The sequence below is a fragment of the Rhopalosiphum padi genome, chromosome 2, assembly GCF_020882245.1.
Source record: "Rhopalosiphum padi isolate XX-2018 chromosome 2, ASM2088224v1, whole genome shotgun sequence".
Taxonomy (NCBI): domain Eukaryota; kingdom Metazoa; phylum Arthropoda; class Insecta; order Hemiptera; family Aphididae; genus Rhopalosiphum; species Rhopalosiphum padi.
The window spans coordinates 15004382-16031475 of record NC_083598.1 but is presented as its reverse complement, the minus strand read 5'-3'; the positions used below and the strand labels follow the sequence as shown (position 1 = coordinate 16031475).

The following is a 1027094-nucleotide window of genomic DNA, read 5'->3' as shown; positions in this document are numbered from 1 at the left end:
CTTAGGTATTTATTTAAGCTGACTAAATAATCGAACCAGTATATTAATCTAGTGTAAAATTATACAAGTATAGAGTGACTAGAGTACCTACAGAACTGCATAAGTTATAACCCTTTGAATGAGTCAGTTATACCTGTATAGGGTATAATTATGTATAATGCGTTTAAAAAAGGTTTAACATTTCATGGAAACGCCAATACCAACAATTTATTTAAACAACAAAACACTTTTAACTTTATATTATAATATAGATTATACTGATTATAGGTGTATGTAGACATATTTAATGACTTCAGAATTATGCACGGGCTCTTAAAAAAGTAGGTTACAAAGTATGGAAGGGTAAGTGACTTCGTATTAATTTAATTTCATTAATTAAATTATCACTGATGAAATATGATTTTAATCGGAAATAAAATATAAGGGTCTGGGTACCAGAATAATTTGATTAGATCCCTCAAATGTCGGTAAAGTATATTACATTATAAGTCCAAACTTTCTAGTCATTTAATTTTAATTAAAATTTTTTAAGAGGCCTTAATTATATTTTACGAGAACTCGCACTATACTGTAACTTGTATAACAATCACATCAAATGTTAAAAGTTTACTGGTTGAAAGGTTATGATTGATATACATATAAGTTATAATTAATAAGTAAAAGTGACTATATATAAATAAATTTAAGGAGAAATTATTAATGGTATATGATGAATATTCCTATTTGAACAAAACTAAATTATTATTATTGAGTTTATATTTTTAATGTTTTTAGCTATGCATTATATAACTCAAAATATTATTAATTATTATTAATAAATATATTATACAGTTATACCTATTATAATTTATAATACGTAGTTTCACATTATATTTAATTTATTACATATAGGAAAGCGAGACAAGTTGACTACCTTAAGGTTTCAATAATTATCATGCTACAACTATAGTAGACAGTAGTGTCCCTTGGTTGAAACAGACAAAATTACGTTTCAACGGGACAATAGTGGATTACTAAGTTCTGTTGAATATAATTTTATAAATCCCGAATAATCCTTTTGAAATAACTCTATATATAGTATATTTAATATTAAAATAACACAATATAATACTTTTTTACTTAGTACTTAGGAGAATTGTTGTTGACGTATTATTGTTTACGGCCTTCTCATTTTCATTGTAATGAATACTTTATCATTACCAATGTTTGTAACCCACACCAGCTACCTGTTAATCGCTACAGCGGCGTATCTAACAAACATCATTTTTTTTCATGTGCGACTGACCGGTTTTTAATAAAATATGTTATATGATGTCGTTATATTTTTTTATTATTTTTTTTTTTTTTATCACATTTAGAGTTGAAGATGTACATAAATAATTGGGAAAAACTATCAAAAATATCTGAAAATGGGAATAATTATACAAATGCAACAGTTTTAAAAAAAATGTATTTTAATTTTTTTTTGAAATTCAAAAAGGAATAATGGCAGAGACTTGATATTTTGTCTTCAAATATTATTTTTATTACTATTTTTTATACATAATGAAATTTTCAAAATATTTAGACTAATTTAAATTTATTTATAAAAATTTTCTATGTTTGAATGTTAGTCAAATAACTTGAAAATATAATATAACTAATATAAGGGTATTTATCAGCAATTTAAAAATATCAGGTAATAACAGTAAATAATGTCAATATAACCAATTAATTTAAGTTAGATAATTAGGAATTTGAAATTTGAAATTTGAAATTCACTCTAAATTATATATTATTGCCAAATTGCATACGCGAGACGAGTATAAAGAGTAATAACGGAATTATTGACAAAATATAAAAAATATTTATTACAAATATTTTACGATAACGCTGAAAGCTATTTTAGTGGTTGTGTATATGGTTTCATACAAACGAAATTAAAAGCTAAGTTTGCCATATAAGTAATAGGTGTAAAATAAAATTTGATAAAAGATTCCACATATCAATAAATTAAAGAAAATTATTCTGATTAAAAATACTTAAATATTATAATAAAATTGACCAAAATCAGTAAACATTTTGTAAATATTATATAATATGAATTAAAAATATAAATATTATAAATAGGTAAGTCAATTCTATATTATCTGAATAATTTTTTTTTTATGTAAGTCAATTTAAAACTAAAATGAGCGTCAAGAGAAAAAATATCACATTAATATTATACCTAATGACTAATAAGAATTTTTATTCCTTTGTATTATTTAAAATTTTAAATATTTTTATTATCATACCTATATTTGATAATTTATTTAAATAATACTCGTACTTAAATTTGAAGGATTTTGATACACAATAAACAATAATTTATAATAAATGTAATAATTATTAAAAAAAATATATATATATACTTAAATTTTATAATTTAATTGAAATTGTCGGTTCATTGAACAACAATCGATCGTTTGAACACCGCTTTTAGGGTATTTTAAAATGGTGAACTACCTCGTCCATAATATAAATAGAATATTTGATATAATTTTAAATAGTTGTTATTACTTTTGGATACGTTAAATTTAATGAAAATTATAAATAATTGTTTCATTCCATTTTATGTGCATATAACATTTTAAAAAATTACAATTTTTAAACGTAAATATAATTTATTTAATACTTTTATGTTTTTATTTTAATGGTAGGTATAATATATATTACGTTCTCGCTAATTGTAACACATTCCCCATAGGATACAATTAAGCACGTATTGAATACATAAAAATTCCAAACGCTTTCGAGCTTAGATAATTTCGCATAGAATTCGTGTTAAAAGCATTTGTGTTTAAAACTTTATTCCTCCCTTAGGTATTTGGGAATCTATTCTGCTGCAGTTTGATAATCAACAGGCGAAGCTCAGAACAAATATTCAAATATCTTCATGTACAGTTTAATATAATATTAAATTCTAAACGAATACATTTTAACTAATACCCATGTAGATATATAATTAAATAACTATATACACAATAACAAAAAGTAGAGTACATTTTAGCACAAACATTTCTTAAAGAACAATAAATTGATCATGGATTTACATAAGTGTATGAGTATATATATATATATATATATAAGGGAATAAAATATGTGTTAAATCAAAAAATTAAACCAGCTGATAAATAACATAATAATAATAATTGCAATTTTAAAGGAGCGTGAAATAGTTTATTACATAACAATGATAAATGTTCTATATTCTGTCTTATATTTTATGTAAACATGATAATATTTTTTTTTTTTAGATAGAATACGCAATATTACTAATTATCTTAATTCAATTAAATTATAAATTACTATTGAATTAATAGGCAGTCTTTAATGGAAGTATGTTATATACTTGTTATATCAATTTTAAATCACGTTTAAGCAGTTGGACATTCAAATTGAATGTATTGTGTCTTCGTATAATATATTACTATTATACAAAATCCTATCTAATAGTTTTTAAATATATTATAATTTATTCATATTTAATATTTTAATGTATAATAATAATTATGAGCCTGACAATTATAGTGTACTGTGTATAAAATATATTTAAACCCGAAGTTATATGAAATCATTTCTTCTTTTATAATTACCTAAAAAATAATTATGTAATATGTTGAAATTACTTATTAAAATTTAAAATAGCAAAAATACAATTTGCTTATGAAGATTATATATTTTAATTTAAAACTTCTGTTTTTATATTAAACTATCTTAGCTGGCTTTGAGTAATATATTATTATTAAAAAGATTTCTATTCATTTTGTTCAAAACATCTTTTTGAAACATATTTTCATATTGTTCCGAAGTGATTTTGACGACAAGTGACAAATTCGTGATGAAGTGTTTAAATTGGAATATTGAGTGAAGTTTCTGAATTTTGATATTAAATATGCGCAGTTTCGTTTATTGTTTTCACATTTAGGTTATAACATAGGTTTTGATCAGATACATACTCTGGAAGTGACATTGGTGATAATGTGAATAAAGATTGATCGATAAAATAAATATTTATGAAATGCTTGTATTTATTTTATCGTAGATGATTGGACATAAATTTGTTAAATTGATTACAATAATATACTATAAAAATTAATTGTTTCTATTATTATTATTTGAGAATTTTTTAAGAACTTAAGAACTTACGAAGAAACTTTTGTATCAAACATTTTTACTTAAGAAACTAGTTTTATGCCAAAATCTTTTTCTAACAATTTTAATCTATTTAGTTCAATACAATACTATACATTTTTTATTTTTACAATATTTATTTAGTGATTTATTCTTAGTAATTATTTTCATATATTTACAAATGTGTATTGCACCATCATTCTCTATAATCATGCATTTAGTTCATAATATCACATTTATATTCCATACACATAATTAATAAATATTGATTTTTTTTTAGTAAAACTTTGCATGGACAACTACAGAGAAGAGAAAATATTCAAAAATGTGGTGATAGACACAAAAAAAAACGGCACACATCATTGTAAAATCAATACATTCATCACTCCACAACTAAGAATCAAAAGTGATAAAAGTGACCTGATCAATAATAGCAAATCACCCAGGTTTTTTTAGTGTCAAAATTAAAAATAATTCAATAGTTATCTCCACAATTATAATTTGTGCCTGTGTTTGGAATTCAGCAGATTAGTATGTAATAATATAATAGTAATATTTAAAAACCTAACGTTTTACTGAAGGGGTTTTACCTATTCCAACAATTTGAGATAATTTCTCACTGTCTATAAAACTTTTTTAAAAATGTTTTCGACAAATTAAAAACTTTTAAACTTTTGATTATTATAAGTATATATCATTTTTCATTATGCGATGTCAACGATTCAAATAATAAGACAGTGGCTGTAAATAAAGATAATAATATAAAATTACCAAATTACTTTTAGATTATATAACTACGCAACAGAGTTCAAAACAAGAATTTTTTTTTATCAAACTTTTGTTATATTAACATAAAATGAATGTTTTATTTTGTGTATATATATTCGTATATCGAAATCAAAATGTTAAGTTTATAGCAGAACTTTTCCAATAAAAGAATAAAAGTGGTTTAATTTATACATTTTAATGTTAATTCGTCTCATATATTATATTTGGTACGTGTTGTTAGTTTCATAAAATATTATTCAAATACGTTTGTATTAACATTTCTCGTCGATAATGGTAATGATGATGGTGTAGTCCGGTAGTCGACTGTCAAGTCTAAATAATAATTAAGCTATTATAGCCAGTTCCATAATATTATATTATATTGTATATTGTTCATAATGTATCTACTTCCTATAGATATAGGTATACGCAATTTTTATCGAACTACGATAATAAAATACGTGTCGTGTTATTATTTCGCATTGTATCGTTATTTCGTCCATGCAAAGAACAGAAATCGAAATAAGTATCTAATTAAGTCCATTGTTAAAATTCGATTTGCACGTCATCCCACTCGTCCGCCGCAAATCTGCCCTATTTGTACGTAGTATATAATATAGTGTTTAGAAGCTAATGGACCGCATGCTTTGGTTTTCCTAATACATACATCATATATATATACCTATATAAAGCTTAAACGCTGTGAAACTAAATTCCCTATATTATATGTCCGGTTATTGGCCTAATGGCCTGTTGCAGTTGGTATAAAACACACAATAATATCAAATATGATATAGGTACATATATATTACATATTATACTGCATACCGCTATTAGCATACGATGTTTATAATCATATCGTAAACCTTTTTATATATATAAAAAAAAAAAGAAATATAAATTTCGATTTGCCATAATAAACTATCTATAGGTATATTCTTTAGGTAGTTTTTTTTTTCAGAGGGGCTGTAAACCGGGGCGGGTTTTTAGTGAACTTTTTGTTGGTCCAAGGTCCAACTCGCCACTATACTCAGTATACGTAAATTTAAAAATTCGACGGAAGGCAAATTTCTTGTAACCATTTTTCCCAAGGTCGAGAGGTGGATGGGATTCTAAAAATTGAAAATGACGTCACTGTAATAATACACACATATAAAAACCATATAAACATAATATGATAGTCGCTTACAGAATAGCCGCGATGAGTCACGTCAGCCGTTTTTTCTTCGATGAAGAAAAGTTACCGCGCGTTTCCCGCTTCCCTGCGCGGATACGGTCGGACGGTTAAACGGAGAAAAACGAGCAGCTTTTCTCGCGTGTTATATTTCACGTCCACCGCGTGGTGGTTATACGTGTTAGCATGATACATAACGGCTCGTATCCGTTTCCGTCGAGTGCTATTGAAAATCCCGTTGCTCTTCTATATATTAAGGCACCTATACCATACTGCTGCACGCGCGTACGGTTCATTTGCTACTGACACCTTTACAAATTAATAATTTCGCTTCGCCGAAAAACGATACGTATAATACAGCGTATATAATACGTGTATTATATATATTATAATTTATAGTTTACACTTACGTGTATGTTAGTCGTGTAAATTGTATACGTATAAATAGGGGTGCCTACCTGTATATAAACTACGCGAACTCTGTCATAATATCTATAATAATGTACCTGAATGGTCTTGCTAAGAAAAAAAACAATAAATGTAATTTAAAAAATAAAAACCGAGATTGCCTATTACGATTTAGTTAGGTACTTTCGTATCTTATTAGTTATTTTACACGATTGAAACACGGTATAATAGATTACTAGAAATACCTTAAAAATTATTTTAAAATGTAGTAATAACCTAACCTAACTTTGATTATTGTGAATAGTTAAATTGTTATTATTACGGAAAAGGAAATCATGCTCATAATATTTTTAAACCTATTTCAAGCACCTAGTGTATAAAAAAAAAATAATATATCATAAATAAATAATAAAACCATAGTGAAATATAAGAAAATACAAAAAATCATTTTCTCGAAATATAATTTCCATTTTAAGATAATACACTTAGTAGTGTACCTAAACAATATATATAATAATATATTTATATATACACACGAGATTCAATAATCTTCATACAATATCGGTAAATCGTAAGTTATATTTTTCTGACTATATATATACTTATAATATACATTATATATCAAGATATTGTAAATACAATGACACTTTAAAACACCCTAGGTCGCTAAAATTAAGTTCGATATTTAGAGGGCTTAGTTTATAGAAATGTTGTTTGTTTCTAAAAAAAACTTTTCACTATTTGAAAGTACTCAAGATTTAGAGGTGTTTGTTAGGGAAGATGTCACAGTTTGTGTATACTGTATATGTATTTATTATTATTATACATATATATTTTATATTATTATTATATGATATACATGTATAACTGAGATTTATTTTTCAAATAGAGAGCAATATTAATCGATTTTAGTCGTGTTCGATCTATACATGCATAGACTAAAAGTGGCTTCTTTAAATGCACATCTCTCGATTTCTTAGTCAATTAAACCATTTTTATGATTATTTAGTCTTAAAAGATAATTGTTTCAGTTAAGATAAGATACTCTATCGCAATAAGTTTTAACATCAAGTTGAATTTCTTATACCATTTTGATCATAGTACATTTTTAGATTTTTAAGACGTTCAATTTTTAAATTTCTACTATACGCAAAGTTTTAATTTAATATTCCAAAGTGGAATATCTTTTCAGATAGCTTTTCAATGTTGATTGGTAAGTATCGAAATCGAAATACATAAAAATTGTTTTTATTTCCAAGCATTTCGTATTAAAGCGTAGTAATACTACGCGATAGGATCAAATACCCCGACAAATATTATTTTTGCATGTTGAACTTTTATCCACTCTTCTAAACTCAAATGTTAAAAAATAAAAACTATTGGTTTAATACTTGATAGTTATTCCATATGTTGGCATTTCCATAGCAAAATATAAAATTTTAAATATGATTTATTATGAAAATAGTTTGATAAAAATTATATTTTGATATCTATTTATATAAATTGTAATTATATTTAAAAAAAATAGCGTTTCCAAAATCACAAAAATTAATAGAAATATGTAATAAGTGTCATGTAGTTCTGCGTTAAAACAATCACTTAGTATAACTATAGGGTGTTATCACTTTTCATGTTAGCTTATTTAAATTTGTAACAAAATATTAGCAACTGTTTTTTAAGTAGTTAGTTTTTTTTTTTATTTTTCATGCGAATTTAGGTACTTTTACTTTTAATTATGTGTAATACGAAACTGAATAATTTTTATAACTTTCTACTCGGCACAGGCACAAGTACTTAAATTAAATTTATAATATTTTTAAATTAAATTTCGTTCACCCATAAAAGACGTTTTCTATCGTATTTTGGGAAACTTTTTTGTAAAAAAAATATTTCTTTTCATTTTTATCGTCATCGCGGATATAAAATACATTTTATTTTACCTTTTTAGTATTTTTATTTTTTAGAGCAATAAAAAAACATACGTTTTTTAATAATAAAATAATCAATAAAATGTAAAAGCTCTATGTAATATAATTTTGTACATAATTATCATATCAAAATAAAACAATTATATAATTTTAATTAAGTACCTATCTACACTTAATGCATAATGTTTATACAATGAAGGAAACATTTTTTAATATTATTTTATTTATAAACTTAAGTTAATGTTAACAACGTTTAAATCGGAAGTAGTATATATAATATTATAGTGTCGAATAATAAATATTCATATAATATTTTAATAAATTTAATACATATAAAGATTACAGTACACATATTCTATAATTCTAAAAAAGAAGATAAACTTATTAGTCATTGTATTCTGATTAACGACATTTTTATTTTATCGTCTTTTTTCATTTTATTTTTATTCTATAATATTTATAATATAGTAAAATATCTTAGTTTAATGAAGTAACCTAACCTAACTGTAACTATAATAACTGATTAAAAAAATCATTTTTGCGTGTTTTGCGTTCATACTGAAACTCTCCAATTGATTATACAATAAATGTATGTTTTAATATTTTTGTATTTACCCTAAAAACCCATAACTTTATTATTATGTGAAGAATTTTGTAAAAAAAAAAAAAATTATTGGTCATTATATTAATGCGTTACGTAATAAAGGTACTTATAATATTGAGTTTTTAATAATAATTTTAAAAAAATGCCGCCCAAATACTATTTTCTGGTAATTGTACAACTTTTATTTAAATCTTGTATGATTTTAAAATGGTTCATTTATTTATTGTTTTGTTACTGGTTATTTTTTTAAAGTAAATTAAAAATTTATACACTATAAGAGGTACCTACCGTAGATTGGGGAACTTTTAAATTTATCAATCGCACGCACGCAGCATTAATTTATGATTTATATGCTTTTTGGCAACACAATTTACCAATAGATCATAACGCAAATTTCTCACAGTAATAAAATGAAGAGAACACAATCAGTTTTATCTTCTCCTCTACCGGCTCTACCACCACCATCACCACCACAACTAAGACACTAAATTAGTCATGTATTATATTCTTGTTTAAACCAGTTACTTAGAAGATTTAATTCAAAAAAACGTTATACAGTAGTCGCCGCTTATTGGACTCACTTTGGGACCCGACAATTTGAGTCAATTAACCGAATGAGTCAATAAGGCGAATGACTCAAAAAAATTTTAAGAATGCTTAAATTTAAAAAATTAAAAATTAAAAATATGTATTGAAATTCAAGGTATAAAAAATGTAAAAATCTAGCTATATAAAATAAAATAAAATTAATAAAATACATACATACATAATTAATAAAATTAATTAATTTTTTGATAAAAATACGTCTAATGTTGATTGGATTTTCGCTTCTTCGGCCAACTTCATAATCATATCTTCATAAGATTTATGTTTCTCGAATACGTCAAAATCGCCTCTTTGCTGAATCCCTCTACGTAAAATGTATGTACATATTTTCTTTATTTATCTAATTTTCAAATGACCCTATTAACCGGTGTGTGAGTCGAATAGACGAAATTTTGCTGTGTGTTAGTATATGTGCGAATCGGGACCAACCGTTTTGAGTCTAATAGGCGAATGAGTCAATTAACCGTGAGTCCAATAAGCGGCGACCACTGTATTTATTTTGAGTACAATATATGTAAGTACCTACTGATAGTTCAAAATGTTTTAAATTGAGATTATAATAGTTATATAGGTAAGTATATCTATAATATAATTCAAAAACAAATCACGGTTATAAATAACTACAAATTTTACTTCTTACGCATAGACATTATTCTACCATATAGTATAATACCTATGCGTCTATGTATCCTTTATGGCATATGCTTTTTTATTTTAAAAATAATTTTAACTTTTTAAATAAAAATTGTTATTATTTTAAAAATAACATTTTTTAATACCTATTTCGACGTGATGTTTGTTTAATGGTTTCCTATGTTTTTATGTAAATATTCTACGTGTGTGTTTATCGTCAAACTTTAACGTATATATTATGTATTTATGTATGAAAAAAAAACTAAAAAGTCTGCCGAATGCGTTTAAAAAACTTTATCGTTTGTGATATTAATGAAATAAAAAAGTTGGGCAGTAGTGAGCGAGGCGTGATTCGATTGGAAAAAAAAACAAACGATTTTTATCGCTATATATACATACATGCATATATTTATACATATATAATATATTATATACTCGTCACGGTCGTGGTCGTAGTGGCTTTTACTCCTCGTTACTACTTTATACATATTGTCTTTTGTCGGTTTATGTACACGTGAAAAAAATTTTAAATATATAATATACACTTATGTATGCATTATGCATGTGTGTGTATATATATATATGTATATAGTTGCACAACTTTCGATGTTTACAGATTTACAAATTCAAACCCGCGAGGTAAGCTCGCAGCAGTCTGTCTTCTATTCGTAGGTACCGCACACATATATAGTATACAATTTATACTATAAATATATATACGCATCGCTATATATGCGTATATTATATATAATATTATAATAGGTGCTATATAGAATATGTATATTACTATATATAATATTCAACAGTGAGTTTCTTGCATAATAATATACATAGGCCATTCGTGCGCAACATATTTTCGAGTCAAGTTTTGATGTTCTATATACAATATGTAGAAGTAGAGAATATTATAATATACATAGATATTGTGACACACGTGGATAGATAAAGGAGGTGTATATAATATATATGTGTGTGTATACTCATATTCAATGATTTCCTTCAAGATATTTCATTATAAATTGTATAATATAATATGTATATAAAAATACACTACCACTCGCTCCGTTCCTTACTCAAAAAATACACACACGTAGAAAAAAAGTGTAACTCGTGTTTATAATGTTATCACTCCACTACCAAATTTGTAAGTACACTGTTTTAAAAATAAATATTATGTTTTCCGAACAAACTCAGGTGGAAAAGGAATTCATTTCTCTCCACTCATCGCATCACCTCACCTCTTATAATGACATAATATTTTATCATACGTAGTTTATCCACGTCATGCGTGACGCGATTTCATCGTCACCGGAGATGAAAATAAGCCAAATTCCATTATTACGTGTATTAGTATATACCTGTAAGTACATATTATACTCGCAAAACCTCCTGAGATTATTTGAACACGTGTCAATTTATTAAGAATACGTGACGCAGGTATGTTCAGTATACGCACGACTATTTATGTATATGTGTACAATACTGAAAGTTACACGAAATTGAATTCAATAAAATTGCACGGTAGTATTAAAAACCCATCGTTCGTTTAATATATATTATGGAAAATGTAGTTTGTATAATTTAATACCGCCATTATAATAACATCTACATAATACCTATATGTATAATATTGGATACACTGTATATGATTTCGTGGTTATTTTAAAACAAATTAGTATTTTCAAAACCATCGTTTGAACCGAAAAGAACCAATATTACTGTAATTAATTAGATTTGAATATTTTACGTACACAAATCGCACAAAACATGTCAATATTTTGTTAATGCTCATAATAACGGATTTAATTTAATTTTTATATTATTTATTAGATTTTTAATGGATCTAAAATGTGTAATGGAATAATTATTATTTTGTGTAAAAAATCGTTAAATTGCTTACTATTCGAGTTGTTCGTGTACGACATTTTTTAATATCGAGAAAAGGAAAAAAATATGATCGCAATAAATTGTTAAATGAATTCTAAAAAAAAAATTACATAACATTATAATATAGTATACATCTCATCCGTTTTGCATATTATCGAGACATACCTTTGCATAATGAATATAGTACATAATATAAAGTTTCAGCTTTTAAGGAAATGTATTCATTCGTTATTAATAATAAACAAAACTATTTAAATGACATATTATTCAATATTTCCGTTTTATATTTGCAGGAAAAATGTCCTGAAACGAATTTTGACGTTTTTATCGGAACGACGTTTTTACATTAAACTCGCAAATATTAAAAAACGTTAAAAGTATTAAATTTTTGTGACCCATTTCACGTATCACCAAATACTCAAATCGTATGTGTGTTTGCATATATTATATATGTGTATAATGCTTTAACTATATGCAAGTATGCAACATTATTACGTAGGACAATTATTATTTAATGCTGCTTAACCATTCGACTTTTGGTCAAACTTTAATATATATAGTGTTATTGTCAAAATATTTGCACCAATTGTTTTATAATAATTATTATTTTAAAATATTTAGATTTTGTACACCTTTTTAAGAGTGTCCTGAGGCGATATTAACTTCTTTTTTTTTCAAATGAGATTAGCCTTATTTTCTGTGCATCGCTATGTAGATAATTTTGTTTGAAAATTGTATGTATTCAAATCAAAATTTAAACGAGTAGTTTTCTATGATTTAACTTTAAGCACTGACTAAAAATAATATGTTAATATGATAAAGGTTCAGCAACACAGCAGTACCTCTACTTCAACATTTAAACTCAAAATAATTTATTATTATTTTTTTTTTTTAATGTCTAAATAGAAAATTAATGTTACACCAACACTTTGTCAACGAGAACCAAATTATTCGGTCTGTGATCGGAAACAAAAAAGAGTTATCACGAAAATAAAAAGTTTCTAGAGATTTGATAAAATAATTATTGAAGTCAAAATTTAAAAGTCGAGATGATGGTGTGGCAGACTTCCATGATAATAGGTCTAGAAAATATTGTAGTTATTACGAATGGAAAGTTATAGTAATTCATATTATTATAATCTGTCAAAACTATTATTATTATTTTTAATTGTCTAAATATAATAAATTAATAACTAATAAGTAAGTACCAGAACTAGATTAACTAGATATTAAATCTATTTTATAGTTAGGTAAAAATATTCTTAAGGACTATTATTTTTAATAAATAAATATATATACTTTTTAATTACTCAAATATTTACTCGTTCAAAATTTTAATTTAAATTCATGTCAAAATAAAAAATTAAAAAATCTTCTTTATAATTTACAGTAAAAAAAGGTTGATTGTCATCAAAAAATAAATTTGTATGACCATAGGACATAAAACACTTCTTAAACGTTGTAAAAAGTCAAAAAAATTGAAGATATAAAGCAGAATCATCCTGTATAGGTATTCCGTTAGGTAAAGAAATACTAAATGGCTTGTGGATTCTGATCTGTTAATGGCAGTGACCGGTTTTCGAAAAGCTCCTGCGCCAATGAATCATACTAAAAAATATTTTATTCATCGTTGAGATAGGTATAAGCTTAATCATTTATCTCACGTCGCGTATAGGATATCGATTGCGTTGTATTTTTATTTAAAAATTCATACAGCACTAATAGCCAGACGTCTGATTTCTGTTATAATAAACTTTGCCCATCAATTATTTACCATTGAATTAGATAATTATTTCTATAATTGTTCTCAGCTGTCAAATTAGCTTAAAATATACACACATATTCTGAAATTTAACAAAACATAAATATAACGCGCCGGCGCCACTATGTCACCGATAATTTTTCTTGTGAATTTTATACGCTTGCGTTCGTTTCTCGAAGTTATCGATTAGAATACTTCACATATGTACATTGTATATAATATATATGTAGAGGGAGTGAGTGTAAGAAGAGTGTTGGAGAGAGAGAGAGAGTGAGTGAGAGAAAACTAGAGAACAAGAGTTTCGATTAATGGCTGTTTAATACTTGCTGGAACATTATTGCGGAAATCTAGGAAATAGAAACGTCTATTAATCTATCAATTAGGATTATCTATTTGACATTTGCCGTTAATAGCGGAAACAATTATAATTTTACAAATTAATAATAATAATATGATTGATGCAAGTTAATATACCATTATTATTATGGTAGGAAAACAAATACGCAAATATTATTATTATTCGTTCTGCAGCAGTCGGAGGTATTGATCTCCCTGCCCCCTGGTGCTCATATAGCTGGAATTGTAAAGTTAGCGTGACTTTTGAAAATCATGTTCCGACAAACTCTACTTGGACTGCATGTAAGACATTTATTGGCACCAGCCTTAAATGCGGTTAAAGTTTAAAGTAAAATATCGTCAATTAACTTTTATTTTCAATTTAATTTTAACACCTATATACCTATATAATATTATATACGTGCAATTCAGAAAGTAATCATTATAACAGTTCAAAACTACTATTAAATACTATAATATGGTTAATATACTTTTATACATAACATTAATTTTAATATTAATACAATAATAGGTACATCATAATAGCATTCAAATACCGATGCCAGATAAACATTCTAATATTTTAAAATATACACCGCGAATATTCTGGGTTGTTGTACAAAATAATATTAACGATTAATTTGATTTTAACATTTTAATTCGAGTAAATACTATGATAAGATTTTATCGAATTCTTAAATCTAGGTATGTATTTGGCATTTAAAGAAATATATATTTTTTTTAATTTCGATGCTCAATTTACAGTTACCTATCTATTTATCTGGTTATTTCAGTGTTCAGAACTTTGTTTTTTTTATAACCCACACTTTAAATTTATAACAGCACTGTGACAGCTACATTTATAAAGTGCAATCAAGTAGACCAGACTCGAAGCAGTAAATCTTTCACGTGTAAAATAGTTTCAACTTTAATTGTTTAAAATTAATTAATCAACTGAATTGACGACTAATTAATTCCGACGACATATTCATTAACGTTTAAATTGACATATTTAAATGAAAATTGTTTAAATTCTAGGAAATAGATGTATTATCTATTATATAATATTTGAATTATTATAAAGAGTAACACGCTCTCTATTGATCCAATTTACTATATGACTATGTCTACAATATCGTATTAAGGTGATTTTTGCTATGTATAGCAATAACAAACCGTTACAATGTTTTTATTATTAAATTATTTTTACAAACACACGTATAAATAAAATCTTAATAATAACTTGTTTTTGGTAATTTTGTCGATATATTTATGCCAATTTATTATACGTATTGTTTTTGGCGTAGAAGGTATAAATAATATAATACATTATAATAATATGATATAAATATATATATGCATAATAACTATAATATCATGTTTATTTGAAGAGACGAATGATTTTAAAGTAAAGTACGTATATTATTATAAAAACTAATGTACAAACGAAATGCTACCTATGTTCTACTATATTTTATCGGTATACGTATAATATGTAGACCACAGCGGTTATTTTAATGGTTTGTACCGAAAAAGGTCTGAAAGTGATTATACATGGGGAATAAATTTAGTTTTTGAAAAAGTTCGATTTTTGAGTTGGCAGAGCCCCAAATTTGGAACCAATTTTCTTCATAAGACTCAATAGATGGAAAACGGTCTGGTGCACCGAAAATTCCACTGTAATGGTTTAATTTTTATTATTTTCTTTCTTCATATTGATTTGACAGTTTTTTAGGACGAACTTAGAAGTTGCTGTTGGAATATGGTTAGGGGGAAGGGGTGAAAATTTCGGTGAGTTTTAATTTGAAAAACAATATTTTTTATCGTTTGCTTGTTTTAATTATCTAGAAGAAATTATGGGTTGTTTCTTTATTTTAGTACTATTTTAATTTGTGTGTGCCAAGATGGGATAGAAATTAATAATTATACTGTTATAGTTTGTTGAGTGTACCATGTTATTAGAATATGATTAAGATAAATATGTAACGACCGTCGGTATATAGCTCTGCGACCTTGCCGATAAGCTTAATTAGATTCTTTAGCCGTTGTTTAGATTTATATAAATTAAACGTATACGGACGGATTGATGTTTTGTTCCCAGAGGACCCAAAAGGGTCAATGGCTGTTATATTTCCACTGTATACATTTTGTTTAACGATTTTGATGCTGTAAAATAAAAAGAGATATACGACACTTCATAGAACATAATATTAGACATAATTTTGTGAGCTATCCTCAAACCTGTAATAGTATGATAACACTTCTGTTTAAAAATTAATAATAATTTTGCTTCCTATAACATAGAAAAATATACAAAACTGTAATATAATATTAAACTAAATTATATTTACATAATTGAAATACATATATTTTAATTAACAATATAAAAATAATAATATCAAAATAATGTTTGTCAATTGTTGATCGTATATATTTTATTATATGCAATTTACTGTGGTAAAATTAACCACTAGCTGAATTGAACGCAAATAAATTATTAATTATTCACAAACATTACCCATTATAACTAATATAATAACAATAATAATAACATTTGGAAAATGACTGGCCATTTCATAATACGCTAAACAGTGCACTATGAGATCAGGTTTTTTTAAAGACACACAATACTCATAAAATTAAATACTATTAAATGAACACTATACCTTCAAAAACATTTCACTATTTTGTACTCGTTAAGAATAGTGTTGACTGTATTGACCATTGGAAGCTACAAATGAAGCACGGCATGAGTGGCATTACAATAATATAGTATGTAGAACATGAATTATTCAAATTCAATAATTTGATTAAATACAATATTTAAGTGGGTTATTTTTACACTTACAGACCTCCCCCCTCCCATCCTATTGAATTAATAATAATAAAATAATATTGTGTATTGACGTTCAGCACTAGGTTTGATTGGTGTTCTGTACAGAAATATGACTGGGTTCTAAATATCTCTTACTTTATATTGTGCGTGCTCGCATTTCTTATTATCTAAGTAAGTCGTTTTTGTTAATGTAGAGGTAAAATAATATAAACGACTAACAATTTTAAAACACCGCAGTGAAATTGATTTCACATAACTACTATAATTAACTTAATACTTTATTGAAGTGATTCGACGCCATTAATTTAAATTGTTATGTTAAGTTTAGTCACAATCATGTTTTTTAGGAACAACCTATAGAAATACTTCAAGAAGTTGAACCAGACAATGCGCCATGGCTGGACAATTTTGAATCCAGTTTTATACTCTAGTCTTTTAAATATTAAATTAAGTATCATTTAAATTGTGTGTAAAATTGAATTACCCCGTTATTTTTCTAAATTACGAGTATTTGTGTATACATAAATAAGACTAAAAGTGTGTACATATGAATACTTTTAAATAAATATGATTAAAAAAAAAAATAAAATTTAAAAGTAAAGGTTACTATATTGTATTATTTATTATTATTATTATTATTATGTATTTATATTTTATAATCATAATACAAAAATATAAATAGTCTTATTATTCTTATAACAGTTATAACAGCAACTAAATAATATTATGAATACTGAATATTACAAATTACAATAATTTTAATTTTAAGTGAACACCTACTAAAAGTGTTTTTTAATATTGGTTTTTATTTTCCTTTTTTGAATATATATAAGTATATATATATATATCATTAATATTGGTCTACATTATAATATATAATTCTAGAAGAAGGCACAATATACAAAGTACTACCATTTAACTACAGTTTTTAACGAAATTATTAAATGATATATATGCAACTGCAGTGACAAAGACTATAATATTATTATGTTTAAACTGCCAACATATTCTACATTTTAGGTTAATGAAAAAGCTTCTACTTCGATAAAACTAAATAAAACTATTGAATATGATGAATTATTTCTCAGAATTTCTAAAATATAAATATACAGTTTAAAACTTATTAAAACTTATCAAAACTTAAAAGTTAAAAATACTTGTAAAATTAAAAATTCCTCATATACTGGCATTAAAGTGGAACATTTAAACTGTAAGTTCAACGTTCAACTTGACTTAATCTGAGACGTAGAACTTTTGTGTATACATAACATTAAAATCCAAGTACCTACCAAAGTTTCGTTATTGTATACAGCATGATACCGATTATTTATAAATTATAAAAACCTGATTGAAATCTAGATACACGACATTTTAATTATCTAAATGATTGCTCATTTGATTCGTAAGTTTGTGCAATTAAATTATTACACAAATATTATATTGACTTGTATTTTTATAAAATACTATTTTTTTAAGGTCAATTAGTTGAATTATGGATGATTATTAATTATCTTAACTGTTGAACTATTTTGTAGTTAATACTAATAATTAATAAAAAAAAAAAAAATAAAAAAATTCCTATTTTTGACCTATCGAAATATAAACTAAATTATTAATAAATTAAATATAAAATAAAAACTTTTATCAGGTTAAACTGTATCTACATCACTGTTATATACATAAAATTACCTACTTAATGACGAACCATATATTTCATTCGTCACTATTTTCTTATTTTTTCTATATACAAAATTGATTCATATAGTTTTAACTTAATGCAAGTTGTTATTTAATACGACATTTTTACAGTTCAATTTACATATTAAGCATATATTTTACAATGTTTACATATACCTACCTATCTACGTATATAATCCGTTTCGTCCTTATTGTATAGTTTATAATATTTATTGAATAAAATAAATAAAAACAGTTCAAAATTTAATGAAATATTATTTATACTCGGATGAAGGAAACCCAATAAAGTAACTGAAGTGAATATTGTCAATATTAATAAAAAAAAAAACCAGCACTTTTCACTTCGACAACATCACCCTACCGCCGTTTCGCTTTGTTTGAAAAAGAGTTCCCTTTGGACTATAGTACTATACAAATGTCATCCCGTACGACGCACGGCACCCGTGGTGACCTCACCCTAAAGTATAATAAATATTGAAAATAAAACTAAAAAAAAAAAATCATGTTGCAAATTGCTGGTAAGACTCAAATTGGAAATGATAACCTTTTAGAATAGCAGTCAGAACAATTTGAAAACATTTTAAAAGATCTGTGGAAAAAGTTACCGATTGCTGGTATGTGCAGAACCTCAATAAACGTGTAAAACGAAATATAATAAAATGTACTGGTGAAGTGGTGAATGTCAATTTCCACCTCTGAATATTCCAGACAAGATATTACAATACGAAAAATAATAAAAGGTAGTAGTCAAGTAGATACCGCTCTGCTGTGTACTAGGTGTAGATTGGGACATTATTATGTTAAATTTAAATTCAATGATTTATCATTCTATACAAAAATAATTCTGAACTGAGACGGTCTGTCAGCCTATATCACCAAATATATTTCGTGATTTGTGTTTTTTTTTATATATCTATTAAAGTCATTTATTTTAATACTACGGTATGAAAATATTCCATTTATTACATTATTATTTACTAGTATTATTATAATTAATATAATATATTTTTACCATAAATATAATCAACTTATAAAACTCAAAATGTAATAACATTTTTAGGTAAATATCGCAAAACAATAAAAATAGATTCATGCATAAATAATAAATATATAATACCTGGGTATCTTAAAATGAATAAATAAATGAAAAATGTAATTGCGTATAGTAAAATTCATAACTATATAATATACGTAAAAGTTTAAAGTTCCCACAAATAATGTCTTTAAATAATAAGAAAATAATTATCAATTAAATTAAATTAAATAATCATCTAAATAGTTTATCGCTGAAAACATTTGTTATAACATCATAATTCAAAAATGCCTATAAATATGAATATATTATAATAATATGATAATTACTAGTGATATAATAATAATAGGTATATCTATATGTCAATAGGTAAGCACCTATTTACTAAAATATAAATAGTTCATTGTAATTTTATTTTTAACCACTGTCAATAAGAACACTGAAACTATCAGAAAGGTTTAAACAAATGATCTCAATAAAGTTGACTACGGATTACACTTAACCATAACGATAAATGTAACGCTTTATAGTGTTTGGTGAAAGTGGTGAGACGTGAGAGCGTTAGGAATATTAATAGGTACACGTTATGATATTTTGCCATTATTGGATACCTATAGATATAGTGCTCACACTGTACCTACCTATCCAACGTGCCCTCATTCCTCTGGGTTTTACTTGTCGTTATGATCTTATTTCTCAATATGCCACTTTTGTCACTTCACTTAACCGTGAGTCGTGACTTAGGAAGTTCCGCTAATTATAGGTATATACTATTATGTATATATTATATAAGTTTTATAGAATAATATAGAAATTTCAGGTTATAGGTTAGGTTAAGTTCTGTGTACTAGATTTTTGTTGTTGTTGTTGTATGTCGATAAAACTAATGGTGAAAATTAAAATCGGAATATATATTTGAATTCTTATCATCATTTTAAATTTGATTTTAAAATGTAAGAATCGAAAAGTTTTTTAATATAGATTAAACTGAACTAAAAGTATCAAAAAGTGGGATTATTGATTTCAATTGAACTTCATTACGAAGTTTGGTGACATTTCTTTAACACTACAGTCACACACTCTACTCTATAATGGTCACTTATCATGCACACAGTGTCACATGATACTTACTTAGAAAAGCGTATATATTAAACTACTTAAAACGGATAATATCGAATCCCCTCTATATATATATTTTTTTAGTTCAAATTCCGTTAAAAACAGATTATTTGTAACTTTAAAATTCTACCTATTATATAACTTTGTACATTTTGTAGTATTAAAAAAATTTTTATTAATATATTTTTTTTTAATATCAACGCTATTTTTTTTCTTCACTCATAATATTGTAGACAATTAAAAAAATTAATGTTTATGCATGCGCACACTAAAATTGTTATAATTGTGAAATTTTCTCAGAATGAGCGTTTCATCGAAACCCACTCCCGAAAACCTAATTCTAATCGAACATCGTCCGGCTAAAACATTTAGTAGCACCTCATCTCAGGTCGAACACACACTGCATGTGCACACCACAAATGACACGCGGCACATAACACGAGTGTACCTGTGGTGTGTAATGTTTACACAATAATATTTATTTACCGTCGTGTTTATTATGCGGGCGGGCGTGCGTGCGTCGAGATTTCGAGAACGAGAAAACTGAAAAGTTTTGTCGGTCATATCTGGTGGCGCGTGTAGTACATCTTATAACAGCCAGGGCACAAAAGTCAACATGCGGTATGCAAATGCGTATAAACTTCCTGCGTGTCACGCTTAATCCTGCGTTGAAGTAATGCCGAAAATATAAGTCGATAACCAACCGGAAAGATTAAAACCTTGCATTTAATTAGAAAACACTTTAAGCCGTGTCGCGTCCTTCGGCTAGCGTTTTCGCACCCGCGACGTATAATCTTGTGTCACCGCAAGCGCGCGCCGAAAGATTATGGAAAAATACTCGGGCTGTGTGTACCTATGGTGTATGTTTAGACAGTATTATTACTCGTAGCTAACCCGAGCGGCGGAGGACACGACCCCGCAAGAGTTTGCTTCGACATTGCAATAATGTTATTTCCGAAAACATCTTTTAGCGCCAGCGTGGGGGGGAGGAGGGGGAGGGGTGAAAAAACCGTATCCAAGAGCTCATCACGGATTTATCGTCGTAATTAAATGTTGTGTTTTTTTAACGTTTCGTCTATCTTAATGTACCCTTGGACACGAAATAGTTATTTACGAAGATATTGAATAATCTAATTATAAGATCAACAATTATTAATATTACGGAAATTATAAAAAATAATATTTTTGAGGTTTTGTTATTTTATTGATTTCTCGACTGTATATTTTTGTTATATTAATATTTATTTATAAGCTTCTTTTATAGTTGTAAATTTTTGTGATTTGTGATTTTACTCTAAGATCACTTAAAAACCACATTAGAAACGATTTTGAGTAAATCTGTTTTATCCATATTCCGCGTGATTCATGAAACTATAACACATGGTGCGCTGACATTCTCTCTATCTGATACGTTTTAAGTAAAATCCTTTAATGATTCCTTGATTTCTAACAAAGTATTACCCGATTCACGATAAATGAATCCTGTATGTTTATTTAATGACGTATTATTATTACTATATTTTAAATTGCGTTTTAACGGAAAGCGGGTTCAATGTTTATTAGCGTGTAAAACATGTATAAAAGTATACCATAAATGTATATTATTATATGTATAATGTATATATATTATATGATATGGAAACCAGAAAAATAATATTTTTATACGACGTAAAATTTGGAACGTTATTCGTATTTATTTCTCGTGTACGCATCATATACAACTATGTTTAAAAATCGACGAACATAAATATTATGGCAGTCGGTAGTATAATGTGATATTATTGTATTGTATGCTCATGCTCACTATATTTTATAGTTTGACTTTATTTACACTCTACACTCTATAGTCTATACAGTCATTTTATATTTATAAATGTCAATGGTGAGACGACCAAGATTTATACTAGATACTATAGATAGGTCACCTACACATCGCAAAAAAAAAATAGAATGAAAAATTACCGATTTTATTAATTATAGAACGATTGCGATATTATCGTGATGTTTCTGAAGACCGCGTACATATACGTATAATTTAAGGTATGTACTCAGCATTTTTCAATATGAAGGAGGCAATTTTTTCCCCATTAGTCTTCGAGTTCATTAAAGTAATTACACATAATATTTTCAATAATAAAAATGAATAACGTATAAGTACTCAAAAGTTTGCCCATATGTATTTTTTATGTTAAGTGCATCCAGATTATTGGCAATAGCCATTTCCTTCAAAAAATATGATACCGGTATTCTTCACTCTTCATTTTCCTATATAAATAAATATCAATAAATATATTTGTTTTATTTAATAACACTAACCTTTTGATGTACGGGTACCCGTTAAAAAAAAATAAATTTAAACTAAATTAAATAAACTAATGTACATGGCTACACGAGTGTAACACGACAAAGATCTGATATTGGTATGAATATTAAATAACTTTTTTACATTCAATATGTTAAAGTATTTTTGTTTTCATTTTAAATTCGCAGATTATTTATACATTCAAAGGGAAATCTAAATAAAATTAAAAATTCGAATAATAACTTTTAGTAATGCAAAAATGTGCGTAATGATGGACTGACGCGCCGAATGAATACAGACTTACCTTACCTTGGTGGTGTCAGACCTAATTATTAACTAATACTACACATACTATCCATTATATAATACAATATACATTATTCAATGCGTAACAATATATTATGTATTATGTATATAGTATCGTTATCGAAGCCGTCCGTCGACGATGACGGCGACGACACGACCAAAATAACAAGAAACCTAAAACATATTATACCAACTAAAATTATTATTTCTGTATAATAATTATTTTAAAAACTTGATTTTTAGAAAAATGCTGGTGGCTAAAGCTTTTATGTAATAAAGTGCACGAGGATTTAAATATGAGCAAGAAAATGAAAAGTACGTACGTTTCTTTATTTTAGAGGAAAACGTTATTTCATTTTTGGAGGAAAACGGTCCCACATCCATATGGATTATTAACTGTCTTGTTTCTTATCGTCAGTGGAAAATGTAATTGTAAACTGCACCTGTAACGATTATTCGAAATTTCAGTGAATTCCCAAATCAGTAATTATAGTACTTAATATTCATTTTGACCAAAGCCGTGATTTAGTACAAATACTTTCAAGTTTAGATACAAAATAATTATATAATCAGTACATTAAAAATCCTCTTACTTCTCAAATGACCTCTCTAACTATTCCAGAAAATCCCATCAGAAGACTAAAAAGAAAATGGCCTAGACTCCTTAAAACAATAAATAAATATAAATAATTATGTATATATTCAAATGCAGAGGTGCTATTAATGAGTAGTTTCCTCAAAAACGTATTCACTATTATTCATGTTATGTAAATATTTCCTTATTAATTATTAACATTTACTTATTGTACTTACTTAAGTGTAGATTGTAAATAAGCTATTTTAAATTAAATTGTAATAATTAGTATATCGTATGGCGCTGGTTTGCTGGTAATTATTGTGAATTAAACTGTTTTAATATTTCCATTTTAATTGTAGTCTTTATTCATCCCACCCAAATATTTTTATATTTATTGGAAAATTAAAATAAATTAAAATAGACTTATTATTAATATTATATAATAGTATAAAAAACCCATTTAAAATATTTATAAATACCAAGATTATAAAACAAAAAATATAAAAATGAAATATGGGTTAAAATTAGAGTTTGGAAAATAAATTATATAAAAGTAATGAAACGTTGACAAACCAATATTTAATAATAATATATTATTATTTAATTTTTTATTCTGTATACTTGAATATAATTTATACAATAACATGTTATAATTATTTGGAACAATAAGTGTTGTATAATACAGTTGACAAATACCTACCCATGTCATTTTTTATCATATTATTTATTTTATCCATTTATTAATTATTAAATGTGGATATATGATGATAAAAACCAGGACGCTGTTTACAGGATACAACCGTTCGTGTAAATTCACCTTTTTTTAATAATCGTTTGCGCACCCAGATTTTTAGGTTTAAATAATACAAGTCGTTTGAACACAAGAAATTTCGCAGTTAAATGTGTAAAATAATTTGCAATATTTGCCGTGTGCCCGTGTTATTGAATGAAAATTACTAAACTGTATATTATTACCAGTCATATACTAGCTATTATCTTAATCATATTTTCTACGCCACGATGGTACCTACGATTCATTTCAATATAATATTATTAAAGGTATATATTTTTTTTAAAACTGATTTTAGTCTAAAATAACTTAATATTTTAAATGTGCACAAATGAGTCGTCACTCATCAAGTTACAGGTAAAAAAAATGTCTTAAAATGAATTTCACTGGCGAAGCATAGCTACTAAATGTATGGTTTTGTTTTTATCTGTATTAGGCACAGTTTACAAACCACCGGTATAAATATAAAAGATAGTATACGTAATTTTAAATCAATTGTTTTAAACTTTAAGATTCCCGTGGTCGGCAGTCAATCCCAATGACTCCCCTTCCCTCGTCAATATTAAAATTCGTTAGTCACTATATTATATACACTCTTATTAGTTATTACTTTTCTAGAAAATTTCAATTCATCATTAATTAATTTAAATATTTCATAATACATATAATAATATCGGTTTTTGACGTATACACACTATATAATATTATTATGTTATTAGTTATTACACGAATAACATGATACATAGTATTATATGAATAATAATCGTTATAATATTATAGAGCTTTTATACTTGAAGTATCTACTTAAATGTTAAATAAAATTTAAAATGATATTGTTAATAGGCACATGGGATCATGACGTGGTCAAAGAGGATATTTTTTTTTTACGGAATTTATCTTCTGAATGTTTCGTTTTATTTAAATTTACTCAAAATATATGCTGGGTGGGTATACAGTATACAATCATTACATCGTTTAGAACACAAAAAAGAGTCTTTAATTTATTTTATAAGTCGTCGCACGGCGTTGTTTCATTATTCATTTACATAATACATTTTTTTTTTATTTTTTTTTTTTATAGTGTCAAATTCAAACTTCTCTGACGTTTTTATTCGGAACACGTTTTCCCGGCGTCGAGAGCAAAAGTACCTACGTGGATATGCGGTTTCATGCCCACCAAAAATATCAAATGTGTTTTACGGGTATATCCACAGCGTTTTATTGTTCCAACAATAATTGTTGAGAGTAGACATCTGGAAAGGCTATAAAAAATAAACCGCACAAGGCACAGTAACAAAACGAGAAAAAATAGGCCAACAAAATTATTTTCATATCAAAAAACCAATGTCTACAACAGTAGAGCATAGTTTAAAATATTTATTTTACGACTTCTATGTTTTGTTTATGTATCTACCTATTCTCTATTATATATCGATAAATTACAAAATTATACCAATTAATATATGTCATCGATATCGAATTAAACGATTTCGTAAAATAATAATTAATAATTATAATGATCACAAGTAAATCAATCTGTGTGAAAATTATTAAAAAACTGGTTAGTCAACCATCTGTAATTACTCGAATAAATGTAACGTTTAACATATTATTATGAATAGTCCAGGGATTGCCATTGGAATATCTATTTCCCTCCTAAATTCTGACTGACGATTTCATATTTCCCTGTAGGGGCTATACACGATTGAATCCCCACTGGCCGTTATATGTTTATTAATATTAAATGTCGGTGCGTGTATAAACAGTATTTTGTGTTGAATATAATTTTTTTATTACGTCCATTTTTATTACAAACCATTTTATTTTGGACTCATTGATATTCAATACATTTTTTAGTGCACAAATTTCCGGTCACTTATAATAATACATACATATTTAAAATAATTTATTTATAGTGTTTTAAATGAATTAAACTGCACATATTTCAATGATGTATGTTTTAAAAGAAAATATTAAGTAATTAGTAAGTCTGTAAGAATCGTATAATATTATATAAACATTCGTAGATAATCTATTAAAATATAACAGAAAGAATTGCTAAAACTTATAACATACATTTTAACACGATTATAGGAAAGAGAAGTACATCCAATATTTAGTAATTATTATTTATTATCATCTAATTATATTTCATTAAATTTTTTATAGATTATTGGTGATGATTTCAGATTTGTTTGTACATTATGAAACAGTGCATGCATTTTAATATACTACAGTCTCGTGGAATAATATTTAGGTAAAATTAAACTATTCCAATATTATATTAGGCAGAATTACACAATTTACCAATTGTGTGAACTTTCTAGTATACACTTTTGAGTGAAGTTATAATTTAATATTATTAATACCTTGTACGAATCGTAGTATTGGTTTTTTATTTATCGGGCTAAAAAAGTCGTTGTCAGCCGTATACCTACCGTTTGCGCATCGTTATTGTTTTTGTAGGACAGTTGCATCGCCCGTTTACCCTATAGGTACGTCAATTTAATTTTAGTGGTTATGTATATATTAAATTCGAATTATGAAAATGATTGCATTTTCAACCATCATTTGGTATTTAAAATGATTTTAATTATTTTGTACACCCTTCTATTGTATTATTGTATGTTTATACTCAAACAGCGTGTATGAAAATTTGGCATAGGCAAATTAACTATACAGATGATGCGCAAACGATAACCGTCGCCGTTGGCATATCAGTTTTATACAACTATCCTTGTTAAGCGAGAAGGGCCATATTGTAGTATTGCACTATGTTAATTACCTGAGACAGTGTACTTATTACCATATTTTATTTTAGTTACCTTTTTGTTCATACCTAATAATAAATGTACACACAATTACACAACACACAAATTTCGCACAGCACAACTTGTCAGTTTTGCTTTGTGATCTTTACCAATTATAAAATATATTATCATGTTATAGTTATATACATGTTATATACTATACCTAAACTTGGATCATTACATTATGTTTAAAAACTATAAAATATAAAATTCAACAATATTGATTATTATAATATATATATTATATATCTTAAAATTGATGCTATAATAATAATTGAATAATTTTGTAGTAGGTATTTTCTAATATAACCAATAATTAATGATATAAAAATACCCATTACTATTAAAAATCGAACTTAAATAGCATTTAAAATCGTATTATTAAGTGTACTTTATCTATTAGTCCCTCTCTACGTATATGTATACATTTGTTGTCACTATTTAATTTATAAATACAAGTGTATACTTAAATGTTTCGTTAAATCATTTATGTGAGAAATACAATATAATAATATAATTTCAGGTATGTTTGTTTATCGTCGACGATAGCTAATTGACGTAGTATGTCTCCTTCTCTCTCCAAAGTAAACTATTACTCTTAGTGAAATCCTTCCACGTCATCAACGATAAACACCCCTTCTCAGATAGAATATTTCCATAGTTCCATATAAATATTAGAAGCGATTATGTACTATTACTTCGTACAATGGATATACGAGTATGCGTGTGATGATGACAAAATCAAATATTAAATCAAAAGTATTTTAACGATATCTGTTCTCGCCACTCGAAGTATGTTTTTTATACCTAATATGTAAAATATGGAATTCTGCATTTTGCCATTTTGTAATTTTTATAGTGTTATAGTTATACTATCGTAATTATATTATCAATTACATGTTGTTGTCATGTTGGGACTTGGGCCAATATTCGCCGCACAATGAACGAGCTTTTCGGACACAGTCGATCAGCATCCTAACGTACTAATCGTCGCGAATAAACGCTGTACACTGCTGTACGTTTGACGTCGACAGGCGTTCAATGGATCTACTATAACTTCGCGCCGGCTGTGCGACAGGAGCTGTGTATTTCGCGGGGCGCGTGTCTGGCCGGTAGCATACGAGTACACCCGTTGCAATAAGGCAAGTGAACAATCGACAGTTGACACGGTCTTGCGACGCGCATATTATTACCATTGGGTAATAATGATAAATTGATAAATGATTATAATAAATCACACAACAAGACGTTTCAACGTATAACGATTTCAAATATCGAGATAAAATAAAACGGCACGTCTCGCGTTGGGTACGTCAGGTTATACTAATGCAAACTGGATGGCTATAAATCATAACGAATTAAAAAATCAAAAGAGATAAAAATAGTAGTGAGTAACGACAACCGCCGCTGGCGCCGAAAATCGACGTCGGGCGTTGCGGCGCGGTGCTGGGCCTCTCCTGGCGCCGCCACCGGAATCTGCTCGTATGGCATGGGTTTTCCCTCAGCGTCGTCAGGCGTCTTCGTGCGCCGCCGGGAGTCCGTGCGATGTCGGATTGCTGATGGGCGAGTGTGTGTATATAAACACGAATGCGAAGCGGAAACCGCGAACCCAGCTACAGTCCACGAGCGCGTTTCTACGAGCATTTATAACATCTGATATTATAGCGAAAGAGAACTATAAAGAAGAGTGCACTACAGTGTATATTGTTACAGTCCACTCACAATCGTCAGGACAATACTAAAAATACTAAAAATATCAAAATAATAATGAAGCGTATTATTTGCCAATTATTATTTAGTTCGTGTACGATATATTTCAATATTATATACCGTACGCGAGCACGTCATCATCATAATAATAATAGTAATAATTTATTTCGGCCGCGGGCCTAGGTAGTAGATATCATAAAAATCAGAACTCATAGTAAATATCATTTTTTTTTAAACTAATAATGTATGGAAAATAAACTAGAAAAATAACTCATCAATAATTATTTATAAATTTGAGATTAATAATTGTAAATACATATTATTCTTATAGACACGTGGTATAAGTATTTTTTTTTTTTGTCTATTTATTACACAGTAGGTATTAATGTATTATATACGACTTCAATCAATACTATGTAATTTATTGAACTTGTTAATGTAATGTATATAATCATTTTTTTAAATATATATGTTGATTCTCTGTTTAATTTATTAACTGCTGCTATGTTAATTAATCTTAATCCGCTTGATTTAAAATGACGGCATACTTTAGTGGTATAAATCGAAGGTATAATTGAATTGTGATCACGACGTATGTTAAAGTCATTATGTTTAGGTATAAATGTATAATTAATCATTTTGTTCTTAAATAAGTATTGATAGGATTTACTACAATTCAGATGTTTAGCATTTAATACTTTAAATTCTTTAAATAATTGTTTTGATGGATCGGTGACAGGTTTTTGGTTTTATAGTTTTATTATAATTATTTTTATAGTATTTTTATTTGCTATAGATAATTTATTATTTAAAAACATATACAACCTACCTCATTCTGTGATACATGATGTTATCGATTGTACTAGTGCGAAATAGGTTATTTTAAGTGCATCTCTATGTTCAAAGCTGTTCTTGCTACTAGAAAAAAGTGGATTAGTTTTCGTATAATCTAATAATAATGTTATTAACTTGAAGATTTCATTTCAAATATTGGTCATATAACGTAAACTTCGAAAAAAACCACTAACAGTTTATGATACAAATATTGAAATCATTACATTATTAGTTTTAATTATCATTATTGATTACCAAGGATAATTTTTAATTTTTTTTCCTCGTGACAATAACTTCGATACGTTTTGTTAGTATAAAAATATACGATATGTCAATTGGTTCAAGAACAATTTATTAAAATTCTAACGAAGTTAATTATCACGGTGACTTTTAAATCATAACATAAAATTACTTATGAGCTTGTGGCTTACAGTTATAATATACCAATCATTACCATAACGTCCATAACTGTAAGTTTCTAAAAAAAATTAAATAATAACAGATTAGTAGGTAAAACTCAACTGAATATTAGGTATCAAGTGTACACCGTTATTGAGCAGTTTATAAAATGTCAATAATATTGAATTCAAAAAATGAATTTAAAATATTTTAGAATCTATATATTTTTTCCCATTTTTTATTATCATTTTTAAATTTTTACTTTTTTGAATGACATTTTTTCATATTCCGAAACATTACAATAAAATTTTATATATTAAACAAATTTTAAATGACTATCATTAGTTATTTAAATGTCTAAATCCTATATGCGAGTTAAGTCAGTTAAGTGGTATAGACCAACTACACAAGTGTTTAAAATAAGAATTACTATTGATACTCTATAAATGATAACATTAATCAAGTATTTACAATATTTACATATAATAATTAATAAGTAAGTACTTAACAATAAAAAATTGTTTATTTTTATCATTTTAATACATTTTTAAGGTTTCGAATAGTTTGATTACACTATTGAAGTTATATACTCGAAACTATTAAGGTTAATTTATCTTTGTATCAGCCAACTATCAACTCCGATCACTGCAGTGAGTAGGTTCCTTTTCACAATGTCTGATAATGAAAACAATCGTTGTACCGCAAAACAAAATAAAACTAAGATTTATTCATATGTAAATTGAAACATTAGTATGATTAAATATTTAAATCATTTACCGGAAGCCCGAAGGACTTTCAATTACTTCACGCATCCGCCAATTGCAGCGGAAACTGCGTTGAGATGGGCACTCTACGAAACACCTTTTACTGAAAATGAAATATGATTTTTTTTAAACAACAAAATGTAACTTTAAAGCGCAACACATTGACGCTCATAAATTTTATACCGGAAGTAATATGAGCTTCCGTTGTTTACACATCAAATTACTACATACTACACATCATGTTACTAGACCAAGTGCATAATTAGTGCGATGACAAATAAAACCACGTACTTCGTTATGGGAACCTATCAAAAATATATATAGGGCGTTCTGTAGTAAAGAACAAACATTAACCAAATATTTGAAATTGAAAACTTTAAGTCATTGTTCTTAAATTATATTTGTATAACGTTTGGTCATTTCTATATTGGGCGTCCTATGCATATATTATATTATATATAAATATATACATAAAAGTCCTAGCAAAACTGTGCTCAGGTACTAAACAAACTATACGACCTGACGAATAGACCGAATACTACATAAGAATATAAGAATGGTACGTTAACCTGCAAGAACCACTACACAGTTGAACATATAAAAACTAAGTGCAATGAATCCAGTAAAGAGTAAACATTAACCAAATATTTGAAATTGAAAACTTTAAATCGTTATTATTAAATAACAGTTATATATTTGTTTAAAGTTTATTCATTTCTTTATAGAATGTCCTGTACATATTGTGTAAAAAAGTGAAAATCCCAACAAAATTGCGACCGGACACTATAACCTAACTAGACGTGAGCGTCGCATGAAGATCTTGGATCATCTCCTATAAATTTTGTGTCACCACAGTCGTCACCGTCATACAGCCGCTTTGAAAATTTCCATTTGACCATATGTGAAACATTGAACGAAATTCAATTCCAATTATTGTATATTGTTTTTAATTACATATGTTGTGTAGTATTAATCGATTCATTGCTACGTGATATGCTCAATTTTGTGACTAGAACTGAAAACTATAAATACCAATCAATATTATTGTTTTATTACAAAATAACGTTATTATTTCATTACTATAAATGATGGACGGCGTATCGTGAATAAAATTATTAATTAAATATATCCTTAAATCGGAGATCAAAACATTTTTTTTTTTACTATAAAACGTGTAGACAGACACACATAATAAACATTATTGTAAAATCATAATATTCATCGATTCGTTGAAAATCTAAAAAATGACTTGAACTATTTGAAATACTACGCATATTTTTATGATAGTTGTTTTTAAAATCGTTCTTAAATAGAAACGTTTTCAATCTGCCAGTTTTTGTATTTATTATTTGCTACCGCCGCGGTCCGTTTGCAAGGACAAAGTAGTCAAATATTTATTCAGCGTATACTTATCTATGGGTTAGGGCATTTCTATGGTTAAATATTGAACAATTTCAATCGAAAATTTAAACGTTCGTGAAAATAGGTCAAAGCACATTTCTAGAATCTATACGAATCATTCGCCAGTATACATGTTTATGTTTAAGTTCCATGCTCTTTTTTCTATACCCAACTTGACCGTTACACTTGAATTAATTTGTATAGCATGTGTGGCTCTTATTTTTTGTCTATATTTATGGTTATCACTATGGTTATTATTATTATTATCATTGCCGTGTATTTATATGCAAGCATTATTAGCATATTTTCTACAGTGAAAACACAGAATTAACTTCATTAAAATATAAAATATTTCTAATTGTTAAGAAAAATATTAAACTTACAAAATAGTTGATTTTGAATAATTTTTGAAGCTTGAAGTGATTTTTCCATAACAGCATAGGATTATTTACTATTTACAGAAAACATATGATATGTATACCTTTATATTAAATGTACATAATACAATTGATATATTATAATATACCCATTTGAAGATTATTTTTATTAATTATTAAAGAATAATTGTGACAAGTGATACAAATCTTGAATGTCAATTTTCTAAATTATAATTAGTTATTATTATTTAAAATATTATAATCGGGAAAAAATTTATTTTATTTATTTAATTACATAGCAAGAAGAATTTATTATCAATAGGGATTTTCTTAGTTATCGTTATCAATATGTCATTGATTTTATAAAAAAAAATAAAAGAGGTATATATACTATGTTTTTGATATTTAGTGACTCTAAAAGTCTAAACACACACATTATAATATATACAAGGTAAAGTTCTGACAAATGAAATAATTTGTGATCTAATTGATATATTTTTTTTTCATCAAATTAATAGAAGCAGTGGTGACTCTAGAGTTTGATTCTGGGGGGGGGGCATAAACATCACACAATTTTATTTAAATATTTTATGCCACTAATTTCCACATATTACCCACACTAGTCATTAGTACAAAATAATATACAAAATAAATATATATATATATATATTTATAATTACATTTTATAAAACAAAATCTAATTTCGATTTTTATTTTTAGCAAATCTATCTATAACTTGATCTATATCTATATAAGTCTCGATGAATGTGCACGAGAGCGAGACCACTAAGCATATCCTCAACTATTCGTGTATGCAACCAGATTTTAAGCCGTCGTAATGTCGAGAAGGACCTTTCAGCCATTGCTACACTGACTGGCAAAGTTGCTAAAATATAAGAAAGTAAGAAATCAACCAAATTAGAATTATATATAAAAAATCCGAAAGTCCCTATCGGAAAACCACGTAGGTACATACTACATACTAGTGTCCTACGCGAAAATATAAGATAACAACTAATAAGGATTTACAATTAAATGATATCTATAGTATACTAATATTATATAATATTATAAACCGTAATAATAAAATCGTATCGCCTGTTTTTTTTAAATTTTTTTTTGGGGGGGGCATGCCCCCCTGAGACCCTCCCCTAGAGCCGCCACTGAATAGAAGCTTGTACTTCACGTATAGTATAAACTTTTTTATTTTTATTTTTAAACAGAAAATAAAAAAATTCAAAATAGCCAATTTGTATGAACATATTGAAAAAAATATAGTTTCCGTATTAGACTTATGAACGCTTAAATATTCGTTCAACTTTTTGCTACTGTGCTATTTATCAAAGCCAAAAGTAAAAACCAAAAGTCAAAATTTTTTTCTGGAGTTAACACATATCCGAATACTGATAATAATATTAATCATATTATTAATAACTTAGATAAAGCCGTGGTGAAGATAAGATATAAAGGTTATAGATACTAAAGAAAATGGTTATCGTATTCGTTTTGACCACTGGTTTTTACTTTTGGTTTTGATAAATTACTCAGTAGCAGAAAGTTTAACGAATATTTAAACGTTCATAAATCTCAAATACTCAAATTTACTGTTAACGTTAAAACTATTTTTATTATATATTTATAAATTGGTTATTTTGAATTTTTGTGTAAAAAAAATAAAAATAAAAATAGATTATAATATTATACGTGTAATACAAGCGTATATTAATTTTATGAAAAAAAAATTAAAGATATTGATTAGAACACAAGTTATTTCATTTATCAGAACTTCGTGATCCGCCTTGTATATTAGCCTATTACTATACCTACCAAGTATTAAAGTATTACCTATGTGGCTATGTTTAATTTAATAATAGTTATTTTAATACCGGCCAACGATACTTACTTTAAACAGACCGTCGCACCCCTCCGTGGCCACTCGAATTGGTTATAATGATATATATTACTTTAGGAATTTCTTGTGTAGATTTCTATGATTAAATCTAATATTTCTCCGTAGTCAGTAATGAGAAATTAAGTCCATTGTATCCTGCAGCGGTATCATTTAAAAGAATTATTTCCATACCATTTAAAAACGAATGGTATTATAAAATGGTTTTATCAAATTTTACTTAATTGATTTAATTATTTCTGTATAAAATATTAAATTAGGGTTACATATTAAAAACGTCATAAAAGTACCAAAAAAAAAAATTAACGAACAACTTAATTAAACGTTTAATTTAGTTTTAATTTTTAACTCGTGCCTTATTTTTACCTAGTAGCCTGTAGTTTTGTATAAAAGACTATATCGTATTTGAAAGGGTGTACAAGTCGTACAAAGTGCGCATATAATGTTTCGAGAAGTAATAATACAATGTATAATAATAGATTCATAAATTGCGTGTATGTCCCACTTCCGACAATCACGTTTTTAACACCAATTAGGGTTAAATGTTACTTTTATTATAAACACGACTATCAATACTTTGTCAAAAAGTACAAGGTTTTTCTGTATTCAAATTAAATTTGTTTGGAAAGCCTAATTTATAATTCAGTAAATATTTAAGGTGACAATTTTTTACAGTGTTATACAATCAGTTAAAATAAACGACCCTGCTCATTATGTGTCTCCTCACTACCGCTCGTAATGATCTAGTTGGGTTTCCGTTTAGTTTTTTCTATTTCATAATGTTGATAGCATTAAGAGATTCCTTTTTATGTCAACTGACTCGACCGTCGATGTATCTTTATTCATAATAATGATATGTAAATTATGTATTGTAGTTTTGCGCTAAATATAATAATTATTTCATCTCTAGTATTACCCTTTTAGACGATACCTTATAATGTTCTAACACATGACTAGTGTACACGTATACGTCATATTACATATATTTTGTATATTATTGTGTATATATTAATGTTCATAATATTATTTCTACTTTATGCACGGTTTGCGCGTGACCAAGTCGAATACACATCCGGTAGACTTCATCTCAACACTGCGGTTAACGTAGGTATCTACATGTTTATATGTGTTTGTCCTGTGTTATCATCATGTAGAAATGTAGAATATAATATTATAATAATGCGTATAATTTCTTAACTGTAATAATATAAGTATATAACGATATTTATACTAATATAAATGACGTGTGTTCGTATAGCTAAAACTAATAAACATCTATGACAACCGAACAATAATATAAAAATATTTACATCATAGCGTACTTAGTCAAAACTAGTGACTCGAACATATTCTAATGGGAGCCATTAAAAACCTGATATATAATATATCTAATATATTGTATTTACAATACCGCATGTTAAAACAATACCACTAAAAAATAATATTAAAACCGTTAAAAATGCAGAACGTTTTACAACAAGGACAAAATATTACGTACACCTATAAACGACTTAACTATAATATTACAGATAACTTCTTAACATCAATAAGCTTATGCATTGGTCAAACAAGCTATAAAACAGAGCGATACTCTGACAGTTATTTCTTGACATCTCCTATTTTAATGAAGTTATAAAAGTTACTCGCGTTCAGTAATAGTCTATTTTCTCATATATACAGAGTATTGTAGTGATTCGAACTAATGTCCCGAGGGACGAGTTTCAAAACTATATAGCTCTAATAGAAATGTCTGTTTCAAGTATCGCAGTATCAAAATATATTCGATACTTACAAAATATATTAAGATAATCGATACAAGAGTTCATATAATCTGGATAATTCAGTTTATCCGGATACTTTTCATTTATCTAATCAAGTGTTTATCCTTAAATTATTTTTAACTATCGCTCATATTTGTATGTAAAACTATACTATTATAAGGAATTTTTCGATTTCTTTAAAAATGAAAGTACCAACTAGTCCCAGGGACACCTACCTATATGTATATAAATGACAATTACGGAATCCCGTTCTTTTGTTATCCATTAATACGGATATTTCAAAAATGTGTTAATCTTAATTTATATTTCCTGTCCATAAATTTAAAGTTGTCAAATGTTCTATATAAATCAGTAAATAATACACATTTGATCAAAAATGTACCCTCATGGGTTTTATATGTAGGTACCTCCGTGTATTACTTATTATAGAATAGAAACAGGTAGTACGTGTGATGTTTTTTTCGGAGTTCGTCGTTTGCCCATCATTAGTACTTCAGGTAAGAAATTACCTTTTGGTCGTTTGCGCATTGCAAATTTTAACAACAGAAAGGTTATAGATATAGGTGAGATAAATAATAAATCGACAACAATTTTTAAAAGTAATGGGGTACAGGTTAAAAAATATTTAGATAATATTTATATTTAAATACTTTTGTATTCACAATTTATAACGATTCTAGTGATTCTAGATGATTATTTAATATTATATATTTAATTTTTTTTTTTTGGTAAATGTAAATAATAATATTGTAATTTCTTTTGAATATGAATATTGACCATTATTTTTGTAAATAATTAGTAATTAATTAGTTTTGAAATTATTAATATTATATACATAATTTGTGACGACAATCGGTCTATTAAAAGGTTATTTGTAACAATAGCAAACGTCCTATGCCCATTTTTGGGGGTTACTGTATACCTACCGCAAATAATACCAATAAATAAACCAAGTAATCGGCCAAGTAAAATAAATATTTATTATTGAAAATACAGACGAAGAAGCGCACGTGTTTAATAAGTCAAATTAAAAGGAATTCAGAAATGTTAAAAAAATGTATTATGGCTAAAAGATCGCAGAAGGACAAAATATTTAGATAGACTAGAGTTTTATTAAAAATAAATATCATACCCTTTATAAAAATTAAAAACGACTAAAATATTTTATATTTTCTAATTTAGGAGGTACCTAAATACAATTATAACTATACTCTATCAGTTTAAAAATACCCGCTCGTCCGACAAAAACTGGTTGCGTTCACGCATGCCTAACCACACGCTGAGCACTGATGTCTACCGTCGTATTATACCCTTATAATATATATTTAAATTATTTATAAATTCAATGTTTCCGATTATAAATATAAAAATATTATTGCGACCGTTTGCTGTCCTATAATAAGACATATATTATGATATAAATATAATGTTGTTTTTATAATCATCAGTATGCACGGTTACGGCCTACGACTGCAACTTGTAATGAGAGCAGGCGACAACTGGCCACCAGACACACCATACATGATATCGCATTGGGGGTCTGATAGTACCATCAGCTCAGTATGCATATGCGAAAGTTGGCATTCTTAAATAACTGAATGAAGTTTTTTCTGATATTTAAAATTATGTATTAACAAACATAAAAAAATATCCTACATACAATAATAAAGATGTACCAATAAAATTATACTTATATTATTTTATCATTTAAGATTTTGTAAAGTGCATGTATATTAGTTCATATTTACATAAAATCGTACATAAAAAGATCAAAAACCAAAAATAATGTATGATGTAACATTAAGAAAAAGAAACATCAGCAATTATTTTAGAGCTCATTTTCAAAATTAAATTTATTTATACAACCATTTGTACGACTGTGGGGGAATGTTATTTGGTATTAGAATATCGAAGTGAAGTATCAATTTTTCCCTTACAAAGTTAAACGTTCCGAGTGGGACCACATGAACGTGTCAACAAAACGAGTGTAATATTTATGACTACGATAAAATCACAATAAACATACCAGGGTAAAAAAATAAAATGCATAGTGGGTGCTTATATAACCGGTTTGGACAGATCGTATCGTATTGTGGAATTGTGCTTGACCTTGCGATGAATATTGGTGGCCTCAGGGTCGACTACCTACCACTGTGATGGTTTCGGTCGGACCATGGGGTTCGTCTACATTGTGCCTATTGATGAAATCAAACAATTGCGGCGCCGTTCGTAGACAGAAGTCAAAGTTTTTGTTACTCAAATGGAAATGGAAAATAATGCATCTGATCCGAATCTACAGCGTACGACAATATCGCTGCGTGATAAACATAATATTCAATGTCAGAGTATTGAATAAATTGTTTAAACACGTCGATGCAGCAGTGCACCAAAAAAGCCATAACTCATCTGGACCACGAATAAAAAGCACAAAAGTAGGATTACGGACTGTACTGTTTCAGGGACCCACACCCAAACAAAAAACACGTGTTCTGTTAGAGACACGTTAACATAATAATCTTGATAATATTATCAATAATATTATTTGGTGGGGCAAGAGGCATTTTGAAGAGATTTTAATGTTATAGCCTAGGTACCTGCCTACATCGTCACGGGATCCAGACCGTATTTGTCGTCCGTCCGTCCGTCCACCGACTACAGCTGTAAACACCTCCGTCTTGCCCGGCAATTTATTATCGAAGATCGACCCGCAAGATTTATACACGTGAAGGTAGGTAAGTATGTATACAATATAATATTATAATATTACGACGTGTAGTATTCTACGTCCGTTATGTTTTTACGTGTTATTATTAATTTTGTCTCTAAGTACATTGTTTACATTCTTTTTCTATAGACATGTTTGAGTGTGTGTTGTGTGCACGTAATTATAACTTGAGGTCCGGATTGGAAGGGCATAATCAGAATTATCATAATCCGAAAAAAATTCGTCGAAGGGTAGCTGCAAAGAAACCTACTGTCAATCAACGTGAGTTTACTATAGTTAAATAATATTTGCTATTAAAAGATAAGGCTCTTGTTTGATATGCTTTCTAAATTTTTTGATTTCATTATACATTATATTATACTATATTGTATATACTAATCGTAAATATTGTATTTTTATCGACAAAAAATAATATTTTTGAAACACTTTACATAATCCTTTTTTTATTTGAGGTTATCACTAACACGCCTTTAATTGTATGATGTGGTAAATGGGTCCCTATAAATTGTGTTCCGTTTTTAATTTATTATGTAAATTGCGACTAAGGTTTATATTTTATTCATACCTACATAAATTGTGGTTCGGTTACATTTTTTTTGTTTGTAAATTGTGGCCTAAATATTTTTTTTATGCCTTGTAGATTACTTCTAGGTATATTTTTGAAAAATTCTTTTCTTTTTTCAGACTTAGTACTGGAAATGTGATCGTATTAATATTGTTATACTGAAAAATATTGATTTTACATACTATTTATCTTGTTGAAAATTAAAAACTTAAGTATTCAAATTTGATTGTTAAGTAACTGCTAAAAATTTGAATGAATGTATAATATTTACCGTATAAACATAAAACCAACAATTTTTATTGTTTGCAAAAATTCTTTCATTTTTTTTGTTGTATATTGATACATATTTTTTTATTATATTTAATAATTTTTTGTTCTCTGATTTTTCAAATTTATACATAACATATTTGTTAGTCTTTTTTAAAAATTTCACGACCCAATTTTAAACGTTTCAAAAATACTTAGAACGCAATTTACATGATTTTTTACTGTTTCCTTTTTTATTTTTAGTACGTTATTTAACTATTTTTTGAAAAGCTATGCAGATAAAAAAGGTATTTTGCACACTTAATCAGGGCATATTACTGGGGCCTCATACACAATTCGGCGGTCGATTTATTAAATGACTGTAAGATCTACTGATATTTAAGTTATTAATTTAAAGCTTTTGATTTATAACATGTAAATTCCAATGTTACGTTTTTTTTACCCGAAACAAAAATATTATCTTTACTTTTAAAAACTAGTATAGCTACACATAAGTTGTCACACAATTCCAAAATTAACTTAACATTAAACTAAATAGAACTAACTAACCTAATATCCTCAAAAATTCCCAATAAAATAAAGTTACCAATATTAGTGTACTGGTGAAGAAGTTTACGTTAATTAAGGTTGTATAACGTTGTTATGGGTGAAAATTACATACATCCATAAAATTATAGGTAGCAGTTAGTACATCCAATTATCTAATGTTAGTAAAAAATTAAATTATCTATAGTTAGTACCTAGTTGTCAGATAGATTGACACGGCGGCGGCGGGACGATAACGAAAAACCAGGGATTCTCCGTAGTTGAATGTTGTTATTACCGAAAATATATTAATAAATCAACAATATTGTTAACAATTTGAAACATTTTAAAACTAATTTTACATTATTAAATTAAAATCAAATATTTTGGTAATATTTCTTTCATTTTAAAACAAAAAGTATAAATTGTATTAATTAATAATAATGACATCTTTAAACACGCCACAACTAGTTTGGGCTACACCTACTGAAAAGCGACGCCGCCGCCGTGTCAATCTATCTGACAACGACTATACCTAGTTTTGTTTCATTATAATATTCGCATTTAAATATGTTTAGGTACTTTATTGTGATGCGATATCTTGAATTGGTCTAACACTTATCTTTAATTTTTTTAAATACTCATTCAACTATTTACTATTATATTTAAAAAGTCTGATAAACGTAGATACAAAATGGCGAGTTGGTGTTTAACAGAATTTATCGTATTACGCTAACTAAATATTAAAGTGATATGATTTATTGTGAACCTGAAACATTATTTTTGTTTTTACTTTAGGTTTTTATAATATTTTGAATTTAATTTTTAAGTGAAATATGTAAATATTAAAATTTAAAAATTCTCGTAACACACATACAAATTAAAACATAGTAAAACTAAATATGTAATATGTCTTTTAATAGTTTTAGGTAGGTGGTTAAAAATAATTTAATCATTTAAGAACTCAGCCTATTATATTATTCAATTTTAAAACCGGATACGCACATTGGTTTCGTTGGCCATGAACATTTTTAACGAGATGAAATTTGTAAACTAATTTTAAAAAATACCGATATTATTTTGTGGTCAATGGGTGGTACCTAGGGAGTTGCACTACAGAACGATACGTAGTATTCTAACAATGTAGTGGTCAACAGCGGCTATGTCGTAGCTCAACCTGAAGCTAAACGAATTAAATACGTATATTAATACCATGCTGTTTCGTACATATCTATTGGTGCTTGCATTACACGCTTGAAAGATATAATTGAATTCAATAATATATTAAAAACGCAGCACATAAATGAGTAGATTCATAGATAAATTATATTTTTTTCAGTCTTGAACACTAAATGTCTTAAAGTATATTTTGCTTAAAATCTGTAACAAAATGATAGCATCAGTTGTAAAATTGTAATATTTCGAAAACGAATTTTAAAAAAATGCATAAATATAATAATTGACAACAACCGTAATATAAAATTTAAATATAAATATTTGTAATTAAAATATAAATTTATGAAAATAAAATCTTTAAAATGTTGAAATAATTGTTGGAAATCCTATCAAAATTTAATATATGTGGTCTGATAACATTTTATTTCAAGCAAGTATACAATCGGTAGCCAATACACAATTTTTTTAGTTATATAAGTAATACATATTATTACATTCATAGAATGCATATTCATCGAATAATTAAATATAACAAAATAACATCTGAAGCAATTATATTATACTATGTTGGTGTATTAATGTATTATGTATCAATATTTATTATTTAGTATATCAAACTAAATCTAACTATCTATATATTATGATAATATATCCAGCTAATATGTTTTAGCCGTTTTAGGAAACATTCATACTAAATCAAGCTGTCTTGCCTCGATGAAACCGGAAAGTGTTCCTCCAAAAGAGCCAGAAAATCTTCCATCAGAATCTACATACAGTTATGATACAGTATTTAAACGTAATTCTAATTATTTGTAATTTTAGATTTAATTGTTATTTTAAGTAACACATTTAATAAGATAAAAAGTTATTAAAATTGAAAGATACTGCGTGCATAATTTTGTGCGTTTTTTAAATCTGAAAAAAATTTACATGTTGAATTAGAAAAATACTCGGTGCCAGTTTAATTTTCAATATAACTTACCCAGGAGTATAACCTCCTTCTCGGTTATATAAATATATAATCCAAAATTATATTTTATGCTAAAAATTATTCTGGTTTTTACAAAATGTGTAATTAACAGATACTATTTCTAATATTATCGATAACGACATTGTCATTTGTCAACTATATACATGATTATAATTAAGATTATTATCAAAAGATTTGACAAAAAAGAGTCGCCGCATTAGACTGATATAAATATTATTATTAATATTTAATATTATAAAAAAATATATTTTGTTCAAAGAAATACTCAAAAATTAAACTTATTTTACAATTAATTAATTTAACCTAATGAATGTATGATGGATATGTCATATGTGAACAGTCCTCCCTTTCCAAGTTAAACATAAATAATAAATTAAAAATCTCTTTAAAATAATCGTGGCTACGCACCTGGACTTGCCACTAATATTTTTACCTAATAATTCATGTAAGTACCACTACCGTACAGATTTAATTTTTTTGACATTATTAAATATAGGTAAGAATAGTCTGTATATTTTTATGGTATTTTTAAACAATAATTGTATTCTTTTTATAATTACTTATTTAACTTTATGTTACAATTAGTTTTGAAATTTTAGTGAGTTGGAAATTAAGATACGTCATTTTCTAAAGATTTACTTATAGTTCTTAATATTAAATCAACTTTTACCTTTACGCGTTTCAAAATCTTTTTAAAATTTGAATATCATGGACACTATACATAGGTAACATAGCGTTTATCAAACTAAATTATGTTTCGGTGGAATCGATAAATCGCCGCCATAACGATGTCCTACCGCCAGTAACACCACGGAAGTAAATTGTAATTGTACATTGATATTTTCATTTCGGATAAAGATAGAAATAAATACGTATTTTTCAGAAACTAGCAGTTATAGCTAGAACTAATATTCTGTCCATTGAGAAACTATGCAGCGGCCCTAGGAAAACCAGTTCATCAGTACATCTATCAAATGTATCGCGCGTATTATTGTATAATACCTATATTAATGCCATACGATAAATAAATAAAATAACCTATATTAAAAATGTAAGATTCTAATTAATTGAAAACTAAACTTACGTTTTATTTTCTAGATGTTTTACATTCTTTGGAAAACAACACAACGTATTCGTTCGAAAACTATAAACAGATATCTATAGAAAAAAATAATATGTTAATGCCTACTATGCAGAATGATCAATGTAAGTTTATAAAATACGTAATATATTTAAGTAATATTAAAAATAAAATGTATGTTAAATTTCTTAGTTATAGGAATAGTACCCATAATAGGTATGTTATAAACTATTTAGTATGTTTTCAAGGCTAGACAAGTTGAAAATCTATAACATTAAGTTAATTTATAAGTTGCTTGTATATGTGAAAAAAATATAAACTTTACTTAATTTCGAGTTATAATTTTATATCTTAATGGTTTTAATTTAATAGCTGATATTTATATGTTAAGCTTAAAGCTGAAAATATAATTTAAATACATTTATAATAAATTGAAAGAAATTGAAATATTGGGAAATTGCAACTAGAAAATGTTGAAGTACTTCATATAGTTTCAGTAGTCAGTACTGAGTAAGATTTACACATCATTGGTTAAACAATTTCAATAAACCATTTTATAATGAAATCGATGGATTTTTGATTGAACATATAATATTCAAAACTATTATTGATTTATATAGAATTTTAATCTCTAAAATTAAAGCAAATAGATCCTAAAACAATCAAATCTATTAAAAAAGATTAGAAATAAAATACTTATCAATGTTTGATAAGCTCTGTATTATTTTTTTAACGAATACAAATTAATGTAATACTAAATAGTACCTATATACGGTATACAATTTTCAGAGTTGTATTCTTTTTTTTTTAATGAGACCACTGTATAACTATTTTATTTATATCTACATCACTCAAAACATCTTTTTCAACGCTAAAAGCATTAGTGAGTAAAATCTATTGTCATTTATTGCTAAGCTCAAGCGATACCTACTTGATAATTTCAAATATGCTATACGTCCGCCTATTAGCTGTAACACTTAACAGTGATACATTCAATGCTAATCGATAAATACTATTATACAAGGTAGTTATATAGTAGAATATTTAAGTACATTTTACTTATTCACATTTTTCAATTATATTTATAAAACTTATTGTCGTTGTTGAACAAAAATCTGTTCATATTACTTTTAATATTTCAAATTCATTTTGAAGAGAAATAAAATCTTTGCATTTTTCAAAATTACTTTGGGAAGTATGTAAATATTAACAAAACGTTTTGTATATTCTATATGGTAATATTTTCTTTCTTGAAAGAAATGAAAAAAATGTATACGGAACATTATTGTAACAATAAATATTTTTAAATCGTCCTTTGGCAAACGCATAGAAACGTATAGAAAGTATACATTTAAATTATTTTTTGTAAAATGTATGAATGATGGTTAAATCATAGGTAATAATTTTATATCACTATATTTAGGTACTATAAACATCAAAGAAACTCTGTGATCGAAATTGCAGACGACTAATGCGGCGAATTCTAACCATTATGTTTATTATGCAAATAAGTCGCATAAACTTCTTATTACAATTCAATCGTAAAATATCTAGCCGATTTTGTATCTGTTAATTTATTATCATTTGTCTATGGTCACCATTTACCGGTCACGAGAGGAATCATTAAAATCGTCATTAAATTAGGTATAAAATCAACAATATCATTGTCTATAGTATTTAATGAATTGATGAGATTAGTTGGGTATCTTAATCAATTATTCTAATGCGTATGATTGTGGTTATGCTGTAGGACCCCAAGACATGGTTAAAATATATCATTAGCGTTCGTTAAAATAGAGATGTCATCAGGCGAAGTCCGAATTTCTTACCTAAAATGCTTTAAACAAAACTTTCGTACCATTCTTACTACCGTTTGACATCACTGATTCACTGATTACACCGCAACTGGTATACAATATTTTTTTAATCGTAAATACATTTGTGTCAACAATAATGATTAAGGTTAACTTTTTAATGATCTAAAATCCCTAATTAATTTTAAAATTAAAATTATCTGTTATTCAGTGGGAATCGTGTCTTTTTCGATTATTTCGATTTTTTTGATAGCTGATATCGATGATCACCCGATCACCGCGTATATGTGAGTGACAGTATAATAAGTACCTACCTAATAATAGTCGACCGTTTTAAGAGTGCATGCACGTAAAATGTTTAAATTTAAGATAAATATTGTCGCTACCATCGCACAGCTATAATTTCCACGGTAAACGCGTTCGAAATTATTTGTTGGATTCCTAGTAGGTAGATACATACTGATTAATAATTACTATGATTCACGGAGTTCGTTGTTATCTATTAATTACCACACTAATATCCAGTTTGTGAACAATCACTTGTTCGTCATTACATTCTAGAGTATGTCAGGCTTAAGGGTTGTATAGTAAGTTGCATTTAATTACCTATGTATTCTGCATATATGTATTTATGCAGTTAAGCGTTGTTGTAAAATGTACCTTATTTTGTTGACGAATTTCTTAAATTTAATATTTCACAATAATAATAAATAAAATGCGCCTCAATCATTTTTTATCATAATATATACCAATTGCGCCATTATAATAGATGATTTGTTATATTTATTGTTATCAGGCCGTACCTTTTTTCATAAAAACTCTAAGAACTATTGGCACTGAGAGATTTTCAAGATTGGAACATTTGTCTAATTACTTTTTCTGATACTAATATTGATAAGTAGGTATTACTTATTACAAAATAGGAGAGTTCCAAATACATAAAAATATTTTTTAAATTAATAATAAAAAATATATACGTACTTATATAAATAATGTCACATTCTTGATATTTATCTAGCATGTAGACAATAAGAAATTTATTTTTATAAATTAAATGTGAGTTTCTACAGTTTTATTTACTTTGTTTTTACAAAAATAAAAAATACAAATATTATGCAGCACTCAATTGCTTTTATTAAAAGTAATATAATTTAAATAGGTCGATCAAGAAAAAAAATCCTGATAATTAAAAATATAAATTACTTTATACTATACTTACTTAATTCACGTAGGTACAACCGTTTATCAGTAGCGTCTGGTGCGTGAACGTGCTTTACCGTAAATACCGACTAATTTTAAATAATTATGCGAGTATATTATCATCTTCATTTTTTCGCCATCTCTATTAAAATTAAATTTATTATACACTATGTATACTTCGTATCTTTATTCTTTTTTGATTACAAAATAGCAGTATTTTAAAATTAATTCTAAACCTATGATGTATACCTATAGACCTATAGTCTATTCCAAATGAGATCAGCCTTGCGCGGCGACAAGTTTTTGTCCGGAGGCGGTCAGGCTCCCCCACCTAGTAGTTGTTTGACTGCAGCTCTACCAGCGGCGGAAGCCACGTCCATGCGCACAACTCGGCCGCCGAAAGCTGATCTTATTTTGAATGGACTATAAGTGTTAATATTGTCGTATTTCTCCTAAATCGTAAACTGAAAGATAACAACTTGGTGACTAAAGCGGAAACCTGTAATAATCGATTTTTCTCTAATAATGAATAATTATCTATAAAATAATAATAATAATAAAATAAAATATTTTAATAATGATTTTAAGTATTGTGAAATTATCTAACACGAAACATACAGCATTAAAATTGTTTTCGCGTTATTCACACAGGTGATCCGACTACAGCCACTACGTCTACTGCATCATCAGATCAGCGTGAAAATACTAGCCAGTCCGATCATCAATTTCGACGACCGGACGTTCCGCCTCCCTTGCGCCATTATCGTCATCCGGCTAAAGGTTTAAAATTCGTTCACAGTAATGCGTTGACAACTAGCACATACGTATCGGGAGGTGTAGTTAACGGAACAGGCAATGCAGGTGATGAGGTCGTTGGCGACCAAGATCTCGGCGGTGGATACGTTTACGCGGACGAAGACATTTGGGATTGCTGTAAATGGTGATTAATCATAGTAATTTTGTAATATTTATTATTATATAATTTGGTATTGTTAAGTTTATTATCTCCATTTTAATGGCTATATTTTATATTCGTTTTACTATATTCGTAATTGGATAAAGATTTTTGAATCGTTCTGTATATTTATAGATTATTAAATAATAAATAATATACAAACATGAATGTTTTACTTAATTTTTTATTTTTATTTCTCTGATGTTTTTTTTTGTATAATCAGTTTATAATAATTATTATAATAACTCAATTATAATAACTTTTAATTTTATTAGATATTCACCAGGTTCTTTTAATTATAAAATTAAGTTTGATGAGTTTGGATGAATGTTGTGGCAAGAATCAAAATGCTTTTTTTATCTTAAGATAAAAAATAATATTTTTGATGTGTGATAACAAAATAACTTGCATCTATTTCACTCTAATAATGGATAATAATTAAAAAATTCATTACACATGGGTAATTCAGAAAAGTTTTGCACTGTGGCGTGTATACGAGTTTTATTTTTTCAACAAATGAAATTATTATTTCAAAAACAGGTTTTTATTGTACGCATATCATTGTTTAAGGAAATAAGTGTAGGCATTTTTGGGTCCATTATATTGATATAATGATATAGAACCACGAAACGCTTTTTGTTATAGTAGATGAATTGTAGATGAAGACGCAAATAAACAACCATACACAATTATTTCAGCGTTTAGTATTCCGTGTTATATCTATGCAATTGTCGTGTTAAGATTTTACGTACATGATGATGGGCGTAATCTCTTCAAATGTTCTAGTTTAAAAATTTAATTTTTTTTTATATCTTACATATTTAATCAAATTAAATTAAATATGATATTTTAACAGTCTGCTCCTCTTATACTTCAAGTTCCAACACTAGAATATGGTGATGAGATTTTCCATACCTGTTTTGAAACCCAATTATGCCACCGATTATTGTCTACCGTATTAACTAACGGCTACACACAATTGCGTCCCGAAATAAAAAAAATTGATAAGTGGGTACACGAATTGCGTCCAGCTTTATCTAAACAACTACATAGATTGCGTCCGGTTTTTTAAATTTTTAAGCGAAGTTGTTTCAATATTTGTGGATGGAACTTTTAAAAGTTGCTCATCAAATCCATCCAGTCCATGGCTTGAAAAATAATAATTATATACCACCGGTATTTTTTTTACTTCCTAAAAAAAATATAGATATTCAAGGCCGTCATGGCCAGCAAAATATTTTTATTTTATTTTTTTTGGTGGGGGTCTGAACCTTAAGCCCCCCTGGCTTCGGCCGTTGTAGACACTTATACTATAATATTTACACATCTAAAATCTGAATTTTTAAATATCATATCAATTGTTCACCTAAAATAATATTTGCCAATTTTGAAAAAGCAATTATTCACTCATCATTTAAAATCGTATAACCATCGGTTCAAATGAAAGGATGCAGATTTAATTTAGGTCAAAGTTAGTGGAGGAAAATTCAAACGGTTGATTTGAGTCAAGAATACAAACAAAGGTTAGATTTTCCATTCAAGTTTTTACTAGTTTTTAATTTTTTAATTTTATAACTTTTTATTATTTTTTATTTTAATTATTATACTCGTATTAAACTCATATAATTTAAATCTACACGTTTTCATTTTATTTACTTCTAATTGCATAAAAACAGCAAAAATCAATATTTTTAACCTACTGATAATCATACTTTGCTATTGGCAGTCTTAAGTCTGTATAAAATGGAAGGAAATTAATGTTTTTACGTTGGGAAGTAAAACTAGGTACTCGCTAAATATTACCGGGACGCAATTCATGTGGAAAACAGATTTCGGGACGCAATTCGTGTGCATCGTAACTAACGATGAGAAGAATCAATTATGTCGTTAAGAAATAAACAAAAAAATGTTTAAATAATTTACATAATATAAATTTATATTTTATAGGCACTGTCAATATTGATTATATTATCAATGTTTATTTTCTAATAAAATAATATTATAATAATGGTAAACACTGCAGTCTGCGGAACATTTTAACACTGCAGATATCATTGAAAAAATAAAATGAAACATTGTATTTAACAGATGTCACAATTATCTATACAATATTAAATTACTAACTAAAACAAATCATCTATATTTGTTTCAGTAAAAAATATATATAGGTATTATGCAAAAACACATAAATGATAATATTTATAATAAACATAAAAAAATATAAAAAATAAAAATATCGGTCGTAAGGCCAACATACGTACAAAAAATCTTTAACAAAAATCAACTCTATTCGAAGCGTCGATTACAAAAAAATATACCATCACGATGGCCATTACATGGACCAAAAATCTGTCAAAAAACTTAATTCGCTATAATATAAAAAAATAAGTTTGAACTTGTAAAAAAAATCACAATATATATTTTTAATATCATATATTATAAAGTCGTAATCAGGCGTTCTTACGAATTATATAATAATGGGAAACGTGTTGACGATGATATATATAATATATGTAAAAAGACTGGAATGTCTGGTAGTCGAAACGGACTCATCGTACGAAACTTAAAAATAATGGATAAAATAAAATATATTATATTATACCTTGTATGAAATGAAAGAAATAATAATAAATTTAAATAAGTATATAAATGTAGGTACGTATAAAAAGAAAAAATATTTACGTGAGAGTAGATAAAATACTGCAGCTGACACGATAGATAAAACGGTTATTTTTAGCGTAAAAATCGCTACAGCGTTAGAGTACGATTATGACTGTAATTGTTTCTGGTGCGGTCACGCGATGTACTCTGAAACCGAGGACGATCGTCTGGAATTTGGAGCCGACGACGACGACGACGTGGACGCGGCTGCCTGTAGGGGAACCGTTGAATCCTGGTGTTGGCCGTGGGTGGGCAGATCCAGTAAAGTGACGGGCGAAAACCGAACTCGAGCAGTGGACATAGACGCTGCCGAGCTGTCCCTGGCCGACATGTAACTGCTGTCGTCGCTGGTCAGACTGTCCGGTGGCGTTGGATTGGTCGGCGACACTACGAGGACGTGAGGGCAAACCGTTATTTCGCGTAAAATTTATATTTTATCACTCTAATCTGTGATCGAGTATACCGGTAAGGAGGGGAGGAGGTTAAGAGGTTCAAAGCACACAACCGGTCGATCTAATAATCCCAATCTAAGGTTTTAATGCATTCATGTAGAACGATTAATCACACTTTTGTATCAGTAACGAACGTCTACCCTTAACTGCGAAAAGAATTTTATTTTATGCATAAACCTACGTCTCTAAGGATCGTTTTACTTGTATATAATACATTCTATATTAAAAAATATAAATTGTAATAACAATTTCAAAAAAAAGTCAAAGATTCAAGACGACAGTAAGTTGTGTCATTGGAAAACTGCGTTGTTATTTGTCTGTAGACTTTAAACCAACAATATATATATATATAGGGTGAAGAACCCGTACCGGAATATAACCATGAAAAAATCGGCGGAGTACAATTGCGCGCGTCTTACCTTTTTAGGTATACGATTGCGCGCGAAATTGGGCACGACGTTGCCAAATGTATTACGTAAATAATAAAAAATACAAAAAGTTAATAATATCAAAAAAATGTTATTTAAATAAAAAATAATAAAAAAAATTAATAATATCAAAAAAATGTTATTTAAAAAAATTAAAAAATTAACGTAAATAATAAATCTTTACTAAATCAATATTGAAATTAACTTTTAAACCCCCGATACCTATTCCCAACTATGGCCAAATCGTCATCAACACTGTGGACGTACACTGTTTTTTACAGCATCTCCATCTCACATATCCATCAGCCCGTTGCCTGATACATCTAAATTTGTGCCCATTCACTAGCAACAAATCATTTCCCCTTTCGGATGTAATACGGCGAATTTCGTTTTCCATTTTTAAAAAATCAATACAAATACTGTGACACAATTCAAACACCGAACACAACTGATAGTTAATTGATATAGTCATATCATGCACGATTATAGTATATAGGTATATTCGTATATGTATGGACATTTACAATAAAGATAATATTTTTGATAATTTATCCACTTCATTCTTAGTGATGGGAAGTTTGTCTGATATCGGCAAAAATAAGTAATAAATAATCTACTATAATCTACAATGGTATCGTACGGATTTACCATGGACCTTTGGACCATTAGGCAACGTTGCTTAAAAGTTAAAATAATATAGCGCGCGCAATCGTACGCTTAAAAAGGTACCGCTGATATGGACCGCGCGCAATCGTATCGTGCCCGAAAAAATAGGACACCCACTACCCCAGTAATATATAATTACCAAGGTTCCAGTATTTGCGTTTCGTCATGAAATCCCGAAAAAAGATAGCAGAACTAGGATGCTAGGTAAATAGAGTTTGTTTTAAAAACGGAAAGGAGTGAAATTTTAAATTTATTGCTATACTATAAATAATTTAAACACTTACCTCCGGGACTCGACGAACCAACGGCCGTTTGCCGACTGCCATACACGGTTTTCTTCAGACTGGACCGCAGTCTCGACGGCGTGCCAGGCTATAAAACAAAATAAAACCATCCATCTGGTTAAGCACGAACAACACTATATTTTGTGTATCTACGTATACTCCGTTACACTTAAGAGTAACCTCAGACTGTGGGGCAAGGCGTTTGACTAACGAGTGACAAGTGCTGAACTATGTGAAGCGTCATTATATTATTTAATATTACAACAACCATCTAGCTTGTATTTTGTTAAGATTAATACAGTAAAGCAATTTTACGGCCACGGTCCATCGTCGAAAATGAGTGCTGACCGATTTAATCATAGGATGTTATCTAGAACTAAACCGAACGAGAATCGGTCTTCTCCAAAGGTTACCCTTATATGCGACTAAGTATTCTCGCCATTCGACGTATGTTTTTAGGTGTGAAATGCGCAATGCTGCATTTTGCTACTATGTAGTTCTTTATACTAGCATAATTATCTATTATATATTATCTTGGCAATGCAAACTAGGTGGTTAACTAAGATGGTCGTCTATATAGGTAATATGATATGCGAGTAAAAAGTTAGGTTAGGGCAGGGCCGAATCTAAATATGTTAATATACGGAGAAAAAAATAGGATTAAATTTTCGATTAAAGCAAAAAAAAATTGCGTAACAACAATCTCTACTTTTATTTCACCCCCTCCCATCACTAACGTGAAAAATAATTCCTTGGCCACTAGCAAGTATAAATAATATAATATATTAGACAGCCAATAAGGCGGTGTGAATTATTAGATACTGGTATTTAGGTACGTACTTCCAACGTGGTAGGTCGGTTTGGAGCTTCGGCTGAATGCGGTTGTGATAGACGATCGTCCCTAGAGAAATAATTTGAATAATCGCCGGCCCGCCTTTGGTGTAGATATGGGAATGATGGTGAAATCGACGGCGTCCGTTGCGGGTGGTGCGAAACCACTGATGAAGTTTCAGCGGGCTCCATGGTGAACGTAGGATTTCCGCCCCCACACCGATATTGACTACGACTAAACGACGGCGGATCGTCGACACCGCCAATCACGTCATTGTGGTTAGCGGTCGGATTGTCGTACGCGTACAAACTATCGTTTTCATACTCGTAACTCGCACCGGAAACTCCACACCGGTCGTTAGACAGCTGGCGGTATCCACTCCGGTCGCTAGACCACTGACGGTATCCTGTACAGTATACAATATAATATTATAATAATATTTTCATTCGCGTAAACACTCCGTCGTCGATCACATCCATTTCAACGGAGCTTCGACGACGCTCACTAACGTAAATGAATATAGGCACTAAATATAAGGTACTCTAAAAATCTAATTTTTAGGTTGTTTAACAAACATAATAATATATATTATGTTGACGTAAACACATTAGTGCTGTATTGTTTCTTTTACCCATACAATAATGTTTTAATATTTATATCAACGAGCAATTTTTTAATGATATGGTCACGGTGATTTATACAAATATATTGTGTATAATATATATTATAATACAATATCTAAATGATCGACGACTGAAAAAAAGCTTATAGAAGAAATCATAGTAGCGCTAACAAATAATAATAATATATAAATTGTTATAGATACTCACCGGTATGAGACAAGTCCGTTTGCCGGTAATAGTCACTTGACGTGGTACCGTAAAAAGAATGCTAAAAAAAAAACACAAAAATCAAATTAGATACAACTTATTATAATAATCACAAATTGGCGGTACATCGATTTACTTCTATAAATTATAATGGATGTACTATAAGCACCTCTAAACATGAAATTATTTGCATGTCGACATCATAAAATTATAAAACAATAAATCATTAATGTATAATATTGAGTATTAAACAAAAAATGATTTTATAATATTTTAATTAAAAACATTAAATTATTAGCTTATTTGATAGCTTCTCTTTATTTAGCAGTACTGTTGTCAGTCAGTACGTAAGGCTACTAAGGTAATTATATAAGCTTATAAACTTCTCATAAACCTTCTCATCTTTTGATTAATGGACGTGAAAATGTTTCAGTAAGTAATAATTTGTATAAAATATGTAATATTTTTATTTTATTTTACATTTTTGTTTTATTTATATATTTTTTCTGAATTCATTGAATCTAATATGAATAACCATAAATCACATTATTGAGGAATACACATTTTTTTTTATAATTTAATAAAGCAAAAATGTAGTTTGCGGTGTTTTGACCAAGTAACTATTATTCTTTCGTATTTTATATCCATCCAGTTTTCGTTAAGAATCGTTAATAACCATTTTAGTTGTTAATAAATTAATATTGTATAGGTATCCTTCACTTATAAAAACAAACTATAGAAAAATATAATGTTGCAAGAGTCCAATTCCTGCATATGCGATATGCCTATGTTCTCTCACCTCATCTCCGCGGTGACTTAAACGCCCGATAAAAATTAAAACACCTAATTAACTATAGTCTTCCCCAGATTAAAAGACATCAACTATATACACTCACGTGGCTCTTGTCATCTGTGCACCGGGTCACGCTGCTCGACTTCCTACGGGGCGGCGGTCTGGATTTCCGCCGGGAACGGCTCAACCGGTGTTGCGGACTGTCGGTGAATCGCAAAGGTTTAGCGTCTGAACTCTGCGGCAATGGCACCCGAAAATGCTTCGACGACGGACCATGGTACGTATTGTGTTTATGCTCTAAAAACGTGAACAAAGAAATCAACGTTGAGAATTGATATCCAGTATGTGCGGCACGGTAAGCTCAGGATCTCTGTGATAAGCATGCACGATCCATATTTAGTGGCGTAATAACATATAATTATAGTCAGTGTTGCATTCCACAAAGTACTTACTAGACCTATAACTTCCATGGACTTAAACCACGAATTTTAAGCTCATTAGAATTGAGTAAATTCAAATCATTTCGATTTATTATTTAAAACAAAACATAACGAAAATAGAAGATGCGCAGCATTAACTATTATTGGACTATTCAAGACTCATATTAAATAAATAATAACTATAACACGTCCGTTCATCTTGACACTTGGAAACCGTTTTCAAAACAAAAAAAAACGGGGTTTTTATAATTATATTTAATTAAAAAAATTCATGAAATGTATTGATTCATGATGTAATAAGTACTAACTTTCTTGATAAAATGATGAAATAAAGAAAAACATTTTTGTTTAGTTTAAAAAAATAGCTATTACACTGATTTTTGAATCAAAATCAATGGATTTTGTGATTCGTGGTGTCACTAAAGTACCTAGATGAACTGGAAGGATTATAGTCCAACTAAATCATATAAAAACCCTGATTAAATATTTAAACACTAAAGACTTTTCTTAGGTCTAAAAAGTGTACACCAGATTAAGATACTGAACTAAGTATTAATTTCCATATTTATAAAACAATTTTAATATACCTTTAGGTATCTGACAATTGAAATATCTTATACCTAAGCATTCAGTACTTATCAGACAAACAACAGTGCGGAAATCGTGTTAGATGTTGTATCAGATAATAGTATAACAGTATATAAAGTAAATCAAAGCACACACTTTTTCAGATTTATACGTCATATCCTTCATTCACCGCATAATATTTTAATTTTTTTTATTTTAATTTAGATTCTAAATTATTCTATGTAAAAAAAAAATATATTGATTTATGATGTTAAGAATAAGTTCTTTTTTATTTAACAAATTGACATTATAGGCTTTAACAGACCGACTGTTATAGCCATACGAAAAATTACTGAAGACGTAGATAATCTTACAGTGAATTGGGCGAAAAATTGAACTTAGAAAAAAACTTAAAGCAGTAATCAACGCGCGTATTCATTATAGATCATACTCACGGCGGCCGGAAGAATTGTGTAGGCAGAAATTTAAGTCCGATGTGGAGGTTGTGGTGTTGGCAGTGTCGGTAGAAGTGTGCTGCAAACCTGGTGTCGATGCTGCATTACGACTGAAAAGTAAAAATTTATGATTTAATCACCAATCAATCATAACACTTCTTTTATAGATCTGCAGTAAACGATTTACAAAGGGTCACAACCTCGAGTAACCAAGTAAAAATTGTATGCAAACTTTCAAGCCCCGACTCCTATGATGTGACTTTTTTCTCATAAACCTAATAATAGATGGCTGCGCTTAGAGAGAGAAAAAATACACCCAAGATAAGAAAGGAGATAATACAATAGAAAAAAAGAATTGACACTTTTATTTTTGATAGTTTAATGTTTAATCATATTATTATAAACTAACAATAAACTTGTAATTATTATATTAAAATGACAGAAATGTGTTTAATATATTGTTGTGTACGTCTACACGACAAGATAAATTGCTGTACTAAAAAGCCCGCTGTGGCTCACAAAACTGTCCACGCAGCGGAATGCTATATGCTGTCGCTGTGCTCGTTCTCACGGGTACATGGATACATATATATAATAAGGAATGCTTACATTACAATTTACTACTTCTAAATGAAATGGGTGTATAACAATATTGTATTCTGTGATATTTCTATTATTAGAGCATCTAATATCAGGTGTGGCATTTAGGGGGTGACACTGTGACAGGCGCCGTTACATCATAAACTACCTATAAATATGTAATAATTTCTTTCAAAAATCTGTATACAAGTTCTGTGCTTATAAAGTTATAAATTATAATAACAGACTCTGTAAATTGAGTTAGATAGAAAGACAAGCATATAAATTTGTTTTTAATTGTTTAATAAAACTATTTATTTTACATTTATACCTATAAATTGTACTATTAGATACATGTTTTTCCTCTGTATAGACCTAAGTGGGTAAAAAGTTAAGAGAAGAATTTTTAAGGATTTATTTATTTTATTGTTCAAGGATTTTGCCTCCACCCCTCAAGAAGACAAATCAAATCTGCTACTGCCTAGTATAATATATTGATCTACACCAGTGGTTCTTAACCTTTTTTAGTTCAGCGTCCCTTTATCGTGATAACTAACTGCTAACGCCCCATCGTGCAAAATCAAATTTTTTTCCTATAAATATATACATATATTTATTTATTCATCAGTATACTAAATTAAAATAAAACTCTTATTTTAAGAAGATAGTAGTGGTTTATTTTACTCCACTAAACAAAACAATTTTATTTTACTATACAAAAATATTATTATAAAGTATTATTTTTAATCTCCGAGTTTGAAAAAGCTCAACGCCCCCTTCAAAATTATCGCCCCTGGAGAGACCGAAATTCTCTCAAGGGGGCGGTACCGCCCCCGTTAAGAACCACTGGTCTACACAGTACACACAGTGGCGTATTATATAGAGGGGGCCCCTAGACCTGGGCCCATAATGAAATTTCAGATTCAATCAAGTGTTTAAAAATGCTTAATTTACTATATATATAATATAATAATAAATATGTATTTCTAAATTAAAATTTCTCTATTTGTATTATTTATGTCATAATTAAAACCACCCGGTCACCTAAAAAATATTCCAGTTGTATAATGTATATGCAGCCATGCTGGTGGTACATTGGCCCATAGTGAAAATAATTTGTATACGCCACTTTCTACACATTACACTCTAGACTCTGCCGGTAATTAAACATTCTATAGTCTATTTAAAATAAGATCGGTACATAACGACGACCAATTTTCGTCGTCGACGCGCAGGCAACTAGTTGATTCAACTTATCGTGTTCTCTCGGGACGCTTTGATCGCCTGTGCTTTCGGCGTGCTAGGTCGATGTGCGTGCGTGCGTCGTGCTTACTGTACATTTTAAATTATTTGAACTTATTGGCATTCGGTACTGAAATAATGTGACGTTCAGGTCGGCGGCGGCGCATCGGACCGTTGCCGCGGAACAAAGCCATACCCATGCTCAGTATTTGGCTGCCCATACTGATATAATTTTGAACAGACTATACATCTTTCCATTAATTAGTTTAATAATTTAAATTTTTATAAAAATTATTTTGTAAATTAAAATATTTGAAAATAAACCAAGTCTTTGGGAAATAAAAATTAATTTTACGGATAAATGTCTAGAAAATGATGGGTGTGAAAAGCGTAGCCCGTTTATTAACAGCATAGAACATAATAGAACTATAGAAGCGACAACTATCAAAATCCCATAATTCACTTTTAAATATTTCAGTCGGCCTTAAAATTTTGCTTTATGCAATAGGCCACGGAGGCTCGGCATGATGTTGTAACTGTAACGTCAACAGGTGATGTTTTTTTCAAAAGATGCACCACTCGCAAGATTAGACGGCTACAACGATAAGATTCCAAATGTTATGTTGATACCACTGTCCGGTTATTAGTATGTTTTACAACCTGCGCCCGAAGGGATGAACGCTTCCAACTGGTTTTCAGTGGTTTATTTGTTGTTTGAGTTGTTTCAGAAGATGATTTCCGAGTGCCACACATTTTGAGATTGGAAATTCAACACATCCACGAAGGTAGAAGTGAAAACCAACGAGTAAGTAAATCATAATTTTAATAATTTATATTCATTGGTTGATAAATAATTCGATATAGAATGACTAGGGTGACTATAGGGTGACAATTTTTTTTTTTTACTTAATTTTAGGTTTTTTGCTATTATTTATATCTATTGCGATTCTTTCTGGAGCTGGTATAACAGTTGTCGTACAAATTAAGTAAGTTAAGAATTATGTATATTAATTTACAATGAAATAGGTAGGTAGACAGTATAAATAATAATTACGAAATATATAAACGGGCTCAATGCTCATTAATGACAAGTACAAATATTAGACCAACATAATAATATAGTGAAATTAAAAAGTAATTTTAGAATATTTAAATGCATTTATATAAGCTAAATATTCTTTAAATTTATAGGTACTACTCATTTAGATTTTTGTAGTGCACACTAAAATAATAGGGGATGGAACCGACGACCGTTTTTTTTTTACGCGCGATAATTCACCTATTCAAGCATTCGGTGTTATAATGGACACGGAATTGTAATATCCGTAAATAGTATTTATTTATCAAAATATATTCGTCTATCGTCTTACCCGGAAGAAGTACACGTCTTTATATCCGCACCACCCAACGCAAAACCTGCCAACATGGACGCGGCCGCGCGCAGGACGCTCTCCAACAACGGCGCCGTTTTTTGATTTGTAGTCGTCGTCGCCCCAGCAGTAGTCGATGTCGATGACGGCTTCGACGATACGGTCACTATATTTCCGGCGCCGTCGCCTGAGGTGTTCGTCCGGTGACGATCGGATGACCGCGATCGTTGAATTCGAAGTAGATCATCGTCATCTTCATAGTCGTCCGGCCAACAGTAAGACGCTGACATTGGTGGGCCACTGTAGTCTACGAGGGGAAAACGTCAAAAAGAATAATTTTATAACTCGATGATACACATAATTAAATAATAACAATAATAATATCTTTAAGACTTTTGGTTGTGGTGATAAAGTGGGTGTCGTATAACGATGCGTCACCGATGGTTAAATATTATTTTCGTTAATAATATTGTTCGTCGTGTTGTTATTGTTATTATTGTTGTTGTATTAATGATATAGAAATTAGTACACAAAGCCGTTAGAGGAGATTGCCGTATACAAGGAAAGAATACATTTTTTTCAAATAATTTTGTTTTATTTAAAAATTTGCAAAAATGACATTTCGTCGAATAAAATTTTTTTAGTCACCGATGATTTTTTTGAGATTATGAACGAAACGATTCTAGATTAATGTAAGTACTATATATTGTAATATCTCGTGGTTAATTATTATGGATGGGTAGTGGATACGTAAAACTTTAAATCAAGGGTATAGAATACATGTAATTTCTCTAGTGTTTCCAACAAAACGATAAATTGGTATTTAATGTTTAGCTCGCTTAGGGAGAAACGATCGTATTAATACTTATATTTTGTTAAATATTTGTTAAGATAAATTAAGATTATTGATTATAAAGTATAGGTACTCTGTTCACACATGCTTACCAAAAAAGTGTAGCATCTACTTATCAACGAAATGAAACATGCACAATCTACATACAATGTTCTAAACTATTGCGCGTATCAATCTAATTATGATACATTGTAATATATTATATAATATTATACTAGTCCGTGTAAAAGAACAAAATTACTCAATCGAAGTCTATAAAAATATCAATGTCATTAATACTTACCCCGTATAATAATACATAAAAATAACAATATTGTCTTAATAACCTAATTCATTTTGACGAAAGTTTGAAATAATTACTTGCTAAGACTTGTTTCACTGAACATTTTTTTATTAATTCATTTTGCATATTCCCAGTATAAATATTATACACAAATAGTAATCTAAATAATTATTTATAAAAATATTAATGATAAATTTTGAAAATTTGTCAAAAAATAAATTCCTTAAAACTAATTAAAAAAAAAAAAAATCACTACGATAAAGGTTAAAAATAAACAACTCTAAGTAAATGGGAGGAGCAAAATGTGTTTTTAGTGAGGGAGGTGTGTGTATGTGCCTAATATCTTGGGCAATAGGTACAAATTAAAATAATAATAATAATAAAAATAATAATAATAATAATAATAATAATAAATAATAATAATAATAATAACAGCCATTGGCTTAAGTCTAAAGATATACAGAATACATTTTTGTGATGTGCAAACTGGAATGTGTGCTCTTTATATCTTCAAAAGATATGAAGTTAAAATAATAAAAATAAACAAATCAACAGTCAAGCAGTGCTTAAAGCACAAAAATATTATAAGCTTCATTTTTAAATAAAATTAATAATAATAATAAATTTGTAACAAATTAATAACAATTTTTATATAAAAAAAAAGACCTTAGAACCAGAACCGTTGAGTTTTTAATCATTTATAAATAAATATATATTATATTATTCTGTTTTACTGTATTCCACCACCAAGAAATGATTTGTGTAAAGGGGTTAAAGGTTATTATAGTATGTAGGGGATGCAAAAAATGAATATTATAGACTTATGGTCTCAGCATCATCATCATCATCCTTGTCACGGGTACCTATTTCTTGTAAAGCCGCAAAGTTTGAGCGAACCGACAACTGATGTTTTTCCAAGTTAGGTGCTGATCGAGACCACCCCTTAAAAGACGTTGTGGCTGGTGATGATGGATATGATGGGCTCCCGCAAATAATTTGTACCCGCTCACGTTGATGAAACGTACTGGGGCCCCATGTTTTGCCCTTGACTCCATCTGCAGGCACTGAAATCATTTATATAGAGGAATACGAGCATAGTGGGCCAATCATATACATTCTACCATATTAGACAAATGTTACTATTTTTATTTTTAAACTTAATTAAAACATCACAAAACAACTCAACAAATAACATTTTTCACCGTACATACAAATATTTCCTGAGAATATTTATCAAACTCTTTAAAACAAAAAAAAATATGGGTAATTTCAATTTATTTTACCATTTTATGAAACCAGCATGTTAAACTTTATTGGTTTTCTTCTTAAGTATATTATATCTAATGTATAAAATAATTCCTTTAGACTGGTAACATTTTTAAAGAAAACACAGACATAAAAAGCAAATCCTTTAATACATTAAAACAATTAGAACAAAATAGCAAACAAAATCTGTATGCAAAACATAATAAATTTGCGACTTTTTCAATAATTGAATTAAAAATAAAATATATTATCATTCAAAACTTTCAATTTTAATTCAATTCTACTTCAGTTTCTAGAAAATTGTATACGAAAAAAAATACAAAACTAAAAGTAAATTTTTTCAACTACTACAGATAAATACAAATTATATTTTAATTTAATTTCACCAAATAAAATCAATTCAAGTTTATTGACCAACACTGGGTACTCACAAAACAACCAAAAACATTGATGAACATTCATAAATAGTCATGAACATACCTCGCTATAGAATTGAGAAAAATTTCTGTTTGGTCATTTACTACATGTATATATTTCTTCAAAATCAAAGAATCTATTCAGAGTAATCATCAGTTGTTAGACATATGCAAATCGATCTCATAATATCTGTGATAAAACCAAGTTTTGAACATTTTATAATAAATGTGAATAAACGCGTGACACCTTCATTTGCACAATTTCAGCTTCCCTGTAATAGCGTAATTTTTTAACACAAGTAATCTGATATAACTACATTTTTACTTAGAACACATCTAATGCATCAGTTATTACATTTAATTTCAAAATATTTTTTTAATTAAACATCAATAATTCATTAATATTTTTATTTCTTTTGACACTTTAACACAACTAATACCGTTCAGTTTTCTCTCAGAATATCAAAATCAACCAATATGTACAGTCATTACTGGTAAGAACAGTAATAAAATATAAACCAACATTTTAAAATACACCTAATTTTTTAAATAAACTATGTTTAATATAGTTTATATTTAATAATATTTTAATTAGTTTCTGTTTTTCACACTTAATACAAAATTAGTTCATTGGTGCCTATAAGAGAAAAAATTACAAAAATATTAATTATTTTTAAATTATTAGTGTAAATATTTTATTGATACATCTAATAACACAACTAATAACTAAAAATAATAAAGAATATACACTTAAAAATATTTTATTTTGATTTGTTTTTAAACAAAATCTATATAAATTAAAAAAAAAAGAAATCAAGATATTAAGATCTTTTTGCAAAATCATTAGAATTATATTGTAAAATCTAACAGATACTGAAAAAAATTACTGGAATAAATATCTAAACAAACTTTAAATATAGGCTATAGTCTAACATTTTGAAATACAAGCAATACTCCTACTACTATCTTATCACAAAAACACAAATTCTTTTATACTTACGTGCAATAGCTCTCAGTCTAGGAATATTTGGAGAACCCGGGGGGCTGTTTGGACCAGACGCATCTCGATTTTTCCTGTCACTTGTGTGCTGCACAGTTATTGTATGTCGAAAATCTACAAGTAGAAAATTAATTTAGAATAAACAACCACAGTTTTAATTTTTAATGCAATACAATATATTACCAGATGGAGAACTAATTGGCAACTGGTTTGGTTCTTTTTTTAACATCTTCAAAATATTGGATTTTTTGAAATGGCCACGACGTTTATTGGGAGTTGGTATTGCCGGCGATGCTTGTTGCTGTTGCATTATGATATTTAGTTCCCATTTGAGCAATTCCATTTCACGTGCTTCTAGGTCACGTTCTCTCTGTTTTAAGTGTTTTTCAGCAATCTGTTGTTGTACCTGAGCTCGGCTTAATTCTTCTTCACGACACCTTAGTTCCTAAGCACAAAATACTGTGATGTTAAATAATTACTTTCAAATTACAGCCACACATTAACTTACTTCTTCTTTAGATTTAAAAGCCTTAAGTAAGCATTGAAAAGAAAATAGTATAATATATAATTTATAAGAAAATAATTTTATGCCTTAGTTATAACCTTACTTTTTCTTTCATTCGTAGTCCATCAAGTACTTGTTCAATTTCTACTTTCCAAACATCTTGCAAAGTATGAAAAGATTCGTGAGGTGTTTGAGTAAAAGCAGAGTGTACAATATCATCCAACGATGCTAATATGTCTTCAAAACTAGGCCTCATGTGAGAGTCAGAATGCCAACAAGCTAATGATAAAATTAATTATAATCATGGCATATTAAGATGATAGTAGATATCAATAAATCATTGTAAATACCCTCCATGAGTTCTCTGAATGGTTGTGGACAAGTTGAAGGTATTGGTAAAGTAAGTTTGTTTACTGCCACTCCATAAGCAACAGCCAGCACATCAATTCCTTTGTATGGCATTTCTCCAGTAAGTAATTCCCAGAGTAAAACACCATAGCTATAATAAAAATAAATCATAAATTAAATTTAAACATTTTTTAATACAAAAAATTGATTCAAAAACACATGATAATATAATTTAGTTATTAATTTTGTAAAGATATATTATTATTATATGTATTATTTTTGGTAATAAAGCATATAATTCCTTTTTAGTATAGATGCCTATAAAATAATTAGTAATTACAGTTCAGAAAAAATTACTTACTACCAGTTTATTTAAAATATAGTTGTTATTATATAAAAAACTAAATTCATACAATTGTGTACTTAACATTTTTTAAATTGTCTACAAAAATAACGAAAAACGAATTTTTTTAAATTCTATATTATCGATCCATAACCAATAAAAATAATGTGAAAGTATAAGCCACAAGGACATAAATATTCCCATATGCACAATACAACTTCATTTTTTTTAATGGCAACCCCTATTTTTAATATCATTTTCGAATTACTCAATTTTTTTCAAACAATTTTGATCTACCAACATGTATTCTAAACCCAAAATTTGTGAAGTTAGAACTTAGAGCTAGGTATAACTTTAAAAAAAAGGAATTAAATTAAATTATTTCTTTTAGTTTACATATTTTTTCGTTCTAAACACGATTTGATACTTTATACATTTATTATTAGTAATAAATTATTTACTATCTATATGATCTATGACATCTACTGGGACATATACGGTATATAATATATAATATATAATATATTTAGTAATATTATTAATTCATATTTTATTATTAATTTCTCCAAACCTCCAAACGTCACTAGCTTTTGAGAATATTGATTTTTTTATAACTTCTGGAGCCATCCAAGCATAGGTTCCAGCAGCAGACATTCTGGTTGTCTTGTAGACTTCCCTGGCAAGACCAAAGTCTGTGATTTTTAATGTCTTGAATTGTAGATCATTGTTTTCAATTGTTTCATTCAAAAGCACTGAAAATATAAATTAAAATAAAATTATTTAAAAATAAACAGTGAAAACATATAAGGTAGAATATTCTTAAAATATTATATAAATCAGTTTCAAACATTACTATATATATATACAGTAAATTCCCGTTATAACGAAAGTCATAGAAGTCCCATGCCAAAAAGCAGGGCTTATAAAGAGCTTATTCGAATTTTCGTTACAACATAAAAAATTTTGGTCCCCTGGAGTTCGTTGTAACGGGATTTTACTGTATATACAATATATATTATTACAAATATAGGGACTTGTGAAAAACCGTAATTTAATATCTATTGAAACTTATTTTCCATATATAATACATCACCCCCTTCATAGATATTAAAACAAATACTTTTAATTATTATATTAACTGAAAATATCTTTTAAATTGTCATTTTGACAATTTTTGTCAAATCTTAAGTTCAAACGCAAAAAAAAAATTATATTAGTCTATTTAATATTTTTAAATTGCTATAAAAACAACGTATATATAACATTTTTAATGTTTTGACTCGACATAAACTTTTTTATCAGGACTAAAAAATAAAAAAATAATGACAGCAATTATTTGATTATTTTTATTTTCTTGATACTCGGATAGGGAGCCACTGAAATCTGGAATTGATTTAAGCGATTTAAGCAGTACTACTGTCCATTATGATGTATGGAATATAAACTATGATTACCTAAATTATTGTCCCAGAAACGCTAAGGCTATAGTAATCAGTAAATAAACTTGTATTTATAATCAATAATGATATAATATATTTGGTAGGTAGTCAAAATTGTGTGTTTAGGCAAATCGCACGACGTACCAATATAATTTATTTTAATATATTCACGCCTCATGGAGCATGGCGATGTAAGCATGTAACAAAATCGTTTTAAAATTTTTTCATCAATAAACTTCGGTTATTATTTATAAGAGTACATGAAAAATATTGACCTAGGCCATCACTTCATCATTATCCTATACACTATACAGTATACATGCAGTATACACAGATCGGCGGTCGATGACCACTAGAATAACAGATATGTGTGCTTTAAAAAGCAGTTTTTATTCGTCAAATCATACTTTAAAGTTAAAAGTATGATTTGACGAATACAAGTTTTAACGTTTTAAAACAATTAAAACTATATGTGTATGTCAATATTATAATATACTGACTATTGAATAGTTAAAAATTGTACGATTACCGTGATTCTTAATAAACAAAAAACAGCAGGCCTATGAGTTTAATGGTTAAGACAGTTAAGACACTTTGCCACTTTGGTTTAACCCAATCAGGCGATTGACGATTGTGTCTGAACGCCGCGACAGTAATCGTTTTCGTAGTACTCGCGTGAACAAACGTCGTATATAATAGGTTGTTATTGTTGGGAACCCTTCAATGTAGTAGCCATGTAAGCATAATGTATTTTACAATTTTTGATTACTATTGTCTCTTATTACAACACAATCGCTGGTTAATATATGCAATTTGTAAAACAGTTGTGTCGAACCAGCGATTCCGTTAAGACTATTGTAATACTCATTATTTTATAACGGTGTTTTAGTATAAATTAATTAATTACTAAACTTAGAAACATTTTATTTTAAGTTGAATAATCCTAAAGTGAGAACATTAAAAAATAATAGGTAATTAAAACGTCGTCAAATCCGTAAACCAACTAGGACTGACTGACTAAACGGACGGTATCGGCTCAAACCAAACTTCGGAAGTTCAACTTCCGTATCCGTACACAACATTATTAACAACAGTTATGAGATATATGCGCGTACGTGGGCTCGATTCCATATTTCTCAGAAATATGCAAGGCTGGGCAAGTTAACGATTTTTTTAACTCGTTATAAGTTAAGTTGTTATTTAAAAAAATATATATACAGTAGAACCCGTTTAAGACGCTCTCGCTTAAGATGATTTGACGGCTAATAAGCTCATTTTTACGAGTCCCTTGATTTAAAATACATTTAAAATGTAATTAACACTGAATAATACGCTTTATGTTCCCGGATAAAACGCTCGTCTTGTCAATGATGTTAATATAAAAATACATTGTATAAAATTTAAAGAAATACCGCACTAATAATAACGATAACGAATGTGTACGTGTACTTGTACTGGTTATCGAACGATAACCATCATCTATAACATCATCTTAATAAAATTGAAAACTTCCTGTATTCAAAAAACATCAAAAATGTGAAACAGAGAAAGATAGATGATTTTTTTGAAATAGGTAATATAAAATAATATATGCAATATAATTGTAATATTTTAATTTAATTTAAATATTTTTATATGTAATAATTCACTCTGCAAAGTAAAAATTATAATTTATATGTATATAATATGGATGTATTGTAAAATAATAATATAATAAAAAATGTTTATACCCGCGTAATACGATTTCCCTCTTAAGACGCTATTTTTAACTGGTCCTTTGGAGAGCATCTTAAACGGGTTCTACTGTAGTTAAATTAAGTTAAAAGTTAATCATATTTTTTTCATTAACTCATTAAATTAAAAGTTAACTAAAAAAAAGTAACTTAACTTAGTTTAATGTTAAAATTTTCTAATTTGCAAAAATAAAAAATTCCAGACACATAATATTGTTTAGTAGATAGTTTTTCTTTATACTCAAGACAATTACCAGGGAAATTAAAAATGATACATCAACTAGCTATCAAAAAACCTGATTTTCTAAAATAAATCTTAAAATTTTGAATTATTCTTGCATTATTCTTCAGACAAAAATTAACTTGAAGTTCACACATTAATCTTAAAAAAAATAACTTATTAAGTTAACAGTTAATTTGAAGAAAAAAGTAATTAATTAAAATTAACTTAACGTTTTAACTTTTAATTCGTTAATACCCTAACCTAAGCTAAGCCCAGCCTTGGAAATACGGATTTAAGGTAAATAAAAACAAGATCAGCTGATCGAGTGTCAATTTGACAATATAATTTATACAATTGGTCCAGTGAAAGAACAAAACCATGACCTGACGTAAATCGGTTTGTTGATTTATTCTGATATTTCTTCACATAACCCCAGCATAGCGTTCCCGCCGTGCTACGAGACATAATAATAATAATATAATACACATACACCTACACCATAATAATCATAATACCGACGATTGACGACAACCGTTACTACTAGCGCTCTCTCTATCGGCCAGTAGCACGAATTAAGATATTATATTATATTTTAGACAGCACAAAAAAAAAAAAATGATTAGGTTAGGTTTTTCGTGTAGCTCACGTTCTAGGGTCCTGCTCACGATCTTAAAAGAGTTAATATAGAAGATAAAACGAAACAAATTTCTTTCGCATAATCGCATCCGCTTACTTGAACGTAAAACATATAAACGTTTATGAAATATAATTTACTCAATTTAGTTATTTAATCTATCAGTGGTTCATACATAATACATATAGATATGACTTAGTTCCTAGCTCGTGATAATGAACTCGATTTGTTTGATAACGATTATTAACGATGTATTCTTTTGATAATTTTTAAAATGTCTTGTTGTCAAACACCGTCAATCATTTTTGTAAATATGAACCATGAATTAGGATATTAATTCATGATATGAACATACAACAACAATCCAAAATATACAGACAGCCGCTGAGTCAGTAGATGACACTGATCTTCGAATAATATATTATTATTCAGAAGACGTTCATAATTTCTTAAATCGCTAACTAATAACTATGTTTCTAACAGTTTTAAGTTTTTCCTTTAGTTTGTTATACTAACCAGAGGTAACTACTATTGTTTATAATCCATTTTTAACATCCATACATGTAAAATACCAACAGTATAAACCTACTTACCTATACTATGTATCACCAAATAGCCCAAATATCATTATTATTATATTATTTATATTATAGTTATTGTTGATATTACTGTTGTTACAGCAACATGTCCAAGCATTGCATTAATTTGTATTGCCAATCAAAAAAAAATGAAAAGCTCTATGCCGCCCAACAATCTGTATGCAATTATTATAGTGTTCAGTACAAGCCGTATCATAGGGTTTGTGCGGCCTGTAGAGAGGAAAGCATACAGTATTTAGACAGAATTACTACACATATGAAAAACCAAGAATGCATATTCAATAATAGCTATTCAAAAAAATGTATCAATATTATGGAGTTATCAGACTCTGATGACTCTAATTCCATCAACATTGCAGGGCCATCGACATCAAACCCAAATTCCCAAATAACCAAATTGTCTAAATCTATACATACAATCTGCAACAAATCTGTTAAACCGTTAGTAACTGTACAAAAGGAGAAATGCAAAACCTATTTGATTTCTGAAATATCTGAATTGATTGCTGGAAGAGATCAAGTAAACAATGCAATGCAAGAGTCAGATAATAGTCTCACAAAGTTATATAATAATTTATACAAATTTGATAAACAACAGAAGTATGTGTTTGATGAAGAAATAAGTATTGTAGAAAATTATGAACCAGAGATGATTATAGATAATGATGTAACCATTTTAATAACGAAACAGTTACCCGGACTGCCAGAAGATTTGCCAAAAAAAGGTAGAATAAGAAGGCGCTCACTAAAAATGGGTGACAAAGTCTATGGCATGAAAAATTCACAACTACAGCCTTGGCTTAAGGCAACTATTAAATCTGCACTTAGTGATACATATTTTAGTATTATATTTGATGACGGAAAAGAAAAATCTTTAAAAATTAAAAGCTTAGCATACATAAATACTTTAAGAAAAGCGCAGTATCCAGTAGGTAGTAGAGTCATCGCCAAATTCAAAGAAAGGAACATTAAATTGTCAAATAAATTCTACGTGGGAGTAGTAGCAGAACCACCAAAATATCTCAATAACTTCAGGTTTGTAATAAAATATATTTTAATAAATAATTTAGGTAATTTATAGGTATACAGACAGAACGTTTAATTAATGAATCATTTTCTCATTTAATTTTTGTTTTTGGATATAATTTACCCATAAAATTAAAACTACTTTAATTATAATTTCCAAATGTCAAATACACAATGCACTATAGTTAGTAAGTTTATAGTTCTTTATTTGAACCTACTTTGGAAATTTTTTTTTAAACACAGTTTTGGCCTTATTGGTTTCAGTAACAACAAATTTTTTTTTTTAAAAAAATCTTATAAACAATAATATTTTGATTGGAAATGATCATAGGACACACTAACACATATTAAAATTACTGACCATTTTTTAAGCGTGATATTGCAAAAATTTTAAATAAGAAAAAATATGTATACTAAGATTAGACCATCTCATACCAAAAATATTTTAAGTAAGTTGATTTATCCATATGTTATCCAATTTATATATAACGTTATATAATTTGCATTTATCAAATGATGTAAATATTTTATTATCAAAATATTTTTCCATATTTTCATGTAAAAGTCATAAAGTATAGTAATTTATTAGTTTTTAAATATCATTAGTCCATAATAATATGTATTTTATTATAAATCAGTGTCCTGCGTGTAAATAATAAGTGCATGTAGGTACAATTGGCTCAATCTTGAACATGTGTTCATAATAATGTCTGTCACGTAATTTGAAAAAATAAAGTAATAAACCAAAATTAAATGAAGTATCATTATAAAAAATTTATCCATATTAATGAAAAACTCATCAATTTACTGTGCAAAAGGTTAAAAATGTTTTAAAACCAAAATGTCAATAGTTTTAAATAATTTTATTTTATTGTAATATGCAAAAAAATAAAATTATTATTGGGAGATAACACTATTATTTAGATAAAATATTATAGGTAGTAAAAACAATATTATTAAACATCAAATAACAGAAAATAAACAATTGTCATAGTGTTTAAAAGCAGCCAATGATTAGTTTAACAATTTTCCAAAATAACTCGTCTAAATATTTATCACATATATAATAAAACACTTGTTTGATCTGTCTTAGGTACATGATATTCTTTGATGATGGATATACACAGTATGTGTCCCATAAGGATATTCGTCTTGTGTGTGATGAGTCAGCAAATATGATTAATGATATACATAAGAATATTAGAGAATTTGTCAAAGTGTATTTACAAAAATATCCAGAACGCCAAATGGTAAAGTTTAATAAAAAACAAATAGTGTTCACAGATCTAAACAACCAATGGTGTTTAGCCAAAGTGATGAATTTAGATGCTTCATTAGTTCAGTTAAAATTCCTTAATATTAAGAATAAGCATACAGAGTGGATATATCGAGGCTCAAATAGATTAAGCCCAATATACAATCAAATGAATAGTAATAATCAAGATAAGCGTATACGTGGTACAGGGTTGGTTGGTATTAATAAGATATTAAATCTGCCTTATGTTGAACTAGAAAACTTGACTGAAAATGAAAAATTCATTAATATTAGTGATAATGACACCGAAGAAGATAGTAATTTTGCCTCATCATTAGATTCAACTCAGAAAACACAGAAACCTCAAGAAAATAATGGTGTTATTAACATTATTGAAATACCGGCTAACTGTCCAAAACCACTTCCCCACAAAAACCATCAGTGTTCTCATTTATGTATGTTATGGGTTCACTATGACTACACTCAAACAAAATATATGAATGTTTTAAGCATTCCATTACATTATGGATTCACAAGATTAATAAAAACAGATAAAAATGAAGAAATTAAAAAAGTAATATATACCACTCCTTGCGGGTGTAAAATAAGAGATGAACATGCAATGTACAATTATTTAAATGTGACAGGGTATGGTAATAACCAAATGACTATCGATTTATTTAATTTTGATTGTTTGATGAATCCGTTATCTTCGTTTAAAGTACCCAAAGAATATATTCGCGTACACGACATATCTTATGAGATGGAATTCAAAACAATAAGCGTTGCCAATAGTTTGAATGATTTGGTACCAAAACACATGAAGTATATAACAGAACGCAAACCTACCTCGGGTGTTAATATAAATTTAGACTCAAAATTTTTATGTGGTTGCGATTGTACTGATAATTGTCAAGACAAAACAAAATGTTCCTGTTGGCAACTTACCTATGAAAGCAAAAAGAATTATCCAAATTTATTTAAAGACACTGACATTGGCTACAATTACAAACGACTATACAGTCCAGTGTATACGGGTATTTTTGAATGCAATATCACTTGTAAATGTGCAAAAACTTGCTTGAATCGAGTTGTTCAGGAACCACTGAAAACTTCACTGCAAGTGTTTTTAACTAAAAAAAAGGGCTGGGGAGTAAGGACACTTGCTGATATTCCTAAAGGCACTTTTGTTTGTATATGTGTTGGAGAGGTTCGTACAGAGAAAGATGCTGAAATTGATGGGGCCATAAACGGTGATGAATACCTGGCAGATTTAGATTTTCTCAAAACAGTTGAAGAGATCAAAGAAGGATATGAAAGTTGTGTGCCTGAAGAGAAAAGTAAAAAATATAAGAGTTCATCTGATGAAGAGTTTAATCCTCCAAGTTATTCCAAGAGTAAAATGAGTATGTTTAAATCTAGAAGGTCATTAAGGAAGAATTTACAAAACACAAATACAAAAATTGATGGCAAACATCAATTGTCTAAGCTAAATACCCAACAAAAATTTAAAAATAAACACAAATCTATGCTAGAATACTTATACAAAGACTGTGGTGTTTACACATTGGATGCTAAAGTCAGTGGGAACATAGGTCGTTATTTCAATCATTCCTGTGACCCAAATATATTTATTCAGAATGTTTTTATTGACACTCATGACCTTAGATTTCCATGGGTAGCATACTTTGCGTTATCAAATATTTCAGCTGGAACTGAACTAGCGTGGAATTATAATTATATTATAGGGAGTGTGCAAAACAAAAGACTGAAGTGCTACTGTGGATCAAAAAATTGCAAAGGCAGACTATTATAATTTTTATTTATGATCAATATTTTTTTAATTATTATATGTTTTTCTACAATAGAACAAAAGATATTATATTTAAATGATTTAAATGTAAATTATTATATAAAAATATTGATAAATTTAATTTTGTATTTTCTTGATATTTTTTTTATCTTAAATTTTACAAATACAACAGATTACACTAGTTGCTTACTATTGTTTTCATATATTATTGCAAAATGTAGACATGAGTTTTTAAGGATACAGTCCTGTATTTTAAGGAAATTTACCATTTTCAAATAACTCTCCTGTTATCCTAACAACTCTCGTAGGGATACCAAATTGCTCTATTTTTCATAAAATAGCACATTTATAACCTGCTTTTAAGTTTTCAAATGATAACACATCATTATGCAATCATTTTAAAACTGAGTAAGTAATTTAGTACTTTATGGACAAAGTATAGATATTTTGTGCTATGAAATTGAATTTGAAAGTACGATAAATTCTTGCTGTAAGAAAACAATTTTGAATGAGACAATTATTGAAAAAACACCCATTTTTATATCATTGGCAGTTTTTCTTCACGGATGCTACATTATAGAATTGTTGTTATTAAAATCGACCTTAAGAATAATTTACATTAAATAAAATATAAGAAAATACCTAACATAGATCAAGACATAAAACTACAAGTATATTGTAGCAAATTATTATACAATATAAGAAAATATTGTGTCAACATTTTAATTAATAAGTAATAATATATGATTTAATTGTTTTGTTGTTATTCAGAAAATACTTATAGACTTGGAAATGTACAGATTAAAGAAAAGGTAATAATGGAATTTTTATTATTTTAAAATTGATATATTTTATTTTATAATATAAATAATAGGTATTATAAATATACCTATTTTTGCAATTATAATTGATAACTACTCTAAAAGAAAACCATTGATTTTATAATATTATAACATCAATTAGTTTTAAAAATTCTTTTCAGGCTTTTTCAGACAAACATTTCAACATAAAGATTAAATATGTTTAAATAATAGAATGATTAAAATCTGTAAAATATTTAGCTGATCTAGGTAAGCAACAATATTATGAAAAATATCTTTATGTTATAAACTGTATGATTTATTACAATATCTCTAGAATAAATTGGAATTATGTTACAATGCTGTACATTGCACTAATAAATAAAAAGAACAATGAAGTTTTTGCAAAAAAATCTGAACCTTTTGAAGAAGTATTAATGGTATTCACTATTGGCAACATTTTAAATAATATATACTTAGCATTGTTTATATATATCAATTATCTACCTAGGTATAACTCACTCTTCAGATTTCTGAATTATTTAACATTTAATATGCTATAACCATAATATTGATTTAAATACCAAGTTGTCTTGCCATGTACCAAGAGGTAAGTTGATTATAAATTTTAAACATCAATCATTGAAAAAAATCATAGATATTTTTAAAAACTGTATAGTTATAAACAGTAATACAGTACCTACATAGTTTATTACTATTATAATATGTTACTATTATATGTTAAGGATATGGCCTATGACACATTAACAAATTAAAATCAAATGAACAATACCAAAATTATTAAAAACCATAACACATTACAGCGGTAAAACACTGAAAGAAACAAACAATTTCAAAATTTTAAATATTTTTAAAAGAAAATAATATATTCTAACCATATATGCACATAATTAAAGACCTGGGGCCCATGTATAATGCACACTAAGTTTTTACGGCACTATTTTATAAAGATTTTACACACTTGATTAATAATAAAACTTTAAAATAATTGATTTAGGTACTACAATCAAATATTTTATGAGTATTTCGGATTTAGAAGAGATAAATGATTAAAAATGTTCAATAACTTGTTGTTATTTCATATATGTTTTAAAGTTAAAATTAAAAAGAATTAAGTAATTAAAAAATAATAGGGCCAAATAAATTGTTCAAATATTGGATATAATGTTAAAGCTATTTCAAAAAACAGATATTTATTCTACAAAACTTTTAATCTTTTTTAGGATTATGTGTTACCTACCAATTAATGTTTAATTTTACAAAGTATTTGTTTAAGTATCTGACTTAAAAATTAAAGAACTTTATAGAAAATGATTTAAATTACAAATTTTTAGGTACCTTATCAAACCAATTATTCTGTGATATATATTTATAAGTATGTTTGAATGATAACAAATAGGTGTAAAAGAAATATCCTGTTAACTCATTAATAAATAATATTAGGAACTCACCATTTGAGGATTTTAAGTCTCTGTGAATCAACGATATTGGTGCACCATTATGCAAATAGTTCATGCCCCTGGCGATTTGAATGGCCCAATCAACAAGTACGTCTGGTCGTATTTTCCTTCCCATCAGTACACGATTAAGTGAACCCCCCCGGGCGTACTCCATAATGAGGCATAGATTTGGAATTTGTAAACAAACGCCCAACATGGACACAATGTTCTCGTTGTCCAGCAGCCAAAAGAGGTTTGCCTCTTGTTTTACATTTTTCACCGTTTCACTAATATCTTCATCAGGGTCCTGGCGCGCAGCTTTGACGGCCACCTCCTTGTTGTTCCAATAGCCGCGGTAAACCTTGCCGAAACCGCCGACACCAATGACCTCTTCAAGCTCGAGCTCACCGAAATCGATTTCGGTAATATGTGCGTTGCCCACCACTGTGGTCACGTTCTCCAAAATATTGTTCTCAGTGACAAAGTTGGCCGGGAATATGCCCACCTTGTCACCGAGCTTTCCGGTCCACCAACCCTCGTCGCCGGATATCTTGGCGTCTGTGGACAGCACCTCGACGATGTCGCCTCGCTTGAGGCTAAGCTCGTCCTCGCCCTGCGCCTCATAGTTGTATATGGCCGTCCACAGTGGCAAGTTGGCGGCAGCCGTCTGGTGCTGGTGCTGGGTGGCGTACTTGTTCTTGTAGTACGCCGACGAGGTGGTGGTGTTCGCGTACGCGGCGTTCGAGCCGTGGAACTTTGTGGTCCGAGATGGCGAGTAAGGATTGCGCAAGTTGGGACTTCCGAAACCTGGGCCTAGGTGTTCCATGGACGCCGACGCCGGAGGCATTCGTTACGGCTGCTACCTGGTTTCTACAGCGTCACTGCGATGGTCCCGTCGGACGGACACTGACATCATTCCCGTACGCCGCCGATCGCGCGATTCGTCATTTGTGTCGTCGTCGCACAGGTACGATATTTTTATTTTTATAATATTATTATATTATTATAATTGCTGTTAAATGTTAATATTATTATTATTATTCAGACTGCAACACAAATATTATAATATATTGGTGGTTCACGGTGTTATTATTATTATTATGATCGCCTTATCAATGTTGTTGTGGCTGTACAATCTTGCGTGCCTTGTCACTCAATCACTCTTCAGTAAAGTTACTATTATAGTTTCGCTAATCGCTATTTATTTTGATGTACGTGTAATATAAAAATATAATATATAATATTATTACAACGTCGAGTGTCCAACGGTTGCAAAACGTTTCGTGGCGAAGTTATGCTATCCAGTATCCGGTAACGTCACCAGTACTCAGTACTCACCATCACTAAAACCATAGATAGTAAAATAAAAAATAGGTATCTTTATTATCTATCACGAGAACACGTCAAATCACGATTTAACGGAGAACAAAATCAAACTTAACATAAAAAACGTATGTAAATTTAAGAGAAATAAAAAATAGCAATACGAGATGAAAAAAATATATAAATATATTACATAGGTACTTTAAGTATTTAATTTTAACGTGAATGTTCGATCGCCATTTTGAATTTTAAAATACTGTTATCTCCATTATCATTTTATGTGATAGGAAAATGTATAATCACAGAATAATTTATATTTGTTATTTATCTAATCTATAATTCAAGGTAGATCCACTACCACTAGTGTCTAGTACTAGTATAGGCTTTAGAGTCTACAATTAGTCGTCGGCAATTGGCATCTCTATTAAATATTTTCATTTTCTGAAACAGGTTCCATTATCATAACTATATTTAGTATATTATAATAAAGATTAGTTAATAGTTACTTTTTATAGTTAGGTATGTAATCTTGGATTACCGAATGTTCTGAAAATTGGAGAAACATGATTAAAGATACAATTTTATCTCATAATTATCGGTACTTACATCTTGTATTTTATGCTTTTATCTAAAATCAATAAAACTACCAAAACTGCCATAATTTGTAAACAATTAATATCGTTTACTTTCGTTCACGATATAGTTATTAGATAACTTATATATTTTATCTACATCATACTCTCGTTTTTAGTTTTATAATGTTTGGTAGGTAACTACTACTCAATTGTTTAGTAGTCTAGGCATCTAGTATAATCGATTTTAAATGTCGGTATGATTAATTATGAGTGTGAAGTGTGTTTTTAAATTATTTAATTTGTTCTTTGTCACGATCTGATGAAATCTTAATAATTTTCTACTAGCTTTTAGTCTTTTAGCATTATTGTATTCGTTTAAAATCTCGGCAAAGGCTGAGACTTTGAAAATGTTAAACTATGAAGGCTGGTAGACAGCAAAATTGGTAATTAGATGGGTATTATACTTCCAAGCCCTGGCTTAGTTACAGCTCTGGTGTAAATTGTCTTCTCAATTAATTATTAGTTTATAAAAAAGTAATTTTAAAAAGTAGGTACTAGGTTAATAATTTATCAAATAAATGTATTAATTAGTAGAATCTAAAAAGAGTATTTTAATAATCTTTAGTTTTTTTCATTTTTCTACTATTTATATTTATTTCATTTTAACAGTATTTTTTAAATTATATTTATAATTTATTAAAAAATGTCTAAAGGAAATCATTAGAAAAATAAGTTATAGTTAAAAAAAGTCTGAGGAGAAATTATAAATTATAATCTTACTAAAGATTTAAGTTCAATATCAATATTTTGTTTACAGCTTTTGCTCTCTGTGTAGCACTTTGTCAATAAAGCAGTCTAAAAATTAAAATAGTTCAAAAGACAACAAGACTTGGTGCTCAAAACTAGTGATAATTATTTCCAGACAATGGATGACACTAAAGTGATTGCGTCACTCGATACTTTCTACTCTGCGTGCATGGATTTGCGGAAACATAACTATGACAGATGCATCGAAAGCTGTACAATAATTTTATCAAAAAACCCGTATGACCAGGTAAAACAAACAAATCAATTATAGACTACAAAGAGCACTGTAAGACTAAGAATAAATGAAAAAATAATAATGAACTACAATTACTTTGAACAGTACTTACCATAAACCCATGATCACATTAAGTACAACAAAATAAGAATACATTTTTAAAATGTATGCTCTTATGAATTGTAGACTTCCATATTTTTTTCTCATGTATAATTTTGTATTTTATGGTATACATTTAAAAATTTTACTTGGTAGACTTATTAAAACTATAATCATATTTTTTTTTTTTGAGTAATTTTTATGTTTTTATAATAATTTCACATAGTTACTATTGATATTTTAAATGTTAACTTGTAATTTTGAAATTTTTCATGAATTCTGTAATTTTTAGTCACAATTGTGTCATCGTAGAAGTGGCACTACTCGTTTGAATAAATTCAATAAAATAGTATAATATGCTAGAACATTGAACTTTCCTCATATGCATTTGAGCTCATTTTGTACTTAATATTTAAATTTGATGAAAGCTATTCTTAACAATTTTCCAATTACATATGTATACATTTTATTGTATAGAAACTTACATAGATTGTATTTTTTAAATTGTATCTAATTTTTATATTGGTGTGTTTTAAGGCAGCATGGGCTCTAAAAATGCGTGCATTAACTGAACAACTATCCATTGATGATATTGAAGCAGAAGAAGAAGGCATTGCTGATTCTTACTTTAACTCCGATGCAATAGCTGAAAATGCTAGAGTAGGTACATCTTTAAGAACAGCACAAGACACAAGTAACCAAAGGTAAGACAGAGTGCATCAGTTTTGTTTTCAAATGTCAAGTTAATTCATAGTTATCTTATAATAAAAATAAAAACTATAACTGAATAATTTTCTATTATTTATTTGTAGACCTCGGACAGTTAGTGGAAGACCCTTAAGTGGTATAGTTCGTCCATCAACTTCATCTGCTGGTGGCAATAATTTACAGTTGGCTTTAAAAACACCACGTACTGTTGGTTCCTCAAGACCATTAACGTCTCAATCAGCTAGAAATATACGCCTTGGTACTGCATCAATGGTCTCCCAAATTGATGGTCCTTTTATTAATATATCTCGTTTAAATTTTCCTAAATATGCATCTGATAAACAACTTTCAAAGTTGTTATTCAACTACATCTATTATCAACAAAATGATATTAGAAATGTAAGGGTATTTGAATGGTTGTTTAATATTTTAGTTATTAATGTTAAAATGTATGTGTACGTGTTATAAAATATTTGTATATTAAATATTTAATTTAGGCATTAGATTTTGCTGTGGAAGCAACTAAATTTTGCAACTTTGAGGACCCTTGGTGGAAAGTGCAATTGGGCAAATGTTACGTTATGTTAGGATTACTACGAGACGGGGAAGCACAATTTAGATCTGCTTTACAACATGGACCTAATATTGAAGTTTTCTTACGCCTTTCACGATTATTTATTCGCCTTGATCAACCTTTAAGTTCGTTAGACATATGTCAGAAAGCCATGTCTTGGTTTCCACATGAAGTTGCATTACTCATAGAAATTGCTAGGTATAACCAAAAATAGTTGTAATTTTAATTTTTTATTATTTTCCTGGCACTTGTGATTTCATACATTTCCACATAAGTAATAAAAGCACTTTATTTCTATAATGTATTATAGATTTTAATTTTTTTTTCACGTTGTTAATACACAATCATCAAACACTACTTCAATTCTGCTGAATAAAATTTGTAGAAAATTGCACAGGGGAGGCCCCAATCATTATAGAAATCAAATTAGTATACTTTTTTAGATTTAATTCAGCTTTATAATTAATATGCAATATACTGCTTTACACGTTATATTCCATTAATATAGTTAAAAATTTGTGTGTTATTACTAGTTAAAAAAAATTGTATTTTGTTTCAGAATATTTGAAGGTCTAAATAATATACCAATGTCGGTTAAATACTATAGAGATATACTTGAATTGGATGCTACAGATATGGAATCAATTGCATGTATTGGATTGCATCATTTTTATTCTGATCAGCCTGAAGTAGCTCTAAGATATTATAGGTAATATAACTAGGTATTTAAGTTTTTTTTTTTGCGTTTGAGTTAAAACCTAAATAATATTGTTTCATGCAGGAGACTGCTGCAAATGGGCTTATACAATGCTGAACTCTTTAATAACCTTGGGCTTTGCTCATTCTATGCCCAACAATTTGATGTAGTTACTGCCTGTTTTGAAAATGCATTAAGATTAGCATTGGATGATAATGCAGCAGATGTCTGGTACAATATCAGCCATGTCGCAATTGTATGTATCTATTATGATACGTGTCTATTAATAAGAATAGTTTTTAATATTGTGCATTCGACAGGGATTTGGAGATTTGGATATAGCTGAGCACAGTTTGCATTTAACATTGTCTTTAAATAGTTCCCATGGTGCAGCTCTAAATAACTTGGCTGTATTACAGTGGCGTAAAAACAATGTGTCCCAGGCTGAATCCTTGTTGAACTCCGCAATAGCAGCTGAAGATCACCTTTATGAACCACATTATAACAGAGCTTTACTAGCTCAAGAGGTAAAGACTTAGTGCTTAAGCTAAATAAATAAATTGTATTAAGTTAAACTTAAATGTCTCAAATAAGGTTTTGAATAAAAATTTAAACAATTTACATTTTTTTTTTTCTAGATTAAATTTTAGTAGAACAATAATAAGAAACAAAATTTTTGAATTTTATAATACATTACTCATAACTTATTTGTATAATATTACTTTAACTTAATTATTTTTTAGCTGATATTTAAAAATATTAATTAGTCTTAAAATATATCTAAAATAGATTGGGTTATTGAACTTTTCTTGGATAAAAGCTCTTATACACAAAAGAAAACATCAAATAATATGAATATAATATATCTTTTGTAGTATATTAAAGAAATATTTAAATTAAATAAGATATTATGTAAATATTAAATAATTTATAACAATACATTATATTACTATATAGTAAATTAATAATATTTTCTTTTTCCAGGAAGGTGATCACCAAACAAGTTATGCTATGGTAAAGAAGTCGCTTTCAATATATCCTAATCATTACAATTCTAGAGATATTTTAAACGAATTAAAAAAATATTTTTCTAGTCTTTAAAAATGATTAGTTTAGTCTATAATTTATTAATTAATTGTATAGTTGTATCTCTTGGTCATATCTTTAACATGTAATTAAGGATGACATTATAATTAAATATTATCTATCAGGTAACATTTTTTTTACTTATAAACAAACTGGTTGAAATAAATATATATGTTTTTTTTCTTTTTGTTTTGTAACATTTTTGTTGGAATTGTCTAGTATAGAATGAATAATAATTGGTCGTTTTGGATTAAGATATGTTACAATCCTATATTAATTCCCTTTTTTGCAGCTATGGGCAAAAATTCTCCTTGTAAGTATGGATTAAAAGCCTGAAAAAAACAAAAGTTCTATTATATTATGTTAATTATTAAATAATATTGCTTTAATGTATGCATAATTTGTATTATTAGTATAAATAGAAAACCATGGGGTAAAGAACTTACCTTTTTGACGTGGAATTTTTTCGCAACCAAACTTTTGTGTTCATCATCTACCTGTAAGAATTAAATTCAATATTGTAACATTTTGAGTACAGTAAATTATTGAATAAATATTCAAAATACCTGAAATGTTCTTACAAGTTCATCCACGTCAACATTGTGTTTGTTGCCATTATTTGATCTTGCGCAATCAAACATGTGTTCAGAATCACACATGCATTCTTGGGATTCCTGATAGTCTCGACTGAACGCTGCCGTATTTTCAAAATCTGTTATACAACCATCCTCATCTGAAAGTGTAAGAGTACCGGTTCTTTGATACATTATTTCTTAACTATAATTTGTTGACATTATTTATTATATTTTTATTATATGAGATGATTAATTTAAATGTCTACTAATATATTAATATTTGTGTCAAGATTCTTTTGACAGACCCCTTTATGTATTATCCTACCGAGAGGGTAATGGCTGTTCAGAAGAACTAATTATATATTGTTGGTAGCTTTAATACTAGAGTGATTATTATATACATTATAACACCTTTTTCAAGCCTCTCTTGATATTACATACAACATGCATATCATCAAATCTACTCTATTCATTTTAAAAATATAATATAATTTTGGTTATAATTTATGTACTATAAAAAATTGTATTATACTATACATTCTTAAAATCATAAAACTATGTTAGGTACCCATAGCTGTATAGGCATAGGCGCATTTTGAGGGGGACTTGGGTGTTCTTAGCACCCCCAATTTTGAAATTAGCGCCAGCAAATTGTTTCATGTTAATTTAGATTTTAATAGTAACAGGTATCCATAACCTCAAGATAACATTATAAAAAAAGGTAGGGGAGCTTCAGCACCCTCCGTTTTTTCATTGAAATTGCGCCCCAGTAATATAGATTCTAACTCTACTATAATATACCTAGTTTAGTTTAAAGTTTTAACTTGGTTATTTATTATTGAAATTGAAGTTGATATTGACTTATTTTTACTAATCTTAAACTAATTAAAGCGAGTTTAATACTTTAGTAAAATATATTATGAAGAGATTCACTTACCAGTGTATCCCACCGGACATGGGTTGGGCGGGTTGCAATAGGCCGGCAGCGCTGCGTCGGTTTTAACTTCATTTTTGTTTCTTGTCGGACTATCTGGGTTCAGGGTCTGCACTCCTTCGCCAGCACCACCTTTAGCATGCATCCGGGAAAAACAAAGATATAATATAATATTGTTATAAAACAAAGTTGGGCATTATTATTAATTAGTTAAAATGCTATAAATTATAAGTTATTAGTATATAGCCTACCAAATTTTAAGTTTATTGGACGGCAAAAATGTTTAACTATTTTGATAAGAAAATTTTTATAATTTATTTTTCTATTATTATTTTAACAGTAGGTAGGTACGTTGAACTTTTTTTTGGTAAAACCACTGTACTTATATAATATATTGATTTTTATAATATTTCATAAGTATTATAGGCTTATATATTGTAAATTTGTAACGGTGTGAATATAAATATAAAATCATGGTAGATATACATACCTTGAAATTAGTCTAAATATAAAAAAAAAATTAATTAAAAATTATAGTTTAAACATTGAAGTAACCTTGGACTGTTTCAAGTTACTACGATTAATATTTATTGAGTGAATATAACAAAAATCATCCGAAAAAAAATATTTATTAATTAATAATTATTGTACAGGTAAGTTTCATGATCCATTGTCATCAAAATTTAAACTTCAATCACTCGTGAAGAATTGATAAGCTTTACGATAAAAATATTAGTTTTTAAATTCCAATCAAAAAAACTTAAGAAAAATCTTGTATTCATTATTAATTTTTAATCCTTAAATGTTAAAATTAAACATTTTATAAGTTTTTAATCTTTACGAATTTTGTAAATATTCAAAATTCAAACTTTTATAAAATAAAAATTGTAACTTTATGTAGTTTTAATATTTTTTTAAATTTTTGTAAGATTAACTTTTAACAAAAGCCAGTCATAAGAAACTTTGTATTAAAGTATCGAGTTTTTTACTGTTAAATTAAAATTATATAAAACGAAAAAAACTAAAAACGAAGAGCAACAAAGAGCAAAAAATTAATAATTATCTAGAATTCTAGAAAATGGTTATGAACATGAAAATGCCAAGTCTATGTTTGACTATTTATTTTATGAATAATATTATTTTCAATAGATGGGTGTATTATAAAAACAAAATCGATTTGGTCAAAAACGTAGGTCTTACGTAAATATTCCCGTTTTTCCTCAATTTTACATTAATTTTTAATATTCAAAGTATTAAGAGGACGTTATACCCACATGTGTTGTCTCTGTCCTACTAATGTAGATCATAGCAAATTTTCGTTCAGCAGAACACATTTTGTGATGTTAGCTTTAATATTAGTGTAAATTTACCTATTATAAAATTTAAAGGTAAGAATATTATCTAGGGCATCTCATAGGCTTTTATTGATATCTTAATTTTTAAGTGAGTTATGGTTATGTAAAATATTAAAACTTTAAAATGCTCGTAACTCGCTTAAAAATTAAAATACCAATAAAAGTCTATGATATGCCCTAGATAAGATTATTACCTTTAAGTTTGATAATAAGTATAAATTTACTCTAATATTAAAGCTAACATCACAAAATGTGTTCTGCTGAACGAAAATTTGGTATGATCTACATTAGTAAGACAGAGACAACACATGCGGGTACAACGTCCTCTTAACAGTCTTAACGAAGTTTTATTTTCAATCAAAAACCATACCAGAGCTGTCAGCTGAAGAGAATATAAAAAATATACACCCATTATAAAGCACTAAAACCAATAGATAATCGCTTCTACCAAAATCAAAAATATAAATTTTAATGATGAATTTTATACATATAATATAGCAAGTAACCAGTAACTATTAAACACAAAAAAATAGCATAGTAAAATATTAACAAAATAATTATTAAGTTAATAAAAATAATAATTTATATTTATAATAAATATAATGATAATGTCATTTTATGAGATTTTTTTGTAATTCTTTTACATGTTGAACGTTGAACTGTATAAGCTTTATTTAGTAGTAGTGTCTATCCCTTCTAACTCTAAGATTCTATATTTTTGTATCTCCGCCACCTTTACTTCAGTCGTAACAAGCAGAAAGAAAACGAACATTGCACATACCGCTCACGTATTGCGCTCCCCACAGCGTGCCGTGCTGCACGTACTCGTTGTCCCGGATCGACGGCACCGGGTTCCGGCCTTCCGTTCCCGCGTCATCGTAGTCGGCCCCGATAGGTTCACGTTCGGTGGTCTTCATCCGCGGCCCGTACCTCACCGCCGCATCGTACTTGCCACCGTCCATCTCCGACTTGACGATGTCCTTTTCCAGTTGATTGATGACGTTCTCCAACAGTTTGCTCCGAACGTACTCAGAGTCCTGCGGAATTATCACAGAAACGAGATGCTTTTACTAACATAATATAACATTATTACTTTCGTAAGTGGTCGTCGTCGTGTCACATTTAAGGAGGAAATAAAAAAACTTAAGCGGACGCTCAAGAACAATATAATATACTACAAATAATATTATTATATAATAATATATTGATCAGTGATGACTATTCGTATGTCTAAAAATTATTTAAAATGTGCCCAATCTTTTCCTAAGATTAAGTATCCAGGAGTGTAATAAAGCGTAGATATACTCCAATACGGTGTAGAGCCGTGTTAGTATTCATAAAAATATTTATTAAGTAATATGTTTGTCGCATCCACTTGATGAAATTGTCTATTTCACGAATAGGTATTCAGTTCATGAAATGGAAACCGTTTTTTTTCCACTTAGTGATAGAAATGGATGCTAAAATTTCATATCGTGTAATTTTTTTTATCAAATGGCCATTCACAAATATTATATAATATATTATAATTATAATATTATACTGCATTACTGCCATTGGTTGTAATAATACATAAACCATATATCACAATATTGATGATAATAATATAAGTATTGTGATAAGTGGTTTATGTATTATTACTAATTTACAACCAATATCAGTATAATATTATATTTTGTTTCACCAAATGGATGGCTGTTTGAAGAAAAAAATTACACGATATGAAATTTTAGTATTCATTTTGTGAAAATAATTAATGGAGGTTTTTTTAATACATCAAGATAATGTTGAGAGCTAAACCCCTTCAAGCCTCATTACTTCAAATGTATCATATGAATTTATTTATTGTAGATAATAAGCTCAATAATAATAATTATAAAAATAATATAATAAATAATAATGTTTAATTTTGCAAATTATTTTCTTTTTATACATAGAACATATAACATTGCACCTACATACATTATAATGAATAATTAATACAAGTATATTGTATATAATTTAGATAATATGAGTATAATTAAAATGGAAGTTTACTACTATAGCCTAAAGGTACCTACTGCTAAATTTTTTTAAAGATTTCCTCTACAGGTCCGACGTTTTTATCGATCATTACTGGCTAGTACCTAGTATAAATGGCTACATTACAAATTTACAAACGACAAATTTGGAAACCAATTTTAGAAATTTTTTAACAGAATCCTCTATTAGGCAATGTGTTACAGTTGTGCTAAACAATAAGCTTAGGTAATGGAAAAATGGAAAATTAATAAACACGAAAATAAAAAAATGAAGAAGCTCCCAATGGACTTCATCGCATACTTTTTTGTCATGAGATAATTTCAGAAATAGAAAAAAATTCACGTCGTTTAATTATAGTAACTTGTAGGTAAATTCAACTTATAATATGATGATAACCCTCATACGTGTGAATAGTGTGACAATCATATTTCATGTAGGTATCATTATTATGCAATAAATCTGAAATTGTTCAGTTTGATTGATCAATTATGTTTATATATGTAATGTAAATTTCATTGTTTCTATTATCACAATAGTTCCTGTGTGTTTTCCATTAATATTTAAGTTCTTTCACCATCACCATTATAGATATGTATCAGTGTCAGCTGGCAGGCTTCAGCAATCAAATTGTTTTCAAGACTTTTAGTCCGAAATAAACTAGGTATGCCTACCTATTACCTATACTTTAAAATTTAAATAAGCAAAGTGATAGATTAAAATTTAGATAATCAAACTTCAATCAATAATTAAAATTAACATAGTAAAGACTTTTAGAGTAAATGAAGTTTGTTGCAATATTTAGATTAAATGTTTTGTGTCCAACTCAAGCTATTTTTTATGGAAAACCTACGTTTAAAAAAAATGTATTAAAAATAGTAATTACTCAAGTACCTATATAAATATATAAGTCATAATGATATATGGTTGGCTGCTCTTACACTACAAAATGTCCGTAATATATTTCGTCGTCGGAAAAACAGACTTTATTTTGACAAAAGGTTGACATGTAAATAATGGATTTTTTTGATGCTTGTTTTTTTAATAAAATTAAACCGTAAATAAAACACTGTTATACAAGGTAGCTTAATACATTCCGGGAAAATATAAATTCTATTTATGTTATATTTTAAGGTTTTTGTTTATCAATTAATTTCGAAAAATTAATTATTATTAGCCATATTTGTGCATTAAACAATGTTGTGTAGTTTAGTATATACATAAACGATAATAAATGTCATAAACGCACTACACGACTGACGTACACACCTTTCATTATTTTAAAATATACCTTATAAGTAATAATGGTCTTCAGTAAATAAAATATAGCATAATATATACGATCCACGTTATACATGTATTACAATTATATTTATTTAATATTTATTACATTTTTAATCTTATACAATAAATGAGTTTTAATCTCAATTTTCAGATTAAGTACTATGACATGTAATATACTGTATATAGGTAATATCATATTACCTTTAATATTCAATCATTAGTCCTGTAGATCTAACCGTTGAATTAAAAAAAAATGAACACGGTTTTTCAATGAAACAACTGGCTCTTGTTATTATACTTGGTCGTGGCAGTTACGCTAATATTTTTTTTTATTTTTAGTTTTGCGCTACTACCGTTGCGGTGAACAGTAGGTACCTATATAAAATATAGACACTAACAAATACTAATAATACTATTCAACTGTAATTAGGTATACGTTTATAATAATTGACGTTTTTAATCGTTTAATATTATTATAATTATAATTCTGCAAATTGCTATTATATTTATATTAAGTTTCATGAGCCAAATTTAAATTTAAATATTCTTTAGATGATCTTTAGATTGATTTTCGATAATATGGTTCATATTATGAACTTTTGACGAGCAATTAATATTATAATATAAGTATAACATTCAAATATTAAATGGATATACAATAAGATATCGAGTCTTGTGCTTTAATATAATGTTATGTTGTTCGAGGGATGACGGTGCGCTAGTGAGGGTTAAACATACACGTGTCAGTACGTCATTAGTCAATAATGACCGGGTTACAGGGCGGCAGACAATGGCATTAACGAACATTTGTATCACTAAAATACCCTGCAGTATACAAGCGTTAATTATTAATTGTGTATAGAGGTACCTTCAATCTACATGCTTTATGTTTTTTTATAATGTTTATTAATTCACGCACGTGATGATTCACAGGTATTCCACGTGTAACCTCCGTTTGTGGCGTGTACAAGCAATATAGATATAGATATAAAATTTTTGCTTAGTATTTTTTTTTTTTAGATTTCGATCCTTCGTAAAACGTTTATTTGCATATGGGCATATACTACAGCGGCGCAGGTTATATACAGACGATAATAAGTGTTAAGCAAATACAATATTTTTAACAGGGCTGGATTTAAACTACTTTAAGGGCCAAGGGTAAAAAATTGCAAACTTATCCTGTTGGCTCGTTGTAATAGAATAATACATTTGCGGAAACTAATACGTTTTGAGAGCTGTTGAGTGCAATCTATAGTACAAAAATACACATGAAAGTCGATACTGTTCAGTCGTAAACAGTATACACAAACGTAACTTCATGCGTCACGATAATGATTATATACAGTCTGGAATCTCGATAGGTGTATGATTTTGCATTTCTTAAGACCAACATTTTTATTTTGGAATACCAAAATACATATGGTTTTTTTTATTTCTATATGAAGGCCCCAAATTAAACTTTAACATGTTTTGGGACAAAGTGCCACTAAAATATGTGTCGGTTCGAAACCGTCAAATCTAACCTTGGTTTTCAATAATTATATACTATATAATACGGAGTCTAAAACCATGAGAAAAAATGTTTCATCATTTTTATAAGTTCCCAAAATTTTTCGAAATCCTCCCATTGTTATAATTTACAGTGATTTTGAAATATTTAAATATATTATATACATTAAACGTGCAATATAATTTAACAAATATGTTAAGTGTGTACCTATATATCATATTTATGTACATATTGTGTAATTTAAAGAATATTTTTGTGTATTTAATTAGAAGAAAAAACAATCTGATCATGATTTTTCAACTCCTCGTCAATAGAATGCATCGTCGTGATGATCGTGGATATAATTACTATCACCGATCGTCTTACGATTTTCTTAACTAACACAATATTATCCATATTGTGCGTATATTATGAATACTGGAAACGGGTATACTCACTTTTATATTTTCCGAGTACTTGCCAAACGCGATGACATAGACGGGCACCAAAGCAATGCACAGTATGATAACGTTTGTCGCCATAATGATGGAGCTTTTCGTATGCCTGTAAAACGATCGGAAACGAAGATGAAAACGGACAGATGGTAGATAGGTAAGTACACGCGTACACTGCGAGCGGGCGTACTGCAGCGTATGACGATGACAATATAAATGTGTGCGAATATAAATATGTATGTATATAATATATGTGTGTATGTAATATATATATATCGACGGCGAGACGACGACTCGCGAGTAAGGCGCGCCGCGGTGGTGATTTTGGATATGAGTGGTTTTTTCCACGATTTTCTCTCGATCGAGTCGATCGTCCTACCCGCGACGACAATACCCAACGACCTTCCGCTCGTTACTACGTATGCGCGCGATTAAACATTAAAACATTCGCGCGCCGTGTAAAAAATTACCCTCCGAATATATTATACTACATAATAATATATCGATGTCGTACTAATTATACTATTATTATTATTACTACATAATTATGCAGATCGCGGGCGCCCGCAGCTGATGCAATTGATGTTCCTGCGTACACCGACACCGAGGAAATGCACTCGCGACGCGCTGCAGTGGGTATTCTGCACAATGTCACGACATTAAAAAAATACGAAACGGAGTACAATATTATTATAAATGCCCGCTGTTGACTATAATAATATATTATGTAAAAATGTTAGCGTCGCGTAGCGCGTGTGTCGATACTGTACGACTGTGTACAAACTATATACTGACTAACGCAAAACGTTGTTTTATCGTCGTAAGACACTGTTGTGTTATATGATGTTATGATCATTATTATTTATAATAGAATTTATTATGCACATTGTATAGATACCGTCTAAAGCGGAAACTACCCTTACGGCCGTCCGGACCGATGCAGCCGTCGGTGCACTATCTTTCCCGGGCCGTGTTGAAAAACCGCGTAGGTATAGCTGTTCTAATGCATCGTCGCGAATCGCGTCCGTAGATCGTTTACCGCATATACTAAAACATCGATGATACTTCCGTCGATCGCGAAACGTTCCGCTCGGCCCGCGACGACGTAATACGAATTATTTTATTGCCCGTCGTTCGTGTGTTATTTTATCGTCCGTGTCGCGCGGTTCCGTTTTCGCCGTTATTTCAATTACCTTTTTCAACGATATGACCCGCATATATGTGTATCCACTCCGTGTTCCACAGGTAGACGACGCGTCGACGGGGGGGCGAGTCGTGTGTGTGGTGGATCAATAGGCGCGGCCGCCGGCGATGTGTGTGCGTGGCGTTTAGCGTGCGCGACGTACAGCGCCGTAATATTATTATTATTACTATTACGGACCCCGTCGGAAAACTCGGCGGCGACGGCGACCGAGCCGAGACCGCGAGGCCCCCCGACGGGAAACGCGCCCCGTGACTGACCGTGGCAGAAAACGCTATTTATTTTATTTTATATAAACAACGCTATTTTATTTGTCTTCCTCTCGTAATAATAATGTAATTTATAGCCGTGTGCCGCAGTGACGATCGAAATCGCAGCAGCGTGCAGAGTGTGTATATATATATATACCTATATATATAGTACGTAGATATTTTAATGAGAAGTAAAATGATATACAATTCTACGTAGCGATGGCGTCATCCTATACAAGTACCCATTGCTTCAGGTCTAAAGAGAAAATAATAAAAAAAAAAGATCTCGACCGAAAGGGATGCAAATGTCGTTTTCACCGCCCACGACTCTCTGAGGACGTCGCTAGATCTACGACGGTATATAACTATATATTATTGCAGCAGGCACCCAGATAGGCAGGGGATGGGAATGCAAATTTACCGATACCGCTGCGTGGCATAATGTATTGGTGTATTACTATAAGAGTATATTATAATTTAGAATTGAAAAACGAACGCGCATTTTATATTTTATTTAAATACGAGTATGCATTTGTCGACATAGCTGAGAAAAGAGTCACATCATGATTGATTGCGCTGTAATCGCATCATTTGTTACTTGAACCAGTGTTACGAATCATTTCATAATATTTTATAGCTTGCAAAATATTATTAGTTCATACTTTTGCCATATGGCAAATGTACATGTATATACTTCATAAATATTTTACTAAACAATACGTTATAACTGTTTGATATATAAAAATCATTTTAAAAACCAAAAAATTTAATCTAATTTAAAATTATGTTGTAGGTAGTAATATAGTAGATAATGTAATTGAAGCTGTAGGATATTGCTGAAGTTGGTATATTCTAATTTTTAAACCTATTTAATATACAATATTAATTGTTATTCATTAAATAATGATTCTTCAAAAGAAATACATTTTTATATTATTTTTAATGAGCACACTATTCATAACTTATCAATAGCACTGTTGAGGCTTCTTTTCGACTGGCAATTAAGCGACTACTTCATCAAAGTAAATATTTAAGGTTATAATAAAGATTTTAAAAAGATTTAGAAATATACTAATAAGTTATACTTTATAGTACATTTGTGCAATTACAAAGGGTATTTTCAAATATCTTTAAATAATACAAAACGAGTAAAATTATTTAAAAAATAATATCTAGATATCTTTATCTATCTAATATCATCTGATAACTACCATACTTATTACATTTGGGGAAAATCAAAATTATTTTCTTTTTCCATACGTACAGTTACTCATTTTTTAATTTAAAAAAAACATATGTGCATACACATATATGTATATACCCCTTTTCCAAGGAATTGTTTTTCACAATTATTTTGACAAGTACCTACTTGAAATAGTTTTTTTTACCACCGGCTTAGGTACCATCCATATAAAAATTATATTCAGTTCTCTACAGAAACCAAAAAGCGAAGATTAAAACATTTTTATTGATCCTGAAGTTAATGACATTCTTAGAAATAATTACTTTTACTAAACGTATAAATTCCAAAAATCAATTTTAAATATTTATAAATTATAAATACCAACTCAATTAAACGATAAAATGGGGATGAATTTTCTTGGTGAATCACTCTATATGTAACCATAATATGTAATTATACCTATTATAATTTATATAATTATGCAGTTATGAAAATTACATTTTCGATAATGGCGCGTGCAAAGATATTATATAAAGTCATAAAAACCAAATTTCGAAGAAAAAGCTGAAAAGTGAAAAGTTTACTTAAATGTTTCTAATGTAGGAACGCCCAAAAAAGTGTAAATGTGTACGAAATCGAGATAGTATAAGTAGTAACTATATTGAGTTTATTCATCATATATTATATAGTCATTTGAATAAAAATACGTTTCCCGTTAGTACGTAATATGACATGGGATATATTATTTAAAAGGTAATCTAAATTTAACGCTCTTGTTACAAAAGTGTGCTGAGAATTTCATAATAACACATATTGGTACTTAATATTTATGACATTTTTTAATTCACGAGTGGTCACTGGTTTATATATAATATCATGTATATATCTTTAGGTATATTAGGGTTTTTTTTATTGTATTTGTTCACATACAATGCAAAAAGACTCAAGAGACACAAAAACAATAATAAATAGCTGTTCCCTTCGAATCGGGGATTAAACATAATATATTATACATATCGGTTTAATATAATTTATGTTTTTTGTTTTTCAAATAACACTGTTGGAATAAATTATTTTTTCATGTAAATTATTTTATAAATAGATTAGGTATCACACTGATGTGTCCTTATTCGTGTACACAATTACATTTTATAGAATTAGAACGTAGCTGCAGGACAATGGCAAATTAAATTATCCCCATGAAAAAACTCCAAAACACTGCGATATTTTGTAGCCCGTAGGGTATACGTCATATGAGTTACACATAATACATCTACTTATTTAATATTATAATATAATGCATTAATACAGCATTCTGTATGTAGTGTATAATATAACATATTATAAACATATTAACTTTATCTAATTAATACATTAGTGCATTACGTATGTACATATATTTTATATAGTATAGTGTATATATATAGGTATATATATAAACTATTTTCTGACTAGGATTTATCTCACATCTTTTATCTAATATATTTTTATATATATTATATAAATCAGTGATGGCCTATTACAACCCGAATTTAGGTATCTCTACTATTGCGTCCTAAATTTTAATATCAAATCACAAATTGGATCCTAAAATAACGTATCTACGAATAAATAAAATAATTAATAATATATGTATAAATGTCTTAATGGTATACTTATTATACATAGTCAAATAAGTAAAATCATTGATTATAAATACTAGTATTTATATACAATGGTAAAATATATTACAATTTACTAGTATATTTACACATTTACAATACATATACATAGTTAAATTAATTGTATGCAAGTGCACCGTTCTGCTGTTGGTACATTAGGTGTCGAGTGAATCAATATTATGGGTTTGTTAAATTTAAATTTAATGATATATTATTGTATTTCAAAGGCGATTCTGAGCGGAAATGGTCTGTCGGCCCATATCACCAAGCATATTTAATTAAATGTTTTTTGATACAGCTTTAATAGTAATTTATTTTACTTTTAGTATTACATTTACCTAATTTGATAAAATGTTTTCCGAAAATATTTCATTTATTAAATTATTAGTACTTATTTAATTATTATAATAATATGAATTTATACCATAATATATCAACTTATATAACTTAAAATGTAATAACATATATCTGTAAGTATCAAAAACAATAAAAATATGTGAATATCTTAAATTAAATAAAAAATGTCATCGCTTCTGCGTATAATAAAATTCATAATAATATAATATAAATAAAAGTTCCCACGAACCATGTTTTTAAATTATAACAAAATAATTAACACTGTTATTTAACATTTAAATAAGTTTGCAAATAGTTTTGCCGGTATTTTAAATTTAAGATTTATATAAAAAATAATTGCCATTATAAATATTTTTTAGATTTTATAGTTATTGTTTGAACTACTTATGAGGAATTTAGTATTAAATATTGAAAACTTAGAAAAAGAGAAAAAGGTCACTTTGGGTTGCCAAAGTAATTTAACAACCATATAAATAATCCTATTAAATATCCACCTACCTATCTAAATAATTGAATATTGATGATGTCAAATGTCTCACTTGTCGAAGTCGTAGTATATTTAGTATAGATCCACTACTAAACCCATAATACCTGTGTTATAATATATACGTCCATAACACATTGTAATTTGTTGTATTCATTCATATATATAGTCTGTATACTATATATAGTGCTATACTTACTCTAGAAATTAGAGGTGAAAATTGTGTTGGGATGAAAATAATTGGATTTAAAAATATAGCATGGTTAAATTAGATATACCTACTCGATAACGGAAATGAAAAATATATTTTGTGTGATCATATATGGTGTGTTTTACTCATAACCAAAATAATATATTCCAATATGACTAATATGAGCTACATATACACAGGTGTCTATATTTTTTTTCATGTAATGCGAATTTAACCCGTATAATATATTTGTGCAAATCAGTTATGATATTTTGGAATGAAAGCGTAATCCCTATTATAAAAATATTAATTATTTTTTTCTACTCTTGAATACAGACCGTAATAGGAGAGGTTCAAAAGTTGCAATGTACGATTTATTAATTTTATTTTTACCTTATTGAAATATTATTGTAATATACTTGTAAAACAAGACATTACAAAAATATATTTTATAACAAAAACAGAGAACATCCCCAGTCTTATGCAGTTATGCGTGATAGATGAATTACGGGTAAATTATGATTTATTGCCGCATATATTACATACGTATAGCAATCGTGTATAGACAGGTTGAATTATAGGCGCCCACGTATATTATAACGTGTGCATGAAATAAATATACCTATATTGGCTATATATTATACTTTTATACATATAACTAGTAACTACTCTAAATTGAAAATTTGACAAGGTATAAATGGTATGATGTGCGCCTGCTGCAAACTTATCGCGTAGTACATATAACCGCTAATGAACCACGATGTTATGAGTTTATGACACATTATTATATTATAGTTTATGGTTTTGTCGGCAGGTTCTAATAATTACGATATTGTGATTATTATAATAATATATTAATTAATAACTTCAAAATATATACCTATTTATGAGTTATGAATACCTATAGTTGCGTCCAATAACAATGACTAGCAGCATCCTAACTGCACTTAAAAACCCGTAGCCCAAAAACGAGATTTCCCTAAAAACCCAATCCGAACAAATCAGCTCTCAAAAGATCATTGATTTTATATGGGTACCTTCACATGTAGGGATAAATGGAAACGAAAAAGCAGATGAGACAGTTTTCCTAGCCACTAAAATCTTAACCAACAACACCATTAATAAAATATCATCCAACGACATCTTCACATCTACCAAAAACAAAATCTTCTTTTCATGGCAGCACCACTGAATTTTAAACAAAAAATAATTATTGGTTAATATATATACTTGCAAAACAAAAATATTGAATTAAAATTATTTTATTTTTATTTAAATAAATTTATTTTTAGTCAAAGTGTACTTACATTTCGTTTTAATTTGATGTGCGATTTTTTTGATGTAAAAACATAGATCGACGGTCCCTTGTACACGCTACAACGTTTGCAGAAGCTTCCAGTACGATATAAATACTTAAAAATACGTAAAATCAGTTTTTTTACGGCAAAATCGTCAAAAAGTGACGAATACTCATAAAATGAATTAAATATATCGAAAATTTTGCGTTTTTTTTAGCGTTAACTATTTAAGTGATAGCTCCTACGATGTGCGTGTAAAATTTTGGGATTTAAAAACAAATCCCTCACCCCGTAAACGTGCACACGAGTTTTTTTTCAAAAAAGTGGTTTTTTAATTTAATTTAGGCAATTACTACTACCTACTGCTGCAGTGCTGCCTGTACCGTATGCTATTACCTCGTCAGTGGCCACTATTCATTGCCGCCGCGACTGTAGTCCACCGCTAACAGGTTTCCAATCGCTCCGTGGGCCCGTGGCCACCGAACACGCCGACTCGTCCCTATAATCAATAATTCGTATTTTATTTGATTTTATGTGGTTGCATCACCATTGATGATGATAGATATGATATTATTACAATATATTGTTTACTCGTAGAAAATACGAATTAAAACCTATCGAGTACACACTGCAAGCAGATGCGTCTGTACATATATATGTCTAATGGCTACTGACTAATTTACTACCAAAGTAAGATATTAATGTAATTATGAGAAGTTATGAGCTATATTTACAAACACCAATAAATTCTGCTTGCCGACATCGTCAAACAACTATCAACTATCCTTATTTGTATATTGTTGTTTTTTTGGAGGTGGAGAACTGGAGAGTACAAGCCGTTCTTCTCCGTGACGCCATAGTAACGCTCTCCGTGTCGCACAAAAATCAGAAAGACCACCAGTCAATAGTTTATCAACGAATGCATGTTTCTTGAATAATTTAAAAAGCAAATAAACAAGAAACTCCTCAACATTTTAATGATTAAAGGTTTTTTAAATTCCATATATTATACCTAAATGTCGGTTTTAACATTATTTCTCGTGTTTGACATAGATTTTTTTTTCAATATTATTTTTTATTTATATTTATATTGTACACAATTTTAATTGATTTAAATTTTAAACTGATTATTTTGACTAATAGTTATGTACAATATTTTATAACGTTTTTAATAATTTACATTATATACACTTAACACTTAGGTATATAACTATACATATACATTAATATATACTTTATGTATATAATAGTACAGTGTTCGCGTTATGCAGTTTAAACAATGGCCCGTAAAAAGTGACCGCTTACCAAATAATATATATCTAGAGAAATATTGATGGCATAGTAGCCAGTGTAGAACACACCACTAAAAAATTTAGATAATGATATATTTAAAAAGGTTTGGTAAAGTTAGACTAAATTATAATTTATTACCTATATGTAAATCAAATAAGTACCTATATCAACTATCTTACTTAAAAATTCGGTTCAACTAATGATACACTACATTTTAACATTTATACTATGTTTGTAAATAAACTGTAGGGAAAATGTATTCATTAAATTATGGTATAAGGACAACATTGGTCGGGTACCAATATCGACCGTGACTCGTATATACAATGATGACAAAGTGTCAATTGTATATATAACACATATTTCTGTGGGATCAATTGTTCGTTTACCCCCAAAAAAAATAATAGTAATATTCTAACCTATTTCAATTTTGCCCACACTGTCTTTTTGAGCGTGGTGTTGTCCTATAGAACACAATCTACAGCAGGTAGTCAATAACCCTCAGACCTCTGACCTAAACAGTGTCATTTCATCTTCAAGCGCGCTTACACTGTGGTGTCCAGCATCTCATCCCTACTATAATATTATAATTTCAGCTATAACAAAATTGTTGTGATCACTGTTAAGTGTTTATCGACGCTGCGGATGAAAGTATAATTACTTAAACATACTTTGTATATGGTTTTTAATTCTATCAATTCTACATTTCAGTATACAAATCGTTCACACATGTCTGTCGTGTGTTTGCAACGAAGCAGGATTGCCGGGCGGTCTCGACGAAGTACTTTTCCAAACAAACCTTAATTATATAACGTGAGTATTCCTGAATAAATAAATAATTTAAAATATATGTCTTGATTGCGGTGTTAAGCTAACTTAATTGTTTGTGCATTATTTGTACTGTGGTAGAAAGCGCCGCGGCTCGACGAAAATCGGTTCGTCTGCGCATTTACACTACCCTGCTATCGAGACCGGTTTGACCAGGGTGGAATGTCACGAGGTGATACGTAGAATTGGCGCATTCTTTCACTTTACAGAGTGATTCTTTTATCATAATTGTTTCTTACATTGGAGTATATTTTTTCATTATTATCAATGTCTTAAAATGTGTTGTCTGGTGGATATTTTATGTTTCTGGAAGAAACATCACCGGAAAACATCGAATGGCTATATGTTCACTGCATAGAGGGTTTTGTTTATGTATTTATACATGTAGGTTTCTTCAAAATATTTAAATAACTTTTCGGCACCAAGAGGAATATTTAATTTGCTATTTTCTGTTATTAATTCGTAAAATCACTATTATAATAATTAAATAATAATTTTCCCCACTTGCTCCGATCTTTTTTTAATTTTTCAAAATCTTATATAGGATTATTCTTTCAGGGCTTTTTTCGAGGACTACATTTCTGGGGTTTCTTCTTCGGGATTATTTTTTGGTGATATTATACAGAGTATACCAGTATACAGAGTATAATACCTTACGGTGTTTTTTAGTAGTCACTGTTCGATTTTTATATATTATCTAGTAACACTAAAAACAATAAGCAATTTTTTCTAAAACTGAATTCAATTAAAAATTAATTTAAAAAAATAACAAGGTTAAGTAAAATGTAAATAGTTAAAACCAATAAAATAAATTAAAATTATGAAACATTATTCATTTAACAATAGGTACAGCACTCACCTTTTTTATACCTAGTACATTGTTACTAATTTAGATTGTCATCAATATCTTTTACAACATATCGTTTGTGGCATTTATTGTTCCAAGATTACACTCAATATCCGAGTTTCGTATTTTATATTTCAGTCACACAAAAATACAAAAACACACAACTGATTAGTATTCCCAAAGTTTTTTAAACCAATAGTTTGGCTAGTGACAATTTTTGCTAATTTTAAATTCAATGCTGGAAAAACACTTATCATTTTTTGCTTTGTTAGTTTGATCAGTTGTTTTGTTTTAAAATTGTATTAAAATTGTAGAAATTTATTTTTATTCTATAACTATAATTTATATATAAGAAAAATGCATTCTTTTATTATTGTAACATTTTACCATTTCATAAATTAGTGAATTAATTTTTTATGACAATATAAAATGCCAATTTATCACATATGCCTATATTTAAATGTAATACCTATTAGGTATAATAATAGTAATTAATATATTTTATAGCTAAATTAAAATTTTTGCATAATAGTTAATATTTGAAATTTTATTCAGTTATAAATTATTATAGTATCCTTCTGATTTTTAATGTATTATGTACTATTGATAACAATTGTTAACTGAGCTCATACATCTATTTTGACCATATTATATTAGAATATTTAGTAAATATGGTAAAAATAATATCAAGCTGCTCAATGAGCTTGCTCTTTATTTTTAATATATATATCTACTAATTACTATAGCATTGATTATATAGTAAACTCCTAATCAATGCTTCTAGTTATTAATTATTACGTCGAAACAATTGCCTAAATGACTAATGTCTATTAATTGACATTTAAAAACATGATCGTCTCTAATTGTGATTGCAAATTTATTACTTATTTTGCGTGTTTGTTATCGTTTTATGTGTTTTTATTTACAGGACATATACAGGTAGAAAATTTGAGATACACAACCACGACAATGAACAACGACGAAACGTCCATGATGCCCAGTTTGTTTAAGTCATCATACTACGCGTGTAACCATGCCCAGCTCAATTCGTACCACATGCTGGACGTTCCTTCCGCAGATCTACAGTTGTGTTGTTGTTTGCTGTTTGAACTCCTCAAGCTGAACTCGAACAACGAGAATTTCAACCAATTCGGCGAAAGGCGAATGATGTACAGCAAAGTGCAAGCCATCGTTGGTGATGTGAAATTTGCAAACATATGTGAGATAGCCGTGTTCCAAGGGCACATACAATGTCTAATGTTCGCCCGCGATATCGGTTGCCCTTGGGATGTATCGACGACCGCAGCCGCGGCCACGGCCGGACACTTGGATTTTCTTGTCTACGCGCACGAAAATGGTTGCCCTTGGGATGTAACGACTACCTCGTCCGCTGCCATGTTCGGTAATCTTAACTGTCTCAGATATGCACTTGAAAATGGGTGCCCGTGGGAAAATCTAATTTGCGCTGAGGCTGCGAAGCACGGACACCTAGATTGTCTACAGTATCTGCACGAGCACGAGTTTCCCTGGGACAGTTGGACCTGCAGTATAGCCGCGTACCGTGGACAACTCGAATGTCTCAAATACGCCCACCAAAACGGGTGTGAATGGAACGAGTGGACGTGCTGCGCTTCCGCAGCGGGTGGATTCGTCGAATGTTTAATGTATGCACATCAAAATGGTTGTCTGTGGGATGCACTTACGTTCAGCGGTGCTTTTTACTCAAAGGATCAGAAGTGTTTCCAGTACGCATGGGTTAACGGCTGTTATTGTGAAACTCTGACATGCTCCGAGGGACCGGGTGATGGACGGTTGGACTGTCAGTTGCCGTCCGCGCCTGATCACTACTGTCTATGGAAAACTGGAACAATACAAATGATTTTTAAGCACAATATCAATACTTCTGATATCGATCAAAATTTTATAAAATTAATAAAACTTTTTGATGTTAATTGTTTTTTTAAATAATTCTGTGAGTATATTTTTCAGCTGTTGAGGCAATAATAAATAAAAACATATAAAATAATTTAACATTATGGAAGATAATAGATAATTTTTTTTAATATTATTATAATTTATATTCATACATAGCTATATGTTTCAATTCAATTTTTAATTTAAATATTTAAATATTATACATGTATACTTAATAAACAGAAAATAAACAAATATGTACCCAAAAATTGTTACTTTTAAACTAAAATTAAATCTGTTCCTTACTGATAATTTTTCTCAAAATTGATACCTAGAATAATTGTGTATATTTACAAGAGGACTTAGATAAGTTTGTTAAATGGTGACATGTGGTGAAAATATCGGGATATATCTTAACGTAGATAAGTGTATATCCAAATATACTTAACTAGATTCCGTTCCCCTTGTAAATTCTCCTATGCAATAAAATATACCACCGTAATTGACTCCGCATATAATGGTGTTTGTGATTTAGGCTTCATCCTTGTTCTTTCATATTATGTCTTCCTGCACAACTTAATTTGTAATAAAATTGATTGTCTCTGTCTTTCAACATGTTAACAATAGAGTTCCTGGTTACTATACCCAGAACATTGCTGCATTATAAACCTTTATAATTAGCTGCATGAAGCTGGCCAATTTAGATACTTTCCTCTCTCCTTGTACTTGATTATTTTATATTTTAACTTAACTATTAACTGTATACTTTCTTTTTTATATAATATGTATATTGTATAATGTATATGTGTTTTCTTTTATGCAAAGATGTAAATACCAAATACACTATTATACACTATTAACAAATAATATGAAAAATTAATTAATTTAATGGTTCAAAAAAGTTGAATGGACCAATGACGGACCACTAAATCATATTTAAGGACCAACAACTCAGTGTTGATTCGTTAAATATGAAGGGATTGTTCATACAACTTTTCGCATTTCGCTTATTAAACTAATAAAATAAATTAATTACTTGTCTTAAATTAAACAATTATTATCTGTGTATGTTTGGATGCGATAGTAATTAAATTATAGACTCAAACCAGTATTTAAAACATACTAAAGTAAATCAAACTATATTTAAATATTATAATGTATACATTATATTAGAAATATGGCCAAAATGAGTAGTTAAATTATAGTAGTAGTGTCAACAATGTAGTACTAGAGCATTTCTGCAAAAGTTATAATACAAAATATACATTAATTAAAAACTATTAATGCGTTTAATCTACTGCATGTCTGTACACATCTTATTAATTAATAACGTTCATTAAATCGTCTTTAATCTTTTTAAATCACAAGTATCTATTTTAGGATACATTTAAATTATTATTAAGTATGTAAAAAAAAAAATTGTAAATATTTATTATACGGCTTTAAGAATTTTATAATATTATATGTTTCTACTAATCGAAATTAAAAATTGTTTATTTTTAATTTTGTGTTTTTTTTATAATTTAATTGTTATGTTTATAATATTAAATTAAAACAATATTATAATTTATAAAATAAATATTTTCAGCATTATAAAATAAATAAGTAAAAATAAAGTATACAAAAAAATGTGATAAGAAGTTGATTTCAGTTTTTTCAATTTATGATAAAGGTCAAAAGGTAAATAATATATTATAAAAATGAAAATTTGATTTCAAGTGCTAAAATAAAATAAAATATAATTAAGTAAATTAAAATCAATTACAATTTTTTCCTTGATATCTAGGAATTACTTTTGATAAAAAATACTGTATATATTATTCAGATATGCTTGAATTTGGGGTAAAACTGTCGATGTCTAAAATTATTTTTAAAATACAATCGGTAACGTCACAAATTAATTTTGTGTCAAATCGTGTGAATTGAAAAGGTATTTGCGGTATATAACTAGGTATATATAGTTATCAATTAAAAACTGGGGAAGGGAAACTCACTTTGCTCTGTATAGTAGATTTTTAATGCAGATCGCCATTGAGAAGTTAGTTTTCGTGGTCTTCATTTGATTGAGTTAAGGTTAACTTCTTCCTTATTTTTTTATATAGATACCTATATGTTAAATGTTAAACCATATAACATATGGCTACATCATATTATGATTATGTTATGCATAATGTATATACATAATATGTAATTGTGCCGATGTTTTAACATGTATGTTTGTAAAATGTAAAATGTAAAATGTATGTAATGTTTCGGGTATTAAAAATACAATAGAAAAACGCTGATAAATATTAACTAGAAAAATTATATTTTATTAAAACCATTATTTATATTATAATGCGGTACATATTACACAGATACTAAGAGTACTAACTGTACTATACGACAACCGTGAGATGTAGATAATAAATAAAATGCTACCAAAGGTACGCAATACTGTACTGTTGATAAAAAATAAAATATTATATTATTAACAGTATAAAACAAATATTTTTACTTCATTCCGGTGATTTATAACATTATAATAATGTAAAATTTTAGGTACTATCAAAAAACTTGCAACTGGGAGCAGGTTGATAATTTCTGACATCATGTCGAGAGTCGTTAATCTTGAACGATTGAAAAAGTTGTATGCAACTTTTTCAATTCCTCAACTATTAACAGAATATAAGATCGAAGATAATGAATTAATTCCTATATTCATTGACTCTAATAATTTAATAATAACGAATAATGAACATTTTACACCATTATGGTATCACGATAATACCGAATTCGATAGTCGAAACGCTAATGAATGGGTAAAAAAAGATAATAATGGAGTTAATTTACCGGTACCTGCAACTGTTTACTTGCCTACTAATTCAAATGAAGAATTTCCTAAAAGTTACAATTGGACGAATGCAAATGTAATTGATTATAATTCAAAATTGAAAATGTATTCAGTTGTTGTATCAATTAACAATTCAACCAAAGTATATCCCGAAATACCTAGAATACAAATACACTTTAAAGGAGAAGATCCTAGAGAATTCGTTAAGAGAATTAAATATGCGATTTTAAGACGAGATTATTGTGAAGATATTTATAGGTAAAATACTTCAATTATATTATAATTTATTCATGTGTTTCATATAATTAAAAAAGTATTCATTGCGAAAATTCTTGGGAGTGTATAATATTATATATTTGATAAATATAAATATTGAATTAAGATGAAATCTTCTAATAATATGCCTATTAATATTTACAGACTTATAGTTTGACAATAATAAAAGCTTTGTAAACTTAATTTAACCTTAATTTAAATGAATATTTTATGATATTAATAATTCTTATAAAGTTATAACTTATAAGTAATGATACTTAGGTATTTATATTTATAAAAATACTCATCTTGCTATTAAATTTTGAAAATACAATCATTAAACTACAAAAAAATCTTAAATGGATACAAAAATACCAAACTGACACAGTGACGCTTATAATAGTATGAATTTGCCGATCCTGGGACAACCTCCCACCTCCCTATACCTCTTTACACCTCCCAAAAACCTCCATACCTCCCAAACACCTTCGTTCATTCCAACACCACTCAACACCTCCCTTCACTTCTGCATCATCCAACACCACCCTGTACCACCCCATACCTCTATTCACCTCCTATGGGAGGTATAGGGAGGTGTTTGGGAGGTATAAGGAGGTGGGAGGTTGTCCCAGGATCGGAAAATTCATACTACTGCTTATCACTTTTTATAGACATCTTTACTACGCTTAATGATAGTAAATATCAATTGTTTATTTGCAGTAGTAAATATGGTAAAATATTGTGATTTTTCCAGGTGGTCAATATATATTAATAAAGTTCTACTTGATAAACGTTCCAAGTCTATTTCAGACGTATTACAAAATGATACGATTAAAAAAATATTGCATTTAGTATTTAAGAACCAAACATTCAAAGAACTGAAGATAAATAAAAACATCGTAAGGATTATAATAATACATACAAAAATATAATTTCATCGAGTTTTTAGAGCTTTGGCTTCAAGAAGTTTTAAAAGGTTGTAACGCTTTCTCTAAGATACGATTTAGCTTAATAATTAATTGATTAAATAGTTTAGTATGTTTAGTACCTATGATTATGATAAACATATTATAAGTATGTACATATGATTCTACACCTGAATCATTCGACATTTCTTCGATGAAACGCGATAATCAATTATAATTAAAATTTAAAGGGAACGCCAAAAATACATTTTCACCTAATACTATAAAAACAATGGGTATAACTTATGAGCCTAAATTCGTTAGCAATATAATATAGAAATAGGATTTCAAAGTGTTTTCAAAAATTTTGAAAATTTCATTGCGTATATTAAAATTCATACTATCCATAAAAGTTATAGGTCTCCATCATGGTTAATGTTTTATAGAGTAATAATGAAATAATTATTAATAATTAATCATCGTTTAAACATGTAATTTCATCCCAATATAAACTTCAAATGTCTATAAAAATAAATTTTAGAATAAAGCCAACTTGAATACTTCAATGAATGATGGTCGATAAAGGTGAAAATGTATTATATGTTTGTATATTTATCGGAATAAATATAACCAACAAAGCACAAAGGTAAAAAAAAAATGAAAAACTAAAAACAACTATTTCAAAACATCTTAAAAAATCAGATAGTATAATAATTAACATAATTTATTAAGATAAAAAAAATCGCACAAATTGTCTTTTTGTGTAAGTACCTATTACAATATTATACAGTATTAATCTAACCTAACCTAACCTACTTCTAGTATTTGTTTTGTTCACCTAAACATTTAGAACAATAAGTCATATTATTATAATTTTAATTATCTGAATTATATTTGTATAGATGGTTGAACAAATTAATAAAGTTTATCAAGAATCATGCCTATCTATAAGACTTCAATCATTAAAATCTATATCTAAAGACCATCATAATACCTTGAAAATACCAAATTTTGATTTTGAACAGTTTATAAGAAAGCCTGGTGTGGCTTATACTATATACGGTATATTAAGCTAACTATACTGTAATATAATTATATTATTTTTTTTTTTTAATTATTAGATTGATAATAGAGATTATTATTAAATAATAAAAAAAACGATTCTTATTTATTAAATCGTATATAAACTTATTTTAAGGTAATGGTCATAATACTAGAGACTCCTGTCTGTTTTATATAATTCATTCTTCACTTCTTCAGTTACATATTTAACTCCCATATTATCTTTTACAAAATAATAACTTTTTCAATATTGATTTTGTTTTTATTTTTTCATAAATCTTATTGTTGTTAATTTATTTATCTTTTATATTATATTTTTTATTTTTTGTTATCATCTTATTGGTTTTTTTCTTGCTAATATTTTTTATCATTCTATGTTATATACCTACTAGTATTTTTATTTTGTTCAACATGTCATTCAGTTATAAGTATTGTAAATCTAATGCTGTATTTTATCTAGTAGTTTAGCATAGGTCCATAATAAATTAAATAAATAAATAAATTTACTACAAACATGACTATGTATTTATTATTTTATAATATTTAACAGCACAATCAACTGATGTAATGGATAAAAAAAAAGAATTTTTAAATATGCGTGAAAAATTTAATAGAAAAAATTTATTAGAATTACCTGAAGTTTATACATCTCTCTGTGAATCCAACACAGAAATTACATTGATAAAAAAAATACAATTATTATTCACAGATTTTAAAATCACTGTAACACTAGACGAATTTGAAAAAACACAATTAAACAATATTATTGATGTAATTTTATTTTATAATTATTGTTTTAACAAAATATTAAATATTTCATTAAACTACCTACGTGTGTTTAGACTTTTAATTTGCTTAAGAACTCGTGGATAAAAGAAATTGCTTTCAAATGTCATACAGCGTTAGTAAATATAAAAACAGGTTGGTTTGACATTTCAACAAGTAAAATTAAAATTTATGAATCATCGAACAACAAATTACAAAAATTAATGACACTTATTACGCATATGATGGAAGTACGAAATTATATTTTTTTGTAGTAGGTGATTTACCTACATCACTTAACTTATAATACCTAACTAATTTACTGTATAATTATATATCTTTATAGGAACGTCTAAAACTAATGGTGTTAAATTCAGCAAAAAATTATACTATACTAATCGAGCAACCTTGCATTCCAATGAAAGGTATTAATGATAACTTTGCTTGGGGTAGTAATTTAAATAGATCACCGTTTGAAGAATGCGCACCTCCGTTATTTTCTATAATACTCAATATGAATGAAAATGGAGCATTTTACTCTAGTGATCCAGATAAATTTGAAGTATGTTGTTGGTATTTTATATGGGTAAATTAATTTTAATTTTGAAAAAAAAACTTACATTATTTGACACATAAGTTGATGTTTTTTTTTTTTAATTAACAAGACAAATTATATAGTTTTAAAATATTAAATATTAGGTATACCTTTGTATTTTATAATATTTTTAACACAATCACAAAATACACAATTGATACTTACCTAGATTATTTATAAAAAAAAAATACCAACAGTACTAATTATATTATTTAAGTAACTAGGTATCTATATATTTTATTATATATATTCAATTATAAATAGATATTTATATAGATAACGTTTGTTATTTTAATGATATAATATATTGACTTATATAACATAATACGATGTGTTAATTAATATTATAGCCAGTTATTGTAAGCTTATTAAAACGCATGGTACTTGAAAGCCACGAGATACCAACTATTCATCCACATTTACTCACGAACTTAACATTTTTCGAAAAACCTTATTTAACGTCAATAGGGCTAATTGAAACCAAAATCACTGAACTACAAACTATTATTGAAAATAGTATTCGCTTAGCTATTATTCCATTAAAATCATACTGCAAAGAATTTAATATCCATTTACATTTATTTAATACGGATGTCGTTTCATATGTAAAGTTAGTATAAAAAGAAATTTTTCACCTAATAAAACTGAATAACACATGCTGAATATATTATTATATTTTTAAGGAAATTCTTTGATGGTAATCCCTCACTAATCAAAATTAAAGAAGAAATATCAATGCAAATAAAAATGAAGTTAAACCTAGAGAAGACATTTCCTGAGACTATCACTATTGGTTTATTTTTCATAAAAATTGAATCATTGAAACAATTATTAATAAAGAAACGGATTGAATTAGCAGACTTAATCATGAAAACACATGCAAGTTTAATGACTGATAAAATAAAAATGCGCTGCGCAGAATACAACAGGATGTATCTGAGGCTTATTGAAGTTCCAACAACAGCAGAACAAGTGTTTGAAATAAAAGAATGGATAGATACATTGCCAATTTTAATTAGCGAACAGTCTGAAATTGTAAGACGATTATTAAAGGTAACATAATATTATATTTATAATAAAAAATAAATATCGAACTACTTATAAACAACACCATTAAAGGTAGATACTACAATTATTAGTCAATATATTATGTATAGGAAATGGATATGTTGGATACCTTTTTCTGGATACTAGAAGATGAACAGCTGAAATTAAAATTTGACTCCCAAATTTGGCCTTATAAGATTCAGCTAAGAATAAAAGAGTTTATGGAAAATGTAGCAATAAATATTGAGAAATTTGAGAAAATTCAAATCGAAGATGAATTATTATTACAAGATAATGTAGAATACTTAAGTAGTGTTATTTTAAAGTTAACTATTGAAAATAATTTGTCAAAAGTGAATGAGATTACAGTAGAAGTAAACAAAAATTGGAAACTAATCAAAGACCTTCAATTAACTAGCCAAACATTAAACCTAAGACAAAAGCTTTTTGGTCATACGGTCAGTACAATTAAATACCAAGAATTTTGTTTATTATTATTTATCAAGACCAATAGGTAGTCAACTAAACAAAAACTAATAATAATCTACACTAAATTTGTATAATTAGATAACACCCTTTGAAAACGTTGAGCATTTAGTGAACGAATTTGAACCATATAAAATATTATGGCAAAGTGCTTCAGAGTTTTTCAAATTACAAAGTGCTTGGACGCAAAATCCACTAATAAACATAGAAAAATCTACAATAGAACCTTTGTTAAACAATTTGTTAAATATTGTCACAAAATCTGTAGAACAATTCGCCGAAATACCTGGTAATAATAATAAATGGATTTTTGATTATGTTTTATAATACATTTTTTTAATATTTTTTTTTTTATTGAGTACAGGTACTTTAAGTGTAGCTAATGAAATAAAAACACAAATCGAAGAGTATTTTCCAATGGTACATTTATTGAATTATATACTAACTCAAGGGATGAAGCAGAGGCATTGGGATATATTTGCTGATAAAACTGGTAAATAATAATAATTAATTATTATCATAGTATTGGTACAATATATTATTAGTCCTATCTAGTAGCTTAAACATATACGAGGTGTGTTCAATAAATACTCTTCAGATAAAATTTATAAAAATCATAATTCAAACTTAGAAACTATTTAAATGGATCACCTTCAAAATAGTGTCGTACGTTTAAAATCTAAAATAAAGTATTAAGTAATACAAATGTTTTCAGGTATAAATATTATACTATCACCATCACTGACTTTTAAAAAATGTTTGGCATTGGGTGTTCATGACTATCAAGAAGAGATAAAACAAATATCAGAAAATGCTTCAAATGAATATACAATTGAAATAGCTTTAAATAAAATGACAGATGAATGGAGCGGTGTAAAATTACAATTACTGCCTTATAAAGACATTAATATTTCAACAATATCAGATAAAGAATTACAAATGCTTGATGATCATATTTTGGTTACTCAACAGCTATCTTTAAGTTCATTTAAAGGAATATTTGAAGAACCATTAACTAAATGGGAAGAAGAATTAAGACTTTCAAAAGATGTTATTAAAGAATGGAATGAATTTCAAATGTATAATACTTGATTTAAGATAAATTTCATTTAAGTCAATTATTAAGTATTAATGAATTAAAAAAAATCTTAAACAATTTGTTGACAATAATAATATTTATTGTATGATAATATGATGTACCTTTATTAATATTATCATAATTATTGTTTTACAATGTTTTTAAAATTATTCATGTTAATTTACTAAAATTGAAATATTTTTATATTTTATAATGAATATTTAAGTATAGTAATATGATACATACATAAATATTCATAAAATTTTAAATTCGATTTAAAAATAACATTCATTCTTATGTAGTCACTAAAGCAATGTATGATAAAAACTGTGTACCTAACTAATAAAGTAATAACCATGATTAACTAAGTTAGTTAATCATGGTAATAACTATCTAGAACTCTATAAGTATCTAGTAGTAACTACTTAGGTATACTTGGCACTTATGTCGTATTGTAATTATAGATTACTTTAAATTGCTAGTACTTATTAAAACAAATAAATTTAAATATAATTATCAGGAAATGGCTGTATTTAAAATCAATATTCGAAAATCCAGATATTAAAGATCAATTTCCTGTGGAAAATAAAAAATTAAGCTTAGTTGAACGAATATGGAAACGAATAATGAAAATTACTTTAAATAAACCTTGGGTGAGTTTATGAATAAATGCTTATGATCATGTTAACTATACAATGTGGTAAGTATTCACTATATTTATTCAAAAACCAATGCTGATCGATATAATAACAAATCCAAATTTTTTTCTTATAGACACTTTGACAGTATTCAAACGTAACTATATAGTAACAATTTATCCTCTAATGATTTTTTCTATTTTATTTTTATTCAAAAAATGTTATTATAATTAATGATATAAAACATGTCATATTTTATAAACATTGTCCGTGTTACTAAATAAATGTATAATTCTTAAACAATTATGGTTTTTTACAATAACTTTATTAACATGCTGTAGGCACTATAAATAGAAAAATAAATTACAAAGGTTATAAAATATCTTTGGAAATATTATTGTTTTTGGAATTCAATAATTTATCATTAAATTCAAATTTAACATCTATTATATACGATTACTCTGACAAAGTCTGACTTAGGTACTTAATGACGAGATACACTCCAATCTTGTTATAAAGCAGTGTGGCTTCTTCGGTCCTTTAAATTTAAAGGATTTTAATTTAATAATACAATATTTTGTATAATAATAATTTAGGTTATGAAGACTTGTCCAGATAAACGATTATTGGACCAATTAATCAGTGGCAACATTCAACTCAATAAAGTTCAAAAAGCATTTGAATTATCTTCTGTAGTTTAGTAATACACACATGATCATCATGGATACACAGTTTCAATATTACTATTTGTATCATTTTAGTTAATCGATAAAAATGAGATCAATAATAAACAAGATTATTTGATTATGAGATGTATATTTTCATGATAATCTTAATGATACAAAATTTTATTTTCAATGTATTTGTCTAAAATGAAACATAATAATATAAATTATAATGCATACAAGATTTTTTTTTAATTACCTATCATTTTAAATTTACCACACACACCAGCACACCACATATTTACCATAACTTGTTTTTTACTTATTATACTTATTAATTATTATTAATAAACGAGAATATTATTATTGAACTATTCCGTTTAGGATATTTTAATTATATTTATTTCTATTCTATAAATATTGATAATAATCTGTTCGGAAACAGTCAATAATAGTTGTACTTATAGTTTATACAACCTGTTTAATACAAACTAAATATATTTATGTACGTTTGCTCGTCATATATAAAAATATTATAACTCATAAAAATAGAAATAAACATCACCTAGAGACTTAACACTTTAAGTACATATGACTAGTTACTAGTTTACTATATACAACGAGTTAGCTTTCGTTATAATATACGATTATCATTAAACTGGCGAAAAAGTATAAAATCGAAACGGATTCTAATTAAAATATTATATTACAATATAATATAAATAAGTAAGCATAAGTATCATTTGTCTTTGAAAAAAAAAAGAGACCAAAATTAAAATGGTAGCTATAGCTATAGAAAATACTTACCGGTCGACAATAAGTGATGTTGCGCCGGGTGCCCATCGTCTTGGGTGACATTTGAGTTTATCGGGCACTGCGTCGAACGCAAGATGAAATTATTTAAATTAAAACTCAGTTAGACACAGTGCTTGAATTGGGGGAGGACGTGGGAGACCAGGTCCGCCTTCTTTTTTTCTTTAGCGTACCCCTTCTATTTATTTGAAACGGAACGCTGGAAACGCAACATTTGATGTAGTGAATTTGTAAATCATCAGTTTTTTCTGATGCAAAATATACCTATAACCTATAATCTATTAGAGCCATAATATTTGTATATTTGTATCGACTATATATATTAAAAAAATTGGTTAATAATAATGGGTACTTAATATAATCAATCGTTAGGCTGCGGCGACCACACCTAGACCTTTTTTCTATGCGACCGCTACGATCCTAGATATTGTGAACGTAACTATTTTTCACTTTTATTAAAATAATATATAAAAGAAGAAGATATCAATATGTCAAATCTATGAGTGTTTTTTCAAAAAATTGTATACACTAATTCGCTTTTAACATCGATTGGCTACAGTTGAGTTAATTTCTCATTAACTAAATGAACCTGGATATATGTACTTATTGGCTATTACTAAAAAAGATCTTGTATAATAGACAATTATTATACGTTACAATTTTACAAACACTACCAAAAAAATAAATTAACGTTTTCGTAATGTGTACAATGTTTCGAACAGATTCGTATGTCATTCAACGACGTCACAGCCACCGAATAATCGGATCAGAATCGAATCGCATGCGTTGTCAGATCATTACAGCGGCACACGAGACGCGCAGCTCAAACGAGAGCGATACACCCGTAACGCGGAACTCTGACGAGTCACTGGAACTGTGCCATATGCTCGCTAGATCCGACGTACACGCGACTTGTCATTTCTGCGGAACGTAACCCGCCGTAACTCTGCGCATATGTCGACAATGACGATAAAGCACAGGGAAACGGGGTTTTACGAATATACGTTCTGTTTGGGAAAACATACTTGAACACTTACGAATAACGTATTCCTACGAATGACTGTTTATCACATAACATGGAGACAGAAAAAATAAAATATGCATTAACGCAAATATTTAATACAGATGTGACGTTCAGTGTTTGCACAAGCGCAACAAACCAACCACTGATGCACTGCCCGAATGGTGTCAGACTTATATTATAGGCCAAGGTCGAATTTTGTTTGTGCATTTTAGAGCTTGAGCTAAGGAAATGTTAGAGCTGCAAATAGATACGAATAAAATCATTATTTAATAATACGAGTACAAGCAATGTAATGTGCAGGCAACATAATATGTTAAATTGTTTAAGATCAAAAAATATAGATACCAGATGCCTTCCCCAATCGCGCAAGTCTGCCCGGGGTGGGTCTTGCTACGACTGAGGACAGACAGTGACTGTCATGCTAGTCGTTTCACCGGGCCTTTTATACCCGGTTCATTAGCGATAACACAGGACCGATATCGTGTTCTGTGACAGATAACAAGAAACCGTTGAAACCCCAATAGTGCAATCGCCGATAAACGCACAATTTAAATAAAAGTTATTATGAGAATAAAATAATTATAATAATAATAAAAATATTAATATTAATAATAATAATAAGATTAGGAATAAGAATAATAAAATTGATAATAATAAAAAGGAAAAGAAGAATCTAGAACCTTATCCGTGCACAGAGCCGTAGCTAGGGCTTGGCGAAACTGGCCCAGGCCAGGGGCGCAATGAAAAAAGGGGCACAAAATCCAGAATAAAATATACTATATATTATACCAATTATTATTATATTAATTATTAATAATGTCACAGGAAAAATTGACAAATATGAGTATTATATCGATTGAACGTGAATTGGCTTCAAAAATTAATTTTTAAAATGTTATAAATGAATTTGTTACTTAAAAAGCACGAAAAATAAAATTTTGAAATGTATAAAAGTACAATTATTTTTTAAATTATTATATAAGGTTATAATAAGTTTGGCAGTGTATTTTTTTTGTTATTAAATATAATAATTATTATAATAGCTAATAAAAATAAAATAAAATAAGGAATGTATAAATCTTTTATATGTGAAAGTACGTGGTCAAGGGAGAGGGGGGTAAACAATTTTTACAAGGGCGGAAATATGTTAAATGGCCAGGAGCGCAAATGAACATTTCTACGGCTCTGTTCGTGCATCTTCCTCACACCGAACTGAAAAATCCTCCCTCTTGGACAAAAAATTAAAAGTTAAAATATTAAATAATTATTTATTATGTACAAACTTTTCACGGATTTTAAGACTTTTCCAGAATTTTTTCCAACACATTCTTGTCGTATTCGCGTACTTAGTTTGCGTTTTTTGAAAGCCGTGCGTATATACGATTTTTTCGCTGTTTGCGTTCGTAGCGGTTGCGATCTCGGTAACAAGTACCACCGCCGACGACAGTCCCCCTGACGTTTTTCTTCGTTCTTTTTATTTTTGCACATAGGATCGCGGACGCCGATCGATGTACGTGATATTTATTCTATTGTTATTGCTTTAATGTACACGTATATAATATACGTTTGATTCGAAGTCCGTTTGTCGACGTACAATACTGTTTTTTTTTTTATTCAATAAATTGCATTATATATTTATATTATTTTTGTTGTTCTCGGTAGCTAAACTTTTACGTCATATTTACATCTTCAACCACGGGTTGTGCTGTATACCATAAAATCGTTTCTCGACGACGTTTGTGTCGCACAATACTGTATGTCTGTATTCATGTATCATGTACATGGGTGTATTGGTGTATATATATAGGTAATAATACATGATAAGCTTTTGTAGGTGTATTGATGGAGTTATTATAATAACATGTTATATCTTATATATCTTTATAAATCGTAATTTAAATTATATTGTCATTGGATGACGTGTAATAAATAAATAAGTGTTTCTTTATTTTAAAATATTTTTATATAATAAATGTAATGATTTTTGGGTGATGTGGGGGACTTTGCTCTGCACAGTACTGTGATATTGAATTTTGTATGAAACGCTCGTTCATCCAACATCCACCGAGTCCCCCTTCTAGTTTTTTTCCAAATCAAGCACTGGTTAGACAACTCGTTTACAAATAAAAAATGAGCACAGAGACAACAAAATCAATCACAAGTTAAATCGGACGACGTCACAAAGGTTATCACCATGTGGATGTTTTAAACGTGAACTTAAAAGCCGTGGCAGTATTATGCAGTATATATACGAGCTGCATACACTGCCTTGGAAGGAGACGAATCTTCCGTTAGAAAATCTATCGTAGGAACAGTATTTACCACCATTTTGTAATAATTACTGCGCCACGGTCGTCGTAGATCAGAGCTGTATTTAGGGCGGTTTTCTCAAGTCATATGTCTAGGGCCCGGTACTCAGTCTAAAAATGTATCAATAAATAGTTATGAGAACAAAATAAAATATATTAAACAATGCAGTTGCAATATTTATTGCTAAAACCATTTAATTATTACTTATTAGTTTTTTCGTTTGAAAATCCCTAATGATAACCCTAAAAAAGGGGCCCGGAAAAACTGAATACGGCCCTGCCGTAACATACATAATATATAATATATTCAATATTTTTATTTATTTATTTCAACAACGAATGTATGATTTTAAAATAATCAAAAAAGCAAATTAACAGGAAACTCGTTTAAGTTTTAATGATTTAATAAATCGCATAAGAATATCTGTTTATAATAAATAATCATTCTTCATAAATGTATCAACATTCAACATATTACACATCATACATAATATGTGGATGAATATTACAATTATTGTGCAACTCTTAAGGTACAAGTACAAGGGCGCCCATTAGGGGTGCAAGAGAGTAACATGTCACCGTCACTCCCCTAGAATAGAAAAATTATTGTTATTTTTTTAGTTATGAATAATAAATTAATTTTTCTAATGATGATATTACGAAAATTTACTTATGATTATGATTGTCACCCCCCCCCCCCCGTAACGAGTATATATTTAAATTATTAATTATTATTGTTTGTATGATATTATTCAGTATTTAATTGGTAAGATCAATAGACTATGAAATTGTGGCAAACATGGAAAAAAATATAAAATTAAAAAATGGACTATAATATTATATTCTGTAAATTGTTTACAAATTATGAGTCATTTACTGATTACAGTGTAAAGTTAGAAAAACTTAAAATTACAATATTGTGTGAAATGTAAAATAAAATCCCTCTCTATCTTATGAAAACTATTTAGATTTGAGAATTTAAAAATAACTTTTAACTTATAAGCTCCGTTTAATGTATTATTTGTTTATGCTTTACAATCAAAATAAATATACAACAAATGGTTAAAAATTACATTTTAAATTCTAATCAAGTTGGTCATGAAAAATGACCATTTTTAATTGAAGAAAATCATTTTTATTAATAGTATAAATAAACATGTTACAAAGTCTAACAATTTACACATGTCTAAAAGTACATACAAGTATTTATAATGAAATATAGATCATTTTAATAATTAAATTTCACTAGTACATTAAGAATTGATATACTGATGGTATAAACCAGAATGAAATGTCATAGCCTGAGGACTTCATTGAGTTTATCCAAGGCAAGTCTAAATGAAATAAAAAAACAAATTGTTAAATTTAAAAAATAAAAATAAATTAAAACATTCTATTTGAAAAATTACAAATATTTCAACATACTTTGCCTGAGGATGTGACTTATCTATTTCCATTGAAACTAATTTTGACTGGTTTAAAAATGGTGTTAATTCTTTAGGGGTAGTGTTTCCATATGACAACCATGAATTAGGTAGCATACGAGCAATCTATAAACATAACATTTTTCAATGATTTTAATGCAATGTGTCTATACACTATACAGTCTATATAAATGTACCGTTGTTATTTTCAAAATAGCTTCTAGAGGCTGTAATGTCCGAACAGATGTTAGTAAATATCTGTTAAGTATTTGATTTATGGCTAAATCTATTAACACAGCATCTTCGATAATTCGATGCCAACTCAAAATATTTCCTAATAATTTTACAGCCATGTTAAACTGTCTTTGAAAAAATACATTCATACGACCAGTATTCATTGATCTGAAAGTAAAATTATTTTTAATACATTAATTTTATAAATGTTTTAATTAACTCACTGTCTAGACGATATTGGAATAAACACATCATAATCGACAGCATCTCGTATTCTGTCCACTAAATTGTTCAACAACATCATCAATAATTTACTGTCTGGATCAATAGTTGGATACAAGTCCAGTATATGCTTAACAATATTACAGATATGTTTTGTTTGTTTTGATGACAATGGATCCCATTGGCTTGTAACCATTTCTATAAATTAAAAAGGAATATTTTTTATTTTAAATGTTAACATGTTTGTTAGTTATACATACGATCAATTTTAATGAGCACAACTTTTTCTATTATTTTGGGGATTAGTTCTAAATCAACATCTTTTGTCAACTGATCAATATTATTATTTCCTTTCATAGTATACTTTTGCATGCTTTTATACCAAAACATATCTTCAAACTTCAGATCATCCTATAAAAATTACAAATTAAATTTATACACAATTGTTAAAATCAATTGGCTTGATTTTAAAATAAAATGTACACAATCATTATAAAATCAATAAATATTCTATTTTGAATTGTAAAGATAACACAGTAAAATCAATATTAAATAGAACACCACAGTTTCATATACATTAATTATTTAATTGATTTAAATAATTTACTTATGGTAAATTTAAAAATAATATATAAGATCCCACTAACAATGTTTTTAATTTATATCAAAATAATTAACATTTTTATTCATTGTAAAAATACGTAGTTTTGTTTAAATGATCATAAAAAAATAATCGGGTTTGTATATTTTTTAGTCACATTATGAAATACTTATGAGAGATATTTTATATCATTTTCAAACCTTGGCTATAAAAACTAAAGATTTTATAAATTTTTTTACTATAAAATATGTGTAGTTTGACAAATTTTAACTTCAAATGCATTTTAAAAAAAAAATTGTGTCAATGTATTTTCAATAATTTTATACAGATATAAGAATAACTTATGTGGAATTTTGTATTGAAATTTGAAGAATTTTAACCCATGGAATATTTTTTTATTGACATTTATAAAAATAAAATCAAAAATTTCTTATGTCTATAAATAACTCAAAAAGATTTGAAATACTTTGAAAATTAAATCATGACGTATAAAAAATTATTACATTTGGTAAAAATTGCAAGTATCTGCAGTTATTTGTTTTTTAATTTAAATTTATAACAAAATAAAGAGATCAATTTAGTCAAAAACTGGTTTACTGTAAAAATTCCCAATTTTCTTGATTATAAAAAAAAATACAGGGAAATTTTAATATTAACCTCTTGAAAGTACAAACTAAATCTAATTTTCTTTTCAAAACCACCATCAAAGATATCATAGTTAAATCAATACATTAATCAATCCATTCAGAATCTAAAAAGATGAGACTAATTAATGAAAACGATATTAGAAATACTTGACTTAATACATGTTTTATCTTATTACTTTAACAATGTTTGTACCACGTTTGTTTATAAGAAGTAATGCAAATATGTACTTAAATTAAATCAATATTTTACTAAATAATTACAATTGATTTTAAAATTAAAACTTAAAGTTGATTTTACCTCTAATGGATTCCATGTAAGCATTTCTATACGAACAAAGGGTCCCACTAACTTGGGTAAACACACATTAACATATGCTTCAATGTAGCTTTCCAAATACTTATTTTTCCATTCTAACATATGTTTTAACACTAAATCAACTGATGCAAATTCCTCAAGAACATCGTCCAATAACATGTTTGAGTCACTTTTAATAAGTTCTAAATATAAAAAAAAATTCACATTAAATTTAAATATATTAATATTTATTATGATTCTTCAAGTATAATTTATATAATTATTTATACCTAATTGATTTCTAAATGCTGACGCATCTGTTTCAGGAACTTCTTCATCACTAGACATTCCGTCTGCATGTTTACTTATTGCTTTTATTTCTCTCATTCTCATACGTCTGATACGACGACCTTCACGCTCTGCAGCTCTTCTTTGCTGTTCTTCAGATCTTGTATGTGTTGTTGATGTTCCTAACTCTATTGAAAGTTTAAATTTACATATATCTTAATAAATAATATTTATTAGTAATTACTATTAGTTGAAGATTCTTCCGCTTGATCTCGAACATCTTGTCTACGCCTGGCTACCAAAACGGTACGTCTTTTTTCATACATCTTAGATAAACGTTGTTCCAATCCCACAAGTATAGGAATCTATTAAAAACAATTTAGATTAGTTGATAAGAATAGTATAAATATTAACAAGTAATTAAGAAATTAACGAATATTATTGATTTAAGAATTCATAAAATTATAATTTGTAAAAAAGATTAAAAAAATATGAAAATAATATAATGTTATTAATCAACATTTATAAGCATTCTTATAACACCTTATTTAGACAGTAAAGTAATATTAAAATTAATAATTGTTTTTGTATCTTTCTACATGCAATAAATATATCCAATAATATTTTTTTTATATTTGAGACTTAAAAATTCTTAATATCATAGTTTATCATACTTTTCACAAAATACAAAAATGTAAAATAATTTTGATATTTATAGTATTTTGTTATTATTGGAAAATATTAAATAATATGTATTGTAAATTCATATCTGCATAATACAAAGTATTCATTAAAATAAAGTTATAAGTATTGTATTTTAAAATATTAACATTAAATTTTTCTATTAGAGCAAAAATGATCCAATTAATTCTTTTACAGTAGTCTGTCTATTGAATAACATCACTAAAATTAGAAAACACGCCTACCTTTTCATCAAGACATTCTACCAGATCAGTGACGTACCCACGCAAATCTTGATAAAACTGAAAACAATCATCCAACTCAGGAACATTAATTTTTAACATTTCAACTCTATTCTTAATCTCTGGTATTTCGTTTATCATATCTTCAAAATATTTCTGATCTGGATTCTGATTTTCTTTTAGCTCATTCAATCTAAAATAAAAATACAGATAAGATATACAAACTATAAGCTTATTAAAAAAGATACATTACATTTCTTCAGTTTTATTTATGATATCGTCTGGGTTCATTGTAGATATCAATCCTTGTGGAGCGTATGAATCGGAGAATCGAGGTTTTTGATTCATTAATATTGGTATCATAGCTTGCTCTTGTATGACCATATTGTTGTATAAAGCAGCCATGCCTGCTGATTCCTGTTGTGCAGCAGCTAACTGTGAACCTGTTACTGCTTTTCTTATTTGTTGAGTTTCCCAATCATTATCTTCATCAAGTTCATCAGGATCTTCAAACTCAGTATTGTTAGTGTGATCTAAAATCAATTTATTATTTTAGACTATCTACATTGTAATATTAAAATACTATAATTAAATATTTTAATTACCCGCCATTGTAGTATGTAAGCTTTTTTTACGATCTTCAGCTTGACTAACAATTCCAGACATAACAATAATACCATCATCATCACTATCTTCTAATTCATCTTCTTCTCGTGTTAAACGACGACCAGTCAATTGTTCATTATCAACTTTTGATTCACTACAAAAATTATTTTTTTTAATTTTTATTCATGTTATTAGTATTTTATAAAAATACCTATGAGATTGTGATGATATTGGTATAAAATCTTCTCCCAAATCACGTGCTTGTTGTCTTCGTTTTCGAGCAGCATGAATTAACGCTGCATCAGGAATTTGTCCCTCTGGAAGTAAAAGTTATTACATTACTTATTAGGAATACAATATAATTTTAAATTAAATTTCTGCCTTCTTTTAAACATATTTGGTCCAATTATTCCTCTTTTTTAATGATTCCAAAACAATCTACTTGCTAATTTATCTAAACAATATTACGAAGAAGTAATTTTTAATTTTCATAGTTGTTTCTCTAAGCATAAGGGAAAACTAAAGACAACCTGCAAAAAATATTGAAAAAATCTTAATAAATGCAGTTTTTAACTTTTAGCTCAGCTCCACAAAGAAGTTATTTTAATTTAATATCTACATTGCTTTTACATGTTTAACAATAATGAATAAATACACTTTAAGATGAGTGACCAGAGTTTATCTTTAATCTGAATTTAATTTATTTTACCTTACATATTTTAATATTTGGGCTTAAAAATTATTGTAATAATCCACAATTTAACAGTTTTTAATTTAGTTACTATTTCTTACTTTTTAATAATATTTTAACTTGGTCAGGATTAGAAAATCTATGAGCTGATGAACTGTATGAATCAGGTTCTTCATCTGATGATACATAGCCGGCCATTTCAGCAGCTCGGCCTGTAAGCATTATTTCTTTTTCAACAGGTTCGGACTAAACACATTAAACAATAACATTTAAAAATCATAAAACTGTCATAATTAAACAATTATTTACATTAAAATGTGCTGGTTTTTCATCAACAATAGATTTCATTGTATCAACAATAATTTTTGATTTTTTGCCATTTTCAACTTTATCTCTACCCATTTTTTCTTTATTCATTTGCTTTTTAATTTTTTTACTGTAAGATGATTTTTTAACTTTGAATTCTTCGCCATCATCACCTAAAAAAATACAATTATTACACCATGATCAATAATAATATTTAATAATTAATTAAAAATACTTACATTCATTTAACTCATCGCCAAAGCTCAAAGTGTTAACTTTTTTTGTTGTCTTTTCTTTTTGTGGTTTTGGCAGTTTTAGTACTGTATCTACATCCACTTTTTCTTCATTTTCATTGTCATGAAGACCGTCAGAATCCCTAACACGTAGGTTTCGTTTAGGCTTTCTAAATTGCATAGCCATTTATAACAACGGTTTATCAAAATAAAACTTAATACTATAGATAATAATTAACGGATTGTATTCACTAAGACAATAAAATAATTAATAGTAGTTTACTATATTTCAGAAAATGCTTATAGGTACGTCATGCACTTCGTAAATATTCGTAATAAATAAGAAATAGGTATTATACAAATACAAATTGTAATTTACAGTTCAAGTGATTGTTGATAACATAATCAATATTAAGAATGACCAGTTCACAAAAAAAAAAAATCCCTAAAATATATTAGAATGGGCACTTGTAAATTCTTTATTCAGCTTTGAATGGAACGATTCGCTACAATTTGTAGTAAATTAAAAATTACCTGTACGCAAACGGGAACCAATTCGGCTCAACTTAATAAAATACCTTTTTCAAACGGGAACCAATTCGGCCAAACGGGAACCAATTTGGTTACTCCCATTAGAATTCATACTAACTTTTAGATTTGAACACGATTTAAGATGGTATAGTATAATAGGGTTACGTACTACCTAGATCTCGCGACAAGTAGATACCCTTACGTCAACTGGATCCCTTTGGACATTTAGAACCTCAAAGAAAATTTAGATTCCATATTAACTATAATCTCCCACGTCATTTAGGTACCCAGAAATCGGCGGTAATTTAAAAAACTTGTCTAAAAAAAATACTTAAATAACAATTTAAATTTTAAAAATATTATGAAATAGTATGAAGTAAAAGTAAGTTACATGGCGTTAGTAAAATCTCTAATTCCATTAATTATGATATTAGATTCGATGTTTTAAATAAGTAGTATTATATTCTAATATACACGATATATGAATTATCGATTATGTTAATGTAGAACATATATATAATTTTTAAAAGAACTTTCACAAATACCTATTTATTATAATAGGTAAGTACATTAAAACCTAACCATTAACCTAATAATTACAATAATAAGTAAATAAAAATATGTGTAAATTCAATGTTTTAAGTAAAGTAATAGATACACACAATATTTCTGGCAATATTAAACTTGACCGGTTTTGTTAGTGTATTTGTAAAATAAGAACTAATATAATAACTATACTTGCCACTTGGAGTCTTTTTATAACAAGTCAAAGAATATTTTTTAAATATTAAATATTATTTTATTGAAATACTTTATAAAACGTTAATATTTCTCGTTTCTTGATATAAATAATTATTTAATTGGTATTTAATAAACAAAAATGTATGCAAGATAACTATAAGATAAGAATAACAGTGTTAGGTAATTTTCCACACCACCTTTATTATTAAACGACGTACAATAACATAATCCGTATTGTTTAATAACTTTATGAGGTATTACACGAGGCGCGTTTTTTTATTGTGGTGTCCCCAGTAGGCCTAATCCACATCGTAAGCGAGAACGCGTCATATGCAGGAGAGTATTTAGGGCTTTGGGTCCAGTTGTCCAGAACGGCAAATTTTTATTTCGTACTGGCGCAGTGACGTCAATCATTAATATTTTTCACAACAAATGTGTGCCATAGAGGTATAAAATACTATAACTATAGTATTTATATAACATGGTATTCTATGGTATTAACAGTTTGACCATTGCGCGGCATAGAAGTTTTTTAATTTTTTTTTAATGGGGGGGAGGCGGCAAAATATGTGTTGCCCTTATCCTAAAATTCCTAAATACGCCACTGATCATATGAATGCATTCAAATAATAAAAAAAAAATATACAATAACTTAAATTATGTGGATATTGATAATACTATATAATATAAAACGGGTAATGTGTATAATATATGTGTGTTGCCGGCCGGCGATAGTCAATGTGTTGGATGAGTGGATGAGAGATGAGCGCTAATGCGTAAGGGGACAACTAAATTAAGATGAGCTTCTTATTGATGCTGCCAATCTTCCTCCGGATTGAAACGAAGCCGAGTGCCGACACATTTCCCATCAGCTTTGTGACAAATTCTTCTTCACTAATAAATATTATATATTTATATATAGTATACTGTACCTACTACGATTCTAAAAGTTATAATATAATACAAACAAATCTTTTGGACAGTTGATTATCAGTTGAATTCCTTTTTGCTGCTGCTAGACGTCCTACGTGTTAAAATACAACCGACACATTTCCCATCAAATTTGTGACAAATTCTTCTTCACTAATAAATATTATATATTTATATATAGTATACTGTACCTACTACGATTCTAAAAATTATAATATAATACAAACAAATCCTTTGGACAGTGGACATTAAGATGAGCTTCTTATTGATGCTGCCAATCTTCCTCCGGGTTGAAACGAAGCCGAGTGCTGACACATTTTCCTTCAGCTCAATGACAAATTCTCCGTCGGTGGGTAGTCCATCCAGCCAAATGTTCGGTTCCTATAAAACTTCAACTAATGTGCTGATTAAATGTAATTTAAACTTATAGTAAAATTTTAATGTTTAAGAAATCTATGTTGGTGTTCTTTTATTTTTGAATTTAAATTAATTTAAAATTTTATATCCATAATTTATCAGTTAAAAATGTAAACAAGAACTGAAAAGATTATAGTATATTGCAGTTTAACTTTCTGTTCGGTGGCCACCTTTTTAATTCCTCACTCTTTTTTATAAGAAAGTTAAACAGCACAATAACTATAAAAAATATAAATTTAAACATACACAAAGACGAACTAGCTTTGTGATAAGAAAAAAAATTGAAAAAATTGGTAATTTATCAACGTATTATTAAAATAAAAAGAACACCTAAAACCGTAGTACAGTATATGATCTGAAATAAAACCATAAAAATTAAATATAATTTAAGTAAATATTCATAATATACTGTACTACTGTTCAAAAAATTATAATATTAAACAAACACAGCCTTGTGACATTTATTTTTGTTATTCAGATGAGCTTCTTAATGATACTGCCAATCGTCCTCCGGGTTGACATTATACAAGAATATAGCGTAATTATTTCAGTTTTTTTGTTTTTCCGATATTATGGCAAGATCTGAAATGTTTTGTTTTATTTTACTATTTAACACCCAAAGTACCAAATTGATCCATATTTGCTACAAGAATTCATGACAAACAAAAAATAAACTACATAATTGTAAGATCATTATACATTTTTCGCTACGTCCACGTCCAGGATCTAAGGTATACTATTCTACTACTATTCTAATATAATATAATCGCGAATAATACAAATAATACATGGTTGTTATTTCTCACAATTTTTGTCTACTATAACTAATGAGTAAAATAAGTAGACATTGTGTACTATTTTTTCATTGGACCCTGGAGAATAAAATATGCGTCTACATCAACTACATCGTCCGACTAGATTGTTCATATAAATTTATATATTTTATTTTAAGTTAAAAAATAATTTTAATCCCAAAAAAGAATAATAAAAAAAACTTACTTAAGCGTCGACTGTTCTCGTGAAACCGAGTTGTGTCAATCTTCAGACTATACGTAGTAGTGCACCGCCGCCGAAGAAACTGCAAATTTTCTTCATATCGATCTTCATCGTGATTCTAAATGAAAATAAAAATTCATTTTTATGAAAATAAACAGCACGAAATGAAAATAAGAGTACTTGTCATGTACTTCAGTACTGTTCATTAAGACTATTATAGAATTGTTAATCGTCTTCGAGCTTCGACGAATGTCGTCGATTGTCGTATGCCACAGATGACGAATATTATAATATGATAAATCTATGGTTTTTTTTTTATAGAACTCTTTGTGATATTATACGATCTATTTTTCTATTTTAGCTGTTTGACATATGAACGTAAAATTGAAACATTTAAACTATAGACCAAATCTTTATAGATATTGCAAAGTATTAATATTTTATTCTAATGAAAATGATTACAAATTATCTAATTTAATCTATAAAAATAGTGAACTAAACAAAAATAATTATATTATTATATATATTTAAAAAAAGAAGAATTATGATTTATGATTAATATCGTTATGTTTCTGAATTATTATTTCTGCATACTTTTGGTTTTAATCACGCAGTGCTTTAACTTAATCTTACATATTCTTACATGTAAACTTACATATATATATCTGAAGACACCTATCATAATAGAAACAAATTCATACATTTCCTTTATTATGGTTCCATTAACAAATAGTACCTAGTCAATGCTTTGAGAAATTCAATTTTCAGTACCATTTTACAAAATAATCAAAAATTACATTAAATTAAAGATAAAGAAGTAATTATTACAGTGTTGCTTTATACATTAGTGATTAAGTTTATTACTGTAATCATAGGCGCAAATCGCAGGGGAGGGCTAAGCCCCCTTAGCCCCCCAGAGTCATAATTCGCCCCCCAAATTTATTAGTGTCACGCAAACTATTGAAAAATCAATAATTTTGAAATTTGATAAGTGTACATTTTTTTTACATGTATTTATATAAAAATTAAAATTAAAAAATAACCACAATTAAAATATTCAAAAATAATACTGTATACGTAGTACCTACGTCTTTGCCCGTCGTTTGTTCGTGTTTAAAATTAATTTTTATACATTTTTATACGTTTTTTAACATTGTATTTTTTAATTTTAATGTTTATAAATTATAAATATTATATCAATATACATTGTTGAATTATTAGATAAATAAATATCGTATATATTTATTGTTAATATGGATAGCGGGGCGATAACAAACCTTAGTAGTGGGGCTAAAAAGTTTTCACTCACCGCGGCGGGGCTAGTAACTAGTAACTATAAAATATATGTATTTTTATGTTCTTTAGGTCTTATAAGTATGCTAAAGAAACCATCATTTGGTTTTTATTTGATATATTTCAACGAAATATTGCAAATAATACATATTCTGAGTAAACAATTGCAAAGAAAAGATACAACATTAGGGAAAGCTACAAGTACAATAAATGGCGTGATCAAATGAGAAGTTTTTCAGAATTTTCTAAAATTTGGAATTTATTTTTAAACTTTGCTACGGAACACAATATTTCCACTGAAATTCCAACTATTGCAGGTATATACTACTTAAGTACTTAACCCATTTATTATTTCGTTGTTATATTGTACATTTAAAATGTATATAGTAAACTATAGGTACAAAATTATATTTTTAATTTATAGCAAACAAAAGAAAAAGAACTGAACCTAGCCACTTAAAAGAATTTTATGTTATGAGCATTACTGGTAAAGAAAGTGAAGAACAATCAGATAATATAACTTTAACTTCCAAAGTTGATAAGCTAGAAACTTCAAAAAAATACTGGGAAAATCATTTTTATAACCATGTATTAGACTCTATTATTATTCACTTAAAAACTAGATTTTCTGAGGAAAGTCAAACTTTAGCTAATTCGACAGAACATATTTTTAAACTTGACTATGATGGAGTATTATACTTTATTAACCAATATAAGGTAGGCGAATAAGAAGTATAAAAGATAGTAATAATATGTTCCTATAATTGATTTTCAGGAGTTATTTTCAATAAATACTACTGTATTTTATTCTGAAATGGTAGTAGCTAAAAACTGTGCTATTAACAGAAATTAAAACTTTACCATGGATGACTTAAAAATATATACATATAAATACATATATGTATTAATGTTTAACATGTTGGATATTTTTATTTAAATATTTAGGGAATAATATAGATATAATATACTTATATTGGTACATATAAATTCCATTAAAACTTTAGTGTTACATTTTGTAAATACTAATAATAATCGTGGTTTAACATTAGTACCCACGAATTTATAAATTCAGGGCTTAAGCCACCCCGCCAAATTGAACCAATTTGCGCCTATGACTGTAATAGAGTGTGAAATTTGAATTTGAAAGAGACAGTCAGTCAACCTTCATTAATAAGTATAATTTTGGCGTATTATGACTTATAATATTATATGTTGATTGATATTCCTAAGTATTATTTTTTTTGTGTAAAGTTTGACAAGCTACATTTTTTCCGAAAACATTGCATTTATCATAATTATTATTATAATATTGTATAAATAATAAATATAGTTTATACCGTATTATATTCTTGTTATATACTTTTGAGTCAATAGGTACAACCCTTTCGTAAAATAATTTGAATTAATAATATCTTAAGATTAATCTACGTATGTCAAAAATGTCATTGTGTACGTATAGTATAACATGTACAAAAAACGTTTTTGTCCCTACAAATAATGTTTTAAATAATAACAAAATATATAATATCGTAAATATACATAATTTCAAAATATTTTGAAAAAATACTATTTGTAAGAAATACTTTCATAAGAATTTAATTAAAGTTTTAATTATCTAAGATAATTCGTTTTTGAACTATAACAGAATATAAAAATTATTTGAGAAAAAATATTTATTTTTAGGGTGGGTGTATAATAAACATTTAATAAGTTATAGGTATGATACTGAACTTCAAATAGTCATAAAAAATAATGTGACTTTCCAGTAAACATATTATTTTTGTTTAAGGTTAAAAAAAACTAATGAGAATTCCAATATAATATTTTTAAATTGTAAATATAAAAAGAAAATATTTATATGAATATCTAACGAAAAAATTAATTTGAACATTTTATAGATTTAGCCGAATACAATCAAAATTTTAATTTTAAACGTTTATAAAATATACCATGACTATACATTTTTTATTACAGTAAATTAGTGAACGATTGATGAAGAAGCCTGTACTAAATTTTAAATCATATTTGCATATCTATAATATTTTTCGGCTTAGTAAAAAAAAATTAATTGTTATAAATAATGAAAATGCTTTTAAAATTATACAATTTACCTATAGAGAAATCATAATGTAGATAATTGGTAAATTTTTCAAAATTCTATAATTAGCATTTTTTAATTAAAATTAAATTAATAAATTAATTTTGTCGATATTATACAAGTATATACGTATAATAATATATTTGTTTTTTTGTGTTTTCGATATTATGACAAGATTCGAAAATTTTTATTTTACTATTAACCACCCAAAGTACTAAATAGATCATATCCAAGGTATACTTGACGACTTAATTTTATTCTTGGCTATTTTATACATTGGACCAGTGGTCAACCTTTTTGGACTCTTGGGCCACATTCACAAACTAAAAACTGTTTGCGGGCAAGAAAAGAATAAAAATTTAATATACTTAAATTATTTACTATGCAAAAAAATATTGTTTAGAACATTATATTAAAAAAAAAATTCGTCGTTTTAGAATTTAAAGCGGGCCGTAGACAATAGCTCACTGGTTGCCGGCCATTGCATTGGACAATTGGTAATAAAATATAAGTCTGTCATCCAAGTATAGCAGCTTGTACAGTCAATAAATATTTATTTTAAGTATAAAAGATAAATTTAATATTCCATAATTATAGGAAAATTAACTTACGTAAGTATTCTTCGACGCTGTTCGGCGAAATCGAGCTGTACCACATTTACAGTTCAAACGTGCACCATCACCGCCGAAGAAACAGCTAGCTCTTATTTCTTCATTCGTCTTCTTTGCGCTTCAGAATGAAATTATTAAAATACTCTATAAAAATGAGAGCACTTTTAATACACTAAAGGCTGTTCTTTAAAGACTGTTCAATAAAACTATTATTAGATCATATGTTTTTTTTTTACAGAACTCTCTGTGATATTATAGGATTTATTTTTATATCTCAGCTGTCTTGCATACGAAACTTTTGGTATTTAATTAATTTCATACGTAAAACCATAATGATTGTATATCTTGAATTTTTTTTTTATTTATAATTTTGTTATTTCAATAGTTTTTTGGTAAAATTTTTCATCAAAAAATAAAACCATATAAATATGGTAATATTTCCAGCTTTTTTGTTTTTCCGATATTATGGCGAGATCTGAATTTTTTTTATTTTATTTTACTATTTACCAACCAAAGTAGAAAGTACCAAATAGATCATATTTGCTACAAGAATTCATGGTAGACAGAAAATAAACTACATAATTGTAAAATCATTATACATTTTTCGCTACATATCCAGAATCTAAATTCTAAGGTGTACTTATAACGACATTATTTTATTCTTGGCAATTTCATCATTAATGCATGATCGGTAACCTTTTGGAACTCTCAGGCCACATTCACAAATTAAAAACTGTTTGCAGACCAGATAAAAATGAAAATTTTATATCCTTAAATTATTTACTATGGAAAAAAGTATTGTCTAGAACTTTAAAATAATAAAATATAAATAAAAAAAAAATTTCAGTGTTTTAGAATTTTAAACGGGTCGTATAATAACCCGCCGGTTGCTGACCACTTCATTGGACTGGACGATCGAAAATAAAATATAGATCTGTCATCGGGGACCGGGGTAACAGCTTGTAGAAGTCAATAAACATTTATGTTATGTATAAATAGTAAATTTATTACTACCCCCAAAATTATAGGACAATTAACCTACGTAAGTATCTTTCGACGCTTTTCGGTGAAATCAAGCTGTGCCATATTAAAGTTCAAACGTGCACCGTCACTGAAGAAACAGCTATAGTTTATTTCTTCATTCGTCTTCTTTACGCTTCGGAATGGAATTATTGAAATATTTTATGAAAATGAGAGTACTTGTCATGTACTGAAGGCTGTTGTTTGACGACTGTTCAATAAAATATTAGAATGGTTAATCGTCTCCTACAAATGACGACGATTGATGTTTGCCATGGATGATAAATATTATAATAATATGATAGATCATATGTTTTTTTTATAGAACTCTTTGTGATATTATAGGATTTATTTTTATATTTCAGCTGTCTTGCATACAAAACTTTTGGTATCTAATTAATTTCATACGTAAAACCATAATAATTATATATCCTGAATTTTTTTTTAAATTATAATTTTATTATTTCAATAGTTGTTTTGTAAAATTTCCCACCAACAAATAAGACCATTTTCAACCTTTTCTTTTATTTGTGTATATCAGCAATAAACACTTTTTCTGTACGGCTGTACCTATTTATTGGGTACATTGTATTGCTAAAATAGCAATACAATATTTGTAGTCTGTCAGTCTGTGTACATACAGACTACAAATTATCATAGACCTTATACTCAGTATATCAATTTAAAGTATCTTTAAATTTAACTCCAGAAATATTATACATCTACAGCCCTGGATCACATCATCTAACTATAAATCAATTTATGTTAATACATTTTAAATTATCACATATCTTCCTAATGATGAAAAATCAAACTAAAACCATTGTTACAGTTTTACGAAATATTTACAATATGTCAGTATATAATATATTACTAATTATCAGCTAGGGCTCGAATTTTATAGCATTTCCTATAATTATTAAAGGATACAGATAAAAATAGCAGAGTGAGCTATTAATTTGTTTTATGCATCAGGGACACTAAATATGAAATTGTATAATGCTACTTTTTGCATGTTTTATGTTTCTAATGCTATGTTTTGCTAATTTGTATAATATAACGTTTTATTTTGTATTTTCATAAATCTAGTTTAAATGTGGTATGAAAATTATAAAAATGTTGTAATTTATTTTAATTATTTTTTTTTTTTTTAATACATACCTATAAAAAATACCCATATTTTCGTTCATATTAAAGTCTATTTTTAAATAGTCTGGCGTATTGGCCTATCGAACAGTAATTAAAAATGTAAATAAACAGTAGTTTTTAATTAATTATAAATGTACCTATTAATTCATAAATAATCTTTAGTTAATAAATATACATTTTTTTAATTATGAATTGAATACATTTTTATTTTTGCTATTTTCGTGTTTTTAGGGCATACCTATTATAGCGCTTTTTAAAGATTTTTTAGGTCATATTATAGCACATATTTCATTTATTTTTAGTTCAATAAAATCCGAGCTTTTGCTAATTATTAATTAGGTAATACATAAAATATAATATGATGTGTAGGTGCATATAGAATAACAAAATACTCAAAATAGTAGATACATACCTAATTTTTTTAATAATTAGAAGAATACTGAACAGCACAAAATATTATTAGAGTATTATAAGACGCATATATCAAAGGATAAGTGTTCTTTTTGTACGAATAGTTAAAATATGAATACTTTTGAATGACGACATTAACTGATTATAAATAGGTATAAATATTTTAAATGGATATGATTATAATAAATAAGCATAACCCAATTGATTCTAATATTCTAATTTAAAAACAGTTAATAATTACTTACTTATGGCACTTATACTATTTTACACTATTATGACACATTTTTATTTTATTTGTTCTTTCGAGAAATAGTAAGTAGGTACCTCTTAATATTTATTTTTATAAATATTCACTATTAATATACAGTCAAATTAATAATATTCATGGGGTTTTGAAATCAGCCACGGAGATCACAACATCATTTAAATATGAACGGCATCGAAGATGGATAGCATTAAACCAAACCAATAATTTTAAAATTGTTTAACTTAAGAAAGATATTGCTGGTAAATTTTCAATTTTTTTTTTTTTTTTGGTCCCGTCAAAATAAATTATCTAGATAGATACTCGTAGATAATTAGCATTTTATCTAGATAAAAATGTAAATAAAATAATTGAAAATTATATAGATAAGATGAGGTGGACTTTCCTCTCACAAAACCACTTTGATAGTCTCCTATTAAATCTTTTGAATATACCTCTAATCTTCGTAATAATGCCAGGGATAGGATTTTGTCTTTTGAGTCTAAAAGCGCAATTCCCCGGTAATTGCTTGTGTCCATAGGATCACCTTTTTTGTATATGGGACAGATAACGGCTGTTTTCCAATCTTCAGATATTCGGTTAGTATTCCATATTTCTTTTAGTAGCCCGTGAATTTTGGTTACAAGTTGTTGAGTACCAATCTTTAATAGCTCAGAATTTATATTATCTTCACCGGGGGCTTTGTTGTTTTTCATTGTCGCGATTATATCCTTTACCTCCTCGCGGTTAGGTCCCTCTACAAGAGGTTGTGCCGTATGATAGATCAGATTTACACTTTCTTCCCTAGCTCCTTAATCGACATTTAAGATGTTTTTAAAATGCGCTTGAAACTTCTGGATGATGCCTTCTTCATTCGTTATCAAGTTTCCATCGTTGTCCTTGACCATACGAGTTTGAGCCTTAAATCCTTCCTTTATCGATCTGCATTTTTTGAAAAACAACCTTGGGTTGAGCCTATGTTCTTCTATTTTTTGAATAAGTGTTTTTTCCTTTCCTTAAATGAATCTCCTCTTTGTACTCGCCATGTGGAAAGAGCTATCTGCGACTTCACTCAAATACCCATTTACTAGACTCAACACCAACACTCTCCCTAAATATGCCTCTGGCTATGGTCATGCGTAAATACGTAATAAATTATGAAATAGAAAAATTCAGTGTAATATTTTGTATTCTTAAACAATAAAAATATTCTTTTAAGTACCTATTTCCAATATATTAATTGTGTTCTTAATTAATATTAATTTATAAATAAATCAATATTAAACCTATTTCTTCTTCCTTTGTTCATAGGTATGTGGTAAGCCTGCAGTTGAATTAGAGTAAGTTAATTTATCATATAATAAAATCCTCATAAATATATGTAATTACAATAATTACATGCATGTGCATTATACATACACATACATAAGAAGAGTAAACTAGATTGTACCCGTAATATTTATTAACAATAAATAATATTATACATAAATAATGAATTATATATGATTTAAAAAAAAGATAAATAAATATATATATTATGCACTCTCTTTATTTTTACATCACTAGATGTACCTTGCTGATTTGCTGCCCATTCAGACATTGTTTGCTCACACTACAGCTGCTATGATCCTAGTTCAGTAAATTAGGCAATACCATAATTTTAATTATTATTTGTTACATAAAACTATTAAATGATTAAAACATAGGTACAAGACAATAATTACAACACTGCAATTTTAATACATTTTTAAAAATGTATTTATATGTATATTACAACACATTTAGATGTTGTGTACATGTACACTTTAGTTTATTTAACCTATAGATCTGGTACTAGTTGTATTTGTTGCAATTCCTTCTCGTATGGTTTTTCGCCTCAGACATACTCGAAATGCAAATCCCACTGCTCTGCACACTCGGTCGTTCTATTTAGAATTTTAAGTCAAATTTATAATAAAATTATTTATAGTATATACTGGTATAAAAATAGAGAAAATACATACTGAAAATTCTGTAACAATAATCATGTGACACAGCCATCGGTTATTGTAAGAGTCTCTGCTAGTATAGAATAACTGGTCTGAAAAGTCTGTGGTCGATGAACAAAATATTATATTTTCAATAGTTTGAGCCAGAATTAAATTCTAAAACAAATAAATCTTCTTATTTAAAATTTGATCATTAATCGACACTGAAAATGTTGATTAAATAGGAAAACACAATAAATATAATACAATAGATTTAGATTTAGAGTATGTAACAATATTCTTCTTTAAGTTTCTATAGTTAAATTTTTTTACATAATAGACACATGTTATAATCTTATATTAACTATATTATTAAACTAATTATTAACTATTTATTCATTATTTAAATGTATAACCATAGGTGGATTAGCTTATCACAGTCGAACAGTTAACCAAAAATAAATTCTAAGCCACCAAAAAATGTGTTTGTCTAGTAAAAAAATTCTAAACATTTTATTCATCTATTAGTAGTTTTAGTAGTTGGTATTCAATAAAAATTAAATAAGAACCACATGTTTAAAATTTTGTTGCTATAATTTATAGAAATATTATATCAGATTATTATTAACTAATACTTAACTTTACTGCTTACTCACCAGGATTTAGGTAGTAGGTACTCATTTCACATTGATGTTTTATGTATTATATTGTTTATTAGCAGATTAGCACAAAAGTTAATGTTCACGAACAAAAATATTCAAAACATTAACAGGGGAGTATGCCTTTTAGTAAATAATTTTGTAAATATTTGCTTATTCAAATGAAAAATATACTTTAAAAACTCAAGTTTCCCCTAACTTTGACTAAATCTCCACCTATGCTTATGATTATTCTTATTTATCGATCAACTGCTAAGTTTATATATATGATATTATTACAGAAATATATAACCTTTGATCTTTTGTCAACAATTCTTAACTCATATCCTGTTATCCATAGAATAGCAGGATTAGTGTCACAAATACCACTTTTGTATTCCTGATATAGTTTAGCGAATGATTCACGACATACTTTTGAATTTGTGGGTTCCGATACTTCAACGTATCCCAAATACTAGAAAATAACAGGTAAAAATGAGTTTTTTTTCATATTTTCATTATCTTATACACCTAATAAATACATAATATCTAATTTTTAATAAGTACCTATTTAATAATGTGATTATTACTTACGTTAATGTTAAAAGAACAATTTCCATCCAGTATACCAATTTCGTCTTGGGGCCATCGATTAATCGTATCATTTACGACACGCTCACAATTTCTTCTGCTATAATTTGTCATTTTGTAGTTTGCACAATAAACTGTAGACTATAACAAGTCAGAAGTGGCGGCTATACAAACGAACGGCACTGAATTAAATTAAAAATATTAATTATTATTTTTATTAATCTCAGCACTCCATAGGGTAACCATCATAATATTGCCATAATATAACTATATATAAGGCATATTATGATAAGATTAAGATACATGAGACGTCTAGAACGTAGGTAGAATATGAAATGTTTCGAAAATCTACAACACATTAATACTTTCTTAATAAGAAGTTCTTATTAGTTATTATATGTACGTAGTAGGTAGGTACCTAACTGCTGTATAGGCCAAATGTGTGTAGCGTAGGTATGGGCGAATGATTGGAAATCCCAGTAATTCATATAATTATAATATTATATTAATACATGAATAGTTACATCATTTTGCCACAATATTTAACTTTTATTTAATATGGCTGTTATTTTATGTATGCAGCATGAGTCAGGGTTGTATATACGATCGTAAAATGTATTTAAACTTTTTAAAAATCGTACCTAAAGTTATTATTTACAAATGTACAGTTATAACTAAATAGGTAATATAATTTTTGAAATACTACTGAATAAGTCACTGGTCCACTGGACATCACACGATGTACCTATTATTATAGTGGCGATAGTAGGTTCTACTGGTTCTATTTTTTTATAGTGGTCTTACTCATTATAATTTACATTATAGTAATGTGGATATAATATATACATATACCTAGTAACTACCTAAGCCTGGGCAGATGTATATTTTGACACCGGAACAATATTTTACATTTACTATAGAGTTTTACAAATTACAAATTATAAATTGTTTTATTTACTTTTCTATGGATTTGTATTCCTGTCAATTACAGCGATCGACTTGTGGTATTGATCGGATGATTCGGATGACGTCGTTCAACGAAGTGTACTGGCAAAATAAAAGTAGGTACCTAACTACACCAACGACTAAATGTGGATAGCGATTAGCGATAAAAGTCTCATCGATAAACAGACGAATTCAGAAATGATGATTCGTACAAACGAATGAATGTAATCCGTCAAGTAAGTAGTGGTCACTACCTTTGACGTTGACTGAGATCGTGAAAAATTTGAAGATCAGTAATAGTTTTATACTTCGAAGAGAAATCACGCGTAACCGGTTTTCTCCTACTCGAGTAATATATTAATATGTATTACCATCGTAATATCGTATATATTGTAGGTGTAGGCGGTAAATAATGTGAAAGGAGTTCTTGCGGAGTCGTCGGTTCAAACAGCAAAAAAAAAAGGTATTGACTGTATACTGGTCTTGGTCTAAGTAGGATTTTAACTTGATTAGTATTTTCAATATTTTCATAAAGAAATATAATTTTTGTTTTATGATTGTAAATGTAATTTAGTATCTACTATCTAATGTAGACTGTGGTTTACCAGTTTGTGACAACTGTACTGTACTCTGTAGTGACATAGTATAGCACGCTGCCGTTGCAGCTCAGTCTACGACGAAATCAACGAATACAGAAATACAAAATGGTCAAAATGTCAAAATGACGATAGGAAGTATAGTTTGATTAACTACAGACAATTCACAATTTAAGTTAATAAATAATAAGATATATAAAAAAATAAAGTTAGGCAATTGGGTACCGCCTTGATGTACATTAAGTATAGCGAGTGGGTCACTATTAATTATGGATGTATAAAATTTGAATTCAACGATATATCATTGTATACCACGATTTAAGATAGTATCTAGTACTCTATCTTAAATCGTGTTGTGTACGAAAAACGATTCTAAGCGGAGACGGTGTTTTACTGTCTTAGCCTAGGTTACTAGACATTATAAATACATTTCGTGATATGTTTATTTTTATATAACTATTTCTTGGATAATTATTATTTGTTAAAACAATATTATACATTTATAGGCTTATAGCATATTTAATATTATATCAATTTATATAACTCGAAATTAAATAACATCTTTCTGTAAATATTGTATGACAGCAAAAATAGATTCATGTCATTCATAGTATAAAACTATAAACACAGAATAAATAGATATTATTTTTAAAATAAATAAAAAATGTTTTTGCATATAGTAAATATTAAATAATATACGTAACATTTATTTAAATTCCTACGAATAATGTTTGTAAACTATAATAAAATAATTAACATCCGTTATTTATCGTTTAAATAAATACATCACTGTTAGAAAATTATAATAGTACGGAAATGTATTAAAATATGTTAAATCAGGGCGATACTCAAATTCTATGAATCAATTATATCTAATCTATAAGTCAATTCTGCAAGCATTAAAAAATAAGTAGAAACAGAAATTGTTAGACTAATGAATTAAATAAAATATTTTTACTCAACACAAAATTTATTTATTTATAATTATTCACATTAACTTCTATGAATACTGAATAGATTAGATAGATATAGATATAGACAACATGTTCAATCATTATAATTCTAGCTATGAAGTTCAAGTATGAAGTATGCAATATTCATTGTATGCTGATAATCTAGATATGAGGACAAATAATTCTATATATTTTTATCTTTTTTATTGTATTTAAATAAAAATGTTCTTAGTTTGTGGTCAGTCAATGATCATTATAATTATTATGGGTTTGACGAATATGATGGATATTATACATAGTAGGTTAAATGAAATGTGACCCATGACTCGTGGTTATTATCTACTTAACACTTATTATTATATATTACATTTACATATATTGTTGAGAAACCAAATCATGGTCCATGATACTAAATGGTCAATAAATAATTTAATATTTAAGGTCCAGAACAAAATTATTGGTGATAATGATAAATAATAATTAAATACCTTTCATACGCTTGATATAAAAACAATCAATATTTTTTATATTTATATATAATTCATACGACAACAATAATTAAGTACAGAGGTTCTTAGGCATCTAAGAATATTGTCTAAGTTTTCTAATAATATGTTAATACTACAAAATATAAACAAAAATATAAGGGTTTTACAAACATGTTTCAATTTGTTTGAACTTTTAAGTACAATAGAAAGTAATAGGTAAATTAATTCTAATTTGGTCATAACGAAGCCATTATCATATTATTCAGTATTTTGTAAGGATTTACTAATTTAAAGCGGTTGGGTAATAGAATTTGTATTAATCCAAATACTTAAAACTAGTAAATCTATATAAGACACCTTGTATACATAATAACATAATATTATTATACTTTATAGAGGCTACTAAAATCACAATAATTGTATAAAATAGTTATTTCTTATCCGTACATCTTACATATTTATCATAAGTCGTTTTCATAAAATTTTGGTTGAAAAACTAGAATTATTTTTAATTGCACTTAAGCCATTTAAAAACAATACTGTAATTTCAATACTTAATATATGTCTAAGCTCTTTCATACATATTACTATTCTCTGGCAAAAACATAAACAACATATTACATTTATATACAATTGTGTGAGTATGTATAACATAATAATGTTCACTGATATATATTTATATAGTTAATGATATACACATGTCCCGTAATACAAATACTAATCCTTCCCAATTGGATAATCCAAATAATAACAACAATAAAAATTAATCGTATACCAATAACATATTAAGGTGCATGATAATTGAATAGTATATGTACTAATTAATAATTAATAGGTAGCACAATTTTTTTTTTTTAATTGAGTTTTAACTAATTGCTAGCTATTTTATAATTTTTTTTTTTTTAAACAGGTATAGTTGCTCTCAGGCATAACGAATAACCAGTTAGATCAATTATGATGTCTAATCCATAAATGATTAATACTATGCGTTATAATAATAATCTATACATAATAATAATTGTTTTAAAAATAATTTTTAATCTTAAGAAAATATATTACAAACTAAAATACTAACAAGTAATACATACATATACATATATATATATTTAAATATATCAATAATGAAAAGTATAATTATATTCAACAATATTGATACTATTCTTATTATGATATTTTTAAAATTATAATATATAAGTTAGTATTTTATAAATTAGTATTTAATTCCCGTATTTTCTATGAGAGCAATACAGTTAATATTATAATATAATGTTACCACAGATACTTGCGTATAGTATATACAATAATAATAATAATAATAAAAATAATAATAATAATAATAATTATAATAATGATAATAATAGTAATAATAAACATTGTTGTGTATCAATAGAAAAAAAAAATGCAGTCTATTGAATACACGAATATCACAGAACACGCAATCCCTATTCAGTACGCAGCTATAAGCGTTTTTTTTTTTTTAATCATAAAATAGTTTTAGGTTGTCTTATAACTGTGAAAGTGTTTGACTTGTTAAACCGAAAGCGAAAGTAAAGAAGTAACATCCATAAATAATATGTAAAAATGAGGGAAGTTAATGAGTAATGACTTATCATTATTACTTAGATAACTGTAAGGACGACAGAAATACAGTCTTGTGTGCCAATAAAGAGATAAAATTAATGTAAGGTGTATAATTTTCAATCTAACAGGTATATAGAAGAATACATATATCAACATTTTGATCTTAGAAAAATACACATTATGTACATTTAAGCTTATGGTTAAAGATAATCGTTAAATAATACTTGAGTTAAAAAATTGGCAAATACTTAGGACTCGTTTCAGAATCTATACTGTTTGTTTACTAACTGAGAATTGGTTTGTACATTATTAGAAGTTCATTCAATAAAAAATGTTATTATTTTAATACCTATTTAGTTTTATATTGTGAAAATATAATTTATTATTAATATTTAAAAAAAATTGAAATATGTATAACTTTTTTTAACTAAAAGTAAATATACGTCATATGTAATTATTATTATTTATTATATCTATTTGATTCGATTAGTTGTTAATAAATAATAACCTTTTATAGTAGTGAACTGTTCTCTATTAACTATATGTGTGCGATAAGTTCAAATTCGTTAGTAGGTACCCTTAGCTGTCAATATTTATATCAACATAAAATTTAACATAAAATATAATATACTAAGTATTTTAACGTTAGAAAAATATTGATATGTATAGGTTGCAAATGAACGTATGTAAACATTATTTAATAATTTAATTTAAATTCATTGTGCATGAATATTAAGCTTATGTTTTATGTTTAATTACAGAAAAATATAAAAAAAAAATATTAATAACAGTTTATGCAATTACAGCTACGTAATATTTTTTAATAACTGTATAACTAATTTCTCAATATATTTTATTTAAGTACATCTTGAAACTAAAAATTATGTTGAATTAATACCTTTTTTGAAATTTTTTTTATAAGGAAAATATTTAAACATAAAATACAAACTATTATTATAAATTCACTTAGTAATACTTAGGTTATTAAAAAAAATAAAAATGAAGTTTACTAGTACTGAAAACAAATAATTTTGTTTGATCAAATTAAATTTTGATTTTTTTCATAGATAGTACATAGTACTCTAATTAAAAAAGCATCAATACAAAGTTTTGTTAATATTAATTTTGAACACTAATTGCACAATCATAAATCCAATCTTACATAATATTATAGTAATCGCATATTCCCTTTCTCTAACTTTTAAATATTTTACTTTTTATTATTCAATGATGATAATTATTAGAATTGATCACATTTGAACTTCAAAAGTTTTTACAGTTTTATTTTGGCTACTTGATATTGGGCTACTTAAAAACGGATTTGTATTTTGTTTAGGGGCTATATAATTAGGGTCAAATGGATTAGCCGAAATATTATTAAATGTGCGATAAACATCCTCAGCTGTGTCTAAAGAAAATGCACGACTGTGCGTTGCTAAATGTGGATTTCTTTTAGGTGTGACTTGGGGATCCATTGACTGTAACGTAACTGCTGCCACTTGACCTAACCACTGTTCTGGCCTCGGTAGTGTCGATGGTGGAGTAGCAGGTGGAGTTGGTGGTGTTACTGCCTTGTTATTAACATTCCATAAACTGGAACCAGAATCAAAGCCTTCATCTTGTGGACTAATACGACACTCTGGTTTTGGAGTCGATGGATTGCTTTGAGTTTCTGATGATAATGTGGCTTTTTTTGATATACTAGCAAGAAATGCTTCACTTCCAGTAATTGGCCCTTGTTTTGAATTGTTTTCTAAAAAATATAAACATAATAAATTATAATATAATGATACTAAATAATATGTTTTTAAGAGTCTATATTAGTTAGTTTTATCTTCTACACAAATGTCAAATAGTAAAGCAAAAATGAATCATTGATTATTATTGGTAAGTGATTTTTAGAACTAGATCACCTATAACATTTTCAAAGTCATCTAATTAAAAATTTTTTCAAAATACATATTAAGTATTTAAATAGTTTACAACAGTGTTTCTTAACTGATATGTTGCCGGGTAAGTCCAAACGTGTCACGGGAAATACTAATATTAAATGACACAAAATGTATGAACCTTGTTGACACTATATTTACAAAAATGAATAGGTATTATTCTAATTATTTTTTTTTTTATTGTGTGTCACCAAATATGAAAAATTTTAACAATGTGTCGCCATAATACAAAGGTTGAGAAACACTGGTTTACAGTAACATATCAAATTTAGTTTTAAACATATGTATAAGTTAAAAAAAAAAACTATGATGATAACAAAAAATTTATTTTCTTTATTATAAGTATATTCAGTATTAAAGTTTGTCTAATGATTAATATAAATATAGTTTTCACTTAGACTAACGATTATATGTATATCATGTGAGAAACAAAGATAACAAACTTTTATATATTATATGATATGTAAACAAATGTTAATAACCTAATTTATGTAAATATATATAAGATACAAATTAAAAATTATTTTACCTATAGTTTTTAGATCATTTGATTTAAATTTCTCAGGGAATTCATCATTGGTTGTACTATTTGTAAGAAAAGCCAATTCTAATGACATTTGTTGACACATAGCTGTTACTTGATCTGTTGTAGACATTGGTTTTTCACTTCGAGGAGAAGCTTCAAGTATAGGACTCACTAAAATAAATTAAAATATTGTTATATATTATTCTGGTATTCATATTTTTAACTTTAACTCTGTACCTGGAGTATTCATTTGTAAAAGTTTATTAGAAGATGTACGAGTATTTGCTGTTGGTTGTAGACTCATTGATCTTGTTCTCTCTAAATTAGAAGGTAATTCAGATATTCTAAGTGACAACTGTCTTTTAAACGGAGACGCTTGATTCAATTGTGTAAATCCACGAAATGATCCTTGTCGTTGTAGCATGGACAATGTAGCATGCGGTCTTTCGATCGCATTGGTACTGACTTTTGGTGTAGTAGGATTTTGTTGCAATGGTTTTACTGATGTTGGTATATCTAGGATAATTATTAGTTATTACGTGCTTGTTTTTATACAGATAGTAATGTTTACTTTACTCATTTTTAAATTAAATTTACTAATTGATAAATACCTTATAATAATTGTATGCATTAAGTTACCTACCAAAAGAACATATATTATATATACCTTTATTTAACTGAAGAAAAGGAGGAGGTTGTGGTGGTGCATTGAGTGGAATATTAGGTTCAGACTGTTGTTCAGTTAAAGATTGAGTTCTAAAACTGCCAGTTCTTGTAAAAACAGACGTTTTTGGATCATAGTTCATTGTAACAGAACAATCTTCTTCTCGTTTATTTTTTCTTATCAGACATTCTTGAAAAGCACATCCAACCGCATGACTTAATCGGTCACCCTATTAACATTTCATAATTAATTTAAAGGTACAAAAAAATTTAAAATTTCTTCGTTTTTACATTTACCGATTCTTTTAGAGCTACAAAACCATGACACATCCATCGACGAGTCAGTCCGTCTCTGCATATGTATGAAAATCCTTTTTCATGACTTCGGTCTGGGGCACAGAATGAAACTTTTTCAATTGTTTGATCTACTATCAAACCCTGAAAATCAAAAGTTATATAACAACAATTTTTTATAATTTTAATAATAATTTACTTTAGTTTCTTCTTCTACAACACGCAAACCATCTCCTGATATGTAAAATATAGCTCTTACTGGTCTACGGCGTGATGCCTATAAAAAAAAAAAAAAATTAAAAATTGTTTATTTTTTGTAAATAAATAGGTAAAAACATTACCCTAAGTGTTTTTAAAGCTTCTTCGCATACTTCCATTCCTCTCGATTCAAAGACTTCGACACAGCCCAAATACTGTAAGAACAAAAATATATTACTTAAACAATTACTAAATGTTGTTAAACTATAATTGCTATTTCAATTATTAACTAATACAAAAACTGGTCAATATATTTTTATTTAATATTGGTTTTGAATTAATTTCTTTTAAATTTATTCAGTATTGATAATTGCAAGGAATCTAAATATGTGTAGGTAAATACTGTACATTTTAATTATATTATAATAATCATTAATCCTACCTCCACAAGGAAGTTTACTCCACACTCATCTTCAGAACACATTATTTTCCCCTACAGATAATCCAAATTTAATTTCTCTAACTCCATAATTTATAAATTCTATAAGTTTGATCTATATTATTCTATTATCTAAATTAAATTATATGTATTGACTGTATTATTCTAATAGTTATACGATGTAAATCTATTTATTTTTACTGTAATATTCGAGACAAAAAAATGAAAATTTGATAGCTTGAACGGTAACTTTTTTTTAGTTTAAATCGTATACAATTTAAAACTCAGCTTACCTTAACATGGAAGGAACATATCCCAGCCCGGACTTCAGCCTCGTCCATGGCCCACAAATGAGGTTTAGGATTAGAATGATGGCCCGGCGATCCGGCGCTATTGCTCAGATCTTTACGGCGTCTGAAACTGTCTCGAAAACTCCGCCGTAATCGGTCCATTTTTGACGGCGATCGACCACTCTAAAAAATTAATTAGATTATTATATTAAATATAATGGCACATTTAACTTTTTTCATAATGTAGGTTACTATATACATATAGTTATCAAATACGTATAACGACAATGCTTGATGTCGATCTATTTTATTGTGTCATTAATTATAACAATTTTTATCAGTAATATTATAATAGTATATATAGTATGTATTGATGTATATGCTGTTATAACAAACGAATTGAATAATCAAACAAACAACGCATGTATTTTATATGATTGAGTAACATAATAATTAATAACATAAAACTGCCTTTATGGTTCTCAAGCGGACAGATTAATTTTTATAACACTTGTTACATATATTTATATACATTACACAAGGAGGGCTATATTCTGTTGGAAAATAATTAGTCGGAACGTAGAAATTTAAAAAAAGATTTTTCTGAATTGTATTTACCTGTATTGATCCGAAAATATATTGTATCGGTTAAGTGTTTACTCGAAAACGTATTCGTTTGGAAATTAAACCGTTTCAAATATTATTTCGTAATAATATTTAATTGAAATGTATTTTGGCTCAATAAAGTATAAGCTTAAAAACGTATTTATTCGGAACCGTATATCATGATCCAATAATTTACCTACATTTTCAATATTCCAACAAAATATTTTTTATGAATAAGTTTTTGAAAAAATATTGTTCAGTATACTATAGTTTCAATGACATATATGTTTCCAATAGAATATTTTCCATAAAATTACGTTTCCGACAATACAATATTTTAAACAGATTACTATTGCAAAATAATGTGATTCAATACAAATACAATATTAACAATATGTGTTGCCAATGAGATATTTTTCAACAAAAATAGAGTTCCGAACGAATGATTTTCCTACTTTTTATGCACACCACATTTTATGTTGTGCTTTTATTATATTCGCTCAACGGCGGCAATGTATAAATGAGTGGGGGCAAAAACACTATTTATTTATACATATATTAAGTATTGATAAAAGTTTATAAGGATTTCATCCATTAATAAAAATTCATTAATTTTATAAAATATGCATTCACTAAACGTATCAAGACTTAAGAATTAATATAATATAATATTAATGATTGTAATAGGTAGATACAATTTGATTATATGAATAAATTAATTAGTTGGTAAAATTAATCATAGGTACACCATAATTTATTAATTAGATTTAGCTTTATTCTTATTAGGTTTAAAATATTTAAAATAATTATTATAATGTTTTATTGACCCATATATTGTGTATATACTTATGGTGACAAATTAAAGATTCGATATTGTACATTTAATGAAATTCATGAATTTATAATTATAGCTACCTATATAACCTTTAATTATTAAACCTTAAAATGTGTAATTATCGGTTAATCATTTGCTATAATTTGCCAAGCATTGGCTGTATAATATATTAATATGTATTAATTTATAATACTCAAAACGCCTTATTCTTGTGGTGAACTTTTAATGATACTAACACAATGATACGAATAAAAAGATGGTAAACAAAAAAACAAGCACAAAATTATACACTGAGCACGAGAGTAAATATTATTATTGTATACAATATACATATTGAGATGTTCGCACCTCGAACCATTATACGTTAAAACGATTAAAATACGTAAATCATGTAAGTACAAATTTAAACCGCAAATATCTAAATACACAAATGTCGCCACTAGTCTCACTTTTTTTGTTTTGATAGTCTAAATTTAAAACCACAAGCAAATCTGATGCAGCTGTGCGTGTCATATTTATTTTATTTATTAATCATACGAAGAATTCGTTGGTATATCCACCGACTGTAGTACACAATCGTCGTTTTATCAGCAACATTTTTGCTCGCAATATTATGAAAACCTATACTGTATCACTATTTGGCATTTACTGACTTACTGTTATATATCTAGTCATCTATATATGGATAACGACACCATGTTATATTTTTTTTACTACTATAATATTGTCATTACCTATTACTGTTTGAAAATGCATAAGGATTATCATAATTTATAGAAAGCAGCCAAAAAACGTGACATTAATCGTGTAAAACCATAGCTCGGCCTAGCAGATCGGAAAGATATTTTTGGTGATGATTGAGAATATTATCTTGCATTATATTTTTTATAAATCTATAGCACTCCGAGTGTTGTTACCTATAAATTATATTTAGGTAATATAATATGTAATATGTATACTATGTATTATAGGAACATCGCTCGACATTCGAAAAAAAAGAAGACAAGTGTTGTTCACCGTGATTTGTAATGCGATAGGTGGGGTTTCGTGAGTTCGTGACGTAACTATCTTTAGACAACGATTCAAGAACATACTCTATACATCTATGTATTATAAATTATAATTTATAGTTATAATTCTACACCATGCACTATACGCAGTGTCAAGTGCATATTGGCATAATGATATCACAAATTAGCTAATGTACTAACTGTTGAAATATTGTTATTCGATGATTAAATTAATTTAATATAACCGCTCTTTTTTATCGCTATGCCATGTCCCCACTGCTCAAGAAACGATTCACAAAACGGCTTTAGCCTGGATTATTTAATATAGAACGACGACTCCTAAGCCGCTATTGGTGATTTTTCGTGTTAATCTATCTTGAAACGATAAAATTACGTTTTCGTCCGAATAATACATTATTATGTATTATAAGTTAAAACGAATGTCAAGACAGCATAACCATAGACAAATAATAAATATCTATCGTTTATCGGCTCGAATACGATTATGTTTTCGAAAGCGCAATTAAATCATTAAACGTTTATTAACACTTGAGTGTTAAGAAGCTTAATAACATAATAATAATAATAATAATTTGTTTGATATACGTGTATAGTTTAATGGCGATAATAATTGATAACATGTCAACATACAAAGCAAAGCAGACAACAGGTTAGGTAAAATTAAGTAAAAGAAACAGTTAATTTAAAATATGCATAATATATCATATTTACACGAGTACCTTCTTATACGAAGTAGCATTTAATGTTCGTCAGAAAGACGAGTTTGAGTTCTAAATTAATAGTAATAATAAAATTATAGCTACCTCTATAGTCGATAAATAAATGTTATTTTGATTCCAAGTAAACTTTATAATAAAAAGAAAAATAATGAGCTTGTGCCCGCGATAGCAATCTGTGGACGAGCTACGACTGCTACGAGCAGCATCGTTCAATAACCCAGCGTAAAAAAATAATCCTACAACAATAATATGTGTAATTGTACGTCCTAAAGAAAGATGGTTCAAAGCGAATATGAATAAAGGAATAAAAATCGCACCACCATTGCTACAGTAGTGTGTAGTTGTGTACCTACTACCTATACCGGAGATTGTAGACATGCATCATTATTGACTATTTTTAACTCGGTAAGACCGGCGGACTGTATATAATTGAAATTCTTATTCGTAGTAATAATTAATGATTATTTACTCACAGATATTTTTCAAATATATTAAACCAGACCTTTGACTTTTCGTCAAATCGAAAGAAAGAAAATGTTCAAGGTTCAAGCCACCCCTTTAACGCGTTTAAGAATAATAATTACACAGGCTTTCGTGGGATTTGACATAGACAAATTTAATGAATAATTTCAATTTTATAATATATAATTTAAAATAGCTCACAAGTGCTTTTATGTCAGTACCATTGTCGGTTGTCGCGAATTCCGAGATTAAACAGAAAAACGGTTACGAGAAAAAAAGAACCACTTATATTACTTATAAATTTATACAACAACCATAGTCGACATACCAAATTTATACATAATATATAAATAAAACAATATTTATTGTATCGTAGCTTTTTTTTTTCTATTTAAGTGATGAATTAGTTGAATTACATTTCGCCAAAGACTGAAATATCTCCCCGACTCTCGCACGACCCATCCTTAAGGCCTTAACTTGGGTGTTGTCACACCTCTGCCACCTCTAAAACCACTTCTGTTGGCGTTACGGTGATCCATAATAATGAACTGTTTTTGCTATCTCGATATTATATAGATTCGCCCACAACTGTTTCATAGAGCAGCTCGGGAATAATCCATCTTACTATATATTATAGCTGTTTTGATATATTATTAGACGTTCATGTACAGTAATATAATTTGGAGTTTGGACAGTAACTTTTCTTGCCACTGCGTAACGAAATTTATAGTATTAAATTCATTTTTTTATATTAATGAAATCAACAAAATTTAAATGCTACATGACGGCTAAGTGACGGAAAATATATTGTCTTCTGTATTGTGCAAACATTTTGTTTCTCGACATCTCAACTACGCATGATTGTAGCCTGAGTGGTCTTCTACGCGCGAAACTGTTTTTACAAACAATTTAAGGGCGTGTGGCATGCTCTCCAACAAAAGAAGTAGTCCTTTTTTCTATTTACTGTTAAAAATTCAAGAGCGGTTCAAACAATATGCCGAATCGTTATTTGTCGATTCAATTGCAGGGACGGCGCAACTAGAGCGTGTAGCCACTCGCCGTGATGATCCACTATAGTATGGTGACTATACCACCCCGACCAGTCCGTGGGATCACGTCTGAGTAATACAGGCGCACATAGAATGGGCTCACCGACGTATAATAACGATAACAATGCACCGCAATACTCGTGTCGAGTGTAGGAAAAAAGTCCAAAGAAAAAATCAGTTTTTATTTTTGTGGAAAAAGTCAAGACGAACTTTAATTTATGTTAAAATTAAATGCATATAGAAAATAATGTGACTACAGTTGATATTTATAATACCTAAAGTAAAATTAATATTTGTTTCATTTATAAATAACTAATAAGTACAACGGTCATAATATTAATTAAAAATCCTTCCATATTTTTCCACCGGTTTCAAAATTACTACTTCCGTTTCGATGTGATATAATAACTATGCCATTGAACAATGACTGATTTTCTTACGTTACTAAATCCTCTTGATTCGTAAAATTCGTAAAGTAAAATGGGCATTGGTAAAGCGTGTGATCTATACCGGGCATTTAGAGGTTACTCTAAGAGATTAATTTCACAAATATTAATTTTACATTATTTTTAATTAATCGCATATTACTTTTTATTCTTCGTACTTTTTTTCCGTGTTAGTAATAGTCAAAGTTTTTTTTTCCAAAAATTAAATCATTCTTTTTTCTGACCACCACTCGTGTTCTAGTGTTATCCGTACCTTTATTGTCTATTCCGCGGGCTCGACAAAAAATCAAACATAAGACTGGCGGTTGCGAGCACATAAAGGTATTATAATATTATATAACACGCATCATGCACCCCTAGCTTCCTAAAGCAATTCGATATATATTATATTATAATTGTATGGTGTTCTATATCTGTGTATACTGTATATGATACGATACAGCACGTCATATATTATATAGTTAAAGTGCGTTGACCGACGGCGTCGTCACCGTGACGGTATTGTTTTTTTTAATATCATCAGGTTATACAGCACTGACACACGGTGCACAGCAGCAGTTGCCACTAACAGAAGAGATCAGTGCGAAACGACGATGACCGTGGGATAAACCCTTTGGGCGGATCGCTTCCGCGTTCACGCTCAACAGAGCGCGAATTTTTCCGAGCGTTATTTTACACAGTAGTGTATATTATATATACAGAGTAATATATAGGTACGGTAGTAGGGTATTTCGGGTGGGGAAGATTTCCTTCTCCTCGTTTCCTAATCGATTTATTTATAAATACGAACTCGTGTTAGGCAGAGAATAGGGATGATAAAATATGTACATATTTCGTTTTACTTAATACGATAAGTAAAAAATTAATATTAATTGTAATGAAGTAATGACAATAATTGATTATAGTAGGTAGGTACTCGTGTTAATAGTTAATACTATACGTTAAATAAAATTTAAATAATAATAAATAATTAAGCTATAAGTTCTCATGAGGACGTTCTTGTCTTAGGGACATTGGAATGGTGGTCTTAAGTAGATAGTACATTGTAACTGTAGTTGACTTTTGAATGGACTTGAAGAAACTTTCGGCCTAAGTTTTAATGTAACCTAGGAGTTTAGGAATTTTGAGACGTTGTGACATTTTTCTTACAAATCACGAAGTAATTTTAATTATTCTTAAATTAATATCTTAAAATATTTGCAACTTACTTAAGTAAGTGTGTGAACATTTACCCCGAATACCACAAGTCCACAAGCATATGTAAGTAGAGAGCACAATACTTGCTTACATAGAATAAGGAAACATTTTTTCTGTAATACAGATCTCTGTTTAGAATAAGAATCAGCGTTGCAGCTAGGCTTTGTAGGATAGATAATATGTTACGCGACCACCAAGTAAATCTTTTGAATAAGACACTTGATGGTAGACTTCCAAGGGATAGATACATAGTTGACATTAAGCGAAAGTGGAGTATAGTCACGATATACGCTGCTAACACGACGTTTACATTTTTAAAAGGATTTGATATTTTAAAATTATTGTATCAAGATTATAAAGTATTTAAATGTAAATGTAAATTAACTTTTATTATTCCTTTTGTGTTACGAGATTCAGTATGAACTGTGGATTGTATTATTTCATATCGGCAAAAAGGGCTATATTGGTAGGTATATGGAATATTCATCTCAAAAATATTCTGATTTATAATAAAGAATTAAAAATTACATGTTGTCATTAAAAAAATTATAACGATGATAAACAGTAAAAATTTATTCAAAAACGTTAATAGTTTTAAAAATAACAGTATATTATACGTTAAATGGATCCTCTGGTATGTATGAGGTCTATAAAATATAAGCTTTCCAACATTACAGATAAAGTCTGCAGTTTTAAATAACAAATCATAGTTATCTTTTCAGTGTTAAGGTACAATTGTTTGTAGACACTCATTGATTAGACAGCCAAATATTAATATATGTATACACGTGATAATAGTATGTTATTATTATGATAGTAGACAATATAGTAGTTTTAACTTGTATTGTATTATGATTTATGACTAATTATGGTTACGTGAACTGATAACCTGTGAGTATAATAACTATAATATTAATTTTGTGGTTGGCGCTTAACAAATAAAAAAGCCCCCCAATCACACCTATCCTGCAGTAAACGGTTAAGAGGACGTCATACCCGCATGTGTTGTTCCTGTCTTATGAACGTAAGACATAGCAAATTTCCGTTCAGCAGATTCAATTTTATGCTGTTAGCTTTAATATTAGTCAATTTACCTATTATCAAACTAAAGGTAATAATATTATCTAGGGCATCTCATAGGCTTTTGTTTATATTTTAATTTTTAAGCGAGTTACGATCATTTAGTACAAGAATTTAATTACTTTAGAGACTAGGTCGAACAATATCTTTTGAATAATATATAATACAAAAAGTTAACAAAATAAACTACGAGTAAAATAGGTCAGTAGATATGTATATAAACTATATCCGTGCAAGAGTATACTATTAATACAATTTAAAAAAATTTTAACTTAAGAAAACGCAACGTACAGTTTCGAAAATATAAGAATAAAACTTTTAAAAAAGATTACCAATTTAGTAGAAGAAGCAAAAACGATAAATTTAGTGTCTACCGATACCTACACAATAATAATTATTTTTCTATACATTTTACTATAACTTTTTCGAAAACTGTAATTATAAATAGGCAATAAACGAATAATTAAACATTGCTGTAACTTCTTTCATAATAATTTAAAATCTAAATCACATCATTTTTTAGAAAACATATTTCATGGTTATTGTTTAGTGTTTACGAATCCGGGCATATCTATATATGGTACACTGGTACAGCGTTATAGACATACTATTACATATACCTAGTATATTATATACTTGTATCAGGTATATGGTAAAGTGGGTATTTCTTTGCAATAATTTTTACAACTTTTTACCAACTGGTTTAATTTTTAATTTATTTATTTGACTTGATATAATGAATAACATAATACACTAAATTTACAAACGTATTTATAATAATATTATTTTTAAATTGTAAAATTCTAGAATTTATTAAAAACTGTATAAAGATTCTTTTTGTGAGTTTTTCCTTTTTACAAAAGAAAACGTAAGCTATATTATTTGAAAATTTTTTTTTTTTTTTGCTATTTTATCAAGATTGTAATGATGGGTATTTTAAGCACAGAATAATAATACACATGAAGTAACACTGTTTTATTGTTTTCCTGCATGAAAATTTATCAAAAATGTATTTAACCTGCGCATATATCCCATTCAGCAAATACCTATTTAATTGTATTGCATTATTGTCGTGTTTGACGAGGACAAGTGCGTCCAAAGAGCATATCGCCGTCACGTACCTATAATCTATACATAAACTGAAGCGAAGGTATACCTTTCAAGTACCACTTATTATTATAATAATATATGTAATATTTAAGTCTTTATATTATAACGTTTGTCGTAACATTTAGATGGACAATTTGTAACGATTTTTCTATCTAATATTGTTTTAAAAATGACAAAAATCAACCGAAAAATAGTGTAGCCAGTTAAATCAGTCACCCCTTATAATTAATATTACTACTTATTAGTACCTATTAGGTACCAGCGAAATATTTATCGAGCTTCGGGTGTATTGCATGCACCGCCATTTACCACATCCGGGTGTATTCAAACTTTACTCGTGTCTCGTGTTCATATTGAATGTATCTGTTTTAGATATTTCATTACGTATATACAGTACGAGTATACACATACACACCACATCCACTACACGCATAAATATAATATAGATCGTAAACATTCCGTATAACGTCGAGACGGCAACAAACACGTTTTAGCAGTCTCATAACTGCATAATATTATATTATATACGTAGAGTATAATATTATATACACATATAAATTAATAAAATTATAATATGCATTATATTATATTACCACATGTAGGTTTTATTTCTATAGTAGATAAGATTTGACTGTGACATTATAAAACGTTTAAACGCATAATTTATATACACACATATAGACAAACACATTAAATTCTTATATTGTATATTTTTTTTTCTTTCTAAAAGTCTGCTACGTCAGTTTAAAACACGAACGACGTGCTATACTTTCACCAATCCTATATTATATATACTACACGATGTACGAATGATAGAACGACTTATCTATAAATATATATATATATATTATTAATAGAGTGCAAGCGAGCGAGCGATACATAATGTAATATGTAACTATATTAGCCAGCTTTCATAAAATCACTGCAACTAAGAGAAGAAGATATCGAAATCACGCGCGTGTAAGGGTGGCGATCGTTTTCTCGTTTTAATTGGACGATTTTTTTTTATACTCTCCAAAACGAACAGTTCCATTACAATAATGATAATAGTAATAACGGCCATCGCGATAAGGGTTTTTTTTATTTTTTAAACTCATACTACTACTTATGGTTCCCACGAGCTATCTCCGCGTAGGCAGACGAAAGAGTATTAAAGAGTATTAAACACGTGTCGCGTACGCGTGCGGTAGCACTGCTGCAGACGACCGCATGCAATTTCCGCTTCCTATATACGTTCATCTATTATATATTATGCCTTTCATTGAACATGTTGGCCGACGTTCCGACGGATTAGTGCCAAAATCTCAGTATACTGTACACTTATAATATACTCAATCGATAACTTACGAAATAATATGCATGAAACAGACGAAACGTTAAATCACATAGTATATACAATCTATATAATACGCACTTAACAACGTTGCTGTTGAATACGACATGTACCTACTATGTATTATTATATTATATAGAGTTTGAAACGGGAAAATAGTAACATCTGGTTAACATGCCGTAAATGCAGCGTGTTTAATATATATGGTCGAATGGTGATTTTTCAAAAAAGGATTAATGCGGTCTTCGTGTACATAAACATATCGAGTAGAACGCTCTCGGTAAAAACCGAATAGTTATAAATCAATTTTGTTTATTATTGCATCCACATAACGCTAAAAAAGCGTGAAACACAAATAAACACATCGATTTTATTTTTTTATTTCAATATACAAACTTAGAATAATGTTGGGTCTAAATATTATATTACACAATATTCATTTGATACTTCTACATAATGTGTTTTTCGTGCATAAAATAATTCATGTATTCATCATTTATGGTAAATAAAACATTTTACGCTTTAGTGTAAAACTATGTACGTATATATGTATTATACATGAATGAATGTATGTATGTATATTGTCTACCTATCCGGACATCCTGTTTATACATTTATACATGACAATAAACGTGAGCAAAGACAAAATCGACAGGTTTCTGTACATTATTATGGTCTATACTCTAGTGTTATATACTTATATCTATACATTAAAAATGATCATTGTTCTTTATAGTTTATATACGTTGTCGAACATTTAAATAATATTTGATATTATTGCGATGAAACGTTACGATAGTTTATAGGTAGATAATTGAATGGTTTTATATAAGAAAAATTGTATTAGTTTTTTATTTTTAAATAATTCACACGCAACGGGCAGTGACACAGTTAGCAAAAAAACTGTGTGAAAATACCAGAAAAATGTCCTTTTTTGATTTGGACCCTTAGCTATCTCAAAACATTAGAAATGCATCTGTTCGTATTCCCATAAGAGGGGGGCTCGCTCACAACAAAAAAAGAACCATTATAATACGTATATATGTCGGTGTCTTCAGGACACGGGACAGAAACGCTACCTGCCGTATGAATGGCGTGTGAAAAATTATACAACCAAAATACATTTAATCACACGAGCATTTGTGCATTATATACATATATGATACAACGATACCTATGTATAATTTTTAAGCCCCTCTAATAATATTATTAATTGTGTATCATATGTGACCGACCACTGGCGGCTAGTATTCTTTCAGATCACAACCGCGTATAAGATAATATATAATATTACTATATACGTAATATTAGTAAATACCTTATATACCTAGCTACAATTTCGAAGAGCAAATATACGCGGTAAATCAAATTAGACACTAATATTATTTTTGTATTATGTGTATAGTGCCTGCATTATACATAGGCATATAGTCAATGATATAAATATTACATGATACACTATAGGTATAATTATTTATTGCAAAATAAGACAATATTGATTTAAATCTCGCAGTGCTCATTGAATTTAATTATACTATAAAGGTACTGATTTAAATCATAATTAATACATAATTATTAATTGAACATAATCAATTATTAATTGACATAACTTATCATTTAAATAAAATCCGACACGCCAACATTTGTAATAAATTATTCAGGTAGACATAATTAGCCTAACATTAATAAAACGAGATTAAAACTACTACAGCGACTGTATTTAGGGCGACAATTGGGTTTTTGTTTTCATAATTTTACGTTAAAATACAATATACTATACAGGTTAGGTATACTATCAGGTTAGGTTAGGTTATTAAATATTACTAATTATCATTGAAAAAAATTAATTATATATATTATATTCACTAAAATAACGATAACTAGGTATTTATAATATTATACTCTAATTAATAAGCCTGAATGGTCTGTATTTTAACTTGGATTAGTAAAATAAAACTTTACTGAATATTACAATTATGTGCTATACACATTATAATTTATATCAACGACTGTTATGGAACAATGACAAGTGATACATTGTGACAACATATTATTACCATTCAGCATTCACTATATTAATATATTTATGGTAAGTATATTATAAATATGTAAACTGATGACTTGAAAATATGATCTTATTTAATATTTAAATATTTAAAGTTCATATAATATTATACAGGTGGTGTACCAAAAATAAGTAAACCTTGACAATGAAACGACAAAAAAATGTTCATTTATTTTTTACTTTTTTAATACACGTTAAACGTATAGCACATGGACGATTCATTGGCCAGGTATGTCCGATATTTGATGCCTACAGCTAAGTAGTACACGTTTCGTAAACAATTTACTCAACTATTAAAAACTAAATGTATTTAATGAATCACTCTGAATATAAACCAGCGTGACTCAGTATATACCTTTATATAATGATATTGAATTGATATACTCACTATATGGTATGGTGAAATAATACAAGGAATTTGAATTACAGATATAAAAATTATGTTGTATAAACATAACATTTACTACAAAATTATTTAAAATTGTTAAGAGTTTCAATAACTTGTTAAATAATTTATAACAGTGAATTACAAAAATTTACAACCATAACATTTAGTAATAATGAGATATGACCAATCTCTTCCAATTTAATGAGTCATAGGTGTGTTTCTATAACCAATATTGTTATATTGTGTGAAGTATATGAGTAAGTACAAAAACTAATAACAATATTGTTACGCACTTACGCGCTGTCAAAATGGCACAAAAAAATTTGAAATTTGAGTAATTATTTTCCGAAGTTCGTCAAATAATATTATAATATGTCATTGTTTATTTCAAATAAAACAACTGATAACAATTATTTTAAATGACGATGATGGCAATCAGGCATTTGATCAAAAAAATGTATGATATTATACATATTATACATAAATATTTTTAAATGCATAAATATATTTTAATATGTATATAGATATATACACTGTACAGTGTACACCTATAATATATATGCACGTGTAGGTATAAAAAATTTTATAGTCAAATTAAATAATAATCAGAAAACCCGAATAGATACAAATTATTCATAAATATTTTCAGTTGACTTGCGTCATAACTAGGCTTAGTGTCTTAATCTCTCTAAAAACACACAAATATGCAGATTTTTTTTGCTGAATAGTCAAAGGAAAATACTAAAAATCTAGATAACAATGCGTATTTATAAATACGCTTTAATAAGCAAAAAAAACCTAAAAACCTTATAATAAACAAAATAAAATTTTAGATTTTTTATTATATTCCAAAAAGATGTTGATTTTACTTTCTTATTACATTTTTATTTAATGAACTATATAACCCCGGACTAATTGTACCTATATACGAGCCTATACTTATATTATACCGTATAACAATTTGCTTGTATTACGTAAATATATATATATATCATAAAACAAAAATATATTTATCGAAAAATTAAATTATATTCTTAATTATAACTTGTACCTAAAATACAGAAAAGCAAAAAACTAAAATTAAATTAAAATTAAAAGTGCCTGTTGAGTATTGTAAAATTAATTACGTATATAATCATATAGATAAATAAAATATATCTTTAAGTTTCATTCATTGAAACTCATATAATCCATTTAATTTATATATATATATATATACACATAATAACTAAAATAAAATTATACTACATATTATGTAACAATATAGAAACGACAGCTGATTCAGAGGCTATAAGGTGGTCAATGGATCTCTGAAGATTTCAAATTAACACGTACTTACATATTTTACACATTTAAATTTAACAGTTTAATACCTGTATATAGTATTATATTATATTAACAAAATAATTTATTTACCCATATTAAAACTCAATTATTGTACGTCCACGTGCATTTAAGTATGCGCACGTAGATTTATTAAATTTCAGAAACTCAATAGGTATTTAATATTCGAAGGTCTGCACATCACTACATAAGTAAATTGTTCATAATATTTTTTTTTAATTCGTACCTATAAAATGTTCACAAATATAATATCTTCTATACGTATTATACTATTATCAATGAAATAACTATCCCCGCACACTTGCGGTGTATAGATATTAATCATAACACACGTAATTTGTAATAATTTGATCATATTATATACTCATATATGTATGCATCGTAAACGCTGGTCGATAGCGTACAATTATGGAGGTACAGCAATATCGAATTCAATCGAAGCGAGCACGGTTACACACGGTCACCGACGGTCGAGCGTGAACGCTTCCTAAACACGACGATCAAGTAACTATCGAAACAAGGTGTACCGCCTCCTCCTCCGACGACATTAAAAATTCTAACGCGCTACATGCGTATATAATATTATTATATATTATCTAGGTATAAGGTACGAGTATCTACGTTATTTCGTCAGTATATAGATAGACTCGTACAAACTGTCGTGTGCGTATAAACTGAACGAAAGCAGGCGGTTACGACAAACCTCGACAGCTACAGACTACTATACTACGCCTACACCACGACTATATAATATACCATAAACACACGGCGTTATTATTATTAAATATATCGACGCAGCGACCAGATGCTCTATGCAGCAGCGATGCTCACTCGTCGCGCAGCTGCTACGACCAACAAACTGCGGCACCGGTGGCGTGTTTTAAAAATAGCATCCCCCCTTGTGATCATTAGGGTTGTATAAAAGGTTTTTTTCGTGTGGACCTGCTATACGGCCTCGCCGCTTGAAATAGAAAAACACGAAAATCGATTTTCCTGTGTACGTGTGTATAGATACGTATACCTACGCATAAATAATATGGTACCTATGTGTACAGCCGCATCATCGCAGTCAGCCGTTCCCCCCATGTGAACGACCTCGTGAAAGCCCCCGCGCGCAAGGTCAACCGGCGGAGAAACATTCTCGGAGAATAAATAATAAAATATATATGTATATAATAATAAAACGAGAATATCAGCTCCGCGTTGAGACACGATTGCAGAAAGACCGGCGACGCCGATGGACCGGAATGAGAGAGAGAGAGAGATGAGATGTGATAAAAATCCGTCGACAAAGAAGAATATTTTTTAACTACTGCAATAGATCGCTGTCGATAGTTTTTTTCTATAGCATTTTAGGCTTGCACAATTCGTCGATATATTATAATATTATATAGACGTATATACAGATTTGTCGTTGGTTAATTATTAAATTAACTGCAAGGCCGATCAGCGATCGACACAATGGCAACGTCTGCAGTCGGACGAACAGTTGTTTTTTTTTGTCAAATCAACCGGAAACGTGCAACGAAGATGTGTGTAGAAAAACATTTGTTGGCATGCCTATAGACGCACGAGGAGGAGGCTGTTTGCACGGAAACGTTAACGGATGTCGAGACGTTTTTTGTCGGAGACGCTTCATACGAGACAGAACGTGAACCGTGAATTATGCAATAGGGGTTGAATGGTGCATGTATATGTGTATTAATAGACGTACGCTTGTGTGCGTGCAACTCTATAACTTGGAACACAAAAGACTGCAGTGACGACATATATCAAGACCAGTGTACCTACCTACATTTATATACCTAAACCGATTTCGGAGACGATTACGAGACTATATATGATCATTGATCAACCTGTTATAATAATAATAGTAATATAGGAATCCGATAATAGTATACATAGTATAAGAAACGAACACAAACGGCGACGGATTTCGTATACTCACCCCTATAAATTTTACACATAATGTATCTAATACATATATTACGAGGGGAATGCACACTCACCCTTATAATATTATCCATTGTCATCGTATGGGTATGAGCGAAAGGGGGAAGTAAGACAGTAGTTGTAGGTACCCATATAGCAACACGCTGTTTTCTTGCACACCGCGATCTCAAGCTGTTTCGAATAAACAAATCGGAAACGAGAAATAAAAACGGCGGATATCCTGTGGGTTCTTGTATACTTGGGCGAATACATCGTTGTTATTCGATTCGGATGCATTGCAGCAAAATATTATGTTAAGTGAATTGAAAAACAATTACTTCATATACTCGATATTTATGTTATACGTATCTCATTTTTGAAAAATAATTCATGAACGTGGAAAAGATTTACCGTCTATATAGTCAATAGTATACTGTACACTATATAATTGTATTGCAAAAAATACATTTTGTCTACTTTTTTGATTTTTTCGTTGCTTTATTATTTTTTAAAATATCTATTAAATATTTACGAATGTACGATGAATAGATAATTTGACGTTCCCAATTGGTGGATATAATTAATTTCTATATTATGTATGAAATCTATATATATATAATATATAATCAAATATAATAATTACCATCGTTTGAAGTGTACATGTTTGTTATCAATCGTAAGCACTTTAAAATAAACGATATATTAGTGTAAACATTTCTATTACCTTAAAAAGTCGCCATCACAATAATATGCATAGTGTGCATGTCTGACTTTTTTTTATGGTAGTGGGGTTACGTTGTAGTTGCCGAGTCCCTACCATTTGATAAAATTCAAACGGCATGGCCGTGGAACATTCTTTAGTACAGTGCTAAATAATGAGATTTTTAATTTTTAATTAATTGTTTACTATTTATGATTTATAGTATATACTACATAGTTTTAAACATTTTATTAGCTGAAAACTAGCGATAATTTTTGTTTATAATCGTTGTAACGGGTTTTATGAATAGTTTATTAACGCGTATTCGAATCTTCTCAACATTTTAGACGACATAGATACGTCAATACTTAGTCACTAATCATGATAAAAAAACAAAGAAATGTCACCTATTTACCGATATTGACTTTACACATCTTTTATGTTCGATTAAAATCAAGTAATAATATTATACCTATATCTAAATAATACGTGATAAATAAATGGACTGGTAGTAAATATTACACATTATACATTTATACCTAGATTTATTCCGTGTATAATACATACACAGAGTCCAAGTTTCACTATAGGCAAATAATATTACATCAAGGGCTATTCTAGTATTTAAATTTAAATGTATTCGTTTAAGAAATTCAAGACAATACTACATTTTTATTATAAAAAAGAAGGAACAACAGGAGTCCAAAAACCCAATGGTTAAACATTCGCAATATATTTTATAGACTGATTTAAGATACCTATCCACGTTAGACTAGGTATTTAGCTAGACTATTCGGGCTACCCAGACTAACTCATGAGTCGTTTTAAAGCCTAAGTCAAGCCCAACTTTTTATCGTCAGGCCATATTAGTAAAAATATATTACCTTTATGTGGATCAACAATATTAAAAATGTAAAAAGTATAATATTGATACCTATCAATACTTGTTACCCATAGGCCTATTGTTGAATATAGGTATATTATTTTTTTAGAACAACTACAAACATAAAAATATTTTGTAATTAATACAAATTTAAATATTTTGGAAATACTTAGGATATTATAATTTTTTTTTAAATTATTTTATATATTTATATTTGTTTAGGTTAATGGTTGGACATCATTTTCCAAGGCAGAAGACTGCCCTTAAATATTCCGAATATTCGAAGATATCTATAGATATGATTATATGAACACAAATATATCAATAGACTTTTTCACGTCGTTGAAGTACCCACGGTTATGTTTTACTTCATAACTATTTAAAACGTCACAAAACAAAAACAACAAAATTGAACTAGAAGAACCTCGACATAATGTTACGCACACAATTACGTAAAATCAAGCAAAACATAGTAACAAACTAACAATGTAATAACATTATCATTATGTGTATAATGTGTAATATTCTCTACCGCACACGCTATTGACTGTACGTTGGTTCACATGGTCCCAAAACTATTTCGACATCGCACGCGAGAGACGAAATTTAAGGTAGTTTGAAATAAAAGGAAAATTATTGCACAACTGCCATGCATATTTAACAGAGTACCTAGTACTTACTACTCACCTACATGTTTTATAAAATAAAATTAACTCCATTAAAAATATGTCAATTATTTTTTACAGTTGTTCAACTTAAAATATTGTTTTAAATGAGTTTCTTAACTATTACTTGTCAATGCACAGTGTCTATAATATTTGTGCATTTAAACGTTTCTGTAGATTAAAGTTAAACAAGAAATATAATTTTTTTCATTTGAATTTAAAATCATTGTAGATGTATATATTATCCAGAATGATTACACAATTTAGATACCTAATTAGACTCGATATTGTATTTAAATATGATTTTGACTCAACGTATTGTTTTTAAAACCAATTAAAAATTAACTAACTAAAGAAAAAACATTAAAAAAAAAAATACCTCTTAATCTTAGTCATAACATTTTAACTATAGTTGATGCCCGTCCCCCTGCTCCCCGCCACCAATATACCATAGATCGAATTGTGATCGACGTAACGCGAAACGTGTTGTGCACAGCCTGCCAAGTAGTAGTCGCGATTTATCTTTGTTGTCCCTCGCGGATCGCGAATAAAAATTCTTTGTAATTACTATTTATCAATAAAACGCCCACCCACCACGGGCTATAATACATGTATAATATTATACATAATACAAACAATGCGCGTCTGTGCGTTGGGTGTATTCTCGAAACGTGAACACAATAATACAATAATATTATAACGCGCAGGTACATTAAAACACACGGAATAATAATAATTTATATACATTATTATTAGCATAATAATTATTATTGCACGACGGACTACGGGACACAAGGTCGCAGCCAACCGGTACGCGTGTACGCGCATACTACAAACACAACGTTACAGGTAATAATAATAACTGACAATATATATTATTTTATTATACGCGGACGAGGCGGATTTTCGATTTTCGCCGTCGCCCGTAGTAGGTGACATCGATAACGTCGTCGTCACTCATCGCGCGATGACGACGTTCCCGCGTACCCTAATCGCCGCGCCGCCGCTGTACAACGGACACCGCGAATAGTGCAGCGACGAACGATTTGGTTATTAAAACTATGCGATATTGTCGGCTGCGGACAACGATCGTAGTACCTTTGCGGATTTGCTGTGCCGACAACTGGCCGAACGCCGGAACGTCGAGCCCGCGTGACTGGCGGCGACCCGGTCCAACGGTTCGTGATGCGACGCCGCGTTACCCATGACTTTTGGGCTGAACAGCAGTTTTCGCGAGAAGATTTTTTTGAACGACAACGGCATCACACACGTCCGGACGACGTGATCGCGAAAAATAACACACACACACACAGGAACGGCACGACGACGCACCACCGGCACCGAACCACCGAAACTGATCACGATTTGAACACGTCAGAAGACATTTGCGGACGGAAAACAACTCGAGAAACACGAACCGAACTGCAATACGATAATTATTCGCCGACGGGTATGAACTATATTGTATCGATAACGGATGGTTGTTGAAATATTATCGGGATGACGATTTCCGCGTTGACCGACGGCGGACACGACGCGCGCGCACAAGACTGTGAAACCGCGGAATTTTGCCGTGGACTCGCGTTATTCTTATTATTATCAGCGACGTCGGCGGTGGACGGGTGGAGGGGTGGTACGTGTGGGAAAGACACTCGGCGGCGTGTGATACGAGGACGCGCGCCAACGACGACGGCGACTGACGAACGACGGTTACAAACGGACCCGTGCGACTGGCGATGAAAATTTCGTAACGTACATTCCCGGAGGACCCCTCCCCACACATCCACCGCCCGTCCGGGCACCCCAACGGTGCGGCGGCGGTGGCGAGTAACCGGTTTCCACGCGCACGCGGTGGGAACCGGCGAGGCGGCGTTCACACACACACGTGACACATCACGTCGTTACGCGTATACGCTTTCGCGATCCGCCACCAACAGTTGTAATTACCACTCCTCGACGACGCGCTGCCCCACCAAAACCCCTCCGAGACAACCACCGTGTGTCGTCCGTGTAGCCGCGCACTCTAACCTCCTCTGCGCGTACGACCACAACGCGGTCTGACCGTCCGACCGTTTTTACACCCGCGACGGATGTAACCCGGTAACCGACCAATAGCGGTGGCGGCAACGACGGCGATTTCAACGGATTTCTGTACGCGCGCAAAAAGAGGGTTGTAGTAGTACGACCGACTTTTCGACCATTGACCAAATACACCAATTACCAATATTCATTATTGCGAGACGACGACGACGACACTGCGTCGGCGCTCTACCAAGTGCCGAACGATATTTTTGAGATACACACTTGAAGACAACGCCTGATGATGAGTGTATGGAAATTAGTTTGAAAACGTACCTATTCGTATTCGCGCAAATGCGAGTCACACACGATAATATTGTGATAGGTACTTATGGGCAATAGTTATAAAATACAGTAGATAAAAGGTATACCTACGCTATACGTATCACTTGCATCGTATATACATTTATAAACAGTTGCATTGTTGTTGTAGAAAGGAGAGTACTTGTCTCCCCTGAAATTTTAACGGAGTAGTAAAGATATAATTATTTTGTACCTCCAGATATACAAAGGTATAAATCTTTAAATCTTCTAAAACAATTAGAGAATGCAATTCAATTATCGTACGCTTATTGTACTTAAGAACATTGGTTTCACGTTCCTCGTGCATGTTGTATATTAAGTATATAATAATATGTCTGTAGATGTCGACGTATCGTCAACATAATACTTGTGTTACAAAAATAACTCATGAATTATTATGATTACAGGATTATCCGCATGACCACATCACATTTCAAACAAATATTAGTGAAGTATTATAGCACCTTGTTTTATGAACTTAATATGTACTTGATATTATTTAATGATATGTGGGTACTTACGATTTGTTTCTAAGCCATAAATGAGTTTTAAAACTCGTATAAAAATAAAACAATTTGGTTATGGTATCGATTTTGGTGAATAAATTATTTCACCCTCTTAGTTTTTTACCCAGTTACACAACTGGCCACTGAATATAGGTTTTATTATTTATAACAATATAGTGTTAATATCTCTCGTCGTTAACCGCCATCACTATTTTTTTGTTTTTATTTGTATAATAATATGTCAATGTAGGTTCTGTCATCGGTATTTTAAAGTATTTTTCAATAAAATATTGCGCTCAACACTGAAATTCTGTCAACATCATTTATTATGCTTGAAATTAATTGGCTGAAACATGAAAATTCGGAAAATTATTTTGTAGGTAATGTAGTTACTCGGAAACGCGTTTTATTTAAAAAGTGTGTTCACTGGTAAAACATACATACTACATAGTACATATAGGTGTAAATTAAACCAATGGCAAATAATATTATTATTAATTATTATCATATTTAATAGAAACGCATCTTAACGGAATATTTTTGGCTCAACTGCCTAGAAATATATATTTTATCAGAAAATTATTCATTTGGAACCGCATACCGTACACCTAACCTAATAATATACATTGCCGGAAATTATCCATTTGCACCAAAAAAAGTTAATTCGTTTTGGGTACAGTATTTGCGCTAAATTTATCTGCAGTGTAAATATTTTACTTTAACGACTTGTAGATTTAATAATGTTTAATTCATATATTATCTAGACACCAATTTTATACCATACTAATAATCAATTTTTATTTTTTATTTTAACATTATAATAATTATAACATACATTTTTTTAAAACATATAATAGTCAATATTACCAGTTTTTAAAAATATCAACAACACACATTGCATATATAGTCGATAATACGAAATTTTAAAAATAATTATGAATAATAAATATTTTTTAAAATGATATAGGCTATTGATAATAATATAGTTAATAAAGAGTGCTTACACATTTTTTATAAATTATAATTTCCTAACTAATATATTATTTTATCACACATTTTTTTCAAATCATAGGTAGTCAATATGACGAGTTTTTTTAATTTGCAAATGAAATATTTTTCATAAATATAAGTTTCGAACAATTTTGATTTCAACAAAATATTGTTCAGTAAATTACAATTCCATCTTCCTAAGACAGTAAAATATTTCCATATTATATATATTTCCAACACAATATTTTCCATATTAATTATATTTCCGAGCGCATTTGTTTCCGATATGATGACATACATACAAACATAATATTATATTTCAAACGGATTACGAGTCCAACGTTATATGATGCAATAAAAATTCAATTCTAATAAATAACAAAATATGTTTCTATAACGAGATTTATTTTTTCAACAAAAATACGATTCAAACAAATACGTTTCCAATTTTTTATGCTCGCTCATTTAATACATTCGATAATTAATAAACATATAACCATTATATAGGTTATGTATATTGTGCATGTTATAAAACATCAAATTTCAATTAAAATTTAAAACTACGTTTGTTTTTTTTTAAATCGATCTGTTTTTTTTTAGGAAAAATCAATACCTTTTATTACCATATTGCATTTTATCTATGTGCCTAGATAGTAGATACCTATAATAAGTAATATTTTACGTGGTCACGTATGACGGTTTATTGTATATCATATGGCAAATTTATATTATACTTCATTATTTATACTAAATCCCTATTCATTTTGTAATTTTTATATTAGGAATAAAAATATGGAGTTATATGAAGATATATTAGTATTAAAAATATGCAATTTAAATTATTATTTTGTATATTATAAGAAAAATGGTTGCTTATATAATATTATCTATATTATCAATTCACGGGTAAATTTTTAAATAAGAAAATTATTGCATATTTATAGTTATTATTCTTTAGTATCTGCGTCAAAAATGAAAGTAAAATCATTTATAAATTCAAAGTCCAAATTTCTAATATTTTAATTTTAAAGCAAGATACATATATCACATATTATGACAAATAAATACTTCGTAATCCTTGTTAGTTTTGATTTATATTATTTTACTTTTTATTTTAGTAATCTGGCCCAGTGGCCCCGGAGAAAAGCTGGATAAGTCTTGCAAAGTTGCAACTTAAAGTCCACCAGACAAACCCCATTTTGTGTGTGTTTAGCAAAAAAAATTAAAAGTACTGACATTATCCGTGTTCTGTTATCGAGTTTTTACGGTATTTTAATGTTTAAGCGAGTTATGAGTAAACGTAATATATTAATATTTAAAAATGCTCATAATTCACTCATTATTAGAAGTCAAGTATTAAGTACCTATAATAAGATCTATAAAATAAAAGTGTTATATAATATATGATGATGTACTGCAATATGTATGTAATAATTATGTTATGTAAATATGCGATTAAAAAGAATAGATTAAAGGAATTATCCAACAATTATACTTTTGACGTGATACCTATAAATATTTTTATGTTAATAAATCTAAACACCAGTTTGTCTTTAACGTTCTCGGAGGATTTCCTGGGATATTGTCGGAGATAAGATCAAGAATCAGTGGGTTTAAATAATATTTACAAAACGCGAGTGAAAAATGTAGATTTTGCTACTTCTGAGACTGTGAATTTAGTCCTACAGAATATATATTATGATTTAAATTTAACCTTTGAAAAAAAACCATTATAATCATAATGTGTATAAAAGTGCATGTTACCATCCCTATTTTATTCCTAAAAGTTTATTTTAATTTATTTTTTTTTAAATATTTTTTGGAAAATTCTCATACTCAGTACTAGATTGAAGTAGCTTTTGAAAATGATCATCATAAACTCAAAATGTGTTTAGCGTAAAAAAGTAATTTTTTCTTAAGATATAGGTATTATTATTACTTACAAATATTATAATACAAGAACTACAAGATATTAGTTAAGAAATAACAGGAATAAACAAGAATATGAAAAATTAAAATGTAAAATCAATTAGATACTTGTATAATTCAATTTAAAATATATAGTAATAAACAATAATAAATGTACTGCTGGATTTACAAAGTTAGGTAGATAGATACAACTGTTTTTTTTTCTTATAAAGGAGAAAAATTACTATATACTGTGTTTTTCCACTATCAGACCTGCATTTTACTGTTATTGCATGGCTCAGTGCTTTTATAACACATCAGCGAATAGCAAAAATTGAGACGTTATATTGTAGGAGTACCGTTTTTACATCTAATTCAAGGTCTTTTTGGTATGTTCTACTTCAAAAGAAGAAATAACATTTAAAATTATTTACATATATTGCACCAATTTTCATACTAATAAACACTTATCTTTTTAAATAATAATGATAAAACTTAATTGATACCGATTAAAGTAATTAATCCCTACTCTCTATAGCCTTTATAGTTTCTGCTAAAAAAAAATTACATACGAACTCATATCATATTTAGGTATCTCTACAACAATATCTTTATATTATCAGAGCATATTATTCAGTTTCAAAGCCAAACAAGGCCTTACGGCACGTGTTTTTATTGTTATCGTTCCTCGATTAAGTACCTATATGCTACAAAGATTTGAAGCGTAACTCATTTTAGTCATCATATATTAATTATATTATTTACTTAGCATGAAGGTTAAAATGAAAAAGTCAGGCACGTATTTTGAAAAAAAAATGTAATAGTGGTGTGAGGTATAAACGTAATAAATATAAATCATGATTTAAAAGTTATAGAATTTCTGGGATATCTTTCGCCCTTTCGTGGTTAATCCTCTTAAATGACCCCAAGTTAAGTACTTTGAATCAAAATGCGTTAGACATGTATTATATTATATTATATTTATATATAATTAAAATTACGAATATTCTATAAAGGTCGACGGTACGTCGGTACACACTGCAGCGGTGGCCGGTAAAATTCTATTGTCTTTCGCCGCAGAGGTAAATTGTGACCGGCTTAATTATTATTTATTTTACTAGATAAACAATTTGGTACTTACATATAGTTAAATAATAAATAAAGCAAAAGTCAAACGATTAACATAATGATTTTCTTTTCTATTATATTTATGATTTTAAACAGATGAAAAGTATATTAATTATACAACTTAAACTAAATAATTTGTAAACGGCTTTTGTTTAAATTTTGAAGCTGTTTATTGAATATGAATCGTTAAATTAGGCAATGTCATAAATTACGATTAAATTATGTGTAGTGTCCACTACTTGAACAGTTGAACAACATATAATATTCACTTTCACACAACCGCATGCACATTTCATCTAATGGACATAATCCAAAATGTCAATACCTATATCGAGAAACCAATCTAGTTTAAAACTAATACAATGAGAGAGGGGAGATATATTTTCAAATATTGTTTATTGCTTCATATACGGTTTACTATCACACACGTATTATATACTAATACTATTATATATTATAAAGGTATATACACTAATACACTATACAATGTAACTATAAATATTAAAAACGATACACAACCAACGGCCTTGACCAGAATATAACGCGTTTCACATATTTCTTAAGATTTTTTTCTTTAACTGAGGTTCCAAACAAAGCATGAAAATATTTTTTTTTAATTTCCAACATTGTAGGTGTGGATAAATATTTTTTGTTCCTTTTCAGTCTCTAATTAAGTCCACAAACACAGCCTTCTATTATAGATAGAAGTTCTATATGTTAAACACTATACACAACACAAAAATGACGAGTACCCAGCATGTAAATGACCATATTGATATATATATATTCAACGATACATTGATTTCTAATTATATCTTGAAGGAAACATCAAAGGGTGGATTTATTTTTATTTGTTTTTTATAATAATATTTAATATGTTATTTCTTATTAGTTGGATATTTATTATATACTATATTAGTACTTAATATTCTATAATAGAGTATATAGACATTATAGGCGTGTAGGGTATAGCCTGATAAATCATAAAATAAATCTGTACAAAATTAAATTGTTATAAGAGTACAATCATCCCACGCATCGAGAATTAATATATATTCCAAACTTAAAATAAATATTATTTTACTTTTCTAAGGAAAATATTGCAAGGTCGCATTTTCAATAAAAAGGTGATATTAATAATATTTATATCAAGTGATGGGTACATAATATACAAACCCATTGAAATCTCCTTTTACAGGCAATAATGCAATATACATAGGTCTTGGAGTATTTTAATGTGATACAACAGTCAGATAGTAATAAGTATAAAATTAATTTTTATTTTTTTAATAATTTGAGATCTCTAAATTCAGTAAATTCTTAATTTGAATTAATTTTTATTTATTACAAAATATTAGACTTTAAATGAATAAATCAAGACAATAGCCGTATATACCTAAAATACGTTTAAACTCATTCTTAGCTTGACATAATTATTATTTATAGCTTAATTTTTTCGTATTGGGATACAATTCAATTACATTTATTTTATGACTTGTTCAATTTATTTGTTAATAAACAAATGATTGAGTACCTACCGTTTAAACTATACGACCTACATAGGTACTACACAATATGGCTAATATGATGGGTGTAGGCGCCATTATAAATATGATACAATATATAGTGTGTAATAATGGTTTGATTAATACTACTTACTAGTACTTAACTACTTAAGGAATAACTGTACGGAGTAGGAACGGGTTGATTAAAAAATTATTGATTCCGATTCTAGTCTGGTTGCTGTTTTCAAAATGCTTGTCTCAATCCTTCGATATTTTTTTTAAATTAATAAATGAAAACATGGAGTTATTCTGATATATGAATTTACTTTAGGCAAGAGCTTAAGCTATTTACCCAATAAATATATTAATATTAAATAATAAATTACTCTTATTAAATAGGTATATATTTTTTTGTTTTTATCATTGTCATTTGCATGAAAAATTAACTATTGTACTATTTATGTTTTTATATCAATACATGATACATTACTAATTACACTTATATATTTACTTTTAATGGCTTGTATAGCTTACTGAATTTTATTATGATATTCCTACTTACAGTTTATAGACAAGTGTCTCTAAATTATTTATTAAATATAATAATACTATTAATATTATTAAAGACTAGAGTATACAGTTAAAGGTCTACAGACCACAATAACATTTTTAAATATAATGTATAACTTAGTTTTAAGAACTGTTTCAATTATAGGTACCTACAGTGGAATGCTCACAAGGGAGGGATCAGGGTGTCATATCCCCCACTTTGGATTTTTTTATAATGATTTATTACTTGAAAAAAAAATGAGTCAAAAATGAATATCCCCCCTTTCAAAAAAGCTGATCACGCCACTTGGTACCTAAGTATAGGAATTATAATTGTATGTCTATAATTTTTTATGAATTTGAAGGTTATAACAGTTAAGGTTATTAGCCGTCGATGTTAATATATATATATGTATATATATATTTATTATATTACTGAAAGTCGTAAATAATATTTATTTAATAATTATTTTTTTTTTTATATAATTTAATACATAATAACTAAAAACAAAACATTATATTGTATTAAAATAATTAAAACAATTTCGAATATATTATTATAAGGTAGATATATTTATCAATATTATAAAACAATTATAGTTATATATATATATATATAACTTTAACTAACTTAAACAAATTTTAAGTTAAATAAATATATAAATATTATATAGTAGGTACTGGTACCTAATAGTGTTCATAATGTGTAGGCAACTCTTGAAAATAATCACGTGTTTATTCAAGTGTTACAAACAAATTTTCAACTGTTTAATTTTTATCACGCTATACTGCTATAGTGCTATAGGTATCTACTGCTTTTTTACCAACTAACAATAAACAATTCAAATAATAGAGTTCATTTAAATACAACTATAAGCTATCTACAAAACACGAGAAAAATAAAATTGTTATGATGGGTATAAATATATCTACTATAAATATATATTAAAATATGAAATGTTAACAAAATTATAGGTAATCAAAAATAATATCCATTTTTATGATGAATATTGATTGGGTGATTTTATATTGAAAATTGAGTTAATTAGCTTTAAATTAGTTAATTATTTTATCAGCCAACAAATTCATAAACAATTCACATTTAATTTGTATTGTTGAAGTTTTAATGTACGAAGAATACAATACCAGCATAATAAACTTAATCCTACTTTTAAGTTTGATAGATACTACTTGTAAGTCAAAAAAACAATTAATTTATTATTAATACAAATAAATCTTCCAAAATATGAATACACTATGTAAATATTTAATAGCTTATTAATACATTTTTATTACTGTTGTATAAAAATTCGCAATTAAAATTGTTTACATATCCACTTTGGTAAGGTAATTGATAAGAGATATTCCCGATAGATGATTCATTAAAAAATAATATGAAAAATAAAATATACCTATCTAATATAGTATTAAAGTAACTATAAATAAATCAATTATCAAATATTAAAATCATATTTATTAGTTATTAATATATACATTATTCAAGTTATATTGACAATTAGTTCATCGTGGTCTCTAATATTATTTTTTGTGTTATGTTTATTTAATTATATTATACTAAATTTAAACTGTTGTTCGAATGCAATTTTGTACATAATATTAGTTAATTAAAATTATGTTTAAAAGAAAAAAAGGTGGCCCAATTACTGTTTCAACATGCATATTATACAAACTATAATATTAAATTATGAAATTGGTCGATGGTCATTTATTTTAGTATGATTGGATGATCCGATTTATAAAAAGAAAAAAAGATTACATGCGCATAAGTCCTATTGCTAATATAGTTTAAATAATTAAGGCAGATGACTACATTAGGTAATCGTTTGTATATTTTTTAATTATTAATCTGATATTAAAACATTTATTTTCTTCATAACTTTGATACCGTTTATAGGTACCACTGGTACCAGCATAATATACCAATACATAAAATTAACTAAAACCTTTGGCTTTCAATATTTGTTCAAAAAAACCAACTTTTTGTTAGAACTAATTCGTAATAATAATATAATAAAATATCTGTATAATAACAAAAAAAATAAAATCCAACTAAAAAATTAAGACTTAACTCTTTATTTAAATGTCATATTTATTAGAACAAAATGTTGTAATTATTCCTGTACCAAGTATTGTATACCTTAATACTTATTTTCGTATGTATTCTATACACAAATTATTTTATAATAATATACCTAATGTATAGGGTGAAATTTTTCATGACGATTTGGAAACGATCTATTGAATTGTATTCTATATATTATATAATATAGAAATGCAAGAAAAATGTTTAAAACCATTTTAAATTTCCAGAAATTTTTAAAGATTGTTCATAGTTTACTATTCATCTAAAATTCTAAATAATTTCTTAAAATACATTAATAATAAGTATATACAATTTATTTTAGATTTTCAGATATAATTAGAATAATAATAGTTACTTACAATAAATTATTGTTATTAAATATTCGTAATCAAGGCAACAGTCACATAATAATATATTCCTTTAAGTCAAGATTTGACAACACAATTTAGTACTTAATACTTATAACGATAAGATTAACTTATATTAATTTATTGAATTACATTATAGTGAATTGAAAAGTCAATTAGACATTTTACTTTACCTCTAACCTATATCTATTGAAATTAATATTAAAATAGTACCTTACTCCCTTAGGTATTAATAAATTTACTTATATGTTTTTATACTTGTATGTATTTTAAAATTACTTCCATTTTATTACAGCACAATAGGTATAAACCTTAAGCGTTTTTATGGACAGCTAACAGGTTAAGTATATGGTATAGTATAAAAAGTCAAAATTAAAAAATAAACTTCTAATTTTTTTTAGCTAGTGGTAAATTATTTACTCGAAAAACAGCCAGAATTATAACTTTCTCAGAATGTATATGTACATAGTTGTAAGCATAGGTATACATGAACCGTTTTTCTAGAACGTGCTTTTTAGTGTTCGTAATAACGCGATCAGGTCGAAGAACGACTGTTTAAATAATTTGGCCGTTTTTGACACACAAGTACACAAAATAGGTATAGGGCATGTATCGGTACCGGGTCAAGTTCAAAGCTCACCAATATTTAATACAATTTATGAATTTTATGTAATTGTGCAGTAAATAACTCACGGACCATATACTGTCAACTTACACGAATTTCCGGCGGCGTGATGTGTATGTTCAAAGGCGATTGTTTGTTCGATTCGCACGATCTCGCTTTCCGACGAGTTTTTCATTTTCTTACTTTGATATCAAATCGACTATATCTAATTGAATGTGTTGTATATACTGATATCGGACAATAACAAATACTGCGGAGGTGTGTGTAGGTATAATTACCCTTTTAGTCGAGTGGGTTATATTTTCGCGGGATCGTAAAATCGAATTATAAAATAATATAACGATGAGATACAACCGGCCGCGGGCGGAAAATCTATTAATGATGTATTATACGAAACGACAGACGAATATTGAAACACTCACTTTCGGGCATTACCGCCGCTGTTACCCGCAAATGATATTATATAATATAAACAATATATATATATGTATATTATAAACCTATAACGAAATAACACGACTTGAGGCTAGTGACTTCGCGAGCCACCGAGTACGCGAGCTCGTGTTCTACTAATCGAGAGTACGCGGCGTTATCGTAACTTCACCGCCGCCGCCGCCACCACCTACTGTTATAATACTATATACTACGGACGCCGCCACTCCCTACCCGTCACGCTATACCGGCCTACGGTGGCTCACGCCAAAGTCTCCCGCCGCCGCCGCCTAGTCGCTCGATCGCTCTCTCGCAGTCGTAGGCAACGTGCGTGGCGCGCGTGTACGGGCGGCGACGCGCGCGAAACTTGGGCCATACCGGCGCAGACGCCGCGACCTTGGGCGGACTGGCCATAGCTATGCGCGCGGGCAAAAGCACCGCCGCCGGGACGCTCGATATTTGAACAGTGCGCCGCAAAGTTACGGTGGGCAAGGCGGGCGCCTCCAGCTGCAGCGTGCAGAGAACGAGCGCGCTTAACAGTACGTCGTCGTCGACGGCACAGGATTGGAAACGTTGACCCAATGATATGTCGATGTACATTACCCAACGACCACCGATATCGAAACATATTTTTATTTTAATTAACGAATAACGGTATACCTATAGAAACAGATGATGATTATTATCAAAACAGAAAACTGAATAAATAATATGTATTCAAAAGAAAAAGACAACTTAATAAAAATAGAATAATATTACTATTTTTTAAAATTATTATGTAACATTAAATTACTGACATAATATCACGAACTTATAAAAGTTAGGTATAGCACTAACACACATTAAAATAAAAATTGTGATTATTTAAATTTAAATACCAATAATGTATTCTATAATGAGCAAAAAGTAGATGCTACCTAATACCTAACAAAAAACAAAATGATTTCCGGAGAAAAAAAGGACGCGAAAGGAGGACTCTTCTCCTGTTGGAAAACAGATCTGCAGGTGCGTTTAAGGTGGCATTTGAGGAGAGAAGTAACAAAGTTTCAAAGTGCATGTCAACATGTTCTCATCGTGTGATATGACATATGAAGGAATAATTATATCCTATACGTAAGAGGTCTATCTATCTGAAAAGTTTGGGTTGCTGTATACGAAAAGAATTTTCAAATAAAAATGCCATATTATAAAATTCAATATTCTAATTTATAGTATAGGCCCGAACTAACATAAAATATATAGAGTACGGACTACGGAGACAAGTGTCTCTAATAATATAATTATAATCTATATAGAATATAGATGTGAACTGTTTAATATATGATGAACTTATTATAAGCTTTAAAAATCCAAAATGTCTAAAGCTTGATGAATGGTAATATTTATATGGTACTCAAAATTAAATGATAGAATATCTATAAATATATAAATATATAATGTAGATACATAATTATGTTTATAAATTATTTCGTACTCTATATACGGAGTGATTCTTTTATCATGAACCACTCATTATTTCAAATAGTATTCATGTTTTTGAAAACATTTTTTTACATAGTTTCAAGTTGTTAAAAAATCAACGTTTTTATTATAAAATATTTTTTATCCTTAAGTTTTTTACTTTTTTGAACGACAACATAGAGTTTTAATTTTATATTCCAAAAGAGAATAATTTTTTGAGTATTTTGATACATAAAAATCAAATTTAGGGCGAGTAGTTTATGAGTTATACGTATTTAAAGTTTAGACAAACGAAGTAGTGGACAAATATTTTGCGGGGTAACCTATTGTACCACTCAATTCCGCACATCTTAACTTTAAATACTTATAACTCATAAACTAGTAGCCCTAAATTCGATTTTGATGTATCAAAATACTAAGAAAATTATTTTTCTATGGAATATGAAATTAAAACTATGTTGTCATTCAAAAAAGTAAAAAACTTAAGGATAAAAAATATTTAAAAATATATTTTTTTTTTTAAAACCGTTGAATTTTTAACAACTTGAAATAATGTAAAAAATATTTTTGAAAACATGAATACTTTTTGAAATAATGAATGGTTCATGATAAAAGAATCATCACCCTGTATTGTACCCATAAGCGTAATCTAAGGAAGAGATCAATTTTCTCCTTGAAATTGTATATTAGAGGCAACAAGATATCGTTTTAGGCGTTTTAGCCTCTTATTTTAAGCTCTTATTCATTATATATTTTAACATATTTATTTTGTTGCAAATAAAGCAGTATAACGAATTTGAATATATTTTTTTTAAGTGTGCACTTTTTATTATTATATAAACATTAAAATATTTATATTGTATTATTGCAGTATATAGGTGCACTATTAAACTAATTCAACTATTCACAATTCACTACTAAATTCTTCAAAAATTCTAGGACGACTATATAATTCGTATTTACATCAATAACCGTGTAGATTTATTACTAAAGTAAATTAGTTGATTATTAGAGAGGTGTCTTCTCCCCTGCTATATTTCCAGAACCAATAAGCAAAATATATTTATTATATTTTATCCATCTCCCCACTAAAAAAAATATATTCTTAATTACTCCATAGTCCATACGTTATTGCAATTCTATTTCACGAAAAAAAAATAGATACACAAACAAATATTTACGAGATAAAAATAAAACTATCTAGAATCGACTCATCGAGATTTTCTCTTATCCATATCCTGGTCGTCTCCGCTTCACCGCGATCCTACAACATTATATTCTGCACGTCAAACTGACTATAAGCTTATCGTCTTATCATTCAATAAACGGTAGTACGGTACCTAGTTATGTACTCACAATGTATCGTAAATTATGTAACTGGCGTATGGATATGTGTATAATAATAAATTATTATAATTTATGATTATAGGTAGGTACATTCTAATATTCTATACAATTGCACAGTAGTGATGTTCTACCATAAGCGTTCTATCATTTACATATGCATACAAACATTTTTAAGTTCTTAATTTCATGGTAAACAATTACTAATAAAAAGCTCAACGAATTAACTTTAATTAAACAAATCCAAAATAGTCTTAAATATAATAATTATCATTTTTTTTTTTGTTTAGAAAAAGCACGATAGCAGTCGTAAAAATAGTTTACCTATATAATTTATATTTATTTCAGATAATGAGATAACTAAGTATATATTTACAAGGACTGCATGATTGACGAGTTGCCACTAAAATATTACTGTTTTGTGTAACTGATTTTAATTTTGAATGTATATTGTATATACCTATTGGCTATTATAGTTCAAATTTTAGGTAGGTGGCGTGTTGGTGTAATATTACCAATATTTTATTATAACTTATAAGTATTGGATATATGCAAGTACGTAACACAACACAACGTGGTAGCCTAGGTACCTCTAGGCTTTAACTTACTGCGTGAGTACTGAGTACTAAACACACTATTTATTAGCATTTAGCAATATTATAGGCTCTATTATCTACAAAATGTAGTAGCTAGATAAAGAATTTATAAATATTAATAGATTAGGTAATACCGGAGTATTTTTTTTATGTATCATAGATGTTCCGAATACAACATACCTAAATAAATAAATTAAGTACCTAGAAAAAAAAATCAGTAGATATTTAATTAGTGTTGAATTAATTTGAGATGTTGGTATAAACTATAAAGTATAAATTACCTGTTCATTCGGTAGCATATCGTAAAACTTGGTACCTAACCCATGGATCATTAGGAGATAGAGGCGGGACTGTGAGAGGCTCCACTTAAACATAGAAATTAAATAAATAATGATGCTAGAAGCAGTAGAAGCTAAAATACAAAATAATAATAATAATAGTAGGTATAACTGTCTAGTACTTACTTAAACAATGAGATTGTAAAGGTTTCTAAAGGTACTAGTTTTTAAACATCCAATTAATTGTTGTAACAAATGAACAATATTTCTGGAATTGAATAATAGGTCTACTCTTTAAGCAACATAATCCACTAGTTTATAATTTAAATTATAAACCAAAATATGATATGCTTCAATGTTTCGTTATTCAAATGTATATATCAGATTTTACATATTAAACATATATAAGTTATAACAATATATTAGTTAGATTTAAAAATCATAAGCAAAATATTAATCAGTACCTAAGTATGTTACAACTTACAAAAACAGCTTAAAAATGTCACTATTAAATATTTAAATGTAATACAATTGATACAACTGATACAAATAAATAAAATAGCTAGGTAATAAGATATAAGAATAATCAATAAGAAAAATTTTTATCTGGTGCAATTTCAAAATTCCAATTAATCAATTAAATATAATTTTCTTCATTGTTGACATACATTTGAAAATTACACTCCTTAAGAAGTACAAAAATAATTAGAAAATGTAAATAGTCTTAATGTATACTAAAAATTTAAAAAATTAGGTTTTAAACGATTGCATCATTGAAGAAAAAAATGGGAGTAAAGGTATTTACATTACTTATTAACTTATATAGTTATATTGAATCATATTTTATACTATATGACAGGGGTGACAGAACCTACGGTGGCACGTTGATCAAATTTCAATGGCACGTGAAAAAATTGAAATTATTAAAAATTATGCTATTTATAAAGTTTTGATTATAACTGTTAATAGAAATTTAAAGAAACAAATTATATACATTTTAAAAATTATAATTACAAAAAAAAGGTGTGCTTACTTAATAAAATAATATATAATAGATCAGTCACCTTATTTTTATCCTTAGAAAATTTAATTTTCTTTGGGCACGTGAAAAATTTTCAAAACCTTGATTGGGAAAATTCGGCACTTAACCCCAATAAGGTTTGCCACACCTGCTATATAATAAAACTGTATTAATTATAACTTATCATGCCACTTCATTAAAAATCTTAATATATCATGAAAAATAGGTAACAGCTAAATACTGATTTTATATTATTGTTGTCCCCGGGCCGTTTTGTGGAAGTAATGTGAAAGCGGGTCCCATACATGAAAAAATCAAAAAAAAAGTCCCAGGACCATATTCAGCAGGGAAAAGTAAATCTTTGAACGAACAATTGTCTAATTATACATGAAAACTAATAATTACAGTAAAACCTCTATTAATGGACACCTCTCAATAGTGGACCCTCCCCAATAGTGGACATTTTTAAATTCCCCGGCAAAAATGTATGTAAATAATAGGAGTTATAATCTCTTAATAGTGGACATTCCTAATAATGGACGTGGACACTAAAAACTGGTACCAAAATTAAAAATTACCTCTCATAAATGGACACAATACATGTCAAAATTAATGTTTAAGTAATAAAAATTTAAAATACTACCTATATTTATCTATTATATATTTCATACGTTCATATTTTATCTTATCTTAATGGTTTTCTTATTCGAAAAATGACAAATGGTAACCAATTTACAAATTCACACTGAAGAGCAGAAAAAATTTATCCCAAAAAAGATTACAGAGTTTTCTAATTGTACATAAACATTAAACCTTTTCATACACTTTTTAATACATACTTAGTACATAATAAATAATAAATTAATATTTCAATGTATATGTATGCACCTATAAGTATAATCAATTTTATACAGCATCTCTCTATAGTGGACATTTAGTAATTTCTTACAAATGTCTTCTATATAGAGGTTTTCTCAATAGTGGACATTTTATAATTCCCCATGGCTGTCTACTATATAGACTATAGAGGTTTCACTGTATTATAATCTATATTAATAGAAATACAAATAAGTATTAATATAATATACATATTAATTTTTTTTTTACGCTTAGGCGCCTTTAAAATAGGCTTAAGGTCGGACCCCAGACACATGACCCAAGAAAACCACTATGAATACAATCCAGATTGTATCAATAATCTTAGCAAAAGTTTGTTATAGTAATATTGAATTTAAAAATAATAATAGATCATTAGTTTGAGAAAATTATTCTGATTTCTAAGCTGGGCTTGTTTAAAACAGTTATTGCAGGTCTCAATTCAAAGTAGTTTGGTAATGGCCTGTGGTTTTTTTTTTTATATGATAATATAAAACTAATAATAATCATATTAATAATAATATAATTTTAAGAGTATTTAACTAATTTTTTTTCTTAAAGGTGTTAAAATACAAGAAAATGGAATGTGCTTTCTAAAATGTTTCCATGTGTTAACTATTTATAATTTATTAAACATAAAACAATACATATAACTCATAAAGGAAATTAAAAAATAAAAATATTTTATAACGTTTTTAAAACCTCATTTTTTTTACTTATTAATCATTAGCCATTAGTATCTGAGGCAATAGCTGCAGAACGACTCCTGCACCCTCACACCTGGACCTGGTGGTAGTTGCTAGAGTAGTAGAGTATCTCCTCTCTACCATAATAACTGTTACATAATAATTTTTAATATATTTTATGTGTTTTAATATATTTCATTATCATTTAATAATTGTGTTATAAAAAAATATATTTCACAAGACTATAAATATATCAAAATATTAATAACTAATAAGAATTAAGTAATGATTTAAAAGTATCTATTGTTAAGTTGACATAACTTCCTCCAAAATGATTCCTATACAAAAATAATAAATTATGGAAAAATATAAATTTATTCATAGAATTGAATAATATAATACAATATTCATACCAATGATTTAAATAATGGAATAAATGATATAACAACTTTCTATTTTCAAACCCATTAGACTTAGGTATTCTTTTAAAATATGCTTCAAAAAATTCTTTAGAAACACCTCCAAATAATGAAATGGAAGCAATATCATATTCATGATGCCCATAAAACGTAGCAGGATCGAAAATAACTATAAACATATTATATCATATTATTATTAGGTAATGAAAACATTCATTAAAATAGTAGGTAAGTACAACTATACTCCTTACTACAAGCGAAGATTTGTGCATGCATACTAAAGGAAGCAATAAGTCTAAGAATATATTTGGTTGGGACTTAATAATCCTCTCTCATTGGTTGGAGTATAGGTATATATGATTACCAATTATTATATTTTTAACCTGGTTTTGAATTTGATTGAGCAATATTTCCTGGCCACAAGTCTCCATGAAGTAGTGAAGGTTTAACTTCAATCCCCTCAAAGAATTTGGGAATTATATGTTTCAGTTGAGGCCAATAATTTTCAATGATTTTCTATTAAAAATAATATAAGTTGTACCTATTAATTTAAAAATAATGTGTTTATAATTCTTTAAAGTTACTTTTTTTTTTATACTGTTTCCTGAGTTTGATTGCAGCAACTGTATTTGATAATTTAAACGATTTTCAACGTAGAATGTCTGAAAAGTATGACTGAATGGTATTAAATGCATTTTTAAACAACCGCATAAAAATATTAATTTTTTTACAATCCAATCATCAGTCCATGTATTATTTTGAGGTAAAAATCCACAACAAGTTTCAACATGAAATCCAAATTTGTTTATACGTGGTTGACCCTCTTTTAAATTAAACATATGCATTTCTGCTAATTGAATGCCTAATTCTGATGAACAACTTGTATTTAAAGAACTCATTTTCCAATAATCCATTACAATAAAATGTTGACCACTATTTGTGCAGCCAGTGGCAATAGGATAAGGAGTTGAAATAGTATTTGTACTACATATTGCTTTAAGGCCTTCTAATTCACCATTGAACATCTTATCTGACTGTAATTATTAATATATACATTAGTATTTAATAATAGATCGAAAAAAAGTTAATGTTTTCAAAGTATAAATCAAAAATTGATACTAAGAAAATATACCCCTGGTTTTGAATTATCTTTAACAAATAATAATTTATTGTCTTCTGTTTCATAAACTGAACTATTATTAATGCAGCCTTCATTAATAGATATATCCAATTTTTTTATTTTGGTGTTAAAAATACTTTCTAATGCTTTTTCCATTTTAATATATTATTTAAATTTTTTTAATGTTAGTAAATAGATAAATAAAAATAATAAAGATACAGAGATGAAAGTTGAAATCAAACAACAGAATTGAAAATACAGATTACAGACACTTTAGACTAGAGATCATAGACATAACAATTAATATTTAATAATGTATTTGAACTATTTGAAGTATTTCTTTGTAGGTCTATTATTTATGCAGTATGCTCGAGATTCGAGTCTCAACTGAATTACTGAAGTATCTATAGCTGATAGAACCACAGAATAAATTCTGTGATAGAATTTTGATAAAAGATAAAAGAATCTTATCATGGTTATTACTTATTCTGAATAAATTTTCAACAGGTATATACAATATATCTGTAATATTTTCACAACACAATAACAATAGTTAACCTTAACAGTTATTACTTATTACTTATAAGTTATTTAGTTATAAGTTTATAACACAATTTATATTATATAAATTATAAATGCATATATAGTATATTAACCGTGGATACTTGGTATTTTAAAGTGTGTATTGGGTATTTATACCGTCATTCAGTGTTGTAGCTTGCAACTCGCAACCACAAATCAATACTATACGTAGGTATAGTCCGTGGTCGTAAACTCTTGATTATATTCTTTTTTCGATATAGAGGCTGTAGAGTTGCTCTAAAGTATGACTAAATAGATCTATTTAAGTCGTAGTGTAGACTGTATAGTGTATAGTATAGACCACGAACGACACAAACTAAGATAGATTTCTATAATATTAACAGTTGTAACAGATATAATATATATGATACTAGTATAAATATATATATTCTATGGAAACTTATACTCAACTTATAATGGTAACTATAATAAAATGTTCTTTCTTCAAGGATTTAATAAGAATGTCATGTATCATGAGCCATAACAAATTAAAAAAAAATTGATTTATCATGAGGATTGTGGATTGTGATGTGATCTAAAGTCTAAACCTACATATTCTATATTCTATGAGGCTAAAATCAATAAGCATTAACATATAATTATAATAATTATCACTATTATCAGATAAATGTATCACTTCACCCTTAGATCATAATATATAATTTCATCAATTGTATTGTTTGCCGTTTGGTCACTATTATTATTATTTTATATTGTTCTTATCATCATTAGGTACTATAAATTGTATTGTTTGTACCATTGGGCTCCTAGCCCGTTCATACATAAATAAATAATGTGATTGTATACAATCTAAGCCCTCACAAGTCCAGACACCTTGATTTATTAATAATTATACACATATTTATTTTTTAAATCTAAGTATACATTCTTTATTCTGCTATAATCTTAATTTAAGTTTTCCCCAATTTTTGTTTCTACAGTTTAGGCCAAGACCAATTTATTTGTACTTGTATATTATGTTATTATTGATACTGCAGTTGAGTATCGACACCTGACCAATAGCCATACATTTACTTATTCTCTTTGTACCTATTTTGGTAATAAATCCAATCCAATATTTAGTAATTTTGTAGATTTTGATATGAACAATAAATATATATTTTAGTTTTCAGTATGGTTTTTAAAATAATCAGAAAAAAATAAACAAAATAAGTACCTTAATGTAAAAATGTATTTATTAATTATTTTTATAATGATCAATTTCTTGGTGAAATAATTAAATCAGTTAGAAAATGTTAAACAATGTTGTTTGGTGTATTCCCAGATAAATAATGAACCAGCAACATGTACATTTAATGATCTGACAATACCCAATTGCTCTATTTCGACACATATATCCATAGTGCTTAACAAATCATGTGGAATACCAGAGGTTTCATTGCTGGAAAAACAAATTAAAAATATGTATAGAATTTTTCAAAAATTATATAAAAAAAATTATCACCAAAATTGTAAATAAATTATAAATAAAATATAACTACTTAAAAAAAAAAAATAATAATAAATTAGTTTGATTAGTAATAACTAATAAGTAATTAGTAATAAATATCAAAATAAATTTTTAATTTTAAGTAAGATAAAAAAGTTAAAATAAAATAAGTTAATTTTCTTTTTTCAAAGATTAATTTCAATAAAATAAATACCAAAAAAGACTTTATTTAATCCTATTTTTTTAATATGATAAAGAAGTGACCTAACCTTCTATCTTATATTATAAAATCATAGTTATTTCAATTTCATACATTATACTTATTAACTTATTATCACCATTTAATTATTTAAAATAATATTATTACCTAAATTAAAAAAAAGAAAAAGAAGTTTTCAGTCGTTAAATAAGGAAATTCACAATTAATTGTATAATACCGATCTATAATAATTTGAAAAAATATAGATCAATCACCTATCGCGGTGTTCTATAAAAAAAATATATAAATCAAAATTTTCTAATACCTAATTATTAATAACTATTCCAATGGATATAGGATATTTTTTAATTATATTGGTAAATGTAATTTTAACTACTTGTATAAAATATTAAAATGTCATTAAATTCAACTTTAATAGGTACCTAACGTTTTTATCTAAGCTTATACCTGGTGAAATTGATTATCCTACCCTCTATATCATTTATATCATTCAAAATCTTGGAAGATATGCCACACATATTCATTTCAGATTCCTCCATCCTCTACGCTCTATAGTTAAAATAAATCTCTTGTGCATACAGAGCATATCTAAGGGGGGTAAAGGGGGCAACTGCCCCTGGCATCATAATTTTCATATGTTACAAACAGTGTCAACTATTTTTAGTACCAGTAACCTATTATTTGAAAAATGTATTTTGTTCCTGGTGTCTTTAACTCTTAATCCGTTGCTGTGTGCATTGTATGCAAACTGACGCTTTTTTTCAAAATTATACCTAATTAATTACAACTGTAAACTTTATATTCTAGGTATATTTTTATTTTTTCTTCTTTTATATTATTAAAAAAAATGTTATATATTATTATTATTATTATTATTATATATTAGTTTTAGAATTATATGCTATTATGCTGTAATTGGGCGCAAAGCCAATAAATAATTAAATAAAAAAATGTACAGTATTAAAGCAGTTCTTAGAAATTATTAGTATATGTGCTAAACTTTGAATTTTAAGAAAAACATAAATATTTTATCATAATTAATTATTAATATTTTATATAACTATACTGTTAAAATAAGTTAAATAAAAACTATAAATATATATTATAGTTAGTATGTTAACTAAACAATTATTCAAGATACTCATTATTTTAAAGTAAATATACTTACCCTAGAAGTAGAACACATTTAAATGGCAACTTGATATCATGCAACTTAATACTATCTACTGTTTGTTCCGCAGCCACAATTTGATATCCTTCAATTTTCTTTTTTTGTAAATATGATTTTAGGTTTTTAACTCTAATCTAAAATAGTGTAAGTATATATGTTTTTAAATTAGTACAATTATAATAATATTTACAATATAGGAAATTATTATTTTTGTAAAACACCTCAACAATATATTGATGTTTTTCTGCAGTCATACTTAATGCTGTAAATTCTTTTTTTTCTACACATGATAAATTATCAACAACTAAAGTGGAGGCTCCAAATACTTGGCAGGTTCTAGCTAAGCCACCTAAATTAGTTACTTTATCTATCAAAGATGCAACAACTATTAACATTGATTTAGATGTGTGTTCATCTAGAGGTTGAGATGGAATATACTTCCTTTGAGCATTTTGAGCATTATCTAAGACAATAACTTCATTTGATGATACTAAAAAAATTAATTTAATATAAATATATATTTCGAAACAGAAAAATCTAAAACATTCAATAGCTAAAATTATCAGTTTTTTTGAAAATGTATGAATCTTCAATTTGATTCTTATCAAATTGAAGAAAATAGATTTAAAATATATCTGTAATTTAAACTAAACATCAATGTACATAAGTTAGTTTCACCACAACATTTTTTATTTATAAACTGGATTTATAAAACATAAAACATATAACTTATACATACCTGGAGAAGTATTTTTCTCAATAAAGGATGAGACTGCACAGAGTGACAAATCATATTTATCATCATTATTCATAGCCTCCAAGAAATCATTAAACCATTTAATCGGAAAACTTTCTTCATGAATTATATTTAATAATCTAGGTAACTCTATACATATATTCTATACACCAAAAATTCATTAATTTTATATTATTTAATAAAGGATAAAACAAGGTTCACTAACTTTTAAAGATAAAGAATTTATCATATCTAATTCTTGATAGAAAAAATCGTCAAATGGATTTTCATACTTTTTAGTTTGTTCATTTTGATCTATTATACTTCCCATAGATTCACATAATAATGACCATTCGTTTTCTTCGGGATTATTAGAACATAATCTAAAAATTGTTGACTAAAACACAAAATAAAAGTAAGACTAACATGAATATTAAGCTAATAACTAAGAGTCAACTAAATTGTATATCATAAAGTTGAAATGGATAGATCAAGTATGGATAAAATCTCTATCTACTACTAGTATACAACTACAAAATTACTTTAAAATATAATACAATCATTTTGTAAATTAATAAACATAATTTCAAATAATAAAAGTTAGGTATAAATTTAAATTATAAACGCTTCTATAAAATATTTACCTGAGCATAAAACCGTATTTTATAACCATTTGAAAAGCATAGAGGTAAGAGATTCTTTTTAGCTTCAATTTCAAATTGTTTGTTATTCTTTATTTTGTGTAAGTGATATACTATGGATATAAAGCTGCACATACAATTATGATTTTCTTGGGCCTGTAAATAATGTTAAAAAATTAACCATATTTTTTCTATTTTTCTCATAATATATAATTATAATTACAGTTTTGAAGTCATTCCAAAAGTTATAAAAACTTTTACATCTATTATATATTAAAACCAATAACCATATTAATTGATATGCAACACTATGTATGTGAGAAACTTCTTTTAAACTTGATAATGACCATTTATATATATTTTCATCGAATATCAATGTCTAAAAAATAAAATTAGAAAATAATATTAATTATTATATATTTTTGAATAATTAATAAATACCTCATGTTGTTTGTCACAAGCAACAATAAGCAAAACTTGTACTACTCGCTGCTTTATACGATATGCTTTTGAATTATGAAAAAATTTTCTATCTCTTAAAGATGACTCTGTCTTAATGATTATATCCAAAACATTTTTCCATAATATATTGGAATTTAGTTTGTACAAGTATTTAATCGTTTTAAAACGTAAATATTTATCATCTGGCAAACACTCAATTCTGAAAAATAATAATAATAATAATAATAATATGAACCATTTATAATATATAATTGTGCAATAATAACTTTTAAAAACTTACGGAATATCATTGATAAATGGAAAAGAATCATTCAATGTCCGTACATATTCAAGTGTGTCCCATTCAATTCTAAAACAATGAATAATTTTAAAAAAGTGCCAATAATATTATTCATTGTAAAACATACTTAATAGCACCATATCGATCAATACTGAATAATAAACATTTAGCAAAAAATTCAGACATTAAAAAATTTAATTCTAAAATATTAATGGAACAATCTTCCTCTAAAAAATGAAGAAGAAGTAAAGAGAAACAAACACTAAATTTATAACGGTAATTTTCAGTTAAAAGATTTTGGATAACCTGTAAAATAAAATATCTTTAGTATCTCTGATATTATAATATGCTTAATATATTTAATAAATAGTATACCTGATTTTTAATAAATGTTTTATATTTTTCTTCTAATAACAAATTGTTATGAAAAGCCATTTTAATAAAACTTTTGGTAGCATTAGGAAAACAAGATACTCGACAATCAACTAGAAAGTCCCAACAATTTTGGATAAATTGTATTATTAACTGAGAATGTTCTTGAATTGGAAATTTACATAAAAATGACTTAGCAGTTGAAAAATATATACTCCAATATAAATCATGACGCTCCAAAGTTTTATCCATTAACCATTCAAGTATACCCAACATTTGTTCTTTGGGTACAGTAGAATGTTGGAAAAATGTATTGATTATATCCAATTGGGGAATTTGATGCATTCCTGGTTTTCTTGAACGATAAAAATCTTGATTTTTAATGGAAAAAAATCCAGCATCAATGAAATACTTAGTGAAAGATAGCCAATCATTTTTTAATTTATCTTCAAAAGAATATTTTGTTGCATATTTACCAATCCAGCTATATATTGCTAAAATAGAATAATTGCCAGAGTATTTGGTAAGAATAGAATAACATTTGTGAAGCCAAATATTCATAGAGTTTGTACTATCTACTATTCGATTTGAGGATAAAACTTTGTCCAGAAAGCGACAAATAGCTTGATCATCACAAGAATTTTCTTCTAATATTTGAAAACATTTTTCAACCCAATTTGTTATAATTGGCCAAATATGTTTACTTAATATTTGACTAACAGAAGTGTCATATCTACCAAAGTGGTCTTCGACTTCCAATAAACATTCTAAAAATTCTAACAAATCTGATATATCTTCCATCTTACAACAAATTTCATCTAATTTTTTTATGCTTATTGGAGAATTACTAAAAATATTTGATAAAAATAATAATCCAATAGATGTCGAATATATTTTATTCTTTTCATTTATGCGTTGTGATAATTGCTTGTCTAAATAATTCAAATCATTTATTTTTTGGATTAAATTTACCATATAGTTCCAAGATTTTGTTTCATTTTGGTATACAATTATGCAATCAAATAAATCACAATCAAATTCAGTATTAACGTCAAAAGTAAATTTACAAGTAAATGTAAATAAAAATGTTAACACAATAGTTTTCAAGTATGAATTTGGCATTTTTTCAATGACAGCCTTTATTTTGAGTACATGATTAATAATATTAAATCTTAAAGGACAATCTGGTGAAATATCAGCTAATGATTTTGTCAAGTATGTTAAAGGTACAATTGACCACTTAATAGTTGGCAGATACAATAAAAATATGCCAAATACATCGTGACCATCATTGGACATCATAAGTTTATTAAACCATAATGACAATATAATTTCCAATTGAGGTTGGTTTACAAAAATGTCACTAGACATTTTATATAAAAACACATTGTTTAATGAATTCACAAATGACAGTAATAATTGTTCATTTGTTTTTAATGATATTATTGGCATATTTGTGATGATGTCTATACTTGCTAAGACAACATATTTGGAACTGTGCTTAGACATTTTACAATACATAGCTGTAATCCACTTTAAAGGTAACTTGTAATTATCATAATTATCATCAGTTTTGTTTAATGCAAGTTTTTTAGCAGTACTCAGAATTGGCAAAGTTAAATGTTGTTGAGTATTTTCTAGAGTTTCCATTACAACCATATAATCATTCCATACTTTAACATACTGTTCTTTACTTTTGTTTGGGCAGTAATTGACATTTTCACTTAATAATTGGGAGTATGATAGTTTAAGTATGACATTATTATAAGTTCTAATAACATTATTTTCAATGGTTAATAAATTACATGTTAGATTCCAAAAATCATCATCATTCAAAATAACACTAATACATGAAGAATCAAAGAATAAAGATTGCATGTTGAATAGTAAATTCATTATACGATCCGGATGAATTTTGATTATAGGTTTAATATGTTTCCATAAAATATGTATATAATTAGTTGATACAATATTATTCAATAAGATTATTACAGCATCTAATTTATTTTTATTTAAGTATGGTTCATTGAGTATATTTAATAATGTATTTCTTAAATTATTGAGTTGTGTGTTATTATCCATATTACCATTACCTGGCATAAATATGTTCTGCATACAAAATCCAATATTTCTCATTCTTTCATTGGAACAATTTTTAAAATCAACTTTATTTGTTAATTCTATACTATATTGAAATAACTGAACAATATCAGCACTATTTTGTTTTTTTATTATATTAATAAAATAAACTAACAAGGATTTTAAATCATCTAATGACACATCTGAATCTTTCCAAGCTAAACTTTCCGACTGAGGATCAAAAACTTGAAAACACAAGTTTTTTGCATTCGTCACAATCAAATTATAAACATCTATTTCTTCATTTACATCATATGTATCTAATAGTATAGGCAGTGCTTCTATAACGGCTTTTTTTTTATTAGTATGTTTACTATTTAATATGTCCAACATTGATCGTAGCATAGTAAATTCTTCCATTTTGTGTAATAACTGTAAAATTCAATATTGATTAAATTAGTAAAAATAAAAAAATAGATTTAAATATAATTATAATTTATATTTTTAAATAACCAATTTACATCGCTTAGTATATTATATACATGACTAAAATATTTATACAATAATAATTTTAAGGTTATAGCATAGGTTATAGTGTAAATAATTCATATTATGCATAAATATAGTCTATTCAAAATAAGACCGGACCTCGGCGGCGACCAGTTTTCGTTTGCGACGGTCAGGCACCTCCCCCACCATAGATCGCGTGTCAGGCTGAGCCGCAGAAATAAGCCACGCCCATGCGCTCAACTCGGCTGCCGAGGTCCGGTCTTATTTTGAATAAACTATAGACATTTTACATTTTATATCGATGAGCTTGTACAGGAGTAAACTTAGGAAAAGTTGATCTACTTTTAAATAAATTTTGTTCTATAACATAATCATTAAGTTCCTCAGGTAATGTTAGTGATCCATCAACAGTTTGATGAGTTTCAGCAAGAGCAATAATTAATCTGGGAACTGCACATGCTGTTCCATTTACAGTATGTAAAAAAGTTCCATCTGAATGAATACCCAGTCGTTCAGATTGATAATTTGTACAATCGCTACAACTTGAGATCTCTCCATATTTATTACTTCCTGGCATCCATGCTTCAATATCATATTTGCGATATGCTTGTGTTCCAAGTTCATGTTTGGCCATATCTAATACGCGATAATGTAAATTAAGTGGTTGTAATAAGTCTTCTTGAATATTTCGAAAATAAAGAGCCATATTTTCTGATTCTTCTGGTAAACATGCTCCAAACATTTCAACTTTAGTAAACTGATGAACCCTAAAAATTCCTTTTTCCTCAGCAATGCTAGATACTTCAGCTCTGTAACAACGGCTAACTGAACATAATTTTAGAGGAAGTTTATCTTTTGATAAATTTTTGTTCATTAAAGACCCAGCTAAAGCCATTTCAGAAGTTCCCGATAAACACCATTTATTGCCATAATAATTATCATGAAGTGTATAAACTTGATTTCTTTCGCCAGCTGTGTCCATTCCACACCTTTCAATTAATTCATCTGGTAATATATCTGGAACTGAAACTAATTTGAAGCCTTTTTTTATTAATTTTACTAATGTGTACTGGACAAGGGCATGCTCAATTTTAGCTAATGGACCAATAAAATAATAGCTGCGATCACCACAATAATTAGTTAAATTATCAGTCTTAAGACAATATTTGACCTTACTCAACATATTTAATGGTAATGGTTTGAATTTAAATACGGGTTTTTGACCGATAGATTTTAATACTTCAAAATCACCTTGGATGTGTTCTGCATGAGGATGAGTTTTTTTAGAAATGTTTTTAAATTTGTTTTCCAAATTTGGCATAGTTTTCTTGAAGGTTTGTACAGTATTTGACAAGTTGTTTTGCCAAGAAGAATAAAACTTCATGAATTGCTTATTAAAATCCACTTTCTTTGTATACATGTTTTGTGACAAACGTGACATAATGTTTAGGGATTTCTTATAAATTTACTCACCTATATTCAATAAATAGATCCACACAAACGTTGATGAATATATCTTAAACTGTCCTATAAAATAAATACAAATATTTAATATAAATAACATATAAAACTATATTGGTAGTAATTGTATTCACAATGTAACTAAGTGGTAAAACTAAAGCTTTTTTTAAATATTGAAGGGAACACTTACTATTTGAGTTATTATAAAATATTGTTATTTAAAAATGTAAGATTTATTGTGTTATATTTTTGAACAATTAAAAATAATATTATTAATACTTTATTTACTATTAAATAAAATAATTTATTAGTTATTATTATTTACTTATTTTCTTTACGAATTTTACATTTTCACTAGTCCAGATTTCTTATCAAATACGAATAACTAATAATCTTACAATTTTACTGAATCACACGTGTTGAACTATAAAAAAACTAAAAAAGTAGGGTTCTGTGGTTCTGTGTTGGTACTTATTTGGGGTTCGCGATTTCAGTGCAACCGGAAAACACAAAATGTACAAAATCATATAATATTTATATTAAATAATGGGGAACCTACTAGTTCTCCCAAAGTGTGATAAGGACTGATAATATATATATATCTGTATATATGTCTTTATGTGTCATAAATTAATAAAAATTATAAATGTTCTATAGTAGTGTTTATATAATATGTATAGGTAGGTATCACAAATTTTCATACTTTTTGATGTTTTATCAAATTAATTACTTAATTAATTACTTATTAGATTTGCAGTCTTAGTACTTTTAGTCACTTTTAGTAATTTAGTACTTTTACAATTTACTTACTTGTTATTATAAAATTAATAATTTGTGTTAATCCTTTCTTACAATATAAATTATAAGTACAATTTGTTTTCCAATTGTATAAATGTTTTGATTCAACAACATTTACTATGGATTATTGTTACATACTATATATTCGATATTGTTCATTCAGTGTACTTAACAAAATTCATACATAATTAAACATAATGTTTTAAGCTATGTTGAATATACTTGAGTTCGCATAAATTAAATAAAATGAACACAGAAAATGAGATTATTAATCAAAAAAAAGTGACTCGTAATACTATACTTCGTGCTTTATATGATCGGGAAATAAATGGCATTAAAACACGTATGAATTGTGTCAAAACTACATACCAAGTCCTGTATCCCAATTGTACAGTTATAAATGTCGAGAAGCCTCCATGTTTCCTAAGAAAATTTACTCCTGATGGCCGCCATTTCATAGCTTTTTCTCAAGACCAATTGTATATTGAGGTGTATGCTTATTTAGGATGTTCAATGGCAGCCAAGTTGCTGAAGAATTATGAAGGAAATTGTATTGGTCAAAAAAATGATGGTGATGTTGTCCGTAAGCGAATATTTGAAAGCCTTTTTCAACTGAAGTTTCGGATATTAGTAGCAGCAGAAGGAGAACAGTTAAATAGAGAATGTAGTTTATTCACAGAAAATAGTTCCTATGCTGTTTTGGGTTCTGTTGGACCCATTGCTCATAATGTTATTCTTGATTATGATGATATTTTCACTAATAATGAATCTGTGAGTCCTAATTTATTATTGCCTTTAGAAAATTATACTATACATTTAATTAATATAAAAAGAGGAGCCGTTAGTCATCGTTTACATTTTAAGGCTGACAAAATATCTTTATCACATAACCAAGGTGTTTACCTATTAAAAAATGTACTTGCTGTTTTATCTGTTCAACATCAAATAATTCATGTTTACAACCTTACCCAAAACCGTTTCTGTTTGGTGAGAAAAATTGGTCGGTTTTGTTTTGAAAACGATTTTGCGTACATTTCATCAGTGCACACAGATATGATTGCAGAAGATTATAAAGCTCATAATGAAACTTTTATCAATGGACTAAAAAACAAGCTAATGGTGTTTTTATATAAAAAAGCCGAACGTGAATCTGACCGAGCTGGAACACAATATCCTCTTAGGAGATTTTATCAATTTTATGATCAAGTAAGCCAAACAATAACTAAAATAATATCAAAATCATTAATAATTAATGTTTTGCAGTTTATGTCATTACGAATGTGGAAAATGCAGTTATTAGATGTAGATAATATGCTTATCCGATATGCATCAGAAGATGTGGTAACAGCTAAAATTCAGGAACCAAGTACTCAAGCATCATTTTTTATGATTTACAATATGACTACGGCTACGGTAAATTAAGTTGGGCAACTAAAGATTTAATTTATAACCTTATATATTACCTTATAATTGTCTTGAACTTAATTCCAAACATTGTATAAACATAGATTAAGTATACTTAATCAGTGGTATAAGTATAAAATATTAGTATTTAATTTTGAGATAAAAATTTACCAATTAAATATAAAACTTAAATTAATTTATAATGTCAAAGTATTATGCTTACTGTATTAGGGGTGGAATGTCTCTTAAATTCTTACCAACAAAAATATATTTTAACCTACTTATAGTGTTTTTTGCCCATATTTTTCAATTTTACCCTTACTCACATCAACATAGATATTTTAAATGTTTGATTGAAACAATTCTTAACATTATATATTTGATTTGATCATTGCATATTTTTTTTTAGTATCAACTACTATAATATTTTAACTAGAAAATAATAGTAATATATTAGGTAGTTAACAGTATAATATGAATATAAAAATTATATCATTTGATTAAATAGATAATCTAACTGCAAATACAATGAAATTTGAATAATGATACAATTTCTACAATATCCTCAAATTGTGACAAAAATGGCCTTAAATGTGTTATTGACAAAGCAACTCTAATATTATGGAACTATGCTCTGACTGACATGAAAGAAGAAGAAAAGATAACAGATTTGAGTCTAGGTTAGCATTAAATTTGATGAATAGAAAATAACATAATCTTTCGCTTCTTTATTAGTCATGTGAAAATTATATAAATGATTATATAAACAAACAATTTATAAATATATATATAAAAACTATTTTTTAATAAAATAATCACACTTATTATTCTCTATTAATACTATACAAAGTTTATTGTATTAAATTATTTAAATGTTTTCAATCAATCACAAAGCCAGACATCTAATTATCACTATACAGTGGCATATCTGGAGTTCAAATCTTGGTGTGTTACAATTATGAATTGCTCACATTATTTTCATAATCAATGTTCACAAAATTGTCAATGGCTTTAGCTATCTGAAGATTTTATTTGGAAAACCTAAACTAAAATTTTTTTATAATTGTGTCAATAATTGGATAGTAAATAGTATGCCTGTAATAGATTTCTGATATGTTATGTTCATAATTAGCTCCAGCAGTGGTTTCTAAATGGAAATTCATTATATGATTTGGTTCAGTTCTTTTTATGACACGGTAAAGCTTAAAATAGTAAAGATTAAGTTTGTTAGTTAGTTGTTCTACTATCACTTTAAAAGATAATAATATTTCTTGAATTAAATGACAGTCCATTCTTTATTTAAGAAACATAAGCCACCAAGCAATATTGGAATGCATGGTGTGCTACTCCACCCCTGCCCTGACATATTTTATCATAACAAATATTATTTTTCGAATACTAATTGAAATGATTATTTATTTGTATTTTTGTTTCTAGGTATTAAATGTTTATGAAAATACATCTAGCGATTTATTACATGGATATGAATATTTTTGTGATACTTTTCGTAATCCCTATTTAAACCCTGATGGATTTATGCCTTGTTCTCCATCAAATAATATATATTCACGGTATATTAATTTATTATTCAACAATATAATATATTATTAAATATATATATTAAGTAAATATTATTTACTTTATATTCATAAAAATGTTGCATTTTAGGGAATCCCACGAAAAATTTAAAAATACAATGCTAAATGCTAGATTTGGTGGTACAATGGAGGCTAATAAACGAATATTGGGACAGTTACCGATCGCAGCACAATCATTTTCCTGCTCCCCATATTTAGATACTTCCCTGTATAGTTATGATGAAAAGTGGGTGTCACCAATGGAAAGACCTAAAGTTGTTGGTGAATATCCAATAAGGTAAGATTAAATCATTTTCCCTTTTTTTCTCCTAAGTTATTGTACATTTAAATTGATTATTTATTTGTTTGTGTATTAACAAGGTTCTATTCAAGGGAATCAGGAACACTAAGCTTTTGTCTGTATACCAGTGTATCTAGAAACAGGCCAACGCAAGATCGTAGAAGACTGGTTGCATTTACATTCCATCCTACAGATCCTTTCGCTATTAGCGTTCAGAGGGATAACTTGGAGTATATTGTTAATTTTCATATACGAAAGGTGTATTTACCTGAGTAATGAAAATATGAATGCCATTTTAATTCAACAAAATATCGTTTGGATCTTAATATATAACATTTGAACATTTCATAAGCAGAGCTCATAAAAGTAAATAAAACAAGTAGAGTGGAAAATTTCTAGACTGTATTTTGAATAATTGTATTTAAATATAATAATTTTAGTTTGCATATGTTACATACAAAGTCTTAAATTGTACATATTGGAATATATACAGTGATTTTTGTATACATCACAAACTGTATAATTTTGGTGTACTAAATAGATAGATTGTACAAGTTACGTTATACAAATTTCTGTATATAAAACAATTGCCATACAAATCACAAAATGTAAAATAATATTATACAAATCATATTTTAACCACAATCATTCAGTTTTTCACTTAATAAAAAAAAAAAAAGTATCTAGGAATATTTTATAATAATAAATATTAAATATAAATTCATATAGTTTATCAAAATATAATGCACATGAAAGTTTTATAAATCACTATCATAAAATTACATATTTTATTGTGTTATTATATTAATGAACAATAAACATTTAAAATATTTTAAGGGTATGGATAGCTGACAATAAATCAAATAAATAAAGTGAAGGTTTTCAATTTTATCAGTTTAAAAAAAATAGATACTATCCCTCTGGTATCAAACAATTACTGTTTAATTTTAATGTATTATTCGACTTGTGATGGGATGTATGTACTAAATATAAACAATATACCTATTATCTACTGATAACATAAGTGCTACAAATATAAAGAAATTGATGTTTGAAGGGCAAGGTTATTTGAAATGTTTTGTACTTTGAAATTTTATAAAAATGATGTATATATAAAAACTAAAAAGACAAATATATTATGCAACTCTAACTGTAATATCACTTGATTATCAAAATAATTAATAATACTATAAAATGTAAGTACCAACACTTATTTGTATGCGATATCATGTAACATTTTTTGGAAAACACTTTAAAAAAAACTATTTTTATAGTTTCTACTGTTAAAATTTTTATATCTGTAATTTATAAATATATTTGTAAAAACATATCATCAATATTATAATAAATAACTTTTCCTCGTTGACATATTTAACAAACTAGGTAAATTTATACATATTTGAGAATATGTAGTTTTATAAAATAAACAATTTCTAGGTGTTTATTGTTTATTAATATTTTAACTTAATAAAATATATAATTTTATAATATTAATAAGTTATAAATTTTACGTTTTGACATATTTAACTAACTATGTGAATTTATAGTTGATTTGGTTAATTTATAATTTAATAAAATATTTTTAGTTTTAATTTTTTATGTAAAAACTGTATAGTTGTGGTTAAAATTAATTAAAGTAATTTCTATAATAATATATTTTTATATTTAGTAATTTGCATAATATTTTTTGTACACATTGAAAATTGTATAATGTAACTTATATTATCTATCTACTTAGTGTAACAACATTATATACTTCACAATGTGTACAAAAATCTCTTTACACATTGCAAAATGTACAATTCTGGACTTTGTATGTTACTTATTTTCTTATGCATTATGTGATAGTTATATTGTTATTTTTAGTTTTTGTAAGTCTACGATTCAAATTTAATTTTCAGAAAATTGATTGTTTCCTAAATCTGTAAATTCATATATTTTAAAATTATATTTCTCAATTCGGCAAATTTTTGGTGTGGGCTGGTATATGGCTTACCTGTAAATAAGCCAAATGTAAAGTTTTTTATTAAGTTTAGCTGTTTTTGGAATCACTTTTTTAAGTGTATCAAATTTTGGTGGTAGAAAGTTATGGACAGTATAATAATTTATTGTAATACAGGACAAGCTCAATAAAAATGTTGGATAATTATCTTCGAACAAAAATATATAACAGTAAAGGAGTTATTGTTATCCTTAATAATACATTTAAAAATATATTAATATATTATAAATTATGTATTTAATTCACTAAAAATTTTGAAAAAATAATTACCCCGAAGAATACAAGTTGTAGAGTAACTATGCTTATATTTTGTTCTGCAGTATAACAAGATCCGGATATATAGTAGTGAAACTGAAGGAATTTATCATGATGATTTTTACAATTTAAGTCAGTCAATATTAGTAATCTATTAAAATGTAATACTATATATTATAATTTATTCATAATGTAAGTGAAAGAAGTACTTACTAGTATGTGGTATACCTCAATGTGGACAATTTTGGAAAAATCTTAAAACTTAGTAGTAGGTTTACAAACTTAATCATAATATCACTATATCTGTAATATGATTTTGATTTAGGTATTAACAGCATTGGATGTATTTTTATTCAACAAAAGTCAAAACAAAGGGATTAAAATTGTCTTTCAAATCTTAAGAAAAAATCAAAAACTAATAGAAAATATTAAGAAAACTTGTGAGTTGTCTAGATCTTTGATTAATGAAAAAAAAAATTTTGAAAAGAGAAACAACACCCAGTAAATCAAAGAAAATCTGAAGTTTTTCATGTGGTAATATACCTTGTTTAATTGTTGCTTTAAATGTTACTCTCTGCTAGACTAGATACGTTCTTATTTACTAAATAGGCCTCAATGAGTTAAACTTTTTGGCTCAAGTCTCATACATTTATAGCATTGTCGGTTAACCCTCAAGGTGAACATTTGTCTCCAATCTTATTTTCATTAATCATGAATAGTATCCTTCAATACTGAAAGTTTCTGTGTTTTGCTGACGATAAAAAGATTTTTCTTAAAACTGATGCCCAGGGGGGTTGCATAGACTTACAGGAGGAGTAGGAGGACTTAGACAGATTTGTTAAATGTGCAGAAAATATTGGGTTATTTCTTAATACTGATAAATGTAAATCAATTACCTTCACTAGACGCTGTTTTCCTTTTTTATTCTTCTGTTCAATTAACCAGATCATCCTCATCTCTGTTTACATTGGTTTTTATGATTTTGGTTTCATTCCTGTTCCTTTATTGTCTCCTAAAGCTCATTACATGCAGGTCAAATAAGATATTAGGTTTTATAAAGAGATTTGCTAGAGATTTTAAACTGTCAAGGTGTTCGAAGGTATTATATTGTACACTAGTCAGATCCATCCTTAAGTATGGTTTCGTGGTATAGAATCCTCATTTAATGATATACTGCCAACAAATCGAATATGTCCAGCATCAATTTCTCAGCTTTGTTAGGTTCAAATTAAATATCATCCTTCAGCCTCATGACTGTGACCTAGTATTCCTACACTTTAATCTCCTATCTCTGGCTGTCTTGCCTAAAACTGATTCTCCTTCTTTCCTTCAACATGTTCGCTTCAGAATTTTTGTTTTTCTGCACGACCCACCGAAACGTTGTCCCGTTCCTTGTAACATTGTGTGCTACAGTCCTATAGATTACCTAACTAATGAACCTCTCACTCGCCATATGACGCAAGTCAATCTAGACACCTCCAGTGGCGCCAGTGTTTAAAAAATACTATGAAATTGTACATCCAGGGGTCCCTCTGGAGCTTAGGCCCCCATTTTTTTTTCAATGTAGCAATTAAATGCAAAACAAACTACTCGCATATTTAGTGTAAAACCATTTTTTTTTTTCATTTCTTAGCCGAACAAATATTTAAATGTATATTTAGTAACACTTGGTGAGCCCCCAGCTATAAAATCTGCTATGACATAATATGTCATAGATAAATTAGGTGATCGGCGCCACTGGAAACCTCCTACTTTCATTGATTATATTATTATAACCAAATTATAAATTTATTTTTTGTCCTTTATAGTATATATTCAAATGTATATTTTGCAAATATAAATACAAAGTACTATAATATATTTTATTTGGGATTCATCCACCTGTAAAATAAATACATTTTTTATTTTTATTTTTGTTACATATAAATATAGGTTTTGTTCAAAAATGAATAACCATAGTAATTTGAGATTTTCACCAAGTATTTTTATTATATTATGATATTCTATACATGGTTTAATTTTCAAAATATTTTGAGTGGTTTTAAGCCATTTATTATTGAAAATTTAAATTAAATGTTTTTTTTTTTTTTAAATTATGAATAAAAAAATGTTTCTTGACCAAAGACTTTGAAAATGTAATAAAAGATTTCTCATGAGTAGGGCCCGGATTTAAATGCACTTAAAACCATACAAATATGCTCTAAAAAAGCAAAAAATGCCGTATATTTTTTATTTAATTTGTAATTTATAAATAAGCTATAATCATTATTTATTATTTTATTAAAAAAAAAAAAAAACTGAAAATTTGAATGATGACTTGATGCTAACACGCTTACGTTTTGGCCGTTTTAGGTAAATATTATTCATTCTAAACATACCAAAATATAGATTAAAATGTATGTAAAATTAAAATTCTATAAGAGTCTATTGTACTTACTAAATTTTGAGCATTGCATTGAACAATAATATATTGAACAAATATGTATTAAAAACCAATAAAATGACCCAATAATGCTAAAAATGCAAAATACAATTTGTAGCTTTGAAACCCTCGTTACATGAAACAAATTATGTACTTAGAAAGTATTGTGTAAGATCAACCAAAAAAATATGCACTTTGCATTGAAATCCGGGCACTACTCATGAGTAATATACTGGAACTAAATATTTTTAACATAATTATTTTTTATAGATATTTGAAGCTCAAAATTGGATTAAATTACATATTTAAGCAATGAAATGTTCATTGTTTTATTATAAATTTTACTATAATATGCAATGACATTTTCAAAATATATGATATAAATATTTATAAAAATATTATTTATTGGTATTAACCTATTTATTCTATTTAATATTTATACTGTTTTTTGATAATATGTTATTACTTTTAAAAGTTTTTTTAATAAATAAACATTAATAATATATTAAATGTAATGTTTTTGGTAAAAATTGAAACAACTTCTCGTAGTACTAACAGCAAAATAAATTACTTCAATAGCAATATCAAAAAGTATATTATGAAATTTATTTAGTGATAAATTCTGATAAACCGTCTCCGCTCAAATTCGTCTTCTGTATATAATAATATATCATTGAATTCAAATTTAACACAACTATTACAGTAACTCACTTGACACCTACTATATAGCAGAGCAATACTCACTGGCCACTGGCCACTGCCCATATTTTTATTACTAAAAGTCAACAGAATAAGAGTTTTCACTAATTTCAATGACTATCATTTGATATGTTAAAAATTGTTTATTATCATTTTAGATTATTTCAAAATGTTACTATGAACTATGTTATTAAGTATAATAATTTTGAAATTCCTTTTAAAGTATGATGTTCTTTATTTTTATTTTTCGGCATAAAAATAGTTGTTAGCTTAACTTAACAATTATTTACATTTATACATGAGAGATTATATTTTATTAGCTAACTGAGTTCTGTTTCTTTAAATAATAAACAATAAACTTTACAAAACATTTGAAATTTTTCAGATTAAGAATCCTGCAAAAATTAAGAAAATGAGGAAAAGGACAATGAAGTAAATCGAGAAAAATAATACATAAAATGTCAAATAATTTATTTTATTTTTGAAACATAATTTATAAATAATTTTAATATAAAATAACTATAACTATAAATAAAAGTATTTTATTGTATGAAAATTGTATTTTATGTATGTAAATGTAACTTATTTAAATATTGTAATTCAATTTGTAAATAATCATGTGGAATTGATATGAGTATTCTAAAATGTTATATACTTTAATTGCCAGTATCACACTTAATGTTATTTAAAAATAAATAATTAATTTAGTTCATTTTTAGTTCAACACTAATTTTTGAAAGGACTGAAGATTTTTTTTTTGAAGACTAGCAGTATGGATACTGTTTCATTAAACTGACAATTTCAAACAAAATTTGATGACAGGTTTAGACGAAAATTTATTAATTTAAGATAGAAAAATAATGTTAAATTTTGTAAAGCCAGATAAAATATGGTAAGTATTATATTACATTTCTATACCAATTTAAAATAGCATAGGTAATTAATTTGGACAATTTATACGTTAAATTAATTAATAATTAAATAAACTTATAACTTAAATAATAATTAAATTTGTTATTAATTATTAATAAATTCCATTGACATATTAATTGTAATTAAATAAATAATATTCTTATTCACGTTTTTTTTTGCTATAAGTTATAATGTATACACAAATTAAGGCGAAAATTATAATAACATTTAAATATCACCTTAATAAATAAGGGTGAAAATGTCACTCTAGAACAACCCTAGAATAATTATTTATTTAGTTAATAAAATTGCATACATTTTGAGGGTTTTTTGGTTAAATTAATTAGTGTGACTTGGTCAATTTTGGACTTGGAAACTTAGTTAAGCTACCAAAATTCATTAAATAAGTAGGCATAAAATAATAAGTGGTTAAAATAGGAGATGCACCACAGCTCTGCACGAATAAAAATATTTTGTGAATCCATACCTCCGCATGTCATAAAATTAATAGATGGCACTAACAAGGCCGTATCTGTGGGGGTCCGGGGTCCAAAGAGCCGGATTCCCTCAAAATTTTTAAAAGTAGCCACATTTTACTGGTAAATATAGTTTATTGACTATAAAATTTCGGTATCTATTAAAAAAAATGTTGGAACCTTTGCATGAATTTGAATTACATATGTACCCATGAATTTAACTACACAGAGACTTCTATTATATACTCCATAATATAAAAAATTGTGAATTGTTTTGTTTATTGATTATTTGATACCCAAATTAATCGTTTTACGCTTTTATTTATATTATGTTATATTGTCATTGCATCTATGCAATCAAATTATTAATGCGAATTCTCCAACTCTTCAGTATTAAACATTAGATAACAATCATCAAAACCTGGATCTTAGTAAGTAATAGCCATTGATTGTCTAAAGTTATATTATTTTTCAACCAACAGCTATTTATTATTTTTAATTTACAATAATACAAAATAAAAATAAATCTTAGTTGTAAATTTATTGTCATGATTTTCTTATTATCCAATAATACAATCAACATGAAAGACAAAATTGTCTTGTACATAGTGTATAATATTAATAATAATAAATTAATGATAATAATATTTTTGTAAGTTCTTAAATATAAACTATATAACGTATATGTATAATTTGTATATTATATATTATAATAATAAATGTGATTAAAAATAAATTATATGCTATATCAATAATGTTATGGTAAACATTTAAAGCTTAGGACAGAGTAACGAAGATATATAATATAACGAATTGAACACTAGAATATTGAAAATAACAATAAATAAATTAATATATTATGAAATATTATTATTATGTTAATTTATTTTACAAGATAAACATATTATATTTAATATACATTAATTCATTATAGATTTGAATACAGTAATCTCCCATTTTTTGAACTTAAAATCTCAAAATATTCATTACATTAGTTAAAATCTCCTTTAAATATTTGATATTTAAATGTTAAAATTTGTTCTATTTGTCTTTATTTTTGATAATCTACTGTATTTGTAATTAAAATTTCATCATATATATTTTTATTGTTATTATTCTTAAACACAATAATACAAAATTCAATAATATTATTAATTAAAATGTATAATAATTAAGCAATAAATATTTGATTTCATAGGAATGTATGCCTTATGATTTTTTTCCTAGTTTTAAAAAAACTCAAAATTTAACAATAACTAATAAAACTAATAATCACATACTCGTAGGAGGTTAAAAAAGTGAGATTTTAATTATGGTAAAAGGTTTAGTTAAAATAGCTTAATAGTTTAATTAAAAACCAAGTATACAATTAAAAGAACTGAAAATGTATCTACATACTCAATTGTTAATACATTTTCATGAGTCTTACATTTAAAATGTGTTTTAAAAATATAATAGTAGATGATAATTAATACCATTTAAAATACACTTTGACAGGTAGCAGCAAATTTTAATGTTAAATAATTTATCATAAAGATAAAATTAAATATTACGCAATTGTCATTTCAAATAAAAAAATTTCAAAATAATGATTTTTTTTTTTGACTATTGAATAAATACTTTAAAAACACAATTACCTACTTATTAAAAAAATTAAAACTATAATTGATATAGGAAGACAATAAATTATTAAGATCAATAATTGAAATACTGGTGGATACTTGAAGCATATTTATACCCAATGCTAAATTAACTGCTTATGGGTTCAATGATATTCCATAAACTAGCATACGATCCGAAACCAAATCCAAGAAAACCGATTATAATAATAATAATATCTTTAATAAACATCAGTGTAAACTCTTTACCAGAGCAATGATCCCAAAATGTCATAATTTCGATAATAGGTGGAAAGATTAGAGCTAGTGCTGAGCTGCTAAATGATCCAACTAATGAAATGATTGCTGATAGGTTTGGAATGGCAGCAGCTAAAGCAACTATAATATACAAAGAAAATGTTTTTAGTATTTAGTAAATAATATATTTTTAATAAAACTATATATACTTTGTCTAGGCGAGAGAACGTGTGTTTTCTGTGCATCCCCACTTGACACCTTGCCATTGAAGCTGGTTCCACTATGCTACAATGGCAATGTCACTTGGGGATGTGCAGAAAAACTGATTTGTGTCAGGTCATGTTAGACAGAGTAGATTATGAACATAAATATAATGTAACTAGTAGTGATGGGCATAGTCAAGTAAAAATAATCGAGTAACTCGATTGTTGAGAATAATTGATTATGTAACCAAGTGATTTTTAATCGAATTATAGTAACTCGACTACTCAAGTTCACATCACTCGAGACCATAGAGTATTACTCTATGCTTGAGATACCTTATTGAAATATTATTTTTAGAATCCTGTCCAAGACTCCTAGCAACGTATACAATTTAATGAATAATAGTTATTACTTATTAGTAACTGACTTTTTAAAATTTATTAGACTATTATTATTTATATATTGTATAAAATAATTTTAATATTTCTTATTACGTATAATAATTTGCTAAGTGAAAGTTAGAATAAAAAATGAAATTAAATGTATAATATAATTGAAATCGAATAAAAATTATTTCAAATGATATCCATGAAACGAGACATAAATATATTTATATTTATTCCCAATTTCCCATCACTAGCTAATAGTATTCGCTATTTTGATCAAAACATTTCGATTATTTTAATCTCAATTACTATTCATTTGATTATGCCCATCACTAATAACTAGTATAAGTATATTAAATAAAATATTTACATGTTAGTGTGACAAGAAACACTCTGATGCTCAATTCAGCATTACGTTGACTAGACTGTGAATGAAAATATCCTTTTAAAGCAGGCCATACAATACCAATTGGAACATAGAACTGAAGACCGTAAGACAAGAATATTGAAAATGCCATTGCTGCCCGGACAGATTGAGCTAACCTGAAAGATTTTTGTTAATAAATCCAAAATAAATTAATGGTTATATAATTTTTTTAATGTATTTATAATCTTAATAAGAATTTAAATGTTTAATACTTTTATATATTTGTTAACCAAGTTTCAGATTATACAGATAAAAAAAAAAAAATATATAGTTGTATAAATAAACTAAATGAACCTATAGTATAACTTACTGACAACAACTAAGATCACAGGACAAATATTACTATAAATTATAACTTAAATTAAAAATATGAAATGTATACTTTGCATACACTGAATTAACTAGCTAAAACCAATTAATACAATGCTATTTTTTTTATACATATATTATATTTCTATTTCAAAAACTAATTTTTAATCTTTCCTACTAAAGTTTTCTTATCTTAATAAACTACAAAAAAGTAGTATTTTATTTAATATTCTATACTAATTAAAATACTTATTATAACATGCTGAATTGTTCAATGATTTTATCAATATCATTAAACAATATAATTTAATTAGTATAATAAGGTATACATATAAGTTAGTTATATATGCATTGTATATTTTCAGTAGTATGAGCTGCAATTCAATAAGTTTAAGTACTGACAATAGTCAGTGGGTACTATTATTAAAATTAGTAAAACTAATAAGAAAACTTTAAATTTCTAATTGGACAAAGTACAAAAAAAGATTACTAAAACCTTAATTTTTTTAATTCATATATTTTAGCGTTTTTAATCTGTACATTTTAATAAGAGTTGACTATTTTTACATCAGTTTATCATTAATTAAAGCATAAAGTTTAAAATATTAAAACAGACAATTCTATATGTTTTAAATTTTAACAATTGATCTATGCTTTAGTTCATCTAAATATACAAATTACACATTTAAAATTTAGATACAATTAGTATATTTAAAAATCATAAAATTATATAAATATTGTAGATAACCTTTAGGTTAACATAAATATTGTTTAATTGGCTTTTAAGGATTTATTATTAAACATTCACTATATTTTAATATATTTAATTTTTGAAATGTGAATTGACAAATTACTAAGATAGAAATAAGAATAAGAATGATTATTTTTTAATTAAATAAAATTTAAATGATTTATATAATAAATGAAAATAAGGATAATAATTATAGTAAGAGTTTTATTTTTGAAAACCATAAAATAATTTTAATTTATGTTTATTGCTGTTTAAATAAATATGTTTTACTTACAAATCTTCAGCAGGAAGATTCAATGTAATACTTCCTAATTTAACAGCTTCTCCATATCGCAAGTATCCAAAAAATCCAATTGATGTATATAAACATGTTACAATGACCATTCCAGTATTTAAAACACCAGTCATTCCACCAAAAGATTCTGGGTTTTTCATGTTATTTTCTAATGGTAAAACCTATTCATAAAACATGTACACAAAATATAGTTACACTTATGTTAAATCTTAAATGTATCTTGTTTGTAGAGTTGAAATTATAATATATATACCATTCCAATGCCCTCAAATGCATACACTGCAGTTCCAAAATAGAGAGGTAACTGTTGCCAAGATGAAAAAGCTTTGACATTTAATGTTTTTGGAAGTCCTTGAAGTAAGTAGAAAAAAGTTATTCCTAATCCAATCACAGTCAATATAGTTGCTAAAAAAGATGCCGGAGTCAGGTACTTTAGACTCTTCACACAATTCAAAAGTATCATTGGCACCAGTAGTATAAGCAAATATGATTGAACAGACAATTTAATAAAAAAGTAATGAGTTATCACCTAAAAATATTTAATATTTTTAATTAATTGATTCTTAAAATATTTTTCAATTATTTACCTCTTGTAAATTAGTGGCTACAAATAAGAAATACACACAACAAAAGCCCAGTTGAGTCATAACTAGAAAAGTATTAATAAATTTACTAGCAGCTGATGAATATTTTTGTAATTTGGGTGGACCGTATTCAAAAGCCATTTCTGCGACATTAGGAAATGAAAGAGATGGTCTTTGAGTTCTAACACACAACTCATGAGAGCACCGTACCTAAACATAAATGACAGTCAACTTGTTGCTAAAAATAACATTTAATATTATTAATTATTGAAATGTTTTATATATCCATACCAATATATGCATACAATGTGTGCAGACAGCTCCTAAAAGTGCTGTACATACTAAACCTACAACCCATCCTGAATTTCTGAACGCATCGGGCATAGCTAAAATTCCAGTACCAATATTTCCCTTTAATAAATGGATCATGGTATCAAAATTCCTAAACAAAAAGAAGAAAATTAATATTCAAAATAAACCAACAAAATACATTTATGTATGGACTGAAATATAATTTTTGGTACTAATGATGTATTGATTGATAATTTTAGATAAAATAAATTATCATATAAAATATATGTAACATACATATTACATTTAGTGATCTTGATTTTAAATTAAGATAAATTGTTCTTGATAAATAATAATTGGCACACATACATTAATATAAACTTAATTAACCCATTGAATATAAACAATACATGGTCAGGATGTATATTTATTGATAACTTTTAGGTACTTATTGGAATTTTTTCTACCTATTTAAATAATTAAACTTTGTACACTTTATGATAAGTAATTTATATCAAACCTTAATAAAAAATATTATAAAATGATTAAATAACACGTGAATTACAAGTCCTAGTTCACGTGATTTAAAGTTGTGTATTATTTTTTATTTTATTGCTTGCATTTGACAAATAACTTAAAACAAATATTTTAGATCATAACATTTTGTCATTATTTTATTGCTTTTTTAAAAAGAATATATTGTTTGTCAATTATAATAGACATATTATTAAAAAAATGTATACTACATATTATAGTAATTAACAATATAAAACTAAATGTTAAAAATACTTACGATGTTGGATTTTCTAATTGTCTGTTTAGCAATGGATTATAATCTGAGGTTGAACCACCATCAGTGCCATTTTTTTCCAACGATTCAATCATTGGACCACTAGAAATATTTGTAATGGGTAATGTTCTAGGAGATGGAGAAAGACAATTACTTCTGCAATATCAATACAAGTATTAATTTTAAATAATTATAATTAATCATTTCTTTATTTACTATTTTTTTTTTTACATACATAATAAATTAAATATGTACACTTTATTCTGTAAAGTAAAAAATTGGAAATGTTTAATTGCATGGTAAGGTTTATATGTGGTGTAAGACTACATCAAAAGAATATTATTTTCTTTTAAAATAAATAATACAATTTAAAAAAAATAATAAACATACTAATAGTGCAGCTTTTAATTTATCTGTGATATATTTATTATGCTACATTGATATAAACTTACCCATTTTGGTTGTAGAGTGTAGCTGTACCAGTTAATAGTGGTTTATCTTCATTAACTCTAGAAGTTTTAATAGTCATTTTATCACAATTTACCTAAAACATAATAAGAGTGCATTTAATAATTATAAAAGTATTCTAAGACAACTTCAAATACAAAAATGGTTTAAAAATGAAAAAAATGTATACAAATTAATAGAAAGTTATTTTTAGCGTGGATATTTAAAATTATACATTTAATTATGTGGAGTGATACATTTTTTTTATAAATTATAGTTATATAATAATTTTATTTTGTGTATTAATCCTAATTCATAAAAAATATAGATAAATTATTAAATCATATTTAAAAAACTCAATGAAAACCAATTTAACTTACTTTCTATATTTATAATTAAAAAAGAAATATATTTTTAAAACATTACAATCCAAAAGCTTTTAGTTAAATTGAAGTAGTGTTAATAGTTTGACTGTTGTAATTTAAATAATGATTATATTTTGGTACTCTATGAAATAAATGTTTATATACTCCTACTCCTATTTGTTATCATAATCATATACTATGTGACGTAATTGAACAATGCAGAAAAAACTAATAATGAATACATAATATTTAAGTTAATAATAATATACATAAATATGTACCTAATAAAAGAGATTAAAATTAATAGATATATAAACCTATATATATATGTATATAACATAAGTCATGGCTAGATGATTTTAGCAAAACTTAACATAATTCAAATTAAATCTACCAATAAAGTGTTTAAATAAAATAAAAAATTAATAGAAAATGTATACTTAATTGATGGCCTATTAGTTTTAATCAATAAAAATTTAAATGTAATGTCATAGGTAAATTTAATTTTAAATTAATAAGCTATAGGAATATATATAACACCTCCCTTTAAGTTTTAGCTATATTGTATTAGGTTTTTTTCCTACTAGGTATATTTTATTATTAAAATAATGTAATTTTTTCTCAAATTTAAAATGGTATATACATATATATATATATATATATATTAATAATTGTTATTTATTCTTATCAAGTATTATAGTTACTAAGTTTACATAGTTTTTATAAACCAAATAAGTTACTAGGGTCTAGAACCTTATGTTTTTTTCCCTTTCCATGGCTCACTTACAGAAATTTAATCATAAAATGTAGAATATAATGATAAAATGTTTATTTTGCATTTTTACAATTTTAAGATACTTCATAGTTCATACTATGGTAATTTAATTCATTTTATGCTTTCCAAAGAAATATATTGAATTTTAATTATTTGTTAAAAATCAATGCAGAGTAGTCATGAGCTACATGAAATCAAAATGACTTAATGGTTTTTAAGAATTTTTCTGTTGAATTTTTTTATCTCCAAAGTAAGTCTTAAAAATACAAATATATAGTACAATTTTACCATTTTATAAATAAAAATTTGTTAGCTACTAATTAGAATATATTTATTGTAACTCGTGAAACAATGTACCATTTGTCCATTTCATTGTCGGTTGAATAATAGTTTTTAAAGTAACATGCTCAATAGTTGTCATGAACAATATCAAACTTCAGAAAGCCTAAAATAAAATTTTCAAATTATTTTAAAAAGCAATTGAATTTGGATGAGATATATTATTATATTGTAATATAGTTTTAATTATAAAACAATGTATCCTATATTTTAATTTAATTAATTATATTTTATATATTTAAGTCATTTTTAGATAATTTAATGTCAATATATAGTTTTATATTTTTAAAAAATTTTTGAAAAATGGATTGGCCATCAATTTCCTGGTCCTAAATATTATATATAATTATATAAATATAAGAATATTATATATAAGTGTAATATGCCACAAAATATAAAACTAATAGAAGTAATTTAAAAAAATTGATAAACACCAATTATAATTATTAACTAAACTCAAAAATAAAAATATCTGATTAAATACATTTTAGTACTGTGAAAAATAGTCAATTTAATAATTAAACTAAAATTACTATGAATATACATCAAATATTTTAAATTTTGAGTAATGAAAAAATCAAATACCTCACCTCTTTTTATTAATATACTTTAAATTCTGAGTATGATTACTAGTGAGGTATCAGGAGTACCCTAAATGTAATTACACATAAACAGATATTAGGTGTTACAATTAATAAATTATGTACATCTCTTGTCAAGTATATAACTCTTTATTAAGAGCTATTTATTTAAGTATCTCTACAAAATATTAACAAAGTAAAGTAATTTATGCTAATAAAAAACAATTTAATTATTAATATTTATGTGATTAACAATAGAAATTAATATTACATTATAATTATTAAATCTGAATAAAATCTAGAAATTAATCTTGTTTTCTATAAAATGTGTAATTTTGAGTTTTAATATTTAAAATTTGTAAACAAGATGAATTATGATAAGTATCAAATATTCTTAAACAAAAATAAAACTATTAATTTTTAATTAATAGCAACATGATTATTTCTCAGCTTCTCATTCTGTGACCTTAATATAATTGATAAACATACAGATTAAATGATCAGTAATTTAATTTATGATATATATATATGTGTGTGGGTGTGTGTGTGTGAGAGAGAGAGTACACATTTAAGATTAAAAATATATAAACATCATTTGACAAAAATAAAAACATTTTATCAAAATTTAATTTTCAAATGATTTAAAAAAGTATTATGCATATACCTATTTTTTAGATTCTGAACGGAGTGATGAATGTATTGATTTTACAATGATGTGTTTTTTTTTATTTTTGTGTCTGCCATCACTTTTTGGAGTAGTAATAATGCTTCGATTTTTGACTTCAGCCCCTCTTTGAAAAGGAAAATTCATCTAGTTGGTACTTTGGAGTGTCAAAGGTCAAAAAGTGTCAAAAAACTTTCCAATAGTTTTCAAAATCATCGGGAAAAACCCTGAAAAAATTACGGAAAAACGGGAATTTTTACGTATAACTACTTTTTGATAAATCGAATTTTTGATTTTGCTATAACTCAAAAACGAATCATTGTAAATACTTGAAATTTTCAAAAAATGTTTATAATATGGTTATCTATTTACGATTAAATTTTCAAAATATTTTGACCTTTTTTAAGCTACTTATAGACAATTGAAATTTTCGACTTTTCTAAGTATTTTTTTCTTAAAATGTCGATAAAAAAAATTTGGCTATCCAAAAAATCTTTAAAATTTAATACAAGATTTATTATAAGTTGTACTTATCGTAGTAAAAAAAAATCAAAAATCGTTAGTCACAATTTTTGTTTATAAGCATTTAAAGTTCAAATATTTACGAAATATATCAAAATCGCGAAAAATTTGCAAGGAATTTTGAAGTTGAAAATTCATAAAATTTTTGTGATTTATACTTAAGGTTCAAAAATCCAATACAAGGTTATCCATTAGTTTTCCTTTAAGTAATTGTAAAAAAAAATTCCAGCATCAATATAGAAAACATTTTATGAGCGTATGAAATTTAATTTTTTACGAAATCGCGTAAAATAACAATATATTACAATTTAAATATAAGTAATAATAATATAATATATCCAAATAATTATCATTGACTGACAAATCATCTCCGTTCAGAATCGTTTTTCGTATACAATGATACCCGTCATTGCATTCAAATTTAACACATCCACACGACCAGTGACCTACTCTCCATCTCTACTATACAGCAGAGCGATACCCACTTGCCCACTTTTTTTTTTTTGATATTTGACATTGATTTAAGAAACAAATTCTGCAGAATCTTGTACTTATTATATTTTGAAATTTTTTGACCAAGCCAAAAATTTGACCAATATCAATAAAAAAAAAATGTCAGATTTCAATTAAGGCTTGAAGTCTATAAATATTTCACATATATGTATATGTAACAGTTTTCCAACTATTTTGTTAGTTTTTTCGATTATAAAGGTAATAGAATTTTCTTTTTCCGACAATGCAGAATACCTACTAACTAAATCATGTTAAAAAAAAATTAGTATTTAATAATATTAAAAACAATTGAAAGGCAAGCAGGTAGTTTGTCATTATTTTATATAAATAAAGACATTTGAAATTGTAGAGTTAATTTTTATTGATAGTAACAAATGATTTTAATAAAAATATGAATAAATTGTACATAATAATGAAAAATGTATTTTTTCTATCAATGGTATATGATTTATGATTACGTTAAAAAATAATGATAATTTATTAATTAGAAGACAGTACAAAATATAATTTATAACTTAAAATTTGTTAGTTGATAAAATGATTTGTTGAAATTTGTTTAATAATCTTTTCTTTTACAATATATTACATAGACAAAGGTAATAAGTAATAACCTAACCTTTATCCTACTCATACTATAATAAGCTGCTTATCTGTGTTTTAACTAACACAAACAGTCTGTTAATTTGTGTACCTAATACTACTTTTTAATCAGGATGTAATCATAATGAATAAATGAACTGAAATCTTGAAAAAAATGCCAAACTGATATAGTTACATAATTGGATCTTATAATGGTTTTGTAACAAAAAAACTAAATATTTATAAAAAAGAACATAAACTGTAAACGAGTTAATTCACAACACTTAGATCATTTGAAATCTTATATAATATATAGTATTATCAACTGTAATTTTCAGTCAATTTTATAATATAATAAATATAAATATATATATATACATAAATTACTTATGTTTAAGTGGGCAATATTTATTCTTATAAATGAAAATTTTTCTTTAGTTTTTTGGTGATTGTAATTATAATTTAAGTAATAATAGTAGGTATCTATTAATTAATTTTCATAACTATCTATAATAATTAGTTCATAATTAATTTGAAATAATTAACTAGGTACTCACATTACTCGTTTGCCCGGGTTTTGCTACTTGGACTTTGATATGGTTATCATTAATGCTAAAGTCTCCATTGATCTCGGTCTACATAAAATAATACAAATGTAAATTACCAATTAGTTACTAATAATATAAATATATGCATCAATGTAATGTGATGTCATTATAAACGCATACCATAATTTAACAGTACTCACAGTCATATTGATAGAATCAATTTTTTAAATAAATATCGGAAGTATTCAATTTTTTATTGATGATGTTTTTCCATTCTATCAACGATTTTTAACATTTTCATAATTGTCGACCTTATTTTCAATATTATCGTACAAGTGTGCAACACGATCAAAAGGAATTCTGAATACTGATAGAAATAATAAACTTATAAGTTATTACTCAATTTTCAACAACAGTAAACACAATAGAGACCAATTTGTTCTCATTCCCGTATTACCAAATGGCAATCTGAGTATAGACAATAGTTATAGCCTAGAACAATATAGTTAGTTACTTTATGCTGCCAATTCCATTATCTCATCATATTTATTATCTATGCGTGCAAAAGGGCTCAGCTGTTTGGTAAAAATGTATGATAAATGATAATACTATTATTAAATAAATGAATATAATTTATTAAATTATTGGATAAAAGTACGGTCTTAGAATCTTCTAAGACCGTGGATAAAAGAATAGTTGTCTGTTGTTACTAGAAATTCCAGTCTGCAGAAAACCTACTTAGTACTTACTATGATTTAAGATAGTATCTTAAATCGTGGTACTTGCTCACAACTCACCTATTATTATAGTTCTTCACTTTCCCTGCATATATCTATTTATGTATATATACAAACGGATTATCTATGATGATTTATGGTGAATTATTAAAACTATTATATTTTCTATAGATAATGTAAGTCTACCCACGCATTTAAAATGATAAAACGCCTCTATCGGCTCTATCATATTATAGTAAGAACTTTCTTTAGACAGAAACTATTTTAATTTTTATTGGTTGTTTAGTTATGTAGGTCATCTAAGTTATCAAACCATATCATTTTATATCAAGAATTCGTAAATACATACATTTAGTATATATGAATAAATAAAATATTCATATTAAGTTAAGGTATAATATTATAATATGTTCTGCAATGACGTATATTCAAGGGGGGTGTTCGGGTGTTCTCAAGTCCGGGAACAAAAAATCAATTTTAAAAAAAGTTGGACAAAAAGTCCGGATTTAGTTTTTATAGTCGGACAAGAAGTCCGAAAATACAAATTAAATAATAATAATTATAATTATTTTAAAAATTATAAAATGTTTGTGGACATTATATACTGTCAATACACATATTATATTATTATATTTTTTTGTATTTTCTTATTTTCATTTATAATTATTTAATTTATTATTAATTTTAATTAATTTTAATAGATACATGTATTTAAAAATATTAACATACAAATATACAATCACACGATATCTTAGGAACAACATTATCAAAATTTATTTGTTACTAAATTTATAATATTAATTTAATTTTAACTATCAAGTATTATTGTTCATTGTTTATACATATATTATATAATATATATATAGGTACCTAACTATATAGTGGATTTCCGTTATATTTTTGTTAGTTATACGAAAATATAATAATATTATATATGTATACAAACATTTTTAAAGTAAATATTTGCTCTATAAAATACTTTGTATTTTCGAACTTTTTGTACGACATTAAAAATGTGCTCGGACATTTTATCCGACTATAAAAACTGAATCCGGACTTTTTGTCCAATTTTTTTTAAAACGTACTTATTGTCCGCAATTCAAGCTGTATCATAAATCATAATATTACAATTTACAATATATACATTATTATAATACCTATTACATATTCAAAACACAAACAAATAACAATAAAAATTGATCATACTGGTCCATATACTATACCGACATAGTATATACACAAATTAATTAAAATAAGTTATAGTTTGTACGTAGGTATTATATATAATATTTAATGTTTATATATTTAACACCCCCCCCCCCTTAAGAAAAGCTCCTAGCTACGCAAATGAATTGTTCTACACATATAAAATAAACGATAACATAAAGGTATTAATGTATTACATATATTAAATAATAGCAATTAACAATAAATTATGAAATAATACGCAATATAACTATATAGGTAAAATACATGCTAAAACCTATTATATTGGTTATGTTTTGATATTACTGTATTAGTTATAAAAATTTATAATATTTTATTATTTATAAATTACGAAATAACGACAATGGAAGGTAACCTTCGAAACTATAGAACTCTGAACGAATTGCGAGACACGCGAGTAAAATTGAATGACTATAATATGTACCAACTAACAATATTAATTGAATAATCTATTTACTGTAAGGTATACATTTTATTTTTGCTAAAAAATATATTGCTTAATGTACCTACAAAACTCACAAATTTTTAATAAAACAATTAAACGGCTATTTATGACAAAATGTATAACTATACCTATAAGCTATTAAGCTATACCTACCAGCTATTTCCATAGTGGCTAGATTTTAAAAATGTCAAGATGTTTGAATTTATTTAAAAATGTATTTTGTATTGGTTGTTTATAGGTAATTACTTATTGTTGAAAATCTACAAATTCATAACATTCTAAACAATGCAAACGGTTTATCAATTATCCTCGTAAACATAAGATTAAACTAGATAAAATTGTGTACAATAATTTTGAAAATAATTTAGAAACCCTGATAAAAAATGGCCACATGCCCACATGGTGCATGATAATTGCGGTTCAATTTTTGTTAGCCGTAGATACCACAGAATAGAAGAATAGATAGGTACCTAATATAGATGAAAATTTATTATGAAATGAATAAATGATTAAATAATAAATAATAATATCACAGAAATTTTTATTTAATACCCGAAAGGTATTATAATGGTATAAATTATAATTATATCATTATATAAATTTTAAAAATATTAAAAAATAAAAACCTGGGAAAATTTTTAAAATATCAAATGTTTACACAATAATATTAATTAATATAATTGTAATATAATATAATTGAATAATTGAATACGTAAACATTTTGATTTTGCGATTTTGTAAAAACTGCATTGACTAAAAAAAATAATTATAATATTATTATAATTTGAGAACCATTGGTTATGGAAAAATGGCTCTTAGAGCATGACGATCATAGAATAATAATACTCTATACATAGACCGATAGACCTATAAAGAGTCTTTATAGGTCTATAACTCTATGATGACGTATAGCCTTCAATCATATTTAGTTCCACTTCTGATTAAAATACTTGATGAATCATATATTACCTTTTAATAGTTTTACTTCTTAAATAAGTTACCAATCAAAGTATAGTTAATATAGGTATCTAATTATATTTGTAATATAGACAATATCAATATGTCAATATAGTATAATTGATTAATGTATTCAAGAATTGCTTTTATTAATTTATTAATGATGATAAATGTACAATAGTTGATATAATGTAATTACTATGGAATATTATTAAAAAATATTTTTTAGTAAGTTCCTACATATTATTAAGTTTGATACTTACTGATTAACTTTAAAATAAAGAAATGAGAAAATATTCCTTAATTTTCATTCTATGTAAAATTAAAATGTAGTTTTTATACAAATTTGGATGTTTATTGAAATAATGTTATAACTAGGTATCTACTAGTACAGTTAATTAAAACAGATTTTTCAACTATAGTTTTCTTGATAATTTGATATCTTTAATATATTATTACATTTACAAACATACTTTAATTTGAAACATATCATAAAGTTCATTTGAAAAATTAGTTTGATTGTTTTTAACATGAATTGAGAAATTGAACAAGTGTTTTATTTAAATATTATTTAAAATAATTAATTATTTTAAACTTACTCAATATCCCATATTTTGAATTATTAGATTGGTATACATTTTTATTTTAGATTATTTTTGCAAATTATTAAAAAAACATCTAGATTATAAAAATGTATCTATTGAAGAACATAATTTAAATTATCGCGCACTCTGCGAAGTCTTTCCAAAAATATAAAAACTAAATTATTAGAACAATATAGGACTCAATATGAGTTGAACCAAGAACAAATAGTAAATATAAACTTAATATGATATATTTTTTTTTGGAATATTTAATTTCTCGCAAAGTACATCTAGTACATCTATATTATCTATACACCTATTATATATCAACACCTATTTTAGTGTCCTTCAGTCAATTTTGATTTAATATAGCATCATTACTCTTGAATCAAATTTATTTGAAAAAATAGATATTTATATATTTTTTTTAAATATTTATAATTTAAGTTGTACAGAGCATGCTCATAATAGAGTAGGACGGGTAGGTTAAACATTTGTAATGATACTATAAGCTTTATAGTTCTTTATGGTATAAAGCATAAATGTATATTTAAATATCCGCACTAACATATCAAAAGAGTATTAATCCACATTGAATTCATTCCCTAAATCAGTACCCACAATTTATTTAAAGATTAAATTAGTAAAAAAATGGAAATTAATTACGTAATCTTATTGTAATATTTATTTTTAAATCATCAACTTGATAAATAAATAAAATTTATAGTAACAGAATAAATCTTCATAATTTATAAGAAATATTCATCACATTTTTTTTAATTATTGGATAAACAGCTTCATATTTAAATATTTACAAATATAATAATTAATTAGTGTGTATCTAAATACACTAATACCATAGGTATGTGACAAAGTGATGGTTGTCTTTGGGTTTACTACCCTTCCCCAAAAACTCATGATTTTAACCTAAACATCAAGTTAGTTAAATTTATTTGTTTAATCTGTGATAAAAAAAATGTTTAGGTATTCACATCTCAAATGAGTAATGACCTATATCAATTGTTAATAAAAATCTAACTCATAATATAATTTTGCATATGTGAAACTACTTATATGATTTAAAAAAATTATAAATATATATTTGTATTTGATTAGGTATATAATAGTTTTTTTAGTCAAACATAATATTTAAATAATTTATCCTTCTTATTAATTTATAATAATATGTAATATGTGTGTGTTGTGTTTTTTTTTTATAAATTATGGTTATTATTATTTATTAATAAACAGTTATATTATTAGTGTAATACAATGTATTGAACAATCTTTGTGTTAATAGGCATTAGGTATAAAAATTTAAAGAAAAGCATGATAAAAAATATTAAGTGCAGAAGAGAGTGATAAAACATTTATTGAAATTGAACAATCAAGAACAATTAAATACAATTTTACATGATTTCACTGTACCTGAATTCAATATTATTTATATTTAAATAATCCTGCATTATTTTAATCAAGGTAAAATTTAATTTAAACAGTATTGCATATAAATACAATTTCAAGCAATTATAGATTATTATATTTTAATTAAACCTAGTGTGATGTAATATTAAGCAATCAATGTAATTTATTTATTTTAAATTGTTTTCAGACCATTAGATCACAAATTCACAATTTAATCAATTTTAATCAATTGAGTGATAATACTCTACTCTAAAATATGCCTATTCAATTATTCATTCAAATTCAAAAGAATGTCATAAACGACATAAACTTATAAGTTTATGTGTTATGACAAACATCTAGTTAAAATAAGATATTTGGTACAACTTATCATAAATCATAATGACCTCATCACTTCTCTAACTATACTGTCTGTATGTCATGTTTCGTCTTAAAATATCTTGCGGTATCATGTGTGCAATTGTAAATTAATATTTTATTTTTATTAATAATTACATTATAAAACACTATTAATATTTAATTATGTTTTGTATCAAAAATGTCTTATCACGCAACAAATGTTTAGTTAAAAATATAGGTATATCTTAGAATTTGAGTCAGATGTTTTTTAATTTTTTTAGTAGACCAAAATGTGTTAATTTGTAATGTTTGTGAAACAAAAGTGTGTATGAATATGGTTTATTATTACTCGACAATTCAACATCTTCATCAGAAAACATAAATGGGCATTTAAGTGCGTTGAAAATTTCCCAAGTACAAGTAAAATACTTACACAACAATTTATATAATGAACACTATGAAGAAGTCTATACTCAGTCACAACTCACCATCTTCTTGCATTTAATATTTTAAAATGACTCGATTTATATCTTTACTTCCTGAACAAATTATGGCAAAAACGGGTATTTGAATAAGGTAACAAATTACTTCTGTGAATATTTTGAGCAAAGATAATTAAATAAAATTTATTATATTAATAAAAAATTCAAAAAAGCATTTTGCTGATCTAAATATTGAAATTAACTTTGTATTTAACAAACTAAATTTTAGATTTTTACTCAATTTAATTGCATGATTTGAAACTCGTGAAATTCCACCGGCAGATTATATTTCTATATTGAAGAAGCAAAAGAAAAAGAAATTCAATTTTTTAGAGAAATCAGTAATACATATAATAAAAATTAGGATTTTGTCTATTTTATCAAAAAATTAAGGCTATTACTCAGTTTTAGAAACATCAAGGATATTTAATGGAAAATTAGATGTTAGTCATTAGTTTTCAATGTACATAATATGTACTTCCAATTTTCGTTCATTTAAGTTCAAAAATATCAAAAAATCTTTAATTATTCAATGTAATTTCCTGGTATGGTGGTATTTATTTATTTATTGATATGAAACGGGACAAGCCCAATACAAATATTGATATTAATCTTAAAATATAAATTAAAATACAAGACATGGTGAACATAACATAAATAATTGGTTGTCCCCCAATAGAAACAATTCGCTCATCTCATCATGCGTGGTGTAGGACTGTTTCGCAAATAATTCACAGAACAAAAAGGAATATGAAAAGGGAAGACACTGCGAGAATTTGAAATCCTAAAATTAATCTTTTTTAAAAGAACTGGCGAGTCAATTCGACCATCAATGAGTTTTCCCAAGAATAATAGATTTATTTGAACTCTCCTAACATCCAGCATTGTCAAGCCCAGGTGGCAAAGTAGTAAGTATCTACTGGGTTGCAGTAATGAGGTGGACAATCAATTTGTGAGTATATGTTTAGTATGTGACTTACTTTGTTTTATATTACCAGGCACGGCAGGTTCTATTATAATATCAGATGAATGGAGAGTATATTCTTGTTTATAAAGTAGATGCTATGATCATATAGAATACTAGAACAGTTAACCATTCAAAAAACTTAATTAATCCAACTGGCAACTACTGGAGCTCACAGTGCTCACACACACAAGCACATAGCAAATAGCAATTGAATATTCACGGGGAGCCGGAGTATTAATAACCAAAATCCTACGAAAATTGCATGGAACATCAACTGAATTGTTGTCACGTCATTTAATTGAAGCATGGTACCTACCATACCCGTTAACAAGCAAGATACATTTTTTTTAAAATTTTTAAGTAATTGTAATGTACTAAAACTTTATTACCAAAAATAAATTATAATAAAATAATATTTTTGACATTTTTTTTATACATTTTTTTTTACCGATATTTCAAATGTAATCCGTTATTTTAATTAATAAAATAACCCAATTTTATGATTTTTTAGTTGATTATTTTTAAATTAATTATCGGTCCGGTAGGTCACGTATAAATGTATAATAAACGAATTCCAATTTTCCAGATATAATGAAATACAATATAAACAGTAAAACTAATTAAGGAAAATTGTTTTTAATTTTTCAGAGCTTTATTTAAGCCTCGAAGAAAACTGAAAATGACAACTTTTAACTGTATAAATATATAATAGAATTAATTTAATTATTGCATATTTTCGTCATTTTTTATGATATTTATTATTTTAATGCATTTCTGCATGCAAATTTTTATGATTTTCAATACCTACGGTAACTTCCAAGCACTGAAAATAAACAATTTTTGAAATATTTTGATTTATTTTCAAATTAGGATAATGTACATAACTATTTAGTATATAGTAAAATATGTAATAACTAATATTATAATAATAATATCGTGTGCGGTATGCCGTAGATATGAAATTTTTGCTATTTAATAGAATATTATAACTATACTAAACTGTTATAAAATATTGTAAAACAAATTTATGGTTTATAACTGTACCTAGTACCTACCTACGACCTACCACCTATGTCCTACGTATTACATCCTACTAGATAGTAACTATAAAAAATATTGAAATATTAACAATTAATAACTAGGGTTTAGGACTAGGATTTGGGTAAAAAATTGTTTTTTTTTTTTAATTTTTATATTATTTTAATTTGTTACCTATAAATCTATTCTGTGATTAAACCATAGACCATAGTATATATAGACTAATAATAGACTTATGAGTTATGACTATTGAATATTGACTTGACTAATGAGTAGTAAGAGTAATGACTAATGACTAATGAGTAATGACTAGAGAGCACGGTCTTAGAATCTTCTCTAGAAGATATCTTTAGTTTATTAGTTATCTAGTAACTTAGTTGGTATTTGGTAACAATGGTAACATCAATACATTTATGGATTAAACTATGGTTAAACAGTGACATCTAGTGATCTATTCTATTCAGATATTACGATTATTTCGTTACTAACTTCTATATCATCAGTAAGATCATATCGTAAATTCGTAACTCACTTTGATTATCTACTTCAATCTTTTTTGTTGTTACTGTACGTATATTGCGTGTACCTATCGGCTATTCTATTACTGATATACGCCTATTCAGTATACCGACAAAATACTTACATTCTCACGGTTTTAAGTTTTTATCCATTTCAATCCGTTGAGTATCGTCCTAAAATTTTACAATGGTTGCGTTTTCGGGATCTGGCGATTCCAAACAGGCGACTAATGCCTATAAAGACAAGAGCAAACCTGCCGAAATAAGAAAAAGCAACATCTCAGCTGCTAAAGGTTTGAGCGAAACATATAACAATCATTATTATTTAGTTTATTTATTTCGAAACACCGATTTGAGTTTTATGTAAGAAACTAACTCAAATATTGTATATTGGATTCAAACAAATTAATTTTCTTGTATCAATCAAAAAAAAAAAAAAATGATTGTGATTTCCAATTGCCCATTTTTCGTCTGTGTGTTATTTCACTTAAGATTGTAACTCTATTTTATGTGTTTATTTAATTGATATGATATAAGTTCTTGTGAATGTAGAACAAATATTTGTTTTTGTCTTTTTATTTTAAAATGTATCAATATACTTAGATGAAAAATTATTTTTGTTTTTAGCTGTTGCTGATGCTATCCGTACAAGTTTGGGTCCAAAAGGAATGGATAAAATGGTAAATATATGTTACCTATTCAATTGAATAAGTAGGTACCTTTATTTAGGTAAATGGTATTAAAATAACAATTCTTAAAATAATGGTAATAAAATATTTGCTGTATATATTTTGGCTTAAAAAAACCCTAGTCAATCTTTTATTCGGTTATAATACTTATAGTTCTCCTTTTTTTATAATACTATCAATATAATCTATCAAAATGCCTATCTATGGTCTTATGGCCTTGTGTGGTCGTGTACCTATACTAGTATGAGTTATTTTCAAGTTATATAGTAGATATTGTTATAGGTAATTGACATTTGTAATTTTATAGTATTCATGAGTATATAATACATTTATGCATATGCGGTTGCAATATTAGTTTTAAGTTAAATGATCATGGTATATGAACAACATGAACTAATAAGTACAATTTAATTAGCACTCAAACTTAATTATTTTAAATATACTTAATTTTAACTTATTACATTATAATTTTATTGTATTTTCAGATCCAATCAGCAAATGGCGAAGTTGCTATAACAAATGATGGTGCTACAATTTTGAAACAAATGAATGTTATACATCCAGCAGCAAAAATGGTAATTCAGTTTATTAGTTACAAATTGTATCAAAACAGTTGTGTAAATTTTTTTTAATGCTATTGTAATATTTTGGCATAGTCAGTATAAGTAATGAAATCATCTTTATAAAACTTTTATTGTGATTAACTTTTTTCACTGAAATTAAATGATTTTCCAATTATCTAATTTTTTTTTTGTTGGTTAAATAGGTTTTTTAAAGTTAGGTTGGTATGGGTATAAGTAGTCTGTATTTAATTTCATCCAACTAGTCCTAATATTATTAAAATAAACTAATTTATAAATCAATACACAAACTTTTCTATTGTTAAATAATATCTTTAATATTGAATATGTTTTGACAATTTGATTAATAAATTATAATAACATTCACGATAATTATATTTTTAGAATTCTTATTATTTTTCAAAAAATTATAATTAAAAGATTAAAAATATATACATAATATGACGTATTATTGTATTAACTATTTAATATTAATAATTGATGTTGGTATTTTTTACTAATGTATTTGAATTTTTTTTATACTTAGTTAGTTGAATTATCAAATGCTCAAGATGTTGAAGCAGGAGATGGTACAACTAGTGTGGTTGTTATAGCTGGAGCCCTATTGGAAGCTTCTGAAAAACTTTTGCAAAAAGGTATCCATCCTACTGGAATTTCAGATGGATTCCAAAAAGCTGCAGCTAAGTCTATTGAGATAATAAAAAATATGGCTACTCCAATACTGCTAACTGATAGAGAAAGTTTAGTTAAAAGTGCTTCGACTGCTTTAAATTCTAAAGTGGTTTCACAACAATCTTCATTATTAGCTCCTTTAGCTGTTGATGCAGTTCTAAAAGTTGTTGATCCTGCAAAAGACACCAACGTTGATCTCAAAGTATAAATAATTATAATTTGTGAATGTATTAACTAATGTTAATATATTTATTTTTATTTTCTAGGATATAAAAGTTATTAAAAAATTAGGAGGAACTGTTGAAGATACCAAGTTAATTGATGGTCTGGTGTTTACCCAAAAATCTTCAAATGTAAATGGACCAAGAAAAATTGAAAAAGCCAAAATAGGACTTATCCAATTTTGTATATCACCTCCTAAAACTGACGTAAGTGTAACATACTTAATAAACCCATATCTTACATAAATCCAGTGAGTCCAATGATAAACAAAACTGCTCATATTTTGCATCATTGCATAAGACACATTATTAAATGGCAAAACAACGTGATAAAAGTAAATGGACTTGGTAGATTTACATAGGATAGTTTAAAATATATACATTGTACTTATAAGTATATTAAGTTTTAAATTAGAGGAAATTTTATTTTTGATACATTAAAATGATATTTAGGTAAACATTAAAACATAATAATATTTTATACTTTTCATTCAAATATATTAGAATTTAGTGTACCTATAACAATATAAAAGTATACATGATATTGTTTTTTCTAAATCTATTAATATTTTTTATTATTATAATTTTAAATTTTTTGAATACAAAATTTTAATTTAATATTTAAAAATATGAGTATGATCACATTAACTCTATAATTACAACTTAAAAACTACTTTTCCAAATTTCAAATGTTATGTATCGAAATACTCCAAAAATAATTATGCTTTGGAACTAAAGGAATTAAAATTAAAAATATGTTACTCTATTTTGATTGGAAATCATATAAAAAAATTATTTTCTGAAATGATATGATACATTATGTGATAATAAGTGTTTAACAATAAAAAATGTTCTGAAAACATCTTAGTAGCTCCCATGAAAAACTAAAAAAAATATTCATTATTACAAATACAACTTGGTTATAATTGAAATGATTATATAAATTATATTATATATATTATATTATAAATTAGTTACTTTATTAATGTAAATATTTTGCGTCATTTAATGAAATTATTAAAATTACATGTAAGAATTAAGTCAGAAGGAACTAAATAATGAATACAGCTGTTGTTAATAGTGTTCATTTAGATTTATAAAGGGAATAAAAAAATGTATGATAATACATGTAAAGAAAAAGGATTTGAGTTTAGAATTATATACAATCGATTGATCATATTGTTACATGTGCTATGAAACACCTTATGAGTAATTTCAACATCTTTTGAATGCTTTAAATATTTTAAATTATACACCTGAGTAATAAGTATTTCAAAATTAATAAATTATTAAAGCTATATAAAAAAAAATATGTATATATATATTCTTAGGAATAATCTTTGTAAGCTAATGATATAGTAAACCTAAGGACACCTAATTACGATAAAGATCGTATGATTTGTGCTTTTATTCTGATATATTAAATAGTTAATTAAATATTTAATTATTAAAAAATTGTAAGTAATTCTTGATGAATAATTTTTCCAATGATAATTGTGACATATGATGACATTATGCTAGATAGGGACATATGAAAACTTTGATTATAATTTCATATTTAATCTGATGTTACAAAAATATCTATTTATTCAATTAAATTACAATATTGTTATGTTAAATTACAGTATGATGATATATAAGCCTTAGGACACCTAATTACGATTAAGATCGTATGATTTGTTTTTTTTTCTGATGTATGTTGACTGTTTAAAATAAATATTGGTTAAATGACTTATGATGAATTGAACTTAGGACACCTGTACGACACCTTTTTAGGTGATTGAGTATAACATTTTAACTGAAAGTCAAAAAAAAAAAAATTAAAAAAGTTAAAATCAGTTTATTATTAAATTTTTTTTATGATGACAAAAAGCCTTAGGACACCTAATTACGATATTTGTCGAATGATTTGTGCTTTTTTTTCTGATTTATTAAATAATTAATTAAATATTTAATTATTAAAAAATTGTAAGTAATTCTTAATGAATAATTTTTCCAATGATAATTGTGATATATGATGACATTATGCTAGATAGGGACATATGAAAACTTTGATTATAATTTCATATTTAATCTGATGTTACAAAAATATCTATTTATTCAATTAAATTACAATATTGTTATGTTAAATTACAGTATGATGATATATAAGCCTTAGGACACCTAATTACGATTAAGATCGTATGATTTGAATTTTTTTCTGATGTATGTTGACTGTTTAAAATAAATATTGGTTAAATGACTTATGATGAATTGAACTTAGGACACCTGTACGACACCTTTTTAGGTGATTGAGTATAACATTTTAACTGAAAGTCAAAAAAAAAAAATTAAAAGAGTTAAAATCAGTTTATTATTAAATTTATTTTATGATGACAAAAAGCCTTAGGACACCTAATTACGATATTTGTCGAATGATTTGTGCTTTTTTTCTGATTTATTAAATAATTAATTAAATATTTAATTATTAAAAAATTGTAAGTAATTCTTAATGAATAATTTTTCCAATGATAATTGTGATATATGATGACATTATGCTAGATAGGGACATATGAAAACTTTGATTATAATTTCATATTTAATCTGATGTTACAAAAATATCTATTTATTCAATTAAATTACAATATTGTTATGTTAAATTACAGTATGATGATATATAAGCCTTAGGACACCTAATTACGATTAAGATCGTATGATTTGAATTTTTTTCTGATGTATGTTGACTGTTTAAAATAAATATTGGTTAAATGACTTATGATGAATTGAACTTAGGACACCTGTACGACACCTTTTTAGGTGATTGAGTATAACATTTTAACTGAAAGTCAAAAAAAAAAAATTAAAAGAGTTAAAATCAGTTTATTATTAAATTTATTTTATGATGACAAAAAGCCTTAGGACACCTAATTACGATATTTGTCGAATGATTTGTGCTTTTTTTCTGATTTATTAAATAATTAATTAAATATTTAATTATTAAAAAATTGTAAGTAATTCTTAATGAATAATTTTTCCAATGATAATTGTGATATATGATGACATTATGCTAGATAGGGACATATGAAAACTTTGATTATAATTTCATATTTAATCTGATGTTACAAAAATATCTATTTATTCAATTAAATTACAATATTGTTATGTTAAATTACAGTATGATGATATATAAGCCTTAGGACACCTAATTACGATTAAGATCGTATGATTTGAATTTTTTTCTGATGTATGTTGACTGTTTAAAATAAATATTGGTTAAATGACTTATGATGAATTGAACTTAGGACACCTGTACGACACCTTTTTAGGTGATTGAGTATAACATTTTAACTGAAAGTCAAAAAAAAAAAAAATTAAAAGAGTTAAAATCAGTTTATTATTAAATTTTTTTTATGATGACAAAAAGCCTTAGGACACCTAATTACGATATTTGTCGAATGATTTGTGCTTTTTTTTCTGATTTATTAAATAATTAATTAAATATTTAATTATTAAAAAATTGTAAGTAATTCTTAATGAATAATTTTTCCAATGATAATTGTGATATATGATGACATTATGCTAGATAGGGACATATGAAAACTTTGATTATAATTTCATATTTAATCTGATGTTACAAAAATATCTATTTATTCAATTAAATTACAATATTGTTATGTTAAATTACAGTATGATGATATATAAGCCTTAGGACACCTAATTACGATTAAGATCGTATGATTTGTTTTTTTTTCTGATGTATGTTGACTGTTTAAAATAAATATTGGTTAAATGACTTATGATGAATTGAACTTAGGACACCTGTACGACACCTTTTTAGGTGATTGAGTATAACATTTTAACTGAAAGTCAAAAAAAAAAAATTAAAAGAGTTAAAATCAGTATTATTATTAAATTTATTTTATGATGACAAAAAGCCTTAGGACACCTAATTACGATATTTGTCGAATGATTTGTGCTTTTTTTCTGATTTATTAAATAATTAATTAAATATTTAATTATTAAAAAATTGTAAGTAATTCTTAATGAATAATTTTTCCAATGATAATTGTGATATATGATGACATTATGCTAGATAGGGACATATGAAAACTTTGATTATAATTTCATATTTAATCTGATGTTACAAAAATATCTATTTATTCAATTAAATTACAATATTGTTATGTTAAATTACAGTATGATGATATATAAGCCTTAGGACACCTAATTACGATTAAGATCGTATGATTTGTTTTTTTTTCTGATGTATGTTGACTGTTTAAAATAAATATTGGTTAAATGACTTATGATGAATTGAACTTAGGACACCTGTACGACACCTTTTTAGGTGATTGAGTATAACATTTTAACTGAAAGTCAAAAAAAAAAAATTAAAAGCGTTAAAATCAGTATTATTATTAAATTTATTTTATGATGACAAAAAGCCTTAGGACACCTAATTACGATATTTGTCGAATGATTTGTGCTTTTTTTCTGATTTATTAAATAGTTAATCAAATATTTAATTATTAAAAAATTGTAAGTAATTCTTAATGATTAATTTTTCCAATGACATTTGTGACATATGATGACATTATGCTGGATAGGGACATAAGAAAGAACGATAATAAATTTCCTACAGTATTTATCATTGGCTATTACATTAATTAGTTTGATATAACTTTTTGTATTCTTGAATTGTTTGTTATTACATAAAAGTATAAACCTTTTATTCATTTTTTACTTAAATATCTCTTCTACAATTAGTAAATTTGTTATTCTTATATTAATTATAATATATTGAAATGTATTGTAATAATGTTTTTTATAATTTATAATCTTTCCATGTATACATTTTAGTATTCCGATTGATATATTACTTTTAAGAGTTGTTTTTCTCACATGTTATTTTTGTCTTATGAATGAACTGTCAATTTAATGTTCATTAGAATCTGGGGTTAATTCTCTTATGTGTTTCGTAGGTTTTTATAATATATTTGTGAGTTGACTTATTGTCAAATTTAATGATTATGATATTTTCTAATACACATTAAAAGTTCTGAGTTGATCTTTATAGTATTTTTATCTTTAAATTTAATAACATACTATATGTATTATTCTCTAATTATAATAATATTAATAATGTAAAACAAATTAAATTAGATTCTTTGGTATAACATTTTCCACATTTTGCATTATTTAAATAGATACAATAAATGCTTTGCATTCTCTTAATAGTTTACTTAAAATATAATAGTACTATTGAAAATGTAGTTTTGAAAATAAATATAAATTTTAGTTCCTTGATCCTTAACATTTATTTTTTGGTAAATTAATTATACTTTTATGCACATGATGGATTTATGATAGGGACATGTGAAATGTATGATGGTTCTGGTATTCCTTAAATTGATTAATTATAAATAATAAAAGTATATACCTATACATCACATTTTTTAAAATTATGCTTTAATATATTTATTATTTAATTATAATTTAAGTTTTTAATATGCTTGATAACACTACAAATTTATTCCTATTCGAATGTTTATATAGGTTATGTTTATTAACTATTATCCATTTAAATATAAACTCAATATTCGCTCAATAATTATTTATGTTATTTGTTTAATACGTCTGCATTAGGTTACACAAAAGTTCTTCATAAGGTGTAAATGTTGACTAAAAACGTGCAATTTATTGTTATATGCTTGATACCCTTTGATCTTTACGAGATTTCAATTTCAATCTTTTGTTCTAACTATTATTCAACATTGTTTTTATTAAGAGCTATTCCGAAACGAACCATTCGTCATTGAGCTGTAAATGTTTATCAAGTCCAATGTCTATTTATCTATCTAGCACGTAGGAAATAAAAAAAATATTAGTGATAATTAACCACAGTATACATTTATTATTTATTGAAACATGACTGCTAATATTGTTGTGAAGAAACAACGTTTTATTAAACAAATTATTTTAATAATAAAAATGAATTAAAGAGAAATCTTTACAGTGTTGTGTTTTACGTGAAATACCTTTCGAGTACAAAATTATACGTCGTAAAAAACTATTATATTTCGAACAAAATGTTGCAAGGAACGTGTGATAAATCGAACGATTTGAAAATGAATGCAGCTAGTGGTGGATGGTCAGCTGTAAAATTACTCGAAAAGCTAAAATTTTGTAACAGCGGTATCATAAAAATCGGGACTCTAGAACGCGAACGTTCGTCGACCAAGAAACATGAACTTTGCGAAACCGGCCACAATTCGATACCCTCAGGGTTTCTGTTGCTAGTTGTTTTGATTGCCTTAAGTGGAATTTTCACAATCATAATGTGGTTCACGGAGTTTTACATGTTCCAAATCTTACAGTTTGTGACTATAACGCAGGGCAGTGCTTCGTATAGCATGTGGCAAAATCCATCCGTCAAGCCGTATGTGTCGATTTATCCGTTCAACTATACCAACATCAACCGGGTTTTGAAATACGGTGATACGCCCATAGTCCAAGAGTTAGGTCCGTTCGTCTACCGGGAGACGGTCGAACGGATTAACGTGGAATTCAACGCTAACGGTACTGTCACATACCAGGAGCGAAGAAGTAACGAGTTCGTACCCGAAATGTCTCAAGGCGACCCGGAACGACTAACTATAACCGTACCAAACTTGCCGCTAATCAGTGCTATATCGAAGAGCGCCGACACGTTTTACCTTACACAAAAGTTCATGTCACTATTTTTGGACGGGTTTAAAGTAAAACCTTTCCTACACCTAAAAATTAACGACTACTTTTGGGGCTATGAGGATAGTATATACACTCTGGCCCAAGGCCTGGCATCGACGGTGCACAGGGATGCCCGGCTGTCGAAGTTTGGGATAATTACCGGACGACGCGGTGTGTCACCCGACCGTATCACGATTCACAGTGGCGTTGGAAATCTAAACGAGCTCGGCGTCATCACACGCTACAACGGGTTGGACACATTAGATGTTTGGAAGACGGACGAGTGCAACAGGTTGGACGGCAGCGACGGATCCCAATTTCCGCCCACCACGTTGAGTCGTAAGTCGAAACTTTTCGTGTTTCACATGGACCTGTGCCGTCGATTTCCGCTGGTTTACAAGGAAGACATCGAAACAGTTCCCGGAGTGACAGCATTCCGTTTCCAGGCACCCAGAAACGTGTTTGACACACCTAATACAAACCCGGACAACGACTGTTATTATACTTCAGAAACATTTCCGCCATCGGGAGTGTTCAATTCATCACCTTGTAACGGCGCCCCAGTAATGATGTCATTCCCGCATTTCTATTTAGGCGATCCAGAGCTGAGAAGAGACATTCATGGAATGTCCCCTGATCCCGATCTCCATGAGACCTTTGTAGATGTTCATTCTAAATTGGGAGTGTCCCTGGGAGGCCGGTCCAGGTTTCAAGTGAATATCATGTTAAAGAAAGCTGATGGGATATCGCATTTCAAAAATTTCAAACAGGGAATAATACTGCCAGTCGCATGGATTGAAGTGAAAGTTGACAAACTTCCGGATGACATAAAGAGAACTCTTCAACAGACTTCTATTAGTATCAACCTCGGTGAGATATTGTTGAAGTGGACATCGTTATTGACACTTACATTATCTATGGTTTTTTTGGTCAGGAAAATCATATTAAAAGATTGTTTTATGTCTAATGAGAAACAAATTTTACCTATGAATAAATAATTGCTGTGTACTTAACACAATATATTGTATCTCTACTATAATTTGTATATTATTTATTTTTGAATGTAAATGTGTTCATCATATACTTTTTACATAATTTTGTAATATATTGTATACATATTTAGTCAATTATGTAATACTTCAAAATATGATACGACTTAATCTTTTTATTTTATAATACTGTAAAAACTGTTTTATTTTATGCTTTGTATATTTTTAGATATGCGTTAAATTTATTATTTTGTAAATTGTTATTTTTTATTACTATAGATTAAATGCGTATAATACATAATTGAACGTTAATAATTAATATACAATGAAAAAGTAATTATCCCATTTTTTTGAGTCTATTACTACCAAGATAGCGAATTTTTAAATTCTGATATCAATGGTTTTTATTTTAACTTATGTAATATATTAATCATAAATTACTAATTATATGAAGTGATATCATATCGTTACATTTTATGTTCTATGTTATAATTCTGAGAAGCTTATACTAATAATAGTGTATTTCTGAATAAAAACGATTTTAACTGATAATATTTGATTACTAATTTATTAAATCAGAATATGACTTCAAATCTTGTCATTAAAGTTATCTTGGGTTTAGGGTTTTTACGTTAAAATGTACGTATTTAAATTATTGAGTTCTAATTATGAGTCATTAAATTGTTATCTTTGCTCTTGCATTAATTATTAAAATTATTGTACGTCACAATCTTGCACATAATTTTATGTTGAATGATTTTAAGTAATGCTTTAATAAATTAACTTTGTTTTTGTTTTAGATGGATTATAATGTGGTCGTTTCCGATTATACTGCTATGGACCGTGTACTGCGTGAAGAACGTGCTTATATTTTGAACATTGTTAAACAAATTAAAAAAGCTGGCTGTAATGTTTTATTGATTCAAAAGTCAATATTACGTGATGCATTATCTGAATTGGCTATACATTTCTTAGACAAAATAAAATGTATGGTTATAAATAATATAGAGCGAGAGGACATTGATTATGTTTGCAAGGTATATTTTTGAAATGTAAAATTAAATTTCAATTTGGAAATAACTTGATAAAATTATATTCCAGACATTGAATTGTAGACCAATTGCAAGTCTTGATCACTTTGTTGCCGAAAACCTTGTATCAGCAGACTTGGTGGAAGATGTCATGACTGGTAACAGTCATTTTGTACAAATCACTGGCATCAACAACCCGGGTAGAACAGTTAGTATCATAGTTCGAGGTTCTAATAAATTGGTCTTGGAAGAAGCTGAGCGTTCAATTCATGATGCATTGTGTGTTATCAGATGTTTAGTAAAACACAGGTGAGTTATATTGAAAAGTGAATTATCAACAGTGTATTTTTACATAAAAATTCTGACCATTTCAGAGCATTGTTAGCTGGCGGTGGTGCACCTGAAATCGAAATTAGCTTAAAATTAGCTGAACTTGCAAGATTAGTTACTGGAGTTGATGCATACTGTTATAGAGCTTTTGCACAAGCTTTAGAAGTCATACCTTTAACATTAGCTGAAAATGCTGGTCTTAACCCCATCACTACAGTTACTGAGTTACGTAATAGACACTCTCAAGGTGAAGTTACTGCGGGTATTAATGTCCGAAAGGTAATTGTTAAAACTTATTATTATGCGTATAATATGCCTTAACTAATTATTCAATTATATTTTATAGGGAGCAATAACCAATATTCTAGAAGAAAATGTTGTACAACCATTATTGGTATCAATTAGTGCTATAACTTTGGCTTCCGAGACTGTCCGCAGCATTTTGAAAATTGATGATATTGTAAGTAATGTTTTATGTACTAGACTAGATTATAATTTGATTAATAGTTTTAGACAATTACCTAATAATTTTATTTATTTTAGGTCAATACTAGAGGATATTAGGAATGTCTACGTATTAATTTCTCTGGTAAGTAATAATACAGACAGTAAATTAATTATTATTCTTATTTATGAAATAAATTGATGTTTTCAGATCCAGAAGAAAGACTGCACATATAATATAACTAACATCCTAATACTCCAATTGGATCAAAAGTAAAACTTTAAGCATAAGCTTAATAATAATAAGTTTGCTCTTAGTGCAAATAATTTTCTTGTTGGAATTTTTTTTTACTTTATAATAACAATACACATAAAAATTACTATTTATCTAAATATTTTTTATTTATGTCCTTATGTAGCACATGTTTATTTATATTATGATTAAATGTATATTTTATGAATTGAATGACTAATAAGTATTACACTTTTTAATTTAAACAAATTGTTATACATAAAAATTAAAAAAAAAAAACAAGAAACAAAATAAAATTATAATTTGTAATACTAACATTACTCAATAATTAAAGTAAGATTTAATTTTTTTAATGCAATGTGTAAACAATACACTTTAATTTGTATGTACTAATTTAATATTAATGCTTAAAAATGATTTCCAATAAATAACATTTTTACAAAATATTTATTATACAAACAAAAACTATATTTTTTTTTATTATAATACATTCTATGTTGGTGGCCTCGCTACGGTTATTATTTAAGGGGCATCATTTAGGTAATTTATAATTTTGTCTTAGCTGTAAATGATTATTGGTGCGAATGAAATTCAATGCGAGTACCGGTTGGAGCTGCAGATGGATAACAATAAATATTTTAAGATAACTTACTTATTAATTTGACAAAATTAAAGTTAATTAACGTTGTCTGATCTTGATTCTAGAAATATCTTTTAAGTTCAGCAGAATAATGTCTTTAAATCGTATGAAACATTTTTCATTTTTTAATTTTAATTTTAATTATGGTTTGTAAAAATTCATATTCATATTTATAAATTTTTCATTAACACTTTATTATAACTAGAGCATGGATTTTTATGCACTTAAAAATTTCGAAATATTCTATATAACATATATGCAGTAAAAATTATGAAAATTGTAAAAAATATGCAAGAATTATTTATTTTAAAATTTACAATAAAACTTATAATAATTAATTACTTAAATACTTAATAAAAAAATCATTTTTAAAATAATTAATCATGTGCATTTCAAGTTATTCTTCTGTGAAGCTGTGTCGTTTATCGATTAACATATTTTTAAAGACTGAGAACGAACGTTTGACGTCAACCGAAGTTTATTGGTGGCATATTTGAAGTTTACGTCATAATCAATTATTTATCTTATTACTAAATATATATATAAATTATTATTTAATGACTATGAAAATTAGTTTTAATTTTTCTATTTGACAAAATATTATTTTATACATTTTTTAAAATTTTTGCTTCAATGTGCAATAAATTTTGAATTTGGCCAAATAATGCAAAAAAAAATGTCACCATTAGCTTCAAATTATGATGATTCGTGGAGATAAATGACAAAAATATGCAATTGCATAGAAATCCGCGCTCTAATTATAATATAAGATTTAATTTTTTCAAAATATTCTGTATGATCTATAGAAAATTTTCTGCAGTTCAAATTATTTTCAGAATCAAAATCGGACATAATAAAGTAACTTTAATTTAAAATTGACGGCAGTAGCGAGGCACCTTAACAAAAGTAGTAAGCATTACATCAAAAACTAATTTCAAACATAATGTTGAAATTATATTGAAAAAAAAAAATACAAATTAAAGTTATTTGTGCAAGGAAAAATAGTTATTATGTTTTATTGTAAATTCTACTTTTTTATTTATTTGTTTTAGTTACTATTTGAACAAACAAAACACCATATTAGAATAATAATTTAATAAGACCAGTGGTGCTGATCCTATAGTTTAACTTGTGACAAATGTCATAAGTAATTTAAGTGGATATTTAAATTATACAAACAGTTATGTTCAGATTAGTCTTAATTAAATAAGATCCAAAAAAACTTAATTGCAGAAAAAGAATATGACACGGTCCGTTAAAAATTAGATCTATGTATCCTCACACAGGAAAAATCCACTATGGCAGTGTCTTTCAAGAATGCACAGAACTGATTTACATTGAGCAGTAGCATATCCTCTCGTTAGGTTTCTCAAAAGTAATATATTAATATAGTGGTTTATAAGCTCCACTTCTCTCGACTCCAATGCAGAGAGTTCGTAATTTTTTTAGTGAATTGATTGATTTTGTTACTTTTGTTAGTGAATTAAATGATGATCCAGCAATTCCAACCAAGACTTCAAACGACGATACAGATTTACCGGTTACTGATAAATTTTGTAGGTCTTTAAAATTATTGGTAATTGCAAACAAATGTTCATAAGTCAAGCGTTCACCTCTTAATTGCAAATCAACTAATGGCCATTGTGTTTTGAATAGTGGTAATATTACTTCTGGCCCTTGGTCGTAATCCAGAGATAAGGCAAATTTTTTCAGCTTCATATTAAGGCTTGCGATTGATTCCATAAATGCAAGTGTCACGTCTACACCAAAAAATTCAAGGCTCACAAGGTGAGAAGAACACAGTTTAAATACTTCTGTTAAATCTTCAATAATAAAGTTACTGTTTTGCATATCAATAAGACAAAACTTACGAAGTTGTTTTGGTATTATTCCCAATAGTTTTTTCTTATCAATATTGTGTAATTCAGGTTTATATAACACTAGTTCTTCTAGTGACTGAAGTCTGTTTACTTTGTACAGTTCTTCTTTAGAACTTAATTCAAGATTATTAATTTTCAATACTTTCAATTGTTTAGTTACGTTTAATAACGCAGGTAAAATGCCGTCATTACATTTTACTGGGACAAAAACTTCTAGATAAACTACTTTGCCTCCTAAAAATGACCACACAGTGTATACCCATTCCCGGTTAGGTCCAATTGCATCAAAAACGATACAAAACGCAAAAAAAGGGCGCAAACTTTTAGTATATATTTTGAGCACATCAATCATTTTGTCATTTTTCATACCTCTTAAACATATAACTTCATTTTTTAAAAATCTTGGTTGAATAGTCACATTATACCATGACCAACAAACACTTGATGCAACTTTTATGTCTTCCCATTTTAAAAATGTAAATATATGAGATATCATCTGTTAACACAAACATTTTAAATTAAAATATATTTTAATTTCTTGTGTTAATTGTAATGATATAGTTTAAATTTTAAAATGTATAAATAAGGGGTAAGTAAGATCAGTGGCAAGGTCCATCAATACTCCTGGCCATTTAACATAGCTATTTGTGCCTTTTTATATTTTAAACCCTTCCCCTACTTTGGACATATTCTAAATAAAATGAACATTATTAATATTACAAACAACATAGGCATATTTTATTTTGGATTTTGTGCTTCTCTTTTTGCTGTGCCTCTGGTTTGGGCTCTAAAGATCAGTATTCACAAATTGAATGATTGGAAGTGCTTTAAAATATTACAAATATTTAGTCATTAATATATCACTAGTATCAATTGAACCAGTGTAGTAAAATAATAATAATAATAATAAAAGGGAATTTCCTAACAATTGCCATCCTATAATAATTTTTAGAAGTAGGTCTGAATATAGTAATTTACATCATAAATTAAAAAAAAAATTCCATAAGCTAATGTGTCAAAATATAATATGAATCCTCTTGATCTTAATTCTCAACTAGTAGCTAATGGCATTTAAAAATAATCATCTCACATAAAAATATTCTTATTAAATATGACAAAGAGCAAATTTAATGGGTAATAGTTACATAGTAGTAATAAAAACATTCAATATTAGGCAGAAATTGTAGAACAAAATATTTTCAGAACATATGTATCAATGTTTTCGATTTATTGACATTATTTTAATGATGTATTCATGTATAGTAGAGAACATTTGTATATAAACAATCAAATTCATACTCACTTCAACAGGTAAATTGTCAAACGTTTTTTCGTTATCCATAGCGAAATTAGAGTAGGTACACACTACACTGTCTACACTTGAGTACAAAAGCACAACGCACAATAATTTTAAATTTTAAATCATAAATTAGAGAGTGGACGCTGGACGGAAATAAGATTAGTTAGTATGTTACTACCACTACAGGCGTACAGTTGGTACTTGGTAGCTATAATATAGTGTCCCTACATATTTAGACGGCAGTGACAAAAATACGAAATTACTGAATGCCGGTTGGTGGATGGACTATGGAGGCAAATTTATTATCATTTGCTTATTACACATTGTACGCGGTAGCATATAAGCATACCATACATTGTTAGAGACCCATGGGAAATCGAGAGCTCTCATTGGTTTTATTACGTTTGTGATAACATTTTAACACCATCAATATTCAATGTTTTCAAATTTTGAATTCTATTTATATTATGATATAATATTAATTGTTTTCTTGTAAGTGTTAAATTAATTAATTTTATTCATGTAGTTTGTAGTTAGGACTTAAGAATTAAGATACTTACTTATGAAATAAATAGTTTATTATTATTCAATATATATAAAATACTTACGAACACATAATTCGCTACCCATTTCATTTGGAATACTTGAATGAAATCCACAATTATTTTACAAAACAAAACTGATGAAGATCAAGTAAAATTACAAGTTATTAAAGTTAAAATTCAAATTACGTGTAATGGTACAACCAGTCAGTTTTAAAATCCACATAATATAAAATAAAAATAACAAATTATGAGTTCTTTAAGTTAAAATTCAAGTTGCTTGTAGAGGTAGGTAGGTACATACAATCAGTTTTAAAATTCACATAATGTAATTAACAATAATAAATTATAAGTTCTTAAAGTTAAAATTCAAATTGCGTGTAGTCACAAATAATCTTAAAATTACAAATATTTACCTACAATGAACCATGACTTTTTGCATTAGGCTGATTAGAATTAATATTTAGGTTCAAATTTCTTTTTCGTTTTTTAGTAGTATTTTCTCCTAATGGAAGTCTACTAGCTAACAACCGTTTGCTGCCTTTTGTTATACCTACACTTCGTCGAGCTATTGTGGTAGGTTGAACCTTAATAGTTGCACCGTCACTATTTCTCAATGGTAGACAATTCCCTGCTGTATGTAAAAAATTCCCATTGCCCTTGGCTTTTAATTTTTTTTAGTCCTGTTGTTGATGACCCGTAAGTAGTATTACAGATGTTTAATAAGTTTAATACATTTTCAAATTTGCCTATTTCATTTGGTTCTTTACTGGTACTTGGCATGGGTTCTATTAAATTTAATTCTTGTACATTTGTATCATTAGTACTTAGTAGTATCATTCGTTTCTGTATCATTTATTTGTTCTATTTCTGGTTTTTCTATCATAAATGGATCATAAAATGATTTATCCAAGACTTGTTCTCCAAAAGCAATTTTAGCAATATTAAAACGGTCTGTAGGTGTTATTGAAGGAAAATTATCAGATTTAATATTGAAAAATTGAAAAATAGCATTCTGATGCTTACAAAACTTTCTAGCCAAGGCAGTAGAACATGAAAAGAGTCCAAATTTGATATTAACATAATACAATAAATTTTTTCTTGTTCACTTGGCACTAAAAATTCATTATAATTATCTTGTACTATCATGTCTTTTTTTTTATGGTACGGTATGGTCACATTCTTCTCCTGGAAGAAACGAAATGGAGTACGTGCACTACGAGATTTTTTTTATTATATATCAATTACATAATGTAAAAAACCACATTTTATTCATGAATTTATTTATAATAATTGATATTACCTAATTATATTTATTTATCTCATATAAAATTGTTAAAATTACTAATGAGAAGGGCCATCTTGGTAATTTTTTTTAAGTATTTAATATAGTAATATTTATTGATTAAGTATTTTAAGCTACCAAAAAGCTTAAAAATTTAATACAGTTCTTTTAATAATTTTTTTTTTTTTTTTTAAATATTTGCCAAAAATATTTTAATATTATTCTTGTGGACTTGAAACTACTTAGTAGATGCCTACTGCCTACATTATAATGTTTGATATAAATTATGTTACACAATAAAATTTTCAAAATATTTAGATTAGTTTTAAGATATTGACTATGTGGCTATAGATTTATATCAAAACCTGAGAGTTCCCAGATTTTTTTCAAGAATACTAATCTGAACAACAAAATGATTTGATCAATAACAGTGTGGATTTACTGAAAATAATATTTTAAATAGATTTATCAAATAGAAAAATATTTCTAAATAATAAGAAAACATTTAAACCTTTTGGTTATTGCATTTTTTAAAATAATCACAATTTAAAGGTTCGGCCTAAAATGATTCTATCTTTAAAACTAATGCTAAAATAATTTTGAAATATTGTATGATTTAGCTATATTTTTATTCTACTAGATATTGTATAGTGCCAGGGTTTCTCAACTGAGGGGTCGCGTAGACAAAAATAATAAAACCAATTTACAAAATGAACCTTTTTAATAAAAATTTTTTATTGAACAAAAAAAAATATTTAAAATAATATGGGCACTTTACTGTTAATGGCTTTTCCAACAATATACTTTTATTGTTTAAATATGTATTTAGTATAGATAGGAAGAGGGTCGCGAAGTGATTGACCATATTTTATGTTAAGAGACTAAAATGGTTGAGAAACGATGGTATAGCCTTTCAATTTTCATTATGATTGCAAAGAGAATGTCATTAACATCTGAAATATATGCCCAACAACTAACATGATCTAAGATTTAAATTGGGTTCATTAACCTTCCTAAAATAAATTAATTTAATAACTTCTAAATAATAATTATTTTAAAATAAAATATAACATACAGATGTAGCTATAATGCTATAAAACAGACGTAGATAGATACTATTACAATAGTTTATATTATTATTTATATTTATATAATATATAAATAGTTTCTGCTGTTTAAGAATAATTAACTGATTTTGATTCTTTAAAATATCAGCTTAAGTACACCACTTACATAAATATCAAATAAAGTTAATATATAAAAAATTTATTATTATCATTTTTTACATGCAATTAAAGCTAGAATTTTGTTAAATATTGTTGAAATTGTTTAGTTAGTCGTATAATAACAATTTCAAACTATTTATTTATTTTTTTTAAATTTAAAAATGAACATCTGTAGATAATTTAAATGTTAACCAAACGTTTGTATTTTCTTTCCATACTACAATTTTAAAAATATTTTGATCCTTTTTGAGCTATTATTACTAGTCAGAATATTTTATTTTGGGTTATGAACAAAAATATAAATACTTATTATTTATTTTTGTTAAAATTAAAAAGTTGTATGTTACCAAAATATTAAAAATTTTATTTAACTATTGATAAGCATTACATTACAAATTATTTTTTAGGAGCACCATAAGCATCGGGCATTCTTTCAATGGTATATCTGAAAAATATTAAAATAATTAGCACAAAAACAAATAAAACTACTGTACACTTACCTTCTTTGAGCAATGTACATAATTGGCACACCAGGAATTTTTCTAATACGCCTCTTTAAATCCCTATCACATGTAGCTACTATATAACATTTATGCTAAAAACAAAAATTCATTGTATTAATTTTTATATTTAATATTTTTACTCTTATGTATGGATTCATATTAATCACACACTTGGGTTACTCGTTGAACTAAACAATCATCAGCATATGTGCCAGGATGCATACACTGTATTCTTTGGAATCGTGGGTCTTTAACAATTTTTAATGCTATTTTATACTTTTGTCCTAATTTTTCCAATTCACCAACAATACAGTCTGTTACATATGGTATACCTACAAATAAGGAATATTTTAAAACTATTATAGAAAAATTACAATGAAATACGGTTTGCTTACATTTAGCATATAGACAATCCATCATATTCTGAACTACATCCATTTTATATTTTATAGAAAAACTGATAAAATTGGTATCTACTAAGATATGATATGGAGGTCCTAACTGTGTGTTAAACTGGAAAAACAAGGCCGAACTTGTTTGGGCTCTGAAATTTTTTTTATGGTTATACATTAAAAACATTTTATCATAATTTATAGTTTTAATAATTACACTTGACGGACGGTGACAGTTTTATCTTTATTTATTTTTTTCTTTATTATAGTTCTTTTTTCTTCTTTTCTGAAAAAGAAACATTATTGAAATATAAATAATAGATTTTTTAATACTAAACAATTACATACATTCTTGTGTCTGTTGGTTTGATTGTCTTCTTCATAACAGCAAATTGTTTGTTAAGAATTTTTTTACTTTTCTTGGTCTTAGTCTGAAAGTAATACATGTAATTTGTAAAATTTCTAAAATTCAGACGTGTAGGATATTCTATTGGTTATTTTATTTAATTTATTAGGGGCTGGAGTTTTATTATAGAGCCATTAGGTCAGTAGTATTCGTTATAAAGAAAATAGATATCTTATTACAAGCAAATACATTCAATTTCTTATATTTTTTCTATGAAATTAAAATAGATTAGCATTTTTAAACTATTGTTATTGTAACCTCTCAAATAACTTTTGCTTAAACGTTTACTTTTAGACACCATAATCTATAATAGATAATCATGAGCAAAGAAAAAATCCTTTTAATTAGGTAATTAAAAACGATAAACGTATTGTAATTTTTGAAAATTGAAATACATTTAGATGGATAACAATCAACAATAAGTGCCTAATAATAATGTTTGTTAAATTTTGAATCTAAACATACGTTCGTTAAATAAATTTAAAATTAGGTTCTTACCATTTTAAATACTGTGTAAAAACTATGGTCACGTCGAACACAATTCACTAATAGGCGGTAATGGCTAGTCAAATATAATATTAATAATTTAATATAACATCAATAATATTGAATTATTTAATATTCAGTATTTTTATTTTGTACTGTATGCATTACACTTATAGCTTATACGCATGATTTTGCTTGTTATCATTATTTAAATAAAATAAAACCACGATGTAGAAAAGAGAAGAGCATGACGATTGCCGATCCTCTTTACATCACGGCTATTATAGATATCTATAGTCGTGATCGTGATAATAGTATTATCATGTATTATCTATAGACCATAGTCGCGGTCACTTGTGAACCTTGGTAGCCAACGAGATTATGAATTGTACCATGCTTTTATAACTTCATTGAAATGCACTTAAGACCCGGCATAATATATTTGTATGCACTTTCATAAAAAAGTTATAAATCTAAATATTTTTTAAATTTGAAATATTTGAATCAATGAACGTTTTGAACGTTATATAGTAATTAATAATAACATTTCCATTTGTCGGTGAACAGTCCACAGATATACATATATTGTGGTTTATAAATTATGGCTTATAAAGAATGGAACCAATAGTTAGAACCACGGGGCGCGGATTAAAATATATTAATATTATTTTTTAATATTTTAATTCTTGCTTAAAAATTTATATTCTAGGTAATAAATTATCTGTGAATGAAGTGTGATAATATTATATATAATTATCGGAAGGAACAATATTGTTACTCTGCTACTCTGGTAACCTGGTAGGAGTCTAGGAGCATGTAGGAAGTACATACATAGGTATGCTGTTAATTTTGTTATCATTGCAAATTTACCAAAAGTTTTTGGTTTGTTTTCGAGTGAATCATTTATATTACTGTGGTTGTGTACTGTCCTAAGTCCTAACGTGTGTTTGTGTAGTATAATAATAAATATAAATCATATAATGTTAAATATACCTATATCTAATGAGTAATAGAAGAGAACAAAATATTGTTTGATGATATTTTGTGGTTTGTACTTACCTACATCATAAAAAAAGAAGTGTTAAGGTACCTATAATCGATTTGGATGTGCTACGTATTGTAAATTGTAAACCATACTTTACTAAATCTAAATTTTTTATGTTTATAGTTTTGTTCTAAAACATAAAGATGACATTTCAATTAAAAATGTTTTTTTATTAATATTATATCCTCAATCGGACTAAGTTGAATTATGTCAAATTTTTCATTGTTCAATTTCACATTTATTCATGTAAGTATTTAATAAAGTATTATAAATATAATAAATTTATACATGTACACGGGATTTTATTAGGGCTGGGCCATCATTTATTCTTAATGTTGAATTAGAAATAAGGTTAATGGTGGTAAAAATAATTATTCAGTGTAATTAGACCAGTAGTTCTTACCCGGTGATTCACAATAGACAAATGATACACAAACTTGAAAATTCTATCTAAATTGGAAAATTCAAAAAAAAAAAAAAAAAATTACTAAGAACATTTTTAATTTCATCTTTATAATTGCATTATATCCTTTTAATTGAAAAATGTTATATGCCTATGTAATTTTAAATATTTTATACAATTTATATATGATATGTATATAACTATTGTTTTATTTTTTGATTGTAGTCTTCAAAAATCATATAAAATTATAAGTCTTCTGTGATTCAGAATAGGTTAAGAACCACTGATTTAAACAATAAAATAGATTTAGGTACTTGTTTTTAATAAGTCATTATATTTGCATGCGTTGTCTTTGTCTTATGAATGTAAAACAGGCAATTTGTGTTCAGCAGAATTCATTTTATGCATTAATTTCGGAATCAATTTACCATACATTATAAATTTGGGGCAACTAATTGAAAACTTAGGTGGCTTAGCATCCACCCCACCTAGTTCCGCCTATGACACTTACAAATCAAAATACTAATAAAAGCCTATGTGATAGACGTAAATAATATTTTTACCTTTACGTTTGAGAACCTAGGTAAATTGGCTCTAAAATTAAAACTTACAGCATAAAAAGGATTCCACTGAACACAAATTTGCACGTTCATTTAATAGAGAAAACACGTAAGTATGACATCCTCTTAATAGAAAGCAGTAAATGTGTAGCTATTTTAAATCAATAAATATTTAATATCTGATATCCAAACTTAAGTAATTAGAAAATATTATTTCTATTGAAGATATTATATCATAGTTATAACTTATATGTGTATATATTTAATATATATTAAACACATTTATCAATCTATATATACATAAATTAATATTTTTTTGTTTTCTATAGGCTCAAAAACTTCTGGGCCATTTTTTAGTTTATTTAAATTTTATTGTCATTGGTTACAGATTAAAATTTGTAGAATTATGGAATTCTAAAAATTTTATACTAATGATTACAATTACAAAGATTACTTTTATGATTAGTTGCAATCATGATTTATGTTCTTAATTCTGTTCATATTTTTGATATAAACACTTAAAGACAAGTACCAATCTTAATAATATAAGATATTGTGTTTACGTAAGTTTTTAGCTTTTAAGCATTAGTTGAATCCATCTTCAGAGTTAAGAATTAAGTAGTGGAAAATCATAAAATTAATCATTATGATTGTATCTGTATTATACAGTATACTCTCAATTAACCGCAAGCGGACTATCCGCGTTTTGGATTATCCGTTGTCTTCTGTAGAATTATCTACATACCAAAAAGTATTAATACATATTAAATAAGCATATTATATTTTACATCATTATTGGTTTAATTTGGTTGTGATAGCCGATTACTCGATAATTATGTAAAATATTATATGCTTATTTAATACATCTTAATACTTTTTGGTAATTGTTGATACGATTAAATTCGTAATTTTAATTTTGCGGATTATTCACAGAATTCGCTTATCCGTGGATGCCCTGCCACCCTATTCCGCAGATAATCGAGAGTACACTGTATATTTTAACTAAAAAAAAAAGAAAACAATATAAAGATTTATTCATTTTAACCTGGCAGTAATTTAATAATGCAGCTAGTATTTTATAAAAATTAGTAGCTTATAAATATAATCTTCGTTAATAGTTGGACTATTTAAATTTTTACTATAATGAATCTTTGTACCTATATCATAATTGGCATTGAATATTTAAAAAAAAAATGCTATTTTTTATTATATTTAATATTTATATATACGAGCTGAGAATAAAATTTGAATTATCCAAATTTCCAAATTTTAGTATAAAAATTAAATCTGTATTAACAGTATTCTTCATTATATTATAAATGTTCTAAAAGTATATTAAAAAAAAAATGTGGGTATCTACTAATAAATTTCTATATTTATAGTAATTGAAAAATAAATTCTACATTATTAAGAAGTTTCATTGTAAAATCAAATAAAAAAAAATAACTTAAAATATTTCCCTATATTTCCATATCCGTTATACCTATGCTTAAAAATGGCTTGTATCTACAATAATATTAATATTTTCTCCTTGTATTAAGCTTGAGTAACATTAATTAAAAACTATGTTGCTTAAGTGTTTATTAAATTATTTATAGTTGTGTCTAATAAACTAAAATATAATAATCCAATAATTATTTGCTAAATATACAAAAATATAATATAAATATAAATAATTTTTTGTATACACATAATACTAAATAACAAAAATAATGTGGTAAATGAAAATAGTTCAATTTAGTTACCGCCCACTTAACTGATGAATAAAGTATTCATTAACAACCTTTATTAAAAAAACAAAAAAAAACAGTTGAAAATCATTTTTATTTTTACTTAATTACTGTAGTATAAATATATTCTTTCACTTTTTCATGTATCATGTTGTTTCTTGATATGGCATATATTTTTTGATTTAAAATATACTAGTCATAAAAAAGAGTTCTAAACATAAAAATATTGTTTATGTAGTAGTTACCCTACCAATATTGTACTTTTTAAAAATTATTTATGCTTAACAATTAAGCATAATTTTCTAATAGCTATCAAAATAGTAATCTTATAGTTGGTATATTTTTTGTACGACTATGCTTTAAAATTTAAATAGAATTCCTTTATATTTTATCACTAAGAATACATTATTTAGTAGCCACGTGAACTACAATTTATAAAACTAAAACATAATATTAGATATTTAGTGGATTAATAAATTTGTATTTGTATATTTAATCATATAAAACATAATGTGGAATATAAATATTGGCTAAGTTAAAGCCCAGCCCTAATTTAAAATTGAAATATATTTAAATTTGATAGGTATTTTAAAATGTTTGATATTTGTTTTATAAAAAATTATTTTTACATTATACATTAAATAGTGATCTATATTATAAAAGTAACATACTATATATCTAGTGCTAAATGGAATCAGTAAACGTCAAAACTAAAGATGACATTTTGCAAAGACATAGAAATGAGAAAAAAGATATGCAATGTAAGATTCAATCAATGAAGAAGTCTGTAGCAAAAGGTGATCGGAAAAAGAAGAAAGAAGTTGCTGAGCAAACAGCAGAAATTGAAGCCAAATTAAAGCATAAACATTTAGAAGAACTAAATTCATTTACTGAAGAAGATGAAGAACCATCTTTAATTAAAAATTTACAAGAAGTTAAAATTAATGATACTACTGTTAAAGTTAGTAGAGCTGAAAAGCGGCGATCAAAAAAAATCACTCAATTGAAAGAAAGACAAGCATTAATTGAAGAACACGATATTCAAAATATTGGTGGTACACGACATATAGAAACTCAAACTTTAGTTAAGAAACTCAAAAACCTGGGTTTTGTTATTTTTGATATTCCTTCAGATGGTAATTGTTTATATAGTGCTGTTGTACACCAGCTTAAAGAAATATGTGGACAAACTTTTACTGTGTCTGAAATTCGACTTAAAACTTCTGACTTTATTAAATGCAACAAAGATGACTTTATTCCTTATTTGAGTCATCCAGATACTGGAGAGATGTTAACAGATCAACAATTTGTTGACTATTGCTATCAAGTAGCAAATTCAGTACAATGGGGTGGTGAAATTGAACTAAGAGCTTTATCCCATATTTTCAAAATACCAATCAAAGTAATTCAAGCTGAAGGATCTGATATCACTATTGGAATAGAATATACTAATTGTAATAAAGTATTAACATTAGTGTTTCATCGGCATATGTATGGTTTAGGTGAACATTATAATTCTGTATGCTCAATTTAGTGTATTCATGTTGTATACTGAATGTTTCTAATATTGATTAAATATATAATTCATTTGAAAATTAATTGCATTTCTTAATCTAAAATTATTCTTATTCTATATTTTGAAAAATAATTTGTTTTTATACTCCTGATAAACACAAGGTTATATAAATAAATTATCAGTATTAACTGCATAGTAAGCAAAGTTTATATATATAAAGAATCAAATGTTGTGTTAATATTTTATATATTAAACATATACATTGATAAAATTATACCTGTGCATAATACACATTTATTTCTTATGATTATTAGAAATGAACTGAGAATATGTAAGAAATTATTTATTAATATTCATAAAAAATTTAGATAACTGATGTGATTTTCTTAATCAGAAATACAAAATAATGAATAAATAATGACATATGAAATGTTGCTCTGATTTATTTTGGGATTAAATACTATTTTAAAAGTTTAATCCTAATCATCTTTGTTAGTATTTCTATTAGATCTACTTATAAACTATTAGTCTTAAATCGGTGGATTTTGTGAATTGTGGAATAAAAATCCTTAGAAAAAAATCTCCCGAGGACGAATAATTTATGTAGTAATAATACCACCATTTTTCAATAAAATTATTTGAATAAATATTTTTAAAATACAAAATTACTATTCTTAATTGTTATATATATTTATAATTATTAATATATCAAATTAAGTTTATATAAGTTCTGTAATTATCAAACTGAAAATAAAATATAAAAATCTTAGCTGTATTTTATGTTGAAAATAAACATTAATTCAATTTAATTTATTTTTATAAAATATGTTATGTTATAATTTTCATGCGTCAACAATAAATAACATTAGTCATTACTCATTAATAATATTTTATTTGTTCTAAATTTTATAAAAAATTAAATAGAGTTTTGTTAAATCAATGTCATTTGTTTCTCAACAAAAAAATTCCTTTTTTGATTTTATTATCATTGATAGAGGACTTCCCTACGTTTGTGGTTCATAATCGGATAATTTTTTTTCTGATTTTTAGGTTCTATGCATTGTCAAAATAGCCAAAATTATATACAAACATTGTATAAAATATACTGTATAGAATGTATAATATTAACCTAAAATTTGAAAATACTTAAAATGTTTTGTTTATAAATATAAGTTACCTATTAACTGAAGAATATTTTATATTTGACAAGCAATATTTCTCAATGGCATTAAAATTTTGACCTGAAAATATTTAATATTTTTAAATCTCTTATTTGCTTTGTAATTATTTATGAAGTAAAATTAAAAATTACTATCTACATTTTTGATAATAATTTATTAAATTTGTACTTTTAAACTTATTTTTCTTTTAGTAAATATTACATTAAGGTGCAATTTTTAAATTAGTTTTGTATGTTATTACTTCTATGTAAATTTATATATTTTATGATTTCATTGTTCTAAAAGTATTTATAGTAAAAAAATAACTTATTAAACATTATTAATCAAATATAAATTATTTCCTTACTTTGTGTTCCTTTTATATATAAGATTTATGTTTTGTAATTAGTATAATCTATATTTTGTAGTTATGCTTAACTTTCTAGTTAGGAAACAAAAGAAAATTATTTATTTTTCAGCTTTTAGTGTTGATATTAGTGTCTTCTACAAGTTCTTTCCAGAACATCCTTCTACACTCAATCACTGGCATTGTTTCAAAAAATAATTTCTCATATTATACACTACAAAATAGAGGATATGTTTCTATTATATTAATATCAGAGTAAGTAGTTCTTAAAATGTTATACTATTATATTAAAATATATGTATTTATTTTAATTTAGAGAAGGTGACGCTGATTTGTATGTATCACAGCCTCATATTTCACATCATCCTACTTTTGATCCAGATACATATTGCCTTCAATCTACTACATGTGGAATTGATATTCTTCATATACCAAAATGGTAATAATAATAATAAATATCTTACTACTTATCAGTTATCAGTATAATATGTTAAGTTTGAAAATAGAACTGTAACTTAATATATTAAAAAATTTTTTTTTATAATTGTGTCAATTTCTTGACAAGCAATGCTGATTATAGAATGTTTTTAAAAAGTTGTCATGGAGAGCCATGTTGATGTAATTATAGGTTTTAATGTTTTTTCTTTATTGTATAGTTTTATATTTATCAATGTATTTATCATATACTTATTTATGACATATATTTCATTGGTAAAATTATGGGAAATTTCTAATTTTTGTTTTTTCCTTTTCCCAACCATAATCTGTTCCTGTGATTTATATATTCTTAAGTCGCTATTGAAAGTGAAAATAAGCAAAAAAAAAATTGAGTGAAAAATATAAACATTACATTTTTTCAATTACATTATTTTTTATTTGTATAATTTCAGAAATTTGAATTCGAAATACAATTTAAATATGGACATATACTATTATATTTTATTAATTTAACAGATATTAAAAAACATAAAACAATTGGTAAATTATTCCTTTACATTTTTTTACACATTGAAAAATAACAGATAAAATATCAATATCTTATAAATCATTAACAAATATTTGGAATCAGTATATAAATATGTATTTAGTATTTAGTAAAGTAATTTTTCCTATTTCATAGTACATATCTTTTATAATAAAATATTTTATTAATTTTTACTTAGTTTTTTATAACTTCTTTGTTGAGTTAAGATAGTTAAATGTAAATTTAATAAACTTATTTGATGCTTTATTAAATATATATTATAGGTTTAAACGGCCTATTTATCTTGGTATTTATGGTCACCCGTCTTATGAAATTGCCAGCTATACATTAGATATAATTCAAAATTCAGACCCTGGTGAAGAATTTAATTTAAATTTGTTTGAATCTGAAGAAGGAAATGAAACTCAATCAATAAATAATGATGAAGACAATGATGTAAGAAATTAAATTAAGTATCTGTTGTATTATTACTAAAAAACAACAACTTTAAATACTTATTAAGATACATTTTAATAGTATTTCATATATAATATAATAGAGATAAAAATTAAATGAAATGTAAAAAAATAATATTTTGTTATTTTATATAATGTTCTTACTAAATACCGTAGACAAATTATATATTAATTATTATAATTATTATTTAAGGACATTAATGAAAAAGCTGAACATGTCATAGATTTCTTTGGCATACCTCTACAATCAATTTGGAATTTTATTAGTATCATCATACAAGTATTATTTTTATGAATATTAACAATTAAACAAAATGCTCCCATACGAAAATCAAATGTTTTTGGATGTTTTGCATGAGGATGGCCTAGTAATATGTGCTAAGTAAATTTAACATTTGTTTTATATTTAATAATTAAATTATATTATTAAATTATTAATTATTTGTATAGGGGTCTTGGATTAGAAACTGTGATATTGAACATAATTAAAGTTTTTTGTGATCCTGGTAACTTAGTATTTGTTATTGGTTCATCTGCTACTGAAGAAGATTTTTGGATTACACAATTAAAAAAAGATAGTATTAAACCATTACCAAAAATACTATCTGCTGACACTTCAATAGCTGAAAGGTAGTGTAGTATAGAATACAGAATTACAGATTATTTTGATCCATTTATTCATGTATAGGGTGAGTTACTGTGTCTTAATCTTTCCTGAATTTATTTTATGGGAAAATAAGAAGATATAGTGGCCACCTTAATAAACATGTATATGTTATAATGTTAAATTTATTTCACAACATTATATATTAATTTTTCAGAGAAAAAATTTATCTTCAAGGTGGAGTATTATTTGTATCATCTAGAATATTAGTCGTGGATCTTTTAAAACATAGAATTCCCATCCCTCAAATAACTGGAATTTTGGTTTGCCGAGCTCATAATATATTAGAATCTTGTCAAGAAGAATTAGCTCTAAGATTGTATCGTACGGAAAACAAAGTATATAAGTATATTTATGCATTTAACTATGATTCTGGAATAAATTGCTACAGTTTTATTTAAATTTTAGAAACTGTTGTTACTATTATAATATTTATTTTAATATGTCTTGTTAACAGTGGCGTATTTTCAAATTTTTTCTATGGGGGGAGGGGTCTAATAAACCCGACATAATATAGATAGGTACTGATATAAAGAAATAGTTTTTAATAGATTATAAGAATAAAAATAGTTGTTTTATTATATTTTAAAGTACAAAATCCAAACGTCTTTTTTTTTTACAATTATTGATGTTTATCTAATACGGGTATTGTTTAAAGTGGTAATACATACAATACAAGGAAAAGTTTAGTTACGCGCGGTAGCAGGTTTTTAAGCGTTCGACCGTGTCCGTTGGCCAATTTTAAGCTATATTTTATATAAATATTTTGTTCACGTGAAAAATTGCATCGTCCGCGTGTGTCTACATAAATCAGGGTTTGCAAATATGTAAGAATTTTTAGTTTTTTTTTTTTTTAGAGATTCCGGGGGGGTCTAATATCCCTGGACCTCCCCCCCCCCCGTAAATACGCCACTACTTGTTAACACGAGTTAAATAATTTATTATCTTAATGGTAACAATATTAACTGTTTTTTTTTTTATTAATATTTTAATTTTGAAGTGAGTTATGATAAATTTTAAATTTCAAATTTGTAATATTTTATTTATACACCAGCTTCATTTAAAAATTAAATTATTAAAAAAATAAATGTGATTGTGGTAACCCCTTAAATGCTAGATAGTTTTATTCTTATTGTACTTCATATTTATTGCTAATAAAAAATATTTCAATATCAAAATTCATGTAATACTAAAGCTTGGAAGATATTAAGTTACGTATTTTTCTGTATGTTCGTAATTTATACCATTTAATCAATGATAAGTTAAAAAATAAATAATTTAAAATACATATTTATACAAATTTCATTATTTTTAGAAAAAATGTGCATATTTATATTTTTTATATATTAATATTTAAGGTAAAAAATTAATATTTCCTTCTAATACCTATGATTTAGACAGTATTTTTCTTTTATTGGTTGACAGTTTTTTGTAAAACTTTCAATGTTATAAATTTGTCCTTAATTTTTAATTTTTTATATTTTTTTTTAGACTGGATTTATTAAAGCTTTTTCAGCTTCCTCACAAACATTCACTTATGGATTTACTAAAATTGAAAGAATTATGAAAAATTTGTTTGTTCCTAAATTATATCTTTGGCCCAGATTTCATCTTGCTGTTAAGTCAAGCTTAGATAAAATAAATGTAATACCACTAAATTCTATTATAATTAATTATTTTTGATTTTAAATTAATTTATAATTTTAGCCTGAAGTTATTGAGTTACATGTAGAATTAACACCTGCAATGATAGAAATCCAAACATCTTTACTTGATCTTATAAATTATTCAATTAAAGAGTTAAAGAGACTCAATCCTTCAGTAGGTATTTTTCTGTTAAAGTTTTATTATTTTAAAAGATATTTTTGACTTAGTATAATTTTATGTAAAGCTTGAGACTGAAGAAATTACAGTTGAAAACAGTTTATCAAAATGTTTTCATAAAATATTACAAACACAATTAACCCCAATTTGGCATAGATTGAGTAGCACAACAAAGCAATTGGTATCTGACCTTAAACTTCTACGTAATTTAATGATGTAAGTAAACAAATATATTTATTCCTATCTATTTTTAACATGGCATATTATTATTTTACAAAACTTTTATTTACATCTTCATTATTTATATTTAAATTTGCATGTCTTAGGTCTGTCACATCTTTGGACTCCGTTCGATTTCAATCCATGTTATTAAATTATTCTTCTGTTGATTATGCACACCGTAGTTCAGGATGGTTGTTACTTGATGCTGCAGAAACACTATTTATTACAGCTAAACAACGTTTGTTTAATTCTAAAAAAGGTATTTCACAATTTTTAAATAATTAAACATTATTTCTGAATTTTATTTTGTTTAGAAATTTGTCCGGAACATAATCCCAAATGGGGAGGATTGACAGAAATATTAAAAGAAATTGGTCAGAATTCAAAAGAAAATGGTGAAATTGTATTAGTGCTTGTACAATCTGCAAAAACATGTTGTCAATTGAAAAATGTAATAGAATTAGTATTTATTTTTTATTAAATATATCATTAATACAGTATACATAATATCACGATAATGATTTATGGTTTATATAGCTTCTTGTTCAAGGAGCGGATACTTTACTTTTAAATTTGTATAAAACACATATTAAAGATAAGCCAATTATATCCACACAAAAGAATACAACTAATGAAGAATTGGAAATAAATGAGAATTTAAATAATGATGAGGAATTGAATGAAAATGATTTAAATAATTGTTTCACTTTGACTCAAAGTAAAAATGAAGATGGATTGACATTCACAGAATGTGCTAATGAAACTCGGGTATATAATAGTTTGTTTATTTTATCAATATTATTTATTTATTTTAATAATAATATGGAAAATGCTAAATGTATTAATTATTAATTTAATTATGTAATGAATACTCTTACATATTACATTTTTATTTTTATTAATATAATAATATACATTGTACAAGAATAATGGTATAACAATAAATAACCTTAATAATAAAAAATATTATTTGTTCTAGAATGAAACATTAAAAGAACCAATTATAGTATTACAGCAGTATAAAAAAGATGGAGATTTCTTATCTCTTCCGCGTACACTAAGAGAGTTACAACCTAAGTATATTGTTATGTATGATGCAAACATGACAGCAGTTAGACAAATTGAAGTAAAACTTCATTTTTAGTATAATTATATTATCTAGAGTATATAAATATTATTTTATAGGTATTTCAAAACTCTGATGCAAAATTGAAGTTAGTTGTTTACTTTTTAATATTTGGAGGATCCACTGAAGAACAAGCTTATTTAACAACTCTAAGAAGAGAAAAATTACTTTTTGATTTTCTAATCAAAGAAAAAGCTGTATGTATGATTTAATTACTGAATATATTGCATTATTATTATCATTATTATTTTACTTTGTTATATTTTTATTACCATTATTTTACATTTATAGGTAATGGTTATTACTAAAGGTCAAGATGGTAAAGATGAAGATTGTCCTGAACTAGCTCGTGATTTAGGAATTCATCCTTCAGAAATGTTAAATGATGATGATAAAACATATAACCCAGATGAAAAGTCTATTAAAAAAGATAATCCTAAAGTTATTGTTGATATGCGGGAATTTAGGTCTGATTTGCCTGCGTTACTTTATCGCCGCGGTATTGATATAGACCCAGTTACTTTACAAGTAATTTACATTATAAAAATATTACATTTTTTTTGTATATTAATTTAAATATTTGGTTTAGGTCGGTGATTACATTTTAACACCTGAAATGTGTGTAGAAAGAAAAAGTATTGATGACTTGATTGGTTCTTTAAAATCTGGTAGATTATATCATCAAGCATTAATGATGTGTCGTCATTATACAAAGCCAATATTACTTATTGAGTTTGATCAAAACAAACCTTTTGATTTACAGGTAATTTTTTATGTATAGTATAATTCTTAAAATATTTTGTCTATGAGCTATAGGTAATTGAAATTTTGATATTTTTTAAATGACAATAAAATAATTTTACCTGGTCAAAATTAATGAAAATGTATTATAAGGTTCCTCACAAGTTGTTATTAAAGTAATTTAATAAAAGGTTGAATGAAAATCCACCAACAATTTTTTCTTCGAAATTGCAATAATTATATGATAGAATATATTATGGAACCATAATATAATGTTAAATAATAATAATTAATCAATGATTACATTTAACTAGTAGGTCATGTGATACCAACATATTAAATACCTACTTGAGACGCAACATGTTTTAAATATCCCTGAAGATGTAAAATTATAATTTGTTACATTATAAACTTATAAATTATAATCATTTCATATATATTTTTACTAAAATAAAGTGAATATGTAAATAATAACTAAATTCAAATACATTTTTCAGGGAAGATTTTATCTTAGCAAAGATATGACAACTAGTCATCGAAATGACATTACTTCGAAGTTACAATTGTTAACTTTACATTTTCCAAAACTTCGATTAGTATGGTCTCCCAGTCCATTTGCTACAGCAGAACTATTTCAAGAACTCAAGGTATTTTTGGTTACAAATTATAAAGTTGTAATTTTAATTAAATTTATGTTTTGTTTAAAAAACATATGATATTGCTAAGAGTTAATAATTTAAAATGTTATGTTAACTCAGCTATTAAATTAGTAAAAATGTATAAGAGTTCCATAGTTTTGCATGTTAACTTATCTTAATTATTTTTATATAGGAAGGTAAGAACGAGCCAATATCATCAGAAGCAGCTGCAGTTGGTTTAGAGGCAGGACAAAATTTTGATGAAGAAATATACAATGCAATTATTAAGGTTAATAATAATTATTCTTTATAATTAATAAATGTTAGGTTTAAAGTACTTTATAAAAAAAAATTTGAATTCAAATTTATTATGTACAATTTAAAATAGTAATTTTAAGATAGGATATTTAATATTTATGTTATTATTATAATTTATAACACATTATTATAAAACTTTAATTTCATTGTAAGTGATATAATCACTTGTTCTTTTCACTATTAAATTATTTAAGATAATGTAGAAAAAAGGATGTTTTTACTGCCTGCTATTTACATACATTTATTTGCTTAAATATTTTAAATTTTGTGAATAAAAATAAAAATCCTATTATGATTTATAAATATGTAATAATAATTTTATAAAATTTAAAATTGTTTTTAGGATTTCATGAGTAAATTGCCTGGTGTAACTACTCAAAATATATTAAACTTATTAAATAAAGGACAGTCACTTATACATATGCTGAGAATGTCATTACAAGAATTAAAAACAATTGCTGGCAACTCTCAAGATGCAGAGACTTTGTATAATACACTTCATAAAAAAATAAAATCAACCAATGAACAATCTAGTGTTAAACCTCAATCAAGTAAAGGTTTTCGAGCAACAATGAATAAAAAACGATTTAAACATACAAATTCAAAATAAAAATAGTCAAAAGACTATTACAATTTATCTGTTCCTATATTAATAAAAAAATCAAACTATAATATTTTATATATCAACATTTTATGCATTTATTTAAAAAAAAAGCTGTAATTTGTTTATTCTTTTTCAATAGCGTTGGGTTAAGTAATCATTTAATTGCCACATGACCTTTACTAGTGCCACTTATTTGTATTATTTGTTGAAATAATATGATGTATATATTTTTAATTTTTTTTTTTTATCAACCTTGTTACAAAATTAAAAATAATCAAAGTATTTGAATTTTTTTTTCCTTAAAAAATATTTGGTAATATACTAATTCTGTGGATCAATTTCCCATAAGTCTTACACAATAAAACACTGAATTTGTTTAATATTATAATTAATTTTGTTCTTATTTTATATGTGTTCTCTAAAACTGCAACTGTCATAGGTGCAAATAGTGAGGGGAGAGAGTGACTTGATAGTTAGTGGGCTAAGTCCTTTTTCCTTACTGTGGCCCCTCCCCTTGCCACGAAGAAAAAATACTGACAATTTTACATATTTATAATATTTTTTTAAAGATTGTGTAATACCATAAAATCTTTAAAAGAAAAGAGTCCAGTATGGACCTACAAAGCTCCAGCTCCCCCTACTAAATTTCAAACTATTTATGCCTATGGGAAATGTATAAATATAACTATATAAGATATTGAGTATAATATTTGATTTATATATTTAATATGCTCTGTATTGTTAATTTAGTTTAAAATGTCTTTTCTATAGGACTTCAAAACTAATGAATATCAATAATTGTTTGAGGATAAATAATTATTTCACAGGTGAATATCAAATGTTGTAAACATTTTAAAATACTCATAAAAAATTATTTTAAGAAATAGAATTTTTGTTGAAAAATTAATAAAGACCCTGTATTAAATTTTTAAATTTTAGGTATAAATAAAAATGCATTGCTCCTTTGTAGTATGATGTGAAGAAGATTATTTTAATATTGTATGTCTCACAACTCACAAGGCAGTATTCTCGCACCGACATTGTGTAATTTTTATATAGCTGATCGACCTACGAGAATCAAATGCCATCAACAGCCACTTTTTCTGATGATACTGCAATAACTTCATCTAGCCTTGACTTAGACTCTGCCATAAAAAATCTCCTAGACTATCTAATTAAATTATAAAAATTATTAAACTTATGGAAAATGAAAGTAAATCCATCCATTTAATCTTTAACCTCAACCCATAGCCCTCCATTTTTCTTGGTGACAAAATAATCCCCATGGACATCTCAAGTAGTCAGGGTTGGGCAGTATCTTCGATACAAGTATCTAAGATACATATCTTAGATACAAATGTATCTTGTATCTCGATACGATTATATAAAGTATTGAGTACCTATCCTGTATCGTGATACATTTGTAATCAATGTATCGAGTATTTCATAAAATAATTGTATTAAAAAAATACTCAATACTTTAATGCGATACTTTGAAAAATTAATTTTATAAATCCATAATTTAACTGCAGTACAACTTGTACGAAATTATTTTTCAACCTATATTAGCCATATTAAGTTATATCTGTATACCCCTAGCAGGATTTATTCATAATCCTATCAGGATTAAATTATCAGACATTACATTTGAAAATTTAGTATTTTTAAAAGGAAATAAGAATATTATATGATATCTATAATTTATTTTTATTATTATTTATTCATGTAATTTAACAATTGACTTATTATAATATATTTATACTTAATTAATATTTGAACATTTAAAGTTAAATGCATTTGTCTAGATTCACAACCTACCTAATTTTGTATAAATAAAATTTAAAAAAAACCTACGCGTCATAGGCTATGACTAATTTTTTCAAATGTATTGGGTATCGAGTATCTACATATTTAAAATTAAAATATTAGTATCGAGTATCTAAATCTAGATATAGTATCTCGATATTTCAAATCCAAGTATCTAGTATCGCGATATTGAATTTTGAGTATCTTGCCCATCCCTGCAAGTAGTCAATTTATAAACATCTATAAACTTGAGGATGCTTAGCTGCATACATTAAAGATTAAACGTTATTCACATCACGACTAACAAACAAAAAAAAAAAAATTATAATATTTACAATCTAATCATTGTGCTTGTAAAATATTTTAAACGACTTAAACTGAGATTATAGGATTAATTATTAAAGACTGTAGACGATAGACCTTAGTAGGTAGTGTCATATTTGTATAATATAAGCGTCTGTTTAACAGACTCTGTTAGTCATTAGCTAGGATTTCTATGCATTTCCTTAAGTCCAAATTGATTAGTTGTCAGATATGTCCACGATTTGGCTTATTCTTGATTAAATAGTACAATTTTTTTTTTTGCATATTTTTTCATATTTTGAACATAATGGATATAATTGCATATATATACATTTTTGAGAATCTTGTTCATTTAAATGGTATTTATTTATTTAAGGAACGTCTATAATTATTGGTTTATTTGTCGAATTATTGTAAGTAACTATACTAGGACACTAGGTACCTATCAAATTAAAATGGACATAATATTAAAGAAGAATAAGGGATTCAAAACATTTCTAATAATGTCTAACATTATAGGTAAACAGCGAATATAAAACGTAAGAAAAAGATGTTAATATTTCTTTAAATCCGGAATAAATCACGTCATTTAAATATGGTCCAACATCGTGTGATGTGAAAAGGAGTTTCAGTCAATATAAATCTTCGATTTAATCGCCGGTCGTTCACATTTGAAAATTTAAAAAAAACATAATTTAATAATAGCATGTAATAATATTAACTAATATTTAAAAAAATTGATTTTGCCTATCTTTGCATATTTTGGTAAATAAAATGCATATTTTACAATTTTTTACTGCATAGAAATCCTAGCCCTAGTCATTACTCATTAGTGGTTTTTTTATTATATATATATATATAATATGTATGATTGAATTTTTGTTTTTGAGTAAAAAGCTTAACAATTTAATACTAGGTATATTATGCTCTTCACATGTTTTTATTCATATTTTATTTAATATTAATATCCAATATTATTTTTAGAAGCTTTTAAAGTTAGAATTTTTAAGAATTATTATTTAAATATTTAAAAATTTTTAGAACAAATGGTTTATTCTTATTGGAATAGACAATAGTTAATAAGTTAATTCCAGAAGTGATACTTCTAAGTTTTCTATGTGTACTTCCAATGGATAAATATTACAAAAATATCTGTTCCTATATCCTATTTACTTTTGAATCTTGTTTAAATTGCATTTATTTCAAAAACTTTGGAACTTTTTTTGGGACAAATGCTTATCAGTTATTGGAATGAATAATTGTGGAATATGAAAATTTGAAATACAACCCCTATAAGTGCTACGTACTATAAACCTATAAAGATCTTTGTAGGTCTATGCTACGCACAGATATATACTAAATAGTAAATACTAATATTAGTATATATCTGTGATGCTACGTACTTACAAATTGCATTAATTTATCCACGGGTTTTCAATTTTTCTTCCATTGAAATCGTAAACTATGCAGCTCTGTCTCTTTCTAACAATGAGCCACATTGATTGGTGGGAGAGGTGGCTTATGGGAGGCGCTGTCCATATCGTTATAGATCAGTTTGTGTTTATTATGTATGACGTCACCCAAATCAGAACCGCGAATAGGTTAGTACCTTGTGCACTTTAATTTATAGTTTGTGGAAGGGGCGTGAGGACCGTTTATCGTTTATGTCATTAAAATAAAAAATACAATTATTGAATTATTTATGTATTTACTATTTAGCATTACCCATGTTTTTGTTTATTACTTTACAGTAATACAGTAATTACTAATCATTAAATTATTTTTCATATTTAGAGATATCATTATCTGATTGTTCGTAATTTGTGTTCTGTTTGGTATTTTTTATATTAATCAATTTATTTATTTTTATTATTCTTTTGATAACTTAAATACAAATTACACAAATTGATTAACAATTATCAATTTTTCATAAAAAATCGTCCATTATCTAGTTTATAGTGCAGTTTATATATCGGTTAATTATTTATAATCCTGTTGGATTTAGTAATGTGACTGTTTTATTCGAAACTATATTTTATGTTTATTTTACATTGAATCTAAATATCTATAAAAATGACTTGGGGTTTTGTTACTTGTGGTCCTAACGAGGCTTTGGTTATATCAGGTAATTCAAATGTTTTTCAATTTGCTGAGTTTTGTTTACCTAATTTAGTTAATTTATTATAATTTATATTGTCTGATATTTTTATTATTTTATTTATTAATATAGTCCATTTAGTGCTTATAGTTATTTTTGTTTGTTTATTTATATTTTATACATCATATTAGTTTAAAATATGTTAATGTACTTCATTTTTTGTAAATAAATCTTTATACTTTTAATTGACCCAGCTCATTTATTTTTACTTATAAGAATTACCTGGGATTTATAATGCAGATCAAAAATGAATATATAATATATTGTTAGTGTTATTGTGTAGTTGTTGTTATGACAGCATAGAGGAGAATGATATGAATCATAAAAAAGGGCATTTTTTAATAAAATATAGTAGTAGCATACTGAATAATTTTGATATCTAAGGCAAACTACCAATTGACCATGCACCCACAGCTTTTAATCTGTATTTTTTTTTATTTTTACTTAATACACATAAATATATAATCTTATTAAAAAAAAATTATGGTATTTAATTCATTACTAGGTACCCACCCAATAACCATTTTGGTCTTAAGGAAATTGCCTTAAAAAAGCCTACTTTGGCTTTACAATTAGTCCACTGGAATACAGGACTTACCGTTATATACCAGTATATACTTAACTATAAATGTTTATGTTATATTCTATTATAACTATAATTTGAGATAATTATTTTTTTTTTTCAAGGATTTTGCTATGGCAAACCAAATTTGGTTCCCGGTGGAAGAGCATTTGTTTGGCCCGTTATACAATATTGCCAGAGGTAAATATATTATTGATGCATATTTTATATATTTATCTTAAGAAAAATATTTTTTGTCATATATTCGTGTCTTATAGGGCAAGTCTTGGATGAAAAGTATGAATGAAATTAGATACTATACAATAAATATATACAGTGAAACCTCGATTATCCGGGGTAATGGCGGGAAGGGGTCATACGGATAAATGAAAACCACGGTTAATCAAGACTTTTTATAATAATGTATTTTTTTATTTAATTATAATTAGAAATTTATACAATAATGTTATACATCTACATTCCATACTTATTTTTAAATTTTCGGAAGAGTGAGCACGATTAATCGCGAACACGGATAATCCAGGTTCTACTGTAGTAATATAGCTAATACAATAACTAATATGAAATTAAATTATCAAGATTTTAATTAAATATAAAAGAAAATGATTAACCTGTCTGCAGCTGAGTTTAATAATATATATTATAAGCAACGGTGTCATATTATCATCCCGCTCTCATTTGGCTTTTTTCTTGATTTTTTATTTTTTATTATTTAAATAGAAATTTATGTTATCAATATTTTTTTCTGTGTTATTTTTAATTTTTCATATAAAATGTTGATTGATGACAGTATATGAAAAATTAATGAAAAGATATTTATCTTCTTGGGGTGACCTACATCATGATGTTATTAATAACTGATAAGCTTTAACATACATAATAAATACATTTTCCGTGTATGTAATTAAAGATATAATATGGTTATAAATTATAATTAACCAGCACCTGTTGGTAAATTCTTGAATTCTTGAATTTACCAACAATTTTTTTGTTAAGTGGTTTGAGAATATTTAAAAATTCATATCCTTCCTTACTATAAAAAATGAATAAAATTGATTCTTACTGAGTAGACAAAGTCTCTGTATTTTTACAGATTTCGGCAGAATTTCACAATTTATTCACATTCCATATAAATACACACTAAACATACATTGTTATAAGTATTATTAATTTATTTTTTCATAGATCTGTTGTGACTTCTGATGCTACTTTAACAATTTATATTACATAAATACTGTGTTATTTTAAAATATTGTTTAAAGTTAAATTATTGCTAATATACACATTTTAATTTGAATAATGTATAAATATGAGAATATATTAGTTAATACATTGCTGATTTTTAATGTATTTACCTAATTTTTAATTTAATATATTGATATGTTTTAATTTTATTGTTGTTATTATGTGCTGATTGCATTATTAATTAATTTTAAATATTTTTAGAATTTGTTTGAACACTATGACGATACAAGTTGATAGTCCCAAGGTATATACTATCCAAGGTGTTCCTTTATCTGTTACTGGTATAGCTCAGGTATAGTATCTTATTGTAAATAATAATAAATACCTATATATTTTATAGATTATAAATTTAGACTATTTTAAGAGGAGGTTGGAGGTCGTCAATATAATAGGAATATTATATAGTTTTATTTTAGTATCTTATTTTTTTTTTAACTTTTTTGTATGTGAAGTATAAATTAACTAGTGTGAGTTGTAATTAAATTCACTATGACAACCAGGTTATATTTTTGGAAATTATTTTTCTTGAATATTTGTATGTTCTCGTATTTATGCATCAATAGTCAATGATAATATACATTAAATTAAAAATGTGTAATTTAGATGTCTAATTTTTTTTCATGTTTATACTATTTATGTCAGGAAAAATAATTTTCTATTTTTTTTTCTAAAAAATGTTTGAAAAGTCTAAATAAATAATAATATTTTAGTTTTGAATTTATTTGTATTGTTAAGTACTTTATTTTATTATTAGTAATATGATTTTTTAAATTCATTTTTACCAAAAACATTACATTTAAAAATGTCATTGTGTATATAAAATATAATAATAATATACATTAAAAGTTTTAATTATCTACAAATAATATTTTGAAATAACAACAAAATAACTAAAATTGTTATTTTTCATTTAATTATTTCGGTACGTCCAAATATGAATTTAAAATGTCTATAAAAAAAATGATATAAATATATTAACTTAATAAAGTAAGATGTTTATTTTAGTATAAATGTACTTAAATTATTAATTACATAAATGTTTAGGTAAAAATACAAGGGCAAAATGAAGAAATGCTTTTAACAGCGTGTGAGCAGTTTTTGGGTAAGCCCAAAGAGGAGATACATGAAATTGCATTGCATACTCTCGAAGGTCATCAACGAGCAATTATGGGCTCTATGACTGTTGAGGTTTGTTTATTTAAAAAATGTCTATTAATCTTATATAAATGGAAATAATGTTTGCAATTATTATTCTAGGAAATTTATAAAGATCGTAAAAAATTTAGTAAACAAGTATTTGAAGTAGCTTCTTCAGATTTAGTTAACATGGGTATAACTGTTGTGTCATATACAATAAAAGATATAAGAGATGAAGAGGTAAGTTGTATTTACTTTTAAATTATTTTTAAATTAATTTAGTAATTTTATTATACTAATTATAGTAGTAGATTTTAAATGTTGTACTTATTGCTTATAATATTTATATTTTGTTATTATCACTCAAGAAAAAAAATATACAGAATGATTCTTTTATCATACAACACTCATTATTTCAAAAAGTATTAATGTTTTTGAAAATATTTTTTTACATAGTTTCAAGTTGTTAAAAAACACTGGTTTTATGAAAAATTTATATTTTTAAATATTTTTTATCCTTATAATTTTTTAAGTTTTTTACTTTTTTGAATGACAACATAGTGTTTTAATTTCATATTCCAAAGCAGAATAATTTTCTGAGTATTTTGATACATAAAATTTGAATTTAGGGTGAGTAGTTTATGAGTTATACTTATTTAAAGTTTAGACAAGCGGAGTAGTGGACAAACATTTTGCGGGGTAACCCCATACCACTCCACTCCGCTCAACTAAACTTTAAATACATATAACTCATAAACTACTCGTCCTAAATTCGATTTTTATGTATCAAAATAGTCAAAAAATTATTCTGCTTTGGAATTTGGAATATGAAATTAAAAATCTATGTTGTCATTCAAAAAAGTAAGAAACTTAACAAATTATAAGGATAAAAAATATTTAAAAATATAATTTTTCAATAAAAATGTTGTTTTTTAAGAATTTGAAACTATTTAAAAAAATATTTTCAAAAACATGAATACTTTTTGAAATATTGAGTGTTTTATGATAAAAGAATCACCCTGTATATACATTTTTATAATTCCGTAGACAAATATTTTTAGTGTATTCAAACTATTTATGTTTGAAATAAATATCAATAAACATTTTTAAACACAGTATAGTATATTTTTGACCACCAATATATTATATTATTTAGTATTTACTATTTATTACTAAGTCTAATTTTAATGCTCTATGAATGACTTGTATACACTATTTTTATTGTGCTCTAATAGTCTAATATTTGTTTTATTCAGTTTAATTCATAATTAATTATTATATTTAGGGTTATCTTAGAGCACTTGGGTTGGCCAGAACTGCGGAAGTTAAACGTGATGCTCGTATAGGAGAAGCAGAAGCAAAAAGAGAAACAACGATTAAAGAAGCTATGGCAGAAGAAGAAAGAATGGCAGCCAAGTAATACTATTTTTATATAATTATAAAATATTTGTATATAGATAGTTCATTAAACATTAAACTGTAAAAACATAATATAATCAATTTCGTTTTACAGGTTGATTAATGATACAGAAATAGCTAAAGCTCAAAGAGATTTTGAACTTAAAAAAGCAGCATATGATGTAGAAATTCAAACAAAGGTATAATATATATTATATCATTATAAATAATATATTATTTTTTTTTATGATGTAAATAAATAAGCCATACTTGATACCTTCATTGTTGCACAGAAAAAGATTGAATTATTTAGTTATATATTATATATTTATATATAAATGTACGAGGTAAATATATTTATTATCGGTATTCGGTTGCTAGTGGTAACCTTATGAAAATTCTGATTAAATAATAATATAATGTATTATGCATCCAGAAAATATTGAAACAGTTAATAGTTTGAATAGGTGTTTAATATTTATAAGCTCATATGAAATTTAAATATTTTAGAAAGCTGAAGCCGAATTGGCTTTTGAACTTCAAGCTGCAAAAACAAAGCAACGCATAAAAGAGGAACAAATGCAAATTGATGTTGTGGAAAGAACACAACAAATTGCTGTCCAAGAACAAGAAATTCAAAGGCGAGAACGTGAGTTAGAAGCTACTGTAAGAAGACCAGCAGAAGCCGAGAAATTCCGGTAATATAATGTTTCCACTTTAAAGTGTTAATTGTGAATTAGAAAGATGGAATTCAAGATTTTTTTTAAAATTATTTTTGGACAGCAAATTTTTGAAAATGTAATGTAGTTTTCTTCTATTGATTAAAATATCAGTACCTACTATCATAGATCATTGAATTAAGAAATTTTTAAAATATTATAAATATTTTAATTTTTAATACAACATTTTTCAGGTCAAAATATTATATAAATGTAAGTTGTATGTAATTACAGTAATTTACAAAATGTTCATTATTTTGTGTAGTATTCAGTAATATTTATATTTTACGAAAGTGAGGCTAGTATTGTTTAAAACTGAAATAAAATTGATTAGTAGGGTTTTTTCAAGTTTTAGGTTTCAATCATAAAGATTTTTATTTTATAAACAAAGTACAAGGAGTGCAAGGCTGAGGACTGAGATTCTTTAGTGTGTCTGTAGTACTTCTCATTTTGACTAAACTCATTGAAACATGTTACATTAATGTTTTACATCCTTATTCTAGTGTTCAAGTTCTTAGGTTGGGTTATATCAGAAGAATTATTTTGTTATTTTCTATAATATATAACAATATAATCCATGCTAATTTAATTTTATGTATAGGTTAGGTTAGGTTTTATTGCTACACTTTTATTTAGCAGAATTAATCTTGTATGGTTAGCTTTAATATTAGAGTACATCAACCTTTAATCAAACTTAAAATTATGAACATTATCTGTTTATTTTGTAAGTTGGATTTTTATTTTATTTTATTGAATTATAATCAAGTTAAGTGTATAAAAAATATTACAATTTAAAAATATTTATGTTTTGTTCATAACATTTTTATAACTTCAAAATGTTGACAATAATAATTGGTGGCTAGGATTAATTAAATATGTCATTAGTTATGGGTATTATTGTTTGTTTATTTAACATATTAGCAATTTAATTTGATATGTTAACTATTCTTTATATATTTTAAATATTATCAATTAATTAAATTACCAATTAAGATGTTTTAAATAACTTATTAATATGGTTTTGTTAATGAAAATAGATTAGAGAAATTAGCTCAAGCAAATAGAACTCGAATTATACTGGAAGCTGAAGCTGAAGCTGAAACACTCAGGCTTAAAGGAGAAGCAGAATCATTTGCTATCCAAGCAAAAGCCAAAGCTGATGCAGAACAAGCAATGAAAAAAGCAGAAGCATGGAGAGAATACAAAAAAGCTGCTATTATTAATATGGTTCTTGAAGCATTACCAAAGGTAATTATGTTTAATTATGAAATCAATTTCACATAAATGTTACCATTATTCTCATTTAGAGTTATATTTATTTTGTATATTTAATTTTAGCTTGCTGCTGAAGTTGCAGCTCCTTTTGAAAATACCAAAAAAGTTACAATGGTGGCCAGTGGTGATGGGGATGTGGGGGCTGTAAGATTGACAAATGAAATTATTCAAATTGTTAATAAAGTGCCTGAAATGGTAACTACTTTAACTGGAGTTAAAATAAATGATGTCATGTAAGTTTTTTGGAATTAAGTAAAATAAAAAATATTAAAATTGTCATTAGTCAAGTGTAAATTATTAATTAAATTTAATAATCCATTTGAGATAGATTTTTTAGACATATCAAAATTTGTATTAAATTACACGTAAATAATATGTTTATGTATGTATATATTCTGTTTATGATATATGATTTAAATTTAAAAATAACATCTTCTGAAAAAATTTAAATCAAATATTAGTTTTGTACTTTTAATTATTTAAATTAAAAACAAAATTATACAATAATTTATTATATTTTTTCAACTTAATTTAAGTATAACCTTAATTATTATATGTATGTTTATTTATTTATTTTATCTTGTAACAGGAATATGTAAGAAAATGGCCTGGAAATTCGATCAATTTAATAGTATTATTGTTTTTTTATGCTTATGACCTTAATTGTCTTCCGATGCTCATAAAGTAAATAACGAATAATATTATTTATCCTTTATAATTAATCATTTGCTGAATGTTTTACATTATGGTATGTAGGTTTACCTTTTATATTCATTTTCCTTCTTTCATTACTATATTTTAATCATCAATCATTAATTATTATTTCTATTATTATTAATTATAAATAATTGTACATTATATATTATTTTTCCAATAAAACATAAAATTAGTTAATTTGCTATAAATAATAAATATGTCTGATGCTTTTTTATTGCTTTTGATGAAACTTAAACAGGTTATGGTATAAAAAGTCTTACAATTTTGTTTTGCTTAAAGTTACTAGTAATACCAGTAAAATTGTACATTTTTATATATTTAAAATAAAAAAAATATCCAAAATTATTGATTGTCTTTTTTATTAAACCATTGTTTTTACCTTTTATTTGTTTTAATTAAGAATGTCGATTTCAAGAGTTATTAATTTATTATTTATCTTATTCTTATCAAATACTTTACTTCATTTTGTATGCTTTACTGGGTTGTCCATACACAGTTGTCAATTTTGTTGGTCACTGATCAATGTGAAAATAATACACATATTTACACATGATTACAGTGACTAAATGTGTTTGGTAGTAAATTATTGGAGAAAAAAGAAATCATATTTTAAAATAAATATTATATTATTTTACTTTATAAGCTTATATCAAGGAAAAATTTATAAAAAAAAATAACAATTTTAATTTGAGTTTTTTATTTTAACATTATAGTAAATTAAATTTACAAATTTCTACTTTGACACTAAATATTTTCATAATTTATCTACTGCTTTATATTTATATATTTTTTAACATAATATTTTAAAACTTAATGTGGCTAATATTAAATTAGTTTTCTATGGTTAGGTAATAATAATATAACTTTTTATAATCAACATATTAATATATAATGTTAAAAGATAAAATCAGTACTTAACTTATTTTGAATAAATACCCCTTTTGTAGTTGCCATCAAAATATTAGATATAGTAATAATTGTAAATCTGTTTCATAAATACATCAGTTTTTATTAGTTAGTATAGAGATTTCTTAAATGTATTAGCATAAAATTATTGAATTATCTGCTGTAATGTTGTTTCAAGTTGCAGAAATTCTCATAGTACAGACAATTTACTACAGTCACTTGTTAGTATTATTAAAACACTGAACTCAATAATATTTTAGAAATACTTTTAAAAAAGTTATTTGTCTTGTAGTATAATAATGTATTAAGAATTTGTTCAGCACAATTTTGAATTTACACTGCTAGCATTTTAATTGACTTGGATATAATTAAATTAATGTATAATACAATAATTGTATTAGGACAATTCGGACAATATGTCGCATTTTATTGTTTCAATAATAAAATAATGATCACACGGCGTCCCGGATAGACAAATTAACTACATGATAATTGAGATTCAATTTTTTGATATATTAATATTCTAATTTTTGATAGTGACTTACAATAACTATTAAGTTATGACTAGTATGAAATAAATTGCGATTTTCTAATGATCAAAACTCTCTTAAAATTTAAAATATAAAAACAAACGAACAACCATAGATAATGTTTTTACTTTTAAGTTGTCAATTATAATTTATAGGTTAATTTAACCTAACATAAATCTAATAACAGAAGATTGGTTGTGCTAAACTTAATTTCACCAATTCACATATTATATAGATTATAGTAAGACCGTGAGACAATATTATATGCGTGCATGATGTTCAACGTCTTATGAATTTTACTATTTCATAATTTATGGACATATGATCATTCAGTGTGACCTATTTACTTTATTCAAGTACACCACTGTCCCGTCCTAGGTATGGATATAAGTCTATGGATTTCAATTTTATACCAATTCTAATTGATATTAAACTTAAATTCATATTTACTTTTACTTATATTTTAAGTTAAATATCAATCTATATTTTTCTGTGAGAGTAGGTACAACTGTGGCTTAGACATAGACTTAACACAATATTATAGTTATATCTATAGGCTAGACTGGCTAGAGCAAATACAAAAATTAAAAACGTTGATAAAGTTTGATTTTGATAATGGTATAATTCTGTTTGTCTGTTTGCTAAACGGCAGATTAAAGGTATGATAATTTTTATTTTTCTGTAGCTTTCGCTGCAACGTGGTACTTAGATTTTTTGATAATACGCTACCTATAGAAGTCTAATATTGTTTGCGAATATGTATATGTAATATGTATCTGCGTGTAGCACTTCTAGGAGCTGCAGCTATTCTGAGCTGAAAACATAGGTTTGTGATTGGAAGCTAATAATCATTTATAGAGTGATACATCAAACATGTTCACCTCCATTGTTTTATTTAAAATATTTTATAAGAAAAATGGGTACTGGTTTGTTATAGCCCCGCCACGGCCGCCAGCATCCATATAACAATAAATACATCGTATAAATTTAAAATAATGAGTTTATTTATTGATATTAATCTAATAATTTATGTGGTTATCAAAACTAAACAATTTAACAATAGTGATTCGTTTGACACCATCTTAAAAGATAAAGCAGAATTTTTGGAATCATAGAAACCATAATTTTTAACATTATAAACATTTTTTAATTTTATCATTGTTTTAAAAGCATCATTATTCTAAGTAGGTATTGTATTATATCAATATATCTATAATCGAATTATTATATTAATATCAATAAATAAACTCATTATTTTATATTTACCTATACGATGTATTTATTGTTATATGGATGGCGGGGCTCTAAAGTTTTTACTCGCCGTGGCAGAGCTATAACAAACCAGTACAGAAAAATGTTATACTTTCAGAAATTCACTTGAAAAGAATCTTATTTCATATTAAACTATTGAAAATAATACTGCTAAAGCTACTTGCCATAGCCTCCATATCTACCAACTCGTTCTAATTTTAATTTTAATATTTTTAGAAAAATTTTTCACTAAAAAATTTGCAGTAAAAACTATCAATCAGATTTTGAATAACTGCATTATTGAAAAAAAGGGGGTGTGCATATATTTTAGTGATCATTCTGTACATGATGGCACCATTTTCATCTCATTCTCTCCTACAAAAAAAAATCCCCATGCAGATATTTATAACAATTTTTATTTAAACATCTTTACAGGAGTAGAATAAAGTAGTGATTATAAATTATATTGTTTTTTATATTTTTATTATATTTAAGGTGTCTATTCCACTATAATCATTTTATTAGAAATGAATACTTAATATTAATATTCAGTGAAATTTATAGAACCATTTAAATTTTATTTAACGTAGATTAATGTATCAAAATGAGACCTGTTTATAACATATTTTTTGAATTATGATCAGTACATACTTTATGTACTGGTTAACATACGTTAATTAAAACATGGTTTATAAAAGAATAACATATTTAAAAATGTTTATTTTTATATTATTATATTATATTTTTAAAGTCATTCAATTTAGATTAAGAATTTACCAGTTTAACAGTTAATATTTATTGAAGCAACGGATATATTACTTAGGTAAAAAAAATATAGGTGTGAATTTGTAAATGAACTTCACAAAAAAATAACAAGTAATTTGATATTTAAAATAGTGTTTTGTAAGAACTTCTTGACCAAGTTATTTTAAAATGTCTGCACTCTGCAATGTTAAATAACTAAAAAACACATTATAACTACGTGCATGATGGGCGCCAACTTTAAATCATTAAAACTCAATTTTTTCTTCAAAGTATTTATTTATAATATTATTTTTAAATTATAACAATGACAATCGTTTAGAGTCTTCGCAAAATCTGCTTAGAATTTTCTATTGCATTATAACGTGTGATATAAGAAATATAATTTAGTTTGAAGTGCAAGGGCACTTTCCCGCCCCCTGCCCTACTATCGCTACGCCTATGACTACGTGGTTTAGAAGCTAAAGTTGAACTTGTAAACACGAATTATAAAGGTTATAACCAGTGCTCGTATAGAGGGGATAGAGTTCCTCTACTGTTTTTTTTATTGCGTACCCCAACTATATTTTTTCACTGGAACGTGGAAACGGCACAAACTTATGTTCAAAATAATTGTTATTAAAATATGGATTTCAATTTAAATTAATTAGGTATATTTTTACGATTTTTAATATCAAAAACAATAATTATTTATTTTGTTAATGTAAGTTGATTATTATTAATTTTTGTATTTTCTACTGTTACATGTAAGACGTAGATATTACTATCAACATATTATATTATATTTTGAATTTTAACATCTATATAACTAAAGAGTGGTATTCAAAATTTAAATGAGGTTTGAAAGGGGGTGTGGAAGGCAAAGCCTCTCACAGGTCTGTGACCTGTGTTAAGTAATTTTGTACTTGGAACGCAGTTTTTAAATCGTTGGATTGAGCTTCTCTATTTAATTTTTCCCAATTCGAGCACTGGTTAATAGTTATAATGAAGTTTATCCTTTTTTCATCCCATTCAATAAATAAATAGATAAATTTTACAATAAACATTATTTTTATTTAAAAGGTAATTTTATTACTGCGTTCATAATCATAACGCAGGAAACCAGGAGACAGTTATCTAAGTGTATAGTGCACACCTGACGTGTATATCGTTAGGTTTATTCGGAGTATAATATAGGACAGGTAGGTGCAAGTTACAAAACGTAGGTATAGATAATATCATATCCTATCTGAGATTATAAACGATCATTCTATCTGGGTGTATATAATAATATGTAGGGAAATATAATGACCTAAATAATGTAGATTTTCATTATAGGTTCAGACGTACCTACAGTGCGAATTCGAAGTTACAATAATTAGTAATTCTGTTTCTGTAAATCAATAGATGGAAGTAAAAACATTTTAGATGAAATTTTGAATGAAATAAGACAGACACACAATTATTTGCTGTGTGTGCATATTAATAAAATATACAAGTGTTGAAGTGTAGGTTAGTAATTATATAATTTGTAATGATTAATTATTAACATCAAAATAAATGATCGTAGCCAATGAATTATATTTTTTCTATTAGTTAATGCATTGCTGTATCAAGTTCAGACAGTTCGATGAAAAAACAAATTAAGACAATGATATAAACATCATAATTTTTCATTATACACTGGTAAGCTGCTGAGTGATCAATGGGAAAGAGCGTTATCAGCCCCTGGACAGCCGTTGACAATCAATTGGGATGCGTCGTGCATGTGAGTGATAATAATTATTAAAGCACGTAGGTGTTATACAATAATAACGGGTCTATAGGTATATATATAGTTGAGTGTTGGATTTAAGGGAATAGGTGACGCAGTGACCGCTTCTTCTTGCTTATTGGTCCGTTTAAAATATTATTTTTATACTTTTATTGATTATATTCTGTTAGGTTAGAATTGTTTCAACTTTAATACAATATTATAGGGTTGAATTATTTATTTAATTTCCAACACTCGAACATAGGGTTTTAGTCGTTACATAATATTGTAGTTTTTATTGTATAAAATAATTTTATTTCAGATTTTTAATGAATCGAAGTATGTAGAATAGTTGTTAATAGTTTTTTGATTATGAATAATAAATACATAATTAGGGAAGAACTATATTGTTGCTATAATGCTACTATTATATAACTCGAGGTTTTTCAAACGTAGGAAAAACTTTAATATATTATAGCCTATAGGTAGTACGTTGTAAGAATTACGAACTAGATCGTTTTTGTATAACCAAGGATTTTTGAAGCTGACAAGAAATATGTTAAATAAAATCAAATGAAATCCAGCTAGGTGTATGCTCACGACTAAAAGTTATAGTAAATAATATTTAGCATGCGTATTTCGTTTAATTGTCGACGGTGGCTGTACCATTGCTAGTTTAGTGGTGTGATTTGGTTTTTTTTTTGGGGGGGGGGGGGAAATGTAATAATCAAAACAAAAACAACATCATACAACATGGTAGCGGTCATGCGATCGCGTCGTTAAAATCGGGTACGAAAAAAGGAAACGTTTGTCACGTGACCTGCGGGGAAACCGCCGATTTTCCCGTTACTGTAGTCTCGGTGTAGTCAGTTTTTCCGTCCGCTATAGCCGTGCAACACGCGCGCCGCGGTACACTCGTTGTCGGGTTCTCGTCGCGTGCAAACATTCGTTCGTCCGTACATATGAAATGGGATATTTAAGAGTGTAAAAATCAAAAATATTGTTATTCGAAAGCCAAATCTATTGGTCGGTGGTCGCGGTACAATAATAACAACCGCTGCTTATTTTGATTTCGTAACTGTTAGGCGCGAGAGAAACATTAAAACATATGAACCTATACCTATGAACCTATAGACATTTTCGGGATTTTGGAATGTTCGTTGCGTACCCGTAATTTTAGTGTATCGTGTTACAGTCTCGTGCGTGAAATCGTATGGCCCACGGGGCCACGTAGACCGCGCGGCTGCAGTCCGGTCTGTGGCGTCAGTGGTGGTCGCGGTGGCCGCCTAAAGGTAATAATATAAATTTGATTAATAGTTTTTGATAGCGTGACAGGAAAATTGATACATAGTGACCAATACAAAAGGGTGATAACAATGAATAAATATCTAATCTAAATTCATACGGCACTTCCGGAATGTTTAAAACTCGTAGACCTTATGTTTAAGGTCTCTGTTAAGACTAAGAAAATAACGCGAAGTAGTATACTAGCCGTACTATACTAGAGAGTACTGAGCAATAGAATAATTGAAAATAAATACACTTGCAAGACTGCAGCTGTACTTGTTTTATGTTTACCGTGTGTCTTTGTGGAGTTCTTGGTGAAATATTAACACAATACTAATTGAAAATACTGTGTCTCTTACAAAATATATATGCGAATTACTCTGCGTAATTACTCTAAAATTCACCATTCTCAGAATAATTACTACACTTAATGTACTATTAAGGCATGTACCTATCTCGTCAAGTTATAAGTTAGCGGAAGAGAATGATTAAACAACAATTTGAATATCCCAAGTTCGCATTAAGTATTATTTAAAGTTTAAATTGCACTTGAACATATTTTGTCTTCTTGATAGGTAGATACTAGATAGAGCTGAACGTGCATGGTGCATCCGCACATAAAATAAATTTATAGACATTTTAAATCGATTTATTAGGTAAAACTGTAAAACTACCTAGTGATTGTTGTATTTAAGATTCCGGGATGGTATATTGAGTTTAGTTTTTAATAAGATTTAAATACTATTTCATAAATTTTAAGTACAGGTACCTACTTGTTTTATCCAAAATACAAAAATTATAAAACATTAGGTGTTGTTTATACATATCACTTTGCTTAATTCTCATAAATTTCATTATGATTATTTTGAACTTTAAGGTACTAAAAAATCGTGACCAAAAAATACATGCTTTTTGGTTTCAACGCTTTAATAGCTGCATTAAATATCAAAATACTATATGATTGGTGATGGTGAATTAATAATTTATAAAAATAATTCATTCTCAAGTACAATAACATTTAATAATATTAAAAAAGTGTACTCTCAATTTTACCATAAGTAGATCTGTAAAAAAGGTGTTTTTTTTTATATATTTATTACATACAGGTTAGGTAGGTAAGAGGGCTACAGTTTCCTCGGACTTCTTATCTACTTTTAATTATGCTACTGTTGTATATTATTGTAATATGTTATTTAAAATAATACTAGCAATAATCGAGAAATTAGGATTAATAATTTTTTTCTGTTATTGCACATATCAGGTGACAGTTTCGTATCTATCTATATAAATATAAGTACAGCTTGAGGTCTCTTAGCAAAATAAAAAATCTTTATTACATAACATTTTTAAATCTGATTAAGCTGAAAATTAACACTTATTATTAATATTATTTTAATAGTATTAAGGGTATGAAATAAATTCTCACGTCCTATGAAATAGTCAATTTTTGATAATTTTTTTTTTGTTTGAATTATGAAAACTTTATAAAGTTGGTATTTATTTTGATTCTGAATTAAAAATTAAATTATTAAAAGTCGTAATAAACGTTTAAAATCTAAACAATCACATTTATTTTATATTTTGAAATGTATTTTTCTGGCATTATTTAAAGTTAATTAAAAAATCAAAGTCCAATGTGATTAGAATTACGTTTTCATATATATTATATCATTCATTTTGAATTATCACCATATCTCAAAGTTATTTATCGTTATTATCAAACTTTTGCTCTTCATTTCTTACAAATAACCAATATGGATTTATCACCAAATGATCTGCTTATAATAATTTAGCCATAATAAAAAATATAAAATTGTATTCTTTTGAAACAAATGTACACTGATTTTACATATACAGAATTTTCAAAGGAATTTGACCAAGTTAATCATATAATTCTTATTAAAAAAATTATATTTATTTGGATTTTCCGGTTCTTTACTAAATAGGTTTCAATCATTTCTATTTGGACGTTACCAAATTGTTAAATATCTTAAATTTCTCTCAAGGAGAACACCTGTCAACTTTTTAATATATTTATAAAATATCTTTCTAATGTTATCATTAATTCGAATATTCTTATTTTTGCTTTCGATGCCAAACTAGAAAAAAATATAAATAATATTATAATTTCTACTATGTCATTATCATTGTAAAAGCCGATTAGCGTTTATTTCATAAATAAATAAATACAATTTAAACAAGATACTATTAATTTACAATGTAATATGAATCATTTATTTTTAAACATTAATGAATGTAAATGTGTGAAATTTTACCTAATAAAAAATACTATTAACTTTCAATATAGCTACGCTATTTCTGACTCTAATATCGAGGCTTGTTCCCTAATTTAAAAATCTAGGTTTAGTTTTTGATTCTAAATTAAATTTTACTTTTAAAACTGAAATTATCAAGAATAAAGCTTTTTGTAACTTAGGATTTATTAAACGCACTTGTGGTTCATTCTTCGATTCTATTCCTTTAAAATATAAAAAGGTATTTAGAAATTCCTTTCTATTGCTTTCTTGTTCGATCCAATCTAAATTATTGCCCCTTGATCTGGATAAAAAATGCGTCAAAACAAAATCTTATGCTAGAATATGTTCAAAATAGTTTTTTACGATTTATCTCTTTTAAATTAAATATCCACAGACCCCTCCATGGCTTATATAATAATGTTGTTAATTTTTTTAATATTTCTCGACTCTGACCGTCGTATATTTTTATTCTAAATTTCTTCAAGAACTGTTACAAGGTTCAATTGGTTGTAATAAAATACTTTGTTTAATCCGCTTTAAAATGAATAGCATTAACACTAGAAATTCTTAAGCTTTATCCATTATTTTCAAATAAAAATTATATTTAACATTTTTTTATTTTCTTAAATTTATATTCTATATTCACTTCTAAATCTTTCTCATTATATACAATCTACTATTAAGTAATAATGACCTATTTATCATATTATGTTTGTTATTATTCACAGGAAATATTTGTAATATTAAGTTTTACGACTTACGTCGGTACCTATATGATAATTAATTAAATAAATAAATAAATATAAAAAAAATTATCACAATTCGAGTATTCTACACAAAGCACCTAGGTAGTTGTTTAAACTGTACAAATAAATGGGCTGATTATTTAATTTTTCATAAATGGCAACCGTTCAATCTAATTAGAAATTACTTGAATTGTGTCCCTTAATAAAAAGTTGTTTCGACACCATTAATATTTAATATGAGCTTAATTCAAATTAAAGTTTAAACATTTATTTCTTATTTCCTTTGCATAACGTTTATTAGTCCTGTCAAATGAAAACGATGAAAAATACTTAAATATTTACTCCAATAAAAACAGGTATAACGTCGTTATTAATAATATAAATCCACTATTTTATGGACATATTTTTTTACTACATATTTTGTATAGCTTCTACTTATAGGTTACTGCGTTTAAAAATATCGTTATTTAATATTTTTTCTAAAGGTACCTACACTTTTTATTAATCTTTAATAGGTAATAACATAAAACGACTTTTTCAGAGTTATGATCACTATAATTTATTGATTTCAGTTATAAAATATAATAATATACTCAATATGCATAATAATTTATTTATGTAGAACAAATTAATTTTTTAAATTCAAAAATTCGTCAAAATGTTAAAAATGTCGTAAACAAAAATATCATTTTTTAATTTAATTGGTTTTTGTACACAATCCTTGTTTAGAGTTTAGATGATATGTTTCATGTAACAGTAATAGGTATTTTCCAATTATATTGATTATATATTATAGTTTTTAAAAAGAATAAATCGTGTTGTATAGTATTTATTATTTTTATATTGTTTGATTTGAATTGTTTTTATATGTGTATTTAAATTCTCAATGATTTTTAATAAATTACATAGTATTAAACTACTTTTTTTAGAGTATTAATTATGTATTTTTTATACTGTTCTTAGTTTTTACACTATATATTTATTTTAAAGCTTATTTAATTTCACACTCTACAGTCTACATTTTTTGATAAAGTCACATTGTAATTCGATTTTAAATTATGATTAATAGGCAGTATAATATAAATTAATTTTAGAAGGCAGTTTGCAAATATAAGTAATTAATAGTATTTAATATACCGCTTTTAAATATTATCTTCAATTAACTTAGGATCAATTGAAATACTGTCCCAATATTTAATTTTAGGATCTTCATAATTTTTGAATTATATTCTAACAAAATTCGAGAAAAATAATGGTATGCAATCTTTGGATGCAACAATAGCTTTATAGTCTTCCGATTTGAATACAATTATTTACCTATTAAATCACTTTTTAATGATTGACCTAACCTATGCAATTTAAAGTATTTTATCGACGTGTAAAAAGTATGTTTTTTCCCAATATTTTGGTTAGCAGTAAGAGTTTCATTTTAGTCTTAGTATAATTGAACACTCTTAGTTAAATAATTTTAAGTTTATCATACGATTTATATTATAAATTTTATATCACATGTTTGATGAATATTATTAAAACTAATTAAAAACAATTTAAATTTTAGGCAAAACAGGGGCATACAAAACAATTTAGATATTTGAATTTAAAATATAACGTTAAAGACTTAATATTTGTTTAATGTTTATTATAATATAGTGCCTTGCAACTCTTCTATTTGATTTTTTTTTTAAATATATAACTGATAAATATAAAGGTACTTCAATTTAAAAAAACGTCGGAGGGGCTAAGGCTTAGTTTCTATATCAGATATACGTCTTTTTTAAAAGCTCTCCAAAGAGGAATTGGAATTATGCCGCCCTGATAAAGTATTTTATTTGATGTATTTTTTGAATTAAATAAGAATCAGATTTTTAAACGAACCTTGCAAGACGAACGAATACCTACAGGATTATAATATGTATGTACAATGTACATAATAAAATATTATGTGGACACGGCTGTATGGGTACTATTGTTGCCTATATTACAATAATAAGTATAAGTAAATATACCAATACCAGTATATGTATATTATATCGGTCGAAGTAAAATATCGTACGATGCGACTTAGATTTTCTAAAACTGATGGCATTTACAGTTCGCTCTAATTAGACAATATGTTTAATTGCAATTCCTTACAACCCATATAGCGAGTGTATTCGAGTTTAACAAAAGTTGTTAACAAGCGTTTGTTTATCGTAAGTTCTTGTAGAGATTACTGCGACGTATCACTTCGGATGTTGCAATCTTAAAGCGGACGTTGACGTCACATTAAGATTTTCTATCAGCTTTTATGTAGTATCTCTTGCCACACACTCGTTGAAAATTATTTTTATAGCCTCAGGTGACAACACGTTATTAGGAATTGATTATAAATACACCTTTGAGGCGTTTTCGCAGATAAATATTTATCGGAGAAACGGAATAGAATAAGCAATATTCGATTTTCAACAACTATATTCTTGTTATTATTATTATTTTATATTCATTATTATATTTATTTATAGTTATACAAGCCACAATAAGAGTAGTGCTATAGTCAAAAATAAAACAAGTTGAGTATAAAAAAAGTACCAGGACGTAAAATGATGCATAATTTGTATAATTGAGACAAAATTCCAAGATGCGTGTAACGTAACGAAAAGTCGAAGCGAGAACATTTTAATTACTTTTGAGTTTTTAAAAAAGTGTAAACCAATCTATTTTCTAAGATAGGATTAATTATTTTTCTAACAATTTGCTAAAATTTTCAAAACAAAAATAATGTAATGCTAGTGAAGTCGAATGTAACTGAAGAGTAATATTCATTGTCGTGTGGAAAAATATGAGGTAAAATACAATTTATCAGTGGTGGCTTGCAATGTATCGTATGCTCTTATAGTTTATGTGTTTTCCCCGAACAAAGACCTTGGAGGATAATAATAAAATCTTGTGACACTATTATTGGCAATATAGATGACGTTTCTTGCTGCAGCTAGGTCTCTGTAGTGAAGATACTTGGACGACGTGAGCTCGTTGTATTATTGATGTGTGGCGTCATTTAGGACTCAGTTTCGAAGGTTCAGAAAACCTATATCACACACACACACACACACACACACACACACACACACACACACACACACACACACACACAGAACACGAATGAATGAATATATATGATATACACTGAGTAAACTTTTTCGTGCGATTCTTTAATGTTCTTCATTTTGTTTGTATTTTGCACCATGTAGCATATAGGTAGATATATTTTTTACTCGTAACCCTCGATTATCAGAGACCAATTGGTTATTCTATAGAAACGATTGTAATTTGGGTCGTTTTGACTTCTGACAGTTTTAGTATATTTACCTATATATATTATATATAATTGATATGTATTGGAAAGCCGTGACAATATTTATTTTTGGATTTTCTGAAACTAAGGAATATTTAACTAATTTTTGTAGACATACATTATCAACTATATTGTAAAATACTATTGAAATAATGAATATTGAATACGTTGATGGTATAAAATTTAGAAAAACGAATATTCTTTGTTTGTATAGGGTTGTCTTGGTTACGTAAATTTTAAGTTTAGACTTTTATTTTATGTGTGGTCATAACTCATCATAACTATCTAAATTATTATTAAAAATATGTTTAGTTTAAATTTAATAGAGTTTAAGACAAGGTAAATCCACGGGCATTTCATTTATCACGAGCAACGTTGTGAAGGACCAATTTATAGATGTATTACAGTTATTGCGTACTTATGTATTTCCGTGATATTTATTTCATTATGTTAAATCTATCTAAATCGTATTACTTTTATTAGTTAGTAATATCATTATTAAATTTTGAATGTTTTGAAAGAAATGGGTTAAAAGAAATTGTAAGTACGTACCTATACAATATGACAATTTTTACAGAAAATGTTTATAAATATATAAATTTAAAAGTTTTATGAAAATAAATATCTACCTAAAAAGTTTGTAGTGCAATATTGTAACTGAAGTATTTGAACAACTATAAGCGTGTCTGGATATAATTGTTATAGTACTGAGCAGTTATAATTATAAGAAACGTGGGTTTATAATTATAAAAAGCAAACATTGTATGGAAGAAAATAATTTAACTTCTACTTACGTTAAACAGACGGTAACGAAACTTACCCTAACTACCGTCATATATAACATGTACCTAAACTAATAAGTCCTCGGGGATTTTTTATGCCAGAATGGAACACGCAGACCACGTTACTTAATTATAATACTGAATATATTGCTTTACCAGTTTCGTTACTGTATATGGATAGGATTATAATTGTACAGAGTTTTTATAATACTCTGATATTGTGTTTGTGTAATATTATTAGTACCTATAATCGTTATGTATTGAATTGTACTATATACAATATACCATAATGGTTTATAACTTTATAAAATATGAATGACATTGTAAAGGTAAAAAAATTGTAATTCTTACCGGATCTTATCTACTTGATTAAATTATCTTTGTAAAGTTCAGGATTCAGTACTAATCCCTCATAATTGTTATTGTTGTTATTATATATTATACCCGCTGATTAAATATAAAGTAGGTGCTTGTATATAATTAATTATTGTTATACATTTATACCCAACTGTATTATCTGATAATTTATATAATATAATATATTTTATATTAGTCTATATTATACACACTATACAATTGTATTTCACATATTATTTAAACGCTTCAAAATAATAGTAGGTATCCATCTACTCTATTGTTTATCCCTTAATTTTTATTTTAAAAATCATGCAGTTAATTTGTATACGTTTATTAAGTCGAAAGGTTATGGTCATGTAAATTTTTCTACAATAAATATTTTTTAAATAACCACCCATACAATAATTTAAATGTAACTATATACTATAGAATTTAGTGAAAAATGTGAATGACGATCTGAATTTGACTGTGTATTATGTTTATTTGTTTTTCAAAACTTATCAAAGTACTTATTAAATTAATAATGTTTACATTTTTGGAGGCTGTGGTTTAATATATTTTGATATATGTACTGAAATACACGATTTTATAGTATTTAATTCATCGATCATAATTTAATATGGACATCAAGTATTAACTTAAACTGTAAATATTTTAGCTTTCACATGTATATACATTTTGTTATTACATATTTGCATTTAAAAGTTTTACTATAATTAGAAGTATAATTATATAAAATAATTGTAAGTAATTATCCAAGACTCTAGGTCTAGAGACATGCAATTTCCATGGATTATTAATTTAAGAATAATTGCAGAATAATTTTTAATAAGTTGGATAAGAAAAAGTTGTCGGGTAAGTTTGGTTATTCGTATCGTAAATTATTCACCTTGGAATTTGGTGCAAAATAGTGGCTTTTGTTATTTATAAAAATTTCAAAGTTATAATAAATAAGAGAGTTTGAAATAATATTTTCAAATAAGAACATCCAATACATTTTTAATTTTAAAACTTGAATGCATTAAATTTTTTTGATTTGAATTGATACAAAATATGTATTAGATTAACATCTCTGAACTAAATGTTTTTATATTAATTGAAAAATAATAGGAAGTAAACAACCTTAAATTAATAAAAATAATTTGGAACTATTTTTAAAAATGTATTTAATTTTTACAAGATTACATTATTACAGTAAAAATCTAGGTATCTTGTATTCTAGGTTATGTATTATAGGTTAGGCTATGCATTTTAATATATCTACTCCAAGTTTTTTGAAGAACAATAATTGCATTGAGGCACAATTAGTATATATATATATATATAATTTGCCTTATCATAACGAAATTATAAACTTATATTATTATAAGGAATTTATGTTTAAATCTTATTTAATAAATATATATACCTATATTGTGTTATGTTTCTATACATTATACATTGCACTAAATTGTTTTTTAGCATTATTATAATATATTTAAAAAAAGTATACACAACTTATAATGATGTGTTAAATTATATTTTTCATTATTAAGCTAATCAAATATTTTTTAGATTCTGAATGAAGTGAGGAATGTATTGATTTTACAACGATGTATGTTTTTATTTTTTTTATTTATGTGTCTGTCATCATGTTTTGGAGTAGAAATAATGTTTTGATTTTTGACTTAGGCCCCTCTTTGAAAAGTAAAATTCATCTAGTTGGTACTTTGGGGGTCAAAAGTAAACAATTTTCAACAGTTTTCAAAAGCGTTAGGAAAAACCCTAAAAAAGTGACGGAAAAATAGAAATTTTTACGGATAATCAGTTTTTGACAAAATCGATTTTTGTATTTTGCTGTAACTCAAAAACGAATCATTGTAAATACTTGAAATTATCACGAAATGTTTATATTAGCGTTATCTATTTATAATTAAATTTTCAAAATATTTTGACCTTTTTTAAGTTAATTATAGACAATTGAAATTTTTTATGTTTCTAAGTTTTTTTTTTTGAAATGACTATAAAATTGGCTATCCAAAAATTCTTTAAAATTTAATACAAGGTTTATAATAAATTAATATAATATAATAGTTGAATATAATCATATAGTAAAAAAAATCAAAAATCGTTAGTCCCAATTTTTGTTTATAAGCATTTAAAGTTCAAATGCTTACGAAATATGTCAAAATCACGAAAATTTGCAAGGAATTTTGAAGTTGAAAATTTATAAAACTTTTGTAATTTATATCTAAGCTTAAAAAGCCAAATACAAAGTTATCCATAACTTTTCCTTCAACTAACTGTAAAAAAAAAATTCTAGCGTCAATATAGAAAACATTTAATGAGCGTATGAAATTTATTTTTTTGCGAAATCGAGTAAAATAACGGTATATTACAATTTAAATATAAGTAATAATATAATATATCCTACTAATTATCCAAGACTGTCAAATCTTTTCCGTTCAGAATCGTTTTTCGTATAAAATGATACCTGTCATTGCATTCAAATTTAACACATCCATTATAGTGACCTACTCTCCATCTCTACTATACAGCAGAGCGATATCCACTTGTCCACCTTTTTTATTATTACATTTGCATGATGAAAATGTTATTATTATTATTATTTTTTGTAAAAGTTCATGATTTTTACTTAAATTTATATATTTTGTACTTGCTCAATGTTTATAGAGAAAAATCGTGCGGTGAATTAATTATGTCCTGGCTTATTAACATAAAAAAATATTCATACAATGTCGTGTATACATTTAAACAATGTTATATTATATAAAGGGTAAAACTAAGGAAACCATAGTCCCATTTGAGTTATATACGTTGTATCTGTATGAGTGAATTGTATCACAAGGTTTATATCAATTGTTTTTTATACAGTTATAAGTACTGTACATAGTATACAGGGTGATTTACAAAGTGCGCTTACTTCAATTTTTCTGAGTTTTTAAATTTTATGTAATAAGAATAATTGCGTACAGAATATAAGTATTTTAAAATAAGGTATATACATAACAATTCCAATACATTAATTCCATTATTAATTCAGAAAACCGGGGGGGGGATGTAGATTTGCTGTATAGCCATATATGTATAATTGTAATGTGTACCATCGTCATCGAGTAGACTATTGTAAATTGTAATGGATGTGTTTAATTTGAATTCAATAACAAATCATTGTATATTTTGACAAATGATTCTGAGCGGAGATGGTCGTCAGACTATACAAGTATCTATAAAATAATTTTTGATTTTGACAAATTTTATTTTTAAATTTTCATAAAAAAATGTATATGTCTTTATTCTAAACTTTTTAATTGTTGTAAGCAAAATATAAGTAATGTTCTTGAAAACACATTTATTGCTCTGCTCAGAATTTAAAAACGAGGGTGATAATGCTTGGTGAATACAACTACCTTCTATTAAATATTTTTATACATCCTGAATCTTAATTATATATTATAATTTTATAAATCTTGTAATTTTAGTTACAAAAACTTGAAGTTTTAATATATTATGTTATGTCATTATTTTGTTACTCTAATTATATTATTAAAAATTAGTATTTAATTTTTTTTGTTGATAATTTAATAAATTAGGTATACTTTAAATAATAATAACAAATGTCAAATACTATAAATGGGGTAAGGTAAATACTAAATATGAATAAAGTGAATAGTATTACTTGTAAAAATGTGGTGCCTATTATAATCCAATATTCTTAAACTCATGATTAAGGACATAACATCATGTACAAAACGTAAATATTGTTTTATTAAAGATTTAGATATCTAAAATTATAGCAAAGAATTTCAAATTATATAATATAACTATCATGTGTTATGTTGTTATTGTCGATGAAAGTCGACTCAATTTGTTTTTAATAGAATGAATAATACAGAGTATTAGAGTATCATCATCATTACATCATTATTTATGTGAATAATGGTGTGTGAGGGTGATGCATCATATACGACTTTGTAAGGGTGTAAGATTTGTCACATGTTTCTGTTTCAACCGATTCTGAATCTTCGATTCACATGTTTTATTCAAAGACACTATCGTCTTTAAAAGTCTGAAATAAAATAAAAACATTGATTTACAACTTGTGTAAACATTTATTTCTTTTATACAACTGATTGCCAAAAAACGCTTGAATGGATTTATCAAAAGATTTAGTTAGGTGCTAAAAATATGTATCAGTAATATTTATATTGAACGACAAGAAACACGTAGGGTTAAAATGATTTTGTAAAAAATTTTTGAGGTAGGTGCTTTAGATTTTTACTATCAAAATATTTCTTTCTTTAAAACAACAAAAGTACTTATTAATAGTACCGTTCAAAATAATTTTCTCGTTTTTCAATATTTGAAGTTTTGACGAATAAAAGTGATGTTTTAAAAATGTGTAAAAATAATTTAGTAGTTTTTACGTTATAGGAAATATATTATTCTATATTTTATAATTAAGATATATTATTTTATTTTTTGCCTCTAATATATTTTTTATTGTTATTAAATGAATTTTATATTGTTGAATTGTTTTCATAATACACTCAACTTTAATGTATTACATGACTCATTAGTTTTTATTGGGTAATACATCATGTATTTACTATTTTAGTAACACACACACGACGAGATGTTAAAGCTACTTGACTGGATGCTCTCTTTCAACTTGTTTAGAATAGTTTTAGTACTAATTTCTGTTATGTTTGGTGTGTTTTTGTGCAGAACGATTTCATCCTTTATTGTATGTGCCCGTCCACGACACTTTTACATATTATATTTAATGCATTTCCAATAAGTTTTTTTTTCATTTTTCGTATAGTCCCTTTTCAAAAATTGAGAAACTGTTCGATTATATCAATTTTTTAGTTTTGCTCGTGTATACCGGATATAGATTCTAGGATAATGTTTATTATCTTTATAGGTACAACTGTTTGATAAAACCTATAAGAATAAATATAGATCAAAGTTAATTTTTCCATATACAGGTGCAGATTTAAACTATATAAACGTATACAGTGTGTAATTAAAATAAATTGTTTTATACCATAAAACGATAAACGAGGAAAATTACTGGACTGGGAAACGGTAGCGGGAAAATGTCTGACGGGGAAATGTATTAAGGGGATTTGTCCACGAATCTAATAGTTTTATTAACACATTTTAAAAAACATCGTAATGAGTTTATCTAGTAATAAGGTTTGAATTAGAGTATAGAGTTATGTATAATATTAAAGTCCATATGTTTTACGTAATCAGTGATCACTTAAGACCTTATTTATTTGTATTTATGGACAAATATTAAAATTATACTAAACGAGGAAAAAAAATTATCCATTTAAAGTAAAAACTAATTGTTGTAACTTAATCATGTCCTATACTATACTAGGGTTATTAAACCCTTAAGTATTCAAAACATAATACGTTGATGTTATGTGAAAGAGTCTATTGTTTAGGATGACCTACTATAAATGAACGAAGAAGAAATTATTGAATATGAGGATGAAAATTTAGGGGATAAGATTATGTCATAAAACAAAATAACAACGAAATTAACAAAAACTATGCAATATCCCAAACTATGTTGAAATTAATTAATTATATGACATTGTTTAATTAACACGAGTCATTAAGTATTTAAATTTCTTACGTGTCATGAAAATGTGTATTTTTCGATAAACTATTACATAGAAAATGGAAATACAAGCTAAATATGAATACAATGGTTTGAATAAATGTTAGAATAAATCAAAATTAAATTATTAAATAATAATAATAATTTTATAATTTTATATATGACTACTGAAAATATTATTGTTGGCTACTAAATGTGAAATAATTGTATATATTTGTTTAATAATATGATTAATATTTATGAGAATAAAAATGTTAATTTATATTTCTAAAAAGAGTAAAACAATATTGAATATTGTATGATTGTTAAATATACTGTGAAAAACATTTGATAATTTCAATTAAAAAGTCTGTCGTTTATTTGTTAAAACAGGCGTGAGATATACACATATAAAATGAAGCGTCTAAATCCGTATTAAAAGAGCCGTTAAATAATTGAATATTCATTTTTTATTGGTAATAACTTATGTTAATGTATGACTATTAGTTATATATTTTTTTTAAATTTTGTATAAAAATTGATTTTCTCCATTTAGTGATAGTTGTTATAATTTGATTTAATTGTATATTTTGTTTTCTCTATAATTGCTGACATTTGTTTAACATACTGTTTTTATACATTTTTTATTTAATAGTTAGATGATAGATAAAATGTTTTCTATTGTTTGTTTTTCTTGCTATTTAATTGCCTTTAATGCTTGTGTGTCTATATAAATAATACTATTTGTTTGTTTAGTTTCGATATCGCTACTATTAATATTTCGATTTTTCATTTTTGTTGTAATTTCATATGGTATACAATTATTGAGAGTATCTACCTTGTGTGTTTCTGAGTATTATATATTTTGTATGTTTCTTATCAATTATGGTTTGCATCGCACACATAAATATTAGTTATCGGGAAGTTTGTACAGCAGTATTTTATTGGTGAATACTATTGAGAAACCTTCTCCATCGTTGATTTTAGAAGTTTCTGTATAGATTTCGCGGGGATTCTTATAGTTTTCTAGCATATATTATACTCTAAAAGTAATTTTTGTATATTATGTTCGAAAATGTCAATTTTTTTTATTAAAGCACATATGTATATATATATATATATAGGTTTATGTCATTTAAACAAGTCCATTGGACTTCGGAAATTTATTCTGTGATCATTATATGAGGTAGATCTATTGAATTTTCATCTATCAGTTGTTTTAGCTATTTTTTTTGGGGGGGGGGAAGGGGGGTAAGTTTTATTATTGGTTTTAAGCAATGTCGGAAAATGGTTTATGAATATGCGTATAGCGAAAGAAATATATAACCTTTTTTTATTTATAGTATCGTTTTCCCCAGCTTGAACAATATTTTTTTTCACATTATTATTGATAAAATAAAAACCATAACATCTACTTAAAATGTTGTTGTAAAAATTATGACTAAGGTTAAATTTTGAGTTGTTAAGATTCCACATAAAAAGTTTTGAATATAAGTATAACATATAAAATTGCTGTCATCGTAAATATAATATATTCAGTGGCGTTACGGTGGGGAGGGCTGGGGGTTACCATTTTCCCCAAGAATTGATGATTTAGCAAATAAAAACAAAAAGCTTTATAAATTTTATAAATTACTATATAAATATATAATTATATAATGTGATAAACTTTTCACCCCCTCAAAAAAAAAAAAAAAAAACAAGTTGTAAATACACCACTGAATGTATTTATTTTAAATATTCCATTTATATATTGTTGAAATACTTATATTTTAGCTAATTAGCTCATAACTGGATCTCAAAAATAATTTTAATTAAACAGAGTATTCGATTTCTGTACACAAATTAATATTAGGCATTTTTACTTATAATGTAGTTAAGATGAAACTTAACATGAAAGAAAATTTAAATATTTCTACATATATTATATAAATGTAATACCCTAATGGTTGTCAGATATCACATTTATTTAGTTTATTTTATGTATTTTTTCAATATATCGTTAACATTGAACGTCAGATTGCACATTAATATATATATAAATTATACACGAGTATATACGTAGATATTTTTATTGGTACATAATGCATTATTCAATCAAGAGGATTTCATGTCTTAACATGTGTTGTCTTCATGTTACAAACGTACAACTTAGCAAATTTGTGTCTGTGTTGTAAGTTTAAATATTAAAGTGCATTGACCAATTTTAGAACATTGTAACATGGCAAGAACATTACCGGTTTGTAAATTTTTCTGTTAGATAAGAATATTTTTAAAACTTAATAGGTCACATAGATATTTATATTTAGATTTAAAATTCAAATTTTGCTAAAACCCTTCGCAAAAACACAAATAATATTCTTATTTTTAAAGTTTTAAGTCTAATAACAGGTAAATTTACTTTAATATTAAAACTAACATGACAAAATTGGAACTGCTGAACACAAATATTCCAAGTAGTACGTCTGAAAGACGGAGATAACAAACACGATTGTACTTTTAATTGTCCACTCTTACTACACAGATCTAAATAAATAGAAATATAAGGTTATTATAGCAATGATCGTTGGTCATTCGTAGCTAAAATGTTAATGTACCAATCACAATACTGAACATTTCCATAATTGTGCTCTAAACACCTATCAGAAAACAAAATAGTTGTTTGACAGGAAATCAATGTAGGAAATGGTGTTAAATCAACATTGGCGTTAACACGTGACGAGGTGCAAAGCGGGGTCAAATTTAACATTAGTGGTGGCCGCGTATTGTCGTTTTAATTAACGTTTCGACGTGATTTTCTTACGGCCGTCATAACCGTCATCGTCATACAGGGGCGTCGCTGCCTCTCTGTATTTAATTTAGACGCGTGTGCTTGGTGTATGACACGACTATGAATATATGCCATTACTGTCTGTAATAGAAACAAGAATAAGAAAGCGACGAGGGAGGTATGTGGAGTTAGATATGGTGATGTGGGTGGATAAATGCAAAGGAAATAAAATATAAATTTACATAATCTAAGATAAATGGTTGATTAATGAAGGAATACCAAGAAAGTCACATAAGATATCAGTTATAATTAATTATATAATTTTCTAACATTGATGTATGTAATACACGTATCTAGGGTTTCTAAGTGTTCTTTTATTTAGACCAAAAAGCGTTATGCTACATAAAATTTCTTTATTTTAGAAACATATTTATATATAATATATATATTTAATGTTTATTTTATAAATTAAAAAAAACTATTTTGTAAATCTAGATTTATTATTTACACATTATGCGAATTGCTAAAATAAATTTAAAAAAAAAAATGATATGGCATAGGTCTTTATTGTAATTGAAGCAATTTTATTATTTTATTTCAAATTGTAAAATGCTTATCTATTTCATGAGATACCTAATACAGTAATATTATTTATACTGAAAATTTTGAATAGGACTAAAAACTAATTTATTGAATTATGTAGTTTTATAAGAGATATTTTTTGAAAACGAAACAGCCAACATACATTTTTTTTCAATATTTACCTTTTTAATAAACATAGAAATTGTTACACTATTTTAGGTGTAATCAATACTATTTTTTTTAAAGTTTCAATTGATATTTCTAATAATATCATTTTTTTTTTTGAATATGTCAATTTAACCTTGAATATTTTGATGATCCAGTGCCTGTAACTGTTATTCAATAATGTAGTATATCGAATGGCATTGCAATTTGTTTAACAGCAGGGAAGTGACACTATAAAATGAAGAATTAATGAAACAAAATGTTGGACTTTTGACCTCTTTATAGACATAAATAAAATTAATACCAGTGTATTATATATTCAATGTTTTTAACTGGTTAATTTATGTGCTTTTCGTTTTAGAATCAGTTATGTATTGCATAAATAGGTAACTTAAATTTGTAATTATGTATTTTATAAATTGAATAATTCTAATCGGTGTCTACTTATTTCAACAAACGTATCATATAAATTATCAATAAAAATTTTTAGTAGGTATTTTTTAATTATCATTTTTTAAATATTTTACTTGAATTTATTTTTAGGGTGTAGTATGACAGGTTTTTTGAGTTATAATTATAACTAGAGCTTAGCGTTAGAAGACGTACAAAATGTAACAAATTACTGAATAAATAAACCATTAATATTTCATATGTTAAATTTATTTCGTTCTGTAATATTTCTAATAAAATCATGTCTAGTGTTCTATTGTTATTAAATTATTTCATTTTAATAATATTAATGTTTTTATATAAATGTGAAATAAATGTACTTTGAACTTGAAAATAGAACAAAATTTAAATACTTATAATATTTATTTTTAATGTAGTTACACTTATGTACTAAATGTCTTTATAATAATTATTGAAATTTAAATTGAAAAATTTAATTTTCTTTATAAGATTATAACTATAATATTCAAATGTTGATCACATAATTTTTTTTCCATCTAAATAATAATATTGAGTTCCTGACTGAAAACAGTGTAACGTTTGCAGTAAAAGATTTTTTGAGTGACTTCATAAAATATCTTATATCTATACTTTGACAATTAAATGCAAAACATATTTAAATAAATAAAATAATTATTAAAAAAATTATTTTTAATGCTACCTATTTATCCATTTTTAATTTTAAAACTAATGTACAATAATCTAAAACTAAATTATTTTTGCCAAAAAAAAATAATAAGCCATTCTACCAAGTTCATCAATTGTGCCATTCTACATACGGAGTGTTGAGTATTATTATATAAATACAGCTAGTGCTCTTTAATACTATTATACATATTATGTTATACAATATACATAAATATTTTTTATTTATAAAATTTATTTTAAGTTTTTGAAATACTATATTAAACGTTACAATTATCATGTAACTTTAATTTTGACAACATATATATTAATCAGTTGCCAGTCTTTGAAAATACAGTAAGCATTATATGGGACTAGAACGGTGAGCCGACAGCCATTGAGCCGACGTTGGGTATTATTATTACGATAAAGATATTATATTATGTACCTATATCCAACATTTTCAAATAATAATGATACCGATATTTATCAAAGAAATTATTTGAGATAAGATATCGAACCAGTATTATACATTTATGTTATGTTCTAATGTTATTTTGAATCAGTGATGTTTGTGCTGTCGTATTTTATTGTATAATAATGTAGTTTTTTTTTTGTTGAACAGCAAACTTTTAATAAATGGCTATATGTTATAATCAAAAATAAGAAACTGTTAAATAATATTATTGATGATAAATTTAATAAGACTACCATAGATTTTCTATAAAGTAAAGCTTATAATATAAAGCTATAAATTAAATTTTTTTTTTTTAGTATTATTAAAACGAATATTTTTTAGACGATTATATTAATAATATATTGTAATTTAGTAATACATTTTTTATTTTTAAACATATAAATTAGAATTTTTAGAGACACTTTCGGCCTGATATCCTGTCGGCCTATTAGTTGTCGGCTCAACACCGTGATCCCCGTTGAATATAATACTTATTTTGTATGAGTCGTGTGGATCTGTGACTGTGAGATAGGTATGAAAACACTATTCGAGTGGTACAAATCTGAGAGTTGGAAACTCCCCTAATTCATTGGTTTTGATTCATAAATTAGGACAGTATTGTTTTAATGTAATATATTTTTATAAGTTATAAAATTCAGTCTATAATAGCATTGAAATATTAAGTGCCTTTGTCGTTAGTGTCACATTTATTAAGTTTTTGATTGAACCTTATATTATATTTGTACTAATATGTGTATAAGTGTGATATAGCTACATAAAATTGTGTAAATTGTAATATGATTTGTAATTGTACGCCATGAATAATTTGTTTCTGATTATAATCCGGAATTTGATAGATTTATGTTAATAATCCTGATCAAGATAATTCATCTATAATAACGAAGAAAAAACAATAACTATTAAAATAATAAATTATATGACCTTTATACTATTTATCAAACTGTTAAAGATTTCACTCATCCATAAAAAATAATACGAGTTTCAAAATCCATAATTAAATAAAATATATTGCTGGCTTAAACATCGAACTGCTCAACTGCGGTTATTGTCCCTTTTGAAATAAATATTTAAAAAGGCTTATAACCACAGATATAGCATGAATAGCAAACAAAATTTAGCTTTATGCGTAAAAATAATCCTAATATCAAAATTAATACAAATATAAGTAATAATATTTACAGATACATAAATTCCGAGAATTATTTATTTAAATTTTAAATGGATTATAAATTTATAAATTTTCAGATTGTTGTTTTTGATGTGAAAATTATTGAAGAAGATAAACCACTAATTTCTGTTTGTGACAGGCACTGATACGATTATCACTTATTCGAGTAAACTAACACCTTTCATATATTTATTATATGAGTGGTTTATAATTAAATTTCAGTTTGACTCAATATTGTATACGGTCAATAGTATTTTAATACAGACATTTTTTCGATTTAAAATTTTGATTAATAACTCAAACTAGTTGATTTTTTTTTCAAAGTTTCATATTAAGGTAACAAATACTAAACTTTGAAAATAAACTTTAAAAAAATCTCATACAATAGAAACATATTAGTTATATATATGGTTATAAATAATGTTGAACAATTTATAAAACTTTAAGCTTGATAGTTTAATAATCCAGATAATTTAAGTTTCTATTATTTTAGATCCTGAGAAAAATCAAGAGTATACGTTTAAAAATGAATTATTTGTTCTGCAGAAACTTTTTGAGTTATAAAAAAGTATGGTTGGTTATCCTTACACTAAGGATACTCTAATGAGAAAATAAAAATAAGTTCCACGTTAGACTAAGTATAATTTTCAATCGATTAAAAGTGTGGTAACACAAGAATTATAGCAATTGGTTTTCTACATAATGTTTAATATTGTTTTTTTATATAAAAATTTGAGAGTTAGTTTTTTAAATAAAGATTAAGTGGGTAATGTAAAAAAAGTTCATTTTCGATATGTATTATGTTAATTTTAGTGATAAGTATTTACATTTAAATTGTTATCATATGAACAAATTAATATAATTTATAAAAAATCATATTAACTATACTTAGAAATATTGTATTTTATTATTATACATGAATGAATTATTATATTTTGAATGTAAAGCTAATTTATTGCCGCTTACCAAATAAGTAAAAACCTTTTTACTATACAATATTAGATATAAACTATAGAAATAAAAAAAGTGACACTTTTAATGGTAAGTGTGGCTTAAATAAATGCATTATTTTTTTATTAATTATAATGTTCTTTTATTATTTGTATGCATAATTTAAATGGATTTATCATTTATATTATTTATATTTCAACATTTTTAACCACCACAAGAATATAAAAAAAAAAATTGGAATTAACTAAGTAATATATTATTGTATATAAGATCAAAATATAATTGATTTGATTTTTTTTTTTAAAGTCGGTATATGAATATTTGAGAACAATGTAATTTAATATTAGTTGTTCAAGGATGAAGGTTACTGCATTTATTTATGTTATAATTAAAATCATTAGTAATCACTTAACCTAGATCTTTAAACAAATTTTTTCAATTATTTTTATACCATGATAAAGTATACTAATCTTGATCTGTTTTTGTTTGATATTAGGTAACATATCGTGCAGTTTATTGTGAATTGTGAACGGCGTAGATGCCATAATGCTTCAGAGATCTCCATCATCAAGGAAGCGGCGTGCCGCCAACAATGACTCACGTCGAACCAGTGTGGCGTTTAATCTGGAAAGTCAGTCATCGAGACTCACAGAAGGGGGGAGGCAACAGACCCAGCAGTCACCACAGCATAGTGGACAACATAGAAGAGCTAGTATAGCAGCTACGTCACCATCCGATGGATTCGAAATGCGACAAAGAACTAGAGTATCACCGGAGGAGGAGTTCTTTGAATATACACATAAACGAAGTCCCAGACCAAGTTTTGTATCTGAATCTAAAGTACAATATATTGATAAGAGTCCTAGAAATAGTTTGGTTCCAGATATGTCAAGAAGTCCGCGAACGAGTTTGGTACCATCAGATCATCGAAAGCCCCCACGATTATTGCCAGACGAACAACAAGACTCATATACACGGTCTAGTCCTTCAAGACTTGAAGTTGATATTAATCGGAGTCCTAGGCATAGTCTTACATGTGAGCATCCAGATCCAAGAAGCCCGAGAAGTCCGAGAGGTAGTATGGTGCCAGAGGATGATTATTCGGAATTACGGTCTGGACTGCGATTAGACGTGGAAAGTTTCAACCGAAGCCCAAGATCAAGTACTGCCGGTTTAGATCCGTCTAGAAGTCCAAAAAACAGTTTGGTGCCAGACCCAAGTCGATCACCTAGAGGAAGCATTGCTTACGATTTGAATCGAAGTCCTAGGGGTAGTTTGGCAGTAACACCTGATACCAATCGGAGTCCTAGAGGTAGCTTGATACCAGATCCCGGAAAAAGTCCTCGAGGTAGTGTAGTATCAGAAGGTGCGTATAATATGAGTCGGTCAGCTAGAAGCAGTATACCGATGGCCGAATCAGCGTCTTTGGGAAGAACGCCAAGAGGAAGCATAGGCTCAGTGTCGTGCGTTCATTTCGATCCACAGTTAAAATCGACCAGGAATTCAACTGAACCGGGTAAGTTATAAAAATACGATTTTTTAAATCTAATAAAAAATATCATTGGGCATTAGGAAATTGAGTAACTAAACTAATATTTAAATAGATATTATAATTGGAATACTATATATCTAGTGTCCATCACAGACGATATGTATGACGCTCGTAATTTTTTTTTTTGTTATATATAGAAATTGGGATGTCTTGATATCTATAATTAATATTTTACTGTTAGGTTGATGGTTATTAATAAAACCTTTAAAATTTTTCTCTTTTAACTCAAATATTTTTTTTGAAATTTGAAAATAAAAAAGATTATTATTGTAATATTTTCCAAGAAATATAGTAATGATAAAAATAAATAAATTTTGTATGAAAAAATAATTCACAGATATTTTTAAAGAAAAATGTATTGTAATTCAAGCTTTTAATTTCATTCAGATTAAATAGAATATTGGTGAAATATTTTTATTTAATTTAATTTTTCATAAGCTTTTAGGGTAAGACTCCCGCTTTATACTTATCGACTACCAGAACCTTGATAACTCATAAATACACCTCTAGTTGACACGGACATTTTGACACATGGCTTCTGTCCAATTTAATAATTCAATATTTTCGTTTTCAATGACTTAATAAATAATATATTTTATTACTGAACTACTTCTTTTGTGTGATTTTCATTACAAATACAATCTATTCTGAAGTCATTTGACATTCAGGAGTCCAAACGCCATAATGTCACAAGCAACATACGCTAAGTTAATTGTACGATATTAATAAACGTTAACGACTAGTTTTAAGATTTAAAACATTTTAAAACTAAAAATATCTTTTCATATTAAATAATGAATTACATATAGCTAAGTACTTAAGTTTTTAAAATTAGTACAAGAAATTTATTATGTTAAAAAATTAAGCAGCTTTTTTCATTTTAATTTTGCCTTGCAAAAATCAATTTAATAATGAAATGATAAATTCTTGTTTTTTTAAATAAAAAAAAATATTTTTTTAAGATATACAAAAATGTTGGAAAATATATTGTAAGGATAGTTTTTAAGTATGTCTAAGGTATACTTAGATATATTAAGGTTTTTATTAAAAAAAATAAAAATTAGAAAATGTTAGAACAGTTTTAAATGTTTAATACCATACAAAATCTACATACTTAATATAGCTAAATAGAAAAATATATTCAATTATTGCAATTTAGCAATTAAAATATTTTAATATTCTGAAATAATGAGTATTTTATGTCAATTGAACTAATCTATATTATAAAAAATATATATTTTAAATACATTGACAAGAACCAATGAATAAAATAAATATAGACAATAAAATAAACATTAAGCATATACACGTTAAAATAGGTAATATTTATAATGAAATGAGCATGGTTCTTTGTTCGATTTAATTAAACAAAAAAAAAGCATTTAAAATAGAATTTGTGGTATATTTTGTGCACTTATAATAGCTGATAGTTTTGTATTGATATTATGGTCATTTCATGGTTGAACGATTTACCGGAGTGGTAAATAGGCACGTGTGTATTCATATAGAAGTCCTTACCGCAATGACATCCGTTCACGTGGCTTCATATTTGAATTTTATATGAATCGACTTGTTTTTGTTAGGGGAGCTTATAAGGAATTTTTTATTAGATAATAAGCCCCTTTAAAATGAAATTAAAAGGAAACAGGAAGTGAATAATGGTAAAATACAATGAAAATGCGTTATAGCCATGCTTTAATCAGTTATTCATAGGGAATGATTTTCAACGGTTTATCTCTGAGCACGTGTGATATACACATATTACTTTAGATTAAATCACATGAATGGGTAATGTTTTTTTTTATGAGAGATTAAATACATTATCCACCACAAAACTGTAAGATTTTAAACTTTACTAGACTAAAATCAATTCATCAAAATTGTTGCTAGTAAGTTTTAAAATAAATAATTTCTACGACATGACTGTTATGCTTGATAAGGCAGAGTGAAGAGGTTTTTCGCTTCCGCTAGGTATTTTCAAATGTATTGATTTTATCTGGCAATAATAAGACGTTTAGATTATTTGAAAAAATACTGTTATAATATTTTTTTTCTTTTTATAAACCTTATTCGTAACACTATATTAAAAGATACAGATAAATTACGTAACTCTGTTAAAACTAATACATTATTATTTAAGATAAAAGGATGGTAAGTAAGGAAATTCAAAACCTAAAATATAAATATTATATACGCTTAAAAAATATTTTTATTTATTTATTTTTTATATTATTTTAAGTCGTTATTTGTTCAATTATTTGCTAACTGTATAATTCCTAATATTTAAATTGTACATGTGATTTTCATTTTACCACATTTTCTTTTATTAAATTATTTGTAAATTTGATTAGTTTTTTGTTCAACGTTTTTGTCGGTGTTAGTATTTTCTAGAATGTTTTCATGGCATCAGCGGCAATTGAATACGATGCACTTTACTGTTGTATAAGTTCCTCAAGTTAGGCATGTGGCATTAAAATTGTATACAATTTAATAATATTATTTCTTAGTAGGTGCTTAATAAAAAAAAATAAAAATATATTGTTATATTCATGTTGGGTAGATTGTTGCTTTTAGGTTATGTTCACAAAAGCATGTTAGTAAACTAAACTCGAACGTGATAGTTATCGAATTTTAAAAATATATTATACTATATTTAAAAAGTTATGAAGCTTATACAGTTTATTAAAAGGAAGTATAAATAGATACTTATTCAATTTAAGTTGAAGGTTCCATACATATAATTATAACGTTATTTTTGTAAGAAAGTTATGATAAAAATGTACAATTTAGGTCATTTAGAAAAAAATCGATTGTTAAGTTAGAAAGGTAAAAAGTATTCTTGTTTATGAATAATAAATGTTTTTTTTTTTATAAAATAATTCAACTTTCTGTATTTAATTTCAAAGTAAAACTAATTTATAACTAAATGATATAAGAAATGAATAATTAGACGTTTTTGTGCTTTTAAAATATTAATATTTGTTATATATATATATATATATATGTATATATATATAAATATAATCAATACTACCTATTACGTTGAATAAACAATTTTTTTAAAGGTGATTTTATTACTAAAGAAAAAGTTTTAGGCGACTAAAACTATATTGAAAGTACAATTCCGAATGTTATGAATAAACAAATTTTGAAAAAATATAGCTGGTATTATTTTTATTTTATTTATTTAAATAAAAATCATACATTTTATATTGAGTTTATTATACATTTTGGCTTTTCCAGAATTTAGATTAAATAAGATTGAATTAACGATAAATAATGATGTGCAGGAATTTTCTAGATTTGAACGCATTAATAAGGTCGTTATAAAATTTGTACTAAAAAATCAAAAGTAGAAAATATTAATACTTATAACACTTGACTACTACGGTTTTTATAAAATAAGTTTATCGAGTGGTATTAGATACGTATTATACTAGGCTATGTGTAGTTTGACTGAAATAAATAAAACTAGGTAGTACTTGAAAAACTTTGATAATGTATTCAGTGAATATGAACTTTAATATTGAAACTTGAAATTCAGCTGTAGTTAATGTATAAAAGAAGTAAATCTTCTCAAAGTTTAAAGTTGAAGTGAATAAAAACATATTACAAAAGTATGCCAAAGGATCATATCTATTTAATATAAAATCGAACAAAAGTAAACAGTTATTAAACTGAATCAATTAACGATTTTGTAAGTATTTTAAACTTTTTATTCGTATTTTTAAAACAATATGTTATTATAAATTTTTATTTAAAAGTTCAATAAAACAGAAGAAGTATTGAATTAATATTAATAATATTATCTACAATAGACTAATCAAAGTTAATTTGTTTAAAATTATACTTCTTTTTTTATTATTTTGAATTCTGACTGGGGTGATAAACTAATTTGGGTTATTTGTATATGTCATCTTCTTTTAGAGAACTGATAATACTAGGATTTTCATGAATTATTATCTATTGATTTAGCAATTAAAAAATATTGAAAATACATAGTCGCAATTTTTTTTATAAGTGTTTGTGATTTATATTTTGATGATATTGGATATTTAAACGTATAATAACGATTTTAGTTATTATATTATATTTAAAATAATATTAATCGTTAGTGTTTGAAACTTTTTACCATTACATGTATTATTATTTTATATAGGTATGCAATGGAACTTTGACACTTTCAAAATATTTAGAATAATCTTAAGCTATTTATATCACGAACCTATTCACACTGTTCTATGGTACGCGGTATTGAATTATAAGTTAATAATAATAATATAATATGATAAAATATTATAATATAAGCGATTCATTTTTGGAAAAATTAGCCCAGCCAATCGTATTTCTAATAAAAAATAGATTACTAGTTGTGATATACATATTTAATGAAAAATCCTTTGAAATATATGCTAACAGACCGTTTCCATTAAGAATTAATTCGTATACAATGATTTATCATTAAATTCAATTTTAACACATTCAATACCTACTCAATGACAAAGTATATTCAAAACATACTATCCCTACTTCCCGGCTTTTTATTTATTTACCATCCCAATGGCGTCTGTACTGGCAGTAAATAGTAAACTATAATATAATCTACATTATTCAATATATAATTAGCATTAGTATATTATACCTAAACAATTAAGCTAGGTAAAAATGATTAAATTAAAAAATAATAATGTAAAATGTACAAAGATCAATCAGCATTGGAATTAGTTTTACCACAATAATTTTAGGTAATTATGTACATAAAATTCGATAAACTTGCCAATATATTTATATATTTTATATTACAGTATGTATTTATATATTACTACCCGTTACAATAATTTAACTTTAATTATATTAATATTATTTTGAATTTAAATTTAATAATTTATTTTATTAAATTATACCATCAGGAATAACATAGTTAGTTTTAAATGTTCATAGATTATTCATATATTAATTAAACTATAATCAGACTTGAAATAATTAAAAATAATTTTACTGGTTCTCAATAAAAACATAAATACATTTTATCAAATTGTAAATTTAAACTAATAGCGCCAATAGTTAGGTAATAGATGTTTTATTTATTTTTCTATGTATTATTATTATAATTTATTATAATTCAGAAAAAAATATAAATTGAAAATCATATGAAATTTATTAGAATTGAATATATTAGTACCATTATCTAATGGTAAAAGAAAATGTTATGTAGTTCTTAAGTATGAACTAATGTATTTAGTTTTCCAAATGACTTTTAAATTTTTTATACTTTTAGGTTCGAGTGCAAGTTGTTGTCTCTTAAAATTTAAATTAATTCTTTCATTTTTAATCTTTTGTTCTTCTTCATTTAACTCCAATAATCTCTTATAAATCAAGTCTTTGTCAATTTCGTTTTGATGCAAAATATTTTCATTTGTAGTTTTATTTCTATTAATCAGTGTTTTGCTAATTTAGTGATAATTTAAAAGCTGAATGTGTTGTTTTACCATTGGATACTATTTCATACTATGACAATGTTTACATAGTATATTACTCATTGAACCAATATTAACAACATCTTCATTATAGTATTTCCATTGAGGATTGTAATCAAAAACAAAATTTTCCAAAGTCTAATGATATTCTAAAAAATTAATTAAAATAATTCTACATAATAAATACACATATCAAATTAGGTATAAAGTTTTAAACCTACCAAATATTGTTTGTACAGCCGTTGAAATTAATCTGTTTTTGTTAGTATTACAAGACATATTATTTTCAAAATGGAATGAACATACTTTATAATATGATTTTGATGATTTCGGTAATATGTCAGACGATTACAATTTGTAAGCCATATATTCAACCTAATAAATAATATTTTCAAGTATCAACCTAATACAAACTATTATAAACTAATGATAATTATAAGTCTATAACTAATAATTAATAATCCAATTACATACCTATTTTCATTTGTTGGTAAAGAAAAAAGTTTTATATTTGTATATTTACAGTTTGTTTTCTTACAATTTAAAACACAACACCATATTATAAAAATGGGTTATGAAATCTTTTTTCATAACTTAAGAGCAACACAGACTTCTCTACTCTAAAGTCTTAATATAGAAGTCTGTGGAAAAAACAATGTTATCCTGATTCTTTGATCAATGTCAAGGAGCTTAGAAACATCTTATTATAAGTATTGCGATTACAAATTTACAATGCACACTTATGAAAATAATTAAAAACGCAGATGGTACATATGCACTTTGTGTTGAAATGAGACAACGTTACCAGTCAAATTGTTGTGGAAAAGAGAGGTCCAACCACTACTATTTTGTGCAGCAGACTCGTATAGTATAGAAGATATATTGAAGTATAAAAAATGGCTTTAATTTAATTTTATAACAGAAAAATCAATGGCTTTTCTATAACAAATCTTGTCAGTTTTTACTTTTTACCGTAACCGTGCCAATTTGTTTTTGTCTACTCTACAACATATTGTCTCTCAAGGTTTTGTGGCTTACAATCATTTTTTTATGTTATTTGGCACTGAATTTCAAAGATTTTTCTGCCAATTCCTTTTTTCTCAAGAACAGAACTAGTAAACATTGTATGTAGCACTAAATAAATTGTAAAGTATAACATGTAGGGTATTGCAATTTATTTTATTAAATTATACTATCATTAAAATTTTAAATAATTTATGACCATTTAGTAAAAATAAATGCAAATACATTATTAAACTATATTTACTATATCACTGGTATATATTTGTATCATATATTTTTAAATACAACTTATAATTTTAATATTGTTAAATAGCACCAAATAGCTAAATAGTTGTGAAATAAATATGTTTTACTAAATATAATTAGAATAATGTTAATTATATTTAATCTATACATATAATCTACAATTATTGCACTAATTAATAATTTATTGAAAAAAAAATGGAATAACACTCGTTTCAATATCATATACGCTTTTTGTGTGATGTCGTTTGATTGTGTTTATTTAGATCCAGGCTTCGTATTTAATAATATTATATTATACATCACGATCGAATACTAATAACTCAAATAAAATACATAATTTAAAATTAATTTAAAACATCATAATGATATTAAAAAAAGAGTAATGAGTACTTACATAAAGTTTGATAAACATTTTGCAGTAAAAAATATAATTAAAAGATTTTTATTAATAGTTTTTTTATACATAAAAGAAAATCATCAAGATGTGTGTTTGTGGATATTAATTGGTTTCTGCCAATATAAATTAAAATATGTTTATTTAATTTTTATTTCTACACAAAAACACATTTTTCTGGTATTTATCGTACAAGTCGAATACATATTTGTTTATTGTCTCTTTCATTCACACCTTGCCACATTGGTTTATTTTCCTTGTTGATTTTTTTTTTATATAGACGCATGTTTACTATAATATGAACAGTAATCGTCTTTTAAGATTATTATTTAATATTTTAGTATTATACACAATTTTTAATTCTTTAATATGATTATATTCGAGTTCAACTTATAATGATGTTTGTCCTTAACTAAAGAAAACTCATAAATCATAATATTATTATTCATTGTGATTATTGGACTGTAAGCTATGTAGGTGTATAAGAAAGGGTGTCATTAAATAATAAATAATATTATCAGAAAAACCATGTATTCGTTTCAATGTTTTTTTATTTTTTGTTTATTTTTCATAGTCATTCAAAAGTCTTTGATTATAATTTAATTCTGTTGAATGAATGTTTCAACCGTTGAATATTATATAAATACAGCCATCATGTATTTTCGACTGTAAGTTTTGAGAGTGAATTTTAAGTATAAAACCTTTCTGTTGAACTAATAAAAAATCGGAAACTTTATTACACATAAAAATCTTCATTCGACAACTAAAGAAGATGACACTTAAACTTTTCATCAAAAGTCAAAGAAAGTGACAAAAGTTTGCGGAGTAATAATATTTTATTTACATAGTTGCATCAAAATAATTGTATTATTATTATTTATTTAATTAAATTTATTTACTATTCAATATTTATTATTAAACATTCATTTGTATTGTATAATAAATATACTATCAAATTTAACCATTTTCAATTCACTTCTTATATTTATTTTACTCAAACTAGTAGGTAGGTAGGTAGGTAGGTACTTATAAAACAAACTTAAGTCATCTTTTGAATGTGACATATGTTCATGTTCATTTAGTATTTTGGACACAAACAATCAAATGTTATGTATGTTTTGTTGTAATAAAGTCTTATCTTATTTAAAGTAAATTATGTTTCAAATTAGTAGAATAAGTTTTACACGACATACATTTTTTATAGAGATTGCTTAAGTCCTTAATATTTTTAATAAGATTAAACACAATTTTGAAAAAAATAACTCACAAAAAATAATGAGTAGTAATAATAAATATTTGAGAAATGTAAACTTATATATTACGTTATTAAATAAAATATTTTATCCGGCTTAAAAGTTTAAACATGTATAGAAAGTACAAAACATGTTATACTTGTGCTATATAAAATATTAAAGCAACAAATTTTACATATTATAGTTTATATTTTATAGTTAGTTACATGTGGCAGTGCTCTCGTAGATCTTACACAACTATACACTAGAGACTGACTATAAACTTTGGTCCATCTTACCCAATATTTAACCTATTTGTCTATAAACTGAACTAGACCAGTATTTTTGGTGGTGCTCAAATTGTAAAGAATTTCTAGACCCTCAGACTCTTCACACAGTATTCATATTACCTATAATTTCAACTGTATATTTTATGTACTATGTTTTAATAGGAGTAAAATATTTACAGCTTAACAAAATAAAATTGTTACAAACTTTTAGTTGTACAAAATGTGGGTTTTTTCTATGGTTTTATTGTTAAATAAATTGATGTATCAACATGCGGTCTACTCTCTTGATTACCCAAATCATTAATGCTATTACAATTAATTTTATTCAGTTGATAAATTTTAATATCTAGTTGATTTGAACTAGACAAATTATAATTAATAATTAAAAAACGGATTGATTTGTTAAAAATATACTTTTCATATTAACTCAGTGCGAATACTCTTCTAAGTCGTAATTTATTCATTCCAGTGACTTAACTGAACTCATTTAATCATACAACTGCTAGTGTATTTATATCAATTGATTGAAGTGGGTTCATTATTTTTTCATTGATGGAATTACGTCGTTGAAAAAAATTACAGCAATATGAAATTACATGTAATGATTTAATCAAATACGATGTGTTTTAATACTAGTATTAAGTATAAATAAACATTTAAAAAAAAATGAAAAAATAACTACTTTTTGATATTGAGTTTATTTGAATTTAAAGTTAACTAAAAAAATTATATTTGCCAATCGATTATACAACACTCATTACATAATCATTCTATTATTATGATGGCCGCTTAATATTTTACTGCAATAAATCCGAATAACCGGGATAATATGTTATATGCAGTTTTTCGTAGAATATTCTTGTTTTCTTAAGTATTTTATAAATTTAATCATGACTTTTGTTGGAAATAATATTTTTATTATTTTCTACACAAAGAAAAATGTTTTTAATTAAATCACCGTGTTGCTTAAATTAACTTTTGGTGCTCATTTTTCTTTTCGTATTTGCATGTTTATACGTCATATTATTCTTAATTCCAATTTATATATGAAGTATAATAATAAATATGTTTAAAGTTGACATTTACATATTTTCACAAAGAGTAATGATGACGAAAATTAATAATGAATTGCATTCAAAATAAAAATGGGTTAAATTATTCTATTCAAGTATTCAAGAATTTCTTGCAATAATGTGAGATGTTAATATGTGATGTTGTAATTTTTATACATTTACGGAATTCCAACAAGTTGTTTGCAAGGATTCTACTATAAAGTAGACTATATAATAGTATATAATACATTTATAATAATTATTGTGCATAAGTTGTGTTACAATTATATCACATTAATAAAAATATCATAATATTTATTTTTTACTTTTATTTTAATGCATTAGATACAGTTTTTTTTCTCAATTAAAAACAGAAAAATAATTTTTGTCTGTATTTTATACATATAACGAGCAAGAATGTTGCAAAAATAAAATAATAATATGTGGTGGTGTGATAGAAGGGAGCATCTAGCGACACTACTTTAAGGATATAAATTGGGGATTTAGATTTTCGAGAATTTTCTAGTAATGTGACTAAATTGGAAATGAAATAAGAGAGTTTAGATGTTGTGGTGTAGCGTGTGGTTGATTACGTACTAGGCACAGTTAGCTATGAGATGATGTTTATGGACTGGAATAATTGTTTTAATTTTTACCAGGATATTTTGAACGACGTTAAAAATTTTTAGTAAGAAGTAAGAGGGTTAAAATAATTTTTGAAATTAGTATTTATTGCTTGAGTTTATGATGCAGATGGCCATGAATTCAATTATGAATTAGTGTTTATATCAGTAAGTTTTAAATGTGTATCTAAGTGAACTGGTTTTGCATGAGCTAGGTATATTTTTTTACATTTATGTAGCTTGGATTTCCTTATTGGATAGGTACTCTGTAGCTGATTGATAAGCTTAATGATTTTTGACAGGAATCCGAATAATGGGGTTCTATACAGCAGATACATTTTCACAAACGGTATGATGCAGTATGATTTTGTATGACGGAAGAGTGGGGCCTGGGTAACGGACTATGGATGCATTTTACTGGTTGACGATTACTACAGGGTTCTTTAATTGTAACTTAGAGTGATAAATAAGTGCAAAGTTTAATGTTAAACATATTATTTTAATTTTTGGTGAGCTCCGAATAAAAAAACAACTGGTAGAAGTGATTGCGTTGTAAAAAATATGTTGCATGTCAATGTGTATGAAAAAGGGTTTTAAGTTCTTTTTTAATTTAATTCATTGGAGTTCTATGACGGAGATTTATTATTATTACTGTGAAGATTAGAGCATCTTGTTTGAGTTAGAAAAATATGAGAATTGACGTTATTAGTTTGGCGAATTTTAATGACAGTTCTGTAGGATGCTGCTGTGCTAGTGCATAATTTAATGTCATTAATAGAAATTGTCCATATAAAAGTTAATTTTTCATTATAAGCCCAAATGCCAAAAGTGTTTAAATCGGTAATAACATTATTAGTATTTTATGTTTGCTATAAAGGGTTCAATATGCTCTGAATCTTGATTTATTTGGTCAGTCTAGTCTAGTCAATAGATTCCGAAAATAATAAGAACCAATTTTGTGAAATTAACATTTTTGTTGTTTAATTTTTTAATTTAATAATTATTTATTAAGAAAGTGAGGAAGATGTTATATGAGTAGCAAGTTAATTATATAAAAGGAGTGGTAAAGCTGTTATTAGTACCATATTTATCTAATTAAATGAGAAAAAAAAATTGATAATTTACTATCTTATATTAAGAAAAATGAATGAGTATTGTTAGAAGCCTATATGTTTCAGGTCAACCATTGCCATGCGACTGATACATAATATAAAACGAAGCATACCTAGCATATATAGTTATATTATTAGAAATATACCGTAACCCATTTATAGTAGCATTTTTTAATAGTCAATCATAAAATATGCAATTAATTATTTAAAAATATGTTTTATTTTTAATGGTATGTGGATTTCTGTAATTAGGTTTGATAGAATATGGTATACTTTTTCAATTAAATGAATGATTTTCTGAATTCTGAATTAAATTCATATCTTTAAAATAACCATAATAGAAGACTTCGAAACATTGAAATTTAAGATTGCTCATTGTTTTAATGAAAACTTTTTTCAAATTACAATATTTTAAAACATTATTATATGTATAGATAAAAATTGTGAATTGTGTTGTTTTTAATTATTTATATAGATGTTCTCACTTTATAGTTACTTGTCAATGTTTACTGGATTGTGTGTCCTTCTCATCGTCTGTTTCCATGTCAATAGGTAGTTGATATAAAAAAAATAAAACAACGATTAGGAACTTAGGTAACGTTTTACTTTTTTAAATTATTTTTAATCATGTATTCATGATTAATACTATCTACTATTTCAACACATTATTAGTTTCAATACCTAATAAATTACATTTATATTGTATTATATTAAGTACATATTTATAAATTAGTTTAGTTAATTAGGCAAAATATAAAATATTTAATATTTTAAATAGTACATTATATGTCTATGTATAAGATTCTAAGTTTTGAACCAGGGCCCAGGACTTGAAATCGATTTTAAATATCGATAAATATCGTTAATAATCTTTTGAAAAATCTAGTTATATAAAAATTGAAAATAATAATAGTATTAAAAATTTGTATTGAAATTGAAAAATTCTAAATTCATTATTTATATCACTCATAACCGTATAGTAAACAGATCAATGTAAAATTTTGAATTTAACAATAGCCAACGCTCAACAGGTATATAAAATCATTGTTAAGAAATTAATAAGATATAAGTAAAAACTAAGAAATAGGTACTTGGTAGTTAGTTATTCGTTTTATTAGAATTACTATATTGATTACAGATGCGAAAAACAATCCGCGTGTTTAATTAGCAATCGTTTTGAGCCTATAAATTGTAATTTTTATATACGATTAAAATTCTTGGAAAAATATTTTTTCCGTTATTGTTATCGAAATTGTATTCCGTATACATAAAGTTTGTATAATACTGCAAAAGAAGTAGTAGTTATAATGGATTTATCATTAAGTTCTGATATATTTGATATTGGAAATATGAATTGTACATAATTAATGTGAATAATGTGATATACCGGACATTTTGTTTAATAATAAGTATACAAATGACTTACAATTTATAAATAATATTAGAAAAATTATATTTTCCAATAATAATAATATGTTACATGTAAAATGTTAAATTAAAATTAAAATTGTTTAAATGTCTTCAGCAACAGGTCATTATATTATTATAGATCAAATAATATATATGTTATTTTACACGATTTCGTAAAAAAATAAATTTCTTACGCTCATAAAATGTTTTCTATATTGACGCTATATTTTCAGTTACTTGAAGGAAAACTTATGGATAACCTTGTATTGGGTTTTTTAACTTTAGGTATAAATCACAAAAATTTTACGAATTTTCAACTTCAAAATTCCTTGCAAATTTTCACGATTTTGACATATTTTGTAAACATTTGAACTTTAAATGCTTATAAACAATATAAACAAAAATTGTGACTAACGATTTTTGATTTTTTTTTTTACTATGATTATTATAACTTATAATAAACCTTGTATTCAATTTTAAAGATTTTTTGGATAGCCAATTTTAGTCATTTCAAAAAAAAATTTAGAAACATCAAAAATTTCAATTGTCTATAAATAGCTTAAAAACGGTCAAAATATTTTGAAAATTTAATTGTAAATAGAATTATAATTATGTAATAGTAATATATATATATATCAATTTTGATTTTAATAATAATATTTTCTGAATAATAATCTATAAAATATAACAAACATTTTTTGAAAATAAATCTATTTATATGTTGCTTGTGAATAGTGAATATTTAATGTCAAAATTTGTATTACAATCATTAATGGCTTTATGTTTATATATTTTTTAATTTCCAGTAAAATTTTTAAAATTAATCTATAGTAAAATTTTCAAGTCTATTTAAATTCCAAATTTTATAAATTTTCTCTTTTAAACTAATAATAATTTATACAATTACGTGATTTTGACAAAATACAAATTTTTTTAAAAACTTATGTTAATATTTTTTCCTCCAAAACAAAGCTTGTATCATATATAAATTAAAAAAAACTAAAAAATCTAAAGTTTCATAATATGTATACATATATAAAAAAAAAATAATTTGATATTTATATTTTGCTATAAAATGTTAACACAAACTGTTGGTGAAAAAAATCAAGTCTCTACAGTTATTTATTTTTGAATTATAATAAAAACAAAATCCTCTTCTTTTCTTATTTTTTTTTTTTTAGTTTTTAGCATTAAATAGCTTTCCTTTCATAAATAAATACCTAAAAAACTACTCCCAAAACTCAAGATTGAAATATTTTTACTTCTTTAAAAGCTGGTTACATAAATAAAAAACATAAATTATTGTAAAATTAATACATTTATCGATCCAAAAAAATGTAGAACAAGATGTATAATTATTAATTATTACTAGCCATTGATTGGCAGCTTATATTTTGTTATCGAATATAAAATTATTTATAGTATTGCTTTTTCAAACTAAAGTTTTATATTCAAAAACTCTACTCAAAAACTAAATTTGAATTAGATGTAATAAAAAAATAAGCTAATTATAAATGTGTTTAATGTAAATGAGTATACATATATTATTTAAGGTTATGTATACGATATTAAGATTTAAGATTGTTGTTTTTAAGTCTATAACTTATTAGCATTATATTTATTAAATAATTTGAGTTAGAAAAATTAAATTAAAGCAATACAATATAATTAGTAATACAATAAATAATTAAAACATAACTAAGTTTTTATAATTTTTGATATTATGTCGATAAAATAATTTATTACTAAGCTCTTTGTGATGGTTTTCTTTTTCTTTTTAGGAAATGGATCTCCAAAAGGAACTCTTAAAGATACTCAAAGAAGTTCGTCACCGTATAAGAGCGCACAGTATACACAAAAACAGATGTTTCCCGATGAATCAAGAAGAGCTAGTAGTAGCGTTAGTCAAGTAAGAACACTTTTTTTTAAAATTTAAATGACATTAATATTTTGTTTTAAATATTTCTTACTGATAGTAAAGTTTAATTTATTCTATAACTTATATATTTTCTACTAGTAACATAGTAATTATGTGCATATAAACAAAATCGTAGTTAATTAAACGCATTCAAGATAGACAAGATAATATACGTCATTATATTAATTTAAAATGCATTAATTTATTAAAATGTATACCTTTCATGTTATTTCATATTTTTATCACTTAACATATATTTCTAATGTCATACACTCATACTTATATTATGTATTAATATTTCTATTATGGTACTTTGTATTGTATATGTCGTGAACTTTTTTAAAAAATATACTAAAATCAATATATATTTATATAATGGTGATTGGTACCTATGAAGATTTTATATTATATTATATTTATATATATTACGGCTAGTTTTTTATACTTACTTATCTAACCTATCAAAGATGATTTATCATAGTTTTAATGTAATAATTAATGGTTTACGAATGGGGGTTGATAACATTTATCTATTATATTTTTTAATTAAATATTCTTAAACGATTAATTACGTTAAATTTAAGTACAAGTGTATTAAATAACATCATTTTCATTTTGAATATTATAATAATTATTTTCACGAAATTAATTTATCTTTTTTTGCCGGATAGAGGTTTTTTTTATCAGAGAAATGTAAAAATAATGTTTTTTAAACGGTCGTTTAATGTCACGGTAAAATGTCATTAACCTTAAATGTCTTATAAAAACTAAGTTTCTATGACTTTTGACTGCTGAGTAGTTTATTAATCATTGTAAATAATATGTCACATTCAGTCTTTCTGTATAGTCTTATAAATTTAACAGTTTCTCTTAGGCTTATTAATAAAATTGTTGATATTTCATATCTTCCAATTATAATACTTTTTGTAAACTATTGTTGTAGAATTGAAATATATATATATATAATATATATGAAACAAAATAAACGATGTATTAAATTCTGCTTTACTATCGTCGTTGTTATAAAAGTACACATCAGATGAATAATAATTAAGAAAATAATTTGTATTTAATTATGCTGGAGTAACTTTGGCATCTCTTTCAAAGCTTCAAATTAAAGTTACGAGAGTAGATGATAAACTGTGTAGCATAAATGTTGTATAACACCTAACAATTATTAGAACATCTGAATAAAATTTGTAAATACACACAATTATTAAAACCAACAATTTACCTACAAAAGTCAGGATCTAAATATCCAAATATAAAAATTTTTGGTTTATCCTCATGATATTGTATAAACTACCTATGTTATATTATATTGATTTTATTTTATTTAATTAAATTGTTATATGTTTTTTACTAATTTTTAATTAAAAAAATTGTAACCTATTCTTATATATTTTTATAATTATAAATCATTATTATATCCCTATTATATTAAAATGATAAGAAATAATCTGTTTAGAACTTTTTAAGAATTATGATATAATATAATTGTAGGTTTATGAAAAATGATTCTGAGTAGAGACCTCAGAGGCCTGTCAGCCTATATCACTAAGTATATATATATATTTTTTTGATATAGCTATTAGAATTATTTATTTTACTATTAGTATTACTGTAGGTTTATTTAATTTTTACCGAAAACAATGCATTTATTATATTATTATAATAATAAACATACATATATATATATATTTATTATTTATACTAATTATATTCATTGATTATTATTCATACTTATAAATAGCTCAAAAAACTAAACTTAATTTACTGAACTTATCTTGTAAATCTATAATTGCCGATCGGCGTTTAAAAATAAAATAAATACTTAAATAAAAGAGTTAAAATAACTAGAAAATTATACTAAGTCTAAAAAATCATAATGTAAATATTTGGTTAAAATTTCCAATATACTTGGTTATACGTTTTTTGGACTACAGCAAAATATTTAAACATTTTTGAGGAGAAATAGTTATTTATGGGTTATTGTCATTTGTCAAAATTTGTAAAATCGAAAATGTATAAATAGCTTAAACTAAGTAGAAATATTTAGAAAAGTATACCTTGTATATAAAATTATATAATAAATATTTAGTGAAAGTTTTAAGTATCCATGGTTATTCGTTTTTTAGTTACACTAAAATAAAGGAAAATCGATTTGTCAAAAACTGATTTTCCGTATAAATTCATGTATTTTATAAATATTTTTTTTTGTTTTTTTTCGATTATTTTCAAAAATACTAGGAATTAAAAATAAATGGTATAATTTATTTTCTATATGACCTTTAATTATATTGTACAATGAGTTAAAAATATAGGTTTTTACTTAGGGAATGTTATATAATTATAATAATATATTCTTCATATTACGAATTTTGAGTACATTCATTTTTATACGTGACATTCATTTAAAAATTAATGATGCTAGAATAATTACAATTATTAATTAGGTATATATTTTTTTAATAATTCAAAAAGTTTTGAATAATATTTTAATCGATATTGTACCATGTTGAAATATTATTCTTTTCAATATGTATATTGTATACAGTAAATAAAATTGAACGTGTTTATTATAGTGATGTTGGTGCTGATAATATCACGTTTATCATGTTTTTCATTATGTGTTTCAGGTTTCCGGCGACGAAAGGAAACGTCTGTGCGAGCATGTTAAGCCTTGCGACAGTGGCCTAACCGTCTATGGTTCGTTGACTTATCAATTGAACCATGCCAATATGGAGTCGACAGGCATATTCGATTTTATCATAAAAGCACTGAGTATTATTCATAGGACGGGTGAGTTTTATGAACTTCCAAACCATCAACACTATAATATTGTTCAACAAATAATTTTATTTTTTTGGTTATTATTTAATGCCATTGCTTAAAATTATTATGACCGTATAAGTTCATAAATATGGTTGTATAATGTGCTTTAAAAGAAGATGCATATCCCACTTTAGCCACTGAAACAAATAATTTGTTAAAAATATTGTGTTTTTGAAACTATATTAATAAATAAAATAATAAAAACGTTAAAGTCTTGATCGTATTATGCATTGCGCCTTTAAAGATTTATTTATAATTTAATTATGTAGATTGTTATGTGTTTTCACAAAGTATAGCACTATAGTAGAGATATTATATTTTTATTTTTAAAATTTATAATTTATAGTGTTTAAAAAAAAAATCAATTGATTACATAAATAAAATAAAATATTTAGATTTTGTATAGGAATTTAATGTTCAGTCAAACTTCCTAACGAGTTAATATTATCATTAAACATGTCTTCACTGAATGCCACGTACTCACACCCTCAATAATGTTTAATACATTTATGCTTTGTAATAGGTTGAATTCACTGTAATGTTAAAATTTACAGAGTATAATGGATTACTCTGAAAATTTACTGTGTTATGTGCAATTAATGTGGAGACAACATATACGGTTATATTGTAATAATACTCGTATTATAACGTCCTCTTAATTTTTTTTTCACTTAATTTAATGATTATTCCTCTAACGGTTTTAGTTATTTAGTTGTAATTAAAAATATATTAATCGTTGAGACTTTATATTCTTTCCCGGTAGTCATTACCTATTTTATTATTTCTATACGCAATTAAATTTTCAAATTATCCAGACATTTTTAGTTATTTATACCACGATTCTATTCATACCATACCATACGTTGGTAAGTATTGACTTATTAATAAAAAACTAAAAAGTAACAATTGTATTATAATTATGATGTAAGCGATATTTTTGTTAGAGATTTGGGTAACATATATTATTATTAATAGAAAATAAATTAATAGTTTATAGTATAGTATTAATAAGTTATAAAATATTCTTGGAAATAAATTCTGACAAACCATCTTTATTCAGTTTAATTTGTTGTATGCAATAATAACCATTGAATTCATATTTAAAACAACCATTTAAACTCAATGATGAGGTGTAATCGATATTTATTGTACAGCAGAATGATTTCCCCGATTTCTTAAACATTTTTTTATTCATTTTTTATTATAAAATACAGCACGTAAAAGATGTATTTCATAATTTAATCTTTTGCTTAGAAATTATTTTTTATTATATAAATAAGAAGACACTTATACTAATAAAATATTATATTATCATATGTGGAACTTAATAGGTAGTGTAAATAAGAATAATCAACTTAAATTTAATATAATTTATTAAAATTACGCAATTCAATTAATCCGTTTATATTTATAAAAAAATGTCACCTATAACTTTTATTGTTGCACTTTATAATTAATTTTAAAGGATTTTCATATTTTTACATGGTTTAAAAATTCATTTTTTTTAAAAAAGAAGTAGAAAATGGTAGTATTTTCTACAATAAATGATACTTTGTTTGTCTAAAATATTATTCATGAGATAGGTAGTTAGTTATACGAGGATTTATTTTAAATGTATCACGCATATGTTATATACATAAGTACTTATTATACTGTGATATTACGACGACGTATTTTTAATATCGTTTAAAAACCTATTTAAATAATGGAAATCTATATTTAATAAAATTCGGTGTTTAAAAAGTGGGTTTTTAATGATATTTTTATTGAGATATGGTTTCTACATATCAGCTAAACCTATTTATCATAAAAAAGTTCTCTTAAGGTTTTCTATTGTAAAATAGTTTCTATTTTACATTCATCCGAGTTTGAACCATTTATCTACTGTACGATCGTACAAATTTTAAACTCAAAATTATATACGTTTTATTAGATTCGGAATTAACGTGGCTTGCCATATCTTATTTTAAACATAGACAATAATATTGATTGTTTTGTCAGTAAGTTGAACTTATCCCTATCTTTACTAATATAAAAATGCGAAAGTAACTCTATCTGTTACGCTTTCATGCCTAAACCACTAAACCGATTTTGATGAAATTTGGTACAGAAATAGGTTAGTTCTTTGAAAAGGACATAGGCTATCTCTTGTTGTGAAAAAAAGCTTTTAGGGGTTAAAGGGTTAAAATAGGGGATTTTCATAACTTGTGACTGAAAGTTGGTGTTCCTATCCTGTTTATGAGAAATTTTGATGCATCAAGGTCATGGCTAAAAATTAATCACTTGAGACGTAAAAGCTCTAATTTTGACTACAATGGTAAAAGTCAAAAATGTTTTTATTCCCCGTATTCAAATAATTCCAACCGATTTGCATTTCAGTTTAAATAAATGCAGTCTCCCCTTAAAGAAGCAGCATTTGCAATGACAATAAATAAAGTTCGAGGACACGCTTAAAGTATAGCATGTGTACATTAAAAAGAACCTGTTTTTACCACGGATAACTGAATGAGTATGCACTTTATGCGGCGTGCTCATGAGTATCGAGCCCGTAAAATCATTATATTTTATCAAAGGATGTACAAATAAAAAACCTATAGCTTATAATAATGTGTTAAAATAAGATATTTACAATAAATCACAGCAGTTTGCAATTAGTTTGTACTTGAATTATTCGCAAAATTAGCATGTGACTAATGTCTAATATAAACCAATATATGGTGGTAATCTATGTGAAATGTTTACCGTGCCAGGGATGACATTAGCGTTGTTATTTTAGTCAAAGAAAATCGTACACTAAACATTGTATACAAAGAGATTTTTGAATTAGGTTAATATGAAAAACTAAAATAAGCTTAAAATAATAAAAAAAACTAAGTTAACATTTTTAATTAAAAAATAAGTTAAACTAAATAGATATTATGGTATAATTTCTTTTAAAACTCGCGGATATCAGTTAGTCCTAAATAAGATAAAAATTAATATATCAATATATAGACAATTTTAACTTTTATTAGTTGATAATTTACTTTTAAGTTTCAATTTAATAAGTAAATGTAGTTATAGCTTATTTTTTTTAAATATAGATATTTAATTTAGGCATCTATAAATTGTACATTATTTTCAGGCAATGAGTAGTATGAAAATAGATAAAATAGTTTTTAAGGTAATTAGAATTATGCATTTAAAAATGGCTGCATTAAAATGATGTAACTTTAATTTATTTATATGAATTATAATTTTTGATAAAATATGTAATTAAAAAAAAAAAATTATTAATTTGAAATGACGTATTAATATTTTTTATTTTTACTCATGAAGTTTAAGAAATCAAATTTAGTTTTAGAAATTTTTATATAAATAGATACAATTATTTTATCATAGATTTATCCTATTATCCATATGATGCATTGCAACTTTACATTGATTATTTTAAACATTAAAGCTAAATATTATATAAAATGTAGGTCAATATTAATTATTAAATAATAATACTATGAACTGTTTTTCATTATTTGTAAATGCTTAAAAATAAAACTAAAAACGGCTAAATATTTAAGTGCTTTAACTTTTTATCTCCAGTTTAGTATACGCGGAAAAAATAAAATTTTATATTTATTACAAATAACGAATCAAAGAAGCTCTGAAACTCTTGATTGAAACTTATTTAATTATTATTAGTTTAACCTTGTGGATATATTAAATTAAATTTATTTTTGAAACTACATTTTTAATTTCATTTAAATTTGATCACGGGGTCGCATTTTAATATATTAATTTTTATTTGTGTTTAAAGTAAGAATTTTGACAAAATTCATAAAATAATATTTTTTCTTTTTATACCTAAAATTTAAAAATTTAATACAATATTCGTTACTATAGTGGTTCAACCTATATTAGAAAAAAAATTCTACTGAGAAGCAAAATTAATTTTTTATGAGCGTTTAAAGTTAAAATATTTATAACATTCAATATTCACCCGTATTTTTAAAATTGTATTGTATTTAAAAAAAGTAACAATAAATACTTGAAATATTTGTCAAATATTTATATAATTATTTTCATTATATTAAATTACGATAAAATTTTTATAATTTTTTAATAATTTTTTTTCCTAAAAATATCAATAAAAAATACTATTCACTGGGTCAAAATTCTTGAAATTTAATACAAGATCCTACATAAGTTATTCTGTATAAAAATATTAAAAGTACATAAACACAGTTTTTTTATATGCATTTGAAGTTAAAATTTTGACAAAATTAAATTCGCAAAAAATTTCAAACCATTTTGTAGTTGATAATTTATAAAAAAATTTTACTTTTGTATTTAAGTTTTGAAAATTTCATAGAAGATTTTTCATAAGTAGTTCATTCTGAAAACATAAAATTTAAAAAATGTTCCTATAAAGAAAATATTTTTTATAGACATTTTAAGTTCCAGTTTGAACTAATTATAATAATAATTACCCATTTAAACGATAAATAATGGTATGTTAATTATTTTGTTAACATTTAAAAATGTTATTCATGGAAATTTAAACTTGAATCTATTAAAATTATTATTATGAATTTTAATATACGCAATACCATTTTTGATTTATTTTAAAATATTTTTTATTTATAGGTACTATACATCTATACAGTATTTACAGAAAGATGACTTAATATACGTTGAAATAATATGGGATAAATATATATTATTATAATAATTAAGTACTAATAATAAATACAATATTTTTGAAAAGTGTTATATCAACCTAAAACAATATTAAAAGTGAAACAAATAACTTTGATAGCTATATCAAAAATATAAAACATCATTTGGCGGTATAGTCTGAAAAGTTGATAACAATAATAATATAATACGATATAAATATATAAATAATTGTATTCATTAAATACAAATAACATAATGATTTATGAAAAAATAATTCTCTAGTTTATTATAAAAATATGACTTTAATTTGAGTTTAATACATCCTTCACAGTGATCTCTCTCGACATCGAGCAGTCACATAATCATTACATAATCGAAAATTATTGTACCTAAAGTAAGAACGATAGATCTCTAGGTTTTTTCGGGCATAAACCATTTCAATTCAAACAATAAAACATGAGGGTAAATGTAATATTAATAATAAATTATTAAATAAAAAACAAAGTTCTTCTAGTATACACAAAAAATGTTATTTTAATTTTAATGTAATTGACATAATATAGCAAAAGTAATTTTTATAACAATGAAAAAATAGGTATTAAACCAAAGATAATAACAAAAATACTTAAAAACTAATGTGACAGGATAGGTGGATAAAAAGAGAACCGATAACGTTTGTGAGAATTGAACTATTTTGGCCAATGCAGGTTGTCGAGTGTTGGAACATAGGGTTGCGGTCGCGCGACGACCGAGATCTGATAGTAACGGCACGACTGCAACGAACTTGCCAGAGCGACCAGTACAATGTCGTGCACTTGAATAGCAGCGGCGGCAGGCAAGATTCAGGCGAGTGCAAGTGCACTTGCAATAGAATGCAACGAATGGAACGGATAGAACCGCTCGTGCTCGGCCGATAGGATTTCAGGGCGAAAATTCGGTAATCCACTGCACTATGGTTCGTGTCCGATACGTCCTTTTCGCATCAACGGTACCCCACCGATCGAGTTCAAACGATTCGACGGTAAATGCCTGCAGTCGGTCTTGCAGCGTCAATTGCATTACGTGGTGTCGCGCGCGGCATCCGTTCTGCCACTACTTACCCGAATCTGTGCTACTGTTGTCATCGCCATTGCTGTATAACCATCTGCGGGTATCGATGAGCCGCGTCCATGTCCAACGTCGAGTGTGAGCTGTCAGGTTCATCGCACCGACAACCCAAGTCGACCAGCCGGTTGAGCGGTCTCGATATAAAGGTCGTCTTGCACCGCAATCGATATCCACCACAATACGTCCATCTGAAAAATGCGATCGCGGAAAACGTGATATAGATGAAACACCGCCTTACACGATTGTGTACTCTTGGTTTCCTTTTCCTTTTTTTGTCCACCTACCCGAACGTTCGTCAATCTTGACTTTTCTTCGGCTTCTTCTCTAACTCCGATCTTGGTAACACGGTGTCGCACAACCACAACATATGGTCCAGAAGAAGTGACCACTCCTTATCATCCTCATCCGTACCATAGTTTATGCGACCGTATATCCAGGATCACTCCGAACGGCTTCGATGTCTGTCGTCGGAGCTTCGGCTGGCGCACTGGAATCGATTTTTACGTAGCCGATGACCTCCGTCATCATCAGCTGCGTGTAAGGCGCCGGCGTCAACGTTCGCTCCTCTGGGTGTAACTTATTTGACTTTTGGCGGCTGTTTCCTTTATTGGGCATTCACAATCTATCGGGCTTTTATTTTTCTTTTTCTTCTTTTGAAGCCAAGGTGTTTTCCGGATTGTTTTCCATAACGGTTTCTGTATACGTTAGGAAAAGATAAAAAAAAAAAAAAAATCCGATAACTAATAACTTTTACGACACTCCATCTATTACAGAGTATGAACAGTAAATTATGGATTAAAAATGGTCTCCATGATATACTTATAAACCTTGATAGCAATTAGGAATAACATAATAAAATACTACAACACATAATATACAGACAGCATATTTTAAGTTTAAATTCGGACAATTTTATTTATGTAAACAATAAATAACGTTATTAATTATTTTGTTATAATTTAAAAACATTTGTGGGAACTAAAAACTTTTACGTATATTATATTATTATGAATTTAACTAAACGCAATGAATTTTTTTTATTTATTTTAAGATATTATTTATTTGTACTATGAACATACTTTTGCTGTTTCGTGGCATATACAGAAACATGTTATTAGTTTTAGAAGTTGATATGATATAAATAAATATTATTAAATAATAATTAAATATTAATAATATAATGAATGCAATATTTTTGTATTTTTGGTAAAAATAATATCAACCTACTGGCCCTACTGTAATATTAAAAGTAAAATAAATAACTTTAGTACATCATAAAATATACTTATAGTAATCATTTTTCGTAGGTTTACAATAATGGTATATCGTTGAATTCAAATTGAACACACCCATAACAGTAACCTACTCAGCACCTACTGTACAGCAGTGTTACCCACTTGCCTATTTTTTATTTTTATAATCTAAATACATTTTTGATTTTTAGATATAATAAGTAAACGTTTAATTTATTTTAATTTTTTTTTGTGTACAATTAATAATTATAAATTTTAATATATAATATTTAACTGTAAATCTACATTTAATTATAATTTTTGGTATCAGAATAGTAATAACTATTAAATTTTTGAGTATTTTTAAGTCATATAAAATACCTTTAAAAAAAATAAAAATAATTAAAATGACAAAAATGTTATTTGTATTTATTTATATTCCAATAATATGTTAATTTATGAGAAAATTTAAATAGTTCTTAACATTTGCTCCATTTATGGATATTTTGAGAGCTAAGGTATTCATGATGCCTTTAAGCCTCCTATTTATAAAGTTTATTCCACCTATAAGAATAATATTATTAATCGATTTATAACATTAAAATAAACATACAACTATTTATTATTTATTATTACATGGAGCAATATTAAGATAGTAAGTTGAGGTTGAAGCCTGTTTAATTTTGATAATGGGTAAAATATCAAGAACTCTTTTCATACGTTCGATTGTGATATTAACCAATGGTTTGTAAAACTATTCAAGATTTTATTTTTATTGAAAATATTGTTGGTATAGCTTGCTTGTTTAGTTTCTAAAATTAAATTATGAATTGTACGATATATAATAACATTGTTATGAAATACATACTTTTATAAAGTACAATATAATATTGTTTTATGAATATTAATTTATGTTTATAATATATATTATAGTAGTTTTTCATTATTTAATATTTACAATTTTATAAATTTATCGTAATATTTGTTATTATTCAAACATTGTTTTCAAATACCTAGAAAATAATACAATTTTAAATCGTTGAATACATATTCTTAACACTATGTTTAAAAAGTATTCAAGTACATATTTCAAAAATAATCTTAAATGTTTATTTTTTTATTTTTTAGTCAAAAAAAAATTAGGTACCTGTCCTATAAGTATAGCCTACAAGAATATTGAGTTGTTGAATAGCATGAAGTTACTACACTTGAGCAACTCAATTGTCCTTTTGTTTTACTCGGTTCGAAAATCGCTGACTGACAATCTATGTACAAAACCCCAAAAGTACTCTCTAGGTTATTTAATCTTATAGACACTGTTAGGTATAAGGAGTAGGTACAAAAACTGTACTACATATTCACTTGCGATAAAAGCAATAACTCTTCAAGTCCATTCAACAAAGTGAACTCGAAATTTGTAAGAAAATAATTTTTAGTAAGTTTTATTATTATGTTTTCGTTCCCTTTATTTTTATTTTTCGTTCGGATTAATTTTGATGACCGTGCATTCCCATCACGTTTGTCACAACAGGTCTCATCTACTGAAGTCACGTACCCGAACTTTCAAACGTTTTACCGTGTAAAGCGTTCAAATAAAATTTGACCAAATCCTATAACCTACTCGCATGTTCGCATGAGTTTTATGTTGAACCCCATAGACACTATTACTCACTGGTAATCTGCTTGTTTGTCCACACACTGGATTTTTTTGTCAGTGATTTTATGTTGTTATCGAAAACTGGGTTAAAATACACATAGTTTCCATGAACCATTTAGTTTGTAGTTTACGTGACACGGCTTCCTGTGTTGAATATTATACACAGTATAGGAAAAATAAAGTTTACGACGTGACGAAACCAGACCAACTATTCGATTTAATAATATTATATTAATTACCATTAAAAAAAAAAAAAAAATGTATCAATAATTATAACAGTTATAACTAATAAATAGTAATTAACTCTTACCTATAAACATAAATGAGGGGTGTTAATCTTAAACGTACTATTTCCAAAAATACTGATTTTTCATGAGAAACGGTTTACTGTATCTTCTCTTCTAAAACCAATATAATAAGATATTATATTATGTATAATGACTAATGAATACCTAAACATACCACTTATATTCATTTTATGACAATAGCATGCTTTGAAAAAAATTATTCGTTTTGGAAAAACTGTTAACTATTAACTTTTAAAATGCATTACTCAATAAAAATATTGATTTGAAAACGTTATTTAACTTTAATACCTATTGTTCTATTTGTTTAAAAATCATACTGCATTTAATAAATTTAAACATTTATTATTACATTTTTACATTTATATTTAATTGATCAAAATAGAATTAGTACCTATGCATACTTTATATATATATATATATATATATATATAATATTTATTAAGTAACCATGATTTTCTTAATAAATACAATCTTAATTATTTTAGATATTATTTTAGTTAAACTGTTTTTATAAAATATTTTAGCATAAGATTGTATGTAAAAAAAAAAAATAGTTAATTTACTTTAATTCGTTCCAATATTTTCAGGATTGGTATTTCTTTATATAATTTTAATTCTAGTTAGAAATTTGGTGCCTATTGTTTTGTATTTAACCAGTACATAAAATAGATTAAAATTATATTGATTCATACATTAAATTAACCTCAATAACTTACTAGTATATTATTTAAATTAAATTAAATTATACACTTTTAATAGAAAGTTTAGCTAGTAACTTACTAATATAGGCTTCATGGCTACTTATTAAGATATTAATAATTGCGAAATCCTTTATATTTTCATATCTTTTTTTTTATATTCATATTTTACGAAGAAAAATCAATACCTATTATAAAGTATATTATAGATTTTAAGGATATATAAATACTCAAAATAGATTACTGTTTACATAAGAAAGGGAAAAAAATATTAAAAAAAACACTACGCAGTTGTCGTAGAAAAAACATTTGCGGGAACTACATGGTTCAATACAAAGTGAAAACAAATCATTTTTTTAATACATGTATAAGTAATTTTAAATAATAAGACTTATAAAAAAAATCTAAAATTGTACCTAATATAAATATATAATATTACTACTGTAATATAACTAATTAAAATGTTTTAAATTACATCATTTTTCGCATTAACTATTTTATTTTTTCTATACCAAAATATAGATCATAATAAGTCAGTATATTTAGCATAATAGAAATTAAGTCTATTTTGGAATAATTTATAGACATATTTTGCTATGGCATAATAATTGATGTCTATTCATTTAATATAGATAATAGTTATAACATTGACATGAAATAGGACTAAGTACGTTTTAATTATTTAAATATCATTTTTATGCACGGAATTTTTTTTTTTTATTATTATTTAATCATTTTTAAATGTAAATTTGACAAGGAAATAGTACGTTTTGAGTGTTTTGACCTATTCTAACAATGCCAATCGATTTCTTAATATTTTCCTATACCTAGCTGACTCGATTTTATAAATGTTAGCAATAGTACGTATTGGATTTCTTTTTTTTAAATATGGTTAAAATAACCTCAATAATAATAAATAATAATTTATTAGTTTAATAACAATTAATAAAAAATAAGTTACTCGTATAATAATTTGCTTTAGGAATCTTAAATTTCTTGAATTAACATAATATTATATGATTTATAAGGCTATTTTAAATGTTAAGAAAATTATAATTATAAGTTACCTAGATGAAAGTTAATACTATTATAAATGTTAACGTTGTTCGTTTAAAATGAAATGTAAATATACACGCACGTAAGAAATTAATGTACTTATTAAACGGTAACTTAATTAAAAGGTATAAATCACATTTTATATTTTTAAGTTCCTAGGTATTAAAAAATATAAAATGTAGAAACTAATTTTATTAATATTATTAATCTTGTTGACATCTTATACTCATCTTATTCATTTATGCAGACTCATGAAAAAATCTTAACTTAACATTTTGTGTATACAAATTGGTATAATATAAATATTAGTTTAACAAGTTTGTAATATTTACATTTATAATGAGGATTGCATTTTATGAAAACATACTATAGTTAAAAGATAATTACTGAGTCTATAAACTCTATTTATATTAGTTCTTATTTATAGTTTTAATTATCACTTTATAGGTATATAATATATCGTTAGTGAGAAAAATTATTCATGATAAACTAAAGGATAGAGACGATATATTTAATTCATAATTTATTATATTAAATTAGTGTAGTTAATTATAGCTAATAAAGCCTTAACTTTAAATAATTTATATTATAAAAATACAGTACTAAACAGTTCATTGATTTTAATTCAAATGTACAATCTAATAAAATAATAAAATGAATTTGAAATTTTTGTTCATGATAATAGAAGTCGTTCTGTTTAACGAAACTTAACTATTAAGTAAGAAAATGAAATATGTGAATGAAAAAAAAATCATGCGCATCTTCCTTAACTCGATCATGTAAGTTGATATTGTGACTGGTTGTATGTGTTTGCCTCTAAAAAATTAAGACTAGTTTTTTATAAATAATAACGTAATAATTTCATATTAATTTCTAATAAACATTATCAAAAATTAAAAATTAAACCATAAACCTTCTCAACATTTATTTCAATTTAGTGAGATATAGTTATAGGTTTATGAATATGTATAATTCGTTTTCATTATCTCCTTTCATTTAATAACTAAATGTTGAGGATAAAATGATAAATATGTTAAAATATGTTTTTTAATTTTAGATTGAGTTAGGTTCATGATTAATAATGAATATAAAACAATTATAATTATAATTTTTTAAGTACGTGTAATTCTAGTACTAAAATGTTTTAAGAATAACTATTCTACTAATAAAATGGTTTTCAAAAATAATTAAAGGTTCATTATTTGAAAATAATGAAGTTGGTAAAATTTTAAATGGAACAAACGTAGTATTATTAATATTTTTTAGTATTAGTATTATTCTTTTTTCTGATTTGATAAATTAATTTTTTTCATAACCTACGAATAAATAATACTTCTAATATCGCGGTTCAAGATAATATTAATATATTAAATACATATAGTTAATTAGTTATTACTCATATATAATAAAAAGTCGTAAGAAATATAATTTTTTTTTTTAAATACAGTTTTTCAATATTATTAAACTGTGAAAAAATATATAACTTTTCCAATAATAAATCTAGACACTTAAACAAAACGGCTTGGCCATATTATACTATTTCAACTAAATCTTTTTCGTTTTTAAATGAGTATAAGAACAACATAAACATGAAACATAGCTTAAAAATTACCTTTTGAAGTACTTACATATTATGTGTTCATTTAATTTCTCCGTGGTGCTTTTTGTTTGTGTTTTATTGTTCCAAAGAGAAATTACTTAAAAAAACAAAAAGTAAGATATAAAGCTTAGAACATTGCTATAATACCAATACATTTAAGTATTTCGAAATGCAGGTGAAGTTGAACGTAAAATGAATTATTTGATAGTACCTAAATACAATTATGGTAAATATGATAAAGAAACTTAAATATTTTATATTTACATTACCTATGGCGTTACTCTTAAAATGCTATTCACGGTGACAACAATAGCATAACACAAATTGTTGACTACATATGTTAACCATAGTTGAAATATTACCTCTGTTACTTTTGTTTATTTAAGGAAAATATAACATGGTTTTTAAACAATATTATATAAGTAAATACCCACAATATTTAATAATAGGATAAGGAAATATATTATTATAATATTTACCGAGTATGCTGTTGAGTGACACTGTTATGACGTTTTTTCCATATAGAATATTATATGAAATGAATTATCATAATATAATACTACACTCTAATATTATTTTAAAGTTATAGTTAGTTATTTTTTACCTAATTTGTCATTTTAACTTACATTGTAAATTTAATTTTTGTACAGTTATTAATCTTTATTCTTTTAGACCTATATTAGGTATGATCTTATTATAGTTGTATATGCTGTATAATATATGATTCATGTGGAATAAATTATATACATTTATAATAGTTTTATTAAATAAAATGTCTATAAATATAGATAGTCATGTAAACATATATATATTTTTTTTATTAATTATAATTTATAAGTATTATAGTTTTGTTTGAAAAATTTTTATTTAATTTGTCGAGATTTATTTTTTGTAATATTATTTATACCTATGTTTTTTGTCTAAACTGAACAATATTAAACAATCTACATAAATTATAAAATTCAGAGATTGTTGACATGTAAACGTTAAATAGTATAAACTATAATCAATATTTTCAATTTTAAACATTTTTAGTAAATTAAAATATTCACATCATGTGTGAATTACAAATTGTTATTGTATACCGGTATTATACAATTGTTGATTATAAAGAGCATAAAACACCCACAGATTTATAAAGTGTATCGATTGCAGTGACAAAAATGTAGGTCGGTTTGAACTGTTAATAATATGGTATTATATATTTCCAACTATTGCGTTTTATTGATTGTAGGTGCTAATACATTATTATTTCAAGAATTAACATATAACAATACCGCAGACAAATATTAATTTAAATATAAAGTTGCCATATTTGATTGTTGAAATTAATTTATTTTTAGATTAACGATGATTAAAAACAAAAGTAAATAAACACTATTGTGTATATTATATTAATTTTTGAAATAAATGTTGTTTTCATGTCCTCCTACTTTTAAGAACAATGTTAATAATAATCCATTATGCCGCAGCCACTTGCTGAAATCGTGTAATGAGTTAATAGAATTTGATTTTAATTCTGATCAAGTTTCATAACTAAAAATGTATGTTCATTTCTTGATTATTTCAATATATTTTTACTGATTGTTTTTGTTGAAATTGTGTACAATACGATATAATAATATTCACTGTATATTTTAGCCTTTGCTGGCAATTAAACTATAAATAAATAAATTCAGTTTTTGTTCTTTAGCTATCATAATAAATTATAAATCATTGGATTAAGTATTATTATTTATTTCTATTAAAGAATATTATAATTTAAAGCAATAATACTAATAATGTATAAGTATTAATGTATTATTTATTTAAAACTACAGTAATAAAATATTATTATTAAAATATTATTTTATACAACAAACTGACTTTTTTTTATGATCAATTTTGATAGTCATTATAAGCTACTTCGCCTACTTATTGATATTTATGTATGCAAAATAGAAACCTTTCTGGCAGTTTTGATTTTAATAGTATGAAATGAAATTATATCATTTTACGTGTGCCATTCATTTTAATAAATAATAACTTATAATATGGTTGATAACAATTATAACTAGCTGTATATAATAATATTATGATGATTATATTAAAATTAATTTGATACATTAAAACATTAGGAACTTGAACGAATTATAACATTTTATGAATTCGTATTTCTTCAGTTAAGTTTGTTTTTTTAAGTATATGTAATCGTAAGTAATAATTGTATGCATTGAAATATACAATATCCGAACTTTAAAATGTGTAATTAATAAACATTTAAATTGTGAATAGCTCGAAAATAAAAAATACTGACAAAGAAGTGAAATTAAAAAAAAATTAGTATCGTCTTTGAAAATGAAATGTATTATATAATATTTACTATATGTATAATCTGAACAATTATTACAATGTCTCCCTATAAATCTGTCCTGTCTCAAGATTAATTGGCACTAGCGAAGATTTTAGAAGTTCCCACGAGATTGTGTGTTATGTTATAGTTCTCACAGAGAGCTGTCGTATTTTATTGGTTTCTCTGGTAAATTTACCTGAAAAGGATTTCGAACTACTGAACCACGAATTCACCGGACCAGAGGACAATAAAGATCACTTGTGAGCCTCTCGAAGAAATAGTTCCCTACCATTTGTGTCTTATTACCTTTATTGAAAAAAAATACAATTTATGGGAATTCTATTCTTTTGAATATAATGTTTTATTGTATTTTGAAGTACAGTTACATAATAAAATGAAAATAAGTAATAAGTAAACATATTAAAGTATTATTCAACGTTAAGTATTGTATTTATATTTCTGATATAATTAATCATTAAATAAATAAAACATACTAAAAGTAATTCTAAATCTAAATACTAGAAATAAAAATAATAGGATTACAAATTCAAGAAACTAATGTAAATACAAATGCAATGTATTTGAATATTTATATTTTAAGAATATAGATCACATAAAACATTGTCATTAGTTTTTGACGCAGATTGCATTGACTAACATTACAAATATATAATATTCATTATTTGGGTATTCTTAACAAGGAAGTCTTCAAATTACGTTATCAATATCATGAACCGTTGAATTTTATAGTTTTTGACTGCTCAATTATAATAATGGATTTATAATTTTATGATTTCAGTGATAATGACGGTAATTTTGTCCATTTTCACGGTGGTGCCTTTAATTATGTTCGTTGTTGGTAAGTTTTGTGCTATTAAGTATACTTTTAATTAAAGCAAATATTATTTAATCCCATTATACGAATGCATGCATATAATATTATATTAGCTATGAAAACTAAGTTTTAAGTATAATTTTCTGTGTATACCAATACAAGTAATTAAAATAATTTAAATGTATAATTTAATATTTTCATATTTATCAAAATATATTGTGGTTTAACGAAAAATGTAAACCTTTCTTCAATAAATTTGGCTATAGGTAATATAATATTCAAGCATTATTGAAGGTTTTTAAATTATAAAAATGTTACCATTGTAATAAACTAATAGCTAATTATTTTTATTTTTTAAAACATCAGCTTTCGTTATTTTAATAACAGTTACAATAATATTAGGGTACTACTTTATTTATATAATAGTATTGTTTTATGTATGGCAGATACTTAAATAAATATAATATTAAATTTTTTTATATTCACTTATCATCTCTATAAATAATAACTGAATATCAACATAAGTATATGAAGAAGTTGAACAGTTGTAATTTAGTCAACTTCGAAATTGTATACTTAAATATTTTACGCATGATATTAATGTAATAAACCCAACGTACGGGGTGTAATTTTTTTTTTAATAATAACATTACAGTTTATTTATATAAGAAATTATATATATACATATACATAATATAGGATAATAATAAAAAATATTAAATATTAATTATTATGTATTTCTATTTTTAGTACTTTTAGTCAATTATTTTAATTCATATTATTCATTTCTAACTTCTGAATTTATACCACGATGATGTATAGACTAAATCAATAGTTGATGTTATGCAAAATATTCTCTTCTGATAAATGAACTAAAAATTGTATTAATTTAATATTAATTTAATACTTAAACAAGCAAAAAAAAAAAGAGTAAGATCGATAAATACATTTTTAGTATATATTTTTGTTTAATTGTTACATATCAGTGACAAAATAAAATAAACGAAAAAGACTAAAGTAGTTACATTTTTATATATCATCGATATTTTTGTAATCATACATTAATTAAAATAAAAATTATTTATAGGATCATTTCTATATTAACTATTTAAATTTTTCTTTGCAGTGTCATGTCAGGTAGGTAATATTAAAATGTTTATTGACTTTAATAAAGATAAACATTGAAAAACGAGTATTTCATCTGTCATAATATGAGTTTAAAAACTATAGACAAGGCATCAGACAAGTCATAGTTTCTAAAAATGATAAAATTAATTGTAATCTGTTTTGGACGGGTATTTTATACCTACGACGCTAAGTAATATAATATATTATACCTATACTAAAAGTTTAGTAATTTATTATTCGGTAGGTTTTCTATAAAATATTAACAATTAACGTGGTCGATTGCAATTATTAAAAATTAATTTTATAAGTAATTACATCTTTAAAATTAAATTGATGTATCATAAATGACTGATTTTACACATCATTAAATTTAGTGTATAGCTATAGACCACAGTTTGATTGAAGCACTTTTCCGTTTTCTAATTTATTATATTGTCATTTGATTTCGAAATGTTTTAAAGGTAATTGATGAATAACAATTTGCATATTGTTTACAAGCGTGAATTTCATAAAATAAAAATAAGGAACTGTCAACTGTCACTTTTTTTTGTGTTCATTGTTGTGGACGATTCGTTCAATCCTTCGTTGTAGTATTATAAATTTGTAATGTGCATACTAGGAATGTATAAACAAAAAATAATAACCTCACAATATAAAGTCAGTAAGTGAATTATGCAACAGCAATTTCATTGTTTTTGTCTTTTATTTTATTATACAATTTTTGATTTTCCGAAAGAGTGTGTTCTTATAGTTGTTACTAAGAAAAACTAACAGTTTCAGTACTGATGAAATGTTATTGATTCACAAATAAAATATAATTTTCTGAGAACTTATTTATAATTATTATTTTTTGATCATCAATTATACTCAAATTTACTTTAAATAAAAAGTTAATAAGATATAATAAATATAAGGTATGTAGCTTACCAATATTATTATCAATTTTGGTGGAAATAAAATAAGCTGAAATTTACGATTATTCTATAAATTCTAAAAAAGTTCGATGTATTTGCGTTGTGAATTGAAAAAAAAATCAAAAATATGTATCATGTTAAATATACAGTTGTAAGTTGCTTATTTCAAATTCAATTAACGGAGAGCCAGAAATATACCAAAAAATTAAAATACTTTTAATTATTAAAACCGAAAGTTTAAATAACAAAACTACAAAACACAACATTATTGTACACGTATTATTAGTTATATTATTATATAGTTTACTTATTAGATGAACCTTTTTTTGACATACTTTCTTTAGTATCCACAATACTAACAAATAAAATAATGCTTATTTAAGAAAAAATAAATTATACTCAATAAATAATTGAAACAAACATCGATCAAGACTATTCAAGCATTAGTATACATCCATTTGATTAAGCAAACATAAAAATTAATTGAATCATGTAATATTACATACTAATAATTATTATGGCGTACTAAAATTACTTAGTTATCATTTTCCAAAGTACTAATTATTAGGAGTTGTTGCCATGATAAAATAAAGGAAGACACTCTGTATAATATATATTATGTATAACATATCTGTACAATGATTTATGGTCTTATGATACTATATTCATTTACATATCATTAATTATTTGAATTCGTTCTTGTTATGATATGCGTGTATTTTTTAAACATATTTTTATATCAACTAATTTTTAGCTATTTGGACGATAAGTAAAGTTTATAATATCAATAATAATAACAATAATAATATAAGTTACGTGAATGGATAAATCAGAGAGAAATAACAGAAAAAGCATCATGTAGGAATGAGGGATACTAATTTTGCATTATATTAGTTGCATCGTCTTTCGGTAAAATATTTTATTTATAATATTTGGTACACTATTTCCCATTTTCCAACTCGATTTAATGGGAATATAAATTTAATAAGTGCATCACACTCTAACCAGATACAACGAGAAAAACATGAAATAGTAACACAGTGAAATAATGTCATATTATATTATTGTCTGGCTGCCAAATATACCTATAATACTACTCATGTTTCGCCTTGTTCCAATAATATTAGATTTTTCACCAACCCAAACCAACCGAACCGAATCGCACGTTTTGAAACTATATATATAGACGTGTGGTATAATAGGTCGGGTCAAGGAATATTGATTCTTCCGCTACATAATCATATAGTCACCCTGACATGACACGACTGCACGATACAATATTATATTATACACCACGTGCAATTGCACATGCACATCACACTTTAGGAGATCGGGTATACGACATGGCACTGTGGCGCCAGCTAACGAATAACCGTAGTAACGACAATTATCAATATAATATCATCATCATCATCAACAGCTTAACGGTCCACGAAGGACCTGCGCTGCCACTAGTAAGCCTCACCATTTTTCTCTGTTCAACGTCCAGTCTAACGTTGCATACTCATCTATCAACGTACTCATCTATCAGCCTCATATCCTTTTCTACTGTCTTTGAAATCTTGTTCTTGGTCTTCCAAGTGGACGTTTCTTATTTATTTTTCGTATCAGAACATTTTTTAATAAATCTCCATCAGCTCTCCACACATGTCCCAGCCATAAATATAATGTCATTATTGTAACGCGACGGGTGACGATGGCGTTCATCGTCGTCGTCGTCGGTTTTGACGTGTTGCAGGTGTGGAGTTTGTGCGTGACTGTCCGCGGGAACCGCACATACCGGTGTACATGATCGTGGGCGGCATATTCGGCATGATCAAAATGGTGTGGCTGCTATGCCGACAGATCAAGTCGCTGCGGTACAACAAGCGCCGGCGGCCGGACATGGGCACGCGGGAGGACATGGTGTCGTCCATGGGGTCGCGGATAGCGTCCGTCGGGCTGGCCGCATTCCTGGCCGGTTGGTTTGCGCTGGGCAACTATTGGATACTGTCCGTGTACTGGCCCGACTCGGAGCCGTCGTCGCTGTACGAGCCGAATGGATGGTGCAACCGGACGCTGTACGTGACCAGCCTCGTGCACTTGGCACTCGTGTACGCGGCCGGCGCAGTGGTGCTCGCCGCCGTCGTGGCCGTGCTGGTGTTCCAACAGTGCGCGTTCCGGTTCAAATAGCATACGGCCACCACGGCGCTGTGCGGTTGCGCCCACGGCCACCACGGCAGCCGCCGCATGACCATCACCGGTATATTGCCGTACAGCGCCATACACATCAGCGTCACCAGGCCCGTCGACGACGTGGCCCTGTAAATCGTGTGGGCCGTCACCGACGCTTCGCCGCCACCCGCACACACCGCTGACACATCGATCGTCCGCACGACCGCCAACCCCTCGACCACCGATGCCTCGGACGGCGGTCTTCCGCAGAGGCGTTTGCAACTGACTGCAGCTGCAGTCGTTTGCCGAGGTGCACTCGGCTGCTACAACTCGCAGCGCTACACCGGTGTAAGTAGGAACGCGTCACTATTCGAGGACTCGCGGTGTGCAATATATCGTGCGATATTCGAATGCATTAACCGTTTTTCAAATACGATAATTCGGGCTATTTTATCGAAGTGATATTCGGCGTTTGTCAACAAAAAAAAAACCACCCCGAGAATGAATTATAATTAAAAGCGTTTCTAAGGCGTTAAATTATTAATAACGAGAGACAAAATACAACCCGGATTATTGTATTGGGAATTACGACATATATGTATGTGTGTGTGTGTGTGTGTGTGTGTGTTATATTTATTATGATTATTTTAAAAGTATTATTTTACCTCGAATAATGTGTAAAAACATATATTTATATTTAGAGAGCTCTTGTGTTCGGCCGCAGTGGTGTATAAGGATATCCTCGCGATCATGATATCAGCATTCGCGCAATTTTAAGCTTATAAGTTATGAGAAACGCCTCTTAATCGAATAGATCACGGTTGAGAAATCTACAAAGATTATAATTATACAATGTTGTGTACACTTGCGTGTATAGCGTAACGTTTGCTGGTAAGTATCATTCGTAACGGTGCCCTTTGTATTCGACATATTATATTAATACGATCGTCGCCGCGTCACGCGTCGTTACGCAAAGCCATTTCGTAGACATCCATATATTATTACGAGTATTATTATTTACCTAAGTACGGAGTTCATGTCGTGTGCGCTAGTTGTCACGAGTTGTTTCGCTCATTGTCAAATACGACCGACATGTTATCGCACAGACTCTGGTATCACACAGACGCGTATAATTTATAACGTATATTTTATAATTTATCTCCGCGTTATAGAATATATTTTATCGTCCGCGTTTGTTCCCGTAAAAATAACTTCTTCTCTTTTCTTGTTCGTATTTTTGAATTATGATTTCGAACGGTTATTCTTGCATTATTTACTTACAGTCATCATAATTACTCATATTTGTATTGTATGTTTAAAAACTACAGTAAATCCTGTTTCGTAAAAGTCAATTGTAAATATTTTAAAAGTAAAATTACTTATTTTTGTTATTTAAATAGTTCAGAAAGTTTAGAAGTTTATGCAGGCGCCAGGCGGCGGGTAGAGGAATATAATATATAGTTGAATGGTGGATAATAATATAATATGTATAATAAACATGGTGAGATACCAACTTTAACTGTAATTTAACGAATTCGCGTCACGATAAACGTCGTTTTTTCCATTATTTGCTTCACTCAGAATGCGTTTTTTTTCAAATCCAGAACCATATCATTTGACACATATATAATAATAATGTACCAACTCCGACCTCCATGCCTGTTTTACTGCTCACGGGGCAAGGCTTACTGTGAAAACTAACTTCTTATTATTCCTACATCGTACGCTAGTTTACCTATTATTGTGTTTAAATGTATCATGTGATCACATATGCGTATGTTATTTTGTTAGCCGTTCTCGTTCGTTTCGCTCCTTTATTTTTATTGTTATTGTTATCGTTTAAATTGACGTTTTAATTATTGAAACCGTTTCGCCTTTTATGAAATCCTTAATGCTGTACTTAAAAGTTTGGTACCTAACACGTGTTAAACGAACTGAAACATTTGAAAATGTTTAAATGCGTTTCGTCGTTCAACCAATAATTTGATTACTCTTCGCATTTATATTATTTATTTAATACATTTCAATTGATAATATCATAATTATATAATATTTAATTTATTGCGTAATGATGCATTTAAAATTTTTAACTTTTAACACAATGTAATATTCATCATTTTTTAATTAATAAATATTAAAATATTAATAATAATATTATGTTTAATACACATAATATGAAAACTTCAATGTGCCCATTATATAATAATACTATTTAAATATACTAATTAAAAATTACTATATCTATGGTTCTCTCTATTATTGTTATAATAATTATGATACAATTATTGTGTCTTTCGACATGTAATGTTAAATGTATTAATCATATACTATTGTTACAGTTGAGTATATAGGAAATATACGTTATTGGATATAAATGCTTAAGCTTACAATATTTACAGTGACTATTCAATATTCTGTATAGTTCAAATTTAAAATGTGTTATTGCAGTCTATATTTAATATTTTAATATAAGTATTAGCTTATTTTATGATTGGTTAAAAAGGGCAATATAAAATCAAAATCACCTATAAGTCTTTCGTAGTCATAAAGATTCCAAAGCAAATGATTAAGTCCCTTAATATTTATATTACATTGTATAATTAAGTTAATTATGTTAGTTTACTCATTATTATTATATATCTGAACTAATTTACCCGGAAAATTGCTTGTTCGTAGATATATTGCATAAAATTAAACATAGGTTAACATAAACTGTCATTAAATTTTAATTGTTTACTGATTTTGTAAATTTTGATCATGATATCATAAAATGGTTCAAATAAACAGTCAATAGGTATTGAACTTTACGCTTGAATTTGGTGAAAGTTTTTAAATTATAGCTGCGTGTCATGCGTGATTTGAATTATGATAAGTGGATAGCTTATCAAATTTATTCTGTGAACCTAAATTTAATCACGCATAAATGTATCATAGTAATAATTATTCTACGATGCGGTTGTTTCATTAAACTTTGGTTTTGTATGTTTTTACGAAGTCTCGAAATGTTATAATCTCGTGTAATATACCCGTGATCATATATTATTACGTACACTGCGAGCTCATTGATTATAAATTGTATTATTATTTTCGTGAATGTAATCAACAGAAATAATTCAGTTAGAATTCTCTTAAGACTTAAATTATTATTCTACTCGTTTAACGAGTATTCGCATAAATGCAAAACAGATATAAATCATTCTGATTTATGACCATTGGTATCAATGACTAAAAGATTTTAAGTGTTTGGACGCGAGTACGTGACATGAGTTAAGTTGAGGACGACAATGGCGGAAGGTTGCGATTTATAGAACTTTAATGTAAGCATTAGGTCTCGTGGGATACCTACCCATTAAAATTGTTTGTACCGTCTAAATACATTTTTTAGTGAGGAGATTTAGATTGACCTAAGTTTTTAATAGTTGAGAGGACGTCACCTTCATGCGTTGTCCCCGTAGTATAAACATAGAACATAGCAAATTTTCGTTCAAATAATGTTGTTAGCTTTAATGTTAGAGTGAATTGACCTATTATCAAAGTTAAAGGAAAGACAATTATCTGTACGTATAAGGGTAGGGTTTTTTTGTTGATATTTTAATTTTTAATTAATGCATGAATATCGTGAATATTATAAGTTAAAAATACTCATTACTCATATCTTGAGCAACAAACGGTTGAGCGCAGATAATGTATTTATCTTAGTTGAAAAATTATTGGTTCTATTGGACACAAATTTGTTATGTTATATGTTTATAAAGTAGATACAACACATGTGAGAGTAGCGTCCTCTTAATGTATTTTTTTATAGTAAAATAAATAACAGTCCATTTAGCTTTAAATAATTTTCATTATAGTCATAATATATTGCAATACCCATATTATCTTGAATATGTTTGTAATGATTACCGTTTTTAAATTGTGTATGTAGTGTGTAGAAACAAGTAATGACATTGACTATGGTGATTAAAAATTCGTTTTAATTTATTCGTAAAATTTGATACCAAAAAAATATAATTTATAACTAAAATATTTTATTTATAAAAAATTAAAAAATTCTTCCAGTCAAATAAAAATAAATCTGTGACCAATAAATCAAACTTTTCTTTATTATTTTTATATTTATAACGAATCATAATAATTTATTATTATTGAGTACTACCGAAAAAATTTAATTAAGTTTAGATATAGTTAAAAACTGTAAATGATATTTAATACTTATAATATTATATTATAGTTTTTAATATTTAACCGTTAAAATTATATTATATAATATATTTTCATCTAAAATAAATTAACCGTATGTTATATCATTCTACTATAGAAATGCGACGATTCGTTGCCAATGAAATCTAATTAATTCATTAAAACTGTTTATTCAAGACCAGTAAGTCTAATGTCGAGAATTTCGTTAAGCATGTTGTATTATATTTGTCATAAAAAGTTTTATTCTTCCTCTTAAAAATGAAAATAGGTTTTTTTATAAGATGGTTATCAGCGAAAGCGTATACTGTAGTGTTTCTCAAGTGGTATAGTATTGTTAATAATAATGCTAAAACTACAATAATTGCAAGTTATACATATTATATATATACAAATAAAACATTAGAATTGAACTCGGGATGAAAGACTTGAAATTTAAATTATTTCACATCATTGCATCTATTACTTATCTTTAAAAATATTGACATTTTATAATCCAGTTTCCAAATGTCTTGTCCGTCCGTTAATGCTTAAGTTGATATTTTTTTATTTGTGTTTTCTATGGAATATCTCCCTATCTAAGGCGTGACAATGATTTTATTTATTCAATATATACCGGTGTTTAAGTTGGAAATTAACTCGGTCGCTCTCCTAGTGTCGATAGACACTAACAATGAATTATTGTCTAAATGTAAACGGCAAATCCCTGTATTTTGTTGTCCCCTTGGGTTTTCGGTGTTTTTAACAATTCGTTTCAATTTTCTCTCAAGAACCTCCTTGCTCATGTTTTCACCGTACACAATTGTATCCAAACTTAAAGACAATATGTAAAATTAAAATTGAATCATTCAGTAGTGTCAACACAACAGTGAAAACCCAAAAATGTAGTATTTATAAATTAAAATTAAATGTGTTAAAGTATTATTTTATAGGATTTTAATACATTTAAATAAAAATTGATTAACATTTATGTATATTTATATACATCTGATCTTCCTATAACATGAATAGTTTTTAAACCACATTTTAATTCTTTATCAAAGTTAAATATAATGTTAAAATAAAGTTAAATATATTTATTTCAAACATTTTCATATACGACTGTGTAACTGACATTTAATTGTTTTTAGATTTACGGATTTCTATTGAATTATTATCGGTATGTACCTACATGAAACATGCGGTTTATGTTTAAACTTATTTGTTTTATTCAGATTACACAATTAACCATATTATGAATGCTGGGACCAAAATAGAAGAATTTATAAAATTCAATTGAGTCTTTGTAGAGTAAACTGTACGTATTAAATAACATTTCCTACACTAATACTAACCATATCATAACAAAAAAATATCAAAGATGTGATTGCATTATCGATTATGAAAATAATCTAATTTTTTCATTTTAAGTTCTATATTGTTGGCATACTCGTATATGTATATCGTCCTTTACTTATGTTTTTAATAATACATATTTTTAATTGAATTATATTTATTTTGTCTTGATGTACTTCAATATATCATCATTTTTGCCTATAATTACACCATGAAAATTTGTTTGTTTCAGTTTTAATCATAAATATCTTATTGTCTCCTTAAGAATCTATTGTCTGAGTAACCTAATATTCGTAATATATTTTCTATAAATTTAATATAATTAAAACAACGTGTTGATTTCCTAAAAATACCTATAAAATAAAACTAATGCTTTAATATTTTTAATGTCTTGAATATTTAAATTATTTTTTAAAATATTATCATTTTCGTTCAAAGATATTATTTTAAAACTCATAATAAGAAATTTCAACAAATTTTATATGATTTCCTGTGCAACGTTTTTATGGCTATGAAATTTGAAGATATTGAATAATGAATAACAAAGGTTATAACATAAGCACTCTTATAACATTAAAGATCTTCGTAGGAACTTTTATAAAAAATAAAATCATTAATATTAAGGTGTACAGCATATTGATTTTTTTATTTTTGTGCAACCGTAACCTAATTTTTGTTTAATATACAGTTTTATAATCATTATTTACTAAACAAATATTTTAATATTGCCATAAATATTTACTGAAATGGGTAGTTAAAAGAAATATATATATATAAAAAACTATCAATCATTTTCGTTTTATTTTTAGACGATTTAATGTTATAAATACAAATATTATACTTGATAAACCTCTGCAATTTAATAAATATTAAAATACTCATATGAAAAATCGTCTAGTCTATATGATATTCAATAGGTATTCTTTTCATATATTATATTTTAATATCACACAATATTTGATTTAATATTATAATTGTCATGAATCAAGTTTATAATTTCCGTAGAAAAATGAATTTGAATAATATATTATGTAAATACCTACATTATATTTAAAACATATTATACCAATATTGTGTTTTTGTCAGTATATAATATAAATTAGGTACAAACCTTGTTAAGGGATGTTGATCTATTACTATTTTCATCTCAAGATCAATAAGTTGAAAACGATGGTGAAGTTAAGTATTTTGGAAAATGTTTATCTACTCACATTTCAAGTTATCAGTATTATGTAACTAATCGTATAGGTTTATTAGATAATTAATATAAAATAATAATTAACACGTCATCGTTTTATACTATTTATTTGCACAGCCAGTTAACTACATGAATCGAAAACATTTCTAGACTAAATTCATATAGGATATAATATAAATAACTGGATAAAAAAAAATATCGTCTTTAAATGAAAAGATACAATACAAAAACCACGTAAGAACGTGTTACACTGGTGATAAAAAAGTAATACATTTCGATTAACAAAATATGCGAAATTTACCTTTTTAGTAGAACTGGAAAAAAAACAGAATAGGCAATTAAAAAAAAATTGTTTTGAGTTTTCTGTGAACTAAAACTATATACATATTATTTTACATTCAATACAATTTTTTATATTACACCATATAATCAAAACTACTGTCTTAGCTATAAATATAGTAATTTGGACCTCTTATATTATATTAATTTTTAGATAAAATTTAGAGGAGAATAAATCACTGTTAAGTTAAAAAAATTAACCATTATTTTTAATTCAAAAAAAGTTTGATTTGGGTCCAGTAAAATAAAAGCTATAGTAAAAGAGCAAAAAAAAAAAAGATTTCGTTTTCCTGTAATTACTTCTCGTTCATTTATTTTTAAAAGTAAAAAATAATAAGGAGACTTTATTTCGAGGTTGATTTAAAAAAAAGGTACCTAATAGAGGTTATTGAAATCCATATAAATGTTCTGAAGGTTAAGTTAGTTTAAAATAAAATATTTATGAAAATCTATTGATATTGTAAATACAAATGTTTGTATATTCAACAGATGGATTTCCTGAATGACCTGTTAAAATAAAGACACTCATATTATAAAATGTAATTCAAAATTTTGTGTAGGTATCTAATATGTAGTTTAATATGGTTTTAAATTTTAATATACACGTATTGGTTCAAGTAAAATTCTACATGGTTATACGATGTTACCAAAATGTTTTATTAGCAATTATATTCAACAATAATAATTATTGAAACAAATAATTTCAATTTACCTACTAATCGCGCATAAATTTAATATAAAACGAATAAAATATCTTGAATTGTATTAAATAATAATTGTAAATTATGTTACACAACAATACAAAATACAAATTATTGATACATTTATGATGAAAATAAATGATTAATTGTTTCATGCATTGAAAGAAAATCAAACTATTTTAGATAGAGTCTCGAGATGGTCAATTTATACTTAAGTATTTTATATTAATGTTACAGGTTATTCTGTAAAATAATTTAAAGTATATAAATGGGTAATTTATTTAATTGTTAAGATAAATAAATAATTATTTGTTATTGTAGAAAAGCATTATAGCTAAGTACTATGTATGTATTATTTAAACTTTATTAATTATTAATTACCTATATTTAGTTGTATTTTTATTTTTCATATAATATTGTTCCAGAATTTAAGTTTTTCTTGTTGTAAAATATTAATTTAATATGTTTCAGTTAATTTATTTTTAGTAAGATTTCACTGTTATTATTATTTTTTCGTCAACACTTGTTTTGTTATTTTTTGCAGATAAATATTCTTATTTAGATAATTGTAATAAAATTAAAAAAAAAAAACACCAAACACAATTTAAGGAATCAAACTTTACATAAATACATAAAAACTATTTATAGGTATAGTGTTATTTACGTGGCTATAATAGGCTACATTTATATTATAAAATCTATATTTTAATTGATGATTTATGTCTATTACAAATTATCTAAAATATTTTATCAAAAAATAAATTATTGTATACCATTAAACTATTAATATACTTAGCTTAAAATATTATAATACTACGTTTTAATAGTTGTGTATTTTATGTGAAAAAAATATAATACTGAATTGTTTTATTCTTATCTTGTTTTTATTTAGAAAACGATCGTTAATGAACCACAGTGAAAGTGCCATGTGTTGTAACTTCAAAATTAATAATCTGAACTATTAATTTTTATGGTGGTTCTGTATTACTGCATCAAAATAATTTTATTAAACATACAATTGTAATTTTTAGAGTATAATAGTTCAAATTCATAAGAAGCACATTCTGGTAAGTATAAATAATATTTATACTTAATATAAATAAATCTTTTGGGCAAATCATAAATAAAACATTTATAGAATTTTAAGAAAAACTTGACATGATAACAATAATTTATAGAATTATGTAGAGTAAAATATGATCATTATAATATATGCACTTATAAAATGTATGAATTATCAAAAAGTAAAAATTTGATTGAAACCTTGTTAATTTTTAAGACGTGACTGACAGACATTTAAAATTGTGTTCGAATCGATTTATTTTTATGATGGTAAGGGCTTTTCGAGCAATAATAATATACTTGTAGTACTATAGTACTATACCTGAAAATAAACTTACTAAATGAAAAGGTCAGGCATTTTAATGAGCATTTGAGCTTAAATTCCACCATGATTCTTGAATCCTAGAACTTAAAAAAAAATAATTAATCACACTTTTATCACAAAAGAAAACGAGCTTAGCATTAACGTTTTTCTAACAGTTTTTAATTTTAAACTAATTAAAATCAAACATTACTCGTATTATAAAATTATATTCCTAGTATTCATTATAATCTCATATACAAAGATTACACAAAAGTAAAATTTAAATTATACATTATTATTCATATTATATAATGCTATCAAATTACTGTTAAAGATTAATAATATAATTTTAAATTTTTCATCCATATGGTATATTATATTTATTTGGTAACGATTAACAATTAAATAATTAAAAGGAAAATGTATAAACGAAAATAACTAAATATTGATATAAGAAATAACAAAAATAAAATGTAAGACATTTTAATGACTAATAATTTTTCAAATAAATATAAATTCCGTTATAGTAAAACATACATTTTCAGTGAATTTTATCAAATGTTAAAGTTAGTTTATTCGTTGAAAAATACCTAGCTACGATATGTGTAATGCAAACAATCGAAATAAAATGTAGTAGTTCAAAAGCCCTTCAAAAATACATAGACTCAGTTAGGTTAAATGCCATCAAAAGAAAAAATATATAATTGTAGAATCAATACGTTTCTCACTTCACTAGAAAATTATTAAAAACATTTACGAGTATTATTGATTATAATGTAATTTATTTACAATATTTAGAAGTTTTATAAAATAGCTAGTATTAAATGTACTATAGGTACGAATGAATAGTGTTTACATTTTTTTTATTCGATGATTTAATTTATTTAAAACTAATCTAATATTATCTGAGGTAAATTATTAAAATAAAAACACTTTAATTTTCTAGAACATTTTCAAGATTATACAAAGCGAATATTGAATTAAGTTGTTTAATTTTTGTTTAACAATTTTATAAGGCTTTTAAAAATTATAATAAATTTTACAATACCTTATAAACCAATCGAAAAAAATATGTTTATAACTAAAAGAAAGTTTAATAATATTATGTACTAACTAGGAACTAATTAGTACTTACTAATACTAAAGTACTCTTCAAACTGTGTAATATTATATAAAGGTTAAAGACAATTCTAATACCTTTTTAGAAGGTATCCGGGGAGTACCTATTTCATCGAATAATAAAATTAAATGTAAGGCATACGGAATTACATAATGTAGTACATTGCAAGTAAAAAAAAAAAAGAATATATCGTTAAGAGAATGGTGAACCAAATGTGTTGTTACCTTTAGTAATATAAGATTATATTAGAGTGCCTTTACCTATTACCAATCAACAGGTAATAATATTATTATTTAGGAAAATTCTCAGGATTTTATTGATATTTTAATTATAAGTCAGCTATTAGAATTTTAAAATAAAATATCCTATATACTTATAATTTACCTACCTACTTTAAAACAAAAATATTAACAAAAACCTATGAATTATTCAAAATAATATTATTTCTTTAAAGTTTGATAATAGGTCAATTCAATTTAATATTAAACCTAAAAACACAAAATAATGGTTTAGCTGAACATAATTTTTCTATGCGTTGTACGTTTGTAAGACAAGGATAATATATTATGCTGAATCAGTATTAATTTCAGTGTCCTCCTATTAGAAACGACAAAAAACTGATATTTAACAATTTTAAAATTATTAAATACGTATACTTCAAATTTATAATAAAAAATGTATACGTGAAGTGGACTGTTAAACTGCCAATTTTTTTATATTGTATTATTATATACACTATAATTAAAAATATATGTATAAGCGAATAGTGTTTTTATAATTATTTTTCTAAAAGGTCAAGTAGTAAATATTTGAATCTACACATAACATTTTTTTTTTCAAAAACAGAAAAAACAAATTAAATATTATAATTTATTTGATTAGTATAATATATTATACGGTGATAGTGTTATATACAATTGGATCGTTACAAAATACAAGTAAATATGGTTAACATTGTTAAAAGACTGCTTGAATGACTTAAATGTTTCCGCACGGGTTAAGGGGGATAGAACAACCTGTATTGTTGTGTGCTTGAGCCACAATACACGGAAGAAAAATAAATATACTTCCAGTAGCTCGATTTGAATGTTGAAAACTAATTTTTATTTGTATGCTTCTTTTCTATAGGTTTTCTCGGAAATTAATTTTTATATTATTATTTCGTGATTATGTGAAATATAAATCAGTTTAAGTGTATTGCATGAAGTGAACTTACATTGTATTAACTAATAAAAAAAATAAAATAGGAATTATTCTTTCGAGCTTACATAAAATGTAGGCTAACGGACTTAAGTATTAAGTTTTCAAAATTAATATTAGCCAATCTAAACGGTTTGAATTTCTTTTTCCTTTCTGAACTTTGGTAGTAAAGTTGTGCCATATCAAAAATATTTTTGTTCGTGTTCTTTGATATGCGCATTCGCCTGTTGTTGAACGTGGCAGCGGTGATGGCGTGTTGGAAAGACGCTCACACTAATGTTCACGTTTACTACTCACACAACTGCAGTACATGTATACACACGTTAAAATAATTGCCTATCGATTACTCCTTAGAAAAGGTGCCCATCCAACTCTCTTAAGTAAAGCGTTTTATTAACAATATAATACTGATTGATAAAAACCCAATTAAATAATAATTAACTTAGACATAAACGTAGTATTATGTTGTTATTTGCTTAATCCTTGAAAACTTGTATATACAAATATGCATGCAAAATAACTCCTATGTAATAATATTCATAATATATCAGCATCACCATGAATTGTAAAATATTAATTATATATGATAATTATTTAATCTATAAATAATATTGTTTATATGTATACATTGTTTTAATAAATAATTTTCATATATATTATAATAAATAAATAATAAAACAATTTTAATTATAAATATTCATGAGAAAAAAAAAATAATTTTAATATTTAAGCTGATTTGTGCATAATATTATTGTGTTTGTCAAATTTTTTTATGAGTACTGACAATACATGACAAATTATCTTAAAAATTATTCAAGCCGATATGGCTACATTATTCAACATCAGTTAATGTTAATAAATATGCCACTAGAAACTATAACAGCTATTCTGGCGACATTATTAAAGGTTACACGTCAAATTCAACGACCACAACAACCCACTTCTATCCTACATGCTTTCAATCACCCTTCCTAAAAACCTCTTTCTCGTATAATCAGACAAAATTGGAGTAGGAATGTTTTATTATGAACTCAGGAAACTACTACGACACGTGTTATACACTGATGGGTAATTTACTCGCACTGTCTTTATTATAACTTAAAATAAATTTATGGTATAAGGTATAAATTATATAATGTTTAATAATTTTAAAACACCATTTACGATCAGGTCCGGATTAATAATATAATCGTAGGCTCTAGACAATGCCGTGACTGGTAGTAGGGTCCAGGGGTATGACCCCCCCAAGAATTTTTTAAAAATAGAAACATTTTAGTAGTGAATTAAGTTTATTGATTATAAATTCTCAGTATTGATATTTAAAAAAATGTTGGACGAAATTTTGTTTCAGTGTTTCAGTTACACCCTGTCCTTAGACACAGTACTTTTAATTCCTATGCGCTATACGGCCCCACGGTGTCCATTATTTAAATGGGTATAAAACCTTTAGTTTAGGAGAGGAAGTGTTGAATTTCGGTGATAATACTTTAAAAACAAAAAATCAATTTTAACAAATCTTAAAAACAATTAATTTTACTCAGTCTCCAAATATATAGAAAATTTAATTGTTTAAAATCATATAAAAAACAACTTATTTTACATTAATTTGAATATTTCTTTATTTCTAGTATTTAAGTATAAAACAAGATAATTTAACCAAAAAAAAAAAAAAATTCATAGCCACACATTTTATTTTTGTAGACTCCAAAAATGTTCGTAGGCCGTAGGCACAGTGCCTATAATGCCTATGCGCTAATACAACCCTGTTTACGATACGGTTAATGTATGAACGAAAAACACTTTTAATAAGAATTTATTTTTCTATTGATAGTTGATACCTATATTATAATTATATTGACTATGTAAATTGAAATGATTATTTAATATAAAAATAAGTTCTAGAAATACAATTATACATACATATATCATATATATATTAAATAATTAGATAATTAATTATCTTTGTCGTTTAATTTATATAATAGTTTTTATTTATTTTATTATTATGTACGTACAGTTTTAGTTCAATATTGTTTCGATTTATATTTTTCTACTAAGTATTAGTATAAAATAGGGTAAAATTTAAAATATAATATGTCAATTTAGTCCACTTTATGTAAATTAGTTTATAAAAATAACCATAAATTCATAAATATTATTATTATCAATATGTTCTACAAGAATAACTTGATAAAATTATTTCTATACACTATAACAAATATTATAAATTAGAATGTATTTTTTAGTAAATTTGTCGAAAACAATGAGAATATAACATTATATGAGACTTAAAAATTATCAAAATAATTTTTATGATTTTATATATATATTTTGTTCAAAGATTAAATATTCTTAAGGTACATTAAGGTGTAAAACAAGAAGATTTGTGAGACTTATTCATATAATTTTAAATCCGTAAAACAAAATCAGCTTACATCAAGAAAACGACGTGACGAAATTAAGGTTTGTATTCTTTAATGAGATGTAATATGTAAATCTTGCCACTTTAGACATTGGCATTTGGCAACAATATATTTTAATTGCATATTATATTTGATATGTATTTCTATTAACTTTGTATGTGAAAACATACCTATTATAGTTTTTGATGAAACTTAGAAATTATTAATGTTTTGGCTTTCGAACAAATTACTGATGCTTAAGAAATAATTTTAACGTGGTTCACGAATACTCTATCTCTATAGATGTATAATATATGAACCCTTGCCTCAAATCCGACTTTTTAACATATCACTTTAAAAATCTATCAATTTCTAAATATTTTTGATTTATTGTTTTTAATAATCTGGATTGTATGTATCTCTATATAAATTATGATATTGGTATGAAATAAAAAGGATTTTGACATCGAGAAATGTCGAAGGTAAAATAATTGTTATACAATTCAGAGCGGTTGTTTTGAGAATTTAATTCGTTTCCGCGACGTTTGGCTTTGAGCCAATATGTCACGCTACAGAATCTTCGCCCTCTTTATATTTTATTTTTTTTAAGTGGCTCGTTTTCTTTTGTTTCGGTGTATTTTTTTTTTGTGCAAGTCTCTATTTCTTTCTCTCTCTCTGTGGAATATAAAAAGACTGTGCCACGTAGTTGTTGAAGATTTTTATCACAGGGATTTCGCAATGGCCATAGGCAATAGGCATGTTTCATTGTCGTCTCCGCGGCATCGTTTCAATCTGCTGCGATTATTTATACTGCCATACGACTTGACGTTTACAGTTTAGACGTTTATAGTGCAAAGTACAAAGGGAAATGAGGACACATTGAATAGTCTGTAATAAAAAAAAAAAATGGATACCTTTAGGTTTTACGAATGAACGTGTCAGCGTGTCACAGCGTTAGCGTCGTATATGAATATACCATTACACTGTCGTTGCAGCGTAACATGGTTTTAGTATTAACTTTATTCTAAACAGTCACCAGTGCTGAAGTGAGAATAGTGTTTTTCACGGTTAGCTTAGAATTCAGTTGTTTGTACTGTATACCGAAAAATGTTTGAAACTTAATAGTTTTAAATTTTCAATGCTAAGTAGGTAAGTTATAATACAGGTATATGTATAGTGTGTACCTTATACGTTACTAAGTTTTGTCAAATGTGAAGAAGAGCACTTATAATTTTCTAATGTACAAATTTTTTATAATTTTTCTAAATATTTAAACGATTTACTCCAAATTCTTAGATATTTGTGTATCATTTTAATTCAATTTTCGCATGGATGAATAATATTAATAACTAACATTTTGTTTATAGGCAAGAATATAATAATTAACAATAATGACAGTTGTATAGTAAAAATTACTAAAAAAATTTAATTATTAGTATAATATTTTAAGGTTAGGTATAACTATTAAATTAGTGGAAATAATATAATATTATTATAGTATTAAGAAAAACCTAAAAGATTGATTATGCTTTTTTTATTGATCTAAATAACATTGGCATTTAAGTCGATTTTATAACATATTTTTAGTTTAAATTAATATGTATAGGTTAATTTACTTTAGGAAGTTAATAATATTTATATAATATAATTGGAAATCTGGTTGTAATACTTCTCCTATTTTGTTATGGCATGTAATGATTATACTTATTTCTTGTAAATTCATATGTTTGGCATTCTGTTAAGATATACTAAAAAATATAATTAACTCCGCATATTTATTTTTTGTAAATTTGTGACCTATTTGAAGATGATTTTTATTGATTTTGTTATTCCTTTTTTGGCCTTGGTTTTGCCATACTTGTATTAAGTTTTGTGTTTTATTTTTTTCAAGTCGCTTGCAATTAGTGGTTTTGTATTCATTTCATATCTCATAATTAATAATTGTTCCTTTTTTTATATGTTCGTAAATATTTGAATAAGTTATATTATGATAGTATTAATAAATAAAATTTATATGTATTCATTACATAAAACTATTAGAAATATCCGAGCTATATAACTTTAGAAAAAGCTTTAACTTAAAATTAGTTTTATGATTGTAAAAATATTACGCAGGCAGAAATTAAAAGTTTTAAATATCTCTTATTAAAAAAAAAAAATTATGTTTCATCAACTTAACATAAATTAATTATCATATTGATTATCAAGAACAATTATGTATTTTTAAATAATATTTACTAGAAATTAAGTAGGTACATACTAAATTCAATTGTTGATAAAATGTTTACTAAATATAATATAGATTATTATAACAAAGAGGTTTATTATTTTCAATGTTCTAAGAGGTTAAAACTTGTACTTGTATTTGTTAAAATACTCAGTGTATAAAAATACATATTTTGTAATATTTATAAATAAAATTGTAAATAAAGTTAGTTACTGCCTAGTATTGAGCAGTATGTAATTAAAATATTCTTATCTGTATCTTCTGTCCTATTTTTGTAAAAATCGAACTTATAAATACATTTTCTGTGAATATTTATTTTTAAATAAAAAATTAGTCCTTATTTGTTACAAATTGATTGATTAACAAAGATGTATAAAAAAATACGAAATCAAATTATTGAATTACTTAACTAAATAATATGAGGCTATTTTATAATAGTTATAGGAAGCTATCTATAAATATTTTTTAAACCTCAATTTTACTTTTTATATTTAATGAGATAATTAGTCGTTAAGACTTCCACTTTTGTTATTTTTTATTCTCAAATACATTTTTATTTTATTTTTTGTAGTAATATTCTTTACAACGTTTTACAATTGAATATTATTATATCGTTGCCACTTTATTTACACTGTGTATTTGATTCTTAATTTATTAAAACAAAATGTATGTTCTCTAGTCTCAAATGCCCATTTATAAGTTATATTTTTTATTAAAATAGTGCAGTAAAATATATTTTTTATTTGACATCCAAAATATAAAATAACAGAATGACTTTCGGCTGAACATTACTATTATAGTATTAGTCTCGTGTGTATAAAACATTAACAACGTATAACACAACTGCAGTAAATGGAGCATTTAATAACCTCTGCAGTTCTCCACCCCTCTCAACCACGGTCAATCTGGTTGTTTAAAAGCCCAGCCGAACCACAACAATATAATAATTCGAATTGCTCTTGTTTGCAGACCATAAATATTGTCGTCAGTGACACCACCGGATTTGTCTGTGGGGACAAATGTTTATCCGAATAAACATACGAAACCCTAATGGCCCGAAGAATAGGTATTACGATGAGTTTTTACACTATTATAGCTAGTGGCTATTTGTATCTGTGGCATTCATGTAGTTAGTATTAGGTACCTATAATAAAACGTACCCGCGGCCATGTTTCCGAACTAAACCGGATCACCTTCCCTCGGAAAACAACGCTCCAGGGTAACGCCCTCTTTCCACAACTGGTTCTATAGTCTATACGTTCAGTAAAAAGGGTGTCTCCGTTCATAGAATTATTTGATCCTATACTTATGTATACATATATTACCTTGTTTATGATTTATATTTTCTAAGCCTTTAATATGACTTGTCCAAACTTTGTGTGTTATTATTAAATATAATTCTGGAAAAATATTGTTTACGATGGTTAGTTACAAAATCAAAAATTGACACCGGGAAAATAATACTATGTTCTTTCATACGCTCTAAACTTTAAAGTGATATTTTTACTTTCTAAGACAATGCTCAATGTTCTAAAAAAATACATACAAACCTGTTGTTCAATACCTATCATAAATCCAAGAAATGTAATTGTAATAATTAACGACGTTACGACGGTAATTAATATTATAAAAGTGATTTAAAGTGTAGGTATCAAACACATTTAAATGATAATTGATGATACATCACCGTAAAACACTGTAATAACTAGATGCTCTAAAAAACCATAAAATGCTCTTAAAATTATTTTTAACATTAAAAAAAATTATTTAATTTTATACATTTTTATTCTTAGGTATTAATTATTCGTATAATTTTCATCATATTCTAGTTTTACTATCTTCTTTTTACCCTGAAAATTATTTGACCTATTGACCTAAAATGCACTATAAATTTCAAAAAATGCAAGATAAAAGTTATATTTTTTAATTCCTTGATGTATGAAATTAACTTTGTGCTTGGAAAGTAATATTTTCGGACATTCAAAAAAAATACATTTGCATTTAAATCCGTTCCCTAGTAATAAATGAAGTTAAATAAAGAAGGTATACTTCTATACTAATTTATTTACCTTTATATATTTAGGTAATATAAAAAAATATATAAACGACCAAAATCGATTCAGTATTTGTTAAACGCTTGTATCATACTTACGACATTCTAACCTTTTCGAATAATAGTGTTAACGTCTGATAAAGCCACGAATCTACAAGTTTATTTTTTTCAGCTTTTATCACTACGATGAAATTGTTAGCGTTATGAAGTTTTATTGAGATGATTATGATATGCAATTATTCATGTGATATTGTGATGATGTCAAACGTGTGTGGGCTATTATTAAAGGGATTTTTTTTTATTTCTTCCACATGTTTATATTTTGTTATTGGAATAGTAGATACTTACCTACTTATTTATTTTTCATATCTAAATAGAAAGTAACATAACGCGTACATCTTAAAATAATGTAAGAAGTATTGTCTTTTTAATTGTATATTTTATATAGTTATAAGTCAAAACTATTTAATAAATATAAAATAAGTCACGGTAAATATTTGAACTTTCCAAACAGTCCATATTTAATATATTTTAAGTATTAGTGGAATTATGAATGTATTGATTTTATAATAGTGTATTATAGGTTTTTTATACGGTCATAAAATTTGAAATTGTAGGAAAAATGCTTATAATCCTGAAGATACATTCTAGTAGAAAATTGAATTTAGTCAATAATTAAGAGGCTGAACATTTAAAATACCCAGTAATTTTCAAAAAGATTTAAAAATTTAGATTTGTTTTAGGCTATTATTTTACAACAGCATTTTAATCACATAATCATAAAAAGGTAGATTAGTATAGACCTATAAGGTTATAATTTAAAAGTTAATAACAATAATATTACTATAAAATATATGTTATATCTGTAAACAACAAAATTGTTCTAACTACCGTATTAATAATACAAAAATAAATAATTTATTGTGATATATATAAATTATAAAATATGATTAGAAATAGAGGTTGACATACATCGTCCTCACTAGGAATTATTTTTTGTATGCAATAATTATTTATCACACCCAATAAAATTTTCGACGACATACTCAATGACAAGTTCATTATAGAACCCTAATATACATAAAAAAAACTTCATATGTTTTTTTTTACATTTTGTTAATTACATTTTTTTACTTTATTATAAATACCAAAAGCAAGTTGAAATTACAATCACAATTTAAGCTAAGAAAATAAATTAAAATAAAATATATAATATAGTGAAGTCAGCTCATATTATTGAACACACGTACCTAATATATTATGTTGTGAACAAGTCCTGCCCACGACATGTCTTCGCAATAAAGACGCACCGACACGTAACAATAGAAATATATTAAAACAAGAAGATTGTGGCAAAGTTAGATGTTACAATCGTGCGTTGTACACGAGTTAGTTTGACGCGCCTATAGTTTCAAAAGCTTGAAAGTTTTAGTAAAAAACTTGGGATAAGGTTTTTATAGACCGCGTGTATACCACCACGTATGATTTCAAAAAGTTAGTGTAGAATGTGGAACAAGCGGCAAATTAAATTTTGTTCTAAATAATTTTTAGTATCCTAATTGCCAAAAAGTTTCCACTAACACAGTTTGAAAACTTGTCCAATCATATTGTATTGCTAACTTTTAACCTATATAATAATAATAATAATATTAATAATAATAATAATACATAACAATATTATATTAATATGAAATATTTCATATTATACGTAATCTGATCGGTTGTACAACTATGCGTTTTGGTATTTATTAATAATAAACCATAACGTGTGATGAAATACATATCGGTACAGTATATTGCTATAAACTTATAAAATGTAAAATCTAAAATGGTCAACCTCATATTTTAATGATATGTTCAGATGGTTTATTATTTTAAATAATAATAATTTCACTTTAGATGTAAAATGTATAACAACACAATAACATTATATGAATATAAAAACATTAAATAATGCATGTAGGATTCATTCGAATATAAAAACTTATTTTTAATCAATCTGTTAATCATAATAAATAATGCACTTAAAAAAAACAAGCAAAAATTACTGGATATTTAAATTTAATAATAATGTTAATTAGTAATAATTGTATAATTTTACACAATTACTTTTAATGTTGTCTATTAAAATTAACAGTATAAAATATAGGATTTAATTGATTTATTTCGATTAAAAATAATTCTACTCTTTACGGTTATTTAACTCACATTTTCATAACTTGTGTTATTATTTTTTATTTTAAAATTATTTGTTGTAATTTAATTTAAAAATTATAAACATTTCTTATTAAATACTTTTAATATTAATTTATGCACAATAAATATGGTCACAATAAATAATTTAACCATCAAAATTAATACTTTATTTAAAAATGTAAAACAGTTCACGGCATTTTTAGTGTCAGGTGTTTGAATTTTTACGTGCATTAATAATTGATACATTATAAACCGAAAACAGATGATGATAGGCATGACAATTGACTATCATAATTATCCTTGACCCTTTCATTTCGAGTAGGGCCCTGTTACAAATTAGATTTGAAATCAATATTGATATATTAGTAAATATTTACAACATTATTCGTTCCTACCAATATATTAATATAATACACGTGTACCTACGAGTATATACATGTATACCCTTGGTTGCCATGATGACGCTATTACTGAGCTACACAATAAATTATTTTTATACATTTTACCATAAAATATATATTCAATATAAGCTTAGACATAATTTAAAATCCATTAACCACTTAAAAATGATATATATTACCTATATAGATAACAACAATTAAATGTTTTATACTACCTGTAGAAACAAGTACGTGAATTGAATGTGAATTAGTAGATAACTTAAGAAAATAATTATCTGTTTATTTAAAAAAATAATTAAATTCGAATTGACAAAATTGGATTATTTAAGATATACGTATCTACCTATATTTTAGCACGCGATCTATAAGTTTTTTTTTTTTCAATTTTTTGAACAAAGGCTTTAGGTTGATGGATTACTTTGAAAGTTTCACATATCTTTACTATAAATTGGAAATTGGACGCAGATGGTATTTTATTAAGGTAGTATTTTTCAATAAAAGTGAAAAAAACTGTAGTTACCCAGTATTTTAATTAAGATTAAGAATAATAATTCTAGATTTTCAATTTTCAAAACGAGTACTAAAAATATAATTTTATAAGAATTTGTTAAAATGTTTAAAACTATTAATGATGATATTATTATTTTTATATATAAATAAGATAGTTCAAATAATTTTTTTTTTTTTGTTATATATAATTATTGTATATGCCTTTAACCGTATTATTTGAAAGATTTAATCATTTAAAATGTAATTTATCTTGAAATTTTAATAGATACAAAGTTAACTATACCTTTTTATTCTAACTAATGTATATTTACAATATAATCCTTGTTTTTTGTATGAATACTTGCAATTTTAATACTTCATAAATACTAAACACGGTAGGTCGGTAGGTATACTGACTGTATAAAGTACTCAGTTTAAAATCATTTTCTGAATGCGATGATAATCATTGCTTTCAAATTATAAATGACAATATTATAATACGACATCACTATCCTTTTCTGAAGTACGCGCGGAAAGCATAACGAATGCTCAATACTCACTCGACAGTATAGTATACCCGTTTAATTTATAACGTATGTATTATTGATGCAATGTATGAATATAAAACAATGTGAAATAATATCATTCCATTAATAATTTTAATCCATTAAAGTTGATGTTCAATTTAATATTAAAAAGTAAAACCCTCGTATTTTCTCGTACATGATAATATAATATTTATATATTATAAATAGTATTATTACTTATTAAGTGATTAGTTTTTATAAATACATAATATTATTAAAATGTACTGTTAACGAAATATTATTATTTACATTCCAGTTACTTTTTTGTTAATTATTTTTAAACGATGTTCTTGCATCAAAGTGAAGAGAAAAAAATCGTTCGTATTTATGTAAGTCTACATGTTTTAGTTTATATAAAAATATCGATTCGATATGTATTCAGCTGAGTTTTTAACTTGGTTACACAGCTGAAGTATTAAATATAAAACATTTGACAAACGGATCAAAGGGATAAGATAGAACTTATATTTGTATAATTGATATTACAATATTACTTTATATTTAAGCCGGACACATTCATAGTATACAGAATATTATAGGTAGCCGTTCTTACATATTAATATGCATCCATAATAGTATAGGTACAAAATAGTGAATGGTCGTATAGGAATGAAATGCGAACATATACGTGTGAGTTTATTCCTGACTTAATGTTACAATAAGCTACTCAGGTCATCGTTATAAATTTATTTTCGATGATACCACTTTCGGTGTTTGTGGAAGGCCGGCAAAATTATAATAATTATTATCAATTGGACAATCGCGAACGTCATCTAAAACCGATTATCCTTTCTGTGCGGCGGTTGACCGGACAGCCACCGTAAACGAATGTAGGTACATTGTATATAATACATTGTAGATACCCATCTATTTAATACATTACCAGTATTTACCCTCAGAGTGTCCTCATATTAATATATTATACCTATCATAGCAATTCACATTCACATTAGACGGAATATATTAGTAATACTATCAATATTGATGCTGGGAATAAGGAAACATTATAATATGCACATTATTTTATAACCTGTTGACTGTTAGGTATCAACGAAAATCAGTGAATTAATGCTTCATATCAAGTTTAGTAAATTAAAACGATTGTATTTTGCATTATTTAATGATTTTTATTTGACTTGGATTTTAATAATTATAAAAAAAATTGTTTGACGTGGAAGTGGTCTTACTCTGACTCAAGAATACATCTGAAATTTGGGGATTTGAATCCCTTATTATTCTTAATCTGTACGACCTAAAACAATAATGACATCGTATAAAATTGTTTTTTTTTTTTTACTTTCCAAGTGTTTTATAATGACAAGTTTCAAATTAAGATAGTACTAGTAGTAGTAGCATTTCAAAGTGATACCAACAAGTGTTGTTGGAATGGAATAGGGCCAAGGTTTGCCATTAAAATATAACCGTTTCATTCGTTTGAACTTTTAAATTTTGGTTACTAATTCCTAGAATCGAGAAAATGCCTTGTTTGCTAAAGAAAGAAGTAAAGTCGTCTCATGATGAAGTTCATGCAGATTGTTTACTGTTGTTATATACTAACTAATTTATTCTTGTCGTAAGGGTCATAGAGTCTGTAACAATATACGAAACGTACCTACATAATTAATTTTACCATAGTGTCAAAAAAAATATTTTATTTCAACATTACGAAAAAACAATTAAAATAACACGTATACCATGGCCGTATTAAGATTTTTCAACTTCTGCCATTCTTTTATCTCCACAGACAACATAATTAAGCCAATCCATTCATAAAAAAAAAAATGTAAAACATTGTTTTAGGTTCGTCTTGTCTACTTTTTAAAGTATATGAACACGAAAGTTGTTATAATAATATGTCACGTCGTCTTCTCTAAATTCAGCCATGGCACAACAGACGCAGAGCGGTGGTACACTATATATATTATATAGGATTCTGCGATAGTGTCGTAATAATAATAACTATAATAATAATAATATATCTAATATTTTTATCTTTAAATTGCGAAAAGAAAATCGATCTCAATTCCAGCGTCTCACGGGTCAATAGCGTACAGGCCGGCTGGGGTCCAGTGCGAGGGGGTGTAGTAGTCCGGGGGTTTCGGTGGGGCAGCCGTGCGGCGAGGAAACGAAAATCACTTTTAAACGGGAAATTATCTGACAATTTTGCGCGCGATGACGGCCAATTAGCAGAGTACTATTATAGCTTCTAGCGGTGGCGTGTGCGTGTGCGTGCGTGCGTGTGTTTGACGTCGGTTGTAAAAACCTCCGTGGTTGTTGCCGTCGTCGAGAATTTTACACCCTCACATTCACACATATTTATATATACATATACAGTATTATACACAGCACACACACACACACGCGCGCGCGTACACATGCGCGCGCACAGCCCGGAGCCGAACGATACGTTAAATCCATTATATGGCCACTGCGTTATTTACACCCAATCCAACCCTTGTTCGGCCGGCGACGTCTGTATACACACAAACACACGCTTGTGTGTATATATATATGTATATAAAAAATATATAGCTTTATTATTATTGTTATTATCATTACCGCCGTCGGATATTACTTATACTGCGCCGGCCGATATTTACCGACCAGATCCGCCGTCGTCACAATGAACCACTCGTGATGTACGCGGCGGCGTATTATACGTATTATTGTTGTCCGCCGGACGAAAAAAAAAAAACGGGTCTGCGCCCGGAAAAAATACACAATATTATACGCATAGTATTGTACGCGTGGAGTCGCGACACGCGCCTTGTAATTATGCGGCCACGTGACCGACGTGCACGTCGGACATATGGTGGGTGCGCTTCGTGCCCCGTGTGTGTCTGTGCCGATGGCAGGCCATCATCATTAATAATAATAATAAAATAACGCGTTGTATATTATACATAGTACGCACACACAAGCGCGCGTCGTATTTAAGTATTATACCTATATATATATATATATATATATTCTATAAATGTAGAGAAAACGGCATCAATACTCGAATTTTAGACCGTCCCGCCACCTCCCCCACCGCCGAAATCACGACCCCCGCGAAAATAAACACGTATACTCGTAGTCGCAGTGTACGACGTATCATCGGTTTATTCGTGTTTCCGGCCGCGATTGTGCACAATGAGTTCTACACACTTATGTAGGATATTAATATATTACGGTACTGCATTTTATTTTTATTCACCGGGTGACGATGTATACAGTTACGCGTCATTTACATATACGCGCGTTAATCGAGAATCGTGAAAAAACACATTATATAATCGATTGCGATTAATCGCCCGAAAATGGCAACGGAATAAAAGCGACTATACAATTGATGATGTGACACTGAGAACTGTGTTGATTTTATTTGGGAAATATGCATGATTAGCTTCCCCCCACCCTTCATATAATTTTTGGCATCGATCCTGTAAAAAAAAAAAATGACACCCCAATAAATATATAATAATATCAGAGAAAAACAATTTTAGAGTTTGAAAAATAGACACAGAAATTATTATGTATACGTATGATTTACTTTCTACCGAGAAATATGATTAATATATGATTAATACTATTGATTAATATTGGAATGTTATTAAGTCGCTTCGCTTGCATTTAAATAAGGACAATCATATGTGCTAACGAGTAATACGTGTCAAAGTCAAACTATACAATAACATAGTCTTACAAGTAGTTAAGTACAATACATTTGCTTCTTGACAACAACTACTAAATACTTGTCATTATTCATTACAACACCACAATTGGTTTTATATAAAAAAAAAAGTGTTTATTTGAATATTATTTATTAAGTTATTCATATGATATTACGTATGATTTTTTTATAGTATATCTTCCAAATTAAGAAGTATTGAAAATATCTTAAGCTAATAATGTATAACTATGATTTTCTGTAAATTAAAATAATTTAAAATATTAGATTATACAATTTTAAAAACAAAAATCAATGTACCTTAATTATATGTAGGTACTAAGAATCAAAATCGAAACTTTTTCATGTCATTGTTTAGTACTCAACGAATTACAGACTACAGTTTTACGTTTTACAAAACTCTATTAATATAAAGAACTTGAACGTGGATAAAAACATTCTTAACAACACTTTTGTGTGCCGAGAAAAAAATCCGTAGACGGTCTAAATAATAGATCATAATATAGTGTAGAAATGATTAAACAGTGATAGAACTATAATGTACTGGATAGCATATTATAAGATTATAATACCCAAAAATGGCACTCTCTTCGAATTCAACATTATGTTTTCAACGACTTCGCTCAAGTACTTTTCGGAGCTGTAGGTATAAATGCTAACTGATTAAATTGTACTGTTCGAGGTTTATCGGTGACATCGCTCAACAAAGGCCACAGTTGCATTTTTCCTTTTTTTTTTATCGTCTTTATAATAATGGGTACCTACCGTTTTTGTTGATGACTCGATATAGATTTCGAAATATAATATATAACCGGCAAGATAATATCTATTATCATTATTACTATTATTATTTTTTTATTACTCTTTTCTGAAAAACAGCCAATGGCGACTATTGCATTGGCGGCGACGACGATGTCGAAGATTTCCTGATAGCAACATTGCAGTATATGTGACGGGCACCGGAGGCTTTGTTTTGCACGAAAAGGAAGGGTTGTGGGAAACAAACAAAAAAATACAAACACAAAAAGCTTCATTATACCTACCCCAGTGGATAGATCATATAAAAAAAATATCCAATGCTAGCGCAGTCAGTGTTGTATTAATGCATATACAGTATAAATGTATAATAATGTATATAGGTAATAGTGCGCTATGCTGCTATATCATACGATAAATATAATGACGCGCACGGTTGCGGTTTTGTTGCGATATATAGACATATATGTATATATTACGTATATACACATACGCTGTCAGATGCTGCGGGCCGATAATATGAAGGGATGAAATTAATCGTGTTTGAAAGGAGGCCCCCAGGTAAACACAAAAATAATAATATAATGTCTCGTCGGCTAGGTTTTTAGCGTTTTATTCCTACCGATCACCTACCGCCGAGGCCGTCTGTCGACAATGGATGCAAACGTTTTCAGGGAGGTAAATTCGAGTGTTAACTAAAGTAAAAAATGTTTCTATGTACGTTTTATACACACATTATTATATATGTGCATCGCATACTTATATGCACACACGTCAGAGATTGTTTGCCAAGAGGGCTTATAGCCTATACCACTACTTGCGCGCAGTCCACAACCCTTCTATATGCATCATCGTCCCAATACTGAACAGTGTAAACTGTAAAGTATATAATAGTAATATAGTAGCGCCGTCGAGCCGAGTTTTGTTGTAAATGACGTGAGCACACTATACAGACTTACAATAAATTGGTCTACACGGGAGATGCGGGTAAATACATTGCTCATGACAAGACCCAATAAACAATATATTTTATATAATATAAAGTATTAGCATTTTAATGGTATTTGCAATCGCATTCGTCCGGTTTCGTGTACAAAAACATAGTTTATTTTAAGATAATAAACAAATTATATACGTATTGAATATCTATGTTTGTTCGTCAACAAAAACGCTAGGAGCTTTGTTCCGACGAAACAAAAATATAATTGAATTTAAAATTACTACGGTCAAAATATGATACCGTGTATTTCGCTTCCTGGCTCCTACGTGACAGAACCGTCTTTGGCTCTTGATTTAGAAATGGGGGTGGATTTTTAAAATATAAAAATTTATTTACAATGATATTATCTCATATTACGTGTAATAATATGTTGTTTAATTTTCGATATTCAACCTATCTGTCATATTAAAGTATTAATTTAATTTTAATGTACAAAACAAAACTAAATTTGTAAAAAAAGCACATATTGCACAATTTTTTTGGTTTATAGTAAATTGTTTACTGAGATTATTAAGACATCTTCTTGTATTAATCGTTATGTTATAAAATTAAGCTCCAATAATTTTGAAAATATTTAGCTTTAAAACAAAATTAATTGTATAAAAAATACATCAATCAGCTATTAAAAAAAATAAAATAAATTATATTGCAATTTTATTAATATATTATATTAGTTAGCATATGTAGATAAATTTTTTATTATTAAAAGTTAATTCTACTCAAAAATGGGAACTAATAAATAATAATTAGGTACTTACAAATATTTTCATTCATTTTTTGTAATTTATGACAAAGAATTCATCATAAAACATTTTTTAATTTGTATAGAATATAATTTATTATAGTTAATTGTTTTAAACCTAAAGAAATTATATAAGTTTAGATAACTTACTTGACATGTACTTTTACTATACTAATTCGTATATCAAATAACGCGTAATTTAAATAAGTCTATAACATTCTTGTATAGTAATAAGTTGTATAATATTATGTTAAATACCTAATATTAATCTACAGGCTAAATATTTTTAAATTCAGATCAAAGCAGCAATTGTTATCGATCTTTTAAAAATTAAACACTAAAAGTTCATCATGACATTTTTTGTCAAGTATGTAATGTTAAAAGGATTTATAGCACTGAAGAAAATGCTAAAGAATAAAATAAGGTCTATTAATTTATTATGTCAAACATAAAAAAATAAATAGAATACATTAAGAAGCTTATGTTTATACTTTAAGATGAGATTTTAAATTTAATAATACAACTGATAGTGAATGGTACGGTACACTTTTAATTTTATAAATTGGAGAAGATTAAATCCGTTTTGAATTATAACAGGAGAGGAATATAATTTGGACACCAAATTTTGACGAAGCAAATGTTTGAAAGCTTATCGCAATACTGAGAAAATTATATTTATTTTATGAAATAAAAAAAAATAAGAATGCTAAATTAAGTCAATATTTTTTTAAAGAATTATCCTACCGAAACGATTTATTTATGTAAATTTTCAGGAAAATGAAAAAAATTTAATTTAGTTCATTACTATAGTTTTTAATATCAAGATAAATCAATTTTAAAAATACTTTAAAATCAAAGAATTTTAAATCAACTATTTATAATAAATGAATTACGTATGAATAATTTAGTATAAGTAGATTGTTTATATAGTTTACATGATTGAAAATTAGACTTTAATTTTTAAAGGATCACAAAATATGCACTATCATATTTGATATTACCATATTATATACCTATGTATTATTAAAAAAAATAGAAATGTTAACATTCATCTATGTGAATTACAAATTTTTAAAATTAAAATAATGCTGTTTGTTCAATTTAACTATTGAGGTATCATGGGAAATATCTAATTTGTTGATTATATTGTAAAATTATATTTAATTAAAAGTAAGAAAATGTACCTTCCTACAATTAATTTTTGTTATTGAATTACAATATTTTAAATTAAATTAAATTTTTATTTTTAGATCAGTTTTTTCTTTTTAATAATTCTATTAATAATATTATAGGCACATATTGCATGCATGGTGTATTGCAAGAAAACATTTATGATTTTTATTTTTTAATTTAGTATCAAATTTATGTGTATAACAGGATCTCCTGGAATATATTAAATGTTTAATAAATTAGATGCATTATATATATTATAATGGATATGGTCATAAAAGACGATACTTTTTATGTTATTTTTAATTTAATGGATCACAGAGTGTATTCAAACCACGTAGTAATATCTGTTTTCTAGGATTGTACATTTTTCTATATGGTATCATAAAAAAAATTGCGAATTGGAATCTTTTTAGAGAAAGTTTGTAAATCATGTTCCTTGAATAGTTTTGATATCTGATGAGTCTTCGCAGAGAAATAAATTAAATCTGTGGTTGTATAATTTTTTTTTATTCCATTTGTAGTTTTTTTTATTCCCCGAACAGTAATAAAATGTGTGTATGCAGCTAGGTATTTTTTATCAATCCCTAAATTTTACAGAATTTTTATTTTTCGCATTATAGAATATATTCAAGACTTGCATGATATTTTAAATGTATCTTTTGGAAACTTAAATTAGTTAAGTCTTTTATTTATCAAGCAAAAATTAGTTAATATATCACTTTTATGGGGAATTAAATAATTAATAGAAAAAATAAGTGATAATTTCTGTTGAAAAATATCTCGTTCGCGTTTATAAATAAATGTAAAACAAACATAATATATTCTTAAATATGTCAATTAATTAAAATGAACTCAACTTTAGTCTCTTTTATAAATAAATACATATATAAATGGTTTAAGTATTTTTTTTAAATTTTCATTTAGGTATTACGTATAGTATTCATGTAAACACAATAAAACAAGATTGTAAATATTCTAGCAGATTTTTTTCTGATGTGAAAATTTAGTTAAAAATGGAGTTTGTAGAAATAATCAAATTTACTCGTTAAATAAAAGTAAAACATCGAACACAAATTTTTTTTAATGCCATTACAGCATATCTCGGTTTGGTTGTACAATAAACCTACATTTACTAATTAGATTTTTTGGTACCCGAGTCATGAGTCATGTATGACTTTTTCAACCGTAAAAGCCCGCTTTAATCAAATTAACCGTATAATTGTGTAAATAGTTCATTCAGTGCTTGCCTTGTGTCTTCGAGAAAATTTTCACCCCGTTCACGTTCACACAACGTAGGTACCTCTGAATTACGTTACTCGGAAATCCGATACGAATAGAGTTTCGAGCTAAAAAGCAAACATCGAGCTGCTTTTAATCACCAGCAAACAGTTATTGTATGGTTTCATTCAGTGATTACCGATTCTGTCGCAAGTTTTCGTTTATTTTTAATTAAAATAATATAATTATCTTAGTATCTTACCAGAAAATCTATACATTTTTTTAAAAACAGTGCAACAATAAGAACACAAAACTAATTTAATGTGATGTACGATAGTGCGGGATAAAAGAAAAACCTTTCTCCATTCATAGATACTTTGGATTGGGACAATTCCAGAATTTTTATGGAAAAGAAATAGGTAGATTTTTTACGTTATTATAATTTGTAGAGCGACCACTCTTTCTATCTCACTCTCCTCTTCCACCAGTAAATAATTAATTCCACTCGTAGCCGTTCTCGTGTAGTAGTCGTTTGTATGTCATTTTAATAAAATGTATACCTAATAATACACGGCGGCGGGGTTATTGTTGTTGACGTATTGTACAAGGGGTGCGTGCGGACGATGACGATAATCGGTCGGTGAGGATGACACTAATAAAAACCGGTCATCTCGCGAAGAGCGTCACGCGATCTATTATGTACACCGGGCCGACATCGCCACTGGTATCTAATATTATATTATATTATGATTGTATGTATCGTCGTCGAATTTCGTCACGCAAATTTCGTTGAGCAACTATAATAATAATAATAATAATAATAACCTAACCCTACATGAGCGGCGGCGGCGACGCTGTTTTCTGCTCTGCCGGTAGTGCTGGCGGCGGCGGCGGCAGTAGCGGCGGCAAAAAGACCCAGGGGCGCAATAATATTGAACGTTTTCGAGTGCCGCTGCGGCGTGTATAATTGCTTGTTACCGCTTTTCGAGTACTGCCACTGCTACTACAACAGCTAGATGCTCTCCGTCGCCCGATGGACCCCTGCTGCAGCAGCAACCCGCGAAAACATTCACTTCGATCCCCCTCGGAAGCCATACCGGCCCGTGTATTTGTAAATAATTCACGATAATTTCACACTTGTCACGGGGCGAGCAGCTTTTTTTCGGTTTCGATTTTTTTGTTCTTTGGTTTTTTTTTCCATCCCATTCCGTTTTATTTCATTTCCTTTTATTACATTATATCATTATATTATGTACCACCGTCGTCCCATTATTTGTCACCCGTCCTACTGCATGCGCGTACAATATACAATCTATATAATATGTATACAGTCGTCGACTGCAACTCGAATCGGTGTTATGTGTGCGCCAGCGATTACCCGCTGAGATTTTCTGGTCAACGTCTCCGCACACACACGCACGCACGCACGCACGCACGCGAACACGTGCACTTAGGTCCACGAAAAACGCCTTTGGCACGCCTCGTTTGGCACGCACAATGTAAACGCCGTCGCATCGCCACAACACCACTACCTTCTCCATCGCCACGCCGTTGCGGTCATGGGTTTAAGTTATTTTGAGGTTTTTTTTTCCGTTAAACAGTCTCCACACTCCCCTCGCGCAGCCCGCCACCTATGGCCTACTTGCACCCCTGTGCGATCATACGCTCGCCTCTCGTCGAGAGATTTCCCGTGTAAACCACAATAAAACATTTTTATCGAGCACGTTCGTCGTTCGACGGCCGAATCGAACCAACCACGCTGCACTCGAGACGACGTGCCCTGTATATAGGTACCTAACACGCCACGACGTATTTATTGTTCGTGTTATGATGGTGTACGCATAATATAATATATTACATAGTTTAAGTAGTGATGTCTAAAGTCGTTACGAGTTTCTTTGTGTTACCACCGATTTTATTTCAAACTTAAATTCGCACGAACACGAGAAAACTTGATTCGTCTCTCTAGATATTCGATCGCATATTAAATTAAACACCAGTTGGGTGCGCAGTGCATTCGATAATACTCAAATCGGGTTTGGGGTATTATGTTATCCTAATGTTGTTGTCGTTGTTGATCACTGCGTAATCGGAAAAAAGCTTTGTTTTTAGTTTTTAAGCTTTTAAACTTTTTTCCTAATTTAAACCAATATATTGCAATGAAAATATTAACTTATAAAAAAATTAAGAAAAAATTAAGCTGTTATGTAAATTTTTATGAAAAAAACAATCATTTTTATATTATATCAAATACACCAGACTACAGAGTAAAATAACAAAATAACAAACATTTTACGTGGCTTTATAACTAACCTTAAAACGTCTCATGGGTAATTGTATAGGAGGACTATCCAAAGTTTTTCTAAAATAAATATGCCAGAACCCAACTCATGTACTTGATAAAATATTCTGGGACTCGACTCGTGCCCTTTTTGAAATTTGGTATCCAACTTGAGGTTATCCACGAATACGATCGAATGAATTCGTCTACATTCCACGAAGTCGGTGTAGCTATCCATGTATACCTACGGGATGTTGTTTTTTATTTTTTTAACATGTGACCTACTGTCTACTGATATGAATAAATGATAATATTGTTAAATTTTTCGTTGACGTGGAAAAAAGTAACAGTCGAGGAAAATAAAAAAATCTAATCGATCGTTATAAAAAATTACATACGACTATACGAGTATATGTATATATTTCATACAGATCAGATTCTGTGGTTTGTATCTAAAAAAAAACATTTTATTTTTACTCGAATGATTTACGTTTACTGGAATTTTCGAATATTATTTCATAATAATTTAACATTTTGTTAAAATGTTTCATTAATTTTAGTTATCATTATTTTATACTTACTAACATTTATTTGTTTATTTTTACTCATACTGTATGGACATAATATTATTAATAAACTATTCTTGCACAATTAATACTATTAAAAAGTAAATAAATAACATTGTTGTAGCTTTTTAGTTTTTACATAATTGACTAAAATTATACTTTTGGCAACTTCTAAAAGTTTTGTCTAAGAATCTTTGAGAATGACTTAATGATTATGTATACACTATAATTAAGTTAAATGAATATAATAGATAATACTTATTAAGTAGCATTAAATTGTGGTATAATATTTTCGGTTTAGGTATTATATATTTTAAATTATATAATTGAATATAGAAATAATTGTGAATAAATACAGTTTTATAAATAAAAATAATTTATTGTATAAAAAATAAATTCAATTTTAAATAAGAATGGGTATCAAAGCGAACGAAAATAATAACATTTTAATAAATAAATATCGTATAGTTGAAAGTTTGAAACATGAATCTAAATACTATTTTATATATCTATTTGTATTTCGTTTGGCTGAAAACAAAATGGTAAATTGGGTCAAAACTCAAAACAGGTGCGTTTAAATTAATTTCTATTTCATGATATGGGTTTTGTCTGAACATTTTACCTTTTTAGTGTCCGGGTAAATGATTTTGGTCAGCCAATAACACCTTTTCACCTTTTCACGTACTGTTTTTGAACAGACGACAAAATATTTTATTAGCGGTTTTAATTTTATTTGCATAATAACACTATCACGTTTTCAAATGTTAATTGTTATTGTTTAGTTATATATAAATGTAATAAATGTCTAAAAACTTAGGTACTTGTCAGTTGCGAGTAAAAAAGTTAAAAGTGTTTGAAAGCTATATACTATGGATAAATTAATATATAAAAAGAAAATGTGATAGCGTAAGTCATCTGGAAATACGATTTTTTGAACAATACCACATACTGCTGCTAACGTACACAAGCTATATTTCTATATATCTATATACAGTTACTTAACGGTAAACTAAACGGATTGTATAGAATTCAGAAATGTAGGTAATGTATAAACTTGGTATATTAAAATACATATACAGAATGACTCAATAAGCGAGTTCACTTCTTTTTCTTCTTCAATAATGCAATTATTCAAAATCTGATTTTTGGAATTTTGAAATACACTTAAAGATTATATTCTTAAATTCTTGGAATTTTCTGTAATACTTAATGAGTGTCTTATGAAAATAACATTTTCTTTTTTGTTTAATGTAAACTCTCTTTTCCACTGTAAATTATTTAATAGATAATTTTCCTAAAAAGTTAATCGTATTAAAATTTGAACGAGTATTTGTTGAGTTATTTCACTTTGTATACTAAGTATAATAAGTTCATAATAGTGGATTTGAAAATATGAGGACTATGATGGTTTGAAAATTATAATAATTAATATCAATTTATAAATATGTATAATTGATAAAAAAAACAATCTAAGTATAATAAATACTATATGTAGTATTACATCAATTTTATATTTTTGAAAAGTCATCTTTAAGAACTATAAGTATTTTTAGTACAAACATTTTTATAACTGAACGACTACTCGTTAAAATTGTTAATTAGATACATACAAATTATAAAAACAATCATCTACTAAATAATTTTCACTAAAAAGTGGCATTTTTGTTTGAAATACAAAATTTTTATCATTTCAGGAAAAAAATAAGGTTGAGAATGCTTAGCGAATCACCCTATATAGTGTATACTATGTACGTATAGTATTATTTATGCATAAACCTTCTTCGCAGTCTAAACTCATGGAATCGCAATCCTGAATAAGACGATAAAGAATTCAAAGACATTACCGGTGAAACGCGGGTATACACTGTGCTGTAAAAACTTCATAAGGATGTTCGTCGAATACGTTTGGTGGTTCTTTAAGTGTTAGAAAGCAATTTTAAAGTAGGATTTATTTTATAAGTAGTAGCTGTATATAGTTTATTTTTATTTTAATCCATATCGTATTCGTAAATCACACCATTTCACGACTATAGATCAACATTTTTTAGAATTTATTTTTATATTACAATAAATAATCAATAATAAGTTGAACTTCAGTTAAAACTACACTGCACCATATACACATTTTATTGGCTTTATTTTTATTTTCATTTCTCATAAATGAAAAACTAAGAAATTTAAATCCGTTATTTTAGATATTATATATATTAAAATGATAATTTTTTACTTTTCAACATTACACATATAAATTTATTATTTCTAATCGTTATCGATGATGCAACTTTGTGCTAACAAAATAGTTTTTAACTATTTAAATATTTTGTTTAGTTTATACTTTTTTTTCTTATTGTCATTCTTTATTATAACTATAGTCAATAATATTATACTTTATAAAAACTGATTGTTATAGTAAGTATTATATGTTTATGGAATACACTTGTATAGGTTACAACTAATGTCGATTAAATTACATAATTTAATTGTAATTGTTTACTTTAACGCCTATAGTACACGCATAGAGAATTTCATTAAAGTATATTATCTAATATACACCGATCAGTTATCGTGTCACACGCACATTTGACGTATTAACATTTGTTTCTAATATTCAAAGCATTATGTTCGCTTTGATTGTTTGGAAAATGTTCAGTCGACTAACAATTAAGTTATAATATTCTATTATTCTCGTCTGCCGTTTGGGGAAACTGTAAAATGTCGTGTCATGTCGTAGCAACGCTGCAACGGATAGTTCTTACAACAATAGGATTAATGTATCGAAACCAACATTTTATGCAAATTCCATTTATTTATAATATTGTTTTATATGCATATATTAATATTTAATATAAATAAATAATAGTACAATACATAAATATTTAAAAAAAAAACATTTTATTACCGTTGTGGACAGGGTACTTTATAGTCGTTAAAATTAGATACAATTATGTCAATAATGTTTTATGAATAATATTTTTGTAGTAATGTTGTACTACTCAACAATTATAAAAATGTAATCATAAATACCGTACCTTAATATCAACACTAATTACATTTTAATATCTAGAAAATTTAATAAATATCAAAGTAGATATTTTTTTAATTTCTTATTGCAATGAATGCAATTGAAGTTTCAGCTATAATTATATTATACTTTCGTTTGATCCTGATATTGAATATCGTATTTATATTATAATATGATGAATAACAGGAGTACCTATGGTCAGATATCAAGTGATTTCTGGCTATTATTGAATAATAGGCTTAGTTAATATTTCTTATTTTATTTACAACATGGTTGATTAATCATTAAAAACATTGTAAAGAAATGATTTTTGTCTATGACCCAATGAGCTTGGCGCCTTTTTCTTCTAATTTTAATGACAGAGGCTGACTGTGAAACCAAGCTTCGTCCAAAATGGCCTCTGGATCGTTTTCCAAAGCCGGGTGCGCGGTATTTGGAAGAGCCACATTGTATCCTGGGAACCAATTGGGGGGCGTAGACCCCCTAAGCACAGCCGCCGATTGATAGGGCTCTCGAGTTTCTAACAACATGTCACGAGGCGCCTCTTGGTCGTCAGCCGTGGACGTTTGTTTGTCTGGAAAACTCCCACCAAGCAATACCTGCAAATCGTCAACGTTATCTATTGCCGCCGCTTCCGCCACGGCCACATTCAGTCTGGGAATAATAGTGTCTAGGCGTGAGCCTGTTTCCATTTCCGGATCCTTCACGTTGACGATGGTTGGAGGTGACAAAGGTACGACCATATCCTGCACATTAAATTAATTATTATTGTGAATACTTGTATGCATGGTGCGTTGAATAGTGTGTGTTAATGTAAGTCGCCTTACTTCGGTCGATATTGCAGCTGTAGGACCGAGTGCTACGAGAGGAGCCTCGAGATTGCCTCTAGAAAAAAGGTGTTCGTACACTTTGATCGGATCAGTCTTCATGCTTAGTCCGTTCTCGATTGATTTCATTATATACGCTAAATATTGCGGATCTACGTTGTTTTCCTTAAACATTGGCAATGTCACCAGATGAGTAAGTATTTAATTAAATCTACAGTAGGCTAAACAATTGTGATATAAATTCCTTACGGGGTCCTCTCGATTTTCTTTGGACGTGGCATCGTACATGTCGATTATTTTCTTTTTTGGTCTCCGTTCATCTAGTATCGTAATGCCACCCAAAAGTTCAGACAGCTCAATATCTTTGTTTTCTGCTTCGACCAACTTTTGTACGGTTTGTAAAGTTACTTTACATTTTTCAGCGGGGCACGGACACGGACAACACGGTGTGGGACGCGTGACTTTGGAGGGTTCAGCGATCGGTTTCGATGGATTGCCGTAGCATCGACAATCGTCAATTTTATTTCCCTGAGAAATAGGCAACATCGAAAGTATGTCTTATTTATTTTTAAAATTAATTTATACTCACGGTTTCCATCTTAATTATTTGTTTCTATTTTTTTGATAAAAATATATATAAGACCGAATATTTTTAGATATTTATTTAAATTAGATTTCGGATTACCTATATTGGATGTAAATAATAAAAATTCTGAAGCCAATGAAAAATATAATAATAATATGTAAATAGTCTTATTTATTATTTTTTAACAATAAATGTAGATGTCAGAAAAATATATTTAACTCCATTGCAACGAAGTGTGACAAATAATTTTCAAGCCAGTGTATAAAGGTAAATTAATTTTTTGTGTCTATTGTTAAATTTGAATACCGCGGATACTGTGCGCTGAAAATAATTAGGTAATAATATCGATAGCGGACACTTAATATGGTGGTAATAAACTAGTAAAGATTAATTACGGAAACTTTGTCAATAAAAATTATTGAATATGATGTGTTTAATAGTGAGCGTGGTGTTGCATGATTGGCACATTGATGGATCAGCCTCGTGTGGCTAATTTTGGCTCGATTTAGTTTTTTTTAGTTTGTGGTACTTATATTTCGATCAAAATTTAAAAAAAATTAATTATTTTAAGTATTTATAATAATGTATATTGTATGTATTATCTTATGATATGGATGGCCTTTTATTTATTTCTGTTAGAAATCTATAGTTAAACTATAAGGTTATCTGTACTCTCTACTCGTCTATTTAAATTCGTTATAAATACCTACCTAATAAATTATATAAACTGTATACTTACATTTTTTGCTACTACAAACTGTCTGGAGTTTTCATTTTGTTTAAGTAACCGTACATAGTGTCTTATAATTGTGTATACAAAATGTCAATATATTATGATAATCTAAATAAATAATAATAAAAATAATTGCCTTGGAACTAAAAACTCTCTCATAATTAATTAAATATTATTAGTTAACTAATTACAAAAATATGTTTAAAATAAGATTTTGTTTTCATCAAATAAGGGTTAAATTCTTAATCTAGTATAAAATAGCATATTATTATATATCTAGATTATAGATATTAAATAATTTTGCATGTAATAAAATAATACCTGTTTATTGTATTTAATATTTATTATCAAACTGTAATATTGCACTATTTATGGTTATGGTTTTTTTTTAATTATTATAGATCATAAATAATTCGATAGTTACAGATAATATTTTTTAAGCATAATATACAATTTGTACTTTTTATCCGATTACAGTCTATACACAGTTTTAAATTATTGATTTAATATAAATGTTATTGTAATTTATAAAACTCTTCTCGTCGTATTCTTAAAAGTAGATAATATAACTACTAACATTTTTAATTTTGGGTGCACTGGTCTAAACATTTAGTACAAGCCTGTGTTTATGTATTTGTGCCATGATAAACTTAAATCGTGTCGGTTCCGTTTTATTGAACTGACTTTCTCAAGTTTTTCATTCGCATACCTACACACAAATACATTTCCTTGGAGGATTTTAGTCTAAGTAACCTTTTTCCATTGCGTTTAATACCATAAAGCGTGTAATTCTCAGTTCGTCAGTCGACGTTTTTATACTCTTAACATCACGCGATGTTAAAACGTCGTCATTTGTAGGTATTTTAGGTATTTGCATTCCATTTGTCATCACTTGGTATTCATGGTTGTCGTTATTTATGTTATCCCCAGATCCTAGTCTAGCGTATCATAAAGAATGAAAATACGTGAGCCGGTTTTAGTTATAGTATATTAGCTAAGGGCCATCCATAGAGCAGGGCAATCAGGGCATTTACACCGGTCCTGCTTTTATTTTTTGACACATACATTTATACATAATATGCAATTTATACATTATACGCTAATTTTCAACTGTTTATTATTTAGAAATATTTTAACCTAATTATGATAACTCTATATCTATATTGAATAATTTGGTGTTAAGATATATTTTGAATTATCGAAATAATCGTTATTAAAATAATACTCGCTTGTATTATTTCCGTTTTATTAATACATAACATAATAGTAAATTATATGTACAGAATAATATATTAAACTAGATTATTTTTAATATTAATATAAATTGATGCTATAAATCTCTTAAATAAAAATATTTTATTATAGAGAAGGACTCTGGTAGGTATTTTTTCGATATTCTAATTTTAAAGTAAGCGACGGAAATGTTTAATATAACACTCATAACTTTCAACTGCTTATAACTTGATTTAAAATTAAAATATCTAATAAAGTCTATATGATATCTTTACCTTTATATTTGATTATATGTCAATTCAGTTTAACTAATGGGGCAATAATACAACGATAATACAATATTACTATAAATTAGGATATGATTAAGTTTATTAAATTTAAATTTTAAGTCTGCACTATATTTAATTATTTTTCTGTTCTGTCTAAATTGAACTAAAATTTTAGGTCTTGCAATTTTATTCACTATGCAAGTTCTAAGGATAGCTTTGAATCTACTTTTATAAAAAACTATAATTTATTATTGTAAGTAAACACTGTTTTAAAATTATTACACGTCAAATCTAACTTATTTAATTTTGATAATATATAGTATATACGTTATAATTTTTTGCGATTTATTACTTGTTTTTTTATTTATATAATTTATAAGTACAAATTCGGAATTAAGCCTGTTTTTTTTTAATTTTCGACCTTGAGCTTATTTAATCAAGTGAAATATGTACTTCAAAGTAATGCATGTTGTAGTATTTATAATATTTTTTTTTTTGTTTTTTTTTTTTTTTAACTATTATTAAAAATGTATTAATCTAATATTAGTAAGTAATTTAAATAAAAAACAATATCTGGAAATAACAAATTTTAATGAGTATTGAAATATATATGATATCATTCACAATCTTCTTAAATTTACCCAAATACAATATAATAGATAGTTGGGTATTAAAAAAAAAAATTTAAAAAAAAGTTATTCTAAATTAAATATATGTAAAAAAAATAGAATTTAATTGTTAATTAAGTATAATTCAATAACTAAGTATAAATTAAATAAAGTCTACATTATTATTTAAATTTATGTATGTACGAGTATTAATTTATGTTTAAATTAAAATATAATGAAAAGTTTGTAAACGACTTGAGATTCGTAGGAAATTATCGCAAAAAATAATTAATTGTGATAGTTGTCAGAATAAACTTTTTTATTTATATAATCGTAAATCTTTTTGTCGATTTGAAGGTACCTAAGATTTGCGTATGTCTAAAAATAATAAATGACTGTCGGTGCTCCATCGGTTATCCTGTCACAAAAACAGTTTTTTTTAGCTTGGATTTCAATGAATTTAAAATAATTCATTGAATAAATAAAACAGAACGATCTGAAAACAAATAGACAATTTTATTCACAGTTTATATAAATGTGCCAGGAATATAATGACATAGCCACTTATGAGCCTAAATTTTTTTAATGTTCTGCAAACTCTAGTTACTAAGACTCATCATTATCTACACTTTTTTATTAAACAATACAATTCTTATATAGTCATTACAATATTATATATAATTTTAATGGTACCTATTTTTATTATTATGAATAACTTATTGATAATAATCATAATAATAATGATGATTTCGACATAAAGAATTAAAATGTTTTTAATTTATTTGTGCAATATATTGATACACCATTCTATAGAAAAACTAAATCTTCGAATATATGATCACGATAATGTCACCTATATTTAATTAAATGATGCGTCTAATAAAATTAACATTTTAAATGTATTTATAATATAATATATAAGTTTAAGGAAGGAAGAATATTATATCATTATAGAAATATTTTCATGTTATATTATTTAATAATCTTACGTTTCCGTAATATAAATAACATGTATTAATTAATTAAAATTAAAACACTTGAAACGCATTTAGTTCATAGGATTTTCATTTATAACTAGGCGCTATACTCTTATATAAATATTATGTTGCATTGTTGCTCATTATTACATTATTTTTATCTGATGCAGAAATGTATTAAAGTAGTACAAGTTCAAAATATCTATATTCTTTTCATGTGATGCAAATCGTTTTCAGCATCACAACCTTATGTACCTACTACCTATAAGTTTCAAAAAATGTTGTTATTATTCTTAATGTAAATTCAATTGAACCTTTAGATCATAATATGTATATTAATAATATTTTATCATAATGAATTTATTCTAATGAGTGGAATTCATAAAAACAAAGATCATTATTATATATTATTTAAATGGGGTTCGAATACAACATTTAACGAGTGTGATGGTGATTAAAAAAATATATGTTCAGTATATATATTATAAAAGGTACTATGTTTATTATTTCTTTGATCCGTTGATATTGTAAATTATTTTCAGTGATCACATTTATTTAATATAATAATAGTAGGTACTCGTTTCTTCGTTTGTGCTTATAATAATACATTTTTTGCTGATAGTGTTTTATCAAGAATAAAATCTTAGATATACTATATATTATTTAATACACAATATTTAATATTAATGATATTAAGCCCATGGTTTTAAACTTATAATTTAAGAGAGTATTTTAATTTAATTTTTGTTTTAATATGTACAAAATAAAATTTTAAATGTATTTATTACGAGATTTGAAAAGAAATAAATATTTATCAACACTGTAGTATTGTGTATGAGAATAATATTTATAATAAAATTGTATGCAAGTCATTGATGTGGCATCCCCACATGGGTAATTAAATTAATAAAATGCATTCTAACGGTCGGTAAATGGGCACAATGCGCCTAGTTAGAGTGATGTTGAATTTTAAATGAATAATTATTATAGTGCTCGTGTACGGGGGAAGCCGAATATGTATAATATATATTCAACGAGCACCCCTAAAGTAATACGTACAAAAATTGCTTGTACAAAGAAATGTCAATTGTTAAACAACCCCAAGGAATTCAACCTATTGAAACGGCGATGTTTAATTAAAACTTTGAAACGTTTAAATGCATTCGAAACGATATAGTGACGTCAACGCGGAAAAAATACTGTGACTAAAAGAACTGTGAAGTTGTCATTAAAAGGCTTATGTTTGTTTAATAAAGAATTTCAAACGGGATTTATTGACCGTGAAGACTGCAGCTGCAAAAACCTATTTGTAATCGCGTGCATTGTCGATTAAAAAATATACTAGCTGAATCGGACGCTCAACAGCTCAACTACTAATTTTCCATGTATATTTATTATATTATGCTGTCCGCCTTAAAATATGGTCGCAATATAAATAAATGTAAATAAATTGAATTAAATACGTAATAAACACGGCAGAGTGAGTGAGCTTAGCATACATATTTAAAATGCTTCGTGTTACAACGAGAATAACAGTATTTGTCGCTACTGCTATATTAAAACATGAATACTTAATTAAAACTCAGTTTATATTTTGTGATGAATACATATACAAAATATTATATTTATCTGTGTATGATAGTTATTTTTATTCAATCAAAATAAATTGCTTAAATATATACAATACAAACGTGTTAAATCTTAAATTGAATTTTGTTATATTTACGATATAATAAATATAATGATAGCCGGTAGGTGAGTTTGAGTTTTTTTTTTTTTATTAGCTACTAGTATAAACTATTATATGATAAGAGTTTGAGTTGTAGAATACACATAATGACATACATGTACATAAAGATATATTTCAATTAGCTATTTTTTTTCAAGTTCATTCTTACATAATAATACCTAATATTACATAATATTTACCATGATCAGAATTTCGTGATACAAAAATTATTGTTGTGAACAAGAATCATGTTATGTAATACACTAATACCTATACATTTATGACTAACGGTCGCTCTGATTTAGGTATATGTATACAGAGCATAGAACAAATGTTAAAGTGATTAAAAGAAAAACGTAGTTCTTGGCGTTTTTTGTTTATTTCGCTTATGAAATAAATACTGAACGGTAATATTTTCAAAAAATATAACTCTATGAGTAAGTAATTACAATAAATAAATAGTAATATTTATAATTAGTTGTCTTGGAAAATAGTATTTTAAGCTATTTATTACTTCAAATTACTGACAGACTACAAGAGTTTGTAATGCAGTAAATATTCGTTATTATACAATTGGTAATATAATATGTCAATTCTAATGTAGTGATTTAAATTAATGTTATAACATTAGAAAATAGTTGTGATAACTAAAATAAATTCATAATTTCGTTATGAATAAAAGTAGCAAGGAAATAATTTTCTTAGAACTGATTTGTTTAAAATAACTTATTCATTAAAAAAATAATAGTTGTTCTTTCGCAAAATATACGGACCTCACATCGGTATGTAACGAATAATGACTAAAGTACAGAGTTTGCAATACAGTACGTCTTTTAATCAAATATGCATGCATATATGTATATATATGTATATATATATATAGGATTTATAAGACATATAGTTCTGGAAATGATCGTGATGATATACACAGATGTACCGTACTACAGCGAGTACCTAATATTATTATACACTTAAACTGTAAAACAAATAGTAGACGGTATTCTACATTAATATCTCGTCGTCGTACGTGATATCGTGTTCGTATGTTTAAGTTACGCGAAAGATATTGCTTACAACTTATTGCTAGGACGAGCCTCGAACGCTCATCTGACCTCTCGACTGCTTATACTTCAAGAATAATATTTAGTTAAGTAGGTGTGTGTGTATGAACGATACAATGTACGAATACGAATCAATTATAATAATATGACGTTACGCAGTGGCTCGGCGATCGGTTTTTTTCTCCGTTTACTTTTCAGCCACCCTTTGGCCGGGTCGTTGCGAGTGCGCGCGCAGGGATGATTTGCAGAAATTTACATTCTCAAATTACCTCTTGATCGAACAACAATATATTAATATTACGGCGACTGGCGCGGGGAACTCGGTGACGGGGGGGGGGGGGCACTACACAATATGCAAATTTCCTACGAACCAGCTACGGCGCGGCGGCGCATATAGCCCATATACGAGCCGCCGGTGGGGTGTGTGCTCGCGTGAGGCGGATAGACGCGCGAGAATAGGTGTATTATAGACGAGGTACACGCGCTGCACGGGACGGGCTGAAATAAGCTCGCGGAGGACTGCTGCGGCGGCCGAATGAATTAATATGACGCGATGGTATATATAGTGCCGGAAAGAGACGGAGAGACAGACGCACCGCCGCCGCCGATATAATAATCGACGTCACCGTGACTCATCGTGAAATCTCGTTATAAACACACCTGCGCCGTGTGCCCGTACATCCTATACAATATCCAGCGGCCGATTCGCACACTTCGATTAACTATTAAACCAAACATACGCGTATAATATGCGGTACCTATATAATACTGTGCGACTTTTGCACACACACACACAAGCACACTCACACGATATTAATATCTTATATATTGCACGTATATATATATACGTATTATATACCTACACATATTGCAATATATGTTTCCGCCTTTAAACGCGTATCAATAAAATAGGTAATAATTATTATGTTATCGCTGTAGTTGGCTCCGACGTGTGGAAGCGGAATATCGGCTGCAGGCGCAATGCATAATATTAGAACAGATTCTGGTGAATGTGATGATGTATACGCGCAGTGCTTTCGTAGCGGCGACTTGCGTATTCACGACGAACTTCTATGATGCAGACTTACACGCATGCCGGGTTGGCAAAAGGGATTTATTTTTGGTTTTAATGACGTTTCCCTGACGTTTATCGAAAATACCGAGAATCCATGAAGTATTCCGAAAACAATTTTGTAGAAAATATTATTTTATGTCATATAATTACGAATCCGATTTTTCGTCGGCGGACGTCGGTTTAACGAGTTTACCGAGTTAACACAAATAAGTCGAGAGAGACTCAGTTAATGATTTGCGATGACAAATTTTAATTTCACGCGTTCTAATGAAGTAGTCAAGTAGGTACACACATCACATATTAAAATATTATTTAATCTTTACAATTACTGCAGTGGCCGTTATATAGATAAATAAAAAGCACAGACATTTTAGTGCATTCATACATCAAAGAAATCATCAAGAATATTACTAGAACTCCAAAATTCAATTTTAGAAGAAAAATATTTCTATCAGAAATATGGCCTTTGGGAAATGTAGTACTTTGAACCATGGGTACTGTATTATAGTGCTTATATACGAGTACGCCAGTACATTTATACTACAATAAATAATTGTGATTCTTTGTAATACTTACCAGTTACCACGGCCATAACAATAACGTTAATCGACATACTGATGTATCATACTACATTGTTGTTGTGTTGTGTTATTGTGGTTCAAAATATTTGCAATATCATTCGCCAATCGAATGCTCAATTTTTTTCTCTCTTATCATTATAATTTATTAAACAAACAATTACGATTTTTATAATATTTTATTTTAATGTAATAAATGGTAGTAGTTTAATGCCATGTATGAAAACAATATATTATTACTAGTTGGAATCCAACTGAAATTTGTCAAACATAATATATTTAATACATTTGATATTATACACAATTTAAACAGTGTTGTAAATAAGATAGTTTTGGCAGTGAACAGAGTTTATTTTTATTTCAACAAATTATATAATCATACTGTCAATGACTTTTTATAGTACCATTTCAAGACAATTTATTTGTCAAACCATTTGGCAACGCAATTCTATAGGCCATTTTAATAACGTAAACATAATAAAAAAAATAAGCAAACGGCTTATGAATAATTCAAAATATAAATAGTGTTAGTAATAGTAATACATTGAAATGTTAGGAAAGGGTGATGAAGGCATTGACTATTTTTTCGATTGAAAATTAATTGGTACTCTTCAGTGATAGGTTTTTCTAATTACCTGGTAGTTTTCAAAAGGATATTATTCTAAAGAAATTACAAAAAAGTGTTGAATACGTGATGATGGTTAATCTTGAACCGATTTCCTCATAGAATTATTATAAAATGTTATATTAGAATTTATTATATAATAGAACATAATAACTGATCTAGTATATTTTACTCAATTTATAAACCTACTTGTTTTTTTTTAATTTAGAAATTGAGGAGCCATCTTCAAATCTATTATAAATTATTTAATCATGCAATTCAATATAGTATAAACGGTACCTAAATCGTAAACATTGTTAGATAGTGGTGAATTTACGTTTTCACCAAGAAATTACATACACTTATATTTAGCTAAGCGTTATTATTTTTCATTATGTCTTTTATAATAGCTCCTATTAATTCTTTATAATTTATCTATGTCCATTGCTCATATTAGATATTATAATAAAAACATTTTTGAACTAAATTATACAAAGTACACAGATCAAAAATATATTTAGTAGGTATAATGTATTATTATTCATCATACTCTAATCCAAAATATTATTTCATATGATAGATTTTATTTCAATAAAAACACTAAGATAAGTATTAACTCAGTTAGAATTTTAAACTGAATTGGCTGTTCATGTTGTTGTGCATAGTAAATTAGTAACATATCTGAATAGCTGATGACTGAATACACGGTCTATTGATAATTTCTATATAAGTAATTTTTATGAAATACTGAATTAGAAATATGTTATGATAAACGAATCGTGTGCATAATTCAACAAAAAAGACTATTAGAAATGACAGTCAGGGACTACTAACTACACACGGATACACACAATAGTTGAAAAGAAGAGCCTTTAGAATATTATAATATTATGCATTACATGGAAAAATCACGTACTTGTAGATGTAAAGACTTGTTTGATATAGAGTATGTACTCTAGCTCAATCACTCTTTATAGAATGATAGAATAGTTCTATAATATCATAATAATAGAGAAGAGATTTCCATTGTATTGTCAATTCCTTACGTCTCAGATTTCTTTTAAAATTTTGAAACCTATCTATAAAATAATGTCCATAAATATTAGTTTGTACTAAAAAAAAATAATCATACATTGTATAGATGACATATTGTCTGGCTTTAAATTACCTACCACTTCAATCATGAATAATAGTATTTCCTCCACCATTATCCTTAAGCAAATTGAATGAATAGCTATAAAATAATTATAATTTATAAGTTATAAATAATAAACTTCTCGTTTGAACTTTAATATTTACGTATTATAGTTATTAAAAAACATTAATTTTAGGATATAAAATTCAAAATAACAATGACTTAAAAATATAGAATACATTTTTGGTATGTAATGACTTTAAACTATGTAAGAAAGATATTTCCAAAAACATTATGTTATTATTTTTGGTGAAAACGAGTGTTACTCCTTGTATATTTGAATACAATATTATAAGTTTAATATTTTTAAGTAAAACGTGTGTACTTATTATCAACATACAATATATTATATTAGATTTAATGGCTCAAAATATAAAGTTTAATTATAATATGTTATACATTTTAATGCATAATATTATCATAGTGTCTGGTTTAATTGTCATTACTATGTATTTTAGTGATAACAATAGGACATGTTATTGATATGTAAGGTCTAACATTGGAGAACACAATTTCCATTCAATTAAGTGCTCCACTTGTTATAGTAAAAATGAGCTCTTCGGGGAATTCCCTTGATAGGAATAAATGTAAATAAAATCCCTATTACATAATATTAAAGAATATACTTACATTATACAAATATTACGTAAAAAGTTAGCATTTTCATTTGGTTTCATAAATTAAACAATGAAATTATTTTTTCTTACAATTGTCTATATTAATTTATAATTGATTCTAAATAATGTAAATTTATTAATTGTCTAAAATTTAATTTATGCAAACCTTTATGTGCTAGTTTTCAATTGGTAGTTGGTACACAATAGAAATAATATTATATTGGATCCAATAAAAAATAAAAACAATTTTTTTTTGTTGAAATAACAAACAGAAATTATTTACATTTATTACAATCATGGTCGTTCACTATTTTAATTCGTTGAACTATCGACCCACAATAGAAAATACATGGTTGTTAATCAGTTTAATTAAGTCAATCAACACAAACAGTGTCTCTTGTATAATAATTTCTCTTTAGTTTATCTGCTTGTGAAATGGTTACAGTACCAAGTTCTAAGTTTTAAATAAACACAAAAACATTTAATTACCGAAGAAAATAACTTCATTTTAATTTAATCGAGTATCTACTAATTCGTTTTCGATGAAATTCAGTTACAATTGTATTACGATTATTATAATCATCTAAGAAATACAACAATTTTCAATTTTTTCGTCTTAATCTATTTAATATAGGTTCCAAAATTTCACATAATAGAATTGTTCAAGTAAACATTTTTGTTTATTTAAATTATTGCTGAGTATGAACTTTTTGTGAGATCGGGGGGTATCTACCTATGTATTTATTATTAGTTTAGGTTAATCATATATAATATAGTATTGATTGTTTTATAATATGTTACCATAGTATTCATATTATATTGAACATACTGATTAAAAATAGACGGACTTTAACACATAAGAACGTCTAATAAATGTTGTAAGACTTCAAAATACATTGTAGTGCATCAATTCTCATACTCGTGGCTAATGGGGTCACACTTAATGCACATTAATAGAATGTGTTGTGTAAATCGTGGCGAGAATGACTCCCTGCGATGAGTGCATAAATGACTGAAGTACTTTGGATCAATGTGTGTTGGCAATGTAATGGCAGCGTTGAGGTTTGTTAATTGTTATTTATTTGAACATTTTCGAACAAAAGACGGACTGGTGATCCATCAAGTTCAAGAGTGCGTTAGTACGTTTAATTATAAATCATTCAAATATTCATATGTTTTGTCTAACTTTCGAGAGTTCATCCATTTTGAACTCTCGTTAAACTTTTTGCTTTTATTTGATCAGCGTAATATTAATTAATTGTTACGTTTAAAATACTTATTAGTTTTTACATTTTATTTTATTGTCAACTTTTTTTTAGTATTCCATATTAATATTTTGTCTGAAATAGGTACTCTGATATTAATATATATATATATATATTATGTATTTACATCGAAATGAGTGTATTAAATATATTTCATTTATAATTTATACCAATAAAATTAAAAACATAAAATATGCATATAATTTTATTCAAATATTAAAAAACAGAGCTAAAGAACATAGTTACAAATTTACGTCTCAGTTAAAAATATGAATAAATAAAATAATGACGTCAAAATGTAAATTGACAATTTTCATTTATTGTTATATTTAGTTTTAATGTATTTATAACGTTAAATTATTTTAAAAACTTACTGCTGTCATAGAAAATTAATAAATAAATCAAATATTTGTCAATAATATTATTTTTAAGATAGAATTAAATTTAACTGTTGCTATGTTTGAAATATGTATTTACTTACAGAGTTATATTTACCTAAGAAAGATCATCCATCATCTGGAATTTAATTAATGGAGAATACAGTAAAAATGACCATAAATATTGTAAATGGATGATACTAACATACAATTATTATTAAGATTAGAAATAATGATGTGATAAAAAATAAAACGAAAATTTTATAAAATAAAAATATCTCCTGCATTCAACAGAATTTGATAAATTGAATTCATTAAAATTTGGGTCCGTAACAATATGTTAGATGCTTGTACCACCTTAACGTTAATTAATAAAATATAGAACACTGTACTGCTTGTTTTACAACAAAGCCCATACAAATATATTAATCGTTTACCGCATGTGCCTCATTAAATTGCTCACGTATTGTTGACATGTTGTTGTAAACGTACGAGAACCAACTAACAAGAACACTGAACAACAGCAACAAAACAAAAGCAATAATAATCTGGCATAAGTGCCGTGCGACACGCCACTTAAAATCCAGGGGCACTGCTATTTTCAGGTGAACCTTATGAGTTATGACATATGTGACTCAAATGCAGTTACTTTTGTAATGTTTCAAAAAGACCATCAAAAAAATTGAGTGTAAAATAAAATATTAACCAAATTTATTATCTTGATTACCAGTCTCATACACCTTTTCATGTACGTACCGACTAAGGAAAATATCACCATCTTCATAATATAGTTGACCATTATCAATAATTTTTTTACTTCATTTCATGTACCAATGTTATATTGATCTAAGCTATTATACTTGTATAATATATTAAAATATATCTATTGTATAATTGCTATCTTTTCACTATATTTTAATAATATTTGTACAATATATAATTATTTATACGTATTAAGTTTAATTTATACATTTTTAATTTAGAAATTGAAACATAGTTAAAATAAAAAAATATTAAATTTATAACAATACTTAGGCTATGAAAATATGATAATTTTGCTTTAAGAACCTATGTATTTTAAATTTTTATAACATTATTTTTAGCATCAAAGTCCAAAATTCTTTCATAATATAGATATCAAATTAATTTAGTGCCTCAACCTCTTTGGTACAACATTTCAAATGTATGCGCCTCTGATATATTTTTCTGAAATATTTAAAAAAATATAACATACAATATAAGAATATACAAGTACCAGGAGGTACCTATGACATTAAAGAAAACATTAAAAAAAAAAAACAAATTGTAAACATTATTATTACATATAATATAATTATATAATATACGCATTGTTTGAGTATAAAGTAATCTAATAAAAATATACGAATTCGTAACAGAAAAATCGTTCTCTCATCATGATATTTTTGTCGTAAACAAGTATCTAAAAAAGTTTCAACACAATTATTGGTATATTAATATATTATACAGTATACAAAGCATTTTGGATCGCTCGAGTGGATGTGGTTTACTTCAATCTCAAATAATATGTACTTCTTGGAGTTCCTATATAAAACCGAAAATTTCAAACGCGTGTCGATGTTGTTGTGAGCGACCTTTACCGTACTTACAACTTTCATATTATAAGAGTACTATTTTATTTGAGTCTCCCCCTCCCCCCAAACGCCTCATATTTATACAATTCAATATTTGATTATCAAAGAACACGGTCACAGCACTCAGGATACTGTTTGTAGTTGCATGATTCATAGAAATATAATAACAATACGAATGAATAAAGTGTTTTCCGAGAAAATTATAATATTTATTAAAAAAAAATCATAAACGCAAATATAACCATAAAAAAATTGCGCCCCCTAGATGGGATTTATGCAATTTTATATAAACTTGTTTCTAAGATACGAGTATATTGTCGCATTGCAGAACACTTTACACATTCGCATAAACTATTTGATCGAAAATCGATCACACAAGACACGGTGGAGGAGATTAAAAAGGATAGAGACGACCGCATTTTGTTCAGACTAACTAACCAACGATGCAGAACCACTTACGAATAAGTACTCTATCAATATTATATTTTAATTTGATCAGTAATAAAGGAATCATTGAAAATTTAACGGCGTATTTATAACGTAAGGTTAAGAAAAATGGTCGATGGTCATCAACGGAAAATAAATCGCGATTGCCCAATCACGAGTAACGTAAGCCACACGGTTGACTGGTGAAGAAGAAGGGTGATTACTTCGACCGTGGGTTAATATCGGTAACAGTGATCCACATCGTACACCTATAAATAGTTAAACCTGGTTCGCATCATCGCATCTATGTTGTTCGCCGGGTCGTGTATAAAAGTTAAACTTGACCAAACACCGTAGTAGGTCATTTGTAATGAGTGATATCATATGATTACATAGTCAATCAGAATATCATAAAAGCCACACGATACGTATAGATGATGTGAAAATTAACTCGGACTTACGGCACAATTTCAAGCGGGTAACTGCGATAATTTTTGTGTCGTTATAGTCACTGTCAGCTGTTTTCAGTTAGTGCAATATATACAATAAATATTTGGGCATAAATAGTGTATGTGATTCGGTACCAAATATCGATTTCAAACGACACTGCATCGTCACAAAAAGCTTATCGTTTCCGCTTTCTATATTCGCAGAACCAATGTTTTTGTGTTTTGTTTCGTGGAAATATTGTTTATTTTTATTCCGTACGACTGTGTTCAAGCATGGTTTGAATTAAGTATCATCCGATCCACATCCTGCCGGTGCAATCAAGACGGGTCCCCATTATAATACGTGCCGCGTAGAATTGAATATTATAATAAATATGTATGGGTAATGTATTATATCAATATTTTGTTACCTATGGGCATGTCAATATTTCTCCAAAAATAAGATTTTCTCTAAAAAAAAAAAGTTAATTTCCTTCAAATATTTTTTTTCTTTAAAACGATGTCCATTTCTTATAAATATTAAAATAATTAATCAGTATTTTGGCAAGCACTAGTGTTGTACTGTGCGTACCGTAATACAAAAGGAATTAGGAAAAAATAAATAACATATCTATTATATATTCTATCTATAAGATAGAATCACATACTGTTCGTTTTATCAGTTACCGATTCCATTCTGATCACGGATCTGCGTGTGATTAAACAAGAAAATTTCTATGTAATTACAAAAGTAAAATAATTATTAATTTATCTAATACTCTAATATATCCTTTCTTTAAACAGGTACCATAGTTTCTGAAACGACCTAAAAATTATAATAATTATAAAACAATAGTATTTTTAATAATAATCGTATGAATTTTTTTTTTGTTTATATTTAGGTACGACTTAAAAATAAATTTACTATATTTTCAATACCTTATCATATAGGAAAATAGACAATGAGGTTTAATAGTATTTTATTATTGTAAATAAATAGCTACGGTCGTATTATTAAATACACGGAACTCAGCATAATATAGGTAATATATTATAGTTATTCTACGTGGAGTTGAAAACAAATTACTAAAATCTATTGTTATTTGATACATTTAAAAAATAATATCGAATGGCTATCAAATTATGGTCAAATAACTTTTGGAAGCTAATTTTCGACGAAGAAACTAATATAGGTAGGTACACCTTATTTTTATACTATTACTACTATTGGACTAAATTTTAATCGCAAAAAAACATTATTTTCAACGTTGAAATTTAGACCTAAAACCCTTGCTTAGCCTGTATTAATTTTGACTTTTGAGTTTCAGTGTTTCTATTTCATTTGAAACGTGTGATAATTATCTTATTTTTTTCCATTTCTATTTTCATTAAACATATTTGTTCTATAAATTCTAAGTGAACGGGTAAATAAAATATGTATCCAGATTTTCCATGCGCATATTATACAAATATTATTATAATATGCAGTAATGTGATATTCTACTCTAATGGACCAATAATGAACCTTGATGAGACTTCGCAAAGATTTAGTCATGGCGTTCTTATAAGTGTAAGTTATTACCTTAAAATTTTCACAGTCATAAATTTTGTAAACATAATATTATTTATGTTCACTAAATTACATATTAAAATTAATTTATTAATATTGTCTTCATCGTATTTTCTATATTCAGAGCGAATGTTGATTTATCTAAATTATCGTTTACTTTGAACACGTAATCTATTGATGGGATATTCAGATGCCAGAAGAATATAGTATGGGTAGTAATACCTAATTATTAATTATTTACGCTTATTTTTAGCACCACACAAGAGTTCTTTTAGGATATTTTAACAAGTGATATTTAACGCGTACCTAGGTATCTACTTGTTTGTTAGTTTTATACTCAAGTGAACTGTAAAAATGTTAAATTATTCTCTTTTTATTTTTAACAGAGGCTTTTATTCATTACCCTTTAGTTATAAAATATCTTTATTTACATTACGCGGGCTTGCTATAAAGTTGATATTTTGACATCGTTGACAAAGTATGGTAGTAGCAGGGGTATAAGACTAGACGGATCGTGACCAGGTGCGTGCTTCGGTTAAGTGCCATAGAAAAATAAAACAAGTAATTTTCAAGGTGCAAAACGTTCGTGCAAAATTCCTATTTGAAATCGGAAAACCGTAATTTTACTCCAGTGATACGGTGACATTTGCTATAAGCACTTGTATTAATACGGTAAAGGGTTTAAATAATTGGATACCAGCTGGTAAATAAATTCGAGACTCATTAAACGCTACGTCGCTAATTCACTACGAAGCAAACACACACATACACTACAGTCGAATGATTTTCATATTGATCCTCAGAGTTATTGTGGAGAATAATTTTTAGGGTTATAAGAGAAAAAGTAAAATAGTCATAAAAGTGGGCGTACTTATCCTCTTAAAAACAACAACAAAACAAAACAAAAAAACATCTGCTACACCAATAGTATTAATCTGATTGATTTCAATTCATGTTTTTGATATAATATAACGTTTCAATGCACTCCATTAGGTCAGTTGTGTTTAGAAAATTGATTTTCTCTATTTAATTCACTTACAGCATGATTCATCTTTTTATATTGACATTTTAAATTAAATTACCTAATATTATTGTGATAAAAATAATTATTATATTAATTGTTTTCGATGTTTTTAATTTACTATCTCGTATCTTAAAGTTTTTATGATAAATAATTAAAAATACATCGTTAATTGGATAAAATATAATTATAAACATAAATAATATATAAATATTGTATTTTTAATATTTTTGAAATACAAACATTTAAATATTAAACAGGTTTTTAACAAATTAACTTTTAACTCGATCACTTAAGATATAAATAGTGATATGGATGGATAGATTTAAAAGTAACATAATATATTTATAGATTATATTATTTTTAATTCATCGTTGTTCATTATTAAAAATTTAAATGAATTATTGTGTGGTATACTGAATTTCTGTTGATAATAGAATTATTTATATATGCATTTACGTACATATATTTGTAAATAAATTATGCTTTTTTTAAACATAATATTTTAATTTGTGGAGGAACATACCTTTAAAATTATTATTTTAACTGTTTAGCAATTGAATTATTCCATAAATTATTATTATTGTCAATAAACATTAAATCCATAGCCTTTTTCGTTATGTATTAATGCAAATATAAAACACTTTTAAAATTTTACATCACAGCAAATCTTGAGTACAAAAGTTTTACTACTACTATAATAACCGACCCATATTTTATTTACGAATAATATTAAAAATATATAAGTGTATTATGAATATTTATTTCCATAAATATATAATATTTAAATTTTTTATCATAATTATATAGTTAACAATATTTTTACAGCGAGTGCACTGTTCGGCATATAGTTGATGTTTTACAAAGGTAGATTTTACAAAGAATAAGTTTGTGTGCTTCAACTAATGACGTCGCAATAAATAACTCTAAGTTTTGACCTAAAACCATATATAGCTATTATATACCAACGACGTATCTATTATTTTTTCATGATAAACTTGAATTTTATATGATGAGTTGTAAAACTTGAGTTAATGGTAAGTACAAGTACTTATGATTGGTTTTGTGATTGTTAGTATTTTCTTTTTTATTTGCAATGATTTTTTAGATAATATAAAAAAAAATAATGCAATTTATATAAATTACACTTTGTTCTGTTAAATTCAATAATGATTTATATTTATTTTAGAAAATATAATAATACGTAAATCTATTATAAACTTTAATTAGTTTTTCAAAAATGTTAGATTTATAATGCTTGACTTCGGTCATGTCAACCAAAGTAAAATTATGACAAAGTTATTTTAAGTCAAAAAAATTTAAATGAATACTACAATATGTAATTTTATATTTACCAATTATAGTAATAAAATGCGTATTTCAAAATTTCAAATTGTTCTAACTTTCTAAAACTCAAACGCCGATTAATAAATAAATTAAAGTCACAAAATTAAAAAAAACTATTGAATTAATAATATATCCTTTAAGTCTCAATAAAATATAAATTATGTTTTCAACAAAATCGAAGTAGATAAAATGTTCTATTTTAGTATTTCATTCCTGTACCTTCCAGATTTAAACATAGATTAGTTTATATTAGTAAACTCTTTTAAAGCTTTTCAGTCTTATAGTACATCTAACTTTTTTCACGAACCTGTTTACACATTCTTTTCAAGTTTTTTTTATATAATCCTCTGCTATTTTTACTGTTTATTTATACTTTATTTGATTTTTCTTAATATTTCTAACATTTTTATAAGGAATATTATGTTGGAGCTATTTTTTTATTACAACACATACTTACTATTACTATAATCATTTTAAAGGTAAACAAATTATCTATGTCTTCTCATTTGTTTTCATGATATTTTAATTATTTATTATAATTTCCATGGAAAAAATATTATAACTTGTTTATATTAGTAATAAAACATAGCTCTGGCTGCACAGCCAGCAAAAGGTTAGTATAGAATAATAAAGATCAATAATTGTACTCCTCCAGATGTCAAACGTGCCCGTGCAGCATCCATTTGCGATGATCAGCATGCTAGGACTATGTCAGAAAATCTCGTGCATTATGAAGTGAATATTTGCCGAATGTCAAAGATAACATGTAATAAATAATTATGCTAGCACATAACTATAAAAAACTATAAAATGCAAAATTCAGCATGGCAAATTTTACACATAAAAATATATTTTGAAAAAGATAATATCAACATTTAACTTAGTCAAGACATGTTTACTCATTACTAAATACATTTATACTAAATACCTTTTTACCTATAGCTGAGAGATATAACTTAAACAATTTAATTCCATACCCTTCATTCCAGAATATTCTAATTTTTTGGTTAAAACTTTGTGATCTCATAAATCAAATTTTTATTTTTTATTTCTAAGAATTCACATAAAACTTGTTTTTTCTTTTAATCTAACTTATTATAAATTATTTTTGTAGAAGAATAAATCATATTATTAGGTGATGGCTATCTCCCAATATGCGGTCTGCCATTATTTTTGTGTACTACCTAAATATAAAATATTAGTATAGTATATGGTCTACTAATTTGTTATGTTCAACCATACATAAAATGCTCACATTGGTATTTTATATCATTTTCTCAATACCTATCATCGGTAAGACCATTAATAAATAAATCTACCTGATCTACGCTAACAATAATAAGTGAGCCGTGTCGAGGAAAGAGTTTACTGTTAGCATAAAAATAGTTTAGACGATTTAGTGTCGTTTATGGTGTGTAGAACTGAATAGTATAGTTATTTAGTTATAGTTATAGTAATATTTATAAAATAATCATACAGAACTTTTTTGAATGTTTTCTCTGTTTATTATTTTCGAGATTATAGCCAGCTGGTCTGCTACATTGTGCAACATTATGCCACAAATGTGGTTGTGAAGTAAAACTGTATCGAAAAAACGACAAAAGAAAAGTACGAGAAAGTTATTTCTAAAATGCATACATTATTTTTTTACATAAAAAATTATTAATAAGTTTAAAAAAATAAATTCTATTAAATTCTTTTTTCATTAAAATCAATATTTTATTTATATTTTTTTTTTTTTATAAAATGTGGGTAAGTCGCATACTTTACTGTAATTTTTATTACAGTAGACCATATATTGGGAGATAGCCGTTGAAAAAAAAACTAAAAACAAACTAAATTAATTGGTTTTTACTAAAAAAATAATTTTTATTTAAAAATTCTGTCAGTATTGTTTATCACATTTTTCAGGATTTTAGAAATATTTGACTTCATAGTTACCCACTTAAATATTTTAATTTAAAAGCTATAATATTTTAAGAAACCAACGAAAAACACAGATAATATACTTACTTTTAAGGTTGATAATACTTAAATTATAAAGCTGTCTAATATAGTATAGCTAAAGAAACAAAATTGGAATTGCTGAACGTACCTAAACTTGTTATTTGCTATGTTGACGGGTATAATACACGTAAGTGTGACATTTTCTTTGAAAAATAAAATTATAACAATGTTAACATTGTATTGTACATACAATGTACTTTTTTCATAAGCAGTTATATACCTCCTGATGGTGTTTATTTATTATAATAATATTATATATATGGCATAGGTATGTATATAATATTTTAAATTGTAATTTAATGAAAACAGTTTAAACTATTAATAATAGTTTATTTTTAACATGACATTATATTATGTACATATTGACTCTAATAGACAATGTGTATATTTTTGAAATTGAAATTAGGATTCATGCTGTGCATTGTGCACACAACCATAATAAGATGATGACAACTCTGTTAACATGATTAATTTGTATCTGATCCTTCCAAACAGTGGTTAATGGTTTAAGTCAATTAATGTAACAACAGTATACGGGTTAAAACACTAGTGTAATAAAAATAATACATAAAATATTAATAAAAATAATAACAATTAAAGCTACAAATTAAATTATAAATGAAAACAAGGTCGAGTTTAGTCGTCGTTTTCAAAATGTATTATGCTATTGTTTATTACTTATTATTACTTTAATAATACAAATTAATTAACTACTTTTTACACATGTATTATGAATTATGATACATAATACCTATTAATAAAAAAATTATCTTTCATATACTGAAAAATAAACTCTACATACAATATTGATTTGTAAAATTGTTCTAAAAAACGTTTTTACTCCTTAAAAAATATTGTTACCATAGGGTTTAACAAGGATGTAAATATCCTAGAAATATAATACGGGTGGTCCATTTTCCTTCAAACTTTTTTTTGTACGTCCATTTTCCTCCAAATATTATATTAAGCCGGCACCAGTGTAGTTGTGGACCGTATTATAAATCGAGCGAGGAACAGTCGATAACATCGTAACATAATATGTTTGATTAAGCCTAATAATTAAGATACGTACAAGACGTGTACAACGTCGATACGGGTTTAGTATACGTACATAAGTTATAGTGTGTATCAGTTAAGTTATCACCGATCGTTATGATGGTTCTCATGGTTACATACTGACTTATGTGAAACAGACATACGAATTACGAATGTTCAAAGTATGGGGTATTGCACTATATTTTTAGTAGCAAACTGTACGTCGATAAGTGACTATGGTGTTGAATGTGTTTTATAATCTTTTTTTATTTCTCTCAATTTTTAATTTTTTAAATATTATCTAAAAAGCGATATTTATGAAAAATTTCTACAAAAAACCTTTCTCATAATTCACGAAAATTACAAATATTTTTTAGCGTAGAAGCCAAAATCAGAATATGGATTATCACGTTGGCAATGTTGTTTAACTATTTACCAAGCAATAATATACACAAATAAAACTGAATAAATAGTTACTGATTACACAATTATTTATTTTATTTCTATGCAACATAAATAAACACCATTTTTATTCTTAATTCCTTATTAGAGGAAAACTGTATCTTATTTAGGAGGAGAATGGCTTCAGCCAAATATATTGTTTTCGAAAAAAAAAATATGTATTTTTGCATAGTGAAATTAAAGTTTTTATAGTAATGCATATTTTTATACAATATTACTATGTCTTATTTTTTATTTTAACAATTATTAATAATTAATAATTGATGTACTCGAGATATATAACGAGTTGCGTTATGTATAGTATAGTTAATACTACAGTATTACTGTACTAAAATATTACTAAGTAGTATGTACAGAATTTTTCTGTCCATATATATGCACTAAATTTAAATAATAATATGTATAGTTAAGATTTACATTAATTCCAAATATACATTAAAAGAATACTTCGTCAAAATTATTTAAAAAAAATTCAATTTAACTTATTTTCTCAACATAATAAATTATAGCATATGTTTTATACATTTTAAAGGGTAATTTGTTTGATCACAATTTATATAAGTATACAATCCATTTAGGTAGGTGTACTTAGACACTATATACTAAATCCCAGAATAATATCAAGATTTTCTTCATTTACCTAACTTTAAGTGCACTTTATTCTTCAATAAATTACGTGGTCCGGCTTACGAATGTATGCATTGTGTAATTTATATGAATTGCTTTGGTTGCTCTCTATAAATTAATGTCTTATGTGGCTATAAATAAGTATTTCATTGTAGGGTTACGTTTCCAATTATACTGAATACATCAACACAATTTCGTTTTGAAATGTTTACATTGACGAACAAGATCTAAAGTAGATTTATAGTTGGTATAATATAACATTTCGCGTATGCTATGAAGTTTGATAAGCTAGTCAGTGATTTTGGTACTTTTTCGATCAAATCAATAACTCATAAATATTTAACTACAAAGTAATGTAGGTATACATGTATTACCTATTATAATTACCTATAATATGCAATATACTTTATACGACTATACATAATAGTAATATGTAGGTTAATTATAATAAATTAATTTTACTTATAATCATAGTAAAGTTGTTTTTGAGAAAATTATTCCTATGGCAAATGCTTATAGTTAATGAATAAATATAATACTATGTTATTTTCTTATAACTGACACATCTCATCAATAATAAAATTGAGTTAATACATTGGCAAGAGCAAACATTGTTTCGTATATTGTATCTACCTAATAATATAAAGTATTGAAAATGTTTAATTAAAACTTGAAAATTTGTATTGTTTTTCTTGGTTCATAATTAGAAGTTTCTAATAAAAAATTGATAATTTTATAAGATTATGATCTGTTTTAATTATATATGTATTATGCTAAATTTATATTTTTATGTATCCACTTAAATTAGGTATCACATTTTTATTTTTTAAGGGTTGCTATTCTTCGCCAAGGGATATCAACAAATGTGTAATTATTTTTTTCAGCCAATATTGTCCCAGGAGACAATGACGAAACCGTTTTTACAAGACGATTTACAACGCAGAATTGTGCTGGGAATTGTGGTACAAAGATCCATTTATTCGGATATCTTAACGTATCTAGTATTTGACAGTATGATCAATTCTAAAGCGATGCAAAATTTATTTCAAACAGAAATAACGTAGACTAACAACAGTTTTGAGTCTTTTAAAAAATTATGTGATACAAATATAATACATAATTATTATTTAATATTATGGTATTTATAAGTGGCTACATTGTAGTATGTAGCTTGATTTTCACCATTTTTTAGGAAATCAACGTGCAGTATAAAATTTGGATAACATTTACATTAAGTGTTTAATTGTCAATAAAAAGAAATATGTTTGAATGTATTAACGTCTTATTTAATTAATTAATTTATAAACCTTTAAATTAACATATTTTACAAAATATATAATAATATAGTTTTTAACAATATTACCATGACAATTAATAATATTTCATACTTTATGTATACGATTACAGACTACAGAGTATTAAATATATTATGTTATCTAGATCCCATATTAATTTTTGTAATAAGTTATAAAAGTTTGTTGAATTTTAAGTCATGCTACGTCAGTTTATAAATGTTTCTACTTTGTTGTGACTTGGACTAGTAATATTATTTTATCATTGTTTGTGTTTCAGATGTATGAAAAATATATTTTATATTAAACCATTAAATAATGTATCATGTTGTATTATTATTGTTGTCTTATATAAACAACAACCAAATGTTGGTTAAATTATGTTATTTTAAATTGCCAATCATATTTTAGCATGATGTCAACTTACTGTCAAGTTAATACTACTATTTATATTACCACACACATTTTTGAAACTTTAATAATTTCACTTTCCATAATCCTTTATTTTTCATTTTGAATTAGAATATTATCTATAAGAAATCCTTAATCCTTTTTCCTTATAGAAGAAGCCAATTTAAAATTTTAAAATTACAAAATGTTGGGAAATTTTATAGGTACCTAAAAATTATTATAGACTATAATATTATGTTGACATATTGTATGCATTTGTTTTTAAATTATATCTGTACAATTTTCATTATAATGTGAACTACTTATCGGATGTCTTATTTTTTTTTACGAAATCAATAGAATAAGAAATAAATAATTACAAAACATTTTATGTTTTGGGAATGTTAATGATAAAACTAAAATCAAGATTGTTGAAAAATAGTTTAAAACTTTTGAAGAAAATACCCCTTTTTACATAGTTTCCGAGCTAAATGTTTTTAGTAAAATTATTCTCGATGTTAAGTAAAACAAACTTAGTAAGGCGAAAGGTCAATAAATTTGCATAGACCTTTTAGTGACTAAATATATTCATAAGAATTATTTTGATTTAATTCCTCAAAACAAGTATAAAAATTTGATTTTGAATTTATTTTAACTAAAGTAAATTAATCTCGTTTATAATTAAAATTAGCAAATTTAAATATCAACACAAAGTATTTTCTGTTATAAAATCCAATTAATATCCAGGAACTACTAGTAGGTCAAATTGATTTTCAATTTTAGAAATCGGTCTAGTTTATTACTTTTAGACTAATATTATTATTATGACAGCTTTTAGTATAATAAATATTAAATATACTATAGAAATACTGTATGCTACTATGGACTTTTATAATGGAAAATCGAATTTGTCTACCTATTGTTATTTTATTTTTATTTTTGTCATAAATCTCTTTTTAATTTTTTTGTAACATAAAAATAAAATACTTAAAAAATATGTATTTATTTTTTTTATACTTTTCTTATCATTGTTTATTCAAAATAATATAATTTAAGTATAATATTAAATCATAATTCATTTTGAACATTTTATTTTGTGAATTTTACAATATACATGAGCGCCACCAGGAATTTTGTTAGGGAGGTGCATGGTGCATAATAAATGCAGATTTCTAAATTATGCTTAAATTATGTAATTTAAATACATAGGAATATTTTTTGATGAGAAGAAAATACCAAATTTATTGATAATACAATTGAGGAATTTAAAAAAACCTAGGTGTCTACAGTTATTATTTAAAAAATAGGTTATAATTTTATTTTAATGTAAAATATAATATTTTCAACACCACTGTTTTTTTTTTAAATGTAATTATTTTTTTGAAAAGCCAGGGAGATTAATACCACACATGTTTTTTATTCATTTGCCATTCATATATTTAGAGTTTAAATAATTTATTTAAGGGTATATAACTACACTACAACATATTAACAATGATAATATACACAACACATAGAACAATTATTTATCCTGTAATCATATTTATTAACAATCTTATTTTAAATAATTATTGATAATATGATCTTCATAAAATGTTATTTATTAATTGATATAATTTACTTCAAAATGAGTATCTACGTATTATTATAAATTATTAAAATAAACATTGCATTTGTTTAAGTATAAATCTCAACTGAAAAAAGTGTCAAAAAAGTGATTTCTTACAATAATTTATCATAGTTGAATATTCTTGAACTTAGCACAAAATAATTATTTCTATAAAAGTTAAATTCAAAAAAAGTACAAGATATCGATTAAATAAAAAATAAACAAGATAATATATGTTTATATTAAATAATATATTCAGGTACCATAAGAATGCACACTTCCCTTTTATTTAATAATAACGCAATTAATCAAAACAATTTTAAGTAAACTTATAAATACCATATATTTACAAATTCTCGAAATTATTGTTTCTACTACTTAAGAAGTTTTCTATAGAAATATAAACTTTCTATAATATTTAAAAAAATTGTGTTATGTATTTTTGGCATTTAAGAAAAAAAAACTAAAAAAGTGGAAAATTTAATATTTGAGCAGCACAAAAAAACCTAAATATTTTAAAAATGGTATAATATTTATAAAATGCTAAAATGAATATTTAATAAAAATGTCAAGTATCGTTTTTAAAATATAATCAACAAATTCAATTTTTACAAAGAATTGTGTAACCTAATTCCAAGGTACTTTGTACTTTTGAATCCTATAGTACTAAAAATTCAACTTGCTACCAGAAACCTCATATAGTTATAAATTAAAGTATTTTATTACTTAAAAAGCTGAAAAAATCACATCAATGTAAAATCAATTATTCATTTTTCCACTCTCAATATTTATAATATTGTTCTAAATGAAGTCAAAGCTCATTGCATCGGTATAAAGTATAGTTATAATGATCTTAAATGAATTATAATTATAATGATATAATGCTCAGATGCATTGATTTAAATTGTTGCACACTACCCTACACGGTAATCATTTATTTGAAACGTTATTATTTTCGTGGTAACAAATATGTCGTCGATGTTTGGACGTATGGTAATTTTAACGAGTAACCATAGCAAAGCGAAGCATACTGAAAATAATTTCGCGAGTAATCTAATATTCAGACGAGACGAGTTGACGTTCTCGGGTTGACCGTCGCGGCCCTAGGGACGTATGACGTTTTAGAGTAGGTAGGTAGAGTACCTTTCTTGTTTGATTCTCAAGCTCTAACAAATCCTAATTCGATTAAAGGCATGGATTTTGATAATGGCGAAAACTCCAAACAAACGATGGTTGAAGGTTGAAAACACGATAATAGCAATTAAGAATATTACGTAATTTTATAATGTTGAAAACATATTTTTGTAATATACCCACGTGTAAATATTTATTATTTTGATTTAAAATGTGAATTATACAATATTACAAGTATCTGCAAACGTTAAAAAAAAAAAGACAACAACATTACGTACCTGCGGTTTATTAATTAATAAAATTACGTACGGCAAACAGTTCGATTGGTCGTTTGAACATTAATTTTGATGCCGCTATGCTAAAGTATCAAAATATATCGACGCGTAAATCAATTTGCTGTACGCCATAGTGTCACACAATAATATAAATACCTAATAATGTATTATATGCCTTGCACCTTACTAACGTTAAGCGACGGAAGAAAAAATAAAAAATCGATGAGGTCGATGGGGAGAAAAATAAATAAATAGAAACTTTGGGCATAAATATTTATTACGTGACCGGTGTACGGGGTCGGGTGTAATAAAACACCACACGCGGCGGTGGGCAATTTTCGAGTGTGTACGGTATCCGTGTACATAATAATAATATAATGCCGCGGACGGACGTGAAAATCCCCACAGAAAATGAACACGGTTTAACGAAGAATCACATAAATCAAATGTCCTTTATACGTTTGTACATCAGTATAATATGTGTGTGTGTGTGTGTGTGTGTATGTATGTATAATAGTACGTATATCGTATACCCGTGTAGTATGTAAAATAACCTTTTGCGGCCGGTTTGCGTGGACTACCGCTGTCGTCTACCGCCACTGACGTACCCGGAAAAACGACAACGCACCGATAATATTGTTATTAATATATTATTATATATTGTGTTATATAACAGTGGAGTCGGTCAAACTGTGTCACGCGGGTCGGTTATATTGCAGCAACTGCCACAACGGATATGCGTATATATTGCGTCGGTACCTATTATTTCGATATACGTGATTCCTGCAACCGCCGCGTAGTCGTCCTTTTCCCGAAAAGGGTATCTTCTAAACTATATTATTGTTTACCCCATTCGCATCAAACAAAACCCTCCACGACGTTTTTATTGGTTTTCAGACCCAACCACAGGGTAACTCGTACATTATATTTACTCGCATTATTGGATGTATATATGTGTGTGTATATAATATATATATACATATATCCTGTGTATGTACAGAGATTCTCACAGCTTACGTATTTTTCCACTCCAAAATACGTGTTTATACTTTATTATGGTATCACACTATTACCTGATATTATATTATATACTGCAAATATAAAACAGTAATTTAACAAAGCATCAGAAATTCAGAAATAATCAATATCCAAAGTACCCGAAAAATAATAATAGATAAATGCATACTTAAATTAACGTAGATGAAGTCATAATTATAAATAAAAAACTAGGAATTATTTTTGGTATCATATATTCATAGATGTCATCATGTTGAGTATACTTACCTCGTGTTCTCGCCATTGTGTTGATCACTGCAATGTTATTGCCCTATTACATGTAATATTTAGGCACAATTTGAATTTGCGCACTATATATTATTGGGTAAACTTAAATATAAAAGAGTAAATTGATCTATAATCATACTTAAAGTTAAGAACATTAGGTAGTTTTGTATTTGTATATTCGTACGTTGAATTTTTAAAATATTTCTATTTATCAATGATTTGATGAGCATTTTAAATTATAATATTTTACGTGCTTAACTTGCATACACATTCCATTTGACATTTTAAATCCAAACACTTATGTAACCACCTAAGTGTATATTGTATAAATTGTTAAGGTTTTTTTTTTAATTTAAACATTTTTATCAACACACCTTAAAAAATGAAAAAAAAAAATATTTTAAATAGCATAATTTTAGTTTAAGTATTTTTATTATTTATAATTTAAAATTCAATTTGTGTATGGAAAATGATAATTTAAGGATTACTGAAATAGTATTTACGAGTTTGTGAAAAAATATTTTTTTATGTATACATAACCAATACATCAATATTTTAACTTCTATCAATCATAAATTTATTTGTAGCTTTACAAATAAAAATAAACGAAAAAAGGTAACAAATCAAAATTTTTATTTATATTAAAAAAGAGATAATATTTTTAAGATTATAATATCAAGTCTAGAAAATGTTCATATAAATATTTGGTAAAAAATTCAATGTACTACAATTATTAATTTTATAAAATACAACCAAATCACAAAATCATTTTTGTTGTTTACCGATTTTGTGTAATAACGCCACTCATACAAAAAAGAAAATATTATTGTAAAACTAATTTATAGTGAAACAAATATAGCATCAATATGAATACCTTCAAACAGAATTTTTTTTTGTTGGAAACAAACTATAAACTTTAAAATACGGAGTCCTTTGATTTCTGAATATCGAAATTGTTCAGTATTTATAGGTTTCAGCAATCGTTCTTTAAAATAAAAAAAAAAAGAATATTGGATTTTTGCTCTCGTTTCGCAAACAACGTACAAATATTGAAATATGTAATGATAATTACATTTTTTCTATATTTTAATACGTGACACTGAATTTTTTTAAAAGAAGGGATTTCAATATTTTTTTTAACAAAACTTATTTTTGATTTGCATAACCTTGTATTATATAGTAGGTACTCGAATGAGTATTAAATAATAAATTATTCCGTCAGATTTTGTATATTATTAACAATGACAAACTTTATTACAACTCTTATTAAAATATTAAAAAAAATTTAATATACAATACAAAAAAACAATTACAAATATAAATATTTTAATTATGATAATTTAGTAAACGTAATATTTATTAGACTATATATAATAATATATTTCGTTTAAACCACGCGTATCAGTTGCGTCTTATTTCATTGACACTGTCAAAGCCATTTCTGACTATTACTGGTTTAGGATAACGCGCAGTAGGTACACGAAGAATCCTGTTATTCTTTCACCAATAACTAAATTCGTTTTATTTTTAGTGACTTAGTCATTTCGCGTCCACCACGAACGGTTGAAAAATAAATTCGTGTTACAATATTACAGTGGTTGATCGATGTCATTCGACCGCCACTCTTCATCACAGCCATTGCCCATAAATTAATGTTTGTACTTGCCACGGGTGAACTATCATAATGCAGCTTGTTCGCCTACGCTCGCATCTACGTAAGTAAACTGACCACAGCGCCCATCCCCGTCACTGCCGTCGGTATCTTTTTGCCGACAACTGGACGTGTTCCCGACCGCCGTGGACGACTGGTGACATGATTTTGAACAGTTGCAGCACGACGTTTCTTGCTTGATCGATGACGCGGGTCCGTCTTCTTTCTTGTGCTTGACTCGTCTGTTCTGGAACCAAATTTTCACCTGCTTCTCGGACAACCGTAGATAGTTGGCGATCTCTATGCGCCTCAATCGTGACAAATACATATTGCTGGAGAATTCTCGTTCCAATTCCAATAGCTGGTTACTGGTGAACGCTGTCCGGATCCTTTTCGAACTTCCGGAATCTGTGTCGCTTTCGCCATTTTCTCGTTGTGAGTCTCCAGTCACAACACATTCTAGAGAAAAAAACATAAATTTAAAATCCGATTTTTTTTTCAAAAAGTCGTCATCACATAAAGCAATATATCTGGATTAATATAAATAATAATATTATAATATTATCGTATATAAAGGTAGAGGGCGCGCGTCTTGAACTATGCACATATAATTTAATTTAATTACTAATCAAGGATATTTATCTTAATGTTATAGGCATTGTAAAAGTAAAGATTTCGTATTCAGAATTTAAAAAAAATTATACAATAATAATAATAATATATTTAAAAACATTATATAAGTATTATTTTTTTTCTAAATTCTGTTCGGAATTAAGTGAAGACCAATAAAAGTATAATAAAATTTCAGTAAAGAAGTTCAGTAAAAAAAAAAGGAATTGTTTGTGGCTGTTTAAAATCCTCTTTTATTAACATATTATATTATATTATTATTAGATTTATTGAAAGGAAATCATTTTTTTTTTAATCTCCCATCATTAGCAAGTAATAATTAATAAAGCACCTAAAGCAAATCTCTTAAGTAAAGTTGACTAAATTTTCCCTTCTTTTCGAACATTTTTATTAATGTTGTTCAAAATTATCATTGTTTGATGTTGTATTTAAAATTTAAACATTGTTTAAAATATTTTCGAACCTACAATTACAATTTAAGGTGTATTATATACCTATACCATCAAAAAACTAGTAATTAAAAACTCATGACTGAAAAATTTGATATTAAAATAATTTTTAAAATTTTGAATCGATATTGGACTAAATTAAATTATACGCCTCATTCAATTATGTATAATAAAGTATTATGTGTAATGTATTACAAGTTCACGAAGACATTTTTCGTTTTAAATTTCTTTACCAGAACTTTTAATACAATACTGTTTCTATAATGGTACCTAACTAATAATAGAATTAAAATACTCAATCTCCTTTATTTATTATATATTTTTATATCAAAACTTACCCGAGTCGTGTTCTATCATTTCGTTCGCGGTTCTCTTTTTCGCCGAAGTCTTAGCATGATGTGGTTTATTTTTCAAGGGCGTGCTGGTGGCTACAAAGGGAATTGGTTTTACGACCGTTGGTGATATCTGCTTCTGGTGGTTATGCTGTTGCTGTTGGTGGTCTTTGCCGAATGCACCAACGGCACCTGCACTGCTACTGCCGCCAACCGGATAACCGAAAAATCGCGGATTAGTTGCCGATGGAAATACAACGGGCGTCGGAGATTGGTATCCATAGACGGCGGCCGCTGCTGCAGTCCTATTCAAGAACTGAATGTACTCATTAAGTTGTGGATGATATGATACGGAGGCCGCGGATACGGAAGCTGCAGCGGCGGCAGCAGCAACGGCGGCGGTAGTGGAGGGACGTTTAACGCTTCCTATGAGCGTGTCGATCAGGAATGATCGGGACATGGTCTTCTTGGTCGAGGTCATCGTCACGGGCCAACGAGGACCGTCCATCGTGGCTACCGGTGGAAACGACTTGGAATCAATGGTGACCCTATCACACGCACGTGACGCAACGTCGAGACTTTAATAAACTAATAATCGACGGAAATATAATATTTTAATGCGGTTGCGATAATACGATCTGCGAGCAGTGTAATTATTACGTGACGAACGTATATGGATTTGCGCGCGCGAACACGACGACGTCCAGCGTTGAGGTCTTCGATAGCGGGGTTGTGGGGCGACTGACTGTCTGCCGGAGATCTGCGTCGCACCAACCCCACAAACCAACCTCGAGGGTCGTCCCCACTACTAAACCATGATCCGTCTGTCAGGCACCGCCTACCGATGTCTTGTACGGTACGACCCTTATTTTTCAGCCCTCAAGAGAGAGGGTGCTTCGAGTACGGTGCGTCTGTGTGTGCGTATGTGTCGCCTCTGCCGTCGTATACAATAGTGTGTTTATTGACTGTTTTTAAAAACCCATCCCGCTAATTGTCCGTCTGTATACAATTATATATATCTGTCCGGCGACCGAAAATCAATCTACTCGACCAACCCCCACTCCTCGTGGGTTTCCTCGTAAACAAATATCCGCACCGGTCCCCGGTTTATTAATCATACCCCGATAACTTCCGCCGCAACCGATCCGTGTTCTTTTACCGACACGCTTATATTTGTTATCCACGATGCACCAGACGCGGAAACGTCATTCGTCGCCGCTGTCGACTACTCGTGATGATCAACAATACATTTGAATGAATTCTGTTTGTGAATACGGGCCAATTATATTATGTATGATACGATACTTGTAAACACGTAGTACTTATATGGACATTATTAACGCGTTTGTCGTAAGAAAATCTATTGTATGTGTATATATTTATATTTATATATTGTATGAATGTATTTCATACTTAACTTTTCATGATTAATTAACGCTGTTGTATAAATATCGTGTATATACATAAATAATGTATGTCGTAACACGATAATATTTTACACTGTCTAGCCTTTCCCTACGATATGGAAAAATAATATAAATACGGTGTTCTACCCGCTATCTGCGGGTCGTATCGTTATCTCTTCTCAAACATTGCTGTTATTAAACAGTAAAGACTATAAGTGTCTACACTAATTGTTTTTAAATATCGTTTTTATTCAATTTGATGAATCATTTTGAGAATGAAAAAAAATAATTTTACAATTTGTTTCGTTATCAATATTCAAAATTTTGTCTTTTTGAAGACAGCATACCTACATTTTTAATTTTATATTCCGAAAAACATATTTTGGAGTATTTCAAATGAGTACTTAATTAATTAAAACTTTATAACTATTTATAGTTTAGATGAGCTACGAACAGTACACCCAACCAAATTTTAGTCCACCCATCCACACATCTAATTTACAATATCGATGACTAATTAACTTTTTAACTATAGATACTCGTTCGAAATTTGATTTTATGGATTTGAATATTCAAATTATAGGAAATTTTAAAATATGAAATTTAAAATGTATAGTGTCACTCAAACAGTAAAACTTAAAAAAATGATACCGATATGAAATTGTTAGAATATTATTCAATTTTACTTTTTTATAATGACATTAATAATGAAAAATAATATTTTCAAAAAAGTTTAGAGTTTTTGAAATAATATTAGTGTAGACACTTAAATGGATAACCTTGTGTATAATATATACCGTGTATCCATATTATATTCCATATATATATATAATAAACACATTATATTTAGTGTCAACACTCAACACCTTTTTGGGATTATTAAATTTAATACTGTGAATGCCCCTCATAAATAATAATGCGATTTAATAGATTAAATATTAAAATAAAAATTCAACGAGAAAATCAGTTTTACATTGCATGGCATTAGTGACAGCGCTCATATACCTAATGATATTATTTAACTATTTCAGTACTTAACTGATGTTCCATTAATTTGAGCTGATTTTCTTAGAATTTTAAAATTAATAAAAACTATAGTACGGTTATTTAATTTTCAGCAAACAAAATATTTTGAAAATTTAATAAAATGTAATATATACAAATAAACTTAAAAACCAAATTATTAAGGTAACTAACGTATTTATGAAAAAAAAAAAAAATGTTTTTATCGTTAAAATATACCATAATTTGTATTGCATAATATAATATTGTGCCGTTATTTTATACACAAGTATATCAAGTATATAAAAGTATATTATTAATATATAAATATATATTAGATATTGCATAATAATAATATGATAGCATGAAGTGTAAAAATAAATTACTTAACATAAATCAAACAATTGAAATTAAAAACATACGAGTAAATGACAAATAAATTAAACACCCATTAAAAAAGTAACATAATTTATTTTTTTTGAACATACAATAATAATAAGTAAGTACCTACATTATATAATATGTTATACTTTTAATTATTTTATTTTATTAAATTTAAGTTTTATTTAGGTATATAAAACCGAAGTTATTATAAGTTTCAATGAAGAATTAAAGACATTCTTGAATTAATAATAATTTGTATTTAAATTTTACAATTTTATTTCGAGATAGGTGCACATTTACGATTTACCTAATAAAAATAAAATTATTAATAATTAATGTTACTATAATATTTTATCACTTAAAATATCAGAAAAAATAATATTATTTCATATAACTAGTTTCATATAATAATTTATTAAAATGTATACTAGCCAGTAGCCATATTACCGCATAACTACATAATATTTCTTATAATTTTTTAAATATGTTATCACTTAACAGAAAATTGATCTGCTTAAACTACTTAATGTCTCTATGTAGGCAACAGGATTTCAAGAACTTAATCGTGAAAACAATTTTATGTTCTGAAATCAAAACCAATACAATTATTTTAATAAATCTAATTGTTTTTTTAAACAATGGTATGTATTTCTTTTTAAATCTTCAATAGTTTTATTTATTAATTTTTAATCAAAATGTATCGGTTGTGTAAATTGAAATGTTTATTTACAGTTGATCACAATGTTTATAAAAAATTTAATACAATGATATTATTTAATAAATAAAATAGTATTTTGATGAAAACTATTTTATAATAATACTCAGTCTATGGGTACAATCACTCATTGCATGTCAATTAAATTGTGCTAATAATTGTGCTTTAGTTAATAACCCGGCTCACTTAATAGGTACTTAGTTTTATTTTAACTATTCCATATTTATATTTATAATTGTTATATTATTATCTTATATAATTATAAATAATACAATTAAAATATCTCTCAAGTATAGAATGAGTAGTTTTTCTATATATACGAATATATTTTATTTTTTTATGGAGAAGATTTATCTTCGAATCAAGTTCTTTATGCAGTTCTATTAAACATAGGCTTTAGCACAATACCCATAAGCTATAGTATTCTTTATTCTTTATGTAGATAAGTTTATATTTTCTAAATTATTAGTAGATATATATATATATAATAACTAAAGGAAAACTAGACTTTTGCAAAGGAGTAATCTACTGTAAAAAAGGAAGAAATTACGCAGTGCGCGTTCATTGTGAGCGATTTAAAGAGGATTTTGTATATAATCGTGGAATTTGAGCCGCGTCGAAGCACATCGAAGTATGTTTTTAAACGTTTCGGATATTTAAACCATTTGGTTTAACGGATTGAACCTGACCGTATTTGAATAATTATATTCGACGCTTGGGACGATTATTGCAAGCCCGGGGAAACAATAATAATAATACTAATATGTGAAATATCCGAGATTGGTACTACACACACTACTATTAATATTATTTCTCGCTTAGGCTTAGGTCATGTAAGTATCCAACGTGTTGCATATTCCGACCTAATCAAAATAGTCACGATGTTTGTAGTCTGCCAATTATGGACGTATGGAATATTTATTGATTGTATTTTTATATATAAGCATTAACGCAAAGTTATTAAAGTTATATAAATCTAAGGTATTACGACTTAAGTTCGTAGATTAATGAAGTAGACAATTATAAAAGCTTACAAAATAAGTGTCACAGATATGGTGTAATAATGGTAGCTTAAATGAAATAGTATAATTTCGGTAGATGAAACAATATTGTGTGCAGAGTGATGGTTTCTGGAATAGGTACAAGATATTTACAGATTGTATAGGCCATAGGGTATTGCATGGGCTCATTTTGGCCCAATAATTCGCGACATTCGGTGAAAATATGCTCGATTGTATCTGATGTGGCGCATGAGTTACAGAGAGTTGATCTTGTTCTGTTATCACTATTATCAGGTGCTTGTGTGTATTACTTGTACCAATAATATTATCTCTGTATGGTAATCTCGCGCGTTGTATGCCGTTAGAAATCATCAAAATTATATAGACCATAGAAAGCGCAATCGCCATGCTGAAGTTGCTCATATTTCAAGTTATAAAACTAATATCGTATGAGTATAAAAGATTAGTACAAGCACACGTGGAATCGTTAGCTGTATAGGTATTTATGTTTAATTGTCAAGGTTACGACATTTTTCAATACCATTCTGTCTTTATCGATATATTTCTAAATTCTATGTAATAAACTAATGTAATAGTTTTAGTAATGTCAATAAAACTAACCTTTTTGTGTCAATATTTTTTATTTATCTATGGTGGTAGGTACCTGAAACCGTCATCTTAAACGACGGTTTTATATCATATAGTTCTCAAGTATTTTATGTTATTACAGAAATTGCGTGGATGATGGTCGCCCTGTATCGCGTTCTCTCTGATACCATCTCCAGTCTCCACTCCCCTCGCCGACCGAACGTAAAAATACGACGACTGAGTCGGTCGTTATTACGATTACCATTTAGATGGGTCACTGTAGTATGCATTGCACAATAAATAATGTGTCTAATAATAATATTATATAATTGTACTCATTCAGCCGCTAAAAGAGGAATATAAAATCGTTTACACTATTACAACCGTTACCCCTTCACGGACCGACTGGTTATTATTATTATCTATTTTTTTTCATTGATCGTGTGTGTTTATTGGACGAAACCTTCTGTGCAAGGGCGGAGTAACCGGCACTGGGGATGGTAATACTGCCGCCGCGGGAAATAAAAAAGGGTAACGAACGGCCGTGGCGGGACGACGAAGGGATAACCGATAACAATACGAATCGTTTAATCGTCTGTCATATCCGGTTCTAAACATTGACGATAATATAATATTGTACGAGTGAGTAGTTTATGGAATAGGTATATGACAATAATTATTATATTGAGCGTCAAGCGGTAGTCCCAACAAAAAAATTGATGAATTCCGGTATAAATAATAAAAATAATTAATTGAAAGACGTATCAAATACGTTTACCGATAATTCATTTTTAAACAAATTAAAAAATCAAAACCGTTAATTGAATGGTGCTGTAAATTTATTCGACTAATTAAACTCGAACGCAATTTTATAATATACTTCTGCATTATAAAATTAATTCAAACATAAACACGAAACCATATATGTTATTATACATTATAGCTTTCATTTTTTTAGTTGGAAATCTCAATTTCTATAATATTATATTTTTAATTAAAAAACAAATTAAAATGATTCACTCAATATTTTCAAAAGAATGAAAAGACTATATAGTAAAAAATAGAAATAATATAATTTATAATAAAAACAATATTTTGATGTTATATAATAATTATTAATAATATTATTACAACTTTGATTACAAAATCAAAATATTTACTAAAATACATAACTTGAGGAAATAATATTTATACTACCAGACTGGATTTGTAAACATATTGATACTCTTCATAATTACTTATATGTTTTTTAAAAAAAACATACGAGTAGGTAAACTTCAATAAATACTGTTTGACAAAATTATTAATATGAATATATGATATATTGATATCGTTTCCTCGATTTATGTTGGTTCTATAATTTTTTTTTTGAACACTTTGTTTACACGAGTGACGTGTTGGAGGGATATAATATTTCCCATAATGAAAAAGCAACATTATTTTCTGGGCTTATAGAACATTGTGTGGCAGATGAGAAAATTATGTTTGGACAACAATAACAAACGGCCGTGGTTTATCATGTTTATGTATGTTTATTAAATTGTGTACGAGGTGAGAACACGACCCATACGTGTGCAAATGGTTTGAGTGTCACGGGCTTGGGCAGGAAAGAATTCAATGATAATATTACATGTATTCGAATAACGTACACGAATCACTGTTTCGTCGATCGAAAAGAAAAAAATTCACAGGGTTATCGAATTGCGGATAGAACATTTTAAATTGATGCCGTGGAAAACGGATGATGCCGTCATATGTAAGAATAGAAAATGCAAAAATAATCGAAATACGATGTGAAAATATGTCTTGTGCAGTATTGTAGGTGGTGGAAATAGATTACCCATGAAGCAACATCACTTGAAAACTAACATAAAAAAATGTATCAAAAGTACTGGACACGAGAGATGTAACATATCGCATTCATGTTTTATGTATCAAATAACTTTTGTCTAGACGTTTCTCTGTATATTTTGTTAACGATATTGTACCTTTTTATTTTTCCTTGTTTTTTTCGCCCTTTTATGTGGTTTACGGATGCCTGAATCTAATGGTTTGTACAAAATAACATAATCAATGCGACGAAAAAATATATTCATATCTATATTCTATATACTATTTTTATTATTGATTATACAAATAATAGTATTTTATATAGTTTACAGCTCTAACTACTATTATAATTATTTGGTAACGTCAATATTTTATTAATTTTCTATTTCTTTGTAATTCATATTATTATAATATTATAATTTTTCTGGACACTTATTTTTTTGAAAAATGTTAACCGAATTATTAACCTTCCTTAACCAAATTATCTAGGCACTGCACTTGTGATAATGTAATAATTATGTAATAATAATGTAATAACTATATCTATGTTGATATTATATAATACATAGCAATTATGAATATTTCGCTACACTGCCTTTAGTCACTAGTTAAGACTATAAGACGATAACACTAGTCACTTATCATCGTAAATTGGTATACTTTACCTACATAGCATAAAATACAAAGTAAATATACTATATTACTATATAACTGTATAAGACGAAATAAAGTGAATTTCACAAAAGAAGAAACTGCATTGAATTTTTAAACAATCAACTCAAATTAAAATATTTTATTTTGGTAGGTATGTACATCGAAATTTATTTTAACTATATTTACTATCCACACTATTTTGTCAATAATTATTTATTGTTCTAAAACAATAAAATTTCTGAAAAATATGAAAATTATATAGCAGGAAATCTGCAATAATGTGATTACAATTTATATGATTGGATGACATGGAACATAATATCAAACAAAGCATTTTTAATTAAATTTAAAATAATTTAATAATTTTAATACGAAATTAATAATTTATCATAAGCGTACATACACACAGTATAGGCAGTATAGTACCTATTATACATTTCTAATTAATCTGTTTATATATTCCTATTGTACATATTATTAATTCACACACATATAATAATCATATTCACACAAATAATAATCATATATAAATTTGAGAAATGATTAATATTCAAGATTATATCCTTCAATTTAATGTAGGTATACTATAAAAAAATTACTTTTGAATTTTTAAATAATGTATAAAAGTTTGATAAATGACTATAAACTATGAATTATTATAACTTTTTTTAAACACACCTATATAATATAATTTTAGTGAAACGTACATAAATTTTATAAATTAATAAACGCAACAAAGCAATACGAATTTACACTACAACTTTAAATTTTCGTATTTACATTTAAATTGATCGTACTTGATTGCTCTAAATTAGTCAATATTAAACGTATAAAACGATTTAATTGTTCATTTGAGAAAGGCTTTGGTACAAAAACCGCTTTATGAATATTGTGAATAATAATTTTCATATTATTATTTTTTTTTAAATTTAATGTATCGTTTAATTTCTTTATATAGCAATATCAAAATAAAATCAAGTTTTATTTACACATACATTATTTAAAATATATAAATAACAAAGTTCGAGCAGTTATACTCTGAAATCAAAATTATATTTAAAAAAAATATAAGCCAGTAGCCAAAGACGGCCACTATCATCCAGTTTTAACCACCAAGTCGTCGACAACCGCGTGTTGAACGTCTATATCCATCAGTACAAAATGGACGTACATGCACGGCCTTTCGACTTTCGAGATTACGGACTTAATGGTTATGCCGTAATGTAACGGGTGTTGTAGTAGTACTGTGTTCACGTCTGAGTCCATCTTGCTCGTGACAGCCTGACAATAAATGGAAAACACAGAGCTTGAAATTGATATTAAATATCGATGACAATTGTTAAAAAATATTTTTATAAAATTAAAATTAAAATTGATAATATTTTTATTATTGATATTCAAAATAGCAAATATATCTAGTAAAATTTTAAAATAATATACAACTGTAAAAAAGGGAATTTAAAATTGAAACCAAAATCGAAAAAAAAGAATAAACAGAATACAATATAAATAACCATACATTTAGCGGATAAAGAAAGAAACATTCATTTATATATTATACATATACACATTTATATTATTTGATATATCTATTTTTTATATAAAATATAGAACAGAAACATGGAAAACTATTGATTTGAATTTATAGAGTGTAATTTAACTTTGCATACAAATATGAAATAGGTACAAACAAATATTACAATGTATCGCTATAATTGGTCAAGTCTTGTACTGCAACGTCCGCAACTATAAATTCATGTAGAATGTAGAATGTAGATGACAATAATACTTTAAATCGTTTAACGGTTATGTTCATAATTTGTATTTAATATTTGATTTTGTAGATTTTAGTGTATTTTGCCTTAAAACTGTTTTAATCGATTACTGTAGAACACAATTATTACAATGAGAATCACCTTCTTGTAATGGCTCCTGGATAATTATAGTTTCCACGAATAGATCTCAAATTATAATTTAGGGAGAACTATATTTAAAAAAAAAAAAACAAATAACTCCGCAGCAGAAAACGAACAAAAAACTTATAAAGGTGGCATACCCCGCACTACCGTGTACGTCACGAACACCACCGTAATACACATCAAAAGAATGAAGTAAAGGTTCACGAACCTGCAGTTTTTATACACGTGCCAATTCTACGCCATCAGTCACGAAAAGGACGGTATTTTAAAAACTATAAATTTTAATATACAGTCATTAACACTTCTGAGTATATTATATTTATATATGATTGTTGTGTTCTTATATAGCCCTTTATATAAGTCTCCTTTATTGTATTAAATATATTAAATACAATTATATTTATATATTATGTCATACTCTTATAGTCATTATATTTTATTTTATATTAAGTTTACGGATTGAATATCTAATGAATACGTTATTGTTAATGTTGTGTACGATATTTCGGTTTAAGCCAAAATCGTCCGTAGTACGTCAGTCCTGGTTTGGTTCCGGATTTGACGTATAGTTATTTTTGAGTTCGCTCTTGAGGAATATTCGACGCACAACAAATTGTTTAAAAGTTCACTTATTTATTTAAATATTCAACACCGTTATAAATATAGTTACATTAGTCTTTACGGAATCGCTGGTTGTTCACGACTACTAACAGAGAACATTTTACAGGCAGCGATTGCGTCGTAATTAAAATCAAAAAAAAAAAAATAAATAAAATGTAAGAGACTACAATATGCTTACAATGTTTATATGGCTAAAAATATATCCTAATGTATATTGTATTCTTAATGCTACAGCCAAGGGTTCCCAATATTCATCGGATCTTATAGTCTGCAATAATATGTTTTTATTAATATATTATATTGTAACAATATGACAGCTTTTTATTGCGTATGTGTAGTATGATGTTGGTACGATTCTACAATAAAAATATAATCGTATGTAATTATAGTATTATTTAATTTTTTTTGTTAGTGGATAGCTAGTCAACGCTCCGTTATATTGGTAAGTAAATATTAAACAGTACCAAAACTGATATTCAGAAAGTACAAGTTAAAAAAAAATTATTCATAGAAATCTAAAATCTATGTTTTAATTTATGTGAATAATTATTGTATGTTTTTATCATAACGATTTTTCTCCGAGAGAAACATAATATAAACATAAAAGGTGGAAGATGGCATTTCGTTTAGTAATATTGTATTATATAGACCTACATAATATGCACTGTACGGTAACGTCACTAAAATATTAAAATATATAATATTTATGTAATCTCACGGTATTACTGATTTTTAATAATAATTAAATAGTTTTAATAATACATTAGTAGTACTACAGCGGTATGAAAAATTATTGTCGTATTTTTGAATTTTGTATTACATTGTGCTGTTGTCTATATTAAGGTTTTCACGGAGAAGTTAATCGATAATGCGTGCGTGCAAAACTCTGAACTGGGGGAAAAAAAAAAAACAAAATCGGCGATAATCCTTTACTAAAAATAACCGGCGGAAAACTATATAAAAATAAAATATTACCAACGAACGAACGAACGAATGAGCGACAGCGGCTAAAAACTCGCAGACAAATAATTTTCTCCGTCCCCCGACCCCTCTTATCCCGATATTGTAAAATACCTACACACAATAATACATAGGTATTATAGCGTTATCATAATAGGAACCTCTTTCGGTCGATCGTCACGGGCCGACCGCCATTCGAGTGCCTTTGACATTCACCGCACAGCCGCCGCGAGTGTACACACTGGGTGTCAGGTATTTAGCGCCCCTTATACGAGATAGTGCACACACACACACACACATTTATACGTATAATGCGAGTACACATATTATTTCGATTTATATATAATAGCAGGTATAACGCTACCGTTGGCGGTGTGTCGGCACTCGTTTGTACATAATGCACGCATTGATAAAATTTAATATAATAATATGTAGAGCTGTGCGTGTAATATGACAGTGTGGCGATGACGTACCTACATACGAATTACGAATGGACATGATATTTTTCGTAACCGCGTAAAAATATACAGGGTGATTCGCCAAGCACGATCGCCGTGTTTTTTTTTTTTAATTCGATACGACATTCTGATTTTTGGAATTTTTAAATTATACTTCAAGACCATATTATTTTCAAGTTGTCGAGATCTTTTGTACATTATATTTGAGGAGTGTTTTTCAAATGATATAACCCCCTCTCCCTTACACTACTGTAAAATATTTAGCAGTGAATTTCTCTAAAACAGTTAATCAAAATTCAAATTCAAACGAATAGTTTTTGAGGATAATACGAGGTCCATGGTAATGAGTTTAAAAGATACGGGGGCAATGGAAATCTGAATATTTTAGTTGTTAATATTAATCCATCAACTTTAATTTTAATTTGTAAAAATGATCCAAGTTTTATAATAGGTACTAGATTTGATATTGATATTACATATATTTCATATTTTCGTATGGAAATTTTTAAACACTATATTATTAACCTTAGTAAAGACATTTTAATAATTGGAAAACTACTCGTTTAAATTTTAAATTGAGTACACAACAGTTATCAAAAAAAAGTCAGAATTTCGATAAATTTATTATTATAAGATAAAATGACGTCCGCCCATTTTGTTCACTTTATGATCGCGTTTTGTGAATTACCCTGTATATATAATTTCTACCCATATACGTTAGAGGTACGAAAAAAAATCAAATCAAATCCATCTGTTCCCATTTTGGCGGTGGCGGCTGTGGTTTTCATCCGTCTGTCCGCACAAAAGTGTTGTTAAGTCATTTTCGCGTCCGTCTTCTGGCGCGATGAATGGCTGCCAATTGAACAGCGCATAGTTGCCGACGACGCCACCGCATTTCTCAATGGGATATCACTCTCGAGTGTCAGAACTGCGAGCGGTATACAATTTATACATATACCATTTATTATTTAAACATGTATATTGTATATACATATAAGTACTTATATGTTTTTATTGTGTGTGTGTTTCAGCGAGTTGGGCGTATTTTTCTTCTTTCGCCCACACCTCTTTCATTCGATTCACACATACGTATCTGCCAGCAGAGCCCCGAAACTGCTCTCATTTTAAAATTCAAATATAATGGTTAGCCTTTCAAATAAACATAATATAGGTATATTAAATACATTCATTTTCGATGTACAATACTCAATGTCTTGATTAATTTTTGTTTCTAAAACAATATTTTTTACATAATGTCAAGTACCTACCTAATTCATTATTTTTGCAGACAATCGATTAGCTTACTAAATTTGTTGGTGAATTTTTAAGGTTTTTCACTTTGTTTTCATCCACATACGTGAATATTATAATGAAGCAAAAACTGTTAGGTGAAAATAGTAATTTATTCGAACGAAAGTTTATTTTTATACAGTCCATCTGTACAGCTAAACATCCAGAATGCCTTATAGAGTGACGTTTAATTTTGAAAATCAGTTTTTTAGATGTGAAAATATTAGCTTCCGTTTTGTTCTTAAGCGTTAAGATGAAAGTTCATTCAAATATATATATTCTATGTCAGACTTTCAAAAAGTTGTTCATAATACTAGTGACATAAATCTATAAACCAAGGACTGAGTACATATTTCGACCCCAAAATTTTATCCACTGACAACCGCCTTCATGATGTCTAGAGCCATCAAAAATAAATACTCAAAATCTTCTTTCGTTTTATCAACGAAACTTTGACAAACACATCGGGAATACCTGGAATACTGTTTCAACATTTTTTATTCAGAGCATGAATCATACTACGTATTCTTTGACACTAGATGGGGGGGGTCACCAATTTATTAGCTTCGATGTATAAAACAAAAATAGCAAAAATCATACAGTCGGTAGCTTTATCACAAAATATAATTATTGTAGAAATTACTTAACATAACAACAAAGGGATTACATAACTTGGTAGAATAATCCGATAAATTGTACCTATAAAACGATATAAATATACTTAAGAAAGTCAACTGGGACTTAAATTGTTGTGCACATTAAACAATTACATACTTAACAATATCTATTTTATGATTTTCTTATATTTTTTATGTAATAAGAAAAACATATTTGTTTAGTTTAATTTAATTTGATCTACTATCATATAGATAAAATATTAATGTACTACAAAAATGTTATCGAAAAATAAATAGATTAATGTGTAAATGTACATTAAATATTTTTAATACATGAACTAAAAAATGTGAAGTTACTTTAAAAATTTCGAGGGGGGAGGTTTGAACCCCTAACCCCCCCTGTATACGAGCCTGGTATGAAATTAATAAGTTATAATGTGCACGTAATGGTGATAATCTAAAAATCATACTCATTTAATATTTAGATGTTCATATTGACAAAAACATTAACAACAATAGATATAATTTTATTAAATCTTATAAACACTATAAACCATAACCATTACAAACATTTAGAATTAGGTATTCAAACCAATAGGAGCGTAATAATGGACTATTTAGGCTTATCTATATAATGAATCGTTAATGATCGTATAACGGATCACTACCCTTTAATGTTGCTTGAAATTGTATGTAGTATCACATATATGACTCCAGTTTATTGGATGTGATTTAAAAAATTACTCACGTCATATAATAACAATTTATTAAACATTCCAATGAAAACCATAAAGAAAATTACTGTACCATAATTGTTAAAGATGTATAATAAATCAAATAATATATTTTTCTAAACATAAGTAAAAATCCAGTTTTAATAGTCTTATAGCTTTTTTCATTTTGTGCGCAAAATATCACAAGCTATTAAAAATAACAGTTAAATAAATACTATTTATGTTGGGATAATATATAATAATGTTATAACTTAAAGTTAACACCAGATTATTGTCGTTCGCCTGTGAATATTAATAAAATTTGTATTTTAAAATATTAAATACAGTTCATTTTATGCTCATGAAATTCATAACAAAATAATATACATTATAATGTACACAAACATAAAAAAAAATGTAATACTGTTAAGAGTCAGACAGTCGTCGTAAAATTAAATGGTTTTTTTTTTCTAGAACGCTATTGAAATTTTTCATTTTCTTAAAATTAATCCCAAGTTGAATGAATTTGTATTTATTATTGTAGTCTTGATAAATACTCAGTATATTTAGATTAAAACCTTTTTTGATTGTATTTTATCAGACTTCATTCTATGAATTAAAAAAATGTATTCGCTTGAAATAAATATACAATGGTTGCTGCTTATTAGACTCACTTTGGGACCAGACTATTTGAGTCCATTAACCGAATGAGTCAATAAGGCGAATGACCCTCCCAAAAAATAATAAAAATACTTGTTTACTTAGAAAACATTTATTGAAATTTAAGCTACTATGTAATATTCTGTTTAAATAAAAATAAGATATTGTAATAACCTAAGTATTTAATTTTTCTACCATACTCAAATCACGGCGTTTGAATATTGTAACACGATCAAAATGACAACGAAAACATACAAATTTGCACACAGAATATTTAAAAATTCAATCACAAGTAATTACGCAGCATACACTGAATACAACAACGCCTATTTGTACATTACGTCACTACCTATCAATCTATCATACTAACATTCGCGACTATTTTGTTTATCGTGAAAAGGTAATTTGATTTATCTGCACAATAAGAATAAAATACCGATACCGATTTTTATCGTATATAACACGTTTTTTCAATGTATATACATATTTTTGTTAATTATCTAATTTTAAAATGACCCCATTGACCGGTGTATGATTCAATTGAATCGAATAGAAGAAGTTTTTGCTATGTGTTAGTATAATAATATGTACAAATCGGATCCAGCCGTTTTGAATCTAATAGGCGAACGAGTCAATATTAACCGTGAGTCCAATAAGTGGCGACCACTTTATTTTAAATTATCAAAATTGTATATACACTTTGCATTAAAAGTAATTGACACAATGTCTAATTAAAATAATTTCATAATTATTATTCAATCAATTGAATTTAAATTTTTTATTTAGAAAATTCTGGTCATTGATATTATAACAATTGTAAATGTGTGAATTTAATTTTAATTGTTTCAAAACTATACTAATTGCTAACTATTTTATATTATATAGTACAATAATGTATTTTTTAATCGAACTATTCTAATTTTTTTAAATGTATATCAATAACAATGACTTAAATTTTAAATTAATAATATTATATACGAAGTAAATAATATAAAAATAATACAACTTTTAAACACAAAACAAAACCTAAAACCTAAAACCTAATATTTTAACTCAATCAAGATTGTAGACTAAATAATCATCTATTAAATTATTTACAGTTAATAATTCTATTATATATTGAGTATAAAAATAAATACCAAAAATCGATGTGTATAACCTATTTTTATTCATACATTTGAAAGATTCAAAATGAAATTACCATGCAAGAACTTATACATCATGGTCTTAACATTGACATAAAGCATAAGTTTGGTTTTTATACAACAGGATAAAGTATTAGTGCAGGTACAAGGAAAAAGTTTATTTATATCATTACATTATAATATCTGTTGTACATAAATTATATAGCTGAGAAGAAACTAACTTTTTTTACCGAGAAGATAAATTATTAGAAAATAAGTAAGTAAAAATTTAAAAATATATTTCTATCTCAACTCACTGACATAATAATGTTGAATATGAATGAAACAACAAAAGTTGCATCACAAATCTGTAGACTATTCAACGCACGAATGATGTAAAAAAAATTAAATTTCCATTTAAAATCCACTCGCAATGGAAAATATTATGATTATACATTTTAGTGTTTCCATAGTCGATAAAACGAAGTAAGTAGTATTGACATTGTGTTCATTGTATGCTCTTTTATGCTTCTTTAACGTCGATCGTGTTCGTTAATCGCATGATATAGCCAGATGCAACGTTGCTTTTTAGATAAGGGAAACTTCACGTTAATCTTCACATACAATATTGACACAACTATGAACTGCTGAAGACCTTTATTAGACAAACACTATTCCCACGTTGTTTGTTTAAAATAATGGATAAACAATAACGTTTATACATCATAATATCCACACATCGTTTATTCCAAACTAGAATACTACCGTTTACATAATTCAATACACATTTCCAACATATTTGTTGCCTTTAATTTTCAAATTTGTAACTTTACTTTTTTGATGACAATAAATGCACTATAAAAAACAAATAGTATAGTTAATATAAATAATAAGGATTTATTTGAACTAAAAATGCTTCAATATGCATAAATATACGCATTAGAAAGTTCAAATATGCACAAAAAAAAAACATTTCATATTTATTAACTATTCATAATCACACACATTTAATTTAATAAATAAATATGCCACCATAGATATCATCATAAATACATAATCCATATATACCATATATACCTATATTATCAAATAATTTCAATAATAACTAAAAATTAATATAAAATCAAAATTCAAATAATATATTTTTTTGTTTCTGAACGTGGAGCGATGAATGTATTGATTTTACAATGTGTCTTATTTTTATACACAATAAATAGTCGGTAAAATGTTTTAACTTTAAAGGTGATTTTGAAAAACCAGTTGTATCTATTTTGTTTTTTAATTAGATCAAAATAAAAATTCTTATTACTGTTTTTAATAATTTGGAAAACCCAAAAACAAATTAAGGAAAAACAAGAATTTTTCGCTAAACCAGTTTTCAACTAAATTGATTTATTTATTTTGTTTCAATTAAAAAACTAATAATCTCAGAAACATGAAATGTACATCAAGTGTTTATATTATCATTTTCTATATTATATGGTTTAGTTATAATTTTTCATGATATAAATAATTTGACCTATTTATAGTTGTAATAAAATTATAATTTATTTTTTATTTTTTCCTTTCTATAAATGACGATAAGAAATTATTCACTCGTACAAAATTCTTGAAAAACTAATACAAGATCCCATATAAGTTTTTCTGTATAAAAATATTAAAAATAAATATGCACAATTTTTTTTTATATGTATTTAAAGTTATAACTTTGACGAAATTCATTAAGATTGTAAAAAATTTCAAACTATTTTATAGTTAAAAATCAATAAATGCAATGTTTTTAGAAAATATTATACCAACTACCGTAATACTAAAAGTAAAATAAATGACTAATAGCTATATCAAAAAACAATTTTTTGAAATATACTTGCTGATATAGGCTGACAGACTGTTTCCACTCAGAATCTTTTTTCATATACAATAATTTATCATTGAAATCAAATTTAACACACCTATGTGTCACCTAATCTACAGCAAAGCAGTACCCACTTGCTTACCTTTTTTTTAAATTGACAATAATTATTCTTAAATTTCTTTTGAAATGGCTAGAAAACACCTAGATTTGTAATAAAAGATGAAATATGCAATTCAAATCTAAAATAATATATCCATAAAAGTATAAAACATCAAAAGATCAAAATATGCAAAAATATGCGCTGAAAAAAATACATATTTTCAATCTTTATACCACACGATACATTTTGTACTTCCTTAGCCAATAATACGGGTAACTAAAATAAAATTTAACTGCATACAAATGCACGCTCAAAAATAACAAGTATTTATAACTTTTATTAAATCATAGAAAAATAGTTTCAAATAGCAATCATATAATTGTTACTAATTTGTAAATGCATTATTTTTTACGAACTCTTTATATTTTGTGTTAATGGTATATTCCATTTTAAATATATATTTTTAATCAAAGTAACTCATATATTTATTATTCTTGGATAGAAAATGTTTGTAGTTAAGTATGTGTTATTTAATATATAAATGTATAATACTGTATATTTATATTTGCGATTTTAATTTTGAGGTATAACTTATTGGTAGCGTTTTATTTTACTGAACATAAAGGTTTCGTTACAACAAGATGGACACAACAATAGAATTACAATTTTATTATCTGACAATTTTGACATATAAAACTTATATTGAAATAGGTACAGACGAAAATTTTAATACAAAAATCTTGCTTTGTTTTAAGTTTCATTCCTTATTATTGTATAGATGTATCTAATTTTACATTATATAATATTAGTTTGAAAGTTACAATTAATTTTGATTTATACAAACAAAATGTCCATTTTATAAGTATTATGGAGTTTAAAGTTTTACATTTCCAAGAATTTTTCGAAAGTAAAGAAATTAATTTGTTGTTGAAGCTGTCTTTTAAGTTTTCAGTCGTTCCAAAACCAGACATCCTACACAAAAACATAGTTTATGTATCACTTAAACAGTTAGCCGTATAACTTTAAAATCATTTACGAATCTAATAGTTCAAGAAAACTTATAAAAGACCACCGGAGAAGCATATGCATAATTTAAAAGCAAGCTGAACGTCAATATGAACACCAAGACCCTTAGCATTCGTCAATTTAACATGGTAAAATACCATAAAGATCAGAGTGTCTGTAACACGCACGCACACACACACGCTCACACATACAACAGTGCAACACAGTATACACGTGTTTAACACGGTTCACGGTCCAGTGGTAGTCTTATGAATGAGCCAGCTATATAATATTCCAAATAGGTACTTGGAGACTGGCAAGTCAAAATACAATAATAATAATAAAAACCCTGTATAATAATAAAACCAACTGAATTCGATGGCAATTTTTCAGAATCGCTAATGCCGGTGATCGATTGAGTATCGGATCCGCCCACTCTCCGTACAGCTGCTCGGTACATTACCGCAATCTTGTTAACGACAATCATTAACACGGTCCGATGATTTTTTTGTCAATTTTTTTTTTACATTGCCCCTCTGTATGTATAGCTGATAATGTGATATTGTAAAGCACACCCTCAATGATCGAAACTCGTAAGTGCGGGGAGGACCGTTGGCACGCACTCTGGAGAAATCATTATAATAATATCTATAGCTACTTCTACAACAATATAATGGTTACAAACTCATCAATCTTAAAAATACCAAGACACTTGAGGTATTTTTTTAAAAAAAAAAATTTAACAAAACATTCGTTGGGATTTAAGTATTTACCGGATTCATTGAAGTGTGTAAGTATTCTACAATATAGAAAACTAATAAAAGATATATTTATTAACAATGCCCACATTGAATTCATAAAATAAATTGTCGTTTACATATTCAGTATGAATTTTTAATGTATTACGACTATTACGTTATTCCGTGACGTGTAAGTATTTTAAAATGTTAAAAGTTACCTAATACATTTTGTTTTGATTATTCATAGCTATGAAATACGGTTAGAAATATAAAAATGTTTATATTATTTGTTAGAACAAATAAAAATGTTATACGATTTAAAATTGAAAGCATGTTTTATAATTTAAGTTCTTCTCATCTGGTTCTTTAGCATTCTGTTTAAATTTATTGGAACCTTAAAACAACTAATATTTTGAATTCTAAACGGAGCCATGAATATATTGATTTTACAATGATTTGTGTTTTTTTTTGTGTGTGTAGTACATATAGTTGAAGTAGAATGTAGAAAAAATGCTTCAATGTTTAAATTATAGAATTATTTATAGTAAAAAATTGGATCTAGTTTGAATTCTTTATCAAAATTAATAATTCCCAACTTTTCCCAGAAAAAAACAAAAAAAATTAAATGAAGGAAAAACGGTAATTTATACGCAACATAGTTTTTGACATAATAAATTTCTTTATTTTGCTATAGATAATTCAAAATAAAATGACAAAAACTACTTTAGACTTTCATAAAAAATTGTATATTACTATTTTCTATAAACAGTATAATTTTCAAAATAAATCCTAGGTATTTGAGCTATTTATAAATATTTTCGATATTTTAGTATTTTTGATAAACGTTGATAAAAAATGTTACTCATTCGAAATACCAGAAAATTTAATGATGAAAATTATTTATTCAAATAATATAAAAATAAATTGAATGTGAATCAATAAAAATTTTATATGGATATTTGAAGTTAGAATTTTTATGAACATCGTAAATATAACGAACATTTGAAAACTATTTGGAGTTAAAAATGTATAAATTGTTTAATTTCTCAGACTTAAACATTTAAAAGGTTCCTCATAAGTAGTTTATACTAAAACCAAATTATCAAAACATTTTAAATTTAAATTTGTACAAATTTATATATTTAAACGAAGAATAATAATTTAGTTATTTTGTTGTTATTCAAAAATATTGTTTGTGAGAACTTGAAATTTTTACGTATATTATACGTAATTATATTTTGTAAATATTATAAAAAAAAATATTTATTAATTTTTTAATATTTCCTATTCATACCATTATACAGTAAGCAATTCATACTTGAATCAAAAATTATAAAGTTAAAGTATAAAATATATACTAAAATTACTAAATTTTATATTAATACTATAACAAATTTAATTTTTTTTGACAAAAATTAATTCAACCTACTGTTGTACTAACTACTAAATACTAATATTCTATAATTATAAAATAAATTGCTTAATAGTAATATAAATATATTATAAAATATGACGTTTAGTAATATAGGCGCCGACAGACCGTTTTTGCTCATAAACGTTTTTCGTATTCAGAAATTTATCATTAAATTCAAATTGAACACGTACATTATATTTGACTTACTCAATGATGAGATACACCATACACCTATATCCCTCCTTTTTTAAAGATATAGTTAAAATACTATAAACTAAAACAAAAATATAATATTATATTACATTGAATTCATGGGAATTATATTTAATTGAGTCAAATCGTGTCAGGTATCCTGTACTAATAACTTAACTATAGGTCATAACTTACTGTTTTATTTTACAGAGAACTATTAGTTGAAACTGCATTTGAAATTAGAAAACAATGTTTTATGATATAACTATTACCCATGACTTTTAAATAGATATTATAAAAACAGAACAACGATACAAATTATAAAATATATAATATAATATACATATTATTATGTTAATCATTTTTATTTGACTTTAACTTATAATATTAGGTAAAAAAGTTAGCTTAGTTTAACCTTAAATTTTGATAATTAGTGATCTCTTATTTTTATATAATTATTAATTATTTTTAAAATTTAAGAGAAACAAAAATAAAATAGATAAAATATTACGGTGTATATTAGGGTTTTCATTAGATTAAACGTAAACACTTTGGATAGATAACAATAAAACAATATATTGTTGGCATATGCCAACATTAAGGTCAGGGACAAATAATAAATTGGAAGATCTTTTGTTATATTATTGCTATTCAACCAAGTTATAATGGCATCATTATTCTTAATTTTAATCCACGTAGAAGACAGGTACGATTTTTAAGATCATATTTGTATTTTGTGTTGACTGTTGAAATATGTAATTTTTTTGACAAAACTTGACAAAAAAAAAAAAAAATCATCATCAGTCTAACTTTATTTTTTATACAATATCCATGTTTATACATTTATTTGATTTTGTGAATTATTCACGTATTTTATTTTGTTAACAGAATACATTTTTACCGTTAAAAACTGAAAATGCTATTCCCGATAAATAAAAGAACATCTTTAGTTTTGATTTAGCTTGATAATATGTATATAATCCAGTTTTAATATGATGCGTTATTGGAGTTTATTATAACTATTATTTTTAGATATAATAATGATTATAAGTATGCTGAATTGATTATATATTACTAAGACACTAGTGCCGGGTTGCATGAAAAAATAATTAATTTAATATTTCAATAATATATTAAAATGTAATGGGCCACTAAATCATATTTAAGAGATTATTACCTCTCTGTTGATTCATTAAAATATGTTTAGTGATTGTTCATGTAATCCGGAATAATTAGTGTTAAAAATAAAATGCGCATATTATTATTATATTTATTCTTAATAATAAAAATAACTTATATTTTGTTTCATTTTATTTTAAATTAGAATTTATTTTTCCGTAATAAAGATTATTATTCGTATGTTTACATTTTAATTATCTGACGACTTTAATTTTTGATTCTTAGTTATTATTGAATGTATTTTTATATATTATGTTTAGCGGCCGTTTAATAACGAATAGGGTGTTGTATGTCGTCCAGCGTTTGTAATATATATTATTATACTAATGATCATTATCGAAAATATCGACGCACCGTTTTTCAAAATGTTTGATTTTTCAGTAATTCCATGAATCACACCTCTGTTGATTGTTAAGGGCTTAAGGCTACATCAAAAGCAACCCAAAGTATATAACTGTAATTGTGTCAAAAATCAATAATAATTATTCAACATTGTTTTATTTCTAACAAGATTTAGTATCGAGTGAGAAGGCCCATTAGTCCATTATTTTGCTATGAATTCGTACACAAATTCATAGATACTTGACTCGTTAGTATAACACGTTTAGTAATTACATTTCAGAAATTGTTGAGTATTTATTTTTCTAAAACTTCGCGATTAAATGTTCTTATACTTTCTATTATATTTTTAAAAACACGTGTAATGTGCTTGATAACACATAAAACGTCATCGTATCGGTAATACTTTTGACGGTCACCAAACACAGCACCTACGGAACTTTCAGCACTTAATCTGAGTGTCTGACGTAAGTAACTGACATTAGGCCCTAAGAATATAGGTAATTAGCAAAAATCTTATACATTTTGAAAACGATTTATAATATTTAATTAGATGAAAAATAAAACTAAGATTCCAATGTAACTTAGCAAAAAATGTATGCTAAGTATGAATGTAACGCTTTGTGTACTTAATTCTTTTTACCACACAACAATACGTTGCTGAAATTTTACCACTTCTTTTAGTAAATTCAACGAAAAAAAAATCCACAAACTGTCAACATCGGGTGACGGCCTATATTATATATATATATATACATATTGTATACTCCAGGCGAGTAATGTACCAAAAGAAAAAAAACTACTCACGCCGAAGGGGTGGATGTACCTATACACAGAGTGAAAAAATATAGCGTTATTATTATTTGTATTTTTTTTTTATAATCATTTTTTTTTCTCGTTTTAACACCCAGCACGTGCAAACCCAATAGGGTATATAATATATTATGTTTTTTTTTTCAATAATAAAGAAAAAAAATAGCGATTATTATTTTATTATACATAATAATATATAGTCTTGTATTCTCGTGTACAATGAGTTATACTGTAGCGTATTTTTCCGCTCGTTCTTCGATAATAATAAAATAATAATAATAATAATAATAATATATTGTCGCGGGCAAAAAACGAACTACCATAATGAACGACTATAATACTGGTCGCGGTGGCACGGTACCTACCTACCTCTATGCATATTGTCCGGTGTCGTCGTCGTGTTCGGTATGCCGTTCGGGGTTAAATAGCCGTGAAATGACGCGTCCCCGGTAGACGCGTTTACTCCACCGCCGCCACACCGGTTCGTCTCTTCGCACGAAGTCCTGGTGGTGTCCCGTCCTGGCCGAGGGGTTGGAGGAGAGGGGGGGGATGCACTCGAGTGCGACAAATACCGGTGTAGCTATATACATAACAGTATAGATTAAATAACACAATAGTGTACACAATGGGTAACTACACACATATTCGCACTATACACCGACTTATTATTATAATACACACGAGACGAGCGAATGCGCTTGGAAATTTCGTATTTTCGACAGATGCGCCAGCTCGCGCGCACACTCTCGCACACAAACAGACGCGTTTACGTATATGTTAAGTGTGGCTAATGATCAAGCAAAGACACGCGCGTGTGTGTGTGTGTGTATGTATGTGTGTATGTGTGTGTGTGTGATATTTAAGGCATCTTGAAGTCGACGTCGGCGCGATTGTCCGGGTGAAGTCAAACACTGAGATTTACCGTCCATATAATATAATATGTATACGTATAATAGCAGCAGCAGCGAATTGCGAATGTGTTGTGTGTAATAAAAGAAATAAATAAAGGTCGGCTGCGGCGGATACTTCTTTTGCCCGTCCCCCGCGTGACTTATTGCGTGGAAAATTTCTCGTATATATTATTATAATATGTGCCGTCTACTATACCCATCCGTATTATATTATTATACCCATTACCTATATATATAATACTATATATCTACCTGCCGGCCGTCTTGAACTCGCGATGAATGAACGCGACGACGACGACGATGTTGTTGATGATAATAACAATAATGATTCATTTCGGTATAGGTAGTTTACGTGAACGGCGGCGGTAGCACTCGACACGTGTACAATACCCACTTGATCTGGACGATCCGAGATTGGACCCGTGTTCTAGGTACATTGTACACAGAAATAACTTATAAAAGACTACAGAACACGTGTAAATTCAGTTCAGACATCATCGTGTCGAATCTTTAATTGTAGGAACGATCACAGTGACGCCGAATTATAGTTGTAAAACACTTTAAATAATATGTTTGTTAGAAGCACTTATCTCATTAAATATTTTAAAATTTGTAGTTTTTCTTTTTTTATAATTTTCAATTTGTGGTTTAACAAGCTTAATATTATGTACATAATACTAAATTTAGTTTAAAAATTATTGTCACTCGAAATTCTATTGTTTATAAGGATTTGCATTTTTTATTTTGATTATTTTTATGCATAATTTATCATAATACAATACAATACTAAATTAATAATTTCAAATTGGTGCAAATAACAGCTCCTTCCGGCCCACTGTACTTTCTACAACTACGGTGATTATACAAGTGACTTCCATCATCTATTAGTCAATTTTCCTGTGCTTTCTACTATTTGACACAATTAAAAAAAAAATTTTTCTTTCTTGGTTCCGACTTCTTTTAGAATAAATAAAAAAAGTTTAAAATATTTCCTCTAGCAAGATATTACCTAATTAACTTCAGTCTATAAATTCCATTTTCTACATAGGCTTTACAATTGTAGGATTTACATTTAATCTATATGTTTTTCAAGATATAAACATTTTTGTTAATAAAAAAAACTAATTATTACTTTAAATGTGTTTTACTGTTTTAGAATGTGTATTAAAGTTAACAATGTTATCAAGACTGTTTTATGGTGTAAGATTGTACATGTTATATTAGATTATTTAAAAGGCATCACAATTTATTATGAATTACAATAATAGTTATCATGTTTTTCTAGTTCATAATACCAAATAATATCAAAGTCACATTTCATAAATAATATTATGAACACATTATGATTATTGGTATAAACATATGATTATCATCAGAATTCTTTTTGCACTTTGTTTCTTTGGTAGGTTTATTAACATAATTTACCATTCTAAAACTTTAAATAAGTGAAAATTCAATAAATTTATTAGTTGAGATTTTTAAACATATTTGTTTTATTGGGTTTTATTTATATTTAAATCCTTCTACATAATCAAGTATTCATAAACAATATATTAAATAATGTGTTAAAAGTGCATGTTACTATTATCATTGTTGCCATATATGAGTAGGTACCCATTTAATCTCTTTGAAATCATTGTATTCATTACAATAAAGATTCGAGTAATTAATCATTTTATTAGACATTTTATTAGTATTTTAATACAACAATACAACATAATAATATACCACAGCTATTATCACTATGATACTATCGTCTATCAATAAGACAAATACAACAGTTTTTGATCCATTTAAAAAGTTTTAAGCTTTAATCACTTTAATCACTTTAAGCTGTACAAAAAATTAAAACCCAATTGACTGTTATAATATTATTAAAACAAATAATAGATTGCTCACTATTTAGTCATGTGGTGCAAGAACTTACAAATGTTCAAAACATACATTACGCGACCAAACCACTTGTCATGAATCAATTTAATAATTTATTTACTTTTGTGTAAAATTATACGTTTACTCGATATTATAATATTATATAACCCTAGTAGACTTGCTTTTCCACTGTTTTCAATTGAATGATGTGTGCCGTGTGGAGTGTGGATAATAAATGCAATAATAACTACAATATTCATTTGGATTTGAAGTTCAAATAAAATACGTAAAACATGGAATCATGTGAATACTGTCCTAAAATACTATATGTACACTCAGAGCCGTGCCGTAGGGGGGCTTAGGGGGCATGGTTTAAAGGGGCGCTAAAAAAATTGAAATGCATAATGATAAATAAAATAGGGGACGAAAATTTTAATTTTGCCCTGGGCGCCAAATCTTAACGGCACGGCTCTGGGTACACTGCCAAATAAGTTCTCTGTGTAATTAATAAAATAACCATGAAAAGTTAAAATATTTCATACTTTCTATTAAATTTCAACAATAATAATTGTCTTTGAATAATGTTTGTTAATTAATTTATATAAAATAGTAATTGATAACTCAATACACATACCTAATAAACAAAATGTATACGACATTATACTATGTTGATTTGTAATGTACATATATGTAAATATTATATCTATATATTTTTTTGTTGAAATTATTTACAACTTATACGATTAGTTAAATAATTATAAATCAGTAAATAGTAAAAAGAAAAAAAAGAAAAGATACAGTTCCAAAAGATTTGATCAAGAAATCACAGTTGCGATGATATGTGGTATAATTTGAATTTTAAAGGTCCCTGAATCAATTCCATTTCAAATATGTCTAATAGGATTTTCCAGTAGAGTTATTGAAACCGTTTAGCCCTTAGGTGCGTATTAAATTAATTTGTATGAAATCAGAGCTTTAATTTAAATCTTCTATAAAATATTTATGCGGTTGAGTATTTAAATGTATGTCGAAATCTGAGTGTTGTTAAATCTTCGGTTAATATTCAAAAACCAAAATAAAAGTACCTTTTATTAACCTTATGAAATACTTTAATAACACATTTTAACAAATAGTTTTACAATAATCTTCTTAAAATAATAAACAATTTAAATTAATTTGTTGAGAACAGTAGTCTTGTATAACTTTCATAAAATCATAACTTATTTGTTTTAACTAACATTTGTTAAACAGTTAAAATATGAATACACCATAATGTGTACTTTAACTGAAGTCTTTTGAAAATATTGGAAACGGGATTTTATCGAAAAACTTAATCTATTTTCTTATGAACCTAAACCGGAATCACTACCGATATTATTGTTGATTGTACATTTTCCGACTCAATATATAGCTATTTTATTTATTTAAGTAATAATAATTGGTTCATTGAATTTAGTTATAATTATATCCATGGATATTTTAGAATCTATAAAATTTCCATAATACGATAAAATATGAGCTTTATGAGCAGTTGCCTGCAGTCATTATCATTTTCAAACATCAAATGTTATTCATACATCCGTTTGTCATTAACCATCGTCATGATTATTTCCCCATAGTTTTTTTTAAAGTATTGAGCGATAACGTCAAGCAACGTCGATGAGTGATGACTAATAAAATAATGATTAAAACCGTTATTAATACATATCCGTGTGTATTGTTATCAGATTATGTAAACAAATTTAACTCATTTTTATTATTATTTTAAATATTAGTTATACTATTGTTTATTAAATTGTCAGTTGCAATAATAAACAGTTAATCATATAATGTATTTAAGAAGAGAAAGACCTCACAGTTAACTTACATTACAATTAAATTGATATTTATAAAAAAAACATATATTATATTATATTATGTATGTAATAAAAATGAAATATATGTACGAGTTACTCAGTATTCACACAATATTAATATTATATGGCTATTATAACTATCGCAGTGTCTTTGATATCTTACTAGTGTGTGACAAACAAAAGCGTCGATATCGTATTAACAATAACGTATATAATGCCATTATAATAGCACCCGGGGGAGTATAATAGGCCTATATCCGATTAACAGCGTGCCGGCTTTTGTGCTAAATGGCGGATTTGTGTCAAATTTTCGAAAACCGCCCAAAATATACGTTTTTATTATTATTTTGTTGTTGCTGGAGGGTGAAATGTCCAAAAATAGTATTAGCGCATTAACGGAAAGGTTGTCAATATTTTTTTTGGAAATTGAACAAAGGTCTGGTTATCCTATGCTTGCATTACGTATACCAGCCTGTAATGTATCATAATATATATTATATATTTTTTTTTGTATATACGAAATGATCTTTTAAAATAAACAAAGTTTATTGGAAAGGATAAAAAAAAAATCGATAGTTTGAAGTTTGAACCAATACATTTCAATCGTAAAAGTTATATTATTAGTATGCACGGTAGTATTCACAACCTTTTACTAAGTGATATGGACTGTTATAGTTAGACAGTTGGTGTATTTTATAATATTCATATATAATTCAATTCAAACTTATAATAAATATATTTTACAAATTGTATGTGTACCTGATATATGCTAAATGTTAAGAGTCAATTTATAGGGGGGTTTGTTAAAATTTAAATTAAACCACAAATGTACCCAAGACTGCAATAATATACCTATAGTATAGCCGATTGTATAGGTACACATAACTACGCATATAATCAATAACTATCTCAAAATCTATATTCTATTAGGTAAAATACTACAATACATATTATAATCTACCCAAAATAATATTTAATCTTATAATAATTTATATAGAACACGCATAGATTAATGCAGGATTATTGTATATAATCACTATACATTATAGAGGCTTTGTATTACAGTATTAACGTGGAAATAATAACATATTGAACACAGACACAAGGGAACGAATTTCAATGAGTACAACAATGTATATACTGATGACTTAAAAAAATATATGACTTCATTTCTCCGTTGTACCTACCAAAGAATGAGAATTATATATTTTTTTTTCAGGATTTAATCTCCCTATATTATGCAGTATAAAATAAAATTATAATCAGCATTACAAAATAAATACATTAATGTCAGAAATAATAAGAAATATTTTCAAAAATTCTAGTGCAGTATTAGTTATACGTTTATAACATTAAATATGTTTTTAACATAAAATGTTTTAAATACAATTTTATAAAGCCAACATTTTTTTTTCATTTTAGAAACTTAAAATTTTTGAACTTATACACAGCTATAATTGTTTAAGTTAAAACCATTATTATTTACAAAATATCCTCTAATGTTCATTAATATAAATAATAATTATAATATTATCATAGAATTATATGTTAAAAATAAATAAATTTCATTGTCAAAAATACAAATTCAATACATTTAATTTTGTTTTCTTGTATTATTTCATAGTGAATATAGATAATTAGAAATAAGGTATCCACGAATTATAGTTGTACTTACAGTTAAATATCGTGTTACGATATTGTTTCACGCAAAAATCTCATATGAGTTAAAAATAATTAGATAATGAAAAATATGATTTTTTAAATTAAGATTTGCATTAGTAACTTTTACGCCATGAATATAATTAAACATCTAAAATTAGCATATATTATTATAATAATTATAACATAAATGTATTACATATTATACTATAAACAATTAAACGTGGAAATATCTTATTTAATAGTTTATGTTTGTGTACATGTGTTTGTAAACATGACTATGATACATCTGGATTGTTCAATAATCAATAATAAACTATTAAGTCTCAATCCATAAAATGGAGATGCTCAACAGTTGTTGGACTCGTTAAGTGAATAATAATATAAAATAGTATACAGCAATATTAATTATTATAAGTCATAAGCAACCGTAGCATTGCAAACTCATTAAAAAGTAATTAATTGTAATAATAATATATTATTACTGTCGTATTATTATAGTTATAACTTATAACTGATTATTTCGATACACAATCGTTTAAGCGTCAGTAACATTTCAACGGCCTCTCTTTTGTCTCGCCCTTCGCTACGTCTAAAATATTGCCACGGGTGTAACATATTTTATTATCGTGTTTGCACAAAATATTAAATATACACCATATAATACCGTTTATATATTATACACCTATCTATTGCAATATTTTCATCGAATAGTCACTATTTTTCTTAAATACTATAGGTACCGCGTCCATACCAGACACGCCGTCGACGTCGTGATAAATGTGTGTGAAACATACATTTTATTGTTTAATATACAGTCATGCGCGGTGAAATGATTTTCGATCCGAATACAAATAGGATTAAACGAGAGAAATGAAAGAAAATAACGAAAACGTCTATGATAAGGGCACAATAAAAATATGATTCTACATCGAATTTCACAATGAACGACGTATCTTCGGGATTGCGATATATTTATTAAAAAGGGATTTCGGGTGCGGAACAATGGATGCCTGATTTATGACTGCGTAAACATCGCACGAATATAATATACTTAAATACAATCATTGCAGAGGGCACGGCAAAGTTTGTTCTGTTCTGTCTTTGGACTGTGGCGTTCATCCGTTGCCGGCGAACGTCGTGGCTTTGTTTATCCAGGACTCGACGTTTAAAGAATTGAAAATAAACGTTTTTACTCGTCCGATGAATTTGCGTGTACTTAGACGGTGTTCGTGCGATCTTTAGACACCGTACGTATGCCACCACGCCACAATAATGATTATGTTTCTCAATATAACAACAGCCACATAAAAATGGTCATTCTAATGAACCCTATCCTATGTTATTTAACGTCACACACAGGACGCCAACACAAATGGGTTTTTAACGATCGAATACATGAATATATACGAGTAAATATACATAAATGAAATATATCAGTATACCTTTGTTACCCGGGTTTAATGTTGCGGGATTTTATTTCCACCAAAAACTTTATAAAAAACAAATTACAGATATGATGCTGCGACTTGGTTTTGAGCACACGTTTTACTTTGTTCGTTCGTATCGGGTTATATTATCATTGAATTATTATTTTTAATCATATTTTTAAAGAAATTCAGAATTCAAACTACTATTTGCAGATGTTCAAGTACAAAGCGTTCACACTTTAAGATAAAAACTATGATAATACGCAATAACGTATAAAAATTAATTTAAATGTTATAAAATAAAATATTGAAGTAATGAAAGTAATTTTTCGTTTATTTTAAGTGAACAAAAAAATGATTTGATGTTATTTATTTATTTATTTAATTTATATAATACCTAAAATCATAAACAATTAAATTGCACAATGTTTAGATACTTTAAAATAAACAGTGTGATTGGTAGGTATAGTTATATTTTTTACTAAATTGATATAATAATATTGTAGAACCAATATGTACTTACTTGTCTTACTTTATAACCAGCAAAACTATTTTATTAAACATAAATATGATTTATTAAACAAATAATAGTATGACAAATTATAATAATTCATCTTATGATGCGGTAAAAATACTATGAGAAATTTATTCTTTAGATACCTACCGCCATCATTCTATAGTCTGTACAAACAGTTGGAAAATTTATAAATTTAATATAATAATGTATACATTTTATTTTTATCATTAATTTAGTATGAATAATTATTTTCATAAACTATTGACATTTGATTAATGAATTTCGTAAAAATCACCAACAAGATTGAGTAAGTTATTGAGTAGTTTATTTTACTTGAACCCAAAATTATTATAACCTTGTGAACTATTTTGTACAATAAAATAATGATATATAAACGGTATATAAACGGTATATTCTAATGAAAAAGGCTTCAATTCTGTAGCATATTTTGCTAATCATTATAGAAACAGATACAAAAAGAGTAAGTTATAAATTTATTTTACGAATCATGAATCAATACATGTTTCATTATTGTATTGCATATTTTAAAACTTTAGAGATCTATTGCTACTTTAACAGTTTTGGTGATATTTTTGGTAAAATGTTTTTCAACAATTGTAGTTTTTTAGGGAAAAATATGTAAAGTAAAAGTTAACAGATAACAAATTTATATGAACTTTATTGCTTTGAAGATCACTAATTTTTGTAACATTTAAAATCTTAAATATAGTTACCAAAAGTCAAAACTTAAAAATTAATAATTTATAATTAATATCATATATTTTTAAGGTATATTATTGCTTAAGTTTATTTTAGTGCTTTTAAGTTAAGACCCCGCGTATGAATAATAACTATTTCAAAGAAAACGTCAATTTTGGAAACTATTCAAATATTATAGTCGTACCTAACCGAAATCATTATTTGGTATTTACACACATTATACAAAACGCACTCGTGTATACTTTTTTCCGCGTACTTCTTTCGTGATTGGCACACTAATAATATTTAGTTATCATCTAAACATTTGTCTAGCAGTGGATAATCATTGTCAAGGCTAACGCAAAAATTACAATCTAGTCATTTTACAGACGAACGATTTGGTTTTTGTGATGCGTATACTCAACATGAATATTGAATACTTATAATGTGTAGGTTCTCGGTAATAAACAAACAGGTACCGATGTACACACTACGTATCTATGAAAATAATTGATCAAAATTCCTCCTTTAGGAATTTTTTTTTTTTCTTTTTTACAATTCGCCGAAACGTAATATGACTATTTGAGTATATTACGCATTATCGTTCATTTGTTCGCATTCTTTCGGAAAATGCAACCAAGTTAATAATAATTGTTTAATGTTCGTTGATTTTCCACCTAGGCACGCGATAAAAACAAATACAATTATAAGCAATAATATTTTGTAACAAGGTCATTACTGATTTGCAAATTACTGTGACCTTTTAAACAGTTTTCTAAAAAACAAACTATTTTTTGACACACCCAACACCAACAATGTAAAAATTGTATATAATATAAAAACAATAAATAAGCTATTATATTTAAAAAAAAGGTATTTATTTTTAATATTAACAGCAACGCAATTATTAAGACAATAAATTGCGTTAAAATTGAAATAATGTCCATGAAATATGAATATCCTGAACAAGAAGAACTATACTTTCATTAAATACATACAATTAACTAAACATTATACAAAATATAGTTAGATAAACATTTTTATTGTGTTACCTAAAATTGTATAATTGTTAATTGTTAATTGTTACTTATTTACTTCAATTAATTATCATTACTATAAATTAATTTAAAAAAGAGGAAAGTATATAGTTTCTGCTGTACAGTAGGTGTTGAATGTAACTCGTCATTGTCTCACTGAATACTAAGTCACTGTAATGTATGTGATAAATCATCGCATGTAAAAAAAAAGATTCGTGTGAATACAGTTTGTCAGCATATATATTATTACTTGGCTAAGTATATTATAATATAGTATTTTAATTGCTATTATAGTAATTTATTTTACCACTAGGACAATACGGTAGATTGATTTAATTTTTACTAAAAACATTATATATTATTATTATATTATTGATATTTAATTATTTTAGTTATTAAGAAAAGTGTTATATAAAAATAATTAATAATTTTAGCCTCCTAAAACACCAATTATATTCATTTTTATATCATAAAGTTGAAAATCAAATAATTTTTTCTACAGTAAAAAGTGTGTCCAGACACATAAAAAAACACAAACCATTGTAAAATCAATACATTCTTTGCTAAGCTCAGTATCTACAATGTATAGGTATTTTTAACGACATTTTAAATCAATATATTTTATTAAAAATTAAATCACAACCATTTTAATAAAGATCTTATTTTACGGTTTAAATACACTTTTACTATATACTTATAAATTTGAATGCAATATGTAAATATTAACATATGCCCATTCCTTAAGTGATCTCACTAGAATATTATAAATATACCTACAACAATGCATCTTAAAATTCTCAAGTAAACTTTACAAAAATTCAGATTTTATAACTTCGCTAGTTTGATAGGTACCTACAACCTACGTTAGAAATAGAACACGTCATCTAAATTTCTATATGTCACTCATGCAATATAAAGACAGAAAATCAAAGATTAAAGACCTATATAGTTAATTACAGTTAAGCAATTTAAAGCGGGTAACAACCTCAATATCTAGTTGTATAACTAGGTAAGTGGTTACCTACTTACTTATTTAAATGTGTTATTTTACAATAAGCTTTTTTTAAAAAATAAAATGTTTATACACCAATGAAAAACTTAACCTATACTTTATAGTATATTCTAATTTATTATATTATTGCTGTATCTAATTATATACTAGATTAACGTTTAACAAAAGGTTTTTCAGATTATTGACTGCAATAAATTAACCACTGTCCATTAAAACCAAAAATAAATCTTCGGCGAATTGAAAGTTGAAAACCTATATTGCAGGCGTAGTGGCATTTTACACAAAACATAATATTTTCTCCGCTGCGTGGAAAACATTGACTCATATTATATATATGATATTACGTATATTATGATATTTGTGGTAGCTGATAGTTGTGGACTATTTTTATGTTTCAATAACTTTCCCCGTACTTATTACGTAAAGCAAAGTTGGTTAACAAAATACCATTTATTTATTTCAGATATACCGACTATGAGTCCAATTATAATAATATAATAATGTATAGTACTATTGCAAATTAAATTATATTATTATTTAGTTAAAATTGCAACTATAACACGAAATACTTGAAATCGTTAAGAAAATAATCGATTAACGTAATTTATCAAATATACGTATTGGTTGCTTACTGCAGTTTATTACATTTATAATTATTAATATCTGAGCATATTTACATAATATTATCGAGTTTTAGAGAAAAATTTGGAGCTAGCTAAAATTGTTTTTTCTTACTTTTATTTTTAAACAGTTATACGTACCTAAATAATTAATTTTTTTCAAATTCATATGACTTGAATTAAAATACGATACTATTTTAGTTCTTATACTGAATGACGCTTTCTAAGTTTAGAATACATAATAAATGGCCAACACATTTAGATATCAATAAATTGTTTTATCGATTAAATATGTAGCGCACTCTAGTAAACTAGTAGCGCTCACTCGCTGTACCGGTTTTACTACGAAGAAACATACTTCTTTGCGTGCTGGATTTAATATTATTTATATACGTCTTATTGTAATAATTGTTATTGCAAATGCTAATATTTTATGTCATTGCGTAACTGTTTTAATTTTGAATCCAATATCGGCATCAGCATTGTGTATATTTAATAGCACACTGACATGATGTACAGAAGTATTAGAGAAATTATAATGTTAAGCAATTGATTGTCCATTTAACTATCTATTTCTTTGTGGGTGACAGAGTGATCAGTAGTCAAAGTTGGTTGTTATAAGTAAATAGTTCACTAATCATTACTAATTGTTTTCATGTTGTGTGAAATTCATAGATTTCTTAAATATTTTATATTTTATTTGTTTATTGATTGTAGGTTTTTTTAATTATAATTCAACAATTCGGACCATTATCTGTGTTTTTTTTAATGTTTTTTGCAGTAGGGTATGGTACAATAGGTTTTTGGAACACGTGTTTCCGTGTGTGGGACATGGTTTCATCACAAATAGCCAGAGTGGTCACTGGTTACCCATCCGAAAGCTAGCAGCACCAGGCCGTGCTTGACCACAGCACTATTTAGTGACTGCCGCCAAATACTACGCCACATCATATCACCCACTATAACTTTTGTCAATTAAAAAGGCATCCATGTTACGTGGATATTTACATAAAAAGAATGCTCCATGTATAAGAACAAATAATAGGACTTCAAAAAGATTAATAATGAAAATAAACTGAAGATTATGATCGATATTACGATAAACAAAAAATAGGTATATCAACCCTCAATTCTATCGAAATATGAATTATTTATTTTATATAGAAAAATTGTAAACATATATGATCTGTATTACTAGTTATAAACATTCAGCATTCAATACAAATGAGCTAACATATTGTATTTTTTTCTGATAGGTATCTCTAGAAAGCTAGAGAGAAAAATTCAGTTCGCAGTCTGTCGGGAGTTGGAATCTTTAGACAGATCAAATGTCATTTATAACTTATCCCAACTTTTTTAGTGTAGGTAGTTTACATATGCTGTGCCAGAGATCATATTATATTATAGGGGTCGCCTTGATTATTTGTGCACATAGGTATAGTGCTTATTAATTAATGTTACACGAAACATAAAATCAGATTATGAATAACTGAAGAAAAAAAGTGGGTGAGCATGTTTGGTGAATTACCCTGCATATAATGTCATTATTTTTGTCACTTTCAAACAACCAAATACTTTAAGTTTTGTTTGTTGAAATTATATCAAGGAATATACTTCAAGTACATTTATATCTGGCTATCTACTTCATAGTTATAAATAAAAATAATGAATAATAATTTTAATTTAAAATAATGTTAGTATAATATAATATTTAAAAAATATTATTTTCATAATTGGGTGTTAATTAAACATACAATAATATCGGCTATCTTATATAGAATTCTATCATTTCAATAATATTAATTTTGTAATTAAATTTCAATTATAAATAGGTATATTATTAGCTGTTGTGTGATGTATAAATGTATTATACACTTTATAAATAAAAATTGTATAAAAGCTAGACATTATATAATAATTAATAGCAGTTTTAGTCATTAGACATAAGTTAATTTAAGCAATTTTAATAACAAATTTTTCCATAACAAAGTATATTCGTGAAAAATATCTGCCATAATACAAAAAACAACTCAAACCTAATGTAAGTAAAATTACACAAAATATTAAAGTAAATTCCTAATTAAATTATGTAGTTAAAAGAGGAACGAAGCGTATAAAATTTTGGTTAGACATTAAAGTATCTTTATGACGTTATTTACTAGAATACTAAATTCCATTTACCGTGATATAAATAATAAAGTTTCCCAAGAAAACAACAGATATTTCAAATTCACCAAAACGAAATTTGACAGTTATTTTTTTTTTTTAACATTTATCATTAATTTGTTAAAATGTACCTATTATTATTTATTAATTTGTTATAATTCGATAATATTTTAATATTAATATGTATATATTTTTTTGTTGCTACTGTTAAATTATGCACATGATGCATTGCTACATCTTTAGTAGATAATAATAGGTATCTATACAAGGATATATTATATACTACATGCTACAATATTGTTTATTTTTTTTTTTTATTCACAATGGTAATTTTGATGACTCGAAGCGAAGAAACTTAATCATTGGTTTAAATTATTAAACCTTACGTATGGACACGATAATTATTATTATTACATCGGAAACAACAATGTATTACTGTGTTAGAAACGATGTAGAAGTTTCAACACTTAGCTTTGAGCTAAGTTCGTGTTTCAGTAAAATGCACCTCATCATCATATTCATTACATTTTTAAGTGAAATGGATGGATATGACTCATAGCTTATTTTTATTTATGACTTGGATATCAATTGTAGGTTATTATTGGTAATTATTTTTATTTATAAGATTATGGCAACATCTCACAAATTGATGATGAATTCAAAAATTGTGTAAGTAATTAATCAAGTGGTTTATCTTGATTTGCATTGTTTATATAAGTAATTATAATAAGTACCCACCTTTAGTCTGACCGTTATGGCGTCATATCAAAGTAAACGATATAATCACTACATGTATCGGCATAGCACTGTAGTACCTAGTGATTGTTTATTTTGTTATTTGTTATTACCTGTATGGCTATATATACTAATTTATTCAATGCGAAAAATGTTAATTCAAAACTTTTTTATTTCTACAAAACGTGTACTCGGTTAATTGATTATTTATTATGTTTATCAAATAAATGTCGATTCTTTCGCAATAGTTAGAAAAAAATATTAGTTATATTTTAATTCATGAAAAAAGATAATGATAATAGGTATAATAATTATATTATGCATATTAGTATATGTTAACTATTCACTTAATAGTATTAGAAAACAAAAAAAATTATGTAGTTAGAAAATACATGCTTAAAATAACTATTGTAATAATATATTTAAATAGGTAAATAATCAATAATAAAAAAAAATACGAAATTACGCTTAATTTGTATTTGCTTTTAGATTTTCCTGTATAGGTCCACTATATTAATATAATTTTTATAGTATTATTATAATATTAATATTAAAAAAATAATAGTGATTTTAGATTCTGAGCTAAGTAATTTGGTCTTACAATAATATGTTTTATTAATTTAATTTAATAATTTTGTAACTGCTACCGCGCAGAAAATTTGATCTAGTAGTTAAAATAGAGTATTTACTATTTGCACCATTCTAAATTTCAAAGCTAGGAAGTAATCAGTTAAAAATTTACTTTTTTGATAATTTCCAACTTAAATTAATTATCTATTTATTTTAGTATAATATTTAAATTTTAATCAACCATTGTGTTAAATGTATTTATTGCATTTTAATACCTGTTTAAACAATAATAATTATTTTTATCAATAATTTATTTTCAGGAATATAGTAGATATATAACTTATATAAAAACATAATTTATACTACATATTATATAAAATATAATATTTTATCATGTATTGTTCTTATCAACTTTTGAATCAATATCAATATACTGTAGAATTATGTTAATAGATTCCTAGTTTAAATATAGTAACTTATAATAATTGGTCTAAATTTTGAAAACTCCATTGTATAAAAATGATATTAAAAAAATTAATATACAAAATAACACAAAGTTTCAAGTTTCAATTTATTAATATTTAATAAGGTAGATAACTAAATATATAAATATGTATAATACCAATAATATACAGTGTATCTTTAACCCTCACAAAATACACCACTACTCTTATTACACAAGTGCAAAATTATTTCCAAAATAATCAGAGAAATAACACGAAATAATATTCGACAAAATCGGTTTTGTTATTTTTATGTAATTATTTGAAAAATGGAAAACTGATTTATCTAACATAAACTAACGTAACGTAATATAATCTAACCCGATGAACCAGATTTCTAACAATTATTTATGTTAGAATTTTCTAATCATAATATAATTTTCAAAATAATTTAACTATTTCTTATCTATTTATAGATATATTAAACTGACTACATTATTTATTTATTTAACCAATTTATCTTTTTGATAAAATATTTAGTAAATAAACTTGAAAATTGAATACAATAGATTCTACATAAGTTCGTTACTATAAGTACCTACAACATTCTAAAAAAATCAAAAATATATACTTGAACTATGCCCATTGTTTCAATAGACATTTTTAAAGTTCAAATGTTGACGAAATTTGATATTTTAATGAAAAATAACGATTTTTCCTCTAATGGTTTTAATTGACAGTTGTTATGTTGTAATTAACTATTCACCATTGTGCATAGGTATATTATTATTTTCTATACACAATGCAATTTTCAACATATTACCCAGACTAATTTAAAATTATTTAAACCACAAATCCATTCACACAGTTCTATAGTACATATTAATATCTAAATAATATCTTCAACTTTTATAAAAAATAATGTAGGTACGTAATATAAAATACAACAATATAATATTAATATATTTATTATTTATTATATAATATATGACATATTTTTAGTAAACATTAGTTCAATATAATTATAATACTGCATCACTTATAAAAAAATAAATTACTTATATATTATTTATTGTTTAATCAATGTTAATAGTAATTTAAATATCAAAATATAGAAATAGAATAAAGTACCATATCCGCTAAAAATTATTTTCCGTGTACAATAATTTATCATTAAATTCAAATTTGACACATTTATTTATCCATTCACTATCTATTACAGTAATTTAATCAATTACATGATACAGTAGGTACTCGAAACATACTATACAAAGAGATTTCCTCAATTTTAACGAACATTTAATAATTATTAAACTTGGAAAAATATAATTGTGTACTTACCTTTACTGTAGAGTAGGTATATGAGTACTTGATAAGTTGATACGATATTGTTTATTTTATTTGAAGAATAAATTATTTCTTAAACTGTTAACATGTTATGCATTCGTTTTGAATTATTTTTTAACACTACAAAATAATTCATGTTACACAACTTTATAACATTATACACTTATCTATTTATTTAATTTTTTTAGTTTCTTATAACAGTAATTGAGAAATAACAGAGAATTAATGACTTTATTTGTTCTAAAATTTAACCTTGTAAGCTGAACAGAACTTATTTGAAATTCAAAACTAATTTAGCTAAAAAAAAAACAAAATAAACTGAATTTGACATTACTAATTCTAACGACGTCGTTGAAACTAATGACTGTTATACAATTTTAAAAACGATTCTAAGTTATTTTTAGTAAAATATTAAAATAAAATAAATATTTTAATTATGTTATACCTATTGCTTGAAATTAAATTTGCTTTCAAATATTATCTTATAAAATAAAATATTAACACTTTTTGTAACATCATTCAGTTGATATTTAAATTGGAAATAATACTGTAATAAAGTGTAATTGAAACTTGGAATAATAATAATATCCTTAGTGTAAAATTGATTCACATAATTAATTCAATGTTTTTAACAAAAATAATCATTTTCTTGCAATTAGTAAATCGGAATATTAATTTGTAGAATCATTTTTTATTAAATTAGATTATATCATCGAGTTACTTAAAATCTTAGTTTTAATTTTTAATTAGACTAAAAATTAAAGAGTAACAAAATTAATAATAATTAAAGTATCGAATTATATTATACGAATTATATCAAAATTATAAATACTACATTTAAATATAAAATAATTTTTTAGAAAGAAAGAAAGAAAGAAAGAAATTAACATATAATTATGTAGAACTAAAACCATCTTTATTCCAAGAAAAATTTAAAAAATATATTTCTCAATCTTTACAAATAAAAATTATATTGAGATTTTGTGTCCAGACAAAAAATATAATGAAATAAAACATAATATATACATAATAAATAATATCCATCGATCAATAATATTTAAAATATCATAACAGATTAATTAGGTTAAATAAATATAGATAATTATTATCTGAGTTTATTAATTATTCTTATAAAAATATTATTGAATGTTTTAATATAGAGAAACAGAATATAAAATTGATTACCTACTTTGAATATTATTACTTTTCCGAATACTTTACTTGGGTAAATTTTCGATCTGTTTAAACTGAGTTATCAATTTTTGTTTAAAAGTGAGATGAAAATTGAATACAAAATTAAAATAATTTTAAATTGGTTTATTATTAATAAGAATTAACAGGCTGAATTTTGTATATAATCATAAAATATATAAAATAATATATTTTTTTTAAAATTAGATTCTATGTTAGATTAATGATTATCAACTATTGACCATCAAGCACTAGGATTGTATAAATGGATATTGAGTTTACACCATTACTGTAAGAATATTTTCTGAAAAAATAACACATTATATATTAAAAACAATACTTTATTTTAATGAATAATTATAACTCACAATTCACATTATTACAAATAGGCAATAAAATAGGTAATATAGTTTCATTTCATCGTTGATTTAATAACTAGAATGCACTCAATTTAATTGTATGGTTTGATGTCTACAATTGAATATAATAATGATAAATTGATAAATAGATTTTTTAAATAAATTATTTAGTCCTTCATATTTGCATTAAACCCTGGTTATAACCTTAAACCTAAGTTAAATTATATTATAACACATACAAATAGCATATTAATTTATAAAAATAACAGTTAAATTATAAAGTTGTTCAAAGATCATAAGAGCTTGCCTCTTCAGTATGACGTTTCAACACAAAAGTGTGGATGGTTCCTCCAAGTATACCACCAACAATAGGTCCGATCCAATATACCTAAAATATAATATATAACATATTATTATAGTAATTTAACGATTTCAGTTATTAGTTATTTAACTATTTACCCAATGGTTTGTCCAAAAGCCAAGAGCAACGGCTGGGCCTAAAGATCTTGCTGGGTTCATGCTAGCTCCTGTATATTTAATCTGCAATAAGAAACATACATTAAGAAAACATTTAAAATTAATAATAATAATATAATACTAGTGGCCAAATAGATAAATTGTAGTTTTAAATTTTAAAAGTAATTCATTATAAACTTAAAAATAATTTTGTTACCGTCTGTCATTATCATTATGTATTGTCTACTGTTGTTTGTTTCTTAAAAGAAAACATTTAAGAATATTACAATGCCTATCCATTTAAATTACTTCTTATTCTATCGTTAAAAATGAAAGATTTTTTTATAAATCTTAAAATTTTAAAATGTTTTTATATAAATGTAGTGTATATTTACGTGTTTATTTAATCACTATCAGTACAAACATCCAAATAATAATTTATTATGTCCTCTTTAATGTTATAAAGTAGAATAATACATTTCAAAATATTTATTCCATAATCGAATTAACTGAAATTATATTTAAGGCTATATTTACACTATACAATGAAATGGATGCAAACGTGCGTGTTCAATTATTCAACGATGACAAGTTTTGACAAATTAAACTCGTACACTATCATGCTAAATATTTTTCTCTGATTAAACATTTGTATTTATTTATTATATTATATGTCATATATATATATATATAGTATTTATCCAGTAGGTATATTTAATGATACAGGGACGTTTCTGTTTTATAATATATAACTATAATATTGCTAAATTATTTATCAACAACAGTGGTGTTAATAACTATGATCATTTAATTTTAATAAGAATATAAAAGCATTTCTTGCAAATTGAAATCATTAAGTTTTTATTTAGACATGCGAGGTATTACAAATTTAAATTTATAATCGAAAATTATTTAAAAAATACTACTCTGTTATGTGTCTATTAAAATAGTAAATGTACGTCAAGTTCCTCTCGCCAAATCGTAATGCATTCGATATGGTCAAGCTACTTTTCAAAGGATTACTGATGATGACGGGATATAATTTTGGCAAAGAGTTTATTTTCACTTTCTCACTATTGCCAAAATGTAAAATGTAGAAAAATTTTTTTATAAGCATATAGTATATATATATTTCACATAAAACCGACGAATATAAAAATAATAGGTTAAATATTAGTAAAGTTATTATGGCGCTGTTGACCGAGAATAGGCCTGGTTTAGTTATAGTGACAACATTTTCAGAGGCGCCAGATAGGTTTCTGCTATATTAACGGAGAACGTCGATTTCTTTATAAAAAGATTTCTCGTGACTGGGTTCAAACCAGCGACTTTGAGAGTAAAATTATGTTATTATTAAATGAATTTTTAGTAATGAAAAACGAATAATTATTTCTTATAATGTTTTAAAATATTTTTTATATATTATACATTATAATACAAGATTTATAATATTTCGTAAAATAATTTAATACAATTGGATATAAATTATAGCTTGGACTAAATACCAAGCGCAGAACAATATTCATTTTTAAGTTTAATATTATAACTATAGATTTGCTTTTTACATTTTGATATCCAAGTATCAGGTATTGATTTTATATTTAAATAAATTGAGATATTCTTATTGAAAATTAATTGATAACAATTAAAAAGCTTAACATCACAACAACCGATTAATACTGTTTTAAGTACTAAGTATTAACAAATACCATTTATAGTTTTTAAGGATATACATATTATTATAATACATAGTTTAGATTTTTAATGTTGTTTAGTGTTAGTTTAAATTTTTAAACATAATATATATTAGATTCCTTATAACTAACAGAAACTTATATATTAATTACAACTAAATTACGTATAGCCAAATTTTGATAGAATATTTTCAATTGATTTATTAGTTTGTAATGATCTGAACAACAGTAAATTTAAATTCAAAATTAAGATATTTCAATAATACTATTGAAAAGAAAGTTAAAAACTATATAAACATTTTATTTTTATTTTGGAGCACATAAAGTTATATTAATTTATTACTTATTTTTAAACAATCCTTCTAAACTTATATTATTTAATTGCATTCGATGTCTAAAAAATTTAATTTGAGATCAAAAAAGTTATGAGGTCTTAAACTTGTTTTTTTTTTTTTTTTTAATTTTGTGCAACTATTTTGTAATTTTATTTGAAATTAATTGATCCCTGAGTTCATTATTTTTATCCAGGATTTAGTAAAAATTAATTTTAATTTAAATATTTTTTTTAACTCGTGAAAGATTGAATGTGTATATGTTTCGCTAAGTATATTATTTTATCTTTTAAATCATTTTATATTTTTTCGTACCATAGTCGTATAACTAAAAACATCAGTGGGCATGGAAACTAGGTACCTACTTATATAATCAATAATCACATTTTTAAGTATCAAACATGATTTATAATACATTATTCTATAATCTCTGATAAATATATATAATTTATATAAACTTTTATATAGGCACATAGAATAAACATATATCAATGACTGGCTCATTCAAGAATGGATTGTAGAAATTATTTTTATTTTAAGATTATTTCCCATGGACATTAGTCATAAAAATGCATTATTACGTATCATATAATTTTATTTAATACATTTCAAAATGTCTTTCTTCTTTAAATTTAAGTATTTTTTTAAAAATTCTTGGGATATAGATGATATATAATAGTGTTGAAAATGATGAAATTAATGACTTGAGTTATAAAATAATTTATTTTCAATTATTTTTTGGCAAAACAATAATAATTTGACGATATATACATAAAATATAAATATAATTCGTGTAATCGTGTCATTACTTTTCTTGTAGATTCTACAACAACAAATTCAACGATAACAACAATAATAATGATAATATGCGAAACCATTAACTGCATATTATTATACATAACCATATTACTAAAACATTGGAAACGTAAAAATCCAATCAGTGTCTTGCATACGCGATTTAACGTTATATCCAACGTCGACGAGCGCTCAACATAGAACAATCTCTCTACCCCCGCACTCATTCGCATCATTACGACCATCACCACCATCCCATCTCGCCCTCTGAACACCCGTCAGCGGCATCGATCGATCAACCACCAGCCACCGTGTAGAGGAAGGTACGTGCGGGATTTTATAACATTATATATATTGTATATAAGCATTAACGTCCGACCGGAGTATATGATAATGACATAGGGTTATACCTGCTGTACCAGGCCACGATTATCACCATTACAGTGAGTTTGTGCATAAAATCTCGAAAATATTAACGGTCATTGCAGAAGGTTCTGGATAAAATATGGCCACAGAGATATACATGATCGATATGTTAGTATAATTGTTATTTTGAAAAGAAATGGCGAACTGTATCGATATTCGATACGATTACTCAAGATATACTAATACAAATTTACCTATACCTAATTGAACAAATAAGATACGAATTTAAATTTATTAGTAGTTAACATGGTAGATAATCGTCTAATAATTTAGGTAAAATATATAATTGTTTATTACGTTTGAATCACTATTTCAGGTAAATATAAAATATTATATTTGCGTTGCGAGCAAAAAAATCGTTTTAAGAAGCTTTAGAAAAATTCGGTTATTGCAAGTACGATCGCTGCAAATGGAATTGTACAACGAGCAAAATAAAATAAACATTTTATTGGTAAATACTGCATATGAATAAAGATCAGTGCTTAATTTAGAAAATAATTTTAGAATAAAAAGTGACAGGAGAATCACAGGGAATCTCGGCCGACTTTATTTAATTTAATTTAATTATGTTTCGTTTAATATTAAATAATATACTATGTTTATTAAGTGTTATTATAAATAAATCTGATATTTACTACTTGTATATTGATGTTATTATATATAACGATATTTTATATCATAGGTAGATATAGCTATATATATAATATAATACCTAATCTAACGTGTGTAATAGGTGCATAATTTGTACAAAAAAATCGTATTTTGCTGAATCATTTGTTTTCATATTCACTACTATAAATTTGCTATGGTGTTTCTACTATTTACACTATAGCTATACTGGCTATGTCTAACTCAATTACATATTTTTATACTCAGACCTTGTAGATCATAACATAAGACTTTGCTTGTTTTAATACACAGTAAATGCGTAATTAGATTTTAGGTGGAGGATCCGTCCACACACGTGCTAACCATTACTGCTCACGAAACTAATACGCAATAATACTGTATTATGATGATACAATTTTCGATGACACCGCTGCACCATTTTCCTGCACGAACGTCACTGCTCACGCTATCCGTCGACTTTATCGTGACAGCAGTACTATAACACTATAGAGCCAAGCGCGTGTGCACTACAGAACGGTTATATTTATACCACAAGGTCCAGGGTTGTTGCACTTTAAAAATTTAAAACTATATTTTGAATAAAATATCAACCTTCTGTAGATAATATTTATCTAAATCCTAATGCTATTGATAACATGTTAATTGTTAAAGATAACTGAAAAATTGTAAAATGCGCAATACAAATAAGTACTTTAAATCAATATGAGTATTTAAAATTGCAATATTGTGATTTCGGAATCCTTACACGTATTACCTATGCCAGGAATAAATGTATTCATAATCATAAATAATACACATGTTTCGACAAAATATCTTAACGTATTAAACATATTGTTAGGTGTAAAAGGTGAGTGCATATGCGGCTAATTCCCGTTTGAGCCTAAGATATATATATAATATTATAATCTAAGATAATTAATGCCTTCATACTTGGATAGCACTCCTTATATATATTTTTTAATATATCAAGTACCGACATAAAAAAAAATATATTTTACTTGTAAATTCAAAACTATAATATTAGTAATTTTTTTACTTTTCTTTACAATTCAACAATATAGTATTTTTAATAATGAGAGGAAAGGGTTATAAAATGTTATATTACTTGACATTTCCCTTATGTCAAATCACCTCGATCCCCTAAAATTATAGATACAATTTATACAACATACATTAGACGCATGACAGCCAATGCCCTTGAAAAGTTACAAAAGCCCCGGGCTCTACCGGTACTCCGCGTACGAGTCGATGATAAGGGTGGATGGCATAATATTATTTAACCATATTTAGATAATTTAAATAATTGAAATCAGACAACAGTTGTACAAACTAGGTCGTCGCGAAATTGCATAATCAGTAGGGTTACAACAAGAAGCCCCACAGACCACCGTGATAATCTCATCTCAGTCTTCGACGAGACGACGACACGAGCCACGAGACTTAACAACGATGTGCGAACATAATATTCATTAAAATAGAGATAATATTATTATTGGTTGTAATCTCACGTCTGGTGTGTAATCGCGCATTATCGATGTGTTCGGAGATCTCTTCAAGACGAATAGCACACGCAGTCATCTTGGCACGACATGCACGGCACGCGATGTGAGTATTCCCGGGGCGGCAGTGGCGGCACGAGGCAATGACGGGGTTCGGGCTCGATCGCACGACACGATAATTATTTTGGTATTCGGTTTTCCCTGTACACCGGTTACCGTATCATTATTGTTGTTGTTGCGCGTCAAAAATTATTGATACAATAACATTTTACACGCTATAATAATATACTATCGCAGTTAGGTTTGCAACGGGTAGGGCTCTAGTGAACATAGTCCTAAGCTTAAAGATGTATTATTTGTATATAATTTGATGTATTTGTATACATTTTTTTCGTTTTTAAAAGTATACATAAAGGTACCTGCTTGCAATCCTATTCGTACTACATGTTAATAAATACACCTATTTCGCCTTATCTTAATTCCAAGAGAAATTCTTACTATTCGCCGTTGGGTATAAAATATTTTTTATTCATTAATCGTTTCATTGAATATGATGCACTAGGTATTGTGTATTTACCTTATATAAATAAAATTATGATCTCAAATAATACAAGTTTGAGCTCATTTTATTTTAACGAATAAACGTTGAGTATAATATTCCTTTTCAATAGATTTCAGGAGTAGGTACCGGTATTTTTTCCGAATGCTTACTATAGCAGCTATTCAGTGCAATTTTAATGATGTATTTTACACCCAGCTGTTTTTTTTTCACCATTTAAATATATAATACAATCTAAAATTCAGATAAATGATTAATGATAAATTAAGTATAACTAAATTAAAAAATATTCATAATACAGCCATAGCCTTATAATAGGAAAATGTAATAGGAAGGAACCAGCAGGAACTCTTTAGTAATTATATTTCTAAGCTTTTTGACAAATCATGAACAACACTTAACTATAAAAAATGTATTAAAAAAAAGAAATCAAGAGTTTAAGATTAGACTGAATATCTATATTCAAAATTGCATTATGTATAGAAATGATGATTTAATGAAGTAATATTTGGCTGTTTCAAGTTTCTACAGTGAATATTTGTTTGATTAACACCAAAATAAAAAAAAAACCATTGTTTTTTCAAAATATGAACTCAATTACAAAAAATGGATGTGACTATATGCAATTTTTTTTAATCTAATAAAAAATCTATAAGAGGAATGTTATAATCAAATTTTAAGGTGTATAGATGTTAAAATTAAAAATTATATGCATTTTTAACATTTAACTAAGTATATAATAATTTACATTTTTTTTCTCGCAATTTTGACAAATTTAGTAAAAATCAAACAGTTGTATTATAAACGTTTATAAAATATGATGATAATGTATCTTTAGTATTTTTTTGTAGTGTTATGAACAACGTATGATGAATCTTGATTTAAATATTAAATTTTAAAGCTTTTATACTCACACACAACATTGAAAATAAATTATTTCATGTAAATTAAATGCTAATATAAATATTTGGTGAATATTTATAATGTATATTATAGCTATTTATTTTCGAATAATAATAAAAAAAATCTTCTTACAAAATTATCCTCTCAAAGTATCAACTAGATAAAATTTGCTATCAGTAGCCATAATAAAAGTTGAAAATTGAAAAATTTTAACTATTCAAATAGTAATGACTAACTTAATATTAATAACAATAAAAAAAAACACACAATTGTAGACTCAATACATTAATCGCTCCGCTCAGAATCTAAAAAGCCTGCTTTTTATAATAATAAAAATGAATAATATGATAACGTCATAGTAAAACCATAAATTTTATTTGCTTTTATTAGACCTATAATAAAAATGAATTGATTATTTGCTGTTTAGGCTACACAAATCACGATTTAAACTTTATGAGCCACTTTAAAATCGATTGACACTTAAGTGTTTCGTACACACAATTATCTTAAAAATGTAATCACTTAACTTGGTATCAAAATTAATAGAAGTTAAATAAATAAAATAGGAACATTGATTTCCTTCTTAGCAAGCAAATGCACCTAAATTATTCATAATATTACTATGAGTATTTTAAATTCAGAGAAAAATAATTAATTTAATTTACTATAATAAGTATAATAGGTAGGTATACTATTATAATATTACAAGGACGTATTTTTTTCTCGTGAAAAGTTTTACTAATAACGTTAAGAAAATGTACCCATGTACATTATATTTTTATTTGATGTATACAAAATACTCTTTCGAAATTTGGAAAAATATACATTTAAAACATATTTTAATAAATACTGTATATCTAAATTTTATAATATATTAAACCAAACTTAGCTCAGAATCATATATCGAATGAGAACATTTATCATTATATTCAAAATATGTATAATGATTAGTATCCCATGGCCCATACTATTCAGCTACTAGTGCCTGACTTAAAAAAAAAAACCTCGGGAATATAGTCACTCTGTTATAATATTATAGTAGGTGTTAAGTGTACCTCTTCATTGAATGATAATTAAACTCAATGAAAAGATACACTCAAAGTCTACTGTGAAGCAGAGCAACTTTGATGGATTTTTTTCTTATTATATTATCAAAATGGAAAAATTACAACCTGTGTCATAACTCATAACTCATAAGTAAATGAGATATGAATATGATAATATGAAGAATATTTACATGATTATAAAGGTAGTATGAACCCTAAAATATTATCACCCATGATATCAAGAAAGATTAATGAAATATATAACCACATTATAAAGTTAAAATAGTTCTAAAATTATAATTGATTTAATTAATTCATACAATATTAGTATGTACCTGGTTTCTCAAAATATGTTGTTTACAATTATTGTAGTTTTAAATTTATGAAAGAGACATGGGTTTCCGAGGGTATCTTTATGGCTACTTTTTTGAAATTATCAACTTTTACCGACTTTACGTTTAATTGTTTATGTCCAAAATATACCCAACTAAATTAACAAATTTCCTTCTAACGTTCCAACCATGTATAAAAAAAACAGTAATTAACCGTTTTTCGTTTTAAATAGATATTTTTTACAGGGAAATTACTCACTTTTTTAGTCATTTTAAACGGGTTTTGTCCAAAACTATCTTTATCATTGACCCTTTGTCCTTAGGGTTTTTTAAAAAATAATAAATATTTATTTCCATCAATTTATACGTGGCCGGGTATATCATAATATGTTTAAATAGATTTGACTATAATTACTGTTTGCTGACTGTCAACATCATTATAATAATAATATAATAGCAAACATTATTATTATATAGCCAAACGAATACTCTTCATCAAACATATTTTCATCAGGAATGTTTGAGTTAGAAAAAACCGTGTCAAACCGCATTTGCAGAACATAATACACACCGCGATTGTACTAATAATATTGGTCTTATTACTGTAACAATGTTAATTTTCACTCAATCTGTCACCCTTTCATCGTCACCTGCCACAATTACAATACTGCATGTCTGTACCTATACTCGCATTATATAAATATGTATAGGCAACGATTTGTCACAGTAGGCACGGTACGTTCCTTATGCGTATGTCTAATTGGCACCACACCACGCGCATCTATATTATTATTATTATTATATACGCGTACACATAGGTGTTACAACCAACCGCACTAGGAAAACGTTGCGCTAAAACGGTAACAGCCACGTATATTTCCCATTACTATTTTTATTATTATTATTAGGTACAGTTGTAGTGCGAGGACGGTATTACTCGCGTGTTTACACATTCGCCGAAGATACGTAGTATTATTAAATAGTTATGGCACGTCGTTATTATTGTCGAGCTTTCGACAGTATAATACCGTGTAAGATTATAATATTATATAGGTACATCTATAAAAATTAGAATGTTTTAGAATTAAACTGCCGCGCTTTGTTGTGTGATGACATAATTGATGAAAACATTCACAGTTTATATTTGACGAGGATCACGGTAAAGTTTTTACGATTTCGACTGTGAAATCGTAGGTACGCACTGGAACAGTGAAATAAAAAATTAAAAAGGTCGTCTGGCTCATCCTATGCGATTATTATAATATTATTATTGTGCGTTCCGACATGTCCTTCACAGTAGCACACTCACACACACACGCACACACACACACATGATGATTTGTACGTTACATAAAATCGTCATTTCCTCGGAGCCTCTCTCTGCACGGCGGCACCGCATGCGCTACGAAGCCGCCGCTATTCATAATATATTATTATCGACCTCGTTGTCCTATTGTTTCACTTTATTTTTTCACTCCGCAGAACAAATCGGACGAGACTACGAGAGAGTAAATAAACAAAACAACACAGTTTAACGATAATGTGTATTATAATATTATCATTATGCTATTATTCTATGATGTCACCGTGCGTAACGCGTCAGTACAGATCATGCCGTGACCGTTTTTCTGGGGGGCATCCGACGTCAGCACTCAGCATTCAATGAATCGTGAGAAAACCTAACAGCGTACCTATATACAGTTATAATACCACGTGCATAGAATACATGTACAAATCAATCCTACGCCATACAACCTTATAGTCCTGTCTCGTGAAAAACCGCCCGTGAACTGTTTATTCGGTCATATTATATATTATAGATGTTGAAAACTCTGCGTCCATAAACTTAAGACCGCTCAATTATTATATCGTGTGTATAAGCGATCTTAAGCCGCGACTTTATTATGACCGTTGTAAAAGTCACGGTGGCCTATCGTGTGTGTATCGGTAATCGGTACGGAATACACACAATCCGGTAAATCGGCGCGTGTACGTTTATTGTTTTATACCGTCGTAAAACTCGTCTCTCGTGTGTATCCCGAGGGTATATGATTTTGAAAGTGCGGGATTAATATCGTTTATAACGTTAATTTTATACTAATTCAATATGATATTGCAAATCTATTTTTAAACGACCATCGCTTTGACACGCGCCATTTACGGTTTCACTGATCCGTTTCGAATTAATCCAATATAACGTATTTAATAAAAACCCATAATGTGATACGACATCTTTAATATTATGCGCACACGCACATAATAATTTATGCCAACGATACTGCATTAACAGTAATTATATTGCAGTGATCCATAATACATGTATCAATTAAATTATAATTAAGTTATATTAAATTATAACAATTATTGGAAACAGATATTTTTTTATAATTTATTTATTGCAATAAGTTTGTACTCGAAGGAATCGTAATAAAAACTTGAAATTACAAGACATGATAATCGTAACCATTTATGAACATTTATTGGAAATTACTAAGATGATAATAATGAGATGTAAATATGCGTTTTTTTTTACCAACTGAGGATAGCTAGCTGAAGATGTTTTTAGTCATGTAGTTATAATAGCAATTATTTATCCACGTATTAAATGTGCATCTGTTTTACATTAAAATAGGTTTTTCGATAAATAATGGAAAGTGTGTTATCATATATTTTAGAAAAAAAAATTGAAAATGTATGTAAGTGTATTTATTTAACTAATCTAACTTTATACGGAAAATAAATACAAGTTTAACAATTAAACAAAAAGTGAATCATAAGATCCCCGCGGTTAAGTAATTGTTTTGTGAAGGCGTTTGATTAAAAAAGATCGAAAACAAAAGCAAAGTCAACTAGTGGCACAATATATTCCTATCTTACAATATGAATATCCTTGTGAATTTGAGGTTAAAAGAGCGAATGTCTTTTGTTATATTCTTTGTTAAAGTTATTCTGCTATAGGCATAGTGTATTCATAGTGACTTACATTAGTAATATTCTTTTTTTTTTCATTTAATCTGTCTCCGTATAACCCTAGGTATTAAAACTCCACTTGTGAAATATAACTACCTCTACTTGTCCTGCAGGTATCACGTAGGTACATAAATTTGAAGGATATTCTACTTGGAAATAAATTTTTAATTTAAAAAAATGAATTTGAAACAAATACCAGAATGCAGTCTTTCCTTGTTTTCACTCTACTGATATTTCAAAACTAATAATTAATTTTAGTTTTTTAGTATTTACTTGACATAAATAATTGTATTTATATTGTTTAAGAAAATTATAAATTTAAATAGCAAACAAATGTAAATAAAATAGGTAGTAACTATACAAATAAAATTAAAAACCATTCAGCCAAAAAAAGAGAAAATACTTAACTGCCGGAATTACAAGTCTAATCGTTTAATTAGAACTCTGACTCCACAAACCACTCCATCGTTTAAGTAAATCTACTCAACAGTTTCAACCTTATTTAATATCTCTTTGCAGTTAATATACATATTATACGTATTTGTTAACTGTTATGTTAAATACAATAACCAAGGGTTAAATAAAATGAGAAAATTAAATTAAAACCAAGAAAAAAATTTGTCAAAACTACTTGGCATACTAAAACGAATATATGAAATACATGAGATACGTATTTAAGGTCTTAATTTAGATAATTAAAAGTATATAGAGTATGTTTATTACTTACCGCTGCTAAATGGGCGGCAGCAATGGTCAGACCTATAGAAATGGATGGCGTAACTATGTTGCTTCGGTTGGCTTCATCACAAACCGAGTGAATAACCAAGACTAGAATAAGGGTAATGAATGCTTCTACAACAAATCCTTGTCCGGGTTGAAGCAAAGTGTTTACGGCTGTTTTACCTAAACCTTTAGTTACTGCGTCTGGAGTAACGAACTAATAAAAAAAAAAAAAAAACAAATGAAAATGAAAATGAAATATATTGTATCAACCAATCCTTAATCTTAAAATAAAGTATTATAGTTTTAAAAAAAGAGTGAATACGACATATTATTTTAGTAGCGTTCATATAATTTTACAGAATGATGAATTAGATTGTACAAGTATTTGTTTTAATGCTTCTGTTTGAAAACTGTATTACCTACATTATATTAATATATATTCAAATCTAAAATTAAATCCTTTCAAATCACGAGCAAATTGTAATTTATATAATATTGCATGCATGAACAAAAGTCAATAACATCGCTTATGAAACACCACATTAAAATTTAATGCAGTAATTACTAATTAAGAATTGTAATGTGTTCAGTCTTCAGTGGTTATTTTTTGTGGTTATATAAATATAATTTAAGTACATTCATTAAATTAACAACATAATAATTATAATCTAATAGATTCTTATAATCATATCAATAAATTGTCAATAATGCAAAGACATTACAGACACTGGTTTGTATTGAAATATGGTATAGAAGAACCTCTATTATCCGAACTACAATTAGCGTATCCGAACGTTCTGTTATCCGAACATTATTAAGACTCGTATCCGCGATTTGGCTGCAAAAAAGCGCGTTGCAGTTCATCATCAAATAAAAATCGATAATTTTGTCAAAAAATATAACAAACATTATAAGTTCCTATATGTATGTAATGTATTTCAAATAATGTAATAAAATATTAATAATAATAAATATATACATTTAATATGTATGTACATATTATAAAATATTAAACTGTGTTTAAAAAAAAAAAATTTTTTTAATTTCCAATATCCGAACTTTTGCATATCTGAACAATAGGTGCGGTCCCAATTAATTCGGATAATCGAGGTTTTACTGTACATTATTTTTCTAAAAGTTATAAAGACATTTTATTTTTACAGACAGAAAAAATAATCATTGATATAATTATACATCATGTATTCATATGAGTAGGTATAATATAATATGTATAATATGTAATTACTTATAACGTAATAACATTGTGGGAATAGAGTTATATTATAAACCTAATTTTAATTTTACGATGACATAGTTTAGTAAATAGACAAGACAACTAGAAATATGTCTGTATTTATGAATAAACACATTATATGGATCTAAATGTGTTCACTGTGTTCTTTAATGTAATTTTTTTAAGGTTAAAATTCAATAGTTTTTATAAAAACTAAAAATGTATATATACATTGAAGGTTACAATTTAAGCATACAAATGTCTGTGATGGAAAATAGACAATTGTTTAAAAACAACAAAAAAAAAACACCGTACGGAGTTTAAAAAATTATATCATATTATACTCAGGGCCGCATTTAAAATTTTGATACCCTGTGGTTGACGTATTTTATTTTGCTTAAACTAGTACAAACTTTTTTTGTACAAGACATTTTAAATAAAAGACCAAGTTTATATTATACTTAATTTTTAAATTTATCCATAAAAATCGAATATATATAAATACATCACGTTATATTACGTATATTAAAACGATAAAAAAAATTCATAGAAATGTAAAACTTCCTAATTTCACTTGAATTGTGGCAATAGCACACTCTGACCACCTTTTAAATAATTTATACTTTTTTTTACAACTACCTCACTCATTCACTAATAATTAAACGGAATATTTTTTTCGCCAAATTTAAATTTAATAAACATAATATTTTAATATGTCTAATGTATCTTGTATATTATGTAGGTATACATACAAATATTAGTATGATGTATCTTTAAATTATGATTTATATACATATTTTATTTAATGAATATTATAAAAACAGAAAAGTTTACTCACTTCTAGAAGGTATATACCAGCTATAGCCCCCAAACACTGTGCAACTATGTACAGAGCTGATTTCAAAAATGAGCATTGGCCGCTCACCAAAAAGCTAACCGTGACTGCTGGGTTGATATGACATCCACTGGTCTGACCGAATATCTAAAATAGAATTTTCAGTAAAAAACAACTTCTCATGAATTAAACAAAAATAATATACAAACTATATAATAAGTAGGTAGTAAACACATAATTGTAATAAATTCAAATAAAATATAATACAATTTTTAACAAACTGTACGAATAAAATCAAATACATATATTTTTATACACACTATTTCTATGTTTTTGAAAACTAAAAATGTTCATACTTTCACGTGTATTACAATAGTAGGAACAATTGGAATGGTGAAGCATGATTTAAAATGATAAACATATTATGATCGAACACAATATAATATTATTACACTGGTAATATATTATATTCTTGAACATTTCCCTATAAATTTTCTTTATAAAATAATATAATAATAGTATATCATGCACATGATAGCGTATAATATATCATATTAAAAAGAAAAAGAAAATATTTAATTTTTTTATTTGATTTGTTTTGTTGTCGTCGTGTCCTTCAAATATTTTTACATTTTATAAGAAGTACCTAGATCTAATTGTATTTATTCTTAATATCCGTAACCATCATAGATATGGTTAATATATACAATTTTAAGGTAATAAATAATAATAAATGTACCTTATAATATTGAATTGAATGTTTATAACTCATTAATTTTATATTATAAATACAACTAATATATGTAATTTGTTATGTTTATACCATAGTTAATTAATAAAGAATTTAGTATACACAAAATAAATAAATTGATTTTATTTCATTTAAACGTAAAAATATAATTTCTGAATAAATGTATTATATTTTGTATAATATAAAACTAGCAGGTTAATTTTACAACAGTTAATTTGTCTAGAAATTTGACCATTGTATTATTACCTAATAATTTATTAGGGATATAAGAATAAGTGTGCAATTATTTCCCGTTGCCTTTTGTACTAGGGAACGGCTTGTATACGTACATATGAATCGGCGATAGCGATTGATAGCATTTCTTTATCCTACTAAGTAATAAGATTCTCGTTTTTATTTCATCGTGAAGTAGATATAAATAACAAACATTTATAAGCAAATGAAAAAATAACGAAAAATAATGTCAAATACGAATTAACTGTAGGCATACTTAATAAATACAAATTCAGTTATATAAATCAATCGACAATATTACAGTTTTTTTTTTTTTTAACTATTTAATGATTATCAGACGTATAGAAACTATGAGAATCTAACGATTTAAATAATTTATTTTACATTTATTCATAATCTTGAATAATATCAATATAAGCCAAAGAAAAGACAATAAGTTTATCATCAATAAAAACGTATAGCATTGTATTCGATTGTATACTTCGGTTATGTGCAATTTATTAAGAACTATTTTTTTGTACCCCCAAAGTTCTACACTTGTATTTGCACGTGTGTAAATATCTCTGTTTAGATACGTTCACTGTTTACACAATATAATTTTTATGTAACATTGAACTGTAATAATTGAACTACTATGTATATTGTATGTATATTATTTTCATGATCGATTTTAATTTTAATTATCATACTACACTTTATCATATTTACCTGTACTAGTGTTGCTATTGTGAAACCAAAAGTCAGAGAGATTTGTATGATAGCCGATGAACCTAATCCGTCAAGCCACATAATGCTGCCACAGCCAAGAAACAATAGAATAGCCGTGCCCAAAAATTCGGCAAACAGCATTCTCCATATTTTGTTATTGTCAGATACGTCGTCCATTGCTATCATACCATGTACAACTAAAACAGAAAAATAAACATACAGTTTTTAGAAAATAAATAGGTACCTAGTAATTAATACTATTTTTATCATATAACGTTACGATTAAATAGTAAATATTATATAGTATTATAACGTATATTAATCAAAAGAAAACTATTACAATTTATCAGTTTAAAATTGTAAGTAAATCGTTAAAAACTAATTACTTGAAGAAAAATGAGTTTAAAATAAAAAGTTCCTTACATAATAACAAGTTACTTCTCGCAGTGAAAAAAACAAATTGAATATAAATTCAATAATTAAAACAGAAAATGTAATTAGTCAGTTTTACCAACATGATACATACAAATAAAACAAATAGGTACCTACCTAATTCTATTAGTTTTCACTTAAGTACACAAATCATAATATACTGAATCAATAATTAACTATTTAACCTAACCTAACCTATTAAGTTTTTGGTTAAGCCAGTTACAAAACTTATGTATGTATGTTATATTGTTATAACTTATAAGCAATTGTAAATACTTCAGATAATGTACATATGATTGACAGAATATAATTAAAAAGAAAAATTATATAAATCATAATTAATAATTATTATTTTATTTGTAATATTATCTACATGAACATTGAATAAAATATGTTAAGCTTAAAAATAAACAACAAGTTCTAATATTTTAGCTTTTTAATATTATTGTTATACATAAAAACATATTTAACATACAATCATTTATCGAAGTTCTATATATTTAACTAAATTATTTAATAATTGTTATAATGATTAGTATTACCACGGCCAGTTATGATTGAATCTGTCAATTAAGTTTAACTTTTCAATAATTTTCAATGAAAAAACTCTATTAACCACAGTACCACACCACTATAGTGACTAACGATGGATATTCAAATGTTAAATTATTTATAGTTCCAATTAAGGTATAATCTAATTTGTATAAAAGATGTATTTTTATAGCTTTAAATTCCTTATTAAACGTAACCACTCAATTTCAATAAAAGATAGATAACAAACAATACTAAGGAGTTTAATCCTCCATAATACATTGATTACCTCCAATTAAATTATGAATTCTAAATGATAATTTCAATATTATAATAAAAGGACATTATCTATCGATCTGAAGAATTTCAGGGCGATGAAGTATCTTACATAAATTAAAACCAAACATATATTTTCGCAATCTCAAATCAATAGTCTAACTCAATTTTTATTTAACAACGAACAAACTAATACAATTTATTTCAACTGAAACACAATTATAATCACCGCCATACTATCCACATATTGCCGAAGTTCCTACTCATTTATATAAGCCCAAACCCGATTACCCTCGAATTTTAGAGACAAATCCTCAGTTTACCAAACAAACACAATCTTAACAACTTTATCAATCCTTAAATATGTACTAAAATTTAATTATTATTTACAATTGAAAATTATATTATAATAATAAAATTAATAATATAAACAAATACATTATAATATTTATATAAATCGGTATATATTATTATGTCCATGAAAAAAACCGCTACCCTATAAATTCAAGACCTTATTTTTTTATTTAAAACATTTCAAATTTAAACTACAATACATAGAATTAAATATATATATATATCATATTGAATTATTTAATTTATTGCGAGTAAAAATTAATTTTAACCAGCTCGAATCCGTAGTATGTTTCGTTTATTTTACAGGAACCTATTACGATTTTCTGGTATCTTTCTTCATTAAATATTTTGAAAGAGGTCCAAGTTAACTCAGAAATGCGTAGAAATATAAACACTTGGGTAGGTATTCAAAGAAAAAATTAAACAAGAAAAGATTCAAATTTAAACGGCTTACACTAATTAGCCATTTCTTCTACCATATAATCATAAATAAAACTGCTTTAAAATATCAAGTTTAGAGTATTAATGTAAAAATAAAATAAAATAGTATTATCAGTATTACTGATGAAAAATAAATATTCCACGAGGAATAAAAAATAAATAATTGAGATTTAAAATGAATGAAAAATTAACATCAAATATTCAAACGGTATATCTTCACAGACTTACAGTCAACTGAAATACCTCCAAAAATCAAAGTTGAATAATATAGAAAAATCAAACGTACTGAGGTTATTTAGTACAAACATTTAAAAAAAAAGTCACAGCTATTAAATAACATTATATTACATTTGAAATTTAATAACATTTTTTTTTTTTAACAACTGAATCACAAAAAACACATTCTAAAGTATAAAAAAATTGGCAAAAGTTAATGAAATTCCTAAAAAAACAACAAATATAATTTCATTTCAATTTTAGTAAATACTTTGTTTTCATGTTATTTATTTAATTTATTTCAAAACTATTGAGTAGTACCTGGAACATATCACATTTAATAAAGTACCAACCATAAATAAATTATTTATTACCTACATTTGTTAAATCACAATAGAATCCACAAACACTCTAATTTTATGTAAGTACTTCACAATAATTTTCTAAATTATTTTGAATGAACACAATTAATAAATGTATAAATATCTGTTTTGATGATTACTGTTTGTAAAAAATGGAGTATAATACATGCAAATCATTAAATGTTTTAGGATACAAAGGGTAGTATTATTTACTTATAAAAAAAAATTATTCATCTGTATTATATGAGTACCAATAAAATAATAGAAATATATAAGTTTAGTGATTTACTTATACTTATTTTATATAAATTAAAAAAAACTACCATTTCTATAATTTTAAAAACAGTTATGAACAGAATATCTAAATATCTACAATACAAACAATAATATTTTGAATCTCATTTTAATGGATTTATTATTATTGAATATTCTGTTTCATTTTGTTGGTATTTTTGGTCCCTAACCGAATTTATTACCAAAATTAATAATTACACAACAACAAAATGTATATTTTGATGGAAATTTCCTGGTGTTAAATGTTTTATATGTCTAAAAGCATATCGAATTCAAGTTTGATGTAGATAAAAGGTATATGAACATATTATACACCACGACCTAATATATTATAAAATGGTTATTACTTATTGAACAATTTCATAAATTAGACGCGAGGTACCTTCGAACATAGCTTTGATCGAAAAAAAATTAAATTTTTATTTGTTTTCGATTAAATGGGCTTCGCGGTCGATGAAAACAAAGCATTTTAACTTATTGTTCTACACACTTGCCATGAACATATTATTTTGTATCGTTGAATCGTTTATGTACCTACATATTGCGTCGTATAAATGTATACCAGGTGTGAAAAACAAATGTAAGATTATTCTGATACACAATAATACAACAAACGTATAGGTACTAAAACAACTTTAATTTTAATATTACATTTATAATGTGTCTAAAATGTTTTTGTTTTGTGAATTTCAATATTTTTAGTAAACTAATTTAAGGAAACACTATGTGAATATATTTAAATTGATAATTAGGTAAATACAAAAAGAACGATTCGGTTGTTGAATGACCGAGTGGGTACTTGCGTTGATTGTCTCATGCATTTTAACAGAAATAATGATGAACGATAAAGACGATGAATCATTGCATTTAAATAGTTAAATCGCCAATTATGCACGGATTAAATTATATGTATAAATATGATATAAATTAAGTTGAATATTAAGTTTAATTTATTTTGCTTATTTTTGTTTTTCGTGGTTTTTATAAAATTAAATGTAAATACAGTATTTTTAAATATTTATATTTATATCTAAATATTTTGTTTTATAATCAAGAATTATCTACACATTTGATATAAATAATATCATTTTATATACCTATAAAAAAAACAATTAGATATTTTTTTCACTGCACGGAAAAACATTGAATCATGTATAATAATATTATACTTTTAAAACTATGATTAAAAAAAAATATATATATATGAATATATATTAACGAGGTTACTGTGTAAACATAATTATATTAATCACCGGTTAGATACTAGGGATAACCTTACGAAAATTCAGATTAAATAATAATAATAATAATAGAGGATGTGGTCTTATGTGAAATTGACAATGACAAGCGACAAAAAAAAAATTGTATTTAGCCAAAAAATATATATGTCAAAAAATAATAAAAATACTACCATATAATATTTTTATGATTCCAGATGGCGAGTTTGTATTACCCAGTATTTTTTTTTTTTTTTTTGATATCATTTTCTGTGTATTTAAAAAAAAAATAAGTTTTAAATTCAAGTGAATAATATACTATATAACTTATCTGGCTAATAAATAAAATAGAAAAATTCATGATAATAAAAAGGGTTTATACGAAAGCTATGTTTAGACTAAAAACTTTTAAACGTAATGTTTTTGTTGGCAAGTTTATATTTAGCACAAAGTATATTTATATATATATATATATATATACATAAAATATATAGTATATACTGTATATGACGTGTTAAATGAAATCATGAAATCTCAAATCACTAAGCGACAATAATAAGCAGAATATATTGTAGATGCGTAGTCACATAGATAGAACATTAAGGACGGTTTTGAAAACTTAAACTTTTTGAATAATGAAAACGAATAATAAGAAATCAATTGTATTGATAGTTTCTATTGAAATAGTTCTATAATCCGTATTAACATAATAGAATAATAGACAGGTTGGAAGTCTTGAATTTAAATAAAATATGTAGGTACATATCTATGTATGGTATTAAGCAAAAATAGCTTATTTATAAATTATTATATGATCATAGCTATCGTTTGAATTAATCATTAAATATTATTTATGAGCACAAACAAAATAATAAAAAGATTAATGCCGCTATTTGATTTCATTTAAACATAGAACTAATAAAAGAACATACTAAAATATATTAATCAGTTGCCTACCTACTATAAATAAGAAACTATACTCTTAAAAATCTATTTATTATGTATAAACTTTTTTAAAATAAAATTTTATTATTACTACAGAATATGTTAATAAAATCGACTCTGCCATTCAATTAATGTAGGGAATTTAATATTCATATTTTATACATTTTTATTTATAATATTTTTCATTTTTTTTCTTTTAAACGGAATTGTAAAATTCCGTTACATTATCGTATCTCAAAACATCCGTTGGTTTTTCGCACAATTAGTATATACTCTAATTAATTTACTTTATACAATACATTGTTCCAAAAAGTATAATTAATTCTTTGGTAATGTGAAAATAAAAAAAAAATGTAATTGCAGTTAATAAACAGTTAAACACCTAAACATAAATATAATATACATTTATAATACTATATAACCTATATTATACAAGTAAAATCAGGTCAAAAAAGTGCCTATTTTTTTTTATTACTTACTAGGTAACGTGCATACATAGAATAGTACTTATAATACTACTATTCGTATGTGCAATTTGGTTTGTTTTGTTTTTTAATGATAAATAATTATTCGGGAGACGAAAAAATACAAAACAGATGTATTTAATTGTTTACAATCGTTGATTGTGTGCTTTCAACGAGCGAAATGAATTTTAGTTTCTACAATATTTTTTGAAGGTTGAAATATTCGTTTAACGTGAACAATAAAAGTTCCGTTGATTTGTAGTCACCAAGAAACATAAGAATAGTCCTAATGGACAAGCAGAAAAGTGTTTTAGTAACAGTATATTTAGGTGCCTAATATTTTGTAAAAACTAAATTATCCACGGAACAATATTTTCATTATAAGTAGTAAGTAGGTAACCTAAACGCATATAATAGTAGTAATAAATTATAGGTATATCCTAGATACCTATCTATTTTCTACAATAAAATATATTATACCTCATCTGGCAAAATGTTTACAATAACAATATAATAATAATAATACGGGTATTTCCATATGCCTATTACCTATTATATATATTTAATGTTATAAATTAGTTACTATAAAATTATTAATGGATCGAGATCTCAGATAAAAATAAATTAGAACAAGAATTTTTTTTTTTGAGTTTTCATAGTATGTATAATCCTGGACGAAATTAAATATAAAATTGAAATAGACTACTAACAAATATTTACAAATATTAATAGATTAAGTTTAACAACATACTTAGAGTAATAATGATTTTGTGTTAATAATTTAATATATTATAACTATTAGTGATTTTATTTTTGTGTAAGTTATTAATAATTTATTCAAATATTTCAAACATAATATAAGAATTAACATATTTAAAAACAAAACTTGTATACAAATTAAAAATTTAAAAAAAAAAAATGAATTTTCTAACTTAGTCTGTTATGCAAAATAGTGAACATACACAAGCTTAGTACAATATAAAATCACAGTTAATCTACATATATCTTTTATCTTTAATAGCTAAACATTAATTATTTTAAATTATAAATAAAAATTTTCTTTCAATTATTTTAAATAATAAAATATATAAATTATTAACCATAAAGAGATAGTACTATTTTTAAAATATGAAGATCGAAACTAATTTAAACTAGTCTTCATGATTAAAATGAACTTATGAGGATATAATATGAGGATAATGTTAAATAATTATTCGATCTTGTAAATAAAAATATGTTATAATATATGATTTTTTTATGCAAAATATGTTCTACCTAAACGTGGTATAATAGCAGTAATTTATTTACTAAAAGATCAAAATGTGTTTTTTATTTAAGATGTTATAATGATCAATAATTAATTATCATATTTACTATAGCTAATAATATTTCATACGACTTGTAATAATATTATTATACCTATTTTAAAAATAGGTTGTATTTAAAATAGTAGAATTTCATATACATTTTTTTTTTATACAAGCACTTGTATGCATTAAAATTGTTTATGACAAACAGTATTTTCACTCAAAAATTTTTGATGCTTCATAAAAATATTATAAATAAAATATTAAATCAGGATTATAAATAGTATTTAGCTTACCTTTTGATCTAGGCATGATTGAGTTTGTTTTGTTTGTATGTTAATGAATAATGATACTTTGAAATCTAACTACGGGACCGACGTGTATTTCACTATAGCTGGACTAAAACGCGCGCACTGAATTACTATAAAATATGTTTATGCTTCAGCAGCGCCAGCAACAGGTGTCACATCACTATATTACTTAAAAATAGGCGGGATAACCCTATGATGTATCCCCTCCATTGTACTTTATACATTAGCATATTTGATTAGGGATATCCCTATTCCATATTACGAAGTTTGGATTTTAGTCGGGCAAAACCATAACATGATTAATACTAGGTGGGTATACTAAGAATTTTTATCAATTGGGTATGAGGTCAATATTATTATAGCTATATTATTATGTTTTCATACATTTCGGCAGATAATTTTACCTTATCTGAAATAATATATGGTTACTCATCTTTTTGATTGTTATTATTGTAATATACGTATTTAATACACAGTATGTCATTATTGATGTGCACATAACATTACAATAGAATAGCTATAGACTATATTAATAAATACTAATATAAGTGTTTACGTATTTAAATCAACTATTTTTAAATTGAAAATAGTCATTTAATAAATCTAATAAAACATTTTACTTCGAGTTTAATATTAGTATTTTATTAATTACAACTCTATATGATATACATAACTATCATTTAACACATTGATAGTATGCTTATTAACTTAACAAATCCAAATATAATAGAATACCTTTATTATATATAATATAATGATCAAAAGATGTATAAATAATATTAATATCAAATTTAAGATTTTTGATGTAATACACTTGGAAAGAAAAAATATATTTAAGGAGTATTTTTTAAAATAAATTATTACATTATAGTATATAAAATGATTTACGAAGCTTGCTCGCCAAACTTTTTTCCTTTAATAATGAATTTATTTAAATTTTAATTTCTAGAATATTAAGTGTGCGGATGATGGACTGTGTATTCAAATAATTTAATAATTTAGTTATAATAATATTTAATTATTAATTTTTATTAAGACTATCTAATAACGAGTATTTTGTTGGCGATACAAAATTCGTTTTTTTTAAAATAAGAATCATTGTTTTTGCTGTAAATATTAAATGTTAATGTATCTTAATCAAAAAATTATCAAGTATTTATAAATTATTATTCTTCGATAAGTTTTAAAAATTTTAATTAATTAATAGTGTAAAATATATCATGGATTAATTATTGTGTTAATGAATTATGTTTTTAATTCGTATAAATTAGTTGAAATAAAAGTTATTGAAATGTTGTCTTTAAGTAGGTGTGCTCAAAAATCAGTTTTTAAAAAAATTCATTGTTAAATAAAAACAGAGATACGCATGTTTGGTAAAATAATTACATTGTATAAGAAACTATTAGTAAGGTATAGTAAGGTCGCTTTACTTATTTGATTTTTCATTCATTAATATGTTTTATTAATTATTGTAAATAATTTTGTAAGGACTTTCGAAAAATATTTTAATATTTTCAATAAATAAATTTATTATCAATTATAACTATCAAGTGTTTAGCCAAGATTCAACTAACCAACAAGGATAATTATTTTTATACGTATTATAAACTCAATATTTTAATTGTATTTGTCATATTTTATCAAAACAAATAAATAACATTATGATGAATATGACACATTTGATAATAATAATTAATTAGATAAAAATCCAATTATATTTTTTTTATAAAACACAATAAAAATATGTTATTGTGTATTGATTGTGATACAATAGCCAATAGGTCAGTCATTATCAAGGTTTTTATAATTTTTCATTTTAATAATTTTTTGAAACGTATCGAAAACTAAATAAAACAAACACAAAGTTCTAAAACATTGTGCGTTTGTTTTAAAATATTTTAAATGTAATTAATATTCATAAATGTACATAAACATATTTAATATATTGAATTGAACATGATTGAATTTACATAAATATTTTAGTATTTTTATCAAATAGCTAATTGAAATACAATGCAAAATAATAAAAACTAGAAGAAATATATTTAATATCAATCAAAATAGTAATATAGCTTCAAGTAGTTTGATTGAATATATAATAATTGTTAGAGATAAAAGATACTTGAAAGTATGTATATATATTGTGTAGACACAGATTTTTTTTTAATGTTTTATGTACTTGCCTATTATTGTTTCTAACTTCATATAATATTATATTTAAGAATACGTCACACCAACATTTGTTATCTCCAACTCTTAGGTGTGAACTATAGAGAAATAGAGTTTATGAAAATCTTTCATAGATTAATAAATATCTAAAAACAATTAATATTGTGACCAATTTGATAAACATAAAAAAAAATTGTACTAAAAGAAAATATGGTTGTGGTTTAATGTTTATATTAATAAGCATTTTTAACTCTGAATATTTTAAAAAAGATTTTCATGAACTTAATTTCACTAATATTTTATGTATACCAAGATATAAAACTTAGGTGTAGTCTCTTTTCAGTTTATTTTACTAATTATAATATTTTATGTTATTGGCAGTGGTATTTTGATGTTATTTAGTAAGATGTATCATTACATAAATAGTAAATTTAAACTACTAAGCTAATACTACACATTAAATAATTGAATAAAACACATAGTCAATTTAGTATCTGTTTGCTGTACATTAAGACATTAAGTGTAGAGTAGATCATTGTAATGGGTGTGATAAATTTGAATTCAATGACATATTATTATAAACGAAAAACGATTTTTAGTGAAGACGGTTTAGTTATGTCCGATTACAATATCACAAGTATATTTTACGATACGATTTTTGATACAGCTAAAAATAATTTATTTTACTATTAATACCTATTAAATTAGGTTAACTAAATTTTATCTCAAAACATTTCATTTATTATATTATTATGTGTAATAATATATATTTATATCATACTATATTATTGTTATCAACTTTTGAGTTAATAATACCTTACTGTAAATACCTTATTAATACAGCGTAATAGGTTCATAGTATTAACATTAATTTACATATTTTGAAAATTCCATTGCGTATAGTAAAATTCATGATATACCTACATACAAGTTTAAATTCCATACGAATAATGTTTTTGAAATATAACAAAATAATTAACATCGTTTTTCATTGTTAAAATATATAATTTTGTATAAATTTGAACTAGCTACACATAAATATGAAAACAATTGGGTTTGTATAATTTTTTAATTTTTAGTTCCAATATAAAGTATTTATTATGAACATTATATTAATTTTTTATATTTTAGCAACACAAATTGAAGATTTTTTTACATTTTTTGCTACTATAAACCTGTGATTTGTAAATTTTTCGTGATTTTGAAGAATTTTGTAAACTTTTGATTTTTAAATTAATATAAAAAAAAATATGGCTATGCATTTATATATGAATATAAATATAAATAAATTCATAAATATATGAATAACTTATTTGGGATTTTGTATTAAATTTTGAAGAATTTTGGCCTAGAGAATAATATTTAACAAAACAGATTTGTTAAAACTGGTTTTGCATAAAAATTCTCGTTTTTCTTTAATTTGTTGTTTGTTTTTCCCGATTATTTTGAAAAACACTCGACATTTTTAATCTAAGCTAATTTAAAATACAAAATTATCCAGTTTTCAAATTTTATATTTAAAACCACCCTCAACGTTGAAATTTGAAGCATTTTATCGATTACTTATTAGTTATTGTGTACATTCACAAAATTAAAAAATACACACATCGTAGTAAAATCAATAAATTTATAACTCAGAATATAAAATAAATATTGAATGTAATATTACTACAATCTATGTGCAATTCATTCATCATTTCTTTATTAAAATAATAAAATATTTATAATATAATACCAATGGTATCTATCGATCAAAACGATATATTTTTTATGATTTATCGAGGTAGATGTGTAGGTATTGTTGTGTATTTCAATTCTTCACAAAACTATGAAAGCATTTTTAAATTTCGTATAAGTTACCAATTTACAAACATGTTTTCGATTCTACTTGTCCATTACATGATTTATTGGTAAATAGTATACGACATTACGATTTACCACACCAAAACCACAAAAGCTCCCACATAAATTCACAAAGGCTATGACCAGTAAATAGATAAATAATTTATTGTAGATGGCATATTATTGATCTAAATAACTTACTGATGGAATGGACTGCTTTGACTGGTATAGGTCAATAATAATAAATTGTATTGATAATGCTATATAGTATAATCATTATCATTGCTAGGTAAAAGTTTTTGGGAATTCGTATACTCAAAATAGTTGAATAGTGACAGTCAAAAGATGAGTTGCAAAATGTAGCATTTTTTTTTTTATAAAATGTAAATATAAATTAAATTAATTTTACTATAAAACCTTTAGTACAATAATTACGCTGTGTACATTTTTGTTTATTGTTTTCATGATTAATATTAATATGTATAAGTGCAACTATATAATATCAGATATACTATACATTTTTACTAGGTAATTTAATTAATATGAAGTATTAGATATAACATCGGTTATGTCTTTTGTTTTGAATGTATAGATTTTAATTTTACAGTTTTATCATGAAAACATTATTTTAAATGTTTTAAATTAAATTTATGTTTCATTTGTATTTTAATTTCCATTTAAATACAATAACTGAAATAAAAAATAATAATAGTAATAATAATTTAAAACAATATCTATTGGTTTAAAAAAAAAATATTTTGGTGTTTTCGTAAATAGTTTTATGGTATAGTTTATTATTTTAAGATTTTATATAGTGAACATCTATTATAGTAAATAATTTGTATGGTCGTTTAAAATAATTCATTAAACATATAGATAATACAACTTAGTTATGAATTTTGAATTAATAAATACATTTTTTAGTTAATGTTGAGACTTAGTATAGTATAGAATATATGCTAAACAAACATTTTATTTTATTAATAAATATTGTTACTATCTAATAAATTATTTCATTATTTTGTATTCAATACCAATAGGCCATAATATTCTAATAAAATTTGGCAATTCATCAAAAACAAAAAACGTGATCTGTTAAACCTATTTTATACTTTGTTAGATTATTGATAGACGTTGAATAGAATAAGTAAATCATGTAACTTGTTTTATTTGCATATTATTTTAATAATGGATGAGTCAAATATAAAATATGCATTATAAATTATAAGATCAGTTGAAATCGTTCTATGGTTTTAAATTTGGATCCATTGGTTTTACGTCATACTTACGTTCTTTTTTTTAATATAAGCAATGCAGATAGATATTATAACATTATTAAATTTAATATATTTAAAAAATGTTAAAATAATACATTTTTATATTTTATATTTTTCAATGAAAAAATATTTGTTTGGAGTTTTTCAATATTTAATAATGTGTTAAATTAATATAAATGTGGTGTATTTTGTATTGTGGTAAATTTCCAATAAAAGTCATTTTTAAACAATTTCAATGTGATTTAATTCTGTGATTTTACAACATTGTGTTACAACATCGTGTTTGCATAAAACACAATGTATAAAATTTCAATGTGAGTTTTATTTTATTTTAATTTTTTAATTTTGTTGGATATTTTAGTTTTTGCTATTATAATTGTTTTGTTATAGCTTTTGCTCTATTTTAAGTTCTATATAAAGTTCCACAAAAGAAACACATTTTCGGGAAAAAATGTCGTTTTAATAATTTAATTAATGACTAATATATACCTTTTATACAATTTATAGTGTTGATAATTGTTTTTTTTTAAATTCAATATGAAATAACTATACAAGGAACTGAACTTCTAAATGGCAAAAATAAAAATGATTTGAATAAATTAAAAATGATTGCTTAAAATCTTCTTCACGAGTCTTTAAAAATAGGCATATAAAACACTAATTTTATAAATAAATGTTCTAACCGTTCTAAGTATAAACATTTAAATACAAATTTTTTATACTTAAAAAATTTCATTTATAAAATTTAATTTCAATTTGAAAAATTAAAAATAATTGCCTCTCTAGTTTTAATAGTTTATACTCTACTATCTTGAGTATTGCTAAGCAATTTAATTTTTAGTTGTTACATTATTATATATTAAATATACTTATTATCAGGTCTCGGGAAAGTTTTCACATTATTCACGGAAAATATGTTTTGTTATGTACCTATATTATAGATATATTAATAAGTAACTAACCTACCTAAACATATTATACTCTATTATAGTTAATATCATATTTAATTACAATTTACTGTTTTTTATTAATATAAAAAAATCTAAGTAATGATTTTATTGTAGGTAGGTACGTGCCTACTTGTTTTGTGGATAAGCTCTTAAGTCTTTTAATTTATAGTAGTATAAATTCAAATTTATCTATAACCAGCCATATGTTATAATATAACTTGCTGCTATTGTATAGTTTTTACTCTACTAATTAATAAATTAATCTGATTTTATAACGCGTGCAGCATGAAATGTTTATAATATAAGCGAATTTATCGTTAAAATTTAAATACAGGTTCAATAAAAATAAAATCTATAACAAATAGAGTGAAGTATATGGTATGTCGTGATGTATCAAAAGTAACTAATTTTGGGATATTTGTTTACGTTATCTTTCATACATAATAATATGTATCACATATAACGAAAAATATTCTATATATGGTACTATTATTAAATGTGTGTTATATTACCATGTTAGTTTAATTTCTAAAATTGAATATGTAGTTAAACATTTTTTAAGTTATAATTAATATATTTTGATTTTCCTTACAATGTTTAATGCTGTAATATCTATGTATACATAAATTAATAAAAGATCTCTGCTATAATAACGATATTTATTTTTTTGTTTCAAAATATTCTAAAATTTACATAGCAATTTAATATATTTTTATTTTGTTAACTATGTTATAAGACTATTAAAGTAAACTTAACTTATTGGTGAACTGTGATAAATACTAAAGTAGTTGGCATTTAATCCAACCACAATTATTTGTATAATAAGTGCCGATAATATTCTTAGAACTACCCATATCAAATAAATATCAATCTAGCTGCCGATGAATCCAGATAAAAATCTCTACTTAATTTGTCTAGTATAAGTACCGAAATGGGGACTACTATAAATCTATTTAAATTTAATAAAATCATTTTAAAAATTTCTCAAAAAAAGTTCATAAATATGATTTTCTAAATATCTAGCCATATTTTAACACATCGCCTTTAATACAAATGTTTAAAGGAATATCATTTAAATCCAGTAAACATTTATTTTTTATTCAGTTATACCGGTAATTACATTACAACTTAAGTAAATATGTAATCATTTTAATAAGATTTATTTGTAATCGACTTTTAAAGTCCGTTCAAAATAAATGCTTCGATAGCAGAAACTAAAAATTGATCGCATTTTTATAAACAAATAATAATTTTTCATAAATTAAATACATTTGTCAATAATTTAATTTAATTAGGTATCTAGAAAAATTGCATACTTGTATAAGTTTCAAGATCAAACTACTAATTTAAAAAACCATCTTAAAACCCACGTGTACCCATGGTCTTTAGTATTCAGCTAAGAAGTGCTGAATTAGTTATGTCCATAATATTAAATTCTTCCAAAATATTATTCTCAGGATATGGTTACATGATTTCCTCAATAATATAATAAAAAATAAAAATAGGTAACCATAAAACACGTTTTTAAGAAATGTCAAAAGTTGTGAATTTATTACGATTAGGATCCTCTCATATTTTTATTATTATTATTTTTTTTAATACGTAAATTACCACGTATAATTATGTATCCTTTATATTATACAGATAACGTGTATAGTATTATTTACACGGATAATACACAGGTGAAAATAAACCGATATAACTATCTAAATTTGTTATTGGGGGGACGATAATTGCGCCATATTTCCCTACCTTTTTTCAACATTGATTAATAGTTTAGCTACTCGTACATATCTAATATATTTTGTTTAAGCACACTGTAGATACCTATATTATTGTAATAATCCACTCAAATATTCATTATAATACTTATGTATTGATATGAATTCCAAATATTTACAATTTAACTACAATAACCGTACCTACTTCGATAATAATATTATAATTCAGTTATTATAACTAAATATTTATAAGTACCGACAATATAATATCTTGTTATCACAGAAATATTACCGTCTATATTTTATCAACTTATTTTTATATCAATTATTTTTAATCATAACTTTCAGTAATCAGTAGTTGATAGTTTTGAAATATAGAACTTTAAAAACATAAAATATAGAGCTAAAGCAAATGATAAAGTTTAATATAAAAAAAAAAAAAAGTTAACATAATATAATATAAATAATTTATCAAGCTATAGGTATTTATTATAATAAACAATTACCTACATTTTTATACTAAATATAAAATAATCGTACATAAGATGTGCCTACGTACACTCTAACACAAATCAAACAATATATAGAATTAGTTAGATTTTAGTACAACAAATCTATAACTGAGTTTGATAAATAGCTAATGATTTTTACGAACCTGAAATATTAGAGCAAGGTTGACTCAAATCGTCTGTAGATGAACATTGATCATTAGAAAATGTACCATACTCCTTCATTTTGTCTTTCATTATCTGGTGGTTTGATTTACTTTAATTGTATATTGAATATTAAATTGTTTAACGTAACATCAACAAAGATATTTAAAACAGTATAGGTACTTACATGGAAATATTATTTGGATATTCTAACTGTTTTATAAATTTACAACACTTGACTGTTTTATCAACTGTCTAATCCATATTGCGTGAAAACAACTATTAAAATATTATCTAATATAACGACAATATGAATACCTACGTATTATTAACAACAATTTACAATGATATTATCTTACACGGGGCTACATTATTATATACTAACCTATTATATTCGTATTCAATCACCAGAATAGGTATACCTGTTTAATGTTTATACATAACGATCCAATTAGAATGTTTATAATATTATTTGAAAAGGAAGACCCCAATAATTTTAAAACCACACCTATACAAAAATAAATATTATTTTAATAAGAATTTTATTTAAAGATGAAATCCTACCGCATGTGTTGGTTTTACTAACGCATAATATAGAAAATTATTTAAAAGTAAATAATTAGAAAGTATGATTCTAACAGTATTATAGTGTGTAATATTTAAATTTTACTTCTAAGTATAAGTAAGTCTTACGACTTAATATACTTAGTGTGTATACTATATACATTAATGCATTATTTTATAAAAATGAGGATTTATACATTCATAATTTAGATCAGAATAACATTGACATGCTAATAAATACGATATGAACACACAGAATGGAAAATTTGTAATAAGAAGTTGACTGTGCATCATATATATTTTATATATATTTTAATCTGACTTAAGACTTTAATAATTGAATGAGTTTATGTGCATGGGTGCATTGGTATAAAGCTATAAATAATCTATATTAAAGAGGTAGGTAATATTGAGTAGATATAAGTATAAACATGTGATATTTTTAGCTTACGATATTACAATAATAAAAATACATATCACGCAAAGCCATATTGTTACAAAAGAGACTTAAAAATCTAAGCCCTCCAAAAACTAAATAAATAAAAATATAAGTTTAGTTCTCTTAATAATGAATGCAAAATATAAACGGAATATAAATGTTAAGTTATAAAATAAAAATAAAATACAAATAGATTATACTAGCATGCATTTAATATAATAGTATAATAATGTTATTTTAATCTATGGTTATATAGTCATCACATATATTTTATTTTAGTCCAACTCTTTACTCATACCGTATGAATGGCCAACCTAATATTAACGACAATGTATTATTTTTTACTTGTGTTACTAATAATTAATAATTATATATTAATCCAATATTTTTTATAAAATTAAATGTTTACATTATGAAAATATTCAATTTTATAATTCGTGGATTTAATACCGGTCGGAGTTTTTACCAAAATAGACTCACATTTTACTAACTGTATCAACTATTCTAGTGATCGGATAAAACTTCTGAAAACATGATTTAGTTCGTTAAAAAGTTTACTTTAAAACGAGATTTCCATGTTTTTTAAATTGAACATTCAAAGTTAAACATTTCGAAATTTTATTTTTAAATGCCATCTAATAATATTGAAATGAGAACAATCGTGTTCTCGAATTTTAATCGGATAAATGGGCTAGTTTTATGATAGACAAAAGATTAATACTTTTGGACAAAAAAAACAACAACATTATTCATGCGTGTTATTGCGACATGTGGGTGCACGTGCTGGAGCATTATGCTATTTATTTTACATTACAGTCACATACACTGATACACTAATGATCACTTACTAGGTACTACGTAGAACACATTTACACGACAAGCACCTAGAAAATTGCTTATATTATATTTATTTAAAACGGTTTTTATCGTATACCCTTATAGAAAGTAAGTGTATGTAAGACAAATAAATATGGAGTTGATTATATAGGTACTATAATAGGTACCTGCAAATATTAGGTGTAATATATTTATAATATAATTGTATATACATATAAGTAGGTAATAAGTATAAATCTATAGTAAATAATATAATAATAAATCTATTTATTTTTGATATTGTATCTATTATCAATTAAATACCACACTACCACAGTAATACAGTAATGCCATAACGGTATTAAATCAATATAATAAAAGAACCATAATTGTATAATAACAAAATTAAGGTTACGGGGCGTGGTATAATTGCTATATAAATTTTAAATAAATATAGAAAAACGAGCATTTTTTTTTATTAAATGTATAATATTATTTAAACTTAATAATACGAATTTAGCAAATATCTGAATAATGGACGCGAAATCTAGTGGTTTGGTTATAACATGATAATTATGTTTCGAAGTAACACTAGATTTCGCTTCAGTTTTCTTTTTAAATTGTTAATTAAATTATATTTTATTTTAATATTAACATAATATTATGATGTTGAATAATACACAATTGATTGGGTAATTATAAATTCTCGCAATACTTAAGGTACCTATGGAAGTATACACAATACACGCATAAATTATATTGATAACAATGTATACCTCCAGTATTCTGTATAAACTTCATCACTCTATTTTTTTTCATCAAAATTCTATTAATCGAAAGGCTTTAAAAATAGTTTTTCAATTTCACACTCACAGACTATAATCATTATTAATTATTAATTCGTTAAAAAAAAAAAAAAAAAACGATAATTTCAAAACAAAATATCCCAATGAACGTCTAAATGATAATAGTAAGTGTTATAAATATAAAATACGTGGCGGAATAACATTCAAAATAATAGTCTATGCAATACTGATCAAGCATATGCACTTGAAGAGTACAAGACCGCGAGGGTCTAAGAGTGTCTGAGTGTTCTATGTTTTGTTATCGATATAATCTACAACATAATATATAAATTAATGTCACTGTACCTTCGTATGCAATTGCTAATGTGCATACTGTACAGTGTACACATGATAAACACGGTACGTACTATAAAATATCGTTTAACGAAAATTACTAATTACTATGGCGCGGTGGAGCCTACAAAAATAGGTATAGTGTCATATTATTACGTGTCGCGTGGCGTGGCCGTGATGTTTCGGATTCAATCCTCACGAACTATGAAGATAATCTGTAATATTAAATATATTATAATATATGATATCACAAAAAACTATCTAATGTAATAACACAATTTGCAAGTTAAGTATTACATTCAATATCCTTAAATATTATGAAGGTACAGATAAAGTACATTTCATAAAAAGTGTGTACCAAATTTTCCGATGTCACTGAATTATAATATTACTATATTTATATTTTTATTAATTAATATAATTTATTTATTAAGTATAGACATATCAACAGACTACTGAATACAGTATAAAAATACAAATTGTTATTGAAAATATATTCAACAGTCTTTGAAAATGGCTATGTTATTTATATAATACACATTATTTAGTAAATATAATATTCTAAAACTTATTTTTATTATTAGATTTTTTTTCTTACACAACAGTTCAGCCGTTCAGTTCGTATTGACAAACGTTCCAATAATAAAAATAAAAAAAAAAAACAGTGGTCTGAAAACTATTTTATATTTTAATAAAAAATATACTTCATATCACTGTAGTTTCCAATGACCAAGATGTACACAGGTGTTATAAAATATTGCTAAGTCGAAGAATAAAGTCGTTAAAAATTAGAATATTCATTATCAAGTAGGTATATAATAATTAATAGGGATATTTCCCTGACTATTAAATCCATATATTTTCCACTTTGTAATTTACATAATATATTATAGGACAATTTTTTTATTCAAATATTTGTGTAATAATATAGGTTTTAAATTAATAGTCAATGATTATGATTCTTCCTAGCTAGATCTTCATTCTGAATTGGGGAATAACGGGCTTTTGGTGTGTAGGTGTTTCGTCATATTGGTCACGCTCTCTAGTGTAGTAGTGTTGTACACTTATGATAATATGCGTGTTGTGCACTAAATGTCGTTTAGCAACCACAAAATGTTATATAATAATTTATTGGATTGAATAGGTACGTTTGAAACGTCTTGAGAAAAAGATTACAGCATAATAAAACAATTGGTTAGTAAAATACGGATAGACATATATTTTTACTTTACGCTTGATTAAAAATTAAACAATACTTAATTTGTTTTTATTATTGTGTAATACTCTAAAAAAAACGTATAGATATTAAAACACATTTATAGATAAATATAGATAGGTAGGTATATTTTTAATAGGATAACGGGTTAGGGTTCAGTAGAATATATTATTTTTTTTAATTATTATAAACTATAATGTTTATTTAAGTAAATTAGTATGAAACATACAATTTACTAAGTATTTAATGTATTATTATAGCAATAGGTAACTTAAAAATTATACCTACATAATACATTTTCAATAACTTGAAATTATATATATATATTTTTTTAAGAAAATAATTCTTTACGTATTTTTACACATACTTACACAGAAGTCCGATACGGATCGATACGATTCATTGCCGCTAATATATCACACGCATGGCACACAATTCAATTTTTTGAACGCTCGAAATTAATATTAATGATTTTGTCGATTTTGATATATTTAACTAGGTCGATAGATAAACAGTTTGGTATTTGTTGTTTTAAATAATTTAGTACCTTTTTTGATATTTAATTGAAGGTCCGTTTAAAAATTATCAATGGCAGTTAAACTAGTTCGTGGTTGTGTAATGAAATTGACTAAAATAAATTAAATTTTATTAAGTAGGTAAGAACGTTTTAAGAAGTCGATTATCTCAAATTTGTACTGCTAAAATTCATGATGTTAAAAGGTAATTATTGTTTAAATCTGTTTACACAGTGTGATCAAATTATAAAAACTATTTAGTTAAATTAAAATTTTGTCTATTGACCACATATACTATTATGATAGTTATAAAATAATGATAATATATAGTTGTGGCTATGCTCCTGAAAACTATTCGTCAAGTAATCAAATAATATAAAACTAGCACATTGCGTTACAATACTAAATATTTAAAAACATTTTGAAAAATACGTCGGTGAATAAATTATATGCATAAAAAATAAATGGAACATAATATTTCATCGTTAATTACATATTATCAGAGGGTGAAAAAATGTAATAAAAAAAATCAATAGCTGGGTAAAGAGAAAAAAGTAAAAACTACTCGATACATAAAATAAAAATTAAGAATTGGAATATATGTATACTGTATATATTAAACATCATATTATAAAAGAAAACCAGCTAGATTCAGTGTCATAAAAATATTATCTTATTATCTCCTATCGTAAAAACGCTGATATACTTTTAATGTACAAACTATATGAAATGACCAATAATATTATGAAGATAATAGACCAACATAAACGAATAGAATTTTTTGGAATATTTATTTAGTACACAATTATTGAAGAGTTATTATATGGCATGCACATTGCACATCTTACACTCAAATAATAGTTGGTAGGTACTAAGTTGATTTAAAAATAATGTAATATTGTAATATATTTTAAATCAATTTTATATTGTTTTATAATTGGAAATTTTTAATTTATTTTTATTTTATTGGAAAAACATTGAGTATTTTTACTATTTTTTTGTATTTTTAAATAGAATCCAAAACTGTGTTATATTTATTTCATTTTTTTTAAATGTATTTTTTGTGTAATAGGTAGGATTGTAGGAATAACACAATTTACACTAAATATTTGCTTATAGCTAATAATTTTTATGGAACTAAATCATACTTACTGTTAAAGATTTAATAATATGTATTTTTATTTTTAGTAATTTAATTAAATACAACAAAATGCATTAATTAATATGTAGGTTACTTATATTGGATCTGAAAAACCAGATAGGTATGGAAAACATTCTTTTATATAAAAACAATATTTTAAAATATTATCCCTACAATGTTTTGTTACTTATAGCCATCCAACCAAACACTTGAACTATTACGTTGAAATTTTATTTGAAATATTATAGGTATTTTAATTTAATCATTTGTGTAATTTCTATACTTATACTTTTGTGTGAATAATACTACTAATACTTGTATTACATTATATATATCTATACCATTTTTTTGTTAACCATAATAATAAGTGTCCATATCCATAATAACAGGACATGATATATTGATATGATGAATTTTAATTAAACGAATATGTCTGTATATAACATAATATATTTGATATTTATATTTAATTTTCTTTGCAAATAAATGTATAAATGTATAAAATATTAGTTTTTGTTCACATTGAACACTTCTATATATTTAAAATGATTGGTTTTTTCTTACTAGTTACTTATTATTCATTAAGAACCAACTACCAAACATAATCATTTGCAATCTTGCAGATGATTTAACGTCCACAAAATGAGACTTTTTATACTTACTGATAATGCAGTATGAGTTATCTAGGTATTAATAACTTTCTACAAAATAATATAATTGTATACGCATCAATCGTAGGTAATATATTGTTTATAAAAAATAGATTGCCTGATTAAATATAATTCTATTAAAAAAATCACATATAATTTGTGAAGAACCGTCGAAATTTTATTTATTAATTAAAATTTAGAAATAGGTTTTTTATTTATCATCTGGTTGGTATAGAAAATAGTTACTAAATTACATGCGAAATAAAATCTTCAAATTTTCTTGTGACAAAATAATATAAAATAAAAATGTTAATTTTTAGATATCCAAGATTTGTGGAACTACTGATATCACATATAATTATTTAGTTTCATTAAAACAAACTTGGTATACGTTAATAAGATGTACCTATAAGTCTACATCACAATTACTCAATTATATTCGTTAATTTCATGTACGATTTTCAAAATCAATAAAATTTCAAAATAATTGTTTTCATTGAAGGATTTTAGTTAGTTCTAAAAAAAAAACACTTGAAATATTCCACTATAATTTAAATTAACATTGTCTATACACAATGAATTTTTTAACTTTTCAAAATATTCTGCCTTATTGTAAGTATACTGTGAAAGATGCTTTTTAAAAGTCTTCAACTACACATACGGATATTTACTTTGGAATGTATTTAAAATACGTATTTGAATACTCAATAAAAAAAGTATTTGATTATATAAGTATATACACTTCAAACAAATATTTATTGATACATACAAAATTGCAAACACTTTAAATTTTTTGAATGCATTTTTTTATTTTAAAACTAATGTTAAAAGGAATTTCATAGAAAATCGTGTATATTTTTGCATTATTTTGTGAGAGCTGACTACGCCATTGGGTCATCGTTTGGTGAAACAATAAATTCCCTGTCTAGCTGTTTTCTTATTTAAATGTTTACTTAAGCATAAGTCACATACGAAAAAAATGTCTATTATAGGAAAGAGCATTAAAATTTAAAAATATTTATCTCTACAAATAATAAATATATTTCAAATTGTATTAAAATGTAAAATATCGATGGGCAAGAGTACAGATTTATAGTTTAAATGTACAAACTTATTTCATACTGTTATTTGGAATTAAATGGTTGGTTTGTACTTTTGAAAATTCTTATCTTTAAATATATTAAAAACTATCTATAGGTAATAAAGCTTTAAGTAAAATTGGATTATTTTATATAGGTCATATTATTATGTTATAACTTATGCAAATACCAATTTGTTTTTTTTTATGTGATTGAACGGATTAACACGGCAATAGTAGTATAGTGAATATACAAAACATAATATATAAAGTATTAGTAAGTATTTTAGTATTTTATTTTAAATACACATATTTTCAGAGAGTGTTTTAAACACTACGTCCAACTTTAACTTTTATAATATGTCAATTCGTTCTAATATTTAACCTAACGCCATACGATTGGTTCTACTGAATGTACAATATTGCTATAAATATTATGCGTGGGCCAAAGTGTAAAAACAAATAATGCACTGACATCTTTTAAATATTATATTATACATTTTATATTTATATCATATATACAAAAAATAATGATACCTACCTACTTGAATTTAAAGAATATGTATTTTTCCATTTTAAAATGTATAGTGACAAGTATCTTATGCAGAATATTCTACTACTAGTATAATTTTGACATAAATGACAATCAAATTGTAGATCACTATATGAATACGAGTAACGAGTATCTAAAATGCATGTCCTTACTAAATTTAGTTTTTCATTGTTAGACACGTTAGAGCATGTTTTGTTTGATTACAAGTTCGTTGTGTTAATTCAATAAAAAGATATATTTTATTTAAAGTGAACGATAAAATAGATTATTTATTTATTTATAGGTACCTAGAGTATATTGTAATTGTTTATATTGATTTTGACCAAGTCTGCATTCTTGCGAATCGATAGTGCATTAATATTAGTGTAGACTCTACATTAGAGAGTATTATTGTTGAAGACCAGCAACAGTTGCCGTAGCAGAGTGTCATACATAAGGAATAGCAAAGGTAAACATTATAGTTTATGAATAGTTAATATCGTATTATGTTAAGCATACATTTTTATTCAACTTATATTAACGCTCAACAATAAACGTGTGTACTATAATAGCCATACATAAATATAAATGTGTAATTCATAAATTGATTTTTGTGGTTACTTAAAATTCCATGTATCGTTTTAGATTCTGAACAGAGAGATAAATGTATAAGGTTTCCAAAAATAATATGTTATTTTTTTCATCACTTTTAGGATGATTTCTAGAAGAAACTTGAAGTTGCAGTTTGTGTTATTTATATAAATTGTTATGAGTTACAATTTTTGTACTTTAAAATAATCAAAAAAAAAGTATTGTCTCGTTGAGCGTTTTAACTAAACTTAAAGTATCACTAGTACAGTGATGACATACGAATATAAAACATGATATTTATTGTGGTTGATAAGAATTTGTGAAGTATTCTTAAATGCTAGGTAATCACAACTGATCAGAAAAAAAATATAATGTTATTATATTATTATCAACTATGTACGTATTTTAAATACCTATTTATATCTATTACAATTTATGAATGTTGTTATATATAGGTATCTATGTATATTATATGCTTAAAAATATGAATAATCGAAAATTACAAAATTATTTAAAATATTAGATTTTTTTAGATTATATTTAAGATAATAAGTTTAGATTATATTAGAAGGCAAAATTGAGCTATAAAGTCTGCATTTTTTATTAGTTAAATAGTTAAAATTACATTTTTCAATTGGGCGTATAGGTTTATTTCGTTTGAACTGCATTGAACCGATGGATAATTTATAAGTTGCACGTTACCATACAGCCTTAAAAATAAAATATTGCAATAAATTGTGCCCATTTTAGTAATAAAAAAACGATACTTGAAATAACCATAAGTGCGGATGAAGTATATGTAAGCATGGAGGTTTGGCGGTTGAGAAAATAGTGGATGTAGGACGGTGAAAAAAGGTCAGTGATAGTTTTTTTTTTTTTGCCCATTCTCGAGGGAAAAATCCCAACGCCACATTAAATAACTTCTGAACGATGTCGATTAAACGAAAGTCGATAATTCACAATTAGTATTCCGGACCGGACGCTCTGTTCAACAAATAAAACGAATGGGTCCCTTTTGTTTTAATCTGGATAATACATTAAACAAAACTTTTTTCCTCCCCTTATATCTGTGTAATGTGTGCCTCATGACCCTCGCGGGTTCACCGCGAAACATTCGGCTTTTTCCACTTTAATATGTCCCTTATCACTTATGTCGGCCATTCGTATGCTACGCCATGCTTTACCTGCCAGTATCGAAAACCAACAAATAGTTAATAGTTCTTAGTTCTTACGAATATAATTGAATACAATGAGTAGATAACAAACTATTATTGTATGGTTTTTTATACGACTATAATGATTAGTTATGGCTTATAACGTAATATTAATTTGCATTCCCTTAATTTTCCATTTGATATGTATCTGTTACGTAGATTAGATTGGCAATAATATTTGGGATAGGTATTATAATTATTATGAACTTAGGTAGTAGTATTATAAAATATACAATTGTATTATAAATGTTGACATTTTAAATATAAAGTGCTTGATTAAACAATATCTACCAATATAATCATCGTTCTAAATAAATCTTGTAGTTTCGTTTCAAATTAGTTTTATTTTGAAAACATATTTAAATAATTTTATTACATAATTTATTAAATTAAATAATAAATAAGATTATATTTATCGTTTTAAACTTAAATATTTTTTTTTTAAGTTTAATTTTTGGCGCGTATATTAATAGACTATTTAATTATATACAAATAAAATAATATTAATAGGTTTATTGTCACATGTATGAATGTTGTTAGTTAACTAAGTTATAAGATAGTTTTATTTAAAGTAATTTAATTATCTCAATATTATAATCTTTAACATGATATATTTTTGTATTTGTTTAAATTCCGTAGTGAAAATCATTTAATAGTTGATAGTAGTAATAGTGATTTTTTTTAAATGCATTTTGTAATCAATTATTGCTTTGAAATTCAAACTATTTAGACATAAAAGTTTTAATATTTTCATTTCCCTTTGGAAAATATGTTGATTGATTTTTCGTTATGATCGAGATTGGTTGGTGATTTGATAATTTACTTTATGTGATACACATTTGTTGTTGTACTAGTAATTATAATTAATTCAACATTTTTTAGAATCTGAAGTTTAGTATCTATCTAATAATATACCAAACAGACATTCACTAATAATGCTTACCCTCTTTTAATTCATTAATAATGTATTTTTCCTAACTCTGTTATTAAAAATGTTCAAGTACCTAAATCTTTTATAAACCATATTTTCAAATACTGATATCTGCGATACCATTAAAAGAGTGGCTGTTGTAGTACAAAATTGTTTTTAAAATAAAAACAATGTTGTTATACTATAATATATTTAGTACACATTTTTTATTTTTTTTTATAATAATACATTTAAATCGAAATGCAATTGAATAGTTTTCGATGTTATAAAGATGGTGATTTTATACAAAAATATAAAATATATTAAGTATTTATTACATTTTATACATGGAAATTTTTCACATGATATAATAAAATGTTTATAATATGTTAATAATAATTACTATAGGTAGTACCTAGTTATTAAATCACCACTAGGTCTATATTTTTTAAATATGTTATGTAATATTATATTTACTACACATAACTTATATTAAGTTAGGATATTTTTCTGAATAATTTTAATTCGATATAATACAGAAGGAACTAAAAGGGATGGTTCTAATTAACTAAAAAATACATTTATACCGCCGCAGGAAACTACTTAAATATTATAAAAATGGCTAAGTATTTTATGTAGTATTTATGTCTGCTTGACAATTTAAATACCATAGTTTAATTATATACAAGTTCATAATTTGAAAATCCAAATGAGCAGAAAGGGATTATAGGTGAATAATATATTATAACATTTTATTTCATTAAAAAAATGGTCACGAAAATATATTTTTAAAAACCTATTATTTGTAAATATAGAAGCATATTATTAATATTAATTCTCTAGTAGGTATAAGTTCACATTATAACGTTATCAGGACAAGTTTTATACCCCAGAGATTGTAATAATTATGTTAGTGAATTATGCTCCCAATTCGTATAAATTGCTTAAGTTTATTTGAGTTTCTTGAGAAATGGTTACATTTAATAAGCTTAATTTAAATGTTTACATAAATCTCTGATGGCCATTATGTACGTATAATTTATTTAGCTATTTTTTTAAAATATTTTTCATTCCAATAAAAAAAAAAAAATGTGTTTTTTTTAATCAATTAAAATTAGTGAATTTGGCTACTTTGAATTATAATAAATGTTATTGATAATATTTTCATTATCAAGTATAAAATTAAAATATTTATCAAGATATTATGCTGATGTTTTATCGAATACATGAATTTAGACATATTAATTTATACATGTGTAACTACTTGTTATAAAACTTACTTCTTTATCATTTTTAATTGATTTTTTGATACTAATCATAGTAAATATAAGCTTAATTGTAATAATTTTACATTTTTACGTTGTTAACTATTATCAATCTTGAAAAGATTACTTTTAATATTTATCAAAATACATGAACAACAATTACAAAAGGGTATTATGGTTTTATTTTTTATGTCTTTTTTATTGGTATTCAAATTATATTTTTATTTTTATTCGATAATTATTTAGACACAGATTTTAAAGTTTTGATATAATATTTACATTGTATTGCAGTTTTCATGATTTGTATATTCATAAATAAGTGGTGTTCTTAAAATGTTTTATTGTATTTTATTGTATTGATATGTATGCTATACATGAATATTCTTTCCTAGGATTAGCGGATACAAAATTACGAGTACTTGATTTCAGGATTTAGAAACTATATTTTTAAATATCTATTTAATCTATAACCATATAAATGTCATATAATATCATATTATTTTAAATGTGAAATATTTATGGTTATTATTTAATGTCATATACTAGATGTATTTTTTTTTTGTAGTTACTTTATTAATAAAATAACGATAATGCGATTTTAGATAAATATGTGCATTATTGACGATCGCCGGATGTTTCGGCTACGTTTTGAGTTATCAAACAATTATGTAACAAAACTATAAATCTATTGAAATATTTAAAACAAATTGGTACAAAATATTATACTGATACATTTATTTAATTAACGAAAAAGAAACATTATGAATAAAACTAAACTACTTAATACCGTATAAATGAAAAATGTGTTTTTTGTCTGTCCAACAAAAGTCCAACAACGTATTTATATGTTATGTGTATATTTTTGGTTCAGTTTTTAGCGCTTTACTTCGATTTGTAGTGGTGGGCATGTAGTTAGCACTACAAACTTAGAAATTGGATAACTTTTAATAAAGCTTCCAACAAATTCCATCAATTGACTAATAATGTCCAACAAGTCTGAGAAGAGTTTGTTGGAATGGTTTTAGATTGTTAAGTCAACTTTGTAGTGCCAGTTTCATGTAAACCATCTCTTTGCATTTAATTTGATTTAATTTTTTTATTTTATCATTTAGAATATACTTCTCGTAAATACAATACTTAGTTTAGTATACAGTGAAAATATCAAAGATTTTTTATTTTTTTTCATATGTCATGTAGTTAACGCTGATATAAAGAGAGAAGAATAATTTAAAAAAAAATATAGGTAAGCCAGACAACTCTGCGCTAATTTTTTTAATTAATTTTTTTATTCTAAATTTTCCCTTGAGCTTTGGTGAATTATTAGTAAAATTAACATTTTTTTTTGTAGAAAGATTTACATATATATACACTTTTAAATAAATAAAATTGATTGATGTGTATAATTCAATATTTAATTTATCGAATATCTTATAAATAGTGTAAATAATTGTTACCATACATTATTATTTTTTTTGTTTTCTAAGAATATTCTATTTGCAAGAAATATCCTATATCATATTATGCTTGTTGAAAATGTGTGTAATATATTTGAAAAAGTATTTAGTGTTTTTTTACCTTTTATTGCTGTAGTAAATGTCAATAACATGTGTTTTACTTTTACATAATATACTCGTAAGTATAATATGGTGTAGATAGTTTATTTTAAAATACTGCATTTCAAAACATATGATCCCATAATATTTGATATTAACTGCTCCTATACCAATACATTTTACAAACATAATCATCAATATACGTAAGTATTTACGTTTATCGAAAACCTGGATATTATTCACAAACTTTTTATATGATAAAAAAGGATATTTCATGCTTATGATTTTGGATTCTGAGCACCGATGAATTTATTGATTTTACTAGGTGTATATGTTTGTGTGTCTTTTGTCTTTTATAAACTTTTGGAATATTAAATTTTCTTCATTTTTAGGGGAAGGTATCTATTATTAAAATTGGATCTAGTTGATACTTTAAAGGGATTTTAAAATAAAAAATGCCCTATATTTTTCAAAATAGCCGAAAAAACAAAAAAATGCATGTAATTCTTCGAAAAACTAGTATTTGACAAAACCAATTTTGTTTTTTTGGTGTAACTCAAAAACTAATAATTTAAGATAATTTCTACGTTTCTAAATTTTCACCATTTGTTTAGATATATTAGTATTTTATGTATTATAATATGATAAAGTTTTCAAATTATTTTTGTTTTTTTTTAATATTATATATACATAATTTTTTTATTAATTACATTAAAATGTTCCTTGCCTAAATTACCTTGCCTAAATATTTACAAATATAATTTTAAATATTTTAAATTTTGATTATTTTAACACGATATAATAATATATTGTGGTGATAACTATTAATATTTATACGTATAGATATACAATTTTTATGTATAAATGCACGTGTATGTATATGTCACCGAATTCATGCTGCTGAACCGATTTTGATGAATATTTTTTGGTGTGTTTGAATAGGTCTCTGGATGGCTTAGATTTATTATTATACCCAGTAGGTGACAGCATTTGGGTTCTAGGATATTTTGACATAGATATGTTTTAAATAACATATGTGTGAATTTTAGATGCTAATTATCTCGGAAACTACTCATCATGTGTTTTTTTTTTTTAATGAAAGAGCACACTACGAAGCAGGTTTTAAGCATAGTTTTATTGACCCAAATCCGCATAGGTACAGTGTACCTGGTACACAAAACATAGAGAAATAAAATATGAATATATCTGTGGTACCATATTTATTATATCCGGAAATATGAAATTTTAATTTATTATAAAAATTGGTTTTTTACTGGAAAATTTGAGTTCAATAAAATTAGAAGAATTGTAAATTTTGTATTAACTTACATTTTTCCAGTTATTTTAAAGTGATGACTATGAAAACCAATTGAAAAAGTTGATAATTTGCCAGTGGACTGATAGGAAACCGAGATAGAACGATATAGCACCGTTCGGTCGTTTTCCGAGAAGGTTTCAAGTCCCTTCACAATTCTATAAGTTAATTAATAATAATCGGAAAATATGCATATAAAGGTATAAACGGAATGTCGTGTCGTCTGTGAATGACGAGTATAAATAACGGATTGAAAAAAGTTTGAACTTGGTACGTAAGAGGTGTAATTTTAATATGGTCAACGAATTACACGGGGATATAACTTCTACGTTGCATACTTTCGTTTAAGTTGAAAAAACAATTTATATATCTATACCTCTGATAATAAAAATGAATAATATAGCGTACAAAGAAAAATTAGAAAATCGATAGAAGCTTTGGAGAATACTTTAGAAAATAAATTTAGTTTCACAAGCCACATGATCAAAAATTGCTACTTTTTAAAAAAGTAAAAAAAAATTGAAACTGTTTACATAGTAAGATATAAAATACAAATTAATATTTGTCTTGATTAGTGTTGATATTGATCATCAGGTTAAATTTGTTAATATTTTATTTATTTTATCTAAGATAAAATTAAGTTTATATAAACGCTTAAGTTTAAGCATTCTTAAATTTGTCTTTCCAAAATAAATAGTAAAATCTATAAATTAAAGTATTTAAAAATGTAAAGAAAAAAGTTATGCGTCATAAAAGAAAAAAGATGAATGATTAAAATAAAATATTGACATGGATATTATTATAAACGTATATTATTATAATATATTTAAAATTAATACATATACTAACTAAAATAAAGTTTTTTATTATTTTTATTTATCTATAAGAATACAGAAATATCATTATAAAACTTTTTATAAGGGTATTGATTGAAAGGTCTGAAAGAGATGTCGTCCGATTTAATGACAAATTGACAATATAACGACCCACGTGCCAAACCTAATTTAGTAAGAAAGTAGATGAAAAAAAAAACATTGAAACATATTATATTGGTTATAGAATGGGAAAAACATTGATCCTAGTAAACTTATTATTTTGGCATGTAGGTAGGTTCGAGTACAAGTTTTACATTTATTACAAGCCACGCGATGGCACAAACATACATAAGCCTATATAATGTTATTCGTTATGTCTGTCGTTTTTCACGACGCTACCGGGACTTGGGAAATAAAACAGCTTCTGCCTCTCATCCAAGGTTATAAGAGTTTTTTCTTATTTTTTTTTATTTTTTATTTTTTTTTTTTGTCGATACTGGAAAGGGGGATAGTGTAGCAATACACATCGAACTTACTTTTATTATTATTTTTCTATTTTACTTTATATGAATTTAAAAAGAAAAAATAACTTTGTATCCAAAAAGGGTACCTATAAAGTGTATAGTGCGGTAACCCAAGTCACGTAACCAAAGTTTGGCACACATACACTTGCACACACAAAAGTACACAAAACCTTCATGATTATTTAATAATTCCAAATTCACAAGCGCAGGTTACACACAATGCGTGTTTGAGTCAACTGTTGGATGGGACGTGATGATCAAACCGTTTTTGCATATGACAAACTTCTATTTCCTAATTGTAGTTTTTGCTCAATGTGTATAACCTAGCTGATTTATTTATTATTTTCTTAAACTGTATAACATTAATATTATAGCAATGATATTTTATGATAAGCGGTTTTTATGTTAATTGGAATTCAAAGTAAAACGTTCCACGAAAACATTTTAAACTGCCCAAAAGTTTATATAAACTAGTATAGTATTTTGAAAAGGTTATTATGTTTTACGTTAAAGTTGGTTATAATATGTCATGGAAATTTCTATTTAAATTAATCTGTAGATGAATTATTTATATAAACAAATACAACTCTGTAAAGTAATATATTTAATATTATAAGTAATAAAATAAATTTAGTTTTAGAACAAATGTTGTCGATAAGTTAAGAGTGATTTATTAAAATATCTATACTCAAGTTTGAAGTTAGCTTAAATGTGTCAAAAAACGTGAAAAAACATTACAAACGATGCAACACCGTCATCAAGAACGGCAGTCATAGATTAGATACGGTAAATTGCATATATTTTATTAACTACTCGTCATGAACGATGCTTATTGTATGACGTGATGCATATTATATATTTATTCCAACTTAGTATATACAATTTTGAGTGAATACACTAATTAAGGTATTTACAAATTATTAATTATTATTTTTAATACATTAGACGATGTGCTCTGTTAATGCCATTTAAAAATTTAAATCATTTGTCTATATTAGTTAAGTGTAAAGATTTTTTAGTTTTTACACACCAGTCATAATTGATTGAAATTAATTTCACCCCATCAAATATTTTGTCTGTACACAGTGATCTAAATATAATCTTAAAGTTAACAATAAAATATGATAAGAAATTATAATTGATAAGGTGGTAGTGAAAAACCTTGACTTATAACCCTAAATGGCTTAAATATAATATTATGATAATTTTGGATATAGGTAATACTCATTTATTATAGCCTTGATGATTGAAGGGGTGTGTGAAGAGGGTGCCCAGTGACACTACTTCAATAAATAAAACGTTACAGAAATGATTGTAAATCTGTGATATTTATACTTCTTATGTGCCACAAAAACGACTATATATTTGTTAGTTTGGTGAATAGTCAATTATTAAATATTTCTATTAATTGTACAGCGTTGGAGTAGGCCTGCAACTTTTTTTTTAGTAATGGTTTTTGTCAATCATGATGGTATAAATATTATTGATGAGAATACCATTGGTTGGGTATAGCTAGTGGACATAACAAAACATTGTTCTGTTTAAACTTCGGATTACTTTTAGTTGTGTTTTAGTGTTTACATATTGTTATGAATACATTAATTAGAATATGTTTTAATACCATAAATTTAAATGGTTGTAATTTATAGAATAAAAGATTAAAATATAGATTTGTTAATAACCTTAATAAATTATGGCAGTATAATAAAATTATACAGGACATTTTTCGTAAACTCTGTAAGAGTCTACAAGTGAACTCACTACGTAATATACACATTACCCATAGTACATCGAATATTTTTAACATCCTTAAACATAAACACATTTGAAATTTTATCATTTCCTGAAAATCTAAATGAAACATTTTATGTTATGATTATGGTATATGTACTTAAAATGAATTTGTGTAAATAATCCATTAAATGTGGAGTATGAATAAATTACCTTTTTTAGGCAAGTTGGCATAATCTAATTTTTTTTAAACATACGATATCAATAAAACAATATCTATGCAAATTGTATAATGTATGTATACGGAATTAATATTATAAAATCAAAATATTCTTGTTTCATTTTTGAATTGTATAAAAAATATTTTTATCGTAGATCCAAGAAAAATTAAAATATTGAAGGATAAAAGTTGTTTTTTGCTTATTATTAACTCTGCATAGTTGCATTATATAATTAGCAAAGGATAATATTTTGAAGTTAATTCCATGTGTGGTACGAAAAACATTTAATTTTATTATTTTTATTTGTAATAATAATATGTTATTATAACTGTAAATGGGTCATTTAGTAAGCAGAATATAAGTAAATGGAGTATAAATTAACTAAATAATAAAAAAAAATTATTTAATTTTTTTAATTAAAAATATAACTTTTTTCTTTTCCTATTTAACAATAGGAGGAGGCTCTGTGTGGACAATACTACTACTCTGCTACCATAGTTGATACCATATTGCTACCATATTGATGGATACAAATTAAAAATGCAATTCACTCGTGTAAAAATATAAATTCTAGTAGTTATAATCGTCAAAAAATTGTGAGAGTTATAACAGTAAAATATTTAGGTTAAATTATTGACTATAATACAATTTACAGTGATATATAATATATAATGTGTTTATAAATATATGTATAATATATATATATTGACTATTTATTTTAGTAATTCGTTTAAGATTTATTATTTTTAAATTAAATAAAATACATTATACATTACTTACTAAATGATACTATATGCACAGATACCAAGCATGTACAAGATGGGTTTTCAATATACCTAGGGATATAAAAAAAACTCACTAAAACCACTTGGACAGTATAACAAAGATCACCTGTATGAATACGTAAAAACAAATTCATATCAACAATAGCATTAGTTTTAATGTATTTATTTCTTACTGAGAAATTTTAGAAAATGTTTATACTCTATGCCAAAAAGTATCACAAATTTGGTCTGTCGTAAAAATGATTGGATACCCTAGATCTACAGCTTTATATTATAAATAATTTAAGGTATTTGTAGTCCAATATTCCTGTCCAAGCAATTCCCCGTTTCATATCAGTCAATTAAAATTATTTGGTACTTATCAAGAAACCTATCGTAACAATAAAGTTTATGACAATATTATGATATTCTAGATTTAATATCGAAAAATATATTGATTAATATTTTTGGATCAAATTAGATCAACTATGATTTATAATGTTTTTTTTAACTTTTATTTATAACTATTTATTTTTAAATTTTGAAGTTGAAAACTCATAACATTTTTGTGATTTATACTTGAGGTTCAAAAATTCAATACAAGGTTATCCATAAATTTTCCTTTAAGTAATTGTAAAAAAAAATTCCAGCATCAATATAGAAACATTTTATGAGCGTATGAAATTTAATATTTTACGAAATCGCGTAAAATAACGATATATTACAATTTAAATATAAGTAATAACAATATAATATATCCAACTAATTATCATTGACTGACAAATCATCTCCGTTCAGAATCGTTTTTCGTATATAATGATACCCGTCATTGCATTTAAATTTAATACATCCACACGACCAGTGACCTACTCTCCATCTCTACTACACAGCAGAGCGATACCCACTTGCCCACTTATTTTTTTATCTTAATATTTGAAGATATTCATTTTATGTGTACTTTTTTTTTATCTACATATAATATTGCAAATTTATTTTTGATTGGTTTTAATATTGTTACTCAGTTAATCTACCAGAAGCTTAGCTTACCGGGTTAAATTAATCAATACAATTTGTATATTATGTAATTGATTTAGTTATAAATATAATAAATCAAAAAACAAAAAATAATATAATATATAACTTGCATAAATGTATAATTCATATAGCATTATTTTGTAAAAATTTAAATAGCATTACATGTTTTATACAGATTGATAAATTGTATCCTAAATATTTTATAGGTTAATATTGTTATAGGTATATTATTTACTAACTAACTAATAATTTACAAAAATATCAAAAATACGATTTACCTACAAATATAAAAATGGTAGTATGAGGCTATATGCATTGTATACATAACATCATGAGAATAAATCGTTTTTACAAAAACAATTTGAAAACAAAGTGCATTCATTAAACTTTATTATAGTTTACAAGTGATAATGTTGGTGACAGAATAATTTTCTGGGTAGGTAGTACATTTGTGTCATGGATACATTTTTTTTTAAGAAACGATGAGTTATTCGATTTATTTTAATCTCGAGTATAATTATTCACAATAGTTTATTATTTTGTATTATTCAAATAAGTGTTATTTGGAATATAATTATATTAAAAATAAACATATATACTATAAATTATACTGTGATTATATCTAATAAATATACCTAATTCGAATCTATGATTATATAATATTTTTATATTATATTATGAAAAATATTATTTATTTATTTTAGGATATTCGGGTCGTTAAATATTAATCTAGAGCCAATGAAAATTATGTTTGAAGACCAATAAAATTACAGTTTATAAGTATTTAATGACCAGTGGATTATTCATTATTTATTTCATATTTAATATAAATAGAATCGTAGTAACATTGCAATTTATAATATTATTATGTTTGAAGTAGATAGTTGAAATTGTGATTTAAAATTAATTTCATGAGCATAAATAACCATTGAACTAACACAGTATTTGAAACTGTAGAATAAAATAAAATAGTTTTTGTATTTGAAATGTCTATTGGTTATTTTCTTTTTTAGAATTATGATATTTTGTTTTTGTTAATTATTTTTCGTTACTAATTTTTTATAATTTTTTTTTAAGATTTTTACTTTTTTGAATTATAGCACATATTTTTAATTGAATATTCTAAAGTACCATAGTTTTCAAAGTATTTCGATAATCAAAATCGAATTTTGAATGAGTAGTTAAATAGTAATTAGTATTAGTGTCTAAAGTTTAGGTGAGTGGAGTAGTGGCTACCACACTTAAATGGATCAATTTGTGTTTGACAAAATGTTTAAAACAATAATTATGCATTACATGTGATTATATGAAACAAATACATAAATTATCTATTTCTAATATTATATTATTAAAAAAATGATAAATTGCAGATGTTATGTTTTCCACATGTAAATATAATTATATTATAATCATAATAATAATATTATAGTACTAGCGGTATATTATGTTATGCGAAAAAGTAAAGTTTATTACATACCATAAAGTAATGGATTTTAAATGAGGTTACAAAACTCAAAAGATACGCGTATGAAGTTAAATCCTCGTATTTCATCATTGTAAGCATATCTTGTTCCATATTGAATAAGAAACATTGAGGGTTATTTTTGAGGGGGTGGAATATTGTGCAATCAACTTTTGTTAACACTATTTACATTAAGTACACATAATAGAGTTTTCATCGATCATAAATGTCATTGATGATGATTGATGAAAAAATATTAAGTTTGGTAAGTAAAATTTATGCAATTGTAACATTCAATTTTGTAAGTGATTCTTTTATTAATATTTATTACATATAGCTAATAATTAAAGAAATATAGAATATTCATTGTTAATACATATATAAAAACTCAATGAGCATTAAACATTATGGTATATATTTAAATTATTAAAATTGTATGCATATACCTCTACCTATATACTGAGTTTTAACAATTTAGTGACAAAAATCAATATTAATAAAAGTCTATCGTTTTAAAATTTGTTTTTGTGATCATTAATGAATAGACCGAATAGAATAACATAATTTTTCTCCAAATGTATATTCAAAAAACTAAGCTACCGAAATTATATTAAACAATTGAACCGATAGCCTTATAATACAACTTGAATAATATTATAACGAATATTTATTATATAGCATCATCCTATCTGAAATAATTTACGAGTTGTCTATAGTTTTTATTAATATTATTTTATAACTTCATATAACTTTTGGAGGTTAATTTTTATTTGTGATGCAAAATATTTTATTTTAATCCCACGTTGTATTTAAAATTAAAGTACAATCGATATTGTTTTATCACATTTGTACGTATATATAAAGGTATTGTATTTTGTTTTTTTCCAACCTACTCAGTAAAAATTCTAACTACGCCACTGGTTTTCGGTTATCGTATTATATTATAAATTATTATATTGTTAATTATTATGTAATTAAAATAAGCACACTAAAGTTCATTTAATGACCTATGCTTTAATTAAAATATATGGTCTTCTCATACTATACTTTATAGTATACAACTTGAAATTATTATTGTATCTTCATTATTATGGATAAAGGTCAAAAATAACATAAAATAAAAATAAAAATGTAGGGTTGTGTTAATACCACGCACTTGAACTATTCAATATTTAAATAAATTATCAATTAAAAATGATAAAAATCATGTTTAACTGTATATAATTATAGTATTATCTATGTTATAAATTAATTATCTTTAAAAATCAGTTAGTTAAGGAACTTTACTTCGTACTTAACTGTATAGATATATAATGGTGATTGAACATTTTATTTACTTACCTGCAAGTGATCTATAATATTTTTATTTTATTGTTTTTGATAAACATTAAAATTAAAATACTGCATAATATATTATTAAATGTAATATTTATACTATTGTGTTGGTATGTACTTAATATTTTAATACTCGAAGGCAAAAGTTCTCAAACTTTTTATTATAAGATGACCCATTTTGTAAATTTTTAAATTTTGGTGACAAAAAACATTCTAATAATTGTTAATTTGTTAATTGCTACTCCTGTGATGATTTATGGTTTGACAGTATCATGGTGGCATTTTCATGTTATTATACACATGTAATCATCCTGGATTCATGGATAGCGGAGAATGATAAATTTAAATTTAAATTCAGACATCAAAGAAAAGTAACATATATACTCTATACTTCTATAGTTATGCGGGAAAAACTAAATTATATTATATTCATATTTATTCATAAAATATTTATTTTATTTTTTTTAGAGTTACATAATACATATTGTATATCTGTATTACAATAATTTAGTATTACAGATTTCATAATATAAAATAAATTATATTTTAATAGGTATGTAATATATAAAATATTGACATGACTCGATGTTGATCGAAATTCTGGTTTAAGATATAAACGTACCAGCCGATGCCTATGACAAAAATACAAAGTATTTAAATTGGTTTAAGTATACAATATGACTTAAATTGTGTATATGTTTTCGAAAAGAATAATATTTAATTGAAATTTGCTTTTTCAAAGTTTCATATCTAAAGTTATTAAGGTTTGCTTGCGTAAACCACACTTTGCGAGTATAAGAAAAGATCATCTAAGAAGTAATTAAATTGATGTCAGATAAAAAAAAAAATGAGGTCATTCTGTACAGAGGTAGGTCCAGAAGATTAATGTTTACTGTAGGTAATGGATGAGAAGGAAATATCGTTAGAGAGTTGGATGGAAATTGATGTTTCTGTGAAAAGCCGATATTAAACCAAGGAATAGAAAAAATATATTGTATTTAATATACCAGTTTTGAAAATTTTAGCTTATAAAATAATATCTTATTATAATAGTATTACAATTGTAAGACCGTTTCGGTTACAATCTACTAATATTATTAGATATAATTCAACCATTATTTTATATTTTATAAATACATTTACATTTTTTTATACCCAATTATTTTTGTTCACTATTTTATTTTTGAAATTAATCAGTATTATTAAATATCAGGTTATAAACAATTTTTCAATAGTAGGACGGTACTAAAGATAAACCACAATTAGACAATTTTGTTTTTATTTATTGATTATAATATGTGTATTTTATTTTATTATAATTTTATTTTTAATAATTTTAAATCGAATACGGTATAATTAATAAATATGACAGAAAATTATAAATTAGAATAGTTTTCTTTACTTTGTCGTTCAATAGCTATTTTAATGAAGGCTGGGACAATGGTTTTGTAGTGAATATTTTATCAGTCATAGAAAACAAGAATTGGAATTAATTGAATCGAATTATTTTATATTTATCTATTTAAAACTTATTTTAATATAATATTACCTACAATTCTGTTTAGTTGTGACATCTACCGTCTTGTGGTATTATTATTGTGTTTAAATTGTTTAATATAAAATCCACTAAACCATCACGCTAGTGAAGATCGTATGACCCGGAAGACATTTATAATATTATTATTTATTAATAAGCCTAGTTTGTACGTATACCTTCTAATATTTTTAAATACTAGTAAAAATTATACACAAAACTATTTTATAAAAATATTAGTATCTAGTACCAAATTACTAAATTAATGTTATACTAATTTATCTGAAAAAATGATTAATTTAAATTCACGTTTGAATAATTAAAGTTTACTATTTTTAATATTAAAACCAACTTTACTATGCTTAATACGCACGAAAACCACGTTGATGAACCATAATAATTTATATTTTAAAGATGAAACAAATAATATGAAAGGATATTTTTAATACATAGACACCGTGTATTAAAATTATTACTTAGAATTTGAGTGGTAAGATTAAACAGCGTAATATTTTAACCATCTTTCATTACTTAGAACCGCCTTTTGCAAAGCAATAAACACATTCTAGATAAGATTATTCTTTTGTAAAACTGAACCACATTAAAAGTAAAGGTAAATTGCACGTTGAGCATCATTTTTTAGAGATAAGAACGCTTGTATTTGCTTACCGAATAATATATATATATATGAATAAAAAATAAACAAAGGCGAAATATTAAGCAAAAGCTTGTCTGCCGATTAATCGATGAGTAATTTTCGTTTTTATAATATTAAAATGTTGACTTATATTATATTGTTAAACAAAATACAAAGAATAATTATGAATACAATTATTTTCATCTGTTCAATTGAAACGTATTATAATAAAGTGCGGCGAATCAAGTCAAATAGCTCGCAAACGGTGATAAGAAATGCTATAATATTGTACTGAATGCGGATTCGCGAGAGAAGTCGCTGGCCAGTATAATTTTCTCGTAGCGTGTTGCTATCGTTTCATTAATAATAAGATTGTTACACGACGGTTGACGAGTCTGGTCATACAAACAAACGCGCTTTACCCGTAACAACAGTAAATATTTATTGCGATATTATATTAATTGCCACCATACGGAAATTCAGCGATGCGATCAATGAATGCGATGAAGCCAACTGGACCGGAAGACGGACGTGTTAGATTTCGCGGGGGCGGCCCCCGGCGAAAGGCCAAGGCGTCTAAAAATGCTGGTCCGTTCGGCCTCATCGTTCAGCAGGAGGAAAACACGGAACAGCAGAAACATCAGCACGGACAGCGCGAGCATCGCGACGAGGAGTGCGTGGCAGTGGATCCGAACGGCGGCGGGTCCAAGGCCGCGATTCCCGGTGGCCGCGACGCCATCATCGGCCACGAGTTGGTCCGGCAGTACTACACAGTGCTGTTCAACGCGCCGGAACACGTGTGGCGGTTCTACGCGGAGGACGCGCAGTATTGTGACGTGAACGCGGACAGTGGTCACGGGCCGGCCGCAGTTGCGCCAGCTGTTCGGGACCTCGGCGACAGTGGACAGGGGCCACGGCAGCGACGGCCGCGGGAATCGCGGGCCGGTGATCGTCGAATCGGTGAACACGATCCGGTGCGCATCCGGTCAGTTGCTGGTGATGGCCACCTCGGAACGGTTCGTCCAGTCGTTCGTGGTCGAGTTCAGTGCTCCTCGGTCGTTCGCCGTGGTCGCGTCCATCGTCCAGCACGCGTTCGTCGCGTGGCCCTCGGCACCGGTGGTTGCGGACGTCCACGGCGTCGCCCCGACCGGCCACGCAGCCGGCGGACGTCAGCTGCAGTCGTCGACCGATTGTCAGCTTTTTGTCGGCCGCTTGACGAGCGCCACCACGGCCGAGCATCTGCGGAAAACGTTCTCCGAGTACGGCGAAGTGGTGCGCGTGCGCATCATAGGCGGTCACAACCGGTCCGGTAGACCGGCCAAGTATAATTACGCTTTCGTCGTGTTCAGCGGACCCGAGGGCGTGGAGGCCGCGCTCGCCGGTGGACCGATCGAGCTGTGCAACGGCAACCGCGTCAACGTGCACCCGTCAAAAGGCCGAAGATGACTTTTCCCCGAAGCGTAACACGACCTTTAGTCGATAATAATAATAATGTGTTTCAGTGCAACGCAAGTTCACTGTTTTTTTTTTTTTTTTTGTTTTGTTTACTTCATACTTCCGATTATATAAATGTTAAATCCAACTTATCGTGTGTTCGTCTACTTCTTTTGATCCTTTATCATTACGTCTTACGATATCACCATAAGCGTGTTTAAATGTCTGGTCACTCTACTAGGACGATCATAATATTTAAGTCAACAAACTAGTTTTTAAAATTTTATTTGTATTTAGTAGGAGTAACGATTTTTAAAATCTATTCATATTATATTATATTATATAGAAATAAAAATGAAATTATGAGTCTTTATTCAACGACGATCACCGACTTGACGTTATGTACAGTTATCACACAATTCGTAGATATATATATATAATATATTATATTTGCTGTTTCACGATGGCCGTACTGTTAAATGACAATCAGTTATCTATGTCTTAGTTTATCTGCAAGCCTTCGTGAACTCTCATTCCAAAAAAGATTATCATACAAAATAGTCTAAAGTTTGGACTCTAAACAATGCCAAAAATGACTTAAGTATGGGTATTAAAATTTATAAAATTTTATAATATAGTCATAAGATAGATAGGTATAGTATTGAATAATGCGAATATAACTAAATGTATAACAATAATTTTTTAACTTATATATTTTTATATACATAAAAAATATCACAAATTTCATTGGTATAAAATTTTATACGATTCATAGAAATTGCTAATCGCTACAATTTAAAAAACCAAGGAATTTTGAAGTACTACCATTATTTAAAGTTCTCAGTATAAAAAAAATATTTGCCAGCGGTGGTTATGTGTATAATTCATTCTTTGAAGCAGTATACATTTAAAAGCATATCTACCAGTTATTTTGAATAAAGTTTTATAGATACAGTTTTAAGTTTCACAATTATGCCAAAGGGTAAAAAGTTAACGCTTTGTACTTTAAAATACAATTAAATCTCGAAGAATAAAGCGTAGTAGTATTCGACAGTCTTCTGATGCATATGTTTAATGCAATGTGTATATGTTAAACTTAATAGTTAAATTTTTTTCGTATAGTTTAAATTTTAAAATATTTAAATATACGATATGATGCTATGTGTGTCATATAAAAATACAAAAATATTTTTAAAAATAGCCTAAATATAATACTTAAATTTGAAAACAAGATATTTATTAGTTTGTTATTACTTATGGCCAAAGCTTAAATGACAATAATTGAGTACCGGAGTCAATTATACTAGAACGCTGGTTTATCCATAAATTATAAATAGGTACTTAATAATAAGAAATTATAACAAAAAATATTTATTATAATTTAAATTAGTGAAGATTATGTTTAACTTTACTTATGTGACGTATTGTATTGCTTTTAATAATTACACATTTTGTATTTTATGCTGGTTAGGTTAATTATTAAAATTCACTAGATAGATAAAAAAATTAGATACAAATATTAATAGTTTATCGATGGTTGGGTTTGACGACTAAAATATATTATATTAATAAACAGAAATTAAAATTAATTTTATTAGTAATATTATTATACGTTAAAAAAGATATAAATTAAAGTACTAATTTAAGTAATTATTTTGATGTTGACTGTTGAGTACTATTTTATTAAAAAAAAAAGATAATGTGAGTTCAGTATTTACTGGAGAACTATAGACATTTCTTATTTATTTAGTAAAATATAATAAACTAAAATGTTCAATACATCGTATTCTATAATACATATGTATACATACAACAATTCGTAAAAAGTTCGCTAAAAATGAATCATATTAATAATATTCAAATATTCAATTTTAAAAGGTGTGCCAGTAGCTGTTTGTTTGATCACATTATATTGTTTATGTTCACCATGGGACAAATAACAAACTCTAAAAATAACGATAAAAACAACATACTAAAACCTATCTAAAATATTATACTCAGTTGGAAGTTGAAGTTATATATCCGTGTAATGATGGAAGACTTAAGCGAATGGATGTATCTACACATATTTTGTGGTTGTGCATAAGTATTATTTGAAATAAAATGTTATGAAACTTCGTCACCGATATTGCTAACCTAAAGGTAATTCATCTATACATTTATTAGTTTTTCTTTTTTATTTGTTCTACTATACACTACTATACATTATTGCCCATAGTAAATGTATGTTTTTCTTTATTATCCTTAAATGTAGAAATGCATTTTAATGATTTATACATCTGTTGTTTTGTGCTTAAAAACTTAATAAAATGCTACGGTTTAAATACAGGCATAGAATTCTATTATAGGTATTCAAGTCAATATTTATATTATTTTGATACTTTATTTTACTTTTTGATAGAAAAACCATTTAAACTGTAATTGATAAAATGAATAAAATCAATTTTATATTATTGTAAAAATTTTTTAATTAAAAATATTTATAAAAAGCAAATAGAAAAATAAAATAATAATTTCTAAATGTGCTTAAAAGTGTTGTTTTACAATCAAAAACTGTAATCATAAAAAGTATTTTGTCTACTTATTTATCTTCGTAATCATTTATTTTATGCCAACCCTTGATCCTTTATGCTAATTAAGTTGTACCAATTAAAAATATGATATCAATCTATCCTAATGAATTACTAATTTTGTTGACACTATTGTTAACGACTATGCATATTTTAATATTAGCATTATCATTATTGTTTCAATTTATATCCTACTCATGAATTATAGTTATAGTTAAATACATAAATACAACAATAATTAATTTGATAAATACTAAACATATATAATTTTGAGATTAAAATAATATTTTTTGTGAAAAATATTGGTCTTAATATTTGAAAGCTACAATTTATCTATCATTACTTTAGGATTAATAATAATAATTTACATCAAAGCTTTAAAATCTAAATTGAAAGCAATTTAAAAATTAAGAATTTTCTGATAAGTTAAATCTATTTTTGTATGATTTCCAATTAATATTAAAATAATATGTATCTCTGTATATATATATACGTATAATGCAAGAATTATGCATGATACTGCAGTACGTATAAATTATTAAAATGGTAAATTAGTTATCTAATTAAATATTTGATTAATTTATATAATTTATTAGTTGGTGGAAAATAATAATATGTAGTAATATTATTATAAAACGAATATTTTTTAAAATTATATTATGTTTAGTTAATTGTAATTCATTATGTGCAAAATAAACAGTAAATATTTAAAAGGCATATAGAATAAAAAAAAAAAAAAAACGTATTTATAAAATGAAAATTGTATATTCCAAACGTAATAACTTATAAAATCTTTTCGTAATAAATAAATATATTACAAAAAATTATACAACTTTAAGTTTGTAGAAATTATTAACCGGGTACTACTATTATAATTTATTTAATTTTATTTTTCCAAGAAAACAAGCATCTTTTTTCATGTTTCCTTATAAATTATTATGTTCTTCCATTTTCCAGGTATTTTTAACAATAGTGTATCGAGGTGTACTTTTTATTTAGCCAATTTGTATACGTTAATATTATTTTATAAAAATAAAATGAATTACAAACGTGTAATTCAATTGTTCTAAGTCTAATTAACAAATACAATTTAAATCTACTTAAGGTCATTATAAACAAATTATCTAGTTTCACAACACCTACTGAATTTGGCTACTAAAATTTTACTAGTAATTGGGTTCGATGCTTCTACAAGTGATCACACAATGCCCTAATAAAATAAATCGTATGCCGATTTTTATAAAGTATTTTTTAAAAACTTGTGACTAATTTTGTTCAATACCTAATATAAAAATAAATTTTTGTTGTCTATATTTTATTAATTTATTATTATATTTAATAAAATGTATTTTTAAAATATTTATTGAATTTAAATTATATTTAAGTTCAAGAAAATATAGGAATATTATTAATATTCCTTATTGGGTAGTAGGACAATAAATACGCTACTGACTTTTAGAATACTTGATCAAATACCAATATAATTCAATTTGAGCTTTTTTATGTTTTCATTAAAATATGACAATTGTATAAAATAGTAGTATATAACCACTATTAATAAATATGTCCGTTCACTGAATGTAGAAATAATTTCTCTTTTATTAAAAAACAAGTTATTAAATTGTGTATTTAATGTTGGTCTGTAATAAAAAATTCAAACAAAATATATCCATTTATTTAATTAATCAGATTCTATTTATTAGTTTTCTAGTAAATTATTTTTTTTATTATTTTTTATAGAGTTATATTATACGAATACTTATTCAGTCATATTATTTTTTACCACCACTTAATTATAAAGTTACATTTTGACAGTAAGAATTAATTTCATACATGTTATATTAAACTAAACAAGTAAAAACAAATTTAATAAAGAACAATAAACACATTTTATTGTTAAAAAACATTACAGCCCTCGGGACAGTGCTTTTCTGTTCGTTGTTACAATATCGGTAAATACTAAATAAAAACGATATTGTTAAAATAAAATATGTCCATCAAGATTGAAATATTTGTTATAAAAAATAGAAAAGTAGCACCCAGCGCAATCACCCCTACTTTTCTTGTACACGCTAAAAGCGTCTTCTGGTTCACTCGTGGAGGAGCGTCATGAAATCGATCTATTGTACCCTGCAGGAGGGACTTTTATTAAAGTTTTTTTCGATTATTTTAAACTTATACTGAGTGATTCTTTTATTGAACAATACTCATTATTTCAAAATCTATAAATGTTTTTGAATAATTTACATACATATAAATTTATTAAAAAAAAAAAAATAAATACGCTTATATCTAAGATTCAAAAATTAAATACAAGGTTCTTCATAAGTTTTCAAACTATATATAAAAAAAAATAACCAGAAAGTTAAATTAATTTTTTATAAGCATTTGAAGTTCAAATTTTTACATTAGATATTTATCAGTATAATAATTATTTCTTTCCAAATTGTTGTAATTCAAAAACGAATTATCATAAATACTTGAAACTATTTCAAAATGTCTATATTATTATTTCCATGTAAGTATACACAATTTTTTATATGGATTTGTAGTTAGAATTTTAACGAAATTAGTCAAAATCTCAAAAATGGCAAACTATTTTTTTTGTTAAAAATGCATTAAAACTTTAATTAAAAAGAAAAATTATATTAACTTACCGGACACCGTAATACTAAAAGTTAAATAAATGACTTTACTAGCTATATCAAAAAAAAAAAAAAAAAACAACAAAATATGCTTTGTAAATATTATAGGTTGACAGACCATGTTCGCTCAGAATCGTTTTTCGTTTAAATGATATAATATATTGAATTCAAATTTAACATGTCCATAATAGTGACCCATTCGACATGGACGTCCTAATGCACAGTCGAGTGGTAACTACTTGCCTACCTTTTTTAATCTGATTTCGTTGGAAATGTTGATAGTTTAACAGTTTGAGTTGAATTTAAATTATTCGGGAAGCAAAATCGATTCATGTTTAGCGTAATTTCTGAAATGACGTTTTATATATTATCTTGATAATATCTGATCTCTGGGTCTGCTTATGGATACCCCGCGGAAAACTCCTAATAACGATAAAAAATTTGTAATACCTGACCAATAAAATAATACACATTTTTTATTGGACTTAATTATAAGGTGCTTCTATTTACGCTAAATGTCAAATTTAGCAGTGATTCAGGGGGTGCTATCTATCGGGGTCTCAAGGCTGAGTTTATTTTATGAAAATTAGGTTAATATTATTGTAAAGTGGTAAATTATTAAGAATACTAAATAATAATTGTTTCGAAAAAAGTATTTTAGTATGTTACTCGCATTCGTTTTGTGTCTCTATAAACTTTATAGTATAAAGTAATTTACACGCATTTGTTACCTGTATGATCACATCATCACAAAGTGAAAATTCTTTAATCACTGTGCACATTGTATAAATTAAGTATATTATCTATTTTACCTATTACATATTTTATAATTTATATTAGGTGCATTTACCGGTTAAATAATTTAAATTATTAAGTATACATATTTTGCATGTATGTCTGTTGATTATAAGTTGTAACCTTTATTTTGCATAATCAAGATATTTTGTAAAGTGAAATAATATTAATCTTGTTACTTATAATATTTAATTATATAACGAAAATATTTCACTATAATAAAATTATAATGTTTATACATTTAAGTAAAAAAATGCATACATAATTTATATTTAAGTTTTAAAGTGTTAATATCAGTTTAATATATGTCAGTTATTTTATGTAATTTGGTATAGTTAACTTATAAATATATGTTAAATTTTGATAATAAAAATATATTATTAATTTAAAATAGTATAAGTTTTCTCCGTGTCTGCAGAATGCATAATCATATTTATAATGTAGGACAAGTAAATTATAGTAGATAATAGGGTAATACGCGTGTATTTGTACAGTTGTATAAAGTTAGCTGATAAATAATAAAGCCAAAATGCTTAAGTAATAGGTATTGGTATTGTACTTCATCAAACTAATTTATCGTTTAATTTTTAATAACCTCATGAAAGCAAATCGCGGGAAAGCGTTATTTCAGATGTAATAATTATTATGCTCGGAGGAACACTGTTTAATGATCGATTTAAATTACACAGCAGCGTTCTAATTTCTAATTTCTAATATTGAATAAAAAATGATCATTTTTAATTAGGAAATTGAACAACACGATCACCAACATCTTCGGGTCCTAAATTATAACATCGATTATCTGAATCATTAAAATGTTCATTTAAAAATAAAAGGAACTATCACTCACGTGGTTTTTATAAGATTGTCCATCGATATTTTCTGATCTACATCTGTGTTAAATTTTGTTTTATATCAACATAACAAATACTACGGAGGCAATATATTATAGTATTATACAATATTATTATATTGTTCATGGTATCTGGGTGGTGAAATTGTTTCATACAATTATATATTCTTTTTTACCCTGGCTTAACAATATTGTTTGAACAACCCGCAGATACGTCGTTAGATGTAGGCATTTACTGTTTAGACGTTGGCAAAGTACCCATTTTAGCTTCCTTTACCATGCACGCCATAATTGTATTGTTTGATCATCACCGCTATAGTTATAGTAAAATGTCTGTAACAGTTGAGCCTTTGGTTTGAAAAAAAATTACAACGTAACAGCTGGAACTAACTCGGGTTAGTTAATTTTTAAATATTGTTAAAAAAAAAACGACAACAACATTATTTTGTTTCTAAATTTGTATTTATTTCACGAAATGAACACAATAATATTTATTTTTCGTTTTTTATTTAAAATATATTCTTCGCCTTTTTTAAACTGTAAAATACATGTAGTCCCAGCAATAAAAATATATACTATGCTTTTAATGTTGACTTTTTTCGATTGGGCAACAATGTTTAACATTATGCGAAGATGTACGTTCAACTACTTTTTATTATTTCAATATAATTACGTAAACACGGCCACCGCATGGGAAGACGGGACGGAAATAAACTTGGACACAAATTGCAATATATCATATTGTTATGAACATCGAGACACGCGAGTCTCCGGAGTAGGTATATAAACTCAACTATTCTCGGAGTAATTTTTTTCTTCTCGAAACTAGCTTCCAACACACACACACATATATATATAATATGTATGTAGGAAACATAGGAATCGTCGTCGTAGCGGACGTGGAGCGCGAGTATAAATCGTTCGACATCTTCGTTTTGCATAATGCAATATCGTGGAAATCGGGTCGGCGGATATGGTGTAGGACGACCGGGTACATTGCATTTGTCATATTACTATTACGACGACTACGACGACGCTACATCCGTAAGCTATCGTAAGTCATTTGGTCTATATAATACAATATGTGCACCTAACCGTTTTTCTATTTCCTCATCGCGCGTTTTATCCGCCGTCTCGTTCGTCCCTCGCGTAGAGAGACTTCTGTTCGCCCGCACCGTCCATATGCTCTATACTTTTTGTAATTTTTTTTCTTCTTTTTTTTCCGACCGATTGCCCCTAACACCCTTCGACGGGGCGGGCGGTTGTCGAAGGAAGACGCGTGTTGTGGATATGAATGTTTGATGGGTAACGACGGTGACGGCGGCGTAGTCACACGACCCGCTGACCGCCGCCGCCACCGCGTAGGGCGCGCACCCGTGGACGACGACAACGACGACTCGCCGGCGGTGCGACGAAAACGGACGCGCGCGCGACCACCACCGCCACCAGTAGCACACGCCACAGCGATGGCGCCGAACGCCCATCGCCACCGTCGACGTCTCGGCCCGACGGCCGCAATGCTGCTGTTGGTTCCGGTGTGGATTATCGCCGTCGCCGCCGACAACGACGCGGCCGCGCACTACACCAACCAGTTCGCCGTCCGAGTGGCCAGCGTGGGTGGCGACCACGGACTGCAGGCGGACAGGGTGGCCAGGAAACACGGATTCCTAAACCGCGGACAGGTCGGTTCTGCGTTTGTTTACGTACACATTTTTTATTTTTTGTTAAGTTTTTAGCGAACGATTTATCCACACCATTTTATGCCGACGGGTATCCGTAATAAATACCGGTCTTACAGTATAACATATTATTTTTATAATTAATATTAAAGATGATGTTTTTGAATTTAATGAAACCGAAATTAAGACATTTAAGCTGCCCGGTGCTGGTACCGCTATTACTGAGACGCTTCGCTCACAATTATTTTTCAAATACCATGATTAATTGGATTAATTGTTGCTTTCATATCAAACACTTCGACTTTCCACAATCTTGTTCGGACGCGTTAAGGCTAGCGTAGACATGAGTAATCTTACTCGGACTTATCTCCAACTTTTTTTTTTTTTTTTTTTTGTCATTTAGCGTCAATAATAGTGTTTCACTATTTAAGTGTGCCATTGCAAGTTCAAAGCAATACTTCATGTTATAATAAAATAAATATATTCATTCGATGTATATTTCGATCTGTATCTTACATTTTAATTATAATACTTGATTCTCGCAAATACCACAAAACTAGTGTAACGGTCAGATTTTACCTTATTTATTTTAAAATTTAATAAGCCTAAGAATAAAATTCATCTTTAAATGGGTAATAAATTATTATATAAGTAATCATTCGATTTAAACATCAATAGTTTTTTTTTTTTTTTTTTTAATACTTTTAACTTGAGTTATTGAAAATAAAAAACAAAGACCAAAATAAAAATACTGATAACATATTAACGTTGATTTGCCGTAAACATATATACTATTTTAAATAATTAAAATTTTAAGACAATAATTTCCATATTTAAATTTAAATATTTCATAACAATATAAAAAATACGGGCTAAGGGAGGGAGGGGGTGGGCTATAGCCCCTTTAGCCCCGCCTCCTTGGCTAAACCACTGCACTGATTGTCGGTTATAGTAATAATATTCGAGTAGGTATGTTTAAAGCCTATAATCATATTTTCTATTCCTTGTAAATTTAAAGAAAAACAATCGTTATTTTAAACAGACTTTTATTAAATCCATTCTGTATAACATCTTCTATAATAATGTGAAGAGGCCGTTTTAAGTTTTAAGTTTTAACTATAACTAATGAAAAAAAAATGTATAAATAAATAAAAAAATGTGTTATAGATTACGTGTTAACGCTTGGGATAACCACCTTATAATTTCTTATTATTAAAATTAAATTAAAATTGGTAAATTAATCAAGTTTTAATGGTTTTACAATTGTATGCTGATAAAAATATTTTAAATTATATATTATTATGATACATATTCAACTAAAAAAACTCGAAAATGTGTATTTTTTTAGAAAAACCAATTATATCAATGATGTAGGTATATGTAACTTTTAGAGGTATTTTTTATCTGACAGTGACAAAAATACATATAATAATAAAATAAAATGAAATTTTTTCCATTTTAAACTTCTGATATACCTACAATGCCATTAGAGCACTATATGAAACTTTTAGAGTTTTTAGTGTCTGAAAGCTTATTCGTACCTCTTTGAGTTTAAAATAAAAAATTTAAATTCATATAAAATGTTGTCATTATCTTAAGGAAAAACATATAAACTATAAACTTAATTTATTTTTGTGCTTCATATTCATAATATTTAATTGTTGTTGCCTTAAAAGTAATGTACTTACAACATTATTACAACCCCTCGATTTGCCATCATAATGTACACAGTTGTAATAAGTTGTTAGGAATTTATAAACTTAAAACACTATTTATTTTATTTAACAATTCGTGTTATCGTATTGTATGTACTTAAGTACTTAACCCTAATACAGTTTTATTTCAGTAATATTTTTTATAATTTATGTACTCGTACTTCTATAGCATGTTATAGATGATGTAATAATAGAATCGAATAATATTTTTAAGATAAGTATATTATAAATGCAATAAATTAGGTCAAAAATATAAAATAAGTTTAAAAAAATACAGTTAAATTGAAATACAGAATAATTTATTATATTATACTAATTTATTATTGTTACGCGTCACTCAATAACAAAATAAAAATAATACAAGTAATATTTAAAAATGTTATAAATACTTTAGATATCACAATGTTCAATAAAGTGTTTTTTTTTTTTTTAGTAATATAATTGTTTTTATTGAAATATCATCAGATATGGTATTTGTTTTGACAGTTAATAGAATGCTAAACACAATGAAAATAAGTGATGTGAATTATTAAAATTAGGAGATAAAAAGAAAATGAAATAAAGAAAGAAAAGAAACCAATATAATATATGAAAAAAACAGCAATTTACTGAGAAAAAAAATGTTGGATATTGTAAAATTATTTATTTATCATAATCAGAATGTGGCAGGAAAAGGAATAGACGTGAGCTAGAATGAATTTTTATATATATTATATGTACTTATAATAAATTAATCTATAAAGACATTTTTCATATTTAGTAATTGTTGTTAATTAAATTTAAAATGTAATATTTTAAAAATGCATATTTCGTTTCAGTCAAGGCCGTAGCCTGAAAAAAAAGTTTTAGAAATTGGTGTAGGGGAGAACTTATGGTAATTAACATTTTTATTTGTCTTTAGTTTATTTGTTTTTTTTTCATCAATAAACTTATTGTACAATACTTTCAATAAATTGCAAGGCAAAATTTGATTTAAATTTTCAATCAAAAAGTTATATTCGTATTTTAGATTCTGAGAGGAGCGATAAATGTGTATAGGTTTTACACTGATTTTTTTTTTATTTAATTTTGTATTTTTGTTTTCAGCATCACCGTATGGGGCAATGAAAATGCTTCCATCTTCAATTTTTGGAGTTTTTTCCAATATTAAATTACATTTAGTTGGTATTTTGTCTGGGGGGAAATGAAAAGGCAGGAGACTCTTTCCAGGATCCAAAGTAAAAAAAAAAATACACACACATTAGTTCCTAATAAAATCCATTTTGTCATTTTACTATAATTTAACTGTAGATACTTGTAATTTCCACCAAATTTTAATATTAGCATTTATTAGACATGATGAAATTTTAAAACTATTTTAGCTCTTTTTGAGCTAGTTTTTTATACGCATTTGAAATTTTCGACTTTTTTATAGTATTTTTCCGTTAATAAAAGCGTTTATGCCTTGTCAAGATAAGAGCAAAGAAGTTCTTATAACAACTAAAACAAAAAGTTTAGCGTAAATCCATATTAATTCTTTTAATCATTTAAAGTTAGAATTTGGAAGCACGTCATCAAAATTGCGATAATTTTTAATTTATTTTGTAGATGAAATTAAAGTTTTAGTTTTATTTAAGTTTTAGTGTGATTATATTATGTACAATAACTATTTATACTTATTATATGAACTTTTAACTGTTTTATAAAATTAATACAAGTAATATTTTTAGGAATCTATTTCTTTTGTAATATCTGGGTAAATTAATTTTATTATACTTAAACTATTATATTCTGACTTCTATTTAGATGATTTTATTCTTACATAATATATTGAATTTTACGTGTCTTGTTATATATTTTATAAATATTTTCTATATGTTTGGAAATTCAACCAATTAAGTTTATATAGTTATGAATCATAACTTATTATATTATGTGATATATTTTTAGGCATTATATTTGTGCTTCCCTATTTTCTTATTTTTAATTTTCATAAATTCTTAAAGTGTTTCTTGGTACAAATAATACTAATACGTATAATTATATTTCTCTACATTGCACAATAGAATTTAAAGTACAATAGTAATAATTTTTTTATATTTTACACTTTAAGAACTCTTTAGGATAAGCTATGCAAGTAAATAAAAGAATACTTACAGATTTATTATGTTATACAATACATGAGTACTAGATTATAATTTCAGTTTTAAGCAAGTTACATCGTTTAAATATAATTATTTTTTTATTTATGAATAAAAATCTTTGAATACCTATTTAAATGTATTTTAAATTAAAACGATAACTAAAATGTCAATTTGCTAATATTGGTCATTATTATATCGTTATTACAATTTTAACATTATTACAAAATAAAAATGTTCTAAAACAATCGTGTATTTATCTCAATGATAAATTAATTACAATTATTATTGTGTCAGTAATAATAAAACATAATTAATTTACGTTTAAATCAATGTACATGTGCTTGTTTTATTGGTATTCGGTAATTTTTTTTTACTTTATATCACTCTATCTACATACATTTATTAGGAAATCAACTGTTTACAAAGCCATAATATTACGTTTTATATTATATGAATAAGTATAACATATTAATTGGATCACACATGTATCTAGATTATTTTCACGTTTATTGTATTGTTGAAATATGCTATTGGTTTTTAATAAAATAGTTTAAAGAATATTACATGTTCATTTTAATAATAAAATTAATATGCAGTTACAAGTACACAATAAAATATTGCACTTACTTGTTTTTTTATTATTGATAAATTTGTTGTATAATTTTATAATTCAATAAGCCAATAACTTATAATACGTTACAATTGTGTAATATTACAGCTGCATACAAATCCATGACATGTAACATACTGATAAAATAAAATTCCAAATAATATTATATTATTAAAGCCAACAACTTACTATTAATAAACAACTTGAATATGTTAATAGTATAAGGAAATCTGGCTATCAAGTCTTATTCACTTAAGTACAAGGAACTGGTATGTTAGTATGCTATGAATTTCTGATATTACTGATATTAACTCTAAAAATTATTTTGAACGGAGTTTGATAAAAAATATGCTGGCTTAAATTTTTAAAAATTTTAATGGTTGATGATAGTAGTTATTCCTTACACTCAGAGAAACTATAGAGAAAATAAAAATTAATTTTAGATACTATCAAATTCTACATCTTACTAGGTTACTAATAATTGTATCTTTACAAAATGATTTTAGTTATATTATTCCTTGTTGAGTTACAATTATATTTTTGTAAATAACAAAAATTATATAAATGTTATTTATGTTGATAAAAAAAATTACAGTACAATATATGAGTATAATAAATTACTTTACACTAAATTGTATGATTGTTAAGGATCAATATAGTTTTAGTAAAAAAGTTATTATCAATTCTAAACAGTATTAAAAACTAAATTCAAATACAACTTGAAAAAATACGTTTCTTCATGTGTGGTAGTGGATTTTATCTTACATAAATACTGCAATAAATGCGTAAAATAAAATTTTTTTTTTTAATTATCAAAGGGTCTGTTTTTGTTAGATATAATATACATTAAACATGTCTGATAGAACCCAACGATTATCAACGTACATGTAGAACATTAGCAACAAGCATATAAAGGTATTAGCCAATGGACACCCTTCTAAACCTTTAAGCAAATATTGCAGAGGATATCATTACATAATTGAGGGTTGATAACTATTATTAGATAAATTTGTTCTTACCTCTAATCGGCAATCCCACTAATACCGTTACCGTATTTACGTATTATGTTAATAGCTATAATCTTTGGCGAAAATGTTATGTTACTAGTGATTACATATTTTTTTATGTTCATTCGCCTTTGTATTCAAATATAAAATTGATTAACTGGTAGATTGTTCCTGAATTATTATACATTAATAATAATTATTTGAAAAAGGTTTTATTGTTTATTTTAAATTTCATAAATGTGAATTCGCTGAGAATAATGAGTTAAATAATTTAAAATCATACTTATTAGTATAATATACACTATAAAAAAAAAATCTTACTATAATAATGTTGAAAACTTACAACTTTATATGACTATAATATTTTTTGTTTATTATTCGTAGAGCTTCAAAAATGAATAATTTTGATGCTCTAAAAAATGTTGTCAGACAATTATTTTCCGTGAATACAAGTCACGTTTTATACGTGAAGTCTTAAAATCACACCATGAGCCGTATCTAAAATATACGCGGAGTCAGTAGCGTGGCGAGCATTGTGCATATAAGCAATGTAAGCGTTACTTACAATTTCAGTTATAAAACGTTATGTTTATATTTTAAAATTACTAAATTAAAATTTAATTTAAGCTCTAGTAATATAAAATTATATATTATTACATTTTTTTGATTGCATTATAAAATTATTTTTATAAAATGTTGTTATTTATTATCTAAAAATAACATTGTTTGTTCCGGCGTTTCGGTGGTCGGAAGATAACAAGCCGAGAGACTCAGTAAAATATCCCTCGAAACTCCAATAAATGAATTTTTAGTAAGTACAACAATGTATTTTCGATAAATATGAGAAACATGATGAGTGAAAGCGATTCCAATTTCCTTTCCTATTTTGTTTATTAGACTATTACAATTTATGGAATAAAAGTAACACTGTATGGCATAGTATAAGGGGTAATGGTACTGAAATATAAGCAAATTACAAATATAATATTATACGACCAGACCAATCATGGTTTTAATCAACATATTATTTACTCTATTAGGTTGATACAATACTGGGACTGATATTGACCACCACCGCTCATTGATTTTCAATTTTGAACTATTATTACTCAACAGTCGATGTTCATTATTTAGTTATTATAATTAATTATTTAAATAATTTTAATAAATCATATTTATATTCTTAATTCTTGTATAGTCAGTGATAATCATGATAAAGATGATAATTTTACAAAGTGAGTGTGGTAAACAAGAAAAACAATATTACAATTAGTTTCATCGCATGCATAGTGAGGATGTGCATAGTAGGTTTAATTTTTAGTGATCGTTTAGACTACTGACAACTAAACGCCACACCACTACACGTGGTGGTATTTATTTTATAGGATTAAAATAACTATAAAAATAATTATTTGATGTATACCATTCCCCGTCCTTAAAACCTTATTATTATTAGTGTGTTAAATTTTAACTCAAGGATACATAATCGTCTTTATATATTTTTCCTATTTTAGAAATATATTATATTATTGAATACTTTATAGTATTAATGTCGGTAATATTTTTTTTTATAGTGATTGAATTAAAAATATGTAAATTTCGTTTATTTATTTTGTAATAACTAGCTCAAAATATAAAAATTCATTTTGACATAACCAACATTTTATTTGAATATAATAATAATTTTGTTATGTAAAAGTACTATTTATTTGCATTTTGTGTATTTTATACAATAAATAGATATGTTGTAACAAAAATAAACATACGATTATTATGAGACGATATATAAATACATTAAAAATGATTTTGAATATAGAATATTTTATATTCTTTTTGAATTATTTAATAATATCATAATAATCTATTTGTCCACTCGAGTACCTACGTATAAATAAATTAAAACAAAACATACATATGCATAATAATTGTATTGTTTTAAATTAAATTTCGACTACTTAAAATTGATAATGAACACTATTTTAATAATGAAAGTTAAGTTAGATTATTTTTTAAATTGATAGATTTAATTATGTCTGTTAAAAAATTTATAAATATAAAAATGAAAATTGTTTTTTATACTATAATAATATCAAAAAAAAAATTATAATAAATACAATAACTTAGCTTAATACAGTAAATTTGTATTATTAGTAAAAATGCATCCAATGAGATTTCTCTCAGAAAAATCCAAGATAAAAACACATATTGTTAATATACATTTTTATTGTATTTATACTCGTTAATTGTATATTAAATCGTATTTTTTTTAAATAAAACAAAACAAAAGATAAATAAATATAACCTCACAAAAGTGTAAATTATTATAGATTTAATAATTAAATAAAATAATTATTATTTTATTCTATATGAGAAATCAGATCGCAGCTTATTAATCTTTTAATATTTTATCAAATTAAAGCTAAAAATTATAATGTTTTTGTAAAGTCATTAATGTTCTTAAATTCTATAACTTTTTTTTATTTTGATAACTAGTTTTATTTGCTATATATCTAGTAGTTGAACCAAATTTTTTTGGGGAATATTTGATACCAACGTGTCTAGGTTAGTGAGGCATAGTGTAATAGTAATACATAATATTTTGTCTACGTCGACATTCATAGAAGTCTATTATTGGTACTATATGCTAAGTGATGACAACGAAGCACGTTGATTGGGCATAGTTTCTAAGAGTCAGCATATTATCTGTAAATTGTAATGTGTTGCCTTATTTGTTTTTTTTATTTTTTATTTTAAAAGTTGAAGAGAATAAATAAAAAATCATGTTAAAATCTAACTGACAGTCATTACATTAGAAAGCAAAAGTTGTATATTTGAAATTTGGAATCAATTGTTTTTAAGTTCTAAAGGTACGTTGCGCGAAGAGAAAAATTAAAGAACAATAAAATTGAATTAAAGAATAGTTTTAAAATAACAAACATATTTAACGTGTATAAGTTTTATTTTTTTCATCAGTCTTCTCGATTTAAATTGTTTTTCTTTAAAATATATATTATATTTAATTATTGGTTGATATTATCAATATAGATATTTAGTATAAATAATGATCAAATAAAGAGATAAGTAGAGTAAGTCCCTAATGAGTATCTGATAAATTATTATTATTATAATTTATTGTATTTAATTTCCATTGCTGTATCATTTTATAAAATATTTTACGTCAAACTATATAAATATCTGTTATAATATGCTTAGCACTAAAAATGTATTATCTTGAAAAAATATTACATTTATATAGTTATAATATAGTGGTTTTTTTATAAACTAATTAGTCAAATACAAGTATTTAATAATATACGTTTATTAATAAAATCATGTACGTTATTATTTGTAAAGTTTATGATTTACAGAAAAGGAGTATTGAATACAAATAAAAAAAGTATGTGGTTAAAAATTAAAAAAAAAATGTTATTAGTATGATAAAAGCTGTCATATAAATTTCATTGGGTTTAAACATTGATGTCATGTTGCTTATTAAAGGCCAAAATCGTGACCAGTGAATGATTTTTATAGAACTAACACATTGATGAAAATGCTATTTTCTTCGATGAACAAAGTTGATTTATTGCTTGATAGGACGTCTCTGGAGAAACATGAAAGCCAATTTAAGAAATCCCAAGACCATTTCAAACACCAAAATGGCTTACAAACGGTTTACATGGTAACGCTCATAGCCAATAATGGATATATTATGTATTTTTAATTTTTACTCAAATCACATTCTTGAATAATTAAGCTTAAAAATTATGTTATAGATCTTACAAACTGTTTATTGATATTTTTTTAATTAACATTTATAGAATAAACTATAATTATTAATATAATAACTATAGTTAAAATCTAAATTTAGAAAATCTGTTTTTTAATTATCTTGATACATTTTGTTATCTTTTCTCTATACCTAGAGAATTATTTTAAGTAGGTACCTATTATATATTATTTTATTTAAATAAAACATATATTAGAGTTAAAAGAAACTCATGTATCTACATTTTATTTCTTTGTTATTATGTTTGTACAACTTACCAAAGGTGAATTTTCTAATAATAATATCGGTGTTTTATTACATTTTATTTTGTTGAAACCCCAACATTATTTTTAGTTAAACAACTTCGTGATGTTTACTTGGGATTTTGTTTTTACTATAAAATAGACAAGTTAGAAGCATTTGTTTAAAACTTTATTAACTTTATTCTTTTGAAGTGTAATATAACGTGGTTAAGCTATTCGAGGAACCATTAAACCACATACCTTATATTATTTGCTCATCGCTTAAATATGTTTGCACCCGATTTCGTTTGTAGAAATTGAAAACAAGTTTTAAGCCGTTACTCTTCCTTTAAACCATCATTTGCCAAAAGAAAACTATTTAATATATTTTAATTTTGAAGTTATGGACTAAACACAGAAATAAATTGAAAATATTTTAAAATACATCTTTAAATTTAAATTATACAAATAAAATACGACTGGAAATTTAAGGTAACAATTTCTCTTTTACGTTTCTTTCAATATTGGATCAATCGAATTAAAAAATTTTCTACAGATGTCTCTTATAGGTAACGATAATTGGGAGAAATGGGATTTTCTTAGAAAAACTCAAATGTTCATTTTGACTTGAACTAAAATGTGCTGAATGCTTTTCCCTTTATCTCAAAGAGCCCTCTTGCCCGACCAATGCCTAATTCATTTAATACGATTTCTCCTTAAGATTAGTTTTACAGGATATCTACTTTAAATTGATTGCATTCTAAGTATTATGTATTTTAAAGGTTTAACGGGATAATAAATATGTGTACATATTTTAAGTAGTTAATGAACATTTTTTTTTTAATTCTAATAACTCATAAAGTTAAGAATATTATGATAATTTTTCTATTCATTAATATTACAGTATACATACTTATATTACGTTTCTTTATTATATTTTAAAGTATCTGCAGTCAATTTTTTTTTTATATAATATTATGTATAATATTTTATGCAGGAATTTATTAAGTATCTACTGTCATAATATTGATTTTATTTATTAAGACTTATATGAAATATTGCTGGTATACGTATATTAAAATTATCAAGCTCCAGACAATATTAATACATTTATTTTATTAAAATCAATAGCTACGTGGTAGTAACTATTAAAATGTTGTATATCTGTGGTACTGTGTATCAGTGCCATTCGACAAATTAATATAAAACCAAGGAATATGAGAGGATTTTGATATTAATAATACAAGACGAGATACTTAATTATACCAAGTAGAATTTAACGTAATACATTGAAATAAAATATTAGTATAATATATCTTCTTTACCAATAATCTGGTAGCAATACACTGGAAAAGTGATATAACGAGACAAATTGGGCATACGTATACGTATGTATAGCAGATAAGATAATTATTATTATATACTTTATTAAAAGCTGTTTATTAGTTGTTGGTAGGTATTATATTATTATTGATTCGAAAGCAATATATTTATTTATCACTAACGAAAAGTTCTATATCTATGTCCAGAATACAGCATACTCGACCACCGGATACAACATTTTGATCATAATCTTTCATGATATTATACAAAAAATAAAAATTACTAGGCGCTTTACAATAATGATGAATCATATTATTATAAAATAAAAAAAATGAATAAATAAAATAAAACCTACTATTGATCACTGGCATACGTAGAGTTGCAATTTTTCGAAACGGTTTTCAACAGACTAAGAATAGTCAGAATAGTAAGAATAGTTGCTCACCCACAGATAACTGATGACTTATTAAGAATCTCCACTATGATTATGTATGATGTGCAGTGTTATATTTTCATTTAAACATAATATATTCACCAAATATAACATTATATATAATACATATATATACAGCGAAGCAAGGAACAAAAATACATAGCGCACTACTTGATATTTTCTTTGTTGAATAGAAAATAATTGTATCATATAATAATATATTATTTTAAAATTATGATTAAAAAAGTATATCAACGAGGTTGCTATGGTAACATAGTTATTTAGAAACATAGTCATTGATTGTTAACGGTAACCTTACGAAACATCCAATAATGAAAAAAAATTTATCTAGATTTTTCCGGTTGTTTTTTTTTCTTTACTGATAAAATAATTATGTATTAAATTATTTACCAGGGGAAATCTAAAATATCGCCAAATTATAACGTTATTATACTAATTTCGTTTTTGTTATCGTATAGTTTCCATTGAAACTGTAACGCAAATTATAAAATTTGTGTATTATCTACACTCAAATTGAAAACATAATATAACGAATACTATGAAAATGTATTATAGGTACCAATGGACACTCTCCCGTGGATTATTCTTTGGATAAAAATTTCTGAGACGATTGATAGTGAAATAATCAGAATTTTGAAAGTCTATAATATGTATTGTTATAAAAAAGTATTTCAACACATTATTGTAATAATAAGTTGTATAAAACATGCATGCACATATTAATATATTTATACAATTCACGTTAATGTATTATATTATTACATTTTCAATTCAATTTCTTTGAAGAACGTGATGTTATATGATATATGAACGATGTTCCTACTCACGACTGTCACAAAAAAAACGATTCAGTTGAGGTTGCACCGAGGTGACGACCAGTGAGTGTAAAATAAGTCTAACTACGAGAGATCTGGAAATGAATAAAATAAAAACAAAAATGGCTTCTGGACGACACTCCGTATAGTAAATTAAGAGAGAAAAGCCAAGAGAAAGAAGAAGAAGAAGATATTTTCAATATACCTAATATAAATTTTCAAAAGACATGTTAAAAATAAATCATTCTAAATTTATCTATTGATTTAGTGGGTTAAAAAATAAATCAGACATATACACACACACACACACATATATAAATATATATATATATATGTTTAATTTGCTTTAAAATTGTTATATAATTAAGAGATATGCATTTTTTTTTAATCTTGTTAAAGAATAGTATGACTTTTGTGTCCAGTCCATTTTAATTAAAACTTCTGCATTTTCAATTGGATAAATACACCAGGGAAAAGATAGTCCAATGAAATAGTATTTAATACGATTTAAATCGTTTTAAAAAATTGATAATTGAAAATTGATTATGAAAACTGAAATAAAATTTAAAATAATTTATATTTAATGTATTTTTTAAATTCTTAGGTCATATGATCGTTGAACACTGAACGAAATCCATAAAAGTTTATAGGTACAAATTGAGCACGTAATATTTTTAATTACTAATTATAAGTAATGGTCTTCCTTATAAAAAAAAAATTAAACATTATGAACAATTATAAAATGTAATAAAGGAACAAATTGGATGAAATAATATATATATTATATTTAATATGGTTTCTGAAGTAGTGTACCTTTCATTACGATATACAAATTCTTAAATATACATATTTTTTTATTTTACAGATTATAATATAAACTATTATATTTGCTTATTTATTTAGAATGAAAAAAAACACATAGGTAATAAAATACATTTAAAAAGATAATATACATATTGCATAGTTAAAATTGTAATTCATACTAATATTTAAAAAAAATGTAAAATCATACGATGTACTAATGATTACAAAAATTGTAAATACATAATTGAAAAAAAAATCGCAATACATTTTTGCAGATCGTTACAACCTATGAAAAAGTATTTTAATAATTTTCATTTCTATTGTTGATTACCTAGTTCTATAATAGTAACATGAGTCATTAGCATTTTATTGCATTAAAATTATTGTTGAATGATTTTATATTGTACTCAATTAAAAAACACGGTTTTTTTGTTTTATTAAGTAATTTAAATTAAATTAAGAAATTGAAATGTCATACTAATAAATGCCATATGTTTTAAACTACAAAATGGTATAATTATGCTTATTTGATAGTAAACGAAAAAAAATATGAAAATATGGACCCTAAAAATATAATTTTATCTAAAGTTAAACTTTGTTCATCAAAATATTATTGATCGAGTGAAAATCGTCTACTATGTATCAATGTGTATATAAATATAAATATATTGCGTGAAGAATTTAAAGGTTGTGTTGTATTGTGTATACTTTAGAACGACGAATACTAAAATGAAAAAAGTTTATACTTTCAGTCGTATATTTTGTTTTTCGATTTCGGTTGTAGGCTGTACATTTTATACATTTAAATTGAAAAAACTTTATTTTGTATTATATCTGACTTAACAGTATATTCTATACATTGAAAATATTGATCGCCAAAATATATGATTAATTAGTATTACCAACTCTACATTCAATGTACGTATTGTGAAAACATTAAAATGTATGCACATCTCAATGTTTATGTAAGGTAATCCCTAAACATTGTATTGCGAAATAAATAAATAATTAATTTAATTAATTTTACATAAAAATATGTTTTAAGTATAATTTATCATTATTTATTTTCCTATTGGCTAAGATCAAAGTGAAATATAATTTATGGAAAGTTCATTGTAGTTAGTCTATAATAATAAAAAATTATCTGAATTTTGTGTAGGTCATTATATTATTTTTTTTAAATTTATGTATTAAGATGATAACGTTTAGTATATTATTATAAAAAGAACAATGATTTAAATATTTATTATGTTTTTATATTTCTTGTATTTATTTTAAGAAAATAAATGTACTGCGATTTGACTAGTATACATTACATTTTAAACAGATATAATAATAATTTTGTAGGTATAAATAAACCACGGCGGCAACATGAGATACCAAAAAACAATTGTAAAGCGTAAACTCATAAAAATCCCGTCATCTTCGACTCTTCGTTTTAAAGAATTATTTTAATCATTTTATATAAGTATGTCAATATTTACCAAAATTAATAAACATATTTTTTTTTTTATTTTTTTTTTCAACTTAACAATAATATTGTTATTAAATTGTATTATATTGGTAAGAACGAGACTAATATTTATTCGTGTGAAATGTTCAAAGTAGTTTTTATTTTATATCATTATTTTTCTTTTCTCCCTTGGGTACCAATAAGACAATGCTTTTGAACTGAGATGTAATGAAATTACACTTTTATTGGATTCAACTGACGTGGATATTAAAAGTAAATTTTGAAAATATTTTGTGTTCACCATTGCTGTTTGAATTCCAAAATAATAAAATGATGTTATTTTAAGTATATTTTAAGAACATTTTTTCTATAAACTAAATAGACTTTAGTAGAAACGTTCTATTTTAAATTACATTTGTAAATTAAAAATCTATATGTATTATAAAAGTAAAAATATCAAATATAAATCAATAAAATACTAAGGTAAGAAGTATCTTAATTCCCATGAAATTGTTCTGTTTCATACTCTCAGGCTTATAAATCTTATTTTTAATACAACCAAAATTGTATTTAGTTCTATTTAAAATAAGCTAAATTTTGGAATAAAAGTTTGAATATTGATTTAATAAAACTTAGTGAGTTTTATTATTGATATTAGCTCATTTCTCATATTAAAATTTTATTATTGGATTTTAAAAGAAAATAGTTGTTTATAGTGGTATATATGAATTGAATATCCTGATAACTATCTGGTATGATTTCAATTTGGCCATTTGTAGATTGGAAATCTTTTTATATTGCTAAGTAGCAATAAATCTGTTTATTATTAAATTTATCTAAATACATTTTTATTAAATTTGTTAAAATTAAAATAGTTGATAAATAATTCTTGTGTTAAAAATGTGTAAACTGTTACTTAAATGATTATGTTGTGTCATTTACTAGTTGACTATTAGTTTGAAAAAAAACACTATAAATAAAATATTATATTAATCTATAATGAAATTCCTCAAAACTATTTTTGAAATACAATATTTATTTATTTTTAACTATTGTTTAATATAAAAAGTAATAACATATTTATGCTAGTTGGTGAAAAGTAAGACTTTTAAACCCAATCAGGTTTTTGCTATTAATTTCTCAAAATCTATTAATCTAGCCGTGTCAATGAAATATGGGAATTTTATAATAAGCTTATGCAATAGACTTATGTAAATATGTAATATATGTGTTACGGTTTCAAATTCGAAAATGAAAAAAGTTTACATTTGGGTCATATATTTTGTTTCTGATACCAAAAGTATTCTATGAAAATCTAAATTGTAAAAAGTTTGTTTGCCACTGATACGGTTTTTGACAATGATCGACGATATTAAAGATCAATATTGTAGAATTAAAGCTTAGATATCCATTATATTGTATGCATAATCATTTAACTGCAATGTACAGTTAAAACATTAACTCATTTAAGTCTAAATATTATAACATTTTATTTATAAAGAGATTTATATGAGAACTGTATCGGAAGGAAAATATCAAAACAATTAATTTTATAATTTTAGAGAGAAAGTTAATTATTTAAAATTATTTTTTTGTTTAATTTTAAAATATATTTATCGAGCAGGCCAAATAATGTAAACAAATAATTTATAAGTACCTATAGCATTAATAAACATTATAGACTTTTAGTAAAGCGATGAATTAATTAATTATACAGTTATGGGTGTTTTTATTTTTTTTATCTTTTTTGCCGTGTTTGTTATCATTTATTATCCTTTAGAGTAGGTAGTATAAATATTTCGATTTCAAACTTTAAGAATAGTTTCTGATAAAATTTGGATCCAATTGGTACTTTTTTGTGGAGATTGTGGGGGGTAAATGTAAAAAATGCTTGTTAATTTTAAATATAATTAGGAAAACTATGAACAAAACAAAAATTAAAGAACAATGGGAATTTTTACGCGAAATTTTGACAAAATAAATATAGTTTTTAAGGTAAACTTAAAAATGAATAACTTACTGTGGAATTGAGATTTTCACTTAATATTCATAATAGAATTTACAAGATAATTTAAGATATTTTTATTTTTTTTTTGTTTTATATTTGTTACAATTTTTGTTTTAAAATGTTAATTAATATTTCGTTAGTTTAAATAGCTTTGACATTGTAATACATAATAAGTTGTTATTTTAGAAATTAAAAATTAATAAAATAATTTTTTAGAAGAATAGATTAAAATTTAAAAAGTATAATATATTAATATAAAAAATAAAATTACTTTGCAATGGAAACTCAGAGACCATCTTAGATTAGAATTAGAGATGTTCCTGGTAGATAATTTGTTATAAACCAAGTACCGAGTACTGGCCGAGTAAAATTTTTTTTTTAAACACTTAGTTTTGACTATTGGGTATTTAATAAATAATAGTTAATAATTATTAGTTAAGAAATTATAATATACTACTTAGCCAAACATAGAAAGAAACACTATTGAGTATTGAGTTTTAACATAAAATATAAAAAATAAAACAAATAAATTTATTATAGGTATTATTAGGTACCCGTCAGTAATAATTAATAATATTATTATAATACAATAAAAAAATTATTTTAAAATTTATTTATATTATGGTGAACAAATAAAAGCTATTCAGCATTCTGAGGCTAGATTATTATCTAATAATTTATTAACCGGTCATTTCTGACATGTACATAGCTTGCTCACAGTTGTATTTCCCCCAAATTCATAGTACCTCATAAGGAAATAATTAAAAATAGATTTATCGATAAACAGCCACTTTGCTATTCCGATAAGGAAAAATATTGCATTGCGAAAATTATTTGTGTCGTACTGTCGTGTGAGCGAATCTTTTTACCGAGTCTACCGAGTAAGAGACGGGTAAAAATTTAATATTACGACGGGTACCGGGTAAGAGCCGAGTCTTAAATATGATATCGAGTACTAGGCCATCGAGTAATTGCCGGGTACTCGGAACATCTCTACTTAGAATCATGTCTTGTATCAGTGGCGTACCCAAGGGGGGGGGGGCTAAAGGAGCTATAATAGCCTCCCCCATTGGCCGTATTTTTTATATTGTTTTGCAATATTTAAATTTAAATATGGAAATTGTCTTACAAATTTTAATTATTTAAAATAGTAAATACGTTAACAGCAAATCAACGTTAATATGTAATCAGTATTTTTGTTTTGTTTTGTTTTTGATTTTCAATAATTCAAGTTAAAAGTATTTAGTTCTTCCCTTAAAAAAATCTTGACCACGCCTCTGTCTTGTATAATATAATAACTTAGCATTGATTTAAAATTTAACACATACAATATACATTACAGTGACTTATCAATCAAGTGGCGTAATCGAAACCTATATACAGTATAGTAGTTACTCTATCCCTTTTTACAAATTATTATTAAAAACAATGAGTATACATATTTCAATATATTATTTATTTTTTATTAATTCCTTAACATTTTTTAAATACTTTATAGAGGATAAAAATGTAAAAGTGCTCAAATTATTTTTCTGTGGTTCTTTTGTTTGGAAAGAAATGTATATATAATTAATTGAGTAATTCTAAAATAGTTTTGAATTATAGTATTAAAAACTAATTAAAGGGTTGAGTGGTAATAATGGTATAATGTAATATATTTCGGAAAATACCCAATTATTATTGAATGGCTGGAAGATTTATATTATAAATACCTAATATTGCAAAATATTTAATTAATTACATCCACTGATTTATTATATTAAATCGGAATTATTCTTTTTAGAAATATACAGACACAAAGTTGATAATTACAATATAGTATGCTTGTTACTATGTCACATAGATAAAGGTGAACATTTTTGGAAAAATGTCACTAATACTTTTATCCACTCAAACCTTCAATAGTATCTCCATAAAATACATGGCTATTTAAAAAAAAGTTATAAATATTTTCATTTAGAAAAATTTTTTTACTCTATAATAATCGGTTTTTATTTAAATTATAAATTATATTATGTTATATAATATGAAAATCCAAATAATCGAAAAAATTTTTATGCGTAATTGATAAATATAGTATCTATATTTTATATTGTTATCTGTTATAATATTCTCATGAAGAAAAATGTTAATCCATTGAAAAATCTATTTCTGATTTTACAGTTATTTCCTAAATAATAGTTATTATTATTATTTCGTTGATTACATTTTACGATTTTACGACTCTATATTATATTTACAATTAATAAATTGGAATACTTAAACTAAGCAATCCAAAGTTGTAAAACAATATCAAATAACAAAAATGATTTTAGTTATTTGATTAAAAATCATTTTATATACATAAATTAGCACTACCAATTAGTATAACAATTATTTAAATTCTAATAAGTTTATTTATGGTAAGAATTAACAATCACATTGTAACCAATCATGTTGCTTTAAAATTCTGCAAAACATAACTCATTTTATGGCCAGTATAATTCTTTAAAGTCAGTTGGTTTTTCGATAAATTGTTATATAGCTTAAAGCAATACTTCAATTTAGTGCGGATGCGGGATTAGAAGTTCTTCTCCTCAAAGAAATTATTTTAACTACCACTTCTTATTAGTTATGTAATAGACAATATGACATTTAAATCTTCAGGCACACACATTTCTTTTAAATGTCTGTACCTCTCTTATAATTGTATTCTAATTCATGAATTAACTAAAATATATAATAATATTATTATATGTTCAATTTTTACATTTTAGTTTTAAAACTGGATATGCTCATTTTAAAATTGTAATTTTTTTGTAAACATTAAAATACTCGTATTATATTGGTTTTAAATTAAAATATCAAATAAAATCAGCATTTTAGTCTTTATACGTAATATATTTTTCTGACAAATTCGTCAGTAAGATGGAAGAATTCACGCAGCTAAAACGTTCTCTGAAAGTGTTCTAAGAATAATTATTTAACATTTTTATAAAATATAATATTTTGTGTACTTAACTATTTTGTTACAGATTGGGAGCCTTAATGAATTTTATCTGTTTGAACATCAACACGTACACAAAAGATCAATTTACGTTGATGAAAAATACCATTCTCGTCTAAAACTTGATCCTCAGGTAATATAAATCATTTAACTATATGCATTAATAATTATCTACCTAAGATGTCTACATTTATATAAATTCAATATATATAATAATAATATAATAATATATATGAGAAATGAAAAATAAAGAAATAAGAATGATAATTGATAATAATTTATTTTAGTAACCAATAGCTGTATTTGATTTTTAAGTTATTGCTAACGCTTATGTTTTATATAATTTTAATATTGATAGTGACCAAGTAGATTCTTTTCGAATAAACTTCGAACGTGGTAACATTTGGTTTATTTATATTATTTTTTATAGTGAAACTCTATATTAAATTTCCTTATTCAATTTGTATACTGTATATGGACTAACAAGTTTAAAAGAAATGTACAGATACACACGTATATATATATATATATATATATATATATATATATATATATATATATATATATATTATTTATATATACCTACATTAAAAGACAATTCATATGTCAGTTGGAATTCATAAAAAAATAAATCGAAATCCCAAACTGTAAATTCATATCAAGAAGTAACATATTTTCCATCATGGGTACCTACAAAGAAAAAAATGATTTCACAAGAAAGAAAAAAAACAATGTTCAAAAATTCACCTTAAAAATACATATAGTTATAATAAAAATTAAAAAACTTTTGGTTTATTATTTATATTATCCAATAAAAAATAAACTTAATAAAAATACATGAATAGTTTAAAAAAATTATTTCATAGTAAAATTAACTTTGAAAATAAATTTATTATAATACATAGTTATTCCGATAACTTAAATATAGTTTACATACTTATTTTTTTAATTATAATCATAGTATAGTTTATTTTAAATGTGTTATATTAATAAACTATTAACTAATCAAGATATATTATTTTTTACTAACGTAAGTTAAATTAAATAATTGATTTAGGAAGGACAGGTGTACATGTCCAGTTTATATATTTAAGATTGTGAGCAGTGGTATGAATATATTTGTTTTAAAATATTATGTAGATACGTGAGAGTTTTTTTTAAAATTTATTATCTATACATTTTTTTTTTACTTAGAAAACTTGCAATCAGTATCTAAAAATAACACAATAAATAAATATGATTATTGCTTACATTTATAAACAAAAATAAAACAATAGATCTTAACTTGACGACAAAAACTACCCATTGATAGTACCTTTCAAAGTTTGTAGAATTATAAACTCAAGAGATAACGTCACTAGCGTATTTTTAGATATGGCGAGGGGAAGTAGTTTGGAGATATTTATACATTTAAAAAAAATAAAACTTATTTATTTAATTTATTATTTTAAAATTCATAATTTTGTATTTATGTTAATAGCTGAGCCTTTAACATATTATAAAACGTTCCTGTAAGGTGTTCTTCTTAAATCAACTGAAAACATAATATATCAAAAACATATATAAAGCAAAATTTTTTCGAGTTTAAATTTTTATGAAATTTGATATTTAAAATTTTAAACAAAAAATAACGATTACACCATGAACATTTACCAGTATTAACTCATGACTTAATAAAAATTAGTTATAATAAATGATATAATTTTCAAATTTGTATTATTTTGTACTTACAATATATAACTATTAACTATTAATTATTGAAAATTAGTTCAAACTCTATATTACTAGTAGTAAAGGAATTATTAATTGTAAAATAAAATAATTATAAAATCTATTTCGATAGATAGTAATATTATAGGCTGCTACGATATCTTCATTCGGAATCGTTTTTTGTATGCAATGACGTATGTAGTAAATTATAATTTAACACATCCGTAATAACGACTTACTCAATTATTAGAAATACAATATACCTACTAAACACAATAAAGTGATTTCACCTGTATTAAAAATAAAAAAAATATAGGTACTTGATGTTACATTTGTCTTTTCCAATTTATTCTAATGAAATAAGTTGATACAATGTAGATATTTATATTATTCTCAGCGTTCAAAAACCTGATTAAGTCCACTGTTGTATAATTAAGTCCATGACATTGGGTTGATATACAGACACACGAAGTCGCATGTGGTGGGGGGGGGGGGGGTAGAAAAGATGGAGAAGAAACGTTTATAGAATTCCATACACTTGTTTTAATATTGTTGCCCGTCAAGGCGTGAAAATAATGACATTATAATCCCATTTCTTAAATTCTGTCGGGACATCCGGAAAACGGCTCCCGGAGTGGTTTTTGTGTGCACATAAGTCCGCGACAACGGGGATGAACAAGATTGATGACGGTGTTTCAGAGAAATGAAGGGAAAAACCGCTGAGCTTTTGTCTGCAGTCCGGTAACAACGTACAAACTAATGTAATTGGATGATCCCGGAATTCCCTGAAAATTCCGTTTTAGAATTTAATTTAAATATTAACACACGGTATTCATAAAGTCAAATGATATGAGAAGCTACAGGAGTTCGAAAAAATAGACTGAAGAATAATATAAAAAAATAATAATAAAGAAATTATGAAAAATAAAAACCCACCCCGGACGTCCGGGTTCAGGAAAATGTTTCTGTCCAATGACAATATTTGTAGCTTTCTCTCTCTTTGCATCTCCTTTTTCTTTCTCACTTCTTTTTTTTAACATAGCTGGGTCCAGAGTTTTATGGGCGTTGAAATGTGCTTGAAAATGTCAAGCTGACCCAACAGCAACATTTTCAATTTGCTTTAAATTAAAACTTTTAATTCAAATTATATAATCTTGTATTTTGTAAATGTATTCTTGAATTATGGTGTTGCATTTAAACACCAGTAAATAAAACAATAATAATTCATCAAATTAAAAGTTCTATAAATTAATTAAAACACAAAAACCACATTAGCTATTTTTGAACTATATACATATTGCTACCAGAATCTACAAATATTAATTTTATTATTTTAAATTTGATTTAAAAATGTTATTTTTATTTGAAATTTAATGGTCTTAAAAGTTAATATACAATTTAAATAGAAATACCTACGGAAATTGTAAAGATTGTAAATATTATTTATTTTAACCTTGTATTTTAAGCTAAATAAACTATGATGAATCATAAACTAATGTTATATCAAAGGAAAATATATTTTATAAATAATTTAAATTATCTTAAAATACAAGTTTTCACATATTATTATCTATAATATTTTTTTTACTGATATCAGTGATATCACTAAGATGAAAACGATAGTTCTTTCACTATAATTCACTCTCTTCCGCATACTGTCTACCCTGCACTGAGGTGGTTGTGTCATAATTCATAACGACTGTCAATTATTATTTCTGTTTTCTATATCCTGTCAAGTTAACTTTTGATTATTAGTTTAATATTGTTTATGTTTTGCGTACCTATTACTATATTTTAAACGTGTTTGCTCTTTAACTTTTTTTTAGTAATACATTATTTACATTAAATAATAATATATTATATTATATTATATTAAATAATATTATATTATAAATAATAACAATGCTGTAAAAAGTTCCTCTCAAAGTTATTATATTATTTTGTGAATGTGATTTTATGATTATAATAATAATTTTAGTTGACATATACTGGGGTAATGTGAGAAAATCAAAACTGTTCGATCTCTTTTATTCCTATTATTATTTTTATCTTTATTAATTTTATATTTATTATTTACATTTTAAGAAAAAAAAACATTAAAATAATATGAAAAAACATTTTTTTTCAAATGTGTTTAGAAAGAGTACTTTCAATATAAATCTAAGTTTGATTGCAACATGTGCTAACATATCAGGTTACTACTGGATAATATGTATTTAATGGATACATTTTTCAAGTGTTATTTAATATTTTTTTAATTACTGTAAGAACAATATTTTTGAGGAAATGTATATGTATTTAATTGTCAATCTTTTTTATTTCAAATTTCTATAAAAATAAGAATAAAACTCGACATATTTTCCATATTATATGATTTTTAGAAAATGCAAATTATAAATATATTAACCTCACGGGCCACCCTGTTTACGTTAATATATTTTTGAATTACAATAAAATAAACAATTCTATTACTAATATTCCAGTTATTTGTTTTTTAGTTTTTATCGATTAGGCAATTTGAAAATTACTAAATATTTTTACTCTTATAACCTCTTTAGAATACGAACAATATCTATTTTTTCAAGAGATCGTTCTCAAAAATTAAGATTGAAGCATTTTTACTTCTCAGAAAATTATTACTGAGACAAACAAAAAAATAAACCACATAAAATGTAAAACTAATACATTCATACTTTTACTTAGGAACTAAAGTTTAAATATCGCTTATAATGAATATAATATTTATTTATATTTTAACTTTAAAAAACGGTTTTCATTTTTCGACAAAAAAATTCGTAAACATTTATTTTCAATCTTGTATGCTAGTAAGGATTCAACATGCTGGTGCTAAAATGTGTATTTTGTTTGTCAGTCATTGGGTTTTGGAGTAATATAAAAATAATTTTAGAACTTACAAGTTTTATAAACGTCTTTTGAGAATTGAAAATCGCCTATAAATACATTAAAATATGTAAATTAAAAAATGTTTATGATATTATATGCTGTTTATTTTTAGTTACTATCCTGTGGATAATAATTTAATACTTAATAGATATTCATTAATATGAATTAAACGTGAACTATGTCAGTTTAATTTTTTTTCACTTACAGCTATCGACTACTATCCTAGTTTTTACATGGAATATAGATTAATGACAAAAGCCTTAGTGTTGTGGTTAGTAATCTATTTCACCGAATTTTAGTATGATGTTTAGTTATGTTCCGCTTTGTCAATCGTTGAACCATGTTACTTATCAGTTAAATGCAACTATTTTAATATACCTGAACAAACATTTCAATAATGGTTATATTGTATATTGTTATTTATTCCTGATGAAGTTGTACATTTATGTTTATTTATATATATAGTATATACTATTCGTGCAGGCTAATTTGCTATTCAATTTCGTAATGCTAATCGTTTACGTATACACGCGCGCGTACTACCATGTAAGTTATTGATGTGGTAGCCACTTTATTGATTCAGTTTATGTGAAAATAATTCAACCAGCACATATTTGTTCATATTATTTGTACTTCAATTCTATACTGTATATAGCAGTATTTGTATGTCATCTTATTTATGTATGTGTGACATGCTGATATACATCTATCATTTATATAGATATTTTATACCATACTTGTTTTTAGATTCTGAGCGGAGCAATAGATATATTGGTTTTACAATGATGTGTTTTGTTTTATGTCTGTATACACGAAATATAGTATAAAAATACATCAATGTTCCATGTTGAGTGTGGTTTCTGATAGGAAGGAAATTGGATCTATTTGGTACTTTTGAGAATTCAAAATTGACAATTCTAAGTATTTTTCAAAATAAATAAATAATTAATGAAAAATAGACATTTTTACTCAAAACTAGTTTAAAGTTGAAATATATTAAAAAAAATATATGATCACAGTTTTTTTATAGTAATTTCAAGATAACATTTAGATAAAATTAGATATTTAAACCAAGAATAACGATTATAGTTTTTTTGTTGTAATTATTCAATTATATTATTCATGGGGTCTTTCAATATTATTGGCAAAAATTAATTCAGTCTACCGTATTACTAATACTAAACTAAATTACATCAATAGTAATATTATATACCTAGATGTCATAAAATTGACTTGATGATATAATGAACTAATAGACCATGTTTTCTCAGAATCGTTTTTTACGTGAAATGATTAATCGTTAATTCAAATTTAACACATAGGTACATTACAGTGACTTACTATAATAACGAGGTACCTACACTCAACAACTTACTGCTTTACAGCATTTTTTTATATTGTTTATTATTATATTTTTTTATGACTACAAGTTTGTGTAGAAAACAAGTTTAACGTAGTACGACCGATGTAATTACATTAATTATTAATTAAAATAGATTTGAATAATATTTTTAATATTGAAATAAGAAATCGTGAAAATATATTTTTAATTTTTTTTATTATTATTGATACAATATACCTATAATGATTTTTATTATACTACAATAAAATTATACTTAGTGATAGTATTTGTTCTGGTTCTTTAAATTGTGGTTATTCTGAGTATATTGTAAGTATAATAGGTATATAAATATCACTATTATTAATACGAACATTATTTACGATGGTGCAACACAATTTCACGATGTGCAACAGGTGAATTCTCGCGTAGAATTAATTTATATATACAAAAAAAAAAGGTGGGATCAGAGAAAAAACAAATTTACCGAGGCAAACCATTAAAAAAATGTCATGACACAGTGGGAAATCGTATACAGTTGACAACTACACTGAGCACGAAAAACCGTTCAACCCACAAGGGCACCCAATCACTCAACCCTCGTCGCGCGCGATTAACTGATGTTTTCCAGCTAGTCGTCGTAGCCTAATGGTCCACCAGCTGTGGCGTATAATAATAAATCGTTTTCATCACGTAACACTACTGTATTGTTTTTAATACGATACCGCGCGATAAACGTAAAATAATATTACTGTTTTAAGTTTTAAAAACAAAACGATAAGACAAAATGATGTGATTAAAAATTATAGATAATATGATAGGATACAAAGATAGAACGTATACTTATATCAAATCAACTATTATTATTATTATACTCTCTGTTTGTCGTCAAAATTTAAATTGATATGAACTTCGACAATACCAAAGCCCTGTTGACTTTTATAATATTCAATAGAATTGTGATATATGTTAAATAGTCTATATTAGAGAAGAACAGAAAAAAAATTGACAAGTCTTTATCGTTTGGCGTGTAAGCTGTCTAATAGGAAATCGATTATTCGTTTCGCAGTTATTTCGATCTGTATCGTCACATTTTTTTTTCGTTTTCTGGAAAAGCTTTTAACACAGACACACCACCGCGCTTCCTTTGAAGAACCCGTTGGGAAATTTGCCATTTATCTCGTGTCAGAGAACTGAACATTTATTGGCATGCCATTTAAAATAGTATGGTAGCTCTGTAACCCACACAAATAAACACAAAAATCTAACGACGTTTGTATTTTCTTTAGAATTTTTATCTTTTTTTGCGACGTGCAGTTCAGTCTTACGCCGAAAATTCCTACCAAGAAGCCCTACCTGCACTCACGGTATTCTTGCACTAAGGGTCAAAGATTTAACAAAGAACTAGGTATTCAAGTAAGACAGACAAGTCATGATAAAACCTATTATTTGCACTATAATATGATATACGTCAACTTTATTTTATTTTTTTGTTTCTCATGAATTGTATCCATTGAAAATCGTTAAAATTAGAGTAAAACCTTTGTACGTCGTATGTTTAGTGCATATTGTGTACTCAAGTTTTATTAAGATAGTTATAGATAGGTTTATTAATATATATTATTACTCATCGACGATTTTAAAACTATTATTGAATTTTATTCGTTACGAGTAATACTTTTTATATTTTTACAACATCAAATAACGTTTATTGATGTTATATATTTTACAATCCATCTCCTATAGTAAAATATAATCAGATAATATAAAACATTAACTACAGTTCAAAAAATATGATTGTCATGTTTGAATGTCCGTATATTTTATAATTGTATATAATTACGGCTTAGTATATTATATTAATATACTTCCAAACAATACATTGCTATACATTCAATTGAAAATAAATTGAACTACTTACATTTATAAAAGTTATTTTTGTGTTGATAATAATTGTCAACATTTCACTAGCCTGGTTCACGTTCAACTTTTTATCAGCTCATAATAATTTTATATGGAATTTTTCAAATGCATTGTGTATTATTCATTGATGAATAGGCATACAAAAATATATCGTTGTTACATATTCTATTATGTTATGATATATTTCTTTTCAGGGTTATAAGTTAATAATTTAAAACAATTGTATTATTTTTAAATGATATTTGAAATGTCAAGGATTCAGAAAAGCTTTTATTACATATGAAGTTTGGTTACGCATGGTTGAAACAAATGTAGCCAGTTCATAACAGATTGCTTTTTGGTAGTTTATCCACCCTTTTCACTGGAAAAAAAAATATTAACCAACGTCACGGATTCCCTAGCTTCTCAAGAGAATTTATGTAACTCTAGTGACTGTATCGTAAAAAAAAAAACTTGTACCAAAAAAATATCTGGGTAAGCCGTAAATTAAAATTTATGACGATAATTTGAGGCCGAAATCCCGCAAGACTATGTCCGGAACTTTTACATACGCATATTACATCCATTTATTTATACATTTTAGTGTATACGTATATTGGTTGTTCATTATTATGAAAGCTATGATAATCAATATACTTATAGTCTTATTACTCTCTTATACACATTTTGGTATTAATAAATAAATATATCAAATACGTCCGTTGTAACCTACCTTCATTTTTTCCGAAACAAACAATAATGTAGGCATATCTCTATATATTTACTTTAGTTCATTATTATGTTGCAAAATATTTAGAGGATAAATATTATTCAATTATTCATTCATCGTTTATATGTATTTTTTGTATGATATATTTTATTTTATATTAAAAACGTAAAATAGATAAGTAAATAAATAAGTAACATTGTGAATTTTACGTATGATAAAAATATATAAATTATTATTCATAATGCATGCCGTCATTTTTTATGACGTATATTCTTAATTATTGGTAAAAAAAAAATGATTTCAGTAAAAAAAAAAAAAATATCTGGTATGACATTTAAAAAAAATTATATTGTTATTGTCTACTGATATTTATAGTTTAAATTAGCATAAAGATACTTTAAATATTCAATTATTTTCTTTGGAGTTTATAAAACTTGATAAAATTGTCCAAATTTATCTTTAAATTAGCTAAATTAAATTTGGTTATTCGGGAAACTAACAAGAAAACTCATCATAAAATGATGAACTATTTTGAAGGTAATAATACAGCGTTTCATACTTTTTTACCACTTGGCACATGTCAGTATAAAATAGTTTTGCAGAACTTTCATCACTCTGTTATTGTAATCATGACTCAATTTGTTCGGCTCTTTCTGAACTTTGAAATGTAGTTATCTGTGTGCCGTAAATCGTTCATTATTCTAATTAGGTACTCCAAATATTTGCTAGGGATTTCCAACGTGTAAATAGTAATATTAACATTTAAAAATGTTTTAATGTACTTTATATGTATCAAGTTTGAACTTTAAATTAAAATTTCAGAAGTTCTTGGTTTACTAGTATTTTAAAATGCATGAAATATATAAAATAATTTATCAACCTTGCAGATGTGTCAAATTGAAAAATTAGCAGTTCACTAATTTGAACTGCACGGACATTCAATCAAAATTAATTCAGTATTTAAGGCCATTTGGTATTAAAACAATCATTAATAATGTCTAAACTATAAGCTTAGCTTCTTAAGATAACTATATGAAAATTATACCTTTCTGCTGAAGAAAATCATATCTCATTTTCTTAAGTGACTTTTGAAACTTTTTCACACGCATCTGTAAAACTTTCAATTTTATAATATTGGTAGTGTAATTATTTCATGAGACTGGATGTAAGACAAATATATTTTAACGTAGTTATACATAATTATTTGTTAATTCTAATATTTGTAAAATACAATTTAGATGATATTTTTGATAAATTTAAAAAATAATACGTTTTTGTAGGGGGTAAAAATAAAAATACCCATATCTACTTTTCTAATAATATAAAAATAAAACTAGAAAAGCTCATAAGTTTTTTGACTACCATTAAAAAAAAATCTAAAATACTTAGCGTACAAAATTTTTTTTTTTAATAGAAATATTATATTATTCAGTTCAAATTAGATAAAACTGGATACCTATTAAAAATAAAAATGAAGATTTTGCTTCTTTTGTTGGAATTTGAAAACTATAAATCGTGGATTTTTGTAATTGTCTTATTACGTATATTTTTATTTTCTATACACAACGGAAATTCAAAATATTTAGATTAATATTCTTAACTATTTATAACACTATTAAATATCCAAATTATTCTATAGTACGTTGATATTCAATAAAAATATTATATAAATAAATATGTTAAAGTATTTTTTACATTTTCAAAAAATGCAAAATATCACAACATAAAAATAATTATATAGATTATGTAGAATGTTGTTGTTAAGTGTACCAGATAATAGAGCAATGTGACCATTTGATACAAGATATTTTCTACTCGTTAAAATACTAGATAATTTTTTATTTTTTTTATGAATTCAAAATTAATTTGTACTTTACTCTGTGGAGTGCAGTCAGTGCAGACCTTTTTAAAATTGTTTTACAATTAATTTTAATTTTGGAATTCTGTAAATCAAGTATGGAAATATCTCAGAGAAATTGTTTTAATATTACTTTGAATAATTAAAATTTTAGTTATTTGTTTGTATACATTTTAACTTAATATTTTTCACCATTACGTATATTCTTGTTATATATACAAAATACTATTCTCAGATATTTATGATTTTTTTAAATAATAAATTATACAAAAATATTTAAATATAATCCGTTATATGCAGTTTTCATCCTTAAATTAATTATTTATACATATTGTTTATTAATAAAATTTGAAAACTATTTTTTAACAGAAAATTTAAAAAATGAAATTGACTTTATTTTAGTTAAGCAATTAAAATTATAATAAATTCCTACATTGTCAACAAAGTTTGTATGTAATGAAAATAAATAAAATCAATTAAAAAATAAATAAAGCAACAGGTAATAAGTATGGATATAGATTTATTAATAAAAAAGTTTATATAATTAAAACTTTTAATAGCGTGATTATAATTAATTTTAATAACGGAAATCATATTAAAATTATGGGATATACAATAAAAATACATAATGGATATGATAATAAACATACTTTGAACATTTTTGGTTTTTTCTCTGCTGTTTTTTTTTCTTATTTTTTATATAAGTAAATGAAAATAATAAAAAAAAAAATTGAATTTGTTTTACGAAGGTATTCATTTAATATTATTTTTAATTATTAACTATATTATTGATTTAAACAGTACAAAAGTAGATATTTATGTATATTTAAATAGTTTTAATAATCAAAATATGATAATATATATAGTTTTTTTTAATAATTTTAATATACTCATATTAATTTGGTAGCTAAAATTTATTTTTAAAACACAACATGTAATACTTCATGTTATTTTGTAAAAATAATAAAGTAAAACTATTTTTCTAAGCATTTGAAATTTGAACAATATGAAATAAAATGATTAAAGTTTACAAATAAATTGAGATTGACTAAGCATCGTAATTTAATCGAATTTGATGATGATAATTGTTTTATTGCTTTTAACTATAACTCCCATGATTGTACACCAATCTTCAAATTTAGTTAGCATTTCATAGTAAATTATATATTTTTTCTTTTGATACTAGATGTCCTGATATTAAAATGTATAAATAAAATAATTTTTAAAAATTAAAATAAATTATAAATTATGAAAATATTGAAATTTGCTAATTTTCTCTAAGTAATATTAAGTAAAAATTACATTAGATTAAAAAAAAAAATTAGTGACTAGTCAGTACCTTCCTAGTGTATTTTAATTTAATCTGTATTATTTAGTTCTCAGCAAAAATAATTTTTTAAATTCTAAAGCATTGAGCACAACAGTGGTAGGTTTATATCATTTAACTATTTTATGTAATATACGTACATATATACATAAAAATGTATTAAATTATAATAATTAAATAAAGAAATCATATAATTTAATGCATTTTTTTTTGAAACTATAAAACAAATATATTATATATATATTAATGTGTTTGTGTTTTTTTAAATGAACTTTGTAATTTCTACTTGGGGAATTATTAAATTAAGTATTTGTCTCAAAAGTTGGATAATAAACAAATTATATTATATAACACCTGCAGGATAAGTGGATACTGATATAGCAATAGGGTTAGAGCGAGGTTTCATAATAGTTGAGCGAATTTCTCTTAATACTCTCTATACTAGCATAGAATTTTGGTGGAACTTGGCAATGTTTATTGTTTAATTAATATTGTGCACAAGTGCCAACGATAAAATGGAGTTATATGAAGAAAAAGTGATTTCTAGATACGATAAAACATTAACTTCTGAAGTTTTTATTAATATCCTTTCAATATAAGATATGGGAGAAATGTTGGGCTTTGGTTTTTGAACAAATTACAAATTGATTACTATATGTAATTGTCCACGAGTATACATATATCAGTTCCATAGAAGTTATTCAACATAATGTTTTTTTTAAAATTTAAAATTTCATGGTTTAAATACAACACTATTTATGGTATGAAAAATAATTATTTAAAATTTTTAGAATTGTTTAGTTAATATATTTTAAAAAGTATTAAGTTTCTATGATAAATATTGTCAAAATCACCAAAAATAAGATAAAAATGAATATTTTTATTAATATTTTAACTTCAAATATATACGGAAATATTTTTGATATTTTAAATTTTTTACAAGAAAAACGTACAGAGAAACTGTTGTTAAATTTTCAAGTATATTGAATTATAAATAAACTTCGTATAAATATAAATTGAAAAAAATCAAAAATTTCAATTGAGTCTATTATAAATTAAATTTGTTAAAGTAAATTACAAGTTTCAATGAATATTTTTTTTTTGTACCTATTAGAACAAATTTATTATCAGATGATTGGAAAAACATTTATATTCCAAAATCTGACAATAGACACACACACAACAAATCAAATACTTTTCACTTGGCGTTAGAATCTAAAACATGCTTTTGAATTAAGATTTAGATAATTAGAATATATTTTGACCTGATTATTTTTATTTTACTTTTAATCTACAGATCAACAACTAGATCAAATTTTCTGCAAAGAACCATAATTCAAAGTTTGAGATTTAAAGTTATTTCTAATAAAATTGAAGATATTAAATATAAATACATATCATAGTTTAACTACTTTATTATATTCAATACAATCAATTTTAAATATATATATTAGATTCTGAGCTGGGCAAAATAATTTCATATTTTTATCTTTTAACTTTTATGGTTTCTAGAGTTAATGCTTAAGAAACGTATTAAATGACTACCTTAAAAGTATACCTTTAGAAATTATAGACCTACAATTTTTAAGATATTATATTCATAGCTGATTAAGAAAAAAAAAAAACATAATAATAGATTCCTAATAAACCTTGTGTAATCGAAATATGTAGAGCTATTGGCTTTAATTAAATTAATTGAATTTGTTAATAAATAATTGATTTATGGTACGATACTACGAGTAACGATAAAATATTTTTGAAACTAAAGGATTTTTCCAAAATAGAAATGAACGTCTTCTTTGATCATAGATAGTCTGAATATGGATGGTTTCTAAAAGAAGTCCTCGGTAGAGAAACTAAAATAACAACTTTATATTTTTTATTATACATGACGTATAAATTATATTTATATCATTTTAATTATAAATAAATAAAATATTTGTCTATCTATAATTTAAAACTAATAAAATACAATTTTTATTATTGATTATTTCATTATCAAACAACATAACAATGCAACAATTATTGCAACAATTTCTTTAATTTTTTTTTTGAGAAAAATATTTTAATAAATAGTATATATTATTATATTAAATTTTTCTAATTTGTTAAAAAAAATCATTTTCCGTAATTTTCAAATAAAAAACTCATACAAATTATACTTGAAAATAATCTTTGTTCTACCAACATTTATTAGTTAAAGTAATGGGTATACAATATACATTCAAAGTAATAATTGTATATAAAATAATATAAAATAAATTACATTTCAATTATTATAAATTACAGTTATTTTTATTAAAATTAAAAAACTTGATATATTTTATTTCTAATTTTCAAGTTATATAATTTTTTACGTTACAAAATTTCTGGCAATATTTTTGAATTGTTAAAATGTTATTTTTACTGTTAAAAAAATGACTGTAATATTTTGGAGTAGGTACTAGCTTTAATTATTTTAATTTGCATTATTACTTTATTTAGATCAAACATTATTACGATGCATTGTTTTACTATTACAAATTAATTAATTCAACCCAAGGTTTTAAATAATTTTCAATATTCTATTGAATAATATTAATAGTTAAGAAATGTGTCTTATCATCAACGATTATGAAAATATTCTGTGGTGATGTTGTCCAAAAAATATTTTATTAATACTGTCAGGTATTTGTTACACTATGTGTTTATGATTAATTATAATTATTGATTAATATTTTCTAAAAATCATAAAAGCAGTGTCAAATATTACGAACTAATGATCTACGGTGATAATGACTTAAATTAGTTTAACGATTACGGTGCGTATGTAATTGTTTAGAGTGCATGTAGCTATTTAATTATAAAATAAACTATAGTATTATCTATTGTATCAGTATAATAGATTAAAATAAACTATGTTTTATTTCCATCATTTTTAGACAAGTACTTTGTAATATCATTCCATGAAATATTCATAAAACGATAGACGAGATACTGAGAATTTATTCGTAGTATTATTTTACAGAAATTTAAGAAGTTTTTAATATATTTTAAAGTTATGGATCAATTAATACATAAATGTACCAAATTATATATTTAAAAAGAATAATAATATTACTTTGAAGATATAGTACTTAAAAAAAAAAATTAAGGTATTGCATTGAACTAAACGTAAAATAAAGGTATATCTGTGTTCAGTTTCAGCTATAAAGTTATTATTTAAAAACATTTGATTAATCTTCTGTTGATTGAAATACATAATTCAACAGATAGTAACAAAATTAAGTAGGTAACCGATGTCTTTATTGCAAAGCTAAATTTCTTGAAAGAATTAGGTCGAATATGTAATTGTTATCTTCATTTCTTTTTTTTATACATTTTATTTATGTGTGGTGTTTTTGTTAGACGTTATTTTATATTATTTACGCGTCATTTGATAAAGTAAAGTTTTTTAGTTATCCTTTTTATTATATTTTTTATTTAAATTTGTATATTATGAATTTAATTTCTTATGTATTAAATAATAATAAGTACTTATCGTAGTATTAAATAATCTGATTAGTTCTCAGAGTAATTAAATTTTCAATTTATTTTTTCATGATATAAATTCATTATATTGTTTAGATTGATAATTTAAAATTATTAATGAACGATAGTAGAGATAATGTCTTCAAAAATTTGTTTTATTTTATATTAATATACCATGTATTAATATTATATTATTAATAATTAAATAAAAACTGTACCTAAAAAAATATTTTCTGTAAAATAGATATTAATTCAATTATTATTTTATATTTTAACCTTAAAAATGAACAGAATATTGATTCCATAATAATTATGGTATTTTTTTAATGTGTGCATCTGACGTCAATTTTTGAATAAGTAAGAAATCCTTCAGACTTTAATTTCAAGGATAGATTTTAGTATAAAGTTAGATCTAGTTAGTATTTATTAGTACTTAATGAAAAAGAAATGGAAAAGAGGGTAAAATGTGGAAAATCTTAAATACGAGTGCATATTATTTACAAAACACTAGTACCTTACGAAATTGTTTTATTTTTATAATTATTAAAAAAATAAATAAACCTAAATAATTGAAACTTTTTGCAATTACATATTTTCCATTCACAATAAATTCTTCAAAATATTAAGAGTATGTATTAAAATATATATTTATACTGCCAATGTTCTATACGCTTGTTTTCTCGACGTCGGTATTGACTTATAAATCAATACCAAACGATAATTTATGTATATTTATTATTATATAGTATGTATTATAATACCTAAAAATAAATATAATATTTTAAGCCATAGTCTCGTCAAAAATTTGTTCAGATATATTACAAGTATACACATTTACCACTTAACTTAAATTTGTTTTATATCATTATTTATTATATTAATTAACTAATTAGGTTGAAAAGAGATTTATGTATTCCAATAATACTGATACCATTATTGTTTCAATATTTTAATAAAAAAGATATTTAATTAAACAATTTTAAATTGATTAATATAGTATTATTTTTATTTATAAGGTAAAATAACATTGTGTTTGATGTTTCGTTCACTATTGTAATAATATTTATATCATTAATTATTTGAATGCATTAGGTATTATTATGTTTATTCATAGTAAAAATAAATTGAAAATGCTGTCATTAACATTTTTTGCTCTTGGCAAATGAGTGACCTAATTCTAACCTTTCGCCGGTCGTGTAAAATATTATACCATACTTGGCTGCGTACAGCGTGTTTTTGACCGTGCGTGCTAATATTGTCCAAAACAAAAGCAGCTTTCAACATTTCAAAGGAAATGTACAGTCATAAATCGTGATTTGTAAAATAAAATGGATGGAAATGTATTAAATGGTCTGGTTACAAATTATCATGAACTGAAGCAATCGAAAGTATATAATATTTAGAATTGTAAAAGTTCTATATGAATAAAGTAAACAAAAAGCAAATATTTATTGATGATTTATAAAAAAAAAAAAAAACCTAACTTAAGGGATTGGTAAGCATTATAAAATGTAGCAAAACATTTTAGTATCCTGTGTATTATAAAAATTTTAAATTTAAACAATTATCAGATAAAAATAAATGCTTATAATATTGATTGTAGGTATTTGGAAATTGAGATATTCTATATCATAGATTTTTGAATAAGTATAATAAGATATAATTTTTAGATAATAGTCGAAAATATTTAAATTTCATTATAACAAGATGATAATAATAATAAGTTTAGGTTAGATTTAGTAAGCTTAGATTCTAAGTTTTAAAACTTTAGTAAATGCTTTGGATCTTATATATTCAGTTTGAAAATATCTTTTATCAATTATTTAAAGGTTATTGAAGTAAATTTATTTGTAGTAAATTCAAGTTACTTACAGTCTATATCAGTGACAAAATAATAACCCATGTAACTTGATACTTAGTTAAGAAGTCATAAGTTTCTCATAATTATTTCCGATCTAAATTAAATGTTAATTAGAATTGCTAAAGTTCGTATTTAACATTAAAATTGTTATATTATTTTATTGATTCTTGGCAATATTATATTTTGTACTCAGCTTTTCAAATAATAATAATAATTTTAATATTACATAATCTATAACATTTAAAATTATATACAAAAATTGTATAATTCATGAAATAAAATATTATAAAATATTATAACAAATTAAATATCTTATTATCATGAGATAATAAACATATTTTAACAATTTTGTTATAAATGTATGATTTTGCTTGCCTGTAATAATATTTTAATATTTTGTAATTAAATATTAATGTTAATGTAGATAAAAAAAAAAATATTTAGATTAATAATAAAAATTAAATAATTTTAATAAATCGCTCGAATAATTGAAAATTTTTTGAAATGTATTAATGAATGTTCTGCGATATTGAATTTAAGCTGACTAGCGTTCTACATTGATCCAAAAGCTGAAGGTTAATCTGAAAGTTTTAAAGGACGTTTAACAAAAAAAAAAAAATAATAATAAAATATAATATTATATCAAATTGTATTATTTTAGTTGCTTCATAATTCAATTATAATCAGAATGATTGATTTACCTTCGGCTACAGATATTTTCTAACTACTTTATCAGCGAACTTTCATAACTTTTGACGTGACCTATTGATATTTTGATGGGCCGACTTTGGAAGTTGTTTCAATATATTTTACAATGTATGATATTATGTTAGAATGGAGAATATTAACGAAAAATCACTTTTAAAATATATCCTAAATTAACTTAACAATGTATAGGTTAATCATACATTTTCATCATAGATTATACGAGTATTTCAATCGTCTATAAAATAATACGCATATTATAGTTATGATATATAATTTTTTATATTTTTGTTCCATATTAAATTTTCCATTAGGTTTCAATGCGTATATCTATTATTTGTTATAACATTCAATTGTTCTCGTTCAATTAAAAAAAAAATACATAATTGCACACATATATTGATAATAACAAATAAGTAGATGAACAATTTACTATTAACACATTTCAGAGCGTATACTCAGGTAAATTATCCAAAGTGATGAATAAATATACAGTTTTATATGCAGCAATGTAGCAAAATAAGGAGACAAAATGTATGTAAGACGAGATGAGTGCATGAGGGTCAAATATCCGTCATTAACGAATATGAAGGGACAACCCGTATATGTTCAGCGATTTTGATCCTTTAGAAATATAATGTACAGTGTCTGCAGTTGGTATGTAGCACGTGTTAATCGATGAAATATATTATATAGAGCATAACAATAAACTATAGACTATATGGACATCCACGTACGTAGTGTTTGTGGTCATTGAGACCGTTTAGTGGTTTTTTTTCGCTATTGCTGGCGTGTGTGCGTATTATTATTCTACTACTGTTTATTACTGAGCGTGACATGTATATATATATTATGTTCTTAATGCTCTTATATTGGTTGTAACTGGTGTTTTCTGAGATATTATATTATCGTGATTGCAAAGATGTCTTGTTAGGATCGGGTTTGATGTTTGGTTCCCCGCTACCGATATATGTAATGCAATTCGATTTGAATCGATTTAGTGCGATTACTTGCTCTAGTCAGATATATTTCTATATTTGTCCACTTGTACATTAATTGAGATGTGTTCTGTGTCACTACTTTCGAGTGTTAAAATAATTAAGACTTGGTAAGTTGAACACCGTTAACATATACTTATACAAAACAAAATACATAATATTGTTGCTGATGAATATTAACTTATAGTTAATCATATAGGATTAACTTCTAATACAATTAAACTTATTTTTAATATTGTGAATTCTAACAATAAGGTTCTTTGACATGAAAACATAATCTCTTAAGAAACTATTAAAATTCGAGTTACCATAGTAATAATAACTAATACGAATATAGGTACTCTGAATATTAATTATTAATACGTTCAGGACTGTATTTAAAAACCGGTTAGGTCAGGGGCGCCAATTCAGTTTTAAAATAGGGCTGCCAAATTATTAAGCAGGCCAAATTTGTCCACCATATCAGAACATAGTAAAACTATTGAAATTTATTACTGTCTTAAAAGATAGAGCGTGCGACATTCTTTGTATATTTTAGCCTATTTGTAGAAGTCTCACAACCAGCCTACACCCTCTTACTTTGAATCTTGATTATACTGTTACTGTCTATAAATATAATTCATACATTTAACTTAAGAACCTCAATTTATAATGAGTAATAATGACTATTATCATTCATTTAAATCAAATTTTTGATTATACAAATAAAGCTGTAAGCAATATATTATAAAAAAAAAATCCATGTAAGCTATTAGCATGCAGTTATTTGTATCATTAAATTATTTGAAGTTTGAAATCAAGAATTTTTAAATAATTAGTAAAATGAATAACGTAAGATTGATTTTTAGAAATTTTTAATAATTTATATTTATCTCACAATCTTAAGAAGCTAATAAGACAGATAAATATATTTTTTAATTTTGATCCATTGATTATAATCTTACAACTATCAAAAAATATTAACTACAATAAAGATTAAAAAAATATATTATTTATAAAATATTTTTTAAAAACTATTATTATAGTTTATTTATTACATTTTAGCTGTACTGGCACAGTATAAAATTAAGGCAGGCCAATACGTTTTAGGAAAAAATAGGGCCACCAATGTATACACTGCGATACCCCAAATGGAGCCCCTGGGTTAGGTACTAATTTCTATCCAAAAAATTGTATTCGGATATCCAGACATTAATTACTTGATTTAATGTGTGTTGAGTTTTTATTAAATATTAAATTAATTTATGTAATTTAATATTCTTTAATAAATTATTGTGGGTACTAATTTAATCATATTTAATTTAGTGTGAATCAACGTATTTTGTATGCACTGTTGATGATTCTACTTAATTAATATTATTTGGAATAATTTTAAAATCATTATATAATTAACAGTGTTATATAACAACAGTAATATGATAAACATGCAATGTGAAATTTAAAATAGGTATATTAATATGCTAGCGAGTACTTAAATTTGAAGGCTTGAATATAACTGTTGATATAATTGGCTGGATAGTAAAATGATGCGACAAGTATGTTTTAAGTGATATAAAAATAGTTTGTTCTATGTCCATACTCGCTGTTCGAATAACTCAATGAATTAAAATATATACGATGTAAAATAATCATTCAAATGAAAATTATATGTTAATGTATAGTAACGTGGGATATGTGTGTTAATATTAAACAATAAAAAACTTACTGTTGGTTGAAGTTTTTACATACTCTTCGATTATAATTGTTGTTTTGTCATCATCCTCAACCATTTTGGTGTGTGTCGGTTATACGGAACGTTGTACGATACGTCCATACTTTTTGTTTATATTTTGAGGATTAACTTATAAGTTATAACTAATACTCCAATTGATTGTACTCCATCCGGTCATCCGTTCTACCATTTTCTTGAAAAAATAGTTCTTTGTTTCCTATTAATCTTTTGTTTATTCAATCCTAATATACGAAGCTGAAATTCCCAATTTCTAATGTGATTAAGTAATTTGGGTTTGAGCTGTTGATAAAATGTCCTGTTTTCTTATTCACACTTTTTTTTAAGCCACGCTAATGTCTAATAAATTGGATTTAACTTAATACAACAACATTTGTATTATTATCTATTTCAGACAATAAGAAAATTTATAACTTTTTATTCCGACACAATCTACGGCTTAAAGGAGCAGATACCATTGCATTTATATACATATTGATTACCTATACAGCAGAGGTGAATTATACATGAAATATAGCTTTTCTTAAACTGAAATATATGCTTAAATTTTTTATGGTACTGAATTTTTGAATTTTGACTATTTTCATTTATAGTTTTTATAACGTGAGTCGTTTGTTCATATATACATTTGTGTTTTAAAACAAATTTTAATATGGCAATTTCAAAATAAAATTATATTATTGAAATAAACATTATTGTAGTAAAAATTCATAAAGCCGTTATACACAAATAACTCACGACTAAAATTCGACGTTACTTACGGTTCAATTATATTTTTATATACCGTACTAAAACGTGCCAGATGAGAACTGATAAAGATGACGTTGACGCCAAGATTATAGTTACAACCATGATTGCCACTAATGGGTGTATAGGTTTTAAGATAAAATAAAACAGTGTAATCCAATAAATTAGCTATTTTTAATGGCTTATCATAATATACAGGTAAATTTAATAATCTATTATGATACTGCAAAAACAATAGTCTATATAATTTTGACGCTACGTCAAAATACCTTCCCGAAGAAAAAAATGTTTTGAAAGTTGAAACGGTCATGGCGTAATGACCCACAAATTATATTTTGTGCGTTTTGATTAAAATAGACATAAAAATGAATATAGGATTTACTACAAAAGTATAAATTATTTTTTCTTTTAATTGGAATACTGACAATGCAAATGTTTATTGACCCATAAAAGTATAATACAATTTAATAATATTGATATTGTATAAAAACGTATTAGGTTTTTTCATAATAATATGAAAATATAATTAATGAAAATAGTTTATCATTTTGAAGTAATAGAAGTTTCTACAAACGTCATTTCTGACATTTACGATCTAATAAATTAATAATTAAAAAAAGCTTTGTGGCTAAATCACTCATTAGGTTAGTCAAGCCATTATTATTATGCTTATATTAAAAGTAAAACTTTACTTTAAAGTCCTATCAGCCTACTTGGTAATTCTTAAAAAGTAATAAACTAATTAGTTATTAATATCCAATTATAATGGTCAATCATATTTTCAGATTTAAAGCTTTTCGTAATGTTCCATAATTTACATTCTATTGGTTACCTTATTATTTTATGTAGGTGCTATATAAACAATAATATCAAATATATTATACATGATATACCTAATTATACTTATATTACTTATATACTTTTCACATGTTTAAAAAAAAAATCATATTTAACTTAATTTAATGTTATGATTTGATATTATATTTTGCTAATTGGATTTATTTCTATAGTAAAGATTGTTATAATTATTACGTATTATTATTATTGTTTAAATAATTATTAAGGTTCTTAATTTGAAATATTTCAAAATTGAAAACATCACTTTTCTTAAAAAAAATATAGGTTTTTTTTATATTCATCCTCGTAGATCATTTGTATCGATTTATGATTACATATAGAAAACATAAACTATTAAAATTTATGATTTATTGACGTTACTGGCGTTACTATTATAGCCGTGGTTTAGGAATCGCCTTGACTATAGTGCATTGTTAAACATATAACTAATAACACAAATTTAATTTTATAAATATTATGTTATTTGAAATGATTATCAAACAATTGTTAATTAACAAATGCTTACTAAATAATACAATTCATAAAACATAAAACATTTGTTTATAAAACAACATTTTTCATATGAATGAAATATTAAAAAAATAAAATAAATTTCAAAACCCATAGTATAAGTAGTTATTTTGCATTTTTTTTTTTTAAACGTACGAGTGTATACTGTATATATATTATATAAGTATGCTTTGTAAAAAAACAACATAATACCATACAAGATATAGATACATTTTACGAAATGGACGTCCGTTTCCCGGAAAGAAAGAATGCACTTAGTGCGTATGGGACATACATACTATACAATATACATTTATAGTATAAACATATATAATTTAAAAGTAGATTTATGTATGATTATGATGATGTATATTTGAAAGAAAACCTAATGCTGTTGACAATTGAATGTATTAGGTGTTTTTACTTTACAATAGATAACGCTAAAGAAATATGATATTACGCACAACGGGCATAGACGATAGCTTATAATACGTATTGTGTGAGCAGATTACCGTATAAATTACACAGTGTTTGTTTATTAAGTTCATCGTTATACCATAGTTTCTGATATTATGTTTAGCGTGGTCTTCAGAAGATAGTTAAATTGATTGTTTGATAAGCTATTATGTACACGTGAACATAGGATTTCTGTAATACCAACTGATAGTAAAGATTGATATTGGATTATCTTTATCTACGATAAACACAATTATAAATAATGTAAAAAACTGCGTACGTTTATAAAATTCAATGTAACGTCTGGACGTCAAAAACAAACTATATTTTATATTAATTTTACAAGTTTTATAATAATTACAGTAACGGAAATAATTTATACGTTATACAGATCACTATTTCATAAAAAAATAATTACGATATATTTTTTCAAACTTTAAACTTAAAATTAATCACTGTTGAATTTATAAAATAGTTCTAATGATTCTCAAATAACTATACCATTATATTCTATGTATATGTTGTATAATAATAAAACTAATATAATTCTAATAATAAATTATAAATGACTTTTGAAATTATTATTATTTTTTTTTTTGAGTTATTACTTTTAAGTTACAATTTTAAGAATTATTATCTAAACAAATAAAAGTAACATAAATATTAAAATTAAATAATTGTATATTTTATGGTTTATTTATATACTTTTCACTTTACATTTGTTTTGTGAGCATGTACGTAACCAAAAATGTACAGTGCCAACTTTGCACATTAAAAATTATTCGATTGAATGTATTTTTTTTTAAATTTTTATTCAGAAAATTTTGCAATATAATATTATAAATGTAGTATAATAGACATAGGGAATATTTGGGATATTTTAAATAACGCAAGTTGTTATTGTTGGCGATGAACCATCCTGTAACGGAAATTCAGCGTGAGTTTAATAAGGGCTTATGCTAGTAAAATAATATACATTTTAATTCGTTTTAAATATTTCACTAACAATGTATCAAAATAATGAACTATTTTTAAATGTACTAAACAAGTATATAAAATGGAAAAAAAATGAAACAACTTTAAATCAATAGGTACATATTATCTTCGTTTAATCTAAAATATTTATTTTTATACAAGTATTGAATTATTGTATACTAATATATTATGAAACTTTTATTTAACAACATTATAATATGTAGTTCACTGTAAAAATGCATTAATTTTAATACAATCTATTTATTATTTAGAATACTATTAGATACTATTTTATTATTAAGTTTTTACATACATAAAGTAAAGTTAAAAATAAAATAAATTCAAACACGATTATTAAGTTTATTGAACCACAATAATGAAAAAAATACAATTAAATATAAAAATAAGCTATAAGTATTATAATCAGTTTTTGTTAAGTTATTTGTTTTGCTTGACTTTTGTTAAATTTCCACGAATCGATTGTTTCGTGATTATCAAGTTTTACCACAGATACCGTGTTTGACAAGTTTTCGTTTATATTGGTAGCATACCATTGGTTAACATCAAGCAAAGCAGTTTCTAACCACGTGGGACGTGACTGCAAAATAACTTATGTTATATAGTTAAGTTATACCTTCTTGCATTTTGTATCTCGAACAGACAAGTATCTCTATAAATAGTATATATATTATGTATACGATGTTTTATGTTTATAACATAATTATACATATTATGCAATTGTGTTTAAACAAATAATATGATAAAGATTTGATTAAATTCATTTATACATTTTATTGTACTATAATATGGATTCAATTATGTATGAAAATGATAGAATCAAACAATAGTTTTGTTAATTTTGTATCGCAATGTGTTTATTATATTTTAATTTTATATTATATAGATTAAATTTACAATTGCATTAGTATTTATTTTGATCTTTAGACGAATACTATAATATTATATACTATATACTATATATATATTGTAATATTATACTTCCTAGTTGATGATTAATAAATAAGTATAAATAATTTTAAAGTTGTTCTTTATTTTAATACCTCAATAAATAGTACTATTATTATTTCATAACTATTTGGTAATTTGTTATGTTTTTTTGTTGTTCCATAACATATAATGGTACATTAATGGATATAATAATGATACTCAAACCAATACATGAGTTTTTATTTCATTTAATAATTATCATTGAGTTCAGGCTATATTTTTTACATTTTTCATAGTAATTGAATACATATTATCAACATTATCACCGTTTGTTGACATGTATTACCTACCTTTTTAATTCAATTATCGTTAGAAACAAATAAATAACATTTATTTACTTTATTTTTAGATCATATGGTCACAACAACAGCATGAGCTCAAAAGATTTAAAAGAGATTTTGTACCAACACGAAACGTTACAAAACACGTTATTTCAAAACCAGTATTGCGGTTCCCCGATCCATTATTTGGTGATCAATGGTATTTGGTAAGTTATTTTAAAAAATGTTCTATAAATCATTAATTTACACAATATGAATGATTATGTATATAAATAAGATGTTTTAAAGTAAATTGTGATATTGTATTAATGTATATAATATTTATTATTGAAACACATCATATTTAAAAAAAAATTTTTGCAGATAACATTTAAAAGCCAAGTATTAATTAATATATAATTTAGATCATTAAAAGATATCGAATTTCCTTCACATAGTTGCATTAAATTTTAAACTGACCTAAAAATTAAATATATACAGTAGTTTTTTAAATGAAAGAAATAACTAATGACATTTGTTAAAATATATTTAAAACATTTCCTATCTGTTAACGTAGGTACTATGTATATATATATATATATATATTAGAATATTTAATTTATTAAAAGTTCATGAAAAAATATTTATTTAAAAATTAATACGAAAAATCATAATTTTAATCCTAGTTAATTCTTAATTATAACTAGACTTTAGGAAGTTAAAATTTTAAAATCCACATAAATTATAATATTTTATGTATAATATAAAATCAACTTTAATTTATAAAAAAAGCTATTTCTATTTATTTCTTTCCATAACATATTAATAATGAATAATTAGTTACATGTCATGTTTTTGGTAAAAATAATTGTTCGACCTTCTGTATAAAGAAATCATTATTAATAAAATAAATATAATGAAACAAAAACTATATTTGGGAATATTTACTGAACTTTTCATATCCTTTGCTCAGCTTTTATGAATATGAAGATTGATCTTTGAACTCAAATTTATCACATCTATTTTAGTGGGTTAGGTTGTACAATGACATCAAGATCAAAACCATCTATACACAAGAGTATGCCCAGATATTTTAATCAGATTATTTATGACAACTAATCAGAATCTAAGTATATATAGAATATTATAAATCCAGTATACGTATACATTGTTAAAAATTGAATAGAAATTATTACTTTGATCTTATTAAAAAAAAAAAAAAAAACAAGCTGCAAAAATGACTAATTAAAAACAATATCAATATATATATATATATATGATATGCTTATCGACTTCATTAATAGTATTTTGTTTTCTTTAAAAGTTTAAAAAAAGTAACTCCTTATGAATAACATTACATGAAACTAAGACCTTTTATTTATCAATGAAAAACCTGTTTCTTCTTGGTATCTAATAATGAATATTGATTACTGGTATTTTTCTTTAACTATAAAGTTAATGTAGCTTTTTACTGTAAAATTTAAATATTATTTTTATAAATTACGTTATAAGCTCAGTTATTCATTATTTTTATCAGTAAAACAATTATAGAACACCTTTACGTTATAATTCTCCAGTCATAGTAAATATAATTTATTACATAATCATTATTGAATGATATTCTAACTCATAAACTAATCAAATACTTGATAAAGTATTTTTTTTATGTTGCTTACAGTGAAGCACATATTCTTAAAAGATTATAGTAATGCACCAATCTGCTTTAAAATATTGATATCGTATCGTGATATTGAATAAAAAACTATGTATCGAATCAAACCAAAAAAGTTGTTAACAATTTAATATCAAAATTATTTTTAATTTATTCAATTATAAAACGATCCATTGACTACGTAAAAATGTATGAACAAATTTTTTTGGAAATTTAATCATACAAAAAATGTTTATATTATAAACAAGAAAAGTTAAATATTAAATTATATAGACATTACTTACTTTTTATCAGTCATAGGAAATAACTTACTATTTATTATTATTTTTAAATAAAATATTAAATTTGATTTAATATATAACTAAAAAAGCCAATCACTGTATTGTAAAAAAAAAAATATAATAATAAAATATTGTACATAATTCTATTTTCCATAAATTATTTTTATAGGTATATACGGTTTACATACTATTTTATTCAATTACTAAACCATACTTTTTTCTAATTTATTCAAGTTTATACGTTGAAATCCATAAACATAAAAATATTTTTTAAATTAATGTTTTTTTAGTTTAACAATAAAATTATAAACATATTAAAGTAGTCATAATTTTTATAGACTCACAAAAATCAATAGTTTTATTATACTATTAAGTTTATATATTTAAAATGATAATAGATAACTGATTAGAGAGATGATTTAATACCAATTATCTAAATTTTAGCAGATATTCAGATAAACAGTTCCTAAATAAATAATTATTAATTTTTGTTAACTTACATGGCGTTAAAATTATTACTAGATTAAAAGTTCATAAAATAAAAATAATGAAGAACACAAAAGAAACTTTTGCTTGGTCAACTAGAAAATACAATAATATATACCCTAAGGCAGATTTATTTTAATTTGTTATACTTTTTGTTACAGAACTATTCATGTACACTATGTTATAGTAACTAGTTAGCTTATATTATTTACTGAAATTACAGTTAGAGTTGTTTATATCGTTTTTATTATTATGGTGATATAACAAAAGTTTCTATAAATTAATACTTTAATACTATATTATATTTAATGGTAAATTGTAAGTGACAAGTCATAACACACATAATATAAATACACATATACACGTCATAATAATATGAAATACTTTCTTATTCGACGTGGAAATTAATAATTCATGTATTAATATTGCATACTCATATCGCCGTGTTAGAAAAATTATACATATTATTAGTTACAAATATATATAAATATATATAAAATCGTAAGTTAAAAAGATATTTAACTGTACATAAAAAATAAATGTTCGAAACGAGAAAGTATCAAAATATACTTATTTTTTTTAATAAATTAGTCAGAATATTGTATATTATCTATTAAAGATAAAAAAATTAACGTTATTATATTGATGTTAAAAATGTATAAGAATTGTAAAATAAATCAAATTGTGTACTCGATAAAATTATGTGTGCTTTATTAACATTTAATAGTAACGATTTAATTATAAATCTGACGAATTATGATATTGATTAATTAAAATTATTTCATTTTAATATTTAATAAAATATTTATACGAAATTTCGAAACATATAATTAAATTAAATTTCTAGGTAAAATTATTTTTGGAATTCAAAAGTATAAACATTTTTAATAGCTTATGAAAATTGTACGATTGCTTTATTTTGCTCCCTTCCATGATTATTATGTATAAACCATTAAAAGTAAATTTATTCATCATACATATTTGAAGTATTTAAGAAAAAAATAAATCTCTATTAAAACAACTAATTATAATCATTGTAAGACTAAATTAGTTAGGTGACTAGATGTAGAGTTAGCACATTTACCATTGTTTCCTGTTATTTAAAACATAAATTGATAATTATTTATGGGATATACTATGTTTAAGTTTAATTTTCATGATTTACAATAAGCATTCAAATATTATGTTAAACAATCGAGATAAATATACATTTTTAAATAAAATTAATGTAGTATTAGTTCTAAACATCAAAAAGCGCATTATTTGTAATACATGCATTCAAAAGAATTCAAAAAAAATATTATTATTATTACTCTATTATATATTAAAAGTTAAAACAAACGATTACCAAGCAAATAACATGGAATTTAAATAATAAGAGATTCCTATTTCATAAGGTATTCTTGTATATTATTCATTGATTGCACATCATTTGAGTATGCCATTCAATTGAAATGGGAGAAGAATGGAGCAGAATACTGATCACTCAATGAATGTCTAAAACATTCCATGGTTCAAAATTTACAATTTCTATTTTATTTGAAAATAAATAATATGTATTAGGTAACCATTTTTATATGTTACATAAATTATAATTTATAAACATAGGAAAACCATCATCGTATAATGATTTCAGAATTTAAATATTATGCAATTCATCAAGTATTAAAATGATACCTAATACTTTTTATACAAAAATAAATAAAAATGAGTACACTTATATTATAAAGCATATACGTTGTAGGTATATGACATAAAATGTATAAAACTAGGTTAGGTTAAATACTTTGATTAGATACTTATATTTTTTCGCCAATTATAATTGATAAATTAAATTTATTTAAATACTTACATATTTTGTATAGTGTTATGTGATGACTTACTTTTTTTCAAACGAAAACCACCTCTTATTACTGTAAATCTATTATTTATTTATTTTTTTTTTTATATGGTTATATTTATATTTAAATTTAAATGAGTAGTATTTGAGTTATTAAACACTAATATACAGAGAATAATAGCCATTAATCATACGTGAGGTATAATTTATACATAAATAAAAAAAACAGACATAATATTTTGTTAATTACAAATATAATTTAAATTAATAATAAAATTTTAACATATTAATAAGGATTAAAATATATTTTTTTTATCTTATAAGTTATTATTTCTTTTATTCAAATTTCAAATATATCAACTAATGAAAAATAATTTATATTTAATTTGATTAGTCTTAACAGAATCCTTGGTTAATAGAATTATTTATTTCGTCATAAAAATAAATATGGGACACTTGTTTAATGATTTTTGTCATAGAGTTATTACTCTCATCTCTCTCTAAAAATAAGTATAAAATGGGGTCAATAAAATGAATGCATCTATAACATTTTTCTTTTTGTTTGGACGAATATACTGGATGTTCGTGAGGAAACTCAAATTTCACTATAGCAATATAAATACTTTACGAGCACTTTTCATTTGATCGCAATTTGATATAAGCGAAAAAAAGAACACTTACACATTTTTAACACATTGTGATCACAAAGAAAGTTATTTATTACCTACTAATAAGAGATATTTAATTTGTATGTCTACGTTAAAAGTATTACTATAATATGTTAAACAACAGAATAATAATTTCAATTTATTTTTTCACGGTAAATATTATAACAATTTTTCACGAATTTTTCAAAATGTCTTAACCATTATTTTAAAAAGTATAATATAATGATGAATGGATAATGATATATTAATTTTACTGTTATTATTTAAAAAAAATAAAATCATAAAAATTTAATTTGTATGTTTTATCATATCTCGGAATTGTATAGTTATCATAAATTGTTTGAAATCCGCTTTCTACAAAAGATGCATATATTAGTAAAGTAATTATTAACATTATATACATCAAACATACAAAATGTCAGAAACTGTTCAAATATGTTGTTAAATAATGTTGTAATAAATAACTTCAATTTAATAAAGATATCTGTATTTATGTAACTAATATTGTCCATCTAAAGTAGTAGTTAAAACGCGTATAATGTTGTTATAAAGGATATATTAATATATGAATGTACATGACTTCTTAAGATAATCTTATATATTAAGACATTAACAGAAGTATTAAATATATACTATATTTAGTATATATATATAATTTTTATTATTTTTACATATATTAAAAAAAATATATATATATGAATTGAAATCGTTAACCTATAATCTTAAATAATATTTTTGTAAAAATTAAGTTAAACAACGTATTGTCGTAATGTGATTTAATATAAATATATAATAGAATAGAATTAATAATAACGAAATAATTAAAAATTAAAATGAAATACTTCTACGTAGCTACTAGCAAGTTAATCTTACTTTGTAACATATACCTATTTTAGAATAAACTTTTAAAATAGAAATAATACAATAAACAAAAATAGTCATATTGTATTATCAATATTATGTTGGGCAGGAGTTAATTGTTTTACATTATAAATTATAATAATTATTAGTTTGTTACAAAGTCTTTGAAGCAGAGAACTATGAAATAAATAGGTATGTTTATATGGGCCTCCACACGAGTTTTTTTCTCAGTGAGGCCCATTAATCTGTTGATATTAATTTAAATAAAAAAATAAAAAATAAATAAAATAAATGTTTAACAAATTCAAAACGTCAAATAATTGTAACAGACATTTTGCAACGACGTGTCATAACTTTTTGAAAGTATGTGAAATTGTGTTTTAATGATAATTTAGTTACACAGTAGACGTTACAAATGTTAAATTGTAACAAGGATTACTAGGTAAAATACACAAATGTTTGATACGGTCTCTTAAGAATTAAGTAATAGTTGATAGGAAAAAAAAATTAATTGCATAGGGAGCCAATTTGACTATCAAATATTAATGTATTGTAAAATAATAAATAGTTTTTATTAAAATGTTATTCATGTAACTTACTACTTTGTACATTGTGTTAACAAAAAAAAAGTGTTTTATTATTGATAAAGATGATGTTTTTTTTTAATGACTATATAACTGTAGTGAGTTTAAATATCCTATGAGATCAAATATATACTACAGTATCAAAAAGATTATGAAAAATTAATAAAAATGTAATATTTGTATATAAAGGAGTTTGATTCGAAAATAAATCAATTTTAAGATGATTTCAGTATAATAATTCATGAATCTTCGACTGTGACGGTTGGACGTTTGAAATGTTATCTTTTGGGTTTACTCTAAAATGCTAATAACTTTTTCATAAAGATAAAAGTAAAATTTTCCATCGAGATTGATTTCTTTTAATATTGAAATTGAGTTATATCTATTTTGATTTTATCCTTTAATAATATATATATATATGACTTTGTAAAAATTAACTCAAAAAAAAACTTTGAACATTTAATGATATATATTTTTAATTATCTACTAACTAAATATCTATACCATATACATTGTACATCTTATAAAAAGCTGATTATTATTTTAATAAAAGAGGTGTTTTTTAAAAATATTAAGTCTTTATACAAAATATTATACCTAAACTTTGAATACACTTCATATACAACTACACAAAATTTCTGTCTTAAAAAATGCATAATAATAATATATTTACATTATTCGTAGTGAGAAAAAAACCAGTATTATAACAATATTTTTTTTTGTTATTTTGTTTGTTATCTCGACCACATGTTACTATTTCCGCTTAGAGTTGTATTTTTCAAATAATATGATTTATTATTGCACTGAAATGTATAACACTAAAACTACTATTAATGCGCTGATATTGCTGTATGATGTAAGTTGACACACCTTCAGTGGTCTCGATCAGTAGTACCACAAATTTTTTTTTTTTTTATCTAGGAATGGACTAATATTTTTTTTCCCGAAATTACATACCATCGACAATGGAAAAGATTATAACTTTGTAGACATAAATTTTTGTTTTTCAAAATGCATGCCATTTCGGAGTGGTGATGGGTTCCAACTTCTTGACCCTCCCAACGTCCCAATATCTTCATTACTGGATGTTATGTCTATTAATATACTTATATATATATATACATACATATATGTTTAAACAAAAATTAAAATTCATGTATCTATATATTATATTATAAGTATAATTGAGTTATCCAAAAAATAACGATAGTTAATACAAAATTTTGCTTTTTAATTGTTAGGTTGGTCACTACTCTACTTATCTATGCCAGAAATATTAAATTTTGTGTTTTAGGGAAAAGGGTTGAAAGGAATAATAAATCATCGAGTTCTGAAATAACCATTCTGAAACAATCTCGGTGAATACCATGCTCTCTTAAATGTGTTTATTTCTATATCGCTTATATTTAGATTTACTGTAAACTTTGTGGATAAAGTCTAAAAATTGGAAAAAATATCTCATTCAATAATTTTCGAAATACTAATTTTGACTAGAAATGTATTGCAAAAAAAAAAATTAGAATACAAACCTTAGAATTTAGTTAAATTATGGTTTTGAAAAATATACTTATGAACGTATGAATGTATATGACACTGGTTTACTTTCGACGAATAAAAAATCTTCAACTCTAAAATTAATTAATAATTAATAATTATTTTTGTGAAAAAAAATACAAACGAAAGACATATTGATTATTTATACCTATATTTGTATGACAAATATAAATGGTACAGTCAATATTGAATATCATATTTCATTTGTATGATACGAATGTTAATAATTAAATGTATAGTTGTATAAATTAAAATCGGTGTATTAGTTTTAAATATTATTCTAATTTACCTTATTTATTAGAATATCTTTTTAACTGAATAAAACACAAATATTATATAAAAAACGAGTTAAATTTGGCTAAATGCCTTGATTTGTTGGCACCAAAAACGAATATTTTACATTTTTTATACCACTTTTTTCAATAAATAATTTACTCTTAATAACATCGTGATATTTCAATTTAAAAAAAGTTATTTTCAAAAACCTCAAATGATTTAATTTATTACCTTTTCCGTAATATTATACTAACGAAATTTCATCCAAATTCTATATCAATGGAAATATCAAGAGTTCATGTTATTATACTACTTATATTATAATGTATACCAACTTAAAATGAACTATAAGATATATATTTTTGTACGAAATAAAATATAACATTAAAACAAACATTATTTTATTATTTTAAAAATAATGATCATTTGTAATAATAATTATAATTTTATAAGTGTACAGTTATTTGTTTCTTAAAAAATGTATTAAATTCTATATTATAGTACTAATTTAATATTTTAATTATTATTTTTTTCTTAGAAATAAACCAAAGACCAACAACAATTACAAAAGTTACATGCGTCTAAATAATTAAAAGTGCTTAATAGAAATAATTATAATTGTTCTCAGAAATGTATTTCTTGTAGTTTTTACTCGTACAAAGAATTAACACGCATTCTAATTCAGCCAAACACTTTTCTGATATTGTTTACTCGCTTAATCTTGAGTAACACCTCCACATAAATAAACAACTAGACAGGTATTATTTTCAATTTATATAATTATATTATACATTAATTATGTTCAATTCAATTAAATATGGTAATATAAACTAAAAATAAAATAATATGCCTGCCCATAATAATTTAGTAAATAACTGCATTGATTAAATTCGATAACAAATTTGCCCTGAAACGGAAAACAAATGTCCTAACAAAAATTGATATATTAATTAAAATTTAATATTAACTATTTTTAACAATACAATTGTTTGAAATTCTACAACGCAATAGTTAATTATTTACATATTGTATTATCATGATGTATTATCAATCTAGAATAGTTGAATGTAAATATTTTTTTTTTAATATAATTCATCAAAAACAATTTATCAAAACAACTTTTTCAATACTATTACTATTTAATCAATTACACAGCATTGTAAACATCTACTTAATTTTAAATACATAGTATTATTGTTTTCTGTAATCGTATAGCAATTACTATATATCAAATTAATTAATAAAATACAAATATTTACAAATTAATATCGTAATAATATTATACATAACATAAATTAGATAAAAATATAATACATGTCTTTCATACGACCACGACTACGACAACGCTCAACGTGGCAGTACATTATAATACCTAAAATGTTGTACTAATATATTGGAAGATAAGGGAACAATTTTACGCTATTAACTATATTGTAATTTATATCATTTAAGTTGTAATTTAAAATAAAACAACCATAGTTCTTAATATTTTCAAAATATTTAATTTCTCATAAGTTGCATTTATAGTGATTTAAACATTATTTGATCTTTAGTTTCTCTAAGTGTATAAGAAATATTTGTGACAACCATTGATCATTTTTAAAGAAAATCAATCTACTATGGGTTTAAATTTTTAAAAAAATAACTAATTAATATTAAATATTTAAATGAACTGTTACAGTTTTTAAATTTAGATACTCTACAATATTACTAAGACGAAAAAATAAATATTAGAGTTAATTCTTCTATATACTTCTATTGTATTTTTTTTTTATTTGTTTAATTATAGTATAAGTAAGTGTATTAATCTAAGAAAGTTATATTTTATAAATAATTTATTAGGTGTATAATAGGTTTTTAACAAGGTTATTTTTATTAGTGTAAATAATTTTTGAAGTGTTTTTTTTTTATATATATTATTTTATCCTTTATATAGTTTAATAAAAAAAATGGAACAATTATTTTATAAAAGGTGATGATGAAAATAATTAAAAATAATAAAAATTGCAATATATATATTTTTTTTCAACAATTTATATTATATGTATAATACATATTATATTATATTCAATTCATAACCATTTCCTGAATGGAATATTATTTATTGTTTTTAAATTAAAAGTCAACAGGTAACTCCAATATGAAAACGTATTCTTTTTTTAATTATGTCCATATAAATTGATTAGTTATCAATGAAAAAAAAACTGTAGTCAATTAAATATTAAATGAATAATGAGCAATTTCTTTGATTTAAAAGATGTAAAACCATTATTAATCTATTTTAATAATATTGTGTTCAATGAATTAAAGCTGGATTTTTATTTTTAAAATATTTATTCAGATCAAATATACTTATGAAAGTGAACATATTTAGTTGATATATATTATATATACTCATATGTATGGATTTCATTTGAAAGCAATATATAGTTATATTTATCTAAAAATAATTGTGGTTTTACGTTTTGATTATCAAGTGCTTTGAAACATTTAAATTGATACAAGAAATTTTAGCTCTACTAGAACTTATATTAATATATTATTGTTAAAATAATAACAATATACTTTTTTTTTAACTAAAAATTTACAATTACCCGATGTGTTGATAACTGCCAATTATTTAACATTTTAACCACACTAATTATATTCTTTAATTCGTTTACTCTTTATTTTTTTAATCTAATTGCATTACTTTAATAATCTACAAAATTATGTTGTATATTTGCATCTATTAGCTTAATTTTCATGTTAAATCAAAACATGTTTTTTTGTTATATGTACTTACAGTTATTGTTCATTCGTAAACCAAACATTGTAATATTAAAATTATATAACTAATTTTGTTTGCAAAATAAATTAAATTATTAAAAAAAAATAAAATGTCTAAAATAAATCATTATAAACATTTAAAATACTAAAATATAATCCCAAAATTCTTTTGTTTAATTAATGGCGTTTTACTAATATTCATATTAAGAATAAAATGTAATAGATCAACCTAGTTTTACTACAATGCAAGATTTTAATTATTCATTTTATGATTATGGGACTTTAATTTTTACTCGAATTTTGTTTGACTATTTTTGATATAAAACATATCTATATAACATTCTCCTTAGTTACATATAAAGTTATTCCCATAAAATGAGAAAACTTCAAATTTATAGATTTATAGATATCTGAACTTAAAACTCTAATTACCTATTGAAGTTAAAAAATAAAATTAACTTTCAAAATTGATCAAAATTCATTACAATAAACTTTGGAAAACAAATTGGAAGAAATTAAGGGTTTAGTATTTTATTCTACTACGGATAATATTCTTTCTGGGATAGAAAAACGTTTCAGTCAAAAAAATGCATGCTTAATTACTGCAGTAGAACGTTTACTTTTGTTAAAATCCTAAAGTGGTAAAATATAGATTCTGTAGGAAAAATTTGTTAATTAATTTTATTAAATTTACATCTGACATAGTTTTTCATAGAGGGTCATCATTAGTGACTCGTAAAAAAAGTGGATGATAATTATATTGTTGGTTATGAGAAAATAGTAAAAAAATTATTTTTAACATAATAAAGCTTTGAGATCCGGGATTGGAACAGAAATAAAAAAAAATCAGGTCTTTTAATGGGAACCTTGAAAAAAATATAGAAACTAAAACCTTTCCGATACCCTTATTTTCCTAAACCGGAGTCGTTCTCAATATTTTGTTGATTTTACTTGATTCCAATATTAGTTTTTTTACAGTTTGTTAGTAGAAATAGTTATAAAAAACAAGGAATTTTAATTTATCGTGGTATTATTTTAGCGAAATTAAATAAACCTAAAAACCTAAAATATTAAAAAATTTTATTTTAACCAAAAACCGTTTTCAACTTAATTTTAAAGTGAAAAAAAATCTTCGAGTAAAACATCGAAGTCTCCACAAAGTGTATAAAATATTATTGTTATTATATACAATTTTGCTTTTTAAGAATAATATATGTAATATATTTATTGTTTATTTAAAATGGATAACATAACATTTAATCATTATAATTCTTGTGTCATAACATCACAAGCTTAAAAATTAAATTAAAGAATTCCAATGAATTTCACTTGATAGTACAAATAAATTTAAATAATATTATATACATTAGAAAACAAATTTATAATTTATTCAAGATGAATTTAAAAAAAAGTTGTTGGTAAATTATATGTTTTTAATATTTTAATATTAATGTAAAACTTTTAGGTATAGATAAATCAATAAACAAAAATAAACCAAATGTATTTAACCACAAACAAATTGTAGTAAGAAAAATAAAATACTAGAAAATTGAATTCATTAAAGATAACTACTAACATTATTAGCTGAAAAAAATATCAACATTTACAAAAATAACAAAAATATGAGACATAAGAAAAATTTAACAAAATCACTCACTATTTTGACATTTTATAATTTTTGTTTATGGTTACCCATTTAAAATATTATTTTAATCTATAAATGTATTGTAGAAAGATAAACAGCAACAATGATATTGAACAAATATTATTATTATTCAAATTATAATTAGAATTTTCAGGTACCTAACATTGAAATTAAATTGTTATAATTTAGCTTATGAAATAAAAAATAATACGTTTGAACTGTTTTAAGGATTTTTTTCACTTATAAAATTATAAATTATTATGTACGTAATACATATATTGAGTGTATAACGTATTTTATAACTCACCAAACAGAATGTTAGACAAACACCAGTGATTGATAATTGCATAAAATTACACTAATGATTTAATTTTATGCAATAGCCTTGCAAACTTCTACAAAAGTGGATATTTATCTTTTGACTTAGATATTACGTAAAAAGTGTACATTGAGGATTTACAAATTACACAAATCTGTATTTTTTTTTTTAAATAACGATAAAAGTATTATTATTGATGTTGTTGTGCATCTTATAATATATTAGGACTACAACACTATGACATTTTAATTACATTTATTTTGAGTTTAAAATATTAGAGTAATAATTTATTATTAGACGTTTAGTTTATCAGCTCACATACACACAAACACACACCTACACATATACATATTTATTTATAATCTATTTATTAATCATAAATCATAATTACATTAATTACATAAATATACATAATTTTTTATTTATATACTTCTAAGTAATAAAAAAATTTAATCTTTCGTTAATAATGTAAAAATCTTCTTAATTACCTAATATATCTTTTAATTTAAAGGTATTATATTTCCATTTTGTTCCAAAATATAATTAGTTTAATTGATTTTAAGTCCTAAATACAACCATTATTGTAATTATACAATACATTTATATTATTTTATATTTAAAATAATAACTACCTTTCTAGTATTTATACTATAATTATAATTATAAATACTACAGAATTTGTAATCAATGATACAATGTTCTAGTTTTACTTTTTTATTAGAATTGTTATTGTTAATTATCAGAATAAACGCTTATAATGATTTGGTTTGTTTTTGTATGCTAACTGAATGAAAATATTGATATTACCTACAATCTCATAATTATTTATTGTTTAATTGGTCGATAATTATTTGGTAAATTCATGAAAATAATGAATTAGGTTCTGCCAGAGATGGTATTATGTATGAATTGTTGGTAATTTCACGTTTACTAATAATAATAATTAAGGGAATACGTAATTCGCGTATATTTTACAACACTATATAATGTCGCCTTTTATTGTTATTGCGAAATCCGGCTACACGCTATATTTATGGCTCTACGAGAACCGATGACATTACAACTGTCGCTAATACAGGGTTCAAAATTATTGCCACATAGGGAAATGAATCACTTGTCCAGTTGGTCCAGAATGATTACTAAAGCTTTATGTTTGACATAAATATATAAACTTGCAAGCGAATATAAGTTTAAAATGTTATTTCCCTATATACACAATCATACATAATATATATAATATATATAAATATATATTTATACATATTTTTATAAATATATATATAGAATGGAGGCGCCAAAGGAGGATTTGATATGAATATAGGACCAGCCTGGCAAAAGGGATACACAGGAAAAGGAGTAGTTGTGTCTATACTTGACGATGGTATACAAACGAACCATCCGGATTTAGCTATGAACTACGTAAGTTTTATTTACACATAATAAATAAATATACTACAACTGAATTTTAAATTAAATTGCTTTGGCGGAAATAACGCAAATATTTTAATTAGAAATAGTGCATGTTTAGTATAACATTTAATAATTTAATAATAACAACTAAATATGTATTCGTTTGTTAACAAAAATGGAATTTAATTAATACATATTATAACCAATTCATAAATGTTGTATTTCCAAATATTCATAATTATAAATAGCAGTATAATCCAAAATATTATTTAAACAATTATTATAATAACAAGCCATATTCTGAAAAAAAATTATGAAACCCATGATTTATAGATAATAATAATAATATCATCTATTATCATAAATTAATTAATTTATTGCATTTTATCTTTTGCATTATCTTGCATATGATTATAGCTTATTAGTTTATATTTTAAATAATAAACAGTTTCAATTTTGTAAAGACGTTTAATTCAAAAATCAGTTATGTCTGGGGCTGTTTAAGAGGTATGCATTATATTATTAAAAGTATAATATCAAAAAAACAAATTAATTAAAAAATTAAGTTTTGCTTTAATATTATATTGTTTTGAAATTCTAAATATATAGTCTGTTTTATATTATTTAAATATAACATTTAATAAATGATTTGAACACTTCTTTGAAAATCTTGGAATTGTTCTGTTGAAATTTTATGTTTTTTTTTTTTAAACGTTTTATTATATTTAGTAAAGCGTATTAGCGTATTATCAAGTCTTGATATTTTGATGGAAACTATTTGTTCATGATGGATAGATATTGGAAAAGTATAAAGTTGAAAAATACTTTTATGGATTTAGATAACTATTGTCACGAAAAATAGTCAAACAGATTGAGTTTGTATAATGGAATCCTTTAAAAATTATGTACGTGAAATATATCAGCTTGAAATAAAAAAGCATAAAATATGAAGCTTTACACGTATTTTTCAGAATAGTATTTATTATGATAAATATCAGAACTAGAATATTTTCTAGCTTTATTAAATCAAAATTATAATCAAATTCATAAAAAAATTATCTATATTATATTATTATTAACAATGTCATAGTTAGGTTAAGTATAAATTCTAGTGTGTAAAATTATAATTATATAAGAATATTTAAAATGTTTAACAATGTATTGTTTTATAAGTAATGGTAAAATATTGGCATGAACAAATACAGAATAGTATACACTTTAAGCGTAAATTGTAATGGTAAATGTGAATATTTTTTATTTTTCTAATTTATTTTGCTCTACACTTAACATGTCCTACACATATTTCGTAAACTTGAATATGTATTGAATTAATGACATTTGATCGGAGAAATAATGCGCAAGTGGTCTACTTCTGAGACCAATGTTACTACAAAAATATATTATTTTTGATTGAATGGTTTTTTCATCTCAATAATATAACTGATTAGTTATTACTTTAAACTTTTCTCTCGCAGTTGATTGTTGAATAATTATTATGATGAGAATAGTATTACTTTCAATAAGAATTTTTACATAAAAAAACACTCTGGTTGAGAAATATTTTCAGACTTGTCACTGGTTATTTTATTTTTACAGATGATAAAAAAACTGAATTTATATTTTATATAAAAGACTGATAAATTAACAATGCTTATATTGTCACTTTTTAACGCGAGACATCGAGATATTTTTCCTCGTGATTAATGAGCTTTATAATGAAACTAGTAATTTCAAAACTTGCATATACAAACATTTAATATTAAATCGACTTTTTCGAAAAATTATAATTACCAACTATTATTTTAATAAAATAAGCAGACGTTGATATACAGAGTAGTTCTTTAATTTAAAATAATCATAATTTCGAAAATATTTAACTTTTTCATTTTTTATAATAATATTTACTTTAAATACCTACTTATAGCTATAAATAACTGCTGGTTTGCTATAAAACATTAATAAACCAAACCTAGATTTTATGTATCTTTTATAAAATATTATAATAGAAATTCTACTATATTAATAATGTATACTAAAAATATAATTTTAATTTTACGTTGAAAAAAGCGTCATTATTGATTTTTTTACTAAATAATATATAATTATGTTAACAGTTGTCCTGTTCTAAACCAAAACATATAAAATATGAAAAATTAATAACCGACATCTCAATACCTATTATTTATCAAAATTATATAATTTAATAATATAATTTCAAGTAAAATCATATTTTTAGTTAATATTTTTAGTTTTTAAAATTATTGAAAATAAAACAATATTTAACTACTTATACTAAATTATTAAAATATTTACTAAATTGTTTATATGATATATTTTTTGTCAGTAAATATATAACCTGTAAAATTGTATTTGCAATAAGAACAAGTGCGAAAAAACAATGCCATGATTTACAAGAAAAAATAAATAATCCAGTGGTTAATTATAATTAAATTCAGAGTTTTATTCAAAATACATGATTCTAGTTTTTATTTGATTTATTTAGTAGCTTCTCAACCATTATTTATTGACGTATTAGTTGTTGGACATATGAAGATTAAATATAAACTAAAATTAATTAAATTTTAGTAAAATAATTTTGAATTATATAGGTATTTAAAATAATTATTGTTCACAAAGTAAGTAATTTACTGCATGCATTAATATACCTATGTATATGTTTAAGAAAATTAAAGTATTTCGCAAATAAAAATTCAACATTCATTATTATATTCATTATTATTACAATAATATAATTGTATACTCTTATTTTAAGGTATTATAAATTATAAATATATCTACTTTAATTTTAGTGACTTACATGACATGTACTACTTTATATTTCACCATGTTATTACAACAAGCTTTATTTATGATAATCAACATACTTTTATATTTTGTTTACTCATTTTTATCACATATGATATTCTCGCCCTAAACGACCGTAAACATCATATCGTCATAATAATTTATAGTCGTGTAATACTTGATCATAGTGTGAAATGACACTTCTTCGTTCAGTCCTATAAATCCCTCGGCGTTTTGTATTCAAACAACATCACGCACATTTTGTCGCATCTCTGGAAATATATCACGTCGAAAATTGCCAAAATAAATCTGTCTGAGGTGCGGACATTAAGGAAACACAAATCCCATTGTGGGATTTCGCCATTGTGTCAACCAAAACTAGCGAAGCACAACCGAGGACCTCATATCGGCAAATAAAATAACATTGACTTGGTTTACCGAAACGTGAACATAGCAGTATGTGGTTTCATCGTAATTCCAGTCCACTGGCCACCATATCAACTATGTATAGTGTATACAATACATTTATCTTTCTAAAGAGATCGTGCAATTGAAAAATGTAATAATAAACACGTAATTCATTTGAAAATAAATCACTTCCATAGTGTGATTTCACTTATCTCGTTTCATCAGTTATTTATTGTGGATAATTATAGTAATATAGTACATACAAATTACTATTGTCATACAATGGAATATGATATATCATAGTTAAAATCATAAACAAAAGGATTTATAAATCACTATCATATTAGCAAACAAACAAACAAACAAAATGTATAAAATTAATTCAATTTTTTTTTAGCAAAAAATATTATGTACTTATAAAATATCATATAATTCAATTTTTTTATGTATAGTTTGGCTATAGTTCAATATCAAATAATATTATTACTTTTAAAATTAAATTTTTATTAAATAATAGCATAATAAGTATAACGTACCTGACGTTTACAAACACGGTACCCTCAACATATTTTTAATGATGTAGGTAAGCACTAATAGTATTCAGAACTACATTATTATTTACTTAATTATTGTAAATAATTATTTTTAACTAGTATAATAAATAAATGCACATAAAAAGTAATACCTACATGTTCTACATCAAAAATCATGAATGTTTAGCCTGATAGGACTCCACGATAATGCCAGCATAAAGTGGTATCGCCTGAGGTAATAGTGAATGTATTTATAGTTTAGATCTTAACCATAATTTACCGTACTTCCCACACTTTTTCACCGTTACCGCACCAGAATGTATCCATAGTGCAAAAACGTTTACATATAAAAGCTGTCGAAAGTTAATGATAAGTTGTGACTTGTAACCCGGAGGGTTTGTACGGAATTCCCCAGCTATTATAATGTCATATCTGTTTCGCGTATATGCGTGTATATATAAAACCGTTTATCTTACAAAGGGAAGGAGTAGGACAACTTCACTGGTGCCTGGTGGCTGCTACTACCACTAAAAGTCCACAGAGTAGAAAGGATGAAGAAGTGGCTGGTAATCAAAATTTTATACAAGGAAGTAGCGTTATATAAAGACAACATCACTTCTACTGCTGCCGCCACGGCCGTCGAGGGAGAAACCGGAAATCCGCACCAAACTTTTGAAGCTAATAAACTTAACCAACTTTAACCTCGCTTGGTAGTACTTATACAATATATAATATTATATATGTGTGTATATATTTTATACATGTACGAATCAGACAAGCATATTTCTGATACGGAAAATGAAATATATATATAGTGTAAAAGTAATGTGTCACAAGGTATCGTCCAATGTGACAAGACTGAAAATTAAAAATTATTCAAACTAAAAGATATTATATACCAATGAAAAGGGAAATGTTTGTAAATTTGAAGTTCATTATAATATAATGTTGGGTACGTTTGTAATATCACTCGAGTAAAATTATTATGAATTGAAATAATTGGGTGATGATAATATTATTATAATACACATTGCACAGCTGTATAGTGTGAATATGTGATTCTATAGGTACTCTGGTTACATGTACCCAAGGGAAACGAAAATTATGGTTACCGGATACGTTTAAAAGTAATTCACAATAAAATTACTGTATGCATCGGATTTTCAGTGATATCTTAGCTCTTTAATATGTTGCGCGAAGTTCTAATGAGACATTTTGAATAATCGTCAACGCGTTTGGCAACAAAACTTTATGGTAAGTGCGTATGCAAATATTTCGCTGATAAATTATAGTTACATAAAAAACCACGGTGATGTAATAAAAGTACGTCAAAAATATAACTTTCCTTCGTTAAGTTAAATATATTCAATAAATAATTTAAGTAAATACAATTAATATAGTTTTATCGGATATTGTTATTTTTTTATATGGTTTGTATTTTAACTATATTTATTTGTAATAAAATGTTATCAAATTTTAAATAATAATGTAATAAGTATTAAAATTAGAATGTCTTACGCAGTGATGATAGTATTTTCAGTTGAAATTAAATATTATTAAATATTTTGTGCACTGTATATTAATGTATGAGTGCAAGGTAGTAAAAAAAATGTGTACAGTCTGTATGTGATTTTCATATAATTTTTAAATAGAAATAATTAATTATATACTTCATAAAATATAACTAAACAATATAGAAGATTTAAACACATCGAATTTCATAATTAATTAATACATATATTTATTATTCAAGACATTTTAACAAATGTTAATTTAATTGTGTTAATCGTTATAAGCAATTATAGAAACTAACATATTTATTTTAATTTTGTATAACAACAATTTTACTTTAATAAACCTACATATGATAAAAACAATAGCAAAACAATTTCGATAGCTTTACAATGGTTCTTTAAATATTTAAAAATCACAATGGAAAGATTCTACTATAATAAAATATCATTAGGAAGTTTATTTTCTTAAGAAAATGTTTTAAAATATCTTGTGTTTACAAGAAAACTTTATTTAATTTGATTTAACTTATATTTTTTCTGCCACCTAGTCCATTTAATCTTTAACTTACTTTTAACTCTATTTTATTATTCTATAGTTACGAAGACCTGGTATACATATATTTTTATTCAAGTGTATATTGTCAATAATTAATCATTCGACACAAAAACGAAAAAACCAATATTAAAATTTAAAACTTTTAAAAATCATTTAATCATGGAATCCAAACCGAAATAAGAACAAGTACTTTTTTATTTGAGATTTTTTTGTACCTACAGTAGAGATCGTTCTTATCAAAAATTTAAAAAAATGAATCAAGTTTTTAATATCAATACAAATAAATAATATAGTTATTTTATATAAACTTGAGTATTAACTATTCATTATATACCTATAAAATATTTAACTTATCAATATTTTTTTTTGGTTATACAACTAACGGTTATAATAATTATATAAATTAACAATAAATTATAACACTTTGTATGATTAGTCTTATAAATATTGAATGTAATTTAAAAAAACGTGTTTGATGATGTGATGTATTATTGGTTATTCAATGAATGTTTTGTAATTGGTGTTTCTGACCAAACTAAAAACATTTTGTTGACAATTCAGTTAGTTTATTAAATGTCATAGTTAAAACTATTTTTTCTGCTGATAATAGTACAGCACTAATTTAGAATACTACTTATACATGTGTAAGTACTAGTTATTATGTTCGTGTGGTGTGTAGCTTAGTATTTATAATATATAAATATAATTAAATACGATAGTTAAAAAAATAAAATAGTAATATTATATTTTATTCACCGGCTAATAAACATGACATTTTTGCTTTAAATATGTTTTTAATCATAAATAATATTATATACTTTTCCCATATTACATTTCATTTAAAATATATATTTATATAATATAAAATACAATTAAATAAATAAAAATAATACAAGACAAAATACATGATTATATATTAATTACTTTTGTACATAATATTTGATAATAATATATGATTTTCAACTTTTAGATGATAAATGATACGTATATTTTAGTTGTTGTTGTCTTCAATTACAATCAATCATCAAAATGTATCATTTTTTTTATACTTGTCAATACGTATTATTTTAAATATTTTGAAGATTCTCTGGGATTTATTTTGCGTACATAGTGCTGTACGAATACCGTTCAATTTTAAACCATTTAGTTAAGAATAAATGCATAGTTTGTAGAAAATAACCTTTGTTTTCCAAGTTAAAATCTTCAACTCATATGGCTGCACATATCTAATTTTTTGCAGTATCGTATTATATATTTAATATCACTATTTTTTATTTTATTCACTTTTGACTGTTATAAATTGTATCAATAAGTTTTTATAGGTTTGATTAATTATTCACGTAATTATTTTCCAAAAAATACATAATTATACATACATAATTCACTTATAATATTATATTTAAATGATAAGAAAACTTTAATTGTTGATATTGAATTTAGTAATATGTTATCATCAGTTATAATTAAAAGTTTTTTAATAATTTATTCCAACGATGCTGATGTGAGTACAATAATTATTGTACGTGTAGAGCAATATTTACATGTAAAAATATGTACATACTGGTAATATTGTTCTAGAATGAGTATTTTGTGAGTATTCGACTTTAAGTTTAATATACTTTGACAATAGGTACTTACTACTTAGTGTATCAAAGCACTTTAGTAAAACATTTAACAATCATATTAATTGACTTCTTTCACTCAAAAAAAAAAAAAAAAATAATAATAATAAAAAAATAGAACCTTTATAAGCTAGTAGTTAAAGAACTTATGTTATAAAATAACCTAAGTAGAAACATGTAGTGAAGATATTAATTGTTTTGGTCAAAACTCAAATTTAAATGTAGGGTTTTTGAAGTATGCTAAATTGCTTACTGAACATTGCTCAGAAAAGGGTAGAGAAAATATCTACACTTTATTTTGTATGATAATCAAGAACGACAATAGGGGATAATAACAATAGTAATTTTGTATTAGCTGTTTTGTAGGTCATAACACGTAAATTATATAACAACATAATAGTAAATTATATAAAGCAAAATCATGAAATTAAATTAATTTAATAGTATGATTAAAATAAGCTTATTGTCATAGTATACAGTACCATATTACACAGTTAATTGGAAGTATGATTGAAATTATTTAATTACCTAAAACATAATATACCTGCATATTCTGTATCTGTAAGAATTAACAAAAAAATAATAATAATAACACGACTCTTAATTATTTTTTAGTTCACGTTTACTATCAGTCTATTTTATATTTATACAACTTGTAGCTAAAGTTATGTGAAAAAGGGATTTTTCTGCTGTCCTGTGCTTCACCATTGATTTCAGTATTTTTCTTTCCAAAATATAATATTATAGTTATATATTGTTTTTCAATAACAATTGTATTATTAAAATAGATATTTTTTAATAAAAATTATTCAATCCTTTAATTAAAATTAACTTGGTTATTCAACATTTGCAAGTAAATATAAATGTATAATATTTTTATTTTTTAAACTTGAAGTTTAGAATTCAATATTAATTATCTTAGAGCATTATTAAAATAATTAAAATATCTAAAAAGCACATTTTTCTTTTATTGAAAATTGAAGTTTTAATTTTAACGGTTTTTCAACAAAAAGTAATAATGACCTATAATAACCCTATTAACTATTATTTAATGGTTAACAATTCAAAAACTTTTTTATTTAAAAAAACGTATGTTAAACACTCTCAATAATCGTATATATTGTTATGATAAATTTATATTAGTGAATATTTATATTCAATTTCTATGAGTATTTAATATTTACATTTTGGTAAAAATAGCTATATATTTAATAAAAATGTATGAACTTAGTTATTTTTTTGTGATTTAGAAATCATTTATTAACTTATTGTACATACTTGGAACATTCTATCTTTATCTATATTATTATTTTATATGCGAAATTGAATTTCCAAAATAATTTGACTAACTGTATTCTGTTAGCGTGTACCGTGAACCTATTATTAACACCGTTCTATGAGTCTATGACATGGATGTATTGTATTTTCTTATATGTTTATACAATTGATATAGTATGATGGTATATTATAACAGTATACATAATATGTTCAACATTATTGGTAAGACAATAGTGTGATCTATGTACAGTATTAAGTACTAACATAAAAAAAAATACCTTCAGTCATATAAATAAATTATAAAATATGCTTAAAAATAGACGCTGACAGTAATTCTGTTCAGAATCATTTTTTGCAATAAATAAATCATTGAAATAACATTTATCACATCCATTACCATCACCTATTTAATACAAAGATAGATAAATCCGATACTTGCTATGTACAGCAGAGAGACGTACTCGGTTTTTTTTATTATTATTAACATAAGATATTAGTTAGGTACTTGTGTTGATAGTATAGCAATAAATATTTTTCCAACAGCGTTTTATTATTTTTTATATATATATATATATATATTATTACATTTTTAATCAAATAAAGTTCAATTTATTTAACATTGAGTATATAAGTAGATTTACTATACGGTTATATACATTTTAAATATTAAAATAATTAAAATAAAAACAATGAAATGCTTTTTTATGATATTATAGTGTATAGCATATTAAAAATAATATTTAGAATATCTCAATTTATTACGTTTTAAAAAATTGATAGAAAATAATAAAAAGTTTGATATGGGTGAAAATGTTCAAGACAACATCAATTGCAACAATATTAATACTTGAGCAATCGGATTAGTAAAGTGATATGAATACCTTGTAACGTGTAAATCAGTGAACACGGTACATCTATACCCTTATATTATAACTTGCATTATACAAAAAAATACATTTTCTAAGTAAACTATGAATTTTTTTTTTTTTGATTACCTAGTATGATACACTGTAATATAAGTATTGATTTATCAATCTTTTGAATGACTCTCTAGAATATAAATTCAACTTTTTTAGGATCAAAAGGTCACTTATTGTTGCATATACAACAATATTATCCAGCTATAGAATTCTGTGGTTGTGAGACATTTGAAATGGAACAGAAAAGGAATAGTTATGCATGAATACGTTATGACATCAAATCGGGTTTAAGCTTTCACGGGTCCACTGCCGTATTTGAATTCCAATAAGATGACAAGTATTTATTTATTTTCGGTGAAACGAATTTTTTAAATGTTTATACAAACATAATATACGATTTTTTTTAAACAAGTTTCCATGAATATTTAGTATTGCGATTCAAATAGTTTTATTGAGAGATAGGTGTCTACTTATTTATTAATAGTGTAAACAAATATATCACTTATACTAATATATAATATTTATAATAATTATATATTCTTCCTTCTTTTAAATTTATCTACTAAAATTTAAAATTTAAAATTGTCTAATTGTAAGTCAATAGAGTGTTTATTTTTTGGATAATTTGAAGAATAGTTATAAAATTATTATTTATATTAATTACTATAGAAAATCTTATTTATTTTAATAAATGGTGTCGAGATCAGATAGAATCTGGTAAACAAAGTGATAGAGCCGCTAGAGGGTATATTATTAACCAAATTTAAACTTATCTAAAAAGGGTTACTATGATTATATTTATATTTTAAATAATTTTGCTTTCATAAAGTATTTCAAGGATTTCATTAAAATATATGAATTATGCATAAATAATTTAGGAAATAATTTTTATTGTTAGATACCTCCTAATATTCGTATGTTATTCACCATATATTATTTGATAATAGTTTATTAAACCAATATTATGATAATAACAGAAACTGTTGGGGTCAAAATAAAATATTTACCTAATTATTAAATTTAAATGTACTTAAAAAGAGTAAAGATTTAATCGTAGAAATTATTCTTTTTTAAAACATATACATTTAAAATAGGGCATTTTTTTTAAACATGACAATAAAATAATGACTTTTTTATAAATTAACGTTAACTTAACTATTATCATTGCCTATTTAATGTATCCCATGGTGTTTTTCGGTAGTGAAATAATGGATTTTTTATATTAACTTCAGTACTTTAAGATACATAAACACCACAGGAATCTGTTCTACATACTGGTGTATACGCTAAACGTGTATTGTGATAATTTACTTGTTGGAATTTTATTTCTCTAGACGTGGATTATTTTACTTTTTATAAATATGAATGCATGAATATTGGAGTTCAGGGAACGAATAACGGGAGTGTTTTCTAATTATTTGAACTTTTATATAAAAATAATTATTTCACTATGTATAGTAGAGGTGTTGTTCTGAATGTCTGAAACTTGAATACATAGAAAAGAACTAATTACATTTCACTAACCAACCACTTCTTAGAGTGGGTTACAACTATAAATACTTCGATTATTGAATATGCTCAAAATAATTTAAAATACAATTAATAAACAAGTTGTTTTAAAGTTTAAACTTGAATAACCGTTTCAACAAAAATTAATTTAAGTCTTATCAACGGGTGTATAACCACAACAAATATATAAATCTTTATATAAAGATCCAAATCAAGTTTAATTATCTTGTTTTTGCAGGTATATTATATTTTTAAATTCTATCTATCTTCGCAGCAATATGTTCTTTAAGTTATTGTGGTTTATCTTATTTAATCAATAATACGTATAATATAATTATTTGAAACACAGACAATAGATTTTGAGAAATTTGAATTTGAATATTCTAAAAAAACATAATAATTTTATAGGTAAAATTATATTTATTATCGATCGATAGTTGTATTTATATTTAACACATCTTGCTGTTTCCGATTATGATTAAGAACTTAATTGTGGACTCAAAGATAAGTTAAATTAAATTGAATATTTGGTTTCTAAAATTAAATACACTCGAATAGAATTAAATGCGATTGCGTAACAATAGATTGTGTGGGTAGGTTCCTAAGATGTTGTGTGGTTTATTTGCGATTCGCTAGTGCGAAACAATGGTCGATTAAAGACCAACAAAGGGTCACGTTTGAGCTCAGCAGAATAATTGAGAGAATCTTTGCTAGCCATAAGACATATGCTCCAAACTAAATATAGAAAGATAGTGATAGACGTATAGAAAATTATGTATGTATAGCTCAAAGATAGGGAGAACGATCTTTTGAAGAATTTAATTTGGTAATCCACTCAACTAAAATTTTTATAGTTACAAAATATATTTTTGTTTAATTGGTTGGAAAGAAATATTACTATTTATGTTTAAAAAATGTATATATTTGTTTTTTATTTGCACGATGCTGTACGGTAGAGGGGAAATTACAATAATTTTGGAAATATATATTGTATAAAATGTGTTTATAATTAATAAATTATACATATCCTGTATATTAGAGCTTCAATTATTCGGACTAATTGGACCAAGAAGGTGTGGATGATAAAACAATAATGAAAAATATTCAATGAACACGAATTTCAAAGTTTTATATATTTAAAAATAAAACTTTAATGTACTATATGCAATATGCATTAACATATAAGTATAATATGCTAAAATAAATATTTATTTATTAAAAGTACGAAATATAATTAATTTAAATTTAAAAATATAAAGTAAAAATTCATTATTTATTTTTTTTATTAAAAATTAATACTTAATTGTGTAAATAAATAAACAAATCATAACATCAACATCGTTGTTATTTCTGTATTTGGTTATAGGTCTTGTTTATAATATAATATAATAGTCAATACATATTACATACAAGGAACAACATTTTATTTTTAATTGACTACTGTGTTAAAAAAAAAATTCTCGTAAACGTTTCATAAAATATTTGTAATATAACATAAATTAATATTGATATATTTTTTTTAAATTTATAATAAAGTAAGAAGTTTCTATCTATAAGTTAAGTATTTACATAACATACAGATTACAGTGATATGGTTGAATTTGAATGTGATATCGTAGAAATATTCTAATATATTTCACAATATAACAGCATAACATATAATACAAATATATTAATAGTATGGTAGGTTAAATAAATTTCTGAAAAAAAAAAATAATACAATATAGTGTATAATAATTTTGTTATAATGTTACCCTATATTAATATTACTAGTTGTTATAATAACTTATGTGCCAACTTACTGACTTAGCATATAACAGTGTGGAAAGGTTTGTGGTATAAAATGCTTAAAATTAATCTAAAAACTTGAAAATTCTAAGTAAAACCACCTAGTAAATAGAAACACTCATAGTAACACAAAAAGTTTTATGTCTTTTTTGATTATAACAAAATAATTAAAAAAGTAATTTTTCGTTTTATTCAATATCTAATTTTTTCAAAATCTTAACTTAAAATATCTAAAAAAAAAACAAATATGTATAATGTATATGTCCACAAACAAATTATGTTGACAATAATGATACATCTACAGATAAGGCTTATTTGTCTCCTCTCAAACATCTTTTATGGATATCTATAAAAAAAACCTACACAAATGTAATTTATAGTTTTAACATCGTAAATTGGTATCTGTATCTCAGTCTTCAAAATGTTAAATTAATAACACTAATGATGTATACAGGTAGCAACAAATTTATATAATGTATATTTGAGATTTTTGATTTTTATTCATTTTTTGAATATGGGCAAGATATATTATTCACAATTTTTTTAAATTGTATCTTAATAAATAAAAAAACCATCCGGGTTGTGTTTAAAGCATATTATTATAATATTATTGTGATCAATAATTATTTGGTAAACATGATTGGCTATTATGTTTAGAATTCTTGAGTATACGATGAAAATAATTTATAATTTTTATTAAAGTGAATAGATTCAGGTATAACTGGTTGGGTGCTGTTTAATCCGACGTGTTAAACCCTATAGCTTGTTTTTCCACTCGTAATCAGCGATAACCCCTAAATACTAACTTATGATCAACCTACCATTTCCCTTCATTACCAAAGTAACATAATATAACTTCCTTACTATGTCTCTAGGGAGAATTGAGTTTATTTGTTACTATTTATCCCTTTCTACAAATTACACGACTATACTATTTCTTTGGGGTCAATCAACAAACGAGCAACTAAATAAATAATAAACTTTGTTCATCGTATTCCAAATTTTAACTATTATTCTATTATATTATTTCTCAGAAGATTTAATTATGTTCATTCATTTATTGATATTATGTATCAAAATTATTATATGCATATAGGTATATTGTATATATTTTCAATTCAAAATAATATTGGAAGTCAAAACTACCAAAGTCAACAGAAGCCTCGTTTATCTTACTTCATACATATATGTATTTTATTACATTATTTTGTTTCCATTTAAGTTTTAATTATTATGAATATAGAGTTAGTAATAAAGATTTAATGTATTTGATTCTAAGCTATTGTTTATATACAACAATAATGAGTACACTGAAATAAATAATTTGTGAAAATAATATGTTTAATGTTTATAAATAATTTTGGTTAAATTGTATATTTTAAATTAAAATTTGATATATCTTTAGTTATTTTACTCGTGAATATGAAATTTCGTAAGAATTTGAATTTCAAACGCTCAATCAAATAATTCAAAAATTAATTTTTTACTGCTCCAAAAGGTGAAGACAAAAAAAATCATCGCTCTGCTTAGAATATAAAATTGATATGTGTATTTGAAACAGTTTCCTAATGAATTGAATAATAAAAAAAAAATAACTTTAAATTATAAATTATATTATGTTAATGTATAATTCTGATTCTTTAGATTTCAATGTTAACTAAATTGTTAAACTAAAATGTTTAATTAAAATTGCATAGTATATATTTAAAATATTAAATAGCTTCTATATTATAGTAATTAATAACTATTATTAATTTTAAGTTTTATTCGATAAAATGATGAAATTTAATTGAAATATTTTTAGTCAACTTTAAGTAAATACATTTTGCCAATCTAACTATTTTTATCGTTTTTCTCGAGTATCAAAGTATTATAATAATATCAAGATTATTATATGTTCCACAATTATTTTAAACCTTATAATAAGAGAAAATAAGTTTTATATATTAAGTATAATCTTAATGTACATAATATATTATATAATGTATCGACTAATGATAATTTTATAAGCAATGCTTAAAATCGGTATTGCTTAAATAATAATATATTTTTATGCCTATAGAACTTTATACATTTTGATATTACAATAACGTTATTTCATATTTTATCATACTTAAATGTTGTTATTATGTGCTTGAGAGGACAACAACTAATAACCGTTGTTCTGAAACGATTAGATCACTGAACAAATATACTTTCATAAATAATATAATGTATGTAATATGAAGTATTTTTAATTATTTAATTTATATTTTAATACCCATAACAGTATTTTTTTACATTTAATGGCCAATTTAATAATGCTTTATTGCTAAATTACTAAATAGTTTCATTATAAAATTGAACATTTGTTCAAGATTTTACATGAAAAAACAATATCATTATCACATAACATTTACTTAAAATATTGTTAATAAAACAACCATTCGTGGTAAGTATTTATCTTGGTAAAAGGAGTAAAACTGAGTAGAGGTAGAAGCAACGCTCGATACACATATACCCAAACAATACAAGTTGTTGAAGTGAGATAATTGCTAACGTTGAATAATACTTCAGATCTCACGAGTCACACCCATGGTCTACCGCTTTTTCAATACGCCCTTCCCTATCAACATCATTTTCGGTAGCCCCGAAAGACCTATATATTATTTTGACCCATAACACATTATAAGTGGCTCATTATTACCTTATATATATATATTATATGATGTAATTACATTTAGTTTGAATAGAAATTTAAGTTAGACAATAGTACTATTTGGTTTCATAAGTATAGGCGCGAAAGTTTATTCTTAAATATCAACGTATTATTGTGTTATTTGTAGTAAAAACGTTTAATAAAAGTTTTATTAATGTATTTTCAAGCTAAACATTTGCTTTGATTTTTCGTAAAATTAATGATAAAATTTGTTGTAGAAACTTACTTACATTGTTTATTATTTACTAACACGATAATATGAAATTCTCCAGTATACCTATGCAAATGGTATGTATCTAGCTTCTAGCTAGTATGGTTTTTAGGTTTAATCATACTATCGACTATCGTAAATCATAATAATATATTATTTATCATCGTTCTCTCGTGTTACTCGTGACGTGTTGACATATCAAACGAAAAATATTTTTGATGAATTTAATTTTTGTATTTTATTTTGTTTGAACACGTTTTTTGTTTCAAAATATACCCTAACTAAATATCCTAAATTGTCACATACATGATAATATCGTAATATTATTACGAAAACGTTAATTTCAAAAAAATATTTATTGCTAATAGACTTCAGTTTCAAAACAATTTATAGCATACAAGTGCGCTATTATAATGGTTAATAGTATTGTAAAATAGTTAATAATCAATCATTAATTAACATAATGTTATAGACTTATAGTAACTAATTCTTGTAGTTGATATATTTTATTATATAAACTATTAATTTTAAGAGGACGTCATACCCGCATGTGTGGTCTCTGTCTTACGAACGTAAGACATAGCAAAGTTGCGTTCAGCAGATTCAATTTTATGCTGTTAGCTTTAATATTAGAGCCAATTTACTTATTATCAAACTTAAAGGAAATAATATTATCTAAGGCATCTTATAAGCTTTTATAAGATATTATATTGATATTTTAATTTTTAAGCGAGTTACGAGCATTTTAAAATTTTGATATTTTACATAACTATATAACTCACGTTATTGTCGTAGAGACAACACATGCAGGTATGACGTCCTCTTAAACATAACTCATAATTGGAATGGTGCTGTTTTTACTGGTAATTATTTATAACAATAGTATCAAATTTATTTTGAATTTATGATTCTAAAATTCGTAAATATATTTTAAAAAAATCCAAATTATTAAGAACTTTTTCGGTTACTCAACATTCAATTTTCAAAACATATTCTTAAAAATATAAATATTTTAATTTTGTTACCATTTGAATTTTCAAAGTAAGTGAAATATAGGATATATATATATAATTCTATATAGGATTTATATTTTTTTTAGAATGTCGATGTACAATTATACATGTGTGTTATGCCATTGAATTAAACAGTACGGGTCACTGATTAGAATCCCCGTAGAAAGCAACAACATATATCTAACTAATTTATAATGTAGCTATATATATATATATATATATATATACACAATGTATATTATATATAATATACCCATGCCAATATACCTACACATTAAATCACTTGCACTAAGCTTCATTGAAACTGTACAATTCATGTATTCTATAAGGATATTGAAATTGTTTTATCTTACATTATTACATATTAATATACTTTTAGAAATACATTAAAATTATGCTTCTAAATATGTATATGGTATAGAGTCGTATTTGTTTAAGGTAAATATATATATATATATAATATACAACGATAGTTGTTTAGCATGATTGATAAACATGTATTGTAATTTTTCAATATTAATTATAATATACTGTATGATAAATTATTATTTATATTATTGGTAATATAAAAAAAAACCAAATAATTTACAACGTAACATTTTTAATTTATATTTATGTTAATAGAATCCTAATTGAATTACGTTTGGTCATATATCTACTGCTAAATATATTATGTTTACTTATTATTTATTATTATTTAATATAATTAAAAATGAAATTTCAATAAAGTAGAAATAGTGTAATAAATATAAAATTATTAATCAATTAGTTTAATAAATTTAATAAAATCAATACTTATCATTACAATTATCTGAATTAATTTCACTATGTTTTTTGTTATTTTTTATAATTCTATTAAAAAAAAAAACAAAACAATAACCTTATTTTCGATTTATTATTAATTGATTTAGTATTGCACATACATGAAAATGTACTCCTTGTTTATTAATCAATGTTTAATTTGAAATATTTTCCAATTTAATATTGATTGGTGAAAGTCTCCAGGCACCTATATACATCATTGCTGAAATCAATTTCCATTTCCAAACATTCCATATGTATTTTTCAACTTCTCCCATGCGACAGTCTCATAGGTTTTTTTTTAAAGGCGTTACACAGCCGCTAGCCATTTAATAATACCATTGCCTCTGCCGCTGTCAAGTATTCACTGTATTGTGTATATCATTTTGTTTACACTCTTTGTCGCCTTCGGGTCCATTTTGATTGACCTTTTGCGCCCTTGTTTGTATTACCCTGCTATTTAACTTCTCCGCGTTTCATTACTCCAAACTGTATATTATCACATCTAGCTCTTTGTTTCCGGTGCTCGTCTTGTCTCCTTCATTTATTTTAAATTCGAGTACACTCATACGCCTCGAGTTAAAAATATTGCATGAATTATTGATGTAACATTCCCTAACCGCCCTTAATACCTCAGATAAATAATGTAATGTTTCACCGACAATGACTTGGATAATTTATGTAATTTCTTAGGACAAAGCAGCCAGTTGGGATATAAACGATGATGACGACGACCCAAGTCCAAGAGACGACGGAGACAACAAACACGGTACAAGGTGTGCTGGAGAAGTTGCAGCCGTCGCGTTTAACCAATTCTGTGGCGTTGGAATTGCATATAATGCAAAAATTGGAGGTTTGAAAAAATACTTTGTAAACATTAGTACCAAGCATATAAAATTATTTATTGAAGTGACATTGGATATTAAATAATTTCTAAAACATAATACATGGTAAAATATGTATAATATAAATTATAAATAGTATAATATTATGCAATAGTTGATAAGTATAATAAACTATACATTTTACACATTTTAACACCTTCTTCTATATTTGATAATATATTATTTAATTTTATTGCCAATTATATAACTGTTTTACTTATCATACAAATATGGAGCATCTTAGGATGCAGCTAAACTATTTAATTTAAATTTCGATGTAATACTACACATGTAGTATGTAGATTGTATACTTATATATATATTCTATAATTTATTCAATAGCCATATACGAGGAAGATATTAGGGATACTTAATTTTAAAGCGTATACTGCACTATCTGTTATATGGAATAAATTGCAAAAAATTATTTAAAAAAAATAATTTTCCATAAGTAATAGATTATGCTTTTGGTATGTTTATCAAAAGGTGTCCGGATGTTAGATGGGGTTGTTAACGACGTGGTTGAAGCAAAAGCATTAAGCCTGAACACAAACTATATAGATATATACAGTGCTTCCTGGGGACCAGAGGACGATGGGGAAACAGTTGATGGACCTGGACCATTGGCCAAAAGAGCATTCGTTAATGGCGTTACATCGGTAAGTGTCATCGTTACATTGTCTAATGTAATTAAATTAATTTTGATTGGTTTCAATTATTACAGTAATTTTCACAAAAATGTTGATCATTTTTTTAAAACAAATAACTTAAAATTTAGAATAATAAAAAAATAAAAATAAGTAACTAGCCCTACTGTACAAAATATTTCAAAATATGTCTATTATCACTGTAAAGGATGTCGTATTAAATTATAATTCAATAATAAATTAATATGCACAAAAATCGATTCTAAAAAGAGCAGTATTAGAATTTATTTAAAAGGACATTATATAATTTATTTATACATTATATTACTATTAGAAATTTAATTTTAAATTAAAAATACAAAAATCAAAAATATGGCATTTAATTTATCATAGTAAAATAATAAATAACACCTATATTATTATTGTTATTAATCTAGTACCTTGTCAATATAATAAGTTTCGAGTAACCTAAACTGTATAATATGGGTTTGCTTAAAATTTATTTTTCTAAATATGTTTTATATATTATCGTGAATATAAAATAATAATAAACTTAATTCTAAAAATTCTTAAGTCTCTATGTTAATTTTAATTTACTGAGATAAGTTAAACATGATGAGATCTCAAAACATGGTGTAATTGATTCTTAACATATTATTATTATATTGCACGGCGTTATGTATATGCAATATAATATGCCTACAAAGTACTATATTATAACTGGGTAAAATATTCGATTGATATATGAGTCATTGCAAAACTTAAACATATTATTTTTGTTTTCTAAGTTGAAGTATAAAAATTCCGTGATTGATGTGGGTATTTTAATTCAATGATTAAAATGATTCTAATTTGAGATGGTCTCATTAGTAAATTAATTCATAAATTCATAAAAGACTAAAAAATGTAGAACACTTTACATACTTAAATATAGCAAAAGAAGAGAAAAATATGTTGAGGATAATTTTATGTTTAGAAATTTAGTTATTCGTTTTTGAATTATAAAGCAAAAAAATGTTTGTATAAATAAATAAATCGATATCGTTAATTCAAACGGTTTGATCTAAGATTCTGATAGTTACTTGATGATTAGTTATTTATTTATAAAAATAACATTAACATAAATATAATATCAAAAAATAGAAAAATAGTATTTTTTACAACATTATTTCCTTGTGATGAATAATAACGAATGAGACATTTGGTCTCGTATACTTTAACTCAAGGTGATTTGAACTATTATGGACGTTTTTTGTGCCATCTAAAAATATAAACGGATATAATTTAGCATTACGGTTGAATGGGGTTAGTTTGGATATTATCTGGCCAAATAGAAAGATGGTAAGAGGCAATAAGGTGAATGAACGATACCGAGATATAAGAGAGAGAAAAAATGAGATGGAATGCGAAAAAAACGGTAGATATAACCTTAGCAAAAGTTGCCATTAAGGGTTTTTAAATAGCCTGCAACAAACATTTATTTGTACTGTTTTTATGAGCTTTTATTGGCCGTTTCGCCTGTCAGGTAAAATGTGTGCATTTGTCGACAATTTATACACGCATCCGTTCGTTTCATAACAGGCTATTCACAAGCAAAATAATAGAGTTTTTTGTTTTATATACATGAATGAATGTCAAGTCTGTGACCTGATTGTTTAATTTTGTGCTTTAATTTTTGTTTCACTTTTTTTTTTAATTTTACTTTATAAGGTTTTTTTTATATGTGTACTTGTGTACTGTTAATGGATAAAGTCCATTAAACTAGACATATGTATCCGTGCATGGGTTATGAACTGTTGAACTTGTCACGATATAAACGCCCAATGTTTTAACTTAATATTCTAAAAATTATATAAAAAGATAAAAGAAACATCATAGTAGTCATCATTAATATCTAAATACAATATTATAATATATAAATATAATATTTTATTATAAGTATTTAATTTTGTAATTATACGATTAATACAATGAATATATTATCATAGTACTTTTTGTTATTATTGATTTATTTTATCCCACATATAGAATATAAAACCTACTGATTTAACACTATAGTGATGAACAAAATGTTTCAACTTAAATCACTATAAAATAACCAATTATGAAATTATGTTGGTTTAAAACCTTTTAGTTATCAATATTTTTTTAAATAATGGACCTAAATGGTTGTTTGTGAACTCGGATTGTAAAACATTGATAACTAAACCTATATGTATATAAAAACGATTTTTGAAAAAATCTAGTTTGAACTTTTTAGTTATGAATAAATATATATATATATATATATATATATATATATATATATATTAATTTTTATATAAGAATTAAATGTTGTTTTAATGTAAATTATTGATAATTATTTATTTTATTTATTTTTTTTTTATTTGTACATATTTTATACAATACACATTTATTGAGAAGGAGATTTTTGTAAAATCGAGTTAGATACAATAAGGTATTTCAAATGTAAAATAATATATTTGTCAAAACTTGGATGTATTCCAAAATTTTATAAATTATTAAAATAATGATTTTTTTTTCATTTTTTTGATGTTAGTTTATGAGTCTTGATATCGAAGAGGTCGTTTCTTTAAAATCCTAAAATAAATTTTGTTTAAAATAAAAATAAAAATTGAAAACTATGTTTAATATCTTTATAAAAGGAAAATATACTATACATTTTGTAAAATTAATTCTTAATTGTATCATGTTTGTAATATGTAGGGTGTTGTATGTAAAACTTAAGTCCAAAATTTAACAATTATTTAGTTTATATTTTTACAGTTTTTACAGTTTTATAGTTTTTAAATATCACAATGGTAAAATATATTTTTTATTTGAATTGAATACTAAATTTATACATTTGTTTCTTAATTTAAAATACAAACATATGATTAACATTATATTATAACTTAGTAATCAATCAGGCTTAAAAAATACATCATGTAATTAAAAAATGTAATATGTATATATAAGTATAAGGTTTAATAGATACTCATACTCCAATAATTTTATTGAGATTTAAGACAATAAGATAAAACTAACTATTCTCTATAATTACCCCTAAGTTGATGAAAACAATTTATATTTTGGATAGGAATACATCACAGTTTTAAGAGACTGTTAAGTTTATTATTCTATAATAATGTGTAAACTATAATATGTATAGTATGTAAAATTATTTTTCATCTAGGTGGTATATAGCAGATTATTAGATTAAAATTTGTTTTTTTTTAATTTGATACGTAGATTTTATATTAACGTTATTATCGTAACCCTGATAAAAAGCTCTTAGAAATCGCAAATCTTTTTCCGTTAATAGTTTTATTTCGAATGCCTTTTTAAAAAAAAAAAACTAGCAAATTACTTTATCTCATGTTATGTATTGTATTTAGGCTGAAACTACTGATAGAGCCCCCCTCCAACGGATCCCTAAAATGAGTGTTGTGGATCACCGTTTATGAACCGCTGATAAACAAAGATTATTATATATTGGTTGTAATTCATTATTATTTTTTTTACAAATGTGTTATACAATTAAGTTCAGTATAATTTTAACTATATTGCATTTTTCTATGTATGCATTATACATATACGTAATAATATATATGACATTTTTTTTTGTATAGGTATATATAAATAATATGGACAGGTGATTCACCGAGCATAACCAGTAACCACCTTCATTATTTTCTAATTAATAATTAATTGGTTCGATTTTTGATTTTTTTGGAGTTTTTAAATATTCTTTAAGACTATATTTTTAAATTCTTGAGATTTCCTTGACAATTTTAGTAATTAAATAATATTAATCTTTCAACATTAATATTTGTAAAATTGGATCAAGTATAATAAATTCTAGTATATATTTTATACTTTTGTAAAACCATTTCTAAGAATATTATTTTTTTTGTAAACCTTTTAAGACTCGTAAACTACTCATTTGGATTTTTTTTTAATACAAAAAAATATTTAAAATAATTATCGAATATGTATGTATTATATAATAATATAATATTAAGTACAAAATCAAGGGTTTTTTATTTGAAAAACATAAATTTCTATTTCCATATGATATTTCTAAAGTTTTATTAAAAATCTTCAGAACTATATTAATCTGAACTTAAAGAATAGTGTCTAAAATTTTAAGAATACCAAAAATACATTGTTGAATTACTGTGTTATTGAAGAAATTAGGATGAGCATGATTGGTGAATCATATGTATAATATTTTACACCACTATTAAATTTAATTGTTTGCACTACAATAATACTTGTATTTTTAGAAACATAAGAAGCATATTTGCTACGTATTTTAGTATAATTATAAATTATTGGAATATAAATAAAAGTATAAATGTATAATTTATAATAATCTGTACAAAATATTTATATTATACATAATATTATGTATCAAACACAGTTGTATTAATTAATATGATCGTTTGTATATATACAGGGAAGACAAGGCAAAGGCTCAATATTTGTGTGGGCATCGGGTAATGGTGGCCATCATACTGATTCTTGTAATTGTGATGGATATACAAACAGTATTTATACGCTATCCATTTCAAGTGTCACTCAAACCGGGTATGTTTTAATGCATATGGATTAATTTAGTTTGATTGTTTGATATAATATTTCAAAAACTGTATTACATTTAAAATTGTTGACATTTTTGACAACTCAAAGTTATCAATTTATAAATTTACAGAAACAAACCATGGTATTTGGAAGAGTGTTCATCAACATTAGCCGCTACTTATAGCTCCGGTACACCAGGAAGCGATCACGGAGTGACAACAGTTGACATGGACACAAAAATGAAACCAGAAACTATATGCACGTCCGAACATAGTGGTATTTAATTAAAAAATAAATATTAAATAAATGTATAAACAATATAAACATACATACTGATGATTAAAATAATTAAATAAACTTTCGAATGTTAGGAACTTCTGCTTCAGCTCCTATTGCAGCTGGCCTTTGTGCTTTAGCATTAGAAGCGAATAGTAATCTTACTTGGAGAGATATGCAGTATTTAGTTGTTATGACTTCAAATACAAAACCATTACAAAATGAATCTGGTTGGACAACGAATGGAGTTAATCGTAAAGGTATGAAATATGTACATATATTATTTTACTGTTGTAAATAAACAATCATGTTTTTATTTTTTATTTTAAAACACATAATAATATTATACTCATAATGGTTATTTTGATTAATCCATTAAATTTAGTAGGTAGGTTAATTAGTATATTAAATTATTAACTATCAAGAAAAAAAACAATGAGTTGTTTAGCTATAACAATTTAACAGTTCATTATTCATAATAACACTTGAAATTTTACATAATTAAGTTTATTTTACATCAACTAGAAACAATGTTAATTTTTAATTTGATTATCTACTTAGCTGATATATTAGCCTAAATAAAAATATTTTATTTAGTAAGTCATAAGTTTGGTTATGGGCTCATGGACGGGGGTGCTTTAGTTACAATGGCAGAACAATGGACTAATGTTCCACCACAGAAAATTTGTAGAGCCAGAGAAGACAATAAACAAAGGTACTATATACAAATACTGTACATAATTTTTTCTTTCATTCCAACATTTAATTATTTTCACTTTTTAAATGTAGATGGATTGATCCCGCTCCAGGTAGTGTATTGTCCATGTTTATGGATGTGGATGGATGTCAAAATAATTCAGCTAATACCGTTAACTACGTTGAACACGTGCAGTGTCGAATATCGCTTAAGTTTTTTCCTAGAGGTGATTTGAGAATCTTATTGATTTCACCAATGGGCACAAAATCGGTGTTGTTATTTGAAAGGCCATTGGACATAATAAGCAGTACATTTGACGATTGGCCATTCCTGAGCGTACATTATTGGGGTGAGAAAATAGTGGGTCGTTGGGAAATCAAAATAATCAGAAGAATGGCTAATTCAACTGCTAAAAGTCCAGGTAATATATTATATTCTAATATACCTATCAAATGTTTAATTAATATCCGTTTATAATTTGAAAACAATTTGAAAACATTTTTTATTTTGAATACACTATTACTTAAATGCTGCGTTTTTTAAAGTATTTTATATAAAAAAAAATATGTTATTATATAATGTACATTGTAAAATGTATTTATTTGTGTTTAAAATAATTTGTGTTAAATATTTATGAAAGGTTACTAAAATAAATAAAGTGTTGGCCTCTCCGTAGGCACTTCATATATCGTCTTAGCTTTTTCTTAGATAAAGTAAAATTACAATTCATTATATATATATTTTTATAGACAATTCATAGTACATCATCTTATAAAAGTTTTTTTTTTTTTTTTAATGTTGTATTATTATTTGTCGATTATTGGTATTATATTTTTACAGATTTTTTTTTGAATTTATTTTATTTTTTATTTATAATTTTAGTTACTCGTATAAAATTAATTTAATTACTAAATTGAATTTTAAATGTTCATATTATTTTTTCCGTATTTGTGTCATTCAATTCATTTAACTAAGAAGCGGATAAATCTATAATAAAACCTGATTTTACAGACGATAAAGTATTTTATCCCACAAAAAATGATTAAATGCAAGTTTTGCTCAATATATTTAAATTGGATTTACTATAAATGAATATTTTTGAATTTATGATTAATTATTTTTATGATTGATTACTATTGATATAACTTTATTAAAAAAAAATCAGAAGAATGATGTATACATTTGTCATACTGTTAATAATTTGTGTAGGATTATTGAAAAAGTGGCAGTTGATATTTTATGGTACATCTGAGCCGCCGGTAAGATTAATTCCCAAAAAGAAATTCTTCAATCAGATCCAGACAAAAACGAAATTAAAACAAAACGAAAAAGAGGTATAAAGTAGCCGAGCTTTCGGTATTGGGGTTATGTAACCGTTATAAGTTTAATAATATATATTTTTAAATTTAATTTTCCACATAGGTATTAAAAAAAATCAAGTATCAAGGTAACTTGATGAATGTTAAAAATGAAACTACTACAGTTAATGGTAGTTCATATAACAATGAATCAATAAGCACGTTAATTCCATTCATTAAACATCCGTGTATAAATAGTACAAAACATTGTCAACAATGTTTAAATACTTACAACGATTCACTGTGAGTACAATATTACTATATCTGTTGAATAATTTCTTTAAAATCTTTAGAGTTATATTGATGATCCTAATAAAGAAATTTATATTTTGTTGAATAAAATATTTATTTTTTTTATATATAATTGTATTGTTCTTTACAATGAAAAATGATTATGATATTTGGATTCAATACTATTAAAAAATAAGATAACACATTGGGTACTGAAATAAACTGCAAACTGGCTTTTAAATTACGTATATAATATAATATAATATAATATAATATAATATAAACATTTAATGTTTTCTGGGTAATTTATCTGTAGTTCTAAAATTTTAATTTTAAATTAAATTGGGTTTTGATAGCAAAAAATATATAGACATAATTTATATTGGTACTTACATTTTCTTTTTATATAATGAAGAACGTTCATATTATAAAAAAAGTATGTTTACTATCAAAAAACATTTGTATAAAACAATAACAAATAATAATAAGTGTATCTATCAATAAAATATATGGATCTAATAAGTTTGTATTAATGACCACCAATTGTATACTATTACAGATGTAATCGATTTAATGAAACTGACATCGTATATTGTAAGTAATAATAGATTGTATATAAAAAACTATATTTTGGGTATATATTTATAATCTCCTAAAGAAATATTAAAATAATGTAAATTTTCCTTTTTTGTAAAAGTTAAGAGTGTACTATAATGACTTGAATAGATTACAGCAAAAATATTTACTTTGAATAAATTATAAATTTTAAAGAGACAAATATTTCTTTTTAATATTCTTAGTATACAACTATATGTGGTATAACTTAATAATAACTCATAATTAATAATAATACATATTATACAATTCACAAATATTTGTTTATTTGTATTAATAATTATTAGTGGATTAATTGTGAAGAAGAATAAGGAAACATTCATCTTATGACTTTTATATGAACAATTAGGTAACTGCTCAAATTCAAATAATGAAAAAAGAAGAGCCAACGATGACAATGTCGATACCATATTTTACAGTTCTTTGATATCTGATCGAAACCATGTGACTAAACCAGGAATAAGACTGGAGATCGTTATTCTCGTGATGCTGTTATTGATATGGCATAATTTTTATCAAGTAAGTGGAAACCCTCAAAATGCATAGATTGTCACTATATTATTTCAAACAATCCATATTTACGTCAAATATTAAAGACGGCACACTTTTGTGTTCCCCTCACGATAAGCTCCGCCCATGTTCTCTAAATAGCCCAGAGTTGAAAACGCAGCTTCACTCTAATGGTGTAAACGAGTTATTTCTCTAATGCGTTTTACCGAACACCACTAGGTCTGTGGGAAATCTGTGTCCGTATGATATAAGAATATAAACATTAATGATTGTATTTGATTAATAATACGTGTGATAAATACGTTTTCTCAACAATACACTGAACGAATATAACATATTGACAACATGTGAAACTTAAAACGTAAGTAAATTTGTTAAAACTAACCATATATTGTTCATAATATCATATTAAATTTCACGTTTCAAATAAATTAAATATATACTATATTTTGCCTGGTTGGTCCCAATATTTATATTTGTACAGACTTTTAATATATGTAGTAGGTTTACTACATTTGAGTGTGTTGAATAATATTAATATTTTAGTTCAATAATAAACATTAAATTTTCTTTTTTTTTAATTAATTTTATTATTAATAGCTTAACGTATTTCTGGCTTCTGCTATTACTAGTTTAATATATTATGTTTACATTTTTAACATTCGTTATTTTATAATAATATGATTTAGTAACAATATAGTAATACTTTAGCAGGTCTTTATTAATAAATAAAAAAAAACATATATTACTGTAATAATTATAATACAATATACGTATATTATTATTTTATTTTATTATATAACGTTAAATTTTTATTCACTTTAATTTCAAAGGGTTTTTGAGGAATTGCCTTATGGCAATTTAAGTCGTAGACAATCATATTTTGGTATCTAGGCTGTAGTTTTAAGCTTCTTCGCAAGTTTTCGGTTTGAAAGAAAAGTTTTTGTACTTAATTTTGATCCAATTCAAACAATTTGAACGTTTTTACTCGTTAGTATTTTAGTTTAGATATTATACTATCTATTGTAAAATATTGATGGTTTTAAGTTAGGTTAAGTTTATAAGCTATGTTTAATAAATATATTATTTAATATTTTATTAATGTAACGAAACCATAAATATGAGTTCATTAATAACTAGGTTTCTACATATATTTATTAAACCTGAAGATTAATATGTGTACATGTAAGTCATGTTTGGTTTTAGGTAAATACATATTTAAAACAATATTATTTACCTTTACTTTAACAAACGTAAACCATAGACATTACCTTATCAAAAATAAAATGCGAGTTTTTAAATTGTTCAACAATAACTGTCATAATATTTTCTTTGAAATACTATGTACTTTACATATTATTTCACGTTAACGTTTACTTATGTTAAATCATTATATATAAAATATAATATTATGATGATTTAATGTTTATATTATATTTTATGGTACTTAATAAGAATTATAAAAAATAATAATTTATAAATCAAATATAAAATGAAAAAGTACGAAAACCATTTTAATATGCAATATTATTATTTTTTTGAATACAACGAATAGTTGCTAAAAAATTATAAGAATATTGTTGGTGGTAAAATAATATTTATGGGACATTCTGACCCCCTTACAAAATAAACTTTAATATTGTCTCTTCGTATCATGTCGACTGTGTAAACTTAAGTTTTTTGTTCAAATAAAAAGAATGATTTGATAAAATGTATGAAAATGTATGGTAATTTGTGTTGTATACAATATAGAGGATAATACTAGATATATCAGTTGTTAATGTTTAGATACATTTTATAGTATAAATGTATAATAGTTGTATACCCATAGTTGGTTTTATTTCAGTATAGTAGTATCAGTAGTCAGAAATACACATAATTATAAAATATTAAACATTATTGATTTTTTAAATACAATTTTTTAATAAAAACATAATTAAAAATATAGAAAATGCGAGTATAATACTCAAACAATAGTTTCATAATATTAATATTACAATAATTTTAGGACTTAATAAAATCATGAGTATTTTAATAGTTCGTATAGAATTCGTAGAAAAAATAAAAAAAAATAACTAACAAATAATCTGAAATAATACTAAACGATACATTATTTATACACATTTAACATGAAATATCGATTTTTGACTATTTTGTATTATTAATAATTATTATGTATAACGTTTAGTTAAATCCTGTTTGATAATTAATATACTACATCTATATGATTGTAAAAAGTTTGAAATGTATGTCAATTAGATATATGATTAAAACTCACGCAAAACATTATTATAACGTTTTTATTTATTTCAAAATAATATTTTAAATTTCTTAAAGTATGCATAATGCATTAGATTCTTTATATTAAATAAGTTATAACACATATTGCGTTCTAAAAAATAATTTTAGTATTATTTGTAATATCAGTTACACCTTACACGTCCTATTATAATATAATGATTTGGTAAAAAAAAAAGACGAAAATTTTATTTTTATTTAATTTAATAATTTAACTTATGTGTACAATATATAAAGGTGCATAAATAACCTATACAATTATTTGAAAATAATATTTCTTAAATTTTTAGTATTATTTTTAATTATAAATAAATATGGCAAGTACTAATCAATTATTTTTTGAGAGTTAGATGTTCATAATAAAATTGGTTTTATTATTAAATTACTATATAAAGTTAATTTTATTATATGTAAAATTGTTTAGCTTATAATTAAAAACAAACAGTAGCTGATTATATTAAAACGATACAATAACACAAATTTTAAATGGTATTGATATACTTCAATACATTTGTGACATTATCATTAATTTTTATTTTTTTCGGATATTATGTTGATACTTGTAATATAATAACCATGTTACATAATATCATGAATAGCTACCATACAATCATTATTATTTGACTTACGTGGCATATAGAAGCATTTACTCGTATTGTATACCTAGTCTATACTAGGTAAAGAAAAATCTAATCTAAAGCATTTGGAATGATTTGAAAGTACCATACTAAAATGTTGAGAAAAAATGATAAAAGGAGATTGAAGTGTTTTGTTTGTGTAGAAACACAAAATAAGTCAAAGTTTGAGATGATTAAAGTTTAGTGTAATCAAATGAATACATAGCCCATAGAAAATATTAAAAATACAGAATAAAGGTACACAAAGGGAGATTATATTATATCAAATATGCTAAATTATTTATTATTACATTATTGTATGTAATATAAGTAAAAACAATTCTGTAAGTATATTTAATTTACTATATTTTATGAGAGAAATATTATAAGTAATATATGATGTATCAGACAATGTTATTTTTTATCATATTTTCTAATCATAATAGCTATTGTTAATAACTAAATTCAGTTAAGACATTCTGTGTATAGGTAGGTTACTTAATTTAAATACAATTAATAAGAAATTAAAGAAATTAAAACTGTTTTAAGTCTTATAAAGCTAATTTAATTTTGATAGTTACTGTTTAATACATACTATTATTTGCTCTACATTACATAATTAATAGATTATATTGTATGTAATCCAATCATACATTGTATACAATTGATAAGTGTATAGTATAATAATTAGGTATTAAAACTATTTAAAAACCTCCGGTATAGAGTATACGATAAACAATATATTTTAAATATGTGCGATATGACGAGTTTCCCGAAATTTCTGGTTCCAGTAAACATTGTGAATGACAGTCATTTATCACCGTTTTTAGGATAAACATCAAGTCCATAATTTGTTCCCTTATCTTCCGGTCACACACTACATTTTTTCTCTCACATTTTAAAGTAATATATTTTAGTATTTCCTAGAATGCAAATAGTTAGGTTAGTACATAAAACGGTGTGCATTAAATTCAACGGAAATTGAATAATAAGAACTAAATCTTGCAAACGGCACGTATCGTCACAGTTTTCCGGTCTTGAACTCAAGTGTACAATTTAACTCATATTTTTTTGAAATGTTTCCAGCAAACGTTCTGTTCAATGTTTTATGTCTTTATATAATATAAATATAAATATTATTTTGGGTTTGCTATTCTTAAAAAAAAAATAAAAAAAAATAATAATAATAGTAATCAAATTGTATTTCTCTGTATATTCTATAATAGTTTTAGATTATTTTAAAAATAATTCATAAACTATGACATTTTTTCAACCTAAGTAAATAGCCTGATATTAGTTTTATTCGTATTCATATTATTTATTTTTAAATCATTATTGTGTATTATTCATAATTACCATAAATAAATTCTTATGCATTGAATAACCTAGTATAATTGATAGTAATAATTGTGATGGCTTCATGAGTAAGATAGATGTTATGAAATTTTAAACTTTCATTAATTTTCGTAATATTCCAGTATTGTTTTTTTGTATATATAGTTATATATTTTTGTATTATTTTAAACAACAAGTAAATTGTACATAGAACAATATGTATTTTTAATGGTATGTAGATACATACCAATAAAAATATGCATACCAATGTATTTACAGTTGAAATAGTGAAAGTTTTAATAACTGAGAGTTTAATAAGTATTAAAGTTTGAAAAAAAAATAGATTGATTATAATTAGGCAATCAACAATAAATTAATTTCTTAAAATATGGTCCGTATGAAAAGTATGCAGTTTCTCATAAATTGATATAGTTGGTTTAAGCAGTAATAATACATAATTATAGAATCTTTCCAGCAACATTAATTGCATTGTATAAAATAACAATAAACATACTCACATATAAATAAGTAAATATTACAAAAATATTTTCACATTATTCTACAATTTCAAATAAAAAGACATATTTAAATATAGTTTTTTTTATAAAAAAGTAAATATATTACCTTATAAAATTTGAGTATTTAAAAAAATTAAAAATTACTTTAGGTAGATAAGTGTATAGGGTATAGAAATTTAAAGATTCGAGAGGTATCGAATATGTTATGATTAAGGTTCAGAAATTATTGCGTTTGAATTTTTTTTTCGTGCTGTTTAAAAAATATTTAAGGCAAAAATATAAATTATTTTTAACGAATTTACAATGTTTTTTATATTTTGTTTTAGACTTTACAAAATAAAATATAAATTACTAATTATTGCATTTTTTTAATAATAAATTAGTAGGTATTATCATAAAAGGGCATATTTTCATTTTTTTTTTTTTTTATAGAGTTATATACTTTAGAGCATTTCAAAGCATAATTTTGGTAATTCTAATTACATCCTCACATGCATATTTCAAAAAGCTAGTGCAATCAATTCCGAAACTCAATAGTTAATTTATTATTATAAATAAACATAAATATTTCTTTAACAAAGGTCTCAAATCTTTTCATATTTATTTTTATTTTAATATTTTTTTTGTTTTAAAAATTATTAAATAAATAAAATATAACTACAGAATAATTGTATATTATTTCAGTATTATATTATACAATTTAAAATTGTACCTAATTAAGATTTAAATAAATAAGTGCTTTTATTTTTTCTAACTTTGCGATTATATTTAATATGTAAGGTGGAGAATATATTTTTGTGTATTTATGTAAGTATATTTAGTTTAATAGGAACTTTATTGAATTAAAATCATAATTATATATTTATTTTGAGTTAAACCATAAAAAAATTAGTTTAGAGCTGAATATCTAAGGTATTTTTAGTTAGACTATTTATTTATATTTAAATTATTATGTTCTATTATAATATAAGTTCATTAATATTGTCATAACATATACCATTGCGCCATCTAGTTGCCCGAATCTTCATAAAACTTAAGAAATTTATAAGATATATTTTATTATACATCATTAAACGAAATAATGTTTTTCGAGTCAAAATCACACTGCACTAAAAACAAAAATCTTTAACATAAAATACAACAAGAAAGTTAAATTATAATAAACGAACACCGTATATTATCGATTGTATTTATTATTTGGTTCAGTAGCTTAACCACACAATCAGCACTGAGCACACAGAAAGTCGGTCTCATTCAGATATTGAATAAATATTTATATCAAATTTTAAGTAAACGGGTTGTTTTGGTTTATTTGATTTAAGTGAAAACAACATAATATTATGCAAGATAGATATATTATTTCTTTACGAAAATAAATTCACGCAGTTAAAATACCGTAAAATATATTGGCACAACAAGAGCAATTAGGATCACAGTAAATAATACAAATAATTTTAACAAGCATAATATAGGTAAATCGTTTTTTTTATTACCTATGTCACGTCACAAGTCGTCACTGAGAACTATATATAATATTATACATATATAATATCATACATGTATGTTACTATACTATCGTTCAAGAATTTAGTAGATAAAACTTTTTTTTTTCAAACCGAGGTAGATAAAAAAAAAAACGTATCATACGTATATTTTTTATGGAGGTGGTATAAAGGCTGTTGTACGCCATCGCGTCCGTCTAGCGGTGTAAACCAGAGAGACTAGTGCCCAAAAACTGTATTGTCTGTATTTATATTTAGGCGCGTCCTGTAAGTCACATATAAATAAACTCCAAATTCAATTGTCCTGTAGTTCGTAATGAATAGTTTTGTTTTTTATTATTCACATTTAAGTTCTCTCTTGTCTTGTCCGGTGGACGGCTGCCAGGCCGATACCGATAGGAAATTCAGTATTCTGTGTCAATAACACTAGTACTGTATTGTTATTCACAAATCATCAAGTTGTTGTGTCGTATATTAGTGAACACACATATGAATACGCTGCATAATATATGCATATGATATAGTTTTTTTTTAAATATATATATATGTATATTCTACAGTAAAAGAACATAAAAATAAAAATAAAGGAACACATCTGGTGCATATTTTTTTTTTGTTTTATTACTACGTATAAGTTACAGTAGTATGTGTCTTTCAGAAAACAAGATTGGCGATCGATTGTGGAAGAACACATGGTAGAGGAACGACGGTGGCCACTAAAACAAACGAGTACGTAAAACATTCACTTGCTCTAAAACGCGTTGGGTGAGTAGAAAATACTGAATACTTACAAAAAATAAAATCATAATATTTTATAACAACCTATAAAAGTCAATAAGGGAATACATTTTCTGGGAAATATACAATGTAAATATATACTCGTATATATGTTATTTCCATTATACAAAAAAAAAAAAAAAAAACAGTACCTATAATCGAATTCCATTCAAGTTTTCATTAAGAGCAATGTGTAATAGCATTTTGGCTAGATATCAATAATTTCATAGCACATGTCCAAATAGCTTGTAAACTCAACTATAGGTATATATTTTAATTTTGTCGAACTTAATGAGTTCTTTTATAACACTTTCTTGCTTGGTTCGATTCCATTAGTTTTATTTTTGGATAATAAGCAAAATGTCAAAATAGAAGCTAATGCAATTTTCTAATTCAGTAATCAATAACATTACTGTTTAATTGTTATGTACTCTACAATAATTAAACTTATACTCCTATATATTATTTTAAAAATTGTATACATAGAATATAAATGTAAAGATATGTAACCTGTATAAAAAGGAAAACTCCAATAATAATTATTATATTTAAAAAATTGGTTTTAATGTTTTATTTCGTAGACAAAATAAAGAAAAAGTTGGAATAATGCAATGCTCATTCGAAGAACCATCGGCAATGAAGGTATTATATTTTTTTAAGTTTTTGCAATGCATTTTAATTGAGTGTTACTTTGATTCATTTTATATCATTTTTATTTTTAGTATCAGTTTAGAAAAATAGAATTTTGATGAATCTTAAAGATAATTTTTTATAAATTCCATGTTTAATTTATCATATATTATAGGGGTCACCAACTGGCGGACCGCGAACACCTTTTTTTTACGGAACCTTATCCGTGGAGTAAATTTTAACATTTTTATATTATAAATAAATAAGTATTATAAGTATATCATATAAAATTAAATTACGATAAAAAAATTAAAATTATCTGTATTGGATAAATGCATAAATAAATCAATATAAATACTAATTTAAAAAAAAAATATATTTATTAACATGTGCAAATTATTAAAACTATTAGGGACCGTGGCCAGTATGGTAAGTTTCAAAACGGACCTCCATAGAAATTAGTTGGTGACCTCTGATGAATTATATAGCTAATCGGTACCAATACAAAAAAAAATATAAATATAGATTTATTTCTAAAAGGTTTCCATTGTTATGAATTATTAATAAGAAAATATACTAAGGAAATAGATATTAGCTATTTTTATAAAAACTTTGAAATTTACTGATTGAGGACGAGTATTACAAGCCCTACTAAATTGTAAATATTTACTTTGAATGCATATGCAATGTGTATCTATCTAAACAATTCATTGTGAATATATTTTTTTTAAATCTATTCACCTAATTATCTTTCTTTTCAAAATGCATACCCATATACTTTTATCTTTAAAGATAACTCTATTTTATAGCTATTAGCATATATTTGTGCTTAATAATACGTAATATTTTCAGTTTAATACAAACTATAAAAGCAAACAAGTGAAGAATTATGAAATCCACCAGGAAGGCATTAAAAAAACATTGAAAGATATTATTACTGAAATCGAGGAAAAAGGAGACTTATGTTATATTCCCCCATCCAATACAAATGTGCGTATAATTGTACAATATGATATTATTATTTATATTTTAAAAAAAATTGTAATACTTTAACTAAAAATACATTTTTTAATACATAAAATCGATGATAGGGTGATGAAATTCGATCTTCTATTAAAACCAAAGATCAAAGATCTGTATCAGAAGACTTCACGTGGGACAATAGACAATTTATATGTCTTTGGAACGATTTAAAAGTAAAAATCTACATAAATTATCAATTTAATATTCTTAAAATAAAATTTAATGGGAATCTTACATATTTCATTACCTAATCAAAACATTACATATGATTTATAGATTGGAGAGAAATCCGATCCATATGCTAAAGACTGCAATAATAAAAAAGAAGTAAGTTATTAGAAAATTAAATATCTTAATATTTTAAAATTATAATTTCGTCGCACAAACTGTGAACGTTAATTTATAATAATTACAGGTAAATACAAATAAACGATTAATAATATTAACTTTCGGATATAAAAATATGAAAAATTATGTTAAAAATAAAAATTCTTAGTTTCTCTTAAAACTATTTAAAATCAATACATCAAAAACGTATTAAATTTTACATATTGTAAAATAAACTATGTTATAATACATTGTAACGTTTTCAATAAATCAATAAATTGGTTTGATTATAATATTTCATAATTACAATCCTCAATAAATTATATTACTATCGTAAACTCGATCAGAATCGAAATCCGAGTAGTAGTACATAACCTATTGTATTTGGCCCGAACTACTACGATATTTTAAGATCGCACCGTTTTCCTGGTTCATTTCCAACATATTTGCACGCAAGACAATATTTGAATACAGTCTAAGGTAACGACAATCCTATCAAACCTTCTCGCTAGTTTGGTCGTATCAAGCGTCCGGTCGTGGTGCTGTCGTCAATAAAACGTAAGCGCCTTTTTGTTGATTTTTACCCGGAACTTTGGTTTTTTTATTTTATGTAGAAGATTTATTGAATTGTTTGTTATCGTCCTTACACCGTTTATTGAAATCGAGTTTGAACTCCTAACTCTGTAGCTTATAGATTCCCACCGGTTAATATTATTTCGCGCCCAATGGACCCAAGCCAAAGGGTCAATTTGCAGAAGAAGCGTAGCAATATCGTGTCTGAAAGAGGCTTCAGGCCTTCTGACCGTTATGACTCGACGAAAAAAGAATTCTTAACTAGTCTATCTCAAAAAATCTGGCGAGCGTCATTGGTAAGTGGTTTGTTAAAACTGGCGCGTGTCTAATTTACAAATCTCGTGTTTTGTAATCGAGCTGAGTAGTTTTTATTATGTACATAAGTTGTAATTGTAAAAAATGAATGTATATTATGACTAGCCAAAAATAATCAACAATAACATAATGTGATAAAAATGTGTGTTTAAAATACAAGAAAAATAATCATATGACCCAAATTAACCTTAAGATATTGTCAAATCTTGAATTTAAAATTCGTAAAATAGCAGCTTAAAAGTTTATCGTTATTCAAATTTAAAAAGCTTATTTTTATACCACAAAAAAAGTTGTGTAAACGGTTTTATGGCATCATAGATTTTTGAAAATTAATAGACATAATGTAATTTTTTATTTTTTATTTTTTTTTAATAATTTAAAATTATAGTTATAACATTGCATAGGCAAATTTTAAAATTAATATTACCTATAATTTTTAGTTTCAAAATAAATATAATATTGTTATTATTGAAAAAAAAGTGTTTACAGTTTTAGTATTTATGATTCTAAGCCGTGAATTGCAGTGTTGTAACATTTTTATGTTATGAAAAATGAGTTAATTATTTTTAAAGATAAAACAAATACTGAATTTTGCCTTTTTTATTTTCGTCAAAGATTTCTCGCTTTAACTTTATGTTATATATTTATAATTAATGAACCTGGCAAGACACAGAGATTTTACTTTGATAGCCTTAGAACAGACAATCTATTGTTAATAAAAAGTTAAATAAAAGATAAATCATTGCGTTTGAATATCAGTTTTAAATAATATTTGCGATTTTTTATAGATATTTCTTGTTTTTGGAAATATTAATAAACAATCAAAACAAATTTATTATACATTTTAGACACAATTTAGTCATAGATTTTTATGTTTAATTATTCCTAAATTTTTATTCACTTAAAATCAAAAAAAGATGTTGTAAATTATTAAGAAGCTGAGCACCCCTAAAATTATGAACCACCTTATTATTTATTTATAATATTATGCTTGGCAATTGTCTTTTACGTTTAGTTAGCATTCTATTTTTAATATACTATATTCTGTTATAAATGTATATTTCCTTATTTAAATATTTAAGAAAGTATTACATATTTATGTGAATAAATTGTAATCATACAAAAATTCAAATAAAAAATATATTCTGACCATAAGTTTTATACAGTTTTTGGGTTGTGTCAAATATATAATTTATTTTATAAATTATTATTTATGCCTGAAGTGTACCATCCTGGATTTTATAACCTTTTTCGAATCATTCTACCTTTTATTAAAAATGAATATTTTTAATTTAACAAATGCAGTCGATGCTTAACAATCATATCGTATTAAACATAAATAAATATATAATAATATACAGTTCATACAATAGCGTTTACCCTGCAGTACCATCATTAAAGTTGCGTCGCGTGTAAGTTATCGCGAAATTAGCAGTTTAAATGACCCTTGTTTTCTTTTTGAAGTTGTATTCAAGCCAGATAGCTAGCCAGCTTACCACCCACACAAACTGGACCAATGCCCGAGAGCTGTTTTCATACTGCTATCGGTTGTGTCCGACAGACTAACTTGTTTAATAACACTGTATCACTGCAGTTTTTAATGTGTTAATGTGAAAAAAAAATTGTGCCAGTCTAAATTCAAAACGATAACAGCGCTGGAGGGGGCAATGGCAATTCGAAGCTATTGTACACCCTTTTAGGCAATCCAGTTGGTTTCGGCGAGTCGTGTGCGAATATTATCCACAATATGAAGTCCTGGAAATCGGTTAACGCCGGTTGGTACGGAAGTTTAGATAGAAAAAAATTACCGAAGATTGTTGTCACAGACGATGGACATGATGTCAAACACACGCAGGTACAAACGAGATAATAAGTCCGTTAGCAGCCAAAAGATTCAGATGTGTTGACACTTGACATTAACCACAATGAAAATCGAAAAGAGTTTTTAATTTTGATACTGTATATAATTTGATTATTTTCACATGGTTTTAATACATTTTATTTAAATTTATAGTTTTCCCTAACAAAAGATCTATTATTGAAAAACTAAACTATTCAAAATTATATTTCTTTTATAAAAATGTAAAATCATTAAGCATCTATAAATAATTCACCACGGTAAATACAGTTTAATATATTTTATTAGTTTATTATTTTAAATTTTTTATTATAAAGGTTATAATAATAATAATAATATAATAATTGACCTATTTTGTGGTTCTTTAGTTATTTTTATACACGATAAACTATAAATCATACCCCAGTTATAATAATATGCAAATAGTAATTTATGTTATATGAATAGTTGTGATCTTATTTTTTCTAATTCGTTGAATGAGAAAAATGAATTACCGTTTTAACTTGGTTACTGTTTCTTAACCTAACTGTATCTCTGCATAATGTAATAAAATATATAAATTCTATATCTATTTGTAGGGTTAGTTTGACAGATCACATTTTAATAGATTAATTTGATATCAAATGATTGATTTAATTTAAACAAAGTACAGTCCCTGAAACTTAATTATAAAACCACAACACTGAGCTGACAACCCAAACGGTTTCCCTCAGGCATGAAAACAAGCTGGAGATATAAGAGTGTCTATCTCATTCCCAACATAATTTATAAGTTACAATAAATATTTGTTAAGTAATTTTTTCTTTTTTTTTGGGGGGGGGGGGCTATATTGACATTATGTGATATTGTGATATTAAATATTTATTAAATTTGATAATTTGAAATGCTAAAATATTGCTGTTGATTTGGAATGGTAATATCGTTAAAAATTGAATACAATTAATATTTAATATTAATCTATATAAGTATACCTGTAAACCTATTATACCTTGTGTGCAAGATATTATACCAACTAAAGTACCTAAACATACCTTTAAACAGCCACTTTAAAAAGCATGATAATATTGTAAATAAAATTCAGAAAGTATACAAATCACAAATATTATTCATATTTATGAGTACACTAAATTACGCTTTATGAAAAAGTTTAAGTAACTTGAAAGTTATACTAAATTTTTCTTAAAAAAAAAACCAAAATAAATATAATCAAACAACTAAAAAATAAAATAAGATTAAATATAATTTTTTATAAATTAATAAACAACTACAATTTTTAATTACTTAATTATTTACTTAAAAACGGATTAAGGCCGAAACCATTAATTAGATTAAAAATGTATAGGTAATACCTACTTTTAGCATTTGTGCATTTTTATTCAAATTGTTTATACTCTTTTTATTTTCAAAGATTCAACAATGAGTATAGTATACAATCACTATATTCTGATATTACTTAATTTAATTATTTAAATATTATATAATATATATAAAATATAAATATTGACCTAATTTTATTGATCAATATGCTGTTACAACAATGATTATTAGCTAGGTATATGACAAATCTATACATAATATTTACATTATTTTTTGTTTTTTATTTTCTAATTAAAATGTATTAATTAATAAATTAGTCTATACAAATTTGCATGTTTTTTTTAAAAAATAAACCGTATTATGTTATTTGTTATCCTAGAATTTTACTCAGTTTTTCGGGTAGATTTTTGTAATATTTTCTTACACATCAGTGACGCTCGGTTAATATATATTATTTCAATTTGAATTGAATTTCGTAGTTTAGATATGTCAAAGGTTCTTCATTGTTCATCAAATATCCGTAATTTTTTTTCTCTTGAATTTTCTAATTTTTTTTTTCAGAATTTTAATGTTAGGAAAACATTTTTTGATGGTATTCGTTAAGCTAAACTAGAATACAATTTAATTTACTCATTTATGAATGTACGAATGTATTATTTTAATTAGAATTATAATAATTATCAAAAAATAAATAAAAATCTGTCCTTCCAAAAATACCTTCAATATACGGATTTAATAGGATTTTCAGGTCCATTCTTAAGTTTTAATTATACTACAAGTATGATTCAATTCAGTTTAGTTTTTTTTTTCATTTCTCTGACTATAGATACTGTCATGATTTTATTATTAATAAAAAATAATTATAGTATTATATACATTTATCGAAAACTACATATTTTATTGACTATAGACAGTCTTGTGTGTTGTGTCTGTTTTCTATGTTATATCAAATTAATGTGTTTTATGTGGCATCGATGTTATAATCAATAATATTTACAATTTAAAATACATTTACGACTAAGTATTAAATAGTTCACCAGATGTAAAACGTATTTAAACTATTCATTTATTTATGAATTGTTTTCAATTGATATATTTAATTAATCCTTAATATTTAATATATTTTTAAAATGGTTTATTTTTTGATAAAAGTATTAATTTTATGATAATATATGAATATATCTTAAGATATTACATTATTTTCCTGTAACAAAAAAAAAAATCAAACACAATTATTGATATATTTTATCAAATACATATAAAACATTGTAAATGAATACGATATCAAGAGAATAAAACAAAAAAGTATGTAGCTTATAGAAAAATTTACAAAATTAAAAAAAAAAAATTTATATTAAATTGTTAAGAATTTGTAATTTGTGATTTAAAGAACGATAGACATGGAATGTAATTTTTGTAAAGATTTTAATATAATATACTATTCTAAACTTTAATGATGTAACTTTGCCAAATTAACTATTTTATAAATATTTTGATAAACATAAGTGTCTACATGAGATATAAAACCAATTTTAATGCTAAAATCTGAATACTTGTTATTAAAATTGTAGTCTAGTAAATATTGTATATTATAATTAAAACTTACTACTTAATTTAATCATAATTATTTTTTTTCTTCAACACATTAGTGTTATGATTCGATACCCTGTTCAGTGAAATAACACATAACGCCTATTCTGTGTATATCTAAGTGACACTCTGGCATTGACACTTGTTACCCTATGTCAGGTTGTTGCTAGGAGTGCGCAGAAAAACTAATTTTCGTTGGACCACGGCATGTTCTCTCGCTAGAAAGAGTATAGTTAAATGCAGGTTTATCTTTATGTTACTATATCAAGTTTTGTTATGCGGGATATTGGATAATAAAAAGTTATATTATTCACAAGTATTTATTTATTTTACGAGTTTGTTATATACTATAGTATACTAAGTTCAATCTAAAATAGCATTAGGTAATATATTACTAACTTATTACTTATTGTATAAGTCGTTTTAAATTTACTAAACTTTTGAATTCAAATAAAAGGTGTTTTAAACTACCCATTTCATTAAAACACAACTTAATTTTACAGTTCCTATAATAGATATATGGCTAAAAACTAAAAAACGGTTTAACTATTCATTTAAATATTAGCTACAAATGTAATAGTTTATATATTATTATCAAAGATATACGACGTATGCAAATTATTTTATTCATGTTTAATATTATGTTTTATTTATATATAATATTACTAATTAATAGTATATAATAATAAATATTATTTCACAACTTTTAAAACATTTATTAATTATACATATAAATATTTTATTATTGTGATATAATGTGAATATTTAACAAACAAACATTTTTCCATATAATATTAGAATGTATAAAAATTACATATTATTCATATTGAATATATAATATATTAAAACTATTACATTTTAAAACTAGAAACTTAATTAGGATACTAAGCCATTATTTAATGATACTTTGACCAAATTTAGGATTAATAGTAACGAGTTAAATTGATTTAATATTATTTTTTATGATAAAATGTTAATTATAATCTATTAAAATGATGTCGTGTCATAGATATAATATAAAAAAAAATCCGAGACAAGTACGAAACGAGTAAGGTATAAGTAAGGCTGTGAATTTAAAAATGAGATAATGACTGGAAAAGACAATTTAAAAAAGGATAACTGGATAAGCCATATTTTTTTTTTCATTGAATTGTGTTTATAATAATTTAGTAAATAGTATGCTACTGTTACAATATGTGCATACTTTAAATTTAGAATAGGCATCACAGTTAATTACATCGGTACTTTAAAATGTACGATTAATTAATTATCATTGATAATAAGGAATGTAACATATGTTTTATTTTATTCTTTTAACTGGTCCGGCTCTTAGGTTTGGGCTAATGGGTCATGGGCTATAGCCAAAAAAATCTATATACTCATATTATGTTTGGCCACATGAATAAATTGGTTTCAAATATATTTGAAAGGACAAAAGTATTAACATTGTTATATAGATTTTTAAAAATGTTCAACATTTCTTATTATATAAATTATCTTTTTCTTATTATTTTAAATCTCCTTTATTTAACTAAATGGTCCATACTTTTATAATACTTTAATCCGACAACTGTCATTTGTTAGTAGTTGCTCCTTGTCCAATTTGGCTGACTAGTATGCCCCAATAATGCATTTTCGAGTGCTATATATAATCACACTTTTGGAACTTTGCCATTGTCGTCACACAGTTGATTTATTTTTCATCAAATCTCATCGTTAGTGATCTGTTGCATGAATCTTACTAAATCTCGCTGGTAATATACATATAATGATACATATTTTCAATATATTTTTTTTTACTCAAGCATATAATTATTTTAAATAGTTTTTCAATTACATAATTCTAATTATAAGTATCATGGCACCATAGTATCTACATAAGTATCATAAGTACACGATATATTTTTAAAATACATTTTTTTGGAAAATTAAAAACATTAAAATAATATTACGATAAAATAACGAAAAAAGAATTAACAAGTTTAATGTACACAATTTTATGTATAATTTATAAATTATCTAGTCTAATTAATATTTAAATGTATTAATTATCATATTATTATTTTTTAGGAGTCTAATGGCATAACAATTAATGCTGATGACGGATTGAGCCACAAACAAGTTGACTTGGATAAAATTTTTAAGCCAGCAACAGATTCTGGGGAAGTGTCTCCATCTAAGAACAGTAATTTTTTTCTGATAAATGTTAATTTTTCTATGTATTTAATTAAATGTTTGATTTAAGGGAAAATGTATGCCAGTAGTAGTTTTTATGGTCCAGATCACCCAACAGTAGAACAACAATTTGAGTTAGCTCGCCGTATATCAAGCTCATTAAGTGATATAAGTAACCAACAGAGTAAAGGGCAATCCATGTACGTTAATCGTAAAAAGAGATCTGTCAAATGGGTTCATGAAGGTGATAAAAAACACATTATATTTAAAAATATTCTTTTAATATATTTATGATAAAATAACTGTTTATTTGCACCGTTAATAATCAAAAGGAGAAGGTAAAGGTCCTATGCCATCAAATTTTCCACTTGGGAACCATCAACAAAACTATGAATCTACTGACGTAAGCTTTATTTTTACTGCATCAATTAAAATAATCAACAATATTTATACATTTTTTGTTTTAGACTTCAGAATCAAAACAAATTCTTAAGTTGGTTATGGATCCACGAGGTCAAATACAAGATTTACAAACATTACGCAAACTTGGAGAAAATATTGAGCCTTGTCTTAGTCCAGAAGTATGCTTTGATTTAGTCAGAGACTTAAATGCCACAAAAGGAAAAGGTTACATTCATTATAAATTTTATTTATGTATTAAAATTATTGGTAAATTAATTTTAAAGGGGCTGCATTATTCGCAAAAAGGCGTAAAAGGTCTGAAAATTGGATAGTAGATGAGCATAATGTTAAATCTATTTCACCTAGTCTTTCTGAACCTGCAATTATAAAACATGGTAGTAATAACATTTCAAACCATCAACAAGGTACCATGAGAGCGGAAAATATTCAAAAAATGAATGAAATTCAAGTATGTTTTATTATTTACATTATGTAAATTCTTGTCTTACATATTGTATAGGTATTTTTATATTGTATTCTGGTAAAATACAATTACTCGACTTATAAAAATATTTGAATTTATACATTTTTAGCAAAGGTTCACTCAACCTCGTTTAAGAATGATTAAATCTCCATGGGAGGCAGCTTTAGAAACAGGATCCGTCGAGTCAGCTTTTCAAGAAATGTCTCCAAATTTTCCACCTAGAGGATATATTGTCGCTCCAACTTCAAGTGCTTTAGAAGCACTTAAAGATGGTGGAAGAACTTCAAGAGCAACTGTTTGTTCAACGCCTACAAGAACTGCAACACCAAAAAGTTATCAAGATATATATATGCCTAAAATACCCAGAGGCTGGAATACGCAATGTAACAGACAACAGCCTCCAACTTATGGTATGTAAATCATGTAAATAATCGATAATTTATGAGTTAATTTTTTGCTGCTTATATAGGCTCTGTTAAACTGGATCAAATTTTTCGTGGTACCCCACATTCTCCAGTTAGTTTATTGAATAAGGCTTCAATCTGTTCTACTGGTCTTACTCCCAAAGTATCTGAAAATTTATCTTATACAACTTTTACAATCGACAAAGATAATTCACTTACTTTGACTCCAGTACCGAAACCCCCAGCAACTTATCATGGTTACTATGAAGAACCAAAATTTCATAAAGTTGAATTTACACCAAGATCAACACCAGGCTTAGACCAAATGAATGACATTCATAAATCGGAAAGTGTTATAGAAGAGAAAATAAATGAAATACAGCCCTTTACGCAACATGAAAATGAAAAACAAAAGTTTGAACTACAAATAAAAGAAAACGAAAAGCCGAAATGTAATAATTACCAAGTGTTTGTTCCCAAAGCACATAAAACGTATGAAGAATATATGCCTAATATAAATGCTTACACTGAACCACACCGTGCTGAAAGTAGATGTTCACTTAAGTCACCAAGTAGTTTTATTGGAATTAAACAGGAAAAAACTCCAAACACTGTAATACAAGAAAGATCTCTACCTGTTAAAACGCTTATAGATACATTCGAGCACAATAATAGACCTGTTATGCGGTATTTACAACTTGAAGAAAGAATACCGTTAAGTGAAGAGATAAAACATTTGCACGATGATCCAAAGCCGGTATCAATTGATGGTAATTTAGTGGACGGACATGAATCGTCTCATATTGGTGAAGAAAATGGATTTTATACAGCCAATACAGCAGTTGAAACAAGAAGTTTCGTGTATGGTAGCAATGGAGAACGACATGGCTGCGACGATGAAATTAAATCCCAACACTTCGATAAGTCTGAATATTACGTAGATACATCTGGCGTCAATGATCCTTCTCAATATTGCAATATACCCGATTTTACAGATCAAACAGGAACAAATAATAAGTCTGAATATGACAATAAATCTGATTGTGCCGACCAGTCAGAAATTAACGATAAGTCTGAGTACGGTGATAGATCAGAATATGCAGATAAATCAGGAATCACTGATAGGTCTGAATATGGCGATAGATCTGAGTACACCGATGATGTTTCATTATCATTTGAAGTAAGGGGTGATATGAAATTTCAGACCATAAGGCAATTAGCTACACCGGATAGTTTAGAGTCTAGTATGTTATTTGCTCAAAAACAGAGCTCACGGGATGACTACCATCAAGAGTACAATAATACTGTTCATAATACACCACGTAAAACTGCAGGCAAGATAAATATTGGAATGTTTGAGTGTTGCACGTTCTTGGAAATACCTCATTTAAATACCTACCTACGAAATGGAATGTCCTCTGTGCTATATTATGCATGTTCTCCTTTTACAGAAACCACAGTTTAATATAATCTCTCAGTTTTTTAATAACTAAAATAAAATATATTTTATATATATTTTTTTATAAATACGTATAATACCGTCTCAGATTTAAATTAAATCCTTGAATGCAAAAAAATAATTTAATGAAGTGTACATGAATTAAATTTCAATAAGACAGTTATTAAATATTTATAAATATAATAAAATTAAAAAAATATAATAACAAAACTAAGCAAAGAATGTTTTGATAATTATAATTGTCTGTATCCAATGTCTACTCGTATATTTATTTTTAATTTAAAATGGTACCACCTGAGTAATATATGTATTATTAAAAGGAAAAAATGCTGTTATATTATTAGATATTATTTAAATGGTTTGAAACAAGACAGTTTTAAATTTAGAACCCATTAATTTTCTGAATGAATAAAACATAATACTAAAACAATAACTTATCAATAAGACATTTATTAAATATTATTTTACTATGAATTATAATATCAATTCATTGACTTTTGTTATAAACATAATAATTTAAATTTAAAAAATGTAATTTATTTGTTTACTGATATGGTGATACATATGGCATTTATATTTAAATTATATTTTGTTTAACCACGAAATTTTGAAGTGAATTTTATATATAAAATTATAATTATTGTATTTTGTTTAATAACAGATCCTGCATATGTGGCTCCATCAAAAAACGTTCAGTTACCGTCATACAAAGACTATTTATCATTGAGTAACTATAACACTGCACCGAGAGGTTGGAAACAAGGCGATACCATATTTTATAGACCAGTGACATTCAATAACCAACCAAATCGTGAAGATACTCGCAGAAAAAGCTTTACCGACTTCTGATGCCCATTTAAATATATACCAATATTAATTAAAAGGGACCGATTAACGTGAAATGATGATAATGTAATATCATATACGCGTGTTTAAAATTATTTTGCCTGTATACAGATTTTATGAGTCGAAGGGTTTCAAATATCGTTGGTGAATCGACAAATGTTCGATTTTTTTACATAAATTAACTATCATGTTTTTAAAATGCTTTCAAGTTGTACACATTAATTTGTGTTATATTATAGGTAATAATTGTAATAATTGTTTATTTATTTGTACTGTTTAACAGTATTCATTATTTGTTTATTTCAAATTGAAATAACAGTACTTTTATCAAAAATAAAAAAAAATCAACAACATATTATAATGTATTATGCGTTTTTTACACTTTATCGTGTTGTACTCGTGTAATAAATAAAATTACTCGTAAGTTAACACTTACGTAATAACATTCATAATTATTCTGATACTAATACAAATAATAATAAAAATGTTTGTTTGATAGTATTTTGTATTTAAATATAAAATATCAAGCAAGTAATATTAAGTAATCAAAATAATAAATAAAAAGTAATAATGGGGATGTGAATACCTTCAAAAAACTATTTTGATAAAAAACAGTCCATCAGCGTATATTTTTAAAAATGTTTTATTGTAATAATTTAGTAGCTTATTCTATTATTAGTTATAAATAACTATCCGTTAGGTTGAACTAATGTTTTCAAAAAGCAATATTTTTCAACCAGAAGCCACTCTCGATGTTGAAGATCGAAGTATTTTTTGAAGTATCATTAGATATAAAAAGAAAAATATATTGTAGAAATGTAAAATAAATATTATGTTCATCACTTCGCTCAAAATCTCAAAGTGGGTAATTTCAAATAATTTAAATATCAAACCATATTTGGTTAATTATAATTTAAATATGTATTGAAAATTTCAATTACATATATCTAGGGTTCGGTTGATTTTTGTTGTTACAATAATATATTTTTTCAACATTTGATGTTGTATTGATACTCCAGTTTTCTATTATTTTTATTAAGTTTTTTTAAAGTAAATTTTTGAAAAATAAATAAAGATAATTTTAAATTTTTTATCCTCTCCAAAATTTTAAGGTCAATTTTTTTTAATCAAAAACCACCTTTATAGCCCATAATAGCCCATAAGCATATTTTCCGCTAATGAAAGTGTACTACCAATACAGTACATTCATGGCTTCGCTTAGAATCTAAATCCAGGAAAATCTTCTATTGTGTAAATCTAATGAAAGTAAGGTTTCCAGTGTTTAAAATTATTAACAATGTAAATTAATTAAATGAATATTATAAAATAATAAAACTTTCTGCGTGGAAAATTTCTTAGGTGCAATAATTTAGAAGTTTTTCAAAAATAAGTTTAAGCTAATGGTGGTAGAAGCTGATTTTTAAGGATAGATTATTTAACTATGAGTAATATATTATTCTACTAGTATAATGGTATAATGAATTTATTTTCAAAAACATTAAATGGGATTATTAAATTATAAGTCAATATATTTTTATTTGTATTGAAAAAGATTAGTATTTTCGTGGTTCTGGCAATTTTTATAAAAATATAATTTCAACTAAAAGAATAAAATGTATTGTTATAAAAAGAAACATTAACACCTATTTTTGATATTTCTTGTCAAGAAAAAAAAACTTAAGAATATCCACAACAACTGTAAGTCTGTAAATAATAAATCAAAAAAACAAAGCAATACTTTTAAGTGTTCTGTAAATTGTATTATTTTATCAATTAATAATAACCTATAATAGATACTTACAATTTATAATATGTAGGTCTTATCAAAAATTGTAAACTACAAAATGTTATGTTTACGATTTTTTAAATTATATACTCATATATCTTTTAAATCCGTGTCACTGCTAATTTTTGTTTAGAAACATTGCAATGTAATTTTTTGAACAATGTAGAAACTTGTACAATGTACATACATAATTTTTCTCACCACCTAAGGACTAATGGACTCGTATAGGTAAAAATAAGTACACCTGCTAGACTCGTGTAGAAAATTGACAATTTTTTGTCATTATGGTGACTGAGATATTCTTATGAAAAAAACAAGATTTAATTTATGTTAATTTAATTTATTGGTACTTAAAATCAAATATTGAATATTATACTATATTATTAGTTACTACAATAGCTATCTATTTTCTATAATAAGTACAAACAATTTGGTATAACTCAATAAAAATACGTAAAAATAATAATAAGTTAAAATGTACAAGATTTAACTAAGGGAGAAAAGTAGTGGAATTTAAACATTCTAATGTGTATTTCACTACTAGATAGCGCAACCTATTTACTATTTTATTCATTATATTAATTGTTAAAACGTTTTCCAATATATTTTATTAGTTGAACAGTCATACTATTTTACTATTATACTATTTTACTACAAAAAAAAAAAAAAAATTCATAATAGTTAAAACAAATATTAAAATATTCAGAGCTTAAAAAAAAAAAAAACAAACAACAATTGTATTATTCATAAATTGTTTATTATTTTCTAATTGTTTCTATGGGATATGTAATGGCATCATATGTACGCCAATTATGATTGTTCATTGCAATTTTTAATTTCCGCTGAATCGTTGATGTAGTGTATAAGGATTTGTTTCTAGTTTGTGGATAGAATGTGATGATTGAACGATCATCTTTTTTGTCCTTTTTGTTCTTGTATCCTATTCTAAACGGATCGATGTAGCGATCATTGGAATGAATGGGCCACTTATCAAAACCATTTCCAAACTGAAAAATAGTTAGTAATTTTATTAATAATATTTAAATTGATTTAGATAACGAAATCTAATTCAAATAATTTTTTTTTAAATGTTTAAGTATAAGCAATAAATGTATGAACGTGTATTAATTAAATTATTTTAAGGTGTATTTACTATCTACCTATATCAAAGAAATCTAAATGACTAATTAATTTTTATGAACATATACCAAATAATATCTAAAATATAACTCCAAATATAAATATTTAAATACATTTTAAAATGTATAACAATTAAAATTGTAGTATGAAAAATAAAATTATAGGTAATTAATATTTAGCTATTTATAAAAAAAAAACACAATTTTTGTTTGTTCGCGTATGCAAGTTATTTAACATAATATGGTATTATGATAATAATTATTCATAAATAATGCGAACGTTATAAATAATAAAAATAAATATATATATATTTTTAACATGACGTTATTATTATACACAGAAAAATGGATTATTCCTAATGCTCTAAAATTATTCTTAGTTCAGTCAAACGAAAAATGGTTTTTAATTCTTTCAACATAAAATTGTTTTTCTAAATTTAGAAAAACTAAATTAATTTAAAAAAAATCAAATATGATTTGATTTAGAAGTAATAAGTATACTAAGTAAAAATATTAAATATTGTTTTTGATGAAAATAATAATAATAATAATTAAAAGGAATATAATATTGTAATGAAACAAATTAAATGTGCCTAAGATATATTTTTAAAACCAATATGTTTCTTGCTTCACTAACAATGCAACTTGTTTAATATGTACAAATATATAATAAATATAATACGGTAATATAATATTATTTAGTCATTATGTTAAACAAAAAATTCTAATGATAAAGTTTAAAATGTATAAAAATATGTGAACAAAGTTTAGAATAACATGATTTATGTACGTGAAATCATACTTACATTTTTGATTGTTGAAGATGGTACAAATTGTGTACCTTTAAATTTGGTTTTTGAAATCATATTGTACGTTGGCTTTTGGTCATTACTAAAATAAGGATTTTTTTCAAAGAATTCTCCTGGACCAGCCATTAAAAATGGTGAAGTTTTGTTCAACTTATCTTTTTTATTATGTTCTTTTACGTCATTATATGGACTTGACCTACAAGTTAATATAAAATTATATTTTTTAATACTTAATATCTTTATATTTTAAGCAAATGGACACAATATAAATTCTAAACTATTTAAAATAATTAAAAATTGTAAAAAATAGTCTGAATACAATTATAATAAATTAATGAACTATTTAATTATAAAAGTATTATATTGCATATTTTAACTATATATTATTATAATAATTCAACAAAATTAATAATGTATTTCTGAATGGGGTTAACAAACATTTTTGTTCTTCTAAATTATAAGTTATAAAATAGAAATATTTCCTATGATATTACGTCATTATCCGAAAGAAGACAATTTATTACACATACTTTATTTTTGTTTTATTGATGCTTGAATGTTTAGTTTATTTATAAAAGATAATACGATTTTGTTATGTTTATGTTAATGAACATTATAAAGTCATAAATATAGTTTTTTGAAAATTTAAAATTAAAAATTTTTAACTACGTAAAAATAGATTTATACTTCACAATTTCTACAATTTGAAATAATTATTTACTGATATTTAATAATATTATTGTTTTTAGTTTGTTTTATGCACTTATATAGCTTATATATAATTTTAGAAATAACTTATTAATATTTTATCTATGGTTTTTAAAACACGTATAAGTATTTCAATCTAAAATTGTATAATTTATAATAAACTACTTGTATTCGGGAAATGGACTAAATCCAATATCAGTATATCCAGGTCCTCTCGTGTTAGTTGGTTTAGTCATGATGTTTGGTGGCAATTTTTCTTTCTTTGGTGAAGGAGCTTTTTGATTTGACATTGCTAAATCAGGAAATTAAAAACAAACATTAGTTTTAATAAATATTAAAAACCATTTAAAAAATTTCATTTTATATGCAAGCTATAAATTGTAAAACAACCTGGAAGTTTAGGACCAAATGTTCCAAAATAATCACCAGCAGTTGCATGGTGTTTTGCAGGACCTGAAGGTATAAATGGTTGCGTACTAATTTTTTTCCCCTTTTTTTCACTTAAAATAATATATAAAAAAAAAAACGAATTACACACCAATTATTAGAAATAAATATAATTCTTAAATATTGTTTAGTTGATTTATGTATATATTGTGATGATTAATTACAATTTCATACATATCTAATCCAAATATATATCGTATAAGTATACGATTTTACCATATAGTTTTATTATTTATTATAATTGCCAAATTGTCATATCTTAAAACAGGATCTTCTTAAAACTATATAAAATAACCTTTGATGATAATGGACAAGAGCTATTTAAAAAATGTATTATTATGATGTTCAATAAATTGAGTTATAAAAAAAAACCAAATTAAGATCTAAAGTAAAATAAAAAATATTATTAGTTTATACTATAATAAATATTAAGTAATATTATGTTTTAAATAAGTTGATTTACTATATTATTGTGTTTAATAAATACGATTATGAGTACTTATAAACATTCTACTTTTTAACCTTATTACCTCGAGTATAATTTTTAGGTTATTACCCGTATTTCAATTTTTTAAAAGTTATTATCGAGATAATTTAAAGACAATATTATGGTTAACATACACAGATTAAAATATTATATTTTCAATATATTTTAATACGCGAAATGTATACTGAAACTTGTTAATAATATGTATTATATTATTAGACGGTATATAATTATGACATATATTCAGCACTATATTACCAATAATTTCAACATTTAAAAAATCTTTATATTGCTAATCAAATTCAAATTGTATACCTTCCTTTTTATATTTTAGAAACATAAAAATATTGCAAATTTGTTAAATTATTAATCACTTTTTATTATTAGATTGTCCGGATTGTGGTTGCCACTTTTCATTTTCAAATAATCTCTTAAATTTTGGATCAAAATAGGCGTCTTGAAGACCTGTTTTAGTTTTTAAAATACTTGGATACATTTGAGACTTTTTCAAATCTCGTATATTGTCTTCTACAAGTCATACATCATAATTGTACAAGTACAGTAAAATGTTTAAATATATTGTATTTAAAAAATCGATGGTTGTAGGTACAAACTTTTAATAGAGAGATGATATTTATCACCAATCATATATGGCATCTCTGAAAACAATCCAATACGGTCCATATCGTATTTTCCATGGTTTTTACCCATATTGTCAAAGGCAAATGCTGTCATTATAAAATATTTTAAATTATTTAAATAATGTTATGTATAATATTTCGATTAAAATAATAAATTCTACAGGTGTGTAAAGAATTTAACACTGTTCGAATTACTGAAAATGGAATTTCTAGTATTTATAAACAAAACTCCAATAAAATAACAAATCATCTTAGTTTATGTATTATACGTAAAATGAAACAAATCACATTGTTATTGATGTCAGCTATAATAAATTATATTATTTATTAAAATGCAAGTGGCCAATAAATATAACTACTTTCAGTTAATATATTATATGGAAATAACCTACGTAAGTACTTTTGGTGAAATTAAAATACCCTACATTTTTTGATAGAACCGAAGATGTTCAATAAGTTTTCTGATAATTTTATATTTTGAGAGACAGAAATCTAAAACGTACTATTGCCAAAATACGGATTTTTCAAGATAAGCGATTTTTTGTATCTTCTATTCTATAACAAATGTATGTTAATTTAAGTCCAAAAAATAAAATGTATTATGAGTTATAGCGATTTTTATAAAAAAAAATATTACACTTTTAAGTATATAAAGTATATACCCTATTTTTCGGTAATTAATATGTACAATACAATATGTACAAAACGTACTATTTTCATTAGTATTTTGACATAAAACTTTAAGAAGTATATACGTTTTGATTATCTATAAATACCATTTTTATGTGTGGATATGACCGGGAAACTGTACTTATGATTTATTCTAACCACGTTAATCAATTTATCGACATATTTTTCCCCATAAGAATTGATATATAACTCTATTTTGAAAATTTTAGAAGAAGTACGTTTTGAATATTCTCTGAATATTTCTCCAAGTATAAATTTGTTTTTTTAATTTTAATGCATACACGGTTTGTCACTAATGAAATAAATATTACATATTATATATTTTAAAATAGGGATATCTCAGATATCTGTATTTAAAATTTTGATACCGGTATCTGGTACCTATTATTCTTTATAACCGGTGTTACCGGTTATATGGTATTTTCAGTGAATTCAGTACAGCAGTTTCTTTAATATAGGAAAATTTAATATTTTTAATAGCTAGATGCTTAGAAGAAAAAAGGTACTAGTTATACAAGTAGTTCTAGATCATTAGTTTTAGCCTTCTGTCGGTCATACTGAATTGATAGCTTAGAATTTAGTATTATAGTTCAATTATGGTTTAAATACTACACCTAAAATAGATTTTCAGTGTAAAGTACTGAGTATGGACTCGTGGTTCTTTATTTATATATAACAGACATGCATATTGCATGATTTATTTTCGGTAATTATTTTAACATGATATTTTAGATAGGTATCAAAGATAATATAACCAAATCAAGGTTATCAATAATTAAATTGGTAATAAATTACCAAAAAATCCATCTGCCCTATTTTATATGTTATTAAAATTAATACAAATCTTCAATAAAATAGTAAAACAAATATAGTTTATTAAATACATCATCAGTTCTGTTACATTACTAATGCAATGATCGATTTATTTATAAACATGTATGTATTTAGTATTAATCATATTTCTTTCAAGTATTTTTTTATTTGAATTAATATATATATAAAATGAAAAATAAATAAATTAATGCTTACAAATAATTATATACAATTCAACTAATAAATATTCAAAATTAGATTACCTAATGAGAGTCCTAGGGAATGGACTGAATCTAATAACCATATAATATCCAAGTCCTTTTGTATTTCTTGATTTAGTTATGATGTTTAGTGGCAGTTTTCCTTTCATCAGTGAAGGAATTTTATGATTAGACATTGTTAAATTAATGAAATTTATTTACATATATTATACATTTTAAAACGACCTAGAATTTTAAGACAAAATGTTCGAAAATAATCACCAACAGTTAAATGAGTTTTCCAGGACCTAAAAGTATAAAAGTTTGTTTTATAATATTCGGGTTTTCTTGTATTATGTCACATTAGCTTAATATTTTTAATTACAATTTTTTATAAAATAACTGTAAAAAAATTTAACAACTAAAGCTGTGAAGTTTAAAAAAATATTTAACTAAATTATTTTAGTTATGTGTTAAATTCTAAATAATAAATAAGTGTTTTATTATAAATATTTCTGTAACTGAAATATGTTGAAAAAAAAAAAAAAATAAGTTATGTAAAATCAATAGTTCGACTATTTAGTTTACAATATTAATTCATGTCTTAATGTAGGTACCTACGTTGCATATATACAATATATGCTTATCGTTTTAAATCAAAGTAGGTAATCACCAACTCCAGTACTAAAAATAATAATCATTATAAAAGTGACTAAAAAATAAACCTAAAAATATAATTTTCTTTTTATTGTTCACAAAAAAAACTTCATCTAGATTTCCCATTAAAGTTTTTATAGTATAATAAGTTAACTTAAAAAGTTGGATTAAAACAATTTGAAATTATATCTTTCTTATTTGCATATTATACTACAATAGTCTATAAAATTCCTATATATATTTTTTAACTTCAAATTTCTAACATTATACACATACGTATTGTAGGATAAACAATACAATTTCATTTTCAAGTAATAGGTACTTATTAAAATAAAGTTACAATTTGCACTAAATTATAAAATCATTTATTTGGATACTTAGATTTTTCTGAGTGTTATAATTTAAAAATATTTTACTGGAGTATCTAACTTAAAGAATTATTAAATTAAATTTTACACATTTCATACATTTTTTTATTTTGCTTTACAAAAAAGAAAGTTTACCAAATTAGGTTTTTAATATGGCAAATATGTTATGTATTTCAGTTTGTATTTTCCTGTTAACATTTTGTACTACAGTTTTTAAGTTGTAACTAATAAACTAAGTCAGTATAAAGTATTATTTTTAAATAATATTTTTAATTTTTTTTTTGATGTAAAAGGAAAAAGTATAATTTTTTACTTTATTGAATTTTTCAATTATTCTGGGCTTTATACATGTCAAAAACACAGGTAAGATAGAAAATAATATTTATTTTTTTAAATTTTGTTCCTATATTTTGCTCATTCTTAAGTTCTTGAGTTATTCTAATATCGTTTATATTTTTAACAAACAAATACTAGTTATATATTATACATGTATTCATACTACAATAAAATCAAATTATTAATATATTTATATATATAATATACACATGTAAGAAAAAAAGCACTGCAACACATTTTTATCAAAAATAATACTTATATATGCTGAAATGTAAAAAATTTGACTTAACCTAAACGTTTTAATTTACAAAAAAAAAAGGTTAAAGTTTAATAATCTTATCTTTTAGTATTTTTATTAGATTTCTGGGTAATATGCCTACGGTTAACAATATCATTATTTTAAGAATAGATTCTCATAAATCTGATTATATTTCCACGTTATTATATTGAACATTATTAATTATTACGATTTAAAAAAATCGTGCACATGGATTTGAAAACAGATACTTATTTTTGATTTGTTTTTAGGTTAAGTGGAATGTTAAAAAAAGAAAGAAAAATTAGATTACCGGTAATAGGATTTTTGAACGGAGAAAAAAACCACTGGGAATCTGATTTTGATTAGATTTTAAGTAGCAGCAGCTTCTCTCATAAAACTCTGACCCAACTCAATTACAATCTAGGGTACCATAAACCTACCCAGGGCTATTCTATAACTGAAAATAAACTCCTTAGAGGTTATCAGCTGTAACCGATGATATATTTCTTATTGACGACAAAGAATGGAAATCATATATTATTACGTTTAATATATTATTTGATATTATTATTTACCATCTGATTCTGACTACATTTAACGTTAGTTATTTTTTGATTATCTAATATCTGTTTAACAAAATTTATAATACGTATATTTTATATCAGATATCTTAAAACTATTACTAATATACCAGATGGACAATAATTGTATACTAATACGTCATGACGTTTGTTATGAAAAATAATTTAAAAAATTAGAATAATTCACCAATATTCTTGTTAGAATTTTTAAAAATGATCACAGATAAAAATGTCACGACATTATACTTTACATACAATTGTATTATTTTATAAAAAAATGTTTTCCAAAAAGATATTATTAGTAAGGAAAGCTTATAAAATGGTTTGATCATTAAATTATTAATTTAGAATTTGAAATGGTTAGTATCTAAAAAACTTTAAAATCTTGTTTTTTTATTAAATTCTATACCAAGGTGTATTTTGAAATAAAACTATTCGTTATTTAAAAATATTATTTATAACAATTTAGCTAAATCAATAAATACATAGTCTATTAACATACAATATAGTATTAAAGACTATAATATTCCACATCAACAAATTATTTAAGTGAAGTGATAATAATAATTAATAATTTGTAGAATTAATTAATTCATATTGTCATGTGAGGTTAAGTTAAGTTTATGTGTGTTTATATAACGCCGTATATATTATGTAGTGTAGACATGAACATTTATTGGTCTTTATAGTTGCAATACTATAAAAGAAAAACACATACGGCAATAATAGAATTAATATTTTAATATAACAATAATATGTATACTTAATTTTAATAATATTTCTTAAAAAGGGTAAGCTCGGTCAAAGGTAATTTTAGCACAAGATTGTAAAATCGTATTGGAGATACATTTGGTTATTATGTTTGCTACTTCGTTAAAAATATTTATTCCGATGTGGTTAGGGACCCACAGACGTTGATTAAGGTGATTTAACTGATTAAGGTAATTGATATATGATTTATTTTGGAAAACCAGAGGAGATAATTTGAAGCTAAATGGGTTGGATTCTAGGAAATGTATACATGGCATAGAGGTTTTGGATCTAAATTTGAAATAAACATGAGGGCTTCGATAATTGCGTAGCATTCTAAGATTGAGGTGAAAGACGAAGGGAGAAGACTATTCTTAAAAAATACATGTCATTCAGAAATGTAGAATGCATACCCAACTGAAAAGGAAGGGGTGGGGGTTGAACCATCGGCAAAGACTATAATAAATATAAAGTTGGGAAAATTAACTTTTAAGTAATCTGAAAAAATTTTGTTAACCATTTGATGAAACATAGTTTTAAGTTCGTTAGTGAATAGCTGTGCAAATTTATTTTTAATTAATGAAGGGGACTTTGAGTATATTTATATGGCTTTTAGATTTGGTAAGAGTCCTACATGTATGCGTTATATTCATTATATTATTAATTTTTTTGGTAACTCTAATAACATTTAAATTTATTTAGATGGTATTTTTATAAGTACTGAAACGATAGATGAAAATATTAGTTTATTAGTTTATTGATTAAAATATTTAATACTGTCTTAAAAACACCTTCAACTAAGACTAGAAAAGTGTTAATTTTTACAGACTAAAATTCAATATTTAGGTTGTGAGTTCAGTCTAACCATATATCATTTCCCTATATTAAAAAATATAAAATAAGTTCATAAAATTTTAAGATTAACTAGGTAGTTATTTCAGGCGATTCATTAAAGATTTTTTTTTATTAAAAATAAAATAAGAACTTTTTTTAGAGAGCATTAATTGTTGGCGTTTGAAAAAATAAAATTATTTTTAACATCTCCACAAGTTTTATGTATATATTCACCATTGTTAGAAACTAAGTTACATTGTAATGCTAGTCAGTTTGGATTTGGTTTAGTTTTAGTTTTATTAAAAAAAAAAAAACTGAACGCCGTGTTAAATTAATTTTGATTCACTGTCATCGTTGGCATAAAAATGGACATTATATAAATAATTAAAAAGCATGGATGGCTTAATTAAAATATTATATAGTTACATTTTAAATAATTCTATATTTAAGTAATATTTGCATGTCCAAGAGTGATGTTCTTTTGATATCACGTGAATATAAAACGTACTACCTACACAGAGTGCTACGTTTCTTAAAATTAAACATTCTTTAAAACTAAAAAACCTTATCGAATATCCACATAGCATACTGCAGATACATTAGTTTATGTATATTTCTTATGGCTAGTGACTAATTTACCACGACAGTACATTTTTTCGTGAGGGGAGGGGGCAGTAGAGCCAATTTCGTTCATAGCATCATGGTAACACGTAGTGTCGCACAAAAATCAGAATGGCCCCAAAAATATATAATATGTCAATTTTAAAATATTTATTTATTTTTTTTATTTTTGTGTCTCTAGGACTATTTTTGGTTCTAATTGAAATCTCCAAGAGAATGTAGTACCTGCATGTGTTATTGCATCTATCTTACACACGTACGAAATAACAAATTTTCGTTCACAAGTTTCAATAGTGTGCTATTAGTTTTTATATATGAGTGAATTGATCTATAATGCAATTTAAATATAAGATTATAATCAAGGGCCCTTTATTGATAAAATTAATTTTAAATAAATTATGACAATTTTAAAATGTACATTTTCGAAAGATCATAACCACGGACTAAGATATACAGGACACGAGGTGAATATTTTAATTACGAAATGTTATACACTGGCGAAATACAGGGGGTATTTTCCTTTTAACATTACTAGCACCATCTTAGTAAATACTTATGGAACTAGATCACATTATCACAAATGTATTAATAATTATATTTATTATAGTATGATATTATATTAAAGATGTTATAGGTACTATAAAGTAAAAATCTCTATTTTGCTTTGAAAATTCCAGTAAAGGCCATCTTATTGGTGGTCAAAAGTTGAGTACTATTTTATATAGCGATCTTGGATTATAATATATATTTTATTTTACTTTAACAGAATACATCTGTGGTATTCTTCTTCTTTCATTCTTTGTGAGCAATATCATAAAAATATATAAATATATATTTATTTGTGCATGTTTATAAAACCTCTTAGGTTAGGTTAGGTTGCACTTACAGAAATAAAAAAGCAAAGGTTTTCTAGGTCATCCAAATTATTATTTATTTAAGTTAATAACAGCAATTGAAGATGAATAAAATAAATATGTACAAGGAGTTGATGTTTTTAACAGTACAATTGATCATTTGTTATATAAAACCATTCAGATTTGCTAACCTTTCCTTTTACAGAACACAAATCTGACATTTTAACTACCATGTTCCAAAACTATATAATAATGAAAATGAAACAGTTCCCAGTAACTCATAAAAGAGAGCTTAGACAAAATAGTTCCAAAAAAAAAAAAAAAATATAAAAGCTTCAAAAAACCTAAAATCATTTATTTATTATTAATAAAGACTTACAATTAATAATTAAATTATAAAATCATTTTAATCTTTGGTCTCTTCTAGGTGCCTGGTGGCTGGTTATAACTTATAACTATAAAAAGTGTAATTAATTATAGTTAAATTAAAAGTATTAACCACTATATCTAATTTATTGTAACTTGTATTCGTAATTTGAAATGTGAATATCGAATCACTGAAGAATTACTATTTAGTGGAGCACTGGAATTTGTGATTTAAAACGGCGCTAGTAATGCTAAAAGGAAAATAGCGCTTGTACTCCGCCTGTTTTATAATATTTCGTGGTCCACCCCCACACCCTCCAACCTTGTTGTGTCCAGTCCTGTATATGTATATCTTAGTCCGTGACCATAACTCACTTAAAAATATTAATACCAATAAAAGACTATGTGTGGTGCCCTAGATAATAATTTTACCTTTCAATTGTATAATAGGTCAATTCACTTTAATCTCAAAACTAACAGCACAGCTATTGATACTGATGAATGAAAATTTGCTATGACATACCGCATACGTGTGTAAGATGGATACGATACATTTGGGTACTATGAGTCTAGTCCTCTTAAAAAATTGTTACAAACGTAAGAGGGGTACCAGAGTAACGTTATTCCAGGTCTCTAGAACCATTAAAAAAAAAATAATAATAATATGACTGATGATTGTGATTGTAGAAACTACAGTATAGGTAATACCGTACTATTTTCTAAAGAAAATTTATACTCGATGGTGCTTACATAACTTCTTTTTTACTCAAAATCTAAAATGAATATTTAGTGTAATTTAATTTTTCCTTCTATCGACCTATATAACTCTACTTTGCCTGTGAATAATTGAAAAAAAAAATGAAATACCGTAATATATTAATATATTTTGATTTTAGACGTTTTAGTACACCTCAGTTCACGAGAAATTCAGAATTGGCGTACTTCTTTCGCTTTGTAAACTAATTCAACCGAAATAGACAATTCGCCTGTAATGGATTGGATATAGCATTAGGTAATTTGGTGTATTTTCAAATATAGCTCAAACTACTCTTTAATCTTTCCCGATATCTCTAAGAACGATCTCTGAAACTTTTGTCAAAGTCAGTCGAACAGTTTTTGAGTCTATAAGCTACAAACTTTTGTTGTACATTGGAATGACAAACAATAAATTAAATATTATTTTATATTAAAAATAATCCCATAACAATGCATAGTGGATAGTTTTATTTCTATAATTAATATCAACCTTATAAATATCGTATACACCTTAATAAACAACAAGATATTGGATTTTTGTAAGTTAATACGAAATTCATACGTGAGTCACTTTTTATGTATAATGTATATACTATATATTTTTACTAAGATTATAAAAAAATAAATCTCTTTAACTATATTATATTATAAATATCTGCCTATAGATTAAATGTTTCATAATAATACAACCCAATAGGAAGTTGGAAATGATTTTATTTCCCTTTTGTGTGTTGGTTTTAGCATAATAATTATTTATTTACTTTCATAATTTAAACATAAATAATATAATACATTAGTAAAATAGGAATATAAGCAAAACTATTACTATAGAAATTAAATTTTATAGTTAAAAAATTTAACGGGCTGTATAGTAATTCATTTTTCATATTGCTTTTTTTAAGTATAATATTTAATAGGATATTGTGTTAGTATACTTGAAAAGTCAATGTATTTTTATGTGATATTCAATTCGTTAATTTTTATATTATTTTTATTTTTTTCTACTTGGAGTTTCCTTGCATGCTTGTATAATTTAAGTTTTAGTATTATAAGTGTAAGTAATGAAGCGTTGGTCAACGTTTGCATTGTCTATTCGTTGTTGTATTTCAGTACATTAACTTTTATTGAAAATTGTAATTGTTTGTACTAATTCCCAAGACTATTATAATATTATATTATTAGTTTATTATAATATCTAAAATACTCGAAACAGCTAATAATATGTAGTATGCTATAGATAATCGATTTATATTCAATAAATATATTATATATTTTAGATTGGTCCATAATTAATCTTCTGATGTATAATTATAACAATAAATAAACAATTACACAACAATTAGTAAATACCAAAATAAATGAAGCAATGTATAGTATTTTTAAATCTTTAAGATTGTTTTAAACCTGACGATTTAGAGTCGTGTATAAATTCTTCTGAGGATTTGTATACTGATTTTACGTTGGTGTGTATTTTTGCTTTACTTTTTGTAGTTAGATATCTACATTGTTTTTATTAGATTATAAATTTTATCTAGACAGTACTTTTAGAGGTTATTTTCGATTCTCTCTGTATTTTACTCAAGGTGAATACATTTAATAAAAATCAAAAAAAAAAAAAAAGAAATTATGGAGGAATTTAACGCATACCTGTTTACAATACAAATTAATTTTTCTTATGTAATTGTAATGTAAAAAAAAATCTTATTCAATTATATTTGATTAGTAAATAATTTTAATGGCGTAAGGCTATGTTTTTAATAGAATATATTAGAAAAAAATATATATTTTATTAAACAACTTTAGTACCTATAATGTTATTTCTATAATCGTAAGACATATCATATTATTTGTATAACCATGAATAATTTATCGTTTTTAAATTACAAAAAATAACTGATAAAATATTTTTAAAAGTATAGTGAATTTAGTTCTCATTATTTCCTAAATAATAATCAAATACATTTTTATACTAAATAACAGAATCTAAATTAAAGATTAAAACATGTTTACTGCTCAAAAATTCAATGAAAACTCGTAAATAAAAAAAATAAAGAATAGACTATTGAAAACCAATAAATTCATCACTCCGATCAGAATTTAAAATAGTATTTTATATTAAAAGAAATTAAAATTATATTTTTATATCGATGTTGATAAGTATGTATGTATACAAATATAATTATCTAATCTAGATATTTGTTTTCTTAACTAATATAATTATGTACCTATAACCATTTCAGAAAATGAGATTAATCTGACTATAGCCAAAGTTAAAAATAAATTGTTTTAAGAATTTTACTTGCAGTGACAAATTTGTGTTACAACTTACAAGTTATACAGTACATATTATAGTGATAAAGTAAAATAAATTATTTTGACTAAATAGCAAAAATATCTTAACTATTTCAAGTTGTATGACCTTTATAAACCCAATAATTAGTGTTTAATGTTAAATGTAAATGTGTTAAATTTAAATATAGGTATATATTTTATATATGAATATATTTTTAATATATTTCTATTGATAATGTATGCACAATAATGGGTGTAAGTAGACAAAATGTAGACGTCATTAATAATGTATAGGTAATAATCATTTGACCAAAGTTTTGTACACATATCCAATTCCCTTATATAGTTATATTATACATTATACATATTACATGTTCTTAATGTTATTTTAAGAGACACGTCGCGTGGCGTGTTGTTCAGTTAAAATATTCTGACTTTAGTAAACGACTGTGAAGTAAACGAATGCGTACACCGTGTCCAACATGTTAAAATATTTTGCGTAGTATTTACTTAACTACTGCACACTCCGTCTTTGTGTATGGTTGTCAGTTGCAAAACTTGTATTTACTAAGGGAATAACTGTAGAAGATGTTATCAGCTGGCTTTGGCGTGTTTAAGTCACGTGGTTTTTAGTAACGATATTCACATAATACGTATTATAAGTTATATAACAGCTAATTTCACTTAAATTGGCAATAGTATTGTAAGTCACATGATGCATGAATGCATGATGCATTTGTATAAAAACTTGAGTAAATAAACGTTAATGACTTGGGACTATTTATTTTAATTAGTCTTAAATTTGATTTATAAATCAAATTATCACAGCAAAAATATGTACTTAACAATATTATCAACATCCGTATTAACTATTAACTATGAGATTATACTTATTGTATACAAATTCCTTGGTTTTAACTCTCATACTTTCCATAACTACATAGTATTTACACATGTCATCATAGTTTATATATTGTATAAAATATATCTATATATTTAAGTGAATCAAAATAATAAATGTTTTATACTATCATATAATAATAAATAAATATAATACATACAAAGATAATTAACATATTCATCAATACCGAATGATAATGGAAACCATGGTTACGGATTATAATGACAAACAGATAGACACAAAGAACGGGGATAACGCTCACACAATTATCTGAAAAAAAAAAAAAAACGTTTCGCAATGAAATAAAAAAAATAAGTAATATGCACGATTTTTTATTATTCATATAAATACTATTATATATCCGCTGTTGAGTAATAATATTATTTGGCTATGAAATATTGTTTTACTTGCGTGGTCGGCAATACAACCCCAAATATGGCATATCTGTATAAAAAAGATATATATATATAATTAATGTAATGCCAAACTCTTAAAATATTCAATGACTTGTCATCCCTTGTTATTTAAAAAAACATGTTTTTAGCTCATTCCTTAACATTCCTTAATTGTATCAGGCATAATGTTTGATTTGCATCTACCTACACAGTAGCATTAGTGAAATAAAATAAAGTACGATCCATTTTTATATCATCTTCAGTTTTAAAAACATTTCGTAGTCACTATATTGTTTGAAAGTGTATGTTTGGTGTTGCCGCAGTGAAATTTATATTACTTGGAGATTAGAGGATTTACTTTCAAAATTGTGATTTTTTATTAATATAATAATTGTATAGCTAGGTATAGATACAGATTTGTTTGTTTTTGTTGATTGGAGGTTTTATTATAATAATATGAAATACAGCATTGTGGTATTCCATTTTTTGAACGAAGACGTGGTTAATTTATTTTTTTTTCATATTGAAATATTTGACAGCGTATTCGAATATATTTTATGAATATTGAGTTGAACTATTCGTTCATTAGGTTTAATTATAAGACAAAGTGGTAATTGGTATGTTTAAATGATCATTTTTCAAACTTCAATTATTAAAATATTATCTGACATCGTGAATGGTTACGAATCGTGACACAATAAGAGTATAATTCATATTATAATGCTTCTAATATAGATATATCATACGAGTAGATAGCTATAAGCAGTATAAATCTTATGCACTATCAACGGACGAAGTTTTATTCTGATACAGTCAAATACGAATTTATTTTTAAAATATATAAATTAATATATACCTAACATTATTGATGATTCAAATTTTTAGATGAGCGAATTGACCATGAAAATTTAAGCGTTTTTTTAAAAGAACACCTTGACTTCTTAATAATTGAAATTTATTTTTTGAATAGACATTATAATAAAGACATTTAAATCATTATTAGATTTTAATAATATAACTCTGCATAACATAAGGACTACATTAAAAATTCAACCAATATCTTTTTTCGTTTAGAAATGTTATTAGTTTATTAAATACTTAATTTGTCAATGCCATTGATTAAATCATATACGGAGTGTAAAAAAAAACTAGTAGATAGAATATTATTATTTTAAATATTTAAGTTTTACTGGAAACCTCCCAAGATAATCAGTAGTAATCCCTAATTAATGCTCATTTTTAATCCTATAATATATCTTTAATTGAATTTATTTTAACTTTGGCTTATTTGTGCATTTTTTTGTTTCTTTCTTTAAAATATTAAAATCAATAACAGTAATATGTTACAACTTATGACTATAATATGAAACATGTTATTTGTTTTGGAAGACATAATATTAGTCATAATATTTTTTATCTGTTTGTACATTCCTGGTGCGCCGCGCAGTAGGCACACCAATTATTTTTGGACATAATATTAGTACTATAAAAAAGTTCAATTATCAAATACACGAACTCGAAACGAACTCTTTTTATTTTAAAATATTTAAATAGATTTTGTAAAAAAAAAAAATCGTTTTTTAAACAAACCTACTCATATTTAATACAAAGGAGAAGAACAAATTTTGTTATTACGTGTCAATCAAAAGCGGTAGTTGGACTCACGCAGTGTATCATTAGTGTGATTTATTTCTCTCGGGTTTTGTTTTTTCCTCTCGAGTTCAACTCGGCTTTATTATCTTTCGTTAATATTTTCGAATTCAGTATATCTGCACTTGCACCATATTAATGTAAGAAGTATAATATTACGTGTATGCACATAGAAGGCGTATAATTTATATCTCGTAACCGCACTACGATAATAAACAAAAGTAAGTCGAAATCCGGTGTGTATAATATTATTGCACAAGGCATTAAATTCGAAAGTATACGCATCACAGCCGCTTATAATAACCATTTTGCGCGTTGTTTGACGGGCGGGGGTGTCCGCGTAACGATAAAACGTATATATACATACCTACGAAGCATTACAATATTATTATGATTTAGTGTGTTGGGACGTGTGGCCGTAATTTACCGGAAAATTCGTAATAATAATAATAATAATAATATAATTCGTATCGAAACATCGATCTCGGACGGGGTGGTATTTCTGTGGAACACGGTCGGGCGTCGGGTGCAGTGTAAATTATATCATATAATAATAATATTTAAGGCACTGGCAGTAACGACACCAGAGTGGCGGCGGTGGCGACGGTGGCAAAGCCAGCAGCCAGGACAGACTCGAGTGCCGGCCCGCAGCACTGCTCCGGTATATAATTGTAGGTATACGAACCCACGCACATATAATATATAATATATATATATATATAATAAGTAAATTTTGATTTTCCCGCGAGTGAGCTACGGTACGGCGGCGGCGGCGGCGAGTCGGCGGAAGTGGCGATGGTATAGCACACCGGTAGTGGTGGAAGTGGGGGCAGTGGAATCGGTTGTTGTGCGGGGGCGGTGTGTGGACTCATTTCGCCGGGCAAGTATTATAAGTAAGTGCACCCTCGACGGTAGTTCCGCGAAGCGGTTCGCCATTTCTTCGTTTCATGCAAACACTTGGCATATCATTACGGGTATTATCGCTGCAGAACAAAACGGACTGCCACCGCCGCCGCCGCTGCCGTTTATACTCACACCCCACCACAGCGACACCACCCGCTCGCCGCGGTTCGTCTGCACCGCCGCCACCGCCGCTCGGCCATCGAAAAACACCCGGACGGTATAACATCCGCCATCATCGGAATATCCGATCCATATTTTTGTATTCCCTACGCCGAACGGACAGGCGGCGGCGCGCGAACTAAATTTTTTTTTTTTTTATATATAATATATCCGCACGGTGTTATTGTTACCCGTATACACGCGTAATGTGCTACACGCAGCACACTTTGTACCGTCGTCATTGTATTATTTTCGTCCGACCGTAACGACGATAATAATACAATATCACATGTGTAGTAGCAGTCAAGTGTGTATACGGGTCGCTCAACGGAGATATATTATTACTCGCAGCATAGTGTTGCACGCGCGTCCCGATTGATAATAACACTGGTAGGTATACGATATTGTTATACACGCGCGGGCTCGCACCGGCCCCCAGAAATCGTCGGTCGTAAAATTCGTGTCCGCACTGGGCGTGTATTTACGCTTCCATACTTCTTACTCGTATAATAGGCACACCGGTGTAATATGCACACCGAATACCGGAACACCTATATTATATTATTATAGAAGCTTCGGAGTAGGCTTTCGATCGCCACCCGCCCTGCAGACTCCAACGCGAACGAAATATAGTAATGCGAAAGGTGTAATAACATATTATATGGTACGCTAGCCCTGTTTATACCAGTACAGGGTGATTCACCAAGTGCGCGCACCCGTTTTTTTTCTATGCTGCAGTTACTATCAAAGTCTGATTAGTGGACATTTTAAATGCATATTTTATAAAGACCATATTACAAAATTATTGAGATTTTATTTGTACTACTTTTAAGGAATGTCCTTTAGAAGGAACAAACTCTTATTTTTAAAACCAGATTTCTCCTTTTCTATAAATTATTTAACAAAAAATCGTTCTGAACATATCAAAATCAAATTCAAACTTTAGTACCATTTGAGTAATTTAACGTTGTGTATTAAGTATATTAGGTTCATAATAACGGGTATGGATGAAATGGGAGCTGTAGCGGGTCGATAATGTTAGTTATTAATAGAAATCTAACAAAATCTATAATTTAAAAAAATGCTCCAATTATATAATAAACTATAAATCTGATATTAAATCAAATTTATATTTGTTTATAATCATTTTTAAGGACTATTATTTTTAATATAGAAATTTGAATAACTGAAAAACTAATCTTTCGAATTTAGAACTAAGAGCGTTGAAATTTTCAAAATAATTGTCCATTAAAAAATTAACAGTAAAAGGTGGCTGCTGATTAGAAAAAAAAAAATTGTATTGTCACTGAATACATCTTAAGTAATACAAAAAAATGTCAAGAATTTGATAACATAGACTTTAAAAAAAAAACAAACATCAGAATTAGAATACATTTATTAATAATATTTTACTAGCTCCTAAATTGAAACTACATATGTTAATGTGTAATTTTTATTATTATTACTATTATTGTGACCGTTGTTTACAAGCACAATATATTATCGTTATGACGTGAGGCACTTATATTATGTGAAACAACAAACGATAAATTCAGACATAATTACTATTTGAAATGTTACAAACACTGGTTTTTGAGGTCAAAACGAACCTTTTGAATTTTATCAAACATAAACCAAAACAAATAACAAATGTAAATGTTGATTCAAATTCGAGGCAAATTCTCAAAAATACTTAAAAGTTTTAAATAAATGTAACATTCTTCATAAATAGAATGATTAATTAAAATTAATTTGAAATAATAATAATAATAAAAAATATATTTCCACACTATTATTTAATTTTAGAGCGTATTTCATAATATTTGAAGAAGTTATATTTTGAAGCTTGTTTGTAAGTAGGTATTTAAGTTTTCAGTTAAAATGTATACGTAATTCTTTGAAATATCTTAGTTTTAAACTTAAAATCACTTTTTCTTAAAAATATACATTTTGAGTTTTTGCAATATTGTTCTAGAGGTTTTGAGATTGATACATTTATTATTACAAAATTTAAAATACATACTAATATTTATCAATTACAAGAAAAGTGCTTGAAAACACTTTAATGCAAAAAGTACCAAGAATTTTAGATCTATACCTCATATTTTACCACCTTTACTCGTGAAAACGCCCAATGATTCACTGATCTCGTACAACACAACATTATTAGATACGTATAATAGTATGCGATATCATCGTGACTTTGTTTGTTCATTTAGGGGAACGCAACCCCATTTCATACAAATATTATATTTATGTTCAATTTAAAAAAATAATCTGCAATTGATTGTTAGTATTTTAAAAATGGAATGGTCGGGGGTAAAATAACAAAATATATTGATTCATTTTCAATTTAAATTATATAATTTGGGAAACTTAATTTATTTTTCTTAATTGAATAGTACATATGAAATGTAACACCCGGTAAAATGTGCATAAGTTTCATTAATCATGTATTGTATATTGTGGTTCGGTAATGGAGTTTTTGTTTCCACATCACAAAATACTAAACCACCTTAATGAATCACTTTGTATGTAGGTACCATGTAACACGATATTGTGTTTCAGTTGTCTTACTTCAACATGGTGTAAAAGAATAGCATCTAAAAATGCATAAGTTAAATATATTCATAATATATTTATACTATAATTTAAAATAAAATATTCTCGATATAGAATATAATAATAATGTATCACCCATAAATAAACTAAGATTGGTTATAATTTTTATTCAAACGTTTTAATAAATTATATCTTAAAATGAGTTACTAATTTCAATTCTGTATGCTGTTTTTAATTTCTTAATTACTCTAAGAAGACGTTTCTTCTTCTCTTTTAAAAAAAAATACTTTATCTAATACAAATATTTATTAATTTTTAAAACACATATAAAAATCATTAAACAAATTATTTACATCTCTTTCTCGCCGTCATTATCGTAGCTATTTTCAAAACTTAATTTTTACCTTCACTCATATATTATTATATTTAAATCTAAAAGTTTTGTATTTATCAGAAAGTTAATTAACAACGAATGTTTACAGTTTTGACAAAGTGTTTGTGCTGTGCACTCATTTATTTTATATCTACACACTAAAATCGTTTGCTGTGTAAACTTCAAACTTGTGTTAATTAACTCTGTTCTTTATTTATAAAACACCGTACTAAGAAGAAGAAAATTACAGTTTATATTTTATTTCACCAAGTTTCGTAGTAGAAATAAGAATGTTATTATTTTCCATTTTATACCAATACCATAGTATTGTTGTTGTTATTGTTGTTGTTGTTGTTGTTGCTATACGTACTATATATATTTAAAAATATAAAATACTAATAATAAATATTAAAATTTGTAAGTAATTTATTGAAGTTAATTTGAAACGTGTAATTAATAGTAATTATCTATATCTAGTCGGTGCTAAATTAATAATATGCGAGGATTGAACAAATTTTAAATTAGTGATAAAAAATTATACACTATGAATTATTGTTGCTGAAAATAACTTGATGTTTTGTTAATGAATAAAGGAACAGCGAACAAACTTCCATAGATTGAAGTTACGTACCTAAACAATAATTTGTGAATAACCATCGGACCGAGTTCTATTTTTTTTGGTTTCCGTTAAGGTTGGATTGTCGGAACTGCGAATTATTGTTATTACAATCTGAGTGTTAAATATCGCTGATAGTGGTTATATTTTGAACCTTTGGATGTTGTATAATAATATACACTTCATTAGGTTCCCTCGATATCATTGTCCGAAAGTTTTGGCGCCTTGAAAACAGAACTGAAGCCAACGACAATGTTTGTTACAGGCCATCCCAAGCTAGTTGATTAAATCCTTGTGAATGAGTTGCGAATTGCACAGCATGTTGAAAATGAAAATGAAGATAAAAAAATATTCATTAGTATAGAAACGTATAAATATAGTTATTTGAATACAAGATAAGGTTATTATAATATTGCGTCGTGGAAGTAATGCGGAAGCGGTCCCCACGACGTCGTCGATTCAAACAGAAAAAAAAAGATTATTATAATATATGTGATCAAAATTTCATGTTAATCAAATGTTGCTATTATAATTTATTGATACCTACCATATAAAGTTTTCTAACTATCTAAATTTAAGTCAGTACTACAACTTACAACTTATTGTGTATTTAGGCTAACCAAAAGGCCGTTATTAAAACCAGGAATTTTTTCAAATTCAATAACTAATGTGATAATGTTTATTCTATAAAATATAAATAATTAAAAATAAACATATTCTAATTTTAGTTTTGTAAATTAGGTAATACAAATTGGCAAAAGTAATCTACACGTATATTTGATTACTGATTTCATAATATAAAAAATAAATTCAGTTACCTATGTCTTACTGCTCAGCTATTTATTTAGTTCTTTCTAGAACTCTTGTAGAATATTTGTCTAGTGAGTTCGAATGTTATATTACTATAATTTATTGACGAAATATATAACAGTAAAATGTTATCATAATATTTCGACAAAGAATATTCGATAAGATCCAGCCAAAACTGCGTATTTTCGGCGCATACGGTCAGTCTGTATCAGTGTATTGACTATTATTGTTTTCCGTCAACTTTTGATATCGTTGTATTTTATTTTGTGTCATTGTTGATTGTCTGCCATTAAAATAACAATATTTAACTAAAATAGTTCGAAATTGTTTGCATACATAATAATATGGTACTATACTCGGTTGATAACGGTTTTTTAGCTGTCGCAGACAATTCGAATTACTTTGTAAATATGTACGTTATGATACTCGTAAAATCGTAATATATTGTGTTGTGCTACTCGCATAAAGTTTTTGTTTTATGATTTAGTCAACCTCGCGTCCAGAGAAATGTCGTCTATATGGAAGAACTCCCAATACTAGCTTGCGTGTCATTCCATGTATCTATGATATTCATCACTCCAAAATGTGCAAGTTTTTGGATTTCCCAATACGTCACAACAATTGCCACGGTTTATAAAAATAATTATTGGGAAGTACGTTATTAAATTGTGAAGCATTTTTACGGGCTAACAAATATGTTATCGTACATAAAATATCGAATAAAAAAAAAAAAATAAACATTTTTAATTGTTTTCAATCTGTTCTAACAAATAGAGCCAAGATATTTTGAAAATTATTTCATGTTTAGAAGATTCTATACTATATATATTTGGTAAAAATTGCAAGTTATTTATTTATGAATTACGAGTACAAGAGAAAAAAACCAAATTGATTTTTTCAAAGTATGGTTTTGTGTGAAAATATTACTACTCTACGATACTCATTCGAGTACTTGAATTTTCTGAACCGATTCTAGCGCATGAACAATCACTGAGATAAGAACTACCTATATTGTAATGTTTATAATTTATAAATATATATATAATACCTACACACACGAATACAATAGACATACCTTAGTTATAATATTATTATGAATACATCCCTAATTATTATTGGTCTAAAACTTTATCTGACGTACCTACGAGTATATCCACATTGTAAAAAAGATTATTATTACTATTATAATTATTTAGTCGATTAACCGTGGATATATAGCTGAAATGAATAAGATGGAGCAATATGGTCATAATATTAGCGGCGGTCACTATTAAGAGGTAATAACCCTTATTGGCCTATTATTTATATTGTGTATACATTTTTCCGAGAAATTTTAAATTTTAAAAGTGTCCACTATTGAGAGGAATTCATTGATAGAGATTTCACTATATTCTATAAGGAGGCTGTAGAGGTAATCTGACCCTCCAAATACCTCCATAGCATTTTTAAGATTTTATAAAATAACGTTTTTACATATTTCACATATTATTATAATATATACATTGAGGTAGTATATGAATTGATTATATTAGTATATTTATACACTTATAATGTAGTACCTATATAATATTATTATATGCAGTAAGATCCACAAAAATGTTCACCCTGATTTTTTCAACGAATATATTCAAATTTTGATTTTTGAAATTTTTAAATAGACTTAAAGACCAGATTTTCAAATTCTTGAGATTTGTTGTACAAATATGCAGGTAGTTGAAAATACTGTTATAATGTATAATAGGATAAACATGTTCAATATAACCATATTATTGAGTGTGGAAAAACAATGCAACTAATAAATATTATTCAATAGAAATAATAGAATATTAAAAATACGCAACCGAAATTCCTACATCATCATCTTTCGTTATGACTATATTATCATAATATATGAATGTAAAAACTACAATATAAAGAAATATTACATTTATATAGAACAGATTATTATTATACACAAAAAACATGTTTCATGTACCGCGTGTGAGATATTCAACATACAACAGTCTATACATATGAAGTATATTTTATTTACCATAACCTACATAAACGTACAAACTTAATAATATGTTTATTTTTTTAATTTATGTATGATGCACGCACCTTATATAACCAATACATATAAGACACATATCATACACGACTAAAACGCATATTAAACATAAAATATAATAATATATATACTCAATGCTTCTCATAAGCAATAAGATTAAAATTGGCAAAATATTATACAAAGGTAACAGCAACAAACCTATAGAAAAGCATTATCTTATAAAAAAATATTTTTTTCATGCAAATTATGCAAAACTAACGATGATATTCGCGACCCGTTTTATAACTAGTTACTAGTTATGAGGCAAATCTACGTTAATGTACAAGTCACGAAACAGACACTATTTAGAGACTATTTTAAATACTGTACTAAAAAAAAACATAGTGAAGATAATATTTGAAAAATTGTATATAAATACGACAAGGAAACAACAATACAGCTCACTCTTAGTCGGATAGTCAGTTCACTTTCATTCGAACAGCACCCTCACTTTCGACCGGACAGCTAATCTCCGTCGGACTGGTCACTCTCCATCGAATTTCTCACTTTTAGTTGAACAGAACACTCACTCTCGATTACAAATCACGCTCTGACACGGATCCAGCACGGCGTCTTTGACGGTGAACTAACATTTTTTCCAACAAATCATGTTCTAAACTATTTTGAATTGACCCAAACACCGGGTATGGTTTTATATATATATTCTATTTCCTAAACTACAAACTTTAACTTATTTAATGCACTGCTTAAATAATTCTAAATCAATATTTACCTTTGCTATATACTTGAGTGCTAGGTCTGCAAATAAATAATTAACTAACACTAGTATAATTTCAGTATTGGGTACACGAAGCGTAGTTGGAATACCTCAGTGATTATACAGGGGTGGGGCAATATGTGGATCGCACCCTCTTAATCTCCTTGATCATATACTCGTATTTTACTTTTTAACCATTGATAAAACTTATATTATTATATTGGTCTGTGGTTTTTTTTGTTGTCTATGGACTTTTATTATAGAATTTGCAACAAGCATGCAGTTAAGTGGATAATCCTAATTACTTCGCCATAAAGTTATTTGTTGTAAAAAAGTAGGATTATCGCTATTTTTTTTTATCTATTCGATTATGTTAAATGCCAATATAAAAGTGATTCGACGCATAAAAGCTATAACTAACATAACACAACATACTTGTTATACTTGTAGTACACAATCTCATTACACAAAATAGTCACGCGAGAATTAAACATCGAAACCTAAAGACATTTTTATGTAAACATTTAACTCATACATTAATCAATACCAACTATGAGCGAGATAAGTAAATCAAAACATATTTACATAACTTTAACATACAGATGTCAAGCATAAACATAATATAGTGGTAATATAATCTTACTCACATATCACCGTACTAATATTTTACTTTTTTTTAATTATTTGTATCGCACTTAGCTAATAGCTACATTCGTTCCGCCTTTATTTTTATATTTTAATTGTATTTTTATTCTAGTACACTATTTATAAAAATATGATAGCCTAGCTTTTGCAATAAAAAATATTAAATAGACAATTTTTTGAAAATGATAGCGTAATTAATTCAAAATTCAAACGAATAGGTAGTTTTTTAACCTCCATGTGCCTATTTTAATATACCCAATTTTTTAGTATGCCAAGCAAAATTATTCAAAAGCTATTGCTATTTTTATTTTGAAACGTTAAAATTTTTGGAAAAATTATCTACTAAATAATTTATTGTAAAAAGCAGGAGTTGTCATTAGAAAAATAGAAGTATGCATTTTTTTAGTATGCTCATTAAGATTTTCAAATAATTACAAGAACTTTTAAATATGGTCTTTAAGCATATTTAAAATCTTAAAAAATCAGATTTTAAACAACTACATAATTGAATAAGAAAAGGGGATGTGCATGTGATGAACACGAATTTCAGACGTTTGTTCACAATTATCCTCGGAGATGTCAAAAAAATAAATTCAGGGGGGAGCGTACAAATGCATATACTGTCATATTCCAATCGGTGGGTAAGTTAAAGTTTTTACTTCCCCTCCAACAGAATTAGTAATCGCAATATCTGTGGAAATAATTATGCACAGAATATGAACTAACGATTGGCACAATCAAAACTTCAACATTGTAAAATGGTGGGAGGGTTTTTTCAACCTCTTACATTTTATTTGCTGCATTCTCAGAAATAATTGTGCACAATAATGACTAGACATCTTGTATATTCGTCCACAAACGATGAATAAACGATCTGCCCAAACATAATTTGAAAATTATTTCAAACTGTGGTTAAGCAATTTGTATTTACCTTTCCTCCAAAATAATTTGATTTTGCAATATATTTGGAAATTATTCACAAATGACCGGACTTCAAGCACATTACATAAACAAACAATCTATCTAAATTTGCATATTCCATCCAAAAAATGATAGTTTTTACCCCCCACCCATCCAACAGATTTTTTTATTGTGATATTTCTGAAAATAATTATATGTAAACGATTGGCGTTGATGCACAAGTATTGCACAAACAATGCACAAATGATTGACGCAATAAGAAATTCAAAACTAAAAAAATGTAGTGTAGTGTTATTTATAAGGTTCTCTGAATTTGATTTTAAGATATCTCTGTAAACAATTGTGTAAATATGAATAGACTTATTTTATCGTTCAACCAAACTACGCAGCATAATAAATTTATGCATACTGAAGCCAAAGCATATGTGAAAAATAGCAATGAAAGCATTGTAAAAATGCAGTTTTCTGTCACGTACCATAGCCACCATAAAAAATTGTAAATTAAAAATAATAATAAGTACTTAATTTAATATAAAAATCGTGATGAATATAACAAGTTCATAATTATTACTGTTGTATTATCAATTATTATTATTAATATTATTATTGTCAAATCATCTCAACCATCATGATCGTGACCAGCATAGGTATAAACAACCGTTGTTATTATGTACCTATTTAGTAGTACATAGTGGTAATACGGTCTATTAGTAAATAAATGTATAGGTATAATATAATATGAACCTTTAAAATAGTTTAAAAAAATGTTTATCGCAATGCCTAAAGAGTTGATATTATTTAATTTTTTATTCGTTCAAAGTTACTCATTAAATATAATATTTGTGTACAAATATACTTTTTGAATTTGTATATCATGTACCATGTACCTATTGGTACCTTGGAGTACAATATTATTATATAATTTAGAATTTTACTACTATGAATATATTAAATTCAATAATAAAATAATTTTGTATCGTGTAATGGTATGTGTATCTAAAATTTGATAATTGTGAATATTTAAGCCAAAACACCTATTTTTTCTAATTCATTTATTGATAATCTACTCATACGTATACAAATAAAACTGCATTTTCATCATCAACGTGCATCGGTTAGGTTAAATAAATATTGATATCTATCAAAAACCATAAAATTTAAGATTAAATCCTTTTCAAAATTCTAAAAGACGATTACAGAAACATAACAAAAATGTAATCATTTAATAATAAGAAGAAGATAAACTTAGTTGTAAAACCGGATAAATGTATTGCTACGCTCAGAATCTAAAACAGCTATAATATACCTAAGCAAAATATTATTTTTTTTATAATTTCCCGAAGTAATAACATTTACTGATCCTCGAAGACGACCACATATTAAAACCAATGAATCGATCAGTTGAATATAAATAACCAAATAGGAATGTGTATGTAATAAGAATAAAATAGAAAAAAAAAATAAAAGATGATTGTGGTAAACATTGGTTGGGGACTATAATATACTACGTGACTTTTGCAAACTAAGGAAATACCGTTTTCTAACCATATCTTTGTATAGATATATATTATTGTTATACATATTATCACTGCACTAATTGCCAATTAACAATGAGGGAAGTAAAGTGTATTTTGGTAATGAGCAACCTTAGTATTATTACTAGAACTTAAAGCAAGATAGTCTTGCATCTATGTTGTAGATAGGTGACAATTTATTTTAGTTTTGCCGAGTGTTACTTAATATTAAGCTAAAATATACTTATCTTTAACACAAACTTATGTATACCAAAGATATAAAATTATCGATAAAATAGTCCAATATTTGTGTACGGGTACCTATTGGAAACAGCTGACACGGTGATTATTGTTAAGGGATACATAGTAAAAACATTCTTGAGATGCGAACATGTTTTAAGGTTAGATAAAATTAAAATTAATACGAGTATAATATTTGTGCATTTTGGTTTCTATGATACACTTATAGAATGTGATTCAAATACAATGTCTTTGTAGATTATATTATCTTAATGGTTTTTGTAGGTAGTGAACTAGCATAAGTTTAATTAAAAATCAATTGTTGATTATGAATTTACCAATAGCCAATATTTTTTGTTTATAAATTTATATTTATAATGGTTTACAAGTAAAATTATTAAATACTTAATATACAAGAGTAATTTGACATTAAAATATAGTATGTACTGTACTACTTTATAAACAGAAAATGTTCAGCTGAACATTTAAAACTATTAAATTACAAATGAATTAACCAAAACGTTAAGTTATATTATCTTAAAAACTGTATTAATAATTAATATTAATAAAAAAATTAATTACGTATAATATATAATCCATTTATAATATAATTTATAAAGTATCTAATTATGTACTAAAATAAAATATAATTTTTTATCACCATAAAATACTTCCATCTCCCACTACTATTAACATTATTTTGATGTTTCACTACAATATACATTATACTGTTTATTCTTGAATGCTAACTACCAAAAATCTTGACGCATCAACGATTAAACATTAATTTCGATTATATCTGTTTCATTGCTGATTTTATACTTGATATAATCAAATTATTAATTATTTGTCATCTAGATTCCTTTTGCTTCTTTAAACATTATATTTTAAGTTAACACCATTTATGAAAACTCCCGACATGTTTTCTCACAACTATTATTTTTTAATATTTTTTTTATTAATAATTATTAAACTAATATAAAAATTTAATTATCAAAATAATAATAATTTAGAGTAGATGATTTATCTAAAATACAAAATTATGTATGTATTTATATTTTTAGTAAAACATTAAATAATATTTAACTTCAATGCCTGTACATTTGGATACATAACACTTTTAATTTACATAAATTATATAATGTTTATACTTAGGTGAGATACTTGATGCTTTGTCGAAGTTTAGAAAATAATGCATTGTTGGGTTTAATAAAATATAATACAACAGAGAATCAGAGTGTATTAGTAGGAATACTACTATCATATACTATCATTGTATTTAACAGTGTATCTAATCACTGTTCCCACATATACCATTAGATAAGTTTACTGAACTGTTTATTATATTTATGGCTCCATATATTTGTATTATTACCTAGTTCTGAGGTTTATAAAATTATCGTTTAAATGTACAAAACAAAACATATAAGTTTGATATAATACTATAATATACTATGCAATTTAGTATAGTACTCGATGGTTGGCAAACATTTTTTGACCAGATCACCAACAACAATCCGAAGGTTCGTAGAAGTAGAAGCGGTGCTCTAGGACTTTTAATTTAAATATTACTATTTTATAGTTTTTGAGATGGAAGAAAACAATTAAAAAAAAGTTTAAAATAGATATTTTAGTTTGTGTAAACGGGAAAAATTTAATTTAATTTAATTTAGTACAAAGAAAGCTGAATTGTATAAAACTCGGACTTAGAGAAATAAATTTACTGTGAGATGACTAGAAAAAAAATAATACAAAATAAGAAGAATAAAAATTATCTATTTGTTGTAATGGTATTTCAAACATACATTATAGGTACATACCTAATGGATGTTTTCGCGACCATCAATAAAATGCTAATATTATAATCATAATAGTCTACTATTTTGAAATCATACAAATAACTCTCACTAAGAGGTCCCGGCCGATCGTAGACATTGATGATATCCATTACATACTAGATTTGGTAATATTAGTAATTATAATTCAACAACTACATAATTAAAAACATCTATAAAATATAAAATATATTTCATCTGCAAATATAAGGTCAACATCACCCAATGATTTTCACTCTCCAATAGCGATTTAGGTGGACTTGAAATCATTTTTAATAAACAAGAAAAACAGATAGTACATTATCGGTTGATTTTCTTCAATCTTCAAAGCGGAAAAAATAAAAAGAAGCACTGATTTATTAAGCGCCAATATAGGTAGTAATCGAAATGGGGATGGAAATAGATGATAATTGAGATGCATGTGGCTTGATATGTTTTGATTATTATTGTGTTGTAAGAGTTATCACGCAGATTGTATTGTAGAAAGTGGTTGTCATATCAGCTTTGGGCTTTCCAACAATTACAATGACGAAGTCTGTAATGTGTTATAGCGGGGTTGTGATAATATATAAATATAAATATATATGTATTATATTTTTAGATTTGTTTGCATTAGACGTCACAATTTTAGTGATACTATGTATAATGGAAACATTAAAATATAATATTATTTACGTATTAAGTTATATGGACTTGATTTATGGAATAATATATAGTATATAGCTATCATATTTCATAGATGATAGGGTTAGAATATTAATGCAAGACAATTTTTAATACCGTATCACGCTTAAGCCCTCGAAACCTTGAATGATAGTTTTACATCTAATTATAATAATATATTTTTGTATTGCTTGCATAATGGCTCATAAGTATGTGTGAAGTTAGCAAAAACAGTAGACCTACATACGAATACCTCATGATGGGTCTTGTATGACAAAGATAATTGCTCTTTGAAAGGGATTGGAATACAACCCAAACAGTGCTGTGCACAGTTAATTCTCGAGGTTGACGAGCCTTGCAGAATATTAACATAATTACATATATATCAAATATAATATATCATTAGTATGTATGAGTGTTTGGGTATGTGAATTGATATTATGTATAATGAGTATAAAAGAGAGCGAGAGAGAAAATAGAGTTAGCATATTCGACCTATATATCCTTATAAAGTCACGTCTGCGAGTTGAAATTAGATTTTAAGCTTCCATTCGTTATAGGATCATCGAACGGAGTGTACTGTTAATCGTTCTGGATTTGCACGTATCCTGATAAATTCACCGCACATCCAGAGCTGATGATGCATAGTCTAGTGAAATGCATATTATTATACTTCTATAGACTGACGGATTTCCACATATGCCAATGTCTCATACTGGAAATACTAGTGTTATGTATAGAAATAAAAGGTCTACAACATTTGATGTGTTATATTATAAAACAAGATGCCTAAATTCATTTGATCATATTATTTTATATACATTTATATACTTATATATATATATACATATATATACGAGTAATACGTATGATATGATTAATATTTATTGTGTTTTAGTTAAACAAAAATATTACGAGTATATTATGTCAATACTACATTATTAGGAAGTTCAGGTAAATCTAAATTGAGATTAAAATTGGCATGAGTTAGCCAATTGGTTTATAAAAAATGTTTTTATTTTTAAATATTGTTAAAATTATAAAAATATAGTTCTATACTGTAAACACATAATAATTAATAGTTTTATTTTTAAAAAATCATCTACAATATAATAATATTAATGGGAATAATCTACCAAATTTCAATCGCTATACTTTTGGTTTGAAATAATAAAATGTAGCACTATGGTCTACGAGTTTAAGTAATAGTAAATAATTCCGAAACTATTATTGATGATATTTCTGTATATATATATATATTTAATATTAGTGGATTTCGGTACTTCACAAATCATACTTGAGTTAGTTTTTGTAATATTTTCTTTGTCAATTTGGATAGATAAAGTGTGTATCCCTGTGATCATTAAAATATACATTTAAACATTTTTTTTAAACGTTTTTTTTCGTCTCCTGAAAAATCGTGTTTTGTCTGTGTCAACAATTCTATATTGTATAACAATCTATGTACGAGAATAATATATATTTAAATATAACTGTTTACATTTATGATATATCATACTACCTATAGAATATTATTAAGTTACCAGTCATAAGAAACAAGGCTATTTTTATATTTTTATTTTATTACTTTTGTAAAGGACACTATTTTACCAATTAATTTGTGTATGAAATGTATTTTATGTACGGTAAAAATTAAATTGAATCTAATAAATATAGTAAAAACACTGGTAATATTCTGTAATACTGCATGTATCCGCAGTATTTTATCCAATACATTACATGCATGTATTTCTAAACTGAAAAACAATAAATTATAGTATAATAAAAAACAATAAATACACATTTTTAATGTTTTAAACTAATTAATTAATTAATGAAATATAATATGTTTGGTTAAATTGTGATAAAAACTAAACTAGCTTTCTGTCACAATATTGTACAATGTGTTTTCAATATTGTACAGTTGTTCTCTTATCGACTGGGCTACTCCATTTATATATTTCTCAAATAATAAGTAAGTTCAATGATCCAACAACTTTTTTTCTTCTCGAATTTGATTAAATTCAAAATATATACAGGTATATAAAACTATAAAACACTATTTATTGAACTTATAGCTCAATAAATTATAATAATTTGATATTTTTTGAAAATCATTAATAATATATTTTTAAGTATTAATTTAAAATTATTAATATACATTTAAATCAAGATGTATAATGTATTTTATAAAATAACTACAAACCAATATGTGCTTTAAATTTTAATTGTTATTATGTTATCTTATATAATCAATTTAATAATAAAATTATGTTCTTAATTTTTCTATTATATGTTTATGTAGTATGATGTGAAAAATAATACTTTGTTTTTTGCTAGAAAAAAAAATTAATTTTCATAATTAATTATATGACCAGTATTTTTACAGCCCACAGTAACGTTATGCAATAATACAATTTATCATTTTCAGCTTAATTAATTTTGTACGCATTATATAATAATATTTCAATATTTTTGAATAATTCAATTCGATTATTCGATTATATTATCATAGTTAGGACACACCAATTCAAAATTAAATATCCTAATACAAATATATTACAAAAAAAGTATCTATTTATTTTCACACTTTTGTTATTGTTTTAAATTAAATTAAGATTTTATTTATTTAAAAAAAATAATAAAATTCAAAGTTTTATCACACGATTTAAAGAATAAATAACATCCTGAGAGTTCAGCAATAAACACTAGTGTTATTGTTATGTACCTACACATATTATTATTTACAATAGCCTTTATAATTGGGTGATTTTATCTTACTAAAAATACTTTACTGTCTTATCTGTTCGTATGGCAATAACTTTGTTTTCAGAATTCCTACTTTTAAATAGATTTGAATTCAGGAAAAAAGATTATTTAGAATTGGTTGAAGCTTTTAATATTTTTTTTTATTCGCAAAGTAAAATAATTTCAATGTTTAACATTTAAAAAAATAGTAATTAATGATGATAAAATAAAAACAAAAAATATAATTATAGACTATCTTATCATCAACATTAATTTTCAGGTCCGAATAATTTTCAATTATTAAGTTAAAAATCGTTTTCTTCAACATTGTATCACGATTATTATTATTTTTTTTTTTACCAATATAATTTATTGTCTTTTTTATCTTTATTGGCATACATAATAATATTGACAACAATTTTTATTTCTTGTGCTAAATTAAAAGTCACGTTGTAAAAGTACGTTGATCTAGTAACCGCAGAATGGTGTGAATTTTATGACGAATAGTTAATAAGTATATAGGTTTTTGGTGTGACTTCTTTGGTCTTTTTCAAAGAAATATTATTACCATTATTTGTCTGTCTTGTATTTTTATAATATTAAATGTATTTTAAATTCTGTGTGAAACGTTAAATGTAATAAAAAAATATAATTTTAACATAATCTTACAATGTAATACATGTCATGTGTCGTATTTTTCTGTTAGAAAATAATATCTTGTCGGTATTTCGGGGAGTGAAAAGTGAAGAATTCATCATATTTTTTTTAATAACCACTAATTAACAACAATTAGTAATATATTATGAAATAATATTATAATTGGTAGATTATTATAAAAAGAATCATATGATTTATTTTTGGAAAAAAATGAGTGCATAGTTATAAAAATCGTTAAAATTTCTTTATTATTTTATAAAAAAAATGCATATTTATTATTTTTTTTTTTTACTTAAGACTTGTAAATTTAATACAAGATACATCATACTATACCTCTATTAGAATTGAGATATAAATTATTATACTGAAACTAATATATAAGTATTATACATTTAGTGTAAAGCCACATTTATTTTTTGTATAAGTGTTTGAATTTCAAATTTCGTTGACATTGAATATTCAAACGAACAATATAGGATATATGCTCAAAAGATTTTTGATCTTAATAATTAATATACATAATTAAAATATTTATATATACAGGGTAATCCGTTTAAACGCGGGGAACTCATTTTTTTTTTTTTTTTTTTAATATTAAGTTTTTTAAAACATTTCCTTTACATAATTTTTAGTTTTCAAGTCGTTACAAAACGATATTTTAAATATTTTTCGTCATGTCTTTTTTTAGACTTTGAATGATATTATACATTTTTAATTTAATATTCCTAAGCAAACTTTTATTTAAAGTATCCTAATCCATAAAAATACAATTTTGGATATGTAGTTTAATAGATATATTAAAGTTTTAATGAGCGGATTAGTGGACCAACATCTTGGTGAGTATCCTTATACCACTCACTCAGATTATTTAACGCAAATACGCGTTAATAGTTTTTGAAATAATAAGTGTTTTACATTAAATAGATTATCTGGTATAGACTATTTTCGGGCTATTTATAGGTACTTATTTTAAATATTTGACTTTTTTTAGTTTTTTCCTTTTTCTTTTTTGTTGATAAAAGCCTAACAAATGTATTAATTAGCGTTAAAATAAGAAATGGAGTTATACAATTAAGAAATTATAAGGTATCACGATCTAATTTTTAAATTAATAAAATAATTTGTAATAAAACTTATTGGAACAAAAATACAATAGCAACTGTTATTGTAAAAATAAAATAAAATTATGAAGTATATTATTATAATATTCACTTTGATGAAATAATCGCCATGTAAACTTTGAAATAAGTTTCATTTATTATTAATAATTACATATTTTAAACGATGATGACATATATTTTTCGATAAAACAATAACGTTGTAGCCAATTTTCGTTCACACCAGGTAGCTAAAGGATAACGGACTTATGAATTTACAGTGTTATCGGGTTCCAGTAATACATTATCTCACTGGACGCTTTGACTAAGAAAGGGTTTGAATTTCCCTAATCCGTCACAAATATTAGTTTACCCTGAGTTATCAGTGACTGTGGTGGACGGTGGTACTCTGAAATCCGTGCGTAGTAAAGATGTATTAAACGCTGTGGGTGCGGGTGGTGCTGAAATCGGAGCGAGCGGTGTTGCAGAATATATAAAATATGGATTTGGAGTTTTTGGCACAAACGATAACTTATATTCGATGGAGTTGCAAATGTAGCTGTTAAACTGTATAACTAGAACAGTGGTTAGGAGAGCGCGAGAGGAATGGGGCCATTTCAATGGACTTGAAGTTTTGCTTGCTAGTCAATTCTAACGTCTAACACGAATGATCCAAAATAACAGTGTGTGAATTGTTTTGTACTTCTCATGCAAACACACAAAAAACGTGTTAAATAAATTAATATTGATTTTTTGTATACATCACAAATGATATGCATATAAGTGGTTGGGATATTACTTTTTAGGTTTTCAATCCCCGTCTTGAGTGCGTCATGTTTGCTAATCGACTTTTCCGTGTTACCTAAACAAACGAACAATGCGTGGCGTATATTTCATACATGTTTTTGATGTGAAACTAATGTATACTAATATATTATAAAGTATGTATATATTGTTTTTTACGGAAATTGACTTATTTTTAAAGTTATAGAATATTGAATTAAAAACGTTAAAAACAGTTTGTTTTAATATCATACCAAATGATCTCGAGCTCACCCTAAATTATCTATGTTATTGCTGATTTTTTGAAAATTTATCAATCTCGTTGTATATTTGCACCGAATACAATAACATTTTAACCATATGTGTGTGTGTGTGTGTGTGTGTGATTTGTCCTAATTTTTCTTGTAGACAACTTTATATTGATGCGACTGAAATCAAAATACTAATTTAATTATTTGATTATATTCCCGTCCATTACAATATAAAACATGTTTAATAGGTGCATGTACGTAGTTCTCTAAAGTCTAGACATTTGTTTGTTATATGCTCATTTCTTTATTATTTTAAGTAAATAACACACTTGCATAATATACGATTACATGTTTATTATCATATTATCCATGATATAAAACTATTTTTAAATACCGAATTATTCTCATTAGTTTTTTTAACTGTCCCATGCCCATTGCCAGTGTTGACTTATAAGGCGATGGTATTTTATATTAATAATTATAATATATAATACAAATATAATATATAATAAAATAGTAATACAATATGAAATAATTTTTTAATAATTTTTTAGATTAATAATTATTTTTTTTTTATAACAAAAGGTGATTTGTTTTTAGAAAATATTAGTTGTACTAATTATCGTGCTACTTTTATAACAACACATTACTAAGCAATATAAGTGTGTAACAAAATATCCTTAGAATTATAGGTGGACCATCTCCACTTATAATCGCTTTGCAATAATTTAACCCATCAATTACAGTAACCTACTCGTTGACGATGAACATTTGACATCAATGACCTACAATATAGCAAAGTGATTTTTATTCCCTTCAATAGGTAATATTATGGTAACACGGCGTCTTATATAGGCAATATAGCTACATCTCCGTCGTAATAATTCAATTTTCTGATATCTCACATTTAAATATTAAAATATTATATTCATTGGAAATCATCAAAGTATGATAATATGCAAGGAAATTAAAAGCAAAAACGTTTGAAAAAATAATAAGTTGTATTTGAAAATGTATGAAATCAATATTTTGAGAATTAATAAATTAAATAAATAAACTCTAGACTTACATTATTAATTTATATCTAACCTGAGAAGTATGAGTATTTTTTTTATGACACTCACAGTTCTTTTATCAAAAGTAATTTGGTAATACATTTATATATTTTTTTATTAGGTATAATTTTAAAAGATTTCGTTTTAAATAGCTAATGGAGAAATACGTTAGTGAAAATAGGATTATTACATTATCCATTGCCATTTTTAAACAAATTAAATGCTTAGAGTAGACTTTTAAATTAGTTAGTCTATACTCCAGATTTAATTCCTGTAGATATTTTTTTCGTATTATAGGTCCATACAATTTTAATTCTATAATTAACGATAGCTTAACTTAAGTATGTGGATTCGATGTATTATATAGTTATCGTCTATTAGTATATTAGATTTAATTTAGATATAATGAATTAATTAAATTATTTTTTGATTAGTAGTACCTAATATACGTCGTTAATAATTTAGTTGTTTAACTAAATCAACGAATGTATTTGCTATTATAGTCAAATGAAAAAAAAAATGCAAAATAAAGTAGTATTTAATTATTAACGTTGGACTTATTTGTTAAGAATCAAAGTAATCAATACAATATATACAAGGCACTTGTTACAGTGTACTAACATAGTATATAAAATATCAAATTAAACAATAATTTCGACGAATGCTTATTATTAAATTATAAAATATAAGACATTAAATTAGTTACTTAACTCATAAAATAAATTATGCAGGTGTAAATGTGAGTACCTTTTTAAATAAATTATATTTTAATCAAAATAAAGATAAAATATGTTTGTTTAAATTATTTTATTAACAACTTCATTATTTTAAAATACTAAGTTATGATAATATTAAACGATTAATGTTTTTTGATACCAACAAACCAATTATATCGATCATAATATTATGCTCTTAACTTTAGATAATAGAAAAGTTAATTAAGATGTACATATTACATTTTTTCTCTATTAAAATTAGCGCACGCAGGTTATTGTTACGATTAGTGTAATGTTTATTTGTTGTCCATAATGATAAACATAAAACCCAAGTATGCAATTAAGTACCAGGTCTAAAACCCCTTAAATTCATTTCACTATCACTTGCAGGTTACAAAATTGACATGGATTATCTGGGTCTTTATTTTATTTCCTAATGATCATCATTTTATTTAATGCAGCAATTCTTTTTTTTTTTAATTGTATAGTATTTATAAATTATTAATATTTTTTAAAAGTTAAACAAATATTTTTTTCGTAAGTGTATTGTCAGACACATTTGTTCTAAATAAATTATAATTATATACATATTACATTAGCTATAATATATACCTATTATTAATTTAACTAATTATCTTTATTTTATATTCTAATTTTCAAAAATGATTAAAATACAAATAACGTTATAGTAAACGTGATTTACTATAACTTTTATTTTAATTTAATTAAAACATAAATAAACAAATAAAGTAAAAAATAAACGTGTAATTAATTACGATGTTTCATCAATGGGTAGCTTCTTTCATCAAAATTATGTTAATCGTATTACATTTTAGTGTTAGTGTACATATTATAACCGTATTAATGTGTTAAATGATTCAGGTTTTTCATTTCATGTAAAAATCGAAAATATAATATTATGATTTTTTGTATGTATGAAAAATAAAATAAAATGTTATACTAAATTATGTTTAAATTTAATTTGTTTTACACAAATATGATATTAAGTTAAGTTTAACTCTGAAAATCAAAAGTACGTAATTTAATTCAAAATTACTTTAGGTAGTTAAAAATTGCTAGTTACAATTATTGTGTAACAACAAACTATTGCTTAGCCATTGCGCTATTGGTTCAGGATTGAAAATTGAGAAATTGTTCAAATTTACCACCAAAATAGCAGACATTTTAATGTATAAGGTATAATAAAAGATTGAGCATGCATTCATTAATCATGATCAATAGTTGTAAAATAATAAAATATATTTAAAATTTTAGTATTATAAATCTGATGTAATCAAATGTAATCATGCATAGTACATTTAAGTATACATTGTTTATTTTTATCTAATTATTACTTATTAGTGACATCATAAATTAGTTGATAATAACAATAATAATATTGTTAAACATTAAATGAAATAAATTTTAAATTATTTGATTTTTCCCATTTAAAATCACTAAAGAAATAACTTGTAACGTACTTATATTGACATGAAGAAAGGCAAATAAGTTACTTTAAATTGTCTATGCATATATGTAATTTTAAGGACATTGGTGTGATACCGAACCATACCGACACTGTACGACGAGCGCCCGGCCGGCTTTTGGCGGCATTTATCGCGGACGTTAGCAAAAGCGACGTCAGTGCGCATCCGGGATATTATCCGTACGCCTCGTGTGCTGCGCGAATTTAAAATATTATCGTTTATTTGTCCTTTCGTTCGACGTTAAATGTAAGCGACAAAAAATAAATGTTATTCAATTCAAATAATTAACGTTCGCGATCATATTTATTTGTGTCTATTTTCATTCGTACGATTCGTTTCAGAAGATTATACTTATATTATTATATAAATAGTATACAAAATAAAATTGCTTATATACATATTTTTATTGAATAATATAATATTATAAACATAATATATACCATAGATCTTATGAATACTAAATACTTTTAAAAGTGTACACGATGTACGAAAAATCGCACACAGTGCTACTAGAGGATTAATACAGTTACAGATACGTGTTAAAAGTGAGTGAAATCATATAAATCCTTTAATTAATGTTATAGAAAAATGTAGCAATCAAGTCTTAATATATCAGTGATATAGGTACGTCTTGATATTGTCGCATTAGGCGCAACAAGACCCCAAATATTTGAGGGTGATAAAATTAGGTAATGTTAACTGGATATTTAAACTTAGTTTAATAATTAAAATAACAATTTTTAAATGTACCATAAAACGTATAGCAATATATATATATATATTTTATTTTGAATGCATGAAACAAAAAATGTTCTCACTTTTCACTTGTCAGATTGTTAAATAATGTCAAAATTCAGGGCTGGAAATCAACAAATTAAAATGTTAAAATTAAGTTAACGAGTTATTTTTAATTTTCAAAGTAACTTATATATTAATAAGTTTAAATTCATTCCATAATATACAATAATTATAATCGGTTAATTAGTTTATAGTAACTTTATTTATTTTTTCCTTATATTATATGATCCTTTAGATGTTTATTATAATATATTTTGTTTTGTACAAATCATTATTCTTTTAAAAAAAAATAAAAAAAATAATTAAAAACTTTATTTATAGGTATATGATGTTATAATATATTTTATAAATACTAATTATAAACTGTCAAATAGTTCAATGCACTATTTATAGATTTTAATTGGGTTCAAAAAATAGTTTTGTATATATTATTTTTTTAAATAATATTTTTACCCAAACACATTATAAAACATATATATCGTAACATTAATACTATCAAATAAGTAAGTAGTTTGATGTCTACAAATATATTTCTGTTAATATTCCATAAAAAAGTGATCTAAATATTTTATAACTCCTCTTAGTTGTTCATATAATTTCTGTTTTTTTTTCTTTTAATAAAATTTGTATATGAATTACTTTTACTGTATTATATTTTTGTTTTTGTGTATATTATTATACATTTATCTGATTTTTTTTATTGTGTTTTATCATAAATATTAATTCTAAATATACAGTTTAAAAATATAATGTAATTAGTTTTAAAAAACTGTATGTTGCATTTAACTTAAGATGTAACTTAAATTTTTAAAAATCAACATAATGAGTGGAAAATATTAGTTATCTTGTTCAGCCTCTTAAAAATTATGACAAACTGCAATAATGCTTTAAAATATAATTTATAAATGTTATCACACTATATGTACGAAATATAATAATTGTGTTATACAAATATTTATACACACTATTGTATAAATATCTATCTTGTATCAGTACATATTATATTATCACGTATTGTTTTTTCTTAAACTTTAAAGTTCCTTATTAACTATGTGATAAATATATAATTATCGCAAACAATTTATCTTTCTGATAAAATGTCAAGCACAAATTAATCCTATATACATAAAATCTTCTTTTTTTTTTTCATTTTATGGTATCTTAGAACTGGAGTGTTGAAACATCTTCAAACCTCCATGAACTCTTTTCCTGTATTTACAAATGTGTTTTCAAGCATTGATATAAATATAGATTTAATAATAACATTCATTATAAAAAAAACATTTTCCCATCTTGTATTTAGTCGAGCAGGGTATAAATACTGACTGTTTACATACTCATCAGACTTTGCTCACTTATGTGCAGAAAAAATCCATGTTTTTTTTAAATTTAATTTGGAATAAAATATAAACTATACTATGCCATTCAAAAATGATACTGAGCAAAAAAATGGTTAAGTTAGGTACGCTTGCTTGAATACCTTTATTCTATAAACTTATTTGTAGGTTTTTTATTCTGTAATGCTTAGAGATAAACTAAGAAATAGAAAAGAAATCTCTTCAAACAACAAAACTGTTAATTTTATTAAACAATAACTATTTAATATAGTTTTAAATCATTATATAGTAATTATTCATATTTTTTTTGATATATACTAGACATTTCGATATATATTCTATAAAAAATTGCTTATTCATTATTTCTTTAAAAAAATATATATTTTTTTTATAATTAGTTATGGTATAAACATAAAATGTCATATTATTTTAGATTTAATTATTAAATAAAACAAATGTAGACATTGCATTTTATAAAAAAAAACATATTTGTAATTAACAAGATTTTATATTTAATACGCTTTAAAATTTAATGATACAATAACTAATATTCATTTCAAAATATAGCTGAATTAAATATATGGTTTTTATAATCTAATATTATTTAGCTTAGAATATAGGCAGTTGTGACGTGTTATTATTTAATACTTTAAGTTTTAATTTGATGATAAACTGATGTAAATGAATATTGTTTTGAAGCAGACCACAGTTAAAACAATTACAGCTAAGATTTCTTTTAAGTAAATTAAAATTTCAACAATAGATACCAATGTCTTGCTTATCTTATATTTTAAAAAACAAGTGTTCACTGACGTATAAAATATAGTCTAATACATTTTAATTCAAGTTATAACAAAATTTAAATAAATATTGTCTTACAAACTTTTAGATGCTCAACCTTATGTTGAAATATTCATTTTTTTATAAAACTAAACAAATAGAACTTATATTTTAAATAATATTATGCATTTATTCGATATCTAAAAAAAAAAATTATTTCATTTTCAAAGATTATTTTTGTCTGAATAATAATAAAATAATTCAAATATATGTGATCAATTGTATTTTTATTTTTATTAAACAATACAATGTATCAATAATGAAAAATTTAATAATAATAACTATCTATTAAGAAAAAATTACAATCTGTGTTAAAAACATTAACCACATATGATTATAAACGTTTGGGTTTGGGTACAGGTTTAAATATGTTAAAATAAAAATCTATCTATAGATAAATCAATATGTCAACATGTCATTCATTGTTTTGTTGAAAATCTAATTTATTTAAATATGCAATTTGCGATTTTTTTTAATTCATATTTTGCATTGAGTATACAATTATTGTTATAGTAAAAAAGACTATAATTTATTAATTTTACACAATCTAATACGTAATACAGAATGGCCATCCTTTACCTACGGTAAAACAAGATGAACTTTTATACTCATAATTTAAAATTGGTACATACTATAGCATCATATATATAATATATGTAGATTTTGAAATTTAAAGTTTACTTGAGAACCATTTTTCTTGTGTATGACAGAATAAAAAAAACATAGCATAGTCACATCAATTTTTTATGAGTATTTAAAATTCAAATTTTTACAGTTTGGATACTGAAAAGCATAATAAAGAATTTTTCGTCATTTAGTTATTATTCAAAAATATTAACCGTGATATTTTGAAACATTCGACTTTTACTTAAATTATCTTTATTTATACTTATAATTAAATTTTCAACGTAATTAGACTAATTTTAAGCTATTTACAGGAAATTAATAGCATTCGAGTTTATTTTATATACATATTTTTTATAATGTTTATGGAAGTTTAATGTTTGATCAAAAAGTTTTAAAATATAATACATATTTTCTCATAACTGAAATTATAATGACATAAAAAATATATACCCTAGTATTATTGTAATTAAAAATTTTTCCCTGTAGACATTTCAATTAAGAACTGTATAAAATTGTATTAGAATTTATACGAAAAAAAATATTGACCTTATTTATTTAGTTGATATCTAAAAAAATATTATTCATTAGAACTTGAAATTAAGTCTATTGTTTTTTATTATAAACAAATAAATTTCTAAAATATTTAAATTAATTTTAAGGTATTAAACTATTGACTTATCAGTTATCAGTAATATCAGATAGTAATATACTAATATAATTATAGTGGTGTGTCGATTATCTACACTAATAAGGACCCAGAGGGTGGAGATAATTAAACAATGATTACAAAAATACAGACAATATGGATTTAAACGTTTTATATAATTAAAAATAAAATTTAAGTACTGTAATGTATACCGTAAAAGTATATGAAATAATATTATAATTATCTACAATATTCAAATTGGTTATAATAAAAAATAGTTCAATCACCCGTGTTACTAATAGTAAAATAAATAACTTTTAGTTATATAAATATATTATAAAATATTCAGGAACAGATATTGACAGGTAACTATACGGATGGAGACGGTACGTCTCCATTCAGAATAGTTATTTGTATGCATTTGATTTATAAATGAATTCAAATTAAACACATCAATATTACAGTGACTTACTCAATAACGAGGTAAACTTGAAATCTAATATAGAACAAAACGATTTTACTGTTGTTGTTTTTTTTTTTTTGCATATTTGAATCAACCTTTTTTTCTATAAATTGTTAACCAGTAGGGTTTTTTGAAAATGGTCTTGCATCTAAATCGAAATACAAACGAGTAGTTTCTATGTTCTTCAACTCAATATACAAAGGGTAACAATCTTTAATATTAATTATAAAAAGTATATAACATTTATAACCTATTGTACTTACTATATAAGTCAAAATTTACAAATTATAAATCATTTATTTTATATTTATATTTATTGCTATAATTTTAAAACTATCATAGTTAAATAATTCAAAATAAGTACAACCTAATTTAAATTTATATGAATCAATATTTTTTAAAAGTAATGTTCTTAATAATTAACATGTTGATTTACATTGAAAAAAGAGATACCGTCACAGGACATTGGGTCTAACATAATATGTTATCACAAACCTAAATATGGTATTTAAGTATAATTACAAATTTCAAGAACTAAAGTTATAATATATTTGAATCGATAAATAAAAACATACATTTTATGATAATACATGTGTTATTGTAGGCGAATGTATATGTATATTTTATATAATATATACATTTGGATATATTATGTAATATATATTATATATATTTATATTTGTTTATATTTTATTTTGTATTGTTGGTTTAAAAGTTTATTTCAATTTGAATGATTTATTTAAAGAATCAAAAATGGTATTCATATATATTAATATGTAAATTTAAATCCATGATAATATTATATCAAACTTGTCTTAAAAACAATAAATATAACTTCGTAACAATGAAAGTTATTATTTGGAATAAAATACAAAGAAAGAATATTTTTTTTACAAAACTTACTGAATAATTCATGAGTTAATTAAAATAATTAACTATCATCATTAAAAAAAAAAAAAGTAGTTTATAATTATTTTTTTAACTCATTAAATTATTTTATCTATGATTAAAAAAATGATATTAAGTAGTGAAAAATGTAATCCTTGTCATATTTCCATCGGTAAGATTGAATATGATCATATAATCATTGGATATCCTTTTTCGAATAAGGTAAATTTAAACGTTTCATAAATGTCAAAAGGTATTCTCACAAGTTATAACCTTCTTATCATGTGTCATTTATTTGTTGTTTACAGCAGAATAAGTAATTTAATATAGTTTTAAATTTTATTTTAGGAGATATAGACATTTTTTAATTTTAAGGTTTTATTTTTATTAATATAATTTACATGAAAGCAAGGTTTGTACACCATTGACCGAATATTATTCAATAATAATAAAATAACAAGATGTTAGTTTCAAAATAATCAATACAACCCTACCTAACGTTATAAATATAGAGAGAAAAATTATAAAAAAAAGTTAGATATATTTAATTTGTATACATTTTTGTTTTTGTTATCAAATTATTCTAATATAATATGATATGTTATATAAATTTTGCTAGGATTTTTCTCATATAACTCAATTTTTTGATAAAAGTAATCAGGTGCATTGATTAAAATGTGTGTCTGTATTCAATTAATCAATTGGATAGCAAGATTATGTGCAAAAGACCAGTGGTTGAAAAGAATGTTTTATTAAACACCCAAGAGACGTGCTGTCTAGTATGAATTGAAATTTTCACTAGCAAGGTGATGTGAGAAGAAAGTATGTATAGGGTTGACGAGTATAATGATGAATAATGCGGTTGATGGATATACGACGCAAAGTTGTTGAGTGAGGTCTTATAAACACAAAATGTAAGAAGAAAATTAACTGGAACTTACAAAGTAGATAGGTACCCATAGTAAAGTGTTCTATACATTATTGTATGTAAATATTTCAAATTAAAAAAAAATACATATTTGTTATTAACAGTTTGTTGGGTGTTGGTTATAGGTATTCAAATTTTTTTTTGAGTTAAATATTTTTTTATAATTAATTATCGATGACGGAAATGTGTAATGAAGGAAAAATAAATTATCTTTGCTTAATATTAAGATAACTTGTTAAAATATAAATTGTAAAATATTTACATAGATTTATGCTATTTCACTTTATCGATTTATTATTAATTTTAATGCTTACCAATAAATTAAACTTTTACATTTTTAGAAAAACCTATATAAAATACTAATACATCATTATTAAATTCTAAAATTAATTTGATAATTAGTAAACATAATAAATATATTAAACCACTAAATTCATTTAAAATGCATTACATATTATAATTTATAACACATACCTTCAAGTATGACCGGTAAAGACATTTTTTCCCCATATCACTCATTTATTTTTTATTAATATAAATATAATATATTTATGATTATATCTATTTTTGTTAGATTGTTATATCTACATAGTTAATATATCGAAGTATATCTAGTTTGTAATTAATTGTATATACATTTATTAATTAAAAATATACTTATAAATGAGGAATGTACAAAAATAGTAGTAAAATTATAACTATACATAAAAATGGAAAATAATAAAAAATATACGTATATAAATATATATTTAAAAAAAGAAATATTTTAATTTAATGAATACCTTGACTGTTAAGTGGAAAATAACTTATAGAATAATTTAATGCTCAATTATTATGCAAATAAAATGTTATGGAATGTTAAATATTTCAGTATAATTAACTATAAAAACATAAAACTATAAAAAGTTTCAACCTTAATAATTTTCTTTGAGACTAAATTATAAGATTTAAAATAATTTTTCATGATTAAATGTTATTTGAGTTTATTTAATACTAGAAAATAAATAAATGTATTCACGTTTAATCCGTCATAAATATGAATGTATACAAATACAAAAAACGAATATAGTACCTATATTATATCGTATAATAATATGCTGCACAGAAATCGTGTAGATTAAATGTGAAAATGTGAAATGCATGGTTTTCATGATACCTACGTGTATATATTAAGTATGTACGTGTCTGCGCGCTTGCGCATAGTGGATCAGTTTAAGTAAAACCATAGTAGTTTCTGTCTGACGAAGAGAACATAGGGTGAGAAAAATAGGAAACATACAAATTACGTTTCACGACTCCCTTATGCATAATCATTTTATCAAGTCTAGCGAAAACCAAGAACATCGCTTTCAGGCAGCTCGATGTTGATGTTTTACGCGATTACATGCTCGGCTCGCACACCTAAAGGCTTATTTATGCCGGTGTCGTCCTCGGGAAAAGGGTGAATAAGTGTTTCGATGTATCAAAATGATGGAACTGCGTGAGAAACCCAAGACGCGTGTGTATAAATAATAAAAATGTATAAAAAGAGCGAGAGGGATGAAAGAGAAAGAGGAAAAAAACAACAACAAAAACTTGGAAGGAAAAAGTAATAAGGAGAAGAAAAGGGAGGCGTCTGCTGAGGGCACGATGCATCGTCGTCGCCTGATACTTTTCAAGCACTTTATCAAATTGCTGACGAAATTTGTTGTCTACCCTCTCAGTTCAGACCTTATTCACATACGAATTTATGTTCATTTTTATCAGCCACTGAATGCTTGTGTAATCTATATCGAATCACGAGAAATTTACGACCGCTTTCAGAATCATCCGTAAAGTTTTCCACGGTAAACTTTAATGTCACAACTTTTCTACGTACCGCTGCTTTTTTCATTTTTTTCCCGAATTAGTTACGTATTTATAACTACAAATTTATTCAAATCACATTTTTATTTGCCTTTCGTAACATTTTTACACCATTATAAGAATAACACACCTACAAGATCTGGTAGTTAATTTTATGGATTATTAACTAAAATACAACTAAAGCTTTTACAAAAAAGAAAAAAATAAGTTTATGTTTAAACAAATTATATTTATTATATCAATTGTATAATAAACAATCATTTATCTGTTTACAATTTTATTATCAGTATACTGGTGTATTAATCAATAATATTATAGTTATAATAACTATATGTTTGCCATGCATAGTATTTTCAAAATTTAGTTATAAATAAAAATAGTTTTTATATTATTACTATATTTTTTTTTATTATTTTATAGATAAAGATAAAAAAAATTTATAAAATATAAAATGAGAAAACCATAAATATAACTTTTCAATGCATACTTCTGTTCGAAGTTTGTAGAATAATTTAAAATTGGAATTCCTTATGAGAGAAATCTTTACGGACATTATAAATATCATTAAATATTAAAATAATTAACAAAGCAAATGCAATTATTTTTAAGTAACTAAATAATCACAAAACTCATAATTAATAATAGTTGTCGATACATATAAAATTATTATTTTATCAATTTTGATAAGAAAAATAGTATATCTGGAGAATCAACATCAAACATCTAAGTTTTAGTTTAAAGTTTTAATTATTAAATATTGCTTTAGTTTTCTAGGTATAATTATTAGTATAATAATTTTTCCAAAATGATTTAAAAAAAAAACATATAACGTTGATTAGATCGGTTATGATCTTCCGAGTTGCTCAAACGGTGTTACACGTTTTACCGGCAACGTTTAAGACAATGGGTATTCAAATTTGTCGGCATGCGGTCATTATTACCTACCGCCAAAATACATATCTGACACAATGGCTGGCCCTGCAGAACAATGGAACCATTTTGGCCATTTGAACGCCATCGTGCATGATAATAATAATAATAATAATAATAATAATAATAGTCATAACTATAATCGATATCTAAATTGTATATAAATATAAATGATAATAATATGCAAACAGAAGCTTTATCACACACATTTACGTAAGTATAATATAAAAATTATTTCACTTTTGATGATATTAAAATAATTTATTTTTTTATTAGTCATAAGTATAATATATACAATTATATTTTGTTACACTTTATAACGTCATGTAAATGAAATAAAACAAAAAAAATACTCACAACATAATAAATACTATAATAAATCAATTATGGTTATTTCTAATTAAATTATGGCAATAATACAAAATTTATAGTATTGTAAAATAATATACTTAGTATTTAATAATATAATTCAATGATGTAAGATAGAAATTGTATATTTTATAAATCGCTTGACATATTTCTATTGACAACATAGTCAATGGTAATTGATGTATCAAAATAGAACCAAATTATGAATGGATTTATACAATATTGTATAAATACAAGATAATTTTTGTTTATATAATTATTTTATAATAATATAATAGTGTTATTCTTGTTGGCGATGGATTTCCAGGACGTAAAATACCTAACACATTTTATTAAAAATACAGTTGTATTTTTAAATAGAATTTGTTAACTTATTTTCTACTAGTTACAACATTCAACAATACTATATTAATACAGTATCTTACTAGAAACTAGTTTTTTAATAGAAAAAATATTGATTATTATTTAATAGGTAGGTATTTTTAATAAAAATGATGTTATTATATATTTTTATATTATGTTAGGACGTATATACTCGTGTTTAATTTTAGATAACTTATAAAACATGGTAGTTCTTCTAAATGTTATTTATTGGCATGTTTTTATAATTGAAGATAAGGTATTTATATTTCTTACAAGTGAAAAAAATCAGTCAAAACTTTTAAATTAATAAATGATATTTTGATATTTTCTTAAACAGATAAATTTATTAATAATATTTTATAAAATATAACTTTGTTTTTTGAGACGATTGATACCTACTTAATAAAACAGTATATATATTACACTTTTTTTTTCGTTCAATAATTATTGAAACCTATCTGAACTTACTACGGCTGATATTGTAAGAAATTCCATCGTTACCCTGTAATTTAGGACGCTTCTAATTAATTCCATTGTCATACCGTACAACCATTTACGAACGTTTTTCATGTCGTCAAAATGAAATTCCTAAATCATCATCATGTTCATCTGAGCTAGAATGTAATTTAAGTACAGCTAGATAATAATATAATCACAAGTCAATATTATCAACGAACTCACAATCATGAAAAATACCTACTGAGAACAAATAGAAATGGTGGTTGGTTCAGCTCTTTTGTTCAATTTGGTATTAAAAATTCCAATTTAAGAAATAATTAATTTAACAAAAGTTGTAGTAAGAATTATTATTTATCTAACTATATTATGTGTATTCATTTTTGTTGTAATATAATAACCAAACATAATATCTTACGGTAAAATATTAGTTATTAATAATTTTTATATTTATGATAAGTAATATTTTTTATTTATTTATTTAAATTAATATTTCATTGTAATAGGTATTTTAATTAATGTATAAAATGTCATTTTTCAGTTGCATATTAGTATCTGAATGGTACAATTGCAAGTAATTTATATATTATTATTTATTTTATCGAATTTAGTATGTATACATAACAAATACATTTATTTAAAAAAATACGTATTATTGGTTTGATAATCAATGTTTGTTATATTAGTTATAAAATAACTTAATCGTGAAAAAAAAACATAATTTTTTTAATGGTATGTAATACCGTCTAGTCCTTTAGATTTCTTTTCAAGTAAAGTATATAAGTACCAATTTTATAAAATTAACATTTAATTTTATAATATTATATTATCGAGATTAAAAATATTGTTAATTTTTCTAATTACTAATATATAGTCATTTTTAAGGTTTTCAGCAATTGTTCAGTGATGATAAGTACATGATTTGCTTATTTTACCTAAATCCATGTATCATTAGTACCTAGCTGAGTAAGAATTTAAAATGCTTTTGTTAAATATTTCAATGTCACTTAATATTTATTTGTAAATTACTATTAGTTATAATTTAATTAAAATCATTTTATATTTTAAAATAATTATTTGAGATACCTAATGTAAACAGCAAATTAAATAAAAGCGGACATCTTGAATTGCTTTTATCTTCTTTGCAGACTCTAGAATATTATTATTTCAGTCGACATTGTTTAATTTTGTATTTTTAAGTAGGAAGTGAAAACTAAAAAAAACTATAAACTTTATATTACACTCTAAAATTGTATTGTATAATATTGTATAAAGTAAATCAATGAATATTTAGAATAAAACTTTCAATAATAACTAAAAATAATTAATATTATATATTAATTGGTGTCTTGTGCTAATAGTCATTAATTGTTTAAAAATGATAAAATTTAATATAATACAAATAATTATTTATTATTATTTTTTTAACAGTTTATCTTTTAACATATGATAAACTTATTTTCATTTAACTGTCTTATCACCTATTCTAAAATATATATTGTATTTATATTGTAGTTTTTTAGTTTTAAATTATACAAATAAGAAAATGGTGTAAATGACGTATAAAAAAAGTTCTCTAAAAACCATATTTAAATAAATAATACTATAATTTTTGTGAGATTTATCAATTTACTTTATACATACCTTTTTATTATACTATTAAATTTAAAAAAAAATACAACAACAAAATAGTATGTCATAAAAATATGTATAATTAAAAGAATATCTTTCATGGTAAATATAATGCAATATTACAATATTCATTATGATTTATTTAATGGGTGTATTTATTTTGTATTAAAATATTTTACACTTTGGATTATTTAGTTTTGTTTTCAAACCAATATATTATGGAATATGTTTTAGAAATTTGTATGGTGTAAATATTTGTGGTACTTCTAGCTTAGAGTAAACAACGATAGTGGACATTTTATTGTGTTTATCGGAAGAGCGAAAATCAGTACTCTCTTAGACAAACATGTATGCGCTGTAAATCGAAATAGTGTTGTAAAACAACTATAAGATGGTTTTATAATTTATATTATAAAACATATATAATATAACATTATATTCTGTGACTTTAAAACATGCTGTCTATTCAAAAACGAAAATTTTAATCAACAAATAATTATTATTATGTCTGTACATCCTGCTGGTATGTTTTAATGAAAAAAAAAAAAAACTTTGTCTCTCCATAACTATTCTTTAAGACGTTTGAGAACTACCTATATTGATTCGTATTATGGCTATTGGCTACAATTATAACACTCATAAATTTCGAAACCTAATTGGATTCGTGTTCTGAAAAAAAAACATGAATTGTGTTCTTTTATTATTTCTTTTATATAGTTTAATACTTTAATTTAACTGTGCAATAAACTTTATCGTATAGTTTATTCATCGATATTTGTTCATACCATAATTTGAAAATTCTTTTGTGCTGTGTTATAATTGTTGGTAAAAGGTAGAGTTAACACATTAATTATGTATGTAACTTTAGAGGCAATTTGCCATTATTGATAATAGTCGGTAAACGGTATACTGGGAATAGCAGCATAGTAATTCAGCAATTGGCAAACGGTTCGCCATAGAATTTTACTGGTCCATTCTCGTGTCATGTTTTGCAACGCACTGTACTTGAATATGTTACTGAATTCATGGTAGATCATATAGTGTTGTAAATCGAAAAATAATGGTTCATTGTAATATTATTTCAGTTTGATCAGGAGATATTTACACTCTATATTTTGATGATAGTGTAATTTCCTTTATAATATTAATCATATAATAGTAGTAATAATTACTTGCAAGGACAGAATAACGGAAGAAAATAAACATTCAAATGACTAAACTAGCTGTTATTATTGTTATTGTATAAAACTAGCAATATAGTTATAAAATCGTCTAAAAATGACTAACGATAATTTTTACCGTAATTTTCGGCACGAGGAGGTATCAGAAAATTTAAATAAGAAATTTATATTTCAAAGTTCTCCAATAATATATAAATAAATTTATTAAATTATTATCATTATTGTCATTATAATTTTTTTTTATTTTTGATTGGTGCTTATTTCATACCGAAAATCTTTTCATTAACGCTAACATAATATGAATTCATTAAACTATAGATGGTAAAATTACACTATCAATTGTAATTATTATTATTCTAAATAATAATAATTATATATTATTTTGTTTATACGAATATAACAAGTATAAATCACATGTTTTAATTACATTCAACATTAATTCTCTCTCTTTTTTTTAGTTGTTCTTTTATGTAATTTACTTTTTTATTAGTTAAAAAGTTTACTGTTGTTTGGGAAAATGGTCATTTAAACTATCATCAAGATTTTTTTCGTTTAAAAAATATTTTTTGTTGGCTTATCTCTAGTTCATATTTATTTATCACTTACTTTCGACTTAATGACGAATTCGTTTTACACATTAAAATATTCCATGTTGAATATCAATGTTAACCTTACAAAATACATACATTTAAACACAGAAGAAATTCACCTCATCCAAGCAGACTAACAAAAAAATATATTTAACCGAATCGTGATTATTTTCAAACTTTTAATTTTATTTTAATTAGTAAACATGTTTTTATTTTTTCATTTTTATTTCTTTTATGCAGATTTGTTGAACACATTAATTTTTGCTAGTGATCAGTAACTCATACTACAATATTTTATAAGATGTCATCTACGATTTTTTACTAACTATGTTTTTATATTTGGGTTTCGGATATTTATAATAAAGTTAAAATATAAATACCATATAGGTAATTAAATTATGCATGCATATTATTGAAGACGAATATACTAATAACTAAGTGGTATCGTTGATTTTGATGTTGATTAGTTATTAGTTTATTCAGCAATGCGAATAGACTTAATTTTGAGTAATGAATTCGTCTAACTAATTCAGCTATTCCAGTCACGTGGATAAATTAAACGAATTTATTATCCAATGACAAAGTAAAAAATTAGAGATAAATTTAAAAAAAAAAGCTTTGTTGGCTTTGATTTTAAATGATTACTGGAAAATAATTTGAACCACTTTATTAAATTATATTGTTTACATTCAACTAAAATACAAATTCTTAGTTATAAAATCTTAAACAATGTCCCGATTAATGACTATTTAAATAATAATAGCACTTTTTTTTTAAGATATCATATCTAAATATAATCAAAAAATAAATTAATACATTTCGTTTCATGTTTAATAATTGGATTTAATTGTCTTAACATTATTATAAGTTATTTTAGTTTTTATATTTAGTTAATTGTGTTAGTTGTTAAGATTAAAAACATAATATAAAAATAACTATTATGATATTATTTTTTTTTATCTTTATTTTAAATAATATTATCTTTCTCATTTTTATATTTTTATTTTGTAATTAAAAATAATCTTTATTTTAGTCTTTTAAACTTTTATTATTCTGTACCTAGCACATTTTTAAAAGAATTAATCATTTTCTTTTTCTATTAATTGTATGATATGATTACCAATTTATTATTGTAAATTGTATCAAAGATAATTTGCCTCAATTTAATGCTTAATGCATAGTGTATATATTATTTTAAAAACAATTGTGTTTTTGTAATATAAATATTTATATACCAATTCAGTAAGGCGGATTAAATTTCATATTTAAAATAAATAATAACAATAAATACTATGAAAATACAAATACATATGTGAAGTGTCACATATGGTTAGTTTATCGGTTTTAAACTTATTTTTATTTATTTATTGAGTTTCGTCAATTAATTTATACATTAGGAAAATTCAAATATTCATACTGTAATACAATTACGTATGATACATTTAATAGAAATTAATATAAGTTATCATTTTTTGTATTTGTCTGAGTTACACTGATTTTTATTTTGTTTTTTTTTTATAGCTTCTATCATATGGCATATTTTTTTTTTTAGAAGTATATATTGTAATATTTCACTAACCATCAGATGTTTCTTTTTCGTTACTTTCGATAAGGTTAAGCTATGCTACTTGCATATATTTCAAATATATGAGAATATTATTAAATATTTATATTAATTTTATAATATTCTGAATTTACATTGGTTGAAACTTTGAAACGTTGCTGAGAGATTTGCATAGATATAGCAGGTGATGATATCGTCGTAATAAATATTCTATATGATAACTTTTGACATAAGAATGAATCATGGTTTCTCTATACAACAATTTGGTGTCTTGTCGACCTGTCATTGAGACTAGAAATTTTATAATGTAGGAGAAAACTTCTACGTTTAAATCAACTCCTTCTATATTTATGATGAGGTATTGCTGGGATGAATTCATTTTGAGATAGTGCATTTGTGTTCAGAGAAATGAGGATACTGAAGTTTGATTAAATAATAATTGTTTATACGTTAAATATTTTATACGTAAAATAATTTAAATTAATTTTCTTTAAACAAACTGGTTATTACTTATTAACTATATTATGTTTATCAGAAAAATAGATCATAAACATAAAATTGATATTTTTTATATATTATGCATCTGAGTTTGATTAGTTTTCCAATTTTATTAGTTATATTATTATTATAGCAAGTATATAATATTGTGTGAATACTATTGTGATAATGTTCGGTAATTTTTTAAGAGATTCTTAGTAAACTTTTATATTATACGACGTTAAAGCATTACGTGTAAGTACCTATTCCTATGTACGTTTATTCTAGTAGAGTAAATTTTAAGCTGAGTAGCGGTACTCATAATCGTATTTAATTGTATTGTATATTTATATCGTATTCAAACAATTATTACCTTATTACATTTTTTTTTTTCAATTCTTCTAAAATTTAAGTCTTAGTAAACAACTTTTAATAACACAGACTAAAACTCACAAACTCTTATTTATATTAATTCACAACGTAATATTCCGTAGGAACACCGGAAAGATATCATTGGTATTTTATTTTCTTTATCGAGAAATTTCTCATAATGCGTACCTTCTATTATTTATTACACTGATTATATATTTTATTATTCCATCGGAGTTTTACATTATCAAAATAATTCAAGTGCGCGCCCAATTCAAGCACGATCGAATAAGAAGAAATTAAAAAAAGTCACGCCATGACTGTGGGCGGTATCATATAATGATAGGTATGATTCAATGGGTACTAACATATTATATATATAATAAACCGCGCTAACAGTGGTTTTAGCGTTTTGTTTCTCTATATTTTAGGTTTATTCCACCACCTTCGTCATGAAAATACTACAACTGTTTTTTTCTCTAACGTGCCGCGGTCACGTAAACGTCCGATATGCTATTATTACCTACACGGTAAAAGTGTACGAAATAATATTTTATACAGAGAGAAAAACGGAGACAGCGGCCAAGTCCAAATGTATAATGCATAAGCGTTTTGTGTATGCGCTGAAATAATAGCCGGATAAAGTCAGCGAAAGCTTTCGGAAGCTTAAAACTTTCTGCCCTGAAAGTTATTGTTCAACTTCTTGAACGCTCAAGAGAAGCAGAAGAATACGAAGAGGGTACGCACGCAAAATCAACACACACATACACACACGCGCGCATGCACAAAAACAAACTATGCAGCGTCGACTATATCGATGTCACTGGAGATAGTAGCGAAGACCTTGCCTTATTGCCTTATCGTGTACCTTATATTATTGTAAACCAAACATCACACAGCCTTCTATTGAGTTAACTCGTGGTAGGAGAAAAAAAAAATCAGACAATATTGTTGTATGTATCTTTGCAGGCATGATAATACCTATAATATAACATTCAAACTTGTTACTAAATTGTTTACTAGAAAAAACCCACTAATGGCGTTAATAAATTCATGCGAAACACCGAGTGCGATAAGAAAAACAAATAAAAAATATAAAAATGATATAGATAGAGACAGAGAGATAGTGAAAACGTAGAGTAGAGTAATACGTTTAAAACGAATCTAACATTGAATCATAATTCAAAGTATGATTACATGGTTTTGTTTCCTGTTCTTTATTCGGCTTCCCATAACATTTTTGTATTCACGTATTTGAATGAAAACACGTGTAAGCGTGTACTTCTAATACAGTTGTCGTGAACACAATAATATTTTAGTGAAGATGCATTTTACTATGAAAACACACCGTTTCCTTCCCCATCGTCAATGAATAGTTTATTATTATAATTATTATTTATGTTATATTGTCTTATAATAATATCATAATGTATTCTTGTTTGGTTATTTATTAAGGAAATGTCTCACATTCTTTATTTTTTTTCTTTCCCTTGAATCCATTGGATATGAGTACATTTTTTAAGTATTTCTATTTTAACCATCAAAATAAAATTTAATTTTCATATTATAATATATTCATGTGTAATAAATATAAAGAATTAGTTATTATATTGTTCTACAGTATAATATTATGAACGATTTATCTTAATATAATTAAACTTTAATAATAAATGTGAAATTTTAGTTTAGATTATTTAAAATAATTTATTTTATTTAATATAGGTGCTAGCACATATTAAATAAATCATCGTAATAATATTTAAAATTATATAAAAACTGTAAATATTCTTCACATTTAATGATTTACTACTAAGCATAACATATGTACCTTTTATACATAAGTATAATACTAGTATTAAATTATTATATAGTTTTTTAATAATAGTTGTACAATTATTAAAAATTACAAAACATTTACAAAATCTACCCGCAAGTTCAATGAAAATATTTTAAAAACATTATTTAAGATGTATCTAACATATTAATTGGATTTATAATGATATTTAGTGTTTTTCTTCCTTAAGCTCTATTTACGTTTTACAGCATCTCCACTGATTGGAGTTTTAATACAGATGATACTTTTTAAAGATAATTTTAGTGGTTTCAGATAAAATTACAAGGTTAGATTATTTACTTATTGGTATTAAATAGTTATTACTTGCAATTTATATAAAAACTTTAAGATAAAAATAAAATATATACATATTTACAATAATATGAATGGTTTTTTATGTGATATAATTATAATAGTAATAATTTAATAATACAAATTGTATTTATTTTATAAGTACTGCCTATTTATATTTTATAATTTTATGAAAAATACTTAAGTATATATTTTTATACTCAATTTATTTCATACTAATGGACATTTTAAATTTTAACTTATTCAATTTGAATGTAAACGCTCATTCATATTTTTCAGCTCAGAGTTATTTCATTTTCACAATAATTTAACACTTATTAGTGGCACGATACATTTTTAAAAATAAATATTATAGCTTAATGTATAAACTTGACCAATTAATTATTAAATATAAATAATGCACCATACTAATATTTAATAGGTTAAACATATATCATTTATTTATTATTGATTATTGATATGTTGTTTACATATTTTAGGGTGATAAATTATTGTTATGAAAATTGAATGCTACACGGACCTGAATCAAAATAAATGAAATATAACAATTAATATATTATCGAATTTTGAAATATTATTTATATAATCTACTACCTAAATGTGTTCAAACATTATTAGTAATATAACTATCTAAGAGTTTGATAAAAAAAAAAAAAAAATAGAAATATTATATAAGATTATATCTATATAGAATTATTTAAGAATTGAAAATTCCTTAAATAATTACATTATATTAACTAATATTTTATAAACACATTTATAAAAATTGTTATTATTAAATAATTCAGAAATATAGAATGTGAAATAAATGATTTATTCTTCAGTAAATTCTTGCTCAAGGTTTTTGTATATTTAAAAATGTTAAAACTATGTAGGTGGTGTCTGATTTAGGGTGTTAGGGATATTGAAGTAGTTGTGTTTATCTATGTACTGGAGAAATTCTGTAAAAATATGGTTGACTGATAATTTGGTACCGCAGGTAATGCACATAGGATAGGTTTTACTTCTTTTTACATAGCATATCCATGTGTTAGTCGAGTGTGTCCGATGCGGAGTCTATTTATTATTACTTTTTCTCTTATTTTCGTGAGAGGGTTTGGCAAACCAATGATGGATTGTTAGATTTATTTTTAATTTAGTGTTTTGTTTGAGCCAATGATGTATTTGACATTTAATTTTGATGAGATCTTTAATTTGGTTTGTTGTGTCTACAAAAGTAGTTATATTTAATTTGAGGGGATATGTTGGTTGTACTGCTTTCTTGGCTTCTTGGTCTACCTTTATGTTGTCTTCTATGCCAATATGTTATCACTAGATAAGTGATATTTTGATTCCTGTTCTACTTGATTGGCTTATTTTTTGCTAAATAAGTTTAGCTATATTTTAGGTGTTATAGGTATTTTTGAAACTCATGAGTATGGGAAGTGAATCTGAAAGAACTATATAGCTTTTATGGTCATGTTCATGTATTATGGAATTTAGTCTTTTGAGGATTGCTATGGCTTCAGCCGTGTAGATGGAATAACTTTCAGGGAGTTTAAATCTGGTAAAAAATGTTTCGTTAGTAATTAATATACCTTTTACTGCTTTGAAGGCGTTAGTGTAGTAACAATTTTAATTTTTGTAAGTCTGTAGTATCTCGTCTAAATTATTCTTGTAGATCAATGGAAGAGTGTGCCCTTTTTTGTTAATTCCAGATTTATGTCAAGGTTGGAGGTCCACGTGAAGAAATTATAAGGTTGAACTTTTATTATCGAGTTAAAATCTAAGCCATGGTCCTTTAGCGTACTTGAAAGTTTTGTCCATGCAATCGTTAGATTGATCATTAGATGTTAGATTTTTTGAATGTTGGGACTTTTCCACTGGCTCTGTCTGATTTTCTTCTATTTTTACAAATTTAATTTAATTTTGTCATTTAAATGTAATTTATAATAGACTGAAGTATAATTTAATATTATAAAATTGTATAGTATAAATTCACATTTAAAGAAATAAATAATTGGTTATTCGAAGTACATATTATAACAATAATATTATGGTAATGAATTTTGGTGATGACACACTATTATGTAAATTTTAATTGGATATTTAAATACTAAAAAAAAAAAAATTTGAAAATTAAAATCCCAACTCCGAAAACATTTCAAATCTATATTTAATTATTTGAAATCTGAAACCTACGTTTTCCAGACCATAGATATACGATAACCCAATTTTATATCATTATATTATCACATCTATAATTTGTGTAAGCCAAAGGCAATATATCATATTCCCAGTTTCCCACTTCTAATTGTATGTATTAGGTTTATATTAGTAATAGAAGTCTGTAAATTGAGTAACTTACTATGTATATAATATTATGAATATTTCCTGTACATTGAATTTAAAAGTGTATTTGTTTTAGGTGTATCCAAAATCAGCATGCATATTTTATATGCGGCCGCTCTGTTTTTGATGTTGACTTTGTGTTTTATCGACAATGCTTCTTGTAATGGTAAGATAACTTTTCAAAAATATATTTTATTAGATATAGCGTTTACTAAAATAATAAACATAATACTATACATGCATTTTATTATTATGTTTAATACTATGATGTGAAAGGATGACTAAACTCACTAATCCAATATTACAGTAGTGAATACTCTTAAATTATTATATATATATATGTGTGTAATTAATACAGTATGATTATGTTACTATTTTGAATAAAAAAAAACATTTTTAATTTCATATTCCAAATCAAACTATTTTTTGTAGTACATATATTGATTTATAAAAATCGAAATTTGGACGAGTAGTTTTTGAGTTATAAGTATTTTTAGCCAGTACACTATTTTTGTCACAAATAGAAAATTACAACATTATAAAAGAATATAAAATAAATATTAAATCGGTATGCTCGTTACAAGTGCTTACAATTATTAAAATAAACAACAATGAACTTTTAATTCAAGTACTTATGCGACTACACTTGTAGTATATACAATATACATTCATTACACATGACTACCGTATACAAATATATATATATATATGAAAATATCAACAGCTAATGAAAAATTCACTGGTCCCCGTCCCTCTTATGGTATACTATATAAAATATGTATAATATTTTATAAAAGTAATAATCTTATAGAAAACGGTCAATTTATGAATTTAAAACTGATCATATAGTTTCAATGGTAAATTAATAATACAATTTTACATCGGTAATCAAAATTGTGGCTGAAAAGTTACACAGGCCGAAAAGGAAAAGGCTCAATTAGCCAAAAAGGGCCTCACTCGGAATTTAATAACTAAACAAAGTGTAAGATTCATACCTTTAAGCTTTATGTTCGATACTTTGGACTTTTGGTACCGAGATACTGAATTTTCTAATCCCCCTAATCAAAGATACGATAAATATGCTTTTTTAATTAAGGTATTTTTCGTAATAAATCAATATATTATCTAATAAATATTTAATTTAAATTATTTCATTTGATGTTTGCTTAATACTTTACCAAATAAACCAATAACAATAAAATTAACTGAATTCGATATCATAAAGCCAGTTTAAAGTCAAATGTATTTATAAAATATCACAGAACTAGTAGATATCTATATTTAATTTAATATATATGATGCTAACAATAACATTATCTGAATTGCTGATCAAACAATAATATTTTCTTATAAGCAACGTTTTTATTGTAAACACAATATATTCATATGAAAATACTGAAAGAAAATTGTATTTGAATAACAATACACCTAAGTATATAATGCATTTATTCTTAAAGAAATTGTAAATCAATAATATATTCATAATGATTTTGTTTGACATTAAATTATGAAATAATTCATGAAATTCAAAGGTTAATTTATTTTCTAAGAAACTTCAAAAAAACATAGTTCCATAAATGATTAAACCATTCTAATATTCTACGTGTTTAAAATTGTAATTATTATAGGTATGAATTGTACTGTTGAATAACTAAATACTTACTACACACCACTTAATAACTTAATTTAATTAGTAGCATAAGTCATAAGCACATAGGTACTCTTTAATTACTTAATATGAATTGTATTTCTTATATAGATAAATCATTAGTTTAAAATAATTATATTTAATTTATTATGTAGGAATTAAAGTAGATATTTCTTTACGTCATTCTTTAAGAATATATAATATTTAAATTTAATTTTTATTGGAATAAATTCGTCTATAAAGGTACATGTTTTTTCGTTAATTTTGTTTAATGCAAACTTGTTTAAATTATTATTTGTTTTTAAGTGTAAACAATTTTCATCCACCTTGAATAAATCGTTACTTTTTTCACAGTATGTTTGTATGTATCTACATTTTAATAGAAAAATACTAAACTAAGTTAACATTACACATTTTTCCTATGATTATTTTAATCTGTATATTGTTATTATGTATATTACTTTTCGAACATATCTATATACAGTAATACATTTATTTATTTTTTATCATTCTGTATCACTATTATTAATTATAAACATTATTTAAACATCCAAAATAAATATAAAATCTAATTGTTTGAATTGTAAAACAAAATTATATTTGTTAATTTTAAGTAATATAAACAACACGATGAAATAAAATAAAATAAATTAAGTGAAAAAGATAACTTTTATAATTAATACATAATATATACATATTATATTAAAATATTATAAACTAATTAATTTGAATAGAAGTAATGAAACTATGGAACTTGACTTAAGTCAGTAACTAATTTAACATAAATTGAACTATTTATAGATAATTTATATATATATATATATATATATATATATATACGTTAATTTATTCTAGTATATATTATTATAAATAATCACTTGACCAAAAAATGTTGATGACATTTAAACAGTGCAGTCCATGTTGGTATACACGAGCCATTAAGTGTGCACATAATGATATAACGCATATGGGTACGATACATGTATTTTTGACTGTTCATCATTGAATTCGCTGATTTAAATAACATTAAAACGTATTAGAAACTGTGATATTTCACCGATGTAATTTCACTCAACAACTCGTAGTTCGATTAAAACGTATAGGTACTCAACACAACTATACCGGAAGTGTGTAATATTTTACCCCGGGACACATATTGGCCTCGTCGATTCATTATTCGTGTACGCATAACCACGGATGTCGATTTGATTTCGACAAATTGCATTCGTGATGGATGGCGTTTTGTCGGAATGAAGTGTAGTGTGGCCATGTCCGGTCACACCCCATACGTTATATACATATGCGACTATCGTTTGTATTTGCTGCGGGGCGTTCGGTTGTCTTTCAATATGTAAACATAGGTAGGCACTGATGTGTATACTAAACGGTATAATAGTAATAATAATAATAACACGTGCGTTGATCGCGCAAGGGCACAAAGCTCACAGTTACCCGATGGTTGGCGTTATTTTTTTTTTTCAAAATCACATTTGTGAATGCCACCGTCGGTCTGCCGGTCGGTCGGTACCTGAGTGATGGTGGAGCGGGAATAAACCAAAAATATGTGTGTACGATCAAAAAAAATAAAAACAAAACAAAATCGGGCACGAGAAAAGTCGCATTGATTCATGTTGGGTTTTTTTTCTCTCGTTCCACAAATCTCGTTATACACTCTACATAATGTAACCCCTGCGAACGAAATGCCGGTGTCTAATGGTTTACCAATGACGAAAACGTTAAAATACGCACCACATGTGCAGCTGCGTACACCCGGAAACACCGATCCAAGCGAAAATTCGTATATTTATATCTTTTATCCGTGTGTTTTTCTTCGCGTGGTTAACCATTTTTCCATTATTCACTCGTATGCAGTTGAGTATTGTAAACGTTTCATAGAAAACTGCGGAGTGACTACGATATTATCGCCAGACTATGTGATACAAAGTAACAATTATAGTGTCGCAAAAAAGCCACGCGTTAGTTAATTTCATCCCTTTAATAAAGAGCGAAGGAACAATTTTTATTATGAAAAAAATTGTATTGTTTTGTCATCAAATACTGTTTGTACAATATAAATATACAAACACCCTTTGTTTACAAAAAATGCTCAATAAATGACATGTCTCTTTTCCTTTAAGTTTTTCTGATAAAGATAATAGTTATATTACTAGAAAATGAACAATCAATGTCATTAATGCTTACACAAATAAGTACACCAATAAGTACTATCTACAAAATTATACACATAACTATAATGCTTATATTTTAATACAAATTTATTATAATAAATTGATGATAAGTGTAAGTGGAAATATTATAGTAATAATAAAACATATAAAATAGGTACAGTTCCATTTAAATATTTAAAACATTTAAATTCAAATTCCGTTATACATTTATGAATGCTTATTTAATTTTATTATGTACATATTGTATATTACCAACCGTATTAATATAAATATTTACTAGGATGTATTATAAGAAATATTTGATTTTAAAAACTCAAAATTTAAAATGATAATAATTACATTTTAATTTTTAGTTCACACATTATTAAAAACTGCAAAAAAGTTAAATAACGGTTTAATGATCAAACAAAAAATATGAAATTCAAATGGTTAAATTATAAAAATTAGAGTATGTATGTTTAGTATTATAAAGGTAAAAAAAAATACATGTAGATTATATATTTGTGTAACATTTGTTAAATACACGATAACAATAATATGCAAGAAAACCATCTTTTGTCTTCTGAATTATAAAATATACGAAGAGCTTACAAATCCAACTATTAATCGTAATATTTTAGAATAATGCGTCTCAGCTTAAAACTTCTAAGGTAGATTCAATCGATTAAAATGTGCATAAAAGAAACAAACGAATATTTTAATTGCGCTGTTACTTGTTTTGTACATTCAATTCAAACGAAGCATAATGGACTACATGTATTATGCATAGAATATTTATTATAATCATGTACAATGTAAATGTTTATAATAATTATTACAATTTGTTACAAAGGTATGTGTGTTTAAGACTTTAAGACCATAATTTAATTCCCCGTCTTAGTGTGCGTTGTATTCTTGTGTATTTTTTTGATTGTATTTTGTTTACCTTTTAAAATTGACACTCACTAAAAAATACGTGTTTAAAACTGAATTACTAAGATGAGTAAATTCAAAAATATCAGACAATTCATTGCTAAAAAAAACATTGTTAATTTGTAAGAAACAGAAATTGAGTTTTAGCACGTGTCTTATACAATGTTCAATTGGATCGAGTGGTGGTGACGAATAATTGAATCTCTAACAATCCAACCATTCACGATGCTTATTGGACAGACGTTGAGGAATTAGCTCCTGACCGGTAGTTGGAACGTATCGTTGAAAATATAAGACTTTTATAGTAGTTACCCGCTCGTTCTATGTAATTAATGTGTACGGATTTCGGTCTCCGGATGACCGGTCGCCGGGTCGTTTAATCATCAAAGGCCGGTAAAACACGACATAGCTCGTATGGATATCGACCTAGAAATCGTAAACAAGTACAACCCATTATATCTATTCAGCTACTTTTGTATTTCGAGCGAGTTATTGTCAATCGTTAGCAACATCTTCTTTACTCGATGGTTGGTAATACTGTAGTTATATTGATCATCTTACTTATTGTCACTAATAAATTCTAATAATTTACCGATCATTATCAATTTATATATTTATTTAATAGACAAATTAAACCATGTAATTGTTGTTTCCCTAGTTTAAATTAAAATGACAATCCATATGATAGCTATTTGGAACTCTATATCCTTAGTAGTTAGTTTTTAAAAGTTGATCATTTCTGAATTCATAGAGTGCTCGAGATAATATTTAGTGAATTCACAACGAAATATTTAATCAAACTAAAATACCTATATAGTGAGCAGTTTAATTTATTTTCAACTATATTACATTGTCGATTTTTTTTTAAATCCTTTGTACGACCAATCGTGATGCGAAAGTGCTTTTATAATTTATAGTAAAATAATAATTGTCTCGATCAAGTTTTGTTTATGTTAAGATTTAAGTGTAGTATAACACGTGTTTGAATATACCAAACAAAATCTTCAAATCTTGAATTTTGTTTGTTAAACGTAATCAAATATAAGTTTGAAACACGCCAAATATTTTTAAAAAAACAAAATGAAAATATTTACGTTAAATTGAGTATTGCTTTTACATGAATAACACTTGTTTATAATAATAATTATTACCTCTAAAATGTATTAAACATAGCATATTGAATTAATCTTATTTAAATTATTAAATTAAATAAAATTAAATAAAGGAATATCGAATATGGCATAGGTATATTATATACATAATATATCAATTTTTATAGTTAGTAGTTACCATATAAATGTATGGTTATATAAATTGTATTGTTGAATATAATATTATGAACATAAATTAAATTAACTAAACATAATTATTAACGTTTATATTTTTAGTAGTATAAAATCATGAAAGTATTTCGATTTTTAAACAATAGGCATTTATGATATTTTAAATAACCGAAAAAATAATTTTTATTAATTAAAAATAACTCAAGAGTTACTTGAGTTAATTAAAAATTATATTATGTTATAAAAACCACCCAAGAAGTTTATAGATATTATATGTAAGACAAAAAAAAAGTATTGTAGTAAAGACATCCTTTGTTTATCAAATTAATAAAAAAATATAATAATAACGTAAAATAAAATACAATATTATACAACGAATTACTAAAAACTATACTCTTAAATTAATATTCATAAAGTGTATGATAATATGTTACATTTTAAAACTTACATAAATAATAAGAGATTCTTATAGCTAGTTCATGAATTACCAGCAAGTCACTTTTGGGGTCCATGCTAAAGACAAGTATTTGTTAAGATCAAAATGGTAATTCGAATCAGTAAAAATTAAATATTATTATAACATATTCACCACAATATTCCAATTAGTCTTGTATACATATATTACAATAATTAAAATAAACGGTAACCAAACTAATATAGTACGTACTAAGGAATAATATATTAAAACATTATTAGAAATTAAACAGATGGCTAATTATATTTCATTAATAAGCTATAAATAAATAATTTAGATTTTGAAAAACTGAGTCACCAGATATGTATAACTTGTATAAAGACGTACTCAGTATTCGATGTTTCTTTGATGATTTGGAGTACGACAAACGTTTTAAATAGATCTATATATAAATTGGAAATCAAGTAAAATTGGTACTTTTATAAGTTCCTTAGTTGATTTTATCAGTAGATTTATGTGCGGAAAGAAAAAGTATCGACAGCAATCAAATTGGTTTAAAATAAAGCAAGCTTTTAAAAAGCTTTGATTTACTATCCTTTTTAAATATTAAAAATATTACACTCGATACTGCTTCGAGGGTTAACTTTGAGGTAAATTAAGTTAGACAATCACCTAACACCTAGTATTTAAGTATCTTCGTGTAATGTCTTAGCTGTGTTTTCCCAAGTATATATTATATTTTTATAAAAATATAATCATATCGTTCGTCGAATATTTTATTTTATTTTTTTATATTTATTTATACTTACGTGACAAATCTACGTTCAATTTTATGTACTTTTCACATATGTTTTTTTAATTCATTAATCTCTTTGTAAATAAAAAAAAAAAAGGAATAAATACATTTTTAAGCTGATACAGAAAGAGTGGTTTGATCCCTTAACTCTCTTTATTTTTTATTATGTAAGCACACGTGCTGTTTACATAATAATTTTTTTCATATGAGATAATGATTTCTTGTTCAGACTTATCACATTTTAACCTATTATAACTTAAATTATAATTTAAATTTTTCTAGTTAATGAGCTTAAACTTAATTTTAAGGAGTTATAGTACAGTATAGTGTTTAAATATAATTTATTTCAATACATATAATATAATTTCAATATCAACAAGAATTTGACCACACGCAATTATTACGTTTTTAATGTTTTAAAGCAGGTCTATCTTACATTTTAGCACGTGTTTATATCACCAAACACTTTTGATATAGTATTTGATTCGTAAAGTGTAATTAATTTTATGAATAATTTTTAACATTAAATAAATAAACACGAAGAATTGTATCTAATTTAAGCATAATATTATAAAAATAAATTACTTATTTACTATACCTATCTAAATACCTAAATTAAAATTTAAATACATGTCTTGTTTATTATTTCATAGTATAAATTATTACCAAGTTAGTATTTAAACGATTAAAACCGATATGTAATTATCCTTAATAAGTTTTATATTCGGTAAATCAATTAATACTAAATAGGATGTGTAAGAATAAATAAAAACTCAAAAATACATTTATATTATTTACGTACAGTGGAGATATTAAATACACGTATTAAGAATATAATATGACTTACAAAGTATCTAAATTTAATGCTATTCGACTTAATTTAAAATGTGTAATTATATGAGAAGAACTCTATTTTTACCAGTTTGGTATTGGTATTATATAGAAATTGTAAATAATTATATAAATTTATATAATTTATAAATTAAATTTAGAATTAACATTTGTTATATCTTCATAAATAATAATAGATTGATTATTGAAATATTAATTTATTATACTTCTTTTTTAAGCGGTAAACAAATATCGGGTAGCAATTAATTATTCAATAATAACTTACATTTAATACAATGTTCTGTAATGAACTCAAACTGTAATTTTATTCATTTTAATGTTCAACGTTTTGACGAATTTATCGTATATTTTTGTAATTATTCATTTACTGTCATAAATTAATCAAGCTTATTATACTTATTAGTAAGTATTTATTATTAAAAGAGTTTTTATATATAAAATTATTTATAATATTTATAAAGCCCTAAAATATAAGATGTTGAAAAGAAGGAAAAAAACGATTAATAGCGTTTTAATTAACAGCTTTTTTTTTTATTAATTACACCGGAGCTTTCAATTATATTTAACTGTACATATTGTATTATACCACTAAACTATGCAAAATTAATTTCAATCATATCAATATTATGGTTATGAAGATATTTTCATAGAATAAATAGCTTCCTAAAATACCTGTGGTTATTTAAACTTCAAATGATAATAATATGAAACACAATTATTATAACCATGAGTCGTCGTTAAACTGAAAGTGAAATAATCATAAACATGAATATTTTAAACATTTATTTTAAAAATATTATTAAATCCATATTTTCTACATTTCAGTGGTTTCTATAATTTATATAAATCTTAGTGATTTGTTTTAAAATACTTCAATGTTTTCGTTAAGATTTTTACATTTTCCGTTGATATATAACATTTTATTATGCATCCGAATTCATAAATCATTATAGTTTGTTTATTATTATATATGACAGTTCCTATAGTATTATGCTCTTCAATTTCAGTACGTATAACAATCAATCTTTACTTATTTTTCTCTTAGTACCTCGTTGTGTTGTATAACTCAGGATGTTAATAATAAATATGTATTTGTTTCATACACTTGACGTTAAAATGTACAATAAATTAATACTCTATGAAATAATAACGTATGTTAACCGTTTGATTTAAATGAACAATTCCGTCTAATGAGTACAATGTACTCAGTACATGTCGGTAATTTTATGAGTAATTTTTATATTTTGTTTTTATTATTATAATTATATAATATATATACAAATATTTAAATATTAAATGTATTATATCTAAATGTAATATTTAAAATAAAAACATGTATGAGAAAATATATTTTTTTTTATTAATTGCATATCAATTTTTTCAACTATCGATAAACGTTAGAAAAAAATACTATCAGTTCAAATAAAAATCACATTTTAAATAACTATTACGATTTGTAATAGTCATACAAATTTAAGTTGCATTAACCCAAAAAGCATTACAATTTATTCTTTTTTTTTTTTTTTTATTATTAGCTATTAGTATACAACTATGAGATACAATTTATTCTATTTAACTTAATAAAAGTCTCACCATTAACATATTTTTATGGCCATGAACTTTAAAAAAAAAAAAACAAAAACAAACATCTAACAAAAACTCTCTGAACAAAATATTTCAAACCTCAGGTATATTACATAATAAATCCCAAAAATATCATCCATCAAGGAACAAAATGATAAATGGGTAAATATTTTAATATTGTTAATTATAGTAGAGTAATGATATTTTTTATTCTTTCTTAATTTAAAGGTTAATATAAATAAAGTTAAGTTATAATTATTTGAAAAATATATAATATTTTTTTTCTATAGATGTACATACTGATTTATGAAAATGGTGTATGTTTTCAATGTATCATGTACAAAACAATCAATATAATTGATAATGTACTACGTTTAGTAAATTATTTGAAATATTATTGTTTTTTTTTTAATTTCATTAAAAATAAAATGTTAACCATAATATATACCTGGTATTATGATCAGTAAGTCGTGTTATGTTAGCCAACAATTTGCATCTGCTACGTAAAGAATTGGAATATATTGGATTAGTGCCTTTACAACCAGTTATCGAAAAAACTAAATTCTTTATGAATAATTCAAAAGCACCTTGCAACATCATTGAATATTTCTGGCGTTTAGTACCTCGTACAACTATAATATACATATTTCTAAACATATATATAAAAAAAAAATTACTCACATTTCCAACTGTCATTATTTAAGCCATTTGATCCAGTAACAATAATCAATTGACTCGTCTGGTTAGGTTGTTGGCCAAAAGAGCAAAATGGAATTGCTGAAAATACCGTGTAATGGACCTCGTAAATCACTTTTATGACATTTAGTACTGTTGTAGATTTCCCAGGAAACTTTATGTGGCCATAGAATGCGTCGAAGATGTAGGAAAAACCTCAAGTTTAAAATTTAAATGACCATAGATTAACCATTTCAAATCAATACAATAATACAAGAACGAAAAAAAATAAATATTTTTTTTAAATCATAAACTTATAAGTTTTATTATGCTATTGGTAATGATTTCTGCGTCAAAATAATCGTTTCTATTTCATTCACATGATGTCAGGTAAGATTCGAATAATGGATTATGGGTTTTCCATAATACCATAATAGGTTTAAATCAATATAACCATTTTAATTATATATATAAAATTAAACCTGCTTATTATCCAAGTTAATTAACCACATTATAACCTTCAATTGCTATACATTTTTTAATCCAAAATTGCTATGCGTTGCTATTGTTGCTAATATATTAATAAATATACAATACTTAGCTTCAATTTGTTGTCACAACATTTTTACTTACAAATATTATCTCAAGTTACATTTTGGCAATTTGTTTGACATTTATTATGCTATTTTATACCAACATTTAAACATAAAATGTATTCTTTTTTGAACTTACAACTTTTGAACTACACAAAACTTTCTCGAGATATTATACTTAATTTATATTATGTATAAAGACATTTTATTTTTAAATATGTTTTAAGTAAGATATTAAAATGGTACGTTGCAAAAAAAGGCATTAGATTTATCGTCAAATACAAATTATCTCATTTTTCATAAACGTCATCCATCAACACTTTTTATTTCTGATGGATATAACGACCCACTTATTTTTCAGTAACGTTCAAAACTAATACCCGAACGTCACTAAAAATTTACCCATCATGTAATAGGTTGCGATGTTTAAATATTTAAAGAGCGCATAGCCCTTTTTAATGATGACATCATGTAATAATTTATGGCTATAATTTATAGTAGTTAGTTTGTAAATCACTAAATTTACAAATAAATATATTGTTCAACGAGAATAATTATTCTTCATCTAGCGGTAAATACTAAGAAAACTATCAACTTTTCTTTGAATATATAATACGTTAATATAATTTTGTTTTTTTTCAATGTTTGTACACGTGTCTAGAAAATCGTTTTGTAGTGTTATTATATTTTGTTTATAATATTTAATAGCAAATATAATATTTCTATTAGATTCTAAAAAAATGTTGAAAATTCATTTTTAGATGATCAGAATAATTTTAAAGTTGATATAGCGATGCGAAATTAATTACATTTAAAAAACGAAGAAGCATAATACGTTTCAAGAAAAAATAATGGCATTATTAATGTCTGTCGATTCCTCAATTAATGCATATAATTAAAACTTGATAACATTTTTTGAATAACGAGCTTAGGACATTTTAGATTGTGTTTTACAAGAAATATTTCATGGTTTAATGAATCAAATAAATGAACGATATAAAATAACGAAAATCAGAATAATCAGAAGAGGAATATAAATATTAATGGTTATGTTTTATAAACACACGTATCGTGTATCGAACATGGAATATAAACACGTTAAAACAAGCTGATATTTATTGTTGAACTGTTTATAGTTCGTATGTAATAAAATAAAAAAAAATCGTTGTAATTTCGTTGAAATGTCGGGGTCATCCCAAAATATACGAGTAAAACGACTCGATTACTGTATCCGGGGAAAACTTTTACATACACCAGTGTTCAAGGGATGAAAAATTATCATTGTCAAATGATGGTCAAATGCTGTTTGGAGCAGGGCGATTTTTATGTTAGGTACATTTTTCAGCTGGCCTGAGGCCAAAGTACGAGAGACTCATAAAACATTGTGGTCAAACAAACAATGGACCTATCGAGGACTAGGATTCAGGCGTGGATAGTGGCGACAAGGGGAAAAACACTCTCCCAAGAAAAATCTTGTGCTATAAGCGATTTTATGATATTGTTTATGCGACACGAAATGCGCTAGTTTTCGATGGGTTACAAAAGTATAAGTTATTTACGTTATTTTTTGGGAATAAGCGCACACATTAAATATGAAGTTTCAAGACGGAGGGTTATGTGATATGCGGTTGACCGTTATTACTAGATTACATAGACGCTAGCGACCTTAAATCGATAATAATAAACTACCTACTTATGTACAATACAATTTAATTATGAAGTATCAAAAATCATATTATACAATAACTTATTACAAGTATAAAACGTAAGTAGGGTTTTAATTCTAACAACACGTAAAATATAAATACTTGTGAAAATGTTTCAAATTTGAATTTTTAGCTATATGATTTATTACATGATTTTATATGATTGTAATTTCTATATATTATTATGTATATTGTACATAGTATAAGTAATAAAATAATACATAGTTAACTGATCATATGAGAAGCCCTGTTTTAAAGAGTAGCATTAAAGGTCAGAGAAGTAGTGACTAGTGGTGTACGACTTGAATATTTTAACGCATGATTATGTGGTTGCAAAGTGTTTTGTGATTTGTATATAAGGTGTGTTATTAAAGCCCTAATAATAATAGGGAATCATTTTAAAATAATATGTTAAAATGTAGAGTTGACTGTAAGTTGTTAGTTTCTACTTCGTGATCCATAGTCGACTACTGACTTTGTAAATAATATATACACTTAACGTTTCCATATTCTGTTAACCTAGCAAAATTTACCAAGTGTGACATAAACATCGATTCAATCATCTGTAAATCTTTACCGAATAATAAAAAATGGGTATAAAATAGTTATCCGTTCCGTTCTACAGTATAAGTCAAGTCGTATGTCTCATAATTGAATGGATTACATATTAAATTTTAATTTAATGATAGATAATAATGAATCATTGCATACGAAAATGATTTTTAGTGAAGGCGGCGATATATATTTATATTAATAATTATAGTAATTTATTTTACAATAAATTTATTGTGATACGGTTTAAACTATCAAATGGGTAATAAGATAAAAGTAATATTAACTCGTAATTTTATCATTTAAATATTATCGTATAAATAAAATATAATAATATACGTAAAAATTTCAAATTATCATACAAATTATTTTGAATTATAATAAAATAACTAAAATCTTTATTCTTAGTGTACATAACAAATTTCTTCCAAATGTTAATTGTAAAAAAAAAATGATGCTGAAATAGTATCTTGAATATTTTTAAATTACTAATAATAACAATTTATGAGTAACCGTGTATTATATTTTAAAATTTTTTACCAAGAAAAAATATTTTCATTTATATTTATAGTAACATAACTAAATAATCCAGAATTTTCAAAATTTCAAATGTCTATAAAGGTCAACATATTTTGAAAATTATAATTTAAACATTTTGTGAAAAAGTCAAGCATCTAAATAATTTTTCCGTTTTTGAATTACAACAAAATAAGGGAAACTATTTTTTTTTATCAAATAATATGCATGTTATCCTTTGAAAGTTAAAAAATAAAATAAAATAAAAACAACAAAACCAGCAGTAAAAAATCGAATTAAAAAAAAAATTAATGAGTTGATAAAAAACAAATATCTTAAATAAATAATGAATGGTAAGTCAAATGGATCACTCAGTTTAGTTGCGTAATATCTGATAAAATTTATTATTTACTTTATTTGAACATTATTTTTTATATTACGATATATACATTTTTTTTTTTTTTTTTGATATCGATATAACTTTGCATCACTTAAATTATACGATAAAAAATACTAGACAGCATTATACAACACCAAATTCAGTACTAACCTTATATTTCAAACGATGCAATTACTTTTTGGCCTGTTGCAATCTGGTTGTCAAAGTGTTTTTAATATAAGTCACGTATCGCTAACTGCAGCACACTAATGATGCTAGTGGGACCTTTTTTTTTTTTTTAATTTCACTCCACATGTATTTATTTCGGTTACATACGGCCATAAAGTCAATGGTGGTATATATTAGTGTCAATAATAATAATAATATATTTGACAAATTCATCAAAATATTGAACCACAAACATAATATATTCGAATTAATTTATCTTAAATAAGTTTTCTCAGGACGTATTCTGAATTTTCAGTGTTATTTAGTTATCACTGCTTTCCCAAACGTTTATATGTCAAAATGTTATTATCAAGGGATACGAATACATGATCACAACACCAGCGTACAATGTTTTTCCATACGTAATTTATCATGAGACGATTCGATGTTGCATATAACATAATAGAATAGTATTATATTATTAAATATAACTTTAGATGTTATAATATGAAAATTATTAAAATCGTTTAATACTCATATTATATAATTCGGTATAAAAATACAACTATGTTATATTTAATAAAAATCAAACTTGCTTACAATACTTAAAATTATGTATCTACACGTAAAATTGTTGTTGTTATTGTTTTTATTTTACGCGTTATATTAAAATGAGTAATAGAAATTCTGTTTTTAAAGCCTCTTAAAAAATTGCATTAATAAAAAACAAAAAAACCAGATGAATTACAATTCATTTATCTAAAAAGCAATCGAACGCTAATACCAGTAAAATTCCGGAATTAAGTTTGTGGAATGTGAATTGTAATTGATGGTAAAGAAGACGTTTTTGCGGGGAGGGGATGAGGGTGTAGCCCTTCAGGTGGAGGACTACTATAACACCTCCGGGCGATTTCCTTTATCTCTGAAAACCGACCGTCTGTTTTCGTTTTACTATTTTTCTCCCCCACCCATCGTCCAACCATAAAAACACCAGAGCGCCGCAAACACTGCCACTCATTCTACTTATTTTCGTTTTTCTTTGGCTTGTATTTATCCCGGATGCGTTTGCCGTTTAGATTTGTGCTCGCCGTTTGCAGGCGGACACTGTAATTGCCCAAATTTATTGCGCCTAAGCGTTAGAGTTCAGGTCCTCGAAGATTTACTGTTCCTGGATTATCCCCGGTTTTAGGAAATATTGCATATATCCACGTTTTAATGGCCTCAGTGACCTCGGTGCACCGCCAGATGAATATATTTATTATTATTATTACACCACCGCGTTTCATCACCTCTATGACCCCAATCCAAGAGCGGCTCAGGACGACCCCGATCGCATAATCCTAATTTAATGGAAACTATATAACAATACCGACTCCTGGTTCTGGATTAACCTCATCTTCATTGGTAGTGCGTTGCGTTATTCTGCTGATGTTATATGTGCGTTGTAGTATGCAAACAATGTTTGTTGTATGGGTTGAGCCATAAACGCATTAAATAGTCGTAAAATGATGGTATCATCGAGTTGTTCAATAATATCATGTCATCTAACTCACTAGTGTTCCGAATACGCTGCAATAATGATATATAACATAGCACAATAGTTTTAATGTTTCAATTTAAATAAAAATTCATGACGTGTATGTACACCAAAATAGTATAGTGCAATATGTCACCGCATTATTATTATTATATAGGTATTATTATTTGACAAAGATAATAAATATCGTATTGATTTTTGTTATTTTTTTTTCATATTTGATATTATCATTTTTTATTCAAAAATATGATACAGAAAATGAGTATTTCCCAGACTCAAACATACATTTAATAAATAGCCAAGATCATTTTAGAACAAAAATAAAAATATAAAATAAATAGTATGTATTGAATACCATAATATTAGTACGTTTTTTTTATAGGTCCTTCAATAATAGTGTATCATATTTTTAAATTAATAACATTTACTATTCAGTCTATTAAAAAGAAAAGAAATTATTTTTTTTTATAACAAACTTGATTTCATTATTATTATAGGACACATCAGAATTTTTTAAAACATATTGTGTATTTAAATACAGTTATAAAAATTTTTTGTCGAAATATTTAACAACATTAAAATATCACTCTAGTATTAATAATTTTATTGTCAATTTATTTAATTTTGATTTGATTTTAGACAAGATAAAGTATTAAAAACCCTTAAATTTATTTTGTATGTTTAATTAAGCAGTATATTATATTTGTAATTATATGTATATAAATTAATTCATATTCATTTTATGAATGTTTCTAGGTATACATATAAAGAGTTATATAATGAAGAATTATGAAGAATTATTAATAAGATAAAAAATAAAGCATAATAACAAATCATTAAATTTTAGTTCCTGAAGATAATGATAACCTAACGTACTATACAGATTTTACAATGATGAGTGGATTTTTTTTTTACCAATTTCACTTATATAGTAGTAAAAAACTTTTTACATTTCTCCGTTTTGTTAACAATGGATCTTTATCGTTTGTTTTTGACTTAAAATTTAGGTTCACACAATATTATAATATTCTGTGTATATAATATTCAATATGTAGTTAATCAAATATTAGGATAATTTTACTTTTACAGGTTCAATATATTTGACTCTCCGTGGCATGGGGTAGTGGGAACTTAGATTGAGATTGCATTCCAGAACACTAGCGAGTTATAGACACTAAAGTTACTGATACCTAAAACCAATGACTTACGTTATTCATGAGTGGATAACTGTATGATATTCTTTCTATTGATCATTCTTAAAGAAACACGGTAGTGTAGTTGCTATCGATGAGGTTTCACCACGTCCAACAAGCTGATCGATTCCAAAAGATTCGTTTAAGACTGGTTGATGGACAATATTATAATGGTACCAACGTGGTATAATCGCAGCGCTTAATTACGGTAATGTCCAAGTCATCTGTTAATCTGAGAAAAACACGGTTAACGCTAGCCTTTTTCTTCACAATGACTGTAATACTGTTCGATTTTCGATAAAATCGTTTTCGCCTTGCCGTTCGTGTATTCACGAGTGAGTATCGTGTCGTATAGAGCAACAAAAAGTAAAAAAAATAACTATTCTGCATAATTCTATATGCGTACATTTGCGAGCCTCGGTAAATGGCACATGATTCATATATATATATTATTTATAGACTCATCTAGTTAAGAATCTATCCGCTATTAATTATGGTAGTTTCGAACTATGATGTAGTGTGTATATTAGGTTTGTAAAATCTAAACGAATCAATAAATAAAATTTCGAATCAACACATAATTTAATAGGCATACAATTATATTGGTAGTATTTTAAGAATTATATACACAGGGTGATACTTTCTTCAAATAGATAGCACTCATTATTTCAAAATCTATTAACGTTTTTGAAATATTTTTTTTATATAATATCTAGTCGAAATAAAACAACATTTAATATATATATATATATATAGTTTTAATCTTTTTTATCATTATATTTGTTTAATCTTTTTACTTTTTTAAATATAATCATATATTTTTGATTTCATACTGTGAAGCGGAAAGTTTTTTGGAGAATTTCGATACATAAAATTTGAAATTGGTATGAGTAGTGTATGAGTTACAAGTATTTCAATTTTTTGTGAGCTAAGTAGTAGATAATCATTTTGCAGGCAGCCTGTACCACACCACTCCGCACGCTAATGCTTTAATTATTTATAATTCTAAAACTACTTCTCAAAATTTCGATTTTTATATATTGAAATACTTCAAAAAAATATTCTGCTTCAGAATAAGATATTAAAAATGTATGTTTTTATTCAAAAAAGTAAAAAGTTTAAAAAAACATAACGAAAAAATATATTAAATATTTTTTTTTTTTTTAATGTTGTTTTATTTCGATAAGATATTAATATGTAAACAAAATATTTTCAAAAACCTTAATAGAGTTGAAATAATGAGTGTAATTCGATAAAATAGTCACTCAGTACTTATATATATTTTCCTTTGGTTTTAGAGGGAGGGAAAATCTCAGGAAACGAATAAATGATCAATAAAGTGGGACATTTGTATGTGCACTCACGTTTGTAATTTTTGTAACAAATATTTTAGTTTTATTGGAACACTATTTAACACTATTTATATTGTTAAAATATCTACAGAAAAAAAAACTGTTGCAGCATTTAAAAGTTTTGATTTAAAATTTGTAGAGTTATTAAGCAAATAAAAACTTATATGAATGTATAAAAAATATTAATATAATGTTAAAAATATCTTGGATCTAGAATTTTATATTAAAGCTAAACAATCAATTTAACAAAAAATATATATAATAATATATCCAAACCTGATGTATTTTTTCATTTATTAAGCGACAATATTATTCAATTGTTTCAATAATAAAAGTTATATTATTATTTATAATTAATTGTAAAAAATAAAATTTAATTGTATTCAACTATTATTGGTAGGTTTTAATACATTATTGGTTATAAAAAAAAAAATAATAGATCTTCCATATTTTTAATTACTTCAAAAAACTCATTAATAATACTTATTAATTATTTTCAGATGATATAGAAAAAATGACATTTTACAACATAGTTAATGTAAAAACATATCAAATGGTATTCCTTTGAACTTATTAAGCTTTTGCGACACAAAAAAAACAATTTAAAAATATTTATCTATTTTTCTACTATATTGATTATAGAATTTATTATGAATAATAAAATTGTACATTTAGTTTTTATAACGATATTCTACCGTAACATGCTACAATTTGTATAATCACTAATTAATAACAATATATTCAACTATTTTGCCATTTTTGCCATTTTGTATATTTTTTTATTTGTCTACGATAAAAGCAAATTACATTTTAATCTGCTTACTCGTTAATATTTTATTATTAATTAAATCAAACCGACCATTAAAAACTATTATCATAATCCATCGTAATATTTTTTTTTCTTATACAATTGCTTAACTAAAACATAAGTAGATATTGAGAAATAATTTTGTATTCAAAACCATTATTTATTTTCAAAACAAGTCCCATGAAATAATATTTAAAATTAACAAATTGTATGACTAAAATATTCTCTATACTACTCAGAATTTTAATCTAACACACAAAACCTTTGAAAAAAAATTAATGAATTAAAAATAGTTAATATAATACTATTTGTTGAACATTTAATATTTAGATACACTTAACTTAATTGATACAAATTTAATATAATAATTATTAGCGTTTACGGTTATTTCCATAGAAATAATTAATATTTATTCAATATGCTATGTGATATTTTATTAGCCAATATCTTATTCAACTTATGATAGCTTTTTATATATTCTAAGCGGATCGACGAATATACTTATTAATTTTACAATAAAGTATATTTTTATTTATATTTTTTTTTATCTGATATTATATTTGGGAGTAGTAAAAACGCTTCAGTTTTGGATGATTTTTGGTTGAAAATCGGGTTTATTTGGTACCTTAAGAGGAAAAGCTTTTAACACACGATTAAATTATCAAAATATCTTTAGGTACTCTTTATTAGCTATTTATAAACGTTTTAAATTATCAATTTTTTTTTTTTATAAATTTCTAGTGCATGTTTTTCATTTGTTTAAAAACATTTAAAACACAATACAACGTGTCTCATAAGTTTTTAATTTATCAAAGAAATTCATAAAACTATTTCTTTCGAATATATATAAGTTTTCAAATATTAAAATAGATATAAATAGTTATCTTGATATGTTATAAAATTACCAGAAAGTTATATAATTATATAAAAGTGTTTACAGCTCAAATAGTTAAACATTTAACATTCAATCATAGAATAACTATAGTTAGGTATTTATTCTCAATCAATGTTTGATAAGGAATTTGTTATAATTCAAAAATAAATAACCGTATGTACTTAAAATGTGTATTAAATGTTTATATTATCATCTCGTTTGCATGATATACATTGTTATATTTATAAATATTCAATATTTGAATTTTGACAAATTTTTTAGTCAATTTTTATATTTGATTTCCAACCTCTCTTCCCTTACGCCTCTTGATAACTCACCGCACCATTTTAAGCGAATTTGGCCCAGTGACCTTAACATTAAATATAATAATAACCAAAAATAGCCTAGAATAATTGTGTAATAGGAAGTGATTTTACTGATCCACTAGACCCCCCTTCCATCAAGCCGCCCAGTTTTGTAAACTTTACATCTCTTCCTTCTATTATATACATTTTTATTTTAGATAATATATACTTCAATATACTACATATATTCTTGTTTTAAATATACTATAACACATAAGTTGACAGATTATCTTCATTCAGAATCAAATTTCCCGAGCAATGATTTATCATTGAATTCAAATTTAACAAATACATTGTAGTTACTTACTCTTCAATGACGAGGCATTATACTCGTGACATAGACTGTACAGTAGTGTAGTAGTTATCTACTTTTCCCTTTTTTTTTAAATCTTAAATGGTCGTGTTTAAATATGTGTTAAATCAAACTAATATATTATAATTTATAGTATAATATATTAGTATTATATTATAACACTTTTTAGTTATACTTAACACGATACTATTTTTTAACATCGATAATAAGTACATGAGGTTCATGTGCAATATTTTATTATAATTTATTTTTTAAGACATGTATATTGAACATGTGTAAGAAGTTTTAGAAACTCAAACTCTTATACCACAGAGCTTACATTTCATAAATGTGGTTTGAGCAACAAGAATGTTAAAATCAAGCTAAAATGTATATCAATATACAAGCATATATTTAGATTTATATGTGCACAATCGATGGAAAAAGATAAAAATATTATTTTTGTAAGTAACCAACAAAGGTTAATCCAAAATAACTTGCTAGCAAAGTATTTCTTTTACAATTTCTCCTGCACTTTAACACGTTTATATATTTTACATAATGTATAATACAAAATACAATTTTGATCAGTTAACAAATTCACTGTCCCCTCGGAATAAATGGTGCCGTAGTTTTCACAAGATTTTAACTTAAATTTACATGTTCTTATTTCTCTAAAATATGCAAGCCAGGCCTTGCTGAATGTTGATACGAACAGTAAAATTATGTTATTGGAAAACTGTATAATTTAATGCAAGTTTGTAAACGTTAGAGTCTTAAAATATATTTTATAAGCTATATTAAAGTATTTTTATATTTTAAATATAAAATTAAAGATTTTTCAAGATATTTTGCTTTTAATTTATAAGCAATGAATTATTATTTTCATAAAATCACTACACTACTAACTATATATACCGGAATTCGTTTAAACTAAATAAATAAATATTTCAATTTAAAATATATTTAATACAATACAAACATATATTCTTCGATAAACTTTTCTCTGTTATACCAACAATAATTTCGTTTTTTATAACTTAATCTGAGTATTTAAAATAATTGTGTCAACGTATTTTTAATGAGAAATATTCCTAACATAAGTTTATATTATATTATATTTTTTTTTATATCACACATCTTCTACATTTACACATACACACGGTTTATAATGTTATACCCTACATTTTCATTCTTGCTCTCATCACGTTTTATATCTACATATTAAAATGAATGTACGTTCGTATCAGACTTAAAGACATAGACTTCACTAAACCAATTGGCACCAAATTTTCTACACATATTTCTTGAGACTCAATGAGTGTCTTTGCATAATTTATTAACTCCTGAAAGTTGTCTTGGTATGTTAGTATGGCTCACACACGAAATTCGTTTTTGCTTGTAAAATTCGAAATTTTTGTTTTACGTAAATGTCACCATTGATAATGAAAAGAAAAAGTATAAACTAGTCAACCCACGATACTTTGCTATAGGGTTTTTTAAAATTAATATTTAAATTGTTATTTTGTATTCAAATATATATCAAAAATCAATTTTCGTATTATAGTATCAAAAACTATTTTATCAATTTTAACCAATATTTCAAAGATTATTTTTAGAGATATGAGAAAATTTCAAGAATAATTTGAATCATTTTTAAAAATATACTAAGTGCTAATATCCAATTCACCATAGGTGAATTACTTATCTCAGTCGAATAAGATACACTAATATCGATTCGTCCATGAATTGAGGTACACTAAAACCATGATAAATGTATATATTATTTGCTTATTTTTTCACCGACTGAGTCCGATTATACATTCATTAGGAGATATATATATATATTATATTAAAATATATTTCGGTAAGGAATTCAAATGAATTACAATGATATAGAATATGTGTGAAATATTGGATACTTGTAACATAACATCATGCCTGTGTTTATATTATATTATATTTGACATTTATCACTAATACAGTTATTTTATTTTTAAGAGAAACATCAAAATGTGTAGTTGTTTTTGCTATATTATATTCATTTTGTTATATTAGATTTTTTTCAGAATATAAATTGTTGTAGGTATTTTTTTAATTTATGAAGTGAAAATTAGCTTACCTACATTTGTAAACAATCAGACAGTTCCTTTTTATAAGATGCATATTATATAATATTATGCAACAATATTAAAATTTGTACAAACTCAAAAATGCAATGTTATAAAATTCTACTATAACTAAACATTTAACCTCATTCTTGAGTTAAAATTATTACTATCATATCATATTATTATATTAAGTGGAAAATAATATGAAGTGTATATAGATACTTATAATTTTATTCAAATTCAAATTATATCATATCGATAAAGTATATCAAAAGAATAATTTTTACTGGGGGTATTTACATATTTGTGCGATTTTGATTTATAAATTAATAATTTATGACTGATATATAGTAATGTCTATGAATGACTCCCAAAATATTAAATAATAATTGTATATGTCTGTTTTAATTTTATTATTATTATTTTTTTTGTAAAACTGAAAGTACAAAGTAGAATTACCAAAATGTTTGGATTTCAAATATGGTTTTGATTATGTTCATACTGATTAAATCTGTTAAAATAATATTAACATAAATAATACATTTTTGGTGTATTATTGCACATACATATCAAAGGCATATTTCAAGAGAAGTATGATACACATAATATTGTAATGGGAAGGACGTATTTCTCATTCAACAAATAATGGTATTTTTTATTGAATTACGCAAAACATACTCTGGGTATTTATTTAATTATGCATTCCAAAATTTTTATACAATCCACTGGAATGGAGGTACGTATGCATATATTTTAAAGTGTGAATTATGAAAAGGTGCCGTGGAAAATACTGAGCGTATCCCTAGGCACTGCCGGGTAACGGGAAGATTAGAACGCATTGCCGACAGCATAATATTATAAAATAAACCACGGAGGTCGACTGACGCAGGCGAAGAAAACATAATAAGTAAAAATTGTAGCGAGTGACAGGCTGATTTTGAAAAGTTGATTATTTTATTATAATTCCAACACGACAGTATTGTTATAAAGAAAAATAAAGTTATAACCTCAGTTAATAAAATATTCATATTTTAATTTACAGTTTTACACCTCATGAAAGATCCGCCAGAAACAAAAGTTATTAGTTGGCTATTTCTGGGACATCCAAACTTCCCAAATTCGCTTTCCATTTTTATTCATAAGGTTTCCCACAGAAGATTAACGGTGACGTAGGAAAACAAGTTATAAGTTATAAAAATGATAAGCATTATATGAATTGGAATACACTATATAGAGTATAAGATATATTTTTATTAACACGAAAACTAAGAAAATAATTTGATTTTAGCTTAGTATTAGGTATGGTAAACTCGCTAGAACAACTAACCGGCATTTACTATGTTCTAAAGTAATTTCAAATTGACTTATTTTTGCAAATTATAAAATTTATATTTCTTCAAACAATATAACTATTATAATTCTTTAACTGTATAGTTATAATATTTAAACGATTAAACATTTTTATCACGAAATGGCCTGTGACAAAAACAACATAATGATTATATATATTACTGTTTAAAATGTTTAAGTATAAAATTCAATTGTAAAAAGTAAAATATTGATGAAATTAATCAATGTGATTTTGAATTAACAACAATAATATATTTTTTATTAATGTGAAATATATTGGAGTTTACTTACTAGACAGTTCAGTTACTTTACTTTATGTTCCTGTTGATAAACTGAAGAATAACCCGGAGTAGGGAATTATAATTAGTTTGGTTATTTTCATTGCCATTGATATGAGTTAAATATGACAATTGAATTGTGAATAGTCTTAATAAATTACATATTTTTTTTATATTACTATTAGATATTTTAATTGTAAATAATATAATAATTTGGTTGAAGTTGACTTCTATTCTTTCATATTCAGTAGAATACTTATTGTATAGTTATTTTATTTTTTTTTTTTATTACACCGTTCATCATTTTACTATTTTTTTTATATAAATAATTAAAAATTATTAGGAACCGTATCTATATAAAACGTTTTAAAATGCAATATCTGTAGTAATTACCATTCATTATTGCAATTTAAAGTTTAATTAAAATTATTAGGCGTCCGCAAAGAAAATTTTAATCACAACCATGTTCATATATATTTATGTTTCTATTATATATTTTCAATCCGTGTTTAGCAGCCCGAATAAAAAAAAATTAATTTTAGAAGCCCTTTTAGAATCTCTTCTCGCTTTTGCAAATTATAACATAGGAGCCCTACACAGATATGAACAGGGCCTTTTGATGTATATTTTAATCAAGAATGGAAATAGAAAGAGCTTTATTTTGCTGTTTTTGCTATTTTTGCATACTGGCAATTAATTTTTCATATTCGGTTTTTGCTCTTGAATAACTGACTTTAGAAATTATTATTTAGAATTTTTTCATTGATCTGAAGAAAAAAATTTATTTATATATATTGTATATACAGTTACTACAATTACAAAATATATATCGTAAATATTAAAAAAAAAAAAAAAAAAAAAAAAAAAAAACAATATAATAATTAAATAAATATATTTTTATAGATTAAAATTTGTATTTTAATTCGTATTCATAATACTAATGAAATAAATAAATTGTGTTTTCAATATATTATTCTATTTATATTGATACAGTTTTTACCTATGCAATAAGAAAATAATTCAAATAATACTCGACATTCTTAGGTATGTTTCACAATATTAAATATACTAAACTATGGTGACAATCTATTAAATTGTGTATACCCTATAATCTATATTATAGTTCCCCTCAAATATGCAAATATGTATACATTTTTATAGAATCTCAACAGTTAACATTTAATACATATATTATAGAATGATACATTGAATCAACATATATACATTTATATTTATTTAAAATATTTAATTACATATTGCAATGGTAAAAATAAATTTCAAGTTTTTATAAATTAAAATATATTTTTTTTTTACTTCCTTCTCGTTTTGAAGGAAAAAACTGCAGTGTTAATAATATTTTATTCATCGTTCTTTTTTTTTGTTTTATGGTTTTTAATTGTTATAACTATCAAACCGTGTCAGAGGTCAATGTCAGTACTGAAGTGCATTGGGAATTGGATTAGTTATTCTTTAATTGCTATGCAGCCAACAGCTACATTGGCAAGTAACATAAACATGAATGATTTGCAGGATATTACTACTATAATACTCGTAAATAAAATAATATACGCTCTATGAAATACGCGTATTCTGAACTTTGTGATAATTTTTATTGTATTAACTGTATTCATCGTCAGCAGTTTTTCTCTCACAAATTGTTCCTCTTAAGGATTAATTCGGTTGCTAGTTACCACTAATGGTGTGCCAATAAACTCAAACCAATCAAGTGACCTTATCAAATAATATCTTTGGTAGATGAAATCATTGTTTGCTCTTTGATATTTTAATTGTATCCACCGTTTTTCAATTTCGCACAGATTATATCAAGCTTAAAGGAAACAATTTTAATTTCAATAACTTTCTTTTGATCATTATCACCGATAACTTATTAATTAATCTTCAACTTAATATTATGTGTATAGCTAATATCTATTTCTCTCTAAACATTGTAATCACGTGCAAATGACATAAGAACATGATGAACTCAATAAATATTGTAATAATAAAAATACAACATATCTACCACTTATCAAAAAAATAAATCTTGCTTTGTTTCAGTGTCAACGGTTTCAAAAATTAAAAAAATTAAATAATGAAATTTAATATAATTATAATAACGGTACACTATGTATTTAAATGAATAAATAAATTAGAAACCATTACTTGATAAACCTATTATTATAACCATTTATGCATGTGATTTGGTATATTACGTATTAGTTGTAACAAATTAAAAATTTGTATAATAATTTTACACATCTTTAAACCGTCAAACCAAAAGTAATTCATGACTTTTTTTAATTCGTCGGAAAGTGGAAACAATCGATTTTTGGCTATTTATTAAAATAAATAATAATTATATAATATAACAATAATATATAAAATAAACATAATATAATAATAATAATTATTATTATTATTATTATTATTCATTAGAGAGGGCATTTTATTTTTTTTTTTATTTGAGAATATAGGTGTAAAATTTTTTTACACAACAAGAGGTATATTTTTATCATGTTAAAAAAATAATATTAATTAAATTTAAATTATTTTACTACATATAATATATATTTTTTTTTTTGTTACAGGTGAGTGAATGATTCATTAATGTTATCCAATAAGTGTAAGCATTAAAGTGGTACCTATCTATAAATTTAAAAAAACTTTGACATTATTCTTTGTATGATAAAAATATAGCTGTTATAATTAAATAATAGATTATAATTAAAAATTTTATGATTCAATCGTTCATTGGTATAAACTATTTACATTTAGCCATTAGCGATTAACGAAACAATATTTTTCATTTTAGTTACAATAATATTATTTTGGAAGAAAATAAGCCAATAGTATAGTATTTATACTTTATACTAATTTTTATACATATATAAACAAAAGGGTATAGACTAAAAAAAATTACTTTTTCCACAAAATAAAAAATTATTATAAATTGATTGGCATTAATAATAAAAAAAATACTGAACTGAAAAAATAAACTTTCAAGTAAAGCTTGGTAATTTTTGAAACTATTGATATTAAAGTAATGTACTATTTTTAATATCTATAAATTATAAATTAAAATTAAATTACATTTTAACTTAATTGAAGAAAATAAGTGTTGTGTTCAGTAATTACATTTAAGAAATATAAATCTCAAATGCATAAATAATATTAATAATAGTGATAACTGAAAAAAGTATACAATTTTAAAAATTAGTTTCTTACCCAATGACAGTACTATTTCCAATATATATATATATATAATATTATTCTAACAATCGAATATCTCTACGAATTATTCAAAATAATTAGATATATAATATTTTTTTAAATAATTATCTTCAATATTTTGTAGCAGTTAATAATAAAATTAATGTCTTGCATTAATTTACACTAATTAATGAACAATAATTTAATACAATTTCTAACGTATTTCAATTAAGAAAAAAAGGTGTTATGAATTAATTTTAATATAATATAATATTCGAAAAAATAGCATTAGCATTAGTGAACAATTTTGCATAAGTATATAACTAAATGGTTCATATCAAATCTTAAATTATTCATAAATTGTTTTTCAAATACTATATTGGTTCGTATTTGCTTCTTAATAAAAAAAAAATCACATTTCTCATGTCTTAGTAGCCTATCAAACTTTTGTATCTTAAAATACTTAATACTTATTTATTTTTTGTAATTTAGCTAAGTTTTTACAATTTGATTATGTAAATGTATTTTATTCCTTAATACCTATCTAACATTAACATATAAGTTTATCAGTAGAATGCATATAATTTGTGAGGATAAACTTTAAATTTACCCATGTTCGAAGACAGCTTAGTTTATCTATCTAGTGTATGAAATAAAAAAAATATTATCCTCTCTAGTTTCACACTTTACAGCGAGTTTAGGATTATTTGACCGAAATCACATTTCACGTTGTGAGCATAATATAACTCTAGTTTTAAAGTGTAAATTTACTATGTTATCCCGGAGAATTTTTATTTGTTTTATTCTACATTTTTATAACAGTATTAACGTGTTATAACGGTCTATTTTCCGACAATTTTTCTATTAATTTAGGACAAACATAATTTTTTACCATCTTCGTAAACGTTTATTTTTTTTATTTTTTAAACGATGTTATCATCAAAATAAATATGTTGTTGTTAAAAAGATTCTGAATTATATTTTCAGCATTATTTTATAAATTTAAAATACATGGTACAAATATAATATACAGGTACTTAGAGAGATAATTATGAATTTATAAAAACAAAACCTTTTATTCTTTATTTAATTGTGCATAAAATGTATTGCATTAATTATTATTATAGCTTCAATATAATATAAAGTTAAATCTAAAACAATTACAATTATGAAATAAGGAAAATATATATTTAATTAAACATTTTAAAAATGCATTAAATCATTTATTATTTTATACAATATTAATATTTTTAGAAAGTAAATAGCTAGCATTAGATTTACCTAATAAATAGTATATTACTTAATTACCAAAATCTTATATTTTTTTTTTTTAATTCTTAAATTGGTAAATTGGTAAATACAAATGAGTATAAAAAATTAAATAAAGCACTGATTTTTCAATGTATTTAATTCTCCAGATTTAAAGTGATTGTTAGTGAATATAACATTATACATGGAGTTGAACAAAACGTTTTAGTTTGGTAATTTCATAATATCCTAAAAGTGAATGTTTTTTGAGTATCAGTTATGTTGTATATTTGATACTATTATCTTTTGTTTATATATTGATATATATATATCTGTATAACATAGCGATTAGCGATGCAAAAATCATATTTTAAGACGTTGAATATTAAAATGTTGACAAAATTCGTCGAAATCACGACATTTTCAAATCAATTTTATAATGAATATTTTATAAAATTTTCAATTTATAGCTAAAGATTAAAAATTTAATCCATAGTTGTTCATAAGTAATTCCTACTGAAATCAAACAATTTTAAATATATTTATCAATTATTTTATTTATTTATATATTTAAGTTAAAATTTGGACGAAATCGTGTAATTACAAACAATTAAACATTATTTTTCGTGGGTACTTGAAACTTTAAATTTATATTATTATATTTTATACAAACTCAAAAATGTTTATATACCAAATTTTTGCAAATATTAATTCAATCAACCATATTACTATTTATAAAATAAATTACCTCGATATAATGAGATATAGTTTTTTATGATAAAATATACTTAGTCATATCTAGTAGTCTGGCAGTCTCTGCTCTGAATCATTTTTCGTGAACATTGATTTATCATTGAATTTCAATTTAACACAAACATTACAGTTATTTACTTTGCAATTTATTATTACGAGGTCCAGTCATAACTTAATATTATACAGTAGAAAGGTTACCTACTTTCTCTGTTTTTTAATTTTTGTTATTCTTACATAGGTTAATGGTTAAATTCAATTTATTTTATAACTACAAACTGAATGTTATATAATTATATACTCATTTAGTTTATTGGTTTGGAATTGTGATAACAGACGTTATGGAGTTTATTTGGCGCAAAATGTTTAAAAACTAGGAATCGCCCGCGTTAAACTAGGTCGGATAAAATAATCCCTTAAACAAGTTTAACACTTTAGAACTGCTATGCAAATATTATTATCCTGTCATTTCCAATGCATTGCTATGTGCTTAAGTATACATAAAATAATATTCATATTATTTCGTATATGTATTGTTAGAACAATGTTTTAATAAATATAACAGACGGATAATATGAATACAAAATGTACAGCAAAATCTGTTCAATTCGTTATACGATGTTATATAGGTAAAATAGTAAATATAGGTATACGTGTTTTTTAATTTAATTTGAAACAAATTTTTCACAGCTCAATAAATCATAACAAGCATTATTATATATTATGTACCTATTATCTGCCAGCTTAAATTTTAATACGATAATGAAATTTAAAAAGAGTCTTTTATCTTGCAAATATATTTTAATAATCCTTATGGATACATAAACCAAACGTAGTAAATATTCACTATACGTACAATATATAATATACATTTTAAGTATATTTTAGGAATGAAAATTAAACAATATCATTTTGTATATCTTAAAATATTATGTATAATCAGTGATTTAAATTATTACAATACATAATATAATATTATACATGTTATATACATTGAATAAAGCGTTAAATATGAAAAAAATCGGGGTTTTGTGTAATTTTGAAATGTTATTTATTTGATTGTTCTTTTTTTTCAATAATTATTCGTTACAATCATAGATTTTTAACTAATACACGAGATTTATTATTTATATTTTGTAAAGTTTTATTGAATATAATATTTGCTATAAATTTCACCAGTTCACCACTACCTACTTTATTATTAATATAGCACCATGCTATTGTAAGTCTTATATTAGTAAATAAAATGGGTTCACAATACATTTAAAACCTTTTCGGTTTTGTATTATTTAAACCTTATGTATTAAGTTTTTAAATTAAATATATGTATTAAGATATAGTTAAAAAAAAATACAATAGTTATATAATTAATACTAATTTGTGTTCTATTTTTTTTTTATGTATAAAAGTATATGAAATATGATATAAATACGAACAAATTATTATGTCTAATTTCGTTTTTATTTTTACTATTCTGGAAAAATTAACATTATGTAAAGTGTCAACATTATACAACTAATGTGATGTGTAATATTACAGGTGTAAATATATTGTTAACAGGGTTTTAAATTAGCTAAACTTTTTTTAAAAAAATAACATTTAATTATACTTATTTATTTTTATTTAAAACATAAACGTAAAAAAGTCAAAAATGTTGTATGTACTAACTATTTTCCTTATACATAATATTTATGTAACTGTTTACTTTATATAATCGTTTGTATAGTATACACATTAAGCTGTTATATTCATATAATTTTGTTACAAATTGAAATTAATTGTAATTTTTTTTTTTGGTTTTTTGGCCACTTTAAACCACTTTGTATGTAATAACAATAAATACGAGTTAGTGATTTTTTTTTTTCGTGACATTGTTTTCAGAGACTGTTGCGTCTAGTGGTTTTATGCAGGATGTAATTTGCATGCACTGAGTTTTCCGTCGGAGGCTCGTTTCCAGTTTCCGGGTTTCTGGTCCTTTCCCTCCCAAGCTTCATACTAATCCATTGCTAAGGAAATCGCGGTCACAACTTTGGCAAAGACTTGTAATGCAGCGCTTCATCTCCGGTCCACGTCCCATAAATAACAATATTCCCTAAAGGAAAACAATAATAACTGTATACACACAGAATAATTGTAAAAAAAACAAACACTATAATGACAAAAAAAAAATAATATATTTAGTTTTACACCAAAAGATAAATGATAAAATAAAACCCAGGAAAGTCCGGCTGTTATATATTAGGTTTTGACAATTCCTGTTAAATTTTAATTCATTGAAATAAATCATTGTCTGAGAAAATTATTTTGATCAAAAACTGTGTGTTAACTTCTAATTCTATTGATATATTTTAGAATACATTTAAATTAATACTAGTGACTTATTTATCTATTAATTTACATAACTAAGGGAATTTTGAAAATTATAAAAGTGTAATTTTTTATTAAATTATAATATAATTTTCATTAAGTGATGAATTAAAATCTACATATTTTAAAACAGTATAAATAATGTTATATATACCTATTAAATATTTAAAAAAAAAAACATTTCATTGTGTGTAGGTAGAAAAAATAATATATGTAGGTACAAGTTAATATTTTCAAGTTCTTATGTTTAATATTTTTTAAATAAAATAACAAAAACTATTTAAAGAGAAATTGTTAGCATTTACCTACGTTAGATAATTCAATGTTGTTATTATTTAAATTTCAGGTCCTCATAAAAAATATATGTTCCTTTAATCTAAACTTGTTTTTCAAATGCTGATAAGAAATCTTTTAAGAAATTTTCTTTTACATTTTAAACTTTTATTAGAAAAGTAATTATTATCGAATAAAATCAAAACTTGAAATATCCATAAATAAATCAAAATTTTCCAAGGGATTTTTAAAAATATTTTTAATTTAGAAAATATTAATATACATATTTAGTCATAAAACCAAAATCCATACTTATTGTGTGAGTTTAAATCATTTGTACTTCTTCAAATGATGGCGGCAGTCACACGAAAAATATATTATATATCATTATAAAAACAATGCTTTCATCGTTCCATTTAAAATTTAAAATATATTTAGAATACAGTGTAAAATGATATTGCAAAGCAAATTAAAACATGTACCAGCCATGTATGTAGGCTATAACAAATAACAGAATAATTTTTTAATTACATTCCTGACAGCAAAAAACCACTAGTTAAATTAATGTGCTCTTCTGTGGAGAAATTAAATTTATTCAATTTAATATTATGGTATTGATATATTATTATACACAAATAGGATATAATGTATTAATGATATCCACCAAGGATCATAGTGGATTACGAGTAGTCACTCGTAGCACACTTAACCAGAGGGTCAGTGTTCGGTTAAGCAAACAATTTCGATTGGACGCAAGATACCATGAAATTAAATTTTGCTATAGTTTATTGTAGTTTAATCGATGTTTACATTCGATAACGTCGTGTGGCATAGGGAGTTATTAGCCAATAATTTTTTTTTTTTGTGATTTTGCTTTTTAATTATTTGAATAAAGACATGGTAAAAAGGACTTCACATAACTCAAAAAACTTCATAAATTGAAGTTTTTTCTCGGCCTGAAGTATTTATTAGTTAAATTTGAGGTACTTAATTTAAAAAAAAACACATATCTGTTAAGTTGAATTCTCCTTGAGATTCAAGTTATCAAACCTAGCTATTTTTTTTTTACAAAGACTGTGCATGTTACTTAATAATTAATTTACGCATTATGATTTGTCTATGGTGTAAATTATACTTATTAATCAAGTTTTATAAAGTTAATTAAAGTATTTAACTAACGCATATCATTAGAATATGTCGATCATATTCTGTTTCATCATATCAATGCTTGATAGATAATAACATCAGGCGTCATTATGGTTAATGATTAACCGACAGTAATCATGGTTTATATAATATAAGTGCTATATTGTTATCGATGGTTTGATATAGCATGGAAATACAATAAATTAAACAAACATAATAACATTACGCATAATACATATTTTATGCTCACTAATATAACTGGGTACAAAATATAATCCTTGATCCATTATGCAAGGTGTAAAATTTAACACCTTTAAAATATTAAAAATTGAATAATAAGTAATATTACCTAACATGGTTTTTTTTTCCAATTGATATTTTTATAAATGGTAATATTTATTATAACTTTTGATTCGAAAAATACTACACACAAAATAATCTGTATATTATTTAATAAGTATCATGTTTTAGATTATGCAGACAAAATTTAAAAAATTGAAAATGTTTGAATCTTTTTCCTATACAGTCCCATAATAATGGGCTAATACAACTTATATTACTAGAACAATGGGCTCGTGATTAATATTTATCCCTGGCTATTCATCATCGCCAGATCCAGCATAAATTGTGTAAACATTTTGTCTGTTGAACACTACATTGAACATTAGATAATATTAAAAATTCTTAGTTTAGTTAACGTTTGCAGAGAATTAAGTAATACAATATTTATTTATTTAAATTAGGTTTATACACATGTATGGATTTTTGCACAATGAATTTTCTAAACCATTAACTTAAATAAATAAGAATTTAACAGAAACGAAAAATAAAAACATAATAATAATATTACCCGGCTATACAATATGCTATTATACAAAGTTGAGCAGATAACAAAGAGAAAATATTGGCCCTCTTCTCGGTTCACTATCCCCACTACACTGTAATGGTATATTAATATTAATTTTTATTATTATTAGTGGCAGAAACCATTTTCAAATAAATTAAAAATAAATGTAAACTTTAAATATTCAAAAATATTATTCATTAGGTTACTGTTAGTTTATTACAGAATATTCCTTGTGAATGATTACTTATAATCAAAACTAAAATATTTGTTACCAATAAATCATTTGTGAAAAAATAATTTGATTTCTCAAATTAATACCTATTACACTTGTTGACTTAAAAGATTTTATTTTATTTTTGTAATGGACGAATTATTCATAAATGATTTACTTCAATACAATCATATTACATGCATATGCTACAATTGTAGTGAATTTATTTTCATTGCTTTAGTACATTTTCTAAATTATGAAAAGAAATGATTTTTTTTGTATAGAATCTAATTATTAAAATGTTTTTAATATAAAACAAAAGTAAATTGTATTATAGAACTTTTAAGTTATATAAGAGTACATAAGCATTGGCTGATAAATGAATGTTACTCATTAAATAAAACTAATCTGTGAAATTCAATTATACAAGATGCTATGTCTTTTCTTTTCTTTTATCCAGTACCGAAATTCTATTTAAGGGACTTAATATAAAGAAAGTGCTTAATATGAGCAAATAAAACAAGACATGATAAATACACTGATTTTTCAACACTCGTTTTATATTATCCTTAGTAAATAATGGATTCCTTTGGAATATAAAATGTGGACATAATGATGAATTATAAATTAAAAATTATTTTTACTAGAAATTAACAGTTAAAATTAGTTAAATCACAATTAATTAGTCATTACTCATTACATAAACGCTGTAAATAACAGTTTTAAACTTTATTAACTATGCTCATTTTACACTTGGCTTAACAATATTATTATAATATTTATATATTAAATAATTCCCAAAATAAGGTCCATACCTTCAATACAAAATTCCAAATTAGATGATATTTCAGACTTTCAAATACATTTCACAATCATTTTAAAGTTTACCTTGAACTGAAATTAAAAATAAATAATACAAACTAAAAGTTAAAAAGGAAAACTCATTTTGGTATATAGCTATAGGTTTTTTATAAACGTGTTCAATCAGAACTCTATAATATATCAATGAATATGAACAACTACTATTCTGAACGAAGAGAGTCTATCAGCATAATTCTTCTAAGGACAGTTTAAATTTATTTATAAATTCTTTACAATAATAAATGATTGATTTTTCTAATAATAGTAATATTATCGTGGCTTTCAAACGTGTTGAAATAATTTGTTATACATTAATACTACACTGTATTAATGGAAGTGTAAATAATTATTCTAAATTTAGTCCTAAACTCGAAGTACACTTCACTAAAACTGCACGAAAAAATCTTGACATTGCTTTTTTGTGCGTCATAAAAGAAAAAAAGGACTGCAGTGGTGTGAAGTTGTGATGATAATGGCGATAATATAGTGTTTTTAAAAGAACATAGATCCACGAATGTGGAACATAAAAGCAAATTATTAGACGTCATTGAACAAAACGTGAACGAGAGAACTATAATATAAAGAGTGGTGAATCGTGTTAGCCCGGCCAATTCCATTATAGGCGATGATGGAAAATAATAAAAATAACGTATAAAATAGATTCAGAGAGAAACAATGGTATTATATATATATGTGTGTGTGTGTGCGCGTACAATATATACAACAAATCGAGCTCGTATTACACGAATCGAAGAGATTACCGTAATAGAGACAAAGTACACGGTCGCGTCGTTTAATCGGATTTATCATAATATTGTAATCATATTATTATTCTGAAACTCGCCCGGTCTCGTATCGTCACAGGTAAACGAAAAAGAAAAAAAAATGATAAAAAGAAAAGAAAAAGATGCTATACTTATCGTTGTCATCGTCGGCATTCGTTCTCGCCGTAATATTGTTTTAACGGTTAACTTTTTGTTCACTGGCTCGTCGTCCTTTGTTGCCCCGAGTTTACGGCAGTGTCTGTCCTAAAACAGTGGTACACCGGATGGATGGTAGTATGGATATGGCTGCGGGGTCGGCGGCATAGGTGTTTGCGCGCAAATTACAAAACGCAGTCTCTATAGACCGCACACATAACTCGATTTCCGCGCGCCGGCTCGCAGTCTTTTGTATAATACATCACCGTGTTATTATTATTATTAGTACAATGTTTATGACGAAAGTACACACGCACCACCGCCGCACGAGTTATTATCATAGTAATTATTATTATTATTATTATTATTATTATTATTATTATATCGTTGTTGTAACGCCACCGCGGCTACCTATATAAAACGGTACGTTCAACGGAAGGTGGTCGCTCCGCCGCCGTTCACGCCACGGCACGCGCGGTCCCTTTATATTGTTTGCTCACGATTACCATATTACCACACGCGTAGCCCAGAGATTTCCTGTTGTAGTCGCACGACTTGAGGGTGCCTCACCAAGTCTCGGAATTGGATAACTCATCGCGCGCATAATACGTACTGCGATACACGTAGGTGTAGTAGACGTATTATAGTCAACAGCGTTGTCGCCGACCGAAATGGTCACGAGCAAATGCAATTTGTCTACCGATCGAAAACAATAATACAATAATAGTATTAGAATTGCGTCGATATCGCGGTTTCTGTGACGTAGTGATGTGTCTTGAAAATCGAATGTGTGTCTGTGCGCGTTATTGCCCCAAGGCCATCATCATTAATACAGACTACATTCGAACAATTTTTTATTTTTTTCCATCGTATTTTGTGTACACAATCTTCTGTATAGCTATGCTGTTTATATTATGATAGCAGTTTCACGATGAATATCATTCTTGAACATTTTTCTATGTAGATATACCGATAAAAAGCGATCACTTCATGTCTCGTTATTTTAAGTGATCTTACATTTCTGAGGACTCGATGGATCTGGATTATAATCTGGTGTATAATAATGTTTAGGAAATTTCGCATTATGCAATTACGAATTGCATATTTTTGGATAACTGACAGACATTTTAGTTTTAAGAAAAAATGTACGCCGGACACGTGTACGATCATGGTCGTATTTGAATAGTGAAACTTTCCTTTGATCGAATATTATGTGGTAAAAAAATATAATATGTTTTATAATAATATTATCACATTTATTTAAATCTTGAAGCGTATCCATTTACTTTTTTATTTAGTATTTAGATTTTATTATAATATTAATACCAAGAAATGCAGTGTTTTTTATTTAAGTATTGATAATAGTCAATAGACATTTAAAATATTTAAGAACAAAAATATTTGTAAGTTTAAAATTCCAATTATACTAATAATATGTTATAATTTTAATAGTGCAATATTATTGCATAGCAGGTAAATAATATAGTTAATTAGATTTCATTTATAAATTATTATACGTGTATAAAATGTAGTTATTTTTCAAAACTTTAGACTTAATACAGAATGCAATATTCGCTTGTATATACAAACATTCGCTTGTAATATTACACATGTTCTCCATTTTTATTTAATATTAACAAAAAAAAAAAAAAAACAAATTAATCAATTATGCCAAAAATTTGTTTTGCGTTAAAATATTTGTTTTTCTTATTTGTTTCTATAATTTTTTGAGCATTTTAAAAAGAATTTGTAATGTGAAGCATTTTTACCTACTACCTAAATCCGATCAGAAACCACTTTTAAATTTAAAGATTAATAAATTTTTACTGTTCCAAAGTCGATGACAAAAAAAAAACAATACATCATTCTAAAACCATTACATAAACCACTCCGCTTAAAATCTAAAATAGTATTTTTATAAGAATTGAAAAAAAAAAACAAAAAAAAATTAGAGAAAAAAAGAAATTTTAAAACCAGTGTTAGATACAAACGATTTTTTTGTTTTTTTTTTTTTTATAATTCAAAAACTGAACAAATAGAGAGCCTTGATATTGTTACCAAATTGTATACTAATATTGATAAATCATAATTTAAAAAAAAAAAAATTATGATAATTAAATTTTGAAATGTTTCATTTTTGACATTAATTTTCGGTCAAAGAAGTATAATATGGTAAATGGTAATATTTTATTTTATTTATGGGTGAAAAAGCTTGAAAATGTATTTTTAAGTTTTTCATAGATATACATTCCTGAACTAAAAAAATGAATAAATAAATACTCACATATTTTTTTTAACTGTATAGAGTTGACATTTTTACGAAATGTATCAAATTAACATAAATGTTGTAAATGATTTTGTCGTCAAACATTTTTAAAATATTTAATCTTAATACAATAAATTGAAAAATGTTTTTAAGATTCCATTTAGGATATTTCAAAGTTAATAAATAAAGATAAATAGTTTACATAAAGTTACACTGTTTAAATTTACATAATATAGTAATTTTCTAAATGATTTAGTTCAAATGTTTACGATTGTTATTGGATATTTATACATATAATAATAATCCATTCTTCAACAATTTTAGTTATTATTTTATTATTTAAAAATATTTTATCGTATAACGTAAAATATTCTAAAAATACTTAAATTATCATTCTAATATCAAATTGTGTATTGAAATATTCAAAGTATCTAGAATAATTGTATGTTAAATTGTTAAGATATATTTTAAAAAATGAGTAAAAATTTAATTTTCACTCCAATTATAAAATAAAAAGAGTCTTTAATTAATTTGTATTTATATTATAACATTTGTTATATTTAATAAGTGAACACATTATTTTCACGAAGAAGGAGACTCAAGAGTGAGTTTGAAGTATTTGTCGTGATGTATGGTACTAATCTCACATCTTTGTGGACTATTCTGAGATCGGAAAACACGCAAGAAACTATTAGAATGGCATTCCTAAGGGCGTTACAGCTTACTGAACAAATTAGTGTCAAGAAATTAGCAGACAACCATGGTTTAACAGCTGTGGCTACTGGCTATCTTACTTGTATAACATAATTCCTTTGCACCGAAGTGGAAACAGTGCCATTATATTATGACTAAATTATAATAGAATTGTTTTTGTATCTGAATAAATAGTTAACGGAAAGAAAAATGAACCTTAAAACATTTTCGTACTTTTGCAAAGTTTGAATATATTGATAAAACAATGTTCGACAGACTTCTAATATATAATGCATTTTTTAATCTTTGGGATATTTTTTATAAAATTATATCTACTGAAAAATGTTTGTTTTAAAAACATAGTATAATAATATAGTATAATAATTTATTATATCTAACTTATATCAAAACATATTATATTAAAACGTCTCAGTTTTCATTCTGCCGTGCATTAATAAATACGAGACACTATATTTTATTAAGACCTAAATTTATCATTAAATTTGGCAGTAAAAGCAACGTTAAATATTTGTCAAGAACTCTACATTGTGCTTCTGCTGCTCTACGTTATTATTCTATATAACATTGAACGATACATTGGAATGTTAGAACCAGTACAATGTACATGCTTGCTAATACATTTCAAATTATTCCAAAATAATATATATATATATATATATTCACACAGAGTACACACAGAAATGCATTTAAACTTATATACACTGACGAAATTCTAGTCATTCCAAAAGCAAGAAAATTCAAATTCATTTTGCTATAAGTTTAATATAAGTGTATAATTTCAACGAATTTATTTTCTCTTATTATCTCTAACTATGAAAGAAAATGTTTAATAATTAAAAATTATGTACCTATGTTAATAGTTGTGAAACATTTTCATATAACAAAAAATAAACGGAGAATTGATTTTGAAATAAACACAAAAAAAAATATATTTGATTTATTTAACTATACATATTATATATTCAATTTTTCATACTTGTTATAGGGGAGAATGAGTGTTTGACACGATCTAAGATTTATGATAAGGTCATGAAAGATGTATTAACATAAAAAAGATTTTATTTTTAACATTTTCAACTATTTCTCTGTATAATTTGTTTATTTTAAGCATTTTTAATATATTTATGAGTAGATAACATTTTTGTAACACTTAATAATTTTACCAAAAAATGTATGTGTAGTTTTTTAATTTATTTAAAATTAATTTATAAAACAAGTCTCAAATGACGTTCACACCATTATTCGATAAACGAAAATTACTTAAAAAATGTGAAATCACATAATTTAAAAATAAAAATAATAATATCTTATACCTACTGATATAATTTATAGATGCATATAAATAAATTATATTTTTCTTCTACGAGATTTAAAATTCAATTTTTAGTTTTTACAAATAAAAAAAATGTATAACATAAAATTAGCATGTATTATATTTATTGTTTATTATCGTTTCTTAGTTAATTAAATAAAGAAAATAATGGCCTAAACAAATAAAATGTTAGATGTCAACCTAATTATTATTATTCTATATTTATTAATTAAATAATTAATAGTTCAATTAACGTGTTAATGATTTTTTCAATTTTTAAAATTTATAAATATTATTGATTTATTAACTCAGATAAAGGAAATTTTATTTTTTATGTGAAATTAAGTAATCTCTAATAAATACGATAAAATATCATACTACCACGATATTATGCATTTTTATAATATGAGTTTTTCATCTGACATAAATAATAATGACGTGAAAGTTATTGTTGACTTATAAAATAATATAATTAAAGTTTTTAGCCACAAGAAAGTGTAATATTTAAATTGATTTAAAACAAAATTAGAATGGAATTACTTTTTATGTGTAAATACAACAAAAATGTAAACAACAAAGCTTAACAAATTTTAAAATAAAACATTGGGGAAAATCTAAATATTCCCAAACCAAGAGAATCCATAATGCATATTGTATTATGTTGTAACATCACTTTAAACCACTACAACTGTTAGTATATATGTTAAAAACTACAAGTTTTACAATATATTATTGTAAACATGGAAAAAAAGTTTTCATAATATAATATAATATAATCCAACTCTACTACGAATAAATAAAGTTATGAAACAATAAAATAATAATACTGTTATCTACTGTTATCAATATCATATTATAAAATTAATGTATTATAAAAAAAAAGTATCCTTAAAATTGTCAACATTTAAAAATATAAGAAAATAAAAAAATATTCGTCGGCGTTCTAATTAGGCAAAACCTAGTACATATATGTGTAGAAAATCAATAATATTATAATATTATTTTTGTTTATTATATGATTGTAAATTGTAATAATTTTTAATTATATACATTTAGCTGCAAAACCCAACAAGCTAAACACGATATGACGTCTTCACTCTGTCACTAGTATATTTAATCTCAAGTAGTTTGAAAACCCCCGTAATTCCACTTATAAACGTAGGTACATACGCTGATATCGTAACTAATCGACCACCTAACATCTCATCTGATAATATCAAATTATCATGCAGTTGTTAATTAAATTATTTACATAGATTTTAAATAAATGTTTTCAGTCTATCACGTCTACACCATCAATAAATAACAATTAATTTAGCACTACGTATATATTACTACGGTCATTTGTCCAACTTTTTGAAGTTGAACTAACTAAACAAGCTATCTAGTTATTTTACTATGAATTTTCTTCATAATTTTATTGTGTTATAGTGTTCATATATTAATTTATATGGTACAACTATTATTCGTACTCACTTACTGAAACTGTTATTTAATTTATCATTATTATCATATTATATGATATATGTATACCTATTTGTTATGTTATAATAACATTCTGTTGAAAGCTAATAATATAAAAAAATAAGTAGATTTTATTAATAATATATGAACCACATAATAGGTTAGTAATACTAATTATATTATACTGATTATAATAAATTTCATGGAATGATTCTGATTGGAATTTATTATTATTTTTAATTAATAATGGTTTTCATAATATTGCATACTCACACAATATGAATATCACAAGATATTGTAGTAGGTATTGTTTAAATACATTGTGTGTATATTAACAAACATAATACATTTCAATATTAATCCTTTATTCCCGTTTGTCAATATAGTTTTAGATAAAATAACAACTAATGGTGATCAAACAAAATGTGCATTTCGTGTAAAACTAAAAATAATTATAAAGTTAAAATAAAATAAGCACATGCACTTCATTATAGTTATAATATCTGAAGACAGAGTATAAATGGTTTTTAAATAATTTAAAAATACTTATTTGTTTTTAAATTCTAAACAGAGCGATGAATATGTATATTGTGTATAAAACTAATCTAACTTAATTTTAAGGGAGAGGAGTTAAAAGTAAAATTATCCAGTTATCTATAAATTATCTATACCTTGGACCTATGCCCATTGTTTCACAACGTCAACATCTAGGGTTGTAATAGCCTAGATCAGGGTGACCTAATTCGTAGTCATTAAATCCTTTTTTCTTTAATTTTTAATTTTTTATAATACTATTTTGTAATTAATAGTAAAATAAATTACTTGAATCAATATGAATATCATATTATAAAATACCAATATAAATATATATAGGTATTAACCCGTTTAATTGTCTTCGCTCAGAATCGTTTTATGTTGTATATAACAATTCATCATTGAATTTATATTAAACTCATCCATTACGAAGTCCTACTAAATAAAAAAGTACATTTGACACCTTCTATACAACAAAGTGACTCTCTAGATTTTTTTTTTTTTTTTTTTGCTAATAATATACGTATCTTATTTGTATATTATACTAAATGTATTGAACAAAAAAAAAATATGTATCTATATTTTAATGTGAATAATGAATTTATTGAAACCAAAATGAGTCTTGAATAATATTATGATGTATATAATTATGCTAGTAAAATAAAATTTATCGAAAAAATAACAAATTACGAATATTATACCTAATTGATAAAATTGAAAATAAATTAAATTTCTGTCATAATTGTGTTCATTGAATCCTACGTATTATATTTAATCGTATTTTATTCTATTAAAAAAGTTATGGTTAGCATCAAAACTGTAAAATAAAATACACATATTTATATAAATATTGGTTTTCTGATGAATTATTATAAAATCGATGGGATCAATATAATATTTGGTGATTTTAAATACTGGATAATTACAGGAAGTCGGACTGTGTAGTGATAACGCACTCGATACCGATAGTATTTTCGCAACATGGAACCGAAATATCGGTATTCGATACAGAATCTAATTGAAAAATAATAAACAAAATGATTTAAGTAGAGGTTGATTTTTAATTAGAACATAACACTTACGAACACCTGACCCGCAGCGCTTAAGTAATATACATTTTTTTTACTACTTCTTTCATATTTTTGTTTATCACACACTGAGCTACGACAAAACTTCCCACTCTCGTGCTAAGTGTATGGTATAAATCCACCATAGACACATGGTTGCCGCGATGATAATTCTAACAATAAAACAAGGGTAAACATCCCTCTCCCCACCACCACCACTCATCCCGACGTCACACCGTCGCTTATAAAACACTGTGTGTCACTACCGCTGTGATTTATTACCGTCCCCACGTACAACGTTCCCGCTATTAAAAACCATTAATAATCCAAAAACCACGCACATTATACTGAATTAATCCCCGAAGTTGAGAGAACGGCCATCGGAGGTGTGGGCAGGATGATAGGGCTGTTAGCGGATGGGGAGGGCTCCGGGGCAACGCGCTCGCAAACGGACAATTTTTGCATATATGTTTCCCGCACGATTATAGCAGCGGATGGCACTCCCATACGCCGAGTGCAATAACGCACTATACTTTGCTCACTATCGATTTTGGTGTGAACGCTGGCCTAATCCCAAAACCCACGTTGATTAGGACGCGGGAAAATTATAATATTAATATTCGTAGTATTACACGTATTGCATAAGTGCACGTGCATGCCCCACACGAAGAAAATATTTCATATATTTTAGTATATTATTTGTTCGAAATCCGTTTTTATCTCGTTTTCGATAATATTTAACACATCTCGTGCACACCAATTATGTCACATATCGACACATGTACAGCGTATACGAGCATAATATTATGCGTGACATAGTGTACTGCACCGAATTATTCACTGTATTCAACTCTATAGGGCAAAGACAATGGGCTATCGACAATTATTACATACTATTATGGTTTGCATTTGTAAATCATTAGATACAAAATACAATTAGTTAACAATCGTTCATTGTACCGTTATTGAAACTTGCCTTCTAATAATTTAAATACACTTTGACATGATACACATCAATAAAATTACGAAAATAAATAATACTTATTGATATATGAAATAAACAACTATGTATAAACTATACAAATACTGACCATCATTCATTTATAAAACTAACACAGTTATTTACTTGTGTTTAATAATTTATAAATATTTTTAATTGTATGCAAATGAAAATTAAGTTTAATATTTTTACATAATATTAAAAAAAAATAATCTGTAAATAATTATCAATAGACATTTTATAAATCCAATTTTATTATAAGTATTATATTATAACGATTTTATTTATTGTAAAATTATAAAAGAACAAAATATGCTTTTCAATTAATTACAAACCGTTTTCAATATATATTTGATTAAAATACAATAATTTAGTTTAATTATTAGTTAATTAATTAATCATTTTAAGTAAAATAAATATATTTAATATTATAGTAAATATTCCGTTGTTGAATCAATTATTAATTACCAAGTTTCAATGTTGGTCTAAAATTATCATTTGATTTTTTTTTTGTATATATAATATAATGATTAAATAAATTTATCAAGCTAACTTAATTAAATAAGATTTTTAATTAGTTATTAACATTTATAATAATTTTCCAAAACGTTGGTACACACTTGAGTTTTGTATTATTTTGTTTGCCATTAGTATGTACTTATATATATTAAAATATATTTTTTCTTATCCTTGTTTAATCGTTACCCTCGTGGTCTAACCTATCCAAACTATCTCCATGACTCATTTTTGTTTTTATAATACAGTGAAATAAATAAATGTAATTTTTATGGTATGTTATCTATAGATTTAAAATTGTTTATAAAATGTTAGTTTGCATATTGAATAAATGTATAAGCTTAATTTAAAAATGGAAATCATACCCATAATATCCACATATTATCCATACATTTAATTTAAAAATAAAAAAAACACACTTATAATATTATAATCGTAATAAAACATATTATTTCTTTAAAAAAAATGGATATAATATGATAATATAATTAATATCGAAATATAAATATACATCAATATTATTATGTGAATAAAGTATTTCGTATTTACATATAAAATAAATACAATATAAAAATGCTTATAGTTACATCGTACGTAATAGTCTCACTTACTCGTACAAAATATTAACGTGAATTATTAGTTTTGTGTTGGGTGAGGGTTCAACTATTAAAACTGCTTTATTTTATACATGTATATTTATCGAGGGTGGAACCCGGACAATTATTATTGTAAAATGGAAAGTTTTAGATTGAGCGTGACGGACGGCCGCAAAAGTGGTGGGACGTGTAACTGTAGGGACGGTGTACGGAGAGTGGTTATTAAAATTCAAGGAAGCCAACCGGCAGCGTGCCGTGGATACCACCGCTGCGTGCAACATTTGTTTCTCGGGATCAAAATTATACGACTCGTCCCCGATTCTCTTGGTCAACCCGTCCTTTTTCCGGCCGTGTCAGGCATGGTCGGTTCACTGGAGGCGGAGGGATGGTTGGTGATTTCGTATTCCACCACAGGCTCCGGTCGCCGATATTCTGAAAAAAAAAAATAAAAAAAAAAAATATTACGATCACCGACCCCATGCAGACTTCTATGCTATTAAAATTGTTTAAGCCGAATATTCCCAACAATAACGTAAAAAATAAAATTAATTCACAATGTCAAGTTTAGTTTTTTTTTTTTTTTTTTTATCTAAAACGTGTGGTGCTGTGAGCTGTGTGGTTACTGCATTCATAACGTGTTTAGTGGAATTCAGCGGCTTCACCACTGAGTATTAACACTTGTGTTAAATATTTATTGTGAACGCATTCGGTTTTTCGTGTCATGGTATTAATCTGTTTGTCAGGATATTGAATATAATATTATAATATTATATAAACACACCAAGCTGATTAAATTGAAATACACGCGCAAAGATAACAGTAATATTATTATGTTATTATTATCATTATATCGACCAGATACAGCTGGAGCATTCCAAATGTTTATACGGAAATAAAGCATAACACTGGTCGATGCTGGCTTATAATTTTATTTTAGAAACTGTACAATAACAATACATTTGAGCGTGTTCATACTTATTTTACGTGAACTAACCATTATTTAATTATCATGGCGTATGCGATGATAAAGAAGATGATATTTGAGTTGACACTAAGATGTTTTATAATTTAGATCGTGTAATTAATTTTTATAACCCTTATAAAAAAGCCTATTTTAAATGATTAATTTTAAAAATATTGTACAATAATTATTATTGTTGTTTAATGATAAGAAAAAAAACTTATAATAATGAAAATAAAAACGTTAATTCTTACTATATTTTTTAAAACTATCATCTATTCATACAATGACATTGTCATTTAATTTATGAAAATGCCATATGCCATAGAATAATTATAAATATTTGATAGAATGATCATTATTTTTAATTTAACATAAAATAAAAGTAAAAAAATATCAACATCACGTTGATCGTTGAAATATAATATACTCGTAATATTGTAAGGTGAGATTTAATAACGTGTTGTATTGTACCCATTTGATTTAATAATACTTACATACTTCTCAGTTTCCACACTTTTACAATCAAATCAAAATTGTTTTATAAAAGAAATATAATACCAAATTGGATTATATTACAATTTATGCACAGGTACAAAAATAAATGTATGTACCACGTATTATATTATTATTTTGATCACATGAATATGTAAAATTTAAAAAAAAAGTATGTTATAGGTTTGAACATAATAGTAGGACGTAGGAAATAAATTCAATAGATTCATTCGACCGGAAATAAGAAGAATAGAACGGTAGAACTCAAATATTGCTACAATGAATATTATAATGATTAGGGTATAGAATTCATTGGAGCTTAAGTTCATAAAATACTAACGAAAAAAAGAATATCAAATTATTTAGTCAATAAGTTTAAAAAAATATTAGTTGTTTTTAAAAGTTTATAATTCTAGTTTTAGATACCAATTGAATTTTATTAAAAAAAAAAAATAATAATAATAATAATAATATTTTTCAAAAACATAAAAATGTATTTTTATTATTTAATTTTTAATTATTTTATATTATTTTTTATTTTTATCTGCATACATATTGAAACTAATAATGTAAACCGATAATTTGTAATAATAAAGTAATAATTTTTACTGTGCGAGGTAAAATGTAGAAGAAAACTTATATATATTCTATTTTGTACGAAAATATAATATTTTTACTATATTCTATTAGTGAACATTTTTCAATTCATTATCTACTATGCAATTTTTCAAAACATCCCACTATAAAATTATGTTTTATGTAAATTAAAATTACAAAATTCAACGTATTTTGATTTAAAATACAATCAATTTTACATATTATAATGATGTATAATTTAATGATTGAAAGTCACTAAATCAATATAATTATGTATTTAATCATCGTAGGTACAAACATATAAAATACCATTAATAATGGTTAACATGACGTACATTAGATTTACAATGTAGATATAACACATAAAACTAATGGTTTTATATTTATTTTTTCTGGAAATAAAAACCTCATACCTAGAAACATTATTTCTATTACGAGAAAAAAAGCTCATTGTATTATTAGAAGGAAAAATGTATTATTTTAAAATAATTGTATTGTGAGTTTAGTCCTTATTATTCAATTATTAAACTGATGAATACTAGTTTTTAATTTAAAATTCAACTTAAATGTATTGTACATTTTTATGTTATTATTTTTATTTATCAATACACTTTAATCTCATTTTGAAATTACAGAGAAATGATAAGTACATAATATTTGTTTTTAACATCTAGTAGGTTAGGTAAAAAAACAATTAATAAATAAAATAAAAAATAAATATAAAATAATAGAAACTTCAAATAGATTAAAAACTTAAAACGAATAGTGCATACTTTAGAATACTTACTTTTGGTTATATTTTTTAAAATATTCGAAAAAAGTGTGTAGAAAAGTAGAATTCTTTTTAAAAATAATTGTTCTTTGTATTATTTATTTTGCATGGGTCATTAGTTGTGGTACAGTGTTACATATGATATATTATACTGTTATTAATCGTATATGCCAAACTTAATAAAACTACAATATTTTTTTTCGTTTTCTTAATATTTATTTTACTTATAATTCAATTATATTTTATTTATTCATAATTGTTTATAAGAAATGCAATATTCTATACTAACCTATACAATTTTTTAAACATTGATTTGTATGCAGAATCATCATTAAATATTAAAAAAAATATATTTCATATACTATTGTTTTTAATTTCCTATTAATACAATTAAAAAATTATGTATTCTCGAGTTTGACATATAATAATATCCATTATTTAATAAACAAATATTAAAAATATTTTTATTTCTTTTATCTTCAATCATAATATTGTTGTTCTATTTATGACATAACTTTATTTTAAATTGTTTCGTTACCTACGTCAAATTATACTATATAGCTTAATTTATTAATTAATATTTACTTTTAAATCTTTATCAACATAATATTTTAATGATAGTACCACGCATTTGTAATTATGTAACAATATGATTAATTAAGAATTCACGTCAAAAGTAATTTGTTTTTTTCTTTACATATACATAGTGAACATTTTATAAAACACGTTTCTTTTTTTTTTAAAAAAAAAAGATTAAATATAAGTAACATAAATAAAAATAATAATATGTAAGCATATCAGAGTATTCGAATTAACCACTTAATGTTATTCAGTTATTCTTTTAATTATAAAACAAAGGATTAAAATAACTTAAGAGACGGTTTAGAAGGAGTTACCGTGATTCAACGGTTATATTATAGTATCTTGACACAATATTTGACATAGTTAGACAGTCGTACGTGCTCTGATTTAATGTAATTTTCCCGACGGTCTTTTTAATGTTACATCAGCCAAGCCTCGTCCTTAATTTCTACGCAATTTTTCACAGTAGAACTGTAGGAAGTACATTTCAATTTGCAGACAACATCCGCAAAACGGATGTGTCATGGTCTATCCATCTGGTTCGTTATATTTTTCTGACATAATTGTGCACACGACAGAAAATCGAATCAGCGTCATGGCGATAATCTCGTCTGTTGACGTTATTTTTCTCCAAATGTTGTCGAGTAACATATATTTTAGACCAAATTCAATACGATTAACCGTTATTTTCAAACTAACTAAACATTTAAAACCAAATCTCTTAAAAATATAGGGTATAATTATTTATAATGATTTAGATTAGTTAAAATAATATTAAATTAATGTAAAATACATTTTGATAATAAATTATATACTTGAATAATCTTTTTATGTTCAAATTTAAATGATTAGAATTATATAGTTATATATGTATCTGAAGTATGCAGTTTTTACAGACAATTTTTGATTTAAAATATTATTTAAAAAACAAAATTAAGTGATATGGTTAATATTTTTTTATTTCTTAACTTATTAAGTTTTACATTACAAGTTAAAGGAATTATCATGAAAAATAGTATATTTTTTTCTAATCGTAAAAAGTAAACACTAAGGATTTGTCAAAAAAATATTAAACAAGTTGATATAATAAAATATGATATTATTTATCACGCAAAATTGCAATACAATCTTATCAAACGTTTGATCAAAATGCACTAATGTAATACGCTAGTATTAAAAGTGACTACTGGCTGAAAACTAATCACAGACACGTAAAGTTTAAATTATTTTACGGCATTTCTTAATATTTTCGAGACTTTTGACTGAGCGGTGTTCACTGCCGGAAGATTTATAAGACAATTGGCACATATTATTATACTGCCATCAGTGGCAGGTCACCCGCGGTGCTTTCGCAATGACTCGGGTGAAAGTTTTCCATAGACGACCATCGCGGTGGTGGTAACGGCTGCTGTTGTAAAGTAATTTTTCTTCTCCTATATATACCGACTCCTATATCCTCTTTCTCGTTCGAACTTGCCGAACAGCTCTCGGGCATTACACGCCACCACGCCACTACTATCACCGCGGACGCGAGCCATGAATTATGATCGCCTGGGCGTTAGCGGGCGGGCGGACCGGTACGGCGGTGTGGTTGGCCCCAGACAAATGCGTTTGATTTACGGCCACCGGACGGCTAGTATTTCAAAAATGGCTTTATTATACGGGGCCCCGTGAAGAGATAGATAGAGAGAGAGCGAGAGAGAACGCGTGAGACAGAACGTGAGGAGAAAAAAAACACGCGCGCGCCAACAGAGCTTTGGTGGAGTGCTGTTGGCGGTGTTGGCTGTGGGGGTGGCGTTGGGTGGCGATGGTGGTGGTGGTCGGTCTAATGGCAAAAACCAAATTTGCTGACAGGCTGAACGGATTTATCGCTGGGCTCCACAATCGGACGAGACCGATTCAGTGATGGTAGGGCTAGGGGCATAAAAAAAACTTATTCGAAAACAACAAAAAAGTTTAAAACGCATTTGCAGGGATTGAATCAAGTCGTTCGAAATATACATATACATATTTCCCAGAAAAAAATCAACCCTTTTCTGCATTTAAATATTTAAAAAAAAAATCAAAGATTTACCTATTCATATTATTATATCTCAATATATTATCAATATTTATACACAGTGCGAACATATCAATAGCTGCGGTATTTGATTATTGTAATCGTTAATTTATTACTAATAAAATGTTATGATTTTTATACGTAAAAATGAAATAAAAATTTCTATGTTATAAGGTGTCCGTTTTTTTTTATTCCCGTATTACTGATATAGTTTCATAGTAAAGCTTAAAGTAAATGACTATATACTTCTTCAGCTTCGCAGAGTCTTACACAAAGATAATATTTTATTCATTCCAACTTTTTATAGCGACCGATCATTGTAATAAACGATTCCAACCCATCGTAAATATGAATTATGGAACGAATAAATGGTGGAATAATTTGTGTTCACGAAAAGGCGTAGTTTTTAGTTGAAATAAATAAACACAATCATACGTCATGTTTTATACCACGAGTAAAGCATGAAAGACCGCGCGTGTGACCTTATTAGAAAAAAAATTATGACTTATGGACTTCTCTGAAAAAAAAAAAAAACAATAATAATTTAAGGAACAACGTGATTCTAAACTCTAATATACAACTATTCTTTATTACACATGCATAATTAAGTTATCAACTTTTGAATGCACACAGGCTCTAAACATACACAACGGCTGAATCCAGTGAATTTAAACTGTTTGTCCGAATTATACATACTTTTACTAATACATCGCATTTAAAATAAAAACTGATTGTAAAACGTTTTAAAAACAGTAAAAATTAAATAGATTTTCCTAAAAAATACAGTAGCTAATCAAAGAAACTTTCATTTAGTTGGGTTCTTATTATGCCACGCAGTAGATATAGTATATTATGCTGGTTTCTTTAATACATTCAGTGCAGATAGCTGGTATAATAGATATTAATAAGAACTATTTTCTCTTACATGGTGTGTATTGGTATTTTTTATACTTTATAGCAATAGTGTGTTAAGATGAATCCACGTATATATCATGTATTTATAATACGTATATTATTATTATGTATACTTGTTGGGGCCTGTGTTTATCAATTCAACAAAACAATTAATTTTTAAATTGCTCGCTTCCTACCTATTTTTTTTTTTCATCATGAAGAAACATTTAGAAAATTAATCGTTACCTGTTACGAATATCTAAAAATACAAATCAAATTTTAATTTTGAAATTAGGTTGAGTTGATTAAAAGCAACGTTTTCGTCTAATAAATTAAAAATCAAAATTTTAACTATCTGTTTAAAAAATAATCACTCCGAAATATTATTATTTAATAATAATACTAAGCCATAAAAAATAATACCATTATTCTATGGACGTATTATGTATATTTGATTAGTTCAATGTGAGTTCCGGGTTAATATGGTAGGTACTAACACTGATTTGGTCACGTAATAATATACTCTTCAACCACGCAATGCTCAAACCCTCTTAGTTAAGGAAAATACATCGAAGTTATGATTAAATCGTAACATGATTACGCGTCAACATCCGACAAACAGAGCCACGGGTTAAAACTCCACTGCGTACGTATGTTTTTAATTTAATTAATGGTATATATCCTATGACCAACCATGAAAGGTCCACGGACGTGTCTACTGTCTACATTGATATCAAAATCAATATATGACCCTAAGCCACTCGTCCGGGTAGACCTATCTTGAAATTAGTAATCATTCTTAAATCTCGGAAAAAAAAATGAAAGTCATTTTTTTAAAAACAAAATTCATTAAGTATTAATAACATTATAGTGTATAATATACAATAAACATATTACATTTAAGTTTTTCATCATACTTGAGTTGATACAAATCACAAAATATATTTCATCAATTTAACGTGCGATTAATCCATTGGGCACAAGTAACATAAATCAATGATAACTTACTGGCGTTCCACCATTCTCATTCAGCCTGAAAAACCAATTAGTTAGACCAAATTACTTATTTTAAATAATAATGTTAGTCTAGATTTTTTTAATTTATATATTTTTTACAATATAGTTTCATATAATGCGATTGTCTAATTAATTTAACATTATATTTTAATGTATTACAATGAAATTAAAAAAAAAACTTTTGTCGCCTATTTAAGATTTAAAACTTCTTAATGGATTATATAATCATATATTTTAAATATTATATTTTTTTTAATAAGAAATAATAGTTTATATATTATTTTTATTTAACGACAATCAACATGGATATTCATATACTTATGTACAGAATAATATAATGTTTATTAAATATTCTTCTATTTCTTTATTTTTTTTTTAGTTTAATTAGAATTTTGTACAACATTGAGTTAAATAACATAATTAATTGAAGGATTAATTGTTATGTTTTTAGTGCACAACATTTTCTTACAATTTATCTTGCCAAATGTATATTGATTGTTTGTTAGACTGTTTCTTACTAAAATTTGAACTAAATACCATTGTATTAACTGCAATAATATTAGGGGTTAATTTAGGTTTGGTGGACAATCTTCTTGGATAATAAGCTAGATTCTTACAAAATATAAGTAAAACGTTGGAGCCTAATCGTATATGACTAACAATAATTAAATTAAATTGGGTATAGATTTAGAGATATATTTTATGGATTGCAAAAAAAATTATTAATTTATTAGTATCTCCAACATAGTATGCTTTATATTTACAATCTAAAAAACATTTTTAATAATTAGAAAATTGTAGATGTTTAAAAAAAATACCACTAGCCAAATGATTTAATTCCCTTCTCCTACTGGTGATTAAAACCCATAAAACAATTGTTTATAATTTAATGAGAATATCAATGGTTAATATTTTTTTTATAATCAGACGAGACAATAATATTTCTGCTTTAGTTTTTAAATTGTTTTAATAATAAAAAGAACTGTGATTAGTGAGATAATAATAGATATAACAATTTATAATACATTTTTAGATAAAAATTGTAACTGTATAAATATAAACATAAAAATAGTAATATATTATGATTATTATTGAAAACTACAATGTATTAAATTACTTACTAACTAAGAAGAGAGATGTTAAGAAAGCTCATACTGATTTCAGAACATAATGTACAATACGATAACAATATGTGGGCAAATATATTTTGCAACAGCAGCTGTTTCATTTTCTTCACTGTGTTTCATATTAGGTTTTACTGGTGAAACTACATGTTTTATTTTTCATTTCATTTATTTTATTCTTGAGCATTCACACATTGTCATTTAACTACCTTGATATCAAAATTCGTATTCACAAAATGTGGTTTTTTTAAGTAATATATATGTATATAGTTTTAGTTTTTTTTTTCAACTATTCTGGCATGCGTTCCAAATATTAAGGTACATAAATATATAAAAATACCAAGGAATATTATTTTTGTATAATATTTATTTTATTTGCTCTGAAAGTTGTATAAGTACCTCTAAAATACATATGATGAATATTTACGAAATGTCTTTTATAAAATAATCTTGAAGAAACGATAGAGTGATGAACATATAATATTACCTTTTGGATGTTAACTCCGTAGGTTATTATTATTATTATTTTTTCTTATTTACAAACAAAAATTGTATACTAAATACTATATTTTTTTTAGGTGAGTAAAACAAATTTCCAATATGTGAATTAAACGTAAATATAGAACCGTAAGTAAATAAAATATTTTATATTATATTTTAATTTTTTATTTTAAGGTTTAATTAGTTTAATTTTATTTCATTAACATACTCTAAAATAAGTTTATAAAAAAAAATATTATCGTAGATATATTTGTTAACTTTGAAATGTAAGTAACAATTAAGCCTGATATTTAATTTATATATATAAATATTGTAAACACTGTATGCATTGAGTGTAATTTACATAAATCATTGATAAAATATGCTACTATAGGAAATTATTAATAGACTCATCAAAGATGTTAATAAACTAATTATATATGTAGTTTAGTTGCTAATTAGTATTGTTATTCAAATTCTGAATTGTCTAAGCTATTGAGTAAAGAACAATGAAGAATAGTTAAAATTGAAAAACATTTGGCTTACAATACTTTAGGTATGATTTATGTTAAAAAAAAGTTAACATAACTTCAAAAAGCATGAAAAAAAAGTTTGTAATGATTAGTTATTAAGATAATAATTATATTACAAACAATATATAAAAGTTTAACATAAACAAAAAAAAAAATGAATAAATACGTTTACTGAAAATATAATTGTACACCACAAATAACAAATTGTATTGTATTCCTTTTATTTAAAATAATTTTAGTATCTCAAGTATATAAATAATAATAATAAGTATATAACTAATAAAAATATGGAATTAATTAATAAAATAAAATAAAAACTTGGATTATATTTAAATTAATGTTTTATTTCTATTCATAATTAGAATAAATTATTTATTGCATATTTATGTTAATAGTTTGAATAGTAATAGTGTAAACAAAATATGCATGAGAATAAAATATATATTATGGATGGTTATATTAAAAATATTCTGTGGTAGTTATTTTATTTTGCAATAGTAGAATTAGTCAAGTTTTATGCTCAAAATTACTCTTTTAAAATATTATTGGTACTTATACGTGCGGTAAATTTTATATAAAATATAATATTAAAATTTATAAAAAAATTCTACAGAAAAATTAATTTAATAATTATTAATAAGTGTCATTTATTCCTGAGAGGATTTTTTACTTAGATTTTATATATAATATTCAATTAAATATATTTTTCAACCACATCGTACTTAATACATATTCCAAATATAAATTATAATAATAATAAAAATTAAAAAAAAAACGATAATTAAATAAAATAGAATGATAATATTTTTATAAGTATAATATAATCAAAATAAACTATTTACTTACAAGAAGTTAGACAATTCAGTTTTTCGAATGCAATTATTAATTACGATCCAAGCAGTTGTCATGTCAAATAAATATTATTATGAAATATGAATTTATATTTTTCGTTATATGTATGTGATGTCTAATAACAGCCTAGAATATATATTTTGCAGGTGGAATACGATTAACATTATATTAAAGTCTTAAACATAAGGTAAAATAAGCCATTTATTAAAAATGAGTTTTGTACCGGAATTTGTAATTTACCAAACTTAGAATATTAAATGTTAGGCTAGTAGATACATGAAAGATTAAAAGTTAATTCAAACAAATGTAATATGAGTAAATCCCCTTAACAAACAATAACCTAATATTTATTATGATATCTTTACATCAAACCGTAGGCATTTTAATAATATTGATATATTATATATATATCTATATTTGTCTTAAAGACGTAGAAATTGTGTCTTCAGTATAGTCTTATATTACAAAGGCTGGTTGGTTTATGGTTACAAACAGGAGTTTATTATGGTATATTTATAGATACAGCAAAGTTGAATACTCTGACCAGATACGTACCTGACCCAGTAGTGACAGTAGTCCAACATTCAACCTCAGATTGATAGAATCTGCATCACTTTTTCATTTTATAGACAATTATAATGCATTAAACTTACGTAATAGGTATCCATCTAATTACTTTGCTAACGGATTTTAATCAAATTGTATGATAGAATTATTTTTAATTTCAGATTAATTACAATTTTAGGTTTACTTAAGAATAGTGTTGTATATTATTAATAATATTAAATTTTAGATAAGTCATGCAACCATATTATTGTCTACTTGTATATGTAATAATATTTAAAATATATTTTTAATACGATTACATGCCATGTAGACATTTTATTAAACAGAAGCTAGAGTACCTATCTATTTTATTATAGATATTTTTATTCAGTTTAGATAATAAATGCTGCGTATAATGATGAATGAATTAATCATATCTAATTTAGTAAAAATTATATTCAAAAACGAATTTAAAGCGTAAGAAATATTTATACTATAGTATAATATCTAAGTTGCATTGTAAAGTTTTGATAAAAAATATTGAATTAAAAAAAATTAATAAATTATAGTATATAGGTATTCACTATTATACCTATATTTCACTAATAAGTATATAGTTATAAAAATTAAACTTTAGCAATTTTATTTGATCATAACTTATAGGTAGTTTTATGTGACTTAAAAATAACAATTTTATTGACGGTGAAATATTTAAAAGTCACGTAACACAGAGGAGTGTTAAAAAGAACCATAAATCTTCTGAACCAAAAGAAAGAAAATATAACGTTGCATAGATTTTAAAGTATGGAAGTATAGAAAATATCATAGAATATGACTTGGGTATGAGAAAGTTATATCGTTACTCGATAGTTTATCAACAATGAACTGAATACCCTGCAGTTTCGAATTCATACCCAGTACCTTTTTTTTTTTAAAATTAAAGACCCAGCCGTAATAAAAAAGATAAATTATGACTAAACAAAAATATACATTTTGTTCACAGTTAAATTACAAACACGTATATTTACATGTATAATACTTCAACCTTCGCATCTGGCATTGGCGATTGTGTTTGAAAAATTAAAAATTAATTTTCACAAACAAATTATCAGTTTTATCTCGAATATGTATAATATTTCAAAGTTGATCATGTCGACAGTGTTTAACATTTAACGTTTCAAATGAAGCATTTCGAATAAAATATAATTATAATAAAATGTGTTTGTAACCAACGAGGCTTTTGAAAACCAAAAGTTGAAAACAGACAATTTCCCCTCGACTCGGCTCGTAGATCACCCACAATGAAATCCAAAACTCCATTGTACGAACGTGGACAAATGGAAATCTGCGGCTTCCGGAGGGCGATTGAGTTAAAAACCAATTAGCCGCGTAATAAAAGAATTGATTTTTTTTTGTATTGCTCTTACAGGGGTGATGGGACACGCGCGCGCTACCTATACATTGACAGGTTTGAATTAATCATACGTCGATCGGGAAGCTGGCAATAATAGCTTCGGAATAATAATAAAACAAAACAAAATCTCGGCTTCCGCGTTAATATACGTACATTTTTATTTAACTTTGCCGACACTTTTCCGGGGCTTCTCGGCGTCGTATAGTCTGGAGTTGGTTGTCGAAAACGTCACGCTTGATTTGTTTTATTTTCAAACCGGTGAAGGTGGCAGCGTCATCGGCAACGGTGATCATTTTACGCGTGCAAAAGACAGCAGATGTGTTTAAACCGTAGTCATTACCGGGAAATGGAAACAACTCCTCAAAAACACCGAGGTATTACTTTTCTTTTTGTTGTGACGTATATAAATGCATATTTTATTTTATTTTTTGTTTTTAATCATGTCGCCACTGTTGAACCGCCCTGTTCAAACTTTTCAGTTCTACGCCTTTTCGGTTTATTGAATAATGTTTTTACGCTTTTTTTTTTATTATTTTCTTTATCGCCGTTTTTCAACCCTAAAACACTCGAGCTACTCATAAACTCTGGTCATTTTCATATTTTACTCGTATTAATTTCGAGTGAAAACCAAGCAATTATTTTTCGTGTAATCTTCAAATAAAATCTCTATCTGTCTCTTTTTTGCGGGGTTATATTATATATTTAAAAAATATTATGTACCCAACTTCAGTTTAAAAAAAAAGCCTACATGTGTATTCATTATTTTTCACGTAATAAATTGTTTTTTTGTTTATTTACAATGGCATTGTTAATGAGGAGTAAATAGTCTGCGATATAAAAAAAACTTAACAATCGTATTGACAGTGTATTATTTAATAATTTTGATAATTAAACAAATACGATTATACTTGTTAGTTGCAATCTTGATGTACAACACACCACAAAAAAAGAATAGGTAAAATAAATACATTTTTATATTTTTTAAAAGAAATTAATACATTTGTATATGTACATTAGGTGTCAAGTGTGTCACTATTATAGTTACCTATGTTAAATTGGTATTCAATGCTATATCAATGTATACGAAAAATGACTGAGTGGAAACGGTCTATGAGCCTATATCACAAATTGATAATATTATTTTGATATAGCTATTAATTATAGTCATTTATTTTACTTTTAGTATTATAATTATAGTCGATATATTTTTTTCCGAAAATGTTGTATTTATTATAAGTATTTAATATTATTATAACTACATAGGCATCTCCAGACATTTTTCTAAGGGGAATGGGGCAAAATTATTCAAGAAATAAATTAAGATTTTTTTATACATTTTATACTTATATTTTATTTATAGAACATTTTTTTTTTCGTCTATGATTATTGTAAATTATTACAATTTGGTATTATTAGTATACATTGTATTTATACATTATTCTTTTTTGAATTTTATCGATTGTTGTGGAAATAGTACTAATCTAGGGGGGCAAGTACAACCATATTGTATCAACGTATATAACTTAATATTTAATAATATTATATTTCAGTAACTACTAAATACCGAAAAACACTAAAAATAGATGTATATAATAGGTAACTATAAATAGATAATATTTTAAAATAAATCAAAAATGTTTTTTCGTATGGCAAAATTCATAATAATAAAAAATACTTAGATGTTGAGTTCTGATGAATAATGTTTTTAAATTACAACAAAATAATTAAAATATAATTATTTATCATTTAAATAGGTAAGTAATTTCGTCCAAATTTGAAATTAAAGTGTCTATAAAAAATACTTATTTTTATATATTTTTTAAATGTTATGGTTCCAATATAAACTATTTTTAAAGGAATTTTATTTTATATTTTCAACATTTAGAAACAAAAAAGAAAAATTTTTATGCATTTTTAACTAGAATATAGTATGTAATTTTTTTGCAATTTTTACGAATTTAAATTACTTTGAAAATGTTTTTGTTAATAGAAAACAATAATATAGACATAATATGTGGAAAATTTAAAGTATTTACGGGTATTCGTTTTTGTGTGACATAAAAAAAACCAAATCGACTAAGTTGACAATTTTATTTGCGTAAAAATTTCCGGTTTTCTTTAATTAAATTATTAATTTTTTTAATTATGAAAATAAGTATTTGGAATATTTAAGTTTGACCTTTATAAAGTACAAACTAGACAAATTTTATATCTAAAACCACTCTACATTTTAAAAAGTTTATTTTGTAACTATCGTGATATTATTACGTACATTGTTAATAATATAGATATTAAATATTCAATAATATATTGCATTGTTAATACATCCAAAAAGTAATTGAAATATATATCGATAAATCATAATTTATTTCAAAACTGAACATAAAACCGATACTAAGTAAAATAAATTAATATCTAGTATGCTATGAATTCAAAACGATCAAGTCTAAAAAATAAAGGGCAAAATATGTTTTTGATAGAGAAAATATGAATTAAAAACAAAAAAAATGTTAAAACTTTAAACTTTAACTTCAATATTATTTCCATTTGTGTGTATTATTTTTGTATTCAAATAATTCATTAACTATTTAACAAATTACATCAATTTACTTATCTTTGATATAATAAAAACTTTATAGGTATACCGGTCCATGCCATGACATTTATAAATTATAATTTACGAGGTTATTTTTACATCTGAATATGACTAATAATGTGGTATTAATAATAATAATTATCAAATAATTAATACATAATATTATTATCTGTTTATTTAAACGTTTATGTGTTTTTATAAATGGGAAAAAATTAAATAAATTATACATTTTATCGTATACTATGACTACGGCCAATTTATATTGTACATATTTAATATAATAGTAGAAACAGTATTGATCGTAACAGAAATTAATGCCCATAATATTCATATTTACAACCATTCAAAGTTTTGTTTTATATTGGAAAATATTATAAAACATTTGATTTGAATTACCTAACGTTTAATTTATATAAAATAAATCAAATGTATACCGAGATTAATTATTTACTTTGTAATATTTTAAATTTATTTAAAAAAATAAATAATTAGTAGATTATACGTTGATATTTTAGAATCTGAGCGGAGATCATCAGACTTTATTGAATTTAAAGTATTGTGTTTGTTATTTCCATTGCTTTTAGATCAGTAAAAATACTTCAAATTTAAACTTTAGCACATTTTTTTTTTAGTAATAAAGTGAATTTAGTTGGTATAGATACTTGGTATGCTCAAATGAAAAAATGCACAGTAGTTTTCAAAAGCGTTGAGAATAATCAAAAAATAAGAAAAACTGACATTTTTTATTAAAACTAGTTTTCAACAAAATCGATTTTTTTTTTTGGCGCAACTTAAAAATAAATATCCATAGATACTTTAAACTATAAAACATTAACTATCATTTGGCCTTAAGGAACATATTTTTTTTGATACAATTTACTGTCAACTTCAAATTATTTTGGTTAATATAGTATATTATCTTCCTAATATTCCTTAAATTGAATTCAGTCAATAACAATTAGCTTATTTTTAAATAAAATACAAATGTATAAACCTATTTGCAAATTTTAACATGGTGTATTTAAAAATAAAATTTAGAAGTCAAAGTTTATTTTAATTTAATAACTACGTAGTAAAAGTATTTTTGTTTATTGGAAACGGATACTGTTTAAAAAAGCATACAATCAATCGTAAATCAATTAACATTAACCAACGTCAATGTACTTGGTTGTATTTATTTTTAATAAAAACTATTGTTAAAATAAATTAAATCATTATTTACCAAATAAATACAAAATACTTATGTTTTAATAAACAAATACCAACTTTTCTTAGGTCCTGATGGCCCTGTCTTATTAATATAAAAACTAAAACGAATTTTAAATTATAAGACTTACATTGCTTGAAATTTTGTATAATATTATAATCCTCCTTAAAAATTAACCAACCAATGGTTACCAAATTATATTGTTTTAATATGCGTCTTTTGGAACCATTTGAGTGTAACATATTAATTCCGCAAGTCCGAATCGTCTTCCACTACATTTCATATAATTCCATGTGCATAGTCACCCCTTCCACCGTAGTAAAATCACATTACTCTAGATTAAAAGACCAGTGTAAAACAATACGATTTTAGTCTTTGGGTAAGGCCAATGTAAACGGTATAAATAGTCCCTGTTTGTACATCGTGCAATTAAACACTACTTCCACACATTGTATTAGAAATTACCCAATAATAGTAATAAAGTTTATCATAGAATAATTTGGAGTGAATTTAATTCAGTTATTTAATTTTATTTATTTTAAGTCAGGTTATTTGTGAAACGATAAGATAATATTAATGTATAGTATAGATACCTTATATATACAATATTGTACATAAAGATATTATTATTTACTCTATGAGCTACGATAACAATTAACAAATATGATCATTGATTAATTATTTTTATTTAAAACGTTCATTTTTCACTTTAACTAAAATGTATACTACAATAAATGTATGACTTAAGGAGTAATTTCAAATGGAAGTTAAACTCGAAACTCAATTATGTAAGTAGAAGTTGAATTTCAAACCTTTTATATCATTTAATTAATAAGTTATCCAGTACCTTTAGAAATAAATATTTAGTATGCGTGAAATACAAAATATTATGTAGGTACTTAATCAGTAAAACGTACCTTATGATGCATCTGGGTAATGCGCAACTAAGCTTTTTTTTTAATTGTTCCTATTATTATTATTAGTAGTAGTAGTAGTAGTTGCAATACCTAGTATACTTTTTCATTATTATTACAACCATCTGTTAAATTATTAATCAATTTATTATTTTTTCTTTAATTTTTGTTAATTTTGTTGTGTTGTATTATTTAATTGCTACCCATTGTGTGTATTATTTTACTGTTATATTGGGTACCGTGTCCGTTAAATAATAAAATAAAATAAAATATTAATATAACATAACTATATTATGTTTGATTAATATTCTTATCGGATTAAATGAATATTATAAATTTAATACTCTTTCAATTTGTTCGGAAAATCATTAAAATCGCTCAGTCAATAAATACTATTTCATTTTTTTTGTTCAAATCGATATATTAAGCTTATTTTTTTTTATTATCATGCTCTTTTAATTTAGATTATTTACAAATGATTTATCATACAACAATATAACTGTACCAAATCATTGAAAACAATTTATTACAATACGATGTTTTCATGAATATTATTAAAAAATAAAATAAAAATCAATTATAAAATATACAATTATATAACATATAATATGTCATACAAAAGATAAATAAATATTTTATACCTACCAAATTATTCTAAAAAATATATAACACCATTAAATATCAAACTTCGCAAAATATAATTTAGTCTTATACAACTAATAAATATACAAAAATACCTATCATATTTTAATAAACTAAAAATTTATACTGTTCAAATTAATGTGCGTAGTTCATGGTTTTCATTTTACTGATGCAGTTACATTATGGAATCAATAGATGTGTAGAAAATTACATCCAGTCCGGTTATAACTATCCCTCAGTATAATATGTGACGGTCAATTCAAACTTCCATTAGGCTGCGATATAAATGTTTATTATATTATAATGATTTGTGAATTACATCAACAACGATTTTTTTTCTCGTCTCGGTCAGTCTTCCGCTCCTAATCCCACAAACAAAATATATATGGTCAATGTGAACTCAGACTTACCCGATATGATTGATTAATGCATAAAAACTGTGCCAAAATCCATTATTTTTCCAAAATCAAAATGTTTCCCTGGTTTTATTACTATAAAATTTAAAACAGTTACCATTGAAAATCTGCCAAATCAATTTTATTTATTAACAAACCCACACGAAGGGATATTTTTTCATCAGAATAAATAAAAAGAGAAAACAAAAAACGAAGTTACTACCAGTTACTAATGCAAATACTCAGAACACACATTTTCAAATAAAATGGCCATTTAATGATCATACAATTAAAATTAATTAAACTAAATAACATATGAGTTGATATTGGTAAAGGATGCTTGAATTTAATTACATACCTAATTACAGTTACATAAGTTAAATAAAAAAATATATTGAAGATGATGAGTAGCTTTTGTCATATACACTTATTATAGGTATAACTGTTATAATAAACTTATTTTTTTTATGAGAAATTACTCTAAAAATAATAATAATAATAATAATAAAATAATAATACATAGTAGGTAAGAAGTTTTAAATAAAATAGAAATATTGATTTTTTATTCATAATTATTATAAATAATTTCTAATACTACATAGCTAAAAGATTAATAATTATAATTATTAAGTAAATAAGATTGTTGTCTAATTCTTTTAAAAAATAATCCTTTTTTTATTGTTTGTAAAAATTTAATATACCTATACTTACTTAATTATAAAAAAATTAAGATTTTTCCATGATAAGGTATACTGTTAAACAAATAAAATTGAAATATTTTTTAATGTAAACATGAATTTTTGTGTATAGATAAATATAATACATAACGTTGTAAAACTTTTTAAATATTTTATATATAGTTTTTAAATTTAGAAACTTTCTAGACAAACTGTATAGATACAGATAATATACATGTGAAGTGGTACTGTGGCAGAAACAAATTGTATAACTCTTATTTTTTTTGTGTTAGGTAGTCATCTTACCTAAACTTTAATTACTTATATATAAAATATATTATAGTAAATTGGTTCAAGTTATATCAACGTTATTAGAATATGAAATTAAAAAAATAACCAAGAAACACACTTTGCTGTATGAGAGGATTCAAACATGATTCGACATTAAATGAATCAGTGCGACCTTTGTGTTATTGTATTTAATGATACATTAATAAGAATAACTTATGAGAAACCTTGTTAATAATTATCAAAGTTAAAGTATTAAAAGTGAAAACTTTATGAATTTTTAACAACAAAATAATTTGCAAATTTTCGTAGTTTTTACATAATTATTTTGTCGACAATTAACTTCAAAAGATAAATAAAAATCCACCTACATAGTAATTAATATTTAAAATTATTTCAATTTACTTTTATGATATTTGAAATGATCATGATTTTTTTTTCTTTAAAATACTGTAATTCCGTGCAATATTTTATATAAATGATTATATTAAAATATAGGTATCGAATTTATCTGACCTTTTATAGTTTATTGAAAATTTCAAATAACGATTAAATTACGATCACTATTCGCGAAATGTGAATACCTAATATTAAAATATAAATTACCGATTATCGATTATCAATTTATAATCGTATTTGTCAAAGTTGTTAATACATTTTTAAAAAAACAATACATTTTATTCCTCAAATGAATAATTATAAAATCTGATGAATATATTGTTGATTACTAATGTAATACCTTATAAACCATTATGATTTACCCTTTAATAATTTGTAGATTTAATAATTATATGTTTATCATTATTTAATAATAATTTATTGTAAAGAGGAAAATTTACAATAAATTATAACGTCCTTTAGTGCACAAAGTACAGATACATAAAGTAAGAAATATAGATAATAATCTAAATTAAATTCATATTAAATTGAAACACAATTGAACATAGATGTTTAATATATAATATTATAAGTGATTATTTCGATCATGTTTTAACTTGCTTAAAAAAAAGTCAGTTTTTAATGGAATTACCATTTTATACAATAATAATTTATGAATGATTTTATTTAGAAAAAAATTCAGACATACGTTTCAAAAAAACATTTGGATACCTTTTCTTTGCATAGTAAAATGACACGATGATAATGAAGTAAAAAAGTAATGAATAAGAAAAAACTATATTCATTAAATGCGCAATATAGATTATTTATAATGTTAGATCTTAAATTATCTATAAGGTCTGTAAGTTCTCTGTGGATTTCAATGGCGAATCAAATTGTATATTTTTTATTGTTTGGTCAGCTTGGTAATGGAGTGGTGATAAGTATAGGCTAATGTGCCAACAAGACAAAAATATTTTACATTTTTATATAAGTTTATGAATAAAATCTATGAAAAAGAAATTGTAATTAGTGACTCCTGAGTTGGACATGTCAAGTATGTAAAGGGATTTCTACAAGTTCTAATTGATCAATAGGTAGCATTAAATACATAGTATATGCTTAAGACTCAGTATGATTAGAAAGGAAAACTTGAAATTGATATTGATAATATGGTCTATGTCACTCCATACCAAACGTTGATCAGAAATTTAAAAAAGTAGCGTATGGAATTCACCAAATAGCTGGTGGACATTTATTTGATTATAGTCAATAAAATAAAAATTGATTTAAATCTTCGCACCATAGGTATTATTGCAAAATAGCCATCACGGTAGTTGTATTTTGAATTGTTGTTAGTTAATATGCGGACAGAATTTTGGAAAAAAAATCAAATTAGCTAAGAAACATTAACATCATGGATACTTTGTTGGACTTTATTTATGAAAATAGTTCAACTGAAATATTCCATCATATTGAATATCTAGTCAGAATAACAAAGAGGAAACTAATTAGTATGTCAGTAGATATAAGGTATAGATACTAGGATCATAATAATTATTTTATCTACCTATTTATTTTTTTATTGATATATTATAATTACTTGACCATTAAAAATAAGAATAAATTAATCATAATATGTTTAATGTGAATCATGTCTTATTGTTATGGGGCATGCAGCATATTATACTAGTTTTTCACATGAAAGGCTGCACTAAAATCAGAAATTATAATGTAAAACTGTGCGTATTACTGATAATTCATTAATCGGTTCCTTGATCGCAAAACAAAATTATGATTATTTCTAAACAAATCAGTATTCAATTTTTAATGTGATATAAAGGAGTAAAACTATTATTACTATGTTTACTATTCAATTTTGAATTCGTCTAAAGATGTCATTATTTTGTGTATCCGAACAACTACCCTGAAGGTTAATCATTTGAGGCAATCAGTTAAGTCTCTATCTACGAGGCTCAGTGACCGACCGCACTGTTTCCTTTTTTTCAGGTTTCCAACCATAGGTAAGTGCATTCTGTGTCATGTATATATATACATACATATATATAACAGTATAAAAAACATACTGCAAATTTAAAGATTTTGAAGGCCAGGTTATTGAAAAGCAAAGAAATAAAACATATGAAATATTAATTTAGTTATTTTATTAAAATTAAGTTATACCAGATAAATTTGGGAATAGAAACACATACAGAAAAAACGTATATTAAATATATTATTATATGTATAATGTCTTTTATAAGTAAATATTTGACATAGACGAAGATTATTTAGTGCGTTAAAGGTGCGTTAAAAATCTTTTTACGAAAAATTGTCCATACAATAAAAAACAAATTCTTTACTAGTCTGGTAAAGATGGCAATCAGCTGAAAATGTGCTAGTCCATAAGATGGTACGCGGTGGTTTGAAAATGGGAAGAATTAAAATATGTCTTATGGCGAATACTATATAGTGCATTAGACTTTGGAAGTATTTAATTTTGATTAAACTATCGGGTTTTCGGAGTGGTGTGGACGTGTTCAGGGTGTAGTGGTGGACACGTTGTGTTATCGAACATAACAATTAATGTTTTATCATTATAATGTTGTAAATTTATAATGAACATCACTATGTTATTAGTTAATATTAACATATATCTAGATTTCCAGGCTATCATTGGAGTTCCTTAAATAACTTTGTGTTAGATTTCTCATCTAACGCCATCAAATAATCAAATACAAACGGTAGATTTAGTTTCAAATTTCTCTTCAAGGACGAAATTGAATTATTATTAGTGTAATTTATTTTATAAAAAAAAATTATTGATGATACTAGAAACAACCAATTATAAAAACGATTATAAAACTTTAACACGTATGTGATTATATATGTATAATCTATGACAATTTTATTATATTGTATACGTTTGTACGAGATAAAAATTAAAAACCTCGAATTATTCCATTATGTTAGATATCACAATTTACGCCAATGTGGTAGGAATTCTCATATTTTTCAGATTTATAAATACAATTATGTAACAGTGTATTTTTACAAGATATTGAATTAATATAACTTGTTAAAGTTATTGTTCTTTAAATTTAAATGTAAATTTTCATTGTTTGTATTTATTTATTTTTTTTTTGTCTATGAAACAGAAGACATTATAAAACATATTACAATTAAAACGTAATTTTATCACATAATGTTTGAACAATCGCTAAATGTATAGCTACGCAGCAACTGTTTTTATATTTTAATTTTTATACTATTTTAGTGGACTAAGATAATCTATACTTAGTGAAAAATATAATTTATGATAGTTAACTTTTAATTTTTTAATTATATTTTTCTTGCGCATTTAATTTCTTTAAAACAACAAGCCGTGTTTCTTATTAAATGGTTTGAATTTTTTTTTTTTTTTTTGTAGTATTAGCTCTACAAAATCCAATAACATAACTTAATTTCATTATAATTTAAAGTAAATAAAATAAATAAAAATAATGATTTTATTTACAAAAATTAAATTAAAAAAAAAAATTGTTATTATATATGAGATATTATATGACGGATCTAGGACAATTTGGTGTGGCCATTTCGACGTGACCGTTTATCAGGGAAGACATTTAACTGTGGCCGTTTTGACGTGATCATTAAATATTTTTTAATAATATAAAGGTTAAAAGTTACAAGTTAAAGGTTTTTTATATTTCGTCATGCTTATAATTTTCAAATAATATAATAATAAAGGTAATCAATAAGAATGGTAGAAATATATTATATGCTATGCTTTTTAAATATAAAATTAAGTCTATATAAGTACTGTCATTTATTGTACGGTTTTGAAAATGCGACAACGCCAAAACCGTATTGTATGATAAAATTAACATCGTAAGAAACATAAATAAAACCATAACACACAAAGTTGACTTTAATTGAGGTTCCATTATGTTACCTACTGACTTACTTATAATCTACTGCGAGTTGTATCAGCATAGGCGAACTTATAAAAATGAGTACAGGTTTTAAGATAAGATAAATTAGTAAAATTCGATAATATCAACAGTAATATAACATAACACTATACAGGGTATATTTAAAGTTATTTGAGCTTATATACAATCTTTTGATCACGGAAAAATGTCCCCTTTCGTAAATGGCTAAAAAGTTATTTTTTAGAACTTAGAATAACTGGGGAAACGATAACTATTTTGTTATTTTTTTTAATAAATTACAAACATTTTTAAATTTCTACAACTAGATATTGAAGAAGAAAAAACTATAAAATTATATATTTTGTAAAAACAACTAGCCATGTATAGGTAAACGATAATCAATCGTCACAACACTATTAATTATGTATCGTATATAAAATCCAATTAATCAAATTTATTATGAATTATAATTTGAGTTATAATAGAGATCCTAATTATTGTCAATATTTATGTTAATTTTTATTTCACAATAAAAGTTTGATACCATTTTGTATCAGACAATAGTATAATATGATATTTTATAATATTAGGTTTATTGCATTTAAATGACCGATAGCTTTATTACATAAATATATATTTATTTATTTGTAAATTAGGTACGTAAATGTAACTTATATCCAGTTACATAAATACGTAATATTATCTAATATTTACTTTTCTAACCCTATGTCATATAAATGTAATTATTACTATTGACTTAATTTAATATTTGTTTTATATTAAAAACAACATTAAAATGACAAAAATGCCAATATATCTAATGATAAAAAATAAAATTTACACCTTATCTAACAACTCCCCCTCAATATTTTTAGTTTATGAGTTTCTACTGAATACTGAATGAATATTATATGTTTAAATTATTTTTGTTTGTATTTCATTAAATCAAAATAAACATTATTAACACTTATTTAATATTATAGTAAATACATGAAGTATATTTATTTGTATTTTGATTTATGCATAATATAACTATACATATATTTATACACAGTAGGTAAACAATAAATGTGTTTTAGTAAATAAACTATAACATTTCATAACTATTTATCCACTAGTGTTTGAATTTAATTTTACTTTTATTAATTTAACGAGGAAAATATATACATTATAAACCAAATGTTTTATTTTCATTTTATGTAATGCTCAACATCAAATAATGTATTTTAAAAATATAACATCGTTGTTTATTCGTTTCAACCATTTAAATCAGTGTATAAGATGTTGGTCAATTATAATAATTACAAAAAATCCACTATAATTATTATTAATTTAAAAATCGATTTTTTAGACTAAAGTCACTAAAAACATAATAAAATAATATAATTAATTATAAGTACACCATTTTGAAAAATATATATTTTCGTGTTTCATCTCAAGATTTATTATTACTAAAAGTTTAAATTAATGATTATGCCATTGAAGAAAGAAGACTCACTATAATAATATAATTCATTCATTATAACAATATAGTCTATTCAATTTTCTTTTATAAAATCACTTTTTGGGTCAGTTAAGATCAAAAATAAAGTTAGTGATGCATCACATACGAACACTATAAATTTAACACACATTGTTCTCTAGTAGATAAATTATTGAGTTTATTAACTTTTGATAGAATTTTATATGTTTATGTGTTTCTCTACCGATATTTAAATTTGATTGACTTATTATGCTTGTTAAGTAATGTCTATATTTGATATAGGTAATCGTGACATAGTTTCTGTTAGATTAAAACTAGATATTTTGATCACAAAAACAAAGTAATAATTAAAAATTAATCTCAAAAGGATATGATGCTTAGAATGTCAAGCAATGAATTGAATTACAATATATTTGTAGATTCCAACCTACACGAAATCCACAAGGTATTTCATACATTTAGATTTTTCGGGCTGCGAATATATCTCGACCACGTGCTGTTTCGAGGAGTAACACGTTTTTGAACAACCCACGTGCCAATATTATATTTCAATATGACAGTAATGGCTGAGCAATAATCGAAATTAAATTTCCGGTCTGGTAATATTAATGGTGGTGGTAATAAAGTGGCGGTGTCGCTAAAGTTAGGGGGGTATAACTACTGTATAAGCCCCATTCATAGCAACATGGGCAAGCTATTGGAATACTCGAAGAAGTGACGTAGCTTTGGGTACATATACCGTTAATTCGAACGTTGTATTTAAGTCACGAAACTGGAATGGGCTCACCTCCAATAATAATGAAAGGATTCTGATCTCTTCAACAATGGCTTGACCCTCCCGCCCTACGTTTCCGCCTGTATCGTAGTATAGCATAGTCAACCATACACACTGCGTCACACCCATTCACCTCCACCGTTGTCGTTATGACTAAGACTTACCTCAGATGGTTGAGGTTAAATTCAAACCTAACAACGGTTATACCAAGCAAAGTATATATTACAATGATAGTATATATTTTAACTTTTCAATACCAATAGAAAATTATGAAATATAATAAAATATCAACATTTTTTTTTTACCATAGCCAATACATTTTTCATTTCCACTTTTTTTTATTTTTAATGAAAGTTATTTTACTAGTCTTTATAATATTATATAGGCTATAAATATAAATATTAATCCAAATTTGAGATTAATAATTTTACAAATTAATTATTCATAGCTATTAACAATTTTTAAGTAAACAACAAATTATATTGTTTATCAAAACAGTAGATACCATTCAAACATTTTTAGGGTTAAGTAAGCTCTAATAATAACAATAAATATTTAATTATGTATCAGTATTTTAATTTATTCATTTTTATTTGTTTCTTAAATTAAATAATAAAAAATAAAAAATAGATAACTGTACTTAAACTCTATTATCCAAACTATGAAATTATTTGATGTATCTACATTTAATCAAAAAGTATTTTATTTTAACTCTTATAAAATGTAGTTATCTTTGAAATATTTTTAACCATACTATCAAAGTTTGTAATAAAATTATTTAGTTAACAGGAACAAATATAATTTAAAACAAGTTTTAATTTTGTTTCCTGTCATCTGAAAATATTGATTGACATAAATAATATAACGAAAACAATTCAATTATAACGACATCGTTTTATGAAGTCTTGTGGAGAAAGATAAACTTGTTTTACTTTTATATGAAGTACAATAATTATATAACTGTCCAGAAAAGTTCCTGCATTATGCAATAGTATGCTTTAATCAACATATTCATTATGAGTTAATACCTCTAATAATTAGGTAATCTAAGAGGTTATTAATTATTAGATTATTAGAATATAGGTAATATATGTAGTTTACTAACACAAATTATTCAAGTATCTATACCGTCTAATCTTAATGTAAAAAGTTTTAATGGATCTGACCGAATTGTTTAAAATTTATAATTTTATTTATAACTGATGTATTTTTAGAGTCTAATAGCAAAAAAAAACTTTATCGTCACTTTAAATAATCAACTATTTATTGTATGATATTATTAAAACGAGATTCAACTACAAGAGTAGGTACTTTAAGTTATAACTTTGTTTTATTATTTAAAAAGTTTTATTTATTTATCCAATAGATGCTTTATTTGATTTTCTGTTGGATATAATATACTACCTACTATTATCAACTTTAATAATATAATCATATAATCACCATTTTAATCCGCGATTATTTGTTTCTCGTGTATCTGACACTTACATTATTACATTATTAATTAAAATATCATCATTCATATTTTAATATATGCATAAAATAAAAATATTTGAGACCCGTTTTTTAAATAAAATTCAGTTACAATGAATAAAACAATATATAACACATTTTAAAATTGTTTTTATTTATTTAAATAAAACTTCAATCAAAAGTTTATTAACTGAAGTTCCATTCTGAGATCGTTGTTATTATAATTTAGTTCAAATATAATTGGCTTTAATTTTTTAATAGACATATTACATATACATATATTTATAATATATTATAAAGTAAAAAATAAATCTTGTGATATAATATACTTTTTATGGTATTTTAGATAATATATTTGATTCTACTCGATCTTATTATATATCTCATATAATATGAGTTTCTTAGTTTACTTGTTTTATTTTTTTCAAATACTTCTATACTTTTCGTTGTCGTCTAATTGGTATTAACCACGTCAATAGCACCATAGGGAGCACTTAGCAATGTGCAAAAAGTCACTCCGATCCACCCCCGATATGGCCTTGTGGTTAAATCGATTACGCTTCATCTTACCCTTTTTCTCTTGGTCATACCGACTTAACACAGTGTGTCACAGTCAAAAGAACGAATTTTATTCTTGTCATCTCCTTTCTTTTTTTAAATGTTTTTTTTTTTTTTTATGCACTGTTAGCAGATTTTAACAGTGTGATTCCATATAACATATAATGAATAAATACGGTCATTATCGGTTACTTGTGTGTATTATCACTCCCTCGGGGCAAGTCTGACAAAAAGGCGTCGCTCCGTGAAAAGAGAGAGAAAATGGTTACTTGGATAACATAAAGCAGTGGAGGTGGGTGAGACACTGAATCAGATATTCTGGGTGTATATTTATTGTCTCTTGTAAATTCACGGAGCCTGCAAGCAAGGTTTAATTGATGGTCTCTTCTCCTCGTTCTCGGTATACCTCACTTTCACCCGTTCTAACTGTTGTTCGTGAAAATACGAAAAAGAAACTCCCTACCAAACTCGATTACCTTAATTTCCGGCCGGATTGTTTCCGCAGTACTCTTGTACTACGAATTTATGTCCGGCATGTCCGATCCGATCCGTTAAAAACTTCTATAGTCTCAAAAAGGTTAATTTATAAACGTAAACCACCTAAAGGTTCAAAACTTTTCATAGAATTTCTATGTGGTTTTCTCAGTAAAAGGTAAAGGAATATAAAAAAACACAACAATAATTGCCTTCCGATCAAAGAACAACAATAAACAACATTTTTAAATTAAAACAAAAAACACATACCTACTAGCTGTAAGTTGAATTACTTACTTAATATCACATTTTAGATAGCACAACCACAAGATTAATACGTTTGTGATTGAATATTATTTGTTTGATAAACTTTGAACTTTATTTATTCTAAATAATATGTATTTTTATGTTCACAGCAATTTTTAGCAGGGATATTTTAAAAATGCAAGCAGAAATATCTTACTCAACACCATTTGTTTTTCCGTATAACAAAAAAAACATAATAATTTTGAAAAAAGGTGTGTGTGAGAATGTAATTTAAGAATTATTATAATTTTGTGGTACACGAAAAAAATAAATGGTGTTGTGGAAGATATTTCTGCTTGAACTTTTAAAATTTCCCTGCTGAAGTTCTGTGAACATACAAATACATACCACTAATACTATTATAAATGCTACCATATTATGTGTTAAATATTATTTACAGAAATATGGAATTAGATTTTTAGATATATCGTTCCACTATGAATGAAAAATAAAATTTACTTACTAGAACAAAATCATAGAATCATAATAATTATGAAAAATAAAAGTATGAAATATAATTTGAAATATTTCGACTTAATATATAATAAATTAGATATTTTTTTAATTTATGAATAAAATTATAAACATATTATTGTAGTCAAAAAAAGTATATCCATTCATAAATTAATTCATAAAATATTTGCTCAAAATGTTTGTTTTCTATGGTCTTTTTATACCTGGTCAGAATTTTAGTAACCATAGTTTAGTGAATATATAGTTATTTTTTTTATTTCTATAACTACCGTGTCTAATTAGCATAAAACACAGTTTTTAAATTAGCTGAGCCTGTATTTTGAGTGGTGTATAACAAATATAGGTAGATTGTTTGCAAGTTCTTGGTTTAATCTCTAATATTCATTATTTCATATAACTCCTACAAAATATGGTATTTATATTTTATTTATAATTTTAAAGGATAATAAGTTAATACTTACTCATTGAGGTTGTATCGAAATGTGAATAATTAGTTTAGCATATTACTGAAACAATTTAAGATAAATTGGTCGTTTATGAAATTGCATCATGTGTGTAACAGTTAAATACTTAAATGTTCAAAAATATTAAGTTTTATCAAATTAAAAATATATAGAATTTGAGTTTAAAAATAAAAAAAAAACAGTTATTTGGTGTTATATTATATTTAAAATACTTTTGCTTGAACAAGTATAGTATTGGTATAATTGGTATAGATGATATATCGCTCAATAGATACAATAGGAACATTAATACCATGGTAAATGGGAAATCACAAATTTTTTAGCAGCAGATATTGAGAAAAAACTCAAAATATTATGAAAAAAACTTGAATGGAATGTGAACAATTATTATTATTTTTTAACTTGTATATTGCCCTGCATGTATGCTACATAGTATGTTTCAAATATATTTTATAACTAAAATGAAAGTGTTAAAATAAATATAAATTCAAAAATAAATCATTGACTTAAAAAACTGATTCTAGAGGTGATGAGTCATATCTAGTAATTATTTTTTTTTGTTATACGTTAAGTTTAAACAATTTTACAAAAAACATCGCAAATATTGCATAATAATAATTTACATAACATCATTATTATTTTATACTGTTGTTTATAAGGAATTACAGACGTACTGTAAAACGTTGTAGATAGCTTACAAGTAACAATTATTCTAAATATTATAATATAATTTAATTGTGTAAAGTCAATTATTATAATGTACATTATGGTAAAACGTTTAAAGTTTCTGATGCCACTAATATATTTTTTTTTCAACAATATAATTGTGACATATTGTATTTTTTTGTTTAATTAATCAATTTTTATCGAATTTAAAATTCAAATATTTATACAACATATGGTTCATATACATTTAACTTTAGTAAGAACAACTTATGAAGAGAATTTTGTAAAGAACCCTTACTACTTTTAATCATCCCTCTCCTTAAAATATAAACTAAATCTGATTTTTTTACCTACACTTTTATGCATAATATTATTATGTTTATTTTAATTAAAAAATGTTATTATTTATTTTAATTTGTAATATCATTACTTATTAGTAAGTTAGTTGATATTTAACTAATCATACACATAAATATGCTTAAAGAATTCAAATAATAAAAATGATCTAGTTTACTCGCACTAGAGTACCCTTAAATAACTATATTATCTTTAAATAAATAAAATTACTTCATTCCATAATAGTTCGATTATATAAGTGGAATGCAATGTTGGGAATTCCGCATCAAAGTGCACCGTGTTCAACAAAATTCCTTACCCAGATAATCCCATAGAGACTAGTATTAAATTATTAGGCTTCTATGGTTTCTATGGCCAATATTTATATAAATATATGTATTTCTCTAAAATAAAATGAAGGAAATGTATTAAGTTCTATAAATATTTGTCAGTACAATTATTATGTTCCATAAGATATTATAAGTCGTGCAATAAACCAAATGTTGTAAAATAAAGTATACTAGCTGTAAATAGAAGTTTCATTAAACCATTTTCCATAAAATATAAATGTTTATAATTAACTGAATTATATAATCAATATAAGTTAGATGGCTCTCAAAATATCTTCCAAACAATAATTTATACAGTACAGTTCAGTATTGTTACTTGTCGAAAAATTTCTCGAATTAATTTAGTAATTTTCCATTTTATTTTTGTTTTTAGAAAATGTATTTTAAACCCCCTTACGCTTTTATTACTTGGTCAGTAGAAAGTAAATCTATATAAAGTATTTTTTGAATTATTCAATTAAATGCAATATCGCTTGTATAATTTGTTGCGAAACCATAATATCCAATCTTGAACTTTTCTCCGTATCAATTGTTAAATATTAAAAAAAAAAGAACAATCAGATGTCACTTAACGCGTTGATGGAAGCCTTCTCAAAGTCAGTTATGATATCCAGAGCTGTATTTTCTTCAAAATGAATTCTGTTTTTCAAATTTATCAAGGCGTGAAAAAAGTTGATTATATTAATATTGATCTCGTTTTTCTTTTTCTTTTTTACATAATTACTAATATGACTTCATCTGTTAATGGAACCCTGCATTTACTTAAAAAAGATGACTAAATAATATTGGGAACTGTATGTTAATTCAATGTTAATTGAAACAATAACCCGATAAGTAACTTAACTAAAATAATCAGGATTTGCATAATTTTACTTATTATACTTTTAATATTTTATTAGACCCTATGTTGTAAAAAACGATTTTATAAAATATTTTTTATAAAACTTTATTTTATTTTTATAATACTAAACTGAAATTCAAAATTATTATTTATAGACTAATAATAAAATGTTTATATGGCATAGATCAATTGTTACAAGATCACGAATATATATTGGATCTGTCATAAAACATCAAAATAAAAAAGAATAACATCGACTATGAAACTTTATAAGTAAATGAATATTTTTGAAATAATTTAACGATAAAAAATATAAAACACAATTAATTTAATAAACTGCAAATGGGTACCGTTTAGTGGGAATAACTTTTATTTATACACGATTAGGATAAAACCACCTAAAGACTTGAAAAATCTACTATGTTTATTGATCTTTAAAAGTTGTATTGATATCTACTAAAATTGATTTATTAAATAGTTCATGACTTATTAACACATCTTATTTTACTTGTTTTACTATTTTACAAGTATGAAATTATAAATGTACTAATTTTTATAGTGTCATCCATTCATAAGTGTATATAATATTACAATATTATTGTATTTTTATTTCCCACATTTGAAGATAATTTGTTATTGTAATTTATACTTTTGTTAATTATGTTTGCACCCAAATACCACTTACGGACAACTGAAAATAAAAAAAAGTTTTACTACAATAATGATGCGTTTCTATTAATTAAAAGTCAATGGTTATTTTATACACAAACAACTAACACAAAAACACGTATATAAAACCATTAGGCACGCCCTATCATATCCTTTTTCGAACCCGTTATTATAAATGTCAACACAGTTTTTATTGTACATAGTCAAGTATCAATTTTTGGCAGAGATAGGTTTTCAACCCTCAGGAGTTGTTGTTGTTTTAGTTATTTTTTTTTATCGTCCTCATTTATTCTCCCATCGACACCTTGACGGAGGTGATGGGGGGTGCGCGGAAGATCATCGCCGTCGGTGATTGTTCTCGCATCTCGAAAATGAAAAAAAAAAACAGAATAAAAAAAAAAAGACATAGTTTGCTCACCCCTAGTCGACAGGGATCTCGGTGGTTGTCGTGCTATGTAACAAGCATTGAATAATAGCGATACGGGTCGGTAGTGACGATGAATCATTGTAACGAAAGCGTGTGTGAACATAGGGTGGACAAGGGTCTAACGAAAACTGCCCCCCACATTGCACACACACCACCTGTGCGCAAGTGTTGGGCACCTGACAGTGTGTGCGGCGCCGTTATAAGGAGACGACAAAACTCGGTTAAACCTTTGCGCCACGAGGTGCTCAATAGCCGCGGGCCAGCGCACAGACTTAGCTGCCGCTTCCGTATAACAGCCGATATCCGGTGTATTATGGAACACGACACAGTATTATACGCTTCACCCGCTCATCCGTTCGATTCTTTTTTGTAACACGCGTACCCGCGTATCGGTGCAGGTATCGTAATCGGGTGTACATCATCGACACGGCAGCCGGACAGAGAGAGCGCCGCCGTGGACGACGACGACTACGTCGAAGCCAGTAAAACCGCTGTTGCTGTGCGGCGGGTCGTGACTGAATTTTGAGGTCACCGTCGCGTATAATTCCGGAAACCGAACCGGGGATAACGTCGGAATTTCCGTTTCGTATCCCTTGGGTCCTGCGACTGCATCTCCTCTCCGTCACACCAATCGCCCGACGGATTCCAACCGATATCCCGAGGTCGGCGTTGTCGTCGTTTTGACGGCGATGAAAATTACGGTGGTCGGTCGGGCTCGAATGTTTCAAAACACGCCACCATATTATATTATTATTACGTACGTATAGCGAGTTATCGAGAAAAAATAAATAGACTGGACGAGAGAGGCCACTGTGTTTTGGCAACGATCGCCGCTGACTGTAATTCAATTATCGCACTGTCACTGTGACACACTGGTGTGGCAGTGGTGTTTTGGTTGCCAATATTTTTGACGTATTTTTTCCTCGAACGAATCATTTTTAGCGCGCTTCCACCATTGGATGTTGCTCCGCGAAATCAATAGCAACGATGTTTCCGGTGTATTCCGTTAACCGGATATTTTATATAACAATATAATGTATTATGTGTATATATAGTGTTATTTTGTTGACAATTCACAAAATTTGGTTGGGAATTCTTAAATCACAAATTTAGATATTTATTGTAATTTGTTTTGTTAATAATTTTCGAGAATAAAAATTAATTAACTATGATTTGTGCAGCATATACTATTATAACTTCTCAAAACATATAATTTAATGCAGACATACATCATTATAAAATATAAATATAATGTAGTTACTTGTTATATAATTAACTCTTTATAACAACCGTGAATGAAATTATAAAAATAAAAATATAATAAAATATATTTTTTTAAGGATGATGTACTTTTTAAGTTATGTACTTTTGTGAAACGTGTATTGCACATTTTATGTAACAACAATAACAAATTGTTATTTCTTTACAGAAACTTTTTAAATCAATAGAAACATAATTATATATAGTTTTATAGAAATTAAAAACAAGTATATAACTATAAAAATGTTATGATGCTATTTATTTTCATACTTATATTGATAAATCATTGAATGATACAAATATAAATTAGTGAAATGAGTTAAAAACAAAGAATGGATATTATTCTGAAAGTATAGTAAATTAATTAATGAATTCTTGTATTTTATTTCAATTAATTTCGATACATTAAAGTAGAGATTAATTCTACTATGAAATACGATCATTCTTAAATATAAAACAATACAGTAATTTATATTTATCTGATATGCATGCACCTAAATTCATTAAAATGTTTATTCGTTTTAAGCGTTATAAATTAATTAATTATTAATACAATAATATAGTAGATAATATAAAAAATCAAATATCTATCAAATGTTATATAAAACTAAACTTATAGATTTGTTTTTAACATAAAATAATATTTTATTACTAAAATAATATAGAAATGAGAAAAATAAATGGTTCGTAATAAAAAAAAATACACTTAAACAAACATTACTAACAATGTCTTAATTTTCACAACAGGGATATTCTGCCAATATTGGCATTAAAAGGTATTTTATTTATATTTTATACAAATTTTTTTAATGTGCTTTACGGAGTAATTAGCGAAGTAAATCACACATAAGACAGAAAGGATATTTTTCGCGAAAAATAAACACATTAAAGAAAGAGGCGACTAAAAGTCGGCAACGTTGAACGTCTCGTATTTCCTTTATAATTACGATGTTAGTCAGTGACGTGAAATGGAGCCATATTAACGTGAAATTAAGATAATAAAATAAATACTTACGAGTATATAAGTATAATATATAGATATGTTGAAAATGTATATAAGTATGTTGTTGGTTGTGGTCCATTGACTATAGGCCATACCGTGGCGACTGTGCGATTATTTACAATATGGCAATATACTGACGGGTGATATGGGTGCACCCAAAACTGCGAAAACGTCTAATATTATCCGTCTTTTAACTCTTTTCGTCTGATGCAATCAATACCGATGTCTTAGTTAAAGTAAATTGGCCGGAATAGAGTGATTGAATGTCCTTTTGTGGGCATCGACACATAATATTATTAGTTTTTTCGTATATATTCGGGCTCTGACAGTAGCCAGTTCAAACACGTTAAAATAATATAATAACACATATTATTACATTATAGGTAGACCATATAATTAGTTTTACCACGACGCCGATGCATCGGTGATCGCACATTTTGCCTTCCACTACAATGGGATTTGTCGATTAGTGGCACACCTATATGGTATTTTTTCCATAAAAATTGTATTACATTATTAAACACGTCCTAGAAAACTACCGTGAAAAGCAGATTCTCGTGCTTTAGATAAACAAAAATAAATTTCGATTTCAGCCTGAAAAGGGAACATGCGACTTTTTCAAACTAGAACAAACGAAAACAAACGACCTACATATACCTGTAGTAGATGTACAGAATTATTTTATAATGTGCGTATTCTCCTTGCCATACCGACGATGTTCCACGTACATCGTATTAACGGTCGTTCCGTTCCATCATAACGAATCCAAAATATATTATAAGCGTCTCGTGCACATCCGTGTTTTACTATACTAGATTTTTTTTTTATACATATATATACTTTACGCGTTGGTTCATGTAAAACGGAAGAACTTACAGATAATCGAAATGTTCGTAAGTTACACATACATATTATATGAAGCACATTTGAATTTCTACAAAACGCTTATCGCTCACTATTAACACTATAAAACTCAAAAAAACATACCCGTAACGCGAAACGTTGTTGGTAAACTAAATCTGTTGATATTTTACAATCATTCTATAAATTCTATATGTGAACATAATATAGTACTTACATGATATACTTAGTATAACGTATAATACTAGTAGGTATATTATATGAGATGAAACCGATGAACATTTAAATCGATAACATATAAATGTTAAGCTATCTAGGTGGTTAACAGATCTGCTAAAAATCAATGAAATATGCAGAAACATTAAATTCAATCGATACCCAAATTGATATTTTGTATGCGCGTTTCATGCGCATAATTAACTTAGCCATTCTCCCTAGGTAATACAAAAAGGCAGACTGTGTGCATATTATTATGTAAATATAAATTAAACGTTATTGATAATCAAAGTCATTGATATAAAATCCATTAGTTATCATATTGATAATAGGTATATTTGTGTAAAAATATAGTATCCAAGTGTGTATAGCATAGTTACATTAAAATAACTGCTTTGTTGGATTTTTTAATTTATCAAATAAATTATTTATGAATTGAACAAATTTGTAATTTAAAACGAATTTTCGATATACTCGTAAATATTTTATTTTGTTTAGAATTTAAATTAAACCATATTTATTTAGTAAAACAATTATTTAAGTTGTTTATTTTAAATATTAAGGAGAATATTTTCGTTAACAAGAACTCGTTTGTTTTTGAATTATAGTGTCTGCGTATTAAATTAAATTACCTGGTTTAGGTAAGTGCGGATTTCCAGCCCATATACGTTTATATGGTTGAAGTCGGCCTTGCGTACTGATTGGCCGTGGCTTGTGGTTAATTAATGTTTACCCCATCAGTGACCCAGAATTACACATCTGGTGCACGTACATTGCGGGTGGTTTAGAAGGCTCTCTTTTATCTTTACAAAAGGTAACACGAACATATTTTCCTAGACAACCATAATAGCTTCCAAAATTCAGAAACATAGTACCTTATTACCATACAACGTATTTCATGAAATATTATACATAACTTTTGTATGAATACAATAATAAATTATATATCTACACCAGAATAAAAATAAAGATTTTTAATTCATAAACAATAATATTTAATATAAATGAATAAAAAAACAATTTAAACCTATACTTAGCTTAGATAAAAATAATTTATTATTATATTTTTTGGAGGTATAAAATGTGTATACATATTTTTGATATTTCTCATCGTTTAATTGAAATAAATATTTAGAATTTAAAAAAAAGACTATGATTTTATTTTATTTAGACACTCAGTTTGATTTTTTTAATTGTCGATTAATTTATAAATCTAGTCGAGAAATAATACAATTATCTTTACAGAAGCATCATAATATGTATTCAATTTTGTATTTATTTATATTTTAACATATAAATTACAAATATATAGTAAAAGTACCTTGACATTGAAAAAAAAAAAAAAATGCACATATTTGTAATTAACTAAAAAAAATTCTCCACTTTATTAAGTTCATTGTTTAACACCTTATAAAATGAAATGTGGATCCGAGACAACCTGAGTACAATCTTTAATCATAATTTTTTTAAATCTATCTAGTGGAATGTCTCAATCTAAAAATAAATTGCTTTTACAATCGTATTTTTATTGATCAAATTCATGGATTTTATTTGAAAACAAATAAAAAGAAATACTCTGCATAATCGTGTTAAATGTTCAGTTTTCTAACGACAAACGTATATACCTACTTAATAAGTTTAAAATTCAATAAAAACTATAATACATTTTAAATTATTTTTAATAATTTACATTTTACATGGTAATTATTAAAAAAATGTATTCTATTATAATATTCTAATAAAAAAAACAACAAAAAATAATACAACTTAGGCTCTAATCTAATATTTTTCTAAAATAATTATCAATATATAAAAGTATTATTATTATATACTCTCGGTGGCACAAAAACCACAAGTATAAACTGTAGTTTATAAATGGGTAAATTATATTTATTTAATATGCACATTAAACTTTTTAATTTACACAAAAACTTTATCGTAATTGATTGTTATGCAGAACACAAAATGTGCGTGAACTTTTTTGAAACTCTTGGTGACGACGTTTTTCTTTTAAACTTTTCGTAAAGAATAAAAACTGTTATTCATCTGTGCATGATTTTGTTGCCTGTTCCATTTCACTAATTTGTTTGAATCTGTCTTACCATTCTATTTTTCCCGCATGCACTTTACCAAAAATATATGGGTACAAGATAAATGATCGAGTCGGTAAATTTTATGTTTACCTGAGATAAGCACTTCATACGTCTATATATTAAATTGCTCTAGTGTGTTTTGAGATTTTTTTTTTTTATTTCACTAGGATATGTGGGAAATGATGGTATTGTTTTTATTTACATTGATTAATTTATAATTTATGACGTAAAATATTATTATTGTACTAAATACACATTGGTGTTGTATTGCAATCATGAATATGTAGACGAAAAATTTAATACTTCAAATTATTACAAAAAAGTACAAATATGAATTTTTTAAATTTTAATTCATATTTCCTATTGTTTATATTATATAACTTACTTTTTATATGGGGGTTAGATGGATAGATAGGATAGAGAATAACACTAAAATGGCTAGTGTGAGTATAAAATGTGTGAGGTGAGGAGCCTCGTGGATTTATAGGATAAAGGTGGCCAGTTTCCCGTATAGTTGGGAGGGAAGATTAAAGTAAAATAAGAATGAGAAGACTCTAGGGTTATTGGAAAACGGAAATTCAACCAGGAAATGAGAGTGTTCTATTTATATACGTCATAACTGGAATAAACACAATACACAACACTCATAAGCCAACGAGCAACGGCATCAGGTCCACAACTAATCCGTGTTTACTCGTGGTCGTGAGCCGGAAGGACCGAAAACGCGACACGAAAACCAAATGGTGAACGATTCTTTCCGCGTTCACCTGCCAAAGGTCGCGTCTCGTTAAGTCGATGTGCAGTCTATACAATACATCCAATTATTGGCAATCCTGTTTTGGTGGGCCATGCGTACGCCTGCAGCCAGCCTTTAATAACGACAACGACGAGCTAGAGAGCGGTTGAGTTGATCCGCCGATGCCGTCGCAATGCATCACACTCACTCATAACACACGCGGAGGCTGCGGATACGGTGACCGCGGTGGCGTAATGTTATTACGATGAGGTTACGTTTGCCCGAAGCCATATATTTTATCTCATTTCCTACGCCACCGCTTCTATCTCTTTGTCTGTTTCTGTCTCTGCCACTGTCTCTCTCTCTCTCTCTCTCTTTTTATATTTTTGCCACACACACACACACACGCGCGCGCGCGCGCGCGTGCACGTTCACTCACTCCGAAATTGCATTTTTTTTTTTTTTTTTTTTTGAGTAAATATACACAGCAGACACACACGTGGCCAGTGCAGCTGCAGCCGTACACGAGAGGGGCGTACAGGAGGTTAGCAAAACTTTGGACGAGACGGGGTAGTGTGTGTCTGGTCTGCGTTAAGCTTTGGCGAAAAAGTAAAACAATAAACATTTCCGCTGCCGCCCGCATTCCACAGTACGATCCTCGCCAAGACATCAGTTCTAAGTGTGACCCGAAAACACTACAAAAACAACTCGATTCCGTTAGGTAGATATATAATATTTTTTTTATTTATGGTTCAATGCGCGCCAGCCAAATGCTGGTGAGACAGTAATCGACTTACGCGATGGTTCCGTATACAATATTACGGTCGTTGAAATTTCCGTTGCGATACGATACGAATGGAAAACGCCACGTCGGCGAAGAGGAATAATTGATGCATTTTGCATTTTTTTTTATTTTAGCTTGAGGTAGCGTCATTGTTGTACATTTTATTTTAAATTTTATCTACGGATCATCATATTAATAGTATATGTTATCGACTGATCGATGTACAACCAAAAAATTGTTCGTGTTTAAAAAATAAAAATTATAAAATGTGGTTTAAAATGCTTAAATGATTAAATATTTAAACGTCAATAATTTTTTTTTTCAAATGCCCCGGGACTTTATTATTTAAACGACTCAAAGGTCTTTATAAATATATTTAAAAATTATATATATTTTACATACTAGATATTATAGTAATTTAATAAAGACAATAATTCAATCTAAACTACATATTTTAATGTAATGTTGTATAGCATTACAATAATTAATCTACACATATTTTGCACACATTAATTCTGCCTTGCTACTGCGAAAAGCAGTAAATACAAAAATATCAAAAATGAAGTTTTGATTTCATATTGTTAATGAGATAATTTTGCGTATAATTTTGTGAAGGTTAAATACACGAAAATTGAAATCTAGTGGCTTAAAATGCAACTAAAAAAAGTCGTAACTACAATACATTTATAAAATTCGTACTTTTCCTAGAGTAAGACGCAGTAATTAACAATTCCTACAATTAAAAGCAGTATGTGCATTGAAGTTACTGCATTTACCGTTAGGATTAAAATATTAAATGATTTTACTGCGTCTTCTTCTAGTAATACAACAACTTTATTATCATCATTTGCCGCGCAACTGTCGTAACTTATTTTGTATATCTAATGATAACTTGGCATATTATTACGAAAGTAAAAATATTAAAATTAATATGATTCAGAAGTATCTTTTTTATTTGTGTAAATTGATTATTGTTGTAGTTACTGGCTTACTGCATTTTCTACTAGCAGTGTTTTATGATATTGATAATACTGCGTTTTAATCATTGCACCGATATATGATGTAATGTGCATAATGATAAAGAGAAACGCAGTAACTGTAATATTATGTGAAAATTGTCAAAAATAATTTATTAATCACAAAACTAATAGAATTTTTGAATATCTAGCATCAATTTCCATCTATTTCAGTCAAAAAGGGTACTTAAAGTTTTCAATTAATTAAAAAAATTACAAAAACACAAAAGTTCAATTTCCCAAAAATTTGATTTTTGTAGTTATTGCTTTTCGCAGTAGCAGGGCAGAATTCACCATATAGGGACGAAGATTCATAAACCAAAGTTTAACATCTATCATTGTATCATTTTTCTATACAAAATTTTCAAAATATATGGATTAATTGTAAGCTATTACCATCATTATTTTGTAAACACTTGAAACATTTTTATTATTGTATTTTTTAGTTTATTTTTGACAACATTATTAATCAGCAATAATCAGGCTTAAAAATTCGAAATAAAGTTTTTCATAAATCGATCTTACAGGAATTCAAAAATATAGAAATATATTATTGTTGAAATTCATTAAACCACGAAAACTTTAAAACTATATTGTATTTTCAACATAAAAATGTGTAAAGATTTCAATTTTAATACCAAAGACTTATTTTTAAAGTAATTCTGAAATATCATAATATTATGGAATATTATATAATATGCCATAGTCATAAATGTATGGGTGTTTGCATTAAAAAGTTGATGGAATTTAATATTCAAATGTAAAATAACAATTTTTCTTTAGAATTTAAGTTATTTTTGTGTAATTAAAAAAGCTTTAATTGTAGATACCTACTTGAAAAATTAAATAATAATAATTCATCAATATCATAATTTATTAAAAATGATCAAAGAAAACGAACAAAATTACCTCATGAACCATTTTTACAAATAGTAGCCGTATTTATAGTAAATTATGTAAACATAAATCAACAAAGAGTGTTAACTATTGTCGCAACCACAACTAACACTATGCTAGTGCATACATATGGTATACTTAAAATAATATTTACTCCAATCATTTATTTTTTACGATGACAGTCCTACAATAAATGCATTCTTTCTGTGAAAATAAAAACCCTAGTTTCTATTGTTATGTTGATGAGAATACCATATTATTTTTATTGTTAAAAGTTGAACGATATTTTTTTTTCTGTTTTTATTTTATGCCAAAATAATAGTTACGCCTGTATAAAATATATCCACATCTACATTTAAACAGACAATAAACTACACTTTTAGATACAAATCAATACTTTATTGATATTTATTGTTTACAAGTCAAGAATCAGTTATTTATTTGTATTCATTAATTTTACTTTCGAAAATATCCACAAAAAAACTAAGCAGTATCTACATAATAATGTAGTATATATTATATAGCTTAGTTATGTGTTTTTAATTTATAATTGAACCACATACTATAATTTCTAATAAATAAGTAATTATTTAATAAATTATCGAAATCAGCCTAGAATCTAAATCGGTAATGTGTAATTAGTAATTACTTAATACATACATTATTTTATTTATTTTAAAATTAGGTACATAGCTTCATGTAAATTAATTAAATATTTAAATATTATATTTCATAATCTATTACATGTGAGGTATTGTAATTAAATTAAAATATGTTAGTAGTTCATAAATATAACTCTGCAGCAATTGGAAATATATTTATATTATTCATTGCAAAGGAACAAATAATTATTTATTATAATTTATTTTAATAAATATGAATTGACAGAAGTAGATTAAATTTGGTTAATTCAATTTTTAAATTTTTCACCTATTATTTTTTTTTTTTTTTTTGCTTTTTATAATTATTTTCCACAAACTCTTTAAGTATTCTGAGTATTCACTATGTATACTGATCAATTTTATCAATATCAATCATTTGCAATTTTGAACAATATTGCCGTTGATGGAAATAGCTTATAATCACTTTTACCACTTAAGGATTACAGTGGACATTGTTTGTAAACTTAATGATAATATATATAATATATTGTATATATTGCAAACATTTTGTTCCATTAAACGTTAAGATAATATAAATATCGTTAAGATATTGTGTATAATGTTTTTGCTTTGAAATGATTTTGGAATTTGTTTTCCATTCGTATAATTAATAAATATTTTACAATTTCTTTAATCATAAACATTGTATAAAGTGAACTTACGAATACATTTCAACATTTGCATAACATTATAACATTTTTTAATTTATTATAAGTAACGTTTTTTTATTATTGTGTAATATTTTACTTGAAATGATTTTAATTACTTATAAGTTATAAGTATTAGGTATATAATACTTATACTCATCTATCTGTATCGAAATTAATAATTATTTTAATTAATAAAATTAATAGAAATATGACTAATTTATACATTATTAAAGTTTTTTCAAATTAAATATAATTTCGAAACAAATTCAAAATTACCCAATGAAGCGTACTGATAACAGTGGCATTTATATTCAAGAATATAATGAATTTCATAAACAAGTTAATATATTTCAATTTATTTCAATAAAAAACTAAAATTAAAATTTAATTTTTTTTTCAAAAATAAGAAATATGTAATATCATGCAAAATATTTAAAACAAAAATATAGACTTATATTACTTATGAAGTTTTCGTTTATTTTTTAAAAAAAATATAATAATTTTTTAAAAAAAATATAATAATTTTACAATAAAAAATATTATGATCTTTACAAAAAATATCTAAACGCTTTTTAAACTCAAACGGCCAAAAAATAAAAATATTTAAAAAAAATTACTTTTATAGAATAATTAATATTTTCCTCGTCATAAGGAATATATTATATAAGCCCTTGTGATAAAGATTAATATTTTTAATCGAAAAACAATGAGGTTGTTTTTAAATGTATTTACTTCAAAAATAAAAACTCTAATCATGAATTAATATTAGCTAGTATTATAATAATATAATGATTAATAGCTATTTCAATTAGAAAACTTGTACATTTTTAATTAAATATTTTAAAAAATGGAAAAAAAAAGAATAATCGATTTGTGTTTAAATGAAATTGTAATATCAAGACACCAATGAAAGTCAGAAACACTCGTTGAATCATGTTCAATACTTTAGTACTATACTATTAGCTAAGGGTACCGGAATAAAGTAGTATTTTAATTTAAAATAGTAACTATTTAAATTATTGACATTTTGGATTGGTAAATATTCGTTTGACATTTTTAGAAATCAGATACGAACGATATTATTTTTATGACAAGTCTCTTCAAAAATCAATACATTACACTTTGTTTGCTTAATTTAAATTATCTAGATTAATCAAAAGATAAAAGACATTTTAATTCAAGTCTGAATAATATTATTATTTATATGCTGAAAAACCATTTTTATATGAGTTAAATTATGTAATCAATTTTTGGATTCTTCGACGCATAAGCAATCTAAAAAACAATAATATGTATAATTAATTAATTTAAGCGATTTCCATCAAAATTTATATTAATTGTGTCAAATTTAGTTTTTGATAAATGACGTTTCCATACAACTTCAATCAGACATAAAATATTATGTAATGGCACAAATTGAAGTGTATTAATCGTTTGATCATATTATGTCGATCGTTATCAATAGTAACTCGTAAAGTATCATATTATTATACTATCTTTTGTTTTATATACAAATGCATAATATGCAGAGTTATAGTTAATGTTCGATCTGTGTATTTGAACAAAGCTGTGATAATCAATTGGATTATTCCCGCCTGTTATCATCATCAATGTTGTTACCTATGTTTCCCTGTGAAAGACATTTAACAATAATATCTTGCGATGATACGTAATGATCGTAGTTGACCTTGCTCGGCATGTTAGTTGTTGGTTTTTGACAGTCGTCGAGTCCAAATAGGTCATCCGATAGGTCCGTTGCCTTGATGGATAGTAGTCAGTTGTCCATTACGAGTGTAATTCGTTAGTCGGGTTGGTCTTAAGGTAGCGTCGTAGCAGTCGTTGATGGACGATGAACGAACAACTGAACTAAGTGCTGAGTTGTGGAAAAGAATGGGAAAACTCAATTAAGTATCGCAGAAAAGAGTAAATACGATATACGCTGTTATAGGTTTCCGACCGTTCCGAAGTATCGGAATAATTACTTTGGGGGATAGTATTAACAGTAATTATTAGTATAAACAATATTATCTACTCTAAAATAATATCATGTCTACAGCTGTACATCATCATAACCCCTGTTATAGGCTGTTCTATTATGTGGTCCGGTTTCCTCATGTCATCTATCATTAACTTCTTATTCTATGTATCGGGAATGGTTTCTGCACCCAAGTTAATGCTCCCAGTGGTTAATCTCTCTATTACAAAGAAAGTTGTACACGTCCTTTTCCTTATTATTTACCCAGGCAATATCCTTTGTCGTCACAAATAACTAATTAAAATTAATTAATATGTTTATAAAATTGAATACAGAACTAAAAACATTAACTAAAATATTCTAATAAAACGTTCATAAAACAAAACATATTTTTTTCTTAATTATGGAGATTTATAAGAGTTACAATTATTAAATAGAAGGTTGCATTTTTAAAATTATAACAATATTTATAGTTGATATAATTATTTTAATTAATAACTATAATGATATTGTCTTTGACTATATAACTCAAGCCATATTTTCAAGTTTATCAAACTCACTAAGTATACATAATATATACAAATATAAAAAAAATAAAATTCAATGATTAATTTAAGCATATTTTCATAAATTAATATATATATATTTGTTTATTATCTTTTAAAGTTTTAATATACAATGATTATTAATTATTGTGTAATACCATCGTAACAGACTCAATAAATTGAATTAAAATTATATTCTATATGAATTATTTTATACATATTTAGAGTAGGACTAATAAATTGATAAGTATTTTAAGATTGTTTTAGAGTTTCTATTTTACCAATATAAACTGTATTTTAATAATCAGTATAATTTTAATTATTTTTTTTCAATATTTTTCTTAAAAAACAACTGATTAAAATCTATCCATATTTTATATTTTTTATATAATACAATATATAATATAAGGCTGATAATTACAATTTATTTTTAGTTTTAGGATAACTTTAAATACAATATGTAAATTATCTTATTATTATTATTATTATTTTTTTTTTTTTTGGTAATTTAATAGTACATTTTATTTTTAACTAAAATTTTAATGATACGATGCAATTAATTATTTATAAATTATGATGCTTGAAAAACCACACACGATTACTTCCCTGCCAGTTTAAATAAAATTATTTTAAAAGATTTTAATCTTGATACGTATTAGATTGAAATAATAGTTGTTAAACCTTAAACCATCATATCCGTATTCCTTACATAATCATAACGTTTTGTAACAGGAATGATAAAATATTATTTCAATTAAAAATTCATATACTATTTTTTGATAGGTTCACTGAGTCAGAATACAATATAATACTCATAAGAAATAATAATAAGTTAGTACACGATAGTTAGTAAATATGAAGATACTATCACCCCAAAAATATAACTTCACACACTCAAATGCACAATTAATCCAATCAAACGTAAATTCTTTTTTCATAATCAAGATGATAACAATAGTGCACTTAAAAGCACAAATATTAATGACATTTCTAGTGTGTGTTGGATGAAAATTTAACCAACCTCACATTAACCCTTCCACTATTGAGTTTGAACATAACATTAATTTTTAAAGTACACGGAGATAACTTGTTCCAATCGTAATTCACGATGTGCGAAATGCGTGAAATGATAACTACTACACACCAACAAAGAAAGAAAGGGATGCGTAGATGTGAAAGATAGGAATTTAAAACCACTGTTTTCTTAAAATAAAAAAATAAAAAACACCTCGAAAACCGTCAGCACCATATTTTGCTGTCGATGATGATAATAATATATTACTGCTGGGTGAAGTGAGTTTTTCTTTTATTAATTCTCCTACCACTGAAAACAATAAAGCAAAACACCATATTATTATTATTGTCATTGACATTATCAAGGAAATGTCCCAAATTACTGTTACAAACAATGCACCTAATATAGCATAGTATTTTCGGTCACACAAGAGTTATGTATAAAATGAACAAAAAAATAATGAAATACTATTGTTTTTTAAACCTTTCTGAAATTCGTAATTTTTATTAGATCTGTTTTTTTGTAAAGTACATTCGTAAATGATAACATTGAAACTTGATTATATTATGCTTATTTGAATGTCAGTAAGATTAAATTACCAATAGATAACTTCCATTATTTATCATATTCGTATTGAATAGTGTTAGTTTAATTCTATACATTTTCCTTACCATGTTTATCAAAAAACAAAAAAATATCTCGATAAGAAGAAGTATTTAATTTAAAAAAAAATAACTTTATAACAATAAACACTATTATTTAACGATACTAAATCAGAAATAAATTATAAAGTTGTACAATTATTATTTCCATTATAATATCAATTTGGACGATAACTGATTAGTCACCAACAAATAGTTTTAATACTAACAGTTTCATAAGATAAAACTTACACCCACATTTGTTACTAATAAACGTATCATAATATAGTCATATTTTATATTTCCCTCATACATTAAACAGCATAATTCGACGTAAAGCTACGTAAAGTGCTAACAATTATCAAAATCGAATTTTCTACCATAAGATACCTATTAAACCACCATAAAACTAAGACTCTTCTAATTTAGCATAAAAAAGATACAAAAATGTTTCTTTTTGTAAATCAATACACTTTAATTGCATGCACTCATTAGAAAATAATTATGATCATAAATTGTACACATCTAATTTACACTAATATTTTTACTCAACTTTTTAATTTTGTCGAGGAAAAATAAATTATAAAACATATACATATCTTCATTATAGAATAACTCATTCCACCAATCATGTTTTATAAGCTCTAAAAAATTACTCTTCTTAAAATATATATATTATAGTCTCCTATAATAAAAGTAATAAGAGTATAAATAAATAAAATTACATTTTACAAAATTGTACATCTTATTCAGAAAAATATTAAAATAATATCGTCCTCTTAAGTTGATTAATATAATTGTATTATAATTTTTTGTATTTTAAATGAAATAAATCTATAGAATTGTTTAAAACTTTTTAAATGTTTATTATAACATTTTTATGGAGAATTTATAAAAGAAAACAAAGACAAAATTAAAGCTTTGTTTTTGAATGGTAACAGAACAGGAAAAATATATAAGTTAGTTGAATTATTCTTGAATACAGTTCAAAACATACAATTCAAGAATTATTAAATAAATATACTTCTAGACATATAGAAAATATATACATATTTTTTTTGAAATAATTAAAACTACAATGGCCTAAGTCAACTCATTCTCTGTCATATGCATAATCTTATTTTGATCTTAAGTCGTGGTACACAGTGTGTTTTAATTGTTCTGAACGAAAACCCCGGATTTTGACAACTTAAATAATCAAATTAATTTTTATATTAATTGATGACCGTACATTTCATATTTTATTTTTACCCCAGGATATTGTTTTACGATACCGATCTGAATTGGAAAATATAATAGTTCTATTATTTATTACTTGTATTATGGTTATCAAGAGGTGATCATAGCTTAATAATTATATAGGTGACGGAGCCTTGACATTATATAGCAATTAACAATATAAAATATAATAAAACGCTATTATATAGGTTATAGACCATATACCTCCTTTTCTTATGTTTTTTGACGTACAGGCAGATATTTTATTACTGTTTGTATTAATACAATGCATTCTAAAACTTAAGAGTCTGGGCGGAGAAAAGATTTGAGGCTTTCTATATTATACTATTTATACGATGTGATAGAATAAATACTTAACTGATATCCCCTTACGTCATTATAATCTTAGTTTTATTGATAAGTATTTTATCAAAGTGCAATAACCTGTAAAATTAAGCCATGCAATGGATCGATGGCTGGCCTAGCACTCAGTATTAGTTTATATAGCTCATTGTATATGAACAAAACAGTACCGTTATTTCGCGAGACAAGATATTTAACCGTTTACGAAATTTTAAGATGTATTATAATATAAATTTATATTCCTAAAACTTCCTTCTAAAATATTTTTAATTAATATATTTATAATATAAATATATATTACTCTGTAGAATTTGATTGAATTTTCAGAAATTTAAAACTAAGGAAAAATAATCAATTGTTAATTATTTATACTAAAAGGATACCTACAATGGTATTCTCAAATTTATTATTGAGAATTTAATAAGAACAGTTGATATTCAGTAACGTAGAGTAGATACGAAACTGGGGAGGAATTTTAAAGTGAGACTTGTAAATGATTCAATGTTACTTATACATACTAAAAATAAAATCAATTATATATATATATATAAAAATACGTAACTATTCATTGTTATATTTTATAATAATCAACATAGTATTTTAACTAACGTATAAACAAAATTTTAATTGGAAAACCATAATACTAAAAATACGAATTTCTAGTAAATATTCTATAGTTAATTTATGCTTTCATTCTGTATCCATTAAACAAACCATTCAACTAAGAAATAACAGAACTGATATTACTATTTAACCTAACCGAAAATTTCAAATTGCTATAATAAATATAAGTATAAATACTAAATTGTATTTTTATTTTACCTATTTGATATAATAATATAGTAATATAATATAGTTTTACCAAGCACTAATGTTTTATAATATTAATATTATTCATGAAGTTTTATTCTTTGAAAAATTAATTTTATACGCTGATAATTTAATTACAATAAAATCTCCTATACATTATTGTTAACCCTTACATCCTGGCAATTATTTGGAAAAAAAACAATTAAAAAATATTGAAATGTTGTATAAATCGATTATTATGAACACTATGTTTCAAAACTTTCCAGGAATTTTTGATTTGTGTGGCTGTGGTACGTAGAATTTCAGTCACGCAAATATTTTAAAATAAAATCATACAACCACAAATATGATCAATTTATATATTATTATATTATGTAATATAAGGCATAGTCAATTATGATAGGTGTGAAAAACGGTTACCACGTAGAATATAATATTGGCTCGTTCGGGTTGTGCCTTTGAATATTTGGAACTTGCTGCTGCCACCTCACATTATATGTCAGGATTGAAGAGGTTATATACGTGACGTGCTTGTTAAACGTGATCGGCTCTGGAATTTACACATTCGTCCTGTGTGCAAGATGTAGTGGATAATCCGATTTTCACCCGATGTTGCTTGTATAAATTGCCACCAAAACTTCCCCTATACCCCTATTCAGAAACGCTGAAGAGTTGACAATTTTGTAAGCTCACTAGTGCATCAAAGATAGACAACGGTATAGACTTTGTCAAAACCAATAAATAATTAATTTAATATATAAATATAATATAACTAAACGTATGAATAATATGATTTTATTCATCCATAAATAGATATAAATACTATTACTATTAAATTATTTTTTTTTTACTATTCTAAATTATTTAAAATATAATAATAAAAATAACGTTTATTTAATATTTTTAAAATATTACCATGTAAAATAAATTTCAACGTGTTACTGTTTGTAGTATTAATATATTCAATATTTTTTTTTTTCAGGTGAGTAAACAATTATTCAAGTATCAATATACCTAACAAAAAGTAGTAAGACATTTACTATAATATTCATTAAAAATTAGAGAATACTATGGCATCAAAGAATATTTGTATTATCGTATAGGTATATTATATTTATTTAATTTAGTACATATAATAATTTATTAGTATTTAATTAACTGAAAAATAATTAATTAGAAGTAAGATATGTTTTAAGATAAATTTAAATAAATATATATATATTATATAATATATAAAAACATTTCTCTAATTTAATAATATTAAATTAAGTTAAAATTATTTATTATCAAAACATGTATATTATTATCTACGGTAAAAAAAAATAATATTCATAAAATTGAAAATAAATAATTTGTTTATAACATGTAAATGTTTTTTTTCTTTCTATAATTGATTAGTCATAAGTAACTACGCGCATAACATATAATATTTTACGTTAATTTATTAAAAAAATAACTAAAATATAACTTATATATTTATAAATTAGTATATAATATAAATAATAAATTACATTATTAATAAAATATTGAAATAATTACGGAATTTTTTTAGCATATTTAATAGATTTACATCTAGAGTCATCCATCTATAATCTATATCTATTCCTTTAATAATTATTAATTTACTTATATTCTGATTTTTACTATATTTTTAAATAGGTACTTTCAATGTTTCTACCACAAGAAGTGGCCTAAAACAATAAATGCAATAATGTAATACCAACTACGGTTTTTTAAAATTAAAATCAAATTTATCCTTATAAATTGTTAAGGAAAAGTCTTCTGAAAATATCTAAATTCTAAATTTGAATTCATAAACGTAGTTTTAGAGTTGTCAAACTTTTTGATTTTATGTACTTAGGATAATATTTATCTATAATAATAGACACGCCATATTATATTTATGTACACAATAACATTTTATAATTTCATAACAATTAATTAATCCTTATAGTAGGTACCAATATCAGTTTTAATAACTCGGAAACTAATTGTTCAAATATTCATTTAGATAAATAGCTAAGATATTTTCAAAAAATCATCCATTTAACAACTTATAGTGAGGAAAGTATTAAGTATTTTAGTGTTAGTTTAATATGATAGGCTTTCGAATTTCCACACAAGATAGATTTAACTGAGCGCTGGCGGATAAGTAAAAAATTCTGCATTTATTTTCTATTGGATGGAAAATCTTTACGTAAGACAATTCAAGTTTCGTAAATTATTAAATAATAATATGCATTCATTATTTATTTTTGTTTTAATTTTAAATAACTTTTAAAATGAGTGGCCTTTGGAAGATATTTACATATTAAATAAATATATATATATATATATATATATTATAACAGGTTTTATGAAAAAAATATACATCATAGTTAACAAATTTAACGATGTAATATAAATAAATAATATAATATATTAAAGTAATAAATTACAATTTGTATGTAATAACCACCGATATAAAGTGTAATATTCTAACATGTATTGTAATTCAAATTTTTAATATTGAAACCAGAAACCAATCGATTACTTAGTTATTTATCTTAGTGTATTATAAATTTTCAAGTTTCACTATTTATTCGACAATAAATACTTTGTGAAAAGAAAGGTCGTTTTACCGTCGTTAATAGGCGTAAAATTAAATACTATCGATTCTAAGCTTCTTTAATGAAATTTATGTTTAATCTGTAGTTTTCAATTTAAAGTTTTAAGTATTTCATTCAATTGTAGATATTTTATCCCATACTTGAATGTTTTAATTAATAAATAACTTATAGGTAAACCACAGCTATACCTCCACCACAATACAGTGTAAATGAGAAATAATTAAAATTGTTTGTTTTTTCTGAAACTATTCGTCGGATCGATGTTAATAAATTTGTTATACTTTAATTAATAGATACAATTTTATCAAAACTACGTGTATTAATTTAATTTCCCTATTATAACTACAGGAGCACAGAGTATGATATACGTATCTATTTGATATTGAACAACTAGATACTAAATTACGTACACAGCACAGTATCACCGTCATTTCGATTATGTGAATACCTTCGTTCGATCGCATTCTACTTATTTGTTTTGTTATGTATTACGTTGTTGAAATGTTAATAAAGTACAGTTCATTTAAAAATGTAATTTATAGTTCTAAGTTAGGTAGTACTTTAGTAGGTAGCAAATAGTTAACACATAAGTTCTGTTATTTTCAAACTTTTGTTTGTTCAATTGTATAAATATAATAAGTGTACTGTTATTAACATTGTTTAAACATTTTTTTTTTCGAATACCTAAATTAAACGCATCTAATTGATTTTGAAACCAAAAAGATTCAATTTTCTTCTTCGAATTCTCATATTTTTGTTACATTATCTTCGTTCGATGTTTTGTGTGTATTTGTTTTTTTAACAACTTTTGTTCTGGTTTTCAATAGAATCGTACAAAGTAAACACAACATATAAAAAGCAGTTGTATGATAATATTTTTTTTCAGCACTTTTATATACTTGTATCAGATATTCCTAAAAATTAATATCTATTTATTCAATTATTGTTTGCTTATACTTAAATACATTACAAAAAAAAAAACTATTGCTATCATATTAGCAATAATATTTTATACAAGCTGCAAATCTTTGGAGAAGACAAAATAAAATTGTTTAATAGGTAAGACAATATATTATTATAAAAAAAACTATTTATATAGGTTCGAATAGACGTAATTGATTGGATGTACGGGGAATTGGACATAAAAAATATGTATACCTAAAGCAATCAATAAAAACAGTTGTAGTAAAATTTATCAAAATAAATATTAATTTTTTTGAAAAAAATTGAAAATTATTTTACTTTTTATAATTACTTATAATAAAAACATACTGAACATTACTCGCGCCCCTCATCATTTTCAAAATATGATTTTCTTGGATTATCACAAATTCATCTATGAGTTAATACATGTTTTTTCGCACGTCAAGCTGTATTAATAATAAACGTATTAATATTATAATAATTGATACAATATTAATTTAACCTATATCTAAAATAGATAGGTATTACATTTATGATATCATATGGTTAGCGTAGACCACTGCAAACATTTTACCAGTTAGGACCTTAGCCGGACGTATCGAAGATCATATATTAAAAAAATAAACCCTTAGAAAATATGATATACTCCACTTTTGCATACATAAGGACAGAATATGTGACATTTTTTCCGGGCTACTTATTATGCGTGTCCTGTCTGTATAATGGGGTATGGTTGTCATATTATGATGTTATGTGGAAAAAAGAGATTTAATTTCAATACTTCTCTATTCAGTATTTTATACTTCTGTGAGACTATACCATATTGCATTTACTATTTATATTACATAATATAATAAAATATATTTGAAAAACACATATTTATTCTATGTGTAATAAACTTAAATTTTAGTTCCAAATAATATTTTACGTCATTAGTTTTAGAAAAATGTTCTTTAATTAAATGATCAAATAAACAAATAATCCTATCTTATAAAAATATTATGTGTAAAAAATAAAATAAATAAACATTATCATATTTAATACCCGTATTGAATGAGGACTACTGACTAGTGTCAACTTATTTTTAATATATTATTATATTTTCGTTCCGTTTTCATTACAAACTATCTAATATTTTCCATAATGCTGATGGCTTAAAATTAATTGTATTTATTCACATGATGTTCAAATTATAATAATTGATTCCTGTTGTATTTCTTTACAAAATAATATAAGATAATTATTTAGGTACTAAAATTACATTCTAACTATAATATAGACTACTAAGATAACAACAAAGTAATATTAGTATTTTTATTAGTGACTTTAAATTAAAATAACATTTAAACTTATAGAATTTATCTTGAACTTAGAGACTTAAAAGATTTGAATCATCATTTTTATTAAAAAAAAAATCAAATTAATTTTATTGCAAAGAAAGTAATTGAAATTACAGTTTAAAATTAATCTGGGCGACTGTATACATTATATTATTTTGGCTAATGAGACGAATTAATGAATCAAATATTTTTATATAACAATTCATATACCTCAAATTATATAATCTTGAAATGATTATAGGTAAACTATGTCGTTCTATTTATATTTCAAAATTTAAGGTATCTCGCGGCTGATTATTTATTTCACTCCATCTACACACTATATAACATACAATTATTCGTCCCCTTAGATACTTTTGACAACACCTTTTGCACATTTCAATCTGCTTGAAAATAACAATCAACTAAGCAAAAAGCATAAACTTGAGTTATATTATATTTTTTCTTTTACATATACAACAGTTAGCATACATGTCACGCACTAATTTTGTGTTACTATATAGACAAACTGTCATAACACTCTTTCTAAAAATTTCTCAAATGTGTAACTTCCTATTCAAGCAAACGATACACTGATACATTAATGTATCTTATTGTTCACTGATTAGATATAAGTGATATAACCCAATGTACATTTCAAGCTGAAAGTATGACTACATTTTTATATTTTAAAAATGTATGAATAACATATTATTATTTTATGTTTTTTATAATACTGAACCATAATAATATTATTACGTTTTTACTATAGTATTATGTTATTGGTTTATTGAATAATATATTTAAAGAGGTATTATTAAAAACAAATTAAGCAGGTATTTATTTACTTTCGAGACCTTGTTTGTCTCTTGTCATTGTATGGTTTACCACTATAAAAATCGTATAAAGCACTAAAATATAATTTCTTCTTTAAAAAAAAAAAAAAAAAATAACCCATAAAATATAAATGTAATGTTTAATAAAATACATTACGTGCTTTATAATAAATAAAAATAAAATAACACTGTTTTCATATTCATACGTGTTTAATAATTACTCATATTTCAATTAGTTTTCAATTAGTTTTGATATTGTTACATACAAAACAACATTGTCAATTCAATTTAACTATTATATAAATACTAAGTTTTATTTATGTCATTATTCATAATAATGCCATTTAAATTATTTGTTTACAATACCGTTGTAAATTATTTTACGCTAATTTACACCACAAATTAATGTGAGGTCCAGTTTTTTGACACAACTTCCACTATAAAAAAAGTATTTTACATAGATATTTTATTGTCATTTAAGTACAATGTCATATGTTTACAGGCTTATATAAAAATAATTATGTAATATTTACATTTTTAATGGATTTTTTTTCTATTATAAAATAATTTAATAATTAGGTATATAGTATCACTTTAAAAATTAAAAATCTTTTATTTGATTTTATAATAATATATACGTATATATACTACGTAGCTCATTTTATGTTTGTTATAGATCTAACAAAATATATGCATTTAATTTATACTTGCACATACTAATAGCGATCATGAAAATATGATCATTTATTATATTATTTAGACGAAGAACAATTTAACCATCTATTTTATTATATTATGTAATAGTATGCTAGTAAGATAATATAACATATATTTTATTTACTGACTATATTAAAGATATTTACGACAAACACCATTATAATCTTAGTTTGCATATTTATAAAATTTACATTTATTATGTATAATAATTCATACTATATCAAACGAACCAGATATAAATAGAAAAATAATGTTTGTAAAATGGTAGATCTTTAGATTATATAAGTGTTTCCAGTAATAGATGAACGCTAACAATTGAATATGAAATACCAACCATTAACCAATAGTTGCATAACATTTGGAAAATGAAGACAATTAATAAATATACATAATATATGAGTAAAAATAGCAAACTGAGGTGCACACTGAGGGTGGTTAGTAAATCACGTTTATTATATACACATATTATAAATGTATAACATATTAACATATTATGTTAACAAAATCAAAGTAAATTCATCAATAAGACACAAACTATTTATATCTCTCTGGTATTGAATTATCAAACATATATATTATTATTTACAGTATAAATAGTAAATATAATAGTTATAGTTTAGTTTTATAGGTGTTGAAATTTTCAATACATAACAAAAGATTATCTTTAAAACAAAGGTTTGTATATATTTTCATTCTTTAAATTGTCAACTTTATATTTTATAAGGTAGTGGACAATATAGTGTACTGGGTCCGTGACGCGTTTTCTGACAACGTCGTATAAGATTTCTGGTAAAACTTCTGAAAAATTTTCTTGTAGAAACTGTAATTCCATTTTGTAATCTTCAAACCACTTTTTCTCTTTTACCGGTGTCAAAAGTTCTATATAAAAAAAAGTAAAAGTTGAAACTTCGTTTGACACAATTTGTATCGCTGTTCTAACCAACGCGTTTGAATGAGGGACTTCTTGTTTTACATAAATAATCATAGCAAACCATCGGACGTTGTTTTGTGCATCTAGTAATAAACGAAGAGTTTTTGACTAAGTTGGCTGTAGGATGACTTGTAACTGTAAAATCTTATTAATATTAAATATTAAGTATTTAATTTGTAAAACATTTAAAATCGCTATAAATATGAAATTATAGATTTCATTTGAAAACGTTTAAATCGTAAATGTATGCATAATTTCAAGTAGTTAACTTTAGATTTTAATCTTATTGAAAATCTTGTAAAATAATTATCAAATCAAATACTTTAGACATATCTGTTTCATAAGTATATAGGTAATTATTTAGTTTTACATTTAGATATCAAATAATTATGTTTAAACGTTGAATAAAAATATTGTATTTAATGTTATGTTATAAGTAATTAATATATTTTGATTATTTGAAAAAATAATAATTATTATTTATTTAATAAGTGAACACTGATTTCTCGTTAAGAATCTTATAGTATAAAAATATATTTAAATTAAGTAATCAATACTATATATTTTCTAATATTATGTTATTTTTGATATAATATATAGAGCGAATTTATTTTACCCTATAAGGCTAGAAACTTTTAGTGTTTATACCTTTTTTCTCTTTTTCACTGATATTGTTCTTTAGAAAAGATTTGTTTTCAATAATAAGCATCACTTCAGGTTGTCGTTCTTTATGTTCATCTTCGAAATCGTCCCATTCGTCTTCCATTTGGTGTAGAGCGTTGTAATTATCATTATAAACGGATTCTCGGGAAAAAGAATTTAGCCTATCATTGCTTGGTATATTTGAAAAATTCAATCGTGAATTTGTGGATGTTATATTTTCGTTTATTACTTTTATTTTTGTGTCAACTGAGTTTTCATCCTCAACGTGTGTTTTATCAATACAATTCACCAAATCATTGTGTTTTGATGAGGCCGTTAAGTCTACCCATATTTCAGATAATATGTTCTTAATAAGAAATACGTTTAAATGTTTTCCAATCCCATCAGACATGTTTAAAATTGTATATCTAACTAATTTTTGACAAAAAAAAAAAAAAAAATGATAAAATTAAGTATATAGGCTCAGTTTTATACACACACACACATAAAAAAAAAAATAATAATAATAAATAAATAATAGTTACCTCAGAAATATAAGTATCAAAATTAGTTTAATAATTACTGTTTATTTTGGTTAAATAATTGTAATAATAATGATAATAACAATAATAAAATTGTATTATTTTTAATAATTATATTATGTTCTTTGCATAATAAATACAATACTATATTGGTATATAATTTTGTATATTAAAATTTAACAAGGGAGCTTTTGTTAATTTATTCATAATTATAATTATTATTATATTTATATTCTGAATATAATTATTGTTAAGATTTTAATATATATTAGCATATAAATGCATAAATAATAGCAAAATATTGTACGAATAAATACATATTTACGATGGCATGAATACATACCTAAATAAATAAAATTAGCAGATGATACCTATAGTTGATATATTACCAATTTAATACTTATACTAGATCCAAAATAACAATAGGTTTCCTGTAGTAAAATATAATATATTTGTTTTTTATAATTTACATCTATTTTATGACTCTCTAGATTCAAATTTGCCGAAATAAAATATTAACACATTATTACATATATAATATTAATTTAAATTCTAAAAATCTTTATGTGACTGAATGTTAAACAAATTTCATAAATGTTCATATCGTAAAATAAAAATAAAAATATGTATTATTATTTGCCTATGGTTTATTAACTACCTATGTAATAATATACAATAAGTATCCAAACTATGAATATTAATAATATTTTATATTAACATAAAATTCACAAAATTAATTTTTAACTTATTCTGATAAAGCAGCTTACAAAATAATGCTATATTTTTATTATGTAGATAATTATACCAAAATAAAATATTACATTTTAGTATGCTATTAATAATTAATACTCTAGTTATCTATCTTAATTTTGTCACAACAGCATGTGATTAAAATGATTATTTTTACATAATCTAAATTCATTAACAATTTTTAATGACTAATTTATTACTTACCTATATAAAGTATAGTATTGTTTCGTATAATATTATAAAACTATATAACGGTAATATATAAAAAGCGGGAACGTTGATAACACCTGATTATCTAGTAGCCCCAAAAAACCGTTATTTACCTCATATTGTTTTTTATGGCTATTATGGTTATTATGATGAGTTAATTTTTTTATACATTTTATAATAATATTTATCACAAAAGTCACAATTATTTAAGGTTTAAAATCTGGATGATTTAGATTTAAATTTTAAATATACATTTTTTTCTCAGCTAACCAAATACAAAGTATAATACAAATTAAAAGAAGGTGACTGAATACATTGGTTTTATAATGATGTGTTATTGTTTTCTTCTTTTGTGTAAACCCAACAATATCAACTGTATTTTGTTTAAGTCAAATAAAATACCCGTTTTAATAGTCAAAATTTAGATGTAAACAACTTTAATGAAAAATAAAGATGGAATTTAGTTAATTAGGCTTACTGTACAGAAAGTTCGGAATATTTCTCGTAATTTAGAAGTAAGTCACTATAATATATGTATAACATTTGAACTCAATGATAAATCATTGCATACGAAAAACGATTATGAGCGAAGACGGTCTGTCACACTTTATTATGACTAAGTATATTTTATGATATATTTATATTGCTACTAAAGTAATTTATTTCAATATTAGTTATACGGTAGGTTGAATTAATTTTTGTCAAAAACATTGCATTCTAAAATGTCATTGTGCTTATAAAATAATAAACATTAAACGTTCTATGTAACAACAAATAATATTTTTAAATTACAACAAAATAACTTAAGTCATTTCCTTCGTTTAAATAACTAATTTTACAAAAAAATTTAACTTAAAATATCTTTAAATAAAATGTTATTTTAAAATATTTCTTACATTTTATGGTTCTAGTAGGAACTACTTATAAGAAACATTGTACTATGTTTTTAATCCTTATCTATACAAAGTAAATATTTTATAAATTGTTACTACAAAGCTTGCAAATCTTTTATAATTTTTATAAATTTGGTCAAAATTTGAACTTTAAAAGCTTATAAAAAAGAAGTCATAACTATGTATCTTTAATATTTTAAACTTTTTGACCAAGCAAAAACCATGTTATTGATAAAATAACTAAAGATAACGAAATTACTATAAAAATATTTAATTTAGTTTCAAAATTATATATATTTAATACTTATACAAACTTTTTAATTATGTACATACCTAATGATAAATAGTAGAATTCTTATTTTATCTATGTATAGACTTGATCTACAATTGATCTACTATCTAATTTAAACCAATAATATTATCTAGGGATTTTATTGATATATTAATTTTAAAGTGAGTTTTGTGAAATTTAATATTGTTATATTTTATATGACTCACTTTAAAATTAAAATATAAATACAGGCCTATTATATTGTACGAATAACAATTATAGGTACGTTTACTATAATATTAAAGTTAATAATTAAAATTGGTTTCACTTAATGACAATGTATTAGATTGTACGTTTATAATGAAAAAAATAATGGGTAGATGTAATAGACACCCACTTCCTTACAAACGATATGTATTTAAAATAAAATAATTTACGTATTATAATTTTTGTAATATACACATTTATTTATTACACGATATATATTTACTGATTTAAATTATATTCATTGGTGTAAGGGATGCTCAGTAATGATTAAATTATTATAATACATAAAAACATTGTATTCAATTATAACTAAGTTAATTGGAGATGTACAACATTTAATAATTTATCAAATGAAAAACATTCATATAATACATATTTTCATAGAATGATATATTGTTACCTTGAAATCCGTTGGATGAATTTATTAGAAATTAAAATATTACTTCTGAATTCAGAACGTAAGATATCATTAAAAGTTTACAGAACCCCAATGTTGTGCTTATTCTAATAGATAACTTTTCACCGAATTTGCGCGTAGAAAAACTCATTGTTATACTCAGACCTTTTGCCTGGGTTGCGTACTTAAATGTAACTTTGGAAGACTTTTCTATCTCAGTTTTTTTCATGGTATTCTTTTTTGCCTTTATTTTATTTATTTTTATTTTTTTCTTTTTTTTTTTTTTTTTTTTTGGTTACAGTTTGTTTCTAAAAGTACGATCGTTGAACTCCCATTTTACCATTTCAAAATCCTATCATCAATCAGACCTGAACAAATATTCGGGTATCGACGGGTTTACTCATCCACCTTTTATTGTGACAAAGTGCTGATCGCTCCGAAATAATAGAACATTCTCTCGGAGAATAAAAATAAAGTTTGTGAAAATAAAATTTAATACATTGTATCATTGATGATATCTATACCACCTTAAAAGTAAATTGTAATAGCAAAGTAATTTATCTTATAATTAGTAATTCAGTAGGTTAAATACATTGTTGCTGAAAACATTTAAACAAAATTGTTTGAAGATAAATAGTTGTTATACACTATACAGGTGAATATCTAATGGATAAGAATTTGAACTTCAACGGCTTGGTCAGGCTAGGTCATAAAAAATGAATGTGACTTTTCTAGACTTTTTATTGTTCTTAAAAGTAAAAAAAGCTGATAAGAAATCTCGTATTAAAATATTATATTTTGGATACAAAATGATTTTTCCTATAAATTCTTACTACAACATTATTTGTAAATTTTCAATATTTTTAACAATTTTTATTACAATTTTAACTTTAAATGCTTATAAATCACTTGTGACTATAAATTGTCGATGTTTTTTAATTATAATGATTAAATTAATTAAGTATGTTAATAAACCTTGTATACATAGCCAAACATTTTTATGCGTCCTTTTTAAAATAATCATAAAAATATTTAGTGAAAAATACAATCTATGGGTGATTCATTTTCGAGTTACATAAAAAAAACAAAATCTATTTTTTCAAAAACTGAATTTGCTTAAAAATCCCTATTTTTCTTAATTTTTTCCCGTTGTTATTTTTAAAAATGTTGACAATTTTTAATTTTGGTATTTCTAATTTGTTCTTCAAAATTTAAAACCACCCCAAAAAATGAAAATGAGAGCATTTTTTTGACTTCTTATCGTGTCTACTTATAATTTTATAAAGAAAAAATACATACATTATTCTAAAATATATAAAAAAAACAAAATACAAAAAAAATAAAAATATATTCAGTCTAGTATAATAACCGAATTATATAACTTAGAGAATAATGCGCGTCAGTATTATCTACAATACTACTAAGTAATTTGAATTAATTCTTTTTATTCTTTTTATATATTATATAGATTTCTGCGTATTATGTCCATGAATACAATTTTTTATGTATAGCATTTATGATATTTAAAAAATAAAAGTTTAAATCATATATCTACGTATGCTACTGCAATACTGCTGAATAAATTACTGACAGAATTATTCAAACAGCAATCAATGACCACACGTCTGTATTTAAATTCAAAGCAATGCATGTATCAACTACAAGATTAATCCAATTTATTTATATGTTAATTATGAATATGCTTTAGAATTCCTAATTGTATAATTATAAATCAATTTATACTATATCAACTAATATGTATTTATTCAAATTAAGTATTATTTTAAAAACTGAATTGAACTTTAAACATTTAACGTTTTGAGAAAATGTTTTGAATATTATATTTATATGATAATAAATAAAATTCTACGAAACTTTTTTATAACAAAATATTAATGTGGCCATTTATTTTGTCGACAATAATAATTACATCATATTATATTTTTGAAAATGACTTAATTGCAGATTTATTACAAACAATTTTAAAATATAATAATTTGTTTTTTTTTTTCATGTAAATTAAATTTATAAAATAATATATTTTACAACCATATGAAATATGAATTACTCATAAAACATAGAGAAAAATAAAAATAAAAACATGATTTTAAGCTAATACAAATATTTTTTTTCTAATTAAACTGTTTAAAACGCTTTAGAATTGGTCAGATTTGCTCTAAATTGTTTTGTGATGATGAAATTTTATGATAGTAAAAATATAACTTTTCTAAATAATAAAAACCTACTTATTTAATACAAATATATTTGAAAAAATAGCATATAATATTAAAATTTATAACGTAACTAATTGACAGATAAAAAAAAATTACAAAAATGATTAAATTCAAACATATGTACAACAAGTTGTAACGTTTCAGCCATTTTGGAGTTAACTAAACAAAAAATAGCTTAATGTTCACTTTGCTAGGTGACTATACTGTACAGATGACCTATAAGCTAAACTACGTGTAAATGAACTCATGTCAATCGAACTCCTAGACTTAAAATAACAAAAAAAATAAATAAAATATTACAATAATTAAATTAACTAACAGTTGTAGTTATAATTCGATTATAAAATGTGTGAATTTTATGGTAAAAACAATTTTATATAAGTTTTAAATAATACTTTAGTAGACAGTTTTACATTTTTTGCTTGAATATGGTAATGTATTTATCAATAAAAAATGATTTAATAATAAATTAATCTTCAATTTAATCATAGCATATAACGGATAATTGAATATCATACATTATGTGGAATAATATGGCACAGACAATGCCACTCATACCTATTATATTATGATAAAAATAAACATTTTTTTTTTTGTAATCTTGTTGTTTTTGTGATCATTAGAAATATTAGGTATGTAGGATTATTGTAAGATAATATAGTATAAAGAGGGACAACTGCATTTTTTTCTCTTTTTTATTATAATATAAAGTATAATGATAATTAAATGGTGTTCTTTTCTTTTTTATAATAATACTATAATAGTAATAAGAATAACAATGAACTTACCATGATTTTCGGCGCCACATATAGATAAATCATAATATTTTGGTTAATTTTAAAAATATTATTTTAATGGATATTTTATAAAATATAATTTTTAAATTGTTTGAGAATGTAGTCTTAACGAAATGATAAATAGAAGACTATCGATATTATAAAATGAGGTTAGTAGGTAACCGAACTTTTTTGAGTGAACACTGTAATAGGTATGATAAATTCTAGTTTAATAATAATTCAACGTATACGACAAAATATGATATGAGAGAAGATATTCTAACTTTAAGTAACCAAGAAACATTCATTTAAGTTCATAATGAAAGCATTTTTTATATAATAAAGTGGATTCAGGCATACTCAATCAAAACAAAAAGAAATTGTGCTATATGTTATTTTTCCTATTATATCTACCAGAAACATTAAAACAAAAAATTGATCACGATGGAATAAGTTATTAAAAGGCATTAGCATTTATTATAGAATTTTATAATCAATAGTATTAGGCACGTTCAATTTTTTTTTTTTATGTTTTTATGGTGTTGGTATGGAGACTTTGGAGCTTTAGGAATTGTAATGCCCACAGATAGCACATGAAGCTTGTACGACCAGCAAGTCATTGTGGTCGTCTGAAACACTTGACGAAAAAAAGAAACCAAAAAGCTATGAATTTGATATAGCCGTACCACTAGGTGGGATCCATTGAAAGAATGCTAAGTAGTGGTGTCCGTGTGCCGACTCAACAACGCCGTTTTCACGGACGTTTTCAATGGTCCCAGTTTTGGTTAACTGAGAATTAATAACATTTTTTGGTTGTTTTTATAGACATGTACCGCGGGCACGCGCCTACGATGTCTTTTGTCCTGAAAACTAAAATGTATACACCTGTAGTATCTATACTGTAACGAACAGTATACATTATAAGTATAAATCAAACTGTGCATTATGCTTTTAATTGTATGCTGGTTGTGTCCCGTTTTTATGAATAAAATTAAAATTAAAAAGGTCACTCGTACCAAATTTTGTCGATATCAGTAATACGGTAAAAATTGTACAAACATATTATAAAACTGGTATAAAGTTTTATATCTTTCTATATGTAAACATAATTTGTTATTTAAATATCATTAACGTTAACTGGTGTAATGGTGTGTGTTTATTTGCAAAAATACATTTGTGACAATTATTGTGTGCAATAAAATAAAGTCCAATCGAAGTCACGTGATTAAAGTGTAATAATTATCATTACTACTGTCATTATTTTATATTATTGACCTTTTATTATAATTATAATCATCATTATAGTGTTCTGTACATTGAGTTTAAATTATAAGAATAATACAATTACATTAAATGCTTTAATAAATACCAATAATTTAAAGCATTGTTATATAATATTTTGAATATTAAAATTCGGTGAAATGTTTTTATATTTTTTTTTTTTTTTTTTTAATAATGTACTTAACATTAAAAAAAAAAAAGATTAAAAGTACCAGTTTAAATCATTTTATAAACATATTCGAATGTAAATTATTATTTCATTAAAATAGTACGTAGAATTAAACCTCAGTTAAGTCTTTTAATTGAGTATTTAAATGGCAACAGAAAAAAAAAAACTTTTATTTTAATAATTGACAGAAAGTAAATGTTTAAAATACTTTATAAATGGTTGTTTAATTATTTTTGTTCGAATACTACTGACATTAACATATACGTTGCACTGTTAAAGTATATAATTTATACAAAAATAACTAGGTATATAATCTAATGTCAGTTAATACTTACGAAAAAAAAAAAACAAACAAATTAACAAAAATGTTTGATACTAGTGTTATATATAAAACTCAATTCGATTAAAAAAAATAATATCATATCGGTCTGATATTTATAACTTGAATTAGAATACTTTAATGTATTTTAATTGTCTTAGAATTTTATTTTAGGGTTAGATATAAATGTATAACTTAACAGGTGTATACAATATTTTAGTATTAGCCATGAAAAACATTTGAAGTTATCTTTTTTACATAACATTTTAAGTGTAAGCAAAAATATTTCATAACAATTCCAATTTATATATACTTTTTTGAACATGCGATCAAATAAAACATACGTACCCCAATTAAATTTAAGATGTATAATTTAATTTTTTAAACATCTAGCTGAATCTTGTTTGTAGGTACCTACATTATTTTGATAAATCTAATTTTCTCAAATTGTAATTAAGTACGATTTTCAACTTTATATAATATAAATAATCAAATAAAATAACTTTTATTTTTTTATTTAATTTCTTATTTGACTGTTATTAATTAAATATACATTTTTCCGAGCAATGTTTATATCTATAATTGTTATACTATATAATAAATTACGCGGAAATAATATTATTATAAATATCGGTACTAAAAAATCAACTTAAATATTTCATAAATTTTTCAATAATATATTATTGGCATTATAATTTTACTTAATGATATAAAAATAAGAATTTATAAAGCGTTTATTCAAAATTGAAGTTGAAATTAAAAAAACAATATTTTTATTAGCAGCAACATTAAAATTTAATATTATAAATATGTATAGGTCATATATTAATATAAAATAATACATTATATATTTAATATTATTGTCAACACATGAATGTTATTCTACCAATCCAAAGTCAAAGCCCTTCATCGTGTAATTTGTCAATTAAGTAAATGTCATATCGATTCTTGAACTCTGATTTATAAAATATATAATATAATATTATAAAATGACATTTTTACAAATTAAGTTGTATTAACTTATTTTTTTTTCAGTTTTTATTTATTAATACCATACGTGTTGTGAAGTCATTTTTTTTTTAAATTATATTTTAAAATTTACTTTGTAGTACTATGACTTGAAGTGGAATAATGTTATTTGCTTAAAATTTAGAATATGTTTTAGTTTAATGCTCTTTAAGTGAAATGTATAACAACACAGCACCAAATATCAAATCATAGATTCTGGTCCATATATTTTTATTTAAAATATTTTTGATATTATTGGGTCTCTCTAATACGAATTCGTGTGGAAGCTAGAGTTATTTATATCACAGACAAAGCTATACAATGTTGGATTCGTTATCGTATATCTGTTTTTAAATAGTTGTAAAAGTATTATGAAATGTTTTTTTTTTATTCAATCATCTATATTTATAATTTGTATTTAGTTTTGATGTATATATACATAAATACCTATTTATTTCAACAAATATATTTTGATGTATATTTCAAATTAAGCTCATTATATTATACCATGAATAATTATAATATATTATGGCATTTATTATTTTATTGTATAAGATGAACATTTTTTTTTTATGTTTGTTTATTATTAAGACTTAGTTTTACAGTTATAAACAGTAATAAATCTTACAAGTTAAACGCGAAAATATCACGAGTTGCATTTTGGGTATACTAAATCTATTATGTCACCTGAATTCACTTATGGTTGGTTTTATTTGAATTGGCCTTCACCCAGTTGATCTCTGTAATTTTCCACTATATTCATTTGTTGTCATTTAATTTTATTAATTTATCAAATTTAGTTTCGAAATCTATCACACACATATTATTAGCAAATACTTAAAATGTACAACTAATTATTATTAGTTATCCTCCCGACGGCGATAATATACTAATAATTTAGTTAGATGAGGTGTACACCTAGGTACCTACACTATATATTATTATATAGGTATTAGGTACTAAAACATGTCTTAGTTCATGAAATTAAGTTTAGATAATACGTCCAATTGATTCGAAAACATGATAAATACGGCGATAAACATTAATAATTAATAAAATCCTGCTATAGTTAGTCACTACGGTTTTACCCAAACTATGTTGTCCACAGCTAGAGTTTTGCCAAGACAATATTTAAAGTATTGCGTTTTACCCAAACAAAGATAATTCGCATTTTTTTCGGGTATTTTAAAGGTTAGACAGCTACATTAATATATTGATAATAAAATAATTTAAGATCTACTGACATTTGTATTTTTACTAAAAATAAAATTAGAATAGAAAAAAAATAGAATTAATAAATCGCATATCCATGAATTTAAAACAATTTAATCGTTACAATATATGCATAATAAGGTACTTTTATCCTTTTAAAATGGTATATTTTAAATTTAATTTACTTATCATTGATATGAATACAAGTTTTAATTTTACCTATGTAATTATTCTATTATATTTCTATTAATAATTGTTATTTGGTTTTTTAATACATTAAAGATTCTGAAATACAATATAATTTTGTCTATCACATTCGATGTAAATTCACCAGGTACCCCGAAGGTAGAAATGGAAATTCTTTATAGTATTAAAACAATGAGTTGTTGTTTCTGTTTGAAAACCGGATATCCTTAACTTTATACTCCTCTGTAAGCGACTCTTTGTCCTGGTTCCACGCCATTATTATGGCGGCATCAGCTTTAATAGTAACTTTTCACTTGGAATGGGTTATAAAGATGCTTTCATTAATTCACATCGGCTTTTGTTTGAAGTTTTTTTCATGCAATTCATTTGTTCAATATCTGCAACAATATATAAATATTTATTCAAGCATCAATTGATTATTTATGTATTTTAAAAATAACATAACTATACCTATCATTATCATTATTTTATCAAACATTTGAATTCAGTAACATTCCAATTAATTCTAAATCAGTCATGAAAAACAGACCAATATTTTTAAATAAATAATTAGGAACTATGAAGGTCTGTCCTCTGATCGCTTTGCCCACCGTCAATTTACCAATTCTTTGGGTTATACTATTTTGGATAGTATAAGACACTTTTTTCAACATGATTGGAATGATTTATCCCAAACGATATATAAATTCAAAAGAAAATTTTCTGAATCGAGTATAAAAAATTCTAAATTATTGGTATGTTTAACAGTTATAATATATATAAAACAAATAAAATAGTTTAAATAATTACAATAATGCAAAATAGAATATGGTATGAATTAATACATAACACTATTTATAGCTATATGCAACGTACTGTTAACCTGTTGATAACAATAATAATATATAAATAACCAGGCTAGGTGATCGTTTATCATAAAATAAAAATTTGTATATATAGTTACAATATTTATTTTAAATATAATAGTAAAAAGTTAATATCCTTACAATTGGAATATATATTAAACACTTTTATATTTTTTTTAATTTTTTTTTAGTATGATTTTTAATTTTATTGAATTATATTAAATTTAATAAGTTTCTGCCAGTTTCTGTTTGTGTTTCGAACGATACTACAATGACTGCATGGATATGAGGGTAAGGAGAGTAAAACAATAAATTATCAAAATCTATTATAAACACCATATACAAATGTCTTTTCGTCTCCCTGTAATTCTCCACAGCCTGCCTTATATAGAATATAGGTTCCATCCTCGATCTTCCTGGCATAAGCCCAAAAAATTAAGTAATAAATTATAAAATTTCGGTTTGAATGTGGCAATGTCACATAAAATATTCTATACTCAACCGTGTTGCTAAAAAGGTATATATGCTCAATCGTGTTTAACTGCACCAGGGGCCCGTGTATCTTGAAATTTAATATTTGTAATTTGAAAACAATAAATGTTAAGATAAAAATATATATAAAACATTTTTTTAGTTGTAAGTATTTAATCAATAATAATTATTAATATTATACATTAGCCGAAATTTGACAATTAAAGTCGTTTTAATTGTAAAATAAACTGGCATTACAATTTTACATTTCTTATCACTTTCAGTTTGGTACCTGCTTTTTCTCATTTGACTTTTGTGAATATTTGATACATGAAAACAGATATTTTGTATTTTAATTATAGGCAATAAATATACAGCTATTGTGTTTTGATCTACAATTCAATAACTATAACAATTATTATTTTATTTTATTTTAAAATTGGTTATAGGTGACTTTTTAATATAATGAATTGATAATATTTAAAATTTATTAAGACTGAATATTTAACATAATATCACTTGTAAGATTTAATAATAAAATAATAAAAATACCATACTATTTACATATTTACTGATTTCTATCTTTTTTTTAACAAACGTAATCAATTTAAAGTTACTGAATAAAAATTATTTTTGAAACTTAAAATAAATAGTTTATTTTTAATAAAAAAAAATACTGTACAAGCAATGGAAAAGGTAGTTTCATTAAATGGCAATTTGTTGAAATAATGTGTGTCACTATTAAAGATTCAATCTGTATAAACATAATAATTAAAAAATAATAATAAATGTGTTCACAGTTTATACTAAACAGTTAAAATAATTTTATGAACCATTATGATTCATTAATCGGTTGCTACGATTAAGCAAACAGGATGTATTAATTCTGTTCACGTGGAAACTCCAACAGTGCCGGATGTATATCGGATTGTGAAAATATATAATAGAAATAGAAAATATTATACATGTTATAATAAATAATCTACTAAAGTTATTAATATTTTATTTTAAAACCATAAACATTGTTGAACATTTAAAGGATCTACAGTTATCCGTTTTTGAGTTAGAGTGAAATAACAAAATTGATTTTGTCAAAAACTGATTTTGCGTACAATGTCCCGTTTTACCTTATTTTTAATTTTTTCCCCCTAAATTCTAATTATTAAAAAAAAAAAATAATGGAAATTATTTACTATTGACCTCTAAAGTTTCGGACCATTTTCTATCAGAAAATATAATATTGAAGTTCATAATTTAAGTATTTTTTCTACTATAAAAATTAAAAGTTTAATGGAGTTTTGAACAATAATATTTTTTTTTTCATTTATTTTTTGTAATTATAAAATGTTTCAACACATTTAGTGCTTTACAATTATTTTGTTTTTTACAATTTTATTATGATGATATATTAAGTTAATTATTTGTTAACTGACAAATCAAGTCAACATTTTAAATTCAAACGCTTGCATAAAAAAATGTGATTATGTATTCTCTATATTTATTATTTATTGTAAGAACAATTTATAAGGAACAATGTATTAGATTTTAAATCTTTTTTTATTTGTTAACACAAATTTCATCCTGCATTATAAATCAAAAATTTCAAATATCTAATTAGAGCAAACATTGTTTGATAATATTCACACCATATCTAAGTCGAATAAACGTTTATCAAATTTTAGTTTAACAATTATAAATCCAATAAGTACCTAGATTCTAAGTTACAAACATCAAAATTATTTTAAACATATTATCTTATCACGAAAAACTACTACAAATATTTGGTGAAACTGTTTTTAAAGACTTAAGTTTTGGAAAAATAGTTTTTTGCAGATGCATTTTCGTTTTTTTGTTAATTTTCTAGGTTTTTCAATATTTTTATAAAAAATCATCTATTATTAACTACTAACTATGTATAAAAATAAAATTGCATGTATTTTATTTGGTTTTCGGTAAGTTATGAAGTATATCAATGGGTTATTTGGTATATTATTAGGTATTTGATATAATTATATTCAAAACCAATCGCAGTTATATTTTATTATAATTTATAATACGACTCTCAAGTTGAAAGAAAATAAATGTATGGCAATAATTTTAAAATTATCTGATATACACGTTAGTTCTTCAACATGTTTTATAATTGTTCAATTTCATTAAATTTACCAGATTGATACTGGTTAAATCTATTAAATCTATCAAAATTACAATTTATTGGTTCTCGAAAAATAGTTACCCAAGGTTCCAATTCTAAAAAATATAAACAATAACTGGATAATCTGTTATTATTTGAATATCATAGGCTATACATGTATTGTCTTTTAATATATTTTTCAGAATTAAATTATTGGGTTACTGTTAAGCTGTTTTAGAGAATTAATTTTTATCTAATTAAAAAATATTTTATTATTTAACGACTAATTATATTTCTTGTGTTTTAATAATGTGCTTTTGTTATGTTGATAATATATCACTAAATAATTAAAGATTATATTTTTTAAAAATGAAGTATTATAATTAATGGAAATTTTTTTTCTTAAGTTTTTCAGATTTAATCAACCAAATATAGTGTTAGTAGAATAGAAAAAAAATAAATGTTAAAATTATGGAACAATAGATTAAAATATTTTTTTTAAAAAAGCTTTATGAATTAAATTTTAATTATTTTAACCTATTTTGTATAATAAAAACTATAATAGATAACTATAATATAGTTAGTCTTAATATTATTAAACTACATTGTAATGGAAATATCAATAAAATTCACTATACATTTTTAATTATTTTTTATTGATTTATGTAAATGTTAATCTTATATTTTTAAATAAAAAATAAATGAAAAACTCCCATATTTTTTTTTCAAAATATCTTAAGTTTAAAAGATAGATAAAAATCTTTGTATGTCTATTAATTTTAATATAATTTTTAAAAGATAAAACCAAATTAAATATAAACATTAAATCCACATATTAAACAAGAATGATGTACCTACTTTACACTTAATAGTTTTTTGTGAAAAAAAATAACCTTTTCTTTGAAACTTTTATGATAGATACTAATACTATATAATTTATAATATCTTCTTTGATACAAAAATACTAATAACTAGGAATGTACTTGTATTTTATAAAATTACATTGTTCTTTAATCAATACACTTTAATTATTTCTCTGATGCAAAATTGCAATTAAATAATAGTAGATACACTATATTTAATCAGCCGTATTAATTTATATTATCTGTTGAAAATTAAAACTTTTTATTTAAAAAAAAAAACCCTAATTAATTTTTATATTGTATTAAATAAATTACAATATGTAATTATTGATTTTTGTATATTTCAAAATAAGTTAGTATAAATTTGCTGCCAGTAGGCAACTTTTGCTCATATCATTCATTTCAATAAATGGATACATCCATTGATTTTACAATGATGGAATGTATTGCAAATAGTTACCATATATTTAAATTAGTATTTTTATATCTTGATAACATTTTAAAAATACATTAACAATTTTTGAGTTATTCATAAACATTTGAAATTTCCTAATTTTTAAAAGAAAAAAAATGTTTTTATTATAATATATAGATTACTTTTTTGGTGCCTAAACACAATTATTTTTTATTGTACTCAATTGTTTAAAAAGTTGATTTTCATTGGGATTAAAAATAAACCCTGTAAAGTACATTTTTTTTCTAGTAAAAAATACTCATCATGAACAAGTTATGAATATATTGTCCGAGAGGTCAAAATGTGTAAATATTGTTTTTAAAAGAAGATACGTATCATCATTTTAAACACTCATTTTACTGCAAGGTGATCCATTTAAGTGTCCACACTCATTATTTCGAAAAGCTAAAACATTTTTGAAAATATTGTTTTTACATAATAATATAATGTCATTAATGATAATAGTCATTACAAAACAAATTACTTACATTTTTTTTAAGTGAATACATAGGAGAGGAATATCAAACAACAAATATGCATATTATGAATTATGGATGCTATTATTTTACTACAGAATGGGGAGATTCAGTTACAGTAGTTATGGTATCACGCGTTTTTCATTCAACTTAAAAGTAATGAAATACTTTTGGATTCGAAGAAAACTCTATTCGGACGGAAAGGTCGGTGTCGGAATCGACTCTGTCAAAACCAATCCGTCAGCCGATGCCGTCCATTATTGTGTTGTCAGATCGAAGGATTACCAAGTAATTGTGAACTGACATCTTTGATAAACACTGTACTGCACAAAATATTGTTATACTTCAAAGGCATTTTTATTTTATTTTTTCATCTGATATTTATAAGATGATAAAGTCAAAATAAAATGATTGACATAATGGATGGTAAATTTCCTTCTGCGTAATATGTAAAATTAAATGCATTATTCCACAGTAATTCGATATTATTGTTTATAACATATATGTACATGTTTATTTTATAAATTATATTCATAATACAATTTCTATTATCCGTCTTTTTGGAATTGAGAATAGTTATGTTATTGTCAAATATATTCATATTTTTCAGTAACTATAATCTGTTGTAAAACAATTATTTATCTAATATTGTATTTAGCCAAACTTTTTAATATTATCATTTTAAATCTGTGGCATAAAAATAGTTGATAGCGAAAAATTAAAAAAATAAACAAAATAATCTAATTGTTTTTATTTTTTAATTATAAAAATAATCACATTTGACCAAAAATATAGTTGCTTTTCATTATTGACATACTGAAGTCAAAATATCCATAGAAGTAATTTAATCGATTTAAATAAAAAATTGTATTTGACTATTTCTATCTAGTTGAAATTTGCATGCATGTAATCTATATTTTCATAATTTTCTTGTCATAAACGTTTTTTTTTTTGTTTTTAATTAATTACTACTTAAATAATTTTCCATAAGATAATCGTGATTTAAAAGTGTCTGTTGTGAATCTAGTACCTAAGGCAGTTGTTTTGTTATCAAAAATTTAATTTCAACGTCGATAAGAAGAAGCTTTAATTTCGACTTCTGAATTGAACAAGATGACTAAGATTTTAATATTTTTAAATCAAATTAAATCTAACTGCGTAAAAATACGATATTCGTCATGACCGACACTAATAAATACGGAGATTAAATACTAATTACGTCGTCACTCGTCGCTACATACTCATGACATGAAATTTATACATGCAAAGTTTTATTATAACTACGTCATCTAAAAATATATGGGACAAACACAATATAAAAATATTATCTGGTTGGGTAAATGATAAATGTAATATTATGTATGTATGTATAAGTTATGTATATATATATAATATATACATATAACAATGTTTACGACATAAATAATTTACGTTAATAAATGGTAGATTATAGTAAAGTTATACACCAATGAAAAAATAAACATTAACATTTTTATAGTTGTTTTAAATAATTCGTTAACTGTTTTTAAAAAAGTTCAAAAATGTACTAAAATATTCTTAAAACCACAAAATATTTATTTAATTTAAAATATCAAACTATAATAATATGTGATATAAAAATAGTATTATTTTATTCAGTAAAACATGAATCAAATTTGTATCAATGTCCACATTAAATTGAATAAATAGTAAAAATATGCAATTTCATAAACATCGGAAGCTCTAGTAATAAAAGATAAAAATTTTAAAAATACACATTAATGTAAAATTGTAAAATCAATAAGTATATTCATCGTTCCACATAGAATCTAAAAAAAAAATACAAATTGTATTGAACAGGTAACCCACTTCAATTCTCCTGAAAAAAAAAAATAGGTATTTTTAATATTTGTTGACGTAGTACAAATGTAATATAAGTTTTCGATTATATTTGTAGAAACAAAATAGACTATGGCTTGAAAAGTTGAAATTTAAAAAAAAAAGTTTAAAAGTGATAATATTTTTTTATGTGCGATTGAAGTTAAAATTTTAATGACATAAGATACTTAAACGTATAATAATGATTTATTTATTACCTTTAAATTATGCGAGGAACAACGAATACATTGATTTTACAATTTTGGATTTAATAATAATCTTAAGTAATTAATAGTTTTTACCATATGATATATATATATAAAAAAAAACATTAATATTATTAATAATAAATAGGTATAATACCATAATAATAGTATAATATACTTAGTAATTCTAGCTAAAAATCCGTCTCTACACAAAATCGTTTTTCGTATGCAATAACTTATCGTGTAATTCAAATTGAACATATACATTACAGTGATCTACTCGATAACGAGGTAGGTACACTCGGCTCTTTTGAACAAAAGAACTGTTCTTATTTTCTCCCTTTTCTTAAGAGTTGATAAATATGTTTTGGTACAGTAAAAACGCTTGAAAATTTAATACGAGATTCAAATTAGTTGTTTTTATAGTACTTTTACAAAAAAATACATTACACGATTTATTTTTAAATGTTTGAAGTTATGTTTAAATTTTCGAAAAATTTTGAAAATTTTTCTGTACTACTTTAAATACGTTTAATCTATATAATCAAAGTTTAACATTTAATGCAACGTTCCATATGAGTAATTCTTACTCAAACCCAAAATTCTAAAATATATAATACTACGATTTTTAAAGATATTTGTAACCATAATGGTAGCAAAATTGAATATTTAAATGAGGAATATCGATTTTAGTTATTTCATTGTAATTCAAATATTTTACTCAGTATGACTTGAAACATTTACGTTTATTATTTTATTTTACTATACACATTGATATTTTTAAAACATTTCAATTAATCACAAGTTATTGCCAATTTGTATCACGAACCTATTCACACATAAAAATGAATTCAATCTACCTTAATATAAGCTATTACTAACCTTGCTATAAGTAATATTATTAATTATTATAATATCAATTAAAATATATAATAAAATAAACTTATTAATTTAGGTTAAATAGCCGTCTCCACAATGAATTGATTTTAATGTGTAATTATCAATCATTTAATTAAAATTTAACACATTCATTATAGTTACCTATCTCAATGACGGATACACTCAAAGCTTACCGTATAACATAGCGGTGCCGGTTTTTTTCCTTGCCAATAAATATGTTTAAAATTAAATTTTAACCATAATATAATATTATTTATTGTTAGGTTGAACAAGCATGATAAGAAAAAGAAGGAAATAAATATCTCAACGAAAATCAAAAAGCTCAACTGAATCCCTCGTGTGATTGTATCCCCTTGTGAACCAATCTTGGCCAATATCCAAAAATCCCATACCAGAGAGTTACCCTTGTTAGGCTTAACTTAAACCACTTTCAAAACATAAAACAATCAATAAATCGTATTTGTTGTCATATATTTTATTCAAATTGGACAAGGAAATAAAACAAACCGGACGTAGGATAAACGTGAACTCGATATTCATAAAATGTCATATATCTACGTTTAATGCGTAAACTCTATGTGCATTTCAATTATTTAAAAAAAAAATGTTATATTATCCGTAAACAGTATAATGATATTACGTTGACGGCAGATTTTAAAATAGCCTGCTAAAATACCTAATATCTATGCCAATCTCCTCACATTTTCTATAAAGAAATATTAAAAATGTTATTAGAGATAAGCGTATATAATATATAGTATCGTTAAAACATAAATTGATTAAACATACTAGTCTAATAATACAATATTAATTATATTTTTTTAGAATCAGTTTTCACATACTTAAGATGAATTATGTTTAAACGAATAAAATATTCACAACTATTAATATAATAAAGAAAAATAGAAGTTTGTATAAATTTAAAAATATTCAGACAATTAATTTTTTAGTATTTTAAGGTACAGGTTAACTTCTTGTATCAAGTGGTACACTATCATATTTTTTTTATTCACTTATCATATATTACTTTTATTTCCAAGGGTACAGTATATATAATATTATTATAGAAAAGAAAATAATTTTAAAAACATTAATAGTTGAATAATTATTAATTAGAACTCCAATAATTGTATGACTTACTGTTTTATTTGTTTTAAATATAATGTATTATTAGTTACCAAGTTATTTTAATAATTATTTATATCTCATATAATTGATTTTGAAATTATTAAAAAAAAAGTTCAAGATACCACAGTCTTAAACTAAGATAATATTCAAATAAATTACAAATATATTATATTCCAAAATTTTAAAATATAAGAATCTCTAGAAACATAGATTCTCTAAATTTTTCTATAAAATAAGTCTGAAACTCATATGATCTAATAAATCACAAAGACGCGGTGTAAACCACTAAACCATCTTACAAAATAACAAAATTTATATTTGTAAATCTCAATTGTGTAGTTATAATATTTTTAAACTAGCCATTTACATACCTAACTTAACCTATAGCTCATGAAAAAACTGCAATAATTTATGGTACGGTCTCTCCCATTTAATTAAACAGATAATATTATAAAGTTTTATGATAGATACATATATATTATTTGTCGCTTAAGAGTATTTCCATGAACATTTATGAAGATTAAGTCCAGCACGTCACTTAGTCACCTAAACTCAGTTTGAAAATTTCTTTAATAGTGCGAGCCAAAAGTTTTTGATTAGAAGCGATATAAATGCCATGAATACACAACAGGGCTGTCACGTAAATAACACACGTGGGAATATGCTTAATGCCTTATCTCACTCTTGTGATTATAAAATTCAGGCCTTCCTTCAACAACATACTAAACCACCTGTCTTAAAAAAATATAACTGACATCCCAAATATATGCATAAATAAAATTCCTAATAGTATTAATAATATATTAAAAGAAAAAAAATAACCTAACCTAACTGCCTATTTATTCTAAAATAAACTAAATTAACCAGACCTAACCAAAGAATTAATTGATTCAGGAATGTTCAGACTATCCATAGAAAACAAAATAAATCTTAATGTTAATCTAAAAACATTCATAGACTATCTCACAAAGTTAATGTAAGAACAAGAAAGTTCTTTGCATCCCAACTCTCACTAAACATTAAATTAAAAATCTTCCTTTATACGTCAGAACGTAAATTGCAAAAATAATTAGTATATGAGCCATGCAAAAATAATCCTTTTAATAAAGTTAAATGCTATTAGTCGTGTATGAAATAACTCTCATCTAAACTGAAGTCCTCTGAATTTCAAACTCATTTTCATTAAATTTAGGAATATATCTTAGATCAATTCACAACTAACTACATGACCACTGGTGTTTTTGTAGACCACAAAACTTTCGTAGCCTTTCACTGAGACGCCAAAATACCTATAAACTTAATCCAAACATACTTAAACCTTCTAAAAACTTGGTGCTAAGAGTGAAGAATAAAAATTACCTAATTAGAATCCATTCACACACAGACCAAAAAGTTTTCATTTTTCTAATAAACATCATATTTTTTATACAAAATATATTATATTATCTTGTAATATTTTATTTTTATAGTTTATATATTAGTTTAGGATAATTTATTTATTATTATTATTATTATTGTTAATATATTAATATCATAATTATTTATACAACGTAAGGAATAAGTACTTAATGAAAATTTTGACATCATAACAATCTGTTATTTTTACAACTGTAGTTAATCTATCAAATTAAAATTATTATTTAATTGAAATTTTTAAAAAAGTATTATAAATTAAAGAAAAATAATGTTTACTGGGAATATTTTACGAAAAAGTTTAATGGATATCATTGTGGGATTTTAAATAAAAGCTAGATAGATTTCGGTATTATACGAGAAAAACAATTGTGATAAAATATAGATATTTTAAATAGTTTTTAAAGATGTCTTCACAGACTCTTTGATCAAAATAAAATTATGTAACTATTATATTATATAATAGAGAGCCGATGATAAAAAAACTAATATAGAATATTACACACACATTTTATAAAATTAAACTGTATTGAAATATCAATAAGTTCAGAGCACGTACATTGGAAATACAAGTCATTTCATGCAAAACATTATTTCCAATAAAACATTCATTCATTCGTTCATAATGTTCTATTATGATTTTCTTTTCCTGTAACTCATTTTTATATTATTATTCTAGATAAAAAAAAACTTGGTTTTTATAGCCAACACTCGCCCAATAGCAATTTATATTTTTGGCCGTACCAGACTTTAATGGACCATAATTCAGTACAGCAAAGTTTTGTGGATATTTTCGAAAGAAATTGGAATTACCCCCGTATTTATAATAAAACAAATAAATTCTTATCGCATTGAATTAAGATACTTAGACAAACGCACTATAAATTTAGCGAGAAAAAAAAGGTGGAATTAGGTAAGGAGAAAAAGAAGGTTTACAACAAATCTACGTTTTAGAACTAATTTATTGATGAATTTAAGAAAAGAATTTTTAAATGCTTGGTTAAATAAGTGTTTACTGCTACGCATTACAATGTTTATTTTTTTAAATTTGATTATAAATGAGATTATGTTATTCAATATATATTTGCAAAGACTTCGCACATTTTACAGAGAAAATCAAACAAACAAAAAAAACTTATTTAAACACTTGTATAAGAAACTATTATTTATTTATTGCTTATACTAATTCACATTCAAACAGTAATCGGTATAACTTTGAAGGTAACGTCCATGTATAAATATGCATTTTTTAAAATTTTTTTTTAATAACTTCAAATAGGTATTAAGCAATATTTCGAACATTTTAAAGACAAAAATTAAAGTGGGACACTTGTTTGATCCATATTATATCTGTAATTTACATCAGATTGGTAGTATATGGATTAGTAAAACGTAGAATAAAACAAATACTAAATATAAGACAAGACCTTTCTGTACAGTTGTCAATAAGGGGATCTTCAAAATAACTCCAGTCGCTAGTATAATTAGCATTACTAATGAACCAACCCTCCCACTAAGAAGAAAATTACTTGAAACCATATACATATTAAAAATATATAAAAATCAATATATTCCCATTTATGATGAAATCGTAAAAAAATAGCTCAAAGAAATTTCGCGTATTTTATCATTTTGCACCATAATACGGTAAGAAAACAAGCTTTTATTTTAGACACCAAATTAAAAATATATCATTGATAATTTAATGAAGACCTAATTTACTTAAACTTAACTACTAATTACAACAACAAAAATACACGAATAAACACATAATAAAAACGTTTTTAATGAATAACATCAATCATATAGTCATACCTACCTGAATTACTAGTATATTGACATATTGTATGTTCTGATGCATACAAATTGGACCACAATCACGACTAGCTACACGTGTTATTAAACGATATGAAAATTTAGTATCAAACAAATAGTCTCTGTATTTTAAAAGTAGAAGTTATTTAATTCTTCCAAACCTTGTAAGTTAACGACGATAAACGATATTTAAAAAATACGATTTCCTTTTAGCAATCTAATCAACATACACAATTTTAAAATATCGCAACCAATTATTATACAAATAAATAACGAACTAGATACAAAAATAGAATATTTATTACACGGATTTTTAAAAATGTTGACACGATTAAAAAGGAAAAAACGGACCAAAAATCAAATAAACTTCAGTTTACTCCAATTTAAAATTATTGCTCTTTTATATCAGAATATGACTTACAAAATTATAACCAATCCAATTATATTATTGAATGACGAAGCCAATTTACAAAATAGATAATACATTTAGAGAAATCAAACCGTGTCCCAAACCCGTCATATTATCAATAAATATTTTCAACCACTTTCAAATACTCCGCACGGGTGCTATCAACGGACATAATATAGCCAAGGAAGATCCACCTCAGATATCGACTTATGGTACATTTATCTCAGTCAAACGCATACTTCTCAAGTACCAACAATATACCGAATTAAGACACACAAATAAATTTCCAAATACTCTTCAAGAAATTCTAGTACCTTCAACAAAATCAGTAAATTACTACAACAAATCATTAAAATAAACTGATCTACATCAATCAACTACGAGTAATTCAGTATTAAAATGTATATAATAATTCACAAATAATATTTTTGAATTACAACCAAAAAACAAAAATCGTTATTGTTTGATTTAATTTCGACACAACTTTTCCAATGTATATATAAAAAAATGTTTACAAATTAATTTTTTTTGTAATTATTATAAAATATACATTTTTAATATCATTGACCAATAATAATAGACATTTTTGTCAACACTTGATATTATAGCAATTGTATAGACAATTATTATTATATTTTAAGTAATGTTGAAATGTTATAATTATTTAAGATTAGCATTTTTTAAATTATAACACAAAAATAAAAATCATTAAAGTTTAAATCATTTTAATATCCTTCGTGAAAATTTGAACTTTATCGGTCGTAAAAAAGATGTACGTTATAGCTCTTACAATTACCCTTAAAATAGGTTGTGATAAACATAAAACCATCATTATTATTTTCTAATTTTTTTCAATTGCAAGTATAAAAATAAATAAGGTACCTTGTCATTCGGTAATACGTTAAATGAAGAAATAACATTTGATAATAGCGCATATCGTTATACATCGTGTGTACGATATTCGTTTGATTTAATCCCCGATATTTGATTCCATATTCCATCAGGGCATTAAATTGAAACTATTGACATAATCGACATAATTGTAAACTATACGAAGTGTACAAAATTGAATTCAGGCTTATATCGTAGAGATTATGCAAATGAAGAGATATAAGCAAAATCTTCATTCTATGTCAGCATGAATTAAAACCTATTACGTCATCAGAAATAAACCTACTGGTTAATTTAGCAACGCACGTGCAAGAGATATAATATAATATGGGTAGTCTGATTTACCTTATATAGTTATTGGTTTAAAAAGAAAAAAACCATTTGTCAGCGTTATTAACATTATATTTCTCACGTTTACGGTGTTATTAATGTATTGTATGTAGGCTGTGTATAAAACGTGTGTAAAAAGTGTGGTTAACATTTTAAGTGTGTGGTTTATTCATTTAACGGATTAATGAATGTCAATGTTTAAATACTTTCATCGTCATGTTGTGTTAGTGTCGATATTTTATCTCAACTATCATAAATTAAATAATATTAATGTATTTTTTAAAATAGATGTGCATTTAATTATTATTTATTTAAAAACGTTAGTTAAATTCGGCCAGACGTGTGAAAATCAGTGAGTAGATACAACAAAGACTATACTACTGCGTCATATCCATTACATATTTACAATAGATTCATACGTGTTTTTTCTTTTTTTTTTAATCCACGGAGATGATACTATCACTCGGTGTGTGGAAAACAAAAACAACTCAGAACGTTACACAACTTTTTCGTTTAACGCCTTTTAATGTTATACTTTATCTGCAGCTGTTCTTTCTGTTTAAGAAAAAGTAAAATTTACGATAGTTTAGACCATTTGAAATTTTTTTATACACGTATTAATTTTTATTTTTATTTTTTTTTTTCGTTGGCAGTTTCATTTTAATTACCGCGGTAAACTTTACGGTGCTTTCCGAGCAAGTTTCCGGTACATTTATCATTAAGCCCGGTTAAACTCTGATGAAGAACTTTTAGGACCCGAAGTTGACGGGATGTGGGTGGGCATTGGTAGGCTGGGTGGTTTTTGTGTTTTGTCTGCTTTTTTATCCAGCCACCTCATGAGTGTTTTTTTTTTTACTGTTATTAACCTCTTCTATTTTACTACCGGAGACCATCGTCGAGGGGTTAACTTTATGAATGTGACCAAATTTACAAAAATCTTAATGAATCAACATGTCACATTTATTTAATTCATTAACAATCGTTTTGGTGCCTAATTCGAAATAATGAATGTACCCATTATCAACCAAGAGATAGAATACATGGAAATAATAAAACAAAATAAATAATTCCTTTTCAAAGATAGTTTTTCTTCATTAGAAACCAACATCTTGTTTTCAATGAATTATTTAATTATTCGCTATTCTGGAATAATATATTAGTATCATAATAATTTTTGAATTGTTCTGATGAAAAGGAGTTCACCGTTGTAAAGACTAACAAGAACGATATCGATATACATAAACATGATATACGTACCTAAATGCAAATGTAACCTGAACACAACAACGAATGCATTTTTACGACCTCTTTATAGTATATTTTCTTTGACTATTAGTTTTGAATTTTATTTTTCATCGTCTTCAAAGAATTCGTGATCATTGTTGAATGTTAAACCATATTTTGTTATTGAAATATTTTATTATTGTTTTATATATTCAAATACGTCTATTACTTATTTTTACTAAATATTAATAAACACAATAATACATACAAAGATATTACTATATAATATTATATACAAATATGTATATGTATTTTTAGCTGAAATTAAAGTTAATTTTGATTCAAGATTTCATACTACCTACTCTTATAGCTTAAAAATCTTTCTTTTCTAAAGTTATAGAAATGTCCGTGAACCCTAAAACAATTATATTTTATTACATTTTAGTCAATTAGGCATGTGATTCGTTACACTAAGTGCAATACAATGTAATTAAAGTTTTTTATCGTTTTTAATATATTAGGTATTATTCAATTATTGTGTTTTTTTAAATGTACTTATATTTTTATGTATTACAGATTATTTTAAAATGTTAAATTGTCTTGTGCTTGGAATACTCAACATTTAATTATTTTTTTTTTAATTTACATTTAGATTAATTCTAGAACAGTTAAATCTTAAGTATAATATTTTACTATACTTTGAGAAGTCTAATTTATCTAAAAATAAACTAATAGTGATATCTCATTGGCTATAAATATAATAATAATATATATTATACTTTTCTATAGTTTCTATTCATTCATTCTAGCACGAAACTTTTTTGAAGTATTTGCATCACTAATGAAATAGTAGGAATTTAAAAATAATGTATGTCTTTTTCATTTTATACTCTTTGAAATTTTTAGATCGAGTAAGATACTTAGATCATTTCTAAGGAAGTAATGATGTACAAGAATATTTTTATATTATTGGTATTATAATTGTATACGTTACGTTGCTTATAAATTATCAAAAAATAATCGCATGTACTAATTTTATAAATATATATATTATTTTAGTTTTATAAGACGTATCAAATGTACATGAAATCGAGTACAGAGTTTAATTATAAATTAAATTTTTTATCATTTTATATATTATAAAACTATTTTAGTAGACAATATCATTGTTATAGGTAATTTCTTATATCATACTTCAATAATATAATTAAAATGCATACAAATATTATTTTACTATTCAGTCCTGATGGTGATTTATGTATGTAGCTTGAGAATTGAGATCACTAGATTACCTTGTTCCTTGTTCATCTCAAAAATAGGTTACACCTAATATACATAGAAACATGAAATATAAATAAATTAGGATTATATTGTGTATACGATAATTTATTCTAAAAAATCCAGCATATTATTATAAAAATGCCTCAAATAATAGCATAAAAAATATAAAAAATATAGCTAGTGATGTTACATAATATCATAAACATAATTTACACTAACTTACATCCGCACAATATTATAACCCCGTCGCGGCGTCGTGTATACTCTATTTGACACTAACAAGTTCAAAATCAGGCGCGGATCCAGGATATTTATTAGGGAAGTGACCTTTAATATTATAAACGTCATGTTATATAATTATAATATAATAGGACTGTTGAACTACGTAGTTCGTCGCATATTAATTTACATTAAAAATAAAAACTATTGGTACATAAAAAAAAATTAACATTATTTTAGTTACTAAATTTAAGGGTGGGAGCATCGCTCACTTGACCCCCTTCTATCCGCATCTGTTCAAAATGTGTTATAACTTATAACTTATAACTGTAGGGGGTGTATCATGATGGATACGAATATTGTTATTATACATATTACAAGACGTGTAAATAACCTACACTCACGCATAAAACCGTAGTATCATGGGTAATAATTATATGTTATTTAAATTTAGAAGGAAATGTTTTTTGGTTTTCCGTGTTTTCTGGGTATTTAAAATAATGTAATAATCTATAAATAAAAATGTTGCTTCTATTAATTTCTGATTTTTTTTTTCTTATACATTATCCCATATCTGTGAATCGAATGTTAATATCTGAACTTAAAATTAATTATTTATTATATAAAAACATTACCTAAAACAATTTCACATCGATGGTTGAAATGTTGATATTAAACAGTATACCTACTGTGAAAACAATGCATTTATTTTCTATAGATAAAAATCATTTAACAAAATTATAATAATCGGCTTTCAACGTTGAGCAATCAATGGCCACAGATAATAAGTTTATGTCTGTAGAATGGTTGGTATTCGAATTCAACATTCACCGAAGTTAGCCACACTGGATTATTCTTAGGCGTTATCACCATTTCACCACTCATCGATTATTCTATTAAATCTTCTCAGCATAACAATTATAAATAATAATCTACGTAAACAGGTAACGTAAACATTTTTACTAGCATTGTTTGTATTATTCTGGATTGTAAAATAAATACTATATTTTTACCTAGAATGTTATTTGAATCATTGTTTTTACATTCAAAATATATAATAATAAAAATACAATACTAAACTAAAAAATATAATATATAATTCGTTGAAATTATAAATATTTGTATATTTTATTATTCTATTACATTTCTGAATAATAAATTTACCTTACAGGAATATTTGTAAACCATTATTATACTCAGTATATGTCTAACCGTTTTTTTTTCGTAAACACGCCTATACAGAACATGCTTAAAATTAGTACATTCACCTTATCTCATTTTTAATTGAATTCAGAAAAGGCGGTTCGTAAATCAATGTCTGAAAATTCAAGTGCAGGGGCGCCAGAAGAAGTCGAATGCAAGTTTTGGTACAAAACGACCGTGTCCTTACAATTTATTGGTTAGGTGAGCACGGTCTCCTGAATCGAAAATTAAACTTAAAACGATAAATCTCGACCGAGAAACGTAATGAGATAACGTGGGCCATGGGATACAGGGCTGGCGACGTAGTGGCCCGGAGAAAAGATACTGCGGATATCTTGGATGAACGACAGTCTAGACTTTTGAGATACATGTGAATGCACTTGGCAATCTTTTCCTATTTTCTTTTGGTACAATTAAAAAAAACAACAACAACAAATACTCGTTAGATTTTTTAATTTTTTTTTTCACACATTTATAAATTAGTCAGTTTTTCTTTTATTCTATTCTTTCGACATCATTAATACTTGAGTACCACGGTAACTTTAATTTTGCTTAATAATAAGAGTATATAGCACCAATCCAATGACAAAATACCTAGTATTTTCCACAACAATAACAATTCATTAGATGCAACCTTAAAAACCTAATTTTAAAAATATTTAATCGGTTACATAAATACTGACTATTGAGAACAAGAATTACTTTTTCGTCTTTTTAATAAATTATATTTATATTTTAAATTTATGAACTTTGGAACATATGAATTATTTATTTTATAAATGATTAAATAATATATAACATTTCCAAAGACCGTGAGCTAAAATCCCTTATTCCTTCCTCTTGGATCCAAACCTGACACTTCGAATATATTTATATATATTTAAGTTTTTTAAACATAATATAATATACTATTATTTAAACTTGTAAAATTGTGTTTAATCTAACCCTAGAGGCTGGTAATCTATTTCTGTGAAAACTGTACCTGTAATAAAAACATATGCATGTCATAAATATATAAATACTCCCAAAATATATTTTCCAGTTGATAGTTATGGATCTACGTTTTAAAACACTAGAAATAAAAATTACACTTCATCAAAATACCAGGCAATGTTATAACTTATAAGTTTACCTCTTCAGTTCTTAACTCACTGTAATGGATGTGTTGAATTAAAATTTATCATTTATAAATCATTGCACACAAAAAACGTTTCTGAGTAGAGACTATATGTCAGTACTCAGTATTACCACGAACTGCACGACGGTAGAATAGCTTAAAATTCTAATTATTTTGAAAATTACATTCTGTGTATAAAATAATACGTAGTAGGTAATCGCGAAAATGTTCAATATTTCAAGTCTTTATAGTCTATACTTTATATTATAACTAATACTTATTTTACTAAAATATAATTGTCATTTGATGTATGACTTTAAGTATCCAATTTTCTTAAAATTAAAACTTCAAATGTTTTTTTAAAAAAATATGTGTATTATGTATTTTTGATAATTTTAGAATCTTGTAAGAAACATTTATGATATCAAATTAAATATCTTATATATTTTTAACAACTATAATTTGCAGGTGCTCATAGTTTTGATGAATTTCGTTTTCAAACAATAACTTTAAGCACTTATAAAAGAAAAATTTACCTTCATATTTCAGATATTAATTAGTAGCTATAAGTTCAACTAAAAATAAATCCGGTACTTCATTTGTAAGCTTTTTAATCAAGAATAACTTGGTATCTAACTTTATACAAAACTAAATTTAATTTTTTTAAATAGCTTAAAGTTTTTTAGCTTTCTACGATTAATATCTTACACGAGGATACTTTATTTTTCTATTTTAGACTTATTTATTATATTATTATATACCTAGTTAAAATTTCTTTCCTTATATTTTTTATTAATTTTGATAGCATGATTATAGAAATTAAAATATTAGAATATATTAATTATTATACGTAAATAATAATATTATCTATATTTCGTCAAAAGATTTTGTTTTTTTAATATTTTAATTTTTAAGAAAGTTATTATTTTATATTAATATTAAAAAATAATAATAATCCTTTTCCAATAAAAAATTAAATATTGAAACAAGATTCGGCTTTAGACAAAATGCAGATAATATTTTATTTTATAATTGACATAATAGTTAATGGTACCATAATTGCAATAATTTAAATACAATGAATGAAATACGGTAAAAAGTTGTTACAACACTCTAAGTATGTAAGACTAAGATAAAATATTATTTAATAATATGCTTTACTATTTTTTATTTTTATTTTAATAAAATAAAAAAATCTGTTTGATAAAAAATTGTTATTATCCGTTTAAATATCCAATATCCAATAACTTCAAACGCTCGTAAAAATTGAAATGACATTGTACTAAATTTGTTTTTAAATTGCATTAAGTACAATTTAATATGAAAAATGTTGTTTTAGCGTTAGATATTGAAACTAAAAATGTTTTTCATTTTTCAATCTAAAAACAAATTTATAATTGTTGTCTAAAAGATTCTAATAAACATATTTGGATATTTCGTAAACATTTTACTATGCCCTATGGTAATTAGTTATTGAATAACAACAAAATAACTAAATCAATCTTATTAAAAATTGACACTGCGTAAATATTTTCATTTTTTTTTTTGTATTTATATTTTATTTTATTATTTTTTTAAAGTATTGAGAATTTTTACATTTTATATCTTCTTACTACAGCAAAGTAACTAGGTATTAAATCCAATTTATCGCCAGAAACTACTCTTAAAGTGAATAATTTTCTGCTTGTGACAAAGACACGCAAAAAAAAAATACATATGTGTCATCATTGTAAAACCAATATATTCATCGCTCATAATCAAATATTAAATAGATATTATATTTAATAAAATATATACCTAAGTCAGTTTTTGTTTAAATTATAATTATATTTTAAATTTAATCGGGCAAATAATGCGACATAATTTTGTTAATTGCATATCACAAGTTCAATTAATTAGATATTTATGTTTATTTAAATTTAAAATTAAATAAATGTAATGCATAATATATAACTATGTATTACACGAATATCATTTATATCAGTTATCTGGTTTTATATTCCTTAATTTAATGTAGAAAATCATATTATTATTATATGGCACCAACAAAATAATATAATTTTTTGATTGTTCAATTTATTATTTTACCAAATCAATCATCTGAATCCCATTGGTCACAATTAGTTTAACAATTCACATTTATAATCATTAATACTGGAGTCTGTGAATGATGTAGAATTCGTAATTAAATATGTGTATCTTGAAAGTATTTTAATAACAAATTAATGATGTAATACAATTTAAAATTAATATAGTTATTAGTTTATGTATAATACATACATTAATATGTTGAATGTATTGAATTAAATGTTTGATATATAAGTGATTTAACACTCCTAAACAATTTAAAAAGCATGTTATACTACTCGTATAAAATATGTTTTTTATATGATAATATATTACCTGCACTCAATTAATTTTTATTTATCAATGATTAGTTAAAATCTGTTATTTACTAAATAAAATTCAACTGGAGTGACTATAATACTTAAAACACAATACCGTAATAAAATCTTGATGTCTTATAACTTATTAATAAGGGTGATTTTATGAATATCTATTAAAGAAAAATATTTGCACGTATAGCTTATAGAGCACCAACATATTATGGTCAAATTAAACTTTAATACATTAATATAGATATTTAAAACATAAAAAGAAATATTAATATATAAATATAATAAAGCATTAAATAATTTTATGGTTAATATATTACACATCAAACTTTTCACTTCTGTATGTGTTAACTGATAGTTATATACGAAATAGCATGTTTTTTGTATTTGTCTGACATACCTACATTTAACTTTTAATAACTTTTTTTTTTTTTTAATATTTGGAAAATATTATTGTGTATTAATGGCAATGTTGTTGTAAGTTGTGTATTCTTAAATAAATATTATTTTTTTTTTTTTTTTTAATCGGGGAAGTTGTTTTTCTATATATATGTATGTTGAGCATACCTCGCAACTGTGATGGATGAGTTATTCAATTTGAATTCAATGATAAATTATTGCAAACGAAAAATGATTATGAGCAGAGACAGTGTGACTTCTACTTCTAAGTATATTTTATAATTTATTAATATTACTATTAGTGATATAGTAGGTTGAGATAATTTTTGCCAAAAAAAATATATATATTCTATAATAGTTATTAATTATAATATACAACATTTATTATTAGTATTCAAGTCAATATGCCGTACAGTAGTGGAAAGTTTCAAAATACTTGTTTAAAGAGTTTTTAAGTTGTGATACATTATAATCATTATATACTAACATAACTAATTTAAAAATTGTAATAAAGTAAAAAAAAATATGATAAAATCAAAAAAATTATATTGTTTTAATATTTTATAATAGGTTATAATAATTTATAAATTAACTTTATTATTATTCATTACTATAGACATTTTAATTTTCTTAACATGAATTTATTATGAAGCTCATTTTTAAGACGAAACAGCACACATATGCGTATTCTACGTACATCTTCTTAAAAATGTAAATATAGATAAATATTTTTAAGAACATTATAAGAACAAAAAATAATAATATAATATACATTTATTAAAACATAACTATTTGACTAATTGTTAGTAATTACTAATTAGGATAAACATAGGTACATAAATCATTCATATATTATATATTGTTATTAATATTGTAACGGGAAACGGTAGACGACATAAAAAAAAACCCTTTCTAGGGCCACAAAAACCCAGAAATAACAAAACAGTCAATTTGACAAGTAAAAACCAGCAATGTGGTTTTCACAACGCAAACGTAACGCAGCCTACCAACGACTTGCACTCAAACCACGTGTTTGGCATAAATACCGGTGCACCGTTGACAATCAGACTCCGAAAGTAAAGTTAAGTCTGAACTAAAACTGTAGGGTTTTGAAATATTCCATATTCGCTAATTTTGCAAAGATTATCGCAAGCTCCTTATATTTATGGTTATACTTCCTAATTTAAAGAAAAGTAAGTCGATATTTAATCTCCAAACTCTATTGATAGAATCATATTACCCTAATAGAATCTTATAGAAAATCAGATCCTGTCAAAAATTTGGTCATTCCATCCTCCGCTGTGGATAGTCTCCCAGATGCGTGAAATATTTCGGATTTCATTTAGCTAAATACTACAAAAAAATGCCTTAAAAATTCCCTAAATTAACCAATTGTTATACTTATCAAATTTATCTAATATAGATCTATCTTCGGATCACACATCGATCCTATTGGACATTTATTCCATTCAGACAAGTGCTTCTCAAACTTTTCTTTCAGGCCTCTGTTGGCCTCTGTTAGATAATGAACTGAACTGAACTTCGTTCAAATATTAATTAATTTACCTTCACCTCAGATGTTTCTATTAATGACAAAAAAATTTATCTATCTAGGCTATTTTCACTTTAGCTGTGGTAAAACATACTTATACTATTAATTTAAATAATTTAAAGGAAGATTTACCAAATTACATTAGGCATGCGATAACTTATAAAAGGCACCTTATACAGATTAAACTTATCCAAGACCTTCTTCATATCTACCGAGAAGGTGAATGGACCAATCGATTAGACTCAATAAGTTTAAACTATAACAGAATAAATCTAAATTCTTCAAGCTGGAGAAAAAACAATTCGGTTGTAGAAAACATAACTATTAAAAATAATGAATAATAAAATACGTAATTTTTAACTCCCTTTACCATAGATAACAGCTCGGACACTAAGCCAAATTGTAAATTAAAAGTTACTCGAGACTTAAAACGTAACGATTTTACACGTTGATTAAATGTTTATCATTAGCTTTATTTGATTAATTCACAATATTTGATTTTTCCTTTGATAAGTATTAAGATAGAGGTTTACAAATGTTAAAAACATAATTAGTCACAATAAGCATACATAACGAGGGTTTTTTTTTACATTAATGACGCTGTTTGACTGGTGAAGAAAAAGCTCATAGTTACTTACACTACAATGTTGACTATTTCTTCCGAAAATGGAGTTTTCAGTATAATATATAGATATAAGTATACTATCGTACCTTAATCCCGGATTGCGTATGATTATAGATGTCTACCGTATTTCAGTGTAGTTTCAAATAGGATAAGTAGGGTTAGTCTACTTGGTTCTGTCAATCACTACTTGAGCAAGCCCGGCGGTTCCAGTGAACTCAGAAATACCTACATAAACAAGACTCGGTAATATCGGTTACGTGGTAAATTATACCATTAATAATTGCTATTTTTCAGTTACCCCCGTAGTGGTACTAGTTCTGGAAAATGCCTCCGTCCTCACTAGATTAGCAAGTATTTATAAACTATGGTAGGTACCTACTTATATTATGTTGATCGATTGCGTACGAGTTTCCCGGAATTTTTTTGTTGCTGATTATCGATTACTATCGATTGGAGTTATCGGTAATGGGTATTATAATAATTGGAAATATATTTTAGTTCAATTTATAATTTTGTTTAACGAAAAATGTCGACTGTTGTCTGTTGTATGATAAAAGCATTAAAGCATAAGAGATAATATACCAGTGATTATACACTAGTACATGACAAGCGCCATCTATCGGTGGTGAATTACAATAAAAGTGAGTGATAGCGCAATCTTAGTTCACTTTAAATCTTTGGTGTTGTGTACCTATGTTGTGCAGTTGTGCTATGGTATGTGACGGATAGGTGACTATTTCGTTTCGTTGCAAATAGTATAAATATAACAAAGTCTATTATAAATAGTATATTATAAAATTATATAATACTTATACAATCCAAAAAAAAAGTTGCGTAAAAGGTTATAAGAAAGTTTATAAGGCAGAGATTCAGAATCATTTCATCGTGATAATAATAGAGTATTAGACTATGAGTTAAACTATATATTATGTAAGATGATACATGGTTTTCATTATTTAACAAAGCAAGTGATACAATTTTAATCAAAACAAGAGTTGAACATTAAAAATAGTGTTTGAAACTAACGGGAAGTTTCTGGAAATACATTTTGATTAATCTTCAGTTCTGACATCGAAGGAAAAATTATGCAAATTCATCGTCATACAAACAAAAAGGTATAGTGTAATAATAACGAAAATGATCATAATATATAAATATATTACGATCAATACGATCTATAGAAGGTATGGACATCACATTTTAAGTAATAATTCTGTGTAGTAGATATTATATAGTTGCATTAAAAAATAGTTTTTGGTAATATTTAAATGTTATTATACATACGAGTATGTATTATATTCGTATAAAAAAAAACAGTTTAAGTACTACAATGGATTATATATTATATGATAGTTAACATTATGGACATATTTTATACCCTGTCGGTTCAAGTATATTATACCTAAATATTTAAAATGAAGGAACAGTTAATATAATAAAATTGTAATACGAATTGAATGATACGAAAACAAATTATAAATGGTGAAATTTAACTTATAGTTTATTCGAAAGTAAAAATATAGTGTCGTTGAAGACGTGCTTAGAAAAACAATGACTAATAAAATTGAAACGTAGCATTACTATCTAGTATTATATGATGATTGTATCTTCATATGCAGTTTATTGGTGGAAATATATTCTTATATTTTTACAATTATGAGACCTGCTGTACATTGTGGTTTAGAATATTAATCAGTTATTGAAAGTGAAACAAAATGAAGATATAAACTTACCACAGTTTATTTGAAGTAAACATTGAGCATTAATAACGATCCGTAGTAACAAGTAGTTACACGAGAGTAGACAAAATTGCAATCTCATAAATTATGATGTTTTTTTTTGCATATTTGAAGTATTTTAGGTTTTTAGTGCTATTTTTCAAGTTTTGGTGATATTTTTTGTTAATTTGCATAATATAACGTTTTATTTTGTATTTTCATAAATCTAGTTTAAATTATGCGGTACCTATGAAAATTATAAAAATGTTGTCATTTATATAAATTTTGTTTTTTTAATACATGACAAATACCAACGTTTTCGTTCATATTAAAGTCTATTTTTAATAAATAGTCCGGCGTATTGGCCTATGGAGCAGTAATGATGACTCCTTATCGACTGTACGGCTCGTATCTATCTTTTTAACTATGAACGGATTACATTTTTATTTTTTCTTATTTTTCATGTTTTTAGGGCATATGTTAAGATTTTTTAGGTCATATTATAGCACATATATATTTTTAGTGCTATAAAATCCGAGCCCTGCTCATAATATTAACGTTAATACTACTATATAGTATTAGTAATTATACTATAATAAAGGTAGATATAAAAATGCACAGGCCAAATCAATTTTTAGTATTGTATATTATTTAATGTTATATAGATATATAAATTTAAAACCATTAGATAAAAATTATTAATAATTTAAATAATTTTAAATTTTTTATTCATAAGTTATAATCAAATTGTGTTTATAAATGTATTGAGAACGTGTATTTAAAAAAATAATATTAGTTTCATTCAGTTATTTATTTGTATAAACACAGTTCTTATAAATGATAAAGTGTAACTATAAATATTGGCGTGTACACAAATTAGTCTATGTGTACATGGTACATCAATATATCATATTGATGTTGTAAATATTACAAATAATATATCATTCGACTAATATAAGCGAATGAAGAAAAAATGAAATTTTTATTCCATTTTCTAATATTTTTATTACATTTTTATATTTTATGTGATAAGTGTTTTTCAACGACAAGTATTTTTTTCCCTGGACACACAAAAAGATATAAAAAAGAAAAATGAAAAAAAACCGCTTTAAGTAGCTGTATTCTTTGGACTATACTTGTATAAGAGAATGTTTAATGACCCGTGATTCCTGTCGGCTGCACTGTTAAAAGGCTTAAAGTGAAATGTGTCTTATCACTGAAATCATCAATCTCAATACGACGGTAAGAATAAATATACATATATATATATATATATTCTATATCTTGATTTAAAGAGTGAAAATAAAAAAAGATCGGCAATTTTTAATTTAAATAAAAGATTCACATAAAAAAATAATGGCCTAAAAGGGAATTCGTTTATGTAAGCAATTGAGGAAAAGACCTTTTGAACTGCAGGATAATTTTATTTTTTTTTATATCATTTTTTTTTATTTTTGACGTTTTTTTTTTAAATTCAATAAGAGAGCATAAAAATGCAGTCACTCATGTTTTTCATTAATATTTTTTAAAACATCACTAGGCAAAATATCATTATCATAATCCCAAAGTCCACGGTAAAAATAATTTATATGTTTTAATCATATAAACAATATATAATATATAATTATTTTTAATAATACATGAACAATAGTATTTTTGATTATAAAATGGTTATGTAATAAAAAAAATATATGATGGATTAAGTTGTATGATAAGTTTAAATGAGTCTTTTAATTACATGTAGGTACATGATATATTTATATGGTTTTATATGGTTTAAAAAAAAGTTTAATGGCAAGATGTAGACGTTATGTATATTACCACGAATTTTATGGACATTTAAAGACTAATAAATCATATTACACTATTTTGAAGTATGAATTTCAACTCTGTTTGAATATTGACTATAAATAATATTGTTCATTATGTAAGACGAATTCGTAGGTACCAACTTCTTAACAGGATGCTACACTCGCATTAGTTGTTTCTGTCTTCCAAGTCCATGGCATATAAAATGTACGCACCATTGTAACGTAAATTTCGATAAAAGTAAGAAAATATATTATGTGTTTTTGCATTGGTTGCTACGATATTTTAATTTACAGACGAGTAATGAGCAGGTATGTAAAATATGGAAATTTAAAAATTAAAATATCGTAAAGAAGTAACGTAAAAACACGGACAAAGTTCTTTCTTATAAGTTAGATAATATGCCAATACTCACTAATATTAAAACTAACCAAGCTATACGATAAGGTTGAACATACATTTGCTATATCACACACTTTTAAGACGGGGACAACACGTACGGATGTGGCGTCCTCTACTAATATGGTACATTACGTGATCGCTTTCTTTCATAAATGAAATGCTTAATTAGTCATTTCATAATAAAAATGTAATACATCTATTAAATATTTAAATGAATATTATATATAATTAAATATAAAATTTTCATTAACTTATTGTATAATCCGTAATTTATACATATAATAATATTATATTGTACAATGTACAAGATAATCGGTTATGTGGTTTCAGAGCACATGCTTGACAAAGATTTTTGTTTTCACATTCATATTATATATATGTATGCTGTACTCAATTTCATGGATTTTAAGCGTATAGTCTTTTATTTGTGCTACAACGCATAAGGATTCCACAAGAAACCATATATTATATTTTAACTAAATGTATTATATTAAATATGCATATAGACCATCTGCTAATAAGTATATTATGTATACCTATTATAGGTATGAGTATAAATGATATATCGTAAAAACATGTTCTTCCAATCCATTAGTGGACATAAATAATATTGTTCATTGTACTGAATTTATTTATCTTTCTCATTATTATATATTTTAAAATAAATTATGTACTTATGTATGGTATTACAGTAGTAGATATTTTTATTGATTTAAAATATCTAAACATTGTAAGAAAATATTTAGTTTAGTAAAAGAAAGATCTTTACTTAAAAAAAATAATTTTTAACTTCTATGTACTCAATTAAGCATTTAATTGGTAAAAATAAAACGAAAAAGAAGAGTGCAATCAAACCAAAATGATAAAGTTTAACTATAGAACTATGTATAGCAAACAATATAATAAACTATATAATTATTCATGAAGCATGAGGTTTTCGCGTTTCCCTACTGTAAGCCTCAAGTTAATTGCTTTTTAAGGAAAACTTAATCACCAAAATAGCCCAGCATCGTCTTTCCACTCGCAATTCTTTTTTGATTGGCATATTATGATTCTCGGTTTTCGTCCTAATGACATAAAAAAAAAAAAATTAAACCATAAAAATTACAAACAGAAAGAAATAATAAATTCTTCAAGTATTTTTTTTCCACATGGCGAGTTTTATATATACATTGTAACGTCAGAATTATTGTATACTTGAGGTATAATAACTTTTAATTAATAGTACAAGTTACATAGGTTTGGTCGACAACGTTTTCCCATAAGACCCGCACATCAACATCAGTTGTATAAATGCTTCTAAAAACAACTAAAATGTCCCATAAGTATACATATGTACTTTATGAAGTATAAACTTGTTTATAATAATATGCGGGCGTGAATTTAATTTTAATCGATGTGTTGATACTTAATTACATTTAATAAGATAAATAAGCTTATATTATCAATTATCATTATTAATTATTTAAATATTGAAAATTGAATGTAAAAAAATTGTATTGTTTTATCAAGAAAAGTATTCAGAGTGAATCAATGAGCACTCGTTTATTATTTATTGAAACGTTTATAGAAACTTAATTAATTGTATAAGTATTCTTATAAAAAAAAAAAATTATATAGACTTGCGTGTATTTTTTTTTTTTTTGAACCACTAATATTGTAGGTATACAACGTTTTATAATGTGTAAAATTTTTAAATTTTTCACTAAAATAATAACGTAAAAGAACATAATTTTCGGGAGTTTTTTAGCATTTACTAATAATCTCAAATTATAATCACTTTTAGCTTTTAGGTACCTAGTATTAACTATTGTATAATAATAACATCGATGTTTAAAAATTTTAAATCTATGTAAGTGATTCGTGAAATATTTTATTAATACAATTGGAATACTTGCATTAGTGTAGTAATGTTAACACATTTCCAAAATATCAAAAATTGCCTGAGGAGAAATATCTATTTAACTGATTAATATCCAATGCCATAACAATTTAAACTTAAAATTATCATAAAAATTAGTTTGGTTTACATGTAGAATTTTTATTTTTTTTTTATTTTTATAGGTTAAAAAACGTATATAGAACCTTTGATTAAATTATTATTTAAAATTTTAAAAGAGAAAATTAGCTTAGGTATAATATTTTTAGTTATTGTCTTGAGGACTGAGGTAGGTATTATTATATAGGTTAAGTGTTTGCCTAGATTTGAATGTTATTCAAAAAAATAATTATTATTATTATTTATATTTGCTAATGTAATTTGTTATGAAAAAATAATTCATCATTTAAATTTAATATATACTATTAAATTTAAAATAATGTACTAAATATAATATTATTAAATTCAGCGACTTGTTGGATATAATCATTTTTTCGTAAATGTTTGTGATCAAATGAAAATCGAAAAACTCGCTACAAATAATTTTTAGTTGGCGGTAGCAAAGAGGATATATTTTAAGGTCTAGTTTCTTATTATTCGCCTATGCTGGTGCGCAGAATCGTTGTAGAAAAACAGAGAGAAAATAATTTTCCACCCTAAAAACGAGTAAAAAAAATCTGGGGTGACAAAATGAAAAACGTGCCACACCGCGGAAACACGTTCGTTTAATAAATAACATTTTCCGGGTCGTTATCATTTTTTTTTTTTTTTTTTTAGGAGTTGGTAATTTTTTTCAAATGCGATATAACGTGGCAAAAAGTAAAGGTTAGACACGATGTGACCGTAATGACTATACAGCACAGAGATTAACAAGAATTTAAAAGTGAACCGTTGACACATTTATTATTGAAATATTTATATCCACTTTTTGTGTTAATTAGGGAAGCACCTACAGGCTAATGATATTTTCATAATAACTAACATACTTTAATTTATAGATTTCTATTTTTACCTATTTTATGTTTGGTATTCGTTTTGTTAACAAAGCATTTAAATTCATAAATATATATGGGCTTTAGTGATTAATGACTGTTTTACGTGTTTTCATTAATCTACAGAAGAAAAATTAAAAATATCATGACAATATTATACTGATTTTGTGATTGGTTAATTCATTTTAGAATATTAATTTTATTATTATTTATTATGATTTACGAGTGATATTGTCTTGAAATTATATACTTTACTGTCATTTATTAAATACAGTTGGTATATTTGCAGTTACTCAGTTATTTTACATAAAATCATATAGGTGTCAAGCTATAATAAAACATAATATCGAGAGTCTTACGGTACAATTATGGTTATATTATTTTTCTAATAATACATATTAAATTAAACTATTTTTATTATTATTAGGTAAGGCATTTAATTTATAATTGTATCTCATTATGGTTTTTTGCATTTAATGTACGTATTATTATATTAAATTTATATTTCTTATTATAATATTTTAACACAACAGTCTGTCAATTTTTTCCTAGATTCAAAATAACTACCCTAAATGATCTTTTAGAAAAACAATAGTAAATTCTTAACAATAATTCTATGGTTTTGTAATTGGGAAAGGATTCAACTGACCTCATTATGTCCATAGTTTGTTCAGTGATTCAATATCAATTAATTTTGTACACTATCAAACTATAATTAGATATTGTGTGGATTAAGTACTTTAGTCGAATGTCATATTGAATACATTTAACTTAAATTAGATAACTATTATCGAAATTATAAATAGATGTACTACACATTTAGAAAATTGTGTAATACAATAGTATTAAATACATATTATGTATAATCTCGATAACTACCAAATATTTTAGTAAATGTATGGGCTCAATAATTTAAACTGTGTAAATGTGTAATTTAGTTTAATATTGTAATTTATATTTCACACATTCTTAATTGTGAATTATATATATATCAGGTCAGGTGTAGTAAAATTCATAATACTGTTGTAGGTTTTCATTATAATATATGAATATTTATTAAGTAAGCAATGAGAATTTGAATTGACAATACTAATTATCCCTTAATATATCATACTATTTTATTAATGGATGTTAAAATTATTAAAGAAAAATATTACCATACTCTTTATTAGCGGTTCTCAATCATTTTAGGACCATGAACTAAATTTTCCCTGTCTATGGTGACCTAAATAGTTTCGTTTTTACAGGATCAATAAGTAGTCTTAAAAAAACAAAATTTGCTTATTACTTAATACTTTAAAGTTTATACATTTATAATGAATAAAATTTTACAAATGTATTTTTAATAATGGGGTGTATATGCGATGGGTATCCTTATTTCTTACTATGGTAAATAACAGCACCGTATAATTGATATTGTACTTTATGTTAATACAGTATAAAATAACATTAATATCTTAAAATCCATAAAATTAAAAATTTATCACGATTCACCAAAAATTGATTTGCGGCCCACAGTTTGAAAAATGCTGGTCTATATTGTTTATAAGATATTTAAATCAAGTATTAGGCTCTTGTTTTATTTAATTTGTTTATATTTTATTAATACAGTAGGTACTGAGAAAAATTAAAAATTAAAATTGAAAATAAAGTTAATTATATTTTATAAAAAAAAAACCAATCTATATAATATGGTACCATATTAAACTTTTTAAACTGATCAATATGACATATTATATTTAAGTGCGAATAAGAAAAAAGTGAATGAAACATTAAAAACGATCTTAAATCCTAACCATTATTAATGTAAAAATAAATATTAAATACGAGTATAAATTAAGTGATAAAACCAATAATTAAAATAACTATTAGTTTTTTAGCGAATCGATAAATGTATTTGTTTTATAATAAGATAAATTCTAACTTTGACAAAGGTTTTAGTAGAAAATTGGATCTAATAAGTACTTTGGGGTACTTTCTATCTACTATAGTTTTCAAAATAATCATAAAAAAAAAAACAGGAATTTGCATGCGCAACTAGTTTTGGTATTTTTTTTTAATTCAAAAATTAATAGCTGTAGAGAGGTGAAATTTTAATCAAATGTCCATATTACCATTTATTAGATCATTTTCAAAATATTTTGGCTATGTTTGTGAAATATATATTCTTAAATTTAAAATATTCTACTTTTTATCGATTTATTTATAATAGCATTAATGAATTGAATATTTAATTCAAGGTTCCTCATAAGTTTCCATACTGCAATTTAAAAATATCAAAAATACATTTTTATAGTTTTTATTTATAAAGTTTAAAATTCAAATTTCGTAAATTTAGATGAAATATAATGTTTTTGGTTATTTTGTTTAATTTAAAAACTTTACTTATTCGTAGGGACTTGAACATTTTCATCACTGTGTACAAAATTATGTAGTATTATATATACAATGGTATTTTCAACAATTAATTTAGATTAATTTTAAGTTATTTATTCCACAAACCAATACATAACGGTCTACGGTACATCGGTATTGACTTATAAGTTATTAACAACTCTTAATATTACACGAATTAATATTTGATCATAATATTACTTTAGTTAAAGTATGCGATTCACCTTTGGCAAAAATTAAATTAATCTACTGTATTATTAATAGAAAATAAAATACTAATAGCAATAATATATACATTATACATAGAATAAAATATTTTTAGAAATATAGAATAAAAACCGTCTTTGCTCAGAATCATATTTCATTGTATATTATGATTTATCATTGAATTTTAATTTCAATTACATCCATTACAGTAACCAAGTCAATAACATAGAACACTTCGACACCTAATGTACAGTGGAGCGACTTTTCCAATATTTTTATTTGAAACTAAAATAAATACTGTTATTTAAAATATAATACATCGAAACCTCCAAATAGCGAACACTCTTATTTTCCGAAATATTCGTAGCTGTCCGCTATTGAAAGGGAATAAATGTTGTTAGGTTAAATTAAATTAAACATAGTTACACATTGTGAAGATGTAATTGAATTTAAAAATGTTGATCATCATTAATGTCGATGTTCTATATTAATACAATATACCTTATATACCCAAATAAAATAATAAAAAAATAACCACATGTATATACAAATATTTAAATCTGTGAAAGAAAATCAGTCAGCTTGGTCTGTTAATAATTTTTTCGTCTCTTTACGATCTTGTGAGTAAATTTATTTGATAAGGTTACAAATAATATAGTACAGTTTATATATCTACTGACGAAATGAAACAACCTACGTCCTTTACAGCAGCCAATGTACCCATAAACTTTTTTTATGAAATTCTGAAGTTTCTACATCTTCAAGCCCGTTTAGTTTCTTTAATGTATGGTCGTGTGGATCATTTGTGTTTTATTATACGGGCGTCGCGCGTCTGCAACCTGCAGTTCGTTATTGTTACTTCTAGTGTGAGTGCGTTTTACTGACGCCGTTTTATCATTATTTTTAAATTAAGATTTACAAAAGTGTCCGCTATTCGGAAAGTTTACTACTAGGAACTTTTCTCATTGAAAAGTAGTGAAAATGTCCTCGTTCCGAAAATACTGTCCGCTATCTGGAGGTGTCCGTTGAAAGAGGTTTCACTGTATATTAATTTTAACAAATTTATAAATATGTAAGTTTTGCAATCTAATTGCAAGTTTGGATACTAATATGTGTAATATTCACAACTATGTAGATATTATACCCAATGATTCAATAATATTTAACATTTTGTAAAAATTATATAGTTTGGAATATATACCTATATAATTATTATAACTATAATTTATTTTAATAAATTAATATATTATTATGTATTAGTGTAGTTATAACTATAAGACGTTTTCTATAAAAGACATAGTTGAATTTTTTTTATTGTCTATCCACATTAGTATTTAATTTAATCAATTTAATAATTTAATATACAGTTTAGAATGCTATTTATTTTTAACTGTGTTAATCATAATAATACTTATTTCATAATTTCAATTTTGAAATATGGAAAAATTAGATGGTATTCTCTAAGAAAAAAAACACCAAACTAAATATGAAATGAACCGTACAGTGTCGTAATAAACAACGACGTAGTAATTATTTCACCCAGAGATTATGTTTACAATTCTAATAAAATATAATATAAAGTTTAACCCTACTGCTCATCATTACGTGACTGTCACGATACTATACGCGTGTACCACTCAGGACATTATGTTTTGAACAATACGAGCTTAACGTTGAACCTTAAACAAAAATGGTGTGGCGTCCATATTTCATAAAACGTCCTCTTTCTACCAATGTTTTCGCCACCGCTACTCTACCACACAAAAAACCATATTATGCACATACTGCCATAAAGGCTAAGACCTCTGTGCTGAGTAGTTAGTTGGTCATTTAGCACGTCAATGTAGTATTATAATATTACGTAATTCAAGTTCCCCCAACAATAAATAATCAAAATAAATTTCCCGACAAAAATAAATAAATAACATTATAATGTTTTGTATTATTATTATTACTAATAAGGCTCACATGTCATGTGCAAGATATAACAGTTTAACAATAATTAAAAAAAAAAAAAAAAACGAAAAACATAATGTAGTATTTTACTGTGCATTACGATTTAATTGTTGATAATGACAATGAATAGGTTATGGTAGACTACGATAAAAAGATAAAATATATTATAATAATAAATATTTATAAATGGCTGATAAGGAAATAAATATTAGAGGACACAACATTAAAAACAGATTTTTAACAATAGTTAATTTACTTGAACCATATTATTTTAATTTAAAGTGCTTAAATTACCGACGAATATACCAAATTGGTATTATTGGAATATTCTCTTATTACGCCAGAAAATTAATTTCAGGGTATTTAAAGTGTTAAAAAGAATTTACTTGTGAACAATTAAACAAAACTCAGGCTTTTTGTTTTTATATGATGTTTTTAAAGGCAGGTACATTTTGTAATTCACTTTATTATCTCGTAACACAATGGATATTTGCAGGACTGTTTTGATTTATGAAATTCATTCGTCTGTATGATAAAGATATTTCATGCACTTTAGTTATGTACGTACCGTGAATGATGATCTCAAAATTGTATTGTCCAGCAATACTCTTATCGGCTGTAAATCTTATCCGTTTTTAAAAACTTTATATTTTGCTGTTACATTTTAAAAAGAAAAAATTATGTATACACAAAATAATCAAATTAACTATGATTTTAATATTATACCAATATATTTTAGTAAATCATTGCTGAGGTGCTAACCATGTAATAATTAAACGCCATATTACTCCTAATCACAGAGATGTGTATGATTCGTGTCTAAAAGTATGACGTTTAACAAAATAGTAATAATTATAGTCTTGTATTCTTAGACTTTAGTACAGCAATGGTTATTATTAATATTATGATTATCTTTATGGTGAATAAAAATAAAGTCCATTGCTATATGAACACAATAAAATAATTATTATATTGATCAAATAAGAATTTTTGACTATCGAATGAATATATTATTATGCATTGTAAATCTTAAAACCCTTACCAAAGTCGGTAATTTGCCATAAATTGCTGTGCGGTATTTGGACCCTAAAGTTAGATAAAATATCGTTTGGAAACGTATTTTAAATGGTAACAAGCCGGATTTAAGGCAATAAAATCTGAAGAAAAGGAACTAATAAAACAAGAAGAATGGCCGTTATCTACCAGGTATAATAAAGGTCTTTTACAGGGGACAGAAATAAAAACTAGAGAATCGATTCAATCCAACTTAGTAAATTGGGAAAAAAGTTTTTCGTCTATAATGTATTGAACAGTTATTATAATAATATATTGGTAATTGAGATTACAATGTTGATCAAACAAAATTAGCTCTGGAAATTTGTTTCTTAATATGTTTGATACTATACCGAGTTATGATTAGTATTATAACATGATATTAAGTACATATTTGTGTTTGTTAATTAAATATTGATTGGTAAATATATTTTGTTTTAACATTAAAATGTAATTTAAAATATGTTGTATGTTATAACTATATAAGAGAATTAATAATAACGTTAATTTAATACATATAGTAAACTACTTAACAATAATTAACAATAGCAAAACATAAAAAATCATAAATCTTAACATTAATCATAAATAAAATGCTATACAAATTAGTTACTATAGAATCAACTAATCTCCATTCTACATATTTAATGCAAACCGTAAAAACATAATACAATTAATTTATAAAATTGTATAAATAATAATTAATCGCTAGAAGATTTTTTTTTTATACGTATAATAAAAAAATAAAGTAGTCATATCAATATAACAGGTTCATTGTTCATTATATAAAACTCTTCCCTTTTTGTTTATATGACTAGGTAAATTTGTATAATTAGTGTACATTAAGTCTTAATAGTATTAAAAGATTAATGCCATAGGTAACCGATATTGCGTTGTATAAAATAAATCAATAATCTGGTTAAGTTTCTAATTTTAAGAATTTGGTATGAAAATAGGAAACACAGAGAAAAAGTTTTATTCTCAAGAACACTCCTTCTATAACACTGGATTAAAATTCAATTAAAATATTTCCATATTAAATTCAAATCATCCAAAGTTGTCAGGTGATGTAACAAACTAGGAACCAAAAAAAAAAAATAGTTGTTTACACGATTTCGGTTGTAATATTTTAACCAAAAAATCACTATTATGGAGTTATGTCAACATTTATGTAACATATAATTTGAAACAAATCGTCTGCTAAAGTCAATGTTAAATGTAAACATAAATTGTAACTGTATTTTGTGGTACCGAAAAGCATTTATATAGTTCATAAAATAGGTTATCAAATAAGAATGTGAACGATAATACAATTAATTTTCTTGGAGATGATTCAGTTATTTTATACAGGATTGAACAATATGATAAACTAAAATATAAAACAACCATGATAATAGTTATCAGGTAACTTGTAAACTTGCATTTACAATTGAAATATTAGTCTTATCAGTTAATAATGTTCATAATTAAAATCGTTTTAAACTGCATTATATTTTAAGAAAATAATACGAATTCTTGAATTCATAATTTATTTGAAAAGGGTTGTATTAAAAATAAACGAAAGTAATAAAACATTGAAAAATGTATGTAGGTATTTTACTGTGGTATCTAGTGAAGGCATTTTTGTGCGTGAAACATCCCCCAGAGAAGAGAATGTTTAATGGAACAATTGAAAATGAACAACTGTGACACATTAACATACACAATAATATAATCAGTTTATAATATTTATATCTACACAGTTGTGCATACAATTATAATACAATAATATATAAATCTATTATTTATATATTATTGAATTATATAACAATCAATAGTAATAATAATAAAATATTTCACAAGATGTTTAGGCGGTGGTTCGTGCAGAGGTTATATTACATATTTATAATATAATATATTTATACATACCAATCGAAGATAAATAATATTTATAATAATAATAATTATTAGAGGAAAAGGTAAAAAATATCTATACGATAAACACCAACTAGGCACACGAAACACAGTACCTACATTCAATTACCTAATGGTTTCGCAAAAACTCCGTACTAGTCGACTGACACTCGCCAACATCGTGGCCACGAATGGAGGCGTCTACTCCGTGTTGGTAGAGTTGGTCTTGACTCATGAGTCATGACGTATAATTCTCAGACTTGTTCACAATCGTGAATGTCAATTCCAACGGATTAATGTGTTGTTTTGTATACTTGTTGTTGTACCGTTTGGTGTAGTGAAAAAAATAAGGTTATACATAAGAGATATTGTTAATTTGTCTATTATATTACAATAATATTCAGTGGTGTGATGGCGGTGACGTTAATGTTCATTATAATTATCAGATAATAGTAATGAGTAATAATGTTTAAGGTGAATATATAATAAAATGCAATAATAACATCAATATAAATGACATAAAAAGGTGTAATAATACACGTACTACTATATTAAATAATATGCAGGATATTAAGCAAATGTATATAATATTTTGTAAGTAATTAACACTGTTTATACATTTTACATCGACGGATCGATGGGCAATATAATATGCACATTACTTTATATTACTCCAGTTATGTATAAACTAAATTAATTAAAGACACGAATGAACAAATCAATTAAAACATACTCATCCACCCATAATAATTACGAGGGATCACAGTCATAAAAACAAAGTAATTAGTAGTATGTATTATTTTACATCAATCTACTTCGTTATCCTTTGATATCTGACAATTATAATATTATATTTGTTCACCTACAATTTAATTATGAGGTACATCAGACACAATTAAGAAGCAGAGCAATTAGTATGTGTAACTACTTTTCCTTACTATCCACCTAACCAATTAGTCCATTTACACTATCGATACATCACTTTCCAAATATATATATTGTATTCAAAAGACAAGAAAGGCTTAAATAGCCTTTAACGCAAGATTAACTTGTATACATTTTACAAATAATTAATCAGTAGTTAGTATCCAAAATATTCAGGATAGACTTTTTAATACTATTATTTGATCGCATTGTTGTAAGCACAGATTGTACAAGTCGTGTAAGACATATTTTAATTATTGAACAGGTTTCTTAGTAGTTAGTACTACAATTTAACCAATCAATAAATGTAATAATACGTATGTACTGTAATTATAATCTACTGTATTCAAATTAATTGTTTGAAAGAGTATAACGAGCACCGTTAACACGAAGACCCAAAAAGTTTATTTCTTATATTTTCATAACACGGAAGCGAAGATCACTGCAGCTTACAAAGATGAAATTAAATTGTATTATACTATTTATCAAGTAGTATACTAAATAATATACACACATTTAAACAAACAAATAATATATCTTCTTATTAATTAATCTTCTTCCTACTTATATAATATTCTTTATAATCTAGTAAAAATTTGTGTTCTTAAATAACAGAATAAATATATCATACAATATAATGTATTATAATGTATAATTTATAACCAAGGAAGAATACCCAGTCAATTTAAATTGTTTAAAAAATAGATTATAATAACCAAAGCTATAATTGTAATTTGAATCGTATAAAATATAATAATAAGCACTATGAAATAACTTTTTAATAAAGTCGTTAAAAATATATATAAAAAAAAGTAGATAAGTGGGTATTTCTGCTATACATATAGTCTTTTATTATGGGTGTATTAAGTTTGAGTTCAATAATGTATCATTGTATAAGAAAAACGATTCCGAGCGGAGATGGTCTATTAGCCTACATCACAAAGTGTTTGTAATTTATTATTTTTTTTTTTTTGAAATACAAAAAAATATCAAAAATACGTTGAGGAGATTTATTTATTTTAGGGATGAATATTCAATGTCGTAAAAGTTTGAACTTCAAATGCTCACTAAATATTAATTTTGCTTTGTGATAGTAATTTTTATGTTTATATAGGTTGAAAAAACCTTTTATTCATTGTTCATATCCTAGTATTATAAATCAAGAAATGATAAATGTTTAACTACAAAATTAAATATATATTTTTTTTTCAAAATTTTAACTTAAACACTTATAAAAAAATATTGTGATAACAAATTTTCGTTTTTTTTTTTAATTGAGAATTATTTGGAGCTTTATTTTGAACTATTTTTAATAGATATTTACAGAAAATATATAGAATATTCCTCAAGCCAGTTAATAGTTCAAAAAAGTCAAAATATTTTGAAAATTAAATAGTAAATATAAAATGATAATTTGAACACTGGGTGAAGTAAAATTCTAGTATCTACATTTATTTGTTAAATTTACATTAATCAATACACAATCACATACCATAATAATATAATGATGTGACATGTGAATAAGGTTTTTAAAATAAGAGATTTAAAAATTATCTGAATATTTTTAAAATTGCATCAATTACAGAAGATAACAATTTTTTAGTAATAGTAGAATGCTGCGAGTTTCTAGTGTTTCTACTATCACGTAAACTGAACATTTAGTATATTTAATTGAATTTATATATACATACATATATATAATAACGTCATATTTTTTTACAAGTACCTACTTATATTTTAAATAGTGTAATGATATATACATATTTATGAACATTTTTACTGGAAATTATAAACGATGCATTAATATTATTTAATTAACTGTAAGAGTATGTACAGCATTAAGAAACATGTTAATAATTTATTGTAATTTATAACTACTTGAATTCGTAGAAACATTCTTTGATAACGAATAAAAAATAAATGTATACTAATTGGTACCTACCTAACTTAAAGACGATTTCTTTAATTATATTATGGAACTTAAGTAGTTTCAATTTTAATTTTTATAAAAGATCCTCACATTTTCATAGTATGATTATTCTCACAATTGTTGTTCTCACAGTCAAATAGTTTATGCTTCTTAACAATAACTATAAAAATTACCTAAATGAACCAACCAATAACTTAATGTTATCGAGAATCCTTTCATATCGTGTATGGATATCCCGTAGGTTTTCAAATACCGGAATGCGTTTACAACGGTGTCTTTACGACCGTATAGGTGACCTTCCTCCGGAAAAAGTGACCGGTAGGATTACTGCATGTGTCCACTATCACCGCTACTTTGCAAAAGCACTGGCCTTTTGTAGCGCGTCCAATGTCCGGGTTCATTATGTTCCCGGAACCAATTAAACAGAACCGGAATTCAATTTGACATCTGGGGCTCTGGTTTAAGTGGCCAAAGCGCATATAGTGGGAAAACTCCCAAGAGCTTCCAAGTTTCTTAGTGCGTCTCTCACACACAACTATACCTATATACACGCGTACACATATACGTATAATATATATATATATATATACATACATACATACATACATGTAACGCGCACGTATAACCGTATAAGACCGAATTCCGTAAGTGTTTGGCCGTGGTGGCGCGTCGATTGGGATATGGGGACAACCGAAAACGGAATTCGCACAAGTTATCGTTCCCTTGATAGCGCATGCGATCCGACGATAGAAAATTGAAACCGATACCAATACCGTATATAATAGATACTGTCGGCGAGGTGTGTAGGGCATGGCGAAGTGGAAAGACACTCGCGCGGCGTAGGCGGGTGTATGTGAATGAGGATCAGGTCGGTGGTGGTGGTGGTGGCGGCGGTAGGGTCAAAGGGGGTGTTCGGGCCCGGTAAATTGCCGATTTGCCCTTCCGCCATTGCCACTTGTCCGGCAGCGTTGCACCGTCGTATCCCTGCGCCTTGTCTCCGCGTCCCGTACCATCACGCTGTGTAATAAATGTTGAGAAAATCGAATCGGTTGTAAAACCGTCACATATAAATTAGAACTCGTGTGTCCGACTACGGTAAATATCTTTGGCCCGGTCGGGACAAAACACTTGTACGAGAGTGTGCGTATGTGTCTGAGTGTGTTTACTCGTGAACTTAACCGTAGTAAGATCGAAGTATTTTTGCGTGCTTTTGTCGTCTAAAACATTTTAACAGTTTGTCGGCACATCAGAGTGCAGTGTGTAAATCAGGATTTCGGTGTGACTAAACACCGAAACACGAACGCATTATTTTTTTGTGTTCTTATTATTATACATTAAAAAAAAAAAAAAAAAAAAAAAATGATAAAAACAGTTTTATTTTAATGACGAACTGTTGTTTTAGGTAAGCATGTTTTTTTTTATTTTTAGTCAAATGCGATGCTATATATTTTCGATTCCAGTACGTCACCAAAGATTTTTTTTGTTCAATCACAGTTTAACATTTTGATTTATTCATTATAAAACAGCTTTACCTCCATACTGTTAAAATATTTATGACATATTGGAAAACAAAACTCGCGTTTTTACGATAAAATTCTATAATTATACTTAAGTACATTTCATTTCAATGCAGACGTTTGAAAATTAAAAATACCGGTTGACATGTAACAACATTCTTATGACCTAATTTTATTAATCTAATATAATTGTATGGATGCTTTATATTATATACTAGGCTGAAAACTCACAATCAAATAAACTATAAATTTAACAAATTAATATTAAACCTTTCATACTTTTTAAACATTAAACATATATTTCAATAGAACAATTTTAATTAATCAATCGCTTATATTATTTCCAATTAAATTGTTTTAATTCAAATTTAATGAAAATAAAAATATTATACTTTTTTCTGTATTTTTTTTTTTCACTCAACTTTAAAGAATTTTTTTGTTGTTTAACACAGTAATAATAATCGATACAATATTTTAACCTATTTTCTATAACGCTTCAATCCACATTTTATACTTAAATGAATGACAATTTATTGCATTCAGAAAAAAATCTAAATTAATTATATTTTGTTGATAGTTTGATTAAAATATAATTATATATATTAGGAAAAAATATTCTAATGGACGATCCGTATGAAATGAAAATCTTGTATTTGTTTATGAATGCATTTTCACCCCATTATCTGATTTAGAAAAAAATGCATAAATATAAGAAAAACAATAGCTGGGTAAGAAATTGAATTAATAACCGATAATAATAAATAGGAACTTGCATTTAAATCAATTTTAGAAACATATAAAAATTTCAACAATTTTAATATCTACTTTATTGGAATTTGAAAAACTAGTACATTGAAAATTTCATAAATGTATTTTGACTAATTCGAATATTATATTATACGATTTTCTGATAAAATAACAACTATCATCTGTTAAATAATCAACTAGATTTTTTAAAATTCAATTAATTAACTGTTCAACAAATCAAATTCTTTTACAAAATTATCAGCCAAATTAGTATATTGTTTATAAAATTGATAATAATGATAAGCACAATCGCCAGAAAACGAGTTTGACAATTATAACAATAAAACTAATGTAGCTGAATATAATATGTAGATAAGGTCATTGATAGATAGTTTCATTGAATTATATATTCAAAACATTATAGCTAAATGTTCATACTTAATAAAATATATACATTATGATTATTTCAGCGTATCAACAAACGACCGTTGTTTATTATGTTCGGTTTAGTGTTTAAATATTTGGACTACTGGTGTACACAACGCGCGGCCGGTGCTAATATGGAATGACGTTATGTGTCCAAGTCACGCGTAAAAGGTTCACCTTTCCAACAGTAAGAGTAAAATGAAAACTTGTTTTTCCAGAGCTAACTCTGAAAACGTAGAAGATGTTTGTGTGCCATAAACGACCGGAAGAAATGACGGGGGTGGGTAGTTCGTTAGATTCGTTAGTAGCAGCACACAGGGCCCACTGCCACACCTTTACCGTAGCAGTTTCTTTGAAAGATATTTACGAGCTGAAATGTAGAGACGATGACATTCCCACGTGAACGCGTTCGTGTCGTCTAAAAATGGAAGCTTCGGTGTCTAGTAGTGGTCCATCGAAACACCGAATTACCGTCACACTGTCCAGATAATACAAAACTCGGTTTATACGCGTCAGCATTTCTCGTAGGGACATTTTATAGGACTTCGATGTTGGCACGAGAATTTTATAACCTTTTTGGCCTCTTAACGCAACAACGAAAACAAAAATAAAAAAATAAAAACAAAAAAAGCTAATGGAAATACCCCGAGAATAATGATAAATTATTTTTATCGCGTTTGGTTTGGTTGATAATATTTTAAAATTATAACACGTCTTCTTTTTAACGTATTCCAAATGTTATTTTGTGATATTTAATTTTAACTACAGTATTTGTATTTAAACTTCTACTAAAAGGTTAGGTTAGGTTACATTTATATATTTTGAATAATTGATGTATTTTTGACACCACTTAGTACATTTAATTGAAATTTCTAAATCATAATTCATAAATAATTATTAAACTATTTTGAAAATGTTTCAATATAAATTTTACTCGATATTGATTAATTATACCGAAAACAACGGATATGGTAATTTATACATAAATATATATACATATAGCCAATCTTTATAACTTTATTTACGGACAATATTATAATATATTATATACGTATTGACCTATTTGTGTACTTATGATCAAAACATATTTCATACAATTAATTAATTATAATAATTTACATTTTTTAATACAATTTTTTTAATCTACATAAGAATATATTTTAAATAATTAAATTAGTTTTATTAAGTAATTTAACCAATTAAACCATTTATAAAGAGTATAAAGAGTATTATTTTGAATTAAAATTATTGTTTACTAATCATTACCAGTGGCCTTGAAAAACATAAGATGCTATGAAACCTCAAAGTGCCTGATTCATTTTCTGTAATATTTATAGTTATGCATTAATAATACTACTTAAGGATTCAAAGGTGTTTTAATAATTTATTTTGAAAAATTGCGAAATGTATAAAGTAATAAATTTAGTTTCAACGCAAAATAAATTATTCTGTTCAATATATTATGATATATATATATATATATATATATATAATATTATATTACGTTAAACATTCATTTTATAAGAAGTTGATGGTATATTTGTATACATTAATAATTAACTGGTTAAAAGTTTTTTTTTTTTAAATGTATTATTATTATTATTATAATCATTTTTTTTTAGTAACATTAATTTTTATTTGTTTTATTTATATAATAATAATTTTAAAATGAATAGCCTTAAGAAACAACTTAAATAAAAACTTCTCTAAATTATCTCGTTGACAATCATGACATATCGATGACCGTTATTTCTGGTAACGATTGCAGCCTGCTAAATTTAAAAACAATACATCGTATATATAATTAAACTTGTACTGAATTGCCTTCAGTTATTCAAAAATGGTGTTATCGATGTATTTTATTTATCTAGTGGACCAAAAATTATTCCTAAACAACAATAGGTGACAATCAAAAGTTTTTTTTGTAACTTTTGTCACTCTTGTTTTTATAGAGTATATTTTTAAATAAAATGTTTTGCTTTTGTTTCTTTAAAGGAATGGACTGGCACAAAATTGTTTTTCTGTTATTCTTTGCCAACTGCGATATTTTTGTCTACTTTCCAAAACTAGTACTTTCCACTGTTCATTTTTCAATAAGTTTATTTTTTTTATACATTGAAACTTTTTAAAATATCTTATAATAAATGTGCAAGTTGAATAAAATTGCATAATGTTTATTATTTTTTGTGTATATATGTTATTAATAGGTACAGTTATTATTTCTATAATATTATAGATAATATTTAAATATAAAGAATTTAAAAATAAAATGAATTATTATTCTTTATTAATGATTTGGTAAAACATATGAGTAAATATTGTACAACAATTATTATATATCATTAAATTGTTGTATATCTATACAAATATTAATTTTAAATTGTCTTGAGGATAAAAAATATATTTCTATAATGATAATGGATATATTAAAATATATATTTGATTAACAATTTATGAATTGATTAGAGCTTTTAGAAATAAACTAAGGGGTAATACATCATCTCACTTAAAAACTTAAGCAAAATTATTTTAATTAATAACATTTTTTTACCTAAACGAAAGTCCAAATTTTATGATATGAATAAAGCATAGTATTATGAAATATATTTCATTAGTTTATCTAAACCCTATATTATAAAGCAAGTTTCCTCGTGTATAAATCAATATTTAGTTATTATAAAAATATGTTCTCGATATATTTTTAATAAAAAAAATTACTATAATTTATACTCATTGACCGGCGACGTAGTGTATAAGCAATATGTTGGTATCTTGTTTTGTAGGTTAGGTTTTGTATGCTATAAACCAATAGCTTACAAATAATAATATTTCTATACTAAAATCTAATTAATCTATTAATCGTCTTATACAGGCATTAATAAGCTTAAAAATTAACACTAGAATCGGTTAAACCTACAATTGAAATGTAAAAATATTGTAATATACATATTATTATATTATAACTTGATGTTTCTTACAAAAATATAGAATATTATTTTTTGTGTTCTATTAAAAGTGTTTAGATTATCAGCGTAATATCATAGGTGTTCAATATTTTCAAAAGTCAGTTCACGTACATGATGTCATGTCTTTGGTAAAGTATTGCTTGTAATTCCAAGAGAGTATAGAAAATAAAATTCTTCGTTTTAAGCACTATCATAATAAATAACTAAAAATAGCATTTCTTGAACATTAAAAGTGCAAAGGTTTTATTTATTTCTCTTTATATTTAATATGTAGTTGATTACCACTGTAAACAAATAGTATATAACTAAAAAATCGGATTTTACATGCCTAAAATACATTCCGTTAAAAAGAATAAAAAATGAGACTGGAACTATAAAATGTATATACAATTAAGCAAGTAGGTAACAAAATAACATGTTCCATGATTGATTTAAAATTGTATTTAACAAAATATTATTTAAAATTTATAGTTAAGATTAAATATTATTATGATATATAATATATAAATTAATATTATTCTTAAAATGTTTATAAAATATGTGTATACACTTTGTACCTATTAATTTATATACAGTATTACCGGATAAGTAAAATACAATCACCATAATATAAGTTTGTCATATTTGTGTTATTAATATTATTTTACAAAAAACTACATTTTTTATTTTTTATTAAAACAATAAACGCATAATATGTTTACATAATAGTTAGTCTTAGAACATATTTTACTAATATTACTAATAACGAAATAAATATCACTTTAATAACAATATATGTTTATCTTGAAATATACTTAGAAATATAGTCTGAATAACGACCATCTTCATTCAGAATCGTTTTTCACATGCAACCATTTATCATTCTATTTAAATTTAACACGTACTTTACAGTGACTTATAAAATGTTGAGGTATACTCGACATCTATTGCATAGCAAAGAAAATACCTACTTTCCACCTTTTATTTTTTTAAATAATTTTTAGTATTTGTAGTTGCGCAATAGTGAATGTTTTATGACTTATAGCTTCAGTATTCGAATTATAATTATAATAATATTGAGTAGATTATATAGGCTATTCTGGATTATTTTCAAAAACAAAACACCAAGGATTATATTGATATATTATGTTTATATTATTTAAAAAAATCAATTTTAATTTCATAAATAAATATTATGATGGTAGTTGGTCTCATTTAGAGATTTTTGAAAATTTAAGTTAATCTTTTAATTTAGAAAACATAATGTTGTTCAGAAATAATTGATATTAAAAACAAAATATTTTATTAAATTATTATAATATTGTCTTATTTAATGCATATTATTTTATTAGAAATTAAAAGCTTGAAATAAAAAAAAATCATTAAAATCAAATATACAGGATGCTAAATGATTTATGTGCATTTCAATAATGTAATCAGAAAGTTAATAAAAAATGCAATTATTCCCTGTAGTTGACACCGAAAAGCTATTAAAATAAATCTAAATTACGTACCAATTTCGTTTATGTATACATAATTTGAAGTTCGTGTTTTTTCATGATAGTTGTATTTAATTACCTTCAACACATTAAAAACAGATCTTTATTCAACTTTGTTGTTTTTATGCGTGTGATAAATTTGATTTATTAGTATTACTATTATTTTATTAACAGTTCTAACAAAATGTATAAACGTAAAATATAATAGACTTTTAACAAGAATAGATTTGAACTTTTTTCTTTTCAATTTTGACTATAAAATATAAATGTAAGTTAAAAAAAAAAAAAAAAAAAAAAAATAATGTAATATTTGTCTATAATAATTATTACATCGTGAATTATTAATATTATGCGCAGACCATTTAGATAAAAAAAAAAAATTATTCTATAGTTTGTTAAATTTGTTAAATTATAGTACCTACTATACCTAGGTACTATTTACTTCCATTTTAAAAAAGATTTTAATTTCAAACCTTTGAAGTATCACCACTGTTATTTCAATGTCAACTGTTAAAATATCACGAATTATCACATAAATAAAACATATATTTTTTTTTCACGGGTCTTTTGTTAAAATTACTGACAATGAAACTCTCATGGTAAAGATAATAATAATAATAATTTTATTGAACAGGTTAAAATATGGTTTAACGGGTTGAGATATAAAAATAACCATCGAATTGAATTCAAAAATATTGTTTTCATAAGTTTACAGCACGAAACTAGCTTTAGCTCTCTCAATAACTACTAGTTTTAAAGAAAAAAACTTTTAGTACTCAACGCACACTGAACACATGGACAAGAAATAATATTGATGATAATCACCTAAATGCTTTATTTATAGAATATACTCGTGTTCATTGAAAAATTATTATTTACATACTTTAGAAATCTGAACTTAGTTATAAAGGAGTTCGAATTGCTATGTCGTATTATCAAATTGTTATTTGGTCATCAAAGATTTTTTTTTTATTAGAATATCAATTTAGTTTACATAAAAAAAATTGTTTTTTATTAAGTATATATATATACTCGTATATACGTAAATGTATATTACTGTATTATTTTGTTAATTTAATGCAAGTTTTTATTTATTAACTATATATTCAAATTGCTGAAAATTCTGTTCATTATTATTACAATAAATTTAAAACATTAATGGGAAATAATTATATAACAAAGTAATACACTTGTCAAGTGAACTTAAAATTATTTCAATTATTTTCTGTTATTTAAAAGTATCTAAAAAATCTAAAAAAAGTATAGATTTGTACAATGAACAATTCCAGTGACGCCTTTATTTGTAATGCATTTATACTTAGGTAATCTTATCACAACTATGCGATACGAGTTTGTTTATCAAATAATTAACTATTAACTATCACAAAGCGTATTTTTAGAGATTCAATTATAAACTATGTACTTCTCAACCACCTTAATAAGGAGCCAACATATGTATTAATAGACAACAGTTATATATTTTTGGGTAAAATAAAGTAAAATAAAAACAATAGTGAGGAATTTGAGTCTTACATTTGATATACTTCCTTACAGAGAGAAAATAAAGTAGAACACTCCGATGAATTATACCAGTAAACATTGTTTCAAAAACATTGCACAATCTTTATCAGTCGATTTTTCATTCCTTCTCATCATTTATTAAAGCCCTAAAAAGAGAAAAGTACCTGGAGAAGGAAACAGTAAGAAAAATTTGTGTCAGTATAGTTCGAATGGCCAACGTATTAAAAATGGGCGGCGGAACAAATGAGTTAAAAGTCTTGAAAAATTGGGATCGTGTTTTCCGGAAAAAAGGCAAGAAAAATCGAGGTCCGTTTTGTCATTTGACAAATACCTTTGTAGACCTATGTCGGAGAGTCTGGTTAATCCTTTTGGTTTATTCTGGTCTTCATAAAAAAAACCGATGATATTAGGCTGATGAATAAATGTTTAACACCCCTCTGCGTTGTTATGATATTATCATGACCTTTCATTTTAATGGCAACAATAAAATTATTAAAAAACATATATATGTATACCAAACAATTTGTTTTTACGAGTTTAATGGAAACAAACCAAACATAACCAAAACATAAACAATATTGCATTTATTATATATACACATTACACATTTATAAGTAAAAATAAAACAATTGAATTGTTCATCAAATAATGAAAATCGTGACTAAAATAAATGTAATTAACTAAAATTTATAAAAATAAATATAAACATTAGGTTATAGTGCATTTTCTGTACAAAACTGACATTAAGTTAAAAAAACACATTATGTAAAAAGTATATTTTGTAGGTATCAAATCGGTTTTGTTATAATAAGACAAAAACTATATTGTATAACGTTTAGTCATGTAACGTTGATGTACGTTAAGTTTCAAAAAATACACAATAGTATCACCAAACGAACAAAAGCCGTATGCTTTTGAAAATAAAGTATTTATCCACAAATGCGGGTTTGTATGTAAGTGAGGTGTGGAAAGCATAATAAAGAAAAAAGATAAAATTACATAATTACCACAAATAAGCAGCACCATAAAAGATTAGGAATCTGACGGCTTAGTTAAACAAACCATACTGTGTAAAGTGATAAGAAAAAATCTTAAAATATAGACTGACCCATTTAGAGTCACGATCGAGAGTAAAGTCTAAGCTGAAATACGTTGATGGATTTAAAAGAAACTTAGTACTTACAAACACTTAAACCCCAATCTCTCTGGACAAAGTCATGACAAAATTGAAAAAAAATCAAAGATATATAATCAAATCATATTATTATGAAGATGAAAAGAATTATAATATAATATTATAATAAATCTTAAAGGTTGGGCAACAGAATTTTTCGAAAAATAAAATCAAGTGTTATAATAAACACGAGTTTTATTTATAACGAGAAACTACTTAACGGCAGGTATAATACTGAAATATAAATAGATTACACACTAGAAATGTTGTTTCAGTTAAGTATTATTCCCAAATACTACTAGGTACAAACAGACATTTTCCTTCCATCTACATTATTTTAAAATGTCGCATATATTTTTACTGGATAAAGATAATTGTAAGTGGTCTGAATGTTTTTAGTGTACATTTCTATTTCGTCCTTAGAGCTTTGAAATCAAATAGCAGTATTAAGACGGTAATAATTTCAATCCATTTATTGTTATCGTCATACCGATTTCTGTTTTTCTTAAATTGATTGCTTAGTCAATAACATAATACACGGTATACAATATACATTTTACATTCATAATAAGAATATTTTTAAAATAATAAAAGCGATCGAACAATATCAAAACATTATACTAATTAAAAGAAGTAATCGTTATAATAATCTTTATAATATATTTGACAGTACCAAATTCGCATAAATAACAATGATCACCAGTAAATATTTTACACATTTTTTGGGAGCTAGCATTCAATTTAAAATTTTAAAATATCATTATAGCCACCAAAGTGGCACTGTACTGTTTTAAAGGGTCATAACAAAGTCGGTGACTCTCACAAACGATGTTCATGTTTACATTATTATTATTTTTTTTTTAAATCTATTTCATATCAATCAAGTATTTCCGTGTTACATTTTAAAATTAAAACCAATTTAAGACAGTATCTCATAATATCTGGAGCATCTCTTTTATAGGTCGAAAAGCATGTGATTTAACAAATGTATAATCTCAAATCAAGTTGGTACATAATGTTATAATTTATAACTATTATAATTATTATGCTATTTAAATTAAATTTTTTTTTTTCGTGATACTGCCATCATATTATCATAAACAAACACACATTACTATAGAGTTATGAATAATAACGATAATACAAAAGAACATTTTTGACGACTAGCTTAATCAAATTTTATTGTGTGATTTATTATACTTTTTATATTAGAATAGTTATAATGGGTTCACAATTATATGATAATTTTTAAAATTGCTATTCTAACACTTAGCAATAATTAGTTAATCGCACGTCTTCTAATGTTTGATTTTATAACAATTTATGATATCAATTTGACTATTTTTATAAGACTTAAATTGCGATGAAAAAAGATTGTCATGAAAATATTATCTTACTGATATTATATTGTGTGTGGAATTATGGTTTTTGTTTGATAGATACTTTCAGTATTATATCACAATCTTTATTTTTTTTTAAAATTCTGAAATATTAAATATTTACTAAATATTTAAGTTATATTTAAAAATAAATAAATAAAAATTGTAAAATGCTCATATTAAACTTTTAATATTATATACCACTCTGTGACAAAAGGACTGTTATGAAAAGCATTGTATAATATATTATACTACTACCAGGATTTGAAAAAATCAGTTAAAATGCATACATAAAATGATTATTTTATCTACACTGTCTTTCATTTAGATACATAATTTGCCATGTAACTAATCAAACCTAAATGGATTTCATATTTTTGTTTTAGTTTCAATGGAGCCGAGCTCGACCATTCAAAATGTACAACCCGTGTCACAAAAAGAAACACCTGTACAAAGACCACTCTTTGACGATGTTTCACCTCATAATGTTACAGCTGTCGTTGGTCAAACTGCCATTCTCCACTGCAGAGTCAAACATGTATCTGATAGAACGGTAAATAAACATTTAAAAGTATTTATATTTTAGTCACAATTACACTTTGTTCGTAATTATTTTGGATGTGCGATATATTATTGATATTTGAAAATAAAATCCCATATTTTTCTATCACCGATTGCTATAGATAATTTTATTAGATTAAGTTGAACTAATTCTAGAAAAATATGTAACATATTTTTTATTTTAATTTAACAAAAATACATCAATAACAAAGGTTATTAGTTTTTGGTTTTACATCACAGTGCATAATATGTGGTTAACTAGATGTATAAAATTAATAATCCTTATTATATTAAACATGAATTCTTAGTAAAGTTAACTAAATATACATGATACATATTATAGTATACAACTATACTTGTTAAATTCTATCGTATACGTGGGTTTTTATTAGGAAAGTTAATATATTTGAGATGTTTTCATTGGCTGGTCCTAATGCTTCGTTCATTTTGGATAGAATATTATATTTATTGAAGTCATTGATGTATTAATAGCACTCGGCTAGTATATGGTTGACTATTAAAATAACCACAACAGGTTATGCACTTTCTTCAGGTTCTTCTCTTTCAAAGGAATTTGTGAGTTAGCCTTATACTTATTTTTGTACTTTTCAAGGTTCCAACAATGTTAGATTCATTATATAGTTCTTCCAAATGTTTATTATTTTATATTTAATATTCTCCTTCATTGTTTCTTTTTAAGCTGAATATTTTCCTCAAATCTTTTTTTCGAATAACACTTCTAACTTCTTTTCATCTGATTGTGTCATGGCCCAAGTACCTACTGTTTGAATATAGGGCTACTAGTTTGACTAAAACTTTATATAATGTAACTTTAGATTTTTTGATAATAGTTTTGACTTGAATTATTTTTAATACGATTTAACACAGTTGTAAACCAAAAAGTTAAATTATAAAAAAATAAATAACTAGTTTGTGCTATAAATATTTTAATTTAGTTTAAAATGATAAATTTATATAAACAAAAAAATCGTTTTATACATTGCACCTAGTTTTCATGTTCATATTGTAGTTATTAAATATAAATTATTTCAAGTTTATAGAATTGTAGAATGATATATGCGAGTTGCACTTAAAAATGATTTTACTTATATCATTAAAAAAATTATAACTTTCCATTTAAGTTTCGAACAACTAACAAACAAGTTACTATGCAGCCTTAAAGTAGTATTAAATTAAAAGAACATTTTATTAAATTATCATATGATTTCATGTTTAATAGAGTTCATTCGCTCAGTTTCTGAGTAATTGTACCTTCATTGTAAAACATGATCGATAGTATGCATTAGGTTCTTCAAAATAATAAACTTGTTTGTATATTTATTTATAATAAGTTTATCTTTTATTGAGTCTAGATAAAAAATTACATTACATTGTATTGAATACCATATAATATTTCTAATATTAAATTGCTGCTTTATTTATCATATTTATAACAGACAATGGAGGTTTGCAATTTTTATAAATTTAATGGTTCTGGTTAAGATCAGAGTTCTCAGATGGTTTTTTTTCAGTATAAATTTGATTTATGTTCTTAAAAAACAAACTTGGGGCTTCAGTTAAATACACATCGAATGTATAAACTTCACAACCCAAAATTTCATAGTAATATGTTACAAACATTGCTATTTTTATTTCTACAACGAACGACACATCTACGCATTTTATCTATCAAATTTTAATTTGTATGTCTTATTAGATAGAAATACGAATGAATAAATGTGTGAATTATATTTAGCAATACAAATTGCTATGTCAAATAATTTGTAAACTATAGATAATATATTTTTATCGTGTTCATTTGATATAGTTTAGTTATATGAACAAATTAGTCTCTCGATTTAATTAATTATATACATACATTAATATTATCCAGGAATATAATACATTCATTATTCTTTAATCTCGACGGCAGTAAATCAACACATAATGTAAAAATGCCACGTTGTAAACTACATAATTTATTTTCGACCAACAATCCTCGATAAGTGAATTTCATCAAATTGTGGTTTAGGATTGTATTCTAAGAACGATTTAGATGCGTAAAGAAATAGATTTCAAAACTTATATAAATGCTCTTTATAAATTCGTATCTCTCGCCGACTAATCATTAGTAAATAAACTAATGGGAAATATTGACGTTAAATGATATTGAATGTTTGACATATTTTTTCCCGAATCCTCTTTGGCTTTACAGTCACTGCTTGTAGGTAGTCGTTGATATATTTTAATGCCTGATCGACTTTACCGTTTTCAATCATTCGTCTAATCCAGTCGATCGTCATTTTTCAAGGCATCGTAGTGACAAAACGGTAGTTCAATCAGTATATGGAGCCGCTGGTTAAACGAAAAATACAAGGCAGAGAACCAACAGTGGTTCATTTTCCTGTTACCAGGCTTATATGAATCAAAAATATTTTTCTTGCTTTTTTTTTTTTTTTTTTTTTTTATTAAAAGAAACTTTGTAAACAATTAGCTTCGACAATTATGATTATAAATATTACATAGAAAACAATATTAACAACAAAAATAATATTACAAATAAATTAAATTTTTAAACCAGTCTGGTTGATGAAGGATATAAGTGAGGTAATAATTGGTACATTTGGTGAAGAGAGAATGGAAGAAATAAGTATTATGGAACAATTATAGGAAGATACGAGGTGTTGGATAGAAGGTAGTCTTGCAGGAAGACTACGAACATTCCATTGTAGAATATTGACCATTAGAAGAAATAACGGAGATTTTTGGAATTGAGAGACAAGACATAAGGGATGATTCAATTAAGTTTTGAAGGGAAGAGGGAGATAAGGGAGAGAGGCTAGGGGAGTTGGATAAGGATTCGGAGAGTTTGATGCAGAAGGCATTGACCCAGGTTAGATCAAATTGAGGAGGTTTGGGATCCTGGGACCGATTTTTACTAGCATAATCTATGAAGTGCCCATTTGGTAGGGAAAAATTAGATTGGTTGGGAACGTGAAATTGTTTTTGTTTAGAGTGAGAAGAATGATTGTTATACTTCCTATGAGGTGTATGGTGGTAATGTGATTGAGAGGTTAACGGGGGGAAAGAGTTAGTGGAGGTATCCGGAACTTGATGAGAAGGATTTAACACAGACTGTTTATTAACAATATTTGAATAGCTAAATGCACTTGAGGAGTAATTATTTTTCTTGAGAGAGACTGCTTCGCGGAAGGGTAAGTTTTCCGTAGCCATAATTTTCTTAACATCCCTTTGGAATGACCACTCTTGGCAATTCCGGTCAGTGGAGAGGTGGGGGAGTTTACAGAAGATGCAAACTGGATCTGTTGCGTTGATTGAAGGGCAAGTAGTTAATGAATGGTCATTTAAGCCACAGTGGCTGCATTTGGATTTACTGCGACAGAATTTAGCCGTGTGGCCAAATCGCAAACAGTTATTGCACTGTATGGGAGAACGGACGCTAGGAGAAATTTTGAAAATGACGTTGTAAATTGATACGGCATCTGGGATTTTGGGGGATAAAAATTTTATTTCCACGACACGAGTAGGCGTTAGGACATTATCCTTTTTGATTGAAATGCGTTTGAAGGCAATAGCGCGGACTGTGTTATCAAGTCCTTCCCAGAAATCTTCTTCGGTTAGGGAACTATCGACTCTGATAATTCCGAAAGAGTAGATAAGCGTAGATGGAATATATGCTGTAAATCCAATGTTTGCGAGTAGAGGGGAGGTGAGAAAGTTGTTGGCTGAAACTTTAGTATTGAAGGTGATTTTGATTTTTTTATGACCAATTGGTTTGATGTTGTTGATGCCAATGAAATTGGTGGAAAAAATTTTTGCATATTTTAACGGGTGCCAGTGATCAATTTTTAGGTTGATATCTGAATGTTCCGCAATGGTAGTGAACGGACCGTTATAATCCGCGGAGAAAAATTTATTAAGTTGTTCGGAATTACGTAAGGACTGTATATCGTTGGAATCGTAATTTATATTAGTGTTTGAAATATCAGCGGTGTATGTTGTATTTGCGGAAACGGGAACATTAGCGTGATCGGTTGTAGAATGCGATAAATCTATATCTATATTCATATTATTAGAGGCCGTGTCATTAGTAGAATGAGATAACGAAATGTCGTAATCGAATGTATTGTTGGGCATATTTAATACTGGTGGATTATTTTTAATCTGCTGTAGAGTGGGAGATATAGGGCTAGTTGGAGTTGATACCTTCTTAGATTGAGATGCTTTTTTACTTGTCTTGGTGGTCCATTCCTGATCCGTGTTGTGTGGTCTGGAAGCATTTGATGCTTTTTTTATTTTACCGACTGAATTGTTAAGAGCGTGCGGACGATTGTCGTCGCCGCCCGAAGACGACGCCGGCATTATACAAAAGGCGATAGCAAAACGTAGATACGGAGCGACAATTAACGAACGACTTGCTTCGATGGTTGACTTATCGCGACTGTTTTTCTTGCTTTTAGTTTTAATTTTTATAGTAAAAATAATACAATTTAAACTAAATAATATTATACATAATCCAGATGCGAAAAATAACGAAATTTCTGTATTACTAAGAATATTTTATGATTAAAATTGATTAAAGTAATTGTAAGTTATATTAATTACTGTTTATTAATTGAGTTAAAGTTCATAAAAGTTGATCTGTGTCAAAGTTTCAATGTTTTATTTTAATTAATAGGTAGCTACTTGAAAAACTAAAATTTTGCTAAATTTTATCATAAAAAAATCAACAAAAAATAATTACAATGTTATTTATATTTGTTTATTTTCAAATATAATTCTAACTAGTGGGCATCTAACAAACATTTTTGTTACAAATATATTGATTTGATTGATATTCATACGTCAGTCATCAATTATATATTTATATTTATCAATTCAGCCTATAAAATTAGTTTAACTGCAAACTCGATGTATCCCAAACATAAAGTTTTTCTCTCTAGTTTTTGCAGGTTAAATATGTCAGGTATTTTTTTTTTGGATTATTCAAGTTGTTTAATTTTTTTTGACATACTAGATAAGAGATGTATCTTAATGAAAGAGTTAAGTTTACACAAATTGTGTGCTAATAAATTAAAATTGAGAAATCTGTTTTTTACCATAATATAGATATTAATTTATTATAAATTTATTTTTTATAAAAATGTTGTTTCGACATAATTAGGTATAACTAATATAAATTAAAAGTAAAATAAAAATATGTATTGTGCAAAAATATTGAAATGCAACTATTTTTAAAAATCAAATTTTCTTCAGGACACAACTTGTTTACATTCCAAAACCAATAGGAGAAGTATACAACTAACAAATACAAAATAAATATCGTTATTAATCATTATTGTATATATATATAAAGAAAACAATTATAGACAATCTGATTCAAAGTTAAACATATATTGTAAAAATAAAATACGACTGTGCAAATAAGACTTAAAAAATAATAGCTATTAAATCATACGTTTTTAATCTCAATAAATATATATAAATAAAGGAAGAAAAAAATAATAATATGTGAAAATTAAGCACGACTTTTAAAGTCGACTTTTAATTATTTACTTAATAATCAAATATTTAATACTAGTAAGTATACGTGTAGTATCATTTAAATACAAGTATTATTTAGGTTTAAAATAACAAAGAATGGTTGCGTATTTTTTGTTACAACAATAATTATCATTTCTACTCTAAATTTAGAATTGTTTGCATTAAAAATCTGAAGGATGATCAATAATCAATTATGGTTTATTTAAATATTTGCTCTTTTGAAATTCTAATAAATAATGTATACGTTTGATATTATTAAACAGAAACGTTTTAAATATACATAATATAATATATACACGTTTAATCTTACACATCTTCTGATGATTTGTTTGTAAATTCTTGATTATAATTTCTTCGAATGAGTTTAGATAGTATTTTACGAGTCCTTAATTAACATTTTATAAATAATTATTTAAGGACCACTAATTGCATAAAGTACATTGATAAAACAGTTTTAAAAAAAATAAAAATATACCCAAGTAATAATATGTCAAGTCATATTTTTCCAAGCAAGAAATTAATTGAATATTGTTTTTACGTATAATCCTTAATATTGTATGTAAATAAATAACAATAAAAATATTAGTGTTAGTAAAATTTTAGTGTTTATTTATAGAATATTCATTTACACGATAAAAATATTATTTTTGAAAGTAAACTGAATATTTAATATTAATGCCATTGTATATATTTTAAATAGAAGTGTAATAAAATATAAAAATAATAATATAATGGATGAAAAAATCAATAGATTTTATTAATATATTACGAACCAAGTGAATTTTGTTATTTTCATTTTTTGATTTAGAAAAAAAATCATTATTTAATGAATGATTCATTACTTATTTAAAATTTGACTTTTGTATACACCGCGATATAAGAGTACTAAATCATTGTATATTATTTTTTTTCAACCAATACGTACGTAATATTAAATTAATAATCCCTAGAAAGTTGTACAACTTTGATAGACAAGTCAATATAGAAAGGCTCATAAATATTCATTGACCTGATAATTCACACAAGGCTCAAACTTATTATGATGCTCCAATGTCCCGATATAATAGAACCATATTATTATTAACTTCAAACTTTGTCCCAATGACAAATTTATTAACTACCTGTAAAGGTGTTCGTTCTTACAGGAAAGAGGAACTATTATGTTCACAACTCGATATCTCACATCAAAAACTTTCTTTCGTAGATTACATACGAGAAAATCAAAGGGATTAAGTTCTGTATACGTCAAATAACAAGATATTACGCTTTTAAGAGCGTACACATTTATCCATTTTAAACAACTTTTGTGGTATTCATTTAAAACAACAATTTCAAAAACGTGTATTTTTAAATGTTTTAATATTATTATATATAAAAATATATTATATAAAATACACGTAACTACATAAGCACACGTCAAACAGTGTGTTAAACGATAAAGGTAAACAAATATATTTCGAATACTGAATCGTTGAATTTTACAACTCCAAAAAATACTTGTTATTACAATTTAGTACTTGTCAATACTTGTGTGCTATAATTTTTGCAAGGTAAAAAAATCGATTTAAATTTTGACATCTCCTAAACGCTTTTTTAGTTGTAAATTGCATTATTATTTTTGTTTTAACTACTTGAAGTATATTATATTATAAATAATTTTTTAAATAATAAAAATAAAAACGAACCACATCATACATAATATATTATTATATTTTTTTTAAACAAATTTGACGTATATAGTATTTTTCTATCCCGATAATTGTCTAACTAACAGCAAGTTAAAATTTCGATACATATAAACATCTATCGAATATTTTAACTGTTATCTACATTATTAACAATATCACATGATATCATATTGTGATTTATTCAAACATTATCTCTGAACTACAGTAGTTTGTAAATTGTACACCAATATTTAAATATTATCTAAGAATCTGAGAATATGGTAAAACATTATCGAAGGAAGAAATAAAAGTATACTTGTTGAATCACACTATGCATAAAAATATAAATACGACACATATAACATCTAACACACATTCACAAAAAATATTTTTATTAAAATAAAAATAAAATGTTGATGAAAATTTGAAAAATATATGAACTTTAATATTATAAAGTTAAAAACACATGATATTATTTAGGTTAAATGTTTATGTTGATTTGTTATTTTTTTTATTATTCTAAATATGGTTTTCACTAAATAAAAAACAAAAATATATATTTTTGATTTTTATTTATTCAATATTATATTAAATATTTTATATTTGCTTAGGTTTTGAAATATACTAAGTATATCGATTAGATTGTAATTAAAATTTGAATAAATGTTAATTAGTGTTGTATTATAAGCCGTTATTTGTATACATGTGAGCAGCATTGAAATTATCTGAATAAATATTGTTTTAGTTATATTAAACATAGTTTTAAGATAAATTTCAACTAAAATTCAAAATATTAAATATCCATGAACAATTTTTATTTGTCATGAAATAATTAAAAACATTGAAATCCATACCGCTCATTTATCGCCATAATTTGCATAAACCTACTACTATAATAATAATAATGTAGTGGAGTGTATTTTTTGATTCTTGATAAAATAACAAACAGTCATACTGTTGTAGCCATGTTGAATTTTAATATAAAATTATATAACTGATAATTGTCATCGATTTGTAATTTATAAGTAGGTAAGATGACTTTACTAGTGCACTTTTTCTAAACTATTAATTTTCTTATTGACCACAATAATTTATGACTAAAATTTAAGCCATTTACTTTTGTTGTTGGTGCCGTTAAGTGTATGTTGTATAAAATTATATACTTGTACATAATACATATTATACTCTATTAGGTACTTATTAAATAAATGGGTATTGATAATATTACTATTATATAAATATTATGATTTTAGCTAGTACTTTTTTTTATTATAATATTAAAATAAATTTTTTAAGATTTTATCTATTTCATTATCTGAATAATAAAGATATTCTATTTTTTCGTTAATCTACCCAACACTGGTTGTGAGTAAAAATTCATTTTCAGTTCATGTTTTTAAACCTATTATTTTTTTCTTAAACGGTATAAAAATTATTGCAAGTATATGTGGAAAAAATTATAATATTTTCGAATTTAAGTTAAGATTTTCTTGTTAAAATTTATATACTACGATTTTGTTGCTACATTTAAAAAAAATTCTACTTTGTATACATATTGAATTAACTTAACGAAATACTTTTTTAACTTATTAAATATTATTGACTTGATATCGGTAACTGTACTGTAATAATACGACTATATTAATTAATACTAATAATCTCGAAATTGGCTGACAAAAAGTTTTTAAATAATTTAGCTAAATTTGACGAAACGAATTCAATATTAAAAATTTTCAAAATTATACTAGTCAATAAAGTTATGTATTATATCAACTAAAAAAAAAAGTTAAAAGTACAGTTACATTATGTGAAATTATTATTCAAGACATTTGCGTATCATACTTAACTAAATATAATTTCTTAAATTGGTTTACAGTTTTTCTGTGTTTCATTAAACATATAAAAACTTACAACCGGTGTATTAGTATAAAGTACTATGCACAAAATCGTGCACAGGATTTCAATGTAGGTTTATTTGACTTATATCTTAGGGATATTTATTTTGTATCAATATAATATGAACTGCATTTCTCTAAAAAGTAGCTCTTTCTAGAAATTGTAACGAAAATATATGAGGTATGAAATCAATTTATAATTTAGTTTGAACATTTTGAGTTAAAAGGCAAAGTTTTAAAAAACGTACTATATATATATTTAACACATTTTAAATTAAATGGTCCCAAAAAACAAATTACAATGTCTTGAAATTTTGAGACGATTCATTATTAGTTTTAAATAAAAACCTAACTCATTACTCTTAATTGAAAAGAAATTCGGAGGCAATATACCATTAGAAATTAAATAAAGCGCTTTCAAAAAATATTAATATTTTACTTCATGACAATAATTATTTTTTATGTAAAATATACATTAAATCAGTATTTGATTTAACATCAGTTTATTACATTATAACGTCAGTTTTAAGATACGGCTGTCTTCAAATTCAAATTTCAAACTGACATCTATGTCGAGGTTATATTCATAGGTAGGTATAACGAAATATGAGTAAATTTGAGTAATTTATACATTGTTCAGTTTATTATCAAACATATCGGAACCTTTGAAGTTTGAGTACAGTTTGCAACTTTAAAAAGTCTTATTTTAATATTTCAAATGATATAAGTTAAACTATTACTTTGAAGTAATACTAACAAATACCAAAGTATACAATGGTTTTGTTTATTTTATTGTAATTCAGAATTTAATCATTTAATAAATATTATAACTAAATGTTTACATTGTAAATAAATATAAAAATGTTATCAGGTATACAAAATATAATAGTTAGGTATGCCAAATTTAATACTAGGGGTTTGAGAACGTAATGACGTCTAATATAAGTACTGGTTGTTGTACTAAATATAAACACTTATCACATTGATCGTAATTTGCTGATATTAAATTACAGCAATAACCTTGTAAAATTACGTTCATAATGTCCAGTAAAAAAATGTAGGCCTTTGCTGAGATTTAATGAGCGAGTTGCATGATACGACTCTCTTGGCCCTCAATGTTTTTATGGTATTTGATGCCAGCACACGAGTACAGAGGAAAAGGACGTTTTTGGTCCTTGGAAGATGTAGTGGCGGTAGCTCTGGGGTGTTGTTGATGTTGTTGTTCCTACACGTGCAACGATGGTGTAAACGAAATGCAATTTACAATCGTTCGCCCTATGGTGCTAACGAAATGCTCCCTTGACAATAATTACAGTAGCCGTACACAGCATAATCCGATTCCAACGAGTCTCCATTTAGGTAATGACTTTCGGTGCCTTACCGTGAACCTATTTCGATAGCGATTCGTGTACGTACACTATTCAACCACGACAACCGAAAAGCATTGATTTAGCAAATGCGATTGCTTCTTACTGTTTTTTCTGGCAAGTTACAATTATTTGTATGACTGTATACGTGTGTACAATTTGCATTATCCTACGATCGATTCTGTTTCGCTGTACGTTTACAATTACCTAGAAAATCAAATAAGTAATAACAACACTATTTTTGAGTTTACAGTTTATTAAGCGAAACTCGTTTTTAATACAATATGATATATAGAAATATTTACAGTATATTGTATGTTTTACAGTTTAAGAAAAAGCAATATTTTTAAAATTTCTTAGATGTTTCATCATTGTTTAATATTTACCTTGTATGTAAACATTAATCGCAGAGTAAAAATAATAAATTTACTTTTGTATCTGTATTATTTAAAATTTAATGCTGATATAGTGGTTTTTATATATTGTTGTTAAAAACAATTTATGAAATTTATTAGTTCTATTATTGAGAGAAATTTGTAAATAAATATATATATATATTTAAATTATTACTCATAATATATAAAACTGCGTATAACTTCTAAAAATAAAAAGTTTTAAAGTTTTTATAATAATAATTTTGTAGTAAATACTGTATAAATAAAAAGTTAATTTCATTTTTTCTATATTTAGATAAATTTTGTATAGTTTAATATTTATAGACAAACATTATTAACAACAAATAATAGTAAGTAATAACAATGATTTAAAACAAATTTAAAAAATATATGTATATTATGTGACTCGTTTATGTTTTTTGATTCTATTCGTTTAAATAAAAAAAAAAAAGAAACAATAATTCAGTTAATATTTTTTGTGGTACATTAAATAATAATCGACTGTTCAATAATATATAACAATAATATTACATATAACAGAGAAAAACAATATAAGATTGTTTGAACGACATGCAGATAGTAGTCAAAACGTTTTCAAACACATCAGAAAACCATTAAATGAACATTACAGACCGTAAGTCATACCATACTTACATAATATGTATACTGCATAAACTAAAACTGTTATTGAAATAATAGAACATACACGTTAGTGACGTGTAGACTCACGGTGAGACTTCCGAATGAAAAAAATCACTGTACCTACCAAGCCATTAAATAACAATTTTCTACTTTATTTTTTTGAAAATATGATCTTTAAATTTACTTAAAAATTCCGATGATCAGAAATTGAATAAATGAATTATTAAAAGAAGAACGAGGGTGGATCCGTATATTTATTTATATATACAAATAAAATCAAACTCACCAATATAATTAAATTATTTCTAAATTTTATTTTTCTAGAACAAAATTTATTTGAATAATATATATACCTATACTGTAAAACTTGTTTAGTTGTAGAGTTATATTCGGTCTTACTATAATCTCTAGCGTACGGGCCTGTGGATAGTGGATATCAGTTATTTCATACTTGGCTCTTAAAAGTTTCTATGCGATAAGCAAAACCATAAGGCTAGATTTGCGCTCAATGATGTTGGATCCAAAAAGATTATAGTCCAAAAGCGATATCAACAAACAGAATGACATCAATTGCTAGAACGTGATTATAGAACTTAGTGATATGTATATCATATATAATATACATATATATATATATATACAGCCAAAAGTCAAAAGCTTGTTGATTGTTAAATATACACCATTGGGGATTCTTGCAGTGCTATTTTCGAACAGGTGAGATGTTTATTACATCCCCACTGCCTATAAAAAAATAACATATTTAAAAAATAATAAATACATTAAAAATACTTTATAATAGTTTTTGTCGGATAATATGATACTAATATAATAGGAATTTGATTACATTTTTACTTTTTCGCAGGTACTAATTTTATTACAATTTATTCAGCGTCGAAACGGCACAATATATATATATGTATATATATATATATATATATATTATAGTCTGAGTGGAAAACTTGATAATTATAATTCATTATGGAAACTTTATTGTAATATAACTAAAACAGCCAGTCCGTACTCTGTAGTCAGGTTATTTGAAATCCACGAATTTTCCGTCGATCGTTATTAAACAATAGTCGTGAGAGTCCCATATATAGGTGGCGCATTATATCGTCGTACCGAAAATATCTCTACCTTGCATTTGTTTAAAGCTCGAAATCCACCTACACACCGATGTACCGAAGTCGACATTAGTACATCGAGTAACACGACGAATGTAAATAATAATACGAGTATAATTAAAATAAATATCGGTATTAACAACTTTTGCCTTATTAACGGCCACCCCTAGACCGTGGTTAAATTACGTGTACAAGTTTAAGACTCGAGACTAGGGACTATTTTAAGTAATTTTTCGTATCCCACTGTTTTTAGGACAGTATTTAAATAAATAAATAATACGATCAAAGATTAGTCATTTTCACAATACATTAAATAATTTTTGTATTACACATAATGAACTACTCGTAAGTATAAAACAATACACAAAGATAAGACCAAGAACCAGCAGTCGTGACTCGAGTGACTTTTTTTCTCATATTAACATGGAATTATAATTTTATTTATAATCTCGTCACCTCTTAACAAAACATACACAACAAAAAATAATTATTATCATCATTTGTAGTAATTAATAAAACGTTATTAGGTACATTAGCTTTATTATGATTTTATATTATATAGTATCGCGTATTACCTAAAACCATTATGGTATATGAATTCAATACAATATAATATATAAATAAATATCCATGAATGACTTGCTACCTACATATTACAATGATGAAATATAAGATTCGTACGTACTTAATTACTATTTTATTACAATATATAATAACGGCTACCATACAAAGTAAACTTAAAGTTGTATTTTGCCGGTAAATTTAAAATTATATTAAGGAATATTAGGGACCAAAGATAATGTAAATTACCAATAGAGTATACTGCATAATACATACTGTATATATAGCTACCCCTAGACAACTATGTTATATTAATAATAAGAAAATATTAAATCAAATAATACAATATGTATACCTTACCACGCAGTTACCTTAGTAAAATGTAATTTTCATGTTGTGGTACATACTTTTTATACTGCTTTATTTTAAAATATATTTTCTTCTTTTAGTAAAAAAAAAAAAAAATGTAAATGTTAAACTTGATTAATTTATGTATCTGTCTAACGTTCACTTGTTTTAAAATATATAATAGGTATATCCCTTGATTCATTATAGCAGTCATTACCAATAGAAATATAATTAAGTTTAATAATCTGAAGTAAATTAAAATATCATGTAAATTAAAAATGACAACTGAAAGAACATTTTAATCATAATTAGATGTTATTGTAATGTTTTTACCCATACCTTGCTAGTACCTATACATTTTAAACCTCAAAAAGCATCACAATCAGCTTATTATTTTAAATCAATACCTTCTCATACATAAATATAAATATTCGTACATACATAAATTAACAAAAATAAATTATATGTTATTGTATATTACTGTTATGTTCACTGATTAGATGCCAAGTACATATAAGTTTAGTGAAAAAAATATGATATATTAATTAACGCCGTTCAATATTTAAATATAGAAGTTCACATTTTATTATAATATATATAAGTAAACAATAAATTATGAAATATTAATGCGTTCTATACTTATATTAGGTATATTGCATATTACTCAAGAAATATAATATGTTATTATACTGATTAACATTAAATTATTAATAATTAAATCATGTAATATATTATGACGTGCTTTGTTTAATTTTTTTAATTGAAAATGTTTTATTTAATCATTTTGGAAAAGTAAATATATATATATATATATAAATGGAAAGAAGTGTATGTTGTTTCTATTTTTTTTTGGGGGAGGGGGGATAAAAATAACCAAAAAAGAAAAAGAAAATGGACAATTTTACGCAAAACCAATTATCTTAATTTGTTTGGATTATAAGCATATGAAATATTGGATTTAAAAAAAAAAACTAATCGTTATACCTAAATAAAAATCACCCAATTCAAAAATTTAAAAATTGAATATAAAAGTCATTCAAATTTGTATTAGTGCTGCTATTTAAAAATAATAAAAATAGATATGTTCGAATTTTTTATTATTTTGAGAATTTGAAGAATAAATTTCTACAATATTCATCAACATTATGAACATTTTCAAATTAAATATATTTTTAAATCTTTCGTGACGACCGCTGATTAGTGACGGGTTGAGGTTAAAGTGAATTTCTTGGGTCAATTGCACATATTTGACTAATAATTTTTAAAGTATTTATATGATTTTATTTGTGAAAAAATTGTCTTTATTTCGCATTAATATGTATTATAATTTATTATATTATAATTCATATAGCGATAAACCGATAAGAAATTCACAAAATAATTAGTACGTAAACGAATGCCGGTATTTCAGCCGGCGGCAATGTTCCGATGACTTTGGAGAGGCATCGTTTAATGTCACCCCTGAGTTTGTACGTGTGAACATAAATTACACATACACTCGTATGTACGCGAATGCACGTGACTGTTTAATAAGTAGATTTACGCATGCGCAATGATCATCGTGAGGCTCGTTTTTTATCACCTCTATGTAGGTACTAAAAATATATGTGGCGCCACAGCTGCGGCACGTTCAACAACAAAACGCATAACCAGTTGTTGTCATTTATATATTATATCTATCAGTGGCGTATAAAGGGGGGTTAGGGGTTCACCCCCTCCCACCACCGAAATTAATTCCTATATACGCCACTGATATGTATACAGGTATTACTCTCAATTAACTGCTTGAAATTTGGTATATGATCCGTACACGCTATCTTCATTATCATTACATGATAATGGCGTTTCATAATGACATTTATTAATATTGAAAACTTTAAAATCAGCTACTGTCTAGTGGTAAATCAAACAAACTGGCAAAGCCCTTGAGCGGTCCGGTAAAATAAAACAATATAATTCCGACCACTCGGGCAAAAACTGTCTGTTTTCAAATTCAACTTTTCTTCTTTTCTTATCCATAATCAAATAAAAACAAAATAAACACGAAACAAATAACAACGTAATACAACGGGAATTAAGTCAACGCGGGTCAGTGGTAATTGACAGACTGTTGTCGGCCGTCAACGTGTAATTGGCACATTATTCTGCAGATGGTCACCCAATTCAATGTTTAAGATTATAATATGAACGATAAGATATGCTTGTCAACCAGTATGATCCAATGAACAAAAATAATAAATTACAACACTATAACTTTATTTTCTCTATGCGCATTTTATTATCAGTTTTTACTTTTTTTTCCTTGTTCACGGGCCGCCATCGCCATTTGGTGATCACTGAGTCGTACGGCATCCAACTCTGGGAAACCCCAAAAATTAAATCTAAGTCAACTTCAAGAGTTTCACTCGATAACTCTTCGAGTCCTGTCTAATGTTTCTTATTGGTACGTCAGCAATCGTACTCTACATCATGTCTTCAACATTCCAATAATATCTAAACCTACTTCCCAACAGTATAATCAATTCCATAAAAACTTTTTCAATCACGCAAACCTCCACCAAAAATATCCGAACTCTTCTTTCCTACATTACCTGACAACCCTTTTTATCGTATTAAACGTAAATGATCACGTGATCTATTAAATAATCAATAAAAAATTACTCCCCCATAAATTGAAAATAGTGTCGATGAATGAAAGCATCCATTATGTTTTTCAAGTTTTGTACAAACGTTAACTAATTTAATTATTGTATATAAATTGTGTATACAAATTTTAAATATATTTTATAAATAATAATAATAAAACAAACTGTACAATTTTCGCTATTTTTATAGCTTGCAATTGATACTTTAATACAAATTTATATAATACAATTTTTTATAGATATTGTCTGTTTAAATTTAAACAACATTTTAATATTTAAGTAAAGAATAACGAGTCTAGTCTAAGATTTTTCCGGTATAACCATCAAAATATCGCAATTAAAATATTACGAAAAACAATATATCGCATAGAATAAATATTGACAATATAAAATATAACAGGAATTTAACAATAATATAATAAATACAACTAAAATATACAGTTTTATATATTTTAAAGGATATAATATTGTTATATTAATATATAGTAGTATTGATAAAAATGATAAAAATATGTAAAATATAATACAGTTTATGTAAGTAGTAAAAATAATATATGCATACTAATTAATGTAAGTAGATATTAAATGCAATACCATGAAGATAATCGTCGAATTCTCGATTTGGATCATCTCCAACGAAGACTTTTACAGCCCAACTGACTGCCTTTTTATTTTTTGGCGTATTTTAATCTCCAACTACATTTTGACTTAATTTAATTTCAATTAGGTTTTGTTGACATCTCAAACCATTTATAAATACATAGATTAAATTATGTTGAGCAGAAAGCAAATGAGCAAAACATTGTTAAATCCTTTACATAATATGTTTGTTTTATATCAGTTACTTTGTATTGCCTCATATACAGTCCATCAAGGTATTGCTTTAAATATCTACTTGTATTAACTAGTATATATAGTGTTATCGTTTCCATCAATACTACTATATATTATAATATATACAATATTACATGCTTTGAAATAAATACAATTTCCTATTTTAGTTGTATACATTATATTATTATAATTAAATTGCTGCTATATTTTATACTGGCGATATTTATTCCGAGCGATATATTAGTTTTGTGAAATTTTAGTTGCAATATTTTGTTGGTAATTTATAATTTTTGATGAAACTTGAAAAATGTACATATTTTTCTAAATGTATGGATTAGTTTTATGGTATTGCCTATTTATAGTTTATGTCGTATAACTATAATAACTAATAACAACATACGTATATTATATATTATTATTTATATGATAATATATATTTAGTAAGATCATATCTAATATGTGGTAATATAAGCTAACATTTTGTCTACGCTCAGAATCATTTTTCATATGAAATTATTTAAATTAATTTTGATTTCAGTAGTTACCAGTTGGCGTTTAGTCATTTAGTTATAATTATATTTTACTGTGCAATACGCATATTAATAGTACAAAATAGAATATCATTACGTTTTTTTTATTCTACATTTTAGCTTAATTTTTTGTTTTAAATTGCTAAAATGCATGTAAGTATGTAATAACTGTAGAATATCGGCATGTACACATTTGGTATAAGTGATAGGTATGACTTAGTATTTAATTTAACATATTCGTATTTAAATAAAAATAAAAATTTAGGATTATCCTAAAATTAAGGATTAAGTTTAAACACATGACTTATTCTGAATAGAAATAATTTCTAATGGGACAAATTGCCTTTAATATCTACAAGAAAAAAAATGATTTTATTGTTATACCTCAACGAAAACCATCTAATAAAATCTGACACATCTTAAATAAATAACTGCTTCTTCCTTTTCATTGTGTTGTGTCAACTTCTAATATTATATTTTATGTTGTATTATCCCGCGATGAAAATTCTTTTGGCACGTTGCTTTGATATTTTATTCATAGGGGAGGTAGACATTCGCTCAAAACGTTATCATATCCGTTGCATTGTACTATGCATAGTAATGAGTCTTTGTCTCTAAAGAAGGGGTCTCGTCCTTGTATGAAACAAGCACTAATATGAATACGGATCGTATGACAGAATGGTTTTTTAAATCCTTTCTATATTCGATATCTCTATAAGGCATAAGCTGTCTTTTATGGGGGACTCGTAACTATAAATCCTTCAGATTGAGATTAGAATTGAGTCTTGTACTGGCCAAGATGCTTAATGACCTATATTTATAAATATACGTACCTACATAATATATATATATATATATATTATTATTATTGGTAATAACATGTTCACTATTATATAGAAATAAAATAGAAATATAACATTACAGTTTTAAATTAAAAATTGTATCTGCTGCATATATAGGTACGTATTTATTGAACATAACTTAACAATCAGTTTAGTTTATCCCAATATTTTTTTTGTCTTTTTTACACTGTGAGTCATATAGTGAACTTTTGATAAGTCATGACATTTTTTTTTATTCGTGAACAAGGATCATTTTTTCACAAATTTTAAATTTCAGAACAAATTAAAACAACACGCCCTGCATAAGTCAACGGTAGTAACAATAATAATTAAAACATGATGTTGTCTATCTACCCACCATAATATTTGATTTTCAACCACGAATGTAACTCCATAACAGAAAAAATCGTACATAAAGTCACAGTGAATATTATTTTTTCGCAATATTGATTTTTTTCGTTTCTATTTTTTAGTAAAATAAATATGAATATTAAAAAATGTTTAACATTTCAGACCTTCTATAACAGATTCGTGAATTACCGATTAATAAATATTTACTTAAGTCAATTGAAATAATACCTCTTGATCATATAATTTTAGGTTTAAATTATAAATTATAGTTAAAATAGCAGTTAATAATTTACAAAATAGATTCTATCAAGTGTATTATGCTCATTAATATATTTGTTTGTATTTTTATTTATTTCATTTAAAACTACTAATTAGAGAATGAATGATCTTTTTAAGAATCGTTGTTTTGTAATATTTTAAAGAAGTGAGGTATTTAAATACTATGTCCTTCTTAAACACTTATATTTTAAATTGATTGCGTAAGTATAATAATTGTATATTCATACATCAATGTTAGTATACATTACCTAATATATTATCCAATATTATTTATTTTTATTTTACAAATTTAAAAACTTTTTGTTTTTCATGCTAAATCAAAATTAAATATTAACCTACCGACTTCATCTGAACAATTTCAAACTAAACTTTTTGTAGCCACGATTAATTTTGTTTTTTATTATTCAACGACAGACAGTTATCAGATAATCACAAATTAAGTAATTGTCTTAAAGTTAATACATCAGATCAATGTTATTTATTTATATACATTGATATTGATATTGATATATTAGTGGTGGGTTAACTATAAATTACCTGGTTTAAAAGATACTCAAAAAGAATAACAATAATAATTTATTATATACTATACCTACGCTTATTATTAAATAATTCAACTAAATCATATTTCGTTATTTAATTTATTTAATAAATAATTAAGATAAAATATCATAATATAATACATATTGAATAATTTAATAATCACATTTTTAAAAAAAATACACAATATACTTATTTGATAAAATTTGTGTACGAAGCTAAACTAAATTATTATAAAATCTATTTATAATTATTGCAGCAATGCTCCCTTAACAAGAAAACTTTTTCGTTTTATTACAATTTCAACTTCTGAGTCTGGAAATGTAGATTTTATTTTTGTATTTTTATTATTTATATTATTTCCAATAATTTGAAAAGCAACAAAATTCAAAATCCTAAAAATAATCACAAAACGACAATAATAATTTTATTGAATTACCTTTACCTACTTGCATTTTAACTAAGTATTATCTATTTATTTAATTCTAATGTAAAATTGTTACAGCGGAAATGCCAATTATAATATTAATATAAGTAGTTAAATAATCATATTTTATTTTTTAAATATACATAAACATAATTAAATTATTCTAATTTAAATAATTTATAATAAAACATAATATTTTAATAAAGCTAGCAAGCTACATTTTTTATTAGTTGTATTATCCATATAATAATATGTAATTAGTAGTCCTACCACAGTAGGAAAACGTTAAAAATATTACAAATATAAAAACTTAATAATGATAAACATATTATTTGTAAAATGATCAATAAGGTAAATATCAATAGGAATTTATTGATTTTTGATAAACATTTAGCTTTTGATGAAAATCTTTATTACAGACGAATATGTTAAAATAATGCAATATTTTTATTTAAAGACTACCTCCTAACAATTACTTACTTCAATTAATTAAGTTAACTTTTGAAATAAAATAAAATATTTATACGTATAAATCTTAATATAAAATCAATCATACACGAAATTCCAGAAAACAATTTGTAAATATTATATACAATAGGTATTAAAATTAAATAAATAAGTTAAATAACTTATTTAGTTATGATTGTTTACGTTCACACTTCGTCAAGCTGTTTGCTCTCCTGTGTACCTCAATCACCTTCCACTTCCGTCTGCCCAAAATGTTCGTTATTTAGGCCTACAACTCGACCGTCGGCTAACTTGGGCAACACATATTCACACCAAACGGATTGCTTTAAATAACCGATCTCGTCAACTACGTTTTCTCTTAACAACTAAACATATAAATCTTAAAAATAAACTTCTCCTATACAAACTACTCCTCAAACCAATATGGACTTATGGCATTCAACTTTGGGGTGCCGCCAAACCCTCCAATATTACTAAGATCCAATCATTCCAATCTAAATGCCTGCGACAAATAACTAAAGCTCCATACTATGTATCCAACGACACTCTCCACAAAGACCTATCAATCCAAACAGTTAAAAACGTTGCCAAGATTTTCTACAAACGCATGCACTCCAATCTCCACAACCATCGCAACTTCTTAATTTCAGAACTATCTGTCCCCACTATTCCTGGTAACCCCAGAAGGCGTCTAAAACGAACATGGTGTCGTGATCTACTAATAGACTAACCCCCACCACTACATGTCATGAAGTACCATCAATGGTTGGCCTCTTCACTCAAGCCCCCTGTCTGAATTGATGTAAATAGCCGAAATTTAACTTAACTTATTACGATTTGTAACTTTGTTACTTTATATTATGTTATTTTGTCTTTTCTATGTTAACTTTAATCACTTGTGCTTATTGTAAATAATTATTTTACAGATTGTACAATTTTCTAGCTTAAAAATAAAAAAAAGTTATGATTATTTAAATTATTTAAAATTATATTATTTTTAGATTATGAATTAATCGATTATTAAATCTGGTAGTTATTATTTCGTAATCAACAAAAATAAATAATAACATACTATACACACATTATACATCATAGGTATATAATATATTATGATTCTAAAGTAATTTCTAAAGATCTCTAATATAAATAGAAAATAAATGGGTTTTAAATATGTATAGGTACTAATGTGTGTCAGAAAAATTATGGTAATATTCTACAATAAGATAATTTTATGCCATAATTTTACAAAAAATTCTTAAACAATTTTGGAGTAAAGCTGATAATATTCTTATAAGTGTTGTACACTACTCTAGGGTACAATTAATAAGTTAAACGACTGAGAAACAACTAGTAAAAAGGCTAGGTACTGTGTAGTTTTAACTGTTTTTTCATTTATTTTGAATTCTAAATCCTACTTAAAATATTCACATGTACGATGTACCTTACTGATGTTTGTGTGTAAATAATAAATACAAGCGTAAAATTCAAAACGTGTGCATACGTAAGTGTGTTGGCGTACAGATTTGTCTGCAACGTATAAATCAATGCGATGAGTAGAAAAAAATATTTTTACCTTTAAGCTAAAATTATACGTACTTTGAGGTATATAATATATATAGATCGAAGTAAAGTGTGATAGGGCTACTTGCTAATGCGATATTGTCACATAATGCGGATGTATCGATAAAACCGTATTATTTACGACCCGACCAGAAAAACCCATATCGAGTGTATTTTTTTTACTACGTAATTCTTTCATGAAAAAATTACCTTACAGCTTACTTGTAATATTTAAAATCTTCATTCCACATAATAATTGATAACCCATCACTTTATTGGACCGTATTTAATTTAGGCAAATATATTTTTGTAGAAAATATTTGTACTTGTTTTATCGTAATGATTGATTTTAGGTATTTTAAAATGAATAATAATTAATAATAATTATAATCATGGGAAAATTATTCAAGTAATATGACTTAATGAGTTATCACTATAATTTTTATAAACCATAAATCTAAAACCATTTATTAGTGTAATGTTTAAGTTTTGTATAAGTTATACTTTCCCTATACATTTCTAGTCAATTTAAATAAGTTTATTCATCGAACTACTACATATCAAATAAATTTAAAAATATGTGAAATACTTACATATTATATTATAATATGCATCTATAATTAATTACTTACTTCTGAAGTTATTTTTAAAGACATCACTTTGACAAGACAAGTAGTGATAGGATTAATTTAAAAAAAAAATAGTATTTAACTCAATTTACTAATTTATTGATTAATATCTCTTTTTATTGTCAAAAACTAATGTTTATAAGTCACCTACATAAATTCAAAACATTTAATAAAATATAAAACACATTTTAACTTTCTTAATACATTAAGATATACCTACTTTAAAACATTAGACATACAATAATTAAATATATATATATATATTTTTAATTATAATAGTTAATAATATATCTATATATATCAAGATGTTGTTAACCATACTGGTTTAACTAATAAAGCAAGACAATTTATGAAAACAGATCTGAATTTTATATGAGTTTTCTTCTTCACCGAAACCCACGCTTTTTTTTTATTAACTTTTAATTTCCTCTGAACTTATTTTAAAAATCTTAAAATTAAAAAAAATATATTTTTATATAAATAAATGAAGAAAGTTGAAAATTCATTTTAAAGTAAAATGTATTACGAATTGACAAATAAATCAATTTTTTCAGTCAATGACACGAATATACGAATATAATACACGACTGTGTATAGAATACTTTACATAATAAGTATGTACGCATACTAACTATTTTTATTCTCAGCTATATCTTACAAAAAATTTATCTTTATAAATTTATCTATTTAAGCAGACTTAAATTAAACCTCTTAAAACTGACCATATTTAAACCATTTTTAAAAACTACAGAATTTAGGTACAACAAAATTATTTAACTATAATTCTAAAATGATTTTTTTCTGCGAAACCACATTCAACACTATACATACAACAATAGTATAATATGGTATAATATAATTAACTATTACTTAAAGTCTGACATAGTAAAGATTTACAAAATATATAAATAAAATAAAATTTATACTGGACTTATGTTATTTAAACTTGATTATCTTACTATAAAAAATTCAAAATCCCTTGAGACATTCTTAATTTATTGGATTTCAATTCGTTAACTATTTTTTTTTTAATATTATGACTAGGTACCTCTAAAAACAATAGGAAAAAAACATAATATTCTATTTTATATCCGGTTTATAGATTTTTTAGGGTAAATCTATTGAATATTATATATTATTATTAATTTTTAATATTAAATACAATTTTAATTTTATATCATGTTTTAAAATTAATTTTAATTCAATTTTAAATAACCTCTAATAATTATAAATCATGTTTTGTCTTAGAACTATTTGTTTATAGTTCAATGTACATTTTAAAAATAAATTGTTATTACATTAACACAAAGACGTTGCTTTAAATACAATTTAGTTAAGTATTATTATTCTTATTACGGATTAAAACATACTTTTCGTGTGAATATTTAAGATCAAGGTTCACAAAGAAAAATTGCATGGGTTCAAAAAAGGGTTAAGGAAAACGTATTTAATTGTTTAATTGCATAGATTATAAGTAAGCCATTCAGTCTAAAAAATCAATACAAATTAATGGGATGTATCACGTTTGTAAATTGCATGGTTTAAATTTCACATTTTCTCAAAAAAATGCTAAATAAGATTAATTATTTTTACAGTTTTAGATCATTGTTTTTGGTAGTTACTATATATTTAATTTATTTTGTGAAAATAATTTTTATTTTATTTTTTAGAAAAATGTTGAATAATGACATATCATCAAAAATGATCTCAAATGTTTAAAATTAAAATGGTCTTTTAATATTCTCAATACTTTAAAAATGTGTTATTTGTTAACGAAAAAGGTGGGAAATGGGTACCACTCTGATGTACATTAGATGTCAAGCCGGTCACTTTAATGGATGTGTTAAACTTGAATTCAATGATATATCATTGTATACGAAAAACGATTCTGAGAGGAGACGTCTGTCAGCTTTTATCACACTAAGTATACTTCTTATTATGTTCATGGATATAACTTTAAAAATCATTTATTTTTATATTAGTGCTACGGTAGGCTAATTATTATTTTCCAAAAACATTGACCTAATGAACTTAAAACGGTCATCAAATATTAATTTGACTTTTAAAGTTTTAGATAAACTATTAAAGTTATAGTCAAATTTAAGTACAAAATATGATATAGTCTAGATTTAAGCTACGACTAATAAAATTGAAATTAAGCGTTATACTATTATAATAGTATTGTGCGATTATTGTATCTTAATATTGTACGGTGAAAAAATATACTTACGATATTCTTCGTATATTCTGACAGTTATGATACTTGCTAAACAGTAGGTAAAGGTTAAAATATTAATTAGTTTATAGTTAGTGAAACAAAATGAATATCTGAACTAATCTTAGTTATTTTAATTAAGTATTGAGTATTAATAACGATCAGTATTTGCTAGTGAGTAGACAAAATTATACTCATTTAATATTAGCGTATACTTATTTTAAAAGTTAACAAAGTATTATTCTCAACTTTAAATAATTAAATAACAATTATTAACTTAACCTAACTTAAGATTAAACATAATATAATGTATTATAGATATAAAATTAGTAAGTAATCCGTAATTTTCACAAAAACGTCCATAAATTAGTTATTTTAAATTAAACCAATACAATTTAAAACGTTTGATACATGTTCGTTAAAGTTAATGTAAAAACGTCATGTTCTCAAGGCTTAAGTTAAAAATAATTTCTATATATTTTTTTCTTAAATATTACTTTATTTTCATACAAACAATACTTGAAAAAGGATATTAAATTAAATTATATTATTTTATGAGTAAATGATTAAATTTAAAGCAATGGTAAATTGAAGCAAATTAAATTTTGTTTAACATAATCATAATCCTAGAGAGTACAGTTTTACTGAAAATTAAATTACTTTTTTGTAACGTGCATTTTGAATTAATTATGATAAGTATTAGTTTCAACATCATTTATTTTTTTATTGGTAGTTATTTTTGATTTTAGTTTGATTTAATAAATAATGTTAAAGACCTACAAATTATAGAATTGTGATCACATATTAAATTTTTCTAAAATCTATAAGATCTCATAAATAATTGAATAATTTATTGTTACATAATATTGTTTTTTGAACGATTAAAATGCTACAAACAATCAATGTCTATACTATTTCATGTACAATATTTTCCTGTATATTATTTAAATATTCTTTAAGAATTAAGTACCACTTAACTTTTATAAAATACTCATTTAGTTGTTATTTTTTTTTTCACAAGAATTAGTTATACCTACATTAAATATATTTTACATACATTTTAATGATAAAAAATATTTAATTGTATTCTTATTAGTTTTGGATTATATACATAAAAATAAAATATTATGTATTTTAAGTCGTCCATGATTTTTGTATCGTTTTTTTTTAAGTGAATAACACTATTATTTTAAATTTAAATACAATTTTCCAGGAATACAACCAGCTTTTATTTTATCAAACTACATTTTATAGTTTTATTGTTAATACTGCGATTTGTATTAAACATTTAAATTAATTCTTTCTATGATATTTTTCACTATTTATCTGTCAAACAAATAAATTATGTAGCATTAACAATTTCATAGCATAATAATTATTTAATTTATTATTTACTAAAAAACTAATAAAATATAGTTATATAGCTTGAATTATTATTTTTTTTTTCATGAATTCCTCTTATTTTTGAATTACAAATGTTTATATTAAAATTCGTGGATATAGGGCATTGATTTGGGGGGAAAAATAAAATTACATGGAATTATAGCATATAAAATACGATGATAGCCAAACTTATAAATAAAAAATATACAATACAAGTTTGAATTTTGAAGTTATAGCGTATTACAAATATTATAGTAATTAAATCTGACTATTTGCCCATTCGTAAAAATGAAGTGCATGCATACACTTACAAGTTTAACAGCATAACGAAATCCCTTTTTGTTACCGCAATAATAAAATCTCATAACTATATTACTGTTATAGAGATGTTCATTTTTATTATATTATATATATTTTTTAAACATATTGAAGTTTTATCGTATATATTATATTTCAAGTATGTGCAATAAAATTCTTATTAATTTAAATCTTAGGGATTTGAATAAATATGTGTCTCTCATAATCTCTTTTAATTTAACAAAATAAATTTATAAAATATAATTGTATAGTATTATAATATCTTTCTAAAATTTATTCCATTTTGAAAATTTGAGAAAAAGATTTTAAAGATTTTTCTGGACCATCGAACGTGCATCGGACACTTATATGTAAAATGTTTTAATAATAGTGTTTGAAAGAACACTTTTTCAGTTAATGGATTTTATTTTTAAGTCTATAACATTATTGATGTCTCAACACGACTTTTGAACAATTTAGTGCTGCTCGTTTCTGCTCTTGTCAATTATATATGGCATATGTGTGGTTTTTTTTTAATGACACTCGTGTCATTTTACGACTTGAAACGCAGAGTAATCCAAGGAAATTTAATATCTTCCGAACGACTTATATGTATACAACTACTTGAGCGTCATTGCACGAACTATTACCACCGTGTACGACGAGTGGAACGAGTGAGCGATTTCTTCCAGCGCCATCTTATTTTTACTACCTACTTGTCTTCCATTTATTTTCGCATATTTTCGGAAAGAATATTAATACCGTTCAACAGTATTTTAAACATATTCTTTTCGAATTTCCCGTCAAGAACATAGTAGCGTACACGACGCGTTCGATTCTCTCCATTTCAATGGAATAAAATCGAAATACGTTCGCTTATTTTAGATATATAAAAATGTATACGTTTTTGCCGTAGAAATACCATTTTTTTTTCATCATTACCACTACATTCGATTTTCTAGCTATTTATTTCGTCCTGAGCTATATATAAATAAGGAGTCCCATATGTTTACTTTGTGCCTCACCCAAACGCGACCTCCCACGCGTATTGGAAACAATCTAAGACATAAACGGAAAACACATATATGCACGAGTTTTAAACATTATTCAGTATTAAAAATATATATATATATAACTGAAGAGTATATAATAAAAAGCATTCGACGAGAAAACTCTTGCATTTTTAAATTTATATTTTCAAAGACAATCCCATTTTAAACGTATTTATAGTTTATTTTTTCCAATTAAAATTTTCAACTTCAACGCACCTAAGTAAATGAGAAAAACTAAAGTTATTGGACATTAAACAATCATTTTTTCAAAAAAAACTATTTCATATTTATGTTATTTCAAATGAATGTCTAATCATTTTAAATAAATTATCTATTTATATACTACCTAGCAGATTCATCGAATCAGTATTAGCATGTATTCGACATGAAATAATGTTGAATTTAATATTTCATAAATTATAAATAATGACGTATATTATATATATATATATATATACTCGAATAATAATTCGCTAAGGAAGTTTGAACGATTACTGATTACGGTGTGATTGTAATAAAGAAAAAAGCTACAGCTGTTCTAATAATATTATTAAAAATGTTTATTATACATTTATATTAAAAAAAAATATGGTTAACTTAAATAATGTATATTAAAAAGACCATTAATATAAATATTGATACTTATCAATAATAATTTTAAATTTAGTTTGGTACCTGTTGTTGAACTTTTTTTATTTCAAACATATAATATATTAATATAAAACCTAGGTAGTAAATAGAAATTTTAAATTTGAAGACACGACATAATATAGAATACAATGGGGTTTTCCAATGAAAATAATAATAAATTAATTTATTAAAATAATTTTATTATTTATGTCCATTAATAAACTATTAAACCGTTTGAAATGGTTTTAACCCAGTATACATATTAAATAATATTATGAAATTAAACAAATAACTAATATTTATTTTAAATAATAATTCCATTATTTTATTGTATATTAGTATGAAGTTTTATCTTCTTAGATAATAATAATTTACATATTCCTATTATTTTAGAGTATAAAAATATTTATTAAACAACCCTAATAAAAATAATTTTTAACCAACTCGAGTTCAATAAAGATTAAAACAATTTTATTGGGTGAATTTATTTTTACTTTTTTCTGCATCACCTTTAAAATAATGTTTAGACACCTACTTACCCATTTGTTTGTACTGAGCAAAATATAAAATTACATTAGTCACGGGTTATTTACTACATACATCCTATATTTAATGACACTGTGTTACAGTGACATTGATTTCATGAAATTTCTTGAACAAAATTTAAAAAGTTATAATTAGTTTTAAGCTTGGATAAATTTAAATAAAAAAGGTTATGAAAAATTGTTGAATTTTGTTTTGGTTAATGGAAATAAGTAATAACTAGTAAAAATAAATAAAATCGTGAAATCGTTTAAACACCAAATCAATAAGAAACCACTATCAATATTTAATTACAATATGTTGAATCTATAAGTATACATTTTACAATAAAATTATTTTTCAATTACATGAGGATTATGGAAAATAAAATATCATAGTCAACGTTTTGCGTCATAGTTTAACGTTCTAAATATATTCCATATATCCATTTTATTCAAATATACCTTTATGACAATTGTCTTGACAGCATTTAAAAAAAAAATCAATAACAAAATCGCTTGGTATATATGTGTGTAGCTTTAAAAATATTTCCAGTTGCCAACTTATAGTGCATAAACTCAACCAAATTTGACTTCTCTTTTATTTTTATGCAAAATTCCTTATCGGAACCATTGATACTTAATATACATTTTTCTACTGTCTATTCCCATTGCTATACATTTTGTATACTCCCATTCATGTATGCAATACATATTGTTTTGATATATGTTAAACTATACTAAACTATAGACTAGTAGGTATATACTATGCATTATAATAGTCGAGTATGTTATTTTAGTTTAGGTATATCCAAATAGTTTTTATTTTATAACAATTTACAATTTATTACAGATCATGATTATAATATATAAAGTATTTATATTATGGACATTATTATTTATTTTGGAAAAAAAAAATTGATCTTTTTACAATCTATTTTTCAAAACATACAATGTTCCATCACTCACAGATTATGATTAACTAATTTAAAACTTTTAAATATCTTAAGAATATTTTGCTATCATTCATAAAAATACTATAAAAAAAACCAAAAATATGTTTGTATAGATAGGTACAATAATTAATTTGTATATGAATATATCATACATGTTATTTATAAAAGTATCTCACAGTTCATAAAAGGTGACTGAAATTCCAGTTGTCGCGTTTATTAGTAATTAAAATAAATTCGCAGTGCTTTAAAACTATATGTATATTAAACATATATATATATTTCGATTTTTTTAGGAAATATATGAGTTTATGATCATACAATATTATATCATATTTTTTACGTTTGTATATATATATATAATATATTATTATACTTTTAAGCATCGGTTCAATGTCATATTTTAGACGATGGACGGTCTCTCTGTTTGACAGAGTCGATAATACAGAGAAGTAAAACGTAACGAAAACGTTACGACGCGATGACAAGCGTTTCATATCACACACGCACGCGATTCGCTAGACAAAATATTGTTTCTGATGTTAAGGAATCGTTAACACTGCCGCCGATGACCCATCGGAAGACGGTGTCGGGTGCTATCGATCGGCAAGAATAATAGTAGTAGCAGCAGCAGCAGCAGCAGTAGCAGCAGTAGTAGTATTATAGTAGTAGTGGTAGCGGCGGCAGTATAGTATTATAGTATCCTGCCTGCATAACGGCTTCCGGTGCCAACAATCTAGCGGCACACGAGAAGCGGTCGGCCCGCCGCCGCCGCCGTTAATCTGTTTACGAATCGCACTGACTAAACTTCGGAATAATTTGTCCCTTTTGCCACGAGTCCGATTATACGACGACGAAGACGACGATGCCATCGCCGCTGCCGGGCTATGCTGCGCGTGCCACGCGATACGACCCTTTTGTTCCCGCGCACATTATTATTGCCTTTGTTAATCCCGTCGTGCCTGTACCCCATGGGCGCCGCGAGTTGTCCGCCGCCGCCTCTGCCGTTTCTGCCACCTGCACCACACCGCTTCTGGTGTAATAACGGACGTTATAATAATAATAATATTATTATACGTACATTAGACTTCCGTGCCGGTCGCCGTGAAAATAAAAACGCGATCGAAACAACCGAGAACGGCGAAAGATCCCGTTTCGTGCGCGTACGACACACGCCGTGTGTGCCTACTGTTGTAGCTGTGCACATGCTCTCTGGGGTTGCGTTCGTATACGTCAGAAAAAATATGACATTACTACGGTGTACGCCGTGCCGCTGAGCTAGAAAATTACGTTTGCACACCGAACCATTACGATTTATATTGATAATATTTTACACTAATGCACTACGCGTGAAATACGCCGCATTCGTACGCGGTGGTGTGATATTATTGTGACCGCCGTATAGTAGCCTGCAGTATTACAGGGATATGATATGACGACGAGTTCACGCCATATAATAATGATGTAGTAAGCAAGGTTTGGACTTTGAAACTTAAAGCAATAATGTTGTTTATATCCGTATTATTTTACGAAAATGATATCAGTGCGATTAGTAAAATGTAGCAAAGTGGTGTTACACGAATAGGTATAGATGTTTTACATAATAGACACAGCAAACAAGAAACTTTATTTTGAGTAAATTTAAGGATTTTTAGCATATTTGTAAGCACAATTTTTCAAAATAAATTTAACTCAAATGTAACGACACACGATTAACGAAAAAAAATCTAAATTAGAAGAATAAATAACCGTCGTAAACTCATATGCTCACTTCTCGGAACTATCGAACCAAGTCAAACAACACCTGATTTCCGCCTATGCATCGTGATGATGGGTTGAATAACGCTAGAATACATAATTACATTATAATTTATAAATAAGTCACTTTTTTTATTTTAATGATATATAGTTATACTATTGGGTATTAACCAATACAGGAGAGCAGGACGGAAGGTGTGACACCACGATCGATTGAATCATAATTCACCGAATGAACCGTATGATCAAAATCAGCCAAGACCATCCTCCTCGCTATCCTTTTAAATGAAAACTATTTATTAAAGTTATAAATTACTATGACAATGTACAACACTATTATGGTTATCTCTAACCTATATCAGTGGTAGAAAATACGTTTATTGTACCTACGTACATTTAAGTTTCAATTTAGTAAAAAATAATAGAAATTTCCTGAAATTTATACGTACTTAAGATTTATGCGAAATTACGTTTGAAGTATACAATTGTAAATTGTTTACTTTTGTTAATTAAAAGAAAAAAATATTTGACAACTACCTATTACCGTGAAGTTTTTTTTTTTTTGAGAAAAATGATATCGGTACCGGGTGCCTTAATGGTAGTTGTGTAATGTGCTATATTACTTTAATACTAACGATTTCTTTACTGAAATAAAAACATTAAAAAAAAATCTTCACGTAATTTATGTAAGTGTATAATAATTTTACAGTTTTATTATAAAACACTGCTTTTTTGAAACTTTTTTTTTAAATTCCAATCACAATAAATGCCATTTTCAAAAAGCTTAATACCCCGAAATAAAATATTATGCTTTTAACAGCCACAAAAAGTGCAAGTCACTAAGATAATTTTTTTATACGTCGGGGTTCAACGAAATTAAGTACTAAATGTCTTGAAAATAGATTTAACACGTACCTATGTTGAATGATAAAAACATATTTACGTCTAATCAGGTATTTCTCCAACCAAATATAAATAAATAACTTTGACGCTTTAAATAGAAAATATTATAATAATTCAACGAAAATGTTAATAAATAATAATAATAATATTTTTTCATCTATTATTTGTATCATATTTTTATACATCAAATTATTTTTTTTAGTATTGTTAAGGGGTTAAATGCGGGTATGCGCAACATAGAAATATTAAAATGTATAAATGGTTATGAAAAAGCAGTGATAGAGAAGGAGAAAGGGAGAGTTAAGTACTCCTATTATAGATAGTTTACTATAATTAGTTATTGTTTATAAGAGTATTATATAATGTACCAGTAAAATTGTATGGTAGTATAACTTATTCGGGTTACATTAGATTATTCTACATGTTTTATGTGGAGTAATCTATTGTATGTATAAAAATGCGTATGCAAGTGTTATAAATGTATACACACTATATAATTATATTTATAATATAATATATATATTATAATATTCATGAACATAATGCTAAAAATGTTTTACTTATTTACTTAAAATGATTATTCCAAATTTGAGAACCATCTAAATTGATTTGGGTTTGATGAAGAACATTATTGATTTGCTATACTATGTGTTTTATAAATGGTAAATTCGTCAGAGCTTATGTTGACTTTGTTGTTTAATCGAAGTAAATTAATTATGAGAAGCATTTGTGATTATGTATATTATACGTTAAGTGTAGGTCGTGGTAACCAGATACTCCACGTTATTGCACTTATATCTCGTATAACCAATATTCAAAAGTACCGTAACTTATTGGTATGCACTTTATTACTTATATATATAAACATGCTGGGATAAATTTACTCTGAATTTAATTTGATATCAAATAAGACATACAAAAACTTATTTCACGGTGAAATATAATATTGATATTGAGATTAGGACGACTGTTAACCTAAAGAATAAACCCAGAGCATGGATACCAAATACAATATTTAACCATCATAGGCAGTATTATTCTCTAGAGCTAAATTAGAGTTTATTTTTAAATAACATGTTCACCAATAATAAACAAAAACACGCAGAATACTTTATTTAGTAATAATTTATTAGGTAGGTGTATGAGAAGTGATAGCAATTAGTTATTTAGTTTCTCTTTCGATTTATGTGAGGTCGTAGTGTGAATTTATAATACTTGTTGACTTCCTTATTTTTTATGGGTAACTAGTATGTTACATGAGTATTGATTGCGAGTTCTTCATTAGTGCGTTGAATATGAACTGTAGTTGTTCGTGGCTGATTGCTCGTACCCAGAAGATTCTCCTTAAGTACTCAGTTATGATGAGAGATCATTCCTATTTTTTTTTTATTGTGGCTAATGTAGTGTGAAGTTAAAATCTGTTTGGCGTGGTCAAGAATACGTAGAATGTGCACATACATTATATACCTATAGTTTATGCTGTTGCATACAATTTTATGTTGAAAAGGTTGTTGTTGTTGTGAATATAATATATTATGTAAAATGAAGTTTTTGTTAGTGAATAAGAGGAAATCTGGTATTCTGTTTCTTCATTTTTATATATTTATATTTTTATTGATATTATTTATATACAGTATTTATATAACAGTTATATATAAGTAGGACATATAAATTTATTTTTAATTTCAGTGGGTATTAACATGTTATATTGATCTAATTTATTAGTTTTTATTATATTTATATTTGTTTAATAGTTATATAAAATAGTGAAATTGATCACAGTTGTTGAGTTTTCAAACGTCCACGATTCACAATGACATACCACCAAATTTGTTTTATTTCTGTGTCTAGTGAACATACAAAATATCTTTATACAATATGCTATGAAAGTATGAAATACCGAAGAAATCTAATGAACCGAACACAAACTGCTTGAGAATACTGAATAGATGTTTTCTATTGAATGATGTATATATTCCAATAGAATCGTGTAAAATAGTGATCTTTGTTTCGATTTAACACTTCATAAATTCCCTGAATTCACCATCCAAAGAGAATTGAAAATTTATATTCAGCCATTAAATTTTTGAACAACCATTTTTAAACACGTACATCCTTTTTATGAAATCATATGTTAAATAATATGACAAATGATAATATTATATTGTTTCATAATATACACAAAGAATACTTTTGTATTAATCAAATTAAATAAGTTCTAAAATGTATCAACGAGTAAGAAAAAATAAGTTAATTTGACAGTACAACTATCAATTTAAAACCTCAATATTATCAACCATGATATCTTTTGTGTGTGTGTGTAAACTGTATACGTATGTGTATAATGGAGAATTATTTTTTAGTAAGATAGATAAACGTTGACTAATTATAATAATAAAAAAAAAACATTTTTTTCTACACAATATGTTTTAGTTATTTTCAAAAGTGAATAGATATATCTAAAAATAATTATATTATTTTAGTTTGTTTGATATTTCAACTAACAAAATACGAGTATAAAACGACTAAAAACTGTTTGTATAATATTTTTGTAATGTATATGTTTAAAAACAAAATTATATTCAAAAAATATATTATGAAATTACAACTCTGGTAAAAATTAAAATTTAATTATTTTTAAATACAGATATTTTAATTACATATCATAGTATAAAACACAATTCTAGAAATCTTTCCATAAACTTTTTTTAAGTTATAAACGATAATATATCAGTTATATACGAGCATATTATAAACTTAGTTATTACTTAGTAATAAAAAATGTACAAAAAATGTTAGAATAAAAAAAAAATAATTTAAAATACCAATTTATTGTGTAGTTTTACAACCTTTATAAATTATAGTCCATTAAAACAATTTATAATAATTATACATATATTTTTTCCTTAATTACTAAAGCAATACATAAAAATTGCTAAACATTTCTATTTTTTTTTAACAAAAATTTTATTGGTAGATGTGAATTTTGTGTGTTAGAAACAAAAATAAATAAATAATTTATCCAGTAAATTAAGTCTGTAAAAAAAAGTTGAAACGTTTGTTCCTTGATACGGAATATCAGCTTTTTGCTCATTGTTGAAGTTTGTTTTAGGTGTATTATAGACTTTGTAAGACTAAAATACCATTAATTTAGATTTTGCGCAAAAAGCTCATATAAGTTTTGCATGGCACAGTGTAACATTTCCATAATTAAGATATGCGGAATTTAGTGTTAAAATCGGTAGCGTTTGAATTAGAACAAGAAACCATTTTGTGTTTATTTGAGTATTTGGTAAAGCACCATAGTTCAATACTCTAATATAAAACAAAATCGACATAGTTATATAATATTTTACTGTTTATTTTAAACATATGATCAAAATATTTGTATTTCCAAGCCTTAACTCGACTAAAGGTACTAAAGGCATTTTAAAAATGTATTCAATAAGACATTAACCTTCATTATTATTAATAATATTTTCCATGTTATGTTATTCTGTGGATATAAATTACAGGTCTGAATTTTTAAATATATATAAGGTTACTAACAACACTAATGTATTGTATCTATACCATATATTATGCTAAACTTTAATAAGAACTAATATTTTTCTATGTATAAAACTACTAATAGATATGCTCTGTATGTTCTTAAAATGTGCATATATATATTTATATATATTATCAAATTTAAAATTAAACAATAACCATTTATATCAAACTTGAATTTACAAGATAAAAAGTTATTATGAAATAAATTTAACAAAATTCATCAATACATGAACAAAAAGAAAAATAATGATAATAGTTATAATTATACTAATATTTTTATAGTTCACAAAACAATAATTATGTACAATATGTAGCTAGCAGGAACAAATAATAATTGTCGTGAAAATCGTTATAAGCTCACTCTTTAAAACTTTTTGAGACCAAGTCCTATCAAGTAATCCCTGATTTCCGCCTATGCATCGTAGATGAATGTAATACCACTGGAATACATAATTATATTATAATTTTTAAGTTATTCTTATTTTAAAGATACTTAGTTAGGTATACGTTATACTGTTCAGTCTTAACTGGCACAAGAGAGCTGTAAGGAATACGTCACACCACGACCGAGTTAATCATAATTCGCCGAATGAACCGTGTTATCAAAATCAGCCAAGACCATCCTCCTCGCTATCCTTTTAAATGAAAACTATTTACTAAAGTTATAAATTATTACTATGACAATGTATAAAACTATTATTGTTATCGCTAACCTATATCAGTGGTAGAAAATACGTTTGCTGTACGGGATTTTGAGTTATATTATATTTAAAGATAAATGGGTTTTCTTGGAACTAAATATAATTCTATAATGCATTCAAAGCATTGAACTCAATAGTAATTAATAAACAACTCTTATCAGTACTTATTTCGGATACTTTTAAATGCATCTAATTTTAAACTCCAAAATTCATCCAAACTTAACGATATCGATTTTTTTTTTCATTAAATTGAATGTTAAATAAATTAATAATACAGCAAAAAAAATTTTTAAACATCACATTCACCTATTATTATTATTAATATATTAATAATTAGTAAAATATAATATATATATTAAATAATAATTATTTTTTATTTTTTAATTCATTATTTGCTGGTATATCTAAAGGTATACATATATAATGTAAACACGTCTATTATAGAGATCTGTGCTGAATATGCAGTAAGAACAGTTATAAATTAGAAGTTACAAACGTACTATGCCAACAAGAATATCTTAGTAACATCACATTTGACTAATTTCAAAGTCAATTCTAACTTATTGCCCCTATTTTCATCACTACCTAATATTACAGCTAGCTAATTATAATAAAATTGCTTACAAAGTATACAAGCATAATTAACTTAACATAAACTATTAATTAGTTACTATGTCCTAGTGTAATTTTATTGAGCTTTTATTTATCCAAGTAGATGTCTAATAAATTTACGATAGTATATGATAATCTCACAACTTGATAATACGCTTTCTCCTAGAAAAAAACTAAGCTTTTTTTCTTCTATATTTTGTTTATATTATTTTTTTTTAAATCATTCTTCATTATTTCATCATATTACTATAATACGAATAAATAAATTCTGTCGATATGAAATATTTTCTAAATGCAATAATCGACTTTTGGAACCATTTTATTCTCGAGTAGTTTGAACAAAAAGCCTTCAAAATCAGTAGGTATAAATACCTACTATAATATGTAGTTCTCATTAGGGAATACATATTTATTTATTTTATAATACGAAATAACTTCAAAATAATAAATATCTATGTTATACGTCTGTGATGTAACTCAAATTTCAAAAGTTTTAAAGCATATAATGAGTCTTAAAACAATTACAAATAAAGTATAACGAATAAAACACGTAGGTATGCATATTGCAAAAGTTACAGTAGCTGTCAACATCAAAGAAGTAATACGTGTCTGAGAAATTAAATTGTATTAAACTGTTATTTGACTTTGTCGTAGGTTATGGGATTTTAGTTTATTTCTCAATGCTGTAAACGGAATTCAACCAAAACTATTACAGAGCTTTTGACGTATTTCGTTTTGGTTTTGCTTCATTAATATATACATTATTATGTGTTAAAGACAAAGGAGATAGAGAACCACAATATGAATAACTATAATGAAGAAAATATTGTCTTATAATAAATAATTCGTACAATTATTATTATAGTCGTATACTCATATTAATTATTAAATAAAAATAAAAATGTCTTAATTGCAATGATATAATGGAATGTAATTCTATTATGCTTTTATATTTATTTTCTATTTATATATGTAAGTATTTATATCCATTATATCAGCTGTTCATTGTTGATTTACTCAAGCAATACAATTCTATTGTTTTGTTATCTAAACGAATGATATTGCACATAACATAAATTTACATGGATTTAAAAAAATATATATATTTTTTTTTAATATTTAAATTGAATTGAATTATCTAGATTTTTAAACTAAAAAAAAAATATTTAACAACTTCCTGTCATATATTAACATATAAAAAATAATATAATTGAATCAGCTAATAATCTCGTCATTGATGCCAAAAATATATAAATATAAAAAAAAATAAAAATAAAAATGATATCAATGTTTTAATAGTATAATAAATATGATAAACAATAGTTAAAACTGACATGACATTATAACCCTATTTGAATATATTATTAATCTATTATAAATATACATGTAAACATAAATTAACTAAAAATAATTAATGATATTACTGAAAGTCTGAAAATATGAAAAATAATTCACAGAAAACAACATCAAACATAAAGTAGACAAGTGCATACAGTTATAAGAATAATATAATGTACTTACTCGTATAATTATGTATCTAGAAAATATGACTTAGATTAACGTAATTGCATCGTAGAGTTGTCAAATCTTTCAGTTCACCTGGAATATTATGTATTTAATAATATACACACAATATTATATGAAACAGTAGTAGAATGCATTATAATACAATATAATATAAGGACATATTATAAAGTTATTAGTCAACCATAATAACCAAATAGCCGTCACCGTATTATCATATTATTATACTATACCAGGTTATTAATTTGATTCCACAATAATATTATCCATTGTAATATACAATTAATTCCTAAATACTTTTTTATTATCTATTCTTTTTTAATTCTTTTTTTTATCCTAAATAATTTCATTCAGTTAAACCTTGTAACTTGTATTCCATTCCCTTTTTATTATTATATTGACATAGTACACAAAAGATATATTTTGTTTTAATACTAATCAGTTCTTTTTCTTTAACTTGTTGAGATTTACTCAGGAAGATACATAATTAAATATATATTTTATAATTCAAGTCATCCAATATATAGAATAGTTAGTTTTATATTATAAAGGAATTTCTATTTATTCAATTATAAAAGTTTAAATTACGTGTATATATATTTTTAAACATTTTAGATTCTGAGCGGAGCTATTAATTATACAAAGATGTATGTGTGTGTGTGTGTGTGTGTGTGTGTGTGTGTGTGTACACATTGAGTTATACGTAAAACGCTTCAATTTTCAATTTTGAAGATTTATAGAAAATTGGATATTATTTCTTCTTTAAATAAGTCATAATTATAAATTCGAATACTTTTTTTTGTGATTAGGAAAAACAAACACAAAAATTAAGGAAACAGGAATTATTACGTTAAACCAGATTTTGACTAAATCGATTTCTTTATTTTTTTATTAATGTAAAACTAATGACGACAGAAACTTTAAATTTTCACCAAGTATATAATATATCATCATTTCTGTAAATGGTATAATTTTCAACATTGTTTGAACTATTTATAGATAGTTGAATTTTTTTTTATATGTAGGTAAATGTCTATAAAAATGTATGAGAAATATATGGAAGTTGTTAAGTGGTTCATTTTTCATTTTTTTTTTTAAATATACCGGATATTTACTGTCACGATATTTTGTATAAGCATTTCACTTTTAAATTTTTAAAAAGTTCGTGAAAAACTTGAAAAATACAAGTTATTTTGTAGTTAAAAATACATAAATTTTTTTTAGCTTATATCTAAAATTAAAAAATTGAATATAATTTATAAGTTATTAATAAGTTCTTCAACTTTTATATAAAAAAAAAACTCTACCGGAAAACCAAATTAATTTTGTATGGCCATTTCAATTAAAAATATTACAACATACCTATATATTATAATAGCCATAGTCCATACAATTTTTGTTTTTTGTTGTAATTTAAATGTATTACAGAAGATACTTAACATTTTTAGTACATGTTTATTATCGTTTTTATTATTTTATATCATTTTCAAAATGATTTGACTCATTCTGAACTATTTATAACCATGTAGAACTATAATTCTTTTTTTATTCATTTATACATGTTTATAAAAAATTATTTGTTGGGTCAAAATTCTTGAAAATTCAATATAAAAATCTTCATTAGTAATTCATACTAGAAACATAAAATCAAAAAAAAAAAATATACTAACAATAATTTTTTAGACATTTTAGTTCAAATTTGGACAGAATTACTTATTTAAACGATAATTAATAACGTTGCTAATTATCTTGTTAATAACATTAATCGTGTGAATTTAAAAGTTTTAGGTATATCATATTATTATGAATTTTACTATAACTACGCAATGGCATTCTTATTTTATTTTAAGATATTATATATTATTTATAGTAATAATCAATTTATACTCTTTTACGGTATTTACAGAAATATATAATTATATTTTGAATTATACAAGTTGATATAATAATATGTTAAAAATATATAATATTTTTATTATAATTAAAATGTAATAATATATTAAACGCAATATTTTTGGAAAAAAAATGTATAAACCTACCGTAATATTAAAGTAAAATACATTTCTTTAATAGCTATTATAATATCAAACAAAAAGCATATGAAATATACTTGGTAATAGAGGCTGACAGACCATTTCCGCTCAGAATCGTTTTTCGTGTATGACGATATATCATTGAATTCAAATTGAACACACCCAAAATTGTGATCTACTCAACACCTTACCTATGTATAATAGAACGGTACCCACTTTTCTACCCTTTTTATTTAAAATATTAAATCGTATTAAATACTAAACGCCTCTATAAATAAATCTATAATATTGTATCTTAAACTATCTTCAACATATAACTAAATCTCAACAAAATTCAATTAATTATTGCAAGCATTACATTAAAAAAAAAATAAAAATAAATACACAGGAGAATATTGTTATAATCAAAAGAGCACCTCGAAAATGTATTATTGTTGTACACTTTTGATGTTAGAATTATAATAAGTACATAATAATGAACGATTCTGTATTTATATAAATATAAATTTTTGGTACTCAATTAATTTTATTTAAAAAATTAATCATTAACAGTTTCTCAAACTTTTAACGGCCCAATGTTATTTTTTTTAACATTTTAAATTTCAAAAAAGCCTAATAAATCGTTATATAAACAAAATCGTATCTTCTAAGTGTTTGTTAAACGTTAATTACATATTTTCATAAGATCCGCATATTAATTACACAAATAATTTTGAGACGTCACAGATGGTACTAAATTTCTGGAAGTATATCAGGATATATTTACTCAAGTAATGCATTACAATATTTTTTTTTGTGTAAGAATTCAATAAAAAAAAAATAATAATAATAATAAAACATACAGAGATATGTTGTGTTTGATGAACAGTATTTTTCTTAATCTATGATAATACAATACTTAAATAGTATAAACAGTTTATTATATTATATAAAAGCAGTTTTAAATTCTAATATGCAATATTGAACATCAAATAAAGTCAGGTGTCTTTTAATAAAATAATGATCAATTAATTAAATAATATTTTTAATTGAAATTTTTTTAAATATAAGCAAAAAGCCTATAATTTTTTCCACTGTAATATTTTAATTCACATAATATATATATTAATCAAAAATTATTAAACATTTATGTTGTATTTTTTTTTAACTAGGAAGGTATTCGATAATTTTATATTTATTTATATAACTAAATATTTTATTCGTATCTTTATTTTTAATTTATAATTTAAAAAATATAACCCAAATTAGTTATGAAACGTACCTTCTCAAATACGAATTTTTGAATATTTTATCCATATTTTAAAGTTATTTAAATTTGTGATTATTAACTACATTTAAAATTATAAGTTCAATTTAAATATAATATATAATATGTGTGTATAAAATGATTTAGGAAAGTCGGTATAATTGTCTTAATTAAATAATTTAAACCTTATATATAATTATTATTTCAATTGAAAATTATTTAGTAATTGAAATAAAAGTCACGTACAAAACCCAAATAGTTTTCTTTCAATTTATATGATTTTTTTTTTATAATACTAAAAGTCGTACTTTATCAATGTGCTAAATCCAATCCAAAGAATAATTGATCATTAATATTAAACAAGATTTTATTTTATACTAAAGCCATAATATCCAATAGGCAGTTATCGATTCAATTAGTAAATTTGATAATAAGAAAATTCGAGAAACTCATTTTGGCGTAAAATAGATTACATTTTTATGTATACCTTGTTATTGAGTAAATCCTACAAAATAAATAATGGTAAATTAAATTTGAATCCAATAATAAATTATAACATAAAAAACAATTATGTGTTTAGATTAACATAACAATATATTTCTAAAAATAAATTTAATTTATGTTATATATTATAATAAGTGTTTTGAGGATGAATAATTGTTAATTTAGTAAGTTGAACGAATTTTTAATAATACCATAGAATACTGATGTACCTCAGAAATATTTTAAATATTAAAATTAATATACAGAAATAATAATACAGCATATTATACTGGGAAAAAAGATGAAGTATATTATTTAATTATAACAAAAAAAAAAAATTATTGTTCGTATGAATTACAATATATTATAATTTTGTCAAAATGTATACTTCAAACACTTATTTTGATCAATTTATAATCGCTTATACAACAAAATGAGTGTATGCACTTTGATATTTATTTGAATTTTTGGCTATTTTAAAGTTCATAAAAAAAATTATAAAAAATTGAACCTAATTTCCAAGCTTCTTAACTTGCAAACGAATATTTTTATCAAAACAAATTATTAAATAGTGTTTCTACTTTACAGATATATTATATTTTACACGTATATTTTGCTGTCGTTGAATAAATTACGGTTATGATTTAACATACAAAACTAAATTCCAGGGAAAAAAAAACATTAATATAATTTCTTTTGATGTTTAGATTGTATGGGATATCTGCATGCCATACGCAAGTTATGGAATTCATATTTTGTTTGATACCCTTAGTAATCGTTATAATAAAAAATAAAACTACCACACACAGAGAGAATACGTCTTGTACATTCATTTTTTCGAAACAATTATTTGCAAACAGTTTTTACGTCACCCCTTAATACTGGCTTTGTTCACCAATTTATTTTTCATGGATATCATTTTACTGTTCCTACCAAAAAATAATAATGGCTTACATTTACAGTAGGTAAATATATTATACGTACAGGGTGATTCACCAAACACCACCTCCTCGTTTATTCGTTAACAAAGCCATTAATATTCATCAATTTCTATTTTTTTTTTTTTTTTAAATTATTAAGTTAAAATTTTTTTTTGATATACTTAAAGATAGTATTTCTTAAATTATTCTATTGTGATATAAGCTTTTTTTTTTTTAAATGAGATATTTTTTTTAAACTAAATAATAAATCAAAATTAGAACAATTACAATGTCTGAGTTATTAAATTTGAAAATTTTCATAACAAAATAAATTGGTTTAATTGAAAATTAAATTATTATTAAGAATTCCAACCTCGTTTGTTTAGATTAATTATAAACAAATTTAGGTCAAAGGATTCATGGGTTCCTATCCATTTTCACCAGGACTAGGTTAATACAATAATATTATGATATAACGGAAATTAGTTATACTTGGTGGTGTTTCTTTTCTCCTAACAATAAAATATGAGTCAGTCAATGTATTTGAATTTAACTCTTACTGACAACATCATTATATAAAGGTGCTATGGTGGTGAATAGTTTGATTCATTGCTAGTTGCCACGGCTGTATTCATTTATTAGAGGGAAAATATCGCCGAGTGAAAAATTCCTAAATAACAGTGATCTTTAAAGTCTCGTATATTTCAAGAGATAAGGCACTTAATATTTTTGTAGGTCTTAGTGATTTATTTATAAATGGGGAAAAGCGGAAGGAACGTCCGTAATCCGTTTGATTGATAGCGAATAATGAGCGTCGACGTCGTCGTCGCCGTGCGAGGCAGGGAAATTACGTTTCGTTTTTCATTGAAGTTGTTATTTTATTTTGTATTTATTTATTTTTTTGGTCATTCGTTTGTTTGTATCTTATTCTCGTCGGAATTAGTTTCGGATTTTGTTTACGATATCAACGTCTTATATAATAAGTGTGACCTTGTATATTATTTCGATTGCAGGTTTCTTGGATGCGAAAACGAGACTTGCACATACTGACATCCAGCATCCACACGTATACTGGAGACGGACGTTTCAGTGTCGTGCATCCAGAAAACAGCGAACAATGGGATTTGAAGGTGGAATTTGTACAAAAAAGAGATGCTGGCATATACGAATGTCAGGTGAACACCGAACCTAAGATCAATTTAGCTGTGCAACTGAACGTCGAAGGTAGTACGTATAACAAATCAATTTTAAATGTATGTATAATAGTTTAGCGTACATAATTAGTCGTTGAATAGATATACATATACTAATGTTATTATATTCGTTTGCAAAATCATTTTATCGTACTGTAATAACCATTGCAATTACACATTAAATCGTTCAATAATAAATTATATAATTATTAATATTGTAAGAAACATTTTACTATTACGACCCTAAAACACACAAAGTCGAAATGATCAATCGCTTTATATCTCAGATATCATTATCACGCTTAATATTTAGTGGCATAATATCAATAATTTCCAAGAAATCTTTTCGTCTTATTTAAAATTAAATTAACTTATTTTAAAAATGGTATCTATATACATTTATAACTTGTGAGTTTATGACCATTACCATTTACTATATATTAAAGTATTTGAGTATACATTATACAAGTTATTTACATTTAATAATGCTATTAATTAATATAATATAATATTATATTATTTTTAGACATTCGAATATTGATGTAAAATTAACTCTAAAATTACATACAGTTATATACGATACATACAAATATTACAAATACATTTAACCTTAATCTAAATGTCAAATTTTAGATAAAAACGAAGTAATGCATTTTTTTTTTTCATTAAATACAAATTATAATAGTATATTATTTTTATTCCAATCTAATATTATTTGATACATACTTTTACATAAAATTATAACAGTAAGTACCAAAAACTAATATTGTTTTCTTTTGAAATAACAATTGAATTTATTAGCTTTCAGTAATTAAAAACTGTAACTTCGCAATCTTATACGCATTAAAAAAAAATTGTTTGGGCTTTCAAAGGAACATTTTAAATGTAATTTACATTTAACTAAATCCACAATATTTTATCAAATTTATAATGAAAACATAAAATTGAATGATATGCATTTATATAAACTAGCGTCTAAAATATGCATAGCACAATTTTGCATTTAGAATGTTACTGTCTTGAATCAAATTTGTATCTAATTTATTTTGAATAATTACATCAGTCAGAACACTGAGTACTATTCATAATAATTAAAATAACTATTGTAATATAACATAATATTATATGAGCTGCAAGAATAAATCTGTTAATTTTCTGATTAGAAAAAAAAAACGAAAATTAAGTTAGAATCATTTAAAACAACAATCACACTATTTATATACAATCATTTTTATTAAAACATAGCAGGTCGTACCTATCAAATTTAATTTACCGGTTTTTTTCGTATTCACAGTTCACAAATAAATATTCATATATTTATATTATTATTACTGTACAATCATTTATCAGTAGTCATTTTTATACTTTAGAATATATGTTTATTGTAATATTTTTGAATAAGAAAAAGGAAAAAAATTGAATACAGTAATACTCTATAGTCAAAAAACGAAAATTCATAGATGAATATTATAATATAATATATATACATGTATGGAGTTATTTTTTTTTTATTCAATTCGAAAGAAAATTCTGGTTTTATATGGTAGGGAATGACTGTATTATATCTACCTATATTCAATAACTGTTGACACATTATTTGTCAATGTCTCTCTTAAAATAAATAACGGTGTTGACGTGTTGTACTATAGTTCTAAACTATAAAAAATTTAAATTAAGTAAATACGGAGTGTTTTTTGGTGATAATGATACTATCAGTAAGTGTTTAGATCAGGCTATACATTTTATAGTAGGGTGTTCTAAATGAAAACAAATTTATTTTTTAAATTAAAAACTGTCCATAACTTAAACAAAACAAACTTTTTATTACTTCAGTTTTATTATGTGGTGTGTAAAAAATATATATTCTAAAATTGTTGGTACATCATGAAACAAATACAAATTAACTATTCTCAAGTATCGGGCTATTTGAACTTTTGTTCCAAAAATAGCTAGAATGAACTCGACTAAGAAATATTTTCTATGAAGAATAAAGTAGATATAAACAATTCCATATAATATCACAAACTTTAAAGTAAACTTTTCGATTTAATTAAAACTTGTATTATGCTTCATTAATTATAGAATATAATAATATATTTAAAATATTTTATTTTATAAATTACAAACTATTATCAGCTATTTATAATTTACTACTAATATTAATTTTTAACTAAAATATGCAATTTATACATAGTACCTATGATTTTATTTAAAAATAACATTTAACTTTTTATCATTTGTTTTGTTCTTCAAAAAATCTACTTTATTAAAAAAACATTTAACTATTATACATATTTAACTAGGTATACAATATTTATTATTGTTTAAACCTTAACAAAAATATTCGTATTAAAATTTTATAAAAATAAAACAATTATTATTAAATTCATAACTTTAGCAGAAAATATTATGAATGCCAAATATATTATTTAAATATTAGATTAAATTAGTAAATTAATTTTAAAAAATCATCTACTTAGTATATGTATTCTTAGTAATTTAAATTCCATTTATAAAGAAAATAGTTTTTATTTTTTTATTTTACACGATTTAAAAAATAGTATAATACAATATGTACACCTACTTTTTATATTAATAAAAAAAAATTAAAATAATTAAATTTATGATATTATTATCATAAGTTATAATATATTAAAACATTTTAAACTGTTACTGAAAAACAGAAAGATTTAAAAACCATAAAAACCTTAAATTATTATAAGAAATTATAGCCATTGTTTAGTTAGTTACTATTATATTGAAAAATAAATATTAAATACATTAATAAAATTGCATGACCATTTTCTATTGACTGTATTTTAGCAAAACGTAAAATGAAATCATAGTTTTAAAATTATGTTATAAATTATTATTTTAATCTAGCTCATATACATAGGCAATATAAAAATACATAATATATATATTATATTTAGGTATAATAAGCGATGCAATTCTTGAATCAAAAAAATTACTAGTAACATATAAGTAGACACATAATTCTTAATTTAAAAAATAATAATAATAATAGTTAAGTTCTTTAAATATAATAAATAACAATATGTTACATAATATAAAATATAAAATAAAAAAATAACAATAATACATGTGTGAGATTATTACTGTATTCTTACTCTAATTGACTCGATATTTGTTTGAAACAATTCTCTGTGAAGTAGACCGTTAAAAAAATATTTTTATATCTCTCGCAATGGCTTTCAGAATTAATTGTGCACGTAAAAAATAAGTGAGTAAACTTTTTACTAAGATTATATAGCTACAATTCAGTTCATATTCGTTCAGAAATTTTTGAGTACTAACAAAATATAATTCTTTTTCAAGTGAAATCATAGACGTATAATATAGGGTTAAAAATCTGATGGCGCGGTAGAAATATCAATTAATGCGTAAAGTCAATAATAATATTATCACAATGGCATAATTTATTATTCTGACGAGGTGAAGTTAGGAAATATTTGAAGGGCTTCAGTAGATTTTGATGAGAGAGGACTATGCCCCAATTTATACATATGAGTACATTACGAATGTATTCATGATTTGTATATTCAAATTCATAAATCTTATATGTTGGCAAATTTCATCTTTTCAAAGTTAATGCTTTTGTAGAATAAGGTATATCGTGTATACTGCATAGTACAGGTAGTTCAGATTTGTCTCATATTTGTGCAAATTTCAGTCATAATAATATATGTGCATGTGTATAAATTGCTTTTCCTGTTCTTGCGTCAATATAATACTGAGGCACAATAAGATTGCCATTGTAGCGTACTCTGTGCTTAACAAATTCTGTCCCAGCGTTGTTTAAATGTGGCAATTTGATTATTTTAAGACATTTTAGCGTGTGGAAAATAAACGAGCATATTCCATATTTCGAGCGTTGTGTAAAATTCAAAAGGAATTAATAAACTCAACATTTTTTTAATCATTTCATAAATAAATATGTTCCTTCGCGTGCGGTTTTGTAGTTGAGATCTATACTATGCCTCGAGGAGATTGTAAAGTACTTATTTTAATATATTAAATAATTTGAAACTTATACTTACCATAAAATTATATTGCAATAATTATTATGGGTATGACGTTAACGTTATGGTATATTATGTTAAGTATAATAATATACTATACTTATTGAAAATATTATGTTTAGGATTTTTCTATTTATTCGGTTATTATTTAGATAGCATATTATACTCGTCTGAATTGTTTGCGTATATTTATTTTCCATTGTATTGAAAGACGAAATTGCGTTACAATACAGATTATAGTTTGTTTGAAAGAGGCAAGCTGATACTTGAGATACTTTTTTATCTTCTATTAGCATTTTTAACTATTTTTATTGCTTAAAGTATACGTACTTCCGTGAACGAACGATAATAATGCAGGTTGATACTGTTGGGATCAATTCACACTATCCACATAACGTATTCATATCCGTCGGTATAAATTATCGCTAAGACTGAACGAAAACAAAAAATTTTTAAAATAATATAGAAATGTTTACACAAGATAACGGTAGAACAACCGATTTCTCGGAAAAGAAGTCATGTACCATCTAGGGTAAAAGCAGTATTATATAGCGTAATGCAAAAAATACTCTACTCGACGTCAAGTTTGAACGTCTAAGTTCAATCGATAAACCAAATGTGTTAAAACAAACAATGTTGTTTTTCTCGTGACAACAAAATTATAACGGTCTTGGAAATCGTCATAAACTCATCGTGTCTCGGTCGGACGCCGCTGGTGCGCCGGAACAAATAATAATCATAATATTATGTTATTATGACGTATCGACAGGTTAGGCTATGATTTTCATCTGTTTGTTTTTTTTTTGCAATCCACAGCGGCCCAAGCCAACATACACGGGCCCCCGGAAGTGTTCGTGAAGAAGGGCAGCACCATCAGCCTGACGTGTTCGGTGAACGTGCACTCGACGCCGCCCAGTTCGGTGGTGTGGTTGCACGGCACCAAAGTGGTGGACTTCGACTCGCCTCGAGGTCGCGGCGGAATCAGTCTGGAAACGGAGAAAACCGAGTCGGGCACCACCAGCCGGTTACTGGTCACCAAGGCCGGACTGTCCGATACAGGCAATTACACGTGCCAGCCGAGCAACGCCAACACGGCCACGGTGTTCGTCCACGTGCTCAACGGTAAGTCCTGAGATATCTATACCGCCGGATAACGTGATAATTAAACGACAGAGGTGAATGCGGGTGGATGCGAATTGGATCACCGAGACCAGTGATTTTAGTGATTATATTTTTAATCGCAGTACCGCACTATTAGCTGTGTCTCGTATTGATTTGGTAGTACCTACACTATGTATAACAATACGTTACCCCGATTCCATCGGATCGGTAATACATTAGCTGGGACCTAATTTTTATAGCCGATATAATGCATTTTTTTCTCCCTTTTACATAGTGCTTGACTTGCAAAAAAGAACGTGTTCTATAGCTTGGGCAATAAAAGTAAAAAAAAAAAAACATGTAAATGGTCGAAAGTGTAGTATTGTCTTACAAGATTAATTCTATTATAATATTATACATCTGAATAATTGTATAGGATGATAGTTTTCAAAGTTGTAAAAACAAAAATGTATACCTGCGTAATAAACATAATGGTAAGGTGCCATCAATTTTAAAACGGATCGAACTACTGTATTATCTAAATTAAATCGGGACCTAATACTCGTGTACCAAATGTAAAAACATGTGACCCGATTAGTATACAATTTTAATCTCGACACCATACAAATACGAGTATATGTATAGTGTCGTAACTTATATGTATTGTTTATTACAGGGGCGATTATAAATTTCGCCGATAACTATGTAAACTCTCGGCAGAATCCTTTAGGACAAATTAAGGATAATAAATACATTACACATTTTGGACAGACCAAATTTTCGCAAATCTAAGTATTTAAAGATCTATATTATTTAATACCATGAAATTGCAAGAATTATCTACGATACATACTATACTGTAGTTACTAAAATTAATTTCAATAAGTAATTCGTTTCTCATATGTTGGTTATCGTTTTCAAATCTTGTTAAGTGTTAAACCAATACAATCTCTTGATTTTACTTAGCATCCTTTGACGTTTGATCTTGTATCATTATCAAAGTACTGATTTCTTAATATTACTCTTTAGTAAAAAAAAAAAAAAAAAATAATAACGAAAAACCATTAGTCACTTCTATTTTTTTAGGCTCCACTTCAATTAACCGCGCGAATAAATGCCAAATATGTCATACTAAACTGAATAGAATTTTATTATTAAGAACCGCAAACTGATGCTTTCAAACTTCTTTAAGAATACACAACTACACAATTAATCGAGAGTAAAATAAACCCAGTAATTAAAATTAAAATGAATAGAATGATTAATTGATTAACAATATACTTTAACTAAACATGATTGGAACAATTATTTTTCTGTAATAAATAAATGTATGCTAAACTTTAAAAAATATTACAACAAAATTATAAACAATGTTCATATATATAGCAAACTTATTGATACTTACAATAACATGTAAAATTAATTAATATTAATTATTGTTTATTTATATATTATTTGAAAAGGGAGAAAATAAAAACAAATATTTAAAGTTAAGTAATATTAATACCTTATATATTTTATGAACTAAAATATTAATTTAAATTAAAAATATTGTTAGTAATTATAAATTAACAAAACTCATATTATTTATGGGATAAATAAATTGAATAATTGAAAATTGTCAATTACCATCATTTTTATAAAAACAAAAATATATGAAGAAATAGCATGGAATTTAGATAGTTTAATTAAATGTATGTTAATTTCAACAGTATAAACCTTATACCTATCTAAGAATACCTTAACATATTTATGTGCTTATTACAATTTGAAGGATAAGAGGAAGCTTTTACGTGTAGTTTTGAAAGAAATGCTGTTTTATAGTAATTTTTTAGTGAAGGGGGGATCATAAAAAAATTAAACAATTCATATTGTAACATTTTTATTGGTTATAAATTGAAGAACTTTAAATATGTAGTTTTTCCAATATACGGTAGTTATTTTATGAAAACTTAATTTTACTTTTCAACATTTAAACAATATTTAGCTCATGATTAATTATTTAAACTCAACAGTCTTGGAGAAACCTCTGTAATACTATTTATTATTATGACTTAAGCATATTGATAGTTTTAAATTAACTCAATTCTGATCATATGTCTGTTGTTTTTTTTTTTAAGTAAATTAGAATTAGGCACCTAATATTTATCATAACCTATGGTTATCTGTATAGTTTATAATACATTTTAATATTAGCTAATACTAACCATATAGTAATTTAAGTATTTACTGAAAACATAATATTTTACTAATTCGCAATCTTTGGGAATATAAACCATCTCTATAAAATATTTAGCATTAATCTTTTAAAATTCCAAATAGATGATTAATGAATTACTTTATATTGCTACTAATTAAAAATGTCCTATTAAAATTGACAGCATAAATATTTTTGGTTATATTTTAAATACTTCTTATTTATAGAAAGTTGATTGTAATACATTTATCTAATTTATCCGTTTACAAGTATATTAGATACATATATTTTTTCTAAATACACTAATTACAAACTCGACTCTGATTCTTATAAACCAAAAAAGTGTATAAATTGCAATATTATAAGTACATACATACACGATTAAGAGGTTATATTTGGTATCATTTGGTGTCCAAAATATTTTAATTTCTTCAATAAATATAATGAAGAGAGCTGCTGTAACTAGTTTGAGCCCAGCATTCTTTATAAAATTTACATATTATTATAACTACGTGTCCAGTGTTATAATTTATAAAAAGAAAAAAACATAAAATATCCTTAGAAAATATAAATTCAAATAGCATGCAATATGAAGCTTTATAAACTGTATTTTTTTTTTATACAATATACATATTTAATACATAATATATATGTTAAGTCAATGTTTGCTGCAATTTTCTTTCACTGTTATCGATGTCACGAATCCTCAGCATATGTCATTACACTACAACCAAGGAGTGCTTTTTGAATATTGAAATGACTTGTGCATATGAATAATTGATATTGTGTTCTCATTTTTATTTTTTTTTGTTCATCTATAGGTGAACACCCTGCCGCTATGCAACACGGTGAACACGGTGCAGGTTCCAAATTAGCGGCGTGGTCTTGGACATTAACCATGGCTGCGTTTGCTCTATCTTATAGATGATGTTAAACAAACTAATTTAATATTGCTCATACTCTCGTAAGATGAATAGAGCAGTCAATTTCCCAAGGAAAAAATCTTATAATAATATGTTTAATATTATTTTTTGTTATTAAAATTTTTATTTATTATTGAATTTGTTTTCTGTTTTAAATTTAAATCTTAGCATGATTTTATACAATTTTAAAACTTATGGCATTACATTTTTTGACCTTTGTATTATAAAGGAATCATCAGACACTAAATAATTATAGTGACTGACTAATTATACTTATTTTACGTGTACTATTCATCCAAAATGTATTTATAATTTTTAACACTCAGGAAAAACGCATAATATGTAAAACCACAGAAATTGTTACTATAACTGAATCATTCTATTGGCTTTTAAAACAAAAACACTAAATTTAATTAGATAAAATATGTGTATAGATTATATTATGATATATACCTATAGTGAACCTAAAATTGTTTAAAAATGTGAATTTCAAAATGCCAGATTCTTTTTTTTTTTAATGTTACACGTCAATTCAACTTACAGTAGTTTGCAGTCAATTTTTATTAGTTGCTGATACTCAATACAGTTTATAATATTTTAAAATTTGATCTTATAAGCCAAGTTATGTGTACCGTTTGTACAATGAGACATTTAAATATCAAAATTCTTAAAAGATATTATGCCCGGAGAGTTTTTTTTTAATCATATATTCACATTTCATTTTTTTTCATATACATTATACTATTACATACAAACAGAAAATACCTTACATATTTTAGTAGGTGTCTAAATATTTGTATGAACTAAATAATCCATTTATTATTGTTCTATACATTCGATTTTATCGAAAAATATAGCTTGCAGTAACATTCGAGAACAGTTTATTTCGTGTAATTTTTGGTGGCCGTAATATATTTAGCAATAGCTGTTCATAAACACCATACAATTACTATTAAACCTATTAAATATGATTCCATTAAGATTTTATTTTATTTTGCCTGAAGCTTCAGAAATAACAAAACATGTCTATATTATAACAAGCTGTAAAACTTAACATAAATTATTAATTTTATTTCAAAATATTATCAAACACCATTTATATAAAAAAAAATTATTTAGTATTTAAGTATAATTATATATAATATATATATAATACATATTTAAATGTTTATTTGTTTTTATGGTTTAACTTTAAATTCTTTAACAGAAAAACGATGTGTTATTAATTATCTTTACGTTTAAATTATATCATTGCATAATACGTATTCATTTACTGATAAAAAAAAAAATTAAACAGACATTGAAATATTAACTTATAAAATTAAAGTTATCATGCTCTTTTAAGAATCTACAAGTAAATTATTTAGACATACTCAATGTAATGTACAAATTAGTATTGGTTTTTAAATTTCATTATATAAAAGAATTTTTTTTTAAATTAATTATTTGTTTATAATAAATTATAAAACTAACGATAAATGGTGTATTAAAATTCACAATTTGTTCTTAGTTTCTATACATTTTTAATTTGTTATGTACATAACGAAAGTTACGTTTATAAATATATATATATATATATATATCACAAGTACGTAAGTATATAAAATATGTATGTATATGTTATAGTAAAAGTAAATTATGTTAAATGAAAAATAACACTGATCGCTGGCCATTAACGTTACTATCTATTGATTAAATACATAGACGATCATGGTTTTAAATCACATATTTACACGAATCCCAAAAAATATTACTTTAAATACTTTACAGGTACTACCTATTAAGTTTTTTTTAATTTAAAATACTCTTATATTATTATTATTGTACTGAAATATACTAAGTATACTATGTATAATAACTTACATAACTTTTTACAAAAAAATACTCCCGTTAAATTTACTGTAACACGTATTTTCAAAGTCTTAAAAGCCCCTTGACAAGCACAACGTTTATTTTTGCAACTAATTTTGTAATAGCAGAGCTGCACTCAAGATCTTCTGAAGACCCGCTACACAAAATATACTATTTCGTACGAGACAATAACCAGTTTTTGAATAAATAGTTATTGGCTAGTGTTTTCCAAACATTTTTTACTTAACCTCCTCTTTGATTTTTTGTTGTTTAAAAATCTTGCGCCACCCCTCAGATTAATTTTTTAAAATTACCTTTTTTTTGTTTACACGACAACGTTATTTTAGTACCAGTGATTCCTAATCATTTTCCTAAAAAAAACTATACAGACTTTTAAGTATATAATGATAAATTAATTTTTAGCATAATATTAGTATATAAATTATAAATAAAATTGATATTATCCTAATGAGATAAATACACATAATGTCACTTCAAAATCCGCATTTAATACAATGTCCTTTGATAATAATTATTCTAAAAATATAATATATAACTAGGTAAAACGGTAATAATTTGTACAACATTACGATAATGCAACTATTGAAGGAAAATTCAAGTTGATAAAATTCACATATAAACAGCTACTGCCCACTTTTATAATACAATGAATACCCCACAATTGAGGTTGTAACTTCAACCCCCCTCCCACCGGTTAGTTTTATTGATCACTTTGGGAAACGCCAATATACACTGACGATTTACTTAAAACTAAATCACAGTTCAGTCACAAATAAATCATAATCATTCACTAAAAAATTATGAAAATGCACACATTTTTAGGCATATGACGTTAATGGCCGGTTACGTTATCTTCTGTCATTTACTATAACAAATCCACATTACACACATTTATAGAATTAAAATCATACTTTAGCGAAAAATGTGAAGTTTATCAGTTACCTTAGTATTTAGTTATCTTTTTAACGTAAAATAATTGTAAATACAAAAATTGTAAATAAAACCATTATAATTCTGTCAGTTTTTAATGTTGATGTATATTACTACTATTATAGTACAATAATGATCTGAAATTAATCCCATTCCTGAATGTCTATGTAAATTTAGTATCATTATGTAATTTTAAAATAAAAAATATTATTATATTATAGTACGTTGTTACTTATTTAGTTAATTTTTTAGCTTCCTGTACAGCAATATTACTATAATTATTTTAATAATATCAAATATAACAATACGTCTTAAGAATGGTAAGTACCTATAATAGGAACACGCTTATAGATTCTTATCTATTTAAATTTATTTAATTATATTTTTACGAATATTTGATTATAATAGAAAAAATCAAGCTTAAAATTAAATGTTTTAGCTTAACTTTTTTTTTTTAAATTAAAACCCATTTTTCTATTATAAATTATTCAGTGGATAATTTTTCTGGAAATTTTGATATACCTTATTTAAAAATAGAATAAGACAAGTAGTTTTTTGATTATTAAAATATATATGTATAATAATGAAAATAGTTCTTAAAAATTATACATATTATTACAAAAATATAAATGAGATCTAATATTTAGTATACTTAAAACATTTTTATAGTCAGTACATAAATTTTCCAAATTCATCATGGATAATAACCTTGGTATACAAAATTGAATAAATCAAAAACTACTCATTCAAATTTTGATTTTTGAAAGTATCCCCTGAATAATCTATAGTAGGAAATATGGTTTCTCAAACTTGTAACTCCACGGAATATTTTTAACAGTTACAACAAATCAAGAACACTCAATTATTATTTTAAGGTATATTTAAAAATCCCAAAAAAAATGTTTAATCATTCTGTATATAATTTTCCTATTATTAACCACGTCAATTACCAAAAAATAATGAACTATTTTAGGAGACAAAACATACCATTGTTTGAATGGCTATTAAAATGAATAATAATCCATCGAAATATTTGTTTTTAAAAATATAATAATATACTTGTTAAATTTTAAAAAGTGTTATATTAAATTAATATTTCTATCATGCACTGATTTTATCAAAATATATCGATGTTTATAGAAATATGTTTAAGGTTACTATCAATATTTTTCTAATAAAATAAAGAAATTAACTTAATTTAAAATATATATTTTACTCATATTATATATATATGTATATTTTGTTCATGTATCTGTCTTTTGGAAAAATTAAAATAAATCTTAGGGTTAGTATAAAAGGCAGGTAATCTGACTGAGCAAAAAAAAAAAACAAAAAAATGTCAATAAAGTTAGGTACTTAAACTAAATTATAATTCGTGGACAAAAAATAACGTTTGCATACAGTTGAACTGACCATGCGTGACTTTTTACTTAATTAGATTACTTTTTTTTAGTAAGCTTCTAAATTTAATAATTTAAAAAAGACAAATAGTATGTAACTTTAAACATAAGTTAAATTTGTCTATATTAGCTTAAATTAATGAGTGAAAAAAACTATAAAAGTACCCCAGACTTGTTAATATTAATTACTAAAATATTTAAATCATTATAAGCCAAATTTAAACGCACCTATATCATTAGTAATACATAGAGTTAAATAACTCAACTGCTCTTTGGAATTTCGGCTTAGATAAGTAGATTAACATATTTAAATAAACCACCTTTTAAGGTGCAATTTACAGGAAAAAATTATGATTCTTATTTTAAAAAATAAATTTGTATATTATACGACAAAAATCGAGAAATAATTTAGAGTTTTAAAAATTTGTTGATTTGAAATTAAAATATAATAGTTTAATAGTATACTTATAATATCCAATAATCAGAAAATCAATTAACTTATTAATAATGGAAAAAATAGGATTTCTATCCTCTTGTGAAATTACCCTGAATACTAGATATACCCTACCTGATAGTATTTTCTTTTAATCAATTTAAACATATATAATATGAAAAATACTACAATAATATATAAGAATATTTTTGAAAAATGATTCCAACAATTTTATTATTGGTTATTACATTATTAATGTTCTGCGAACAACGAAGGTTTTTCTTTTAATTTTAATTTATTGTTTAAACAAACAAATTAGATAACTTTTCAAGATATTCGAAGTCAAACATTGAATTTATTTAATTATTTAGCGAAAAAAAAAAATATATTTATTCAAATGACATGGTTTTCTGTTATTCTTATACCTCATAACTAAATTCAGATATTATACGTGTATATAATTACAACATTGGCTTAGAATCTTAAGTAAAAAAAATACATACATATTTGGATAGATGAAATAAAATAAAATTTTTAATCGATGCTATATTGTATATAATACAGTAAAATCCCGTTACAACGACTCTAGGGGCCGAATTTTTTTTCGTTATAACGAAAATTGTGTTGTAACGAAAATTCGAATGAGCTCTTTATAAGCCCTGATTCTACGACTTTCGTTATAACGGGATTTTTCGTTGTATTCGTATTCGTTGTAACGGGATTTACTGCAGTAGTACCTATTATAGTATATGCCATACTCGTATTATACTTTATAGGGCATATTCAATGATTTTTTTTTAACAGTAACAATTCATCATTTCAAAAATATTTTTGTTTCAATAATTATTTATTTAATTTTTTTTTTTTTTTACTTTTATTTACATAATATGAAGTCATATAAACATTTTAAAAACAACATAACCCTAACTATTTTATATAATTTATTTATAACCTATTCTAACCTATAAATGTCTCAATTATATTTTTTTATAAAAAATATCTATTAGTAGTTTAGTAGTTATAGTTATTAAAAATTAATATGAGGATAGTAGTGGATAAATATTTTCGGAGTACATTTATAATCTACTCCACTCATCAATAAATTCAAACATTTGTAATTAATTAAAATATATTCGTTCAAAATTTAATTACTTTTGTAAAAATAATTTAAAAAATATCCTGTTTCAGAATAGTTATGAAATTAAAAAAGCTAAACATTTAAAAAAATGTATAAAAATATAACATAGAAACATATTTTATTTTGTAATAACTTAAAATTATATGTAAAAAATATTTTCAAAAACGTTAATACTTTACAAAATAATGAATGTTTACTGTTAAAAGAAACACTCAGTATAATATACCTACATTTTTCCTATTGTTATCCACTCAAGTTTCCAAAAGACTTTCAGTGTCTTGTTAAAAAGTACATTTTTATCGTTTTTTTTCACTATGGTACGAAAAACCGTTGATTTCCACTAAAGTGTGACTTTATACAGTCTGATATAATATGATAATCCAGAAATGAAAATATATATTTTTTTTTGATATTTCAATGCATTCGAATGTTAAATAGTAGTACCCAATAGGAAAACGAGTGTGTCTCCCTTCTTAAGACTACGGTAATTATTTCTTACAGAATTAATAAATATTTGTTGAATATTTTGAATTATTTTTTTTAACTTAATTTTAAATAATAGTATTAGTACATACACAAAAAATATAAAAATCGTATGATTATAGTAACCAAAAGTTCAGTGTAATATGAAATGTATTGATACACATAAATAAAACATCCACACGATGAAAACAATTAAAAAATCAATTAGTCTAAATTGTTGTTTTCAAATAGCGGGATAGTTAAGATATTTAAATGATTGCATGCATTTTTCCTAAGTCTCTATATTCTCATAATTTAAATTATATTAAGCAATAATTAAATATAAATTGTTATTTAAAAAAAATATTGTATAAGTAAGCAATAATTTTATACTTAATATTAAATTATGAACTGAGTTCATAAGTAACGCACGTGTGTGTGCATGTATATATGTATATTCTTGAATACGTTTTATGGAAGAAAAAATATTCCTTACATTGAAGGAGATTTTTTGTAACAAAATTAATCTATTATATAACTTAAAAATAATAGAAAATTGCATCTACTTTTTAAAAAAATAAAGAAGGACAAAATAAAAGCTACAAAAACTAGAAATAATAATCGGAATTTTATATTTCATAGAAATATAATATGGATATTATATTTTCCTGAGAACCAAAATATTTAAAAACTGAACGAATAATTAACAATTTGTAACTTACAAGTAGGTACTTAAAGTTTTTATGAGCTGTGTAGAATTGCGCAGAAGTGTCATACACAGTAAGTATTTGTTCACTAATTAGGTAATCAAACCAGCTTTAAATGCTAATAAAAAATAAATAATTAACTGTTCCTTCAAAGTTCGATTTGTATGCATTTAAATTCTCAGAAAAGTGTTCTTCTTTGAAATATAAAATTATTGTATACAATAATAAAAAAGAACCTCTAACGATTTGTTTTAAAAAAAAGTTTTTTCGTGGAGACTTTAAAATATGCACGATGTACAATAACAAAAATGTAAATACTTTTCAAGGAAATTAGTTTTTATGCTTATAATAATCATCCTTTATAGTAAAATTATCAATTAAGATCATTGAAAATCATAAAATTATTTTAGTATACATTATGTGAATATATTAACGAAACAAGAAATATTACATTTTGTTAAATGATATATATATATTTTAATATGTTATCTATCTATATTTAATATTTATAAAACTATGTCTACCTGTCTACATATTTTATAAAATACAGTATTTAAAATGATGCAATAGTTTTGATTGCAATTCATATGTTTTATGTTCAACAAAAGCCTTTTGAATTTGGTTTAAAAAAAAAATGAAGATGGATAAGTGGTACTACTCTACTGTTCAGTAGATGTTGAGTAGATTATTGTAATGGATGCATTACGTTTGCATTCAATGATAGAATAATATTATTATATACGATAGACAATTCTAAGTGGTAACGGTTTGTCAGCCTATACATTTCATGATATATTTTTAATGTAGTTATTAAATTAATTTATTTTAATATTTATATAACGGTAAGTTTATTTAATTTTCGCCGAAAATATTGCCTATTATATTATTCATATTTAGTTTTTATAATAATATATATTTATAACGTATTCCATTATATTTATTAACTTTTTGAGTCAATACCACTCTACTGTTAATCATTGTCAATAAGTTTATGGTATAAATATAGGTATTATAAAAATTAATCTACGTATTTTGAAAATTTTAGTGTGTAAATGAAAATTCATAATATATATAAATGGTATAAGTCTTTACGAATAATATTTTTGAAAGATAATAAAATAATTAAAACCGTTATTTATAAAAGATATGTATTTTTTCGAAATTTGAACTTGAAATATCTATGAAAAATAATTATGCTTATAATTTCTTATGTTGGTTCCGGTTAAACTGCTTACAAAGAACATACAATTTCAAATCTTAGCTATTTATATATATATATTATATATAATATAAAATATTGTATTTCTTATATTACAATATAATAACGACCCATGTGAAATTTTATATTAATTTTTCAAGATTTTTTATACAAAGAAAATTGTTTATAGATATTTATAGGAAAAAAACAAACAATAAAGACAAAAAAATCTAATATCTATAATAGCTTTAAAAGAGAAAAATTGTTTTAAAGTTTTACCATTTGATAATTTAAATTATCAGTGGTTATTCATTTTTAAATTACAATAAAATAATTTAAGGAGAAATGGTTATTTTATGGATGAATATCAAAGTCGTAAAAATTTGAACTTCAAACGCTTATAAAAAAATTAATCTGACTTTGCGGTAGATTTTTTTTTTAAATATAGATTGAAAAACTTATAAAAAATCTTGTGTTGAATTTTAAAATATTAGGTATGAATATTAAACATTTTATGTATTTTTTACTACAAAATAATATGCTGATTTTCGCGATTTTGATGAAATGTGCTTAAATTCTAACTTCAAATGCTTATAAAATTATTTATGAATTTACACTCAAGTTTTTTTTTCTTTTAATTACAATTTATTTGGAATCTTATATAAAATGTTCAAATTGAACGAACGAAACACTTTTTATTGAAATGTACAGAGAAGAATAAAAAAAAATATATATATATATATAAATAAATTAAACATTTTAATCGTCAATAAATAGCTCAAAAAGAGTTGACACGATGTTCGTGAATGGTGTTATGAGGTGAGGAAAAAGGTTTATGGAATGTAATGAAAAAACTTACATACCTACTGAGTAGTGAGTAATGTATTATAATAATTGCAATTAACGACGTGATATACATATGGTACATACGCGGGATTATTGTACCGCACGGTTAACAATCAAAGACAGATCCATGATGGACAACGTCACCATCGATCACGGGGACTAGTCTAGGTTTTATCTTTGAAAATGTTCGACGCACTTGGCAGCAAGAAAAAAAACCCGTTCAGACCGATACCAATGCTGTTACATAAACCGTAACCGATTGGCGATTATAATATGGACACTGTGAAAATTTAAGATTTCTGCGGTCATTCGTTTGAATGATAACAAAACAAATACATCAATTCTGCGTGAAATTGGTTTAGAGTAAATATTTCCGTTTTTCCTTATTTTTTTTTTTTTAATTTTATAGGTTATTAAGAAAACATTACTAGGAATTTCTTCTTAAATCCCCCCATCCCCCCAGAGTACCAACTAGGTATACCAACTTGATCTAATTTTCTACCAGAAAACTCCCCCTAAGTTGAAATTGAACATTTTTATTGCTCAAAAAGGTGATGACAGACAAAAAACAACAACACGCCATTGTAAAATCAATATATTCATCGCTCCACTGAGAATCTAAAAAACTTTTGTTATAAGTTTGTTTAATCAAAATGTTGAAAATAAAATATAGACAAAAATATAAATGTATAACAATACATAAAAGGTTTGATTAAAGTATACAGGCAAATAGTATTTTATCGCCACATTCTGTTTTTAGTGTGTAATATTCATTCTTTTATATGATAATAATATATACCTAACGTTAAACAAATTATCATTACATGTAATCCATGTAACTTAATAAAGCGTATTCGTTCTGGTTATCTTATTTTCAATTTACCTACTTATAATATGATATAAAAAACAGTTTTCAAAATATAATAATACTCAATAAGTATATATTAAACTCTTAAAGGAATATATATATTTCACTAACTGTATTTTCTTGAGTAAAATTATAAATTTCAATATGTGTGCAACTAATATTTATTCAATTTTAATCTAATTGAAAACCAAAATATGTTGTTATTATTTAAAAAAAAAACATATCAACCACATGTATAAGATATTAAATATCCACAAATATTAATACTATATTAAAAAAATTAACTTTAAAAACTTCAATAATTTTATAATAGCATTCAAAAATTTAGTTAACTACTTAGTAGTACAGTAATACTATACTTAGTATATCCAAATAAAATTATTGATATTTTTTTAACGTTTTTATAAGGTTATTTAGTTAAATAAAATTAATTGTTTCAAATAATTTGAATTAATAACTTTTATTATTTTATAGATTGTTAAAAATTTAAAATCTAAAGTGACATTGACTTTTACTTCAAGTGTAGCATATAAGATATTTTATACTCAAATGAAAAATTATATACAATATGACGTCTTAATATTATTTTCAATAACGTTTAAGCGTTATACACACCCATTTTATATGATCTGTGTTAGAAACAGTTGTATCACAACATCAATCTTGTTGGTTATCGAAAATACCTCATTATTTGAGTGCCGATAAACCGCTTTTCCTTTGTTATCCTGAATTTTGGGTTACGAAAATGATTACATTTCAAAGAATTTATAAAAGTAACCATAATAATGTTATGCTATGTATTAAAAAATAATTAATTTACTAGTTATATTTTGTAACAATCTTATATTCTAATAACTAGTAATAATAGTTTCTTTTAATAATTATTGTTTTCCAATAATAAACGTAAACTTTCATAAATTGTATTATTTTTTTCAATTTTTTGGTTATTATTAATTCATATATTTTATTATTTACACCAGCTGTCAATGGTATAATATGATGTATGAGCTATGTGTGAATATTTAACTATTTGATAGTGGTTATACACATAATATAAGTCTTATTCTAAATTATAAATAAATCATTAAATTTATATTTTTACACATTTACAACGTCTCTATAGTTTATATGTTCTTACAATTTTTTTAAATACATATTTTTATTTTTTAATTCAAAATAATTTTCTCAACAACGTATATAAACTTGTATTAAAACTACAGTAGATATGTAAAAATGCAATTGATTTTTTTTTTTTTTATAATGTTTCAAAAATAATATAAATAGCTAACTAACATTTTGGCTTAAATAAGATATTTAAAGTAATGCAAGTATAGATACTTCAATAATATTTTGATAAAATAAACGTAGTTATACAGAATAATATTTTATTATTTTTTTATCTACGAAAAATAATTTAAAAATACGGTTTATATTCATATCTGAATTTATTATACAGTTATCAATAACAAAAATATGAGATATTACGTAGTATTTTATAATAATATGTCATTACGCATTACTCATTATAATAATTGACTGTTTTTTAAATAATAGTTTTTTTTAATTATTTACCTCTAAACTAACTTAAATCATCTCATAAAAAATGTTTAGTACAATATAATATGGATAAATATGGTTAAAAAGATATTTGATACCTCATTATGTTTGTTGTTATTGAAATAGATTAATCGATTGGCTGTAATGTTATTTTTTCTCAAAGTTTATTAATTTTGTTTTTTTTTTAACAAAAAAGGTCTGATCGTGTCAAGCAAAACGTCCCATATGGTAATACGTATCAGAGTAAAAAACCTGTAGTTTTTCCTTCATTTTTTAGAGAGCCTTATCCTAATTAGTTTAATGTCCCATACCCCAGTATCCCGTAATATATTTTCTATTACAGTATCCAAGTTGAGGTTCATGAATTTTTCAGGACAACAGTTTTTACACTCTGGTGAGTTAGCACCCTTTCTTTTATTTCTTGGTCGTATATATTTTTTTAATGAGGGTATAGGTAGATAATTACTTTTCCAGTAATAACACGATATTTTACATGATTTTATTAATTGAGCTATTTTAAAAATACTATAATATCTCAAAAGTCGAAGACATTTAATCTTTCAGTGATTATTATATTATTATGAGTATAAAATGGTATGGTAATTGATTATATTGTTTTTATTAAACAATCTATTATTACAATTTATTAACTTCAAGTGGTTGTTTATTATGAAAACCACAAAAATAATTATTTTGAATAATCCCAAAATATTTTGGTTGTGGGTCCACATTGTACTATAAGCAATAGTTTTGTATGTATTTATATACAATACATACTATTTATTATATAATATGTTGTAACAGACCAACTATAAAAATTAGTGAATAGTGAATAGTAAATACATTAAAAATATGTTCGGTTATAACTTATAAGTTAGATCAATAAAACTAGTTAGTATTAATTATCCCCATTAAAGAAAAAAATCATAGGAATTAAAATATATTATAACATTAATAAATACACATGATACAATTAAAAAACAAGTCATTTATAATATTCATTTTTATTGGTCGCAAAAAATGTTATTTTATATATCTGTTATATAAGACACGTGCACTAAAAAATTAAATATTTTATAGCTAAACATAAAATAATCCTTTGAAGTTTTTTGAACATTATAAAAAAGTTGGTTCTCATATTTCAGGTAAAAATATCTATTTCTTTTTATGTAAATTTCTGATTTGTTTTATTGTTTAAATTACTAAGGCATAGGTAAGTAAAATATTAACCATAAAAAGTTTTAATTATGACTGTATGGTAAACTGAATATTTAAAAAAAATACATCTTTTTACTTCAAAATATATCAATATTCACAATGAAACGAAAACGAAATATGAATAAATAAATGTATACACCTAATTCGTACACAATTAAAAAATACTTTTAACGAGACAATCGACCAACATTCAATATCTCAGTATCTGTGATATTCATGGAATTTTTATATCAATATAATTATATTTTGATTGGTTTAAATCATTTAAAGTGTAATGTAATGAAAATATAAAAATATAAATACTTACTTAAAAATTTAATATCATAAATTTAATTTTATGAATTATTATGCAACACGTTAAAAACTTTTATTGTCTTCATGATATAAGTTATTATGGTGAAATTTTGATGAATTATTGCCAACATTCGAATAATATGAGTTTTCAAGTTTTATGATCGGGTTGTTCAAAAACGTGTACCCGAGGCTTGCATTATTTTTATTTTTTTTTTATTTACAGTCGATTCCTTATTATTATCCAACCTCAGTAATAATGGGGAAAGTTTTTACTTAATCGTTAACCTCAGTGTTGGTCGTCGTCTAGTTCTGTTTTGTTTTTGTTTTTTTTTTTTTCACTTTTTTCGCATACAATATTATTGATTTCCATGTCAATGTGTTTTGGAAAACTTCCAGTTGGATAAAATTGCAAAACGATTGCATCATTGGGCTAGTCATATTATGCACGTATATATACTGTTATACGTGACGCACTTGTATATTGATCCAGGAACTTGCATAGTATTGCATGGATGCGAAATTACACATTTTAGTTACGCGCGTAAAAAAATCAAGATTCTCGTTTATTTATCGCAATTTATGCTAGCATCAGGTAAAATTTATTATTGAATTCATCAGATATTATAGTGGGTATTCATTTTGAGTTCTCAAATACAATTATGCACGTAAGAACTATACAAAACAAATGTTTTTTTCCCTCTAATAGAGTTAAATAATGTAAGTACATATTACTATATTAGTTACCTGCTGACTATTGGGATATTGGAGTACTGTGTATTATTTTAAAGCGTTTTTTAAACAAGTTTCTATTTTGGTTAATTTTTGTAGCCAATTGTTTTTATCTTTGGTCGACATGTTTCATACCTAAAATATGATCATCTTATTTTATTTCAAATGTATTCAACAAAAATAAAAAATAAAAGATAAATTTTTAATTCTTTGCTAGTGTGGGAATGGACGTTTATTTAATATTTATCGTCGTGGACGTATGCTTTATTCGTTATTATACAAGCAAAATATTGATAGGTAATACCTAGTTATGATAATAAGGGTACAAAAATATTAAAAACATTTAAGTGGAGAGAATTATGCGAATTCATTCACTTGCTTATTGCAATTCAAGCTTTCATTTAAATATTTAAATTTATAACTAACCATTCCCCCCTTGAAAATTTGACTAAATCTGGTTTATACCATCATCACAGAAACGCCAATAAGCGTTCGTCTACGGTTCCGTGCACTTACATTATTTGATGTCGCTTCGTTTCCACGTAAAAACTTCTGAAAATGCCTAGAAAATACCTACAACTGTACAAGAGAATATTTGCCAATAAAAAGCACCACTCGCATAATACGATTACCGATTCGAAGATATCTACAAAACACACATCATTTTGCAATATATACACACTACTTGGGTTCGTATTTCAATTCCTTGACAAAATACACAAGACCGTCAGATTTATGAGAGTAATGTCGAACACTTTATTAAAGTCCCAGAGGCAGATAGGTATTGCAGTATTGCAGGTTGAAGGTTCCCACCAGTATAAAAAATATACTGACTTGTAGTTTTTATCAAATATTCGAATGGAATTTAACATCGAAGTCTCCTACACATGAATTTATAAATATTAAGTAAATTATGTTATTTTTCACAAGATAAAAATATGAATATATAAATTACGTATAATAATTGCGTGTATAGTAGGTATACCTAGTTATGATCACTAAAACCGTTAAGATATGATAAACTATCAGACGTAATCTTATATTTTTTTTAGTTCTAGTTTAATAATAATAATGAAACTATAACAAAATATCAAAGGTTATTTTACCAAAACATGTTAAAAATATATGGGACCTCCGCTCAATAATTTAACGCCAATGGCGTGTTGGGTTTCTAATGCCCATTTACGAACTTTCTCGGGACACCTTCCCATAATTGCGCATGAGAACTTTTCATACGAAATAATACGTATTTTTCAGTTCTATCGTCGTTGGATAAACAGTAATATTACTTCATCATCATAATTATTCACTCGAATATAACAAAGTGTACCGGCGAGTTAACTCTGTGCGCCCGACGGTAATAGTGAGTAAAATAGGGTCATGACGCCCACGGTTTCGTAAATCCCGTACACGACTCACTGCCCTGCCGACATACACTCAAAACAACACCATCGCAGAGCGCAAAGTGCGTTGGGCTTACAATGTTTTTGACCGCGTTGTTCACAATTATATTTTTAGCTAAACGGGTCGTCCGAAATTCTCGCCGAATGAAAAATGAACCGGACTGTACGTCATCGACCACCGGCGTAGACACAAACGATAGCACGACACGGCCAATGCGGTGATTAATCGCGGGTACGTTTCTACATGCAACGTTCCGTTACCACTTTTGTCTTCCATCCCGCCCATCCACCACCAACCGTCACGACCGCCGCCAACACCGCCTTCGCGCACCGTCGAAGATTTATCGGCGTTTTCAGCGGTGCGAGTATTCCGCGGCGCGATGGCGAAGGGGGTACGACCGCGCCACACAGCCCGCCGCCGAGCCTGCGATCAAGCCGACCGACCCCCCCCCCCCTCGCGCCCATAGATTTCATGGTCCACGTGTTTTTCGATTCGGACATAATCGGCCGGAAGTCGGTCGGTCGGTGCCGAATCATGCGAAAGCCCATTGTTTCTTAAGTGTACCGCTGATGGACTTGTCGAGTACCTACAGTACAGTAGCTGCCGGGTGTTAGCACCACCACTCCCCCCAAAACTGCCGCCGCCGCAGCCGACCATATTCCACTGAGCTCGACCCGTCGCACACCGTCTAAATGTTTTTCTGCCGTTGTTTTGTACGCAAACAGCAATAGCAACATCGACGGCACTCGATCGACCGACTAATACAAAGGCGTTTCACGGATCCAATCTAACAGTTGTACGAGACTTGTTCCCTCTGGCGACGATGACGTGTCGGAAACCGAACAACACGCCAAAGGGTTATTATGGAAATGTTCGGCAGCTCCGATATTCCGAGATTAAATAACCTGCACCGGGGCCCCGACAATACCGGCGACAACTGTTTTTCAATTTAAAACCCGCCACCGAACACAAATTCCATTTATCGATAATAACAATTATTTGCTCTTTTTTACGTCGTGCTCTCGAGATATTTTTATAAGTATTAAACATCGTTTTATAATGTACGTCTTGTAAACATTATTGCATTTCGTATAATTCCATTATTTTAATAATCACATAGATTGCACTTGTCAAAGTTATTTTATTATAATCATTTTCTATATTTTTACTTTCAAAAAATGCATACTTTGTTATTTATTAATTAAGTATTGATATTGTATACAATTATAAAATATATATAAACAATAATTAAAATACCAAATATTTATATATTTAAAAACAATTGTCAGTAAAGATTTCAATAGGTACTTAAAAAATACACAGTATTTACGCGTCAGTTTTATTAGAAACTTACGAATCATATTTTATTTTATTGTAAATTAGTTATTATTATTATTATTTTACACGCATAAAAGTTCAAAAGAGTAACCAAATAACGTAAAAATATTAAAAAAAAATCAGTACCTATAATATTGGGACTGCGATAAATCATTTATTTTTTTTTTTAAATAAATAATTTAGGTTATAGAAATATTATATTAACAAACTGTTTACAAACTAAAAAAAGCTGTATACATAAATAATAATGTAATAGGATTTGGTTCTAAAAATAATTATCACATTTAACTAGATGTAGAAAAATTTTACTTGAAAAACAAGCCGAAATTCTCTGGCTCCATCTCGCCGGATTTCCGGAAATGAACGTGGACGTTTTGTCCGTCGAACCGGAAGCGTCCGATTCGTAAACTCTGGGAAAATGTCTATACCATCCTTTTCAAATATTTAAGCTCCTTATACCACTTGCGCACAAACGTCAATACTTGAATCCAAAACCTGTATCAACTTTCAGACGTTTACGGTCCACTCGTTATCCAATATTGGATGCATCGATTTTTGTAACACGTGTACATTACCAACAATTTCCAAACAAAATTCATTGCTATGAGTAATGTTATAAATAAAGAAATAAATGTCGGTGATCAGTAGTAGGTTTTCTGAAAAAAAAGAAAAAGAAAAAACTATATTTTATAGTAACTACATTTAGAATATATTATTTAAATTTTAAATACTATTTTTTTATAATTTTTTTTTTTTTAATTTTGTAATTAAACTTATTAAAATTTAAAAGTCGTTATAATTGGTAAGGTATAAAATTGAATTATACAGTTTAATGTACCAACTTGACTAGACTTACACTTTCTTGAAAATTTTTGAGCAATATATTATGTCCTTTTTAATATATATTTTCATTAAAATATAAAAAGAAAAAATCGTGAAAATCGTGAAAATACAATATAATTTGCTAGTTTTTGTAAATTTGATAAATTTAGTCCAAATTTGAATTTGAAATGTTTATACATAAGTCCGTACATTATGTTTCTTAAATATTTTTAAATAACTATAATACAAATTTATGAGAAACCTTGTATTAAATTTTCAACATTTTCAAAAAATCGGACAAATGTATATCGATTATATAAATAGGAAACAACGAGTTAGAAAGTAAGTAACTTCAAAACCGTATAGTAGATATAGTGTTCCTCGTCAAAAGGTCAATGTAACGTAATTCGAATTAAATAATAAATTATTACATTCTCAAACGATTCTAAACAGGGACGGTCAATCAGCCTATATTTCTAAGGATATTTTACTGTATATTTATAGTGCTATGAGAAATTTATTTTTCTTAAAGTTATACTATAGTATATTGAACTAATTTTCGTCAAAAATAAATTGCATAGGTATATTACTAATTATTGAATCGATAATATAACACTATTTTATATAGTATTATTAACTTACTTTTTATTGATTTATTCATAAGTCAATACTGACAGACTTGTTTACATAGGTTTGTTATATAAATAACCAAAATTAATCTAAATGTCAAATAAATAATTATAATTATTATACATCGAAGCAAAACGTTTCTACAAATAATACCCTTTTTTAAAGTTGTATAAAAATAACATTTGTATATTATTTCATAAGCATTTTAATTTAAAATAACGATACAAAAAATTAATCTAAATATTTTTAAAATGTCATTGTGTATAAGGAATATAAATGTAAGTAATAGTGGAATGTTCCGTGATTTAGAGATTTAAACTTTAGCGATCGCTCATAAAATACTTATGTGGCTTAACACTAAACTTTTTTTTAAAGATTAGTAAGCAAAACTTACGAGGAATCGTAAATTAAATTTGAAAATCTTAAACGTAAAATAAAAAATATATTCATTTTTACCTATAAAGCAATCTACAAATTTTCACGATTTTGTAAAAATTTAAATGCAACAATAATGATTATGTATTTTTGAAATGTATTAATAGTGTAAGAATAACTTACGACAAACTTTACTTTAAACTGCAAAATATTAACAAGTAAACAAAACAAAAAAATAGGCAAGTGAGTACCGCTCTTCTGTACATTAGATGTCGAGTGTTCACTGTTATGGATGTGTTAAATTTGAATTAAATTATGTATCATTTTATACGAAAAACAACTGTGAGCAGAGACGGTCGTCAGTCTATAAATATACTTCATTATCTATTTTATAATGTAAATATTAAACTCATTTATTTTATTTTAGTATTACGGTATTTTGATTTAATTTTTTTTAATAATAAAAATAACATTTCATTTTCCATGTTATTAGTATTTAATTATTATAATATATATATATATATATATATATATATATATGTGTGTCTGTGTGTGTATCATATTGTAATATAAACTTAAATGATTCAAAATGTAATATTATCTTTTTGTAAACACCATAAAACAGTAAAAATAGGTTTAAAGTATAAATTTATAATATCTTAAAATAAATACAAATGTGATTGCATTTAGTAAAATCAATAACAATATAATTACATAAAAGTTTTAATTTCTCACAAAATGTTTTTAAATCATAAAAAATAATTAACATCGTTATTAATCTTTAAATTACATAGTTTGGTTCACATTTCAAAAAAAAATAACTGTGTTTAGATATTTTTTAAATTTCTTAGATCCAGTATAAAATATGTATAAGGAATATTATATTACATTTAAAATCTTAACTATAACAATTAAATATTTTATACATTTTTACTAAAACATATTTGTAGATAATTTTGATAATTTTGACAATTTTTATAAAAATTAAAATATCAAATGTATATTAAAAACAATTGTTTCTAGTCACACAGTTATAAAAACAACTTATGTGGAATAAATATTACATTTTCTAGAATATATTAGACTCAATTTTTATCGAAAACTTTTTTATGTGAAAATCCCTAGTCCGTGATTTTTTTTTTTAATTATTTTTAATATACTTGGAAATTTTTACCTCTTAACCACCAATTATATCAAATATAAAAAATCTCAAAACTAGAAATCAAAGCTTTTAGATACTGAACTTTCAGATAACGTTAAGTACAAAAAACCTCACATTATTGTATAACTAATACATAAATTGTTCCACTCAGTTTAAGAATTAGTAATATTAAATTGTTGTTTATTTAATGTTTTTAAATTGTCAATCAAAATCATGTTCTAATCAATCAATACATCTGAATTGAGAGATCTATGTCATAACATCGATGTTTAACAATTCAACATTATGAAAATTGTAGCAATAACATTTATTTTTAAAGAATTCTATCCAAAATAATAAATAAACTAGCAAATTTATGCATTTTAAAGCAACTATATATTTTCAACTACCTTAATATATTTGATATAAAATATAATATATATATATATATATATTATATAAGCTTTAAATGATTCCCATTATTGTAAGCTATGTAATTTATTTTTCCAGAGAACTAAAGGAAAAACAAAATAAAATACATTCAATTGATTTCATGAGAATTTCAGGTAGAATTCAATACAAATTGAATCCCTTTACAGTTTTTTTCGTAGGGCGTTTAATGATTTTAATTATTAATTTACATTGAATTTCGTAAATATCATTGAAATCATATATAATGCTTTTTTTATATATTTATAGTGACATAACGGACTTGAGTAAAGATAATATTAAGAAATCGTCTCACAGAAAAATAATGAAACAATGTGTTATAACTGTATGAGTATTTCAATGAAATTGAAACTTTAAAATTATTATTTGATGATTAATCATAAATATCCAATAAATATTTTTAAAAAAAATTTTAAACTAATATAATAATATGAAAATAACAACATAAACATAGACATTATAACAAGAATACTTTTATATGAATTTTTGCCGAATTATCAATAATACAATTATTTAAATTAATATTTTTTCTATTGTATAAATAATAAAAAATTCTTGATTCTTTGAAACTACATTTTTTTAGCGAAGATGACAAATACTATATAATGTATTTGTTTAATTTAGTATATAATAAAATAAATAACGATATTTATTTGTAGTTAAATTTGAAATATTTTTATAATCATGTTTTTATGCATCACTGTGTAATGTTTTAAAATATGATTATTAACGTTTTATAAACTTGAAATATCTTTTAAAATATATTAAAATATATACAGCTGAGAATATAACGTAAATGATTAATTAAATACTTTAATAAAATTTTTATTTTTAAAAATTGACAAATAAACTTACAAACCTTTCAAATTTCTAAAAAAAAATTTATGATTACCAAGATTATTCTTTAATTTATGTAAATTCTTGGTTTATATGAAAATAATACAACTTTCTTTTTTGAATAATTAATTTAATTAAAAAGAATTAAATTAATGTTTTAATTACATAATCCAATATTAATCAAGAATAAATTTATACTTATTAATAAGTTAGAAACATTCAATTTTTTCTATTAATTTTAGCATCAAAATAAATCATTTTCAACAATAGTGAGCAACATCTAAATACCTAATACAATTATGAATCAGAAATCTAAACGAAGTACATCCTGGTCAACTCTTTTTATAAATACGAATAACTAGCACTGTTAATTTAAAATATTAATATTATGTCGAAAAAAAACGAGCACACAAAGTGATTGTAATGCTTTGGTGCACTAAAACAATGTAACAACGCAAATATTATGTCAGAATTATACGGGATTCGCAATATAATTATCATAACTCCGTAGAGTTAATTAGTACCGTTATTGTTAAGTTAAAATACTTGTATTGATACCACCTATTCGTCCTATTCAATTTTCAGATACTTAATTTTTCTGTGAACATAATACATGTATAGATACCTTAAATAAAACGGATATGAAACAATATTAATATTGATCAATTGTCTGCGATAAAAAAAAAAAATAAAAACTTTTTATATTTTTTTTATATAAAAATCATATGTTGTATTACCTATTTTATAATATTGTTTAAATCGTGAACATAATTTTATAGCATTGTAGGTTATGTATAATATACAATATATATGGTCAAAAATATGTGTGCTAATTGAATTATAGCCTGCTACAAATTTATGAGCATTGAATACAGAATGAGGTTTGTTTAACGTATCTCCTATTAACTTTACCATAGTAACTTTTTTTTTCTGCAAATGTAGTGTCATAAATTGGGTATGATAAATGGCATTATGTTAAGGGCAAAAATAGAAATTCTCATTATTCTTACTCGGCACTTCAATAAACTTTGTCTAATAGTGATGAATTGGAATAAAAAGATAACTAAATTAATTTTAAGAATTTAAACTATACCTTTGTATTATCTAACGTGAAATTACTTTGAAATTACAAACCCTTGAAAATAATACGTTAATAACATATACGAATATCATCGTAATATGTTATAAGAAAAGTGATGTATTATATATTATATAATATTATAAACCTGTTTTCATATTATATTATAGTAAAATATTGTTGGTGCTGTTGCGTGAGTGTCAGTTAGGTTTAGTGGTGACCATATTATATCCTTCGTGGTATTTATTTATATATAAAATATATATAAACGTCAGAGGTGTATAATGTACACCGTACGGTACCTGATAGTACATTAATATATATAACACACTGTAATACACAGTATACTGTAAATATGTTCGTTAAAAAGAAAAGATTTTTTCAGTACTATATACGAGTATATTATAGTGAGTTGTATTGAGTTAGAATACATTTTTCATTAAACTTTTTGTCTGAAAAATTTACCTTGTTATCTATATTGCTGTTCCTAATCGTCGTCTGAAATAAAATATTTTAAAAAAAAGTTTTCTCCTATTGTTTTTCTATTTTGTACTCATCATTATTACTCGCATGTCACACTGCACTATGTAGGTACACGACAACTGTTTAGTACCTTAAATTTAAAACTAGACTTTAAATTACAGTCAATCAACTAAGAGAATGTATAATTACCCAACTTTTATTGTAATAACAATAATATTTTTGTTTTAAAAATACTCTGCACAACTTATTATTTAATATACAACAATTAATTGTAAACACATTCAATTTACTTCATATTCAGTAGTTTTTCAACTTTTAAAATATTTTTTTTTTTAAATTCGAAAACTTTGAATGTCATTCATTTTCATTTTTCTATAGAGTTATATTGATTTGATATTTTTTAATAACTCGGTTTTAGTTTGATCTAGTTTGATTATTAAATTATGAACGATAAAATTACAACAATCATAATAATTATTATTTTTATAGAATCTTATATACAAATATACAATAATATTATATAGTATGTACTTTTATGAGTAATATTAGTAACGATATCAATAGCATTATAGTTATAATATTATAAGTATAGTAGAATTACTAGAATCACAGTGTGTGTTATTTATATCATAATTACTTATTCACGTCTATAAATAATAAAGAGATGAATTATGGTATGGAGTCGTGATATTTGTAGATGTAGGAAGCGGACAAAACGAGGTTGATAATTTATCACATAAATTACCGTGTGGCCTTATCATTATCTTCTCACACTGGGTATTGAGATCAACATATTTACACATCCGTTTAATGGATGACAAAATAAAACAAAAATTAATATATAGATAGATAGGTAGATTATACCTATCGATTAAATAGTTACACAAATATTTTAAAGGTATTTTATGAAGATTACCTAAATATCCTTTATCTCAAATAGTTATTATTATATATATATTTTAATATAATCATACTATACCTTCTATATAGTATAGTTTTAGTAATGAATAGTGTTACGCCAATATTTTTGTAATATGATGATCAATAACAAATAACTTTTTCCATTACTTAACAATTTAAACCAACACTAAACACGTAATATTAATATTATTTATCGAAAGTATTTCCAAACATTTATTTAATACGTCAAGATTAAGAGTTGTAGTAATATATCACAGTATATTTTAAAAATAAACATATAAAGAAAATTAATAATATATTTTCTTAGTGTCCTAGTCAATTTTGTCAATTAAGCTCATTTAAAATGCTTGCTTAAAGTATTGGTATTTTATGTAATTCACATAAGATTAATTATCTTATTTATTCTTCAACCAACGCTTACATAAAATAATGTAAAATAATGATTTTGATTTTTGTTCTCAATTATTTAGTAGTGAAAATTATGGGTTTTGTAGGACTCAAATTGCAATACCTTTTTATATTACATTCCGACAATATAAAGTCAGATGATCGGTAAAAAAAATAATATCATATAACATCATGTCATATTATAACGATTCTAACATAATGTGTGTTATTGTTATTTACACTTAAAATATTACTATAAATATTAAGGTGTAGTTTAGTATGATTGAAACGAAATACATAAATTAAATTGTTGCATGTGATGTGCCAACATATTTTAAAGTGTTTCTGGTGTTTATCTCATAAAAAAACATGGCTATGGAAATCTTAAATAATCTACTTACTTATGCTACTAAAAATATCTAGTGTCAGTCCTGAATAATTTGACCAAATATAAAGTTGTTACATTATTTTCAAACACAGGTTAACCGTTTATTTCAGTTACACCATGTTGAATATGATAAGCCCAGGTCTTTTGTATAGACTATATAGTAAATTTGTATCGTTATCATTATACCATACCATAAAATTGGATTTAATAAAATAAGATTTAATTATAGATCGAGAATAATACTAAAGAATTACTCTATCCACATTCTACTAATTTTTATGAGTTTTCAATAAAACGATCACGGACTTACTCAAAAATACCCATTTAGTACTCAGAAATTGTTGTTTTGCTTTTTTCACTTATTGGTATTGGTATTCCGTATACACACCAGACACCTTATGTAGTACGTGATATTAAAAACATAATTTTTAGAAAAGTTAATTTGGCAATAGATGTTTAATGTTTTCTGTATTATTGATTTTTATTAATTCTTATTATTTCTTAAAAATGTATTTATGAAGACAGAAGTGTCTGTGTAAAGAAAGTTGATTAAAATTTATCAATCATAGGATTAATTAAGAAGATATAATTACTTTTATTAAAGCAATATAATATTGTATAGTCTATTGTTCCATTATTATTATTATTATTAAATAAATAATATGTTTAAATTAAAACAATTTCACATTTTTTGTTGAAATTGCATTTACATTAATATCATACCTAGAATCAACTGTTGTTCAAATCACAATTTTTGGAAGTTTGGAGGTTGTTTAACATAAACCCTTTATATACAAATTTAACTATATCATATAATATTTTACTGTGAACTGAGATTTGCCTATTATTTAAAATTGTAAATTACTTGTTAACAATGTTTAAACTATGCATAAATCTCAAAATAAATATTTAATTTTGTAATGAATTATCGAAAATATATAATATAAAAATACATTCTACTTCCTGAGTGCAAATTATATCAGTTCAAATAATTCAGTAGAACAAAACAAAAACTTTCGCATCGATATTACAAAATACCATGCATAAAATCACATGATATTTTATTTTAATTATAGTGTATTAAACTTTTTTGTTTTATTATTATTCAATTGACGTTGGGTCAAACATTATTTTTTCAGCATACCGGTACTTAATCATTATTACGGCAATGTTAACAAACAGCAATGGAAGATACTAAAATACACATTGCGCTAAACCCGCAGCGAATATGATTAAGTACGTGCTAAGGGGAAGTTTTTTCATTTTAAGTTGAAACCAAATTTTGTCATCTGAGGTTTACGTTGTTTTTTTTTTATTTTTTTACCCACCTCTAGTTTACCCCGAAATCCAGTGATTGGGCGTGTTCCAAGCGGTATTTTTCCGACGAGGAAACGGGTTATGCAATATGTGAGAGCACATGAACTTCGAAATCCCGGACGTTTGTCACCGCAGACTGGGTGAAGGAAAAATAGAATAAAAATATATTTAAGAACTTCGAAGAACTTATTTTTTTCCACTCTTTAGAGTCGCTTTATGAAATTACTTTTTGAAAAGTTTCTCATTTTATTACTTTTTCTCTGTGTCTCTCTCTGGTCCTTGCACTCACTCTTTCTCCTGAACCATGTTAAGTCTTTTTTTCTTATTTGAAAATTAGATTTTCACCAGCCAAACTGCCGCTAGGGACCCGTCGTGTTATGAGTATGCAAACATTTTTCATGACAAAAAAAACTGTTACGCGTTTTCAACGTAATAATAATAATTTATTTTTTAAATAATATGTATTAAGAGAAAGCTGTATTGCTATTTTATTTTTATCATTAAACCACACAAACATTGCACAAATTATTTATCATATTATTTTAAAATCGTTTAATAGACATACATAACATTTGGTATTGAAAAATTACCATTATTAAAACCAATAATATAGTGTACATATTAAATTACCATGAACATACATTTGAAAATTATGATATTTTTTTAAATGTATCGTTGACCCATTTCTTTAAATATGACTATAAATCAATAATACATTTATCAATCACATGGGTTTCATAAAATAACTGTTTCTTTTTGTTTCTATAGTAAAAGTATATTATACTAAATAAAATAGAAAAAAAAAATCAAAAACATTTTATATTATTGGATGATAATAATAAATATTAAATAATAAGAAAATTAAGAAAATTATAGAGATTGTTTTATTTTTAATTCGTTTCCTCTATTATTTTTATTAATTGCATTATGATTCTAATTTATTGATATAATCAATATTATTACAAACTGAATGGTTATAATGTTTACTCGTAGACGATTAAATAATAAGCTGTTCTATGATAAACTTAACTTCATTATAATAATATTTGAGTACCGAGACGAAAATTATACTCATAGAAAAGTATAGGTTTTTATTTTTAACGTAGTTAATATTAATAATGCAATATTATTAATGCTGTATAATTCGTTACTACCTTACTGCACACGATTTATACTGTTTTTATACCTTATTGTTTTAAATCATATTTACGCAGGGAACGCTAGTCCTATGTGTTTTCTTGACGTTTATTACTCAGAATGAAAAGTTGACATCAATTTAAGAAAATGATATGCCCTCCATAGAGCAAGACCTTACGACGCAGAAAACAAGGACTGTGATAGAACGTTTTTAACAAAACGAAAATATACATCTACAACTGTTCATATTAAATCGACTTTAATTTAATTTTTACATCGCTGAATTAATTTATTATCTAGTTTATAATATGAGATTCGTTATTTTATAAGACAGAAAATTATTATTTTGTTAGGCCAATAAGCTACTGTTAATCTTCATTACCTAGATTAACGTGTATTAAGTCTATCTTAAATGTATATTTATTCAATAGATGTAAGCCCAGCACATGGGGGTGCAGGGGAACACGAGATGTATACAAGTGCGTGTATAAATATAATATATAATTATATACACATCAACTGAACTTGCGAACAGACCGAAAAAAACAAATTGGAATAATGTATACTCATATAAATAACATATTGGTATCGTAAACTGAAAAAATATAGTTTAATCTAGCGTTATTACTACTTAATACACAGTATTATCCCGATCTTTCAATACGTTCTTGTGTTGAAACATTCAGGTAGTTTTTTTTCCTTATTGATATTTGTAACAACTTCGCCATTAAACCACCATTAGAAACATTCAATTTACAGTATATTAAAATACTAAAATATTGAGTAAATAATAATAACAAATTATCGGCTAAAACAAAAAACCATAAAACATTTTAATATTTTAATTTTGTTATATAATTCATTTGATTTAAAAAAGTTAATATAATTAAAATAATTATATTTTTCAGTTCTATATTTGGTCCAAAGAATGATTCGATGTTTAAGTTGAGATTCAATAAGTTTAATAATCTATAGATTCAACAAGTTACATTTAAATGTTTCATACACTTTCATTTACTCTTTTTCGTATTTATCGGGAAAACGTATGATCATCTATCATCTTAAAAAATGGATAAAATGATATTTGTTATACAAGTTTATTTTTGTATCTGAAGACACTTTGTATACAAAAAAAAAAAATGTTAATCTTCGATATTGAGGGGTATTCATTGATATCAATTTAATCTAACTCTATGTCCTAAAACTCAAAAGTAAAAAATCCTCGGAAAAACTAAAAAAACCAAAGGAAAAACAGAAACATTTACACGACCTAGCTATAAATCTAATGGATTTTGCTTTTTGATTTCAAATTTTCACCAAATAATAGTTACACGTATTTTATTTAGGTACAATAGGTACATAGGTGTATTTTCAAATTATTTCAGTTATTTTTCAATTATATAGTATTTAAATATATAATATAATTTTAAAATCATAGGCTTTTTCAATTTAGTAATTTTTAGTACAAATATATTATGGTATTAATTTTTTTTTTCAATTCAATTTTTTATGAAAATAAAAATTCAAGATTCATCATACATTATTCTTACAAACGGCGTAAGTCTTTTACTGCATAAGAAAACAAACTAGCTAGGGGTTTGATATAATCATATTAACTTTATAAATTATATTATATAATATATTTAAAATACGTTTAATATTAATATAATAACTCAAATAGTTAAATTCCTTTATGTTCAAGAATTATTTTTAACTTATCGGAATATAACAAATGATAAGCAATATAAACAATATTTCACTAATCGTAAAAAACACAGAAATATTCAACAAAATATTATTCATATCATAAGTGCTGACACAAATAATTATAATAAAATAATTAAGTGTATCGTTCAGAACTAGCGGCGAAATGGCGTTTCGAATCATGCAGCAATTAACAGCTGAATCTATAATTCGATAACGAAAATCATTGCAATATAGAGTTAAAATATCATTGATCCATTATCGCCCTATTTTAAATGCATGAATTAACTCGTCGTTTGATATTAAACGGCAGTTGCGCATAACCAGTCCACGTTATTATAGTCACAAACAGAATTTGTAATATTATAATATATTCTCACATTATATTTTGTTTACTTGTAGTAGCACGTATGTCATCTACTCACCAATGTACCCAGATTGCCTAAACACCGCGCCAGTCAATGAATATTAATAAGTATCAAAAGTAACATCCATTTTTTTTCTAGACTGAAAACCACTCAATATATGAATATCTCAATATTTGAAAACAAAACTAGTGGTGTTATTTTTATTTCATTATTAATTTATCATATTTTTATTTAAATAATAATTTATTAAATTCGTATAATAAATTTCAATTAAAAATATCTTCTTTTTTTGTTGAATTTATTAAAATTGAATATGGCTCGTTCGCCAAGCTACTATTATACTGCATAATACCACAGGCTGTATCACTCAAATAAATATTATAATATAATTCATCTTCCAATATATTTTTTTAAGATACAATTTAAAATTCAAGTTACAATTTTCAAAGTATTATATTAAAATATAACCATCAATAAGAGATTATATTAATTAATTTTAGCAAGGGATTTTTAGGATACAAACGGGACAATAACTCGATTATACTAAAACTATAAGAGAAGTTGGATATTAGGAAGCAGGATTTGTACAATGAACCTTTATCCAGACTCTGTACCTTTTACAAATTATTGTATACTTCCGTGACGTATAGGTTAGGTTAAGTTAGGTTCTTGTTTGATATTACAACTATTATTAAAATATGTGTATATTTCATTCATGTATTAATGATAAAAGAATCATATACCATAATTTATGAGCACTGAAAAACAATAAAATTATTTATTAATTATATTTATTTGTTTGTCATCTAAAATGTTACATGATTTATTTCATACCTACCGTATCAACATCAGTTTCAGTTAAAATATAGAATTTTTTTCAAAAATTTTGAAGTACTTATTCTTAATTTCTTAGAAATAAAATATATTATATCTATTTACTAAAATTTAAATTAAAAACTTTGTTTTCTAATTTAAATTATAAATGATTTTAATAACAAAAACTCTATAAATTAAGTATATAATACAATATTAATAACAGAGTACAATAAATAAATAATATAAATATTTAACACACTTATTAAATCTCATAATATAAACCTTAAAACGAGATTGAGAAATAATTAACCGTTTTTTTTATAGACATAAAAATGTATTTAATCAAGTGTTTAAATACAACTATTACTATATATTATAACTGTTCACATGCACAAATATTATTTTTGTTTAATTAGTTCATTTTTTTTATATACATATATACTTAACTTTATGTATAAATAAGTAATAATGTTAATAACATATATTATTGTAAAATTCGTTTAATATTTAAACATAATACGTAACTATACACCGACTAGGTATTAAATTTCTAATAAAACAAAGTGATAAATTTAAAAACTTATAAATATATATAGTTCATATTTGTAGACAGACATTACATTATTTTAAAGTTATTGCCTTATGGTAAAAATGCAATGACTTATACATAACATTATGATTGTAAACATTTTTTTATTATTTTTACTGTGTAAAACATATTTTGTTTTTATACAAAGAAATTTAATATTGTTTAATATTTTAAAACCTATAGGGTACAGATTATTTTTATGCTTAAACGAAAAGTATAATTCTTATGTATACCAAAACCACAATAATGTATGCGAAAGTAGATAAGACGAGTTTTAGATAATTTTTACAGCTTAAACATTCCAGATACATAACGTATTCATTTAATAAGTTGAAATATTATTCCAATGAATGCAATAAATTAAACCCTAGAAACCAATTAAAGGAAGTATAATTTGTAAACAAAAATGTGTGAAAAGTTTTTGTGACATAGTTTAGTTTGAAATTAGTTGAGATGCTCTATTAACTAAACAATGCAATACAATTAATCAAGTAAAATAAATGCTAAATAAAATGTATTAACCGTATGGTTTGCTGTTTCTCGTAATTATCTTTAAAACTATTTGTAAATCTGAGAAATTACACTCTTAGAGTCAAATAATGTTTTATTTAAAGTACGAAATCTTTTTTTTATTTTTAACTGCTCAAAGGGACAAACGTGTTGTCTGAAAAAAGGTCACATTATTGTAAAAATCAATGAAAAATAACTATACATTTTATGTACAATACTTTGGATACCTACGAATGACAATAATGCTTACAAATATCAACAAATATTTTTTTTTTTACGATATTGTATTATTATTACAAATATTAGTTTTTGAAAACACAATAATTTAAGCAATACGTATATATATATGTGTGTGTGTTATGTATACATATTACATATATGTATGTTTAATTATTTAAACAACATATTTTTATAACTTTAATAACTTGTAACTTTAGATAACTATATATTATATATATTATTTATAAGCAGTACAATCTTATAAATTTATAATATATTCTATTATACACGAAGTATTATTCAAGCAATTATTATGAAACTAAATTAAAGTTAATAAAGTTTATTTCGTTTTCATTTTAATATAAGTTAAAAAACGCCATTGGTGATTAAGACGTACATAATATATTATAATCAGTGGTGGAAAAAATAACTATGTATTTAACAGATGTTTCAAGTAAACACATAGTACATTTATAATAAAAAAATAATAAATTTCAATAAATACATTTTTATTTGATTTTTTAATACTTACTAAAGAATTAAGACAATTGATTTTAAAATAAATACAATTAATTGTATTATGAAATATAACTAGTGAGTGATTTTAATCATAATACCATGATTAAAAATGCAATCATTACCAATGAATAATTTTACTTGTCTGTATTTTTATTAGTTATAAAATAAATTTGATTCTGTTTAAGTAGTGACAAATATAACCACTTCGATGTACGTATATTAATGAAATTCGTTAATTTTAAATTATACATAATTATATAATTTATATTAACTTTAGTCGTCGTATAATCATAGAGCTTTTCCCAAAACTTAAAATTTACCTAATATTTTACCAGTTACTATTAATTATACTTTTTCGAATTAATATTTTGGTCGATCGACGTATTATTTATTTTAGTTCTAAATAATTAATATTATATTAATATATTGGAGTTGAATTACAAGTACAGTAAACCTACTCGGCTACTCATACATACATCTATAAAATTATTGTTATATAATCTACTACCAACAATTCATAAAAAGAAAAGGAAATGTGATAATCAATAAATGTGATAATACTGTTATTGTCTGTGTCTCATTGTTGTTGGAAAAATCCAAAAATATCAGTTGATGGTTATGTATACGGATTCTACATAAAACCAAAATCGTTAAATTTTAGTATAACTTTGGAATAAAAGCTGATGGACTTATATTATTCCTTTGCGAGTAATTAACTGTATACGTCAATTTATATTGGACTTTTAATCATTGATAAGGAACTTAATTATTCCAAATTATTTATTTTATTAATATTACACTACATATTGTACAAGTTAGAAAGCAAATGATCTAGATACCTAATCAATTGATTTTTCTAACTAGCCGGGGAATGTCGATGGATGGTTTAAAATACAATGTTTAGTTTTATATATTTATCAGATTACTTAATAATTAAAAACATTGTAACATTTTTGACTTTTCGATTTGTATAAAGCTGGAATTAAGTGTAATTCCATAACCTATTTTTATACCTGAATCGATGGTTAAATACAGTGTAAACAATTTCGTTTTGATCAAGACTTAACGCAATTAATATATTTTTATAGCACAGAAGAAGTCTTGACGACACAGTCAAATACATAATTCAATTAAAATAATGATAGGTATATATATATAACAATATCTACTATTTAAGTTTCTCATTAAGTTTACACAGCCTATCATCGAATTAAATAAATAAATTGAAAGTCAGCTTTCATCATACAAAATTTTGTACATCAAAAACGCTCGTTAATATCACATTATTAATATTTGTATTTGTATTATACCTATTAAACATATAAAAATGAACTTAGACTTCGAACTAAATTTATATATTTTGTATAAAATTTATGAACGTGAATAATTATAATAATCGTTCTTACTAATACTGTTATACATAGAAACCCTGTATAGTTTATCGGACAACGTGAGACATTAACAAAAGTAAATCGAATACACTCTACTGCAGACGTAAACATTAATATTGTTAAGAAGTTAAACTTTATCGCTAAAACCCATTTAATTGGTAATTATTTCATCCATGTAAATCCTGTATTGAACAAACTTCTTCAGAGATAGAGATACATACAAATAATATTTAGCATAATACAATAATACATAGATAGATTTGTCAAAACTATGGATATCCGTACTTGCACGAGAGTTATTATATAGGTAGTGAAACAATTTAACAAATCATATATTGCGAATATGTTGTTGACTTATACTTTGAGCTAATTCAGAAATAGTTTCAGCTTATGCTTATCTGATTTCCTGCCATGTATAATTTTAATTGGATAAATGCTTTATACATCTTAAAAACATTAATTCTTTAGAAATTTAAAGATATTACATCAAACAATATGAATTTTATCTAGCACATCAATAAACAATTTGTATAATACATTTTGTATTATGCGTAATTTTTGCAACGAAGTGAACGAAATTGGATGACTGGCGAATTCCCGAGAGCCAGTGTTTATATGAATTTATTTTTATCAGCTATTTTTACACTCATCGCTGATGATTTTTTTTTAAACAAATTATGTATTAATTAATATTTCCCAGTATATTATTCGTTTTATCATTTTTTTTCCACTCAATAGTGATTATTTAATTTAATTTTCCAACTAATTTTCATAGATATTTTTTTTTTTTATGATTACGAATTAAATCGTAATTTTTGTATAGTTATTTATGTATATTGTATAAATATATTTCGATTTTTATAGTAAATTTTAAAAAAAAAACTGAAAGGTTGTGTTGAGTTTAAATCGTTTTAATAAAATACATTTTTATTTAATGACATATTTTGTTCCGAATTTATACTATCTCTTTTATAAAGTATTATTAGTTTTTTTTTTTTTATCGGCCCATATTTTATTTCATTTTAACGAAATAAAATTAAATAATATCACATAACAGTGTTCTCGCCTTACATGACTGCAGCGCTACCATTTGTATGTAAGTTTCATACATTTGGACATTTATTATATATACTATAGCAAGTAGATATACTACCATCGTTATTTGTTCACTGGTATATCACATATTAGGGGAAAAAATAGTAGTATTGCACGTGTATATAATAGACATAACACCCCTAAAAAAAGTTTAAGTAATTTTCTTTATATTTAATATTATCTTTAAAATATATAGTTAATAAAACCATTATACTATGAATGAACAGTGATATTCAACGTAGAAGTAAGATAAAAAAATAAAAGCAGATCAAGGATTTAAAAAAATAATATAGTGTACCTATAACTAAATCATTTATAAATTGTATAACCTATGCAGTCAAAAATATATATCAGACCAATTTAAAACTAAGGAAAATCAAAAGCACCATCGTTGAATATCAAAACCAAATTGCAATAGAAAAAATACAATAGATAATAAATGCAGACTTTGAATTAATTTATGGATTTCTAATAACATAAACTTTACGTCATAAAGTTACCGATCAATGTGTAAAGCTTGTGAAACTATAATAAAAAAAATAATTTAGAATTTTGTTTAAAGTAGTCGCTTTTTTCAGTATAATAATAAAAAAAAAATTTCCAATGTAACGAAATATTATATTATAAAAAGTTATAATAATGCAATTGAAGTATCTTTTTTTGGAGTATTTAAATAGATTATTTCTAGTGAAATAGTATTTTACAATTAATTTATTATTTAAAATATGGTTTTAATTTGATCTCATATCACATATATACAAGTACGCACAACCTACAAAAAAGGTTCTTTTCAGAGTCACGACACGATAAACCACGGTTGTGCAAAAACAACTAATCACAGCACGCCAAAGTCGGCACAAACACGACAAGGACAAGTAAACTCGATATATGTTCGGGAACGACAACAATGTCAAATATGATAGCGGTATCCGTGAAAACTGCAAAACGAGACCTTTTCATGGATATCAAATGCATTACAATAGGATGCAAGTAAATAAACATATAAAACAGTAAGTACCACAAAAGAGACAACTCGAATGTCCAAAACAGTGTGGTTTACTTGTTGGCTTCTGTACCGTCGCACACTAGTTATATGCGGTTACTTTTTCACACCACGTTGTCTGTCGTCTTCTCAATTCTTCGACAATACATTCGATCACGCATAACCTGGTTCAGATCTTAAAGAAAAAAAAGACATGAATGCCGTCTCAATCAAACCGAATAAAATAGCGGTGAATCCGTAACCAATAGCTCCAACAACATACGCAGAAAGTCATCGGCGCACAGACCATCGACCTACGTCATGGTCCAGTTCGATCGTCATCAGCTACCATTACAGCAGCGATCGGTCGCCGCACACACGCCGAATCGGCAGAATCGCAACCCATTCGTTCGAGTGTAAATCAACCACCAGCACCCGTCGCGGCTTACCGTCGACGACTCATTATACAGTCAGACATTATATTCACCCGCCCACGCGCCTGCTGAGGACCCATCTTTATACCGCATAAACGTCGTGTCACAGAAGTCACTTGTCGAAACGGACTTGTAAACGATCGATGCAGTCGCACAAAATGTTGACAGATTAATTTAAATGATTAGCGTGTCGGAAACACCGTCCATCGGGCCACCTGCTTAGGTAACGTCCGACAGTTAATGCCTCTCTTAACTCAAGTATAAATTAAAACGCGTTTGGTATTTAAATAAACGGATCGCTATTTATATCAAACATTCGCTGCAGAGTTCATTTATTCACAAGTAGTGACGTATGTATGTGATTTAGTACACGCCGTTTCAATTGACATCCAACCAAGAAGTTTGAATTTACGAGAGCAAAGAACCAAAAATCAACATGTCACGACAAAATTATAATCATCCGCCAGCAGAAACTAAAGCAGAAATAATCGACCTACTAGAACGAATAATCGCTGAAATAAGAGATGCCACAGAACGTAATAAAGAAGAATATGAAAATACGATAATAGAACTGAAAACCGAAATAACTGAAATGGAAGACTGCACGTACAGAGAACAATATGAATTGATCAGACAACTGTTTAACGACTCTGATTCAAAATTAATCATCGAACTCGTCAAACAGGCAAACAAGAAAATAATATAAAAACAGTAACTGAGAAAATGAACAATACAACATCCAGATTTATATCTAACACAAACTTAGATTAAAATGGTATAACTGTTTTAATTTCAAAAAAAAAAAAATAGCGCTTAGAAAAATGTTTATCTATTCAAATTGTTTGTTATTTTTTAAACATATTCAGTCCATAATTTAAATAAATAAGTCACAAAATACAATTATTATAACAATGTATAGCTTTGATTTAATAAAAAAGTAAAAATTATAGGTGTCACACTAGTATATAAAACATTGTTAGACGTTCATTATATTTCGAAGAAATTTCAATTATTTTAAGTGAGTGGAAAATAAATAAAATCGGTATTACCGTATTATTCATTTTATTTTCAATATAATATAGTTATAACTTATATTCAATGTTATAGTAATACTGGTTATTTAGATTTTAAACTGGACATTTTTATTATATATATCCAAAACAGTATAAAATATCGTAAATCCGTAGCAGGTACAGTATATAAACAACTTATTGGAATAATTTAAGCTGTAGATTAAGGAATCAAATTTGCATTTCTAACCAAAACTCATAAAAATATAATATAAATACAATCATTTACTTAGAAGTAGGTCAACATTTCTATGTATATTGAAAAAAAAAATGTCAAATTCTAACTAAGTTAAAGACGATTACAGCAACGAATGAAAGCTGTAAAAAGTATTTTGTATCATTTGAAGTCGATTGTATACATCAATAACATTATACAAAACTTACTTTTAATTAAACGAATATAAATGCCCGTGATCTATATGAGACATTAAAAAATTACAGCGTAAAAGGACTTCTGTTTCTCATAAACTCACGCTTACAAACTATATTTTTACTATAATTTAAAGCTCTGTTTATTTCATAAATTATCATATTATATTATAACTGTGTGAAGCCACAATATGAAAATTAAAGAACACATATTACGTGTACTCTGAAATATATACAAAATTATATCAATATGAAAATAACAAAAAAAAAAATATATCAGTACAAAATTGTTTGGTTATATTAAAAAAATAATAATTTCAAATAGTTATATAGTCTATAAGTTTACCTAAAATTTACTATAATTTTAGTGTAATTATTTATAAATTGTTTACAATAATCTGACATACAAGATAACATTAATAATAAATAAATATTATGAACAATATTAAGTCATATGTAATTACCTATTACCGTGTTATGACTATATTTTACGATAAAAGATTATAACAGGAAATGATATCAGAACTCTGAACTATACGAGAATATAATCTCTGTTTTATTTTTATTTTTTATCAGATTCGCCGCACGAGAATCGAGAATACAAGATCCACAAATGAAAAAAAAAACCATGAAAAGAAGAAGATAAAAAAAGTATTAGCTTTTCCAAACCTTGATGGCGATTAATCTTGCGGTGGATTTTTCACTTCACGTCCTTAATGTCATTTTCGTCGACTAATTGCCCAGTCAAATGGCTCGATTTGTAATGTAAATCCTGACCCACACCCTATCTTGCAAACTAGCATTAATAAATGTTGGCTTTAGCCCCCTTAGGCAACCACGAAAGATCACGACAGTCGACAAAAAGTACACATCATTATTTATTTTTTTATTCGCTTGACAGAAAATAACGACTGTGGTTTGGACAAGTGTGAGTAGGGGAAGGGGGAGTAATAGTGGTGAAAATGAAAGCCAGATATATTTTTTAAATGATTATCAGTAATACTCTATGGTGTTTTCATCAAATTTAATACAAACGCTTAGAGATGTCTCGACTTTTTGTTTGATAGTTTTAGTCTTTGTTGTATTCTTTATAATACCTCGGTAAACAGCACAGAGTCCATTTCGTGGTACTCGAAATGGACATTTTTCATGTAATATGCAAATATTAGCGCCACAAACTACAAATACAATCCACCCATAAAATATTTTATAGCCAAAACTCTGAGAGATGTATTCAAAAACACAAAAGACTAATCTAACCTATATAATACAATAACTACACTATTCTTTTGAGAATAGCGACAGAAATAAATAATCATACAACATTTTTATGTTGTAAATATATAATATAATACCTTTATAATATTAAACACATAAATATAAATATATTAACATATACAATATACATTATTTCAGATTAATTTATGTGGCAATTAACTCCCAAAATAAGTAGTAATTATAATTTACTAATAAAAATAAGGACAATTTACAACAAAAAAAAGAAGTTTGTTTGTATAAACTTAAAATGCGATTTTCTTGTCACACCAGTTGCATTTTAACAATACTCTCGTTGAAATTAATCCTTTGTTTTGATACATTTTACTTTAATCTGCTACATTTTGTATGGATTTCGTATTCAATAACGGAATGAGAATTGTAGAATTTTTAACTTTAAATACTCGAGATTAGTTAAAATTGTATTCCTTGAAATAATTCAACGTAATTTACTTTTGTCAAAATAGTGACATGTTTATTTTAAAACGATCTATATTAATATATATATAATTGTACAGGTATTTAACATCTAAATTGCCAATTATCTTGACTTGCATAGAAAAATACAATCATTTAAAAATAATATTAAGCACGATTTCATCCTACTATAAAAAACTAATCTAATTATTGTTATGTATATTAATATTGTACGATATCTTAACAAATTTATTAAATATGCTCGTACATATATCAAAACTTAAGTATAAAAGCCTTTTTTACGTCAAAGTACATTTACTAACAATTGTTAATTATGAGTAAGTTATGACAATAAAATACTAAACTATATGAGAATTTTTACCGCTTCATGACCTAATAAAAATTAATTTAGAATAGGTCACACAAGGCTGACTCACAAACACCTAATGGCCAAAGAAGAACCCGCTCAATGCACAGTCTGTGGGGTCAAACTAGCAGTGAAGCATATAATAACAGAGTGTTATCAATATTCAAAAGATTTAAAAAAATACAACATTCCACCCAACTTATATGAAGCTCTAGGACCGAATAGCGAAAACACATTGAACATGTTAACCTTCCTCAAAAAATCTGATTTGTACACTAAAATTTAAACCTACTGTTAAGAAAATTGTAATATAAATGTAAATAGTAACTATATATAATTAACACCATATAAATATTGTAATTTTAACCAACACTTTGTAATTTAACCAAAAACTAATAACCTTTGTTGTTGATGTTTTTTTAAGTTCAATTAAAAAAAAAAAAAAAATGAATTTAAAATTAAATAATTTATAATTAATGATAGATGAAACTAAAATAAATAGTTTTGCATAGTAAAAAACTAGAAAAAGCATTCTTATAAGTTATTTATTTTTAAAATTTAAATCAGTCATTTATTTTTGCAATTGAAAAATAATTTGTATCGGAATTCAGTTAAAAACACGCTTTCTGACATCTCTTCCAAAAACTATTGTTGGAGAAATTTTCTTCTTTCTTTGAAAAACTATAAGGAAAGTTAAAACTTAATAATTTTAAATACTTTAGATCATTATAATATTTACAATATATTTAACTTCTGAAATTGTTTTATTGAACTCTTTTTAAAATTTAAAAATACGACGAAGTCTCTTTGCAATAATATAGTAGTTTTTAAGAATATTTCATCATTGAGTACGTCATCGTCACTACTCATTAGGCACTATAATAATTGTAATAGACTTAATTCCTAAAAATATTTTATAGCTTGTTAATGTAAATATTATGAATTTATTTTTCCAATAGTAATGCGGTATGCTAAACTGTTCATTTTTTCAAAAATATTATATTGTATTGTATTATTAATAAATTATTATAATATTACATCAACTAATAAACAATATTATTATTACTCAACTTAATTAATAATAATCCGCGTTTAACGAAACGAATAGTTTTTTGGTATGAATATCCAAAACTTATTTAAATATTTTGAGGATGTCATTGTTTATATAATATAATAATCATAATAATATACGTATAGCAAATAATCCCTACAGTTTTTTTCTGATCACGACAAAATAATTAAATTCGTGAAAAGACAATTAGTTATTTTTGTTTAAATAACCACTTTAAAACATCAAATGTCTGTAAATAATTGTATATTTTTATTTTTTGAATATTATTTGTAAGACGAACTCATAAAGAACTGTGTATTAATTTGTTCAGCTTATTAACTTATAAATAAAAATATTATCATAAATAAATTTTAAAGAAATGTAAAGGCTACAAAAAATAATATTAATGTCTATAAAATATATTAAAAATATTTTATGAGAATTTAAAACCCCCTGGCTTATTAATTTTTGAATAAAAAGAAAATATATTTTATTGAAAACTAGTTTTATATAAATATTTTAAATTTGTATTTATATCAACCAGTTTTTCTTAAACTTTCCTAAACAAATTAATTTTAAAATTAAAACAAAAACACAAAATTAAATGTCAAAATATTAAGTATTAATGTGATAAATTAATTTATAAAAAAAAGAATTACTTTTACTTAGTATAATTGTATAATGATTGACTTAAATAAATATTTTGACTATAAAAGTTACAATATTCTAAATATTCTAATACCTACATTATACTAAACAATTATTAATTTTTAAATATATGCTCATCAACGTTTTTAACTAAATTATAAATGATACTTTATGGTTCGTTTTTGATGTTTTTCGTTTTTTGAAAAAACAAAAAGTTAAATGAAAAATGTAACATATGAAGTCATAATAAATCTAAATAACAATAAAAACACATTATTACACAACGTACATTTATTTGATAGATACACTTGTACATTATTTCTTGGTATTTTTATTTTTTGTTTATAATTCCAAAAAATATAAAATCATATTAAAATTATGGTACTTATTGAAAACTAATGTAAAAACAATTACAAAAATGTGTAAAACTTATATTACAAATATTATGTTTATCATTGCGGCAATTTAAATACAAATATTGAGCATGCAATGCAATTAAATATGATAATTGATATAACATAATCGGGTTGGTAATTATATGAACCTTTTGATGTCAAACCATCTTGCAAAGCTAATCCGTTCGCTGAAACAAAACATATTTAAACACATAAAATATAAAATATTATACTCATATTAAACATTAATGTTGTTACCAATGTAGAAACGAGTAATGATAAAAAAAAATATACCATTTTTTAATAAATATAATGCATAAAAAATCAATTGCCCTTAAAACAATTTAATTCTTTATATCTTTGTATAACTGTTGTTTTTAAGTAAATACTATATATATATATATTTCCATAAATTACAACATAGCAATTAATATTAGTTAGCTATCGCCCAAATTATAATCACTATATAGGTAATCAAAAAATGAATTAAGTGTCGTATTCAATAATTATTATATTTAAATTGTGTATGTTAATTTAAATGTGAGGAATATCAGAAATATTTCACTTCCGACTACGATATTATTTTTCATCGTTCAGTATTCGATTTACATTTCCCACTTCGTCGAAATTTATATTATATTGTGAGGTGTAACAATTGTGATTTAAACAGGTACCTATATTTCTATTCATTGTTATTAATCCATCGTGTGAATGGCAAATCAACATTTAAAATTACAGGTGACGTAATAATGCTGACGAGTTGACAAATTCATTATTCGAGTATGAATATTAATCCTTAAATCACGACATATGCAATTTTGACATGGCTATAACAATAGGGTCGGAATTATACACATTCGTATATATTATAATAACTAATCTGTGTTTAGTATACATGTATCAATCCACGCCATCTAATACGTTTTGGATAACATCACTCAATCGCTGAAACTATTAGAATTGATAGTATGCAAAATGGCCGAAACATTGGTGCAAAGACATAACTATACACACTATTTAAATATTCTGACATACATATTATTTAGTATCTAATAATATAATACAAATAACACGTATTATAATATTAAATATCCAAGTACATAATACATCAAAAGCCATTTAATGGTTGTGTTAATAATTCTAAAATAAGTTATATAAACCAAAATCCCGGCTTCAAAAACGACTATAATATTAAAATAAAAATTTAAAAAAATATTTTTTATTATCTTAATAGGTACATTCAGTTTTTTTTTATTTAAATTTAGTTACATCATGATGGTTTAGTCCAATTAAGATCTAAATTATTTTATTTAAGATTATTCAGTACATAATTATAATGTTTACCTGGTGATATAACATGTAGTGTAAAAGTAGTAGAATTCGTATTGCCAGATTTGCAAGTGTACTTTCCAGAGTCAGCTCTAGTAACGCTAGCAAGTGTTAGACGACTGGCGAAAAAGTTTGATGATCTGTCCGTCTCCACACTCAAACTTCCTCTGCGGTCCTATAAAATAATATAATTTTTTTGATTTTAAAAAGATTTGATTTAGATTGTATTTTTTTCTCCAAAATATACATATCTTATGCTAAATGTATTGATAACCGTATCAATTTGATTAAAAATGTGGAAATATACTTAAATTCTTTGTAAATTTTACTGCTTTTCTACTCTTTTTTTGAATTTGTACACTAACACTATTCAAAACTGTTTTTAAATTTAAAGTTTTAAGAGTTTAAAATATGAATAATAATGAATTCTAAATTGAATTAGAAAATTTAAGAAAAATATGCTCAAGTAAATTCTATAAATAATTTTAATTTGGTTTTAAAAATTTTATCGGATAACAAACTACGCACACTCTCATGAATATATGCATCAACTGTCACCTATATTGAACTCCTAAAAAACAATTGGAATCAAATTTCCATAAAACTGATAGTTTTAAATTGTAATAAGATTAATGTATATAATATAGGGTAACGCATAAGTAGCTGAATCGAATTAGCCGAAAACTAATATAATATCCCAAATACATAGATATATGTAGGTTTTCAGGTATTCTATATTATAATATTATAATAAATCAAAAAATACGGTTTATCGATTAAGAAAATAATCGAAGTGATTTGAATGGAAGAAATTAAGTGAAGTGATTCAGTACCATTCCCAGTTCTCGATTTTACAATATACTCGTAAAAAGGTTAGGTCCTTCTTTCTCACATAATAGTTACACTTTGAATAAAATAAATTTAAAACTAATCGTATGCAAAAAAAACTTTTCGTGTATAGTAGGTTGCTAAAATTAATATTATTTCAGGGCTAGTTATGAATCATAATATTTGAATAACGACATTGGGCAGAGCTTATAACGTTTAACTAATGAATAAATCACAGTTTTTGTTAAAAACTTTATAAACTTTTTAAATGTATTCTCGTAGTTAAAAAGTGAGACAAATTTTAAAAATAAATAATGTATAATTCTAATTCTAAATATTTTGACGTTCAAACAAAACCACAATTTAATCCTCAAAAAAAAAAAGTTTATTTTACAGCATAACTGTACCAATGTATTATACCAACAATTATTTAAATTGATGAAATGCGTTCATTTTTTTTTTCAACACGTAAGCAGGTAACATCAGTTTCTGTGTATTATGTTATGTAGGTATGTCATTGTGAAATAACAATAGCTCGATATGACGATATCACCATTGATGAATCACTAAGAAACTAATAACAGATAAAATTGAATAATTCCACACATATTATTATTATAGGTACATAATAAAAATCACGTATAAAAATAGTTCACCCAAAAAAGGAATAAATCGTATTAATAAACCACAGACACGCAAGATATAATATTTATTGTGGTAAAACAATAAACTTTTGTTATTCAATATGACTAAAACCAATGGTATTATCAAAATAAGAACAATAACTGTTAGACACGTTTGAATTTATATTTTTAATAAGCTAAAAATGTAGCTACTCTGCAAAATACATCTTTAATAACAATAGATTTTACTTTTGAATAATATTCTCATTATTTAAAAACCAGGGAAGTCATTCTACTCTATAGTGAGTTTTTCGTGTAGTAATTCATTGAAAAGATACTGTACCTATTGGATGTTTTAAATTTGAATTCAATAATAATATAATAAACGATTTAAAGCGGAAACGTTATAACAACATCTATTTCTAAGGATATGGTATACCTAATTTATTTATATCACTATAAATAGCTTATTTTTCTATTAAGATAACGGTATTTGTTTAATTTTCATATTATATCATACTATATTCTTGTTATTAACTTATAAGTCAATACCACGTACCCTCGTTTTACAGTTGGAAAAGCTTCGAGTAATGAATACCTTGAAATTAATCTAATTATAGTGAAAATGTCAATATGTAATATTAAAAATTACTAAAAAACATCACTGATACATTCTTTGCTACACTTAAAATACCTATACAAATACAAATATGCAATGAAAATAAAAATAAGGTCCTTTAAAAATATTAATTATTATTCTGAAAAATAACAACAATTCGATTTTTTATAATGATTAATTATAAAATTATATTCGTAATTTTTAAAACCCATAAATTTAATTACAGTAACTAAAACTAAAAAGTATTTATTAATTTATTCTGCATTCTGTGTTCACAAGAAAGTAGCAATAGAAAATTTTTTATAATTTCTTAATATTAAATATACTATATACATTTAAAAGAAGGAAACTTTAGTCCCGAAGTACTAACTTACTAACTAGATCAAATTTTCTACTCTTTAAGAAGAATGAAGCAATTTTATAGCTCCAAATAGCGATGAAATATACTAAAAAACCACATACACTCACATTCTTAAACCAATCCATTCATCACCCACTCAAAATCTAAAAATGGAAATATAAAATAATAGTTATTCGTGTTTATTCAATGTAATATCAAACTTATTCATCTTTAAAGAAAATTAGTAAAGTAATACTATAGCATTTACATGTAATAATTAATAATATATTAATATAATAATATGAAACACTATTTTTTGATAATTATAATTAATTGTATATTTTTTTATGATATCAAACATATTTCTCAAATATCTGCGTTTGCACATTTGTGCATTTTATGAATGTAGTTTACTATTTTTCAAATGAAACATTTCATTTTAACAAGATTATTATAATATATTATGTTGAGCGCCCGGGAATTGGGCCACCATAAAATTTTTAATTTTTATAAAATAATATTTTATATAAGTTTTATTCAGAGTTCAATCAGAAGTTTAAAATTAAAATTAAAATTAAAAGCGTAAGGATGCCAGGAAACGAACTTGAGTTTGAAAAAATGCGAAGAAGGTTAAAAAAGACGGATTTGAATTTTTAAAATCTGTATCATGTTATTATGTATTATAATTTTATTTTTATATATTAGAAAAAAAAATTGTTAATAAACGTTACATACTTTTGCATTTGTCTGTTATACATTTAAGGCCTAATCTGCGGATACACTTTAAAAATATAGATTTAATTTGTGGCTCAATCTCTGAGTAGTAAAACGTAAGCTAATATTTTATATGAAGCCGGTAGATTAAAATATAGCCCAATTACCAACCGCCTATTATTTTATCTATAATCTGTGTAGATTTAAGTCCCTATCTAAATCACTATATTTTATGAAAAATTTAAAAATTTAAAAATATAAAAATCTTCAATTAAATTAAATAATCGCAGAAAATATAGTATATTTTTGGAGAATTTAGCTTTAATAACAGCATCATTCTTGCGGAAAAAATACAAAATAAATCATCCAATTTTTTTTTATATTATTTCGTACGAGTAACACTTAAGGAAATTGTGTACGTATTTTTTTTTTTAATAATATAAAAATGCAAGTGGATTTCTTTTAGTTAGTAAATTATTTTGCTTTGTCTTCTACAAATATCTTTTTTACTTTAAAGTTTTCATATTTATGATAAAACAATTAAATTAAATTCTAATTTTCATTAAGATGTGATAATATACAAAACTCAGTTGCATACAGATATTCGACATTAATAATAATTATACTTGCATAACTCAACTAACACGTCCTCAGAGTTTACTCGAAGATTTAAAAGTGCATTAAAATATTGTTTAAAAATTAAACATAACATAGGTATCGTAAAGGTTTCATAAAAAGTAAATTCATTTATATCCCTGTGCTTCGTAATTTAAAACTTGGTTTAAGGAGAACACTATGTTATTGTTGTTTTAATTTCATGCACAAAGTAAAAACTTGAAATTTGCTTACGACATTCATCGATTATACTCCATCAAAAACAATAACAGTTGATTTTAACATGCCTAGTAAGTAGTAGTGAGCAAATGATTCTTATTAACAAACTCCCTGACCCAGTTGTTTCATATATCTGATAAAACCCCTGATCCCTAGAAATCGTGACATGTACACCATATACCCAAAGCCAAACTAAGATGAGGAAGAGCATCAACAAAGTATTAGCTGTATATCGTATTACGACTATTTCATTTCATTTCGTCTGCGTGTTCGCCTTGTCGCATTTTGATAAGAATATATATAAACATTCAATTACTTTTAATCTAGCTTTATTTATGTTCTTAATGATAAAAAAAAACATGTATTGGTTATCAATTATTATTAATGCTACAAATTTTCGAAACAAACTGAATAAATTGATTCACTGCTTTGAGCCTATACTATACTAGGTACGTGTTAGTCCCAAAGGCAACTATGCGAGATTTATGGCGATAAGCTTTAACCGTATCATTTCTCGTTCAGAATGTCAGTTTAGAAATGATTAATAGACTTTAAAATACAGAAAAATTGTCCAGTTGATATTGAGCTACCATTATTTTTTAATGTATTATGTTTTATAAATCCAATTTTTATATTTTATCACTTTTTTGAAGAAATCAATTATTTGAAATCGTATTATTTCAACCTAACAAATCACATTCAAAAATGTAATGGCTGATATTATGAACTAATATCATTTTTACGTGCTGTTTGAAATTTTCACCCATTGGAATACATTTTTAAATATGCATATCCAAATAGTTTCTGTTTAGTAATTTTCGAATGTATGGCATCATTAAAATAAATAGCAGTAAAATATGAATTTAATGATACACCATTTCGTACGAAAAATTAATTCTGAATAAAATTTGCAAGTGGAAGCTAATTTTAAGTTCATTTAATTTGTGTTATAATTATTTTCTATGGCCTAATATGCTTACAAAAATATCATATATAAGTGTTATACCTAACTTACGCGTAAGTCATAACCATATACCTATATATATTTGTAGAAAAAAAACTTAAAAGAAGTCTAAATATTGAAAAATAAATCATGTCCAAGATATTCTAACATAAATAGTTTATGAAAATATCAAAACTACTATTTCTGAAATACAGCTATTATTTTAGTTTAAATCTGTTATTAAATAAATATATTCACGTTTTTCTCAATTACTAAAAATATTATAAAAGTTTCTTATTTATGATTTGTTATAATACAAAATATAACAAATTGTCTACTATAAACTATTCTCAATGTTAATCAATGAATCAAATTTGAATCAAATATTATATTACAATCTAAACTACGCGAATACTTAAGTAAGATTAATATTATTACGTGAAACATTTATGATTATGATTTATTTAAATTACAAAAATATAGAAATTATAAAATTTGATTAAGTAAATAAGCCATATAAAAAATAATGTATAACAAATTTGTTAAAGCTCTAGAAAATGGAAAAAATATAAAATATTCTGAAATATTAAAACAATAGATACGTATTCAAATTACAATACTTACATATAATAATTTGTGTGACCGCCAATTAATAATAGTGTTATCATAAAATTAAAATACATAATAATATACTTATTATGTAGGTACCTGTCAATTTTTTATAACTGTTATTGTTTGATTATATCCAATTATATGCGTTTGACGTAAAAATGTGTTTGCAATAAGAGTATCAAAATTTGACGATTTCCAGATGGATATAGAAAACTTCCCTTACTTTTATAACGATGTCGTGTTTTACGATAACTGATTTACCAAAAAAAAAAAAAAAAAATGTACAATCTTTTGAAGGTAATGTGTGGATGGTATTTTGAGAGCGTTAGAATCTCAAAATTCTCATTATTTTACAAAAGAGTCACTATAAAAAGAACTAAAGGAAAGAAGTTAAACTTACGAGTTACGGTTAAACTACGTAGAACGCAAAGGCTTATGTTTGAAGTAGTTTACAAATGTAATAATTAATTGTTTTCGTATTTAAAAAGACAACATGTCTATAACATACAAAAGTAACCTTTCTAAAGTGATTATTCTCATGAGATTAAATTCTCGTCTGAAACAAGCGGAACGAGAGTAATTTTTAGAATAATTGTCTACATTTGTTTTTAAATTTAATTGGAATATACGAGTACAAGGTTTATTTTCATTTAAAATGTAGTAAAAATTTGTTAAATTATGTGGTTACAATTTATTTAAGTAATTATGATGATAAATAATTTTAATAAACATGAATAACGTGTCTAGTAAATTACCCATTGGTAATTCATAATTTAATTATTTATTTATTAGTTCAATACATTATTATTCTAGTTTTAACCAGTGAGAAGGATTACTGGGGATAGCTAGGTAGTGGAGGAAACTATATTTTTTTTATTAAAAAATTAGTTTTGTTTTTTTATTGCAGAACGAACAACTTAGGCAAGCTAAGATTGGATGGAGTTTCGATGGCTTAGTAAGAGATAAAATACACACGTGTACATCATATTATGACAAATCTGGTATGATCAAGGTTCACTGGTTTGTACAGGAGTAGTTTTATTTGGAATTTAGAATAGGATAAAAAATAAATTCTCTGGACAAGTAAACTTACGTTTATTTTATGATGTTAACTAATAATTATGGCGATATTATATTATATGATGACACCCATAGCCAAATTTAAATAGCTTCTTAATCAAACTAATTGTATTCTATGAAGCTATTTATTATTGTTTATATTATATTAGAATCCAATATACTTGAATAAAATAAGATATTAAAAATTAAAAATGTAGTTATCGTTTAGGTAATAAATGCATTAGATTATATCAATTTATTCACTAAAAATAACACAAATGACAACTTCAATATTAATAATAATAAATTAGGAAATGAAATTCTGTGCTAAGTTTATCAATGGTAATAAAAGTATATCAGTCACCGAATAATAAATAAATAAAATAATAGCCTCATTTCATTTACGACCAACGTACTCATCATAATTCACATCCGAATCATAATTCTCCACTCCGTCCCTTACTAAAATCGTACAGTGAAAAACATATAAAACTGTATAATGACAATATCGTAATAGCACAATAATACCAATACGTGATCAATTGAAACGAATTTATGATTTTCGTCTAAATAAATTACAATTTCAAACGAAATATCCAGTGGATGGTCTGTACAAGAATCAGATTTATGAGCGGAAATAAAATTCTCCTAAATAGAATTTGGACTGTTTTTGTGTATTCTTTAAATTTTTTGACGAATAAGAGCCCTTGAGTTCGGTTAAAATAAAAATAATTTATAACACGATGTTTTTGTGTTTTATAAAATGTATATAAAAGTATCTGCGCTTGCCACCATGTTTATTATATTATGTGGCGAGCTCGGTATAATGTATTTCGTAAACATTATACGCACGTATGTATTTCACAAGCCGTTAAAATAGCTTATGAATTATTATTGTCGTTTCAAACGGCAAAAAATTATTTGTCTATTTATTATATTTTGTGTTGTTTCTACGTCCGGTAATTTTGACGTGTCGTGTGTGATTTATCGCGCGCACATATGCAGTTGAATAAATAAATCCTCGTAGACAGCGTACCGCGTGGTACACGGGTGATTAATAAAGATCGTATAATTTAATTATTATTACTATCATTATGTCCGTTATTAAACACTATATTGTTATTATTGTTATATCTTGTCTGATGGACCATCAAAACGATCGCGACTGAAGGAATAATAATCATTTTAATCGAACCGGGTGATAGAGTTTTGAATTTCGTTTTTATTTTCGTATGCGACATCATCAAAATTACCTCCAATAACCTTTTTTTTAAATTACCTATACGTGCAATTCATTTGGGGATTCGATATCGATTATCTTTTTTGACAAAACCTCACTTCCCTAATAATACCTACATCAGTCTAATAATATAGCTTTCATATTTTCAATATCAATTTCTCACAACATACCGATAAAACTAGTACTTAATGTGATAAGAGAACTAAAAACATACTTAAATTCATTTTTAAGTCTATCTACTAGCTTTCAAAATTTGACCCTTATCTTTACTTTAAATTTGATTTAAAATATGAAAATCATAGCATTTTTAAACAGTGATGATTAGACGCAATTGAAAACAATTAGATTGATATATTTCAAGTTAACTCTATAACGAATTGATATGTTTTCAGATTTCTTATGACATGTTATATTGTTCAGTACGTTACTTTTTGGTGAAAAACATAACTCATCAACTACAAATACTCCGCCATATTTTTTACACACACCGTAGTCACACACGCTCATGATATAACTTACTGCGCAAACGTTTACACGACACGTACGCCCACACGTAAACAATTTCCTATATTGAGCTCTTTAAAAACGGTTAGTTTTGAAGAGCACTCAAGAATAAAATAATTTTAAAGTTGTTTACGACTCGACCATTCGACGTTTTACGTATTCGTTATTATTGCACACAAATTCAAGAACAGGTCTTTGAGGGTGGCTTAATCGACCGTGCGTACCATTATCGATATGAGCTTGTCGCCGTGATACCACTGTATGCTCTGACGGGTCTGGTCGATCAGACCGATCCTACAGGTGAATGTTATCGATCCGCCCGGCGTCATTCGCCTTTCCAGTGGCTCGTAGTTGGACGTCTTCGACTGCTGGTCGACGGTGTCTGACTGTTGTTCGCCATCATCTGTGGAAGACAAAACAAAAAAATTGTAATTTAATTACAAAAAAAACTACTTTATAATTGTTTATCTTGTATTCTAAAATTATAACCAACAATGAACGCGCAATTTTTCACTACATGCGATATATAAAAATAAATTATGACCATAAACATGATAAATGGTGTATTAAAATTGATTTGATATCAATAATTGTTATGTTTTTTTTTCTATTATCATTTAAATTGAAATTTTTTAAGTAATCGCATCTCGCAGGAGTAGAGGGAAAGAGAAGAGGTTGAAAAAAATATTTATTTTTTTGTCATTATTTCATTCAAATTACAATTAAAACATCGTAATGTAGACATTTATCAAAATGTGTTTCCTTCATATACCTACCTACATACCTACGACGCCGGAATTATTTAAAACTGTTGAACCGAGAACCCACGAATACCTACTAGTATACTGTTCTAAATATTATATAATAATAAACATTTAGATACCATAACTACCAAAATGAATGAGACCTGCTGTATATAAAAGATCTTGTAAATGTGCATAACACTAGGATTATAAAACGAGAAAATGTTGTTTATTTTTTCATAAACGGTAATTTAATTTTTAAATAAACGCATAGAAATAAATATAATATACTTTAGTAATTCCGTTTTGTTATGACGTTCACAGTTCATAATATCATAAAATATTTTACAGGAATGTTGACAGTTTATTTAGAACAATTAACTTTCTAAGTCAATGTGCGTAAATTATTCTTAAAAATGTAAATATGAACTTTGTCCTTAGTACAATACATATGCCATTTTAACGAAAATAACAACAAGATTTATTTAATAGAAAACTATGAATATTACTACAATTATATAATATTATTTAACGATTTTTGATATTAATAAAATAGAATTTTAAGAAGTCATTATACAATCTGCATTATGTATTAAAAAAAGCCATTTCAAATAAAAAATAACCTGTCAATTTTATGTACTGAAAATTAAAACTTATATTATATTCATTTTCCTCGAATTAATACATTTTTAACAAATAAACAAAGTTGTACGTATGCACGTTTAAACATTACTAAAGCACCTACATGGAATAACATAATTTATGACAAGTTTGTCAGAAAGCATGGAAATCGTTTTACTTTATATAAATAATTTTAAATTAGTTTCATGACTGTGCATATATTATGGTAATTAATTTCACTAAGAAAATAGAAAATTTGGAGGATGATAATTTAATTGTACAAAAATAACAACGATTACCTACAAGAAAGTTAATATAATATACTATTATACTGAGTGAAAAATGTTTTTTACAACTTTTGTATAAAAAAACGTATATTGTCGAGTCTCAATACTTCTAATCTTAAGGGCCATAAAAATAAGTAGAACTTACTTCGATATTTTTCAATGTTATATAATATTTGAAGTTAAAGACATCAACTAAATTAAAAGGTTAATATCAATGACAACGGTGTATATTTGTACACAAACATATCATAGCTACAAGCATATTCGAAAGGTACCATATTATTCCATCGTTAATGGATCGAGATATGTTTAGCATAAATTTAAACACAAAACCAACCATAAGCCGTTTAAGTTCCATGATTTATTTATGCTACCCAGACTGGAATTCGTGTTTTGAGCTTAAAATATAATTTAAAACGTGTAGTTATATTTGGCTATACAATGATACTAGATCTTTATATTAAAAAATACCTTATAAAAATATTTATTGGTTTTATGCATAAAATATTTTGTAATATAAAACAATTTTTATCGAGTTTTGTATCCATTTTAAATATAAATTATTATTTAACTTCCATTATTGAATAAAAAAAAAGGATAGAGATAAAAAAAATAATCTATACATGTTAATATTATAATGGTTGGGACTCGGTATAATAATATGTTGTAGGTATATAGTACATGAAAATCTATGTAAACTTTCATTATTTTTTAATTCAATAATACATATTTTATTTTTAAGAGATAATGTTTGTAACCAATATACTATACAATAGTTGTTGAATGTACCACGTCATTGAGTAAATCGCTGTAATGTATATATTACATTTGAATCCAATGATATCCAACAATTGCATACGAAAATTTATATTTTACTTTTAACCCCTTCATCACCCTGTAGTATCAACTAGATTTACTTTCCTACTACAAAATATATCTAAATTGAAAATCTAAGAAATTGTATTGCTTTAAAATGATAATAACAAAATTTAAAAAAAATTTAAATAAAAAAAAAATATTATTTTGTACTCTGCTTAAAATCTAAAACACGTATATCGTATACTACAATATATAATATATTAAATTACGTACCTATCAAAATAATTATTCGACTTAATTATACGATATATTGGTACTTATTTTATAAACTACCTGTAAACGTTGATTTAAAATGTACAGAAACAAAATATCAATAATAATAGGGTCTGTTCTCATCAAATTATATTTTATCCAATCTTTTAAATGTCTTTCTTATAAGTAAAACTTTTGAAAACTACTTATGTTTTGTTTTAAGATTTTAACAATCGTGGAATTTATAGTAGGTATTTGAACTATATTGACAGGCTCTCTAAAATGATATTCTAAAAGCCACTTATAATTTCTTTATTTTATTCCTTTACAATAAAAATGTAATATTATAGGGTCTCGTACAGGCTATAACTACGTTAAAAAGAAACCTTATTATGAATATTTTTATATCAAAAAATAATATGACTACAACTAGCAACGTTACCCTATTGAAATAGGACCTTTACCTTTGGTGTATTAAATTTTAGTTTTTGTAATGCGTTTAAGGGGCATCACGTGCACGAGGTCTTTCGAATTATATGTGATAAAAATAACGAGGACTGCATTAGGTCATTGTGTAGTCCACAACATTTTTCGTGTCATAAATGATCATGAATGTATCTCAGCATGAAATATTACATAATACGGTTCCAATTATTTCGTAATGCATTCTTTCCGTATACCTTAGTAGTGGTTTTTCACCGGCCAGTTTACCTCAAAATTATTTCTACTATACTCGCTTTGCCGTATTATAGTATTCCTGCATGTCAGGTTAGGAATCGTCTATTTTATGTTTTCAACGTATACCTATTTTGACAGTGTAAAAAAATAATTTTTTTTCCATATTTATTATGCGCTTTGCAGTTCTAAATTCAGCATCACAAGCACAGCATTTCTCATTTATTATTAATCGAAGTAACAAGATATCTTGTTTCAACATCATCACGCTTAATAAATAAATTGTCGTATTATACAATACTTAATTAATATATCAATGCTTAGTAACATAGAATGACAGATGTTAGATACACCAGATTCGGTTATTTAGAATCGAGGACCTTAGTCTCGTCGACTCTATAAATATACATACATAAATAATGTTTCTAACTTACATTTAATTACACTTCTTAGACAAATGTTAGTACTTTGTAGTAGTATATATAATGTATGTCACTACGTAATTCTAGATAGGTAGATACCAAAATAAATAATATGTATGATTTATTTTTTTGTTTTTATTCTTAAGTACTTACTTTAGTTGTGTAAAATACTAAAATTTAATGATATAAAAATTAAATAATTTAAATTTTAACAATTGTTAGTACTGTAAGAAGAAAAGAAATGATATGATCACTTATAACAAATAAAATGGAAAAATCAACAATTTTTAATTCTGCTTATAATACATATTATATATTATCTTTTTATGATAGTTCAGTGAATCTAATAACACTATAGTTGAAAACTCATTTCCAAAAAAAACTGCAATAAAATATAACAATTTTATAATATTATCTACGGAAAAAACGACTTTTAGTTTTAAAAATAAAAAAAAAGTATTATTTAGAGGAAAATAAAAGAGTAGTCGAGAATGAAATTGCACCACTCTGTAACTTCTTAAAAAGTATACTATCTGCTCATTATTTTGAATACCATTTAATTCAACAAATTGTTTTCTGTTTTGTGATATGAAGTCAATAAAAATAATGCCAAGTTCTTATAATCACTGTTTGTTTTAACTTTTGAAATAAAATACAACAGAACACTGAATCAAATTTTTTTTTTTTCAAGTTTAAGTAAACTTTTGTATTTCTTTCTACCTTTTTTTACACATTATAAACAGACATAGAAACTCTAGTGACAGCATGATCTGTATTTAAAACACGAAAAATAAATTGAGAATAAAATAAAAATCACAGTTTTATTAGTTTATAAGTAATTTTATAACTTGTTTATTTTGTTTGTTTTTTTTTAAAAAATAATCTTATCGGCGTAAGAATATTATATTTTAGTAAATGGATGAAAAATAATAAATGATCAATAATATTAGATAACTAAATTCCCATTGGTGAAATTTCTATAAGGAAGCAGATACTTAAACTAAATTTATTAATTCACTCTTCACAGATTAAAAATATAATAATATGGTAGCCCTAATAAAACAAAAAATGTCATAGCGCTTGAGCTACTTTTTAAGTGTGATATATAAATATATATTATTTTATTTTATTTATTTATCAAAACACAATTTCCGTATCAAATAAAACAAATGTACATACTTTTAATTCAAACAATATCCTTATTTTTATAATAGTTTGGTTAATTTTTTTACTAAACCAATAATATAGAATAGTGATTAATTCATTCAAAGTGTTATAAATAAATGAGTGTTCTTATATACGAATTATGAGATTATGTTGTAATATGTGATCAATTGTTTAATTTTTTGAAATTAATGTAGATAGTAGGCAAAATGTTGTACACTTACACATAAAATAACTATATTAAGTCTAACTAAAACTGGTATAAACAAATTTAGAAACATTTTTGTAATCGACAATATTCATTAAATAAAGTTTACTGTAATACACTATATTCAAATATTTACGATTAAATCAATAATTTTAAATTGACTAGAACAAAACTAAAACTAAATAGCATAGATCATGAATTATAACAATAATTTAAATATATCAAATTCAAACCGGCAACAGTGTCATAAATTAAAGGTAATTTTATGTATTATTTGATTTTTACAAGAGGTAAAATGAAAGTACTTAATTATTGATTTTGACTAACACTAAAATTGTGATGAAATTTGTAATGACAAAAATAGTTAAATATCTTACTAAAACATTTTAGTAATAAACTTGAAAATTTTGGTGTAAAAAAAAATAATATTTATTAATTATTGTGTAATAGTCATAATACAATTTTATAAATAAAAACATGGTTCTTTCTAATGATTTCATTTAAATTTCACATTTAAGTTTTTCGTAAAATCCTACGAAATGCTTCTTTTTAACTAAAAACTATAAATCTTTTAAATGGATCACTTAAAACTGTTAAAACTTAAAAGTTGTACTTTAAATATATTTGTTTGAATGTAAAACCATTAATTAAATTTATAAATCATAATATTTTTAAGTTTACTAAAAACGTGTGTATGTATTGAGATTTTGTGGATAATGTTTTAACGTTTTATGTAGATTGTATAACATTAAATTAATTTTACAAAGATTAAATAAAATTATATATATGAATAAAAAGCGTGTTGAAGTTTATTTTGCAATATTAGTCACTTTGTTGTAAAGATCATAATTTATAAATATTATATAGATACTGATAAACATTAATATTTACCATTATTTTTATCATAAAAATAAAAGGATTATGTATCTGATGCTCATTTATGAATTAGGCTATAACATTTATATTTATTAGAAAATTAATTTTTTTTATCTTCCTAAACAATTATTTTTTATTTATTTATCTAAATTTAATAAAAGAGATTTAATTTGTGTTAAATATGTATAGCGTTTAACGAAAATAATAATACATAGAAGCTCTTTTGATCTTGTTTAGAATCCTTATGTGTAAGACATAAAGTTATAATATACAAAATCATCTTGCTCAATGAACTTCAAGGAAATTTATCGTATACAATTTTCTATTATCTGCATAAAATAGACACTACCATAATCATATATGATCAAAATAATTTTTATTTAAGCTCCGCTGCTAAAACATATATTTATATATTAATTAATTTACAAAACATATTCTTCAACAAATAAAAAAATACCAAATACATCTATAATCATGAATATTTTTTTAATTATAACTAATGACTATAAACTATAGTAATTCAAATCTAAATTGGAAATTAATTAATAAATAATAAATTATAATAATCCACATTTCAAAACATTAATGACGAATATCAAACTTCTAAAAATGCATTTACAATTTTGTTATTTATTTTATGTACTATTCTAAAGTCTGAGTAGAAATAGTTACACAATAAACATGGCACATAATTTAAATTAAATAATTAAACTCTTCTTTTTCACTTGATAAATTAATTTTGATTTGTATGATACAATTTTTATTGTAAATTAAGTATAGTTTGAACTTTGAAGATAAATGATAATCATTATCTGCCATAAACGCAGATCAACGACAGGGATGGGCTAAAAACACCTGAAAAAGTCTCGTTTCCTCCATGGCCTTATTATTTAAAATTTAAATATATTTAGTTAGGATTCATTCAATTTTTACGGTACTAAAATAAATCATAATTGATTATTTATAGTTAATTATCTTACAATTTAAAAATATATGAATATTATTACAAAGTGAGCATTTAAATATTAGAATGCATAAAACATCGTTTTGAATAGTTTAAAAACTATGTACTCAAGCCTTATAAATAGACGATAGGCGCGTATTTACCAGCGTCTAAATACGAGATAAAATAAAGCTATAATACTATAAACTATTGAAATTATAATACTTGTGTCTTCTGTAGCAAATGAATGAACTTTTTCATGTATGAAGAGGATAAAAAACATACTTGAAAATGATATGCTCCATAATATTCTGTCTAGTTTAAACATAATTATTATAGAAAAGTCTGAAGAAAAATGGTTAAATATTGACGATACTATCAAAACTGTTGTTAAATATCATAAAAAAATAATGTTGTTAAAATAACCTATTCTTAAAGTTAAAGATGATAATGATAAATATGATATAATATGATTATCTTATAAATTATAATTTTTATAATTATTTCCAATTAATTTTTATTATGCAATCAAATTAATATAACTGTTGACATTTTATAATTTAACGTAAACAGTTTTTTATTTTCATCTCTTAAAAAATATATTTTTATTGTTTTAAATAAAAAGGAATTTTCATTGTGTAAGTATGTTGTATATTTGAACTGGTACTACAAAATATAATATTTATTATAAATTTAAATCATTTTATTTTATCATAAATTTATCAGAATTATTAATGGTGTGCTTAATATTAATTATAATAATTTTATAATATCACGTATTGATATATATATACATATATCAAGTAAAATTAATGTTCCTCCCTTAAAATTGTTGACCTCAGCATAGCCCACCTGATGCAAAAGTTCAGGGTCCGGCACTCCCTAAATGGAATTATGGACAACAGTTAGAAGGTATGTCTAAAATAAATATTAATAATCTGTTCGGACCCTTATCTTACATATTTAATTAGCCTTCCAGCATTTTCAATGTCCACTTTTCCAGATGGTTCAAACATTTCTGTAAAACGATATTATATTTAAATATAAAATGGCAAGTCGTGTATGAATATTTTATAACCTTATAGTTATCTAATGTACAAAATCCTTTGAAAATCAACATATTTAAGTCTAAATTGATACCATTTAAAATTCAACTTTGGAACTTGAAAAAAAAAAGTATCCTTAACTAACACAATATTAATTATCATATAATTGATACTTCCGAAAATTACACCGGTTACAAAAATGAAAAATATAAATTGAGAAAAAGTATTGTATGAAATACTTATATTTATACCAATACCTTTGTCCTTTTTTAATCAATAGCAATATACTATATATAATACATCATTTCTAATATTGATAATAGCAGCAAAACTAGACTGTAGTTCGATTCCATAGTAACTATTTATAAATAAAAGTGCATAGAACACTAACACACGACAACACGCTTAAATTATATTTGTTTTTTTCAAATCAATTCTCTTAATAGTCGTTCTTAATATCGAATAGTTCATTTAAAATTGTTCAAAATAAAATAGCAATTTTGCAATTTTTAGTATGATATTTTTGTTTTATAAGTAATAGAAAAAATTTTCTTTTTATATAGGTACCTTTTATATTTTATATTATTTTATTTTTTAATATTAATATTTAATTTTATTAAATAATTAAATTTCATAGAGTATTCTGATATCATGTGAGCTGCTATACCTACCATACATATTTTATTACAATCATTATTGTAATGGATAGATAAATTAATACTTATACTGTTTACAAGATAGATCAGGAATTTACCTCGATACTTTTAAGACTAAGCAAAGAAAAGTTTTTAATGTTTAAGTTACGATTTAAAGAAAAATTATTTTAATTATAAAATTATAGATTATAAAGTCTAAAATGTTATCGATAATTTTAAGTTAAAATTAAATTCTCAACAATCATAAAAAAAAAACCATGTAAATATTAGTATTTAATATGAGAAAAAATAAAAATAAGTTAAAATAAATAGTTGAAGTTTACTTTGTTTCCATAATTCATTATTAAAGTACCTTCTAGAGTTCTAGAGCAATTGAAGAAATAAATCTTCTATGAAAAAGAAACCATTCGTTGTACAACATACGTATTATATATTATTATGTTCTGTTGAAGAAATAAGTCTTTACACAATACAAATGCGTCTTGCCAGTTTAAAAGTACAGGGTGGTTGTATATATTTAAGAAACATAAATAAAGAATTAATATATTATATAATAATATTTTCATATTTATAATTCCCAATATGAATTTAAATTACTATTTATTTTATTGTGATTAATATTTACAATCTATAAGTTTAGTTAATAAATTATCATTATGGTCTGACAGTGATTTTATAATTATTTAGAGATATAATTTATAAAAATCGATTAATTCTGACGGCAGTCGGAGTTTAGTAATTATTATTATTATTATCATTAATGTATAATTCAAATATGTATTAATACTAAGTTTAATAAAATTTAATTTATTTTTGTTAAATAATTCTATAAGTTAGAGACCACCCAATATAAGTATATTAATGAAACGTATATTATTGATCTATAAATATACAATATTAAGTGTTTTCCTGTTTCCGGAGTATTTGAAACCAGTTTTATTTGAAGCCAAACTTTTCTGGCTGTAAAATACTCAAGTCTTCTATTCTCATCAAAACCGATAAAATTGTTTTTGTATATATTTTTAATTAATTCGTCAACTTTATAATAAAAGATGTATTTTTATGACTTTAGTCAGTATATAGTCTACTTTAGGCTTAAATACATACGAAACGTGAAAGTGTTTTATTTGTTATCAAATTCATTGAATTCTTTCTTTCCTTTCAAATCCTAATATCTACTGTGCTAAATTTTCAGAATCTTGTTTAAATGAAAAAAGACATTACAATTTTAAATCTTAGATACGTATGCATTTTATTAACATTGTTTAATGTTTTTTCTAAGAACACTATGCTAAGAATAGTGAATAGTAAATACTAACTTAACAAGGTATCGATTTATTATATTATCAAGAAATTTTAAACAAGTTCAAATTTGAAACATAACATCAATTGTCTTATTATTATCTATCACTAGATACACTTTCTATTCAATTTTTAAAGAAGTATTGTATGCAGATAATTAATTTACCAAATAATAATTATTTTTTTTATTATATAATATTATTATAAATAAATTATAATTTTAAATTGTAATTTTTTTTATTGTATTAAGTTCCTGGTCATTTATATATATTCTAATATTTGAAATTTAACAATTTTGACTGAATACATTTTACTTGATAATACCTATGTGTTCGTTTATTTTACGCTACAGTATACAGAGTAAATTGCAATATTATAAGAATAATGTGTATATTAAAATATTATACCCACTATATTTATTAAATTTACAAAGTTAAGCCTAACACTGACTGTTTCAAAAGAATAATTTTAAATTTTAATCGTTTTTTTTATTAAGCGAGATACATAAATGATATACATTTTTTTTTAAAGTAAATGGTATGACATAAAAACTCAATAGGTAATTTATAAGAAATTTAACTTTACCCATTTTTTTTTTATTTTTAATCTGCGACTAGTGGCATAAAAAACGGTTGTTATACGCACTACGCATCCATGTATCCACTATGAGTGGTAAGTAATATAAAAATGTTTTTATCAAAACCAATTTCGAAAAGGTTTATCCACAATAATATTTAGTGAAACCATTTATTTTTGTCAATGAATGAACTCATATTAAACTTATATTATTATATTAGGCCATCTTTAAAATAAATATATACGTTTTAGTTATTTTAAATTCTGAGCGAAGCAATTAATGGTATTTATGTTACAATTAAAACGTACTATATAAAGTAGAAATATGATTCAATCATCAACACATGTGCAATAATTTTGTATTATAATCTCATGTTCAAAGTTTGACAAAATTAGATATTTAAACGAAAAATAACATTTTTTTATTTTTATGTAATTTTTAGGATTTGAAACTTTTTACTATTACATATACTATTATTATTAACCATACTCAACAATATTATCAAAATATTAGTAACATATTACATAAACATATTACCAATGAAAAATTATCTTTGAAAACATGAACAGACTGGCGATTTAAGCTCATAATCGTTTTTTGTATTTAGTGTTATACCATTCAGTTTAAACTTAAAACATCCATATTATAGTGAATTACTCAATGATGAGGCATACAAACAACATCTATTATAGAGCAAAGCAAGTACCCCGCTTTTTTATCAGTATATTAATATTATATAATATATAATACTATTTATATATATATTCTGCGGAATAGGTCGATGCTACAAACAAATTTGCATACAAAAGAAAGTTAATTGAAAGAAAATTAAAAACAAAACTATTAAAAAGATTTAAAATGCATACTGCATATATATGTTTTTTAAATAAAATAATTTTAATATGAATATTAATTATTGCTTATAAAATATAATTTACAGTTTTAAAAACTTTTAAAATTGCTATTGGCCGTTTTTAAATTGATTACTTTTAAAATTATTTAAATATTTTTTTTTTTTATATAAAAAATCTGAATCTTTAAATATTATGCACGTCACTGCAGATAAAATAAGAACAATAAATTAATTTAAATTCTATAGGAGCCCTAATTAACTGAGATATCCCACTGAATAAGGCTGAAATTAATATGAACTTATGAATGAATATGATTTCGTATGTAAATATCTATTCATTATTTTTAATAAAAATCGTTACATTCGCATGTGTTTATCCGTCTTACAAACGTACAATATAACAAATTTGCGTTTATTAGAACCAATTTTGCTTAGTTCACTATAATATTAGAGTAATTTTACCTATGATATGTAAAATACTAAAACATAGAAATGGTCATAACTCGCTTAAAAATTAAAATATCGTAAAACCCGATGAGAGATAACAGATAATGTTCTTATCTTTAAATGCTATGATAACTGATAAGTCAATTTACTTTACTTTACTATTTAAGCTATTAAGTAACACAAAATTGTTTCTACTGATCGCACATTTTCTATTTTTTATGTTAGTAAGACGGAGACGACACACTATACGGGTGTAGCATCATATAACCGCATTATATAAATCAATAAATAGTTTTCATTAATTTAAAATAAATATTTTAAAACACAGATTTAAATGCATTTTTCTTAATCAAACGAATAAAAAAAATGTATGTGTACCTTTACGACATCATCTTATAAATTTAAAAAGTCATAATTTATTATTTTATTATAAAATCACTGATTTAAACGTAAAATATTTTATAAAAAAATAACTATTACACTTAAATATTCCATATGACATGCGTAGTATTATTAGCTACGAAAAACTTTTAAATATAAGTCATTATTACTAATATAGGTTTATCATTATTTTAATTTTTTAATAATAAATATTAACATTTCTAAACATAATTAAAGTTTAGAATATTATTATAATTATAAATAATAATGATTGTAGAAAAAAAAATTTAATTTTATACTCACTAAAACTGGTTTCTCCCATATCACCGATCATCACGTCAGACTCTGTAAAATAATGCATTAAATTTTAAATATTTGAATGATCTAGAATAAATGAACCATATTTCTCAAATATGATACAATTAATAAAAAGTCAACTGACTTTATATGATTTAATCTTTTTTTTTTTTAAAAAAACAGGGAAACTTAATTTTTTATCGTATATTTCGACTATTTGGACTCATTTGAATATTCCTTATCACCGAATAGGTCACCATAAAGGATAATGCATGATAAATCATTGCATACGAAAAATTCTTCTAATTCGAGACACTATGTCAACTTCTATTTCAAAAATGATATTTTATTAATTGTTTATATATTATTGGAATATTCTTAACTAATATGCTATTATTGAATATAATGCTGTTTGTATCAAGACAAGTATTTTAACCTAGCTTATATTAAATAGGTATAATAATACATTCTGTTTTAGTTTTAGTTTATTATATGATTGTATAATAATATCATTGCTAGGTAATATTAGAAGACTACAATAGATAATATGAACGAATAGTGTTTTGCTAACTCACTTGCTTCACCATAATTTACGTCAAAATGATGTACAATATATATTATTTATTTATATTCTGATTATATGATACAAACTACAAAGTTGGTTTCTAATATAAAAAAAAAAAAATACTTTAAATAATTTATTTTTCTATTAGTAAAATTTAAGAATTAAATTTATTTAAACATTTTAAATTACAAAATAAAAACTAATCACTTATATTTTATAATATGATATAGTTATTATAATACATATTATATCATATAATATTACAGTTAAACCGTTTTGTTAAAAAAAAACATCGAAATAATCCAAAGCGGTTTGGTGTGTGAATAGATTCGAGGTTTAAATAGTTATTAGTTTAAAATATTTAAATATCTATAGAAAAAACTAGTTTTAGTTATACACGAATTTTTTTAAATTTCTACGATTAATATTTTTTTTAAATATAACAAAACAATACAAATTGTTTGAGAAGAAATCGTTACTACATGTAATTATTAATGCTTGAATCTGTCTAAAACTTACACAGTTGATAAAAAAAAGAAATTTGGCTTACTATTAAATTTTATTTTATTTAATTTCACTAAAAAAACTTATTAGAGATGTTGTATTAAACTTTCAAGTTTAAGGAATTAGAACTTAAAACACTTAAAAAAAAATCGAATTGAATTTTCAAGCTTTTTGACTGAAAAAAATCTTCTTGAATAAAAATCACTAATTTCAAAATATCTATCAATATTTCATAAAACTAATACATATTTTCAGTTATTTGTTTTAGTATTCCAAATTATTATAAAAATGACTGATTACCTTTTGTTTTTTTCCTTTATAATAATTTTTTTTTTAATTTCAAAAAAAGGTAATTTTTACCATTTATAAATAATATTATAAAATCCTTAAATTTTAATGTAGTTATTTTTGGAAATATGTTTTGAATTATGGTGTTTTTCTACAAATCCAAATACTATACCTATTTGATTATTAATAATAATATTATTATTGAAATAACGTAAAAACAATCTATACATGCGTAAGCTTATTATATTATCAAAATAAATTTGCAACGTAAATCGCTTGATAGTGGAAATCACCCTTTGGTATTATTCCACGAATAACTATTTAATATATGATCTAAGTTAAGAGGAAGAAATATAATTTTTTATTTATATTGCCAGGATAATAATTCACGAATCACGATAACAGTTTTTTTTAATTTGAGAGAGCGATACAACTTAAAGACGTAGTTTGAATTAACGAGTTGGCATTAAATGCAAGTTTCAAGTTAAAACATTTATTACAAGTTCATTTGCAGTTTTTATTCGTAGGGTTATAGTGTAGGGTTTGGTTAGTTATATACCAGAGGAAACCAGTAATGATGTGAAGAGTTATATTTGGAAATTCTTAAATGAGACGAATGTTTCAGAGTTAAGTCGAGCCCCACATATGAATACCAAAGAACCACAGTGATCTAACGGTTATATTCTACAGGATTTAATTTAACTTTGATTTTGGACTATACGAGAGTTCGGAAAAAGTCAAGTCTAATGTTGGCCATTTTTATTTTATTTTAGAGGCGGGGGCCCCAAATTAGGCGTTTGTCTAGTATAATAACAAGATATTTTATTTCAGTTAGACAGGAATAGTAGTTACATTGTTTAATTATATTGAGATATATATATATTATGACAAAAGAAAAATGTGACTCGTATTGATTTGTGTTCATTTATTTTGATCAACCAGTTTTTTAATAATACATATAGATTTATACTTTGAATTTTTAATAGGATTATATTCAAATTAAAACAATAATGCATTTTAAATTAAGCTGGTACCTACAACACATACCTATATAAATAATACCTTAAAATAATAATATTTTTATTATAAATATGAATTTATTTTGTATGTACAGAGTAGATGAATTCAATATTTTATATTTCTATAATACATAGAAACGAATATTTACAATTTTGACAACCAATTCATTAAACACTCATCAATCACAATAAAAAAAGATAAAAGAAAATAACCTTTCAGTAAAATATATTGAGATTTATTTTTCTTGACAATCATTGTGTTATTCTATCACAGTTCTAAATACAATTTCCAAGACTAGACTGACGTGGCATTCACTTATATTTTTATTTTAAGTCTATTTTATCTTTTATCAATGTATCTGACGAACCAATAGCATAAGTATGACTAAAGATGTGAACACAAACATCTGTACAATTCACAAATAAACCATAAATGTCAAAAGTTATTCATCAAATTAGTAACAAACGACCATAAACAAATCAAATTTGATTTTTTTTATAAATGCATATTATTAAGTTCTTACGATATATTCTAAGGGTAAATTAAATATAATGTTAAATGAAATAAAAATTATTAAAATCAAATGTTTTGTTTTATTTTTAAATTGTATACATATTATTTATTGTTAACACTTCCAATTAAATTATAATATTTAATATAAAATTATACTATTTTTTTCAATGTAAATAATACTAACATAAGTTATTGTATCTCAATAATTATAATAACACATTTTAGTATATTTCCATTAAAAAAAATTTTAATTGTCACGTAAACATAACTTTTTTCGAACAACATATTTTGAAATTTATAAAATTACACTAATAATTCTCAATAATTAATAATTGTAGGTGAATAACTATAAATATTGAAATATATTTTAGATGTTATACAAACAATATTAATAAAAATTAACAATTAACTTAATAGCAAAAATAAAGTAATCATTCTATAATGGCAAGATATTAATTAATAAATTACAAACATAATATTGGAATACCAAATGTTAGGTTCAAAAGAGCATTTAAAATATCAATATCGTAATTTTATTATCTTATCCGCGTTACCAAATAAAATTTTTCTTGATAATTATAATAATTTTTAAGTAGAATGCATGTCAAATGTTTAAAATCATATTAAATAGTACCGATAACTGTACAATTATTAAGTAGAAATTAGTTTCAATTGTTTCGACTGAATTAAAGACTTTCTATTCTGGTACACTAATCAATTTCATTAGACGTTATGAAGTTTCGCTTCAAATTCACTAATGCAAGCTTTGGCAACCTCAATTAAATCATTGGTTCAGTAATCTAAACAAATAGTCAATAGACTAGACTTTTGAGATCAAATATACTATTTGATAGTATGGTTTGTTATAGTTATATATGTATATACGACATAAGCGTTGAAACAATACTCTTGGTTAAGATAATAACTCATAGGATAGTGTAAAAACTAACTTTCTCAATACGATTTCACGTGACTTTACGAAAGGTAAAATAATTAAAGATTTATAGTAATAAAAGTTATTAAACAATCATACTAATTATGATTTACATTTACTAAAATTTTATATTTTTATTTTAAAGAGTGCCTAAAATTGAATATTTATAACCAAACAACCTTCGAAGTTTAATATTGAAGCATTTTGTAGTGCTCCATAAGGTAATGACAGACGCAAAAATTAAAAATATCTCACACATACATCGATTTAAAACCAACAGATAAAGCCCGTGTAAATGTATATTATTCACTATTTAAATTGTAAAAGTCGAGAGTCACCAACATTTAAGGAGCCCCAAATAAAAACATAAACTTATAATTTTTTTTTTCAATATATTCAAAAATTATATTGCATAAAATTTTCAATGATACATTTCTAAAAACGTACGATTATTGTTGGTCATAGCATACAGTATTGATTTAATTCCATATAATTCAAATCAATAAAATGAATATAGTGAAGTATTTGGAGTCTTAAAATGTTTATATTTTAATTCGAATAAAAGGAATTACATTCCTATTTGAATGATATTAAATAAAAAGCAATAAGAAATCAATTATCAATAAAATAAAATAATTTTTCTTTCTTATAGTCTTTCTAATCTTTTGAAAGACAAATTTCCAGATGCTTGATAAAACCAAAAAATATAAAAAGTCTAATTAATAATGGTTTGTTATGTATAATATGTGTATAATTATACATCATTACTATTTAATATTCAAAATCTACAGAATAATTTAAAGTATTTTTTAATGTAGGATAAATAAATTTTCTCGGGAGGAAACACCAATAATTAAACGTAAAAATATTTTTAAACAATAAAGAACCTAGTGATAAAATAATATTTTCTGAAAAGTTCAAAATTAAAAATTAAACATTTATTCTTATAATGGGCTTGTTAAATATTTAATTAAATAAAACAAAAATGATCAGAAATATGTAAAAAAAAAAAAATTGGATTTTCATGTGACATAAATGTTATTAAATCAATTAGCTTGTATAAAAAATATTTTGATGAAGAAATCATTAAATTAAAAAAAAAAATTAGAAAAAGCTAATATACATCTAATTTGTGAAAAATTCAAGTCTACAGATATTCGTTTTTAAACAATTAATTTAATTTAATTTATCAAAATTTAGATTTCAGTTAAAAATAATCTTTTTTCTACATTTTTTTCTCTGATTGCTTTAGAAGTGATAAGAATTAATAAAAAAAAATTAGATCTCAGATGAAAGTACTAAATTGTTCCAATTTATTGTCTATCTGAAACCACTATCAAAGTTGAAGATTGAGGTATTTTTTTAAAATTTGAATGTATGCAATGATTAAAAAAAAAACACATCATTGTAAAATCAATACATTCATTGCTCCACTTAAAATCTAAAATATGACCAATAACCATGTATTGTAAATAAAAACAACCATTGTTTTTAGTAGGTCACTTGGGTTAGATATGTTAAATTTACGTTTTAGTTTTTAATTTTAAAGTGAAGTATCATCGTGTTTGAAAAACCATTCTGAGTGAGGTTCATTATGAATAAAGAAACCGAATTTCGGGTCAAAATATGCATAAGTTTGTAAAAAAAAAGGGTTAATGTTTTTTTAATTGTATATAGAGATAGTTATAATATTTCTTAAATAATTTCTAATGAAGATGTCATGTATTAATTCCAAATTTCTGTTCATGAAAATTTAGTTTAAATTACATTTTTATAGGATGATCCTCTGTATTTTAATAAACTTTGTTTTTATTTATTCTTAAATCTATGTTGTTTTGGTTTTAATTTTAGCTTTTGTAAAGTTTAATATATTGCGTATAAATTACTATTGATTAAATACAAGTTATACACATTAAATTATAAGTAAATATTTTTTACTTTACAGTGTTTCCAAGAAGCATAGTAATATCAGTCTCCATCTTCTACCACTATACCAAGAAACTAAAAATATACAAAATGGTAATTTTAATTTTTTAATAAAATTAATGGATTTACAATAATAAATGTTTATTGACATTTATTTAGTGATTCGTTTAAAGTGAAACTTAATTTGATATTATTATATTTAACGGTAGATATTTTAATCATATGATTAAATATTTATGATTTATCAAATAATTTATAATAAACATTAAATAAACACTTAATAGCTTGTTGCAACTAGGAGCCTCTGTAACAAATTTAAGACAACCAAAGTAACATAAAAATTGTCTTATATTGACACTGTTAATCTTGATAATTTTGAGTGTGTTTGATCTTGGTTGGTTATTTGTTTTTCTTATTAATTAAACAGCTAAGTCACTTGTAAATAAATAATTACAACTTTATTAGATAACACAAAATTACGACAGAAAAAGTAAATGTTTCTATCTTATTAAATATTAAGGACATAAATAAATTAGTGATGGTACAATTGAAAAGTATTTATTTTTTAATTTTTAGATTGCAAATAAACCAAAAAAATATTAGCTTGAGTATATTCTGTGTTGTCTTTTCTTCAATAAAAATTTTTTGGGATCAGTTAAAATTCATACTGCACTTTTGTAAATTTAAAATTAAATGCAATATATTATATTATATTGTACTTTAATGAAATCATTTTTTTTTTTTTTTTTTTGAATTGCTTAGTAGTGTTTTTGATGGCATTGGAAATCAACAAACAATAGGTGAAGAAACGGAAGCAAGCATCCGTCTTTAATAGACTTTTGAGCATTTTTGCTCAAAATTGTAAGCATTCATTCAAAATTGTTTTTCGAATTCAATTACCTAGTTATTATTTCTGTTAAATTAAAAGACATTCATCCCACTGAAATGCAGGAGTTAAGTACCAGTTCTGCATCTCATTTTATGTCATTATACTGACTGATATTTTTTATTATTATGTAGTATAGATATGCACACTGAACACAAATTTATTAAAGCTCAAATGCCTATTTATTTCCACAATTTTAATTTCATAATATGATTATATTTATTATTATAATAAAAATATTATTTTTGATTAATTCTTTTTGAGAAAAAAAATCCAAAGTAATATTTCCATGATATAAATATTAATACTCAAATTTTTAAATAATTCCAAAAAAACAAGTTTTTTAAGTTGAAAACAAAATATATTTAAAAAACAATATTCTTAGATGACTTTTTTTGTCATATAAATGACCCATGGGTATTAATATATATATTTATTATTTGGGAGATTGTGTTCAGTTTTTTGTTGTTATTTGTTTATACATTGTTACAATTCTCATTATTAAAAATTTAAAGTAAGTAATTATATTAATTATATTAAGAATTTATAATTTTAAAATATTAATGAAAGTAGTAGTTGTGTTACATATCTATTAATTCGGTAATAAGGACAATTTTGGACTGTTTTTAAAACTAAGGAGAAAATATTAAAATTAAAATTTCAATTATTATTAGTTATTACTTATTACTTTTTAGTTGATATCAACGTCTGTTTACTAATCTTCTACAGTCTATATCAACGATACAAAGATAATAATTATTATCCGGGTCACTGAGAGCTAATTTTCAATTTAAATTCATAATCCTTATTTTATTAATTTTTATCAACTTTAATCATTAAAAAATCATCATATACTTATTTAAGTTTGATTCTAAAATTATTATTTTTTTCATATTCAAGATGATTATTCAACCAGCATGTCCACTTCTTTTCTCTTCTCAAATAACGCAATTATTCAATATCTGAATTTTTTTTTAATTTACTTAAATACCATATTTTCTGATTATTGATATTTTTTTTATTACTTCTGGAGTATTACGTGGAGATACAAACTTCTATTTTTCAAATGAAAATTTCCCTCTTTTAAATGTAATTTATTTATCAGACATTTTAATATATGGAAATTATAGTTCAAACGAATAGTTTTTGAGATATATAAATTTGTATACTATGAGTAATAGGCCCATGATAATGGGTTTGGAAGTTATGAGCCATAACAACTTGAAAATGTGTGTCATTAATATTTATTCATTATCATTAATCAACATTTTTAAAAATGAACAAGTATAATAAATACTAGATCCGATATTACATCTATTTTATAACTTTAAAAACTATTTTTAAAGTCTATTACCATTAGCATAAATATCTTAATAACCAAAGTGCATCATAATTGGTTAAAAAATTGTTCACTAAAAGATTTACAGAAAAATATGATTCTTATTTAAAAAACCAAAGTATGTATCACCACAATACTCTTTTGGCAGTATAAAAAAAATTTCAAGAATTTTAAAATATAGTCTTCAAGCTTATAATAAATTAACAAGATAATAAAAATCGTAATTTATATCAATTAATTTTTATATAAAAAAAATTGGGGGTAAGCAATAAGCATGCTTGGTAAATCATCCTGTATCTGATAATAAATTAACTAAAATATTAATTGTTTTACTGCTTACCAAAAACAGTGAGATTAACCAGGAACTTAATTTTTGGCTCAGTGTTTACTTGGCATTCATAAGAACCCATGTCTTTCGGTGATACATCTTTTATCTGCAAATTCCAAATAGCCGAATCTCTCAAAGGATGTTGAATCCCAAACCGGCCATCATTAGTAAACAAATGTGGTCCTGAAGTAAGTATATGTAAGTCACGCATTCTAATCCATGACAAAACCTTAAATGTTTAAAAAAATAAAATACATATATATTAATACTATAAACTATTATTTTATTTTTCTTATAACAATAACAAATCATAAATACAATTTAAATATTTAAACTATTAAACTCTAAATTTTCAGTGAATAATTTTTAATTTAAAATATATAATATTCTATAAACTATTATTTTCTAATCTTTAAGTATTCAATGTGTATTCAAAATTGAAATTGTGCTGTCATATAAAAATAATTCAAGACCAACCGTAAATATTATAAAAACTTTCAACCTTGCAGCTATGCAATCTACTAGTACCATATTCATAAGAACTAAGAACTAGAATAGAATACCTAGTTTACATGTAGTATACCGTATATAGATAAACTAACATTATATAAAAGTATTTGAATTATTTTATTAAAACTATTAATTTATTGTAGATACACAATGTAAAAAATATAAGACAATATAACGTTGATGCATTCTTTTTTAGTATTTGAGATACATTTTATATTTAATTACGAAAACTTAGTTTTGCTTTGGTCGCTTATTATTACTATTTTTTTATTATTATGTGATAGTATTTCAGATATTAATTATAATACAATAAATAGCCATACAATTAATTATACTTAGTATTTCAATATATTTCAAAAAAAAAAAATTGTATTCAATACAAATATAATTGTGTAACTGATTAATATCCCTAAGCAATTGTCAACAACTGTCAAGAAAATAAGATAAACTATTTGTATTTCATACCTTCATAAAACAAAAATTTGATCAAAATTGTATTTTATGTATGAATAAAAATATCTTATTTCTCGAGAATTTATCAACCATACAACACAAGTATCATAAATTTTAAGGTGCTGTCATCGCACAGGGATCAACTTTTTTATAGAAATAAATCAAGCCACAGTTTGAATTGGTACATGAAAATCGGATATGAAAAACGAATTTTATGTTTATCAAATTATGTTAAAAGTTTCAAGTCAAAATATCCAATTACAAAGCTATTCAAAAATTTAATTTAAATCACATCTCGTGCTACCATTGCATACACATTTGGTCTGCCTTCTAATATAGAAATGTTTTCGTTTTGTGTTTCGGTAAGGATCCATTCATTTTCACATAAAACTCCGATAAATCTTACTAAGCATAAAGTGTTACGGATAAATGTTTGTTTGGTTGAAATAAAGCAGACAGATTAGCCACGACAGGGTAAAGGCCGTACCAAATAATTCACACATTATGTTACACGATGTGTAAAAATATTGCCTAATATAAACCACCTCTTTCTTGTTTTGGACGAATGCCTGCAAAATGAAATCTACAACATATTCAATATTCAAAGAAAAAGTACAAAACCATATTATTCGGTTGAGAAGTTGATCAAAATATTTACATAAATAAAATAAAAGACCACAATCACATAATGTAATCTTATAGTAAACTTGGCTTACGTAAATATTTTAAAAACGCGAGTCTTAGAACTGTCTGATATTATACTGTGCAAATCACAAAATTATTAATTATTAACATCAGTCAATATTATAAAAGTATAAATATATGAAAAAAAATAAAACAAGTTAAACAATTAAATATTTATAACCACTTCCTACGTACACTAAGGATTTGTTAAAAAAAATTTAATTTCGGGAAAACCCACCTATCTTGTATACTTATAGTTTGCATTCAGATTGTTTTAATTTTTAAACTATGTGAAAACTCCAACATTTCATTAAAAATAACTTATATTATTTTCAGAATTACGCAACTATAGTGGTAAAACGCATTGGGTAAATGTAATACGATTTGATCAAGAATTGTAATCCTCTTACTTGTGACCTATAACTCCAATTTTCCAACAATATAATACGTACGTAAATGTCTAAATATAGCATATTATTTAGCTGTTTTAACTCATACGACACAGCAAATCTGATATTATACTACCTACATTAAAAACTACATTCATGTTACTCTTCTACCTTATTTCACTTTCCAGCACATCCATGTATAAAAAACATCAATAAAAATATTCAAATTCAAACTTACGAATAAGAAGTTAGTTAATTTTGTTAAAACATGCCTCATTTATCTATAAAATAATTAAATAAAATGTTATTTTATTTTTGATTGATCTTAAGATACATCAACAACTTGGCCATTATAGTATAATATTTATATTTTGTAATTTACATTTTTTTTAAATTATATAATTCGGTTTTTAAAAAAATTAAATTAAATTCTTAGCGACTTGAGGATTAATCAAATTTTAGTTTTCGTTTTAAATCAAATATCCAAGAGTATAATTTAAACGTATTTTTTAATGTAACGCGTTACTAATCTAAAAACTATAAATGATTACAACTGTAATTCTATTTCACAAAAATATAATTAGATGACTATTAGTAATATTTTTTTTTTGGTCAAGAGTAAATATGTTTAATAGCTAGTTCATAGTTTATAATTTTCTAACAAACCATCAATTCTTTGCTCATAAGCAGAGAATTCGTATACCAAATTTCTGTTAGTTTATTTGAAGTTCAAGTTCTTTATATAATTTTAGATCATTAATATTAAAAGTAATTAAGACACTAAACATTAAAAATTAATTGAAATAAAACATTTGTATTATTATCAACGTTGTTGTTTCATTTAAGGTAGCGTAACGTATCTCGTTTAAACTGTATAGCACGCCAAAACTTACAAACGTATTGTAAGTTGAATGTTGATTAATAATAATTAATTATATGGATAAAAAAATAATCCCACATGCTCGCTGCTGTTAGTAATCCCTGTTGAAAGTGAACAAAGGTACTGATAAATATTATTCCACTAGAGTCTAGCACAGTAAGTTAGACAGACAAAATTTCAATATACTACCTGTGCACTTATGTTACGATGTTATTGTTTAAATTTCAGATGATAATACATTATTTTTAAACACTTGTCAAAGTTAAATATAATAAGAACTACCTGATGATTATTTTTCATATATTTCATGGAAATATTATAGATTCAAATATTATTATTATCCCTACAATAAGTTTGATACAACACATTAAGTTAATATTGTAAGTAAGTGCTAAATTATACCTACTAATTACTATGTCTATTAAATAAAATCAGTGAATTTATTATAGAATTTGAAGTTTAAATCGTTTATAACATTTTAATATTTAATTGTAATAAAATTAATAAGATACATAGAGAACACGCATTTCAATTTTCCAATTTCTAGTAAATATGAATTCGTGTATCATAATTATAGTACGATAGTATAATTATATTATATTATCGTATTATACAATATACATATTATAACAATATTTCACTTATACTTTTATTAGATAAAATTACACGTTAAACATAATTAAAATGTTCTTATAGTTTTAAAAATCATTTTATTACAGAATCATAGTCTAGTAATATTATTAATACAATATAATATTAAGAACGATCGCATAACGTTGAAAATACAATATTTTATTACATGTCGAAGTCTGATGTGACTATTGCGAATTGCCTACGTATAACAGCTTACATCGACCTCAATGTTCATATATACCACTTATACAAGGTACACGAATGTTTTTTTTTCCAACTAATATAAAACTCCGAAGCGTTACACGCAATAATCGTCATTAGCGATAATTCAATTTTGATTATTTATTAGGAAGTTTTTTTTTATATCTTACGTATACAACTCACACGTAAGCGTAAAAAGGATCTTAGGCGGTAGTTTAAATTAATCTACACATCTCGTGACATAATGTTGAATGCTATGAGATAGCTACTGCATTTTGGCCGTACAATTGTGCTGGAACGCGATTACTTGTACATAAACATTATTTCGTCTATAAAGTTCATTGCAAGTGCGTCGACGTGATCGTGCATTTGAAATAAGCAGTCGTTATATACTGATATATCAAAACTATGCCGCGGGTATTCCACCTAAATACATAACGCTGCATAAACGGGAATTAATTAAAACCATCAAATTAAAATACGGAGAATCGTAACGGCGATATCACTAATAATTTTGTAAAACTATGCGGTATAATGTACGATTAAAATGTTCAGTCTCCGCGAGTCCCGGTGACAGTATTACTTATTAAAACTGTTATGCTGGCAAAATTATAGCTGACTTTTCGCGGTAGAGTAAGCATGCACGTCGAAATTATGTACAATGTTTATTGTTAATTTAAATATGTAAAGAAACAGTTGACTTGCATCTAAAGACTAAAATATCTTGCGCATCACTTGACTTTGAAACGAATACACGACCGTATGAGTGTAATAATAATAATTATTATTATTGCGTCGTGTTTGTACGGTTATAATTTATCATATTGTTATTTAATTGAAATATGCACAACGTAGTTAAATAGGTAGATAGATGGGTACACGTCTTAAAACGTAATCGTGAAAAAATTACATTCTTGGTTTTTATTTTTATTTGCGTTTGTTGTTCACTTGAATACAACATATTATAACGATGTTCTGCCAATGTTCCGATGTTAAAACAAATATTAATCTTGGAATTAAAACTTTTGGCATTCCTTATTGAGTTAAGTACCGAGGACCACACAACCTCTCTCTCTCTCTCTCTCTCTCTCTCTTCAGGAATTACCTTTTGTTTCGTGCAAACTCCAACTCAGCACCAAACAAGTACTTAAACAAAGCATTTGGATCGATCGTCAGATCCTATTGTGTGCGATATTCTATTCTACTTAACATCGGCGTAACTAAATATTAATGTTCTCGAGCGAAACTGCGCAGTCTAGAAATGCATTAATCGATATTTTTACGTTATTTTTTACACACACGAATGCGATTGTATACAACGTTACAACGCCGCGAACAAGCAACCGTCGATACATAATACGCATAGATGATATAGTAAATATTTATAATTGCCGTTACAGTATAATACGTAATCATATTCATTGTACTCGCCTATATATTATAATATTATATTATATTATATGGTTTTTACGAGGCAGTATTTAATGTATGCACGCGTGCACAGCTACGCGTCCCATTAGTATTTATAGTCCACTCGAAAGATCGCACGTATATAATATATAACGTATTAAATTATTTCGCGTCGCCGTCGTCGACGAAAAAATAAGGTTATAAAACGCAACGGCTACGAAATACCGCGTGGGTATCACCCACCTGATATACGTACTGTATAATATTATATTCAACGGAAATTTCGATAAAGTAACAATTTTTTTTTTTTTTTTTTATCGTAGCAAGTCACTCGCGTATATCACACTCTATAATAACGATATTAGTATTACACCGCCGTTATACAAAATGCAATAATACTATTACGGCGTGGCTTAACGTGCGAGTGTAATAATAATAACGATGTATAATATATTATTATTATTATTATTATTATAATGTGCCGAGAGAGCCATGTGTTCGCCGCCGCGGCAACGGTAGCGGCGGCAGCCCAACTCGCTTTGGGTCGTGTCTGCAGTGTGTTCGTGCGTGTGGCCTCCGTTCGATTTATGCGTCTCCTCCGACGTCGACGAGGGTCGTGTCGACACGCCACCGCCACCGAGGCAGAGGACACACGACGACGACGTGGTGTGTCATAAACGCAGTTTAATTTATTAACAAATTCGCCCGGGCGGCGTTTACACGGCCCGCGCCCATGCCCGTAATACAGTCCTAAAGGTCGGAACAACAGTATATAATAATGGGCCCGTGTCGTCATCGACGCCGTTACCGATTTTAATGGCCGTAAGGGTGTACCGGCGGCGGCGACAACGGTCTGTAATAAATATGCGCATATACGATGATTTACAAGTAAATCGCACACTACGCGCTCGGGGTGGGTATAATATTATACACGAAATCGTTGGGCCCGTTCAGGTATGTGATATGGGTACTTATCGTTAAAGGTGGTTAAACCTACAACGACGACGATGATGATGATGACGATAATAATAATAATAATATTGTCCGATAAAGATGACACGAGACGCTCGCGGTTGACACGACGTTTTTTCGCCGTGAAAATGTCGGCATGTCACGCCGTCATGGTAATATTATCATAATACGACGATAGCATTATAATACTATAATCGTGTTTTCGTTTATTTTTCATCCGACCTGTTGTTTATTATATGATTATCGTTCGCACCGCCTTTTGTGGCGAAACGAACACGGCAATGCAGCCGTCTCTGTCGCGCGCCCAGAACGCCGGTATATTATATTCTTCTCGTCGATTCGCCATGACGGCGGCGGCGGCGTAGCGATTAAATTAGGAACCTATAACGTTATCCTTATCAATATTCCCTGCGTGCTTGTACGCGGTATTGTTTTTAAAGTGACGTGGTCTTCGATTATTTTAAAATACCTGCCTATATTGGATATATTATACATTATTATCGTGCCCTCTACATTTTTTGTCTTTCGTCACGATAATCACATGCCCACGCTATCATCGAACACTGAAGAATATTAAGAATGGCTCTGGACCCGACTGCAATCGACATTTTAAATAAATTATTAATTGGGTACCTCATACTCGCCGTATACCTACATAAGTGTTCTATGTACAATCGATTAAAATCATACACAATTGATGCTGATATGTTATCAGTAAGTTAATTGTATATAAATATTAATAAAAACAGTTAACTGAAATAGTTTAATTGTACGATATTTTAAGTAATGACAATAGTTAATAACACGATTGTACCTACGTCGTTGAAGTAAGCTATGCTAATGACTTGTGATCGTTCACAAAGATATCGTATGTACGTCTGACTTAAATACCCTGAGTACTGAGTTCATAACAAAATAATGAACAGTTATAGTGTAGGCACTCAAAATATTATCCGAGTTTAGAGTTTTTGTGAGATTTATTGCTAACATTCGCCCTTATCTTTAACTTCACTATTTGTACAAGATTAAGTTTCCACCCAAAACAAAAACAAAATAATGTGTTCTAAATACTTTAGAACGAGACTTAACAATATATTAAATACTAAATAAATAAATAAAAATAATCAGATGAATATTTATACATAATATTATGGACATAATTTTTTGTAAATTGGTTGACATACAAAATTAATTATGGCTAAATGGCTAAACGATAATATAGCAATACTATCGTCATCAATTATTTTGTGAACGTCAAACTATTGATTGAAAATTAATAAAAAGTATATATTTAACTAATACTTCTACATATATATGTGTATGTATATCACATTATTATTTTAACAATGCATGATGGGTTTTAAATTCTTAGTGGAGTGATAAATGTACTGATTTTATCATGATGTGCTTTTTTTTTTTTTTTTTGAATACACGATAAGTTATCTATAAATTGCGTCAACTCATAAACGAATAACCGCAGATATTTGAAATTTTCACCAAATGTTTATATTATCGTTTTCAAATTGCAATAAAATGTTCAAAACTATTTGTAAACTATTTATAGGTACAAAAATTTTTTATATATTTTTTATTTTATAAATACTGATTAAAAATTATTTGCTGTGTAGAATGCTTGAAAATTTAATACAAGATCTGATGAAAAAATATTCTTTTATCTGTCTAAAAATATTTAAAATATATACCACATTTTTTTTTGTTTTTAAAGTTAGAATTTTGACGAAATTCGTCAAAATCGCAAAATGTTATAAACTATTTTGTAATTAAAAATTCATAAAAACTTTCCTTTTTGTATCTAAGTTTCGAAAATTTAATACAAGGTTCCTTATAAGTAGGTCATATCAGAACCATTTTAACTTAGTTCTATTATAGTATAACATCTAAAATATGTATATAAACATTTTAACTTCCGATTTGGACTAAATAACTTATTTAAACGATAAATAACGATATTTTAATTTTGTTGTTATAATTTAATAATATTATTCGTGGGTACTTAAACTTTTATGTATTTTATATTATTATAAATTTTAGTGAATTTTACTATACGTAATAACACTAATAACACTTTTAATTTATTAAAAAATATTAGCTATTACTATTAATCTATTTTTAATATTGTTTTATAATATATTAACATAAAGATGTAAGTCAATTTTGAGTTATTTAAGTCGATATACGATATAATAATAATTAAATACTAATACAATATAATATTAAATGCAATATTTTCGGGAAAAAATTATATCAACCCACTATAATACTATAAATAAAATAAATGACTTAAATAATTATATTAAAAAAAACATTATCACTTGATGATATAAGCTGATAAAACGTTTCCACTTAGAATCACTTTTTGTATACAATCACATATCGTTGAATCCAAATTTAACAGACCTAAAACAGTGACTTTCTCGGCACCTAATAAACAGCACAATAATACTCACTTAAGTACCCACTATACCTACCTCTTTTATATCGTAAATAAAGAAAATTCATTATATTTTAAGTCACTTGTGATCAAACGATTTGTTTCGGAAAACAATGGAAAGTGCATCGAAATCCAAGCTCTAATTTTAATAAATGTAGTTGATAAAATAAATCTATTTCGTCATGAAAATATTTAAGTAAATGTAAATTCCAATTATATCTTATTAGAATGTATTTTAAGTAATTATGAATGAGTGAAATAGTCTGTATGAGATTCTCTATTTGGTCTTTGAGTAAACCTTCTAAAGGAAAAAAACATTTATTAGTGTGTTTGTATTATTAACTGCAGTTTTTATTAAACGGGTTCTGTGAAATTTGAATCTTGCCGCCACCATAGCGAATTATTTGTAAATATTTCATTGCTTTAAAATAACTAAAAAACAAGTATAGTTTAGTTTGGTTTTATGTATTAATATTTCATTTAAAGTAACCTGCTATTAAATTTTGACATATTCATAATTAAATAAGAGACAGTTTCATACTGTTTTACGGCATATAGACAAATATAACGTATCGTTTATATCTACCAAAAAAAAAAAAAAAAAATGTTAAAATAAAAACCATCAAAATTATAATAACTATCATTAGCAAAATAAAATGGCAAATAAATTTATTTATTTATTTATAATGTAAATATCTAATTTTTTAATAATATATAATATATTAGTTTAAAAAAAAAATAACAGTTAATATATCATTTTGCGTCTTTGAATTTCTGTGTGTTTGACATCAATCTCAATAAATTTATTTTTTTGAAATGCACTAAAATAACATACTATAATGACTATTTTTCAAAAATATCATATAGGTTAAATCAATCAGAAATCGGTAAAATATTTTTCATAAGCTAGATAGAAGTTATGCAATTAGAGAATATTTAAGGACCAAAAACTGACATTTTTGTTTTAAATATTTTTAATTATAAATTATAGTAAACTAACTTCCTCTCAGTTTTGTTATAAATAATTTATCTTTATTTTCAACATTAAAATAATAATATAATTTTATCTTGCACCAAAATAATCAATGCGATGAGATTAATTTTAAGCACTCAGTATTTTTATTATTGTATCACATCCGTACTTTTCTATTTTTTAATTTTTATAAATAAATTTCAAGGATATTGATAAAAAAAAATGCATAAGTCAGTTCATGTTTAAAATAATTAAATTAAGAATTGTTACTAGAAATATATGAAACATTACCTATAATTAAACATATTTAATGAATAATTATTTTAATTAACTATTAATATTATAAATTAATATCATCATATTTTGTTTTACCCAATTAAAATTTGAATATTACAAGTATATTTTCAATAAATACGTAAATATAATATAATTACTTCATAAATTAAAATTTACTTATATTTCTTGAATTACAAAGAAAATTAAAAACATCAGAAAGTTAAAAACATTAAAACAATTTTGTTTTTGAAATTGTTTATTTAATATATACGTATTTTACAATTAATATGTTTAGGTGAACTGTAAATTGGTAAACGCTTTCGTTCTATCAGAACAATGTTTTTTTTTCGAAAATAATGCAGACAACTTCCACTTTCCTACATAGTACATATATATTATTTTTATAATTATTCAAAACATTTTAATATTTTATATTAATATTAAAGTCTGATTTAGGTACCTATTGTGTATAGGTTGTAAATAATTATTTGATTTAAATAAATAAAGAATAAATATAACAAGTTAATAAAATAACAATGATCACAATGCAGCGCTATTTTTATACCAAATTATCTTAGTGAGCATTTATACAAAACGACTTTAATATTTAAATCATTAGTATTTTAACAGTTTCTAACGCTTGAAAGCATGTTGAAGTGTAGTCATTCGAGTTCAGATTAAAGTGTCTCTTAAAATGTGTTAAATGGTTTCGAACGTTTTTAGATGAGTTTTTGACCGGGTCAATTTAAGTCCCAACGTAAATAGGGATAAAAATTAGAAATCTACTAAACAGTTCAAATACCCATACTAAAATTATAGACTTATATGTCGACTTTAATAACTTTTGGTTATAAATTTACCAAATCTCGACCGCGAATTTCCATACAAATCGAATTTGTTTGTAAATATATGCATACCCAAGTTTTTAGTTTTATTGCTCCATAAATCAAAATAGTCAGTTTTTATTTTCAAATAAAACAATAGTGGTTTGTTTAAAAAATTAGAGTCCATTTGATGAGAGAAATAATATCAACCCGGCGGGTGATCCGATTGAAATTTAATACTTTTTACCGAGGACAAATAACATATTATACTATTTTTATAGTAACCTTAAAATATATCTCTTAGTAGCTTACTAAAATATCTAGGTATCAGTAAAAACTTAATTTATAGTTTTTTTTTTCTACTACCTAGATGTTATTTAATGCAATCAAGTAATATATTATATAGTACCTATATTATATTTCTGACAAGTTGAATTGAACAATCGTTATAAATATTTTAGCATAAATAAATATGAGTTTAACCTTTTTATTTAATACAAAATATAAAACTACATCAATATCATTATCCTAAATATACTTCAACAACGACCGTCTCAAATTATACTTATATGTCCGTTTTTTTTTAATAAACGATTATACTAAATCATAATACATCAGATACTAGGTACATAGGTAATAGAATTATTCATAAATTATACATCGTTTATAGCAAATATTTTAAAATTATATCATAATAAATTACAAATAGGTTTAAAAAAAATGCATCCGAATTGCATTCAACAAAATAAACATAAATTGGAATTGCATGCCACCTCTTAGAGAGGTCTATCCGAATTGCATGTCGTGTACCTACAAGTTTATCTTTATTTATCATGTAGGTACTTATGTGAACTTAAACTTTATTTTTGATTTTCTGTTTTTTTTTTAAATGCATGAATACAACTGATTAGTTTTTAGATTGAAAAAATTTTATATTCGAGTAAACATTTTACCAAATTGGAAAAGATTACACTATGAATATTAATTAAAAAGATTGTAGTTTAAGGTAATCAAGTGAATATATTGTAAATTTTTACATGGCATTTCAAATCAATAATAATATTATTTAATTTAATTAAAGTCAAAAATAAAGTTTAAGTTTTGCACATAAGTGCATCGTGCGTGATAAATAAACATGTGGGTACGTGGATTACCATTTGCCAATTTGGATATATCCCTCTAAGAGGTGGCATGCAATTCGGATGCAGCCGAAAATTAAATAGGTTTTCAAGCATGTATCTATTATATCAAAAATTACATAATTTAAAATGTGTACCACGTTAATTGTGTATATTTACATTATAACAATAAGACATTATTTATGTTAATATTAACATATATTTTATATTCTATACATAGTCACAGACGAATTCTCACTTTAAGCTTAACAAAAAACATATATTTCATCTTTCTAAATTCTAATCGATTCAAAATTACATCATCGTACTTCAATGGATAACAATAAATCATGGGTATTTATTTTTGAATAAATGTAATGTATAACTGTCATAAATTAATAAATATTTTTAGTATCGTTGCTTTAAAATAAAATAAGTTATATAAATATTTATAAAAAAAAGTTTAATTATATTCTCTCAAAATAATGGGAATTGACATTCGAATAAAACTTTTTTTATGATTCGATCAGTTGCATATGAGAGAAACGTATAATTATTATATTTGAGATTAAGGATTTTGCATAAATCAAAAGATTCTCGTTATCGCATAAAGTAAATTACAATATCCACATTATCTACATTTGTCATAATAATATATGAAGCGTAAACCAAGTCACGAGAAAGTTTTAAACTTTTTATGACTGCAGGGAATTCAAAGTTATAATATCTCGTTTTTATAAAATTTCTAATTTTATTTAAACTTGGAATGTTAAACATTATAATTCAAAGTTCTGCACATGCACGTATTAAAAGTGAGAAATTGGCCATGTTTCTCTGAGTAAATTCTTCGACTTAACAGATGGAATAGTAAAATATTTTATTAAATGAATAATTAGATAGAATTACACAGACTATTACTTTCTACAACAACCGACCAATAATCTTTTGAATAATATTTAGAAGACTATTGAACACTTGTTTCACTTCACTCCCTCATTGATTCCAAGCTATTGATGTATTATTATTTTTTGATTTGAATAAAATGATAAATAAATGCACCGATTTAATTCATTTCTGTAAACAAAAAATAAGGCTATATTTATTTATAACTGCTTAAAAATGTTTGAAACGATTGCAATATTATAATAAAGATATTCTTATAATTACATTATTTGGAAATAGATAGCGGAAAAAATCAAATATTTTTGATATTTTAGAAATGTATAGTATTCATAAAAAACAAAATTGGTAAAAAATATTTAGATCATTACTTTTTATCAAAAAAAAAAAATATTAAAAATTTTAAGCTATAATTATAAACATTTAATTAAATTATTTACTAATATATTTTCCATTAATCCCTAAATTATGTGCTGTATGCATGGTAGACGCTAATTTTTCACATTTTATTTTCAAACAAATTTATGTAATTCTGATGGAAAATAATTACTAAATTTACCTCATTCGTAATAATTTTTGTTTACTTAATTACACATTTACACTTATTCTTTTAATACATAATCAATGCACTTAACTGTCGTGACAAAGTAAGTAGTTACTTATAATACCTCAAGTAGTATAACTAATTTTTAAAAAAATTCTAATACTCAAGTGTTATACCAAACTGAGATTCAATTTAACAATGGTATATGAACATTATTGATCACTGAGCAGTTAATAATTATACATATTTATTTTACTCGTAAATATCATTTTACAGACAACCATATAAAATATATTATTATACATTTATACCATTTTATTTTAACTCAGATTGCTATTCACAATAAGTGAAGGTAATACTTTACTAAAAAAAACATTACAATATATTATTATTGTTTATAAGCTATAATACTGTACAATATAATATACGTTATTATTTATATAATTTATATATGTATATAATATTATATTATATATACTAACGAAGCATCAACACACAGATTATATTCTCATTTAAAATTATAATTAAAAACAAAATATAAATTTCCTGTGAAGGTTTTCAGAGGTATCGTTAATAATATAGCAGCATAAGATATTGTGAACTTTTAGTCAACAGTAGAAAATGTAATTTTTAAGATGGTACTTGTTGACAGTGATTTTAGTTTTTAATAGATTGGTGAGGGGCCAAACATTTTTACAAACTAATTTGACTGAAAACCCGATCAATTTTTTAACTTGCAAGTTCATTCCAATTACGTGCGTGAGCAATACAATTTCCATCTTACATCATTTTATATATTATTGTATTATTATATCATAGGAGAAAATTGTAAAATTTTATTACAAAAAAATATGCATGGAGCCAAAAAGTAAAGTGCCTATCTTAGTAATGTACATTTTACATTTTTCTAAAGGGGTTGAACAAATTAAATTACAACACTAAAAACAACTGCTAAAATGTAACTATCGATTGATACATACTGGCTTTGGAATAAAATAAAGTAATTTTATTATAATTAAATTTTAATAAAATAAAATACAACAAACACACATATTATATTATATATTCCAACTATATAAATATTAAATATTATTGTGACAATAATTTCTCAGTACCTACCTATCGAACATTGAATAAATTATTACAAAATTATTAAAATAATCATGTATTTTCACAAAAAAAAAACCATAGAACTATTTTATAATCAGACATGATAGTGAAATTAATAAACATCTTAGGTATATAAAATATCAGAGTTTATAATAATTTATTTGCACCCGCTTCTTTTAATGCTCAGAATGCTGATGTGGTGTTATTTATATTAATAATTTATAATGTTTGGAGTATTTTTTATATCAGAGTTATGAATTCTCAGCTTGCAAAAAAATATTGAATAGTATTTGGTAGAAGGGATGAAAAGCGATCAGAGAGCAGAACTTCGTAGTACAATAATAATAATTAATTATTAAGAATATTTGACTTCGTATTCCACCAAATTTACGTAAAAATGATAATCTCAAAAAATGTAATTATAAGGATAGACTTCAATTGCACATTTTAAACATATGCATTATTATTATTATTATTATTATTATTATTATTATTATGTATGAGTGGTCGGCCGAAGTGAGGAATATATATTTTAAAAAAAATATTTCTAATGGAAACCTTCCTTCACATTGTTATCGGAAACCGGAACCAGCCGGAAACCACGACACAGGTGTACGCTTAAGCGTGATGGTCGGAAGAGAAGTGTGGGGATTTGGACGAACATAATCATAGATCGCCCACAATAAGTACTACGGGTGACGGCGTGATAGATGCAGTGGTTAGGGGGGAGAATCTCTCGGGTGAAAAGTGTTTCTAGAGCGTGCGAGTGAGTGCGTGTGTGTCGTTTCCGACCTCCCTTTGTGCTTGTGCCATGCTCACGGATTATTCATAACGTCAGCAGACCCTCTAATGACCGGCACGGCTCTCCCCGCGATCGCATCTCATCACACCACCACCGTCGCAGCCGCCGACGACACAAACGGTTTTACAGGAACCGCCCTTCCGCCTCACACACCCGTTACTGATAACCGACCCACATCTACCTATATATATATTGTACATTATACGAGTATATGTGTTGTTCTTACCACCACCATCGCCGACGCCGTATTATAGAACTACTACTAAAACTTCTAATATACTTATACAACTACGACCGGTGGTGTGTAAATAAGGGTAGAAGTGTGCCTAGTTTTTAACGCCCATCAAAATAATCTAAATTAACTAACCGTATGATACAATATAGTAGTGTTAATTTTATAATAATTTCATTCGCAATAACTACAGTATAATAAAATAGTATATTTTTTATGATGTACACGTAAGGTTTTATTATACGAATTACGACCGTAATAATTCATAATGACATTGTACCTATTTCGAGATACTATACTTAATAATTAAGATCGGTTTATTTGGAAGATTATAAAATCACGTCTTTGGCGTTGTACGATACCTACGCATAATATAATAATTGCTGTCTGAGTCGCACGACTTTGCTTATCAAAAGTCAAGACTTGTATTTTAAATACCTATTTGTTCCAAATCCTAATCTGAAATATTTTGAAAAACTTTTAGTCATCCAATCACGCCGTCTTCTAAATCACTGCGTGTTGTAATTTGTAACTTCGCTACCTTCGACCATCTCCATTAAACACTGTTCGCTACTGATATACAATAATAACTATATGCACTACCACCGAACTGCAGAACTACTACAACTTCGCTACTATAACCATTACTGCTATACGTCATAAGCTGCTTGCGTATTGCGTAACTGTGACGGCCGCTACTTTTATTCATACTATATATATATATATATATATATATTTGTTTATCTATGTGTATGTGTGTGTGTGTGTGTGTGTGTAGTACCCCCGACTCAGCGCTGGGATTTTAATGATGCGCCGGAGCTTTTCAATTAGATCCATTACGCGCGCACTTTGGCGTGTACGGGACGCTCATTAAAACGTCATCCGTACCGACGCCAGCACCACTGCTTGTATATAATATATTATACAAAATATAGACTGCGAACGTTACGTGCATTTACTTACAGAGGCGAAGAGCAGTTAGCCGGTACCTTTACCGTGTCGTGTCGTGTTTCGGGAATGAAAAATAGAACAAGAGGTATAATATTATACGTATATCGGGCAGGTCATGGCGTACATCAGCAGTATACATATATTACATTATGCATGCTGACGAAACCAAACGTCAAAGACCCCGTTTCCTAGACGGATATTTTTTTTTTTAGTTCAAAAGTTTTTTCTCCCTCTTTTTTTTTAGAAAAATATTATTTTTGCGAGTACTGGTCGTGAACATACGTATAATTTTTATCATTTTATAAGACTACGTGATAATACCTTCGTCTTGGTTCATAATTAAGCTTGTCCTTTTAATTTTTGAACAATTCGTTTTTATTAGCATATTATATTACAATATAAAATGTTTATAAAAATAAAATGTCGACTACAGTGAAACAAGTTTATCGACGTCGAATCTGCTATCCTATGAATTTCGTATTGATCATATTGATATTGTGTATAGAAACGTTTTATTAACAAAGTTAAATATTTAATAAAACAATCAGGGTTATATATTATAATATATTATAATAAATAGTAATATAGTATAGTATCATTATTATATTATTATTCATAATTATTTTACAATTTCAAACAAAAATCAAAATGATCTGATAATTTCAAAAATTAATAATTTAGCATTTGGTCTTTTTATAATTAAAATATTTGCATTAATGATAATTAATTATTTTAATAATTAATATTTTACTTTCTATCGATTTTAGCTCGTACCTATTTTAATATAGGCAATCAAATTTCTATAATTAAACCAAAAATATAATATTAATTGACCAACCCTAATATCTTCTACTATTTTGGTTTAAAATCAACCAGCCCTGTTCAAAACCATTTGGAAAACAAGTTTTCATCATGTCGCAGAAGTTCAAAAGTTCCCTCCAAAAGGGTTATACGAAATCATACACAAAATTTTAAAGTACTAGGACGAAGAAAACCTCTTTCAAATGTAACAAATCTCAGGGGAAAGACGTTTTTGACGTGCATGCACTAAAACATTAATATATTGTTTTAGGGTAAGTTGAAGCCGACCCATCATGATATATAAGTTATATTTTTTTCTTCATACAATGATCCTCTTTCTTACTAAAGTTTATCATTTGTTCGATATATTTTGAAATATATAATGTAAGTTTAACCAATAATATATATATTTATATACATAAAAGAAATAATACTCAAACTCCATCAGAACAAAAACTTTATAGCTTTCCACTTTTCCGCATATATATTTATATAGGTAACTAAAATACTGTAGAAATGTCTGTACCTACTTTATTTATTAACGAATCGCCCAATAGTTTATGTTACGTTGATACCTAACCGTATTTAATTTTAAAACATGAGAAAATGTAAATTTAAATGTTTAATTACAATGATGGTCAATTATATGATAGAATAAATAATAAGATATAATAATAATATTATCATGTTATATATTATATGCTTCCATTATTATTTTAGTATTCTTGGGTTTGTTGAAAACAAAATAATTGGCAAGCTTAATTACAGTTTAAGAGAATATCATAATATTGAATATTGATACTATTTTGTATCAGCTACCTAGCTAATGTCTCGTTATCATAATCTATCTATAGCATTGATAAATACAATGATTATATGTGTGCTGTGTGTATAAACAACCAAAAGCCAATAGTCTATTGCACTAATGGGTTTAGATCTCTATTTCATATTAATCATATTTGATCAAAACCACCCAAATGAATATTATAAAAATATGTGTAGATTATATTAACAGAGTTCAAGACAGGACAATAAAATTATAAATTTTTAAACTTATGTGTAGTTCATAAATGAAAAATATATGTAAAATAATCGACTCATTGTATATTTGTATCGAAATAAGTATAATATGCCTCTGCCATGTAGTATCATAATAGTTTAATATATATAATTACATATTAAACTTAAACACATTACAAATACTCTTGCTCCCTTAATTATTATGTATTTATGTACATAATATTTACATGACAATATAAATATGAATATTTTTTTTAAAACTCTTACAACACTTATTGTTGTATTTACTGACAAAATATTTTACATCAAAGGATATGTTTTCTTTGATCGTATTGCATGAAATTTCACACATATTTCTGTAAATAAATTTCCCTCACCTTCTTTGAAAATAAATAATATTCTTCATAGAAATGATTTGATTCTAAAAGTACTAGTAGCATATTGTCAGTTATGCGCCTACTCAAATTACTGACCTTTTCTTTTCACATTTTGTTCATGTACCTACTGTTGTATATTTTTAACATAAAACAAAAGTGAGTTTATATTAAATAGCCAGTTAAAGAAACTTTTATTAGATGGTAATTGACCATCGACCAGGATATTTTCCCTTTCATTTTTTCATAAAATATAACTAACAAATTACTTATTTAATATGACCAAATAGATAATTAAAATCTAATTATTAATCTTACGCATATAGAAAATATATTAAATATCACAGGGTATTTACTATTTATATATATTATGTATAATAGTATCATCAATCATAATTTAAACCAATGGCATGCAGGCTCGGATTAAGGAGGAGCCCACGCACGTGAAGAGCCATCATAGAGAGTTCGGCTTTAAATTTTATTAAGAGGTCATTTATACTTTTATGGTGAAAAAAAATCATATTTTAAGATAAGCTAAAGAAAGAAAAAATAATACTATACTATATTTGTGTAAAAAATAGTATGTAGGTCCTACAATATGCACATCTCCATATCTTAACCGTGTTTTCGTCTATTATCTGTTTTTAGAATATTAATTATACAAATTTTTTTACGAAAACGACGAGTGTCGACTACGAAAATAACAATAATAATTCTTATTTTGTTGAATATTTTTATTGTTGATATAATTTTGGCCATATGGTAAGAATTAATAAAACTTGGTACCTACACGTACATTTATAATTTATATTCGAGTATTTAAATGTATTAAATTATAATAAATATACCCCGAAAGTAGGTTCATTATTCAAGAGGTGTATGGTAAAACTACCTACAGATTTTAATTTTAATTATTGTACTTTATTTTTGGTAACTAATGCATAATTATTAAATTAATAATTACTTGATAAAACTATTAAATTATATAATTTAAAAAAGGTAACATTTTTTCTATAAATTAAAGAAAGTAATTTCATTAATTAATTTCAAATATTATGTAGGTTATAGGTTATAGGTAAATAATTAATCATTGATGATATTACTGATATCCAGTGCCAGATAAACTATCAATGAAAACGGTGCTTAAATAACAAGTTTGCCTTTTACAGCAATTTCCATACAAACCTTTTCAATCTCCCCTCTAGATATGCCACTGATAAGACGTGATAAGAGCATAATAGTATATATGCATTATAATACCGAATGTAGTTGACCAGATAGTGTACTCGGAAAATAATAATATAACAGTGCATTTTCTATTATCCGCGCTAATTGGAACTGAAGGGGTGCGAATAATTAAACAGTGTAGTTTATGAACTTAAAAACTATATTTAACTGATTTTAACAAAAATATCAAAAATTATTCTTAGAGTTATCAGAAAAATATACAATATAGTTTAAGCCGTGTTTAAAAATATACTGAGGCTATATCCAATCTGGTACTGGCGAATTGCCTATTTCAGTCAAATTAGTTCACAAAGTGAGGTACACCGTTGCCGATTTGTCTGTAAAAGTGTAAACTGAAGTACCTACACTAAAATCGAAACACATCGATAAAGTATCATATTTTATGCTCATTCATTTTTTTCGTAAACGTAGTCAGGTTTACGGCCAGTTATTAGAACACAATATGTTTTTTTAACGAAAACAAACAAATAGGTACCTTAATGATATTTTTTTAAGAGACCACAGATTTTTTTTTTGCAACGCACAGACAAAATTTAAGATTTGACGCTGCTGATATTATATCTAAACAGTCAATAATTTTAAAGTTATATGTTCATTCATGTATCCAACATTATAATGTTGTATAAACAGTGATAAGAAAAGAACTATAATTTTTGCTTTTTGTCCATTTATGGGGGCATACAACCATGTACACTACCTCTGTTCTACTAGAACTAGAGGTCTTCATCTGGGCTTGATGATATGTTATAATAGATATTTATTTTTTAGATAAAAATTCTAAACATTATTATTTATTTTTAACGACTAATTCATTCTTAATTTATAAATAATTAACATAATCCACTATACATTTTAATATACAATGTATTAAATATTTTAAAATCAACCAAAGATATAAAATATTATGGTTAAAACTTTATTGTAAACACTTAATTATCATTTATAATATTAATAAAATTAAAGATACATATTTCAATCACTGAATAATTTGCTATTCCTTTGATTTCACTGAATTTCGAGCTCGCAACACCACGAACTTATCCTAAAGTGCATCATAAAATATAAATTATGTATACTAAAAAAGTTTGTAATGGTGAACAGTCTACATTATGAATGTAATAATTCATGAATGAAAATAAAATTCAAACAAATGTATTTTTACATTATTACTTTTATTTGTGAGTTCTTAAAAAAATATTAAAGAATTAATTAATTATACAGTTTTAAAGTACACACGTATACTCACTTATTTGCCAAATATTTATAAGAATGTATTTATATATTGACATTTTTTCAAGCATAGAAATGCCAGATTACATTTTACTAATCTTGTTGTTTATTTACCTTCAAACCCGAAATTTAACTTACAGTTAAGATTAAATATTTTTTAGAAATAATCTAATTACTTTTGTTTCAGAAGAAAATGTATATAATTGTATACATTAAAAACAAATATAATGTATAATAATATATTATACAATAAAATAAACTATAGTGGAGAATCTCATATTTTTCAATTGACAATTGAGCCTATGCTTTTACTTAGGAGATGTACATTTTATCTTCAATATGAAGATACCGAATATAAAATCACTCGAAGTCTAGAAAAGCTCTGCGAAAAAGACCGAGTAACATCCAAAATCACAAACAGGTATAGACTATATTTACCTTATTATCTATCCACTTTATTTTATACCATTCTTCTAGCAAGAGTTCACTTCAAATCACTTCAATTCAGAAAACCCTTTTAACACTGCTAGAGTCTAATAATTGTTTTCAACCATTAGTAATGTACTAATGTATGTACAGTATATTGTATAGGTTTTAATGGTCGCCAGTATAAGTGTGTACAATGTGATATAATCTTTAATATTTCATAGTAAAAATGACCTATACTAAATTTTCAGTATTTTAAATTTTTGAATTATAATGCTACATGATTTCCTTTACTAGAAAATATTTATGATCATTTTTTATATAATTACAATTTATTTATCAATAAATATATGTAGTTTTTTGGGAATGTGTATGAAAGTAATTAAATTAACACGACAAGTAAAAATTATTGAAATTATAATTTTAGTTAAGTACTTTTATTTATTTATTTTAATTATTGTTAATCTTTAAATAGTTGATAAATACTTTAAGTGATAGAAAACATAACAATTTACAAATTTCAAATGTATTACTTAATGTATTCCAATAATAATTATATAATTAATATAATAATAATAATGTTTATATTTTATTTTACAAACAATGGCCATAGTTGCTAAGGTTTTTTTTCGTAAAAAAAACTAGTTGTAAAACTATTAAGCTATGTCGATAATAATAATAATTGTCTAAATAAATCAAAAAATATAGTCTTAACTTAAATAAAGTTTTATAATAAATCAACAATGTTGACATGATAAAAATGCAATATACTATACAATAATACATTTTAAATAAAATCTATGTCAATGACTCTTTTTGACTATTATTATTCTTTTAAATAATATACAACTGTAAAGTTTATTTATTAAAAATCGCATAGCGAATTTGTTCCATTTAATAAATCGTTAGAATTTCAAGAACAGTTATCCAGTCATAAATGCACTTTAAAAAGACATCAACAACTTTTATGCATTATGTATTGTAGCTAATAGCTATATTATATGCTTATGTTATACGATACATCAAGTGCACTTACCACTTTATCGTTTAAATGCCTCACCCGGCATGGCAGTAAGACATTTTGGCCTGCGGACGCAAACACATTTTGTGGTGCATTTTCAAAATACGTTTTCGGTTGTTCGTCGACTTTTTTTTTTATAACACTACCTGCAACTAATTAGAAACAAATTAAATTAGAACTATATGAATCTTCGTTACATTCCATAACGAGAGTTTTTGCACAGTAAAAAACAATAATTTTTATATTTTTATTTTCTACCATGTACCGACTATAGATATAGAATGGGCTATAATATGTTCGAAGTAATATCATAATCCGTTAAGTTACGGGTGTCGGTGGTTTTTCCACTCTCCTCCTGACACAACTTGGTGATGGGGGCTGAGAAGGTTTCTTCCATCTCTCTCTCCTTTCCTCTTCTTCTCTCTCACTCATATTTTTGCTATTTGAGGCCAAAGGCATTAACAAGGAAACGATGATCATCTGGGACATCATCAATCTTGCCAAAACCTCTGATATTATGAGCTCTCTCGCGATGGTCGCTAAATAACGTGCAACCGGCTAATTTGGCTGGGACCTTAAGTCCATGTCCACACTAACATCGTATATGTAATACTTATATATTGTTAAATGGATTTACAATATCGTGGTCTATCGAAAATATATATGACTGAGCTCAATAAGCAACACGCAAATTCAATGAGTTAATGAGTATTCATTAAAGAAAATTGATTGTTGTCCAACAACTATTTTGAATTGTGAATTTTAATGAAAAAAATCTTAATTAACTAAAAAAACAAATTAATTGTGATTGTTAGTGGTTGAACTTTATTCCCAGAGAGAAAACTGCAAGTGTGCATTTTAACACCCCATATCATATTGTGCTTTAGGCAAAACCACTCTGCTGACTTCAAAGGAATGACATAAAAAGTACGTGTTTTTAGTATTATGTTGTTCTTTTTTTTATAGTGACAATATTGTTTACACTGTATAATCTACATAATCTACAATATATATATACAAGACTACATAGAATTTCGTTTTTGCCTCTTCAAACATAATTTACAATACCAAAAAGCACTCTTAATTCTATTGTTTTTGAACAAACTACGACTTTCAAAAAGATATTATTAAATGATTTCCATGATAGTTTTATTACAATTGATAAAACAAACAAACTCATTGTATAAATACATTTTAAATTTAGTTATTGTTGACAATACTATTGTAACTGGTTTATGTTAAATCTTGTTTTATATACATTATTATACAATAAGATGACCGATAATAAATATTATGTAAAAAAACAAAGTATATATCATTAGGTATTGTAAATATTCCGTATCCAAATATTTTATGTAAATAACAATAAATAATTTTAAAAAAAATGTCATTGGTAAAATAGAAACGCATAGTATTACAAAAAATTTAAAGTTTTCGAACTTATAAACATTTAGTTATTATCAAATAATACAAAAATGTAAGATTATAAGTAAAAACAATTTAATTTTCATATATTGTTCTAATTTATGATGATTAATTTCATATTTTATTGTATCGCATTTTATATTTATTAATTGTTGGTATACCTTCATAACCACCTTGTATCATTTATTATTTTTCTATTAATTTCCACAATTATAATTTCCATTACAAGATATTCTTGATAAGGGGATAATACAATTTGGGCTATCTATATTAAATAAAAATTTAAATTCTTATAACTTATACAAGGAAGTTCTATAACCTATATACATTTTCATATCAACTCATAATAAATAAAATATATAAATATAAATCTATAAATAATATAAAAATAAATCAATTTAATTTTACCAAACAGGAACTAGTATTGAAATATTTATTGTGATAATAACAATTTTATCATTTATATTTTATATTCAATACAAGAATTAAAAATTGGTACGTATTAATATTGTATCATTAAATTTAAATTAATACGTTTGATTGACTTAACGGTCTTTATTTTGATTAATGGTATTAAAATAATTAATTATATTAACATTTATACATCTAAACTGTTATAGGTGTAATAATAGGTACATCGTACATTTCAAATTAAATCGAATTTTCAAATCATTTAACCGCTCTATAAATAGAATAATATAACTTGCATGGACGAAAGAATCTGGTTTTTGAGAAATTCGATTTGGTTAATGTAATTAAAAATATTATAATACTAGGAAATATACATTTATTATACAAAAATGATTTACATTTTTATAGTTATAAGACTATGAATATTTGTTTATGTTTAGGAGGGATTCAAAAACCCTAAAAACTTTACTTGATCCATAACTCAGCAGCTACTAGTCTAAGATAGTACCGAACTTAAATTAAACCATGATTGTTTAGATTCGTTTAATACAAAATCACATAAAAATAAAATTTTAAAACTCAAATAAATTATGCTTACAAATAATATATATAATTTTTAATATTACAATTAAAATGATTAATTTTTTTTAAACAAATAATAATCACGACTAATATGTATTTACTTACAATTTTATATATTATATTCAACTTTCCATTGAAGTTTAAAGTTCAAGCTTATAATTTATTTAAAAAAAAATATATTAAATTGAAGAATGTATAAACATGAAATAAAATAATAAAACCATAATGGGTACTATAGGTACTCATTTTATTTTTAAAATAATAAAATAAATAATTCATAAATATTTGGATAAATAAAATGTCTAATACTTAAATCATCTACTGGAATATAATATATTTATTTTTTGTTTGAAGCGTAAAGAAAACTATATAATCAGTGCTTACGTGCGTTTATTCGTTTCCGAAATTGCTCATATCAAAATTCTCTCGCGTACGGCATCACGTCCCAACACATCACTAGTCATTCTAGTAAGTTTGTGAATAGGTTTTTTTTATCTTTCTTCTTCATAAAAATTTCGAACCGTTTTATATCGATTGCGGCACACTGACGATGATGGGAGTCAATGTTTAGCCACGCGTAAGCCGGCCGTGAAGAGTTTAGATGCGCCGTGAAATTGAATACATCCAACACGAATGGAAAAAAAGAACCCACAACAAATTATGTCGATAATTTTGTTTGTTTGGTTTTTTTAATGTAATATATTACTATAATATAACACGAATATACATTTTTTTTAATTGTTTATAAACCGTTTCGGTTGTGGTCACAGATAATAGGGAAACGTGTCTCGTAAATTGGTGACCATCTGCCGACGGGCAATCCATCAACGAGACTCTCACCCGACTGGCTTTAATTACTTTTAAAAGTAATAATGGCGCATACGGTAAACCACCAGCTCACATGCTCTAAAACATAAGATTGATAAGGACCGTAAAAACACTGCATGTCAAAAGTAGTCGTTTTTTGACCCCATCCCCCATCCAACATTCGGGCAGATGCCACCTTCTGCTTTTTGGGACCTATCAAAATGTATGAGTATGTGTTAAATCCGCTACCATTAGTTGCATCTCTGGAAACGTGGCGGATTAAAGCGCTATGGAATGCTTTTAGAAGACACTCGAGCTACCTCAAGTTTTACGACCGAAAATAACATAAAATCACGTATTATTTTGAATAAGTAAATATATGATTATAAAATATCACCGAGTAGACACGCAAAGAAAACGAGTAAATGCTTAAAAAAAAACACTAAGAGAACGTCATTAGTGTAAACATACATTTTATTTCAATGTTCTTATTATTTTCCTCATCAAACTGTCTTTTATTTGCAATAAACTCAAAAAAAAGTCCCAATATGAACTTGAAAAAAGCTTATATATAATTGTCAAAATAGGCCTACCCAAATCTTTATTGTTTAAACTAACGATTTATTTTTGTAAATGTAGAGAGTTAAACGTGAAATATATATATTATTTAAATCATATTATTACTCTTGTGTTTCAGGTTCGTATCATATGATAATACAGAAAGGCGTTTCTATGTTTCTATAAGCTGTGTGCAGACATTAGGTATGAACAATACTATACATTTCACATTCACAGATCATTCAATAAAACATGCACATGGTTACAATCTAAAATTTTCTTTCAATTTTAGTTCATGTGTCATATTGTTGAGCAAAATTTCCCTGGGGATTAAATTTAAATTTTCAAAATTATGTGCTTAAAAACTACATGCGTATATCGGAACGTTACAGGGGGTAATAACAATAGAACGGTCAATACCCTCGGGTGTATTTTTGTGAACAACAGCAGTTTTAAATAAAACTACCACACCACCTGTAATGTGTAGGGCGATAGCAGATGGTGGGGGCATGAGGGTCTGCCACTAATAATTTCAAAAACCTCTTATTAAGGCCCGGGCGAGCAATCATTTAATTTAACTGTCCACTATATATTAAATAGAACAGTTCCCAGTCCAGAACAACTAATCTAACAGCTAATAGACAAGCAGCATTGTCTAAAAGGCATTTATCATTATCAGAAATTATGAGATCGCATTTATCACTATGCATGCTAACAAGGTCCGACATACTCACTAATACAGTAATATGCAAATTAACATATTAAATGAGTTTTAACTGTCTTACAGGTACAAACACAAAAGTTTATTTTAGGTACACCTAAAAATTTTTAATTTCTACCACAAAAATATCATACACATTAAAACAAAACAAAAAAATCTTAATTAATGGTTATAATTTATAAACTTTAATTTTTTGTAGTATTTGATAAATGTATGATAAAAAATTCAATTTGAACAATATAATAAATATTTAATTTTTGCGAGTTCATTGTTCAAAATCTAATCAAAGAAATAATTATATTTGCTATGGAAATACTAAAATTTTTAATTCTTTAAATACACGTATAATTATATAAATAAAAGTTTTGCAATTTCACTTTAACGATGCGGAACGACAATGGAACGATGAATTGTTTTAATTTTCACAAGATATTAAAAGAAAAAAAATGAATACATTTATGGTAGAATTTAGTCCATTATTATATTTTCTTTTAACTCCTTATTTCATTAAAAATTCAAGCAGTAATAGTTTACCTAAAGGGATTTAAATTTGTAATACAAATTATCCAACTACCTCAAAGAATTGAATTTAAAAGACGTTTAATATTTTTAAGTTTCTTATTTAATATTTAAACACATTTTTAAAATAAAAACCATTTAATGTCCATTCGTCAAACATAAATACAATATAATATAACTGTAGTTTGACTTACAATAATCCCAATAGCTTAATGTACAATATTTAGTCAGGTGTATTGTCTACTACATTTTGTCACCTTTTCAAAAATTTTGTTTATTTCACATCAACAGTTTCAAAACAATAATAACACACTAATCGTAATTTAAATTTAATAATATTTAATTAGCTTTTTGGTATAATTTCAATAATTGTTTATATAAATTTAAATTTATAAATTTATAATTAATAAAATTAAACACAAGCATTTTTCACAATATTTCAATATGAGTGATATTCTTTGCTCAAAAGTGAAGCCATGCCTACATTATTTATTATTTTTTTTTTTTAATATTAGATTATTTCAATTATATTTTTAAGTATACATTTTGTAAAATTATTTCATCTTATGGTAAAAATTAAATTTTTATATAATATTGTTATATCAATTCCATTAGTATGAAAATAAAATAAAAAATAAATGTAGCTTAATTCAATATTTAATTTTTTTTTTCCAATATATAAATAATTGTATAGGTACACAATATTTAATATAATGGTTAATTTATTTTATTTTATTTTTATTTTTTAATAAATAAATACGTAAATAATAATAATTAATAATATTATACAACGTCACATAGAATGAAATCCCTTCCAACGATGCCAAAACATTTTATTTATAGACAATTTTCCATGCATATTAAAAAAAATGTATAACTTAATAAATCCAAGGTCAGGATAATAATAAAAATGATAAAAATAACAATGTTAATTCATGCAGTAGTTTAAAAATAATGATTTGTATGATTACATTTTAAATGATTGTATCTAAATGTATTATTGTTTTACAATTTAATCGTTTCCAGTGTAGACACGTATTAATAATTGTCATGAAAATGTGAATCTAGGATCTATATTTTAGGTTAATAAGTGCTACTGAACTATTAAATAGATTCATAAAAAAAATTAAAAAACTACTTCTGTCAATTTTTAATAATTCAAAACGACATGTTTTGATAAACAGCTTTTAATTTGATTTATTTTTACGTTACAAGATAAAATTATGTTTCTTTTAATTTTATCAAAGGCTTCACTGACGATTTAATTTGGTTAATTCGAACATTATCATTATACAAAATGTAGAATTTAAACATTTTATCTTTTGAACTATAAAATAAAGTTTTTTAGCCTCCGGGTAAAATTAAACAAATACTATTATATTAAAATTTGCACTACAAATGTTAAATTGACATTAAATATTAAATTACATGTACCTTTAGATAAATTGAATAATGATTAACTTCATAATATACTTGCAAACCAAATAACAAAATTATACTTTATAAAATATAAATATTAATAAACACATTTTATTACAATGGAAATATGTTGATAGCGAAATATCGATGACTGATTTTTAGTAAATATTAACTAAACTTGTAGTAGGTCATTTATTAAATATTTTTCGAATGTTGTCTGTAATATTGATTTACGCTTGAACATTTCACAATAGAGACAATTAAGTCAATATATAAAATAACTATTCTAACAGAGTTTTTATAATGGTTTTACCACTCTGACTGAATCTCTATAATGTATTATACTGGAAAATTATAATTATAGATACATACATTATAAATTTATAATAGTGTACCTACATATTTTCATATTTTTGATTAATAAACTTAATATTTGTTTACTTTGTGATGTTACAATTATTAAAAACTGGTTTTTGTACCCTAATATGGCTTCGAATTTCTTCCATATTACCTCCCGATTTTATCATCAAAAGAAGTATACATATTTGCACACAAATTATCTGCCATTTTTAGTATAGGTAGTAAACTAAACGAACTATAAGTCTATAACTAAGCAGTGTTTCTAAATAACTTAAAATAATTTTTATTTATTAATGGGTTTATATAGATATTTTGAATAATTCTAATCCTGAAAATATTTTTTTTTATGTACCTATTATACCTATGAAATATTTATCATTTTAAATAAAAGCCAAAAAATGTACAATAAGTCAATATTATAAGAATATAGAAAAATTAAATTCGAATGACATTATACTAGGCTGCAATTTGTAAAAAACATAATTTTTGAATTTCATAACAATGAATAATATTAAACTAATTAAATTTTAATTTTTAACAAAAACCGAACCATTATATTTATCTTTAATGGTGTTTTTTTTTATTATGTATCACAAATTTAATATATAAATTAATTAATCAATTCATTTTAATGAACTAAATGATGTTTATATAATTATATTAATGAATAATAATAAAGTGCTTTAAAAAGCTATTAAATACATTTACAAACTTATTGAAGATATATTTATTGCTTTTTTTATTATTTTATCCATCTAATTTTTTATATCTATTTTTAAGTATACTAAATTATGTTTAAAAAGCCCCTAGTAAATTAAAAATTCAATACTACAATAGTTCTCCCAAATAACCCAGCGGGCATCTCGAGTTAAAAAAAAAGTAAGAAAAATAAATGGTTGGAAAGCAACCTGAGAACAATGGGAAATCCGATAATTACCTAATAGCTGCAGTAACATTTCGTTAAGGCAGAGAATAGGAATATGAAATAAAAATTAAATTAAACTATAATGAATTCATTTGTATAAACAAAAAGCACAAAAATACTCGATTATTTCCGCTACAAATAATAAAGGTCATTACTCGTAAATCATAGTAATATTATGTCTGATAATAAAATCAAAATATAATTTAAACCGTAAAATTGTAGGTCTTAACCTATGACAACCACGTACGGGGGGGGGGGTTTACGGTATAATAAATTCACTATTCAGCGTACACATTACGTGGTGAATGTGACGCCTTTAATAATTAATATCTCATCGTGTCGCGTATAGTTGCGAAAATAAGACGTGTCGTAGAGTCGAACACGGTCTAACGTGACTTAAATTTTTTTGTTTTTGTCGACCACCCTCTCGCGTTCGTCTTACAAGCAGCACTACTGTGTGCGGACGATCGCGTTAAAACGTGTGAAATCAGCGGTTCGCGGGGCGCGTAAGAGCTAGTTTACAAAATAAAAACGCACCGATATTATACGCAAATTATTATTTAATAAAAAAAAAAAAAAAACCGATTGATTAAATATCGTTGAATCGCTGCAGCAGTGTGTACTCGTGCTGCCGTTTGAAAGCTCGATATACACCGCTCGCCCACCCGCGAAACCACAGACACACACACACACACACACACACACAATATAATATAATGTTTAAGCTCAGTTTAATAATATCAGCGAGGGGTTGTTTTGTGTGTAGTGTGATTTGTGCAGTATACGTTTCGCGCGTTTCAGAGTAGGGTTTTGTATTATGCCGGCACGATGCGCGTTTATATGAACATCGGCAATAAAAACTTCTTGCGGTACGGTCGTTGCCGCCATCCGATACGGACGTATTAATACCGAGGTTGATGCCGGGCGGCGGTGTGGCGCGCACCGAGGGGGCAAAATTCTATTTTCAATGTGCGCGCAATAAAATACGCGGCGGCGAGACCGGAGGGTGACCCGAGTTTTTGACGGACGCGGCGCAGTCAATGAGTCACACACACACACAACACACACACCACACGGGACGCGTTCGCAGACACGTATTATTATTATTATTATGCTATGCGCATATACCTATAATATGGTGTACGACGATGAGTAAAGGCCGCACGGGGACACACAATATAATATATAATATATAATATAATGTGTATTGTTGTGTAATAATAATAATATATATATATATTATAATATGCACTGCACAGACATATTATATTCTCTGTATAATAACGTGGCGACGACGACGACGACGGCGGCGGCGGTGGTATTGTGGGCTGTGGCTCGCGCGGGAGATATGACACACACACACACAATATAGTACGATCGGAGGACCGCTATTATACCGTTTTGATGATATTATACGACACGAAGTTGTAGGTAGTAAAATGCGTCTGCCGCTCGCAATAACAATAATAATATAACAATAAACGGTGTGCGCGGGGACGCCGAACAGATGTCGTCGTCAGACACGCGGCGCAAGTACACGGGCGCGCGCGCGAGTCGCAGTCGGCCCGCAAACGGCCTGCAACGGTGTATAATATTGTTATAATAATAATAATAATTCGACACCATCAAACCGTGTGGCAGCCGCCTCGTCCGAATTTGTCGTCTATTGTTTTTGCCGCGTACCCACTCACGGGGATCCGGTACGGCCCGACACCGTAGAAACGCCGCGGCACTTCGTTACGAATGTCACGATGATGATGATATTATATTATGCATTTTCTTCCTCTCATTACTGCTACGACGGTGATAATATTATAATTCTGTCGTCGGTCAGTGCGTATGGGACTCGGAGCGGTAGGTATACTCGCCACGAAATACGCGCGCACACCTCTAATACGTATATTATACACTGACGAGCATTATTCTTCGGACGTACACACGGCGCATACATATTATCATCGGCGTTAATGCGACCGTTTGTGTTTCGTGATGTTTTATTTTTTGTCATTCTTCTCTTTGTTTTTTTTTTTTTTTGTTTTTCCTACGCGTACCTATTCCAACGCACACCGTACCGGTGTCCTGTACAATAATAATAATAATAACAATAATGTACGAGTACGATCGTACGGTACACGTACGTTCCACAGACGTCATCGGTTAATACGTAGCTAAGCCACCGACTTTTGTACTTTTGCGCGTCGCGATATATTATATCCACCGCCATCCGCCAGATTTAACGGTGGCGGAGGCTGCTCTCGTATATGTGTATATAAAAGCAAGTAACTACATATAATATAATAATAAATAATAACGTTGGAATATCGTGTCGTGCGGCCAGACAACGTTGAAGTCCACGAAAGCTCGCACATCCACGATTATATAGTAATATTTTACTACCCATATAATATAATAATATATAGTCATTATTGTTAATGGTCGCGGCGCCAAAGATCGATTTCGCATTGGGTCACCACAGCACAGCACTATCTAAAAGTCAATTAAAAAAGTGTCCGAAGTGTGTGTGTGTGTGTGTGTGTGTCTAACATAATATTCTCGTTACCGTTTAAGCGCTTTCGAGCGTATCGAATTTCACGGAATTGGCGTCTTGTATCACACCCGTCGTTGGTCCGCTATTATTCGGGTCCCTCGAGTAAAAGTTTCCGTTAAGGTAAACTGATTCGGATTGAGCTCTAAATTTCAACTTGCATAATTTATACAATTAAAACAAAACCTCGAAACCAAAACATCCGTTGTATCTAAATCAGTCTCTTGTCTGTAACTTTCGTAGATATAATATTTTATATAAATCCAGTTAATGTTCGCGTTTTACATGTTATCAATACGCATTGTATATTATTATTATATTCCATTAAACCTAAGACATTAATAAACACGATGGGCCCATCAATGATTTCACTATAGTTAAATAGAAGTAAAACAATTCAAATAGTACAGCTGGTTTTAAAATAAATTAATATACAAATATAAATAAACTAAATTACATTTAAATATTTAAAAAAAAATAAACGGAAAATCTGCGAAATTACAAACAATATATTACTCCATTGATTATATTACAATGAATATAATATAATATGATGTAAACAATTAAAACCAACAAAAAAAAGTACAATTCCAATATATATTGAGTACAACCAAAATAAAGTTAATGAAATTAACCAAAATTAATATTACATGAAAGTATGAAGCAGTTTGAAATTCAATGTTAATGCCGTTAAGGGTTATATAATACGATATTATAATGGACATAGAAGTAATATATGAAAAATAATTATTAAATTTTCATTTTTCATTTTTCTGTGTGTTGATTATATTGTAGTAACATGTGCAAATGATTGACAGGAAGCAGCTGATTGTACGTTATTTGATGGTTGGGCTGTAAAAAATAACTCTAATTTATAAACCGAGCAAGAAACATTAGTGGTTGTTGTTGTCCGGCCAACGAAATATTTATAGATGATGGAATTCTAAAAATGGCATCGTAGGAAAATCACGCGTATGAGGGGCCTATGAAAAAAATATCGGGGACAACGTAATAATGATCATTACAAAAACAAAACATTTATAAAATGTTATAAATATTGTGTAATTACAATTATGACAATATCACAATCTGTTAAACATCAAAATCAAATTAGTTTAAAAACTGCAATCATTTTTCCTTTTAAATCATATCCATTCAAATATTGTTCCCATATAAATGTAACCAATATTACAGCTTCTATTGATCGTACGCATTCATTTTTAAAATATTAAGGAATACTATCTGTAATCTGCAATAAACAAAAGATATGTGGATTTTTAGGGAAATGGGTATTATACATATTATATAACCGGGCGCCAGCTAGCTACAATCCTTAAAATATGATCACGTCTAGATTTCAAGAACAAATCCGAGATAACCAAATTTAGAGAATCGGAAATGTATAAATATATGATTAGGATGTATATGCACAAAAGACAGGTATATACAAATATAAAAAACCTCGCGCGTTCGTTGTCATGTAAGATATTTTTCGTGAATAAATATAAATTCGTCGTGGCCTCACTCGCCCCTCACAGTAACCTGTTCGAGGGAAAGGGTTGACTATATTATATTATAGGTAAAGATTTTACAATATGATATTACATTCGATGGTATTGACTACTAACGTAAAAATAGATAAAAAAAAACCAAACAATGGGCTATAACAGAAATCCTATGAGTATTTTTACGAAGTATATTATTATACTTAAACGTCGAAGCACGAACACGGTGGTACACGTTGCGTCCATAGTATACTATGGTTCATTGTAAAAAAAGAACTAACGCATTTCTGTGGACAGTCACGAGGTCAGGAATCCTTTTTTAAATCGGGAGCGTGTAGGAATGAAACTGTTTTAAAAAAGAAAAAAACCCGGTGGGCGGTGAATACAGTGGAAACTAATACAGAATTAAATTAAATTAAAATTAAAAAAAAAAAACAAAATATTTTGTACTTTTCTCGAGATAAAGGTTTACGTGGAATATTTTATAAGAGCTATTCCTGCCACAAAGCTATACGAAGAAATTCCAAAGCTATGTAGACGAGAACCGAGCAAGTGCGAAGGGGTAAACACATGTGCGAATAGGTGTGAAAACAGATGCACTACACCATAATTGTAGTATAGTATCATCACACCCACCGCCCAACACGAAAGATATTATACCGCATTTGCTTGTAATTAAACATAATATCCGAAAGCAGTAAATTATTATTTATAAGCTGAATACATTATAATCATATACTATTCTATATATCATATTATTCTATAATTTAAACATCTTAGACCTTAGTATTTTACGCCCTCGCACTTTCAGTTATTTCTCGTATGAATTGTCCCCACGTATACATTTCTGAAAAATACATACACTCCGAACATCATAATATTCTTATACCGTTTCGAAAATAAATAATATTACATAAATAATGCACCCGACTAGTTGTAACTCAAAATTTCATCAAGTTATAAACAATCATCATAATACTCGTACTACAGTACTGACTACTTCTTAGTATTTTTAACTATCTACGTATAAAAAATACTATATCCTTAATATCCTTCGCGAATGTGCCATGGTTGCAAATACGTTTAATTAATATTTGCTAAAATTATTGTTATTAATATATTATGTTAATGTTATAAATATTTTTAACATACAACTTCAAGAAATATAATTATCTTTATGAGTTATATAAATTGTCTGTATTTTTTTTTATTTTTTTTTATATTATATATTTACACTAACTATAAAACCCGATTTTGTCCGGGACAATATGAACAAACATAAAATATGGTGCTGTATCTATGTATCTCGGTTGTAGTGTACCTCAGTTCACGGGCAAATCGACATCGATGTACCTTGCTTTATGAACTAATTCGACCGAGATCATCAATCCGCCTATTGTATTCGATCTATCACTTGGTAAGTTGATATATTTTTTAACGTTGTTCAAACTACTCTCTAAACTTTCCCTATATCTCTAAAAACAATTCCTGAAACTTTTGTCAACATTGGTCGAGTAGATTTTGAGTTTATAAGCTTCGAAAATAAGGACATTGCCTTTTGTTTTACATTTTAATAACAAACAATAAATTAAATATTATATATTATTTTATTAAAAACAAATCCCATAGCAACGCATAATGGGTCGGCTAATCTATATTAATTGTTTTTCAGATTTTATAACCATAACTCATTATAGCCATATACATAAATAAAAAACTATTCGATTTTCATCAGCGAAGATGAAATGTATATGTAAGTATAGCAACCTATAGGGGTCGAAAATAGAAGCTTAGGACACCTACTGAGTCTCGAGTAATCGATTGATATAACTTTTATTGAAATCAGTCAATTATTTTCTGAAATTAAGGCGTTCAAACATACAAACTCTTTTACCCTTCTGTTTTATAATATTAGTATTGATTATGCAGATAGGTACTCTCCTAACCTTGAAACACATTATATTATACCAGCAATATTTATTTCGTATTGTTATTGTCGTGTGTTTTTGGTTTTAATAGTATAAATTTGTACGTATTGGTTTTCATTAGGGAGTACAGCATTAAAAGTTATTGCTTTATAAATTATAATTCATTTTAAACTCGTAAATACTAAATAGAGAAAAGAGAATAAAATAATGTGATACTCATTGGGTGTGGTTTTTCTTTTTACTTTTATAATTAATAGCTGTTTTCATAATTATAATTTATTTTTAAAATAATTCCTTACATTTCTATACAATCTGAATATTATTTGTCCCAATATAAAATACAATATTATAGTATTACCGATGAATATTAATTATTATAATAATGATAGAATCAAATACAATAGATAAGGACTTAACAGATATTTATATATAGATACGTAACAGCTGATGAAAACGGGTGATAATACATAAATTGAGTAATAACTAATAGATAGGTTTCTACCTACAAAGCTTCGACTACAATTATATCGCTGCTTTAAAATTCCTTCATTCCATTTAAATCGATATATTTTCAGATTATAATACGTTAATAATATAATGTTAATAAAACGATACTTTACGAGAAGTCGCGTCTCTACCAAATTACTATTTCCGTTTTTATAATAATATTGTATGACTAAGACACTACAAGTTATACCAAATGCTTAACCCCTATTAAAAAAAGTGTTTGTAATAACAAATAACCATTTAATGCTAAGTAGTTTTAGGGGAATCAAACAGACTATGAACATGAACTACTATATTCTTGTAACACGATATTTCTATATTAAAAGTTATATTATAGGTACTGTTATTTCAACAATGAGTGTTTAAGATGATTTGTAATAAATTACCATTAGATAAAAAAAAAACCATTAGTACTTAGTACATGTATTTCTAACATAAGACAAATTACTTGTAAATAATAAAATATATATTTTATTTGTGACAGTTATAGTGTTATACTACAACGTGCCTAATATAATATTAATATTAAGAGCATTAGGTACTATAGGTTAGTCAATGTGGTTACTTTTAAAGGCTCCGAGGGATTTAAACCAAACTATAGTTTATAGTACTTGAAGCATTTGTAATAAATAATTAACACACAACTTCAGAAGATGTAGTACACAGTAAGTGGCATTAAAATATGGACAACTACACAGTAGTTATCATGTACAATACAATTTGATGCATCGATGCATGGAAGTAATAATAATTTTATACAGTATTATAAAAAACTATCATTTTTTTCACATAATTTTGATATAAAATACAAATACAAAATCATAATTTCATAATACGTCCCTTTACAGACACTAAGTGTGATAATGATAAACAATGGTACCTAAAATCTATAGGAATTGTGATTTTGAAAATAGGAACTCCATTAATTTGTTTTTTGTATTGGATACGCCTATTTAAACATTAAATGTAACTATTTGATACATGGTGAACAAACCTATTAAAACAATCTGCATATAATTCAAAATCTGTTAAAACCATTTAATTTTTGAAAACTAAACAATTATAAAATAAAAAATGTATGGGTTTTTATTAATAACTAGAAAATCATACAATTTTTGCACACCATTTACTAAATTATTAGAATAGGTAGATTAGTAATTATAATCACTATTTGCATTGGCAATAATTATAAATATCAGTGATAATTTGCCCGTTTTAGTAATCCGATTGCGATCTCTGGCTATTAAAAACATTAGGATTGTACGAAAATGAGTAAAACATTGCCAATTTGTATTATTTTTTATTTAGTATTTAATTATGTAAGTGTTATGTGATCATAATTTTTTTATAATACCAAGTATAATTTAATGTGTATTAATAGCAATTAAACGATATTTAATATTATTAAGTATGTTTACAGCACGTTATTTCCGCACTGAAAATCAAGTTTAAATATTTACTAATCCTTAATGATAATTGGTGGCTGTGTGATTATTAAAGAAATATAATGGTAACAAACTTACAATTTGCAACATTCGTATAATAAAATGAAAATACTCAGAAAAAATATTAATTATTATTTGGCTTTAGTACCCCAAATGTTTGGCTAATGTTCATGGCCCATTCATTAAAACTGGCTAATAAGCAATACGAGTTATATATATATAAAATATATATTATGATTTTATGATTATATTTCAAACATATTTAAGATTGAAACTATGATAATATTGAAAAAAATCTTATTTTCATGTCTAATTCTGAATGATTTACTCTAACGTTCTTTGGTCACTTTGAACTTAAAATGTATATGCACCACTCAAACTTATTGTAATACATTTGACCCACTTCAGACCCAATAACTCATGTGGATACAAATAATATATACAATTCATACTTTTCACAAAAGTTTTTAAAGTTGTATAAGCTTTAATAGTTTTAAAATACTACAAAATGATGTTACGCCAATTTGATGGCTTATTTTTATTCCGGTAAATTTACCTAACTAAAAAGTCTTTTACTTTTTATAAACTTTTTAAAAAATGTATAAACGTAACTAATTTATATTTTTTTTAAATAATATTTATATATAGGTCTAGACGTCTAGTACAAAAACGTAATAATAATTTGTTTTAAAATTCAACTTATGAAATAAAATTAATTTAAAAGTAAATTATTTAGTAGTTCCTGCTATAATACAAATAGCTATATATTATTAAAATATTTTAAATGTTATAATAATTTTTGACTGAATAATCAAACAACATGTTTTAATGAATTCAGTTAATTTTGATCAGTACTAAATACATAATGTAAATACTAAAATACAGTAATTACCTACTTAATCTGTTTATAAAAATGTATATACTTTCTACATTTTTTTAATATAAAAACGATATTAAACCATAGTCATATTACTCATATTAATTCGAATCGACTTTAAATAATTATAAACGATACATGACAAATATTTATACGAAAATTCAATCGCATAAAAAAACTTTGTTTTTAAATAATATTATGATTTACCTCTGATTTGGTATACAGTTTGCGTGATGAACAAAATCAACAGTAACCACTTCATATTTTAAAATTCATTTTCGTTTGAAATCGAATAATAATAATTACTATACAACTACACCGCACTATTCACACCGATTTGAACAAATAATATTTTCTGGACTTAGGTCTTAGCATCGCACACTAGGTTCAAAAATCGTGAACGCGCACGCGGCAGTACATCGTAAAGTCAAAACCACATGGAAGCAACTGGGCCATTTGGCAGTCGCATCGGTATTGTTACTTCTTCCACACAAGAGGCTCGTGCATGCATGTGTGTGTGCGTGTATAGTGTATAGTGTATAGTGCATGTGAACCGAATATTTTCATGTGTCTAAAACCGTTTTGGTGGGGACCGCGCGCGGGCTCCAAATGATTCACTGCCATGTGCGTGCGGTTTGATGACGACTGGCCATCGAACTTGACGGGGAAATATAAAAACCACGGCATAAATGAGTCACGGGTCGGACGTTATAAACATTACCCCTAAGTTGAGTATTCCGTGAAACGCGATGATTCATTTGTCTTATTCAGGTATGGGTAAACAAAAAAAGGGTCCTGCAGTCCCAGTGGACGATAAAATGGCGTTAAAAGAAATTAAAAATGATAATAAAAAATACTACTTTAATCCTGTAAAAATACATATTAGCACTTAATTCCGTAGGACATTAAATTCAGCCCATTCAGTCCAAACATAAACTCTAACGCAAGTAGGTTTAGAAAAAATATCAATTAGATTCATCGGTATATTATACATAATATAATACCTACGATAAATTTATTAATTTTTAATTAAAACATTATACTCGAATTCATCGCGTTAAATTATTTCGTGATAGGTATTGGATTCTACTAACACCCGATTAAATTATTTTATATAATATAAAGTCCTTTGGTTATTTTTTCAATAACCTACGAATAAATGCATAATACAACTGTTGTCCCTACTTTTAAATTTATATATTTTTTTATTTATACTTACCCTAAGTAGTTAATTCCATATAATAAATAAAGATCTACCATAAGCTATTAGACATAAACACACACACACACACACACACACACACATACACACATACAATACAATAAAGCATGTATCTTTGGTTTACGACCATCATTATAATATTCACAATCACACTAAACAGATAGATTTATATAAAAAAAATAACCATTGTTAATTAGTAATTACATATTGAACCATATTATACGTATCTATAACTAATCTTTATATTATTAATAAAATATATTTTAAATGTACAGAGGTATAATAGTTCACTTTTTAAAAGCAAATTTTCATTCTAAAAAATGTAAAACTTATTATTTTATTCGGTATTTTTTAAATACATCAATTTCGAATCTGATTATTTAACGTTAATTAATTTAAAAAATATATATATATCTTGTAGGGCGTATTAAACAATTACAGCACAATTATGGTGCAGACGTGCAGTTACATTTTATTAATGAGGTTATATATATTATATTTTAATAACAAACGCAAACAATAGTACAATATTATATAAAAAAAATTAACACGTTCCGAACAGCGTCGTACGCGTAGACGTCACGCGTATGGGACGGAGCGTCGGTTAATACTAAAAACAAAAGAATAATAATAATAATAGATGTCACCGTTAATCGTTATCGCTTATTACTACAGTTTTATAATATTTATATTTATATTTTATAATTTATAATATAATATTTTAATAAAATAATGTTCTCAATCAAGACAATACAATCAATATTACATAAATACAAACTATAGATAATTTCAAGGCGATAATTTATTCACTAAATGTATATGCTTAAAATCATTATCAGAGTTAAATTATACTATGCTAGAGTCAGGCACGTATACAAAAAAAAATTGGGGGGGTGAACCGCCCCTGACTATAGTAATAAATAAATACATTTATATTAAACATTTAATTATGTGTAATTTTAAATGTACGTATTATACAAATAAAGGTATACATTTCTTTATAAGTTTATGGCCATAAAAATAGAAAAATCGAGAAAGTAAATATAATAATAAACCAACACGTTAATTCTTCAGTTTATTTAATATGGCTTGAACTTTGCACTCGAATTAACCTGATTTATAACATTTAATTCACAGTTAGGTAAATAATATAATATAGTATATTATACTATATTCAGAATTGGGTATTAACTGAATAATGAATCCGGTACTTTTTTAACTTAAATCCTGAATTTAGATATTATTTTTAATATTGCCTCTATAATTATTTTTGAATATTTAAGAAAAATTTAGAATTAGAATGAATAATATGTTATTACATTATATTAATGTACTGTATATAATTATTTAGTATTTACTGCAATTTAGCATTATATATTTTATTGAAGTTCGAATAAGAAAAATAATTTTTGAATTAAAAATACTCATATGATTCTTAGACAAATATAATAACTCAAAGCAAAAGCAAATATGGAGATAAGATTTAGTGATACTATGAGAAACGCCACATTCATATAGCTAAATATTATAATACTAACTAAGACATCAAACAAAATAATAATCTATTCACAAAGATGGAATTGGGAAACATACTATTCAAGCTTTAATACCACTAAAATAGAAACAAAACTGTCAAAATACGCCTCAAACATAAATTACCGGAAACCCTATATGAGTTACTCACACCCACTCCTGAGAAATCTAGCAAACTAACAAATTTTATTAATAAAGCTGAACAATTAACTCTATAATTGTATTAAATAATATAATCTAAGTAAATCAAAATTCAAACATAAATAGATAAACATAATTTAGGGTTACTTTAATATAAATAATGTAATTATTGGTTAATAATCATATAATTAATACCTTAAATTAATTTAAAAAAATAAATAAATGTGTTATGATAGGTACATATGTAATACAAGAGTAAGTATCCAAAATTAATAATACAGTAATCTGAATTATACTTTAAAAAAATATAAAAACATTTGTAAAGTTTAAAAATGATTTCTCAAGTATATATCGTTCAATATTATCTCCCACGTGTTTATTACACTATACAATACTAAATCACACTTAGTCACACTCTTTTTCACTAAGACTTCTTTTACAGTATTCTAGAATTATTTGACTAAGTAAACATAGATAAATTATAAAAATATTTATTTAAGATCCTTTGGACTTGTACTTAATTTCACAAAATACTATTGCTAATTTAACAAATGTCAACTTTTAGAAAACATATTCTTCTAGTCATCTGTATTTAGGCTCTCTTAACACGTTCCAAAACTTTGACTATAACTTTGCACTTCACAGTTTGCATATAATGTAATATAAATTAACACATAAAGTTGTTCCGTTTCATAATGCAATCATTTTAGTTGAGAAACGCATAAATCATCAAAATATAAATGCGTTGATTTAAATTAATTAATAATATCCATACGTATTATATGTTTGTTTATAAATATATCTATATAAATACTTATATACTCGTATAAACAGTAATAATATTTGATGTATGTTTTATTCAAATAGAATACGTGCGTAGTGCGTTGTGTATATTTATATGAACCTATCAGGAATTCAAAATATATTTTACCATTTTTCATCATCTATACTATACAGGTACTTTAAAATGTTATATTATTATTATATTTACGGACACACAGAGTCATGTTTGATTTTGACGTTGGGAAGTTTCTGTTTTTTAAATTATTTTTATGACAAGATATTATTTTTATTACTTCCATAATGTTGTCAAATTTAATAGGCTTAAGTGTATAACCATGATAGTGGTCCAAAAATTAATTATTACATATTTCAGTGAATCATAAAATGCAACGCACTCAAAGCGTTTGATGCCGTCAACCTTTCATTTCTAGGAGAAAAAAATTGTATAAAACCTTGAAATAGATGACCTTATTCCATCTGGGTTTAAATTATCATGATAAATTATACTTAACAAAATGGTTTTGAACAGTTTTATAAAGCAATATCATCTGGAGTTTTTTTGAAAGAAACAGTGTTTCTCTCCTCTATGATTTTTACTTTATTTTTATGACATATTAATTGCGTTTACAATAGGTAAGTAAAATGTATCTAATAATTATGAATAGCTCGAGACCATATCATACGTTTAATGTGTATACGTAAATATTTAAATTTCTCATCAAAGGATTAGAAAATACACATAATGATAATTAATAATAATTACTCAAAGTTAAATATTTATAAATGCTGCCAAATCACTACACAAAAAAAGTTCTATTGATTATTATCAAGTAAAAAAAGTAACACGTCTTATAATGACTATTGAAATACAATTATTTTCTTACAGTTGGTGTTAAAAATTGATTTTATAATGTACCTACATATAACCCATGCGACTGTTTATTTAAAAACATGAATTATAATAAGATAATAATTTGATAAAATAATAAAATATTCAAAAAAAAATGTTATTATTTCGTTTTAATAAGTAATACTGTTGTATACAACAGCGGTGGCGAATTTCGTGTACAGCTAGATTACCAAAATCGGTAAAGATAATGTAAATACAGTGAGAAACCTGTATATATAACGGACAGTCACGGGACCAAAATAATTGTCCGTTATAGACAGGTATCTGTTTTAAACAGGTTTCAGTGTTTTATAACTAAAAATAGAAACATATCTGTTTAAGGGAAAATAAAAATTTTGTACGTAAATTATATTAATATTGTATATATTATTATAATCATTATCATTATTATTAAATTATTATATTTTACATATTATACGTTATAAATTTAATTTTAATATTTATCAACATGTTTACGAATAAACAAACCGCTAGACAACGAATAATATTCATCTTTTGTTTTAACTTAAAAGATTTACGCAGTACGGTAAGTGCCATTGCTAAGAAAAATATATAAACTCAAACCAATAGAAACTGAATAAAAACATACAGGTGTCCATTAAGTCAGGTTTCACTGTATATACTATATGCATTAATATTGTAACTAATAAACTATAAATATATTTTGATTTCGATAATTTTTTTTTAATTATCAGATTATTTTTGACAATATAAAATAGAAGTAAAATTTTACTATGGACTATGAATTGAGATTCCTATAATAATTAATAATAATTTCATTAATATTAAAATAAATCGTTATGCAAATTACTAAATTATAAATCAAGTTCAATTTTGTTTAAAATAATAATATACATCCTACATAATAAAGTATTAAACTAATGCATAAAAATGTCATCAATGGGTGGTTTCTCCAATCAATTTGTTCAAATTATTATTTTTTTTTTTAGTTTTAGTTTATAGTTCACGATTTCCATACTTCTATTTTGCCTAATATTATAAGCAGTTATTAAATTTAATTTATTAGGTGGAATACTAAACCTTTAATAGTAACGTCTTGAACATTTAAATAATTTTTATTGGTTATTAATATTTGTTTTTTATTAGAATCTGATCTTAATTTTATTTTATACACGTTTCACAATTATTAAACGTTAAATGCATTTTTTACAAGTGAGGTATCTTCTGACGTAACTTTTTCCTGCTACAACTATTTACTATAAAATCAATGTTAAAACTTATAATGGTATACTAACCATAAATACGGTCATAGCACCACGATTTACGCAATTTGTTTGTGATCAAGCTTTGTTTCTTTTAAAATACATAATGCAAACAATTATAAATAAAAAAATACTAAGTATTAAGTTGCAATATTCTACTTGTATTTTAAACGTAAAAGATTATTATAAATCAATAAACAATGATAAAATACCTACTAAGTACTAGTTACAACTTCTAAAAATAAAATATTTTTTGTTCATAACGTATATTCTATTTAATAATTATGTAAATAACTATAAGTACTTCATATTCAATATGATAACATTTTTATTTTATAGCTGTTGTAATTAAGACATTTTAATCTGTAGAAAGGTATTTGTTTATAATTATAATTGTAATCAACATAATCCCTTTTTTTATATTATATGACTCTTCGATACAACACTTGAAATAAATATCATCAGCCATTCGTCAATATGGACACTTTTTTTGTTGTCAAGTAATATATTCAATTTAATACTTTTAAAACAAAATTAAAAATTAAAAATTGTAAGTCAATATTTCAAGCATTGAGAAATATTACTAATATGTTACTATTGACTCCAAATATGTATACCTAATGTCTAAGACTGTAAATATTGTTACGACCTAACTCAAAATGTATTCGATATCCCTAATCATCTTATCTTCATAACCCATTTTGCGAGCCGTCTCTCGAATTCTTATGAAGGACCCCCTCGTAAATAGTCCTCTCAAGAGAAGTGGTGGCTTTGTTCATGATGACCAGACTATATAGGCTTTGCAATAAGTATTTGGTATGTTAGGCAAACTGTTTCCATATGGTGATCACAAATTTTTTCCTATTTATCTGTATGATTTAAGTTTAATTGTTTTATTAATAAAGAACAATGAGTACTGTACTCTTTACCCTGGTTTTATCAGTGGCGAATCTAGGATTTTTTTATTAGGGGAGGGGTCCAATATTTTTTATATTACTATACATCATATATAATTTTATAAACATAATACTTAAGATTTGATGTTAATGATGTTGATCCTTACAAATATAATATAACTGTCAAAGAGGGTAGGCCACTAGGTTTCCCCCCTTGAAAACACCGACGGGCCTTAGTATGTATGTGCTTCCAATTTCCTGATAAAACGCATAGGTACTTATAACAACCTTCACCATACTTTTCGTATAGGAATTTTAAATATTTACAGGTTATTACTACAAAACGTCTAAATAGTAAATAAAAATAAAAATAATAAATCAAAAATATACTAAAATTTAAAATTTTTATAAGTATTTATTATAAACTTCAATGTAAGTTTTCAAAAAATGTTTCGAAACTTATAAATCAGGTAGTGGTTATTAATTGCACTTAAATTTTAAGGAATATTTCTGTGTAAAACAGCGTTTCTCAAACTTTTAGTCTCGCGACCCCCCCACCCTATCTATATTAAGTATAAATTTGTATAATTTTGACCTACGTGACCTCCAGTCAAGACAATCGCACCCCCCCCCCCCCCCACTGGTTGAGAAACATTGCTGTAAAACACATATCTTATATATTGCTTCTTAATTTTTTATCCAAAACTTAATTAAAATAACTGACTATTAATATTAATTTTGAATTGATGAATAAGCAGGAGACTGAAAAACAAGAAGTAATGAAAATTAAATTAAATTAAAAACTTCCTGGCTTTAGTAGTTACGCATGCCTCGTAAAAATACTACTAATTACAGAACAACGTTGTAATAATTAAGACCGCAAATGTCTCAATATTTTCGCCTTAAAGGACACCAATTTTGACGAGTCGTTATTGTTTTTGAAGAATAAAGTTTAGAATATTTTGACTCGGAACACTAAAAGTATAATTAATTACCAAATGTATAACTAATATGTTTATGGAAATCAACTGCGTGGTCTAAAAATGTTTCAGTACATATTTTTTTACTATAGTTATAAATAGGTATTTACTAATTTTGTTTCCGAAATACGTTAACTTATAGAACATAATTTTTTGTGCACAAAATATTTTAAAAACTATATTTAATCCTCACTTCTTCAGATATAATATTTCCACGTATGTGGTATGTTAACAGTAACACAATATCCACCCATAATCCAGAATATTTTTTTTTTTAATATTGTTCAACTGAATTCCTCATCCCTCCATCACTGCAAACCATGTCAATTGACGTGTATATTGTTTTTTTGTAGTATTTTAGGCAATGATGATCAGGCTCAATACCTATATTAATTACTATTAACTATGATTCACAATATTACGTGTTTCATCTTAAATCCACCCTGTCGTTGAAATTAAATATCTTAGAAAATTGTTAACCCTTATAAATAAGTATTTATTACCTACCCGTCTCAATAAAATACTCGTTATAATAATAATTATTTGCTAAAATGGCCAGTATTGTTCATATTTAAAGAAAAATATCATGAGAAACATGAATATATTATTAAATAGTGAAGATATTATACACCCATATTCGTGGAATATATTATCTAATATGTTATATGAGATTTACATAAGTTTTGTGCTCTAACCAGCGATATGAATTAGTGCGAAATAATTTAAAGTTATGTTTAATGTAATAAATTTACCTCCAAATTACATAGTCGGATATACCTATGTATTATATAATATATTTACAATGGAAATCTGAGGTAGATATTCTCTTATTTAGATCTTTTTCCGTATACTCCACTCATATTTTACATATTAAATTATAGTTCAAATAATTAAGTCTTTTACCTTAGTTTAAAATATTGAACGCTTATTTACCATTTAAAAAAATCTTATGAGTGTCGATAATATTAAAGTAAATTAAAAATTATGATGAGTTCCCAAAATGTATAAAATATAATTACACTAATAATTACTAAAATTATGCGACATTAATTTATCGTTTTCAGCCGAAAATAAACGATCATATTATAAATTTATATTTATTAATGAAATCAATGATGATAATAAAGAGTTTTAATTTTATTATTATAATATCACGTTTATTATTTTTCAATAATAACATTTTCTTCAACATCATTTGCAAGACCATTTCCAAAAATAATGTATATTAATATTGCAGCATACTCGTATTTGTTAATTGTATTGATTCTTTTGGCTCGACGCTTTTTATTAATCATATTTTCAGTTAGCCATTTTATGGGTCTAGAAAAAAACACTTTTCTTACTAATTCAATAAGAATATATTACCTTTAATAATAGGTACACAAAAAAAACATAACATAATATTTAATATGCAACAATAAAAAAATAAAATACCAACTTCTCCTATTACTCTATTGGTCTACTGTATAAGAAGTCCCAAGTGTACTTCGTTATTCATCATTGAATAGGTCACTCTAAGTTAAATATCTATCTATATTTAAATTCAATGATAAATAATTTTACACAAAGAATAATAATTCTGAGTAGAAACTGTTTCTTGGACTCAATTTCTAAAGATATTTTATAACTTATTTATACTACTATTATTAAAACGGTATGTTTAATTATTTTTTATAGAAAATGTATATCTATTATAATATTAGGTATACCGTACTGCATACATATATATAATTAATAATTATAATTAACTTATACTAGTCAATACTAGTGTGCCTTAGAATGAAAAACAATGTGAATAGGATCGTAATATAAGTAACTTAAAACCACTCTAAATATTTTGAAAATTTCATCGTATATAGAGAATAATGTACGTAATGCAGTGGCGTAATTTTATTATAAGAGATATCAGAGGGTGCGGACGTACCCGAGTCCGTTTACTTAGGAGACCCGAAGTAATACAACGTTTTTCTTTTAATTAATAATTTATAATAAACTATTAATTATTTTTTCAATAATTCAAAATTATTATACAATTTTAAATTAATTAAACATGTGGTAATATATTTTTTTTTTAATGAATAAAATAATTTTAGTAAGATTAATGCATCCATTACACCCCTCGGACCTTCCTATATAATGTTTGAATAAGGGAGCCATTGGAAATTTTGCTCCAGGGCCCAAATTTTAAAGTTACACTACTGACGTAACGTAAAAAGTTTCAAGGACATACGATTAATATGTTCTTGAATTAAAAGAAATCTCAACTAAATATAATACACATAAGTATTAGGTACACACTATATTAAAATATTACATATTTTGTATTTTTAATTGCATATTTGGATAAAAATAAATACATATATATGTACATATTTTTGAATTTTTAATACATATAAATCCGCACCCTAGTTATCACTCATTTGCGCACATTATGTTAAATCAAAAATAAGAAAAAAGTAGACCTTTAAAGAATACATAATATTATATCATTATTTACTATCAAATACATATTTTAAAAAATGGAATAAAATGTATAAATGCAATTGCATAAATTATGATAAATTATTGTTTTTTTTTTCAATCATGTCCCAATGTTCAATGAACTTATATTTTGTAATTTTATAAAACTGATTTTATTGAATATTGAGTATTTTTTCTTATTTTTTTTTATGTTATACACTGGAAATTCGAACTGCGCACTTGGATCTTTAAAACGCACTATTTTTATACAACCTGCGTATTTTTCGAATATAATTCCATAGTCCAGTAAAATTCAATTTTTTTTTTTATTCGTAACAAAATTCTAATACAGAATATTCAAAAAAGTTTAAACACAATCATGCAGTATACTGTGCATTTTGGTTCGTTCGTGATGCTCATTATACGCTGCCTCCGAGGTGTTTGACTCACGAGTCACGATCACAGAGTTCCTATGAAATCCAAACATTTCAAACGATGCGAATGGTCTTTTCTGTACTTATTCAGAATTTTCGCGCCCAGATGCTTTTTTTTTGTTTTTTACTCCTCTCTTCCCTCTTAAAATTTTACTACCAGAGAACACAACCATAGTACCCAGAATACTGTTTGTCGTTACGTACAGATTCTTTGGTGCATATAACAAGATAAAGAAATAAAAAATTTTCTGACTAAATTATAATATGACATTTTCAAAGCACTCTCCCTCTCATCTTGGTAAATATCCAACAAGAGATATTTTTTCGTGTTATACTATGTAGTAGTAAAATAGCTATTTCAATTTCTGTTTTAATCAAACCACAATTTTCTTAGCTTAACCCTTCCCCTCCCCCCCGAAATTAATTTCCAGTTACGGCCTTGTAAGAGATCTTAGAGTTGCTCGATCATTTGTTGAAATTATTATATATTTTTTTAATATTACTACATGCTTTTATACAGATCGTTTATATAAATATTAAATAGTAATAAATAATAATATTAGAACAAAAAATGAAATTTTGTGCTAATGACATACTATAATATATAATTATATTAATATACTTATATTTAATACATTAATCTATGTATATATTGTTTATTAAATTTATGAATACCAGTGTCATAAAAAAATAGATGTGTAGTAAAGACTGTATAAACAAAGGGATCATAATGTAATAGGTGATAAAAAGGTATTCCAGCATTGTAGAAATTTGTGAAAAAATTAAATGTACCTCCCCAAAAAAAATTCCTGGCTACGATACTGAAAGTAGCACATAATATAGTAGTTTGAGTGAAACTGTCATAGAACTCACGGTTTGAAAATATTTGTCCACTTTTAATATTTTTGAAAAATATACATAGACACCAGTTTTTATTCAAAAATTTGAATTTCCAGTAAGTATTATCATATTAAATACCCAGTACACAAAAACATTGAATTGGCAACATATTATTCACACTCATTACAGGTCCATAAAATTAAAATTAAATTCAACTCTGTTTTGAATCATTAAAATAAATTTAAAACAGTAATTATTAAAAGAAAAACATACTTAGGATTCTTTATTAATGTCTGATCCCGATGGCTGCCATTGATAATATATATATTATTACTATGGCTTCACATCCCTCTTAATTACGCCATTGGAGATGAATAATTAACGTAAACTGAATGGATGACGATCAACTCGGCCGTGGTATAAATTTGGTGACCGCGGTCCACCATTATAAATGCAATGCAATTGCGAGTGGATAACCAAGATAATTTCCACGTCATCAGTCGGTTTACAGAAGAAAACGCGGTCATCGCATACCTACCTTTTTCTGCACGTTTGTCATGCCTTCCGGTTCTCATCATGCGGCTGGCAAGATATGGCTTACAAAGTTTCTATAAGTACCGACAATTTCAAGTGATGCGCCCATTTAGAAATTTGCAGCTATTGCCAATCAGTATACAGTATAGTATATTAAAAATTCAAGACCGTAAACAATTCGTTATTCGGTAACGAAAATCAATTTCAAACGACGATGCACCGTTGCAAAAAGCTTGTTACTTATTCTTCTTATTTAGTCGCAGTACCACGGACCACGGTTTTCCTGTTTCGTGTTATACACATGTTATTTATTTTAAATCTGCATGACCATTCTTTGAACGTAGTTTGAATTTGATTACAGGAACCACTGAGCAACATTTTACCAATACAAATGCAGATCTAAAATAGTGAAATATAAATAATATAATCTTAAACCATGTGTTCTTATCAAATTGTGCCATACAGAGTAGAACATAAAAGCTTGATTATTTTACTCATTAGGTACTCCAAATAAAACCTAACCCTTGAAACTAATGAAACTACTCTACTTTTTAATAATAAAAAGTGACTTCGTTATAATTTGACATACAAAAAAAACGGTAATTGTTATTTCTTATCAATAATCTAACAACCAAAGTAAGAATAAATAGTGTTTATGATTTCAACTAAGTATAAAACAAAATGTGTTTAAAGAAAATTTAAATTAAGTTCACTATAAGTAAATTGTGTTAAAATTTAAAATAATATATACATATATCGGAAATTATAGATATTTTTTTATAATACTTAGGTGTCTGTTACATTTTCGTTACTTAGAAAACATTCTACTACAATTATGTAACGCGTAACTTTTGTTATAGGTACGTTAGAACCGAAGAACCAACACTGGACAGTGGTATATAATATGAATTCGACTTCAAAGTTGAAAATTGATAAAACTCAAATGTTAATAACCCATAAATATATATGTATATATAAAATATAAGTGTAAAATTTAATGGAAATAAAACTGTTGACGATTAATATACACCGGACTATTGATAAAATAATTTTTATTAGACTATGCCACTATGGTATAGCAAAAAAAAATATTATTTCTAGAATTAAAAGAGGGTATTTTGAGACCATGTTTTTGCAATAATTCAAGGCAGTCGATATTTCCATTCAAGGTTTTGTAGACAAAAGTTACATCAAAATCTAACCATCATCTGGTCTTTAGTGGCTATAAACCCACAAAGTTTGCAATCACATTCATGTTTTGGTTAA

General features: G+C 25.4%; 31 protein-coding genes and 2 long non-coding RNA genes across 72 annotated transcripts; 15 read left to right on the top strand and 18 right to left on the bottom strand.

The window, feature by feature from the left end:
- Positions 1–50121: 50121 nt before the first annotated feature.
- Positions 50122–76654, bottom strand: LOC132921602 (mitogen-activated protein kinase kinase kinase 11). Of its 4 annotated transcripts, XR_009660915.1 has the most exons (16): positions 75814–76654; positions 65391–65571; positions 64479–64627; positions 64232–64407; positions 64132–64152; positions 63807–64068; positions 63624–63737; positions 61805–62005; positions 59806–60112; positions 56615–56724; positions 55256–55449; positions 54360–54420; positions 53538–53935; positions 52698–52785; positions 50889–51254; positions 50122–50768 (listed from the first exon to the last, which is right to left on the bottom strand). XR_009660915.1 is itself a non-coding variant. In XM_060984710.1 (15 exons), the coding sequence occupies exons 1-15, from the start codon at positions 76646–76648 to the stop codon at positions 51001–51003; spliced, it is 3351 nt and encodes a 1116-aa protein (XP_060840693.1). In that variant the 5' UTR covers positions 76649–76654; the 3' UTR covers positions 50122–51000. The 4 variants fall into 4 exon arrangements, 3 of the variants coding, with proteins under 3 accessions (XP_060840693.1, XP_060840696.1, XP_060840695.1); XM_060984710.1 differs by having other exon boundaries at positions 50122–51254; XM_060984713.1 differs by lacking the exon at positions 61805–62005 and having other exon boundaries at positions 50122–51254.
- LOC132921603 (histone-lysine N-methyltransferase eggless-like) lies at positions 59150–73730 on the top strand. Of its 3 annotated transcripts, none has more exons than XM_060984715.1 (3): positions 59150–59240; positions 69529–70482; positions 71567–73730. In XM_060984715.1, the coding sequence occupies exons 2-3, from the start codon at positions 69533–69535 to the stop codon at positions 73542–73544; spliced, it is 2928 nt and encodes a 975-aa protein (XP_060840698.1). In that variant the 5' UTR covers positions 59150–59240; positions 69529–69532; the 3' UTR covers positions 73545–73730. The 3 variants fall into 3 exon arrangements, with proteins under 3 accessions (XP_060840698.1, XP_060840699.1, XP_060840697.1); XM_060984714.1 differs by lacking the exon at positions 59150–59240 and adding an exon at positions 68503–69369; XM_060984716.1 differs by lacking the exon at positions 59150–59240 and having other exon boundaries at positions 68501–70482.
- A 477-nt stretch (positions 76655–77131) lies between the features above and the next one.
- On the top strand, positions 77132–82141 carry LOC132921604 (tetratricopeptide repeat protein 8). Of its 5 annotated transcripts, none has more exons than XM_060984718.1 (9): positions 77132–77252; positions 78517–78753; positions 79378–79544; positions 79653–79947; positions 80046–80320; positions 80682–80831; positions 80904–81075; positions 81140–81346; positions 81804–82141. In XM_060984718.1, the coding sequence occupies exons 2-9, from the start codon at positions 78625–78627 to the stop codon at positions 81918–81920; spliced, it is 1512 nt and encodes a 503-aa protein (XP_060840701.1). In that variant the 5' UTR covers positions 77132–77252; positions 78517–78624; the 3' UTR covers positions 81921–82141. The 5 variants fall into 5 exon arrangements, with proteins under 5 accessions (XP_060840701.1, XP_060840702.1, XP_060840700.1 ...); XM_060984719.1 differs by lacking the exon at positions 77132–77252 and adding an exon at positions 77462–77574; XM_060984717.1 differs by lacking the exon at positions 77132–77252 and adding an exon at positions 77462–77722.
- On the bottom strand, positions 81670–91376 carry LOC132921605 (neuroendocrine protein 7B2). 3 transcript variants are annotated; one of them, XM_060984724.1, is made up of 7 exons: positions 91210–91376; positions 90020–90125; positions 85551–85806; positions 83418–83546; positions 82472–82638; positions 82352–82402; positions 81670–82237 (listed from the first exon to the last, which is right to left on the bottom strand). In XM_060984724.1, the coding sequence occupies exons 2-7, from the start codon at positions 90101–90103 to the stop codon at positions 82166–82168; spliced, it is 759 nt and encodes a 252-aa protein (XP_060840707.1). In that variant the 5' UTR covers positions 90104–90125; positions 91210–91376; the 3' UTR covers positions 81670–82165. The 3 variants fall into 3 exon arrangements, with proteins under 3 accessions (XP_060840707.1, XP_060840709.1, XP_060840708.1); XM_060984726.1 differs by having other exon boundaries at positions 82487–82638; XM_060984725.1 differs by lacking the exon at positions 91210–91376 and adding an exon at positions 90915–91203.
- A 9400-nt stretch (positions 91377–100776) lies between these two features.
- On the top strand, positions 100777–102144 carry LOC132923216 (uncharacterized). Its single transcript, XM_060987073.1, has 2 exons — positions 100777–101428; positions 102059–102144. The coding sequence occupies exons 1-2, from the start codon at positions 100777–100779 to the stop codon at positions 102142–102144; spliced, it is 738 nt and encodes a 245-aa protein (XP_060843056.1).
- Positions 102145–104114: 1970 nt separating this feature from the next.
- Positions 104115–111888, top strand: LOC132920175 (dynein axonemal heavy chain 1). Its single transcript, XM_060982345.1, has 14 exons — positions 104115–104614; positions 105366–105510; positions 106419–106557; positions 107129–107349; positions 107421–107594; positions 107690–107905; positions 108289–108548; positions 108622–108991; positions 109096–109443; positions 109553–109760; positions 109836–109964; positions 110187–110550; positions 111070–111202; positions 111784–111888. Exons 1-14 carry the CDS (start codon positions 104115–104117, stop codon positions 111886–111888), a joined length of 3312 nt encoding a protein of 1103 aa, XP_060838328.1.
- A 4926-nt stretch (positions 111889–116814) lies between these two features.
- On the bottom strand, positions 116815–122827 carry LOC132921918 (PAX3- and PAX7-binding protein 1). The gene is made up of 15 exons (XM_060985161.1): positions 122475–122827; positions 122239–122408; positions 122031–122175; positions 121450–121555; positions 121238–121392; positions 120886–121165; positions 120636–120825; positions 119954–120074; positions 119712–119897; positions 119425–119624; positions 118139–118289; positions 117881–118076; positions 117620–117824; positions 117424–117548; positions 116815–117332 (listed from the first exon to the last, which is right to left on the bottom strand). Exons 1-15 carry the CDS (start codon positions 122653–122655, stop codon positions 117293–117295), a joined length of 2451 nt encoding a protein of 816 aa, XP_060841144.1. The 5' UTR covers positions 122656–122827; the 3' UTR covers positions 116815–117292.
- Positions 122828–134353: 11526 nt separating this feature from the next.
- LOC132922759 (protein numb homolog) lies at positions 134354–137331 on the bottom strand. 2 transcript variants are annotated; one of them, XM_060986446.1, is made up of 5 exons: positions 137064–137331; positions 136109–136287; positions 135828–135989; positions 134913–135053; positions 134354–134834 (listed from the first exon to the last, which is right to left on the bottom strand). In XM_060986446.1, exons 2-5 carry the CDS (start codon positions 136217–136219, stop codon positions 134724–134726), a joined length of 525 nt encoding a protein of 174 aa, XP_060842429.1. In that variant the 5' UTR covers positions 136220–136287; positions 137064–137331; the 3' UTR covers positions 134354–134723. The 2 variants fall into 2 exon arrangements, with proteins under 2 accessions (XP_060842429.1, XP_060842430.1); XM_060986447.1 differs by having other exon boundaries at positions 136109–136269.
- A 1773-nt stretch (positions 137332–139104) lies between these two features.
- On the bottom strand, positions 139105–175516 carry LOC132920108 (protein numb). Of its 3 annotated transcripts, none has more exons than XM_060982194.1 (9): positions 175028–175516; positions 145031–145210; positions 144442–144513; positions 144300–144377; positions 144098–144244; positions 143811–144036; positions 143381–143659; positions 143147–143314; positions 139105–142421 (listed from the first exon to the last, which is right to left on the bottom strand). In XM_060982194.1, the coding sequence occupies exons 2-9, from the start codon at positions 145187–145189 to the stop codon at positions 141919–141921; spliced, it is 1632 nt and encodes a 543-aa protein (XP_060838177.1). In that variant the 5' UTR covers positions 145190–145210; positions 175028–175516; the 3' UTR covers positions 139105–141918. The 3 variants fall into 3 exon arrangements, with proteins under 3 accessions (XP_060838177.1, XP_060838175.1, XP_060838176.1); XM_060982192.1 differs by lacking the exon at positions 175028–175516 and adding an exon at positions 163971–164622; XM_060982193.1 differs by lacking the exon at positions 175028–175516 and adding an exon at positions 163971–164621 and having other exon boundaries at positions 144104–144244.
- A 6030-nt stretch (positions 175517–181546) lies between these two features.
- On the bottom strand, positions 181547–185050 carry LOC132923162 (ketosamine-3-kinase-like). Of its 2 annotated transcripts, none has more exons than XM_060987004.1 (6): positions 184930–185050; positions 182782–183084; positions 182635–182712; positions 182434–182566; positions 182045–182219; positions 181547–181969 (listed from the first exon to the last, which is right to left on the bottom strand). In XM_060987004.1, exons 2-6 carry the CDS (start codon positions 183073–183075, stop codon positions 181900–181902), a joined length of 750 nt encoding a protein of 249 aa, XP_060842987.1. In that variant the 5' UTR covers positions 183076–183084; positions 184930–185050; the 3' UTR covers positions 181547–181899. The 2 variants fall into 2 exon arrangements, with proteins under 2 accessions (XP_060842987.1, XP_060842986.1); XM_060987003.1 differs by lacking the exon at positions 184930–185050 and adding an exon at positions 183183–183569.
- On the bottom strand, positions 184927–193697 carry LOC132923158 (uncharacterized). 5 transcript variants are annotated; one of them, XM_060986990.1, is made up of 13 exons: positions 193325–193694; positions 193147–193200; positions 189088–191595; positions 188840–189018; positions 188713–188781; positions 188412–188631; positions 188194–188349; positions 187974–188126; positions 187556–187726; positions 187333–187492; positions 186815–187083; positions 186591–186727; positions 184927–185154 (listed from the first exon to the last, which is right to left on the bottom strand). In XM_060986990.1, exons 3-13 carry the CDS (start codon positions 191581–191583, stop codon positions 184995–184997), a joined length of 4170 nt encoding a protein of 1389 aa, XP_060842973.1. In that variant the 5' UTR covers positions 191584–191595; positions 193147–193200; positions 193325–193694; the 3' UTR covers positions 184927–184994. The 5 variants fall into 5 exon arrangements, with proteins under 5 accessions (XP_060842973.1, XP_060842977.1, XP_060842974.1 ...); XM_060986994.1 differs by having other exon boundaries at positions 184931–185154; positions 186815–187056; positions 193325–193695; XM_060986991.1 differs by having other exon boundaries at positions 184931–185154; positions 193460–193694.
- On the bottom strand, positions 191960–193093 carry LOC132923207 (serine--tRNA ligase, mitochondrial). The gene has a single exon (XM_060987060.1). The coding sequence runs from the start codon at positions 193091–193093 to the stop codon at positions 191960–191962; it is 1134 nt and encodes a 377-aa protein (XP_060843043.1).
- A 129-nt stretch (positions 193698–193826) lies between the features above and the next one.
- LOC132923159 (DET1 homolog) lies at positions 193827–203304 on the top strand. 3 transcript variants are annotated; one of them, XM_060986998.1, is made up of 8 exons: positions 193827–195138; positions 195196–195345; positions 196774–196907; positions 197005–197211; positions 197295–197580; positions 199537–199739; positions 199797–200005; positions 202978–203304. In XM_060986998.1, the coding sequence occupies exons 1-5, from the start codon at positions 194179–194181 to the stop codon at positions 197488–197490; spliced, it is 1647 nt and encodes a 548-aa protein (XP_060842981.1). In that variant the 5' UTR covers positions 193827–194178; the 3' UTR covers positions 197491–197580; positions 199537–199739; positions 199797–200005; positions 202978–203304. The 3 variants fall into 3 exon arrangements, with proteins under 3 accessions (XP_060842981.1, XP_060842979.1, XP_060842982.1); XM_060986996.1 differs by lacking the exon at positions 199537–199739; XM_060986999.1 differs by lacking the exons at positions 199537–199739; positions 199797–200005.
- A 1198-nt stretch (positions 203305–204502) lies between these two features.
- Positions 204503–215710, bottom strand: LOC132923160 (proton-coupled amino acid transporter-like protein CG1139). Of its 3 annotated transcripts, none has more exons than XM_060987001.1 (10): positions 215387–215710; positions 215216–215293; positions 210326–210417; positions 209877–210029; positions 209084–209234; positions 208796–209002; positions 208462–208737; positions 208188–208369; positions 206797–206969; positions 204503–205977 (listed from the first exon to the last, which is right to left on the bottom strand). In XM_060987001.1, exons 1-10 carry the CDS (start codon positions 215387–215389, stop codon positions 205730–205732), a joined length of 1563 nt encoding a protein of 520 aa, XP_060842984.1. In that variant the 5' UTR covers positions 215390–215710; the 3' UTR covers positions 204503–205729. The 3 variants fall into 3 exon arrangements, with proteins under 3 accessions (XP_060842984.1, XP_060842983.1, XP_060842985.1); XM_060987000.1 differs by having other exon boundaries at positions 215407–215710; XM_060987002.1 differs by lacking the exons at positions 215216–215293; positions 215387–215710 and adding an exon at positions 210701–210809.
- Positions 215711–220464: 4754 nt separating this feature from the next.
- On the top strand, positions 220465–223092 carry LOC132923151 (uncharacterized). Of its 2 annotated transcripts, XR_009661107.1 has the most exons (4): positions 220465–220635; positions 220769–221496; positions 222082–222310; positions 222401–223092. It is a non-coding gene; the product is annotated as an uncharacterized LOC132923151 (long non-coding RNA). The 2 variants fall into 2 exon arrangements; XR_009661106.1 differs by having other exon boundaries at positions 220769–222310.
- An 871-nt stretch (positions 223093–223963) lies between these two features.
- Positions 223964–235977, top strand: LOC132923048 (T-complex protein 1 subunit delta). Its single transcript, XM_060986846.1, has 11 exons — positions 223964–224218; positions 224553–224605; positions 225100–225189; positions 225722–226069; positions 226134–226295; positions 234586–234822; positions 234887–235125; positions 235191–235425; positions 235493–235606; positions 235690–235735; positions 235802–235977. The coding sequence occupies exons 1-10, from the start codon at positions 224113–224115 to the stop codon at positions 235708–235710; spliced, it is 1605 nt and encodes a 534-aa protein (XP_060842829.1). The 5' UTR covers positions 223964–224112; the 3' UTR covers positions 235711–235735; positions 235802–235977.
- Positions 231750–234337, top strand: LOC132923047 (lysosome membrane protein 2-like). The gene has a single exon (XM_060986845.1). It carries the CDS (start codon positions 232157–232159, stop codon positions 233792–233794), a length of 1638 nt encoding a protein of 545 aa, XP_060842828.1. The 5' UTR covers positions 231750–232156; the 3' UTR covers positions 233795–234337.
- LOC132923049 (uncharacterized) lies at positions 235968–461364 on the bottom strand. The gene is made up of 3 exons (XM_060986847.1): positions 461354–461364; positions 239667–239837; positions 235968–238859 (listed from the first exon to the last, which is right to left on the bottom strand). The coding sequence occupies exons 2-3, from the start codon at positions 239703–239705 to the stop codon at positions 237867–237869; spliced, it is 1032 nt and encodes a 343-aa protein (XP_060842830.1). The 5' UTR covers positions 239706–239837; positions 461354–461364; the 3' UTR covers positions 235968–237866.
- Positions 243060–244771, bottom strand: LOC132919742 (rRNA-processing protein FCF1 homolog). Its single transcript, XM_060981552.1, has 8 exons — positions 244595–244771; positions 244516–244542; positions 243960–244042; positions 243829–243897; positions 243615–243763; positions 243391–243551; positions 243217–243311; positions 243060–243161 (listed from the first exon to the last, which is right to left on the bottom strand). The coding sequence occupies exons 2-8, from the start codon at positions 244516–244518 to the stop codon at positions 243113–243115; spliced, it is 609 nt and encodes a 202-aa protein (XP_060837535.1). The 5' UTR covers positions 244519–244542; positions 244595–244771; the 3' UTR covers positions 243060–243112.
- LOC132919741 (deubiquitinase OTUD6B) lies at positions 245280–249840 on the top strand. The gene is made up of 3 exons (XM_060981551.1): positions 245280–245589; positions 245672–245794; positions 248924–249840. Exon 3 carries the CDS (start codon positions 248930–248932, stop codon positions 249773–249775), a length of 846 nt encoding a protein of 281 aa, XP_060837534.1. The 5' UTR covers positions 245280–245589; positions 245672–245794; positions 248924–248929; the 3' UTR covers positions 249776–249840.
- LOC132923198 (UPF0669 protein v1g209471-like) lies at positions 250697–253019 on the top strand. The gene is made up of 5 exons (XM_060987051.1): positions 250697–250765; positions 251397–251539; positions 251601–251723; positions 252533–252704; positions 252918–253019. The coding sequence occupies exons 1-5, from the start codon at positions 250697–250699 to the stop codon at positions 253017–253019; spliced, it is 609 nt and encodes a 202-aa protein (XP_060843034.1).
- LOC132919740 (DNA repair endonuclease XPF) lies at positions 252565–259249 on the top strand. 2 transcript variants are annotated; one of them, XM_060981549.1, is made up of 17 exons: positions 252565–252704; positions 252918–253106; positions 253175–253354; positions 253546–253726; positions 254880–255032; positions 255096–255209; positions 255280–255428; positions 255539–255693; positions 255749–255885; positions 255972–256202; positions 256414–256560; positions 256620–256757; positions 256852–257088; positions 257150–257323; positions 257799–257948; positions 258133–258228; positions 258601–259249. In XM_060981549.1, exons 2-17 carry the CDS (start codon positions 253039–253041, stop codon positions 258865–258867), a joined length of 2577 nt encoding a protein of 858 aa, XP_060837532.1. In that variant the 5' UTR covers positions 252565–252704; positions 252918–253038; the 3' UTR covers positions 258868–259249. The 2 variants fall into 2 exon arrangements, with proteins under 2 accessions (XP_060837532.1, XP_060837533.1); XM_060981550.1 differs by lacking the exons at positions 252565–252704; positions 252918–253106 and having other exon boundaries at positions 253229–253357; positions 253548–253726.
- LOC132921998 (flotillin-1) lies at positions 262754–270547 on the top strand. Its single transcript, XM_060985288.1, has 11 exons — positions 262754–263095; positions 263816–263891; positions 265158–265248; positions 266001–266144; positions 266214–266333; positions 267379–267509; positions 267607–267691; positions 268002–268189; positions 269248–269458; positions 269549–269718; positions 270075–270547. Exons 1-11 carry the CDS (start codon positions 263044–263046, stop codon positions 270082–270084), a joined length of 1278 nt encoding a protein of 425 aa, XP_060841271.1. The 5' UTR covers positions 262754–263043; the 3' UTR covers positions 270085–270547.
- Positions 276271–337364, top strand: LOC132921523 (uncharacterized). The gene is made up of 6 exons (XM_060984590.1): positions 276271–276675; positions 297446–298465; positions 313142–313269; positions 315918–316080; positions 331559–331618; positions 335375–337364. Exons 2-6 carry the CDS (start codon positions 297496–297498, stop codon positions 335806–335808), a joined length of 1755 nt encoding a protein of 584 aa, XP_060840573.1. The 5' UTR covers positions 276271–276675; positions 297446–297495; the 3' UTR covers positions 335809–337364.
- LOC132922261 (uncharacterized) lies at positions 372081–373748 on the bottom strand. Its single transcript, XM_060985679.1, has 3 exons — positions 373109–373748; positions 372860–373024; positions 372081–372778 (listed from the first exon to the last, which is right to left on the bottom strand). Exons 1-3 carry the CDS (start codon positions 373403–373405, stop codon positions 372347–372349), a joined length of 894 nt encoding a protein of 297 aa, XP_060841662.1. The 5' UTR covers positions 373406–373748; the 3' UTR covers positions 372081–372346.
- On the bottom strand, positions 403497–406127 carry LOC132922751 (homeobox protein Hox-D4-like). Its single transcript, XM_060986433.1, has 2 exons — positions 405355–406127; positions 403497–404396 (listed from the first exon to the last, which is right to left on the bottom strand). Exons 1-2 carry the CDS (start codon positions 405854–405856, stop codon positions 403966–403968), a joined length of 933 nt encoding a protein of 310 aa, XP_060842416.1. The 5' UTR covers positions 405857–406127; the 3' UTR covers positions 403497–403965.
- Positions 413892–445988, bottom strand: LOC132921810 (uncharacterized). 2 transcript variants are annotated; one of them, XR_009660956.1, is made up of 3 exons: positions 430091–430166; positions 429297–429507; positions 413892–414209 (listed from the first exon to the last, which is right to left on the bottom strand). It is a non-coding gene; the product is annotated as an uncharacterized LOC132921810 (long non-coding RNA). The 2 variants fall into 2 exon arrangements; XR_009660955.1 differs by lacking the exons at positions 429297–429507; positions 430091–430166 and adding an exon at positions 445796–445988.
- LOC132923052 (aquaporin AQPAe.a) lies at positions 447104–925584 on the bottom strand. Of its 9 annotated transcripts, none has more exons than XR_009661088.1 (9): positions 925574–925584; positions 470614–470660; positions 463479–463675; positions 461789–461932; positions 459721–459930; positions 447811–447891; positions 447659–447739; positions 447361–447463; positions 447104–447296 (listed from the first exon to the last, which is right to left on the bottom strand). XR_009661088.1 is itself a non-coding variant. In XM_060986855.1 (7 exons), the coding sequence occupies exons 1-7, from the start codon at positions 479331–479333 to the stop codon at positions 447279–447281; spliced, it is 822 nt and encodes a 273-aa protein (XP_060842838.1). In that variant the 5' UTR covers positions 479334–479351; the 3' UTR covers positions 447104–447278. The 9 variants fall into 9 exon arrangements, 2 of the variants coding, with proteins under 2 accessions (XP_060842838.1, XP_060842839.1); XR_009661087.1 differs by lacking the exon at positions 925574–925584 and adding an exon at positions 744143–744152; XR_009661089.1 differs by lacking the exon at positions 925574–925584 and adding an exon at positions 491174–491183.
- On the top strand, positions 513820–621513 carry LOC132923046 (uncharacterized). 3 transcript variants are annotated; one of them, XM_060986843.1, is made up of 28 exons: positions 513820–514215; positions 533547–533651; positions 558974–559111; positions 573124–573258; positions 591599–591758; positions 592276–592448; positions 596899–597029; positions 597154–597299; positions 597395–597559; positions 597897–598014; positions 598089–598417; positions 599206–599330; positions 599419–599597; positions 600145–600179; positions 600550–600719; positions 607639–607709; positions 608339–608399; positions 609240–609377; positions 609479–609583; positions 609687–609737; positions 617461–617575; positions 617636–617809; positions 617898–617968; positions 618033–618192; positions 618252–618436; positions 618561–618861; positions 618921–620189; positions 620976–621513. In XM_060986843.1, the coding sequence occupies exons 1-28, from the start codon at positions 513835–513837 to the stop codon at positions 621161–621163; spliced, it is 5379 nt and encodes a 1792-aa protein (XP_060842826.1). In that variant the 5' UTR covers positions 513820–513834; the 3' UTR covers positions 621164–621513. The 3 variants fall into 3 exon arrangements, with proteins under 3 accessions (XP_060842826.1, XP_060842825.1, XP_060842827.1); XM_060986842.1 differs by having other exon boundaries at positions 607639–607745; XM_060986844.1 differs by lacking the exon at positions 618921–620189 and having other exon boundaries at positions 607639–607745.
- Positions 623508–627271, bottom strand: LOC132923050 (cilia-and flagella-associated protein 96-like). The gene is made up of 6 exons (XM_060986848.1): positions 627151–627271; positions 626911–627064; positions 625993–626102; positions 625768–625894; positions 624892–625090; positions 623508–623953 (listed from the first exon to the last, which is right to left on the bottom strand). The coding sequence occupies exons 1-6, from the start codon at positions 627269–627271 to the stop codon at positions 623705–623707; spliced, it is 960 nt and encodes a 319-aa protein (XP_060842831.1). The 3' UTR covers positions 623508–623704.
- On the top strand, positions 663514–906831 carry LOC132923051 (zwei Ig domain protein zig-8-like). Of its 4 annotated transcripts, none has more exons than XM_060986852.1 (6): positions 663514–663887; positions 684199–684288; positions 850725–850891; positions 895365–895575; positions 900404–900709; positions 903707–906831. In XM_060986852.1, exons 2-6 carry the CDS (start codon positions 684216–684218, stop codon positions 903811–903813), a joined length of 864 nt encoding a protein of 287 aa, XP_060842835.1. In that variant the 5' UTR covers positions 663514–663887; positions 684199–684215; the 3' UTR covers positions 903814–906831. The 4 variants fall into 4 exon arrangements, with proteins under 4 accessions (XP_060842835.1, XP_060842834.1, XP_060842837.1 ...); XM_060986851.1 differs by having other exon boundaries at positions 895365–895578; XM_060986854.1 differs by lacking the exon at positions 663514–663887 and adding an exon at positions 790861–791034 and having other exon boundaries at positions 684198–684288; positions 895365–895578.
- Positions 786261–787646, bottom strand: LOC132923173 (uncharacterized). The gene is given in 4 exon segments (XM_060987022.1): positions 786261–786422; positions 786425–786535; positions 786597–786722; positions 787236–787646. Coding segments are annotated over 4 exon segments (699 nt in total). The 5' UTR covers positions 787642–787646; the 3' UTR covers positions 786261–786366.
- Positions 925585–944265: 18681 nt separating the features above from the next.
- Positions 944266–1014398, bottom strand: LOC132922477 (lachesin-like). Its single transcript, XM_060986032.1, has 7 exons — positions 1014080–1014398; positions 997354–997490; positions 974917–975133; positions 966608–966649; positions 954257–954435; positions 945732–945891; positions 944266–944575 (listed from the first exon to the last, which is right to left on the bottom strand). Exons 1-7 carry the CDS (start codon positions 1014132–1014134, stop codon positions 944445–944447), a joined length of 921 nt encoding a protein of 306 aa, XP_060842015.1. The 5' UTR covers positions 1014135–1014398; the 3' UTR covers positions 944266–944444.
- Positions 1014399–1027094: the final 12696 nt, after the last annotated feature.

Coding starts and splice junctions, on each gene's coding strand:
- LOC132922751 (XM_060986433.1), bottom strand. CDS start 405,856: ATGGACGGTCCTCGTTGGCCCGTGACGATGACCTCGACCAAGAAGACC. Junction 404,397..405,354: donor AATGATAGAACACGACTCGG/GTAAGTTTTGAT, acceptor TTTTTTCTCTAG/AATGTGTTGTGACTGGAGAC.
- LOC132923052 (XM_060986855.1), bottom strand. CDS start 479,333: ATGAAAGACAAAATGAAGGAGTATGGTACATTTTCTAATGATCAATGT. Junction 447,892..459,720: donor CTGCCGCCCATTTAGCAGCG/GTAAGTAATAAA, acceptor TTCTTATTGCAG/ATTAAATATACAGGAGCTAG. Junction 447,740..447,810: donor GCTTTTGGACAAACCATTGG/GTAAATAGTTAA, acceptor ATTATATTTTAG/GTATATTGGATCGGACCTAT.
- LOC132921603 (XM_060984715.1), top strand. CDS start 69,533: ATGTCCAAGCATTGCATTAATTTGTATTGCCAATCAAAAAAAAATGAA. Junction 70,483..71,566: donor AAATATCTCAATAACTTCAG/GTTTGTAATAAA, acceptor GATCTGTCTTAG/GTACATGATATTCTTTGATG.
- LOC132921523 (XM_060984590.1), top strand. CDS start 297,496: ATGCTTCAGAGATCTCCATCATCAAGGAAGCGGCGTGCCGCCAACAAT. Junction 313,270..315,917: donor CTAGTAGTAGCGTTAGTCAA/GTAAGAACACTT, acceptor TATGTGTTTCAG/GTTTCCGGCGACGAAAGGAA. Junction 316,081..331,558: donor GAGTATTATTCATAGGACGG/GTGAGTTTTATG, acceptor TTATGATTTCAG/TGATAATGACGGTAATTTTG.
- LOC132923162 (XM_060987003.1), bottom strand. CDS start 183,326: ATGGAAAAAGCATTAGAAAGTATTTTTAACACCAAAATAAAAAAATTG. Junction 183,085..183,182: donor AAGATAATTCAAAACCAGGG/GTATATTTTCTT, acceptor TAATAATTACAG/TCAGATAAGATGTTCAATGG. Junction 182,220..182,433: donor TCAATCAAATTCAAAACCAG/GTTAAAAATATA, acceptor ATATGTTTATAG/TTATTTTCGATCCTGCTACG.
- LOC132923048 (XM_060986846.1), top strand. CDS start 224,113: ATGGTTGCGTTTTCGGGATCTGGCGATTCCAAACAGGCGACTAATGCC. Junction 226,070..226,133: donor ACACCAACGTTGATCTCAAA/GTATAAATAATT, acceptor TTTATTTTCTAG/GATATAAAAGTTATTAAAAA. Junction 234,823..234,886: donor ACATTGATTATGTTTGCAAG/GTATATTTTTGA, acceptor ATTATATTCCAG/ACATTGAATTGTAGACCAAT.
- LOC132921604 (XM_060984718.1), top strand. CDS start 78,625: ATGGATGACACTAAAGTGATTGCGTCACTCGATACTTTCTACTCTGCG. Junction 79,545..79,652: donor CAAGACACAAGTAACCAAAG/GTAAGACAGAGT, acceptor ATTTATTTGTAG/ACCTCGGACAGTTAGTGGAA. Junction 81,347..81,803: donor GAGCTTTACTAGCTCAAGAG/GTAAAGACTTAG, acceptor TTCTTTTTCCAG/GAAGGTGATCACCAAACAAG.
- LOC132922477 (XM_060986032.1), bottom strand. CDS start 1,014,134: ATGAAGTGGTTACTGTTGATTTTGTTCATCACGCAAACTGTATACCAA. Junction 966,650..974,916: donor GGTTAATCTCACTGTTTTTG/GTAAGCAGTAAA, acceptor ATTATTTTACAG/AGTCTGACGTGATGATCGGT. Junction 944,576..945,731: donor ACTACATGTTATATCACCAG/GTAAACATTATA, acceptor GTTTTGTTTCAG/CGAACGGATTAGCTTTGCAA.
- LOC132919742 (XM_060981552.1), bottom strand. Junction 243,552..243,614: donor GGATTGTCTATATGCTAAAT/GTAAGCAAACCG, acceptor CCTTATTTGTAG/GTATACCATATGTAACAGAC. Junction 243,162..243,216: donor ATGTACATTGCTCAAAGAAG/GTAAGTGTACAG, acceptor AATATTTTTCAG/ATATACCATTGAAAGAATGC.
- LOC132920175 (XM_060982345.1), top strand. CDS start 104,115: ATGTCGAGAGTCGTTAATCTTGAACGATTGAAAAAGTTGTATGCAACT. Junction 107,595..107,689: donor TTATTACGCATATGATGGAA/GTACGAAATTAT, acceptor ATATCTTTATAG/GAACGTCTAAAACTAATGGT. Junction 109,444..109,552: donor AAAAGCTTTTTGGTCATACG/GTCAGTACAATT, acceptor TTGTATAATTAG/ATAACACCCTTTGAAAACGT.
- LOC132923158 (XM_060986990.1), bottom strand. CDS start 191,583: ATGGAAGAATTTACTATGCTACGATCAATGTTGGACATATTAAATAGT. Junction 188,127..188,193: donor TTTGGAATGACTTCAAAACT/GTAATTATAATT, acceptor CATTATTTACAG/GCCCAAGAAAATCATAATTG. Junction 185,155..186,590: donor AAATGTGTTCTACTTCTAGG/GTAAGTATATTT, acceptor TTGTTTTTCCAG/CAATGAAACCTCTGGTATTC.
- LOC132923198 (XM_060987051.1), top strand. CDS start 250,697: ATGTCATTTGTTTCTCAACAAAAAAATTCCTTTTTTGATTTTATTATC. Junction 251,540..251,600: donor TCTATTATATTAATATCAGA/GTAAGTAGTTCT, acceptor ATTTTAATTTAG/AGAAGGTGACGCTGATTTGT. Junction 251,724..252,532: donor ATTCTTCATATACCAAAATG/GTAATAATAATA, acceptor TATATATTATAG/GTTTAAACGGCCTATTTATC.
- LOC132923216 (XM_060987073.1), top strand. CDS start 100,777: ATGTACAGCAAAGTGCAAGCCATCGTTGGTGATGTGAAATTTGCAAAC. Junction 101,429..102,058: donor GGGTGATGGACGGTTGGACT/GTCAGTTGCCGT, acceptor TTTGTGATTTAG/GCTTCATCCTTGTTCTTTCA.
- LOC132923049 (XM_060986847.1), bottom strand. CDS start 239,705: ATGGATAACGAAAAAACGTTTGACAATTTACCTGTTGAA. Junction 238,860..239,666: donor TTGACAATTTACCTGTTGAA/GTGAGTATGAAT, acceptor TTGTGTTAACAG/ATGATATCTCATATATTTAC.
- LOC132923159 (XM_060986999.1), top strand. CDS start 194,179: ATGAACACAGAAAATGAGATTATTAATCAAAAAAAAGTGACTCGTAAT. Junction 195,346..196,773: donor ACAATATGACTACGGCTACG/GTAAATTAAGTT, acceptor TTTTGTTTCTAG/GTATTAAATGTTTATGAAAA. Junction 196,908..197,004: donor TCAAATAATATATATTCACG/GTATATTAATTT, acceptor GTTGCATTTTAG/GGAATCCCACGAAAAATTTA.
- LOC132921605 (XM_060984724.1), bottom strand. CDS start 90,103: ATGGCGACAAACGTTATCATACTGTGCATTGCTTTGGTGCCCGTCTAT. Junction 82,639..83,417: donor ATGTCCGGTGGGATACACTG/GTAAGTGAATCT, acceptor TTACACTTTCAG/ATGAGGATGGTTGTATAACA. Junction 82,238..82,351: donor AAAAATTCCACGTCAAAAAG/GTAAGTTCTTTA, acceptor TGTTTTTTTCAG/GCTTTTAATCCATACTTACA.
- LOC132921602 (XM_060984710.1), bottom strand. CDS start 76,648: ATGCCTCCGGCGTCGGCGTCCATGGAACACCTAGGCCCAGGTTTCGGA. Junction 64,408..64,478: donor ATTCAGAGAACTCATGGAGG/GTATTTACAATG, acceptor TTTTATCATTAG/CTTGTTGGCATTCTGACTCT. Junction 62,006..63,623: donor TAGACTGAGAGCTATTGCAC/GTAAGTATAAAA, acceptor AAATGATTTCAG/TGCCTGCAGATGGAGTCAAG.
- LOC132919740 (XM_060981549.1), top strand. CDS start 253,039: ATGCTCCCATACGAAAATCAAATGTTTTTGGATGTTTTGCATGAGGAT. Junction 253,727..254,879: donor TGTATCGTACGGAAAACAAA/GTATATAAGTAT, acceptor ATTTTTTTTTAG/ACTGGATTTATTAAAGCTTT. Junction 255,694..255,748: donor TTTGTTTAATTCTAAAAAAG/GTATTTCACAAT, acceptor TATTTTGTTTAG/AAATTTGTCCGGAACATAAT.
- LOC132923047 (XM_060986845.1), top strand. CDS start 232,157: ATGTTGCAAGGAACGTGTGATAAATCGAACGATTTGAAAATGAATGCA.
- LOC132923050 (XM_060986848.1), bottom strand. CDS start 627,271: ATGACAGCATTTGCCTTTGACAATATGGGTAAAAACCATGGAAAATAC. Junction 627,065..627,150: donor ATATCATCTCTCTATTAAAA/GTTTGTACCTAC, acceptor TATGACTTGTAG/AAGACAATATACGAGATTTG. Junction 625,091..625,767: donor AGTCCATTTCCCGAATACAA/GTAGTTTATTAT, acceptor ATTAACTTGTAG/GTCAAGTCCATATAATGACG.
- LOC132922261 (XM_060985679.1), bottom strand. CDS start 373,405: ATGTTGCCTATTTCTCAGGGAAATAAAATTGACGATTGTCGATGCTAC. Junction 373,025..373,108: donor AAGAAAATCGAGAGGACCCC/GTAAGGAATTTA, acceptor CCAATGTTTAAG/GAAAACAACGTAGATCCGCA. Junction 372,779..372,859: donor CAGCTGCAATATCGACCGAA/GTAAGGCGACTT, acceptor TTTAATGTGCAG/GATATGGTCGTACCTTTGTC.
- LOC132923160 (XM_060987000.1), bottom strand. Junction 210,030..210,325: donor ACACTCTACAACCAAAATGG/GTAAGTTTATAT, acceptor TTGATATTGCAG/AAGTAATTGTCTTTCTCCAT. Junction 208,738..208,795: donor TAGCCACTAATTTACAAGAG/GTAAATAATTGA, acceptor AAATATTTTTAG/GTGATAACTCATTACTTTTT.
- LOC132921998 (XM_060985288.1), top strand. CDS start 263,044: ATGACTTGGGGTTTTGTTACTTGTGGTCCTAACGAGGCTTTGGTTATA. Junction 263,096..263,815: donor CGAGGCTTTGGTTATATCAG/GTAATTCAAATG, acceptor TTTTTTTTCAAG/GATTTTGCTATGGCAAACCA. Junction 266,145..266,213: donor TGGGCTCTATGACTGTTGAG/GTTTGTTTATTT, acceptor TTATTATTCTAG/GAAATTTATAAAGATCGTAA.
- LOC132920108 (XM_060982192.1), bottom strand. CDS start 164,135: ATGCCGTTGTCGTTCAAAAAAATCTTCTCGCGAAAACTGCTGTTCAGC. Junction 144,245..144,299: donor TTGTAGAAGAAGAAACTAAA/GTAAATTATTAT, acceptor TTTGATTTTCAG/GGTTTGATAGTAGATCAAAC. Junction 144,037..144,097: donor CTCTAAAAGAATCGGTAAAT/GTAAAAACGAAG, acceptor AAATGTTAATAG/GGTGACCGATTAAGTCATGC.
- LOC132923207 (XM_060987060.1), bottom strand. CDS start 193,093: ATGTATACAAAGAAAGTGGATTTTAATAAGCAATTCATGAAGTTTTAT.
- LOC132921918 (XM_060985161.1), bottom strand. CDS start 122,655: ATGGCTATGCAATTTAGAAAGCCTAAACGAAACCTACGTGTTAGGGAT. Junction 122,409..122,474: donor TGGCGATGAGTTAAATGAAT/GTAAGTATTTTT, acceptor GTATTTTTTTAG/GTGATGATGGCGAAGAATTC. Junction 117,825..117,880: donor ATTCCAATATCGTCTAGACA/GTGAGTTAATTA, acceptor TTTTACTTTCAG/ATCAATGAATACTGGTCGTA.
- LOC132922759 (XM_060986446.1), bottom strand. CDS start 136,219: ATGACAAATTATAGCAGAAGAAATTGTGAGCGTGTCGTAAATGATACG. Junction 135,054..135,827: donor TTGTTGACAAAAGATCAAAG/GTTATATATTTC, acceptor TATTTGTTTTAG/AATTTAATTCTGGCTCAAAC. Junction 134,835..134,912: donor TTATTGTTACAGAATTTTCA/GTATGTATTTTC, acceptor AATTCTAAATAG/AACGACCGAGTGTGCAGAGC.
- LOC132919741 (XM_060981551.1), top strand. CDS start 248,930: ATGGAATCAGTAAACGTCAAAACTAAAGATGACATTTTGCAAAGACAT.
- LOC132923046 (XM_060986842.1), top strand. CDS start 513,835: ATGGGTAACGACGGTGACGGCGGCGTAGTCACACGACCCGCTGACCGC. Junction 591,759..592,275: donor ATATAATGCAAAAATTGGAG/GTTTGAAAAAAT, acceptor GTTTATCAAAAG/GTGTCCGGATGTTAGATGGG. Junction 617,810..617,897: donor TGTCAAATGGGTTCATGAAG/GTGATAAAAAAC, acceptor AATAATCAAAAG/GAGAAGGTAAAGGTCCTATG.
- LOC132923051 (XM_060986851.1), top strand. CDS start 684,216: ATGCATATTTTATATGCGGCCGCTCTGTTTTTGATGTTGACTTTGTGT. Junction 850,892..895,364: donor AACATGTATCTGATAGAACG/GTAAATAAACAT, acceptor TTTCGATTGCAG/GTTTCTTGGATGCGAAAACG. Junction 900,710..903,706: donor GTTCGTCCACGTGCTCAACG/GTAAGTCCTGAG, acceptor GTTCATCTATAG/GTGAACACCCTGCCGCTATG.